Here is an 872,505-nt window from a genome sequence, read left to right as displayed (position 1 = left end):
CTCGTGAAAAAGCGTAAAAATGTCAAATTGTTTTGAATTAAATGTCTCTGAAGCTGCCAGATAAGTCGAACCGCTAGTTCCCCATTCTTACTTCCCTAACCCTGCCCAAGACATATTCGCCTTTTTTGTGCTTTGTTAGGCGCTTTTTTCATTCGGGTTCCCAACTTTTACTCTGCCATATTTTGACGTTAGATCGCGACAGGTTGACAACCGGTGTTGCTCGAATGCGCTAACAACAAATTCCTTAATCATGGACCTCTTACAAAATAAAAACAAAAAACCGCTCACAGGCATGTGACCTCGACGTGGTGGTGAGGGCGCGCTCTGAGGATACAGGATACAACCGGGCCACGACAGATCCAGTATAGGTTTTCTTATTATTTTCCGAACCATACTGAGCATCGTTAGCCTGGCTCCACTATGGTTATCTGCTTGGTGTGGTCGAACCTGTCCAGTACAGCCTACTGTATCCTCAGAGCGCGCCCTCACCACCACGTCGAGGTCACATGCCTGTGAGCGGTTTTTTGTTTTTATTTTGTAAGAGGTCCATGATTAAGGAATTTGTTGTTAGCGCATTCGAGCAGATGTAATTTCGATGGATTGCTCACGCACTGCCTGCGATATATGAGCTATAAGAGAATCTCAGACCAAAGAGCAGTGTTGTATGCAGTAGGAACTGTGTGTTAGTAGCAGTAAGTAGTAGCTAGCAGTCTGGTGTATCGTGTTGGCTGGGCCGGTCGTGGTGGAGCGATGGCGGAGCCTGAGCGTTATAGTATAAGGTAAATGCAGCCTCGCGCATATGTAGTATTGTTACATCAAGTCACATGTAAATGTTTCTAAAAAAATCTCGTAATAATAATCTTTCTCATAAAAAGTAACTTTTGACAATCATTCATTTCAATTTAAAGAATTTACTAATTTCTCCAATCCTTGGTCATCCCGCTTATTGAAAAGAAAAATCAGTTGTTTCTTTTATACATGACAAATCTATCGGGCAGCATTGCACAGAGCTGCGGCAGAAAAATTTCTTATAGGAGCAGATATATACGCGTTATCCGGCGACCTAATTGAGGTAAGATTTTTCAATTTATTCAGAATGAATTTTCAGGGCCATGACGCAGCACTGCTGACGTCCTAAATTTACCAGTTTAAATTCACAGTCATTATTGAAAGGTTATTTAAGTGAGCTACAATTTTATTGAGAGGTTAGTCACATTGTATTATTGGTAGGTTACGGAACTTTTCTGTTGGGAGGTTACAATTTTTGTAATTTTTTCATATGTTTTGTTATTCTGTTGTTTTTTATATTTTTAATTTTGTTAGATTTTTTAGGTTTTTTTGTAATTTTTTTGTTACGCACATTTTAAACATATACGACTGTATACGCAAACATATGGGAAATAGCTGTAAATAAAATAACAGCAAACATAAACACCATATCGAACGAAATATTAACTACTGTGCGAATTTTTTGATAATAATCTATGTAAATAATTTATATTACGAAGATAAACTTACGATACTACCATATTACATAGATAAACTTACCAAAAAGCATACTGTATATCAAGCTGAATTATTCACACAACAAATAATAAACTATTGAAAACCATACATCTTATTATTATCCTGTATCTAAAAATTCTTGCCATTGTTTATTTAAAGTACGCAATAGCAAAAATGAAAAATTAATGAACCGGCGCTAGAAGGACTTTTGTGAAAGATTTTGGCGCGAAATTTTGCAAAAACTAATCCGGATTAAGCATGAGTATGATTGATCGGAATAAGCAGAACAACTGCAAAACAATGTATACATGATAACATATTATCAACCCTTCGATCCTGTACGATAATTGACGAACTTAAGCTTGTTGTGTCCAAAAATAAATTTTCTACAAGTTAGTGTATCATAATTTACAGAAAACTCAGCCAAATATTTTCTTTTGGTTAGAAATAAGGTGATATTTTCCTGAAAATTATTTTTGTACCAGTTTTCGGGTTAGTTTAATTTTCTATGTGGCCATCGGTAATGCTTTAAATGCTCAATCAAACAATATATCATTTGTACACAGCTGGGCATAATTCGTGTTTGGTACATGCATTACTTTGCACTTCCAAAGATTTTCCGCTGATTTGAAGCCACTGGTCAACGTATAAACAACGAAACGATAATCAGCTGTAATAACCACTTTTTTAATTAAATCCAAATGCAGCGCTTAAAATGCAACGCATTTCCACTATCCAAAATTTCATGCGCAAATGCGTGAATTTTCGCAAGTAAAATCCGTACAACGACAGATTTTTGCAAACGTCTCTTTTTTATTATCATAAGTATCAATTTAAATCAGCACGTGCGATTCGTGTAAAACCAAATTTTACGCCCATTTTGTGTGGGACTGTAAACCGCTAGTTGGCCGGAGTGGCCGTGCGGTTCTAGGCGCTACAGTCTGGAGCCGAGCGACCGCTACGGTCGCAGGTTCGAATCCTGCCTCGGGCATGGATGTGTGTGATGTCCTTGGGTTAGTTAGGTTTAATTGGTTCTTTTGAACCATTTGAACCATTTTGTAAACCGCTATATAGAGCTTCAGAAACCTCTCAGAACAAACTCCAAAAAATGCTCATATAAATGGTGCCATTAGCTGAGCATTAATCTCACCCCAAAATATCTTTTGCAAAAGGAATTAATTGGTTCGTAAAATTTTCCTGGATCGCCGTTCAAACATTGCTCGTAACATAGTTACAGTAAGACAGATATTCGTGTGGCTATACAAATGGCCGCTGGTTCAGACTAAATCAAAAACTTTTCACCCCATATTCCTAGTTCAAACAGAAAACGAGTGCAAAGGCCCCTCAAACCGCGATTCTGCTAGCGGCTTTTTCTTTCATATTTGTCACAGCACTTCCCCCCTTTACCGATACATAAATTACAGACCGAAGCCACGTTTTTCCGCCTAGATAAATATGCATATCAGACAGAATATAGAAGGCAGCAAACGGCGCCTCTTTACTTCATCCTTTGAGTATTTTTTCTTCCACAGAGCCAAATTAAATCGAAAATTAACCGACAAGGAAGTGTGACAAGGCTTGTACAAACACTTCCTGTTAACTTTCGATGCAATCAGCTACCAAACACATAGCAAGTGGGTCAGTGACGTCGGTTATCGGTTGACAGTCCCGAATGTAGAGGTCAGAAATTTTGACTATGTTGCAGAATGCCCATGCACGAAAACAGGGGACTCTGGTAACATCAGCAGTTAACCTTTTCTCGCATCGATTATTATTGTTATAGGAATTGATTTTGTACTTTTATGTGTTTTTGATCTTCATTTTATTGCTTTATTCATTTTCATGACTCGTTGCGAAGGTTACACGAGGATCTAACATTTTTCCTACTAGTGTTCTTCCATAAGATAGACCAAATACTTCAAAGGAAAAAGGTAATTAGATTTCACAACACCTGCACTGTGCATAAATCAGAAGGTAAATAAATTTATCTGCGTATTCATTCAGGGAGCATATCAGAATGATACAGGACTAGTGATCATAAGACAATGAAAATACTAACTCAAATATACATGCACATGAAATATATAAGTATGTAGCACAGGTGACAAACTGTGGCCTTGCTGAAGGAATCATCCCAAACTTTCCTAAATCAAGATGGCTGGACAGACAAATATGAGTTCAATGCCTTAAAAACTGCACTGTCTTAATTGAGTGTTCCCTATTGTACAAAGTTATTTTCACACAATATGCACCAGGTAAACTATAATATAAAACATAGTTTCCCTCTGCATTTCTGCACTCACTATGGACACCCGCTAGAGATTCCAGAACCACGGACATGCTGCTATGTCCCTGCACTCCCTTCAGTCTGTTCAGAAAACTGACTCAGGTCCGTACACATGCTATTACGCTCTATTCACATGTCCGTGTCGTCCCTCCAGTCCATATGGATAACTGAGACAGAACAATGAGTGAGATTTTGAGCGCAGGAGAATGACAAAATACACTATGTAATCAAAAGCATCCCGACACAGGATGAAAATGACAAGTTCGTGGCGCCCTCCATCGGTAATACTGGAATTCAATGTGGTATTGGCCCACCCTTAGCCCTCATGACAGCTTCCACTCTCGCAAGCATACGTTGAATGATGTGCTGCAAGGTTTCTTGGGGAATGGCAGCCCATTCTTCACGGAGTGCTGCACTGAGGAGAGGTATCGATGTCGGCCAGTGAGGCCTGGCACGAAGTCGGCCTTCCAAAACATCCCAGAGCTGTTCTCTAGGCTTCAGGTCAGGACTCTGTGCCTTTTAGTACATTACAGGGATGTTATTGTCGCGTAACCACTCCGCCACAGACCGTGCATTAAGAACAGGTGCTCGATGGTGTTGAAAGATGCAATCGCCATCCCCGAATTGCTCTTCAAAAGTGGGAAGCAAGAAGGTGCTTAAAACGCCAATGTAGGTCTATGCTGCGATAGTGCTACACAAAACAACAAGGGGAGCAAGCCTCCTCCATGAAAAACCGACCACACCATAAAACCATCAACTCCGATTTTTACTGTCGGCACTACACACGATGAGGCTGAGCGGACATACGCCATACCCACATCTGCCTGGATCACCACATTGTCTACCGTGATTCGTCTTTCCACACAACGTTTTTCCACTGTTCAATCGTCCAATGTTTGCGCTCCTTACATTGAGCGAGGCGTCGTTTGGCATTTACCGGCGTGATGTGTGGCTTACGAGCAATCGCTCGACCATGAAATCCAAGTTTTCTCACCTCCCGCCTAACAGTCATAGTACTTGCAGTGGATCCTGATGCAGTTTAGAATTCCTGTGTGATGGTCTGGATAGATCTCTGCCCACTACACATTACGATCCTCTGCAACTGTCGGCGGTCTCTGTCGGTCAACAGACGAGGTCGACCTGTACGCTTTTGTGCTGTACGTGTCCTTTCAGGTTTCCACTTCACTATCACATCCGAAACAGTGGACCTAGAGATGTTGAGGAGTGCGGAAATCTCGCATGCAGACGTATGACAAGTGACACCCACTCACCTGACAAAGTCGGTGAGTTCTACGGAGCGCCCCATTCTGCTCTCTCGCGTTTTCTAATGACTACTGAGGTTGCTGATGTGGAGCACCTGCAGTAGGCGGCAGCAGAATGCACCTAATATGAAAAACGTATGCTTTTGGGGATATCCGGATACTTTTGATCACACAGTGTATTACTGTTACGCGCTATGCCTCTTGGCACATGAATTGTCCGAGATCAGGCTTCTTAATTTAGATACTGTACATTTGTACATCATGCATATTTCTTTGTACGACTGTTTCATAATTTCAAAGGTGTTTTCTCTAAGACATGGAAATGAAATTTTACCGATACCTCGCTACCAATGCAGTTCATTTAACAAACATGGAATCGATTGCAAAATACTCACAAAATCTTAAGGTTCTAGCTACACTATTACAAATGGTCTATGCGTTCACCAGCAGCAGCACAAGCGACATCTAGACGATAGCTAAATTTTCCATAAACTTTACAAAATTCTTTTACAGAATTTATGACCGCTGTTGTCCTGATCTTCTTTTCCGTCGCGAGGTAAAGAGGAAAAGAAACACATTTTCGTTCACATATCCCCACAAGAAGAAAATCGGATGACGTCATGTCTGACGATATAGGAGGCCAAGAATGCGGGGCAGTGTCTTGGGATACCGTGCGCCCTATCCAGTGTTGAGCTATCTTCAAATGTTTCAACATCTGCTTTCTCCACATCTTTAGGAGGACATCATTTTCCAACAGGATGGAGCTTCACCACACTAGCACAACAACGTACGGTAGTTTCTCAGTGTATATGTAAAGGAAAGTGTGTACATCTCCCCTTTATTTCTTAACATTGAAGAAGTGAGGGGCAGAATAACTTCCACCATAACTACTGTGAAAGCAGATACATTGTGTAAAGCTTATGACGAATTTAGCTACGGTGTAGATGTTGTTCGTGCTGTTGCTGATGGACACATAGAGCGTTTGTAATAGCATAGCTAAAACTTAAAGATTTTGTAAGTATTTTGCAATCCATCCCACGTTTGCAGCATGTTCATATCAATAAATATGGGGTTTTGAAATCAGGTCATTCTTTTTAAAACATCCTGTATAATGAACTTCTGTTACAGGGATGGCTAGAGACGAAAGTCAGAGAAGTGTTCGAAGGAACAAACTAACTCTGGAGCAGATAATTGTATATGTTTTGAAATATTTGAACGACATTTTGCCTATTCTCTCAGTTATCAGCAGTACCGTATGATCTTCGTCAAAAAACACCCACTATGAATATTGCTTTGGACGTTGATAAACCGTTTCGTCGTTGCCAATTTCTTAATTATGTTGCTATATTTCTACTTCCTGTAAGAAGGACAGTCCCTCGTAACCTCACGTTCACCATTCGGGCAACAAATTATTCTGGAGGCAGTTGTCACACTACATTTAATTTGTAAACGAAGAAATGACCACCTACGATGGGTGAGACTCGGTACAGCAATGACTTGCTAAGGGCGGTGCAGTAGACCCACTTTTCACAAGTAGACAATTGAAAAATGAGAGGCACTCCTGTAAAGGTAGTTTTCAAATATGTTAGCGGCGCGCAGTTAGTGGTCTCAACACAGGGTGGATGACGAGCTGCAACTGCCAGGGGTGTTCCAGCCAGGTAACCTAGCACTCGGTAGTTCTCATGTAATACACAGGCAAAAAATTTCACTTGACGCCATAAAAAATATTTTCCAACTCTACACTCTCATGAATCTATTATTACAAGGGTTGGAAAATTTTGAAATTTGTGGTAAGGTCTTATGGGTCCAAACTGCTGAGGTCATCTGTCCCTAAGCCTACACACTATTTAATCTAACTTGAACTAACATACGCTACAGACAAGACACACATATGTGCCCGAGGGAGGATTCGAACCTCCGACGGGGGGAGCCGCACTGACCGAGCAAGGCGACTCGGACCGCGCTGCTACAAGGGTTGATCCACATTTCTAGAGGAAGTCAAAATGAACTGTTTCAAAACTACTCTAAAAACATTGAACATTCCGCTGTATCATCTCAAAAGTGCAGAGTGGTTTATACATTGACAGATTGATCAAAAAATTGATTCTGCTTCATTTTCACTCATGTTTCACTCACCCATGCCGTTGTCGTTCTAAACAACTCTGTGATATCCAGTAGATATCGATAAATTAGATACCGTACTAGTGACCTTGCCGCAGTGGATACATCGATTCCCGTGAGGTCACCGAAGTTAAGCACTGTCGGGCGTGGTCGGCATTTGGATGGGTGACCATCCAGGCCGCCATGCGCTGTTGCCATTTTTCGGGGTGCACTCAGCCTCGTGGTGCCAATTGAGGAGCTACTCGACCGAATAGTAGCGGCTTCGGTCAAGAATACCATCATAACTACCAGGAGAGCGGTGCGCTGACCTCACGCCCCTCCTATCCGCATCCTCCACGAAGGATGACACGGCGGTCGGATGGTCCCGGTAGGCCACTCGTGGCCTGAAGACGGAGTACTAGTGACCTGCTCCGGCTTCACAGGGGTAGTAGTGTGCATCTACAGTCGGACGACATGTCTGGCGCAGCGATACTAAATTACGTACACCAACCTACCTCGTGAATCAGTCTATCTATCAGTGAAAACCGCATCCAAATCCCTACAGTAGTTACTGAAATCAGCGTTCACACACAGACAGCAAAATGTGGAAGGGGACTTCCATTTAGTAGTAAGTATATATTTATAGTTGTATAGATAGATATGTATAGATTCTGGTAGGGTTCACAGCTCTCTGGTGTTGCAGCGGCTGTTTATGGATTTCCCCACCAGATACCGCCTCCTGTGTAGCTAACCAGCTGGTAGCTGCCAGCATTCATACAAGATGTCACCCCAAACGCCAGCTAAATAGGAACAGATAACACTAGATATATTATACACTCACACTATAAGTATCAATATGTATCAATATCTAGTGAACCCGGCAGTGCATCACAATTGCTAAATATGTATGAGAGCCAGATATGTGTTCTAAATTCGTTCTTCTCCCTCTGTCCATCCCCTCCTCCCCACTGTCTCTCTCCACCACCTCCTTCTCTTCCTGTCCATCCATCCCCCCCCCCTCCCGTCTGCCCATTTCCTCTACTACCCCTCTCAATGACCTTGAGCTGCACGGGGTAGCCACGCGGTCTAGGGCGCCTTGTCACAGTCCGCGCGGCTTCCCCCCGTCAGAGGTTCGAGTCCTCCCTCGAGCATGGGTGTGTGTGTTGTCCTTAGCGCAGGTTAGTTTAAGTTAAGTTAAGTAGTGTGTAAACCTAGGGACCAATGACCTCAGCAGTTGGTCCTATGTACTTCACCACAAAATTACCAAACATACATAAACCAATAAATTGAACTTGAGCTCTGTTTATTGTTATCGTCAGCGAAACTTTGACTGGATTTAAAATGAATGGGTAAATGATTGGGCTCATTGCTATACAGCATGTGAGGGACATCTCCTGCTGCTGGATCTATGAGGATAGTAGCTTCAGTGACATGTTTCGCATAATTTTAATCTGGAAACAGGTTGGATTAGATTCCGTGCTAGTATTTCAGTCATAAGCTCTAAATACAGGAGCATAACTGTGTATACAGTTTTTCTTTAAAACTATAAGTAAGGCGAAATAACATATGTGGGAGAAACAATATGTCTGATGTTACATGCACTGTTATCATACTTAAAACTGACTGTGACACAGGAAACTAAATCGCAGTTCTTTTTTCAGCACAGTATAGCCTTTTCAATCACGGATTTTTTTTCTGCAGGAAGGAAAATTTTTCTTTATCTGTTGATGCTCTTAGGTGATTTTGGAATGATTTTAGATGCAAGATTTATACGGAAATATGTACCCGTTTTCAAAACATGCTTTGGACACTTGACTTCATTTTATGGACTAACGACGAAATATTCTCTATTATAATAAATAGTAACACGATCATTCGATAATTACCATGCAAAATAACAATAGTATCCAATTATATAGTGAAATGTAGCGAACCAACCATATTCGTGTATTCTGGTGGTCGCGCGCTGCTGCGCACTGCTGCACTGACTTGTGGTGCCCAACAGTTGGCAACACTTATGAACATTCCAAATGAGTACCTCAGGTTTCCATTGCAAAAATACTTCTGTTGTAGTTAAGACACAGTAAAAGTTAATGTACACAATTGTAGCCAGAGGGTCTGAAAGGGATAGCACGGCATTTTTTTCCTTACACTTCGTTGTAACAGAAAGCCTGGCCCCTCTTTCCCACTGGGCACTGGACACGTGCCCAGGGCCCCGCGATCAATAGGTACCCCCTAGATCCTGCCAGATCATCAAACGATAACCGATAATTACCACCGAAAAACAAATTTATTTTGAATGATAATGACCGACAATTGCTTATTAGCTTTGCGCGGTGCACTGTTCTGAACGGAGCGAATAGCGACGTAAAATTAAACGTGACCCACTCTTCTTAAATAAAACGACTCGACGATCGGGAATTCCCCCATATTTTTCTGCAATGTTGTGACGTTTGTTTTGTTTGTAGTTGTTACTGACTGTGCTCTGAGGTATTCTTTGATTAAATCGTCGTTTGGCTGTTTTGTTTTGTGTCAGCGATTATTTTCGGTGTAAAAATAAATACTGAATTACAATATAAAATGTCGAAACTGTCATATCCAAGTAGAGATGCTAAAACGAAAAAATCTGTACATCAGACGAAAGTAATTGAGAAGTTAGCAAAATTAACAGCATATTTTACTACTAACTACTGGAGTAAGTAGTATTCAAATAATAAATCTTCCACATGATGAGTCGTGTCGATCATAAATTGTAGGAATTTCTCAATGTTCATGTTCTACACCAATTTCCGATTTCTACCAATTTAGGAAAAAAGACTGAATCAGAAAGCGACTCTCCCTATGACGAAAGTGCAACAACTTCGTTGACTTCACCAACATGGACAACTGTCAGCTAAGCAACAGTTTACCAACCCAGAGGAAATATCCCACTATCCCACTGATTATTTCCATGAAAATTTTGATTCATAATGGACCTGTATATTTTCAAAATATTCTAACTTTTCCGAGGCATCCAGAACCTACAAAAAAGGCAATAAATCAGTAACTAGGTATTTCAACAAAACATTATTTATTCGCAAATTAAAGAACAATGAAAGCAACGAAAGAAAATGGTTGTTGCACTCGCCTTCCAAAAACTCTGTATTTTGTTTTTCATGCTGCTTATTTAACCCTTCCGATGTAAATCCGAGTGGGTGTAATGATTGGAAGAAAATTAATCATATAATTTTAACACATGAAAATAGCCATGCACATAGGCAATCTGATGACTTATCGAGCACGAAGTAAAGTGGGTGGTAGAATAGATGCAGACTTATTATCTCAACATGAAAAAGAAGTGGATTACTGGAGAAATGTACTTAAATGAATTGTAGCTGCTGTAAAATTTTTGGCATCAGGAGGGCTTCCATTTCACGGTGACAATAAACTCCTAGGATCTCCCAACAATGGAAATTATTTGGGATGTGTGGAATTATTGAGTGAATTCGATCTATTTCTTGTAGATCACTTACAAAAATTTGGGAACCCTTGAAAAAGTAACACTTCTTATTTATCAGCGAATATCTGTAATGAGTTTATTGACATGACAGGAAAACAGATCGTAAAAAATTATAAATGAAGTTCAAGTAACAAATATTTTCCCATTAGGGTTGACAGTACACGCGATCTGTCTCATGTTTACCAGCTAATTTTTGTTATACGTAAAAGACCATGTTCCTGTTGAAAGGTTAGTAAAATGTATACCTATTAAAGACCATAAATCTGAACATTTAGCGGAAACCATCTTGAATTTTTTAGACAATCATGATATTCCTTTTATGTCATCTCGTCACTGTAGAGCTGTACCCTGGGAAGCAAGGAGAGGATGTTGCTTGGTGGCCGGTATCCTCCTTCTATAACACAAACAGGACGGACATATTAACTGGGTTCTTTATCCATAAGAATAGAAAATTACTTAACTCAAGATAGTCGTTGTAGTACAAGCTCTTCCGTCTAGTCCACGCAAGCCTCACTGCTGGTGAAATACAAGTCCGCTATGTACACTACTCTGGTTGCAATGTGCTGCCTGCGACTTCCTGCGACGGGGTTGTGACTGATGTCCTGGTGACTCACTCAATGACAGACTGGAACTCACTCGGCGCGGCGGAGATCTAAATATTGGCGGCCGAGAGGGCGTTGGCGACGCGTTTGCTGTGTGTCTGTTTTTGGCCTCCATCGATCTTCTCGCAACCTCTTTGCCGCCTGGTGTGCTGGTGCCATCTTACACCAGCACATTATTTCTTCCTCCCCGAAATGCCGCACCGTTGTCAGGTAGTGAGCTTGCGAGTGAGAGTGGGGAGGGAGGCAGCTTGCTGGACGTAGAGGTGGGCCGAGAGCCATGACTCTGGAGGATGGCGTACTCCCCACCATCTGGCTTGCAAAGCAACAGAAACATCCTCTGGTAAACTGCTGTCAGGACACACGTCCAGGCCTGAGGGTGTGCATTGGGGCGATGGCGATGGCGGGTCCACGGCCATCAGGTCAGCAGGAGGAGACGGCGGGGTGCGAAGGTGCATCGTCCATCCACTCCTCCTGGGGTGCCCTAGTGGCACCGGCGGGCAGCTTTGAAAGCCGTGCAGTCCTGTGAAGATGTGAATTTGGGGTATGAAATCCAGCAGTATCATGGGGCAAACGACATCTGCCTGTTTGGTTCTGGTGGCAGCACTGGATATTAAGCACATATATGAGCCAATGCATTCCTGGATCACGTCTCTTTCCTAGCGCCCACGGTTGCCAAAAACCCTGAAAAGAACAAGGTCGGCGGGAGAAAGCGATACTTGTGGACTACTGGTGGTGGCGGATGCTGTGATGGGTGTAGCAAGTGTAACAGCGTCCAATGGCGGCGGTCGTGCAGAAGTTTCGCCATTGATGGTCCATCTCATGAGCGGGAGCGATAGGAGGCGAGAAAGAGTTGCAGCGCCTTTTCCCATGTACGGGTGGTGTGGAGCTTGGCCATCTGTTGCTTGAAAGTGCATTCGAAGCACTCAGAGAAAGTTGGACTGCGGGTGAAACGGACCACTTGTTAGATGAAGAATGCCATTTCGTTCACAAAACCGTTCAAAATCGTGTGAACTGCGGTCCATTGTTCGACACAAGTACTTCTGTCAAACCTTCGATGCAAAATATTGAGGACAGTGTTTGTACGATGCTATATGATGTGGCAGAAGCCATAGGCACCGCAAATGAGAACTTACTAAAAGAGTCTACCACTAAGAGCCAATGAGTGTTCTAGAATGGTCCTGCAAAGTCTATGTGCACTCGTTGCCATTGTAAGGTGTCAAACAAATAACACGCCTTAAACTGAATTCCTGGAACAATTCCAGTTAACTGGATATGTAACACGACATAGTTATGTGAAACTGAACAGATTTTATTAATATGCTGATGTAATAAATAAGCCAGCACTTTGTGAATATAAACCACTAACACTCATGTTAGTAATCGCATGCAAGTAATTTCCCCGAACTGAACTACAAGATGCAGTTCTGAGAGAAAGAGAATTTTCAACAGCAACGCCCGTCCCATGTAGGCCAACACCTTGCGTCACGAGGCATCTGGCGGACACAACGAGATGCCCGAGCCACTGCGTAGGCTGTCGACAAAAGCAGCCCCTAGTCCCTGCTTTTAATGATGACCCTTCGGAAAGCCAATCTACAGGAACATGGCGGAAGATGCCAGATAAAACGTTCGGAGATAAACCGTCTGTAGAAACCCAACTCAAAACATTGGTGACTCATTGTAGCCACCTGCGTTAAAACTCGCATGAAAGAAAAAGCTGTTTATCTCAGTATTACACAGCAGAAGTTAAACTCTGCCCTACAAAAGAAACGATGCCTGTGATAGGCTACAGAAACTCTAGTGGGTGGAGTTATAACAAAGTATGAACGTTCTGATTGGCCAGAAAGAAAACGCGTGGCCACCAGTTTTGATATAGGCAAATTGCGGACAGAGTAATTGGCTCTTCTCTCACCGAAAATCGTCATGTGTGAGTAAGGCAACTCGCACCACGCTGAGACGGTTGCGAGAGTCATTATGTGAACACTTGTTCACTGGCTCGTCTTAACTCGTAAGGAGTTAAACTGCCAAGTCTCCTAGTATAGAGAATTACAACGAGCACTGACAGTTAACGCTTACGAGCGATTTGAGGGCAATGACGTACGCGCTATTCCAGCCAAATAGCATGTACCATGCCACTTAACTTAGACAGGGAATAATTAGGAGTCTCGGCTTCACCGAAGAAGTAGAAAATGTATCTAACTTGGGTTTAACAGTCGAGAGAGATTTAGAATAGATTCTCACAACACAGCCGCCATTGCCGCCGCCGACGCAAAGTAAATACACACGCGCTCGCGCCACGCTACAAGTAATATTCAATTGACACTCAGAACTGCGGTCGTTTCCGTCTCTCCTATTTTTTTTATTTTTGTACATTCGACCATGAACTGTAGTTAAATACATTCTCGACTGTCGGGTCTAATTGAAGCAGTAACTTGAGAGGTCCGATCTAACGAAAAGGACTGATCAGCCACTGTAGAGTTATGAACTGTTTTAATTGTGTACGTCTTTTTGATTGCTCTTTACCGACCCCCATTCAATTTTGGGTATTTTCATTGTGCATTTTAGCGTAATTGATATCTCTGGCCACAAGTGTATTGAACTTGTCTGTAATTTTTATCGACCCCTAGACATGTTCATCAACCATCTTACCATTAAAGAACCTTCTAATAGTTAGGAATTTCACTTCACAGTTATGAAAACCCAGTATCAATATTTTACCATCCTGTAAGTAATTTTGCTAACATTTCTATGTCATGAAGTCATACGTAGGAAGATAGATCAGAAACAGTGTCACACATGTTAGACCATGGCGATTGAGTCTCAGGCCAAGCTAAGAATGTTTGTGGCGGAGCAGATTGGTTCTCCACACATGGGCGACACTGTGCCATCAGCTATTCAATGTGGACGTCCATGCCCTGACAAGTACAGTGCCGGCGCACTAACTGTTTAGTAACAAAAATTCCCCAATGTCCTTGGTGGAGCAAATGCTACACATCGTTTTGCATTGCTTTGGGAATAAGCACAGGGGATTGTCCACTGTCATTCTGATCTAGGATCACACCATGTTGAACTGAAAAGTTATGCCGGCGAGCAAAATATCGGTGCGCAAATGAGTTCTAGATACCGTTCAATGAACAAGGCCGAGATGTGCGAATATAATGCAACAAAATCTTGAGGTCTGGGTCTGCTTCCGTGGCCTGTGCAATTTTTCTATAATGCAAGGGACAAGATTCCAGCAGTTCAAAGCCCATCTTTGCAATTTTTGAGCAGTGTATGTAGGAACCGGCTTTGACGGATGAAACAGAGACTGCAAAGGCTTGTGATCTGTCACTAAATAGAGCTTGCGACCATACAAATAGTGATGGAGTTTTGTCACACCATTCACAGTAGCGAGAGCCTCTGTTTTATTTGGTATTGATTTCACAGAGTTTGTGTTAACAGCTTTGAGGCAAAAGCAATATTCCCGGGTTCGATTCCCGGCGGGGTCAGGGATTTTCTCTGCCTCGTGATGGCTGGGTGTTGTGGCTGGCTCTGAGCACTATGGGACTTAACTTCTGTGGTCATCAGTCCCCTAGAACTTAGAACTACTTAAACCTAACTAACCTAAGGACATCACACACATCCATGCCCGAGGCAGGATTCGAACCTGCGACCGTAGCAGTCCAGCGGTTCCGGACTGCGCGCCTAGAACCACTAGACCACCGCGGCCGGCCTGGGTGCTGTGTGATGTCCTTAGGTTAGTTAGGTTTAAGTAGTTCTAAGTTCTAGGGGACCGATGACCATAGATGTTAAGTCCCATAGTGCTCAGAGCCATTTGACCCATTTGCAAAAGCAATAGGTCTGTCTTGTGCATCAATTCTGTGCGAAACCACAGCGCCGATTCCATAGGAAGAAGCGTCGACTTGCAAAACTACTGGCTTGGCAGGATCAAAATGCACTAAACATCTGTCACTAAGCAAAGCATTTTTGAGTTTCTGATATGCGTCTTGACAATCTCTAGTCCACACAAAAGGTACGTTTTTGCGACGCAAGCGATGCAATGGAGCCGCGATCTGCGCGGCATTCGGTATGAACCGAATGTAGTGTGTTATCTTGCCTAGTACTGACTGCAATTAAGACACATTGCGAGGAATAGGCAGATCACGAATTGCAAGCAAATGTGATTGTATTTATCGTATTTATCGCCCTACCTAAGCACTGTAGTTTGGTTTGAAAGAAGTCACAGTTCTCGAGACGACACTTGAGTCCTGCTTCTGACAACATCGAAAAATAGTGCCAAAATTGTGTTCCTCTGATGTACGACCTGAGACGACAATATCGTCAAGGTAGTTTGAACAAAATGGCACTGTTGCGGTTAGCTGCTCCAAGTAACGTTGAAAAATGGCGGGTGCGGAATACTTGAAGAGTCCTAAGTGTGTATTTACAACAAACACTTTCTGTGAGTCTTCATCAAATGGAATTTCCAAATAGGCATCACGCAAATCTGTCTTAGAAAAGTAACGTCCTGCACCAAGCTTCAGGGCGAGGTAACGGTTAAGTGTCAACTACTATCTGTGGGTTGACTCTCGACTTGAAGTCAACACAAATGCGAATGTGACCAGAAGGCTTAGGCAACAAAACGAGAGGACTTGCCCATTGACTAGGTTGAATGGGAGCAGTTCAGAAGGCTTAGGCAACAAAACGAGAGAACTTGCCCATTGACTAGGTTGAATGGGAGCAGTTACACCATTATCTTGCAATTCTTTCAATTCACTGGCTACTTTGTCTCTTAAAGCAATTGGAACGGGGCGGGCCCGAAAAAACTTAGACTGTTCATTGTCTTTCAATGTATCAAGCGTTACAAAGTTATTAGCTTTCCGCATTCCTTCTGAAAATAGTTCAGGAAATTCTTTAAGAAAGCTAGCGACACTGTCTTTTGGATCACAAGCCGATATAGAAACGTTGTAGTGGATGCTAAGGCCAAACAAATCAAAGGCATCCAAACCGAAAATCTTCTCACTGTCTCTTGATTTCAACACAGTAAAATTCACTATCCTAGTGTGAGATTTGTAAGTGGCAGGCAAATTACACTGTCCAAGCATTGAAATTTCCCGTCTGTTGTAAGCAGTGAGGTGCTTGCTAGATTTAGAAAGTCGTGGTGAGCGTAACTGTTCATACGTGGCACAATGAAGCAAAGTATCTGAGGCACCTGTGTCTAACTGAAAGTTCACACGATGGCCATCAATTCGTAATGAGACGAATAGTTTGTTAGAACATCGCTCTACAGCACTAGGGCGAGAATTAGGCACAACCTTAACCTTACTTTCGTCAGAACTTGTTGCAGGTTTGGAAAACAGCGTTCACTGCATGTGCGCGAGCCTGTTTTTTTTCTGGCAGCGGGCAAAATTGGCGTTTTTGTGCCGCTACCAACAAACTGCTTGGACATGGCCTTTCTTTCTGCATGTGTAACACTTTGCGTTACGTGACGGGCCATCGTGTATTTATGGCGAGAAAAATATCTAGGGCAAGTCTTCATTAAGATCACAGGTCTGTTTACCTGTCTACGTGGCTGTCCGCGAGGCTGTGTACTTGCTCGTTGTTGTGGCTGCTTGGGGCGGTCGCGTGCAAGGGGCGACTCCGCCAGACAAACGAGACCTCGTTAAATTTATCGGCCGATGTGGCATCCGAATCATATTGCTCTAACATTTGCAATACTTAAGGAAGTGATGGATCAGAGTACCTTAGGATCTATTCCAGTATTCTACTATTGGGGACACTGAATGTTATAGCATCCCTAATCATTAAGTCACTGTAAAAGTTGCCACAACTACACTTCAATTTACACGTCCTAGTCATACCTGTTAATTCTATATACCACTGACGGTATGTATGTTCCGGCTTTTTCTGCAAGCGAAAAAACTGATATATGGCTGCAGCTACTTGAACTTGCTGGTCATAGTACTGATTTAATGCAGTGATTACTTCATCATATTTGAGTTCGTCGAGACACGCAATTAGGAATACTTTTGTATTAACCTGAACGCTGGGGACCCCGCAGTACGTTGAACTTTATGAACAGCACAATGAGCTTGGAACTGTGTCAGGTTTCCGAGCCATTCCTCTTCTGTGTCGTTAAATCGCAGGAACGATGGTATGCTGGTCGGCGGCACTTGTCGGGCTTGTCGGTCGATTGGCTGTTGTGCGACCGACGCTGCTTCTGCAGCCAAAAGTTGTTGTACCGTCGTCAGCAAGGCAGCAATTTGTTGGTTCTGAAACTGAACAACTTGTGTTAGATCCATTACATAGGACATTTGCAGCTGAGGTTTGGAGGCTGGGGGTGGAGGGGGCGGGGTAGCCATGATTTACACAAATATGTTATAGCAAAAAGCAAGAAAAGCCACTGAAAATTTTATTAGTTCTGCGGCACCCCTCCGGAAATACATGCAAGAACACAACAACAAAGTATCAAACACCTGAGCAAGAGCACCCTTGCAATCTGTTTCACAAGAGACGCAAGCAAATTCTTCTTCACTGAATTCTCTTCGCCATCTTTTATGTTATCTCGTTGCCACTGTAGAGCTATACACTGGGAAGAGGATGTTGGTTGATGGGCGGTATCCTCCTTCTATAACACAAACTGCACGCATATATTAACTGGGTTCTTTATTCATAAGAATAAAAAATTACTTAACTCCGTCTAGTCCACGCAAGCCTCACTGCTGGTGAAATACAAGACCGCTATGTACACTACTCTGGTTGCAATGTGCTGCCTGCGACTTCCTGTGACAGGGATGTGACTGATGCTTTGGTGATTCACTCGATGACAGACTGGAACCCACTCTGCGCGGCGGAGATCCAAATACTGGCGACCAAGGGGGCGTTGGCGACGCGTTTCCTGTGTGTCTGTTGTTGGCCTCCATCGATCTTCTCTCAATCTCTTTGCCGCTTGGTATGCTGGTGCCAGCCTCTGCCAGCACAATTCCCATAAAAGACTGCAGAGGACAATGCCAAGACATTGCTTCAAATATGTCTAGGAAGTATACTGGTCTACAAACAAGAATCAAGGAGAAATGTGAATTTCCCACCTGAGCCATGGCGGACTGGCGTAGCACCAGGTATGCTTGTTATATTGTTGCGATCGATTGTGGAGGGTATGTGAGATCTTTGCATGCCGTGTGGCTTTCTTCCAGGATGGCGGGCTTCAAGAGTCGGCCATTAGCTTTTAAAGGAAAACATGAAGAGACGTGGGACGTCTCCACAGAAAGGAGGGAAGAACGACTGCGGCCGGGTGTGGGCTATCAGCGTGATATACCACGTAATTGTATTGGTCGGCAAGTCTGTGTTTTGGGGCAGCTCGGGGATCCACGTTTCGTGATTTCTATCAAGGGAAAGGTCCCTGAAGGAATGTGTTTAAGCTGTTTGAACCGCTGAGTTGTGCTGTTGTAAGATGTTGTGGTCTCCTGACCTTCATTGCTTACATATTCCGCCCTCACAATCATAATCCGCACATCGAGACGTTTCAGTCGAACCCAAACTCGATAAGATAAAGTTAATGTTGTATGAATTCATGTAAACGATATGCAAATAGCTAATAAATCGCAAATGCGCACCGAGATTGAAATACTTGAGGCTGGCGTACACACACACATTCAAGACACGACGGTCGCAGGGGTTTCTAGTTTGGGAGATGCAAACTAATGCCGGGGGGCCAGTCCCTTCAGAGGATGACTCAGCCTATCTATGTCAGCCGGTGACAGCCCATAGAGCAGACAGCATTTGCCCAGGTGAAGGGAAGAACGACCCTGTGTTTGGCTTAAAAGCAAATTCCGCTACATTGTGTGGGAGCGCCCAGCCTACGCATTCTTTACAACATAGCACGCAGTTTCAGAGATTTTCACAGGGAGACAGCAAACGCCAAACGCCGATGCTACAGATTTCCGGATTGGACGCCTTAAACGAAACGTCATTCTCCCGTTTTAGAAGAGCAATGCTGATTGGCAGACGATATTTCTGACGCCTTGAGCTGAAGGAGTAATGGAAGAGACCGAAAGAAATACCCCTTCACGTCTGGCATTGAGAGGGGCCGTTTCGTTGTCGCTCTTGGAGCGAGAACACGTAACGAGAGCGTGCGTGCCCGTACATGTACTCAAAGAGCGAGGAACAAGTCTCCCCTCAGTACTTCACTCGGAGAGCACCTCTGTCTAGAGCGAATCGGAGTGCGACACTCTATATTGAGTCCTTGCGATTAAGCGTTGTTCACTGTGTTGGCCGCCACACTTATTGTGCAGTGTGAACAGACAGAGTTCAAAATGGTTCAAATGGCTCTGAGCACTATGCGACTTAACTTCGGAGGTCATCAGTCGCCTAGAACTTAGAACTAATTAAACCTAACTAACCTAAGGACATCACACACATCCATGTCCGAGGCAGGATTCGAACCTGCGACCGTAGCAGCAGCGCGGTTCCAGACTGTAGCGCCTAAAACCGCATGGCCACTCCGGCAGGCATGGACAGAGTAATAGTTAAACACCTGCAAGCGAATTTTTGAGTGACATCGCGGCGGACTGGTTATCTGACCAGTGTACCACGCCAATAGTTAGACTAGGGGCGAATAGGAGTCCTTGACTTCATCAAGGAATAGGGAGAGTTTGATAGGCGAAGGTCAATCCAGATAGAACGATAGTTATTTATCAGCAGCGAGCGGCGCAGACAGCAGTCATCGCAACTTACGGTATTGTGCGCTATAGCTCTTGCGAACCCCATATTTCCTCCACAACAGTACACTTCACTGTATTTCACACGCGACAGCCTCGACCATACCTAGCAACATTCCAACGGATAATTATTCAAGTTGAGTAGGCGCGGCTCTCAGCCATTCTGCCAAGTCAATAACAATCTTAAACTTTGTATAGAAATATCATTAGCGAATCCTATCCTCGAGAGGTAACTTCAGATTCCGAAAAGAACCCGGAAATAACCTGTCCAGTTCATAACTAAAGGTGCCATTGTGATTTCTCAGAATTTTAGCAAAATAAATAATAATTTTCATTAGTTTCATGTTTTTCTTACACTAACTAGCACTACTCCAGTACCCAAGTATCCGACTAGTTACGTAAGAAATTTTGTGAAGTTTTGTGCCATTTCCTTACAGCGGACGATTCCAGAAGATATTCATTGCTGATAGTTTTTTCAGGCATTTCTTTTTAGAACGTTAGGAGCGTCTGTCTGACTTCTGTAGTAGTGTGGGGGTGGAAATTGCACCTTGCAGGAGCCACAGGGTAAAGGGTACATCTCAGATTTTTCCGTTGCGCAGAATGACAGAATAGCACCCGACATGCTCACACTGTGTGTAAACATCAAGTAAGTTGGCCGTTAGCGTATGTGGCTGAGCGACACGTTGAGAGGCGTTTCACTCGCTAGATGATTGTAGAAGTTACACAGCCGTTAATCGAAAGGTATGTGGATGAGCTCCGTGTGATCTGGTTAAATGTTGGCTTCGCAGCGAAGTCTTGGTCATAACTGTATTAAGTGATTAAAAACTGCACCTAAGTAATTTTATTATTATTGACGAACTGTCCTTGAATGGTTTCAATTTAAAGTGCAATGATTGCTGTGGACGGAACATTTTGTAGAGTGATGCACGTATGTCTGATGCAAGTATTCTGCCCTGTATTTTGTGTGTGTTTCAGAGAGTTGCAATTGTTCTGTGTTTGTCAAAAGCTGCTGCAAACGCCAACGCCTTGGCGAAGAGTGAGGTGTAACCCGCAGCCTAGGTCCTCTGTTTACATAACCCTGCAACGGCTGGATTGCTTTGGGCGAAGACCCCATACAAAAGAATAGTATATCTTTCTTTCCGCCAAGGAGGGTAAAACGCGTTCTGTAATTTATGATTTTCTGGTGTTTAAACAAATGTTTTTTGGGTTACATGAAGATAGAACTGCAACTAAGTGTAATCTGGGCTTGTTTCATGGCATCTTTCTTGCTTCAGTTTCATATCTATGTTCTAGTGAATTGTGCTTAACGACGTGAGATTTAAGTGTTGCTTGGGCCGTGTAGTAATCAAATGCAATTAAGTGACTGGTCCACTCTGATAGGAACTGTACTGTTAATTGTAAGCTTTTGTTAAGTGTGGCAAAGCCACGGCTATACTGTGTTTGCTAGTTGTTCCTGAACTGTTTTTGTATGCATTTCATGGTTATACTTGTTTTGTTTTAATAATAACTAACAGTAAGAAACTACTGCTTGTAATGAAGATTGTGGGGAATGATCTGCAGAAACCTTATGCTAATAAATTAAGTATGTGTAAATCAAAGTATGACTATCAACCATGATTCGCCATCCCGTTTCCCGTCCTGAGAATAGTTTTGTTAGGGATTGTGCAAGGTCCTATTAAAGGGGCCACGTACCACCATCTTTGTACCATGTGCGTGACAGTCAATAAACTTGGTAGGTGTCCAAGCTGCTGGATGTGTATCAGAGGCAAAGAAGCTTTTTCAAATGGTTCCGGAAGTTCCGGAAGTGTACAACTTTTTGTCGAGCTCTACTCACCAATGAAATGTATTGACAGAGCATTTAGGTTCAAAAAAAAGTTGTTAAAAGTCTCTCACAAACCAAAATGGCCAGCCCGAACTGGTGCAGTAAGTGCCTTGCATGAAGGTCATAAACAAATTACAGAAACTTTGATGTTTATCGCAGAAGATACAGAATAGGCAAGACAAACTAGAGACGAAGCCCTTAGTCTATCCGGAAAAATGGGAAAGCTAGAACTTATTATACTTAAGGAAACTTGGAGCTCTATATTGAAAAGAATAAAGACAGCAAGTAATTATCTTCAGAAAGAAACAATAACACTGCACGTTGCAAATAATTTGTTCGCTTCGCTTCATAATTTTATCATTAACCTTAGGGATAAATTTGATGACTTCGAATTGTCCACCAAAGAAAGAAACCCGGAATCTAATTACAAGGACCTACCTCAAAAAACAAAACGTAGAAGCTTATGCCAGATTTTTTTTAATGTCTCTGCACCGTCAGTCCAACTGAATGGAAAAGAGAAATTCACAGTAGAAACCTTTCTTCTAGTAATTGATACCCTGAGCGTTCATCTAAAGCGGCGACTAAACTCGTATGAGAACATTAGTTAACGTTTTGGCTTCTTTTTTCGCTTGAAAACTCTCAATTCCGAAGGGCTGAGACAAAATTGCAAGAAGACGTTAAAGAGCAAAAGCTGGACACGGAATGCCTGCATTTAACAGAATACTTGATTACTGTTCATAGTAAAATTGGGGGAACTAATAGTATATTGGAAATATATCACCGTTTGAAAAAAAAAATTCAAGACATTTCCAAATCGCGTTGGGAATCTTTTAAGCATGATGGTAACGAACTACAGTGCGGAGCACTCCTTATCCAAATTGAAAAGAATAAAAAATTAATTAAGAAGTACAATGCTTCAAGAGAGATTAATCAGTCTATCGCTGATGTCCAAAGAATTTGATATGCTCAAAAAACATACATTTTGAAGAAGTAATTAACAATTTTACCCATCTCAAATCTACAAGGTTCCTCATCAACAAACACAGATTTTTAAGCACTAACCTGTGAATGCAAGAGAAGCTACTTTTGTGGAGTCTATTATACAGGATGGTCCATTGATAGTGACCGGGTCAAATATCTCACGAAATAAGCATCAAACGAAAAAACTGCAAAGAACGAAACTCGTCTAGCTTGAAGGGGAAACCAGATGGCGCTATAGTTGGCCCGCTGGATGGCGCTACCATAGGTCAAACAGGTATCAACTGCGTTTTTTTAAATAGGAACCCCCATTTTATATTACATATTCCTGCAGTGCGTAAAGAAATATGAATATTTTAGTTGGACCATTTTTTCGCTTTGTGATAGATGGCGCTGTAATTGTCACAAACGTATAACTACGTGGTATCGCGTAACATTCCGTCAGTGCGGACGGTATTTGCTTCGTGATACATTACCCCTGTTAAAATGGACCGTTTACCAATTGCGGAAAAGGTTGATATCGTGTTGATGTATGGTTGTTGTGATCAAAATGCCCAACGGGCGTGTGCTATGTATGCGACACGGTATCATCCAAGTGTCTGGACCGTTCGCCGGATAGTTACGTTATTTAAGGATACAGGAATTGTTCAGCCACATGCGAAACGTCAACCACGACCTGCAACAAATGATGACGGCCAAGTAGGTGCTTTAGCTGCTGTCGCGGCTAATCCGCACATCAGTAGCAGACAAATTGCGCGAGAATCGGGAATCTCAAAAACGTCGGTGTTCACAATGAATGCTACATCAACATCGCTTGCACCCGTACCATATTTCTATGCACCAGGAATTGCATGGCGACGACATTGAACGTCGTGTACAGTTCTGCCACTGGGCATAAGAGAAATTACGGAACGATAACAGATTTTTTGCACGCGTTCTATTTAACGACGAAGTGTCATTCACCAACAGCGGTAATGTAAATCGGCATGATATGCACTATTGGGCGATAAGTGGAACATCAGCGACCTTGGCGGGTTAATGTATGGTGCGGCATTATGGAAGGAAGGATAATTGGCCCCCATATTTTCGATGGCAATCTAAATGGTGCAATGTATGCTGATTTCCTACGTAATGTTCTACCGATGTTACTACAAGATGTTTCACTGCATGACGGAATGGCGATGTACTTCCAACATGATGGATGTCCGGCACATAGCTCGCGTGCAGTTGAAGCGGTATTGAATAACATATTTCATGACAGGTGGATTGGTCGTCGAAGCGCCATACCATGGCCCGCGCGTTCGCCGGATCTAACGTCCCCGGATTTCTTTCTGTGGGGAAAGTTGAAGGATATTTGGCATCGTGATCCACCAACAAAGCGTGACAACATGCGTCAGCGCATTGTCAATGCATGTGCGAACATTACGGAAGACGAACTACTCGCTGTTGAGAGGAATGTCGTTACACGTATTGCCAAATGCAGTGAGGTTGACGGACATCATTTTGAGCATTTATTGCATTAATGTGGTATCTACAGGTAAACACGTTGTAACAGCATGCGTTCTCAGAAATGATAAGTTCACAAAGGTACATGTATCACATTGGAACAACCGAAATAAAATGTTCAAACGTACCTACGTTCTGTATTTTAATTTAAAAAACCTACCTGTTACCAATTGTTCATCTGAAATTGTGAGCCATATGTTTGTGACTATTACAGCGCCATCTATCACAAAGCGGAAAAAGTTGTCCAACTAAAACATTCATATTTCTTTACGTAATACACGAATATGTAATAAAAATGGGGGTTCCTATTTTAAAAAAACGCAGTTGATATCTGTTTGACCTATGGCAGCGCCATCTAGCTGGTCAATCACAGCGCCATCTGGTATCCCTCTTCAAGCTAGATAAATTTCGTTCTTTGTAGTTTGACGCTTATTTCGTGAGATATTTGGCCCGGTCACAATCAATGAACCACCCTGTATAGTCTATTCATTTAATGTGACTGTAAGGAAATAAAAATATATCTAGAACCTCACTTATCTCCTTTGTTTGTCTATTCTAACAAAATAGTGCTATTTCTAGGTCATGCCCCATTTTCCTAATGTGCCCAGGACCTCCAATAGGTTAACGAAGGCCGTGCAGAAAACCTTGAAACGTCTCCTTAGAAAAATTATACATGACTGTGCTTAAACTGACACCCAATATTTTTTAGCGCAACGCAATCTGACTTTCAATAATGCCTACAAAAGAATGGCCCTGAGTAACATTAACCTATACCTTTCACAAATCACTTACCTCACAAAAATCTTCGTTACTCGAACTACTGCAATACAGCGAGCGCCACTACTGCCAGCTAAATAAGAGATTCAAACTACTGAAGGCACTAACTACTGATAGGCATAGTTAGCAAATGAAAGATTTTGGTAGAGAACAAACAATGTATTTACCTCAATAGTGTTCAAAAGTCATAATATATATATATATATATATATCACTTCATGGCATCCAGTTTCACAAATTTACTGTCTCTGTTGAAAGGTGGCTACACTGAGCCACAGCGCCAGAGATCGCGCCAGAGAGTTTTGTTCCGCCGCCTCCACTGGCAGTGATTATTGAGAGGTAGCGGCAGGCAGTTCTTGCCGAGAAGTTGTGGTGGACACTGCTTGTCGTGAAGTCGGAGTGAGATGTGGTAGTGGAGAGTGTTGTTCCATGTTTTATGCAGTGGTTTGATGGGAGAGATAGCAGATGTTGTTCCAATGGAGATATTGTAATGATCTGAGTGCTTTTCGTCAATATATATGAAGGTAACAAATTCCCTGTTTTTTTCTTTTTAATATTTCTGTATCTCAAATAATGCATCATTACAGGTTCAGTCAACAAAGCATCTGGCTTGTGTTCTTGTATTAGAGTGTAAATCTGCTTTCCTTACGCAATTATAGTGTTTCTAATTTTCTTTTATCACGGTAGTATAATTGGTATTTAAAAATTCTTGTCTTGTTGAAGAAGAACCGTGTCAGATGTGCGTTGAGTCATACTACCACACACAGAACAGCTACACTTGTGCTTTGTTGGCTTCGTAGATTTTATAGTTGCTGGGGACTTAATTAATTAATTGTGCTAACAGAAATTTTCTTACATTTTTTGTTGTCATTCTAAGCAGTCAGATTGCGTACTAAAACTAGTCAGGGCCAACCGTTTATGAGACTTGCGCAATCGGACTTACAGATACAAAAAATATTTGCATTCTTTTTTATAATTAAGCCCCCATGCACGTGGCGACCGCTGCTTCGGATCGTCCCTTGGAATTATTCTGATTGTAAAAATAGTAGACAGTAGTATTGTTGTAGTAATCTGTAGTTTAGTAATTGTAGTCTATGTTGCATGTGTAGATTTGGTAATTGTCATTCTTCTAATGGTATTTTTTTCTCAGAATTTGATTTGTTGTCTTGTATACGCGTTTGACAATTTAGTGCAATTATTTCAATTGTTCGTAAATCGTGTTTGAGGGAAACATTTCGACTGAATGGTATTGTTGATGATAAAGTGTCATTGTGTATAAATTTCGTATAGTGACGAGTTTTGTATGTTTTGTAAATGATTACGCGATCGATGAAAAAGGCAAAAATGATGAATAGTGAGAACGACGAAATTGTTAACATGGCGAACTCGCCAACACAGGAGAACAGTGTGATGAATAATGAAGTGGAAAACAATTTAATAAGTCGGGAAAATAGTCCGGAACCATTTCAAAATTTTTCTCAATCAGAAAATTCACAGAATACGAGATTAACGATAGAAGATTCTGAAATAGTATCGAACACAGATAGCCTTACAGCTATGACGAAGGAAGCTGGTTTTGGGGGAAATGTTAGGAGTGAAAAGAATTTTGAAACAGTTACTATGGAGCAGTTGATGAGTGCTATATTAAATATGGGAACAATGGAAACACGGTTTAGATCTGAATTAAAAACAGAGATAGGGACAATTAAGACACAGATGGGAACAATGGAAACACGGCTAGACTCACTGGGATCACAAATAGGAACAATTAAAACTGAGATGGGAACAATGGAAACACGGTTAGACTCACGAATACGGACATGTTTCAAAAACATGAAAGATGAATTAAAGAAAGAAATTAGAGAAGAAGTACAACCGATTTTGAATTCTCACAATAATAGATTAATTGCAGTAGAGATTAGACAAAGGGAACAGGATAGAGAACAGGAAGAAAGAGATCGCGTGATAGTACAAAAATTTTCAGAGTTAAATTTACAACGTGCACACGATAAGGAGGAAATATTTGAGAGAATCGAGAAATCCGTACCAAATGACAGAATAAATAATCTAACACAACAGTATGAACAGTTAACTACTAAAGGCGTTAATACTGAAACGCGAGTCGCGACACTTACGGAAGACGTAAATAAACAGAAAGAACAAATTGGTGACTTATCGGAAAGAGTGGAGGAGATTTCAGATAAATTGACAAATCTTAGTTTAAATGGGGACAGAGATTCAGATGACACAGCTCCATTGACATTTTCAGAAACCGAAGAGTACCAGAGCATAAATAAACATGTTGAAAATCAGGGAAAATTTAATGAACGCGTGAAAAGGGAATTTGAGGCATTAAAAAAGCAAGTCAAACAAATTGAAGGCGAAATCGTAGGAAAAGACGGCAAAAGAAATTTAGAATCACAGATACCAGAGGGGTTTGAAGAAAATAATTTGTTTCATTTACGGGATGCAACAAGAGAGCGCCAGGCGCGCGAACTTGACAATAATCGACATTGGGACTGGGACAGACGCGGTAGGTCTTTGTCGCCACGAGGCGAAAACTTTGACTATAAACACTTTTTGACTGTTCGGAAATTTAAGATCTTCCGCAATTCTAAGAATGACATACATCCATGTGCATGGTTAGATCAATTTATGTACGCACTTCCACCAAATTGGCCACTAAGTCACAAAATGGAATTTATGTGTGGATATTTAGAAAACGAACCGGCGACGCGGATGCGCGCACTCATTAGAGATTGTAATAATCTGAATGATTTTTATCATGCATTTCTATCGGCATATTGGTCCGAAAACACGCAAGATAGAGTCAAACATAGTCTGATTATGCAGCGTAATTTCAAACAGTCTGAGTTCCGCACGCCGGCAGAATATTTTGAAGACATGATTCGAAAGAATCAGTTCCTTTCCAACCCTTACAGCCCGACTGAATTAATTCGCATTTGTTTAAGCTGCCACAATCCATAAGACAAATTGCTTTAGCCGGACGATGTAAAGACGACATTGAGACTTTTAAGACTTTGTTGCAAGAACTTGAGTATGACAACGACGACGGGACTTCTTGTAACTTTTTCAGTAACAGTATTTACAATAGATTTTCAGAGAAAAGAGATAGTGATCGGAACGGGCGTTATATGGGTAACTTTGAGAATGACAGACGTAACAGACAGGACAATAGATACCAGCCTTATGACAATAACAGACGTTCTAACAGAAATTACACAGACAATTATAATAACGGTAATTCGTACCGAAATGATCAATCATACGGAAACAGTAATCGGTATCACCAAGACAGAAATTATTCATACAGTAATAGAAATTCTTACTACAGAAATAATCAGGGTAGTAGATACAACAATAATTTCAGAAGTGACAGTCGAAATTACACAAGAAGTAGTTATGTAGACAGACAGGAAAACAGAAATTTTAATAACAGACACAACCAAGAATTTGTCTCTAACAGACAGGAGGGACCTAATTGGCATCCTCCACGTGACAGAACTTCAGAGAGACAAGTGCAAATCGTAGAAATGGATCCGCGAAATGACGCGAATAATCAAAGACGTGACGCAAACAATCGACAATGACTAGCAGCTTCGACTTCTGGCAGCAATATAGACGGTTCAGAAAGTAATGACACTACGGATTTACACTACGTACGCCTGGAAGACATGAGAGACATTTTGTTAGACGAAAAGGAAAATAATGTAGACGCATTTTTACATCCTGTTATTGAAGTATGTGTGGGTAAGAACTGCAGTTTTAGATTCTGGGAGCCCATTGAACGTCATTAGTGAATCAGTTTTTCGTATATGTGAAAGGACTATTGCCTGTCCTGTGTTACCTATTTCCAAAACTACAATTCGAGGAGCGATTTCTGGAAAAGGTGTAGAAGTTAAACAACAGACCAACCTAAATTTCAATTGTCAAGGATACGAATTTTCTGCTAATTTTATTATTGTTCCATTACTCAGTACACAAATTATATTAGGTATGGAGTTTCTTAACGCACATAAGGCAATTTTGAACTTTAAAGAAGGAAGTGTGAATTTGACTGTTGCCGGAATGCCGAAATGTTTGAAATTTTTCGAGTGTTTAACAAGATCTGAGTCAGATACAAAATGTTTAAGGTTTCTTACTTCTGATGTTTTCGTTGAGCATTATGACGACGATGTGTTTATTCATGACAATGACAATAGATACAGAGACGCGATGGATGATATAATTAATAGCGAAGAACTAATTAATGAAAATGTTAAGAAAGCTGAAGTGCCAGATGACGTTGCAAGAGAAGAGCTGCACCAAATTTTGACTTCACATGCTACAGTGTTTAGTCATCACACGGGAACTATACAAGGCTTACAATATTTATTTAAAGTAAAAGAACACACACCATTTCGCGGGAAAACGTACGCTATTCCTTTGGCTTACAGAGACAAGGTTAAGAATGAACTTCAGTACATGTTAGATCAGGGCATTATTGAGCCTGCAGTCAGTCCTTATACTAGCCCATTACACGTTGTTCTTAAAAAGGATGGGTCAATTCGTTTGGTTCTGGATTCCAGACAGATAAATAATTTCATCATTCCTGAAACTGACCGTCCACAAAATTTAGATGAACTTCTTCAACATTTTCATGGAATTAAAGTTTTATCCACGATTGATATGCGCGCAAGTTTTTGGCAAATAGAACTCCACCCTGATTGTAGAAAATATACTGCCTTTTTAGCCTTTGGTAACTGTTACCAGTTTCGGAAATTACCGTTTGGACTTACTGTATCTTCTGCAGCATTCATTCGTAGCTTAAATGAAATTTTACCTGTTTATCTTCGTGATAATATTACTTCATATGTTGACGACATTCTTATTGCTAAACATTCTTGGAGTGAGCACAACAAAATTTTGGATTCATTATTACGTATTTTTGCAAGAGTTGGCATTAGAAAAATCTGAATTTGGTCGTTCTCAGGTGAAATTTCTCGGTCACATTATTTCTACAGAAGGTATTCTTCCTGATCCAGAAAAACTAGACGCTATTCGTAATTATGCTGTTCCTACCACAAAACGTGATGTTCGTAGTTTCCTTGGTGTCTGTAATTTTCTTAGACGCTTTGTTAGATTGGACAATTTGGCCACACCTCGTTTATGTGAACTATCTGGAAAGAAATCTAATTGGTGTTGGGATGAGGAAGCTCAGTCAGAATTTGAACAACTCCGTGATGCTTTAGTTGCTGCTCCACTTCTTTCACACCCGGATTTATCTAAAGATTTTTGTTTGGCGACGGACTCATCATACAAAGGCCTAGGTGCACATTTATTTCAAGAGATAGAAGAAAACGGCGTTGTAGTACAGAAAACTATTGCATTTGGAAGTCGTGTTCTTTCTAAATCAGAAAAGAATTATTCGATTACGGAACTTGAAGCTTTGGCTGTTGTTTGGGCTTTCACAAAATTTCGCACATTTTTGTTTGGCAGACATACTAAGGTTTACACCGATCATCGAGCTCTGGAATTTCTTAGTCCGCAGCTCGTGGTCGTGTGGTGGCGTTCTCGCTTCCCGCGCCCGGGTTCCCGGGTTCGATTCCCGGCGGGGTCAGGGATTTTCTCTGCCTCGTGATGACTGGGTGTTGTGTGCTGTCCTTAGGTTAGTTAGGTTTAAGTAGTTCTAAGTTCTGGGGGACTGCTGACCTTAGATGTTAAGTCCCATAGTGCTCAGAGCCAATTGAACCATTTTTTTTTTTTTTTTTGGAATTTCTTATGTCGACAAAATTAACTCACGGCAGATTGTCACGATGGGCGTTGTACCTACAGGAGTTTGATTTTAGTATTGTTTACATACAGGGTTCTTCAAATATTGTTGCTGATGCTTTATCACGTGCACCTATGGGTTTGAAACAAAGAGCTGAAGAGGACTGCAAGGAAAACAATTATTGTGTGATGTATATTCAAGGTGTTGCGTTTGAGAACTTTATTTCGTCTTCGCTCCAGGACATCGCTAAGGAGCAAAATAAGGATCCAATCCAGAAGGACATTAAGGAGAAGTGGAGGAGAAAGGAAAGCGTAGCGATTAGACAGCATTATTTAGTTCGCAATGACATTCTTTTTAAACGAAAATCGGTCGACAACTCTGTTTGGTTAGTTTGTATTCCTGATGAGTGGGTTAATAAGCTGATTTGGTATACGCATTTCAGTTATGCACACTTTGGTCCCAGAAAATGCTTTCATAAATTACGAGAAAATTGCTACTTCAATAATATGGAAAAACGTCTTCGATTTGTTCTTGCCAAATGCAAATTATGTCAAAAGGCTAAGCCGCCAACAGTTTCTCACAGAGCACCGTTGTTTCCTATCATTCCAGCGAAATTAAAGGACATGGCTGCAGTCGATTTGTTCGGTCCAGTGGTTCGATCTACTAATGGTTTTGCGTACATTTTCGTAGCAGTGGAACTGACGTCAAAATATGTGTGTCTCACACCTTTACGCAAAGCAACAGCTCGTTCAGTATCTAACGCTTTCATCAAACATTTTCTTAAAGAAGTGGGTCATGTTGATAAGGTTATATCAGATAATGGATCACAGTTTCGTTCTAAAATTTGGCTTCGTACTCTACAGCGTCGTAAAATTAAACCAATTTTCATTTCAGTTTTTCACCCCCAATCTAACGCTTCAGAGAGATGGATGAAGGAAATCAATAAATTGTGTCGTCTTTATTGTCATCAGAATCACAGAACTTGGGATCAGTATCTTCATATTTTTCAAAACATTCTGAATGAACTTCCTAATGACTCAACTTCAATACCACCTATACTGATATTAAAAAACAAAGCACCAACAAATCGCATATCTGAAATCGTTCCTTTTCCGCCTACACGGAAACTGCGGCATTCTGAAATTGTCAACCTGGCTCTGCAAAATATTGCATCTGCGGCTGCTAGAAGAGAGAAATCAGCGAAGCGTCCTGGTCGTTTAAAAATCTTGTCAGTTGGTCAGAAAGTGTGAATTAAGTCTCATCGTTTGTCTCACAAAGGAAAAGGCTTGTGTCGCAAATTTTTTCTGCTTTATAACGGCCCATATAGAATTCGCAAAATTATTCATGATAACACTGTCGAAGTAGAAACTCTTAAATTTCGACGCTCTAAGGGAATACATCATATATCTAACGTTAAAATTTTTGTGAAATGATATACTTTTGAAAAATTTTTGTAGAATGACATACTTGTGGAAAAACTAACAGCTAGATGTAAACATGCAGAGAATACAAGGATACCACGCTGTGTTTTGGCGGCGGCATATACTCAAAGCAACAGTCAAGTCTGCGCGCCGCACAAGGCAGTCGTTGACCGCAAACAATTGCTTCCTACGTCACGCGCCTACAGCTGATCGAGTGCTCAGTGCGAATGCACTGACAGCCGTAAACAATTACACAGTGTTTAATTTCTCCGACTAAATTCAGTATAAAGCTGTAGTGACTTGATGAATTATGTTATTAACACTCAGTATTTTTCAGGATACGGTTCTATTAAATATTTAAGAACTTCAGGTAAATTCTGTGTGTCTCCGACGTTAAGAGGACTTGCTATCGAGAAAATTTCAGAAAGAATGTAATTTCCACGAAGAAACTAATAAACTAAAAAGGTAACTGTTAATTGAGTTCATTTTTCAGGTAACATATTTCCACTTAGGTACGTACTTTAGACGTAATTTGCTGCTCGCGATTACGTGATTCATACTTTGTGCTAATTTTATGTTCTATGAATTTACTTGTGAAGCGACGTGCTTGCGTACGTTAACTGATTTTGACAATGATTATTAATGAACTGGGTTGTAACTTGTGTATATTATGCATCGCTTGGCTGCAATGCTTTTTCACTGATGTCATATTTTTTAATTATGTGCCTGCTGTGCTTATTTATTTAAATTATAATTGTCACCTGATTAATTGTGCTGACTGTGATTATGTATGTAAGTTATACTTTGTGATTTATCTGCTTGTGCCTTCATGTTTACTTATTAAGATTACATATGAACATTTATTTGCTTATGCTGATACGATGCTAATGACCTGTTTATTATGTAAGATACATATTTGCTGCATTGCGTATGGATTGCATATTTACACATTTCTGCTTGTTGTCATAACTGTTCTTTAATTTGGTGTATAGAAATGCTGATATACTGTGTACAAACATAGAGTTTAGGTCACATTACTGTATTAATTATAGATTGTTCGCTTGGCAGAGCCTTGTTGTAAGAATTGTGCTGCATCCACTTGTTGACATTCTGTTCACTACTGGTATATTTACTCGCTATTGCATGTTCTGCTTACGCTCAGTGCTTTATATTTTAAGATAAGAAAATGAACTGCCATGAGCTGGAGATTTTATGGAAGTTGTATAAATGTATGCTAATAGGAAGGAAGCTAACGACGTGACATACCAAAACTAGGTTTAGACCATTGACAGTTATTACACTGCATTTTTCGTGAGCAACTGAAATAGGAAGTGACACTTGACACAAGAAATACTCCACATGTTTGCTTCTGTTTGCCATAATTCTTGAAGTTGTGTACACACTGTGAAATATTAGGATCATTCACACTCTGTAATCGTACTTAATTACTGAGAGTTATTCGAACTAAGTCTATTAGAGGTCATATATGCATTTCTTTTGTTTATAATTCATAATGAGTAGAAGATTTTGGCTCAGATGGATTACACAGAGATTGTGTGTTGACATGGTGTCTTCGGATTGTATGGGATGATGAGGTTTGCATTAGGATTTTATCTGTACTTGTTCGAGGAGACTGACTAGAGGAAAGAGTTGTTATGGAAGTGAAATGATATTGGTAATAAGGTTTATAGGTATCGACGTATTGAAGAGGTATTATTGAGGTATTACTGAGATTATGTGATACTGATGATTATTGGAGTTTTGGTGGATAATAGGTAAAGTAAGTGAGGTGCATATTTTTTTTTTTTTTGTTGGTCTATATGGAACAAGGAGGATGAAGATGGCAGACTAGAACACTCAAGTAGAAAGAAGATTGTCTACACACACACTTTGTTAAATCACTAAGCAGTATATACTTTTTTTTGGAGAGAGGAAGTATTTGCATATCTTGGCTCACTGACAGTTGTTCAGCAACCGTACATTTTGATCTGGCTTGGCAAACATTGGTCTTGACATGATGACTATGACGTTGACTTAACCATTATTGACTGTTATACATTGCTGCCACTACTACTTGATACACATGATGAACATCAAATTTTGACAGAATTGCATTTACACAGTTAACACTATTCAATTACACAGTAGTACTTAATGTGGATGAAAGATGAGTGAGTGTGTTTTCCTTTCCTAATCCTACCGACCTATCTCCTAAATATTATTTTATTTGTATGTAGTGGCTTGCACTGACACTCATAAATATTATAGGTTTACTGATATTTGAGTATTTGTAATAGTAATATGACAATTATCTGATATCATTTGTGTGTTTATTAGAATTTGTATGTTTAGTGTAAGAGCATTGTAAAAGCATTTGTATGTGTATTCAAACTATTGTTCATGCTTGAACTGTCTGAGTAGTGAAGGTGAATATTATGAACTGTTACCTGCACTTTTCAACATGATGTGTGACACTTAGAAATGTTTAATTTCTGCTGATGAACTGTATTATCAGTGATAGTAAATATTATGGACTGTTACTTGTACTTTTTCTACATGATTGGTGCCACTAGGACATGTTTAATTTCTGCTGATGAACAGTGTGATCAGTGATAGTGAATATTATGGACTGTTACTTGTACTTTTTCTACATGATTGGTGCCAATAGGACATGTTTACTTTCTGCTTATAAACTCTAATGAACAGTGTGATTAGTGATAGTGAATATTATGGACTGCTGTCTGCACCTACTCAACATTGCTGGGTGCCATTGATGGACTGCTTCTACTGAAATGATGTCACCTGATGGTGTCTGCACCTACTCCACAATGCTGGGTGCCATTGATGGACTGCTTCTACTGAAATGATGTCACCTGATGGTGTCTGCACCTACTCAACATTGCTGGGTGCCACTGATGAACTGCTTCTACTGAAATGATGTCACCTGTTGGTGTTTGCACCTACTCAACATTGCTGGGTGCCACTGATGGACTGCTTCTACTGAAATGATGTCACCTGTTGGAGTCTGCACCTGTTCCACAATGCTGGGTGCCACTGATGGACTGCTTCTACTGAAATGATGTCACCTGATGGTGTCTGCACCTACTCAACATTGCTGGGTGCCACTGATGGACTGCTTCTACTGAAATGATGTCACCTGATGGTGTCTGCACCTATTCCACAATGCTGGGTGCCACTGATGGACTGCTTCTACTGAGATGATGTCACTTGTTGCTGTCTGCACCTATTCAACATTGCTGGGTGCTACTGCTGGAACTGTCAACTACTTGTTGTGAAAGCATTTTATGTGAATATTTGTATAAACTGATTTTTTGTGTATTACTGTTTGTGAAAAGTTATGAGACTCTTACCTGCACATATTCGTCATTGCTGACGCTATCGATTGAATTGTTTAACCACATGATATTTGTGTAAACTATTATGTAAAGTCATATGTATGAAAGAATTTGTATTCCTTACTGTATTTTATATATTAGGCTATTGAAAGATCAGTGCAAAGCCAAAATTTTATCTAGTTATATGATATTTACGTATTAATATTATCTTTTATTTTTGTCTGTATTTTTTTTTTGACGAATTTGGTGGTATTTTCACCACCAATGCTGGCAAAAATACCATCAAATTCTAGCCGTGGAGGAAGGGCATAAGAAAGGTGGCTACACTGAGCCACAGCGCCAGAGATCGCGCCAGAGAGTTTTGTTCCGCCGCCTCCACTGGCAGTGATTATTGAGAGGTAGCGGCAGGCAGTTCTTGCCGAGAAGTTGTGGTGGACACTGCTTGTCGTGAAGTCGGAGTGAGATGTGGTAGTGGAGAGTGTTGTTCCATGTTTTATGCAGTGGTTTGATGGGAGAGATAGCAGATGTTGTTCCAATGGAGATATTGTAATGATCTGAGTGCTTTTCGTCAATATATATGAAGGTAACAAATTCCCTGTTTTTTTCTTTTTAATATTTCTGTATCTCAAATAATGCATCATTACAGGTTCAGTCAACAAAGCATCTGGCTTGTGTTCTTGTATTAGAGTGTAAATCTGCTTTCCTTACGCAATTATAGTGTTTCTAATTTTCTTTTATCACGGTAGTATAATTGGTATTTAAAAATTCTTGTCTTGTTGAAGAAGAACCGTGTCAGATGTGCGTTGAGTCATACTACCACACACAGAACAGCTACACTTGTGCTTTGTTGGCTTCGTAGATTTTATAGTTGCTGGGGACTTAATTAATTAATTGTGCTAACAGAAATATTCTTACATTTTTTGTTGTCATTCTAAGCAGTCAGATTGTGTACTAAAACTAGTCAGGGCCAACCGTTTATGAGACTTGCGTAATCGGACTAACAGCTACTAAAAATATTTGCATTCATATTTTTTTTATATAATTAAGCCCCCATGCACTGTCCAAAACTCCGCCATTCCACTCCCCACATCCACCACTGCTGGCGGCTCATCTCCAACTGCACAACGCTACTCGCTGTTAACATCGAGCTTCCCAACACTACAATGGCAGACAACAATGCAAACTAGCCACAGACTGCACACAGCACAGCCAGTGATTTTCATACAGAGCGCTACGTGGCGTTACCAATATAAAAACCGAAACAGCCTACTTACAACCTTACTTTATTATTTTTAAAAATATGTGAAGCTAACTGAAAGTTTGTTAGACTATCGAGTAAAAATCTGAAGTAAAACAGTCAAGAAACTTCGAGATTTTTGCTCCCTTGTTATGTATTATATAATATATAATGTATATTATACACTACTAGCCATTAAAATTGCTACACTTAGAAGAAATGCGGATGATAAACGGGTATTCATTGGAGAAATATATTATACTAGAACTGACATGTGATTACATTTTCACGCAGTTTGGGTGCATAGATCCTGAGAAATCGGTACCGAGAACAACCATCTCTGGCCGTAATAACGACCTTGATACGCCTGGGCATTGAGTCAAACAGATGGTGTGTACAGGTACAACAACGTTTCACCAGGCAACGCCGGTCAACTGCTGTTTGTGTATGAGAGATCAGTTGGAAGCTTTCCTCATGTCAGCACGTTGTAGGTGTCGCCACCGACGCCAACCTTGTGTGAATGATCTGAAAAGCTAATCATTTGCAGATCACAGCATCTTCTTCCTGTCGGTTAAATTTCGTGTAGCACGTCATCTTCGTGGTGTAGCAATTTTAATGGCCAGTAGTGTACAAGGTGCATCTGAAATGAATGCAGAAAATGAGAGAGCTGGTAAAGAGGGCCATAACAAGCATATTTCACATAGCAATCCATGTCCGCATCACTTAGCATACGACGCTAGGCGTCGTTGAGCAACGTCGCGCGCCGCCACGAGGGTAGGCACACAACATGTCGTCCGCGCCCTCGTGGTAGCGGATATGCAAGGCAAAGATTACAATGTATTTGTGACATCAAGGTAAAAGAGACGTAGGTTTGAAGTTTTATAACCTTTATCTGTAAACGCTGTAGTCGACATAGTTGCGGATATTCAGGCGGGAAAACACTACGGGTTTTCCGCCCCTTACTGGGACGGAACGCAGTGATTTTGGCTGCGCAAATGTCCGTTTGACAGATACATTTAGGGCAGCATGTGTGCACACTGCGGAGTCTGGTTCGCCCTGCGTCAGCTTGTCATCAAACGGGGACACTCTTGTATTTGTTACTGTGTGGAGAGAATAGGATATGGAGCGCTATTCTAGGGAGGAAAAGACAGACATGCACTGTGCCTCCTGGGTTACGGATGGAAATGCTCACGCTGCCCAACGTCTGTGCGTTCGGCTGTTTCGAATAGTCGAGTGCCGGATCCATGCACATTTACTGCCATCCACAGGTCCCAACGAGAGACAGGTTAGTGTTCTCGTAGGTGCACATGTGCATTTAATTCCTACTTCGAAACCAAGTGTATTCATTTTTTGTTGCATGTGCGAAGACCTGGCGGACGCGGTCGTTAACGCACAGGGCATGAAGAGGTGGCGTCAGCACGGCTGTAAAACATACTCTCAACAGCTCGCTGCGTGTTGCACGGGAAATGGGTTAAGCCAGTCCACAATTTGGTGTGTGTGGCATGAAGATGATTTGCATCTCTACCGCCTACAGAAGACTCACGCCCTTAAGCCAGACGAGTTTCTACCACGAACTGAATTCTGCCACTGATTTTTGCGAATATATACCATTCAAGGTCTACTTTCCGAACCACGTACTTTTACTGAAGAGGCCATGTTCAACAGCCACAATCAACACATGTAGGCACGGGAAAATCCGCAATTCGACTTTTCCGTCGTCACTAAGATCGCTTCGTTGTCAACATTTTGACTGGCTTGCTAGGCGACAATCAGATCGATCCATACATGTTATCTCGGTGACTGAACGCAAACAGACACTTAACCTGTTTACGAGTTGTTAGAAACTATTCCACTCAACGCGCGACTGCGAATGTAATAACAAGACGACGATGTGCCTGCACACTTCGTACATGCAGTGCGAATGCATTGGGATGAAAACTTTGGTGAGAACTGGATATGGCCACGTTTCCCGGAATAGATGCAAATTGATTTTTTTCTTCGGGAGCCACCTAAAATGTGTTGTCTGTGAAACACCCATTGAGACTGATGAAGAGCTGATAACGCGCATTATGGCAGCCTCCACATCACCAGTAACGTTTGAAAGAGTGCGAACCCGTGTCCACTGGGGTCTCGTACACAAGTGACTTTAGATATCCCCATAGGAAATAATCAAGGAGATTCATATCAGGCGACCTCGCAGGCCACGGAATAGGACCTTCCTTTCCAGTCCAGCGACCGGGAAATACAGCATTGAGATTGTGGCGGACACCCACACTGAAGTGAGGCGGTACACAATCAAGCTGAATCCATCCACATTCTCTCACGAACAGCCAAGGGTACGTTCTGCAACAACTCAGGTAGAACTCTTTGCACGAACCTCAAGTAGAGGTGGCCATTCAGAAGGCCAGGTAGAAGATATGGCCCAGTGATATTGTCGCCTAAAATGCCGGCCCAGGTATTCACAGCTAAACGTACTTGCTGGTGTGACTCTACTACAGCATAAGGGTTTTCCTCCTCCCATACATAGCTATGACTGTTGTTCGAAATACCACAGGATCAAAGAGCCTCGTCAGTAAACAGCACGATCGGGAGGAAATCTGATCGATCAGTCCACTGATGGAGTAACCACTGACACAATGCGACACTTGGTACAGTGTCAATCACAAGTATTACCTGTGGGTGATATGGGTGTAATTGTTGTTCGTGGAGTACTCGCCATACGTTAGTATGTGCAGTGCCCATTTCATGTGCAACTCGACGAGTACTTGTAGTGTGGTCCGCTGCCACATGTGCCAGCACCCCCTCTTCAAAATCGAGTCTGCGAGTGGTGCTCATGCTGCAAGATCCCTCGTTTCTTCTTTCCCGCATTCGTCGATCGAGAGGAATAAACTGCTGTGGCCACCCACTTTATACATCGTAGCGCCTACTGCATCGGCATCCCATTTCACGTCCAACCAACATGGGATGCCTGCATCGTAGGGCGTATATTCACCAAGAAAACCTACGTCGTCTGTGTTGTCAACAAATATTTACCAGCAGCCACAACACAACAACACCAGGTCTTCACCAACGGCCGCCAGGGACCGAACTTCTTTACATTGTAGAACTGTTTTTTTGTTGCTCCCGTGAAGAGCCGGGTCTTTACTATTATTATTATTATTATTTGTTATTTTATATTTGTGTCGATCTGCAGTTGGGATCGAGTCTGTTGTTCATTTGGAGATTGTATTATTGTTCTGTTTTTGTGGGTCAGTAAATTGTTTTTTGGACTTGTGTTTTCCGCATTTCTGTTTTGCTAGTGCAGAGGCTTCAGTGGCGACAAGTTGGTTTACGAGTTTCCTGCGTTAGCTAGGTTGTTGTACTGGCAGAAGGTATTCCAGGTATTGATGAACCGTCAGCGCGAGTCATAACGCTGTTGGAACGTATACAACAAACGAACGAGCTCATTATTCAGCGATTACAGGCGATGTTCAAACCCCCCCCCCCCCCGGTCCCCGTTGTGGTGCACCTGCAGGGGCCCCACCCAGCCACCCAGCTTCCCCACTTCTGGGGCTCCGTGTTTCCGAAGTTCGACAAATCCGTTAAGCCTTGGGGCAACTATGTGGCTCGTCTGAAGCAACACTTTATTGCTCGTGATGTCACTGGCGACGTTCAGCGTCGCGCATTTTTTCTCACTTATGCGGGCCCGGAGGTTTACCACCTTCTGCAACAGTTGCATCCTGATACAGAACCTCATGCTCTGTCCTACAAGGCGTTGACTTCTAGCCTATTCCATTATTTTGACTCAGGTTCACGTGGCGGCGGCACGTCACGAGTTCTGTTGTCAGAAGCTTCCCGCGCAGTCATACTGGGAGTGGATTTCTACGCTGCAAGGTCTCTCCCGTGACTGTTGTTTTTTCTGTGGAAACCCTCATTGTAAGCAATCTTATGGTTCAGCACTCGTTCATGATATGATTTTTGTCCATGCCCCATATGATAGAAACTGAAAGATCCCTCTTTAGACACCTGTTTATCCATTATCCGCGCTCATGAGCAGTCCTTTGGCACTGCTTCCACGCTGCCGCCCGCCCCCCGTGACTCCGGTTCCCTTCACCACAGCGGCGCCAGGGACCCCCCCCCCCCCCCCTGAGGTCGCACCCGCCCTCCAGAACCAGGGCCGCGGTCACCACCCGTAACAACGGGGGCCGCAGCAGCAGCAGCACTGACAACCGTTGACCTCCTGTAGTCAATGCTTTGTCACACATCAGAGGCAATATTGCTGCTTCCAGCACCTATTCGGCCTGTGGAAAGCTGGGTAATAAAGCTGAGGTCTATTGGTCATCATCGTTGGTGGCTGTGGACTAGACTGCTGTGGACTCCTCCGAACCCGTGGTGGATGAGACGGACCCGCTGCTGCAAATTTCCTTCATACGAGGTGCATTCAAGTTCTAAGGCCCCCGATTTTTTTTCTCCGGACTGGAAAGAGATAGAAACATGCGCATTGTTTTAAAATGAGGCCGCGTTCATTGTCAATACGTCCCAGAGATGGCAGCACCGTACGGCAGATGGAATTTTACCGCCAGCGGCGAGAATGAGAACTGTTTCAAATACTTAAAATGGCGACGTTTTCCTTACTTGGACAGCGTGCAATCATTCGTTTTCTGAATTTGCGTGGTGTGAAACCAATTGAAATTCATCGACAGTTGAAGGAGACATGTGGTGATGGAGTTATGGATGTGTCAAAAGTGCATTCGTGGGTGCGACAGTTTAATGAAGGCAGAACATCGTGTGACAACAAACCGAAACAACCTCGGGCTCACACAAGCCGGTCTGACGACATGATCGAGCAAGTGGAGAGAATTGTTTTGGGGGATCGCCGAATGACTTGAACAGATCGCCTCCAGAGTTGGCATTTCTGTGGCTTCTGTGCACACAATCCTCCATGACGACCTGAAAATGCGAAAAGTGTCATGCAGGTCGGTGCCACGAATGCTGACGGACGACCACACGGCTGCCCGTGTGGCATGTTGCCGAGCAATCTTGACGTGCAACGACAGCGTGAATGGGACTTTCTTTTCATCGGTTGTGACAATGGATAAGACGTGGATGCCATTTTTCAATCCAGAAAGAAAGCGCCAGTCAGCTCAATGGAAGCACACAGATTCACTGCCACCAAAAAAATTTCGGGTAACCGCTAGTGCTGAAAAAATGATGGTGTCCATGTTCTGGGACAGGGAGGGCGTAATCCTTACCCATTGCGCTCCAAAGGGCACTACAGTAACAGGTGCATCCTACGAAAATGTTTTGAAGAACAAATTCCTTCCTGCACTGCAACAAAAACGTTTGGGAAGGGCTGCGCGTGTGCTGTTTCACCAAGACAACGCACCCGCACATCGAACTAACGTTACGCAAGTTTCTTCGTGATAACAACTTCTGCTATTGCCTCAGCGATTTTCCAGTGGTCAAAACAGACTCCTAAAGAAGCCTTCGCCGCTGCCATGGAATCATGGTGTCAGCGTTGTGAAAAATGTGTACGTCTGCAGGGCGATTACGTCGAGAAGTAACGCCAGTTTCATCGATTTCGGGTGAGTAGTTAATTAGAAAAAAAATCGGAGGCCTTAGAACTTGAATGCACCTCGTACAATCGTTTTTCCACACACAACGGCAGGGATCACTCTGTGCAGTTGAACAGCACTCCTTTCCCTTTACAAGTGGATATGGGATCCTCCGCCACCATCATCGATGGAGATTCTCACCGTCAGTTAGGTACTCGCGTCGGTCGTCTGCTGCCATAGTCCATTAACGCCAAATTTCGCCGCAGTGTTCTAACAGATACGTTCGTTGTACGTCGCACATTGGTTTCTGCAATTATTTCACTCATTCGTGCTTGTCTGTTAGTACTGACAACTCTACACAAACGCCACTGGTCTCGGTCGTTAAGTGAAGACCGTCGGATACGGCGTTGTTCGTGGTGAGAGGTAATGCCTGGAATTTGGTATTCTCGGCACACTCTTGACACTGTGGATCTCAGAATATTGAATACCCTAACGATTTCCGTAATGGAATGTCCCATGTGTCTAGCGCCAACTCCATACCGTGTTCAAAGTCTATTAATTCCAGCCGTGAGGCCATAATCACGTCAGACACCTTTTCACATGTAACACCTCAGTAAAAATGACAGTTCCGTCAATGCACTGCCTTTTTATACCTCGTGTACTCTATACTGCCTTTATCTGTATGTGTGCATAGCGCTATCCCATGACTTTGGTCACCTCAGTTTAATTGTACCTTACACGGAACAACCTTATTCAGCGTCCGGGATTGTGCCAAAATCTGCACTCAGATTCCTGTAATGGAGAAGGACGTACCCAAAACGGATATCATCACTCTGTTCGAGCTGTTTGAAAGCGAGTACATGACCTTTCACTTCCAGAATACTGTTCACACATGGCTGAGGTTTGTCGATTTGGTTCTGCAAGGCCTGCCATTTTGTTTTGTATACCTGGATGATATTCGTATCTTTTTTGCCACCTAGGAGCAACATCAACAACAGCTAATCAAAGTTTGCAAGAGTATAGAGCAGTAATGTGTGGTTTTGAAGCCGGGCGGTCTAGGGCGTCTTGTCACAGTCCGCGCGGCTCCCGCCGTCGGAGGTTCGAGTCGTCCCTCGGGCAAGGGTGTGTATGTTGTCCTTAGCGTAAATTAGTTTAAGTTAGATTAAGACGTGTGTAAGCTTAGGGACCGATGACCTAAGCAGTTTGGTCCCGTAAGATCTTACCACAAAATTGACAATTGTGGTTTTGAACACAGGTACTGTGGGATACCGTGGTCTAGGGGCAGTCCGCTGTTAGCAGCGGTGGGGCAAGGTCGTCGTGCCTGTGTCCCCCTGTCAGCGCACCGCGCGCGCGAGTGTTTACTGTTTACCTTCCGCTGCGGCGAGTGTCACGCGTCCGTGTCTCGGTAGTGCCATGGCGCACTCGTATCGCAAGTCCACCATTAAGATCACATTTCAAGCGGACTATGCAAGACCTCGAGCACTTGACATTGAACGTTTCATCCGGGAAGAACTACATATTGCACCTCAAGACATCATTGGGATCCACTTTTCTATAACACAAAGTGTCGTCTACATAAAAATGATCAATGACAAGGCGTGCACTGATGTTGTGTGCCGACACGCTCATGGACTTAAATTCAAGCATTCTGATGGTCACGTAGGAACTGTCACGATCGACCACGCTGGATTAGGCCTTCGCACTCTGAGGGTCTTCGAGCTGCCATTCGAAGTCCCGCCAGATGTTGTGATGACGGCTTTCAAACCATACGGCAACGTGCTAAGCCACTTGGCTGAAAAATGGCAAACGTTTGAAACGTATCCCGTCTTAAATGGAGTGCGACAAATTAAGATTGAACTGACGAAGCATGTGCCATCCTATTTAGTAATTGGCGGCTGCCGAGCCATTGTCATGTACGACGGACAACCGCGTACTTGCGCCGGCTGTGGCCAGGAAGGACATGTCCGATCGGCCTGCATTCAACGCCGACTGCTTCAGACACCGGTTGGTGAAGTTCCATCCCCGGCGACGCCTACTTCACTCCCCATCACGTATGCAGCGGCTGCAACCGCAACAGCTGTTCCTGCCCAGGATCGTAACACCTTATTGCAGTCTGTGGTCGATGACAGTGTGGCGGACAGCATATCCCCCTCTACGACGTCATCGGCAGCCTTGCCTCAAGACGGTGATCAATTGTGCCACCAAGACGAGCCTAAAGAGAAGATGGAAGTAGAAACTGAAATTGTCCCGACCTCTGCCTTCCTACCAATGGAGACCGCATCAGATGATTGTCGCCCGTACTCTGACACAGAACAACATGTCCGGAAACAACGGTCCCCTCGAAAACGCAAGAAACGGCGCCATACGCCATCCGATGATTGCCTGCTTCGGATGTGTGACCCGGACGAACAATCGGCCTCGGACGACAATCAGGACTCTACCACCACAACTCACCCTTCCCGTCACGATGCTACGGCGGATACAATTTCTGAGCCTCAATCTGACAACATAACTTCTGCTCCTGAACATGCGCGCGAGCGCTCTACTGACAGCACTCATCAACAGTTACCAATTGCTGCATCTGATTCTTGGGCGGATGATGTCGAGGATGAGCCACAGCAACAGGAGAATGCCGAAGGCAGAGATGCTCCCGCGGCTGTACCCAGCACCGACCAACAACAGTGACTACGGCTGTATCGTCAGCCTCTGTGGGGCCGCCCCTGCCGCCCACACCTGGCCTCCTACACAACCCAGTTGCCGACCTGGCTGACCAAACGTACCGTCTAGCGACGATTAACATCAACAACATACGTGCCCGACATAAACTAAAGATGCTACAGGACCTGCTCAACGCAGCAGACATCGACATTGCGCTCCTCCAAGAGGTGTATGTCACAGACTTCAAGGGACCCTATGGCTACAAGACTTGGGTCTCACATGCGTCTGCCAATGGCAGTGGTGTGGCGATCCTCCTCCGCGAAGGTATATCCGCAGAAGACGTCGAGTATCTCCCTGACGCCAGAGGCATGGCTCTTACTATCCAAGGAGTCAAACTTATTAACATCTATGCACCGTCAGGATCTGGTCGGCGTCGCGAACGATCCACCTTTTTCGCTCATACAATCACGCCCCTCTTTATGGGCCGTCAGGACGCCTTGATAATGGGAGGGGACTTTAACTGTAGCCAAGCACCTAAGGATCAGTTACCACACCATTCTCCCTGCGCAGAACTTACGACAATTATAAATAATCTTCAATTGGTGGACTCGTGGGAACATGTTTGTGGCGATCGGCCCGGATTTACTCACTACACCAGCCATTCCTCCAGCCGCATCGACCGGATTTACATCTCGCGCTCCATAGCTGTGGGGACAAGAGCTGCCGAAGTTTGGCCCACAGCTTTTTCTGACCACGAGGCCTACATCTGCGCTATTACCCTCGGCCGCCAGAAGGTATGGCACAGCCGTGGTCTTTGGAACTTGAACGTCGCCCACCTCGCTTCTCAGGAATGCCGCCGCCTTATAGAGAACACGTGGGACTCATGTAGCCGCCGGCGTGGTACCTACCGGTCTACACTGTCGTGGTGGTTACTCTGCGCCAAACCAGCCCTCCGGAAGACCTTGATAGCCTACGGCCGAGATGTTGCAGCATGGAAGAGACATATCATGGACTTTTACTACAGCATCTTAAGGGAATGTACAACACTGCCGTACTCATCTGCACGGCAGGTGACGGTGAACCGTGCCAAGGCACAGATCATCAGATTGACACGTTGCCACCTTGAGGGTGCGATCGTCAGAGCGCGCACTCAAGACAGAGTGGCCCAGGAGGAACCGTCTATGTACCACGTCATTGCAGAACGACGACGCCGACGCAGGACACTGATCCAAGCTATCACGACGGAAGACGGACGACGGCTTGATACCCAGCGCGACATAGGAAACGCCCTTCATGCTCACTACACTAGGCTATACTCGGAACGTCGACATCCCCCAGAGGTGATCGCCGAAGTCTCTCAACTCACTTATGGCTCGATCTCTCCGACAGCGGCGGCGGATTTGACAGCAGATGTAACGGAAGAGGAAATCATTGAAGCAATACAGGCTGGGGCTGCTCATAAGTCCCCGGGACCTGATGGCTTTCCTCTGGAATTTTACCGGACGTATCAACAATTGCTGGCACCAGCATGGACTGATATTTGCCGCGATCGTATGTCTCCCACGACGCAGATCCCTGGGGCTTTCCTAGAAGGACTGATTGTGCCCATACACAAACCACGAGGCGGATCCAGGATCAGTGACTATCGGCCCTTGACCTTACTCAACAGTGACTTGAAGATTTTCACCCGGCTTCTGGCGGCACGCCTAAAGCGACCTGTACGATGTGTTGTGTCGCAGGACCAGGCATCGTTAGGTGGTGACCATAATATTCGCACTGCATTGTGCCGATATAGAGATATGATCGCGCTAGCCAAAGCTCGCCAACTGCCAGGAGTTTTGGCCTCACTCGACTTTAGCCAGGCCTTTGACAGAGTCGACCACACATTTTTGATGGAGGTACTGCGACACATGGGGTATCCGGACGTCATAGTTAATGTACTGATGCGTCTCCTCCGCGGCGCGACGTCCAAGGTGTTATATAATGGCCGTCTTACGCCGCCGGTACTGATCCAGCGATCGGTGCGACAAGGCTGCCCTCTTTCGGCGATATTGTACGCCCTCGTCTTGGAACCACTCCTCTGCGGCCTCCGACAACGCCTGACTGGAATATCCCTTGGTGGACACACTTTTTGCTGCACTGCCTATGCGGATGATCTGGTACTCCTTCTTCGCAATAATGACGAAGTTCGTGCAGCACTGGCGTGGGTGGCGACCTACGGCGCGGCATCGGGGAGCCATCTCAATCTCCACAAATCACACGCCCTGTCTATAGGCAGAGGCCTACCCGACGAGAGTGTCGCACCGCTAAGAATCAGTGACACAATCCGCTGTCTTGGCATTGATTTCACATCTGATATGAAGCGTTCAACAGCCATTAACTACAGACGTTTATTGAATCAGATGAGAGCAGGAATAAGTGACCACCGTCTGCGACATCTAGACCTCCTGCAACGGACACGATATGCTAACGTCTATTTGGCGTCACGTATCCCCCATTTTGCACAGATACTCCCCGTACCACCTACCCTGGCTCACCGCATGTTGGCGGTTTTGGGATCCTTTGTTAATACGGGCATGTTATTTAAGATTCGTTACGAGTCCCTAACCCTCCCGAGGAGCAGAGGGGGTTTAGGCCTTTGTCATGTTCAGAACAGAGCGAAGGCCCTGTTCGTCAGCTGTCACCTGCAACTGTGGCGACGAAGTCCGACGTGCCTCACAAGTCTCTTATTGGAGGCCTTACGACCAATCTCACTCGCACCCCCTGTGATGATATCGGACATCCCAGCACCTTTCTTCTACATTAGCCAGTTCTTCCTTGAATTAAGCTACATCCGCACCGCACTACTACCCACACGCTTGATGATGACGAGGGCGATATATGCTGCCATGCAAATGCACAGGACGCCGAATGTGATTGAAAGCAAACACCCCACTACTAAGTGGCGCGCTGTGTGGCAGGCAGTGAATGCCACCACCCTTGATACTGACGTGCAATCTGCATGGTACGTAACTGTTAATGGGAAACAGCTGTGCCAGTCCCGCCTACATCACATCCACCTAGCTGATTCACCCTTGTGTGCCACATGCCAAGTGATTGACACGGATGAACATCGTTTCGAATGCGGGTCGGCAAAGGACGTTTGGTATTTGGTGCGTCAGATATTGGCTTTTCTCACACGCACGACTCCCGACAGGATAACTACCCGATCACTTCTTTTCCCCGATGAGATTTCTTTCCTCAGAGCAAAAACGAACTCTGTGACGTGGATCAGCGGCCACGCTGTTCACTACCTATTCGGTAATGGTGAAAAGACAGTACCCGATTTTTGGTATTACCTCAACGAACGACACTGTGCGATCGTCAGGAACCCTAAATATAGGCAATATTTTTCTAATTTTATTTGGAGCGCATTCCATAATCCGCCTCGCAGCTGGATTATCGATGACATGAGAAGATAACCATAGCACCTCTTCCCAATTCCTTTTTTTTTTTTATGAGATTTGAACACACAACGGAAACAACACAGCAACGAGAAGACAGTCATCGAAAAATTCGCAGCGGGCTATAGTATGGAGCATCCTTTGTCGTAACGGGACGACTTCCTATTATTCTGTTTATGTAGCCGAAGAGGAACGGCCTTCCTTTCATCCATTTGTATAAAAATAAAATAACATAAAATAAAAAAAGCAGAAAAACCAACCTTCCAAAATCATTTCTCCCTTTTTTTTCATTTTTGTTAAAAAAAACGTGGCTAGGATAGCTGAAAAAAAAGTGGTCGCGTTGTTGGACCATAAAGCGAAAAGAAAAAAAAAACCCTTTCATGGATAAAATTAATTTTTTTCTTTTCAGTCCCACTATTATATTTTCACCACAAAAAAAAAAGTGGCCGTGCGGTTAAAGGAAAAAAAAAGGGGGGGGGGTAACGTCTTTGATTCATAATCAAAACGCCTTCGGTCCCGTGTTCGATCCCCGCCACTGCCTCAATTTTGATAAATAATCAGCATTGGCGGCCGAAGACTTCCGGCATAAGAAGTCAGCATCATTCTGCCAACGGCCTTATCAAAGAGGCCGGAGGAGCGGATAGAGGTTCATGGCACTCTCTTGTCCTAGGGGTGGGAAATTGCCCCTAAAGGCGGAAGAATCAGCAATGATCAACGACATGAGGATACAGAAGGCAATGGAAACCACTGCATTAAAGACACGTAACGTGTATCCACAGGACATGTGGCCTGTATTTGAAGAAGTGTCGTGATGATCTCTCCATTGGCAAAAGATTCCGGAATAGTCCCCCATTCGGATCTCCGGGAGGGGACTGCCAAGGGGGAGGTTACCATGAGAAAAAGATTGAATAATCAGCGAAAGGATAACATTCTACGAGTCGGGGCGTGGAATGTCAGAAGCTTGAACGTGGTAGGGAAACTAGAAAATCTGAAAAGGGAATGCAAAGGCTCAATCTAGATATAGTAGGGGTCAGTGAACTGAAGTGGAAGGAAGACAAGGATTTCTGGTCAGATGAGTATCGGGTAATATCAACAGCAGCAGAAACTGGTATAACAGGTGTAGGATTCGTTATGAATAGAAAGGTAGGGCGGAGGGTGTGTTACTGTGAACAGTTCAGTGACTGGGTTGTTCTAATCAGAATCGACAGCAGACCAACACCGACAACGATAGTTCAGGTATACATGCCGACGTCGCAAGCTGAAGATGAACAGATACAGAAAGTGTATGAGGATATTGAAAGGGTAATGCAGTATGTAAAGGGGGACGAAAATCTAATAGTAATGGGCGACTGGAATGCAGTTGTAGGGGAAGGAGTAGAAGAAAAGGTTACAGGAGAATATGGGCTTGGGACAAGGAATGAAAGAGGAGAAAGGTTAATTGAGTTCTGTAACAAGTTTCAGCTAGTAATAGCGAATACCCTGTTCAAGAATCACAAGAGGAGGAGGTATACTTGGAAAAGGCCGGGAGATACGGGAAGATTTCAATTAGACTACATCATGGTCAGACAGAGATTCCGGAATCAGATACTAGATTGTAAGGCGTACCCAGGAGCAGATATAGACTCAGATCACAATATAGTAGTGATGAAGAGTAGGCTGAAGTTCGACATTAGTCAGAAAGAATAAATACGCAAAGAAGTGTGATACGGAAGTACTAAGGAATGACGAGATACGTTTGAAGTTCTCTAACGCTATAGATACAGCAATAAGGAATAGCGCAGTAGGCAGTACAGTTGAAGAGGAATGGACATCTCTAAAAAGGGCCATCACTGAAGTTGGGAAGGAAAATATAGGTACAAAGAAGGTAGCTGCGAAGAAACCATGGGTAACAGAAGAAATACTTCAGTTGATTGATGAAAGGAGGAAGTACAAACATGTTCCGGGAAAATCAGGAATACAGAAATACAAGTCGCTGAGGAATGAAATAAATAGGAAGTATAGGGAAGCTAAGACGAAATGGCTGCAGGAAAAATGTGAAGAATGAGGAGGTTCTACGCAGAATCGGAGAGGAAAGGAATATGTGGAAAACACTGATAAGGAGAAGGGACAGGATGACAGGACATCTGCTAAGACATGAGGGAATGACTTCCATGGTACTAGAGGGAGCTGTAGAGGGCAAAAACTGTAGAGGAAGACAGAGATTGGAATACGTCAAGCAAATAATTGAGGACGCAGGTTGCAAGTGCTACTCTGAGATGAAGAGGTTAGCACAGGAAAGGAATTCGTGGCGGGCCGCATCAAACCAGTCAGTAGACCGATGACCAAAAAAAAATGTGTACTCTGGCAGTCTGGGATCATCTCCCTGGCCTACCGAAATGGTCGAAGGCATCCTTTAGACACCAAAACCGAACACCGGTAAGGAATTACACCCGTTGCTAGGGATGCTGAATTCTTAACGCCGACATCTACTGCGTTCAGCGCAACTACAACAGCAATTAACTGCAGCACTGTCTGGCCCAAAAGTCAGAAACAATATCCTAGTCAGTGGGCTAACGCGTTGAGTTCCACGACTGAAGCCGCAAAACTGAGTACGGCAAACGCTGCACTTCTTGCGCACCCCACGCTGGATGCAGGATGCACCCTTAGCGTTAGTGGCGGACGCAAGTCAGATGGCTCTTGATTCAGTGTCGGAACAATGGTCAGATGACTCATGGCAACCACTTGCGAACTAGCATACTAACTCTCATCGCCACAGGAAAAGTGGAGTGCCTACGGCTTTGAGCTTGTTGCCATGGTTGGTTGGTTGGTTTGGGGAAAGGGACCAAATAGCGAGGTCATTGGTCTCATCAAATTGGGGAAGGAAGGTGACCCTGCCTCTGCCTCAAGCGATTTAGGAAAATACGGGAAACCTAAATAAGGATGGTCGGACGCGGGTCTCAACCGTCGTCCTCCTGAATGCGAGTCTAGTGTGCAAACCAATGCGCCACCTCGCTCTATCTTGCCGTGCACGTAGCAGCTAAGTACTTTCGACCACTGTTATAATCAAGAGTATTCACCATCTATAGTGATCATAAGCCGTGGTCGTACGCCTTCAAGCAGAACTGCAACAACTGCTCACCCCGCCAGCGTAATCATCTGGAATTCGTAGCCCAATCCATAACAGACATCAAGCACATTTAAATGAAAACCTTAAATTTGTAATAACAAATCGAAATTTCGCGCCGTTATCCTGTAAGTTGGTAAGTGTGCTACAAACAGCGTGCAGAATGGCCTGTAGGTGGCAGCATAGTGCAGATGCACACATACAGTCGCAGTATCAGTATAAAGATGGCCACCCTACTTGCAACTTGCACCAGGGAAGAACAGCGTTCTGTTATTCGGTTTTTGCGTAGTGAAGGTGTGAAACCTATGGAAATTCATCGACGAATGAAGGTTCAGTGCGGTGATGGATATTTGTCGCAGCAGCAAGTCTACGAATGGAGTAGGAAGTTTGCAAATGGTGTGACTTTAGTGGAAGATGCTCCTCGTCCAGGTCAGGCACGACGAGTTGTGACTCCACAGAACATTGCAACAGTTGAAGCCATAGTGGAGGAAAACCGCCGAGTGACACTGAATGACATTGCAGCATGTTTACAGATTAGTCATGGGTCAGCACACCACAGTGTGCATGATGTGCTCCAGTTTCACAAAGTGTCTGCAAGATGGGTGCCACGGCAGCTGATTCCTGAAATGTGAGAACGACGTGTTGATGCTTGTGAAGAACCTCTTCGGCGCTTTGAACGAGAAGGTGATGGCTTCCTTGCAAGAATCGTTACTGGGGACGAAACCTGGGTTCATTTCCACCAACCGGAAACGAAGAGAGCGAGCAAGGAATGGCACCATTCCTCGTCACCAAAACCAAAGAAGTTTCGAACAGAACCATCAGCAGGGAAGGTTATGCTGACTCTCTTTTGGGACGAAAAAGGCGTCATTTTGGAGCGTTACATGCCTAGAGGGACCACTGTCACCAGTGCATCATACACATATCTCCTAAAAAATCATCTGCGGCCTGCAATCAAATCAAAGCGACGTGAATTGCTGTCAGCAGGTGTCCTTTTGCAACATCACAATGCAAGGCCTCACACTGCCCGTACAACAGTTGCAACAATCACACACCTGCATTTTGAGTGTCTTCCTCATCCATCATACTAACCAGACCTTGGCCCAAATGATTTCCATATGAGGTTACCCTCCATTCAGAGGCTATTGCACGCAGCAATATTGACTTGTAAATAATAGATTTCAGCTATCAGTCGTCCTTTTGAAATTTTATTGGCAGATCTAGATTTTAGCTAGAAACTAGCCATCCTCAATGCACTATCGTTTTCGATCAGTGCATGTAATGCCTGTTGGTCGGGCTTCATCCACAGTCCATTGAATACTATAGTATGAAGTTGAAATCTAGATCTGCCAATAAAATTTCAAAAGGACGATTGATAGCTGAAAACTATTCTTTACAAGTGATTTCCATATGTTTTGACCACTCAAAGACGCAGTGGGAGGAAAGAAGTTCCTTTCTGATGAAGAGTTACGCCACGCGGTGCGTGAGTGGTTGCGCGGACTACTAAAAGAATTTTTTTCTGAAGGAATTTATGCACTTTGTAAGCGCTGGGGGCCGTGCATTGAGCGTGGGGAATATTATGTTGAAAAGTGATACAGCTTTGTACCACTGCTGCACAATAAATAATATTTTTAAAAAATATTTAAGATTTTCATACCTCACCCTCGTAGTTGCTGATTGCCTCTTAGGGGTCAACAGTGTCTCACGGTCTACAGATTTCACGGAACTCGCCCAGGCACAGCTGGCTGATCAAGAGTTCCAAAGATTTTTACTTGGCGACACATCTGTGGTACAGCAGCAGCTGGTCAGCTTGCCTGGAAAGGAAGTCAAACTGTTTTGTAATGTCTCTCAGGGATGATCTCGCGTCTTCTTACCAGCCGCATTCCGTAGACAAGCTTCCGACAGCCCACACAATTTACGTCAGCTGGAGTACATCCAACTTATCGCCTAGAGTCGACGCGTTTTGAGTAGACCGGTTCAGAAAAAGATTGTTGTGACGGGACACTTACATACCTACAGTACCCTTCAGTGCCAGTGTAACAAAGTGTCTCGCCACGTGCACGCGCCTCTCGGTGATTTCTCTGACCTTACGTTTTGCACATGTGCATGTTGACGTATCTATCGAACGACCAGTGCTACTTACGAGCTGTGATAGGTCATTTCACTCGCTGGCCGAAAGCGATGCAGATGGAAAATATTTCCGCAGAAACATTATCTCTACTTTCGTGTCGGCTTGGTTAGGCAACTTTGGTTGTCCTCTGCACGTTACAACTGTTGTGTTCTCCAACAGTTTATTGAACGTAACTTCTTCTACAATACAATAGCTGGCTGCACAATAGATGTAGACGTCCGTCGACCTAGCCGGAAATGTGGTTCCTCTCGGTCGGCTGGTACTTCGATCGATGGTGCAGTACAGCGGGTTTGGCGATATCTTCTCGGAGACTCTGCTATAGCGGTTGCCATTAGCAGAGGACGAAGACTGGTCTGCCTTCGACCGGCCGGGCCTATATAGTGAGCTGGAGCCAATAGAAACCCGGTGTAGGAATCCGTGGCTGGATATGTCGCGGCGACCTTTGCAAAGAAAGGTTCCTGTTAATCGACTGGAATCTTCGGCGTGTTTACCTGATGTCTTCGCCTGTTTGGCTGTTGGTTTGTTTCCCTCATAGCGTGGCTGTTATGCGGTGCTGCCTGCCATTTAGGGGAACCCGATGGCAGACAGTACAACAACCATCCATGGATGACAATTTGAGTCTATTTGTTTGCGGCTCGCAAGGTTCTGTGAATATGTGCACCATAAGACCTCCAGTTATTAGCCAGCGAGCACTGTCATGATCCAGCGAAGGGACTGCTCTCTCAAAGCTGCACTTGCCTGTCATGACATCACCTGGATTACTGCTCTCCCCATAGTCCTCCTTGGTCTGCGGAACACTTAAAAGCCAGACATGGATTCCTCCGCAGCAGAACTCGTTGTGACGAAGCATTACGTCTTCTGGGAGAATTTATCATCTCGTGATTATCCAGACTTTATATATAAACTTTTGCAGCACAACATAGTTCGGATCTTGCAGTCATGGGACACCACCTATACAGGGTCATTCAAAATTAACTGTACACACTTCGTGGGTATAATGTTAAAGCACATGTTAAATAAAAGTTTGTTTGAAATTGCTTGTTGTGCAGTAGAAGAAGGATTCACAATTGAAACACAGACAGCACAAAATTAATTTTTCTATGAAAGCAACGACACCAAGGGACCTGAAATTCAACATAACTACGTCTGTACATTTATTCCAGAAGCTGTTCAAGACAATGTCCAGGTAGATGAAGAAAGTGACGTGCTCGACGTCTTACCGCTCTCGGAATGTTGCCGTATTCGTTCACCTCTTTCTGCATAGTTGCACAACCATTTTCAGTTCCATTCTGTAAATGTGCTGCATTCTCAGTTGTAATACCACATATGAGCTTCTTGAGATGAAATCCAGGAAAGTTAAGATCAGGAGATCTGGCGGGCCTAGTAACTAGTCCTGCAGCACCGATCTCCCGCTGAGATAATCTCTTGCCTCCAGGCTGAAATCTGCAGGGGCACCGTCGTGCGTAAACCGTACGTTGGTCCTTGTAGCGAGTGAGACGTCACGAAGTGGACCACACAAATCATGTTCCCAAAACTATCGATACACATTGTGAGTCAGGCACTGTGGAATCACATGAGGTTATAGTAAGTGCGTAAGATGGACATGTAATTTTTTATTTTTGCATGTTATCTATGTGCACGTCAGAGAGAGAGAGAGAGAGAGAGAGAGAGAGAGAGAGAGAGAGAGCAAGTTACGTAACTATTAAGCAATCTTTGGTCTGTTGTAGCATAGTCTTTGCCTCTGGGCTGTCTGATATATTCTTAGTTGAAGTGTGGTAGGTGATGAAGTATTTAGTAGTACCGTGTTCACTTGTGATTGTGTCGGTTAGATGAAGAAAGATTTATTGTAAAGGATAGTAAGAATGAATATGGTATATAAATTGGAAGGCGAAAAGAATATAAATGTTGAATAATGTTATAATTTCTGAAGAGAACAAGTGTGAGGTAAGACTGCAGCACTGCGCAGTTAGGAATGATTATTGTCAGCTAGTTAACTTTCTCAGACCTGAGGGAGAAAGACCACCCCACATCCCTGAGTCATACCTTAAGATATCAACTGATTAAGCTGTTCGGTTTTTATAGAAATTCCCTGTTAATATTGTACCTTTTTCAAATCATTCTTCACTTTGTTAAGCATAGTATTGTTCAGACCATTGTTATGTGTGAAGGTCACGCGAAATTTTACTCTGTCTTTTTGAATACATACTTCATTCCAAATTCATTGTCTTGGAATATCACTTCATAGGGATAGTTACTCTTTCCATCCCACCGCTTAAAGAAGGTTTGTCATTACGCGTTACCACATTACACCAAATGGTATGCAACAGTTTGAATATTTATTTAGAAACAGAAAACTTGCTTAGCCTCTGCCTGCTTGCTGTTTGCTGTTGTTCTTTCGATAAACCTGCAACAATGTTGTCAAGACGTGAAGTAAGTGAAAATTTTGATTAGGGCCAGGTAATTGTTATACTTCAGTTGCGCGTTTAATGAAAGTTGTATTCAGACCAGTTGAAGTTCAATTCAAATTAGATTCTCTTTAGTCAAAGGTTTAATTTTAATAACAGTTCGTGGGTACGTAGTGTTGTTAATACGTAGTGGTACGTAAATTTGGGCTAAATTTCACACAGAAACCTATAGTGGGGAAGTTACATATGTCGAACTTTTCTGCCAGGATAAAATAGTTCAAATGGCTCTGAGCACTATGGGACTTAACATCTGAGATCATCAGTTCCCTAGAACTTCGAACTACTTAAACCTAACTAACCTAAGGACATCACACACATCCATGCCCGAGGCAGGATTCGAACCTGCGACCGTAGCAGTCGAGTGGTTCCAGACTGAAGCGCCTAGAACCGCACGGCCACACCGGCCGGCCTGCCAGGATAGTTCGTTGGTTCCTTTGCTAATATGTACTCAGATAGTGTTGGATTTCTCGAAAGCAAAAAAATTCCGCTACGCCAATTTTACCAATATTTTACTTCTTTTTCAGACAATTCATTAAAAATTTGTGTTCAATTTGTGAAATTTTGTGTCGTGTGAGATTATCGACTACTTTATTACATTAACTGTGGGCATAATAGTACAAGTTCTGTGTGACTTTCATTCATTTTTTAGTATTTGCGTGCTTTATAGTAAAGTTTTTGTTTTTATTTGTTTGGTCATTGTAGCAATTTTGTTTTTCCAATAAATAATGTTTCATCATCTTCGGCACAACAGTAAACAGTATGAAAGTCCATCGTAGCACAAGATAAGACAAAGTGAGTTACTAAATAACGATTCGGCACACGATGAGATAAACCACGTTGAGCAATTAGCAACTACCTATAGTTTACATGAGACTGCAGGAAATTGCGCGGATCCACAACTATTAGCTAATTTAGCGAACAGTAATGAAACAGAACAAACGACGGGTAATGAACACGTAAATTATGAAGGTGAGTCGGTCGGTGATAAGTTGCCACAGTCAAGCGAAAGCTTACCAGAGTCGCCATAGTCGTACGAAATTTTTCAACTGGTAACAGATAAATGAGAATCAAGTTTTGCGTCAATGTCTTTTGAACGAATAGAGATCGCCTTCAGTGAACAATTACAAAGAACCACGACGCTCGAATCCGACAAATTTTCTAGAATAAATTCGACAGATGCTTCAAGAAACGCAAGATGAAAACAGGAAACCAGAGGAAGAAAATAGCAAATCACTTAGGGAAGAAATAAGAAAATCACTGAAAGAGAACAGAAAATCACAGGTACAAATGAAATTGAAAATACAAAATTTATCACCCTATAATTAGCAGCTTCGTAACTAGATTATGTGACCTTGAAACACAACACGAAAAAACCAGCGTAATGACAGGGACGAATTGTTAGCAAAAATCAACACTGTAGTTTTGAGTGCGATGGTTACAGAGATAAGAGAACAGAACGAAAAGCTCAACACAATGGTAAAAGAAATTAGCGAACAAGTGGGAAGTTTGTCATTGAATTCCGAGGAGCAGAAAGAACAGTTAAGTAAAATTAAAGGAAAAGGTGATGACTTAACAATGAAAATCGCAAAGTTGTCAACCAACGCAGACAGAGATTCAAATGACGCAATGTCAGCACAATTTTCAGAACAGCTAGCCAACAAGGAGAAAATTAATAGGGAAAATAAGCGTTATAGGAATACTATGAATGAAAAAGTCGAGCGTATTGAAAAAAAGGATAATCGCGACTACGAAAGGACGAGTCTGACAGTTTACAATCATACTCAGAAAACTTTGGTGACCATACAAATTTATGGCGTCTCGGTGATTTTGCACGAGAACAGTACCACACGTCCGGATGCGACACCGAATCGCTGACGTGATGCAATAGACGTGCTTCACACAAAAATTGCAACTTCGATTATAAACACTTTTTGACAGTACGTAAATTCAAAGTTTGCAGGAATTACAGTAACGAAATTTATCCCCAAGCTTGGATTGCTCAGTTCCTACATTCTTTATCACCAAATTGGCCACAAATTAGAATTTCTGTGCGGTTATTTGGAAAATGAACCTGCAGTAAGAAAGCGCTCAATAGTTAATGATTCCTAACGAGCAGATTTGTCCTGATTTCTCTAGCCCAGCAAAACACTTTGATGACATGGTACGCAGAAATCAGTACTTGTGAAGCCCATACAGTCAGAACTAATTCGCATTTGTTTAACAAAGTTATCTTCCCATTTGAGACATGTAGTCTTGACCGGCAGATGTAAAGATAATTTAGAAGTATTTCAAACATTACTTCAGGAATTTGAATTAGATAGTGAAACGATTTAACGAAAATACACAATAACAATCAGAACAGAATCTATAACACGGAAGAGGCTTTTGTACCCTTTCAAAACTAAAACTATGGGGACTCGCATAACAAACACAACCACAGAAACAATCACAGACAGGATAATCGACAGCGTCTGCACAATCCTCGCAGTTCAGTAATGATTATTGTGATAGAAGTAATTTCCATAGCTCTGACTACGAACATAATTACAGACATTACAGAAATTACAGTAAGGAGAACAGGCGTAATCATAAGTATTGTAGCAATCAAAGTAATCCCATACAACACTCTAATTCAGCTGATAATCATGTAAATTTTCATGGGCACAATTCAGATACAACATATTTCCAAAATACATGACACAATAACAATTTTGCAAACAGCAGGCAACACAATCTAAACCAACACCGTCACAGTAATCACCATCACAATTCACAGCGTCAAACTCTGTAAGGGCAAGTCCAGCGCGACAAATAGAAATAATTGAAGTCAGATCAACAAATCCATGAGCTAATCAACAACGACGAAACAATACAGGACGACAATGAAACTATTCTGACACACAAAAGCAAGAGACTTTATCATATTTCTCATAACAAACCATGTATAGAATAATTATATTTACTAAAGTTGTAACCAGATGATTGAAATACATGTTCTTGGATTATAGCTCACAGCAATAGTTAGCAATAAACAATGCTATTGCACAGCATGCCAGAGCGACTCCCATCACGCAACAGGCAGCTTTTGACAAAATTGGGCGACTTTTGACGTGCAACAAACTTTATCATCACACAACAAATCGAGCGATTTGCTGTCACGATGCATGAGGTAAACAAACTGCTATGAACATAGAAATTTCATCTAGAATCCGAATAAGAATAAATAATTTCATCTAAAAGGAACATTTTCAGTATTTTTTAAACCAGTTCTGATAGGATACACAGGTTTTCAGCAATGTGTTGTTAATTTGAGATATATTTTTTGCTGTACACAGTGATGATAAGACGGAGACATATAACATTTTCTACCACTTTTGATGAGGTATACAGGCTTTAAGGATGGTAACTGTGTTGTCTGGAAAGAAGAGAGATAGGTATTTTGATAAGAAGTTTTTCAAGATCTGTTGTGAGGTAGTGAAGTTGTGTTTATGGAAGTGAATTATTTACGATTAGAGCTTTGAGGTGCTGTTTATGTCGAAATAAGTGGACGAAAATAGAGCAGGGAACTGTTATATGAAGTGTACATTGAGACGAAGACAGTGAATATGATTAATTTTGTAAGAGGATAACAAGATTTATGTTGGTTAGGTATATGAGACGTTAATTATGAGATTTATGATGCATACTGTAATAGAATGAGACAGTGATTACGATGATTAATACAGAGAAAGAGTGAGTAATGTTTAGGGCATAGGGTCCCTGTTTCTTGCTGTAGCCAGTATTTATGCCACATGGATTTATTTCGTGTTTACAAGTGTAAAGGGTAAGTTTTTGATAAGATGTGACTAGGTGACAGTAGTGAATGAAGGTAATGTGACTTAAGACAACACAGTTATTTCTCTGAGGTTAAGTTTATGATTATCTTATGCAAATTATTCAACCTTTTACTAAACATATGGTGTCACTTTTTTATGGGAACAACAAAACTTGTAATCGTTATACGGATTTTACAGTAATTCGAGAAGTGTTTGTTTTTGTCTCCATTTGCGCACAAAAAATAATCTGCAAACCTTTGGCTCAGTATTGATTGCTACTATGTACTGTGAAACACTCATTTAGCACATGGTACCTCACTGAACTTTAGTGACTCGTCTTTGTGATAGTGTCTATTTTCTTGTTTGTATTGATGAATGACATTTTTTTCTGATTTGTATGTACCTACATTCACGCAGTATTTAACTTCTACTGAATTCTGTAGAACTAATCTGCCTTTTATTTGTCTAACAGATAAACCTTACATATGAATGAAATGATCATAACAATATTGTTCATTTGTCTACGTGTTTGGGAAATTTTGGAAAAGAAGAGGACATGGATAGATACTGCACTGCAAAGAGAGAAAGGGCATGCAGGAAGTATGTGGGATACTAATGATGATCTTTTTTACTTCACAGTTTATTTTTTCCCGTGTTATAGGATAAAAAGCTTTTATATACCTACTATCGTGTGGCACTGCAGACTAGCTGTCTTCTTGCATTTACATATGATGTAACGCAATAAAATGCATTGCTTTAGGTCAAGGAATGTTCAGGCTATTATGTTATTTATTGAGATTTTTATAATGCATATTCTCTGTATAAATTGTTGTTATAGGATGCATCTCCATCGGTGTAACAATTATGTCAAGTATAGTACTGTAGTGAGCTCTCATAAGTCATGGAATATTTGTAAGAAGTCATGAAAGATGTAATTAGGATACAAAGAGACAAAGGTAAGAAAGGAAGTTGTACAACACACACACACACACACACACACACATATATATATATATATATATATATATATATATATATGACCAAAGAAATGATTCAGAGATGAATTTGAGATGAGAATTGGTTAGGTGGGGAGAATATGAGAAATGGTTAGGTAGGGAAATGATGATGAATGGTTAAAGTAGGGCAACTAAGCCAATCTTATGAGACTGTATGAAGTATATGACAGAATTAAGCAAAGAGAACTTACGAGACTGTATGAAGTGTATGAAAAAGTAAGCAAAGAGATAAGGTGAAGAGTGGTATTTGTTGGAAGTTTGATGAAATTTTGGTAAAAATTATTAAGAGGTCCACAAACTAAAGGATGAAATATAGCTGGATATCATGCTAATTACTGACCATATTTGGTACAACAATAGACTAACGTTTCACTGATTGTGTAAAGTATTCTTTGATGTAAACCTTGGTTACTCTCTAATCCATGTTTTTTTCCAAATTGTATATTTGTGTCCTTATCTCTGTGACCAACAACCTCTTGTGTTTCTTTCTTGTGTCTGATCACTATCCTCATGTGTCTCTTTCTACCCTACTCTCTATACTTTTATGTATTTCACTAATAACCACACAAACATATTTATTGCAATAGCTTTAGAATTTTCTGTGTGTCATTCTGGAGACATATAATAATTGTTTCTTATCATGCCTATTACTTACACTGTTTCGCATGATTTCCTTGTTGATGTTTCTGTAATTCATTATTGTAAAACCATTACACCATTTTTGTTACTATTTTTATAGACACAAAAATCTGTTGTTACCATTACACTACATGTGCAGTCCATATGTAGAACTATGTAAAATCTTATTACTCCTGCTTGATATTGGTAAATGTCTATTGAACATGAAAAAATTGTAACTGATTGACGATACACCACAAATGACTGTGACTTGCCAGAGCAGAAGAAATATGTCTACTGACTATATACTTAAACATTCTCTGTCAATTGTTGGCATACTTCACTGATACAAAGTGCATTTGACTTTTATAAGGAATTCTTCAATACTAAAAGACGGTTTTGAGTTATCAGTGGATCTACAGTCTGCTTCAAGCAGATACTACAACATATTTTACTGTTTGTGCATGTGTGGAATTTCAGCTGAGAAATGTGCTTAGTCTCACTGAGTCTGCTTCCACATAACTTCCCACAACAGTGACATTGTCGCAACGAGCTAAAGAAAGTTGGTCGTTTGTGACAGGCATTCTTCTACCTACTTTCATTGTGCCAATTACTACTGCCATATGTGACTGTGCTTCAGAAATGTAGGTGATGTGTAATGCAGACACTCTAACCTAATTTGTGTGTGCTACAAGAACAATGTAGGTCACCAATATTACTACAACACAAAATGTGACATATAAACTTTCAAAATAGGCCAGTGCAGAATGTTCTCGTAGACATCATAAAACATGGTAACCTAGCTGTGGTGAATTCTATTGATTACTTCATTCACATTCATTTTTACTTATGGTTCTTTAACTCATATTCTTGTCAAGCTATTTGGCTCCTTGTATTTGTAGCGTGTTTTGTATGTTCCTAATCTTAATGTTTAGAATTTTGTCCTCGAACCCCTTCCCATCCGAAATGACTCTCGTACGAAATTCTACTCGGGGAAGATGGAAGATATGTAAGGTGAGCATGTCATTTTTTATTTCTGTAAGTTATCGATGTGCACTTCAGAGAGAGAGAGAGTAAGTTATGTTACTGTAAAACAACCTTTGGTCTTGTTGTGGCACAGTCTTTGCCTCTGCACACTCTGATACACTTCAGTTCAAGTGTGGTACGTGAGCAGTGCTGTTTTGCAGCAGTGCGCAGCTAGGAATGATTTTTCAGCTAGTTAATTTGCTCAGAGCTGAGAGGAATACTACCCCACTTCTCTGTATCATGCATTAACATATCAAATGATTAAGATTTGTGGTTTTTGTAAAAGTTCTCTGTTAACATTGTACCCTTTTCAAATCATTGTTCACTTTCTTAAGAACAGTATTGTTCAGACCAATGTTTTGTGTGAAGTTGACGCGAAATTTTATTCTGTCTTTTCGAATACATACCTTTTTCTAAAATCATTGTCTTGGAATGTCATTTCATAAGAACAATTACTCTCACCACCCTACTGTTTAAAGAAGGTTTATCATTACGCGTTACCACATTGCACCATATGGTATCCAGCAGTTTGAATATTTATTTACAAATAGAAATCTAGCTTAGACGCTGCCTGCTTGCTATTTGCTATTAGGCTTTCGAGAAATCTGAAACAGTATTGTCAAGACGCGAGGTAAGTGGAAATTTTGATTATGGCCAGATAACTGTTTTACTTCAGTTGCGCATTTAATGTAAAGACACGTTGTATTCATACCAGTTATACGAGGTGTATGAGGTGTGATTGGAAAGTTTTAAGAACAGGCTTGTAATTCTACAATGGTGGTACTTACATGCTACCCTGGTGCATCTCCTTCAGAATAGTCCCCTTCTGACTGAACACACCGACTCCAACGGTGTTTCCACTTTTAGAAACATTCCTGGAATTTTTTTTACCTGAAGTGTGTTAAGGACGCTTCCCGTACTTGCCTGGATGTCTTCAATCGAGTCAAATCGCTTCCCTTTCAGTGAAAATTCCAGTTTAGGAAATAGGTATAAGTCCGCAGGGGCCAAATCAGGGGAATATGGCGGTTGTGGAAGCACAGGAATTTTGAATATGGTCAGAAATTCAACGCTGGAGAAGGCACGATGAGCCAGAGCATTGACATGGTGTAGCACCCAACTTCTATCTTTCCACAATGCAAGCCTTTTTCTTCCGCACCTTTCTGCGCAAACGCTCAAGCACACATTTGTAGTATTCCTGTCTAATTGTTCAAAATGGTTCAAATGGCCTTGAGCGCTATGGGACTTAATTTCTGATGTCATCAGTCCCCTATAACTTAGAACTATTTAAACCTAACTAACCTAAGGACATCACACACATTCATGCCCGAGGCAGGATTCGAACATGCGACCGTAGCGGTCGCGCGGTTCCAGACTGTAGCGCCTAGAACCGCTCGGCCACCCTGGCCGGCCGGTTAATTGTCCAGGGGTAAATTCATGATGCACAATACCGCTAGAATCGAAAAAACTCGCGAACACTGTCTTCACCTTCGATCGACTTTGCCATATGTTTTCGGTCATGGTGAACCTGGAGTCTTCCACTGTGAAGACTGCACTTTGGTTTCAGGACCATATCCATATACCCACGATTCGTCACCTGTAATTACCCTATTTAACAAATCTGGGTCATTTTCAGTCCGATTAGTCAGTTCTTGGCACACTTCAAGTCGGTATTGTCTCTGGTCACTTGACAACACTTTTGGAATGAATTTTGCGGACGCTTGATGCATGTTCAGATCTTTATTTAAAATTGCCTGAACTGCATAGAAACTTAAATTAAGTTCATCAGCCATCTCCCTAACTGTAAGTCTACAATCTGAGCGCACTAATTAGCGAACTTTTACAACATTTTCATTCGTTTTTGAGGTGGAAGGACTGCCAGACCGTGGTTCATTTTCAAATGATTCGCGGCCATTTTTGAATCTGTTGAACCAGACAAAAACATCTGACTGGCTCATACAAGTATCTCCAAAAGCTGTTTTTAATAGTTCGTAAGTCTCAGAAGCTGATTTCCCAGTTTTAAAACAAAATTTCACACAAACTCGTTGCTCCGTTTTTACGTCCATTTTCACACAGACATTATCTGGCAACAAGCCCTGACAGATCCGCACTCAACCAGCTGCCTCAACTAACTGAATAAAGGAAACGCAGTTTCCTGTCAGAGGGCAAGGCACTGATTCAGTCCCCACCCTCCGCTTACCTGCCAACCAAACCAGGAAGCAATAGCGGATCCATTCTTAAAAATTTCCAATCACACCTCGTAGCTCAGTTCAAATTAGGTTCTGTTTAGTCAAAGGTTAGTATAGTTGAATAACAGTTTGGGGTACATAGTTTTGGTAACAGGTAGACTTTTGTAGAATGGGAGATAAATTTGGGCTAAATTTCATATGGAACCATATATGGGGAGGTTACAAGTGATTGTCCACTGTACCACATCAAATGTTCACTGGAAAACGATGTATTGTAATTACGCAAGGATTCACCTACGGCCAGGTGTGCGCGTTACTAGCGTTCATAACAGAAATTCTGAGATCTAAGGCAGCCTACAGGTGTCAACTCCCGTCCCCTCTGCAGGTGAAATGGTTTTAATTGCTGTCTCCGAAGCAAGCGCCATGCAGAATGAGATTTTCACTCTGCAGCGGAGTGTGCGCTGATATGAAACTTCCTGGCAGATTAAAACTGTGTGCCCGACCGAGACTCGAACTCGGGACCTTTGCCTTTCGCGGGCAAGTGCTCTACCAACTGAGCTACCGAAGCACGACTGACGCCCGGTACTCACAGCTTTACTTCTGCCAGTACCTCGTCTCCTACCTTCCAAACTTTACAGAAGCTCTCCTGCGAACCTTGCAGAACTAGCACTCCTGAAAGAAAGGATATTGCGGAGACATGGCTTAGCCACAGCCTGGGGGATGTTTCCAGAATGAGATTTTCACTCTGCAGCGGAGTGTGCGCTGATATGAAACTTCCTGGCAGATTAAAACTGTGTGCCCGACCGAGACTCGAACTCGGGACCTTTGCCTTTCGCGGGCAAGTGCTCTACCAACTGAGCTACCGAAGCACGACTCACGCCCGGTACTCACAGCTTTACTTCTGCCAGTACCTCGTCTCCTACCTTCCAAACTTTACAGAAGCTCTCCTGCGAACCTTGCAGAACTAGCACTCCTGAAAGAAAGGATATTGCGAAGACATGGCTTAGCCACAGCCTGGGGGATGTTTCCAGAATGAGATTTTCACTCTGCAGAGCACTTGCCCGCGAAAGGCAAAGGTCCCGAGTTCGAGTCTCGGTCGGGCACACAGTTTTAATCTGCCAGGAAGTTTCAAGCGCCATGCAGTTAGTTGAGGAAACCTGACAGTGGCACTTCTACTGCGGGAAATTCTGGTCAGATCTGCGTCTTCTCAGGATGCCCTCAGCACTCTCTCAATCCAGTTGAGGCCGACCTAACCGTGACGCACGACGAATACTATATTCCCTTAAACGGCTGTCCACAGCTGTGAATGTCTGGTGTTTTGGTACTCTTTTGTTTGGAAACTTTTCCATATAACACTGTATTGCTGATCTTGCAATGACCTCTGTGCCGTAAAGGAAGTGCACATCTACACGTTCACCGTTTGAGTACGCCATCGTGCTATACACTATGACTAAACTACCGACGAGAATGAATGTGCGTAGTACGTCGGTGCCGCTACATTACAACAGCGTCATGGAATACAACGGACCACACAGAAGTCAAGTAAACAGACATTTCGTGTCAGAATCAACCGAGCAGTGTAGAGGGATGTATATAGTAACATCAACTGATATGCAGCCGAACAAGACACGCCAGAAACCTGTACTGGCCATGATATAAAGCCTATCTCAAATGACGTTGTGTATCATATCTCGGAAATAAACCAATTCCATACGAAACTTTATTTTACGTTTTACTTTTATTTTGATGTATACATTACACGCACAAAGTGAGTAGAGTCACCTTTGAATCATCCTATATACAGGGTGTACATTTATTGCAGAAGAACTAAACATTGTGCAGATGTCATACATATTGCATTTTGAAGAGAAACTCTGAAAGTTATTTTTCAAACATTCGATATGCGAATCATGAGTGACCTGGCACACGTCAATACGATAATCGAATTCTTACCATTCCCGTCCAAGCATGGCAGTAGCTTTCCGTATTCTCTCCCGGAGCTCTGCTACATGTCGTGGTAGAGGCGGTACATACACCAGCTCTTTAATGCGTCCCCACAGAAAAAAGTCACACGGAGTGAGATTTGGTGATCGGGGAGGCCATTTCATGGAACAGCTGTCCCCGTCTGTAAAATGGTTCAAATGGCTCTGAGCACTATGGGACTTAACATCTGAGGTCATCGATCCTCTAGAACTTAGAACCAACTACCCTAAGGAGAACACACACATCCATGCCCGAGGCAGGATTCGAACCTGCGACAGTAGCAGTCGCGCGGTTCCAGACTGAAGCGCATAGAACCGCTCGGGCACCACGACCGACCCCCTTCTGTAGCACAGCCAACCATCGATGCGGCAGCTCCGTGTTCAGGTATCCACGAACTCTACGATGAAAAAGGAGTGGAGACCCATCCTGCTGAAAAGATGAGCGGAGAGTCCAATTGCATTTGAGACATCAGCCATTGCTGCAACGTGTCCAAGTAGGAATATCCAGTGACAGTGCTCCCGGCGAAGAATAATGACCCGTACAGTTTTCGACGTGACAAGGATAGAATCGATAATTATGCCTGTTCACTTTCCCATTAGTGTGAAAAGCGGCTTCGTCGCTAAAAATTAAGCGATCAACAATGCCATCGCCATCTTCATTCTGAAACTGCGAACAAAACTCAAAAAGCTTGTCTTTGTCGTCGTCATTGAACATTAGCTCCAGTTTGAATAGTTTCATTGACAGCTTCTGTCGTAGGACTTTCCACACTATACCCGTCCCAGCATGGTAATGTCGACTGTGGCAGACGCTTCCTGTATTCTCTACCGGAGCTCTGCTACATCACGTGGTCGAGGAGGTACATATACCAGATCTTTAATGTGTCCTCACAGAAAAAAGTCACACGGAGTGAGATCTGGTGATCGGGGAGGCCATTTCATGAAACAACTCGCTCCGCACCTGAACTCGCCATGTTTGCGGCTAGCGCTGACTATCAGCATATTACCAAACTACGCTGTGGTGGTATACATGAAAAATAACTTTCAGGGTTTCTCTTCAAAATTACATACGTATGATATTTGTACAATGTTTGGTTCTTGTGCAATAAATAACTGAAAGTGTTCCCGGACTTAATGTACACCCTGTAGTTACATACATCATGGCTTGGACGATTGCTCACACTAATGCTGCGTACGGACGGCGTGAAACCATCGTTGCAGGTTCCTCATACTAGTCCAAACCGTGCTTTAAGACGAAATACGCGGACTTTTAGGCTTAGGGTGAATCGAATAAACACAACCGTCTCTCTCGATCGCGCCAAGCATGCCAATATCTTTCAGGGAGGCGCTTACAGCGGAATCACCAAGAAGATAGATTCATATTCCGGTGTCAGCAAACGTTGTTGTGATGCCTCGTATAAGGAGGAGAATTACGTACCATCTCGTTTCCGACTTTGATAAAGGTCAGATTGTAGCCTATCGCGATTGCGGTTTATCGTATCACGACACTGATGCTCGCTTTGGTCGAGATCCAATGACTGTTAGCACAACATGGAATCGGTGGGTTCAGGAGGGTAATACGGAACGCCGTGCTGGATCCCAACGGCCTCGTATCACTAGCAGTCGAGATGACAGGCATCTTATCCGCATGGCTGTAACGGCTCGTGCAGCCACATTTCGATTCCTGAGCCAACAGATGGGGACGTTTGCAAGACAACAACCATCTGCAGGAACAGTTCGACGACGTTTGCAGCAGCATGGACTATCAGCTCGGAGACTATGGCTGCGGTTACCCTTGACGCTGAATCGCAGGTAGGAGCGTCTGCGATGGTGTACTCAACGACGGACCTGGGTGCACGAATGGCAAAACGTCATTTTTACGGATGAATCCAGGTTCTGTTAACAGCTTCATGATGGTCGCAACCGTGTTTGGCGACATCGCGAAGAACGCACATTGGAATCGTGTATTCGTCATCGCCATACTGGCGTATCACCCGGCGTGATGGTATGGGGTGCCATTGGTTATACGTTTCGGTCTCCTCTTGTTCGCATTGACGGCACTTTGAACAGTGGACGTTACATTTCAGATGTGTTACGACCCGTGGCTCTACCCTTCATTCGATCCCAGCGAAACCCTACATTTCAGCAGGATAATGCACGACCGCATGTTGCAGGTTCTGTACGGGCCTTTCTGGATACATAAAATGTTCAACTGCTGCCCTGGCCAGCACATTCTCCAGATGTCTCACCAATTGAAAACGTCTGGTCAATGATGGCCGAGCAACTGGCTCATCACAATACGCCAGTCACGCCAGATGAACTGTGGCATCGTGTTGAAGCTGCATGGGCAGCTGTACCTGTACAAGCCGTCCAAGCTATGTTTGACTCAATGCCCAGGCGTATCGAGGCCGTTAGTACGGCCAGAGGTGGTTGTTCTGGGGACTGATTTCTCATGATCTATGCACCCAAATTGCGTGAAAATGTAATCACATGTCAGTTCTAGTATATTTGTCCAATGAATACCCGTTTATCATCTGCATTTCTTCTAGGTGTAGCAATTTTAATGGCCAGTAGTGTACATTGATGTTAAGTTTATCATGCCCCTTGATTGCACGTGTTATTCAAGTTCTCACATTCCTGATTCCCAAGAGTGCTAATTTGCAGAATGAGATTTTCACTCTGCAGCGGAGTGTGCGCTGATATGAAACTTCCTGGCAGATTAAAACGGAAGGTAGGAGACGAGGTACTGGCAGAAGTAAAGCTGTGAGTACCGGTCGCGAGTCGTGCTTCGGTAGCTCAGTTGGTAGGGCACTTGCCCGCGAAAGGCAAAGGTCCCGAGTTCGAGTCTCGGTCGGGCACACAGTTTTAATCTGCCAGGAAGTTTCATATCAGCGCACACTCCGCTGCAGAGTGAAAATCTCATTCTGGAAACATCCCCCAGGCTGTGGCTAAGCCATGTCTCCGCAATATCCTTTCTTTCAGGAGTGCTAGTTCTGCGAGGTTCGCAGGAGAGCTTCTGTAAAGTTTGGAAGGTAGGAGACGAGGTACTGGCAGAAGTAAAGCTGTGAGTACCGGGCGTGAGTCGTGCTTCGGTAGCTCAGTTGGTAGAGCACTTGCCCGCGAAAGGCAAAGGTCCCGAGATCGAGTCTCGGTCGGGCACACAGTTTTAATCTGCCAGGAAGTTTCAGTGCTAATTTGGATTCTACCGCTCGACTTGATAGTACATGTTCAGGGTGCTTTCATAACAGTCGCACTGGACTCGCATTCGGGAGGACGACGTTTCAATCCCGCGTGCGGCTACTCTGATTTAGGCTTCCCATGATTTCCCTAAATCGCTTCAGGCAAATGCCGGGATGGTATCTTTAAAGGGCACGGCCGACTTCCTTCCGCATCCTTTCCTAATCCAATGACACCGTTGACCTCGCTGTTTGGTCTCTGTCCCAAACAACCCAACCCAATCAACACTAACGAACGTCAGGCACATTTTCTCCGGTGTTTTACCGGGCTTCTCCAGTTTTGTGTTTGTATTATGTACCTGGAGTGAGACCAAACAAAGATTGCTCTTTCCGTCTTTCACGTGGCGCACAGTAGCGACGGGAATTGTCGGTTTGTTTCCCATTACAAACACTTGCTCACTTTCGCTAGTGTGAAACACATCTCTTCTACTGAACAAGTGATCACAGGTCTTAAGGTATGCATTTTAATGGCCATATTTACTACAAATCTTTTCTTGTTTTGAGCCATATTACCTCTAGAATGAGATTTTCGCTGTGCAGCGGAGTGTGCGCTGATATGAAACTTCTTGGCAGATTAGAACTGTGTGCCGGAGCGAGACTCGAACTCGGGACCATTGCTTTCCGCAGGCAAGTGCTCTACCATCTGAGCTACCCAAGCACGAAAAAAATGGCGCTGAGCACTATGGGACTTAACTTCTGAGGTCATCAGTCCCCTAGAACTTAGAACTACTTAAAACTAACCAACCTAAGGACATCACACACATCGATGCCCGAGGCAGGATTGGAACCTGCGACCGCAGCGGAAGAGCGGTTACAGACTGCAGCGCCTAGAACCGCTCGGCCACTCCGACCGGCTCCCAAGCACCACTCACGCTCCGTCCTCGCTGCTTTACTTCTGCCAGGACCTCGCCTCCTACCTTCCAATGGTACCGAGTTCGAGTCTCGGTGCGGCACACAATTTTAATCTGCCAGGAAGTTCCATATTACCTCTTCCCTAAATATGAAAAACAAAGAGCTTGCAGTAAAAGAAATGTGTTCCATAGTATCGAAGATGAACAAGTGCTCATATCTCTCAAGGAATGCTTTCTTGTTTTTGTGTAAGGAACATGTCCCTAGAGCTTGTCGGTGTTTCTTTGGGACATCCTCTATCAGTACCGACATTTAGGCAATGGTTTAGTGTGGCATTCGCGTCTTTCCGACGTGCACGCTGTAAATGCGGAAACGTGAACTTTGGAGACGTTATTACCAAACGTGTCCAAACAGGACGAACGTGTTATTATCCTTTTCTTGGCTGCCGAAGGAAAAACACCAGTCATTCATCGGAGAATGAAGTACGTGCGTGGAGGATGCAGAGGTGTCATTCATCGTCGCCCAAGAAGTTTAAGAGCCAGCCATCTGATGGAAAGGCTATAATCAACCCGTTCTTTGATTACAGAGGCCCATCACTGGGGAACGGAACTGTGCAACGCTGGAGAAATTACGGGGTGCAATTAAGGCGAAACGTCTGAGATAATTGCGACAAGGGGTGCTGCTGCTTCATGATAAAGCATGTCCCCTTATCGCAAATGTCATAAGACAGAAGTTACACCAACTCAAATGGGAGAGATTCGAGCGCCCGCACTATAGTCCTGATCTCCCTATGCGGTTATCACGCCTTCGCTCCCTTAAAAAAGGCGTTTCAGGGTCGACGATTCCCGTTGGACGAGGATATACAGCAAGCAGTAACGGACTTATTCACGCAGCATGACATAGTGTTTTACAAAACGGGTATTAGCTGCTTGGTGCCAGTCGGATGTTTGCCTCAATGATCACGGTAATTTTGCCTAATTATCATACCGATTCGGGACTGTACGGCCTTCGAACAGAAATTTTTTGATCACCCCTTATAGTTAAATTTTCGTTTTCAGTGCGCAGAATGCCGGTGGGGAAAATACGTAACTGGCTTGAAAGAAACAAAAGATAAATTAAGGAGAGCACATTTTCGAAAAAATTCTTCAGGTTAATAGAACACTTACCAAGGGACAAGAAAGCAGGATTTTAACGCTTGGAAAACATCAGTGACTCTTTCAGCAGGCAGTAGATAGGTAATCATGTAGTTTTACTATGACCTAATAGTTTCCCTTATTCTGCTTCAACGAACTCTCAGAATGGTTTTAGTTTTTTAATAAGTGCGGTATAAATATGGGAGTATATGTAGATTTTGCCAGTTATGAGCTTTATATCAGTGGGTAAACCATCTGCTCCAGTTTGAACAGCATTGCGGACAATATGAGCAGGACATCCTACACCTTTTACATTTTTTTCACTCTTTTCTTCCAACTTAAAATAAAGATCCTTTCTACCCTTCCTTTTCTTTCCTCTCTAATACATATTTGTATTGTCAGCCGAAATCGCTACAACCTTTTCCTAACATCAGACTTTTACAACGCCCCTACGAGAAACGAAGTCAAATGACCTACACTTTCAACACCAAAGTTCACCAGTTCCAACAGTCTCAATACAATGCCTTTATCAGGATGATAAAATCTAACCACTAAACGAATCAGCTTGAAGTCAACGTTGCTGGAAGGATCTATCATCACTGAAATAAGTTCTCCTTTTTTTCAGTTCCTTCATTATGTGTTTCCTAGCGAGCGGCACAATCATGTGCCTGACAACTGATTTGGTTTTATTGTACATGCACGAGGACTTCTCGTTAAACAGTGACTTAATTATGTCGCTGGTACAGTCCATTGACATGAAACTCTGAGCATCCATCGCTGTGTGGTATGCAAATATGGGTTATTGCGCCAAAAATTACTTATCCATGTCTGAAACAACTTTCACTGATAAGCAGCTATCAGTTTTGATCTTGAAGAGTTAACCTGAAGAGCAGCTTTATGTTACACTTGCGTGAGGTACTACTCCGGTGCGTCGTCCGTGTCCAGTACTAAATATCTAGTTTTCTTTTGGCTGCTCCTTTATTATTTTATAACGTAACATGATCGTGCGGTTCTTCCAATTTCTCATTTAAATACCTACAGTGCTGTTATTAACACAAGTAATATCGACTTCAACAAGGCAATAAACGGTAACCTTTGTTTGGTTATAGCCCGACCCACTTCATTTTTGCACGGAATTGTGGAATTCTTGCAGCGTCATAATGTTTAGTTTGCTATTGCGTTTCCCCATGGTTAACACAGATAATATTAAGTTTATCAAAGTCACTGCCACTGGAAAGGTTAAAATAACACACTGACATTAGAGCGCGCGCAATTGTTTACAAGATCGTGGTATCATCGTGTTTGCAGCAGTTTAGTTTTTCGAACGAATGAAGCGTAACACCTGCGTAGCAAAACTTCAGGCGAGCGAAGTATTGAAACAGGACAGGTGATTAGTCCAGAAAGAAAAAAAAAAAAAAAAACTCGCGCTAAGAAAGACGAAAATCTGTGACGTTCAACGAGGTTTTGGGGACACGGAGACATTTTGTTAAAGATTTGGACTGCCGCAGAAAAATCGGGGGGAATGGGAGGCCTGCCCACTTCTGGTGTCTTGTTTCCGTTAACTAATAAACCACATAAATCTCTTGTATCCAAGATTTTCTCTCGACGAAAATGATGGCTCTAGACCATCATCAGTATAAAAGTAGTGGGTATCCCCTAATAAAAAAGGAACAACCACGAAAGTTTCTGCCCATACACTTCAGATATTGCACACATATAGAGATTAAAAGGGTATCGTTTACAAGATACACACTGCTTCTCAGAAAACGCATCATAACTGTTCATAGTTATTGTCATTCGCTCATTCGACCAGTCTCACTGAGTGGACTAAACCAAGTGTTTGTTGTTGCAGCTCGAAAATGTATTACCGCGCACCGCCAAGATCTGGTTTGAATCGTGCGTCCAGTACCCCTGATCCTCACGGTTTACTATTTTTCCGATTCTTACACATTAAAATACTTCTTTTACTAAGATGCTTATAGAAGAGGCAGTTCAATGGAAACGGGACAAGTGGAAAAGTAAGAAAATTGTAATTTCGAAAGTTTGCTTTTTCTCGTCTGTCTCCTTTTCATTTGACTGCTTCTTATAGATTCTTACCAGCAAATGAATTTATTGTTTTATGACGTAATATGAACCCGCGGTTCTTTCAGATTCTCATTCAAATACCTAGGTGTTGCTTTTAACACAACACAAGTAATATCGCTTTCATCAAGACTATAAATTCTAACCTTCATTTGCATATAGCTCGACCCAACATTTACTCTACTATGTTTAAAGAGAAACTCATGAAAATCCGATAAAAAACAATACGTAGAGCGGCTCTTTTGAGGTATGTTAAGCGGATTTCGGTGTAAGTGTCACACAGAAAATCTAAAAGTAAACATACTGACGGATAAAAGACCTGTGCAATAATATTTAATTTAACGCCCAGGCCGTTGGAAAAAGTAATTGCAACTCCAATCTAGTGGTAGCATATAAGTCTCACGCAGTGCATTCCACGTATTAACAAAACACTTAACAAAACATGTGTGGTGCATATTAAAGAAAAATGTAAAAAAAGACACCTACGCTAAGCTGTGTCGCAGAAAAGTGATACACAGAAACCCTTGCTTTAACTTTCTATTCACGGTACGTCGAGATCAAAACTTTTTGCAGGATATCCAACGCTCTGAAAGAATATATTAAGTTTGTCACGGCTATAAGAACGCAGGCAGCAATCTAGCAGGTTAAGTCTGCTTCTCGGAAGTTCCGCAAGCAAAGATGTTAGATAGCCACAGAGTCTCACCGAAGGAAACTCTTGCGTTCCCTCACAGATGGCGCGCCAAGCGCTCAAATCAATTGTGTATCACATACCCGTCAGCTGAGCAGAAGCGAAAGATGGCTGCAAGCAGCATGTGTGCGGTAGGGTGATCTGTGTTTTAAGTGAGTGAAATTCTCGTTTTCGAAAATGAATGCGCACAATCAAGGATCCCAGCGCTTCGCGGACTATTTTGTTATTTGTGGACTGAATTTGGATTCAGGACTTGAACCAGACAATTTTTCAGGTAAGTGATCGTGAGATGATTTTTGACAATCAGCATCAATCAGTGTTCTTCATGCCTTCAAGACGAAATTTTGTTTTCCTTTTTTTGTCTGAGATTCCGAAGAGTACAAGCGCCAGAAGTTGGTGAAAGTTCGTCCTATTATGAATGTCTGCTGTTAAATTAATGCGAATGCAGTTTTGTGTATTGTTGATATACAGTAAATTTCCAATCATTGAAGCGCTTTTTATGCGTGATTTAGAAAACCTAATCCATCGAGATCTGGCGATATGCAGAGTCTGCCAAAAGTGATGAATTATAGGACACTGTGGTTGTTTTGAATGCATTTCTAAAATAAAGATTCTCGTTTCATTCATAAACAGACTTTTTTAGCTGTCTCTGTTCCAGTCTCACGGTCCTTGCCCGCAGTCGCGTTTGTTATTTTTTTTTTAAATTGTTTGTTGGTGCATTATCATACTGCAATTGATAAGACTTCCAATTTTGGGTAGTGACTATCATTTGCTGGTTGTTTAACAGTTTTTTTTATTTCGCGAGACATAATGTGAAATATCGCAGTTGCTTTCTCGATAATTTTCCAAGAAGCTTTCTCGACGTCCTCAGGAACAGATGTACTTCTCAGAACGAAGATGAGTGTTGTAGGTAATAGCTGTGGTGCATTTCGCAGAAGAAAATCGTTGAATTAAAATACTTGTATTCACAGATTGATGTTACGTATGAAATGCGATCCTAATCAATAGAAATATACCCAAAAATATTTAACGCTGGAGTGTTTATAGCGTGTGTCATCTAGGCCGCTAAAATATAAAACTTGATATTATTAGACTAAGGTCAATGCATTCTTAGTTCATCGTTCGTGTGACGTACAACAATGCGTCAGTGACGCGTTTAATAACAGCTCATGGTAATGTGTAGTACTTAGAAATTACCAACTTTAATTGAATATTTTGCTATTGGCACTTAACATGAAGACATACCCTCCGATATTGTTTTTGCTGTTACATTATGACTTCTTAAATCTTGCATGACCGGAACATATCTGCCTTGACCTTCGTATTTGTCTCCTGAATCAAAATAGTCTCCTGATACTTCGTGTAGTTGTGTACTGTGTGGCCTCAATAATAACTGATAAATACTTCAAGGGTATAGTTTTTCTTATTATTCAGTTGTATTTGTATTTATCACTCCAATACGTAGTTAAGGGTAACATGAATTATTGTCCTGAAGGACGGGGAATAACTGAACTTTGCGTATGTTGCAGTATTATTATTTTTATAATTTCGTATTTCATAATACATATTTCCGCTCCTAATTGTTCACAGAACCTCTGTCACTGTATTATATTATATTAACCACTGAATATTTTTTCGACTGTAGTACAAGATTCTAAAACACCTGAAACAAAACAGCCGGTGTTATAAAACGCCGCTCTGTGGACAAAATGTCAACAACGTTTGCGCAGAGCTTAGATATTAATAGTGTACGGCCGTTTCACGCTACATAAAACAGCTGGGCGGACAGCGATCGTAAACATCATGCCAAACTTAACCTAAGACTGGAAGCCCTGAAAAAGCCGTTTCTCATTGGTGTAATCATATAATTAACTTTTAATTTTGTTCTTGTTTCATTGTTAGATCCTGAGTTACATGTATTCATATTTCGTTGGAAGACGAGTGTAGCGATGGAGACAAGTGTTCTTCAGAAGTTGTACTGGTATCTTTTGTTGGAAACTTTTGCTCTCAGTGGATCCTGCACGAATGCTTAACATTCTTCCATTCATCTGAATCCTGCATTTTTAATACTCATCTTCATGTTTAGATTAAGTCAATTAGACATTCAGATCTTTGGTCGTATATATTATTATTATTATTCTCGAGTGTTGCCCTTTAGGAGAGCGGGCAGACTATTGAGCCAAACACTGCTTCACTTCCTTTTCTTCTTTTCTTTTATCCCTAAAACCGCTTCATTAATTCACTACGTTGCATCTTACTTTCGTCTGCCCACTTTTTCCGTCTAGTTTCTTTCGTTGAGACTTTTTTTACTTCTGAATTGTTTTCTTTCCTCAGTTTCTCCTCTGTGTAATTGTAAACGTTGCAGGTTTTCTTGTTTTACTTTCAGCTAACATTGTCTCAGATTTTCTTGCATTAACGATGTTAAAAATTTTCTTAGTGAGTTGTTTTCATCCAACTTACATAGGTGTCCGTAGAACAGTACGTGTCTTTTCCTAATGTTATCCGTGATGTGTATTCGTCGAGTTCCTTTGTAGCTCGTCTGATCGTTCCATCTCTGAGAACAGTGCCGTAGAATCTTCGTTCTTATTTCTCTGTGGCACTATTTTTTCCGTTCATCTAATTACTGTGGTTTCTGCCGTATGCAATGCTTTCGTAAAACAACTGTGTTGTAGTGTCGTAGTTTTGCATTACGAGGTTTTGCTGTTTTGATGTAGTGATTCCGTGGCAGTTTGTGAACATAGTTTCTGTGTTAAAGATTCTGTGGGTTGGATGGTTTCTTCTAAGTACTTGAAGTGAGTGACCTGTGAGATTTTTCTATACTGTGTTTCCAGTGGGAGTTTTCCGGAGGGTTGTTTGGTTTCCATATACTGTTTTCATAGAAAATCTGGTGTCTAGTTCTACAGGAGATTTTATATAGTTTATCTGCTTAGTGTTATTTTGACTTCACCTTTGTTATTCGTAAATGTAGCTAGGTTACCGACAAAAGCCAGACATTTCACAGTGAATCCTTTTCCAGTTTCGATATTTTTGACGTGCTTTTCCTGTTCTCTGATTAATTTTTGCCAGTACGATGTTGAGCAAGATTGGCGGTAAGCCGTCTACTTGTCGGACTCCTGTGTGAGTTTCGAATGTGTTTGAGATTTCTCTCATAAATTTCACTTTTGACGTGGTTCCTGATATAGTTTCCTGCATCGTGACCTATCCGCCGACTCCCAATTCTTCTAGGCTATTAAACAGCGTTTGTTTATCAACAGAACCGTAAACTTTTGTTGAATCCACCAATGTGACTTTAGTGTTCCGGCGTCGTCGGGATGTATTATGGTCTTGAAGTTCCAAATCTTCAATACAAGACCCTTTCCTCATTGCGGAGGTTATACGAGCCGTCCCTCTATGTTCTCGTTGTTTCTATATTTAATTTTACTTTACCATTGGAGAATTTCATATCCTTTGAACTGAACTGTCTGCGACAGCGAAAGCTTTCATTTGTGGAACAGTGCTTAGCTTTTGTTAGGAAGCAGTATGGTTTGCTCCGAAACACATTTTGAGAATATTGATCGCAAAATAACACAAACTTGTTGTCTTTTACGTTGCCACCACGTTAAATATATTAGATATTGAATTCGTCACGGCAACGAATATCTGTTCCTCGAGCGAGCAGACGTAAGTTTGCAGCATACCATAGTGTAACCTCCTTTATATTTTTGAGCTTTGGACTTATCTTACTCCAAAAAAACCTTCAGTTAAGAACCCTAAGATCTGTTTACTGTTCATCTTTTCTGTTGTTACTTGAGTGAAATATAATGACAAAGTATGATACGAACTCATTGGCAACAAAAGTAGCCTTTTTGTATGTATCAGTATGACCTGTGGATGATCCATTAATAATTAATACCTAGAAAGAGTCTGGTGTTGAGTGTCCTGTGAAGATTGGTTCAAATGGCTCTGAGCACTATGGGACTTAACATCTGAGGTCATCAGTCCTCTAGAACTTAGAACTACTTAAACCTAACTAACCTAAGGACATCACACACATCCATGCCCGAAGCACGATCCGAACCTGCGACCGTAGCGGTCGTGCGGTTCCAGACTGAAGCGCCTAGAACCGCTTGGCCACGCCGGCCGCCCCTGTGAAGAGACTAATAGGTGTTCAAATATGGAACACAAGCTCAGTAGAGAAGGGACTGTGGGAACAAGCAAGACTTGCCGAAGGAATTGTCCCAGCATTCACTTGGTGAGGGGAGGGAGGGGGGGGGGGCAAACAAAAGGCCTTGATCAAGAAGACGCAACATGGGTTGCAACATACTACAGACAATTCGGACTTTGTGTTTTAAGGTTTCCGTTAATAACTTCAGAGAGAATACCGTGATGGTTCTTCAACAAGACCACGTGAGATTTGCACCTCCATCCTTGACAAGATGAGTGCTGCTTCGTCACTAATGACAACGGTGTCAGCCTCTTTCTGAGGAATCCATTACTTCTGGAAGACGCTCATAAGATACTGCAGACGTTCTCAATGTGGCGGATTAGAGTGGGAGGCGGGACGCGGTAATAACAAGTCTTTATGTGCGCATAAAATGTGAATAAAAACTGTAATTTTCTAAACAAAGTTTTTATGCGTAATAAGTGTTAAGCCATAACCAAAGAATTTTAAGAAGAAAAATAAGTTGACGTTTTTAAATTCTTAGCCGTGGTGTGCGATATTGAAAATTGTAAGGTATCGATTTGAGTCAGCACCTTACGAGCAGCCGCTTGAGTACACTTGGACATTAGTATACCGTTGTCCAGACGCTTCTGAAGTTAGTTAAATGCAAGTATAATATTACACTTCCATAAATTTCACGTATGTTGGTGAAATTTCTGTTCAATCAAATAACTGGGAGTGGAGTAAATATTGATGTAAATTTTTAAATCTCAATGTAACGCAAACAGAGTTCGTAAATACCTCTAAAGAACCAGAGGCGAGGGACGTGAAGACAGTCGCCCCAGGTTGGAGGAGGGGTATGTTGAGAAATTTTCAAAACGATATTTTTCAGACAGGCGTTAACTGCACTCCAAGACTACCCACGTTAGTGTCTGTTATTCGGAGCAGAGTTTGAAGTGACATCAAACTGGTTTCCGACTGTGTATAAAAAAACGTATAAAATGATATTTCAGAGTCCCCCCCCTCCCCCCTCGACGGCAAGTAGTCAGAAAAAAAAACAAAGAAAGAATTTCAGAAGTTCAAGATTGAAGTCGCTGGGTGCCTTTCAAGGACTCACACAAGGATCTACTTCCGGGAAATCATTCATCCAAATCTGTTTTGGCGTCAAGTCAAAACGAATTTCCAGACGTGGGATCTCATTGCGGAGTAGAGTTTGGGGCTGAGCAGATATGAACCGACTTGCAGTGTCGCCCGTGCCCCGTCTAGTACAAGATGGACTCGCAAAAACTACCACCAGTGCACTTCAGACTGCCAAGATCTTGTCTGCAGCTGTATTGTATTTTGTTTGCTGCGACACGGTAAATAAATAAACGAAGGCACTATCATTAGTTTAAAAAAAAGTTGTTTACATAATTTTACTTTCTCGAACACCTTGCCACACGGAGTGGCCACGGTTTGAGGCGCCACGTCACGGATTGTGCGACCCCTCCCGCCGGAGGTTCGAGTCCTCCCTCGGGCATGGGTGTGTGTGTTGTTCTTAGCATAAGTTTGTTCATGTTGTGTGTAAGTCTAGGGACCGATCGAGGACCCTAGCAATTTGGTCCCTTAGGAATTCATACAAATTTGAACATTTTTTTTCTAACACCTTCAGTGTCTCTCTTTTCCACTGTAGTGTATTACAACTTCGCCAGTTGCGTAGAAAGCATTAGTGTTAATTCATTATTGAAATAAGCTCTGTTTAATGCGAGCACCTTGCGAACTTCGTAAACCATAAAGTGCCGCAGGATACCAAATCCGGAATACAATACTTGCGAGGGTAATTCCACTAACATTGCTACACAGCAGAAGAGAAACTTTGCTTATTTTGGCGACTGAAGAGATATATGTTTCAAGACAGAGGTAGAAATGCCTCCATATTTTGTCTGAAAAGGTTCTGTTAACTATATTTTCTAATTATTGTTTAACCCTCTTACCAAACGTCAGTAAAGTGTATAGAACGACCATCTGATTTTATAGAAAAGACCTTCTCCACTACGTATGCCGTTCCGGCCTTGTGGATACTAAAGATAACAGCTTTGACTGTTTTGTTTCACGCTGGTTATAATGAATGTGTTTCATAGACCGTTACGAAATGATGCAATAATTCCTTTCGGTGGAATCTCTCATTAATTTTCATAGGTAGAATTAGGAAAGAATGGGCGGAAGTTGCACCACGCTGAGGCGTTGTCTTGCTAGTCGAGGCTTATTCAGAGACCTCAATTGGAAGAGTACTTTCAACGAAAGACAGTTATGCGTGTTCTACATATTAGTTTTCACTTCGAAAATTTTTCAGAGCGTTGAATGCCGCGGTAAAGCGTAATAAATAACAATTCTTTTTCGTTTTCATTCATATTTCCCGTCGGCTATTAACACTTACAGACAGCTTTTTCGTTTGTCAATTCATTTCATATGCTCACAGTTTTAGGCAAAGTTATAAAAAAACATGGCGCTCATGGCTCTGAGCGCTATGGGACTTAACTTCTGAGGTATTCAGTCCCCCAGAACTTAGAACTACTTAAACCTAACTAACCTAAGGACATCACACACATCCATGCCCGAGGCAGGATTCAAACCTGCGACCCTAGCGGTCGCGCGGTTCCAGACTGAAGCACCTAGAACCGCTCGGCTACACAGGCAATTGGCCGTACCGCTACTTGTGACGAGAAATGGTGTCTTTATGCGAACACAAGAAAAAGATAGGAATGTTTGAGCCCAAACAAAGTAGCAACTCCTCGTACAAAAGATAATATTGTGCTTTAGGCGGGGGATAGTGTAGTGTCCTATGAGTTGATTTCCCGAGGTGTATCCATCATTGCCGGCCGGAGTGGCCGAGCGGTTCTAGGCGCTACAGTCTGGAACCGCGCGACCGCTACGGTCGCAGGTTCGAATCCTGCCTCGGGCATGGATGTGTATGATGTCCTTAGGTTAGTTAAGTTTAAGTAGTTCTGAGGTCTAGGGGACTGATGACCTAAGAAGTTAAGTCCCAAAGTGCTCAGAGCCATTTGATCCATTTTTTGTATCCATCATTGTTGACATTTAATGTCAACAACTGAGACGTCTTGCAGACGCAGTCCAAGAACAACGACAGGGAAGACTGCGTGAAGTGATGCTACTCCACGATAACGCCCACCCGCTTTCTGCTAGACTGAAAAACACTATACAGGAGTTGAATTGGGAAGTCATTCCGCACACACCTTATTCACCTGATCTTGCGCCCTCAGATTTTCCACCTTTCCCGCTCTCTGTCGAATAACCTTCAAGGAACTTCCATTCCGGTTCAAATGGCTCTGAGCACTATGGGACTTAACATCTGTGGTCATCAGTCCCCTAGAACTTAGAACTACTTAAACCTAACTAACCTAAGGACATCACACACACCCATGCCCGAGGCTGGATTCGAACCAGCGACCGTAGCGGTCGCGCGGTTCCGCTAGACCACCGCGGCCGGCTTTCATTCCGGATGTAAATGCGTTCCGAACATGGCTCGACGCGTTCCTCGTCTCAAGACCACTTGATTTCTACAGACGCGGGATCGAATAGTTTCACCATCGTTGACAGACTGTTGCCGATAGCGAAGGAGATAATATTATTGATGACTGAAGTCTCATTTTAACATGTGTCTATTGTGTTTATTACAGTTTTGTAAGTACGCTACGAACTTATGCACCAACCCTATATATACGCTACTGGCCATTAAAATTGCTACACCACGAAGATGACATGCTACAGACGCGAAATTTAATCGACAGGAAGAAGATGCTGTGATATGCAAATGATTAGCTTTTCAGAGCATTCACACAAGGTTGGCGCCGGTTAACGATACCTACAACGTGCTGACATGAGGAAAGTTTCCAACCGATTTCTCATACACAAACAGCAGTTGCCTGGTGAAACGTTGTTGTGATGCCTCGTGTGGATGGGTTCAGGAGGGTAATACGGAACGCCGTGCTGGATCCCGACGGCCTCGTATCACTAGCAGTCGAGATGACAGGCATCTTATCCGCATGGCTGTAACGGATTGTGCAGCCACGTCTCGATCCCTGAGTCAACCACCTGCACGAATAATTCGTCGACGTTTGCAGCGGCATGGACTATCAGCTCGGAGACCATGGCTACCGTTACCCTTGACGGTGCATCACAGACAAGAGCGCCTGCGATTGCGTACTCAACGACGAACCGGGGTGCACGAATGGCAAAACGTCATTTTTTCGGATGAATCCAGGTCCTGTTTACAGCATCATGATGGTCGCATCGGTGTTTGGCGACATAGCGGTGAACGCACATTGGAACCGTGTATTCGTCATCGCCATACTGGCGTATCACCCGGCGTGATGGTATGGAGTGCCATTGGTTACACGTCTCGGTCATATCTTGTTCGCATTGACGGCACTTTGAACAGTGGACGTTACATTTCAGATGTGTTACGACCCGTGGCTCTACCCTTCATTCGATCCCAGCGAAACCCTACATTTCAGCAGGATAATGCACGACCGCGTGTTCCAGGTCCTGTACGGGCCTTTCTGGATACAGAAAATGTTCGACTGCTGCCCTGGCTAGCACATCCTCCAGATCCCAAACGTCTGGTCAATGGTGGCCGAGCAGCTGGCTCTTCACAATACGCCAGTCACTACTCTCGATGAACTGTGGTTTCGTGTTGAAGCTGCATGGGCAGCTGTACCTGTACACGCCATCCAAGCTCTGTTTGACTCAATGCCCCGGCGTATCAAGGCCGTTATTACGGCCAGAGGTGGTTGTTGTGGGTACTGATTTCTCAGGATCTATGCACCCAAATTGCGTGAAAATGTAATCACGTATCAGTTCTAGTATAATATACACTCCTGGAAATTGAAATAAGAACACCGTGAATTCATTGTCCCAGGAAGAGGAAACTTTATTGACACATTCCTGGGGTCAGATACATCACATGACCACACTGACAGAACCACAGGCACATAGACACAGGCAACAGAGCATGCACAATGTCGGCACTAGTACAGTGTATATCCACCTTTCGCAGCAATACAGGCTGCTATTCTCCCATGGAGACGATCGTAGAGATGCTGGATGTAGTCCTGTGGAACGGCTTGCCATGCCATTTCCACCTGGCACCTCAGTTGGACCAGCGTTCGTGCTGGACGTGCAGACCGCGTGAGACGACGCTTCATCCAGTCCCAAACATGCTCAATGGGGTACAGATCCGGAGATCTTGCTGGCCAGGGTAGTTGACTTACACCTTCTACAGCACGTTGGGTGGCACGGGATACATGCGGACGTGCATTGTCCTGTTGGAACAGCAAGTTCCCTTGCCGGTCTAGGAATGGTAGAACGATGGGTTCGATGACGGTTTGGATGTACCGTGCACTATTCAGTGTCCCCTCGACGATCACCAGTGGTGTACGGCCAGTGTAGGAGATCGCTCCCCACGCCATGATGCCGGGTGTTGGCCCTGTGGGCCTCAGTCGTATGCAGTCCTGATTGTGGCGCTCACCTGCACGGCGCCAAACACGCGTACGACCATCATTGGCACCAAGGCAGAAGCGACTCTCATCGCTGAAGACGACACGTCTCGATTCGTCCCTCCATTCACGCCTGTCGCGGCACCACTGGAGGCGGGCTGCACGATGTTGGGGCGTGAGCGGAATACGGCCAAACGGTGTGCGGGACCGTAGCCCAGCTTCATGGAGACGGTTGCGAATGTTCCTCGCCGATACCCCAGGAGCAACAGTGTCCCTAATTTGCTGGGAAGTGGCGGTGCGGTCCCCTACGGCACTGCGTAGGATCCTACGGTCTTGGCGTGCATCCGTGCGTCGCTGCGGTCCGGTCCCAGGTCGACGGGCACGTGCACCTTCCGCCGACCACTGGCGACAACATCGATGTACTGTGGAGACCTCACGCCCCACGTGTTGAGCAATTCGGCGGTACGTCCACCCGGCCTCCCGCATGCCCACTATACGCCCTCGCTCAAAGTCCGTCAACTGCACATACGGTTCACATCCACGCTGTCGCGGCATGCTACCAGTGTTAAAGACTGCGATGGAGCTCCGTATGCCACGGCAAACTGGCTGACACTGACGGCGGCGGTGCACAAATGCTGCGCAGCTAGCGCCATTCGACGGCCAACACCGCGGTTCCTGGTGTGTCCGCTGTGCCGTGCGTGTGATCATTGCTTGTACAGCCCTCTCGCAGTGTCCGGAGCAAGTATGGTGGGTCTGACACACCGGTGTCAATGTGTTCTTTTTTCCATTTCCAGGAGTGTATTTGTCCAATGAATACCCGTTTATCATATGCATTTCTTCTTGGTGTAGCAATTTTAATGGGCAGTAGTGTACCTCTATTTTTCATTCGTTCAGCATTATGTAATGTTTTTGCTCCATTTATAGACCAATCGGAACAAATTACGCTCAGACTCACAAAGTTTGTGTAGGCCGTGTCTGCTTTCCCCTGTTACATTACATCCATAAAAATTGGATCGTTGTTCGGGGGCAGGACGTCCATGAATAGCTGCAAATGGTCTCCATGTAGCCGAGCAGAACCATTTCCAATCAATGATCGGTTCAGTTGGACCAAATGACCTAGTCTCTTCCATATAAACAGAGCGCACACCATTATGAAGCCATCACTAGCTTGTACAGTGCACTGTGGGCAACTTGGGTCCTTCGCTTCGTGGTACATGCGCCACACTTGAACCCTACCTTCCGCTCTTACAAACTACTCATCTGACCAGGCCACGGTTCTCCAATCGGTTAGGGTCCAATCTATGTGGTCATGAGCCCAGGAGAGGCGCTGAAGATGATGTCGTGTTGTTAGCAAACGCACTCGCGTCCGTTGTCTGCTGCCGTAGACCTCAACACCAAATTTCGCCGCACTGTCGTAACGGATACGTTGATCGTATACCACACATTGATTCCTGCCATTATTTCGCGCAGTGTTGCTTGTCTGTTAGTACTGACAACGCTATGCTAACGCCGCTGCTTTCGGTCGTTAAGTGAAGGCCGTCGACCACTGCGTTGCCCATGGTGAGAGGCAATGCCTGAAATTTGGTATTCTCGGCACACTCTTGAGTCTGTGGATCTCGGAATAGTGAATTACCTAATGGTTTTTCGTAATGGAAAGCCCCAGGCATGTAGCTCCAACTACCAATGCGGGTTCAAAGTCTGTTAATTTCCGTCTTGCGGCCATAATCACGTTGGAAAAGTTTTCACACGAATCACCTGAGTACAAATAACAGATCCGCCATTGCACTGCCCTTATATACTTTATGTACACGATACTACCGCCATCCCAATATGTGCATATCGCTATACCGTTGCTTTTGTCGCCTCAGTGTAAAACGTAAGCTACAGCTCAAAGGTAACGAAAGTGCCCTTTTTACAACAGCCATGTTAGCTGCGAGGTGTGTTGCGTAGAAAATATTAGGCAATGCAGGTCTACAAAAAAATCGGTAGCACTCGAGCATTGTCCTGTCTTAGCCCTTAGGCGAGCTTATCGATGGAACCTTGTGCTTGTAGGAGCCGGAAGGTTGCGCGGCCTGTGGTGTCGTCAGCAGAAGCATTGTACTCGTAAGACAGCAGCCCAGACCAGCCGCTTATCGAATGACCTTAGCTCCGGGCAGCCGACCGTCGCCTCGTATCGACACCGCCCCTTCCTGTTGTAAAGGCGCGCAGGGCGTCGGGGACACGGCAGCGTCGACGCTGCGCACACGTCACTTCGAACCATCACAACAGCTCCTACTCAGAGAATGTACTCGTAGAGAATTTCATCGAGAACATCATGAAAACCCGGTGTTCTTTCTGCAGAAGCGGGGTAAAGCGGCACGTGGAAATTTCCTGGTGTGGGCCAGTATTTGTGTTTGAATTTCTAAGAGCGAATAATCGAAGAACTGGTAAGTTCTGCCAGTGGATTTTTTAGTATGCCCTGTAAGCAATAGTAGCAACCGTATGTGCAGCAATCAGGTGGGATGAGAATACAATGACCATACGAGGTGCCTTTGCAATGAGTTATGTCACTGTGGAGAATGCCACTCGTGCGTTATGTGAGAGATTGGCTGGAAACGAGTCACATTGTCAGGACTACCTTACGGAACTTAGGTAGAGCCGTTACTGTACACAAATATTACAGTGTTGTGCCTAACTTAAAGACGAAAGTAACTTTGGCATGATGTCTCTGCCAAGCAACATAGCTCGATGTAGCTTGGACTGTATATACAGGGTGGTCCATTGATCGTGACCGTGCCAAATATCTTACGAAATAAGCGTCAAACGAGAAATCTATAAAGAACGAAACTTGTCTAACTTCAAGGTGGAAACTACATGGCACTATGGTTGGCCCGCTAGATGGCGCTGCCGTAAGTCAAACGGATATCAACTGCGTTTTTTAAAATACGAACCCCCATTTTTATTAAATACTCGTGTAGTACGTAAAGAAATATGAATGTTTTCGTTGGACCACTTTTTTCGCTTTGTGATAGATGGCGCTAAAATAGTCACAAACATATGGCTCACAATTTTTGACGAACAGGTGGTAACATGTAAGTTTTTTAAATTAAAATACAAAACGTAGGTACGTTTGAACATTATATTTTGGTTGTTCCAGTGTGATACATCTACCTTTGTGAAATTATCATTCCTGAGAGCGCATGCTGTTACAGCGTGATTACCTGTAAATACCACATTAATGCAATAAATGCTCAAAATGATGTCCGTCAGCCTCAATGCATTTGGCAGTGCATGTAACGACATTCCTCTCAACAACGAGTAGTTCGCCTTTCGTAATGTTCGCACATGCGGTGACAATGCGCTGACGCATGTCAGGCGTTGTCGGTGGATCGCGATAGCAAATATCCTTCAACTTTCCCCACAGAAAGAAACCCGGGGACGTCAGATCCGGTGAAAGTGCGGGCCATGTTATGGAGCTTCGACGACCAATCCACCTGTCATGAAATATGCTATTCAATACCGCTTCGACCGCACGCGAGCTATGTGCCGAACTTGCATCGTGTTGGAAGTACATCGCAATTCTGTCATGCAGTGAAACATCTTGTAGTAACATTGGTAGAACATTACGTAGGAAATCAGCATACATTGCACCATTTAGATTGCCATTGATAAAATGGGGGCCAATTATCCTTCCTCCCATAATGCCGCACCATACATTAATCCGCCAAGGTCGCTGATGTTCCACTTGTCGCAGCCATCGTGGATTTTCCGTTGCCCAATAGTGCATATTATGCCGGTTTACGTTACCGCTGTTAGTGAATGACGCTTCGTCGCTAAATACACTCCTGGAAATTGAAATAAGAACACCGTGAATTCATTGTCCCAGGAAGGGGAAACTTTATTGACACATTCCTGGGGTCAGATACATCACATGATCACACTGACAGAACCACAGGCACATAGACACAGGCAACAGAGCATGCACAATGTCGGCACTAGTACAGTGTATGTCCACCTTTCGCAGCAATGCAGGCTGCTATTCTCCCATGGAGACGATCGTAGAGATGCTGGATGTAGTCCTGTGGAACGGCTTGCCATGCCATTTCCACCTGGCGCCTCAGTTGGACCAGCGTTCGTGCTGGACGTGCAGACCGCGTGAGACGACGCTTCATCCAGTCCCAAACATGCTCAATGGGGGACAGATCCGGAGATCTTGCTGGCCAGGGTAGTTGACTTACACCTTCTAGAGCACGTTGGGTGGCACGGGATACATGCGGACGTGCATTGTCCTGTTGGAACAGCAAGTTCCCTTGCCGGTCTAGGAATGGTAGAACGATGGGTTCGATGACGGTTTGGATATACCGCGCACTATTCAGTGTCCCCTCGACGATCACCAGTGGTGTACGGCCAGTGTAGGAGATCGCTCCCCACACCATGATGCCGGGTGTTGGCCCTGTGTGCCTCGGTCGTATGCAGTCCTGATTGTGGCGCTCACCTGCACGGCGCCAAACACGCATACGACCATCATTGGCACCAAGGCAGAAGCGACTCTCATCGCTGAAGACGACACGTCTCCATTCGTCCCTCCATTCACGCCTGTCGCGACACCACTGGAGGCGGGCTGCACGATGTTGGGGCGTGAGCGGAAGACGGCCTAACGGTGTGCGGGACCGTAGCCCAGCTTCATGGAGACGGTTGCGAATGGTCCTCGCCGATACCCCAGGAGCAACAGTGTCCCTAATTTGCTGGGAAGTGGCGGTGCGGTCCCCTACGGCACTGCGTAGGATCCTACGGTCTTGGCGTGCATCCGTGCGTCGCTGCGGTCCGGTCCCAGGTCGACGGGCACGTGCACCTTCCGCCGACCACTGGCGACAACATCGATGTACTGTGGAGACCTCACGCCCCACGTGTTGAGCAATTCGGCGGTACGTCCACCCGGCCTCCCGCATGCCCACTATACGCCCTCGCTCAAAGTCCGTCAACTGCACATACGGTTCACGTCCACGCTGTCGCGGCATGCTACCAGTGTTAAAGACTGCGATGGAGCTCCGTATGCCACGGCAAACTGGCTGACACTGACGGCGGCGGTGCACAAATGCTGCGCAGCTAGCGCCATTCGACGGCCAACACCGCGGTTCCTGGTGTGTCCGCTGTGCCGTGCGTGTGATCATTGCTTGTACAGCCCTCTCGCAGTGTCCGGAGCAAGTATGGTGGGTCTGACACACCGGTGTCAATGTGTTCCTTTTCCATTTCCAGGAGTGTAGAACGCGTGCAAAACATCTGTCATTTTCCCGTAATTTCTCTTCTGCCCAGTGGCAGAACTGTACACGACGTTAACAGTCGTCGCCATGCAATTCCTGGTGCATAGAAATACGGTATGGGTGCAATCGATGTTAATGTAGCATTCTCAACACCGACGTTTTTGAGATTCCCGATTCTCACGCAGTTTGTCTGCCATTGATGTGCGGATTAGCCGCGACAGCAATTAAAACACCTACTTGGGCATCATTTGTTGCAAGTCGTGGTTGACGTTTCACATGTGGCTGAACACTTCCTGTTTCCTTAAATAACGTAAGTATGCGGCGAACGGTCCGGACACTTGCATGATGATGTCGTCCAGGATACCGAGCAGGATAGCACACGCCAGTTGGGCATTTTGATCACAATAACCATACATCAACACGATATCGACCTTTTCCGCAATTGGTAAACGGTCCATTTTAACACGGGTGATGTATCACGAAGCAAATACCGTCCGCACTGGCGGAATGTTACGCGATACCACGTACTTACACGTTTGTGGCTATTACAGCGCCATCTATCACAAAGCGAAAGAAGTGGTCCAACTAAAACATTCATATTTCTTTACGTACTACACGAATATGTAATAAAAAATGGGGATTCCTATTTAAAAAACGCAGTTAATACCCGTTTGACCTATGGTAGCGCCATCTAGCGGGCCAACCATAGCGCCATCTGGTTTCCTCCTTCAAGCTAGACGAGTTTCATTCTTTGTAGTTTTTTCGTTTGACGCTTATTTCGTGAGATATTTGGCCCGGTCACTATCAATGGACCACATTGTAGAAATAATTGCTACAGTACAGCACTGATCGTTACTAAAAGAAATACTCAATGAGACCAACAGAAATGACACTTTTATTCAAAACCAGTAATCACAGTGAAGTCACCACGATTTATGATGATCCCCTGGACATTACAAAAGGCAGGACAGGGTTGTTAATAGGGAATGAGTTCATTGCGGACAGCAGTGCATGTTTTGCAACGTGCTGGCCACATGGTTGGTAAGGAGTTCCTTTGGTAGGGCATTCTGTTCTTCCACCAGTGAAGTTGACATGTGCTGAATGGTCATTGGTGTGGGCGTGCCGCAGTATGGCTCCCCAACGCAAGCCACACGTGCTCGACAGAATTTAAGTCGGGGGAACGGGCACCCAGTCGCCGAATATTCTCTCGCTCCAAGAGCTCCTCTACCTGCTCCTTTGGGTTCAGTCGCGCACCTTCATCGATAAAAATGAAATGAGGGTGGAGTGCACCCCAGAAAAGACGCACATAGGGAAGGAAGACATTGTGTCACAATAACTTTGACCCGTTTGTGTCCCGTTTCCAAAGATTTGGCCGTCAGTGCGCCCATGGAATATTATGCTTTTCCAAGCCATGACAGTTGGACCACCAAAATGACCATGCTCGACCATGTTCCTGGTGTTCGCTTCTCTCACCACATGAGAATATGTCCAGAATCACTACTCAGACTGAATCTGCTCTCACCCGAGAAGGACACGCCACCCCACTCCTCGTTGGTCCAGTACCTGTGTTCTTGGCATTGTCGCAAACGTTGCCGCGGATGTACAGGTGTGAAAGCAATACAGTGTTCTGGTCGTCGGGCAAAGAAACAACCCCATGCAGTCGCCGTGCTATTGTGGAGCGTGAGATTGCATGCCTTGCAGTCCTGTTAAATGTTGTTGCAGCTGCAACCGCGGTTTGATGTGGGTTCCTCCTTGCCCGTTGCGCAATATATCGGTCAGCTACTATGTTTTTTTTACTAATTCCATATTTTCTTTGTTTTCCCAGTGCCGTGCGTTCAATCGTGTACGCAGTTTCAGGAATCCTGAGTGAAGTGGATGCCTTCAGGTGTGATAGACGGCCAAGCCTTTTTGGGCCAGAAGTAGCGTAGCGGATGAGCAAGATATGTCCTTACCACCATCCTTATGAATCGGAGCGTGGCTATACAAGGGAGATGAACCTGAAGGCAGTATTATAGAAATGGAAGGGGACTTAGATGAAGATGAGATGGGAGATACGATGTGCTAGAATAATTTGATGAGCACTGAGATATCTAAGGCGAAACACTTAGATCAGAGTCAAATGAAATTGGTTAGATAGTTGTGGGAGGCGAAAATTTAATATTGATGACGTAATTCGATAGTAGGAAGAGAAGGAAAAATAGTCCGTGAAAATGGACTGGGGGGAGGGAATAAAAGAGGAAGCAGCCTGGGAATTTTGCAGAGAGAATTATTTCATCATTCCTAACACTAGGTTTAAGAATCATCAAAGAAGATTATATACGTCGAAGAGACATGGAGGCACTGTAAGGCTTCAGATTGATTATATAATGATAAATTTCGGAACCAGATTTTAAACTGTGAGACATTTCCAGGGGGCAAATGTGAACTCTGACAACAATTTATTAATTATGAGCTATAGATTAAAAATGAAGAAATTACAAAAGGCAGGAAATTAAGGAGACGTGACCTGGATAAGTTGAAAGAACCAGAGGTTATTGGTGGTTCCAGAGGGAGCAATAGGCAATGATTCATAGAACAGGGGAAAGGAATGCAGTCAAAGAAGAATGGGTAGCTGTGAGATGAAATACAGGGTGTTTCAAAAATGACCGGTATATTTGAAACGGCAATAAAAACTAAACGAGCAGCGATAGAAATACACCGTTTGTTGCAATATGCTTGAGACAACAGTACATTTTCAGGCGGACAAACTTTCGAAATGACAGTAGTTACAATTTTCAACAACAGATGGCGCTGCAAGTGATGTGAAAGATATAGAAGACAACGCAGTCTGTGGGTGCGCCATTCTGTACGTCGTCTTTCTGCTGTAAGCGTGTGCTGTTCACAATGTGCAAGTGTGCTGTGGACAACATGGTTTATTCCTTAGAACAGAGGATTTTTCTGGGGTTGGAATTCCACCGCCTAGAACACAGTGTTGTTGCAACAAGACGAAGTTTTCAACGGAGGTTTAATGTAACCAAAGGACCGAAAAGCGATACAATAAAGGATCTGTTTGAAAAAATTCAACGGACTGGGAACGTGACTGATGAATGTGCTGGAAAGGTAGGGTGACCGCGTGCGGCAACCACAGAGGGCAACGCGCAGCTAGTGCAGCAGGTGATCCAACAGCGGCCTCGGGTTTCCGTTCGCCGTGTTGCAGCTGCGGTCCAAATGACGCCAACGTCCAAGTATCGTCTCATGCGCCAGAGTTTACACCTCTATCCATACAAAATTCAAACGCGGCAACCCCTCAGCGCCGCTACCATTGCTGCACGAGAGACATTCGCTAACGATATAATGAACAGGATTGATGACGGCGATATGCATGTGGGCAGCATTTGGTTTACTGACGAAGCTTATTTTTACCTGGACGGCTTCGTCAATAAACAGAACTGGCGCATATGGGGAACCGAAAAGCCCCATGTTGCAGTCCCATCGTCCCTGCATCCTCAAAAAGTACTGGTCTGGGCCGCCATTTCTTCCAAAGGAATCATTGGCCCATTTTTCAGATCCGAAACGATTACTGCATCACGCTATCTGGACATTCTTCGTGAATTTGTGGCGGTACAAACTGCCTTAGACGACACTGCGAACACCTCGTGGTTTATGCAAGATGGTGCCCGGCCACATCGCACGGCCGACGTCTTTAATTTCCTGAATGAATATTTCGATGATCGTGTGATTGCTTTGGGCTATCCGAAACATACAGGAGGCGGCGTGGATTGGCCTCCCTATTCGCCAGACATGAACCCTTGTGACTTCTTTCTGTGGGGACACTTGAAAGACCACGTGTACCGCCAGAATCCAGAAACAATTGAACAGCTGAAGCAGTACATCTCATCTGCATGTGAAGCCATTCCGTCAGACACGTTGTCAAAGCTTTCGGGTAATTTCATTCAGAGACTACGCCATATTATTGCTACGCATGGTGGATATGTGGAAAATATCGTACTATAGAGTTTCCCAGACCGCAGCGCCATCTGTTGTTGACAATTGTAACTACCGTAATTTCGAAAGTTTGTCTGCCTGAAAATGTACTGTTGTCCCAAGCATATTGCAACAAACGGTGTATTTCTATCGCTGCTCGTTTAGTTTTTATTACCGTTTCAAATATACCGGTCATTTTTGAAACACCCTGTAGTTGAGGTCAGCAGAGGATCAAATAGGTATAAAGACAAAGCCTTGTAGAAGTCCGTGGATATCACAGGAGCTGTTGAATTTAGTTGATGAAAGGTGAAAATATAAAAATGCAGCAAATATAGCAGGCGAAAGAGAATATAAACGTGTAAAAATTGAGACTGAGAGGAAGTGCAAAATGGCTAAGCAGGAATTGTTGTTGGGGGACAAATAGAAGTATGTATCACTAGGAAATTATAGACACCGCCTACAGGAAAATTAAAGTGATCTTTAGAGAAAAGAGAAGCAGCTGTATGAATATCAAGCGCTCAGATGGAAAACCATTGGAAGCAGAGAAAAGAAAGTGGAAAAGTGGAAGAAGTACAAGGTGTGCAACTTTGCTTCCGCCGGTTTTTCCCCAACATTTGAGGCTTTAATGAAACAAATTGGTTACACATGTTTCATTCAAAGTATTTTCCATCGTTGGCCACTACTTTCTCCCATCTTTCGGGTAGTGTACGAATCCCGCGTCGAAAAAATTGTTCATTTTTGTAGCGATCCACGAATCGATCCAATTTGTGACTTCTTCATGAGATCGGAAGTGTTGGTCAGGCAGGCCATGCGCCATTGATCTAAACAGATGATAGTCAGAGGGAGCAATGTCTGGAGAATACGGCGTTTTAACGTTTCCAAGTACGTTTTGACCTACACTCCTGGAAATGGAAAAAAGAACACATTGACACCGGTGTGTCAGACCCACCATACTTGCTCCGGACACTGCGAGAGGGCTGTACAAGCAATGATCACACGCACGGCACAGCGGACACACCAGGAACCGCGGTGTTGGCCGTCGAATGGCGCTAGCTGCGCAGCATTTGTGCACCGCCGCCGTCAGTGTCAGCCAGTTTGCCGTGGCATACGGAGCTCCATCGCAGTCTTTAACACTGGTAGCATGCCGTGACAGCGTGGACGTGAACCGTATGTGCAGTTGACGGACTTTGAGCGAGAGCGTATAGTGGGCATGCGGGAGGCCAGGTGGACGTACCGCCGAATTGCTCAACACGTGGGGCGTGAGGTCTCCACAGTACATCGATGTTGTCGCCAGTGGTCGGCGGAAGGTGCACGTGCCCGTCGACCTGGGACCGGACCGCAGCGACGCACGGATGCACGCCAAGACCGTAGGATCCTACGCAGTGCCGTAGGGGACCGCACCGCCACTTCCCAGCAAATTAGGGACACTGTTGCTCCTGGGGTATCGGCGAGGACCATTCGCAACCGTCTCCATGAAGCTGGGCTACGGTCCCGCACACCGTTAGGCCGTCTTCCGCTCACGCCCCAACATCGTGCAGCCCGCCTCCAGTGGTGTCGCGACAGGCGTGAATGGAGGGACGAATGGAGACGTGTCGTCTTCAGCGATGAGAGTCGCTTCTGCCTTGGTGCCAATGATGGTCGTATGCGTGTTTGGCGCCGTGCAGGTGAGCGCCACAATCAGGACTGCATACGACCGAGGCACACAGGGCCAACACCTGGCATCATGGTGTGGGGAGCGATCTCCTACACTGGCCGTACACCACTGGTGATCGTCGAGGGGACACTGAATAGTGCACGGTATATCCAAACCGTCATCGAACCCATCGTTCTACCATTCCTAGATCGGCAAGGGAACTTGCTGTTCCAACAGGACAATGCACGTCCGCATGTATCCCGTGCCACCCAACGTGCTCTAGAAGGTGTAAGTCAACTACCCTGGCCAGCAAGATCTCCGGATCTGTCCCCCATTGAGCATGTTTGGGACTGCATGAAGCGTCGTCTCACGCGGTCTGCACGTCCAGCACGAACGCTGGTCCAACTGAGGCGCCAGGTGGAAATGGCATGGCAAGCCGTTCCACAGGACTACATCCAGCATCTCTACGATCGTCTCCATGGGAGAATAGCAGCCTGCGTTGCTGCGAAAGGTGGATATACACTGTACTAGTGCCGACATTGTGCATGCTCTGTTGCCTGTGTCTATGTGCCTGTGGTTCTGTCAGTGTGATCATGTGATGTATCTGACCCCAGGAATGTGTCAATAAAGTTTCCCCTTCCTGGGACAATGAATTCACGGTGTTCTTATTTCAATTTCCAGGAGTGTATTTTGCAACGTGGGGTCGAGCGTTGTCAAGCTGCAAAATCACTTTATCGTGCCTCTCGCTGTATTGTGGCCGTTTATATTTAATGATCTGCTCAAACGCGTTAATTGCGTTCGATAACGAAAGCCTGTGATTGTTTCACTTGGTTTTAACTCCTCATAGTACACGACGCTGAGCTGGTCTCACCAAATGCATAGGATGATATTGGAACTGTGAATATTAGGTTTGGCCGTCGACGTGGAATCATGGCCGGGATATCCCCATGATTTTTGCGTTTAGGGTTATCGTAATGAACCCATTTTTCGTCCCCGGTCACATGCAATGCAGAAATCCCTTCCGTTTTTGCCACTGAAGCAACTGTTGACGGACGCCGTTCAACGTCTCTGGTTTCAGCTCACACGAGACCCAAGTTCCTTCTTTCTGAATCATGCCCGAAGCCTTGAGACGTTTTGAAATGGCTTACTGTGTCACTCCCGATAATCATGCCAATTCTTCTTGAGTTTGACACGAGTCTTCACTCAGCAGTGTCTCCAATTCTGCATCTTCGAAAACATTCTCTCTTCCACCACTATGACGGACTGCGACGTTAAAATCACCGTTCTTGAGGTGTTGAAACCATTCACGACACGTTCTTTCACTAATAGCGTCCATACCATATACGTACTTGATAGCATTGGATGAGACTCAGCCGCTGTTTTCTTCATGTTGAAACAAAACAGTAACACCTTCCGCAAATGACGAGTATTAGGCTCGTAAACTGACATTTTTAATCAAGAACAACTTTATGATGCAGACACAAATCGACTAATGTTTGAATGAGGTTATGTTGATAGAGTTCCAAGGTAACTGCCTGAAGTCTGCAATCTGTTTCTTTCGACCGCTAGTTACCGTTGTCGCCACCTGTCGGCAAACGGCGGAAGCAGAGTTGTACACCTTGTATATAGAGAGGCTGTACAAGGAATATGAACTTAAAGGCATTGGTATAGAAATGGAAGAGGATGTAGATAAAGATGAGATGGAAGTTATGATACTGCGAGAATAATTTGACAGAACACTGAGAGAGTTGAGCCAAAAGAGTCTCCTGGAGTAGGCCATATCCCCTCAGATATCCTTGGAAGAGCCAAACATGACAAAACTATTGCGTCTAGTGTGGAAGATGTAGAGACAGGCGAAATACCTCAGGCTTAAGAAAAAAGTAATAATTCCAACTCCAAAGAAAGCAGTTGCTAACAGGTGTGAAAATTACCGAACTGTCAGTTTAGTAAGACATGGTTGCAAAATACTAACACGAATTATTTAGAGAAGAATTGAGAAACTGGTAGAGGCCGACGCGTGGAAGACCACTTTGGATTCCGGAGAAATGAGAAATGCCGAAAAACGCGAGGTAGTGCTTACCCTGCGACTTCTCTTAAAAGATGGTCAAGGAAAGGCAAACTTACATTTACAGCATTTGCAGAGAAAGCTTTTGACAATGTTGACTGGAATACTGTCTTTTAATCTATGAAGGTAGAAGGGGTAAAATGTAGTGAACGAAATGCTATTTACAACTTGTACAGAAACCAGACGGCAATAATAAGAGTCGAGGGGCATGAAAGGGAAGCAGCTGTTGAGAAGGAAGTGAGACAGGATTGTAGCCTATCCCCGATGTTATTTAATCTGTACATTGAGCAGACGGTAAAGTAAAGCAAAGAAAACTGTGATGAAGGACATAGAGTTCTGAGAGAAGAAGTAAAAACTTGGAGGTTTGCTGAACGGGGTGGACAGTGTCTTGAAAAGAAGATATAAGATAAACCTCACCAAAAGCAAAACAGGAATAAAGAATTGTAATCGAATTAAATCAGGCGATGCTGAGGTAATTAGATTAGGAAACGAGACACTAAAAGTAGTAGATGACTTTTGCTATTTGGGCAGCAAAGTTACTGATAATGGACTAAGCAGAGAAGATATAAAATGTAGATTGGCGAAGACAAGAAAAGCGTTTCTGAAGAAGAGAATTTGTTTGGATTGTAGCAATGTGTGAAAGCGAAACATGGACGATAAACAGTTTAAACAAGAAGAGAGTAGAAACTTTTGCAATGTAATGCTACTGAAGAATGCAGACGATTAGATGGGTAAATCGCTTAACTAATGAAGAGGTACAGTATAGAACGAAGGAGAAATTAGATCTGTGGCAAAACTTTACTAGAAGAGGGATAGGATGATAGACTGTGTTCTGAGGCATCATGGCATCACTAATGAAGGGAAGTGTGGGGGTTAACAATCGTAGAGGGAGAACAAGAGATGAATAAAGAAAGCAAATTCACAAGGATGTAAGTTGCACTAGTTATTCGGAGATGGAGGTTTGCACAGTATAGAGCAATGTAGAGAACTGCATCATATCAGTGTTCGAACCTGAAGACAACAAGAACGACGACGTCATGCGTTAACTTCGCTGCTTTTATAATCAATCAGCTTTTCAGTTTGTCTGACTAGGCTGAGTGTGCCTCTTTCCCGATCCTTCCACCACAAAAAAATGTGAGGTGGTGGCCGGAAACCCTAATCACTAGACAATGCGGTATTTTTTTTTTCTGCGGTGACATTAGTTTCTACTTGTAATGCTGTGTAACACTCCGAAAAAGTGTGTGGTGATCACGGGAGGACAGCTATTTTGACAGAAGGGAAAACCAAAAACATAATAAAACCAATCGACATAGATTAGAAGCATGAGTTGGCATTGTCGCCCGTGACTGCAACAGCAGACGACAAATCAACAGAGGATAAAAACTGTTCATTGCCTTACTACTTCATCTCCAATAATCCGTGATTTTTGTCTGCTTGCGTTCTAATGGTTAATCTTCAGATACAGTAGCTGGATAATCGATGTCTTCAATCTCCGCAACTATGCTGGGGTTACCGTTAGCCAACTTCCTCTTGCGTGATTACTACGCGATTGGCGAGCTTAGGAAAAGTAATCCTATTGCTAATGGTGTTTCTCTTCCTCTTCGTTTTGACACTAGTGGAATATTAGCGTGGGTTTTCTAAAAGCCGGAGTACCGCTCTGCAAGCGTGGGTAGCATACATTTGCTAACCACTCTGCAAGTCGAGTTTCTGGGTCGTGAAAAATTACACGTTATGTACACAGGAGATACTTCTTTTTCGTGTCGGCCGAGTTAGAGCGGTGATTAACGACTCCCTCTTCATTGAATTCGACATTAATGAACATGACATAAAACATACGACACTCACTCACGAATCGATCTTATAATATTAGCCAGGAATTCCCTCTACTGTTACGTCTTCATACGACATAAATTTCCCATATTGTTGTGCCCGTAATTCGTGGGTTCGTCCATAGTTTGCCGATATACCGCTAGGACTGTATTCAGCCCTATGGACCCAGCTTTCTTTACATTAGGAAACCAGACATTTCGGTTGCTCGAAACCGTACGTGGTTCACTTGCAAAGTCACAATTTTTTTTAATAATGTGTGAATACAGTGTAGTGTCCTGACGCTTTGCAAAGAAAAAGTATTCTAAAATGTGAGCATCCTCTGACCTATCAAATAGTTTTTTTGTGTTTATTTACAAGGTAGGAGGACCACAGTGTGGTGAATAAGAAAAGGCGTATTAACACGCTGTAGCCAAGTTAGAATTTTTTTGTCTGTTGTGATATCTCGTTTTTTGTATTTTGACCAATGTACAGGGATAGCGCCCTTAGGACCACATGAAAAGGGTCACTCTGTGCTATAGTGACATTACAGTCGTCTGTAGAGCGCTGCTAAGTGGCAAGTTTCTAAACAAGTGTTGCCATAGTAAAGGCAATGAATTTTATTTTATTTATTTAGCCTTCCCGCAGGCAATTTATTCGTGAATTTAGCCATTGTAACTCTGGCTGACAGTCTACCTAATCATTTAAAAATAATTCAAGCATTCACAATTGTATTTAAAAATAATTCACGCATTCACTCTTGTATTCATAACGAAGTAATAAGGTGACGTGAAAGTACCAGACCAAGACATTTTTTACACTAGTTAAGTCGGTCTGAAATTCTTGTACATCTTTTAGACAGTGCATTTATACAGTAACCTATAGCCGCGAGGCTTAACGAGAACGTAAGTATCTAACTTCAGAGTGTTATTAAGAAAAGTGAAGACTAATTTGTCTCTCTTTATTTTAGCTTCAATCATCTGTGGTTATTGTTTACTCTTCCCTATTTGCAGTCGATTTCAAAGCTCTAAGGCCTCATTTTAAAGGGCATTTGATTGCTACTATAACCTGAATCGAGCAGTCTAGTGTATTATCAGTGTTGGATGTGGAATTGCGATGTTTTTTCGTCAGTGTAATTCTTAGTCGGCATTCTGGCCTACTTCAGTTGCTATCGAAGTGAGCCCTCTAATAAATTACGAGGGTAAAGATGTCATCTATGCATATTGATAACTATGTCCTCTTTTGCGAGGGGACATCAAAAAGTAAGTCGAACATTATTGTGGTAGGCCAAGTAATTATTGTTGAATGCTGCACTACACTTCAAGGTGATAAAGGTACAGTACACAATTTTCCAACATATTCACAAAGTCTCTGTAAACTACGGTCGGAACGTTCTACCAGTCGTTCAAGTCTTCGATTATGGAATCCACTCCTTGGTCATGGAGCCGTTAGAGAACCGCTGTATGACGTCCTCGTCGTCGGAAAGGCTCTTGCCTTTTATATATTCTTTCTGCTTGCCGAGAAAGTGGAAATTGCATGATGCAAGATGTGAGCTGTATGGAAAATGAGCATCATCCATGTCTTTGTGGCCTTTGTCAAATTGTTGACACCATTTCGCTACGATTGGACACAGCATTGCATTTGATGCATGTATCGCCAGAATTTCGCGGTGAATCTGTGTGTGTGAAACTTAGAAGATTTGTACTTAATAATCCTACTGCCCCACATATTTCGATTTAGGCCTAAGTTTCCAGTTGCCGCGCCATTTCGCTCCCACACTGTGACGCACCTGTTATCCGTACAGCAACAGAATTGTGTCGGCAGAAAACCTAGAACGTGCGCTCTCGTCTGAGAGTGCGCCACTCGTGTTGCCCAGTGGTCTTACCGTGGAACGACATAGGTAACTAGCTTTCTAAAGTTCCCTTGTAAGCTACTCGAGTACCAAAGTATATCTGCAACCGCTTTTAAGCTTATACAGGGTGTTTCCAAAAGGGCTTTACAACTTTAAAAATTCATTTAAATTTATTGAAAGAAGACGTAGAGCTGCGTTTAGTGCTATTTTGTAGGGAAAAATATATCAAGTTTTTTTTTGTTTTAAACAAAGGATGTTGTATGTGGCTACCGTTGGTAATCCTGCCCACATCCCACCGGAAGCCAGTTTCTTCTCAAACTCGCTGTAACATTAAAGGTGTAATTTGCTCAGTGGCGGCGTAAATTCTTGCTCTAAGTTCAGGTAGAGAAGCTTGCACAGGAGGTACAAATACGATATCTTTGATGAATCCCCATTTTAAAAAAATCGAGTGGTGTCAGGTCTGGGGAACGTTGGGGGCCATGCAATTGACGCATCTCGGCCAATCCATTGACCTGGAAAGCGGTCACTGTGAATATCCTGGACGTTAGCCAGCGCACCACCCTGCATAAAGTAAACATTTCGCTCTTGGTCGTCTGTGGTATCAAAAATGTCGTAGGGCTGTTGACAAAACATTGTCTCACTCGCTCAACATAGTCGTCAGATGTGCTTGGACGACCTGATGATTTCCCATGCCCTACCGAGCACCCTATTTCTACAAAACATTTATGCCACTCATAAATTGTAGGCCTACTAGGAGGATCTTTAGCGTACTTGGTACGGAAATTACGCTGAACTGTTGTCGCCGACTTCGATTCTTCAAACCAGAACACACACCTAGCACACTCGGGTCCAGTCAGTGACCTCTATACAACCTGGATGTAGAAGTCTGGTCTCTGAGTATAGAACTGCAGCGTGTATGCAAAGACACGTGCTTTGCATCGTCCGCCATGTTGTAGTTTGGCAAACAAATTTCCATCGTTCTGCATGTGACAAAGCATTGCAGACTGATTTCTTGTTTTGAACTTTATGTCAACATATGATGTAATAGGCTGATGAGGGAGCAGAATTGAAATGTATTTTCTTTTCGTGTTCTAGTAACATTTCCTAGCAGCCATGTTGTAGTTTGGCAAGAAACGAAATATGAGTATCTATGGCTGGCACGATCAGATAGCTGGAGTTCAACATCCAGGTAGTATAGAGATCACTGGGTCCAGGGAAGGCAGCCATCTTTAACGCAACGACCGCTAGCGCTCTTTACGGTGCGATTCGGCACTAGCGAACTACGCGAGTCAAAACTAGTGTACTTCCTTACAAATTGACACAACATTCACCTCTGTAGGTCCTATGAATTAATTTATATGCATTTTCAAAGTTGTAAAGTCCTTTTTGAAACACCCTGTATTTGTATTCAAACTTGTAGAGGATTTATCTGAGTAAAAAGTTTTGTTCATGTATTTAATATGGAGTCCCATCTACACAGAGGATAAGTTCGGGTACTTTTGAGTACAGTACAGACATTTCTTTTTGTTTACGAGCTTCCAGCAGGCTGGAGTAACTTGGGCCAGCAACTTCTGTTAATCAGTCCAAGTTGCAAATACTTTATTTTTCAATCGATGACTATTTTCGGGCCGAGATCCATTTACAGATCAACATAACAAGTTGAAAATGGCTTTGTTAAGTTGATTTGAAAATGGATCTCGGCCCGAAACTAGTCATCGAATGAAAAATAAAGTATTTGCTACTTGGACTGGTTTTTCGTTCTATTTTCTTTTTGTGTTTTCTGTTGTAACCATGTACCTGTAGAACTTTTGCTCTCTTTGTATAATTTAATGTCTGCGATGAATAAATTAGAAATGAAACGACTGGATTCAGTGGGAATGAAATTATTGAAATTCAGAAACATGACATGATATCAAAATTCTTTTATAAATGCTGAGCCTGTAATGCAGTGGGTGTGAAATTTTGAGCCAGACCTAGATTCGAAGTAATAGGAGGGCAGCGCAAGTGACACTGAGAATCTGGGTCTATCGCGGATGCGTGGTCGGAAGGCGCAATTTGTTGAGGTGACTGCTCGCTATAAATAGGGGTCGAACCCAGTCGGGCGGTAATTATCATTTGTCACGACACGTTAATAATTTATATGTTCCACTGAGAAGTGGTTATTTGTGTTTTTATGTTGGCCGGCCGCTGTGGCAGAGCGGTTCTAGGCGCTTCAGTCCTGAACCGCGCTGCTGCTACGGTCGGGCATGAAAGTGTGTGATGTCCTTAGGTTCGTTAGGCTTAAGTAGTTCTAAGTGTAGGGGTCTGATGACCTCAGATGTTAAGTCCCATAGTGCTTAGAGCCATTTGAACCATTTCTTTGTTTTTTTGTTTTTATGTTGATATTGCTTCCAGATATAGTTAGTAATGTTTTTACACTACTGTAGAACTTTGTGGAACCTTCAGTTTAACTTGAAACTCGGAACAGTAGACGAGGTGGATATTTTTAAGTAGTGTACTTTCCAGGGGTGAAAGCCATTACTGTCATTACACATCTCCGTAAAATATGATACTGCAAGAATTGTTAGGAAGTAAATCGCAACCCTCTTTTTCTATACCTAGCGACTGGCCACAGTGGACTCACATTCGGGAGGACGACGATTCAAATTCCCGTCTGGCCATCCATATTTAGACAACCAATTTTCTTCCCCCTCCTTGCAACAGTCCCAGTTTGCGCTCTGTCTCTAATGACCTAGTTGTCGACGGGATGATAAACTACAATCATCTATTATATTTCTGTAACATTTTGTTAAATTTCTACCCCCTCCAGTCCTCAATGCACGCAAGAACGAAACGCTCATATTTCCGTTAACAGCTATCGTGTATTGACGATGCAGCATCTTCAACTTTTGGAGCCCTGTCTTCCTCCGTTGCGTGTAATATTACGGTATATTGATAATTTTTACTTATGGACCGTCTGACAGCAACTGAATAAAACACAATTTTAGTGCCATACGCGTTTCGACTTTATTTTCTGCAAGGCATCATCAGTGGCAGGTTGTGTGGACAATTGCTTACATATTACGCTCCTGTTGCATTTTTGGTGTTGTTATTCTTCTTAGGAATGCCGATTTGCGGTTTTTTCCTCACATTCCACAGCACTATGAACTGAACGCTCGTTTCAATGCAGTGTTTTGGTTTCTGAACAGAAACAAGCGTTCAGTTCATAGTGTTGTGGAATGTGGGAAAAAAACCGCAAATTGGCATTCCTAAGAGCGTAATATGTAAGAAATTGTCCACACAACCTGCCACTGATGATGCCTTGCAGAAAATAAAGGCGAAACGCGTATGGCACTATAATTGTGTTTTATTCAGTTGCTGTCAGACGGTCCATAAGTAAAAATTATGAAGATGCAGCATCCGTTCAAACTTCTCATTGATTTAGCTGTTTGTTATATATGCCTCTAAATGATAGTTACTTGGTGCTTTTTTTACTCTTTCAAGGATAATTATTTGTTAACGTTCATTTAGCGCAGCTAGATTAGATTATGACTCGATTTTGTGACCTACCGTAATTCTAACAGAAGATGCTTCTTCCCGCCATTTTCATCTTTCTTTCCTACCGTTGATATGAGAGAAAGGGATGCATATTTGAGTGTTTCCTCTCATCGGCATCAATGTGTTCGTAGGCTGAGCGCAATCGTCTGTGTCGTACAAAGATGAAGTGTAAATCAACTGGGGCATGACTTGGAGAAACCGTCGTAACTGCCGAAGGGAGTTCAGAAAACGCAGAATGCCTAGACAAAGGCGGTATTTGAAGCCAGCTCCCTTCGAATACAAATTGAGTGTGTCAAACTGCTTCTCGTACTGCTCCGTGGTCTAAAGTAGAAGATGGGTGGCTTATTGCGCAGTGCTGGCGGGCGGAAATGCCCGGCAGCACCTGGAATTGATTGAGCGAGTGCACCTAGGGCCAAGGAAGGGTGGGGGAGGGGACGTGGTAGCGCTCTCTGTAGATGGTCTTTACAGTCCGCAAACACATCTCGCACGGAAAAGCAAGCCAAAAGTAAACAGCAAGGGGTGCGAATGAACTCATCAGACGAAATAATAATCGCCCCCTAAAAAGAGTTCACTGGTTGCTATGGAGCACCTGAGATGGCGTAGAGATGGTAAAAGATGTGGTAAGAGATGTGGCCCACTAGTGCTGAAGTGGTATGTATGTTCCATTAGGTCGTATGGAATCAGCGCAGTAAGATGGGTCGACATATTGAAGTGACAGAATGGCAGAAGGAAGCTATCACCTTTGGACCACACCCAATTGAAGTTGGACCTTTATTGGTTTATCAAATCAGACTGCAAGGAATGGTGTCTCACTTGCAGCCGGGTAATTCCATGTCAATTCAACGCACCTCTCAACCTGATCCACTCAGATTTCTTTCGAATTTTATGCGATGATCCAGGTAAGACATGAAAATCTACCAGTTTGCAGATGAGTGTGACAATTGTGAAGAAATTTAGTGGTCTGCCAAATTTGGAAATTGCGTGAAATTTACACATGCCTGTCCCAGCGTAATTTACTATAGTACTAGTTCTAAACCAGATACGGCCATGAAAATTATAGAATTCAGAAGGTAATGACTAAAGCTTTACATTGATGTGCAATGTGGCGGGTTTATAAAAAAAACTCAAAACACGCTACTGTCAATTTGATTTGAAAAAATGCATTGTTTCGCCGCAGTATGTTACTATAAAATGGTAATTATCGAGATGGCAGACTAAAGTCATCATGATCTAAAATTTATTTCGTTGTGAAGGATGGTGAAACCTGTAAATGGTCACTCATTGTAGGGAGCAAGTGGGTCATCACATTGCCGTTTTAGAACTAACTAGGTACTAAAGCTTTCTTTCAGCCTCCGTCATTTAGATATAACACGACTTGCAGATTCCTCAGTTCGCGTTATAAGAAGTATACAGTCTCAAGCCATCGACAAGCAACTAATCGGTCTTTATGGTGCGCAATTACGTAATTATTAAATGACATATGGGCCGATAAGAAGGACCACAACGCTAGTAAGATTTTAAAGTCGTGCCCATATGGTTGTTTCGGGAGTCGAAGACGAGCTAGCGACTGATCCGCAATGACTGCTGGTTGTTAACGCACGCGGAGACGGAATCGTCAGCGCTGTGTGTATGTCCAACACGACAAGAGCTTCATTTAGTATCTTCACTGCGAAGAAACGTTCCACGCCTATTGCTAAATGCGTGATTAATATGTGATGATAAAACAAAAGTCTTCTTAACGACCATTGGTCAGGTATAACATTCACATTACGCGTTAATTTTACCTCGCTTCCCTCAGACATGCAGGCTAATACAGGCTTCGCACAGAAAGACATCACTCGAATGTAACATCGCGTAGAACAGTCCAGAGGGCCGCGTTTGTTCGTCTATCAGTACCTCCGCAGGAAGTAAACAACCGACCACAAGAGAATTACCTTCGACACCGACGTTTTCATACAGGAAAACAGTGATGCCGGATGCAAGGTGCCGATCGCTGTTGGCTGCCAAACGTATCTTGGCTGCCAGAGACTGGTCGTGTGTGTGTGTGTGTGTGTGTGTGTGTGTGTGTGTGTGTGTGTGTGTGTACCGCCTGATGAAGGCTTTTTTGACCGAAAGCTTGTTTGACAGTATTTTTGTTGTGCCTATCTGCGACTCGGCATCTCCCCCATGTGGTGAGTAGCATCTATCCTTTTCATAATATTGCCAAACACGTACTGTTGTAACACAGGCAGTAGCCTCTTGGCTGCTCATCAACAGATTTCCATGCTTCGGGTAGTCCAGTGACATGTCAGAACAGTGATCATATTGTCACATGAGAACCGAAAAAGAATGAAATCGATGGGTAAGATCATTTTTAACCACGATGAAGGGTCTTTCAGGAACCTGAAACAGAGTGAAAAAAATAGCTCTCAGCACTGTGCGACTTAACTTCTAAGGTCATCAGTCCCCTAGAACGTAGAACTACTTAAACCTAACTAACCTAAGGACATCACACACATCCATGCCCGAGGCAAGATTCGAACCTGCGACCGTAGCGGTCACGCGGTTCCAGACTGTAGCGCCTAGAACCTCACGGCCACCCCGGCCAGCCGAAACAGAGTGATCTACAATCTGGTTTACTGGCCCTGTCCTCTCCTTGGCAGCGGGCGTGGCGGTCACGTGTTCTGCGAGAAGACCAAAGCACTTGTGCGAATTTTTTTTGACAGAGGGAGCCAACAAAAGGAAGCTGCATATCAGGCACCATTGTCATACTTTCTTTTGGCGTAATGTTTGTGTTGTGATAGAGGCAAAGATTTCTTTCGGTTGAAGTAGGCTACTGATGTTGTTGTTATGAACAGTGAACTGCTAGGAATAAGAGTTTCATGGGAACATCGATTGCCTTGAAAAGCGATACAGGCAAGTTACCGTTCATATTTTGTCAAATGGTATTCCTTTTTTCATAGCATGTTAAACGCTCAACAGTAAATAGCTGTGTTGCATGCTGTTTTGCTTCACGCAAATCAAAAAGAAATGTATTACTGTTGCTTTGCAGGTAATGAAACATACGGGTGAGTCAGTTTTACCCTCCATAAGGATTTTGGGCAAAATGAGTATCTATAATTAGATCTGGCAAAAGAAATAAGTGCTTGGGCATTGTTACAGCGCTGTTGGTTTCTCGGAAAAGTAGGTTTAATTTAAATGACTGCCCCTGACGTAATATCGGAGAAAGCGACTTGAGCGTGAAGGCCGGAGTCCGTTCCGTTACTCTGTTACCTTGTGCCACAGTGTAACTCTAAACCAGCTCTGCTTCGGCACTGGTTGTCTTGTAATGGTTATAGTCAGAACCAAGTTCATTATAACACACATATTTGCAACAGAGAGATCAGTGTTCATAAATTAAATATTGCACTGTAAATTTGTAAGTACTTCTTCATATCAACTCGGTATGTGCTAGAAAAGCCAGAAGAACAGTCTGCGAGTGAAGGGAGAAACAAGGACAATTGGAAATTTGTGGTAAGGACTATGGGACCAAACTGCTGAGGTCATCTGTCCCTAAGCTTACGCACTACTTAATCTAACTTTAACTTAGGCTAAGGACAACACACACATCCTTGACCGATGGAGGACTCGAACCTCGAACGGGGGGAACCGCGCGAACCGTGACAAGGCGCCTCGGACCACGCGGCTACCCCGCGCGGCAAGAAACAAGGGCAGTAAGATTTGTCGACGAGAAATTTTTAAATTCTACAGTATTTTTGTTATTGTAGGCACCATCTTCACGATCGGGTTTAATGTACTCGGTTTGTCCTGGTTTTTCAGTGAAGATAGCACAGTTTACTTGTGCAAACTACCACCGAGGCTGTTCTGTTAAACCACTGGTCACTTAAGTGATCGTATTCCCGTTTCGGGCGGGAGCGCACAGTATAAGATTTGAGAGGAAGAAGAAATACTTGAAGCTGGACGGCAGGATAGAGAAAAAAAAGTTATGAAGCGGTTCGCAACATTAGATCCTGCTTCAAATCCATTGCCCATATGCAGAAACTCGACTAAAATACGCAATGTATTAAAAAAGCTATAAAGATCAGTGAGTCCTCGCAGATTATTTGCTCAAAATTATGTATATTTAAGCAGCACTATCGGCTGTAATATTAAATTATAGTTATAAATGAAGTGTACTGTAGTTCTTGCATGAAAGTGATGAAGCCTATTTAGGCTGATTCTAAAAACGCTAAAATGGTAAATGATAATTCACCATTTTGACTGTCCAAAGCCTGTGCAAAGTGTAATGGGAATAACCCTTTGTTAGTTGTGAAAATTAAAGTTTCAGGCCTCCCAACAGTATCTGTAAATAGATTAATGATGAAACTTGCTGGTTGCAGCTCGAATCACTAGCATTTAATCAATAAACAATGGGATTTGGCTTACCGAAGCCAACATTAAACATCCCTCAAATGGTTCAAATGGCTCTGAGCACTATGGGACTTAACATCTCAGGACATCAGTCCCCTAGACCTAACTAACCTAAGGACATCACACACATCCATGCCCGAGGCAGGATTCGAACCGGCGACCCTAGCGGTCGCGCGGTTCCAGACTGAAGCGCCTAGAACCGCTCGGCCACCAGCGGCCGGCAAACATCACTCAAAAGACCCTCCTGTCACCAGGAATTAGTTACATCCAACTTTTTTCAAATGTAATTTCCTATTTATATTTTCTTTCTCTGTTTTGAACTTTTTCCCGCGACACGTTATTTATGAATTTTTAGCAGCAAACGATATCGGGTTTCAGTGAGTTAATTAACATGGAGTAAGTGTGTGTCGTTCTTCTTGTCAACTATTCACATACCCATTTCTTCTTTCCCTTTTTTTAATAGTAATTGAAATAGCCACAAACGCAGTGCTCAAAATGATAGCGCACGTTCGCATTCGCTTTACATCGTTCCTTTCCTGTTCCTCCCATGGCGTTGGGCTGGTTCTGTCGCAGTCAATAAGTGTGGAAAGAAGCTATCTTATAGACGGAGAGAGGATTGGGCTGTATTTATGATCGACAGAACTAATTACGTATTGACATAGTCGATGGTATTGCTTTCGTTTCCTAGAAATTTTAAATATTTCGATTTCCGGATATTGAAAAGATGGCCCATTATTCGGTACGATGGAACTGTAGTTAGAATTGTGTTGGCATTAGATGCAACTACTGTTACCTAAAATCCATCCGTCTAGTGGGGACCATTAATAATTGTATCAGTATTTTCATTTGACAACGTTATTTCAAGAAGCCAAGATGTCGTACTTACATACTGGCTGCGTCGGATAAGATGCGGAGAGGGCGGCTTGAAAACGGACGCGACGAATACGAGGAAGGGCCTCCCTTGCCCGAGGGATCACTGCGCAAACTACCCGGCAAAGGGAGTGACCGCAAAAGTCCGGCAAACCCAGCCGACCGCAAATATCCACGACCGCAACTTTCCGGTAAACGGACCAACATAAACACCAGCGAGCAATAAGATCTCGGGCAGCTCAATTAGCCGCTCGGCTTGCAAATGTATACACACCTACCAATCTTGTATTTTAATAACACTTTATCTATCACTCTCAAGGCTTTTTCTTGCGAGCTTTGTTAAAATGAGCCGAATAAATTACTTAAAATAAGAGCTCTAAAATGAGAGTGTCCCATGGTCTGCGTATTTTTCACCAGCTTACGAATAATTACAGCTGCAAAATGAATCGTGTGTTCAAATACTAATTTCCAGTCTACACTGAGGTGACAATAGTTATGGGATAGAGATATGCACACATACAGATGGCATTAGTATCGCCTACACAGGGCAAAAAAGGGCAGTGCTTTGGCGGAACTGTCATTTGTACTAAGGTGATTCATGTGAAAAGGTGTCCGACGTGATAATTGCCGCAAGACGGAAATAATAGTTGGAGTTAGGCGCAAGGTACGTTCCATGTCGGAAGTCGTTAGGGAATTCAATATTCCGAGATCCAAAGTGTCGATCCAAAGTGTCAATACTGTGCCGAGAATACGAAATTTCAAGCATTGCCTCTCACCACGGACAACGCAGTGGCCGACGACCTTCACTTACCGACCGAGAGCAGTTGTGTTTGCGTAGTTGTCAGTGCTAACAGACAAGCAACACTGCATGAAATTACCGTAAAAATCAATGTGGGCGTACGTATCAGTTAGCACAGTGCGGCGAAATTTGGCGTTAATGGGCTATGACAATAGACGACCGACACGAGGGCCTCTGCTAACAGCAAGACATCGTTAGCGGCGCCACTGCTGGGCTCGTGACCACGTTGGTTGGCTCTAGACGACTGGAACCGTGGCGTGGTCAGATGAGTCCCGTTTCAATTGGGAGGAGGTGATTGTAGTGTGAGAGTGTAGCGTAGACGCCACGAAACCATGGACCCAAGTTGTCAATTAGGTACTGTGCAAGCCCATGGTGGCTTCATAATGGTGGGATCTGTGTTTACAAGGGCGATGTACTTGAGGACAATATTATCGAAATGGAAGAGGATGAAGATGAAATGGGAGATACGATACTGCGTGAAGAGTTTGACAGAGCACTGAAAGACCTGAATCGAAACAAGGCCCCCGGAGTAGACGACATTCCGTTAGAACTACTGGCGGCCTTGGGAGAGCCAGTCCTGACAAAACTCTACCATCTGGTGAGCAAGATGTATGAAACAGGCAAAATACCCTCAGACTTCAAGAAAAATATAATAATTCCAATCCCAAAGAGAACAGGTGTTGACTGATGTGAAAATTACCGAACTATCAGTTTAATAAGTGACAGCTGCAAAACACTAACGCGAATTCTTTACAGACGAATGGAAAAACTAGTAGAAGCCGACCTCGGGGTTTGGATTCCGTAGAAATGTTGGAACACGTGAGGCAATACTGACCCTACGACTTATCTTAGAAGCTAGATTAAGGAAGGGCAAACCTACGTTTCTAGCATTTGTAGACTTAGAGAAAGCTTTTGACTATGTTGACTGGAATACTCTCTTTCAAATTCTGAAGGTGGCAGGGGTAAAATACAGGGAGCGAAAGGCTATTTACAATTTGTACAGAAACCAGATGGCAGTTCTAAGAGTCGAGGGACATGAAAGGGAAGCAGTGGTTGGGAAGGGAGTTATTCAATCTGTATATTGAGCAAGCAGTGAAGGGAACAAAAGGAAAATTTGGAGTAGGTATTAAAATCCATGGAGAAGAAATAAAAACTTTGAGGTTCTCCGATGACATTGTAATTCTGTCAGAGACAGCAAAGGACTTGGAAGAGCAGTTGAACGGAATGGATAGTGTCTTGAAAGGAGGATATAAGATGAACATCAACAAAAGCAAAACGAGGATAATGGAATGTAGTCGAATTAAATCGGGTGATGCTGAGGGAATTAGATTAGGAAATGAGACACTTAAAGTAGTAAAGAAGTTTTGCTATTTGGGGAGCAAAATAACTGATGATGGTCGAAGTAGAGAGGATATAAAATGTAGACTGGCAATGGCAAGGAAAGCGTTTCTGAAGAAGAGAAATTCGTTAACATCGAGTATTGATTTAAGTGTCAGGAAGTCATTTCTGAAAGTATTTGTATGGAGTGTAGCCATGTTATGGAAGTGAAACATGGACGATAAATAGTTTGGAGAAGAAGAGAATAGAAGCTTTTGAAATGTGGTGGTACAGAAGAATGCTGAAGATTAGATGGGTAATCATTGGGGAGAAGAGAAGTTTGTGGCACAACTTGACTAGAAGAAGGGATCGGTTGGTAGGCCATGTTCTGAGGCATCAAGGGATCACCAATTTAGTATTGGAGGGCAGCGTGGAGGGTAAAAATCGTAGAGGGAGACCAAGAGATGAATACACTAAGCAGATTCAGAAGGATGTAGGTTGCGGTAGGTACTGGGAGATGAAGAAGCTTGCAGGGGAAAGAGTAGCATGGAGAGCTGCATCAAACCAGTCTCAGGACTGAAGACCACAACAACAAGAACAACAACAACAGCTGTGTTTACATGGAATGGACTGGGTTCTCTGGTCCATCTGAACCGATCACTGACTGGAAAGTGTTATGGCGGCTACTAGGAGACCACTTGATGCAATTCGTGGACTTGCATTTCCCCAAACAACAATGAAATTTTTATGGATGACAATGAGCCATGTCATCAGGCCACAATTGTTTGCGATTAGTTTGAAGAACATTGTGGACAGTTCGAGCGAATGATTTGGTCACCCAGATCACCTGACTTTTTTTTTTTTTCACTGCTGCTACTCTTTGTAATAACCCGCCATCTTTATACACAAGATGGGTCCTTTCTAGCGTGTGGGCTGGTCTCCCCGACACACAGAGCGATACGGCCATACTATGTGTGTCGTTGCCCGTGCCCCACAAACGTGGAGGTGGACCACTATGCCTTCTTTCTGAGTATTGATTTGCACCATAAATTATTGAAAAATGAATATACAAAGATTTGAGAAAATTATAATTATGTCACCTGATATGGGACATAATGGAGAGATCAGTTCGTGCACCAAGTCCTGCACCGGCAACACTTTCGCAATTATGGACGGCTTAAGAGACAGCATGGCTAAATATTTCTGCAGGGGACTTCCAACAACTTGTTGAGTACATGCCGCGTCGAGTTGCAGCACTACGCCGGACGAAAGGAAGTCCGATACGATATTAGGAGGTATCCGCTCCGTGTATACTCTCTTGTGTACGTTAATATCGTTTTGGAGACGAAACGGATTGTCCGATTGCTTGAAATCCATTAGTTTATAAATCTTGTAAAATAGTAGCACTAACTTACACCTAGTAAATTGTGAGCGGCGATTGAAAGGCCATGGCTCAAAGCGTCTCACCAGTAACTTCGGTTCTCGTGGAGTGTGTACCACAGTGTGTCGCTGCTGTCTTAGTGGCCTACGCTAAGTAGGTGTATCTAATTCGATTGTTTGTGACTTGAGTATTCCATAATTGGTTCTAGTAGTGGCGTAAAGGTAGGACCGGCCTTAGCAACAAGCAGTTGTCTTTCTGTATGTGTTAGCACACGATTAAGTGTGGCGACAGTCGGCAAGTTTTCATCAGAAGTCCACTCAGTGGCAATGGGCGAGCCAGTGGTTGGAGCAGTGCCGGCGTCCTTGTGGCGGTGTGGTCTCTTGACTGCTGTCACGGAAGTGGCCTTCCAGTCTGTTGACACGCGCCACTCAACAGCAGCAGTACTGTTCTTCGGGAAATCAGCAGCGCAACTGCCCTTCTCTTCCTTTCTTCGTGCACGTAATGAATGTGGAAACACGAAAGTTATTTGCTGACAACTTGCAAAATTAAATCTTTTGAACTCTGGCCATCTCTCTCTCTCTCTCTCTCTCTCTCTCTCTCTCTCTCTGTTCCTCTATTATGGAACTTTATGAGCTTTCCTTAAACTTGTTTTCGTTAGTTTGTCTCCTTCCTGCCAGTTAGCACGCCACTTCCGAGATTCGGGGAGGCGTGGCGGCCTTGAATCGAATCCGCCCGCGGACTAACGACAAGTGCATGCGGGCTGCCACCTTGGATGTGGTTTTTTGGCGGATTCCCTCATCCGACCTTGGATGTGGTTTTTTGGCGGATTCCCTCATCCGACTAGGTGAAATACCGGGCTGGTACCCACTTTCCGCCCTCAGCTACACAATTCGCAAACATTTCGAACATGTTCTCACACTTTCACATGAGAAAACACTAGACGCACACGCATCAGATCGAGTACACAAATTGTGTCGGATTGGCCGTTGGGGAGGGTGGGGGGGGTGGGGAGGCGTGGCTACAGGAAGGGCATCCCGTCAACCTCTACAACCGACGTCGCCAAACTACGAGTACATTGACATGTTCATCCCGTGAAGACACGAGGATCAGGAAACCGAAGAAAACTCTCCTTCTCACCAGGTTATAAAATCTGTACATAGAGCAAGCAGCAAACGAAGCCTAGGAGACATATGGGAAAGAACTAGAGTCCAAGGACAAAAAATAAAAACTTTGAGTGTACCAGTGTTATTGTAATTATGTGAGATATGACAAAAGACTTCGAAGATTAACAGAACAGATTGGATAATGGCTTGAATACGACAAAAGTAAACTAATGTATTGAAATGTTGTTGAATTAGATTACGAAATGAGACGTTAGAAATAATAGACTTTCATTTTGATATTCGGATAGCAAAACAACTGACGATGGCAGAAGTAAAACTTACACACAATGCAGGCTGCCTGTAATAGAAAACGTTTTCTGTAAAAGAAGATTTTTTTAACATTGAATACAAATTTAACTGTTACGAACTCTTTTTCGAAAGTATTCGTCTGGCGTGTAGACTTGTATGGAAGTGTAACATGAATGATTAACAGTTCACCCAAGAAAAGAATTGGTTTTGAAGTATGGAGCTACAGAGGATTGTTTACGATTAGGACGGTAGGACGAGTACTAATGAGGTTCTTAATCCTCTTAGGACAGGGGTTGCCAGACTGCGGCCCACATGCTGCGTATGGCCAGCATCAAGTATTCGTGCGGCCCGCGATTCTCAGCCGTATTTTATAATATATGCATCTAGCAACTAACTGCCGAATGCTAAATCGATAAAGAGTAATATTTTAAAATATGCGTAATTTTAATTGTCTTTCGTGAATTCGGCCATGAGCTAAGCAGAGTTTGCCGCCTACCTCCGGGGCGGAGGGCTACGTAGTGCGGCCGCTACGGTGTCAGTCGATGTGAGAGGGGGAATGTTTTCCTGTTTGTCTTCCGGGGCAGACAACTCATTGGCGTATGTGCCTGTGCCGATCATCTGCTATGATATAAATTTCATACGGAAATGACATGGATTCATGAATGCACATTGCAGAGATGGTCATCTTCAAATACGGTTCATATTTGTAGCAATGAATATGAAATTAAATTAACGCTGTTGTAATACAACGCAATGAGTAGAAGAAAAATAGTATTAAAATTTTACTAAACCCTTATTATTTCTCATATTGCATAAGGCATCTGAATATAAGAACAACTACAGTTGCTAACGCTTAGACTGCCAATCCCGTCAATTGACGGTACGCGAAAACTTCGGAAGACTGCCGATCCCGACATGTGATGGGGTGCAATTTCTCCGGCTTTTAAACACGAAATCACATACATTGACGAACTCTATCGGTTTAGGCGTTAACGGGGTTTGCCATCAGACGACCGACGCAAGTGTCTTAGTTAACAGCACGATATATCATCTGTAGCGCCTTCCCAGGGCTCGTGACCCTAGACGACTGAAGAACAATGGCCTGGTCGGATGAGTCCTTATTTCAGATGGTAATAGCTGATGGTAGTGTTCGAGTATGGCACAGACCCCACGACGACAATGGATCCAAGTTATCAACAAGTTGTGTGCAGGCTGGTGGTGGTGGCTCCATAGTGATGTAGTCTGTATTTACATGGACTGGGTCATCTGGTCCATCTGAACCGATCACTGACTGGTAATGGTTGTGTTCGGTTGCTTGGAGACCAATTGCAATCATTCCAAACAACGATGGAATGTTTACGGATTACAACGTGCCATGTCACCGAGCCACATTTGTTCACGTTTGGTTTGAAGAACATTCTGGACAATTCGAGCAAATGATTTGGCCTCCCATATCGCCTGACCTGCGACATACTGGAGAGGTCAGTTCGTGCACGAAATCCTACATCGGCAACTTTCGCAATTATGCGCGGCTATAGAGGCAGCGTGGCTAAATACGCTGAAGCGCCAAGGAAACTGGTATAGGCATGCGTATTCAAATACAGAGATATGTAGACAGGAAGAATAAGGCGCTGCCATCGGAAACGCCTATATAAAACACGTGTCTGGCGCAGTTGTTAGCTCGGTTACTCCTGCCACAATGGCAGGTTATCGAGATTTAAGTGAGTTTGAACGTGGTGTTATAGTCGGCGCACGAGCGATGGGACACAGTTTCTTCGAGGTAGCGATGAAGTGGGGATTTGCCCGTACGACCATTTCACGAGTGTACCGTGGATATCAAGAATCCGGTAAAACGTCAAATCTCCGACATCGCTGCGGCCGAAACAAGGTTCTGCAAAATTGAGACCAACAACGACAGAAGAAAATCGTTCAGTGTGACATAAGTGCAACCCATCCGCAAATTGTTGCAGATTTCAGTGTCGGACCGTCAACAAGTGTCAGCGTGCGAACCATTCAACGAAAGATCATCGATATGGGCTTTCAGAGCCGAAGGCCCACTCGTGTATCCTTTATGGCTGCATGGCACAGAACTATACGCCTCGCCTGGGCCCGTCAACACCGACATCGGACTGTTGATGGCTGGAAACATGTTGCCTGCTCGGACAAGTCTCGTTTCAAATTGTATCAAGTTGATGGGCGCATACTGGTGAATCCTGCATGTCAGGGGACTGTTCGAGCTGGTGGAGGCTATGTAATAGTGTGGGGCGCGTGCAGATGGAGTGATTTGGGACCCCTGAAACGTCCTACATACGACACGTACGTAAGCATCCTGTCTGGTCACCTGCATCCGTTCAGGTCCATTGTGCATTCCGACGGACTTGGACATATTCAGCAGGACACCCCACACATCCAGAAGTGCTACAGAGTGGCTGCAGAAACACTCTTCTGAGTTTAAACACGTCTGCTGGCCACGTAATTCCCCAGACATGAACATTATTGAGCATATCTGGAATGCCTTGCAACGTTCTGTTCAGAAGAGATCTCCACCCCGTCTTACTCTTAAGCCCTGCAGGATTCATGGTGTCAGTTTCCTCCAGCACTACTTGACACATTAGTCGAGTCCATGCCACGTCGAGTTGCTGCACTACGCTGGGTCAAATGGGGCCCTACACGTTATTAGGAGGTTCCCCGTAACTTTTGTCACCTCTGTGTATTTTCACGTGCGGAGAAGAAAGTTAGTCTTGAAATTTCGTGAGATCTCGCCGTCCTTTTAATGGCTGCCACATCAACTCGCGCATTATATCCGTGACACTCTCAGCCCTGTTCCGCGATAATACAAAACGAGCTGTCCCATCTTTAATCTTTTTCAATGTTCTCCGTCAATACTATATGGTAACGATCCTGTAACGCACAGCAGTACTCCAGAAGAAGACGGCCAGACTTAGTGTTGGCAATCTCATCAGTAGATCTGTTGCTTCTTGTATTTTACCAAAAAAACGCAGTCTTTGGTTGGCACCCACACAACGTTTCTTTTGTGATCGTTCCAAATGTAACTGTTTTTAATTCTAATCCGTAGGTATGTCGTTGAAATTACAGCGTTTTGAATTGTGTTATTTGTCGTGTAAACGTGATTTGACGGATACCTTTTATTACAGATGTGAATAACCTCGCAACAGTGAGAAAATGAAAGGGACGCTACAGACACTGGCAGAAGAACGTATGAATTTCTCCAGGGATAGACTAGAAATGAGATTCGTTAACTCGTCAAATGGAGTGGCATATGACCAAATTTAACATGACCCTTACGCTATGTACATTCCTGGAAATGGAAAAAAGAACACATTGACACCGGTGTGTCAGACCCACCATACTTGCTCCGGACACTGCGAGAGGGCTGTACAAGCAATGATCACACGCACGGCACAGCGGACACACCAGGAACCGCACTGTGGGCCGTCGAATGGCGCTAGCTGCGCAGCATTTGTGCACCGCCGCCGTCAGTGTCAGCCAGTTTGCCGTGGCATACGGAGCTCCATCGCAGTCTTTAACACTGGTAGCATGCCGCGACAGCGTGCACGTGAACCGTATGTGCAGTTGACGGACTTTGAGCGAGGGCGTATAGTGGGCATGCGGGAGGCCGGGTGGACGTACCGCCGAATTGCTCAACACGTGGGGCGTGAGGTCTCCACAGTACATCGATGTTGTCGCCAGTGGTCGGCGGAAGGTGCACGTGCCCGTCGACCTGGGACCGGACCGCAGCGACGCACGGATGCACGCCAAGACCGTAGGATCCTACGCAGCGCCGTAGGGGACCGCACCGCCACTTCCCAGCAAATTAGGGACACTGTTGCTCCTGGGGTATCGGCGAGGACCATTCGCAACCGTCTCCATGAAGCTGGGCTACGGTCCCGCACACCGTTAGGCCGTCTTCCGCTCACGCCCCAACATCGTGCAGCCCGCCTCCAGTGGTGTCGCGACAGGCGTGAATGGAGGGACGAATGGAGACGTGTCGTCTTCAGCGATGAGAGTCGCTTCTGCCTTGGTGCCAATGATGGTCGTATGCGTGTTTGGCGCCGTGCAGGTGAGCGCCACAATCAGGACTGCATACGACCGAGGCACACAGGGCCAACACCCGGCATCATGGTGTGGGGAGCGATCTCCTACACTGGCCGTACACCACAGGTGATCGTCGAGGGGACACTGAATAGTGCACGGTACATCCAAACCGTCATCGAACCCATCGTTCTACCATTCCTAGACCGGCAAGGGAACTTGCTGTTCCAACAGGACAATGCACATCCGCATGTATCCCGTGCCACCCAACGTGCTCTAGAAGGTGTAAGTCAACTACCCTGGCCAGCAAGATCTCCGGATCTGTCCCCCATTGAGCATGTTTGGGACTGGATGAAGCGTCGTCTCACGCGGTCTGCACGTCCAGCACGAACGCTGGTCCAACTGAGGCGCCAGGTGGAAATGGCATGGCAAGCCGTTCCACAGGACTACATCCAGCATCTCTACGATCGTCTGCATGGGAGAATAGCAGCCTGCATTGCTGCGAAAGGTGGATATACACTGTACTAGTGCCGACATTGTGCATGCTCCGTTGCCTGTGTCTATGTGCCTGTGGTTCTGTCAGTGTGATCATGTGATGTATCTGACCCCAGGAATGTGTCAATAAAGTTTCCCCTTCCTGGGACAATGAATTCACGGTGTTCTTATTTCAATTTCCAGGAGTGTATTTGTAAAAGTTCACACTGTCATGAATCCGAAGGTTTCCACGTTAACGAACATGACCACAGGGAAAATAAGTGATAAGTGACAGCTACAAATCCTAGAACCAACCGGGAGGCGGACCCAAGACCTTTGGCTCTGTAGTTCGGCACTTTATCACCGATCCGCTATGTGTATAAAATCAGCAGACAAATCCGCCTCTTGCGGTGTGGGCGCTCTGCAGCAGACGTTTTGGAACTGAGCACTCCACGAAGATGCAGTGGATGATGCTCGTCAGGCATTGATAGTGCTAGATGCCAGAGGATCATGAAAGTTCCATTTGATCTGGCACATCTGGGACGATACTGCAGACGCAGTATCCTGGAAGGCCTAGGAGGTCATCACAAGTACGAGGCATTCAGCCACACGTCAGCATGCTGCCATCCCTGCTAATTTTGTCCGTCTCAGTAGCTGCGCGACCAGCGCGGCAGATTGCTAACCGTAGGGGCCCGAGTTCGATTCCCGGCCGGGTCGGAGATTGTTCTCCTCTCAGGGACAGGGTGTTCCGTTGCTTTTACATTCGTATCGTCGTTGTTAAGAAAATCGCATCAAACATACTGTCGTATCGTCTTTCCGCTGTTCAGATAGCCTCAAGGGCATGAATCGAAAGCCAGCAACGTGAAATAAAAAAATTAAAAGTTCTTGCTAGTCAAAATGCCGTACACGTTAAGACAATAACCGTGGATCAGTTGCGAAACTCGCATCGCAGATAATGTGCCGCCCTGCACCCTAGGTATCCAGCAAACAGTGTCTGTTGCCCAGGATAGTTTCACTGCGGATGCAGTGAAGTTAACAACCTTCCAGTTTAGACATATTAGATCAGCAATGAAACGAGTACCGTAATGATCGAAAAGTAAGAGAAATTTAGCGGCAGTAATCATAACATTAATATCATGTGTGGCTCAACGGCTTTGTGCAAGTCTTTCAATTGAACGCCACTTCGACGATTCGCATGTCCTTTACCTACTCCATTGACTATACCGGGGAAAGGGGATCTGCAGTTTAATATGAACTCTGATCCTGGCGGATCTTCACATCGTTGAGAGGTGAAGGGTAGGCGAAGCGCATACTGAGAAATACCCGTGGACCGACCAAAATTCGATCCTGCAACCTTCCAGTTTTCACACACGAGGCACGCTCTTTACCGCTAGACCACTAGGTCAGACGGTACTAGTCATAGATGCAGTAGTACTATTAGTTGGATAATGGGTCGTTCAGTGCCCATGGCAGTATTTTCGTGTATAATATGCACAAGTATATGGGTAGTATGGCATATTTTGGCTAACTAAATGATAGGGTGTAATTGGAAAAGGTAAATAAACAATTTGAAAATTCTGCATCCTTGCTGTCTATTCCTGAGGTGGTCCTCGATGTCTAGTATCTCGTTGTCGACGGGTAGTCACACAATTTTCCTTCCTTCACATTGTCCCTGAACGAGCGGCAGCCCCAAGAAATTTACGCGAACCAGTTGGTACTTTATTTCACGACTTTAAGAGTTTGTGCATACTCGTACCCCTTAGGGGTCCGCCGGCTCTTTCTAGGGGGTCCGCGGCCACCTTTCACCAAATCATGTTAAATAATGAGTACAATTATTGAATAAAGATGTGAAAATCAAATTCATCACTTTTTTTTTCGTATGAAAAACATGTTTACTTTTACTTCAGGTCGTATCGTATTCCCAAGCAGCCTTTGCGGTTCTTAAGTGAGAACGCATACGCAGTTCAGTGACGGAGAATGCGGCTTCTCTGATCGACTGTTTCGCGACAATACGGGGGTCGTTTGCGCGCCGGCTCACGGCGCTAGATGCGCTGAAACCTTTTACGCATGCGCGGAACGAGCTTTGTCGACCAATCAGCGAACAGTTTGGATATGACGTTGATTGCTCTTGGAGGAAGGCAGCTCCAACGTGTGAAATGTCAATTACAATTTTAATCAGGCTATAGTGTGTTGAAGAAAGGGAGTAAATCCACTAGCAAGTGTCTGGATACAGTGGGAATTCAAATTGGATCGTTAATTTCAAGTTGTTTTCATCCATCTCTAAACCAAAGACTATTTATACTTGGGGGGGGGGGGGGGTCATTTGGAACATGGCACTTGCATTAAGAAGCTTTCAGTTCCGATGGGTTTCGCTCTGAAATTTAAAGTTACTGTGCTCTTGACTGATTAGGGGTCCGCCATGGATTTTCGACTGAAGAAGGGGTCCGCCAGCTGAAAAGGTTGGGAAGCCCTGCTCGTATGTGATGTAGTTACCGCCGAACAATAAGATGACGTTTAAAAACGCGCGATTGAGCAATAGGAGACAGCTAATGCGCGGAGGCGCGCTTTTCTGCGTCCCTTGCTCCGCTGCCACTAAGTTGGCCTAATTGCAGCCCATTGAAGTGGTCAAGGCTGCGCTGACACCGTGACATTGCGGGCTCGCCGGCTGGGCGCTTACTGGGCGGATTCTGTCGCGGGGGCAGGAAGGCGAACGCTACGCTGCGTGCGCTGTACAAGCAAACAGCTCTCACCGCCCGTGACAGTGTCAGCGTAAAAAGTCTCGCAGCGCGTTCACAACACGTTCTGAGCAGAGGAAGGCCGCCCTCAACTCCATGTTGGCCATCGAGGGCTGTTCTGAAAGAAGTAGAAAACTTCGGCCGTAGACGTTTTCCAGATCTTGCGTGTATGCAGGGTGGTGCATTGATAGTGACCGGACCAAATATCTCACGAAATAAGCATCAGACGAAAAAACAACGAAGAACGAAACTCGTCTAGCTTGAAGGGTGAACCAGATGGCGCTGTGGTTGGCCCGCTGCCATCGGTCAAACGGATATCAACTGCGTTTTTTAAAAATATGAACCCCCATTTTTTATTACATATTCGTGTAGTACGTAAAGAAATATGAATGTGTTAATATGGCATATTTTGGCTAATTAAATAATAGGGTGTAATTGGGAAAGGGAAATAAACAATCTGAAAATTCTGCAACCTTGTCTATTCCTGACTTTGTCCTCGATGTCTAGTACCTCGTTGTCGACGGGTAGTCAGACACAATTTTTCCTTCCTTCAGATTGTCTCTGAACGAGCGGCAGCGCCAAGAAATTTTTTCACTTACACACTACTTAACCTAAATTATTCTAAGGACAAACACACACACCCATGCCCGTGGGAGGACTCGAACCGCCGCCGGTACCAGCCTGTAATAGTCACAAACGTATAAGTACATGGTATCACTTGTATGAATATCAAGAGCTCAGATGGAAACCCAGTTCTAAGCAAAGAAGGGAAAGCAGAAAGGTGGAAGGAGTATGTAGAGGGTCTATACAAGGGCGATGTACTTGAGGACATGCTGAAAATTAGATGGGTAGATCACATAACTAATGAGGAGGTATTGAACAGAATTGCGGAGAAGAGGAGTTCGTGGCACAACTTGGCAAGAAGGGGGGACCGGTTGGTAGGACATGTTCTGAGGCATCAAGGGATTACAAATTTAGCATTGGAGGGCAGCGTGGAGGGTAAAAATCGTAGAGGGAGACCAAGAGATGAATACACTAAGCAGATTCAGAAGGATGTAGGTTGCAGTAAGTACTGGCAGATGAAGAAGCTTGCACAGGATAGAGTGGCATGGAGAGGAGCTGCATCAAACCAGTCTCAGGACTGAAGACAACAACAACAACATCACGTAACATTCCACCAGTGCGTACGGTATTTGCTTCGTGATACATTACCCGTGTTAAAATGGACCGTTTACCAATTACGGAAAAGGTCGATATCGTGTTGATGAATGGCTATTGTAATCAAAATGCCCAACGGGCGTGTGTCATGTATGCTGCTCGGTATCCTGGACGACATCATCCAAGTGTCCGGACCGTTCGCCGGATAGTTACGTTATTTAAGGAAACAGGAAGTGTTGAGCCACACGTGAAACGTCAACCACGACCTGCAACAAATGATGATGCACATTGTAGGTGTTTTAGCTGCTGTCGCGGCTAGTCCGCACATCAGTAGCAGACAAATTGCGCGAGAATAGGGAATCTCAAAAAATTCGGTGTTGAGAATGCTTCATCAACATCGATTGCACCCGTACCGTATTTCTATGCGCCAGGAATTGCATGGTGACGACTCTGAACGTCGTGTACAGTTCTACCACTGGGCACAAGAGAAATTACGGGACGATGACGAATTTTTTGCACGCGTTCTATTTAGCGACGAAGCGTCATTCACCAACAGCGTTAACGTAAACCGGCATAATATGCACTATTGGGCAACGGAAAATCCACGATGGATGCGACAAGTGGAACATCAGCGACCTTGGCGGGTTAATGTATGGTGCGGCATTATGGGAGGAAGGATAATTGGCCCCCATTTTATCGATGGCAATCTAAATGGTGCAATGTATGCTGATTTCCTACGTAATGTTCTATCGATGTTACTACAAGGTGTTTCATTGCATGACAGAATGGCGATGTACTTCCAACATGATGGATAGCTCGCGTGTGGTGGAAGCGGTACTGAATAGCATATTTCATGACAGATGGATTGGTCGTCGAAGCACCATACCATGGCCCGCACGTTCACCGGATCTGACGTCCCCGGATTTCTTTCTGTGGGGAAAGTTGAAGGATATTTGCTATTGTGATCCACCGACAACGCCTGACAACATGCGTCCGCGCACTGTCAATGCATATACGAACATTACGGAAGACGACCTACTCGCTGTTGAGCGGAATGTCGTTACACGTATTGCCAAATGCGCTGAGATTTACGGACATCATTTTGTGCATTTATTGCATTAATGTGGTATTTACAGGTAATCACGCAGTAACAGCATGCGTTCTCAGAAATGATAAGTTCACAAAGGAACATTGGAACAACCGAAATAAAGCTAAATGCACAATGATATGAACTGATTTTACAGCACTGTGCTGCGAACAACAGAGGTACAGTGCAGAGACGATGATCGTATCAGCATGACAATGCTCTCTGTCGTAAAGCAGCATCTGTGAGGCAACAGTTTGAGGACAGTCACATTTCTGAAATGGCCTTGCCTGTCCAGAATGGCGACCTGAACATATTGGAACACCATTGAGGTGAGTCAGAACGTAGACTTCGTTCCAGACCCGAGCGTCCAGTATCAGTATCTTCTCTGGTTTCAGCTCTTGAGGAAAAATGGACTGTCATTCCTCTACAGCCGTTCAGACTTCTCATTGAAAATGTTTGCAGCAGTGTTAAAGCCGTCATAAAGATGAAGAGTGGACACACTCAACAATAATACTTAGTAACTTTGACGGGTAGTGCACTTCACCATCCAACCGCTGGCATACACCAAAGCCAATGCCGAACTTCACGAGTCGTGCTCTTGGACGATGTCTGTCATATGGACAGTGTTTACTGACCCATTAAGATGCCCGCAGGAACAAAGAACTCTTTTAGCAAGTCGTGTTTATGGTGATAATTATTTGTGTCCTAAACCGAAGGAAAAGGGCAGTCAACTGTGATAACGACTTTGACCGAGTAGGCGGCAGTCGATTGGTCGCACAGGGGAGGGGAAGCCACCGGCTGTGTGGGTTGCGGTATGTTGTCGAACGAGCACGCGGTGGCGTGTCCGCTGAATAAGTGACGAGTGAGCCGTGGCCACAGGCAAGCGACGGGAACGCCGCGGCGCAGCATTCCGATACTAGAGCCGTAATCGTCAAGTTTTACCTATCACCTCAAATAAACAGATTTTGGTTTGTTTTGCAGGTACCGCATGATTATAATTAAATTCGCGTTGTTGCGAGTGCAGCAGTGCGGGCTGCATACATCGTAGGCATGTTCATTAATCGGTGCGCCCCCGTTGTATGCTGAAAAAATTAGTAGCTCTACTTTCTGTCACCAAGTGAAAATATGGCGCTGTATGCAGTCAGAATGTGAAATGTTTCATGTTTTGACGTTAGTATGTTGGTTGTCGCTTGGCGGTACGTTTGATTTCTTTTGTGGAGTTACTGTTTGTGTAAAGGGTTAAGAAGGTTGAAGTTTTCCGTACGCGACGCAATGTCTATTGAAAAGAAAGATTAGTGCATTGCTGGTAAATTTTTTTATGGAAAGGGAAATGATAGCAGCGCTGCATTCCTGGAATATCGCTAACAGAAACAGCTGCAAAGAGGCCCCAATGTCAGTAAATGGGCTAAAGAATATGATAAAGAAATTTGAATGCACAGTTGAATTATTTGGCGAAGGAGGGAGTGAGAGGCGGCGACTCATTTCCATGGCAGTTGTTGAAGTTGATGTAGCTATAGCCGACCGTGCAGTATATGCCTCAAATTTTGTAAGCAGTACTCGAGCTGTGTCCAGGAAATTCTCACTTCTCTGATCAGCAGTTCAAAAGATTTTTCGGTTCATTTACGCTGGTATCACTACAAAATTCAGACTGTTCACCAAATGAAGCCCCAAGATAGGATACAATGTAGTGACTTCGCCCATCGTTTTTTGGCACGCAGTGGAATGAGTGACATGTGGCTGGGGAGTATTCTTTGGACGGACGAGATATGTTACTAAAAAAAATGGTTCAGATGGCTCTGAGCACTATGGGACTTTAGTCCCCTAGAACTGTGAACTACTTAAACCTAACTAACCTAAGGACATCACGCACATCCATGCCCGAGGCAGGATTCGAACCTGCGACCGTAGCGGTCGCGCGGTTCCAGACTGAAGCCCCTAGAACCGCTCGGCCACACCGGCCGGCATATGTTACTCCATCCGGTGCCATGAACGCACAAAACTGTCTTATATGAGGTTCTACTGTCGCACACGTTTTTCAGGAACATCCACTGCTCCCAGCTTATGTGACTGTGTGGTGTAGTTTCACAAGCACGTTATAAGGACCGCCTTGAGGTTCTTCCAGCTTTGAGTCCACACTACTATTTTCATGCAAGATGGGGCAACACCGCATGTCGCTTGCCTGGTGAAAGATTTGCTTCAAGAAACCTTTGGTAATGACCGCATCATCTGTAGCCAATTTCGAGATGTTTGGTCTTCCAGATCCCGGGATATAAACCCATATCACTTCTGGTTGTGGGGAATAACTGAAATATTGTGTCTGTCAGGAATGTATCCAGACTTCTCCTGACCTGGAGGATAGCATACAACGACATATCGCTCTGATTACACCGGATATGTGCGAGCTGCTGTTGACCATGCCGTATTAGGCTGCAGTATGTTACTGAGTCGGGGGACCATATTGAGCACATGGTGCAACTTGTGACCATATCCTAATAAACTTGCCAGAACCACAATTCCGTATGCTTGACCGATTCTCTCTTTTCCTGCAACTGCACTGCATTCTGAGTGCTTGCAGTGCTATATTTTCATCTGGCGGCAAAAGTGGTACTTTTTTGTTAGCATTTCTCGTGAGAGCACCGGTTATCTAACATATCTACGATGTTTCAGCGGCTGCGACGTATACAGTCCGCATTGCAGCACTCGGAACACTGACAGTTTAATTATAATTACACCATATATACCCGCAGTCTGGTACACAATGAAAGTTTAATTATAATTACCCCATATATACCCGCAGTCTGGTACCCAATGAAATCTTCCCCGCCGCAGTACCTTTGTACGCCGCTGGAGGAACCATAAAGAAATGCCTCATCCCAGCGCCCTCTTATCAGTGCGCTGCACCATCTGGCTTTAGCCGCTTTAACGGCATGCTACGGTACTGTGGCGGGAAGTTTTTATGGTGTACCAGCAATGCGGGCATATACCTCCAAATAAACTTAAGAATTACTTATACAGGTTGCTTCACAATTCATATGAAAGACTTAATGAGAATGTAGAGGGGACTTGGTAGCTCAAGTTTTACATATGATCCCATGTCTGAGAACTTCATCCAGCGACGTTACAGCACGTCGAAGTTATAGCCGCCGGCGCCTGAAAATATTTGTACATATATATGGAGGTTCTCTGAGGATGGTACAAACTTTCAAGGAGCATGGAGAAGGATAAATGTATCATTTTGAGGTAAGGGTCCGTGTACCGGAAACGACCGAGTCGAACGTTACGGACGAAAGCTGTTTTGATACCTCTGACAGTGCAGTATATATACCAGTACTGTTGTTGCTAAGACTGTAGGGTAGGCAACTTCCAGAGGTGAAAGCGTATGGACCAAAACAAGAAAAAAGGTCCAGTAAACATAGGCTTTAAAATGCATATCTTCAGAGCTATAAATGATTCTTTATCATTGACACCATTTGTTGATACATCTATCCGCCCCCACCGTCCTTGAACGAATGTAACATCATCACGGAAACGTCGTGTATATATACATTTGCAGCTGCCGGCGCTTATAAGTTTGACGCTCCGTACCGTCGTTGGATTACGTTTCCGAACAGGGGTTCCTATGTAAAACATGATCTACTAAGTCCCCTCTACAACCTCTAGACGTTTGTAACTTGAATAGTGTAATACCCCGTATTGGCAAGTGTTCTGAAGATCTGACCAGGATGGCAGTACGATCGTCTTAACGCTTGAAAAACACAGAGGACAGGCGCAGCATTGAAAAAAAAAATTTAAAAAAAATAAAGGTTGAAATGGCTCTGAGCACTATGGGACTTAAATTCTGAGGTCATCAGCCCCCTAGAACTTAGAACTACTTAAACCTAACTAAGCTAAGGACATCACACACATCCATGCCCGAGGCAGGATTCGAACCTGCGACCGTAGTGGTCGCGCGGTTCCACACTGTAGCGCCTAGAACCGCTCGGCCACACCGGCCGGCGCAGCATTGAAATGCAGTTACGTTTCACTACTCACACACTATCATTGTGACAGTATTTATTCACGGTATAATTAAATCACTGGCTACTTTAAACCTAATGCCGCATTTTTTTGTAAACATCTGATGTCCGAAACTGTTATCTCGACCATACATGACTTACGTGTCTCGTCACTTTCTAAAGGCAAATCCCATACATTGATTATCAACAGGTTTTCCTTGCAGTCCTGTTGCATGACAGTAGCTGTGAAGTATTTTTTTTTGTATTGTTCGTAACATCACAGGACTAGGTGCATAATAACACATTTATCCGTTATTGCAGTAAATGATTGGAATTCCGTCGAAAGGCGCATTAAGAAGCGTCCTTTCTTTATTGGTGGTGATTAGTTTCTGACATTATGTCCTTTTTCTAACCATCCGTCTTCGTAAATAATATTCAGAATAATTTGTTTATCGTGTGTTGAACGATTTGTATTGCAATTCTGGATTGTTTGCTGTGACTGTTTCCAAACATGCGCATTTGACTGTGTTTTAATTACTTATGAAGACGGATAGTTTGAAAATGGGCGAAATTTCCGAAACTAATCACCACCAATAAATAATGGACACTTCTTAATGCGACTTTCGACGGAGTTACAACCATATCCGTACGTATTATGAAAAAGGATCTTTTTTCAGCGCGCTGTTAGAGAGTGGAACGGTAGAGAAGTAGTTTGAAGGTCTTCGATGAACCCTCTCCCAGCCACTTAATTGACAATTGTAGAGTAATCATATAGCTGTATATATATGTATTTGTGCGCGCGCACATTGTGTGTGTGTGTGTGTGTGTGTGTGTGTGTGTGTGTGTGTGTGTGTGTGTGTGTGTGTGTGCGTGTGTGTGTGTGTGTGTGTGTTCGCCATTCCACCTAAACCACTGGACCGATTTCAACCAAAGTTGGTATTCACCTACCTTACTGTAAGGCAACAATTTCTGTGGGTGTAGGAACCACCTACCTATTAAAGGGAGGGGGGCGGTGAAAGAGATGCGTAACCTGCAACGCTTATGTTCCCAGAGTTTATTCGTGCAGTATTTGAGAATGAGAGCGCTTAGCGACTTGCAGCAAACTTTACATATTATTTCAAACGTTTACGTAATTTCTTCTCGCTGACAATCCCTATATAATAATGAAAAAGTTCAGCACGTACTGCTTTTCCGCCGTTCATGGAGTAAAACAGCTGCATGAGGCATTACGTTATAATTTATTACTTCATTCCTGCGTGCTCTACTCGCTATACATTTTGCAGACAGTATGCTCGTACATCATTAAATGTAATTTCTAAATCATATCGTTGTACGATACATAGTTCAGGAGATATGACAGCATAAACATTAAGCATAAAGGCAGACGCTGCGTGGTACGGCGTGGACGCACGGCATTTTTAAGTAACGCCGGGTTTCTCTGCCAGAATTTCAGTAAAGGAGAAGTTGCTGACCCATTTCACCTACAGCATGCTAGACGTCTGTAAACATCCATCCGTATTGTCCGTGGGATATTTATTTTGTGCACTTTGCTTCTGCTTCTCTGTGATATGTATATATAATTTATTATATATAGTAATGAAGAGTATGTAATGTATGTATCTGTTCTCTATTTAATTGGTCTTTGGAGTGACATCTCGTAATCACTCAGCGCCCGCGAACCACTCGTCTGGCCCGTTGGTGTGACGTAGCGGCAAAATATTAGAAGTGACACAGTCTTATGACTATGTACTTTAGTACTAACATTTTAAGTTTGACAAGGCCAATATCTGGCATGTGCTAATTTAATTTTATATTGTGACATTTCTGAATAAGGCTAATTATTATAGCCGAAACCTATGTAAAGTTTCTTTGCTTATGCAACTGAAGGCTGAAATTTGATATAATTGCATTTTACAGTTGCTGACTCTGCTGCACCATGCTAAAAATATTCAAATGTTAATGTTATCTTGCAATTGAGGCAGAAACCACACAGAAAGCATGTCGAGGTAGCAAATGCTCTTGACCGTTTCTTCCTTGAAAACGGATCCGCAAATCTTCACCCTCGGCATTGTGCAGAATACACTGACCTACTCGTTCATGTTGGGTGGAAAAATACTTTTCTATTCCCCCAAAAAAGGAACATTGTGCCGATCAACTTTACCATTAGTCTGAAACATTGCTTCGTCACTAAAAATTAACCTCTTTACCGTGTCAGTTGTCATTTTTCATCCTTGCCAACATCTTAACTGGACCAACTGCAGTCTGTATGGTTTCGTGTGCAAGCGTTTAGGCGAGATTTTGAAAACGGTTTTTTGAAGGGATCTTTACTCGACGTATTGGGTTCTATGGGCTTCGCTGGAATGCTGTTCGAACGCGATGAAGATTTCGCGCCGGCACGAGACCGACGAGGACTTTTTGTCTTTGTAGTGCAGCGCTACTCTTCAAAGTGTTTTTACCAGCCAGAAATGGAGGTTCAGCTGGGTACATCCTGATGAAAGTGTTGCGAAATGCTCAATGAACAGCAATTACCGACTCAATTTTCGCTGGCTAAAGGGCACACCAGTCTTCTGTTGTGACGTAGTTGCCATTTTTTTACACTAGTCTACTCTGGCGGCGGCAGCCTGTAACAGAAAAAAGTCGCCCATACCTCTACCAGATACTCTATTAACAAATTAAGATTTGAAGCGAATAAGTCATGAATTTGTGATAGCGTCAAGTTCTTTAGTGCTCACTCTGTATAACTATCCCCACAATCAGATTTATTATTATTTTTCTTTTTGATTTTACAGTTACAAAAATGGAAAGTGACGCGGACCTTGATCAAGCGTGACTACCTTTTAACTGTACGGTATATGTTATATTGCATTTAGTAACTTTCGGGTGATTGAACATGTATCAATAATTACGGATTTCTGTAGTTGTATATATAAGTTTGGATGTGGCTGTATTGCATTGATGTACTGGTGGATATTGTGTGGTATGACACCTGTAGTTGATAGTATAATTGGTATAATGTCAACTTTATCCTGATGCCACATGTCCTTGACTTCCTCAGCCAGTTGGATGTATTTTTCAATTTTTTCTCCTGTTTTCTTTTGTATATTTGTTGTATTGGGTATGGATATTTCGATTAGTTGTGTTAATTTCTTCTTTTTATTGGTGAGTATGATGTCAGGTTTGTTATGTGGTGGTATTATTATTATTATTATTATTATTATTATTAGTCGCTGTGTTGTTCTGTTGTTCCTTAAAGTCTACGTCACTAAGAGCGCTTGAAAACTTAAATGAATATCTTTACAACATTTTTCATTATGTTGTGTTGTGTTATGTGGCACTCATTACTTTCTGCATAATTTTCTGCTTTGGGAATTGCGTTTATTATGTTTGAGGTATATGGTTACGTAACACCGTTATCACTGTTTTCGCATACTTGGTTCGCGCAAGACCACCGCTCTGTCTCATAACAAACTGCAACTTCCATCGTACAGAGCATCCGGTCGCAGTCTGAAGACCATGTCTTAAACAAAGCTTCTTAGCTTAATGTTTTCCAAATCGCATATTGCCCGAAGGTTTTGTAATAAAATGTCTCATGACTGTCGTATCGTTGGGTCAGGGATTTTCTCTGCCTCGTGATGACTGGGTGTTGTGTGATGTCCTTAGGTTAGTTAGGTTTAAGTAGTTCTAAGTTCTAGGGGACTGATGACCATAGATGTGAAGTCCCATAGTGCTCAGAGCCATTTTTTTTTGTCGTATCGTTAAAGTAGTAACTGCGAACGAAAGAAATGTCACAAGGCAACAGTTTAAATTTAGTCATATTTTCTGCTTGATTTGCCGATTAACGTATTTTCTGCTTGATTTGCCAGTAAGATGTCCGTACAATATCGAAAACAATAAATATTGCGTTACAGTGTTGCCGTTGCGCTGCCGACCAAGAAGCAGCACAGTTATCTTGCCACTTCGATATCGTCACGTTTTCTCTCGATAGATGTTAATCGATTAGTCGCACACGAGACGAAAGGTGATACTATCAGTTGTATTATCAGGCGAGGTGTTGCAGTGGCTCTGGCTCTGAGCACTATGGGACTTAACGTCTATGGTCATCAGTCCCCTAGAACTTAGAACTACTTAAACCTAACTAACCTAAGGACAGCACACAACACCCAGTCATCACGAGGCAGAGAAAATCCCTGACCCCGCCGGGAATCGAACGCGGGAACCCGGGGGTGTTGCAGTGATTAAGCCACACTGAACGCGAGTTCATGAGTGGCAGTGTTCAAAGCCCGGTTCCACCGTTCCGCGGTTTATTTTATTTGAGGCGAATGCTAGAATGTAAAAGTAACGGTGGCCGCCTTTCCTTGCGTCTGAGCTGGTGATCAGTATCTGTTGACCAAGGGGCCGTTGAGTTCTGTCCTCGGACAGACAATAATTCTAAATGAAAGCGCTTCGCTGCATCAGATATCCGTAATACCTTTTGTTCAAAAGCAGAAATAAATAAACCAAAATAAGCATTGAGGGTAGCTGAAAACGTGCACCGGACGCAGTATGAATAAGCGCGCGCGCAGTTGTGTGTGTGTGTGTGTGTGTGTGTGTGTGTGTGTGTGTGTGTTTTGGTGCTTGCGACATAACAAAAATGATGTTCAAATTGACAGTACGATCTTACGCGGAACACCCAGTAATCATTTCGATAAAGATGCTTCAGACCAGACACCTTAGTTTAGTGCGTATTAAATGTGTGGCTAGTGTGTATAGGATGTTATTTTCTTTAGGTGCATACAAAATAACAAGCTATAAGTGATGCTTAGGCGTCCGCTACGACATAGAGTTCTTGTCGCAGTCTGTAGATGGCTACATTTCACCTTACGATCCCACCTGTGTGCTTTTCCTGCATGCAGGGTAGGAAAAAAAAAAATGGGCAGCTACTTGTCATTTGACGATTGCTCCCTTTATCTGTATTTTACTCTCTCATCGACATTTGTGCTGTCAATGCAACCACCATATTCATCCAGCAACATCCAAGATGGAATAAAAAGAAACACAACAAACGGAAACTTTATGTTCTGCAAGCTGGGATGGAACTAGTGAAATTGAAGGTAGAAGAAAGAAGTACCAATGCAAGAGGGTTATCTAACCAAATTGTTCAATCAATGGAGACTATTCTACAAAAGAAAATCAAAGAAGTGACAACAGAAGCACGTCAGCCTCCTGCAGGGAAAGGTCGGTGCCATATTTGTGTAAGAAAAGCTAAAACAAAGAAGCAGAAGTACAGCAATCTAAGTAAACCAAAACAGTATTGTGGACAGTGTCATAAACATGTATGTAACACACATTCAGAAAAAATTGTGAACTGTCTCTTGCCTTGAAGTTGAGGACTCAGAGTAGTCTATTGTATATGAACACATCTGTATTTTGTATTGTAATATGTCAATTTTTTATTCACTCAATCCAATATTTATAACAATTAACAACATTTTTAAACCAATGCCTTAGTTAAAATACATAAACCATTTTGAAAGTTGTAATTTTTCGTCAGTAAACTTATTTAATACCTGTGGGCTCGCCGAAACCCTCCTTTAGGCATCCAAGTTAGAAAAAAAGGCTTGGGCGTCCTAGGGTTAAGTCCCATAGTGCTCAGAGCCATTTGAACCTGCCGCGCACAGTTCACAGGCTCGCCTTCCGCAGCGTAGCCAGCGCTGGCCCGGGTCAACGGGGGAGACCGCAGCGACCGCGGCGCCGTTGCGATGCTGGGGTCTGCGGGCGAGGCGGTTCTTTCACGGCCGGCGGCTGTCCATAATGGTTCGTTATGCGCAGGAAGCGGGAAGAGGGCGGGCGCAGCGGCGGCGCGCCGAGCAGCCACCGAGTCTGCTGCCCGCCTCGGCTCTTGTATCGCCCCGCGCTCCCACCTCACTGCTCCCGCTGCTGCCCAGCCTCCGTAGCTGTCGTCCTCGTGTTAATGATGTCAGTCAGTATCAGTACTTTTGTCTCGGCACCCGTAATATTGATGTGACCTAGTACTTCTTGGTAGGGAGAGCGCAGTAGGTTATCTTGCATGTAGGGTCATCGGCAGATGTACAGGGTGATCAAAAAGTCAGTATAAATTTGAAACCTTAATAAACCACGGAATAATGTAAATAGAGAGGTAAAAATTGACACACATGCTTGGAATGACATGCGGTTTTATTAAAAAAAAAAAAAAACAAAGTTCACAAACTGTCAGACAGGTGGCGCTGGACAGCAAAACGTCAGTGACTGCGCATGACAATTGTGTATAAAAGGAGCTGTAATGAGACAGAGAATCAGATGCTCCAGCAGTCGCAGCATGTTGACGTTACCTGAAAAGGCACTTTTAGTGAAGCTGTATTGTCAGAATGGGGAATGTGCTAGTTCAGCGTTACGATCCTTTCGCCATAGGAAGGGGATTCGAACGGGTAAAGGTCCGTTGACAAATGCAGCTCTGGCGAGAATGATTCCGAAGTTCGAAGCCACGGGTTGTTTAGACGATAGACCCCTTAGTGGCCGACCGAGCACAAGGTGTAATGCTACTCAGACAGTTCAGGAAGAAATGGACACTGTAGCGGGTTCGTCTATGCACGGGGAAGTCAGCACTCGTGCAGTCGCACGTCGCACCGGCATTCCATACACTACTGTTTGATTGGCACTTAGGCGTACCCTCCGATGCTATCCGTACAAAATCCATCGGCTATCATGAACTGATTTAGTGAAGCGGAGGGCATTTGCGGTGCGGGCGTTTCAAAAGATAGTGGAAGTTGACGATTGGTTGAGTAACGTGTTGTGGACCGACGAAGCTCATTTCACGCTCCGAGGGTCTGTCAACGCCCACAACTGCAGAATTTGGGCTACCGAAAATCCAAGAACTGTCGTGGAAACTCCATTGCACGACGAGAAAGTGACGGTATGGGATCGATTTACCACATCTACCGTTATCGGGCCTTTTTTCCTCGAGGAAATGCGTGATTCTGGTTTTGTAACTGCTACCGTGACGGGTGAGAGGTACGCCGATATGTTACAGAATCGCATCATCCTCAGCCTGGCTGTTAAACACTTGCTGGAACGTTTGATGTTTATGCAGGATTGCGTTCCCACCCCATGTTGCTAGACGCGTGAAAGATCTCTTGCGCGCGTTGTTTGGTGATGATCGTGTGCTCAGCCGCCACTTCCGTCATTCTTGGCCTCCCAGGTCCCCAGATCTCAGTCCGTGCTATTATTGGCTTTGGGGTTACCTGAAGTCGCAAGTGTATCGTGATCGACCAACATCTCTAGGGATGGTAAAAGACAACATCCGACGCCAATGCCTCACCATAACTCCGGACATGCTTTACAGTGCTGTTCACAACATTATTCCTTGACTACAGCTATTGTTGAGGAATGGTGGTGGACATATTGAGCATTTCCTGCAAAAAACATCATCTTTAGACGAGGTACTGGCAGAAGTAAAGCTGTGAGGACGGTGCGTGAGTCGTGCTTGGGTAGCTCAGTTGGTAGAGCACTTGCCCGCGAAAGTCAAAGGTCCCGAGTTCGAGTCTCGGCCCGGCACACAGTTTTAATCTGCCAGGAAGTTTCTACATCATCTTTGCTTTGTCTTACTTTGTTATGCTAATTATTGCTATTCTGATCAGATGAAGCGCCATCTGTCTGACATTTTCTGAACTTTTGTATTTTTGTGGTTCTAATAAAACCCCATGTCATTCCAAGCATGTGTGTCAATTTGTACCTCTCTATCTACAGTATTCCGTGATTTATTCAGTTTTCAAATTTATACTGACTTTTGGATCACCCGCTACAAGTAACGTCGGCAGTGCGCACGTTGTATGTCAGTCACAAAGCTACCAGTGTACAGATTGCAGTAACCTATACCAGTAATACACTGAGGTGACAGAAGTCATGGGATACCTCTTAACACTTTGCCGTCCGCACGTCTCGTACAAATTTATTCGCTTGGCGCCGGCAGCGCGAAGTCGGATTACTTGGCTTGTCTCCGGCCGCTTGTCACCTTTCCGTTGATGACAAGCTTCAAACACATTGACTTCTGCGCGCTTTAATTTTCCGGAAATCCTCTATTTTGCCATATAGTTCCACAAACTCGAATTTTCTTTTCAAGTGACTTCTCTGCAAGTTCTACACTGTTATAATAATTATCCATGCAGAGGTGATGCCACTTTTCATCATCAGGTGTCAGTAGTTCACTGTTTTTGCTAAAGGCTGTCCAGCGCCGGAATATATCTTAAATGAGGAAATGTATCCCGTACTCGAATCACACAGCATCCGAATGAGTATGCCGTATTTCGTAATTTTCGACGGATTGTGAACTTCAAAATTTAACCGCCCACGCCACGGTATCATTATTTCATCAATTGAGATGTTTTGATTTAGGTTAAACGTTTCTTTAAACTTTTTGGAAAAATAATCAGTTACGAGTTGCACTTTGACAAGCCGGTCGGAATTATCCTGTTTATTGTTGCTGTCGGAAAATTGTAAAAATGATAATATATGTCTGAATCGGTTGCGGGACATCGTTTTGCGAAATACAGGTGTGTCTATCAACGGATTCGTTGACCAATAATCATCGATCCTTGCCTTTTTTACAGTTCCCATAAGGATAGCAAGCCCAAACCATTTTCTAAGTTCGGGTCCCGTAACGTCGACAAATTTGGCATTTTTTAAATCCAGTTTCCTTCTGTTGCAATTCTGACTGTAGTACTTGTTGGTTGCATTGTTAATATATTCAAATAGGTAGTTCCCAACATAGTTCCCAATATATAATTCTACGATATCCTCGACGCTCGCCGGCCGCGGTGGTCTAGCGGTTCTGGCGCTGCAGTCCGGAACCGCGGGACTGCTACGGTCGCAGGTTCGAATCCTGCCTCGGGCATGGGTGTGTGTGATGTCCTTAGGTTAGTTAGGTTTAAGTAGTTCTAAGTTCTAGGGGACTTATGACCTAAGATGTTGAGTCTCATAGTGCTCAGAGCCATTTGAACCTCGACGCTCTGTGTATCTTTGGGAAATATGTTGGGACCCGGCGATCCTTCAAATTTATTATTGGTCCTCGGTAAATCAAAGTCTGACCACTGTGCACTGTCTTCTTCGTCTGATTCAGCCGAATCAGTTGGCAACCGTAGCGTTCGCCAAATTCTTCTTGGACGTTTTTCACTATCTTCCTACGATTCTGCTTCACTTTAATTTTTTTGATATCCAATGTCTTCTTCCCAATACGCCAAGTCGTCCGGAACGTCAGACAAGGCGTCTGCGCATTCATCGTAAATAATCCTATTGTCTGTTTCGTCCGTCATGATGAAAGGGCACAAGTACTTACAAAAACAAAAAAAATTACTGACGTGTGTAACTTACTGTTACCTAAACAAAATACCAACAGAATGCAAAAGATACTAAAGTGCTGCCGACGGCCACTGTGCAAAACTACGCTAACGACACCACTGTGGTGTCGCCGGACGGCATAGTGTTAATACCGTGTAGGATCTCCTTTTGTCCGGCGCGCAGCAATTAGACGTAGCAAGGACTCAACAAGCCGTTGGAAGTCCCCTGCAGAAATACTGAACCAGGCTGCCTCTATATCCGTCAATAATTGCGAATGTGTTGCCGGTGCAGGATTTTGTATACGAACTGACCTCTCGATTATGACCCATAAATGTTCGATGCGGATCTGGGTTCGCTCGAACTGTCCAGAATGTTATTCAAACCAATCACGAATGATTGTGGCCCAGTAACATGGTGGATTGTCATCCATAAAAATTCCAACGTGGTATGAGAAAATGAAGTCCATGATTGGCTGCAAATGGTCTCCAAGTAGCCGAACATAACCGTTCCCAATCAATGACTAGAGGACTCAGTCCAGTCCATATAAACACAGCACACAGCATTATGGAGCCACGACCAACTTGCGCAATGCCTTCGTGGTGCCTGCACCGCACTCGAACCCCACCATCAGCTCTTACCTTCTCATTTGACCAGGCGACGGTTTTCCAGTCGTCTAGGGTCCAACCGATGTGATCACAAGCCGAGGAGAGGCGCTGCAGGCGGTATCGTGCTGTTAGCAAAGACACTTTCTTGGCATCGATGCTTCATTATTGAATAGCGACGGAATGTCTATGTTAAATCGTCAATGTGAGGGTGCGACGCTTACAGTAAACTGGCAGTGGTGCATCGGAAAAAAACTACAGGGCTATTACAAATGATTGAAGCGATTTCATAAATTCACCGTAGCTCCATTCATTGACATATGGTCACGACACACTACAGATACGTAGAAAAACTCATAAAGTTTTGTTCGGCGAAGCCGCACTTCAGGTTTCTGCCGTCAGAGCGCTCGATAGCGCAGTGAGACAAAATGGCGACAGGAGCCGAGAAAGCGTATGTCGTGCTTGAAATGCACTCACATCAGTCAGTCATAACAGTGCAACGACACTTCAGGACGAAGTTCAACAAAGATCCACCAACTGCTAACTCCATTCGGCGATGGTATGCGCAGTTTAAAGCTTCTGGATGCCTCTGTAAGGGGAAATCAACGGGTCGGCCTGCAGTGAGCGAAGAAACGGTTGAACACGTGTATCTGGACATGCTGGAAAATTAGCTCATGCCACAACTGGAGATCGACAGCACCGACTTCATCTTTCAACAGGATGGTGCTCCACCGCACTTCCATCATGATGTTCGGCATTTCTTAAACAGGAGATTGGAAAACCGATGGATCGGTCGTGGTGGAGATCATGATCAGCAATTCATGTCATGGCCTCCACGCTCTCCCGACTTAACCGCATTCGATTTATTTCTGTGGGGTTATGTGAAAGATTCAGTGTTTAAACCTCCTCTACCAAGAAACGTGCCACAACTGCGAGCTCGCATCAACGATGCTTTCGAACTCATTGATGGGGACATGCTGCGCCGAGTGTGGGAGGAACTTGATTATCGGCTTGATGTCTGCCGAATCACTAAAAGGACACATTTCGAACATTTGTGAATGCCTAAAAAAACTTTTTTGAGTTTTTGTATGTGTGTGCAAAGCATTGTGAAAATATCTCAAATAGTAAAGTTATTGTATAGCTGTGAAATCGCTTCAATCATTTGTAGTAACCCTGTACATGACTATCACTAGAAGTTCCATACGTTGACCGTAGGCGCGCTACCCGCTCGAGGAGAAGTCGGCATCGATGCTTTAGTATTGAATAGCGACGCAATTTCAGTGTTAAATCTAAATCGTCAATGTGTGGGTGCCACGGTTACAGTAAACTGGCAGTGATGCACAGGAAGAAAGCCACGTGACTCCCAGGAGAAGTTCCATACGTTGACCGTAGGCGCGTTACTCGCTCGCTCCCATGGCTCATTAACGTCAAATTTCGCCTCACTGTCCTAAACGTATTCGTTCGTCGTACGTCCCACATGGGTTTTTGCGGTTATTTCATGCAGTGTTGCTTCTCTGTTGGCACCGATAACTCTGCGCAAACGCCGCTGCTGTCCGTCGTGGTGAGACGTAATGCTTGAATTTTGATGTTCTCGGCACACTCTTGACGCTGTGGATCTCGGAATTCTGAATTCTCTAACTGTTACCGTAATGGACTGCCCCACGCGTCTAGTTCCAATTACCATTCCCCTTTCAAAGTCTGTTAATTCCCATGGTGCGGCCACAATCACCTCTGAAACCTTTCCACGTGAATCACCTGAGTACAAATGACAGCTCCCCCAATGCACTGCTCCTTTATGTGTTGTGTACGCAACACTACCACCATCTGAATATGTGCATGTCGTTATTCTGTGGCTTTCGTCACGTAAGTGTATTGTGTACCTCCTACACTGGAAAAGTGCTCCATGAGTTGATTTTACACTAGTGTTGCTAATGCTCCACTAGGATGACACTCATGTTTTACCTATGATTCCAAATGAGTTTTTGGTCTTAAAGTCTAGCGTGTAATAAAACTTGTATAAGGCTCATTCAAATGAAAACGAGACAGATGGAAAAATCAGTAAACTGTTTATTATTTCAGACGTAATCTCCATAACTGTTATTACGAGGGTGAGTCAAATGAAAACCTTAAATTTGTAATAACAAATCGAAATTTCGCGCCGTCATCCTGTAAGTTTGGAAGCGTGCTACAAACAGCGTGCAGAATGGCCTGTAAATGGCAGCATAGTGCAGATGCACACATACCGTCGCAGTATCAGTTTAAAGATGGCCACCCTACTTGCGACTTGCACCAGGAAAGAACAGCGGTCTGTTATTCGGTTTTTGCGTAGTGAAGGTGTGAAACCTATTGAACTTCATCGACGAATGAAGGTTCAGTGCGGTGATGCATGTTTGTCATAGCAGCAAGTCTACGAATGGAGTACGAAGTTCACAAATGGTGTGACTTCAGTGGAAGATGCTCCTCGTCCAGGTCAGGCACAACGAGTTGTGACTCCACAGAGCATTGCAGCAGCTGAAGCCATAGTGAAGGGAAACCGCCGAGTAACACTGAAGACATTGCAGCATGTTTACAGATTAGTCACGTGTCAGCACACCACATTGTGCATGATGTGCTCCAGTTTCACAAAGTGTTTGCAAGATGGGTGCCACGGCGGCTGACTCCTGAAATGAGAGAACGACGTGTTGATGCTTGTAATGAACTTCTTCGGCGCTTTGAACGGGAAGGTGATGGCTTCCTTGCAAGAATCGTTATTGGGAACAAAACCTGGGTTCACTTCCACCAACCGGAAACGAAGAGAGCGAGCAAGGAATGGCGCCACTCCTCATTACCAAAACCAAGAAGTTCCGAACAGAACCATCAGCAGGGAAGGCTATGCTGACTTTCTTTTGGGAAGAAAAAGGCGTCATTTTGGAGCATTACATGCCTAGAGGGACCACTGTCACCAGTGCTTCATACACAGATCTCCTAAAAAACCATCTGCGGCCTGCAATAAAATCAAAGCGACGTGGACTGCTGTCAGCAGGTGTCCTTTTGCAACATGATAATGCAAGGCCCCACACTGCCCGTACAACAGTTGCAACACTCATAGACCTGCATTTTGAGTGTCTTCCTCATCCACCATACTCACCAGACCTTGCCGCAACTGATTTCCAGATGTTTGGACTGCTCAAAGAAGCAATGGGAGGAAAGAAGTTCCGTTCTTATGAAGAGGTACGCCACGCGGTACATCAGTGATTGCGCGGACTACCGAAAGAATTTTTTTCTAAAGGAATTTATGCACTTTGTAAGCGCTGGAGGACTTGGCATTGAGGGAGATTATGTTGAAAAGTTATACAGCTTTGTACCACTTCTGCACAATAAATAATATTTAAAAAAATATTTAAGGTTTTCATTTGACTCACCCTAGTACATTTATATCCCACTCTGCGACAAGACGGCCAGTGCCTTCATAGAAAAATGTTTGCGATTTTCTGCAGAACCATGATTGTACCCAGGCGTGCACCTCCTACTCCGCAGTAAATAGACGGTCATGAATGTCTTTTTTTCAGGTCTCCAAAACTATGCAAATCGCATGTTTGTCTGAAAAGAACGAAGCTCTAAAACAATCTGCGAAGCTCTTATGTATGAGCAATGAAAATATTTTATCCCAGATACCTTCAGAATATCTAGGATGGTATTGTAGGCAACAGAATAAAAAGCGTGGGGAGAGATCGGGACTGTATGGAGAATGTGTAAAGGCTTCCCAGTGTAACTTTTCCAGCGTGCTGGAAATTGTCGGTCCGTTCACATGTCGCTGAAGTTGCTTCGACTGTGCTGCATAAGTTTCGCTGGAAAGCTTTCACTACCGTCCATACAATCCCGGTCTCTCTTCATGCTATTTTCATATTTCTGGAGCCCTGGAGAAAGACATTTGTGGCCGTCGATTTGCTTCGGTCGGTAAGGTGGAAGCCTGGGTACAGTCATGATTCCGTAGGCAACAGCAAAGTTTTCCATGAAGGCACTGACAACCTTGTCTTACAGTTGGATAAATGAATTAACAGTTACGGCGATTACTTTTGAAATAAAGAACACTTTACTTACTTTCTTTACGTGTGTCTTGTTTTCATTTGACAGTCCGCCGGCCGCGGTGGTCTAGCGGTTCTGGCGCTGCAGTCCGGAACCGCGGGACTGCTACGGTCGCAGGTTCGAATCCTGCCTCGGGCATGGGTGTGTGTGATGTCCTTAGGTTGGTTAGGTTTAAGTGGTTCTAAGTTCTAGGGGACGTATGACCTAAGATGTTGAGTCCCATAGTGCTCAGAGCCATTTGAACCATTTGACAGTCCCTTATACGACGAGGGTGACTCCAAAGGAAATGCACATTATTTTTTTGTAAATACATATTTTATTCTACATGTTTGAAAGTTTTACATGGTGTAGATACATCCTTTAGGAACGATATTTTCATTTCTCCACATAATTTCCATCCCTCTCAACTGCCTTACGCCATCTTGGACCCGACGCCTATATACGTGCACGTTAAAAATCTGGACCAACCTGTTGGAGCCACTTTTTTTCAGCGTGCACAAGGGAGTCATCATCTTCAAACCTTGTTCCACGAACAGAGTCTTTCAGTTTCCCAAAGAGATGATAGTCACATGGAACCAGGTCAGGACTGTAAGGCGGGTGTTTCAGTGTTGTCCATCCGATTTTTGTCATCGCTTCCATGGTTTTTTGACTGACATGTGGCCGTGCATTGCCGTGCAAGAGCAATACATCCTGGTTTTGCCGATGTGGTCGAACACGACTCAGTCGAGCCTCAAGTTTCCTCAGTGTCATTACATATGCATCAGAATTTATGGTGGTTCCACTTGGCATGATGTCCACAAGCAAGAGTCCTTCGGAATCGAAAAACACCGTAGCCATAACATTTCCAGCGGAAGGTGTGGTTTGGAATTTTTTTCTTTGGTGAATTTGCATCATGCCACTCCATTGATTGCCTCTTCGTGTCTGGTAAAAAATGATGGAGCCATGTTTCATCACCTGTCACAATTCTTCCAATAAATTTATCTCCACCATTCTCGTACTGTTCCAAAAGTTCGCTGCATACCGTTTTTCTTGTTTCTTTGTGAGCCACTGTCAACATCCTGGGAACCCACCTGGCACAAACCTTTTTTAACGCCACACTTTCAGTATTCTGCAAACACTTCCTTCCCCTATCCCAACGTAGCGTGACAATTCGTTCATTGTGATGCGTCTGTCAGCAGTCACCAATTCGTTAACTCTCTGCACATTGTCTGGAGTGTGTGCAGTACGAGGCCTGGTGCTGCGAGGACAATCATCAATATTGCCGTGCCAGCTTTCATCACATAACCTGCTTGCCCACCGACTAACTGTACTGCGATCGACAGCAGCAGCTCAAAACTCTTTTTCAACCTCTTGTGTATGTTTCTCACTGTCTCGTTTTCACAGCATAGGAATTCAATGACTGCACGTTGCTTCTGACGAACAAGTCTAGCAGCCATTTGGACATGCTGTGACAGCGCCACTCACGGGAACAGGTTGAACTAAGTTTGAAAACAAGCGGGAAGGATGTATTTACACACTACAACTTTCACACGTGCAGAATGAAAACTGTATTTTTACAAAAACAGTGTGCATTTCTTTTGGAGTGACCCTCGTAATAATGGCAGGTATGAGTAAAACAAAATTATTATAGGTATTGGTGCAAGGCACCTAGAGTAGACTACATTTACTCAAAAGTATTAAGATCCTTGGAAAAACTGACCATGAGAAAAGATTTCCACCTGGTATGTAGCATATGAGACGGGCAATGTACCCTCAGACTTCAAGGAAAATGTAGTAATGGAGATACCAAAGAGGACGCTAGGTGTTGTATTGCCGAACCATAAGTTTTAACATGTCGTGGCTGTGAAATAAATACATGAATTATCTACAGAAGGATGGAACGACTAGTGGCCGAAGTTGAGTTCAGAAAGTGGAAAGTGGGTAAGGGGGGGGGGGGGGGGGAGGATATGTTACATCAGTTTAGGTTCCGGAGAGTTGTAGGGACAACAGAAGGAATACTGGACTTACGACCTGCTCCAGCGTCGCTTCGCAGGGACAGCCCTAAATATCCACGGCCGTTTACCTTGTTTGGCGTAGCGCTCACTTTATTTGCAAGGCAGTGCGTAAGAGAACGTCAATAGGTAACTGAGTATTAACTTCAAATTATAAGTTGAACGATTTAAGCAGCAATCGCGGGGAAACTTCTCAGGAGGCACGACTTATCGACAAACATCATCGTAGTTCATCCAATTTGTACGAAATGTTTATAAATTACGTATATAGACAAACTTTGCTCGTGAATCAGTCTATGCATTAGTGAAGGCCATATTAAAATCTCTACAGTAGTCCCTAAGTTTATTCTTCATATACAGACAGAAGAACGCCGCGGCAGACTAAAATTTAGTAATAGGTATCGATGATAAGTTGAAGGAAGTAGCCGGCCGGTGTGGCCGAGCGGTTCTAGGCGCTACAGTCTGGAATCGCGCGACTGCTACGGTCGCAGGTTCGAATCCTGCCTCGGGCATGGATGTGTGTGATGTCCTTAGGTTGGTTAGATTTAAGTAGTTCTAAGTTATAGGGGACTGATGACCTGAGATGTTAAGTCCCATAGTGCTCAGAGCCATTTTTTGAAGGAAGTAAATCCAAAATTACAGCATTTGTAGATTTAGCAGAAAAGCTTTTGACTGTGTTCCCTGGAGTACATTCCATTATATTCTGAGTGTAGGTAGGATAAAGTGTTTTCATTCCCCATACATAAGAGCTTGACAACTGTCATTTCATGCAAACATCCGAGCAGACTATGTGTAGTAGCTTCGATTGAAGGTATATTAGTTATTACAGTTAATTACACTGCGAGAGCAAGAAAGAGGTCGGAGGAAAGGAAAGAAAAACAAGTGAATAGAATGAACTGTAGCTTCGAGTACAGCACTGCATCGACGTTCACATCGGCTGCCGTTTACTCTCTGTTGAAATGACTGCGCCTTCTGTTTGCGGGAACGTGACCAGTGTAGAGGAGACATCGCCACCGACACAGTTACCGCGGAGGCAGAGTGTGAAGCGAGGGACGCTGCCGTTCGCCATTCATCTGTGCACGTGCGAGCAGACGACTCAGAAAGGCGCAGGCGCAGCGCTGCCGACTGAAGTGTGGTTTGTCCGGCGCAGTGCTCGTTAGACGCGAAGATGTCGCCGCGGGCGGAATGGGAGCAGGGCAAAGGCAGGGCAGGGCAGCAGGTGTGACGGATCAATGCGGACCGGCAGCTCGGGGCATTCTGCACCCGGACACCCCCCACCCCTACCGCCTCCCACCCTATCACCACTCGGCGGCACGCTGGCTGCACCGTATCCACTAGGCCCTGCCATAGTGTGTGCACGCTCGTCTCGTAGCAAAAGCGACATGCTTTCCGACGGCGCAAACCACCTCGTGCACATCGGTAAGATCTCTCTGTGCCCCCACTTAACTGTGTCTCGTAGCTTTTCATTCGTGATCCTACCCTGCCCTAGGTCCCAATGTCCACCTAGGCAAAGACACATTTCTAGCAGCAAGGAAAAATGAAAAAAATGGCTCTGAGCACTATGGGACTCAACTGCTGTGGTCATAAGTCCCCTAGAACTTAGAACTACTTAAACCTAACTAACCTAAGGACAGCACACAACACCCAGCCATCACGAGGCAGAGAAAATCCCTGACCCCGCCGGGAACCGAACCCGGGAAAGGAAAAATGAAGTGGACGTCCAGTTGCTACGCGGAAAAGAACGTGACGGTATTTTACACTGCTGGCCATTAAAATTGCTGCACCACGAAGATGACGTGCTACATACGCGAAATTTAACCGACAGGAAGAAGATGCTGTGATCTGCAAATGATTAGCTTTTCAGAGCATTCACACAAGGTTAGCGCCGGTGTCGACACCTACAACGTGCTGACAGGAGGAAATTTTCCAATCGATTTCTGATACACAAACAGCAGTTGACCGGCGTTGCCTGGTGAAACGTTGTTGTGATCCCTCCTGTAAGGAGGAGAAATGCGTACCATCACGTTTCCGACTTTGATAAAGGTCGGATTGTAGCCTATCGCGACTGCGGTATATCGTAGCGCCACATTGCTGCTGGCGTTGGTAGAGATCCAATGACTGTTAGCAGAATATGGAATCGCTGGGTTCAGGAGGGTAAAACGGAACGCCGTGCCGGATCCCAACGGCCTCGTATCACTAGCAGTCGAGATGACGGGCATCTTACCCGCATGGCTGTAACGGATCGTGCAGCCACGTCTCGACCCCTGAGTCAACAGATGGGGACGTTTGCAAGACAACAACCATCTGCACGAACAGTTCGACGACGTTTTGCAGCAGCATGGACTATCAGCTCGGAGACCATGGCTGGGTTACCCTTGACGCTGCATCACAGACAGGAGCGCCTGCGAAGGTGTACTCAACGACGAACCTGGGTGCACGAATGGCGAAACGTCATTTTTTCGGATGTATCCAGGTTCTTTTTACAGCATCATGATGGTCGCATCCGTGTTTGGCGACATCGCGGTTAACGCACATTGGAACCGTGTATTCATCATCGCCATATGGGGTATCACCCAGCGTGATGGTATCGGGTGCCATTTGGTTACACGTCTCTGTCACCTCTTGTTCGCATTGACGGCACTTTGAACAGTGGACGTTACATTTCGGATGTGTTACGACCCGTGACTCTACCCTTCATTCGATCCCTGCGAAACCCTACATTTCAGCAGGATAATGCACGACCGCATGTTGCAGCTCCTGTACGGGCCTTTCTCGATACAGAAAATGTTCGACTGCTGCTCTGGCCAGCACATTCTCCAGATCTCTCACCAATTGAAAACGTCTGGTCAATGGTGGCCGAGCAACTGCCTCGTCATAATAGGCCAGTCACTACTCTTGATGATGTACTGTGATATCGTGTTGAAACTCCATGGGCAGCTGTACCTGTACACGCCGTCCTGTTTGACTCAATGCCCAGGCGTATCAAGGCGTTGTTACGGCCAGAGGTGGTTGTTCTGGGTACTCATTTCTCAGGATCTATGCACCCAAATTGCGTGAAAATTTAATCACATGCCAGTTCTAGCATAGTATATTTGTCCAATGAACACCCGTTTATCATCTGCATTTCTTCTTGGTGTAGCAATTTTAATGGCCAGTAGTGTACATATCGAAATGGTCGACCACTTAGCAAAGACAGGCATTACTGAAGCACAGTTCCTCACACTGATTTAAAACCTACGGCAGAGAAAGATGCTAATCGTGCCTGGAATCATGAATGGTATGTATCTCACCAACATCAGGGCAGACACCTAGCGACCATACAACCGGACATCTCACTTCGACCATGGTTCGACTGTGTGAAGTAAAGTAAACGTCATGTTTCTTATGATGCTGGGACACTGATTTTAGCCTGCACGTTTACATCCGATAGAAATGGTAGCTTCTGGACATTGTGATCACGATCAAACTGACGTGACCGGTCTAAACCGTGTTGTACTGGCATGCACGAAGTACAAGGAAGCGCAAGAATACTGCACAGGAAACTGGTTGCAAGGAGTCTCCCCTTACGTACAAGTGTTACCTCCGAACTCAACAGATACGGAGTAAATAAGTACAGTTTTAAAGCGGAATATTTAAAAGAAGATTATTTATAGATTTGAAATTAGTTTCGTAAGCCCACGTGGCTCATGTAATCTTATGGAGCCAGCTGGCTACAGTAATGTGGCGTGCCCTTGTTAAACGTATTTCAAATTAAGAGTTTGTATATGAGGACTGAAATTATTGTTCATTTATACATTTTTTTAAAATAGAGGACTAATATATGCCGGCCGTGGTGGCCGAGCGGTTCTAGGCGCTACAGTCTGGAACCGTGCAACCGCTACGGTCGCAGGTTCGAATCCTGCCTTGGGCATGGATGTGTGTCGTGTCTTTAAGTTAGTTAGGTTTAAGTAGTGCTAGTTCTAGGGGACTGATGAACTCAGAAGTTAAGTCCCAGTGCTCAGAGCCATTTGAACCATTTGAACCATTTTTTATTCGAGGGTGAATAGCGTGCTCCATATGAAACCGTTGTAAGAATACACTTCGACATAATACTGCCCACAAAAGCTACGCTTTTTCTGTCACTTAAACTCAAAATTTTTATGGTACTCCATTACAGTTACAACTATTGTTGGCTGTATAGTTAATGTTGCCTAAAGCCAAAATAAATAAATAGAAATGTCAATAAAATTTATTTTTAATGACTTTTCTGCAGAATCCACTATGTGATTTAAATTAGGGTTCCCCTTTAAAGTAACAACTATTTTTACTCTATTTGCATAGATTGCTGTGCTCTGTAGAAGGATAATGAAAACAATTTTCTTTCAAAAGTTCCTAAGTATTAACAATAGAGTCATAATATGTAATGAAAAGTTGTTTCCCATATTAAAAATAAGTTGACCTGATTTTCAAGCATTTAAAGTCAATTAGGATGAAACTAGTGTGATTGTCTTGTGACCTTTTTAGATGGACTCTTCTCCAAAGATTAAGTGGCCATAAACCACGGAAAAGGTTCTCCCATTGGGAGGTGTGCCGTGTGTGACGCCCGAATGGCGCGGCTATGTCTTTATCTACATTTGTACTGCACGAGCCACCTGACGGTGAATAATGGAGGGTGCTTCGTGTACCACAATCACTTTCCCCTTTCCTGTATTGGTTAAAAGAAGTCTCGGTTGCAATTTTAGTTTTTTATTTTTCAACGACGCTTTCGCCTTATTTAGGCATCTTCAGGTTATCTTTTGTAGATGGACGCGAGAGACACCAAGATCTGCATAACGCGATCCCGTTCACAGGAGCGTGTAACAGAGTAAAATGGGGGCTCAGGTAGTAAGCATAATGCACCACAGCGTCGTGAGCTAGTGAGTACTGCCCGAGCCCCCATCTCACTCTGTTACTCGCTCCTGTGAACGGGAACGCGTTATGCAGATCTTGTTGCCACTCGCGTCCATCTACAAACGATAACCTGAAGATGCCTAAGTAAGGGAAACACGTCGTTGAAAAATAAAAAAAATAAAATTGCAACCAAGACTGTTTTTAACCAATACTGTTAAGCACTGGTTTGCTGTATGCCACACATAGATTTGTAGAAATCCCCTTTTCTGTTCCAGTCGCGAATCGTTCGGAGGAAGGACAATTGCCGGTAAACCTCCGCGTGAGCTCCTCTATCAGTTCTATCTGGTAAAGATCCCAGACAGACGAACAACATTTAAGTACTGGTCGAACAAGTGTTTCGTAAGCTACCTCCTTTGTGGGTGGACTATATTTCCTGAAGGTCATCCAACGCATCTCACAAGGGGAAGGCCTCAGACACTGCCAACCGATTCGGCTCATATTTGGCAGGTCGCTAGTGTACAGCCTAAAGTGAAAGACTGGCAGAGGTTCATCGAACCATTTTCATAGTACTTCTCTACCATTCCACTCTCGAATGGCGCGTGGGAAAAAGGAACACCTAAATATTTCCGTTCGAGCTCTGATTTCTCTTATTTTATTATGATGATCATTTCTCCCTACGTAGGTGGGTGTCACCAAAATATTTTCACATTTGGAAGAGAAAGTTGGTGATTGAAATTTCGTAAATAGATCTCGCCGCAAAGAAAACCACCTTTGTTTCAGTGACTGCCAACCCAACTCGCGTATCATATCAGTGACACTCTCATCCCTATTGCGTGATAACACGAAACGAGCTGCCCTTCTTCGCACTTTTTCGATGTCCTCCGTCAATCCTACTTGGTAAGGATCCCATACCGCGCAGCAATATTCCAGCAGAGGACGGACAAGTGTAATGTGGGCTGTCTCCGTAGTGGGTTCGTCGCATCTTCTAAGAGTTCTGCCAACAAAGCGCAATCTCTGTTTCGCCTTCCCCACAATGTTATCTATGTGGTTTATCCAATTTAAGTTTCTCGTAATTGTAATTCCTGGGTATTTAGTCGAATTGACAGCCCTTAGATTTGTGCGATTTATGGTATACCCAAAATTTATCTAATTTCTTTTAGTACCCATGTGAATGACCTCGCATTTTCTTTGTTAAGTGCTAATTGCCACTTTTCGCACCATACAGAAATTTTCTCTAGATCATTTTGTAACTGGAATTGATCGTCTGATGATTTTACTAGACGGTAAATTACTGCGTCATCTGCGAACAATCTAAGGGGGCTGCTCAGATTATCACCTAGATCATTTATATAAATGAGGAACACTACCTTGCGGAACGCCAGATATCACTTCTGTTCTACTTGATAATTTACCGTCTATCACTACGAACTGTGACCTCTCTCAGAGGAAATCACGAATCCAGCCACACAACTGAGACGATACTCCATATGCACCCAATTTGATTAATAGCCTCTTGTGAGGAACGGTATCATAAGCCTTCTGGAAATCTAGGAACCGGCCGCGGTGGTCTAGCGGTTCTAGGCGCTCAGTCCGGAGCCGCGCGACTGCTACGGTCGCAGGTTCGAATCCTGCCTTGGGCATGGATGTGTGTGATGTCCTTAGGTTAGTTAGGTTTAAGTAGTTCTCAGTTCTAGGGGACTGATGACCATAGATGTTAAGTCCCATAGTGCTCAGAGCCATTTGAACCATTTGAAATCTAGGAATATGGAATCGATCTGAGATTCCTTGTCGACAGCACACATTCCTTCATGGGATTAAAGAGCTAGCTGTGTCGCACAAGAACGATATTTTTCTGAATCCGTGTTAGTTATATATCAATAAGTCATTTTATTCAAAGTGATTCATAATGTTCATGCTGTTAGTAAAGGCGCTCGCGTCGGTCGTCTGCTGTCATAGCCCAGTAACATCAAATTTCGCCGCACTGTCCTAACGGATGCGTTAGGATGTAGTACGGATGTAGTACGTCTCACATTGATTTCTGCAATTGGCTCAAATGGTTCAAGTGGCTCTGAGCACTATGGGACTTAACTTCTGAAGTCATCAGTCCCCTAGAACTTAGAACTACTTAAACCTAACCAACCTAAGGACATCACACACATCCATGCCCGATGTAGGATTCGAACCTGCGACCGTAGCGTTCGCATGGTTCCAGACTGTAGCGCCTAGAACCGCTCGGCCACTCCGGCCCGCGATTTCTGCACTTATTTCACACAGTGTTCGTTGTCTTAACACTGACAACTCTACGCTAACGCCGTTGCTGTCGGTCGTTAAGTGAAGGCCGTAGGCGCCTGCCTTCTTCGAGGTGAGAGGTAATGCTTGAAATGTCGTATTCGCGGCACAGTCTTGACCCATTAATTCCCATCGTGCGGCGAGAATGACGTCGAAACCTGAAATGAATCACATGAGTACAAATGACATCTCTGCCAGTGCACTGCCCTTTTATACTTTGTGTACGGGATACCACCGCCATCTCTATATGTGCACCCCATGGCTTGTATGTGCCCATAACATAAGGACTGTTCAACGAAAGCGCCGGTGGCTTGGCGACCAGGGCATTTGGCTGCGGAGCAGAGAACCTGTGTTCGATTCGTAGTTGCACTCTGCAGTTAGTTTTGTATTTTTTCCTTTTTTAAATGGGCAGGCATAGGGGATTTAATAACTTAAGTAATACAATTAGAAATAATGAGAAGGTAGGCAAATAAATTTCTCAAACGACTTGGATTTGTAAAGAATTAAAAATTTAATCATGCTAGCTTTACAACGGCTCTTTCACTCAGTTTGTTGCATTTCAATGTCCTTTTAACAACCACATGGGATAGTACTTATATAAACATTCGAAGCAAGAACATCTAGTGAATGCAATCTTCGCGCAACTGCATCGTTCCTTCCGAAGATTCGGAGGAACAAAAACTTGGTTCACATGTAAAAAATATTCCTGTTTTGGGAATTAACCACCCGCATGCTACAAAGTTGTCTGAAAAATTGATGCTGAAAGTTGATAATGAATTATGCTGCATCCGCGCAGTTTTGCAATTCCCGCTAGGTTTCCAGAAGCGGACTACAGCTTTGAAGTCTCGAAATTGAATTTTTAACTTGAGATAAAAATAAACATCACATGGCTGGAACACAGGTGTGCAGTTTGGCGGTATTACTTCTACCGTGCAAGTTGGTTGACCTTCATTATCTGTAAAGTTGTTACCGTACGTGACGGTATTAGTTTTTCCACCCCAGGATTCCAGTATGAGACAGAACTTATTATCGGCAACGTATGGTTTTAAAATGTGCTCAAGATATGATACTTCCTGGCAGCCGCGCGGGATTAGCCGAGCGGTCTGGGGCGCTGCAGTCCTGGACTGTGCGGCTGGTCCCGCCGGAGGTTCGATTCCTCCCTCGGGCATGGATGTGTGTGTTTGTCCTTAGGATAATTTAGGTTAAGTAGTGGGTGAGCTTAGGGATTGATGACCTTAGCAGTTAAGTCCCATAAGGTTTCACACACATTTGAACATTTTTTTTAACTTCTTGGCAGATTAAAACTGTGTGTCGGACCGAGACTCGAACTCGGGACATTTGCCTTTCGCGGGCAAGTGCTCTACAATCTGAGCTACCCAAGCACGACTCACGCCCCGTCCTCACAGCTTTACTTCCGCCAGTACCTCGTCTCCTACTTTCCAAACTTCACAGAAAAGGGTTAGGTTTTCTCCCTTATGTGATAACGTGAGTCGAATACTCGTCTTCGCAGGAGAGTTTCTGTTAAGTTTGGAAAGTAGGAGACGGAATACTGGCGGAAGTAAAGCTGTGAGGACGGGGCGTGAGTCGTGCTCGGGTAGCTCAGTTGGTAGAGCATTTGCCCGCGAAAGGCAAAGGTCCCGCATTCCGAGTCTCGGTCAGGCACACAGTTTTAATCTGCCAGGAAGTTTCATATCAGCGCACGCTCCGCTGCAGACTGAAAATCTCATTCTGCTCAAGATATTTTTTTTGAATTGAATTCTTCAATTTCCTGGATTGAGAGCAAGTGTCGTAAACATTTTCTAACGAGTCGGTTAAACGATAGGCTCTACTCTATCACGAAGGACAAATGAACCATTAGTTTCTTATAAATGTGAAGAAACGTTTGAGGCAATAATTTTCAAGACACTGTGATGGAATATTGCGCCATGTACGAATGCTTTATTTTATGTACACTACCAACAAGGGTTATGTTTTCTCCCTTATGCGATAAGGTGAGTCGAATACTCGTCTTCGCAGCAGTCGTACTCGAAATTGTTTTCATACAACGAGGCTTAACATTTTAATTCTTTGCTTATTCAAGTTGTTAAATTTGCCTACTTTGTTATTATTCCTTATTCATTTACTTACATTGTTAACCCTCCTATTCCTACGAGATCCGATGCGGAAAAAGAAAGGAAGCAACTGGGAATAGAACACAGGTTCTTTGCGTCCCAGCCATATGCCTTGGTTGCTACGCCAGCGGCACATACAAAAAATGGTTCAAATGACTCTGAGCACTATGGGACTTAACATCTGAGGTCATCAATCCCCTAGACTTAGAACTACGTAAACCTAACTAACCTAAGGACATCACGCACATCCATGCCCGAGGCAGGTTTCGAACCTGCGACCGTAGCAGCAGCGCGGTTCCGGACCGAAGCGCCTAGAACCGCTCGGCCACAGCGGCCGGCAACAGCACAGATATGTGGACATGCGCGGCAGTCGAGAAAGCTTCCTTCCTCAGTTTCTAGGGACTTTTGCCTCACATAAATTGGTGATAAATGCTCAGTTTTCGATTGTCTATCGTTTCCGTCAATTCTGAGTCGATTACGCGCCACGAACTTCAGGTTCCGTTTTCTCAAAAAGCGGGCGGTGTTCAGCATAAATATTTCAGTCTCTCATTTTAGGCCATACACAAGCGAACTGGCAAATATGAGCCGAATCAGTCGTGACTGAGGCCTTCCGCTTGTCAGTCTGACATCTGCCTTAGCTGCGATTTCTTTTATGTGGTCGTTCCCCTTTAACAGCTCGGAACGCATACCATGCTGCTAGATATTTTTGGAGATATGACGCGAATGGCATGTTATCTGACAAGCGTGTTGCAGACATGGCAGGACGTCACGAGTTAATCAGTCTTGAACGCGGGACGGTAAAAGAAGAAACGCATGGTCGAAGTCTATAATAGAATTTGGGTTTCAAGGTTAACAGTGTGGATATTCAACATCGCAGAGACAGTGTTTGCACACGCGGAAACGGCCGCGGAGGGCGACCGGAAGTGTCTGACGAATGGACGTCGTCTCCACAAAGCCGTTCCGCGCTTTCACCGGTCTCCCGCCAGTCAGATCGCCGCCAATTTTCCACTGTGTAAGGAGTCGCTCTCTGTAGTCCACTCCCCTATCTGCGACCATGCGTAGTCGCTACCTCTGTGTGATACGGTATCTATGGACTACTGAACTAACTACGGAAGTAATGATCTCATCGATACATCTGCAGATACCATCTTATCGCAGGCCGCTCGAACTGAATAATGGTCGAATAATCGTTACCAGCTGATAAAGGTCGCGCCATTATCATGGACAATTCCCAACAAGAGATACACTCTTTAACAGTTTTGTTCTTCTCTTAGCCCACATGGTTATTACGAATTGTGTGTTGTCGGTGGAAAAAAAAAAGGTGAACAGTTATGGTTACATTAGTAATTGGCTGAATTCCGCTAATTGGGGAAGGAAGTGCCGCGCGGAGTGGCCGCAAGGTTTGAGGCGCCATGTCATGGATTGCGCGGCCCTGCCCGCCGGCGGTTCGACACACATTTGAATATTTTTGGGAAGGAAGGTCTTTGGTAGCACTTACAGCGAATGTAGTTTGAATGGGTTATTTATGTACCCCTCTCCCACGACGTACTGCCGCATACTTCAGTGCTTTGACCAAGCGACCTTGTTTCACGAAGACGGTCGTGTTGTCATTGAAATATGACTCGAGCACTACAACCTCCGGAATGGAACAGTTATCCATGGCAACGCTTTGTTTCTCAGCTGTTCTTCCCCACTTCCACCCCCATTAAATGTTTGCGAGCGAGCTCGCCTAGAGATAATTCAGCCATCGAGAACCTCGTACAGACAGCACCATCAGAAATAGTAGTATTTGTTCGGGTCACTATCTGGTGCAAATTATAATCTGTCAAGAAGTACCGTTTGAATACACAATCACTTGCGGAGTGTAAAGTGGGACGAATGTGTGAATGGATCTAACTTCACAGTCGGACCGTGAGAGGTTCCTGGATTGCTCAGGTGAACACTGTTCATGTACAAACTTCCACGTGAACAAACAACACAATCACAGGTATTGCTAGCACATCTAAAACCTCTCACCTGGTAACCAATAAGGTCAGTATCTTTTCATGCTGACAAGCAGGACTGGACGTACTAAAAGCACAGTCACGTTGTGGCGCACTACGTTGAAATGAAATTGTATGAGAGCAGGGCCGGCCAAACGCTGCACAGTGTGCAGACTTGCGAAAGTGCTGCACATGTGCGCACCTGTGCGACAGCGAGGGACAGCGACATGTTATTAGACATGTGTCCTAAATGAACAGCGGCGGCTCCTCTTCCCTGTGGTACAAGCAAGAGCGCAACATATCCAGTCTCGTTTACCCCTGGTGACCGTAACCTTAACAGAGAAGTACTGAGAAATGGCAGGTACTGTGAAAAAGCAAAGGACGGCAGATCTATGTTCTCGGTCGTTTCGATCAAGCATCAGTGATGAAAATCTCCCGCAATTGCTCGCGTTTGTCAATGAGCCGTGCTTTTGTGCCCGATATTAACTATATCATTTCGCATGACCAGTGATAAACGTGTTTGGATTTATTCCTTTCATAATTAAAAATTAGTGTTCACTAACAGTGCATTATTGTCTCATTCTGCTCCATGTTACATTATGATCAGGAAAATTGCTCATTAAACCAATTGTTGTATACTTACATTTAGGTTTTTTTTAAATGTGTGAAGGGCTACGCTCAGTTGAAGTCGATAAAACATAACATTCATCTAATTGTTGGTTATTACGCAGATTTCAGGCGGAACTGATGAAAGATATAGCAATAATGGTACAGGTGATCAGCGAGACAGAAATTATGTGGGTGTAACTGAGGGCACCGAGAATTAGTTATAGGAAACCTTGCATTGGTTTAATGTTATTTGAAATCATGACTAAGGTTCGTTGTTAACTGTATTACTTGTCTCACAGGGTTAAACTGTTAACATAAACGTAGACGTCTCAATGAGTAGACTGTGACAGTATTGTAAATGTTTAATACGCGAAATACCTTCGCATGGTTGGCTTGCAAGCTGTAGAAAGAGCACTAGAATGCGCCGGTAAAGAGTATCTCAGCAAGTGGATAAAGCGACACCTGTGCGTAGAAACATGCACTACATGAACGCTGACGGCTGCGGCGTGCACGCTGCGACCCGGAAGTTGCACATGTGCAGGAGCACCGCACGCGTGCAGAATTTCTGGCCGGCCCTGTATGAGAGTGTGGCATTATTGGCTGGGAGATCTCGTCTGGGGTAGTTCGGTTGCCTAGTGCGTTTCCATGATGATGACGGTGGTGGTGGTGGTAAGGCAACACAAAACAACACCCAGTCCCTGAGCTGACCGGCCGCTGTGTCCGAGCGGTTCTAGGCGCTTCAGACCGTAACCGCGCGACTGCTACGGTCGGAGGTTCGAATCCTGCCTCGGACAGATATGTGTGTGATGTCCTTAGGTTAGTTAGGTTTAAGTAGTTCTAAGTTCTCGGCGTCTGGCGACCTCACATGATAATTCCCATAGTGCTCAGAGCCATTTTTGAACCCTGAGAAAATCACCGACCCGGCTAGATTCAGGGGAGGCGGCCTTGCCAGTGTAAAAGGAGGGGAGTATCGTGTTGTCAGTAGAGAAACATAAGAGTAGGTAGGTCAAGAGAACTCGGTGACTTCGAACGTCGATTAGTCACTGGATATCATCTGATGGGATGTTTTATTAACCTCTCAACCATTGGAAAGCTGCCCGAGACGACTGTCTGTGAAGTGCAAAGGGAAGGAAAAACCACGGCTAAACCAAACGAAGCAGCAAATCTCATATGCCAGCGGAAAGGTCCTGTGGAGCATTTGGGAAGGTTGTTGTAAAAAATCACTCGAAGTCAACGGAAGGAATAACTCGTTACACATATTCCTTGGGAGCAATCTGTCATTGGTGAATAGGAAAAGCTGCAGCCAAGATCGCTTGGTATTTTTGTTTTATTACACAGTGACCGGTTTCGAGAGAGTCTGCTGTCATTCATCGGATCTTCGGAAAAATAAATAACATGCATGCATGCATGCCACGACTACAGCGAGAACACGAGAACACTTTCCGCCCACAGTAAACGTCACCACGTTGGCTGGTCAAACAGATAAAAAAGAACTTAAATATTATCCACTGCACCACTTGTGTGCCCAGAAGTAACGGTATATGTTCACTTCCACTCCTGGGCATACAGGTGATGCAGTGGATTATTTTCATGTTCTTTTTTACCTGTTTGTCTAGCCAACATGTCGTTTGCTATGAGTGGAAAGTGTTCTCACTGTAGTGGTGGCATGTATGCATGTTACTTATTTTTCCGAAGCTCTGATGATGACAGAAAAACTCTCTCGAAACCGGTTATTGTGTAACGAAATAAAAAAAGCGATCTTGACTGCAGAAAGTTTTCCTATTCACGAATAACTCGTTAGTTTCAAAGTGCTACTAGCAGTCCAGCTGACACAATGACTGTGCACAGGAAGTTAAAGAGAACGGTGTACAGTGGACGAGCATGGGCTCATAAGCCGGGCATTTGTGTAGTCAGTGGTAAGCGAGACTAGATGTGATGCAAGAGCGACGCCACTGGTCAGTGGATAACTGGAAATGAATGATCTGCAGTGACAAATCACGCTAAACCCCGTAGCAATCCGTTGGAAGAGTTTGGGATTGGCGAATTTCTGGAGAACGTTACGTGCCATCATGTGTAGTGCGGAGGAGGGTGTTTCACGTGACTGGGGTGTGGTTCCCTTATTGTGCTTAAAAAGAAACGCTATTTGTGGAAGGATATGAACACATGTTACAGCATTGTGCATTGCGTACAGTAATTGAACGTTACGGAGACGACTATTAGTTGATTCGGTATGGCAATGCACCTTGCCTCAAGGAGCCTCTGTGAGGCTATGGTTTCTGGAAATGAAATGGACTGGCGAGCCCAGAGTCCCGACACGAACCCAATGGAACACGTTTGGAATGATGTAGAACGGCGACTTCACTCCAGACCCCAGATCGACATTTTTGTCCACTAATAGGTGTCCTGTTACTTCTGATGGAGATAATGTACATTGAACTTGATTTTGAGGTTAGTAAACTTTGTACACTGTTTCTGAAAACAGGTGCAACGACAGTGTCCTTCAATAGAATATTTTTTCCTAGTTTCGTTAGCTATTTCCTTAGTTTTCCATACTAATGGGGAACTCTATGGGGAAATGCTAAGTTCGGATACAAATACGCAAGTTGTTAGGTTAAATTACTTCTTTCGTGTACTTGATCGTCTACAGTGCATACGTAAAGTTTGTTGTTGTTGTTGTTGTTGTTGTTGTGGTTTTCAGTCCAGAGACTGGTTTGATGGAGCTGTCCTTACTACGCTATCCTGTGCAAGCTTCATCTCCCAGTACCTGCTGCAGCCTACATCCTTCTGCATCTGCTTAGTGTATTCATCTCTTGGTCTCCCTCTACGATTTTTACCCTCCACGCTTCCCTCCAATACTAAATTGGTGATCCCTTGATGCCTCAGAACATATCCTACCAACCGATCCCTTCTTCTAGTCTAGTTGTGCCACAAACTCCTCCCCAATCCTATTCAATACCTCCTCATTAGTTATGTGATCTACCCATCTAATCTTCAGCATTCTTCTGTAGCACCACATTTCGAAAGCTTCTATTCTCTTCTTGTCTAAACTATTTATCGTCTACGTTTCACTTCCATACATGGCTACACTCCATACAAATATTTTCAGAAACTATTTCCTGACACTTAAATTTATACTCGATGTTAACAAATTTCTCTTCTTCAGAAACGCTTTCCTTTCCATTGCCAGTCTACATTTTATATCTTCCCTTCTTCGACCATCATCAGTTATTTTGCTCCCCAAATAGCAAAACTCATCTACTACTTTAAGTGTCTCATTTCCTAATCTAATTCCCTCAGCATCGCCCGACTTAATTCGACTATGGTCCATTATCCTCTTTTTGCTTTGCCTTGCCGCTTACAAAAACGCATTAATATACGGTGTTCGAAAAATTTTCATCCTGTTTCGGAAGACTGTATCAACATGAAGGACGATAGAAACTTAGAGTAACTTGCAAACAGGATTACACAGTTTTTTATTGTCAAAACAACCACTCGATTATACAAGGGTACAAGTTTTACATGTACGCACATCCAACCTTGGGCTGTTCCAGGCCTAGAATGCATTCACATAACTCTTCGTTTTTTTTTTTTTCATCACCACCGTGAAGGACATGTAACAACTGAGTGCCATATGGATTGAAACGAACATCGCCACAAAATACTTGATAGATATAAGAGAAACAGCCAGGGCTCAGTTGGCACTAGGAGTTGACTTCTGTGGACTACGTGCCGAAACACTTTTGAATGCACTCTACCTCTTTAACGAGCACGCGGGTTCGCCTTGAGGATTGGCGCACTCGTGATCGCCTTGGGGATTGGCCCTAACATAAACAAAGGCTGTCTTGAAACTGCTGCTTCCCTCGTCGAATGCTCTGTGCGTTATGAAGTGCAGTTTCATTCTCTAGACAAAAATCACACTGCACGGTTGTAACTGAATTGCGTCTTAAAACAGAGAACGCAAAGCGCCTTTTGCTGGTTGTTACTGACTTATTGACTCGACATACACTAGACAGTCGACGAGAGAACCGAGAGACCTACAAACTGCTTAACGGGTAGCGCCAAAATACGCTTTTAAAGACGGCCGCTGTGACCGAGCGGTTCTAGGCGCTTCAGTCTGGAACCGCGGTGCTGAGACAGTCGCAGGTTCGAATCCTGTGTCGGTCATGGATGTGTGTGACGTCCATAGGTTAGTTACGTTTAAGTAGTTCTATGGGACTGATGATCTCAGACGTTAACTCCCATACTGCTTAGAGCCATTTGAACCATTTTAAGCTTTTAAATTTGGTGCGTAAGTTAAAGTTCGGATGGACCTTTCGACCACACCGTACAATGCAGGCAGCCTTAAAATTCATTGACATGGTCTGTGGCAGCCTGTGAATCCGCAAAGAACAGAATCGAAGGGACGACGACGGCCGTAGCTGTGAGAGGCTGGGTTACTGGCGGCAGATCTAACGGCAGATCCGCCGCGCTCTGTTTGGCTGACAGCTACACCCGCCTCCTATACAGAGCGGCACGACAGTAGCGCGAACCGCTGCGTGCAACAGCACGGCAATTATCGCGTGACCTTCATTTGGAAACGGGGAATACGTCACTCAACAGGCTTAGTGAGCGCTTTATCGCCTCTCACGTACTCGAAGGGAACTTGTGCGGTTGAGACATTACTTCTCCCGCTGAGCAGCGCAAAGCAGTGTTAAAATCCACGTAGGAAGGACGGTACCACAACGCCAGTTTTCGTACGCCGTTTTGTGGGAACTAGAGCGGAGGATATTTCGGGCACCACTACATCTTCCCTTTCTAGAGCCATTCTCCAATGGGTTGTGGATAGAACTGCTGTGGGTAAACCTCTACATGAGCTTTTTCCTGTTTACTCCGTAGCGGTCATTTCGCGAAATGTATATATTTTTAGGAACGCTCCCTCTCGGAATCTTAACAGTTATTTCCTACTTGATGCACAACGCCTCTTGCACTGTTTAATGGATATCTCGGTTACGTTCTCGCACTTAATAAGCGAGTCGGTGACGAAACGCATCGTTTTCCATTGGACCTACTATGTCTCCTCGTCTAGTCTTGACTATTGAAGGACACACACTGACGAGCAGTACTCAGGAATCGGTCAAACGAATTTTTTTTGGTTGAATTACAGTTATTTAGCATTCTTCCAATAAATCTCAGCCTGGCATCTTTTCCTATAACTAATGTTGTGAGGTCATTCCGCTTTCGGTCGCTCTGGACGGTTACTCCAAGATATTTTGGACTATTTATTATTTCCAGTGATTTATCTGCAGTAGTGTAATCTCACTGTAATGGATATCTTCGTCTACTTATACGTAATATATTACGTTTATTTATGTTGAGGGCCGATGGCCATTCGCTGCACCAAACGTCAACCTTCGGCAGGTCTTAGTGCGTTGTAAACAGCTTCCTGGAGCTTTCAACATTCTCAAATGGTTCAAATGGCTCTGAGCACTATGGGACTTAACATCTATGGTCATCAGTCCCCTAGAACTTAGAAATACTTAAACCTAACTAACCTAAGGACAGCACACAACACCCAGTCATCACGAGGCAGAGAAAATCCCTGACCCCGCTGGGAATCGAACCCGGAAACCCGGGCGTGGGAAGCGAGAACGCTACCGCACGACCACGAGCTGCGGTTCAACATTGTCCACTAGATTAATTATGTATACCACAAATAACACCACCACACCACTGGTATGATCCCGAAGGTACTTTTACGTTTTTCGCTTTCGTCTCGTTAAGAAAGTCCTGCATGCAATTGCGAAGCTGATCCAGTACTCGGTGAAATAGTTTGTTCAATAGGCGATAGTGAATCATTGAGTGTGAGAAAGCCGGAAAAGCAGAGTACTGAAACATTGTATATGTGGTGTTACAGAATGGTCGTGAAAAGTCGACTGATACGATAAGAAATGAGGAGCTCCGCTGCGGAATCAACGACGAAAGAAATATACACCGAACACTGACTAGAAGAATGAACAGGACGTAGAGCATGTGTTAAGACATCAGGGATCAGCTTTAGTAGTACAAGGGGGAGCTGTAGAGGAACTTTAGGGGAACAAAGAGATTGGAATGTGTCCAACAAATAACTGAAGACTTTGAGGGTAATTTGCTACAAAGAGATGAAGCGGGCCCCGTCGTTATCGACTGACCACCGTGTCATCCTCCGCCAATAGCGTCGTTGGATACAGTTTAGAAGGGCGCGAGGTAAGACCACCGTTCCCATGCCCATTGTTATTTTTCGTGACTTGGGTGCCGCTACGTTAACAAGCAAGTCAGAAGCCAAATAACATCCTCACCCTCTCCCAAAAAAAAAGTGACCTTGCGCAACTGTACCAAATAGCGATGTACAGAAGAAACATTTTCCGATGTCGATGCTATAAAGTATCTTTGGTTTTCTAATAGCTTCAGTTTCTCAACATATCCATCGTGTTTTGGGAGGAATACTGTTTTTCTCAACTTCTAACAAAGTTAATCATTAGTACCATTATATGGGAGCTGATCGTATTTATTAAAAACACTGTTTCGAAAGAGAGGTTCTTTCTGTTGGACGACTGGCAGAGGAATAAAAATACTTGTTTTTCCGCGACAAAATCTGGAGGATGCACCTCACTACTAGTGGAAGTCCTTCACCGATATGTTGCCAGCCATTCTATCACTTCGACTGTATCATCAGATCCAACACGTTGTAACATGGTAGCGATATTCATATAAGATAGGATTTACCAGTAATTGGTTCAATGTCAAATACGAAACCTCTCCTGAATAATGTTTGTCTCGCTTTACTAAATAATTCCTATTATAACTCGACCTCATTGTCGCAAGGCGAAATAATAATGGTTTTACCACTTTTGGTATCACTGAGACGTTAGGGTGCGTTTACAGCACTGTGCCTTGCGGCTGGTCGCCATACGGCTGTGCTTACGTCATACACGTCTTCAGAATACGCGCGAGTAAAAGTCACTCACGCGCCTTGAGCGGTTTCGGCAGCGACCGTTTCCTACCATAGGCTCCATTCCACTCCTCGAGCGTGTGCTACTGCCAAGCTACCCAAATTTTTAAAGTATTTTTTTCATTTATTTAAAATAACAGCATTAAGGACTCGCCTCGGTCCTTTTACTTTATCGTCATTTTAGGTGAACTGATTTACCATGCAATTAAAGCAAGCCTGATTTTTTACTTTAGCATGTCTTTGGTGGGGAAACAGTCTGTCCTAAATTCTCTGCGCCAAATAAATATGCAGAAAAATGTTCGCATGTCCCGTATGAACTTCAGGGGCCGCTCTACATGTCATAAAGCGGAAAACTTTATTTAGTTACACCTTAAAAGCAGTGATAACTTAGGTTGCCCTTGTCTTCGTGGCAAGTAATTCTGAGTAAATCTAGTCACTAAGTTGGGTTGTATCAGCATAGCCACTACCTATGGGGTAAAACAGAAGTAATATCCGGGGTCCCCCAAGGAAGTGTTATAGGTTCCCTATTGTTCTTGATCTATATTAACGACATAGGAGACAATCTGAGTATCCCTCTTAGATTATTTGCAGATGATGCTGTCATTTACTGTCTTGTAAAGTCATCAGATGATCAAAACGACTTACAAAATGATTTAGATAAGATATCTGTATGGTGCGAAAAGTGGCAATTGACCCTGAATAAAGAAAAGTGTGAAGTTATTCACATGAGTACTAAAAGAAATCAGCTAAATTTCAATTTCGCGATAAGTCACAGAAATCTGAAGGCTGTAAATTCAGCTAAATACTTAGGGATTACAAGTACAAATAACCTAAACTGGAACGATAACATAGATAATATTGTGGGTAGAGCAAACCAAAGACTGCGACTTGTTGGCAGAACACTTAGAAGGTGCAACAGGTCTACTAAAGAGACTGCTTACTCCACGCTTGTCTGCCCTGTTCCGGAGTATTGCTGTGCGGTGTGGGATCCGCATCAGTTGGGACTGACGGATGACATCGAAAAAGTACAAAGAAGGGCAGCTCGTTTTGTATTATCACGAAAGAGGGGAGATAATGCCACAGACATGATACGTGAATTTTAGTGGCAATCATTAAAACAAAGGCGTTTTTCGTTGGACGGGACCTTCTCATGGAATTTCAATCACCAATTTTCTCCTCCGATTGCGAAAACATTCCTTTGCCACCCAGCTACATAGGGAGAAATGATCATCACTATAAAATAAGAGAAATCAGGGCTCGCACAGAAAAATTCAAGTGCTCGTTTTTCCCGCGTGCCGTTCGAGAGTGGAACGGTAGAGAGACATCTTGAAGTTTGTTCATTGAACCCTCTGCCAGGCACTTTATTGTGAATAACAGAGTAATCACATAGATGTAGATGTAGATATATGGAAAAACTTGCTACGGCAGTGTGCGGCTCGTGGTCCAGTGGTTAGCACTGATGTCTCTAGATCCTATGGTCCCGCATTACAAAGGGGTGTCCGGATACTTTTGATCAGTAGTGTGTTCTTCAGGTCTGCTACACGCCCTACTGGGGCATGAAACAGCACTCGAGCTGCGCCCTATTGTATAGCTGGCGTCTGCTCCATTGTAGCTACCTCGTGCCTGCGAGTATGGACAAAGTGGGGACGAGCTTACGAGAGCTTCTGAAGATTGAGATGACCGGTTCCAATCTCTAGTTCTCTGCAGATGGTCTCCCGGTGTAAAAGGATCCCACTCGCGTAGTGACGGGCGGAAGCATCTGCGAGCTCGGATCCCTGCAGCTGTCGGCATTTGAGTCTGGGGCGACCGCCTTCGGGTCCGTTATGCGGAGTCCATCTGCTCTACCTGCGGACTCGCAGCTGCTGAAAAGGCTAACAGCTCACTCTGACTGTGCGGATCGCTGCGCACACATTCCACCGACTACAAGCTGGAGTGACTGTTCCGATACTGGCATTCCAAGGTAAACAAAAAGTTTCGGAAGTCTTAAAAAAAAAAAAAAAAAAAAAAAAATACAGGGCACCTCTGCAGGGTCGAAATAATACGGACGTCCGAGAATTTTGACATTATTTGAAATTATTTAATTAATATTGTATGACACGTTACGGATGTCAGTTTGTTTTTTAGACTCCCCTAACACCATAATTACATCGCCCAGGCGGACACCAATGCGGATGCTGTAGATCACTGGTTCCAAACATTTCTTGGTCCAATACCCATGAATGCAATTAGACATCAGCTACTATCCCCCTCCCCCCCCCCCCTTCCGGTAGTCGGTAGCCCTCCCCTATCCCCCACCTTATCGACAACTTCAGCACCTGATTAAACTGTAGAATGAAAGACTTTTCTTGGAACACTTGTTTGTGTGTGTGTGTGTGTGTGTGTGTGTGTGTGTGTGTGTTTACATGTTTGAATGAGGAAGAAATCGTGGTGCATCGCAAGTGCTACCCACAACTCCTCCTCAGATAAGAAAGCTAACTATCCTCAGTGATGCTGCACACATGTTACAAAACATACTTCCCCTGCATTAATCCTCTCCATTGCGGCACTTGCTTGACCTGCACACTGCTACCCCATTTAAAATAACCAAGTTAAATGTGTGCACTATACTTATTGCTCGTAAACCACTTGATTCCTGCACTCCTTCCTTCTGAGCCGGCAGAAATTGGAAGACTTCAGGCTTTTAATGCTTTGTGTCTGACCACAGCCATTAATAGTAACAGTAATAATAATTAATGATGTGTACAGCACTATAGTAGGCCTTATGGTAGTTACTGCTGCGTCGCGCTTTCAATTAACTCATTTATCCGTTTCGAAGCGCGTTATAAATCAAATTCTGGACTACCACAGGAACTATCTACAACTTGGAGAAGACGTTTTCGTGAGTTATTTAGCATTTGTTACGTATATGTCTCACTTTTATCATCAGCGAAGTACGGGACAAAGCACAAAATGTGTGTGCAGTGGGTGGTCTGTGTGAGGAACCTGTAACCTCCACCGCATTAATGTTACTAATTGAGAAAAAGCAGTTATTAATAACTGGTATAATCAGGATTAGTCTTACAAAATTTTGATAATAGTAATGATGTTTTGAAAATAATTTAGTTTTGTGACTGAAACAGAATAGAATCGTTTGGCTTTTACCCATCAGAAAATTTCATTTTACCTCTAAGAGGGAATCACCCCCGGTTGGGAACTACTGTATAGATCAAATGGAAACTAAACAGCCGTTAAGGTTAGGGTGAACACCTCAAATAGCATCTTCAGGTGTTGGTAAAATAATCTGTGACTATTTATGAATGACGATTGAATTTTTAGTACCTTTCGTGAGCCAGAGTCGCAGAGTTGTATAAAAAGAAGGTTCTTGGATGGGCTGGTCCTACGGCTAAGATCAGTCACTGACTGAAGACTGGTATTGACGTAGATGAAATAAAATGTTCGTATGGCATTGATGGCTGCGAGTTTCCACGTGAGTAAGTTCGGCCGCCGAGTTGCAAGTCTTTTCAGTTGGCGCCGCATTGGGCGACATGCGTGTAGATGAACGGAAAGAAGCTCGGACCCTGCCGGGAATCGAACTCGGATCCGCTACATGGTAGTCAGAAGCGCTGACCACTCAGCTAAGGAGTCGGATATTGACAGAGATGAATATCTGTAGTATTTTCTTGGTGTAAGAATAATAGAAAACGATTGGAGCATTTGAAAACAGCACTCAGATCGCAGAAAACAAGAAACGAAAGAGGAAGGAAGTTGATGGTTTGGTGTTCCGCCGATGACACTCTGACGGCAGCTCGTGGTCGTGCGGTAGCGTTCTCGCTTCCCGCGCTCGTGTTCCCGGGTTCGATTCCCGGCGGGGTCAGGGATTTTCTCTGCCTCGTGATGACTGGGTGTTGTGTGATGTCCTTAGGTTAGTTAGGTTTAAGTAGTTCTAAGTTCTAGGGGACTGATGACCATAGATGTCAAGTTCCATAGTACTCAGAGCCATTTGAACCATTTGGTGACAATCTCGATATGGACAACGAGGAGGCGGGGGTAGGGTAGCAAAGCGGCCTTGTTCTTTTAAAAAGGAAGATCTGGATGTGGATGGCCGAACATTGACTCGAAACGGGCTTCTCCCGAATAAGAATCTGTTGCCTTAACCGACGCCACAACTTATTCTGTGAAATCAGAATGGAATGGGGAGTCATTCACTTTATGGTTCACTGCACATTATCGCGTTGAAGGATACGAAGCTTCAGGATAATTCTGGAAGCTGAAATAGGGCTGAAAATTGATTTGGATTATTACTGCATATCATCTGTTGGTACCCAGATTTTGTGACAATCCTGTGTTCTCCAATGCTAACTCTCGTACGTCTTTTCTCAGTTCAATGACGTATCGGTTCTATGGCAAAAAAGAAAAAAACTTCGCGCAGTGAGCGGGATCTTGAACTGGATGGGTTCACATCAGGTTTGTGTGTCAAAATGAGGTTTGATTTACAGTCATTCTTTCATTCAGACATATCCCTTTCCTTTGTTCTCATCTAAGCAGAACATAAACACAGCAGCCACGACTTTTATTATTTTCTCACAATTTACAACCTGAACAATAAGAAGCAGATAGTAGGACACGTAGATAATGTTTGCCAGTGGCCCATACACAGTTAAACATGTCGTTATCCATGAGACTGTCGTGAGCCGAGTGGAGATGTCTAGCGATGGATCCAGCTGTGTATTTGCCATGCTGTGGGAGATAGTGCAAGTCACGATGGGATAAAACGTAGTGATGCCACGAGAATAGCTATAATTCTTGTTAAAATAGCTATAATTCTCGTTAGAATAGCTATAATTCTTGTTATAACGTCAAAACAAAGATTGGTATCGCTCGCTTAAATATTTTCGCCCTTCAAGCCTATTCCACGTGAAACACAAAATAACACATGTGTATTAATTTATTAAAATAAATAATCGTAAATACGTTAAGAAATGAATATTTACCTGCCGTAGCTTAACCGAAAAAGGCAGCTGTTCTGAAATGGTTCAGCAGATGGACGGCGGACAAGATTCGGACAGTCACTTAGGGTAAATGACTAAAAGCATTTCGGAAGGGGGCCACATCGAGAAGGGACTCTTGGAACAAGAATAAAGGGACTCTGAGAAGGAGAAGCCAAGTCCACCACTATAGAACAGGGGCGGAAGAGATGGTCGCAGGGAGCGACTGCCCAGCTGGAGATCATGTGACCAAGAGAGAGCTCTCGGTTCGATTGGCCTGGCCTTACAGCAGTGCGTGGAGTCACGTTACACGATATGGATGTCGCTAGCAATACGTTCCGTGCCGAAACTCCACTATGACAACTTGCGTTAGAAGCAAGGAACGTTGTACTGGTTCCAATACACGAAAATGCCCAGCGAGAAATAAAATACAAAACACGTATATCGTTTCCTGAGGATATGGTATACAGGTTCGTACACAGAAATGTTATTACCTGCCGTAATTCGTAACACCATATCTCACAGCGTGGGGGGGGGGGGGGGGGAGAGAGAGAGAGAGAGAGAGAGAGAGAGAGAGAGAGAGAGAGAGATGTGGGTCATGAACGGCTTACTTTTAAATTTCCAAGAGCGGATGCGCGAATAAAATGGTTCAAATGGCTCTGAGCACTATGGGACTCAACTGCTGTGGTCATAAGTCCCCTAGAACTTAGAACTACTTAAACCTAACTAACCTAAGGACATCACACACATCCATGCCCGAGGCAGGATTCGAACCTGCGACCGTAGCGGGCGTGCGGTTCCAGACTGTAGCGCCTTTAACCGCTCGGCCACTCCGGCCGGCGATGCGCGAATAGAATTCTTCAGGAATATTACGTTTTCCATAAGAGTTAATAAGGTAAAGTAGTCCTAGTTTATAAAACTCGTGTAGCAGCATCCACGAATGAAATAGGATAAGCTGAAAAAAGACACTATGTACTAAATTGTCACGTAGAGGAAGGTGTAATTAGATGAATGACGAACACTAACTTTAGCACTTGCACATACAAGAGCGCGAAGCGAACTGCCTCCGGCCAGAACACATACGGTATATATATACAGGTACAGAACATGCCAGTACAATGATTCTTGATATTTGTGGATACTTCTAGAATGTTCTCGAACCGAATATAGAAATTAAAATTTTACAGTTGAGGAGAGTTTTGAACTCACGACCCTCCATATAGCAGTCAAATATCACAACCGCTACATCACAGTGACGGCGCTAGTCTACATCTACATCTACATGATTACTCTGCAATTCACATTTAAGTGCTTGGCAGAGGGATCATCGAACCACAATCATACTACTCTCTACCATTCCACTCCCGAACAGCGCGCGGAAAAAACAAACACCTAAACCTCTCTGTTCGAGCTCTGATTTCTCTTATTTTATTTTGATGATCATTCCTACCTATGTAGGTTGGGCTCAACAAAATATTTTCGCATTCGGAAGAGAAAGTTGGTGACTGAAATTTCGTAAATAGATCTCGCCGCGATTTGCTTTTTCTGCGACATTGCTCCCTCCTTAACAGAACAGCGTATTGGTGTTGCGTCCTCATAGTCCGGGAACGAGTCACCGGTCCTGCATACTCCGACCCCCGATGATTGATGTTCGCTCTAGCGGTGATCTTCTTAGAACTTCCTCTGCCGCTACACTCTTCGTCACCTACCCGCTTGTTGCCAGTTGCTGGAGCTTCGAATTCACCCTTAGTTGCAGGATCCTTATAGGGCTCCATTCGAAGGACGCGGACCGTATCTCTGATCTTTCGTCGTCTTGTGTCGGGGTCGAAATCTTCCACTTCTTAAGTAACATCAGACAACTGTCTTACAACCTTATAAGGTCCAAAGTAGCGTCTGAGGAGCTTCTCAGAGAGACCAACTTTCCGAACAGGAGTGAAGATCCAGACGAGGTTACCAGGCTGGTAGACAACAGGGCGGTGGCTCGCTTCATACCTTCGGCGATCGTTTTCTCGAGCCTGCAGCGTGCGGAGTCGAGCTAACTGCCGAGTTCCTCAGCTCTGGTTAACACCTGGCCGATGTAGTCGTCGTCCACGTCATCAGGATGTAACGGAAACACAGTGTCCATCGTCGTAGTCGCTTCACGCCCATGTACCAGGAAAAATGTCGTAAATCTTGTGGTGTTTTGTTTGGCGGTGTTGGAGGCAAACGTCACGAAGGGTAGCACCTCATCCCAGCTGCTCTGCTCAACATTGACAAACATTGATAGCACGTCGGCCAAGGTCTTATTCAGGCGTTCAGTAAGCCCGTTAGCTTGCGCATGGTAGGCAGTCGTCATGTGATGAGTAATGTTGCACCGACGTTTTATGTCGGTCACAAGATTCGATTGAAAAACTTTCCCGGGGCACCGTTTTTTAATACAATGTCTTCCACAATGACTTTGGCTACCTCGAATGCTTCGGCCGTTTTCACGGCTTTTGTAATGCCATAGCGTGTCAGATAATCAGTGCAAACAATAATCCATCTATTGCCACTAGCAGATGTTGGAAATCGTCCGAGGAGGTCAATCTCAACGCGCTGGAAAGGCGTTTCGGGCCAGGTGGTTTCTGAGGAACTGCCTTTCTCCTCTGGCATTCTCGACAGTGCGACACATAGTGACGGACACTCCTAAATAAACCTGGCCAGAAAAATCTCTTGCGGATTCTATCGCAGGTCTTAATAAATCGTAAATGTCCGGCCTCAGGTATGCATGGAATATCTGTTGAACATCTAAGCGCATGTGTTTAGGAATCACTGGTAGCCACCTCTTTCCAAACGGATCAAAGTTTTTCTTGCAAAGTAATCCATTAACTACCTTAAATTGTCCTTTAACATCCTCTGACCGATTTAAGGCAAGCATAATTTCAAGCATAATTTGAGATATCTTGGCGTCCTTCATCCGCTCAGCAGAGAGATCCGTGAGTGCAGCGAGACAGTTATTATCTTCATCAAAGTCTTGATGATCTTGCACAGGTTTTCTTGAGAGACAGTCGGCATCTTGGTGTTTTCTTCCGCTTTTGTACACTATGGCAATGTCATAGTCTTGAAGACGTAGTGCTCACCTGGCGAGTCGTCGTGTTGGAACCTTAAGATCTGTCACCCAACAAAGTGAATGATGGTCTGTAAGAACTGTGAATGGCCTTCCATAGAGATACTGTCGAAATTTGCACATGGCCCAGATCATAGCAAGACATTCTCTTTCTGTAGTCGAGTAGTTTCTCTCGGCTTTTGTAAGTGTCCTAGAAGCATAGGCTATAATCTTCTATTTTACATCCGGAATTTGCACCATAACAGCACCAATCCCATATCCACTGGCATCTGTGTGTAGTTCTGTAGGTGCTCTCTCATCATACAGACCGAGTACAGGGTCAGTCGTCAGAGCTTTTCGCAGCACATCGAAAGTATCTTGTTGAGCAACACCCCAGATAGATTTAGCATCGGCTTTTAACAACTCTTGGAGTGGCCTGGATTTGATACAAAAGTCTTCGATAATACGACGATAATAAGGACATAATACGAGGAAGCTTCTCACATCTCTAATACTTTTGGGAATAGGAAATTCCGTTACAGATCTCGCCTTTTCCGGGTCTGGCCGCACACCTTCGTTTGACACAAGGTGTCCAAGTATTTCTTGGATTAAGTTTTAGTCCGCCTTGTTGGAGACACTTAATAACGGCCCTCAGTCTTTTTATGTGTTCATCAAATGTCTCTGAGAACACTATAATGTCATCTAAATAACAAAGACACATCGTCCATTTCAGGTGACTTAGAAGATTATCCATCATCCCATTTGTTAAATGTGGCTATAAGCTCATATATCTTCAGCCACTTGTTTGGATCTTGGCCATCGTCACCATCGAACCCGAAAGGATGTCTCATGTGGTGGCACGCAGTTGCTGTCATCGTAACGTCCCCTTCTTCTTCTGTCTCCGATAGATTGCGATTTGTTGAATATGGCTAGAACTCGGGTTTCTCGCCACGTAAACGGCGGCTCTGTCGTGACCTGAGCGACTGTGTCGTGGATAATGTGCGCTATCACAAGTTCCAATACCCAGCGTCTCCACCAGAATAATGTCACCTAGAGGAAGGTGTGACACTAACTTCAAATAACGAAGTTTTCTGCAGCACTTGCACATACAAGAGCGCGGAGCGAACTGCCCCCGGCCAGAACACGTACGGTATATATATATATATATATATATATATATATATATATATATATATATATAAGAACATTGCAGTCCAATGATTCTTGACGTTTGCGAATACTTCTAGAATGTCCTCGAACCGAATATAGATATTAAAATTTTACAGCCCAGGTGAGTTTTGAACTCACGACCCTCCATGCTACGGTCTAGTAACAGAACCGCTACACCACAGTGACTGTACTACTCAGTTTCTTCTGCGACTGTAGGACTACCACCAAACGCCTTATGTAAGTTTGCAGAGTATAGATGTAGACGCATGAATTTGAATGTACGGTGTGCACTGTACGAGGAGCATTCATAAAGTGTTAATTATCACCTTGAAAAAGCAGCTACATGGCTTCCGTGCTGGCTCACTTTGAAATGCATGTCGCTAGAGGTGTCCAGACAAAATGGCACAGCTCATCTGCACTTCAGTAATGGGCTCCCCTTTTGCTTTGCTATGGTCCCCGCCGGCCGCGGTGGTCTAGCGGTTCTAGGCGCGCAGTCCGGAACCGTGCGACTGCTACGGTCGCAGGTTCGAATCCTGCCTCGGGCATGTATGTGTGTGATGTCCTTAGGTTAGTTAAGTTTAAGTAGTTCTAAGTTCTAGGGGACTGATGACCTCAGATGTTAAGTCCCATAGTGCTCAGAGCCATTTGAACCGTTTTTGCTATGGTCCCGTAGCACGGATGTCAGTATGTACCAGGACTGTAGACACATATGTACAAACATACAATAATTAGCTACCTGACTAATTTTTCGAGGCGATAATTACCACTTTATCACTTCCTCTCGTAAATTATTTGCTAAATAGTTAACGTTGGCATATCTAGAGAGACCTGCAGCAAACAAAACTTTATGGATTACCGTGGTAGAAGCAACCACTGCAGTGCTGATCTATTTGGAGTCACACGAGAGTTAGCAGTATGCTTCTCAACGTACTGAAATGCAGAAACTGTCAGTGGCTAGCAGCCAGAATGTGTTCGATGAATTTTGGGCTATTTGTCAATGGAAGACTGGCGTAGGAAGAGAGAGACTCGCGTTTTTTGCTAAGTTGCTGCCTTTTGTTTGTTCTGTGGTTATAGAAGTTTTGTATAAGATAACAGAAGTTTGTTGGCGCAAAGAACCGGCACCGACGGCGTGCAACATTGACCGTTATTGACCGACCCATCGGCGTGAGTGCTCCGACAAATACGGATATGCCACATAAAGCACAGGGATGTGGATGGCATTGATCGATCTGTAATCGCTGAGAGAGGTCGCTGACGCTGTCATACAGATGGCCAGCATTATCCCACACGCAGTGGGTTGTCTAATACCGAACCACACTGCGAAGATAGTTGGGCTCTGCCAAATATGACATATGAAAACGATAAACTACTGGCGCAGTACTGCAGCGTACCGAGCGAGGTGGCGCAGTGGTTAGAACCCTGGACTCGCATTCGGGAGAACGACGGTTCAAACCCGCGTCCGGACATCCTGATTTAAGTTTTCCGTGATTTCCTTAAATCGCTTCAGGCAAATGCTGTTATGGTTTCTTTGAAAGGGCATGACCGACTTCCTTCCCTAATCCGATGGGATCGATGACCTCGCTGTTTGCTCCCATCCTCCAAATCAACCAAACAGCTGTAGCGTATAGCGTTTTGAATCAGGTCGGAACGCGTGGGAACTGGAATCGTCAGTCATTTTAACAAACAGATCTCCAATTTCTAAACAGGGTCTTCTTATCACTCCCTAATTTTAATGTATTATTACTTATGCTTTAGCCAAATTTATTTAAATTAAGAGATTACACATTCAATATATTTCAGATAAATTCTGCCATGAGCCCCAATACTGCTGATCTACCACATTCCTCTCTGCCGATTGCAACATCGGAGATCGTTCCTTCCAGTTCGTCCACGGTATTTTTTTTTTTCAACACTTTCTTTGGTTGTCGTCAGGGGGACTCGTCAAAGGGTGTCGAATCAGACCTTTTTGCAGGCCGTTATTGTAACCTACATGTGTTGTGAAGACGGTGGATCAAATCCCCGTCCGGAGATACAGATTTAGGTTTTCCGCAATTTCCCTGAATCGTTTAAGGTAAATGTCAGCATGGACCCGTGCAAAGTGCACGATCGATTTCCTTCCCCAATTCGCGCCTGACCTCTTTCTCTAATAAACTCGTTGTCGATACGACGGGAGGTTAAGTCCTAATCTTTCTTCCTTTTTCCGATGACACTTGGAGAACAAACTATGAAGTCTGTCCACCAACCTCATTTGTGATAAGTTTGACTACACTGAGGCATGAAATGTAGTTTCTTCCGTTAAGAATTTGTACCCGCAAATAATTTTGCAACATTTTCGAGCTACACGCCACCTTTTATTGTGCGAAAAAAGGAAGAACAACAGTGGAAAATGACATACCACACTAAACTGTGTGGGTATTCACATTTTCTCAAGTTAGGGATAAATTATTTATAAAGCAGCTTCACAAATGGTTCAAATGGCTCTGAGCACTATGGGACTTAACATCTGACGTCATCAGTCCCCTAGAACTTAGAACTACATAAACCTAACTAACCTAAGGACATCACACACATCCATGCCCGAGGCAGGATTCGAATCTGCGACCGTAGCGGTCGCGCGGTTCCAGACTGTAGCGCTTAGAACCGCTCGGCCACATCGGCCGGCCACCAGCTTCAGTCTTGTATTTTAATATGCAGTGAACATTTCAAGGCACAACTTTTTTAGGGCCACAGTGGACTGCAGAAGTCTTTAGTTGCGATATCTGTAGTTATCAGCAGACATCAGTAGTCATCTGATGTCCTTAGAAATTACATTGTTAGCTAATAAGATAAACTATTGTAAAGACAGTAGACCGCATTCATATTTAATTTTTCATAAATCATAGTATCTTAGTTTGCCAGGAGTAGCTACTATGGTTGCCATAAAAAGTAATGTTTGCTTACATTTTCTGCCCCTTCTCATCGTGAAGCGCAGAATGTTTACCAAACAATTCCAGTCGTTCATCATCCCACGCGAAACAAACTGTATCCTTGGAAAAATGAAAGATTCCTGAAGTTTAACGTTCCGCCAACGGCGAGGTCATTAGAGACGGGCACGAGCTCGGATTGGGTTAGAAAACTGGCAGTTTTAAGAAACCAACCTGTCATTCGCTTTAAGCGATTTTGGGTAACCACGGTCAACTTAAATTTGTATGGTAGAACGGGACATACACGACTCCATATTCTGTGTCACAATCCGTCTTCGTGGTACCACCTCTGAACGTAATGTGACTTCGTAGCTTGCAATCAGGGCAGTTCCTACAGAATGATAGGAGACCTTATAGGCAGTACCTTCTGCTTGCAAAATTTTTATTTATAATTTTCGAAGGAACCGTCTACACACAGGTCACAACAGAATTCTTGAAACCACAGGATCTCCGGACGGAGTTTTAAACCCAGCTCCTCCTGAATACGAGTCTAGTTCCTTTCACCGTGTCAGTCGGAGTGGCCTAGCGGTTCTAGGCGCTTCAGTCTGGAACCGCGCGACAGCTACGGTCGCAGGTTCGAATCCTGCCTCGGGCATGGATGTGTGTGATGTTCTTAGGTTAGTTAGGTTTAAGTAGTTATGAGTTCTAGGGGACTGATGACCTCAGCTGTTAAGTCCCATGGTGCTCAGAGCCATTTGAACCTTTCACCGTCCCATCTCATTCGACCAGCTTAGACGACAATCTTTAATTGTTTTGGCATCCATTGTCTATTGGATCCCACTTATACGAATGGTTCTTGCACGTGTACTGCTACGCATGTCACAGGAAACCTCAGGACGCGATCTGTGTAACCCCTTACTTCCAATAAAACCAGCGGAAACAGAAAAAAATCAAAGAAATTTCGGTAGTGACGTACCAAACGCCTTGCAGACGGTTCTTGATTCTTATACGAAGTAAGGAAGATGGCCGAATTTATCCAATAAAACTGAAAAGTGGCAGCAGTCGTACATGTACTTGCTGAGGATGGCATAGCTCTGTGCTTGCGGAGAAGAGCCGAAAATTGTAGTAATGGAAAACTCAATTGTTACGTCAGAGAATATGAACACAAAAGAGGGAAGAAAGACACGAGCGAGGTGGCAGAGTGGTTAACGCAGTGGACTCGCATTCGGGAGTACGACGGTTCAGACCCGCGTCCGGCCATCTAGATAGGTATTCCGTGATTTCCCCAAGTCGGTCCAGGCAAATGCTGGGATGGTTCCTTTGAAAGGGCACGCCCGATTTCCTTCCCCAACCTTGACACAGTCCGAGTCTTGTGCATCCGTCTCTAATGACCTCGATGTCGATGGGATGTTAAACTTAATCTTCGTTGTTTTCCGAATGCATACTGTCAGCCATATTTTAAGCAGTAGCAACCACGGAACAACCGGGTTCTGGTGCCTTAAGCCATGGGCAGCATAAAACTAACCTAGTTAATCCTCTATGATCAGTGTGAAGTGTTCTTTGAATAAACCGCGCGCAGATGCAATGGTCGAGCCGGATTTGACACTTACTAGTGTCGTTATGCGATTTGTCGCTGATGTAAAAGTAATGAAAAAAGAGGAGAGTAAATATACCGGAAAAGTACTACAGCGAGTTTATTGCGGCTGTTACGGAAAACCCCATGAAAACCTGTTTCATTTTTAACACTGGAGAAGACATTACTATCACAATTGCTATGTTTTCCACACATGTAGGTTAGGCTTTGCTTTTCGATGCCCTATGGACAACCGAAGCGCGCTTTCCACTAAATGGTTATAAAAATGCATATTACTATACTACAGCACTATTCAGATGGCATTACAACTGAAGCGCCATATACTGGTGAAAAAGTTACGACAGTGGCTGCCCGCATAGAGATCTTTAGAAACTTGTTAGCAAATGCCGGGTTTTTTTGCAGATGGTCATTGTCCACTGCAAAGTTTGACAGCTGATTTGAAATATACGTAAATGTGAAACTTCCTGGCAGATTAAAACTCTATGCCAGACCGAGGCTCGAACTCCCGACATTTGCCTTTCGCGCGCAAATGCTCTACCGACTGAGCTACACAAACACGACTGACTTACGACCCGCCGTCACAGCTTTATTTCCGCCAGTACCTCGTCTCCTACCTTCCAAACTTCACCCAAGCTCTCCTGCGAAACTTGCAGAACTAGCGCTCCTAGAAGAAATGATATTGCGGAGACACGGCTTAGCCACAGCCTGGGGGATGTTTCCAGTACGAAATTTTCACTCTGCACCGGAGTGTTAGCTGATATGAAACTTCCTGGCAGATTAAAAGCTAAGTCGTGTCTCCGCAATTCCTTTCTTCCAGGAGTGCTAGCTCGCAGGAGAGCTACTGTGAAGTTTGGAAGGTAGGAGACGAGGTACTGATGGAATTGAAGATGTGACGACGGTATTTGAGTATCTCAGTCGGTAGAGCACTTGCCCGCGAAAGGCAAGGGTCCCGAGTTCGAGTCTCGGCCCGGTCCACAGTTTTAATCTGCGAGGAAGTTTCATATCAGCGCACACTTCGCTGTAGAGTGAAAATTTCATCCTGGATACATAAAGTAATGTAACGCACATAAATCGTTGTGGGTGTAATAGAATTGCGAGAGACGAACGTGATTTGTGCACTGTATACCCCCTGACGCACATCATACAGTGCCATGTGAATACCGATCTGGATGCAAATAATCAAGGCATTGACATGGGAAAGGTCGACATTCATAGAAATTCCAGTTTTTAATTTTTGTGTCGAGAAGTAGTATGTGGCCATGCCAATGGCACAGAGAAGGCAATATGCCTACATATAATCAAACTTAGCTGAAAACGTAGTCGCTAGCTAGCTTAAGTCGTATCTGCAGATCTGTTAGCGCGGACTAGGTTGTATCTCCTTTCACAATGTCTCGGCAACAGAGCGTATCTAGACGTGTTGATAACAAGCAAGCAGATACAGATCTGTGTTTATAAATGACTTTGCCGCCAAACCTCCTCCATTTAGAAAGGCAAAATGAAATTTGCAGTTTCAGGACATTCCTACGTGCCTTGTGATTCGGATTTCGGCATCACTGAGCAAAGAAACAAGAGACGCAAGATAGTGATTCCAGAAGTGGTTGCAGAACTTATCCGACGTGCTAAAGATGTGAGGCTTAATAATGTAATACTGATGAAGGACTTCTTTGACTTTTCTGCAGAATGTGACAAGTTTTTAACACAACTCCTTTAAAAATCAACGCCTTGACTTATTCTCTATGTTGAACTTCTTTGACGCATTTACGTATCGCGCCGGAAATATCTTTTTCTCGGAAAGAATCTTTGTGGGTCGTTATTGCGTTTAGCATAAAAAGCATCATTGATTTTATCGCAAAATCTGCGCATAAAATACAAATAACAGTAATTCTGATGTTGGATAAGGAGTGATATATGTTTTATTTACAGAAAGTGAGATTTCATAGCCAAAACGTGCCATATTTCTCAAATGTAATATGTAACACAAAGCAGGAGTGTTGCCTTCCATTCCAAGCAGTTTCTGTAATAATGTCAGTTGTTTTTTCGTTCCCCTGGAAAGTTTTATTTTTGGGAGTCACTACCGTACCTTTCTCATGTACGTGCTTGAGTTGTATTCATTACACAGTTTTAAGCCGTGCGTGGCTCACGATTGTGACCTGTCCTTCCTGCAATTCTGAAACGGTGAGAATATTTTTTTAATTTTCTGTTAATGTCTTCTGGCGCCACTACCCTTGCTCACCTTCGCTGTCCGTGACTGACAGCACCAGCGTTATCGATAGTGGGTTCGTGTTGCTATCTGTGGAGCGACCGCGAGTATTTCCGGGTTCTGCTCTGACAGGAACCAGATGGTGTGACGGAGTCGGTGCAGTGAGTCGGCAGAGTCACTCGGAAGGCAGACAGTCGCATGCTAGTCAGTCGGGTTCGTCGTTACTCGGCTGTTGGACGAGTTGGCAGTCAGTAGCAGGCAGGTCTGCACAGTGCAAGTACGCGCCAGGACCGTGGCCGACGCAGACGGAAGGCCGTTGGTCGGCCGGTCGGCTGGTCGTCGGATGGCGACATAGTCTGCTGACAAGGGAACCTCCCCATCGCACCCGCCTCAGATTTAGTTAGAAGTTGGCACAGTGGATAGGCCTTGAAAAACTGAACACAGATCAATCGAGAAAACAGGAAGAAGTTGTGTGGAACTATGAAAAAATAAGCAAAATATACAAACTGAGTAGTCCACGCGTAAGATATGCAACATCAAGGAGCGTGTGAGCGCAGGAGCGCCGTGGTCCCGTGGTTAGCGTGAGCAGCTGCGGAACGAGAGGTCCTTGGTTCAAGTCTTCCCTCGAGTAAAACGTTTACTTTCTTTATTTTCGCAAAGTTATGATCTGTCCGTTCGTTCATTGACGTCTCTGTTCACTGTAATAAGTTTAGTGTCTGTGTTTTGCGACCGCACCGCAAAACCGTGCGATTAGTAGACGAAAGGACGTGCCTCTCCAATGGGAACCGAAAACATTTGATCGCAAGGTCATAGGTCAACCGATTCCTCCACAGGAAAACACGTCTGATATATTCTATAAGACACATGACGGCATGTGCGTCACATGACAGGAATATGTTGTCGACCCACCTAACTTGTACACTTGGCGAATGGATAAAAAGATTCTTCTACCTTGCCCGATTTAGCTTTTCTTGTAGATGTGATAATCACTCCCAAAAAAGTGATGAAAACATAAGAGTTTGTCACATAAACTGCAACAAATGAATGCAACTGTTTCACAGTCGCACAGTTTTCCCTGTGTCAAAACATATGTATTTAACGTTTTCAAATTTTTCCGTGCGTAGACCGTCAAATCCTGCATATGTCCAAGCAAATCTGAACATGTCCTGGAATTTTGGAGAGCGAATTTTATGTGTGAGTGCCTAAACTTTGATAATTGACACACGATCAAGTAAACAAAACTGCTCCGTGTACTTGTGCAGCTTCGCAAAATCATAGAATCTTTTCTCAAAGTATTTCACTTGCCGAAAACCAAACACATCTAACGGTTCCACTAGAGGTGTACAACCAGGAGGAATGGTAATCACGTCTACTCCCACACTAAAATTGTCTAAAAATAAAAAATTAAACTTTTCACTCGAGGGAAGACTTGGACCAAGGACCTCTCGTTACGCAGCTGCTCACGCTAACCATGGGACCACGGCGCTCATGCGTTGACGCGATCCTTGACATTGCATATCTTGCTCATGGACTACTCAGTTTGTATATTTTCTTTATTTTCTTTATTTTTTCTTAGTTCCACACAACTTCTTCCTGTTTTCTCGATTGATCTGTGTTCAGTTTTTCAAGGCCTATCCACTATGCCAAGTTATAAGTAAATCTGAGGGGGGTGCGATGGAGAGGTTCCCTTGTGAGCACTGACACCAGGATCAGTCGGGGAAGAATTGGCGGCCAGGAACGGTCGGGTCCGCATGGTGTTAGTATTCGCCAGGACCGCTGTTGGCGGAAGTGGGCTGCCGTTGGTCGTTTGCTCGGCCGGTCGTCCCTCTCGACGACTTCTTGGATCCTCAGGACGAACACCATTTTCCGAGTCGGGATGTGGTTGGACCTTGTTGGTTCGTTGGAACTGAGCAGCGACGTTGTCTCCACAGCGCGCGGCCAGGCCGGGGCTTTTGGCGGCGGGCAAGCGCTGTTGCATTTGGAGGCGCTAGCTATGTGAGCGACTTTTCGCTTTCCTCCGAAGCAGGATCCTCAAGTTGAGTAACTAGTTGCCGGTTCTTAAAACTCGACTGTTGATTTCTTCGTTTTGGTGGATTGTTCTTTCCTCAGCCGTTGACGCGTGTGATAACAAGTGGTGTGTGTTGTTGCCTAGATTCAGAATGGTTCAAATGGTTCTGAGCACTATGGGACTCAACTTCTGAGGTCATTAGTCCCCTAGAACTTAGAACTAGTTAAACCTAACTAACCTAAGTACATCACAAACATCCATGCCCAAGGCAGGATTCGAACCTCCGACCGTAGCGGTCTTGCGGTTCCAGACTGCAGCGCCTTTAACCGCACGGCCACTTCGGCCGGCGTTGTTGCCTAGAACCAGCAGCCTTCTTCCGTAGTGATTTGACAGTTGTCACTTGTGTTTTCTGTATTCTTTTAAACTTGTCTTGAGTGACGTTTGATACCTCGATCTTGGTGAGGCCGTGTCCGAAGTTATAGGTATCTTGGTTTACTCGTCATCGGCCGATATTTTCTATTATTTGTACTGTTGGATCTGACGGTTGGAAATGGGTCAGATTGTCGGTCGGTCGTGAATCGTCCCTAGGTTGTGCTGCCTTCTTTTTTCTGACCTTAGCCGTGGCTGCCTGTCCCACTTCACTACACCCTTAAGGGACCTTCTCAGGTCGATCCTGGAGTATTTTTTGAACACCACTCATCATTGCTAATTTGTGTTTTCCCCTTTTTTAAATTTTGTAAGTACTGTGCTTTCCCTTCTCTAGTGTATTAATGCTGTTTTAATTGATTGAAATTAGGCCTTCAGCTGTGTGTTATTTAAATTTCTTGTTTGCTCTGTGTTTAGGCCTTCAACCGCGTTTGTTTTAAAATTTGTGGTTTTCAGCCGTACTGTCGAAATTCCTTTATCTTGAGATCTTAAAATGGCCTTCATCCGTACTGTGTAACGCTTATCTTAAGGTTTGTCTTTAACTATTTTGAATAATTGTTTGAGCCTTCAGCCGTGAAGATATTTCAAGTTTTCTTAAGATGGCTTTCTGTTGTACTGTAAAATTGCTTATTTTTAAATGTTGCCTTTTATTATTTGAAATATTATCGGTCTTCAGCCGAGGAATTATTTCAAATTTTTCTTAATATGGCATTTAGTCGAAATTTGTAACTGCTCGCCTTTTAAAGAATTTTCCTCTGCTGATCTGAAATATTATTTGGGCCTTTAGCCGAGAAGATATTTTAAATTTACTTAAGGCCTTCAACCGTTTGTCTAAATTCTTGTGTTCTAAAAGGAATTATTTAAACTTTGTCATTGAGAAGTTGCTTGGGCCCTCAGCCGTGAATTGATCCTTGTTATTTTAAAGAGAAAACTGTGCATTGTGTTTTGGAGGAATAAAGTTGTGTATTCTTATGTAATTAACAGTAACTGATCTTGGCCCCTTTCCACAATCTCATCCTGATCCGCTCTGCACTGCGAAACCGGATTTCAAGTTCCATTGAGTACGATCTTATTTCTTGTTCAGTTAGGTATTGGTGCCTTTGCAGGCAGGGTGCTTAATCGATTGTATGTAAATTGAAGGGGGGATTACTTCTGTCAGCTGCATCGTGACATTACGCAGAATCAGTGGCGACGAGCGAAAATGTGGACCGGGCCGGTATCCGAAGACGGGATCTCCTGCTCACTAGGCATGTGCGGTAACCACAGCTCTATCTGGCAGACAACGTTGTCACAACTGCACGGTCAAACTCGGCACGCCTCACGGCCAATTCACACTCCCACCGAGCGCCACCTGTCCGCATATATCTTCATATACAGGGTGTTACAGAAAGGTACTGCCAAACTTTCAGGAAACATTCCTCACACACAAAGAAAGAAAATATGTTATGTGGACATGTGTCCGGAAACGCTTACTTTCCATGTTAGAGCTCATTTTATTACTTCTCTTCAAATCACATTAATCATGGAATGGAAACACACAGCAACAGAACGTACCAGCGTGACTTCAAACACTTTGTTACAGGAAATGTTCAAAATGCCCTCCGTTAGCGAGGATACATGCATCCACCATCCGTCGCATGGAATCCCTGATCCACTGATGCAGCTCTGGAGAATGGCGTATTGCATCACAGCCGTCCACAATACGAGCACGAAGAGTCTCTACATTTGGTACCGGGGTTGCGTAGGCAAGAGCTTTCAAATGCCCCCATAAATGAAAGTCGGGAGGGTTGAGGTCAGGAGAGCGTGGAGGCCATGGAATTGGTCCGCCTCTACCAATCCATCGGTCACCGAATCTGTTGTTGAGAAGCGTACGAACACTTCGACTGAAATGTGCAGGAGCTCCATCGTGCATGAACCACATGATGTGTCGTACTTGTAAAGGCACATGTTCTAGCAGCACAGGTAGAGTATCCCGTATGAAATCATGATAACGTGCTCCATTGAGCGTAGGTGGAAGAACATGGGGCCCAATAAAGACATCACCAACAATGCCTGCCTCATCCGTAAAGAGAAGATTTGCACTGAAATGAAGATTGACACATTGTTGGATGAACCATTCGCAGAAGTGTACCCGAGGAGGCCAATCAGCTGCTGATAGTGCCTGCACACGCTGTACATGGTACGGAAACAACTGGTTCTCCCGTAGCACTCTCCATACAGTGACGTGGTCAACGTTACCGTGTACAGCAGCAACTTCTCTGACGCTGACATTAGGGTTATCGTCAACTGCACGAAGAATTGCCTCGTCCATTGCAGGTGTCCTCGTCGTTCTAGGTCTTCCCCAGTCGCGAGTCATAGGCTGGAATGTTCCGTGCTCCCTAAGACGCCGATTAATTGCTTCGAACATCTTCCTGTCGGGACACCTTCATTCTGGAAATCTGTCTCGATGCAAACGTACCGCGCCACGGCTATTGCCCCGTGCTAATCCATACATCAAATGGGCATCTGCCAACTCCGCATTTATAAACATTGCACTGACTGGAAAACCACGTTCGTGATGAACACTAACCTGTTGATGCTACGTACTGATTTGCTTGATGCTAGTACTGTAGAGCAATGAGTCGCATGTCAACACAAGCACCGAAGTCAACATTACCTTCCTTCAATTGGGCCAACTGGCGGTGAATCGAGGAAGTACAGTACATACTAACGAAACTAAAATTACCTCTAACATGGAAATTAAGCGTTTCTGGACACATGTCCATGTAACATCTTTTCTTTATTTGTGTGTGAGGAATGTTTCCTGAAAGTTTGGCCGTACCTTTTTGTAACACCCTGTCTATGTGAGAGAAACTCTCCTTCGTTTTTACTCTGTATACTTCATTTCTATTTGTTTCGTAATATGTGTGTGCACGGACATAAAAACAAATTTCGCGCTAAGTCTAGTGACGACCCACAAAGATTCGTTCCGAGAAAAAGATGATAATTTCCGGCGAGATGTAAATGCGTCACACATCAGACTGCATACCTTTATTCTTGTTATCGAGAAACGCTACTTATCTGTGTAGTTTCACTAATTAAGAGGCACATATCAAGGGGAAAGGTGAAGTCAGCTGCTCTTTATCTCGCGCGCACAGTTTTGTTTGACTGTAAAGGATCTCTCTCTCTCTCTCTCTCTCTCTCTCTCTCTCTCTCTCCCCCTCCCTACCCTGCCTATCTATGCGTCACCCGAGACAGAGACAGACAGAGAGAGAGAGAGAGAGAGAGAGAGAGAGAGACTCTTCTGTTCCTACGTTGTACAGGGGTCTGCATTTGCTAATATTCAGCAGTCAGGTACCAAAGCGTCGCCTTATGCTACTGTGTGAGCGTACGAACCGTTTCCTGAGAATGTTTGTAGTCTAAATTTGACGGCGTCGTATTGCGCAGTAGATCAAATACCAGCACCTTCTGTGAGTTTTCATTAGTGGCAAGACATCCAGTATTTTAGCGGTTCTCTTTTGTAGTGAGAATTCAGTGTTAACTAAAGCAAAAGAGACTAGTCTAACAACTAATAGAGCTATGGTACGATCTTTGACATTATTTGAATGACGACATAACAGGACTACAGTTGACGCGGTTAAGATTACAGGAAGCGAAACGTTGAGCAGAAGGATATGCCTTAGACATGGCGAAACTCCCAAGAAGCAGATGGTGAAGAGGAAATAAACACGGGCAGTGTGGCTCCACTGCACAGCACGAAAGGTTTCAGTGACGTCTCGTACATTATCTGAAGTCTTTTAGATGCGTAACTTCCGTCCGCGTATGAAGTTGGAAGGCTGTTTACCATCACTGTCTGAGTAAACAGTCGGTGGTGATGGGTAAATATTTTCGTCTTGTGCAGCTTGAACGCAGATAGCGACGTGCTCGTATTTTGGCTTTATAGTCCATAAGCGAAACGAATGATGGAAAACAGGAGCATTATGCATCAAAACTGCTAGGAGTAACGTGAAGAACAAAAAAACATCTTGAGCAAAACCACCCAACAGTAAATTTATCAGTTTATAGACTTAGTGCTACGTTTACATCGTGAACAGCGTAAAGCTATATTTGTAACAGTTTTGATGCTTTTTTTTGACTGCCAGTCACAGAAGCCTATGTCATACGAGTCACAAATTAAAATTGGAAAAGGTAATCCAGAAGACCAACAATCAGAGTGCAATAATTCAGCGAAAACTGCGAAAGAATCTAGACGAGCTCTTTTTTTAATTATTTGTAATGGCTTTTTAGCCCTCTTTCAGTTGGTTTCATCAAGGCATATTGTTTACCGAACAGAATGGCAATGTCAGGAAACGAAATGTGTAAGAATGTTGTAGGATAACATTACAAGTTAAAGAGTCTCCTTGACCGTAGAAGATTAATGGACGTCTAAAACTCATTAAAATTATGTGGCCTTTACAGCGCATTTCCAACGTAGGATTCTGAACTCTGAACAAATTTTGATACACTATTTATCGATGAAGAACTGTCATAACAGACGTTTTTGGCGAAGTTCATCGTGGAGTTCAATTTTCCAATAAGGTTCCTCGCCTAAGTGGAACCTTAACATTAATTAATATTTTTTCTTGTTGGAAATGGAACGACTTAAGCTATTAATCGTGAATCTCAGTGAAGCGCATCCCTAGCCGTATGACACTCCATGGCTGACTATGAAAATCAGAATGTCTGGTTGAGTTTTTAAAACCCTTGTTCTTTTGACTGCGCCATGGCGTTTGGTCGCAGGACTGACTATAACAACGAAATGTTAAAAATAACACCATGGGAAGTTGCAACTTCGCACGCGAAAATGTAATTCTGAGGCAAAGGCAACAGCCAGAAAATGAAAGTAGCTTGGCCCCGCCAAGGACTAGAAGAAAGAGCCGAGTTGAAGCGAAGGCGACGCTGACCTTCGCACGCGGATGGAGGACTGACGAAAACACGCCATAACACTCACAAAAGAAGAATACAGTTATTGCCGTAGAGCAGAGGTTCTCAAAGGTCTTGTGTGTGTTTTGAGGGGGAGGTCATGTGAAGGCATTTATATAATTTAGAATTATATCTCTTCAGATGTTGTGCGGTAACGTTCCCGCTTCCCACGCCCGGGTTCCCGGGTTCCCGGGTTCGATTCCCAGCGGGGTCAGGGATTTTCTCTGCCTCGTGATGACTGGGAGTTGTGTGATGTCCTTAGGTTAGTTAGGTTTAAGTAGTTCTAAGTTCTAGGGGACTGATGACCATAGATGTTTAGTCCCATAGTGCTCAGAGCCATTTGAACCATTTTTTTTCTTCAGACGTTGCTAAAACATCTTTACTCTGAACTAAAAAGGATAGCCATTTCGAGAATCACTCAGTGCTAAGCCGCTATCTTCAGAAAATGATATCTCCATCTCATTAAAGTTGAATATGTTTACAGATTAAAACATTCATAATTCAAATGTTTCATCATGTCATTATGATGTACAGGGTTTGTTCGCCTAGTTAGTTAAATGTTCCATGGCATACTTGCACTGTATATCGAAATGACAAGATTCGTCCTTTCACGAAACCGTTGTGTTGCGATCTCTACTTGAATAATTCCGATAACGTTGAACATAAAATGGTTCAAATGGCTCTGAGCACTATGGGACTTAACTTCTGAGGTCATCAGTCCCATAGAACTTAGAACTAATTAAACCTAACTAACCTAAGGACATCACACACATCTATGTCCGAGGCAGGATTCGAACCTGCGACCGTAGCGGTCGCGCGGTTCCAGACTATAGCGCCTAGAACCGCTCGGCCACTCCGGCCTGCCGTTGAACATACTCTTAGTCATCATGTACATTCTTCGTCGTAGAATGTGTACTGAAAATAAACTGCCAAATGTTCAGATGTGTGTGAATTTCTAAGGGACGAAACAGCTGAGGTCATCGGTCCCTAGACTTACACACTACTTAAACTAACTTAACGCTAAGGACAAAACACACACACACACACACACACACACACACACACACACACACACACACGCCCGAGGCAGGACACGAACCTCCGGCGGGAGGGGCCGCGCAATAAACTATCGTAAGGATGAAAAATTGGCTAAAATGGCTCTGAGCACTATGGGACTTAACATCTATGGTCATCAGTCCCCTAGAACTTACAACTACTTAAACCTAACTAACCTAAGAACATCACACACATCCATGCCCGAGGCAGGATTCGAACCTGCGAGCGTAGCGGTCACGCGGTTGCATGTTTCCATGCTTGCATTCAACATTCTTGCAGTTACACCGGTTGTTAGTGCACCAGCATTCCACATTTGCAATGGCTTATCTCGCGCTATGATCTTGCAATGTTAATCACATACATATGTTACCAAGACCAATGTATTCCCGAAATTTCATTACTCTACAAGAATTTTTTTTTATTTTTCGATTTTTTCCCGTCAGTATATACAACAGTGTTAGTCAACCTGGTTCCTACAGCCCACTAGCGAGCGTTCCAGCTTTCATGGATGCGGTAGCCGTTTAGAGTATAAAGATATTTTCGTTACGTTTTCATGCAATTTTGACAAAAAGTATTTGGTAAGTAATTACCAGTATACGGTTTAACTTGCTGCAACTTTGCTTTTATAAATTTTATAAAGCAAAGTAGCCGCGCGGTGTAGGGCGTCTTGTCACGGTCCGCGCGGCTCCCTCCGTCGGAGGTTCGAGTCCTCCCTCGGGCATGGGTGTGTGTCTGTCGTCCTTAGCGTAAGTTAGTTTAAGTAGTGTGTGAGCTTAGGGACCGATGACCTTAGCAGTTTGGTCCCATAATATCTTACCACAAATTTCCAAAGTAACTTCCTCACTTTATAAACCACCATTACTATGAAATTGGTTGGCGGTTAGAAAATTTTGCTACTAAGAGAGATACAAAAGTGAGCCCTAGGTAAGAAAGGTAGACTACCCCGAATATTCAACGTGAACAGCAAGGGTCCAACATACTTCCCTACGGACACTGCTGAAGCTATTTCCTCATCTATCGATGACTCATCGTGCAAGATGACCCGCTGCGCCCTCCCTGACAAGAATTACTTGGTATCGGTACCGTTACTACACGTGTCGGAAAAAAAGTATCGATGCTCACTAATATCAGCAACATCAGAACATCCCTAAGCACGGCTACGGAGCCCTACTCTAGTACCTTGTAACATCGAGAGCAAACATCTGCGATACAATGATGTAAGACGTAATCAGAATAAAAATATATACAAGACATCTGTGTTTTATCACTCTCAATATCTGACGCCATAAGCTTATTCTGTCATTGCACTCATCCAGTTCTATCCTACAGTGGAAACGACTTCCGTTACAGTGAAAATTCTGGAGTTCTACCGTTTCACTTCATTATTTCTTTTATCTTAATGGTGACGTGATCGATCAGAGTGCGTCGTCTAAAGCTTAATATTTCCATCATAACGCATTAAATACACTCCTGGAAATGGAAAAAAGAACACATTGACACCGGTGTGTCAGACCCACCATACTTGCTCCGGACACTGCGAGAGGGCTGTACAAGCAATGATCACACGCACGGCACAGCGGACACACCAGGAACCGCGGTGTTGGCCGTCGAATGGCGCTAGCTGGGCAGCATTTGTGCACCGCCGCCGTCAGTGTCAGCCAGTTTGCCATGGCATACGGAGCTCCATCGCAGTCTTTAACACTGGTAGCATGCCGCGACAGCGTGGACGTGAACCGTATGTGCAGTTGACGGACTTTGAGCGAGGGCGTATAGTGGGCATGCGGGAGGCCGGGTGGACGTACCGCCGAATTGCTCAACACGTGGGGCGTGAGGTCTCCACAGTACATCGATGTTGTCGCCAGTGGTCGGCGGAAGGTGCACGTGCCCGTCGACCTGGGACCGGACCACAGCGACGCACGGATGCACGCCAAGACCGTAGGATCCTACACAGTGCCGTAGGGGACCGCACCGCCACTTCCCAGCAACTTAGGGACACTGTTGCTCCTGGGGTATCGGCGAGGACCATTCGCAACCGTCTCCATGAAGCTGGGCTACGGTCCCGCACACCGTTAGGCCGTCTTCCGCTCACGCCCCAACATCGTGCAGCCCGCCTCCAGTGGTGTCGCGACAGGCGTGAATGGAGGGACGAATGGAGACGTGTCGTCTTCAGCGATGAGAGTCGCTTCTGCCTTGGTGCCAATGATGGTCGTATGCGTGTTTGGCGCCGTGCAGGTGAGCGCCACAATCAGGACTGCATACGACCGAGGCACACAGGGCCAACACCCGGCATCATGGTGTGGGGAGCGATCTCCTACACTGGCCGTACACCACTGGTGATCGTCGAGGGGACACTGAATAGTGCACGGTACATCCAAACCGTCATCGAACCCATCGTTCTACCATTCCTAGACCGGCAAGGGAACTTGCTGTTCCAACAGGACAATGCACGTCCGCGTGTATCCCGTGCCACCCAACGTGCTCTAGAAGGTGTAAGTCAACTACCCTAGCCAGCAAGATCTCCGGATCTGTCCCCCATTGAGCATGTTTGGGACTGGATGAAGCGTCGTCTCACGCGGTCTGCACGTCCAGCACGAACGCTGGTTCAACTGAGGCGCCAGGTGGAAATGGCATGGCAAGCCGTTCCACAGGACTACATCCAGCATCTCTACGATCGTCTCCATGGGTGAATAGCAGCCTGCATTGCTGCGGAAGGTGGATATACACTGTACTAGTGCCGACATTGTGCATGCTCTGTTGCCTGTGTCTATGTGCCTGTGGTTCTGTCAGTGTGATCATGTGATGTATCTGACCCCAGGAATGTGTCAATAAAGTTTCCCCTTCCTGGGACAATGAATTCACGGTGTTCTTATTTCAATTTCCAGGAGTGTAGTTAACACTTCAGTACAAACTTTTTTTTTAAGAACGTCTCTTTGCCAAGATGAACGTGACAAATGACACTCAAAATTGGTTGCTTATCAACATTCGCCTGTCACTGTTGCCATCGATTGCATGAAGTATAAGTAGAAAAAGGAAATGTGTCCCAGGAACCAGTAATGGCTATAGCGTGATACAAACTGAATCGTAAGCCATCGAAAATTATAGGTTGCGGGCTGATCTTTAGTTACAGTCGATTGTAAAAAAAGTGATATTTTAGTTTGGCTAACTCTGTGGTACTGCTGTAATTTCGGTAGGCTCGTTTGTATCATGGGGTAAGCCATTGAGCTTGCTCAGGCAGGTCCGGTTAAAGAACCTGTGATTTTAGATGAATATTTAGCGCTTTACCGTTGTAAACCTATCACTGTTTGATACGATTCCATCTTTCACACGTGTTTGTAAGACTTATGCCTCTGTTGTTGAGAGGATAATTTTTTGTTATTTGTTCTTACGTGTGGTGCATAACGGTCTGTGCGCGAGGGATGGCTGGATGGGTCTTAAACTATTTCTCTATATCACTCGATAGATGATTTATAAAAGACGCGTCTAGTACCAAAACCTGTCTTGTCACTAAAGGCAGACTTTTCAATACGAATGAAAAACCTCTAGAGAATAAACAGTGAGGTTCACAAATGTTTTTCTTTCATAGTTCCATTCGTAATTGTTTTTTGAAATCTGATTCATAACAAACTCATTCTTTGTTAATCTAAGTTTTGCCGTTTTTGTTGCAGTTTTATAGGATTTTATAAAACTATTCTCTTTTTAAATTCCAAAGTCTTTTAAAAAATCAATTAAATGAAAATTTGACGCTGTAGTTACTTTTCTTTACAGTAATAAAAATTCATTTCAGCATAAATTGGAAAGTTACATGATATCAACAAGAACATCAGAAAACTGAGGAGAATACATAATAGGATTCCTGTCACTAAAATTTATAGCTTGGGCAAAATAAAACGAAAATGATATATAAATAATAAAATATGTTAATATAATCATTATTATGATAAGACACTGCTCACAGGTATCGAGTAATATTGTTACGTGTTGAGCGTGCTCTCATTTAGATTACAATATCAGGCATTCCACGTGAAACGTTGAAGCAGGCATCAGAGCGTGTTTGAGAACTCTCAGTACCAGTCCCAACTGTTTCAGTATGATATATTATTTTTTAATAAAAGTGCAGTGACAGAAGATCTTCTCATGTTGGGCCGAAGTGTTTCTGCAGGAGATTTTTGATGTCTTTTGTTTCAGAGACAGAAAGAGAAATGCCATTGATCACTTTGTGAAGTGTCATTTGAGCCAGCGATTTACCACTTTCACACAGACTTTGTGCTTCCCAATATCATTATTGTAAAAAAAATGGTTGTTGTTGTTGTCTTCAGTCCTGAGACTGGTTTGATGCAGCTCTCCATGCTACTCTATCCTGTGCAAGCTTCTTCATCTCCCAGTACCTACTGCAACCTACATCCTTCTGAATCTGCTTAGTATATTCATCTCTTGGTCTCCCCCTACGATTTTTACCCTCCACGCTACCCTCCAATACTAAATTGGTGATCCCTTGATGCCTCAGAACATGTCCTACCAACCGATCCCTTCTTCTGGTCAAGTTGTGCCACAAACTTCTCTTCTCCCCAATTTTATTCAATACTTCCTCATTAGTTATGTGATCTACCCATCTAATCTTCAGCATTCTTCTGTAGCACCACATTTCAAAAGCTTCTATTCTCTTCTTGTCCAAACTATTTACCGTCCATGTTTCACTTCCATACATGGCTACACTCCATACAAATACTTTCAGAAATGACTTCCTGACACTTAAATCTATACTCGATGTTAACAAATTTCTCTTCTTCAGAAACGCTTTCCTTGCCATTGCCAGTCTACATTTTATATCCTCTCTACTTCGACCATCATCAGTTATTTTGCTCCCCAAATAGCAAAACTCTTTTACTACTTTAAGTGTCTCGTTTCCTAATCTAATACCCTCAGCATCACCCGACTTTAAAAAAAATGGTTGTTCTCTTGTTTTTCTTGCTCTTGATCTGGAGGATTTTACCACTTTAATCTCAAATGAGAAACTGCAGGCACCGTGACGTAAAGCCTAGACAGACAGACCTTTTCGCAGAGAGATTGGGAAACAAGCACGCCTTTACAATTGACACAACGACCACAGTGATTACGTTCAAAAATAATCAACAAATTGCAATCTTACCCTACCACATATCACCAGTAAACTTTGTCTTCTCATTAGTTTCAAAATCTTCGAGAGGCGTAAGATATACAAAAAAAAAAAAGTACGTATTTTAATTTTCTCGTTGTTGGCTGCAGTACGTCTATGGGTAGATTCTTGAGGCTGCAATTTTGACTTTGTGGGTTCTAGTTGACATAATAATTGATGAAGTACTTTCTGTTTCTATGATTTTTCAAATATTTAACCCCACTCTTCTATATTACGCTGACTTCTCAATATCCATTTTCGTAAAACCAAAAATTACGTTATTATTGCTAAAATTAAGAACACGCCCGTTTCCATTAGGGGCATGCGCACTACTACTAACTCATTCTGCTCTACTAACACATTTCAATGAGTTAACAAAACAAAAGAGTTTACAAATTTTCTTGGCAAATGAAGAATCATCACCAATTTACATCATTATTTTGTAAATGGATCCAGAAATAAATTTTATAGTTCGCGTTAGATTGTGCAATTAATAATATGAATTCTAGGTATACCAGATATTTCGTAATTTCAAATATTACTAAGAGAAGAATAATTTTAGCTATACGAACAGAGCTAGAACATATTGACTGAAAAAGATTAATTTCATTTTATAGATCTTAGTGTGAAATATAATACATAGTATACAAAATTATATGAAATTCTTTTAGTGAAAAAGCTAAAACAATTTTAACCTATACAAGATTCCTGGTATCCGCTATTTCTATTAAAAAAAGGTAATATTATAGGAGGGTCTCCCATTGCAAAATGTACATAGTACCTATACCAAACCCTGTCTGATATTAAAATACTTTTAAGTTACGACCGCAAAGAAATTTTTAAAAAAATATGTCATTTATTCTCCCATGAACTAGTTTACGAGAACTGCAGGCTAATCATAATGTGAAGATATTTCCAGAAGCTCCATTTTCTAAGGCACGTTCAGGTCATGTGCTACAGAATCCAGAAGGTTGTACAAAATTTTTTAATCTCCACCTCAAAAGCCCCCTTGACGACATACATCAGGGACCACCCTCCATAAACAACGTCGAAATAAAGTAATTACAAGCATGTACACGACATGTATTTTCCACACTGGTAAGTAATTTTATCGAAGGACTTTTTCTTTCGAGATCACAAGATGCTTCATAATTGCGTAGATTCTATGATTTCGCTCTACTTTTGGTGATGTTATGCACCTCGTTCACAGAAAAAATTCTGCCGTTAAGTGTTCGGTGGCGTAAAAACTAGTTCATCGGAAATTAACATTTCAGTTTGTTGCTGTCTCTTTCCGAATAATTGTGTATTTATTTCAAGATCGTAGTGCTCAATAATCTACAGAGTGGAGTAGGCAGATTGTTCTGCAGATCGTTGTTGTTTAGATAGGACTCTTCCAAAAAAGTTTGATAGAATTGATTCATCACACAAATTCTACCAATTTTCGTTGTCTTATGATTACCCGGTGAGTTACAGTCTAAAAGCACCTAGCACTGTGGCGAAGAGTGAAGTCTCTGGTCTTCCATTCAGAAGGAACGAGGTTCGAATACCCGATCTCCCATCCTGATTTATTTTTTCCACAGCTTGCCGATACCACTTCGGGCAAATGTTAGGGCGGTTTCTTCAGTAATTCACGGCCCTTCGTCTGCAGTTAAGTCCCTATATAAACTTTCTTACGCGAGAAGTTAAAAATCTAATTTTCCTTCAACACAATAGCGCACCGTGGGTACCCTATTACCAGGATCATAGAGTGGTCATGTAGTTTCAGGTACATTGTCATCAGTCAGCGTTGATAAGACAACATTGAAAGTAACAAACGCTGCTACGGTAGCCTTGCAGTCAACGTCTTCAGACCATACCCGACGTAATCTCAGGTTTTTCCCGGCTTTTCCCGGCCGCACTCTTACTCCTCCATCCGAAGACCGAGATCGTTACAAAATCACAACCTGGAAACAGCTGGTCCCGTCAATAATACCCCTCCCTCCCCCACCCTTCCCTTCCCTTCCCCATTCACTTTCCATGTTTCCCCAACCCCCAAACGGCATGTTATCGACAGTCGCGATGGGCTGCGGTAGTTCGAAGAGCAGTCATGCTGACTTCGGTGTTTAAATCCGGTAGTCTTCCTATATTACTTGTAACAAAATTAGTGCAATTGTCAAAACACTGGTTGGCCGAGCGCTGCGTGTGACTGTCTTTCATTAGCAAAATTTGTAGGTACAGATGACAGCCGGTGCTATTTCTCCTAGTAAGACGTGTAAATCGTCTCAAAAATTTCGTATGCCGTAAAGTTAGCTATGATTCTGACTGCTGCCATTCGTGACAGGACAAAACAACCAGACAAAAACTGCTTCCTGTTTGTAAGATAAATTTAAACTGACAACCAAGCAGATATAATTTATATTGTACCACTGTTTATTTTATTTTTTAATCTATTCAGTCACCGCTCATGGCACGCAAAGTAGCCAAAATAGGTTTTATCAATGCGAATGTAAGATACCATGTGAAACAGCCATAAAACCACCACATTCGTTACACAATTAAATGTGTGTTTTTTGCTTGCTATTATCTATTCCGAATAAAACGTTTACCATCAGAGGATGGCAATGCATTCATGATAAGAGTGTCATGGTGCTCTACAATATTAAAAATATCAAATTATAAAGATTGAAAATGGAAATGAGGATAATGGCTCAACTCAATGCAAGAACAACAGGATAAAATCATAGCTCAAGTACTAGCTGTGAAACCTATTTTTTCGAAAAATTATGTTTCCGAGTAGCACAAATGTGGGTCACCGTACAAATATTACCAGTCCTCCTCAAGAGCCACTGGCCGCTTCTAGCGCTGTAGACGATACCAGGTGGCCATAGGACTACGCTTGTTTCGTTGACATAAGTCAAAACCTTTAAAACCTCTTGCCAAAACACTGATATTTGAAAAAAGCTCTTTCGTGGCATTAAAACGGAAAGGACCTGCCCTGGGATAGGGAGTCTGTTGTTGACGGGGAAACGGTTGGCCGATAATGAGGGGAGTAATGTGGTAGTAGAAGGATGGAGAAATGATGGATAGTATCGAGGGGAAAGAAGAGGGGGGGTGGAGTAGAGAATCCCACGCCCGGGTTCCCGGATTCGATTCCCGGCGGGGTCAGGGATTTTCTCTGCCTCGTGAAGGCTGGGTGTTGTGTGCTGTCCTTAGGTTAGTTAGGTTTAAGTAGTTCTAAGTTCTAGGGGACTGATGACCATAGCTGTTAAGTCCCATAGTGCTCAGAGCCATTTTTTGGTGGAGTAGAGGAAGATATTGGTGAGGCAAAAAATTGATGGGGAAAGGGGGTTAGGAAATAAGGGTGGAGAGGAAGAGGTACCCCTGATGAGATTAAATGGATGGAGTGGAGCTGGTGGAATGCGTAAATGTCGGTGGGGCTCATGATCTGGAAGAGGAGATGGCTAAAGTTTCTTTGGGAGAGTGTGTGGAGGCTGTGTAGATGTAGGGTTGGTAGAGGCGCAGTAGCATGCGAGGATTGGAAAGTAGAGGTGAGACTGTAGCATTGTTGGAGTCGAGTTTATGGATGGTGTAGATTTGTTCGGAGGTGTTCAATGTGATTGAGGACATGCGTCTAGACCATGACAGGGAAGTGGTGTGTATGCGCCAATCCGTTGAATGGAATCATCCCAGTAGGGTGGGGCAACATCGAGAAGTGACAGAATGGCAGAAACGAGATCGTGTTGCAATATGGTCACATCGTGATTGAATTTGCCTGATTTGTTGGTACATCAGCGCAAACTATTCACTGTCTTCAAATAATGGTGTGCCAGTCGCAGCCATATAACAGGGCGTAAGAAAGTGCTGCTATAGATATCCTACCACACAGCGACCTGAGTGTCACGCCCTGCCGGCCGGGGTGGACGAGCGCTTCTGACCGCTACAGTCTGGAACCGCGCGACCGCTACGGTCGCAGGTTCGAATCCTGCCTCGGGCATGGATGTTTGTGATGTCCTTAGGTTAGTTAGGTTTAAGTAGTTCTAAGTTCTAGGGGACTGATGACCTCAGAAGTTAAGTCCCATAGTGCTCATAGCAATTTGAACCATTTTTGTCACGCCCTATTAATGACAGACGGTTTCAAATCCCACAGAGCTTTCAGCCAGTCTCCGAGTGAACGTAGGGAACGAAATTTCGTGCAGTGGACATTTGAAGTCGCGTACCTCGCAGAAGGCCATTACTCGTAGCGGCATATAAAACAGCACCTCTTCAGTGGACGCAGGAACTCGACATTAACTGGTTGGTGGCGTGTAGTATGTACCGACGAGTCTCCTTTTTTGGCTCTTTTTAAATGCTGCAAGCCGTTGAATGCACCGACATCCCAACGAAACTCTTTAATCCGTGGCAACTAGTTCAGGCCGGAAGTGGACCTGCGATTTGTAGGACGTTTTTCGTGCCGAGACTTGGGCCAGCTCATTCAGGTTAGCGTGAACATGAACCAAGTGATCCCCGTTCTTGTACGTCATGACGAGTGTACTGTGGACGCTACCATCTTCCTAGATGACGACAGCAGTGTTCTCAATGCTGCATGCACACGTACCTGGTTCGACGAATACTTTGGCATAGTATCACACCTCGACTGGCCCGTTAAATTATCCGATCGGAAGGAACTGGCTGGAACAAGGTGTGAAATGCCGCAATCAACATCCCTGCAGTTGGGTAGCTCCACGGGAAATTTATTAAGGAGCCTCCCCTTGATATGGCGTACGTGAAGAAACTTTGCTCTCCTTTTCCTCGCTGACTTCAGGGCGTTATCAGGGCTAGAGGCAGTGTTAGCCGGTATTAGCGTGATTTAGACTGGGGCGACTAGTTTCCGTCCGGTGCGTTTATTTTCAATGGGCAGTGAGGTAAGTGAGTAGAGGCTGCCATTGTAAATTCCTGCGTCGATAACATTTGTCCTCCGTTTACACGAGATAAGTAGTATTACGATCACCTTGTGTCGTCATCACCACCACCAAGGAAACAATTTTTTTTTTAAATTAATTGATTCATATCCACAATACTACGGAGGACGTTCAATGAGTAATAATAAATAAATAAATAAAAGATCACGATCACAATTCTGACTAATTCTCGAACTGTCATTCGTCGTGCGTTCTAGTCACCTATGTTCGTAGTATCGCCACGATGGATCTTGGCGCTATAATTTGTTCTAGGAATCTCAGTTAGTCAGGTAACGTGATTTATTTAGCTTACTGCGCATTTAATTGCTAATTATTTTTCTTCCTGGAATGTTACGCTGTTGTTTTTAACCTGATTTATCCGTTCTAATATAAAAACGGGGTAGAAATGCTTGTTTCCAACCCACTTATATCATTATGGTCTCTAATAACCAAATATTTTCCTTTGTCCTGGGTTCTGAGTCAAGTAATATAAGTAGAAGGACAAGATTTTTGCCTCCGACTGTTGGCTTTGCGTAAAAGTCATATAAATTTTTATACAGTCATACATGTCGTGTGATAACTCTGATTACAAATGTTCAAATACGGTGATAGGATTTAACACTATATTCTCCTCCGTTTCACTAATCAGTCTAATTATAAGCAGAGATGTCGTCGCAAGTCTTTAGTTTCTCGAGTATCGATTGCACCCGCGGCTCACGAGATAAATGTCAAGTGGCTGTTCGAGCAACGCTTGATACAGTGTGGATCTCGCGGCACATCGGAAAACTTTCAAACGCGAGTATTGTTTGCCCAGCCCTAGAGATGGCGAAGGGGTGGGGTGGGGGGAGGGCCTTTGTGTTTCCCAGAGGGGGCGACCGCAGATTTTTGCCCGAGGCCCCCGGGCGCTAACACAGAGCACGAATTATTTATCACCCCGGAGAGCACACCGCGCCTAACAGCTGTTCGCTCCTCTTTTATTACGGAAGGCCAGAGGGCGAAGGCTGTGTGCCCTCAGCGCCCTCATCAATTTTGACGTATTTCCCCTCCCTAGCTCCCAGAAACTTTGTTTCCTTGTGGGTACCACTTGGTACATTTTACATGTTACGATAAATTTAAATGCGCATTAAAATTGGGAAAGGAAATGAGTACACCTCTAGTCATAGAGAACCACAGGTATAGACGGTTGCAAAGTACGGATGAAGATGTTACTTTGCTATCTTGTTATTTATGCATTTATGTCACCTGACAAGATTAGGGTGTTCAGGGGCTCTGTTACATACCGGGCGTTTCAGAAATAAGTGCAGAATTTTTGTGGGACGATAGGTTGGAGCCGGCCTGGGCCGATTCTAGGCATTGCAGTGTGGAACCGCGCGACCGCTACGGTCGCAGGTTCTAATCCTGCCTCGGGCATGGATGTATGTGATGTCCTTAGGTTAGTTGGTTTAAGTAGTTCTAAGTTCTAGGGGACTGATGACCTCAGATGTTAAGTCCCATAGTGCTCAGAGCCATTAGAACCATTTGATAGGTTGTGTATAGGCAATCATTTTAAGTATACTAACCTGGCGTCTCTGACTTATATTGCGCTGGACAACGCCAGAGCGCGTTCGCTCAGGCTGGAGGAAACATCACTGTACCTCGTGATACTGCAGTAAATACTCGAAGTGTGCGCCATTGTCTTGATGGTATAACTCAATCCGACAAATTACAGAACGGTGGACATGGGGTAGTGTTGTTTAATTGGCTTGATCTCGGACGTCTCCAGCAACGAAAACCTTACACTTGACTCCAAAGATAAGTGGTATGAGATTCGGCGATCTTGCAGGCCAGTGAACAGGTCCATTAGATCCAGCGTCCACGGTATTGTCTGTCCAAGAATCTTCTCACTCGATTTGTAAAATGGGGAGGTGCCCTCGCATACTGGAAGTACATTCGTCTTCTGATTTGAGAAGACCGGGAAGTACGTGCTCGAGAAATACGCAGTAAACACTAGCAGTTAGACGGTGTGGAAGAATGTAATTTTGTGAATAATTACATCACAAACAGTAACTGAAAATCGTCCCTGAAAATGTCGGACAGCCGTACCTCCAGGATTTTCTCGAAACTATACATGGGAGTTGCGACTATTGAACATTCCTTCGCGCGTGGAAGTTTATTCTCCAGTCTACGGAACAATATTTGCGAAGTTTGTCGCCAAAACCATACGGCATAGTCGTTCCGAGTTAGGTAGAAGGTCCTGTACCTTACACTACTTGTAGGGGTGACGATGGTCATCACGCAGTTCTCCGAAAGCTGCTAGAACTAGCATTAGAGCATTAGCAACGAAGCATAAACCATTGAAGGATTGTTGTCGAACACTTGTAATACTCGTTCCTCGAAACCAGGATTGCGTACACTGTGTCCATTACACTGCGAAAGGCTCTTGTACTTATGACTGATGTGCCAGTCGCAACTATTAATTGACAGCCTTAAAAAATTCGCCTTCATGCAATGTCTTGCGAAGCTTACCTAATGTAAGCCGACCTCTGATTATGATAACTATATAAATGAAGCATCTTGTGCGGAAAGATCCAGCATTGTTTGGCTAGTGCTTTGTATGAAACGTGTGTATTTCGTTAGCATCATCGTGTGTATGTGTGTGGGAAGGGGGGTTATCATGTGTGATGAAATACGAAATAAAGGGCCAGACCCAGGTTTTGGCATCAAACAAATCAGGAAAGAAAACCGGACAAGAAATTGTTGTGGCAGTTCGGCAATGAATAGTTCGGGAGTGGGCGTTGAGCACTCTGTAGAAAACCGGCTGCAGCGCTTGAAGTGTCGGCTATCAAGTAATTTTAATCGTACTGTAGAGTTGGAATTCTCTGTGACAGATATAACGGTAACCAGAGTGGATTAGTGTTACTCATGTTAATATTGTAATCAGGACCAGTACGGTATATACGAGATATGAACAGCGTCAGACGTTGCGTGATCACTGTAAAGGACACAGAGACGCCGCGTACTCCTGTGAGATAGCGTTATCGGCACCTGACATAGCCTCATTATCAGTCTCCATCTGTCCACCTGTTCGAATCGTGCAATATCCAGATTTGTGGGGGTATTCGAATGTGGCTGTGGCCGGATGTTGGACTGCATTGGAATGTGACGGTAAGCGTACTCGTCCTCAAGGTTCGCGTCGCCAACGTGTAACCACGACAAGGGAGGACCGCCCTATTGTGCACCAAGCACATCGTAACCCATGCACATCTACGCCTGGTATCCGATAACAGCTTACGGACTCCCTACAACGCTCTGCATCATCCTGCAGCATTGTCAGACAGTAGCAGCAGCAGGGCTAGGGAATTACTTTGCTGTTAATACACAACAAAAAAAATTGTTCACATGGCTCTGAGCTCTATGGGACTTAAATTCTGAGGTCATCACTCCTCTAGAACTTAGAACTACTTAAACCTAACTAACCTAAGGACGTCACACACATCCATGCCCGAGGCAGGATTCGAACCTGCGACCGTAGCGGTCGCACGGTTCCAGACTGCAGCGCCTAGAACCGCTCAATCACTGACCGGCAATACACAACACAAACGGTTGCGTGTAGAGAGGGGCCGGGACCGGGGAGCATGGGCTGCTGATGAATGACACTGCATTGTATTCTGCGATGAATGATGGTTTTACACTAACCAGGATGGCCATCTTTCGTGAGTATGGCGGGGACATGTGGAGATGGTCCAATCTTCCAATGTTATGGAGTGGCAGAGTGGTGTTGCTACTTGAGTCATGGTGCGAGTGAGTCACAGCTATGACTTCAAGTCACGTGTGGTTGTGACTGACGGCACAGTGACACATCACGTCGTCATGTGTTACCTCTTAAGCGAAATTGTAGCCCACACATAGGACGTGTCTTTACGAACTGTCCGCGTATCCAGTATATCAAGGATCAGATACAACAGTTCTCATTTTGCCTCAAAAGAGGATACAAAGGGATTATGACGCCATTTCCGACCGAATCAGTGCGTGCATCTGTGCTACAGGGGGTGCAACGGCTCACACTGCCAAGTTCTTTGTAAATTTGATCCGACTGTAATTATTGCAATAACGTCACACACCCTCTCAAGCATGAAGTTTCATCCTGTTTCCTCGTCTCCTTGTAGGTGCTTCACTGGTGTCTCTTTTTCTGCTGTGTATTTCGTTGCTTTGCATCACAGTGTCTTTGGTCATAATATTATTGTTAATCAGTAATAATAGTGGAATAGTTAGTGAGAGATGTTTCCTGGTATGTAACTGCCTTCACTGTTACCAGTGGTCTTTTGGTGTGTGCTCAGCCGTTAAAGTGTGATGACTGAGATGAGGTCTCAGTAAATTTGGGACAGATATAAAGAAGCCATCCTTTGACAAGTTGTGATGTGTGCTTTGTGTCATTATCGTGGAAAAAATTGAATGTAGATCTAATTCTCAGCTTTTCCGCTCTCGTCAGCAAATCTGATGTCATTCCAATAATCTGACACTGCGTGGTATCTAGCGAACTGGATCCCTTTGTCTCGGTTCACTTTGTTAACGTATGGCTTTTTCCTTGTCATTATTTCGTTGTACTCGTTTTCTCTGATAACTCTCCGACCATTTCTACATCTACATCTACATCTACATCCATACTCCGCAAGCCACCTGACGGTGTGTGGCGGAGGGTACCTTCAGTACCTCTATCGGTTCTCCCTTCTATTCCAGTCTCGTATTGTTCGTGGAAAGAAGGATTGTCGGTATGCCTCTGTGTGGGCTCTAATCTCTCTGATTTTATCCTCATGGTCTCTTCGCGAGATATACGTAGGAGGGAGCAATATACTGCTTGACTCTTCGGTGAAGGTATGTTCTCGAAACTTTGACAAAAGCCCGTACCGAGCTACTGAGCGTCTCTCCTGCAGAGTCTTCCACTGGAGTTTATCTATCATCTCCGTAACGCTTTCGCGATTACTAAATGATCCTGTAACGAAGCGCGCTGCTCTCCGTTGGATCTTCTCTATGTCTTGTATCAACCCTATCTGGTACGGATCCCACACTGCTGAGCAGTATTCAAGCAGTGGGTGAACAAGCGTACTGTAACCTACTTCCTTTGTTTTCGGATTGCATTTCCTTAGGATTCTTCCAATGAATCTCAGTCTGGCATCTGCTTTACCGACAATCAACATTATATGATCATTCCATTTTAAATCACTCCTAATGCGTACTCCCAGATAATTTATGGTATTGACTGCTTCCAGTTGCTGACCTGCTATTTTGTAGCTAAATGATAAAGGATCTATCTTTCTGTGTATCCGCAGCACATTACACTTGTCTACATTGAGATTCAGTTGCCATTCCCTGCACCATGCGTCAATTCGCTGCAGATCCTCCTGCATTTCAGTACAATTTTCCATTGTTACAACCTCTCGATACACCACAGCATCATCTGCAAAAAGCCTCAGTGAACTTCCGATGTCATCCACCAGGTCATTTATGTATATTGTGAACAGCAACGGTCCTATGACACTCCCCTGCGGCACACCTGAAATTACTCTTACTTCGGAAGACTTCTCTCCATTGAGAATAACATGCTGCGTCCTGTTATCTAGGAACTCCTCAATCCAATCACACAATTGGTCTGATAGTCCATATGCTCTTACTTTGTTCAATAAACGACTGTGGGGAACTGTATCGAACGCCTTGCGGAAGTCAAGAAACACGGCATCTACCTGTGAACCCGTGTCTATGGCCCTCTGAGTCTCGTGGACGAATAGCGCGAGCTGGGTTTCACATGACCGTCTTTTTCGAAACCCATGCTGATTCCTACAGAGTAGATTTCTAGTCTCCAGAAAAGTCATTATACTCGAACACCATTTAATTGACTTACTTGCTTACTGTGTTCCTGCAGCAAAGAATTGCAATTCTGAGTTGAAGTTAGTCGAAAATTAGGCTTGATATCATGATTAATCGCCTTTGTCTTTAATTTAACTTCATTGATTATCCCTTTTGTGGTACATAATCTGTGGGATCCTCCTCTTATTACCGAGCGAGGTGGCGCAGTGGTTCCACACTGGACTCGCATTCGGGAGGACGACGGTTCAATCCCGCGTCCGGCCATCCTGATTTAGGTTTTCCGTAATTTCCCTAAATCACTCCAGGCAAATGCCGGGATGGTTCCTCTGAAAGGGCACGGCCGCCTTCCTTCCCTATCCTTCCCTAATCCGATGAGACCGATGACCACGCTGTCTGGTCTCCTTCCCCAAACAACCAACCAACCAACCTCCTCTTATTATGCGAACGGTGGTGATACTCGAGGTATGCTCTTACTTGATCGAATATTAAGGATTAATTCCTTTACGGTGTTTCCAAAACCTATTTTCATTGATATGTTTGTTAACATTTTACAGTAATTCAATGACGCTTTCTTATGTAACAGCTGTGTCAGTATTGATTCGTAGCATTTTTGTATACATTCGACGTGTACGAGACGCAGTCATTCAATTAATATATACATTGCCTAACCGAATATTAATAACAACTTATTTATGTTTTCAGCGATACAGCAGAAAATTTCCGTCGGTAACGACCGAGAACGTGTCATCAGAGATAATTTAATGTCACTTGTTTCTCTACTTCTCCGATAACTTCTTGTGTATGCTATGCATTTGTAGAACGCGAGGGTACGAATATAAACAATAACTTTGCCTACCCGCCAAACTTGAACATTGCAGGTAATTTGACATTTACACTGTCCATAGAATATTTATATGAACACTGTACAGTGGTGCCTGATGGCCTAGTGCTAACGCACGTGCTTGGAAACTGAGAGGTCGCGTTATTGAACCTCGGTCGGATCACGAAAATTCGTAGACCGCCTTTAATGTAATCATCACATCTCTACGATGTCGGGACTTGACAGGAACGATACATGGTCCGGATTCCACGTAAAACTGTAGGTCCCATTTCTCTGGTCGTATATTAGGTACAAGCAAATCGCCGATGTGGCGTTCAGTTGACAGACTTGCACCGGGCCACTAAGCCACAAGAAATTATTATTATCATTATTATTACTAACTCAACCCGTTATCCTAGAATGTGGATTAAACATCTGATGTCTTGCAGTCTGCTGTAAGAGTACTTTCAGATTTTCGAAAATCATATGATCGATATATGGTACGAAATGACGACATTCTAACTGAAAATTACTGTTGCTGTTTATAAATTACTAATAAATTCCTACATGCTGTATGATGACTGACAGAGTGTGGTATCCAGGTCATACGACTCTACAAGTATAAACTCGAAGGCACTGTGACTTCGGTAAAGTTGGGACAGCTTTCGGTTACTGAGGCAAACATGCACTATCCTCTTTTATTAATTGATTGATACTGAACGAAGATGTATTATAAATTGACTATATAACCTTATTAGGAACAGAAATAATTTGAAAGAAGGTGCTTCATGCCAGACTGTTAAGTGTGTAGCTGTAATATAGTAGTTTATAGGAACAGCATTTGCTAACCAAGATATAAGTGCTGCTTTGATGTCAGCAAATATATCTCGTATAGTCTGTAGGTGACTACATGCAAACTTGTAACGCTACCTAATTGTACATCCCGGGCCTAGTCTGGAAAAAATATTGGCCACCTGACGATTGTCGTCGTGCCCAGTGCCTCGCTCCCCCCTCCTCCCCCTCCCCCTCTCTCCATCTTCCCTTTCCCTTCTTCTCCCGCGCGCGCGTGTGTGTGTGTGTGAGCTCTGCTTTGTTAGAGCCAAAGGCGGCAACTGAGTGTAGTATATTCCGCACCCTGTTCAGCCGCAAACACCTACAAATTTAATCCTGTGTTCTTCCTACTATATTGTAGAAGCAGAATTTCGATGTATTCTGCCATTCCTGGTGTTGCAATTTTAATGGTCATTAGTGTATACGGCTTTCGCACGCTAATTGCAAATTCCTACATTCCGCGCCACCTGCTTGCTGTTTTCCGGCAAGTTTTACGCGGAGCAGCATTAAGAACATTGCTTCCGCTTGTACTGCAAGCCCGCATACCATGGCGCAGGTGTTACATATACGCGCGAGGCCATCATATCCCAATACCAATGCCCGGAACCGTGCCGTCTAAAGGTTCTGACACTGCATGTCGTGTGTGATTATAACGAATAAATAAGAGACGGTAGAATGAAATAAATTTCTTCTGCGACTCGAGCTTTTACAAACTCTGAATTAAAGACACACTTTTGTCTTACGTATATAACAGCACCCATAGTACGGCAAAATGCTTGGGTTTTGCAACACATTCTCCTATAAGCGCATTTACCATTAAGGCCAGTTGCAAACGTCCAGGGAGGATCTGCACGCGTACAAATTTCGCTACATGCAAATGTAAATCACCTGCATATTGAAATAGCTTATTCCTATAACTGAATATTCGCTTTCTTGTTTGAGATGTACTTCCATGGGTCTGTGAAAACATAGTCTGAATGTTTTAACCACTAGATAGCTTACTGGCCGAGCCTCACATGCGGTTTAAGCTGACATGCGCGACCGCAGCCATGACGAATGAATTGCGATCGGTATGTTAATTTCGATGGTATAAATCTCACGAGTGATTGCATTTCCGACTCCGAACGAACGGCGAACAATAGGCGCAATTGGTTATTCGGACTACGCCCGCACAATGCGTTCTTTTGTTAGACGTGTTATTTCGACCTTCCATTTCCTTTCGCTTGCCGCTTATGTCAAGCATGCTTGACATTTGCAGAGTTCCGGTTCAATGCGTCATTATCCGTGTTACATTGCATTCGTCTGTGCAAGGTATTTTGTCCCCTCTCTCGGATATCTGTTGACTATTTTTCCCCCTCTCCTAAACTGCAGAAAACTTTACATTAGGATGTAAAGCAAACAACGAATCTGAAGGAAATCACACTGGACTCGCATTGGGGAGGACAACGGTTCAAACCCGCGTGCATCCATCCGGATTTCGGTTTTCCGTGAATCCCAAAATCACTTAAGGCAAATGTCGGAATGGTTCTTTCGAAAAGGCACGGCCACTTTCCTTCTCCATCCTTCCCTAATTCGAGCTGGTGCTCCGTCTCTAATGAGCTCATTGTCGATGAGACGTTAAACACTAATCTGCTCCGCATCGTCCTTGAAGGAGACGTTGTAATTGCTGGGTCAAAACTGACATCGCTATTTGTGCTCTACATGCATCGCTTTATGGAGTTTCTTCTATTTTTTTCGTTTTCTTCTACTTCTTCCTTCTTTTCATACTGATCGTCAACAACAATCGAATTTCCTGAAGCTGCTAATCTATTTCGGCATTCTTTGAACACCTCCAATGTCATCCATTTATGGAGTATGTGATCGATAAGCATGTAGTCTCTCTTTTTCTGCAACTACATTTGTTTTGCAGATACGCATATTTCTTTAGTACACATATTCCTTCGTGTCATTATTTTTATCCGCAGGCCAGAGAAATTTGCAGATGCCGAAATTGCGTTTCGTTGAGAGGATGGTGTTATTTCCCGTCTGTAATGGACTCTAGCACCTGGCGGAAACATTTCTCATCATTGACCGACATTTCATTTCTCCGTCGAGCGGGGGCTGCATCGTAGTCATTTCTCGTAACAGTTCCGGCGTTAAAACCGAGGAGAATATTACGTTCGCCGATGACGAACAACACATCTCTTAATAACTTCATTCCAAAGCGTATTTAAACAATACGTATGTACTTTGCTACTAATAGGCATCTAGTTGAAGTTGAAAAATCGGAGGAATATTTATCCACCAGCATTCATTCGAAATAATGTTATTGTAATTTTTCTTTTTACCGTGTGAATGGTGTCTTACAGTGATGCCACATAACGCAGAAAAATGATACATAACATTTGGTAGTCCCCAGTCTTTAATTGTTCTTTCTTTTTATCTGTTAAATTGAGCCGGCCGCGGTGGTCTTGCGGTTCTAGGCGCGCAGTCTGGAACCGTGCGACTGCTACGGTAGCAGGTTCGAATCCTGCCTCGGGCATGGATGTGTGTGATGTCCTTAGGTTAGTTAGGTTTAAGTAGTTCTAAGTTCTAGGGGACTGATGCCACAGCTGTTAAGTCCCATAGTGCTCAGAGCCATTTGAACCATTTTTTGTTAAATTGAAGTCTAGATCGAACACCATATTGCTCAAAAAGCCATGAACTTACTGTAGATGGAATGCCCTTGCTTACTCCGACTTTAGAGTTTATTTATCGTGATAGACATAGGCCGATCCACAGTTCAATATAGACTCCAACTCGAGGACTTTTGATTCGTAGTCTGGTACTCAGATACCTAGCTTGTTAGAACCCTGTTGGTGTAAGAAATTTTCGCCGTCAGCATGCGGTCGATAAGAGGATGAGGTGGCGTAAAGATCCAGATAATCAGAATTAGCGCCAGAGTCAGGGACTAAAATCTAAACGCTCTTCGCAATATTGTAATTTCCGAATGAGACCAATCTGGCGCTCCAGCTGCCATTAGTTGGATTAAAGTGTCCTTTTGTTTTGAATTCTTCTCTGCAGGAAACTTGAGGCTACACCTACGTCACTACTCTACAGTTCTCAATTAAATGCCTCGCAGACGGCTCATCCAGCCACCTTCAGACGATTTCTCGACCTGTCCACTCTCGGACTAATGGTTCAAATGGCTCTGAGCACTATGCGACTTAACTTCTGGGTCATCAGTCGCCTAGAACTTAGAACTAATTACACCTAACTAACCTAAGGACATCACACACATCCATGCCCGAGGCAGGATTCGAACCTGCGACCGTAGCGGTCGCTCGGCTCCAGACTGTAGCGCCCAGAACCGCACGGCCACTCCGGCCGGCCCCACTCTCGGACTGCGCGCCGGAAAAACGAGCAGACATTTCCGTGCGAGGTTTGATTTCTCTTATTTTATTAAGACGATCGTTCCTCCCTATATAGGTCAGCGTAAACAAAATATATTCGCATTCGGAGGAGAAAGTTGGTGATTGAAATTTCGTGAAAAGATCCCGCCGCAACGGAAAACGCCTTTGTTTTAATGATTTCCAACCCAAATTGTGTATCATATCCAGGACACACTCTCCCCTATTTCACGACAATACGAAAAGAGCTGCGCTTTCTTCGAACTTTTTCGATTTCCTCCGTCAATCCTGTGTAGTAAGGATGCCTTACCGCGCAGCAATACTCCAGAACACGATAGGCGGGCGTAGTGTTGGCAGTCTCTGTAATAGACCTGTTACATCTAATAAGTATTCTGCCAATAAAACGCAGTCTTTGGTCTGACATCCCCACAACGCTGTCTGTGCGATCGTTTCAATTTAAGTTGTTCGTAACTGTAACTCCTAGGTATTTAATTGAATTTACGCCGTTGAGATGTGTGTGATTTATCGTGTAACCGAAATTTAATGGATTCCTTTTAGTACTCATGTGGATGACCTCGCACTTTCCATTATTTAGGGTCAATTGTCAGTTTTCGCAGCCTACTAATGTCTTTCGGGGCATACAAATGTCTTGTCTGAATCTTTCGCAATTGCGTTTGATCTTCTGATGACTTTACTAGACGGTAAACGGCGGCATCATCATCAACAACAACATCTACAAAGAATCTAATACGGCTGAAATCGTTTATATAGATTAGGAACAGTAGAGAGCCTATAGCACTACCTTGGGGGACGCCAGACATTAATTTTGTTTTACGCGATAGCTTTCCATCAGTTACTACGAGCTGTGATCTTTCTGACAGGAAATCATGAATCCAGGCGCACGTCTGAAGCGACACTCCATGGAACGAGATTCAATTAAAAGCTGCTTGTGAGATTTTGGAAATATGGATTCAATTTGAGATCCACTGTCGACAGCACTCATTACTTTATGTGAATGAGGAGCTACTTGTGTTTCACAAGAACGATATGTTGTGAACCCATGCTCACTATGTCAATGCATCGTTTTCTTCGAGGTAATTCGTAATGTTCACATTGCTCCAACCTACTGCAAATCGATGCCAGTGGTATGGATCTGTATGTCAGCGGATTACTCCTATTTTCTATTCAGTATTGGTGTGACCTGTGCAACTTTCCAATGTTTAGGTACGGATGTGACACGGATGGCTGTGTAGCCATGTTAGAATGAGTATAGTATTACCCATTAAACTGACAGATATGGGTTTACGTTACGGACTAAGCGTTTGTCTAGTAATACATTTTTAAAATGTAGTATATTGGCCGCGCTTTAAATTTAAAATTTTATGGCATGAAGTGTTTCCTGAACAGCAGTGATGTTCTTACATTTGGACGCTTGGGTAAAACAGTGGACTATCTCTAATTTTGCCATTTTTTTAGTTAGATAACAATGCTGAGGACGTCTCCTTGTAAGTACGTACTACAATTGTGTGAAAAATGGCAAACTTGTTAACCCGGTGAACCTATGCTTCCTTAGAAAGTAGAAAGTTTTCTCAAAATTTGTGAATTCTGAAACAAATTAGTAATTCCTGCTCATTACTCCGTACAATGATTTCAGTGACGAAGTGCAAATTTCACGTGGTACTGTATTCATTCCTTTAGCTTGCTCTTGTGTTTGTCTACAATCTCATTTTGTGTGTATGCGTTTTACAATGATTTTCGTGATTATATTGTACAGTACACAGATGACATTCATAGGGCCGTAGTTTGTATGTATTGGTTAAACCAGTCTTGGTTGCAATTTTATTTTTATTTTATTTTTTTTTTTTTTTTTTTTTGACTACTTGCTTGTAACCTTTCGTAGATGAGGCTACATGGAAGTAAACTGTTAACTTCACTAATATGTCACCCCTTTGCTGCTTCCTGTACAATAAGACACTCCAGAACAAAGTGTTTTCATAGTGTCCACGGCCCGAGCAGTTTGTTATCGTGACCTTGGGGGTATCGCCCGAGAACGCGGTGCCTTATCGGTCTGCTGGCGGTCACATTTTCGAACATTGACGTTTCGATGCAGTCTGTCAGCAAATTGTAGGGTGTTCGAAACATAATGCAACCTTATAGGAAAATGTTAAGCTAGAAAAGTTGTTGAAAATGGCCTTTCTTTAGCGGTTCAGATAGCTGAATACGACGATGCACATTCGTAACATATGTTCTAACATTAGTTGAGACATTGCAGCAACATGCCGTTAAATTTTTGCCTGCAGTTCGGAAACAGTGTGAAAGTGAGTTCTGTTAAGCGACATCCTTAATGTATCTCCACAAGAAAAAGTCAGGTGGGAATAAACCAGGATCAGAGAACCCAGAAACAAACCCTTCGAAATCACTCGTCGATTAAAAAAAAAAAAAAAAACACTGATCCAAGGATGTCACTGGGTTGGCTATAAGAGCCGTAGCATAGTCGTGCTGAAATAAAGTTTACTGCAGCTGATCTTGAGCTAGTGTTTACTAAATTTCTGAACCTTCGCTATGTAGCGCTCACTGTTCACTGTAACGTGAAATACTGTGACGATGGTTCAGCTACAGGACACAAAAAAAGCATTTTTGTGCGCGCAAAGAGCACTCGTGGAGCAGATGTGGTTTTTCCGCATGCTAAATGCGTGAATTCTGTACATGCGCATATCCATCAAGAAGGGACAGTGCATTGCCAGACCAAAACCCGTGACTTGATATCATTGATGATATGAATCACTGATAGAATCATACGTTTTCTACTGTCGTATTTAATACCCCTGAACAGCACGAATTACAGCATTAAGTCATACCTGTGACAGAAAAGTAACTTTATGGGAGAAATTTGATCAACTTTATGAATACCATGTAGTAGACAAACGCCGTCATCTTACTATGTAACAGCGCCGCTTGCTTTTGTAAAGTCCATTTCATTTGAGTCTAGAGAGCGTACTAACGCATCAGCGCAAAGCGGAATTATTATTGTTGAGAACTACATACAATGTAACTCCGTGATTCCCAAGATCAGCTTTCAAGACCAAATGGCTTGTCGCACCCTCTAGTGAGAGTAGAATATTGACTATTTTGCGTGTTACTTCAAAAATCAGTGATTTGTTCTGTACACAGTGACTGTTCAGTAATGATCACAAAATTAACGCAAAACGAATCCCTCTCTACTGTGACATTAGTTTTTGCATGTAAGTTGCTGTTTGCTCCGGGTTCACTCTACTCGCTATCCTAGAGTCATTCTCAATAGTAATTACAACTATTGGCTGGTCCTCTGTGTAGTGGACTGACAAGACAGCCAGTCCACAGTGACGGGTAACCAAAAGGCACGCGTACACACACGTCGGTCGGCGTGAGTTCTGGAACAGGATACTTTGTGAATGCTATAGAGAAAAGTATGCAGCTCCTCGGATACTTAACTTTATTCCATCATTGTGGTACATCGCTCTTGACGATACAAATGATACTTTAATTACAAGCACTGTAAGGCTAATGGCGCCTTGCTAGGTCGTAGCCATGGACTTAGCTGAAGGCTATTCTAACTGTCTCTCGGCAAATGAGAGAAAGGCTTCGTCAGTGTAGTCGCTAGCAAAGTCATCGTACAACTGGGGCGAGTGCTACTACGTCTCTCTAGACCTGCCATGTGGTGGCGCTAGGTCTGCAAGTACTGACAGTGGCGACACGCGGGTCCGACATGTACTAATGGACCGCGGCCGATTTAAAGCTACCACCTAGCAAGTGTGGTGTCTGGCGGTGACACCACACTCTGCATTGATTTTTGCGGGCTCAGTAAGAAACAACCAATCCACGTTGTCTATCTTCTTGACCGAAGCATGCTCTGTGGTGAAATTGCTCGCACTATGACGTGACTGACGACGCGGGGTGAACGGGGCGTTCAAGTTTCCATCACAATACGGCTTGACCCGCAAAAACAACCATCTCGTCATAGGTGCAAAAGCTACCATTGTTCGATGATACTGTGCACCCTCACAACGATAACTTTGATGGGTCAGCATCAAAATTTAGTACTTTCTTCTTTTGAGGCGATTGTAAGACAGTGCTGGTGAACGTGTGCCCTTAATGAAGAGTCCACATAAAAACCATGACACGCAATAGCTGCCGGCAAAGATATTTTCGTTTACAAAAGAATACAATACGTCACAGACTTGTGGTACTGTATAGAAACTTAATTCCTAGACAGTTATAGCCAACCATCTCCAAATGAAAAACGTTTAACCTCGATTGTACTGATCATGTTACTGTACTTAAGAAATAGCAGAAGTGGAATATTACGAATCATTCATGTTTTGTTGGTTCTAAAAAGTAACTTGTCCCTGTACTAGAAAGAGGTTGTCACCAGTAAATCCTCCTCCTCCACTGTATTTCATAAGTTCCGTGACTTTTTTTAAATAATACTTGCAGGATATAACCGATAGTTGCTTCTGAATAATGGACACTTTTTGGAGCAGAACGAGTGCATTTGAAGTCTTTGTGCTGATTGTTTTTGTTCCTTAATATCGTATTTGTGATCCATGGTATTGGTTGAAGTTAAGGATTTATTGGTTCAAATGGCTCTGAGCACTATGGGACTTAACTCCAGAGGTCATCAGTCCTCTAGAACTTAGTACTACTTAAACCTAACCAGCCTAAAAGGACATCACACACATCCATGCCCGAGGCAGGATTGGAACCTGCGACCGTAGCGGTCGCGCGGTTCCAGACTCTAGCCCCTAGAACCGCTCGGCCACCCCGGCCAAGGATTTATTGTTTACAGCAATTCTCATTTAGGAATAAATATCCTGAGGGGCAGTGGTTAATATACATGTCTCTTTGAACAAGTTTCTGCAGGACGTTTTATAGAATCCACACCCAAGTAATTCGACCGCACTCTCTGGTGGAGAAAACTTTTGCTTGATTGATAAAAAAAAGTGTGGGCCGAGATCAAGCCTTTCGATTGGACACCACTTCAGCGACCTGCGTGTCCCTAATCTTCCCCCACTTACCCAATCGGGGAAAGGGGACTTACGGAGTTTAACGTGGAATCTGAACCACGTTTCGTTGCTGGCGACACTTTACATTATTCAGAAGTGAAGGCTAGATTAAAGGTAGCCTGGAAATTTTCGGAATTCAGTACCGCCACCTCTCTGTTTCCAGACATGTGCTTAACCCCTACACCTCCAAGCTGTAATGGTACTTGAGTTACGCAACCATTACGGCACCTCACCTGAACCTCTCGATACCAGTAATATTCTACTGTGTTTCTGCAAAGTAGTTGACATATTTCTGAGACAAGATTCAGATTTGATTTCATTTGTGATACATCGATATGTTTATATTGCAATGATATTATTCTTTCTTTTATCACTATGATCTTTGACGTACTTGTAACTCTGATTTTTGGGCGCGTAAGCGATTATTAGTTAGTTGTTAAGTTGTTAGAGAGTCGGACCTTGAGAAAGTCAAGTGCTGGACGTCATATTGGAAAGACGCATAACGTAGTCAGCTTATAAAATGTGAGCTTTAACAGTGACTGTGAGGAAGATGTTTTCAAGTATGTTTTGTATTGTGAAGTGATGTATTGTGTTTACGTGATATTGCAATAAAAGCAATCAAAAGGAAGTGTAACTTAATTTCGGAGTGCTGATTATTTTTTTACATCACCATTGTCCAGTAAAAGTGTAATCTTGGATAATGTTTTTTGAAACGCATCTACAAAACTTTTGAATATAGCGGAATAAAACCTAGGCCTTTTTGCATCCGAGCTTGGAATCATAACCTCCTAGATTTTCAACGTTTGAGCCATGATTTTACGACGAGACCAGCGTGGGAAAGACAAAAAGATGAGTGCCTAGTTTTTTCATTATTACATGAAATGACTATTAACTGTGCTCTAATGACACCTGCCACATAATATGACTGTTGTTGCCCGAAAATGCAGTATTTAGCAGCGTGAGCAACACCACAATCGTTATTTAATGCTGACCTTTGTTGTGGTAGGGTTGTTAGAAGGCCCAGCGGCTTAGTTCACGAATGGGTAACCCGCGGGTCGCATCCGGCCCGCGATTGGTGTCAATCCGATCCGCGAAAGAAATTTCGGTTCAACATAAAATTAATTTATTTAAAAAAACAAGTGTTTTAAGTATAATTTGTTGGTGTCGCATGCCGGGAAAGGGATACCATTGATGTCGGCGTGTTACTTAATAAACATTATGTTGCGAATGCTGTATTTTTGACTTTATGCTATAGAAGCGTTGCTATCGCTTCGTGACGAGGCGGTCCGTGAGCTTGAGTAACTATGTGAATCAGGCCCGCGGATCACCAAATAATGCAAATGCCTGGTTTAGTTGATAAAGTACCTCAAAATATGATATCACATGAGATTATGGTACGAAAATAAGCAAAGAAAGCCGACTTCATATTTAATTTTTAGATTATCCCTGCATGAAAATACCCTTCGTAAATATTGATTTGTTTAGGCGGCTCCGCAGTTCTGTGGCATGTCCCTAACAATCTAAACATAGGTCCGTGTTGTAACCCTAAGAATGTAACGGCAACACAATCTTCTAATTGCACATCCTCGTATCTCATGCTGGGCCGAAAGCACTAACGGAATCTGGACTGCATACAATTATTGCATTCAAAGTGTAATGCGTCAGCGTAAAAGCACACGGTTGCACCGATTGGTGGTGTGGCTTACGAAGGTGCAGAAGTACCTAACGGGAGTGTGACGAGGTTGTTAGCACCTCGCACGTTTATGCCAAGAAAATGGTTTAAAAACTGACGAAGCTGTTGATTCCCATAGTATAGCTTACCTTCAGATTTGCACTCTCCTACAGTGATTGCAACTGAATTACAAGACTACTTCGGCTGGATTGTTGCAGCTTTCATTTGACTAACGAAAATATTTGGACAACCACATTACGGAAGTGTGTAATTCATAGTCCATTAATTATTAAATCTAGTTTAAAAAACCTTAAAAAAATCTGAGCATCCTTTTTATTCCATTCAGCTGGTCATTGACGTAATAGTATTAACGCGACACGTTCGGTTGCCGTTTTGAATTATTAACGGCCAAATGAACTGCTGAGTGGTGATTAATCTTCATTTTCCGTCGCTTCAGCGAACCATTATCGGAAAACAGGGGCACATTGCAGAGTTGGGTTATGCGACAACATCCAAATTTTGCAAGACAAGCATTTCAAAGGCGTTACTTCCACAGAGAGCACTGTCGTATGTAGCAGTATACGTTCCAAAACGTAACGTTTACACTTTTTTACAAAAGTGATTTATTTATTATTTTAGATCAAGACAAACGTATTTTGAAATGCCAAACTGCGTTAAGTGTATGGCATTTGTTGAAAGGTTTTGTGTGGTATTCAAGTTTCTGACTTAACTAAACGACAGGACACCACTAATTTCTGTTGTTTCTCCTATTGTTCTTTCTCCTCATCCCTGCATCTACATCTCCCCTATAGTTTCATTTCTCGTGAATTCGTATAACGTACTCAATTTTTTGCAGACAAATTGTTTGTAACTTCGTCTTTTCCGATGAACACCGGGAAGATTTCGGAAGACCACCAGCACATATCCTTTTACACTCCTGGAAATTGAAATAAGAACACCGTGAATTCATTGTCCCAGGAAGGGGAAACTTTATTGACACATTCCTGGGGTCAGATACATCACATTATCACACTGACAGAACCACAGGCACATAGACACAGGCAACAGAGCATGCACAATGTCGGCACTAGTACAGTGTATATCCACCTTTCGCAGCAATGCAGGCTGCTCTTCTCCCATGGAGACGATCGTAGAGATGCTGGATGTAGTCCTGTGGAACGGCTTGCCATGCCATTTCCACCTGGCGCCTCAGTTGGACCAGCGTTCGTGCTGGACGTGCAGACCGCGTGAGACGACGCTTCATCCAGTCGCAAACATGCTCAATGGGGGACAGATCCGGAGATCTTGCTGGCCAGGGTAGTTGACTTACACCTTCTAGAGCACGCTGGGTGGCACGGGATACATGCGGACGTGCATTGTCCTGTTGGAACAGCACGTTCCCTTGCCGGTCTAGGAATGGTAGAACGATGGGTTCGATGACGGTTTGGATGTACCGTGCACTATTCAGTGTCCCCTCGACGATCACCAGTGGTGTACGGCCAGTGTAGGATATCGCTCCCCACACCATGATGCCGGGTGTTGGCCCTGTGTGCCTCGGTCGTATGCAGTCCTGATTGTGGCGCTCACCTGCACGGCGCCAAACACGCATACGACCATCATTGGCATCAAGGCAGAAGCGACTCTCATCGCTGAAGACGACACGTCTCCATTCGTCCCTCCATTCACGCCTGTCGCGACACCACTGGAGGCGGGCTGCACGATGTTGGGGCGTGAGCGGAAGACGGCCTAACGGTGTGCGGGACCGTAGCCCAGCTTCATGGAGACGGTTGCGAATGGTCCTCGCCGATACCCCAGGAGCAACAGTGTCCCTAATTTGCTGGGAAGTGGCGGTGCGGTCCCCTACGGCACTGCGTAGGATCCTACGGTCTTGGCGTGCATCCGTGCGTCGCTGCGGTCCGGTCCCAGGTCGACGGGCACGTGCACCTTCCGCCGACCACTGGCGACAACATCGATGTACTGTGGAGACCTCACGCCCCACGTGTTGAGCAATTCGGCGGTACGTCCACCCGGCCTCCCGCATGCCCACTATACGCCCTCGCTCAAAGTCCGTCAACTGCACATACGGTTCACGTCCACGCTGTCGCGGCATGCTACCAGTGTTAAAGACTGCGATGGAGCTCCGTATGCCACGGCAAACTGTTTGACACTGACGGCAGCGGTGCACAAATGCTGCGCAGCTAGCGCCATTCGACGGCCAACACCGCGGTTCCTGGTGTGTCCGCTGTGCCGTGCGTGTGATCATTGCTTGTACAGCCCTCTCGCAGTATCCGGAGCAAGTATGGTGGGTCTGACACACCGGTGTCAATGTGTTCTTTTTTCCATTTCCAGGAGTGTAGAATGGCTCTGAGCAGTATGGGACTTAACATCTGAGGTCATCAGTCCCCTAGAACTTAGAACTACTTAAACCTAACTAACCTAAGGACATCGCACACATCCGTGCCCGAGGCAGGATTCGAACCTGCGACCGTAGCGGTCGCGCGGTTCCAGACTGAAGCGCCTAGACCCGCTCGGCCACACTGGCCGGCCCATATCCTTTTATTTGGCAGAAAGTGCAGTATAAACGCAACTGATAAGTACATTAGTACATTAGATATATCCCATTAGAAATGTGTCTGTGCTTGTAGCGATTAACATATCGCCTTAAAACATTAGACTGTGCGGCAGACAACACCTCACCTGAAAATGGTTTTAGAACCTTAAAATTAACTTGTGCGACTTTTATTATCGGACTATATTCTCAAGTTTCTTGATTTCGCGTTATTTACGCTAGTAACATAAATGTTGCTGGAGGTATGCGATTCAACATGCCCCAGTCAATTTTGAACTGACTTACGAGGACATATTTTTCCAAGGTTATAAAAAAAGTATGAAAATAGAACAATGGCAAAGTGCCAAATAACAAATCCAAAGGTCTCGGGTTCGTTATCTGGTCAGTCGTAAGATATTTGTCATTTTCCACCTCTTTCACACCTGTGACAATGTTTCTTGACGTGAGAAACGCCGAGGTGCACCGTAGTTCCACGTTAAACTGTAGGTCCCTCTATCACTGACAGGGTAAGTCACCTAAAAGGTCGGAGGAGACAACGGAATAGCACCTCGTAATATGGCCATGCATGTTAAATTACTGTGGTGGTCAAATTTCGGGTTGATGACACCTTAACGTTTTTTAAAGATATTGCTATTTACACTGATGGTCCAAGGTAGATAAATAATTCGAATAGTTTTTTTCTGCTTGGCTTCACAGCACAATAAATTTATTGATGGTAGTCATTTTTTCCTGTGAGATGTATTTTATTTGTAATTTTATTTTATTTGCGATTACCTAATTTCTCTCCGATGAGCATTATCAAGCAACAACTTACCTTATTTGATTTGATTCAGAGCTGTTTAGCAGCTGCGGTGCAATTCTTTTTCACCGAAAAAAATCACTCGGCAACTCCACAAAAATGTCATTAATTTCACTTTACGTGTTTCAACAAATTAATGTGTCATCTTCAGAAGTTCGATACAGGCTTAAATCATCGGTAAGTCAACGTCAAAAAAGAAACCGAATTAAGGCGGGAATGTTTATATATTTCCAGTTCTTGTAAGAGGTTCATTTTGTACCCCTTGTCAACTATAAGCTACATCACCAAATTGAGTAAAGAGGACGGAGGGAGTGTGTGTTTTTCAATTTTGAGATATTTTGCGAAAGTTGACTTACACGAATTTTCGCTGTGTTTACTGAGCAAGTGCTAAGCGAAACCGGATACTGAATGCCTTCCCTGCCTGTCCTATACAAAAACTCTGACATCCATTAAATTGAATTTTATGCACGATGTTTCACAATTCATGTTACTCACTACTACAGGTTGTAGAGGGGACTTTTTAGAAAGCGTTTTACACAGGAACCCCTGTCCGGAAACATCATCCACGGACGCTACAGAGCGTCAAAGTTACAGGAGCCGGCGCCAGTAAATGTATGCATATACAAGGTGCTTTCGTGATGATGTTCATCTTCGCTGTTATGAAACATATCTCTGTTGAACAACTGTTCATAACTATTAAGGTATACATTTTAGAGTCCATGTATACTAGCCATTTTTTCTTGTTTTGGTCCTTACTACCACCTCTGAAAGTTGCCTACCATACAGTCTTAGCAACAACAGCACCATTACATGTATTCCACTGTCAGAGGTATCACAACAGTTTTCGCTTGTCACTTTCGAAACGTTCCTTTCCGGTACATGGGCCCTGACCCCACACCGACACATTTATCCTTTCGTATCATCTTAGAAAGTTTGTAACGTCATCACGGAATCACCCTGTATACAGGGGAAGTCATCCGAAACTTGCACCACAGATATTGCGGAAAAGGAAACTGCTATTGATGGACGCTGTTCATAGAAGGAATTAGTTGTCAGGGGCTCGTATTGTTAGCGAATACACAGATTGTAATAAGACTTAGAAAGCGTATATTTTGTGCCAACATACAAATTTTTAAATGGAGCAATGCCTATTGACAATGACAGAGTGAAAGTCGGGTAAATTAGAATGTCAGTGGTGTTTGTTGCAGGATTCTAGTGAGAGTCGTTTACGAGATATCGTATTTTGAAAAGTTGCCACACAAGCACTTGTTCGTCACATTCAACCTCCGTAGTCGCTAGGTATGACGTTGTTATGTTCGCGTACAGCATGCGTGTGAGAAAGCTATAGCTGCACGTCCGCTGCCTCTGTGCGTACTGTGTTGTGATCTGCACTTGGAAAGTTAGTCAAACCCGGAAATTATTATATCCGAAAGATGATTAGTACTTAAACTACTCAACATATGCAGAAATGGCTTTTTTGTGTACTGACAATAAGCTTACATAAGGATGAAATTTTAATCCATGTATTACATAAGAGTATCATTTTGGTATCGTTCGGTCAGTGTGTCCATAGTGTAACGTTTTCTATTCCGTCAGTGTGTTTTACGAGGGTAATCCCAAAAGTACGGTCTCCTATTTTTTTGTCAGTATAGAACTCTGTTTGTGTGGCAATTGATCACACTGTTATGAAGAGTGCTTCGCGCGCTGTGTGTAAACATGCGCACGCCGCGCTGATGCGCTGTCTTGGCTTGGCAGCCGTTGAGAATGGAGCTCCCGTTAGATCGCCAAGTGCGAATTTCGCGCAGTTCTTCAGTTTTTGAACGCAAAGGGCAATACGCCTGTTGAAATCCATCGCCAGTTGACGGAAGTGTATGGTGAGTCGTACATGTATGTCAAAAATGTTCGTAAGTGGTGTAGAGTTTGCAGCTGGTCGGGCCGAAATTCACGACGAACAAAGTAGCGGGAGACCGTAAATTTCTGAGGAGACAGCGTTGAAGGTTGAGCAAAGCATGCGTGAATATCGGCGGATCACCCTGGATGATCTCTGCACGTTGGTTCCTGAGGTTTCCCGAAGCACCGCTCACAGAATTATAACGGAAACATTGAACTACCGGAAGGTGTTCGCAAGATGGGTGCCACGCATGCTGACTGAGGAACGAGTTGATGCTTCCCGCGCATTTGTTCACCGCCTTGCAGCCGAACAGGACAACTTTCTGGACTCTATAGTCACGGGTGACGAAACCTAGGCATACCACTTTACACCTGACACCAAGCAACAATCACGCCAGTAGCGGCATCCTTCTTCGCCAAAGCCGCGGAAATTCAAACAAACACAGTCTGACAACCGTTTTTTGGGATCGAAAAGGGGTATTGTTGGTAGAGTTTATGCCCACTGGGACCACAATTAACGCTGACAGGTACTGTGAGACTCTGAAAAAACTCAAACGGGCAATTCACAACCGGAGAAGAGGAGTGTTGAGCAAGAGCGTGCACATTCTCCATGACAACGCTCGCCCACACATCGCTCGGCAAACCGTTGCTCTCCGGCAACAGTTTCAGTGGAACATAATCACCCACCCACCCTATAGTCCTGACCTGTTCCCTAGGTTAAAAAAAACATTTGGCCGAAAAGCGATTCAGCTCCGACGACGATGTGAAAGAAGAGGTTCATAACTTTCTGGACAGCATGGCGGCGTGCTGGTATGACATGGGCATACAAAAACTGCCCCAGCGTCTACAAAAATTCATCGACAGAAATGGTGATTATGTTGAAAAATAGCTAAATATTCAAGCTGTAAACTGATGTAAACCAGTGTAGAAATAAACAGGTCTATGTACTTATAAAAAAAAATAGGAGACCTTACTTTTGGGATTACCCTAGTAATAATCTGTTTAGAAATTTGACATATTAAAAGTTTAATCAGACATGTAGCTGTTTGATTACGGAGTAGTGAGGCAAACACGTGTGGGTTTGTCATAAAGGACTGGAGTGAGTTGCGTGGCGCGGCGACATGATCTTTCACTTTCTGCGAGGCGGAGACAAACTGGTAGTGTGAGTCAGGTTTTGGAGATCACGTCCGCCCGCGTGTACGCTGCAGCCGCTGTGGGGGCGAAACCGGAACGATCTTTCGCCCACTCCCACCGCTTACCACACGAGGCGAGGCAGTGGATAGGCCGCTGGACTCGTACCCTCCACGTCCGGGTTCCTCCGTCTGGACACCCCGCTTTAAATCGTCTCCACATCATTTCAGGCGTAGGCTTCAACGAGGAGAGCGGACTCCCTTCTTCATGGTTGTTCACGGTATCTGGTGTTTCGCCACTAAAGGATCCCATTTCGACGAGGCGAAAACATCTAACGTTTCCGAGTGACGCAACGTATGAGTAAGGCACGGAACTCGTACGCGTGAGGAACGCGGCTAATTCCATTTTCGGCCACTAGAAATCAGAAACGGAGCGGGTAAGATTCTAATATTGCGGACTTCATATTTTAGAAATCAAGGCGCCGCTCTTACGTCAATGTTCTGTGATCTTCCTTCCTTCCTTCCTAACGTAGTTGGTGAGTACGACGAGTCTGAGAACCTTCGTGCTGCGATCGCTTCCTAGTCGTCCAATCGTTCTAGCAATAGCGGTTATCGCTGAAACAAACTGTTTTCGCTTGTATCGATTTCTGAAATAACCAATTTTCGGTTTTTATTGCTATAATTTCGAGTAGTAACTGTAGAAATCGAACAGTGATTGAAAAATTCCAGGACTCCCTCAGACTCTTGCTTTATACGTTTCAAGGTACCTAGAGTAAAATAACAAATAAGCGAAAGCTTAGTCCACATACTGCTGAGGGGACGAGTGCTGCAAAAAGTTACCAGTGTTAATCTGTTCCAAAATCATGTTCCAATTGGGGATCATACAACTATCTGGGTATTACGAATAGCCAGTGCTAAAGGGTGAAAACTAAGCTTGGAGAACTCTATTTTTCGTAATATGCAAATTGAAGGTGGAGGGGAAATGAAAGGAAAGGAAGAGATTATTGACATCACCTGCATCGGGACATTACGTGGAATCAGCGGCGGCGAGTGAAAATGTGTACCGGACCGGGATTCGAACCCGGGATCTCCTGCTTACTAGGCAGGTACGGTAACCACTTTTTTTTCTCTGAAAACTTTTTTACTTGCATCATCAGTATCATGGAGCAATGGAAGAAATGAGTTAAGTATCTTAACTAATGTCCCACTTTCCAGCACGGCAAAGCACTATACTGGTTCATAGAATTTTTGCTGTATTAGAAATTTTTTTTGGCAAACTCATTTGTAACAAAAAATACTTTTCTTTAGTAATATCAAATAAATAACTGCATTCACTACACTACAAGATATAAAAGTGTGAGCATTCTTACAAAGCAACAAGATAAATGCAATAAACAATAAATTAAAAATTAAAAACAATGTTTATAAAACTGGGATGGAGCAAATTACTACAGAATTAGAAACTTCTGCCTTAAAAATAACACCAAAAGCATAAAATTTTGAAAAACTATTTCAGTGAATTGAGTCTTATAATCCAAATATTTGTGCTAAGTAGATCAGGAACCTTTTGTACATCATAGGAATGATTGCAAAACATAATGGAAGGCATACAACAGCTTTTATAGGGATGCTCCAACATTACCAACAAAATCATGAGAACTTTATAAAATATAATTAATTACTGTGAATTTGTTAGGAACATCCCAAAAGCTTATCCTCATAAAGTATTTTACAGAAAATATCAGAATATATCAGTCTCTTTTTAATCTTACACTGGAACAGAACTATTACAGATGCACATATCACATCCACTCAGTCATTCACAACACAAAAATATGCTGACTCATTTCTACAATTCATCTTTGCGTGGTAAATCGTCATCTTCATCCTCTTCTTCAGCCTCATCAGGAGCCGCTTGTCCATAGGTACCACCAGATTCCAAAAACTTTGTGAGTCCTTCCAGAGTTCTTTCACCGTTGTACTCTATGACCTTGTTTTCACCTTTCGTGTAAAGTTTGTGTAGGAAAACTCGTTACTTTTGTATGCTCTAGTTCATTTGCTGTAGCATCCATTTTTGCTATCACAACACTGCCACTGTCTTTAAATTTCTCACCAAGCTGATCATGAATAGGAGCAAGCTGTTTGCAGTGACCACACCATGGTGCATAGAATTCCACCAAGACATCTTTGGATTTATCAAATGCTATTTCATCAAAATTTATTGAGACAAGAACCTTGACAGGTGTCTTGTCCCAATCATCAGGCAGTGTTTGAGAAAGCAAGTGTTGCTTCAGATTACCATCAAGGAAGCCCTGTACAAAGTTCTTTATGTTATCTGCAGTTATTTCTGGGACTTCTGGCTTATATTTGGCCATGTCTTCCTCCAAACGGATAAGACGCATTGCAGGTACCTCTTCCTTCTTCATACCAAAGAATTCTAGGATTCTCTGATGATCTTCCTCATCAGAATTAATGGAAACAAACAGCAACTTTTCCCGGAAGTCCTTGGCAGATTCACGAGCAGCATCCAAGTATTTATCAATGTCCAGCCTCCTTCGATAAGAATATAAGAAGATGGCTCTTAATTTCGCCACCAAAAATTTTCTGGGCAGTATCATGATTGAATTCCACTACTAGTGGAAGAGACTGAGCTGCCACAAATTTCTTTATGGCTTGTTCTGTTACCTCACCATCCATGACAGCTTTGCCTTCATCAAACTTCTTAAGAAGTGTAATGTTGCCATAACTTGCACTGTATTCAGAAAATACATTATCAGATGATGATATGTCAATAGGATGATCATCAATTGTTGCAGCAGCTTCCAGGAATACCTCGCTGCTGAGGAGCCCTGGTCCTTGAAGAATCCCACAACAACAACATTATCACCATCAATGAATGATTTTGCTTCCTCCACAGATCCAAGTTCCTTAGCTACAGGTCCAGTTTTCTTTAACAACCAATTAACAATATCATCGGATGTTCGTCCACCTGTGTAGTCAACAGGTGATCCTTTACGGAAGAACTTCAGCGTTGGGTAGCCTCTAACACCATGTTTCTCCGCTAAATCGGTTTCTTCTGTGGCATCTACCTTAGCCAACTTGATAGCCGATTGCTTTTCTTCCAACTTCTTCGCTGCTTTTGCATATTCAGGTGGAAGAGACTTACAGTGTCCACACCACGGTGCATAGAATTCTACAAGTATAAATTCCGTATCAGAAATTGCCGCCTCAAAATTATCTTTATTAAGGAGTAAAACGCCCTCATCAGTTTTAATATCCGCGCTACTCCACACACTACCAACCAGGCACACAATAAAACACAGCTTCAACATCTTGCCTCCGTTTCCCACTCACGCAGTCCTAACAGTACAGTGCAGTTCTGCCACTGAGCCATCTGGGACACAGTGTTAACGTAACAGCGCGGACTACCTCGATACGCCTCATGGCCGTCACACACTCACACCGAGGCGCCACATATTTTTCGTGTTAGATTGTCTGTTTCCAAGGGCTACAAACAGATAAAGGCGTACTATACAGACATAGGAAGCAGAACATCTACTTTCTATGCCCATTATAAAGAGCGAATGAACAGTTAAGTTTTTAAATTATTACTGTTGTCTTAGGTAACTTTCTCAAGTATTATTCCATAGAAATGGCAGACAAATAGTAAGATTAGTGCAAAATTTGTAACTTTCTCTAAATATTTGGAATGAAAACCCGTTTTGTAATCAAATATATTTATGTTCTGTTTAACAAGAATTGGATAACAATTGATATTTTGATGACTACACATTCTCTTTCGTAAAATTCAAATGAGCACTTTAGGAAGTAGGAAAAATAGAACGTATAACAGGACTACTTCCTTAACAATAGTTAAAATTTCAGTAATGAATAAATCAATTGACTATTGTCCAATGTGTTCATAATTGCTCGTTCTATAATGTGTTGATGTCTAAGTTTTTTCCTTTCGTCATAAACAGTATCATTCAGAGATGGTACCAATGCTTCAGAAGCCACAGTGTTTCCTACCGAGGATGTACATTTTTCTGTTACAGAAGACAAGCCTGACATCCACCTTCTACTTTGCTCTGCCCCCCCCCCCTCCCTATTCCTCGCCCCCTCAAAAAGAATGGTTCACTGCTTGTGATCACTAAAGGACAACAGGTACATTGTTGTCTCAGTATTGCTGTACCGATTCTTATGTCAAATGTTTGTTCCTCGTTTCTAACTGTTGGCGTGTTATTAAAATGGCACTGATCGCTTTTCCTAGTTTATATAATAACCCAACATTTCAAACCAAAGAAAATGTTATGAATAAATATTATTCATTTTTAAGGAACTTTTATTTAAAAACCAAAACTTTTAGCACCACTGCTTCGACATAAGATTAGTAATCTGCTTGTTACCCATTTATTAGTAAAAAATAAAAAAGAGGCCTGTTATAACTTGATTCAAACAAATACTGAAAAATACCAGTATCGGTTTTAACCGGTCGGTTTTCCCCATCCTTAACTTTTTCTTTCTTATTGGAGCATGACGCAAGCATAGAGACAAGGCACGGGAGAGTACGATATTGCTGTTGTAACCTAGGAGTGGCAGGGCGAAATGACCGAGCGCCGGGATCAAACGGTCTATATCGAGGCTGTGTTTTGTGACGCTGTGGAGGACGCGAGGCGAAAATTAAGCGTACACAATAGCACATGTGCTCCATTACAGGAAAAGTGGTACAAGTTAGACACTGTAGTCCGTCATTCAGACGGAAAACATAGAGTTCGACCAATGCAAACAAAATAATTGTATTATTGTTTATTCCGCCTCCACCATGAGACAACGTATGCCCTCCGTCAAACGAAACAGAGTACAAAGCAACGTCCCTGCGACCAAAAAGCGCGCCATTTGTATATTCCTTTAGTCATGGCAACTTGCGTTTTATGGACTAATAGCGAGTTTTTAGCTTATCATTCATTTAGTAACTTTCTCGAAAACTGCTGTAAATTTATGTTAATAATTATTCATTAGTTAGGGAACTCAAAACTGTACCCTGGCTCCACCAGGTCAAATGGATTCAGAAAAGGCTCACATAAGTCCATCAGTCATTTTCAACAGAAACTCATACAGACAAAAAATTAGCAGTTGAACGGTAATGCATGGAGTCAGCACTATAGTAGGGGCAAAATAGCCTGAAGAGCGAAAAGCAATCCACAAAATGGTTCAAATGGCTCTGAGCACTATGGGACTTAACATCTGAGGTCATCAGTCCCCTAGAACTTAGAACTACTTAAACCTAACTAACCTAAGGACATCACACACATCCATGCCCGAGGCAGATTCGAACCTGCGACCGTAGTGGTCGCGCGGTTCCAGACTGAAGCGCCTAGAACCGCTCGGCCACACCGGCCGGCCAAGGAATTCACAGAGTGAAGTAAAATTAGAGATTTGCTTGGAATCTACGAAGATTGAAACATTATAAAACAACATTCACTGGTACCCAACCAGTCAGTGTATTGATATGTAATAAACACCATGCCCATGCTAATGTAGCGGCACTTCCCCGAGTCCTAGGTCCTACGTGCGAACTCGTACACTCGCTCACCTTTCTGCGCTGGTTGAGTTTGCTTGAACCCGACAAGACTCAGGCGAGGAGCGGTTATAATAAAGCAGTGGCGGAGACTCGCGTGTCTAGACAATGCCACCTAAACGATTTAGGCCGTATTGGTCGAGGCCCCGAGCGTAGGGGACGGCATACCAGATGACGTCATACGAGCAGCAGGCGTGTTCAGAGCGAGTATACGGAGCTCACCTCTGATACCTACCGGCCACCGGACATAGGCTATCCACGGTTTCCGTAAAATGCTTAAGGCAAATCCCGGAAAGCTTCCTGTAAAAAGTGCTGTGCTGACTTCGTGCTCCTTCCTTATCCAGTCTGAGGTCACGTCTTCCGCCGGTAATGATCTCGTTGTCAACGGTCGTTGAGTCATAATCTTCCTTCCTTCCTTCCTTCGATCGAAATTTATACTTCCCGAAAAGACGACGGGTTGCATGATGATAGAGACTTACTTACACGGTCTAGTCACATTAATGTTGACTACAGTCTATATTCGACATCAGCGTGCAAACAACCACTCACGGACGTCATGTGGCACCACTAGCAGTGGAGGGTATATAAAGGGTGTCGAGGAGGGGACTTTGAAAACAGTGCAGTGATGAGCGATTTATCTGACATCCGAAAGGGCATGATCATTAGCTTTTGGTCCAAGGGTGAAGGCATTTCCAAAACGGCTAAGTTTGTGAACTGTTCGCGTGCCGCCTTGTTTAAAGTATACTGTGCATGTAAAATGTCGCCGACACAGCTGTGGTCCACCACAGGATAGGGGTGAACAACGGCTGCGAAGATGTGTACGGGCGAAGAGGCGTGGTACTGATCAGCAACTGACTGCCCATATGAACCAGAGGCTATCAACAATGTGTCCTCGACGAGCTCTCAGTTGTCTTTGCTGCCTATGGGGCTCGGCAGCAGTCACCTGGTTCATGAACCCATACTAACTCCTGTTCATCGGCGACGAAGGCTGGGCCGCGCGGGATTAGCCGAGCGGTCTCGGGCGCTGCTGTCATGAACTGTGAGGCTGGTCCCGGCGGAGGTTAGAGTCCTCCCTCGGGCATGGGTGTGTGTGTTTGTCCCTAGGATAATTTAGGTTAAATAGTGTGTAAGCTTAGGGACTGATGACCTTAGTAGTTAAGTCCCATAGGACTTCACACACATTTGAACAATTTTTTTGACGAAGGCTGGAATTTGCACTCCAGTACCGCAACTGTACCTCCACTGAAGTGGCGATAGGTGGCCTTGTCAGATGATTCACGTTTTATGCGCCATCGGACATATGGCCGTTGGCGAGCACTGTGTGAAATTTCTGAAAGCAAACACACTCCAACCAGGAGGGAGCTTTATGATCTGGAGAACGTTTCCGTGGCATTCCCTGGCTGAAATAATCATTCTACAAGGCGTAATGGATCAGCACAAGTATGCATCTATCCTTTCGGACCATGTCGACCTGGACATGTTTTTCCTCGGCACGATGGCATCTACCAGAACGACGATGCGACGTGTCACATAGCTCACAGCTTTGGTGCGTGATCCCTTGGCCACCAAACTCCTCGGATTTTAAACCCTATCAAGAACTCTGTGACCATATCAATCGTGCTGTTTAGTCCATGGTTCCTAAACCGAGAAACCTAGCGCAGCTAGCCACGGCACTGGAGTCAACGTGGCTCCACATCCCAGTCGGGACCTTCCAGGACTTCATTGGCTCTCCTCTTGCACGTCTCGCACAGCAAGAGTTGGCTTTTGACAGGTGGTCACATTAATCTGAGTTGACAGTGTAGTTCCTCCAATGGTAGGTAGCGTATCGAGTAACAAGTTTTCACCTGCCAGGTTTTCAAAATGGTTCAAGTGGCTCTGAGCACTATACGACGTAACTTCTGAGGTCATCAGTCGCCTAGAACTTAGAACTAGTTAAACCTAACTAACCTAAGGACATCACACACATCCATGCCCGAGGCAGGATTCGAACCTGCGACCGTAGCGGTCGCTCGGCTCCAGACTGTAGCGCCTAGAACCTCACGGCCACTCCGCCCGGCCCAGGTTTTCAGCTTCCTCATAGCTCATGTCTATGGATTGAAGATCTTTCGCAAAAGTTTGTTTCCAGTCGTGTTATGAGGTCGTACTCTACTTCTGTTGCCATCCGTTGGTTTCTACAAAACAACAACTTTCGTGATTCTTCCATCATTCAGGCGTAGAAAATGCCCTGCAAATTTGTCTTCTTTCAGCAACGATTGTGTGCAGGTTACGTAGACCACCTTTTCTCACCACTTCATCATTTGAAGCGTGAGCGCGTTGGTTGGTATTGAAAATTGGGCTTCTTCATCATTGACTGGAAGGCTGTAGAAACTCTCCCAGTTCTGCAGGCGATGTCTACACCTATGTCCCGTTATTGTAGATACAGCTGCCGACATACATAAATCGGTTAATATCTTGTAGTACCTTCTGTTGCACTACAGTATGAGTAGATTAATTTCCACTTTCTATGCACATTGTTTTTGTCTCATAACCATTTATTTTTAGCCATACAGAACTGGCCATTCCATCCAACTTAGTAGTCATTACTTGTAAACTTCGGGACATTTCCGCCAGAAGATAGATGTCATCATCAAAACCCAGATTCGTAAGACAAGTTTGCTCATCAAAAGTGTGCCCATGTTGGAGTTATCCGCTTTTTTTCTCATTTTGAAATCAACGACTAACATGACAGAGAACCTTTATTTCGACATCGTGAATTATTTTTCTACAATAGCAGTGAAGTTACGAATCAGTTTTCACATACCAAAACGGGTGTCTGCTCTTCATCGTCCGAAAGTAGCAAGTGTCGTCTCATTATACGAGAAGGAGAAAAGGAAGATTAGAATTGGTTTCGTCGACAGCGAATTAGCTCGGCAGAGGTGGAGAGGAAATATAGTGAGTTTGACCTATTTAAGGAACCACCTACTCTTGTACGTCCATAATCCGCAAACCATTTTATGATAAATGGCGGATGGTAGTTCTCTCTGCTACATTCCTACTTCCTCTCCCCTCGCTTCTCTTTTGATATTAGACCGATGTTTTCTACGTTGCGCTACATCGTTCGATGTCTAAGACACGGACATTGAGTATCTGTCAGTAATTAGCAAATAAATTCAGAGTAAGTGAAGTAATTCCTGCTAACAAGAAGCCGTGAAAAAATGAAAATTATAATTCTTTGTTACAACAAGCATATAAAAATAGTTTTTATCGTTTGCTGAAGTACAACGGTACTCTCCATGTCAGCTCATTTCAGAGCAAAACGCCTTCATCAAGTTCCGTTCTTTGTTTCCTTATCACCCGCTGCGGAGAATCTCAACACAAAGATCTGCGCGTGACTCGATAAATACGTGATTTAAACGATTACTGTTCCCAGGTAGGCGTATGGCTTTCATTTTTATTTTTTTTTTTTAATCGTGCGCTTCGTAAGTGCGTTACTGAGAGCGACTTTTCGTATTTTCCGATTTGATGGAACATTCGAACGCACGTCGCGTAAAATCAGATCTAAGGACTTTATTGATTCTCGTTGTCGATGACATGATTTGCATACCGTTTCTCATTCTCTGAACTACGCTTGTTTTACTCTGTTAGTGAGACCTACGCGCACACATACTTTTTGAATTTCGTAGGCAAACTAACGACAGCAAAGGGAATAGCTTATAAAGAAAGTGCGCCACACAATATAATCCGCCTTTTCCTTACATGTGTGGATCTCGAGAGCTTTGGAGCCGGCAGTGACTGAATGGAATCTAACAGGATTCAGCAACAGTATTGGCGAATAGAGATTGAACGGCTTGTGGTGCAGCTCACAGTGTCTTTACTAAATGGCTCTGAGCACTATGGGACTTAACATCTGTGGTCATCAGTCCGCTAGGACTTAGAACTACTTAAACCTAACTAACCTAAGGAGATCACACACATCCATGCCCGAGGCAGGATTCGAACCTCCGACCGTAGCGGTTACACGGTTCCAGACTGAAGCGCCTAGAACCGCACGGCCACACCGGCCGGCTGTCTTTACTAATTCCTTTTTTGGTTGCAGTTCATTGTCTTAGCAGTATGTGTATTTTATCTTAGAAAATTTTTGATTCTGTTTGGGTTTGAAAATCAATCAGCTAGAAATCAGACTATTAATTTAGTAGTGTATGCAACACAAAATTTTCCATCAAGAATGTGTTCCGATTTCATAGTAATGTGAATGTCCTCTTTAGCGTGGGCGTGAGACCATCTTCTGTTTGAATTAGTGACTAAAACCGGCGGAGTTACGTTGTGCCCATTTAATGAAAAATTGTGCTGTTTGTGCACGAGGAACTTTAGTCGCACCGCAAATTACGTGTTGTGAGTTCACAGCTCAGCCATGACAAAATAATTTATTTCAGGGAAATATTAAATTTATTCGGCGCATACCCCTTAGTTAATAATTTTTTTAGGCCGCTGCTGTCTTTTATGTAACCCAAGCAGGAAAAAATTCTCTGGCACGCGCTATAAACGCTCTTCTTACCAGGGATACGCCCTCGTTTGGTAGTAATAGGCATTTTCTAAAACTCGTTTTAATGTAAGCAAAATATGTAGTTACCTCAAGAAAACAAAGCTGTGGCTAGGATTAATGCGGTTGAAGTTTGAATTTCCCTCGTTTCAGTCCCTGTCGGTTGCTAACGCACTGTGAAAGGAAGTGATGTCGTAGAAGATGCTTTATGATGACAGCAATTTATTTCAATATGTTTTCCTTGACTCTCATCTCCCGTTGTTGATAGGTACTTTCTGAACTATCCACGCAAGAATTCGCCGCTGTTTTACCAAGTATCTAAGACAAGGCTTTGCTGCAGACCCTTTGATTTTTATTTTATGTCGCTGTACGTGAAATCGATATCTTACTTTGCGTTAGAGATCACCGGACGGATTGTTGCGAAACAAAAATAGGATCACTTCACTCGCCTCTCGTTTTACAATTACATGATCTGCTACTGTTACATCCCCCACCCCCACCCCCCCGTTTGCAGCTTGTTCGTCTTGTAAATTATCTACCTGTTATAGCATCAACTTTTTAAATACCGTTAAGTATCCACTGTCTTCCGTAGGTCTGACTGAAACCCTTCTGGTATAATGGTCTCTCCAGCACCCAAAGTTCTTTATCGATTGTATTTTCCTTTTCTTACATCCAGTAAAACCAAGTTTTCAGCTCTGCTATTTTTATTGACCATGGGACATGGATGGTGAAAGAAAATCAGAAATGTGTGGATTTCATTTGAAAGTTTTGCTTTCATGGCAAAGGGTAAGGGGAAAATGTGTGCACGTGTTTCGTTGGAATTGTCAATAAACTACTTTTTACCTTTACATCTGTTAAACTTCACTTAATTCTGTAGAGGGATATATGCCCAATAGACGAAAAGACGACTAAAAGTTGGCAGATATATGTACTTAAGTGAACAGGAAAAGTTGAAACAGTCGACGCAGGCTTTTGCAGTAGAGCCTTGTTATAGTAAGGAGATGCATATGACTGATATTCAATTCTATAGTGCCGAATATGACCTTTTACGTGAAGGAATTTAGAACAACTTCACACTTGCGTTACTAAAAACAATATTACGACTACAAAGATTGTGAAAAACCAAGCGCATATTCCATCACGTATTTTCAGTTACGTAGCGGATTTTAGAATAGAGAATAGAGCTTCTTAGAGAATATCAATGACTTTTTTTCCCTCCTTGGTAGTCAAGATGCTTCATACTGGCGCTATGGACGGAAACTTTCTGGTTCCGGGTATGAATTGAAGATAGTAAAAGGAGAACGTTGCAGCTGGCATTGTCTTATCTGTTTGGCATCCTGTATCATGATACACTACTTCTCGCTTGATAACTTCCTGCGTACATTTGATTCTAAAGCGCCTATTTCGGCAAGGAACCTGCCTTTGTACTTGTCATGCGCATATCATTGCGTCTTATTGCGACCTTACCCACGGTAGTTTGCAATGAATATTTTGTGGACGCAGTTCTCGTAATACTTAGGAGGGTACGAAAAAGGAAGGTATCTGAATGCAAAAAAAAAAGGGCAAAGTTTATAGCTCGGCCGGCCGGGGTAGCCGAGCGGTTCTAGGCGCTACAGTCTGGAACCGCGCGACAGCTACGCTCGCAGGTTCGAATCCTGCCTCGGGCATTGGATGTGTGTGATGTGCTTAGGTTAGTTGAGTTTAAGTAGTTCAAGTTCTAGGGGACTGATAACCTCAGAAGTAAGTCCCATAGTGCTCAGAGCCATTTGAACCATTTTTTTCTGGTTCGAATCTCGATCCAGCACACGGTTTTAATCTGTTCAGAAGTTTCAAGTAAACCTGAGTGTTAGGAAAATGTTCTTCTATTACGTATAAGTTTTTGAATTTGTGTGATAGTGATTGGTAATTTGAAATCTTGTTCTTTCAGGTTATCAGTATTTTAGTATTTTTGTAGAAAACGTAAGTTACAGGTCGGGCGAGCCATAATGTTTGAGCCAAAGTCTTCATCAGAAGCGTGCAGCCCGTTGAACGAACAGAGGCGGTAACTAGCGCTGTGAATAGTAGTTGCGAAACTTGGCCCGGGACCAATGCTCGCCGCCCCGCGGAGCCCAGTTGCGAATGTTCAGCCGTGCATCATTTAATGGCTCAGTGAAGTCCCGAGTTTGTTCGGAGTTCGCGATCGCCTGCATAGCGCAGACACCCCGCTCTATGCAGAGTTCAGAGAAGGGCCAGCGAGCCGAGAAATTGTGGCGCCGCTGTTACAGCAGCTTGTTGAGCGGACTTTCAGCTGCCTTTGTAGTACAGACGCCAGACGGGAATGGAGCAGACAGTCGCTTCTCCGCGAAGCACTTCACTAAGATCGTGCATCGCAATAATCGCTTAATGGAGAACAAAAGCAACTTACAGGACTATTCGCTGTTACTCGTCCGTGACTGTTAGTTAAAACTGATGATTTCATGAAGACCACTACCAGTCAACTCTTTGTTCTCTCGCTAAATTACTTTATTTTGCAACATTTTCGAGGGGCGGCATCATCAGGCAAATAAGGCAATACAAAAACATTTAACATAATTCCACGTAGATGTGTAGAGTAGTTTTTTTTGTCTCGACTTGTGCTTTGGACTGCCTACCGTTGTCGATGTCAGTAATTTCTGTATTTTTATAACTGTGTCATTATTTTATACTAATTATACATTTGGCGTTAGAAATACACTACTGGCCATTAAAATTGCTACACCAAGAAGAAATACAGATGATAAACGGGTATTCATTGAACAAATATATTATACTAGAACTGACATGTGATTACATTTTCAGGCAATTTGGGTGCATAGATCCTGAGAAATCAGTACCCAGAACAACCACCTCTGGCCGTAATAATGGCCTTGATACGCCTGGGCATTGAGTCAAACAGAGCTTGGATGGTGTGTACAGGTACAGCTGCCCACGCAGCTTCAAGACCATAAAGAGTAGTGACTGACGGGGCCGGCCTGTGTGGCCGAGAGGTTCTAGGCGCTTCAATCTGGAACCGCGCGACCGCTACGGTCGCAGGTTCGAATCCTGCCTCGGGCATGGATGTGTGTGATGTCCTTAGGTTAGTTAGGTTCAAGTAGTTCTAAGTTCTAGGAAACTGATGACCTCAGATGTTAAGTCCCATAGTGCTCAGAGCCATTTGAACCATTTGACTGGCGTATTGTGACGAGTCAGTTGCTCGGCCACCATTGACCAGACGGTGAGAGATCTGGAGAATGTGCTGGCCAGGGCAGCAGTCGAACATTTTCTGTATCCAGAAAGGCCCATACAGAGCCTGCGACATGTGGTCGTGCATTATCCTTCTAAAATGTAGGGTTTCGCAGGGATCGAATGAAGGGTACAGCCACGGGTCGTAACACATCTGAAATGTAACGTCCATTGTTCAAAGTGCCGTCAATGCGAACAAGCGGTGACCGAGACGTGTAACCAGTGACACCCCATACGATCACGCCGGGTGATACGCCAGTATGGCGATGACGAATACACGGTTCCAATGTGCGTTCACCGCGATGTCGCCAAACACCATCATGATGCTGTAAACAGAACCTGGATTCATCCGAAAAAATGACGTTTTGCCATTCGTGCACCCAAGTTCGTCGTTGAGTACACCATCGCAGGCGCTCCTGTCTGTGATGCAGCGTCGAGGGCAACCGCAGCCATGGTCCGCGAGCTGATAGTCCATGCTGCTGCAAACGTCGTCGAACTGTTCGTGCAGATGGTTGTTGTCTTGCAAACGTCCCCATCTGTTGACTCAGGGGTCGAGACGTGGCTGCACGATCCGTTACAGCCATGCGGATAAGATGCCTGTCATATCGACTGCTAGTGATATGAGGCCGTTGGGATCCAGCACGGCGTTCCGTATTTCCCTCTTGAACCCAACGATTCCATATTCTGCTAACAGTCATTGGATCTTCTACCAACGCGAGCAGCAATGTCACGATACGATAAACCGCAATCGCGATAGGCTACAATCCGACCTTTATCAAAGTCGGAAACGTGATGGTACGCATTTCTCCTCCTTACACGGGGCATCACAACAACGTTTCACCAGGCAACGCCGGTCAACTGCTGTTTGTGTATGAGAAATCGGTTGGAAACTTTCCTCATTTCAGCACGTTGTAGGTGTCGCCACCGGCGCCAACCTTGTGTGAATGCTCTGAAAAGCTAATCATTTCCATATCACAGAATCGTCTTCCTGTCGGTTAAATTTCGCGTCTGTAGCTAATCATCTTCGTCGTGTAGCAATTTTAATTGCCAGTAGTGTAATAGGTCATATTCTCTATGATCGTCACACTATTCGCCTACTAATATCAAAGATACTTAGCCTAAGTATGGATAAGGCATTACCAACACCTACACATCGACAGTGAAATCCAACCAAGCTATTTTTTTATCGCCATCTTGATTCAAGAGGATAGTGGTGTTGTAGGAAATAAACAGCATGGTCGTCTGCAAGTCGTGCTGCACGGCTTGATTAAAGGGCGTTTTGATGTAAAATCATCACTCACCTAGCTTGCATTTATCATGAATCTCTCGCCCAGTACAAATTCCCACATGACTGGAAAAAAGCCCAGGTTACTTCAGTATATAACAAGGATAAAAGAACGGACCCATAAAATTACAGATCAATATCCCTAACTTTGCTTTGGTGCGGAATTCTTGAACATTTTCTCAGACCGAATATATTAAACTTCCTTGAGACAGAGAAACTTACGTCCAGGAATCAGCATGATTTTAGAAAGCATCGCTCCCGTGAAACTCAGCTTATCCTTTCCTCACATGATATACAATATGTATTGTAAACTATCCGGACACCCTCAAAAAAGTACGTTTTTCATATTACTTGCATTATGCTGCCACATACTGCCAGGTACTCCATATCGGCGACCTTAGTAGTCATTTGACATCATGAGAGACAAGAATGGGGCACTCCGCAGAACTCAACGGACTTCGAACATGGTCAGGTGACCCGGTGTCACTTGTGTCATACGTCTGTGTGCGAGATTTACACACTCTAAACATCCATAGGTCCTCTGTTCCCGATGTGATAGTGAAGTGAAAAGTGAAGGGACACGTACAGCACAAAGGCGTACAGGCCGATCTCGTCTGTTGACTGACAGAGACCGCCGACAGTTGAAGAGGGTCGTAATGTGTAATAGGCAGATATCTACCAGACCATCACACAGGAATTCCAGTCTGCATCAGGATCCACTGCAAGTACTATGACAGTTAGGCGGGAAGTGAGAAAACTTGGATTTCATGGTCAAGCGGCTGCTCATAAGCCACACACCACGGCGGTAAATGCCAAACGACGCCTCGCTTGGTGTAAAGAACCCAAACACTGGACGATTGAACAGTGGAGAAACTTTTTGTGGAGTGACGAAACACGGTACACAATATGATGGTCCGATGTCAGGGTGGGTATGGCGAATGCTCAGTTAACGTCATCTTTCGGCGTATGTAGTGCCAACAGTAAAATTAGGAGGCGGTAGTGTTAGGGTGTGGTCATGTTTTTCACGGAAGGGGCTTGCACACCTTTTTGTTTTGCCTGGAACTATCACTTCACATGCCTACATTGATGTTTTAAGCATCTTCTTGCTTCCCACTGTTGAAAGATGCAATCAGCACCCCCGAATTGCTCTTCAGCACGCTCTACCACCTGTTCATAATGTACGGCCTGTAACGGATTGGTTACACAATAACATCCCTGTAATAGACTGGCCTGCACAGAGTCCTGGCCTGAATCCTATGGATCACCTTTGGGATGTTTTGGAAGGCCGACTTCGTGCCAGGCCTCACCGACCGACAACGATAGCTCTCAGTGCATCACTCCGTAATGAACGGGCTGCCATTCCCCCAAGATACTTTCCAAAACCTGATTGAACATATACCTGCGAGAGTGGAAGCTGTCATCAAGACTAAGGGTGGGCCAACACCATAATGAATTCCAGAATTGCCGATGGCGTGCGCCACGAACTTGTAAGTCATTTTTAGGTAGGTGTCCGGATACTTTTGATCACATAGTGTATTGCAAACTGTGGATGAAAGGCAACAGGCAAATTACTTATTTATAGATTTCCGTGAAGCATTTGACACGATGCCCCATTACAGGCTGCTAACGAAGGTAGGAGCGTGCGGAATAAGTCCACAGGTATGTGGAAGACTCGAAGACATCTTAAGTGTAGAACCCAGTAGGTTGTCCTCGACGGCGAGGGAAATGTGGTAAGACAGTTATTCTCTATATGCATAAATGATTCGGCAAATAGGATGGGTAGCACTATGCGGCTATTTGCTGATCATGCTGCGGTGTATGGTAAGGTGTCGATGCTTTTGATGTGATGAATGGCATCTAGCTGTAAATGTGTAAAAATGTAAGTTAATGTGAATGAGGAGAAAGGAAAAAACCTGTAATGTTCGGGAACAGTATTACTAGTAATGTGCTCAAGTCTTTTAAATCTCTGGGACGAGCCTGTGAGAACTATGATAGGGAAGGCGAATGTCGATTTCTGTTTATTGGGAGAATTTTAGGAAAGAGTAGTTCACCTGTAAAGGAGACCGTATATAGGACAATGATGCGACCTATTCTTTAGTACTGCTCGTGTGTTTGGGATTCGTACTAGGTCGGATTGAAGGAAGACATCGAATCAGTTCAAAGCCAGGCTGCTACATTTGTTACTAGTGGGTTCGAACAATTACGGAGATGCTACGGGAACTCAAATGGGGATCCCTGCAGGGAAGACGACGTTCTGTTGAGAAACACTTTTGAGAAAATTTAGAGAACCGGCGTTTGAAGCTGACTGCTGAATGATTCTACTGTCGCCAACACACAAAGTGCTTAAGGACCACGAAGAAAAGATACGAGAAATTAGGGCTCATACGGGGGCATACAGGCAGTGGTTTTTCCCTCGCTCTGTTTGCAGGTGGTACAGGAAAGGGAATAACCAGTATTAATAGTGCAGGGTACCCTCCGCCGCATACCTTATGGTGGTTTGCGGAGTATTTGTGTAGATGTAGGTATAGAAAAAGAAAAGCTGTTAAAACATTTATTTTTCTGAAGATAACTTCTAACATCGAAACTTATTCCAGACATCAAACATTTTTACTTACTTCTGTTTTTACATCAAAATATCAAAAATCAAGAGAAGTGTATTATAATGCGGTCTCTCCAACGCGGAAGTCTGCCGCGGATGTAAACAAACGAGTACTAAAACCGCTTCAGCGAACAGTGCAGCGCGGGTGAACAAGTTCCTGCCTCCCTCCCGCAGAGTAGCTGGCCTAGACCCGTGATTTGTGCTTCTGCGAAAGCGGAACTGGCACATGCTGGGAGTTGTTCTTGCACTCTGTGGTGGAAAATTTCAGTCAAAGAAAACAACGAGCAGAGACTACAGAAAAAAGTGGATTACGCAAAGCATTTGGCTCAAATGGCTCTAAGCACTATGGGACTTAACAGCTGAGGTCATCAGTCCCCTAGACTTAGAACTACTTAAACCTACTAACCTAAGGTCATCACACACATCCATGCCCGAGGCAGGATTCGAACCTGCGACCGTTGCAGCAGCGTGGTTCCGGACTGAAGCGCCTAGAACCGCTCGGTCACAACGGCCGGCAAAGCATTTGGTAATGGCTACTGCAATTTTTTTCTTAAGTTGGCAGTGTCATAAACACCGTAGTACTGGCCCGACCTCGTCCGGTATATTTCGCAACCATTGTTGAAAACATTGCGCAATCACCATCAGTCACTACTCACAATATGGATAAATGGTTGACATTCACAAGTTTCAGCAGGAAGGCAACGACAAACCATCCACAAACCGTTCTTTCCGCGAAATACCAACGAATATTCTTTATTTTTTAAATTTCGTGCTTTTACATTATTGGACAGGTTTGTGTATTTTTTTGGGGGGGTGGGGGGGAGTTGTCATCTATGACTTGTATGTCTTGTATCTTTACTACAAAGACCGAGAAACGACTAAACAATAATTAAAAATTAGTACATTCAATAGTAGCTGGAAACACTAAGGAAACGAAATTTTGTAGGTACTTAAACTAGACCTTATTTTTGTTTCAGGTAAGCCACCATGCATCATCAGCGCTACTTGCTACTAGGTCAACGTGCAGTGATGGAATTCCTCTACGAATTCGTGCAACATAGATTCACAGTAAGCTATTGTCAGTCTTCGAGACAACTAAACGATTCTAAATAGTGTTTCTCGATGGCCTTAGGCGACGATCGTTATGGACTGATGACCAAGTAACTAACGTAGTTTGGCATCCTACTCGTATGCTACTAATGCAAGGCAGAAATCCTGCACTTTTTGTCAATCCAATTAAGTATTGACGTTCGCATGGGAGTAGTACAGCTTTACAGTGCTTGATTTGTGACGGTACGTAAAGGTATGCCACAGATTTTGCTGCGGTTGAAGCGATGTAAAAAAAATGTTGTATCAACACTTTTAAAAATGCTCAGAAAAGCGTTAAAATAACATTTTAAGAACTCTAACAACCCCCGCCTCCTCCCGGAAGGTCATAGTACCGGAACCGCCTCCTTTTTTATTTTTATTTTTTATTCTGCAAATCAAGCACTGTAGCGTTAGACAATCGTTTGCCGTCGATGCCAGAAGCCTTCTCAGCTTTGCGCAAAATTGGCGGTAGTATTAACCATTCAAACATGTTCCTAAAGAAGTGTAGGAAAACAACGGAAAATATATCTCAGACCGGGATTTGTTCACCTGCGCCCGAAAATAGGTGTTCAGCGCTACAACACCAACCACAAATCGATGCTCATATCGGCTGTGACCATACATACACGGAGCATGTGAATAGAATAGTGGCTTTTCAGAGGCCGCTTACGAAAGAGCCGTAGCGAGGTAGACTTCATTATGCCTCAAACCCATGTCGCTATGTTGCATTTGAGACATATTTAGTAAATATCGCTAAGATTCTTCCGTGAGACATGCAGAAAAACAGATACGAGCATTTTGTTGCCTGATATACCGATTAACACCAGTTTGCGCGTATCAGCCCATTGTGTTCGATAGGTAAAAGCAACTCCGGAACGTCGACATAGTTTCATTTTCTCTAGTCTACTGCCGTGTTACTTTCAATACCGTACTTAAGACAGAGCAACTTAAGCCTGGGCCAGGATAGCAAGTTCTTGAGGGGAAGCAGATGTTTAGGTAAAAACTGGTCGCATAAAATACAACCGTTATAAGTGAAGCCTTAGCACGTATCCAGCAGCGTGTGATATTTAGCGATGCCTTTGTTTCTCCTAGTGCAAACCTACCCGAATTTTCGTAGTACGTCGGCTGCCCCTGATGTGACAACAAACACTACCTTAATGTGAATCCGTTTTATGTTGCTGCCACAGAGAGATTGAATGTTGGCGCGTCGTTTATTGCCGTTTTCTAGTTTGAGATTTCATAGCTTCATTGGCTCTCATTGATTATATACTGAACTGTTGTATTGTAGTGAAGAGCTATATGGTATTCTTTGTGATTCGGTTTCATTGGAGCCATTAGTCCATAACAGGTCAGTAACGTTATATTACGTTGTTTATACTATCTATCATAACTACACCTCCAGTGCACGATCGATGTGAATGCCGATGCTACAAAAAAGATTAATTGCATCTGATATGAATAATTATTGTTTGAGAGGAGCAGATATTAAGATGTAATACCGAACAAAGTAATTGACATATTTTCTATTAAAGAAGAAGGGCAGTTATAGTAGTCTTATAAATATTTGGAAGTGGCCCTTGTTTCCACGTGAGTTGATTTATGTAAGAACACAGTTTCATTCAATAACTGTGATGATGACCAAAATATCGCAACCTTTTCGGGAAATTGTTATTGCTGTTTACTTGTATACTTGGGCGAGCCGTGATGGAACAGGCAAAAGGGACAGAAGTGGGTGATTCTAAAGTAAGGCAAGCCCATTTTGTACTACTTACTTCATATTATGACGAGTCCTACCACTGATTTTGTTGGATGGATTGTACATTGATAGCGTATTGATGAAACCCTGACTTTCGTTTCGCAGCGCTGTTTTTTGTGAACGTTGCTTTGCGCTGTTACTGTTAGATAGATCCATTACTATTCGATGAAGCTGTCGGCGATAAAAAAACTTTGTACTAGTAACTGGGCCTAGAGAACAGAAGTTAAATGACAAAATAAACTACCTGTAGTAACTTTGATGACAAGCAAGGAAGAACCAGCTTAAAACCCTTGTTCGTCTGATTCTGAAATGTTGTTCATCACTCTTTGATCCTAAGGATGGATCATAAGATCTATCGAAGAGCCCGCACTGTCACTTGATCATTGAGCAAGTGCTCTGGCAGACGCTACAAGAGAGGCGTTGTGCATCGCCAAAAGGTTCAGTTCACTGTTGAAGTTCTGAAAGCGTACGTTCTAAGAAGAGTCGAGTGACAATTTACTTCCTCCCACACACGTCCTTCGAAATCACCATGTCGAGATGATCAGAGAAACTAGAATTCGTACGGAGCTTGTCGACAATCGTTCTCCCCATGTACCGGTCGGCGAGTGGCACAGAGAATGGAACAAAAAAATGTTCAAATGTGTGTGAAATCTTATGGGACTTAACTGCTAAGGTCATCAGTCCCTAAACTTACACACTACTCAATCTAAATTATCGTAAGGACAAACACACACACACACACACACACACACACACACACACACACACACACCCATGCCCGAGGGAGGACTCGAACCTCCGCCGGGACCTAGTAGATAGTGTCGGAAATTCCATGCGGCTTTTCGCGGATGATGCTGTAGTATACAGAGAAGATGCAGCATTAGAAAATTGCAGCGAAATGCAGGAAGATCTGCAGCGGATAGGCACTTGGTGCAGGGAGTGGTAACTGACCCTTAACATAGACAAATGTAATGTATTGCGAATACATAGAAAGAAGGATCCTTTATTGTATGATTATATGGTAGCGGAACAAACACTGATAGCACTTACTTCTGTAAAATATCTGGGAGTATGCGTGCGGAACGCTTTGAAGTGGAATGATCATATAAAATTAATTGTTGGTAAGGCGGGTACCAGATTGAGATCCATTGGGAGAGTCCTTAGAAAATGAAGTCCATCAACAAAGGAGGTGGCTTACAAAACACTCGTTCGACCTATACTTGAGTATTGCTCATCAGTGTGGGATCCGTACCAGGTCGGGTTAACGGAGGAGATAGAGAAGATCCAAAGAAGAGCGGCGCGTTTCGTCACAGGGTTATTTGGTAAGCGTGATAGCGTTACGGAGATGTTTAGCAAACTCAAGTGGCAGACTCTGCAAGAAAGGCGCTCTGCATCGCGGTGTAGCTTGCTGTCCAGGTTTCGAGAGGGTGCGTTTCTGGATGAGGTATCGAATATATTGCTTCCCCCTACTTATACCTCCCGAGGAGATCACGAATCTAAAATTAGAGAGATTCGAGCGCGCAGGGAGGCTTGCCGGCAGTCGTTCTTCCCGCGTACCATACGCGACTGGAATAGGAAAGGGAGGTAATGACAGTGGCACGTAAAGTGCCCTCCGCCATACACCGTTGGATGGCTTGCGGAGTATAAACGTAGATGTAGATGTAGACCAGCCGCACAGTCCATGACTGCAGCGCCTGAGACCGCTCGGCTAATCCCGCGAGGCGAGAGAGTGGAACAAATTGCATCAGGAGTACCCTCTGCCATACACCGTAAGGTGGCTTAAGCAGTATAGTTATAGATGTTTGAATGTTTGAAATAGTCGGGGCCTTAAATGCCAGATGCCAACTAATTTACATCAAAGTTGCGACGTTGTCGAGACAAGTACGGTCTGAAGGTAGCGAACACAACGCACTGCACTCCATGGCGACAGAAAATCGCTTTCAAGTCTGTCTCGAATGAAAAGCAAGTAATAAACTTCAATTCACCTGTAGTATAGATCTCTATAGTGTTTCCACGCACGTCAAAAATCTATTCTTAAAAGTAATTAGAACTAGAGCCATTTTAAGGTTTTTAAGCAGATGACATTTTCCCGTCCAGAAACAGCTGCGAACTTATGCCATGCCTTATAAACTATTGAAACGACTGAAATACGTGTTTTCGTTGATAAAGAAAATATTTTAAATTGTAGGTCCCTCGGTATGCAGCTCGTAACAATTATGAAGTTATTATCTGTATGCTCCTACAAAAGCCATGTAAAAATTCTGAAATTCTTTTCTTTATTATAGTTCCAGTCTTGGATCGATGTTTATTTGTACTCAGGTAATTAATTTCGGCTGTTATGACCTCCTTCGGCCCTCAGTAAAAGGTGTTACACTATACGGTCGCTCCATTACATATGATGGTGTTGTCAAAATCATTTGAAATTTCGATAGCCTACATATTGCTCGCGAAGAGAGACACAGTTTGAGTATAAATGCCTCTCTCCTCATGTGCAGTATGTACTCCTTAATGATGCTCTTTAGTACCACAATTTTATTTGTTAGACGAAGCCGAAATTGCTAATGATTTTGATTGCATCATCACATTAATGGGGCGATATGTACGAGGGGTGAAACTTTAATAGTGGCAACTATTTATTTACAGCTCGTACAAAATAGATACGTGTTTCAAAGTTTTACTGACCTTCAAAGCAGTCACCAGCATTGTGTATAATCCGTTGCCAGCGATGTGGAAGTCGTAGGATACTCTTAGCAGTGCCAGTTGCGTTGACCGTTCGAGCGTCACGGTCTATTCCCCGACGAATTTGTAGCAGTTCTGAAGCGAATGTCGTGAAGTGTTTCCCTCAGTTTATAAATCGAGTTGAACTTAAGATGGAAAAGTCAAGGGAGTGCAGTAGGTGGTATAGCACTTAGCATGTAGCATGCAGACTGATAATCTGGTACAGTCCCTGGTTCAAATCTCGCTTTGGTGTTTCTTTTTTCGTTAAGTTTGGAATACCTACATCTTTTAAATGTAAAATCAAATTTTTGCTAATTAACGCATATCTAATAGGTTTTTTTATAAAAAATGCGCCGGCCGCGGTGGCCGAGCGGTTCTAGGCGCTACAGTCTGGAACCGCGCGACCGCTACGGTCGCAGGTTCGAATCCTGCCTCTGGCATGGATGTATGTGATGTCCTTAGGTTAGTTAGGTTTAAGTAGTTCTAAGCTCTAGGGGACTGATGACCTCAGAAGTTAAGTCCCATAGTGCTCAGAGCCATTTTTCTACATTTGTCATCGTACCGTTGCAGTATGAACCCAAGAGAACTGATCTAGAGGAAGTTAAAGGATTTGTCGCGAGAAATATAGAAATATTTTAGCTGCCAGATGTTCTGGAACCAATGCACGAAGCTTTGTCGTACGTTACTGCCGAGCGCTGACGAGATACAGAACGGTAGACAATGTGAAAAGAAGAGTAGAGAACTTGGTGCTTGGCTGTTTTCATGGATTCCGTTGTTGATAGACTCGTTATCAACTTCGCAGATGACAGTTTCAATTCTGAAATTTCTCGGATTCGGATATGGAAGGAGTTGAGAGATTACCAGACGACTAACTGTAATACGTTCAGTGGCTTCAATATTTAACTATACGGTAAAATCCCTGCAGTACGTTGTCGTGTCGCTCAAAAAAAATAACTTAGGAATTTCCATCACTCGTCTTTTTAATTTCAATACTGTGTTAGCTAAGAACGAGAGCATGTTATGTTTTCCGTTTGACTCCCTATGAAGCGTGCGGTATCAATGGAGTTTTGTCGAATATTATTTCGTTCTGTTCAAAAATTAAATGTCGGTCGATGCTATATTGTTTCTCTACTAGTCTCCTTCTACGTCTTAACTGAAAATACAGATTAGGTGCACCAGATGGCTGGCCAGTGCGCCGGTAAAGCTGTAGTCCCGTATCGTCGCTCAGTCGATGTGCGCGTAACGCACAGCATAAGGCGTATCCTTAGTATCGTACTTGACTGCACGCGAAACAGTTTGGCGGAAGCTCACCGTGAAACGAAATCCAATGAGATTCCAGCAAACGTGTAAGTATACATGGTGTAGTATTTATATCACAGTACGGCTATGAACACAGTGTACTGCCATTCTTCAGAACTGTATCATGGGGTTTACGTCTTGCGACCGGAGCATTCTATACTAGTCCCGTCGAGAGTCTTTATGCTGAAGCTGCTGAATTACCATTGACCTATCGACGCGACGTACTGCTTTGTCGGTATGCCTGCCGGCTGTTGTCATTGCCCGACCACCCCTCTTATCAGTCCTTCTTCGACGATTCTCTCGACCGTCAGTATGGTTTGTATGTGTCTGCCCTGCTGCCGCCTGGAGTCCGCTTTCGTTGCCTGCTTCGACAATTGGATTTTGCCCTCCCTACCACCCTCAGAGAGGGTGAGAGCCCGACACCACCTTGGCTCCAGGCTCCGGTTCACTTTCATCTTGACCTCTGCTCGCTCCCGAAGGAGGGTACTCCGGATGCAGTGTATTGCTCACGGTTTGTCGAACTTCGTGCGCGACTCGCCCGTAACACCTTTATTTACACTGATGGCTCCAAAACTGACGATGGTGTCGGCTGTGCCTTTGTCGTCGGGGACGTCTCCTTTAAATACCGGCTCCTCGACCAGTGTTCCAGCTTTACGGCCGAGCTTTTTGCTCTGCATCAGGCCGTTCAGTATGTCCTCCGCCACCGCCATTCTCCGTATGTACTCTGCTCTGATTCACGCAGTGCTCTTCAGAGCCTTGGAGCTCCATATCCGGTCCATCCCTTGGTGCAACGGATCCAACAATCCCTCCATTCTTTTGCTGATGATGGCTCTCCTGTTAGCTTTATGTGGGTTCCAGGCCATGTAGGAGTGAGATGGGCGCTGAAACTCAGTGAGTTCGATTATGAGGTAATACACAAGCCAGGTGTGAAACGTACCAATGCTGACGCATTGAGCAGGAAAGTTTCAGTATTACAAGTAACAGGGGTGACTGAAGATGAGTGGAAAAGGTCACAAGCCGTGGATAGTGATTGCCAATTGTTCCGAAAGCAACCGCAGTTCCTAGTACAGGACGGGTTACTTTACAGGTCGACGAAATGCGGCCCGCGCGTCGTCGTACCAGCAGCGTTAAGATCTGAAGTTTTGCAACAGGCGCATGACCATTTTCTTTCAGAACATGGCGGGAGAAGAGCTACGGATAGGCGGATAGCGGAGAAGGCTGCTGATGCTGCGGCCAAGGCTGCAGTCCTCCTGTCTCGGCCAGCCTCCCTTTGTGTCCCATCGTCTGACATTAGTGGGGGGTGTTTGTAAGAGGTTTGTGTCATTATGGTGGGATACTTGGTCGTAACTTCAAGAAAATAAGCACCGGGCCATAAAACCGATCCCAACAGCTTGGACAACCTCCTCCCGACCATCTCGGCGAGAGGAGGTCCTTTTGCTCAGGTTGCGGATTGGGCATTGCCGGTTTAGCCATCGCTACCTGCTCTCCGGTGACCCCGCCCCGCAGTGCCCTTGTGGTCCTGCATTGACAGTGCGCCATGTTTTATTGTCGTGTCCCTGTTTTAATCAATCTCGTGTTGTCCTGTCTCTGCCATCTACCTTACAGGAAATTTTAGCTGATGACGCTCGAGCAGCTGCTCGTGTTCTTCGTTTTATTACTTTGACGGACTTGTCCAAAGACATCTAACTCTTTTAATTATTTTACTGCGTCTTTGTAAGAACTTTCTGGTGTCCCCCCCCCCCCCAAATTCAGTTTTACCAGATTATATATGCACTTACATTTGTTGGGCGCTAATGACCTAAGTAGTTGAACGCCCTAAAACCCCACAAAAAAAAAAAATCTTCAGAACTGTCGCTAGCTCCTTGTATTTGTGGGGAGCAGAGACGCCGTATAATGACGTAAGGTCCTTGTTACTGCGATCCAGTACGTAAGGGAAGTGCATGTAGTGGTGCAACATGACTGGACGCAGAGGCACGACGCCTGCCCGGGGCCAAACAAAGCAGGGAAGCCGGCCGCGTGCCCGGCGCTCGCGTGCCCGCCGCCCCCGCCACCCACCGCCGCCCCCGCCACGTGGCCGATAATGGCCGGCGCTCACGGAACCTGCCCAAGGGGCGCGCGCTTCACTTCCTCGAAATTCTGTTGCCTGTCGTTGCTTTGGACGGTGTCCCAAGTTCCGTCTGTGGAACAGGAGCAACGGGGAAAGCCGGAAAAATTCCTGCACTTTTTGTTTTAGTTTTCAGTTAAATTTTTGTAATTTTGACTGGTAATAAATGATACTCTAACAAAGAATTTTACTTTAGTCTGTTACTGTAGAATAATATTGCAGCAATAAAACATAAGCCAGAGAATAACACCAAAATAAAACCTTCGTTTCAAAGAAAATGCGCCTTTTACAATAACGAAACGCAATACCGACAGCGAAATGTTTGAAAGGTCTTAGGACGAAGGCTATGCAATACTTCGTAACAACAGACTGCTTTCGATGAGCGTGACGTCACGACCGTTAACATTTCTAAAACGTCGCAGGAAAAAAAATGCGAATGGTGGTTTGAGAATCGTTACTTCCAAAACAAATTTCCTTTTACGCAATATGAAATATGTTACGTGCGAGAATTTGCAGTGAATTTCTTAAGTAATGGAGCGTTTCACTGTCTTTGAAAACTTATTTCGAGCGCCAGCTATATGGAAAAATTTCGGGCCCAAAAGACCGGCAATTTGTGCCATTATTTGAAATTTTACTGGTACATTTGTGTTTGATACATCGTCATGGATAACAGACGCTAAAAATGACCAAGCTTCAAGGTTAGATATCATATTTATTTTAGTTCTTTCATGGATTACAAATTATAAAGTGGCGATGTCAAAAAGTATAAAGTAACGACGTCAACAACTATAATTATCTTTTAAAAAAATGCGAGGTGAATTCTTTGGCAATTTCATACGTAACTGGCTTTTCTGTGGAAAAGTCAAAATGGTCGACAGAACATGTATTCAGCCAGATAACCCACGAAATGTTCGGTGCACAGCAGTGACATTTATAATCGAGATTGTCAGAAATATTCAGCTGCTGCAATTTAAGCTGTTATTTTAGGATCCTGCCTAACTTTTCGTATTTGTGTGTTCGCGCTAATTAACAGTGATGTTGCTATTTGCTGACTACATCACATGCCCTATGCTCTGAATATCCGCTGTTATTGGCGGGCGAGATTACTCTACGTAAAATTTAACTGGCTGTCAGAAGCACAGCGCGCAACACGATCTCGATTTTAGTACTTTGGAAGCTACCGTACTGCATTTGGCACAATTCGTATTTACACTCTCGTAATACAAAAATACGCAGGGTATGTGTTACCGCGCATTAAAGATGTTTCCAAAATGCTACGTTTTTAGCTCTATATCGTTTCCTGAAGTGCCGGGAATTTTTGACGCCTGTGTATAAAACCTTTACCATTCAAAGGAATGATAAGTTTTATAACTCCGACCAAAAGTATATGGTCACTTAACATGGAAAAAGTATATTTTTACCCGGGAAAAAGTGTATTTATAACCGGGAAATCCGGGAAAAACCCGGGGATGTTTTTTCTTGTCCGTGTATACACCCTCTGGTTGCAAGCAGTTACATAGTAATTATAGTATTTTAAGATTTTACGAAAATGCTTTTTGCCCTAGTTCTTTCTATTAATGATGAAGATGTGCCAATCATTGGATTCCACCTGGATTGGTGCTCAGGTAAAAATATACGTGGATACTCGCATTCAATATTTTTGCGTATAACGATGCCTCGCGGTCGAGCTTCTAAGGATATCTCAAGCGCTTGGTTTTCAGTAGAGAGACGAAATAGTGATCGGTCAAAGGGTCAAAAAGACAGTACCTAAAAGAAACGCATGACTTACACATTATATACGAAATGCAACTCTGTATTGGAAGTAGGAAATACGAGAATTCAGCAAATGAAATAGACAATAGAGAATAGAGACGTCTAAATAATGAGATTGACGGTAAGTGCAGGAATAGATAGAGGATAAATACAAAGCTGCAGAAACATGCATGACTGCAGGAATTACGAAAATTAAAAGAAACTTTTGGAAAAAATAGATGCAGCTATATGGATATAAAGAGCTCAGATGGCAAACTAGTACCAAACAAAGAAGGAGAAGCGGAAAGCTCAAAGGTGGAAGGAATTTGTAGACAGGATATAGGGGATGAAACAGAACTGCTACAGAAATTCGGAGGTTGTTCAGGAATATTTTATGCGTACTTCAGTATAAGGGACTTCTTGTCTCTGGTAGCTCGTTACAGAAAGATAATATCATTCTCATTTATGCAGCTCTATTACCGGAATTACGTTTGTGTCTACGGCAATACTTTTACAACAGTGAAAACGTTTTACGCAATCACTAAAACATAGAAACCCAAAAGGATCCATGTCTCCGTTAGAGCATGTGGTACACGTGCACAACTACTGTGATGCTGCTGCCGTCGCTGCGGGAACAGCCGAGCATAGCGTCTTCAGGCTATTTTTACATTGTATACAGTGAACACATAGACGAGACACCCCCAAAAACATACGTTTCTCATATTAGGTACATTGTGCTGCCACCTACTGCCAGGTACTCCGTATCAGCGATCTCAGTAGTCATAAGACATCGTGAGAGAGCAGAACGGGGTGCTCCACGGAACTCACGGATTTCGAACGTGGTCAGGTGATTGGGCGTGACTTGTGTCAAACGTCTGTACGCGATATCTACACACTTCTTAACATCCCTAGGTCGACTGTTTCCGATATAATAGTGGTGTGGAAACATGAAGGGAGACATATATCCAGACCATCACACAGAAATTCCAAACTGCATCAGGATCCACTGCAAGTACAATGACAGTTAGGCGGGAGGTGAGAAAACTTGGATTTCATGGTCGAGCGGCTGCTCATACGCCACACACGCCGGTAAATGTCAAACGACGCCTCGCTTGGTGTAAGGAGCATAAACATTGGACGATTGAACACTGGAAAAATGTTGTGTGAAGTGACGAATCACGGTACATAATGTGGCGGTCCGGTGGCAGGGTGTGGGTATGGCGAATGCCCGGTGAACGTCGTCTCCCGGCGTGTGTAATGCCAACAGTAAAATTCGGAGGCGGTGGTGTTATGGTGTGGTCGTGTTTTTTATGAAAGGGGCTTGCACAACTTGTTGTTTTGCGTGGCACTATCACAGCAAAGGCCTACATTGATGTTTTAAGCACCTTCTTGCTTCCCACTATGAAGAGCAATCCGGGTATGGCGATTGCATCTTTCAACACGATCGAGCACCTGTTCATAATGCACGGCCTGTGGCGGAGTGGTTACACAACAATAACATCCCCGTAATGGACTGGCCTGCACAGAGTACTGATATGAGTCCTGTAGAACACTTTGGGATATTTTGTAACGCCGACTTCGTACCAGGCCTCACCGACCGACTTCGATACCTCTCCTCAGTGCAGCACTCCGTGAAGAATGGGCTGCCATTCCCCAAGATACCTTCCAGCACCTGATTGAACGTATGCCTGCGAGAGTGGAAGCTGTCATCAAGGCTATGTGTGGGCCAACACCATACTGAATTTCGCGGTGAATCTCTCTCTCTCATTACCGATAGAGGGCGCCCCGAACTTGTAACTGATTTTCAGCCAGGTGTCTGGATACTTTTTATCACATAGTGTATATCGGCCGATTTTTCGTCATCAGATTTTTCCATAATGCTGTGTATCACTGTTAACGTACACCAAGCACTGCCGAAAACATGGAGGCAATACAGAGTAGTTCTGGATGCAAGTTTGAGGACCAAGCGTAATGAAGGCCTTATTGTTGTCAACAACAAGTACCGTGAGTGAATGGAACATATTTTTGTTTCCAAACAAGACGTAGCGCATACCGTTGACATACGCACTGCTGAGCAGACGTTTCGATACTGATACAAGCGGGTAAGAAATCAAACGAAGTGTAATTACTCTCTAACGAGAGCCACCAGAGACCGCAGGTCTATTATACCAAAATACACGGAAAATATCTCTAAACAACCTCCGAGATTTTGTGGGTGGAATTATGGATCACTCTATATAGAGGAAAAAAGAACTGCAATAGAAAATTATTGAACAAAAAGAGTGCGTGAATAAAGGTTTGATGGGTGATGTGATACTGCTGAAAGAATGTCATACAACAATAAAGGACTGGAGTCGAGACAATGCACCCAAAGTAGAGTACATTCGTTCAGGATTGTGCAGCAATGTGGATATTACCAAACCATCGGTTTGATAACAGCGGTCGCAAAACTATAACACAAATTATCTGGAGAAGAACGGAACGACTGGTAGATGCCAACCTGGGGAAAGATCACTACAGGCCCCGGTGAAACACGGCGAACAATACTTGACCCTACGTCTTAGCTAGAAGATAGGTTCGCTGAAGCTGCCTACGCTAGGCTGCCTTGTGCAAGCTTTTCTTCAGTCTGTCTTGAGACTGGAGACCATAATAACAACAACGACGACGAAAAAAGTCAGTGTCCTCTTTCTCCTACTTACCAACATATCGTAACTCATGGGAAGCATACTGCATCGGTGATCTGGCGGAAATATGCGTGAAGTTCAATATTTTTGCTTATGACGACGATGTGAAGCTCAGATTCCGTAAGCGTTTGGACTCTGTAAACTGGTGGCAGGTATACATCAGCCCACAAGTGTTGGTGATTGGTCGGAGTAACCATATGGGCTGACTAGGACTCAGGTCATACGACTTCATGGATTATGGAAATATTCTTATGACATTGCAGTGTCTTTCGAACTACTCTAGGGAACGTCTCTCCAGCGGTTTGCTAAACGCAAACAAACGGGAGCACATGACCGTACATAGTTCGCCTGTGTAGATAGATGGTCAAGGTACCGAGAGACAAAAATCACAATGAAAGAATGAAATGTAATAAGCTCAGCTGTTCCACGATACGCACTATGGTGACACTGAGGAATAAAAGGAAAACACTCGTTTCTTGTGTCATAGCTTTAAAGAAAATCGATGACATAGTAGTCTTTAATTTTTTCTGCTTTCAGGGATTGAATTTTTTGCTTACATGGCATATTTTTCATTTTTTACCGGAACTTTGCTTGTAAAGAAAAACGAGTTGACACTTAACAAACCACCCCTCCTGTTCTACGAAAGGTATTATAAACACAGAACAAATAACAACTTTTATAGCATTTTTAAGAGTTTTGTAATTTCAGTACTCTGTGTTCTAACTATAAACTTTCCAGTATGAGCTAAACTGATGTTTATGATTACAATACCCAATTATCTATTTTACAGATATCTGCTGTTGAAGTGTTTGTAGCTTTCACTATAATTTGTCATAATTGAGGGCCTATATATAAGACGATAAATGCTGTTGCCGCTCTGAAAGTAATAAGATTGACGTTGCTTGTACGACTGCCCGAGAACCCAGAGCCTTCTTCTGTCGTTCTCATTGAAAAGAAGTGATCAGTTAAACGTTTATCAATATAGTGCGACTGAATTTCTTGATTGTAATATCGATGAAACGGTTCTTATTTACATAAACTACACTTCTCAACTTGAGACGTATGCAGTACTACGCCCATATCTGCGACTTCCATTTAGAGTATAGTAGTAGTTGTCGATTAAAAAGCACTGTACCCATCAATTCATGTTTTAAGATAGCGTAATTTTGGTTTTTGTTTTACGAATGAATACAAAGCTATGAAGAAAGAGCCATTAAAAATTTGTTTCTCTCTCCGTGGCAGCTCTATCATACCCACTGTAACGTTGGGAGGACTCTTTCCGCAAAAAAAAAGGAAGACATCAAAGCATTAAGAAGTCAGTGTCCTGACAGGAAAGAGAAAATTGAGAGCGTTATAAATTTTTCTTTGTTTTAGGGTAAAAGGAGAGAGCCGCAAGTATTTAGGGAAAATCGGATGACTTATATCGTGTTGTCTAGTGTATTTTTATATTAATTAATTATTTAGAAAACAATAATATAATACTCTTGTCTTTTGTATTTCAGCCATTTTCCTGTTGAGGAAGAGGTTCAAAGATTGAATAGTGCGTACGGTTAAAAGTTTCGAAAAGGGCCATTTAACAGCCAGACGAGCGTTTCAGAGGCCGTAGTAAATTCCAAGTAGCTTCAGATTTTGAATAAACGACCTCTTCAAACGAAAACATAGTTGATACCAAAACTCTTACGACGTACAGTAGCAGACGCGTTCACTAGAAACTGTGTGGCTGGGAGACGAGAGCCCACGGTGCGAATAGCAGACGAACTTTATGTTGTCTGCACACACAAGAGATAAAGGGCCGAGTAACCAGATCATGTAGATATGATACGTAGAATGTGTGTTACTAACAAGGGAACCTCCCCATCGCACCCCCCTCAGATTTTGTTATAAGTTGGCATAGTGGATAAGCCTTGAAAAACCGAACACAGATCAATCGAGAAAACAGGAAGAAGTTGTGTGGAACTGTGAAAAAATTAAGCAAAATATAGAAACTGAGTAGTCCACGTGCAAGATAGGCAACATCAGGGATAGTGTGAGCTCAGGAGCGCCGTGGTCCCGTGGTTAGCGTGAGCAGCTGAGGAACGAGAGGTACTTGGTTCAAGTCTTCCCTCGTGTGAAAAGTTTACTTTTTTTATTTTTCCAAAGTTATGATCTGTCCGTTCGTTCATTGACGTCTCTCTTCACTGTAATAAGTTTAGTGTCTGTGTTTTGCGACCGCACGGCAAAACCGTGCGATTAGTAAACAAAAGGACGTGCTTCTCCAATGGGAACCGAAAACATTTGATCGCAAGATCATAGGTCAACCGATTCCTCCACAGGAAAACACGTCTGATATATATTGTATATGACACTGGTGACGGCATGTGCGTCACATGACAGGGATATGTTGTCGACCCACCTAACTTGCACACTTGGTGAACGAGTAAAAAGACTCTTCTACCTTGCCCGATTTAGGTTTTCTTGTGGATGTGATAATCACTCCCAAAAAAGTGACGAAAACATGAGTTTGTCACATAAACTGAAACAAATGAATGCAACAGTTTCACAGTCACACAGTTTTCCCTGTGCTCTGTCAAAACATGTTTTTAATGTTTTCAGATTTTTCCTTGTGTAGACCGTCAAATCCTGCATATGTCCAAGCCAATCTGAACATATCCTGGAATTTTGGAGAGCGAAGTTGATTATGTGTGAGTGCCTGAACTTTGATAATTGTCTGAAAATAAAAAAATTAAAATTTTCACTCGAGGGAAGACTTGAACTCACGTTCCGCAGCTGCTCACGCTAACTACGGGACCACAACCCTCATGAGTTGTGTTCTCCTTGATGTTGCCTGTGTAGCACATGGACTACTCAGTTTGTATATTTTGCTTATTTTTTTCATAGTCCCACACAACTTCTTCCCGTTTTCTCGATTGATCTGTGTTCAGTTTTTCAAGGCCTATCCACTGTGCCAACTTATAACTAAAGCTGAGGCGGGTGCGATGGGGAGGATCCCTTGTAAATAAACACGCAGGTGCAAAAGAAGTAGCGAGCTGATCCATTTTCGACACCGGATATCACGTTGCACTGTAAATGGTTCATACGTCGCGTGATATACGCTTCCCAGTACACGGCAGCGAAGACGTGTGATCAGCCTTGAGCCGGGTGAACAACCGCTCGGGGTGACCCACAGACGCGTGGGGGAACAGAGGGCGCTAGGTCGTCCGCGTGACGTCATCCAGTGAATCACTGTTACAGCTGCCGACCACTCAACGGGACACGTGTCTCTTGTAAGCGGCGCACTGCCACTTTTTTTTTTCTTGTTCTGGAGTCTGCTTTCCATTATTGGATAGGTTCTGTGATGACTAGGGAGGGTAGAAACCAACTGTTGCTTAATACTTTATTCTTTTTCGCTTGTCTCAGCCTCAGACTTTGCAAATAGTATCATGGCCGATTTCGACTTCTTATTAAGACATCAATCGAAGATTTGAATACGTTATGTCGTAACTCGTCCGCCAAATAAGCCAGAAGAGGCGCTCACGCTGTGAACGTATCTGCCCTTTATGTGACCCGAGACAGAAACACGATAAGAGAATTTAGTTTACACAACAGTTAATGCGGTCCCCCAAGGCGTAATGCCTGGTCCTTGAAAAACTATACTCTTACTTTATTGGCTTAACGTAAGCGTATTAGAACCTGCGGACTGCGAACTCTTTTATCGAGATAATATTTTAGAGAAGCAAAACTTTATCACAGTTTAATTAATTACATACTACCTAGTAGTAACTACAATAAAATTTGAAACTTCCTTGCCGAACCAGGTCTCTCTCTAACCTGTAACCTTTTTCTTTCGGTGGCAACTGCTCTGCTGCCTGAGCTACTTATTTAATGAATTTTTTGTTGTTGTGTTTAAATACGAGAATTAGTCTTACAAGTGTTGAGGTTTAGCTTAATCATAACTGTTTATCCTTCAAACTATTTGCATTAAACAAGGAATAATAATAATATGATGATGATGGTGATGATAAAAGGCCGATTATAGCAGTGGAACTTTTGTATCCACAGGTACATATTTTTAGTTCACGTTGCAGAACATTTTCTTTATGCTATGTTATGTTTCCTTTGACGTAAATTAGAGAATTTAAACAGTAGATTCGCAACAGTTACTGCAGGATTTAAGATTTTTTAAGCTTTTTCCTCAGACAAAGATTTCACGAATATTCAAAGAAAATGAGGAAGCGATATTTATGTTAATGATGTGAATGACTTTACCGTGATTTCCCTAAATCGCTTCAAAGAAATGATGGGATAATTCCTTTGAAAGGGCACGGCCAACTTTCTTCTCCATGCTTCCCTAATCCGATGGGACCATGACCTCCCTGTTTGGTCGCCTCCCTCCAACCAACCACTAAATTAACTGTTGCCTTAACTGTATAGAGCTGTAATAGTTTCAAGCAAATCTTAACGATAACAATAGCCAGAAGAAAAATAGTCAGAATAGTTAATATTCCAGATAACAACAAAAATTATATATAAATCAGAGATGATAGTATTGTTCATATCTCGGTGCAAGATTGTAGCGTCTTTTATTCAATCCTACATACATCGCACAGTGTCATTTCACTAATAAAATTGTTCTTATTAAATTGTGAACTTATGCTAATGCTTATTTTAGCTTCTTTCAGGTTTTGTTTGCCGGCGAGGCTTCGGGTATGTTTAATTTTGTTGTTTAGCTCTGTTTGCTTTCGTAGCAACTTTCTAACACGGCTGTCGAACTTCGGCGGGTGTTCACTATCCCTAAGAATTTTGCTCGGCGCATACCTTCCGCGTCTTGTAGAATACTCTTGAACTTCATCCATTGATGCTGAACATTGTCAGTGCTGGAGGCAAAATTTTGTTGTTGATCGCTCAGGTAAACTGAAATCCTTGTCTCTCTTGCTAAGCATGAAAGGAACCACCTTGCTAAGGAAGCGTCCTTTTGCAGGCTCAGAGGAGTGGGTTTCCGCGAAAAGCGTTGAGTGGGCTAAGCTTTCGAGTTGGAGTCGCCAGTAAAGTACGGCAGTAGCGCCCGGCGCTACAAGGGCAGACAGCTGCTGGTGAATGCCGTGTTAGCGAAAGTGCGCACGGGGCCTCTAGAAAGCTGCACTGCCCGCGGAAGTCTTTCTGCCACTCTCACTGCTAGCCAGCGCCACTCGCCAGTTCGTTCCGCAATTTGTAGAAACAGCCGCGCTGTGGAAAGAGCGCAGCCCCGGTACACTGTATTCCCGTCATCAGACCCGATTGTTGTTTGCAGCAATACTGCCGCTTGCTATGTGTGCTGCACTGTACCTCAAAGAAAAATTTGTCTTAAAATCCATATCACCAAGTCATGCTTCTTAAAATTTTTATCTCTGTCACAGTTTTCAGCAACGAATCGTGTCTTAGTATCATCGTTGACCATAATTTTTCTCAGCCTCTTAAAAAAGCGCTCTTGTCGCTTTGGAGCTCTATAGTAGCCATTAGAAATGAGCTCCATATACTCGCTTTAATCCTTTCAGACCTCAATTTTGTCTAGAGGAATGAAATTTTTTTTAATACTCTTATGCTATAAGGTGGTGTTCTAATGATTTTACAAGCAATAGTTATTCAAATATATGCTCCCGTTTTCAAAATATACCTCCTACTAAATTATGTACACTGGTCTCAGTCAACACCGAAACCACTGTAGACCAAAAAACTTTATTTACATCGTCCAACTCGCTCATTTCACATATAAATCTTACTTGTATTTACGTAACCTTGCATTGTTGTTTCAAACACCGAGCAGCCATTTGCAATACAGCTCTTCACATTCCAAACTGATGTATAGGATTTCGAATGGCGTGCAGGCTGTGCTGACATCCAGCGTAGGAAGCATAAACTGCGTGCAATGGTACCTTCCCCTCCCTACAGTTGCAACGGGCACTTGAGTTTCATAATTCCACACGGAATCTGCCGGACTGCTACTACCTGCCACTCCGGTAACGTCACCTCCGAGCTTGGCGTCTCCGTGTGCCCGTAGACTCGACTCGTGAGTGTCTACCACAGCCCATTCGTCGCTTGATCCTGTTGTCAGGTACAAGTGGACTCGACTCGCTCAGAAAGGAGCGAGAGTAGACACGTTCGCAAGTATAGCTCAGGACTCCTAGTATTCCGGCTACATACGCAACCGTTTTAATTATGAGGACCCGCTGTTAAACTGTAAATCACTATTCATTGGAAATGCCGTGTGGCTAGGGCCTAGCGTCGGGGAGACCGATCTCCTGGTGCAGGTCTTCGGACGCCACTTCGGCAACTTGCGTGTCGATGGGGATGAAATGATGATGATAAGAACAACGCAACACCCAGTCCCTGAGCGGAGAAAATCTCCAACCCAGCCGGGAATCGAACCTGGGCCATTAGATATGACATTCCGTCGCGCTGACCACTTAGCTACCAGGGGCGGACACATTTATTTCACCAATGACGATTTCGACTTTAGCCATTCTCAAGTGCAAGTTGAAATGTCACAAAGCGTTCGAGCCCACTGCATGACTGAAGCAAGTTATATAGCAGTATAACAGTTGATCAGTTAGCAGTGAATATTGTTCTCATTGTACATACACTGATCAGGCAGAGCATTACGACCACTGACATACTATCTATAGAAAGCCGTCCAGGCAATAGCAGAATCGTCTTGCGAGGAATGACCGCTAGTCAGACACACGCACGGTGCATGTAGTATCAGTGGGCGTGCTGTCCGTATGTAGAATTGTCTGTGTTTGACCGAGGGAAGATTGTGGTGGCACGAGCGTTTCGGCAATGTTGGGTGTTCTAGGAGTGCTGTGGTGATGTCTTCAACACGAAACGAAACTAAAGTTAAGCCACGTCCAGATGTTGTGGGGGTGAGTGGCCACCCCTCATAACAGATGTCGGACGTCGTAGGCTGGGCAGACTGGTAAAACAGGACAGTCGGTGAACTGTGGTGGAACTAACATCAGACTTCAGTGATGGGCAGAGTACAAGTGTGTCTGAACGCACAGTACAAGGAACACGCGTAACGACAGCCCTCCGCAGCCGACGGCCCATGCATGTGCCAACGTTAACATCGAGACACGGGCAACTACGACTGAAACGGTCACATGACAATCGGCACTAGACGATTGCGCAGTGGCAGAGCTTTGCATGGTCTGATGAATCAAGATACCTTCTTCATGATACCTATGGGAGGTCGCGAATCCGTCGCCTTCCAGGGAAACAGCTCCTTGACATCTGTACTGCGGAACAGAGACAAGCTGTTAGGGGCCAAGGAGTATCGTCTACTGGTTGCAGGCCTCATACACCTCTTCATGACGATCACGTTTCCCGTCGGCAGTGGCATTTTTCAACAAGATCATGCGCCATGTCACAAGGCAAGGAGTGTGATCATGTGGTTCGAAGAACACAGTGGCGAATTCCAATTGTTGAGCAGGCCAGCTCTGAACCCGATCCGGCGGGGTCAGGGATTTTCTCTGCCTCTTGATGACTGGGTGTTGTGTGATGTCCTTAGGTTAGTTAGGTTTAAGTAGCTCTAAGTTCTAGGGGACTGATGACCATAGATGTTAAGTCCCATAGTGCTCAGAGCCATTTTTTTCTGAACCTGATCGAAAACATCTGGGATGTGATTGAAGGTGACTCAGAGCTCATCGCCTCCCTTCCCGGAATTTGTGGGAATGAGGTGACTTGTGTGTGCAGATGGGGTATTAGGTAGGTGTTTATATTGTTCTGGATGATCAGTGTACATTTATACAAATAAAAATTTTTCGAAGGCTACCAAATTTATTTTAATATTTGATATCTATTCGGAGAATGTCTAACAAATACGTTGGTATTATCCACACTTTCGAGTCGTTACAACAGTACTGGAAAACATGACATGACGATGAACTGCGATCCATAAATGGTGACTGATTATTAAAATAAATTACAGAAATGAATGATAAGCTAGCCGGCCGCTGTGGCCGAGCGGTTATCTCCTCTCCCTTTAGTGAGGGATCTACTTTTCCACATCGAAAATGAAATGTGTTTCCACATTCCGTGCACTCAACACAACTTCTCACGTTTTTCTGGCATTTTCTACAGTATTTATTGGTCCTTTCGCCTGTATTTTTACTTGTCAAATTTTCTATTACCACATCACTGTACAATGGATACTCGCACTGTTGTTTTTGTTGTTTAAGTTCATCATTTTTTAGCTTGAACCCACGAATTTCATCTAAGAGAAACGCTATAATATCGTCTTTAGTGTCTTTGCTGTTTACATTTTCGTGTCTTTCGTCTTTACAGCAATTCAAACAGTATCAAGTCTTCCGTTTTGAACTTACGTTTGGTAAACTGTTTCACATTTTAGACACATTATTCCTTTGTCGGCGCGTTTTTCACAATAGCAATGAGATGATGTCCCATTTTCTTGCAAATGTACATGTTGATCGTTGATGCTCCACACCCAAGTTCATCTTCGTATTTTTCAGTGTTCATACTTCTTCTATCAACTTTTTTAATAATATAACACGCCAGACAAGTATTATTACAATAAGTACTGATTTTTTCGCACATTATGCACTTTCCATCTTAATTTTTAATTTTACTTGTAAATCTATTGCACTCGTCATTTTCATTTGGCACCATCTTTCTCTCATATTCATGATGGATACGAGCCAATCGGTTAGGGGGTCAGAGCATTGAGGCCTCATAGAATGATAGAAATGAGCTATAGTATTTGGACGTGCTGATGACCACACCGTGAATGCAGTTCTCCGATTTGTTGGTGTATCAATGTGGCTGCGCAACGTGTGTCCTCAAGGAATGATGTACCACCCACACGTTGAGAGAATGAAGTTACAATGAAATCCAGAATAGCGAGAATAGCCCTCTTAAAAATATCCTAACCGCCAGGGAAGGGAGACAACTGTGATGCGTTTCCAATGACAGTCGATTTCAGACCCTGTAGGAGTAGCTGCGTTTTCGAGCAAATATTGTAAGGGAACCGCATGTAATGAATAGGAGGATTTGGGTACCTCGCAAAACGCCATTTTTGACACTGGTATATAAAGTTTACACCTTCAAAGGGCTAAGTTACACTAGAGTGGAGACGTGTAGTGTGATGTGTCGTGTGGGATTTTTGACTCTGATCAAATGATGCAAGGCGTAGAGTGCGCCGGCAGAGCTATGAGGTGCCTGACGCGCGGTTTGTAGATGTAACAGTTCAGGCCGAAGGTGATTCAGTCATTGTAAAATGACTTGAGTATGGACCACGATATTCATTTCAACATTCTCAGTGACCTAGTTTTGCATTTCTTCTACATTCTCGTAGTGAATATACTTTGGACACTACCGTCTTGCAAAGGTGAAAACAGCTGTGTTCACAGGAATGCACGCACGTCTTCGCGGTTTGATGGACATTCAGGCACCATATTGCTCTTCGACTGGCTGGCTACATCACTTGTTACACGATATTAGCGTGATGTCTCCTTGGGGATGACTAATTCTTTTCCGGTGTCCTTATGAGCGCAACCGTAATATCTTCTCCGTTTATAATTTTCTTCATTGGGCACTTTTTATCGTCAACTTCTACAGAACGTCTACATTTCTTCGCCGCACGGGATTAGCCGAGCGGTCTAGGGCGCTGCAATCATGTACTGTTCGGCTGGTCCCGGCGGAGGTTCGAGTCCTCCCTCGGGCATGGGTGTGTGTGTTTGTTCTTAGGATAATTTAGGTTAAGTAGTGTGTAAGCTTAGGGACTGATGACCTTAGCAGTTAAGTCCCATAAGTTTCACACACATTTCATTTTTTTACATTTTATCGTCGAACAATGTATCTGACCTTCAACACCATATTTCATAGAGTTTTAATTGTTTCTTATATGTCTGCTCCAACATACCCCTCCCCCCCCCCCCCCCCGATTCTTGATGTTTGCTGAACCTAATGATCCTTAACTTTGACGCGTGATGTAAGGATGCTGTGCGGGTGATGTCATAGAGATAGAGGCAAAAATGGTTCAAATGGCTCTGAGCACTATGGGACTCAACATCTTAGGTCATAAGTCCCCTAGAACTTAGAACTACTTAAACCTAACTAACCTAAGGACATCACACACACCCATGCCCGAGGCAGGATTCGAACCTGCGACCGTAGCAGTCCCGCGGTTCCGGACTGCAGCGCCAGAACCGCTAGACCACCGCGGCCGGCATAGAGATAGAGCAGCACTGACGATTTATTTTATTCTATACTGCTTTTTGGAATGTATGTTATGATTGCAGACATATCCTTAGCGTAAGTTGTGAATAGAAGGATTACAGACTCGTCGTGACTCGGCGAAACCAATGATTCATTACAACTCTTTTTATTACCCGTATTTCACGCATACTGAGTTCGATTAGTTACTTGCTCCGCCATTTTGATGACGTCATGTGTCAAAGCAGAAGAGCGATTTCGGTAGGCTCAACATTTGGAAGCTGTTTTGCCGATATTCATTTAATGTACTTAAAGTTAAAATTTTTTAATGTTAACAGCTGTTCCTTTTTACGCCTGTGTCTGCTATATTTCCTAGGTTGCAAAATTCTTCAATCTCGTTAGTAATCACTTGTTCAAATTTGACATTAGCTACTCAGCGAGTTCACCAGCTACACACTCCATCACCGTAGTCATCTTTTTGTCAAAGGACTAATGTCCGACTTGCGATAGAAGTAGTGACGGAAGAAGACGACAAACGGTGACTTTATTAGTGTAGGAATAAAGTACCGAGATTAATGCGCTATCAGCGACCAGGTCATTAGAGACAGTCGTTTCCAAACCAATATTTGTTCTCTTAGAGTGATAAATTTGCCCTTTCCAACCATCCACGAAAGTTTTTTTAGTTTTTTCGTTGGGACTTTCGGGTATCAGAGATTTAAGGTCATAAGCGCCCAAATTGTAGCTTAAAATTCTAGGGAAAGCACTGCGCGGTTCTTCAAGTTAATTGACACGTGGGAGACTTAACGGCAGTAACAGGTGGGTAAAATTATAATAAATCATGACAGTGAACCTTGAACGCTAGTGAAAAAATTACGCCGGCCGGGGTGGGCGAGCGGTTCTAGGCGCTTCAGTCCGGAACCGCGCGACTGCTACGGCTGCAGGTTCGAATCCTGCTTCTGGCATTTATGTGTGTGATTTCTTTAGGTTAGTTAGGTTTAAATAGTTCTAAATTCTAGGGGACTGATGACCTCAGATGTTAAGTCCCATAGTGCTCAGAGCCATTTAAACCATTTTGAAAAAGTTATAAATGTAGTGGAAAGGTAAAATGCCGTAATTTGTAACCGAAAAAGGATTTCTTAGATATGTCAGGAAGCAGATCGTATGTGTGACAGTTTCTTGAAATAGTAGACGGACAAACACGAGATTTTTGTAGCTTGTGTGCGCTATCCTATGCCACAAATGCGAAAACGTCTAATTCCTACAGTCATTTAAAACGATGGCACAAACATTAATATGCAGACATACCGAAAACTGCTTACAATTACAAAGCTTCTAAAATGTTTTGTATCATAGCGTTATTGAGCTGCAAATGTTTTTAGGTATAGAACGATTTTTAGTAACGAAGGACTATCTGGCGGTGTATTAACTCAGCGGACATGCGTGAACTCTTTAGCAATCAAAAAATCGCAAACTTTCATTTCGAAACACGAATTTCGGTGTTTTTTAAGATCGCAGTAGTTAACTGTCCGCTATTCTATGAGGCCTTAGTGACTATTCGTCAAAGTGAAAATTGAAACGAGGACGGTAAATAGTACCGACAAAAAGAGAATATAAGCTTTTGAGATGGGGTTCTGTAGAAGAATGCTGAAATTGAACGGGTAAACCGGATAACTAATGGAGAGGCCGTGCGGTTCTGGGCGTTGCAGTCTGGAACCGCGAGACCGCTACGGTCGCAGGTTCGAATCCTGCCACGGGCATGGATGTGTGTGATGTCCTTAGGTTAGTTAGGTTTAACTAGTTCTAAGTTCTAGGGGACTAATGACCTGAGAAGTTGAGTCCCATAGTGCTCAGAGCCATTTGAACTAATGGAGAGGTACTGATTCGGCTGAGGATGAAAACAAATTTATGTCTAACTGGACTGAAAGAAGGGATTCGTTGATTGGACATGTCTGTAGTTATCAAAGAATAGTCCTAGTCAGTGCGGTATTGGAGGGAAGTATGCAGGGGTATGCATTGTACAGGGGAACGGAGGTTTGGCTTCAGTAAGCAAAGTCTTAGTTTTGCAGAGGTGAAGATTGCTACGCAGACGACGACGAGGACGACGACGACATCTTTCATCTCTTTCACTTCATGTGTAACGACCCGCATTTGGCTTCTGTTCGGAAAATAACCCCCGGGAATTCATGGGCAAAGTCCACATTATCACTAACTTTGGCTTATCACAGTATATTTAAAGTAAACTAGCGGTCTCATCGTCTATGTGGAATTCCAGGAAGGGACGCTGGAGGACGCTGGGGGAGGCCAGCTGTTCAAAATTCCCTCGGTTCCTTTTGTACTCTGTGGCTCCGTCTGAAGTGGTGCGAAAGCTCCGCCGGTGGGAAAACCGACCCTTGGCCAGGAATATTACACTGGACTTCTGTTCAGGAGGAGAGCCGTTCAAATCCTCGCTTGGCCATCCAGATTTTGGTTTTCCATGGTTCCCCTGAGTAGCTTGAGGTGAATGTGAGTGTGGTTCCTTGAAAGGGCATGCGCGATTTCCTTTCCTGCCAAACAGTGTGTGTCCTCCGTCGCTAATGACCTCGTCGTTGACTACGCGTAAACCCTAAACGTCCGTCCTTCGTAGCACAGATGCTTTTTTTACTGCTCACCATTGGCGAATGGAATAGTGCACAGAAGTACAGGTGTAAGTGACGCCTTCGGAGATGCCGTTAGCCTTCATTCTATCATCGCAACGTTATAACTTCAGTGTAACTTAAGATAAAGAAGTTCCTGGGACGCCAACCTTTGGGCTCGGACAACATAGATCGATGATGTTGACTAAATGCCGGTAAGACGTACAACCTGCCGTGTGTACACGTGACGCACGCCTCCGCGCTTCGACTTGTTTGTTTACATTAGTGCTTTGTTCCTGCGTGTGAACCTATGCGTCATCTCTTTCGTTGTCAAGGACTTGGCCCACGGATTTCCGGCAGTTGTTTTCCTAAGAGAAATCAAATACGATCAGTCACAAAGAGTGCGGAATAGATGAGGTGTGTTGTAGTGGTTGTTGTTTTCAAACTTGTGACTTATGGTACAGCGCTCTACGCTGATGTATCTTGTGCAAGGTTCTTCAACTCTGCGTAACTAGTGAAAACTATAACAAAAAAAAAAAACCTGCTTCCTGTAGCCATACCGTGGTCTCTCTCTACAATTTTATCCACCCCTTCTCACACTTCCCTTCATTACCAGACTGACTGATCTTTGCTGCCCAAGGATGTGTCCTATTAACCAGTCACTTCTTTTAGTCAGTTTTTGCCCAAAATTTCTTTTTCCCCGATTCGATTCAGTACCACTTCATTACTTACCCGGACTACCGGTTTAATTTCAACATTCTTGTGTGGAACCACATTTCGAAAGGTATTCTCTTAAATTTTCGTCTGCCATTAATCTAACTTACGCCAGCTAATAATGTAAGGATTACCTGCCTGGCTAGCCGCGCGGTCTAACGCGCTGCTTCCCGAGCGGGAAGGCGTGCTGGTCCCCAGCACGAGGTCCACCTGTGGATTGTTTTTAAAGCGGTTTTCCATCTGCCTCGGCGAATGCGGTCTGGTTCCCCTTATTCCGCCTCAGTTACACTATGTCGGCGATTACTGGCAAACAGTCTCCGCGTCCGCGTACACCATAATTACTCTACCACGCAAACATTTGGGGTTACACCCAACTGGTATGAGACGTTCCCGGAGGGGTTGGAGGGGGGGGGGGTGTCTACTGGGTGCCGAACCGCACAATAACTCTGTGTTCGATTTGGGGCGGCGGTGGGGTGGGTGGACTGCTGTGACCTGATGTGGGGTTGTGAACCACTGGGAGCTTCGACGGTACGAAGCCTCTCCGTCGTTTCTAGGTCCCCGGCTCAATACACAATACACACAATGTAAGGATTTTTCAAGAACAACAAAGCTTTGAAATTGCGCGTGAAACTGTAGATTCACTTTACCCGGTTGTACGAGTGGGGTAGCCGGCCGCGGCGGTCTAGCGGTTCTAGGCGCGCAGTCCGGAACCGCGTGACTGCTACGGTCGCAGGTTCGAATCCTGCCTTGGGCATGGATGTGTGTGATGTCCTTAGGTTAGTTAGGTTTAAGTAGTTCTAAGTTCTAGGGGACTGATGACCTCAGATGTTAAGTCCGATAGTGCTCAGAGCCATTTGAACCATTTTTACGAGTGGGGTAGACCAAGATCTTGCAAGTTACCGAAGTGGTGTCCAGTTGAAAGACTTGCACCTTGTCGTTAAGCCACACGCAGTTGCGCGCTCCTGTCACGTTAATGTGACCACCGCCTATATCCGACGTGAGCGACGTGGTAGCACTAGCAGTGGAGGGTACATAGAGCGCATCGGGGGACGCGGAAAACAGTGCAGTCGTTATAAAGCGAAAACGCAGCGATTTTTCTGACATCCGAAGGGACATGAGCACTGTCTTTTGGGCCAAGGATGGAGGCATTTCCGGAATGGTAAACTGTTCGCGTGCCTTCGTGGTTAAAGGCGCATGGCAAAATGGGGATATCCAAAACCGGCGCCGAGACGACTGTGGTGCACTACAGGCTATAGATGACAAGGGTGAACGACGGTTGTGGGAATGTGTACATGTGAAACTGCTGAGCAGCCGCCCGCTCAGATGAATCAACACCAACAGCCTCCGCAGCTACCGTTCAGCGAACATTGCAGCAGGCTCCTGGACATTGCAGCAGGCTCCTGGTTCATGAATCCGTGCTGACTGCTGATCATCGGTGATGAAGGCTGCAATCAGCACGCCAGCACCTCAACTGGACATCCACTGAGTGGCGACAGGTGGCATTTTCAGATGAATAATGTGAAACCTTCCCGTCTGTAATAAATGAATTAATTTAACTTGCTTTCCGTCTAATGAAAAAAAGAAAGAGAATTGAACTTTTTGTGCCTTGCAGCTTTTCTGTCTAGACTTATTTTTGACAACGTGTCTGATCTGATAGTCTTTAGCGTACTCAATGTTGTACGCCTTGTGCCTTTATTGGTAACAATATTAATGTGACGGATCAAAAGAAGATTATTTCGACGTAAACACATAAACTTACGCCGTGGCCCTTGGTACTGTTTGTCTATGAGTGAACGCATTATTGTGGCCAAGATAGACACAAAGCCCACGCCTACTACAGTAGTACAAGTTTATATACCAACTAGCTCTGCAGATGATGAAGAAATTGGTGAAATGTGTGATGAGATAAAAGAAATTATTCAGGTAGTGAAGGGAGATGAAAATTTAATAGTCATGGGTGACTGGAATTCGAAAGTAGGAAAAGGCAGAGAAGGAAACATAGTAGGTGAATATGGATTGGGGGAGAGAAATGAAAGAGGAAGCCGACTGGTAGAATTTTGTGCAGAGCATAACTTAATCACAGCTAACACTTTGCTCAAGAATCATAAAAGAAGGTTGTATACATGGAAGAGCCCTGGAGATACTAAAAAGTATCAGTACATTATATAATGGTAAGACAGAGATTTAGGAATCAGGTTTTAAATTGTAAGACATTTCCAGGGGCAGATGTGGACTCTGACCACAATCTATTGGTTATGAACTGTAGATTAAAACTGAAGAAATTGCAAAAAGGTTGGAATTTAAGAAGATGGGACCTGGATAAACTGAGTAAACCAGAAGTTGTACAGAGTTTCAGGGACTGCATAAGGGAACAGTTGACAGGACTGGGGGAAAGAAATACAGTAGAACAAGAATGGGTAGCTCTGAGGGGTGAAATAGTGAAGGCAGCAGAGGATCAAGTAGGTAAAAAGACGAGGCGTAGTAGAAATCCTTGGGTAACAGAAGAAATATTGAATTTAATTGATGAAAGGAGAAAATATAAAAATGCAGTAAATGAAGCACGGAAAAAGGAATACAAACGTCTCAAAAATGAGATTGACAGGAAGTGCAAAATGGCTAAGCAGGCATGGCTAGAGGACAAATGTAAGGATGTAGAGGCTTATCTCACTAGGGGTAAGATAGATACTGCCTACAGGAAAATTAAAGAGACCTTTGGAGAAAAGAGAACCACTTGCATGAATATCAAGAGCTTTGATGGAAACCCAGTTCTTAGCAAAGAAGGGAAAGCTGAAAGGTGGAAGGAGTATATAGAGGGTCTATACAAGAGCGATGTACTTGAGGACAATTTTATGGAAATGGAAGAGGATGTAGATGAAGATGAAATGGGAGATACGATACTGCGTGAAGAGTTTGACAGAACACTGAAAGACCTAAGTCTAAACAAGGCCCCGGGAGTAGACAACATTCCATTACAACTAATGACGGCCTTGGGAGAGCCAGTCTTGACAAAACTCTACCATCTGGTGAGCAAGATGTATGAGAGACGCGAAATACCCTCAGACTTCAAGAAGAATATAATAATTCCAATCCCAAAGAAAGCAGGTTATTACAGATGTGAAAATTACCGAACTATCGGTTTAATAAGTCACGGCTGCAAAATACTAACGCGAATTCTTTACAAACGAATGGAAAAACTGATAGAAGTCAACCTCGGGGAAGATCAACTTGGATTCCTTAGAAATGTTGGAACACGTGAGGGAATACTGACCCTACGACTTATCTTAGAAGAAAGATTAAGGAAAGACAAACCTACGTTTCTAGCATTTGTAGACTTAGAGGAAGCTTTTGACAACGTTGATTAGAATACTCTCTTTCAAATTCTGAAGGTGGCAGGGGTAAAATACGGGGAGCGAAAGGCTATTTACAATTTGTACAGAAACCAGTTGGCAGTTACAAGAGTCGAGGGGTACGAAAGGGAAGCAGTCGTTGGGAAGGGAGTGAGACAGGGTTGTAGCCTCTCCCCGATGTTATTCAATCTGTATATTGAGCAAGCAATAAAGGAAACAAAAGAAAAGTTCGGAGTAGGTATTAAAATCCATGGAGAAGAAATGAAAACTTTGAGGTTCGCCGATGACATTGTAATTCTGTCAGAGACAGCAAAGGACTTGGAAGAGCAGTTGAACGGAATGGACAGTGTCTTGAAAAGAGGGTATAAGATGAACATCAACAAAAGCAAAACGAGGATATGGAATGTAGTCGAATTAAGTCGGGTGATGCTGAAGGAATTAGATTAGGAAATGAGACACTTAAAGTAATAAAGGAGTTTTGCTATTTGGGGAGCAAACTAACTGATGATGGTCGAAGTAGAGTGGATATAAAATGTAGACTGGCAATGGCAAGGTAAGCGTTTCTAAAGAAGAAAAATTTGTTAATATCGAGTATAGATTTAAATGTCAGGAAGTCGTTTCTGAAAGTATTTGTATGGAGTGTAGCCATGTATGGAAGTGAAACATGGCAATAAATAGTTTGGACAAGAAGAGAATAGAAGCTTTCGAAATGTGGTGCTACAGAAGAATGTTGAAGATTATGTGGATAGATCACATAATTAATGAGGAGGTATTGAATAGGATTGGGGAGAAGAGAAGTTTGTGGCACAACTTGACTAGAAGAAGGGATCGATTGGTAGGATATGTCCTGAGACAGCAATGGATCACAAATTTAGCATTGGAGGGCAGCGTGGAGGGTAAAAATCGTAGAGGGAGACCAAGAGATGAATACACTAAGCAGATTCAGAAGGATGTAGGATGCAGTAGGTACTGGGAGATGAAGGAGCTTGCACAGGATAGATTAGCATGGAGAGCTGCATCAAACCAGTGTCAGGACTGAAGACGACAACAACAACAAGTTCTAGGGGGCTGATAACCTCAGATGTTAAGTCCCATAGTGCTTAGAGCCATTTGAACTTTTTTTAAAGAAACTCAGAGCAACTAGTCACGACAATGGAGTCGGCTTGGTTCCACATCCCTCTCGGTACCTTCTAGAACGTCACTGATTTTCTTCCTGCACGTCTTTCAGGCATTTGATGCGTGGTCACATGAATGTGACTAGGCCATGTATTATCGTCCTCGTTACACTCCATACAAATACTTTCAGAAAACTGTTCCTAACACTTTAATTTAAATTATATGTAGAATTATTCCATTTTTCAGTATCGCTACCTTTGATATTGGCCGACTGGGTTTTATATCTTTCTTACTCCGATCGTCGGCAGTTACTTTAATGCTAAAATATTGAAACTTAGCTACTACTTGTAGTCTCCCATTTCCTAACTAATCCTTCAGCATCGTCTCATTTCCGTCTATCTTCTAAGATACGTCTTAGGGACAGCATTCCCTCGCGTGTTCCTAAATTCCTTTGGAACCCAAACATCTTCTCCGAGGTCTGTTTCCACCAGTTGTTTCGGTCTTCTGTAGGTATTTCGTTATAGTGTTTTGCAACCATGATTTACTAAGGTGATATTCGATAATATTCACACCTGCCAGTACCTACCTTTTTTGGAGTTGGGATTATTACAGTCCTTTGAAATTTGAGAGTATTTCGCGCGCCTTATAATTCTTGAATTCCTGACGGAATAGTTTTGTCTTGACTGGTTCTCGCAAGGATTTCAACTTAGAACTGTCAGCTGCTCCAGGTGGCCAGTTTCAATGTACCGTACTTATTTTACAGCTTTTTTCAAATTCTTCTCGCAGTACTACGTCTCCTGTCTCATCTACAACTGCTTCGTGTTTTCTTTATGTAATATTGGCTTGAAATTCCTTTGTGTAGCTTCGCATTTCTCCTCTAACCACTCCTGCTTTGTCATATTTCATTTCCGCCAATCTCGTTTTTAGATGTATACATTTCCATTTGTATGATTCACTTATCCTGTTTTAATGTTTTCTTTTTTCGTCAAATAAATTTGATATATCGTTGTATTATCCAAGTATTTCTGCTGGGACATGTCTTTTTGCCTGTTTGTTCCTCTGCTGCCTTCAGTATGTCATCTCTCAAAGTTGCACGGTATTTTGTTTTCTTCTGTAGTCCTTTTATTTGTTGCAAAAAACAAAAAAAATGTTCAAATGTGTGTGAAATCTTATAGGACTTAACTGCTAAGGTCATCAGTCACTGAGCTGACACACTGCTTAACCTAAATTATCCTAAGGACAAACACACACACTCATGCCTGAAGGAGGACTCGAACCTCCGCCGGGACCAGCCGCACAGTAATTGTTGCAGTCGCTCGTTGCCTGTTGCTTGCTCCCGAGGAAACTATCAACAACTTGTGCCTCTTTAAATTTATCCAGGTCATATCTCCACAGCTTCCTACCTTTCTGAATCTTCACTTTTAATATGCTTTTCATAACCAGTAAATTATGACAACAGTCCACATCTGCTCATGGAAGGAACACTGGTTTCTAAATCTGTTGTACAATTAAACAATCTTTCTAAAAAATCTTCCGATGTCTCTAACTGCCTTACCGCGTACACAATCTTCTTTCATGATTCTTAGTCCATGTTCTACTACTACTGTTTCATATTTTCCTTTTCCTGCTATGGAGATTGTGCTCTATCATAATTAACTATGTGAATAATATGTTTAATCTCATAATACAGTCTTTCTCTCTCTTTATTGTCGGTTGCCATACAATATATCGAATTGTATAAAAGTCTCAGGAGGCCTTTTTCAGACTCGGAGAACAATTAGCAGCCATTAACACCTAGTAACGCGAAGAAAATATATGAATTCTGGCTGTGTGCCAGTACGAGTAATGTACCCGCGGAGAGCTCTCAGCTGACATGGAGTATCCAAAATTACGCTGCAACTGACAAGGGAACCTCCCCATCGCACCCCCCTCAGATTTAGTTATAAGTTGGCACAGTGGATAGGCCTTGAAAAACTGAACACAGATCAATCGTGAAAAGAGGAAGAAGTTGTGTGGAACTATGAAAAAATAAGCAAAATCTACAAACTGAGTAGTCCATGCTCAAGATAGGTAACATCAAGGAGAGTGTGAGCTCAGGAGCGCCGTGGTCCCGTGGTTAGCGTGAGCAGCTGCGGAACGAAAGGTCCTTGGTTCAAGTCTTCCCTCGAGTGAAAAGTTTACTTTCTTTATTTTCGCGAAGTTATGATCTGTCCGTTCGTCCATTAAGGTCTCTGTTCCCTGTAATAAGTTTAGTGTCTGTGTTTTGCGACCGCACCGCAAAACCGTGCTATTAGTAGACGAAAGGACGTGCCCCTCCAATGGGAACCGAAAACATTTTACCGCAAGGTCATAGGTCAACCGATTCCTCCACAGGAAAACACGTCTGATATATTCTATACGACGCTGGTGGCGGCATGTGCGTCACATGACAGGAATATGTTGTCGACCCACCTAACTTGTACACATGGCGAATGGGTAAAAAGATTCTTCTACCTTGCCCGATTTAGGTTTTCTTGTGAATGTGATAATCGCTCCCAAAAAAGTGATAAAAACATAAGAGTCTGTCACATAAACTGCAACAAATGAATGGAACAGTTTCACAGTCGCACAGTTTTCCCTGTGCTCTGTCAAAACATATGTTTTTAACGTTTTCAAATTTTTCCGTGTGTTGACCGTCAAATCCTGCATATGTCCAAGCAAATCTGAATATGTCCTGGAATTTTTGAGAGTGAAGTTGATTATGTGTGAGTGCCTGAACTTTGATAATTGTCTGAAAATAAAAAATTTCATTCGAGGGAAGACTTGAACCAAGGACCTCTCGTTCCGCAGCTGCTCACGCTAACCACGGGACCACGGCGATCCTGAGGTGACCGTATCCCTGATGTTGCCTATCTTGCGCATGGACTATTCAGTTTGCATCTTTTGCTTATTTTTTTCATAGTTCCACACAATTACTTCCTGTTTTCTCGATTGATCTGTGTTCAGTTTTTCAAGACCTATCCACTGTGCCAACTTATAACTTTAACTTAATCTGAGGGGGGTGCGATGGGGAGGTTCCCTTGTAAGCGCCGCAAGTGAAATCTCCACTGCAAGCAGAACAAAAGGGAGTCCGCCGCTCGTGGTCTCGCGGTAGCGTTCTCGCTTCCCGAGCACGGGGTCCCGGGTTCGATTCCCGGCGGGGTCAGGGATTTTCACCTGCCTCGAGATGACTGGGTGTTTGTGTTGTCCTCATCATTTCATCATCATCCAGGAAAGTGGCGAAACTGTACTGAGCAAAGGTTGGGAAATTGTACGGGCGCTGATAACCACGCAGTTGAGCGCCCCACAAACCAAACATCATCATCATCAGAACAAAAGGGACCAAGAACGGGCTGCGTACCTGACAACGCCCAGAGGTGGATCTACCCTCAAGAAAAGCTACCAGGCGCGAGCGGGAGGTATCGAAAACAGGGAGAGCTATCAACTGAATGAAATCGATATTGGGGTTCTTTCCAATTGACAGCAACAATGTGTGTGATTGGGGCGATGCCTAAACTGCAGCACGTCTCCCTCATTGCCCCTGAAGCCCTGCTTGCTAAACTAGTGAGCTACTAGCAGGAAATGTAAATGCACACAACGTGATCAAAAGGTGGGCTGATATGGTCTAAACTTTCTGCGTTTTATAAACTTGTTTTAGTGTGCTATGTGTGTTATATTGGTTCGTATGTCATTTATTTAAATATATTTCTATTTATATCGTAAATTTACCTTTTCTTGAAACGAAATAAATAAATATTAGAAAGACAGTGAGGGAATAGTGCTAGCTTAGACAAAAATTATTTTGACACATTCATAATGAGTAGTGTAAAACAAAATGTATGTAAGATTGCTGTAGTTTCTCTATTTTTACTACATTAAATCAATTAAAGAAACAGCACAACGAAGTTAAACTGTAAAAATTACAAAGAAACGATGGCACACGATTACCCAACTCGTGGGGTAATTATCCGCAGTGGTTGAGGAACTGTGTGCTTGACAAGGGAAGCTTCTATTAAATATAAACGAGTGAAAATAATCGCTACTTCACTTAAGTTGTATGCCAATTTCTTTAGGTAATTAAGAATATTGTAATGTATTTAAAAGCGCTATCACAGGCATAGTCTGGGGGTGTATCTTCTCTATTTCTCCAAAGATGTAACATAAATCATTAGGTTCTTGAGTACGTGTCGGTAATGATACCAGTGCGCCAGTAAGTCAGTTACAGTAATCATCATTATCATCATAAATGCTAAAAACATGCGTCACCTCCGATGACTGATGTTTTCTCCTTTCTTATGGGTTTCTTTATCTCCTTTTCAGGCTGCTCAGTGAACCACACCCGTACAGTTTTCCCATTCTGGTTCTTTAACCTAACGTGTTGCTTCCTTTCAGTCTTTACTTTCTTATTCATTTCACCTTCTTTCCGTTTGCTTTCACGAGGGTGTTCATCTGTTCTTTCAGCACACCATTGCCCCAGTCTGCATTACATACTGAAGCGATCAGATTCTGTATGTTAAACAGCTATATTAGAGATAAAATCAATACAGTGATGCAACAAATTACCGATTTTAACAGTATTTACGGGAAATATAGGTAATAACTTGAAACTTACCTTTTAACTTTTTGTCTCCTGGAAAAACAAGAAATTGGCTTGTTTTATTTTCCTCATAATCGTTCATACCAAAGCTCAAATGACGTCTGTTTTCTAGGTCCTGTTTGTTACTTGCAGGAATCAGTAGAGGGCAGCAGTAGTCACAGATCGTCATGTTTTTCGCAAGCTTTATATATCGAGTACGTCCTGTTACCCTCTGCATACAAGAACCCAACTCTCCCTTATGCAGTCACTTAAATTGGAAATACGATTCGCTGATTGTCAGACTACAAATCCAAAGGTTCAGGATTCAATCATCAGTCAGTACTACAATCTTCTCTGCCACGTAACAGCCCCTTTCACTTTGGGCACAGATTTGGATATGTGAGAAACGCCAAGTTGCACGGTTGTTCGGAGTCCTCGTGAAACTGTAGGTGCCCATTAACTGATTCGGTACGTCAATTCAAACGTCGGAGGCAAGGTGGGACATACAACTTCCAGAAGGGCCGCTGTTACTCTGATGATTGAGACGAAAGCGCGCCATCGTTCAGCTACTGTCGTTTCCCCAAATAACTTGGGCTAATGCTGAGATAGTGACGTCTACACGACCAGAACGGGTGCCGGGTCTTTAGATTTCCTTGGTGACGGTAGTGGGACGCCTAACCGTAACATAGCCAGTACATCAGGGATACTACCGCAGATAATGTAACGTATTGTCGAATATCGTGGCACTACTGAAGATGAATAATAAAAGGAAGAAAAAAGACGAAGGTGTAACACCATGTCAGTGATAAGGTCATTAGACACGAAGCACAAGAACGGAAAGAAAACCAGCCATTTTTTAAAAAAATATACCATCGTGGGATATAACTTCAGCGATTTAGGAAAACAAATGAAAACATAAATCTAGATGGCAGAGGAGGAATTTCAGCTGCTACCATCTCGAATGCAAGTCCAGTACCCTACCATTGCCTCTCCTCGCTTGGTAAGGATAAAATACACTGGTATCCAAAATTAATTCAGCGAACGGAAATTTTGCAAGGTTGCGTTTATTTTGCCACAAAACAGTATTAATAGATGAGAGTAAAGTAGAAATAATGTAATGAATACAGAACAAAAACAACTGCAACGTGACAGATTTGCACACGCATTCCGACAACTGGTGAATGTTCTCAGTATGGGGTGTAAGTATCTCTGACAACAATGTAGACCAGACAAAGACGTGGCATGCTGTGAATGATGTCATCAATCTTGTGTTGAGGCAATAACGCCCATTCTTCCTGCAGAGCTGCTCGCAAGTCTTGAAGAGATGTTGGTGGATACTGACGTGATACAACCCATTTCTCTAGTCCATTCCAGACTTTCTCTGTGGGATTCAAATCGGGAGAGCGAGCAGCCTGCATTATGCGTGCAGTATCTTCAGTTTCCAATAAAACATTAACCACCCGTGCTCTGAGGTCGATCATTATTGTCTATTAGTACGAAGTCTGTTTCCACAACACCTCGCAACAATCGCGCGTAAAGTCTCAGGATCTCATCACGATACCTGAACCTTGCTGGTTCACCCGTACAATTTCACGAAGAGCTGTTCGAGTGGACAACATAATCCCTGCCCTCACCATTAGGAATCCGCCTCGATATCGCTCTGTTTCCACAATGTTTGGGTCCCTCCAGTTGCGGATCCGTCGAGAATCACTCTCCAGACCAAATCGGGGCTCATCTGTGAAAAGAACATTGACCCAATGTCCGACCATCCAGGTGGCATGTTGACGACTCCATTCTAGACGTTCCCTTCTCTGAAGACGCGTCAAAGGTAAACGTACAACAATAAAGACCACTCTGCCTAGCTTTAAGTGCGCCGTTTGCCTCGATACAACATGCCCTGCGGATGCTGCGAGGACAGATGCCCGTTGACTTGTAGTTCGAAGGCGGTACCGTCGGGCTCTTGCCGCCAAACAACGGTCCCTCATTTTGCTCTGGTCTTCAGGATACAGTTTCGGTCTCTCTAAATTGTCGCCACATCCGAGAAACAACAGAACGATTCGCATGAAGCCATCGAGCCACACCAGTTTGCGACGGTCCTGCATCCATTCTTCCTATGGTCCTCCACCGCACAGAGTATGGTAGGCGTTTTTTCTGTGCCGCACTGCACCGTCTGCGACTGTGTGAACAGCGGTTGTGGATGATGGACACTCGGCGAACACTATTCCGTTTGATGGGTAGCCTGAAGGCGTCGTTGGGTGGTTGTCAGTTGACTGGAATGCCATCTTCCACGCAGAACACGACGGTGCGGACATCTGCTGCAGTATGTATGATTATATTTTGAATTAGAAACGGGGAAATAGCGGCCTGTTGCAGTGTAACTACAGTCTTGTGGGTTATATAACATCGCAAACAGAAGGGACGACGTCTGCTGCTCTGTTGCAGTGTGCACGAGAAAAGTGCGTGTCGCACGTGCAGAGCCGTGTGGGTGGGCGTGTGTGGCCTCGGCGGGGGCGGATGTGCGGGCGCTTCTCCCACGGGCCTTCCCTCCCTTCCCTTCTCGCTGTTGCCATCTCCAGTCGGCTGAAGCGCGAAAGCATGCAAGCGTTCCGAAACACGGCCGCATTCCCTGGGTTGCAGTAGTGCAAGCCGCTCAAAGATGGACGAAAGCACCCCATGCTACACAATTAAACATGCGTAATGTCGACTGCAGTTCCCTTTCCGCCGTTCCAACCTTCTACATCTACACTACCTGATCAGAAGTATCCGGACACGCCTATTTAATGCCGAATTGATCACAAGATACCGCGAGAGGCGGACCCACCAGTATAAAATGAGACGGAGAGTATTCTGGTTTCAGTGCAGAAACAATAACAGAAGTATTGGCGGGTCACGAGAGCTCACTGACTTCGAACGTGAACTAGTCATTGCGTGTCACCAGAATAGCAATCCATCTAAAGCTGCCCATATCGACTGTTCTGAATGTGAAGTGAAAATGCGAAGGAACAACCAAGCTAAGCAAAGACCAGACAAACCTGTACTGATGTACAGGGACCGTCGAGCATTGCGGAACGTGGTTGTAAAAAGTAGGATCAAATAAGCGGAGGGAATCACTCGTGAATTCCACAGTGCCACTAGCAGTCCAGTTAGCTCAATGACTATGCGTAGAGACTTAAAAAGACTGGAGTACAATGGTCCATAAGTCACGCGGTTCTGTAGTCAGTTCTAAGGGACACTTAAGATGATGTAAAGAACAATGACACTGGGCTGTAGACGATGGGAAACGGGTGCTTTGGAGTGGTGAATCACGCTGTACTGTGTGGCAATCCGATGGGAGGATTTGTGTTTAGCCAATTCCCTACCATTCTGTGTAGGCCAACAGTAAGGTGCGGAAGAGGTAGCGTTGCATCGCTATGGAATGTTCTTCGTGGCTAAGGTGCGGTCCCATCTTGCGCTTAGGAAAACGCTTAATGCAGAAGGACATGGACACAGCATTAGTAGAGGAACAGTTCGGAGACGGTGATTGTTCGTATCAGCATGACAGTGCATCCAGTCATAAAGCTATGAAGCTATGAAGCAATGGTATACCGATAGTAACATTCCGGAAATGGACTGGCCTGCGCAGAATCCCGGCCTGAACCCAGTGGAATGCGATGAGTTAAAACGTCGACATCGCTCCAGACCCCAACATCCATCACTACCTTCTTCAGGTGTAGGCTCTTGAGAAAGAATGGGCGCCATTCAGATACCTCATTGAAAGTGTCGCCAGCAGAGTTGAAGCAGTCATACTCGCGGAGGGTGGACATACTCCATATTAATGTCCACTAATAGGTGTCCGCCGGTTCAGATCACCGAAGTTAAGCGCTGTCGGGCTGGGCTAGCACTTGGATGGGTGACCATTTGGTCTGCCGAGCGTTGTTGGCAAGCGGGGTGCTCTCAGCCCTTGTGAGGCAAACTGCGTAGCTACTTGACTGAGAAGTAGCGGCTCTGGTCTCGGAAACTGACGTACGGTCGGGCGAGCTGTGTGCTGACCACATGCCCCTCCATATCCGCATCCAGTGACGCCTGTGGCCTGAGGATGACACGGCGGCCGGTCGGTACCTTTGGGCCTTCATGGCCTGTTCGGGAGGAATAGGTGTCCGCATACTTCTGGTCAAATAGTATACATTCATACTCTGGAAGCCATTGTACACTGCATCGCAGAGGATACTGTTCATTTCTATTGCTCTTCCACTCCATACGGAACGAGGGAAAGATGATTGTCTCTACGCCTCTGTATGACTCCCAGTCTGTCGTATCTTGTCCTTATGCTAGGTTACTAGAGGCATCAGAACCATTCTGCAGTCTGTTACAGAGAGTGGTTCTGTGAATTTTCTCAATATCGCTGTCATTAGAACGAGCTTTTCCATCCTAGAATTGCATTTTAGGTTCACGGATCAAGCCGGTACTTCATCAAACCTACAAAACTAACAGCACGTTTCTTAATTGCCCGATCTTGTGTATTTGTACTTCGAAGTGCTCTATGTAGGCTCCGCGATACACAGCAGGGTTTCATGAGGAATACAGGCGTATCACTCGTCTCCCGTTGCCATGACAAGACGCGGCGGTGAACCCTGGCCTTGATGCCTCGCCGACGTCTTGTTTGAGCAGTGATTCAGGGAGAACTGGAGAGGCGTAAGCGCCGTGTACCGCGGGCATCGATAGGAGGCGCCTCCGGAGAACAGAGGCGGTCTGTGTGCCCAGCGATAAGCGGCTAGCGGCTGCCGCCTGTTGACCCAGGGGATCAAGCGTCGCCGACAGCTGCAGGCCTGTGCACCGGGCACCCAGCCACCTGATGGCCGAGAAACCTGCTAATGTCACAGCTTACGAAAAGGTGTATATTCTACGTATAAACCGAATCAACCGCATATTCCTCATCTATAATTCAGAAGCCACTTAGCAGTGTATGGTGTAAGTAACAACGATTGGCCCACTTTCAGTTTCCGTTGGCAAATAGCGTGCTAGAAGAACGACAGATGGCTGATAGTAAGCCTCCGTTGTTTTCCCCGAGTTCCGATCGGTCGCTAAAAGGAAACCGCCGTGGAAATAAAAAATGTTTTATTTGCAACATTTAATTACACCTTCCAGCTACTTCTCTACACAGTCGCTGCTTCGTTAGACACTAGTCGTGGTGTAGAACCAACTTTCCAAGACCCTCGTCATAGAAGGCAGACGTCTCTGATTTCCACCAGTTCCGTACGCTAGTCTGCAACTTGGTGTTTGTGTGCCAGAATGCTGTAATAGCCATCGATTCATGCGAGCAAAGAGATGAAATCAGAGGGGGCCAAGTCCGGGCTGTGTGGTGGGTGATCAAACCCTTTCCGTCGAAACCGCTGCAGGAGCGTCTTTCAACAGTTGCAGTGTTCGTCCGAGCATTGTCATAAAGAAGGACAGTGCCTGAAGACAACATTCCTCTTCGCTTGTTCTGAACTGGCGTTCGTAGACGATTTTCTCGAATCGCGTGATTCAAAAATGGTTCAAATGACTCTGAGCACTATGGGACTTAACATCTGAGGTCATCAGTCCCCTAGAACTTAGAACTACTTAAACCTAACTAACCTAAGGATATCACACACATCCATGCCCGAGGCAGGATTCGAATCTGCGACCATAGCAGTCGCGCGGTTCCGGACTGAGCGCCTAGAACCGCTAGACCACCGCGGCCGGCGAATCGCGTGATGTACTCGCTCAACAAGATTCTCGGTTGACACTCTCTTCCTTTGTTGCCCGCTTGCATCAACATCTGTACGTCATCCTTCAGAAAGTTCTTCCACCATTCACGCACATTGCTGTCATACATGACAATTACGTTTGTGGGCTGCATTAAAATCAGGCGGAAGCCCTCACCGTAAAGAAAACTAATGACAGGAGGCAATTCACTCTTGGCAGGAGAATCTGTTGTAGGCATGTTCACGTGCTTACTGCGTGCTCAGAACTGTAAAGTGCGACGTGAAGCTTTCGATAGACATACTAAAGATACTGCGCTACACGTCTGTGCGAAACTTCACCGGATTGTGACAATAAACCTTAGCGCAATGTACTGCGTTTCTCGTGTGTGTACCTGCCACTGGAATTGTGACGTCCCTACGAACGCTGAACAAACCCATATGTCTTCTCTAGATTTTCTCTGTTAATCCTACCCTGGTAAGGGTACTGACGAGCAGTACTCAACAATAGGTCGCAAAAGGGTTTTGCAAAGTTAAAAGGTTCCTTAGGATTCTTCACTATACAGCTGACTGGCCGACGTGTCTGACTGCCAAGCAGGGAATCCGGCATCAATACCCGGCGCCGAATTCAGGCTCCTGATAGCAATTGTGCTGTTTCTTCAATGAGAACCAGCGGATCCAGGAATCCCAAAACTGTCAACGGCCAGATGTCGTTCTATACTGAGTCCATATGACGTCGTATAGGACGGACATGGCGGCCATTTTGCAACGACTGTACCTTTGTATCCGATCACGAAATCGTAATGTATACTTGCTATAAATTAAAATCCTCTGTCGCATTTATCTGTCTGCATGTGAAGGTTAATCTCAGAAACTACTGTACGGATTCTGATAACATTTTCACTAATAGACGGACTGATTCACGAGGAATATTTATGTATTATCAAAAAAAAAATGGTTCAAATGGCTCTGAGCACTATGGGACTTAACTTCTGCGGTCATCAGTCCCCTAGAACTTAGAACTAATTAAACCTAACCAACCTAAGGACATCACATACATCCATGCCCGAGGCAGGATTCGAACCTGCGACCTTAGCGGTCGCTCGGTGCTAGACTGTAGCGCCTAGAACCGCTCGGCTGTGTATTATCACCACGCATTATAACAAGTCGCCCGGCCGTAGATACTTTCTTTTTAGTACTACTGGTGTGAAGCCGGGGGTAATCGCTATTATAATATACAAGGGAGGATCCTGCCAGTGAATCTTGATTGATATTGCAGAACTTTCTGACATGCATTGAACGTACTGTGAGATTGAGTGTAATGTTGTGAGAGTGAGTGTAATGTTCGGAGAGCCGAATGGATGTAAAGAGAAAAATTTCGCGTTAAATGCCACCCTAATTGGAAGAGAATTGTTGCCGTGTATAGATAGAGAAACTGGATCAGCGGCCGAGACGGCGCAGTATTTAGCTCGCTGGACTCGTACTCGGGAGGACCACGGTTCAAACCAGCATCCGGCCATCCTGATTTAGGCTTTCCATGATTTCCCTAAATCGCTTCAGGCAAATGCCGGGATGGTTCCTTTGAAAGAGCACAGCCAACTTCCTTCTATAATCCGATGGGACCGATGACCGCGCTGTTTGGTCCCCTCACCCAAATCAACAAACCAACCAAGAAACTGGATCGTTAACCCACAGAGAGGTCACCAAGGGCGTCGACAAGAAATTGTACGCACAGTAAAAGCTTAGCAGATGATGATGGCTCGTGTGGAAGAAGTTTCACCGTAACTACCTGTCAGCTTGGACTTGAAATGCCCACTTCGAAGAATACTGGTGAAGCAGCAATTACACACTTATCGTAAAGAAATGTTCACGCATTGGGGACCAGACGGGGTCTGACCCTAAAGATTTGGGAGGCACAGTAGTCTGCTGAGTATTTTGGAATTGAACCCAGGACTGATGCAAGATTTTCTGATATGTAATTGTAAACCACCGCCTTTGGTCGTTTTTCTGGCCCAGTAATGGTGTAAAATTTTTTTTATCAATACCGGGATTATGAATGGCCAGTTTCACTGCGTCAGCAGCCACTGCCCTGTGCTGCGTTGGCGGCATCGCTAGGGGAGCGAGTTACAATATATCCTGCGTCACAGTGCAGCATCTAACACCATCCTGTCTGCTTCTGCAGTACGTGGCACTCTTTTCCTTACAAAGCTGCTGCTCTTTCGCAAAGCCGATTGTGTTTGCGCGAACTTCCAGTAGCGCCGCTCGACTTTATCTGGGAGCGCAGCTTGTTTGCTAGCGTCGGCATAATCCTCACCCCAAGGCCTTATCGCTGCTTCTGTACTGCGACCAAATCCCTTGTGAACTCCTAACATGAGCTGCTTACTCTGAATAAAAACTAGTGAAATTACCATAATTTGTGAAAATCGAGCTTAAGCTAGGGTTTTAAAGCTGCTTTTACAACCTTATTCCGCAAGCTACCGTACGGTGTGTGACCGAGAGCACTTCTGGTCCACTCTGTTTTTTCTCTTTCCCTCTCCTATTCGCGAATGGCGTGTGGTATGAATGATTGTCGTATGAACTCTAATTTATATGATTTCCTCGTCGCGGTTATGTCGCGAGACGTATTTCGTAGCATATGCACAGTAGCTACATCTGTGCCACCCTTTACGTCGCCAGTAGGTGCTGCCGTGTAGCGGCTGCTGCTTGAACTACTTCGTATGTAAGTAGTTAGACGAGCAAACGTAGGAGCCATTTTTGTATGTGGTGCACAACTGTCTTTGTTTCCAAATTGAGATTGAATTTGCTTCTATAAGGCAACATTGCGCATTGATTAGATAGAGAAAACTGTCCTGTTGAAATTTATACTCAATGTGTTGCGATAATAATTAAATTTATGTACTTGTTTTCACAATTATTGTGGTGGTTCCTTTTGAAACCACTGCGTCTCTAAGGGCACTAGAGCGGCTGTGACAAGTTGTTGTATTTCCAGTTTCACACGATGTAATCTCGCAGTGTAAAGGAAGCGGAAATTCTGGTTTGCCTTTTGGAAGGTATATCTTCTGATACCGACTCAGAGATTGACAACAGCAATGAAAGTGGAGATGATGTGGTAGCCGAAGAAAGTGTTCTCGATTTCCAAACAAAAAATCAGTGTTGTTTTGCATTATTTCACAGAGTGAGAGGGAAGATAATATTGATAATGACAGGGATGATAGTTGAGTGCTTACGACAACATATCACTGTCATTTATTGTGAATCCTTCACGGACACGAGATGACAGTGCAGTGAACTTTGTCGAATTTCAGATGAAGTGGGCGTGAAATAAAAATTGAAAAATGACTGTGACTGTACGCAGCCAGCAGATTTCTTTCAGTATCAGTTTGTCGATAGTATGCTAGAACAGACAGTTTTCCAGACTAGTCAGAAAGTCCTGGATGTCCGAGTACATCATCAGAATCATTTGCAAAAAAACATGGAAATATTGTTCCAGCTGAAACACATTCAGCTGAGGCATCTACCAATGCATCACACCTCAAGGCACTGTGTATATTGTAGCACAAGGAAGGAACCTCACAGAAGCAGATGGAAGTGTGCTCTCTCATGTGACCCTATGCCTAACTGCAGAATGTATGTAACATTTTTTTTACGTTGTTCAGTCTCAAAGTATGTCTAATGATATAATAAAAACAAGAAAATTCAAAAAAATTAATTTTTTATGTCTCGAGTCTGGATGTTTTAAGGCACATAAACAGCATTGAATTATCAACTAAGGAGGGATGACTATAAATATTAACAATTAAAATTAAAGCTGTTATGAAGCCAAAGATTGGTTAGAACAACACAGTGCTTTACAATACATGATCTTGTTGGGGTTCGTATGCAGTTGCTTTTCTCCGAAATTTGAGCTGACTTACCCAGCCTGTTTATAGCGGGACCTACAGTTTAACGTGAACTCCGAACCACGGCCCCTGCCAGACAAGCGACGTAATAGCAATCGTTGTTGTGACTTCACTTCTTGGAGCTGATTTTCACTTGTAGTTCTTTAAAGCGCTATTTGTTTTCATATTTTCGTTGATTATAAAATGAATTACAATTTTAGTGGTGGTGGTTAAGTCCCTATGTGACCAAACTGCTGAGGTCATCGTTCCCTAGGCTTACACACTACTTAATCTAACTTAAAGTAACTTACAATAAGGACAACACACACACCCATGCCCGAGAGGTGGACTCGGACCTCCGACGGTGGCCGGGGGGGGGGGGGGAGGGGGGGGCGAACCGTGGCAAGGCGCCTAAGATAGCGCGGCTATAATTTTAATCTTTGCTGTGTATGAGACACAAAATATTTTCTTTCTACGACAAATATTTTTTAATTCGTGCTGTTCATTTTAGTCCCCACTGCAGCTGAAGTATTTTCTTACAATACCCGGTTCAGTTTCATTCCGCTAAAATACACTGCCGGACAAAAATAGTACACTCGTTTAGAGGATGCCAATTCACTCAGGATTAGTGGCAACAGTGCATATGTATTACATCAAATAATTACGTTTACCGATGAATAGCACAAGTTGTTTTGAGGTACCAGGTATCGATCCATGCCCGCATCTCGTGGTCGTGCGGTAGCGTTCTCGCTTCCCACGCCCGGGTTCCCGGGTTCGATTCCCGGCGGGGTCAGGGATTTTCTCTGCCTCGTGATGGCTGGGTGTTGTGTGCTGTCCTTAGGTTAGTTAGGTTTAAGTAGTTCTAAGTTCTAGGGGACTAATGACCACAGCAGTTGAGTCCCATAGTGCTCAGAGCCATTTGAACCATTTTTTATCGATCCATGCTGAAGCACCCATATTGGTATGTAGTGTAGCCTCCACGGGCGGCAATCCAGTCGATCTTGCAGATGGCAAATACTGTGCAGGGTACTTTATGTCACGCCTGCTTGACCTGTTTACGTAGTTCTGTAAGAATTGTTGGTTGACGAGTCGTACGAGTCACTTCTCGTCACATCATATCACATACATGCTCGATTGGAGATCGTGCTGGCCAGGAAAATTGCTGCACGTCTTTCAGAGCAAATTGAGTTTCACGGGTAGTGTGCGGACCAGCATTATCCTGTTGGGACAACACATCACCTTCCTGTTGCAAGAATGGCTCTAACAACATTCTGCACGTACCGAGTGCTGGTTAGAGCACCATCCAGCAACACTAAAGGTGAACGAGAGTTGTAGCTTATCGCACTACAAAATGGTTCAAATGGCTCTGAGCACTATGGGACTTAACATCTATGGTCATCAGTCCCCTAGAACTTAGAACTACTTAAATCTACTAACCTAAGGACAGCACACAACACCCAGTCATCACGTATCGCACTACAGATCATAATGCCTGGGATGGGGCCAGTGTGTCCTAGACGAATGTATTCTAGGAGACAGCGCTCATCAGGTCTACGTCGTATTCACAAACGACCATCACTTCCGTACAGGCAGAATCTGCTGTCATTGTTGAAGACCACTGCGCGCCATTCCATGTTCCAAATGATTCTGCGACGGCATTAGTCGAGCTGTGCACGTCGATGGTGCGGCGCCATTGGAAGATGAGCTAGAGGTCTGCGTGCCCATAGTCTCATTCTTAATATTCGATCTGCCACTGCTGCCTATACGAGGTGCATTCAAGTTCTAAGGCCTCCGATTTTTTTTTTTTTTTTTCTAATTAACTACTCACCGGAACTCGATGAAACTGGCGTTACTTCTCGACGTAATCGCCGTGCAGACGTACACATTTTTCACAACGCTGACGCCATGATTCCATGGCAGCGGCGAAGGCTTCTTTAGGAGTCTGTTTTGACCACTGGAAAATCGCTGAGGCAATAGCAGCACAGCTGGTGAATGTGCGGCCACGGAGAGTGTCTTTCATTGTTGGAAAAAGCCAAAAGTCACTAAGAGCCAGGTCAGGTGAGTAGGGAGCATGAGGAATCACTTCAAAGTTGTTATCACGAAGAAACTGTTGCGTAACGTTAGCTCGATGTGCGGGTGCGTTGTCTTGGTGAAACAGCACACGCGCAGCCCTTCCCGGACGTTTTTGTTGCAGTGCAGGAAGGAATTTGTTCTTCAAAACATTTTCGTAGGATGCACCTGTTACCGTAGTGTCCTTTGGAACGCAATGGGTAAGGATTACGCCCTCGCTGTCACAGAACTCCAACACCATCATTTTTTCAGCACTGGCAGTTACCCGAAATTTTTTTGGTGGCGGTGAATCTGTGTGCTTCCATTGAGCTGACTGGCGCTTTGTTTCTGGATTGAAAAATGGCATCCACGTCTCATCCATTGTCACAACTGACGAAAAGAAAGTCCCATTCATGCTGTCGTTGCGCGTCAACATTGCTTGGCAACATGTCACACGGGCAGCCGTGTGGTCGTCCGTCAGCATTCGTGGCACCCACCTGGATGACACTTTTCGCATTTTCAGGTCGTCATGCAGGATTGTGTGCACAGAACCCACAGAAATGCCAACTCTGGAGGCGATCTGTTCAACAGTCATTCGGCGATCCCCCAAAACAATTCTCTCCACTTTCTCGATCATGTCGTCAGACCGGTTTGTGCGAGCCCGAGGTTGTTCCGGTTTGTTGTCACACGATGTTCTGCCTTCATTAAACTGTCGCACCCACGATCGCACTTTCGACACATCCATAACTCCTTCAACTGTCGATGAATTTCAATTGGTTTCACACCACGCAAATTGAGAAAACGAATGATTGCACGCTGTTCAAGTAAGGAAAACGTCGCCATTTTAAGTATTTAAAACAGTTCTCATTCTCGCCGCTGGCGGTAAAATTCCATCAGCCGTACAGTGCTGCCATCTCTGGGACGTATTTACAATGAACGCGGCCTCATTTTAAAACAATGCGCATGTTTCTATCTCTTTCCAGTCCGGAGAAAAAAAAATCGGAGGCCTTAGAACTTGAATGCACCTCGTACAATTCGCCGATCTGCGTGGACGTCCAGAACCGCATCTATGGCTTGAGAATGTTCATTTGACCTCTGATACCAGCTCGTTGCACACGTGATGCAGAACGTCCAACTTCTGTTCTCCGAAAGGACCATCCCGCCACTCGGAAGGCTACAATTTTACCCATTCCGAACTCGCTCAGTTGGTTGTATCAAGAACGAGTGCGTCTCCGTCGCATGGTTACCTGCATGCTTCACACGTTTGCACCTCACTGAGCGTTCTGGTTATGAGCATTCCCTATTAATTGATAGATACAGATGTCACTACGCTATCTGTTAGCAGACGACGTTGAAACCATTATCAGCACATGTACTACTCTGCAGGTGGCATATGCCGTCATGGGATCAAAATCGACGCCGTTTTCTTTTTCCGGAAATGTGTATGTTACCACATTGTGTAATAATCGTTTCGGTTACAGATATACTGCATATTTGTAATTGAATATCGTTGTCTCCACTTGAGCTGTATAGCTAAAATATACTTCTGGTTATGTTGTTGATTTATTTACGTTTGCTTTCCGATGTGTAGAAAGCTCTTCTTACCAAATCTTTTTCGGTTTACTACTGGAAAGTAAGACGTTAGCGGTGTAAGTGCAGATATTGTTATCACTGGTACCTCAATATGCACCCACTTCAATGTTTTAGTTGTGTTTTCTCTGCGCCCAACAGACATCCCACAAAGACGTCACATAATTTACTATCAGGTGTTTTCTACATGGTCTTAACTGTACCACTAAGTGGACTGACTACGCCTGTCAGTATAAGTGGATTACGCCTGTCAGTATGGACTAACCGTTTTGCATCGACGTGCCCACACTTCAACACTAAGCTGCTGCCCAGGGGTAAATAAACATTAATCGTTTGATTTTGTCACGTCCACTGGGAGGTACAAACCAACCCAAAAAGCGTACTACTCCTAATAGCCATGAATATCAGTCTGAAAATTAAGTAAATATTGATGTAATGTTGTACAGAACACTGTCCTCAGTAACCAATAAAAATATTTGCACTTACGCCCCTAACAAATTGTATATTCGAAACTGTTTGTCGCACTCACATTTTGAGCTGTGTAGATAAAGTGCGATTTCCGACAGTAGCTACTTTTCATTTGCCACAAATATTTTTTTCTGGTTTGTACTGTGTGTCATGAATTCCATTACAGCTGTAGAAATTGTTTTTACGATACTCAAATCGTTTTAGTTCCAAGAAATGGTTCTCCTATTTACGTGCGATTGGCCATTTTCGCGATGTAGTAAGCCTGTCTTTCTAACATTTAAAAAAAATCGCCATTAGTATGATCTTGTACTGGCTATGTTAACAGCCTTTTTCGAATGTTTACAATGTCACTGCTCAAGGGCGACGACTAATATAACAAATTACTGTTTATTCGAAGAAGTGATAAGTGACATACCAATATCTCTTACTGGCCGGATACCGGACCCGAGACTTTTGGATTCATAGCTGCCATTTTACCATTGAGCCACCGAGCCACGCATATTAACAACAGAATTCCCAAATTATTGGTCAAAGTAGTAATTAACAAAGCAAATTACGAAATATATCAGATGTGCTCATGATAATACCAATCACTAGATTGCCACCCGTGAGGCAGCTATGTGTTAAAGCGGTGGAGTCTAGGGTTGGAAATGTGTGAAATCTTACGGGACTTAATTTCTAAGGCCATCAGTCCCTAAGCTTACACACTACTTAACCTAAATTATCCTAAGGACAAGCACACACACCCATGCCCGAGGGAGGACTCGAACCTCCGCCGGGACCAGCCGCACAGTCCATGACTGCAGCGCCTGAGACCGCTCGGCTACTCCCGCGTGGCGAGTCTAGGGTTACCATATTCTGAAACTCCAAAATGCGGACACACTTAGTTGGATTGATCAGGACGGTTCTAGTCCGGACCTCGATAAGAGGGTAGAAAAAGGTAAACATTGCTGATGTATATATAGCAGTGGTAGATTTTTAAATTTTTTTGGAAAGGTCCTGACTAATCCTTGTTGTAATGCTGAATGAAATATTGTTAGTTCCATTTTCCTAGTCAGATTCCTATATTACATATGAAACAAACAAAATAAGAAAATAATACACACGTAGGTACGTTACTTTCGAGCCAATGTCCTGTGTGTAGTTTCCACTGGACTAAATCTTGTTTAAAAGCTCTTTCTGTTGACACGAATTAAATTTCACACATTTTACCACTGTAATCCCTTTTACAGATTCAGCTGCCTGGCTATTTCTCTCATTTGTCCACTGTACCTCTATTAAGGAGAACATCCTCTCAACTTCGTCGTTATGGGCCGGCACTGCAAAGAACGACTGGACAATGTAATTAATTCACAAAATTGTTGTTCACTCCTACACAACTGAATGCACTTGCATCATTTCTTATGGCTTCATTCAGATTTTCCATCATATGTGGCTATCGTTTTTGTTATTTTTTTTTTTTAATTTGAAAATCAAGCAAAACATTTTAATCATAAATTTCTATACTATTGTCGAACAAAAATTTGACGGATTCTTCTTTATCAGTCCGTGTTGATGTAATTTAATAACGGAAGTAAAAAGTATGTAATTTGTTGACGACACTAGTTTAAACAAAATTCACAATATCTTAATTTCCAAAATTTAAAAAAGTGTGGACGTTAGCAGAAATCGTAACAACGTATGCGTACACTATCGTAGAATTCGAAAACGCTGTTTCGTCAGCGTAAATGCGGACGTGTGGTAACCCTAGGTGAGGACTAGAGATGGGGGATCCGCTCTTGAACTAATGCATAGAGTTGCATCTTTCAAAGGAGTGAACAATCAGTGATTCAGAAAAAAAGAATGGTAGCTCCAAACGTTTCCCACGGCAGAGAGAGAGAGAGAGAGAGAGAGAGAGAGAGAGAGAGAGACGGAGCATATCAGCAGCGCCTCTGCTGGTCAGAGCACAGTGCACGCCACACAACACAGCCAGCGCCGGCCTCTGCCCTGCTTCTACCTTGGCTGCCTGCATTGTGCAGTGCCCCATTGGATTTTGTGTTTCACATATGCCGTGCCGTCTCTGTGCGTCGTCTGCCGCCTGCAGTGTCTGGCGCAGCGTAACTTCGCATCGCACTCTGTCGGCGATCGTTTCAGTCGCACGTCCTGCCCTCTGGGCAGTTGATGCGAGCAACAGGACAGAGAGCCACCTAGCGGATAACATAGGAACTACTTGCAACAACCTGCTCGCAAGGGAACGGACGATTTGTCTCGGAGCGGGTGAGTTCACCGCTCCCCCCCACCCTCGGAACTCGTCCGCTCAACGCTCGCCCCACCGTCTCGACTCTAGCCAGAGCGTTGAGAAAAGCGACTCAGGTGTCACTCTGGTCTCTGTGGTCTCAGCTCACGCAGTAATACAGCTCGCGGCTCGACCTGCTCGACTCAGCGCCTCTGCATCGGAGTTCGTCTCTACTGGATATTGTTCTTCGTAGTAATACCGCTATGTATATTACATTATTATGTTATGTATACATCAATTGTTTTTATTTTATTTTTATTTGTTTAAACTGATTAGATTAGGTTCCTGACGACTCCTCTTACTATAGGATTTTTATTATGGACACTCGAATTTACGCTTTAATTACGAGCGAACCGATAAACGTATCGCAAAATGTGATACACCAATATTTTCCTTGTTTTATTCTGCGTAAGGCTATATGCAGCACTTTCGGTTTACAGTCAAATTTATATTTTTTTTTCTTATTCTGGTACGGATTTTGCGATTTTAGGCGTCTTCGGAAGGAAACGTTCACTTTAAAAATATATGGCTTGCGATGTATTTGTATGAGGTTAATGAAATTTTAATACATTATAGCCAAATATATTGTTAATGTAATTCTCAAGTTACAACATTTTCCGATCACCCAAAAAACCACGATAGTGCAAAATAAATCAATAATCCAAAACTTTGTCATATCGTGGAAATTTCAATAAACAATACAAAATTCTTACTCATTATCTGTGTTACTTCAAAATAGGATCAAATAAGATCAAAATACAGGTATAGTACTGGAATAAACCAAGTTTAAAGGGCAATGTGCCTTCCATTTATTTTCTATTGTAAATGAGTGGTGAGTCATGAAAAAGAGCTAATTCATTTCAGGGAGTGAACAGTTCTGATCCAATCTCTGAAAAGAACAGTTTTGCCCATCTCTAGTGAGGACTGCTCAGTCTCGCAGATGGTTCCACCTCCGGCCGGATCACGCGCCGAGGCAGCTTGTTGGGGTGTGGGGAGCGCCTTTGTGCGGCTCGCGCTTTGTCTGCCCTGCAGCCTTCAGCTGCCTCCGCCAAAGGACGCCGCAGCACACACCGCCCCGGAATAAACGCGCATTGACATCGCTGCTTCACCGCTTATGCTTCCACCTTCCCCCAGTCCTTATCACCGCTCAAGGCTGCATTCGCTCATTAGCCACATAAAGAATTTATTTCGGCCATACTTCCCACAAGTCACTCTGTAATCCGTGGCTTAATAACTTCGCGACAACACGGAAGAAGTGCCAGCTGTGAAAGTGGGAGCGTCAGTTTTGACTGCGGTGCCATCTAAATAGCAGCAGTGGCGAGTCGGCATTGCGTAACACTGAAAATATCTTCGCACCTTAATCCCTGTGCAAGGAATTTTTCCTTTTTACACAAAACGCTAGGGACGCAAACTGGCGGCTGGTAAAAGGAAATCCAGCTCATTTTTCAAAATTGTCGTCCAAGCAAGTTGCTGTTGCTGTTTACATATTTTAGTATCCCTTAAGGAAGAATTTCAGCCATGTTTGCACGATATGACACATTAGAAAGTAATTTTGACCTGTTCTCCTCTCCATATTCGGCGAATATTGAAGACCTTCATCTCCGACTGGGTCACGGCTGTTATCGTTCACACCTTTGTAGGATGATAGGTTAGTCACCCTATACTGCAAAGTCCTCCCAACTGAGATTGCAGACCTCAACCTTGTGATGCTAGGGTGTTCATGCTGTGACAGAAAACGCCTTAAGTTCCTTAAAACCTTGAACAGAGCATGAATTCCCCAACCTAAATCTGTGACAGATCTGTTTTGACAGCTGACTGTGTCAGTATTGCCCGGTTTCTGCAAGAAGCGGATATCCTGTTATAAGTCAGACACAAAGACTCCAGCATGGACTGTGTGTGTGTGTGTGTGTGTGTGTGTGTGTGTGTGTGTGTGAATGCGTAAAGAGACCAAACTGCTGAGTTCATCAGTCCCTAGACTTACGCACCACTAAAACTAACTTATGCTAAGAACACAGCCATGCCCGAGGGAGGACTCGAACCCACGGCGAGAGGGGCCGCGCAATCCGTGACATGGCGCCTGAAACCGCGCGGCTTGAGTGTGTGAATCTACACTGTGTACCATGAAGTTTACCTGGAATTAATGTAATTTCTAATTCCTTTGCTGAATATATCGTATTGTGTACTAGATGTGTATTTACTCACTTCTCTGGCTAAATGGTTAATGTCAAAGGCCAATAAATAAATAAAAGAACTCCGTCCTGAACTACAAGTTATTGACCTGTAGTGTGACAGAGGATACAAAGACAAATTTCAGTAAAAGAAAAACATTTTGGAATTCTATAGACACGTCCCTCGGGATAGATTTCCTCGGACACAGAAGCAGCTGTTAAGGATGTAAGAGAACCGAGACTTTCACACTTTAATTACGTCATTTTTGTATAACAGCAAGCAAAGTAAATTAAGAAAAATGTGGGAGTATACATTAGTAAGATAATGTGGCGCACATGCATTTTTGTTTATTTGTTTAAGCTGTAGCAGTAACATTTCATGTGGTGCTTTCCATGCAGCTGGTCGTGGATTTAAATTGACTGACGAACATGTGACGGCAGCAGTTGTGGTCTGCCACAAGGGTTGCTATCGGTCCTGATATATCGGGGCCGACATCCTTATTGCACCTTCTTGTCCCAACACTCTAACAAGGCCCAATTTCGTCCCGATTTTGGAAAATACTGTTACAGGCTTGGTTCAAGTACGAAAGTAATGCCATTTGTTGGTGCAACATGTAAATGCAGGCGCAGTTAGTTTTACATATATCAACAAGTTTAAGTAGACAAGGTCGTCTCAAAGATGACATTGCATGTTGCGTATCCTCTATCGACGATGCAACAGCACCTTCGATATCTAGCGCCATCATTCGAGAAAATACTTCTCCAGTAGTACGGGGTGGAACTAAGCAGCGCCACGCGGAAGAATCGGGCAGTTCCCATTTGAATAGCGATCTGATAAGACGATTCTTTCTAAACGTAATACGAACAACGAGTGCAAGTCAGTAATGTTCGAAGTGTTCGCTGCCGGTATATAGGCCATAAAGTACTTCGATGACTAAAGTGTTATTGTCGACTGTTTGCCGTCTAATAAACTTCTCATAACTCAATGCCTAAGGGTGAAAAGAGAAAGTGTCAGTTTGCCTTTTGTCAAGAAAGGACATACGGATCAGGAACCGTTGTGTGAGATTTGTAGCTGTTTCATCTCAGTAACTCACGGAGGTAAGGCACATGCATCGTATTTCTACGAAGAATCATACAAATGGATTCGCTGTAGCATAGACATCAAAGGCTATTTCTACATTTAGGTTGATTTCCTTTCGTAAGAAAATCCCGAACTCAAATGCCGACTGCTAAAATTATGCGAGTATTTATTTTCTGTTCCCGCATACAACGCCACTATGTAAAGAGTATTTCCGCTGATGTTGGCCCAGTGGACCGATGGAAGAAATCGACTGCTTCCAGGGACAGTGGAATCAATCTTAATAGTGCCAGTTTAACTACAGACTGACGGAGTGGAGTTTTATAAATACGTAAAAGGGAAAAAAGACTTGCTGAAAATGGCGAAACTTCAGAAAAATTTGTTGTACCAACCCTTCTCCCGCAACAAGTTCCATGTAATTGTGTTCTAAATAAAGTCATTATATTAAATAAATTTTTGACCTAATTTCTACACCCTATCAGTGACCCGACGACGTCCCAGCTAGATATGGGAACCCTACCCTACACTCGGCTCTCTATTCGGCACCCCTCTCCCCGCCCTGTGCTTATAGCGGGGGCACAGTGCTCGCCTTGCTTGCGCCCTGCTGCCCACAGCTTGCTTTGCGAGCGCGTTCTTGTGAAGCCCTGCCGGTAAAGTCGCTACCTCGAGAGAACGTCACTGCATCACTGACACGTGGAGTTGGTGCGGCTGCTTCGCGCGGCTGCCGTGACCAATCCAGTGACGAAAATTTGTCCACATTTCTATGGCAACGCTTCATTGTAGCCGTGGTACCGGGTGATTGAGAAAGAAAGAACAGATTTCAGTTGTTTATTAGAGTCAAATTACAATGGATAGAAACACAATGCGCGTATCGCTGGGTCCGCAGCTCGTGGCCTTGCGGTAGCGTTCTCGCGCACGGGATTCCGGGTTCGATTCCCGGCGTGGTCAGGGATTTTTCATGCCACAAGATGACTGGGTGTTGTTCGTCTTTATCATCGTCATCATTCATCCACATTACGGTCGGAGGAAGGCAATGGCAAACCACGTCCACTTTTTTTTTTTTACGTATATGAATCAAACAGCATTTTTTTTCCAGGCCGTAGCAGCCGCGTCTTTGAGACGCCAGCTATTTTTTTTTCTTTTTTTTAACTTGCGAGCGTGGCAGGCAGGCGGCGGCAAGGAGGGCAGGGGCCAATTAGTCCGAGGCCTGGCCACGGTGCCGCCCCCATACCCGTCACCACTCACATTGATTGTAAAGGAACATTGAAATTTTTTTGGGGGAAAGCATCAATACGGGATTGGAGCCAGGCTATTCGCTTGATATATAAACGGGTGAAGGTTTTAGAGATCGAACAACTGTCCAATACCTGTTCTATTGAATGCAATATGGAGCATATTACCGTACTTGCGACAGTGATCCGCGTAGTGTCTAATTTTAATATATTCCGTTTCCAAGTGTAACAGAAATTCGCTGTAATCGTCGCCCGTCAGCCGATTGTAGACATGATTTGTATAGTGGTCCAACAGCCACATGACGGCATTATTTTTAGTTGGCGGAAAATAGTGGACCTCTGGTCTGTGCAGTATGTTCGTGTCTGTGTTATTTTCAGAAGTCCTAGTTATAAGGGCGACTTTTTGACGAACCCATTGCCAAATGCGCATGCAGTGACTGCAAGTATATCTGTGGAGAACAGTATCCACTTGGTGACAAACTGGACAATGGGCTGTGTCGCTTAGCCCAATCGCATGCAGGCGCTCATTTGTGCTGATAATGCTGTTGACCGTTTTGTACCACGTGGACCTGACCAAGGACGGAAGTACGCTGCTGCTGATGTTCGCCCACAGGACATCCCAATTGACACCAGTACGCTTTTGTGCGATTTTGTTCTTGCCCTCATATTGTTTCCTGTGCTCCAGGATGTCCTTGGCAGTTAAGGGGCGATGTTGGAGAAGGACCTCGCTCAAGTAGCTCTTTTCCAGATAATATGTGCGGATGTGGGAGAACTGGTAGTCGATCGTCTGCACATTGATCGGCGGTTTAACGCTTTTCGGCGCGACTGCCTCAAACAACTTTGCCGTAAGGGTGTCAGAGTAGCTTTGGATTAAGGATGTCATCCGTTTAATGTACAAAGCCATTGCTTTGGCGTTCTCATTAGGACCTTGCCTAGTACAGCGGTTCGGGTCTCCCACATCGCCCCTTACGCTCCTCGGAGTAGGGAACCTCATAGTCATCATCGTCATGTCGCTGGTTAGAGGAAGCTTCAAAGTTTTGACACAATTCCGCTGTTGTTTGTTTGTAGTAACTTGAAAGGTGTACCACAAGAGAAATCATGTTGCGTGTTGGAATTTACGCGAAGGCAATTCATTGTTCATTCTGTCGTCGATTCAGCAAGAAGCAGCCTCTGCACAAGCAGATTTATAACTGGCATACAAAATTCATGGAAGATGGTCGCATATGAAAAGGGTCGGCCATGCAAGTCGGATGAAAATGTCGAGCGTATCGTAGATGCGTTCACGCGGATCTCTCCCAAGTCCACAAGACGGGCGGGCCAAACAACCGTGTGGGGTGTGCTGATACGATGCCTGTATATGAAGCCTTACAAGTTGCAGTTACTGTAGCTATTACGTCCCGGCTGCAATAGCAAAAGCTACGAATTTTGCATTTCAGTTCTCCAGGATATGGCAGAGGACACTTTTCCCGAACGACTCATATTTTCGGACTAATCGACGTTTCATCTGCCAGGTGAAGTAAATCGCCATAATGTAAGAATTTGGGAGTCAAAATCCTGGAGTCTTCGTTAGACATGAAAAGAGAGTCATCGAAACTAAATGCATTTTGTGCCGTTTCTGTTCACAAAGTTTATGGACTTTTTTTTCTGAGGAAACTGTGATAGGAGTGTCATACCTGAACTTGCTGCAATATTGGTTCTTTCTTGAACTTCACGAAGATTCCAATGATTTCATGTTTATGATGACGGCACCCCGCCTCACTTACCTTGAGGTGCTGCATTATCTTAACGCAACCATCAAAAAATGGTTCAAATGGCTCTGAGCACTATGGGGCTTATCATCTGAGGTCATCAGTCCCCTAGAACTTCTTAAACCTAACTAACCTAAGGACATCACACACATCCATGCCCGAGGCAGGATTCGAACCTGCGACCGTAGCGATCGCGCGGTTCCAGACTGAAGCGCCTAGAACCGCTCGGCCACACAGGCCGTCTAACGCAACCATCCCACAACATTAGATTGGAAGCGTTGGGCAAAAAGATTTTCATAGCTTTTGGCCTCCCAGGTCACTAGACGTCACATCTCGCAAGTTTATTTATTTATTTTATTTTTTATTTATTTTTTGGCCTGAAAAAAGACGAAATCTTCGTCCCATCTATGACAGATACTCTTCAGGAGTTGAGCAATCGGGTAGTTGAAACTGTCGATTCTGTAAACAAGGATCTGTTGATGCGTATGTGGAATCAAATACACTAGTTTCGATGTTCCTCAAGCAACGCATGGTGCTCATGTTGAGTGTATGGTATAATGTCTACGTGAACATAAAATTTTCACCCTTCCTCTGTCCTCTGACATGCGCTTTATGTTCTATCTTTCATAGTTTTCCGTTATCGACAATTCAAATCTGTTCTTCCTGTTTGAATCACCCTGTATTATACAGGCAAACTTAAGTTGACACTCGGCGCGGTGTCTGATGGGAGCGACCTTAAAGGCATTTAACATTTACAGTCGCACCCAGCAGCCACCGCGCCGAGCATCAAATTGTTTGCGCGGAGCCATGAACGGACCAGTATCGCGTAATATTTATGCCCGGGACGTGGGAACTCTGCCTTCATAGCGAACAAGTGGGCGCTCGGCATTGTGGAACTCATGATTCAACTATGTATCTTGAGAAACAAATTAGAAATTATCCAGAAAAGGCTACACTAGTCTGAGAATATTTCAGTTGTCAGGGCCTATGTAGTGCCTATATACCTTTGCGAATCACAGCAGCATCTAATTTCAAATTAAATGAGGGAACTGTATTGTTCATCGTGTATATGTACTGTTATCTGTGTAGTTCTCTACTGCAGATACGTTTGCAAACGAAGGAAAACAATTACGCTGATAAAAAGGTTGTTGCAAACGAAAGAAAACAATTACGCTGATAGAAAGGTTGGATTGTGACTACTGATGCAAGAAAAATAAACGTGTATGCACACTGGATTGCTGACCTGACCCGATATTGTTTGAAATTTCTGAGAACTGCTGTACGTAGAATTAACATTTGTACTTACTGTCATGATATCGTTGTGTTCGGTTTCCTCCATTGTGGACAACGAGGCAACTGGCTTTTCCTGATCAGTCAAAATAAAACCTGGTGCTTTCATATACATCTTCCAGCCCACTTCTTGCTCTTTGTCGTGTACTTTTTTCATGTCATATCTTTGCGGAAATTCTTTCGGGGCGAATTGAATTTCTCACCGTCTCGGAAGGAACTTACATGCATTGTGCAATATTACTCTTAACATGGTACATCATATTGAACTAGTGTAACTATTTTTAAAGCTCTGCAGTCTTCTTCATTATATTGCCCGTCAGTAACAATCGAAGTTGGTCAGTGTTATTGCACAGTAATGACTCTGAGCACTATGGGACTTAACTTCTGAGGTCATCAGTCCCCTAGAACTTAGAACTATTTCAACCTAACTAACCTAAGAACATCACACAAATCCATGCCCGAGGCAGGATTCGAACCTGCGACGTAGCGGTCGCGCGGTTCCAGACTGTAGCGCCTAGAACCGCTCTATTGCACAGTACTCATTGTGCAATAATATATTCCTAGACTGTCAATAATAATGTGCAATATTTCGTGTTGTGCACTGTTATTGACCGTCTGTGGGTAGGATTTAAAGTTGTGCAATATATTGACACATTGTTCTAGTGTGCAAACTGGTTGGACTGTACAGTCTCTGGTTGGTATGCAATATCTTAGTAATTCTCTATCCCCTACGGCAAACTGTTTATTTTGCGCATGTTTTTCTTCCATCTACGCTTCCTCTTTTTCTTTCGCGAGCGCAAAGCCTGCTCAAGGACCAAAACACAGGTGGTGTCCATATCCGCCATGTTTGCACCTTCAACATTTGATACGAAATTTGTGCTACATTACTTCGCTGTGAGGAGGCAACCATTGATTTACTGTACAATATTATTGCCTAGTATTGTTGTACGACGGTCATTCGCAAATCGTAGTTGGTAGTTAGCTGTCAGGGACATTTTGCGCCGTACGGTGTTTAAGTCCGATTCACGAGCGACGGAGGTTCGCGCAGTTCGAGCCACGGATCGGGTGTTAATTACCTTTCTGGGTGTTTCTTGCGTCTTCCTCCTTTATCTGCTCTATATGTATAGGGCCGGCTGCAGGGATTTTGCTCCTCCGTGCTGAATTTCATCCAAGACGTCTTATTTTCACATATAACACTTACTCACGTCTTTTTGGCGTGAGCACGTTTTTTAGGACCAGAGCCAGATGTGGTGCACGAGTCAGCGAAACAAGGGTGAAACGTTTTCAATGTAATACATTTTGAGCTACAACTCCAACATTACTTACGCAACCGAAACTAATGTATGTCAGTCGCAGACTGTATAACTAAAACCTGTTCACTTTTTCTTGTTCCCTGTGCAGAGGGGAGCGTGCGGAGCCAGTCCTGAGCGAACCAACACCACTGAGTTTTGCGTTATCGACGGTATCGTCGTCGCTTCTGCCATGCAAAATGAAAGGTCATAGCATAGCGAGTCACTTTTATGTAAACCGTTTATTTGTGTAAAAAGAGTGCCGGCCGCTGTGGCCGAGCGGTTCTGGGCGCTTCAGTCCGGAACCGCGCTGCTGCTACGGTCGCAGGTTCGAATCCTGCTTCGGGCATAGATGTGTGTGATGTTCTTAGGTTAGTTAGGTTTAAGTAGTTCTAAGTCTAGGGGACTGATGACCTCAGATGTTAAGTCCCATAGTGCTTAGAGCCATTTTAACTTTTTTTTTAAGTGTATGCGTCGCCATTGCCTATTTAGTGTCTCCGAAGAACACATAGGAAAAACTGCTGTGGTCGAATGTCGAGAAGGCGTGATTTCCTTATTTACTGTTGCGAGAAGTAACGGTTATATCCTAAATAAAGTTGTTGGAACGTAAACATTGTGAACTACAACAAAATTGGATAATCAGTTCGTGCAATGCAGTTTAGTTGCTTCATCTCCAAAATAAGGTGTGATAGGTTTTTTCCGCTTAATATTATTATGTATTGATTATGACTTCAACAGCGAGAATGAAAGGGGGACGAGGAAAAGCTTAAAGGCAGTTACAGGCAAAGCAGCAAAAGTTAATTTAGAGGAACGTGACAAGATGAAGAACAGTGTAACTGATCCAAAGGAGTGGGAGTGGTGGGAAAGGATGGCATACATTTTTCCACGATCCTTGATCACAGTGTCTGAATCCTGAAGACTGTGGCATGTGGCGGGAAGACCATATTTTCCTTACTCTTTATTTGCTTATTACACAGTTGTTTTCTCAGCGATACTGCTGTATCTATTTATAATGGATCAAATCAGATGTAAGGAACTGAAGAGCCAAAGAAACTATTACATCTGCCAAATATCGTGTAGGCCCCCGCGAGCACGCAGAAGTGCCGCAACACGATGTGGACTCGACTTAAGTCTGAAGTAGTGCTGGAGAGAACTGACACCATGAATCCTGCAAGGCTGCCCATAAATCCATAAGAGTACGAGGGGTGGAGATCTCTTCGGAACAGCACGTTGCAAGGCATCAGAGACAGCTCAATAATGTTCAGGTCTGGGGAATTTGGTGGCCAGTGGAAGTGTTTAAACTCAGAGAGTGTTTCTGGAGCCACTCCATAGCAATTACGGACGTGTGGGGTGTCGCGTTATCCTGCTGGAATTCCCCAAGTCCGTCGCAATGCACAATTGACATGAATGGATGCAGATGATCAGACAGGATGCTGAAGTACGTGTTACCTGTCAGAGTCGTATCTAGACGTATCAGGGATCCCATATCACTCCAACTGCAGATGCCCCACACCATTACAGAGCCTCCACGAGCTAGAACAGTCCCCTGCTGACATGCAGGGTCCATGGATTAACGAGGTTGTCTCCGCACTCGTACACATCCATCCGCTCCATACAGTTTGAAACGAGACTCGTCCGACCAGCCAACATGTTTCCAGTCATCAACAGTCCCATGTCGGTAATGAGAGGCCCAGGCGAGGCGTAAAGCTTTGTGTCGTGCAGTCATCAAGGGTACACGAGTGTGCCTTCGGCTCCGAAAGCCCATATCGATGTTTCGTTGAATAGTTCGCACGCTGACACTTGTTGATGGCCCAGCATAGAAATCTGGAGCAATTTGCGGAAGGGTTGCACTTCTGTCACGTTGATAGTCTTTTCAGTCGTCGTTGGTCCCGTTCTGCAGGATCTTTTTCCGGCTGTGGCGATGTCGTAGATTTGATGTTTTATCGGATTCCTGATATACACGGTACACTCGTGAAACGGTCGTACGCGAAAATCGCCATTACATCGGTACCTCGGAGATGCTGTGTCCCATCGCTCGTGCGTCGACTATAACACCACGTTCAAATTCACTTAGATCTTGATAACCTACCATTGTAGCAGCAGGCGATATACCAACTGCGCAGACACTTGTCTTGTTTAGGCATTGCCGACCTCAGCGCCGTATTCTGCCTGTTTACATATATCTGTATTTGAATACGCATGCCTATATCAGTTTCTTTGGCGCTTCAGTGTATTAATTCTTCATAATAAAATTTTTCGCTTTTGTAGGTGCTTTCAAGTTGACGCACTTAGCCCTACATTTCAAGTGATGCATAGGCACATGGTAGGAAGTGAATTGACAACATTGCCATTAGCAATCTTTGCTGTTTTGAAAGACGCAAACTAGATGACCAACTGCAACGCTTCCTGGGTCATCTGGTTCAAAATAACGTAGACAGTTTCACAGTAAGACACTAGATTTTATGAATTATTTATATTTACAACTTATTCCCAGGCTGCCCCAGGCAGCGTAAGAGGCAAAAATGGTTCAAATGGCTCTGAGCACTATGAGACTCAACTGCTGTGGTCATAAGTCCCCTAGAACTTAGAACTACTTAAACCTAACTAACTTAAGGACATCACACACATCCATGCCCGAGGCAGGATTCGAACCTGCGACCGTATTGGTCGCGCGGCAGCGTAATAGGTCCGCTGCTTTTTACTATTTACATAAAAGATCTAGTTGATGGTATTGACAGCGGCATTAGACTGTTTGCCGATGATGCTGTAGTCTACAGGAAAATAGTATCATACGAAAGTTATGAACAAATCAATGAGTATTTGCAGAAAATAAATGCTTGGTGTAATGACTGGCAGTTAGTAAGTGTAACCTACTGCGTATAACAAGGCGAAAATCCCCATTAATGTAAGTGTACAAAATAAATGCCCAATATTTGGAAGCGGTAACATCCGTCAAGTATCTGGGTTTGACTATTCGAAATGATCTCAAATGTAATGATCAGATTACACAAGTAACGGGTAAGGCGAACTCTTGATTGCGGTTTATTGGTAGAATCCTGAAGCGATGCTGTCCTTCAACAAAGGAAATAGCTCACAATACGTTAGTTCGACCAGTCTTAGAGTATTGTTCGTCTTTATGGGGACCCTTACCAGTTGTGTCTCACTCAAGAGATAAATAATATCGTGTGACTAGGGCCTCCCGTCGGGTAGACCGTTCGCCGGGTGCAAATCTTTCGACTTGACGCCACTTCGGCGGCTTGCGCGTCGATGGGGATGAAATGATGATGATTAGTACAAAACACAACACCCAGTCCCCGAACGGAGAAAATCTCCGACCCAGCCGGGAATCGAAGCCGGGCCCTTAGGATTGACATTCTGTTCGCGCTGACCTCTTTTTTAAAATCTCATTTTGTTGGTTTTCGTTCGTTGTACCTGCTCGGGGCGGACGTCGCAAGACACCCGTTTCAGTTCCTCGTTGATTCATTAACTCAGTTTTTTTTATTTTTTATTTATTTATTTTATTTATTTATTTTTTTTATTACGGAGGGCAGCTAACCCTCTGACCGAACACGCTGAGTTAACGTGCCGGCCCCACTCAGCTACCGGGGGCGGACATTCAAGAGATTGAAAAGGTCCAAAGAAGAGTGGCAAGATTTGTGACTGGTACATTTAGCCATCACGAGAGCGTTACAATTCTAGTAGAAAGATTGAAGTGGGACACACTTGCAGATAGACGGCGCGCTAAACGGAAGGGGCTGCTCACTAAATTCCGAAATCCGATCTTCACCGAGGATGTAGAGCATATATTATTACCACCAACTTTCAAATCGCGCAGTGATCACCATTCGAAGATAATGAAAAAGAGCTCGTACTGAGGCGTTCAGACAGTCATTTTTCCCTCTCGCGATCCGCGAGTAGAACAGAGGGGGGGAAATACAACTTTGGCATGAATTGTGCCCTCCGCCACACACCGCTTGGCGGCTAGCAGAGTATATATGTAGATGTACCGGGTGATCAAAAAGTCAGTATAAATTTGAAAACTGAGTAAATCACGGAATAATGTAGATAGAGAAGTACAAATTGACACATATGCTTGGAATGACATGGGGTTTTATTAGAACCAAAAAAATACAACAAAAAAGTCCGATAGATGGCGCTTCATCTGATTAGAATAGCAATAATTAGCATAACAAAATAATACAAAGCAAAGATGATGATCTTTACAGGAAATGCTCAATATGTCCACCATCATTCCTCAACAATAGTTGTAGTCGAGGAATAATGTTGTGGACAGCACTGTAAAGCATGTCCGGAGTTATGGTGAGGCATTGGCGTCGGATGTTGTCTTTCAGCATCCCTAGAGATGTCGGTCGATCACGATACACTTGCGACTCCAGGTAACCCCAAAGCCAATAATCACACGGACTGAGGTCTGGAGACCTGGGAGGCAAAGCACGACGAAAGTGGCGGCTGAGCACACGATCACCACCAAACGACGCGCGAAAGAGATCTTTCACGCGTCTAGCAATATGGGGTGGAGCGCCATCCTAATAAAACCCCATGTCATTCCAAGCATGTGTGTCAATTTTTACCTCTCTATCTACATTATTCCGTGGTTTATTAAGTTTTCAAATTTATACTGACTTTTTGACCAGCCGGTATGACTGTCGTTGTGTTGTTTCATTCATCCTTTTGGAACCACTTTAAATTCAAGATTTTGCACCCTCCCCGCCCTACAGCCGGCCCTATAAATGTGAGATGGCAGAATTCGCCCTCCCCTTCACGAGCTTCTCCTGTGATAGCTGATGGAGCTGTATGCAGAGTCCTGAACAGGGTGAGACGCAACTTCGAAGCTGGGCGCTCCGGTTGCTCCCCATTGTTCGGCACGCCCTTCGCTATAATTGCTTCCGCTAGCACCCTGCCCAGCTTACGTCGTAGAGGGCCCTAACTTCCGGGTAAAGCTTTTAAGCCTCGCAGCAAGGTGGGCTGCATCTCCCAGTTTTTACACGGCGTTCCTCCCTCCGACTCATTACCTTAAACAGCCGCTTAGGGGAGGTAATTTATACGTAGCAATTAAGCGTAACGATGGCGAGCTGCTCGTTATGACGGGAAGCACTGCACGTGGGCGGGGTCACTGTCCACGATACGCCCGCACGGGACGCGGAAGAGGACGCAGCTGATTCAAAAATTCAACAGCAAATCTACTTCATTTCTGAACTAAATGTTTCAATGAGAAATAAGAAATCATGTCATTTCACGATCTGGTCACCTTCCTTCTCAATACATTTCACATCATTGCGTCAACTTTAATATCAGTAAAATATAGCCGGCCGTTGTGGCCGAGCGGTTCTAGGCGCTTCAGTCTGGAACCGCACGACTGCTACGGTCGCAGGTTCGAATCCTGGCTCGGGCATGGATGTAGTCCTTAGGTTAGTTAGGTTTAAGTACACTACTTGCCATTAAAATTGCTACACCACGAAGATGACGTGCTACAGACGCGAAATTTAACCGAGAGGAAGGAGATGCTGTGATATGCAAATGATTAGCTTTTCAGAGCATTCACACAATGTTGGCGCCGGTGGCGTCACCTACAGCGTGCTGACTTCAGGAAGGTTTCAAAACGTTTTCTCATACACAAACAGCAGCTGACCGGCGTTGCCAGGTGAAACGTTGTTGTGATGCCTCGTGTAAGGAGAAATGCGTACCATCACGTTTCCGACGTCGATAAAGGTCGGATTGTAGCCTATCGCGATTGCGGTTTATCGTGTCGCGACATTGCTGCTCGCGTTGGTCGAGATCCAATGACTGTTAGCAGAAAATGGAATCGGTGGGTTCTGGAGGGTAATACGGAACGCCGTGCTGGAACGGTCTCGTATCACTAGCAGTCGAGATGATAGGCATCTTATCCGCATGGCTGTAACGGATCGTGCAGCCACGTCTCGATCCCTGAATCAACAGATGGGGACGTTTGCAAGACGACAACCATCTGCACGAACAATTCGACGACGTTTGCAGCAGCATGGACTATCAGCTCGGAGACCATGGCTGGGGTTGCCCTCGACGCTGCATCACAGACAGGAGCGCCTGCGATGGTGTACTTAACGACGAACCTGGGTGCACGAATGGCATAACGTCGTTTTTTGGGATGAATGCAGGTTCTGTTTACAGCATCATGATGGTCGCATCCGTGTTTGGCGACATCGCGGTGAACGCACATTGGAAGCGTGTATTCGTCATCGCCATACTGGCGTATGGGCTGCCATTAGTTACACGTCTCGGTCACCTCTCGTTCGCATTGACGGCACTTTGAACAGTGGACGGTTCATTTCAGATGTGTTACGACCCGTGGCTCTACCCTCCATTCGATCACTGCGAAACCCTACATTTCAGCATGATAATTGCACGACTGCATGTTGCAGGTCCTGTACGGGCATTTCTGGATACAGAAAATGTTCGACTGCTGCCCTGGCCAGCGCATTCTCCAGATCTCTCACCAATTGAAAACGTCTGGTCAATGGTGGCCAAGCAACTGGCTCGTCACAATACGCCAGTCACTACTCTTGATGAACTGTGGTATTGTGTTGAAGCTGCATGGGCACCTGTACCTGTACACGCGATCCAAGCTCTGTTTGACTCAATGCTCAGGCGTATCAAGGCCGTTATTACGGCCACAGGTGGTTGTTCTGGATTCTGATTTCTCAGGGTCTATGTACCCAAATTGCGTGTTCTAGTGTAATATATTTGTCCAATGAATACCCGTTTATCATCTGCATTTCTTCTTGGTGTAGCAATTTTAATGGCCAGTAGTATATATTCATCACTTAATACTGGTTTTTGAAGCCTTGTAAGTAATATTTTGTGTTAAATTTATTGCTGTAGTCCGTTTAAAATTCGTTGATAGCTGACGTCTGTCACTTGCTGCTACAGTGTTGCCACATCCGCTGTCGGCTACCGCTCGGTTGTAGGCGACACACAAACATGACGGGTCACTTTACATATGCTGTTAATGTGTAAAGTGTGGTGGAAGCGGTCCCCGCGAGGTATGACGGAAATGGGAGATGCCCTGTCGACAGCTGATCTTAACTGGCCAATGACAGGGTAATACGGGGTGTTTCAAAAAGAATATACGTATTTCGAATGCATATATTTATTAAACTTTAAGACATACCAATACGAAACTTTATACACATATTTACGAACTTCTCAATTTCAGATTGCAGATGTTCAATATGTCAGCGACACGAACAATATCACATCGGTACTCAAATTCCTTCCATACTCAGGCAAGTATCTCCTTCGTCACTGCTCCAGTTCTTCCACTCCTCCAGGTTCTGTGGGAGTGGTATTACATAAACGTTGTCTTTAACGAAACCCCACAGGAAGAAGTCAGAGGGTGTCAAATCCGGTGACCTTGGAGCCCAGCTGAGACAGGCTAAGTTTCTTCAGGAACACGAGGGCGGCTCGGACTCTTTCCTTTACATACACATCCTGTATCTAGAAACTGTCGATACCATCTGCGAATGTTGCACCCATTCGGAGGATCAATGTACCTCAACCCAAAACGTCTTTGCACAGTAATCACGGAAGTGCAAATCGCAAACTCGAGAACACAAAATGATTTCTGCTGCTGAGTAGCCATTTTAAACATATTACTTCTACCAATCAAAATAAAGGCAACTGACATCTATCGGCTATTAATATAAACTAGACTATGTAGCCGAGCCGAGGCTCAGCGATCTATAGTTTGGACAAAATAATACTCTGTAATACGTATATTCTTTTTGAAACACCCTGTATTTGCCAAACTGCCAGATCGAAACTGACTGCAATAATTCACTTCTTATTCTGGTTAAGGTTGGAAGCTGCGGCAGCCGACGCTTTCTGTAGCCCTGAATTTAAACTCACGTTCGAACGTAACCACAGCCTCTTGACGTTCAAATTATCCGAGAAAATGGCGATCAACCATCTTCAGCGGAGCTAAAATCGCAATCACTTTGTTCATGGCTAAAAACCTCTATGAGCAAACTCAAGACAGAAAAAACTCAGTTTCAGCGATAGAAGCAAACTGTAATTTCTCGCTGTCATTGGTTATCCGAAACTATCCTAAAACTGGCTACACGGTTGTCGCGTGACCAACCTATGACCAGTCCTGGTAGGCACTTCGTTCCAGAGTATAGGTGACACAAGCAGACTCCTAACGAAACAAGAATGATAGGTAGAAAAATAAGAGGAAATAAAATAGTCGTCATGGACTGTGCGTCTGGTCCCGGCGGAGGTTCGAGTCCACCCTCGGGCATGGGTGTGTGTGTTTGTCCTTAGGATAATTTAGGTTAAGTAGTGTGCAAGCTTAGGGACTGATGACCTTAGCAGTTAAGTCCCATAAGATTTCACACACATTTGAACAAATAAAATAGTCAGTACGATGATGAAAATGACGCAGCAAAATACTACACTCCTGGAAATGGAAAAAAGAACACATTGACACCGGTGTGTCAGACCCACCATACTTGCTCCGGACACTGCGAGAGGGCTGTACAAGCAATGATCACACGCACGGCACAGCGGACACACCAGGAACCGCGGTGTTGGCCGTCGAATGGCGCTAGCTGCGCAGCATTTGTGCACCGCCGCCGTCAGTGTCAGCCAGTTTGCCGTGGCATACGGAGCTCCATCGCAGTTTTTAACACTGGTAGCATGCCGCGACAGCGTGGACGTGAACCGTATGTGCAGTTGACGGACTTTGAGCAAGGGCGTATAGTGGGCATGCGGGAGGCCGGGTGGACGTACCGCCGAAATGCTCAACACGTGGGGCGTGAGGTCTCCACAGTACATCGATGTTGTCGCCAGTGGTCGGCGGAAGGTGCACGTGTCCGTCGACCTGGGACCGGACCGCAGCGACGCACGGATGCACGCCAAGACCGTAGGATCCTACGCAGTGTCGTAGGGGACCGCACCGCCACTTCCCAGCAAATTAGGGACACTGTTGCTCCTGGGGTATCGGCGAGGACCATTCGCAACCGTCTCCATGAAGCTGGGCTACGGTCCCGCACACCGTTAGGCCGTCTTCCGCTCACGCCCCAACATCGTGCAGCCCGCCTCCAGTGGTGTCGCGACAGGCGTGAATGGAGGGACGAATGGAGACGTGTCGTCTTCAGCGATGAGAGTCGCTTCTGCCTTGGTGCCAATGATGGTCGTATGCGTGTTTGGCGCCGTGCAGGTGAGCGCCACAATCAGGACTGCATACGACCGAGGCACACAGGGCCAACACCCGGCATCATGGTGTGGGGAGCGATCTCCTACACTGGCCGTACACCACTGGTGATCGTCGAGGGGAACTGAATAGTGCACGGTACATCCAAACCGTCATCGAACCCATCGTTCTACCATTCCTAGACCGGCAAGGGAACTTGCTGTTCCAACAGGACAATGCACGTCCGCATGTATCCCGTGCCACCCAACGTGCTCTAGAAGGTGTAAGTCAACTACCCTGGCCAGCAAGATCTCCGGATCTGTCCCCCATTGAGCATGTTTGGGACTGGATGAAGCGTCGTCTCACGCGGTCTGCACGTCCAGCACGGACGCTGGTCCAACTGAGGCGCCAGGTGGAAATGGCACGGCAAGCCGTTCCACAGGACTACATCCAGCATCTCTACGATCGTCTCCATGGGAGAATAGCAGCCTGCATTGCTGCGAAAGATGGATATACACTGTACTAGTGCCGACATTGTGCATGCTCTGTTGCCTGTGTCTATGTGCCTGTGGTTCTGTCAGTGTGATCATGTGATGTATCTGACCCCAGGAATGTGTCAATAAAGTTTCCCCTTCCTGGGACAATGAATTCACGGTGTTCTTATTTCAATTTCCAGGAGTGTAGAAATTAAAAAACTGCAGTTAAAACAATTAATTGAATAAGTATTATAATAAAAAAATTTGATTCGATTTTAAAAAATCCGTCCTCCCTGCATTTGACGATTTTCCAACATACGACCTTCCCACACGACAAGTTTCTATACTAACCAAAGACTGCAGAAGGTTGATGAATTTATGACTCTGGTGACCAGTCGTGACGATTAATTGCAGCCTTCAGAAATTCGGCTTAACACAATGTCGTATGAAGCTTATCTGATGTAAGCCCATCTCTGTGATTGTAATAACTGTATATGTGACAGTGAATTGCGTCTTGCGCGAAAAAATCCAGTAGGGTTTGGTTAGTGCTGTGCATGAAACGTGTGTGTTTCGTTTGCATCGTTGTGTGTGTGTTGTTTGTGTTGCTGTTATCGTGTGCGATGAAATACGAAATAAAAGCGTCAGATCCAAGATTTGGGAGCTAAACGCATCAAGAAACAAGTTGAAAGTGAACTAATTGTTGGGGCAGTTTGGCAAAGACGAACGATTCGGCGTGACTCTGAGCTCTCTGATCGGAGGAAACCAGCTACTACGTGTGAAATATCAACTAGCAAGTAATTTTAATCGGACTATAGCTTAGGAATTCAATTGTCGGCGTTAGTAACAGCCGGTACTTGTTTCGTTTCTTGAAGATAATTATCAGAAAACAGCCGCTCATGTATGTTGGCGTGCGCTCGCTGATTGCATATGTCTGAAAACTTTTAGTGATATGTGGGACCTCTTTGCAGTTGAGGCGTACTGTTGCAGTTGATTGAGTCATGCGCAGAGTGTTTGTGTCACAGTTCGCTTCTCAGGCGACTCCCCGGACGTTGTGTGATAAGATTTGGGACGACGAATGAGGTCTGCGGCATGAATTGTGCCTGTGCGGATTAACACTCTGTACCAAGTATCCCGTAACGTTTCTCTGTTCGTAATCTACAAGGTTGTGAACTTTTTGCGTTATTGTGTGTGGGCGGCATGTGAACTACGCACAGACTTGCTTCTACATCTGTAGAAGCAAGTCACTTTTGTGGCATGTGGTTGTCAGTGTTCCTCGCACCACTGTCATTTTCTCCTGCTGTTCCAATCGCGAATGGTACGCGAAAAGAACGACTTGTCGGTTACCTCAGATACGAGTTCTAACTTCTCTGATTCTCCCGTGATGGCCAGTTTGCGATATCTGTGTGGGAGTAGTGATATTGACTTAAATAATGAAGTACTAAACGTGTTAAGATTTTTCTTGCGTACCAAGACGCATTTCAAGAATTGATTTTTGGGATGTTTCTGGATTCCGTAGTACCAAATGGCCAAGACGGTGCACGTTAAGAGTTGCAGGTTGCGTATCTGACGGCTTGCAGGGGCAATAGAAATTTGATTTTCAATGTTTCCTATAATTATTGACAGACTTTACAAAATTGAAATGCTGTCGTAAATAAATCTCTAAGAGGTGCAGTAGTACGTTAAAGTTTTAGTAGGAGTGACAGATAGCCTTTGGATTTATGTGATTTATAGTGTAACTGAAATTTAACAGGTTCCTTATAGTACTCATATGAATGACGTCACACTTCAAACAATAGCAACTCCAGATAGGAATATCAACAATGTAGGAAAAGACTGATTGCTACTTACTCTAAAGAAGACAGGCCAAGTTGCAGGCAGAAGGCACTCACATATAGCTTTCGGCCTCAGCCCTCGTCATAAAACACACACACACACACACACACACACACACAAACGCGTCTCCGCTGTTATCTGTGCCAAAGATAGACATACCGGCTATTGGGTAGGTGGTATAATGTTCTGGCTAATCAGTGTATGTACCCCCCTGCGGGTTCGGGGGTTAGAATAGGCCCGCGGTATTCCTGCCTGTCGTAAGAGGCGACTAAAAGGAGTCTCACATGTTTTGGCCTTATGTGATGGTCCCCTCTCGGGTTTGACCTCCATCTTTCTAAATTATTCCGAAGAGCGAGCCAATTGGGGAAGGGCGCCTTACGTGGTGCACTGTGTATCCGTCGTGCAATTAGACCTTTAGCCGGCTTTCACGTCGTTGCCATGGTGTCCCGCTCGTTTTCGATCTTTAGGGCGGGGATACGTCCCTGGGTGCGATTCCCACGCTGCCCTCTGCAGTGTTTCTTTTAACTGCGGCGACGACCTTGGACAGTTTTGCACCTAAGATCCAGCACGGTAGCCAGTCCGTTGTGGTGGGGCCGCCATGTACCCTCTTGGTTGTAGCCCCCTGACAACACAGGGATCGCTCTACTGATGCCTGCGCCGTTAACTCCCCACGTATGCCAAGGAGTAGATGCCTATCCTCCTGGGGTGTCAGGACTCCCGGCAACGGCCATCCTGCCAGGTGGCCTTTGCTGTGGCTGGGTGGCGCCCGTGGGGAGGGCCCTTGGTCGGAGTAGGTGGCATCAGGGCGGATGACCCGCAATGAAGCGTGGTACATCATCTCTCGCTGGCGGCCAGCCGCCAGCAGTCTCTAAGCGTTCTCGGGCTCAATTTAATGCTCAGAAGTACGATCCGAAAACGTTCCCCTCCCTGGCCACGCCGTGGGAAGAGCGTAAGTCCCAGGATGGAGGTAACAGTTATTCGCCCCGATTCTTAGTTTGCACGAGAGCTGATGGGGAGTCTTTTCTCTCCACAAAGCCTCAGTTCTTCGTCGAGCATTTAGAGGACAAGTTTGGGGAGGTGGAGGGCTTGTCTAAAATGCGCTCTGGCTCAGTACTGATACAAACGGCATCCTCCGCCCAGTCACGCAGGTTACTTGCTTGTGACAAGTGACTCCACATAAGAGTTTAAATATGGTCCAGGGTGTTATTTTCCATAGGGACCTCCTTTTGCAGTCTGATGACGAGCTGCGCGCCAACTTAGAACGTAGAGGTGTTCATTTCGTCCGGCGCGTTCATCGGGGTCCGAGGGACAATCAGGTTGCTACCGGTGCCTTCATCTTGGCCTTCGAGGGTGATACGTTACCGGAAAAGGTCAAGGTGATGGTCTACCGATGTGACGTCAAGCCCTATATCCCTCCCCCGATGCGGTGCTTCAAGTGCTGGAAGTTCGGCCATATGTCTTCCCGCTGCACTTCCAGCCTCACATGTCGAGATTGCGGACGCCCATCTCATCCCGATACTCCATGTGCCCCGCCTCCCATCTGCGTCAACTGCGGGGAGCACCATTCACCTTGCTCGCCAGACTGCAGAATATTCCAGAAAGAGCGCAAAATCATGGAATATAAGACCCTGGACCGACTGACTTATACTGAGGCCAAACGGAAATACGACCGATTACATCCAGTGAGAATGACAACTTCCTACGCCGCTGTTACAACACCTGTGCTAGCCCCATCAGTTTCGCGCCTTTCGGCCGGATCGACGAGTGGTACAACTCCTCCTGCCCCCTTGCCAGTGGGGGGCTCTACCCACCCGATTGCTCCTGTGCCACCTACCTCAGGAGCAACACCATCCCCCCCATCGGGGACGTCGGTCCCCGCTTCTACGCCGGAGAAGTGTCCAACTTCTTCGGCTTCTCACGCTCGCAAGGGGTCCCTTGGGTCCCTCCCTTCCCAGGTTTCCACCGGCGGGAAGGCTGACGATAGACAGTGGCGTAAGTGCCCACAATCTGCAGGTCGAAGGGCTTCCCGATCCTCCTCAGTCCCGGAGACTGAATCGGTGAAGCCCTCCCAGCCAGTTAAACCCAAGGAGCAGCGTGAGAAATCAAAGAAGAGCAGCTCTAAGCCCAAGGAACGCGCGGTGGTAGCCACCCCATCGCAACCTTCTAGCTCTGCGTCTGAGGACGCGGTGGAGATTCTGGCGTCCGCTGAGGACCTCGATCTCGCCGGTCCCTCAGACGCCGTGAATAGCAATAGCACTAGCACGGGTGCTCAATCGGAGGCAGCAGGTGACCCAGCGGCGTAATCTGCCGTCCCAGTCCCGGCACGCCTTTCTCAGCCATGGACAAAACCATCCTCCAGTGGAACTGCAGCGGTTTCTTCCACCATCTAGCTGAGCTCCGCCAACTTATCAGCCTTCACCCTTTCCTCTGCATTGCTCTGCAGGAAACTTGGTTTCCAGCAATGCGCACCCCCGCCCTCCGTGGCTATCGGGGTTATTATAAGAACCGAGCAGCTTATGAAAGGGTGTCTGGTGGCGTCTGCATCTATGTCCTTAACTCACTTCACAGCGAGTCTGTCCCTCTCCAAACAGCTTTAGAGGCTGTCGCTGTTCGGGTGTGGACGCCACAGGCTGTTACCGTCTGCAGTCTTTACCTTCCACCGGATGGTGATGTCGCGCAGCATGTCCTGGCTGCGCTGATAGCCCAATTGCCGCCACCTTTTTTATTACTGGGCGACTTTAACGCCCATAACCCTCTGTGGGGTGGGTCAGTGGCAACAGGTCGAGGCGCCAACGTTGAGCATTTATTGTCGCAGCTCGATCTCTCGATTTTGAATGATGGTGCCTCCACACACTTCAGTGTGGCGCATGGCACCTACTCCGCCATTGACCTTTCAATCTGTAGCCCTAGCCTCTTACCATCTGTCCACTGGAGTGTGCATGACGACCTGTGTGGTAGTGACCACTTTCCGATTTTTCTGTCACTACCACAGCGTCACTCTTCTGGGCGCCCTAGCAGATGGGCTATGAATAAGGCTGACTGGGACTTGTTCTCCTCCACTGCCGCTATTGAGCCTCTCTCAACTGATGCCATTGATGTGGTGGTTACATCGGTCACCGCCGGCATCGTCACTGCCGCCGAGTCTGCCATTCCCCGTTCTTCTGGGTCCCCTCGGCGGAGGGCTGTGCCTTGGTGGTCGCCTGAGATCGCTGAAGCGATTAAGGATCGCCGGCGGGCACTCCAGCGTCACAAGCGACATCCCTCCATGGACCACCTTATCGCCTTTAAACGGCTGCGTGCGCGGGCCCGCCTCCTTATCCGCCAAGGCAAGAAGGAGTGCTGGGAGCGGTATGTGTCCACCATTGGACTCCATGTCACTCCATCGCAGGTCTGGGCCAAGATTCGACGGGTCTTCGGCTATCGGACCCCTGCCAGCGTCCCTGCGCTCTCACTGAATGGAGCAGTTTGTACTGACTCCGACGTCATTGCAAACCGCTTAGCAGAGCATTTTGCTATGAGTTCCGCTTCTGCGAATTACCCCCAGGCCTTCCGCTCCATTAAAGAGCGGATGGAACGTCGGAGCCTTTCTTTTCGCACCAACGCTTCTGAACCCTACAACGCTCCATTCAGTGAGTGGGAATTTCAGAGTGCCCTTGCCGCTTGCCCTGATACCGCTCCCGGGCCAGATCGCATCCACTGTCAGATGCTGAAACACCTTTCAGTGGACTGCAAGCGACGCCTCCTCGACCTTTACAACCGTCTCTGGGTCGAGGGTGAGTTTCCATCGCAATGGCGGGAAAGTATTGTCATCCCCATTTTGAAACCTGGAAAGAACCCTCTGGAGGTGGACAGCTACCGCCCCATTAGCCTCACCAACGTTCTTTGTAAGCTTCTCGAACGGATGGTGAGCCGGCGCTTAAATTGGGTACTGGAGTCTCGGGGCCTTCTGGCTCCGTCTCAGGGTGGGTTCCGGAAAGGCCGCTCCGCCGCCGACAATCTGGTGAGCCTGGAGTCGGCCATCCGTACTGCCTTTGCCCGCCGTCAGCACCTGGTCGCTGTCTTTTTCGACATGCGGAAGGCGTACGATACGACATGGCGTCATCACATCCTTTCTACGCTTCATGGATGGGGTCTTCGGGGCCCTCTGCCGATCTTTATCCGCAATTTCCTGTCGTATCGTACCTTCCGCGTGCAAGTCGCAGCCTCCTATAGTTCCACCCACGTCCAGGAGAACGGTGTGCCACAGGGTTCTGTTTTAAGTGTCTGTCTGTTTTTAATAGCCATTAACGGGCTCGCTGCGGCCGTGGGAAATTCTGTCTCTGCTTCCCTGTATGCTGACGACTTCTGCCTTTATTACAGCTCTACTGGCATTGCAGCTGTTGAACGTCAGCTACAGGGCGCTATCCGTACGGCGCAGTCTTGGGCTGTAGCGCATGGGTTTCAGTTTTCGGCAGCCAAGACCCGCGTTATGCATTTCTGCCGGCGCCGAACAGTCCATCCTGAGCCGCGGCTTTATCTTGGCGACGAACTCCTTGCTGTGGTGGAAACCCACAGGTTTTTGGGGGTGGTTTTCGATGCCCGGTTGACTTGGCTGCCTCATATCCGGCAGCTTAAACAGACGTGTTGGCGGCATCTCAACGCTGTGAGATGCTTGAGCCACACCCGCTGGGGCGCCGACCGCTCTACCCTGTTGCGGCTCTACCAGGCGTTAATCCAGTCCCGTCTGGATTATGGGAGCCTGGCTTATGGCTCAGCATCCCCATCTGCGTTACGGGTGCTGGACCCAATTCTCCACAGCGGGATACGCCTTGCCACTGGTGCTTTCCGCACCAGCCCTGTGGACAGTGTGCTAGTGGAGGCAGGTGTACCCCCACTGCGGTTCCGGCGCCAACGTTTGCTGGCCGCTTATGCTGCCCATGTTCTAAGCTTGCCCGGGCATCCAAATTATCGTGTCCTGTTCCCGCAGTCAGTCGTCCATCTGCCAGACCGTCGGCCCCGGTCGGGTTGTCCGATCGCCGTACGCGTCAAGGAGCTTCTCTGTGGGCTTGGGTTTTTCCCTGTTCCACCTCCTTTCCGGGCGCCTCTGCGTACACCCCCGTGGTGTGTTCCTCGCCCTTGCCTTCGGCTCGACTTGGCACAGGGCTCGAAGGACTCGGTCCCTCCAGAGGCCTTCCGCCGCCGCTTTTATTCCATCCTGGCCACGTATCAGGGCTCTGGAATTGTTTACACCGACGGTTCGATGGTTGCTGGTCGTGTCGGGTATGCGCTAACTCTAGGGGACCATTCCGAACAACGGTCCTTGGCGGCTGGCTGCAGCGTTTACACTGCTGAGCTAGTCGCCATCTTTAGAGCCCTAGAGTATATCCGCTCCTGCTCAGGTGAGTCCTTCGTTATCTGTAGCGATTCCCTGAGCGGTTTACGAGCTCTCGACCAGTGTTTTCCTCGTTCTCGTCTGGTGATGGCTATCCATGAGTCCCTGCATACTCTTGCGCGTTGCGGCCGCTCTGTGGTCTTTGTGTGGACCCCCGGTCATGTCGGTATCCCGGGCAATGAACATGTTGACCGCCTGGCGAAAGAGGCCACGAATAAACCATCTCTGGATGTTGGCCTCCCAGAGGCTGATTTGCGGGCAGTCCTCCGCCGAAAAGTTTTTGCGCTTTGGGACACTGAATGGCGCGATCGGATTACACCCAATAAACTCCGTCCCATTAAGGAGACGACGACTGTGTGGCGGTCCTCCATGCGAGCCAACCGCAGGGACTCAGTCGTCCTTTGTCGGCTCCGCATTGGCCACTCCCGGCTAACACACAGTTATTTACTGCGCCAGGAGGACCCTCCTGTATGTCGCTGCGGGGCGGCTTTGACGGTGGCCCACATTCTGTTGGCCTGCCCCCTTTTAGCTGTGGTCAGGCAGACATTTGCGCTGCCTGATACGCTCCCTGCCGTTTTATCCGATGACCCTGTTATGGCTGCCTTAGTTTTACGTTTTATTCGGGCAGGGAGTTTTTATTCTTTCCTCTGAGTGTTTCTGTTTTATTTTATTTTTTGCTTTGATTCTGGCCTTTGGCCTATGATTTTACACTGATCTTTTAATGTGTTTCTAAGTGGTTGGCTTTTCCTTTTTTATTTCTATGGTCGGCCAACCACTGTCACACTCTGTGTGGTTTTAGTTCGTTTTGTCTTGTCCTTGTCTCCGTTTCTTTTGTTCTGTATCGTCTGTGTCTATTCTGTTCCTCGTTTTTATTCTCTGTGGATGTTCTTTGTCTTTGGAAAAAGGGACCGATGACCGTAGCAGTCTGGTCCCTTTCATCCCCCAAACCAACCAACCAGTGTATGTAACGTTATGGCGAAAGGGAGCGAAAGACTGCGTTTTATTGGCAGAACACACAGAAGATGCAGATGGAAACGGCCTGCACTTCTGTTGTCCTTCCTCTGCTAGTGTATGGCTGTGCGTATGCGATCCTTACCAGATAGGATTGACGGAGGACATGGCAAACGCTGAAAGAAGGGCAGCTCGTTTTGTATAGTCTCGATATAGGGGAGATAGTGTCATGGATACGATACGCGAGTTCGAGCGGCAACGAGTAAAACAAAGACGTTTTTCAATGTGGCGTGATCTTTCCACGAAATTTCAATTTCCAGCGCCCTACAACAAGAAAAATAAGAGCTCGTACGGAAATATTTAAGTTTTCGGTTTCGTACGTGCTATTCTTGAGTGGATGTGTCTAGAACCTTCTACCAAGAGTTTTTAATGTGAATTGCAGAGTAGGTGTATAGAGATAGAAGTACCTTCCATGAAACGAGTGCCATATTTGCAACAAAAAATACATACAGATGAATAACGCCAGAAAAGTTCTGTTAACTTTCAAAAATGATTATGAAAATAGTTCTGATGAAAATAATGAAGTTGTTTTAGCACTAGTGGCACGGGGGACGACAACAATCTCTGTGATTGTGCAGATGATTGCCTCCATGGAGCATAATAACGGTTGGGTCGCTGCCTGTCCAGCCGTGGTAACAATCAGCGTTTCCACTTACTAACCTTGCGCGGATTACTTTTCATCCATTGCAAATTCACAAATGAAAAGGAATTTTCTTTTTGCTGCCATCATACGGATTTACGTGTATCTGACGCTGCTACCTATCGTCTGTTACAGGCGGTAGCATACTAGACCCTAACGCATAACTTAATAATAAATGGCATTCAGTGTGGGTTTGTTATCTAAAGCTAGAGGACCGAAGAACTACGACCTCAATTGTCTGCGTTAAAAATGTGACATACCAGTTTCGCAACACCACACGGTTCGACGTTTACAGCGCTTCCAAGCGGAGATGGCTTCAACTCCGTGCTAGCGATACGAGTGTGCAATTGTGCGCAACGGCGGGAAATCGTAATTCCATATGTCCATAGTAAGAAGACAATGCCATGTGTTTAAATTACAAATTTGGTAGACACACCGGTAAGGGCGGAAGCGCTTATATTAGTTTGCAATTTATGATGCTAGCAAGCGGACGATTATACGCCTCAAGCAGCACAGAACCGAAAGCAATTTGATACGCTCTTAATAAGAGGAGCCACAGATAGAAAGTAGCATACAGCGAGGGAAAACTACACATGAAAAATATGGTACACGGTCTTCATTTGCTGTGTAGCACAGATCGTGGTGCTAGTCCTGTGTGTATATCGAAATTAATATATGCCGTTTCTGAGTACATCCTTTGTATGGATCAGAATGATCCGAGGGTCACTCCAAAAGAAATGCACACTATTTTTGTAAAAATGCAGTTTTCATTCTGCATGTGTGAAAGTTTTACAGTGTATAGATACATCCTCCCCGCTTGTTTTCAAACTTAGTTCAACCTGTTCCCGTGAGTAGCGCCGTCACAGCTGCTACACTTGATGTTCGTCAGAAGCAACGTGCTGTCATAGAATTCCTGTACTGTGAAGACGAGGCAGTGGGAAACATACACAAGAGGTTGAAAAAGGTGTATGGAGATGCTGCTGTCGATTGCAGTACAGTTAGTCGGTGGGCAAGCAGGTTACGTGATGAAAGCGGGCACGGCAATATTGAGGATTGTCCTCGCAACTGCAGGCCTCGTACTGCACATACTCCAGACAATGTACAGAGAGTTAACGAATTGGTGACTGCTGACAGACGCATCACAGTGAACGAATTGTCACGCTACGTTGGGATAGGGGAAGGAAGTGTCTGCATAATACTGAAAGCGTTGGCGTTAAAAAGGTTTGTGCCAGGTGGGTTCCCAGGATGTTGACAGTGGCTCACAAAGAAACAAGAAAAACGGTATACAGCGAACTTTTAATACAGTACGAAAATGGTGGAGATGAATTTCCTGGAAGAATTGTGACAGATGATGAAACATGGTACCATCATTTTTCACCAGAGACGAAGAGGCAATCAGTGGAGTGGCAAAATGCAAATTCACCCAAGAAAAAAAAATTTAAAACCACACCTTCTACTGGAAAAGTTATGGCTTCAGTGTTTTTCGATTCCGAAGGACTCTTGCTTGTGGACATCATGCCAAGTGAAACCATCATAAATTCTGATGCAAATGTGACGACACTGAAGAAACTTCAAGCTCGACTGAGTCGTGTTCGACCACATCGCCAAAACCAGGATATTTTGCTGTTGCACGACAATGCACGCCCACATGTCAGTCAAAAAGCCATGGAAGCGATCACAAAACTCGGATGGACAACACAGAAACATCCGCCTTACAGTCCTGACCTGGCTCCATGTGACTATCATCTGTTTGGGAAACTGAAAGACTCTCTTCGTGGAACAAGGTTTGAAGATGATGACTCCCTTGTGCACGCTGCCAACAGGTTGGTCCAGAATTTTACCGTGCGGGTATACAGGCGCAGGTTACAAGATTGGCGTAAGGCAGTTGAGAGGGATGGAAATTATGTGGAGAAATGAAAATATTGTTGCTGAAGGATATATCTGCACACTGTAAAACTTCCAGACATGTATAATAAAAGATGGATTAAAAAAATAGCGTGCATTTCTTTTGGAGTGACCCTCGCAGAATTAACGAATGTCAGATTTCATTTCGATGTGTTCTTTCGGTCAACTGTCGCGTGGTCTTTAGGGTGTGATCGTGGAATGTGTTTGTTGTTGTTGTTGTTGTTGTGGTGGTGTTTGTTTGTAAATCAAAGTAAATTCTAGCGGAAAGAACACACAACAAGTGTTAAGTACTTTCGCAGTGATGATCATATTCAATCAAATGTTTGGATGTACGTACATTCTACAAATCTCTGAAAACCTTGGAGAAATATTAACCACACTATTTACTAACCTGAAAAAAAATGCTGTGAGGATAATATGGCCCTGCAAAACTTGCGGTAGGCGGAGGAGTGGCAATAATAATGGTGTTGCAGGTATGTAAATCGACAGATGCTAGTGTCAAGTACTCGAATTGTGGCGTCGTTAGGCCAAGTTTAGTTGATCAGAATATTGTGTAAATATTTAGAAACTAACAGAACTCTTTGGAATTTTCTATAAGGAACCGAAATGCAAGACATTTTTTCACCATATTATGCTGTGAGAAATCATTCTTCTTCCTACACACATGCAAACGTGAACGAATATAATATTTATTACCTAGAACCAAATGCCATACGCAGTCCTCGCATATTAACTTCAGCTTGTTTAGAAATACGTCCCGGCATGTCTTCGGTGTTCACGTTTAACTCGATGAGTAACTCAGTTCAAAGGTAGGACGGAGGCACAGAGATTCCACCTGCTATTGGACCTGGTCTAGTAGAACTACGACATTCATATCAGCATGCAGTTTGAGGAAAGTCATAATTCTTGTCGGATCTATTTCGCTCCAGATTGGCACCCCTAAATATTGACAGTTGTGACGTACACTGATGAGCCAAAACATGATGACCTTAATAGCTTGCTTGTCCCTCTTTGGAACGAAATACATCACTGATTCTGCGTTTCAGGGATCCGACAGTTAGTTGATAGGCTCGTTGACGTACGTCTACGCACAGGTCATGTAATTCGCGTAAATAACGGATCGCTGATTTGCGTACGCGACGATGGCGCCCGATAGCGGCCCAGGTGGGTTCCATAGGATTTACATCAAATGAATTTGGTTGCCATCAACGTGATGTCACTATAATGCTCCACAAACCACCGTAGCGCGGTTCTGGCTCCGAGACACGGACAGTTATACTGCTGAAAGTTGACACCGCTGTGAGGGGATACATCAAGCATAAAGGGATGCGGGTGGTTCGCAGCTATCGGCGAGTCTTCGATTACTACCACACATCTATTACAAGCGCAGCAAAATGTCTCCAATAGCATAATACCGCTCCCACCAGCCTGCGTCCATAGCGCGCTGCACGTTTCGAGCCGCCGTTCACCTCGATGACGGCGTTTGTGGAGATTGTCGACCTAGTGTAGCAAATAGGTGATTCACCCAAAGAGCCGACACGTTTCCGTCGATCCACGATCAAATGCCGATGGTACCGTGCTCACTGCAGGCCTAACTGACGAAACTAAAATGTAGACTTTCACGGCCGGAAATGTCATGTCCATTATAATTATCCGGGCTGTTATGCCGTGGTCGGTTGATGAATTCTGTGCCAATTCCCAACGTTTCGTCCCCGTCTGCGGAGGACATCTTCAAGGGGGTCTGCAGCTCGATGGAAGGTCCAACACACCCACTGGCTGCAGACCCCCTTGAAGATGTCCTCCGCAGACGGGGACGAAACGTTGGGAATTGGCACAGAATCCATCAACCGACCACGGCATAACAGCCCGGATAATTATAATGGACTAACTGACGATGTCATTGGGTCAACAAGTGGACACGTAAGGATGGTCTGCTGCGGAACTCCATGTTCAGCAACGTACGATGAACTGTGTGCTCCGAAACACTTGTGCGTGCGCCTTCATTGTGCCCTTTAGGCAGAGATGCCACAGATCACAATCTATCCTACTTAACAGAGCAGACAAGCCTTCGAATACCACGTTCTGAGAAGAGTCGTCCAAGCATTTAGCGCCTAGTAGTAGTTTCACTGTCCTTCTACCTGTTTCCGTAGATGCTGACAACAGTAGCACGTGAACATTCGACCAGCTTTGCCGTTTTCGAGATACTCATTCACAGGCTCTGCGTAATAATAATCTTCCCTTTGTCAAAGTCGCTTATATCAATGGATTTGCAGCCCATATCTTCACTAGGGTGATCCCCCGTCCGTGCCTGCTCCGCTTGTATACTTATGCTACTGCGTCACGCCCCCGCAACGCCAGCAGGCGGCATCCAACGTCGCGGTGGGCAGTTGTCATAATGTTTTGGCACATCGGTGTACTTGTGGCTGGTCGTCAATTATATAGCCAAATTATATCGGGCCTTTTAGCGTTGTATTACTTTATCGCAGGGTCAGCACCCAGTTTTTGCGCCAAGTGCTGATTATCTTGTCTTCCTACATTTCGTAACAAATTAATAACTGCGTGACACCTCTACCCACCCAAAGACTCAGAGAGGTAATAATGTAGCTAGTTCGTTAATATACAGGGTGGTTCATTGATCGTGACCGGGCCAAATGTCTCACGAAATAAGCCTCAAACGAAAAAAACTACAAAGGACGAAACTTGTCTAGCTTGAAGGGGGAAACCAGATGGCGCTATGGTTGGCCCGCTAGATGGCGCTGCCATAGGTCAAACGGATATCAACTGCATTTTCTAAAATGGGAACCCCCATTTTTATTACATATTCGTGTAGTACCTAAAGAAATATTAATGTTCTAGTTGGACAATTTTTTTCGCTTTGTGATACATGGCACTGTAATAGTCACAAACATATGGCTCACAATTTTAGACGAATAGTTGGTAACAGGTAGGTTTTTTAAATTAAAATACATAACGTAGGTACGTTTGAACATTTTATTTAGGTTGTTGCAATATGATACATGTACCTTTGTGGACTTATCATTTCTGAGAACGCATGCTGTTACAGCGTGATTACCTGTAAATACCACATTAATGCAATAAATGCTCAAAATGATGTCCGTCAGCCTCAATGCATTTGGCAATACGTGTAACGACATTCCTCTCAACAGCGAGTAGTTCGCCTTCCGTAATGTTGCCACATGCTTTGACAATGCGCTGACGCATGTGCCGAACATCCATCATGTTGGAAGTACATCGCCATTCTGTCATGCAGTGAAACATCTTGTCGTAACATTGGTAGAACATTAAGTAGGAAATCAGCATACATTGCACCATTTAGATTGCCATCGATAAAATGGGGGCCAATTATCCTTCCTCCGATAATGCCGCACCATACATTAACCCGCCAAGGTCGCTGATGTTTCACTTGTTGCAGCCATCGTGGATTTTCCGTTGCCCAATAGTGCATATTATGCCGGTTTACGTTACCGCTGTTGGTGAATGACGCTTCGTCGATAAACAGAACGCGCGCAAAAAATCTGTCGTCGCCCCGTAATTTCTCTTGTGCCCAGTGGCAGAACTGTACACGACGTTCAAAGTCGTCGCCATGCAATTCCTGGTGCATAGGAATATGGCACGGGTGCAATCGATGTTGATGTAGCATTCTCAACACCGACGTTTTTGAGATTCCCGGTTCTCGCGCAATTTGTCTGCTACTGATGTGCGGATTAGCCGCGACAGCAGCTAAAACATCCACTTGGGCATCATCATGTGTTGCAGGTCGTGGTTGACGTCTCACATGTGGCTGAACACTTCCTGTTTTCTTAAATAACGTAACTATCCGGCGAACGGTTCGGACACTTGGATGATGTCCAGGATACCGAGCAGCATATATAGCACACACCCGTTGGGCATTTTGATCACAATAGCCATACATCAACACGATATCGACCTTTTCTGCAATTGGTAAACGGTCCATTTTAACACGGGTGATGTATCACGAAGCAAATACCGTCCGCACTGGCGGAATGTTACGTGATACCACGTACTTATACGTTTGTGACTTTTACAGCGCCATCTAACACAAAGCGAAAAAATTGGTCCAGCTAAAACATTCATATTTCTTTACGTACTACACGAATATGTAATAAAAAGTGAGGGTTCCTATTTTGAAAAACGCAGTCGATATCCGTTTGACCTATTGCAGCGCCATCTAGCGGGCCAACCATAGCGCCATCTGGTTTCCCCCTTCAAGCTAGAAAAGTTTCGTTCTTTGTAGTTTTTCCGTTTGCTGCTTATTTCGTGAGATATTTGACCCGGTCACTATCAATGGACCACCCTGTATACGTGGGGTAGTTATAAAATTTTAAATACCACCTGAAAAATAAAGAATTGACAGTGTGTTTTGTTTTTCCTCCAGGTACGTGTCTGCACCAGAAGCCGTTGGACGCCGCTAGAGGTTCCAAAAGAAAGTGACGCAGCTAGCTGATAAAATGGTATTGTGTCGTAATGCGTTTTTTGCATTGGAGATGTTTCAAGTGAAACACAAAATTGTGGTATGCTGTTGGGTTCAAAAATTGTTTACACAGTAGCCAGTACGCACACAAAAAGCACGGGAGCCATAACAAGATAATACTAAATCACAATCCTATACGTGTAAATAAGATACATACTGAGGGAAACTACAAGTACTGTCATTAAACACAAAATGTTTATATCTTTGCAGTCAGTTGTTTCTTTTGTACCTTTATAGCTCTCTAAAGATACCTAATACAGACGCTTTTCTTAGCCGTCAAGATTTTACCGAACGCAGCGGCAACATTTCAGATGCTGCCGAAAAAGAATTCCCACGCGACACTGAACTTTATCAACTGCTTGCGCCACTTCATTTAGGTTCCTATAGCTGCGTGCTATGGAGCTGTGCTCTGAAAATTTCGGTGTATATCAGGACTGCAGACTTGCATCTGTAGACAAACAGAATAATTACTTGCGTAACTTTCTTTCGACGTGATGATGAAAACTACTGACTTCCCTATTACGGTGACTGTAACGGTCCTTCCATACTTTTCTTCAACTGTACTGGACGCTGTTGTCGCTTCTGACGTTGTTCTCCCTTTACGATCGATACATTAGCTTCTGTTGTCAAGGAAATTCTCAGTCCAGTTGCACACGTCTTTCGATACTAGGTAAGCACGTACATAGTTTACTAGCCTACTTGGGCAACTGTTTCAGAGGCTGTCTGAAGCACGGCATACTCTGTGCTCCGCTCCGCTATGGACGTAGACTCTCGTCAGTACAGAAGAGTTCAGCTTTCTATACCGCAATCTTCTTGTACAAAACTGCCCTACTGTTCTACATAATAAGCATAGCCGCCTCTGTGTGTACCTCACGTCTTGGCATTCTGAGTAGTAGTTCCTGACTAAGCCGCGAGGACGATATGAGAGGATGTTGCAGCTGAAGAGCAGCGTGGACTGTGTATGAAATTTTAACTGACAGGGCAACAGCCACCGAAGAGTGCTTGGGCTGCTAAACCGGTAGAGCAGACCTCACGAAAGGTTCGAGTTATACTGTACAATACAGTGTTAACGAGTATGAAAAGTAGCATAATTTGTTATTGCCTGCATTTGGATACTAGATTTTAGGCGCTTCGGTCTGGAACTGCACGACCGCTACGGTCGCAGGTTCGAATCCTGCCTCGCGCATTGATGTGTGTAATGTCCTTGGGTTAGTTAGGCTTAAGTAGTTCTAAGTTCTAGGGGACTGATGACCTCAGATGTTAAGTCCCATAGTGCTCAGAGCAATTGGAACTAGTTCTTAGTCTGATGCCTTGCTAGGTGTTTCAGAACAAGCTTGCTGAAAATTTACTGCTACGCATAGAAACTGTCAGGATTCTGGTGATACGGCTTATTATGAGATGTGAAATCATAAAAGGACTGAAAAAGGGAAACTCATCATTAATAAACAAAAGACTGTGTGTGTGGGAGGGGGGGGGGGGGGTTGAAGCACTTCTAGTCCTATTTTAAGTTTATAATTATGAATGCAGCACATAAAAGTCAGAAATAGGATAGCGGAAAACATTCTGAGCTGAATATATCGAATATTTCTTGGCTGATGCATGAATTGTAACGTGAGAATCAGTGTAGGAGACAGTAATAATACTACTATCTTTCCGTGCTTGGGAGTATCTATGGCTCTCTTAGAACGAATTAGCGTGCCTTACTAAACTTAATTCGCGATTTGCTTGGTAATGGTACTTTTCTTTCTGACGTCTTATTCAGTGTCACGACGTGACTTACAGCTTGCATCATTCGTGGCCTATGGGCTACAGATTAATCACTTGATTTGTTTTTTGCTGTTTGAAACGAGAATTATTTATTCAAATTACACTGACGGAAAAACATCGGAACACCAAGAGGGAGGTGCGATATAAACGAAAATGGTTCAAATGACTCTAAGCACTATGCGACTTAACATCTGAGGTCATCAGTCCCCTAGAACTTAGAACAACTTAAACCTAACTAACCTAAGGACATCACACACATCCATGCCCGAGGCAGGATTCGAACCTGCGACTACAGCAGCAGCGCGGTTCCGGACTGAAGCGCCTAGAAGCGCTCGGCCACAGAAGGCCGGCGTACAAACGAAAATTGTAGGCGTGCTCCTACATCTTAAAGAGGATGTCAATTCAAATTTCGCGCCAGTCGCATTAAGAGTGGCGCTAGTAGCGCCATTATGACGATGCAAATCAGATTTGTTTTAAATAGAAGCAGTAACTATCGTGAGTGTTAGTTGCCTTTGAGATTGGACGTGGTGAGTTGAGGTTAGGAGTCAAGAATGAGTTTAAGGCGTCAAAGACGCCATTGTCAACATCTCTCTGAGTTTGAATGTGGTTGTTTAATAGGGCCACGAGAAGCTGGATGTTCCTTCTGCAATACTGCAGGACATGATTACTGGCAGTGGTGGTCGCGAGAATGTATGGTCGCAAGAAGACTGGGCTCCGCCAGCCGCTGTGGCCGAGCGGTTCCAGGCGCTTCAGTCTGGAACCGCGCGACCGCTACGGTCGCAGGTTCGAATCCTGCCTCGGGCATGGATGTGTGTGATGTCCTTAGGTTAGTTAGGTTTAAGTAGTTCTAGGGGACTGATGACCTCAGATGTTAAGTCCCATAGTGTTCAGAGCCATTTGAATAATTTTGAACTGGTCTCCGGACGGTCAGTAGAGGCTTTGGCGCATCATACTGCGTCTGCAGCAGCTGTTTGAGCAGCAGGTGGCACTGCAGTGACACAAAGAGGTGTTACAAATCCGTTATTTAAGGACAGCCCCGAGTCAGACGCTCTGTAGTGTGCATTCCAGTGACCTCAAACTACTACCATTTGCAACCTATGTCGTGTCAAGCGAGAGCTCATTCGAGGCCAGGGTCTGGGTGTTTTCTGATAGAATTTGGTTCTGCCTCGGTGCCAGTGATAGCCGTTTGTTGTTTAGGAGGAAGCCAGTTGAGGGCCTACAGCAAAACTGTCACCGTGGTAGACACACTGCACCTACACATAGGATGTGGAGTGCGATTTCGTGTGACAGCAGAGCACTCTCGTGGTTATTCCACACACTATTACTGCAAAATTGTACTTCAGTATGATTCGACTTGTTGTGCTAACATTCATGAACAGCATTGCAAGGTGCATTTTGCAACAGGATAGCCGCGCGGTCAAGGCGCCTTGTCACGGTCCGCGGAGGTTCGAGTCCTCCCTCGGGCAGGGTGTGTGTGTTGTCCTTAGCGAAGTTATTTTAAGCTATATTAAGTAGTGTGTAAGCTTAAGGACCGATGACCTCAGCAGTTTGGTCCCACAAAGTCTTACCACAAATTTACAAAATTTTCCAACACGATAATGCTCGCCCACATCCCGCTGTTGTAACCCAACATGCTCTGCCGAGTGCCGACATGTTGCCTTGGCCCGTTAGCTTACCAAATCTGTCTCCATTCGACCACTTATCATACATCACGAGACGACAGCTCCAGCGTTATCCACAACCAGCACTAACCGATCCTATATTGACTGAACAAGTGCAATAGACATGGAACTCCACCCCACAAACTAACATCCGACATCTGTTCAACACAATGTATGCACGTTTGCATTCAACACACTGGAGGGAACACCGGTTATTGATGTACCAGCCTTTCATATTTGCAGTGGTTTACCTCGCATTTACATTAACCTGTGATCGGGCAATATTAATCGCTATATTATGTTGCCTAGACAAATGTATTCCAGAAATTTCATTGCTCTGCATGAATTGTTTTTTGGTGTTGCGTTTTTTTATTTCCATCAGTGCATTTGCGTTAAAAGAATGGCGTCATCTTACAGTAAATTCTGAGATTCCGCATCAAGCTTAATACAACACATAAGCACTAGGTTTATATCTGTCACTAGCATCGTATAATGCAGCAAATCAATATTTATCCACCTGACTGGAGTTTACAGCCAGCCTATCTTCAAGTTTTAGCAGACCTCTATTTTGAAGTGGTAATCCCCAATTTATGCACTGGCTTCCAGTGTGACGTGCGTCAGGAAAACTGCTTCCTTTCTTCAGAATATTGTACATGTTGCCTCAGTCTCGTTGCACTGGTTTGAATAAAAGACAAATAACAATGACGAACACTATTCTTTCAATATTTCCAAAGGGGCTAAGGAATTTAAAGTGTTGCAGTTATCAGTAGGAACGAAAATAACTTCCTTAGTTCATAAGGTTAAGTTCTTCTCAATCTGAATGTAGGTTTGAATCACAGTGGTTTTGTGGGCACGATGCTGTTGCAGATAGTATGTTCTTCTCTTCCTTCTTCCTTTTATTTGACTTAACCCGCTAGGCATCCCAGGACCTACAGTTTCAGTGGAGTCTGAATCACTGTACTACTCGACATTTCTCACACACATAACACTTGGTTAGAGATGACAGAATCGGTTAGTGACAGAAAATATAACCCCACTGCTGACCGGGATAGAACCCGGGATCTTTGGATATTTCTTATAGCTCTCATCCATATTGTTTATCAAATCATAAAATGTTGCAAAATCATATCATAATACACACATGAAAAAAAGTGTTGCATCGCTCCAGTTCCCAGAACTCATGAAGATAGACGTTTACTGTGGGTATTGTATCACAGACACAGTCCCTTTGACTGTTCAGAGATGTCACTATACCCGCCCATGGATGTAAACAACCATATATGAGCAGCGCCTATTAGACGGAGGGGGGTGCGACAGCCGATCAGTTCCAGTCATTCCACCAGGAAGGAGGTACACGGCTCGTGTTGTCTGTAGTTCAACCTTGCCGAGACGGACAATACCGCGGTTTGATTGCGTTCGCATTGTTACTTTGTGCCAGGAAGGGCTCTCAACAGGGGAAGTGTCCAGGCGTCTCGGAGTGAACCAAAGCGATGTTGTTCGGACATGGAAGAGATACAGAGAGACAGGAACTGTCGATGACATGCCTCGCTCAAATCGGCCAAGGCGAACCCTGACAGCAACGCCATCATGTTGAATAATGCTTTTCTTGCAGCCACAGGACGTAGTGTTACGACTCAAATTGTGCACAATAGGCTGCACGATGTGCAACTTCACTCCCGACGTCCATGGCGAGGTCCATCTTTGCAGCCACATCATGTAGCGCGGTACAGATGAGCCCAACAACATGCCGAATGGACCGCTCAGGATTTGCATCACGTTCTCTTCACCGATGAGTGTTGCTTTTGCCTTCAACTAGACAATCGTCGGAGACGTGTTTGGAGGCAACCCGGTCAGGCTGAACGCCTTAGACACACTGTCCAGTGAGTGCAGCAAGGTGGAGGTTCCCTGCTGTTTCGGGGCGACATTATATGGGGCTGACATATGTCCAGTCATGGAAGGCCCTGTAACGGCTGTACGATACGTTAATGTCATCCTCGACCGATAGTGCAACCATATCGGTAGCATATTGGCGAGGCATTCGTCTTCATGAACGACAGTTCGCTCCCTCATCGTGCACATCTTGTGAATTACTTCCTTCAGGAGAACGACATCGCTCGACTAGAGTGGCCAGCGTGTTCTCCAGACGTGAACCCTATTGAACATGCCTGGGATTGATTGAAAAGGGCTGTTTATGGACGACTTGACCCACCAGCCACTCTGAGGGATCTACGCCGAAACACCGTTGAGGAGTGGGACAATCTGGACCAACAGTCCTTGATGAACGAGTGGATAGTATGCCACGAAGAATACAAGCATGCATCAGTGCAAGAGGATGTATTACTGGGTATTGGAGGTACCGCTGTGTACAGCAATCTGGACCACCAGCTCTGAGGGTATCGCGGTATGGTGGTACACCATGCAATTTGTGGTTTTCATGAGCAATAAAAAGGGCTGAAATGATGTTTATGTTGATCTCTATTCCAGTTTTCCGTACAGGTTCCGGAACTCTCGGAACCGAGATGATGCAAAACTTTCTTCGGTGTGTGTAATAGAAAAAATTTTTCTTGTACTTGCTTTGCAATTCGTGTGGCCGGCCGCTGTGCTCGAGCCGTTCGAGGCGCTTCAGTCCGGAACCACACGTCTGCTACGGTCGCAGGTTCGAATCCTGCCTCGGGCATGGATGTGTGTGATATCGTTAGGTTAGTTAGGTTTAAGTAGTTCTAAGTTCTAGGGGACTGATGACCTCAGATGTTAAGTCCCATAGTGTTTAGAGCCATTTGAACCAATTCGTGTGTCTTCATTGGGACCGGAGTCAATAAACAGATGTACAGAATGTTGCGAAGTTTTCGTAGCATTTCTGATGTTTCTGTATTTGTTATGTTTCGAAACAATTTAAAATTATATATAGTGCACTGAAGTGATGAAAGTCATGGGACAGCGTTACGCACATATACAGATGGCGGTACACAAGGTATAAAAGGGGGCAGAGCGTTGGCAGAGGTGTCATTTGTACTCATGTGAAAAGGTTTTCGAGGTGATTATGGCTGCACGACGGGAATTAAGACTTAGAACACGGAGTGACAGTTGGAGCTAGAAGAAAGGGAATTTTTCATTTCGGAAATTGTTAGGGAATATAACATTCCGAGATCCACAATGTCAACAGTGTGCCGGGAATACCAGATTTCAAGCATTACCTCTCACTGCGGACAACGCAGTGGCCGACGGCCTTCACTTGACGACCGAGGGCAGAGGCGTTTGCGCAGAGTTGTCAGTGGTAACAGACAAGCAACAGAAATAACCGCAGAAATCAATGTGGGGCTTAGGACGAACGTACCCGTTACGACAGTGCGGCAAAGTTTGGCGTTAATGGGCTATGACAGCAAACGACCAGTTGGGGTATTCAAACGTGTGTGCCCGATGGATTCCTCGCCGTTTAATAGACCATAAAAGGGAACCAAGGACCATCTGTGCGAAATTGCTTGCGTGTTACGATGCTGATCGTGGCATTTTTTTTGTTGAACAAAAACACAATTCAGGAGTGGCACCTCGCCAGTGTGTGTGTGTGTGTGTGTGTGTGTGTGTGTGTGTGTCATCTCAAAAATGCAAACGAACTTCTGCGCCGCGGAAATTCAATCCGCGCCAGACGGCATGGATGTTGAAGACGCTAGAGGTCTCTACACCATTACGCCGTAAGCCGTGGCGGCGCGCGCCTCCTGGCCCACGTTTAGTGTGAGGGCTCCACAGTGGAACACGTGGTCCCAGCGACCAATAGCGGCGCCCCCGATCGTGTATTTAACCGCCTGCCTCTTGCACAGCCACCTAATAGGACCTGGCGTCTGGCATTTAATCCCTCCAAAACCCAAGCCCTTATCATCTGCCGACGCCATATTCCTATTCGGCTCCCACAGGTGTTGGTCCTCGGTACCCCAGTCCCTTGGACTCGTACTGCAAAGTACTTGGGCGTTACCCTGGACCAGCTCCTCACCTGGCGCCCCCACATCGATGACATGCGTCGAAAGGCGATAGGGCGGCTATGCCAGCTCTACCCCCTCATCAATCCCACCTCCTCACTCCCTTCACACCTTGCTGTCAGATTGTACAGCTCCCTTGTTCGTCCCATCCTTGAATATGCGACGGTGGTGTGGGGCAATGCTGCCCCCACCCAACTCCGACGACTCCAAAGTGTCCAGAACCGGGTTCTCCGGCGTGCCCTCCGCCTCCCCTTCGACTTCCCTACCCAAGAACTCCACATCCTGGCCGAGGTGCCTCTCCTTCAATCCCGTATCCGCTCCGCTGCCACTTCCTTTTACCAGCAAACCCGCCACTCTCCCAATCCTTTAATCCTTTCCCTGGGCACCCGTGTCCACTGTCTGGCCACCACTCGATGGCCTGACCATCTCTTCCGCCCCCAATGACTCCACATTCACTAGCCACCTCATTTCACATCAATTACTCTTTTTCATATCATCGATCCATCTCCACACCACGTCATGCCATTCAGCCCCTCCCCCCCCCCCACCGAACACACCACCACCACACCCCCTAACGCTGGCCTAATCCGGACAGGCCCATCCTCTTTCACTCTCTGACTTCTTTCTCTTCCCCCCACCCACTTCAACGCCTCAAGATTGTCTGCCACCGCCATCACCGACGCCGCCACGAAGAAGAGGCCAGGATAATGGCTTTTCGCTTTCATTTAACTCCTACTGTCCCTCCTCCTCTCCTTTAATCTGTCTTTTAACTGTAATTCCCGACTAGCCAATGGGCCGTTCATTTTCCTCACACTCCTACTGTCTCTTCGACTGTCCTGTCAGCTTTCGTTTAAATACCACGCCGGCCAGTCAAGTGGGCCGTTCGTTTTCCTGCCTCTTCTATTATCCCTGTGACTATTCTTTCAACTTTAATATAAAAAAAGACACATCACAAGTCAAGTCAAAAACAATAACCACCATGTCATCTCCACACCACCACACCATGCAAGAAGGAGAAGCGCCCCAGAGGTGCTAAGACTTCACTCCCAACATAGGGTCCAAACCTCCATCATGTGTGCCTGCGTCTGCCACCTACTCTACGCTTTGCGTGCGTCTCTCGACATATCGCCTTGCCTTAGACAGCGTATTTACTTTCTTGTTCTGTGTACGAGTGGACGTGGTTGTCTAGTAGGTTTTCTTGTGGGTCTGTTGTTTCGATCTTGTTGTTCGTAAGGTCCTTCGTTGTTGTGTCCGTCCTCTCCCGTTTGTGCTGTTGTTCGTGGGCGGCTCCGTGGGTCCCGCCGCGCTTTCCGTCACGTCAACCCCGCGACCGATCCGGTCGCAGTTACAACATTCGCCATGACAGCCCAAGGCCTCAGACACGTCTGCACACGAGGGGAGCCGGCCGTGGTGGCCATGCGGTTCTAGGCGCTGTAGTCCGGAACCGCGCGACTGCTGCGGTCGCACGTTCGAATCCTGCCTCGGGCATGGATGTGTGTGATGTCCTTAGGTTAGTTAGGTTTAAGTAGTTCTAAGTTCTAGGGGACTGATGACCTCAGATGTTAAGTCCCATAGTGCTCAGAGCCATTTGAACCATTTTGAACGAGGGGAGCTCACAAAACTTCGCTGGACTGCTCTTACACATCCACCCTACAGCCTGGATATTGGACCTTCCATCTGGTTGGCCTTATGAAGAAAGATCCACTCCGCGGGAAGCAGTACGTGGTGTAGCATCGTGGATGATTGGGAGATTATTGATGCAGCAAGACGTTGGCTCCGACGTCGACCAGTAGGGGCATGCAGACCTTCCCACGGAGATTATGTTGAAAAATAGGGTATTGTAGCCAAAGGAGATGCTAATAATGTGGTGTATTGGGATCCTGAGTAAAAGGAAAAACTGTTGCGTTTCTTATTAAACGCCCATCGTACATTGCACTCAGCTCGAACACGGGAAGCGTACCCTCAAGGCGTCACCGATTTCATGAGTGCAATGCCCACTTAGATTAATAAATACTGCTCGAGAGCTCAAGGTTTTTTACAAGCGTGTTGCATAGTACTACATAGTGACAGCCGCCGAGAAGAGGCGTAAGCGCAAATGACAAAGGCGGCTCATTGAAGTCGGTTTGTACTGCGTTCGAGTCTCCTCATTTCTTTTCCTGTTCTTCCGCCAAATTCTTGTATTGCTTAGCGAATCATGTTTCTCTAGAGAATCATGATGAAACAGACATTGATTTGTGAATAAATTCATGCGCGTATTACATGTTTATCGCTGTAACTCATTGCACTTAAGCTGCAATTCGTCGTCGCAATTGGTAGACCTACAGCATTTGGGGTGGGCCACTTCCTGACAGGCGCATTTGATTTTTAATAATGATAGCAAGAAATAAACTTCACTGATATTTAAAACGAATTGCCTTTCTGATAACCGAGGCAAATTGTGCGTAATTCAACATACCGGACAAAAATTTGGAAACACCGCGAGAAGTGCATGCTTGAACATAAATGCAGGCACTAGCCAAGCCTGCAGGTTGTGTTGTTGTTTTTGGCGACTAACGTTACCTGTGGAATGTCCTCAATATGCTGCAAGTGTGTCGCCGTCAGAATAGTGTTCTGTGTAGTTGCGAGTGCCCTTTGTTGGAGCTAGTGAATCTGAACGTGCGAAAATTTTGGTGCTCTTATGGTGGATGCTTCCGTAACCAAGGGTGCCTAGGTGTTTGGTGATTTAAGAGGCACCATGCCGAGGATTTATACTGCACACAGGGAAAGCGGAAGAGCACGATCTGCTAAGCCACGGTGGATGAAAGTGGGTGTTAAGTGGTTGAGTCAGATAATCATTGACGAAGACTGTAACGAAAAACAGGGGACTACAGCTGCAAAAGTCACTGCAGAACTGAATGTCGCACTCGCGAACCCTGTCAGCACCAAAACTACACGAAGGAAGTTCTAGAAACAGGGAATTGCTGGGCCATCTAAAGTCCCAAAAGCACTCACCAGTAATGCAGATGTTCATGGTAGGAAAACATGATGTCGAAGCCGTAAACCTGGACGGTGGAAGAATGCCAATTGTCACTTGGTCGGATGAGTCTGTTTCCAACTTCTGGCGCAGTCTACTTCCCAAAAGTGAAACATGACGGGGTGGGGGGGGGGGGGGGAGGGCGGTGATGGTTTAGGCAGCCACATTGTGGTGTTGCTTGAGCCTCATGGTTACTCTAAAAGTCGCATATTGCAAGGATTATGCGACCATTTTAGCTGATCGGGTCCATCCCAGGTATAATGTTTGTTCCTCACTGGTGATTCTGTGTTCCAGATTAGAGCCCCGTTCACACAGTCGCATCGTTCAGGACTGTTTTGTGAGTTCGCGGATGAATTGTCACACCTCGCCTAGCCACCCCAATCACCAGATCTCGTTATTATTGAATGTCTGTGGTCTACTTTGGAGAAAACGGTGCGAAACCGCTATTCACCTTCATTATAGTTACTTCTACTTGCCTCAGTTTTGCGTGCAAAATTGTATAAGGTTCCGTTGAAAGCCGTACATGATCCTGTATTTATCCGTCCCGAAACGACTGGTTGTTTTTAATGCAAAGGTTTTTCTACTCCGTATTAGGCATGCTATGTATTCTGTTTGTGGTGTTTCCGTATTTTTTGTCCGTGCCCTGTAGGTACGAATGGCGGAGTTGTGAGCAAATGCGCTGTCAGGGGAGAGCAGTAATGCTATATTCAAAAGTTTATATTTCTCTCTGGCCCAGGCAACAATGTAGAACCCTTCTGCAATCCTTAAGAAAGCTTTTGACTTGGCTACGAAGGTTTACATCGAAAGGTAGACATAAAGGTGTCACAGTTCGTTATTATACCTCGTCACGAATATTCGACTATGTTTTCCGTCGTCATTGTTGTTATGATTGCCTTCCTAAGATTCGTTGTAGGGTTACAGATGTTTGGTGAAATATTGAACAAGACATACTCGTATGTTTGACGATACTCTCGAACGACGTAGCCGTAAACTCTAGTCTGGCGCCCTCATAAGATATTCCACAGCCTCGTTGGACTTTGAACGTCGATTTATGAAAAACACCTGAGATGCTAGAACAGTATTTGCTAATATCTGACAAGGGAACCTCCCCATCGCACCCCCCCTCAGATTAGTTATAGGTTGGCACAGTGGATAGGCCTTGGAAAACTGAACACAGATCAATCGAGAAAACAGGAAGAAGTTGTGTGAACTATGAAAAAAATAAGCAAAATATACAAACTGAGTAGTCCATGTGCATGATAGGCAATATCAAGGAGATGTGAGCTCAGGAGCGCCGTGGTCCCATGGTTAGCGTGAGCAGCTGCGGTAACGAGAGGTCCTTGGTTCAAGACTACTTTCGAGTGAAACGTTTAATTTTTATTTTCAGACAATTATAATCTGTCCGTCCGTCCGTCCGATGTGAGGTAACTGCGCTGTAGTATGGGGACGCTACACCTAAACCGAAAAATTAGAAAACGTTAAAAACATATGTTTTGACAGAGCACAGAGAAAACTGTGCGACTGTGAAACTGTTGCACTCATTTGTTGCAGTTTACGTGACAAACTCTTATGTTTTCATCACTTTTTTGGGAGTGATTATCACATCCACAAGAAAACCTAAATCGGGCAAGGTAGAAAAATCTTTTTACCCATTCGCCAAGTGTACAAGTTAGGTGGGTTGACAACATATTCCTGTCATGTGATACACATGCCGTCACCAGTGTTGTATAGAATATATCAGACGTGTTTTCCTGTGGAGGAATCGGTTGACCTATGACCTTGCGATCAAATGTTTTCGGTTCCCATTGGAGAGGCACGTCCTTCGTCTACTAATCGCACGGTTTTGCGGTGCGGTCGCAAACGCAGACACTAAACTATTACAGTGAACAGAGACGTCAATGAACGAACCGACAGATCATAACTTTGCGAAAATAAAAAAAGTAAACTTTTCACTCGAGGTAAGACTTGAACCAAGGACCTCTCGTTCCACCGTTGCACACGCTAACCACGGGACCACGGCGCTCCTGAGTTCGCATCCTCCTTGATGTTGCTTATCTTGCACATGGGCTACTCGGTTTGTATATTTTGCTTATTTTTTCCATAGTTCCACACAACTTCTTCCTGTATTCTCGATTGATCTGTGTTCCGTTTTTCAAGGCCTATCCACTGTGCCAACTTATAACTAAATCTGAGGGGGGTGCGATGGGGAGGTTTCCTTTGCGAGTAGGTATTACATTCGTGCAAGAGGTGAGCAAATTCGGGAACCTTTAGAGTATGCTTCCCCTTGTAAGAGAAAAGAACGCAGGCAATCTCGGGAACATCGTTCGTAGCGGAGGGGCCATGCAGTGTCATAAAGGCGGTATTTCTGGAGCGTCCCACATGTTTCGCAAGCACTTCTTGGAATTCCCCTCCTGTTCAGCCAGTGTGCCCTTTATGGGGCGGACGCAGAGTGGTGAGGGTGGGGAGAGTGGAACAAAACCTAATCGGCACACGTGTGCACTTTGCAGTGCCTGCTGGCCAAAGGGGCCGCGTCCTTTTAGCGACGAAACGCAGTGCCAGTACTTCAAGTGGCACGAAAGATTCTTCAGAAAGGCAAACTCATAGACGAGTGAGTTTGGCGACCGATTTCTCATAAATCAGTCAAGAATATTTTATCTATTATCACCTTCCCCAATCTCCAATAACTCTTATCCTCCTCAGCGTGCAACCACTAACTGATGCTTATTAATAACACAGACATTATCTGGTTTGTTCTCCACATAATCGAAGACGCGGAGACAAAACTGTCTTGGAACTCTTAAGATACTACCAATGGGACAATTATTAACAGGTCTCATAAGGGCTAGCAGCAACGGTAGAATTTAGATTTCTTCAATGCAATATAGTATCTGCGACCGCAAATAAGGGTGTAGTGCGACGCGAACTTTGGACAAGAAAACAGTAGCTGTCATATCCGAGACGTGGTTTAAACCAGATACCATTGTACGGAGTCCAGGATATTAGGTCTACCGACCATTTAAACGCTCATATAATCATTGTCTGCAGAACTGAATTCCGCTAAGTGAAATACTGGTGATGGTAAATGCACACTTCGATTTTATATTGTATAAATTTAGGTGTGGCAAAGAAGTTAGAGTTGGTTGCTATTACAGTTATTAACTAAAGATTGGTATATGTTAATTTCAGATGTTTGGGCGAATGATAGATTTTTCTGCATTTTGATTTCTTAGAAGTTGTGCTAAAGCGATGTGGTAGGCACTGATGTAGACAGTTGTATTAAAACATTTAATATATTTTAGCATTAGAGTCGTAGTATTTGTGGTACGTTAACACAAGGGTGGCGGCAATTTAGATAGCAGGAGCAGGAGAGGGGGGGGGGGCATACAAACGTATTGTTACTATGTCCCCCCCGCCCATCCGAACAAAACTTTGCATCCGAATCTGCCTCCTTGTGTAAATTCGTGTGTGAGGTGGCATGAACGAGGTGTGATCAAAAAGAGCAGTGAATAATTTGATTAGAAACATGGGTGTTGTGTGATGTCCTTAGGTTAGTTAGGTTTAAGTAGTTCTAAGTTCTAGGGACTGATGATCATAGATGTTAAGTCCCATAGTGCTCAGAGCCATTTGAACCATTTTGATTAGAAACAAAGTAATAAGCTTACATGGAATTTGATTTAATCTCCTTCAAAAGTACTGTCTTTGTCTAGCATTGCAGTTATCCTGTCGTTGAATGCGTGACTGGAAGCCTTTCTGGTAGGTTTCTTTTGGAAGGGCGCTCACGTGCTCTCAGTCTCAGGAATGGCATAATTTTTTTTTTTCATTTAAGCACGGTTTTAATTTTTGGGAAAAGCTGGAAAAATATCTGGAATCCGACATACCGATATTTGTCGAATATTTCGAAAAAAGTATCGATATATTGACGTAAATTACCGCAACGTACCGGCTTATAAAAATACTGGCTGCACATTGTAAATATAATGCTAGTTTTAGAGTTGCGTGTTTAAGTATTGATTTATTACTAGCAATTCTGTACATCAACTCGCTATCAACCTGCGTATTCCCCTTAGGCAAGAATTGAAAGGAAAACGTTGCACGTTCACGCTTGGAGATAACTACTTGGTCAACAATGGTAACTGCATGTAAGTGGGACAATAAAAGGTATCCGATGAGTCCGTGTTCTGTTTCGTCACATTTCGGATTTGTCCGGAACGCTTCATGTCGACTTTTCTGGTTTTTTTCCTCTTTTTCCATTTCTGCGAACGCCAGCGACCCAGAAGTTGTAGTGTCAAAATTGCGTGGTCAAGTTAAACGTTGATTTTCTATTGGTACTGCCGAGCGCCGATTGCAACAGTTCCCCTCATACAACTCCGCCCTCTGTAAAGACCAATCCTGTCATTTAGATTTTGATCGTCATTTTCAGCAACTGTTTGTGAAGAATTCCGATGTGAAGAAGTAGCACATTAGTTGCGTTAAAAATTGTTGTTTAATGCAACTGGTGTACTGTTTCATAACATAGGGGATCATCTTATTCCATTCACACCGCCACCCCCGAGTGCATAATCTTACTACTACTACTACTACTACTTTGTGCCATCTATACCCGCTTTACACAGTCAAAGAGAAAGACTTGTCGTGATGAAAGCTCAGTGAAAGTAAAATTATGTTCAAGTAGAATTAAAAAAAAAAGTTTCAAATACGTATTTACCGAAAATTGCGAATAAAATATAAAATAAAATTATCGACACTCGATATTGCTATTTCAGTATCGATATATCGGGTAAGATTATCGCCGGTATTTATCGATACATCTGAAAGAAATATCTACATCGATATTTTATCAACAGCTCTACTCACGCCCCTTCCGCACAGCCTTACTTCCGCCAGTACCTCGTCACCTACCTTCCAAATTGCACAGAAGTTGTCGATTCGGCACACACTTTTAATATGCCAGGAAGCTTCGTATCACTACACACGTTGCTACAGAGTGAAAATGTCATTGTGGAACTATTGCTGCTATTGAGGAAATTCTTCAAGCAAAACCCTGTACCCGTCTGTCATATTTTATAACTAATGGGCTGATGAATTGATCCGTATTGCTCCAGGCCAGATTGACTATGAAACTGAATGTTAGAATGAATTGAATACTTGAAGAGATGGAATAGGCGACGTAGTACGTGTACATGGAAAGGTTTCAGACTATAGACATAATTATGTTGTAACAGTGTCTAGGGTTTGTCATTGGCAGAAGGAAGTTACTTGTGTGAGAATGTTGAAATGTGATAATTGATTGGATGTTTAATATACAGTGCAAACTTTTATGAAATGTGAGGAATATTACGCGAACTTAGCAGGAATAGGCCTACTTATCCTGTGAAGTGGTAGAAACTCTTTGACTTTCACCTAGGGAAGAACTTTCTTCAGTACACAGTCAGATATATCGTAGGGCCAGAAATAGGCAGTGTTAATTAAATGTTTTCTGCACATATTCGAGGATTAGAATTAGGCCCCAGTTGTTGGACATTTTACCTTAGTCGGAAATGAGTAATTCTTTGAGTGCTCAGGAACAGGAGTGTAGGAACAGATAGTTAAGTCGATACCTGTTCCAAAATAGCAGAAACGCTACAAGCTGTAAGATGCCCGATTCTGTGTCCATGGCAGACGCATGAAATGCGTATACGCTCTGTGGAATCGCTATAAAAACTCGTATGAGAAAATTTTTGTCATCTGCCCTAAAACTTCTATCTAGTCCAAACGTCCCCCCCCCCCCCCCCCCCCCCGCCCCTAATGACTATTATCACTTCCAACTTGTCTAGACATTTTGAGAAAGAATTGAGAATCTTTGAGCGCAGCTAAATAAAATAGCAGGCGGCGGAACTTTACGTAGTAGATTTGAAGCAGGTCGGTTCACGACATTAGAAATGTTCCAGACATGGTGTACATATAGAAAAGGATAGTAGACATGCGAATATCTCTGAACCATTCATAAATTTATCGTTTTAGTTTTCATTTCATCGCTGATCGTCGTTTAATTTATGGCTACAGCTCAGATTTGGTAAAGAAGCCTTTCAGGACTTCATTCATGTTGACGTGATTTTATATATATATATATATATATATATATATATATATACTCCTGGAAATTGAAATAAGAACACCGTGAATTCATCGTCCCAGGAAGGGGAAACTTTATTGACACATTCCTGGGGTCAGATACATCACATGCTGACAGAACCACAGGCACATAGACACAGGCAACAGAGCATGCACAATGTCGGCACTAGTACAGTGTATATCCACCTTTCGCAGCAATGCAGGCTGCTATTCTCCCATGGAGACGATCGTAGAGATGCTGGATGTAGTCCTGTGGAACGGCTTGCCATGCCATTTCCACCTGGCGCCTCAGTTGGACCAGCGTTCGTGCTGGACGTGCAGACTGCGTGAGACGACGCTTCATCCAGTCCCAAACATCCTCAATGGGGGACAGATCCGGAGATCTTGCTGGCCAGGGTAGTTGACTTACACCTTCTAGAGCACGTTGGGTGGCACGGGATACATGCGGACGTGCATTGTCCTGTTGGAACAGCAAGTTCCCTTGCCGGTCTAGGAATGGTAGAACGATGGGTTCGATGACGGTTTGGATGTACCGTGCACTATTCAGTGTCCCCTCGACGATCACCAGTGGTGTACGGCCAGTGTAGGAGATCGCTCCCCACACCATGATGCCGGGTGTTGGCCCTGTGTGCCTCGGTCGTATGCAGTCCTGATTGTGGCGCTCACCTGCACGGCGCCAAACACGCATACGACCATCATTGGCACCAAGGCAGAAGCGACTCTCATCGCTGAAGACGACACGTCTCCATTCGTCCCTCCATTCACGCCTGTCGCGACACCACTGGAGGCGGGCTGCACAATGTTGGGGCGTGAGCGGAAGACGGCCTAACGGTGTGCGGGACCGTAGCCCAGCTTCATGGAGACGGTTGCGAATGGTCCTCGCCGATACCCCAGGAGCAACAGTGTCCCTAATTTGCTGGTAAGTGGCGGTGCGGTCCTCTACGGCACTGCGTAGGATCCTACGGTCTTGGCGTGCATCCGTGCGTCGCTGCGGTCCGGTCCCAGGTCGACGGGCACGTGCACCTTCCGCCGACCACTGGCGACAACATCGATGTACTGTGGAGACCTCACGCCCCACGTGTTGAGCAATTCGGCGGTACGTCCACCCGGCCTCCCGCATGCCCACTATACGCCCTCGCTCAAAGTCCGTCAACTGCACATACGGTTCACGTCCACGCTGTCGCGGCATGCTACCAGTGTTAAAGACTGCGATGGAGCTCCGTATGCCACGGCAAACTGGCTGACACTGACGGCGGCGGTGCACAAATGCTGCGCAGCTAGCGCCATTGACTGACGGCGGCGGTGCACAAATGCTGCGCAGCTAGCGCCATTCGACGGCCAACACCGCGGTTCCTGGTGTGTCCGCTGTGCCGTGCATGTGATCATTGCTTGTACAGCCCTCTCGCAGTGTCCGGAGCAAGTATGGTGGGTCTGACACACCGGTGTCAATGTGTTCTTTTTTCCATTTCCAGGAATATATATATATATATATATATATATATATATATATATATATATATATATATATATATATAGAGAGAGAGAGAGAGAGAGAGAGAGAGAGAGAGAGAGAGAGAGAGAGAGAGAACGAGAACACACAAAAAAAGCTATGTACCTGATATTTACTAGCCTTGAAAATACATCTCCACTCTTCCTTAAGTTATTGTAGTTTCGGAGCTATTTCTGCGTACCTTCGTCCTACTGATTTACCGCCTCCGATTGTAGATCACATAATTAATGAGGAAGTATTGAATAGGATTGGGGAGAAGAGAAGTTTGTGGCACAACTATACCAGAAAAGGGATCGGTTGGTAGGACATGTTCTGAGGCATCAAGGGATCACCAATTTAGTATTGGAGGGCAGCGTGGAGGGTAAAAATCGTAGGGGGAGACCAAGAGATGAATACACTAAGCAGATTCAGAAGGATGTAGGTTGCAGTAGGTACTGGGAGATGAAGAAGCTTGCACAGGATAGAGTAGCATGGAGAGCTGCATCAAACCAGTCTCAGGACTGAAGACCACAACAACAACAACAACGATTGTCATCATCAATTATTTCGTCAACGCCCCTGAGATGAAAGCGTCGACATCGTAAAGAATAGATTCTCTTTAATCACCACATCAAGATTTTCCGGCTTTGCTGTTTGTATTGCGCATTATAACATGATCTTGGCATTCGCACCCACCTGCAAGCCTTTAACACAACCCTATCAAACATTTGATGGTTTATGTCTCCAGGTGACTGTCTTGACTCATTCATAAAATGAATCCTCCCCCGAACACACCATGTGGCGGCCGTATCGATTCTGTTAATCACTGTATCCATAATTCGCACCCGGACAAGAACAGTGACAACTAAAAAATGCAACACTTGAGAAAAATCGACTTAAAGGATTCTATAAAACTTACTTGAAATTCAAGGAATGCTTATACTATTTCAATATAAGTAAATTTGCCAGTAAATTCAACTATGGTCTATACAACAGTAAAATGTCGATTTAGTTGCGTTCTCGTCAAATGCGAAGAGTTATCAGGTAATTGGCATCGTGCAAAGGACAAGTGTAGTTGCGAAACAGCATTTAACAAAAAGCACAAAATTTCTTTTATTTCTTAAAAAAGCTTTTTAACATTTAAATTTCACATTCCTTGTACCACAGTAAAAGCTAATACCTATAATCTTAGAAAGAAAAATATATTGCTATAGAGTAATAAGTATCAGGCTCAAGGCCTTGTGAGATCGTCCTCTAGTCTCTAGTCCTTTTTACATCACGCGTCTGACATTGTGGTCAGATGCAAATACCACTGTATGATCAGTGAGGCACTTAAAGCTGTCTTGTCAGCTTTCTCTTGCAGGCTTTGCAAATGTTTGTGGAACAGTTAGCACGAGTATCTGACCAGTAATCCGTCTGACTTCCAGATCACACGTCTCTTCTCCTGTAACATTTAATCAGTCCTGTTCCCACTTGAGCCACGACTAGCACAAGGGCTACTGGGAAGGGCTACACTGTGAGTTTTTACACAAGATATGTAAAAAAAGTATAAGCAAATCTGTAAATTCGTGCTTGTTTAGTGTTCTGCCGCGTGTGAGGCTCTTCCCTCATATATATAAAAAAAATATTACCTTAGAACTTTCGTCATAGGAATGTAGTTAAATCGCTAATACTGCTCCTGAAAAGTATAGTAACACTATATATTTCTCAAACAGTTCATCGCCTTCTTTTTTTACCTCAGCTGCCGTAGCAGTGCAAAGAGGTGTGGAGCCCGTCGATGAGATATTACGGGAAGTCATGGAAACAATACGAGGAAGCATTAAAAGTGTGGATGATACAAACGATGATAATGAACACTTGATGGAATGGACGGAAATCAGGCATGTCAGTTCTTGTATTTTAACCGGGAAAGGGGGGGGGAGGTGAAGAGAAGAAAATTAGTATTTAATATACAAGGACGAGAATAAATAAAAGTAATATTAGAAATTTGTAAGTAGTTCTGTTGAAAGTAGTTACTTTTTCTTCATGATTTGCTACTTTTGTATTAATATTTTCTGGTTAACAGCAGTGTAATTTTTTTTAAAAATCAATGAATTATAGCCGTTTGTTCAAATTCTTTAGGTCCTGCCATAGATGATCGTAAAACTCTGATAATGATGATGATGATGATGATAGTGAAAAGAAATTGACTGGTTGATGTGCTGACATTAGTCATCATCGCTATAATTCAACAGATGAAACAGCATGCTGTGGAACCACTTCGAGCTAGTCAAATGTGAACCACCACTTAACTGTATCAACTGCCACCGGACTGCAGTTACGAATTGTATTTTAAGCGGAGCTGGAAATAAGGAACTGTTAACCAGCAGTGATAGCTGTGGATGAAACCACAGATGATGCACTCCTTCTTTGAAAGATAACTGTGAGAAGCTTGTTGGCTTAGGAGGGTTTGGAAGTAAGCACCACATGAAAGGTAGGATGAGGAGACGACTAAGATAGAATTGGACAAAACAAGTGATGTTTGGAAAAAAAAACACACACACACACACACACACACACACACACACACACACACGAGAGAGAGAGAGAGAGAGAGAGAGAGAGAGAGAGAGAGAGAGAGAAGACGACTGTTTCCGGAAGAAAAAGTTATTGTTGCCTAGAATGAAGAAAACACAAATTAAATGTTTACAGAATTGTTGACGATTACAAAGAGTGGAGTATACCAAAACGCAATATACGGTTGTAGGAAGAGCATGGCGTGAAAACCTCATAAATACTCGGGCTTCACACTAACAGCTGATGGCAGGAATGATTAAAACGAGGAAAGCACAAGTTTATATCACTGAAATACACGGTCACTTGCGGCGGTAGCCGTTGGTGAGGTTGCGCAGCTCGGCCTCTGAGACCATGCGGCAGAGGTCCATGCGGATGCGCACGCGCTCGACGCGCGGCAGCTTCTTGACGGTCTTGGCCATGCTCAGGAAGAACATCTCGGTGTCGTCCATGGCCTCCGGGCCAGAGGCGGCAGAGGGTGCGGGACATGGACTGCGCGCCCTGAGCCGCTTGCGGGGGCGGCGGCGCGCCCGGGGGCCCTCGTCGTCGTCTTCGTCGCGGTCCGGCTCGTCGTCGTCGTCGTAGGAGTGGCTGCCGGCGCGTCCGTTGGCCATGACGACGCTGACGAACTCTTGGGCGCCGGTGAACTCGGCGCGTCGGCCCGCGCCGTAAGCGGGGGCGTGCAGCTGGCCGGGTGACGGGGCCGGCTCCTCCGCCTTGAGCGTCGGCGCCGTCTCCGCCTCCACCAGCTCGCCGCCCGGGTCGCCGTCCTCGTTGTCCTCCTCCTCTTCCTCGTTGCTGTGCTCGTGAGACATCGCCCTGTGTCGGCACAAAACATGCGTCCGTCAGTACACTATTCTACGCTGAAGCGCCAAAGAAACTGGTACAGGCATGTGCATTCAAGTACAGAGATATGTAAACAAGCAGAATACGGCGCTGCGATCGGCAACGCCTATACAGGGTGGTCCGTTGGCCGTGACGGGCGAAATATCTCACTAAGTAAGCGTTTAATGAAAAAACTACAAAGAACGAAACTCGTCTAGCTTGAAGGGGGGAAACCAGATGGCGTTATGGTTGACCCACTAGATGGCGCTGCCATAGATCAAACGGATATCAACTGCGTGTTTTTAAAATAGGAACCCCCATTTTTATTACATATTCGTGTAGTACGTAAAGAAATATGAATGTTTTAGTTGGACCACTTTTTTCGCTTTGTGATAGATGGCGTTGTAATAGTCACAAACATATGGCTCACAATGTTAGACGAACAGTTGGTAACAGGTAGTTTTTTTTTTTTTTAAATTAAAATACAGGACGTAGGTACGTTTGAACATTTTATTTCGGTTGTTCCAATGTGATACATGTACCTTTGTGAACTTGATTCTGAGAACGCATGCTCTTACAGCGCGATTATCTGTAAATACCACATTAATGCAATAAATGCTCAAAATGATATCCGTCAACCTCAAAGCATTTGCCAATACGTGTAAAGACATTCCTCTCAACAGCGAGTAGTTCGCCTTCCGTAATGTTGCCACATGCTTTGACAATGCGCTGACGCATGTTGTCAAGCGTTGTCAGTGGATCACGGTAGCAAATATCCTTCAGCTTTCCCCACAGAAAGAAATCCGGGGACGTCAGATAATGCGGACCATGGTATGCTACTTCGACGACCAATCAACCTGTCATGAAATATGCTATTCAATACCGCTTCAACCGCACGCGAGCTAGGTGCCGGACATCCATCATGTTGGAATTACATCGCCATTCTGTCATGCAGTGAAACATCCTGTAGTAACATCGGTAGAACATTACGTAGGAAATCAGCATACATTGCACAATTCAGATTGCCATCGATAAAATGAGGGCCAGTTATCCTTCCTCCCATAATGCCGCATCATACATTAAGCCGCCAAGGTCGCTGAAGTTCCACTTGTCGCAGCCATCGTGGATTTTCCGTTGCCCAATAGCGCATATTATGCCGGTTTACGTTACCACTGTTGGTAAATGACACTTCGTCGCAAAATAGAACGCGTGCAAAAAATCTGTCATCGTCCCGTAATTTCTCTTGTGCCCAGTGGCAGAACTGTACACGACGTTCAAAGTCGTCGCCATGCAATTCCTGGTGCATAGAAATATGGTACGGGTGCAATCGCTGTTGATGTAGCATTCTCAACACCGACGTTTTTGAGATTCCCGGTTCTCGCGCAATTTGTCTGCTACTGATGTGCGGATTAGCCGCGACAGCGGCTAAAACACCTACTTTGGCATCATCATTTGTTGCAGGTCGTGGTTGACGTTTCACATGTGGCTGAACACTTCCTGTTTCCTTAAATAACTTAACTATCCGGCGAACGGTCCGGATACCTGGATGATGTCGTCCAGGATACCGAGCAGCATACATAGCACACACCCGTTGGGCATTTTGATCACAATTGCCATACATCAACACGATATCGATCTTTTCCGCAACTGGTAAACGGTCCATTTTAACACGGGTAATGTATCACGAAGCAAATACCGTCTACACTGGCGGAATGTTACGTGATACCACGTTTGTTACTATTACAGCGCCATCTGTCACAAAGCGAAAACAGTGGTCCAACTAAAACACTCATTTCTTTACGTACTACACGAATATGTAATAAAAAATGGGGGTTCCTATTTAAAAAAACGCAGTTGATATCCATTTGACCTATGGCAGCGCCATGTAGTTTTCCCTTTCAAGCTAGACGAATTTCTTCTTTGTAGTTTTTTCGTTTGATGCTTATTTCGTGATATATTTGGCCCGGTCACTATCAATGGACCACGATGTATAAGACAACAAGTATTTGGCGCAGTTGTTAGATCGTTTACTGCTGCTACGATGGCAGGTAATCAAGATTTGAGTGAGTTTGAACGTGGTGTTATAGTCGGTGCACGAGCAATGGGACACAGCATCTCGATAGCGATGAAGTGGGGATTTTACGACCATTTCACTAGTGTACCGTGAATGTCGGGAATCCGGCCAAACAGACATCGCTGCGATGGAAAAAGATCCTGCAAGAACGGGTTCAACGTGACAGAAGTGCAACCCTTCCGCAAATTGTTGCAGATTTCAATGCTGGGCCATCAACAGGTGTTGGCGTGCGAACTATTCAACGAAACATCGATATGGGCTTTCGGAGCCGAATGCCCACTCGTGTGCCCTTGATGACTGCACAACACAAAGGTTTACGCCTTGCCTGGGCCCGTCAGCTCCACGACGGGACTGTTGATGGATGGAAACATGTTGCCTGGTCGGTCCAATCTCGTTTCAAATTGTATCGAGCGGGACGTGTACGGATATGGAGACAACCTCATGAATCCATGGACCCTGCATGTCAGCAGGGGACCTTTGAAACTGGTGGAAGCTCGTAATGGTGTGAGGTGTGTGGAGTTAGAGGGATGTGGGACTCCTGATACGTCTAGATACGACTCTGAGAGGTGACACGCACGTAAGCATCCTGTCTCTTCAACTGCATCCATTCATGTCCATTGTGCATTCGGATTTGGGCAATTCCAGCAGGACAATGCGACACCCTACACGCCCAGAATTTCTTCAGAGTGGTTCCAGGAACACTCTTCTGAATTTAAAAACTTCCGCTGGCCCCCAAACTCCCCAGACATGGCCATTATTGAGCATATCTGCGATTGCTTGCTGTGTGTGCTGTTCAGAAGAGATCTCCACCCCGTCGTACTCTTACTGATTTATGGACTGCAAGTGTGATTCATGGTGTCAATTCCCTCCAGCACTACTTCAGACATCGGCCGAGTCCATGCCACTTCTGCGTGCTCGCGGTGGCCACACACGACATTGGGCAGGTGTAGCAAAGTTTTACAAGCAAAACTGCGACTGCGAACAACATACTTTAAAATAAAAAATACTGTATGTATATGGGACCTCACTGACAGTCTTGATAGAAACGACTGATTTCGTTAATTTTTATTTCAGGATGTATATTTGACGTCAGCTGAATAACTGATGAAGTTACACTGAGTCGCATTGAGGGAAAAAGAAATGTACAACACAACTGGGCTAAAAGAAGGAATCAGTTGATAGGGCATATCCTGAACCATTGAGGAAATGGCAGTCTGGTGTCAAAAAACCGGCAAATGGAGACCCAGGCTTGACTACAGTAAGCAGGTTTAAATGGATGTGGGTTGCTGTGGGTATTCAGAGATGAAGAGACAAGCACGGGGTTGACTAACACGGAGAGCCGCACCGAAACAGTACTCCGGCCCTAGGGTAGTCGGATGCTCTCCCCTCCCCCCCCCCCCCATAATTCTTGAACATATTCTATAACCGAAAATAATAAATTTCCTTGAGACAGAAAAGCTTATGTCCAGAAATCAGCAAGCCAAAACTCAGCTTCCCCTTTGCTCGCACGATATCCTGCGAACCATCGATCACGTAATGTCAATCCTAAGGACCCGGGTTCGATTCCCGGCTGGGTCGGAGAATTTTTCCGCTCAGGGACTGAGTGTTGTGTTGTCCTAATCATCATCATTTCATCCCCATCGACGCGCAAGTCGCCAAAGTGGCGTCAAATCGAAAGACTTGCACCCAGCGAATGGTATACCCGACGGGAGGCTCTAGTCACACGACATTTACATTTATGCTATGGAAAAAAAATAGCATCCTAGACTACGAATCTTGTATCCCACCGCTGTCTAGGGCGTCCCACAGGCACGTCTTCGCTGCTCACAAGGGCTCAGTTCGAAGCGGGACTCATCACTGAAGACAATTCTACTCCAGTCAATGAGATAAAAATAGTGGAACATTTAAGCATAGTGACTATACCTGGACCAGAATAAGGAAACGATTGACATGTACGGAAAGGGATGATTTTGTCGGTTCAGTTGTCCGCATGCCCAGTATGGCATGACTGGATGTTGTGTGATAGGTTAGTTAGGTTTAAGTAGTTCTCTAAGTTCTAGGGGACTGATGACCATAGATGTTAAGTCCGATAGTGCTCAGAGCCATTTGAACCCAGTATGGCAGTGGCAGCAAAACATGAGTAATTCAGCACTCATTTCCTTTTCCGCGTTAACTTGCAGTACTGATTTTTTACCCTTAAGGGACGTAGTAGCGTGTTCAATTTTCTGTTTAGTTCACTCTTACCTGCAGACTTTTTTGCGTATTAAAAAATCAGTACAAAAAAGTAAAGCACGTAACGAAAACAAAGCACAACAGTTACGTTAGTGGCTGTAACTGTAACCCGCAGAGAGATATGACAACGGCAAACAGAAGGCGCGACCAAGCTCTTTCTGTGGTTGGTTGTTGCTGTGGAAGCTCTTCTGTAAACATCTAGCTGTCAATCACTTTGTTACTTGGATCCGACCATTGTAGCAAGTGTACTCAGAAACCTTTGTCGTGACATCTCACTTCCCATCACCCCTCCCCAGACTCATGTAAGCAAGACAACTTTCTCTTTTATTTGTACAAGCTTACTGCACGCCATGGTCTGCGCTGTTATACCTTCTGAATGGCACAAACCCCGCGCAAATCATATACGACGAAGCCTTGCAGCAACGACGAACATAAAAATTCAAATGTCTGTCACGCGAAGGCGCCACGTGCAGCTGAAAACAGCTTCAGTCGGAATCTTTTAGTTATTCCAAGTGCCGCGATTTCCAATACATGCGCCTGCCGTAGTGCGTCTCGTTCCTATTCCATCACAGAAAGACGAAGGGCATATTTCTTCACCTGGCTGCTATCATTGCTGTCGCATATTTCTTTTCGCTTTAGTAATGGTAATTTGAACGTATTTCCATTACTCCCGGTATCTATTTCGATATCTTGAAAGCTAAGCTAGGCTCTACAGAGTAAGGATGAAACACCATACACGTATTAGCCACTGACCTCGGGAGCTGACGTAATTTACAATACAAATTTTATTGCTACATCCACTTCCCCAAGACTGGATTCAAATGATCTACGGCCGAAGCAGTCACTTAATGTCAAACTTTTGGAACCTTTAACGCATCGTCCTGCTAAAATATAGATTTTTTCCAGCGATTCATATTTATTTATTCCACATCCAAGTGACACTTTTAGTTGCGCTGGTGGGGCTTAAATGGCTGGGAGCGTAAACCTAGCATAAGTGACTTCCCAGTCCACTTGGCTATGAGTATAGTAAAGGGAAACGTAGAAGACAGAGAAAGTCTGCTACAGTTTGCTAAATACAGGGCAAAGACTGATTACTTAATGCCGTTTTGCAGGCGGTCTCATGGATGTGCACGGAGCGACAAACTTGACGAAAAGTGAATGAATGTAACAGAAAACCGACAAATTAATAATTCCAAAAGTACTGTCAGTAGCGTGATGTTGTTTTCACAGAAAAAGATGAAATGTCGATATAATTACATTGGTTGTGTGTAAAGTTGCTATACGGACAAATAAATTTCCCATCATGTCGCGCTGGGACTGTGGGGCCACGTTGTTACATTGTAACTCAGTCAGCAAAATCTACGGCCACATCGTAAGTCAAACAGTGTCGAGGAGCAAACAACTGATGAAAAATTTAGTCTGCAATTTTGAGTAACCCACAAATTAAATAAGTAATAGAAGCAAAATAATAAGAAAGAAAACCATAGCAAAGGTACGATTCGTTGTTTACAGACCTGTAGAAAATAGTGAATGTGTTAAGCCTAAATGCAATGCTCTCCAGGAAAGTTACACAAGGAAGCAGTACAGGATTTGCAGATGTTTCAGTATTGTTGCTTTCCTGGGAGCTGTGCACCTGAGAATTGAGTAAAGCCTCTGAAACGTGTCCTAAATAGTTTAGTGTCTTGCGATTTTTTTTAACATTGTAGGCAGGTTAATGTTGAAGATTCTATTGATGGCAGTTGTACAAAAACAGTCGAGGGCATCGCTCGTGATCGCTTTAGAGGAACTATTAAGAAATAAGTCTTCTATTAATATCCAGCAGCAGTGGCGTTATTCATACCGTGTATTCGGATATTACTGAACATTAATCAGGCATTGCGTAAGAAAGTATAAACAGTCGATTCAGTGATACATTCTCGGAATCAACTGGTTCGCTGTCAAATATAGGTTGCATTACTGAATCAAACGGTTGCACTTACAGGAATCTTCACCAGAAGAGCGACGCACAATTCTCAACGCTTTATTTTATGATGAGGATTAGTTTTGCCGTGGCCAGTTACCACACGCCCAGTATTCCGACCTTAAACTGCAAGGTTTGTTAGTTAAGCAACAAACCATGTGTGCTGCTGCCGATGTGGTAATTTCTCAGTTTTTGTGATATAGTTTTGCACTTCCAGACAGGTATGACTTAATTGCTATTTAACACTTTGCGGCGCTGATAACCTTTCGGAGAAGCCATGTTAACATGAAGTCTTTCGAGAGAATGCGTCCCGTCTGTTGCATGCGTTGAAAAAGCGGCTATGTACTCATCGGGTTGCGCCTAGCAAGGTACGTGACAATGTAATACATCTGAGCTCTGCGGGTTGTCCGCTGAGTAGGCGCTCCCGATGACGCTCAACCGTATACTTCGGACTTCAACTCAGCTACCGTCACTGTGTTCATCTATAATACCAGCGAGATGTGTATAAAACGCTTTAAACCTTGGAAAATATCTAGTTCTTTCGGTAACCTCTTTTTGTCTTGATATAGTTCTTTCGGTAACCTCTTTTTGTCTTGATATACTTCTTTTGGTAAAAGCTTTTTGTCTTGCTCGCTAAAATTTTATACTGCCGTACTATTCGGTTTCGGCAAATGGCCCATACAAAAACATAAATAGAAAGCATCACTTTATGAGACCATGCAGCAGCATTTCCTGTATCGTGGTGCCCTAAGCGCATTACATGGAAACATTTTTCACCTTCAGGGGGGCAGCATCAATGGAAGTTAAAAATCTGATAATTTCAAACGTTGTATTCATCTGTGAAAGCGGTAATAACTGAAATCTCTCCGTTAAATAAGGCTAACGCGCCAGGCGCACTGTGTGCCCAAGAAAGATTTTTGTACCCTGTTCATTATGTAATTATTAGATCATAAGTTTTCGTTCCCTCTATCGTAATACGTAATACAGGGCGTTTCAAAAAGAAAGAGCAGATTTCAAACATTTATTTCTCAAAAACTACAAATGATAGAAACACAATTCAAACGTTTCTTGTCAGAGAAAGGTTCAAAGTTTTTCAATGGTCCGCGCAGAAGTTCCATGCAAATCCGCAGTGGCGCTGGCGTTTGTTTGTAGGAAAATGGCGACGACACCACAGGAACGATCATTTTGTGTGCTGCAATTTGCAAAGTTAGAGTCCATTGTTGGTGTGCAACGTGCATTCCGCCGTCAATTCAACAAACAGCCGCCTCGTCATAAGCAAATTTATGAGTGGCATCACAGATTCGTAGAAGATGGTTGCATCTGCAAGCGAAAAAGCACGGGTCGTCCACGCACATCGGATGAAAATGTCGAGCGTGTCCGTGCAGCTTACGAAAGGAGCCCTAGAAAATCCACGACACGGGCAAGTCACGAACTAAACATGTCTAAAACAACGGTATGGCGCGTTCTGAGTAACCGTCTGCACATGAAGCCGTACAAACTGCAGTTATTGCAAGCATTGCGTCCTGACGACCACAACAAAAGGTTCGAATTTTCAACTGCAATTCTACAGGACATGGAAGAGGACAATTTTGCCGAACGATTAATTTTTTCAGATGAATCAACGTTTCACATTTCTGGTAAAGTTAATCGGCATAAGTACATAAAGGACTGTGTTTATGTCCCACCTATGCCCGCTACTCTTCAAGAGGTACGACATCGAATTGTTGCGGCCGTGAATTCGGTAACTAAAGACCAGTTGCGTCGTGTGTGGCAAGAAATGAGATACCGGTTTGATATTTGTCGTGTAACAAATGGTGCTCATATTGAGGTACAGTTTTGATATTTGTTGTGTAACATTTGGTACTCATATTGAGTGAAGGACCGTTGGAATTGTGTTTCTATCATTTGTAGTTTTTGAGAAATAAATGTTTGAAATCTGCTCTTTCTTTTTGAAACGCCCTGTATAAGCGAAGATGATGATAAGAATTTTTGGCATCACTTGATTAAAAGAAGGAATTGGGGGAAGTATGATGGGTGAAAATTGTAGAGGAAGACCAAGATACGAACTCAGTAAGCAGTTTCAAATGCATTTAGGTGTGGTAGTTATTCGGCATGAAGAAGCTTATACAGGATAGAGTAGCTGGAAAGCTACATCAAACCAACTCAACATATGGAATGACAAATATATGATTATGTACTGAGTTTGGGCCGTTTCCATGTGCCTCGCTCTTCCATGGTTCGTTTCGGTATGTGGCGATGCATTTTGAAGCCGCGTCGTGGCGTTTTGTTTTTACTCAATATATATTTCTGATTAGTGGCATAGTAATTTGTTCAAAATAGATTCTTCAGTAGTTATCTTGTCGCTCGAAATTTGTTGTGTGTATCAGCACGGGTGCTTGCGTGTTCACTGTACGAATTAGCTACGTGTAAAGTTACAAATTGATGTTGCGTGGATACGATTTAACTAGGAACATTGATTCGTGTGTCATTGCAGAGCACTACTAGGATAGGTCAGTTACCATGTCATTGTACATGGAGCAAAGTTCAGAATACGATCTTAAAAGGTGTCACTGTAGTATGGATCCTTTCGTAAAATGGCGGAATGTGGTCGCTTTTTACTTGTAATTAAAAGTGATTTGAAAATATGAGATAGGGATATTATAAATGTGCTTGACAATGTCGCTTTAGTCGAAATTTTAGCTAGTCACACGATTAAATAAACATCGCATTACAGCCTACTACGGACTACGTTTACGTTTATTAAGCGTCTGGAGGCTGTGAGGCCCACACAAATACAAAATTTTACTTGCTGTTTTATTCGCATTGACCTTGGTGGCAGGATGGAAGGAACTGGAGCGTAAAGTGTCACAATTTACGCAAGGGTAATGGGAACTGCGGTGATCATCTTTGTTTCCTCAGCGCACAACCTACGACCGACACCCGAGCGAGTAAAGCTAGGGTATAATGAAGCCTCAACTTATTTTGCTCTGACTTGCAATGATGTTTCACGTCTTTAGCAGCTATCAAAAACCATCCTATTACTTCCTTGCGTCACAGAACACTAGCATACAAAACTCAGGCTATAGTTCAATAAATTGATATAAGCTAATGTTTTAACACGTTCTCACTGTCGTATATTTATGAAGAGCTTGAGAAGATTGTGTTTCAGGATGTGCAGGACAGTCCTGTAACTCTAGACTACCCATATCTTTTGCGAGTTCCAGTTATTAGCCGTAATTCGACTTGTTCAGAACAAGGAGGATTGCTGATCAGACTAAGTAAAGACATAGTAAAATCAGTATTACATAACATTTCTATCGGTAAATGTAATTATGCATTTCAGCACCCCAAAACAAAATTTTTCTCTGTGCAGAAAATCTAACCTTCCCATAACACGAACCTTAGTTACCATGTATATAATTCGTTTGTTCCTAAAGTGAACTACAGGAATTTAATTAGTTATTTTGTCCAACAAAAACCTCACGTTGTACATAAGTCATCCGCAGCTGTGGTCAGAAAACTTATACTGTGTTCATCTAGTACGTATAGAACAACACGTGTATATATGGAGAAATGAATGAGTATGTTTCATGAGAACTCATCACAATGTTTTAAAGTAAAACACAGTTTCATGAGAACTCATCACAATGTTTTAAAGTAAAACACATTCACAGAAAAACGTATAAAATTTGTCCTTACTGTGTACACGTTTTATTTAAACATTATAACGATTTCCAGAATGAATTTTTCACTCATCAGTGTCCATTGATATGAAACCTCGTGGCACATTAAAACTGTGTGCCCGGGACCTTTATCTTTCGCGGGCAAGTTCTCTATCGACTGAGCTAACCGAGCACATTTGTAGAGCACTTGCCCGTGAAAGACAAAGCTCCCGGATTCAAGCCTCAATCCGGCACACGGTTTTAATCTGCGAGGAAGTTTCATTCTAACAGGTTGTGATGTAATAAAACATCACTCATAGTTTTACCATGAATATATGCTTGCTATTAGTTCATTGTAAAATATTTCTCATATGTCTTTATATTCAGGTTAAGTGATTGTTGATAGGTTGAGAATGGCCTTGGAACCAAAAATACGTGACAAATACGTGCAAATAAGTATTTATGCAACTGGAACTACTATATAATCAGATCTGATATAAATGGTATAATAACGAGTCTGAGGTCATAAGCGTAAAAAAAGTGTCCCTTGCGACTGGAATTATAATATAAGCACCTCTTTTGAAGCGTTAGTGCGATTTGCATCTGAGTTACTTCCTATGACTCCCGGTTGCCAAACGATAGAAATCAAGCATAGTAATACACAGATGACGGTAGGCAAACGTGCGATCTCTACAGAAACTTTTAATTAATTGTATTTTCTCTCTACATTTATATGTGGATCAGATTAGTTAGACAATAAGGCACTTTCTCCCTTTGAGAGCTCCTTATATAATCCTAGGGAAGACAGCTTCGGCAGAAGAACAGAACGTAAGTTTGGAGAGGTGTAGCACCCTCTCTACATTCGTTTTCTCACATACACGATTTTCATCCAGCAAACGCTGAACTCTGAAGAAATAGCAATCTGTTTGCCTCACGTTCCAGCTTCTCCTCCACTATGTTAGGCGACCATTATCATACTTTCGGCACCCTCTTATCCATACCAGCGACTATGGTTCACATCAGGGCTCCATAGTCTTCCGGAAATATGATGTTTGGTTTGTGGGGCGCTCCACTACGCAGTAATCAGCACCCGTACAAAGTACTAATTGCTTTTCACTGTCAGTTTCCTTTTTCACAATCCAATCTAGTCACTCTCACAAATGATGATGATGGTGGTGGTGGTGGTGGTGGTGGTGGTGGTGGTGGTGGTGGTGGTGATGATGTTTCGAATTGTGGAGCGCTCAACTGTGCGGTTATCAGCGCCCATAAAAATTCGCAACCTTTACTTAGTCCAATCTCCACTTTCATGAATGATGATGAAACGATGAGGACAACACAAACACCCAGTGCCTGGACAGAGAAAATCGCATCCCGGTCGGGTATCGAACCCGTCACCCTGTGATTCAGAGACAGCAACCCTAACCCCTAGACCACGAGCTGTGGACTTCTGGAAATATAAATAGTATATTGGCACCTACAGGAATAGTACCAGCTGCAAGACTGGAAAAAGTTATACTTGGAGGTTCTCTTCATTTTCCCACACAGTGAGGATGGCAGAATGTTACAATGTCGTTTCCATTGCTTATGGGTCTACCGCATCAATAAATTTTTAAATATCATTTTGCTTTCAGCTGTTAGTGTTTTATTTTACGATTGCAGTTTCGGCTTTATGCAGTTTTCAAGGATCCACGACATTTGCTCATTGCGTTGTATTGTTATTTGTACATGCTTAAAAACGGATTAATGCCGAAATTGCAATCGTAAAATAAAACACCAATAGCTGAAAGCACGATGACATTTAAAAAATTTCCTTCCCTTTGAGCCACACTGGTATTGCGTCTAGAGAAATTATCTAGGATGGTATTTCTAGATCAAGCATTTACCTTACAATTCAAGACGAGCTCCTGATACACTTGGTCGCTTAAGGAATTAAAGCAAGCGTTAGGTCTAGATTATCAGGCAGAGGGTTATCCACTTTGCGAATTATCCGTACATAGTACGGCAACTTTTGAAGAAATAATAAACGAAACCTGAAGTATCCTGTTGTAATCAGTACGAATATTATGTTTTGAATATGCATGTCACTCTTGTATCATTGCCGAAGGGGCAGTGCAACATCCTCCGCTGAAAAATGGTTTGAAGGTTGTAGTAATAAGGAATGTGATAGAGCTACTCATCAGACCAATCTTGTGAAACATATTTTATGGTTGTGAAGACACAAAGCAGCGTTTTGGCTTAATGTACACATAATGTCCTTACAAGACATATATAACGCTGCAGGCCCAGAAGAATTTAAAAAGTCTCGAGAGATTAAATACTGATGTCTATTAATCGAGACTGGAGCAGCTAGGTGACGCGAATATAATGAAGAAACTGTGTTGGTTAAAGGAAGAGAGCGGAGACTATGTGATCGAGGAACAGTTACAGCGCGCACAAAGACACTGAAATGCATCGATGTGATATTACAGTATGTAGTACAAACGAATTTTCACTGTGTAGCTACGTTTTAACTCTCCAGAAAATTAGAACCATTGGTAGGGAAAAAGCAAATGACAGAAAAAGAAGAAAAAAAGGAAAAAATACTTCCCGAAAGTGAATTGAAAGTAAGTGATCCGAAATACAATGTTTTAGGTGTAGTCAAGTAACCCTATCCCCGATTCTGTAAAGAATCGAACTCCCATACATAAATGTAATATCTGCTGGATTATACTGGCGGAAAAAAAGAATCGCAACCCCAAGAAGCAGTTGTGCGAGATAAACGAAAGTAGGTAGGCTTGTTTCCACATCTGAAAGATGATGTCTTCAGATTTTCAGATTTTGCGCCAGTCGCATAAGAGTGGGCATTATGAGGATGCAGATCAAGTTTGCTTTAAATACACGCTGTAACGGTTGTGTGCGTTAGTTACCTTCGAGACTGGACGTGATGAATTGATATTAGTCAAGAATGCCTTTAAGGCAACAGAGGCGCTGTTATCAACACCTGACTTAGTTTGAATTTGTGATATTGCAGAAATACTTGGCAGGAATGTAGCCACTGTACATGATTCGTGGTAGCGGTATTCGCGAGAACTTATGGTCGCAAGAAGACAGGGCTTCAGGCGGCCACGTGGCACAATCGAGAGGAAAGACCATCGTGTTTGGCGTAAAACTCTGGCGCGTCGTACTGCAGCTGCAGCAGCAACTTGAGCAGCAGCTGACAACGCACTGTAAAAAATCGGTTACTTCAAAGACAGCTCCGAGCGAAACGCCCTGCAGCTTGCATTCCACAAACCACAGCCATTTGCGACTTCAGCGGTGTCAAGCGAGAGCTCCACGGAGGACAAGGTGGAGGTCTGTTGTGTTTTCTGATGATGGACGCCAGTTGGGTGTCAGTGCCAGTGGTGGTCGCATGTTGGGTAGGAGGAAACCAAGTGAGCGCCTGCAACCAACCTGTCTGCATGCTACATACACTGGAGGTATGGTCTGGAGTGCAATTTCGTTCGACAGCAGAGCACTCTCGTGATTATCCCGCGCACCCTGACTGAAAATTTGTACGTCAGTCTGGTGATCTGCATGTTGTGCTGCCATTCGTGAACAGCAAGAGGACAACGCTCGCCAAAATACCGCTGTTGTAGCCGAAATTGTTCTATAGAATGTCGACGTGTTGCTCTGGCCTTCTCGATCACCAGATCTGTCTCCAAACGAGTACATATGGGATGTCATCGGATGACCAGCGTGATCCCTAAACAGCATTAACCGTCCGTGTACTGACCGACCAAGTGCAACAGGCATGGAACTCTATCCCACAAACTGACATCCGGCACCTACACAACCCAATGCATGCACGTTCACATGCTTGCATAATGTTAATCACTTAAATGTGTTAGCTACACTAATTATTTTCCGGTGTTGCGACTTTTTTCCGTCGGTGTTATGTTATGTTATGTTGTGTTATGTTAACCGGGGGCCTAGAAACGACGGAGAGCTCCGTCCCCGCCGCTGCCGCAGTGGTCCGCAACCCCACGACAACTATCGCAGTCCACTTCACCCCTCCGCCGCCCCACACCGAACCCAGGGTTATTGTGCGGGTCGGCCCCCGGTGGGCCCCCCAGGGAACGTCTCACACCAGACGAGTGTAACCCCTATGTTTGCGTGGTAGAGTAATGGTGGTGTACGCGTACGTGGAGAACTTGTTTGCGCAGCATTCGCCGACATAGTGTAGCTATAGTGTAGCTGAGGCGGAATAAGGGGAACCAGCCCGCCTAAAAACCATCCACAGACTGGCCGGTTCATCGGACCTCGACACATATCCGCCGGGTAGATTCGTGCCGGGGACCAGGCACTCCTTCCCGCCCGGAAAGCAGTGTGTTAGACCGCACGGCCAACCGGGCGGGCTTCCGTCGGTGTACTTGTCGTTCAATGTTATGTTTATGAATTTACATTCAGTGGTATATGTGAATACTGCTTGTAAAGTTAGTAATGAACAAGTAATAAATTAAAACATGTCTGATGCTGAACAGCGGAATTTAGGAAACGATAAGATGTTTCCCTTTCATTATATATATATATATATATATATATATATATATATATATATATATATATGTGTGTGTGTGTGTGTGTGTGTGTGTGTGTGTGTGTGCGTGCAGGTGGGGGGGGTCAACGAGAAAACGTTTGGAATTACGTGTAAAGTTTGCCAGAAGTTGCCAACTGCACTCTTTTTCAAATACTGTATGAATATGCGTGGGGCAATTTGGGCACCTTCAGTTACGCTGCCTCAAGGCGTATCCGCGGTTTCTAATTTTAATACTTGCCATATTGTGTTAAACCTTTAATATAAGATTGTATCTCTTAATGAGTAGATAACACTATTTAAATTTGGTCACTGTATGAAAATCAAGCCGTGACATAGGCAACCTGTAGCTGACATTTTGCACCATTTAAGCCGTTTAACAATACAGATTTTATATATAACGATTACCTCTGAGAAAGCTTAAATTTCGCAGTGGTCTCCCAGATGCGACATAAAGCACGCTTTGTAGGCACAGTAAAGAATACTTTCCCGTAGGAGCTGTGTATTTTGGGTTATGTTTTTCAATTTTATCCATGAAATCTCGGTTTCGCGTCAGTCCGGATAATCGTGAGCTTGCTATACCTTTAATTTCTGAGTTAGTATTGTTCCAGTTCAGCCAAAAATGTGTAAGGTGTGTGTGTGTGTGTGTGTGTGTGTGTGTGTGTGTGTGTGTGTGCGCAGCAGGCACACTTACCTGCCACTGAGCATGTAGGGCAGCAGGAAGGACATCTCGTCCTCGAACTTCCACTTGGTGTACTTCTTGTTGGCGTGTGTGGCCTTGCTGCTGAACCTCCGCCGCTTGATGGCGTTCATGTAGCAGTTTCGTAGCTTGCGCCACGCTTTGAGGCACTCCGAACCTGCGAACGCCAACGTGCGTCTGATTAGCCACAGCAGACTTGCGAGCCGGAATAGCGCATGCGCAGTTCTACTTACACAACACATTGCTGGGGACAAACCTTTGAGGGCTGCTCAGTTTCAGCTGTGCAATCTGTTACAAAATAATGACAATGTTATAGGGGTTATGCGTTGCAGACGACGTTGTGTTCGAGGATAAGACATTTCATTGCATAGTGTAGTAGTTACCCTCACCAGCTACTGGGACAGAGTTCCCGGTCTCAATTCCCGCTTATCACCTCAGATTTTTCTATTGTGTAAATGTTTGGCGGGATCTTAACAACTTCGTGGTCCCATATGGTAAATTATTTAACAAAATAGGTTGCTAACGCGGTGTCAAATCGAAAAGCTTCCACCAAGCTAGAACCCAATCGTCGTCGTCGTCATCGTCATCGTCATCGTCATCATCATTTATTTACCTTCTTAATCTTGTCAGCTATCTAAGGACGATTATAAACTTATAACTATTGTGGCAGTCGCTCATTTTTTTTCGCCGCTCAAGCCAGTTGTTTTCAGCTCATTGTGTAATTACCATCCGACCAGTTGACTTGATTCTCATCTCGGAAGGTCCAAAATGACACTATAGTTGTTCCGTTGATGTTCTGGGTTAGTTTATATCTGGTCGTGTGTCCATTTCGTTTCCTTTTCGATCTTCGTGCACCAGAGTCTCCTTGTTTTAGGTTTCGGATCAAAGGCCCAAAAAATACGTTTCGTTCATTTGGAGTCACACATTTTTCGCATGTTGCTATAAAGTCGAACTGTGATTGCATGTTATTCGTCTTTTTTTTCAGTTTACAATATTTTTGTCGTTTAAGTCCCCGGCCACCCAGATATAGGATTTCAGTTTTTCCTTAAATAACGTAGGTCAAAAGCTGGGATGCTTCCTTTAAAAAGGGATTCAGCCAAATTCCTTCCAATTTCCTTCCCCCAATCTGAGCCTGCGCTCCGCGTTCAATTACCTTTTCGTCCGTCGAACATCGAACCTAATCTATTTTTCTTTTTTTAAAAAACAGTTCTGTTTTTTATCAGCTTAGAGCTAAATGGTTAATTTGTTTCGCAAATAACCAGCAAAAACTAACTTTATCATGGAAAATACGTACACTGGTTGCATATAATGTTGAATTTCACCGCCTTAGTAATCCAGAGCAATGAGAACCTTTCTCGATATCGATGCATGTATACCCTGAATGGTTCTCACTGGTATTCAGAAAGAAAGTGTGTCAGTTGCATAATATATGTGTGCGGCGATTATAGCGCACCACGATTGCTTTTTCGTATACAGGCCAGCACAACACGCTTCTCATCCGTCTTACTTCACATAGCAAGAGAAGAGCAATCGTACCGTTCCATCCGAGCTCGACATGTTCTAGGCACAAACCGATCGTTGTACAAGCATGGTTTGACTGTGTGGAGGGGGAAAATTGTTTGATATTGCAAACTTGTCAAGCTTGTGGTTGCGTGTGCGCAGCGCCGGTTTAAGAATCAAGCGACGCTAGCGGCCGCTTAGGCCGTCAAGTGCAAAACTGGTATACGGGACGTATCAATTAGTAGCGAAAACTGACACAGACGAAATAGAAAACGAATGTGTCGTTATGAACTACCATTGACTTCAGTATTAAATATTGTCCTAGTCAGAATTTATACACAGTAGGGCAAATAAAAGTGGCCTTAGCATTTTGAAACCTTTCGTAGCAGCATTAAAGGAAGAGGAAAGGATCGAAGCTTACTTCCGACAAGAAGGAGCGACTACCCATATAGCCGGACGAACTTCGCAGCACATTTACACAATCTTCACGCACGGCAGAGTTGTTAGCAGAGGCCAGTCAGGTCGCGGCCCTAGCTGGCCGCCCGGGTCTCCTTATCTCTCAGTGTGCACTTACTTTGTGTGGGAAGCCCTCAAGTCTAGGGTGTAGTGCAACCCTCATATAGTCTTCAAGAACTGCAGCAGAACATTTCGGATGAGACTGCAGTCCAGCTTCGATCTGCCTTCAGAAACTTGCTGCCGGGGCCCAGAAGTGCCAAGAGATGAATGGTGGTCACTTTAAACATCTGTTAGGTTAGCACCGTATTTCCTTTCCGGTGCTATGTTTCTTTGTTGTCTGAAACGCTGTTCTCCAGGCAACTTTTATTTGCCCCATCCTGTACCAGTAAACCACCACCACCACCGATTCCTTAAAGAATCATGCATGTCATGGACGCTCTGTTCACTACATGCTGCATAATATGTATGGCTTATGAAAATGGCCAATGTATGACCAAAATATGAAAGTCAGTGCAGATGAGTAGGAAAAACGAACCCATAATGTTCGAATACAGTATTAGTAGTGTACTGCTTGACCAAGTCACTACGATTACATATCTGCGGTTAACGTTGCAAAGCAGTATGAAATGAAATGAGCATGTAAGGACTGTAGTAGCGAAATCGCGTGTATAAAAACAGCATCAAACTTATGATCACATTGCATGTGAGTTAATTTTTTATATATTTGACGTTAAGCATGCAAGCGGAAAATATTTAGATTTGAAACTATGTTTAAAGTTCGCTAGGAGTACGTAGGTGCTCTCATTATGTAACTCTGAATGACTTTAGCCTGGGTAATTTGCGACCCATTTTGGGGAGAAGCTAGTTTCCACGCATCTCAGTGTTTACGACATCATATCTCCGGAGCTTTGTACCGTACAAGGATATAATTTTGCATCTACATTCAGTGATATATGTGGACATTGTCTGCAAAAAGTGATGACTAGAGCTAGAAGTGTAGTAAATTAAAACGTCATGGCAAATGCTGAAGTTTGAGTGCCTGAAATAGACGTAAACGATAAACATCTTTTACCTTTCATTATTTTCTGGGGCGTGACAGCGGAAAAGGTTTCTAAATTAGTTCAAATTTCACCCAAGGCCTACCTCAACAAGAACTAAAATACCACTTCAGCACATTACATTTTGCAATTTATGCTCTGTATGTTGCCTCACATAACTACCAACGGAATATTCCTTCCTATCAAATACAAATTTGTGTTTCCCTGTCTAAACATAATTTTGACTATGTTTTACGGGTACATGGTAGTGGCATTTTGCATCTCTTGTACGCCCACGCTGTTTCACTACGTTTTCTGTTTTCCGTGCAAACTTCAGTCTTGATGGTTTTGATTCTGATGTTGTTTGGTCAGTATGCGTAGGAAAATGGGCCCAATTTTTCGCGTACAGTCTCTCTGATAAATCTCCGTAACATACATGCACTCGTCCTTTATAATCTGGTTTTGGTGTATTCTTCAGGAAGGATTCGATTATTTCAAGCGTATAATCAGCGTAACTCTATTTTTTCCTTTTTTTTTATTATGTTGCACAAAACGTACGAATTTAAAACACCACCTATTGCACCTCGACTGGACCACTAAATTATTCGACCCTAATCACACAGAAAATGTAGAACTGTTTAGACGGTCCACCTGTGAAAAGTTCCAGCGTGGACGTGCAGGCAGTGTCAGTAAGGTTCTAGGAGATACTGACAGGGATGTGGAGCCATTTCGACTCCAGTGCCGTGGCCTGCTGCGATAGGTGTTTCGGCTGAGGATCCATGTTGCAGACAGCCCAATCGACGTGGTCCCGTCGATTAGATTTAGATTCTAGATTGGATTTAAATTCGGGGAGTTTGATGGTCAGGGGAGTACGGTAAACGCATAGTGATGCTCTTAGAACCACTCACGTGCACTGCAGACTTCATGACACGTTGCATTGTTCTGCTGATAGGTGCCATCGTGCCTAGTAAAAAACAAATTGCATATAGAAGTGGACATGGACCCCAACATACAGAGAGGTCCAAAAACAATGTATCCACTGTTTAAAAGTCAATAACTGGCAAACTAATTCACGGAGTTGTCTCATTTTTGCTGAAAGTGTAGCTTAAAGTCCAACTTAAAGATATAACTGTAGGTGTTCGAAATGGTCACCATTAACATCCACACACAAACGATGCCGCCGAACTGCAGCACGAACTATTGACTGCAACGTGTTCAGTTGGGTATTTACAAATGAATGTGCGATGGATTCTCGACGTTCATTCAATGCGCGTGGCTTTTGTCGATAAACGACGTCCTTTAGTGTTGCCAACAGGTAAAAGGTCTGGGGAACGTGGTGGATACTCCACAGCAAATGGTTCAAATGGCTCTGAGCACTATGGTACTTAACATCTGTGGTCATCAGTCCCCTAGAACTTAGGTTTAAGTAGCTCTAACTAACCTAAGGACATCACACACATCCATGCCCGAGGCAGGATTCGAACCTGCGACCGTAGCGGTCACGCGGTTCCAGACTGAAGCGCCTAGAACCGCACAGCCACACCGGCCGGCTTACTCCACAGCACTTCTACGGCCTATCCATCTTCCATCGGCACAGTTACTGGTGAGGTGTACCTTCAGAAGCTTCAGACATCCATTTTACCTGCCATCCGAGACTTGTGTGGAGACGGAAGAGTTTACTTTCAACAAGATGGTGCCCCAGCCCACTACCAAAATCGTGTTAGGGCGTATCTCGACGAAAATCTGCCATAGGCCATAGAGGTGCTGTGGAGTATCCACCACGTTCCCGAGACCTAACTCCTCTGGACGTTTACCTGTGGGGAACACTAAAGGACGTCGTTTATCGACAAAGCCACGCACATCGGATGAACTTCGAGAATCCATCGTACATTATCCAATTGAACACGTTGCAGTCAGTAGTTCGTGCTGCAATTCGGCGGCATCGTTTGTGTGTGGATGTTAATAGTGACCTACAGTGATATCTTTAAGCTGGACTTTAAGCTACACTTTCACCAAAAATGAGACAACTCTGTCAATTAGTTTGCAAGTTATGGACTTTTAAACATTGGATACATTTTTTTGGACCCCTCTGTAGATGCATACTTGTGTTGATCCCTTGTGCCTTCCAGAATGACGAAATCACCCAGGGAACCTCATGAAAACGTTCGCCAGATCATAACGCTACCCCCTACGGCGTGGACCATTTCAATTGTGTCTGGGCCGTACATGCCAACGGCCACGAGTCCGATGGGAAACTTACACGCACGCAGTTTTGTAGGTCTATGTGCTCTACATCATCAAAGAGTGGCTTCAGCTGGGTAGGGCATAACTGATATTTACTATTCCACCGAATTGGGGCCATTCGGCTAGATGTGATGTTACTCGGCATTAACGTAATATCTGCTGCTCTTTACTGAATTTTCGTCCAGTTTGCTACTGAATTTTAGTACTTATGGACGAGGAAGACAAGGTTGAGCACCGCGTCGTTAGTACGGGTTGCTGTGACGCTGCGCTGGAACGTGGTGGGTGTAGCGATGGAGTAGAACGCAAGCAGCAGAGCAGTGGTAATCGCGCTCCACAGCGCTGGCGTATGACGTCGTGAGCGCGTGGGTGCGACGCTTCGTGCCACGCTCGCGTAAACAGCTGCCCATGCGCCGGTCACCGGGGCACTGCCTGCCCGCCACTGGCCGACGGACGCAGCCGCCTCGCGTTGCCCTGCCTGCCTGGCTCGCTGGAAACGCAGTTGCTCTCACTGCGTTCACATGGACTTCCATCCAAACCGATTTCCCAGTAACGCTTCTGGTTGGTCATAATCTACATGGATACTCTGCAAATCACATTTAAGTGCCTGGCAGAGGGTTCATCGAACCACCTTCACAATTCTCTATTATTCCAATCTCGTATAGCGCGCGGAAAGAATGAACACCTACATCTTTCCGTACGAGCTCTGATTTCCCTTATTTTATCGTGGTGATCGTTCCGCACTATGTAGGTCGGTGTCAACAAAATATTTTCGCATTCGGAGGAGAAAGTTGTCGATTGGAATTTCATGAGAAGTTTGCTCCGCAACGAAAAACGCCTTTGTTTTAATGATGTCCCTCCCAAATCCTGTATTTAAGTGACACTCTCTCCCATATTTCGCGATAATACAAAACGTGCTGCCTTTCTTTGAACTTTTTCTAAGTACTCCGTCAGTCATACCTGGTAAGGATTCCACGCCCCGCAGCAGTATTCTAAAAGAGGACGGACAATCGTAGTGTAGGCAGTCTCCTTTGTAGGTCTGTTACATTTTCTAAGTGTCCTGCCAATAAAACGCAGTCTTTGGTTAGCCTTCCCCACAACATTTTCTGTGTGTTCCTTCCAATTTGCGCCGGCAGAAGTGGCCGAGCGGTTAAAGGCGCTACAGTCTGGAACCGCACGACCGCTACGGTCGCAGGTTCGAATCCTGCCTCGGGCATGGATGTGTGTGATGTCCTTAGGTTAGTTAGGTTTAAGTAGTTCTAAGTTCTAGGGGACTTATGACCACAGCAGTTGAGTCCCATAGTGCTCAGAGCCATTTGAACCTTCCAGTTTAAATTGTTCGTAATTGTAATACCTAAGTATTTAGTTGAATTTACTGCTTTTAGATAAGACTGATTTATCGTGTAACCGTAGTTTAACGCATTCCTTTTAGCACTCATGTGGATGACCTCACACTTTTGTTATTTAAGATCAACTGCCACTTGTCGCACCATTCAGATATTTCTTCTAAACCTTATTGCAGTTTGTTTTGATCTTCTGATGACTTTATTAGTCGATAAACGACAGCGTCATCTTTAAACAACCGAAGACGGCTGCTCAGATTGTCTCCCAAATCGTTTATATAGATAAGGAACAGCAAAGGGCCTATAACACTCCCTTGGGGAACGCTTGAAATCACTTCTGTTTTACTATTATCAATTCCGGAACGCGGATCAAGCTGTCGTATTGTAGGTTCTACAATCGACATTCCACATGTGTCAACGCTCTTCAGTCGTGGTTGGACAGTCAGTTTGCTACTCTAGAGGGATGCAATCAACTACAGAGGCATGTTGCTACTAGGGGCCGGCTACCCGAAGAGAGCAGAACAACATAGAAAGTACAGTTGGAAACTATGACGCGCGCTTTAGGAAGCGTCTCTCTCTCTCTCTCTCCCCCCCCCCCTCTCTCTCTCTCTCTCTCTCTCTCTCTCTCTCTCTCTCTCTCTCTCTCTCTCCTCCCCCCCCCCTCAAATGGATGGAGTGACAAGCCGCCCCTAAGGTCAAGGTTAGATTCGAACGTGATAATTTAGGGAAGCCAACTCACGTGAAAGCAAAATAAAGTTTGATTTGTAGTGTGACCTGAACGTTCGCGCCACATTTAACTCATTTTTCGCAATAAAAGCAAAAAACTACGAGGTCAATTCAGGAAACCTATATTAGAAAATGGATAATTCTCAGACGATTGCATTGATGCTTGTTATATACACACATCATATGTAGAATAGGGAAATGCGTTTTGCGTCCATTACGTATCTTTACCCAGATTTTTATTCTGAAACAACTATTAGTATTTAGGGCCTTTAAGAACAAATGGCACTAACCTTCGTGGACTTCTCGAAGGTGTAAAACTTCATCGACATAAATCCTCTCGGAATAATCCTGAAGAACACACAGCTAGGCGGCATTACACGAAAACTCTGAGACCCAGTACGGCGAAGTTAAGGTTCAGGTGAGCACTATCGAAAGACTTTGAGATCAATACCAGTGCTTTGTTGAACGTAGCCCTGGACCAAGTGATCAAACAGTAAAATGCAATAAACGAGAAAATGGAATTATCAAGGTCGAACGTGGTGAGACAAAAAGGGCAATAGGGCCGAAGTGGGCTGCCCAGCGTTTGCAGACACCATAGCAATAGCCATTGACACCCTAACCTCAGGGCAGAAACATACGAAAAGGCAGAAATTTTATGGCCACATCCACAGGTTCCCACAACAAGCCGTACATCCTACATTTAACAATTCAAAAATTATGTACAGGGAGCTCAGATAAGTTCCTGAGAAGTTTTAGACGGGAACTCGTTCAGACAAATAACTGACAGGTGGAAATTGCGGTCGGAGAACGAAACTGCGAACAAAACAGGAACAAAATTGACTGAAGAAAGTAAAACTGAATAAAATTTTTGCATGACCCAGTAGGGTCCATTCATTACGACAGCTATTCTTCTCCTCGATAGACTCTTGATTCGCAGCCGCCCACTTGCCACTGTGTCAAAAATGGTTCAAATGGCTCTGAGCACTATGGGACTTAACATCTTAGGTCATCAGTCCCCTAGAACTTAGAACTACTTAAACCTAACTAACCTGAGGACATTACACACATCCATGCCGGAGGCAGGATTCGAACCTGCGATCATAGCGGTCGCGCGGTTCCAGACTGTAGCGCCTAGAACCGCTCGGCCAATCCGGCCAGCGCAATTTTATCTTCATGGTCTTTTCGCGAGATGTACGTATGAGGAAGCAGTATATTAGTTGACATTTCTGGGAACGTACGCTTTTGCGTCTGCTACTGGAGCTGACTGAGTAACTCCGTGACGCATTCACGCTTGTTAAATGAGCCGGTAAGGAATCGTGCTGCTGCTCTTTTTGGATCTTCTCTATTTCCTGTATCAATACTATCTGATGCGGATCTCTGACGATTTTAATCGCTCCGTACGCATACTCCTAATACACACTCCTAGATATTTCATGGAAGTGACTCCTTCCTGTGACTCTTCTGCAATCGTGTAATCATACAGTAAAGGGTCTTTCTGTCTATGCGTTGACAATAAATTACATATGTTTATGTTGAGGGTGAATTGCCGCTGCACCAAGCGTCGATCATCTGCAAGTCTTCCCGCATCACTACTGCTCTCTATACAACAGCATTATCCGCGAAAACGATCATGGAACTTCCGACGTTATCTACTAAGTTATTAATATATAACAGATGTCTCTCCTGAGAGTTGTGTGGCGGTTTTTCTCTGGTGTTCCGGAAGATATCTGCAGTTTCACTTTTACAATATGTTGCTGGAGTCAGTCCATATATTGCTCATCACTACTTTCATGCGATGTCTAGTAGCGACGGGAAGTGTAGATTCGTTTCCCGTTACAAAGAAAATGGTGTTAATAACTGAATTTTACGTACCATTTCGATAGAGCGATCCCAGATTTGTCTAATGCGATATTTCTTGTATCATTATGTATTTACGGGGACAGTAAAACACGCAGAACTACTACTCTAAAAGCGAGAGAACCGCTCTGGCGGGCGCTGGCTGCTACTGTCATGCACCACTTAGTTGCTGCTGGAGTACTGGCTATTAATCGTGTTTTACTGTTCGAATGGCTCTGAGCACTATGGGACTTAACTGCTGTGGTCATCAGTCCCCTAGAACTTAGACCTACTTAAACCTAACTAACCTAAGGACGTCACTCACATCCATGCCCGAGGCAGGATTCGAACCTGCGACCGTAGCGGTCACGCGGTTCCAGACTGTAGCGCCTTTAACCGCTTGGCCACCTCGGCCGGCGTTTTACTGTTCCTGTTAATACATATCATTGAAGTAAAGATTGCGCTAGACTAATGTTGGTACCATTTTATCAAATGTAACTGAGCGGTCAGCGCGGCTGTCGGTCACGCCAAGGGGCCCGGGTTCGATTCCCGGCTGGGTTGGAGATTTTCTCCGCTCAGGGACTGGGTGTTGTGTTGTCCTCATTCTCAGTTCATCAGTGGACGGCAATTCTCATTTCATCAGTGGACGGCAATGGGAAACCACCACTGGAATCACTTCCTAGACGCTCATGCGGTGGACCTCTCTGACGAGGTTTCCCCCATGGCAATACATGCCGTAAGGCAGAACACAAAGTTAAGTTCTATCAAAAGGACACACAGAATTCAGCTTTCAAAACCATTCTGTTTGTAATGGGGAAATAAACAGACACTTTCTGTCGACACTGGACGTCGCGTGAAAGATGTGATGAGAGGTGTTTGCAATTTGTAGCTGCGGTCAGCCCAAACAAACACGAAATAGCAGATATCTGCCGAAACAGCAGGGGAAATTGACGACTCGTAAAAAAGAAAAGTAATGGTTCTATGACAATCCCTGGGACACGCCCGAAGTTACTTTTACGTTGGACCGAGCGAGGGAGCGTAGAGGTTAGCACACGAGGCTCGCTTTCGGGAGAACGACGATTCAAACCTGCATCCGGCTATCATTATTTACATTTTCCGTCAAATGATTCAAATGGCTCTGAGCACTATGGGACTTAACATCTGAGGTCATCAGTCCCCTAGAACTTAGAACTACTTAAACCTAACTAACCTAAGGACATCACACACATCCATACCCGGCAGGATTCGAACCTGCGACCGTAGCAGTCGCGCGGTTCCACACTGTAGCGCCTAGAACCGCTCGGCCACCCCGTGATTTCCCTAAATGCCTTATGGCAAATGCCAGGATGGCTCCCTTGAGAGGGCATGTCCGATTTCCTTCTCGAGCTTCCCTAATCCGAGCGTATTTCTCCGTCTCTAAATGACCTCGTTGTCGACAGGACTTTTAAACACCTATCTTCTCCTCCTTTTACGTCGAAAGACTTCGTTCCGTTCAGAAGGCTGCGTTGTTTGCAGCTGTTTTTAGAGTCTAATCGGGGGGTTCATTTGAAATAATAATGACACGAATGGTGTAGCTGCAGTCTCTTTCCAGTGATGACATGTTATTGACTCAGTACAGCAAACTACGTAAAATATGTATGGGCATGGAGTGAAGAAGTGGCAAATAATAACCCACTGTGTTGATTCAATTCATCGAAGTGCAGCGACCATAACTGCAACCTGTCATAATCTGTGCTCCGTTGACGCCCAGGAAAGCGCGAGGTCCACCCAGTGGAAGAGAGAGGTTGTAAGGCGGAGCTGGCCGGTGTGTTGCTTGCGAAGGCAGCTGCGAGGTGGCGTGTCAGCGGGTAATTGTCCGCCGGCGCAGCGGTTAGCCTTGGCAACGCTGACCAGCGCGGCAAGTCGCCCAGGCACAGGTATACCTGGCCAGAGCGGGCACTGCCGGGCCCAATCTGACTGCCATGTGAGCCCTGGAACGAAGAGGGCGCACTGCAACACCTGCCGCATGCATTGTAATCGCTGCGAAACATCACGCTCAGGCTGCCGGCGCGCGTCGCTTGGCGCACAGCCAGCACATTTTCACCTCGCGGTGTGACGAGACATTTCCAGAGCGGCACGTTGAAGTTTCCACGAGATGTTTACGTCGCTAGGAAACCGCTGACGTTTTTGCTCTCTCTTTAAAGACCGTTCTGAGGAGCGACTTTGGCTTAAGTACACTTACCGTGTCCGCGGTTCTTCCGTTGCGTGCTGCTGTTTGGAAATTCCATCTCAGAATGGTTCAATCTTATAATATTTGTAGGCACAAATATTTGTTCCCCCTTTTTTCCCTCGAATATGTCCCAATTTATGAGATTTTGGTATGGTCGCGATCTAATTGTTAGGTCGCTTAAATTGTTGCTAGCGAAACAAAATACCAGCTAACTTCATTTGCCACAGGAAATTACGAACTACGAGGGTAAGTCAATTATTATCCGCAATATAGTTATATTTTGGTTTATTTTGGTAGTACTGTCATTTTACGTTGATGACGCATGCTTCGTTTATTTGTTGTTACATCCAATTTCCAAGCTGCTTGGTTAGTTTCGTTATCGCTGCGCAGCTTTGCTGTTAATCATCGCTGCTCCGCTGTCTATCTGCACCAAAGAAGAGCAACGTTCAGTGATCCGTTTTTTGTGGTCGGGAGGCGTATCAGGGGCCAAAATTCATCGAAGACTTTCGGTGCAGTACGGGAACAGTGTTTTGACACAACGGTGTGTGTACGAATGTATTGAAAAATCACGAAATGTTCGCACAAGTGTTTCGCACGATGAAGGAACCGGACGACTTTAACGCCAGAAATGAAGAAACCATTCACCGTTCACGTGATATGATTCTCGTAGACAGACGATTAACGATTGGCGAAGTGGCACGTCGTCTGCAAATTAGTCACGGTTCTGCCTACGAAATCATCCACAACAGGCTAGGGTTTCATAAAGTTTGTGCAAGATGGGTCCCAAACCAACTCACACAGTTGCATAAACAAACACGCTTGGACATCTGCAAAAAACATTTAGATCGCTGTGGTAACAACGGTAGAGTATGGAATGGAAACAATCAATTCGCAGTGCAAGAAAAAGTTCAAGAACCAACCGTCTGCAGGTTTTTTGGGACCCACAAGGTCCAGTATGGGGAAAGGGGCACAACAGCAAACAGTGTACGTTACAGTGAGATGCTTACTGCCAGACTAAAGTATGCAATTCGAAGCAAACGCCGAGGATTGCTGTCAAAATGTGTTGTGTTGTTTTGCACGACGATGCCCGTCCGCATACTGCTACCCACACTCCTGACACGTTCCAGAAACTCAAATTCGAAATACTGGATAATCCTCCGTAAAGTCCCGATCTTGCCCCTTATGACTATCACGTGTTTGGTCCACTCAAACAGGCTTTTAAGGGGCCGTCGATTTGCCTCAGACGAAGCAATGAAAGAAGCGGCGCATTCCTGCCTCGCAGCTCAACCGAGAACCTTCTTTATGAGGGCATCAGGAAGCTTGTACAACGATGAACCAAGTGCGCTGAAACGCAAGAAGACTATGTCGAAAAATGATGTTCTTGTAAGTTTCGTATTTGATTACAATAAAGTTTGCGGATGATAATTGACTTAGCCTCGTAGTAACGAGTCTGGCTACGCCCATCCGACTCACTATCATTTCCACGCGCGAATCGTAAGAACGGCAACGTGAAAAGCAAAAGCTAGGGCATTCCGCAAATGACACCTAATAGAAGCGACTGATCGCAGGGACCGCATTACACTAAGGTGACGTAAGTCATGGGATACCTCACTATATAGTTTCAGACCTCTTCTCCGGTGTAGTGCAGCAACTCGGCGTGGCCATGGACTTAAATCGTTGAAGTCCACTGCAGAAATACTGAGCCATGCTGCCTCTACAGCTATCCACAATTGCGAAAGTGTTGCCGGTGCAAGATTCTGTGCACGAACTGACCTTTGGATTATGCCCCATGTCTGGCAACCTGGATGGCCAAATCATTCGCTAAAATTGTTCTTCAAACCAGTCGCGCACAATTATGGCCCGGTCACATGGCGGATCGTCATCCTTGTAAACACAGCAGAACCGTTACGGAACCACCACCAACGTATATAGTGCCTTGTTGACAACTCGGGTCTGTTGCTTCAGGGCCACATGCCAACTCTACCATAAGCTGTTACCAACTGAAAGGGACTCATCTGAACTGACCGCGCTTCTGCAGTCGTCTAGGGTCCAACCGACATGGTCGCGCTGGCCGGAGTGGCCGAGCGGTTCTAGGCGCTGCAGTCTGGAACCGCGCGACCGCTACGGTCGCAGGTTCGAATCCTGCCTCGGGCATGGATGTGTATGATGTCCTTAGGTTAGTTAGGTTTAAGTGGTTCTAAGTTCTAGGGGACTGATGACCTCAGAAGTTAAGTCCCATAGTGCTCAGAGCCATTTTTTGATATGGTCACGAGCCCCTGAGAGGCGCTGCAGGTGATGTCCTGCTAGCAGACAACACTCGCATCGATGGTCTGCTGCTGGACTCATTAACGCCAAATTTCGGCGTACTGTGCAAACAGATACCTTCGTCGAACGTCCCTCATTGATTTCTGCGGTTTTTTCACGCAGTTTTACTTGTCTGTTACCACCGACAACTCTAACGCCCTCGGCCACTGCGTTGTCCGTGATGAAATGTGGTATTCTCGGCACAATCTTGACACTGTGGCTTTCGAAATCATGAATTCTCTAACGATTCTTCGAAATGGATTGTCCCATGCGTCTAGCTCCAACTACCATTCCTCGTACAAAGCCCATTGATTCCCGTCGTGCTATCATAGGCACCTCGGAAACCATTTCTCATGCAGCTCATGAGTATGAATGAGAGCTCCGTCAGTGCACTGCCCTATTAAATCTTATTTATGCGATACTACCGCCATCTGTACGAATATATGTGCACATCGCTATCCCGTAACTTATCACCTCCGTGTCGATCGCATATGTGTGGTGCGGATCGCTAATCGCGTGGAAATCCCTGGCAATCTGATGAATCACCTGCGATATTCGGCAGTATGGCAGCCTGGTTACGACCCGTTTGTCTACTTATTAATCGTGTTTTGGTAGTTTTGTTTCGTTTCGCTTTGATCGCTTTGAGTTAGAACTTTGCGTTAGAATTCAAAGTTATTCAGGGACCACGGGCTTTGTGAAGTGGAGGCCAAGTTGCCATTTATATTGAGAAGTAATACGAAACACATCTCCAATTTTGCATTGATAAGCATTTGGAAGGTTCTGCCGAGAAGCAGATTTTTTGTGGACTTCATAGTAATAGTCACAATATACTGGGCCCCATCTCATGATTCCGGTTTATTGATACAACAATTACACGCATTATTAAAGTTTTTAACTTTTAAACAGAATGACGTACGGTAATATTAAGTGGACAGTAAATGTTCAGGACAAATATGTTATACAGCTACTTTCAGTTCCCTTTCCACTTCATATAATCCTACCCTCCTCCATATAATTTATAATAAGAAAATCGTAATTAGCAGTGCTGTTATTTACAGTCCTATACACACATCGAGCTTGCAAAATAAATTAAGAAAATACTCGCAGTTTAGCTACAAGCTAATGTATAAGAAAGGAACGGAGGAGTAATAACCGAAAAAAGAATTGTATTAGCACGCGGGAAACATGTAAACAGCTCTCTTTGCTTCAGTGAAAAGGTTTATGTATTCTGAGAACCTACAGTTCCCAAGAAAAGCGTTTCAAAGCAAGTTTTATTAACTACAATAGTCTCCCCCGCCCCTGTGTTTTAAGTACTCGTAGAGCTACGGAGATTAATTGCCATTGCTCCGTAACATAGTTCAATTTCTGCAGCTGAACATCACGACATAGCGGCGTTCGTAACGCTGGTGGAGATTGCTTGGCAAATCGCTCATGTGGGGGCGGGCTCGATGCGACTGACCGATTGGAGCGATGTCGTTAGTGAAGGATCGCTGCGATCCGTCGTTCGTGTGTGGTGCCTTGTACTGTACATTTACCGCGACTTTCTGGCCAAAATCGACTACACGTTTTAGGTGCGCGTCGTGTGCGTAGATCAGCTGCCAACTGGTTCGCGATTGGATTTCAGTGACGTAAGTGATTAGCTGACTGTGCCGATTGTGGAGATCTGAATTCTTGATTGTGCTGCAGACTGCGCATGAGCGGAAACAGGGGACTGTGACTTCGTCTGCTAACATAGGGAATTAGCCTATTGTATTCGAACTCACTCCTGTCACGGTAATGGCTTTTGTGCCTTCTTAATCTTTATTCTGATGTTTACTTTGTTTTTGTGACATATTGCGAAGGTTACTCGATGACCTGTTATTTTTCCTGCTAGTAGTTCACCCACAAGAGCGACAGAACATCTGAAAGCAAAAAGATACTAATGTTTTTGCAGTACTTGGATGAAGAAATGGTTCAAATGGCTCCGAGCACTATGGGACTCAACTGCTGAGGTCATTAGTCCCCTAGAACTTAGAACTAGTTAAACCTAACTAACCTAAGGACATCACAAACATCCATGCCCGAGGCAGGATTCGAACCTGCGACCGTAGCGGTCTTGCGGTTCCTGACTGCAGCGCCTTTAACCGCACGGTCACTTCGGCCGGCTCCTGGATGAAGAAAAAGCCTACATTATGCATAAACAACACGCGCACTTTTGGTGGTGCTGTGTAAACGGAACTGCCACTTGTGACAGAAGAGACAGCGCAGGAATAAAAGGCCAGGGGCGCTGCAGTAGACATTGAGACAAGTGAGAGTTGACTTACGACTAGTCGATTGAGACAAGTGAGTTGCTATTAAAGCGGCGTTAAGGGGGCCGCATACTGCTTTATCAAGTATTTTGTGCAAGCAGGCACATAGCTCAAGCATGCTTGCATACAAACGTCAGTTCGTGCTTCGAATACGTAGAGCTCGCAGGATGAGTAAATGTTAATTTTGACCGGATTTGCAATCGTGACGCGAAATAAAAAAGAAGAAACATGGTTCTTGAGGTAAAGATTGGCCTGTGAAATGTGTCTGTAGGTGAACGTATTTGAACCCCTTATTACTCCCCACATTTTCGAGTAGAAAGTATGATATTAAAGACTGATACAGTATTACCATTTGTCGGGGTGAAGGGGCTATGAAGACTTCAGATACTATTCTATTCACATCTGTAATACACGAGTGCTGGCGCAAAACTTCAACTCTTTCTGAGCCAGATTAATTTTTTTTCCTCCTCTCCTGCAGTTGGTTCTAGGAGGCTTTAATAACTGACAAACTGCCTATTGGCTTCTGTCTCGGGTTCTTCGGCCGACGTTCATCAGAAGAAAAATCATTAGATGAACGTCGGCCGAAGAACCCGAGACAGAAGCCAATAGGCAGTTTGTCAACAAGTGGCCACGAAAGCCTTAACAATTTTGCTTTAATAACTGTTTGTTTGTGACAGAGTCTGTTGCATCGTTAATGAAACCAAGGCTATCTTTCGTGCAATTTATTAAACGTTTCCAGCAATTTGCGCATCATTTGCCAGATGTTGCTGGACACAGTGACCCTATGAAGCTTGACTCTCAGCTGACGTTTGCTTGTACAAATCTGCACATTGTAGGCACACTCGCTCAAACATGCTTACACAAGCTCGCATGATTAAAAATTGACTACATGTAAAGCAGCCTGAACAGCCAGAATGCATAATTACCCAGCAGGCGGTCCAAACGATAGCAAGCAGTTATTGATCATGCAAGCTGGCTGATAGGTGCTTACGACAAAAACATTCCAGCGGTAGGTATCCTGTAGGCACTGCAGCAACAGTAGACGGAGATTAACAGATAGTTCACCGAAAGACGTTAGACATTGTATTATATGGTCGACGACGACCAATTTACTGTTTACAGAGTAACACCGCGCGATGTACTGTAGATGTTGCGCAAGTAGCCAGCTACTGGACTAGCATTTAAGAGGGCTGCGGAATTAATCCCTGCCCGGCCATAAAAATTTTTTTTTCGCCGTTTCCCTTCAGCTATCGACTTTTCTTTTAAGGGGGAGGCCCGAAGATTTCCTCTCATCTTTGTCCGATCCATCATACATGTCTTTTCTCTAAGGGCCCCTCCCCTGGATCTTCATTTAGTGTGTAACATTACTGAAGTTCTTCCTTGACCTAGCAGAAAAATAAGCAATATTTAATCTCGTTCGTATAGTTGGATGATCACAACGCTGTTGTAATAATTGCTCTGCTTTGTAGCAGCAGATAAGGCGGGTGAAAAGTTAGTATAAGAAGCATCGAAGATTCACTGACGAAAACTTGTTGAGAGATTTGATGTTGAACGAAAGTGTTGATACCCAATATTTGATACATTACTAGAAATGGTTTTCCCCAGTTGTCTACAATGAGAGACGCAATTATACCGAATCAGCGTGTATCTGTTATACTACGACACCTTGCTAATGGCAATTCTTTCGAAGCCTTTAAATGTACAAGTGCAGTTTCATTCAGAGTGTTGGAAACTTAGTTACAGAGACGTGTCGTGCAATAATAAAAATGGTTCAAATGGCTCTGAGCACTATGGGATTTAACATCTGAAGTCATCTGTCCCCTAGAACTTAGAACTACTTAAACCTAACTAACCTAAGGACATCACACACATCCATGCCCGAGGCAGGATTCGAATCTACGACCGTAGCGGTCGCGCGGTTCCAGACTGATGCGCCTACAACCGCTCGGCCACTGCATGCACTGAAAGATTATATATGGGTAGTTAATGTAAATACTCCCATAAATATCTATGTGTGTACTATTGTTCATAACTTAGCATTAATTATGTAAAGCCGGCCGCGGTGGTCTAGCGGTTCTGGCGCTGCAGTCCGGAACCGCGGGACTGCTACGGTCGCAGGTTCGAATCCTGCCGATGGGTATGTGTGATGTCCTTAGGTTAGTTAGGTTTAAGTAGTTCTAAGTTCTAGGGGACTTATGACCTAAGATGTTGAGTCCCATAGTGCTCAGAGCTATTTAATTATGTAAAAAATATCTTCCTTCTTCAGATTTGTAGGATACCGTTTGCTGTGTATTGTCGACAACAAAACTCTCACTCTTAATATTTCTGTTTTCGCACAGTGTTCACAAACGAAGTGGTTCTGGAAGGAGCAGGTGAGAAGAGAAGCTTCTGGAGTTTCATTGTTAAAAGAAGAGTGCAATTTACAGGCCATCTATTAAGACATAAAGGACTCCTGTATACAATCATAGAGGGATATGTCGAGGGAAAAAGACCAAGAGAAAGACCACGACTTAGGTACATGGATCAAATCGTGAAAGATGTTGGATGCAACACCTATAAAGAAATGAAGAGAAAAGCTGAAAGACCCACAGAATGGAGACAAGCTGCCATTGTAGCTGTTGCAAACCAATCCTTGGATTGACCACTACAGAAGAAGAAGACAGTGTTGTTGGCACTAACATCTCTCAATGCCAGAAATGATTTATAAATTTCGATGCACTCTGATAAGAACGATTTTTCGTCTTGCTTTGAACTCATAAAAAACGCGAACACAAAGATGACCGAAGACCGTAACACACGAGAGACTGTCAAGGATGTTATCAATACTGCCCGCGGATGGCATATTTCCAGGCAGTGCGATATAGCTCGAAAGTTTTCGATGTGTTCAGTATTACTGCTCAACATCTCAATCAGCCCCACCACAAGTTCGATATTCGCAGTCGACAGGTCGTGGGCGTGAAACACTAAATCTTCTTTTTTCTCATGTCCTTTAATTATTTGCGTAGTTAGACGGCTCGTTTGAAAAAAGGTGGGCGAAATCGGACACTAATTGCCAGTCAAAGCTAACGCATCTTTCATTATTCGTGTTTCGGAGCCAGTGAACTACAACGTGGATGTCATAGTGTGTAGCAATGTTTGGCAAGAGCCTACCAGGGGTGAGCATTAGTCATGGCGCGGGAAGTGCGTGATGCCAATACAGGACCACGTGGTCCGTTACTGCTGAAGGGGTGACGCTGGCCCCGTCCCCCTCCCCACCATCGGCTGCTGCCCTTTGGTAGGTACCATTCGCTCGTTACAAAGGCCGTTCCACGTTGGTCCTGACGAAGTAGTGTAGCTGACATTGCACGGAACGGCGCCTTCAAATCGTGCTATGCTGACACTAGGCGGAATATCAAATACCTTAATCGTCACTGACATCCATTGAACTGTGATGGTGAGATTACGAGGCACCGGCTGTCTTGAAGAAGACTGAACATAGAATCAACCGTTATCAACTAGCAGTTATAGTTTGAGCTTATTAACGAGCAAAGCAAAGTTTACGCTCTTCACAAAGATCGTATGGTAAATTTTCCAACCTGTTGGAAACAAACAGCAGGGAAAAGCGTAGTCCAAATGTTCAAAAAAAATTTTTTGCTATATATACGTAAACACCCAGAAAAAAAAACTGTACACGTGCGGCTCTATAAGTAATTTTGCATTTTGATATTAATGCGAAAATTGTCAAGTCCTCAACTTTCGCAATGTGGTACGGAAACTCTACAAGCAATAAAATTAAGGAGACGCAAGAGTCAAAACATTTTGCGTGCACAGTTCTTCGTGGAAACCTCAGTATAAAATTATAAGTATTTGCATTAAAATATTATTAATTATCAACATCTTTAATACAGTGGTTACACAGAGTAGTATAATGGTTACAGAATAGATGAGTTACTTGTTTGTGTCCTCGCTGGCCACTGTATGCCCGGTACGTAATCGACATCCTCCGTTTTTTCGTTTCCTTTTCGACGTTGCTGTAGCTCTAGTATTCGCTCGGCACTGGACTGTTAAGGCTTTTTGGATTCCTTTCGATGCGACGAGCTTTCCTCTGACTTAAGTTTTTTTATAGATCCGATTTACGATCGATACGAGACGACATCTTTCATTATTTTGCAATTTTCAGTTTAATACCGATTGATATGAAATTGAAGATGGGGAAAGGATAGGTGGGAAAATCTTGGTGACGCAATGGCGAAAGTTAAAAATTTGTGCCGAGCTGTGACTTGAACCCGGGTTTACCCGCTTCTCATGAACGGCTGCCTTAACCGCTTCTCTCATTCAGACGCAATGCAATGCAGCGCCCCTCCTTCCATTAACCACCGACTCGCAAAGAAACATGGCAGACGACTTCTGTCCAAAGACGGTCGATCATTAACTTTCTTACTACAGTATGAGGTTGACGAGGGTCTCTCAATTAAAAAAGGACCGTAGGAACTTGGACAGTGTGCTTGTATCGTCACGAAATGCTGATTAGACATCGGGGTCACATACGAAACATTTGGAATCCTCGTGATATCAGAAAATTGTTTATTAGTCTGGAGAGGTTATGGGAATTGTATCGTCTGTTGCTGGCGCCATGAAATCGCGTCCACGCACGTTGGGGCTGTTAACCACGTTACTAAATAAGTAACTCCTCTAACATCTCATTGATGCCATTAAATACCGCCAAAGATTTTTTATCAGCTTAATGAACCAAAAACATGACAATTAGATATAGATATTGTGATGAATCCATTAAGCTGAACGTTATGCGTACATCATCTGCCACATAGTCCATTCTGTCTACATATACTCTGCAAGCCACAGTAGTCTGTACAGTCAATAGCGAAGGGTACTCCGTACCTTCATTAACGATTTTTCTGTCCTCTTCGAATTGCGTTGTGAACGAGAGAGAAATGACAGTCGATGTGCTTCGATTAGACATTATAGTCTTTCTTATTTTACTTTCATTGTTAGTACACGCAATACACAACGGATGCTGTACATACTTCCAGCCTTCTTCCGATACTGGTTTTATAAGTTAGGTTCCCTGAGCATACGTGTAACTCTTTCGTATGGACTGTGGTGCGTTTCTATCCTAGGACTGTGTGTCGAAATTTGTTCGATGTCTGTTGTCATGCTTACTTTATTAGGGCTCAAAACGGTGTAGCACTTCTCTAGACTTTCGATTAGCATCTCGTGTGTAGTTTTCTTCATAGACGAACCGCACTTTTCTCATAATCCTCCATAATTTTCCATTCGCTTTCAGTAGTAGGCCGCCTACTGGTTTTACGAGCTTGTCCCGTTTCATACCGCTTCTTAGCATGCATTACCAACACATTCAACGACGTGACAGAGTCTGCAGTTAACCACTGATTTTGTTATCAGACTAAGATTTCTTTCTTTTACTTGTGGGAATTATATGATATTCATCTACATTTGAAGGAAGCTGCACAACATCCATTCAGAGATGGTACTATCAATGTTCTAGATAAGATTGTCTGTGAGAATTCAAATTTGATGCAGATTCAGTCTAATAAATCGTTTATATATACAGTGTAGTCCCGCTATTCCGAACTAGTTGGGACTGAACACTGTTCGGTTTAGCCGGGAATTCGGAATAGGCGGATACTTTAAGGTCTTGCGTATCAAAAGTACTGCTTCGCAAGAAAATAAATCTGCCCCAGGATTTAAAATGCACAAACAATGCCGAACTTCCGATGATGGTAGTAGGCAAATCGGCGGAACCACGATTGTTCAAAAACATTTACATCAACTCACTTGCTGTGAATTATAAGAATCGAAACAATGCTTGGATGGGGCACGACTTGTTCAAGGAATGGTTCGAGCATCAATTTATCCCGAAAGTGACCGCGTTCAGTAAAGAAAATGGATTACCTAATCGTGATCCGCTGTCTATAGACAATGCTCCGTACCTCTCAGACGAAACTTGTTTGGGGAGATATCAAAGCAGTTTTTCTGCCACTGGACAGCCTATGGACCAGGGTATGTTGCAGGCCATTAAAGAAAAATACAGAAAAACCCTGCCTTCGCACCTTAATGAAATTGTAATCCTGCAAAGACGTAAGAAAATCACAATAAAAAATGTGATTTACTGGTTGGCTGAAACATTGGCTATAACACCACTCAAGGCCACTTGAAAAAATCTCAGGCTTGCATTAGAATTTGTTGAAACATCTTTTTACACCAGTGAAAGACTGAACTACTTTCACTAGTCAAGAAAATCCCCGTCGGTGAAGACACAGAAATGTGGAGGAGAGTGGACTGTTGTGACGACAATGGCCACCAAGAGTACGGAGACGAAGCCATCGTAGCAGTGTTGCAGGTCTCATCAGCTCAGATCGACTCGCGAACTGAACTTATATTACACACAGACTCGTTTTAACGCTATGTCGAACAGCACGCTCCATCAACACCAAATGTGGCGATGGCGAAACATTGCATCCTCAAGTCGATTCCGTGGCCTCCGGAAAAAAAGTTACTGTCTTTATTTACAAGTATGTGTAAATTGGTTATTTTTTTGTTTAGCAGTGATTAAAAATGATTCTACAGAACTGTATAAATTGAGCCGACATGTATTGTATGTACTGTACTGTAAATAACCAGCTTTCATTCCAATATGGTTTCAGGAGTTTGCATCAAGGTTAGGCTCTATGCATACCTCTATTTAACTTCTTTGTATAGTAATAAATGTACGTTTTGTTACGAATGTCTTAAATTTCTCTTGTTTTTAAGTTAAAAAAACCAGTATTTCTTCTGAACTCAGTTCGGAGCAGGCGGATTTTCGGAATAGCGGGACACGCCCCTTTCAAGAAGTTAGTATTTGTTCCCCGGCCCTCCATCTCGGATCCTGAATGCGCTCTGGAAGAAGTACTGGATTCTATTATTCAAAAATTTTCTCTATCACGTCATACATTGCTTACGATTTACATCTGCTCCCTCCAAGCCACAGTGAAGTGCATTGCACAGAGTATTTCCTGTACCATTCGTTAGATCTTCCTTCCTTTACAGTCATGTATGGAGGGCGGTAACAATGATTTTTTAAATCCCTGTGTGCGCGCCTTAATTGTTGTGATCTTGTTTTAGTTGTGTGCATATAATCCAGTCAGCTTCAGATCGCAGTTATAAAATGTTAGCTGCATTTCGAATGGACTGGGATATAAACCATTAGGTTTATGATAAGTCGAGTTAAAATACGTTAGAGGTTTCTTGAAATTACTGCAACCAGTCGTCTTTTGTTTTTCGAGCCGCTTAGCGATTCATCATCAGATTGCACTTATTTATTGACTGGCTGCAGACAATCATTAAATATATACCATCTAATGCTGAATTGCTAGGCGGTTCGAAACCGTTAATGCCATTATAAAAATTAAAGAACAAAAGGAAAGGAGACTGGTTGCATTAATTTCAAGAAACCTTTATTCATCACAGTCACAGTGATCTCCATTCATAATGGATAAAAGTTTTAAAATACGTTGTTGAAAGAACAACAAATCCTGATATATTTTAGTTTTAAGTGTATCATATCCACCGTAATGCGAGGCATTGCCCATCCACATATCCAAAAACATTTTGCCTGCGAATACTGTTCGTATCGTAGGCCAGTTAAGCCTAATAGGAAACAGTTTAGACACGATTCATTCCTCCTGTTTATTAAAACAACAAGAGCGCAATCGCGGAACTAGATTGTTGGTATAAAAAGCACTCCTGCACTGTTGCAAAGAACGACAACTTTAAGTGTAAATAATCACAGGGAATGGACAACGTAATATCATCATTGTTGTAGAATGACGGAAGTTATGTGAGACCAGACTAATATACCGACCTCAAGCATTTTATTCATGTATTTCACAAATAGCTTTCGAGCTGAACAAAGAAAATATATTGACCGACAGGAGGCAGTGTTCGAGTAATATCGTGCTATGTAGTCTGTTAAATCGCTATCGACTTCTTTTCCTCCATAGAAAGGGAGCAACACAAAAGTGGTGCGCTCCAATCTTTGGCGGTTTCGACAGTGAGCTATATGATGTCCCTGCTCCCGTGAAAAAAATGTACAATTGTTGTATCTACATGCAATTTCTGTTCGTAACACCGATTTCCTTGCCTTTGATAGGAGAGATGTTGCCATGAGTACAACTTAATATCACGCATGTCTTCAGTTTCGGAAAACGACAGCAATGAATCCCTATGTTGACTTCCATTAGCTTCAAAATTATGTCATAATTCACGAAACTTTTGAACAACAAATCGCATCAGTGCAGTACTGCAATTAGACATATTATTTTAATAATACTCAAGTGTAAATAAAACCACCAATATCGACCTTTAAGTCTTATGAAAATGGCCCCTGCTCGGTTTTCTATCAGCTGCTCTCAGCACAGGACAACGTGACATCACGAAAACGTTTTGGCTGTACAAGAGAACACAGAGAATATTCAATTCACTAATTATTCAACACTGTTTTAAATTTTTGATAAAGTGAAATTGTGATGACAGGCTAATTTGTTGCGTAACACGAGCTCTGTGATTGGAAAGTGAATTTGTTGTAAGTTGTCGAGGCCAGTGAATGTAGTTCCATATGAAGCTGTTGTTTAAGTGCAGCGCTGCATTGAAAATGCGTCAAAAACGCGTTGCTTTTGGTTATGTCGGGGAACTGTAAACAGGTGCATTAGCAAAACTTTGAAGGCTTATTTTAATAGTTGAAAGAAAAAATACCGTTAAAACTGGGGTTAATTTTTCAGCTTAGATATCCAGAACAAGTCTAAACTATTTAGACAGAATCGTCAGCTAGTATTGTTTATCCGACTATTTCTCAAGACAATTGAAGATAACATTGCTGCATTGTTGTAACTTCAAGTAGTTTGCATTGTTGTAAATTCAAGGAGTTGAATTTTGTTTGCGTTTCGGGACGTGGAGGTCAGCAGCGGAGAAAGAGCTGATTCTTAAGTGTAACAGTGAGTGAACCATCGCTGATCGCGGACGAACGGATTATGTAAACTGCAGCCACACCACGCGAGGTGTTAACGCTAATAGCGTGCGCCGCAAACCGGCAGAGGGCGTCCCTCTCGTTGAAGGTTACATGCCATATTTAAAGAACCTATAATTGCGTAGGAAGAACCTGTTTGGAAGTTTGCATTGTACCTTGCGACGCACGAATACTGTCTGGCAACAGTAAACTGTAATTTGCTTGTAAGAAATGCTTCTTTTGAAACTCCGTCTGTGCGCCTGGAGCTGATGACTCATTATCTCTGTGTCACCACCGAGATTGCAATATCTGTCCATAGGCATCCGCAAAGGGGGAGAGGAGGGGCGGTGGCAAGAAGAGGCACTGACAAACCTCCCCGCTGAAATATGGAGTACAGTGTTTCTATTCATTTCAAAATGCGGAACGAGTAAATAAATATATTATAAACTCTATGTATAATATATTGAGTGGGTATCCATCCATTCTTAGGAGGTGTATAAAAAGTTTTTCGTGTTACCTATAAAACTTAGTTGTGGCATGACACGTCACGAAACTGCCCAGCTCATTTCTATCTCCAATGGCAATGTTGTCTTACACCGCCACCCCTACGTTTGAAAAAATTCTGCGGACGCCGCAAAATTACACGAAATCAACTCTGATTCGGAAACGAAATCGACCATACCCTTTCAGAGGAACCCTGGCGTATGCCTCACAAACTTTTGTTGCCCATAACGAAGGTTTTCGGATTTCATGTCCATTTGCACATAAATGGCACTGGAATATGAAATCGATAATCAAAACCTCGGACGTGGCCCTTAAATATTATGAAAAAATATGGAGAAATCTCTTCCTTGTGTAGAAATAATTTGCTTCTAACATATAAAAAAACAACTTAAACGGAGATCACTTGAATAAACTGAGTAGCAAAAGTTGACCAACAGATAATCTTCGATAGGTATATCACAAATTCCTCAGTTACGTGGTAATATTGGTTTACTGTGTGATTATGTTTCCAGAGCCGGGATTCCGTGTTGAGAGGACAGCTGTTATTTGTGGAGATCTGCAGCTTTCTTGTGAAATCGTACCTGACATGTTGAGACTATTAGCCACTGGGAAGTAGGTGGAAATCTTTGTGATAATTGAAGCAGTGCTGATCTTGGAATGCCTATGGCATTGTTTCCAGTATTGTTAAGTTACATGGTACGTTTCCTGTACGTTTCCTACGTGTTAACTAAAGGAGAACATAACGTATTGACATTATGGCCATCAAACTCCTGAGACTTCCGCTCTGGTTCAGAAATCGGAATAGATTAGTTGACATTAAAAGGATTTGTTAACCACAATAATTAGAAGGATAAAAAAATGGTTCAAATGGCTCTGAGCACTATGGGACTTAACGTCTGTGGTCATCAGTCCCCTAGAACTTAGAACTACTTAAACCTAACTAACCTAAGGACATCACACACATCCATGCCCGAGGCAGGATTCGAACCTGCGACCGTAGCAGTCGCGCGGTTCCGGACTGAGCGCCTAGAACCGCGAGACCACCACGGCCGGCTAGAAGGCTCAAGGTATGCCTAAATCATTTAAGGGGACTCCAAGGTGGTTCCTTTGAAAATGACATCTTCCAGACTCTGAGCTTGTGATCTTTTAATATGTTATCCAGGAACAGTTTAGAATGACAAGACTACTTACTTAGTAATAATCGTAATGTTAAAACAGCTCTTGAAATATGCCGCTACAGAGCAATGCTGAAGATTAGATATGGGTACATTTAATGAAGTTCTGAATCGCACTGGGGGAAAGAAGTGGCAAAGTTGATCCTGAGGAAGTAAGTTTGGCGGGTAAAAGTTGTAGAGGGAGACAAAGGTTGAAATGGCGTTATGCAGGCATGAAGAGTTGTACGCACAAAAGAGACTAGCGGAGAGGGCAGCATCAAACTAGTCTGACGACAACAACACCGTCATAATCAGTGCAGCAAATCTAGCACTCAGATGTCCTTTCTTGCACTTCGACGTTCACAGACAGCTTAGAGACAACGGGCTCCCCTAACACGACATTTAAGACGCAGAAAATTCAATCTTCGACACCGAAAAGCTTTCAGATCGCGGGACATCAGTATTTATATGAACTTAACGGGTTAGTTATTGGTACAGGAAAGATGTATCCCCGTGGTAAGCTTGACAGTTAACCATACACTAAAGCGTAAAGTGCTGATTAAGTACTGTGATACTTTTACATTAAACAACACAACAGTGCACAGGTTACTGCGTCCAGAATCGAGTTAAGTAGATTTATATACGACGTTATGTTACCAACATATTCTGAGGACGTTGGGTGTACAGCAGGCATATTTGGTTTTCGTTTGCTTTACTGAAGAAACACTGTTACTGGTTCCGAATTCACATTCATCTTCAGACGGCTTTCATGCGTCTTAGGACACATTAACGTTGGTGTAGATAAAAGCATCTAAGTCGTCTGTTGATTACGATATAAATTCGAACCCTGTGACGGTGCGTCTTCAAACAAGTACACCAAAAATCAAATTGTTGCAGTTGGCCGCTGTACACTGTCAACACCCATAGCTGTCTAACAGTGCCATTGACAAAATAACGCTCGTCGGAGATTTGTCTGTTGCGCAACGTGCAAGGCACATTTTTGAATTCATCATGCGGTTTGAGTTATTTGCGAATAGTGTTAAAGTTTGACCTTAGGTTGTGCCACTGTATCAGTCCGGTATCACAACAACCGTTATTTCCTTCCTACTGTCAACAAACCGTCACTTCCCAACTTAATCCAAACTTCGGGCTATACTGAAGAACTGACACCACATCCACCATCACATTAATCCACCAAGCTGGACGATAAGGCTACACGCATATGACGCCGAAAGCTAGTCTATTATTACGTACCATCCGAAAAAAGCTACACAAATATCCAGTCAGATACTGGTAAGATTTAAAAGCGGTGCAAACATTGATAACTTGTTTTAAATGCTCAGAAATTCGAAATTGTGGGTTTCGCGAAGTGTTGAAAGAGCACTGCATCAGTGAGTTTCAACAGGAATCAGACAACTCTTACAAATATTTGCCCAACAAATCTTTTAAGTATATGATTCGTAATGGTTACAAAGGATCAGTCGTTGGTAAAGGAAACTTAAGTTCATTGGCAGGATACGCGGAAAATGCAGTTAATCCACGACGAAGAGTGCTTACAACTGGCAGGGTAACTGGGAGTCTGTCTACGAAGGAGCGTGTTCACATATCACGTGTGCGTGCCACCTCAGTATATTGCTCATGTGTGTGGGAATTGCAAGGGACCTCTTAACTCACGAGGTGACTTTCCTGTAACGCATAATATGCGATGTCGTCCCTAGCACCCCCATGTTTAATCCGAGGATTACGACGCAAATCATTTGAAATTTTTAAGTTACATTAGTCATTTTACAATTACTTAAGCGCTTTTAAATAGTAGTTTTTGATTTTATTACACCAAATATTGGTAATCCCTACAATATTTTTACTTTTTATCACATACTTTCATGCTTTTTTTAATAACGCACATAAACCGAACTGTCGGAGAACTTAATTCCACATTTGAAACATTGTAGTATATGTGTAGCAAGTCAATGTTCACATAAAACCAAGTACCAGGGTTTAAACTTCTTCATAAAGATTGAACTATGTAGATACAAAAAGAAAGTCCGCAAAATGGACATTCAATGCTGGGGGTCCACATTTTCGTTTACCACCTCTCAGATTACATTTGATTTTAACAAACACTTTAAGTACTTTATTGGAGAAACAACGATGTCCCTATAACGTTTAAATTGACACGTTACTAAGGTTACATTTCATACGATACAGAAGGACGCAGGTACATAATTCACGAGGGGGTCCGCTACACGTGTCAACAACAAAGAAGGGGATAATTCCGCAACGAACAAGAAGACATTATAGGGTTTGCATTAGAAGGAAAGTAGGGGGAGTATATCTGCTGGAACTGACCGTGGAGGGCGAGTTTGAAAATTTTCGCGCAGTCTGAGAGAGACTCGTGAGTTCGGGTTAAGTTAATCAGAAATTGGTGGCCGAATGGTCACAGAAATGGTGAAGAAACTGAATTGGCGCATGCGTGGAGATAGATGCCAATTATCCCGAACCTTACTTCGAGTTTCAAGAATCAGTCTTATGTGAAGAATGTAGCGTTATTCTCCAGCCCTGTAGGAACCGTGAAGGCAAGCTTAGACAAATTACAGCACGCACGAAGCACTAAGGAGTCGGTGTTCCTTCGTGCCATAAACGCGTTGTGCGATTGTAGGTGCCCTCTACCACGCACTTCAATGATTTGCAGAGTATGTACGCAGATGAAGTGGCAGTAGAGCGTTTTAGCACGTGACTGTCACTCGTGGAGGCGGCGTAAACATACCCTCTGATGAAGCGTACAGTACAGATCGAGGCATGCGAATTACAAAAAGGGACTTGCACTAGCGAGAGGACACGTGTGCCCGGAGAGCGAGCGATTTAAAGGGAGCTGAGACAAAGGCGGAGGCGTGCTAGCAGCCGGCGCTGGCCTTGGGCGGCCGGCCGGCTAGGGCCGCGTGACTGCGGCGGCGGCTGCGATGCGCGCCCACTCGCCGGCGCCCTCGCTGCTCACCTGGCACTTTGAGAGCGCGCCCGATCTCCTCCCACGCCTCCATGCGCATCCGAGGGTCCTTGTAGTGGAACGACGTCTTGTCGTAGAGGATGTTGTGCTGGTACACCTGCGCGATGAGCTGCTCCTCGGTGAAGGGCGGCTGGTGCGCGGCCGCGCCGGCCGGCGTGGACGTGGCTGAGGCTGCTGCGGCGGCCGCCATGGTCGGCAATGCGTCGCACACTGGCCGGCTCTGGCAGCCGCGGCGCGCCACGCTACGCAACGCCGGCTTGCGTCACGTGCTCCCCTCGCTTCGCCTCGCCCGCGGCCGGCGACGCCATCACGCTGCCGTGCCGCCGCCGCCGCCGCCGCAGCGTCGCCTTCTTCCTTTTGGCGCGGCCGTGGCCACAGCCGGCCGGCCCGTGGTTTTCCTGCCGCCGCGCAGCGCCGCTCCCAGGCGTCGCTTTCCAGCCGACGGACGCGGCCGGCCACCGACTTCGCCGCCACCGCCACGTTGCCGCATCTGCCGGCTCTGCGTCGTGGCGCGTTCCACGCTCGTAGACTCGCTAAATATAAACCCAACTAGACAACTCACTGGGACTAGTGTAGCGTTCGCGTGTTGGACAGTTACACAAGCATGCTTGACTATATGGGTTTTATCAACGCTCAATGTGTAAAAGATAGCTAGTTTCGTCAAATATTTAGCATCTGTTTGACGTGTTTGTCAAACATAGACAACCGTTTGACGTGTTTGAGAGAAATTTTGAATGATGACTGATTTGATATGATGGCGGACGTTGTTTGTGTTGTTTCGCTGCGCATATTTAGGGAGCAAGAGTTTTTCGACTGTATCGTAGTAAGTTTCCGCAATCGCGCAAACTATGATCGAAAGAGTTATTGTTGTGGTCTTCAGCCCTGAGACTGGTTTGATGCAGCTCTCCATGCTACTCTATCCTGTGCAAGTTTCTTCATCTCCCAGTACCTATTGCAACCTACATCCTTCTGAATCTGTTTAGTGCATTCATCTTTTGCTCTCCCTCTACGATTTTTCCCCTCACGCTGCCCTCCAATGCTAAATTTGTGATCTCTTGATGCCTCAGAACATGTCCTACCAACCGATCCCCTCTTCTTGTCAAGTTATGCCACAAACTCTTCTCCCCAATCCTATTCAATACTTCCTCATTAATTATGTGATGTACCCATCTAATCTTCAGCATTCTTCTGTAGCACCACATTTCGAAAGCTTCTATTCTCTTCTTGTCCAAACTATGTATCGTCCACGTTTCACATCCATACATGGCTACACTCCATACAAATACTTTCAGAAACGACTTCCTGACACTTAAATCAATACTCGATGTTAATAAATTTCTCTTCTTCAGAAACGCTTTCCTTGCCATTTCCACTCTACATTTTATATCCTCTGTACTTCGACCATCATCAGTTATTTTGCTCCCCAAATAGCTAAACTCCTTTACTACTTTAAGTGTCTCATTTCCTAATCTGATTCCGGCAGCATCACCCGATTTAATTCGACTACATTCCATTATCATCGTTTTGCTTCTGTTGATGTTCATCTTATATCCTCCTTTCAAGACACTGCCCATTCCGTTCAACTGCTCTTCCAGGTCCTTTGTTGTCTCTGACAGAATTACAATGTCATCGGCGAATCTTAAACTTTTAATTTCTTCTGCATGGATTTTAATTCGTACTCCGAATTTTTCTTTTGTTTCCTTAACTGCTTGCTCAATATACAGATTGAATAACATCAGGGATAGACTACAACTATGTCTCACTCCCGTCCCAACCACTGCTTCCCTTTCATGCCCCTCGACTCTTATAACTGACATCTGGTTTCTGTACAAATTGTAAATAGCCTTTCGCTCCCTGTTTTTTACCCCTGTCACTTTCAGAATTTGAAAGAGAGTATTCCAGTCAACATTGTCAAAAGCTTTCTCTAAGTCTACAAGCATTATATTTGCATAATATTTCCTCACAAATCACATGTAACTGCAAGCTTGACAAGCATGCATGCCGAAGCACTTTACACAAGCATCCTTGACTTTATAGATTTTATCAACGGTCAATATGTCAAACGTAGCTAGTTTCGTCAAATATTTAGCAAAAATGGTTCAAATGTCTCTGAGCACTATGGGACTCAACTGCTGTGGTCATAAGTCCCCTAGAACTTAGAACTACTTAAACCTAACTAACCTAAGGACAGCACACAACACCCAGCCATCACGAGGCAGAGAAAATCCCTGACCCCGCCGGGAATCGAACCCGGGAACCCGGGCGTGGGAAGCGAGAACGCTACTGCACGACCACGAGATGCGGGCAATATTTAGCATCTGTTTGACCTGTTTGAGAGAAATTTTGAATGACGACTGATTTGATATGATGGCAGACGTTGTTTGTGTTGTTTCACTGCGCATATTTAGCGAGCAAGAGCTTTTCGACTGTATCGTTGCCCACAATCTCGCAAACTACGATCTAAAGAGTTACAATGATAATTTTAAAAACGCACTTGGAGTTACCGAAACGGCAGAGGTGTTCCGTCTCTTGAGCCACATGTCGAGCCTGGTGGTCTAAGGCGTGCCTGAGAACAGAAAGGTCGCGGGAATAGAATCCCGGTCGGACCACGGATCTTTCAGTCTGCGTTTTACTTTAGCCCTCAAATGTCAACGATGTGAGGAGTCGCTAGAAACGACATGTGGCTCGGATTCTACGTTCAGCTGCAGTTTCCCCTTCCCTGGTTCGATAACTGGGATAGGTTAGGCACACCAAGTCGCCAAATGGTGTCCAATTGAAAGACTTGCACCAGGCCATTGATCCACATATTGCGGAGGAAGACGTAAGAAAGGTGATCGTATTCTACGCACAGCACAAATGCTTCACGACAGTGTGACGACTGCTTCAAACGTGTGATTACATTTGACAGACTTCGTTAGTACGATCACGCATTTGCTTGACTGATCACTGGATAAGAAACAGAAAATTTGACGTGTTTGATCGTTACCACAGTCTTTGATGTAATTTTGTGCAAGCATTAGGTCTGTTCGAGGAGGTTGGAGGCTTGATCGATATTCAGTTATGCAAGCTTGTGTAAGCATACCGAAGTGGGCATGCTTGACATCTGTGCTGACAACATTCAAGGAATCTTTAGTTTTGCGGAAATCTACGTAGCGTCCCCACGAGCACTGTGAAGCAGATGTATCGTAAATTGCAGGACAAGTGTATTCGACTATAAGGAAGCTAGCTTTGCTTAAATAGCATTTATGTTAAGGTCAAGAGTGATGATGCATGTGTTATACTTTAAAGAAAACACTAGTTATACTTTATAGAAAACACTGATCAGTTGATCCTGTCAGGAACAATCATGTCATTATTTAAAAATATAAATCTCCTCAGTTCCAGCAACAAGAACGAGAAACGGTGTATGATATTTACTAATCCGGCGCGTGGTACGATTTGTTCCGTCAGCTCGCAAGACATCGTGGTCAGTGTTTCGTGCGATGCCGGCCGGAGTGGCCGAGCGGTTCTAGGCGCTGCAGTCTGGAACCGCGATACCGCTACGGTCGCAGGTTCGAATCCTGCCTCGGGCATGGGTGCGTATGATGTCCTTAGGTTAGTTAGGTTTAAGTAGTTCTAAGTTCTAGGGGACTGATGACCTCAGAAGCTAAGTCCCATAGTGCTCAGAGCCCTTTGAACCATTTCGTGCGATACTACAGTTTCCGTCACTGTACCCTGTTTTTAAATTGAAGATTTTGGGAGTAGTAAGAGATGCACCTATGTTTCTTTTTTTATCCTGAAGTAATTACGTCAATAATGTGGACTTATCATCAGCTTGGAGTAAGTTAATGTGAGGTACGTATTACGTTTCCTCCTTCGCATTTTTTGCGTCTCAAAGTCAAAGCTGACCAAAACATGCAGATCCTCTTCGCCCAAACTTCATATATTGCAATCACAAACGTGATGTTTGTGGAGGCGAAGAGTATTGGCGTATTCTTGTAACACTATTCTTCTGATCTTGCATGCTTCCAAAGCTGACATATACGTGTGTGGCAAACGTTACTCAGCTGATTCTACAAGTATGCTCGTGTTCGTTTAGGTTGCAACTAATTATTCATTTAATTAGAAGTGGATAGCTGTGACTCAAAAGACATTAGGGTGGTGCATAAGTACGTAGCGTTTTTGTTTTGCATGTTGGTATTCAGATAGCTGTGGGTTTATTTATCGATTGTCTTTTTTATTTGTAGTTCACGTAGTGTCATTTTGTTATTTGGAGATAGTAAGTGGAGGTGTGAACGCAAGGAAATGGAATGTCAAGAGGAGAAATCGTAACATTTCCGACATATTCTTCCGAATTCAGTAGAGGAGTGACAGCAGCAGAAGCATTTCCGCCTTTTGTGGGGATAATGCCATTGAACAGGGCAAGGCAAGTTAATGGTTTTCTCGTTTTAAGGAGGATCATTTTGACATTAGTGACTCTCCACATTCAGAAAGACCTTCGGGGTTTGATGGAGATCGTTCAAACGCTTCAATCCGCAGTGGTGAACGTCACTGCACTCGGAAACGGTAAATGTGACAAACTGTGATCCTTCCACCGTCGTGCGACATTTGAATGCAGTGGGGAAGGTTCAGAAATCGGGTGAATGGGTGTCGCATGCTATAAGCCAAAATCACAAAAAAATCAACGGGTGGCAATATGTGCACATCCGGTACTGGTTACTTGAAATGGTGTCTTTATGCTAAAATAAGAAAACAAAAGGAATGGTTGAGCCCATACAAAACAGCAATTCGCTGTACAAAGACCTGTGCGCATCCACAAAAGATAATATTATGCATCAGGTGGAAGAGCGACGGTGTGGCGTACTACGAATTGCTTCTCCAATGAATAATGGTCAGCGCTGACATTTATTGTCAACAATTGAGATGTCTTGCAGTCGCAGTCCGAGAACAACGACCAGGAAGACATTTTGACGTGATGCTGCTCCACGATAACGCCCGCCCGCATTCTGCTAGAGAGGTAAAAAACGCTGTACAAAAGTTGGGTTGGGAAGTATTTCCGCACCCACCTTATTCATTTGATCTTGCACCCCGAGATTTTCACCTTTTCCGCTCTCTTCCGATCAACTGCCTTTCCGGATAAAAACGCGTACCGAACATGGCTCGACGAGTTCTTCGCCTCAAAATCATGTGATTTCTACAATACCGGAAATCGAAAAAGTTATCCCAGCATAGAACTTGTGCACCAGCCCAATAATTTTCGACCTCCAACAAATCATTTGGTGTGCTCAGCTCATTTTGAAGAAAGTTGCTACGAAGAAAATCATCTGAATGGGCGTCAACTAAAGGAGTTTGCTAAACCCATAATATCTACATTTCCACCTCATATAAAGAAGAGTATGACTTTAGAATCAGTTTTCCGTATAGCAGTGTAGTGTACTGTGCATTGATTTACGTTGATTCAGTTAATGTGCGTCTCCTGGGTTACTATTAGTAACTAATTTCCGAATTCTGCATATTGGTAACGCATTTAGTGAATATACAAACTTTTTCGATGCCACGCTTAATCTTAAAGGTACGCTGAGCAGGGCTCGAATTACTCTTGTCAGAAAGCGTGTAGGTGCTACTTGTGACGTACTTGATTAGAGTGGGGACACATCCGCGTGCTCTTCAGTCTGCTGTCAGCATCCAGTTAATCACGTATTATATGTCTAAATAACCTAACTCAGTATATATGGTGACCTATATGTATCTTTTCCAGGTTACGAAGAAATTACGTTATCCTAGAAGTGAAGCTGAGACTGTTCAAAACAAATGAGAATGAAGTGCGTGGTCAAAATTATATTCAGCATCACAATTATTACATCAATCAAGTCAAAGCCAATTGAGGAAAATAAAGTACAGAATTGTGGAAACGATAGTAGACCAAATGGTGCACATAAAAATAAGTTAACGGCAGTGAAAATAAGTTCACTAGAGAGACTCCTAAGATAGGCCAGTTAGTGAAAAACTTTGTGAATGATAAAATAATCGCTCATTAACCCTACTTATAGTGATATGATATTAGAAGTATTAGATCGAAACAGAAACAGATCACAACAGTATTCTGATAAATTAACAGCTTTCGTTCTCTGGCTGCTTACAGGTATGGTTTCAGTGCATTTATGACTGCAACATGAAGGTAAATTACGCAAATGGTACAGTAGTATCGAAGGTTTGCAGTGAATTGCAGGAGAAAGGTTTGAAAGTATAAAAGCAGGAGAAGTAAACCCGTGGGTGTTTTGTGTATTAATGTTCGATGAAATGTTAATGAAGTGTATTGAATAGGATGGAAATGAATTTGTGGGTTATGTTTATTTTTGGTGTGTGCCTGCCTCACCAGTATTAGGGGGAAATGAGCGTAAGGAGACATTGGTTCTTATGGCAGTAAGGGTCAGTGTAAGTGGAAGATTATAGGGTTATTACATGACTGATAGCGTTTCTGCTCTAGAGACAGTCAGTTCTTGAAATGGCCATTACAATGTCACATGGTGTAAATGTCACTGTATTATCTGTTTCTCGACAAATATTACAATGCGTAAGTCTTAAAGGTGAGTGTTGCCTCGCGTGTTCCTCCATTTCTCCGGAATCCAAATTGACGTTCCCCAAGGTTGACTTGTACCAGATTTTCTTATTCTTCTGTAAATAATTGACAATATTTAGAAGAATTGCTTATTAAAATGATAGTTTTGTAACGCGCCTTTCGGCACCAACCTTCTTTGGAATTGGAATTACTACATTCTTCCAGAAGCTGGCGGTATTTCCCCCCATCGAAAATATCTTTCATCAGACTAGGTGGACTAATTATGTCATGGCTGGCACTCCCAGTGATCACAATAGTTCTGAGGGAATGTTGTCTTCTCCAGGGACCTCGTATCGAGTTAGATCTGTTAAACAGCGCTATGTCAAATTTCTCTCACAGTATCATATGTATCTTTACCTACTTCACCTTTTCTTTATACAGTACGGTATTATCCTGAAGTTTGTTTCAATTGTACAGACCGTCTACAGATTCAGTCTTTCCGCTTTACCTTCTGTGCCTAGTGCGGGCATGCCATCTGACCTCTATGTCCTCGGGAAAAAATAATGGCTGTAGGTTCCCCTTCCTTTCAGCCGCTCGCAGTACCAGCAAAACCATGTTGGCTAATGTTAATGTCATCCAGATCGTTGCCCCTATAACTAATGAAAAGACAGCTGCCCCTTTCAAAGAACCACGGATTAATTTGGCTACTCCACAGTTTACGTCGTGGGTGCATTAACGGCACGGATATGCGTATGTTGAGACAGGCACGCCTCACCATCTTAGTAAAGGCCCATGGTTCGCGGGAGGATGTGATTGTGTATGTTGGAACACTGATTCATAAACCTATGATGCAAAGTTAAACTGAAACACTTGCGTACTTAGTTTAACTGTAGAACCTATTCAGTAATCCGATTTGTTACGGAGAAAAGACAGTGGTGGCTTGATCTTACATTATTATTGTTTGAAGAGAGACGGAGAAACTAAAGCGGTTGTGAGTTTTATCATCCAATAACATAATTCCAAAAGGCAGTGTGCTCATCGAAATCGTCAATTTTTTTCCAGTGGTGATACAGCGAGATGTAGTCCCTGAACTAAAAGATAATCTAACTGAAACTAAGTTCCATGAAAATCATGTTTGTATTTTGAAAACTTAAGTAAAACAGTATTTTAATTCGTTGTCACCATGTTGCAAATACATGCAACGTCAGTATACACGGAAATTGTAATTAGGCACGTAAAGACCAAAGCTATTTTATTCTGTAATCAGTGATGTGTGTAGCATGTAAGATGTATTTATTTATTAAAAATGTTTATACGTGGAAAACATTAATGCTCTTGAACGGTTCCAGCTTCTAAATTTTGTTTTGTTTTTAAATACGTGGGTGGTCCCACAAGTAACCGACCCAACAAAGAAAACTCCAACATTTTGGAAAAAATGTATTTATTTTTCAACATAATCTCCTTTCAGCTCTATTCACTTTTCCCAGCGATGTTCAAAAAGTTCGATGCCCTTTTTATAATGAGCACTGTCTAACTACTCAAAATAGCCCACATCACGTCTTCATTTCTTGAAAATCTTCGACCTCCGAGCCGTTTTTTCAAGTTTGAGAACAGAAAATAATCCGAGGGGGCCAAATCTGGCGAATAGGGTGCATGAGGTAGCAATTCAAACTGTTATTCATTAATTTTGGCCATTGCAATAACGGACTTGTGAGTTGGTCCATTGTCCTGAAGAAACAACACTTTCCTCTTGGCCAAATGCGGCGATTTTCGCTTGATTTCTTCGCCCAAACGTTCGCGTAATACTCGCCGTTGATAGATTTTCCTTTATCAAGGTAGTCAATAAAAATTATCCCACGCGCATCCCAAAAACCCGACGCCATGACCTTGCCTGCAGATGAAACGGTCTTCGCCTTCTTTGGTGTCGGTTCTCCAATTTGTGTCCATTGTTTCGATAGTTCTTTTGTCCCGGGAGTGAAGTGGTGGACCTATGTTTCATCCATGGTTATGAAACGGCGCAAAAAATCAGATTTGTTGCTGAGAAACTTCGCGAAACACTCAACTGAAACATCTTCACGACACTGTTTTTGCTGTTTTTGCTCGTTTGTGAGGAAACGCGGCACAAACCTTGCACACAGTTTTCTCATGTCCAAATTTTCAGATAATATGTGATGTATCGCACATTTTGAAATGCCTACTATATCTGCTAGCTCGCGCGCTTTCAGTCGACGATCATCCAATACCGTTTTGTCAATTTTCATCACCATTTCTGGAGTCGTCACCTCATTTGGTCGACCACTGTGTTGCTCGTCTTAGCAGCTCGCACGGCCTCGTGTAAACTCAGCTACCCAATATTTTACTGTTGTCCCCGAAGGAGCACTCTCTCCCAAAGTAGAATCTAGCTCAGCTTTAATATTGGTTGCGCAGAGGCCTTCCGAAAAAAAAAAAAAATTGTATCACATAACGATTACCAGTTTTCTCCGTTTTCACAAGTTCACTCACAACGTTCACTATTCATGGCTGTCACACAAATACTAAGCAGTTTGGCGTCTTCATAACTTGAAACATATGCTTCGTAGGTCGTATACTTTTTAATCCATAGATATTTGTCAACAACGACTGCCATCTCTCGGTCAGGCCGCGTTCTTACAGCATCACCCTCACCTGAAACTAATAAACGAAATTGCAAGCAGTTTTTTTTCTTATTTTTTTCTAGCGAACATTCACAAGAAGAGCAACTATATAAACTTACGCAGATTAATGGTAGTGTGGCAATGCGGCCATCCCCCCACCCCACTCCAGCCCACTTCTCCTGAAATCTTGACTGCGGTGCCAGACCGATCTGTAGCGTAGCTTGAGCGCTAGATTAGATTGGAAAGAAACAATTTGAATGTTTTTTTTTAACACTTGCTTCACAGTCCTGATGTGTTTGAAGAGACTGATACTACCGCCATCAGCTGCTTTTAGACGGCGCATCCTGTTGAAAGGCAGCAATACATCCATGGAGGTTCAACTGTACGTAAAATTCCTCAAAGATTCGCGTATACACGGCAGTGTTTAGGTGTTGTTTAAAAAATATGGAACCCACAGTCCGACTTGCTGACACGCACAAAACACTCCGATTTTTTTCACTGTGAAGAGGTTCCTCATTAATCGCATAGGGATTATTGTATTCTAGTATCTGGTGTTTTGGGAGTTCACATGTCCTGTCACGTGGAACCACGCTTCATTACTCAGGAATTACAGCAGCGCATCCAGCATTTGTCTTTCAACTATTTGACGTAATACAGCCACGTATAGTAATTCACACGTTTTGCCTTATTTTCCTCCCCGTTCTTTGACCCGTGACATTTTGTAGAGATTCATCTCTATATGGTATAAAACACGTTGACGAGACCTACGCTGTACGTCAACTTGTTGCATCAGTTTACTTGCCGACATCTTTCCACTGTGGACCATTCATGCTCGAATATCCGCGATCACATCAGGTGTACGAACGGACGAGACTCGCTTGTTTGGGTTTGCAGCTGACCGTATAGTAGCCCGCTTTGTAACCAAACTCTTTATATTGCCCTTTGCTGGTATGGAAGCGACAGCAAACTTCTTTGCAAAAAGTCCTGCATTTCCTTTAATGAACTGGTAGAAACGTACACCTTCACTGTTGCGATTCTTTCTTGAAGAGGATACATCTCGCTGAGATACTTAATTCTCACGTCTTAACCTAGTCGCAGTTCGTGTTGACAATATAAAACGTAGTCGCAACAGCTTCGAAACTTTAGATGACAGTAGGTGGGCGACGACGACCAGCCTCCGTACTTAAGGGCCGGAGTTTCGTGCGCCATCCAATACCAAAGAAAGCAGGTGTTGACAGATGTGAAAATTACCGAACTATCAGTTTAATAAGTCACAGCCGCAAAATACTAACGCGAATTCTTTACAGAGGAATGGAAAAACTAGTAGAAGCCGACCTCGAGGAAGATCAGTTTGGATTCCGTAGAAATGTTGGAACACGTGAGGCAATACTGACCCTACGACTCATCTTAGAAGCTAGATTAAGGAAGGGCAAACCTACGTTTCTAGCATTTGTAGACTTAGAGAAAGCTTTTGACAATGTTGACTGGAATACTCTCTTCCCAATTCTGAAGGTGGCAGGGGTAAAATACAGGGAGTGAAAGGCTATTTACAATTTGTACAGAAACCAGATGGCAGTTATAAGAATAGAGGGCCATGAAAGGGAAGCAGTGGTTGGGAAGGGAGTGAGACAGGGCTGTAGCCTATCCCCGATGTTATTCAATCTGTATATTGAGCAAGCAGTGAAGGAAACAAAAGAAAAATTCGGAGTAGGTATTAAAATACATGGAGAAGAAATAAAAACTTTGAGGTTACATTGTAATTCTGTACGAGACAGCAAAGGACTTGGGGGAGCAGTTGAATGGAATGGATACTGTCTTGAAAGGAGTATAAGATGAACATCAACAAAAGCAAAACGAGGATAATGGACTGTAGTCGAATTAAATCGGGTTATGATGCGGGAATTAGATTAGGAAATGAGACACTGAAAGTAGTAAAGGAGTTTTGCTATTTGGGGAGCAAAATAACTGATGATGGTCGAAGTAGAGAGGATATAAAATGTAGACTGGCAATGGCAAGAAAAGCGTTTCTCAAGAAGAGAAAATTGTTAACATCGAGTATACATTTAAGTGTCAGGAAGTCATTTCTGAAAGTATTGGTATGGAGTGTAGCCATGTATGGAAGTGATACATGGACGATAAATAGTTTGGACAAGAAGAGAATAAAAGCTTTTGAAATGTGTTGCCACAGAAGAATGCTGATGATTAGATGGGTAGATCACATAACTAATGAGGAGGTATTGAATAGGATTGGGGAGAAGAGGAGTTTGTGGCACATCTTGACTAGAAGAAGGGATCGGTTGGTAGGACATGTTCTGAGGCATCAAGGGATTACCAATTTAGTATTGGAGGGCAGCGTGAAGGGTAAAAATCGTAGAGGGAGACCAAGAGATGAATACACTAAGCAGATTCAGAAGGATGTAGGTTGCGGTAGGTACTGGGAGATGACGAGGTTTGTACAGGATAGAGTAGCATGGAGAGCTGCATCAAACCAGTCTCAGGACTGAAGACCACAACAACAACAACAACAACAACAACAACACCCTGTAGCAGCATCTAGCGGAATCCAAATGCTCAGTAACAAACAAAAAATACTTGGGGACAGTAATATTTTAAGATGTGCTTCATTTTTAATTAACGTATTGAATTCGGCCGTGAACTAAGTAAAGGCGGTCGCTCACACAATGGGTCAAAAGTTTTCAGTCACCCACCACAACTACGGATCTGTGGTTAAAACAGAGATATCGTTTGAATATTCTGTCATACGCCTGTTCCAATAATTAGTATAAACATGTAAAGGCTAAGCGCCCCTGTTGCGTATTTGACTGGCTGTTCGCATAGAAAGGAGCTAATGAGTATCCACAACAACAGTGACGTGCTTTTGCCTAAGACAGTTCCATTCCAGTTGGCCTCAGAATGTGTTTGATTAGCAGTCAGTCCGCAATAGTTAACAGTACACTGTGTGCATCTACCAGTGTGTTGTAACCTGACCAGGTTCATACCGTGTTATGTCCCAGTGGGACGGAAACAGGAGATTGGAAATGTAAAACGTGCTGTAATTGTAACTCTGCACCGAGACGGCTATTCTAGTAGGACAATAGCACTATCTACAGTCGTGTATACATTGCAGCGATGCTAGCAGCCTGGTGCGAATGCAAGTGTTTCGCGGTCTGGAAGACTCCGTGTAACATCATACAGGAAAGATCAGTTCATATGTGTATAGAGTAAACGTCAGAGGACTCCTACTGCAGCTAAAATTCGCGAGGAAGTAAATAGTACGGAAGTTTGTCTCAACAGTGCAACGCCGTCTTTATTAACAAGGTTTAAAAGGGTGCATAGCGGAAAAAACTTTATTATGCAGACAAAATAAGGTGAATCGATTGCATTGCTCGCAGCAAAACACAAACTGGAGCGCGCAGCAGCGGTCGAAGGTGTTGTTCAAGTATTTGGAAGCCATCGTCCAAAAGTTGCTCGTCGACTTTGTGGAGAACATGTGAAATGTCAGCGTGTGACGCCAACGGTGGAACAGGGTGGAGGGTCGGTCATGGTGTGTGGATGTTTTGTGGATGATAAAGTCGGTTATCTAGTGAGAATTAATGGAACATTAAAGAAGGAAGGAGATCACAGGATACTGATCAAAAATGCAGTTCCATCTGGCAAGAGACTTAATTAATCGGGTTTGTTCTGCTGCAGGACAGTGATCCCACATATGCTTCTAAATTGTGCAGAGGGTGTGCCAATAGAAAAGAGAAATATGGGGAATTAAAGAATATGATTTGGCCAAGGCAGACTTAAATCCCATTGACCTTTTATGGGATGAACTGATAGGGAAGTCAGAAGACTACAATTACCTAATGAAGATCCATAATTTATAGACGTGTTACACATTAATACCTGCAAAAACAACACGAAATCCTATCTCCAGAATGCCAAGAGTTTGTGCATCTGTTCTGAGGGCAAAGGTTGGATACTTTGAATAGAGTAAAGTCTAAAAATTTTGTGTTGTACTTAATGATGTGAGAGATAAAATATTTATTTTGTTGGTGTATTTAGCTTGTACGATGTGTTTATACATAGTATAAAGTATATGGATTGTCTCCATTATTCTTCATTTGTGTGCTGGAGAAAATCATGCGTGAATGGAACAAGATATGCCCACCATCTGTTAAGATTGGAATAAAGATTCAACTTAATTACCTTGCATTTGCAGATGATTTGGCGCTGCTAGCCAACAATATTGATGAAGCAAAGGTTCAGATAGAACAACTAGAACGATAAGCGGCAAAGGTCGGATTGCAGATTTCGTTTGAGAAAACGGAAATGATGCCCAGCTTCCCAGTTGACACATCCCGTATCATACTGCATAATGATCAAAAAATTAAGGTAGTAAAAAAGTTTAACTATCTTGGTAAGATTATTACGTGGAATGTTATTGAAAGAGTAGAACATTAAAACTTTCAGAGAGCTCAGAGAACTACGTGGCCAACCTACAAAAAACGATCTCTCTCAATAAATGCTAAATTTCAACATTACTACTCCGTCGTTAAACCGGAAGCAACATATGCAAGTGAAACACTATTCAGACTAAATACTCAAGCAACAACTGACAAATTGCAGCAAGTTGATAGAAGAATACTCCGAACAGTTATCAGTAAGAAACACAAAGTTAATGGGCAGTGGAGACTTTTGCCCAATTCAATAGTGTATAAAGAAAGTGAATCCATTATTGATACAATGCGGAAAAGAAGGATTGCAGTGTTCGGCCACATATCTCGCCTACCAAATACTAGAATCCTGAAGCAAATTTTTGACTACTTCTGGAACAGCAAAACCAAAATCATCAGGTTTAAAGAAGTACAAAGTGATCTGGATGAACTGAACATCACCACACACCAAATTCAACAAAGAAAAGAGAAACTGCTTCTGAAGAACAAATACACACGGCTGACGTTCAAACCATCAGGACGGAAGAAGTATGTCATATCTGCGGAAGAACGAGCAGCCAGATCACAGCTAATGAAGAAGTTTTGGGAAACGAAGAAATTGCTGAATGCTAAGACCTAAACTTAATTATTGTAGAGTCTGTTGTATTATGTTTGATTTTAGTGCTCCAATATGGGCGTTAACTATGTAAATAAATAAATAAAAGTTTATAGTATATAGTTCTTATCATGGATGATCGAAAAGTTGTGCCATGTACTGGAAATTGATAAAAATTGGCGTAGGTTGAATGTCATAAACACGCACCTTATATTTATTTTCACGTGAGCACATATTTTATACATTATTTTGTCGTAAATTTTACCCATATAGTGATAAAAAACAGTTTTATGCAGTGAAATAACCAATAAGTTTATTTTGAACCAGATTCGCATGTCGTTTATGTGCAGTATGATGACGCAGGCTGTTCATCAGCATTATAGTTAGCTTAAAATTAATTGCTACTTTTGACGTTGGGCCACCGGAGGGGACATGACGCCGTTGCCCAGGTAACACCATTTGCGAGCCTGCTATCCCTACCACGACACCAGCGGTTCGGTTGGTTGGTTCAAATGGCTCTGAGCACTATGCGAGTTAACTTCTGAGGTCATCAGTCGCCTAGAACTTAGAACTAATTAAACCTAACTAACCTAAGGACTTCACACACATCCATGCCCGAGGCAGGATTCGAACCAGCGACCGTAGCGGTCGCTCGTCTCCAGACTGTAGCGCCTAGAACCGCACGGCCACTCCGGCTTCGGTTGGTAAAGCATCCCTGGTGCCCCGTCGTGGATAAACATTACCACGTGCTGTCACGCAGTCGTTGCATCTACCTTCATCTCTCGTTATAGAGTGGTATTTTCTGGCGCTAAAATGTTGTGCCGTCGTCAGGTGTTGTGAAAAACTGTTTCGTGTAGGCGTACCATTAATAACAGCGCATCGTGCCTGAACACACAAGGTTCACAATAAAAGTGGTCGTTCTGGAACACTTTCACTGGCAGCGAAGATAATGTTATGTTGCAAAATATTCCTCCGTACTCGACAATAAAAATGGACAGTAGTCCATAACACTCTCTTGTGATGGGTAAAGCTAGAACAATGCAGTGGATGAAAGCGGATATAAAGAAATGCTCCAATGGATATAATTCTATCGGAAGACCGATAGCGATATCCCTCCAAGTTTAAAGAATAATTTAATGTTATCTACATTTCATATGAATCAATAAATAACCTACCATGCACCAAATGCAAATTCATAGCGACCCTTATTTTCTCGCTGCAAACTTTTAAGAATTTCTTGCAGTAGTTTACCTAATATCGTAATTCTACAATAACATGAGCATTAACGAAATGATGGGCAGTTCGTCATGAAGCTGACGAATTAGCCTGTGAGGTGGGGAAGACTCAAATGTTCTTAGCTAATAATTTCGTTACAGTCGTTTGAGAAAGATTGCAGATCGGCAGGCTTGCTGTTAAGGCCTGGCATTATCGTCCAACTGCTGACGCGCCCGGCTCAAGCTGGCAACTACGCTTCCCTCCGCTCCCTCAGTACTGAATTGTCAAAAGTCGCAACTAATTTTAAACTCACTATAGTTAAACCTAAGTTGTTTCCGCTTAACAATCCAAATAAACTATTATCTTTTTCAGCTGCGTTCTTGCTTAAGCCAATTATCGTCATCGTCTGCAGACGAACAAACGGCGATGATTTCGACACCAGAAATCATACGTTAGCCAGTGTCATTCGGGGCCAGCCATATATGTCATTAGCACTTACGTCAGAACATACTGTGCCTGTGAACACAATACCTTCTTTTTCTTTGATGTCGCTTTGCAGTAGCAACAAGCAGTGGCAAAACAGTAGTGTACAGCTCATGTTTAATATGTCAACTGACACTGTGCAGGATCCATTTAGGACAGATGGCTGAGTTTAAATTTAATTATTGGCGTCGTCAATTGTTGCCGCTGTTGGATCCAGAGTATTAGATATTGTACAGTTAAAGTACTGTACAGTCCTCACCTCTCGTAAAATGCAAATTTAGCAGTAAAACTTAGCGGAACAAAGGACCTATAATGCTATTGTTGTCAATAATGCTAGAAAGAGTAAATGGTAATAATGAAACCTTGTTACCCGAAGGGTTCTTGGTCGTTTGGCTGGTCTGGTTTTGCTTGCTGCATAATCAGGGCAAGCCGCATCGTTTTAATGCTGAACTAGTTTCATTGTGTGCACTGCCCTACCTCCTCCATCTATCCACTCCGTTCTTGTGCGCTCCCTCCCTAGTTTCGTGATTCAAAAGCTATACGTAATATAATGAAATGCCCTCGTACAGCTACAATTTCACCATTGCGTTGCCACCTGGTGATCACGTGGTCGTAACTCGCAACAATTTGTAGCTCCTTCTTTTTCTTCAATACCAGACGCGTCTGTTACAGGACCCGCAAATGATGGGAAATCACTACACCACGATTTGTAAATTACATTGAAGTAAGTAATAATGTTTGTGGTTGGGCACTAAAAATCATCAGCTGCAGTGAAGGAAGTAGGCTGTTTGTGCCATATGTTTGGAATATGTCAGCTTTTTTTCTGTGTCTGTGTCTGTTCCTGTCTTAACAGGTCGTGTGATAGGCCCGTGAAACAAAAGATGAGGAAAGAGTCTAGCTGTTGTCAAGACAAGCTTGAGAAACCGCTTAAAAGCACTCTCATGCTGTCCACCAGAGCAACGGCCTTTAATTAGGCGTGCGAATTTGACCTGGGGAAATAATGCTGGTCAAAATGCATTGGTCTAAATAGGGACTACGACGAAAAATATATAGGGGGAGACAGGGGCGGATTGACAAGTTGAATAAGATAACTAATAACTTAAAAGTAACACTGTCATACAGATGCTACTCGCACTCCACTCGGCGAAACACAAAAAAACTCCTAGTGAATCAGCTGCCGTCAGTTCAGTGTGCGTTACGGTCCCTGTAAACGATCAAACAATTTGTCAGACTTCACTAATCTATCAAATAATTTGGCAGTTGGGAGCTGTGTGACGTCTTTGCAAAAATAGATTGAAACTGACTTGTTTGACGGAAATTTTGATTGACGGATGATGAGAGAAGATGTCGGACGAGACAAGATGTCGGACGTTGTTTGTGTTGATGTTTCGCCGCGCCCGCGCGTGTTTAGCGAGAAAGAGTTTTTCTAACTGTATCGTGAGATTCCACAAGTGTGGAAATTAGTACCTCAAGAGCATATGGATAAGAACCAAAGAGCACTGGCGATTACCATAATGGTAGACGTGTTCTGTCTTTCCCAGCTGCATATTATGCAGGTGAACGCTAAGAAGAAAGTAGGTATAACTGTATTGCAGTGAGTGGAAAAAAATCCCGAAGCTCTCCGGTTCTTCCATGAACGATGTAACGTTCCCGCATTGTGGTATTTTAGTGCACTTTCATTTTCTTTTCATGTATATAGGCCTATTGATATCTCAATTTCAGCCATTCCCTGGACCAGCATATTGTTTTATTTTTCTCCTTGATGCACAGTATGAAAGTAACTATTCCCATTAGCGTCAAGATCCGTCACATCGTACCAGCTTCTGTAACACATGAATAAATGAACTTTAACATAAGAGGGCGTCCGTTAATTATTGTAGTGCGCGTAAAATGCCGTGAGCGCTAGATGCGCAGTTGGCTGGGGAAGTGTGGCGAGAGCGGCAGTGGTGGGTGGTCGCTCAGAGCGCTGTAGAGGAAATGCCGTTCTAAACCGAAGCTTACACTTACATTTTTGCTAAATATTAAGCGGGGCCTCTCCCATGGCCACACTTGCATGGTGACCGTTCAAAGAAATCTGTCTCCTCTTCTTTGATTATTATCTATGAAGAATTCCGCCGAAAATGTAGCGATTTATTTTCGCTTGGTTCGTTAACCATTTGTAACTTTTCTTAGAAAAGTCACGATTGGGGAATTTTGAGTAAAACCTACACATTTCTCTTGTTGCCATATTAATTTTTTTCCCCCGAAACTCAGCGGAGTTTAGTGTCTCACATCACTAAGATGTTGTGCAGACACAATTGCTAGAAAATTCTGAAATAGTGGTGTAATAAGTGAGGAACTGAGGAAAAGTAAGGTCAGCATCTTCTGAAAACGCACATCCTCGGTACTAAATAAACGTATGACTTCACTTATGTTCCAAAACTTATAGTGTTTCTCGTTTCACCAGCTGGTCGATGGCCCTTAAACATTAGATTCTTTCATTGAAAAAGTCGGTAGTTAGTGGTGTAACACAGTAGATAATTAAGGTTTGTATAATAACTGTACCACAAAATACTCTCCTATTTGTGTGCTATCATTTGCCAAAATCTCATTTCGATATCCCAAAACGTTTATGAAATACGAGGAATATTGTGGATATACCACTCTGGCTTCATCGCTGGCGCGGTGCAATCGCGAATGAATGCGCTACGTCAGGTCAATTTGCTCGAGATTGGTGAGAGATAGAGACCATCAACCAAGTTAAAAGAAAAATTCAGTATCTTAGCTTAATTTCACACGCAGCAACATAATATGTAATATGCATGAGACTCAAAATCATAGCGACCCCTTTTTTTCATTGCAAACTTTATCGAATTTCGCGCAGTGTCTCACTTCCACGTTGTTGTTTTTGTGGTCTTCAATCCTGAGACTGTTTTGATGCAGCTCTCCATGCCACTCTATCCTGTGCAAGCTTCTTCATCTCCCAATACGTACTGCAGCCTACATCCTTCTGAATCTGTTTAGTGTATTCATCTCTTGGTCTCCCTCTACGATTTTTACTCTCCACGCTGCCCTCCAATACTAAATTGCTGATCACTTGATGCCTCAGAACATGTCCTACCAACCGATCCCTTCTTCTTGTCAAGTTGTGCCACAAACTCCTCCCCAATCCTGTTCAATACTTCCTCATTAGTTACGTGATCTACCCATCTAATCTTCAGCATTTTTCTGTAGCATCACATTTCAAAGGCTTCTATTCTCTTCTTGTCCAAACTATTTATCGTCCATGTTTCACTTCCATACATGGCTACACTACATACAAATACTTTCAGAAACGACTTCCTGACATTTTAATCTATACTCGATGTTAACAAATTTTTCTTCTTCAGAAACGCTTTCCTTGCCATTGCCAGCCTACATTTTATATCCTCTCTACTTCGACCATCATCAGTTATTTTGCTCCCCAAATAGCAAAACTCCTTTATTACTTTAAGTGTCTCATTTCCTAATCTAATTCCCTCAGCATCGCCCGACTTAATTCGACTACATTCCATTTCCTCGTTTTGCTTTTGTTGATGTTCATCTTATATCCTCCCTTCAAGACACTGTCCATTCCGTTCAGCTGCTCTTCCAAGTCCTTTGCTGTCTCTGACAGAATTACAATGTCGTCTGCGAACCTTAAAGTTTTTATTTCTTCTCCATGGATTTTAATACCTACTCCGAATTTTCCTTTTGTTTCCTTTACTGCTTGCTCAATATACAGATTGAATAACATAGGGGCGAGGCTACAATCCTGTCTCACTCCCTTCGCAACTACTGCTTCCCTTTCATGCTCCTCGACTCTTATAACTGGCATCTGGTTTCTGTACAAATTGTAAATAGCCTGCCGCGCGGGATTAGCCGAGTGGTCTCAGGCGCTGCAGTCATGGACTGTGCGGCTGGTCCCGGCGGAGGTTCGAGTCCTCCCTCGGGCATGGGTGTGTGTGTTTGTCCTTATGATGATTTAGGTTAAGTAGTGTGTAAGCTTAGGGACTGATTACCTTAGCAGTTAAGCCCCATAAGATTTCTCACACATTTGAACATTTGTAAAAAGCCATTCGCTCCCTGTATTGCCGTGCCACTTCACGTAAATATCACAATAACTGTAACCATTAACGAAATGATGGGTACATCATAACCAACCTGACGTATAAAGCTACAAGTAAAGGAAAAAGGAATTTCTTTACCGAATGGGTTCTGTAAAATCGTTTGAAAAAGATTGCAGGGCGTGCGCGTCGATTTTGTCATCGCCGACCGGCCGAAAGGTGACCAACGCTTGTCGGCCTCCGCTGGTGTAGAAACGAATGAACTCACCCAGCTCTTTGGACGAAAACTGGTCACTGCGCTAGGGCCACCGTATCCTGCACAACCCATACGTGAGACTTAGGGAGGGGGGAGAGGGGGTCAGCCAGATCTCACGACATCTCACCAAGGGGGAAGGGAGGGGTTTTAAAAACGCCAAAATCGCCTCACGTATTTAATGGGCGCCCCCTAACCGACTGTTCATTCTGGCAACTTCATGAGCTAGCCACCGTCGGCAATGTAGCTACTGGTTTCAGAGAATGTGAGATCGACCTTTACGATCCCCTTGTGTTCAACGAACATGATTTTGCTGCGGCGGAAACCACACATCGTGCTCTTGTTACGGATGTGCCGGAACTGAAAATGATACCTACTCACCCTGCAGCATCTGAAAGCCAAACCAAGGGCATTGCTAATGAATCTCCTGATGAACATGTGGGCACCAAAATGAAGAATCAAGACCTTCAACAAATGATGCCATTAAGCCTTACTTATACATGTGGCGTCTGTTCTTTTGGCCACGTCTGAAAGAGCAGACGCCACATGTATAATTAAGGCAATGACTGCCAGTGATCCCTTCAGTGCAGATGCACAGCAAGCTCGTACTCTTAAGGGAATCGGCGAAATGCCGAGAATAATGAGGCTAATGAGTAGGGGCACTGCTTGAGTAGTGTACGGTATAAGATGAGAATTTGGGTGTGACGGGAGGGCGTGCTAGGGTAGTCCGTACGGTTGTAGTGAGACACTATGGTTCGAATGCTGGCGCGGGACAAATTTTCAACTTGTCCCATTCATATAAAGCGATGGCCAGTGATAGCTCATCATCATCATCATCATCATCATTTCAGACTGATTATGCCTTTCAGCGTTCAGTCTGGAGCATAGCCCCCCTTATACAGTTCCTCCATGATCCCCTATTCAGTGCTAACATTGGTGCCTCTTCTGATGTTAAACCTATTACTTCAAAATCATTCTTAACCGAATCCAGGTACCTTCTCCTCGGTCTGCCCCGACTCCTCCTACCCTCTACTGCTGAATCCATGAGTCTCTTGGGTAACCTTGCTTCTCCCACGCGTGTAACATGACCCCACCATCTAAGCCTGTTCGCCCTGACTGCTACATCTGTAGAGTTCATTCCCAATTTTTCTTTGATTTCCTCATTGTGGACACCCTCCTGCCATTGTTCCCATCTACTAGTACCTGCAATCATCCTAGCTACTTTCATATCCGTAACCTCAACCTTGTTGATAAGGTAACCTGAATCCACCCAGCTTTCGCTCCCATACAACAAAGTTGGGCGAAAGATTGAACGGTGCACAGATAACTTAGTCTTGGTACTGACATCCTTCTTGCAGAAGAGAGTAGATCGTAGCTGAGCGCTCACTGCATTAGCTTTGCTACACCTCGCTTCCAGTTCTTTCACTATGTTGCCATCCTGTGAGAATATGCATCCTAAATACTTGAAACTGTCCACCTGTTCTAACTTTGTTCCTCCTATTTGGCACTCAATCCGTTTATATTTCTTTCCCACTGACATTACTTTCGTTTTGGAGATGCTAATCTTCATACCATAGTCCTTACATTTCTGATCTAGCTCTGAAATATTACTTTGCAAACTTTCAATCGAATCTGCCATCACAACTAAGTCATCCGCATATGCAAGACTGCTTATTTTGTGTTCATATATCTTAATCTCACCCAGCCAGTCTACTGTTTTCAACATATGATCCATAAATAATATGAACAACAGTGGAGACAGGTTGCAGCCTTGTCTTACCCCTGAAACTACTCTGAACCATGAATTCAATTTACCGTCAACTCTAACTGATGCCTGACTATCCATGTAAAGACCTTTAATTGCTTGCAAAAGTTTGCCTCCTATTCCATAATCTTGTAGAACAGACAATAACTTCCTCCTAGGAACCCGGTCATATGCCTTTTCTAGATCTATAAAGCATAGATACAATTCCCTGTTCCACTCATAACACTTCTCCATTATTTGCCGTAAGCTAAAGATCTGGTCCTGACAACCTCTAAGAGGTCTAAACCCACACTGATTTTCATCCAATTGGTCCTCAACTAATACTCGCACTTTCCTTTCAACAATACCTGAGAAGATTTTACCCACTACGCTGATTAAAGAGATACCTCTGTAGTTGTTACAATCTTTTCTGTTTCCATGTTTAAAGATTGGTGTGATTACTGCTTTTGTCCAGTCTGATGGAACCTGTCCCGACTCCCAGACCATTTCAATTATCCTGTGTAGCCATTTAAGACCTGACATTCCACTGTATTTGATGAGTTCCGACTTAATTTCATCCACCCCAGCCGCTTTATTGCACTGCAATCTATTGACCATTTTTTCCACTTCCTCAAATGTGATCCTATTTCCATCATCTTTCCTAGTGATTCCAGTGATTCCTAGTGATTCCAGTGATAGCTAATGTAATTAATTCCTTTATGTCTTGACCATTGTTTAAAGAAGGGACATGGATGACAAAGCAGATAAGTCACAGTACGTGATGCATAAATATTAATTAACAGGGTCATGTATACAAAAACCGAGGTTGATTGATAAGGAAGCTCACAGCGTGGAACAAAATTCCATAAAACAACAAAAGAAAACTTGGAAAGAAGCCATAATGTGGTTTCTTGCAAGTGGTGAATCTACTGTGACTCTCCACCAGGAGACACAAATGCCACACCTGGTGGGATGAAAAGTACTCAAACTTCTGTGGAAGCAAGCCACGGATGCGTCCTCTACTGTGATTGACGAAACGGATGTGCGAAGATCAGGAAGTAACGCCATCTTCTTCGGCGGGTTATGTTTTGCAAGTGGTGGTGAACGAAATCGAGCAGCGAACTGCGAGTAAGACGTTCCTGGTTTGATCAGACTTTAATTCATGTTGGAAACAGAGGTGTGGCCGCCACTGGAGAAGAGGCCGACGATACTGGGATGTCGTAATGAGCTGTAGAGCCCGGCGAGGCGTCATCTCTCGTCGGTAGGTACGCCTTGGCAGCGGCGTGTTTGTCATACGGTACGCTCTGTAAGGAATACGTAGCTTAAGGGTGCGTTTATGCCACTACCTCACCGGTCCATTGAACTTTAACCATCGCTGCTCGCTGCAATCCTCGCCAGGCGATGGATGATCCGAAGCTGGTTTGCGTTGCCCGATGCGACTATCGCAGTTAGGCCGTCCGCATACTTAGCAACTGAAAAGGAACGCAAGAGGCAGGCGATCCACATCGGCAACTGGTTGCCGACTAGTTGGCAACGCACTTCCGCGCGCGTCTCGAACTTAGGAATGAGAAACTGCAGTTTCCGTATACGAGCATGGAGGAAAGGGAGTGTTGTTTGTCCCACCCGAGCATGTTTTACTTAAAGTCGGTGTGTAGAATAGGCTACAGGTTCACGCTCATTGGAAAATGTTGTTCTCTATTATTATTACACAGGAATGATAAAAGAAAATTCTGGATTCATGCGTACATACAAAGAAATTTAACTGTAGGCAGCTTAGGAGCTGTAACTGACAGTTTTGAAATTCATAGTTTTTTACAGAACGACGCAGCAGTGCTACAGTGTTTTAACGCAGTTCATTTCTTCAGCCACAACATAGCATTAGTTTAATTATGAAAACCCAAGTATCTTGATATTTATATACATTGAAATGTGGTGATGGTGGTTTGTGTTTGTTGAATCATTTGCGTGTGAACATCATTGTGTTTACACGTATCGGACATTTGTGTCTTTTCTGTCGTTTTTCTGGCGTTTTCAATGTTCTTTTCCACTCGACAAACGCGGCTAGTCACACAGAAGAATACCTTTCTTTCGGTACGATTAACAATTTTTTGTACGTTTCCTTCCATTAGCGTACCGGTAATTTTGTCTTAGACAACAGATGCATAGTACATTACACTACACATGTCATATGAAAGTGTTTGCCGGTCGGAGTGGCCGTGCGGTTCTGGGCGCTACAGTCTGGAGCCGAGCGACCGCTACGGTCGCAGGTTCGAATCCTGCCCCAGGCATGGATGTGTGTGATGTCCTGAGGTTAGTTAGGTTTAATTAGTTCTAGGCGACTGATGACCTGAGAAGTTAAGTCGCATAGTGCTCAGAGCCATTTGAACCATTTTTTTGAAAGTGTTTTCCGAGTACGAACCTTGCGCTCTCTACCAAGCCTCTGCTGTAATACTAGGGAGCTTGTAGTTGTTTAAAATGGGATGTTTCTCGACTTCCTGTACAAAGTTAATATTCACATCCTGTTCGTTCATCTTCAAATTAAACCAATACAGAGTTCATATCGCGTGGCAACGCGTACGCCGAGTCGTTGGCAATTGGTTGATTACACGTTGCAAGCGATTTACTAGTGAATCACTCTGCAGTCGCGCCGTCTGCGGAGCGCTGTTGAACTACACAGGTAGTTTCGCGATCAACCAGTTACCAACTAGAGTCGGCAGTGGCCTTCATTTGTATCGCTCCGTGTGCGGAAGGACTTAAGGGAAGTACACACTTGTATACAAAATCGAGCGATTGCCTATAGACATTGTAGAGGGACAGTATAAAGACGTGTAGGTACACAATGTATACAGACATTCTAGATACTTTTGTCTCCTGTAGACACTTTGACGCCTTGTTCCTCGATTTTTGCTAAATATGGCTGATGTTGTGTATTGATGATAATGGATAGTGAAACAACTCAAAAGAGGAGACGATGGTAGAAACGTGAACTGTTTACGGAAGGCCCTCGTTTCGGCTGTAATTTACTTTCTACTTTGAAAGTAGAAGCAGCTTTTTTGAAAGTCACTCACTGATATTTGTTATTTTTTCGCCAGCATTTTGATAACCAACTTCTTATTAAGTGATGTTTACCAATAAAAAACCGACGAAGTGTTTTCCTCGGTGCAAAGTGAATAACTAGAGGCCATGTCTACCAAGCCATCCACACTACGAAACGTTGCACAACACTGTCTAAGAATTGTGACATGTCTCCCATTTCAAATGCGAATTCTGCGATTTTGTTGCAAAACAGCGTTAATTGTCTACATACAAAATTGGTCGATGGTCTATAGACACTGTCCAGATACGAAAATCGCTCGACTTTGAGTGTGTACAAGGCCTTGCCGACTCTGGGCGCTGATCAGCGACAAGGTGGGCAGCTGCAACGTAGCCAGGCAGCTACCAGTCCGGATCTGAATACACGCCGCACCGGGAAGGTGGACGTTCTCAGAATGTCATCCAGTAGGTGACTCGGCGGGATGAATACGCATGCAAACTTCTGTTCATGCGGATGTCTGCATCTTCTGGAGCCTATGTCCAGAGCTGGCGACTGGCTGGGTCATCATATAATGCAAACGGTCTTCGATTTGGAGTAAGACTGGCGCTGGTGGCATGGCTCAGCATCATGTTAGAGGTGTGTGGGAAAAATAATGAGACTAATCGTTTATCTATCAAAGTATTTATTTTTTTCAAACGACAGTATTGTCCCATACAAAGTAGTCCCCTACGGCAGCTATACATTGGCGGAGTCGTTCCCAGTCTTCGTAGTATTTGCTTCAACTGGCAGGACCATTTAGCACGTCGGTCAGATGCTCTTGAAGGTCTCCAGTATCCCAAAACGACGTCTTTTTAAGATATATTTCAATTTCGGGAAAAGCAAAAAAATCACAAGGACTCAGATAAGGTGAACAGGGGGGCTGTGGAACAACAGGAATGCCTTCTGAGGTCAAAACTGCCGTGATGGAAGTGGCGGTGTGAGATAGAGCGTTCTGAATGGTGGACTCCATATGGTTCCCAAGCTGTGCAGCGAACGTAAACCATAAAATTACCACATAAGCAGCAACCAGTCGCAAAATCATGTTTTCTTTATTTACTTTTGCAAATCGATTTCAACTGATTAACAGCTGTTAATGTTGAAATCGATTTGCAAAAGTAAATAAAGAAAACATGATTAACAGCTGTTAATGTTGAAATCTATTTCCAAAAGTAAATAAAGAAAACATGATTTTGCGACTGGTTGCTGCTTATTTGGTAATTTAGGTATTGTCATGATGCAGCATACACTTCTCTGCAATGTCTGATCTCACACGATTCCTCCTTTCGTGAGGTTTTCAGGGAGATCTTTGTAAATCACTTGGTTGACAGTTTGTCCTGGAGGAACAAATTCCGAACGCACGATACTCCTACTGTCAAAAACGCAATTTTTTTAAGTGGAAGGTCTCCTTTAACGAACTTGTGTGTCTTAGGCCTTCCAAAAATTATTTGTCCCAGCGAAAAACTGTTGATAAGAAACAGTCATGGACTGTGCGGCTGGTCCCGGCGGAGGTTCGAGTCCTCCCTTGGGCATGGGTGTGTGTGTGTGTGTTTGTTCTTAGGATAATTTAGGTTAAATAGAGTGTAAGCTTAGGGACTGATGACCTTAGCAGTTAAGTCCCATACGATTTCATACACATTTGAACATTTTTTTTTAATAAGAAATGTTCGCCATAGCCATGTTTCAACTTTTCAGTGATCACACTTGGGGATTCTCCAAGTGTAACACAAAACTTGATGGCATAACTTCGCTCGAAATTCCGCTGTTACATTTTCGTAACACACAACAAAAACACAACGTGACTGATGGCGCTCTCAAAAATCACCGAATGTCTGTACGGAGCTGAAACTCGGACTGGGCATCTGGAGGGCATGAACACACTGCTCTACACGAGTAGAACCACACAGCGTTGCCAGATCGCTGGCAGTGCTGTCAGTCTCGTCACTTTTCTCACACACCTCGTACATACCTGGAGACTCCCTGAGAACATCTGAGCGAAACTGAGAATGAGCGTCTGATTTGGGGAATATCTCTTAGAATCTGGTGCCAGTACCCCTCCAACAGCAGCACACCTAGCCCAGAAAAATCAACAACTGGATTTACCCAGTCGTTGTAGGTGGCTTCATTCACTCTGCTCTTGTTCAGTCAGCTCCTGAAGGAAACTAGCCAGAGCTGTAATATTACACAGCTTCACTGCTCAACTGGCACTGGCTAGCTTCTTCCGCTTTGTCAGCTTCCTAAATGAGCATATTTGCAGTCTGAATAAGTCTTCTTAGTTCTTAGTGCTTGGTCACCATGACAAAACCTCTCTCCGTATGACGTTTTGCTGCATTGGCGACAGACAGTTCAGTGCCTCCGTCTAGGTCGTTGCTCAGCACTCCTCTGTCGCTTCCTGCGTTACGAGGGAATGCGACTTAAATTGTACCCGGCTACGCCAAATACATAATTTTGAGGGATAACACTTTGAAGGAGGAAAATTTGTGTCTGATTTTTGTTAATGATAAAGGGTGATCAAGGGTTATATCAATTGTCAACACAATAATCCCTTCATTAAATACTATACAGTAAGAAATAGATAGCAATGTTTAATTAATGAATGTAGTTTCTAAGAATAAAAAAAAGTATTCCGCTGTTATTAGCATTACAAGATGTGGGTTTGGCATTAACTTTCAAAATTAGCAAAAAAATAAATTTATTAACACTGCTAACCTCGCCAGCATGGCCTGGCATCCTCTACCCCCCCCCTCTCTCTCTCTCTCTCTCTCTCTCTCTCTCTCTCTGTCCGCCGCTCGTGGTCTCGCGGTAGCGTTCTCGCTTCCCGAGCACGGGGTCCCGGGTTCGATTCCCGGCGGGGTCGGGGATTTTCCCTGCCTCGAGATGACTGGGTGTTTGTGTTGTCCTCATCATTTCATCATCATCCAGGAAAGTGGCGAAATTGGACTGAGCAAAGATTGGGTAATTGTACGGGCGCTGATAACCACGCAGTTGAGCGCCCCACAAACCAAACATCATCATCATCATCTCTCTCTCTCTCTCTCTCTCTCTCTCTCTCTCTCTGTCTCTCTCTCTCTCTCTTTCCATGGCTATCCGGAGAACTTGACACTTTCCAGATGTATGACCGTTTCCCTCCACAACAAGAAAACTACCGTAAAACAATAAACTGGTAGCCAAGATAGTAGGGATTCTTTTTATTCCATATTACCGGTTTCGGCGAAACTAAAGCCGCCGTCATCGGATCTTAGGTTTCGCCGAAACCGGTAATCATGGAATAAAAAGAATTCCTGCAATCTTGGCTACCAGTTTATTGTTTCACAACCGTCTAGATCGCTCCCACATGAGCACAGTGTGCTCCCTGCAAGAAAACTACCGGTCCACTACGAAGTTAATTTTTCACCGTATCTCGCGAGTAATACAGCCGTTCGAAGTGGGAGACGGATGAACTAGCCGGACGGCCTTATCACTTAACGTAGACGGCTCCGAGCCGTGGGCGTGACATGTGTAGGCGGCAGAATATCTGCGAGGCGCAGAAGGCACGTCGCGTGTTCCTCTCTCGTGCAGCACGAGGCAGGCGGGCTGACACGTCTCTTACGGCAATTGAGGGCGTTACTGCCCGCTCCAGCCAAGCGCACAGCCACGCTCTCGAACATACAGAGGGCGTGTCACGTACGTGGTTCCGCCACCCACACAATATTTGTTACACACGCTTTTCCCGTATTCTTTCCAGACGTGCAGTGCAAACGTCAGTATCGTATTGATACTTTAAGGAAGATACTTAGGTACCGACTGGTTATAATTGAAGTGCATCTACTCACGGAGACCCAGTGTGGGGGCTGTAATTATAGTATGGCAGTGAAATTTGACAGATATGCTGATGAGTTAATGCAGAACCGATTTACGCTGGAAAAAAGTTCCAATTTTGGCCACCAAGCGCAAATTTGGCGCTGTACATCATCTCGTCTATGTCACTGGTGCCCATATTGATCAAATTGTGCAAGTGACGGTTAATAATAAAATCAACATTAAGCCTTTCTCACTTATTTGACCTTTTCTGCTCATGCCCCGTTCCTAATCCATTACGTATGTGGAATCTTTCTTGCATTCATAGTCAGATTTACACCTGCTCGCCAAAACTGGAACTAATTTTCTTTCAGCATAAACCGGTCCTGCATTGACACTTTAGAATGTCTACAAAGTTTCGCTGCCATACGACAATACAGCTGTGAGTAGCTGCGCTTTAATTATAAACGCCTGATAGAAGTAACTTCTGGCGTGCCCCAGAGAAGTGTATTGGGACCCTTTCTGTTCATGTTGTATATTAAAGACTTGGCACCCAATATTGATAGTGACCTGATACATTTAGTAGATGCCGCATTTATGTATGAGGTCAATCTAACTTACGCATGTGCAGCTTCATTGCTTCACTGGAAAAGTTCCTAGTCATATCGATTTTTTTTTTTCATCGGTCTACTGACTGGTTTGATGCGGCCCGCCACGAATTCCTTTCCTGTGCTAACCTCTTCATCTCAGAGTAGCACTTGCAACATACGTCCTCAATTATTTGCTTGACGTATTCCAATCTCTGTCTTCCTCTACAGGTTTTGCCCTCTACAGCTCCCTCTAGTACCATGGAAGTCATTCCCTCATGTCTTAGCAGATGTCCTATCATCCTGTCCCTTCTCCTTATCAGTGTTTTCCACATGTTCCTTTCCTCTCCGATTCTGCGTAGAACCTCGTCACTCCTTACCTTATCAGTCCACCTAATTTTCAACATTCGTCTATAGCACCACATCTCAAATGCTTCGATTCTCTTCTGTTCCGGTTTTCCCACAGTCCATGTTTCACTACCATACAATGCTGTACTCCAGACGTACATCCCCAGAAATTTCTTCCTCAAATGAAGGCCGGTATTTGATATTAGTAGACTTCTCTTGGCCAGAAATGCCTTTTTTGCCATAGCGAGCCTGCTTTTGATGTCCTCCTTGCTCCGTCCGTCATTGGTTATTTTACTGCCTAGGTAGCAGAATTCCTTAACTTCATTCACTTCGTGACCATCAATCCTGATGTTAAATTTCTCGCTGTTCTCATTTCTACTACTTCTCATTACCTTCGTCTTTCTCCGATTTACTCTCAAACCATACTGTGTACTCATTAGACTTCATTCCGTTCAGCAGATCATTTAATTCTTCTTCACTTTCACTCAGGATAGCAATGTCATCAGCGAATCGTATCATTGATATCCTTTCACCTTGTATTTTAATTCCACTCCTGAACCTTTCTTTTATTTCCATCATTGTTTCCTCGATGTACAGATTGAAGAGTAGGGGCGAAAGGCTACAGCCTTGTCTTACACCCTTCTTAATACGAGCACTTCGTTCTTGATCGTCCACTCTTATTAAATGGTTCAAATGACTCTGAGAACTATGGGACTTAACATCTTAGGTCATCAGTCCCCTAGAACTTAGAACTACTAAAACCTAAGGACATCACACACATCCATGCCCGAGGCAGGATTCGAACCTGCGACCGTAGCAGTCGCGCGGTTCCGGACTGAAGCGCCCACTCTTGGTTGTTGTACATATTGTATATGACCCGTCTCTCCCTGTAGCTTACCCCTACTTTTTTCAGAATCTCGAACATCTTGCACCATTTTATATTGTCGAATGCTTTTTCCAGATCGACAAATCCTATGAAAGTGTCTTGATTTTTCTTTAGCCTTGCTTCCATTATAGGCCGTAACGTCAGAATTGCCTCTCTCGTCCCTTTACTTTTCCTAAAGCCAAACTGATCGTCACCTAGCGCATTCTCAATTTTCGTTTCCATTCTTCTGTATATTATTCTTGTAAGCAGCTTCGATGCATGAGCTGTTAAGCTGATTGTGCGATAATTCTCGCACTTGTCAGCTCTTGCCGTCTTCGGAATTTTGTGGATGATGCCCGTGGTCTAGGGGTAGCGTCTTTGATTAATAATCAAAACGTCTTCGGTCCCGGGTTCGACCCCCGCCACTGCCTAAATTTTGATAAATAATCAGCATTGGCGGCCGAAGACTTCCGGCATAAGAAGTCACCCTCATTCACGGTCTTGTCAAAGAGGGCGGAGGAGCGGATAGAGGTTCAGGGCACTCTTGTCCTAGGGGTGGGAAATTGCCCCTAAAGGCGGAAGAATCAGCAATGATCAACGACATGAGGATGCAGAAGGCAATGGAAACCACTGCATTAAAGACACGTAACGTGTATCCACAGGACATGTGGCCTGTAATTGAAGAAGTGTCATGATGATCTCTCCATTGGCAAAAGATTCCGGAATAGTCTCCCATTCGGATCTCCGGGAGGGGACTGCTAAGGGGGAGGTTACCATGAGAAAAAGATTGAATAATCTACGAAAGGATAACGTTCTACGAGTCGGGGCGTGGAATGTCAGAAGCTTGAACGTGGTAGGGAAACTAGAAAATCTGAAAAGGGAAATGCAAAGGCTCAATCTAGATATAGTAGGGGTCAGTGAAGTGAACTGGAAGGAAGACAAGGATTTCTGGTCAGATGAGTATCGGGTAATGTCAACAGCAGCAGAAAATGGTATAACAGGTGTAGGATTCGTTATGAATAGGAAGGTAGGGCAGAGGGTGTGTTACTGTGAACAACTATCGTTATCGGTGTTGGTCTGCTGTCGATTCTGATTAGAACAACCCGGTCACTGAACTGTTCACAGTAACACACCCTCTGCCCTACCTTCCTATTCATAACGAATCCTACACCTGTTATACCATTTTCTGCTGCTGTTGATATTACCCGATATCATGTGGCTGGTAGCTGTTTTTTTATATAAATTATAAACCTTAAGTACAACAGCCACGTATCTTAACATGTCGACTTTCGACAAAATAGCGATATGTATGTTGATGAGCAAATATCTTGCTTGTCAGCCTTACGCAATATAGCGGCGATTATGCATGGCATGGGTTCGTTAAATTGTTGGTAGCTTTCCGGAGGTGTGTGGCGCCAGATCTGTACGCACGAATGATGCAACTTCCCTAAATTACGGGCTGTTGCTTCGTGGGCGCGGAGCTGACGTCCCCGATGTGGTCCATCGGGTCCAGATCAGGCGAACGTGGTAGCTGTGACATCAGCGAGAGTTAACAAAGTTCTGGACTTGTGACGGGGACAGTTGTACTGTTGAAAAATGCTTCTGCCGTCGAGGAAGATATCGAGCATAAAAGAATGCAGGCGGTCCACAACGATGTTCAGTTAGTCTTCAGCTTCCTTGGCGTCTTCAGTTACTACCACAGGTCCCGTGGAAGTCAAAGTGAACGTGGGACATAGCACACTACAGCCCCCATCGCCCTGCGTCCGTGGTGCGATGGATGCTTCGAATAGTTATTCACTTGGGTGACGTATCCGGACGTGACCATAGACCAGGTGGAACAAGAAACGTAATTCACCTGACCCGTCGGCACGTTTCCACTGATACATGGTCCAACTGAACACACGTCGTATGACTGTTGACTATCAGTTCGGTGTATTTCATGTATTATGTGTCATCTGATAAAGATAAAACGTGTATCTCTTCCAATAAATAAAGAAAATTGACAACTTTCAGGTCCGTCCCAGTACCAGTTCTTTTCCTTCACGCCGCAGCAAATCCTCTGCAATAACCAAGATTTTAGAAAGCGAGTAGTAGGTTGACCGTACATTCGCGACACAAATGTGGTAGTGCGTTTATATCGAGCGAATATCGATCGTAGGAGCTGCAATCCGGCAGTCAGACACACGGCCAATGCGACACTCAACTCCAGTGTAAAGTCCGTGTAGTGTGAGTGAGTTTACTATTAACGTTACTTCTCGTATCATCCTTGATGGCTGAGGTAAATATTTGCCTCCCCTGGCTTCGTATTCTTTGATCGTTGACGCTGTAAACGTGTCACGAGCGTCAGGCGAGAGGGAAGGCTACTGATTACAAGGTCGATCAGCAATACTATCGATAATTCAGCAGATGTGTTTCAAGGTCGAAAAACACATAGTTGCTGTAGGAATCCCGGCGAGCAGAGTTGGGGCACTTTTATTACTCGGCAAAACCGTTGAGTGGTCGGCATCTTGCAAGCGTCGAGCGAAACCGGTTCGCCAAGCGCCTGCTTGAGAAGAGGAGTGAGGCCGGACCCACGGGGCTGCAAGGAAATTCTCGCCACGTGGCGGCATTCCTGCCGTACGGAGCGATTTACTGACACGCTGTACGTCTGTACTCGTCTTAAACAGGCGCGGGGCTGGGGACTCACGGTTTGGTCGTGATTTAGAGTAAACCAGATGGGTTCACGTCCTTGTCTAGTTATTATTAATTCCACTCCTCTCTTTTTTTATTTTCTGCTCGTCTGAAGTCTGGCTTGATGCAGCTCTACGTGGCAGCCTTCTTTGTGTAAGTTTTATTCACATATGTATGATTACTAAAACTTACTTCCCTCTACAATATCTTCCCCCCCCCTCCTTCCCCCCCCCAGACCTTCCTTCTATTAACAAATTTATTATTTATCGATGCTCCAGAACCTGCCACATCAACCTGTTCCTCCTTTTAGTCAAGTTGTTCCTTAAATTTATTTTCTCCCCTATTCGATTCAGCATCAACCATCTAGAATCTCAACCATAATCGTGTCACAGTAGCGAAGCTCGGACATGCGGCTTCGAGTAACACCATGGGATCACATATTTAACTGGCGTCACTACGATAATAGCAGCCGACTTGTAATCCTAGGGCCCCACTGCACTGGGGCGCCATGTCACGCCTGCTGGCAGGCTCGGGTCTTCCAGTACGTAGCAGTATCAGAGACGCCAGAGAAAATTTGTTCATCCTGCGCTCAGCATCGAAGTAGACGTAGTAGCTGTGTGTGCGACGCCGAAATAAAAAGAGAATGCAGAAAAAGTAGTAGTTCTGGGTACATTTGTTTATTGCTGATTGCGACATAACGTTTTATTTCACACACTGTATAGTGGTTAAAGAAATTACTGTGATCACGTGAGAATGTCAGTACGTTCATGCGACGGGTTATTTGAGATCTACTGAGATGAACTGAAGAGAAAGAACACTGTATAAAGGAGAGCCGTCTAGCAGGAAGAAAAGATTTTTGTGACATTATGGCTCTGAGCACTATGGGACTCAACATCTTAGGTCATAAGTCCCCTAGAACTTAGAACTACTTAAACCTAACTAACCTAAGGACATCACACACACCCATGCCCGAGGCAGGATTCGAACCTGCGACCGTAGCAGTCCTGCGGTTCCGGACTGCAGCGCCAGAACCGCTAGACCACCGCGGCCGGCTGTGACATTATGGTTTAATCGATAATTATTTGCTTTTTTGCAGTGATTTTTACATTTTTAGCTACAACTATAGCGTATACATAGAAGCGACTTTTCAGTTTTTATTTATTATTTGTGTATTGTAGATCAAACTCTGTATACAAATATTGGAGACAAGAAGTAGCAGATCTGCCTCATTTGTTTGTAAGTCTTATTTCTTAAAATAATTCTGCCGCGTCTGATGTATCGAACCCATATTTCAGATAGTAATGTGCTTTGTGTGTGTTGTGAAGTTCTTGTGATTGGAGTGCAACACTAGCAACTGGTTTTGAGGCAGCTGGGGAACAATAATTTCCACGTTCTCCAACTGATCGTTATCCTCAAAGTGCGTTGCTATAAGTGGTTCGAATGTGACTATAAGGTGGAGGAGCATTTTGTTGGGACAGGGCTTCATTTTAGGCTCTCATGATTCTAATTTCTTGGGGAATACTTCGAAGTGGGTTCAATAGACACATGAAAAATATTTTGTCTGTTGGCTGCCGACCAGTCACGTTGTCTTTGTTCTGCCCTTTTAAATTTTTTTCGTAATGAGACTTTACACAATAGGGTTGTTTGTTCACCTTCATGCGCATCCGTCTTGGATTTGTTCTTGCTCTCTTATGTTCACGACCAAAAGAACCCCTGATATTTTTCCTCCTCTTCTGTGGAAATGGAAATGAGCGTTTGGCGTCATTGGCTGGGAGGCCCCTTACGGGGCATGTCCGGACGCCTTGGTGTAGATCTTACAACATTCGACGCCACATTTGGCGACCTGCGCGCCGGAGGGGGATGAATTGATGATGAAGTCAACGCAACGCCCAGTCCCTTTGCGGAGAAAATCCCCGACCCAGCCATTTTCTGTGTTGTTGATCGCTGTGTTTGGTCGTTGCGGACGCCACATAACATCGTTCAAGTTGATCCTTTCACTTAGTTTTTTTTATTGCAGAGGCCAACCAGCTCTCTGACCGAGCACGCTGACCTACCATGCCGGCTTCCACTCAGCTGTCGGGGCGGACCCTCCTCTTTTGTAACAAATAATGAATGCATTAGGTATTCAGGCAGAGAAAGATCTGTCCTTGCAGTGAGAGAAACATTTGCATAATCTTTTGTTGAACAGGATTCCCTTAAGTTGCACAGTACATGTGCTCATTAAAATTAAGTAAAATAAAAAGGTTTCTTAAGCACACAGTTTCAGTTTTTTCTTCCAGTCGATTGATTTCTTCCGAAAACTTAGAATTTGTTCCAAGCACGTTCTTTTTTTCTTTCGCGGTTTGAATAGTACTGAGACGAATTGTCTCAAATTGGTGGGCTCACATAATGGTTCAAATGGCTCTGAGCACTATGGGACTCAACATCTTAGGTCATAAGTCCTCTAGAACTTAGAACTACTTAAACCTAACTAACTTAAGGACATCACACACACCCATGCCCGAGGCGGTATTCGAACCTGCGACCGTAGCAGTCCTGCGGCTCACCTAATCTCGCAGATAAAGATTCGGTGTCAGAATTATACACAGCGCACGTAGGCCAGCTGCACACTACGGACAGGAGAGGCAGGTACGAGGGGGGGGGGGGGGCAGTGTTCGTAAGCATTCCAATGCGGCACTGCATAACGACCCAGCAGAGACACAGAGCAGGCAGGCCTCGTGTAATTCCGTCCGAGCAGCGCAGTTGCCCTCTGCCTCTGGCGCACCTGTCGTCGTGTTTCTTAAAACCGCCTCCTCCCCCCTACCCCCACCCCATACACAGGCAGTTTCGTCCGCAGATTGTTCTGTCCGACCTTTTCGCCTGTGTGTGGGCAATGGGTTGGCTATGGGGTCCGTGATCTGGGTGTGTCGCTTTGACCGGCGAGCTTCTATCTGCTCGGAACGTTAGAATTAAATCTCAGTTTTGCGTCGGATTCGAAAATCTAGACTCACAGGAGAACGACCATAAGGTGACAGAGGCAGCAATAGACCCACGACCTCCGCCTGCCAGCCTGCGCTCCGCCAGCGCAGGCAGGTAGGATCCGCCAAAGAGTCGCCGGTGTCCGCACACAGTCGGACGGGTTGGCGAGCGAGTCAGTGCACCGGTCGGGCTGTGAATGGGCGACATAACTCCTGGCTTCCGAAGACACCTGCTGACAGCCGGGGAAAGATCTGTCATTATATGCACAGAAACCCAATTATATGTAGAGAAGTAGATAAAAGATGGCTTGACGCTTACAAGGGAACCTCCTCAACGCAACCCCTTCAGATTTAGTTATAATTTGGCACAGTGGATAGGCCTTGAGAAACTGAACACAGATCAATCGAGAAAACGGGAAGAAGTTGTGTGGAACTATGAAAAAAATAAGCAAAATATACAAACTGAGTAGTCCACGCGCAAGATAGACAACATCAAGGACAGTGTGAGCTCAGGGGCGCCGTGGTCCCGTGGTTAGCGTGGGCAGCTGTGGAACGAGAGGTCCTTGGTCCAAGTCTTCCCTCGAGTGACAAGTTTACTTTTTTATTTTTAGACAATTATTATCTGTCCGTCCGTCCGATGGATTTGACGGTCTACACATGGAAAACTTGAAAACGTTAAAAACATATGTTTTGACAGAGCACAGGGAAAACTGTGCGACTATGAAACTGTTGCATTCATCTGTTGCAGTTTACGTGACAAACTCTTATGTTTTCATCACTTTTTTGGGAGTGATTATCACATCCACAACAAAACCTAAATCGGGCAAGGTAGAAGAATATTTTTACCCATTCGCCAAGTGTACAAGTTAAGTGGGTCGACAACATATTCCTGTCATGTGACACGCATGCCGTCACCAGTGCCGTATAGAATATACCAGACGTGTTTTCCTGTGGAGGAATCGGTTGACCTATGACCTTCCGATCAAATGTTTTCGGTTCCCATTGGAGAGGCACGTCCTTTCGTCTACTAATCGCACGGTTTTGCGGTGCGGTCGCAAAACACAGACACTAAACTTATTACAGTGAACAGAGACGTCAATGAACGAACGGGCAGATCATAACTTTGCGAAAATAAAGAAAGTAAAATTTTCACTCGAGGGAAAACTTGAATCAAGGAACTCTCGTTCCGCAGCTGCTCACGCTATCCACGGGACCACGGCGCTCCTGAGGTCATATTATCCTTGATGTTGCGTATCTTGCGCATGGACTACTCAGTTTGTATATTTTGCTTATTTTTTTCATAGTTCCACACAACTTCTTCCTGTTTTCTGGATTGATCTGTGTTCAGTTTTTCAAGGCCTATCAACTGTGCCAACTTATAACTAAATCCGAGGGGGGAGGGATGGGGAGGTTTCCTTGTTAGAATGAATGTTGTTAAACTCGTAATTCGAATTAAAAATAAGCTGATTGGTCTAAACACGACTATAATCGATGATTAATTGAGTTTGCTTATTAAAAGTACGAGAGGTGTCAGATCGTGAGTGGAAGTGATCCATCGTCTGTGTATACCATGAACATAAGCAACGGTTATGATGAGGTCTTTTGCATATTTTCAGTTTTAATCGGCATAATAGATACATGTCCGCATTTTTTACGTTCAAGGAAATTCGTTGTACTTTTTCTTTTTAGTAAAGAAAGTTCAAGAATTGTACTTATTTAGGCCTTTCCGTTAGATAGAAGCAACTAATGAATTTATTATCGTCTTCTTCATGTCCTCAGTAGGAGCTTTGAGTGCTCGGGCAATTTTCTACTAGTTGTATTTCTTTTCCTTCAGCATTTGTGTTGTGGATCTCTTGCATCTCAGAAGCAAGTATGATACGTGGGTTGCTCAGAAAGTAATGCACCGCATTTTTTTCTTCAACAATCCTTTATTGAACATAACGAGAATTACACACACGAAAGAATGGTGTTTCACCTACACACCCTATTATTCGATGTAATCCCCATCCCGTTCTATGGCCTTCCTCCAGCGCGAAACAAAGGCGTGTATGCCTTGTCGGTACCAATCCTTGTCCTGGTGGCGGAGCGTGCTTCACTTTGTGAATCACCACCTCATCGTCCTCAAAATGTCTTCCACGAATGGCATCCTTTAATGGCCCAAACAAGTGGAAGACGGAGGGGACTAGGTAAGGACTGTACGGTGAATGAGGTAACACTGTTCAACCCTGTTTTGCGATTTGTTCAGTAGTCCTCAGACTTTGTGTGGGGTCGAGCGTTATCGTATTGCAGCATATTAACCTCCTGAGTTGCTGTGGCGCCGCAGTCGACGATAGCGCGTTTTGAATTTTGTTAATGTATTATTCTCTTCTCTTGGCGAATACTTCCGTGTGGGTTCCATAGAGACATTAAAAATATTTTGTCTTACGGCTGCCGACTGGTCATGTCGTCTTCATTCTGCCCTTTTAAATTTTTCTCGTAATGCGACTTTACGCAATGGGGTTGCTTCTGAATTAATGGTGCCGCCTCTTGATATCACATCACACCTTCACAGTCCCAGAACACGGTGATCGTGACCTTACCAACGGAAGCAGTTGCTTTGAATTTTTTCTTCTGTGGGGAGGGGGAATGGCGCCATTCCATCGACTGTCGTTTTGTTTCGGGCTCAAAATCATGAACCCAGGTTTCATCACCTGGCACAGTCCGGGACAAGACGGCCTCCCCCTCAGCTTACAAACGTTGCAAAAAATCAAGACAGATGTTTTTTCTGTGCAATTTGTGATCCACTGCGGAACCCATCTTGCACACACTTTTGAATATCCAATAGTGCGGATAATTGCATCCACACTTCCTTTGCTGATCGATAGATGCAGCGCCAACTGCCAAGTCGTAATGCGTCTGTCCTCGCGGATGACAACATCAGTTCGCTGCGACATGTCAGATGTGACAGCCGTGGACGGTCTCCCCGACCGCTGCAAATCTCGGAGCTCCGCCGAACCGCCTTCTGATGACCTCGCCCTCCGCGCCCAGCGACTAACTGTACTTCTGTCGACAACAGATGCTCTGTAGACTTTGCCCAAGCGTTTGTGAATATTCGCCACAATGTCTTTGTCTGCAGTGATAAATTCAATGACGGCACGTTGCTTGTAATGTAGATCACCTGCAGACGCCATTTTGAAACTATCCTGCAGCTACGCTATCTGTCGGAAGTGACTGAAGCGTGGCGCGCTCATTCAAGCGACTTCAAATAAAAGATTCGTATCGTTTCGCATTCGTAGCACTGTTTTCAGCTGAGAAAAAAAAGTGCGGTGCATTACTTTCTGGGCAACCCTCGTACTGTGCCCTTGTATGAGCAACTTTACATTCTCTTTGGACCACTCCATCGCTCACGCAGCTCTAGTCTCAACAACAGCAAGAGTAGCCAAGGTAACAGACAAAAGCTTTCTGTTCTGCTAGTGCCGATACAGTGTCATCTAGTGACGTGGTTTTCACTGTGTGCTCGACCTGTTTTTCGTACATGACTGTTCCATGCTACGCCGTCCATCACGTGGCTATTTCCATCGTTCTACGACTTTTATACTCCGGCCGTACTTTGCCTGTGCCTTTTAATCTAGTGTTTTTTTGTGTAACATACTTTTTTAGATTTTTTATCTCCGATTTACAGTCACCGCTTTCTATGCTTTCTTTCTTCTGTTCCGCCTTTTTTGTTTCTATATTCCGCCATGTTTTCTTCTTTATATTATTTTACATGTGTTCCTGTCTATTTATGTCTCTCGCCTGAAGAGCAGCGCTTATGCTGCTGCCAGTCCGCCCCTGATGGGGAATGGAAATTACAATAAAGGGAAAAAAACAAGTGCCAAAGCGGATAGGACGCGAACTTCCTGTGATGGTTCGATGAAAGACCGACAACCTGCGGAAGACGAGCGAATGCCTACCGAACACAGTCGAATACTGCTTATTCACGCACGTCTAGCGTTTACACCAGAGAGAAGTCTCGTTTGCCGTTGCACGTTCGCATGTGTTCGCTTCGATGTAAAGGATGCATAACACGTTAATCACGCGAGGTGCCGCAGTGGTTAGCTAGACTGGCCATGCATTCGGGAGGACGGCCGTTGAAATCTTTATCCAGTCATCCAGATTTAGGTTTTCCGTGTCTTTCGATAAGGCCTGTTTCCTTCCCCCATCCTCCCTGCGTTCCTAATTTGTGCTCCGTCGCTAGAGAGTTTGTTGTCAGCGGGAAGTTAAATCCTAATCTGCGCTGTCGCATTTCCTACTGTGCTTTGTTGATTAGCCGCTGCTGGAGTTCTGTCCTGCTTTTCTGTCTGTTAACATACATCGTTAAGCAAAATATCTCACTAGACTCATTTGGGGCTGCTGTATCGAACGGGCTAAAAAAAAAATTCAACTGAAAAGAACCTGCTTGTAACGAGAGATAAATCGACGTTCTTCGTTCATAGTGGGCGTCGCATGAAACACATGCTGAGAAGAATTTGTCTGGACAGAGTCCAGTTCACATGAATAGAAATAGAAAAAAGGCCAGGTGTGAGTAGGACTGGCGCTCTGCGGGTCCCAGACAAACTTGGTTATAGATATCCACAGTTTATCCACTCCGGGAATCTAGAATCTCGACGATTTTTGTCTGTTGTCGACATCTATACTGGCATGACATCGATCCTGGGGATTCCAAGACTTTCCAGATTCTTCTGAAGTCGAAAAATAAATGACAAACGAAATGTTTTTTTTCTTATGATATAATTACAAATTCGTAATTTTCTGCTTCTTTCGTGTACTTGCATAATGAAACTTCGCTTCTTGCCAAATTTCATGATTCAGCGTCAGCGGGAAGTAGCCTGTAGGTTTTGCTGAGTGAGTTGCGAGTGTCAAAGTATATGACGTAAATGGCCGTATTTGTCGATTGCATTTACTTAGAAGCTCCAATTTTTTACGTCGCTAAGGGGCCGTAGGCCTTAACCCTCACAATACGAAGGCGTTTTCCATAACGCGCATTACCAGCGGGGGGTTACTGTATGTCTAGCCGAAAAAAAATTGTTAGTTGTTGTTGAAGACGTATTGGTGTATAGTTAGGGTCCTGAACCAGAAAATACCTTTTAGCGCAGCAGTATCAATGCACTTTCAATAACGAGTGCTACCGCCTTCACGACCAACATAAAAAAAATTATAAAAAAGTAAATTTAGTTCATTGTTGTCGACTTGTAATCTCAACATACGTTGTAAAAGAGATACTGATGTGCAAGTAAGGCCATGAACCTCGAAATATTGAGTACGATTTTCATTGGGGAAAGTGGCATCTGCTACGTAGACTTAAATTCTTGAATTAAGTTTAACTGAAAAGTTTAAAACGCATATGGAATCCGGTAGAAAAATTCATTAAAAACATAAATATTTTTCAGAATTTTAAAATACAAGGAAACTGACTAGGTTACAATTTGGGAGGGTTAATATGGCACATAAATTTAGACTTGATGCGTTTACCCTTTTCCGAGAAAACTGGTTTTTAAATGTCGGACAAGCAGATAGACAGACGGACAACGAAGTGATCCACTTAGCGGTCCATTATTACCAGTTGAGTTACGGAATCCTAAAAACGAAAATGGATCTACCCGTCGAAACATCAGAGAAAATGCGCTCGGTAACTCTTACATGGGATTCACGTCGGGCGATGTGGGTGGTAAAATCATTCATTCGAATTTTCCACGAACGTTTTTCAAAGTGGCTCTAAGCACTATGGGACTTAACATCTGAGGTTATCAGTCCAGTAGAGTTTGAACTACTGTAACCTAAGGACATCACACACATCCATGCCCGAGGCAGGATTCGAACCTGCGACCGTAGCAGCCGCGTGGTTCCGGACTGAAGCGCCTAGAAGCGCTCGGCCACAGGAGCCGGAAAACGTTTTTCAACACTAACAGTTGTGTCCAGTACATGGCACATTTCATCCATAAAAATTCCATTGTTTGGGAACACGAAGTCCATGAATGGCTGCAAATGGTCTCCAAGTAGCTGAACGTAACCATTTCCAATCAATGATCGTCTGACTAGGACCAGAGGACCCCGTCGATTCCATGTAAACAGCCCACAGCCTTGTTGGCAACTTGGGTCTATGGTTTTGTGGGTATTGCGGCACGCTCTAACCCTACCGTCAGCTCTTACCCACTGAAATCGGGACTCGTCTGACCCGGCTACGGTTTCCCAGTGGTCTAGGATCCAACCGATATGGTCACGAGCCCAGGAGAGAGACTCAGACGATATCGTGCTCTGTTAGCAAAGACATTTCGCGTCTGTCGCCTGCTGCTATAGCCCGTAACGACAAGTTTTGCCGCCCTGTCCAAACGGATACGTTTGTCGTACTTCCACTTTGACTTATGTGGTTATTTTACGCAGTGTTGCTTATCTGTTAACACTGACAACTCTACGCAAACGCCACTGCACTCGCTCTTTAAGTGGAGGCAGTCGGCCACTGCGTTGTTCGTGGTGAGAGAGAATGTCAGAAATTTGGTTTTCACCTCACACTTTTAACACTGTGGATCTCTGAATATTGAATTCCCTAACAATTTTCGAAATGGAATGTCGTGCGTCATCTCCGAGTACTCGCACATACATTATGTACAGGGTTATTACAAATGATTGAAGCGATTTCACAGCTCTATAATAACTTTATTATTTGAGATATTTTCACAATGCTTTGCACACACATACAAAACCTCAAAAAGTTTTTTTAGTCATTCACAAATGTTCGATATGTGCCCCTTTAGTGATTCGGCAGACATCAAGCCGATAATCAAGTTCCTCCCACACTCGGCGCAGCATGTCCCCATCAATGAGTTCGAAAACATCGTTGATGCGAGCTCGCAGTTCTGGCACGTTTCTTGGCAGAGGAGGTTTAAACACTGAATCTTTCACATAAACCCACAGAAAGAAATCGCATGGGGTTAAGTCGGGAGAGCGTGGAGGCCATGACTTGAGTTGCTGATCATGATCTCCACCACGACCGATCCATCGGTTTTCCAATCTCCTGTTTAAGTAATGCCGAACATCATGATGGAAGTGCGGTGGAGCACCATCCTGTTGAAAGATGAAGACGGCGCTGTCGGTCTCCAGTTGTGACATGAGCCACGCGTGAAACTTGCCCGCACGCGTTCAACCTTTTCTTCGCTCACTGCAGGCCGACCCGTTGATTTCCCCTTACAGAGGCATCCAGAAGCTTTAAACTGCGCATACCATCGCCGAATGGAGTTAGCAGTTGGGGGATCTTTGTTGAACTTCGTCCTGAAGTGTCGTTGCACTATCTGATGTGAGTGCATTTCAAGCACGACATACGCTTTCTCGGCTCCTGTCGCGATTTTGTATCACTGCGCTCTCGAGCGCTCTGGCGGCAGAAACCTGAAGTGCGGCTTCAGCCGAACAAAACTTTGAGTTTTTCTACGTATCTGTAGTGTGTCGTGACCATATGTCAGTGAATGGAGCTACAGTGAATTTATGAAATCGCTTCAATCATTTGTAATAGCCCTGTATATGCCCGCACAGGGAGATGTTCCATAATGGCTTTAGTCGCCGCAGTGTCTGTTCCTTCGGACATGCAAGCTTGTGCAAAGGAATATTGCATCGTATTTCTGAGCAATACTGGTACTGCAATATGGTATCATGTCGTATGTAATAGGAAATGTGAAACGTCCTGTATATTGAAAGATAGGTACGCGGCATTAGGTAAGGAAAACTTGGATGTATGGACTCGTAATTTGTTTTTCATGTACTCTGAAGTGTAAGACAGATAAAAAAATGAAGTGATCGTGTGGCATTGTTGGCCTCCCTGCCCCATCCGGGGAAGTTCGGCCACCGAGTGCAAGTCTTATTTCAGTCGACGCCGCATTGGGCAACTAGCGTGCCGATGATGAGTATGAAAATCATGATGAGAACAACACAACACCCAGTCCACGAGCGGAGAAAATCTCCAACCTGGGCAGGAATCGAACTCGGGCACGCTGCATGGTAGGCAAGCACGTAACCACTTAGCTAAGCATGCGGACACGTAAGACATATAATCTACTTTAGCTCAGAAGAAATGCTTACATTGTGCAGTGCGTAGGACGTTTAGCGATCAGGACAGGAAAATGATCCAGACTTGGAAACGAAGACGCTGTATGTTTAATAATAACGAATTTGTATGTGGGGAAAACGAGTGAAGTGCGGATTGGTGCATAGAGCCGGTATCTGATGAATACGGGGCTCAAATGCCGGCCCAGTCATCCTGATTAGCATTTTCATGGGTTTCACTAGATCACTGCATACAAGAGCCGAGACAGTTCTTTCGAAAAGCTCGCAACCTGTTTTTTGCTCCATATTTGTCCAAGCAAGCTGTTTGTCCATTCTTTGCTTGCGGCACAAGTGGTGATTTAAGTCACTTTGTGGCAGTCCCGAAGTAACAGAAGTAGTATTAACGGAACTAAACGCTGGAGTGGACTGCGGTAGTACAAAAGAGGTCAGTAGTGGATTCCCGAACAACGGTAAATACACTTTTTGTGTGACAAGTTACATTACATGTTGATGTGTGTGGATGCCTGAAGCACCAGTGAGTCCCACTGTTACTTGTCAGAGTACCAGATTTCGTCTGTGAAACCTGGTGGAGTTGGGGGACCGGAACACTGATATTGTTCATCCTCTTACAAGAGAATGCTCCTTCCTTTATGGAAGACTCGACCTCTAGGAGATACTGCGTCAAGAGACAGAACAGCAGGTTCTGACTATATTTCAAGGAAAGTTTGGGTAGTGCATTTTCTTATGAATCAAATGCCCCGCCCTCTGCTGCACTGCAGGATGTTGCGACAGAAGATCGAGAAACAACGCAGTGAAGACAACTGTGGTCAACAGTTGCGGCAGACGAACAGCAACGTCGCATAAATGGGTATCGTAACGCCACCACAAGAGTCCCCTGCAAGCAGAGAGGCGACAGACAAAAAGGAAGAGGCAGATGCAAACACAGCGGACTGCGCAGCGCCCAAGGAACTGGATCCTACGGACCGAGGAGCGATGGAGTGCATTATAGAATGAGGCAGACAAGAACTGACGTTTTAATAATAGTAGACGTAGTTCGATTTTGTGCAAGTGTAGCTTTTATTAATGGTAGACTTAGGTATGGTCATGGGAAGCAGCATTATGTTGGATTAATTAATATCGTCTGTGGCCGAAATTAAATTAATAAAGGCACATAACATGGTGAACGACCGTACGGAGGAGTCATTGGACTTGATCTATGGTAAAAAGTGTTGTATAGTCTAAACTGATACACTCCACGTAAAACTGTGTCTGAAAGTTTGGCTTCAGAACTGACCACAGCAAAAGCTGCATTATAGCTCCGAATATTATTGAAATAGTTCTTTGATTTATCTTTAATTGTTCGATCATTTTAAGTGATCCCATGCGTTGTAATATAAATTTTGTGTTAACGGCCACAAATTAACGTCCCCCTTATGACACCACAATGTGAATGCCATTGTATCACGTAAAGTAACCTCAGATGTGAAATGTTTTGCATTACGAGATCCCTACTGTTAAGTCATCAGACCGCAATTATAACCCTCAAAAATATTTGGAATTACATTAAGTCTATATTTAAATGTCATGTCTTTCAAAACAACGTTCGCGTTATCATTATCAGTGTCCACAATATTCCTATTACTTTGTATACGCAGAAATTGTCGATTGTCTGTGTAGCTCTTTTTCTTTCAGTCCGACCCTTTAGTGTTGTTCTTCGATGCATTGCCTAAAACAGATGTAGTTTGCGAACAGTAAGGGAAGTCGTAGCTATTCAAAACGAAGAAATCGAAAATTAGGAACTTACTTCAGATTTTGTGATAACGGCGGCAAATGAAGATTAAGTTTTGTTTTCCACTGCTGACAACATCGACTTAGCAATTGGGGCATTGTGAACTGCCCTGTAATACGTGTGTTACTACAAATGAATCATCTGCTGTATTTAAGCATGAACTTCCCAGAATGCGATTTCACGAAGCGTTGTTAATTCCGTGTGTCATTTCTACCTATCCTTTTGCCTCTCTCAACCACTACGTGAACACATCTACGTTTAGAATTACATAAGTTTCATTGCCCTCATCTTATAATTGATATTAAAAATAGATACTTCAGTTTTTGAGGCTCACATATAATGATTTTACAGTCACTTGCTGATGGGGAGAAAAAATTATTATAGATAGTAATAATTTGTGTAAGAACGAGTACAGCTTGTTTTTAAATTATACGTAACAGCCTATAATGAAATATATTAATAAGGAAATAAATAAATAAATTTCCTTTTTTCATTTCTTCTGCATCATTGACCTTAACTTCGAACTACTTCATGCCATTATTGTCGACTGAGATTGCGCAGTGGTCTTTCCACTGGGCTAGTGGTCCGCGTCCAGTCAACTGGATTTATGTTTTTCACTGTTTCTGGAAGACGCTTGTGGCAAAAACTGGAATTTCTGCTTTTCCTTACCCAGTCTTCCCAAATCTGATCTTGAGCTTCGTCCACAATTATCTCGGCATCAACGGTCCATTAACCCGTAATCTTTCCTCCTCCATCTTGTGGTGCAGTTCTTCTTGTTGTCTCCGTGCTTGCTAAGAAAATGGGATGAGAAGTTCCGCCTTATGCAAGACACCTTTTTTCTTTTGTTTCACCCATACATGTTTCAGCACTTTTGTGCTATCATCAGTGGGTTCTATATTCATTTTTAACTGTAAATTTGTTGCTAACATATTAACATTTGCGTCGTTTACAACATTATGTGAAAGTTGCATTTATAACTTAATTGGCGAAAAGTAACATACCTTACATTATGTTATTGTCCTCTTGTTTTGGTAGCTGTTATGCTACACAATATACATGTCATCTGCAAACAGCAAAACGTAATTTATTTTCTATTTGTTATGTATTTACGAACGGAAATAAGACTGTATCACTTTTCTTTCTGTAACTTACAGTCTTGAAGTTGTGGTACGTTTTCCTGTTTTGTTGGCGAAGTAAATAGGCTTACTTCTTTGCCTGTGTTCGCGTGGCAATGCAGTTTTTCGATTACTCAAAACATAGACGGAGTTTTCGCTGCCATTACGTGTTGTGGCTGTGTGGCGTTCATTTGTTTCGTAGCGTGTTCTGCTGGGTGAGGCGCACGAGTTTGAATTGTATTTGGTGTTAGTGGTGTGTGGTTTATGTGGGTTTGCGTGTGATGAGTACTGGAGCAGTGTGTGTGTGTGTGTGTGTGTGTGTGTGTGTGTGTGTGTGTGTGTGTGTGTGTGTGTGTGTGAGAGAGAGAGAGAGAGAGAGAGAGAGAGAGAGAGAGAGGATTTTTGTGTGTGTGTGTGTGTGTGTGTTTTACTTGCATAGTTCTTCTATTGTGGCGAAGAGAGTTTTATTGCACAGTGATGTGTATTCATTGAGTACTTTCTTTCCTTGGGCTATTGATTTTTGGATGTGGTAGTTTTCTTCTATAGTTAATTTTTGGTGTAGGCTGCTGCTAGTTTTTAGGATGTGAAGGTCAGTTTCAATGTTTGTTGGGTGGTGGTTGTGTGCTACCAGGTGGTCTGCAAATGTTGAGTGTATGCAAGTAAGTTGGTAGATGCCAGACTGGCTGTATTTGTCAGTGTTGGTGGTAATTCTTCCGAGTCTGCTCTGTATTGTGTTGTTGGTTCTGTATACTATGTTGAGTCCTTGTTTCTTTAGTATATTACCCACCCTGTGTGTAACTTTGTTGTTGTAAGTCATTATGTGCCATTTGTTGCTTACTGTCTGCTGATTTGTTGTGTGATGAGTTGTGTTTGTATGTGTGTGTGTTTCATGGTTATGTGCTGTTTGTTTTTGTATTTTGTAGTTTATTTTGTCTACTCTCTTTGCGTCATATCCATTCTTCTGTGCAATTTGTTTTATTGTGTTCAGTTCTTGTGTGTAGTCATGCTTATTCATGGGTATTTTGTTCAGCCTGTGAAGTAAATATCTGAAGTTGGCTTCTTTGTGGGTTATGGGGTGATTGGATTGGTTATGAATAATGGTGCTGGTGAGTGTGGGTTTTCTGTAGATTGTGAATTCATGTTTGTTGTTTCTCTTGTGTATAGTGAGATCTAAGAAATTAAGTTTTTCATCTGTTTGTGTTTCTATGGTGAATTGTATTTATGGGTGGATGGAGTTTATGTTATCATGAAGTTCTTTTATGCGGGACAGTGGTTCATCTATTAAGCAAATTATGTCATCTACATATCTGTACCAATATATTATTTTGTACTGTTTTGGTATTACTATTTTGTCAAAGATTTGTTTTTCTATTTGGTTGAGGAACATGTCAGCTAGGAGGCCACTGATTGGGGATCCCATGGGTAGTCCATCTTGTTGAGAGTAAAATCTGTTGTTGAATGTGAAGTAGTTCTGTTCTGTTCTGAGCCTGAGTATGGCTAATATTTCTTGTATGTTTGTTGTGGGTATGTTTCCTTGCAGTTGGAGGTTTCTTTCTGTTATGTTGATGGTTTCCTCTGTAGGGGTGTGTGTGTACATTGAAATTATATCAAATGAAACCAATGTTGCTGTGTTTGGTATGTTTTCATTTTTTATTTTTTCTATTAAGTCACTTGAGTTCTTTAGACTTCTGTTGTCAGTGTATTTGTATATTGTCTGTAGCAGAGTGTGTGTGTGTTTGGCTAAGTGGTATGTTGGTGCTTTGGTGAAGTTAATTAATGGACGTATGGGTATTCCGGATTTGTGAACTTTAGGCAATGATTTTAGGGTTGGGGCCTTGGGATTTTTCTGTATCATTTTTTTAATCTGTGTATCTGTGAAAATTGTTTCTATGTTTCTCAGGGTTTTCTGTAACTTACTTTGGTATCGGTTTGTTGGGTCACTTGTTAATTCTGTGATGTTGTTGCTTTGGATGAATTCTAATGTTTTGTGAATGTATTCCTGTTCGTTTATGACTACTATTGAATTACCTTTGTCAGATTTTGTGATGATGGCATTTTCTTGTGTTAATTTATTCTGTAGTTTTCTGTAGGTTTTTTCTTCAGGAGTCCTAGTGTTTTCTTTTATGGTGGTTTTGTTCTCTTTGATTATATTTCTTATTTCCTCAGCAACTAGTTCTCTTGTTAGGTTTGCATTAAATTCAGGTGTGTTTAGTTTTTCTTGTTGCTTTATGATGTTTTCAGTTTCTGTTATGATATTTTCTACTGTCCTATGTGACACCATTGTGTTAATGTTATGTTTGGGACCCTTTTCAAGTAGGCTGCTTTCTTGTTCAGATAATTTTATGTCTGTTAGATTAATCACTCTTTTGTGAAAGGTGTGTTTGCTGTATTGGTTCAAATGGGTCTGAGCACTATGGGACTCAACTTCTGAGGTCATTAGTCCCCTAGAACGTAGAACTACTTAAAGCTAACAACCTAAGGACATCACACACATCCATGCCCGAGGCAGGATTCGAACCTGCGACCGTAGCGGTCTCGCGGCTCCAGACTGCAGCGCCTAGAACCGCAGGCCACTTCGGCCGGCGCGTTGCATTGGTTCAAAATGGCTCTGAGCACTATGGGACTTAACATCTATGGTCATCAGTCCGCTAGAACTTAGAACTACTTAAACCTAGCTAACCTAAGGACATCACACAACACCCAGCCATCACGAGGCAGAGAAAATCCCTGACCCCGCCGGGAATCGAACCCGGGCGTGGGAAGCGAGAACGCTACCGCACGACCACGAGCTGCGGACTGTTGTATTGGTGGGTGTTAGTGTGATTTAACATTTTTGTGAGTTTCTTTTGTTGGATTGTCTGTTTTCTGCCTATTATGGTCTCAGTGTATGTTCTAACCCTGTATATTAGTTCGTCAAAAAATGGTGAGTATGTTGTGTGATTAGCTAATTCTAAATGCAATCTGTATAATTCAATATTCAGAGTCTGTTTTTTGGAATACAAAGACCGGATTTCTTGCTTTATCCACATGATTTCTGCCTTACGTTTTGTCTGCTGTGCTGCTGGTGACATGTTGTTTACAGTTATTGTTACATAGTTAGGTACAATTTTATATGCCAGACATAGTTTATTGAACTTAATGTTGAGTATGGTTTTATGAAGTCTGATGGTTGTGTTCTGATATTTGTTGAAGAGCTGCGATGGAAATACCTGGCTTGGTGTAGAAATAATTGTGAATTCATGTTTGTTGTTTCTCTTGTGTATAGTGAGATCTAAGAAATTAAGTTTTTCACATGAATTAAGTTTTTAACATGAATTCACAATCTACAGAAACCCACACTCACCAGCACCATTATTCATAACCAATCCAATCACCCCATAACCCACAAAGAAGCCAGCTTCAGATATTTACTTCACAGGCTAAACAAAATACCCATGAATAAGCATGACTACACACAAGAACTGAACACAATAAAACAAATTGCACAGGAGAATGGATATGACGCAAAGAGAGTAGACAAAATAAACTACAACTGTAGAGAGGGTGTTAGATAATGAACCTATGAGAGGGTGTTAGATGCATTCAGCGGCCGCCCATTTCCTCTGCAGGCGTGGGGGAAAATGGTAATAACTCTACTTCTAGGGCGAGTAGAACAATAATTCAAAGTTTACATTAAAGAGGAATGTTCCAATTAATTTTCGGTAGCAAAAAAAAAAAAATCGTAATTTTTTGGATTTGACCACCTCCGGCTCCCCGTAACTGAACGCCTTTGTTCGTGGCTTCAAAGGACCATGTATCAATCAGATTCATAGTTTCCGTAGTTTCATAAATATTTTGAGATGAATGCTAGTAAGGTTCCTTTGGAAAGTGACATGACTGGTTTTCTTCTCCCTTCTTGTTTATTTTGAGTTACGCTGTGTTTCTAACGACCTTGTCGCAAATAGTATGCTAAACACTAATCTTCCTTCGTTTCGTTGGTTCCACATGTTCGTAACGGAAGGCAGGTCTACACTCCACAGGTATCACAGCAGTAACAGATAAACTGTTCTCTACAATTCCTACATGATCAAAGTCAACATAGCGATCGTGACAGATATTCTGGAAGACTTTCTTGCTGTAATATTGTTACCGTATGTCAATTAGTAGTGGATCAGTCAGTCATAGGGTCGATCGTCCCAGGGCCGGCGAATATTAAAGGATGCCATCACCGAGAAGCCTCAGCGAACATTTTGTCTCTAACAAACGTTGTTCCTTATGCTGCGATCCATTAACCCTAGACGTTTGATGCAAAGACTTCGAAATAATCTGCATATTATCTTGCATCTGCTGCCTTAGAAACGTTTATGAAAACTGCACAATCAGCTACCACGCCTATATTCACGCACAGTGACACAGAAATTGAATTCTGAGAATATATTTCAGTGATGCTACTAGTTGGCCATCTCTGTTGTTACTTAATTGGCCGTAAGAGATTGAAGCGCTGTCCTAACTTAATGAACTATGTTTCCTACAATTATTACTCTATAAAGCCAGTTATTGTGCTTTTATCTAGAGTTTGGAATCTGAGCGACTTGTTCATTGAAACTGAAAGAACAAATGTCCACGTTAAGTGTGTTTTAAAAGCTCTGTTTTCACATTTGCTTATTTTTCTATCCATTCCATCCTGTTCTGCTTTTGCTCTTTCCTTGTGGATCTCGAGTAAAAATACATTTTCCAGAAAAGTATAAAATACTCTCTAATTATTCATATAGAAATACAAGGTACTGTGTACAAAAGCAGCAGGTACCCCCACAATCTGTTGAATATCTTCATTAACTGTACTTGTTAATTTGCTTGTAAATTTAAAGCAGCATTTATCTTTTTCTTTCAGGAGACAACTTGCAAACTACGCCTTTGGATCGTTCGTACAAAGCACAAGTACTTGCTCATTACCCAGACAATGTTCCTTGGAATCCATTTGATGAAAATGCTGTTTGCATGGTAAGAATTTCCTACCTATTTAGAAATCACTGGTTCACAAATTAAAATTTTGCAGACACTATGCATATGGTAACTAAATCTGTTTTACACAATTTAGAATTGTTAACCAACGAGTTGGCGAGGATGGAGAAAAGCGATGTACAAGTTCTACATAAAATTAAAAAGTTTCTTAATAAAATCTCTTAATAGTCAAGATTGCAAGTGAATATCAAGTTATGACTAATTTCAGCTGATTTCACAGCCATCTTCTCATGGATTATAAAAACATATCCAGTGTTGCATCATAGAATGCGGTTAACCCACAAAGCCAGCGTAGACGCTCATTTAGGAGAGGAATCTCAGTAAAAATAATGGCATATATCCCTGCGATAAAATAAAAGGTACTCAAGACTCAACTTGGGGACTTGGATACCTGTTATTTTATCACAGTGGTTTATGCCATTTTTACTGACATCCCTCTCTTAATGAGCGTCCAATCAGACGTTGTGGCGTGGCCTCATTATACGTGTAGACACTGCACATGTTTTTACAAATAATTTTTCGAAGTATGTATTTCCATCCAGCTACGTGAACATACGATGCATTCGAACAGTTTCCTAGAACAGTGAAAGCACAACTTCACAGTACTCTGCTACTAAAGCAAAGTTTCTATTCGTATTGTCAGCAGGGGCCCAGCGCAAATGCATAACTCTGAGAACAGGCTTTCATATGGCTGTGAAACAAAGATGATGCCAACTACAATGATGACAATTTGTTTTAGAGTCCTTTTGAAATTTTATTTAATGTCCTTTTGCAACTACAAATTAATGTAGCCAGTTGTCAAAATATAGCTCTGAGCACTATGGGACTTAACTTCTGAAGTCCCCTAAAACTTAAAGCTACTTAAACCTAGCTAACCTAAGGACAACACACACATCCATGCCCGAGGCAGGATTCGAATCTGCGACTGTAGCGGTCGCGCAGTACCAGACTGAAGCGCCTAGAACTGCTCGGCTACTCCGACCGGCGCCAGTTGTCAGTTACTATGACTAGTTATAGTAGTTTGTAGTTTTAGTTGATATTCATAACAGACATGGTCAAGCCTTAACATAAAATGCACTAACTGAAAAAAAAGTCGCAACACCAAGAAGGAGCTGTGCGACATAAACGAAAGTTGGTAGGCGTGTTTCTACATTTGAAAGATGATATCTTTACAAAATTGCCCCAGTCGCATTAAGAGTGAAGTTTGCAGCGCCACTATGAGGATACAAATCAGCTTTGCTTTAAATACACCCTGTAACGGTCGTGATTGTTAGTTATCTTTGAGATAGGACGTGGTGTACTGATGTTTGTCAATAACGCCCATAAGGCGACGAAGACGCCACTATCAGCACCGCACTGAGTTTGACGGAAGGACTACGAGAAGCCGGAAGTTCCTCCTGCGATTCTGCTGAAAGATTTGAATGCCGGACGCCCCTTCGCCAGTAGCTTCAGTAGCGATCCCTCAGGTAAGGGACGCCCTTCCTCGTACTTCTGTCCGCTTTCGAACTGCCGTCTCCATATCTTACTCGATACAACCAGTACGTAAGGGACCTTCTTCTTCGACATCTTGGCGAAATACAGAGCGTCTTTTCCGAAATCGAAATATTTATAACTTTTGGGAAACGAAAGCAATTCCGACGATTATGGTTCAAATGGCTCTGAGCACTATGGGACTCAACTGCTGAGGTCATTAGTCCCCTAGAACTTAGAACTAATTAAACCTAACTAACCTAAGGACATCACAAACATCCATGCCCGAGGCAGGATTCGAACCTGCGACCGTAGTGGTCTTGCGGTTCCAGGCTGCAGCGCCTTTAACCGCACGGCCGACGATTATGTCAGTATGTAATTAGTTCTGCCAAGTATAAATATACATCCCTCTGTCCGTACGGTAGCTTCCTTTCACGCTTACTGATTGCGGTAGAAACAGTCCATCGCCATGAGAGCAACAAAAAAGGAACGATGTAAAGAGAATGCGAATGTACGCTAATCATTTCTTTTTGATCACTGCATTTGTGCCAACTTTAATTACTACAACTGCATGCCCAAAAGATAGTAAGGAAAGAAGAAATAGGTATGTAAATGTTTGAAAAAGAAGAACGACGTACTCCATATTAATTTACTTTCTAAAATCCGATACCCTTGCGGCGAAACATTAGTTAATGAAGTGTTGCGGGACAATGTTCAAAACCTACCCGAAAGTACGTTCATAAACAGAGATAAGAACATATATGATTGACATGTCATCTAAAGTCGACGTACTATTTTAAAACGTTAGAAATAAGGAAATGAAGTAATACAGAATGCTGTGCTTATAACGTACATTGTTGTTCTACATTGTTTAGTTCTGGTATTTACAGGGTCACAGAGAAAACATCCTAGGTTTTGGAGGGAAAAGCCGTAATTTTAATGATCTGCACTACAACAGAAACAAGAAGCACAACTTAGGGAAAAATAATGTAATGTGTGTTCCAGCTCACAAGCAACCATGAAGCAGGTAGTTCTTGTGACTTAGTATGGACAGAGGTTATATTCGACAACCGGAATAAATTAATAACTGGCTCCTTTTACCGACCCCCGGTCTCAGATGAAACAGTTACTCAACATTTCAAAGAAAACTCGAGTCTCATCGCAAATAGGTACTCTACTCATACAATTATAGTTGGCAGTGACTTCAATCTACCTTCCGTATGTTGACAAAAATACATTTTCAGTCCATATTGTGATAGAAAACAAAACAAAAAAAATGGCTCTGAGCACTATGGGACTCAACATCTTAGGTCATAAGTCCCCTAGAACTACTTAAACCTAACTAACCTAAGGACATCACACACACCCATGCCCGAGGCAGAATTCGAATCTGCGACCGTAGCAGTCCCGCGGTTCCGGACTGCAGCGCCAGAACCGCACGGCCACCGCGGCCGGGCCGGCCGAAGTGGCTGTGCGGTTAAAGGCGCTGCAGTCTGGAACAGCAAGACCGCTACGGTCGCAGGTTCGAATCCTGCCTCGGGCATGGATGTTTGTGATGTCCTTAGGTTAGTTAGGTTTAACTAGTTCTAAGTTCTAGGGGACTAATGACCTCAGCAGTCGAGTCCCATAGTGCTCAGAGCCATTTGAACCACCGCGGCCGGCATAGAAAACAACTTCCGTAATTGTTCTAAATGCTTTTTTTTAAAAAAAATTATTTTGAGCAATTAGTTCACGAGGCCATTCAAATTGTAAATGGTTACGAAAACACACTTGACGTCTTAGCCACAAATAATTCTGAGCATCACGACGGATACAGGGATTAGTGAACACACAGTCGCAGCGAAGCTCAGTTCCCTAACAAACAAATTCACTGAAACTAAACGCGAAATATATCTATACATAAAAGCAACTAAAAATTCCGTTGACGTCTTTCTAAGAGACAGTCCAATCCTTCCAAACTATGACCATGTGGCTTAAGTTCAGAGAGATAGTATCAACAGCACTCGAGAGATTCATACCAAATAAATTAATAACAGACGGCACTGACCCCCATGGTACACAAAAAACACGACAGAAAGCTGCTGCAAGAGCACCGAAAAAGGCACGTATAATTTAGACGAATGCAAAATCTCCAAGATTGGCGAAGTTTTACTGTGGCTCGAAATTTGGTGCGGATTTCAATGGGAGATGCATTTAATAGTTTTCACAATGAAACTCTTTCTAGAAATGTGGCGGAAAATCCATAGAGATTCTGGTCTTATGTTAAGTAAACCAGCGGAAAGGCTCAGTAAGTACCTTTACTGCGGGTCGGCCGGCGGGTGAGGTCTCCCCCTCCTCCTCAAAGGACCCAACCCTTCAGAGCAGGTAAAATCGTGGCAAATGTCCGCGCACCGAAAGATTTGGCAGGAATGTAGCCACTGTACTCGTACATGATTGGTGGCAGCGGTGGTGACGAGAATGTGCGGCCATAAGAACAGGCTCTGGGTGGCCACGTGGCACGACCGAGAGGGAAGACCATCCTATGCGGCGTATGGTTCTGGCGCATCGTACCGCATCTGCAGCAGCAAGCAGCTCGAGCAGCAGTTGGCACCACAGTGACATAACGAACTGTTACAAATCGGTTACTTCAAGGGCAGCTCTGAGCCGGACGCGCTGTAGCGTGCGTTCCAGCGACTCGTAACCACCGGCGTTTGCGATTTCACTGGCGTCAAGCGTGACGTTATTGGAGGGGAGGGTGGAGGTCTGTCGTGTTTGCTGATAAAAGCTAGTTGTGCCTCGGTGCAGTGATGACTGTGTTTCCGTTAGGAGGAAGCCAGTTTAGGGCCTGCAACCAACCTGTCTGCATGCCAGACACACTGGACCTACACCTGCAGTTATTGTCCTGGACGCGATTTCGTGTGCCAGCAGGGGCACTCTCGTTGTTATCCCACGCACTCTGAATGCAAAGTTGTTTATCAGTCTGGCGATTCGACCTGTCGTGCGCCCATTCATGGATAGTGTTCGAGGGAGTGTTTTCCAACAGGATAACGCTCGCCCACATACCACCGTTGTAACCCAACATGGCTGTTGCCTCGGACTCCTCGACCACCAGATCTGTCTGCTCTTGAGTTCATATGGGTCATCATCAGACGACAATTCCATAGTCATCGGCAAACCGCATTAACCGGCCCTGTACTGACCGACGAAGTACAACAAGCAAGGAACTCTATCCCACAAGCAGACCGGTGTGGCCGTGCGGTTAAAGGCGCTTCAGTCTGGAACCGCGTGACCGCTACGGTCGCAGGTTCGTATCCTGCCTCGGGCATGGATGTGTGTGATGTCCTTAGGTTAGTTAGGTTTAAGTATTTCTAAGTTCTAGGGGACTTATGACCACAGATTTTGAGTCCCATAGTGCTCAGAGCCATTTGAACCTATCCCACAAACATATATCCGGCACCTATACAACACAACGCATACACGTTTTTACGCTACCATTCAACGGTCTGGCGGTTACACGGGTTATTAATGTAGGCCTACTAGCATTTCACATTTGCGTCGGCTTATATCGCGATAACGTTAACTTGTCGCCTTGCTGTGTTAATCACTTAAATATTGCCTAGAAAAATGCACTACTGGCCATTAAAATTGCTACATCACGAAGATGACGTGCTACAGACGCGAAATTTAACCGACAGGAAGAAGATGCTGTGATATGCAAAAGATTACCTTTTCAGAGCATTCACACAAGGTTGGCGCCGGTAGCGACACCTACAACGTGCTGACATGAGGAACGTTTCCAACCAATTTCTCATACACAAACAGCAGTTGACCGGTGTTGCCTGGTGAAACGTTGTTGTGATGCCTCGTGTAAGGAGGAGATATGCGTACCATCACGTTTCCGACTTTGATAAAGGTCGGATTGTAGCCTATCGCGATTGCGGTTTATCGTATCGCGACATCGCTGCTCGCGTTGGTCGAGATCCGATGACTGTAAGCAGAATATGGAATCGGTGCGTTCACGAGGATAATACGAAACGCCGTGCTGGATCCCAACGGCCTCGTATCACTAGCAGTCGAGATGACAGGCATCTTATCCGCATGGCTGTAACGGATCGTACAGCCACGTCTCGATCCCTGAGTCAACAGATGGGGACGTTTGCAAGACAACAACCATCTGCACGAACAGTTCGACGACGTTTGCAGCAGCATGGACTATCAGCTCGGATGAATCCAGGTTCTGTTTACAGCATCATGATGGTCACATCCGTGTTTGGCGACATCGCGGCGAACGGACATTGGACGCGTGTATTCGTCATCGCTATACTGGCGTTATCACCCGGCGTGATGGTATGGGGTGCCATTGATTACACGTCTCGGTCACCTCTTGTTCGTATTGACGGCGCTTTGAACAGTGGACGTTACATTTCAGATGTGGCTCTACCCTTCATTCGATCCCTGCGAAACCCTACATTTCAGCAGGATAATGCACGACCGCATGTTGCAGGTCGTGTACGGGCCTTTCTGGATACAGAAAATGTTCGACTGCTGCCCTGGCCAGCACATTGTCCAGATCTCTCACCAATTGAAAGCGTATGGTCAATGGTGGCCGAGCAACTGACTCGTCACAATACGCCAGTCACTACTCTTGATGAACTGTGGTATCGTGTTGAAGCTGATGGGTAGCTGTACCTGTACACGCCATCCAAGCTCTGTTCGACTCAATACCCAGGCGTATCAAGGCCGTTATTACGGCCATTGGTGGTTGTTCCGGGTACTGATTTCTCAGGATATATGCACCCAAATTGCGTGAGAATGTAATCACGTGATACCCGTTTATTATCAGCATTTCTTCTTGGTGAGCAATTTTAATGGCCAGTAGTATATATTCCCAAAATTTCATTAATTTCATTGTCATTTGGTGTTCGTTTTTTCCGTCGGTGTATTTGCATTTCAAGTTATATTATTAATTCTAATTTCTGGCAATTTTTGTAATAGGTTACTTAATTTATAAGGTTTTTTTGGCCTGTCATTAAAGGTGGAGAGAGGGGGGGGGGGGGTAGAAAGGAAGAGGAAAGGAAAGGAGCTACTGATGTCAGACTCATCGGGACTTCATGCGGAATCAGCAGACCATTGAAAATGTGTGGCGGAGCAGGACTCGAACCCAGGTTTTCCTGCCTACTAGGCAGTTGCGTTAACCAGAATACCATCCAGTCACAGTGCTTACCGCAAGTGTGTGGACTATCTCGGCACGCTCCCCAGCTGACCCATACTCCTACCTTGTGCCACCTCTCTGTAGTCACCGTCCATGCCCTTCATACTCGCTAACTTTAGATTGTCACTGGAAGTCGAACGTCAGTGTCCGAAAGAACAGACACCACGCATCCATATAATTGATTCGCCTCGATGGAACGTGAATCTACAACATTTAATGCGGATGCACATTTACGTTCGACTTCCAGCGGCAGTCTAAAATTAGCGAGCATGGAGGACCTGGATGGGGCTGCAGATAGGTGGAACAAAGTGGGAGTGTGGCTCAGCCGGGAACGTGCCGAGATAGTCCGAACAATTGCAATAAACACTGTGTCCGGGTGGTACTCTGGTTAAGGCAACTGCCTAGTAAGCAGGAGGTCTCGGGGTCGAGTCTTGGTCTGGCACATATTTTCACGTGTCGCTTCAGATTCTGCATAAAGCCCCGATGCAACTGATTTCATTAGTTCCTTTCCTTTCCACTCCTTTGTACCACCTCCCCCCCCCCCCTCCTTCCAGGCTTCAGTTTACTTAATATGTATCACAGCTGCAGATTCCGCGTGGTTTTTGCTCTTTCGGACATGTTGGGAAGTGGTGGGGAGGCAGGTAGAAACTCGCTAACACATTCAGTAGATTCACCATTGCCGCCATTGAGTCGTCGCACTACTGCAAAGATGAATGACGTAGTCTAAGAAACCAGTGGACGTTACTAAAACTCAACAAAGCGTAAGGGCCTATTGTAATCTCTGGTAGGTTCCACATAGAATTTGTGAATACTGGGTGATCAAAAAGTCAGTATAAATTTGAAAACTTAATAAACCACGGAATAATGTAGATAGAGAGGTAAAAACACACATGCTTGGAATGACATGGGGTTTTATTAGAACCAACAAAAAAAAAGTATTGCTAGACGCGTGACCGATCTCTTGCGCGCGTCGTTTGGTGATGATCGTGCTCAGCCGCCACTTTCGTCATGCTTGGCCTCCTAGGTCACCAGACGTGGGGTGCGATTATTGGCTTTGGGGTTACCTGAAATCGCAAATGTGTCGTGATCGACCGACATCTCTAGGGATGCTAAAACACAACATCCGACGCCAATGTCCTCATCATAACTCCGGACATGCTATACACTGCTGTTCACAACATTATTCCTCGACTACAGCTATTGTTGAGGAATGATGGTGGACATATTGAGCATTTCCTGTAAAGAACATCATCTTTGCTTTGTTTTACTTTGTTATGCTAATTATTGCTATTCTGATCAGATGAAGCGCCATCTGGCGGACATTTTTTGAACTTTTGTATTTTTTTGGTTCTAATAAAACCCCATGTCATTCCAAGCATGTGTGACAAATTGTACCTCTCTATCTACATTATTCCGTGATTTATTCAGTTTTCAAATTTATAATGACTTTTTGATCACCCGGTATATTAGTTCCACTCTTGACAATAATTTACCAAAGAATCCTTGGGCGCAGAACTGTTCTCTGGGATTGGAAGGTCACAACCATCTATAAAAGTGGCAGCACAGTTGATCAATAGAACTACCATCATATATCATTCTCATATACACTCCTGGAAATTGAAATAAGAACACCGTGAATTCATTGTCCCAGGAAGGGGAAACTTTATTGACACATTCCTGGGGTCAGATACATCACATGATCACACTGACAGAACCATAGGCACGTAGACACAGGCAACGGAGCGCCCGCATCTCGTGGTCGTGCGGTAGCGTTCTCGCTTCCCACGCCCGGGTTCCCGGGTTCGATTCCCGGCGGGGTCAGGGATTTTCTCTGCCTCGTGATGGCTGGGTGTTGTGTGCTGTCCTTAGGTTAGTTAGGTTTAAGCAGTTCTAAGTTCTAGGGGACTGATGACCATAGATGTTAAGTCCCATAGTGCTCAGAGCCATTTGAAGCCACAGGCAACGGAGCATGCACAATGTCGGCACTAGTACAGTGTATATCCACCTTTCGCAGCAATGCAGGCTGCTATTCTCCCATGGAGACGATCGTAGAGATGCTGGATGTAGTCCTGTGGAACGGCTTGCCATGCCATTTCCACCTGGCGCCTCAGTTGGACCAGCGTTCGTGCTGGACGTGCAGACCGCGTGAGACGACGCTTCATCCAGTCCCAAACATGCTCAATGGGGGACAGATCCGGAGATCTTGCTGGCCAGGGTAGTTGACTTACACCTTCTAGAGCACGTTGGGTGGCACGGGATACATGCGGACGTGCATTGTCCTGTTGGAACAGCAAGTTCCCTTGCCGGTCTAGGAATGGTAGAACGATGGGTTCGATGACGGTTTGCATGTACCGTGCACTATTCAGTGTCCCCTCGACGATCACCTGTGGTGTACGGCCAGTGTAGGAGTCGCTCCCCACACCATGATGCCGGGTGTTGGCCCTGTGTGCCTCGGTCGTATGCAGTCCTGATTGTGGCGCTCACCTGCACGGCGCCAAACACGCATACGACCATCATTGGCACCAAGGCAGAAGCGACTCTCATCGCTGAAGACGACACGTCTCCATTCGTCCCTCCATTCACGCCTGTCGCGACACCACTGGAGGCGGGCTGCACGATGTTGGGGCGTGAGCGGAAGACGGGACCGTAGCCCAGCTTCATGGAGACGGTTGCGAATGGTCCTCGCCGATACCCCAGGAGCAACAGTGTCCCTAATTTGCTGGGAAGTGGCGGTGCGGTCCTCTACGGCACTGCGTAGGATCCTACGGTCTTGGCGTGCATCCGTGCGTCGCTGCGGTCCGGTCCCAGGTCGACGGGCACGTGCACCTTCCGCCGACCACTGGCGACAACATCGATGTACTGTGGAGACCTCACGCCCCACGTGTTGAGCAATTCGGCGGTACGTCCACCCGGCCTCCCGCATGCCCACTATACGCCCTCGCTCAAAGTCCGTCAACTGCACATACGGTTCACGTCCACGCTGTCGCGGCATGCTACCAGTGTTAAAGACTGCGATGGAGCTCCGTATGCCACGGCAAACTGGCTGACACTGACGGCGGCGGTGCACAAATGCTGCGCAGCTAGCGCCATTCGACGGCCAACACCGCGGTTCCTGGTGTGTCCGCTGTGCCGTGCGTGTGATCATTGCTTGTACAGCCCTCTCGCAGTGTCCGGAGCAAGTATGGTGGGTCTGACACACCGGTGTCAATGTGTTCTTTTTTCCATTTCCAGGAGTGTATTTGTAGCAGACTTATAGAAGATATTTTGACTTAAAGTATTATATACCCTGAAATTCCATGGCAACCAGCATCAGTGCCTAAAACATTGATAATCCTCTCTTGATATCCTAACTGCCATATGTAAACGCAAATAGCTGGATTATGTGTTCCTAGACTTTTGAAGAGCTTTAGATTCTACCAAACAAAAAGGATTCATAAGGTATATTTAACTAGGTTTGCAGCTGGATTGAAAATTTATTGACAGGTTGCAAACAGTACTTTATGCAAAGTGGAGAGTAATCCACGAATTGAGAGGTACTATATTGTGTGCATCAGTGAAATATAATAGGACCATTACCACACTTATTAATTCCGTGATGGTGGTACAGACTTTCAGGGATGATGGAAAAGGGTAATGTATCAGTGTTAGGTAATGGACCCTGGTACAGAAACGACGAAGTCGAATGTAATAAGTGAGTGTGTGTTCATGGCATAAACCAGGTTCATTATTTATACACCTACTGGTTCAGTTTCAAAAGGAGCGGTAGACTTTGGTCTCAGAATAAGCATAGCAAACCAGTATGACTTCACTATGTCGGCCAAAGGATGATAATACTCTCGAAACTGGTTGTTGATTAAAATAGGGTGATTCCTTGATGATGTTACAAATTTTCAGGGATGATGCAGAAGCGTACAAGTACCTATTTGAAGTCAGGGACGCTAGTCCGGAAACGACCAAGTCGAAAGGTATAAGCGAAAATCTATTTGAGGTCAGGGACTGTAGTCCAGAAACATCCAAGTCGAAAGGTATTAGAAAAAATCTACTCAAGCTACGCTCTAGCCTCGCACAGTGCTCAAAATGAGGGCCCCAACTTCTGAACCCTCATCATGACTTAAGAATTCTCATTGAATATTCCCCAATACCCTGAGATAATTTCTCCTGTTGATGAACTAGTAACGGCGCACTTAGCTTGATGTCAGAGAGACTGAAAGTCCTAAGTCTATGGAACAGTAATTGTGAATTCCATTTACATGACACGCAAAATCGTGACGCGTTCCACATTTTTACCAGTGCTACTCTCGCCACCCTCTGGTAGAGTACATTCAGGAGTCCATCTATGCCCTGGAACAGTCCCGCCGTTCCATGGTGTTTGTGTGGACCCGAGGGCACTTCGGAATCCCTGGAAACGAACTTGCCGACAGGCTGGTTAAACAGGCGACACGGAAACCGCTTCTGGAGATAGGCATCTCCGAAGGTGACCTGCGTTCTGTCTTACACAGCAGGGTTTTCCAGCTTTGGAAGACGGAATGGCATAACAGCACGCACAACAAACTGCGTGTCATTAAGGAGACTGTGAATGTGTGGAAGTCTTCCATGCAGGCTTCTCGCAGGGAATCGGTTGTCCTCTGCCGGCTCCGCATTGGCCATACGTGGCTAACGCATGGTCACCTACTCCGTCGCGAGGACCCACCTCAGTGTCGCTGTGGCTCCCAAATGACAGTCGTCCACCTCTTGCTGGACTGCCCGCTTTTAGCCGCTCTGAGGCATACTTTTAACTTTCCCAGCATCCTGCGTTCGCTGTTGGGCGATAATGCCTCCACAACAGCTTTAGTTTTACGTTTTATCCGTGAAAGTGGGTTTTATACATCTATGTAGGTTTTAGCGCATGTCCTTTGTCCCTCTGTGTCCTCCGCCCTAGTGCTTTTAGGGCGGAGGTTTTAATGTGTTACAGAGTGTGGCTGGCTTTCCCTTTTTATTCTCGTGGTTGGCCAGCCACTGTAATCTTGCTTTCATGTTTTACTCTCTTCTGTTTCTAGCGTCTCTCTGTTGTTTTCTTGTCCTCTTTTGTTCCTTTTAGTATTCGTTGCCTTCCCTTCGTTCTTGTGGCTTTTCCTTTCTTTCCGTTTTGTGTTATATGTTTCGTCCGTTTTATTCTGACACTTGTGGCATTGTTTTATTAGGAACAAGGGACCGATGACCTCGTTGTTTGGTCCCTTCTCCCGCCTTTAAACCAACCAACCAATCCATTTACTCGCACAAGTTTCTCAACCTGCTACATTTACGACAGTTGTTCCAAATGACGTCCCCCAGCGTCAGTGCAGGCACGGTAGCGTCGCACAAAGTTCTGTCGTACCCGTTCTGATATCCCCGGTGTCGTTTCAACAGTGTCGCAGAAGCGAGAATTCGTGTCAGGAGATCGTCTTTAGTCTCGACAGACGTCTCGTACACCCATCTTTTCACATGGCCCCACAAGAAGTAATCAAGTAGGGTGAGATCAGGTGAACGCACTGGCCACCGGACATGACTTCCTATCCCTATCCACTTTTCAGGGTAAGTCTGGTCCAGGAGTTTACGATGCCTCAGTCAAAAGCGAGGTTGGGCTCCATCGTGATGAAACCACATTAGTTGACGAATAACAGTGGGGTATGTTCCAGAAACCCTCTAGTATGGTTCAAATGGCTCTGAGCACTATGGGACTCAACTGCTGTGGTCATAAGTCTCCTAGAACTTAGAACTACTTAAACCTAACTAACCTAAGGACAGCACACAACACCCAGCCATCACGAGGCAGAGAAAATCCCTGACCCCGAAAAAACCCTCTAGTATGTCTCTGATCAACATTGTGTACAGTGGTGCATTTAAGTGGGGAGATAAGAAACGAGCCTAGTACATAACCACTAACTATGCCTGCCCACACGTTGACTGATAACCTATGTCGATGGCTCTTCATAATTGTAGCGTGGGAATTCTCATCGGCCAAAAAATAACTATTGCAACTATTTAGCATTCCGTCTTTGATGAAAGAGGCTTCATCCGTGAAAAGTATTCGTACATACGCAGGAAAGTGGGAATCGACTGTCACGCGCTACAAGAACCGCTGGATGAACACGACAGAAGCTCGGAAGTCAGCAGGAGTCAAAGCACGCACTTTCTGTGTATGGTGGGGGCATGGGTGCATTTCTCGTAATACAACACAGTAGTCTGTGAAACATTCATTGCACATGCAATTGATCGAGTGGTGATTGCAGGCGCCTCATTTACTCTAAAAGCACTGCTCCTTCGAAGTCGGGAGGCTTTCAGTAAGTAATGCAGTATCTTTTCTTCCTCTGCCATTTTACGCCGAAAAAGAAAGGCGGAATCTGTTATGGGACATCTTAGAAGATTCTCGCTTCAGCTTCTACAGTTTTATGAAGTTCCGATAGGTGACGGAATTTATGTAGCCTTCAAAATGTCGTCTGTAACAGAGATGCGTTGCAAGTAGCGAACTGCCATTGAGTTGCACTTGGCGAAAAATCAGGGCATCGCAGATATTCATAGGCGCTTGCAGAATGTCCACGGAGACCTGTCAGTGAACAAATGCACGATGAGTCGTTGGCGAGGCGTCTGTCATAATCGCAGCAAGGTCGCGTAAACCTCTTCGATTTCCAGCGTGCTGGCCAACCGCACACAGTTGTGACTCCTGCCATCTTGGAACGTGCGGACACTCTCATTCGAGATGATCGACAGATCACAAACAAACACCTCGCTGACGGCGGATGTGGCCGTGCGGTTCTAGGCGCTTCAGACCACTACGGTCGCAGGTTCGAATCCTGCCTCCGGCATGGATGTGTGTGATGTCCTTAGGTTTAAGTAGTACTAAATTTTAGGGGACTGATGCCCTGATGTTAAATCCCGTAGTGCTCAGAGCCATTTGAACCAAACACCCGGACGTCTCTGTTGGTAGTACTGACACACTCGTCCACCAGTTGGCGTACTCCAAGGTGTGTGCCCTCAGGGTCCTTGCCGCCTAAGACCATACAGAACAACTAAGGATCACCTGTGCGGAACTGCGTGCGTGTTACGAGGCTGATCGTTACAAGTTTTTTTGTCGAAAATCATCACAGACGATGAAACACGGGTTCATCACTACGAATCGGAAACAAAATGGTGATCCATGGAGTGGCGCCACAACAGGTCTCCTCCGAAGAAAAATTTAAGTCTACCCTCAGCCGGTAAAGTCGTTTTGAAACGGACTCTGAGGGGGTTATTTTGTTTTATATTCTGCCTTACAGTGCAACAACCAACTCTGTAATGTATTGTGCTTCCTCACGAAACTGAGGAAACGGCTTCAGTGAATTCGTCGCCAGAAAAATGCAAACGAACTTCTCCGTGACAACGTAAGGCCACAGACAAAGTTACTCTGTGGTAAGGCTTCACACAACTCTGCGCACCCGAGAGGAGCTCACAAAACGTCGTTGGTCAGTTCTTGCTCATCCACCCTACAACTCGGATCTCGCACATTCCGACTTACATCTTTTCGGCCGCGGGAAACAGTACATGGGTGACAGAGAGGATATTGATGCAGAAAGACGTTCGCTCTGACGTCGACCAGTAGGGTGGTACCATGCGGGCACACAGCCCTCCCAGTAAGGTGGCGTAAGGCAGTCGGATTGAAAGGAGGTTATGTTCAAAAGTAGGGTTTGTAACCAAAGGAGTGGGAAATAATATGGAGCAATGGAGTCCTGAATAAAACGAACCTACTTCTAGAAAAGAAAGTGGTGCTTTATTTATTGAACATTCCTCATAGTTCGTCGTCCTTCTCGGTCGTTGCACTGTTGTTCCAATTGCCCTGTTTCACCTAATCGTTGGAACTGGCTTGAAAACATGATGTGAGCCGGATACCTTCTACATGGATATTTGGTCCTGTAAAATCTTTCCGCTTCTCTGTCCGTTCTATTTCCGTGCTCATACACGAAAATCATATCTGCATTTTTTTAAAAAATTTAATGACTTTCCGGTCGCGCCCATTCAGCCATCTTAGTAATGGAAAGACAATACGATAGCACATTGAAGACGATTTTCATGTCAGTTACGACGATACGAACGTAAGGACAACACAACACCCAGTCCCCAAGTGGAGAAAATGTCCGACCCGGCCGGTAATCGAACCGGGGCCTCCAGCCGTTGTGGCCGAGCGGTTCTAGATGCTTCAGTCCGGAACCGCGCGACCGCTACGGTCGCAGGTCCGAGTCCTGCCTCGGGCATGGATGTGTGTGATGTCCTTAGGTTAGTTAGGTTTAAGTAGTTCTAAGTTCTAGGGGACTGATGACCTCAGATGTTAAATCCCATAGTGCTCAGAACCATTTAAACCATTTGAACCGGGGTCCGTTTGGTTGGCAGTTACATCACAGGGTACGATTCCGTTTGGTTGGCAGTTACATCACAGGGTACGATTCCGTTTGGTTAGTCCTGATCGATGTTAGTGCTTTATGGTGTATGCCATAAAATGTATTACCCAAAACTGAATATGCTTCATTATCAGGTTTTGAGGTAAGAAAATTGCAGGTACAGCTGCCAGCCAGTTGAAACAAACAAATCTGTTACCAGTTTTTGGACGAAGTTGTGTGACCTTGCGTAAAAATGGAGCCATTTCTGCACATCATTGACTCGTGGGATTGGCAAACTATTCCTCCTTATACGACGGCCTGGTTGTTGATGAATCAACACCGACGTGTTCATTAAAAGTAATTCCCCGAAATTCTATGCCGTCTTACGACGTATTCCTTTACTGACATGTGACGCTTTATATTAGCCCATTTCAGAAGTGCCCAATTTTCCTCACACAGCAGACTGAAAACACAAGTAGAAGCGATGCAATTATACAATACATACCTGGATCCGTAATCAACTGCAGGCTCCAGCTTTCAGAAAATGCTTTGATGTACTTAGTTTGCCGCGAAATTGTCGCCACATCGCGAGGTATTTAGCAACGTCAACAATGTTGCTTTTCCTAATGATATTCTTACACTATGGGATATGTGCCTTCACATGATGCACGTGGTGCTGTTGAATTATTACTCTTTGAATGTCTTTATGATATACACTCAGGTGACAGAAGTCGTGGGATAGCGATATGCACATGTATATATGGCGGTAGTATCGCGTACACAAGGTGTAAAAGGGCAGTGCATTGGCGGAGCTGTCATTTGTTCTCAGATGATCCTTGTGAAAATGTGCTGGACGTGATTATTGCCGCACGACAGGAATTAATAGGCTCTGTACGCGGAATGGTAGTTGGAGCTAGACGCATGGGACATTCTGTGTCGGAAATCGTTAGGGAATATAATATTCCGAGATTCGTAGTGTGAAGAGCGTGCCGAAAATACCAAATTTCAGGCATTACCTCTCACCGCGGACAACGCAGTGTCCGACGGCCTTCATTTAACGACCGAAAGCAGCGGCATTTGCGTAGAGTTGTCAATGCTAACAGAAGCAAGCCGGCCGTGGTGGCCGAGCGGTTCTAGGCGCTTCAGTCCGGAACTGCGCGGCTGCTACGGTCGCAGGTTCGAATCCTGCCTCGGGCCTGAATGTGTGTGATGTCGTTAAGTAGTTCTAAGTTCTGGGGACTGATGACCTCAGATGTTAAGTCCCATAGTGCTCAGAGCCATTGTAACAGAAGCAACTCTGTGTGAAATAATAGCAGAAATCAGTGTCGTAACTTTAGAATAGTGCGGCGAAATTTGGCTGTAGTGGGCTGGGGCAGCAGACGAATGACTCGAGTGCGAGACGACATCGCCTGTAGCGCTTCTCTTGGGCTAGTGACCATATCGGTTCGACCGTAGAAGACTGGAGAAGTGTGGCGTGGTCAGATGAGTCTCGATTTCAGTTGGTAAGAGCTGACGGTAGGGTGCGAATGTAGCGCAGACCCCACGAAGCTATGGACCCAAGTTGTCAAGAAGGCAGTGTGTAAGATGGTGGTGGCTTCATAATGGTGTGGGCTGTGTTTACGTGGTATGGACTGGATCCTCTGGTCAAATTAAACCAATTATTGGCTGGAAATGGTTATGTTCGGCTACTTGAAGGCCATTTGCAGCCATTCATGGTGTTCATGTTCGCAAACAACGATGGAAGTGTTATGAATGACAATGCGCCATATCAACAGGCTACAATTGTTCACGAGTGCTTTGAAGAACATTCTGGACAGTTCGAGCGAATGATTTGGCCACCCAGATCGCCCTACATGAACAGATACCACGCATTCGCCTCGATGAGCCACAAGTCCACCACATCCATTGCGGCTGCACAGTTATTTTCGACATTCTGCGGGAATCTCCAAGCAGTGAGCATGGAGGACATGGACGGGGAATGCGGATAGGTGATGCTGATAGCAGATTTGTTTGTTTCAACTGGCTGGCAGCTGTATCTGCAACTTTCTCACCTCCAAAACCTGATAATGAAGCATATTCAGTTTTGGGGAGTACGTTTCATGGCATAAACCATAAAGCACTAACATCGATCAGGACTAACCAAACGGAATCGTACCCTGTGATGAAACTTGCAGACACTGCTAACCAAACGGGCCCCTGCTCAAATGGTTCTGAGCACTATGGGACTTACATCTGAGGTCATCAGTCCCTTAGAACTTAGAACTATTTAAACCTAATTAACATAAGGACGTCACACACATCCATGCCCGAGGCAGGATTCGAACCTGCGACCGTAGAGGTCGCGCGGTTCCGGACTGAAGTGCCGAGAACCGCTCGGCCACAGCGGCCGGCGACCCCGGTTCGATTCCCGGCCGTTTCGGAGATCTCCACTCGGGGACTGGGTGTTGTGTTGTCCTTATGTTCGTATCGTCGTTACTGACATGAAAATCTTCAGTACGCTATCGTATTGTATTTCCATTACTAAGATGTGAGTTGACCTGAAGGCGTGCCGAGATAGACCGCGCAACTCTGATAAACCCTGTGTCGGGTGGTGCAGTGGTTAAGGCAACTGCCTAGCAAGCAGGAGATCCAGGGATCGAACCCCGGTCCACCAGACATTTTCACTCATATGAAGTCCCCATGCAGCTGACATCAAAATTTCCTGCCCATTCGTTTCTCCCACTCGACCTTCAGTTTGCATAATAAGTATCACAACTGCAGATTCCACATGGTATCTCTTCTTTCGGCCATGTCCAAAAGAAGAGACACCAGCACTCACATAAAGAACTATTCCGATAGCTGAATCGAAGATCGTTGTTACTTGAAGGGTAGATAAACTTTGTCTCTATTTACAAGATTGTCAGTTGAAGCCCGCATCTCGTGGTCGTGCGGTAGTGTTCTCGCTTCCCACGCCCGGGTTCCCGGGTTCGATTCCAGGCGGGGTCAGGGATTTTCTCTGCCTCGTGATGGCTGGGTGTTGTGTGCTGTCCTTTGGTTAGTTAGGTTTAAGTAGTTCTAAGTTCTAGGGGACTTATTACCACAGCAGTTGAGTCCCATAGTGCTCAGAGCCATTTGAACCATTTTGTCAGTTGAATTTCAGTGTTGTCTTTTAAAACGTAGTCCCAATAGCGAGGTGCAGGGGCAACAGTTAGTCTCTCTTCATACAATATTTTATTTCCCTCAGTAAGACAGTGCTCTGCCAACGCAGATTCCTCAGGTTGAAATAAACGTCTTTGGCATTGGTGTTCAATGCATTGGTCCTGAGTGGTACGGATTGTTTGACCAACATAAGCTTTCCCATAATGGCAGGGGATTTTGAACACGCTGGACTTCCTCAGTCCCAAGTTGTTATTTAGTGAGCCGAGGAGCGCTCTACACTTGGCTAGCGGACGAGAAACACTATCTCCTATATTTTTAAAATTCTTCCAATGTTAGAAGATACGCTCCCAGGAAAACATCGTATTTCCAATTTTGTATCCCACCTGGAAGGGGTTTTGTGGGTCTGCTCCTGAAAACTGAAAGGCTGGCCAAATGAAGGGAGCGAGTAGGAGCAGGTGAGGTACAACACGTCGGTACTGCAAGTAAGTAAAAGTGGTTTACTGGTGCATGAATGTATACAGAGGCATACATAACTTTGTACAGATGAGCACGTAGGTGCGAAGACTTAGTATTCGTAAGTAGTGCAAAGTCTCTCTATGAAGTGAAGCTGAAGCGAAGTGTCCCGGCCGTCTGCTCTTGATCAAAATGTTAGGATGTGCAGCGGCCAGTGATCTCCTCATACAATAGAGATCACTGGCAGCGGCGCTTGTAGAGTTGAACAGTGTCGGCTAGAGAGCGCTGTCGTCGGTGTCGGTGTCGTAGTGCCCACCTACGAACTTGGACCTACACCGTGGCATCCTAGCTACCAATACCACATCCAATTCTATTGTTTTTATACAACGATTGAAATCTTTGTGTCTTGGTTCCTCAGATTTGCTTGTCAGCCTAGATGTAATATTGCTTTTTACCTAGGTTCCTCTTGAAGAATCCTTGAAGTTAATTGGAGAAAAACTGGGCGAGGAAACAAGTAAGCTTTGTCACCATGTGCTGACGTCTACGTATTTTTTACTCGGTGATATTTTTTTTTAATAAACAGATGGAGTGGCTATGGGGAGCCTATGGTCCCCAGTGGGCGCCAATTTATTGATTTTGAAGACACGTCGCTGAGGTAGGCTTTTTTAAAACCTACTTGTTTTGGGAGGTACATCGACGATACGTTCATTATAGGACATATGGGAGAGACACTCTTAACTGTTTCCTAGATCATTTTAATTGCCTTCATCACAATGGGGGTTGAAAGGGATGGAAAGCTTCAGTTTCTAGATGTCTTGGTTTACAGAAATTATTATGGCCCACTAGGACACAGTGTTTATCGAAAGCCCACACACACGGACCGTTCCCTGCGTTCATTGTGCTGTCGTTCATTGTTACAGTGCACGGGGGTTGTGCATACTTTGACACGAAGGGCTTATTACATTTCAGACACCATAAGATTGACACAAGAACTGAGGACTCTACAGACAAACAGATCCCTTATGCTTTCCAGTTTGGACCTTCGCGGGAACCACTAGAACAAGAGGGCAATAAAAGCTTTTGAAATATGGTGCTACAGAAGAATGGCGAAGATCAGATGGGTAGATCGTATAAGTAATGATTTGGTAATGAATAAAATATGGGCGAAAAGAAATTTGCGACATAACTTGACTGAAAGAAGGGATCAGTTGATAGGACACAATCTGAGATATGAAGGAATCATCAGTTTAGTATTGAGGGAAATGTGAGGGATAAGAAAGGGAGACCAAGAGATAAATATAGTGAGGAGGTTCATATGGGAGAGGGTTCCAGTACCTATTTGAACAAGAAAAAAGAGTCTTGCCTTGCATACAGTAGAGTGAAAAGCTCCATCAAATACATCTTTAGACTGAAGATCAAAACAACAACAATAGGACCAGTAGGTATTACAGTCATGTAATCCAAAAATTAGATATGTAAAGTTAAATGAATAGATAGTAGTAAAAGTTGGATAAAGCTTCTGCTACTTCACCTTCTTGTTCACTGAACTTTTTGAAGTTGACACCAATAAATTGGTTGCCTTTCTCAAACTGAATGTAGATTGTTTTTATCATTCATTTCATATCACTTTCTGTACTTTTGATTTTCCATACACCTAGATTATGGCTCTGTTTGTATATGTTGTAAAGCAATATACAGTTTGATAACTGTCACTTTTATGTCATAAAGTCACTTCGATGCATTATTGATGTACAACAAATCTGTCTTGCTACAGTCTTCCTATTGGATTCACACCTACAACTAACCAGTAAATGTCATCCATGAACAAGTTTCTTGTGACTGTTGCATGCAAATCATAAGACTCTTGAATGCTTCCCTTGATCAACACCTTGAAAAGAAATTAATTCTGGATCATATTCTTATTTTCTGTCAATGGGACTACACACTATTCTTGCTAAGTATAAGGACTTTATTAATAGTTACAGCAATGTTTAGTTTATTTAACTGCTGATGAGGAATTGACAAGAAAGTGTTGAACTTTGCACCCACTTACCACCTCCTCCCACCAAACATGTACTTCTCACATCTACAGTGTGACTTCTGGTTATTTGAGGTTTTATTGGCTTTTAAAATAAAAGATTTGTCAAGAGAAAATTGGCATTGATACTGAATTGATACTCAAAAATTGTAGATCTGCTTGTTCATCTGGTTTCATTTTTGTCACCATCACAGAGTTTGGTGCTCATTTCTTTCCTGATGATGATAGTGACATGATGTAGTGTCCTATGGGTCAGGCAAGCATGTTTTCACTACCCGCAAATGCTTTGATATCATGCATCTTGATTTTATGCCAAGCTGTTCTGTTGATGACTGGAACAAGGTGTGACAGCATCTCAGCAATATGATGTGCTGGAGCAACAGGAGTGCTCACTCTCTTAACATAGCAGTTGTATCTAATTCATTTTCTTTTGAGTGTACAGTTGTATGCTAATGTATGTCATATTGTATACAGTATCCTGTATGCATATTGTCTGCAGTATTGTATTTTTATTGAAACCATTAATGTAATATTGTATATCTTGTATTTATATGTTTTCAGTATTGTTTGTTTGACTTGCCCTATGTTACAGTACAACCTTTGTACATTTTGATAGCGGAGAAATAGGGACAGTCTACAGCAGCAAGGTAGTAATGATTCCATGCATGTTGTGGATTACATACTTCCTTGATTACCACTATAGACTCATCACTGCTCACATATTTATATTAGCTGCTTCTATGTTATCCGTCTGGCAGCAAACTTTAGTGATGAATAAAGATTCGTTAGAGTTCTTTTGAATGAATTCCTCTTTCTATTAATTTTCCCTTAGCTGCACTTTGATAATATTTAATATACAGATTTAATAAACATGGAAAGCTTATGTGAAACTCAGAATTTTTACATGAAGTCCATGTTTTGTGTCTATCAAATTGTTATTTCATAATGACGTCCTTAATAATCCGTGCACTCACAAAAATGTGATTACCATCACTTATCTAAATTTTTATTTACATTTTCTCGGGTTTAATTTTCTTATTAAATGCACATACTTAAATACTTCCTTTGTTTACTTGTGTGTACTTGTGCACTTTTGTTTTCTTCTAAGAATGTTTATGTGTAATTTGAATTTAAGATTTTATTATTGTTCTATCCATTTGTACTGGTGTACTGTACACGAAGAAGCTACACTGAATAATAAACAAGTGAAGTCTGAAGTCTGTGGCAAAAGCTCGTGATTGGATATTGGTCTGACTGCAGTTAGAGTGCAGCCTTTCTTCGCTGTGGCGGATTCATCACATCAGTCACTTTTACCACTGGGAAAGATCCCCAGTACACATTTGATAGCAGGCTGAGCGCACCTGGAGGGACTGGAATGATGAAAATTCCCAGATCCTATCCAGGTTGAACCTGAGACCTCTAGAGCTAGAGTTTAGTGCTCTACCTTCTAGACCACCGTGACCACTCTCTGTCATGGCATGAATTTTTTATATAAAAATAAAAATTATAATTATAAGAGTGAAGTTTACTTTTAAGGCTTGCAATAAAAATATGCTTTATAAAACAAGCAGACTTCTTTCTTGGATACCTGCTATACTGTACTTCTGTTAATTTTCTTTTTCCAGTTGTGCCTGCCACACGGTCTCCAGTTCCGCACACAGAAACACTGCATTGAGCCACGCTTTCACAGCTTCATTATCACAAGAGAAGATGGGAGTCACAGCTATGGCTGTAGTTATATATTTTATGAGGAAGTTCGCAATCGAAAAATATGTAGTGCCATGCAAACATTGCAGGTAGGAAAGTCATAATTGTTGTGAGTACCAAAAACTGATATATATTAAATGAAAGTATTGAAGAAGTATTTCACTAAGTGTTTGACTTCTTGTGCAAACTCCCAGCAGTTTTCAACACTAAAGAAATTGAGGAGTTGCTGGTTGGAATTGTGTCTGCTGTCTATAAAGATACTTCACACAGACTTGAACCTTGCTGTGATACCAGTATTTGTTAGCGAATGGCATGTGTTGTGTACTTCATATAATAAAATTTGGAGGCCAACCCAGAGGCTTCTCTCAGATGCACTTTTCGTGTAGTGAAGAACTTAAATGTTACAGTGCCCTGACATTCACAAATAATATTGCTAAATCCTTTGCATTTTTCTGATGCAACTACTAGCTGCTTTGTGTTTTCAAGTTTTGTACACACTATGAGGCACACCAAAAGAACACCTAAATTTTTTGTCACCTCAACAAATGTTGGTATAAAGCCAGTAAAAGAACATTTCTTTATATGCACATTGGCAATGCGAGTCACTTCTGAAAGTCTATGGGCTAACCAAATATGCCAGTTGTTTAATGTGTTCCATGTTACCCAGAGTGATCAATTTTTAATGTGGACATACATGTACGAGCAGAAAAGAAGCCTTACAAATCTATCTCACAGTGTACAAGAACTTTTCTTTTAATCATGTGAAAATGTGTTGAAAATTCAGTGGTTCATGACTGATTGATTATGTGCAAGTTTATGTGCTGAAGAAGACAGACGCAAAAGCTATTGTTAGAGATGTGATGCTGTTTAGTGACTCTTGTGAGAATGCTTCAGTGTAGCTCGAAAATCAAACATTATCCCCTCAGCAGCAAAATCTGCCTCTAAAATAGAAAGGCTGTTGATTCTGCAGAGATAAAAGGCCACGAGATATGAACCCACCAATATTTACCTCACATTGTTGAAGGCTCTTAAGTCTCTTTTCTTCATATGCTTGTTAAGTACTGTTATATATGTGGATAGCACTGGCCAGTTGCTCTGTAGTTCTTCCATACAGGCTGACTTAGAGTTTCAGCTTATCATTTGTAACTACAGTAGCATTTGTAGCATTTCACCAGTGTGTGTGTGTGTGTGTGTGTGTGTGTGTGTGTGTGTGTGTGTGTGAGTGAGAGAGAGAGATCTTGCCAGTTGATGAACACTAAAATACTAACAACTTTCTCAATATTTTTTTCCTTGCACAAGCATTGACTTTCCATTGTAAGTTTTTGTTGTTTCCTGGGTTATTGCTACTGTAAAAATAAGAAATTTCGCCTTGCCTGACAATTTGCTTCTACGGACATAATTTTGGAATAAACAGCATCCAGTTTATACTTTCTTCTGCTTCCTGTAAAATGTATTTTATATACTCATAAAAAATAACATATTATGTGAAAAAAATTCTCTTAATAGTGCTGTTTTGTTCTTTCAAGGCAATGCACTTAACAGAATTATCAAGCAGTCATCGTATTCCACAATCTCGCTCAAGAAGACAGGGTAGGCTAGCTGCTGATGGCTCACACAATACTCGTTCTCTTCCAAGACACTTCAAACTTTCAATGCACCATCCTGCAGCAGCCCAGAGCTACTATGAAGCCGCAAAGGACACACTGTATGCATCAAAAAGCATTGCTATCATCTCACAGTTACCATATGTTCGTGCTACAAAACTTTTTCTGGAAGGACTGTACAGGTTTGTAGCTGTCTGTAGGTATTAGTAGCCTAATAAACCTTCATATTATCATAGGAGAACTCTTGTTTTAAAACAGTGACACAGTCTCATTCTTGAAATTATTTTTTTTTGCTATGTAATTAAATAATGAAGAGGCTCATAGAGCAGGCGTATGGTTGATAAGGCCCTTGCCACATGTAAAGTAAAAGTAAAGTAAATTAAATAACTGCAATAACAAGACTTTTTTTATATATGATGTGTATGTAAGTTACGACATTTAATTTGAAGTGTAGTTAACACCCCTCAGTATTTCTTTCTTTAATAAAGATCTTTTCACCTATTGTAATACTCGCATATTCTATTAAGTTTCCAACATTAGATTAAAGTGAGTCCTGCTGCCCTGTATCTGTGTAGAATATGATACAATCATTCTTAAAATCTGAATGATATTTTCATGAGATGTGAAATGTTGGAGGAGAACACTTCAAGAATGTTACTTTCAATTAAGAATACAGAGTTGATGGAGAAGCAACATTATTGGGAATAGCCATGAGCAGGAAGGAAATGTACTGTTTTCAAATTGCGGTACGATTGTTACAGTGTAGGTTTTCAGTGTGTCATATTGAATTTCAAATGTGGATATTTACCTCAGCTGAGATCTGAATTTTAATTTCAGTTAAGTATTCAATTGTAGTACGTAACAGAAGTTTCTTTCAATCAGTTACTGCTGCCAAATTCTCATTCACAGATTGGAGACTTCAAACAGAGGAAAATATGACCCTGGCTTGTACATGGTAGTTTTATTGTTAAGTGGGCAGCTTTATCAAACAGTGTTGTTATGTCCTTTTTAAAATACTTATGCAAGATTATTTATTATTTGCAGATGTGCTGTGGAACCAAATGCTTGTAGTGTGAGCCTAGAGAGCCATGTGCACAACCTTCTATTTGAGACTCCATTACCACAGCCTGGTCGCAGTTTGCGTTTCTCCTGCCCGTACAGTGGTGACCCCATTATAGTACAACGCCCAAGCTCTATTGAGGAGTTGCCTCTGTTTGACCTGCCAATTCGACAGCTCTTTGAACTTTTGGGAGTTGAAGGTGCTGTTCAGCTTTTCACTTGTGTGTTGCTGGAAAACCAGGTGCTTTTATGTTCCTCAGGTGAGTGGCAAAAAGACGTCTGCACATACTGCAGTTCTGTGTCTTAGAGTAAAATTTTATTTGATTTGTAACACATAAGATTATTCACCTCTGGTCCAGTAACAATACCACAGAAAAGCATTAGCTTTCAATTCATTTAATTTGTTAAAAGTCATTAAGTTACATTATGAATCCTTAAGGGCTGCAGGGTTCACTAATTGGTTTAGAGGGGTAGGTGTATCTGTACTCCACTGAATGCATTAAGGTTTATGATATGATGCATTGACTTAAGACATGGTTTCCCCCAATATCTCCTTATGTTTGTAGTGGGTCTTATATGTGATGCATAGTGTGTAGTAACCCACACAGTGGACATAGTCCACCACGGGCAGCCTGGTACAGACGGCTGTCACCAAGTTTGCCGTGTGCACGCAGCACTACACAAGTGTCACCGGAAGCGGATAGCGTCTTTATAAGGGCTTGGAGTGAAGTCACTGTTGTTAACAGCTTACAACCCTGGCACATGGAGCCTAGTGTAAAGGATGAGCCAGACAATAAGGGATTTTACTTTATTATATGAACCTCCAACCGGTAACTTCATTTTTCCATTGAGGTCAAGCCACTGCCGGCAGTGTTAGCTGCCTGTAAATTCTTTCGTCCCACGGTTTAGTAACAGGAAGTCAGCACCGAGAAAGGGCACCTTGTTCAAGCGCCTCTCTCGTGTGCTGACGAGGTAACGCCGCCCCAGCTAACGCTGCCGGCCGTGGCTTGGCCGCAATAGAAAAATGAAGTTACCATTTGGAACCACATATAATAAAGCAAAATTTCCTACTGTCTGGCTCATCCTTTACACGAGAGAGGCGTGTGAACAAGGTGCCCTTGAGAATTAGTATGAATTACACAATCACCTCTCCCTCTTGGATGGCATTATTTTGTTGTTGATGGAAGAGTTTACTCCTGGCATTGTGGTTCCACTGGCTCCATGGTGGGTGGTCCTCTGCTTTTACATCAGGTTTGCTGGGGGATCTTGCACACACAACCTACACAGCCTTGGGAAATAGTCCCTAGTTATTTCGTTGGTCTTCTTCTAGACACTTTCTGGTTTTGGTACGTGATGCTTTTTCTCTTTTTTGTGTTGTTTTTTGTCTGTCTGTAACGGCAGACTTGACTGTCAAGTCCCTGACAAAGGTATTGTCCATATAAGGCTTGCCTTGCACACTGAATTTGGACAATGGTCCTCAGTTCATGGTGCAATCTTTGAAGGACTTTACTACACACAATGGCATTGTCCACGAAACGGCACCTGCCCTCCATCTGCAGCCAAACTGTGACATGGAAAACCTTTTCTGAATGTTTAAGATGTAGCTGTACAAGCACGTAGAATGTTTCGTGACCAAGGAGGCTCTCACATTTTTGTAAGCTGTTACAGAATGATGCCAATTGTGGCAGAGCTCTTGTGTGGCCAATAGCTGTGGATGCACCAGTTTTGTTGATGTTCTTGCCCAGCACACCAGTCTGGACCACAGCATTTGGATGGCGCCCTGACTGGATCCCTGCTGTTGTCCACAGCCAGCACGGTCACCATGTCTTCGTGGTTCACACTGAAGATCGACTTGTAGCATGCCACCAGAACCATTTGTGTCCCAGGATGGGTGCAGAGCCCCCTATTGGAGATGAGCAGGCCTGGTTGTGCCTACATACCCTGGTGGTCAGGGCTTTGCCAGCACCGACGGCAAGTTTGCTTATCCCTTTTTGTGGATTCAGACATCCAGATGTCTCCCACCTCACCAGTTGCCAATCCTGTCCACTGGTTGCCCTGGTATTCATGGGTGGTGACAGTGCCCTGATCTGACTCACTTTAGTCAGTCAGCACTGGTTGGGGCAGATTGGGAAATTCTCACACTTTTGGCTGCTGCCCTTGGCACTGCCATAGTTGGTGACAGCATTGTGGACAGCGATGCTTGGCCTTTCCTTCCCTGCAAGGAAGGAGAAATGTAGTAACCCACCAGTTACTGCACTACCACCACAGGGGATGTAAGTCGGGCCACTACAACAAGTGTACTGCGTCTCGACATTCCAACAGCATGCCTGCAACTACCTGTGAAGGCTGCCAGGGGCAGTCTGTTGACTGACTGCCTTCGTAGGTCCACTGTGCACACACAGCAGTGTAACAGCAGTACCTGATGTGGATGGCACATTTATAACAGCACAATGGGCCTCAGGTCCATCAGTTGTTAAATATGTTAGATGTGTGTAAACTACTTTCATTGTAATCTTGTTGATGTCAGTCTGTGACCCAACAAATTGTATCTTTTTTATGAACATGTTTCCTTGTGTTCCTAGATAGAACATCATGTCATTTTGAGTCTCATTACAAACAAAATGATGTCCAATGCATAATTTATTACGTCAGATTGATAGAGCAACCCCAAACTATCATGGTGTGAAATTCACTTAGTGGAAATTTAATGACTATGTTGTATAACATGAAGGATCATTAGTGTTTGCAGTAGTAACTTTGCCATCTCCACAATATCCTCAGACAACTCTGTCAGTCCATTATCACGAGAAATACTAATTATTCTCTGTGCTTTACTGTAACTGTCAGTAAACGTCCTCTGATTACTTATCACACTAGCTTACTTTGAGTACACATAGTGAATTACAGTGAGAATCAAAACCTGTAAACTAAAAGTAGTAACAGTGTATCAGCTGCTAATGTAAATATTTTCAATTTTGTTGTTTTCATGTATTCACTAGGTTATGTTATTGTAATCTTGAATTACTGTAACAAGAATAGCAATAGAGGCAAGTTACTAGTGTCCAGCTTTGACATGAACAACCCAGTTTTAATGACCTCGATGTTGATGGGATATTAAAACGTTATTTTCTTCCCTTCCTTACCAACAGATGTTGAAAGACATAGTTTAGTAGCTATTTACAGCTTGCTTTTAGGCTCCACTACATTCAGCAGTTAAATGTAAAGTTGATACAAGGTTATGTATGTGATTATAACTGTCAAATATTTGTTAATAAAATGTGTGTGTGTGTGTGTGTGTGTGTGTGTGTGTGTGTGTGTGTGGTGTGTGTGTGTGCACGCGCACGTGTGTGTGTGTGTGTGTGTGGGGGGGGGGGCACAGGTGTGCACCTAATACTCCAGAATACAGGGCTCAAATCCATTTACAGCTATCCAAAGTTAGGTGTGCTGAAGATTTCCTAAATCTAAGCAAATGTGTGGATGCTTCCTTTAATAAAGTTATGGCTGATTCTTTCCCCTGCCCTTCAGTGATACACACAAGGAGGAAAGAGCTCTTTATGCTGCTGTGAAAATCTGTTGTAAACTGCTAATGTAGATCAAACCTGATGTGGAGGGGCTGGATAATTTTATTATTCACTTGGTTATTGTTATCTTTGTTTCAGTGTTGTCTGCTATTAATGATATTTTCACTGTCTCTCATAAATGTGTACAGTTTCATTGGCTTTTAAGCAAGTAGTAATAAAGGCTTGTCGTAGAAAAAAACACCAAAATATCTAATAAAGAAGGTACCAGTGTTTAGTTGTCAGAGTGGGATGTGTAAGTAGTATCAATTGAACTTTGCAGATTATCAGAGGCTTATGGTGGTAGCGGAATCTGTAACGTGTCTGCTGTTTCCATTCACCTGGCAGCATGTCTATGTGCCAATTCTACCTGCATCTCTGCAGCATTTCTTGGATGCTCCAGTTCCGTTTGTGATGGGATTACATAGTGGTGAAGCACAACAACGAATTGTATCAGAAGTATGTAATGTTTTTGATACTAACGTTTTAATAGGAAAATTATTTAGTTGTACAAGAAATATGTTCAGATTGTTTTCACTCTATTATTTATAATATCAATTGAAAAAGAAATCATGTCTTTAAATGGTTTACAGATTTATACTTCCAAAAGCACCCACTGCAATTGAAGAGCATTTTTTTAAAACTTGGTAAATCTAATGGATACAGTTTTCCATAAAATGAGTATTAATGTTTTCACATAGGTAGATGTGTTCAAAAATTTTAATTTTTACAAGATTACTGGATGTCACTGACATCAATGAAGCGCTATGATGAAATATATTAAAATTTTATTTTTATAGCAGTATTTTTTCTTCAAAACTCAATAAATGCATTTAATTACTGCTGGTATCAGTTGTCTGTTTTAGTTCTTCATAGCGTTTTAATTTTTTTGCAACTAATTTTTTAATGTGTTTCAGTGTTTATTGTATGCCTACATTGTTATACAATGCATATTTTGGCATACATTCTTATATATTGCATTTTTAAATTTATAGTTTTTATCTTAATTGAGAATACACAAACAGTAGCAACAGAAATATAGTGGTATAATACAGTAATATCAGTGATAACTGTTTTAAGATAACTGTCTAGTTTATGGCATTATTATCAATACTTCATAAAGTATGGAAAGTATTACTTGTTACAGGTACATTGTTATTGTCAAGTTTTCTCTCTTACATTTATAAATTGTTCATCTAATATAAAACTCCTTTGCATCATCTCAAACTTCAAAGTACTTCCTTTGCCAACCATATTTTGTTTTTGTAAAAGGGTGGATGTTAGTACTGTTGGATGCATGGTTTCTTTATTCTCAGGATGACAACTTGTACTGGATCTCCAAAGTATGTATTGCTGACACATTAACAATTTTCTTTCCTTTCTTGTATGAGATGACACACTAGCTATTCATTTTAAAATGATAGCTAAGATTTTCCTTGTGAAGATTCTGTCTCCAACGAGGAGTAGAAAACAATGCTTTCCTTTTTATGCTCCTTAGTATGGATCATGATGCACAGATTATACACTCCTGGAAATTGAAATAAGAACACCGTGAATTCATTGTCCCAGGAAGGGGAAACTTTAGTGACACATTCCTGGGGTCAGATACATCACATGATCACACTGACAGAACCACAGGCACATAGACACAGGCAACAGAGCATGCACAATGTCGGCACTAGTACAGTGTATATCCACCTTTCGCAGCAATGCATGCTGCTATTCTCCTATGGAGACGATCGTAGAGATGCTGGATGTAGTCCTGTGGAACGGCTTGCCATGCCATTTCCACCTGGCGCCTCAGTTGGACCAGCGTTTCTGCTGGACGTGCAGACCGCGTGAGACGATTCTTCATCCAGTCCCAAACATGCTCAATGGGGGACAGATCCGGAGATCTTGCTGCCAGGGTAGTTGACTTACACCTTCTAGACCACGTTGGGTGGCACGGGATACATGAGGACGTGCATTGTCCTGTTGGAACAGCACGTTCCCTTGCCGGTCTAGGAATGGTAGAACGATGGGTTCGATGACGGTTTGGATGTACCGTGCACTATTCAGTGTCCCCTCGACGATCACCAGTGGTGTACGGCCAGTGTAGGAGATCGCTCCCCACACCATGATGCCGGGTGTTGGCCCTGTGTGCCTCGGTCGTATGCAGTCCTGATTGTGGCACTCACCTGCACGGCGCCAAACACGCATACGACCATCATTGGCACCAAGGCAGAAGCGACTCTCATCGCTGAAGACGACACGTCTCCATTCATCCCTCCATTCACGCCTGTCACGACACCACTGGAGGCGGGCTGCACGATGTTGGGGCGTGAGCGGAAGACGGCCTAACGGTGTGCGGGACCGTAGCCCAGCTTCATGGAGACGGTTGCGAATGGTCCTCGCCGATACCCCAGGAGCAACAGTGTCCCTTATTTGCTGGGAAGTGGCGGTGCGGTCCCCTACGGCACTACGTAGGATCCTACGGTCTTGGCGTGCATCCGTGCGTCGCTGCGGTCCGGTCCCAGGTCGACGGGCACGTGCACCTTCCGCCGACCACTGGCGACAACATCGATGTACTGTGGAGACCTCACGCCCCACGTGTTGAGCAATTCGGCGGTATGTCCACCCGGCCTCCCGCATGCCCACTATACGCCCTCGCTCAAAGTCCGTCAACTGCACATACGGTTCACGTCCATGCTGTCGCGGCATGCTACCAGTGTTAAAGACTGCGCTGGAGCTCCGTATGCCACGGCAAACTGGCTGACACTGACGGCGGCGGTGCACAAATGCTGCGCAGCTAGCGCCATTCGACGGCCAACACCGCGGTTCCTGGTGTGCCCGCTGTGCCGTGCGTGTGATCATTGCTTGTACAGCCCTCTCGCAGTGTCCGGAGCAAGTATGGTGGGTCTGACACACCGGTGTCAATGTGTTCTTTTTTCCATTTCGAGGAGTGTATAACCATATTTGTCTGGCATAGAAAATCTCACTGATTGATAGTTTTGGAATAGGCTGGTTTAGCTGTATGTCAAAGAAAATCTTAATGACAGTTGGATTATTTCCCTTTATTAACATTAAACCACATTGCATGAATTTTATATAATAATGTGTATACTTTGCAGTTCATTCTTCTTCTCCAGACACGTTTCCGCTTGCATTTCCAGTAGACCAACTTTGCAAGTGGAGCAGTTTGTTGGTGTGAGGAGTCCTGAATTATATATTGAAATGTTTGTAAAATAGTTCCTGTATTTTTATAAGGAGCATTGTTTCAGTCTTAAACTTTTTCTTTCTTCACAAAATCTCTGGAACATATTAGTGACTGTGAGACCTGAAGGCAAATAACCTCTTGTGGGTTTCCTCCTGCCATGGTTGCTCTCTCTCTCTCTCTCTCTCTCTCTCTCTCTCTCTCTCTGCATTTATATTTTGCTTATAGCACTCTTAATGGTGATAGTTAGGTCCTCATGATCCTTTCCTGTTCTGCTGCCACCTCTCCATTTCTTTAGCAACCTTCCTCTTTCGTGGAACCTGCTTGCTACATAGGCATTTCCTGCCACCGGAACATTCTTTGACCTGTATGCCATTTTCAGAATCACAGTAATTGTCATCTATTCTGCTTTAGCTTGCAGCGCTTCTTTGTGGACTAACACAATAACGTCAAATGAATACTTTTCTAAAATAGCTGTAGGTGCTCTGAAAACTACTGGTTATAACACTATTCCCTCCAGCAAATACTGTTACAATAATGAAGAACATTGTATACAGCAACCTGACATGCCCATCTAGTACATTATTGCCAACTGCTTCCTATGGAAAGAGGGTGAAGACACTTGAGAGTAATTTTATTGCATTTGTTGGCTTTTGCTATAACTCAAAGAATGCATATATTGGCTTTAGCTGAATCCTTGTGATTTAGGCTGCTTATACACATGGCGATATTTGTCTTTTGCTAAAACATGTTTCAGGGGTTCATGTAAAAGGTCAAAATTATGCCATTACTATGCCTAATTCAGTTTTGAAAATTTTCTGTATTTATCGATTTAATTTTTTTAAACTGTGCGCTTCCTTTCTTCCATGTTGGTTTATAACAGTGTGTTTTTTTCATCTTTTGGTAATATAGTTTTGACCGGTATTTTGCAAATAAAGTGTTTACAGGCTAGGTGGAATGGGGTGGCGCATTGTCTTGGTGAAGCGTTCAGGAATTCCTGTTCCACAAAGGGGATCCTTCATTGCCTCACTTGTTCAGGAATGTCAATCAGAACCTCAAAAAACACAATGATTTTCACTGATAAATTTACTTATTTTCTCAATGTTGTCTTCTGTTTTTTATGGTCAGTGTTGTCCAGAGCATGGATCAACCTCAGTCGTTTTATGTCCCTCATTAAATCTTTTGCACCACTCAAAAACTTGTTTTCACAACAATCAGTTACTTCCATATACTTGCTTTAACATGCTATGAGCTCCTGTACGAGTTTTCTCCACTTTCACTAGAAATTTGAAGCTAAGTTGTTGCTCCACTTGAACATTTTCCATTTTCTGCAAAGAAATGGAAAATGAATTTTGACCATAAATCAGATAATGAAATATTGGTGTCCTGGTTAATTCCCATTAGAATTAAAATTCCCATCAAAGCAGATATTTCAGAAATGCTAGCAGGAGACGTGTTTTTTTCTTTCAGCTTCTTCATTTGTATGATCAACAATTTTCTGTACTGTTTCAGGAGTGAAAAAATTTCTTAAATAATTCACATATACTTGTTACTTCCCTAGCAGTAATTATTTGCTGATCCATGGACTATGTTGGCAAAACCCCTTTTGCAATGCTCTCTACCAGAACTTACGACTTATTTATTTGGAGCATTGCCTTCATGGTTTGTTTCTTCACTGTCCTCCATTTCTTTATTTGAATTCTCTTCCACTTCTGTATAATCTGACTCAAATCTGTTAATTTGTCTACTACTAAAAGTTTAGCAAAAATTCTGTACCTTACAAGAAATGCGTTGGCTCTACTGTGACAGACTGATAATAATAATTGCTAGTAATCAACAATTACAATCAAACTCAATTATGAGACTCTCAACTAGATACTGTAAAGCACAGTTGATGTTGCCAAATGAAATTTAATTAAGGAAAAATGTACGGGCAGTTTTTGTCCATGCTTGGTGGTTATTGGGAAGACAATAAAATTATGGCCACTTTTAGTACTAATCCAGGACAGAATGTGCCCTTGGGCCCAAAATTTTTTATTCGCAGTTTTTAAAATGTTAACTATAGAAATGTACAGTGTAGTACTTTATAAGGTGCAAGACAAATAGAAAATGGCTCATAAAAACAGAAGGATACTTGTTATGAGTTTTGAATAAAAGAAAAATGTACAGGCAAGTTTTGCCCCTACATGATGGTTGCAGGCTTCATTATTATTTACTATCCAGAGTTATGCTTAAAGCTTATATCTGTAAGTTGTAGTTATCCTGCTAGGAAGAATTTGAATGGGTTAATTTTATTTTACAGACTGATATGGTTACAGTTAATCATCATATGCAACAGCGTTTTATTTCCTAATCTAATGCAGAGAGAATGTCATTTGCAAGTTTAGGGTCAAAGAGTTACAGCTCTGTACTTTTGCACAATGAACTCTTAAAACACTGCAGATATTCTTACATTATAACTGGTGGAGCTGACTGGCACTATATTTTTCTTTGATTTCATGTTGCAGAGATCAAACTGCCACCATTATAATACTGAGATCTGTGTCCCCATAATTTATTAGTAATTAAACAGTAAATAACAACTGTATTTTTGCATAATCAAAATGCTGCATGTACTGGAATTTTCAAATTCTCATAGTGGTGTCAATTTTTTGCTGCTGACAATGTAGATTGAGAATTTGAATAGTTGTGTTAGTTACATGACAGTGTTTGTTGTTTTGTGATAAGCAGCAATGTACTGTAGGTAGGATTTAGTATTTACAGATGTTAGTAAATATTTTCTTTGAAAAAATGGTAATCAAGTAAATGTTTAGCTATCACTAACACATTAACAACAGCAGATTTTTTAAAAGTAACAGCGTTCTTTGTAATTTACTAGTTTAAATTGAGCTGGCATAACTATGAAAACAGTAAGCAGTACAGTGATTGTTGTGACAGTATACAACCATACTGAAATGATTTTCTTGTTTTTCATTAATGTATACCTTGACTTGTTCCATATCCCTGAAGGTGTTCCTTCTTATTAGGATCTACAGGACAGAATGGATAGATGGATGAATGAATGTATTAATTAATTAATGATGGGATTGTGGATTAAATAAGCAATCAGGATGTAACAGCTGCTCAAAAGTCCAAGTGATCATGTAATAAACACTTCTAACTTAAAAATTATTAAAATCGAGAAGATAGTTCTAAATATTGTCAGAATTGCTTTTATATTCTACACCTACATCAACATCTACATCTATACTCTGTAAATCACTGTCACATGCATGCCAGAGGGTATGTCCTATTGTACCAGTAATTGGAGTTTGTTCCTGTTCTATTCACTTATGGAGCATGGGAAGAATGATTGTTTGAATGCCTTTGTGTATTCAGTAATTATTGTAATCTTATTCTCTTGATTCCTATGTGAACAATACGTAGGAGATTGTAGTGTATTCCTAGAATCACCATTTAAAGCTGATTCTTGAAACTTTGTTAATCGACTTTCTCAGGATAGTTTACGTCTATCTTCAAGAGTTTTCCATTTCAGTTCCACAGCATCTCTGTGATGCTCTCCCATGGATTAAACAAATCTGTGACCATTCGTGCTGCCCTTCTTGTATACATTCAGTATCCCCTGTTAGTCCTATTTGGCATGGGTCCCACACAGTTAAGCAATATTCTAGAACTGGTTGCCTGATTCCACTTCCCCAATATTCTACCAATAAACCAAAAGTCTACCACCTGCTTTACCCATTGACTGAGCCTATGTGATCATTTCATTTCATATTCCTACAGTGTGTTATACTCTGGAATTTGTATGAGTTGAATTTGTATGAGTTGGCTAGAACCAACAGTAACTCATTGATATTATGGTCATAGGGTACTACGATGGGCATTTGAAAAGTCCATGCAAAAATAAAAACTACTTACGTGTTTGGGGTATACCTGTTTTTATTTTTCAACATAGTCTCCTTTGAGACTTATATACCTCATCCAACGCTGTTCTAATTTGTTGATCCCTTCCAAATAATAGGAATTGTCTAAGTCTGCAAAATAGCTATTAGTTGCTGCAATTACCTCCTCGTTTGAATAAAATCTTTGTTCCGCCAGCCATTTCTTCAAATTAGGGAACAAATAGTAATCTGAGGGAGCCAAGTCTGGAGAATAGGGGGAATGTGAATGGAGTTGGAATCCTATTTACATTAATTTGTGCTGGTGCAGTGTCGTGATGGAAAAGGACTTTTTGCGGTCCAATCGCCAGCGTTTTTCTTGCAGCTCTGTTTTCAAATGGTCCAATAACGATAAATAATATTCACCTGTAATAGTTTTACCCTTTTTGAGATAGTCGATGAGGATTATCCCTTGTGAATCCCAAAAGACATTTGCCATAACGTTTCCAGCCAAAGGAATGGTCTTCGGCTTTTTTGGTGCAAATTCTCCCTTGGTAACCCATTGTTTAGATTGAAGTTTGGTATCAGGAGTATAGTAATGTATCTATGTTTCATCCACAGTGACGAAACGACACTTGAAGTCCTGGGTATTCTTCCTGGACAGCTGCAAACCATCCTTGCAACACTTCACATGGTTCCGTTTTTGGTCAAGCGTGAGCAATCGCAGAACCCATGTTGCCGATAGCTTTCTCATGTCCAAATGTTTATGCAAAATATTATGTACCTGTTCATTCGAGATGCCCACAGCACTAACAATCTCACGCACCTTAACTCTTCTGTCATCCATCACCATATCATAGATTTTATCAATGATTTTTGGAGTTGTAACCTCCACAGGGCATCCAGAATGGTCAGCATCACTTGTGCCCATATGGCCACTTTAAAAATTTTGAAACCATCTATAAACTGTTCTAATTGAAGGTGCAGAATCACCGTCATGTTTATCAAGCTTCTCTTTAGTCTCCTGAGGCGTTTTGCCTTTCATAAACTAATGTTTAATCACCACACGAAATTCCTTTTCATCCATTTTTTGACGATCACTCGACTTCCTTGATTCACATGAATGCCAAACACAAAGAAATACACCTATATGGCTGAAACTTGAAATGCATTCTTTCCAAAGAAGCTACTAACTAAACATGACCTTGATATGCGCCGGTGGTGCCATCTCTCGGACTTCGCACGGACTTTTCAAATGCCCCTCGTGTATCTTTTTTTTCATTTTTTTTGAAGTGCACAATTTTGCATTTCTGAACATTTAAAGCAAGTTGCCAATCTTTACACCACTTTGAAATCTTATCAAGATCTGCTTTCAGATAGTATTTCATTATAGATAACTGCATCATCTGTAAAAAGCCTGATATTACTATTAATATTGTCCGCTAGGTCATTAACGTACAACATGAACAGCAAGGATCCTAACACACTTCCATGGGGTACACCCAAAATTACTTCTACATCTGAAAATGACTGTCCATCCAAGATAATGTGCCATGTCCTCACTACCAAAAAGTCCTTAGATTAGATTACATTAGAGTAGATTCAGTTTTCATTCCATAGACCCAAAAAATGAGATGATTCTCATGGGCGCAGAACATGTCAGAAAGTATAACATAAAAAACAAAACATTGGAATATAATACTTACTACCCTGATTGTTTGTCAGGATATTGTCAAACTACATGAATACAATACAGTAAACCTGAACAGCTAACAAATACAGAATTAATACGTTCTCAGAATGAAACATTGTTATGCACTTTTAATAAATTTATCATACACAAAATACCTAATGTTGACTGTTGTGACAAAGTGCTGTCAAAACTGAAATCTAACAGATATTTTTACTTAAGCTGGCGTAACAGTCTCTGTTAAGATATTCATCTATAGATCAGAAGGCGTTGCCTATCAAAAAGTCTTTCAATCCAGCCGCAAAGTTCACTTGATACCCCATATGACAATAAGCATAAATGTGGTTCTGAGGCAAATGCTGCTTTCTGGAAATCAAGAAATAGTGCATCTACCTGACTGCCTTCATCCAAAGATTTCAGTATGTCATGTGAAAAAAGTGAAAGTTGGGTTTCACGTGATAGGTATTTATGGAACCAGTGATGGTTGGCATTGAGGAGGTCATTCTGTTCAAGATACCTCATTTCGTTTGAGATCAGACTATGTTCTACGATTCTACAGCAAATTGATGTCAAGGATATTGAATGGTAGCTTTGTGGATCACTTGTACTACACTTCTTGTACACGGGTGTGACCCTTGCCTTTTTCCAAGAATTGGGCATGGGTTTTGGCTTGAGGAATCTGTGATAAAGTTAGAAGAGGGGCTAACTCAACTGCAAATTCAGCATAGAATCTGACAGGGATTCCATCGTGGCCTGGAGCTTTGGTCTGTTTTAATGATTTCAACTGTTTCTCAACACTCATAATGACACTAATATTTATTTCATTCATCTTTTCAGCAGTGCAAAGATTAAATTGGGGCAGTTCTCCTGGGTTTTCGTTTATAAAGGAACAGTTGAAATGGAGTTTAGCATTTCAACTTTTGCTCTGGTTCCCTTAAATTCAGTTCCTGTCTCATTTGCTAGGGACTGGATACTAACTTTGATGCCACTAACAGCCTTTACATACAACCAGAATTTCTGTGGGTTCTGTGATAGATCATTTGACAATATTCTGCTACGGTAATCTTTGAATGTATCAACACATTGGTCTCTTGACAGTCAAATGTGTTTCATTCAGCATCTCTCTATCTATGGCCCTAAGCTTTGTTTTACACCTATTGTACTGTGACTATCTACCGGAGTCAGCATCTCTCTATCTATGGCCCTAAGCTTTGTTTTACACCTATTGTACTGTGACTATCTACCATGGAGTTTCCCTCCCATTATGGACTATTCTACTGGATACCTATCTGTGTAGTGTGTGGTCAACTGTTCTTTTAAACTTGAGCCATAGTTCCTCTACTGAGGTTTTCTCTAAAGTTTTTCATTACATCATGAGACAAATCTGGCGGGTGATAGAAGGTTCCATTTATCATTTTTGACTGCCCCTGGTACTGGTTCTTGCCCAAACAATTTCACATGGAGCTTCAGTTTTGATCTCGGCGGAGTTGAGTTTCTTGTCTACTATGACAAATATGCCACCTCCATTTCCCGTTTGCCTGTACTGTCGATATACACTTAAACTTTCCCCGTAAATCTCACCGCTTTCAACTTACGGGTTTAACCACCTTTCTGTACCTAGTATTATGTGAGCTTCACTGCTTTTCATGAGTGCTTCAAACTCTGGCACTTTGTTTCAAATGCTTTGGCAGTTTACCGTCAGGATTTTAATACTCTCTGCTGTGGGAGGTATTTCTTTTGATCTTACACTGATACTTCTGGGTTTCCTACAGCTATAGTTCTCTGGATTGGATGGAGAGTCGGCACACAGTCAACTACCTGAGTAGCACCCTCTGTTGTGTAGTGCACAAGTCCAGGAAGTCACAGCCTAGCATGTCACAGAACCTTCAAAATCTCTGGTTCAGTCCTTCAACTCATCAGAACCAAAGGGCCATGATCAGTTCCGGGTACCATGCTGCAAATTGCGAACTTTGTTGAAACACCATGCACAAGGCTGGTCTTCTCAACCTTCTTTGCCAGTCACTGGAATGAACCAAGTATGACCTCGGAGCCCAGATGACAGGCATAATTTGTTCCAATGTGTGCCACAATCTGTAGTTGGTTGCACTCTGTTCCCTCAGTGGCTGCTACAATAGTCTCTTCAGCATGTTGAATGAAGCCCACCAGGCATACACCCTGAGTGCACCTGGAGTCCTTTCCTGTCCCTTGCTGCCATTTCCCTAAGGGGTATCTGCCAATGAGTAATAGATGCCTACTTTTTTGCACTTGTCTCCTCTTGACACTGGACAAAACAGGTTTCCTCAAAACAGGTGACGTGAGTCCCACTGTCTCAGTTTCTGTTTCATTGAGAGAGAGCACCTCAAACTTGTTGCTTAGAGGGACTGGCACAATACCCTGAGTCCTCCCTGGTCCCAATTCACCCAATACAGGACACCTAGTTTTACCATGGACACATCACATGCAATCAAGTGGACAAGTATTGCCAGATCCTGTACCTTCTGCAGAGGAGACAGGATCCGCAGAGAGGATAGTACTTGAGGCACATGACTCTTGGGAGCTCTTCCAGCACATCGACTCGCAGCAGCTGCCTATCATTTGTCAGTAGTTAGGGCGATTTCCAGCTGCTTACAAAAGTTCACCAATTCATGCTGTGTTTAAGAACAGTGTTCACAGTGGGGCTGCATTTTGGCTGGTGCAATGTATTATAAGGCAGTGAAAAAATAACTTTAAATTAAGCCCACTGATAATCTTTTAATCTGTTGAGTTAAGAAGTTGCTGATTTCCTATAAGAACTGAAGCAAATATACAAAATGAGATTTCTATTAATATGACACAAAAACTTGTGGTAAAAATTATAATTTTCTAAAATGTTTTGAGATTAATTGTAATTGTTTGCAAACTCAGATGCAGAGTTATTTACAGTATATGCAGATAATATATAGTGCTACTTCTCTATAAGGGAAAACTGGATGTAACACAATATGTTGGTTAGAATATCTGATGCAGTAACGAAGTCACAAATGTCGCATTACTAAAATTGCTTGTGGATTATGCAAGACAATGGTAGCTTCTGGAAATTCCCAAAAATGCATGTTTGCTTGTGTTGATATACAATTTAATTCTGGGATGATATACTCTTGGCAAAACTGTGAACCAGAAACGCTGATCTGCTACAAAAAAATTATGTATCCAAAACACATGTACCGGTAACTTACGAAAATATAGTTTTGTAAGTGTCTGAAAATTCTCAAAATAACCAACTTCTCACATAATTGTACAATGAAATTAATGAATGATGTTTTGAATGAGGAAAGGCCTACTGCTCTCAAAAAATTTAAAAGAGCACAGCTAAGTTTAAGCCTATAACTGACAATAACAGTACGAGTTTATTGCAGCACTTAGCAATTTTTGAAATTTCACAATATATCTCCGTACAAATTGGCATTGATAAAATCAAGGAAAAATTATGCAGAAGTGACATGATAAGTAAAATAAGTGAAACTAGAACTTCAGATTGCCACTGGTTCTTGTGCACGCGGTCTCACATGAAGGAAAATGTATGTATTGCATAGATTTTTCACTTAGCTGATACTGTGCACACTTCTACACTGGCGTACTGAAGAAGAACACTGCAGCATGAGTTTATCTTGGTGAAAATTGCTAAAATGCATTAAAGCTCATAGACTATTAGTGGACAGCTCAAACATTTATGTAACACTTAAGTTTGTGAATAGTGCTGTCCTTATGTCAATTCTTCTCTGTAGTTGATCCCAAAGCCTGTTTAGGGTAAAATCAAAGTTAATTTCAACACATTTATGGTATATCATGTCGGGGATCTGTATCTTCATACTGAGGAGGGAGTACATATGGGCACTGTTGTTTCTGATTGTCAATTGTCTCTTGTTCTTTTGATTCTTACACATACATTGATGTCATTGTAACTAGTTTCCTATATAGATCATTTTTAATGTTTTACTCCTACTGTGTATAAAGAAATTATTGCAGAAGTTTACAATATACACAACACTGTTACAGTACATCTCTGTTATGCTAAAAATGAAAACATGAGATACTTTGAAACAAACAGAACTTTGTATGGTGTCTTATGTAAATCATTAACGTGTTTTGATTTAAGTATAACAAATAGTATTTTCTGTCAGATAGTGTCCTCTGTCACTGGAGAATGCTCTGCACCTTTTTTCACTTAATGTGTTATACCAGGTGGTATAATTAAAGTGCGGCTACTTGCAGAGGTTCAGTGCAGGCTGTAATTATTATATGGCAGTGGAACTTGATAAAGATGGTAATACCTTAATGTGGAACTTATATATGCTGGGGAAAAAAAATAGTTACAATTTTCACTGCCAAGTGGGAATCTGGCATTGTGCATTGTATGACATCCATTCTGTCATTTTACTAGCTGTAACATGAGTGCACTGTATGACAATCAAGAAGAGAGACTATGAGCAGTTACTTAAACTGTTTTATGTGGATAGCAACAGTTAAAGTATCACCAAAAGGTCTGAGGACAGGCCCGAAAGTGATAATAAAATTCGAAAATATGGATGAGCTTGGTATGACACCTGGAAGGAGAAGGCATCCTGGCCTCGTGGAAGTTACTGATGAGCTTGCTGTTGCTGTAAGTGACCATGCAGTGCATGCCACAGGTAGTGGTAGTGCAGTGTCACGAGAGTAGTCCATCCCGTGGTCAACAGTACGGGAAGCTTTGCGGTATATTTTACATTGGTACTGTACAAGAGCCAGACGGTGCAGCAGCTGAAACCTCATCATTCACGGCAATTTTGTAAATTTCCTTTTCTGTTTCTAGCATGGATGGGCAATATTCTGCAGAAGGACAACACACATTTTACACTGCAGGTTGTAGTGAATACACAGAACTGTCGATTCGCGAGCACTTTTATTCTCACTTCGTTCTTCTTTGGGGAGAATATACTGATAGGGCCTGTCAGGTGTACTGTGATGTCTGCATGTTTTTGACACCTCCTTTTATAGCATGTTATACCTGCTTTGGAAGAGTGCAACTGTTTGGAAACCCCTGTTTTCGTGCAAGATAGGGGGCAAAACCTCATGTCACTCACACAGTGAAGAACCTGCCTAATGCAACCTTCCACGAACAAGTTGATCTGCAGAGGTTTTCCAGATATGTGGTCTGCAAGATCACCTGATCTGAATCCATGTGGTCTGCAAGATCACCTGATCTGAATCCATGTGGCTCTGGGATATCTAAAAGAACGTGTTTAACAGGGACTTACTGAGTCTGCCAGTATACAGGAACACATTGCTCAAATTCCACCGGAACAGCTGCAAGCAAATGTTGATAACATCATTTTGTGGATGCAGTATCTTATCGACTTCTCTGATGCTGAAGTTGAACATATTGAACAAATTTTATAAGCAGTGATTAATAATAAAGTCAACATTATGCCTTTCTTACTTATTTGACCTTCTCTGTGCATGCCTCTTTCCTAATCCATTCATATGGAAACATTATACATCCTTCTATGATTCACAGCATCAGACCTGCATCTGGTGGCCAAAATTGGAATTAATGTGTTTTCCAGGATAAATTAGGTCTCATTAACGCATTAGCATATCTACAAAGTTACACTGGCATACGATAATTACAGCCTACACTGAACCTCTGTGAACAACTGCACTTTAATTATAATCACCCGGTGGCTTGCTGTAATCCAAAGATATATGAAGGTAGTCACAACAGAGTGCCTCTGATGTACTACAATACTTTATGTTATAATATAAGACAGTTGAATAAAGATTACACACTGAGGATGACAAAACTTCATCAAAACATTTTGACGTATAATTAAAAGGAACCATTCATGTGTTTTGTAGGGGCGAAGCACTAGCAATGTAGTTTTGTTTGTACAAATGATCATCAAATGTGTATAATTGATGATTGATGCACTGAGATGAGAAGGAAGAGTGTGGTTAAGTTTTTTTTTGAGGAAGCCTATGCAATCTGAATATGTGATAGTAATTGTTGCTGTTATATGTAACAGAATACAATTATTATTTTGACTGCTTTAACAACAGTTTTTGTGCTTAGTAGTGGAAGTTTGATTTTGTAAATGTTTCTGATTAGATGAGAAACATCTGAAATTACACATATTATTTGCTTAATGTAATGTGGATGTTGCAGCAACAGGGCAATCTATGCTTTGTCGATATTGATCAGAGGAAAGTGCAGCTGCCTGAGGAACTTCCTAGCTTTCCACAAAGGCAAGAGTTTATAGTGGAATTAGTGGAAGTGCTGAAACAATTCAGAGTGTCAGCAGGGACATTAGATTTAGCCAATGTGTCTGGTGGTCAGGGTGATATCATGACATCAAGCTGCATCCTTCCATCTCAGTCACAAATCCAGCCACGCCGCAAGCACTCTTGGTCTCACGATTCAGATTCTGGTGTATCTGATGGGTCACACTCGTCATCAGGTTCACCTCAGTCTGATGCGCTCCAGAGAATTGTTGCAATTGTACGGAGCAAAGGTACAACTTAGCATCTCAACTTGCATATCTCTTATTTTAATTTATTTTTGACTCATCTATGTTTACTTTAGTAATTTTATTGAATCAGTATTTTACAACTCATTTCCAGTACGTGTTTTATCATAGTACTTGTGTATGTTTTGATTATTTAGTATTGTGTTTAACATAGTCAACTCCTGTGGTTGAGCTGTCAACATGACTGGCTACCTTGAAGTACCACACAGAAGCCCCTTGTTCAGTCTTTGATATTGCCCATGATTTATCCTTGGTGGGGCAGACAGAACCAGGTCAGCTCAGTGTCGTCACACGATTGAGAAACTTTAGATGCTGATATTAACGGATTGAAGAGTGGTAGACACCACATACCTCTCTAATTATGCCACCTAATTAACCATTACACAGAGCGTGTGGCACTATTTAGTCAACTTGGCACTATCATATGAAGACCATTGTTTCATAGAGTTCACTATTTATGGTCAGTGCACTAACCAACTTGTGTTACAGAATACAATTATTAAAACAAAGAATTATACTTTAGAGAGTAAATACGTATGTACAACATAGTGCTATCCCTGCTTATGATCTGACAAATACCGATTACTTCAGGTGATGCTGAAGGAAATAAATTAAAAGCATTCCTGATCATTATTTTCTACCATCATTTCATCCCAGTAACATAGAGATTCTACTATTATAGTGTCACAAAAAAGGATGGAGAGATGGGTAGAGGTGGGGAACCAGACGAAGAAAGTCCACCAAATAGCTTATACAGTTGCTCAGCATGTGGGAACTCCAGTCTGGATTATTTGTGGCTATTGCTGCAACTTTGATTGATTAAAGAAATCTAAACTTTTACTTCTGCAAGTGGGTATTGTAATTTTTAGTTACATGTGTTCTATGACAACTGGCATCTGGGTTGGCTTCATAACAACAGCAGAATGATCATCAACTTCTGCTGTAGGGTCATGAAATACCATTCACAACTTGATAGGCTGACTGTCGCTAGGTCTGTGCAACCAGTATGTCATAACTGATTTTTAATGAGAATGCTTGTAGCTGGGATGAATTGTAAGCATGAAGATATGACAATTTAACCCACCTCCATAACCATAGGTTTCAAATGGGACATAAACAGGTCTGTCTTTTCTGCTAGGGCAGAATTTCCAGTATCTCTTGAACATTTTAAAATAAGATTTGCTTTGTCTCAATACCTTTCCTAATTTAAAGATTTATTTTACTTAGAATTTTCAGGAAAAAGTGTGACCTAAAAATACAATTAAAATAAAATTTTTCTGTGTGTCAGTAGTCATCATGTGTTGTTGTTAGTCCAAACATAATGTTTAATGAAAATCAATATTTAATTACAGTGATGTTTGGTTTTGTTAAATGAATTATGCAGAGGAGTTCAAAATATCTTGAATGATATCAGTTTGCCACACTGGCTGTTATTGTTAGGATTAAACCAGCATTTTATATTATTCATCACTGTATAGTTTCAGCTGTGAATGAACAATTAAACCCATATTTGGGTTACAGGAAGTGCACTTGTGTACATAACACAATATTAGAAGCAGAGCATGGTTGGCTGGACTTTAAGAGTCATAGATGTGGCATTAACCGTTGTGAGAACCTTAGTTATGCAGAATAGTTTCATATAAGTGCAACTAATTTCAGTTTCAGGGAGAGCATAAGGGAACAATTGACAGGAATGGGGGAAAGAAATACAGTAGAAGAAGAATGGGTAGCTTTGAGGGATGAAATAGTGAAGGCAGCAGAGGATCAAATAGGTAAAAAGAGGGCTAGAAGAAACCCTTGGGTAACGGAAGAAATATTGAATTTAATTGATGAAAGGAGAAAGTATAAAAATGCAGTAAATGAAGCAGGCAAAAAGGAATACAAACGTCTCAAAAATTATATCAACAGGAAGTGCAAAATGGCTATGCAGGAATGGCTAGAGGACAAATGTAAGGATGTAGAGGTGTATTTCACTAGGGGTAAGATAGATACTGCCTACAGGAAAATTAAAGAGACCTTTGGAGAAAGGAGAACCACTTGCATGAATATCAAGAGCTTTGATGGAAACCCAGTTCTAAGCAAAGAAGGGAAAGCAGAAAGGTGGAAGGAGTATATAGAGGGCCTATACAAGGGCGATGTACTTGAGGACAATATTATGGAAATGGAAGAGGATGTAGATAAAGATGAAATGGAAGATACAATACTGCGTGAAGAGTTTGACAGAGCACTGAAAGACCTGAGTCGAAACAAGACCCCGGGAATAGACATCATTCCATTAGAACTACTGACGGCCTTGGGAGAGCCAGTCCTGATAAAACTCTACCATCTGGTGAGCAAGATGTATGAGAGACGCGAAATACCCTCAGACTTCAAGAAGAGTATAGTAATCCCAATCCCAAAGAAAGCAGGTGTTGACAGATGTGAAAATTACCGAACTATCAGTTTAATAAGTCACAGCTGCAAAATACTAATGCGAATTCTTTACAGACGAATGGAAAAACTGATAGAAGCCGACCTCGGGGAAGATCAGTTTGGATTCCATAGAAATGTTGGAACACGTGAGGCAATACTGACCCTACGACTTATCTTAGAAGAAAGATTAAGGAAAGGCAAACCTACGTTTCTAGCATTTGTAGACTTAGAGAAAGCTTTTGACAATGTTGATTGGAATACTCTCTTTCAAATTCTAAAGGTGGCAGGGGTAAAATACAGAGAGCGAAAGGCTATTTACAATTTGTACAGAAACCAGATGGCAGTTATAAGAGTAGAGGGGCATGAAAGGGAAGCAGTGGTTGGGAATGGAATGAGACAGGGTTGTAGCCTATCCCCGATGTTATTCAATCTGTATATGGAGCAAGCAATAAAGGAAACGAAAGAAAAGTTTGGAGTAGGTATTAAAATCCAAGGAGAAGAAATAGAAACTTTGAGGTTCTCCGATGACATTGTAATTCTGTCAGAGACAGCAAAGGACTTGGAAGAGCAGTTGAACGGAATGGACAGTGTCTTGAAAGGAGGATATAAGATGAACATCAACAAAAGCAAAACGAGGATAATGGAATGTAGTCGAATTAAGTCGGGTGATGCTGAGGGAATTAGATTAGGAAATGAGACACTTAAAGTAGTAAAGGAGTTTTGCTATTTGGGGAGCAAAATAACTGATGATGGTCGAAGTAGAGAGGATATAAAATGTAGACTGGCAATGGCAAGGAAAGCGTTTCTGAAGAACAACAATTTGTTAACATCGAGTATAGATTTAAATGTCAGGAAGTCATTTCTGAAAGTATTTGTATGGAGTGTAGCAATGTATGGAAATGAAACGTGGACGATAAATAGCTTAGACAAGAAGAGAATAGAAGCTTTCGAAATGTGGTGCTACAGAAGAATGCTGAAGATTAGATGGGTTGATCACATAACTAATGAGGAGGTATTGAATAGAATTGGGGAGAAGAGGAGCTTGTGGCACAACTTGACTAGATGAAGGGATTGGTTGGTAGGACATGTCTCAGGACTGAAGACCACAACAACAACAAACAAGTGCAACTACTTTTTTTGTTGCACTTGGTGTCATGTCTATGGCTTGAAAAGTCCTGCCAGCCACACTCTGCTTCTAAAATGTCATAGATAGATACATTGACTATTAGCCAAGTATGTGTGTTTATCAAGATGTATTTTACACTTGAGAAAGGCAACATAGCAAAACTTACATAGTAGTGAACTATATAAAATAAAACAATTGATTCATCCTAACAATAACAGCCAATGTGTCAAACTGATGTCATTCCAGAAATTTTTCATCGCTATGACCCCACTGCTATTAAAATGTTACAGTTCAAATATAATGATTAAAATTGATTGTAAGTATTTAATCATAGTGATAACATTGGTAAGAATGATACATTAATAAGAATTGCAGAGAATGTATAGATAAAAAAAGAGCTCAGTTTTTAAATGTGTTTTATAGGTGTTTCATATCGCTCTTCTTGGACACATGGGCTACATCTGAGCAATACTCCATTTCATGCCATACAATCTGAAGCATATGTAGAGTCCTCAACATGAGTGCATTAGTAATGTTTTTTCTGAATTCTGAAATTGTTTTTTTGGCAAAGGAGGCACAAATACACAAAATCTTTGACATAACGCCATAAAAAGAAATAAGGAGTCTGGATATGTAGGTGATATAAAAGAGCAGAGCCCAGTATTGTCATGTCCAATAGATTGATCGAGCAGTTTAGAAGATACAGATTTGAAAATTTGCTCCATCTTGCTGATAGAGGTAATCTGTGGAATCCATATTAAGATGAGACTCAGCTATTGCTCAAGCAGGTGCAACTATACATGTGTTGAAACACTTACCTCACTGAAGAAAAATGGAACATACAATTTTTGTGCGAACATTGCATAGAACACACTAACATTTGGTGAGTCACATTGATATTCAACTACACACAAAGGCTTCTCTGTACCCCATAATTGAATGTTGGGCCAGTTGAGCTTGCCGTTTATGTGGAAGTTACCTCATTGTTGAAAATAAGATATTCAGTAAATGTTGTTTCCTTCATAGCTTCCAGCATTGCTTTGGACTAATTCGCGTATTTCATTTACTCTACCTGTTTCAGTTCCTCTAAAATGTGAAGCAACTACAGTTTCATTTTCAGCTTCATTCTGGACAGAACTCAAACTATTGTTTGTTGTATTTGTAGCTTCCTTCTGGCTTTTTACATAGACTTCTATCAACTATGGTTAAATGAAAGGCAAATTTGTTCATTTTTGTTGTGGTACATGAGGAGACAGTATTTTTCTTTTGCACAAACATCCTATTTCTTTGAATTGCTGATCCCATCTGCAGATGTTGTTGGTATTTGGAGCTCCTTGATTATATTGTTCACAAAACCTCTTCATTGTGATGCTGAAATGCAAATGATTAAATTCTAACATGCATAATGCCTTTTGCAGGGGATCTGCCATATTCATTTATAACATGGAACTTTCTCATAAGTGCCACTGTGCATGCATGGGCTTCAGATTCACTGCGCTTGCACAATGATCGAAGTTTGGAACTTCCTTGTACATTCTCTGTGATTATTATTGATTTGCTGCTACGCTTTAAATGGTTATGTCTGTTTGTAATTGCCATATTAATTTTGAATTGCTCCGTATTTATCAAGATGAATACATGTAGCTGTGATTGTGTGTTGTGGTGGTGATAAATTTAAACTGTATTATGTTCATCTCTGTATGTTCTATCTTATAGAAGATACATATATAGAATGTCCCAATGGATTCATTGGATGTTGTTCAATAATTCTCCAGGTGTGGGAGTGGATGATATTGTTGATGGAAACCTTAATAATGACTGCCGTGATCCAGATTATGAACTAAATGAACATCAGCAGTACGTTGAAGACTTGCGGTTTAACAATGCAGTCAGAGAAATTTTTCTGAATCGCTTTGTAAACATTTTTTCGGCATATGAACATTTTGTTATTCCACCAAACCAGGTAAGTATTGTTGAAGAAAACAATTTTGAATTTTATGTCTGTGAATGTTGATAGTGAGCAAAAGATACAATCCTCATTGAGGAAATATTTTAAATAAAGTACTGCCCAGATCACAAATTTTCAGTATTTCTCAGCAGATCCAATTTAAACATTTTTATGCGAAAAAATGATAAGCTTGTATATGTAAATTTTTATAACAGTTTCATTTGAACAATCCTTTATTTATTTAGCCATTTGACGTATTTCATTTCACACAAGATGTATGATTATGTTTAGGCCTTAACATTTTAATTATGCAGTAATTGTCTGTAACTTAATGCATTTATAGCTCATAGTACAGTGTCACACATTTATGATATTGCACAGTGTATTCAGTCCTTTTTCATAGTGTGAATATTTCTCTTGCATTCAAATTTACATACACACATGTACATTGTTTTTTTGAATTGAATGATGACAACTTCTTATCACATTTTTGTGTTTTTCTTGCAATAATCACTGAATTCATTTACACAAAAGAATGGATTTTTCTCCAGTATTTCTCTGAGGGTACACTTAAAGGCATTAATGTTCTTTATTTTGCTGATACTGTTTGGAAGGCAATTGAATAGATACTTCCTCATGTATTTTACACTTATATGTACTTGAAAAACTGACATTAATTGTTGCAGGATAAGGAGCAGTGGTTAAGTGACAGGGATTCCATGCAAAACTTTGACAAAGCTACTTTCCTGGTTGATCAGCCTGAACAACATTTGCCCTTTCTTTCACGTTTCATAGAAAGCCAGATGTTTGCTACGTTAATTGACAACAAGATCATGACCACTTGGAGTGAAGTGGACACCAATCTTAGAGTATTTGATAGACGAATAAGGCTTCTCAGGTATGCTTCTTCTCATGCAGGTGAAATTTTGTAGCATGGCTGAATGTTAGATTTTAAATTATTTAAAAGAGCATATTATCCTAAAAAATTAAAATAAAAAATCTGTGTGGTATTACATCGCAGATTTTGAAAACTGTTTTTTATTATGAAGTGAGGAGGAAAGAAATTGGTGCTAGAAGTGCACTGTATGTAAGATAAAAGAACAATAAGTGTAGAAAAAGCTGCATGTTTATGTTTGGTATGGTAGGATGGTAGGAGGTTTAGTAAATCACATGCTGCCTAGAAATATAGTTGCAAAAACAGAACACCATTTTATTACTATTTGCAGCCTTTCTCCTAAGTCATTACATGTGCACATGACAGTTTCCGGTAGCATGGAGTGTTTTCACCGCTGAAAGATATTCACGTTCCTGAATACTTCATTACAAAACTAGTTTCCTTGACTAGCAAAAATTTTAATGTGTAGAATTAAAATGGAGTGCCACAGATTTGTATTCAGAAGGAGTGGGTGTGAAATCACTGCATTGCCTCCCAGATTTAGATTTGCTATGGTTTTCCATAACCACTTTAGACCACTGCCAAAATAGTTTCTTGCTCAAAGCCTCTGCCATCTTTTCTTGCTGAACAAGTGTTCTGTTTGTAATCACTTCAAAATCAGGTTTTTAGATTAGATTAGATTAATACTAGTTCCATGGATCATGAATACGATATTTCGTAATTATGTGGAACGAGTCAAATTGTAACAACTTCCTTGCAATCAGAAGCAGAAGATTTTAAAGTAATAAATAAAAATTTCTTCAAATGTATGTTGTTTATGGGATGTTGCGACAGATCACTCTTTAGCAAAATTAGGTGGGAACACACGGTCCAAGGGAGCAGTTGACCTTGTACATGAGTTGCCAGTAATTGTAGTAGACGACATCACTGCAGTGTTGTTGCTGCAATTGGGAGATGCAAATATACTAGACATGGCCTACATCTGAATAAGAAGTGGAAAGCTAGGTTGGCTGAGCTTCAAGACCCCTGTGATTACTAATGGCAGGGAGGTACCTTTTTTAGGTTAGAATCAAGGGTTCAGGTGCTTTGTTCTGAAAGAAGTCAAAATAACAGAAGAGCCCCACAAAAATGCCTATGATGCACAGAAAAGTGAAGTTCCTTATTTCATCAAAGTATTAGAGTATTGAGTAATAAGGCAGAAGAATTTTTGTCTGTTTGGAAAATGCAGAGAACTCTGAGAAGGTAGACATCCTGTGCCTATCTGAGCACCACATAAGCACAGTCTTAGATAAGTTACATATAACAGATTATGCTCTAGCATCTTATTCATGCAAAGTTGATATGGGAAAAGGAAGAGTTGTTACATATACTATATCTAAACAGAAAAGAAGTTCAGAAACATTGAGACAAGTAGATTTTATAGTGATCGGTAAACAAAAGTGTGTGCTTGTGAATGAACACTGAAAAATAGTTCACTTTTAATTGTAACTGTATATCGATTCCCACTGTAAAATTTTGAGTTGTTCATGAGGAATATGGATTCCTTACCATGCTTGATTCCTTACTATGCTTTCTGTGAGAAAGCAGCAAGTAGTTAGTAGTCTTGGTGACTCCAGTGTAGATCTTCTAAAGGATTCTGATTGGAGAAATGATCTGGAAAATTTATTTGGACCCTACAGTTTGATGAAGGTAATTAACTTTTCCAACATGTGTGGATAAAGACAATACGACCATAATTAATAATGTTGCCTTTGGTGAAGCTCAAAGCAGGAAAATAACTGTTTGTCAGGTGTCAAATGCTCTCTCTGTGATCATGATGCATAGTTAGTTAGGATAGTGCCTGAGGGATGGATATTCCTCAGTCGAAACCAGTTAGAATAATTAATTATCCCTGGACAGACGTTTTTAAAAATAGCTTACAAAAGATGACCTGGAATGAAATTTATAGTGAACCAAATGCTGACATATAATTTAATCTGCTCCATGATAAATTTGTATAATTATTTGAAAATAGCTTTTCACATAGGCTAATCAAAAAGGACATCAGACAATCATATAAAAACCACAGATCACTATCTTGTGAATGGAAAAGGGAACTGTATCTGTTGGCAACAACAATTAAGAAATCCTGCAGTAGTTGGACACTACAAGAACTACTCAAAATAACTAATAAAGTTTATTAAAAAAACAAGGAACATGCACATAATGTGAGAAATCAGTAATTCTGACAACAGAAATAAGGCTGTAGGGAATCTACTGAAATAAGAGGCAGGACAACCAGCCACAGACAGCATAACATCAGTGTCGAACTGAATGGAAGGCACACTGGACTCGCATTCGGGAGGACGACGGTTCAATCCCGTCTCCAACCATCCTGATTTAGGTTTTCTGTGATTTCCCTAAATCGTTTCAGGCAAATGCCGGGATGGTTCCTTTGAAAGGGCACGGCTGATTTCCTTCCCGATCCTTCCCTAACCCGAGCTCGCGCTCTGTCTCTAACGACCTCGTTGTCGACGGTTTATAAATATAGTAGTACGTATAGGGACAAACAATTAATAGAGAAAAATCACGGGAGTTCGGTGAAAAAGCAACTCTCATAAAATTCAGACATATGAATGTATCATCAACTTTTCCTTCTTTATTAAGAAACTTATATATTCTCTCAAAAATCAAAGCGGATCTGGATTTGATGGTGTTTCCAATAGGGAATTAAAGATCTGTTCTCGTATAATAAGCCCTGTCTTATATGTAATGCATCAGTAACTCAAGGCATTTTTCCAAAGACTAAAATATGCCATTGTTAAACCCTCTTTAAGAAAGGTGGTAGGAGAGATGTGAATAAATACTAAACTGTTTCACTACTGATTTCATTTTCCAAAATTTGTGTGAAGGTGATGTATTTGAGAATAGTACGATACATGAGCAATGATAAATCTTCAGCAAATCACAGTTTGGATTTCGAAGAGTTGCTCTACTGCGAATGCTATTTACATGTTTGCTCAGCGTGATTGTGTAAATCACACAGTTTATCTTCTAAGTAAACTGAAGTTTTATGGGATTGATGGTATAGCCAGCCAATGGATAATCTCATATTTGGCTAGATATGACATGCAGAAATTCGTACTTCATAATTCAACCAGTATAATCCATGGCCACTATTGTAACTGAGGGAATCATTTATGGGGTTCTCCAAGACTCAGTCATATATGTAAATGATCTTCCATGTAAAATACAACAAGCAATATTAGTTCTTTTTGTAGATGACAAAAGTATTGTAACCAGTCCAAGCATACATACAGCAACAGAAGAACTGGTAAACAGGATCCTTAAAAGTATCATTGACTAATTTTCTGCGAGTGGTCTCACCCTCAATTTTAAAATGACACAACATATTTAGCTCTGCAAATGTAGTGGTACCACAGCAGTGATAAAGTATGACACATGGTGGAGAGATAGTAAATAGGGTTGAAACTTTGAAATTGAACACTACCTTTCCCAGCACCCGACGGATTCTAAACCAACAGCCTCCTTCCTAGTCGCCATGACCAACTATATCCTCACCCACAATTGCTTCTCCTTTGAAGACATTACCTACAAACAAATCCAGGGTACAACTATGGGCACCTGCATGGCACGATCCTGTGCCAACCTATTCATCTGACATGTAGAGGCATCCTTCCTAAACACTTATAATTCTAAACCCCTCATCTGGTTCAGATGCATTGATGACATCTTTGCGATCTGGAGCATGGGTGAGGACATCCTATCCACATTCCTCCATAACCTCTACAACTTCTCTCCCATTTGCTTCATCTGGTCATACTCAACCCAATGAGCCAGCTTCTTAGATGTTGACCTCCACCTCAAAGATGGCTACATCAGTACCTCCGTCCATATCAAACCTACTAACCACCGGCAATACCTCCACTTTGACGGCAGCCACCCATTCCGTACCAAGAAGTCCCTTCAATACAGCCTAGCACCATCCGTGATTATAACATCTGCAGTAATGAGCGGTCCCTCTCAAAATATACCGAGGGCCTCACTGAGGCCTTCACAAACTGTAATTATCATTCCAACCTTGTACAAAAACAAATCTCCCGTGCCTTATCTTTCCAGACTCCCACCACCTTCCAAAGTCCCACTGTCCGGCCACAGAAGAGCATTCCCCTCGTAACTCAGTAACACCCAGGACAGGAGCAACTGAATTACATTCTCCACCAGGGTTTCGACTACCTCTCATTGTGCTCTGAAATCAGAAGTGTCCTGCCCACTATCCTTCCCACCCCTCCCACAGTGGTATTCCGCCATCCATTGAACCTACACAATATACTCGTGCACCCCTACACAACCCTTGTTTCCAACTCCTTACCTCATGACTCATACCCCTGTAATAGACCTAGAAGCAAGACCTGTCCCAGACATCCTCCCACCATCACCTACTCCAGTCCAGTCCAGTCACAAACATCACATATCCCATCAAAGGCAGGGCTACCTGTGAAACGAGTCATGTGATCTACGAGCTAAGTTGCAACCATTGTGCGGCATTCTATGTGGGCATGACAATCAACAAGCTGTCTGTCCGTATGAGTGGCCGCTGACAAACTGTGGCCAAGAAGACAAGTGGACCACCCTTTTGCTGAACATGCTGCCAAATATGACATCCTTAATTTCAATGACTGCTTCACAGCCTGTGTCCCATATGAATCCTTCCCACCAACACCAGTTTTTTTGAAATGTGCAGGTGGGAACTTTCTTTGCAATATATCCCACGTTCCCATAACCCTCCTGGTCTCAACCTTCAGTAGCCATTGTCCTCTCCCATTCAGCCCCTTCTCTTTTCCCATTCCAGTACTACACAGCCCTCATTCCACCATCGTACACAGTCTTTTTACTTCTCTCCTTTTCTGCTACCCCCTGCACCCCCCCCCCACCCTCCCTGCTGCCCTCTGTCTAACATCTTGACTACACATAGCTGCTGTACCCGTCTCCATCTCATCCCTGCCCACTCCCCAGCAGCACGTCACTGTCCTATCCCTCCTCCCCCCCAGCCCAGCCTCCTCCATACCCCCATCGAGTCACCAATCCCATCATGCACTGGTGCTGCTGCTCGCAGTTGCTTGAGATGGCAGTTGTGTGTGTGTGAGCTGCATTTGCCTGAGTGTGTATGTGTGTGTCTGCCATTTGTTTCTGACAGAGGCCTTCCTGGCTGAAAGCTCGATTTGCGACAATCTTTTTATTGTGCCTAACTGCAACTCAGCATCTCTCCTATATGGTGAGTGGCAACTTTCCTTTTCATAGTATTGTTACATTCCATCCTGGATATTCCATTGTTTGAAAAATAAAAATTAAATTAATACAGTAACTAAAACTGTTAAAATAGTGTGAGGAGTGTACTCAATTCTTTCTTGTTGAACTATATTGTGTGCTATTTAATTTCTTTGGTCACATGGTTCACATCACATAGTAACAAATAGTAAAATGAAAGCAAATGAGTTACCAAAGTCAATGTCTCTGCCTATCAGATGATATGTTGTGATTCATTCAGTTCATCCGAAAATAATGTGAATTACATGTGTGCTGTGTTGTTTAGGTGAAAAGAAAACTAGCATGTCTTTCTTTATCAGGAAAAGGTTTGGAGAAGGTTTTGTGAGAACACCAGACTATGAGCACTGCACTACGATACAGGACTCGCAACTACTTCTAGAGAAGCGCCTAGCAAATGTTGATGTAGTGGTCTCTCCACCCCAGGAAATTGTAACTTCGCGTGTGACTCCGAGCAGAAATACTGGTGGTTTTCCACTCTTGGATGCTTCGGTCCTCAAAGAGCCACCTCACAGGTTTGTATATTTATAGGTATACATTATTGGGCATTATGCTTCTCTGTAGTACTGAAATTGTATCTTTGCTACTGATGTTGATACTGGGTATAATAGTTGATTGAAAATAGATTTTTTTGTTACACTTCTACAATAAAAGAAAATGGTTTCCTCAATTATGGACTCCATGTGACCTGCCTGGATAGTCACACATGTCAAAGCACCACTTCTGGGATGGGGAGATGCGCTGGCCTTTGATCGAATCCCTCTGGTGGATTAATGACAAGGGTCGGTGCGCTGGCCAGCCTGGATGTAGTTTCTAGGCGGTTACCCACATCCCAATATGTGAATATCGGGCTGCCACAAGCGATTTTTTTTTTTCCCCTTTCCATGCAATGCAGAAACTGGTAGTTGCAGAGAAAACATTTTTTGTAGGAAATTTAATGTAGTTTAATTTTGTACTGGAAAACATTACTAGTCAGGATTGCTTGTATGTTGCTTAGGACCACCCCCCCCCCCCCCTTACAACACTAAGCAAAAATTTGTGACTACACAATTTTTTTCTGATCAACATTTTTTGGTCTTCTGTGACTGGGCTATGTGGTTGAGTCCAGGGGATCTTTCTCAAATGTAGAGATTGGCAGTGGAATTTCAGATGCATCTATTCTAAATCTTGCTATGTACTCACTGTACCATAGCCTTGAAGAACTCATCTAAATTATAGGGAGAAGCAACTTAATTATATTTGTCTGTAATTGTGCTTTAATCCCAAGAGTCAGTACATACCTTACTAGAAAAGACAGAAAGTCATACCTAATAGCAATTCTAAATCACAGGTGATTGGTAAAAATAAAGTATTCTAATCATGGTAACTGAACATCAGCCTGCCCTGGCAATGAACATATGCAATTTCAGTTAAAAGGCTGTCACATATAGGTGTGAACCTGTTATATGTAAAGATAGTATCTACTAGGATGTTAGGCTGTATCATGTTACACTGTTTACACATACTTCCTGTCTTTGGGAGCTAATTCAGGAATGAAATATCTAGACTGCAGACCCCATTGGTGTGCAGCAGAGAACACTTTGTGTATAGATGTCACTTCCTGCCCTTCCTGTTCTAGCCATTGTTGGTAAGTCTCTGTGTGAACTCAGATCTCTCTGATTTTATGTTCATGGTCTTTTCACGAGATTTACATAGTAGGAAGATTTCTCAAAATTATAACAGTAAATCACACCATGATACGAAACACCTCTCTCGCTGTGTCTGCCACTGATGTTGACTGAGCACCTCCATTACGCTTATGCACTTAACTAAATTAACCTGCAATGAAACATACTGCTCTTCTTTGGATCTTTTCTATGTCATCTGTTGATTCTATCTGGTGTGGATCACAAACTGATGAGCAATATTAAAATATTGGTCAAAGAGGGGTTTTGTAAGCTACTTCCTTTGTTGTTGGACTAAATTTCCAATGAATGTGTCTATTGACTGCCTTTCCTGCAGTTAGTTTTATATGATTGTTTCCTTTTAAATCGCTCTATGCTCATACATCTAGATAATTTTTGGAGGTAACTGGTTCCAGTCGTTGTTTTGCAATTGTGTAATTGTATAATCATGCAGCTGGTCTGATACTCCAGACAGTCTTATTTTGTTCATTAGGCAGCAGTGCAGAATTGTATCGAATGTGTCGTGGAAGTCGAAGTACACAGCATCAACCTGGGCACCTGTACATACTGCTTGCTGGTTCTTGTGGATGAACTGAGTGAGCTGGGTTTCACACAATTATTCCTAAAGAAGAGATTTTCAGCCTTCGGAATGGTCATAATAAATGAGTGTAAAATGTGTTTCAAAATTGTACAACAGACCTATGTCAGAGATATAACCCTGTAGTTTTGTACATGTACTTCATGACCCTTCTTGAAAGTGGGAATTACTGCTCTTTCTTCCCATTACTAGAAATGCTTCACTTCTCCAGTGGCATACAGTACACTACTGCTGCATACTCTATGTAGAATTGTATTGGTATCGCATCAGGTCTTGTGACCATTCTTCTGTTGGGTGATTTCAGTAGCTTTTCAATCCTATGGTCACCTATTTTGATACCTTTCATTTTGATATCCATGTGACAGTTTAAAGAAAGTACCATAGTACAATTGTCCTCACTGATACAGTTTTGCAAAGAGGCATTCAGTGTCTCGGCCTGCTGTCTGTCGTCCTCTGATTGTATGCCATGATGGTCACAGAGTGGACAGATGACGTCCATCAATTTACTGATTTAACATAAGACTAGTATTTGTTACGATTTTCTGTTAAGCTGATAGTTAAAATTTTACTTTAGAATTTGTTGAATGCTTCATGTGTGGCTCTCCACACTGATTTTCAGTTTTCGTTTGTCTGTGAGGCTTTGGCTACATTTAAATTTGAAGTAAAGCTCTCTTTGCTTCTGTCTTTCTCGATTGATGCTCGTTGGTTTTGCTCCTGAAGGTGAGTTCCTCATGTTGACTGCTCAGGTAATCTGAATTTTCTTTTGTTCACTCTTGGTAAGCAGAAATAGCTTTGTAAGTGTGTATATTTACAACTGTATTCAGTGATACTATAGTGGCTTCATTATCATGGTTTTGTGTTCTGTGCTGAGTCAATATGTTCAGGACTGTCATTGTGCAGAAGATCTAATATGTTACCTTCAGAGTTTGTTCACTGACTAGATGCTGAAAGTAATTTTTGGATAATGAATTTAGAAGAACTGCACAAGATTCCCCTTAATAATTTTGAGTCTCTCAGCCTATAGCTGGTGAGATGAAATCTCTACCTAATGCCAGAAAATGACCAGGAAATTTATGTGAAATCTTCTGTAATCTCCTGAAATGCTCTGTACTGCTACTGAGTCAGAGGTTTTATAAAATCATCTGATGATCATGTTTGGTCCATCTTTAACACTTACCTTGACCAAAGTTATTTTGCATTTGGCACCTGTACAACCTCACTAGATATTATCATGCTCCTTACAGCTATAAATGCACCTCTGTCACTCGGAGTCAGACTGTGTTTGTGATACACATTCCTTTCAGAATTAAAAATTTTATTGCTGTCAGCATCAGATCTCAGCCACTCGCTGTCCTGAGTAGAATGTGGGCAGTGTCACTGTTTGTTCTGGGACCTCTCCATAGACACTCCTGCAGTTAACTAATTTTAACATTTTCTTTCTCCAGTCTTTTATGACAAATGTTACTCTCTTTAATTAATGAGGATAGCCGCTTCCTTTGTGTAGTCTGTGCCTGACATATTTGGCAAGGGGTTTCCTACAACTCTGTACATAATAGCAAAGGTAGAGAAATCCACATTCATCACAGAATCATCTGAGTCTCAGGTGCAAGGCTTCTGTTCAGCTCCAAGTCAGAGCACTACAGTTACTTCTGGGAATGATGCTGCAGAATGCTAGCTGTGCTTCCACCCCATGTGTGAGGTTAGTTTTCATCAAAGCATCCAGTCACATGTAGGAACCAATAATGGCCTCTGAACCCAGGTGACAGATGTTATTTGTGCTGATACGAGCCAGAGTTTGCATCCAGGTGCACCCAGTGTACGCAATCCAGGCCGGCCGAATCCCCATGTCAACATGTTGGACATTACCTCTGGCAAGCAGACAAAGTAGATACTGACCTTCTGTCCTTCCTTCCTGACCTGCCCTCTTATTCCCCTAAGGACTCAATCATCTGTCTTGCATTGGAGTGACAAGCAGTCCCACCCTCTGCACTTGTCTGGACATTTAGGAAGATAAGCCTCAGTCTCAGCAGATGGTGCATCCCACGTTGGCTTAGCTGTACATTAAGCAATGGCAGATACCTCAAACATGTTTCTAAGGTGTAATATGACAGCCATGTGGCCAGCACCCAAATTAATCTTTCATCCAGAGATTTATAAGTGTTAAATGGCCAGGATGAGGTAGTCAAAAGGTGTTGCGATATCAGCAATACTGTAATGTTTACTCAGGCAGTTGCTGGATGCAATTTAAGTACTGCTGCTACACAACAATTGGTTTCTACTATGCTCCAGAGTTATTTCATTCAAAGCAAATGCACTAAAATATATGCAAAAGTTAGTATACACTAGTCAATGCAGTAAAATACACAGATACAGTTCACTTCTTCACAACAAAAAATCACGTGAGGACAGAAATGAAATACTGTGTATTAAGCGAAACTGGTGCTGCTTTTGGTGCATCCACTACACTCCATGGTGGTGGCTACACTTATATCCATCCTGATAATCCCACTAGAATCAAAGAAAGACACAAATTTGTGCAAATAATTATTCATAAATACTGTGACATTTTAGCGCTGTTTCCTTGTACTGTATGTCTTGAAAATTTGTAGTGTGTAGTTCCTTAAGTAATTTTTAGAAAACGGAATATAGTCATGACATTTTGTTTTGTAGGTTACGCAAACGAATAACTAACACACCTAGATGGCACCAGAAGGAACGGCAGCTATCGATTGATGGGGATCAATCCATGGACAGCATGCGACCGCCAAGATTTGGCACAGATTTAAGTCCTGCTCTTATTGCTCAAACGAACTGGTCCTTTGTTGAAAAACTTCTTAAGGTACTACAGTTGTTGTATAGAAAACATAAATAAGAATGTAACCTCATAAAAGAATCACATTTAGTAGGCCAACAGAAATACTAAAATTATAGTTAACGATAGTTGTGTAATTGGATTGTAAATTAAGAATGTATGGCACATAATAAAACACTATTATAGAAAAACCATTGCTCTCCTAATTTGGGCTAATATTTAAAAAGGAAATAAACAATGCAGATGAGTATTAACATGATTTAAGAGGCACAGATGATTTGATCAGTGTTTCCAAAGTCTTGCTTGAGCTTATATGAGATTGTTGATGTTTCTTCTCTGAGTCAGCGTAAGAGAAAGTGATAGAATACATCTTTAAATGCCACATGGACAAGGCCTGTTCCCCAGTTATTGATAACTGGCATTCATACATAGATTGTGGTCACTTGTTGTAGATTTGTCATTATTTTGTGTATGTAAGTAAGCTATTTCACAAGTCTTTTCAAGGAAGTGGTGGTTATGATGACCAGTATCTTTGACTTGACTTACATGTTTCATGAGGATACTGAACTCTACCCCCTAAGCTGTTTGGATTGCTCACTACTTGTCATTTTTGTAAAGACATGTTGCAAAGTTTTTACAATCGTATTCAAATAATTACTTCATACTGCCCTGCTAGAAATCTATAGATGCTGAATTGTATTTTCATTTAATACTACTGTTTAATGTACTAGAACTTCATTGTTTTGTTCAGTTTTCAGTTAATATATGAACTATATTCTTTTTGTTTATTTAATCCAACGGATCAAAGATTTTATTGAATATCCTTTCTATATTTCAGCACTTGAAATGTCTTTCAGTTAGTTCTGTCTGTTTAGTGTAAACATAACTTATTTGAGAATAGACTCCATGAAAGAAATATGATGTAAATTTTGCCGTTACTGGTGAGTTCTTTTTCTTTTGTTTTAGTCCCCAATGAAGTGAAACATCTAATGACTGCTTATAATTTTCTTCTCACAGTTTTTCTGAAAAATAAATGGTCAGTACCATATCATATCCACATATTTAACCTCACTTCACAGCATAGGAGCAATATGGGTATTATTCCAGCAATGTGGTGTGAGAGTCGTTTTGTAGTGTCTTCGTAAATGGTTTTGAAACGTATTACTTTGTTGGGCAGATAATGCAATTTAACACGAAAGATGAAGTGTTAAAATGTTGCAGGTCCTCTGCTAAAACACTTTCATATGTTTTGCTAATGTGTTTCAGCAATTAATGTGCTGTTATGTGTACATTTGACTCAAAACTAATCATTCAGTGCACCCAGACTCACTCATGTAATGCAAAGCAACTTTGCAACTATAAAACACATGAAAGTAGGTGCTACATATACAGGAACAGCAATTAAATATCTTTGTTCTGTCTTTAAAAATGTAAACAAATATCCCTCTTAATATGAATGTTTACAGAAAACCAGTTATGACAGGCTCTTTGTGGCTGTACAACTATCAGTTATAATGTATCATAAATACTGATGCATTGTAATTTGATAATGGTAAATATCCTTTCAAAATACACAAAGCTGAGAAACTGCCTTTGAAATATGAACTTCGACTTACTATAAGCAACTGCAAGTATAACCATTCCCTGCCTTCACAATTTGTTCATTTGGGTCAAGCAAGTTTAAGTGCTGTTGCAGTAATTTATCTTTGATAATTAATTCCATTTTGTCCACTATGCCTACAGTTTGTCACTTTTTATTACATGCAGCCGTATCCTATTTGCATATTCTGTTACAAAGATGTATGGTTCACAGGTGGTTTGATGAACCCTCTGCCAGGCACTTGATGTGATTTGCAGAGTATCCATGTAGATGTAGATGTATTTAATACAACTGGTTTGTTAAAAAAATGTATAATGTAATACTAAATCTATTGATTTTGCTGGTGGCAATGCTTCCGAAATGATGAAATGGTGAATAGAAAATTTTTTGCTTGTTGATGATGAAATTATATATTCTGCCAACCAGCATCAGATTCCCATCAGACCGACGAGAATGTTGACTGATGGCATCGTCCAGAGGCGACTGATGGCATTGTCCAGAGGCCAGTGGTCGATGATTTTTTTTTAAAAAAGGGCAGTTTCTGTAATTACATTGCCTGGTTATTGATAGAAAAGACCGTAAAAGAAATCTCAGGGACACTGAAATAAAAGTGTTCTAAAGTAATAGCCAACTAAACACTAGTAGCGTTCGGCCGTGGCCATCAAACAATTCGTTGACAACTCTCCTTCACTGCAGCCTGAAAATTTTTTTAAATGTAGCATAATAATTTGGTATGTGGAATTAATGAAAAAGGAAAGTACAGTCTTAATTAAAACATGGCTTTTGAAATTAAATTAGCACAATTATTTGCCAAACATTACAGAGGGACACATTTTTGAAACAGCCATTGTAAACAAACGAGAGAGAGAGAGAGAGAGAGAGAGAGAGAGAGAGAGAGAGAGAGAGAGAGAGAGCATTGAAGCTCACAGCTCCTGCTTTTATATAATCCAAAAACAAATTACGGCGACTGCCCTCAACTTGCTTTACAGTTTCGATACATAAACATTTCTCTTGATCTTTCTGTACCAGAGCAGCAAAAAAATACGTTCCTTACATTAAATCGTGACCTTTTGTCCTTACTTTGCAGATTTATTTACAGGGGAAAATTTATTCTTAATGTATTTTAGGCTTAATTTAAAGATTGAGGCATAGTCTCTTAATTATTCAAAAAAACAGTATTTCATGTAGATGGCAGATGTAGATGTAGACTCCTCAACCTTAATGTTGACCAGGATGATATGGCTGCTGTTTGTATCTCTCCATTTAATTTTCTGATACTACTAATACAGCAAAGGTCTTTCTTTTCTTTAAATGAATACACAACAAATCGTATTATTCTTATTCTTAAGCAACAAATTGTTTTGATTCAAACATTTTTTCCATAGAGTACAAATAGATTTGGAGCAGTGTGTGTAGGAATACTCTGAAAGTTCTAGTATTTATAGTTTACTAAAAAATGCTGACTTGCTAATTACAAGATGATTTGACTTACCAAACGAAAGCGCTGGCACCTCAATAGACACACAAACATACACACACAAAATTCTAGCTTTCACAACCAACGGTTGCCTCGTCAGGAAAGAGGGAAGGAGAGGGAAAGACGAAAGGATTTGGGTTTTAAGGGAGAGGGTAAGGAGTCATTCCAATCCCGGGAGCGGAAAGACTTACCTTAGGGGGAAAAAAGGACGGGTATACACTTGCACACACACACATATCCATCCACACATATGCAGACACAAGCAGACATATACAGAGGCAAAGAGTTTGGGTGTTGGTTTGAGATGAGCTATGTTGATCCTGTGCTGAACTTAGGTTGGGGAACAATGATGGGTACAAAGGTTAGGTAGTTGTGTTGCCGCCAAAACACGTTAAAGGATGGAGAAATTTGGAAAAATTTCGGAAAAACTGCGTGTAAATGTATTAAAAGGAGTGGTTTTGTGGTGGCAGATTATGAAAATGAGGCTAACAATTGTCTGGCGAAGAAATAATGACGTTAAAACCCGTGGGAAACGGCTAAATATTATCAGTGATGTGCGAAAAACGGAAATGGAAATAAAGCGAAAGTTATCAGAACTAGACGAAATGGTTGTTTAATAGGTGAAAGGAACTGTTTGTGGACTAGAAACGGTGGATTTTATAGCGGCGGTAGTGTTGAAAGTGGAAAATTTTTGTTTGGAAGTGGGTGACGTATTGTTGAGTATATATAGGCGGGATAAAATTGTATAGTAGATTACGGTAAAAAGGAGAAGGTGAATACAAAGTGAAACTACTGGCAAAAACAAAAAGAGAAAATAAGACGACAGAAAAGATTTCGAAAGACTTACCTTAGGGGGAAAAAAGGACGGGTATACACTCGCGCGCGCACACACACACATATCGATCCACACATATACAGACACAAGCAGACCTAAGGTAAGTCTTTCCGCTCCCAGGATTGGAATGACTCCTTACCCTCTCCCTTAAAACCCACATCCTTTCATCTTTCCCTCTCCTTCCCTCTTTCCTGACGAAGCAACCGCTGGTTGCGAAAGCTAGAATTTTGTGTATATGTTTGTGTTTGTTTGTGTGTCTATCGACGTGCCAGCGCTTCCATTTGGTAAGTCACATCATCTTTCCCTCTATATATATATATAAAACAAAGATGATGAGACTTACCAAACAAAAGCGCTGGTAGGTCGATAGACACACAAACATACACACAAAATTCAAGCTTTCGCAACCAACCGTTGCTTCGTCAGGAAAGAGGGAAGGAGAGGGAAAGACGAAAGGATGTGGGTTTTAAGGGAGAGGGTAAGGAGTCATTCCAATCCTGGGAGTGGAAAGACTTACCTTAGGGGGAAAAAAGGACAGGTATACACACGCGCGCGCGCGCGCGCTCGCGCGCACACACACACACACACACACACACACACACACACACACACACACAAGCAGACATTTGTCTGCCTTCAATGTCTACCATTGCAAAATATTAGTTCCAAAATCAGTGTTTGTTTTGCTTTGTTTTAGGTCGCAAAAACAACTAGGGTGATATACGCCCATGTCAAAACTGTAGAACACAAAGACAAAGAGAGGAATTAAAAACAACAAGTTAATCCCAATCGATGGAATAGAAGACTACTAAAACAGTGACATGGAGAAAGGTCTATAAAATGTGCCATAGAGAAACAGAGGTCTGAAACTAAAAATTAAATGGTGTACGCCATATTGCTATGATGGATAAAAAGTAAAACTCAGTCGACAGCCTGAGTGTCATTCGGTAAAATGGCCAATAACTCAGATGGCAAACACAAATAGGAACGTAAATGGTTAAAAAGAGGGCATCTTGACTCTCATCGACAAGACTGGAACTAAAATTAAGGGTAGCAGAACAAAAATAGAAATTCTTAACTATGTTTTCAGCTGTTTCTTTAAAAAGGAAAACCCAACAGTATAGTCCCAATGTTGTTCTCATACCAATGCAGAGATGAGTGAAATCATAATGCAAGTGCCATTGAGAAACACCTGAAATCATTATTGAATAAGGCTGCATGGCATGATGGAATTACTATCAGATTCTGTACCAAATTTGTGGTTGAGGTAGCCCTTCTTTTAACCATAATATTATGAAGAGATCCCTTGAACAAAATCTTATGCCCAGTGGCGGGAAGAAAGAGTACGTCACACGTGCCTACAAGAAGGGCAGCAGAAGAGATAAACAAAATTACTGTCAAATATCCCCGACATCCATTAGCTTTAAAATCTTAGAATGCAGAATTACCTCTTCCATGCCAACCAGCATGAATTCTGGGTACAACAGTCAAGTGAAACCTAACTCGCACTTTTGTCACATGACATCCTGGAAGCTATGGATCAAGGCAGTGAGATAGATGAAGTATTTCTTGACTTTCAGGAGGTGTTTGACTGAGTATCACACATGTGATTATTATTTAAAATATGATCATGTCAGATAACATCAAAGATTTGTGACTGGATTGAGGATTTCTTGGTGAGGAGGACAGCATGTTATCTTGGTTGGAATGTCATTGACAGAGGTAGAAATAATTTCAGCTGTGCTCCAGCAAAGTGTGTTAGGAGCCTTGCTGTTCATGTTTTGTTTTGATGATCTAGTAGACAATATTAATTGTATAATCTGATTTTTGAATGATGCAGTTATCTATACTGCACTAATGTCCAAAAAAGTTGCAGAAATATTCAGTTAGACCAGGATAAAATTTCAAAGTGGTGCAAAGATTGTCAACTTGTTTTAAATTTTCAGAAATGTACAACTTTTCACTTAACAAAACAAAAAACTGCCGTATCTTAAGACTACAGTATCAATGAGCCACAGTTGAAAAAGTCAACTCTTACAGATTCTTGCACGTTACTATTTTCAGCTGCATGAAGTGGAGTGATCACATTGGCTCAGGTGTAGGTAAAGCAGGTGGCAGACTTCACTACATTGTAAAATACTAGTGAAATGCAATCAGTCTACAAAGGAGACTGAACACAAAATGACAGACAATTGCTAAAATGTGTGGGGTGCATACTAGATGGAACTAACAAGGGCAGTTGCTAAACATAACATAATATAAAAAATGATACAGTATGTGAATGGCAAACTGTAAAAATTTTTTTGGGTGTGATGCAGACAAGTTAGTTTGGAAAATTCCTGACAGGGGCACCACAAACTGTGGTTGACATGTTGTGGCCACTGACCTGGCACTACCCGAGTGGCCACCACAGTTGGCGGACTTGATGCCTTAAGACATTTTTCCTTTTGGAGTTATATCAAGGATAGTATTCATGTTCCACCTTTACCACAAAACCTTGAAGACTTGCAACACTATATAACAGCAGCTATTCTTACTATCACTCCTGACTCATAGGGAGGAGTATGGGTAGAGTTGGATTACCGATTAGATGCTTGCCGAGTAACAAAGGATGGATACACAGAACTTTATAAACACTGTTTAAAAAAACTTGGCATTCACATACTGTATCATTTGTCATGTTCTTCTCCATTTATCTCCATGAATTTTTAAAAATGTTTCATGTATTTTATAATTACACTGTATAAGAATGACTGTATACTTGTTTACCTATTTTAATTTACCTATTGTAATCTTTGTCTGTGTTATCTTTCATAGCTTGCCTTTCCTTTCATTACTTTTTCAGCTGTATGATAGTTGTCTTCAGTTTTCTATTACACATGTTGTAAATTGTTATTTCATTAAGCAAACATTTTCATCAGATTTTCTTTCTGTCAAATAGAAATTTAGGCAGTTATTTAACCAGGTAACAGTTAATACGATAGTTTATTGTAAGCTTATTTTATTTTTTGAACAAAACAGATGTGTCAGTCTTCAATCACATCAAAAATGTTTCAGGATTGTAAAAGCAAGACAAAGCGCATGTTGGTGGAGAAGATGGGAACAGAAGCTGTTGAACTTGGTCATGGTGAGGTCTCACTTGTAGGTGTTGAAGAAAACACACTCATTGCTAGCCTGTGTGACTTGCTGGAACGAATATGGTCACATGGCTTACAGAATAAACAGGTGAGAAGAATTGATTGGTATTAATAGTATTTCTTGAATGAATATGTTGATGCTTGCTTGCGATATGTAATGTGGTGAGCTGATGGCCATATAGCTAGTACATTTCCAGTTAATATGGCAAGGGAAAGTTCTGGCAGAATGTAATTAAGTTGGGAGTAAAGGAGATCACTCACCAAACAGTAGAAGCATTGATTCATCAACAAGTACACAAAAAAGAATGCAGTCTTGCTAGTTTTTGGATGATTCTTTTAACAAGCTGAGTCTACTTATATGTATGCAGTGTGCATGCATGCCCCCCTTCTGCCCCCTATCCCCCTTCTGCCCCCTAACCCCCTTCCCCTGACACTTACCCCATGCACACACACACAATTTGTACTCTACCTAATAAAATAATTCAACTGAAAGCTATCAAGTTGTCATTTTTTTTTGTGCCTGTTGACAACTCAATACTTTTATTATTCGATAAGTGGTCTGCTTTAGTCCTAAAGTATTTGTGTTTCCAATGAATTATTACTTTCCTTTTTGTAGCTGCTTATTAGCTCACACTTTATAATGTTATAACTAAGCATTATGATTTCATCATGGTATACACTAATGTGAATGAAGAATCATCTGCTCACAATATATTTACCTACAAACTTCTACAGGATACTGTACCATGTAAATAAAGGCTATATATCTGATGACCTAATTTAAGAAAATTACAGCAATATATGAATGTCCTTCAGTATTTACTGGGAGATATTTGTAGTGCTTCCATCATAAATGATATCATGATACAATTCTTATACCACATTCCACAAAAAGAGTATAATGTAACATACACTCTTGGAGACAGCTTTTTCATGCCTCCATATTTCTGTCGGTAGACTCATAACTCTGTCACAGTGTTTAGAACTGTATGGACAACTGTTTCATATTATTTCGTTAAAAGAATGATAACCATTTATTTACACTGTAGGTACAGTGTCAACTGGAGAGGCACCACTGAATACTAACATTGATAAGCACTAGTTGCCACAAACTGATCAGGTTTTCTAGCAGAAATGGTAGCTCTGTGTCTTGTTACTGTGTTCTTTCTCCTAAGTAATTCTTTATAAAATGCTGAACTCCATGTAATCATCAAGAGATTACCTATGCTGTACCAGATAAGTAATTTCCTGTGGAGCGCAGTCATTGGTGTTGACGAAGGATACTACCAGCAGAAACAGCTACTGTAAACAGCTCATACCAGCTAGTACTCAACAGAACAGATTTGGCAGGTACATGATTCTATGATGGAAGCAGTCAGTAACAGCATAGCTGAAAGTGATCACCTGAAGAATTGATAGCATCATATGTGTAAGCAGCTGTCTGTAATAAGGACCAGCTTCTTCATCAAAATATTGTTGGTTTTTGTAATTGGATATATTGTGAATCCTGAAATGCCTGCTTGATGACTGTTAAGAAATGACCATAAATTGTGTTACAGATTTTGTAAAATTGGGCGCTGGAACTTCAAAAGATCTTATGAACATCTAGGGAATATGCTGCTTTTCTTTAGGGAACATACAACCTCTATCATAACCCACTGTGGCTGGAACTCTCCCACAGACATGGAAAAACAGAAAGCTATACTTACTGGAATATTATGTGGCAACAGTCACCATTAGTCCATGTAACTCCAACTTATCAGTAAGGTGCCCCACCTGCATGCGATTGTTCCAATCTCAAAAGAGACTAATCAGAAGTTCAATAGATGTGTGTCCATTTTTGCCACACTGCATGGGGTCCAAGGTGGGGTTATTTTCTCTCTGAAGAGCACTTCTGGGTAATATGCAGACAACTCCATTCACATGGTGTCCTCAATACCCCTATAGTCACTGTTCTGTGACAATGAATACTGTTGTCCTGAAAAATGAATACTATTGTCCTGAAAATATGTCAGAGCCCACAGAAACACAGGAAAGTCAAACATATTCTTCCACTGTTCCATTATAATACAAAGCATCTGTGACTTACTGTTATGAAGATATCCAATGGCATTCTTGGAATGACTAGAAAGCCTGCCAAAATCATGATGCCCCAGCCACTCTATAATTTTCACATTCTGCTACGTTTTGGAAATGACAATGTGTTCCTTACTCTTTCCACATCGGATGGACCCTGGACTTGTTTGCTATACTGAATGAGGATTCATTTGAGAATTATCACCATAATCCACTGGCAGTGGTCCCAAGCATGATGTGAATTTCATCACACTTGCAACATTTGTTTAGACACTGTCCAATTACTATAAAATGATTCTGGGTAAACAGGGTAATGAAGACTAGTGAAAGTGTGAAGTAATTTACACATGAATAGCAAACCTATTGCTCTTGCCTGTTGCACTGTTTTCTTTATTTTTCACCATTGTTGTCAAACATTTGATGACATCCGTAATGAACACCCTCAGCATAGGTAACAGCTACATTTTTCTGATGTTGTGTTCGTGATTGTGATGACACTTCCACTCCCATCCAGGCAAATGAGGAAAGATTCACATATACATTAGGCTTGCCTCTTGCACACATGCAATGATAATAAAAAAGACGGAAGTACAGTAATAAAGCATACAAAAATGGACAAACAGGTAAAAAATGACTATTCTGAAATGAAAGAACAGACAGACAAATTATGGACCAGTATGTGCCTAGAAATAAGCTTAACAGGAAGAAGAAACATCACACCTGGTGAGCAGAATTTCAAAGCTATAAATGCAGTACAAAACAAATATTGATGGATATATGAGCCTAAGTAACATGCATTCCAGAGCATAGGCTTCTAATTTAATTTTGTCTTTCCCCTACTGCAGACATAATAGCTCACAAGGTGAGGCAGCAATCTGTTTAATAGATATTATAGGTTTTTCTGATGTGTCTGCCTCCAATGAATCTTGAAAAGGCCCATGTGACTGCAGGTATAAAAATTGTTTATAAGCTGAACTTGGCTATAACCACCGTTTATTGACACTCAGCTCTAGTTTATTGATAACAATCTGGAAATTTTCAACTTTCATTTATAAACTGGAATCATTGCTAAACAAGGTAAGTACATTTTAAGACAAAAAATGATTACAATTTCAGAAAAATTGGACGATTTATTCGAGAGAGAGAGAGAGAGAGAGAGAGAGAGAGAGAGAGAGAGAGAGAGAGAGAGAGAGAGCGCGAGCTTCACAAATTGAGCAAGTCAGTAACATGCTGGTCCACCTCTGCTTGGCACTAATTGATAGAGTTGTTGGATGTCGTCCTGAGGGATATTATGCCAAATTCTGTTCAGTTGGTGCATTAGATCATCAAATCTCAAGCTGAATGGTAGGGCCCATAATTCTCCAAAACTTGTCAACTGGGGATAGGTCTGGTGACCTTGCTGGCCAAGGTGGGCCTTATCTTTATGAAATGTAAGTCCAAGATGGCTTGCTGTGAAGGGCAACAAAATGTGGTGTAGAATATCATTGAAGTACTGCTGTTCTGCAAGGGTGTTGCAGATAAAACGAAAGGGTTCCTGCTATGAAAAGAAATGGCACTCCCATTGGTATATCATTGCTGTCCTTTGCTATCGCCAACCAAGTCTTCGCCTCATCAAGGGTCAGTTCAAAGCAGGACTCATCAATGAAGATAATTCTACTTCATTCTATGATATTCCAAGCCAAAGATATATCTGGAGATGCCCCGAACAGTTGTGAGATCTAACCTGACTGTCACCCATCATACGGGCAGACAACCAGGAGTGCTGGTCTGGCTTGCCATTTCTTTTCCTAGCAGGACCTCTTTGGTTGTCATCTGCGACACTGTTAGAACACAGTGGTATGTCGGAGATATTCTAGGCACTGTTTTGTTGCAATTCATGCAAGCTATCCTGGGCTTACATTTCAGCAAGATAATGGCCTCCCCTACACAATGAGAGTTTCTACTAATTCTCTCTGTGATTGCCAAACACTGCCTTGGCGTACAAGATCACTGGATATCTCCACAACTAAGAATGTTTGGAGCATAATGGGCAGGGCTCTCCAGCCACCTTGGGATTTTGGCAGTCTAATGCACCAGTTGGACAGAATTTGGCATAATATCCCTCAGAACATCCAACAACTCTTATTAATAAATGCCAACCAGATAATGGCTTCTGTAAGGGCTAGAGGTGGACTGACACACTATGCACTTGCTCAATTTGTGAAGCTTGTTCTCTTGAATAAATCATCCATTTTTACTGGAATTGTAGTCATGTGTCTGTCTGTACATGTACATCATGTCTTCTAATTTGTATCTCATTCAGATAATTCCTTCATGTTTTTTTTTATTTTTTTTATTTTTATTTTTTGAAGAGTAAAATGGAATCGGCTGTGATAATTTGTGGAGACTTTAACATTGACATTCTTACAAGAACCAGAAACTGAGAGGACCGATTGAACCTTGGTACATCCTTCAATGTAAATGCTGCTACCTTAGTAACAGATACTTGCGAAACAGCTTTAGATCAGTAGCTAATCAAGAAGGGTGTATGCATCACTTCACTGATAAATTTCAGTACAGGCTTTAATAAACATCTAGTTCAAATACTAAGTTCAAAGGAAAAGATAGGACTGGGAACAATATACTTTTAAGAACCACTTGTAGAAGCAATAGTTAGGATAACATAAAGTACACTGTGCAAAAAAATTAAAAGGGTCACTATCTTGCAATCCTGTCATTTTCCCCATTTCTACACAGAAATGTGAAATTTGGCTCAAAGGTGTCGACAACCTACTTCTGTAATGGTACAAAAGTGTGGTACGTTGCAGTGTCACCCTAGGAGGTCTTCTTATGGGTGGCCGAGGAAAACATTTCACTCCCACTCAGAATTGAATGCAAAAACACCTCAGGAGGAGGCATAAAGGTAAGGATGGGATAACAGATTGTTTTCAACAACTGATTGGCCAGTCAGTTGTTTTTTAGTCCAGTCAGATTTTGCAGTAGAATAAAACAACTGAATGAAACAAGTTTGCAGCCAGGTCACTCTCCAGGTTTGAGTGGTTTCAGTTAATGTGAGACAACTGGCTGACACAAGTATCTGTCAGTTTTGTCTTATATGAATGTTTTCACTCTGTCTCTGGGTCCACTTACATACTTTCTCACCCTTTTCTATGAGGGGCGGTGGTCCTTACGGTGTGCACATGGTGCCACTGCTGTAGCCTCCTCCTGCTGCTGCCAGGGCCAGGGTTGCAGCCGATGCGAGGAGGTGACATGGTGGCCAGCACGGGAACATCACTAGCAGAACCTGCACTACCTGTGACTCACCACCTCCTCCTGTCACCTGCCATTCTGGCCCTGCCCTTGGCAACAGCAGAAGGACACTGACACTGATGTGGAGCGTACTGGATGCAGATGCAACCTTAGAGCTAGATTAAAATGGTTTTTAATTAATGGACATCATCACACAAACAAAATGAAAACAGTCACAAAAATTTGCCTTGTTCCTTTTCTTTCCCCCTTACCCTTCTGTGCTTGCTCGACTTGGTACTCCCAACAAAGCACTTTATTAGTTACGTGTTAGTTGCACCTGCAATGGTTTAATGCACAGCTATCTATTAATCAGTTTTAAATTATGAAACAAAGAATTAGTCTTTCAGTACACAACCAAATAAATATACAAGTATGTATATTACTTATTTTAACTTTGGCGTACCCACTGCGATCTTCACGTACACCTGATGGTGGAGCTACCCTCTGGTGGTCTGGAGATATACAGGGTGGTCCATTGATAGTGACCGGACCAAATATCTCACGAAAAAAAGCATCAAACGAAAAAACTATAAAGAATGAAACTCGTCTAGCTTGAAGGGGGAAACCAGATGGCGCTATGATTGGCCCGCTAGATGGCGCTGCCATAGGTCAAACGGATATCAACTGCATTTTTTAAATAGGAACCCCCATCTTTTATTACATATTCATGTAGTACGTTAAGAAATATGAATGTTTTATTTGGACCACTTTTTTCGCTTTGTGATAGATGGCGCTATAATAGTCACAAACGTATAAGTACGTGGTATCACGTAACATTCCGCCAGTGCGGACGGTATTTGCTTCGTGATACATTACCCGTGTTAAAATGGACCATTTACCAACTGCAGAAAAGGTCGATGTCATGTTGGATGTATGGCTATTGTAATCAAAATGCCCAATGGGCGTGTGCTATGTAAGCTGCTCGGCATCCTGGACGACATCATCCAAGTGACCGGACCGTTTGCCAGATAGTTGCGTTATTTAAGGAAACAGGAAGTGTTCAGCCACATGGAAACGTCAAACATGACCTGCAACAAATGATGATGCCCAAGTAGGTGTTTTAGGTGCTGTCGTGGCTAATCCGCACATCTGTAGCAGACAAATAGCGCAAGAATCGGGAATCTCAAAAACGTTGGTGTTGAGAATGCTACATCAACATAGATTACACCAGTACCATATTTCTATGCACCAGGAATTGCATAGTGATGACTTTGAACGTTTTGTACAATTCTGCCACTGGGCACAAGAGAAATTACGGGATGATAACAGATTTTTTGCAGGCATTCTATTAAGCGACGAAGCGTCATTCACCAACAGTGGTAATGTAAACCGGCATAATATGCGCTATTGGGCAACGGAAAATCCACGATGGCTGCGACAAGTGGAACATCAGCGACTCTGGCGGGTTAATGTCTGCTGTGGCATTATGGGAGGAAGGATAATTTGCCCACATTTTTCGATGGCAATCTAAATGGTGTAATGTATGCTGATTTCCTACGTAATGTTCTACTGATGTTACTACAGGATGTTTCACTGCATGACAGAATGGCGATGTACTTCCAACATGATGGATGTCCGGCACATAGCTCGCGTGCGGTTGAAGCGGTATTGAATAGCATATTTTATGACAGATGGATTGGTTGTCGAAGGACCATACCATGGCCCGCACGTTCACAGGATCTGACGTCCCCGGATTTCTTTGTGTACGGAAAGTAGAAGGATATTTGCTATCGTGATCCACCGACAGTGCCTGACAACATACGTCAGCCCATTGTCAGTGCGTGTGCGAACATTACAGAAGGCGAACTACTCGCTGTTGAGAGGAATGTCGTTACACGTATTGCCAAATGCACTGAGGTTGACGGACATCATTTTGAGCATTTTTTGTTTTAATGTGGTATTTACAGGTACATGTATCACATTGGAACAACTGAAATAATATGTTCAAACGTACCTATGTTCTGTATTTTAATTTAAAAACCTACCTGTTACCAACTGTTTGTATAAAATTGTGAGCCATATGTTTGTGACTATTACAGCCCCATCTATAACAAAGCGAAAAAAGTGATCCAACTAAAACATTCATATTTCTTTATGTACTACATGAATATGTAATAAAAAAGGGGGTTCCTATTTTTAAAAAATGCAGTTGATATCCGTTTGACCTATGACAGCGCCATCCAGTGGGCCAACCACAGCGCCATCTGGTTTCCCCCTTCAAGCTAGACAAGTTTCGTTCTTTGTAGTTTTTTCGTTTAACGCTTACTTCATGAGATATTTGGCCCAGTCACTATCAATGGACCACCCTGTATATACCCCACTTTGTATTGTATACCACTGTTTTTCTTAAACTAATGAAAGCACTACAGGCTAGTTTCACTCAGAAGAATAATTGATAACTCAGTCAACTAAACCACTAAACAGTGTTTTCAATTCATTGAATGAATGAATACATGCTTCAGCTGACAGAAATACTAAAGACTGGTGTCACTTGTAAAGAAAGAATGAATGACTCAGTCAGTACACAAAACACTACCAGATTGTGTCAACTGTTTTCATTCAGTTGCTTGCAGAGACTGTTTTCGTGCATAAGAAATGAATGAGTAATAATAAAACTGATATGTAAAACTACAGCCAACTGATTAAATTGTCCATTCAGTTGCTCCCATAGACTGGCTTCACTCAAAAGAATGAATGAATAATACAGATAATATATAAATCTACAACCATATGAGTCTGTCGATTTCCAGCAATCGACTGTATTGATTGTTTTGTTTCAGTTGTTCCTATCACTACATAAAGGGCATCATTTGTCCATTTACACACATTTCGCGGCCCAAAAGAGTCTGCGCTATGATGTGCAACAGAATGATGTCCTTGAGAACCTTTTGACACTGATGATGTATCCTGGATGATTCAGCTCTTCTCTAAGGATATCATGGGGCTGCAATCCCACTGAACATGATATGATACCTTTGGAGTGTAGCACAACCACAATTTTTCTCTGGTACACAAGTTGGAACCAGAAGGGACCATTCAAAACCATTCAATGAAATTTTAATGTGATCTGAAGCAGCAAAGAGGTCTAATGATTTTTGAGCACTCCTGTGGTGTGATCATGGGAGGGAGAGGAGTGCAACCTCTTCAACACCCCTCAGATTACACGATTGAAAGCAGGCGCTAAAGCAGGACTGTAGTTGAAGAGTTTGCTTGCCTGTGGATGCCTAGGAATCAGTCAAGGGTTGTCTCTCTCCAGGTTCATTTGTAAAGTGCTCAACAACAGTGTGCAGGTGGCACCGAAGCTGTTGCTGACCTGGGGCATCTTAGAAGGAGTTTGACATTTTATTCATGCACGTGTGAATGTTGCTTCCCCCTCAAATCCCCCCCACCCCCACCCCCGCCCATCCTCTACGATTGCACAACAGGAGGGAATGAAACAAGAGGCCTGAAAAAGCATAAACACCCTTTGTTGCTTTGGATCACAGTCAGATTTCATTGAATGATTTTGAATGGTTTCACCCTGTGTTCCTAAGCAAAAATTTTGGTCACATTCCACTCCGGATTGATCAGATCATGTTCAACAGCCTTGCAGCCCTACAATGTCCTTAGTGAAGGCTTAAATCATCTGGCTGGTGGATTGTCAAGAATGTTATTCTATTGCACTCTTCATTGCAAACTTTTATTCTTGAGCATGAAAAGTGTGTAAATGAATGAGCCAGGGGGAAGGGTGTTGTTGTTGATGCCTCTTATGTCACCTCCTGAGGCTTTTTCGTGTTAGATATGAGCAGTGATGTGTCTGAAATGCTTTCCTCTGTCACCCATAAGAAAACTCCATGATTTAAATACTAGGCATCACGGTTGTGACCTCCATCACAGGCACCAAGGAAAGGGGTGATGTGTGGGTGAAGGGGGAGGGGGTGATATGTCTGTGATGGTGGTGGACAGAATTGTGATGAAATTTTGTGCCAATGTGACATCGGTAACCCACCTTAAAACTCTCGTGGTCTTCTGAGTTCTGCCCCCCCCCCCCCCCCACCCATGTGTTGACATCTTATCGTTTGAAGTGTAACCAAGCCTGAAGGTGACATCACTGGATGCCACACTTTTGCACTATTACCGTAGAAGGCTGTAGGCATCTTTGAGCCACATTTCACACATCTATCTCACAGTGGGTGAAAATAACAGCGTTTCAAAAGAGTGATTCTTCATCTTTTTGCCCAGTGTATTTGAACAGCTTACCATTCAAAGAAAAATGGTCACATGTTTATAACCTAAATTGTGTAAATGAGAAATTTAACTTCTTAGCTGTGTGAACACATTACTTTCAAATTCAATTTCCACAGGAAACTACAACCATAAGCAACACTTGTACAGTGAAAAGATGGATCACAAGAGGAATCTGGGTTTCATGCAAAGGAAAAGAGACTACCATGTAAAACATGTAATTTGTGTAGTTCCTCACCTCAATTACACATGTATTATAAAAATATTCCTAAATATGAATAAAAGTAATCAGAGTAGCAGAAAGGCATAATGATGAAACATATGTGATGCAACAAATAAGGCAAAGAGTATGTGAGCTGTTATAAAAAAGAAACTGGTAAAAATAGAGCATTGTGTGAAAATATAACACTATTGCAAGAAAATTAAAAAGTAACAAACCATTTAGAAACAGCTGACTCATTTAACAACTTTTTCTTAGGCATTGCAGATTATGTGTGAAAACGTAAATAAGCACTTGTAGTTAGTCGGTGAACATCAGCACTGTAACACAAGATGAAATAGCAAAAGCAACAAAAGGACTAAGAAACACCTACTCTACAGGCATTAACAATGTTCCTGCAAAATCTTGCAGAGTAGTGCTTTAAATTTAATTGCACCACTTACATACTTACGTGACTGCTCACTTCAAGTAGATTCTTTCGCTGACTTACTGAAAATGTCTTAGACAATTCCAGTTGATAAAAAAGAAAGATGGGACAGATAATGTAAAAAACTATACACCCATTATAATTTCCCCTTGTCTTTCAAAAATACTAGAAAAAAATTATATGTTACTGACTTCAGAATTTGTAAATTAAAGTACAGTACAATGAACAACACACATTCAGAAGTAAGAGTTCAACAATAATTGCCACTTATTGAGTGTGTTAATTGTATACTAAGCCTGGTGGATGTGAAACAATGAATAACATTAGTATTTGCCACCTACTGCAAGCTTTTGACATCATGGGGTCACTTCCTTACTGAGTAAACGTAAACGAGCAGTAAGCATTGAACACACTAATCATTCTTAAAACTATTTCTGAACACTTAACTCAGAGTATAATCTAATTTAATATAGTGCTTGTCAAGAATTGGTAATCGAGACACTTCTGGTCCTTTTGTACAATAATGGTCTAAGCTTAAACATGGATACTCATAACACTATCCTATTTACAGAGGTTTCCAATATTCCCTTAAGAGAGAAAAGTGAAGAAGAATTCCAGAATGAGATTTTCACTCTGCAGTGGAGTTTGCCCTGATAATGAAACATCCTGGCAGATTAAAACTGTGTGCCGGACCGAGACTCGAACTCGGGACCTTTGCCTTTCACGGGCAAGTGCTCTACCAACTGCACTTGCCTGCGAAAGGCAAAGTTCCAGAGTTCAAGTCTTGGTCTGGCACCCAGTTTTAATCTGCCATGTAGAAGAATTACAATACTCAATAAATAATGTCACAAAACAACTTAGCAACTGGATACAGAATAATTGATGAACACTTGTTAACAGCACAGAACCAAATTCTGAAGATTATGGTTACAAAGCAGTTTAAAATGGGATTAAAGAAAACATTAACATTATATTTGAATGCAAGCCTAGAGAATTTTGTAAAGCACTATATAAGAAATCTGATATTCCATCCATTGTATATTCTTCAAAATAAATTTATTGGATTAGAATAGTAGATTGCTAAAAAAACTAATATTCATGATCACTATATTAGACAAAAAAAAGCTTATATTTTATATGAATCAGCACATTTCTGTGCCATAAAGGTACTTTCCATGTAGGAGTGAAAAGTTATAACAAACTTTCCGAAAACATAAAAGCAAATACTGAGGGCCAAAACCCTTTGGAAAATCTTAGAGTGTCATATTTACAGCATCACTGGTTTTTCTCTATAGCAAAAGGTTTAAATGTTTAAAGTGCATTACATCAATATTTAAATGTATCAAGTTTATTATATAGTTTAACATATCCAATGTTTTATGCATTAGTTTCATTTATAGGCAAGAGAACCATTAAAAATACGATACTACTATCCTACCATGACCATAACTACATAGATAACACCTTCCAGTCATGTCTCAATAATATTGTTCAATTTATACAGTAATTTCACTCTAAAACATTTTGCTTGCACTTAAGACAGTTTTCTGGGATTGTGTCCTGTTTCTAAAGGTAACGGATTTACCCTGGTTAGTATGCTCTGACAGCACAGTTCTTGTACCATTGAGGCAGCCTGCTTATCAGTGATTTGTGATAGGAACTTTGTTATGATACAAAACTTCAATGCATCAATGAATGCTGAAAGTTGACTGTTACCTAGCAACTGACAACCAGTGTAGTTTCTTTGACAGTGCAGCATCTGTTGACTAGACAATATATCTCTGAAAATGAAAAATCAAAGTGGCAAAGTAACTCTCTTCAAAATATACACATTGTTCTGGTCATTTTCTTAGTTTCATGTTCCATGTTTTGTTTTCACAATTAACCATAGTGATGTAGGACTGGTAATTTTACATTCACATTATCCACTGGTATGTAAATATGGCTACATACTGACCATTTACAAGTGTTTTTTTTTATAATACAGATGTGATTATTAATTCCTACCTATCACCTTTTACACATAATAAAAGTAGAAATTCTTCTACAGATTAAAAGGAATTGTTAAGAATACACTTCTTCAGTTTGTTTCCAAATTTAACTTGGTGGTTAGACATTTTATATCATTAGGTAGCAGATGAAAAATTTTGTGCACCCTGTTTTGTGCTAAGACAACCTTAATGTGAAGTAACCAAGATTGTATTTTTCTGGTATTGTTAAAATGTGCATCATTCTGTTTGAGCTGCAATGATTATTTACAACAAACTTCGTCAGGACATAAATGACTAAGAGATGATTGTGGACGACCACCACATATTATTCTTACAGCATATTTTTGAGCAATCTATCTTTAACTAACCTCAGAACATTCCATATGGTATTGTTGAATGAAAATTTGCAGAATATGTCAACTTACTGATTTGTTTCTCTCCAAGATTATGAATTAAATAGTTTTAGTGGTTCTAAAATGTGTTTTTCTAGTTTGAATTCCCATCGATATGGACATAAAGTTTTTGAAGTTTCAACACTGGTTGGTATTTCCTTACAATGTGTTACACATACCATTTGTGTGGAACATCTAGGTGTGCAGAAGTGAATATTGTATATTTTTGAATCTGACAGTGAGACCATTCACACTAAACCGCTCACTAATACTTTTCTTAACATTAGTAAGCATTTCTACTGTTACTGTATGTATATTTGAATTGATTACAATAGTAGTATCCTCTACAAAGGGAACAAACCCTGCTTGATGTCTATTAGACAGCAGATCACTTACATACATGAGAAACAGTAGTGGGTGTAAGACTGAGCTATGTGGAGCCCCATAAATGATTTCTCACCACCTGGTTAATTATTAGATACAACTTTCTGGATCTCTTTCATCAGATACAATGTCCGTTGGTTGGCTATACCAACAATTCTGTAAAACCTCAATTTATCTAGGAGAATATTCTGATTGACACAGTCAAATGCTTCAGATAGGTCACAGATCTACTTACAAAGTTAAATAATTGGATGTGAATCAAGTAGATTTATTTAGTAATAGAGTATGCTGCATAAGAAACCTACCTGCATTACAAGCTCCAACTGTTGGAAAAGAAAGTTGATTCCATGTAAGGACCATGAAGATAAAGAGAAATTAGGACTTGTATGGAGGCATATAGACAATCATTTTTCCATCACTCTGTTTGTGTGTGAAACAGGTAAATAAATTACTAGTAGTGACACGGGATACCCTTCACCATGCACCGTACGTTGGATTCCAGATTACGTGTGTAGATGTAGGTGCAGAATGCTCAGTATTTAGGGTTATGACAGGAATAATCATCTGAAGCTGAAAAGTCCAGTAGACATGGGCTCTAAAGTAGTTACCTTAAGAGCTACGAGCTCTTCTTCATCTCCGCTACTGTGAAACCAACCTCTTCTACTGAGCAAATCCTCATAACTCCTGAAGTATCCATTTCAGAGCCTATTTTTACTAGATTTTTTTGCTTCGAATGATCGTTCTAGTCATATCACTGAATATTCCTCATGGAACGTCCTGTGTACTTAAAGATATGATATTAAAGGAGAGCAAATTGAATGACTAATCTATCAGATAGCCCTCACTGTTGAATATCTTTTAAATGATAAGTGTTAGAGTGGAAAAGAAGGAGAAGCTATTGTTTGATTTTTTTAAATGCATCATATCTCTCTGTTAACTCTGCATTCTTAGTGATTTGTTCTTTCTGTGCTCCATGTGGATATTTTTTGACAATATTCACTTGCACTTTTTTGTTTCTGTTTTCTAAAGATGTAGTTTTGAAAGCAATGGACTGATTTTTACATCTTCAAGCTACTGGTATTGCAAAATTGTAACAACATTTTGTAGAAACTGTACCTGTCATTACATTGTTGTTAGCATTTTGCTGTTGTACTTTTAATCAATGAGTAAATGTAAAGAGGCTGTTACCAAGATTCATATTTGTGTGTTTATATAGGGAAAGTCTGCCCTTTGGTCACATCTCACAAATTACCAGGAGTTGGAGGAATGCAACGATACATCAAAACCAATTGATCCCAATTTCCTCACACCAGGTGAGTATTGTGAGTTAGTATTTTCAAATGTTTATTAGTTATAATCTGTGTGTACAGTCTGTTTCAAAAACATTAATTGAGATGGTCATAAATGGAATTTTTAAAATTTAGAATGTATGTGTGCAATTAAACTATGTACTACAGAAATACAAACATCTAAAAACTGAGACAGAAAATGCAAAATGGCTTAACAGGATTGGCCAGAGGACAATTGTAAGTCTGGTTGGTTTTTTTTCCCTTGCCTTCCTTTGAATTGGAGTTGTCAAAGAGAAACAGCATGTATATCCAGGGGAAAAATAGATACTGCCTAAGGGGAAAATTAAAGAGGCCTTTGGAGAAAAGAGAAGCAGATATAAGAATATCACAAGTTCACATGAAAAACTGGTACTGAGCAAAGATGGGAAAGGTGGAAGGAATCTGTAGAGGGACTGTACATGGGAAGTAAACTTGAAGGTAATGCTATGGAAAGGGAAGAGGAAGTAAATGAAGATGAGATGTGAGACATGATACTGTGAGAAGAATTTGACAGAACACTGAAAGATGTAATTCAAAATGAGACCCTTGGAGTAGTCAACATTTCCTCAGAACTGCAGATATCATTGGGAGAGCCAGCCATGACAGAACTGTTCCATCATATGTGCAATATGTATGAGACAGGGGGGAAAAAACCCTCAGACTTAAAGAAGAATGTAACAATTCTGATTTCAGAGAGAGCAGATGCTGACAGGTGTGATTATTACCAAACTATCAATTTAATTATTTACAGAAGAATGGAAAAACTGATCTTGGGGAAGGTCAGTTAGGGTTCCGGAGAAATGTAGGAATAAGCAACGTAATAGTGACATTATGACTTCTCTAAGAAGATAAGTTAAAGAAAGGCAAACCTATGTTTATAGCAATTGCAGACTTAGAGAAAGCTTTTGACAGTGTTGATGGGAATACACTCTTTGAAAGTCTTAAAGTAACAAAGGTAAAATACAGGAAGCAAAAGGGTATTTATGACTTGTACAGAAACCAGATGACAATTAAAAGAGTTGATAGGCATGAAAGGGAAGCTGTGGGTGAGAACAGAGTGAGACAAGGTTGTAGCCTATTGCCGATGTTATTCAATCTGGACAGTGAACAAGCAGTTAAAAGAAGCCAAAGAAAAATTTGCAGTTAGAATTAAAATTCAAAGAGAAGAAATAAAAACTTGGAGGTTTGCCAATGATGTAATTCTGTCGGATAGCAAAGGACTTTGAAGTGCATTTGAACAGAATGGACAATGTCTTGAAAGGAGGATATAAAATGAACATCAACAAAATAAAAAACAGGGGTAATAGAACGTAGTTGAATGAAATCAGACAGTGCTGAGGGAATTAGATTAGGAAACAAGACACTGAAAGTAGTAGAGGAGTTTTGCTGTTTCAGAAACAAAATGTTTGATGATAGCTGACATAGAGAGCATATGAAATGCAGACTGATGATAGCATGAAAACCATGTTTGAGAAACAGAAATTTGTTAACATCTAATATAAATATAAGTATCAGTGATTGTTTTCTGGAGAGATTTCTGGTGGTGTGTAGCTTTGTACAGAAGTGAAACGTGGACAATAAGCACTTCAGGCAAGAAAATAGAAGGTTTTGAAATGCAGTGCTACAGGAGAATACTGAAGATTAGATGGGTAGATTGCATAACTAATGAGAAGGTACTGAATGGAACTGGAGAGAAAAGAAATTTGTGGCATAAGATGACTAAAAGAAGGGGTTGGTTCATAGGACACATTCTCCAACCTCAAGCACTGTCAGTTTAGTACTGGAGGGAAGTATTGGGGTTTAAAATTATAGAGAAAAACCAAGAGATGAGTACAATAATTAGGTTCAGATGGATGTAGGTTGCAATAATTATTTGGAGATTAAGAGGCTTGCACAGGACAGAGTAGCATGGAGAGCTGCATCAAACCAGTCTTCAGACTGAAGACCATAGCAATACAACTACAGAAAGGGTATGGCTAAGTCCACAAGAACAGGAATGGAATATGATTTACTACATGAAAAAATGTTTTAGGTGAAATCTTCAAGAACTTAAAAACTAATGCCATAATTTTCTAGTATTTTGTAATATATTGTTGGTTAACTTTGTTACTCACTTAAAATGAGAATTAACAGTTAGATGTTGAGAAAGCTTGAAAGGTGGTAACCAATTTGCTCTATTACACTTCCAATGAAAATGCTCAGTCATTATATCTCTTAATATTTTCTCAATGTGTGCCACTGACTGATAAGCACTGTATTTCAGCACAAGGAAACAAGCTATGCTTTTTTGTCACATTATGTTTGTTGTGATGTAGAGCAGGGAGGGAGGTTTGTACAAATTTGGTAGGAACCAAGACTTATGGAGAAAAAGATAAAATGTGTATCTGGGACTCACTAAGAGATTAGTATGGTTTGTTAGTTCAGCTAACTTATTGTTAAAATCTAGATGTTAAATTCATGAAGTACTGTATAATCATGAACAAGGCCTACATTTGTCCAAGGAAGAGAAACTTTAGAAACGAAACCTTCCTAGTAAATGTAACCTTCCTAGCAGAAAACAGTATGGAAAGTGGCAAGAGTCCTTCCCTTTATATTTTAGAGGGAAGATTCAAGAGGACAGGAAATTTTTTTAATGTTATAGGTAGTAGCAGGTTTGACTGAACAGTAACAATCTACTCTCTGTAATGGAAATTGCTGTAAGTACAGGGCTATTACAAATGATTGAAGCGATTTCATAAATTCACTGTAGCTCCATTCATTGACATATGGTCACGACACACTACAGATACGTAGAAAAACTCCTAAAGTTTTGTTCGGCTGAAGCCGCACTTCAGGTTTCTGCCGCCAGAGCGCTCGAGAGCGCAGTGAGACAAAATGGCGACAAGAGCCGAGAAAGCGTATGTCGTGCTTGAAATGCACTCACATCAGTCAGTCATAACAGTGCAACGACACTTCAGGACGAAGTTCAACAAAGATCCACCAACTGCTAACTCCATTCAGCGATGGTATGCGCAGTTTAAAGCTTCTGGATGCCTCTGTAAGGGGAAATCAACGGGTCGGTCTGCAGTGAGCGAAGAAACGGTTGAACGCGTGCGGGCAAGTTTCACGCGTAGCCCGCAGAAAATTGGCTCATGCCAGAACTGGAGACCGACAGCGCCGACTTCATCTTTCAACAGGATGGTGCTCCACCGCACTTCCATCATGATGTTCGGCATTTCTTAAACAGGAGATTGGAAAACCGATGGAGATCATGATCAGCAATTCATGTCATGGCCTCCACGCTCTCCCGACTTAACCCCATGCGATTTCTTTCTGTGGGGTTATGTGAAAGATTCAGTGTTTAAACCTCCTCTACCAAGAAACGTGCCAGAACTGCGAGCTCGCATCAACGATGCTTTCGAACTCATTGATGGGGACATGCTGCGCCGAGTGTGGGAGGAACTTGATTATCGGCTTGATGTCTGCCGAATCACTAAAGGGGCACATATCGAACATTTGTGAATGCCTAAAAAACTTTTTGAGTTTTTGTATGTGTGTGCAAAGCATTGTGAAAATATCTCAAATAATAAAGTTATTGTAGAGCTGTGAAATCGCTTCAATCATTTGTAATAACCTTGTATTATTGGTAACGACAGCTTGAGGGGTATAAAATATCATTTCTGAGAGGGAAAGAAAATAAAATGTCAAAGTGATACTCATCTCTTCTTGGACTCAAGAAATGTAGTGTTACATAATTTCATGGAAGACCATAATATTACTGTCACTTGTAGCCAGGTTTTGAATGACTGAAGAATACGAAGTTGCTCCAATTTTTATATATGAGTTTGTGATAATAAGCTAACAAAGTTTTCATGATATTTTTTTTGTCAGCAGCTAAACTCTTATACTATTTGATCAGTTGTTTCCTTTACTCCTAAATTATTTACATTTTGACAGAAATTTCTGTACCAAATTATTTAAAATTTTAGAAATAACAGTTAATGTAATTTTGCACGACATATGCAAATATGTATTTTATTAAAATAACCTGTGGTTATAGACTACTCCTTTTAACATTTATTTACAGCAGTCTGTGGATGCTTTAGAATTTATGCAAAGTTTTGTCTTCTTACCATGCAGCATTGGCCTGGTGTGCCCTTCGGAAACGGATTGATTGTACGTTCAGTTATGCTACACACAGAGATGTCATTATTGTTTTCCCCTTGCAATTCATTGCACGGCAAATAGAAAATTTTGATGCACTTGTATAAAGCACATTTGAAGTACCTACCACTAAAATTTAGTGACAGCTGTTTTGATATGCTATGAATGAAAGTATTTTGATGTATTGTGAATGAGAAGTATGACCTTCCAATAAACTTTATGTACAAGTTGTTTTTGTTTATTTTAATTGTGTGTAGCCATTGTGTGTGTCATTTTGCATGACTTATGCAACAATGTCAAGCACGATAGTGTATTAGTGAGTAAAATTTTAAAATATTTGCTAAAACACCCAAAGCATAATAACCATTGTCCAGCAATCTCTCCGTATACATCAGTGATACAGTGTCGGGCTGATGATTGAAACCTATATGAGCCTCTAGGTGTCCTTTCTCGCATGATTTTTTTAATATTTTATGAGATGGTAGTGTTAACTTTGCCATGATTCTGGCCATTGTCCTTTATTTTCGAAACAAAACTTATCTAACTCTTTTTACTTCATACTTCAGATTCTCTTATCACTATCCACTAAACAGTTATGATGTGTTGAGTTTGGCTCATGTTTGAATAAACAATTGATAAACATGCCATTTCAGATTGTACTGAACTTTTATCTTTCTTGGCCGTTCTTTTCAGTGTAATTCTTATGAATCTTTCTCGTGAACGATATATGTCTGAGTTTTTGAAAATAAATCTCTGTGTGCCATAATTGGCTATACTAACAGCCATTCTGTATCAATGTTGTCCAATATATATATAATATGTCACCACATGTAATTATTAAGTATCCCCTCAGCCTTCCCATCCAATTCCTCCAAATTAGTATTACTCTGGGGTAAGTTTTGAAGTGGACATGGAGCCTCATTTAATGAATTTGGGAAAGTGAACCTTTACTTTGGAAAGGCCAAGTTGGAATATAAACAATATTATGACAAGGACAGATTGGTACTCGTCATAAAGACGACACACTGAGTTGTAGACAGGCACAACGAAAAAACTGTTCTACATCGAGCTTTCGGCCAAAGCCTTCTTCAGAAAGAAAAACAAAACACACACACACACACACACTCACACACAAGCAAGCAAGCACACCTCACACACACACACACATGACCATTATCTGCTGCCACTAAAGCCAGACTATGATGTGTCACATTGAATGAAAGCAGCAATCTGGGTTGGAGTGGGTAACGGGGATGGTTAGCAGAATACAGGTGGGGGGAGAGAAGTCAGTGCTGCCTAGCGAAGCATGCAGGGACAAGATGGTGGCAGGACGAGGCTGCCAGGTGCAGCATCAGGCAGCTGTGGGAGAGGGAGGGGAAATCAGGAGGGGAAAAAGGAGAAGAGCAGAGAAGGGGGAAAAGCTGATGGATGTGTTGGCAGAGAGAAGCGCACAATGGGGGTGAGGGGATGTGAATGTGGAGGAGATGAAAGGGGAGCAGAAACTGTTGGGTGGAAGGTGTGGTTGAGGCTGGCATGATTTTGGAAGCAGATAATGTGTCTCATCTGCACAGTTCAGAAAAGCTGGTGGTAGTGGGTAGGATCCAAAAGGCCTCGATTGTGAAGCAGCCATTGAAATCAATTATATTATGTTCAGCCATATATTGTGCCACAGGTGAGTCCACTTTGCATTTGGCCACAGTTTTACGGTGACCATTATCTTTGTGGACAGCTGATTGATAGTCATACCAATATAAAAAGTTGTGCAATGATTTCAGCAGAGCTGGTAAATGACATGGCTGCTTGCACAGGTCGCCCGCCCTCTGATGGGGTAGGATAAACTTGTGATAGGACTGGAATAGGAAGTATTGTGTGGGTGGACTGGACAGGTCTTGCACCTAGGTCTTCCACAGGGATATGATCCCTATGGCAAGGGGATGGGATGTGAGGGGTATAAGGATGGACTACAATGTTGTAGAGCTTGGGTGGGAAGGATCTGGATCAGGATGTCCTTCATTTCATGGACTGATGATAGATAATCAAAGACCTGACAGAGCATTTGGTTCAGTTGTTGCAATCCGGGATGGTGTTAGGTCACAAAGAGGGTCTTCTTTGTAGCTTCTTCTTGGATGCAGTGGGAGAATTGGGGATGTGTGGGGGTATGGCATGGAAATCTGTTTGTGGACTGTTTCTGGTGTGTGCTGCCTGTCTGTGAAGGCCTTTGTGAGACCTTCAGCAGACTGGACAAAGGAGTTATTGCCACTGCAGACAAACTGTCCCTGAGTGGCCAGGAATGTATGGGAGGGATTTTTTGGTGGGGAAGGGATGGCAGCTGTTGAAATGCAGGTACTGTTGGTGTTCGGTGAGTTTAATGTGGACAGAGGTACGGATGGAGACATCAGGGAGGATGAGGTAAATGTCCAGGAAGGTGGCATGCTTTGTTGAGGAGGACCAGTTGAAGTTTATGGGAGAAAAGGTGTGGAGGCTATATAGGAATGAGGATAGGTTGTCTTGGACTTGAGTCCAGATCATGAAAATATCATAAATGAAACTAAATGATACCAGGCATTTGGGATTTTGGGAGGCTATACAAGCTTCCTCCAGATGAGTCATAGAAAGGTTGGCATAGAAAAGCGACATGCGGGTGCCCAAGGGTGTGCTATTTGTATACCTTCCCTTCAAAGGGTAAGTAGTAGTGTGTTAAGATAAAGTTGGTAACCTGTGTATTGAATGAGCTAGAGCACTTGGAGTCTGCAGGATGCTAAGAGAGCTAGTGTTTAATAGCAGAAAGACTATGGGCGTGTACGTGTGAAGAAGGCTTTGGCTGGAAGCTTATTTTGCAAGGGTATTTTCATTGTGCCTGTCTGCAACAGGTCGTTTCAGTTAGTAACAGTCTATTCTTTTCATAATATTTTTGACCCTTTACTTTGTACATAACTAAAAGAAAAATACTTATACATTGTTTGTTGCACTTTTTAACATCTGGAACTCCTTTGTAGGATTGGTTTGTACCTTGTTTAGATATTCTGTCTCTATTAAATGTTTTATGTTTTGTTTAAGTAGACCCATGTTGTTGTCATTTAGTAAAATAAACACTGTAGTATATCTGTGTGCATTAGTGTAGAACTATTTCCTGTTGTTGCTTTTCATTTGTAAATGCAAATGTGAATTTTTTCATTCTAAATGTAGTAGCAAAGTTCATATTATCAACGTTTTTTTTAAAAAAAATAAATAACTTTGTGAGAAAAATTTTGTGGATTGAAATCTGTTGGCTGTTGCAATTGAATTAAAAAGTAATGTTATCACTGTGTATATATTTTTAGGCAACTAACACTTTAAGAATAGGTTGCTACATTTGTCTTTGCCGTGCTTAAATCTTTAGCAGTAACTTATTATGTAAGTGTATTTATTATAGTTATTAACAAACTATTTTGAAATTGTCTTCCATAAACAGACTTATCATCTATGGCACTGGAAACAGATCTGACTCCACCCCAGACCCGAAGTCGAGATCGACATAAAACATCTGAGCCAGCGTCACCTAGTGAAAGGAAGATATTGGAGCAACCAATGTTAAAACCTCTCCCTATATCCCTCACATTTGATATGAGGTATGCCTAATCATTATTATGAATTTTGCTCACTCCTTTTGACACAGCGATAAAATAAGTCACTTGTAGCTGAACAAAAAAATTATTTGTTTTGTTTAAAGTACATACTTAAGACACAGTTTTAACTTAACTAAGACTAAGAATTATAAAAATCATATTTTAAAGACTATAAGAATAAAAATAATTTTGTGACTTACATGACAGCGTATGCATCTGACTTCTGGAATAATTTGTATTTCATATACATCACATAACTTTGAGTTCCATTTGAACATGCTTCACTATGCATGATACCTGTATGTCCAGCTGGTTGTTTATCTTTTGATTTGAAGAAAAGCTTGAGCAGCTAATTTGACAACACATATGCAGTAGAAATATCTGAGACATTTTAGCTACAAGCAGACTTAACTTAATCAGCAGTGTCAATGTAGAGACAGGCATTATTGATCACGATGTCATCATTGTGACGATGGTTACTAAAGATTACAAATCCATCAAGAAGGCTAGGAGAGTGTTTATGTTGGAAAGAGCAAATAAGGAGTTGTCAGCATTCTACTTAAACAATGAATGTACGTCATTTATCCCCAGTGTGATGGACAAATTACGGACAAATTGTAAACTAATTGTAAATTGTGCTCTGTAGTATTATTGCCAAGTAAGTGGATAAGGACAGAAAAGACCCACCGTGGTTTACTTACAAAATTTGGTAAATTTCTGAGGAATGAGAGATTGTTGCACTCTTGGGTAAAAAAATGAATGTGAAAATGTTGACAAGTAAAAGTTGGTAGAAATTTGTGTGTCCATTAAAAGGTATATGCGTGAAGCATCCAACAGCTTCCATCATAATGTTCATTCATAAAATCACTAGCAAGTCAAAAGCTGCTACCTTGCCTAGTCTTATGTGTCACTAGAAGACAGCAAACCAGAAGATAAATTTTTAAATTTCACATTTAAAAAAAGTAATTTATGTTGAGTGACCATACAGCCACACCACTGTGTGACCATCACACAGATGCCTGTATGAGTGTATTTCACAGAATGTATATATGAAAGGCAAAAGAACAGACCCGCAAAATTACAGACCCATATCCATAACATAGGTATGCTTCAGGATTCTTGAATATATTCTGAGTATGAACATTATAAATTTCATTGACATAGAATAGCTTCTGTTCACAAATCAGCAGAAAGCATCACTCATGTAAATTCAAGCTTGCCCATTTCTTGCACAGTATCATGTGAATCTGCAGTAGGCAGATTCCGTATTAGTAGATTTCCAGAAAGTGTTTGACATGGTGCCCCACAGTAGACTGTTAACGAATGTCGAAGAATAAGGAACAGGTTCCCAAATATGTTAGTGGCTTGAAGACTTCTTAAGGAAAAGAACCTAGTGCACTGTCCTCGACAGTGAGTATTCATTGGAGAAGATGGTATTGTCAGGAATGCCCCAGGGAAGTGTGATAGGACTGTTCTTGTTCTCTCTCTATATATATAAATGATCTATCTAAAAACAAAGATGATGTGACTTACCAAACAAAAGCGGTGGCAGGTCGATAGACACACAAACAAACACAAACATACACACAAAATTCAAGCTTTCGCAACCAATGGTTGCTTCATCAGGAAAGAGGGAAGGAGAGGGAAAGACGAAAGGATGTGGGTTTTAAGGGAGAGGGTAAGGAGCCATTCCAATCATGGGAGTGGAAAGACTTACCTTAGGAGGAAAAAAGGACACGTGTACACACACACACACACACACACACACACACACACACACACACACACACAGACACAAGCAGACATTTGTAAACGCAAAGAGTTTGGGCAGAGATGTCAGTCGAGGCGGAAGTACAGAGGCAAAGATGTTGTTGAAAGACAGGTGAGGTATGAGCGGCGGCAACTTGAAATTAGTGGAGGTTGAGGCCTGGCGGATAACGAGAGGAGAGGATATACTGAAGGGCAAGTTCCCATCTCCGGAGTTCTGACAGGTTGGTGTTAGTGGGAAGTATCCAGATAACCCGGACGGTGTAACACTGTGCCAAGATGTGCTGGCCATGCACCAAGGCGCCACAGGGTGATCCTCATTACCAACAAACACTGTCTGCCTGTGTCCATTCATGCGAATGGACAGTTTGTTGCTGGTCATTCCCACATAGAAAGCTTCACAGTGTAGGCAGGTCAGTTGGTAAATCACGTGGGTGCTTTCACACGTGGCTCTGCCTTTGATCGTGTACACCTTCCGGGTTACAGGACTGGAGTAGGTGGTGGTGGGAGGGTGCATGGGACAGGTTTTACACCGGGGGTAGGGAAGGTGGTTTGGGGATTTCATAGGGATGTACTAAGAGGTTATGAAGGTTAGGTGGACAGCGGAAAGACACTCTTGGTGGAGTGGGGAGGATTTCATGAAGGATAGATCTCATTTCAGGGCAGGATTTGAGGAAGTTGTATCCCTGCTGGAGAGCCACATTCAGAGTCTGATCCAGTCCTGGAAAGTATCCTGTCACAAGTGGGGCACTTTTGTGGTTCTTCTGTGGGAGGTTCTGGGTTTGAGGGGATGAGGAAGTGGCTCTAGTTATTTGCTTCTGTACCAGGTCGGGAGGGTAGTTGCGGGATGCGAAAGCTGTTTTCAGGTTGTTGGTGTAATGGTTCAGGGATTCCGGACTGGAGCAGATTCATTTGCCACGAAGACCTAGACTGTAGGGAAGGGACCGTTTGATGTAGAATGGGTGGCAGCTGTCATAATGGAGGTACTGTTGCTTGTTGGTGGGTTTGATGTGGACGGACGTGTGAACCTGGCCATTGGACAGATGGAGGTCAACGTCAAGGAAAATGGCATGGGATTTGGAGTAGGACCAGGTGAATCTGATGGAACCAAAGGAGTTGAGCTTGGAGAGGAAATTCTGGAGTTCTTCTTCACTGTGAGTCCAGATCATGAAGATGTCATCAATAAATCTGTACCAAACTTTGGGTTTGCAGGCCTGGGTAACCAAGAAGGCTTCCTCTAAGCGACCCATGAATAGGTTGGCGTACGAGGGGGCCATCCTGGTACCCATGGCTGTTCCCTTTAATTGTTGGTATGTCTGGCCTTCAAAAGTGTAGATGTTGTGGGTGAGGATGAAGCTGGCTAAGGTAATGAGGAAAGAGGTTTTAGGTAGGGTGGCAGGTGATCGGCGTGAAAGGAAGTGCTCCATCGCAGCGAGGCCCTGGACGTGCGGAATATTTGTGTATGAGGAAGTGGCATCAATGGTTACAAGGATGGTTTCCGGGGATAACAGACTGGGTAAGTATTCCAGGCGTTCGAGAAAGTGGTTGGTGTCTTTGATGAAGAATGGGAGACTGCATGTAATGGGTTGAAGGTGTTTATCTATGTAGGCAGAGATACGTTCTGTGGGGGCTTGGTAACCAGCTACAATGGGGCGGCCGTGGGGCGGCCGGGATGATTGGGTTTGTGAATTTTAGGAAGAAGGTAGGGGTGCGGGGTGTTGGTGGGGTCAGGAGGTTGATGGAGTCAGGTGAAAGGTTTTGTAGGGGGCCTAAGGTTCTGAGGATTCCTTGAAGCTCCACCTGGACATCAGAAATGGGATTACCTTTGCAAACTTTGTAAGTAGTGTTGTCTGAAAGCTGACGCAGTCCCTCAGCCACATACTCCCGACGATCAAGTACCACAGTCGTGGAACCCTTGTCCGCTGGAAGAATGACGATGGATTGGTCAGCCTTCAGATCACGGATAGCCTGGGCTTCAGCAGTGGTGATGTTGGGAATAGGATTAAGGTTTTTTTAAGAAGGATTGAGAGGCAAGGCTGGAAGTCAGAAATTCCTGGAAGGTTAGGAGAGGGTGATTTTGAGGAAGAGGAGGTGGTTCCTGCTGTGACGGAGGATGGAACTGTTCGAGGCAGGATTTAAGGGGCTGAAGGTGAGGCCTTTGGATAGGACAGAGGTTTCGGATTGGGAGAGAGGTTTGGAGGAAAGGTTAACTACTGAATTAGGGTGTTGTGGTTCCAGATTGTGGTGATTGGAATTTTGAGGTTTTGGAGGGAGTGGAGCTGGAAGTGGGAGATTGAGTAGATGGGAGAGACTGGGTTTGTGTGCAATGAGAGGAGGTTGAGGTTAGCTGGAAAGGTTGTGAAGGGTGAGTGAGTTGCCTTTCCGGAGGTGGGAAACCAGGAGATTGGATAGTTTTTTGAGGTGGAGGGTGGCATGCTGTTTTAATTTGCGGTTGGCCTGTAGGAGGATGCTCTGAACAGCCGGTGTGGATGTGGGAGAGGAAAGATTGAGGACTTTTATTAAGGATAGGAGTTGACTGGTGTGTTCGTTGGCTGAGTTGATGTGTAGGTGAAGGATTAGGTGGGTGAGGGCAATGGATTGTTCAGTTTGGAACTGGTATAGGGACTGATGGAAAGAAGGGTTGCAGCCAGAGATGGGAACTTTAAGTGTGAGGCCTTTGGGGGTAATGCCAAATGTCAGACAAGCCTGAGAAAATAAATTATGGGAGCGTAATCTGGCTAGGGCCAAGGCATGTTTGAGGAGTCTCCCTGTCTGGAACAGTTCCGTCCTCCGTCACAGCGGGACCCACCCCCTCTTCCTCAAAATCACCCTCTCCAAACCTTCCAGGAATTTCTGACTTCCAGCCTTGCCTCTCAATCCTTCTTAAAAAACCTTAATCCTTCTCCCAACATCACCACTGCTGAAGCCCAAGCTATCTGTGACCTGAAGGCTGACCGATCCATCGTCATTCTTCTGGTGGACAAGGGTTCCACGACCGTGGTACTTGACCGTCGGGAGTATGTGGCTGAGGGACTGCGTCAGCTTTCAGACAACACCACATACAAAGTTTGCCAAGGTAATCCCATTCCTGATGTCCAGGTGGAGCTTCAAGGAATCCTCAGAACCTTAGGCCCCCTACAAAACCTTTAACCTGACTCCATCAACCTCCTGACCCCACCAACACCCCGCACCCCTACCTTCTTCCTAAAATTCACAAACCCAATCATCCCGGCCGCCCCATTATAATTGGTTACCGAGCCCCCACAGAACGTACCTCTGCCTACGTAGATCGACACCTTCAACCCATTACATGCAGTCTCCCATCCTTCATCAAAGACACCAACCACTTTCTCAAATACCTGGAATCCTTACCCAATCTGTTATCCCCGGAAACCATCCTTGTAACCATTGATGCCACTTCCTCATACACAAATATTCCGCACGTCCAGGGCCTCGCTGCGATGGAGCACTTCCTTTCACGCCGATCACCTGCCACCCTACCTAAAACCTCTTTCCTCATTACCTTAGCCAGCTTCATCCTGACCCACAACTTCTTCACTTTTTAAGGCCAGACATACCAACAATTAAAGGGAACAGACATAGGTACCAGGATGGCCCCCTCGTACGCCAACCTATTCATGGGTCGCTTAGAGGAAGCCTTCTTGGTTACCCAGGCCTGCAAACCCAAAGTTTGGTACAGATTTATTGATGACATCTTCATGATCTGAACTCACAGTGAAGAAGAACTCCAGAATTTCCTCTCCAAGCTCAACTCCTTTGGTTCCATCAGATTCACCTGGTCCTACTCCAAATCCCATGCCATTTTCCTTGACGTTGACCTCCATCTGTCCAATGGCCAGGTTCACACGTCCGTCCACATCAAACCCACCAACAAGCAACAGTACCTCCATTATGACAGCTGCCACCCATTCCACATCAAACGGTCCCTTCCCTACAGTCTAGGTCTTCGTGGCAAATGAATCTGCTCCAGTCCGGAATCCCTGAACCACTACACCAACAACCTGAAAACAGCTTTCGCATCCCGCAACTACCCTCCCGACCTGGTACAGAAGCAAATAACTAGAGCCACTTCCTCATCCCCTCAAACCCAGAACCTCCCACAGAAGAACCACAAAAGTGCCCCACTTGTGACAGGATACTTTCCAGGACTGGATCAGACTCTGAATGTGGCTCTCCAGCAGGGATACAACTTCCTCAAATCCTGCCCTGAAATGAGATCTATCCTTCATGAAATCCTCCCCACTCCACCAAGAGTGTCTTTCCGCTGTCCACCTAACCTTCGTAACCTCTTAGTTCATCCCTATGAAATCCCCAAACCACCTTCCCTACCCCCGGTGTAAAACCTGTCCCATGCACCCTCCCACCACCACCTACTCCAGTCCTGTAACCCGGAAGGTGTACACGATCAAAGGCAGAGCCACGTGTGAAAGCACCCACGTGATTTACCAACTGACCTGCCTACACTGTGAAGCTTTCTATGTGGGAATGACCAGCAACAAACTGTCCATTCGCATGAATGGACACAGGCAGACAGTGTTTGTTGGTAATGAGGATCACCCTGTGGCGCCTTGGTGCACGGCCAGCACATCTTGGCACAGTGTTACACCGTCCGGGTTATCTGGATACTTCCCACTAACACCAACCTGTCAGAACTCCGGAGATGGGAACTTGCCCTTCAGTATATCCTCTCCTCTCGTTATCCGCCAGGCCTCAACCTCCACTAATTTCAAGTTGCCGCCGCTCATACCTCACCTGTCTTTCAACAACATCTTTGCCTCTGTACTTCCGCCTCGACTGACATCTCTGCCCAAACTCTTTGCGTTTACAAATGTCTGCTTGTGTCTGTGTATGTGCGGATGGATGTGTGTGTGTGTGTGTGTGTGTGTGTGTGTGTGTGTGTACGTGTCCTTTTTTCCTCCTAAGGTAAGTCTTTCCACTCCCGGGATTGGAATTACTCCTTACCCTCTCCCTTAAAACCCACATCATTTCATCTTTCCCTCTCCTTCCCTCTTTCCTGATGAAGCAACCGTTGGTTGCGAAAGTTTGAATTTTGTTTGTATGTTTGTGTTTGTTTGTGTGTCTATCGACCTGCCGGCACTTTCCTTTGGTAAGTCACACCATCTTTGTTTTTAGATATATTTTTCCCACGTGGAATGTTTCCCTCTATTATATTCATATATAAATGATCTGAAAGATAGGGTGAGTAGCAATCTGCAACTCTTTGTTGACAACACTGTGTATGGGGAAGTATTGTCGTTGAGTGAATGTAGAAGGATATAACGTGACTTAGAATTTATGTGTGCTGTGATGAACAGCAGCTTGTTGTAAATGCAGAAAAATGTAAGTTAATGCCAGTAAGTTGGAAAAACATTCATGTAATGCTCAAATGAAGTATTAGTGATGAGCTGCTTGATGCAGTCATGTTGATTAAATATGTTGCAAAGCAATGTGAAATGGAATGAGCACATAAGGACGGTAGTAGGGAAGGTGATTAATAGACTCCAGCTTATTGGGAGAGTTTTAGGAAAGTGTAGCTCATTTAGAAAGGAGTACACATATAGAACGGATGTGCAACACATTCTTGAGTACTGTTAAAGTGTTTGAGATCCCCACTAGGTCGAATTAAAGAAGGCTGCTTGACTTAATGACAGGTTCAATCAACATACAAGTGTTCTGGAGGTGTTTCATGAACTTGAAAGAGAAAGTCTGGAGGGAAATCAGTGTTCTTTACTTGAAACTCTATTGAGAAATAGAGAAGTGGCATCTGAAGCTGACTGCTGAAAGATCCTGCTGCCACCAACAAGCGTTTCACTTAAGGGTTGCTAAGACAAGATAAGAAAAATTAGGGCTCTTACAGAGACATATAAACATTCATTTTTCTCTTGCTCCATTTGCGAGTGGTATACGAAAGGAAGTGACTAGCAGTAATGGTACATGCTAACATATGCCATACACCGTATAGTGGCTTGCAGAGTATGTATACAGATATGGCTGAAACATTTAACTAATGTCTGTGGCACATAACCCCCCCCCCCCCCCCCCCCACACACACACACACTGGGTACAGTAGGATTCTGGCTTGCTTCTTCAGTTTGTTATTGAAAATGTTGTCAATAATGTTGAATTCAGATTCATTATTTGCAGCTGTAGTTTTCATTGCATTAAGTTCCTCATCATAGCCTTCTTGGGACATGGGAGTAGAAAGGAGACAATGGACATGTGCTGGAATACTGCATGTTTGTAGGCTGTCAGATGTTGAGAAGAAGCTGGGATGAATGTTTCAGTAAAGGAACTTTTCCAGAAAAATTTAAATTTATGATTCCTATCTACTATCTCTAAGCTGATGTATAGGAAATTGATGGTGGAAACCCCTAACTCCACACTGACCTTTATTTCAGTATGTAACTGGTTCATATTTTTCAAGAAATTGAGGAGCTATCCAGTGGAACCTTTCCATATACAGCGAATAGATAAACATTCTCAGCTGGGGAGAGATCCAGCGATCTTACTGTTGAAGGTAGGGTTGTCAATCATGAAGGCAATCAGTACAAACTCTTGCCATGTGTGGATAAGCATTATCTTGCTGATATGTAAGCCCAGGATGGCTTCCCATGAATGCCGACAATTTGTGACCCTGATGTGATTGTTAGATGCCTGCACTGGGTACAACGTGAGTAGTAAGTTTTTAAGTGCAATTTTAAACTGAAACCTAGGGCACTACAGCTGTATGGCTTACCCAAACTCCATAAACCAGAAGTGTCAACCTAACCAGCAGTATATGCAATACTGGCACCAGTGCCCAGTAGAGTCAAGAGGATCAACATCATCATGAAGAAAAAACTGAACTTCAAAGGGAATTATACCAATAAGAACAGTTTAGATTTGGTAAACAAGTTGACAGATGTTAGGATTTCAAAAAGTGCAAAATTAGTATCTTTTGACATACACAGCTCTTCTTCAGCATTATTGGAAAGGATATTGTGTCACAGTTCTTGTATTTACACAACATAAATCCAGGAAAACAATTGAGTATAGTTAATACAGTATAATGTTGTTTAAATCAAAATTACACGAAAAAGAAAGAAAGACAAACTGTGAAGGAATTATCCAAATGGTACAGAAATCAGTAGATGTATTGTATATTTACAGACAAACAAATGATTAGAATTTCAGAAAAATTGGATGATTTAGTCAAGAGAAAGAGATTCACAAATTGTGCAAGTCAATAATGTACTGGTTCACCTCTGGCTTTTATGCAAGCTGTTTTTCAGCTCGGCATTGATTGATACAGTTGTTAGATGTCCTCATGAGGGATATCATGCCAGATTCTGTGCAGCTGGTCCAGTAGATCATCAAAATCTGGAGCTGCTTGGTTGGTCTTGCCCATAATGCTCCAAACATTCTCAGTTGGGGAGAGTTCCAATGACCTTACTGTTGAAGGCAGGGTTTGCCAAACATGAAGACAAGCAGTAGAAACTCTAACCATATGCAGATAAGCATTATTTTGCTGGTTTGGCTTGCCATAAAAGGCAACAAAATAGGGTGTAGAATATCGTCGATGTACTTTGTGCTATCAGTGTGCTGAAGATGACAACCAAAGGGTCCCTGCTATGAAAAGAAATTTGCATCCCAGACCACCACTCCTGCCATGTGGCCTGCAACCAGGAGCAATGGTCTGGTGTGCTATTTCGTTTCATAGCAAGACTGCTTTGGTTGTCATCTTTGGCACACTTATAGCACAGTAGTGCGTTGACGGTGTGCTATGTACTGTTTTGTAGTGCTGGAAGTTGGGCCATATGTCTTCCCGCTGTACTTCCAGCATCACATGTCGAGATTGTGGATGCCCATCACATTCCAATACTCCATGTGCCCTGCCTCCCATCTGCGTCAACTGCAGAGAGCACCATTCACCTTGCTCGCCAGACTGCAGGATTCTCCAGAAGGAAAGGAAAATCATGGACTACAAGACCCTAGACCGACTGAACACACTGAGGCTAAGAAAAAATTTGAACGCCTGCATCCTATGCATATGACATCGTCTTATGCCGCCGCTACAACAGTTCTGGCACCATCAGCTCTGCCAACCCCAGTCACCTCACAGAGCTGGAAGACTACACCTGCCCCCTTGATGGTGGGAGGGGGGGGGGAGGCATTTCCCTCCCTGTTGCTCCTACACCACCTACTTTGGGAGCAACAACCCCCCCCCCCCCCCCCCAACCATTGGGGACGTCTGTCCCCACTTCTAAGCCAGAGAAGCTGCTTCTCTCTCACTAGGAGGGGGTTCCTGGGGTCACTCCTTTCCCAGGTTTCTGCTAGTGGGAAAGATGACACTCGCCAGTGGCTGAAGAGCCCAAAAGCTGCTGGTCATAGTGCTTCACACTCATCCCCAGTTCCAGAGACTGAGCCAGTGAAGTCCTCCCAGTCAGGGAAACCCAAGGAGCAACGAGAGAAATCCAAAAAGAAAACCCCTAAGACCAAGGAAATTGCGGTGGCACCCACACCGCCACTATCTACAAGCTCTGCGTCTGAAGATGGAGTGGAGATTCTGTCATCCACTGAGGACATAGATGTCGCCAGACCCTCGGACGCAATGGATATAGACTGCTCAAGCAATAAGTCAGTGGCAGCAGGTGACCCTGAGGTGTAAACTACCTCATTGAATCTTCCATGCCTTCCCAGTTTCACGATGACGTCATCCTCCAGTGGAATTGTGGCGGTTTTTTGCGTCACCTGGCTGTGCTATGGCAACTGTTAATCTTTACACCAGCTATCTGCATTGCTCTTCAGGAAACCTGGTTCCCAGCAATGCGGACCACTGCCCTCCGTGGCTATAAAGGATATTATAGGAACCATAGCGACTATAATCGAGTGTCAGGTGGCGTTTGAGTTTATGTCCTAAGCTCAGTCTGTAGTGAACCTGTGCCCCTTCAAACGCTCTTGAAGCTGTGGCTGTCAGAATAAGGATGACACAGGAAATAACTGTCTGCAATGTATGTCTTCCTCCAGATGGTGCAGTACCCCTGAATGTATTATCTGCTCTGATTGATCAACTCCCTAAACCTTTCGTACTTTTGGGAGATTTTAACGCCCATAACCCCTTGTCGGGGGGCACTGTGCTTACTGGCCAAGGCAGAGATGGCGAAACTTTACTGTCTCAGTTCGACCTCTGCCCCTTAAATACTGGGGCCGCCACACATTTTAGTGTGGCTCACGGTAGTTACTCGGCCATTGATTGATCAATCTGCAGCCCAGGACTTCTCCCATCTATCTACTGGAGAGCACATGATGACCTGTGTGGTAGTGACCACTTCCCCATCTTCCTGTCGCTGCCCCAGTGTCAGGCCCAGGGCGCCTGCCTAGAGCGGGCTTTAAACAAAGCTGACTGGCAAACTTTCACCTCTGCTGTCACCGTTGAATCTCCCCCACACGATAACATCAATCTGATGGTTGAGCAGGTGACTACAAAAATTGTTTCTGTGGCAGAAAACGCAATCCCTCACTCTTTAGGGTGCCTGAGGCGTAAGGCAGTCCCTCAGTGGTCGCTGGAAGTTGCTGAAGTAGTTACGGAGCGTCGGTGAGCTCTACAGCAGCTCCATTCCCTGGAGCACCTCATAGACTTTAAACGGCTCCGTGCTCTCATTTACCAACTTACCAAACGATGGAAGCAGGAGTGTTGGGAGAGATACGTCTCGACCATTGGGTGCCATGCGTCACCTTCCAAAGTCTGGGCAAAGATCAAACTTCTTTTTGGGTACCAGACCCCAACAGGTGTTTCCGATGTTAACATAAATGGCGCATTATCTACCGATGCAAACACGATCGCTGAGCACTTTGCTGAATACTTTGCTCGAGCCTCTGCGTTGGAGAATTAACCCCCAGCTTTTGCTCTCTCAAACGGCGGCTGGAAGGGAACGTCCTCTCATTCACTACACACCACAGTGAATCTATAACGCCCCAATTACAGAGTGGGAGTTCCTCAGTTGCCCACGGCCAGATAGGATCCACGGTCAGATGATTAAACATCTCTCACTTGACTACAAGCGACATCTCCTCATTGTCTTCAACCGGATCTGGTGCGATGGTGTCTTTCCATTGCAATGGCGAGAGAGCACCATCATTCCAGTTCTCAAACCCGGTAAAAACCCACTTGATGTGGATAGCTATAGGCCCCTCAGCTTCACCAACATTCTTTGTAAGCTGCTGGAACGTATGGTATGTTGGCGGTTGGGTTGGGTCCTGGAGTCACGTGGCCTACTGGCTCCATGTCTAGGTGGCTTCCGCCAGGGCCGCTCTACCACTGATAATCTTGTGTCCCTCGAGTGTGCCATCCGAACAGCCTTTTCCAGAAGGCAACATCTGGTTCCTGTCATTTTTGACTTACCTAAAGCTTACGACACAACCTGGCGACATTATATCCTTGCCACATTGTATGAGTGGTGTCTCCCAATTTTTATTCAAAACTTCCTGTCACTCCATACTTTCTGTGTCCAAGTTGGTCCCTCCCATAGTTCCATCCATATCCAGGAGGATGGAGTCCCACAGGGCTCTGTATTGAGTGTCTCTCTACTTTTGGTGGCCATTAATGGTCTAGCAGCAGCTGTAGGGCCATCTGTCTCACCCTTTCTGTATGCAGACGACTTCTGCATTTCATACTGCTCCATCAGTACTGGTGTTGCTGAGTGTCGCCTACAGGGAGCCATACACAAGGCGCAGTCAGAGGCTCTAGCCCACAGCTTCCAGTTTTTGGCCGCAAAGTCGTGTGTTATGCAGTTCTGTCAGTGTCATACCGTTCATCCGGACCCAGAACTTTATCTTAATGACGATCCACTCACTGTAGTGGAGACATATCGATTCTTAGGACTGGTTTTCGATGCTCAATTGACTTGGCTTCCTCATCTTTGTCAGCTTAAGCAGAAGTGCTGGCAGCACCTCAATGCCCTCAGTTGCCTGAGCAACACCAATTGGCACGCAGATCACTCTACACTGGTGCAGCTCTACAGAGCCCTTGTCCAATCCCTAATTGACTATGGGGGTGTAGTTTATGGTTCAGAAGCACCCTCAGCGTTGTATTTACTTGACCCTGTGCACCACTGTGGGGTTCAACTAGCGACAGGAGCTTCTAGGACCAGCGTACTGGTGGAGGCTGGTGTCCCTACATTGCAGATCAGATGTGCACAACTGCTTGCCAGTTACGGAGTGCACATTCATAGTTCCCCTGAACATCTGAATTACAGTTTCCTTTTCCCGCCCGTGGCAGTCCATCTCGGTGCATCGTCGGCGCAGGTCAGGGCTAACGATTGCAGTTCGCGTGGGGTCCTTTCTCTCTAAACTGGAGTCCTTCCCTTTACCACCTGTACTTGCGGTCCGTTCGTGTACACCTCCATGGTATACACCTTGGCGGCAGCTTCGTCTGGACCTTTCATGTGGCCATAAGGACTCCATTCACTGTGCGGCTCTCTGCTGTCACTTCCTCTCGATTCTTAACGTGTTCCGGGGCTCTGAAGTGGTTTACACTGACGGCTCGATAGCTGATGGTTGCGTTGACGGTGACCATATTGGACAGCATTCCTTACCCGATGGCTGCAGTGTATTCATTGCAGAACTGGTGGCCATTTCTCGTGCACTTCAGTATCTCCGTTCATGCCCTGTGAAGCCTTTTCTTTTATGTACTGTCTCCTTAAGCAGCCTGAAAACTATAGACTAGTGCTACCCTTGTCATCCTTTGGTAGTGTCCATCCAGGAGTCCATCTATGCCCTGGAGCAGTCCAGTCATTCAGTGGTGTTCGTCTGGACCCCTGGTCACATTGAAATCCCAGGAAATAAACTTGCTGACAGGCTAGCCAAACAGGCTACACGGAAACCGCTTCTGGAGATGGGCATCCCCACAACTGACTTGCATATGTTATTACACCACAAGGTTTTTCAGATTTGGAAGATGGAATGGCAAAATCTTAGTACGCACAACAAACTGCAAGCCATTAAGGGGACCACGAATGTGTGGAAGTCCTCGATGAGGACCTCTTGCAGGGACTCTGTGGTTCTCTGCTGGCTCTGCATTGGCCATGCCTGGGCGACCCACGGCTGCCTCCTGTGCTGTGAAGACCCACCTCAGTATCGGTGTGGCGCCTGGTTGACAGAGCCCATATTCTGGTGCACTGTCCCACTTTGACTGCCCAGCGAAGAAATCTTGGGTTACCAGACTCGTTGTCGCCCATTTTATCTGACAGCGCCTCATTGGCTGATTTAGTTTTACGTTTTATTTGTAAGGGTGGGTTTTATCATTTGATCTAAGTTTTAGCGCATGTCCTTTTTTCCCCTGTCTTCCACTCTAGTTCTTTTAGGGTGGAGGCAGGGTGGCTGGCTTTTCCTTTTATTTTCATGGTCGGCCAGCTACTGTAATCTGCTTCTTTGTTTTATTCTCTTCTGTTTCTTGCACCTCTCTGTTGTTTTTCTTGTCCTCTTTTGTTTGTTTAAGTGTTCGTTGCCTTTCCTTCATTCTTGTGGTCTTTCCTTTCTTCCATTTTGTGTTGTGTGTCTCGTCTGTTTTATTCTCACACTTGCGGCATTGTTTTATAAGGAACAAGGGACCGATGCCCTCGTAGTTTGGTCACTTTCCTCCTCTTTTAAACCAACAAACCAACCAACCCTGATTTGTCTCCATCCTGTGCTTACATTTCAGCAAGTTATTGCCTGCCCACACAGTGAGATTTTCTGCTGCTTGTCTTCATGCTTACCAAACCCTACCTTGAACAGCAAAGTTTTTAGATCTCTCCCCAAGTAGAATGTTTGGAGCATTATGTGCAGGGCCCTCCTACCATCTTGGATTTTGATGATTTTACAATTGGACAGAATTTGGCATGATACCCCAACAAGGTCATCCAATAACCTTATCAATCAATGCCATGGTGTTATAACTGCTTGCATAAGTGCTAGAGGTGGACCAATGTGTTATTGATTTGCTGAATTTGTGAAGTTCTTTCTCTTGAATAAATCGTCCAATTTTTCTGCAACTGTAATCATCTGTTTCTCTGTACATGTTCTGTGCATCTATTGAGTTTTGTCGCATTTTTATGATTCTCTTGTGATGGGTAATTTTTTTGTCTTTGAGTATATTTCTGCTTTCAAAGAAACTATTATAAGCAAAGAGATGATAAGGCAGTTACCCCCTTGCTAGCATAAACGTTCATGTACAAATGGGAAAGTGATTTTTTGGTTGTGACAAGTGCGCATAGTGAAAATTATCTTCAGGCAAAAGTGTTCCAAGCCAGAGACGTGCAATACATTCCGTTCGGTGTTCACGTGACCACTAATGTGTTTATTATTTGTTTTTCCTTGTTGCTTTGTGTATCTATAGGTATCACTCTTTCACATTTTTCTGTATCCTACATTCTTTAAATGTGGGAAATAAGAGTCTTTTTATAAGACCTAGCATTTATTGGTGACCCTGATGTTTGAAAGTCACATGCACTGGTTACAATGTGAGTAGTAAGAAACACCCCTACTGTATGACATTATCTAGGCTCAACCGCACCACATTGTAAACATGTAAGAGCCATTCCATCTGTGAGTGTTTGATCTACGAGGTTTAGCATATTGGTAAAACAGTGCTCTTGTGTTTGGAATGTATGAGGTAAACCCCTATCCTTTCAACTGATTCATTAAATCATTTCAAGAGCACACCAGAGAGTTTATTCAGTAATTTCAGTTGCTTCCTCTATTGTAGGCTAATTGAGATGGTGCCCCCATCTAATGATCATGACATTGGTGGAATAGAAAACCTTAACCCATGTTAATGATTATTGCTGTTAAGTACCACTTCACCAAAGGTACCCAGCACTTTGTTATTCGATATTTTGTGGTTTTGTAAGGTTATTAAACTAATTAGGGCTGTTGAGCTGTTAAAATTTTTGTTGAATACAATGATATGCCTCTTCCTGGCCCCACTCCTCTCTGGATGGGAGAGGGTGAGACATTGAGACATCCACTCTATAACAACAAAAGTTATTGTTCTATTATTTTATCACAGTTTATTTAGAGTTGGGGAATGAGCTTAGTTTTACATCTTCTGAGTAGGAATTTTGTAGACATGAGAACATCTCTGGAATTCACTTTACTTCCAAGGAAAGCCTCCAGAACCTTAGCTGGAGCTGCTGGCGCATACTCTTACTTGGTCTGCCTGAAGTGCATTCAACATAATGGCACATATGGCATGCAATATCTGTTCAGTCAGATGTGAGATGGCTGGGGTGACCATGTCAAGTCATCCTTATTGCCTGCCTATTTGGTCTTACCTGATCAGTGTGCCATTGAAGACTGCCACCTAACTCACTCGTGTGTTCCACCACCACTGCCACTGGCAAATTTGGCCAGCCACTTGTGTGGCAATTGTACCACTGCTGGCTGTGTTTTGTACTGTAAGTTGCCAGACACTGACTCCTGCATTGCTCACTTGCAATTTCCCACACTGCAACCAATGGCAGATTCCGCTGTTAACTTGTGGAGCAGACAACTGGCTGCCTGCATGCCTTCATCCTGTCTGTTCAGCTGAGATGCAACAACTTTGGTGCACTTAACTCCCTAGCAGACTCTTCTGGGACTGTTGTCAAATTTTTCTTGACATTTTCCTGTCATTTGCCTTATTCATGGTATGTCTGTGATCTGAAACCAGTGTGCCATGTGTGGTCCACCACAGCACACACACATGGAAGGGTCGTCTTTCTTGTCATAGGCGTACAAGTCATGGTTCTCTGCCACATGTTGGTAGCAGGTGGTAGTACTTTTCTACGTTGCCAGACTCTGGCACATGAAGCACTCTTACTGTATTTACTCGAATCTAAGCCGCACTCGAATCTAAGCCGCATCTGAAATTTGAGACTCGAAATTCAAGGGGGGAGGAAAGTTTTAGGCCGCACCTCCAAATCGAAACAAAGTTGGTCCATTGTAATATGAAACACAATTTAGGTCGAATGAATGACGATACAGCTACAGTAGGTTGGTTCGAGACGTAAGCTTAGCAGTGTCGCTTTACCAGGTAGCCATTGCTGTGTGTCAGGTGCTCCGTCCGTATTTATACGGGTACCCTTCCTTTTTCACGTGCTTCGTCTGGTTTGAATCGATTGCTTATTTTGCTTTATCTGTTAAGTGCCATTATCTTTGTTCTTTTACGTCGCTCTAAGCTGAAAATGCATTATTGTATTGCATCATGCATTGTTTGTTGCATTCTGATAATGAGTGTTTACGACCTGTCATCGCTCGCGGCATGGCTTGCTTTAGTGCGCGCTCCGCGGCTTACTATATAAAAAAAAAGAGGAATTGTCTCATAAGGGAAACAATGGAAAGAGTTGTTATTACTTACATTGCAGCTTTCTTTGATAATGATAAACAAGAACCAAATAATAGACTGTGTATGATAGAAGATGTTCTGAACGAGAGTTTAACGAAAATTTTTCTCCGTTTGAAAATCTTTGCAGACGCCTCTTTAGTATATTACATTCTGCACAAAAATTAGTCATCTTAGATTTAAAAATCTAGTCAATTGCCGTGCTTCATTTCTGACTGTATCACTATTACGCATAAGAATAATACGAATATAAACATGGCGTGATATGTATATTCTTCCGCGTTTGCTGTTGTCTCACTCTAGTTTCGTAGTTTATTAGGCAGACAGAATTAAAATGAGATAGCAGCAAACATGAAAGAATACGTGGCAAAATGTTTATATTCATATTATTCTTATAGTGAAGAGAATACTGCATGTGATTCACAATTCATGAAAGTTCCTATTAGCAACCATCTCTTCTCACAGGTAGGAAAAAATTCAGAACGTAGAGTTGGCCATATTGACAAACATCCCCAACAGTCTTGCCAGTCGGATTTTCGTAGTACATTGAAATGCTGCGCAACATTTGAAGATGAACAATACAGAATTTGTATTTACTTCGATGGATAATGTATGAAAATGCAGTGGTCGAAACTTGGGGCGGAGGAAAAACAGCTTGTCTTCCACCTTTTTTTAAAATTAATTTACTGACGCAGAGGTTTTGGCGCCAGTATTTATCTTTGTGCCCGCAAAGCATGCCTGTGTAGCGCTACACACATTCGACGGCAGAAGTTAGTTGTGGTGGCACCTGCAGACATTTTTCAGAACTTCCGCTTACTTTGCACACGATTCTAAGCCGCAGGCGGTTTTATGGATTACAAAAACCGGAAAAAAAGTGCGGCTTAGATTCGAGTAAATACGGTAACTCTGTGCCCAGATCAGTAGGGAGAGGATCAGTTCTTACAGAGAAGTAATGTCTCCATCTTGTAGATGTCACCATCTGGAGTGTCCCCCTGAGCTGTTTCCACAATGATATTTAAGTCTGGCAACTTGTGCAGTTACGTGCTTTTATGGCTGCATCATGGAAACTGCTTACATCCAGTTCTTCCCAGCGCAACTAGATGGCCATGATCCAAGGAACTCGTCCTATGAGAGCTTTTGTGACCATTTCTCTGAGTTTGGTGGCTTCTTAATTGGACCTAACCCTACGTACATTTCTATATAGCTTCAGAAGGCTTTTAGATATGTTGTTCAGCATAATGTTGTCACTTGGTTGCTCAGAGACTTGATGTTAAGCTCAAATGTAGTGGTGTTCTGCAGATCCTTTCAGAAAAACACCCATTTATTGTCCTGTAGTGGATGTGAAAAGATGGAGCAGGCTTCATGGAGTCATCACAGTTCACCTTAATTCGGGTCTCCTCTGTGAACTGCTTGTGCTTTTCCCGTGTTCACATGTAGATTGCAAGCATAGAAAGGTCAATAACAGGACAAGAGCCTTTTGGGATACTACATTTTAGGTTCCAAGTTTAGCCCTACATTTGCCAATTCCAGGTTAAAACCTGCAATTGATGAATGTAGGCAAAGCTTCACCTGCATTGAGTATGTTATTAATGCTATAATTTTTTAGTTACCCAAGTGAAATATTATAATTTTCAATGCTGAAAGAATTGGCAAGAACAGAGAAACTGACATCACAATAAATTTTCTTGCTTAGTTCTTCCAGAATAGTTTAAGTAAATAACAATTGTACCATGTATAAATTTCTTTCGGTGATATTTGAAATTATTTTTTGTGTTTCCACAGAAATGTGCAAGCCATGTCAGATGTAAAAACACATATTGGCTATGCAAGAGCGTGGGTGCGACTGTCTCTGGAGAAGAAGCTGCTCTCACGTCACTTGCGAACTCTCTTGTCAGATACTGCTCTTCTGAGGTCAGTGTCATGCGCATTCAAGATATTTGTTACTGTGTATGTAGCCAGATGTAGATATTCTGTTTCATTACAGTACTGTTTTCTTGATGTACATTTAAACACTGTGATAACAGTTAGGTATGAGATGTGTAATTTTTTAAAAATAATTAATGTATCTCTAATTTTTCTTAACTTGATGTTTCCTGAAGATAGATGAAAAATGTATGTTACAGTGACAGTACTGTGTATATTGTACTTTGAATTTTAGAAAGCTTTATCGATTTGTATGACTATGTAACTGCTCTTCTTTTCTGTTTATAGGAGCCTTTACAAGAGATATGCATTTCTTCGTTGTGAAGATGAGAAGGAACAGTTCCTATGTCACCTCCTAACTCTGAATGCAGTGGACTATTTCTGCTTCACAAATACATATACAAATACTAGTAAGTTAATTCTGACAATATAGGTTGTCGTTCTATATGTTTCACAAAATACTTCCTGTTTTATATAATTTTTAGAGTTACTCCTTTAAATTTTTCAGTTTATATTTGTCTATAAGCAAGAGGATCATTATAGCTGTATTGAAATGGTTTTGTATAATAGATAACTGCTGGGAGACTCTTGCCATGTATTTGGAAACAACAGTCCTTTAATTTTTGTTTACTTTTATTAGTTTAAAAATTAATTTATGTATTTGTAATAGCATTTGAACAGTCGAACAGAGTCCTTATTGCAACCCTGATATGGTGTAAGCGTCAGTGAAGTGATTTGGCTGTAACATCACTGCAAAGAGGATAATTAAAAGTTGGAGTGTTGGGATAAGACTGACTTGTTGCAGTGTGTCAGGATTAGTTAATGCATTGTTAGTATACTTTGTCTGCATTATGATCTATAGTAAGTTCTGTACTCCATTTTCATTGTTATGTAAACCCATTTTAATCAGTTAAATACTAAAGCACACACTTTGAAACTACAGACAACAACACAAAAAAATAATATCTACAACACACTCTCTCTCTTAAAAAATGAAAAATAAATAAAAAAAGAGGTTACTTGAGAGCATTTTTAATGTTGTTTTTCAACCTTATTTTCATAGTCTTTTCTTTCCCCTTCTTTTTCTTATCTGGTCGGTTGTTTTGAAAAGTTGTGCAGTAAATTTTCAGTAAAATCTCATAAATAATATATTCTGACTCCATCCATTGTTATTACTTGGTTAAGTTGAGTTAGGGTTTACAAAAATTTCTACAGTAATGACATTCCAGCCAAAATTTCATTTGTGAAAATATGTCAGTGGTACTTAACATTATCACTTACAAACAGAGCTCACCTAACATGGGTTAGCATTGACTTACCACTGTTTACTTGCTGCGCAAGTTAGTGAAACAGTAATGTGAAACCTCTCTGTCTTACAAACTTAAAAGATCTGAATTGTTTCAGTTTATGATACTAAGATCTGTGTCACCAATTTTTGCAATAATAAAGTATAACAACCTCAAAAATTAATCTATGACTTAGTGCAATATAAAATTAGTTTTATTGTCACCTTACTATGGCACATGAGCAATGTTCAAGATGGTTATTAATATTCCTGCCATAACGGTGTTACATAAAACCGCATGCAGTATGGCAAGGAACACAACCTGACATTGTTTATTTCCTTACGTAGTTAGTCATATATTCCTTATTAGCAACAACTTTGGAAGTACGTTTGTATTCAGGAACATAATCAAGATCTCTGTCTGAGTCACACTTACATAAACTGACCTTGGATTAGTACAAATCATTCCCGATAAGCATTTTCCTGTCATGAACACTGCATGTGTTGCAAAGAAATTCACTTAAATCTTTAATTTTACAAAATAACTAGTATGGTAGCTACCCATATTATTGAGAGGGAACATTATAGTTGTATGGGAATATAACACCTAATATTTATCTTTGCATTTGTTCTAAATAAATTATAACGTTGTACTGGAATGTTCTGTAGCTGTATATATACTGTATGTGTTCTGGCCGGAGGCAATTTGATCCGCACTCCTGTATGTGCAAGTTCTGAATATACCTTCGTGAAGTGAAGTTAGTTTTCGTCATTCATCTAATTACACCTAATTACATCTAATTACACCTCTACGTGACAGTATAGTTGAGTGTTTTGCATTTAATGTTGTTTCCAGAAATGCCATACCGTGTGGTGATATTCCCATCTCGTAAAGCTAGTGCTTCCACTACTACAGCCAACGTATGGGTAGCAGTCTCTGGGACACTTGGAGAAACGTCACATGTTCCTGTACCACGAGGTTCCTTGGAGTTTGTTTTTCATGTAAGCATTGTAAACTAAGTTAACCTTAATTTTTGAACACTGTTTACTTTCTAAACTTTAGGACAGCATAGTATATGTTATTTTATTGTTTTATTGAATAAACACACTGTGATTAGCTGTTGATTCCTTCATAATAATGAAACAACCACTTAAAAGCTATGTTAACATTTTAATAATATCAGCAAATACTAAATGCTGTGGATTCATACTTGAAAACAATATTATTTTCCTTCTACTTCAAACCATGAGCAATATTCTACTGTTTGCAGCAGTTGTTAAAACTGTTCCTTGATTTCATGTAACAGAGAATTTATGGTAAACAATTGTAAACATCATATTACTACGCACCTTCACTATGACAGATTGCAACACATTGCTTTATTGGAAAGTAAATAAAGCAAAAATAGTATTTTCATACTGGGTATGGCATAGCCCAGCAAAGTTTGTGCATGGCAGTACTATCTCATGTTGTGTTTTGGAAAAAAATATGGGGATCTATTCGTATAATCAGTGCTAATGAGTGAGAATTTTCACAGTCACAGCCCCCTTTACAATGAGGGATTACAACTGTATATGATGCATGGACATCTTGAGAACACGAAAGATCATGGCTTATTGATAGAAAGACAAAAAACAGATATTCAGCAATAATTATGTAATTACTGATGATTTGATGATTTGTTCCTTGTTCTGTTGTTGGTACAGTGCTGTAATTGTTCAACACAATTGGCTGCATGCATCATGTGGCAATACTTAACTTAAAAAATGCACTATTCTTACTTAAGGCTCACACTGTGTTTGTCAGCATGTATAATACTCCTGACCGGCACAATCTCTCTTTATTGCATGATAATATCTGATAGAAATGAAAAAGTATTTACATTGAGTATAGGGTCATTTTACTTTGTAAATAATCATTACAGCTACAGAGGATTAAAATGATGTTTTATTGCCAATGCAGCACAAGAACCTGGGCCTACTGACAACACTTCGTATTGGGCATGACAACAGTGGTCCATCACCAAGATGGATGATAGAACATGTAGTAGTCAGGAATGAAATTGCAGGCCATACATATAAGTAAGTTCTCCAGAACATATTTTTATTTTACTGGCACTATGACATTTGTTTACTATGCATCCTTAATCTTATGTTTAATTTCCAAAATTACCTTAGTGTGTGAGATATTTATGTTTGATGTAAGTTACCTATTTTGTAATGATAATTGAATGTAACACTTTTTTCTATAACAACAAAAACAATCAATTATTGATAAATTATTTAATTGGATAGATAAAAAATCTATTCACCAAGCAGCGGCAGAACACACACATAAAAGACTGTTGTGAATGGCAAGCTTTCAGAGCCAGTGGCTTCTTCTTCAGGCAGAAGGGTTGGAGGGGAAAGAAGAAGGGTGAAGGAAAAGGACTGGAGAGGTCTAGGAAAAGGGTTAGATTTTGGGAAAGTCTCCCAGAATCGCGGATCAGGGGAACTTACCGTACAGGATGAGAAGGAAAGACTGATTGTTGGGGACTCCATCAGATGAGATTTGAAAACTTGAGAGCTTAAGGTGGGAAACAGGGTAATATGCAAGACAAAGATTACTACTAAAACATCATACATGAATTAATATGAGTGAGAAGCTAAGTACATTGTATGTAACAGAGTTGGGAAGGGGTGGTGAAAAATACGCGGGAAACACAATGAAAGATGTAAAAAACTAAAATGGAGTGAGGCAAAGAGCAGTTACAGTGAAGACAAGCTAAGATGGAAGAAATTAATGTAAATTAAGCCCAGGTGGTTGGCGAGAACCAAGGACATGTTGCAGTGCTAGTTCCCACTTGTGGAGTTCTGAGAAACTGGTATCTGGGTGAAGAATCCAGATGGCACGTGTGGTGAAACAGGCGCCGAGGTCACGAATGTCATGTTGTAGAGCATGCTCTGCAACAGGATATTGCAAGTTGCCAGTATATACCCTCTGTCTATGCCCATTAATCCTTATTGATAATTTGGTGGTAGTCATGCCATTGTAGAAGGTTGAACAGTGTTTACATGACAGCTGGTATATGCTGTGTCATTTCGCAGCTGGCTCTCCCTTTGATAGTATATGTTTTGCCAGTTATGGGGCTATTACAGGTGATGGCAGTAGGGTGTATAGGGCAAGTCTTGCAGGTTGCCAATCACAACAGTCTTTTATGTGTGTGTTTTGCCATTGCTTGGTGAGTAGATTTTTTATCTCACCAATTAAATAACTGTTTTTTTTTTTATACCTACGCATAGAGTGCAAAGTGATAACTTGAGATAAAGTGAGGACCACACAGCAACACATACAAAATAAAATGTAACATAAATCTTGACTACTTCAGAGATCATAGCTGGCGAGTATAAAATTACTACATATTAATATTTTTCAAAATGGCAACCAGTTGTCAGAAGTGACTTTAGTAACTCAAGAAAAATACAACTTAAATATATTTCCCTTAAAAAAAGGTGTGTGTGTGTGTGGGGGGGGGGGGGGGGGGGGCAGAACAGATATTGTTAAAATAATGTTGATACAAGGAAGAATGAATGTTTATTGCTCTGGGCCAGTGAAATACTTTAAAGGAAGATAGACACAGGAGAAGTTAATCAAAGTGTGAAACTAAAGACAGACTTGTGAAATTAGCAACATACTGAACAGTACTGGTAGTGCATAATATATGAAAATGGAAAGAAATTCACAAATTTGCTTATACAGATGTTTCCGGGAGCTTTCACTAAGTAACAAAAGAAGAGAAGAAACTCTTCATTTGTGTGTTCTTATTGTGTGTAGTTTCTTTATAACTGTTAGTGGTATTTCAAATCTGTTAGTGTAACTACAATAAAATGTGTATTTTGTTACCACATATCTCATTATAGGTTCTAAATACATTCTCACTGCAAGAGAAAGAAACAACCACAATAATATAAATATAGAGCTAACTATATAATTAATAAAAGGAGAAATTAAAAATATAGAAATACAGATGTAAAAAGAAGACAATAAACTCAATAAGTAACTAATACGAATAAAAATTTACAAGTCTAAAGGAAAAGACTGTAAGCAGAAAATAACGTGTTATAACAGAAGCTAACAAAATCAGTACTGTAGTGCTAATGGAGACACAAGAATGTATAGAAAAAAGCCAGAGGAATTCATCACCAAAAACAACATACACAATTTAACAACAAACCCTAAAAACAGATTTCATAAGTATGTTAAAAACACACTCAGAAACACATAACATACATTTTCAGATAGGGAGGAAGGAAAAGCTCTTTGAAAATGACAGAACAACAAGAAATACCAATCAGCTAATGGAACCCATAAAAATCTAAAAACCCCATGCACAGCAATAGTGCTTTCCTGCCATGTAGAAAGTGCTGCTCCTCCTTGTATACTTTCAATATACCCCATAAGCCCTATTTGGTACCAGTCCCACACACTTGAGCAATATTGTAGAATGGGTCACTAAAGTATTTTAGGTGCAATCATCTTTGCAGAATGATTGCATTTCTGTGCTGTTCTACCACAGAACAACAGCTTTCCATTGCTTTTCGTATCACTGACCCTATGTGTTCTTCTGTTTCATATTCCTACAAATTGTCACACCCAGCTATCTGTACGAGTTTACTCCAACTGTTATGCACTGATATTACAATCATAGGACACTACATTTTTTTGTTTTGTGAAGTCATAGCTTTACGTTTCTGAACATTTAAAGCAAAGTGCCAGTCTTTGCACCTCCTTGAAATGTCTGAAGATCAGACTGAATATTTGTGCAGCTTGTTTCATGTGTAGGCCTCACTTCTTTGTATAGATAACTGCATCATCTGCAAAGAGCTGGAGGTTATTATTAATATTGTCTGCAACATCAGCAGCAAGGGGCACCTCTCACTTCTCTGGAGCACATCCAAATTTACTTCTACATCTGTTGAAGACTTTCCATTCAAGATAACATGCTGTGTTCTGCCTATCAAGAAATTATCAATCTAGTCACAAATCTTGCTTGTTATCCCCATAAGATCACTCTTTTGATAAAAAGCACATATGTAACATTGCTTGAAATGCCTTTCAGAAGTCAAGAAACACTGATTCTGATTGCCTAACCTATTGTCATTTTACCAATTCTGGTTGGCATAGAAGTTGTAATTCTGTTAGAGATACCCGATCACATTGAGATCTACTGATCTCAAAGTCAGTGGACTGTAGTGTTTTGGATCACTTCTGCTGTCTTTCTTGTAGATGAATGTGACCTGTGCTTTTTTCAAACCACTTGCAGTTTTTTGTTTGAGTGATCTTTGGTATATAATGGTTAAAATAGGCTAACTCAGTTGCAGTTGTGGTATAGAATCTGTTAGGGAGCCCATCAAGTCCCAGAACTAACTTTAGTTACAAAGATTCCAGCTGTATCTCAATGCCACTGACTCTAATAACTACTTCACTCATTTTTGTAGTGGTACAAGAATTAAATTGGGGCAATGGTGTTGGATTTTCCTTTGTAAAGAAACATTTGAAAATGAAGTTAAGCATATCTGTTTTTGATTTGCTACCCTCAATTTTAGTTCACGTCTCATCCATGAGTATATGGACACTGACTCCAATGCCACTAACAGCCTTTACATACAACCAGAATTTTTTAAGGGTTTTGTGAGAGATCTTTCGATAATATTGTGCTACGGAAGTCACTGAAGGTTTCACACATTGCTCTCTTGACATACAAACACATTTCATTTGGCCTCTCCCCGTCCCTAACCTTTTGCTTTATGTTACATCTGTTACATCTGTTCCATTTATTCAGAAAGCAGAAATGCTTAACTCTATTTTTAAAAGTTCTTTGCAAAGAAAAACCCAGGGGTATTGCTTCAGTTTAATTCCCATATCACTGAATAGATGAGTGAAATAGATATTAGTGTCAGTGGCATTGAGAAATAGCAGAAATTGTTAAAACTGAACAAAACCTCAGCGCCCAATGGACTCCTGATCAAACTGTATACCCAATTTGCAGCTGAGTTAGCCCCTCTGTTAACTATAATGTATTGCAGATCTGTCAGACAAGAAAACTATGCCCATTAGATGGAGGAAAGTATATGTCACACCCACCCGCAAGAAGGGTAGCAAATGTGATTCACAGAAGTGCCGTCCAGTATCAATGATGTGCATTTGTCACAGAATGTTAAAACATGTTCTGCACTCAAACATAAAGAGGTATCTAAAACAGAACGTCCTTTCCATTCCAAACAGAATGGATTATGGAAACATGGGCCATGTGAAATCCAGCTCACACTTTTCTTACATGACATACTGAAACCCACAGATTGAGGCAGTCAGGTAGATGCATTATTTCTTGATTTCCAAAAAGAATTTAACTCAAGGCCACACTCATGCTTATTATCAAAAGTATGATCATATGGGGTATCAAGTGAACTTTTTCACTGGACTGAAAATTTTTTGATAGGGAGGATGCAGCATGTTATTTTTGATGTAGAGTCAACAGTTGTAGATGTAACTTCGGGTGTACCCCATGGAAGTGTGTTGGGATGCTTGCTGCTCTTGTTGCTTATTAATGACCTTGCAGATGATACAAACAGTAACCTCAATCTTTCGCATATGTGCAATTATCTACAATGAAGTACAGAGTGAGAGAAGCTGAACAAATATTCAGTCAGATAATGACAAGATTTCGAAGTGGTGCACAGATTGGCAACTAGTTTTAAATTTTCAGAAATGTAAAATTGTACACTTTACAAAATGAAAAATGTAGTATCCCATGTTTTACACTATAAATGAGCTACAGTTGGGATCACTAAATTCGTACAAATACCTGGTTGCAACGTTTTGTAGGGACATGAAATGTAATGATTAAATAACTCACTCATGGGTACAACAGGCTGCAGAATTTTGTTTATTGGTAGAATAATAGTGAAATAGAATTGATCTACAATAGAGATTGCTTACAAATCACCTGTGCGACCTCTCCTAGAATATTACTCAAGTGTGCGGGACCCCTACCAAATAGGGTAAACAGTGGATATCGATCATACGCAGAGAAGGGCAGCATGCATGGTCACAGGTTTGTTTGATCTGCAGGAGAATGTCACAGAGATGTTGAAAGAAGTAAACTGGCAGACAAAATATGGCTCTGAGCACTATGGGAAAAACTGGCAGACACTTTGAAGGTAGATAACATAACTGTCCTGAGAATGCGTAGTTACAAAGTTTCAATAACCAATTTTAAATAATGAATCTAGTAATACAAAAAAGGAAAATCCAGGATGGAATAATGATAGTATTATGAAGTGGATAGATTGCTACTCGCCATATAGAGGAGATGTTGAGTCCTGGTCAGGCACACCAAAAAGACTGCCAAACATGAGAGCTTTCGACAAAAAGGCCTTGTTTTATAGTAACACACACACACACACACACACACACACACACACACACACACACAGGCGCACACACACACTAGCACAGTTCATACACACATAACCCAATGTGTGTGAGAGTTGTGCTTGGATTATTAATATGTGTGTGTGTGTGTGTGTGTGTGTGTGTGTGTGTGTGTGTGTGTGGTCTCCTTAAGGAGAATGCCTTTTGGCCGAAAGGTCACATGTTTACCAGACTTTTTGATGTGTCTCTCTGTGAATCAATATCTGCTATATATGATGCGTAGCAATCTATCCATTTTGTAGTATTGCAATGACACTAGTACTATAATGCAACCCTTTGCATATCACTCCCAGAGGTATTGTGGGGACAAGATTAGATTAACAAAACACACAAGGCATTTAAATAGTCATTGTTCTCACATTCCACACATGAATAGAACAGGAAAAAACCCTTATAACTGGTGCAATGGGATCTAACCTCTATCGTGCACTTCATAGTGGTTTGCAGAGTACAAATGTAGATGTAGGTGTGGATGACTCTCTACAGTGACTGTATACCATGGAATGTCCCTCCTATCATGAACTGTACTACTATCCAGTGCATGGTCAGCTATTCTTTTAAGCTTGAGCCACAGTTCCTCAACATGCTCCTGTAGATCGTGTGTCTTGGCTTATTTTATGTAAATAAAGTGGTGCTTTTATGTTTCTTAGTAATGCAGGCGGCCTCATTTGTTTTCTCTCATTTTCTTATAGCTGTGCACAGGGGGTGTGTGCATGATGTGTGTGGACTTTTTAGCTAATGAATTAAATTGATTTTGATTTTAGTTCATTCCTTGTGTAATATTAACTCCTGTTCAGTTCAGTCATTGAAAAGCAGTAGTATGATTGCAGTCTTTGTACTTTGCTAATGAGATTCTTCTTCTGTAATGTGAAGGTTTCCATGTGGTCGATGGCTTGGTCGCGGCATTGATGATGGCTCAACAGAAAGATTATTGGTAGGAGAACTGGTTCCCCGTCATGTAGGGAGTGAACAATTGGCAGAGACCTGCCGGACACCGCCTCGATGCCGTAGTCCTTCAGTGCCACGGCGTCCATCAGAAACGCGTCCCTCTCCAGAAGATATACAACAGATGCTTGGTAAGCAAATATACTCATTGAGGTAGTGTCAAAGAATTAGTAATAATTTTGTAATTACATAGTATTATAGTTTATACTGTAAGTATGTAGTGGAAAATTTTATTTGTTGACTGCGTACTGATACTTACTTAAAGGCTGCAACATTCTACCACATCTGTCGTACAAAGATCACTTCCCTAAATTGTCACAAAAAATTAAACTTGAACTTTTTTCTGTAAATTGATTTATTGTTGTTAAAATCATTTTGCTTTAAAAGTTACACATTTTTAAAAGTGTTTGAACTATTTCTGGACACACTGTGATGCCAATGCCTCAAAAATGGAAGATTCAGCAATTTCTTGAGGCAATGAAACTTACTGTCTACGCATTTTTTGTTTGATTTACAGGAACAAAAAGAATTCATTAGGCAATAAATCAGGTAAATTTGAACAATGATACCGTAATTTGATGTGCTATGCAATAGCTGGTATTTTAATAATGGAGAATATTGTTACAATTTCAGTTTTTTTCATGATTTCACTGATCACATGACAAAGAAATTGTTGTCTGCCATTGAAAATAAAGTGTTTGCTTGTCTCTCAAAAACATGTTTTGAGGCATAATTTGTTGGCACAGCATGTCAGGAAAGGAGAACCATTCAAATCTGTGCATTACTTCATCAGCATTAATGTCATGGGGGCTCTAGTTGACTTTACGTGCTAGGAGGATTCCTGGCATGTCATGACGAGGCAGCCCATGAGTTTAAGTTAGTATGTGAATCAGGTCCATGTGTCACCAATGGTCACCCATGCCTGGTCTAAAGCATGAAGTACAAAGCAGTGGTTGCTGCCTGTTCAGTGGGACCAAAGGAATGAGTGATCATTTACTTGGAAGTGCTTCATGTATTAACCACATTGTTGATTTGGCTCATCTTGGAACACCCAAACACCGCATTTACCCACGTATAAGATGACCCTTATTGTAAAATGACCCCTTCATGAGAAAAATACATTTTGAACATATTTTGACTAGTCAGAATTACAAACTGTTTTATTAATGTAAAGTATCTGCCCTAAAAGTTAACCTTATACCTATTCTAAATTTATGCCTTTTATCGATTGTCTACATTTTGATCATACAAGGGGAAATAAAATCAATGAAAATAAATGGTTTACTTAATTTGCGGACCATTTTCTTTCCAAGATTTATCGCTTACTAACCCCATCGTCTGTGGTACCACTATTTTTCATTACCATCCTAATAGCAGAATTGTGAAATTTATGTCTGTGTTATCATAAATACTTGGCTGTTTCTTCCAAATAATGTTGCAATTTCTGAAGTTGTGGTTCCGTGGGACCTGAAAAAACAACACTTTTTATCAAAATATATATTAGATTTTCTTCTATACTGACATGAGAATGTTACAATGTCTCTTGCTTCCAGAAATGTAGTCTGCCTGCCACTCTCTCGTTCGCTGCATAGGACCAACAGCTGACACCCCCCCCCCCCTCCTTTTGTTCCCATTATGTCCCAGTGAGTGTCGACAGCATTGCAGCATGAAGCACAAGTGCACCACTGGACTCTATCTAGACTTTTACCATCTCCTGAAGAAATGAATACTATTGTTGAGCATTTGTCCAATTTAAAATTCATTTCAATTCTAGGTGCAAATGGATACAGACAAGCTGCAGTTTAAACATAGTACATATTCCTAAAATGCCGTAGTATGCAGTATAGATTCCCTTGATTGGTGATGTGACGTAATTTGCTGCCTGCTGATTATGTCCAGTACATTGATTCCTCTAATAATGACATGTAAACAAGTGGTTATGAACTGTTGAAACAGTAAAGAAGAGAATTTTATTGTAGCCAGAGTAGAAGGGAAAACTGCCGTGAGAGATCACTGTTATGTTGCTAAAGTCTCTAAAATGTACGATGATTGCTTTGAAGTAAAATGTTTTACTAGAGTTGTTTCTACACTAAAATTTGAAGCTGCTGCCTTTGATGCTTTAAATTAAATAATTGCCAAACTATGTAATCCGATACATGGCACTAGGGCTCACTATGAAAGCAACATTTGATTCTATATTGATGCCACTAAATTCATTGTGCATTTGTTTTAGTTATTTCCATGACTTTTTTCATAAATGTATTTACAAAGATGTTTTAGCATTGTTACTAATGTTGTTGCAATAAATTTTTTATTCAATGTCCTGTTATTAATTTATTTAACTGAGGTCCAGGTAACCCTGACATACTCTCCAGTTAACCCAGTCACTGGGGTTAAATGATCTCAAAGCAAGGTCAAAGTTCTTTTCCAGTTCTATGAAATTTTTGAGAGATAATGTAAAAATGATAAATGTAAAAATGAAAGTGCCTGTAGTTTTTGTATATGTTTTCTTCCAGATTCTCGAATAAAAGTTTTGAAAAGACCTATTCTTTAAATAAGATTTTAAAGGAAGGAAAAATAAGTGTAGTTAACTCCAGCTTTTCCTATCCCTAGCACCAGTGCCGGACTAGTCATATGTCACATGATTCTTCAAGCTATGTTGATGCTGTATTGATTGGCATATTAGGAAATCTTGAGTCTGCTTGAAAGTGAATATCATTTGTCCAATCTTGCCCTTTCGAATTCTTCAAAATAAATCTGCATGTGACCTCAATAGCCAAAACTTCATCAGTAAATGTGAAGATGACCTCCATATACTCTGTTAAACAACATAAAAATGTTAACCTCAGCAGCAGCAGTAGTTTAACCTGTGAATATAAGACAACCCTGGGTTTTTCAAATGATGAATTTGGAAAAAATCCCATCTTATAATTGAGTAAATATGGTAGTTGATTGCTTCTTAGTTTGCAGCATGTACGTGTATTTCCTTGCACCATTCGACAAATGCCTCAGATTGTGAAGAATTGAGACTAAATATCTGTCACAGCTTAATATTCTTGCAATAATGAGTATACTGCTGTCTTTAGTATGCCTAAGGAAGTCAACACCTCACTGTAGGTCACATATCAATACTCCTCAATCATAGTGCACACAGCAGTGATGTTTCTTGCAGCAAAAACCAGTTTTGGCCAACCTTCACAAAATACACTGCCGGGGGGAGGGGAGGAATGGTACACCAGGAAAGATGACACCAATTTTGATCCGATGACGGCATATGCCACCTGGCAGATAGTAGATAATAATGATGATGATGATGATGATGATGATGATGATGATGATGATTATGATTGGTTTGTGGAGCGTTCAACTGCGCGGTTATCAGTGCCTATACAAATTCCCAACCTTTGCTCAGTCCATTATCAGCACTTTAACGAATGATGATGAAATGATGAGGACAACACAAACACCCAGTCATCTTGAGGCAAGTGAAAATCCCTGACCCCCGATAGTAGATGAACGGTGTCAGCGTCATCCACCAACAGACAGCATACTGGCATAGCTAGGCGAGTACCATCTGTGTCTATTCTTTAGTAAGGAATGCTCACAACCATAAGGCTCAGTGTGGTGCAACTGTGTGAAGCAGCAGGCAACCACACCACAGAGACAACACATTTGTGCTTGCTATAGCCCAGGGGCGGGCAGGAATCCTGCACATGTGCGGTGCACTTGCACGCGTGCAGTTAACAGGTGTTCCGCGTGCACACAGGGGCAATCTGGCCACCCGCTTATCTCCCATCCCCACCATAACTTCTGTCCGCTCCTTCCACTGTAATGCGTTTTGTTTCCTAGCTTGCTTTGTTGAGTGAATGAATAAGGTTAGTAGGAGTGCTTGAAAGAAATCATGGTTTGAAAGAGTACCTATTACCTACGATACATTTTATTTAATTATCACAGGTGGAGTTTACAAAACGTTTAATATCTGGAACAAAATTTCTACATACAGACAAACACAAACAGTTACGTAAATTTTCATCACTGATGTTTGCTCTTAATCGAGACTTATTAATTCAGCAAATGGTTTTTCAGCTCTCGCTATATTAAGCGCAGTCTTATAACTTGCACATACCGCTGGGCTATTATTGTTGTCGTCCTGAAAACTTGAAAACAGTGCTCCATAAAATGTTAAATCAGTTAGATGAGAGACATGACGAGAGAAAGTCGCAGATCTCTCGTGACAACAGCAACTACGACAAATTCAAATGGCTCTGAGCACTATGGGGCTTAACTGCTGTGGTCATCAGTCCCCTAGAACTTAGAACTACTTAAACCTAACTAACCTAAGGACATCACACACATCGATGCCCGAGGCAGGATTCGAACCTGCGACCATAGCGGTCGCGCGGTTCCAGACTGTAGTGCCTAGAACCGCTCGGCCACTCCGGCCGGCCAACTACGACAGATTCATCTGGTATCGTCAGATCGCTCTTCTTAAGATCAGTCAATTCCCCATCCGCTCAGAATCCGACAATAAATTGTACTCGTCCTTGTGAAATTTATTATAATGGCCTTCAATACTAAACTTCCGTTGACCAGCGAGAATACTGCCACATATTTAACATTTCGAATTTTCACGTTTTTGCACAAAGAAAAAATGATTCTCCCATTACTTTTTAAAAGATAGCAAATCTCCACTTCTCCGTTTCTTGAAATACAATGTTCACTACATAGTGCTCGATTCGCATCAACGTCCGCAGCTTAGCCTGGCACTACACTGCCACAAACTGCCGGCTGTCGCCACAGCCCCGGTCGACGCCTGCACGCGAGCAGCACACGTGCAGCGCTGTGCGCTCGTGAGCCGCGTCCAACGTTTGCCCGCCCCTGCTATAGCCAATTGAGTGAAAATTGTTGGATGTGAGTTTATTGAGTGAGTTTGAAAGGGGGTCAAATTGCAGCCGTCTGAGTAGCAGGATGGTCCTTTTGAAGAACTGCTGCACCAGTTGGATGTGCGGCATCAGTTTTGCAGTGATGATGGTATTAGTGGTCATGTGAACCTCTTCACACCTGTAGATGAGGTTGTGGATGTCCGCGCAGCACAGACGCCTGTGAGGATAGTCGTATTGTTAGGGCTATAGTGGCAAATTGTACAGCTATCATAGCAACAGTAAGAGGGCATGTGAGCCCAGACTTATCAACACGAACTGTTGTGAACAAGTTATTAGTAATGGGACTACAGGCATGGACACCTCTAGCCTATCTTCCACTCATGCCACAGTATTGATGTGCACAGCTCAAATGGTGCCATCAGAGGATCACTTGGAAGATGGAATGGCACATCATGGTCTTCATTGATGAAAGCAGATTCTGCCTGTATGGAAGTGATGGTCGTTTGCTTGTATGATGTAGACCTGGTGAGTGCTGTCTCATAGAGTGCATTAATTCAAGAGACACTGGACTCACCTAGGCCTTATGGTCTCGGTTATGATAAGCTACAACTCACATTCGACTGTAGTGTTTCTGCAGAGGTGCTAACCAGTGCTCTGTACATGCAGAATATTGTTAGCCCTGTTCTTTTGCGGCTACTGCGACAAGAAGGTGATATCAAGTTACCTTCAGAAGGCTGCTGCATGCAGTGACTGTTATATTGAATTGTAAATAATAGATTTCAGCTATCAAACATCCTTTTTAAATTTTATTGGCAGATCTAGATTTCAGCTAGAAACTAGCCATTCTCAATGCACTATCATATTTGATCAATGCACGTAATGCCTGTTGGTCAGGCTTCATTTGCAGTTCAATGAACTGGAACCTGACCAATAGGCATTACATGCATTGATAAAAAATGATGGTGCATTGAGAATGCCTAGTTTCTACCTGAAATCTAGATCTGCCAATAGAATTTAAAAATGACAACTGATAGCTGAAATCTATTATTTACAATTCAAGAAAGTGATGTGTTGTTCCACCAGGATAATGCATGCCTATACACTGCCCGTGAAATTCGCCATGATCTCTGGACTTGTCTCCAATCAAGTGTATGTGTGGTATGATAGGATGAGAAATGACTCTTGCAACTCTTGAACCAACAACTCTTACAGAACTACGCCAACAGGTCAAGCAAATGCAGCATAAGATATTTCAGGACAGTATTTATTGTCTGTACGATTGACTGGATGGCAGTCAGTGCCTGCATTGCTGCCCGTGGAGGCTACACTACATACTGATATGGGAGTGTCAGCATGGGTCGATACCTGACACCCTAGAAACATTTGTAATATTGATCTGTAAACGTGATCGTCTAATGTACTCCATATGCACTTTCGCAAAAATAAATCTTGAGCAAACTGGAAGCCTCTAGAAGGGTGTACTAATTTTTTTCAGCAGTGTACATCACTGATAGAAACTCCCATAATTCTTCAAACAGTCTAAACAGTCTTTTCAAAGATGACTGATTACTGAATGTTAAATGAAGGGCTTTGAAACACTGTTGGGTTAGGATCAGTGGCATGTTTGAGCAAGTCTCGTAAAAAACTTGTAATAAAGCCCAAATATGAGGGGGAAATTGCAAATAGAATGCAAGTAACAATCTATTGATGACCTGTATCATTCCTTTTCCTGGCTTTTTCAACTAGCTTTATTGCAAAAACTATTGAGAATAGGCCGTAGAGACCCACTGACCAGTAGAGGTCAGATAAAAATAGAGCATTGTACCTTAGAAGCTTGCTTTTCAGATTAAGACTGTGCTAGCGTACTTTGTGGGTCTAGCCCTCCTGGAAGAAAATATGTTACAGAGAAATGGCTTGGCCAGAGCATATGGGTTTGTTTCCTCATCCAGCAACATAAACAGGAGAGCTTCTGTTAAGTTTAGAAGGTAGGAGAATGGGACTGTTGAAAGTGAAGCTATGAGGAGGAGTTGTGAGTCATGTCTGGATATACTGGTTGTTAAGAGCATTACCTATAAAAGGCAATATTTTAGGTTTATCTCTGGATCCATTACACTATTTTAATCTGCCAGTATGTTTCATAACAGTACTGTACATTAAAGATAATTCAGTATTGTTGCTTAGCTTTATATTATTTGTATTCCACCCACTATTGTGTTAATATTGTGATGTGGTGCTGTTCCATCATGTATCATCTACTATTGTTTGTATATCCCATCTTTCTCTCTCGTCAATTAATTTCTTTCCCTGTGTTCTCTTTCTCATTAGTTCTTTCACACCCAGTACTTGTTGCAAGCTTGAAGTGTGCATTGCAGTGTTCAACTTCTTGTTCATGTGCGTACTCGCTGATGAATACCTCATCCACCTTGCTTTTATTTATTCCATTGCTTACAATCCACCTTTTCCAGTATTGTGAGGTTTAAGCTTTCGTTTACATAATTAATTTCCTGATGGATGGTTCAACTTTTAATTTGTTACATGTGTGTTTTTTTTGTTTAGTAACATCCCCGAGAGCTACTATAAATTTAGGTCATTGACCGCTACACTATAGATGTTTAAAAAAAGTTTTTTCAACTGTTGTACATGCGACAAACCTGAGACATATGAGTGAGTTTCAATTGGCTTATCTTAGAATTTTCATCACTGTTACAGAGTGCTTTTTGAAGCTTTTCTGCTGGTTTACAGATGTAGCCTAGGTAGAGAAGAATTTTGCCTTTTATGTCTGTCTGTCTTTGTGGCTATACAATAGATCTGGTTTTTGCAGGTGATGCAGTCAACAGCATAGTGAAGTATTACTACCGCCGCAGATATGAAAAAGACCGTGGGAGGCTAACTCTGCTATTGTGCGGAGAAATGGGTCTTGTTTATTGCCTTGAACAAGCGTTTTTAGTGGGTTTCAGATCAGTTCGCTTGTTTGGAAGGAACTTGTATCTCTGGGATTACTTTGGTAAGAAATATTTTCCTGGAATTTAGAATTTTCTTTCCAAATGTACACCTATTAAAATGCAATCGTATTGATCTGAAAAATGTTAGTTAGCTGTGAACTTGATAGTTCTCATTGCTAAGTGTCAGTGTTTTCTCTTGTAAAATGGTTGTTGAAAATAAGTGTGTTACATATTTCTACTATTCCAAGAATAGGAAAAAATTTAATGATCCTGAAAAGAATGAAAGAACACAATTCTAGTGAATAAATTATGGCCATGTTGGCTAAGTTTAGGAACTGTGATTATGTGGAAAAATTGTTTTTGTTTTTTCTGCTACCAGTGACATTTGTTTATTTTATGTATAATTTACCATTCTGCCACATGTTTCAAGCATTCTTTGCTCATTGTCAGCCATTTATTCAGGCAGATAAGTGTTACTTAAAGATAAAATGTCTTAATCTAAATTGATGTAGAGGTGTTTGTTCATTATTGTGCTATGAAGTGGCTCAAATTTGGGAGAGAGGGAGCTGTGGATGGCCAGAAATTGGTGTCCAGTGGTGTCTGCTGGCATGGAGCTGTGCCTCAAATGTTCATGGATATATTTTTTGTATGTCAGTTGTTAACTTATTTTATCATCCCAAAGTGCCGTCTGCATTGTTGGTACACTGGCAGAGCTGTTATGCGACATTACACTATTACACTGCTTAATCTGACATTGATTTAGACATTTATCACTGCTCAAACATTATGTGTGGATGGGTATCAACTATAGCTTTTTTACAGTGAGATTTGTCATACTGACAGTCTTGCAGTCATTTGTTTCACACTGGCACATCTTAACTCTGTTGCCTTAGAACTGGCTTAAGGGTGCCGAAGAGTTTTGGGTTTTTAAATTATTGCATTAAAAACATTATCTCCAGTTTTTGTATTGTAAATGAATATTTCCATTACTTTCATTGTATGCATTATTATGCTTTTGTGATTTTATGCAAAATTTCAAAGTTGTTTTTGATTTTTCAAAGAGTGGCCTGTGTTTTTGATGCGTGTTGCTAATGCTGATTTACTACATTCCCTAGTTGTAGCAATACATATGCTCTTTAAATAGAGACCTGAAATTTCTGCCTGCTTGGCCTATATAATATTTGTTGCAATGGCTGCAGATAATTTTGTAAATGCCAGATCTGTATGCAATAGTTTTATATTACAATTAAGCACCTGTTTAGGTTGTTGGTCGAGCTGAAACTTATTTTTACATAATTAACAATTCTAGCTATTTAAAATGGGGCTGAGTTAGGCAGTAAAGTGGCAAAACACTAGATTCATGTTCAGGGGGACAGTGGTTCAAGTCCCCATCTGGCCACCCATATTTAGATTTTCTGTGATTTTCCTTAACCATTTAGAGTGAAGACTGGATAATTTGTCTGAAACAATACGCCAAATTTTCTTCCCCAGTCTAAGGGTGTGCTCTGTCTCTGATGGCCTCGTTAGTGACAGGACAGTTAAATCGTAATATTTCTTAATTGTGTTATTTGGAATGAAAATGATCAGAAAACTTTTAAGTTTTTAGTATTGACTCTTTATGATGTCCTTCAGATTTTCAGTTATAATTTGGTCATACTGAAAATCAACACTCCTCACCAGTCGAAGTGACTGGTCTTGACGTATGTCATGGAAAATGACAAATCATGTAGGAATGTTGTACTCCTATGTCATGCAAAAAGTAATGGAGATATGTTAAGCAGAAATGTTAAACTGCTAACTGAATGCATTTGAAATAAAGCAATCCAAGTAATTTAATGCAAAAACTATTGTTTTCCCTTAATATTGTTATATTAAAAAAAGCACTTCCAAAAGAACTCCCATGATAAATATACTAAGAAGTGCAAACTACTTTTTTTATACACAAATTTTCATTTATTCCTTTGTTTCTGGACTCTGATACAAATTTGTTCCACCTCTAAAAATATAAAAGCATGACTCCTTTAGTTTAAAGAAGGTAAACCTTTTAGTAATTCTGATCTTGAAACTATGTTCACATACCCAATGTACTTGTCTGTATCATTTGCAATTAAAATGGTATATTTATATGGAAATCTTTATCGAACATTTGCCAAACTTGCGTGTCCTCATAAAAATGGTAAATGATGATAAATTACCATTTAATTGCAGTAAGAGCAAGAGAGAACCTCCAAGAACAAGTTCATTTAGGAGATGAGACAGTTCTGTGCTACTGCAACCTTGTGGACCAAGTAGATAACTCCAGTCAGTCTCTTGGCAAGGATGGAAAATTTCAGCTTTTTATATGTCTATGTGCAAGGTGAGTAAAACAAAAAAATCTTATGTATGCCTGGTATTGCAATCTCATTTAGGCACCCCCATCATTAAAGCAATTGCTGTACTAATTGATGCAACGTGATAAACAAAATGCATCATGCACAATAAAAACATTGCTGCAGTATAAAATAATAAAGGGTAAGAATATTTCACTGTTGAATATGAACATACCTGGAAAAAATCAGAAAAGCAATGAATGATGTCTGTTTTTGAGACATTTTGCGATCTTTAACAATTTTCAATATCTGTCTTTTGCATTCTGTTCTTTATTCTTCTCAAAATACATTACATATGGGGAAAAAGTGTCACCCAAAAAGAATAATATGGATGAATCCAGATTGAAAGTACTAGTAGTACTTAAGAAAGTGGGGAGATGGCTTATATATATATATGCTTTGTATGACCCAAAGCTCAGTGTTGATTGTGAATTATACTTTATGTATATAAATTCATGTAGTAACAAACTGCTGTGTTTGTGTATAGAAATTTACATTGTATGTATAATAATTTTGGTGCTACTAAAGAGAAATATAACATCAAAATTATCTTTCTATGTAGAGTGAGATATATTTCCTTACTGTGGTAGGTAAAAAGTTTTATCCAGCTCAGATAACCAGTTTGTCCTTGATGGGTTCTTCCTCTGAGTAATGACGTTACGCTATTAGTGGATTTTACTTTATCTGCAATGGCTTGTTTGCTGTTTATTGATTATAATTCTTCATTCCCTTACATTAGGGAGTCTGGGCAAGTTACCTGATGTGTTGAAGTAACTGTTTTTTGTTAGGTATGATCAAGAAGTGCCCTCTGAAGTGATCCACTTTGTCAGCTTCAAGTCATATAGTGAATAAAAGGTGCCAGGAAATTGCTTAAGTCAATTCAACTCTGAATGTTGATAACCTCAATGGAATTCTCTTTGAGTTCTTAGAAGTAAAAACTATAAAAGATACTATGGCTTCCTTGAAGGCTTGAACTGATGAAGGACAATCAGTATATATTAAAATTGTGCTTTTAACTTTACCAAGTGATTTTGTTTATTTTTAATTTATTATTTATTTATAAGAAAACATCTAGCTGCTGACAGATTGCAAATCCATTTCCATTCTGACATGCAGGTTAAATTTACCTTTAAATATTACATGACTTATGTAAGTATTTGCTTATCTATATTCTGTATAACTGCTGGTGTTACAGGGAACATCTTCTAAGCCGCATGCTGCAGCCACTGTCATTAACACGCGCTACACTGGATATGTATGAAGAGCAGTCTTTCCTACGGAACCCACAGTACAGGACCTTCCTCACTCAGATTCTTCATTCACTTGATGAATTTGATATTGTGCTGGAAAACTCGATCACAAAGGATATTGGACAATGAAGGGCCTTTGAAGTGTAAATGTCTGCCTACTGCTAGTCCATATAGTGTGGATCTCATCTCAGACAGTTCCTTCTCACTATGCAGAGAGGCCCCTTAATTCTTCTTATATGAGGAAATGACTGTGAAGTAGTTTTGAAGTCATCGTGTACCTGATATGTATATGTTTATGGCCTGTCATATTTTACATGCAGCTGGCAGTGATGCCTGATGTGGACAGGTCTGAAACATAGAAATTACTGTGAAAATTAAATTTATGTATATGTTGTAACTGAGTAAACAAGAATTGATGTTTATATTCTAGTTACCATTGTGAAATTTTTTTATTATACTCTGTTGTTAGTTCCTACTACATGACAACAATGATTAATTTTGTGAATATTATTACTCTTTCAGTGAGTAGATGATGTCTTTCACAATAGTAATTTTGTTTGCATTACTCAAAAAATGTGCATTCATGCTGATACTCATTAAACAAAAATGACCGACTATTTGGCAAATAATAATGTCAAAATGAACTATTTCTGGGTGCTTTTGCTTTTAAATTGCCAGCTAATATTAGCACTTGATTTGGTAGATTTGAAAGCCAAGTAAGAATCTCTTTCAGAAGTTTTAAGTTGTTGGTTGGTTTCAGGTTGCTGCCCCTGGCAATCTCTTATAAGAGTTGAGGACAGTGGACAACCACTGAAATTTTCAAGTTCTCCAGGTTCCTTTATAGACAACTCTAATACATTACCATGGGAAGTGTTACTCCAATACAGAGATAAAACTATGAGTCTAGGGATCTGTCTGATTCTCCCCTTCCTGATAGAATGAGTATTTTCTCTCTGTATCCTGGCTTCTTTCAAAATTATCTTTATATTTTAAATGTCCCAGTGTCAGGGTGCTGTGGCTCTCTGTGTGTCTATGGTATGTGTCCACATTTGTTTTTTGTGATAAGAGCCTTTTTGAAATGACACTGATGTGTATGGCATCCTACAGAATTAAATTACTTGTAGCAGTATAACTGTACTTACATATGACTACTAGTAGGTTTTTTTTGGTTAGTGAGGTAAAAACTGACATCATGAGCACTGAAAAAATTCAAAATTCTGACATGTCCTCATACTGTTTGCCCAAGATGCAACAAAGAATCTGAGTTACTATTGACAGTACAGCTTTTTCTGAAAGTGGGACCACTGAGTTAAATTAAAGAATAGGGATACATTTGTATAGTCAAATGGACTGAACAAAATTATTTTGATACTCAGGGAATATTCTAACATCAACAAAAAATTTCCGTATTTCTCTTGATATTATGAATGCATTGTGAAATGTGGTGCAGATGTGTTCACAAAGCTAATTTGGTTCTTTAGTGTACTATTCACTTGTACGCTCCTAATTTCAGAACGCCACAAAAAAAGCTTTCTTTGAAAACATTGAATCAGGGTCCGTACTTAGAATAAAATGCTTCATTGTAAATTTCAGACAGCCAACATATGACATGGAAGATTGTTAATTAATTTCATATTTTTATATTGATGAACTGACAGTTGATACGCACAACAAATTGTAATTGATATATTTTTTATTTCTTTGTAATAATCCACTAGAGAAATCGTGTGTCTCCTATCCCAATAAACATTTGATGCCTTTTTGTTGTAACTAATTTAATAAGTTTACTGTGAATGTGTGGTTAATTTCTGTAAACTAAAATGTAAGCTTGTTGACTTGTGGCACTTCCTACTCTCATGTCAGAAATGTATGTGAAATGGAGTCAACCTCTGTATGAGACTATTCAGATAAATGATTAATAATATTTGGGTCTTTGATTACTCTTTTTGTGGCTCAGTGTAGTTATCCAGACAGAAATACATGCATATGTCATATTAATATGAAAAACTTAAATGAATTTGTACAGTCTACCCAAATCTTAAAATGGGGAAGGCGAGACATATGTGGTTCACCCTTCTCTCCTCGAACAATTCATGAGTAAAGTTATGAAGACAGATACCTGTTATGTAGATGCCTTTGTTTATTTCACACATCTTTCCTCCCTATTAATACAAAACAATGATTTCTTTTCAGCTTCTGAATGCCGTTGTTATTTTTAATGGACAGGGATCTAATGTAACTGAACTCATGAATATGGAATTGTACAGAACTCTGCACTGGGATATAACTGCTGTTGTTTGCTAATCAGGCAATAAACATGACAGTGGTTTGTAGAGGTTAAATATTAGTGCCTGGAGCATCAGCTCCTATGTTGTGTAACATGCTCTTTCTCCTGTACAGATGGTATCAGTGTATTTCACATTGGTGCCCATTTTGTACTTTCTAACAGATACAACGTATCTGAAATGTGGAACTTATAATCAGTGTCATCGTCATAATTGGCTTGTTTTTCTGTGTTTTATTGAAATAGTGACTGATGTGATTCCCTTAAATCCACACCTTCCTCTCAATTCAGCTATTATTCACACTTTTTCTTTCAGTTACTGTTAGTAACTACGCTTGGATTGACTTTATGTATATGCTTATGAGATGGTGTTGGGTCTTTTCACTCCTTCAATGTCAGATATGCCTTATAATTTCCGAGTAGATTTCAGCACTGCTCTCTTTTTTTTCTGTTCTGTTGCTGTGTTTGTTATCATACAAGAAGCAAAGATCAAAAGTAAAATCTATGCATCTATGCAAGAAGTATTTGTATTTTAGAAAAGCATTTTAATACAGATACAACTTTGGGATGTCATTTAGATATTAGATGCCTGCATCAGATAAGACCTAATTTGTGTAACCTGAGATCTTTTCCCAGTATGCCATACACATCACTATATAAATTCTTAATAATATACCAAAATTTTTTATTTCAGCTGTTATGATTTTCTGGTCACATAGCAATTGTGTACAAGTTTTCAGATCTGTATTTTGGATAAAGTTTGCGATATTAAAAGTACTTTTTGTATTTAATACATTCACTGGATTCCTGTATTTGATGAAATTCATATACATGACTGTTCTAGAAGCCATCAATTTATATATCCCTAGCAAATACTCGGGACTATGTACAAACCTTGAAAATAATTTTCAAGTCTGTGATAAAATGTATTATAAGGTTGATTCACCTTTACTGAGAACTGCATGTTCATTCCACAATCATCAAATCATTGTTTGATAATATCCATTTTACCCTTCTGTACATGCCATGTCTGTGCTTTACTTGACGTATTTCTTATGGAAATAAGTATGTTTTTATGACAGCTTTACAGTGAACGTGTTTAGTAAAAGATTTTCTATTTATGAGAATTACATTTATCAAAATAGAACTGTGTCCTCTATTAAATACTCTAGCTCAGTAAATTCTACTTGCATTTACAATGCTGAGTTAAAGCCATACATTAAGATACAGATAGCTTTAAAAATTATTGTTATGTAACAGAAAGGAACAGTGTATCATCCATATCATTCTTCTATTTGATTCTTAAATGTACACTTTTAAAATGTAAAATTTGGATGGCATCATTTCTCCCATTAGTATTCTTTGTGAATGTTGTACATGTACAGTGTCTAATAAATTTTATGTCATTTCACAACAAATTTTACTTGTGATTGTTAATATTTATTAATCTGTGATTTATGAGAATGATCTGAAAAGCCCATAGTCTGAAATGAGCATGCCACGTTTTGCACGTCTCTTTGGAAACTGTTTCAGGATTGGCATGATGTCATTGGGTTATCCATGGAGAGACATGTATTTCTATTTGTCAAGCTTGTATTTGGAAAGAAAAAACGATTTGAAATTTACTCTTTCATTATTACTTCTCAGACCATTTTCATGGTGTGATTTTGAGTATCTAATGGTGTATACACCCCGAGACAGCTGGGAAATTGAGGCAAAACCCAGGAATTTTTTCATCTGAGAAATAACCAGGATTTTTTTTTTAGGATTGCAGGAATATTTCATTATTTTAGTTTTCAGTTACATTTCTGTAATTTTGACTGGTAAGAACCAATACTTAGAATTTGCCTTTAATCAGCTACTGCTCAATAATACTGCAGCAATAGAACATAATAGAGAGAATAACAGCAAAATAAAACTTTAGTTGCACAGAAAATGTGCTATTTCCAACAACAAAATGCAGTCCACATACAAAAGTCTACTAATAGCAAAATATGTCAAAGGCTTTAGGATGAAGACTACGCAGTACTTCATAACAACAAACTGTTTTTGATGAGCATGATGTCACAACTGTTTACATTTCTAACAGGTCACTGAAAAATATTGTGAATTGTGGTTTGAGAAGGGTTACTTTCAATGCAAATTTTCTTTTACACAAGATGAATTACGTTTACTTGTGAAACTGTGCAATGAATTTGTTAAATCGAGGAGCATCTGACTCTTGCAAAACTTAACACTTTGAGGACCACCCACCGAAAGAAAAATTTAGGGCCCAAAAGACCAGCCATTTCTGCCATCATTTAAAATTTTATTGGCACACACTAACAAAGACCAATCTTCAAGGTTAATTTTTCATACTTTTTTTTTGTTGCTGTCAAGATTAAAAATTATGCAATAGTGATGGCAATAAGTATAATTTAAAAAAAAGTTGCAAGTTGAGTTCTTGAGCATTTTCGGGTGTAATCGGCTTTTCTATGAAACAGTTGAAGTGCTGCTGTATTCAGCCAGGTAACCCACGAAATGCTCAGTGCACAGTAGTGAAATTTACAATTGTGCTTGTCAGAAATATTCAGCTACTGCAATTTAAGCTGTGCTCAAGGGCCACACGTACAGTTGAGTTATGTATGAGCAGTACCTTCTCCAGGATGAAGACTATGCAATACTTCAAAACAACAAACTACTTCTCATGAGCGTGACATCACAATTATAAGTTTGAGCAGTTGCCAGCGGGTGCATGCACAGTCGAGTTACGTACGAGCAGTATCTTCTCCCGCTTCAGGCTAATTGAAGTGTAGCTGTTAGCTAGATCACCAGTAGCAGGAAGCAGACAGATGCTACCCAGAAAATTTTTCTGACATGCCAAAGCTGGCAGATTCATGCACGCATAGAGCAGTTTGCGTTGGAATGGGGAGGGAGGAAGTCGCCTGTGACCCATTGTTATATTTAGTGATTTTGCTGTTTCCTCCTTGTTTCAAACTCTCACAAAACGGATTCCTGTTGTTGGGCGCTATCAAGTGAATTAAAATAAATTCACATAATAATGGAAGGATAAAATATGCTACTATTTTCAATTTTCTGATTTTACTCTAGTTCCTTGTTTTTGGCAGTCAGCATTAATCACCTTGCAGAACAATGAAGTTATTTTTGCCAGTTTGCTAAAGAAATTTGACTTTTATTAATCTTTTCCACTGAGGCAGTCAATTTATTTGAAATGAAGTGTTTCATTCCACACTGTTTGCTAGTTTCGACTGTTCACTGAACTTCAAGAGCACGTTTTCATCTTCTGGCATGTGTGGCATTATGCCATAATAAATACGGAACTGGCACTCCGAGAAAATTTACAGCCTGAAAACCACACTGAAAAGCTTAATATCAGCTTGCAGCCTACTTCATTGTGAATTTGGGTATACGAATGAGCACTTTAAAAGCCGAAGTATGCATTTTAGTGTGGTTTATGAAATTACGATGCTCTTGGAGTAGCCTCCGATGTCTTGTTCCTTTTATGGGTTAATGTAAGATCTCTTAATGCTTTATACGTATGAACATACGGGCTTCCTACATCATCATAGCTGTGCACATGCAGTCAGTGTTGCCAGGTCTGAATTGTTTTTTTCGGAAGATGGAGATTAAAAATTTCGGAAGCTATAGGAAAATTTTTGTAAGTTTGCCTGTGTGTGTGTGTGTGTGTGTGTGTGTGTGTAAAACCCATAACCAGGGGGATAAAAATAAAACAATCTCCAATATTCAATTTAATCTTAATAGTTGCTAATATTTTACACTGAATATACTTAAGAAACATGACTTTTAATGAACTCTCAACATTTTATTCTTAAACCTACAATGGTCAGCTGAAAAATAGTTTCAAGTACATTCGGGATGGGTCTGTGGGACCCAATAAATAAAACACTTATATTAAGTGAAAAGCAGTATAATACTTCAAATGGCGAATTTTTATTTTGTTCAGGTTGTACTAAATCCTATAGTGACATTACTTTAGCTTTTTGAATTATATAATTGTAAAAAGATGCTGAAAACATACTTCATTGCAGTGCCAAATGTAAGTAAACAAGAAATGCAAGTAAATTAGCTTGAAATACAAATATAAATGAGAGTAAGTTGTAGAACTAAGAAGCAAAAATGTTGAATTTTCGTTATATAAATAAAAATCGTGACTATAATGAATAATTTGAGAGATACTGTCCTCTAAAATCATCATTTTTCAAAACAGTTACCACAAACCATTCCAGCATGCACCAGGCTTAGCCACACATTACAAACTTTGCAAAAGTATTTAGTTTTACTGTCTTTGCACCTTGTGCATCTTCCCCCTTTTTCCTGGGTCAGAAGCAAGCCTGCGAATGTCGCGCAGGAGGTAGATTGCACGCATTGTCAGATATGGTGTTATGAGGGATTTTCCTAGGGTTCTGAGGTATTCTCTTCTAACTGAAATGTTTCTGTTTGCTCTATGTTCAACAATTAAAAAAAGAGACTGAGAGGCCACTGTATTGGTCCTCTAGCAACAGAGTATTCACCAGATGCAGCATCAATGACATCTATGCTACATGTTGTTTTGTTGCAGTACGTTGTTGTACTTGGTTTTTTCTTTCTGCTGCTGTCACTGTCAACTTTATTATAGTAGCCGTGTATTTATGCTTCTCTTGGTTGTTCCAATATAAGCTTTACGACAAGTACACGGAAATTTGTATACACCATATGTCGACAGAGGAGGGCATTTATCCTTCACAGCTAAAAGAGCACAAAAGTCTTTGCCGAATAGGAAAAATAGAGAAATCATCTTCAGCAGAGCATGCTTTTCAGTTAGGAAACCACAAAGTGAAGTTTCCTGGAACAAAAATTTTATTTACAACATTAAATTATTATCCAAGACTAAGTAGAGAAGCCACTGAAATTTATAAGCATCAGGATAATTTTAATAGAAAAGAGGAGGCAATAAAACTTGGCAGTATATGGACAGTAACTCTACAGAATCACTAGACAATTCTGTCTTTGACAAGATGACAATTGATAGTTAGGTTTTATCCTTGACAAGGATTATCTCTGCTCATTAGGTGTTACTTCGACCACGCCCCCTTTCCTACAGTATATATGTCACACTTGGATGTCTGCCAGTCAATCGACAAGACTCAGCAGAGGAGTGCCTCTGAAGATGTCCAGCACAGTCCTGGACGAAACATCAGGAACAGAAGAGTTTCTTGGACCACAATCTCACATCCCGAAAAGTTTACCAGCAGCTATGTCATGTGGTCGTGATAGCCTTCATTCTACTGTTTCTTTTTCCCACTGGGGATTATATTTTGTAGCATATTATACATTTTTGGGCACTATCACCAGAGATTCACAATCCGACTTTGAAATCATGTCTAAACAAGTGCAGCACTCCAGTACTTTGCCCAAGCTTACAGTGTCACAAATTGCCCAGTCCCTTGCACACACTTTGTAGCCCAGATGCTCCTTTGTTCAACTGGCAAAACTTTGAATACATCAAATGAGCAGTGTTTGTTTTTCATGGTACTGCTGGCCCTTGCGTCCAAACAATACTGTAATTGTACAGCAGTAATAATTGTCAGTGCGATGTTTTGTCGTGTTCGAATTGATAGGTGTGTGTTAGTAGTAGGGCAAGGCTAGCATGAGCATTGATTGTTAGTTCGGGTTGTATACATTCTGAGGTAAGCATACATTCAAGAGCAAACCTTTTGTTCTCTTTTGACTGACAGGTCCTTAGTCTATTGTTCTGCTAAGTGTATTATGAACCCCTGCGGAAAATCCGCCCTTCCACCAAAGCCCCCACCCCTCCCCTCTGGAAATTCCTCACTGATACAAGCACACTTTTGATATCAATTTGACTGACTAACTAATTAACTCGATCAATTAATTAACCCCACCTTTCTGTGAAACTCCCAAGCTGTTCCACCCCCACCTTGAAATTGGCAGGAGAAAAAGTCTGTTGATTGGCCATATGGCGGGAAATAGATTGCGGTGTATGGAATATAGTCCAAGCAGTTTCTGCAATGTGTGCAATATTGTTTATTTAAACAATTTATGGGATACAAGGCAGTGTTTGAAATATAGGGTATTCATTTAGTTAAAGAATTTGTCAGGAAATTGACTGCAGTGTGTGGAATACTGTTTATTTAAACAGTTTATGGGTGACAAGGCAGTATGGAATATTTAAACAATTGCGGCACTTTGTTCTGATTGCGCATGGATATGCTGATGGGCTTAATTTATATTTGCTGCTGGAGTCAGCGATGATAAGGCACGTATTTTTTATTCTCCTCGCTTTTCAAAGCACAGTGCTGTCTAAGAATAGAATGGAAAATTGGAACAGTTACATATATAAGAGTTCATGACATACTTTTAAACCCACAGAAGATCATGGGAAGAAAAAAAAAAAATACTGTTCTGGATGCATTCGAGTATGGTGCTATACTATACCATCCGACCAGAAAAACAGTGCATTTGCACTAGGTGTTGACAACTGTACTACATTTACAGGCAATTTTAGAATATGTGGCGAGAAGAGATGTCATGATTACATGGACAGAAGTGACATAAAATCGATAAAATTACAAAAAATGAGGGAAAATACGCCAAAATGTGGGGGAAATTGAGGGGGAATGAGGGAGTACTTGAATGTGTTCTGTTTGGTGCTGGAAAATTCTTGTGCATGGGAAGAATATGTGACGCAAGAAGAGGAATCTAAGAAAAAGTTAACACGAGAGCACTGCAAACCAGGAAAAGAGTCATTTCTCATTGACAGCGATAAGATGGTTGGAATAGAATGTTTAACGTGGCTGACCACCACATACAGAGTAATAAATTTATATGTGTCAGATCACAGGCCCAGGTGTGACCCCAAAGTTATTGGCAAGTGCCTTACAAAATTTTATAAAGTGTCCTGAGTTAAAGAGCATTGTATTACCAGCTGGAGCGACTGCAATATACAACTACAGAATGGGTTGCGTGTTTGGCCCTGTGAAAGACTGTTCGGGTGTTTTAAGCCCTAACAATCAGTATTTACAATGTGCTTCTCTCTATTCTCCACCAATCACAACCATGCAGTGTCAGCTAACAAATACCTTACAGAACAGTTGCACTATAGTTTTTTAACAACATTCTCCTGTATGTCTATTCATGCTTTTCTGGAAAAGAGAACCATCTTCCTCTAAACTGACATGGATTTGCATGAAAGGATGATATAAAGTAGATGGAGTGATCGGTTGAGAGGGGGTTGTAATGAGGTATGATATTATGGTAGACTGATGATGTATTCTAGAGAGAGGGAGCTGCTGCTGCAGGTCATTTGTCCTGCATTTAACCATTTTTTTTTCCATTGTTCCCACGGGGTGCATCAATTGTGTGGTATAATTTGTGATCATCTTGTATACAACAGCGTCTTCTGTGTGTGACTTAAAGCACTATCTACTTGCAATTGTTAACAGCAAATGTCTCCACACTGCTGTCAGCAGAGGGTATGCAATGCATGTGTGATGAATCATGTTCATCAATGGAAAACCTATTTCAATACCCTCCTCTAGACGAATGAAGATGTATATGAAGTACTGCATTTCTCTGTCACATCTTGGATATAAATTGAGGCTTCAGTTTCATATAGGTACAAAGCGACTGATACTATACTTCTCATGTTCATTCTATCGAAAATGCAATCATGTGGATCATCAGGGAGAGGGCAAATCTTAGGATTTTTTAGTAGGTTGGTGTATAAAAAATGTGTGTGAATTCCTAAGAGATCAAACTACTGAGGTCATCGGTCCATAGACATACTCACTACTTAAACTTATTTATGCTAAGACTACACACACACCCATGCCCAAGGGAGGATTCGAACCTCAGGCAGGAGGAGCCGTGCAATCCATGACATGACACCTCAGACCACACAGTCACTCCATGTGGCAGTTGGTGCATAAGATGTGTGAATATTCTCGTAGAAAAATCAAACAGCACATGGGTATGTCAGCAACATGACCATATACATATGGAAAACTATGGAAAAAATATGAAAAATGACATAGAATCGGTAAAATTCGAGGAAAACCTGATATAATCATGAAAAATTTATGTGAAATATGTAAAAATTGAGGGAATACGATGAAATATGTAAAATTGTAAAATATGGTAAAATTACAGAAACTGACTGAGAATACATAAAATTAGAGAGAAATACCATGAAATGAATACTGAACAAAATCAATAAAAACTTTGTGTCCTGATACTACAAATACACACCTTAATAGTGGAAAGACGAGGCATTCTAGAGACAAGTCAAGGTGAAATGGCAACATTATCATGCACATGAGCAAAACAACCTAATATCGCACCATGACCCCTGTGTACAAGATGAAGGCTACTGGTGGTGGTGATAAACTATGATAAGACTGTTACATTTCCTCTGGATACTGATCATCATGTTCATTTACTCCTAAGATATCACTGTTTCTTCATATTGATTTTCGGCTGCCAATGATCATGTTATAGAACTATTGTCAACTCACAACTCCCGAACAATAATTGAGCTTGAACCTCATAAACAGCAGGTGTCATACACCTCTGGAAACCTACATAGTGTTTGTTTTAAAAAGATTGAAAGTTTTCTTTGGTGTGCAAGATAGTAGTTATCACTTTAGTGTTTTCACCATATTTTGTTGTAGAGAAACTTGCAGGGAGAACTTATGTCATGGGCTGGGAATATATTTCTTACATTGGAATATTAACAGTGTTGCATTCCACAAGAGTAATAGCTCGGAAACTGCCTGCTCTACATTACAGCTTGTTTACGTGCACAACTGAGCAGCCTTTGGAATATGTTTATGTTCCATGATTATCTCTCTTTCCGATATCTTCTTGGTATGGATGCCAAACACCATAACAATACTTCAAAATTGGTAGCACAGTTGATATACATTAAATGTTTTAAACTACATCCGTCTGGACCTCTATCTTGCATAAAGCACACGTTTGTTCTTAACTGTCTGTTATATCATCACAACACTCCCCTATATATACAATACACCGATAATGGGTGCTAACCTCCTTCAAATACACACATCTGGACAGATCTTGTGCACTTGGATGGGGACCATGAGTAAAATTGGTTTGGGGACAGTATCCTCCTACTTCTAATACACTGCAAATTAAATTGGTGACAGTGTTATTGGGAGGATTGGTCAAAGTGGTCAAAGACAATGCTGGGACAGCTTTCAATCTCCAACTTTACCCTAAGAACCAATCTCCAACTTTACCCTAAGAATGCGAGAATGTTCTGTGACTCCCATCCAAATATGAGTCTCCCCCCGGCAGCTGAGTGGTGAGCGCGACACATTGTTAATCCTATGGGCCCGGGTTCGATTCCCGGCTGGGTCGGAGATTTTCTCCACTCAGGGACTGGGTGTTGTGTTGTCCTAATCATCATCATTTCATCCCCATCGACGCACAAGTCGCCGAAGTGGCGTCAAATCGAAAGACTCGCACCAGGCGAGCAGTCTACCCAATGGGAGGCCCTCGTCACACGCCGTGTATTGGTAAGTCTCATCATCTTTCTTTTTAAATATATTTTTCCCACGTGGAATGTTTCCTTCTAAAGAAAGATGATGAGACTTACCAAACAAAAGCGCTGGCAGGTCGATAGACACACAAACAAACACAAACATTCACACAAATTTCTAGCTTTCGCAACTCATGCCGAATGCCATTCAATTCAGACTGCATGAGCGAAGTATCGGAAATACACCCCACTGAAGGCTGTTGCTCTGGAAATGGAAATATCTGTACCTTCCTTGCTACTGGACATCCTCTTCCCTTTGCCATCACAGTACCTCAAGTCAAATCCATATCCATCTTACGGTTGAATACGTATTCGTATGATCACCGTCACTGTATTTGTCCAGAAAACACTGCCTCATTCAGAAGTAATGTCGTACCTCGACGTACAGCGGCCTGTTTGAGTGTTATTCTCTCCCATGCAATGTATAAGAGTTAACTTTACAGTCCTCTCTACACGACTGAATAGCGAACTAATGCTTAGTATGTGTTGGCGATTTTCAAGTGGAAATTTGAGAAGATGGTGCGTTTGCAGTGGAGCGTTATTCGCTCCCATGCAAATTGTTCCGTTCACTCCTTCTGCACATTTGGCGCCTTTATTTAGTTGAGAGAAGATCGATTGTGGTGTGTGCATCTGGCATGTGGAAGACAGCGTTTGCCTGTTCTGTAGACATGGGAAAGACCTTAGTTGGCTTGTAAATTATAGGGATGATTTTGAATCTGTTACATCAGCGAGTCACAGCTGCAAAATACTAACGCAAATTCTTTACAGACGAATGGAAAAACTGGTAGAAGTGGATCTCGGGGAAGATCAGTTTGGATTCCGTAGAAATGTTGGAACACGTGAGGCAATACTAACCTTATGACTTATCTTAGAAGAAAGATTAAGAAAAGGCAAACCTACGTTTCTAGCATTTGTAGACTTAGAGAAAGCTTTTGACAATGTTGACTGGAATACTCTCTTCCACATTTTAAAGGTGGCAAGGGTAAAATACAGGGAGCGAAAGGCTATTTACAATTTGTACAGAAACCAGATGGCAGTTATAAGCGTCGAGGGGCATGAAAAGGAAGCAGTGGTTGGGAAAGGAGTGAGACAGGGTTGTAGCCTATCCCCGATGTTATTCAATCTGTATATTGAGCAAGCAGTAAAGGAAACAAAAGAAAAATTCGGAGTAGGTATTAAAATTCATGGAGAAGAAGTAAAAACTTTGAGGTTCGCCGATGACATTGTAATTCTGTCAGAGACAGCAAAGGACTTGGAAGAACAGTTGAATGGAATGGACAGTGTCTTGAAAGGAGGATATAAGATGAACATCAACAAAAGTAAAACAAGGATAATGGAATGTAGTCGAATTAAGTCGGATGATGCTGAGGGAATTAGATTAGGAAATGAGACACTTAAAGTAGTAAAGGAGTTTTGCTATTTAGGGAGTAAAATAACTGATGATGGTCGAAGTAGAGAGGATATAAAATGTAGACTGGCAATGGCAAGGAAATCGTTTCTGAAAAAGAGAAATTTGTTAACATCGAGTATAGATTTAAGTGTCAGGAAGTCGTTTCTGAAAGTATTTGTATGGAGTGTAGCCATGTATGGAAGTGAAACATGGACGATAACTAGTATGGACAAGAAGAGAATAGAAGCTTTCGAAATGTGGTGCTACAGAAGAATATTGAAGATAAGGTGGGTAGATCACGTAACTAATGAGGAGGTATTGAATAGGATTGGGGAGAAGAGAAGTTTGTGGCACAACTTGACTGGAAGAAGGGATCGGTTGGTAGGACATGTTTTGAGGCATCAAGGGATCACAAATTTAGCATTGGAGGGCAGCGTGGAGGGTAAAAATCGTAGAAGGAGACCAAGAGATGAATACACTAAGCAGATTCAGAAGGATGTAGGTTGCAGTAGATACTGGGAGATGAAGAAGCTTGCACAGGATAGAGTAGCATGGAGAGCTGCATCAAACCAGTCTCAGGACTGAAGACCACAACAACAACAACAACATCAGCGAGATTGGTATTTGCGGGTGGAAATATGATTCTTAATGTGTTTGTTTCTATTTACTCAGTAGTCTGGAGCACGCTCCATGTAGCTAAAGTTTCGGGTTTGTAGAGAAATAATTTCCAGTGTATATCTTCGGAATTATATTGCGCTAGCGATCGGTAGGCTACTGCTGTGTGCTTGATATCGAGAAGTACGGCGAAAATGATATAATGTTATGGTGAAAGTCTGGAGATGCCTGTAGAAACGCAAGCAGGCAGGTCCAGACCAGAAAGAGTAGCGCGTTTGTATCGATTGGGAGACGAGTGTGTCTTGTACAGTTATTGACCAAGTATTATACATAGTATTAGTGCTGGGTGCGTGATATGTTCGCATTTGAGCATGAGGTTTATAAATTTTGTTTTTGTGTAAAGAAAATGACTGTGTTCAGCCAACGATGCAACCTCGTCATAAAATCAATGAACTTTGAAAATGATTCTGCTAAGGAACGTGGTGTGTAAGAGGTATTTGCGACTCCTTCACACCGCCCCAAATAGAAAATTCTTTAGTATTTGCAACGCATTCTGTCTCGAGACCATATCAGAGGTTCCACGATACATCCGCCGAGTTATAGGCGATGACTGATTGAGAAGGAGCACAAACAGTAGAAGTAGTAGTAGTAGATGATGTGCTGATTGAGGTCCCAAGGAGAAAAAAATGTTACTAGCTACCCAGATATCTAGTGTTACATGTTAGAAATTATGTCCATAATTTGGAATCAGGTCTTTCCATTCAAGCACATACCGGGCGATCAAAAAGTCAGTATAAATTTGAGAACTTAATAAACCACGGAATAATGTAGATAGAGAGGTAAGGTTTCCGAGACCTTTCTCAAGCCTGGTGTCCATGTCCGGGCTGCCAACTATGCATGTTACCGGACCGACAGGCCAACTCATGGCGGTGGCACCGCAGTCTACGTCCGGACCTCTCTGGTGCACCATCAAGTTCCTCTTCCACAGCTCCAAGCGATGGAGGCCACTGCTGTTGCTGTCAACACCTCGCATGGGCGCATCACGTTTGTTGCAGTCTACCGTCCGCCTGGCCGACAGTTACTCCTCCCGGACATTGAAGCTTTGCTGGCATTACCTGGAAGGATCTTTGCTGGTGGTGACTTTAATGCCAAGCACTCAGAATGGCATCCCCGTGTCACCAACAACCATGGACGCAAACTTCTCCGAGCTGCACAGCGGTGGAACGCCGTCATTCTTGGGCCTCACAAACCCACCCACTTTCCCAACAATGGTGGGCCTCCGGACGTGCTTGACATTGCGGTGGCCAAGGGTGTGCCCTATGTTATCTCCGCCAGCACCCGCACTGCCTTATCATCGGACCACGTCCCAGTGATATTTGACATTGACGTCGATGCCCAGCCAGTGACGTGGAGAGGCATCCCGACCAGGAACACCAACTGGAACCAGTATCAGGCGCTGTTGGAAGAAGGTCTCCGTGACACACCTGATGCAGAAGAGGTTGGGGTTGATGGCTGTGCCCGATTCCTCCACGACTGTACTCTACATGCGGTACTCCGAGCCACGCCGCGGTCGCGATCTGATCCACCTGACCGGTCTCGGCAACTACCACCGCATCTCATGGAGGCGATAACTGCCAAAAACCGCCTCTTTCGCGAATGGCAGCTGACGCGCAACGCCGCGACGAAGCGAGCTCTCAACAGGATGAGGAGGGACATAAAAGTTGCCGTTGTAAACCACCGATATCAGGAATGGTCCAACCGCCTGGCCACTCTTCGGGTTGATGATGGTACCGCCTGGAAAGCCACGCAGCTCTTCCTCCGCCGGCGACAGACGATTCCGCCGCTTCAAGTTGGTCGCAACGTCGCCAGCAGCCCCGTGGACAAAGCCAACGCCATTGCTGACGTGTTTGAACAAAACTTCCAGCCCGTCATGGACCCCATGGATCCAGAACACGTTCGCCTGGTTGCTCAACGTCTCCCGGTGTTTCTCGCTGCCCCTATGGGTGACGACCATATCGACGAGGTGGATGCTGCTGAAGTCTCCGATCAACTTCGTCGGCTCAACATACGCAAGGCAGGCGGCCCTGACCAGATTACAAATGAAATGCTACGAAGAATGCCACCGGCAGCCGCTGAACACCTGGCTCGCCTTTTCAACAGCATTCTCCGCACTGGCTGCTATCCTCAGGAGTGGAAACACGCCGAGGTCATCCCCATCTGCAAGCCTGGGAAGGACCCTCGTCTCCCAAGCAGCTACAGGCCCATCAGTTTGCTTCCAGCTGTCAGAAAAGTCTTCGAAAGGCTGTATCTACGCCGCCTCCTGCGTCATATCAGGGAAGAACGCCTCCTACCGGACGAACAATGTGGTTTTCGCCCTGGACACGCAACGACACACCAACTGCTTCGCCTAGTTGAAGAGGCCCTCGATGCCATCGAACGGCGGGAATATTTCGGAGCCATATTCCTGGATGTTTCAAGGGCGTTCGATTCTGTATGGCATGAAGGGCTTCTCTTCAAGCTCCTGGACCTCGGTGTGCCCCTACCGCATGTCCGCCTACTACAATCTTACCTCGCCGACAGAAGTTTTCATGTTCGCACGGAGGACCTGTCGACGTGCAGCAGGGTCAGGGCTGGAGTTCCCCAAGGCTCCGTCCTCGGCTCCATACTATACTCCTGTATACCGCAGACATGCCTCGAATGGACAGGGTCCACCTCGCCCTCTACGCGGATGATACAGCGATGTACACGCGTAGCATGAATGCAGCACTGCTCCAACGACGCATGCAGGCAGCGGCTGACACACTTAGTCAGTGGGCCAGGAGGTGGCGCCTCAGCTTCAATGGGGCTAAGACGCAAGCCCTCCTCATCACCAAGAAGCACATCCCAGCTGACCTACCACAGCTCACCATCAGGGGAACCGCCGTACCTTGGGGCACTACCGCCAAGTACCTGGGTGTGACGCTGGATAGAGGGCTCACGTGGAGACACCATATCGACGACATCGTCAAAAAGGTCAGGGGTAGACTGACTCAACTCTACCCCTTTCTCAATCCGACACCTGCGCTCCCGCCAGAACTGGGTGTTGCACTCTATCTTACGCTTATATGCCCGATTATCGACTACGCCGCTGTGGTTTGGGGCAATGCTGCAACGACCCACGTCGATCGCCTACAACGCCTTCAGAACCGGATTCTACGTCTGGCATTGCACCTCCCTCGGGACTTCCCGTCGGACGACCTCAACCGAATCTCCAACATCCCTACTGTTCGAGAACGGTTTCAGCAGGCTGCTTGGCTTTTCTACGAGAAATCCGCGCAGTCAGAAAACCCGCTCCTTCGAGCCCTGGGCCACCGGGTACAGCGTCTTAACGCAACCAGATGGCCCCACCTGCTTCGCAACCACTGAGTTGCCAGCACGTCCAGACCACCGTCTCCGCAGACTGACAGGACCACACACAGGACGTCAGGCCACATCACACGCTCCGTCAGCTTGGAGGAATAGCCTTCCGGCTCAGACTCCACCGGTCCACAGGGGCTCCATTGTCCCTGTCAGGCGGCAGCAGCAGCAGAGAATCAGATGCGCCAGCAGTCGCATCATGTTGACATTACCTGAAAATGCGCTTTTAGTGAAGCTGTATTATCAGAATGGGGAATGTGCTAGTTCAGCGCTACGATCCTATCGCCATAGGAAGGGGATTCGAACAGGGAATGGTCCGTTGACAAATGCAGCTGTGGCGAGAATGATTTCGAAGTTCGAAGCCACGGGTTGTTTACACGATAGACCCCTTAGTGGCCGACCGAGCACAAGGCGTAAAGCTGCTGAGACAGTTCAGGAAGAAATGGAGACTGTAGTGGGTTCGTCTATGACTGGGGAAGTCGCGCTCGCGCGCACCGGCATTCCATACACTACTGTTTGGTTGGCACTTAGGCGTACCCTCCGATGCTATCCATACAAAATCCATCGGCATCATGTTACCTGGCGATTTAGTGAAGCGGAGGGCATTTGCGATATGGGCGTTTGAAAAGATGGCGGAAGATGACGATTGGTTGAGTAACGTGTTGTGGACCGACGAAACTCATTTCACGCTCTGAGGGTCTGTCAACCCCCACAACTGCAGAATTTGGGCTACCGAAAATCCTAGAACTGTCGTGGAAACTCCATTGCACGACAAGAAAGTCACGGTATGGGTTGGATTTAACACATCTACCGTTATCGGGCCTTTTTTCTTCGAGGAAATGCGTGATTCTTGTTTTGTAACTGCTACCGTGACGGGTGAGAGGTACGCCGATAAGTTACAGGATTGCATCATCCCCAGCCTGGCTGATAAACACCTGCTGGAACGTACGATGTTTATGCAGGGTGGCGCTCCACCCCATATTGCTAGACGCGTGAAAGATCTCTTGCGCGCGTCGTTTGGTGATGATCGTGTGCTCAGCCGCCACTTTCGTCATACTTGACCTCCCAGGCCCCCATACCTCAATCCGTGCAATTATTGGCTTTGGGGTTACCTGAAGTCGCAAGTGTATCGTGATCGACCGCCATCTCTAGGGAAGGGTGGACATATTGAGCATTTCCTGTAAAGAACATCATCTTTGCTTTGTCTTACTTTGTTATACTAATTATTGCTATTCTGATCAGATGAAGCACCATCTGTCAGACATTTTTTGACCTCTTGTATTTTTTTGGTTCTAATAAAACCCCATGTCATTCCAAGCATGTGTGTCAATTTGTACCTCTCTATCTACACTCCTGGAAATTGAAATAAGAACACCGTGAATTCATTGTCCCAGGAAGGGGAAACTTTATTGACACATTCCTGGGGTCAGATACATCACATGATCACACTGACAGAACCACAGGCACATAGACACAGGCAACAGAGCATGCACAATGTCGGCACTAGTACAGTGTATATCCACCTTTCGCAGCAATGCAGGCTGCTATTCTCCCATGGAGACGATCGTAGAGATGCTGGATGTAGTCCTGTGGAACGGCTTGCCATGCCATTTCCACCTGGCGCCTCAGTTGGACCAGCGTTCGTGCTGGACGTGCAGACCGCGTGAGACGACGCTTCATCCAGTCCCAAACATGCTCAATGGGGGACAGATCCGGAGATCTTGCTGGCCAGGGTAGTTGACTTACACCTTCTAGAGCACGTTGGGTGGCACGGGATACATGCGGACGTGCATTGTCCTGTTGGAACAGCAAGTTCCCTTGCCGGTCTAGGAATGGTAGAACGATGGGTTCGATGACGGTTTGGATGTACCGTGCACTATTCAGTGTCCCTTCGACGATCACCAGTGGTGTACGGCCAGTGTAGGAGATCGCTCCCCACACCATGAAGCCGGGTGTTGGCCCTGTGTGCCTCGGTCGTATGCAGTCCTGATTGTGGCGCTCACCTGCACGGCGCCAAACACGCATACGACCATCATTGGCACCAAGGCAGAAGCGACTCTCATCGCTGAAGACGACACGTCTCCATTCGTCCCTCCATTCACGCCTGTCGCGACACCACTGGAGGCGGGCTGCACGATGTTGGGGCGTGAGCGGAAGACGGCCGAACGGTGTGCGGGACCGTAGCCCAGCTTCATGGAGACGGTTGCGAATGGTCCTCGCCGATACTCCAGGAGCAACAGTGTCCCTAATTTGCTGGGAAGTGGCGGTGCGGTCCCCTACGGCACTGCGTAGGATCCTACAGTCTTGGCGTCCATCCGTGCGTCGCTGCGGTCCGGTCCCAGGTCGACGGGCACGTGCACCTTCCGCCGACCACTGGCGACAACATCGATGTACTGTGGAGACCTCACGCCCCACGTGTTGAGCAATTCGGCGGTACGTCCACCCGGCCTCCCGCATGCCCACTATACGCCCTTGCTCAAAGTCCGTCAACTGCACATACGGTTCACGTCCACGCTGTCGCGGCATGCTACCAGTGTTAAAGACTGCGATGGAGCTCCGTATGCCACGGCAAACTGGCTGACACTGACGGCGGCGGTGCACAAATGCTGCGCAGCTAGCGCCATTCGACGGCCAACACCGCGGTTCCTGGTGTGTCCGCTGTGCCGTGCGTGTGATCATTGCTTGTACAGCCCTCTCGCAGTGTCCGGAGCAAGTATGGTGGGTCTGACACACCGGTGTCAATGTGTTCTTTTTTCCATTTCCAGGAGTGTATATTATTCCGTGATTTATTCAGTTTTCAAATTTATACTGACTTTTTGATCACCCGGTACATGCATAGGCTCACACCCATAAGTGAATCATATTTCTTTCACTCTCATATCTCTAAACGAGGCACCTTCATCGAACCTGTCTGCTACAGTAAAATTAAAACCTGCTTTTAGTCACACCCGACACATCTTGCAGTCGCACCCATTTCTACAGCTTTCCGCAAGTGTTCGTTCCAATTTAAGTCGGAACTGAGCAGTAGTCGGAGAAAGACTTATCCACCACCTTCTGCAACCCGTGTAGAAACAAAACGGCCTGAGGTACTGCAACAGGACCGTGTTTTGAGCATTTGGTGGAAATGCGCGCAATGTGGTACGTCCCCAAACTAGATACAAGTATCACAGATCCCTGTCTATTCAAATCAATCGGCCCAACATGCTATCATTCTCTACCATCTCAACATAGAAAAATTAAGATTTACAAGTCATCTAGGCATCGATGCGGATGCAATGACACATTACTGCGGCGGACCTCCAGCGCGGAGAAACAGATTTCACAAAACTTCTCCAGAATAGCGCAGAGTGCAGCAATCCAAGCATTCGTAACGGCGCTCCCAATCCCTCACCTCAAACTGCTACTGCTGCTGCAGATGCCTATGTGGACACGATCCTATTAAATATATATAGGCAATGCAGAGGCCACTTTAAAGTCTGATCACCTATACTCTAGACGAATGATCGTACGAGACGCTCCCCCTTGTCCTGTTTAGTTGTTTCAAACACTGTTTTCTAACACACTTTTGTACAACGCCAAACTTTTCCTTTTTTTTCTGCCACGACAGCCAAGAATGTGTCAGGTTCTAAACTGACATTAAGACACTCTGATCCACGGTTTCTCACAGAAAACTAGACATCGCACGGTATAAATCATATTCTTACGGCGGATAGCGTAACACTGGATGATTTTAAATAAAAGACAGTTACAAGATAAGGAAATTAGAAGGGATTCACGACCTCTACATTTAAACTCATATGTCACAGTGATGGAATAGATAGTGGCTCCCTGTTCCATTTCGAGTGATTCCTCATTATGCACTCATGTACGCAATCACTGTTTCACTGATAGCAACCCCAGAAGTTGTCACCCATCCACAAAACTTTTTCTCCAACTCAAACAAGCGTTGTCAGTCAATCATTATGTGGTAACCAACAGCGCACCAATGCACGGATGGGATGGAAAAGACACCGCCAATGTACTGTAATATTAAGCTACGCACTTGATAGCACGAAGAATTTTACAATAACACTAACACCGGCCAATCATGTGACAGCATGTTTCCCCAATTTCAGTATCATAGCTAAACCATCTCTTCTCTACTTTGCGAGTATCATTGCGAACGTGGATGCATGACTAGTCAGTACGCCCATTCACAGTTAATTCTCGAACACATAAATCATCAAAGTATACCAGACATCGCTCTACGTGTTTCTAAGACCTCGAGCATAGTACGTAATTTACGATCCATGTCTTTGCGTATGGAAGTCACAGAGCATTCTCTCAGACTTAGGGTAAAAGACCATCCTCACACAGTCACTGACCAACCCGCCCTGCAGCACAGTTAGAGAACTGATCTCCAACCGATCAGAAGAAGACCATTACACTCCACGTCGCGCGAATGAATAGAGCTTTCCGGGTGCTAACCAGTCCAAGTGCACGAGGTTTCTCGAGATGTGACCATGTCGAGGAGCTTAGCACTCCTTATCGATGTATAGTAACAAATGTCACAGTGCCGTAATGCAATAACATACAGTTATTTTTTTTATATGCGATGGAGTTCGAGACGAATTGTTCGACATATTTTTACCTAAATCAACGAAGCTATCAATTCTAAATTATTGTTCTAGAGTCTAGATTCTGTACCTGGAAGGTATTGGTAAGAGAGAGAGAACATAAACACGCTCACTCCTAGGACTAAAACGTTCTTCACTTAAAAACTGGCTTTAATGTTAGATCAAATACATTTCCGGCCCATCAGATATACATCCTTCTTCACAGTTTCTCCACGCTGAAATATCTTATCGAATAGTAAAACGAAAAAACTACTGCCATAAAACATTTACTTTGCATCATACGGGCACAATATAGCTTTGCGGAGACGTAGAGTGTCCACTGTTCACATCCGATCACAGTTCAGAAATTATACGATGCCTGCATCTAGTCTATATAAAATGATAGTTAGTAGCGGGGAATACATCCTAGCAGCTCGTGGTCGTGCGGTAGCGTTCTCGCTTCCACGCCCGGGTTCCCGGGTTCGATTCCCGGCGGGGTCAGGGATTTTCTCTGCCTCGTGATGACTGGGTGTTGTGTGATGTCCTTAGGTTAGTTAGGTTTCAGCAGTTCTAGGTTCTAGGGGACTGATGACCATAGATGTTCGCATAGCAGCAGCGTCCAACATAAGAAAATTACAAGCCATTCCGCCACTAACTCTGTAAACACATCTGTCGGGCAAATGTGTACACGGGGATTGTAGCGCGTCACAAGCTCATATCGCTAACTTAGTTATGACGCTGAAGTCTCGATTTTAAACACAAGATGCGACAGGAGCGATCGCATGAATCAAAGCTCGTTTAGAGGAGTGTGTCAAGTTTCTTCACACATGAGATGGAAGTCCTCTGATGACTGACAGGCTTACCGTTAACGATCACAAGTAGACAGTGCTTTAAAGCACATACGGAACACGTAGCTGTATACGAGTAGAACGCAGGCTATGTCACGTGGTCGATGCATCCGGACAGAACACTGGAGAAAGCAAATTGACCTCCATCAACTTATCCTTCTCTAGAATGAATCATTCAACCATTAAATCGTACCTCGTTACAACTCCATCTCAGTCGATCACCCGATCCACTCTCTGTTATCCTTTAACGCAGATAGAAGTAAGTTTAGAAATGAATCGTTCTCTGTCATCTCGAAAAGTATCAAATACAGTAGTCAACTCGCGTGTATCACTGATACCTCAATAGGCATACATTATAATCCTGCCTCAATGGGAAAAAATTGACTGCCTCTCTTATTCCCTTCGTTTCAATGTCAACGTTTTACCGGATTCCTCCTGTTGCCTCATACTTGGTCCCATATACAAACTGTTTGGCGCAAAACCAGAACATAGCAGCGTCATGCGCTGTGCACGTTAGTACAAGTTAGTGCACGTCAATACAAGTTATCCCGCCAACATGGGTCGGTAAGGGGGCGTGGTGCTGGGTTGAGGATCGTGGTTGAGACTTTAACTGTTTGATTCCAAGTCCAGGTGGGTGTGGCATTGGTGAAAATTGATTCCAAGTCCTAGGTTCTATGAAGACAAATCATGTGACTAATGCCGTAGCCAATAGGAGTGCAGCATTTTAGGGGTGGGCGCGGAGTGCTAGGGCATGAATGAACACCATGCTGCTAGTGGGAAAATGTGGAACTTCTCATTTGATCAATGAATATTGAAATGGTAAATTGACATATTGAATATGATTAAAATTGAAATGGAATTATGTACTTAGGTTTTTTTTAGGTTAGATGAGCGATGTTGATGTCACTTGTGTTCAGTTAAATTCGTTAGCATATTTACAGAAGACTATGTCTGGCGCTAGTATAAAGGTGCGGACTTGAGGCTGTGAGGTCAGCGGTTGCTCGCTCGCGGGCCGCTGACGCGGCGCGTGTCCGGTTATAACGCGCACGAGAGAGAGAGCAGACGATCTTGTGTCATCACCCGACTTCACGGTAGCGCCCTCTGGTGGCCACTATATGAACTAAGTCAGATGGGCTCTGGAGCTCGCGGTAAACACACTGGGTGCCATCATCTTGAATACCGGTACTTGCGTCATGATTTTGACGTCAGGAGAGTGCCCTCTGGTGGCACCAGTATGACCTAAGCCAGTTGGACTCTGGAGCTCGTAGTGAACACACTGGGTATGGCCATCTGGAATAATGCTACTTGTGTCATCATCTGACATCATGGTGGCGTCATGTGATGGCGACGATATGAACTAAGCCAGTTGGAGTCCAGACTCAGTGGCGAACACTCCTGCTTGAAATTGGTTAAATAATAATGACAAGTCATTTTTTCTCGCCATTTTCTTTGCTAAGTAGAGATAAGAGGGGTGTGGTGCATTATCCTGCTGGAATTTGAACTTCACACCAAATTTTCTTGGGGACAGGTTTAGGTTAGTGGAGCTAGCCCAATTGACCTCCTTCCCGCCAAAATCCGCCATCTTGATTGACGTCACGGCAACCATCTTGATTGACGCCATGCGGTGTTGCCAAGTCCACATGACGCCATCTTGAATGACGTTATCGCCGCCATCTTTGATACATCTGGCAACAATGGAATGTGGGGTGGCGTCTTTGTTGCCCCCCTACTGTCATTCGGATGGTATCGCATACATACTACTAAACGGCGAACCCAAGACACGGTCCTAGTTGACGACCGCCAATTTAACGACTTCAATTGGCAACAAAAGTTTTAGTTTCATTATTTCATACAGTCATTGACCGAATTCAAAATAAAAATAAAATACTGTCATAATTCCTATTGATTAAGAGCTATAATCTTATGTTACAGGTTCAACATAATAAATCAGATATTACAGTCAGAAATATTGCAATGTTGGTAGCATAACTGACGGTGTGTAAATTAGCCAGACTGTATTCTTACAGTATTTAAGAATGAGAGCACTGAATGACTTCCAACGAACTTTACATATAATTTCAAACTTTTTCGAAATTTTCCTCGCTAGCAGCCCCCACATAATAATCAAAGGAAAAGAGTGAATCGCTTACAGCATTTTCGCTGTTTATGCAGTAAAATGCAGCACCAGACATGACGCTTTAATTTATTACTTTTTTACTACTAACTCTGTTCGCCACGCTATTGGCAGTCTGTATCTACATATAACTTATTGGTACCACTGAATGTACCTGGACGAGTATATCATTATTCGACACATAGTTCGGAAGATATGACGTTTTGTACATGGGGATTCGATTCTTTAAAGAATCGGCGGTGGGGATTTACTAGTTGTCCACAATTTCACTTTTTATAACACCTTTTCAAGGCGCTAACGGTTGCGCTTGACTAGCCTTAGAAACTCTTCGCCGTCTCGGTCACATTATCGTAAAACAAAGGGACCTGCACACGATCAATGTTTTATTGACAACACTAGTTTGTCAAATGTTCATTATATTGAATGACAAAAATTACCAACTGAAACCGCTATTTTACAAAGGAAGAGCGTGCTGCAACTATATTAGCTACGGCTCCCAAGCAACAGAAAACTACGAAAAAGGGGAAATGGGTTCGAGACTAGTTTAAAAAAAAAGAGCGACTTGTCACGTGTTAATTTACTGGCTGAAATCAGAACCATGGGCCCATAATAATTCATAAACTATTTTCCGAAGAGTCCTGCAATGTGTAACAAATTATTAATACTAACGCTGGATATAATAGAGAAGGAAAATACGTCAGCGAAAGAGGCAGTTGTAATTCACAAAAGATTAGGAGTAACTTAGAGATTTATGGAAGTGGGTAGGTCATTCTAACGTTAGAAATTTACTTCAGTAATATCAGCAAATAAAATTAGCAAAATTCTATGGAAAACTGTGAAGCAATTATAACTGCAGGGCAGGACTATGGAAAACATTTGGAAATTTGTGGTAAGTTCCTATGGGACCAAACTGCTGAGGTCATTGGTCCCTAGGCTTACACACTACTTAATCTAATTTATGCTAAGGACAACACACATACCCATGCCCGAGGGAGGATTTGAACCTCCGACGGAGGGAGCCGCGCAAACAATGGCAAGGTATACCGTGCAGTTACCCCGCGCGGCGACCCGAACCGAATGGAACATCTTTGAGATGTGTTAGAACGTCGACTTCACTCCATACCCTAGCGTCCAACTTCACCAACTTCTCTGGTTCCAGCTCTTGAGGAAGAATGGGCTGCCATTCTCCACAGACATTCAGACACAGCAGCCAGACATTGTAATTCTTGAGGAAGAATGGGCTGCCATTCTCCACAGACACTCAGACACAGCAGCCAGACATTGTAATTCTGTCAGAGACAGCAAAGGACCTGGAAGAGCAGCTGAACGGAATGAACAGTGTCTTGAATGGAGAATATAAGATGAACATCAACCAAAGCAAAATGAGGATAATGGACTGTAGTCGAATTAAATCGGGTGATGATGCGGGAATTAGATTAGGAAATGAGACACTTAATGTAGTAAAGGAGTTTTGCTATTTGGGGAGCAAAATAACTAATGATGGTCGAAGTAGAGAGGATATAAAATGTAGACTGGCAATGGCAAGGAAAGCGTTTCTGAAGAAGAGAAATTTGTTAACATCGAGTATAGACTTGTGTCAGGAAGTCGTTTCTGAGAGTATTTGTATGGACTGTAGCCATGTATGGAAGTGAAATATGGACGATAAATAGTTCGGACAAGAAGAGAATAGAAGCTTTCGAAATGTGGTGCTACAGAAGATTGCTGAAGATTAGATGGGTAGATCATATCACTAATGAGGAGGTATTGAATAGAATTGGGTAGAAGAGGAGTTTGTGGCACAACTTGACTAGAAGAAGGGATCGGTTGGTAGTACATGTTCTGAGGCATCAAGGGATCACAAATTTAGTATTGGAGGGCAGCGTGGGGGGTAAAAATCGTAGAGGGAGACCAAGAGATGAAGACACTAAGCAGATTCAGAAGGATGTAGGCTGCAGTACGTACTGGGAGATGAAGAAGCTTGCACAGGATAGAGTAACACGGAGAGCTGCATCAAACCAGTCTCAGGACTGAAGACCACGACAACAAGAACAGTGGGTGTCCAGACACTTTTGACCACATAGTGTACGCTGCTGGCCATTAAAATTACAGTACCAGAAAAGATAGAAAATAAAAGGATTTTGATGACTCTATGGAGGTTTTCGCGGCATGTTATTGCAGAAAAATCTTTACGCACGACGCTACGAAAAGGTTATGTCTCCTCCTACCTTATGGCGAAATTTTGATTATTGGGCATATACACTGTAGTAGCAAGACTACGTTATTAAAGTTGTGATAAATTGCGTAGTATACAAGGAGCGGAATTTTGTATACAGATATTCTACAAGTGGCAGCAGCAGTGGCTCTAGCTCGATGGAACATCGAGTCGAACTAAGCTTGGATGACAAATAGGGGTACAACATTTAATGCTGCTTCATGCCAGACTTCCTGTCGTAGTGGCTGGCAAGCGCTGGTGTGCCATTCCCTCGGTGTCCCACGACCATACGCGTCCAGTGGGTGAGAGACCTGGAAAACGTGCTGGCTCGGCAACTTCTAACACTCTCCGTATCGAGATATGCCAGGCCAGCACGTGAACGTGCGGTATTGCGTTATCTTGTTGAAAGATAACGTCTTGGAGACGTCGAAGGCAGGGCACACGTATTGCGATTAAAGGCCACGAGTGCAAGATTTGCTCTCCATCTTAAAGTGTATACCCATGAAGCCAATGGTGTTGCTGACGGGTGTGGCCGAGCGGTTCTAGGTGCTACAGTCTGGAACCGCGCGACCGCTACGGTCGCAGGTTCGAATCCTGCCTCGGGTACTGATGTGTGTGATGTCCGTAGGTTAGTTAGGTTTAAGTAGTTCTAAGTTCTAGGGGACTGATGATCTCAGAAGTTAAGTCCCATAGTGCTCAGAGCCATTTGAACCAGGCAATGGTGTTGTGTACACTACATCAACCCACATTATCAAACAGGTGCTGGACACACATGACGATATCTAAAGCAATGTGTCCACCACACATTGATTACACCCATAAAGCTGCGGTACGTAGAACCAGTACTTCTGAAAAAACACTACTCAGTGCCACCCCTGTGTCCAGGGTTGTCGCTGGATGCAAAGCTGTCGGCGCCTCAAGGGAAGCTGCAACGGTGTTCACCGTACTGACAAACCGTGTTGGTCCTCACGTAATTTTTTTCGCTGAAAGGTGACCGAAACGAAATGATGAAAAGGCACATGTATTTGCATGAACCTTTATTGAATTTCCCATATTATTTGACTGTTTACTAATTTTTATTAGTGCAACAAATATTATGCGACTTTCATTTCTATAGGCCAGTTAAGAACTTTATCAAGCCCCTTCAAACTTGTTTGTGTTTATATGTATATAAACACAAACAAGTTATTATATATATAAAGCCCCTTGATCCCGGGTTCGAGTCCCGGTCGGGGTACACATTTTCAGCTGTCCCCATCGATGTATATCAACAACACCTGTCGGCAGCTGAGGGTTTCAATTAATTATTATTGTTTGTGTTTGATCGACAACGAACGAGAAGTTGCTTCTCGTGGAGATTCTGTTAAAATATATTCAATCTTACGTCGTCAATTTATGGCACCAGTATTTATGAAAATATTGCGTTACGCTTGGCTTGCATGCACATTGTCACAAGAAAGAAATTTTTTTCCATATATGAACGAGATTTGTTTTTCCTTAGAAACTCTGAAGATCCATTGTGCATTCGAGAAAACTGCATCCATTCGATGTAGTAGATGCCGTTTTAATTTATGTTTCCTGTGTCTGTATTGAAAACATCGCCCTGCAACCTGTAATATCGAAAGCACATCCAAAGATTGATCGTACATTACTCTCGTATCCTGGTGTATTGAAACTCATTGCATTATTGAATAAAGTTATCACACCTTTATTTATCAATGTTTGACTTGAACTTTCCAAGCCTGTCCCTCGTGCTTGAAACCTGTGTCTGCAGATCGAAGCGTCCAGGTGCAAAAGAGTTCTCGGTACTTCACCCGATTGCAGGTATAAGGGATTTCGAGAACGCGACAGGCAAACATTTTGTGGAAAACTTTATGCGTTTGGTCGTTTACTTGTCGATAATTATAAATATAATATTTGTGGTGATAGCAAAAATTTGGAAATAACTAAATAACACTGGAAACTCAATAAACGTTCATGCAAATACACAAGCCTTTTTATCATATTACCTTTGAAATGTAATATGTACGAAGTAATATGACAAGAGTCGAAAAAATGTAAATTAAAAAAAAAACACGCTAGCCACATGACTGAGAAAAAACACAGCTCGTTCACATTTTGAAAAATTTCTCTTTCTTCCGACAGTTTGTGTGCAAACCATATGTAATGAAACATTTTTGTAAATATCGGTGCCGAAAATTGGCGATGTGCGAATGAATGTATTTTAATCGAATCTTCACGAGAAGCAATTTCTCGTTCGTTGTCAATCAAACAAATATGAACAACTTAAAGGCGCTTCATGAAGTTATACACTTTCTATAGTAATAAAAGACGCATAACATTTGCTGCGATAATAAAATTTAGTAAACAACCAAATAACATTCGTAATACGCTGAAGAACTAAAGAAACTGGTACATCTTCCTAGTATCATATAGGGCCCACGCGGGCACGCAGAAGTGCCGCAACACAACGTGGCATGGACTCGACTAATATCTGAAGTAGTACTGGAGGGAATTGACACCACCACGAATCCTGCAACGGTGTCCATAAATCCGTTAGAGTTCGAGGGGGTGGAGATCTCTTCTGAACAGCACGTTGCAAGGCATCCCAGATCTGCTCGATAATCTTTATATCTGTGGGCTTTGGTGGCCAGCGGAGGTGTTTAAACCCCGTAGTGTGTTCCTAGAGCGGCTCTGTAGCAATTCTGGACGTGTGTGGTGTCGCATTGTCCTGCTGGAATTGCCCAAGTCCATTGGAATACACAACTGACATGAATTGAGGCAGACGATCAGACAGAATGCTTACGTACGTGTCACCTGTCAGAATGGTATCTAGACGTATCAGGCGTCCCATATCACTCCAATTGCACACGCCCCACACTATTACAGAGCCTCCACTAGCTTGAACAATCCCTTGCTGACATGCAGTATCCATGGATTCATGAGGTTGCCTCCATACCCGTACACGTCCATTCACCGGATACAATTTGGAACGAGACTCGTCCGACCAGGCAACGTGTTTCCAGTCATCAACAGTCCAATTGCGGTATTTGACGGGCCCAGGTGAGGCGTAAAGCGTTGTCCCGTGCAGTCATCAAGGTTACACGAGTCGACCTTCGGCTCCGAAAGCCCATATCGATGATGTTTCGTTGAATAGTCCGCACGCTGAACTATTTGAGAGCTCATCAGAGAAATCTGCAGCAATTTGCGGAAGGGTTGCACTTCTGTCACGTTGAACGATTCTTTTCAGTCGTCGTTGGTTCCGTTCTAGCAGGATCTTTTACCGGCCTGATATTCACGGTACGCTCACGAAATGGTCGTACGGGAAAATACATCGCTACCTCGGAGATGTATCTCATTGCTTGTGCGCCGACTATAACACGACTTTCAAACTCACTTAAATCTTGATAACCTGCGACTGTAGCAGCAGTAACCGATCTAACAACTGCTCGAGACAGTTGTTGCCTTATATAGGCGTTGCCGATCCTGTCTGTTTACGTATTTCTATATTTGAATAGCCGGCCACGGTGGCCGAGCGGTTCTAGGCGCTTCAGTCCGGAATCGCGCTACTGCTACGGTCACAGGTTCGAATCCTGCCTCGCGCTTGGATGTGTGTGATGTCCTTAGATTAGTTAGGTTTAAGTAGTTCTAAGTTCTATGGGACTGATGACCTCAGATGTTAAATCCCATAGTGCTCAGAGCCATTTGTATTTGAATACGCATGGCAATACCAGTTTCTTTGGCACTTCGGTGTACAATAAAAGTTAAAGCAAATACACGTGTTTTTTCATCATGTTTCTTTTGAAATGTCATGTGTAGAAAATAATATGACTAGCATTGGAAAAAAATGCAAATTTAGAAAAAGTGAGAGTGGGGCTCGATCCAGCGATCCACCGATCACGGAGCTTGAACACTAATCCCATGACAGCCTTCATCTCGTGCTTAAGGTCGTAACGCATCTGTTCATCAATGACGCGTAAAACTTCTCTCCCCATTTTCTCTATATCGCTTAAGTGGTACGCCTTACTGTCTGCACATTATGTTGTCCTAATGGACTACTAGGAGTGTACAAGGTCTGAAGTGAATCCGTGATCCGAAAGTCGTGGCCTCCCCTGGTCTGAATAATTTGAGAGTCATCATTTCTGTTCCTCAACATTTCTAGTAATGATATTGCCAGTACTCGCCCTCAGACGGCCAGTATATTGGCAGTTAGACAATATTGTTGAACGTGTGAGGGTCTCCTTTTCCTTTTCCCTATTTTCGAGCAGTAAATATGGTTCATCAGTGGCCAGCCGCTTTCCTTCCAGCGGTTCAAGAGGTGGCGACCCCGGCGTGGGAGAGAGACGCCGCCGAGACGGCAATCAACCTCCAAAGAGACGCTGCGGCGCAGCCCGTTTGGCGCCCACACGTCAATTACTTCATTCCGCGTCCTTCACAGTTTAGATTGCCAACTGGACAGGCACGCTACGATGCCGCGTTTACACAGACCTTCTGCGCCTGCCGGTGGTACCTTTCGAACAGACAAACGGTTCAGTCTACATACACTATCAGGCCAAAAGTATCCGCACATCTGTTAGTGTACATTAATATGGGATATGTCCATTCTTAGCCTTTATGATGACTTGAGCTCTTGCTGGGAACACTTTCAGTGAGATGTCTGCATGTCTGTGGAGGAATGGCAGCCCATTACTCTTGCTCAAGAGTTGAAACCAGAGAAGGTAGTGATGTTGGATGTTGGGATCTGGAGCGATGTCTACGTTCTGACAAATCCCAAAGGTGGTCTACTGACGTCTGGTCGAGACTCTGGGCAGGGCAGTCCTTTTCAGGACTGTTATTGTTCATAAACCATTGCCATACAGATATTTCTTTATGCCGGGGTTCATTGTTATGTTGATACGAACGCTCATGCTTTCTGAAATCTTCTACTGTATGCAGTTCACAATGCTGTATAAAGTGATTATATTCTTCCGCGTTTAGCGTTTTCTTAAGCGCAATGAAGGGACCGCACTCTAACCACGAAAAACATTTCTTATTGTAAGAGCACCTCCTTTCTACTTCAATGTGTGCATGGTACTTGACAGCAGCCACGGTTGGATTCCATCTCGCATGTTTCGTGTACGACGATGATGATGGTCAAAAAAATGTCACTTTCGGCTTCATAGTGGTCCAGCAGGTCCCGACAAATTTCTTTTCGGTGATTTTTTTTGATCTCTTGTGCAAAACACTTTTTGCACACACTTTGCTATAACCAAGTTCAGCTGACACGTCGCCTAAAAGACTTTAGAGCATTATTATTATTTATATTTATTAATTCCATTAACTCCTTATGTGCAACAAAGGATGGCCATCTCATTCTGTCTCCTGCTAGTATTTTCACTTCTTCTCGTCCTGTTCCTTGCTGTTAACCTTCTGCTTCAGCTGATCGTCTCCAGGTCATTTTGGGCTTGCCTCGTCTCCGTTGTCCCTGAGGGATCCAATAAAGTGCTTCCTTCACAATATGTTCATTTGGTCTCCTAAATGTGTGTCCTAACCATCTCCACTTCCTGTTTCTTATTTGCAGCTCAATTGGCTTCTGACTGGTCCTTTCCAGAGTGTTTCGTTAGAGATGACATTGGGTCACCGTATCCCCAGTATGCTCCTCAGACATCTGTCGCTGAATGTCTACAGCTTATGGATTAGCTGCTTTGTCACTTTCCTAGTTACACATCCATATAGAAGCATGGATTTTGCATTACTTTCAGTTATCCGTAATTTGGCCCTCAATGTTATTTCCTTCGATTCCCAGATACAGCGGAGAGTTGTAAAAGCACCTTTGGCTTTGTTGATGTGGCTGTTCATATCATCTGTTGCACTACCATCTGGTGTAATCATGCTTCCAAGGTAGCAAAACTTAACCACCCTTTCGATTATCTGGCTCCCTAAGTTATGCGGTTAATTTTCAAACCGACTTTCTTCGCCGCAGATTTCAGATATTCTAGTTCCTCTTTCATGTCGTTGAGGCTATGGGTCGGAAGGCAAAGGTCATCTGCTAAATGTAGGTCTTCTAGATGTGTTTCATTGCTCCATTTGATTGCTCTCACTTTATCCATTGCTTCGCCTTTACAAGATTCAGTAATGTGTTAAATGGTATCGGTGAGACATGCAGCCTTGCTTAACTCCTGTTTTCACTGCTATTGGATCTGAGAGCAGACCTTGATGTTGAAGCTGGCACGTGTAGTTTTCATACATGCACTTGACAAGAGCAATTATTTTCTAGGGAATTCCAAAAGTTTGCAGTGAGCTCCATATTTTTGTTCTAATTATACTGTCGAAGGTCTTTTCAAAGTCTACAAACAGCATGTTAAACGGTGGCTGATATTCTTATGAATGTACAGCTATTATTATCAAGGTGTTTATCTGGTCAATGAAAGAGCTACTTTTCCTGAAACTTGCTTGTTTCTTCTAATTTTCTCGTCTACATATGCTTTTTCCCATTTAGGATCATTAGGAAGAGAATCTTGCTTGGGATTGACAGCAGGGTGATGCCTCTCCAGTTATCACAAACGAGTAGGTCTCCTTTCTTGGGGAGCTTGATGAGCAAGCCTCTGTTCCAATCATCTGGTACTTTCCCATTCATCCATATGGTCGTCAGGAGTGGATGTAAAATTTCTGCTGTTATGGAGGGATCTACTTTAAGTAACTCTGGACTGATGTTGTCCAGGCCTGGAGCTTTTCCATTATTTATTTGTTGGACCGCTTCAGCGATTTCTTCTTTGGATAGCGGTTCGAAGTTAATTGACGTATCTTGTGGGATATATCCTTACAGCATCCTTCGACTTAACTTAATTACCTTTAGTTATCTTTGTTTTACTTTTACTGATGTTCATCTAATAACCACTTTTCAGTATTCTAAGCATTCAGTTCGCTTGTTCTTCTGATTCCTTTGGTATTTCTGACGGAATTACAGTGCCATCAACAAATATTAAATTTTTTTCTTCTCCCTCAACTTAAATTGTGTTTCCAAATTTCTGCTTAGTTTACGTTACAGCTTGCTAAATGCGCAGATTGAATAACATGGGCACAGACTACAACCGTCTTCACTCCCTTCTCAATTTGTGCCCCCCGCCCCCCATTCCATGACGTTCCAGTCACCTTGTTAGGACTGCACTCTGATTTCTCTGTGAATTGTAGGTAACCTTTCGGTCAGTGAATTACTTAAGAATTCAGTCAACATTGTCAAAATCTTTATTAAATCTAAAAGTGCCGTACTTTTGGATTTGCCATTCTTCAAGTAAGGACCAATACTGCTTTTCCGGAAGCCAAACTGATTACCTCCCACGCCGTCTTTTATTACTCGAACCAAAAGTGACAACAGTTGAGCGTGGCAGGTGAAACGCTGACGATTCGCCGTTCGCGCAAACGAAGTATGGTTCCGACAGTAGTAGTTGTCCAGTTCCGTTCGTACGCTCGCTCATACGATCCCCATTAACGAGCAGTTTTGAGATCGCTTTCCAGGATAATGACAGACTTATTTCCTTCGTAATCAGTTCGCTCTCTCTCTTTTTTGGTGTGTTAACTGTCCTTTAAACAGTATTAGTGTATTTTGGTCACTTAGTTTTTCTCATCGAAGCATACCAGTCATTCATCCCTTCTGCAGATAATTCGTGTTAATTTTGTACAATAATGACTAATTAAAAGTATGAGAAGTCGCATAATTTGTCTCACGCATCGAGTATCGCATATCACTTCGAGCAGGCGTCCCCACATCACGACGTAGGACAAGCGAAGAAAAGTTCCACCCTTATAGTGTCAGACCCCCGCTTCTGCTACCCACCCGAAGACTCTTCTGAACTGTGGCCAGTGACGCTCACTATTCACGCTCACTAGATTCCTGTTAACCTTGAATAAAATAAAAGACTATGAGTATTTACCCTCCTCAGCTCTTTTGTAGCTTTTGTGCTACATTCATCTTTTACTTTTTTATAACTCAGGGAATAAATTAAACTCGCTGTGCCTGATTGTAGTCTATACGTCGCGCCATGCGCTTCCTGTGCACCACTTGTTTTCGTTTTTGCATGTTCCCTGTAGGTGGCAGCATCTGCTTGAACAAAGCTATTTATCGCAGTGCCATCGTGGCTTCGAGAAATAAAGATAATTTCAGTTCTTTTTTAGTAATTCTGAATTTGACTGTTTTCAGAATATGGTGTAATCTACATCATCGAAAAAGTAATTGTTAATTTCATTACTACAATAGAGGGACACATTTTTTTATATAGCACTGGATGAAATTACATTGAGGACCAAATTGCGGATAATTGAAAGTAATGCAAAATCCATGTTTCTATATGGATGTGAAACACGGAAAGTGACAAAGCAGCTAATCTATAAGCTGTAGACATTCAACGACAGATGTCTGAGGAGCACCCTGGGGATACGGTGACCCAGTCTTCTCTAACGAAACACTCTGGAAAGGACCAGCCAGAAGCCAATTGAGCTGCAAATAAGAAACAGGAAGTGAAGATTGTTAGGACACACACTTAGGAGACCAAATGAACATATTGTGAAGGAAGCACTTTATTGGATCCCGCAGGGACAACGGAGACGAGGCAAGCCCAAAATGACCTGGAGACGATCAGCTGAAGCAGAAGGTTAACAGCAAGGAACAGGACGAGAAGAAGTGAAAATACTAGCAGGAGACAGAATGAGATGGCCATCTTTTGTTGCACATAAGGAGTTAAAGGAATTAATAAATATAAGCAATGATAATAATGCTGTAAAGCCTTTTAGGCGAGGTGTTAGCTGAACTTGGTTATAGCAGAGTGCAAAAAGTGTTTTGCAGATGAGTACAAGAGATAAAAAAAAAGAAAATCATCGAAAAGATATCTGTCTGGACTTGCTGGACCAATATGAAGCCGAAAGTGACAGTTTTCCGACCATCATCATCGTCGTACACGAGACATGGTGTCACCACTGCGAGATGGAATCCAACCTTAGCTGCTGCACACATTGAAGTAGAGAGGAGGCACTGTTACGATATGAAACGTTTTTCGTGGTTAGAGTGTGGTCCCCTCATTTCGCTTGAGAAAACGCTAACCAATATTTTCACAATCCGGTGGCATTGTTTTCATAATTTTTTGTGTCCAACTTTGAGTCTTCTAAGTATTGCACATGTTTCAGCTATTTTCTAAGATACGTAGTATTCACATTGAATAATATTTTAAATAATGGTATGGGTTATTCACATTAGTTGCTGATGAAAGGGAGATTAAAAATTTAAGTTGGTGTATTACTTTTTAGTTTTGAGTGATGCTGAAATCATGGAACTTATCAAGACCATTGACTCAGATCTTCCCGATCTTGAAGATGATGATAAAGTCACAGTCCAGCGAGATATTCCAACGATAGACGACGGCTCAAAACCAGAGTATGATTCTGTAGCACTTGCAACAATTCAGAGAAAAGGAAGTACTTGGAAACATGCAAATGAGTAAGCTTATTAGTTTTTATTAGGATTCTAACTTGTTGAATATGTGTAGGCAAAAATAACGAATGTCATTTTTCTCTTTCTTTTTCTTTTTAAAGGTTTCCAGCACGTGTTCCTCGTGGAGTAGCTTCTACTCAATCACCTGGAATGTCTATTGTGATGGACTTTGAATCTTTTGTAAGTACCTAAATCCTTTGTTATTGGACGATACAGCTAGGTTTTCTAATGTGAGGAGTATTGCTAAAACACAAAAGTCAATGAACGCTACTGGAACTGAAACAAGGAAGTTCTGGGGTACCAGTATAGCTGTTGCACTCTTGGGATTTCCTAGTTTAAGAGTGAGCTGTTAGAGAACAATTCGCTACCCATTATAGAAAATAAAATTACATTTTATTTTCTTCGGAATACCATGAAGCTTGTCGGTAACAATTTTCATCAGGTTACCTCAATATTGTCAAAGGTGCGTGCCTTACTAAGTCCCTATCAGCTGAATTGTGTTGTACGACGGAAAGAGATAGTAGCAGAAAAAGTGCCGACGCCAGAGAAATTAGACACTTTAGACAGTGGAGGCCGTGTAGTCTTGAAACAAGACGTCTTAATACAAATAGGAGTCTGCTTTAAGTCTATATATTTTACGTCAGTAACTCTCTTGGACAGTCGTGATCAGCCACTTTCCCAAGGCTTTACCTTTCAGGAAACTTGCCAGGTATGATAATAAACCTGTTTACTTTCTCTCTTTACAGTATGGTGCTGAACTAGTTGAAGAGTAAAGGCGTTGATCTAAGAAAGATCGACCGTACGTTGCCACTCCACGGCCCAATGTAGTAAAAAGCTGCTACCCCCGCAGGTGGTGCAGACCTCTTGACAGAGTACTGGGAAAATATGCCTTGACATGTCGGATATATAAATGGACATTTAGGGAAATCGCCCACATTGTAGACTCTGCAACAGCTGCAGAACGTCTACAGTATCGAGAGAATGCTACAAAATACACTCCTGGAAATTGAAATAAGAACACCGTGAATTCATTGTCCCAGGAAGGGGAAACTTTATTGACACATTCCTGGGGTCAGATACATCACATGATCACACTGACAGAACCACAGGCACATCGACACAGGCAACAGAGCATGCACAATGTCGGCACTAGTACAGTGTATATCCACCTTTCGCAGCAATGTAGGCTGCTATTCTCCCATGGAGACGATCGTAGAGATGCTGGATGTAGTCCTGTGGAACGGCTTGCCATGCCATTTCCACCTGGCGCCTCAGTTGGACCAGCGTTCGTGCTGGACGTGCAGACCGCGTGAGACGACGCTTCATCCAGTCCCAAACATGCTCAATGGGCGACAGATCCGGAGATCTTGCTGGCCAGGGTAATTGACTTACACCTTCTAGAGCACGCTGGGTGGCACGGGATACATGCGGACGTGCATTGTCCTGTTGGAACAGCAAGTTCCCTTGCCGGTCTAGGAATGGTAGAACGATGGGTTCGATGACGGTTTGGATGTACCGTGCACTATTCAGTGTCCCCTCGACGATCACCAGTGGTGTACGGCCAGTGTAGGAGATCGCTCCCCACACCATGATGCCGGGTGTTGGCCCTGTGTGCCTCGGTCGTATGCAGTCCTGATTGTGGCGCTCACCTGCACGGCACCAAACACGCATACGACCATCGTTGGCACCAAGGCAGAAGCGACTCTCATCGCTGAAGACGACACGTCTCCATTCGTCCCTCCATTCACGCCTGTCGCGACACCACTGGAGGCGGGCTGCACGATGTTGGGGCGTGAGCGGAAGACGGCCTAACGGTGTGCGGGACCGTATCCCAGCTTCATGGAGACGGTTGCGAATGGTCCTCGCCGATACCCCAGGAGCAACAGTGTCCCTAATTTGCTGGGAAGTGGCGGTGCGGTCCCCTACGGCACTGCGTAGGATCCTACGGTCTTGGCGTGCATCCGTGCGTCGCTGCGGTCCGGTCCCAGGTCGACGGGCACGTGCACCTTCCGCCGACCACTGGCGACAACATCGATGTACTGTGGAGACCTCACGCCCCACGTGTTGAACAATTCGGGGGTACGTCCACCCGGCCTCCCGCATGCCCACTATACGCCCTCGCTCAAAGTCCGTCAACTGCACATACGGTTCACGTCCACGCTGTCGCGGCATGCTACCAGTGTTAAAGACTGCGATGGAGCTCCGTATGCCACGGCAAACTGGCTGACACTGACGGCGGCGGTGCACAAATGCTGCGCAGCTAGCGCCATCGACGGCCAACACCGCGGTTCCTGGTGTGTCCGCTGTGCCGTGCGTGTGATCATTGCTTGTACAGCCCTCTCGCAGTGTCCGGAGCAAATATGGTGGGTCTGACACACCGGTGTCAATGTGTTCTTTTTTCCATTTCCAGGAGTGTATCTGTGAGAAAAATAAAATATTCAAACTTATTTCTGAGACTTTTTTATATTTTGACGAAGAATAGCAAGCGATTATCTCGACTAAAAAACAACGGTGGCGTTCACTACCGTAACGCATTGCAAGAGGGAAGCGGACTGCCTCTACTCTACTCTCTGGGTTTGCTGGTTCTGACCTTAAGAGTGGTCCCATAAAAGCAGGAACAGCGGTTATAAACGGGCTCGAGTAGCTCGTAATGACAAATGTTTGAGTTGTGTTCCGCCAGAATGAGAACAAGCCATTCGCTCATGTCGCTCTCACAGTCGCTGAAAATTTACCACATCTCTTGAAGCGGTTGTGAAATGCTTCTCTGACTTTGTAAGTGCTGAACAGGTTTCGAAGATGGAGAAAGATGCTTTGTATGAAGAAAACCTGTCGCTCCGTACAAAATAACGGTGCCAGACTTCCAAGAGACATAAACCCGATCTCAAAGCTTTGAGTCTTGGAGTGATATACACTCCTGGAAATTGAAATAAGAACACCGTGAATTCATTGTCCCAGGAAGGGGAAACTTTATTGACACATTCCTGGGGTCAGATACATCACATGATCACACTGACAGAACCACAGGCACATAGACACAGGCAACAGAGCATGCACAATGTCGGCACTAGTATAGTGTATATCCACCTGGCGCCTCAGTTGGACCAGCGTTCGTGCTGGACGTGCAGACCGCGTGAGACGACGCTTCATCCAGTCCCAAACATGCTCAATGGGGGACAGATCCGGAGATCTTGCTGGCCAGGGTAGTTGACTTACACCTTCTAGAGCACGTTGGGTGGCACGGGATACATGCGGACGTGCATTGTCCTGTTGGAACAGCAAGTTCCCTTGCCGGTCTAGGAATGGTAGAACGATGGGTTCGATGACGGTTTGGATGTATCGTGCACTATTCAGTGTCCCCTCGACGATCACCAGTGGTGTACGGCCAGTGTAGGAGATCGCTCCCCACACCATGATGCCGGGTGTTGGCCCTGTGTGCCTCGGCCGTATGCAGTCCTGATTGTGGCGCTCACCTGCACGGCGCCAAACACGCATACGACTATTATTGGCACCAAGGCAGAAGCGACTCTCATTGCTGAAGACGACACGTCTCCATTCGTCCCTCCATTCACGCCTGTCGCGACACCACTGGAGGCGGGCTGCACGATGTTGGGGCGTGAGCGGAAGACGGCCTAACGGTGTGCGGGACCGTAGCCCAGCTTCATGGAGACGGTTGCGAATGGTCCTCGCCGATACCCCAGGAGCAACAGTGTCCCTAATTTGCTGGGAAGTGGCGGTGCGGTCCCCTAGGGCACTGCGTAGGATCCTACGGTCTTGGCGTGCATCCGTGCGTCGCTGCGGTCCGGTTCCAGGTCGACGGGCACGTGCACCTTCCGCCGACCACTGGCGACAACATCGATGTACTGTGGAGACCTCACGCCCCACGTGTTGAGCAATTCGGCGGTACGTCCACCCGGCCTCCCGCATGCCCACTATACGACCTCGCTCAAAGTCCGTCAACTGCACATACGGTTCACGTCCACGCTGTCGCGGCATGCTACCAGTGTTAAAGACTGCGATGGAGCTCCGTATGCCACGGCAAACTGGCTGACACTGACGGCGGCGGTGCACAAATGCTGCGCAGCTAGCGCCATTCGACGGCCAACACCGCGGTTCCTGTTGTGTCCGCTGTGCCGTGCGTGTGATCATTGCTTGTACAGCCCTCTCGCAGTGTCCGGAGCAAGTATGGTGGGTCTGACACACCGGTGTCAATGTGTTCTTTTTTCCATTTCCAGGAGTGTAGAAGTGTTCCTCGGTTGTCATCATATTCGATAAATTTCATTGAGGGGACTAAGAAGCAATGTTGGAAGGCGTGGAAGGATATTCAGGTGGACCGGTGGTATGGAATACGTTATCTGGTCAAAAGTACCCGTACACCCCTATGTAATGCGGAATTGGCCACTAGGTGTCACGGGAGGCGGACCGGCCAGTATCAAAGCAGGTGGGGAGTGTTGTGTTGGCAGCAGAGAAGCGGTAGTGGCAGAATAGTTTGGCCAAGGGAGCTCAGTGACTTAGAACGTGAACTATTCATTGAATGTCACCTCAGTAGCAGACCCATCAGGGACATTTGAATCCTTCTAAATCTGTCCAAGTCCACTGTCGGTGATGTAATTGGCAAGTGGAAATACCAAGGAACTACCACAGCCAAACAAAAACCATGAAGACTTCATGTGCAGGCGGACATGGAGCGTTGAGCATTAGGGAGAGTGGCTGTAAAAATCGCATGAGATCAGCGGAGTGAATCACCCTAAGCTTCAAAGTGCTACCAGCAGTCCTGATGGAATGCCTGGGGAACGTTACCTGCCATCCAGTATAATGCCAACAGCGAAGTTCTGTGATCCTCTTATTGCGCTTAAGATAACTCTAAATGCTGAGGGACATGAACACATTTTACAACATTCTGTAGAGCTTCCAGTAGAGGCAAGGTTCGTAGACAATGATTTTATTAGATGACAATGCACACTATCAAAAAGCAGCGTCTGTGAGACAATGGTTTGTGGACAATAACATTTCTGGAAAGGACTAGTCTGCCCAGAATCCCGATCAGTGCCCAATGAAACACCTTTTGGATGAGTTAGAACGTCGAGTTCACTCCAGACCCCAGTGTCTCTGGTTTTGACCCTTAAGGAAGAATTGGGCGCCATCCCTCCACCGATATTGAGACACCTCACTGAATGTGTCCCCAGCAGAATTCAAGCCATCATGAAGGCGAAAGTGGGACATATGCCCTATTAATGTCCACTAACAGGTGTCTTGAACTTTTGAAGAGATAGTGCGCTTTGATGTATCGATAGTGACACCCCTCGCCTTTATCTGTTAGTTCTAAGTGTTGACGAAGCACGGGTTCATCAATACGGTTCCAATACAGTTATCCTATAGCAGTCTGCTGGACGATATATAATATGCAAGGCAAAATCTGAATATAATACTGTTGAAACTATTTGCAAAATGTGGCCACATGGTAACAGTGTTTTATGATTAATATCGCAGATTTTATTGGCGTAATCGATTAATGATGTGCTTTCTAGTATTCTGCCGAGATGTTGTGCCCATGTTCCTACACAACAGTTTGGCGACCGACGCACTCTCACCATCTGTGACGATTTTTTTCCAACAAAGAATTGCCCGCGTTTTGCATTTCGATCAAGTCGTGGCAGGAGCCAAGCTGCACAGGTCAAACCTTCCATACACTTTTTCTCTCCTTCAAAACATTCTGGAGAGAGTCTTGAACACTTGTTTTGTAGATGTTGTTCCATTACGATTTGTGGCACAACAACGTTGATACACGAGGGACGCGCGTCCACTACTTTACACTGCCTGCTCACAACTGACTGAACACAGAATGAGATTTTCACTCTGCAGCGGAGCGTGCGCTGATAAGAAACTTCCTGGAAGATTAAAACTGTGGGCCGGACCGAGACTCGAACGCGAGACCTTTGCCTTTCGCGGGCAAGTGCTCTAGGAGACGAGGTACTGGCAGATTTGAAGCTGTGAGGACGGGTCGTGAGTCGCGCTTGGATAGCTCAGTTGGATAGCCGGCACGGTAACTCAGCGTGTTCGGTCAGAGGGTTAGCTGTCCTCTGTAATAAAAACACTGAGTTAATCGATGAACAACTTACTTAAACGGATGGCTTACGATGTCCGCCCCGAGCAGATGCAACGAACAAAAGCGAACAAAGTGAGATTAAAAAAAAAAAAAAAAAAAAGAAAAAGAAAAAAAAAAGTTGGTAGAGCACTTGCCCGCCAAAGGAAAAGGTCCCGAGTTCGAGTCTCGGTCCGGTACACAGTTTTAATCTGCCAGGACGTTTCATATGAATGCTCATGTGTTTGTTTATAGTTTGTAGTTCACGCCGTCAACCCAATTACCAAAAAAAAATGGCTCTGAGCACTATGGGACTTAACATCTGAGGTCATCAGTCCCCTAGAACTTAGAACTACTTAAACCTAACTAACCTAAGGACATCACACACATCCATGCCCGAGGCAGGATTCGAACCTGCGATCGTAGCGGTCACGCGGTTCCAGACTGAAGCGCCTAGAACCGCTCGGCCACACCGGCCGGTCAACCCAATTACAGCTCTGGCGTCGTTTATACGTCTGGAATGAAATCGGTCTCGGAATATTTTGGACGGACGGTGTATGCTGGAAATGTTGACTAGAAGAAGGTACGTGATGATAAGACACGTGTTAAGACATCAGAGAATAACTGCGATGATATCAGAAGGAGCTGTAGAGGAGAAAAACTGCATGGGAAGGCAAAGGTTGGAGTATATGAGACAAGTGATCGAGGACATTGGGTTTAAATGCTTCTCTGAGATGAAAAAGTGACACGGGAGAGAAAGTCTGAAGACTGACGAGAGAATGCCAAGTATGTCTCCAACAAGGCACTGTCAAGACCGTAGCGTCGAGTCTCCTAATGGTGCACCATCAGTGGATGAAGCTCATCATCCGAGTCTTCAGTAGAATAGCACGCAGTTTTTCGGCGCACAAAAGCCAAACCACTGTTTCCTGCCGGCCTGTGGAGCCGGCAGTGTAGTGAACCCGCCGACAAAGGCAGCCACGTACGCGTCGCCGACCGACCTGTGGAGGAGCAGCAGGCAGTGGTTATCTGGTAGCGTGAGGTCAGCGTGGCGGCGCGGGCGTGGCTGCTCCACCGTGGAGGCCGGAAGAGCGGCTGGCCAGTGTCCAGTGGGCAGCGGGCAGCGGCCGCCAGTGCGTCTGCAGCGGCCGGCGGGAGCGCACCACTCGACACCACTCCAGCCACGCAGGTACTGCATGTCCGAGTACACCACTCCGCGTTTGTGTTCTCCAAACCGTTCTTTAGCCACCAACGTGGAGCCACAGTAGTGAGACTGTCGACCCGTACTGCAGAGTGGCCTGCATCAGCATACGAGGTCTGTCCAGAAAATAACCGAACTTTATTTTTTAATCTTTATTACACTGACGGAAAAAATCGCAACACCAAAAATATTTACAGTAATGAAATTTCGGGAGTACATATGTCTACTAGGTGATCAAAAAGTCAATATAAATTTGAAAACTTAATAAACCACGGACTAATGTAGATAGAGAGGTAAAAATTGACACACATGCTTGGAATGACATGGGGTTTTATCAGAACAAAAAAAAAAAAACAAACAAAGTTCACAAAAGTCCGACAGATCTCTTGCTCGCGTCGTTTGCTGATGATCGTGTGCTCAGCCGCCACTTTCGTCATGCTTGGCCTCCCAGGTCCCCAGACCTCAGTCTGTGCGATTATTGGCTTTGGGGTTACCTGAAGTCGAAGGTGTATCGTGATCGACCGACATCTCTAGGGATGCTGAAAGACAACATCCGACGGCAATGCCTCAATGCCTCACCATAACTCTGCACATGCTTTACAGTGCTGTTCACAACATTATTCCTCGACTACAGCTACTGTTGAGGAATGATGGTGGACATATCGAGCATTTCCTGTAAAGAACATCATCTTTTCTTTGTCTTACTTTGTTGTGCTAATTATTGCTATTCTGATCAGATGAAGCGCCATCTGTCGGACTTTTTTGAACTTTTGTATTTTTTTGGTTCTAATAAAACCCCATGTCATTCCAAGCATGTGTGTCAATTTATACCTCTCTATTTACATTATTCCGTGATTTATTCAGTTTTCAAATGTATACTGACTTTTTGATCACCCAGTAGGTAACATATTTAAGTGATTATACACCTGCAAGATCATAGGTTGATGTAAGCGCGAGATATGCCATTACAAATGTGAAATGCTGGTAAATTCATAACCGCTGTAACGGCCAGAATGTTGAATACAAGCATGCAACGTGAATTCTGTTCAGCAGGTGCCTGATATAAGTTTGTGGGATGGAGTTCCCTGCCTGTTGCACTTGGTCGGTCAATACAGGAACAGTTAATGCTGGTTCCAGATGATGCTGAAGTTGGCCTCCGATGACGTGAGATATGTGCTCCATTGGAGACAGATAAGGTGATCGAGCAGGCCAGGACAAATATGGCGACACTCTGTAGAGCAAGTTCGGTTACAACAACGGATTCTGGGCGAATATTATTCTGTTGGAAAACACACTCTGGAATACTGTACGTGAATGGCAGCACAGAGGTCAGGTCACCAGATTGACGTACAAATCTGCAGTCAGAGTGCGTGGAATAACCACGAAAGTGCTCCTGTTGACATACGAAATCACATCCCAGACCAGAACTCCAGATATACAAGGTGGTCCATTGACAGTGACCGGGCCAAATATCTCACGAAATAAGCGTCAAACGAAAAAACTACAAAGAACGAAAGTCGTCTAGCTTGAAGGGGGAAACCAGATGGCACCATGGTTGGCCCGCTAGATGGCGCTGCCATAGGTCAAACGGATATCAACTGCGTTTTTAAAAATAGGAACCCCCATTTTTATTACTTATTCGTGTAGTACGTAAAGAAATATAAATGTTTTAGTTGGACCACTTTTTTCGCTTTGTGATAGATGGCGCTGTAATAGTCACAAAAATATTGCTCACAATTGTAGACGAACAGTTAGAAACAGGTAGGTTTTTTAAATTAAAATACAGAACGTAGGTACGTTTGAACATTTTATTTCGGTTGTTCCAAAATGATACATGTACCTTTGTGAACTTATCATTTCTGAGAACGCATGCTGTTACAGCATTTTTACCTGTAAATACCACATTAATGCAATAAATGCTCAAAATGATGTCCGTCAACCTCAATGCATTTGGTAATACGTGTAACGACATTCCTCTCAACAGCGAGTAGTCCACCTTCCGTAATGTTGGCACATGCATTGAAAATGCGCTGACGCACGTTGTCAGGCGTTGTCGGTGGATCACGATAGCAAATATCCCTCAACTTCCCGCACAGAAAGAAATCCGGGGACGTCAGATCCGGTGAACGTGCGGGCCATGGTATGGTGCTTCGACGACCAATCCACCTGTCATGAAATATGCTATTCAATACTGCTTCAACCGCACGCGAGCTATGTGCCGGACTCCATCGTGTTGGAAGTACATCTCCATTCTGTCATGCAGTGAAACATCTTGTAGTAACATCGGTAGAACATTACGTAGGAAATCAGCATACATTGCACCATTTAGATTGTCATCGATAAAATGGGGGCCAATTATCCTTCCTCCCATAATGCCACACCATACATTAACCCGCCAAGGTCGCTGATGTTCCACTTGTCGCATCCACCGTGGATTTTCCGTTGGCCAATAGTGCATATTATGCTGGTTTACGTTACCGCTGTTGGTGAATGACGTCTCGTCGCTGAATAGAACGCGTGCAAAAAATCTGTCATCGTCCCGTAATTTCTCTTGTACCCAGTAGCAGAACTGTACACGACGTTCAAAGTCGTCACCATACAATTCCTGGTGCATGGAAATAAGGTACGGGTGCAATCGATGTTGATGTAGCATTCTCAACACCGACGTTTTTGAGATTCCCAATTCTCGCGCAATTTGTCTGCTACTGATGTGCAGATTAGCCACGACAGCAGCTAAAACACCTACTTGGGCATCATCATTCGTTGCAGGTCGTGGTTGACGTTTCACGTGTGGCTCAACACTTCCTGTTTCCTTAAATAACGTAACTATCCGGCGAACGGTCCGTACACTTGGATGATGTTGTCCAGGATACCGAGCAGCATACATAGCACGCGCCTGTTGGGCATTTTGATCATAATAGCCATACATCAACACGATATCGACCTTTTCCGCAATTGGTTCAAAATGGTTCAAATGGCTCTGAGCACTATGGGACTCAACATCTTAGGTCATAAGTCTCCTAGAACTTAGAACTACTTAAACCTAACTAACCTAAGGACATCACACACACCCATGCCCGAGGCAGGATTCGAACCTGCGACCGTAGCAGTCCCGCGGTTCCGGACTGCAGCGCCAGAACCGCACGGCCACCGCGGCAGCGCAATTGGTAAACGGCCCATTTTAACATGGGTAATGTATCACGAAGCAAATACTGTCCGCACTGGCGGAATGTTAAGTGATACCACGTACTTATACGTTTGTGACTATTACAGCGCCATCTATCACAAAGCGAAAAAAGTGGTCCACCTAGAACATCCATATTTCTTTACGTACTACAGGAATATGTAATAAGAATGCGACTTCTTATTTAAAAGAACACAATTGATATCCGTTTGACCTATGGCAGCGCCATCTAACGGGCCAACCATAGCGCCATCTGGTTTCCCCTTCAAGCTAGACGAGTTTCGTTGTTTGTAGTTTTTTCGTTTGATGCTTATTTCGTGAGTCATTTGGCCCGGTTATTATCAATGGACCACCATGTATGTCCACTGTTCAAGCACACAGACAGGTTGGTTGCAGGTTTTCAACTCGCCTCCATCTAACCAACACATCGCCATCACTGGCCCCAAGACAGAACCAACTTCCATCAGGAAAACACAACAGATCTCCACCCTGTGCTCCAACGATCTCTTGCTTGACACTGTTGAAGTCACAAAAGGCGGTGGTTTTTTGGTCAGTGGAATACACGCTACGAGACTTATGGTTCGGAGCTGTCCTAAAAGTAATCGCTTTGTGACAGTTGCGCCTCTATGGTGGCAACTGCTGCTCAAATTGCTGCAGATGCAGTACGATCCACCAAAGCCGCACGCAAGCACGATGGTTTTCCCTCTCGGCAGTGCCACGTAGCCGTCCGAAGCCCAGTCTTCTTGCGACCGTACATTTTCGTGACCACCGCTTTCGGCAATCACGTACAGTGGCTGCATCCCTGCCAAGTCTTTCTGCAATACCGCAGAAGGAAAAAGCAGCTTCTCGTAGCCCTAATGTACGACCTCGTTCAGACTCAGTGTGGGTAAAGACTCTTTGTCGCCTTACCGCATTCGTGACTAATATCAACTCGCCACATCTCTTTCTCACGACCGTTACAGCGTGTATTTAAAGCAAACCAGTTCTGTATCCTCAAAGTAGCGCTGCTAGCACCGCTGTTGCGCGACTGGCGTGAAATTTGAATAGACATCATTTCGGAGATGCAGAAACATACCTGCCAACGTTCGTTTATGTCGTATCGCACAACTCGTGCTTGGTGTTGTGATTTTTTTCCCGTCAGTGTATTAATTTTACGTATTATTGGTCCTTGTCCCCTTCAAAGTACCTACATTCCCTAGTCACACCCTTTTCTTGATGGTGTTTCCATTTCCCGAAGCTGTTCTCGACAGCTTCATTTTAAATGGCCTAAGTTGCAGCATTAGAAAATTGTAGCAAAATGAAGGAAGATCTGCAGCGGATAGGCACTTGGTGCAGGGAGTGGCAACTGATCCTTAACATAGACAAATATAATGTATTGCGAATACATAGAAAGAAGGATCCTTTATTGTATGATTATATGATAGCAGAACAAACACTGGTAGCAGTTACTTCTGTAAAATATCTGGGAGTATGCGTGCGGAACGATTTGAAGTGGAATGATCATATAAAATTAATTGTTGGTAAGGCGGGTACCAGGTTGAGATTCATTGGGAGAGTCCTTAGAAAATGTAGTCCATCAACAAAGGAGGTGGCTTACAAAACACTCGTTCGACCTATACTTGAGTATTGCGCATCAGTGTGGGATCCGTACCAGATCGGGTTGACGGAGGAGATAGAGAAGATCGAAAGAAGAGCGGCGCGTTTCGTCACAGGGTTATTTGGTAACCGTGATAGCGTTACGGAGATGTTTAGCAAACTCAAGTGGCAGACTCTGCAAGAGAGGCGCTCTGCATCGCGGTGTAGCTTGCTCGCCAGGTTTCGAGAGGGTGCGTTTCTGGATGAGGTATCGAATATATTGCTCCCCCCTACTTATACCTCCCGAGGAGATCACGAATGTAAAATTAGAGAGATTCGAGCGCGCACGGAGGCTTTCAGACAGTCGTTCTTCCCGCGAACCATACGCGACTGGAACAGGAAAGGGAGGTAATGACAGTGGCACGTAAAGTGCCCTCCGCCACACACCGTTGGGTGGCTTGCGGAGTATAAATGTAGATGTAGATGTAGAGTAGTTTGCATTGATGTCATCAATACTGTGAAAACAGCGTCCTTTCAGCACTGATTTTAATTTCGGGAATAGGAAGAAATCGCAAGGAGCCAGGCCTGATCAGTAGTATAGGCGGACTGAGTGAGGGCGGTCATCCGATTTTTGGCACAAAACTGACGAACTAATACAGCCGAGTGTGCTGGCGGATTGCTATGGTCAGTAACAATGTGTTGTCTCGCCACAACTCTGGTTTCTTTTTGCGGACTTTTTTTTTCACGTAACCGTTGCAAAATGCCTTGATAGTGTATAGGATTCACTCTTCCACCTTGAGTAAAGAAATCGAAATGCACAATTCCATTAACGAAACAAAAATATGCGTCACTTTGACATTGGTTCAACGCTGGCGTGGTTTCTTGGGGCATGCGGACTCTTTGACAGTGCATTGTGGTGACTGAACTTTTCTCTCAGTACCGTAATCGTAATCTCAGCTATCGCCTCGAATTACGATCCTTTGCACGAACTTTTCATCGTCATTAGCTTGTTCAAGGAGTTCCCGATCAAATTTCCACTCGATTCACTTTCTGTTATTGTGTCTTCAAACGAGGAACAAATTTTGCTGCGCCTCGACGCATGTTCAGTTTTGCCGTCAAAATTCCATGGCATGACCTTTTCTGCAATTTCTCTGACAGTCAGTCGGTGATTCAGACGTACCAGATCGATTTTCTGCACTTGTGAGTCATCAGTTTAAGTGGAAGGCGTTCCAGGTCGAGGATCATCTTGAATTGTCTGAAGACCATTTTTAAAATCTTGAAACCATTTGTGACATTAAGTACGACCCAGACCATAATCTCGGTAAGACTGCTTCAAAAGCTGAAATCTTCTGTAGAAGTATTCCCAAGTTTCACGCAAAATTTTTAGTGTCATCGTTGCTTCAGAAAATTGTTCATTTCAAAAATCGCCACTAAAACCCAAACACGTTGCTCCCTAATAACAATATCACGAAAACTAAAAGAGATACTAAGACTCCAGGAACACGTGGTTGCAAAGGAGGTTATGTGCCAGTGCTGCAAACCGCATATCACTAAATAACTCCGTGGGGACGTAATTAAAAATATTCGGTTCTTTTCTAAACTGACCTCGTAAAAGAAATATTAAAAAACTGGACAAGCGTGAGCAGGACTTACACTATGAGTGATTCGTACAAAATTAATAATTCATATAGAAAATAATAATAATAATAATTTCGTTTGGCTGAATGCCCTGCTGCATCTCTTTTTATTGGACGCCGCTTCGACCTAGTTATCAAAATGGCTCTGAGCACTATGGGAGTTAACATCTGTGGTCATCAGTCCCCTAGAACTTAGAACTACTCAAACCTAACTAACCTAAGGACATGACACACATCCATGCCCGAGGCAGGATTCGAACCTGCGACCGGAGCGGTCACGCGGTTCCAGACTGAAGCGCCTAGACTGCACGGCCACACCGGCCGGCCGACCTAGTTATCTAACCGGGCGACGGGGACCTACGGTTTACGTGGAATTCGAACCACATGTTGTTTCTTGCGTCTCCTCACATCGTTGACAGGTGATGGCTAGATTGAAATAAAGACTGAAAAATCCGAGGTTCGACGCCGCGATCTTTCGCTTTCGAAGCACGCGCTTTTCAGCTAGACCACCTTTTTTTCAACCGAAATGTGGATTTAAAAGCAGAGAACGAAAAAATAAGCCTTATGAGATTAAAAACAACTTCACTCAAAAATAAAAATAAAGTAGCCAAAAGACAGAATGTACGAAAGTGCACATCATTACACTTATTTAACCAGACCTGACATGTATATGTGATCATTAAATGGATACCCTAGCTGCAAACAGGCGTTGATATACTTCATTGGGGACACATCTTCAACATGTCCCCAATGAAGTATATCAACGCCTGTTTGCAGCTAGGATATCCATTTAGTAATCATTTCATTCTAGCAAAGCTGCATGGTCATCAACGGTAACTGTTCTTTCGGGAACAGATACTACCGTCATATATATGTATATAGCTGGTTCAACTGTAGGTTTGGGAGAGATTGCGAGTATCAGACTGAGTGACATATGGCTGTTTCTTGACTTTCTAGCTTAAATTATTTACACCACCAAGAGACCGTAGACCTCAGTATTTGTCTTGAATTTCAACTTGATTCCTCTACCGTTTGGTAGAGGTCTTAACAAACAGACAGACAAACGGACAGACAGCAAATGGCAAAAAAATTCTTTTTTATGTGATATAGTTACAGATCAATAATATTCGGATTTTTTTGCTTGTACTGTGAATGCTTGCTTCATGTCAAATTTCATGATTCTAGGTCAACGGGAAGCACCCTATAGATTTAGATAAGTGAGTTTATGAGTGTCGAATATGTGAGATAAATGGCCGTATCTTTTGGATTGCCGGCCGTGGTGGCCGAGGGGTTCTAGGCGCTTCAGTCTGCGACCGCGCGACTACTACGGTTGCAGGTTTGAATCCTGCCTCGGGCATGGATGTACGTGATGTCCTTAGGTTAGTTAGGTTTAAGTAGTTCTAAGTTCTAGGGGACTGATGACCTCAGCAGTTAAGTCCCATAGTGCTCATTTTGATCTTTTGGATTGACTTAACACAGAGCGAGGTTGCGTAGTGGTTAGCACACTGGACTCGAATTCGGAAGGACGACGGTTCAAATCCCCGTCCGGCAATCCTGATTGAGGTTTTCCGTGATTTCCTTAAATGACTTCAGACAAATGCTGGGATGGTTCCTTTGAAAGCGCACGGACGACTTCCTTCCCTAATCCGATGGGACCGATCCTCGCTGTTTGGTCCCATCTTCTGTAAAGTTTGGAAGGTAGGAGACGAGGTACTGGCAGAAGTCAAGTTGTGAAAACCGGGCGTGAGTCGTGCTTGGGTAGCTCAGTTGGTAGAGCACTTGCCCGCGAAAGGCAAAGGTCCCGAGTTCGAGTCTCGGTCCGGCACACAGTTTTAATCTGCCAGGAAGTTTCGTATCAGCGCACACTCCGCTGCAGAGTGAAAAATATCATTCTGATTACGGAGATACTTCGGGAATTAAAATAGTAACACCCGCAGGTAAGACGATGTTCTTCTTGAGGAACATTATTGAGAAAATTTAGAGAACCGGCATTTGAATCTCGCTGCAGAACGATTTTACGCCGGCAACGTACATTTCGCATAAGGACCATGAAGAGAAGATTAAAGAAATTAGGGCTTGTACGGAGACATAGATACAATCGATTTCCCCCGTTCTGTTAGAGAGTGGAACGGAAAGGAATTGACTAGTAGTGGTACTAGGTACCCTTCGCCACGCAGAGTGGCTAGCAGAGTATCTATGTAGATGTAGATGTAAATTTCCTTTATAGATACACTGCATTGCGCCAGAACCACTCCAACAAATTTAACTCTTTCATCCCTTCCCATAATATTTATTTTACGTGGTATTCCCACGTCTCATCGCTTGTGTGCGCTGATAGTGTTGCACACGTATTTGGTCTTCAAAGTGCAGGTGTGAGATTTTCATTAATTGGTCAAACCAAAGTGGAACGAAACAGTGTGCACATCTGACTAAAGCCACTTTGTCACAGTCAGCAGCGCTCCCGCATTCAACAATCCAATATTTACATTTACATTTTCAAACAATGGTATTGACATGTCAGTGTCATACCCTGCCTTTAGTTAAGCGTGTTGTAACACAGGCTTGTACTTCAATACAGAAAGTTGACTCTACAGCACAGACATAAATTGGGTGATGTGATGACGATAGTGTTCCTTTGCTTACGGTTGTGCACGTTGTAGTCTTAAAAATTAACGATCTTTCTCGTGTAGAGCAATTATTGCCTAAAGAATTATACATCAAGAGGTTGGCAATCTAATGTCTTCGGTGACAATATCTCGAGCGTAACAACCTTGTTCGGGAAACTTTCTTCTAACATAGCACAATGTAATCATCGTCGAATGACGTTAGCAGACAACAGCTACGTTTTACTTGCGAATGGCTGATACGACTGTTTTCTGGATGAGCGATTTATGTTCCAAGCGCATTTTAACGCGGTTCTGAGCATTCGAGGTCATGTACTTCCCTTGTTAATATGACCCCTAAATACACATATGATGGGACATGCTTAACATGTTCACCATTAATCTAGTAATTAGGTACCGTTGGGATCTTCTCTTTATTACATTGATCCACATTTAAAGAGAACTGTCTTTCAATACAGCTATTGGAAATGTTATCTAAGTCTTTCTGCAATTCCTTACGAGCAGCTAACAATGGTATTTTCCTGTTCACAACAGCATTGTCAACAAACAATCTTATAGCGCTGCTGATCCTGTCTCATAATTTGTTTACGTATAGTGAAAACATTAAAGTTCCTATTATGCGTCCCTGAGGCACACCAGATGTTACTTTCGCCACTGTGGGGTATTCACCATCCAGTATGATGTATTGGTTAATATTCCTCGAGCCAATCACAAATTTGCAGAGATACTCATTATGATCATAGCCTTGTTAGTAATTTACAGTGTGTTATAGTTCTAAATGCTTTTGAGATATCTAGGATGAGGGAATCTACCCATTCATCTGCATCTACTCTTTGCGAGATGCCGTGTGTGAATAAAGTAAACTGTGTCTAGTCGGCGGCGGTGGCCGAGCGGTTTTAGGCGCTACAGTCTGGAACCGCGCGACCTCTACGGTCGCAGGTTCGAATCCTGCCTCGGGTATGGATGTGTGTGATGTCCTTAGGTTAGTTAGGTTTAAGTAGTTCTAAGTACTAGGGGAACTGATGACCTCAGAAGTTAAGTCCCATAGTGCTCAGAGCCATTTGAGCCATAAACTGTGTTTCACACAAGTGGTTTTCCCTAAATCCGTACTTCCATCTGTTTCATTGAGAGAAGTTTATTTTTCTTCGGAACATGATAATATTTGTGTTTAGAATTTGTATGTCGAATCTGAACTTTTTCTGACTATTCTAGTTCAGGCTTTTGGTTGTTGACCTGAACAAATCTTGTGGAATAGAATACAGATTGTCAAATTAAGATCACAAGGACTGTACACTAGGAAACAAGATTTCGGAGTAATATCTACAGATGTTCCATAGGAATCGATATTAGGTCTACTCTTGCCTTTTATACACACTGGGTATACTCGTTTGTGTTTATGTCTGGTATCTCCTTTCGAACCTGTGGAACGATTTCACCACATTTGGCACAGAAACTGGAGGCCTCACAAGTATTAGCATTGTAGGGTTTCTAACCTCCTAGGTCCAATAGGAGTCATGATATGGGGCAAAAACCTGTTTTTTTTACAGCCCCTGGTGTATAGGCTGCCCCGCATAATAGCGATATTGTATGGGTGTAGACTGTCTTGTCGACTTGCTTTCCAAGGTAATCTACATGTCAAGGGGAAGAAACGGTTTCTATACCCCCATGTGCAGACTGCCCTGCATGACAGATGTGTTGTGTTGATGTAGTATTTGCCTGCCTTATCAACCTATTCTGCAGGGGCTGCACAAATGGATGGGAAAAGCTGGGGTACAGGCGAGACAGACAGAGGTGGGGGTGGACAGAGAGATGGAGGCAGGAGGGCATGGATAAGAAGAAAGGGGGTACGAGAATATCTAAAGGCAGAGAGGGGGACAAGAAAGGATGGAGAGAGATGGGGAGAGGAGACGTTGGACTGAGAGAGGTAGGAGGGGGTGACAGGGAGAGCTGGAGAAGGAGATGGAAAAAAGACAGAGGGAAAGGAAGAGGTGGGCAGGGAGAGAAAGAGGACGAGATGGCCAACAAGAGAATGAGGAGGAGGATGTACTGTGATAGATGGGATGTCATGAGCAGAAAGAGGTTAATTATCAATGATGTCCCTCAACGACCTGATCCAACACGAAGGAAGAGACAGCAAATAACGACATCACCACAATAGCTTTCGTCACAAAGTGCATTTTCACATAATCCTGACACCCAACTCAAACAGTTTACGTGTAATATACACCAATTAATCAAGAGGTAGCTCTGTTTAATAAGAACTACCAAACCTACAACAAGGCATGATAATCCATCAAGCACAGTAGCTGAACAACACCGCCAAAAGGTTCCACCTACTAACCTAATTGCTTGCTCATCAGGTACATGAATCTGCCTTGTGTAGTCAGTATCACCTCTCGCATCTCAGATCACAAAAAATCCAAGTATCGCTACCGGTTTGATCTAATGAATAAAAAATTATGCCTCTTCAGGTGCTGGAGTATCGCGAACCCACTGTAATACCCATCTGAAAAAAATAAAAAGAGACGTCACTCGTCACATCGACACAAGGCAGCAGTAGCGTGGTCCCTCTCTGCTTTAACTTTACTAGAATGGTTCCTATAAGGTCCAATGTTTACCACTAAATCCAGTCTTTGTGTCTTTCGGGTTTTTTCCACTGTAAGATTCCGGTTCAATACCTTTTCGTTTAACAATTACTGACATCCTTTTCTACCAATACAACGAGCTTGCTGCTCACCCACAATCAGAAATCAACACATATTCTGCAGGGGCTCTATTGCCTCAGTGCATGCAGCGTTAACGCAGCAAACTGCAATCACTCGCTTAGTAACGGGCTAACCACTCAGTATACTTCCCGCTATCAATTTCAGTAAAATGGAAACGGATACCAAAATGGTTCAAATGGCTCTGAGCACTATGGGACTTAACATCTGTGGTCATTAGTCCCCTAGAATTTAGAACTACTTAAACCTAACTAACCTAAGGACAACACACAACACCCAGTCATCACGAGGCAGAGAAAATCCCTGACCTCGCCGGGAATCGAACCCGGGAACCCGGGCGTGGGAAGCGACAACGCTACCGCACGACCACGAGCTGCGGACGAAACGGATACCGATAATTATCCAACAACATTTCTACAATAAGTGCCGGTCTTAAATCAGCGATTTCTACGCACTGTAGCAAACTTTTCGACAATCCACAGCCTATTAAATAATTTTCACTCAAATAGTTTTCCTAATACCAGCTAATTATTTAACTTAGTACGAAATTATTAGATTGGACGAGTCTATTTCAATTATCGGCATTCGAAGTTTACTCAACAGCCTTAAACTTTAAATTAATATCGAATATAGCACTTCGTGATCCTGTTCAGAACCCTCTACAGGGATTCCCTGATTGAAATCCACTACTAAACTTACAGTTTGCGATCCAATACGCTGTAGACCAACTTGGTCAGAGCCTGATACTCAACTTGACAGATCAAGGCCTACCAATCAACTGTTCATGTACCTCATATTAAACCTTCAAGGAAGGAGCCACTCTACAATCAAACGTAAGAATAGGATTTTTCTTCTGAGAAGCTGTTGCAGCCAGTGACCCAATCTTGTATGATCTCTGACCACTCCCACTTTAGACTGGTACCAGCTGCGATCATTTCAGCATTGCTACTACAATATATACTACAAACATAAGTAATCATACATAACATTTCCATACGTAACACTCGTTTCAAAATGTATTAGTAACCAGATGCTGAGCAAGAGTAAAGGTGACTTACAAGTTGTGCATCTGGCACAGGACAAGGAGATGGGCAGAGACAGATGGGGGAGGAGGAGTAGATGGATAGAGAGGGAGGAAAGAGGATATAGACATAGAGAGGGAGGGGAGGAGGAGCTTTACAGAGAAAGGGACAGGAGGGAATGAGCAGAGAGAGACAGGAGATGGGCAGGATGGGGACATGGACAGAGAGGGGAGAGATGGTCAGAGAAAAAGGGGAGGAGCAGATGAGGAGAGAGTGGGACAAACAGAAAATGGGCAGAAGGGGGAGTATGGTACGGACAACGAGGTGGGGGAAGGAGGAGAAGTCAGAGAGTGCGTGAGGAAAAGATGGGCAGAAGGGGGGGGGGGGATGGACCAAGAGAGGTGTGTGCAATATATGTGTCGAACGAAGACGCAATGCTGTGGTAAAAAGGCTTGTTCTTATTGTACACTGTGTGACACCCTGATAATGAAACAAACTTTCACGGATGATGGAGAAGAGTAAATGTATCTATTCAGGGTAAAGAACCCTGGCCTGGAAACGCCTGAGTCGAAAGTTACGAGCGAAAATCGTTCTGATATCTCTGACAGTTGATCTCTTCAAATGCATTTTCTTTGCTTTCCTTATGTTGAGAGGTGGTAGCATGATCCAAAAAAAAAAAAAAAAGGAAAAAATGTGCAATAAACATGCACATACCTAAAGAGCTAGGAGCACTTATTCAGTAGAAGAGACAGTTCACAGTAGCAAAGATGAACAAGTACCCACAGCTCTTTCGGTATGCATTTTAGAGCCCATGTTTATTAGACAATTTTTCTTGTTTTGTTCCACTCTACATCGTCCCAAAATATGGAAAGCAAAGGGATTGCAGCAGAAGTGGCTCACTGTCCTAGGTATCAGAAAGATTTTCGCTTATAACTGTCAACTCGCCTATTTCTGTACCTGGGTGTCTTACCTCGAATCAATACATTTGCCTCTTCTCTGAAACTAAACTCCGTCCGAGCAGGTCTCCGAAGGCCCGACGGTACTGACTGAACGCCGTGTCATCCTCATTCTGCGCGACTGCTACGGTCGCAAGTTCGAATCCTGCCTCGGGCATGGATGTGTGTGATGTCCTTAGGTTAGTTAGGTTTAAGTAGTTCTAAGTTCTAGGGGACTGATGACCACAGATGTTAAGTCACATAGTGCTCAGAGCAATTTGAACCATCCTCATCCTATGGGTGTCACTGGAAGCGGATATGGAGGGGCATGTGGTCAGCACACTGATCTCCCACCTGTTGTCAGTTTTCGTGATCGGAGCCGCTACTTCTCAGTCATGTAGCTCCTCAGCTTGCCTCACAAGGGCTGAGTGCACCCCGCTTGCAAACAGCGTTCGGCAGACCGGACGGTCGTCCATCCAGGTGTTAGTCAAGCCCGACAGAGCTTAACTTCTGTGATCTGACGGGAACTGGTGTTACCACTGCGACAATGTCGTTTGCCTATACTTGAAGGGTTAAATGAAATTTTCTCAAAATTAATAACTGGCGTTCTGCAAATAAACTGCCTCTGAAATGAGGTAAAACAAAGAACATGCAGTTACACGCTTCACAAGGCCTGACCAAACAGTAAAAATAATTCGTGGGAGAAAATAAGTAGTCGGAACAGAAGATACAAAATTCTGTGGAGTTTATGTTAAGAAGAACCTGGACTGGAAGTCACGCATTACCGAACTTCTGCAATATGAGTAACAGCAGATGTTAGAGATGAAAATGTCAAAGCGTTAACTTATTTTCCCTATTTCACTCACTAATATCTTACACTATTATATATTTTGTTGCAATTCTTCATTGAAGAAGAAAGTGTTCGCACAGAAGAGTATGGAGTCTACTCTAGACCCTTTTGCAGGTAACTCTTTAAATAACTGATCATACTGACAATAGCTTCATAACACATTTATTAATTTATTGAATTTATCACCAACAATCAATCGCATTTCTAAAACTGTAACATTCATATTCCAAAACAGTAATGTTAATTAATATAATATTAGAGTGAGCAATGACTTTCATTAATCATCACTGAGTTGTTTTGTGGGAAAGAGAAAGGTGAGATATTCAGCCATAAAAGTGTTTGACCATTTACGCAGTGATGTCAGGAATCTAAAGAATTACTCTAAAATGATTTGAGTGGCACTAATCACTATAGGACTTAACATTTAAGGTCATCAGTCCCCTAGACTCAGAACTACTTAAACCTAAGTAACCTAAGGACAACATATACATCCATGCCCCAGGCAGGATTCGAACCTGCGACAGTAGCAGCTTACTCTAAAAGACAGTCATGTAAATGGTCAGCGTGTTGGTATATTTTTCACTGAGAAGTTATGATACAATTTCGAATTGACTCGTTCCACATCATAGCAATAATTCCGATGGTGCTTCCTTTGCAAGTCGTACGCCACGTTATTCGGAGTCGATTGCGTCGTTGTCGACTATTACTCATTTTGGAATGTGCGCGTTTTCCCTCTCAGTAAACTCACTTCAAATTGTGTGCATGTCTCAAGTGACTGTACAGACCCATTTACGCGTGAAAGTGAGACGGAAATGCTGAGTAGGAAGTCTTAACTACAAAGAAAGACTGGGTAAAAGGATTTTAATGTTTTGTGTTAATGAGCGAGAATATGTTCGCATTCCAAAATTTTCGTAGAGGAAGGCGGAATGAGAATTGACGCAACTGGTTCCCCACGTTCCTGTCAGAGTGTTTTAACGAGGAACATTTTCTTCTTTTTATGCTCCGGCGGGAGGAGTTTTCCCGACACTGCATACGGATTCAAGTAGCTTGTTCCGATTTGCTTTCTGAAAGTCAAACCTTTCTGCCGTAACCAGGCTTTGATCGGTATTATTTTTATCGTTGATTGTGAGTGTAATTATATTGTGATCTGATCAATCCAGAATGGGTTGTCTACCCGGAAACTTCATTTACATTTTATATGCGAGTGCAGGCTTTCTCGGCCAATTTCATATATGAAGTCTTCACGGGTTGTCAGCCGAGAAGCATCGTCGTCTCGTAGCAACGTTTCGATGGAATGCGTCTCCATCATCTTCGCCTGAAGATGATGGAGACGCATTCCATCGAAACGTTGCTACGAGACAACGATGCTACTCGGCTGACAACCCGTGAAGACTTCGTATATTCATTGACATTTTGTTTTTTAGTGTAACGTCTATGTTAGTTGCAGCGCTGACTCTGTTGTTGTATGTCTCAGATTGTTCCAGACGATTCGCCACTAACAAGCAAAGTTCTTAAATGATTTTAAAACTTTCTGGTCTCTATCATCGGCGTGTCTACTAAACCAGAGGGCACTTTTTGCATTTGCATCTGTTGTTATCAATCAGTTTTTACCATACGTGTAGTTGCCCGCTCCCTGTTTTTTTTTTCAGAATACGGTTCTTTGTGATCGGGGTACTGCGCAAATACTGGGTGAACATTAATAAACCGACAAACTGCGGAGATGGACTCCTGACTGATCATGGAGGAAAAATGTCATATGAACATGTGTCCAGAAATGGACGGAGTGCGTGCAAGGACAACAAATCGTCCCGGAACACACTATACAGCTACATCGCCCCCACGTCACAACAGATGTTCAAAGTGGCCTCCAGGGGATTGCAGGTGATAGGGCTAGTAGCGGTTGTCGTGCAGGATTCACATAATCATACTTTGACTTACACCTTGTTGGCGGGCCACATGCCTGGAGCTTGTACTAGGATTCGCCTCAATATCCAGCAGACTCCAGTCCTCCACATCTGGTGTACGCACAGTTCGCACCTCCCTGCACACTCGCCTCTCTGAAAGGACCCATGACCACACAAACGTCCAAAAAGGGCTTGAAATGTTGTGTGATGTGGTTGGTGTATGTGAGGGTATAGCCCTGCTGTCTGGCCATACACAGGTACCATCCCGGTTTGTTCCCGACATGAATAGTACACCATTCTGGTGCTTACAGTAAGTTGCGTCAGCTACAATATCCTGCAACACACAAGGAACACTCGGCATGTGATCAGAGGAATTTTCATTCTCCAGCACAATCTAGCGTGGCAACATTCCATTTCTGTGCGCATGTTTATAGGACCTTTTCCATTTCCAGTCAGGAATCAGTCCCTACAGTTTGCCGATTTTATTAATGTTCACCCTGTATACTCACACCCACACATCCACCCACCCACAGACACACCCACCCACCCACCCACCCACCCACCCACCCACACACCCACCCACACACACACACACACACACACACACACACACACACATATATATATATATATATATATATATATATATATATATATATATATATATATGAGGGTTAGTCATTATCCGCAATTTAGTTATATTTTTGTTTTTTTTGGTGGTACTGTCGTTTTACGTTGATGACGCAGGCTTTGTTTATTTGTTGTTATATCTTTGCAATTTTCAAGCTACTAGGTTAGTTACGTTATCGCTACCGTGCTGTTAATCATGGCTGCTCCGCTGTCTATTTGCACCAAAGAAGAGCAACGTTCAGTCATCCGTTTTTTGAGGTCGGAAGGCGTATCAGGGGCCGAAATTTATCGAAGACTTTAGGTACAGTACAGGAACAGTGTTTTGCCGCAACGGAGTGTCTACGGATGGATTGCAAAATTCCGAAATGGTCGCACAAGTGTTATGCACGATGAAGGAGCCGGACGACCGTTTACCGCCACAAATAAACAAACCATTGCGTGAAATGATTCTCTTAGACAGGCGATTTACTATTGACGAAGTGGCACATCGTCTGGAAATTAGTCACGGTCCTGCCTACGAAAACATCCACAACCATCTTGGGTTTCATAAAGTTTGTGCAAGAAGGGTCCCAAAGCAACTCACATAGTAGCATAAACAAACGCGCTTGGACATCTGAAAAAAAAAAAACGGATCGCAATGGTAACGAAGAGAACAACTTCTTAGACAGGATCATTACTGGTGACTAAACATGGATCCATCATTACGAACCGGAGAGTAAACGGCAGAGTATGGAATGGAAACATTCAAATTCGCCGCGCAAGAAAAAGTTTAAGATGCAACCGTCCGCAGGAAAACTGATGCTTACGGTTTTTTGGGACGCTCAGTGTCCAGTACTGGAACATTGTGGGGAAAGGGGCACAACAATAAACAGTGTACGTTACAGTGAGATGCTTACTGCCAGCCTAAAGCCTGCAATTCGAAGCAAACGCCGAGGATTGCTGTCAAATGTATTGTGTCGTTACACGACAATGTCCGTCCGCATACTGCTGCCCACACTGCTAAACGCCCCAGAAACTCAAATTTGAAGTGCTGGATAATCCTCCATATAGTCCCGACCAGGCCCCTTCTGACTATCATTTGTTTGATTAAAACTGTGTGCCCGACCGAGACTCGAACTCGGGACCTTTGCCTTTCGCGGGCAAGTGCTCTACCATCTGAGCTACCGAAGCACGACTCACGCCCGGTACTCACAGCCTTACTTCTGCCAGTATCTCGTCTCCTACCTTCCAAACTTTACAGAAGCTCTCCTGCGAAACTTACAGAACTAGCACTCCTGAAAGAAAGGATATAGCGGAGACATGGCTTAGCCACAGCCTGGGGGATGTTTCCAGAATGAGATTTTCACTCTGCAGCGGAGTGTGCGCTGATATGAAACTTCCTGGCAGATTACCGGGCGTGAGTCGTGCTTCGGTCGCTCAGATGGTAGAGCACTTGCCCGCGAAAGGCAAAGGTCCCGAGCCGAGTCTCGGTCGGGCACACAGTTATAATCTGCCAGGAAGTTTCATATCAGCGCACACTCCGCTGCAGAGTGAAAATCTCATTCTGGAAACATCCCCCAGGCTGTGGCTAAGCCATGTCTCCGCTATATCCTTTCTTTCAGGAGTGCTAGTTCTGTAAGTTTCGCAAGAGAGCTTCTGTAAAGTTTGGAAGGTAGGAGACGAGATACTGGCAGAAGTAAGGCTGTGAGTACCGGGCGTGAGTCGTGCTTCGGTAGCTCAGATGGTAGAGCACTTGCCCGCGAAAGGCAAAGGTCCCGAGTTCGAGTCTCGGTCGGGCACACAGTTTTAATCTGCCAGGAAGTTTCATATCAGCGCACACTCCGCTGCAGAGTGAATATCTCATTCTGGAATCATTTGTTTGGTCCACTCAAACAGGCATTAAGGGGCCGTCGATTTGCCTCGGACGAAGCAGTGAAAGAAGCGGTGCATTCCTGGCTCGCAGCTCAACCGAGAACCTTCTTTTATGAGGGCATCGGGAAGCTTGTACAACGATGGAGCAAGTGCGTTGAAACGCAAGGAGACTATATCGAAAAATGATGTTCTCGTAAGTTTCCTATTTGAATATGTATAGAGATATAACGATCAACAAAACCTCAGAAATGTGTAGCGAGCATATATATGTGAGAATCCATTGACCAGTTTGGTGTCAAAATGCAACAGAAACCGTATGTTCGCTTCATATTTCTGAGTTTTGTCGATCGGCCCCTGTTTATACAATAACTGCCTTTGCATTTGATGATTCAAACACGTAGCTGACGCAGTGGGGAATGTGTGAGTTTCCCATTTTTCAGCTATAGTTCCAGAATACACAACTGATCAGCTCCCATTTCATCTGCCTTATTTCTATGTTCAGTTACGAAGGCAATTCTCACTGCGTTAATCTGTGGAATTTAATAAGGGCGTTATTGGAAGTGTGTCTGAATGCAGCACGTTGTGAGCCGGAGCTCGAATCCATGTCGTCCATGATCTTTTTGTGTAGAACTGACGTAGCAGGTCACATAATTCTTTGAAATCTGTGGTCAGATTATTTGCCTCCAGCATTAATCTATCTGCTGCCTCGGTTGTGGGGAAGGTGATTGTTTTCCCCTTTTCATGCTCTGTTCTTGTTATGTATCGGAGGGATGTCTGTATAGCTTTTTCACCCTCTAGTTTAATAAGTTTCGCGTTCAAGCTGATGTGTTTAGAAATCTGTGTCGGATCTACTGTATCTACATGCTGTCTAATGTCTGTAATTGTTCGTTTTGTCACATTGTTTTGTGTATCTGACAACTTCACTTCGTTCTTGTTCGTTTAGTTATGATGCACATCCACTTTGCTAGTCGCTGGATTGTCTGCTTGCTGAGTCTGCTCTATTGAGCGTGTGGCTTATACACTGCTACCGCAAGTTATTCCTCCTGATTCGAACTTCATTTGTGTAATATATTTGTCACTCTTGCCAGTATCAGGAATTTTTACTGCGGTGGACGTGTTATCTATGTTTAGTATGTTACTTTTTGTCGATGTGATTGAAGGGGTTTGTGGTAAGTATGCTTCCGGATCCGTGTTTACATCAGTTTTCTCCTGATCCATACTAGGCACTGTTTGATGGTCACTATTCAATATTTCGTCTTCCATTTCTTCAGTTCTAACTGGCAACTGGGTTTGCAGCATAGAACTCTGAAATATTTATGCCATGATTTCAGTGGCTAGTTCCATAGACATATGGCCTTGCCTTATTGTGCTACCGATGTATTCTGACAGACTGATTTTACGAAAAATATAGTTTGGAGAGGAAGGATGTTCAGCAGTATCCGTTTCATTTGTCGATATTATTCCTAGGAACTGCGCCATGTTATAACGTGTCGCCAGTTCGTAAGCACAATATATGGAGGTGTTCTTTTCATTTTGCTTGTGAGTGATGTGAAGTATAATTTTGTTTTAACTGAAGAGGTTACACTGTTTTCCACGTTGACGTAATTGTATTTGTTCTCCATAGTCTATGCTAGCAAATTACCGTTGTAAAAACACTAAGTGGCACATTCTGTGCTGCTTTTGTTGGACTTCCTCTTACGGTAATGATACGGTATGCATTCAACTGCCTCGTTGTTGCAGTCATTCGTCTGCTGATGTGGTTGAGCACAACTGGCACAATCTGGTGTTGAGATTTAAAATGTTTCATTGTGTGGTTAAGGATATGGCACTTAAATCATCTCGTGACTGAAGTTTAGTTTTTAATATTCTGTGCCTGGAATCCTATGTACAACCTCCTCTTGCCGGTAGTATGTTGCTAAGTCGTGGAGTAACTTCTGCACTCTGATGAAATCTGTTTCTCATCTGACGTCCCATTTTGAGGCAGAATTTTATCAAATTCAAATGGTTCAAATGGCTCTGAGCACTATGGGACTTAACATCTATGGTCATCAGTCCCCTATAACTTAGAACTACTTAACCCTAACTAACCTAAGGACATCACACAACACCCAGTCATCACGAGGCAGAGAAAATCCCTGACCCCGCCGGGAATCGAGAACTTTATCTGTTTCTAGTAAACATATTTCACTACTTTGTCCTTTTACATCCATTCGTAGAGATTTTCCAATATTTCTTCATCGGTTGTTTCCTCTGGTATGTCATATGTTAGTCTGTTTTGTTTTCTGTACAAATCTAATGGCATTAATTTCGAGATGTCCTTCATAGCGTTAACTGATTTGGTAAGACTGTCTGTTGAAAATATGAAGATAGTGTTTATGCATATTGCATTTTTTGCCGCGGATCTCGAAATAAAGTTGATAAAACTCTTCTCAGCTGAGGCAGCAATTGATGCATATGAGGCAGCTCGCCTTGCAACTTGCTCCCTAAGTCTTTCGTTCTTTTTTGTTTTAACATATTTTCCTATTCAAGCAATTTTATTTTGGTTTCAAGTGCTGGCACTGACTTTTTTTATTCAATTCTGAATGTAGTTAGCTGTTTCGAAAAATAAACTTGGAGTAGTTATTCAGCATATACACATATCAAAAAAAGTTCTGCATCACCTCGGCTCCGAAACCTGTACAGAAAACAGGAATAGAGATCAACATAAACACAATTTCCGCCGTTTCTATTGCTCATGAAAACCACACATTCATGTTATACCAACATACAGCGAGACCTTCAGAGGTGATGGTCCAGATAGTTGTACACACCAGTACCTCTAATACCCAGTAGCACGTCCTCTTGCATTGATGCATGCCTCTTTTCGTCGTGGCATACTATCCACAAGTTCATCAAGGCACAGTTGGTACAGATTGTCCCACTTCTCAATGGCGATTCGGCGTAGATCCCTCAGATTGGTTGGTGTGCCACGTCGTCCATAAACAGCCCTTTTCAATCTATCCCAGGCATGTTTGATAGGGTTCATGTCTGGAGAACATTTTGGCCACCCTAGTCGAGCGATGTCGTTACCCTGAAGGAAATCATTCAGAAGATGTGCACGATGGGAGCGTGAATTGTCATCCATGAAGACGAATGCCTCGCCAATATGCTGACGATATGGTTGCACTATCGGTCGGAAGATGGCATTCACGTATCGTACAGTGGTTACGGCGGCTTCCATGACCACCAGCGGCGTACGTCGGCCCCACATAATGCCACCCCAAAACAGCAGGGAATCTATACCTTGATAAACTCGCTGGACAGGTGTTCAGCCTGACCACGTTGCTTCCAAATACGTCTCCGACGATTGTCTGGTTGAAGGTGTATGCCACACTCATCGTTGAACAGAACGTGATGCCAATCATGAGCGATCCATTCGGCATGTTTTTGGGACCATCTGTACCGCGCTGCATGGTGTCGTGATTGCAAAAATGGACCTCACCATGGACGTCGGGAGTGAAGTTGTGCATCATGCAGCCTATTGCACACAGTTTCAGTCATAATATGACGTCCTGCGACTGCACGAAAAGCCTTATTCAACATAGTGGCATTGCTGTCAGGTAGCGGTCATCCACTGCAGTAGTTGCCTTTGGACGGCCTGAGCGAGGCATGTCATCGACAGTTCTTGTGTCTCTGTATCTCCTCCACGTCCAATCAACATTGCTTTGGTTCACTCCGAGACACATGGACACTTCCCTTGTTGAGAGCTCTTCCTGGCACAGAGTAACAATGCGGACGCGATCGAACCGCAGTATTGACCGTCTAGGCATGGTTGAACTGCAGACAACACAGGCCGTCTACCTCCATCCTGGTGGAATAACTGGAACTGATCGGCTGTCGGACCCGCTCTGTCTAATAGGCGCTGCTCATGCATGGTTGTTTACATTTTTGGGCGGGTTTCGTGTCATCTCTGAACAGTTAAAGGGACAGTGTCTGTGACACAATATCCACAGTTAACGTCTATGTTTAGGAATTCTGGGAACCGGGGCGATGCAAAACTTTTTTTGATGTGTGTATTTAAGTACATTACAATAAATTTTTATCGGAAAATAACTACAAAGTGGCGACACTGCAGCAATTCTACCTAGGTGTCTTGAATTGATCTGCGGTAAGCACGATAACTGGTGCCTATTTGAATCCGGAAAAAATAATAAAAATCTGTGTAAACTACTTGAGTGTCGCGAGTGAACTACGCAGGGGATTTTAAAAATATTGATTTTTCTGTATTTGACAATTGTTTGAATGAAGTCGTCCAATTTTCACCAAATAAGAACACTCATTTCTTAATAAATATTGTTTAAACCGACTAATCGAAAATTCCCTAAGTGGTTCATTTTGAAACGGTACTTCGAGGGTGTGGTTAAATTTTCAAATTGATTGAAATTCGTTGGAATTATGGTGCGTGTCATTTTGAAAAATCATACTCCGAGAAAAACGCGCTTCTAGTTTTGAAATGTGTTGTAGAAATGAACAAATGAAAAAATCTTCTTTCACTAATCTCTTACCATTGATCTATGCCAGGACTGTTGTCGTTGCTATCGAAATTATATCCACTATTTTATCATAGAAAGATTGAAATATCGGTCGTGACGATTCCATGAAAGCACGGAACTTTACAATTTCGTTTAGCTATATTCCAAACAGCCGCATTGCTAGGAATATTCAGTGGTTGATTTCATATGCGTTCCGAATAAACTTACTAACTGGCATAACAACATCTGGGCAGTGAAATAATTACTGTGAAGCCTAAGCCTCGGGGACTTCGTTCTTACAACGTGATGTCTGTAGTGCAGTCGTTGAGAAATAACAGAGAAAGCAGTAAGAAAATTTATAATCCTATAGCTGAATGCATGATTCACATCAAAATCCTGGTCATCTGAATCAGTTGACATCGGTAGCTCGGAGCTACACTGTCACTTTCAAAACTGACGAAAAAAACATTCCCGGTTTCTTAGTCCACAGATCACCGATCTTGAATTCCTGCTCTCAATGAACTCCTCGCTATCTATGTGTGAAAAGTTCGTCATCTCCGCTTAGCTACTGTAACTTACGTCCATCATTTGAACCTTCTTACTGCAATCAGGTCTTGGTCTCCCTCTATAGTTTTTATTCTCCCCCTCTTCCCTCTATTAGCAAAAACATTTTAGTTTTGTTACAACACAAATTTCTTTTCTTCCCAATACGATTCAATACCTCCTCATTAGTAATCCTATCTACCCATAGAGACTTCAGTATCCATTTATAGCACCACATTTCGATAGCTAATGAGAATATTAGCTCTTGTCTGAACCATTTATTGTTCAGCTTTCACTTCCATGCAATGCTACACTCTAGTCAAATACCATCGGAAAATATTTCCTAATATTTAAATTCACAGTCACTCTTAGTAAGTTTCACTTTTTCAGAAATGTTTTTCTTGTTACTGCTAGTCTGCATTTTATATCCTACTAGCGACCCGCTTTGGCTTCGGACAAATGGCACTGAATACTTGGGTAGTTTAATTAAAGTGCAGGTAATCATTTGTTGTTTTGCGGTGTCGTTCTCGCTTCCCGCGCACGGGGTCTCGGGTTCGATTCCCGCCGGGGTGAGAGATTTTCCCTGTCTCGAGATGACTGCGTGTTGTGTCGTCTTAATCTCGTCGTCATCATTCATCCTCGTTACTGGTCGGAGGAAGGAAATGGCAAACCACCTCCGCTAGGACCTTGCCTAGTCAGCAGTGCGAGTCTCCCGCATCGTCCCCTACGCTCCTTGGAGTATGGGACCTCATCATTATCAATCACTCAGATCAAGGGTGGGCTGTCATTATTGTATGGAAGCAAAACTTGGTAGATACGATAATCCGTTAATCCGAAACCGATTTACACTGAGAAAAATACACTCCTGGAAATTGAAATAAGAACACCGTGAATTCATTGTCCCAGGGAGGGGAAACTTTATTGACACATTCCTGGGGTCAGATACATCACATGATCACACTGACAGAACCACAGGCACATAGACACAGGCAAAAGAGCATGCACAATGTCGGCACTAGTACAGTGTATATCCACCTTTCGCAGCAATGCAGGCTGCTATTCTCCCATGGAGACGATCGTAGAGATGCTGGATGTAGTCCTGTGGAACGGCTTGCCATGCCATTTCCACCTGGCGCCTCAGTTGGACCAGCGTTCGTGCTGGACGTGCAGACCGCGTGAGACGACGCTTCATCCAGTCCCAAACATGCTCAATGGGGGACAGATCCGGAGATCTTGCTGGCCAGGGTAGTTGACTTACACCTTCTAGAGCACGTTGGGTGGCACGGGATACATGCGGACGTGCATTGTCCTGTTGGAACAGCAAGTTCCCTTGCCGGTCTAGGAATGGTACAACGATGGGTTCGATGACGGTTTGGATGTACCGTGCACTATTCAGTGTCCCCTCGACGATCACCAGTGGTGTACGGCCAGTGTAGGAGATCGCTCCCCACACCATGATGCCGGGTGTTGGCCCTGTGTGCCTCGGTCGTATGCAGTCCTGATTGTGGCGCTCACCTGCACGGCGCCAAACACGCATACGACCATCATTGGCACCAAGGCAGAAGCGACTCTCATCGCTGAAGACGACACGTCTCCATTCGTCCCTCCATTCACGCCTGTCGCGACACCGCTGGAGGCGGGCTGCACGATGTTGGGGCGTGAGCGGAAGACGGCCTATCGGTGTGCGGGACCGTAGCCCAGCTTCATGGAGACGGTTGCGAATGGTCCTCGCCGATACCCCAGGAGCAACAGTGTCCCTAATTTGCTGGGAAGTGGCGGTGCGGTCCCCTACGGCACTGCGTAGGATCCTACGGTCTTGACGTGCATCCGTGCGTCGCTGGGGTCCGGTCCCAGGTCGACGGGCACGTGCACCTTCCGCCGACCACTAGCGACAACATCGATGTACTGTGGAGACCTCACGCCCCACGTGTTGAGCAATTCGGCGGTACGTCCACCCGGCCTCCCGCATGCCCACTATACGCCCTCGCTCAAAGTCCGTCAACTGCACATACGGTTCACGTCCACGCTGTCGCGGCATGCTACCAGTGTTAAAGACTGCGATGGAGCTCCGTATGCCACGGCAAACTGGCTGACACTGACGGCGGCGGTGCACAAATGCTGCGCAGCTAGCGCCATTCGACGGCCAACACCGCGGTTCCTGGTGTGTCCGCTGTGCCGTGCGTGTGATCATTGCTTGTACAGCCCTCTCGCAGTGTCCGGAGCAAGTATGGTGGGTCTGACACACCGGTGTCAATGTGTTCTTTTTTCCATTTCCAGGAGTGTAGTTCCAATTTTGGCGACCAGGTGCAAATCTGACGCTGTACACTTTTTGTATGACGGTATGACATCCGCTCCACCATTTAACAATGCTTAACGTGAGTGAAGAGAGAACGTGCTCTGTTAATGAACCTGTTTTCGTAAACGACAGGAATTTCAGTGCTGCATTGAGAAAGTATAGCCGACTGAAAGGTCTGAGGAGAGGTCCGATGTCATTAAATGGTTTATAGAAGATAATAATAAAACCGAAAAGCACGGGTGAGCTTGGTGTGGCACCTGGAAGAGGAAAGTTACCGATGAGGCAGCTGCTGCTGTAATTGACTATGCTGCACGTGGCCCGGGCGTGTTACTGCAGTGCAACGAGGATTGTCAATTTCATGGTCAACAGAGCGGAAAGTTTTGCAGTCTGTCTTATACTGGTGCCTGTACAACATCCAGATGGTGCTGCAACTGAGACATGATCCGCAACAACGTTCTGAATGTGCTCTTCGGTTTCTAGCACGAATCGAAGTTGATTACATGTAGTCAAGTAATATTTCCTGGAATGGCGAGGCACATCTTACACTACAGGGTGCAGTGAATACACAGAACTGCCGAATCTGGGGTGCTGTTAAACCGCGTGTTGTGCACGAAAACCCACTGCACCCGCCGTATGTATACGTGACTTTGCGGTGCGGATTCACAAGCACCTTTATTGTCGGTCCGTTGTTGTTCTTTGAGGAGAATACATCCAAAGGACCTGTCAGGTGTACCGTGATGTCTACACGTTGTCAAGACCTCCTTGTATAGCATACGGCCCCTGCTTTGGAAAAGCGCAACTACGCGGGAAACACTGTTCGTGCAAGTTGGGGCAACACCTCATATCTCTCACCCAGTGGAAGTCTGCTTAATGCAGTCTTCCACGAATGCGTTATGTCCAGAGGTTTTCCAGATGGGTGGCCTGCAAGATCACCTGACCTGAATTCATGTCACTTTTGGCTCTGGAGATATCTAAAAGAACGTGTCTACCAGGGACACGTTCGGACTCTACCTGATCTGAAGGCCAGTATACAGGAACACGTTACTCAGATTCCTCCGGAAACGCTGCGAACAACTGTTCATCACGTCGTTTTACAGATGCAGCATCTCCTTGGTGTCTCGGTGCTCATACTTAACAAATTGTGTAAGTGGCGGTTAGCACACTAGTGGCCATTAAAATTGCTACACCACGAACATGACGTGCTACAGATGCGAAATTTAACCGACAGGAAGAAGATGCTGTGATACGCAAATGATTAGGTTTTCAGAGCATTCACACAAGGTTGGCGCTGGTGGCGACACGTACGACGTGCTGACATGAGGAAAGTTTCCAACCGATTTATCATACACAAACAGCAGTAGACCGGCGTTGCATGGTGAAACGTTGTTGTGATGCCTCGTTTAAGGAGGAGAAATGCGTACCATCACGTTTCCGACTGTGATTAAGGGCGGATTGTAGCCTATCGCGATTTTTGCGGTTTATCGAATCGCGATATTGCTGCTCGCGTTGGTCGAGATCCAATGACTGTTAGCAGAATCGGTGGGTTCAAGAGGGTAATACGGAACGCCGTGCTGGATCCCAACGGCCTCGTATCACTAGCAGACGAGATGACAGGCAAATTATCCACATGGCTGTAACGGATCGTGCAGCCACGTCTCGATCCCTGAATCAACAGATGGGGACGTTTGCAAGACAACAACCATCTGCACGAACAGTTGGACGACGTTTGCAGCAGCATGGACTGTCAGATCGGAGACCATGGCTGCGGTTACCCTTGACGCTGCATCACAAACAGGAGCGCCTGCGATGGTGTACTCAACGACGAACCCGGGTGCACGAATGGCAAAACGTCATTTTTTCGGATGAATCCAGGTTCTGTTTACAGCATCATGATGGTCGCATCGGTGTTTGGCGACATCGCGGTGAACGTACATTGGAAACGTGTATTCGCCGGCCGAAGTGGCCGTGCGGTTAAAGGCGCTGCAGTCTGGAACCGCAGGACCGCTACGGTCGCAGGTTCGAATCCTGCCTCGGGCATGGGTGTTTGTGATGTCCTTAGGTTAGTTAGGTTTAACTAGTTCTAAGTTCTAGGGGACTAATGACCTCAGAAGTTGAGTCCCATAGTGCTCAGAGCCATTTGAACCATTTTGAAGCGTGTATTCGTCATCGCCATGTTGGCGTATCACCCGGCGTGACGGTGTGAGGTGCCATTGGTTACACGTCTCGGTCACCTGTTGTTCGCATTGACGGCACTTTGAACAGTGGACGTTACATTTCACATGTGTTACGACCCGTGGCTCTACCCTTCATTCGATCCCTGCGAAACCCTACATTTCAGCAGGATAATGTACAGCCTCAGGTTGCAGGTCCTGTACGGGCCTTTCTGATACAGAAAATGTTCGACTGCTGCCCTGGCCAGCACATTCTCCAGATCTCTCACCAACTGAAAACGTCTGGTCAATGGTGGCCGAGCAACTGGCTCGTCACAATACGCCAGTCACTACTCTTGATGAACTGTGGTATCGTGTTGAAAATGTTGGGGCAGCTGTACCTGTACACGCCATCCAAGCTCTGTTTGACTCAATGCCCATGCGTATCAAGGCCGTTATTACGGCCAGAGGTGGTTGTTCTGGGTACTGAATTCTCAGGATCTATGCACCCAAATTGCGTGAAAATGTAATCACATGTCAGTTCTAGTATAATATATTTGTCCAATGAATACCCGTTTATCATCTGCATTTATACTTGGTGTAGCAATTTTAATGGCCAGTAGTGTAATAAAATCATTATGCCTTCCTCACTTGTTTGATCTTCACAGATCGCGTTCCATTCGTAATCATTACATATAGACATATGTCTTTCTTGAGTTCACAGTGCCAGATTTGCACCTGGTAGCCAGAATTGGAACTATTTTTTTCCAGTGTAAATCGATTCCGCATTGATGCATTAGCATATCTAACAAGCTCCGTTGCCACAAGATAAATAGCGCCCACACTGGACCACTGTGAGTAGCTGCTCTTTAATTATAGCTAGCCGATATCTACGGCCGACTAGCGGTAGTAAGCTGTATGCACAAATCTTTCTAGTGAATAACTCTTTCTGTTACTAAAAACCGATTCAAAATACCTACAGTTGTTACTGACATTAGCTTTTACAAACGGACACAACAACTTTAATTTATAATATGAATACAAACACGGGAAAAACGGAAGGGAGGAAGAAGCATATACGTAGAGGGGTTCTATAAGGGAGATGAACTTGCCGTCAATATTATAGAAAGATAAGTGGACGTAGGGGAAGATGAGATGGGAGTTACGATACTGCGTGAAGATTTTACAGAGCACTGAAAGATCTAATTGAAACAAGGTCCCTCGAGTAAACGACATCCCATCACAACTACTGACATCCTTGGGAGAGACAACCATGACAAAACTATTCCACTCTGGTGTGCAAGATGCATGAGACAGGCGAAATACTCTCAGCCTTGAAGCATATTGTAATAAATCCAATTTCAAAGAAATAAGGTGCTGACATGCGTGAATATTACAGAACTATTAGCTTAATAAGTCGTGGTTGCAAAATACTAATACGATTTCTTTGCAGAAGAATGGAAAAACTAGTAGAAGCCGATCTAGGCGAAGATCAGTTTGGATTTCGGAGAGATGTAGGAACATGCGATGCAATACTGCCTCTATGCCTTTTCTTAGAAGATAGTTTAAGGATAGGCAAATTTACGTTTACAGCAGTTGTATACATAGAGAAAGATTTTGAGAATGTTGACTGGAATATGCTCTTTGAATGTAGGAACATGCGAGACAACACTGACCCCACGAATTCTCTTAGGAGATAGGTTAATGAAAGGCAAAGACGTTTACAGCAAATTTGTAGACTTAGAGAAAGCTTTTGACAACGCTGACTGGAATACACTATTGCAAACACTGAAGACAGCAGCGGTAAAATACGGTGAGCGAAAGACCGTTTACAACTTGTACAGAAACCAGAGGGCAGTTATAAGAGTCGAGGGAAATGAAAGGGAAGCAGTGGTTGAGAACGAAGTGAGAGAGGGTTGTAACCTATCCTCGATGTTATTCAATCTGTGCATTGAGCAAGCAAAAAAGGAAACCAAAGAAAAGTTTGGAGTAGGAATTAAAGTTTAGCGAAACAAATAAAAACTTTGAAGTTTGCCGATGATATCGTAATCCTGTCAGAGACAAGGGCCTTGGATGAGGAGTTCATTGGACTGGACAGTGTCTTGAAAGGAGGGTCTAAGAAGAATATCATTGAAATTAAAACGAGGATAATGGAATGTATTCGAATTTGATCAGGTGATGCTGAGAAATTAGATTAGGAAACGAGACACTAAAAGTAGTAGATGTGGTTTGCTATTTGGGCAGCAAAATAACTGATGATGGTCAAATTAGAGAGGCTATAGGATATAAACTGGCAATGGAAAGAAAAGCGTTTCTGAACAAGAGAGATTTGTTAACATCGAATGTAGATTTATGTGTTAGGAAGTCTTTCATGAAGGTATTTGTCTGGAGTGTAGCCTTGTATGGATGTGAAAAGCGACGGTAAACAATTCAGACATGAAGAGGATAGAAGCTTCTGGAATGTGGTGCTACAGATGAATGATGAAGATTAGATGGGTAGATCATGTAACTAATGAGGAGATACTGAATAGAAATGGGGAGGAATGAAATTTTTGGCCCAACTTGACTAAAAGAAGTGATCGGTTGACTGGACACATTCTGAGACGTCAAGGGATCACCAGTTTAATATTGGAAGGAATAGTGGGTCTTAAACATTCTAGAGGAGACCAACAGATTAATGCAGTAAGCATATTCAGAAGGATATATGGGTTGCAGTATTTATTCGGAGATGAAGAGAGTGCATAGGATAGAGCAGTATGGAGAGCTGCATCAAACCAGTTTTCGAAATGAAGACTGCAACAACAATATACGTTTACTTTGGCTATCGTGAGGTTTTTGCTACCCAAATAGCGAAAATCGTCTATTAATTTCAGTGTCTCATTTCCTATTCTAATTCATTCAGCAATATATGGTTTATTGGACTACACAGCGTTATTTTCGTTTTGCTGTTTTTTGTCTTACAGCTATTATTCAAGATTCTATTCACAGCGTTCAGTTGATCTTCCAATTCCGGTGAGGCGATACTACACGTATTTGCAGATAAGTGTTTAATAGTTAGTTTAAAACTCAGACTAAAAGTACGTGAATCACATCTTTGATCATTTTATAGGCCATGATCAAACTTCATCTACGTCTTCATCACACAAAACACAGAGACTATGAAGAGGTAGATATTGTCTTGTCAGGTCAGGTGACACATACCGTGGTACTGCAACTGTGACAAACGAAACACACGCCGAACCGCTCACAGATTTTGGTCATCTTTTGACAATTATAGTAAGTACTCAAATATAATAAATGCTGCACTAGCACGATGCGATTCCCAAGCGTTTCTGGCAAACTGAGGTTCAAATTTTTTCCAGCCTTTTGAGGCGACGAACAACGGCGTCACCGCAAACGCCTACGGCGCGGCAGCAAGCTGGAAGTCCGCAGTTACTGCATCAGCCTGTAATTTTATTTTTTGTCTAATCTTTCAGCGAATACTTCAATCGTCACAATGAACCATGTTTTTTCAGGAAAAACAATAATAATTTTGATAACCATTACAGTACATTCGCGGCGAGGCATAATAAAGTAGCACGATGAAATGAATATTTGTTTATCGACAAATTCATACTTGCATCTGAAAAACCCTACATACTATTCCAAGCAAGCATAGCGCGGTATGACTTCACACTGATACAAGGATCACTAATTCTACGAAAGTATGGGAAGCCATCAGGAGGATTTCTGGGCAACGCAGCCCACTACCTGTCACGGCATTGCTGCATCAGGGATGTCTCCTCACGGCGCCGAGAGACATTGCCCAGACACTGGCCATGCATTTTGCGGAATCTACCGCCACAATTAACTGTGATCCAGATTTCTGCCACTACCGAACTGCCATCGAGAGGGGTCACTTGGACTTCCGGTCTCCAAATTCTGAACCCTACAACTGCCCCTTCACAATGTGGGAACTGGATTCGGCGCTGTCTGTGGCTCATGATACTGCGCCTGGTCATGATCAAATCCGGTACAGCATGCTGCAGCACTTGTTGCTGCCATCCAAGGAAGTTCTCCTGAGTTGTTTAAATATGATATGGTTATCCGGCACATACCCTGACTCATGGAGGGAGGCGGTTTTGATTCCTCTCCTCAAACCGGGGAAGGACCGAACGCATCCCAGCAGTTATCGCAGTATTGCTTTGACGAGCTGTGTCGGGAAGACGTTGGAACGCATGGTCAACCGTCGCCTGGTTTGGCTGCTCGAGACCAGGCAGCTCCTTAGCCCCTCTCAGTGTGGCTTTCGGCGATGTCGTTCCACTATCGACAATTTGACCCTGCTTGAGGCGGCCATCCAGCAGGCCTTCCTACGTAACCAGCATTGTCTTGGTGTCTTCTTTGACATTCATAAGGCGTATGACACTACTTGGCGCCGCCATATCCTCAATCAACTCCATGAGTGGGGCTTTCGTGGCCGTCTCCCCATCTTCCTTCGGTCCTTTCTTTCCCACCGCCTCTTTCGTTATAGGGTTGGTAATGTGCTATCTGATTTGTTTGTGCAGGAGAATGGTGTTCCTCAGGGAAGCGTTTTAAGTGTCACCCTCTTTGCTGTCGCCATTAACAGTATCACGTCCACTATCCGGAGTCCTGTCCAATGCTCCTTGTTTGTGGACGATTTTGCTGTTTTCTGTTCTTCCTCCAGTCTTGTCACTGCTAGTCGGCAGTTGCAACTTACGATACAGCGATTAGAGGCATGGACTGCGAAGACGGGTTTTACCTTTTCTGCAGAAAAATGTGTGTGTGTTCATTTTAATCGTTCTCGACGTCTTTTTACCTCCCCTGAATTGCGTCTGAGGGACACCATTCTTCCTTTTAGCGACACTGTGCGGTTCCTGGGCCTCACTTTTGATTCCAAGTTGTCGTGGTTGCCTCACCTTAAAGACCTCAAGGTGCGGGCCCTGAAGGCACTGAATATTTTGAAGTGTCTGAGCCATCGGTCCTGGGGAGCAGATCGGGCGCGTTTGCTGCAGTTCTATAGGGCTTTCGTCCGGTCGCGTCTTGACTATGGTTGCACCGTGTATGGGTCAGCAAGGCCTTCGTATCTGAAGATTCTTGATGCAGTACACCATGAGGGTATCAGGCTGGCCACTGGTGCCTTCCGTACCAGTCCCATCCCCAGCCTGTGTGCTGAGGCAGGGGAACCGCCGCTCGCCATCCGGCGGAAACTCCTCATGGTGCGACGGGTGTGTCAATTCCTTGCCTGTCCTACCTCCCCTGCGTACCCTACCGTTGCCCGACCGCCTATGGAACGTCTCTTTTCCAGTCGTCCCAGGGCAACGAGACCATTCCTGGAGCAAGAAAACTTGAACGGTACGGGCTTTTGTCAAAGTTTCGAGAACATACCTTCACCGAAGAGTCAAGCAGTATATTGCTGCCTCCTACGTATATCTCGCGAAGAGACCATGAGGATAAAATCAGAGAGATTAGAGCCCACACAGAGGCATACCGACAATCCTTCTTTCCACGAACAATACGAGACTGGAATAGAAGGGAGAACCGATAGAGGTACTCAAGGTACCCTCCGCCACACACCGTCAGGTGGCTTGCGGAGTATGGATGTAGATGTAGATGTAGATGTAGATGGACAAGGTTCGCATTGATAAAGCAGAGTATGCAACACAGTTGGCCACTAAGGAGTCCAGAAAGAAGAAAAGAATAAAAAAGTTTGAAAAAGATCAAGAGGATATGGTGCAGGTGCTTCTGAGTGACCAAAAATAAAAAATTAGACGTATATTGAGTTACAGTGTTTTGAATTTTTAGAAGCCGTTCCTGAAAATTTACATTTTATGTTGCATTTTTCTCTAAATCTCAGAAAGCACTTCGAGTAGAGTATTGAAATTTTCAGGTAGTTATAACGTACATATCCTGAGTCTACTGAACTGAAAGAAGAACATATATATAATTTAAATTATTTCGAATAACGCACAAAAAAGTACATAAAAATTTAACCGTGTAATTAAAAAACTGTATTTCCGAAAGCAGTGGCTGAAATGCAATTATTGTAGTTCAGTAGACTCGGAACATACAGTTTAATGTTCTGTAAAAGTTTCATGTCAATGGCTGCAGTGGTCCCTGAAATACACCGTAGCCAAGTCGCTAAATTTAACATCCCCTTAATGCCAAATTTCGCCGCACTGCCGTAAGGGATACGTTCGTCGTACATACCACATTGATTTCTTTGGGCCGCACTGACTGGCTGCGTGGTTTGAGGCACCATGAAACGGATTGCGTGGCCTCTCCCGCCGGAGGTTCGAGTCCTTCCTCGGGCATGGGTGTGTGTGTTGTTAGCATAAGTTGGTTTAAGTTAGTGTAAGTACTGTGCAAGTCTAGCGAGCGATGAACTCAGCAGTTTGTTTCCTTAGGAATTCACACACATTTGAACATTTTGATTTCTGCGGTTATTTAACCCAACATTGCTTGTTTGTCAGCACTGACAACCCTACGCAATCGTCGCTTCTCTCGGTCGTTAAGTGAAAGCCGTCGGCCACTGAGTTGTCCGTGGTGAGAGGTAATGCCTGATATTTGGTGTTCTCGGCATACTCTTGACACTGGGGATCTTGAAATATTGAATTCCCTGACGATTTCTGAAACAATGTCCCCTGCCTCTACCTCCAACCACCATTGTGCGTTCAAAGTCTGTTGATTCCCATCTTGCAGCCATAATCATATTGGAAACCTTTTCACATGAATCACCTCAGTACAAATGACAGTTCATGCAATGCAATGCCCTTTTGTATCGTCTGCAACGATACTACCGCCATCTGTACATGTGTGTATCACTATTACATAACTTTTGTCACGTTAGTTTAGATCGGACCACCCAATCTAATTATGCTGTACTGTTCGACCCCAAGTCTGCCTTCGTAGCAGCGTAGTTAGCCTGTCAGACTGCCGTATGGAAGACCTAAGTTCAGTTCCCGATACTGCCAGGAGGGAGGACTGGAGCGGAGTTCACTCCACGTCGTGATGCCAGCTGAGGAACTACTTGAACGAAATGTAGCGGTTCCAAGGTTTGAACGCTAACAACAGGAGGGAGAGCGGTGTGATTATAGCTTGCTCCTGCATAACGCATCCAAATGACGTCAATAACACTGGGTGACACTGCGGCCAAGCGACATGGCGTGGTCTGCGGGGTGTGATCTCGGAATCATTTTACTAATCATTAGGTCCCAATCTAGCAAACACATCGGAAATTGCGAAACATTCCGAAAGAAAAGCAAAAGGTGTGTAAGAAGCTTGATTTGTAAAAGCCTTTGCTACTCGTTTCTTTCACCGCCATTTAATCTGTGCTATTAAGTCCCAGCTTAACAACCATCCCAAAAATATTCCGAAAAAAAGCATTATTAAGCACGGGTGAAGTGTTTCCACGTACTTTACTCAACTCCTTTCGTATCTGGACAGTTCACTTTTTGCCGAAAATATTTTGTCGCTACACGAAACGTGTATTTATCTATTTCTAAGCAATATGTCATATCGGTCTCAGTTGCTGCTGATGCATCTGTTAGAAAGCTGGATCAAACCTGTAATAAAGACGAAGCTTGTCTACCATATGCCGGTAGACAAAAGTTACTGTATTTCGTAGGAATTCGCCAGACTATTCAATCCATCTTGAAGCAGTTGCGTTAGCTTGCACCCTGCAGAGCAGGTCTGTGGACGGTTCGAGCAAAAGCGCACTGCTGGAATTTGTCATTCCGCTACGCGAAGTTAATGCGAACAGATAAGAAAATTTTATAGGCGTGCCTACATAAACCTCAACTGACAGTGTTAGTACTGTATGCGTGATATAGTGGCTGAGCAAAAGAGTCTGAAGTCTGCGGCGATACAAGTGGCCCTCTTCCAGTTAATACTCAGATGGAATGTAAGTTTCATATTGAAGCATGGCCTTTACAATTAATGAACAGACTTACATCTATGCTAAACGTAGATATTATAAGATTTCTTGAAACTGCTTCGTCGATAGGAAATGAAAGATCTTCAGTGCTACAAAAATTATCTGACGATGTAATATGTATGAAAATCATAATTTTACTGTATTTCTTATACCTTTATCAGTGGCAATATATAACTACATCCATACTGTACATGAAACTTGTGTATCTACGGCTGCGATAAATTAGCACCGAACGCGCTACATGCTTCCCACTTCCTTTATTATTTTTAGCAAATTGGAATTGAACGTTTTTACCGCGCAGACCCGCGTTGTTTGTAATTTCTGTGAAATAAATGCGCTACACCAACAGCGTTTCATCAATTAACTGTCTAATTGTTATTATTTGTAGAAATAATTAATCACAGTATATGATGAATGTGTTTTTGTGTTATATAGCGAAATACGAAAGAGATTTTTCGTACCTGTAGCATGTGTTCTGTGATGCCAAACTATGGAGCGCTATTGCCACTGTATTATTAAATGTGTTATATCTTAATTCGAACAAACTTTATTTGTTGAATAACCACTTACGTAAGTAAATTTCGTCTATATTAACGGTCTCAGATAATACACGCATGTAATGTTTAACTTCCATGGACGCTGGTAAAGGCCAGTAAGTATAGAGGTAGAAAAATTTACTAGGTGGTTCTAATGAAACTGGTGTTGTTCTGAGTGCTGCTATATACTTCGCAGGATGCTGAAACATCGTAGGTGCGTTCATTAGTCAGCGCAATCGCGAAGTATGCTGCAAAAACATCATTAACAGTCGAGCTGCACAGCTTTGTAAGGGTTGTAATGTCCCTAATTGATTTGCTATTCCGGTGACACCCAGCAACTAATCGACGTTCGAACTCGCTGAGCTCTCCTAATCGCCCCTTTCAGGTGTTACTGCTCCTATACTGACAACAGAATATTCCCCATCTCTTTTTATATTGGCTGGTCCGTCTAGAGTAACATCTAATGACAAATTCCGTACCAAATAGGAATGCCTGGATACTTACGACCAGGTAGTGTATTTACTTGTCAATTACGGTTCGTCTGTCCAGTCTTCAGTACGTTAAAACACACTCATGTCTGATCTAGATGGTGCAGCGATGAAGCTCTGGGATTGTCTTCGGCAGAAGTGACTTTAAAATCGTCGTTTGTACATCCTGATTTCTCACTTTCTTAGTTTTCCTTAAATAATTTATTTATGCCTGCGTTTTGTGTATTGGTGTTTATCTTGTAAGCGTCTCAGAGATTCTTTACATTCCCATCATTGTAGTGTAAAGAGAATAACTGCTATACTTCTGTATGTGTTGGTATAGGTTCCAAATTCTCCTCGACAGTTTTACCTCCTAGTATAACCAATAGTTCCTCTCCAGCAATCCTACAAAAAACCGAGGCACCTCCCCCCCATCGACTTAAATATCCAGAAGAAATCACACAGTCAACTAAAACTACGAGGGTCACTCCTAAAGAAATGCACACTTTTTTTTTTAAACTCCGACTTTTATTCTACAAGTTTGAAAGTCTTACAGTGTGTAGATACATCATTTAGGAACAATATCTTCATTTCTCCAAATAATTTCCATCCCTCTCAACTGCCTTACGCCATCTTGGAACCAGCGCCTGTATACCCACACGGTAAAATTCTGGACCAAACTGTTGAAGCCACTGTTTGGCAGCGTGCACAAGGGAGTCATCATCTTCAAACCTTGTTCCACGAAGAGAGTCTTTCAGTCTCCCAAAGAGATGAGACGTGCATTGCCGTGCCTGCTTTCATCACGTAATCTGCTTGCCCACCGACTAACTGTACTGCGATCGACAGCAGTATCTCTAACCACCTTTTTCAACCTCTTGTGGATGTTTACCACTGTCTCGTTTTCACGGCACAGGAATTCTATGACAGCACGTTGCTTCTGACAAACGTCAAGGGTAGCAGCCATCTTGAAAACATACTGTGACGGCGCCACTCACGGGAACAGGTTGAACTAAGTTTGAAAACAAGTGGGAAGGATATATCTACACACTGTAAAACTTTCACACATGCAGAATGGAAACTGTATTTTTACAAAAATAGTGTGCATTTCTTTTGGAGTGACCCTCGTACCAACTGACAGAACGTTGGGACTAAATCCCTTGATTGCCTTACGTAGCTACAAGATTCTCATCCAGCCCAACTTCCACTCTGTAAATGTTGCATAGATTTCTGCATCTCGAAATTTTTACCCCTGTCTCCAAATCCGTAAATGTTACACACTCTGCCTGGCTTTCCACATCTGTTCATCCTCCACCTCCCATATGCTGTATCAGCTGATAAAGTTCCCGCAAACATCTGGAATACTTTCGTCAGTTCCATGTTTCACTCAAAATCGAATGCCAAAACCCTGCTGTATTCCTCATCCTTGACAGCTCTGATCCGTAGCTGTACCCCTATCAACACACCCCATCAACCTACTTCTCCACACACTCCACTTTCTTTTCTAATGTAATTTCAACCTTGTTTATATATACGAAGACAGTAACTTGTTCTCGAAAGAACAGTTACTGTTGATAACCGTGCGGCTTTTCCCTGGAATAAATGATGACTAACTGACAACCTCAGCTGCCGACAGGTGTTGATGATATACCTCGATGTGGACAGCTGAAAATGTGTGCCCCGACCGGGACTCGAACCCGGGATCTCCTGCTTACATGGCAGATGCTCTATCCATCTGAGCCACGGAGGACACAGATGAATAGCGCGACTGCAAGGACTTATTCCTTGCACGCTTCCCGTGAGACTCAAGTCCCTGTAGTCGCGCTATTCATCTGTGTCCTCGGTGGCTCAGATGGATAGAGCGTCTGCCATGTAAGCAGAAGATCCCGGGTTCGAGTCCCGGTCGGGGCACACATTTTCAGCTGTCCACATTGAGGTATATCAACAACACCTGTCGGCAGTTGAGGTTGTCAGTTAGTCATCATTCAACCATGTTTCTCTCCTAGACCATAAAGTCACTCCTGAGATCTACTCGTCTTGTCAACTATAGCTCACCATACCTCTTCCTTTTCAAACAAGGACTCCATCCCACCTTTCCCTGTATACTGGAATCCTACCTTCCTCCTATCACCTGCATCATGTCGCTTGACCCTTCCCAATGTTCATTCCAGATCCTTCCTCAAATAACATCTTGTCCAGTTCTCACTGTATCCAAATTCTGTTCTTAAGAAACAGGAGTCCACACAACCATCATCCTCTCAGTGTCAAGACTTCATGCATCAAACTCAAGGTAATCATCTTTATTCTTTTCACTGTATTTTTAATTACCTCAATCAGTGATTGAAGAGTGACAACAGGATCGCTACCATGCTTCCCATTTATTCGGTTGAGGGTGATGCAAATAAGATGTAAATAAATAAAAATACCAGGATCCACATGTAACTAGAGGACCTCTGTACATAGTTAAGAAAAATTATCACCTTCACTGTGAAAACAGGTTCTTAAAATTATCTAGGTAGAGTTTTCACTGACAGTTCATGTCTTTGCTCAGGTGTTAGACACTTGAAATTTTTCAGCATCACTGCTACCACAAGACAAACAAATCATTGACCATTAGGGCTGATCATATATATGCTGCATGTCCACTGCTAGTACAGTCTAATATGATCTCACAATTGGTAACAGCTTTCTATCATCAGCTGTACAGCTGTTCTGTAAGCAGTCTCTTCTCTATCAACTCCTGTCAATAAAACAAAATGTGTCATAGTCCCATACATCACCACTGTCACACGAGAGTGTAATAAACTGCCCTGTGTGTTGTTGATGATGCATTTGTATATCTCTTAGCATGTACACATCTTAACAAAAATGGCGAAGTATGAGGGCAATATGTTACAATTTTGTCTACCAATGGTGGTATATGGGGGAAATTTAATACAGTTTCATATAAAAATGCTGATATATGGGGGAAATTTGTTGCAATTTTGTACAGCGGTTGTGATGTGTGAGCTAACTTGTTGCAATTTCATGTAGCAATGATGGTGTATGACCAATGGCCTTGCTGCAGTGGTAACAATGGTTCCCATCTGATTACCAAAGTTAAATGCTGTCAGGCTTGGCTAGCACTTGGATGGGACCATCAAGGTCTGCCAACCACTGTGTGCAAGTGGGATACACTGAGCCACTGTGAGGCCAAATGAGGAGCTACATGATTTAGAAGCAGCAGCTCTGGTCATGAGAACTGACAATGGTTGACAGAGTGGTGTGCTGACCTTGTACCCACCCACCCCCATATCTGCATCCAGTGGTCCCTATCGGCTGAGGACAATATGGCAGTCTGTCGGTACTGGCCTTTAAAGGCGTGTTCAGATGGAGTTAAAGTTTTTGTTTGATGCTTGGGATACTACACTCATGGAAATGGAAAAAAGAACACATTGACACCGGTGTGTCAGACCCACCATACTTGCTCCGGACACTGCGAGAGGGCTGTACAAGCAATGATCACACGCACGGCACAGCGGACACACCAGGAACCGCGGTGTTGGCCGTCGAATGGCGCTAGCTGCGCAGCATTTGTGCACCGCCGCCGTCAGTGTCAGCCAGTTTGCCGTGGCATACGGAGCTCCATCGCAGTCTTTAACACTGGTAGCATGCCGCGACAGCGTGGACGTGAACCGTATGTGCAGTTGACGGACTTTGAGCGAGGGCGTATAGTGGGCATGCGGGAGGCCGGGTGGACGTACCGCCGAATTGCTCAACACGTGGGGCGTGAGGTCTCCACAGTACATCGATGTTGTCGCCAGTGGTCGGCGGAAGGTGCACGTGCCCGTCGACCTGGGACCGGACCGCAGCGACGCACGGATGCACGCCAAGACCGTAGGATCCTACGCAGTGCCGTAGGGGACCGCACCGCCACTTCCCAGCAAATTAGGAACACTGTTGCTCCTGGGGTATCGGCGAGGACCATTCGCAACCGTCTCCATGAAGCTGGGCTACGGTCCCGCACACCCTTAGGCCATCTTCCGCTCACGCCCCAACATCGTGCAGCCCGCCTCCAGTGGTGCCGCGACAGGCGTGAATGGAGGGACGAATGGAGACGTGTCGTCTTCAGCGATGAGAGTCGCTTCTGCCTTGGTGCCAATGATGGTCGTATGCGTGTTTGGCGCCGTGCAGGTGAGCGCCACAATCAGGACTGCATACGACCGAGGCACACAGGGCCAACACCCGGCATCATGGTGCGGGGAGCGATCTCCTACACTGGCCGTACACCACTGGTGATCGTCGAGGGGACACTGAATAGTGCACGGTACATCCAAACCGTCATCGAACCCACTGTTCTACCATTCCTAGACCGGCAAGGGAACTTGCTGTTCCAACAGGACAATGCACGTCCGCATGTATCCCGTGCCACCCAACGTGCTCTAGAAGGTGTAAGTCAACTACCCTGGCCAGCAAGATCTCCGGCTCTGTCCCCCATTGAGCATGTTTGGGACTGGATGAAGCGTCGTCTCACGCGGTCTGCACGTCCAGCACGAACGCTGGTCCAACTGAGGCGCCAGGTGGAAATGGCATGGCAAGCCGTTCCACAGGACTACATCCAGCATCTCTACGATCGTCTCCATGGGAGAATAGCAGTCTGCATTGCTGCGAAAGGAGGATATACACTGTACTAGTGCCGACATTGTGCATGCTCTGTTGCCTGTGTCTATGTGCCTGTGGTTCTGTCAGTGTGATCATGTGATGTATCTGACCCCAGGAATGTGTCAATAAAGTTTCCCCCTCCTGGGACAATGAATTCACGGTGTTCTTATTTCAATTTCCAGGAGTGTATTTGAGATCCAGTAGTTAACACCCACTGTTAGGTTAGGACACACATATATTGTCAGCTTCTGGTGTCATAAAACTATTTTATGTCCAGTAGCTGACACCTGCTGTCGTATTAAGGCACATATATACCAGCTTCTGGTGTTACAATAGTATTTGAGACCCAGCAGCTGAGATTCACTGTGAATACATTTTTTAACTGTGGAATAAAACCATAGATCGGGGTCATGGTAGTTGCCATGATCAGGGTAACAGCAGTGGGGCAGTTTTGCTGTAACATAGTGTATATAGGGAAATTTGTTACAGTTTTGCTATAACATGGTGATGTATGGAGCAATCTGTTACAATTTTTCTGTAACATAAAATGGCAAGCGTTTTGTACTGCAAGATAGACTTAATGCCTAGTACAGAATCGATATAATGTTGGGGTAACTTTGCAAAGTAGATGAAAGTGTGTAGTTGGAACTATAGCAATATCGTTTCTTACATAAAAGTGTGTATATGTGTATTACTACTGCTCAATATGCATTTTTGATAAATAACAGACAATATTTGGTTTCCTTAAAGTCTGACAGTTTATTTGAACTATCTCATTGCCAAGTGCAAACTATCTTGTAAGTTATACCAGCAGTAGTTTTCCATGTCTTTTGGATTGTTATAGAACAGATCTTTACATATTTTGATATATAATGCATACAGTACAAGTTAGTACAATAATCAAACTATGCTCATTGCCAAATGCAGCTTAATCTGTAAGTTATTTCAGTAGTACCAATATGAGAGCCATGTGTATTTTTTTTAAAAATTATAGACCATTTAAGTTATCACAGCAGTGCCAAGTGTGTTTTGTACTTGAAATATTTATGTATATTAATAAATGATACAGACAATATTGGCTGGTTCAAATGGCTCTGAGCACTACGGGACTTACTTTCTGAGGTCATCAGTCCCCTAGAACTTAGAACTACTTAAACCCAACTAACCTAAGGACATCACACACATCCATGCCCGAGGCAGGATTCGAACCTGCGGCCGTAGCGGTGGCGCGGTTCCAGACTGTAGCGCCTAGAACCGACGGCCACTCGGGCCGGCAGACAATATTATTTTAGTAGTGTTGACATATCATATGTTGTGCATTTTGTAGTTACACTTTTTTATTACAATAAGCAACCCATATGTATTTTAATACTATTATGAAAGATATCTTTAAGGACTTTGATGACTAATACAGACAATTTTATTTTGGTGAAAAGGTCGTATTTTCCAGACATCGAACTTTCCTCTATGTTGTTCCATTATGATCTTTGGGCAAGTAGTATTTGCATTTTGTATTTGATGAAATGAATTACGAAATTATACTTGCATATTACGAAAACATGCATTCTAAGTGATGCAATGCATTATGATTCGTAAAAATCCATAGTGTGTTGTACTAAAGTGTCGGAAAATATAACATCTGTGGGCAAAAATGCTACCACATGTCCGTCTCAGATCAAAAGTAAAAAAAAAAAATGTGTATTAGCCCATCAGTAAGGTTAATTATATTTCTCTTGATGCATTATCTTCTTCCCCCTTAAAACAGCTCCTGAACAGTTTTTTCTACACTACCGGTAACACAACGTTTTTAACTCTAAGAAGAATGTCAACTATTATTGAATCATGTTATTTTAGCAGAGAACATGTATTTTGTAATCTTATGGAACAATCTAGACTTGCAAGCATCATTATGACACTTAATTAGAAAGTCCACAGCTATGTTTTAAGTACTTAGTGTACCTTACCTTTTAGTTACACAATAGTGCACTCTTCCAGTAGCTGACACGCTATTTTAGCTGACATTTATTCAGACAATTTAGACGTCGTAATAACACTGACATTAAATTTTTCTTGATGCATTATTTTGTTCCCCTGTAAAATGTTCCTTTTAACCACATGTAGTTTATACTATCATAGAACAATTTAGATGTGGAAATAGCATTGTGGCCCTTAATTTAATATTCCACAGTCATGTTAAAGTGTCAAGCTAAGCTACACGAAAAACTGCACTCCTCTAGTAACTGACACATTATTTCAGGTAACAAGGGTTTTGTAGAAAACTATATAAACACTTTAAATGGGTAAGCATAATTGGGGCACTTAATTTGAGAGTCCACAGTCATGTTTTCGGCATTAAGAGCAAGTTACACAACAACTACGCTCTTCTAGTAGCTGACACACTATTTTAGCTAATATGTGTATTATAGAACAATAATACAGACATTTCTGAGGTAGTAACATTGAGTGTGCGCGCTTACGAATTTTTGATAACTAGTACACAGTGTTTTTTTTTTTTGTTACAAGTAGCACATTTTCTCTTAGACCTAGAAAAAAATCGTCAAATATTACTGCACTGTCTGCCTAGCATATTATTATTATAGAACCAATTACACACTAATGCATTTAATTTTAGCGACGATTGTGCCTTGCACCAAGTGTAGTACAAAGATCGAATTATACTCATTAACAAGCGCAACTTAATACACTACTGACCATTAAAATTGCTACACCACGAAGATGACGTGCTACAGACGCGAAATTTAACCGACAGGAAGTACAGGGTTATTACAAATGATTGAAGCGATTTCACAGCTCTACAATAACTTTATTATCTGAGATATTTTCACAATGCTTTGCACACACATACAAAAACTCAAAAAGTTTTTTTAGGCATTCACAAATGTTCGATATGTGCCCCTTTAGTGATTCGGCAGACATCAAGCCGATAATCAAGTTCCTTCCACACTCGGCGCAGCATGTCCTCATCAATGAGTTCGAAAGCATCGTTGATGCGATCTCGCAGTTCTGGCACGTTTGTTGGTAGAGGAGGTTTAAACACTGACTCTTTCACAAACCCCACAGAAAGAAATCGCATGGGGTTAAGTCGGGAGAGTGTGGTGGCCATGACATGAATTGCTGATCATGATCTCCACCACGACCGATCCATCGGTTTTCCAATCTCCTGATTAAGAAATGACGAACATCATGATGGAAGTGCGGTGGAGCACCATCCTGTGGTACGTTTAGCTCCCTGCTGGCTTTATTCGTCGACTTCCGCGGGCTACGCGTGAAACTTGGCCGCACGCGTTCAACCGTTTCTTCGCTCACTGCAGGCCGACCCGTTGATTTCCCCTTACAGAGGCATCCAGAAGCTTTAAACTGCGCATACCATCGCCGAATGGAGTTAGCAGTTGGTGGATCTTTGTTGAACTTCGTCCTGAAGTGTCGTTGCACTGTTATGACTGACTGACGTGAGTGCATTTCAAGCACGACATACGCTTTCACGACATACGTGAGTGCTTTCAAGCACGACATACGCCATTTTGTCTCACTGCGCTCTCGAGTGCTCTGGCGGCAGAAACCTGAAGTGCGACTTCAGCCGAACAAAACTTTATGAGTGTTTCTACGTATCTGTAATGTGTCGTGACCATATGTCAAAGAATGGAGCTACAGTGAATTTATGAAATCCCTTCAGTCATTTATAATAGCCCTGTAGATGCTGTGATATGCAAATGATTAGCTTTTCAGAGCATTCACACAAGGTTGGCGCCGGTGGCGACACCTACAACGTACTGACGTGAGGAACGTTTCCAACCGATTTCTCATACACAAACAGCTGACCGGCGTTGCGTTGCCTGGTGAAACGTTGTTGTGATGCCTCGTGTAAGGAGGAGAAATGCCTACCATCACGTTTCCGACTTTGTTAAAGGTCGGATTGTAGCCTATCGCGATTGCGGTTTATCCTATCGAGACATTGCTCCTCGCGTTGGTCGAGATCCAATGACTGTTAGCAGAATATGGAATCGGTGGGTTGAGGAGGGTAATACGGAACGCCGTGCTGGATCCCAACGGCCTCGTATCACTAGCAGTCGAGATGACAGGCATCTTATCCGCATGGCTGTAACGGATCGTGCAGCCACGTCTCGATCCCTGAGTCAACTGATGGGGACGTTTGCAAGACAACAGCCATCTACACAAACAGTTCGACGACGTTTGCAGCAGCATGGACTATCAACTCGGAGACCACGGCTGCGGTTACCCTTGACGCTGCATCGCAGACCGGAGCGCCTGCGATGGTGCACTCAACGACGAACCTGGGTGCACGAATGTCAAAACGTCGTTTTTCGGATGAATCCAGGTTCTATTTACAGCATCATGATGGTCGCATCCGTGTTTGCCGACATCGCGGTGAACTGACATTGGAAGCATGTATTCGTCATCGCCATACTGGCGTATCACCCGCCGTGATGGTATGGGGTGCCATTGGTTACACGTCTCGATCACCTCTTGTTCGCATTGAGGGCACTTTGAACAGTGGACGTTACATTTGAGATGTGTTATGACCCGTGGCTCTACCCCTGATTCGATCCCTGCGAAACCCTACATTTCAGCAGAATAATGCACGACCGCATGGTGCAGGTCCTGTACGAGCCTTTCTGGATACAAAAAATGTTCGACTGCTGCCCTGGCCAGCACATTCTTCAGATCTCTCACCAACTGAAAACGTCCGGTCAGTGGTGGCCGAGCAACTGGCTCGTCACAATACGCCAGTCACTAATCTTGATTAGTATCGCGTTGAAGCTGCATGGGCAGCTGTACCTGTACACGACATCCAAGCTCTGTTTGAGTCAATGCCCAGGCGTATGAAGGCCGTTATTACGGCCAGAGGTGGTTGTTCAGGGTACTGCTTTTTCAGGATCTATGCACCGAAACTGCGTGAAAATGTAATCACACGTCAGTTCTAGTATTATATATTTGTCCAATGAATACCCGTTTATCATCTGCATTTCTTCTTGGTGTAGCAATTTTAATGGCCAGTAGTGTATGTAAAGTCGATCAGCAGTAGTATCACGTGTATTTTGATAACTAATATAGACATTTTAGACATGGAAATGTTTAATTTAGCACCCACTGTCTTTTGCCGAGTATGGTACAATGATCCAACTACACTCATCAACAAGTGCAGCTTAAACTGTAAGTCATAGCACTAGAGCCAAGTTACGCCAGTGTTGTCAAGATCTTCATGTAGTTGTAATAAATAATCGAATACTTTTGAACATGGCGCTAGTTTATGCAAAATTCAAATTTGTCAGATACTTTTCAACATGACCTACATGGAAGCTACATACTGTCAGACTGTTTCGTTTTAATGACTGATAAAATACTGGGCTCTGATTCAAGGTGATCTAAACATTTATGATGAATTAGAAGTTCTCTGACTCTCCAAGAGGCATGGCTTAAGAAGAAAAAGTGGCACCACGGAGGTACAAATTGATTGGCTGTATCGTTTTAATGGCCGATAAAAATGTGGAGACGTGATTTGCTTTTACATTTTACTGGCTAGTAAAAATACTGGTGGTTGAAGGGGAGGTGACGTGAGGGATGGTGAGAGGACCGTGATGGTATAATAGTAAAGGATGAGGCCTGGACGGTGGACGTGGCCTCCAAAGGACACAGTCTGAGGAACAAACATTGTGCATATTTCGTCCCCAAAGTAGGTTGCTCTACTACTGCAGCCTTTTGTAGAATTTTGGAACGCAGTGTATGCTCACTTGTTGTGATATTTCTTGAGAACGAAAATCTCTGTAGGAACTGACATTATGGAATGAAAGTAAGTGAAGAATTCCGACTTTTTTACATTTATATTGGCTACGCTCGACAACATTTGCATTAGAAACAAAGATTTGTTTAGGCAGGTCAGCACTTCTTTGGTAGGTTCCTCCTAATTGAATTTATTGTCCAGTTGTATTCTCGAGAATTTAACACTATATGGCTATTGAGGTTATTGAAACATGTACTGCAAGGGAAACATTTACAACATCCCTTTATAGTATGTCTTTTTAAAGTTTAGTGGCAAAGAACTGTCTAGGAACCTTTTATTAACGTCCATGAAAAAATCATTAATTAATATTCTTAAAACTGTACTGGATTTGCTATTTATTACAATGTTTGTATCACCTTCAAACAGAAAAAAGTAGGCACCTAGTAAAGTTACTGATGAAAGATCTTTAACCCTTTCATGATTAAAATACACCTTGCATATATGTAAAAAATCAAAATACAAAAACTGTCTTCCTTTGTGATAAATAATACACTTCCACTACCAAAAAGAATTTAAGCTGACCGCTTTTGACAACTGGCGAATTAAATGAAAAAGATGTGTCCCACAAACTTAACTACATCTATGTTTTCATGTAAACCTAGGATTTTCAGAGTTAAATTTTTAATTTTAGAAAGATTTTCCAACGTGGCAATAATGGAAAAAGTGTAACAAATGAGTACCAAAATAAATTTATTCTCCTGACAATGAAAAACATGAAATATCACACAGAAGTTTTCAACATAACATTTGAATATGGCTTTGATATACTGCACACCAATATTTTCTACATTTTATGAAGTCCCACAACATACGAATTATGTACAAACCAGCAGTATTGCTAAGGTATGTACTAATCTTTCAAAACAATGCCTAAGACTTGTAAAAGAACACAGTTACTTACTTCAGATATTCTTGGAATGGGAAGATGGTAATTCGATCTTATTTTCGCGAAGCGAACGCACTGTGCCACGTGTAAACACATGCTGCCCCATTTGACCGCCCACCGCCTTCTATATATCCACTCCATGGCCTATAGCATTTTTCTCCAAGTTCGGAAACATCTCGCTGCATGTTAGCCTTAGACAGTTATGAGATACTGACGTCCCAATGTTCAAAACTGCATGTTATTCCAATGGGACATATGTATCCCATCACGAAAGGGTTGGATGGCGAAGAGGAAGTAAGAGTCCCAAAATAGGACCGTGGGGGACACTACACGTAATTGTTTCCATTTGGATGATGACTGATAGATTAATAAAAGTCTATTTCCTATTGACACAAGTTGTTTCCCGTCAAAGAGATGCGATTTGAACAATCTTCCGGCGTTTTCCGATATACTGTTACTATTATAATTTTCTTAAGAGGATATTGTGATTTACGCATGCAAAGCCTTTGTCAGATCACGTAATATATCAGTAATGTGTAATTTAATGTTTACCAAATTAAGTGCAATCGCGTGTCTGTAAATCGCCTTCAAAATAATCGTAACCTATAACGATTCGTCTAGTTGGAATATGTTGGCAGGGTGAAGAATATGGCTGAGGGTTACCGCTGAAATAAACAGTTTTCGGTTACACTGGTTCTTTTCGTCTACAGTTTAATCTGACACTTAAAACCACTCAGAATTAGCGGCTTCTGAAATAACCGATTTTCATTATTAGTTCCAGTTATAAACGTTGAATTCGAACAGAGACAGAAACATTCTAGAGAATGTGAAGGAGTAGGAGATGATGGTCGACATAGGGTTGAGCCTGCAGCAGAAATCTGTCACACTATCTCTAGCAAGGATTGTATAGGTTAGGGGGACTGGCGTGGCGACAGCGAGAGCGAATGGAGGCAAACTGACGACTTCCCTGTGTAGTCACTGAAGCAACCACCAAATTAATCGTTTAGTTACTACCCTCCGTTTATAGTACCTCAATAAAATTATAGGTTTAACAATCAAATTTAACCTCTCTTTCAAGGAACATTTGTTGTGCCACCTTCCGTTTTAATTCGTTTAAAGCAAAGGGAATCTCCACTGCTACTGGGACTTCGTAAAGTACTTCCAAACTAGGGATGGTACGTGCTGCAACGTCAGCGAGTAGCTACCGTTTAGACTATGTGCAGGCATGTTTTGCACACTGTATGTACACGTATACTTTCCTCAGTTTTGCGTAGCTCCTGCATCCTACATATATTTGGACCTTCTTACTATACTCATTCCTACGTCTTCCTCCACAGCCTCCCCCTCCCCCCCCCCCCATTCCAAACACAGATACTTCCCTTCATTATCAGACTATCACATGATGCCATGTACTGTCTAGAAGGCCACGCCACACGGTAACAGGTATTTTACTGTCTCTGCAACGCTGCACTGATTCTTACTTTTGTCATGTGTTTGTTGTTAGTTTATAGCTGTAGGCATTGTTATTGAAATAGTACTGCTCGTTTTCCCAATTTCTATAATAATCCAATGTTTCAAAGCAATGGAAATTTTACGAATAAACATCATTCGTTTTTAAAAAAAGTTTTATTTAGAAACAAAAAATTAGCACCGCTGCTTTGGCAAATAGATATGTCGCTTTTTTATCCGGTTATTAGTAAAAAATGAAAAACCCTCTTATCTACATCTACATCCATACTCCGCAGGCCACCTGACGGTGTGTGGCGGAGGGTACTTTGAGTACCTCTATCGGTTCTCCCTTCTATTCCAGCCTCATATTGTTCGTGGAAAGAAAGATTGTCGGTATGCCCCTGTGTGGGCTCTAATCTCTCTGATTTTATCCTCATGATCTCTTCGCGAGATATACGTAGGAGGGAGCAATATACTGCTTGACTCCTCGGTCTAGGTATGTTGTCGAAACTTCAACAAAAGCCCGTACCGAGCTACTGAGCGTCTCTCCTGCAGAGTCTGTGGAAGACTGGAGTTTATCTATCATTACCGTAACGCCTTGGCGATTACTAAATGATCCTGTAACGAAGCACGCTCCTCTCTGTTGGATCTTCTCTATCTCTTCTATCAACCCTATCTGGTACGGATCCAACACCGGTGAGCAATATTCAAACAGTGGGCGAACAAGTGTACTGTAACCTACTTCCTTAGTTTTCGGATTGCATTTCCTTAGGATTCTTCCAATGAATCTCAGTCTGGCTTCTGCTTTACCGACGATCAACTTTATATGATCATTCCATTTTAAATCACTCCTAATGCCTATTCCCAGATAATTTATGGAATTAACTGTTCCAGTTGCTAACCTGCTATATTGTTGCTAAATGATAAAGAATCTTTCTTTCTATGTATTCGCACCACATTACACTTGTCTATATTGAGATTCAATTGACATTCCCTGATCCATGCGTCAATTCGTTGCAGATCGTCCTGCATTTCAGTACAATTTTCCGTTGTTACGACCTCTCGATATACTACAGTATCATCCGCAAAACGCCTCAGTGAACTTCCGATGTTATCCACAAGGTCATTTATGTACCGGGTGATCAAAAAGTAAGTATAAATTTGAAAACTGAATAAATCAAGGAATAACATAGATAGAGAGGTACAAATTGACACACATGCTTGGAATGACATGGGGTTTTATTAGAACAAAAAAAAAATACAAAAGTTCAAAACATGTCTGACAGATGGCGCTTCATCTGATCAGAATAGCACTAATAAGCATAACAAAGTAAGACAAAGCAAAGATGATGTTCTTTACAGGAAATGCTCAATATGTCCACCATCATTCCTCAACAATAGCTGTAGTCGAGGAATAATGTTGTGAACAGCACTGTAAAGCATGTCCGGAGTTATGGTGAGGCATTGGCGTCAGATGTTGTCTTTCAGCATCCCTAGAGATGTCGGTCGATCACGATACACTTGCGACTTCAGGTAACCCCAAAGCCAATAATCGCACGGACTGATGTCTGGGGACCTGGGAGGCCAAGGATGACGAAAGTGGCGGCTGAGTACACGATCATCACCAAACGACGCGCGCAAGAGATCTTTCACGCGTCTAGCAATACTTTTTTTTTTCTAATAAAACCCCATGTCATTCCAAGCTTGTGTGTCAATTTTTACCTCTATTTCTACATTATTCGGTGGTTTATTAAGTTTTCAAATTTATACTGACTTTTTGATCACCCAGTATATTGTGAATAGCAACGGTCGTACGACACTCCCCTGTGGCACACCTGAAATCACTCTTACTTCGGAAGACTTCTGTCCATTGAGAATGACATGCTGCGTTCTGTTATACAGGGTGTTACAAAAAGGTACGGCCAAACTTTCAGGAAACATTCCTCACACACAAATAAAGAAAAGATGTTGTGTGGACATGTGTCCGGAAACTCTTAATTTCCATGTTAGAGCTCATTTTAGTTTCGTTCTTCCACCTACGCTCAATGGAGCACGTTATCATGATTTCATACGGGATACTCTACCTGTGCTGCTAGAACATGTGCCTTTACAAGTACGACACAACATGTGGTTCATGCACGATGGAGCTCCTGCACATTTCAGTCGAAGTGTTCGTACGCTTCTCAACAACAGATTCGGTGACCGATGGATTGGTAGAGGCGGACCAATTCCATGGCCTCCACGCTCTCCTGACCATAACCCTATTGACTTTCATTTATGGGGCCATTTGAAAGCTCTTGTCTACGCAACCCCGGTACCAAATGTAGAGACTCTTCGTGCTCGTATTGTGGACGGCTGTGATACAATACGCCATTCTCCAGGGCTGCATCAGCGCATCAGGGATTCCATGCGACGGAGGATGGATGCATGTATCCTCGCTAACGGAGGACATTTTGAACATTTCCTGTAACAAAGTGTTTGAAGTCACGCTGGTACGTTCTGTTGCTGTGTGTTTCCATTCCATGATTAATGTGATTTGAAGAGAAGTAATAAAATGAGCTCTAACATGGAAAGCGTTTCCGGACACATGTTCACATAACATATTTTCTTTCTTTGTGTGTGAGGAATGTTTCCTGAAAGCTTGGCCGTACCTTTTTGTAACACCCTGTATAGATCACACAATTGGTCTGATAGTCCATACGCTCTTACTTATACCCGACACCAAAAAATACCGGTTGTTCAGAACTAAAATACGGTACCGTTTTTGACCGATAGGTTGTTTTCCATCCCTAGATGAAGAATGACTTGTCCGCAGGGAGTAATATGATGGTCAGAGCCCAGAGTTAACGTCATTGGCAGGGTCGCGCTTCCTGCCCAGCTGGTGCTGGGTGAGGCGGCTGAATCACAACCGTCGGCACGTGGCATTCTGGATTGGTAGCGCGCCGCAGGCCGGGCTTGCGAACCCGTGGCATCGTGACCGGATGAGTGACAGCCATTTCCTACGCCAGGGGCATTAGCAGTCATCAAGGGCCGCGGCCTCGCCACTTAAATGATGAATAGTATCTGTGACCTTAGTCAAGCTCCTCCGCCCGGCCCAGGGATTGGATGACTGCCCGTTTGGCCAGCCCACTCTACTTGAGCCATGTACACCCACCGGTGGCAGGAAATCCGGAGCCCTCCTGCCGAGACGTGTCCTGTCGAGTAATCATGCAAATGGTCAGTAACTGGAGCAGTAGGCCGCTGCCACCGCAACAGACAAATGTTGCACAGTACTTGACGGCCGCGCCAACGACCTGTTGCATTACAGATGTTGCTCTTACTGTGAAACACTGGTTCCACTGTTTATTATCGTAGATTTTCAAAGGCGGCTTAAGAATGCTCTTAAATACCTCCTAATATCGTGGCGGATATACTTTTTCCCGCCGTAGTGCAGCAGTTCGAAGTGGCGTTGACTTAACTACCCTGCATAAATACTGAGGCATTCTGCGTCTATAGCCGTCTATAACTGCGAAAGTGTTGCCGGTGCACGAAGTTGTGCACGAACTTACCTCTCGATTATGTCCTATTAATGTTCGATCGAATACACGTGTCAGCCGCTGTGGCCGAGCGGTACTAGGCGCTTCACTCCGGAACCGCGCGACTGCTACGGTCGCGGGTTCGAATCTTTAGGTTGTGATGTCCTTAGGTTAGTTCGGTTTAAGTACACTACTGGCCATTAAAATTGTTACATCACGAAGATGACGTGCTGCAGACGCGAAATTTAACCGACTGGAAGAAGATGCTTTGATATGCAAATGATTAGGTTTTCAGAGCATTCACACAAGGTTGGCGCTGGTGGCGACACCTACAACGTGCTGACATAAGGAAAGTTTCCAACCGATTTATCATACACAAACAGCAGTTGACCGGCGTTGCCTGGTGAAACGTTGTTGTGATGCTCCGTGTAAGGAGGTGCAATGCGTACCATCACGTTTCCGACTTTGATAAAGATCGGATTGTAGCCTATCGCGGTTTATAGCTGTAGGCATTGCCTATAGCGCGGTTCATCGTATCGCGATATTGCTGCTCGCGTTGGTCGAGATCCAATGACTGTTACAGAACATGGAATCGGTGGGTTCAGGAGGGTAAAATGGAACGCCGTGCTGGATCCCCGCGGCTATCGAGATGACAGGCATCTTATCCGCATGACTGTAACGGATCGTGGAGCCACGTCTCGATCCCTCATTCAGCAGATGGGGATGTTTGTAAGACAATAACCATCTGCACGAACAGTTCGACGACGTTTGCAGCAGCATGGACTATCAGCTCGGAGACCATGGCTGCGGTTACCCTTGACGCTGCATCACAGACAGGAGCGCCTGCGATGGTGTACTCAACGACGAACCTGGGTGCACGAATGGCAAAACGTCATTTTTTTCGGATGAATCCAGGTTCTGTTTACAGCATGATGATGGTCGCATCCGTGTTTGGCGACATCGCGATGAACGCACATTGGAAGCGTGTATTCGTCATCGCCATAGTGGCGTATCACCCGGCGTGATGGTATGGGGTGCCATTGGTTACACGTCTCGGTCACCTGTTGTTCGCATTGACGGCACTTTGAACAGTGGACGTTACATTTCACATGTGTTACGACCCGTGGCTCTACCCTTCATTCTATCCCTGCGAAACCCTACATTTCAGCAGTATAATCCACGACTGCATGTTGCAGGTCCTGTACGGGCCTTTCTGGATACAGAAAATGTTCGACTGCTGCCCTGGCCAGCACATTCTCCAGATCTCTCACCAATTGAAAACGTCTGGTCAATGGTGGCCGAGCAACTGGCTCGCCACAATACGCCAGTCACTACTCTTGATGAACTGTGGTATCGTGTTGAAAATGTTGGAGCAGCTGTACCTGTACATGCCATCAAAGCTCCGTTTGACTCAATGCCCATGCGTATCAAGGCCGTTATTACGGCCAGAGGTGGTTGTTGTGGGTACTGATTTCTCAGGATTTATGCACCGAAATTGTGTGAAAATGTAATCACATGTCAGTTCTAGTATATTTGTCCAATGAATACCCGTTTATCATCTGCATTTCTTCTTGGTGTAGCAATTTTAAGGGCTAGTAGTGTATTTCTAAGTTCTAGGGGAGTGATGATCTCAGAAGTTAAGTCCCATAGTGCTCGGAGCCATTTGAACCATTTAGAATACACGACGGATATCAGGGTGGTCAAATCATTAGCTTGAATTGTCCAAACTGCTCTTAATACCAACTGTGAACAGTTGTAGCCCTGTGATACGGCGCATAAAAAATCCACCGCTATTGGGGAATATGAAGTCCATAAATGGCTGCAAGGTATCTCCAGGTAGCCGAACATAACCATTCCCAGTCAATGACCGGTTCAATTGGGCCAGAGGAGCCAGTCTATTCCATGTGAACACAACCCACACCATTATGGATCCACCGCCAGCTTGCTTTGTTGACGACTTGGGTCCATAGCTTCGTGGAGTCTGCGCCACACTCGAACCCTACTATCAGCTCTTATCTGCTGAAATCAGGTAGCATCTGACCAGGCCACGGTTTTCCAGTCATCTAGGGTCTAACCGATATGGCGAAGAGCCCGGGAGAGGCGCTGCAGGGGATGTTGTGCTGTTAATAAAGGCACTGGCGTCGCTCATCTACTGCCAAAGCCCATTAACACCAAATTTCTCCACACTGTCCCAATGGAGACGTTTTTCGTACGCTCCACATTTATTTCACGCAATGTTACTTGTCTGTCAACACTGACAACTCTACGCAAATGCCGCGGCTCTCGGTCGTTAAGTGAAGGCAGTCACTGTGTTATCCGTGGTGTGATGGTTTGTAACGTTCCCTTAGAAAAAATTGAAAAGGCAGTGCTGGAAAACCTCTTACGTTATTTGATTTTCAAACAGCTGAGCAAAACTGAATGTGCTCAGACATTTCTCTCTTTACTCATTCTGATTATCACTAAACTGACACAATATTTTTTAGCGCAACGCAATCTGACTTTCAATAATCCCTACAAAAGAATGGCCCTGACTAACAATAACCTATACCTTCCATGAATCACTTACCTCACAAAAATCTTGGTTACTCGAACTACTGCAATACAGTGAGCGACAATACTACCAGCTAATAAAAGATTCCAACTACTGAAGGCACTAACAACTGATAGGCATAGTTACCAGATGAAAGATTTTGATAGAGAACAAAAATGTTTTTACCTTAATAGCGTTCAAAAGTCGTAATATATATATAATTTTGTGACATCCAAGTAAACAAATTTCCTTTTTCTGACGGACACACGTCCAGATCGTCTGCTCAAAACTGTGGCATCTCTCTCCTCACATCCACCACTGCTGGCGGCTCACCTCCAACTGCCCAACGCTACGCGATGTTCACATCCAACTGCTCAACACTACAATAGCGAATTTTCCAACAATGCCAACGAGCCACAGGCTGCACACAGCACAGCCAGTGATTTTCATACAGAGCGCTACATGGCGTTACCAACATAAAAACCTAAATAGCCTACTTACAGGTTCAAATGGCTCTGAGCGCTATTTGACTTATCATCTGAGGTCATCAGTCCCCTAGAACTTGGAACTATTTAAACCTAACTAATTTAAGAACATCACACACATCCATGCCCGAGGTAGGATTCGAACCTGAGACCGTAGCAATCGCGCGGTTCCGAACTGAAGCGCCTCGAACCGCTCGGCCACCACGTCCGGCTCGTGGTGAGAGGCAATGCCTGAAATTTGGTGTTCTCGGCATACTCTTAACACTGTGGGTCTTGAAATATTGAATTCCCTAGCGATGTCCGTAAGTACCATTCGCCGCTCAAAGTCTGTTAATTCCCGAGGCGTGGCCACAATCACGTCAGAAACCTTTTCATTTGAATCATCTGAGTATAAATGACAGCTCTGCCAATACATTGTCCTTTTATACCTTGTGTCTGCGATACTACCTGCATCTGTATATGTGCATCTCGCTATCCTATCACTTCTGTGACATCAATGTATGCTGAATTTTCACTCCTCAAAAGTAGTAGGGGAACACATGTATCAACGTCTAGTATGCTAAATCTATTTTGATACAGGTGGTACCTGTGGTTTTATTGCATGGCATGACATATTCCTTTTAAATGCAGCAAACAATTAAAATCATTCTCCATATATTGATCTATTGACTGTGTTACGCACTGCTGTGTTAGGTGACCCCTCAGAAGGAAGTGATTACCGGTGTCTCAGCGTTTTCTATTGAGGTACATAGATGGCAAGTTGCAAGCTCAATATGCTTGATTCAAGAAGGATCGACTTTCGTCGTGTTGCTGCAAATGCCAATGTCTCTCCATCTGTCATCCATAGGTTGTAGACACTCCACAGGGAGACAGGCGAGTTGGACAAGGTCGCGGAAGCATTACAACCCCCCGTGAAGACCGAAATCTGGCCATCTCTGCATTGCAGTGTCGTACTGCTACCACCAGAACAATCCAAGAGGACGACCCAGGCGCCCTGTTCGAGTACCTCACTTGACAACATGCTGCAGGTCGCCCACAGTTCTGCCGTTCCCACGCCAACTGGGAGCTTCGTCACTGGCGAAACGTGTTATTCACAGACGAGTCCAGGCATCCTCTGACGCAAGGCGATGGTCGTGTTCGTGTGATTAGACCCGTGGTGAGCGGTTCCTGCCAAAGGTTGTCCAGAAAATCAACAGATTTCCGAGGTTCTGCGATGTTGTGTGAAGGATTCAGTGTTGGCAGCCATACAGGTCTTGCCGACAACGCCTTACCGACAGGCATTATATCTAAAAGATCATGTTGGATGATGTGCTGGCTCCCTGGATTCTTTCTGATGCCAGAGCCTACGTCGTGTGCATCAGCAGAGGTGTCTTCCAAAGCCTGGACATTGAAGTAAGGGGATGCCCGACACTGAGTCCCAACATAAACCCCATCGTGCATATGTGGGACATGGTTGACAGACGTGTTTGTAGCCACCACAGTTTCTCCAAGAACTCCCATGGGCTTTCATGGGAGAATGGAAACGGATACCACAGGGTGACCTCCATAGACTATCAAAAGTATCCGGATACCTGGCTGAAAATGACAAGATCGTGGCGCCTTCTGTCGGTAATTCTGGAATTGAGTATGGTGTTGGCACACCCTTAGCCTTGATGAAAGCTTCCACTCTCGCAGACATACGTTGAGTCAAGTGCTGGAACATTTCTTGGGGAATGGCAGCCCATATTTCGCGGAGTGCTGTACTGAGGACAGGTATTGATGTCGGTCGGTGAGGCCTGGGACGAAGTCGGCGTTCGAAAACATCCCAAAGGTGTTCTGTAGGACTCATATCAGGACTCTGTGCAGGCCAGTCCATTACAGGGATGCTATTGTGTAATCACTCCTCCACAGGCCGTGCATTACGAATTACGAACAGGTGCTCGATCGTGTCGAAAGATGCAATCGCCAGCTACCGGGGGCGGACGTCTGGTTAGGTGTCTGCCTATTACACGTTACGACCCTCTTCAACTGTCGGCGGTCTCTGCCAGTCAACAGACGAGATCGGCCTGTACCCTTTTGTGCTGTACTTGTCTCTTCACGTTTCCACTTCACTATCACATCGTAAACAGTGGACCTAGGGATGTTTAGGAGTGTGGAAATATCGCGTACGGACGTATGACTCATGTGACACCCAATCATCTGACCACGTTCGAAGTCCGTGAGTTCCGTGGAGCGCCCCATTCTGCTCTCTCACGATGTCTAATGACTACTGAGGTCGCTGATATGGAGTACCTGACAGTAGGTGGCAGCACAATGCACCTAATATGAAATACGTATGTTTTTCGGTGTGTCCGGATACTTTGATCACATAGTGTATACGGATCCTGCGACGTAGGTGTCAGGCAGGTGATACATGGTAGTAAAGCTTTCAAGTCCAGTGAGAAGCACCCGGGGTGATGAGATGAACGAGTTTATTCATTTTGTTTTGGCCGCCTGTCGGACATCTCAGTTCTTTTTATGTAAACAGTCGAGGATGTACTGCTATTTTGTTGTGTACTTAAGTTTTGATAGATAAAGGTATAATTTGATAACATACCTGGTCCTCAATTATTGCTCAATGGAGTAAGGCAGACTCCCAAATTCATATTTCCCTTACCGAGCGAGGTGACGCAGTGGCTAGCACACTGGACTCGCATTCGGGAGGACGACGGTTCAATCCCGCGTCCGGCGATCTTGATTTAGGTTTTCCGTGATTTCCCTAAATCGCTCCAGGCAAATGCCGGGATGGTTCCTTTGAAAGGGCACGGCCGACTTCCTCCCCAGTCCTTACCTAATCCGATGAGGCCGATGACCTCGCTGTCTGGTCTCCTTCCCTAAAAACAACCCAACCCCTCATATTTCTCTCCGATTTTGAGCAGTGTATAAGGGACAGTCAAATGAAAACGAGGCAGATGGAAAAAAGTAAATAAACTATTATTTCAAAGTAATTGCAATAGCTGATAATAAATTTATCCACTGTGAGACGAGACGGTCAGTGGCTTCAGGCGAACATGTTTGCAGTTGCCTCCGGAACCACGATTGTACTCTGGAATGCACCTCTTCATCTGAAGCAAATCGACGGCCACAAATGTCTTTCTTCAGTGCTCCAAAAAATGGAAATAGATGTGAAGCGATCGGGACTGTATGCGGAACGTGTAAGGACTTCCCAGCGAAACTTCTGCAGCTTGCTCTAAATAACCTTGGCAAGCTGCGGGGGGGGCATTATCCTGCAACAGAATGATGCCGTCCGTCAACATTCCCGGGCGTTTGGACTTGGCACGCTCCGGTTTTCGCAAAGTGTTCACATACCACTCTGTGTTAACTGAGGTACCGTGTTCCACAACGCCAATGAGCAGCGGGCCCTTGTAGTCAAAGGAAAACATGATCGTGACCTTCTCGGTCCCGGCGTGTACGAAAATGGTTCAAATGGCTCTGAGCACTATGGGACTCAACTGCTGTGGTCATAAGTCCCCTAGAACTTAGAACTACTTAAACCTAACTAACCTAAGGACATCACACACATCCATGCCCGAGGCAGGATTCGAACCTGCGACCATAGCGGTCGTGCGGTTCCAGACTGTAGCGCCTTTAACCACTCGGCCACTCTGGCCGGCCGGCGTGTACGGCTTCGAATTTTTTCCGGTGGAGGTGAATCTGTGTGCTTCCATTATTGGCTCTGATGCTTGCTCTCCGACGCGAAATGGTGACACCAAGTTTCATCTCCCGTGACAATTCGGGACAGGAAACGATAATCTTCATTGTCGTATTGCTCTAGCTGCTGCAGTGATGACGACAGTCTGCTGAACTTTTGCTCCTCCGTCAGGCTGTGGGGAACACAGATGCTTTATCATTATGGCCTGAACGGTACTGATTCCCAACATGAGCTGAATGCCTTCCACCGTCCGCCGTCGGGCATTTCTGACGGCAGCATTCACTGCAAGAGTGATAGAAGGATGAATGACGCGATGAGCCCGTCCTTGCCGACTGCTGACCTTCTCGAAATCATTTATTCCACGCAAATACTCACGTACGTGACACACTTTGTTCGCTATACACAGCGGAAATTCGGGCATGTATTTCACTTCTTGACACTCCTGCCACAGTCAAAACCCTCACTACACCTTGCTGTTTCCTCTTTCCCGGCCCCTATAAGGAAGTGGGACGCTCACATGAGTCGCAGACCTTACACTGACCACGTCTAACAAGTGGTACAGCAGTGAAAGCGCTGTTCCTTCTTGATTTCCAACACTCTCTCTCTATCTCTCTCTCTCTCTCACACACACACACGCATACACTTGCGTTACAAACGTCCGCGCCATGGTCGTTGCATAGTCTGTTTCGTTTCCATTTGACTGTCTCTTATACATATGCACCTACATCACTACTCTGAATTTCACTTCCAAGTGCTCGGCAGTGGCATGGGACAAGGGTAGCGTAGAGAGTGTCTTTAATAAATTTATTGCATCTTCTATGCCGGACAGCTCAAAGGGGAGGAGCCAGACGCAGTGTATCCCACAACGACCTATCATTAGCCTGTCACTTATCCTTATCGTATCATAAACCTCTCCTTTTTCCGTACTATTACCAACCCTTGCCAGGGATATGGCGTAGTCCTTAACAGCAGCTACGGCGGAGAAGAACATCTTTGGTACGGCGCAGCTGGTGGAAGAGGCACCTTTTTCCTCCTAAGGGCAAATGAGAAGTGGAGCCACTGCCTTGTGGTGAAGAGGGATCTTTAAAGACTGAGGGAGTAAACCCCGAAAGAAAATCCTCAGATGCGTTAGGCTTAGCAGTCCAGCATATGAGAAAAAGTTGTTATTGTCTCGGATTAGAAATACCTAATGCAGACAGCACTTCTTGTACCCCTGGAACGAATGATGGCTCTTCACAGCCTGAATAAAAACCAAGGAACACAAGAAGATGAACCAAACAAGAACAGAATACTAGAGCCCAACAACAAGACAAAAACAAGTTGAGACTATACTGGCAGGGTCACAATAAAGAGGTAAAAAATGGAGTGGGGTTTGTGTTTCACAAAGGCATTGACCCAGTTACAGATGTGAGCTTTGTAAGTGAAAGGATAATTAGAGCAAGAGTGAACTTGGGAAAGAATAGTTTTACTACACTCCAAGAGTATGCACCTCAGCAAGGGTGCAGTGAGGAATAAAAAACGAAATTCCTTGAAGAACTGGATGACCAAGGAAGAGAAGATAACCTTACGATCAATGGGGATCTGAATGCTCAAATAGGCATGGATAGAAATGGATATGAGGAGGTGATGGGCCCTTTTGGATACGGAAGATGAAATGTTGAGGGTGAAGAAATTCTAAATCTGTGCATAAGGAATCATCTTTTAGTGAAGAAAACATTCTTCAAGAAACAAGATAGAGATAAGATTACTAGATATAGCCTGGATGACAAATCTAAGACAGTTATAGACTATATATTAACAGACAAATTAATTGGAGGAAAAGTAAGGGACACTAAAGTCATACCAAGCGAGTACTTGGATAGTGACCACAGGTTACTAGTAGCTGATTTAAATTATAAGATGAAAAGTTTGAATGATGTACAAAGAATGCCAAAAATTAAGGAGTGGAAGTTGAAAGAAGAAGAAAATAAGAAAAGTTTCCAAAATCTAGTAGCACAAAAGTTGCCAAAAAATGAAAGGGGTATTGCAGAGGAAGAGTGGAACCTATTTAAAACATCAATAGTTAACAGTGCTGTGCAGATATGCGGCAAAACAAAGGGTACAAAGAAAGACAAAGAAACCAGTTGGTGGAACGATAGATAGAAGGCGCAATTTAAAAACGTAATATGGCGAAGAAAAACATGGAGTTAGAGAAAAGAAATCAGAACCAGGGGCCGGTGCCAAAAGATGAACACAAGGTGACAAAACTGGAGGTGGAATACTGTCAAAAGAAACTCCAAGCAAAGAGAATTGTGAAAGAAGAAAAGGAGAAGAGTTCCAAAATATTCACCCAGAAACTAGAGCGGAATAGCAAAGGGAACCAAAAACTTGTATATGGGTTATTGAAAAGTAAAATATCTGATAGAGAAGACATAAAAGCGATTGAAACAGAGGATGGGGATATTGTCAGGGACATGGAAGGTATCAGAGAAGACATGAAGAATTATTTCGAAGTCTTACTGAATGGGTAAGGTGCACAATAAAGTGACAATGAAGTCATTGAATTAGAGGAGGAGCAGCTTGGTTAGAAACTGAGAATTCTATGAAACAGATGAAAAGTGAGAAGGCGGCTGGAGTAGATGAGCTGACAGCGGATATGATTAAAGCCGCAGGAATCCATGGAATACAATGGTTACACCGGGTGCTGGGAGCGATATGGAAAGAACACAAAGTGCCGGATGAATGGAGAAAAAGAATTATAATACCATTGTTCAAGAAACGTAGCAGAAAGAAATGTACCAACTACAGAGGAATCAAACTGTTACCACACTGCATTAAGAAATAGAAAAGGTCATAGAAAAAAGATTGCGGAAAATTATAGAACACCAATTAGAGGAACAACAGCATGGGTTTAGAAGTAATAGGGGAACAATAGATCTCATTTTCTCCTTTTGTCATTTAATGGAGAAGTATTGGGAAAAAGGAAACGTCTTGATAATAGTATTCTTGGATTTGGAAAAAGCATATTACAGTGTACCAAGGGATAAAATATGGGAATGCTTGAGAAAACATAATGTTCCTGATTCATTAATTTAAAAAGTCCAGATGTTGTATAATGGTTGTGAGAGCAATGTACAAGTAGGAGGTGGAAGATCAAAATGGTTTAAGACAAAGAGAGGTGTTCAGCAAGGCAGTTCGCTCTCCTCTTTGCTCTCCATTACACCTATGGACAAAAGCATGAAAGAAATCAAGGAAGAATAAAATGAAGATCTCAATGCTTTTGTTTTTGCTGATGACATCGCTATTTGGGGAGAGACGGAAATGGAGGTTCAGAGGAGACTAGACTACTGGAACACAAAATTTAAAAAATTCAAGTTAACTGTGTGTAGGAACAAGACAGTGGCAATGAAGATGAGCAGGACACCCACACCTTGTAACATCATAGTGGAGGGGGAGAAGGTTGAATGTGTGAAGGGCTTCAATTATCTGGGTAGCATTAGATCACGCGATGGAAGTTCCAAACCAGAAGTCTTAAACAGAATAACAAAAGGATCTAACTTTTTCCACCAAGTACAAAATCTAATCTTGGACAAGGAAGTCTCTCTAAGAGCCAAACAGACCATGTATAAAACTTATCACCTGCCAATCATGATGTATAATCTAGAGGCCTGTGTCATAAATAAGAGAGAAGAGAATCAAATAAAAGCATGTGAAATGAAGTTCCTTAGGTCAGCTCTACAAAAACTAGGAGAGACAGAGTCAGGAATGATTATGTAAGGAGAGACCTGCAGGTGGCATTGACTACAGAGGAGAGGGTGAGTGCTTTGAGATTGAAGTGGTGAAGCGAATGCACCCGACTCGAACTCCACGCCAGTATTTGGAGATGGAGGTACCGGGAAGAAGACCAATAGGGTGACCTAGAAAGAAATGGTCAGACCGGGTTAAGGAAGATCTCAAGAGGAGAGGAGTAACATGGGGTGTAGTGGAGAGGGGAAAGCTATACCAGGACAGAAACCACTGGAGGCATTGCGTTCACCAAGTTCCTACCCGGCTCGCTGGAATAAATCCTGATGATGATGATCTTTTAAGTGTTATTACAATAAACGCAGACTCTTCTTCGTCTTCCCCACAACATTTTCTATGTGACGGCTCCACTTTAAGTTATTTGTAATTGTAATCCCTGGATATTTAGTCGAACCGGCAACCATCAGATTCGTATTATTCGTCGTGCAAAGTTTTCCTTTTATTACTCGTGTGGATGACTTCACACTTTTTACTGTTTGTGACCAATTGACGATATGGATATCTTGTGTAAATCATTTTGTAATTGGTTTCGGTCTTCCGATGACTTGCTACACGGTAAACGATAGTATCATTTGCAAACAGTCTGAGAGGGCTGCTCGGATTGTCTTTTACATCGTTTACATAGATTAAGAACAGCAGAGGACATATCGCACTTCTTTGGGAAACCCCAGATATAGCCTCGGTTTCACTAGATGAATTTCCATGTCTTATTACGAACTCTGTCCTTTCTAATGGGAAACAACGCATCAAATTGCACGGATGAGATGATATTCCATAGCACGTAACCTTATTCTATCACGAGGCATGGCATAAAAACAACACGCAGCCGCTCGGGGTAGCCGTGCTATTGCTGACTGTGGCACATAAAGCTCCAAGAATTCAATGGTCCAAAGAACACAGCCACTGGACGGCAGCTGACTGGCGACCGTGTAGTGTGGTCCAAAAATTCGCAATTTTTTCTCTTTCCAATTGCTTCAAGATTGCAAGTACACCACCGGCACAAAGTGGCGAATAACCCATAGCGTGTAGAGTCTGCAGTTCAGACCGCTGATGGTTCTGTGATGTTTTAAGTATTTTTCGTACGTTTAATTCGGCCCACTCATTCAGGTTGTCGTGAACATGAAGAAGGATTCGAAATTAATTCGCTGAATGTTAATTCCTTGATATCAGCTGTATTAGGTACAGATCTACGCAGACGTACATTTTGTGTTGTTTTTCAAATGTATTATACACACTGAAGATCCAAAGAAACTGGTATACCTGCCTAATATCGTGTAATCGTGTAGGGCCCCCGCGAGCACTGTAATATATCGTGTAGGGCCCCCCGCTAGCACTATAATATATATATATATATATATATATATATATATATATATATATATATATTATTCACGTTTGGGCCCTACTGGACCACGCGAAGTACAATCACGGGGCATTCAGTTATTTTCTTTTTCTTTTAGACTTTCTCTCTGCCCAAATTGTTTTCATTCTCTCGGAATGAGCTCTTTTCCTTTCATCAGACCATGTGGTTCCAGTTTTCTTTGGTTTTTCAGCTTGACCAACTACCCAGTCATGAATTTTTTGCCTAAATAATTTTCTGTCTTGAATTTCATCTTGTTTTATATCTGCCTCTTTCATGTCCTCTTTTATAGCAGCAATCCATTTTATTGTCTCAAATTTAGCTTTACTTCGATTTTCGTAGAATTCCACTACTTGTTTAGTTAGTCTGGTAGCATCCATTCTTTTAATATGCTCATAAAATTTTAATCTGCGTTTTTTCATATCCAAATATATGCTGGTGTATTGTTGAATTTCACTATTTGCTCTTAGCCTGTATGTTCCTTCTTCAGTATATTTTGGACCTAGAATTTTTCTGATTACTTTTCTTTCTCTTTTTTGGATTTCTTGAATGTCCTTTTTTCTGTTTAAAATTAGCGTTTCAGCCCCATAAAGGCACTCTGGTTTTATGACCGTGTTGTAATGTCTCAATTTAGAGTACCTCGAGAGACATTTTTTGTTGTAGATGTCTTTTGTAAGTCTAAAAGCTGTCTCCATCTTTTGACAACGAATTTCATTTCCAATTTTTTCTAGACCAGTCTCTGAGATTGTTTCACCTAAATATTTGAATTGCGAAACTCTTTTGATTTTTCCATACTTAGTTTCCAAAAGTTTGGGTGCCAGTTTGTTGCTAGTCATATACTGTGTTTTTTCAAATGAGATTTGGAGACCTACTCTTTCTGCTGTTTCTTTAAGAATTTCTATTTGTTTCTGAGCAATTTGGATGTCCTGCGTTAGAATAACCAAGTCGTCTGCAAAGGCCAAACAGTCTATTCGAATATTTGTACGTCCTAATTTCACTGGTTGGTCAATTTTGAACTCCAATTTTCGTTCGCGCCACTCTTGTATTACTTTTTCTAGAACGCAGTTAAATAGCAACGGAGAGAGTCCATCACCTTGCCTCACGCCTGTTTTTATTTCAAAGGGTTCTGAAATTTCTCCTCTGAACTTTACTTTTGATTTTGTACCAGTTAGCGTGTCTCTGATAATTGCCGTGGTTTTAGGATCCAGGCCTTGTTCTTTCACAATTTGGAAAAGAGATTCACGATCCACTGAGTCATAAGCCTTTCTAAAATCTACAAAGGTACAAACTAGTTTTTTATTGTAATGTCTGAGAATTAGTTTGAGGACTAAAATCTGTTCTGGGCAAGAGCTATTTGGCCTGAAACCTGCTTGATATTCGCCAATTTTCCATTCAAGTTGTTGTTGTGCTCGGTTCAGAAGACATTGAGAGAGGATTTTGTATGTGACTGGAAGAAGAGAAATTCCTCTGTAATTATTAACATCAGTTTTGTCTCCCTTCTTATGAAGTGGGTGAATCAAAGCGGTTTTCCATTCGTCAGGAATTTTTTCAGTTTGCCAAATGTTTTGCATGATTGAAGTAATTTCTTTAACGGTTTTTGGACCAGCTGCCTTTAAAAGTTCTGCAACAATTCCATCTTCACCAGATGCTTTGTTGTTTTTCAACCTATGAATTTCTTTAATTATTTCCTCTTCATTTGGTGCAAGTGAAACTGGATTGCATTGTTGGGGAATTTTTGGTGGAAATCTTTCTGTGGGCTCGGGGCAATTTAGAAGATTCTTAAAATATTTAGAAAGTTCTTTGCAATTTTCTTGGTTGTTAAGAGCCAACTGTCCATTTTCCTTCTTGAAGCAAAGATTCTGGGGTTGGTACCCCTTTATTTTGGTTTTAAAAGTTTTATAAAAATTTCTGGTATTGTATTTCTGAAAATCTTCTTCAATTTCTAAGAGTTGACTATTCTCATATTGTCTTTTTGTTTGTCTAATTAGTTTTGAAGTGTCTTTTCTAGTTGTCAGGAATGTATCATATGTGTCTTCTGTCTTGTTGCTATTCCATGCTTTAAATGTCTCTTGTCTGGCTTTGATTGCATGATCACAGTTTTCATTCCACCAAGCATGTTTCTTGTGTTTTCGTAAAGGAATTTGATCTTGAGCTGTTTTGATAATCTTGTGTTTGAGTTGTTCCCAATTTTGTGCACTTGTTTTGTCAAATTCGTCTGCTAATAATGATGGTTGGATTTTACTGGTGTCAAATTTGGGGATTAATGGTGTCCTTTTGTTGAAATTTTGGGGTTTTAGCTTTAGTTTCACACGGGTTAAGTAATGGTCTGAATCAATATTGGCGCCTTTACGAACTTGAACATTTAAAATTTCTTTGTGACATGGATACGAGATTGCAATATGGTCAATTTGGAATTCACCTATGTCCTTGTTAGGTGATCGCCATGTCTTTTGTTTTTAAGGTTTTTTCTTAAAATGACTTGACATAATTTTGAGATTGAAATTTCTGCAAAATTCTACCAGCCTCTTTCCATTTTGATTGGTCCATTTATGTGCAGGGAATTCACCGACCGTTTTTCTAAATTTTCTCTCTTTCCCTAACTGTGCATTAAAATCACCCATTAAAATCTTTACATAATTTTGAGGAATTTTGGAGACTGTATTCTCTAACACTTCCCATGACTTATTTACTTTTTCTGGATTTGTTTTATTCTCCTGGTTGATCGGCATGTGTGCGTTAATTAAACAGTACATTTTATTTGCACATTTCATGGAAATTGTCATTAGTCTGTTGTTTACTGGATTTACTTCGATTACGGAGCCAAGAATATCTTGCGAAATTGCGAATGCAACACCCAGATGCGGAGTGTTTTTAAGAATTCTTTTGTCTGTTTTACTTTTAAACAATCGGTAGTTTCCAAAATCCATGGTATTCTCATCAGGTAACCTTGTTTCTTGCAGGGCTAAAATTTTGATATTTTGTTCTTTTAGTGTGTCTCCTAATTTATAGAGTTTTCCTGGTGTCAAGAGAGAGTTAATATTGATAGTTCCAAAAAATGTTTCGACCTTGGGCATGAGTCGGTCAAAAGACTTCGATTTCCTCTGGTTTGGGATATAGCGTTTCAGCCTAGTCTCCCCAGAATCCGATAGACTAGTTGCGCCACTGATGGCGGAGGATTTGTTACCACCTGGGGTAATTTTGTAATTACTAAAACGCTCCATAATAGTACTTAGAATCAAAGGGTTGAGCTCAGAAAAGCTCAGTGGCTAAGACTGGAGTGGTTAGTTCCAGAATTTGTATTACGGCCGCACCTCTGGTGAACAGACGCCGACCACAGTGCCGCTTGTTACAAGTCAGACGCAAGGTGGATTTATTGTATTATGTGCCTCTTCCGCTAGTTCCACCGTACCGAGATTCGTTCTCTCCGCCTTCACTACCGTTGAGGTCTTCGCTGTAACCCTAGCACAGGGGCCCTGACAGAGTACTATCACCCGGGCCAGGTGAGCTCTGGTTTTTTAAACGAGGTTGTTACTCCTCCCCCTCCTCCTTCCTCATCACTTGCATAATGAGGCCCCGGGCTTGGGACCGGTACAGCGGAGTTATATATATATATATATATATATATATATATATATATATATATATATATATATATATATATATATATATGGTTGCGTTGTTAAAATGTTCTGTGCTTATTGGTATTCTTTTGGGCATCGAACTTGCTTACATGTTTACTAATATGTGCTTTATACCCTGTGAGGTCATAAATTGTTCCCACTTCTGCCCAATGAAATACGAAACATTTTCAGGTAGTAGCATCTTTCGTTACCTCCTCTTCCCAAATAGTCTCCCTCAATTCTTTTTCTGATATCTGTAGCTGTTGCATTTTTAATGGCGTACATTTTGATACGTTTCGAGAAAATATCGTATAGTGCTACTACCTATCTTACTCCTCCTTTACTTCTTGGATATGGACCAGCTATGTCCAGGGATACAATATCTAGACGGTTTTTTGTGAGTATTGGGTATATCTCAGTCTACTTTGACACACTGGACTGTTTTGATTTTTGACATATTGCACACTTTCTCAATACCTGTAGGACTCGCCATCTAAAATTTGGAAAATAACAAAGTGTTGCAATTTTTGCAGTACATTTGCTCACTCCATAACGTCCCCATACTTCATGTGTGTGTCTTACAAATTCGTCGATATAATCTTCCCAGATACACACACACCATTGATCAGTTTTTCATGTTTCCTATGAAACAAAACCCCTTGTACTCCTGATACCATTTACTTACCTTTCCACTTTCATCTTGCTTAATGTTTTCCATGACTTTACTCCATCTGCGATCTTGCTGTTGTATAGTTTTCATCTGCTTACAAAACTTATGATAATCAGACTGTTGTTTTGTACCTTGCATTAATAACGTTATGATTTCTGCATCTTGCTCTGTTAATCACTAAATTCGCCTAAACCTAGAGGTAGCCTAGACAAGGCGTCCGCAATAACTTTCTGACTTCCTTTAATATAAATTATCTCAAAATTGAATTCTTGTAAATATAGACTCCACCTAGCTAATCTACGGTGCAATAGTTTACATGTTTAAAGAAATGACAGTGACTGCTGGGCACAGTAACCTTTGGTATTCTTGCCCCACAAAAAATATCCAAACTTTTTAAATGCCCATATTACCGCTAAACTTTCCAATTCTGACACAGAGTAAGATCTTTCTGCATCTGATAACGTGCGACTAGCAAAACTGATGACCTTGGGTTCTTCCTTACCTTCTTCCTCTCGCATCTGGTATAAGCATGCCCCCAGCCTTTGAGATGAGGCATCTGCGCATAGACAAAAATCCTTGGACATGTCAGGGTGGCTAAGAATGCTTGCATTTACCAATGCCCGCTTACTATTATTAAAGTCCTCTTAACGCATATCATCCCATAACTAGAGCCTATTTTTTCGTAACAAGTTGAGCAACACATCACTGTTCATCAGTTGTTGTGGTACGAATTTACGAAAAAACGAAGCTAATCCTAAAAGGATTTTTAGTTGTTTTTTGTTCCTTGGAGCTGGGCAATTGCGTATGGCATCAAGTTTTTTCGGATCAGGTAATATACCTCGTTCTGACACAACATGTCCTAAAACTCTGACTTGCTCCTTACCAAAACTAGACTTTTTTTTAAATTGGATGTTCCTCTGTAATCTGCAAATCGCTGAAGCGCCTGTTCAATGAGCCTGATATGTTCTAACCAAGTAGGTGCGGCTATTAGCAAAGACAGTGACTTTGCTAAGAAATTCTGGTCCTAAAACCTTGTCCAATGCAGATATAAACACTCCTGCGCTAATGTTCAGCCCAAAAGGTAGAACACAGAATTCGTAACTTCTGCCCCCACAAACAAATTCTGTATATTTTAGATTTTCTTTGTGGAGCTTTATTTGTCAGTAGAACATTTTGAGATCGAGTACACTAAAATATTTTGTATTATAAAACTTTAGAAGCTGTTCGTCCAAATTGTCTGGCCTTATGCGTAGTGGTATTATAATCTTATTGATACCTGTAGCATCGAGAACTAATCTTACAGAACCATCTGGTTTGCTTACTGGTAATATTGGACTACAATAGGGTGAAAATGAAGGTTGTATAATTCTGCATTTAATCATATGATTGATCTCTTCCCTTACTGCCTCTCGTTTTACCCATGGAATAGTATATGACATTACACAAAAGTCTCATGTTAATAGACTTCAAATTTATATTCGTAGTCTTTGATTACTCCTGGCTTCTTACTGAAAACATTGGCATACTTAAATAATAAGTTAAAAAGTTCTTGTCGTTGGATATCATTTAGTTCCTGTGATTCACTTAGTTTCTGCTCTGCCATTTCGTAACTAACCTCAGTGTTCGCTTCTTGTTCAGTATCAAATTTGTTTGTGAAATACACAGCTGTAAAGGAATATTGTACTACGACATTTGACTCTGGTTTGTTTTTCTTACTTTCATCAGGTGTTTTGACTAAATCAATAGAAAAGATCTGATCCTTCACATGAAAGTGGCATTTACCATTACCTATATCACTCTGTGTTTTGTAAGTTCATACCAATAAGACAATTAACTATAAGTTTGTCAATTATAAGAAGGCTGCACTTCACTGTAAAATGTTCAATTTGTACTAGAATAAGTGCCTGATGCTTAACCAACTTAGTCTTACTGCCTGTAGCAGTTTGCACCGTGCAATTTTGTACAGGAAATGTTGGGAACTTGCCTCCCTTCTTCAATTAAAAAAAAATGAATTTGACATTAGGTTTGTAGTTGAACCTGTATCTAAAATTAACTGTGTGTCAATGTTAAATATTTTCACTTTAATGATTGCTTGTACTTGTTCTTCCTCGACTCCATCTATTATATCTAACTCTTGCTGATTCAAATTATCATTGATGTCACCTCGTTTGACAAATCGAATGAAATATGTTTGCAGTTCTGCCGTGCCCCCACACCCTGAGAGGTCAATAGCCTGGGGCTTAACTACGACCGGTTGGTGTTTTCCGACGGTGTAGTGTGACTTCGTTCATTACCTGGAGAAATATCAGTGAGTTGCACTGTGTGTGTACTTCTCCAATTTGTGTCGTTAGCTGCTGTGCAGTTATTTTGCTACCCAAAGGTCGACTGCGGTACAGTGTAAAGGAATGGCATTGCTGCCGCGCGTCAACCACTGCTGCGGCTGACTATTTCCATTCATATTCGGAATAAGGCATTCTGATGGTGAAATGTAATTCGCTCGTGCGTTGCAAGTACCCCTGTTGTTTTGGAAATTTCTTTTAAATCGTTTTTTTCCGTTCCCGTTACTGTACTCATTACCTCTGGTTATGTAATTTTGCTGTTGTGTGTACCAACCTTGTTGTGTGTTTAAATCACGTTTTGCGGACTGATTTACATAACTATGTTGTTGTTGCGCTTGATTTTCTGTTGCTCTATGGGCCACTGGTCTTTCCTCACAGATTAAGTCGATAGAATCGAGCACTGACAGAAAATATTCAGTGTCGTGTTCGGGCGTTGTGAGTAATTTTTCTCTAATGTGCGATAGTAAACGACTTTTCAAAATTTTTAATACGTCTACCTGTTATATTGGGTTCGTCAGGTAGCGTGTCTTGTTCAGGTACTTTCCAAAGCATTCACGTAGACTACCATATTTGCCTCGCGTCTGAGTCTTTCTTACACTGCCTCAGACCAGTATTTGTCGAGGAAAGCTCGCTCAAATTGGGTATAAGTGCTGCAACGTTCGGCCACTTCAGTTGCCCATAAGAGCACATCGCCTTGCTTATATCCCACGTCAAATCTGATTTTCTGTGCTTCCGTCCAGTTGCGTGGAGAAAAGCACTGATAAATACTACGGGACTTTTTCTTTTGCCTTCGGTAGTAAATGTAGGAAACTGTCGATGTCTCAGCAACCTTTGCCTGCAAAGATAGTTGATAGACTCGTGGCATTTTCGATCGTGTTTATGTTGTAATTGTTACCTGTTATTACCTGTAATTCCGGCTGGTAATTGTTCAGGTATTGGAGCTGTGGGTATGTTCACATTTTTCAATCTACAGCTGTCACTGGTACCTGCTGTGGGACTCGTGACAATTTGTGAATAGATACCAACAGGTTGTGGTTTGTTCACTGTAGCCTGTGTATTATTTATATGCATATTTTGGGATCTGGTAATATTTTCTTCTAAAAGATTGCGGATCCTATTTTCCGTGGCTTGTCGGTTAATGTTTACTTTCTCATGATTTCATTTTCTTTTTTTCTGAATGGCCATTTCTACTACATTTGTGTATAACTTACAATCGGTTACTAACTTCTCTGCAATGGTGTTACCCTTATCTAGCGTACCTACTTCAGCTTGACTAATGATATCACTCAGATTTTCATTAATCTTCTCTCTCTCCTTCTTAGCATATTCTGAGTCAACTTTTAATGTTGCTACCCTTAAAGTAAGCTCTTCTATAGCTAGAGGTACACATTCATAGTCTCTGTTTATTTTGTTAACGACCGTTTCTACTGTCGAAACCAACTGGTTTTGTGTGGCTTCAATATTTGTATGTGTGATTTTGTTTATTTCTTTCTCTACTCGATCGTGATGGTCATTAACGAATCTACCTTCTATTTTAACTCCGTAATGTTACCTTTAACTTCAGAAAGTACTTCATGCTTTACCCGTGTTTTCATATTATTCAATTTTTCGTCGATTTCAGTGCGGAAATTTTTGGCTAAGTCATCGAATTTCTGTGAGGCCGTGTCTTGTAAATCCTGTAGGGCTGTCCATGAATCCGTAAGACTACAAGAGTGTGGAGATCTCTGCTGAACAGTATGTTGCAAGGCATCCAAGATATGCCCAGTAATGTTCATGTATGGGGAGTTTGGTGGCCAGCGGAGGTATTTAAACTCAGAAGAGTGTTTCTGGAGACACTCTGTAGCAATCCTGGACATGTGGAGTGTCGCATGGTCCAACTGGAATTGCCCAAGTCCGTCGGTATGCACAATGGACAGGCATAGATGCAGGTGACCAGACAGGATGCTTATGTACGTGTCACCTGTCAGAGTCGTATCTAGCCGTATCAGGTGTCCCATATCACTCCAACTGCACACATCCCATACCTTTACAGACCCTTCACCAGCTTGAACAGCCCCTGCTCACATGCAGGGTCCATGGATTCATGAGGTGGTCTCCATACCCGTACACGTCCATCCGCTCGATACAATCTGAAACGAGACTCGTCCGACCAGTCAGCATGTTTCCAGACATCAACAGTCCAATGTCGGTGTTGGCGAGCCCAGGTGAGACGTAACGCTTTGTGTCGTGCAGTCATCAAGAGTACACGAGTGGGTCTTCGACTCAGAAAGCCCGTATCGATGATGTTTCGTTGAATGGTTCGCAGCTGAACTTTTTGAAGGCCCAGCACTGAAATCTGCAGCAATTTGCGGAAGGATTGTATTCTGTCACGTTAAACGACTCTCTTCAGTAGTCGTTGGTGCCGTTGTTGTAGGATCTCTTACTTGCGGCAGTGATGTCGGAGATTTAATGTTTTACCGGATTCGTGATATTCGCGGTACACTCGTGAAAGTCGCGCGGTGTGGCTGTGCGGTTTGAGGCACCATGTCACGGACTGCACGGCCCCTCCCGCCGGAGGTTCGAGTCCTCCCTCGGGCATGGGTGTGTGTATTGTTCTTAGCATAAGTTAGTTTAAGCTAGTTTAAGTTGAGTGTAAGTCTAGGGACCGATGACCGCAGCAGTTTGGTCCCTTAGGAATTCACACACACACACACACACACACACACACACACACACACACACACACTCGTGAAATGGTCATACGGGAAAATACCCACTTCATCGCTACCTTGGAGATGCTGTGTCCCATCGCTCGTGCGCCGACTATAACACCACGTTCAAACTCACTTAACTGTTGATAACCTGCCATTGTAGCAGCAGTAACCGATCTAACAACTGCGCCAGACACTTATTGTCTTATACAGGCGTTTGCGACCGCAGCCCCATATTCTGCCTGTTTACGTATCTCTGTATTTGAATGCGCATACCTATACCAGTTTCTTTGGCGCTTCAGTGTATTACCCAACAGTGACATACGAAAATTTGTGCCGGACCGGTACCCGGGCCTGGATTTCCCGCTTGCCGCGGGCGATCGCTTAAACCACTTCGGGTATCCGTGCACGCTCCCTAGACCGACCCAATCTCTCATACACTGACGGAAAAAATCGCAACACCTACAGATAATGAATGAGGAGTAATGAAATCTCGGGAATACGTTTATCTAGGTAAATGATTAACATTGCTAGATCAGAGGTTAATGTAAGCGCGAGATAAGCCACAGCAAAAGTGAAATGCTGGTACATTAATAACCAGTGTAGCCGCCAGAATATTGATTGCAAGCATGCATACGTGCATGCATTTTGCTGTACAGATGACAGATGTCAGTTTGTGGGGTAGAGTTCCATGCATGTTGCACTTGGTCGGTCAATACAGGGACGGTTAATGCAGCTTGTAGCTAACGCTGGAGTTGCCGTCGATGTGGTGAACGAGCGGGCCAAGGCAACACGTCGACGCTCTGCAGAGCATATAGGTTTACACCAGCGGTATGTGCGCGAGCGTTATCCTGTTGGAAAACACCTCTGGAATGCTGTTCATGAAAAAATGGCAGCACAACAGGTCGAATCATCAGACTGACATACAAGTTTGCAATAGGGTGAGATTACTACGAGAGTGCTCCTGCTGCCATACCTAATCGCACTCCAGACCACATCTTCAGGTGTAGGTCCAGTGTGTCTAGGAAGCAGACAGGTTGGTTGTGAGCCCTCAAGTGGCCTCCTTCCAACCAACACTCGGCCGTAACTAGTTTTCGTTAGAAAATGCAATAGGCCTCCACCCTGCCCTCTAATGAGCTCTCGCCTGACACCACTGGAATCGCAAATGGCGGTTGTTTGTGGTGACAGGGATGTCCGGAGCTGTCCTTGATGTAACCTATTTGTAACAGTTCGTTGTGTCCTTGTGATGCCAACTGCTGCTCAAACTGCTGCTGCAGATGCAATAGGATGCACCAGAGCCCCATGGCGAACACGATGGTCTTCCCTCTAGTTAGTGTCACGTGGCCGTCCGGAGCCCAATCTTCTTCCGACCGTACATTTTCGTGACCACAGCTGCCAGTAATCGTATCCAGTGCCTAGATTCCTGCTAAGTGTTTCTGCAATATCGCAGAAGGAAAATCCAGCTTCTTGCAGCCATGTTACACGACCTCATTCAAACTGTGAGGTGTTGATATGGCGTCTGTGTTGCCTTAAAGACATTCTTGAATAACATCAACTCACCAAGTCCACTCTCAAAAGTAATTAAGGCTCGTGACCGTTACAGCGTGTATTTAAAGCAAACCAGATTTGCATCCTCATATGCGACTGGCGCGAAACTGGAATAGACACTATCTTTCAAATGTAGAAACATACCTACCAACTTTCGTTTATATCGCACAACTGCTTCTTAGTGTGGCGATTTCTTTTTCTGTCAGTGTATGTAACACTGCGTACATACTTACACAGTAGTCACCTGAAGTCATCAGCTAATGCTCGCAACATTACTTGGAGTCAAAAAAATGGTTCAACTAGCTCTGAGCACTATGGGACTTAACATATGAGGTCATCAGTCCCCTAAACTTAGAACTACTTAAACCTAACTAACCTAAGGACATCACACACGTCCATTCCAGAGGCAGGATTCGAACCTGCGACCGTAGCGGTTGCGCGGCTCCAGACTGAAGCGCCTAGAACCTCAAGGCCACAACGGCTGGCAACATACCCGGTGCTCAATTATTGCTCAATGGAGTATGGTAGACTCTCAAATTCATATTTCCCTGCTACGGTCGCAGTTTCGAATCCTGCCTCGGGCGTGGATGTGTGTGATGTCCTTATGTTAGTTAGGTTTTAGTAGTTATAAGTCTAGGGGATGACCTCAGATGTTAAGTCCCACAGTGCTTAGAGCCATTTGAACTTACGACACAGACGTCCTGTTCGAGTACCTCACTTGAGACGGCAACATCTTTCATCTCGCCCACAGTTCTGACGTTCCCACGCCCACTGGCAGCTTCGTCACTGGCGAAACGTGTTATTCACAGACGAGTCCAGACATCCTCTGACGCAAGACGATGGTCGTGTTCGTGTGATTAGACCCGTGGTGAGGGGTACTTCCCAAATGTTGTCCAGAAAATCGATAGATTTCCTGTGTTCTGCGATGTTGTGGGGAGGATTCAGTGTTGACAGCTATAGAGGTCTTGCCGACATCGCCTCATCGAGAGGCAGTATATCGAAAAGATCATGTTGGATGATGTGCTGGCTCCCTAAATTCCTTCTAATGCCAGGGCCTATGTCGTGGGCATCAGCAGAGATGTCTTCCGAGGCCTGGACATTGAAATAAGGGGATGCCCGACACTGAGTCCCAACATAAGCCCCATTGTGCATATGTGGGACATGGTTGACAGACATGTCTGTAGCCGTCGTGTTACATCACATACTCTCCAAGAAGTCCGATGGGCTTTCACGGGAGAATGGGTGCGGATACCACGTAGGTGTCAGGCTCGGCCACATCGGCCGGCTACTTGGAGTCTCTCACAAATTTTCGTATAGTGGATCTACACCTAAAACAGCTGACATCAAGGAATTCGCATTCAGCTAATAGATTTCGAGGCATCCCGTACGTCTGTGGATCGTCAACACTGTCTGTTCTTTCAGACATGCTTGTAAGTATGAAGTGCCAATGGCCTTGCCACAGTGGTCACAATAGTTCCCGTCGGGTCACCAAAGTTACTCTCGGGCTTGGCTTGCACTTGGTGGATCACCAGCTGGGCCTCCCGAGCGCTGTTCGAAAGCAGGGTGCACTCAGTCCTCGTGAGGCCAATTGATGAGCTACTTGATTGAGAAGTAGCGGCACCGGTTACGAAAACTGACAACGGCCGGAAGAGCGGTGTGCTGACTATATACCTCTCTATATACACATACGGTGGTGCCTAAGGTCTGAGGAAGACGGGGCGCTGGTCAGTACCGTTGGGCCTTACGCCTGTTCAGACAGTGTTTTTTTTTATGTAAGTATGAAGCAGGATGTTTTTTTCAACATCCCCGGTGACCAAATTTGCCCTTTCTCCTACATCTTCATGATGACTGTGCTATGAAGACTGTAGTCTTCAAAGATAACAAGTAGCCATGTTCATAGCGCTGCAGGAATAAGTTTGTGGTTTGACAAACACTCAGGCCTCCTATCGCACGTCAAGTGGCCCTCTAAATTACCCAGTCTCAATCCCATAATAAATTTCTGGGAGTACTGCAAAGCGGATAAAATATAAAACTCAACATACCTGCAATTTGGTAACCTTATCATCAATAAACTGCTTCAGCTGGATGTGGCATTGAAGAATCTCCAAATTGAGGACATGATCAGACCTAGCGAAGTTGTCATACGATGTTAGCTTAACGTCTATGGAGCTGACTAATTTTTTTGTCGAATATGCTAATGTAGTTCGGGAACATGCCCGACAATCTAATTGGATTGGTCCTACACTTTGCTGGGAAGCGTACTTTTTCTGGCAAATGTTTCCTAACTATGTAATGTCTTATGGTTGCAGAGCCATGTTCCCGGCGTTTTCTGCCAACTTGACGCGTCCGGAGGGCGTGGCAGCAGAGTTCGGCTGGGTGGACTATCTGCTATTCGCTGTCACGCTCGTCATTTCAGCGCTCATCGGCGTCTACTTCGCCTTCTTCGACCCCAAACGCCAGAACACGCGTGATGGCTACCTCATGGGCGGCCGCACTATGGGGATCTTCCCCATATCGATGTCGCTTATAGCAAGGTATGTCGATATGAACTTTTGAGGTTTTCTCAATGTAGTTGGCTGATAGTATATACAGTGTTTGAAGTGAAACACCCAGTAAAGATAGTATGATGTGAATGCAACATCGTATGCATATACATCATCAGCAGGTATGTAAATTATTAGAGATGCAATTCTCTGTGACGGGTAGAATGGTTATCAGAGTGTATTACTGTCGTTCGAGTCTAATGTTGTTACCTAGCCAGGCAGGGTATATAAATGGCGTGAACGGCATCAGATGTTGAGTGATCACTGATGGACACGGAGATGCTGCACACTCATCTGAGTCAGCGTTAGCGGCACCTGACTGAGTTTGAAAGAGGCAACATTGTGAGTCTCCATTTGGGCAGCTAGACAAATCGTGCATTGTCCAGTTTTTTGGAGCATTCGGATATGACAATGGACCGATGTTGGACTGCATGGGAACACGAGGGCAGGCAACATCGTCAAGTCTCCGGTCGACCACCACAAGGGAGAATCACTGTATTTTGAAGCATTACATCCTAACCCCTTCACATCTGCACCTGCCATCCTACAACAAGTAGTGGACTCCCTGCAACGTTTTGTGTCATAATGTACCCTTGGTTGGGGACTGGCAGCAACCAGACTAGGGTATTACTGACACAACTAGGCGTAGGCTGCCGTTAACACCAGAAAAGAAATGACTGCATTTTGAGTGGTGTCATGACTGGGTGAGCATGGACTGCTGGTTTCATGACGTCACATTGTGTTCATCGATGAATTGTCCCTCTTCGCTAGCCGGGATGAACATCGTCGACGAGTGTGACAGCGTCCTGGGGAGGGATCCCATTCTTCCAATGGTGTTACTCCTGGCCTCATGGTGTGGTGAGCTATCCGGGATGACTTCAGGTCACGGCTGGTAGTGATTGAGGGAACTCTGATGGCACGATGGTAGTCATGGACACCTTGTGACTTCGTGTTATTTGGTGTCATTTTTCAACAGCAAATTGCTCTTACAAAACTGGAGTGTGTTTAAGACTGGTGGTTGACGCTTTCTATGTAGAGCGATCAAACCACACGCTGTCTTGCTACACCTGTCATGGGCTGCTGGGAGGAACAATCATGCATCACACTATCTGTTCAACCCAGCCTAATTGTTTATCAAAGTGTCTAGCATGGTGTACAGAGTGCAGCATAGTGCTGTATCACAGCAATGTCATTGGCGTTGCTCGTTTAAATATAGAACAGTTGACATAAAAATAAAATAAAAGCGGTCCATTGAGGTAGATCCAGCTCTGCTCCATTACTGCCCTAGACCCCTGTCTAAAGTGGCGCCAGCACATTCGAGACGTCAGGAACATTCGTACACATAACACATTTTCTTAATAGGGAATGGTTTAAAGTCTTTTAGTGTAAGACTGTTCAATACAGTGGTTCCTTTTGCCCAATACTTGTTGGAAAAACATTGTTTGCGATAACCAGCTCCTATTCGGTAGTATCTGAATTCGATGGTATGGCGGAGAACTCTGTCCTGGGTGGGGGAGGGGGGGATATGTTCCGGCTGCTATAATATAGTGCTTCTGTGTAATACTTACACCGTCTTTGTTGCAGTCGGTGTTACGAATCCCCACGTAGTTTACAGATGAGTAATTAAAACTGATTGCAGCTTTTCTCAGTCTTGAATATCTGGGAGGTTGACATTGTATCAAAACGGTCCAAAACCGCATCAAAATATCTGTCAAAATACATCCAAACTGCAATAAACTGTTTCCAGAATAATAGCATCGATCATCACAACTCTCAGCTCCTCCACCACTACAAGAACCCCACATACCAACTTAGCTTTTCTCCAGTACAGGTGACAAAACTTTACAATGGCCACCAATATGTGTCTATGGATATGAGTTCGATCACAGACCCATACATGCAGCACGACCGGTAAAATCCCGAACCAGTCATCCTGTGAACTGACTCATTTCCACTACACTCTTAAGTATAAATACAGATATCCAGCAGGAACATACTGTAACAGAATTTCACTGATTTTGTAAAGCTTTTCCATAGATTCTGTATTTGTCCATATGTATATCCACTTCTTGCTTACCAGATGTGGCTTTCTGTTTCTGTTTACACCGTCCAACTCCGATACATAGACCTTAACATGGTCATGGTATCTGCAAACAATCGCAAAAACAGACACACACGTAAATGGGTTACTGCAGAGAGGTAGGATGTTGATGTTATTCTGCTGTAAACGCACACACACACACACACACACGCACACACACACACACACACACACAGCAGAGCACAGTCACACTATTGTGTCTTGGATGCCAAGCAGGGGCCTCTCGCAACCCTCTCCCCCTCACTCCACCGACAACTGAGCTATCGTCGTCGTCATCAGTGCGACGGCAGTGGTTCTGGCAACATCGAACCTAAAATAAAAGGGTCTACCTTTCGTATAATACCTCGGATCATACACAGGCTGAATCCATACTAAACGTTATCCGAGAATTATTGTATAGACGGATCCACATCAACCACTACCCTGGAGTATATGCGTGTGGATACGCCTCACTAAATATTCCCGAATACGTAACGCTGGTGGAGCCACCGTCTGGGCGAAATCTCAGATCATGTGTGCGGTGGATCAATACTAAACATTATCCATGAAGTACACTGCTGGCCATTAAAATTGCTACAACACGAAGATGACGTGCTACAGACGCGAAATTTAACCTACAGGAAGAAGATGCTGTGATATGCAAATGGTCAGCTTTTCAGAGCATTCACACAAGGTTGGCACCGGTGGTGACACATACAACGTGCTGATATGAGGAAAGTTTCCAACCGATTTCTCATACACAAACAGCAGTTGACCGGCACGATTCTCGGTGGCAGCCAACATGACGATAATTTATAACTCTCCTTACAGTTCGTCTGGGAGGACTGTTTTACGACCTTTATGGCGTCTAATTTTCCAGTTGGGGCTAAGTGGCTACCTAGCTAGAATGCGGGTGTGTGGATCTACTGTGCTTTGCTTGTTGTTCCATCGCTACCACTTTGTTGACAGATTGCTACAGAAGGCTCGTTATGTACAAAGCGTGCGTCTTTAGCATGTCCCGCCATTGCAGACTGACTTGCATTTCAGGTAAGTTCCTGTACCACCGCTGTGTGAAGCGTATGCGTGTTGTGCTGTAAAGTTCTTCAAGAAACAGTTTGTGTCTGTTATTTGTAGGATGACGTGGTCAGACTTACTAAATGCTGCCTTGGAATATCCGAGATCAACCGCCACCAGTTATTTCACTAACAAGATTATGACCCTATCTTCAACATAAGAAATTATGTACTCCGTAAAAAAAGGTCACTACAAAATACAAAAATAATTAAAATAGTTCGGAGATTGATAGAATCTAAATTGTTTTGTAATCAGACATTTATGGTTGGAACATTTCCTGATTGGCTGAAATATGTTTAAATTAAGGCACTGTGTAAGAAAGAAAATAAAGAACTATCAATAAGCTTCCGTCCAATAACGATTTTACTATTTCAGAATAGATAATATATCAATGCCTTCTTAATCATCGGATTATAGGTAACATATCGACAAAACCACAAGTTGGATTTCTCAGTTGTTCCGGTATTTAGACACAATGCGAGACTAGACTAAATTACTGAATAACAATATATTCTGTGACGTGTCAAAGGATTTTGACGTTGATGGCATGAAAAATAGATAGTAAAATAAAATAAAAATTAGCGCTAAATCTTTAATTCCTTACACATTGGTGTTTAGGAAATCATTTTTGTGTCCACATCAGAGGTTCCCTATAACCACTGGCTCACGTGGAAGGATCCCTTGCAGCTGGAACGTTGGTCACCGAATGGATTTGGACCTGTAACAAAATAATTTTGTATAAATCTTTTCCAATATATTTTTTATCAGCAGACATAGGATAATTTTAAAATATTCTTACAAAATGATTAAGTGTTGAAGGAAAAGTAATTTTCTTCGTCTAAAACATCTAGACAAAAGCGTGTTCCGAGAATGGACTTCTGAGTATATCGCAAAACTGCTACGTACGCTGGTAGAGAATTTAATTTAGAATGCGGTCATCAAATTCCGATCAAAATCGTATGTACCGTTCTCAAGTATTTTGCGTCGATTTGGGAAATACGGTTTCGAGAAAAAAGAGTGTGAAGTTTCGGTTTATATTTTTCGTATTTACGTTAAATATACCACTAGCCAGTCATCCAAGGACTACACAGCAATCCTTCCAGATCAAAAAGGAGTTCGTCCTAAATCTTCTTTGTAGCCATGGCGGTCCTGCAAGCCTGTTTTGCAGCTCGCTTGATAAGCTTTCCGTCGGCTTTTGTGCAGAAGTTTTAACAGGCTGGTCCGATCTCAAATTCGAGCACGTTTCCGTAATGCCTCTTAGCAGGCTTTGAAATCACATGATACCACACTGACTCCGATGTTGACTATTTTTTTCTGCTGTGAATGGCTTTCAGAGACATTTTTTCACAAACCGCCTTATGACTCGATAACGGAGTATTTGGAGAATTAGGGATGAACACTTCAATAATATAGACATCCCAGAAAATATTTTAAGAAAAAAATTATTGTTTTTTAATTTTTAAGGAGAAGTACGCCCTCTCCCCTAAATCGCAACGTTCTTTTGAGACATGTTCATGTCATATCTCGCTAGCAGGAATCAAAGAATGTCAGTAGGAAAAAGTTCTCTATTGGGACATCGGACCTCATCCCACTGGGACGTAGATACACTCCTGGAAATTGAAATAAGAACACCGTGAATTCATTGTCCCAGGAAGGGGAAACTTTATTGACACATTCCTGGGGTCAGATACATCACATGATCACACTGACAGAACCACAGGCACATAGACACAGGCAACAGAGCATGCACAATGTCGGCACTAGTACAGTGTATATCCACCTTTCGCAGCAATGCAGGCTGCTATTCTCCCATGGAGACGATCGTAGAGATGCTGGATGTAGTCCTGTGGAACGGCTTGCCATGCCATTTCCACCTGGCGCCTCAGTTGGACCAGCGTTCGTGCTGGACGTGCAGACCGCGTGAGACGACGCTTCATCCAGTCCCAAACATGCTCAATGGGGGACAGATCCGGAGATCTTGCTGGCCAGGGTAGTTGACTTACACCTTCTAGAGCACGTTGGGTGGCACGGGATACATGTGGACGTGCATTGTCCTGTTGGAACAGCAAGTTCCCTTGCCGGTCTAGGAATGGTAGAACGATGGGTTCGATGACGGTTTGGATGTACCGTGCACTATTCAGTGTCCCCTCGACGATCACCAGTGGTGTACGGCCAGTGTAGGAGATCGCTCCCCACACCATGAAGCCGGATGTTGGCCCTGTGTGCCTCGGTCGTATGCAGTCCTGATTGTGGCGCTCACCTGCACGGCGCCAAACACGCATACGACCATCATTGGCACCAAGGCAGAAGCGACTCTCATCGCTGAAGACGACACGTCTCCATTCGTCCCTCCATTCACGCCTGTCGCGACACCACTGGAGGCGGGCTGCACGATGTTGGGGCGTGAGCGGAAGACGGCCTAACGGTGTGCGGGACCGTAGCCCAGCTTCATGGAGACGGTTGCGAATGGTCCTCGCCGATACCCCAGGAGCAACAGTGTCCCCAATTTGTTGGGAAGTGGCGGTGCGGTCCCCTACGGCACTGCGTAGGATCCTACGGTCTTGGCGTGCATCCGTGCGTCGCTGCGGTCCGGTCCCAGGTCGACGGGCACGTGCACCTTTCGCCGACCACTGGCGACAACATCGATGTACTGTGGAGACCTCACGCCCCACGTGTTGAGCAATTCGGCGGTACGTCCATCCGGCCTCCCGCATGCCCACTATACGCCCTCGCTCAAAGTCCGTCAACTGCACATACGGTTCACGTCCACGCTGTCGCGGCATGCTACCAGTGTTAAAGACTGCGATGGAGCTCCGTATGCCACGGCAAACTGGCTGACACTGACGGCGGCGGTGCACAAATGCTGCGCAGCTAGAGCCATTCGACGGCCAACACCGCGGTTCCTGGTGTGTCCGCTGTGCCGTGCGTGTGATCATTGCTTGTACAGCCCTCTCGCAGTGTCCGGAGCAAGTATGGTGGGTCTGACACACCGGTGTCAATGTGTTCTTTTTTCCATTTCCAGGAGTGTATGTGTGATTTTCCACAAGACTTTAGTTTTTCCTCAGTATTTTAATGACTTTTCATCTATAACACTGCCACATGCTAAGTCTGTTTTTCTTTTGCTGATGCTGTGAACATTATGATGAATAGCAAATTATCATTTTATAAAGAGCTGTTACTGAAAGTTTGACTAAATAGTAAAATACGAGGAACTGTCGTTTCATAAAATGATTTGTAGCCATTTAACAGCCATTAAATTAAAAAAAAAAACAAAAATCGCTATGTGCAGTTTAGAATCTGAAAGAGGTGCTCACCAGGCTTGTGCGTAAAGTATGAGGTCGTACAGACTCAGGAGCTTTATAGTGTTACATTCTTCAGAATGCTATTTGATAATTAATTCAGGTGGGAGTGACATGACACAGAAGTTCTGAAGTGCATAAACAAATCTTTATTTTGTTGCATAACAGTTGTATCAGAGATGGATAATGTAAAAACAAAACAGTAGACATACTTTGATTACCTTCATTCCATAACATCGTACAGTGTCATGGTTTAGCGCAACTCTTCAAGTCAAGTTAAAATTTTCCAAATCCAAAAGTCTATAACATAAATTACTTAAGTACAAATTACTTAAGTATAAGAACATCTTCCAGAAGCCTGTTCAAAGAACTAGATGTACTGGACACTGCTTCCCGGTATATTTATTCCCTAAAACACTGCTGACATAAAAAAACGGAAGTACGCAGTAGGGGAGAGGGAAACGAAGTGGAACTTCACCAGCTGAGATGGCATGTGATATTAAAATGTTTCAACTGGCTCTGAGCACTATGGGACTTAACTTTTGAGGTCATCAGTCCCCTAGAACTTAGAACTGCTTAAACCTAACTAACCTGTTGTTGTTGTGGTCTTCAGTCCTGAGACTGGTTTGATGCAGCTCTCCATGCTACTCTATCCTGTGCAAGCTTCTTCATCTCCCAGTACCTACTGCAACCTACATCCTTCTGAATCTGCTTAGTGTATTGATCTCTTGGTCTCCCTCTACGATTTTTACCCTCCACGCTTCCCTCCAATGCTAAAATTGTGATCCCTCGATGCCTCAGAACATGTCCTACCAACCGATCCCTTCTTCTAGTCAAGTTGTGCCACAAACTTCTCTTCTCCCCAATCCTATTCAATACCTCCTCATTAGTTACGTGATCTACCCACCTTATCTTCAGCATTCTTCTGTAGCACCACATTTCGAAAGCTTCTATTCTCTTCTTGTCCAAACTAGTTATCGTCCATGTCTCACTTCCATACATGGCTACACTCCATACAAATACTTTCAGAAACGACTTCCTGACACCTAAATCTATATTCGATGTTAACAAATTTCTCTTCTTGAGAAACGCTTTCCTTGCCATTGCCAGTCTACATTTTATATCCTCTCTACTTCGACCATCATCGGTTATTTTACTCCCTAAATAGCAAAACTCTTTTACTACTTTAAGTCTCTCATTTCCTAATCTAATTCCCTCAGCATCACCTGACTTAATTTGACTACATTCCATTATCCTCGTTTTGCTTTTATTGATGTTCATCTTATATCCTCCTTTCAAGACACTGTCCATTCCGTTCAACTGCTCTTCCAAGTCCTTTGCTGTCTCTGACAGAATTACAATGTCATCGGCAAACCTCAAAGTTTTTACTTCTTCTCCATGAATTTTAATACCTACTCCGAATTTTTCTTTTGTTTCCTTTACTGCTTGCTCAATATACAGATTGAATAACATCGGGGAGAGGCTACAACCCTGTCTCACTCCTTTCCCAACCACTGCTTCCCTTTCATGCCCCTCGACTCTTATAACTGCCATCTGGTTTCTGTACAAATTGTAAATAGCCTTTCGCTCCCTGTATTTTACCCCTGCCACCTTCAGAATTTGAAAGAGAGTATTCCAGTCAACATTATCAAAAGCTTTCTTTAAGTCTACAAATGCTAGAAACGTAGGTTTGCCTTTTCTTAATCTTTCTTCCAAGATAAGTCGTAAGGTCAGTATTGCCTCACGTGTTCCAACATTTCTACGGAATCCAAACTGATCTTCCCCGAGGTCGGCTTCTACCAGTTTTTCCATTCGTCTGTAAAGAATTCGCGTTAGTATTTTGCAGCTGTGACTTATTAAACTGATTGTTCGGTAATTTTCACATCTGTCAACACCTGCTTTCTTTGGGATTGGAATTATTATATTCTTCTTGAAGTCTGAGGGTATTTCGCCTGTCTCATACATCGTGCTCACCAGATGGTAGAGTTTTGTCATGACTGGCTCTCCCGAGGCCATCAGTAGTTCTAATGGAATGTTGTCTACTCCCGGGGCCTTGTTTTGACTCAGGTCTTTCAGTGCTCTGTCAAACTCTTCACGCAGTATCTTATCTCCCATTTCATCTTCATCTACATCCTCTTCCATTTCCATAATATTGTCCTCAAGTACATCGCCCTTGTATAAACCCTCTATATACTCCTTCCACCTTTCTGCTTTCCCTTCTTTGCTTAGAACTGGGTTTCCATCTGAGCTCTTGATATTCATACAAGTGGTTCTCTTCTCTCCAAAGGTCTCTGTAATTTTCCTGTAGGCAGTATCTATCTTACCCCTAGTGAGACAAGCCTCTACATCCTTACATTTGTCCTCTAGCCATCCCTGTTTAGCCATTTTGCACTTCCTGTCGATTTCATTTTTGAGACGTTTGTATTCCTTTTCGCCTGCTTCATTTACTGCATTTTTATATTTTCTCCTTTCATCAATTAAATTCAATATTTCTTCTGTTACCCAAGGATTTCTATTAGCCCGCGTCTTTTTACCTACTTGATCCTCTGCTGCCTTCACTACTTCATCCCTCAGAGTTACCCATTCTTCTTCTACTGTATTTCTTTCCCCCATTCCTGTCAATTGTTCCCTAATGCTCTCCCTGAAACTCTCTACAACCTCTGGTTCTTTCAGTTTATCCAGGTCCCATCTCCTTAAATTCCCACCTTTTTGCAGTTTCTTCAGTTTCAATCTGCAGTTCATAACCAATAGATTGTGGTCAGAATCTACATCTGCCCCAGGAAATGTCTTACAATTTAAAACCTGGTTCCTAAATCTCTGTCTTACCATTATATAATCTATCTGAAACCTGTCAGTATCTCCAGGCTTCTTCCATGTATACAGCCTCCTTTCATGATTCTTGAACCAAGTGTTAGCTATGATCAAGTTATGCTCTGTGCAAAATTCTACAAGGCGGCTTCCTCTTTCATTCCTTCCCCCCAATCCATATTCACCTACTATGTTTCCTTCTCTCCCTTTTCCTACTGACGAATTCCAGTCACCCATGACTATTAAATTTTCGTCTCCCTTCACTACCTGAATAATTTCTTTTATCTCGTCATACATTTCATCTATTTCTTCATCATCTGCAGAGCTAGTTGGCATATAAACTTGTACTACTGTAGTAGGCATGGGCTTTGTGTCTATCTTGGCAACAATAATGCGTTCACTATGCTGTTTGTAGTAGCTTACCCGCACTCCTATTTTTTTATTCATTATTAAACCTACTCCTGCATTACCCCTATTTGATTTTGTATTTATAACCCTGTAATCACCTGACCAAAAGTCTTGTTCCTCCTGCCACCGAACTTCACTAATTCCCACTATATCTAACTTTAACCTATCCATCTCCCTTTTTAAATTTTCTAACCTACCTGCCCGATTAAGGGATCTGACATTCCACGCTCCGATCCGTAGAACGCGTTTTCTTTCTCCTGATAACGACGTCCTCCTGAGTAGTCCCCGCCCGGAGATCCGAATGGGGGACTATTTTACCTCCGGAATATTTTACCCAAGAGGACGCCATCATCATTTAATCATACAGTAGAGCTGCATGTCCTCGGGAAAAATTACGGCTGTAGTTTCCCCTTGCTTTCAGCCGTTCGCAGTACCAGCACAGCAAGGCCGTTTTGGTTAATGTTACAAGGCCAGATCAGTCAATCATCCAGACTGTTGCCCCTGCAACTACTGAAAAGGCTGCTGCCCCTCTTCAGGAACCACATGTTTGTCTGGCCTCTCAACAGATACCCCTCCGTTGTGGTTGCACCTACGGTACGGCCATCTGTATCGCTGAGGCACGCAAGCCTCCCCACCAACGGCAAGGTCCATGGTTCATGGGGGCTCTTCATTAAACTTTCTCGATGTACTCCGTTAATCTTATCTGGCAAGGATCCCACACCTCACAGCAGTACTCCAAAAGAGGAAGGCCTAGAGTAGTGTAGGCAATCTCTTTAGTAGCTCTGTTGCGTCTTCTAAGTGTTCTGCCAATAAAACGCAGTGTTTGGTTCGCCTTTCCCCACAACAATTTCTATGTGTTCTAACTAACCTAAGGACATCAAAAACATCTATGCCCGGGACAGGATTCGAACCTGCGACCGTAGCGGTCGTGTGGTTCCAGACTGTAGCGCCTAGAACCGCTCGGCGACCCCGGTCGGCTAATGTGATTAGAGTGATTACCATATCGGGTAAAATTTACAAAGAACATGACAGTATGAGCCCACTTATAAGTGTGACGATCTACATCTACATCTACTTGGATACTCTGCAAATCGCAGTCATGGGCTGTGCGGCTGGTCCCGGCGGAGGTTCGAGTTCTCCCTCGGGCATGGGTGTGTGTGTTTGTCCTTGGGATAATTTAGGTTAAGTAGTGTGTAAGCTTAGGGACTGATGACCTTAGCAGGTAAGTCCCATAATATTTCACACACATTTGAACATTTTTGTTTGCAAATCGCACTTAAGTGCCTGGCAGAGAGTTCATCGAACCACCTTCGCAACAATTCTCTATTATTCCACTCTCAAACAGTGTGCGGAAAAAACGAACACCTAAATCTTTCCGTTGGAACTCTGATTTCCCTTATTTTATTATGATGATCGTTTCTTCCTTTTGTAGGACGGTGTCCATAAAATATTTTCACATTCTGAAGAGAAAGTTGGTGATTGAAATTTCGTGAGAAGATACCACCGCAACGAGAAACGCCTTTATTTCAATGATTTCCATCCGAAATCCTGTATCATGTCCGTGACACTCTCTCCCCTATTTATCGATATCACAAAACGTGCTGCTGCTCTTCATTAAACTTTCTCGATGTACTCCGTTAATCTTATCTGGCAAGGATCCCACACCTCACAGCAGTTCTCCAAAAGAGGAAGGCCTAGAGTAGTGTAGGCAATCTCTTTAGTAGCTCTGTTGCGTCTTCTAAGTGTTCTGCCAATAAAACGCAGTGTTTGGTTCGCCTTTCCCCACAACAATTTCTGTGTGTTCTTTCCAATTTAAGTTGTTCGCAATTGTTATTTCCAAGTATTTAGTTGAATTTATGGCCTTTAGATTTGACTGATTTACCGTGCAACCGAAGTTTAACGAATTCCTTTTAGCACTCATGGGGGGGATGACCTCATACTTTTCATTATTTAGGGTCAATTGCCAATTTTCGCACCATATCGATATCTTTTCTAAATCGTTTTGCAATTTGTTTTGATCCTCTGATGACTTTACTAGGCGATAAACGACAGTATTATCTGCAAACAACCTGAAACGGCTGCTCTGATTGTCTACTAAGTCGTTTATAGAGATAAGAAACAGCAGAGGGCCTATAACAGTTCTGTTTCACTCGATGACTTTCCGTCAATTACTACAGACTGTGACCTCTCTGACAGGAAATCACGAATCCATTCGCAAAACTGAGACTATATTCCATAACAATGCAATTTGATTATAAACCATTTGTGAGGTACAGCGTCAAAAGCCTTCCGGAAATCTAGAAATACAGAATTAATTTGAAATCCGTTGTCAATAGCACTCAACACATCGCGTGAGTAAAGAGCTAGTTGTGGTTCATAACAACGATATTTTCTAAATCCTTGTTGACAGTGTATCAACAGACCGTTCTCTTCGAGGTAATTCATAATGTTTGAACAGAATGTATGTTCCAAAATCTTGTTAGATATCGACGTTAATCATATGGGCGTATAATTCAGTGGGTCATTCGTACTGCCTTTCTTGAATATTGATGTGACGTGTGCAGCTTTCCACTCTTTGGGTAGGGATCTTTCGTCGAGCGAGCAGTTGTACCGTATACGATTGTTAAGTACGGGGCTATGCATCAGCATACTCTGAAAGGAACCTATTCGTATACAGTCTGGACCGAAAGACTTGCTATTATTAAGTTACTTCACTATTCCGAAGTTATCTAATTGAAAATTACTCATGTTGGCAGCTGGCCTTGATTCGAATTCTCGAATATTTACTTCCTCTTCTTTGGTGAAGGAATTTCGGAAGACTGTGTTTAGTAATTTCATCGATAGTATTTCCATTGCTGTTGGATTTTCTGCCAGGTTTCGAGATAAAGTTTCGTTTTGGAAACTATTATAAGGATCTCGCATTGAAGTCCACGCTAAATTTAGAGCTTCCGTAAAAGAGCACCAATCTTTAAATTTGGCATTTTTTTCGTTGTTTTTGCAATAGTGTACTGACCCGTTTTGTGGACGAAGGGATATCAGATCCGTCCTTTGTTAATTTATTTGGTGTAAATCTCTCAGCTGCTGTCGATACTGTTTCTTTGAATTCAAGCCACATCTGGTCTACACTTACATTGTTAATTGGGAATGGATGGAGATTGTTTCTCAGGAAAGTATAAAGATAATTTTTATATGCTTTTTTGAATAGGTATATTTTTCGTTTATTTTTGAAGGATTTGGGAGTTACGGTATTCTGTCTCGCTACGATAACCCTGTGTTCACTAACCCTTGTACCCGTTTTGATGCTCGTTATTAGCTCAGGGGTATTTGTTGCTAAGAGGTCAAGTGTGTTTTCAAAACCTTTACTATTCAAGTGGACTCATTAACTAATCGCTCGAAATAATCATCAGAGAATGCGTTTAGCACAATTTCAGATGATATTTTATTCATACCCCCTGATTTAAAAATGTATTTTCGCGAAAATATCGAGGGTAAATTGAAGTCACCACCAACTATAATTGCATGAATCGGGTATGTTTTTGAAATTAGACTCAAGTTCTCTTTGAACCTTTCAGCAATTGTATCATCTGAGCTGGGAGGTCGATAAAAGGAGCCAGTTATTATTTTATTCCGTTTGTGCTCTGATTCGGCAGGGAATGGCGTCATAAAGGATTATATCCTCTTTTGAGGCAAACTGGGCCAGAACTGTAGTAACTGGTCCTTGGTGTCCTGAATATTGGCAAACATTAGCGAAAAGCTCCGAATTCTCCATTATGCTAAGAAAAAAACAATTGAATATCTTGGAAGAAATCGAAATTTCCAGTCATTTAAACAGTCAGCAAACAGATCTTCAGAATAAAAAAATTCCTTGATAACTTCAGCCACATTCTGCTAAATGAAATTTAAAATTTAACCTCACATCAGCATTTACTTTTATATTTATTTTTATTCTATTTCATGTTTTGGTGTAATATTTATTTCTAACTATGTGGGGCGTTCAATACGTATTGCAACACATTTTTTTTCTGAAAGCAATTTGATTTTATAAGGATACCAGTACACCATGTTGTTACCCATTCTTTCGGCTACAAAACCGTATTTTTCAACACAGTCTTCATTCAATGCGTCGGCATTATGTAAACTTACAGGCAGGGCCTGGTATGGCATGGTAATCCTCTACTGCCTGCCCGGTTAGGCGGGAAGGAGCGCCTAGTCCCCGGGACGAATCCGCCCGACGGACTTGTGTCGAGGTCCGGCGAGCCGGCCAGCCTGTGGAATGTTTTTAGGCGGTTTTCCATCTGCCTCGACGAATGCGGGCTGGTTTCCCTCATTCCGCCTCAGCTACACTACGTCGGCGATTACTGCGCAAACAAGTTCTCCATGTACGCGTAAACCACCATTTCTCTACCACGCAAACATAGGGGTTACACTCGTCTGGTGTGAGACGTTCCCTGAAAGAGTGGTTCGGTGTGGGGCTGTGGAGGGGTGAAGTGGACTGCGGTAGTCGTCGTGGACCACTGCGGCTGCGGCGGGGACGGAGCTTCTCCATCGCTTTTAGGCCCCCGCTTAACATACAATACTGCACAATACAATACACTCTACTGGTTGACGTCGGATCCAACGCCTTGCTGCATCAATAACTTCCCAGTCATCTACGTTCTGCTTCCCACGGAGTGCTCCTGCATTGCCGGCCGGTGTGGCCGTGCGGTCTGGGCGCTTCAGTCTGGAACCGCGTGACCGCTCCGGTTGCAGGTTCGAATCCTGCCTCGGGCATGGATGTGTGTGATGTCCTTAGGTTAGTTAGGTTTAAGTAGTTCTAAGTTCTAGGGGACTGATGACCACAGAAGTTAAGTCCCACAGTGCTCAGAGCCATTTGAACCATTTTTTTGCTCCTGCATTGGGCCAAACAGGTGGAAGTTGGAAAGTGCGAGATCCGGACTGTAAGGTGGACGAGGAAGAACAGTCCAAGGAAGTTTTGTGAGCTTCTCTCTGGCGTGCAGAATTGTGTGGGGGATTGCATTGTCAGGGAGAAGAAGTTCGTTTGCATTTTTGTGGCGACTAACACGTTGTAGTCATATCTTCAATTTTCTGAGGGTAGCACAATACACTTCAGAGTTGATCGTTGCACCATGAGGGAGAACCTCGTACAGAATAATCCCTTCAGTATCCAAGAAGACCGTCTCCGTGACTTTATCGGCTGAGAGTGCGGCGTTGAACTTCTTTCTTCAGAGGAGAGGTGGTGTGGCGCCATTCCATGGATTGCCGGTTTGTTTCCAGTTCGAAGTTGTGAACCCATGTTTCATTGTCTGTAGTAACATTTGACTGAAAAATTGTCACGATCGGCGCAAGCAATTCCGCACAGATGGTCCTCCATTGCTCGTTATGGTGAGGCAAGGAACCCAGTCGGCACTCGCCTTTGAGTACCCCAACTGGTGGACGAGTGCGTCAGCACTACCAACAGAGACCTCCAGCTGAGCAGCGAGGTGTTTGTTTGTGATCCATCGATCACCTCGAATGAGAGTGTCCGCACGTTCCACCACTGCAGTGGTCCCAGCTGTGTGAGGTTGGCCGGCACGCAGGAAATCAGACACGTTTGCGCGACCTTGTTGCGATGATGATGGACACATTGCCTATACTTTTGTTCACTGCCAGATCTACGATGACATTTTGCAAGCGCCTATGAATATCTGCGATGCTCTGGTTTTCTCCCAAAAGAAACTAAGTGAGAGCTCTGTGCTTGGAACGCACCTCCGTAACAGAAGTAATTTTGAAGGTTACGTACAGCGCCACAACCCATCGGAACTTAAACAATAGAGGCTGAAGCGGAAGTATTCTACAATGCCTCACAACAAATCCTGCATTTTGTGAACCGAAACTGGCCGAGAAAAGAATGTGTTGCATTATTTACTGAACATCCATCGTATTTTTTAACTTCCCTCAAGGACAAACGTAAATACTGCGTGATCAAAAAGTCAGTATAAATTTGAAAACATAGTAAACCACGGAATAATGTAGATAGAGAGGTACCAATTGACACACATGCTTGGAATGATATGGGGTTTTATTAGAACAAAAAAAAATTCACAAAATGTCCGACAATGGCGCTGGACAGCAAAACGTCAGTAACTGCTACCGTGACGGGTGAGAAGTACGCCGATATGTTACAGAATCGCATCATCCCCAGCCTGGCTGATAAACACCTGCTGGAACGTATGATGTTTATGTAGGATGGCGCTCCACGCCATGTTTCTAGACGCGTGAAAGATCTCTTGCGCGCGTCGTTTGGTGATGATCGTGTGCTCAACCGCCACTTTCGTCAGCTTGGCCTCCCAGGTCCCCAGACCTCAGTCCGTGCGATTATTGCCTTTGGGGTTACCTGGAGTCGCAAGTGTATCGTGATCGACCGACATCTCTAGGGATGCTGAAAGACAACATCTGACGCCAATGCCTCACCATAACTCCGGACATGCTTTACAGTGCTGTTCACAACATTATTCCTCGACTACAGCTATCGTTGAGGAATGATGGTGGACATATTGAGCATTTCCTGTAAAGAACATCATCTTTGCTTTGTCTTACTTTTTTATGCTGATTATTGCTATTCTGATCGGATGAAGCGCCATCTGTTGACATTTTTTAACTTTTGTATGTTTTTTGGTTCTAATAAAACGCCATGTCATTCCAAGAATGTGTGTCAATTTGTACCTTCCTATCTACATTATTCCGTGATTTATTCAGTTTTCAAATTTATGCTGACTTTTTGATCACCCAGTACTATGACTATTCGGAAAGTAAGTTCCGATTGATCGCGAAATGGAAACTATTGTGATAATCAGAAATATTTTATCTACAACGGTTAGCTACAGCTTCCAGCTAGCTACAGCTTCCAGCCACTTCTCTACGTAGTCACCACTCCGACTCAGACATTTGCCGTAGCGCTGTACCAACTTTCCAATACCCTCGTCATAGAAGGCAGTCGCCTATGTTTCCCGCCAATTCTCTACGCTCATCTGTAGCTCGTTGTCTGTGCGAGAATGTTGTCTTCATACCCAGTAGTTAATGTGAGCAGAGATGAAACACAGAGGGAGCCAATTACCGACTGTAGTACGGATGATCAAACATTTCCCATCGAAAACGCTGCAGGAGCATTTTCATTGCCCCTGCAGATTGCGACCGAGAATTGTCACGAAGTAGGAACCGTATGGCAGTTCTGTAATGTGGGCTACATAACATCAGGCGAAATCTCTCACCAGGTCCTCATACTTGGCGGGAGACACTATTTTCTACGCATCTTTATGTTCTCACCAAGCGCTCAGAACTGAAAAGAGCGAAGTGATGCAACCGACAGGCATACTAGAGACACTGTCGAACACATATGTGCAAAGCTTTATTAGATTCTCACAGTGGTTTCCATTTCTTGGCCGATCGGAACTTTCCGAATATCCCTCGTATACAGGGTGAGTCACCTAACATTACCGCTGGATATATTTCGTAAACCACATCAAATACTGACGAATCGATTCCACAGACCGAACGTGAGGAGAGGGGCTAGTGTAATTGTTTAATACAAACCATAAAAAAATGCACGGAAGTATGTTTTTAACACAAACCTACGTTTTTTTTAAATGGAACCCCGTTAGTTTTGTTAGCACATCTGAACATATAAACAAATACGTAATCAGTGCCGTTTGTTGCATTGTAAAATGTTAATTACATCCGGAGATATTGTAACCTAAAGTTGACGCTTGAGTACCACTCCTGCGCTGTTCGATCGTGTGTATCGGAGAGCACCGAATTGCGTAGGGATTCAAAGGGAACGGTGATGGACCTCAGGTACAGAAGAGACTGGAATAGCACATTACGTCCACATGCTAACACCTTTTTATTGGTCTTTTTCACTGACGCACATGTACATTACCATGAGGGGTGAGGTAAACGTTCGACGGGTGTTTCATAGGACATGGAGGACGCATAAATCGGCCAGCCTGTTCTCCTGATCTTACACCTCTGGACTTCTTTCTGTGGGGTACGTTAAAGGAGAATGTGTACCGTGATGTGCCTACAACCCCAGAGGATATGAAACAACGTATTGCGGCAGCCTGCGGCGACATTACACCAGATGTACTGCGGCGTGTACGACATTCATTAGCCAGAGATTGCAATTGTGTGCAGCAAATGATGGCCACCACATTGAACATCTATTGGCCTGACATGTCGGGACACACTCTATTCCACTCCGTAATTGAAAACGGAAACCACGTGTGTACGTGTACCTCACCCCTCATGGTAATGTACATGTGCGTCAGTGAAAAACACCAATAAAAAGGTGTTAGCATGTGGACGTAATGTGCTGTTCCATTCTCTTCTGTACCTAAGGCCCATCACCGTTCCCTTTGGATCCCTACGTAATTCGGTGCTCTCCGATACACACGATCGAACAGCGCAGGAGTGGTACTCAAGCGTCAACTTTAGGTTACAATATCTCCGGATGTAATTAACATTTTACAATGCAACAAACGGCACTGATTACGTATTTGTTTATATGTTCAGATGTGCTAACAAAACTAACGGGGTTCCATTTAAAAAAAACGTAGGTTTGTGTTAAAAAACATACTTCCGTGCATTTTTTTATGGTTTGTATTAACCAATTACACTAGCCCCTCTCCTCACGTTCGGTCTGTGGAATCGATTCGTCAGTATTTTATGTGGTTTACGAAATAGATCCAGCGGTAACGTTAGGTGACTCACCCTGTATAGTCACAGTATTTGAAATTATTATTCCATTTATTCTATGCTTAGATTTACTCTCTGATCAACGTAACATCTTTAAATGTCAAGCTGTCAAATCAGTAAGACAGCATTTGTGAACTAAAACGAATAGAAAACACAAATTTAAAGACGCTGACATTTGCGTATGTAAGACATTGTTTTATATTGCAGGTAAATGCATTTAAAGTACGTTTATGTTCATATAATTACATTTCTGTTCATGGAGGTAATATAATATATTTTATTTATTACGGTACCACAAAATCATTTGAGAATGGCGTACAATGTGAAAATTAGTTGTGAACAAATAAAATTAATACAGCAAAAGCGGTAAATACTACCTTCTGTTAATCGTTTCCGTAATTGTTTTCCCATTTTCAGGCAAAATTTTAGTTGTAGGTAGTGGAGGCAGTAGACGTTAATATATTTGGCAGGATACTGGGAAAATGGAGTCGGTGCACAAAAAACGATGCTAACAAAACACACACTCGCCCCATCTTAGAATATTGCTCAGTTGTACGAGTCTCATACTTGATAGATCTAATAAGGTATACACACTGATCAGCCAGAACATTACGACCACCTGCCTAATACCCAGTATTTCCACCTCTGACACGGATAACAGCGGCGACGCATTGGAAAGCAACGAGCCCTTAGTAGTTCTCTGGAGGGAACTGGCACCGCATCAGTTCACTCAAGCCACCCAGTTCTGATAAATTCTGGGGAGGGAGACGATGAGCTCTGACGTCACATCCCAGATGTGTTCGTTTCAGTTTAGATCTGATGAGATGAGGGGCCAGCTCAGCGCTATTCGTCCACGAGACTCAGAGGGCCATAGACACGGGTTCACAGGTTTCTTTACTTCTGCAAGGCGTTCGATACAGTTCCCCACAGTCGTTTAATGAACGAAGTAAGAGCATATGGACTATCAGACCAATTGTGTGATTGGATTGAGGAGTTCCTAGATAACAGGACGCAGCATGTCATTGTCAATGAAGAGAAGTCTTCCGAAGTAAGAGTGATTTCAGGTGTGCCGCAGGGGAGTGTCATAGGACCGTTGCTATTCACAATATACATAAATGACCTGGTGGATGACATCGGAAGTTCACTGAGGCTTTTTGCAGATGATACTGTGGTGTATCGAGAGGTTGTAACAATGGAAAATTGTACTGAAATGCAGGAGGATCTGCAGCGAATTGACGCATGGTGCAGGGAATGGCAATTGAATCTCAATGCAGACAAGTGTAATGTGCTGCGAATACACAGAAAGATAGATCCTTTATCATTTAGCTACAAAACAGCAGGTCAGCAAATGGAAGCAGTTAATACCATAAATTATCTGGGAGTACGCATTAGGACTGATTTAAAATGGAATGATCATATAATGTTGATCGTCGGTAAAGCAGATGCCAGAATGAGATTCATTGGAAGAATCCTAAGGAAATGCAATTCGAAAACAAAGGAAGTAAGTTACAGTACGCTTGTTCGCCCACTGCTTGAATACTGCTTAGCAGTGTGGGATCTGTACCAGAAATAGGGTTGATAGAAGATATAGAGAAGATCCAACGGAGAGCAGCGCGCTTCGTTACAGGATCATTTAGTAATCGCGAAAGCGTTACTGAGATGATAGATAAACTCCAGTGGAAGACTCTGAAGGAGAGACGCTCAGTAGCTCGGTTCGGGCTTTTGTCAAAGTTTCGAGAACATACCTTCACCGAAGAGTGAAGCAGTATATTGCTCCCTCCTACGTATATCTCGCGAAGAGACCATGAGGATAAAATCAGAGAGATTAGAGCCCACACAGAGGCATACCGACTATCCTTCTTTCCACGAACAATACGAGACTGGAATAGAAGGGAGAACCGATAGAGGTACTCAAGGTACCCTCCGCCACACACCGTCAGGTGGCTTGCGGTGTATGGATGTAGATGTAGATGTAGATCAACGGAAGTTCGCCAGTGTTCCTCAAACAACCCGTCTATCACACTCCTGGCCTTGTGACATGACGCACTATCTTGTTGAAAAATGCCACTGCCATTGGGAAACGTGATCGTTATGAAAGGGTGTACGTGGTTTGCAACCAGTGTACGATACTCCTTCGCCGTCATTGTGCCTTTTACGAGCTCCACTGGGCCTATGGATGCCCATGTTTAAGTTCCCCAGAGCATAACGGAGCCGCTGCCAGCTTCTTTCCATCCCGCCGTACAGGTGTCAAGGAGCTGTTCCCCTGGAAGACGACGGATTCGCGTCCTCCCATCGGCATGATGAAGAAGGTATCGGGATCCATCAGACCATGCAACGCTCTGCCACTGCGCCAATGTCGAGTGCCGATGGTCACGTACCCCTTTCAGTCGTAGTTGCCAATGACGTGGTGTTATCATTGGCCAAGCAAGGGTTGTCGATTGCGGAGGTCCGTCGTTAGGAGTGTTCGGCGCACTGTGTGTTCAGACAACTTGTACTCTGTCCAGCATTAAAGTCTGATGTTAGTTCCGCCACAGTTCGCCGCCTGTCCTGTTTTACCAGTCTGCCCAGCCTATGATGTCCGACATCCGTAATGAGGGGTGGCCGCCAATACCACGATGTCTGGACGTCGTTTCACCTTGGTTTAACCGTGTATTGAAGACACTCACCACAGCACTCTTCGAATAGTCGACAGGTGGTGAAGTTTCCGAAATGCTCGCGCCATCACAATCTGCTCTGAGTCAAACTCAGAAAGCCGCGCGGGAATAGCCGAGCGGTCTCAGGTGCTGCAGTCATGTACTGTGCAGCTGGTCCCGGCGGAGGTTCGAGTCCTCCCTCGGGCATGGGTGTGTGTGTGTTTGTCCTTAGGATAATTTAGGTTAAGTAGTGTGTAAGCTTAGGGACTGATGACCTTAGCAGTTAAGTCCCATAAGATTTCACACACATTTGAACATTTTTGAACAAACTCAGAAAGATCGCGTGCCTTCCCCAGTCTACACATGGATAGCACGCTCACTGATACTCCATGCACCGTGCGTGTCTCTGACTAGCAGCAATTCCTCGCAAGGTGAGGCTGCTATGGCCTGGACGGGCTTATGTTGATAGTGGGTCGGTGGTCATAATGTTCTGGCTGATCACTGAAGGAAGTATACAAAGAAGGGCAGCACAAATGGTCACAAATACTGCTGAATTTACAGGAGAATATCACGGAAATGCTGTAACACCCTAACTATCAGACGCTTGAAGATGGACGCCAATTATCCCACGATGGTCTGCTTACAAAGTTTCAAGGAACAATATCAAGTGAATAGTCTAGGAAAATTCTACCACCTGCTATGTGTTGCTTACGTAGGGACTATGCACAGAGGGTTTTCATTTCATTCTTCCCAGGCTTCTTATGTGAATGAAACGAGAAGGCAATCCAATGTGTGATACGATAAGACGTACCCTCCGTCGTGTATTTCACAGTGGTTTAAAGAGCATGTATGTAGATGTAAAATATGAAGTTCCACGTTTCCTCCTGCAAATCAGGCATTGCAAAAATCGCCAAGACCACAGTGCTAACATCTGATCAAATAACGATACTTTGCAAAGTGAACGAGGTATTAAAGATATGACACAATTTGATTATTCTGGAGGACGGTGCAAATAGCGCTGACGGTGGCACGTCGCTAGGACGCTTCATTGCTAGGGAAAATAGATCTCGTTCATTGTCTTTTTAGGACACCACTGTTAAAATTTATAGCACGTATTGCTTAAATAAATTTATTTCTGTCTATAAATTTTGTTTCAGTATGGCTCTCATAATTATTTCTGACCAGCAGCTAGGTTACTAAAAAATGTTTCTATTTTGCAGTTACATTTCTGGCATATCATTGCTGGCAATACCTGCGGAAATGTACGTTTACGGAACACAGTACTGGGTAGCAGTGACTAGCGACATACTCGCCAGCTTGACAATGGCATTCATTTACCTGCCAGTGTTTTATCAACTGAAGATAGTTTCTTCGTACGAGGTGAGAAAGCCTGAAGTGTTTTCATAACAAATATCTCTTGTAAGACTACAGTTAAGGAAATGCTTATACCAGTAGGAAAAATGCTCTTTCTAAATCAATGAAGTTAAGTTTTCTATTGTTCCAGTACCTGGAACTACGATTCAGCAGACCAGTCAGACTATTTGGCTCTGTTGTCTTCCTCATTAAAATGGTAAGCTCTAAAGTAAAACAAAAATTCATTGACAGAATGCTGCACCACTAACACAAAAGTCCGAATTAAACATATAATAATATAAAATGTAGTAACTCGATAAGTAATTGAGATATTAATTGACGGTATGTTTCTACAAGTACTGTAGTTCAAAATGATGTTTTACGCACCTAATATACCTCGATTTGTGCACCATTAGCGCCACGACATACAACTAATCTGTATTCCACTTCTCTCCAAGTGTTTTGCAGGTTTGCAGCCGTAGCATTTGCGATAGCAGCACGAATGCAATGGCGCAGATCTGATAGGTTAAGAACTGGTGTCTACTACCCATGACTTTTGATAAATCCCCACAGAAAAAAATCAAGTGGCATAATGTCTGGACCTCTAGAAGGCCACTCTGATTCCAGTAATACGGGATCACATGATCCAAGAAATCCCTCTCAAAGTTTGCAAAATAGCATGGTATGCCATATTGTTGAAAGATGACGCCACGAGGAAGTTGTGGCATAACATATAACTCCAGCATGTCTATGTACGTTTAACTGTAGGCTCCGCAAAGAATAATGAGTTGCTGCACCCCGAAAAAGTTCGGTACGTGAAATGTAAATTTTTGAAGTTTCATTCCAGTAGCGGCCGGGCAAGTGAGACCAGCTCGACGATATGCTAGTCAAGTAAGCAACTGGGCAGTATTGTTGACATTTGGTGGAAACACTTTGGCCAGACGCGACATCTGTCGCGGTCTTGTTGCAGTGTACTGCAAATGCTGCAACATAGTGTGACCAAGAGTGGAGTAACATTTTGTAACTCGGTGTACATATGTGTTACCGAGCAACTCGCAAGATGCAAATTTAGCTGGGCCTAGCGACCTGTGCTCAGTGCAGAGCGACGGTTGACAGGACAAGTAATACGATAAACTCGCTTGCTCCCCGCCCCCCTCCCACACACCCCCCTCTTCTCAATAGTACTACGTCAGAAACGTAGCCACAAGGGTATAAATAATCGAGCCTAGGAGGTTAAGGCATTCAGTCTTGCCACCGTTCTGCCTTGGCATTTGAGTTTCAGAGAAACCACAGCTAATCCTGGGTGATGAAGATCCTCTGGCTGCCGGCCCACAGATTAACTCATGAGGTTCCAGCGGCTGTGGGACTTAGGCCGGTATTACACTATCAAATTTCTTTGTCGAATATCTTTGTCCAATATCTTTGTCAAAGATTTTTGATAGTGTAATAGGGACTTTGTCAAATGTCGTCCAATATTTGATCAAATCTAGGGTCTCGCTGTATATTTGATCAAAGAAACCGCTTGTCTTCTGTTCACTGCAATGTGACATGTTACCACATGGAGCGCTAGCATCGCTGCAGCGTACTGTCGTCTGTAGTGTTTTTATAACCATTGCCGGTAAATACAATTGGTGTGTGTTGACAACTACAAAATTAATAGAGATGTCTGAAGCTGATGAGGCGCTTTACAACGTGAGGCACCCTGAATACAAAAATAGATTAAGAAGATTGGAGACCTAACCTGATCTAACCTAACCTAACATAACATAACCCTCTCCTGTAGCAAGGAATGGGAGTGTTATAGTGAGCCTGTCTTCTGAAGATGTAGCAGTTCTTAAGTGAATATTGGCTTTGTGATATGAGGATACACTTCATTGAGCACATACAGAAATGTATGCTCATCCATTCTTAAGTAATTGATGTACGACTTGACGTCTTCCACTGTAAGCTCACGTAACAAGTTTTGTTGAATGCTTTTATCGTGTCGTCGTAAAACCCACGGCTTCACCCAGATTAGATTAGTTTTTCGTTCCATAGATCCGTTCTGAGGAGAGCCTCGTGGATGTGGAACATGTCGATTTTTTTAAAGCTGAAATAACAATACTAATAGTATGAATAAATACAATACATCATTTGTTTCTATTACAAATTTCGCCAATGGAGTAGAAGGAGTTGGCCAGTAGTAAGTCTTTCAGGCTCCTTTTAAACTGATCTTTATTTCTAACTAAATTTTTTATGTTTCCTGGCAAATTATTGAAGATGACTGTTCCTGAGTAGTGGACCCCTTTTTGAACTAAAGTAAGTTGGTTGGTTTGTGGGATTAAAGGGACCAGACTGCGATGGTCATCGGTCCCTTTTTCCAAATACTAAAAACACCCACAGAGAATAAAAACGAGTAACATAATAGATCACAGACGCTTTTAAGTCCTTGTGCAGATCATTTTTGTTCCTGGTATTGTATGTATGAACTGAGTTGTTTCTTGGAAAAATCGATATATTATTTACGACAAATTTCATTAAGAAGTAAATATACTGAGAGGCAGTAGTTAGTATACCCAGATCTTTGAAGAGGTTTCTGCAGGAGGTCCGTGAATTTACTCCACAAATAATACGTATTACACGCTTTTGGACCTTGAAAACTTGTTTGACTTCAAGATTTACCCCAAAATATTATCCCATATGACATTATGGAATGAAAGTATGCAAGCTTTTTCATTTTTATGTTTCCTATGTATGCTAACACTCGAATTGCAAATACAGATTTGTTAAGGCCTTTCTGCAGTTCTGTGGTGTGCTCCTCCCAACTGAATTTATTATCAAGTTGTAATCCCAGGACTTTTAAGACTGTCAACCTCGTATGTATGGTTCCATTTTTTCCCCCACTTCTTTTCCGCATGTGCTCACAATGGAATTGGAGTATGTAGAACTGCTGCGGTTAGTAACAAGTTGTTGTCAGCCATCTTGAACTTTGACGAAAAATTTGATAACAGTGTAATACCCCCTCTAGCGCTACGTCAAAGATCTTTGTCAAATATATTGGACGGAATATTGGATCACATCTTTGATCAAATCTTTGACAAAGAAATTTGATAGTGTAATACCGGCCTTAGGAAACTTCACCGATATGCGGAGCTGATGTGTGGCCAGCGGGCGCCCTCTGAGGGTCTTCAGCCAGTGGAGTGCTAGCTGTCTACTATCCAGTTGGGGGAGGCACGCCCTCATGGCCTCCTAGCCGCCTAGACGTTATCGGCCACCGTCCTTGTAGACCAGGGCTTCACAACATACGTGCTCGCGGAGCAAGCTGTGAGCAGCAAGGCGCGAGCACGGAGCAGCGCGAGCACGCTACCTCCACTATCGGACCAGAGCGGAGAGTGGGGAAAGTCACGTGGGGCACACAACAGCTGCCGCCAATGTAAATCCGCGGCCACCTGCAGGGATATCACTCACGAATTATTACTGCGTCAAATGAAACAAATAAAGGAGAATGTACACGTGCCACATAATTTTATTAGCTTAGTGTATGCCTCTATATTCGTATTAATTTGTGAACTGTTACACAATATAAGGTATCACTGGAGCGTGGGATTCTCGGTTATCTTGTACTTTTTGCCCTTTACAATTGCGTCTATGTTCGGAGTAATTGTTCTTGTGCATTTTAGGCGCAGCGTGCAGTTTAAATTTCGATCAGACAACGCGTTTCTCAGGCGCGTCTTGTTACATTTCATTGCAGAGAACAGTTGTTCACAAACATACGTGGAACCGAACATTGATATTATTGTAGCCGCGAGTTTGTGCAAACGAGGAAATCTATCCTGAGGGAAGTGTCTGTAGAATTCCAAAATGTTTTTCTTGTTCTGAAATTTGTCTCTGTATTCTCTGTCACACTGCGGGTCAATAATTTCTTGCTGCAGCTCAGGACGAATTTCTTAAATATTCGCTGAATATGGAGAGAACAGATCAAAATCACTGTCTAGTGCTGTCAGATCTTGAAAGCGCTGATCAACTAAACTATGTGAATAACGTTCACAGTCTTTGTGAACATCTTGCATGGATGATAATTTAGGAAAATGAGCTAGGTTTCCTGTTCCCAGCTGACTCACCCAAAGTGTCAATTTCATTTTAAAAGCTCGTATTCGATCTATGAAATGAGTAATTAGCAGATCTTTACCTTGTAGTAAAATGTTCAAAGCATTCAGATGGCTACTTAAATCTGCTAAGAACGCGAGATCACATTCAAACGTGCGCGCGCATTTCCCCTCCCTACTCCGCGACCTTGCACCGGCTCGCGAGCACGTGCCTAAGCAGACGCGAGTACTCGCGCTCAAAACGGGCCAGTTGTTAAGCCCTGTTGTAGACACTTGTGTGGGGTAGGGGTGGGGGGGATGGGTCGGGGGTAACTGGGGCATTGCTGTTTGGCATCAAGCAACTACTGCCAGTGATCACACCCAAGCACATAACATGGGGACCACGAGTACATGTGGGGGTGGCTAGCTGGCACAACTCTGTAGGACCTGGTTGGACTGTGCTCATTCCTCACCGCTGGCGGCACATCAGCTGGCGGCGGTAGCTGCCTGCCACGACCCAGGGCAATGGACGTAATTGGCGTCATCAGGACGTCGGTACATTCCTGAATCAGCTGCGTTTCTACGCACGCAGAGTGGCCCCGAGGCCAGCCATCATCCTGTATACGGCTGCTTGAATAAACTTCTGTAACTACTATCTCGTACTACCATTGTTTAACTGCATGCCCTGGCGTGAATCTCCCATGCCCCTCGCCATATCTCTCACCCACCCTGATGTGTAACAACCTGGAATAGACTGTGTCATTACACTTGGCGTGAGGAAGTGGTCGTTACACTTCCCGACACGCCATGTTTTGATAAGAAGTGTTCGTCCAATGTCCAAACGCTACGGTTTGGTGAGAAAAGTAGTTGCTGGGTAACCCTCGACATCCAGACACTCTGGTTTGGTGTCGAGTAGTAAGATTGGGTACTTTGTCAATTACGTATAAACAGTGGTACTTGCCATACCTCCAGCTGAGCAGTATCGGCTCTGCACAATGTGATACGGTTAGTCTCACTTTGTTTATGTTTGATTCAGTATATGTTTTCAATTATTACGAGGGTTGCCCAGAAAGTAATGCATCGTCTTTTGTTCTTCAACAATTCTTTATTGAACTTAATGAGGATTACACACACGAAAGATTAGTGTTTTACCTACACATCCTAATTTTCGCATAATCTCCATCCCGTTCTATGGCTTTCCTTCAGGGCGAAACAAGGGCGTGTATGCCCTGTCGGTACCAATCTTTGTCATGGTGGCGGAGCCAGTGCTTCATTGTGTGAACTTCCTTTGCTGGTTGACAGAGGCAGCGCCAACTGCGGAGCCGTAATGTGTCTGTCCTCGTAAATGACATCAGCTCGCTGCAACATGTCAGGTGTGACAGCCGTGGATGATCTCCCCGACCGCTGCAAGTCTCGGAGCTCCGCCGAAGCGCCTTCTGCTGACCTCACCCTCCGTGCCCAGCGACTAACTGTACTTCTGTGGACAGCAGATGCTCCGCAGTCTTTACACAAGCGTTTGTGAATATTCCCCATAGTTTCTTTATCTGCGGTGAGAAATTCAATGACAGTACGTTGCTTGTAACGTACATCACCTACAGACGCCATTTTGAAACTGTCCTGCAGCTACGCTATCTGTCGGAAGTGACGTAAACCTGGCGCGCTCGCTCAGGAAACTTCAAATAATACGTACGTAACGTTTCGCATTCGTAGTATTATCTTTGGTTGAGAAAAAAGAATGTGGTGCATTACTCTCTGGGCAACACTCTTAAATTTAATTTGTGGGTACTGAATAGACTATGGTTAAGGTTACGTTTGCGAAGCCACATGAACCGGGGGACCTATCATTGTTTAGGGGTGACGGTACACCTGACAATCTAGAACCAGTAAGGTGTCAGTATTGCAGGCAGTAATTGGCGTATGGTAAGGCTGTAGCTAGTACATGTTTTACTTGTAGACGTGTTCGTCATTTGGTTCAGGATTATTCAAGTGTGGATGGGCGATGAGCTTCCAGAAAAAGTAATTTATAAAGATTAGTGAGTTTTGAGCGTATTAATTAGTTATTTGGTATTAATTACAGTAAGAGACGCAGTACACAAAATGGTAGAAAATGTGCTGCTACTACTGCAGTGTCTGCTGTTGCTCCAACAGAGCAGTTCGTGTGTTAACAAATGAAAATTCGTGCCAGAAGCAGGCTCATCAGGAAGTCCTTCGTAGATCTGAAGCTCTGGAAGCCATTCAGGTCCAATGACCGTCTGAATCAGGGGAAAATAAGGCAGAATTTGAGATAGCTCCTTCTCCTTTTGGACCGGCTGTAGCAACACTTATCAGTCCCTTTTAGAGGAATGAAAGGGAAGACGTGTCGACATTCATACAACTGAATCGCCTGGATGGGCAGTGGATCCACCTTCTTCAATGCGGATCCACAAGTACGTCCGACCTGCTGCGGGAATCTCTGAGTTGCGAGTATGGAGGAAATGGGCAGGGACTGCGGAGAAGTGACGCAAGGTGGGAGTGTGTGAGGCGTGCCTAGACAGTCCGCGCAGTTGCGATAAGACTGTGTCCCGGATGGCGCATTGGTTAGTGCATCTACCCAGTAAGCAGGCGATCCTTGATTCAAATACCGGTCCAGTAGACATTTTCACTCGTTGCCGCTGATCGCTGATTCCGTGATGCAACTGGCATCATTAATCTCTTTGCATACTCCCCACCATCTTAAATTTACATTCTTGTTTGGTCATCAGTCTGGTTTGATGCGGCCCGTCACGAATTCCTCTCCTGTGCTAACCTCTTCATCTCAGAGTCGCACTTGCAACCTACGTCCTCAATTATTTGCTGGATGTAGTCCAATCTCTGTCTTCCTCTACAGTTTTTGCCCTCTACAGCTCCCTCTAGTACCATGGAAGTCATTCCCTCATACCTTAACAGATGTCCTATCATCCTGCCCCTTCGCCTTATCAGTGTTTTCCACGTATTCCTTTCCTCTCCGATTCTGCACAGAACCTCCTCATTCCTTACCTTATCAGTCCACCTAATTTTCAACATTCTTCTGTAGCACCACATCTCAAATGCTTCGATTCTCTTCTGTTCCGGTTTTCTCACAGTCCATGTTTCACTACCGTACAATGCTGCATTCCAAACGTACATTCTCAGAAATTTCTTCCTCAAATTAAGGCTGATATTTGATATTAGTAGACTTCTCTTGGCCAGGAATGCCATTTTACCATTGCTAGTCTACTTTTGATGTCATCCTTGCTCTGTCCGTCATTGGTTATTTTACTGCCTAGGTAGCAGAATTCCTTAACTTCATCTACTTCGTGACCATCAATCCTGATGTTAAGTTTCTCGCTGTTCTCATTTCTACCACTTCTCATTACCTTCGCCTTTCTTCGATTTACGCTCAGTCCATACTCTGTACTCATTAGACTGTTCATTCCGTTCAGCAGATCATGTAATTCTTCTGCACTTTCCCTCAGGATAACAATGTCATCAGCGAATCGTATCATTGATATCCTTTCACCTTGAATTTTAATACCACTCCTGAACCCTTCTTTTATTTCCATCATTGCTACATCGATGTACGGACTGAACAGTAGGGGCGAAAGGCTACATCCTTGTCTTACACCCTTTTTAATACGAGCACTTCGTTCTTGATCGTCCACTCTTATTATTCCCTCTTGGTTGTTGTACATATTGTACATGACCCGTCTCTCCCTATAACTTACCCCTACTTTTCTCAAAATTTCGAACATCTTACACCATTCCACATTGTCGAACGCTTTTTCCAGGTCGACAAATCCTGTGAACGTGTCATGATTTTTCTTTAGTCTTGCTTCCATTATTAACCGCAACGTAAGAATTGCATCTCTTATGCCTTTACATTTCCTAAACCCAACCTGATCGTCATCTAGCGCATCCTCAATATTCTTTTCCATTCTCCGGTATATTATTCTTGTTAGCAACTTGGATGAATGAGCTGTTAGCTGATTGTGCGGTAATTCTCGCACTTGTCAGCTCTTGCCGTCTTCGGAATTGTGTGGATGATGCTTTTCCGAAAGTCAGATGGTACGTCGCCAGAGTCATGGATTCTACACACCAATGTTAATAGTCGTTTTGTTGCCACTTCCCCCAATGATTTTAGAAATTCTGATGGAATGTTATCTATCCCTACTGCTTTATTTGATCTTAAGTCCTCCAAAGCTCTGTTAAATTCGATACTAATACTGGATCCCTTGTCTCTCCTAAATCGACCCATGTTTCTTTTTCTATCACATCAGACAAATCTTCCCCCTAATAGAGGCTTTCAATGTATTCTTTCCACCTATCCGCTCTCTCCTCTGCATTTAACCGTGGAATACCCGTTGCACTCTTAATGTTGTCACCCTTGCTTTTAATATTACCGAAGGTTGTTTTGACTTTCCTGTATGCTGAGTCTGTCCTTCGACAATCATTTCTTTTTCGATATCTTCACATTTTTCCTGTAGGCATTTCGCCTTAGCTTCTCGCATTTCCTATTTATTTCATTCCTCAGCGACTTGTATTTCTCTGTTCGTGAGTTTCCCGGAATTTTTTTAGTTCCTCCTTTCATCGATCAATTGAAGTATGTCTTCTGTTACCCATGGTTTCTTCGCAGCTACCTTCTTTGTACCTATGTTTTCCTTCCCAACTTCCGTGATGGCCGTTTTTAGAGATGTCCATTCCTTTTCAACTGTACTGCCTACTGAGCTATTCCTTATTGCTGTATCTATAGCCTTAGAGAACTTCAACCGTATCTCGTCATTCCTTAGTACTTCCGTATCTCACTTCTTTGCGTATTGATTCTTCCTGACTAATGTCTTAAACTTCAGCCTACTCTTCATCACTACTATATTGTGATCTGAGTCTATGTCTGCTCCTGGGTATGCCTTAAAATACAGTATCTGATTTTGGAATCTCTGTCTGATCATGATGTAATCTAACTGAAATCTTCCAGTATCACTTTGCCTTTTCCAAGTATACCTCCTCCTCTTGTGATTCTTGAACAGAGTATTCGCTGTTACTACCTAAAACTTGTTACAGAACTCAATTAGTCTTTCCCCTCTCTCATTCCGTTTCCCAAGCCCATATTCTCTTGTAACCTTTTCTTCTACTCCTTCCCCTACAACTACATTCAAGTCTCCCATGACTCTTAGATTTTCATATCCCTTTACATACTGTATTACCATTTCAGTGTCTTCATACACTTTCTCTATCTCTTCATCCTCAGCTTGCGAAGTCGGCATGTATACCTGTCGGTGTTGGTTTGCTGTCGATTCTGATAAGAACAACCCTATCGTTGAACTGTTCACAGTAACACACTCTCTGCCCTACCTTTCTATTCATAACGAATCCTACTCCCGTTGTATTATTTTCTGCTGCTGTTGATATTACCCTATGCTCATCTGACCAGAAATCCCTGTCTTCTTTCCACTTCACTCCACTGACCCCCACTATATCTAGACTGAGCATTTGTATTTCCCTTTTCAGATTTTCTAGTTTCCCTACCACGTTCAAGCTTCTGACATTCCACGCCCCGACTCGTAGAACGTTATCCTTTCGTCGATTATTCAATCTTTTTCTCATGGTAACCTCCCCGTTGGCAGACCCCTTCCGGAGATCCGAATGGGGGACTATTCCGGAATCGTTTGCCAATGGAGAGATCATCATGACACTTCTTCAATTACAGGCCATATGTCCTGTGCATACACGTTACGTGTGTTTAATGCAGTGGTTTCCATTGCGTTCTGCATCCTCATGCCGTTGATCATTGCTGATTCTTCCGCCTTTAGGGGCAGTTTCCCACCCCAAGGACAAGAGACTGCCCTGAACCTCTGTCCGCCACTCCGCCCTCTTTGACACGGTCGTTGGCTGAATAAGGAGTGACTTATTATGCCGGAAGTCTTCGGCCACGAATGCTGATTATTAATCAAAATTTGAGCAGCGGCGGGATTCGAACCCGGGACCGAAGATGCTTTGATTATGAATCAAAGACACTATCCCTAGACATTTACCCATAACCAATTAATAACGTCATAGATGTTGCTGCAATGGGCGGTTGGTCAGATGAAGTAACACTTCATGTGTCTAACTTGCGTTTAACAGGGGAAGCTAAGACATGTTTCGTATCAGGGGACCATTAGTAGTTTCAGCAGTTTGTCTTTGGACTATGCCAGCGTTACCAACAGAAAAATTGCAGACGGTTTTTTTCTCAAGAAGCTCAGTACTTTATCCTTGAAATGTAATGAGTTAATGGAACTATTTTCAGACAGGAGTCGCTAGGTCAAGTTGTGGGCGTATGTGCCTATCCAGAATGCGGAGACCGATAAGGTGTTACCGCAAGGAACAGGGAACAGAATGGTAAACGTTTTCTCCCGCATTCCTTTGGAAATTGCCTGAAACAAATGACAAAAAAACCTTAAGCAACAAAAGCGTTGACGACAAAGTTTGTCTTTAAGCAAACCAAGCTATCAATCATTCGTCGTTCAAGCTTATGATTTAAGCAGGTAACTGCTATGAACATATTACAATGTTGTGTGCTTCTTTTCACCAGATATGTGCAACGAATAAAACGATAATGATCTCTAGACTTACATTATAATGTTGACGTACAAAATTTCATTCGAAATAGACCAGAGCGAATTGCTTTGTATCCAAAGTCTCCTTCACTAGATCTCATTTAGCTCTTATGTTTATATACAAAATGCAGACAAAATTTATTTTTATGAAATATAACTCAGTTTTTTGTGATGATTTTGAGAAGTTTTAAATGTATCAGAGCCGCCAATGTTTCCATTAGATTGTTCCAGTGGCAAATATTTGCTCTAAAGAACAAGCAAAACTAATTTCTACCTCTGATAACTGACTAGCAGATGAGGACTATGTTATATTTTACTGATGTATTTCCCAAAGAACAATTGATGATTCTGCACATGAGCAGAATAAACCTTGATAGGTATTTTAAGGGTCATGAGTCATGTCTTACTTTATCCAGTTGAGCCAATGATATCATAATTGAGAATCAAGTCATCATCACGCTTCATACAAGAGAATTTCGTCTTAAACAGAGAGTCAGTATTCATCTACCATTACCATCACTTTTAATTTTATTACATTTTTTAATTTAATTATTATTATTTGATTTTCTGATATTTTGAAAAACCGTATAACATCTGAGCTTTGACGTTGTTCATAGAAACAGTAATGTAAGCCACTGAAGCATTTGTATTTTTCACCTGAGTAGATTCTTTGTCATCTCGTTGAGAACGGTTTTTTTGCCAGTGGTCCGCGTCTTCCCAACACGAATTTCGATACCATAACTTGGCATCTTCATCAGGTGTATCTGAGGCTGGCTACCTGATTGGATCCCACATTTATGCGTGGGTGGTGCCTGTAGTTCCATCTGCTATCCGCTCCGGATCGGGTGTTCCCTTATCGGTCTGCACTCGCGAAGCATGCTTCTGCGCCGCTGAAGGTATCCTGAAAGCCGTCTATGCCTGTTGCTGCAGTCTCCTGCAGTGATAGCCACGTTATGGTGTTCCGTATTTGATCCGAGAAGGCGAAACGCACATTTTCTGCACTCTCGTTCCGCTGTAGGTGTTCCCTATTCTGTCCACATCCTCTGTATCTCACTACGGTACCCATTTCAGATGTTCCTTGTTCGGTCCGCTCCTGTGAGGTGTTCTTCCGTCCTGCTCCAGGTGTTCCCTGTTCCGTCGGCACGCACTGCAGCTGTCTCCCGCAGTGGAGGCTGTCCTATGGTGTTCAGTCCTCGCCCATAAGGCATGCTTCCATGGTGCTCCAGGTGACCTTATTCTATCTGTGCCCAGTGCAGCTGTCTCCCACGGTGGCGACTGCCTTCTGGTTTTCAGTACTCAGTCCGTGCTCACGAGACACATTCTCTACAGTCTTTCCCAGCTACAGGCGTTCCCTATGTCGTTTCCGCCAGCTGGAACTGTCTCATTGCGGTAGCCACCTCCTGGTGTTCTGTGTTCAGTCTGCTCCTGTAAGGTGTGCTTCCATGCTGCTCTGTCTGCAATTAGCCGAGTTTCATAAATGGAGCTGAGACCTACTTTCTTCTGTTTCTGCAGCAGCTGAAACGCCGGATTACGTGCAGTGCTGAGTTGGTATCCTGCTTCATGAGTGATTAGGTTTTCTGCCATATTGATTTCAATTCAGATGGTTCGGATGGCTCTGAGCACTATGGGACTTAACTTCTGAGGTCATCAGTCCCCTTGAACTTAGAACTACTTAAACCTAACTAACCTAAGGACATCACACACATCCATGCCCGAGGCAGGATTCGAACCTGCGACCGTAGCGGTCAGGCGGTTCCAGACTGTAGCGCCTCGAACCGCTCGGCCACCCCGGCCGGCCATTTCAATTAATTCATTGATGACACTATTCCAGAATCTGGGGGTTTGGAGCAGTGTCCTGGTTGTATCACAATCAATGGCATGTTCATGCGCCAGGCAGTGTTCTGCTATTGCTGATTTTGTGGCCTGCCCTAGCCTAGTATGTCTTTGATGTTCCTTACATCTTACATCCACTGTTCTGGTGGTTTGACCTATATGAGACATATCTATCCACAAGGTATGCCACGCGGGACTAGCCGAGCGGTCTAGGGCGCTGCAGTCATGGACTGTGCGGCTGGTCCCGGCGGAGATTCGCGTCCTCCCTTGGGCATGGGTGTGTGTGTTTGTCCTTAGGATAATTTAGGTTAAGTAGTGTGTAAGCTTAGGAACTGATGACCTTAGCACTTAAGTCCCATAAGATTTCACACACATTTGAACATTTGAACACAAGGTATGTGATAAATACAGGGTTTTCTTTACCTCAGGTCATTTTTGACTGTTGCAAGAAGAGCCCTGGTTTCGATGGGCGGGTGGAACACACTTTTGTTTTCTTGTTTCTTCAGGATTCTGCTGTCCTTCGCAGAAACAGGCCTGCATGCAGTACCTTCGATGGTCTCTTTTTCTTGTTCCTCTTCTGGTGTATCAGGTCCTCTGATGGGCTGTAACGCTTTGTGGATGTCCTTGATCGAATATCCATTGTTATTGAACTCTCGTTGAAGAAGTTTGAATCGCGTTGTCAAACTGTCAGAGTCAGAAAGTATCTTGGCTCAGTATACAATTTTTCTAAGCAATGCAGTCTTCTATGCTGGGTGAGCACAGCAGTCAGCCTGTAGATATAAGTCGGTGTTTTTTTGGCTTTCGATACACACTGTGACCAAAAGTGCCACCTGTCTTCCTCTTCACCAAGACGTCCAGGGAAGGAAGTTGACTATCTTTCTCTAGCTCCATGTCGAACTTTATATAGGGATATCTTGAGTGCCGTGGACCCAGATGACATATGTGTCATCCACATATTAGAAAAAATATGTTGCCTGGTAGGTGGTAGTTGTAAGCCTCTCATCCTTGAACTTGTCCATAAACGGACTGGGCACTACTGAAGGCAAGGGGCTACCCATTACCACTACTTAAGTCTGCTCATAGATTTGACCTCCACATAGGAAGTAAGTCGATTTAAAAATGTGCTTGAAAAGATCCCGCAAAGCTCCAGCATACATCTCAATGATCAAATAGAGGGTGTTCTGGAATGGTACCATGGTGAACAGGGCCACCACATCAAAACTGACCATGATGTCTGCATCTGAGATATGTACTCGTAAGTTTTTGAAACGTTCCACGAAGTCTGACAACTTGCGGATGTGGCGTATACACTATCCCACTTTGGGTGCGAACGTCTTTTTAAGGTTAGTAGCTGTTGGGTAAGTGGTGCACCAGTGTTGCTCATGAGGGGATGCAGCAGATTTTGGGTAACCCATATAGTCTAGGTAGCTCTGGAGCTTTGGATTTCAGCTGCTTGTCAAGTTTCTCAGGCCATCCTGTTTCTTTAAGAAGAGCCTTAGTTCTTCTGCCACTCGGTGGTACCATATTCTACTGCATAATAAGAAGGGTTCTCTAGAAGGTGACAGTTCTTCAATTTGTAGCCAGTCTTCTACAGTATGACCATAGAGTTCCCTTTGTCCTCGGGTAACATCATCCTGCAACCTCTTGATCCTTGGGGAACATTACTATGCTGTCGTCATCCCACAACCTCTTGAGGGCCATACTCTCGTCGCTTGAGATGCTCGTTATGGGTGGCCTGCCTCTAGTTAGCTCCCTGTCTGCCTCTCTCCGAATCTTTTGTGCCACACTTGAAGGTAGTGTGTTGACTACTTGCTCCACAGAGCTGATGAAACCGGCCACCTATAGGTCTCTGGGAGTGACTGCAACATTGAGGCCGCTTCTGACAAACTTGAGGGTGGCCTCTTCCAAAGTTTCACCTCTCAAGTTTACCGCCCTGTGGGTGTCACTGTTTTTGTTGCACTCCGTCGTTCACGGGCTCAAATTTCGCCAGTTGGGCACACCTGGAGCAAGACAGAAGCGCGCCTCGCAGGCGAGGACCAAAAATGGAGCAGCAGGAGACAGATTCTGCCGCGAGAGGCAAAGAGTGCAGACGGCATAGAGCAGGACTACAACGGTGCGACTCTGCAGAGAAGGTGCCTTGCAGGTGCGGATCGAATACAGAACACCATGATGCACCACTGCTGCGGTACACTGCCGCACCGGGCGCTGACGGGAAAGGGAAACCTGCAACGATACAGAAGCATGCTTCACAGGTGTAGAATGAAGAGGGAACACCTGATTTGGAGCAAACCGCAAACATAACTCCAGGCACCGCTCAGGCACAAATATGGAACCTGATCAGCCAGGCAGGCAGTCTCAGGGAACACCTGATGAAGACATCAAGTTACGCCATCGAAATGTCGTATTTGGGAGACGTGGATCACTAGCAGAAAACTGCATCTCAATGATAACAATGAATCGCCAGGAAAGTCAAGAGATTACATCACGATACACTACGTGGAGGAAATTTGCTTAAAGATGAAACTACTAGACAAACTATACGTGTGCAAAGAGAAGGTACTGAACTCTCTGTTTCCTCCTCAGGTGCAGAGGAGAGGTAGTGCCTGTATTCGCCAAAATTGAACATGATATCACATCAAGGGCGACTAACGGAATAAAGCATTGTGGCAGTATTGCTCTCATAAGAAAAAGGGTACGTGGCATACGACACAGGCTTGACGTCATCTTGGGAGCTGCAATGTCTACATCTGTACTTGGCAGCCAACTTGGCACAAGAGGATTGGGATGGAGTAGATGGTGTGTCATGGTCGCTAGTGGTAAGCATCTACCACAAAGCTACAGCCCAATTCTGGCGAAATTTGACTGTATGACTGTATGTGCTACAGATACAGTTACACGCACAAGGTAATAAATTTGTGTGATCGAACTTTGGGCGAAGATACCCTGACAGTACACGAAGGGGCCTTAACTTTGCGGTCACTCACAGAGGCCTACTGGTGGCTGGCTTCATCAGCTCTGTGGAGCAAGTACAGTTGCGGAATGACGACAGCACAGTGGTGTTACCTCTGGGAAAAGGGAACTTTAAGGGCATACTGCAGAAGACCGACTACGACCTGAAGATCCGTCAGATTCTAGAGAATCCTGCTTACAGTCCACTAGATGGACTATCTTCGAGTGTGACAGAAGTGATTTGGAGAGAGACATGCAGGACGCTAACCAGAGCCAGACTGCCCAAAACGAACATGAAAGGATTGTCTGCAGGAAGTTGCGAAATGACGACAACGTAGTGGTGTTACCTGTGGGCCAAGGGAACTCTAAGGGCATACTGCAGAAGACCGACAACGACCTGAAGATCCGTCAAATTCTAGATGATACTGCTTACAGTCCACTAGAACATGAGCTCACCGATAACATGGACTGAAAAACTAAGGCTCTTCTTAAGGAAACAGACTGTCATTAGAAGGTTGTCAAGCAACTAAAATCCAAGGCATCGGTACCGCCCAGGCTACATGGGCTGCCCAAAATCAACAAACAATGTGTACTGCTACACCCCATTATGAGCAAGCATCGGTGTAGCCACCTATCTGGCAGGTACTTAGTTCAAGAGGACTTTAACACCGTATGTGGCAAAGTGTATCCAGCACATTCACAACCCATCGACTAAGGAAACCTGGTATTTAACAAATACTTTGTGAATGAGGTTTGTCTTATACTGATCAAAGCACCCGAACAGTCGAGATAAGGAGCACCAAAGCCGTACTAGGGTAGGGCAACCCGATCCGTACCAGATCGGGTTGACGGAGGAGATAGAGAAGATCCAAAGAAGAGCGGCGCGTTTCGTCACAGGGTTATTTGGTAACCGTGATAGCGTTACGGAGATGTTTAACAAACTCAAGTGGCAGACTCTGCAAGAGAGGCGCTCTGCATCGCGGTGTAGCTTGCTCGTCAGGTTTCGAGAGGGTGCGTTTCTGGATGAGGTATCGAATATATTGCTTCCCCCTACTTATACCTCCCGAGGAGATCACGAATGTAAAATTAGAGAGATTAGAGCACGCACGGAGGCTTTCAGACAGTCGTTCTTCCCACGAACCATACGCGACTGGAACAGGAAAGGGAGGTAATGACAGTGGCACGTAAAGTGCCCTCCGCCACACACCGTTGGGTGGCTTGCGGAGTATAAATGTAGATATAGATGTAGAAAAACAGCACTAGCAGAACACTGCCTGAAGCATGAACACACCATGGATACTGGCCCAAACCCCTTAATTCTGGGATAGTGTCATCAATGACTCAGTTGAAATCAACATGGCGGAAAAGTTGATCAGTCGGCACTGCACTGAATCCAGTGTTTCAGCTGCTACGGAAACACCAGAAAATAGTTCCCAGCTCCTGTGATGAACCTCGGACAACTGCATGCACAAGTACCAGGTTCAGACAACATACAGTGCACCAGATGGCGGCCACCGCCACGGGAGATAGCCACAGCAGGTGAGGACAAACTATGGAATTACATCAACAGCCTGAGACCTGAGGAATAGCACCTCACGAGAGCATACCTAATACAGGACACTAGAAGCCGGTCTTCACCGCAAGGAGCTGGTGCGGCAGGAATGGGCGTAATACGGAACTCCAGTACAACACGAGATTGCGAGGGGGGGGGGGGAGGGGGGGGGATGCTCCTACAGATGCAGACCAAATGCGGAACACCACGAGACTAAAACCATCGTAAGAGGCAGCCGCAGCGAGCGCGAACAGCATAGTGAACGCCTACAATGGCGCGAGACTGCAGGGAAGGCGCCTCATGGGCTTGGACCAAATATGGAACAGCAAGAGGCGGCTACCACCATAGGAGACAGCTGCAGCGGGCGCGGAAGGAACAAGTTGGTTCAAATGGCTCTAAAGACTATGGGACTTAACATCTGAGGTCATCAGTCCCCTAGACTTAGAACTACTTAAACCTAACTAACCTAAGGACATCACACACCATTGCCCGCATCTCGTGGTCGTGCGGTAGCGTTCTCGCTTCCCACGCCCTGGTTCCCGGGTTCGATTCCCGGCGGGGTCAGGGATTTTCTCTGCCTCGTGATGGCTGGGTGTTGTGTGATGTCCTTAGGTTAGTTAGGTTTAAGTAGTTCTAAGTTCTAGGGGACTGATGACCTAAGATGTTAAGTCCCATAGTGCTCAGAGCCATTTGAACCATTTGAACATCACACACATTCATGCCGAGGCAGGATTCCAACCTGCGACCGTAGTAGCAGCGCGCTTCCGGACTGAAGCGCCTAGAACCGCTCGGCCACAGGGGCCGCCGAAGGAACAAGAAACACTTGGAGCAGTGCAGAAGCGAGCCTCACGGACCCAGAATGGATACGTAACACCAGGAAACGGATACTGCTATGAGAGACAGCCTCAGCAGGTTCAGACGGCATAGGGGACGCCTACAAGCAGCGCGAGACTGCAGAGAACGCACCTCGCGGGCACAGACCGAATACGGAACACCACGACGCAGCCACCACTGTGGGAGACTGCTAAGGCAGGCGCGGATGAAAGGATGAAATAGCGAACACCCACAGCGATGCCGAGGCACGCTTCATGGGCGACAACCAAAGAGGGAACACCGAATCCGGAGCGGACGGCAGATGCAACTCCAGGCACTGCCGAGACATAAATATAGGACCCGGTCAGCCAGACAGCCAGTCTCAGATAACTCTTGATGTAGACATCGAGTTATGGCGTCGAAGTATAATGTTGGGAAGACAAGAACCACTGGAAGTACGCCCAATCTAAATTAAATGACAACGAATATCAGGGTTTTATTGTTACTTTATTCTTGTATGAATTCTGTTTTCAGATCTAACATTTTGCCATAATGTGCATTATATCTTTAATAGCTGCTAATTTAATTTTAGCTAAAACTATACAGGAGACAGTGTTACTGTGCAAAATTTGTGGCATCCTGTGTAAACGGTATTTCATGGTGCCTCTTCCGTGTGCCACTAGCTAAGGTGTCACTTTGGTTGCATGTATGAACCTGGCTTACTACTATTTTCCGCTCACTTCTTTGACAGTGATTCGTAACGTGCTGTGTATTCCGCTGCTAAACTATTTTTTGATGATCTTGTGAACTCCCTAGACCATTTAGCAAGCCAAATGAACCAAACCGCGACATACTGTGCTGCTGTTAAGAACGGTAACTCTGAAGGTGCAATCAGTGACATAATTTTACCAACTACTTCTAAAATACATGGAGCTTCAAGGTAAATGCCTATTTTGGACAAAGTTAAAGTCAATAATGCATGGATTTGTCCTTAACATTTCTGTCCACATACCACAAACAGGACTTAGAAATTGAATTACTGAGTTTACCAAATACAGGTAGTAAGATCTTTTTAATCATCGGTGGAGTAACTGATGATAATTCTTGACGACCATAACAGCATGCACGACAATATAAAGTTCACTGTGGAGGCAGAAGAAACTGCAGGGAGAAGTAACTGAGTACGTACCTTTCCACGATATCCTGATAAAGCAGAAAACTGATGGCGCACTGGGGCATTCTGTCTACAGAAGGAAAGACGTACACAAACCTGTACCTAAACGCCAGCACAACAGAAATCCGTGCTCACCATCTTGGTGCACAGAGCACGAGACATATACGACAAGAAAAGTCTACCCAACAAGATGCAGCATCTTCGGGATACGTTTTACAGGCATGGCTAGTCGGAGACACAGATAAGACGCACTCTCCAGCCAAACAAGAAGAAGGAAGACGACCGAGAAGAAGGCAAAGCGTCTGGGGTTTCTTCCATATACTGGACCATCCAAGTCCAAGTCCAAATAAAGCCAGGATCATTTTCCGTTCATTGGCTAAAATCAAAAACATGCTCGGCTCAATAAAAAATTAATTACGGCTATGGACACCTGGAATCTACAGTATCAGTTCCGAATGCGACAAACAACACATCGGACTGACACAGTGGTGAATTTGGCAGCACCGATCATAATATGTGAGACATGTTCCCCTCAGCCAAACGGACAAATCTCCAGTTGCAGAGCACACCTCAAGGAAGGTCATATGTCTCACTTTGAACATATCAAGATGCTGCTCTGGGAAAACGGGTTCTGGGACTCGATCATCAAAGAGACAGTGGAAATGTGCGTCCACGATGACCTTCTCGACTGAGATAGTAGTGGTTTTCAGCTCAGCTCCACGTGGAATGTGGTGGTTCTAAGAATACGCCGAGAGCGCTCTTATGTGAAGGCCACCAAGGCAACAGATGAAACAACCGGACAGCGCCAGGACATGACACACGGATCCTACAGCATACTGCGGGTTCCCCTTCACCACCTTCCGCGGCTCTTCCCACCAACGTCTCCAACACCCCTTCCGGAGGCGCGCAATTGGCACAGCCATTGCAGACGAGGCAGAGGATCCTGTAGTTCAGTGGCTACAGGGACCCGCAGTGGACATGAATCCAGTACTTCGCGTGGCCTGAAGATTATGGATAGGAAACTTGTCGCAACATTGCCGCAGAACGACGCCTCAACTCGGCTGGTATTTGAGAAGCTTTGTAACTGAACAAGATTTTGTTGCCCATCTCTTCCAATCCGACGTTATGAGATGGCGTTTTTAAGATAACGCCACACTTTAAGGTGAAAGTGCGGCACCATCGTCCATACAGGGTGTTACAAAAAGGTGCGGCCAAACTTTCAGGAAACATTCCTCACACACAAAGAAAGAAAATATGTTATGTGGACATGTGTCCGGAAACGCTTACTTTCCATGTTAGAGCTCATTTTATTACTTCTCTTCAAATCACATTAATCATGGAATGGAAACACACAGCAACAGAACGTACCAGTGTGACTTCAAACACTTTGTTACAGGAAATGTTCAAAACGTCGTCCGTTAGCGAGGATACATGCATCCACCCTCCGTCGCATGGAATCCCTGATGCGCTGATGCAGCCCTGGAGAATGGCATATTGTATCACAGCCGTCCACAATACGAGCATGAAGAGTCTCTACATTTGGTACCGGGGTTGCGTAGACAAGAGCTTTCAAATGCCCCCATAAATGAAAGTCAAGAGGGTTGAGGTCAGGAGAGCGTGGAGGCCATGGAATTGGTCCGCCTCTACCAATCCATCGGTCACCGAATCTGTTGCTGAGAAGCGTACGAACACTTCGAGTGAAATGTGCAGGAGCTCCATCGCACATGAACCACATGTTGTGTCGTCCTTGTAAAGGCACATGTTCTAGCAGCACAGATAGAGTATCCCGTATGAAATCATGATAACGTGCTTCATTGAGCGTAGGTGGACGAAACTAAAATGAGCTCTAACATGGAAATTAAGCGTTTCCGGACACATGTCCACATAACATCTTTTCTTTACTTGTGTGTGAGAAATGTTTCCTGAAAGTTTGGCCGTACCTTTTTGTAACACCCTGTATAAATGAAATCATTGGAATCTTCGTGAAGTTATCAGCGCCCGTACCAATTCCCAACCTTTGCTCAGTCCAAACTCGCCGCTTTCATGAATGATGATGAAATGATGAGGACAACACAAACACCCAGTCATCACTAGGCAGGTGAAAATCCCTGACCCCGCCGGGAATCGAACCCGGGACCCCGAGTTCGAGAAGCGAGAACGCGACCGCGAGACCACGAGCTGAGGACTCGTGAAGTTGAGGACACATCCAATATTGCAGTGTGTCCATATATAACATTCCTTTCACATGTTCCTCTGCAAAAAAGAAAGGTCCACAAACTTTGTGGACAACAGAAATGGCACAAAACACATTCAGTTTCGGCGAGTCTCTTTCATGTTCAACGACGTGCCAGGATTTGGAATTCTTACATTAGGGCGGTTTACTTTATTCGATAGATGAATCGTTTGCCAAGATTTGTGCAATTCGAACTGATAAACTTAAGAATGCTTGATTAATCCGACGTCAAAGGATTACATTCAACAAGAAACTTATTCAATGAAAGCAGGAGTGTAATTGACATGTAACCTAGAGTGACAGTATAGTAAAACGTAAAAACACGGAACATAAAAGGCACAGAACTAAACATCGCACATGGAGAAGGCTTAAGCACATGCAAGAAAGAAGAAAATCCTCCCGGCAGCCACAAACGTACCTCTTTGAAGCCGCGATTCACTTATTACACATGTAAACGCAGTGCCTCTGGTGGCTAGCGTGGAACTACTTTCACAGCCTTGATTCAGCTGTTACACCATGTGACACTACACTGTACTTGCACTGTATGAACACCTAACTCCTCCTCGCTAACCTGTGACAGCTGTCGTGTCAGAGGCTATATCAGCCCCCTCAGCAGAAGTGGAGTGTCGATATCAACAGTGATACCTCTTAGAAAAATTTACACAGGCTTGACACTGTTCAGAGAAACAGTCATTGACTTGTCATTCATCAATCATCCGCATACTTCTCCATAACACATGGTACTGCCCAGCATACAAAACATATAATGGTTGTTTTACGCCGTTGGTACGGAGCATGATAAGAGAGCAGTAATTCCAGTCCTGATGCATGTAACAAGGTGACGTGAAGCCTTCGGAGGACGGGTCTGTGTGATGTGGTTCTGTAGGTAAGACATAAGAAATCTGGCTGGTCTTGCGTCGGTGTTAGCAGTGTATCGGCGTCGGCGAATTCACCAGGCAAATTCAGTGTCTCTCCGTAGACCAACTGTACGGTCAAAGAATTGATGTCGGGTTTATAAGTTGTTTGTAGGCCAAGTAGAACCATTGGAAGAGCCAAAGTCTGTGTGTTGTTACAGTACATGAGTGCTTCCTTCAAGAAGAGATACCAGCACTCAACCATGCCATTGCTAGTGGAATGGTAACTAGTGGTCTTGTGATGACCATACCCACAAAACGTGGAAAGCTGTGCGAACACGTCCGACTCAAACTGCTATCCATGGTAGGTAGTGATATGCTGCAGGCACCCAAACATCGCTAACCACACTGATGCAAAGGTAGAGGCTAAAGTTTCGGTGGTAATATTATCATTTGGCATTGCCTCTGGCCAGCAGCTAAACGACCGATCATTGTGAAATGGTAGCATTGACCATTCAATGATTGAAGCAGTCCGACAACATTCAGATGAAATGTACACTTGTACGTGGAAAGTCACTGACTGGGTGTGTACATGGTTCTTGGCTTTGCAAATATGCTCTTATCCATTCTCGACAGTCCTTTTCTATGCCTGGCCACACAAAACATAGGGACATGAGTCCAAAGGTAGCATGTATTCCTGGATGCCAAAGTTATGCATACTGTCGAAGGCTTGTCTTCTGAATGCACCTACCTTGTGTAGAAACACGATACACAAATTTGTAATTTATTGGGACAGAATGTTTACAGAAAATTAGCTGCAGTTTACTAACAGTGCACTCCACAATTTTGGTGGTGAAGCTCGTGGAATCACAGTGGAAAAAACAATTTTGAATGCGAAAGACGCATTGTCCTTAAAAAAAATTCCCTAGGCTCGGATCAAATACTTGAAAGTCAATTAATACACTGTACTTAATAAAGTTACTGAATTTAATCATGTTTTAATAAAGATCTTGATGTTATTAGTTAATTATCAGCACCCGCAGATAATTACTCGGTGGGCGAATTCGTTGAACATATGCTTAACTTTAGTTATCTGCATTGTAGAGCTGATTTGCTGCTATTACTGTAGAAATGAAAAAAAAGTCAAAATTCGGGTATAACAACAACTGACCTATGTGGGGCGAAGTGCTCACATTAATTCGTGCCACGTATGGTTTTTGAGTTCCCACGTAAATTATTTCTGTGTTAAAGTAATTCAAGTAGTGCAACTGGACTAAACTGGCACAATGTTTGCCTCTAAGAATCGGTTACACATTAACAAATCAGATCAGCACTAAGGCCACCACGAAACACTGAGCAAAATTGGCATACAACAGCGGACCCACACGAGCATGACATAAATTTTTATGCAATGTTGGTGATTATTAAAACAAAAAATTAATGAAATACAATGAATTTTCACATATATTAGAATAGAAAATAAAATAATATAAATCGTAAAATAAAATTACGTTACGCAGTAGGGTCTATATGAATGTTACACAACAATCTCATTCACAATGAAAATAGATATGCAAATGCAACAATACATATTGCATTTTAGTAGATTGTGTGCATAATATCGAATATAACTTCTTCCTAGCATGTTTCCTAGCTTTTATAAAAATGTACTTCATTTTAATAACAAAAGTCTGGAAGTTCCCTGAAGTACCGTAATTTGTATGCGTTATTTGCAGTTATTGTTCCTGTTAACTACAATAACTACATGTCACACAGAAAGGATAATGCTTTGCAATTGCATAGTAAGACTCATATTTTAATTTAATTTTGTTTTTAGTAACATCGGATTTAAAATATACCTCAAAGACAATGATCGTAACCGTATTGTAGTGATTTTAAGTAAATAATATATGGTTTCAAACATTCCTACCAATTACTACTCTACTTGAGGCGTAAGACATACATTGTACAGGTTTAATTTCATCCTAATAGTTCTTAAAGTGTAGTATTACTTGCATTACCCATATTTGGCTGCGCTTAGGGTTTCTGTTGACATGCGATTAGCTATTCAATTAATTAATGTGAATGAAAGTCTGGTGGTAACAAAACTTTAGAGAAGAGGAAAGGTCCTAGCTGTTACGTTAGCCTTAACAGTGATCTTGATTTTGAAATAAGATGAAAAAAATAGAGACAGATTATAACGGCACTGACACAGACAAATTGTGATTTATCTTTCGCCAAACAATCGTTCTAATGTAGTATGAGTTTACCCCTGGATTATAGCCTTGCAGCTGTAGCACTATAGCATCTGGGAAGATACACATCCTTTTCTTAACTACATGAGGACGTGCTAAAATGAAAGATGATTACTGAAAAAAGGGGAAAAGAGGTGGTCTGCTGTACTTGATAAAGTTCTCCGATAAGTGTTTGATTCATTTTAGTTCTCGAGAACAGAGTTCTCGGTTCCTTTAAGTCAGGGATGCACAGACCATGGCCTGAGGGACGTATGCGGCGTTCGTTTTGTAAGTTTTTCGTTGTTTTACTCATCTTTCAATCATTTCCAAAATAGAGAGGGCGAGTCCTTGTAGAATTTCCTTCTTTTGAGCCCAGTCTATTTGGCATTGGGATAGGACGATCCCAACCCAGAATAATAACTTGTCTTATGGCACGATATTTTTGAACTTGCAGTAGTCACAGTAAGGGGTTTGCGGCCCGTGTTACTAGCAAGTCTAAACAACCCTGCTTTAAGTTCGTTTTTCACGTCTCTAGTCTGAATCTCAAACTATATAAAGCATCTTTCGCCACTACAATAGCGATTGTTTCCCCGCTGTTGTTAAACAATAAAACAGTCTGTTGACTGTTGTCACGATTTGAGGCTATTTTGCTTTAAAGATATAGCCTTCCACGGTTGCTTCTGTCTGTGAACGTAAAACTCCGTTCAATGTTCCTCGAAGACTCTCTCTCATGATGGGATTTACGTAACATGATATGCGAATGACTGAATGCATGTATGAATGAATGGATGAATGAATGAATGAATGAATGACGTTGATAGTAGTTACTGACCAGCTTTCGGTCTTTTTTTAGTACCGTAGTTATGTGTTGGTGGAAGGCCGATCAGAAAAGAATTTGTCGATCTCTAGGAGTTGGAGGACACGAGTCAGGTATTTCCATAGAATGTAACTGGACATGGAAGGCTAGAGGTGGATGGTATGAGATAATAGTAGAAATAAGGCGATGGTGTGCTGACTTGTGAAGGGGATAGTTGAAAGGAAACGTGATTATATAATGTATTTATTGTGTGAGGGGTATCAATATGTGAAAGTCAAGAGCTGAGATTATGAGATTCTGTACTGTAGTTGTTCAATGATGTAGAATTTACAGAGATGTTCTATATCATATTGACAATGTTCACTTCATGTGTAGTACTGTAGCTAAAAATGGTTTTTTCTTCGGAAGACAAATATGGCTCCTGTTATATTTTTTTGCGATTTTTCTTCAAATGTGGTAAAACAGCGACGTGAGTTGTACCTAGGTGACAGAAGAGTGCCAGAATTTAAGAGTTATTTGACCTGAATCAATGGGTCAAAATAAATTCCTTGAGAATACTTGCAAGGACCAAGCGGTGACAGAAATAATGAGGAAATATAGTGTTCAGATCTTCATTTTACAAGGATATGGGTTGAGGAGGAAGAAATGAAGCAACTATCATAAATGCCTTTGAGGGGTTCACTCACTTTTGAATGCCAGATTAGTAAGATAGTGGGACTAAAGCAGTTATTTCTTTGGGAGAAGGTCATACCACGAAGGATGGAAAAAGACATCGATGAAAGAAGGAAGTACAAAAATGTCCAGGGTGTAAGGGCGGGGTTTGGTTTATTCTTATTCTTGAATTGAGAACAACAGTGTGAGGTGAAATTACAAGTTTAATGTCGCAATATTTCTCACCAAATTACAGCTTTTCACACAGTTTTCAACTCGCCAACATAAAAGCAGCGCAATGGATAACGTATATCGCCAACAACAAAAAGTGAAATAAGTTTATCCACGACAATGATAAACATTAACTCTCTGAAAGCACATTAATCCTAAACACATTATTATAAAAGTTTATGTGGAAGTTTCTTTACATTAATCCTAAGCACAATAGTATGAAAGTTTAATTAGACGTTTCTTTACAAAACTGCTTCTACACATATGTTATGATGTTGGTCAGTACTACGAAAATCGTCCGATTCCGGTTCAAAGTTCGGTACCATTTAGGATTAGTCAGGTGACAAATTAGGTTAGTCAAGTGACAAATTTGAGCGCAAGATTACCCAAGGCCACTCGAGTTCACAGTGGACGCAAGCTGGTGAACCAACAAAGATTACATCTCTGCACGCGGTATTTATCTTAAGCTGCGATGTGCTGCTGTCTGCAAGGCTTCTCTCTCCCAATGAAATTCCTACAAAATTAATCTAGCCTTTGCTGAACTTTCCAGCAGAAACTTTCCCTATGTTTCTCGTTATACGAGAAAACATGTACTCAGCCCTAGTCTATTATATGGCGCTATACACCTGCATGGTTGGAGCAGCGTGCATATTATAGTACCCTCTCAGTTCCCACAAGAACAATTAACTAATTTGGCTGGTTTGTTCCTCCACAGTTGGAGCTAAACGTTACTACAGCTAATTCTTTAGCTGGAGTGCAGCCTCTGTGAACGCAGTGTCCACACAAATTTCTTCTCTGCGTTGTACGGAGCGTTAAGCGCTCCGTTCTTCACTTGACGCCAGTTCAGACAAGAGTCCCATGAAAATTTCTCTCTTGTCCTACTCATGACAGAACTGCCTCCCTCCACTTGGATTCCTTTTTCACGTCACTGCTTTTTTCGACCAATAGGAGCAGTCCTCATATTTTGTAGAAACACCCTCTACCAATCGCAACGACCCTTCTATCAAACTGCACCGAAACTTCAGTATTTTTCTCCTTCCTAGTGCGTTTCCGCCAATCGGACGTTTTGCGCCCGTACTAGATGCCTAAAGTACATTGACCTTTCCGTGTGTCGCACTCGCTGGACGAAAATGAGTCACTTGCTTTTGTTCGTATCCCATTGGTATTTCGAAAAGCAGTTTTCTAAAGCTTTGTCTCTGCCCTTGTACTGATGCCTCGCTACAGGCGGTCCTCCATGTTGAATCACCTGGTCCGGGGTCGCTGTCCTCCTTCCTGCCACCCCTTTAAGTGGTTTCCGGCATAACTCCCACAGCGAGGCTTCGCTACGCTGTTGTGGATGTGGCAACTCGACTCGTGTTCCCTGATCTACCTTCCGCTCAAAGACATGCACTGTGTAGGAATGGTGTGTTAATTACCATCGATTGACTGTCATCCCTTTTTGCATTACATATTGATAGGTAAATGTTCTCATAACTGTAGATTTACGTTAGTTGTCATCTTCACCTTCTCATTGCGATTTGTAAAGGTCTCATGTAAGGTGTGAATCTGACCATTTATTCTGCCACCTTACAAGGGAAATTCAGGAATACAGAAATACAAGTCACTCAGGAATGAAATAAATTGGAACTGCAGGGACGCAAAAGCAAAATAGCTGCATGAAATATGTGAAGAAACCGAAAAAGAAATTATTGTTGGAAGGACTGACTCAGCATACAGGAATAACCTTTGGTGAAATTAGAAGTAGGGGCGGTAACATTAAGAGTGCACTGGGAATTCCACTGAGAAATGCAGAGGAGAGAGTGAATAGATGGGAAGAGTGCATTGATGGCCTCTATGAGGGGGAAGATTTGTCTGATGTGGTAGAAGAAGAAACAAGAGTCGATTCAGTATTAGAATCAGAACAAAAGTACTTTGGAGGACGTATGATCAAATAAGGCAGAAGGCATACATAACATTCCACCAGAATTTCCAAAGTCATTGGGGTAGTTGCAACAAAACAACTATTCACGTTGGTGTGTAGAATGTATGAGTCTGGCGACATACCATCCGACCTTCGGAAAATCACCTACACAATTCAGATGACTGCAAGAGCTGACAAGTGCGAGAATTATCTCACAATCAGCTTAACAGCTCATGCATCCAAGATGCTCCCAAGAATAAAATACAGAATAACACAAAGAAAATTGAGGATGTCCAAGATGACGATCGGTTTGGCTTTAGGAAAGGTAAACGCGGCAGAGAGGCAATTCTGATGATGCGGTTGATAATGGAAGCAAGACTAAAGAAAAATCAAGACACGTTTATGGGATTTTTCGACCCTGAACACTCGTTCGACAATGTCAAATGGTGCAAGATGTTCGTAATTCTGAGAAAAATAGGGGTGAGAGATGGGTAATACACAACATGTACAAGAGACAAGAGGGAATAATAAGAGTGGACAACCAAGAACTAAGTGCTCCAATTGAAAAGGGTGTAAGACAGGGATGCAGTCTTTCGCCCCTACCGTTCAATCCGTTCATCGAAGAAGCAATGATGGAAATTAAAAAAAAAAGGTTCAGGAGTGGGATTAAAATTCAAGGTGAAAGGATATTAGGTGATACAATTCGCTGATGACGTTGCTATCCTGAGCGAAAGTGAAGAAGAATTACATGATCTGCTGAACTGAATGAACAATTTAATGAGTACAGAATATGGATTGAGAGTAAATCGGAGAAAGACGAAAGTAATGAGGAATAGCAGAAATGAGAACTGCGAGAAACTTAACATCAGGATTAATGGTCTCGAAGTAGGTGAAGTTAAGGAATACTGTTACCTAGGCAGCAAATTAAACAATGATGGGCGGAGCAAGGAGGATATCAAAAGCAGACTAGCAGTGGCAAAAAGTGCTTTCCTGGCCAAGAGAAGCCTATTAGTATCAAACACAGGCATTAATTTGAGGAAGAAATTTCTGACAAAGTACGTTTGCAGCACAGCATTATACGGTAGTGAAACATGGACTGTGGGAAAACCGGAACAGAAGAGAATCGAAGCATTTGAGATGTGATGCTACAGACGAATCTTGAAAATTAGGTGGACTGATAAGGTAAGGAAAGAGGAGGTTGTGCGTAGAATAGGAGAGGAAAGGAACATGAGGAAAACACTGACAAGGAGAAGAGACAGGATGATAGGACATCTGTTAAGAAGTGAGGGAAAGACTTCCACGGTACCAGAAGGAGCTGTGGACGGCAAAACCTGTAGAGGAAGACAGAGATTGGAATACATCCAGCAAATAATAGGACATAGATTGCAAGTGCTACTTCTGAGATGAAGAGCCGTCGGCAACTGCTACCTCTGCAGGCAGGGATTCGTGTAATGTATTTGCTCGAAGTAAATTTTCCCAGTGGCAAAAGGCAACTAAACGTTTCAGGGTTCACGAAAAATGTACACTTCATCACTTGTCCATGATTGCTCTGACATCCATGAAACATGGAACCAGTTTGTCTTCTTTTATCCCAATAGGTAAATTAGAAGATATGAAAAATGCAAGCAATGCGATTTTAAAGATAACACACCAATGAATTCATCATTAGTGCTGTTTAAATCAGTAAATGCTTCTGAGTTTAAATCTTGGCTCCAGAAAACTACATATAATTGTGTTTCTAACGATATATTGAATGAAACTGTCTCTTCACTATCCAGCGATGTACAGCAAAATATTCTTAAATCTATTAAGGCAGCATAATATCTTTCTCTCACTGTAGATGAGGCTTCCGACGTATCATGCTTCAGATTTGTTGATAAGAATCTGCGCGTTGAAGAAATGTTTGTGGACTGCTATGAAGTAGCTTCAACAAGTTCTAGGACATTGTTTGAAGTCGTTCAGGATGTCATAAGACATTTATCTCTCGATGTAAAATACTGTCGTGGTCAGTGTTTTATGTTGGCGCCAATAACGTCACGGGATACTGACGGGATTGAAAACTAAGATTACTCAGAGCCTAGAGCTATGTAAAAAAGTTGGAAAGCAATTATGAAGCTCTCTTGAATGTTTTTAAAGAGCTGTCAGAAGAAAAACATCGGTGGAAAGGTTAGTGGATATTTTTCAGATCTACATCAATTCAAATTTCATAATTTCCTGAAAATATTAATTTCAGTTTTCGGCAGGATTGAACACTTCATTCTTCATTGCAGAAGAAATCATTGTCATACCGAGAAATCAAAACTTTGGCGGAAACTTTACCAGCAAATTCAAGTACACAAACAGTTACATTTCTTGATTTGTTAAGTGAAACCACGGGGAAAGCGGAGGAACTGAACATTGCTGAACCAGTTTTGCCTAAAAAAGGGAAGATGCCTAACCGCTACGACAGATAATTGATATGGCAGTGCATTCGCTAAACCGTAGATTATTTCACAACTTGGAGCTTTTGGTATCAGATGAATTAGCGTTGATCGGATTCTGGAGTTATACGGTGAGGACTTTGATAAAGACAAGCCAACAACGCATGTTTCAGGATGTGTGCAGAACGAAGAAAGAAGAAGTGACCGACTTGTCAGACGTGGCAAACATTTTAAGTAGAGAAAACAATGGTCCAATGCGTGAAATACAGAATATGTACGGATGATTTTAACTGCTCCTGTTACTTCTTGTACCTATGAGCAGTAATTTCAGCACTTTGGCGATCGAAATTTTTTTTGTCAACAATGATACAAAAAGTTTAAATGATTTGCTAGTTTTGCATGTTCATTAAGAAATGACTAAAAATACTAACCTTTCCAAAACTGAGAACTAATTGTTAAGCGGAAATTATGTAAGAAGGAATGTGTTTTATATTGAAAGTTAATATGTCGTGATTATTATTATTATTATTATTATTATTTGATACATTAAGTTAGACATTTTGTAGTTTCTATTCGAATCAAAATCTTTGCACAGTTCTTTTTACAAAGCAACAGTGGCTGTGTTATTAAGTACATTGTGATGTTCCTTCGGACACGCATCGTACTTCTTAATATTACAGGCACTACTGTTTCTTATTTATTCGTCAATACCAGGCCCTCGACTCTCAATAAATATGTCTTTCCTGGACGGAAATATACACAACGTAGAAGTGCAGATTGTGATACATGGACGATGAAACGTATGGAAGGCTGGGTCTGGTCGTGATTCAAGCACGGATAGCCGAACGGCTGTGGTACGTATACTAAAACTGGAACAATACCGAGATTAGTATGGCTCCTGTGCAAGGATGACAATTGAAAAAAGAAAAAAAAAAAAAAGAAAGCGGTTAAGGCCACCGCTCGCCTCGTGTGAAACGGGAACTCTGGCTTCGAGTCCTGCTCTGGCACAAATTTTCATTATCTTCATTCCAATATACAGCTGATGTTTCATATTCGCAATTGCCAACACATTTCCTATAGTTCTTTCTACAATACAATTAAAATAACTTGTATTTATGAAGAATTTGTATGAATGTGGTATTTTCTTGTAGTAACGTGTTCAGCCGGCAGTGGCAGGAGAGGGCCGGGGCGACATACGGTTACTGCCCCCCCCCTCCCAAAATTTGCTTGGAGTTTTATTTGATACGCAAGCAGAGCCAGTGAACAGACTACGCTGCCGTCGAGAAATATGGGATTAGTATTTTTGTTGGCAGCGATTTCTCCTTTTGACTGAAGCATCTTACAACTCCTACATTCTGTCCTCTCAAAAAATGGTTCCGAGCTTAATGGGACTTAACTTCGGAGGTCATCAGTCCCCTAGAACTTAGAACTACTTAAACTTAACTAACCCAAGGACAACACACACATCCAAGCCCGAGGTAGGACGTGAACCTGCGACCGTAGCGGTCGCCCGGTTCCCGACTGTAGCGCCTAGAACCGCTCGGCGACTCTGGCCGGCTCTATCCTCTCACTTTGTCTCATTTTTCAGTTTGTGACTCCTAATGTGGGACAGCCCCTGTATGCACATGTGACAAATTCTGCATAGTTGAGGCTAATCGGGCCCTCAGGGCGAGCCATAGAGTGGCCAGTACGCCGCATTTGGGGGAGGAGAGCCAGACTTAAGGCAGAAATCTTGAATGTAAAAAATTGGTTTTGCCGTCCCTTTACGTTGTTAACAATTATCTTCTGCACTTTTGTAACAATATACTGTTCAAAACAAGTGTTGCAACCACCCTCATTGCTTGCTGTTCGGTTCCACACACGTGCACATACGAGGGTTGTTTTTTAAGTAAGGGCCATTTTTATTTTTAAAAAAAGATACAAATACTTTTGTAAAAAAAACTTTTATTTTCTGATTCTACACACTTTTACCTATTTTTCTACATAGTTGCCTTGTTTATTTAAGCACTTGTCATACCGTACAACTAAGTTTTTAATTCCCTCTTCAAAGAATTCGGCCGCCTGCTCCGACAACCAAGAGTTCACGGCCACTTTCACTTCATCGTAGTCATTGAAGCGCTGCCCGCCGAGATGGTGTTTCAGGTACCGGAAAAGGTGAAAATCGCTAGGAGCAAGGTCGGGGCTGTATGGTGCATGGTCCAAAACTTCCCAGCGAAAAGAATCAATCAAATCCCGAGTCTTTTGAGAGGTGTGAGGCCTAGCGTTATCGTGCAGGAGCAAAACTCCTTTTGTCAGCATGCCGCGCCTTTTGTTTTGAATTGCTCTGCGGAGCTTCTTTAGAGTTGCACAGTAGGCATCTGAGTTGATTGTCGTTCCTCGTGGCATAAAGTCCACTAGCAAAACACCGCTCTGGTCCCAGGACTCAGTTGCCATAATCTTGCGCTTTGACAGCGTCTGTTTGGCTTTGACCTTGATGGGTGAGGTTGTGTGTCGCCATTCCATCGATTGTCGCTTGCTTTCGGGAGTGATATGGGATACCCGTGTTTCATCTCCAGTGACAATTTGACTCAACATGTCATTTCCTTCTTCCTCGTAACGAATCAAAAAGTCCAATGAAGTGGCAAATCTCTTCCCTTTGTGGTCCTCTGTCAAGAGTCTGGGGACCCACACAGTTTCTAAAAGTTTAGGTTTTCAGACACAATTTTGTACAAAACCGATCTTGAAACTTGTGGAAATTCCAAAGAAAGAGAGGAAATTGTGAATCTTCTGTCCTCACGAATCTTTGTTTCGACTGCAGCCACCAAATCATCATGATCACAGAGGGCCGGCCTGAGCGTTCTTCGTCATGGACGTTTTGACGGCCATTTTTAAACTCTCTATCCCATTGACGCACTTTACCTTCACTCATTGCATTCAAGCCATAAACTTCTGTTAACTGACGATGAGTTTCTGCAGCTGATAGGCTTCTCGCGGTCAAAAAACGCATCACTGACCGTATCTCACACGCGGCGGGCGATTCAATAATCGTAAACATTATAAAGTAGCACAGCGATGCGTACACGTCAGCTACAGAGCTACAACTTGCATCAGTGTGAACGGGATGGATGCCGGCAAGTGGCGCGGAGGCTTGTTGCGGCGTCCGCGCGAACTACGGGACTATACGCGCGAACGGCCCTTACTTAAAAAACAACCCTCGTATTTGCAGGTGGTGCAACGCTTTTTTTGCACCGTTCAGTCTCGCGGTCACACAGGCACAAACCACGTGCTTTCATCGAAAATGACAAGCACCGGCGGTTGCAGATGGTACGCCTGACTTGGCTCGCCGCTATGAGCGTGTCCGCCTCACTGTAAGAACAATCCAACATTTAAGAAAATAAAAACAACATGATACTCTAAATGCGAGGACAGGCAGTATTCTAACACTCCCCCCTTTTCCCTCTCATCACGACCACGATGCCTTGACGTCGTAGCTACATTGCTATACATTTTTGCTCTGGTAACGAACTTGAATAGCGCAGCCAGTGATTTTGCTCGTTTTCTATACAGAGATAAAGGCACACACATTTGATTTGGAGTTTCAAGGTGATATGAGTGTAAGTTATGTAATTTTTGATGTCATTTATTTCTCATAAATCTCCTAGCTCGATACTGATTCTTCTCAGTAGTTCATTGAAGAACGTAAATGTAAATATATTCCCACACTTCTCGGATGGGAAAAGAGGGGAGGGAGGGGGGGGGGCAGCTATGGCGTACTCAAAAGTATTTGCAAAATGATGCTTTATTTCCGATACAGGGGAAATGCTTCTGACTTTAAAGGGGAGTACCAACTCTCAATGCAAAAGCGACAAAACAGTGTCTGGAGCTACTCAGGAATAGTCAGAACTCACTTGACTATCCGTGTCTGTGGCAAACAGGTCAGTCCCAAGGATTGAGGCGAAGAAATGTTCCAGAAATAATTAACAACGGTCGGTGAATAAACATTCCTTACCACAATAACAGTGCAAGTAGATGTTCAATCAACAAAGGTATCGATAATCACTATGTAACAATATAAGTTAAACTAGTTCAGAATGGCACAAACTATGTATATATAACATTATATCAAGAACTGAGATGGAGTAATTCTTGTGAGTTGCAAGAAAACTAGTATTTGGAAGCATGTGTTTGGGCTAGGTGTAGTATTGCAAGAAAATCCCCCCATAACCCATTGCCACTGAAATTAGGCATCATGTCAGTGTACTCAGATCATACTTCTATTCCACCGCAAGAGAAAGTACACTGCTGTTGCTGGATCAGAAAAGTGAAGCATATGTTCGGAAACATTCCTATATAGCAAGTTGTCATGAAGTTAATAACTGATGACACGCATTACATTCACATTTCAGCCTGAAAATTTAATTGATTTGACTAGTTTCAAATATCTCCCATTAAATGTCTCATAGGAATACATAATACATTCATGATTTGACACACACTGCTTATTTTAGGGGCCACGTTTCTCATACTCAGCCCTATGATAGCAGTTAGGCTAAGCCATAATGCGCTCAATCAGTCGTGGCAATTATTGTTTAGATAATGTTTTACATGCTAAAAACAGCCCTCAGTTTACTAAAACGTTATAGATAATTTTATCCCGAAGCCTAGCACGCACTTATTTATTATCCAGACTGATTATCGCGATTGCTTATCCCTGGCTCATAGACGTGGTATTATTGTTGCGGACTGTTGGTGGAAAACTCTTTCTCGCCCTGCAACACAAAAGAACCGAAGCGGAAACCGAATTTTCAGTCATATGGATCACTGTTTTATATAAAGAGCCAAAGCTCGATCCTTTTCTGAAATTAGTTTGTTCGGAAAAGAAAATACTGTCTTTGGATTTGCGTGGGTTTTTTCTTTTCGCTATGCAAGTTTCTCATGTGATTTCATAAAAAAAATTAATATATAGGCGAAAATTCGTGCTTGGTAGTGAAGTGGCTACCTTCTCGTTATTAGTCATAGTTTTTACGATGTTTATAAATGAAGTACCATAACTCAGTGAAAGTAATTTGAAGAATTTGCAGTGTAGAATGACCTCACTGTCCGTTTCACGTTTTGTGCTCTTTAAGTCATGTATTGCAGTCTACCAATTGAAGTTAACGTACCGAAGTAATTTTTTATCGTGGCAGGAAAACTGTGTCTTTCTAGTCATGAGGTAGTGGATTGTATATGTTGGTGATACGCCACACATGATGAAGTTTATACATGCCATGCAAAGAGCATCATGACAAGTCACTACACATAAACAGTTCAAGATACTGAAACAAGATTTTCAGCAAATAATAATACGCAAAGAGATGAGTGGTTCTCTGTACAATAAATACTGAGATGCTTTTATCTATCATAACTTGGAAGTATATTAATGCCATTCGTGGATGAGCTTATGAAAGAAAACGTACAGTGCTGTAAAAATGCAAGTCAATGCTTACAATAAAACTAGTCGCAAAAACAGCTGCAAGTAAAAACATTCGTAACGGAAAACGAGATTTGACTTCTCTGTATTTCATACCAGTTTCCATCACAAATGTTACCTGTATTAGTACAAACATTGTTCAATTTACTTAAATTGATTTAACGGCTGGAAGTTGAATGTCAAATAAACACAAAAACACAGTGCTTTACACGGCAATTCCACATTGAACAAATGTGTTAATACACGTTATATTTACAGCTGAAAATATTTTATTTACCATGTGAATTTGCTTTTAATAAATCATCAGTCACAATCGATTTGGTATGAATTGTGCAAGTTTGTTATGTCTGTTATTAATGTCTGTTGTTTTAATACAGATTTCAGAAAAACAGCGTAACTTTATATCAGAAACTTGCTTATATACATTTGTTTATAGGCCTAATTCTCGTAACGTTTTTAGAGAATCAAAGTTAAAGTAGTTCGTTTAATTGTCCTTTTTTTCATTCCATCGAGCGAAATATAAAATAAATAGCGTATACCTTCATTGTTTTAATACAGATCTCAGATAAACAGCGGAATTTTAAATCAGAAACTTGCTTATATACATTTGTGAATAGGCTTAATTCTTGTAACGTCTTTTTTGATTTTTGGTAATTTAATTGATTTATTCTAACTAAAGTATTATTTTTGCCATGAGTGAGAAGTGCCTGACTTGCCGTAGAATTGTTAGTTCCGGGGTTTGGTGTGATGGATGCAGTAGTTTTTTTCACTGGGGGGACTGCAGTGGCGTGGGTGTCGGGAAAGTGGATCAGGCTCATCAGTGGTTATGTAGGATTTGCAGCAGAGATAAGAAGATATTGGAACAGGAGGGGAAAATTGCTGCCCTTCAGGCTGAGCTAGATCAGGCTAGGGAAGATCTGGACAGGTTAAGGAGGGAGAAGGGCAAAGAGAGGTGGGAAGTGGCAACAGGTAGCAGAAGGAACAGGCCTAGAACTAAGTCTGACAGTTTTGTGGTGAATGACAAAAATAAGTTTGACCTGTTGCTTCAGTTAGAAACTGATGAGCCTCAAGCAGAGGTAGGTGTAGACAGGACACAACAAACTTTCAATAGGAAATTGAAAAAGAATGTAGGAAAGCCATCGAAAAGGAAGAAAGTTTTGTTGTTAGGCAGTTCTCATGCCAGAGGTGTAGGCCAACTTCTGCAGGAGGAATTAGGACCAGATTACCAGGTCACAAATTTTTTCAAACCAAGTGCTAGTCTGGATCAGGTGACAGAGGATTTAGGTTCACTCTGTAAAGGATTTACCAGGGAAGACACCGTGGTTATTGTGGGAGGGCCAGGGAACAGCATCGACAGAGATCCTGGGTACAGTATAGAGTGTGACCTGGTAAAGATTGCATCGGCATCGAGACACACCAATGTTGAATTTGTATCTGTCCTGAGACGCCATGACCGGCCTCATTTGAACTCTTCTGTTGGGAGAGTTAATTTGGAGTTGGAACGGCTGCTTGGTTCGGGTGCGGGGGCTCATATTGGTGTGGTTCCTGTTGATTCTCTCAGTAGGTGGGACTATACCAGGCGCAGCCTACATCTCAACAGGAAAGGGAAGGGGAAACTGGCTGGGGTAATAGCAGGAAATTTAAGGGGGGGAGGCACTGCCACGAATGGTAAAATACCAGTGGTTACAGGTGTTGGAGCAGCACCTTTTTTAGGATAGGTAAGACAGAAAGATGTCAAGTTCTACGAGAGGTCAGGATTGAAACAAATCTTCAGTTTAGGAAAGAAATTAAACAGCACAATTCTAGCACATTGGATCACCAATCACAGCTGTCAATAATAAATTTTCACCAATCACCAGAAATTTTGTCTCCACCAAGTTGTATCTCAGTCCTAGGTAATTGCATTGATGAATTAAAGTCACCCAACCCAGTTGACATAATCTGCCTCTCTGAACACCATGTGACCACTGGTATAGCAACTAGGCCTAAGCACAATGAGAAACTCAGACAGGAGAGTACTGCAAATGTTAGAATAAGGAAAGGTTCTCATAAAAGTATAATTAAAATAATGTAAGTATATTTCATCAAAATATTGGGAGTTTAAAGAATAAAATAGATGAGCTTCTGGTTTGTTTAGAAGATTTAGAAGCTGAGGATGAAATAGATATACTATGCCTGTCTGAGCATCACATTGTTACTGATATGGATAAGGTAAATGTAAGTGGATATAAGCTCTCTGCACATGTAATGAGAGAAAATATGGAGAAAGGAGGAGTTGCCATATATGTCAAAAGTTATCATTGTGCAAAAAGTATAGAAACAAAAAAGTTTTGTGTAGAGAAACATATAGAAGCATGTGCCTGTGAGCTTAAATTAAATAAAGGCACATTTATAATTGTAACTGTATATAGGTCCCCATCAGGAAATTTTCATCTGTTTCTGAAAAATTTGGACTCCTTGTTGTGCTATCTGTCAGACAGGGGGAAGCAAATTATTATTTGTGGGGACTTCAATGTAGATTCTCTGAAAGAGGGTAATAGGAAAAATGACCTTGAAGTATTACTCGGTTCTTTCAATTTGACACCCGTTATTGATTTTCCTACTCGGGTGGTAAAGGATAGCAGCTCACTGATAGATAACTTCTTTATAGACCAAGATAAGTTTAACCAGATAAATGCTCAGCCTGTTGAGAATGGTCTCTCTGATCATGGTGCACAGCTAGTTACAGTATATGACATAGCTCCATTCAGCAATACTAAACAGTCCTCCAAAGTAGTACGTTCAGTCAACGATTTAACAATTGCAAATTTCAGGGAAAGCCTAGAGCAGTTAGACTGGGATGAGGTGTACCATGAACCTGATGCCAATTTAAAATATAATTTATTTCATGACATTTTTGTAAATGCATTTGAAAACTGCTTCCCCAAGAAAATAGTTAAATATACTCGTAAGAAACCTTGTAACAAACCATGGCTTACTAAGGGTATAAAAATATCTTGTAACCGGAAAAGGGAACTGTATCTGACAGCAAGAAAGAGTAGTGACCCAGAAACTATGAAACATTATAAAAACTACTGTGTTATATTAAGAAAAGTTATTAAAAAATCCAGAAGTATGTGTATCATGTCTGAAATCAGCAACTCTGATACTAAAATTAAAACAATTTGGAATATTATTAAAAGAGAAACAGGCCAACCAAGAGCACAGGAAGACAGTATTACCATCAAATTGAATGAAAACTTTACGAACAAGAAGTCAGAAGTTGAAAATATTTTTAATAATCATTTTCTAAATGTTGTGGATATAGTAGGATCCAGGTGTTCATTAGAAGATGCTAGGCTGTTAATGGAAGAGGCCATACCTATGCAATTTGATACAATTGAAATCTCACCCACTTCTCCCTCTGAAATTAGGAAAATAATAAACTTGCTTAAAAGCAAAAACTCACATGGAATTGATGGCATTTCCAGCAAAATACTAAAAGCTTGTTCTCAACAGATAAGTAAGATTCTCAGCCACTTGTGTAATAGCTCTCTGGAACAGGGCATTTTCCCTGATAGACTGAAATATGCTATTGTTATACCTTTGCATAAAAAGGGGGATAGATCTGATGTCAACAATTACCGTCCAATCTCCCTTCTAACAGCTTTATCCAAAATTTGTGAGAAAGTAATGTATTCAAGAGTAGCTTCACATATCTGTAACAATGAAGTACTAACAAAATGTCAATTTGGTTTCCAGAAAGGTTTTTCAACAGAAAATGCCATATATGCTTTCACCAATCAAATTTTGAATGATCTGAATAACCGAACACCACCCATTGGGATTTTTTGTGATCTCTCAAAGGCTTTTGATTGTGTAAATCATGAAATTCTGCTAGACAAGCTTAAGTATTGTGGCATGAGTGGGACAGTGCACAAATGGTTTAATTCGTACCTAACTGGAAGAGTGCAGAAAGTTGAAATAAGTAGTTCTCATAATATGCAAAGATCAGCACATTCCTCAAACTGGGGAACTATCAAGAATGGGGTTCCACAAGGGTCAGTCTTGGGTCCTTTGTTGTTCTTAATATATATTAATGACTTGCCATTCTATATTCATGAAGAGGCAAAGTTAGTTCTCTTTGCTGATGATACAAGTATAGTAATCACACCTGACAAACAAGAATTAACTGATGAAATTGTCAATACTGTCTTTCAGAAAATTACTAAGTGGTTCCTTGTAAACGGACTCTCACTGAATTTTGATAAGACACAGTACATACAGTTCCGTACAGTGAATGGTATGACGCCATTAATAAATATAGACCTTAATCAGAAGCATATAGCTAAGGTAGAATATTCCAAATTTTTAGGTGTGTCCATTGATGAGAGATTAAATTGGAAGAAACACATTGATGATCTGCTGAAACGTTTGAGTTCAGCTACTTATGCAATAAGGGTCATTGCAATTTTTGGTGATAAACATCTTAGTAAATTAGCTTACTACGCCTATTTTCACTCGTTGCTTTCATATGGCATCATATTTTGGGGTAATTCATCACTGAGGAATAAAGTATTTATTGCACAAAAGCGTGTAATCAGAATAATAGCTGGAGTCCACCCAAGATCATCCTGCAGACATTTATTTAAGGATCTAGGGATATTCACAGTAGCTTCTCAGTATATATACTCTCTTATGAAATTTGTTATTAACAACCAAACCCAATTCAAAAGTAATAGCAGTGTGCATAACTACAATACTAGGAGAAAGGATGATCTTCACTATTCAAGATTAAATCTAACTTTGGCCCAGAAAGGGGTGAATTATACTGGCACTAAAGTCTTTGGTCACTTACCAAATAGTATCAAAAGTCTGACAGATAACCAACAAGTATTTAAGAAGAAATTAAAAGAATTTCTGAATGACAACTCCTTCTACTCCATAGAGGAATTTTTAGATATAAATTTAAAAAAAAAATATTAAAAAAATAAAAAACACAAAAAAATGAAAAAGTTGTTATATTAACTTCAGTATGTTGTTAAATTAACTTAATTATGTCATGTACTGGAAAATTTGACTCGTTCCACATCATTACGAAATATCGTATTCATGATCCATGGAACTAGTATTAATCTAATCTAATCTAATCTAATCTGTTCTTCCATTTACACTGCAGTATTGCTTTGAGGTCTGATCTGCACCTTCTTTTGTAATTCACTATATAGATGTTCAGTAACGTTTACAGTGAGTCCTCTTACTTGCGACATATACAATTAGTGAGTTTCAGCGTCATTTTTAAAGTATCTAACTTTTCGTTCCCTCTTTGTGTGGACACCGATTATTACCATGTTATTATTTTAGGAGTGGTACTGCACAGTGTCAAAAAGACCTGCCCAGAATTTAATTGGATGGGGTAGTAGCACTAATAAAACCTCAGATCGTTTGTATTAGCATTACGCATGACTGTGGCCAGTCTGTCTGATAGTAGTAATATTAGTCGAAGATACTTAAAAGAAAGCATAAGCATTGATACTGGTAAGCTAAATACTTTATGGTCAACTATGAATGTCTCTTTCTGTGCTTGTGTTATTACGTCATGTGCTTACCATTAACATACTTTGTTTTGCTAATAGCTATTTTTATATTAGTGTTATGCGTGCGAGATACGTCTTGTTGCACGTTCTTATCCTTAACGAGTTCTGGTAGAGGTGATGGACATAGAAGCTGTGGCATAGGACTGTCAAAGCATGCAGACACCCTATTCTCACATGAAAACACAATGGACTCGACGCAAGTATACCTATTTGGAAACAAAATTTAACCCATCAGAGAAGCATGTTTCACGAAGGATGGATGATCTTGTAAATCGGAATGGTTTGTGGGATATCGGTGACTACATTACGAAGAAAAGAGTGGCAGTGTTTTCTGCTATGACTGCATTTGGTCTATCCACTTGTGAACAATAGAAGACCACAGAAAGAGACGGCTTTTCTTAAAGAAGGTTTCTGTAACTGGAAAAAAAGCTACAGAAAAGGTCAAGATACACAAGAAGAGTCTATTTCATCAAGAGCCTTTCGCAGTTATTTAGCAGCAAGAAAATAGCACATCTGTGATTGCCCAAATTGCGCGATATCTGTTGACCGACCAGGAGAAAACTAGAATCGCTTTACTAGTAATTATTAGTTCACTCCGTTTTCTGGGTCGACGGGAAACGCACTGAGAGGTCATGAAACGGTCTCTGGGAACCTCATGGCACTTCTCGATGAGATGAAGGACAATTGATGTGCCATAACTGAAACTATGGCTGCAACGCCGTGACACTTAGTTGGTGCCAGCGATACAAAACGAAATAATGAAAATTATGATTCACACGATCCATCGAGCAATTGTGCAGCAAATACAAAATTCCCCATTTTACGGAATTATGGAAGATTCGACGACGGACGTGACTGTCCAGAAGCAATTCACTCTTTGTGTAGCCTACGTTGTGTTGACCCTGAGATGCTCGAAATGAAAGAACTTTTTCTGGTTTAATATAGTCTGCAGGACTCCAAGGTGCAAACACTAGCAACTACCATTAAAAACATCTTTCTAAGACTCTCACTAGAAATTGAGTTTCTACACCCCCACTGTTTTGATGATCCAGCAAATATGTCTGGGCAGAACAAAGGTGTGAAGGAAATCCATCTTCAAGACCAGCCAAAGAGCTATTACATCCACTGCAGCAATCGTTGTTTGGATCTGGCACTGCAAGAAGTTTCAAGAAGCTGTGATCCATTGTGTGACGTACTGGTAATTGTGAAAGACATTTCAAATATAGTTCTAGAATCCGCAAAAAGGAAAAACGTATATGCAGATGCCGCTACCATGTGGTATCGATGAGACGAATCCAAACGCAAAAACTCAACGACTGATTCCAACGTGCCCCATCCGACAGGCTGTAAGAGTAAAATCTTTAACACGTTTCTGGAAAAACTATGAGTGGTCCAGAAAACAGTGATCGAAATATTGAATGTACTGGGCTCAGCTAGAGACAAAAGGAGGTCAATCCTGCGGGGCTGTGCAAAGCGGCCCAAAATGTTTGAAAGTATTTTCATATAACGGTAGCAACTGAAATGTTTGTACTGTGTAAGGAACTGACCAAATCCCTACAGGATCCACTCCCAGCCGGAGTGAAACATTCTGCAGAAGTACTAAAAGTGGCTCTTGCAAATCTTAGGAATACAGAAGCATTTGATATGCTGTTAGAGAAATCCAAAGATTATTCTAAAAACATTACTTGGAGTACATGCAACAGACTTAAACCTGGAGCGGCTTCATGCATAGCTCCACATGCTGCGAACCATTACGACTGGTGTACAACCATGTAATGTATCCTCTATTGGGAAAAAAAAACTTATTGCTGGACCTGGTAGGGTTAAAGAATTCTTTCAGGTTGTTATACGCCTCATCATTTTGATTCTGACAGCTCCAGTATTGTCAGCATCCTCCAAAACATCATTCAGTACCGTGAGATGATTTAAAACTTGCCTCAAATCAACAGTGACTCCAGTCGAGACCCACCCATCCACTCCTCCTCCGTGTTCATCAGGACAGGGCTGGAAAAATTAATCTTATGGATGTCATGAAAGAATTTGTTTTCCGAAATGTTGAAAGGAAAATTACGTTTCGAAATTGTACATAAAATTTTTTAGTCTACATAAAAACAAAATAAATGGTTTCTTCTTTTTGAAACTAATTACGTTTTTCTTTTTTTCAATAAGATGTGATGTACAGTGTTTGTAAAATAGTAATAACAACAAAAGGTTTCTCTCTGGCCAATTGATATTGCAGTCTACAGTAAATAGGACCCCTTTTCGTAAATGATCTCAAAGCAAAGTAGGACCAATGCCTTCTGAGATAAATGATGTATTCTTACAAATGAAAGCAACGAAATTGTTTTCAAGAGCATGACCTATAAAATAGGGTCCTTATTTGCCCTTGCGAGCCAGGATGTCACAGAGATCTTGTGTCCATACACTTCCCATCAGTGCATCACTTTCGTTCCAGGATTATCCCAGTACTCATTTTATTTCATTTATAGTACTGGTACATGGATACTATTTTCTGTCACTGACACACATCCAAAGAAATTTTGGAAAGTCAGCCCCTGTGTCACTGCTTAATACGACATTGTATGATAAATATGGCACCAGTAGTGTAATTCTTGACACATCATTTAATTGAGCTTTTATATGAATGAAAACAGCCTTTCTGGACATAAGGCAAAAAATTATTCATGCTATTGGGAAATACTCTCTTGTTTTATATGACTACAAAGTTGTGGACACAATATTTTCAGTAAATGTAATAGCTGCATGTCTTTATATGTAACATAAAATTTTAGTTTTATTATTACTGCAGCACTGCTTTACTAAAAATGAATATTATAAATGGACTCATGAACAACCACTTACTAATTCCAGAAAAACATACAGTACAGTGTAAGCATGAAATGGTGATCTATTGTCTAACAGTAATACACATAATCTTTGTTTCAGATGCTCTATATTCCCATAGTCATCTATGTGCCAGCTCTTGCTTTCAGTCAAGGTTAGTTTGTTTTCCAGAGTGTTGTTCCTAATGGTTATTAGTGGAAAACAGTGCAGAAATGTTTGTTTTTTAGTATTAATTAATGATACAAAATAATGTATTAATCTTCAGTTCTGTCATACAAACAGAAATCAATGTTATTTCCTTTCAGTTACAGGCTTCAACTTGCATTTAATAACACCTGTTGTTTGTATCGTCTGCATCTTTTATACCATGTTGGTGAGTAACCTTTTTTTCTGTCCTTCCTGTAACCATAGACACGAAAAAACATAATTTCAAATTTTGAGTGCTTCCTGTTATCAGAAAATATTGATGTAGGCTTATGCATTTCAATGGAATATTAACTTAACACAAAAAATTTACTTGTGCTGTAAACAAATTTATGGCAGTTACTTCCTCTTCTCCGCATTTCATGTATTAGGTGATTTAACCTGTTCTTGTGAATTTGGTCCTACCATCTCTTCTGTGGCAATTACGTATGTTGTAAATTGAAGGCAGAGTGAGAATAAAGGAAAGGAAAGAGAGGGAACTATTGATGTCAGCTGCATCAGGACTTTGTGCAGAATCGTTGGGGACGAGTGAAAATGTGTGCCAGACTGGGATTCAAACCTGGGTCTCTTGGATACTATGCAGTCACATTAACCACTGTGCAACATGGACACAGTGCTTATCACAACTGCATGGACTACCTCAGCATGCCTCCCAGCTGACCTACATTCCCCCCTACACGCAGTGCCTGTCCATGTCTTCCATGCTTGCTACTTTGAGAATCCTTGTGGTAGGTCAATACATAACTGTGCATCCACACTGGAGGTTATGGATTCATTGCCCATCAAGGCAAATCAGTTATATGAATGCTTGGTGCCTGTTCTTCCAGACATGTCTGAAAGAACAGACATTACACATTCATATTGTTGGAACTACTTATTTCTGAGATAACAAATAATATATCGAACGTGATGAACTTGGATATTTATTTGCTGCACAGTTACACACACAACATTCTGGGAAGAATGGATACATACAATATAATAGAAAGATACTGGACTGCAAAGAAAATGCACACAGCAAAAAGTTGTGAGAACCAAAGAAAATAAATCACTGAGATTCTAACATAAATATAACAAATAAATTTGTCCTTATTTCATACATTTTCAACACTCTTACTTAAAGAGGACTCAAATTTATTATTAAGTGTTTAGAAGTTTCTCACAAATATCCTGAATGCTTTGGATGTTCAGTAACTTCATCTGCATCTGAAGTGTCACCTTTGGTAATGGCTTGGTTAGTAAATCAGCCTGCTGGTCCTTGGATGGAACATGCTTTAGTACAAACTCATTCTCCTTGTACTTATTGTGCACAAAGTGATAACATACATCAATATGCTTACTTCTTTGATGAAACTCTGGGTTTTTAACAAGTTTCACTGCACTTAAATTGTCAGTGTTCAAAGTTGTTTTTATTTTGGTGAACAAAGCCAAGTTATTGAGCAAACTTTTCACCCAAACACCCAAACAATGTCTCTCGCTGTCTGACTGGCTGCAATGTATTCAGCCTCAGTTGTAGAAAGTGCTACCACTCTCTCCTTTGTTGAGGCCCAAGTAATAGTGGATTCAACGAGCTTTAACAACATACCAGATCTCCAACTTTACGCATCACCAGCATAGTTTGCGTCACTGTAGGCATGAAGGTGATTCTCCTGCTTTGAAGGAAAATAAAGTCCATAGTACATTGTGCCATTAACATATTTCAGGATCCTTTTCACAGCACTCCAATGTATTTTCATTGGTTTCTAGAGATGCTTACTGGCACTTTTGACTGTGAAAGTGATGTCTGGGCGTGTTCCTATTAACAAATACATCAGACTACCCACAGCTTGCCTATATGGAACACTGGACATGTACTTCTCCCCCCTTTTATGCACATCAGCACACATCTGATGATGATGGTCTGCAGGTACTGTTACAGGGTTAGCCTCCTCCATCCTGAAGCGGCGTAAAACCTTCATGGCATAAGCCTCTTGATGCAGAAAAATAGAGCCAACTTCTAATCATTCTACCAGCAGGCCCAAGTATGTATCCAATTTTCTGAATGTGATGTCAAATTCTCTTTGTAGTTCACTAAGCAAAAGGTTAATGGTAGAAGGATCTTCAGCAGCTATCAGACCATTGTCCACATGTACTGCCAAGATTAATGGATTATTTATGTAGTGATTGGTGAATACACATGGATCTGCATTTGCTGGCTGAAGTCCAAACTTTCATAAAACTGTTGTGAGATGTTGGTTCCAGCACCTGGAAGCTTGTTTCAGGCCATAAAAGCTTCAATTTAGTTTACACACATGGTCTGTCCCATCTTCAAAACCTTTTGGTTGATTCATATAAATGTTCACTGCTAAATTTCCATAAAGAAAAGCAGTTTGGACATCAAATTGTTCAAGACATGTTTCTGGATGCTGCAATGGATAATACTATACAAATTGAGTCAAATCTAGTCACTGGACAGTAAGTTTCCAGATAATCTATACCTGCAACTTGCTTGAAACCTCTAGCCACAAGTCTAGCCTTAAAATGTGGAGCATCATCACTGTTAGAATTCTTGATTTTGTACACCCAATGGTTATCAATGACTTGGTGATGTGCAGGTAGATCCACTAATGTCCAGGTTTGGTTAGCTTCCAAGGAATTAATTTCATCATTCATAGCATCTTTCCACTTTCCTGCCTCATCACACGTAACTGCTTCGTCATATGTTTCTGGTTCACCAATATCTAAAACGGATACATGATTCTCATATCTTGCTGGCAATCTTAATGATCTGCAATCTCTTAATCGATATTTCCTATCAGACTGAACAGCTTCATCAGCTACTGCTTCCCATTCACTGATATCATCAGAATGTGCATCATTGTCTCCTTCTTCACATGCTTCTGTAGAATCCTGCATCACAGGAATAGTTTGAAGGTTGGCTTCTACAGATGATAAACTATTTTCAGGTACGAAAAAGTTCACTGCTCTTGGTGTTGATGTTTCATGTTTGCTGCAGTTGTCCTTAAACAGTTTCCCTGTAAAAGTAACATCTCTGTGGACTTTTACGTGTCACAGGTCTGGAAACCACACACGATAACCTTTCGTCTTTTTGGTCATAGCCAGCAAAAATCCCTTTTCAGCCTCTGCATCCCATTTTTGCCTCTTCTCTTTAGGAACATGGACATAAATTTCTTCACCAAAAGTTCTGAGGATTTTTAAGCTTGGTTTCTTCCCTAGCCACAGCTCACATGGCACAACTCCCCTTTCTTTACTTGTTCGAGTCCAGCTGAGTGTGAATACTGCATAATTCATGGCTTCTGCCCACATTTCAGTTGGCAGTCCACCTGCATGCATACAAGTCCTGGCTAACTTGACAACAGTTCTGTTTTCTCTTTCAGTGACTCCATTCTGTTGTGGACTGTATGACACTGTTTTCTGTTGCAAGATGCCATAGTGGTTAATCAAATTGGCAATCACTTCATTACAGAATTCTAATCCATTATCTGTTCTTAATGTCTTTATGCCTCTGCACAAATATTTCTCACTCACTTTAAAGATATTTTTGAAACATTCAGCTGTGCCCGATTTATTCTTGATATAGTACACCATTCTCCAGTGATGATAGTCACCTTTCAACATCAAGAAATATTTTGCACCACCCAGAGAGTCTTCTTGCATTTTACCACACAAATCTGCATGTACTAGCTCACCTATTTGTTTTGATTTTGTATCACTGGATGGAAATGGCAATTTTCACATTTTACCAATAATGCAGTCTTCACACTGAAACTTCTGAACTTGGAAATTTATGTTAGCACTTGACAAAACTTGCTTAGCTTGCACGATATTCTGACGTACCATCCTCTTGTGCCACAGAAAAAGGGGTTCACATGCAGCAACATTTGCACAATACTCATGATTTGTCACAACCTTAAATTTCATTTTAAACAGCTTGTCGTGACTCTCTCCCACAGCAACAACACTTTTGTTCTTTAAGAATTTACACATTCTATTGTCAGATTGATGTGTCATACCTTTATCAAAGGCAGCACCCAAAGAGAACAAATTGTAAGTCAACTCTGGAACATACAAAACCTTGCTAATGTGCTTCTCCTTCCATTCCTTTCCAGTGTAGGCCAGAATATTAATGTTTCCAGATACAAGAGCAGGAATGTATTTTCAATCACCAAAACGAACAGGTCTTGCCTCTGGAAATTCTTCATAGGTGGTGAACCAAGAACTTTGATTGGACAAGTAGTCTGTTGCTCCTGAATCGATATACCATGCTTCTCCAGTTGTATCTGAATCACTTGCACTAAACACTACTTCTCCAATGAGAACTTCTCCATTGGGTAAAGACTGGTTTGCAATTGTGGCTTTTTGCTTTTTGCTGTCACGGATGCAGTGCCCTGGCTTATGACAATAGTAACAAGTGCCTGATTTTCCAAAATGATTGTGTTTTTTACCACCTTTTTTATGAGAGCTGTTGTTTCTGCATATGCTGCACTTTCACCTTGATCACTTACATTTATTCTATTTTCCTCAATGGTGTCAGATTACTAAGTGTTCGTTCACTTGCCTGCACAGATTCCCATGCACTCACAAAATATTTGTGTGCCACTGGTAAAATCATCAAAATTTTGTAACAACCATTTGCTCCAGTATTCGCTCACCAGGAATCTGCAAGTGACGTGCAAGATCTTCAGTTCTAGCAATATGAGTCACTATGTCATCTGTCGGTTTCTTTTGAAAACTATATCACTGTTGCAGTAGAATGTACACATTGGTTCCAGATTTTTGTTCATAAATAGACAATAGTTAGTCCCACATTTCTTTCGATGTGCTACAGTTCATAATACGCAGCATTGTTTTTTCTTCAACTGATGTGACAATAATTCGTTGAGCTGTTGTGTCACACTTCGTTCAGGCTGCAACCAACGTGTTCAATGCAGCATTATCAGATGTTCCTTCAGGCAAATTATATGAACCATCAACAACAGTCCAAGCATTGTGTGATTTCAACACTATGCACACTTGAAGCTTCCAGACAGTCCAATTTTCGACACCTCTGAGCCTGTTTATGCGGATGATCTCACTTCCTGTCTTGAGGTTAAGTTATTTTTCTCTTCGCTTGTGGCTGGAAAACTAACCTCACATGGCACAATCGTATTTAAATTATTATTTCGCGTCCAATACTAACTTTTTACCAAATATTATCTGTCTCGTGTTCCTGGGCCCGTAATCTGTTGGAACTACTTATTTCTGAGATAACAAATAATATATCAAACATGATGAACTTGGATATTTATTTGATGCACAGTTACACACACAACATACTGGGAAGAATGGGTACATACAATATAATAGAAAGATACTGGACTGCAAAGAAAATGCACTCAGCAAAAAGTTGTGAGAAGCAAAGAAAATAAATCACTGAGATTCTAACATAAATATAACAAATAAATTTGTCCTTATTTCACACATTTTCAACACATATAATCACTTATGGCATTAATTTGTACTAGAGTGCTCTAGCTTTGAAAATTGTTTTCTGAATTCCCATTAACTATTTCATCAGCACTAATGAAAAATATGTTAAATTCTGAATAACAATTGGCCCCCAAAACTCCTTTGCTAGCATCATAAATAAAATGAAGCCACAACTTGAAACTAGATATAGATTTTAGCTATTGCCCACACATTTCTGAATGTAAATGTCACAGTGTGTTACAATTAAAAAGGAAAAACGAAACATAATACAAGTTTGTAGGAATAATCAATATACAAATCAGGGTACAATATGTTAATTGTTCCCTTTTAAACATCCTTTTTTTTAAAAAAAAAAAACTTATATGCTGTTATTTCCTGACTAACAACTTTTGTAGCCACTGATGCAGTATTTGAATTTATTAGTATCACATAGAGAAGCAGTGGTTACATGGCAGTAAAGTTGTACAACTCTTTACCACCACATATCACTAATGCCAAATCGAAGGATAAGTTTAAACAGTCAATCAAACAACTGCTATTTGAAACCACTTTATATTCAATCAGGAAATTTCTTTCAAACAAAAATAACAAGCAAACAGGTATAGTACACTAAAAAAATGTACACAGGTATAGAGCAAAAGAAAAAGTAAAATGTGTTAACTTCTTAACAGCACTGTTTTATCTATATATTTTGTTTTCTACAGTATTATTGCTGTTAAATTTTTTTGTAAATGTGAACAAAATGGGATCTAGAATATGTATGTGCTATATGACTATATTATACCATATATAGAAAATGATGGACCCATAATATAGAATTATTGCAATTAAATGTCCTGTAATTTAGGTTACATAGATTATGCATGCCTCATAAAATCTGATCAGTTTACAGTATCCAAAATTTTGTAACTATGATGTAAATTTCCAGAAATGGTGTGGCTAAAATTTATTAGTTATCTTAGCGAAATTATAGTTAGAATCAGTAAAAGTAACGTATTTTATTGGAAAACTGACAAAGCAAATATGTACTTGCAATTACTCCATAGATGTACATCATAAGCTGCTAATTAAATAAATAAATAAAATAAATAAGTATATCCACACAGACTGAAAAGATAGTGTAAGAATTAAAACACTGGATTTACATTCAGGAGAAACATGGTTACAAATCCTTTGCAGTCATATGGATCTAGGTTTTCTATGGATTATCTAAACAACATACCAGTAAGATAAATGTTGGAATGGTTCCTTTGATAAAGATATGGCCACCTGCCTTCCCAGCCCTCGTACAGCCAGAGTTTGTGCTTTGTGTCTAATGATCTAAACATTGAAAGGACTCAAAACTTTAATCTTTCTTCTTTCCTTTTAAATCCATACTTTAAGTTGTTGCTTCAACAGAGAAACAGTAGTACTCACTTTCTGTAATGGGAAGATGTGCATCTCAACTTGAAAACTGAATTGTATTAGTACTGGGGAAAGAGAAATAGACTGTCATTACATTAGCTCTACACAATTATCTTTCAGTACACATCCCCTTTTTATAACAGGTATGGCATCCACAACTGCCTGAGAAAAAGCCTATTATTTTGCAGACACAATTTCTGTTCAGAGTCAAATGATTTTAATTTTCAATTCTGAGCTAATTTGTAATTTCACAAAAAAATGTTAGGCAGTATAAATTAACTGACAGTTGATGTTTTGCTAAAATATTGTGAATCAGAGATCAAACAAGATTTGTGTGTGTGTGTGTGTGTGTTTTTGTGTGTGGAAGGGGGGCATTTATTTGTTTTCCTTCAAACACAAAATAACTTATAATTGAAGTACCACAAATATCACAGTTTTCCTTTTTCAGTACTACCTTAATAGATCGAAGTTTATTCAGGCAAAGTTTCCTGGAATTTTAGAGCAAATGATTTTGTTTGAATTGTGTATTATAAATTCAATGTGGAAAACTACATTTTTTAAGAAAAGCTTAAAAACTTTTTAACAATAATTCATCAAGTAGCAGCTCATGATGAGAACAAGTGTAATATAACTTTAAATAATTTTATATTTAAAAAGAAAGATGATGAGACTTACCAAACAAAAGCGCTGGCAGGTCGATAGACACACAAACAAACACAAACATACACACAAAAATCTAGCTTTCGCAACCAACGGTTGCCTCGTCAGGAAAGAGGGAAGGAGAAGGAAAGACAAAAGGATATGGGTTTTAAGGGAGAGGGTAAGGAGTCATTCCAATCCCGGGAGCGGAAAGACTTACCTTAGGGGGAAAAAAGGACAGGTATACACTCGCACACACACACATATCCATCCGCATATACACAGACACAAGCAGACATTTGGTAAAGCCTTTACAAATGTCTGCTTGTGTCTGTGTATATGCGGATGGATATGTGTGTGTGTGCGAGTGTATACCTGTCCTTTTTTCCCCCTAAGGTAAGTCTTTCCGCTCCCGGGATTGGAATGACTCCTTACCCTCTCCCTTAAAACCCATATCCTTTTGTCTTTCCTTCTCCTTCCCTCTTTCCTGACGAGGCAACCGTTGGTTGCGAAAGCTAGATTTTTGTGTGTATGTTTGTGTTTGTTTGTGTGTCTATCGACCTGCCAGCGCTTTTGTTTGGTAAGTCTCATCATCTTTCTTTTTAAATATATTTTTCCCACGTGGAATGTTTCCCTCTATTATATTTAAATAATTTTAGGTACATTTGGTTTCACATGTGTTTGTAGTAACATAGTAAACTGTTCCTTATTCTGAAAAAGATACTCTGTTGGTGTTAATTATAAATAAAAACTTAACACCTGTGCTGGTGAATTTTATGTAAAACTACTTCTCTTGATTCCCACATCAGCTCAAATGAAAATAAAATCCTTTTAATACATAATAATGCTTCTTTTTCATTTGGAAGACACATCATATAGCAGAAACTGTATGTAACAGAAACACCAGTTCTGTAATTGTTTACACACAATTTGAAAATTTGGTGTTTGAATCTTGGCATAAATAGTTTGTAACTGTTATTTTTTCAGGGAGGATTGAAAGCTGTTGTATGGACTGATGCTTTACAAACAGTGCTAATGTTTGGTGGAGTCATCGTGGTGATGATACTGGGAACAGTGTATGTTGGTGGCCCCACTGCTGTATGGCAGCGTGCTATCGATGGGGAGAGGATTGAGTTCTTCAAGTGAGATAACCTTCCCTGCTGTTGCTGTTGCTGCTTTCCTCCACATTAATGCCAGGTTCTCTTTCTCCCACTCTGATTCTTTTCAGTCTCATCATACCTGCAACTATCTTACTTTCCTCCTAAAAGGGACCAGTTCAAACAAAAAAACAAAAACAAAAAAGGTCAAAAAACTCTGGATGCAATATTTATTTTTGGTGTTTTGTGTGTGTGTGTGTGTGTGTGTGTGTGTGTGTGTGTGTGTGTGTGTGTCAGATTTTCTCAGGTCTATGCATTGTAAGGCCTGCACATAATATATGTCACAGTATGACATTTTATATTAGCAAATAATTCCAGTCAGCTGCCAAAAGGTTTACTGATTCTATACTATAGGCCTATTCTGGTATTAGTAGCATTTTCTAGCACAACCTGCAACTAATATGAACAATATAAATATAATCTACTTGGTGGTAGTTTAAGTACAAGGGGTTTGACAGTTTTACTTACTTCTAATTTTTTTATTTATTTTTTATTTCTGCCCAATTTGAACATTAGTTACATTTTTGTACTACTGACATTTGATATTAGACAGATATCTTCTTTCTGTTATTTCTTTAAATGTTAGCTTACTGTATGTTATTTAAAATCTGATTTGTGTGAAATGACAAAGCTCAATATGATAGAACTGGTTTACACTTTGTGAAATCAGTGATGTTCCTAAAATCTATTATTTTTGCCATCCTTTTTTGTGGTCTTCCAAACCTGACTGTGTGATGGATGTTGAAACATTTCCCACTGAGACTCCTGAAGCAAGTCCTGCTGCATGAGTCCATGCATTATCATGAAGGAGGATGACTCCACTTGTTAGCATTCCATGCCACTCTTTTTTAAGGGGAGGTTTACTATCCTTGGCCCAAAAAAAGCAAGTTCTTTGAGAATTTTTTTTCTCGTGATGTGTTATGGATAGCAATGTCAAATTTGGTCAAAATGCGTATTGATATTTCCTCTACAAACTGGAATTTTTTCGACCAGAAACGTCGAAGAGCAACGGCGGAAGTGCCGTGTGAATGAAACAAAATTTCGATGTAGACCTCCAAGCGCGGTATGACACAGGTCAACCGGATTGTCTGAAATCAAAATTGAGTGGATGTTAGCAAAGTATATAAGATTCTTTAGGAGTTTTACCTCGCTGAAGTTATTTGGACCAAAGGAAACAAAATGGCGGCCATTTTAAAAAAATAGGGTTTTTTTCATCGATTTTTCGACTTCGTCGGCCAAGTAAAAATATTTATAGTTGATGGATCGAAATAAAAGTGGTACAACTTCTAGACAATTTAGTTATCTTCGTCAGAAACAAAGAATGATGTCAATTGGTTAAGTAGATTTGAAGTTACCATACCACACGATAAAACAAACATCATTTAGAGAAAAACGCGTTTGAAGTTTTGACTACATATAAATGCAACTACATATAAATGCAACGTTCAATCTGCTATTACGGGTCCATAAACTAGTCCTTCCTCTTCCTCATAGAGGGCATTCTGCTCGATCTGGGCCATCCTGCGCTGCTCCAAAGCCGCTTGTACAGCTGGTGACGAGCTCGCTCACTCGCACATGAGGAGATTTTAAACCTCGGCAGATTGTGAAGTACTAGTGCTGCTGGGGCGCTTCACCTCCAAAACGAATGGCCCAATTGGCTGGCCGGCGTATTATTTAATAATGACAGATGAGAGGATAGTAGAAGGGACAGTGATAGAGTGAGGAAAATGGACGGCCCATTGACTAGTCTGTAGTTTGCAGCTAAATGACAGAGTAAAGGAGAGTAGGAGAGACAGTAAGAGATGAGTGAAAGCGAATGGCCATTGTCCTGGCCTCATCTTTGTGGTGGCATTGGTGACGGTGGCAGACACTCTTGAGTTGATGAAGTTGGGGGATGAAAGAGAAAGAGGTCAGAGAGTGACAGACGGAGAAGTGAAATGGGAAGGGCCTATAGTGGTTAGGTCGAGATTGGTGGAGGGTGTGAGGGGTGGTGGGGTGGGTGAGGGGGGGGGGTGAGTATGGCAAGACGTGATGATGAAATGAAGCGATGATATGGAAAAGATGAAGTGACATGAAAGTGACTAGCAAATATGGAGTCATGGGGGACGGAAGATGAGGTCAGGCCAGCGAGTGGTGGCCAGACGGTGGACACGGGTGCCCAGGGAAAGGATTAGGGGATTGGGAGAGTGGCGGGTTTGCTGGTAGAAGGAAGTGGCTGTGGAAAGGATGTGGGAGTGAAGGAGGGCACCTCGGCCAGGATGTGGAGTTCTTGGGTGGGGAAGTCAAAGGGGAGGTGGAGGGCATGCCGGAGAGCCCGATTTTGGATGGTTTGGAGTCAGCAGAGGTGGTTGGGGGCAGCATTGCCCCACACAACCGCCGTGTATACAGTCTGACAGCAAGGTGAGGAGGGAGAGAAGAGGTGGAATTGATGAGGGGGTAGAGCAGGCATAGCCGCCCTATCGCCTTTTGACACATGTCGTCAGTGTGGGGGCACCAGGCGAGGCGTCGATCCAGGGTAACGCCCAAGTACTTCGTAGTATGAGTCCAAGGGATGGGGGTACCGAGGACAGACACCTGCGGGAGCTGAATAGGAATATGGCACCGGCAGATGATAAGGGCTTGGGTTTTGGAGGGAATGAATGCCAGACGCCAGGTCCTAGCCCATTTGGTAAGGGAATCTGTTGCCCCCTGGAGCCACTGCTGCAGACCTGCCGCACTCCGAGAACAAGAGTAGAGTGCAGTGTCATCCACGTAAAGGGCTAAATGCACCCTTGGTGCAGATGGCAGGTCAGCTATGAAGAGGGAGTAGAGCAGCAGTCCAAGTACACTGCCTTGTGGTACTCCTGCCCTGATACGTTGTTGCGTAGATTTCCCCTCGGGGATCCTAACATGAAAGGTGCGACCTTCCAGGCATGCCAGTGACGAGCAGTTTTCGGCTGCTTGAATCTGGTGGTAGTCCGAATGCTTAGTGAACTGCATTGAATAGAGTCCCAGGGTGACATCCATCATTGTATGGTCTTCAGAATTGCTGAATACCCTTCGTTGAAGCTGCTCACTGCCAGGAAAGTCGCTATCTCCACAGTCTTTGCACCAAAATGTAAATGCTTGGGGGCAACACCCAAACAAATGCATTCAAACTTTCATTTGAATTTTTTCCGAAGCACCGGTACAATAACTCGTCCTCCAAAAGAAATAAACTGGTTCATGAAAAAGTCCAATTTCAGGCAGGTGCATTTTTTTGTTCAACTGCGAATAACAAACATTTCCGTTCTGCATTGGGAAAAACCATTTCATGGGTGGATTCTAAACACTTTTATGAATCCAAAAATGCAATTTTTTGAAAAAACCAAAAGATAGTAAAACTTCCCTAATGGCATGACAAAGTTGTTGAAATGTCTGACAGTAGGCTGCTGCATTTATGGTCTCAGTTCTAGGCATATAGTCAATGAGCAAGGCACCCTTGAGACCCCATAGCACTGTAGCCATAATCTTCCTGGTGCTCAAAATTTGTTTTGCTTTTTTGAGTTTCATTGGGGACTGCAGATGATACCATTCCATTGCTTGTCACTTTGTTTCTGGTGTGAAATGTGATATCCAAGTCTCATCACCAATGACATAGTGATTCAAAAATTTACCACCATCCCTTTCATAGCAAGTGAGAAATGTCAATGCAGCTGCCATTCATTTGGTGTCTGACAGAATTCAAGGAACCCACTTAGCACACACTCTTTAAAAAGCCCAGGTCTGTCCTAAGAATCCTGTACAACACATTTCTTGAAACGTCTAGAAAGAGTGAGTGCAGTCCACTAATTGTGAAACACCTATCTTCTTGGATTTTTGTTTCAATCCTTGCTATGATTCCAGTCACCACTGAGAGCCAGTCCAAGCGATATTCATTGTGAACATTCTTCCATCCACCATTAAACATGATAATCCACTTCTGAACTGCTGCTTCATTCATCCCAGTATCATAAGCCTCAGTTATCTGTCTACAGGTGTCAATCAGTGGGACTTTTTGTGCAGTTAAAAGTGGATAACGCTGTGCATCTCACACTTTGTGGGATCATCAGTTTTGTCACACATTTTAAAATAGCACAGCTAAGCAGTAAGCAGCTATATTGTATCATAGCCACTGCCAAACTGAAGTGGATGAGTACCAAGGTCAGTGATCAGTGAACGATGGTAGGGGATGTGGTCACATGTCAAAGAATCTTTTTTCTGCCTTTCTAAAGCAAATCATTTTATATCTTCTTCATATTTGTATACACCTTCCACATGTTTGTGGGCCACAGTTCACTTGATAGAAATTTACTGATAGGTGGAACTATCATTTAATGGTAAATCCACCAGAATGCAATTCATGACCTTCTTGAGTAGGCGTCTATGCAATATCTGAGTATTAGCTCAGTGTGTACTGTTTCTATAAATTGCTCAGAAATGTTTGGATTGTCCACATATCTGTGAGTGTGTGTGTGCTTAGACTGAACGGGAGCAGGGAATGAAAGGTTCTCTCGTGGTCATCCAGCTCATAAGAATGATTCCTGTGGCAGCATATTACAAGTTTCAGTATGTCCCAATGGAATTCAAGTCAGCAAAACCTGCAGGCTATTCTGTTTGGCCAACTCCTGCCTCATAGAGGAAGGTGTTCACGAAGTGGGCAGGCTGCTCTCAACCTTTATCATCTTTAAAGATGGCTGCAACACTGGATGTCAGTTGTAGGACTCAGCAGTGGGTTGGAGGATTGCATCTCAGCAGTACACAGCTATGAAATACTCTCAATACTGATGAGAGGTGTCTGTTGTCTGTACATGATACTAGCCCAAAACACAACTGACCCCTGTCGAACTTGTGGGATTGCATGCCTGAGATATGTATTGATACTTAGCCATCTTCAAATTATTGTATGGAAATCATTATGTATCGGACAAATCCTACACTCACTGGTGAAGTAAACCAAATGGCACTGATCCGAGTTCCATTTATGGGTGTTCCATTGCCCACCTATTTTTTGCACCATGGTGCAGGGGGGTTTGGTCATATAGAGATGATACTATACCGTCTGTGTCAGGACAACACAGCCCTCCACATTGCCTCCAGAAAAGCAGTGTGCAGCTCTGTTGCACTCTGCCCAAATTCCATTTGAGCTATAACTTTTAGATAGCTCTCAGCCGCTGTTTTGATCTCAAAAGTCACTATTATGCTGATTCTCAATGTTTAGTGCCTCACAAGTAACAGGAGAATTTTGAACAATGTCACTGAGGTGTCATGTGTAACTTTCCGTGGTAGCAATCTTCCCAGCAATTAAGTGACAGAGCAAACTTGAAATTACTGGTTGAGGCACATTGACAGTCTGAATAGTGTATTGTTCTATTTGTGCACAGAGACACTCTAAACTCCACAGAAAATGCAAGTTTACTTTTGCCTCTATCATACAGGTGGCTGTATATAGTGACTTCCTGTGATTCAGCAAGTTTTGGTAAAGAAGATTCTAACAAAAAATACACAAGCTATGCAAGTCGTAAGGGTGGTGCAAAACATTTTCCTAGCAATTTATAAGCTTATGGGTTATGTTAAAAAATAAATAAATAAATAAAAAAAAATAAAAAAATAAAATTGGAGTTATGTCCCATTCCACTACATTAATGATTATGAAACTTAAGTTATATATGTGCTTATGTCACGTTGACATTAAAAGTGATTTTTATTATCTTAGTTCTTCCCTAATTGTGTTTAGTGTATTCACATTTTGCAAGTTACTATTCATTCTGCTGTTCAGGTACTGCTCTAACCATGGGAATAGGTAAGTGGCAGAGTCTGACATTAATATCAGAATACTTATGTGCACTTACTAATGCTGTGATGAGTATAGTTCAGTCTGAAGTTTTCTAGTGCATTTAATTCAGTGGTGTCATCCAAATAGTATAATATTTTGCATTTGCGGACTGTCCCAATGGCTGATTTGTCTTTCACCAGATGTCGTCTTTTACAACCTGTTCCTCTCGCTGTCAAATTTGGTACCAGTGGGTAGACCTGCTGAAGAAGTGGAGGTGGAAGTGCCATTCTGGGACATCAGCCATGATGCTCAGTCTCTGTGCTGCCACTGTGAGAGTCAAGTCTCTACCAGTGAGGAGGTATCACATCTATGTGGTGTGATCTAAGCTCTTCAGTTGTTGTGATCTGAATGGTTTTTCCTGTATACTGTCACCATGTTTTGAGTGTGCTTAAGGCTGGGTCCCAAGTCTTACTTAGCTGAAAGCCATTAGCTTTATTTACTAGTTCATCACATAGTTGGATCTCCACTGATTCCTTTAAAACACAATGCCAGAATGTGTTGGCCTCTTTTAAGATTCGTGCTATATTCCTTGGAATGGCAGTGCTCTGCCACAGCTGTCTTCATTGGTTATTCCTTATCTGTGTGACACTTATACTATATACATCTTTCCTGTATCACCTGGATGGTCTTACCTACATACATTTTCCTGCACTTGTAGCCTACCCAATTTACCTGTATGGATGTCCTTGGTAGCCTGCAACTGCATTGAAAATTGGCTGAAATATTGGTCTAAAAGAAGACTATTGTCAATAATGTACTCCACACCAAATCTTGAAGTTCATATACTTCAGTCTGGTACCATTAAATGGGTAGCCATACACTACACCTGACAATGGCTCCATAAGTGCAGTCTGAAGGCAGCAACCTAACACCAATGTTATAGTTCACAACTGTCCAAGAGTGGCAAGTAAACAATCAACATAAGTCATGAAATAAATCACTCTGTCTCATGTTCACATGATTTAGAAAAGATATCACAATATTTGTCAGATTAAATGGAATCACCAAAGCTAGTTATGAGTGCACAGCAAGACTTTATTCTCATTAGTCAACACTGCTATTACAAGTCACTGTTACAGAATGACACATAGTTTGGCTTCAGAGATAAGTTCATGTTCAGAGTAATTATTAAAATTATCACTGAATTATTCAGTAATAAGCAGCAGGATGTGAAACACATTGTGAACACAGTAAATCTTTTTGATTTAACATATCGACCAGATCAACTGTCCTACATTTTCCAAATGGGCAGACATAGGTGTTATTCAATTACAAACTCATTGCAGGCTAACTCTTTCATGTTAAGTGTGGTCATATAGCAAGTGGCATAAGAACAAACTGTCAAAACTATGTATTTCTTTAAAATTTGGGTAGGTAGGAATTCACTGTTTCTGATGAACTACAAAAGCTAATATGATTTTGATTTATAAAAAATATTGCTGGTTACATATTTATAAAAATACATGCACATTATTTTTGTTCTGCGGTGTGAGTCCTCTCATTTATATGAATGTGTGCCATATAGGAAAATATAGTTGAAATCATTAATTAGTGCTCCAATTAATTAGTAATGTATGTAAGAGTATTCAGAAAAATTTGGGCAACAAAGTATATAATCCAAATCCAGAATATCACAGTAGTTATGACTAAATTTTCACTGAAAAGTGGCAGCCTCTATGAAATTCAATTTCAGTTAACATAAGATTTTTAATTCCAGAAAAAAATATGTTAATGTAAAATTGGATTATTACACTGCTGAACAGTATAGGTCCTAATATTGAAGTATGTCTCCTTGCTCACCCCAAATCTGCAGACTCATTTATTTATTTATTTTTATTTATTTATTCTTTGCCCATGGACTCCAGCTGAGAGTATTGGGTGTGTCATACAATAGGCTATTAACATCAAACTTTATTTCATTATATATAAATGAAACAAATGATTAAACAGAAATAGTCCATAATCATACAAAGGTATTACATGTTTCACATTATATGTACACACAAATCCAAACAACATACATGATAATTTTAAAAGATACATTTCAATAATGATATAACATATTAAACACCATCTTAGTATTCACTCAAACTGTATATACATTTCTCTGTGAGATATAGTTTCAAATGATTTTTAAAACATTTTAGGTCTGTTTCTTTTTTAATGATTTTGGGGAGTTTATTAAAAAACCTTTTGCCTGCTTCTTCTGGGGCAGTCATAGACAGTTTTAGATTTCTGTTTATCATGTAGTAATTTTCATTTCCTCTTGTACCGTGTTTGTGTACATCTTTATTTAGGAGGTGTTTATCACTTGACCTTACCGCCATTATGCTTTGGTATATGTACAGTGAATATACTGTCATAATATTATAGTATACAAAAGCTTGCCTACAGGTCTGTCTTGGTGGTATTTTTGCAATGCATCTCACTGCCCTTTTCTGAATTGTGAATATTCTTTTTAGGTAGCCAGCTTGTGCACTTCCCCATATATGAACTGAATAAGACAAATGTGGGAAGACAAGTCCATAATACATTGATCTGAGGACTTTATCATCCACTGTCTTAGCTGTTTTATGCATGATGAAGATCTGTTTGTTTATCTTTTTACACAGTGCATCGATGTGCTCCCCCCATGCCAAATGTTTGTCTATTATAGTTCCTAGAAAATTTGTGCTGGTTACTTCTTTAATAGTCTTTCCATTTATATTAACATTTATATTATAATTTTCACTATGCTTGGTCTGAAATACTACATTCATTGTTTTAGACTGATTCATAAACAGGTTGTTTTGTGTTAAATATTTATTTGCATTTTCGATAGTCAGGAGTGCTTCCTTCTCAAGCTCCTCCTTTGTGTCAGCTGTGCAAATGATTGTTGTGTCATCAGCATACATTATAAGTTTCTGATTTATATAGCTAGGGAAGTCATTTACGTAGAGTATAAATAGTATTGGCCCAAGCACAGACCCTTGCGGCACACCGTGTTTAACTGTTTGTAATTCTGATCTGTAGTTTGTTATATTTCCCCCACTAGTATGTCTGATTTCTGTACATTGTTTCCTATTTGTAATGTATGATTTAAGTATGTCATAGCATTTTCCTCTAATTCCATACTGATATAATTTCATCATTAATTTTGAGTGGTTCACACAATCAAATGCCTTAGATAGGTCCATAAAAATCCCACAAGTCTTTTGTTGCCTGTCAAGTAAATTAAGAATGTGCTCAATTATATCTGTTGATGCTGTTTTTGTTGACTTCCCTTCTCTGAAACCATGTTGTGATGAATGCAGTATACTGTACTTTGTTATAAAATTTACAATTCTATTCTTTATTATCATTTCATAGATTTTAGCAAATGTTGAGATCAATGATATTGGCCTGTAATTTCCTAATTCATCCCTGTTCCCTTTCTTAAATATTGGCTTCACTTTACTTACTTTCAGTGAATCTGGAAATATACCTTCTTCTATCGCAGCATTCAGCATGTGTGTCAATGGTTTTAATATACATTCTCTGCATTCTTTTATGAGATGTAGTGTATGAATATTTTTAATTTATGACATTTTCTAATTAACATGTCTCCAACCAAACTAATTATTTAAGTGCATTTAGAAAAATCAAATGAATGATCTGAGAAATAAATTTTCACTGATCTAGGTCTAATTATGAAATTTAAGTTTTCATGTGCCTGCTATACGTTATGTAAATAGCCATTTTGGTAATTAATGAATTTAGGAAAAAATATGTTAATTATCAGGGGAGAGAAACATAACAGATGGGAGGTGCCCAACTTGCCATGTCACACACTGCACTGAATGAAAAAGATTCCTGGTTTTCAGGGTCCTACGTTGTCCTTAACAGTCCAAAATGAGGCTTTTATCTTGGCATTAAGAGAAATATGAGGGTAATCCCAAAATAAGGTCTCCAATTTTTTTATAATACATAGACCTGTTTATTTCTACAATGGTTTACATCAGTTTACAGCTTGAACATTTAGCTATTTTTTGACATAATCACTATTTCTGCCGATGCATTTTTGTAGACACTGTGGCGGTTTTCGTATGCCCATGTCATACAAGCTCTCCGCCATGCTGTTCAGAAAGTTATGAACCTCTTCTTTCACCTCGTTGGTGGAGCTTAGTCACTTTCTGGCCAAATGTTCTTTTAACCTAGGGAACAGGTGATAGTCACTGGGTGCCAAGTCAGGGCTATAGTGTGGGTGGGTGATTATGTTCCACTGAAACTATTGCAGGAGAGCAACAGTTTGCCTAACGAAGTGTGGGCAAGCGTTGTCATGGAGAATGTTTATGCCCTTTCTCAACATTCCACTTCTCTGGTTCTGAATTGCCCGTTTGAGTTTTTTCAGAGTCTCACAGTACCTGTCAGCGTTAATTGTGGTCCCAGCGAATCAGCTGGTTGATGCAATCTGACTGAATACCCAAGCACATTTCAAAATCATCAAGCTGGAAAATCATAAAATCATACAAATTTAATTCATCTTCCTTCAGAATATTTTGTAATGTACCACCATACCTACAAGGCATATTTTTTTGTCCATATGCTGAACAGTAATCACCTATAAGAAATTTAAAAAATTAGGTGCAAAATTAGCTGAAACACTCTTATAAAAAGCGAATATGCAGTGTTTACCAAACAAGCTCAATGACCCTTTTATACGACACCTTACTGATTAAGCAGCAGACAAGCCATTCTACCAAAATTTGTCTTTGTTTACAACTTACTGTCCAGTTCATGTGATCACTTCATTTCAACAGGTAAAGCAATATTTTAATTTCATACAGAACATAAAAATACTGCTGTATATATAAAATATATTTTATTGGTGTTTTGAAGTGTCTGGGGTCTGTCAAACATCTTTGATATTTTCTTAATTCAGTCACAGTTGTAACAGGAGATGCTCTTGTCAGTATTTACTGTGATCCTACAAAATGTTGTTAACATATCTTTTCTTATAAAAGTCTGTTCTTGAATCTCAAAAATTTTCTCAATTGTTTCTATGACATTATAGTGCTTATAAGACTGATGAAGCATTACATGCCATATATAAAACCATGCACAGGTTTTCCTCAATTGTTGTGCCCCCCCACAGGCAAAATTATTTTGAAATTTGAAGATTCTCATCTAATATTTGTCACATGTAATTACATTAATTTTTGAAACTGTAATTTCCATAAAATTGGGAAGCATTTATTACCTTCCAGTGGCTGTTTCTGAAGTTAGAAGAAAGGATATATATTTCTGAAAGCCTGAAATTCAATATAATAACTTAAATTCAATTATTATTTCTCAGTATGAAATTGAGTTTTACTTTTTACTGTGTTATGTTTGACTGTGTTTATAATACTCAGTTTCGGTTCTGTTGAACATAATCAGTTTTCAGATTTAATGCTGTCAGTTTAGTAACTTTTTTGTATTACTAGAATTGAGATATAACTCTGACAACATGCCAAACTGAGGATATGGCTTTCTCTTACTTAAGAACTTAAAATTAAATATAGCTTCTAAGATATAACACAGTGCTCCAGAACATGCTGGCCTCTGTTAAAGGGATGATAGAGTGGACTAAAGCAAATAGTTATTAATTTAACAAGTGTGTTCAAAGAGATTAAAAAGACAAGACATGTGAAATGACAGATAGGCCAAACAGCTTGTTCGCACAAATAAACAAACTTTTGTTTCCTGACTAATGTATTTGCACATTAAATAGGCCTTGCTTTTTTCATTCATCAAAGCATCAATGCTGCTAGCACTTTTTGAGCGCCACTAACTTGAAAATATGATTTAAAATGCTTTTCAGCAAAAATTTACTTCTTTTCATTGCGGTAAAGATATAATAATTCCAGCTGTAATTCAATCAATTCAGTCCCCATATCGCTAATGCCAACAGAAAAAATAAGAGCCAATCTGTTACCTATTTCACTGACTTTTGCAGTCACAAATGAAGGGAGAAATTATTTAGTATGTTTTGCTACCTTTAAAATTTTTTCTCTGTTGACAAAGTATTATAAAGATGCGGTGCATCTAACAATTTTAGTAACTTTCATGAAATTGCTGGAAAGTAATACATTCTAAGCAGTACCAGAGAGCCTGGTTTATTCATCCAACACTGAAGAAAATAGAATAAAATGAGCAAGAAACACAATTTTCTCTGCAGTGTTACCAGCGTTTCTCCATCTCTGTTTTATGGCAGAACAGAAGAGACATTTACAAAATCATCAAGTTTCCCTGCTCAGCTGCAGGTACCAAATAATCCTTCTTGTGAAAGTGCATAATGTCTGGCACTATGAAAAGCAACAAGCTATTTTGCTTGAACTGACAAAGCATGACAGACTATTTCTTCTGAAAACATAAATCTAGTTTTGTAGTATGAATATGGATTACAAAGATGAACATCTCCTTCACTTCTCCTGCTCTATGAATCATAATTCAGTCACATCACTCAACAAAGTATTCTTTAATGTTTGCATCTCACTGCCTGCTCTTTACATTCTAAAAGTTCCTTTGTTTTCTCCTTTCCTGTAGCTATGTATTTTGAGAGTATCCTGTTAATTTAATATGTTGCAAAGCAAAAGCCTTCAAAAATCAAATTGTACCTAAAAGCTGACATTAGTGCAAGAACAGAGATGAATATGTGCATTCTCATACTGAAATATTGAGAAATCCACTTCTGATGATGTATATGGGAGCAACTGTCAAGACGCATGTAGCTGCTGACCAGCCATTTTTTTAGCTAATTTGTACAAATAAAGTAGAATGAGTAGAAGTAATTCCCCACTGTTAATTCTTTATTGCTGCAGACTAAGTCTGGATCCAACGGAGAGACATACTATCTGGAGTGTTGTTATAGGAAACTACACTAGTGTACTTGCTGCCTTTGCTGTTAATCAAGCCATGGTACAACGAGCTCTTGCCATGTCATCAATAAGGAAAGCAAAAATGTAAGTTATATACATTTTCAGAACTCATCATACATTGTTAATAGCTATGTCTGGCAGGCTATATGCTTATTTTGTTGTAAATATTTGATGTAAAGTTAGATATAAGTTCTATTTGAAGGAATGAAGAAAGGAAGACTTGAGTCTAACAACCCACTGACAGAGATGAAGTACAAGCTTGGATTAAGGAACCATCCTGGAATTTGCGTTATGCAATTTAGGGCAATCATGGAAAAGTCAAATCCAAATGGCCAGATGTGGCTTTGAACCATCATCGTCCTGAATACCAGTTTATTGTGCTAACCACTGTGCCACCTTGCTCAGTATTTCTACATGATGGTCTCTTGGAAGCACAACTGAATGGTATCATTAGGAATGGGTATATTTAAGGAGATACACTTGTCACAACTCTCAAGCATACCTGCAAGCTAGACACACCCGTGTACAGCAGTCCTGGGGCTTCCTCTTGGCCAAATTAAGTAGTAGAGAGTGTAGACTATGGTAGGTTTTTCTAGTAGCTTTGGTCAGCTAAGATTGTGACCACATTACCCCCATGTTAGATGTGTTGCATGCCAGTCAGGCATTACCTCAATTTGTTTGTTTTTTCTCCCACGGGGAGACTAATGTCTCCGCAGGCCACAGGTGAGACAATTAATACACAAGCTCAACAATACAAGAGTGCTGGTTGCTATCAGCTAAATCAGGAATTTATTCATTCACAGCAATTGTTATATCAAGCTGATGGGTGCTTAGAGAACTGAAGTCTCATCTGTTGCTCCAAATTAGCAAGACAGTGTTCTAAGACATGACTAAGACATGCCTGACACATGACCTTCTCAACAGTGATGGAGGTTTCTGTCTGACTTTTACATGGGATCTAAGACTATGTTTATTAATAAAAATGAGGGAGATTAAGTGAATTCCCCATAGTGTCTGTGCAATGACAATCATTGCTGTAACATCTACTGCGATGGTATTATCTATGTTGTAATTGTTGGTTGGCATCAGCCTTCCATTGTGGTTTGTACAAGCTTCACTGTAGGTTTACATCATTTGTCTATAAATAGAAAAATTGTTGAATGTGTTTCATTTTTTCTTCTCTCTGATCTCTTCCAGTAATCTTCTGTCTTCACTTGTTTCCTTCATTATGAAGTTGTCAGTCCAGTTGATCTTGAGCATTCTTTTCCATATCCACATTTTAAAATTTTCTAAATATCTTTCTTCTTTGCTTTCATCTCTCCATTATTCACTGCTCTATAACACTGCACTCCAAACATGGCATTTAATAAAGCTTTTCCTTAGCTCCATAGGAATTCTTCTAGATGTTAGTGACTACTTAACCTTTTCAAATAATCTGTTTGTCATTAATACCCTCCTTTGCATGTCATACAACTTTGCAGGTACAGAAAGAATTTTACTGGTTCTATCTAAGAATATATTAACTCAAACTTTCTTCTTGCTTATTCTCATAATGTTTATCTTTTCTATGAGGGTCACTCCAAAAGAAATGCACACTATTGTTATTTAAATCCATATTTTTTTCTACATGTTTGAAAGTTTTACAGTGTGTAGATACATTCTTTAGGAACCATATTTTCATTTCTCCACATAATTTCCATCCCTCTCAACTGCCTTACGCCATCGTGGAACCAGCACCTGTATACCCGCACGGTAAAATTCTGGACCAACCTGTTGAAGCCACTGTTTGGCATCGTGCACAAGGGAGTCATCATCTTCAAACCTTGTTCCACAAAGAGAGTCTTTCAGTTTCCCAAAGAGATGATAGTCACATGGAGCCAGGTGAGGACTGTAAGGCAGGTGTTTCAGCATTGTCCATCCGAGTTTTGTGATTGCTTCCATGGTTTTTTGACTGACATGTGGCCGTGCATTCTCGTGCAACAGCAAAACATTCTGCTTTTGCCAATGTGGTTGAACACGACTCAGTCGAGCTTGAAGTTTCTTCATTGTCGTCACATATGGATCAGAATTTATGGTGGTTCCACTTGGCATGATGTCTACAAGCAAGAGTCCTTCGGAATCAAAAAACACCGTAGGCATAACTTTTCCAGCAGAAGGAGTAGTTTTGAATTTTTTTTCTTGGGTGAATTTGCGTGATGCCACACCATTGATTGCCTCTTCATCTCTGGTGAAAAATGATGGAGCCATATTTCATCACCTGTCACAATTCTTCCAAGAAATTCATCTCCACCATTCTCGTAATGTTCCAAAAGTTCACTGCATATCGTTTTTCTTGTTTCTTTGTGAGACACTGTCAACATCCTGGGAACCCACCTGGCACAAACCTTTTTTAACGCCAACACTTTCAGTATTCTGCAAACACTTCCTTCCCCTATCCCAACGTAGCGTGACTATTCGTTCACTGTGATGCGTCTGTCAGCAGTCACCAATTCATTAACTTTCTGCATGTTGTCTGGAGTGTGTGCAGTACGACGCCTGCCACTGCAAGGACAATCCTCAATATTGCCATGCCCACAAATAGTGTGCATTTCTTTTGGAGTGATCCTCGTATATTTATCTTCAGTCCGTACTCCTTGCCCCTTGTTGCAATACTCTTCAACATCTGTTGTAGCTCCTTTTCTGATTCCACCAGGACTGCTTGATCATCTATGTATTTTATAGTCTTTATTGTTTCTCCTTCTCTTGGGTCCTCTATCAGCTTGTGTACTAGTTCTTCTCTATACATGTTGAACAGCTTTAGTGACAGCATCCTTGCCTTTCACCTAGAGTTGTAAAACTACCATTAGCTCCCTTTGACTACCATAAGCAAGTGTAGACTATGGTAGGTTTCCTAGTAGCTTTGGTCAGTTAAGATTGTGACCGCATTACCACCATGTTAGATGTGTTGCATACCTGTGAGACATTAACTCATTTTGTTTGCTTTTTCTGCATATGTTAGATTCCTCTATAAATTGGAAGTGTGAACCATCTAGAAACTGAGTAAGGATATTTAAAGGGCTGCATAACCTACAGAATATTCTTGTTCTGCATGGTTATCCTCCTGTCTCTTACTTAAAAATAAACAGTATTTATAACCAAATTGAAACTGTCAATGTTTAACTGAGTTTTTATTCAAAAATTGTTGATTTGTAATGTGAAACAGAGGGATGAGGTCCTGATTCAGTACTTCATCGAGCTTATATAAGACATGTTTGTGTTATTGCTAAATAACTTTTGTGTTTGTCAATAATAATAGAAAACTATTTTCCTTGAAAAACACAATGAAGGATGTTCTACTGAGTACAAAATAACAACAACAATTATATAGATGACTCTATGTTTGTGCATATAAACTGTACTTGCATCAAAAGTAATTGCTTTAGTTACATAGAAGTGCAGATGTTAAGTGGTCAACTAATTTTTACTATTAATAAATTGTACTATATACTTTGTAAGGATGTAAAATACACAAAGGACTAAAGCTGAATGATGTGTGGTTCTACTTGTGTGCATAACAAATAAACAAACAAACAAAAAACAAAGAAAAGTTATCAGGTCCCAGTTCCTCTTTCACACATTCATTTACATTTGTTTCCCTACCAGTGCAACCAATACTACTGGTAACACTACCAAATACTACGTCATTGATGTACTGTACCAAAACTACTGAACTGTAGTTTTGGTAGAGTGCAACCCCACTTACACACCCTCCATCTCTTCTATCTCCTCATTCCTTACTCTGTCACTTTTTGCTTGTGTACATCTCCTTTATTAACATTCTATCTTTCCAAACTATACCAACATCCTTTAAACCTTCAGCAGTATACTCCAGTTGACTCTGTTGGGTGCCTTCTCCCAGTCTATAAAACAAGGAAAGACTCTTTCCTTCTCATCCCATCCGGTAAGTCTCACTTGACCTACGGTTCTTGGTGACTTTTCCAAAATCTACCCCTTCCTAGACCTCTCCAGTCCTTTTCCTTCACCCCTCTTCCTTCCCCTTCAACACTCCTGACAGAAGAAGGAGCAACTGGCTCTGAAAGCTTGCCTAATTATAACCTTCTTTTATGTGTGTGATCTGCTGCCACTTGGTGAGTAGATTTTTTACCTATCCAATTACATTATATTATCAAAAATTGATAGTTTTCATCATTATAGCCTTTGTAACATGAATGAAAAAACTAACTGTCCTATAGCCTTTGCATTCTTTTGCATAGTACTTTTTAGGTAAAGATGTTAGAAGGATCGTATGTAGATCTTGTGGTCAGATTCCTGAGTCTTAAATTCTGTTTGCTATTTCAGTCAATCTGGCTATTGAATTTGCACCTCAGACTTCCAGCACCTCAGATGGTGTTCTGTCATGCCCCAATGCTTTCTTTTCCTGTAGCTCATTATTTGCTTTCACAAATTCCCATGTAAATATTTTAGGAACTTTGGTTTCTTCACTCTATTCCCCTTCATGTTCTGAAACCAGTTCCATGTTATCTATTTGTATATAACTCTTCCACATAATCAATCCAAAGTTTCTTTCCTCTTCCATATATTATCTTGTAAAAAAAGAATGAACTCCAGTCTACTCAAAACATGGTCATAACTAGTAGAAATATGATACTAATTTATATGGAAAATTCAGTTTTCACTTCAGTGCAAATCTGATTACATTCTGGGGACTGTTTTTCATTCGGTAATTTCAGCAGTCAAAATACATCATATCATCCACCTTCCTGTGCATGTGACACTACAATAATGGGGATGCTCATCCTCACAGAAACAAATCTACATGAAAACTTATACTGTTGTTAGCAGAAGGACTGTGTGTCATGTTTAATCATTACAAGTGATCAACACCAGTCTGCTCTTGTTGACACTGAAAACTGAGATGGTAATGTGTACTACGCCAGTGACATCTGTATTGGGCTTGGAGACTTGGGGAAATTTGAAAAGGAAACCAACACTGAAGTCTAGTAAATAGCAGTTTCCTACCAGTGCTTACAAAAAGTTATGCATGAAAAGTGTAGGTTGTACATAGGGGCTACGCAAATTTCGTCGTACAGAAGTATTGTGCAACCTGTGCTAACTGGAGAGGGGCAAGATGTGAAATGCAAAGTCCTACACGACACTGATTGGGAGGTGACCATCACAGATTTGGCACAACTGTCATGATGCCTAATGGAACTGACAATTCAAAAAAACATGAGCTTTTATGGACTAAGGTCTATCTTCTACACATTCCCCCATGGTGGGGATGGGTGACCAATCCTGTTTCACCATTTCAAACTACACGGAACTATATGAAGTGTATATGGCTTCTACAAATGGCTCAGTGAGGGTGGCTTCCTTTTCTCTTTATGGCATAAATAATGTTAACAAATATAGCCTGTACAGAGCTTGGTAGAGGGGGTGGAGGCTATTGTTATTTCTCCTTCAATGGAATAGGGACTCCTCCTTGTATGCTTTTGCTCATAATCCCCAAGGTTAAAATAAAAAACTGTTGTGCTTCGAATTCACCTATTGGAAAGCAGCTGCCTTGTCATCATGACAGCCCTAATACAACATGTCACTGGAAACCTCATCAGAATCAACAGAGGCTCTTCATTTACACTACTGGCCATTGAAATTGCTACACCACAAAGATGATGTGCTGCAGATGCTAAATTTAACTGACAGGAAGAAGATGCTGTGATATGCAAATGATTAGCTTTTCAGAGCATTCACACAAGGTTGGCACCAGTGGCGACACCTACAATGTGTTGACATGAGGAAAGTTTCCAACCGATTTCTCATACACAAACAGCTGACCGGTGTTGCGTTGCCTGGTGAAACATTGTTGTGATGCCTCGTGTAAGGAGGAGAAATGCATACCATCATGTTTCCGACTTTGATAAAGGTCGGATTGTAGCCTATCATGATTGCAGTTTATTTTATGACGACATTGCTGCTTGCGTTGGTCGAGATCCAATGACTGTTAGCAGAATATGGAATCGGTGGGTTCAGGAGGGTAATAGGGAATGCTGTGCTGGATCCCAACAGCCTCGTATCACTAGCAGTCAAGATGACAGGCATCTTATCCGCATGGCTGTAACGGATCATGCAGCCATGTCTCAATCCCTGAGTCAACAGATGGGGACTTTAGCAAGACAACAACCATCTGTATGAACAGTTCGACTTCATTTGCAGCAGCATGGACTATCAGCTCGGAGACCATGGCTGCGGTTGCCCTTGACACTGCATCACAGACAGGAGCGACTGCGATGGTGTACTCAATGACGAACCTGGGTGCACAAATGCCAAAACGTCATTTTTTTGGATGAATGCAGGTTCTGTTTACAGCATCACAATGGTCGCATCCGTGTTTGGTGACATCGAGGTGTATGCACATTGGAAGCGTGTATTCGTCATCGCCATACTGGCATATCACCCGGCGTGATGGTATGGGGTGTCATTGGTTACACTTCTCGGTCACCTCTTGTTCGCATTGACAGTACTTTGAACAGTGGATGTTTCATTTCAGATGTGTTATGACCTGTGGCTCTACCCTTCATTCGATCCCCGTGAAACCCTACATTTCAGCAGGATAATGCGTGACCGCATGTTGCAGGTCCTGTACGGGTCTTTCTGGATACAGAAAATGTTCGGCTGCTGCCCTGGCCAGCACATTCTCCAGATCTCTCGCCAATTGAAAACGTCTGGTCAATAGTGGCCAAGCAACTGGCTCGTCACAATACGCCAGTCACTACTCTTGATGAACTGTGGTATCGTGTTGAAGCTGCATGGGCAGCTGTACCTGTACACTCCATCCAAGCTCTGTTTGAGTCAATGCCCAGGCGTATCAAGGCCGTTATTACGGCCAGAGGTGGTTGTTCTGGGTACTAATTTCTCAGGATCTGTGCACCCAAATTGCGTGAAAATGTAATCACATGTCAGTTCTGGTATAATATATTTATCCAATGAATACCCGTTTATCACCTGTGTTTCATCTTGGTGTAGAAATTTTAATGGCCAGTAGTGTATGGTGTGACAGCTTTCAGTGGTGACAGTCCAGTGGCTAAGCTGTCCAGTTCCAGGGATGAAAATGTACTCTGTGACACCAGCAGTGAGAGCATCTTCATTTTCCATGCTGGCCCAGTCATGTCAGCTAATGGTTCAGAATTCACCTCTAAGTTTCTCCCATGTTAACATTGATGGTTGTTGTCATAAGTCACAAAAATGCACTAAAACTTTCCTTTAATTTGTATTTGTTTCAGTACCAGAATGGCCAATCGATGACTCAACAGTAATTTATGTGTACATGTAATGTGTTTGAAAGAGCAGGATTTTGGGAATTTTGAAATTTTTATCTGGAATCATCTGAAGTTTCTTGAACATATCTCAAAATTAGGTATCATGTGTTTTGTTTATGTTCTGAGAATTTTATCTTCTTATTTTATTCTGAATCACCAAGCCTTTGTTGGATGCTAAGATTTTTGATGAGCACTGGGTTAATTCATACTTCTGCATTTTCCAAAACAGAACTACATGTCTGTATAATTATTTTGTTTGCATCATATGTGAACCATTAGGAAGAGAGTTCATATGACTATAAATTGACACTTAAGCAGTTGGTACTCCTTAAACAGTGCATTTCATTTCTCTGACAGTTACATGACTTTTCACACTGCTCTATAAAGTTCTCTCCTTTACTAAAAGAGCACATGAAAGATTGAAAGAAGGGAAATTTCTGAGTTTCAGAAGATAGAAGAAATGCCCAAGTACAGTAGAAGTAGAAGAAGAATGGGTAGCTTTGAGAGATGAAGTAGTGAAGGCAGCAGAGGACCTAGTAGGTAAAAAGACGAGGGCTAGTAGAAATCCTTGGGTAACAGAAGAAATACTGAATTTAATTGATGAAAGGAGAAAATATAAAAATGCAGTAAATGAAGCAGGCAAAAAGGAATGCAAATGTCTCAAAAACGAGATCGACAGGAAGTGCAAAATGGCTAAGCAGGGATGGCTAGAGGACAAATGTAAGGATGCAGAGGGTTATCTCACTAGGGGTAAGATAGATACTGCCTACAGGAAAATTAAAGAGACCTTTGGAGAAAAGAGAACCACTTGTATGAATATCAAGAGCTCAGATGGAAACCCAGTTCTAAGCAAAGAAGGGAAAGCAGAAAGGTGGAGGGAGTATATAGAGCGCCTATACAAGGGCAATGTACTTGAGGACAATATTATGGAAATGGAAGAGGATGTAGATGAAGATGAAATAGGAGATACGATACTGCGTGAAGAGTTTGACAGAGCACTGAAAGACCTGAGTCGAAACAAGGCCCCAGGAGTACACAACATTCCATTGGAACTGCTGACGGCCTTGGGAGAGGCAGTCCTGACAAAACTCTACCATCTGGTGAGCAAGATGTATGAGACAGGCAAAATACCCTCAGACTTCAAGAAGAATATAATAATTCTGATCCCAAAGAAAGCAGGTGCTGACAGATGTGAAAATTACCGAACAATCAGTTTAATAAGTCACAGATGCAAAATACTAACGCGTATTCTTTACAGGCGAATGGAAAAACTGGTAGAAGCCGACCTCGGGGAAGATCAGTTTGGATTTCGTAGAAATATTGGAACATATGAGGCAATACTGACCCTACTACTTACCTTACAAGCTAGATTAAGGAAAGGCAAACCTACATTTCTAGCATTTGTAGACTTAGAGAAAGCTTTTGACAATGTTGACTGGAATACTCTCTTCCAAATTCTGAAGGTGGCAGGGGTAAAATACAGGGAGCGAAAGGCTATTTACAATTTGTACAGAAACCAGATGGCAGTTATAAGAGTCGAGGGACATGAAAGGGAAGCAGTGGTTGGGAAGGGAGTGAGACAGGGTTGTAGCCTATCCCGATGTTATTCAATCTGTATATTGAGCAAGCAGTGAAGGAAACAAAAGAAAAATTCGGAGTAGGTATTAAAATCCATGGAGAAGAAATAAAAACTTTGAGGTTTGCCGATGACATTGTAATTCTGTCAGAGACAGCAAAAGACTTGGAAGAGCAGTTGAACGGAATGGACAGTGTCTTGAAGGGAGGATATAAGATGAACATCAACAAAAGCAAAACGAGGATAATGGAATGTAGTCGAATTAAATCGGGTGATGCTGAGGGAATTAGATTAGGAAATGAGACACTTAAAGTAGTAAAGGAGTTTTGCTATTTGGGGAGCAAAATAACTGATGATTGTCGAAGTAGAGAGGATATCAAATGTAGACTGGCAATGGCAAGGAAAGCGTTTCTGAAGAAGAGGAATTTGTTAACATCGAGTATTGATTTAAGTGTCAGGAATCCGTTTCTGAAAGTATTTGTACGGAGCGTAGCCATGTATGGAAGTGAAACATGGACGATAACTAGTTTGGACAAGAAAAGAATAGAAGCTTTCGAAATGTGGCGCTACAGGAGAATGCTGAAGATTAGATGGGTATATCACGTAACTAATGAGGAGGTATTGAATAGGATTGGGGAGAAGAGAAGTTTGTGGCACAACTTAACTAGAAGGAGGGATCAGTTAGTAGCACATATTCTGAAGCATCAAGGGATCACCAATTTAGTGTTGGAGGGCAGCGTGGAGGGTAAAAATCGTAGAGGGAGACCAAGAGATGAATACACTAAACAGATTCAGAAGGATGTAGGTTGCAGTAGGTACTGGGAGATGAAGAAGGATAGAGTAGCATGGAGAGCTGCATCAAACCAGTCTCAGGACTGAAGATCACAACAACAACAACAACATTTATTTGCTGTGATCTCTCATGTTTTTTCAGTGTGATTGTTTATTAGTGTGCTTCCAGCTGTTCTAGTGAGTTATTGTTTTCATTTTATAGATAATATTTCAATGACCGACCCAGCTGTCTTTTTCAGGTGCTGTGAGTCTTGTTGTTATGTGTACTCACTGTCTGGACTCCTGCCAGACTGTGAACTATTGTTCATCTCATACCATTATTTATAACTGAGTTCAAATCCTGATGCACACTACACCCTTTGATGCTCTTTTATTTTCCAAAGCTTGCTTTGATATTCCATGAAATGTAAATTTTCTCCTCAGCGTTTTCTGACTCTGGTGCATGTAATGGCTGATGAGATTTTAATAAATCGAGAGCTGGACCCCATACGTTATTTCAATTGAAACCACCATTTTTGTTTATTAGATTTTCTGGTATCTTTATTTTGATGGACTCCTTAATTGTGCTGTCCCAAAAACATGATGTTTGGCTCACAACACTGGTCTCATCATATTTTATTTCATTATTTTATTTGAGGCAGTGTTCAGCAACAGCTGATTTGCATGGTTGTTCTTTCGAGATATGTTGCTGATGTTCCTCGCATCTCTCCTTGACTGTTCTGCTAGTCTGCCCAACACAAGATATGCCACATTTGCACAGAATGTGATTCACACCTGGCTTTCAGAGACCTAGATTATCTGTAGTAATTACAAGTAATACTTTTTACTTCAGTTGAAGAGGAAGAGGTTGAGACTGAGACCAAGGAACAGAAGCCAAAAATTGCTCATCTACCTTACACTGGCCCAATAAATGGAAAGATCAATATACTTCTATGGAAATATGGTATGCAGAGTAATTCACTTCCTCCAGCTAAGATAAAAGCATTCTTTGTATTGTTAATGGTGATCTACATCTCCAAAAGCCAGATGGGTATCACATTTCATGCAAATGTGGCATGTCTAGTGTGGGGAAGACTATCAGAACAGTTGAGGACATATGCAAGGAACATAACTGACATCATTAACATAGCTGACTAAAATGAGCAAGCAAATCATCTATCACTGAGCACTTCCTCAAACATACTCATGAAATGAATTATGCTGAGACTAGTGTTGTACTCCAAATACCAAGTTTCTGGGACAGCATAGTTAAAGAGTCTATCAAAATAAAACTATCAGGCACCTAATAAACAAGGACAGAGGTTTCAATTTAAATAACACCTGGCACCCAACACTCAATTTATTAAAATCTTGTCAGCCATCACATTCACCAGAGTTGCAAAATGCTGAGAGATTTTGCATTTCATGGATATCAGTGTGAGCTTTGAAAAATGAAAGCGCATCAAAGGGTGTAGTGTGTATCAGTATTCAAACTCTGTTATAAATAATGGTATGAGGCCAACAATAGTTCACCATCTGGTTGGAGTCCAGAGAGAGAGAGTATACATGAGAACAAAACTCACATCACTTGAAGAAGATAGCTGGGTTGATCATTGAAATATTGTGTATTAGATGGAAACATCAGCTTGGTAGAATATTCAGAAGCACACTAGTAATTATTTTCTATTTAAACATGATACCTGAAAATTAATTCTGAGTAGTTTCAAGGGCACTAGTCATAAATTTCTTGAGATGCAGTAAAATTCTAACCTTTAATTTACAGTGAATTATGTGTTCTTAAATCAAGCTGAGAACCACCTTAACAATTTTGTAATATCTTTAATAAGTAAAATCCAGATAATCTTTGAACATTCAACTTTGATATTGTACTCTTGTGCCTGTTTTTATGGTTTCAGCTGCCACAAATTTTATAGCAATGTACAGAGTGTAGATTTAGAGATGCTGGATATCCACAGCCATTCCTGAAAAGAAGTCATTTCCCAATTTTTACAATCCCATTTGCTTTTCTTTTGTCATGAAAAGATACATGGCTTCAGCTGTCCTCCTTTCACTTTACATATAGGCCTAATCTCATTTCCAATATTAAGAAACCTGTGTTACTTTTGCTTTAATGCATTATGTGCTTTCTACCACATTTAATTTTTCTTCAATTCTACTAAATTTCTGCTCTGTCTTTTAAAAACAAAACCAATTCTACTGTGAATTTCTTCACAGAGATGTAACAATTGCCATTTGCACTACAATTAAGTTAATCATTTTTAATTTTACAGAACAATTGGTATTCTGGCCATAGGGCTTGCGTGCATAGTGAGCATGTGCTGCTACACAGGACTTGTCATTTATGCTACATTCTTTGTCTGTGATCCTATATCTACAAAGGTAAAGAAATCGTCACTTTATTTTAAGCACAATTTAATCAAAATCAAATTACATGTACATACTGCCTTTAGTTTTCTGATAACATGAAACACTTTCTGATGCTGCGTTTAGTTGAGCGTAGTTTTTACAGATTAAAAACTACCTTTTATATTGAGTTTACTCCAAAATAGAAATTTTCTGCATGAACTGTGGAAGTGATATTTTTTGTAATCACACACGCAAAATTATGGCTTTTAATACAAAGAGCATTATGTAACTTTCAGCAAATTGGGAAAGCTGATCAGTTGCTGCCACATTTTGTAATGGCCATATCAAAGGGTATCCCTGGCCTCCCTGGCCTCTTCATGGCTGGAGTCTTTAGTGCTGCTTTGAGGTAAGACATATCATAAAGGAACAATGCAATTCTAGTTTACCATAATTCTAGCATGGTTATCACTCTGCACTGATCTACAACTACTATTACTGTTACTGTTGTTACTAGTACAAATGTTATTACTGCTGCTGCTGACAATAAGAAAAATGATGATATGGTTTTAATAATTATTTTCTGATTCGAGTATGTAAGATGGGTAGACTGGATTTGTAATGAAGGGTACTGAAGCAAATTGGGGAGAAAAAAAGCATTATGGCACAGCCTGACTAAAAGAAAGAGGTACATTGATGTGACACATCATGAAGGATCAAGGAATAGATAATTTGGCATGGAAAAAAGTGTGAGGGGTAAATAATGTAGAGAAAGGTGAAGGCAATTCAGAATGGACATAGGTCTCAGTAGTTATGCAGAGATGGAGAGGCTTACACAAGATAGATTAGTGTGGAGAACTGGATCAACAGTCTTTGGACTGAAGATTATGCCAACAACAATTGATGTATAACATCTTAATAAAATCTTACAATACCAAATTATCATCATTATGCTACTTGACAACCCCCTTTGCACTTGAAACAATTATTGGGCCAATTACTTCCTCACATCAGTGCCTCTGAATTGGCTCCTCTTTCTCTCTTCATTTTGCACAAAATAATGAGTTAATTTAAACTTATCAATTGTGTTGATAGTTTCTCTTACACATACTAGTGACCTATATCTAGCCAGCACAGGGTCAGGACTGGTATAGTTCATCTCCAGTTTCCATGTAGAACAAACCATAATTATATGTAGGCTATTATTATGGTGGAGTCCCACTCCCCAAAAGTTTCTGCCTTCTTATCTTCCCAAATCTCTTTCCGAGTTCCCTACACTATTTCTTCTATTCTTCTTCCATTTCTTGCCATTTTTCTTTTTATGCTTCTTCATGAATCTGTGCTTCATTACTAGTGTCACATATAATTTATTATATTTTTCTACGATGTCTATATCTTGTAAATCTACCTTGTGTTATCTAACCAGCTGATTTTGACCTTCTTCAAATTAGTAATATTGAGTAGTCTTTTGGTGAGTCCATTGTTTTCCATTCTATAAATCTAGCCATGGAATTTGAAGCATCTATTGTGCATGGTGTTGGTGAAATTATATATTTGCATGTATATATCAGATGTTCTCCTCTTTATCCAAATTCCATTCTCTTGTGTGCAAACATAAATTTTCCTAAGAATTTCTTGTTCTTGTTTTTCAATTTCTGCAAATTTAGAGTGCCCTCCAACAGTTATAATCTCTGATGTAGATAGTGCATCTGATAAAAGAACTATGTCGTAATGTCATAACTTTGCATGGTGCAATATTGTTTTTTATTGTAGTGGTTATATGTGATTATGAATAACTTTTGATGTTTTATGAGTTTTTGTGTATTTGCGTTAGTATCCAACCCTGATGACAGTATTATCTCTCTTGGATATTTAAAGGAGGATACTTGAAAATTTTCCCATACTCCATCTTTAGTGGAACATTCCTGCTGTTTTGATGTAGATTTTCCATGTAATGAACTTTCTCATAAGAGGTCTGGATGTCTTCCTTTTCTGCTATATTTTGTAGTTTCTCTATGGCATAATCTATTTCTTCTTTAGTCTTGTTGATCACTGCTAAAAAATCAGAAAAGGCTAGCTATTTAACATTCATTTTGCATCCAGAATTTTCAGTGTTTATGTCTTTGATGACTTTTTCCCAGTCTCTGTAACTCTGTCCAGACTAAGTTAAATAGTAGGATAGTAAGGGAAGGAAGGGGCAGGGAAGACCAGGTCCTTATGGAACACTTGTCTATAAGAGAGATTTCACCAAGGACTTTTACTTTTTATGTTGTATTTGTAAGCATTTGGCAGAATATTTCTCAAGTTTTCTGACTACTCTGAGCTCTGGAGAGTGTCAAAAACTGTCTGTCTGTTGACAGACTCATAAACATTAAAGTCTATAAGGGTGACAGTTGTGTTCATTGGAGGATCATTAAAATTGTCTTCAGGTTCCATATCTTGTCTGTCAAGATTGGCTCTTCTTACCAGTCAGATAGTCAATCATGTTCCAAATGATTTGAGAGAGCTTCTGAAGGAATTTTGTATGTTACTGACAAAACAGATAAGCCTTTGTAATTGTTCAGGTCTGCCTTATCACCTTTCTTGTGCAGTAGGCGTATCAATGGATATGTCTTCTCATTTAGTAACTGATATTTCATAATGCATATCATCACTATCTATGGTATAGTGATGCCTGACTTCATCAATGTTCTATGATGCATACTACTGGACAATTTAAGAACTGAAGTTCAACTCCAAACTGATTCAATCTATTTCTTTTAATTGTTTGATTTGTTTGACTGATTGATTGATTTTTATTGGGTCCCATTTGATTATGTTATGCACAGAGTTTGTACTTGTAATACAGTACAAGCCAACTTCAACTAATATCTTTAAATATTTAGCCTGCCTATTACAAAATAAAACATCAAACTGGCAATAGTGATAGTAATGTGCATATGCTTTTCTCTTGATTAATATTTAGGTCTTAAAGTTATTTATGTACTACATAGTCCTATCCTATAAAAAGATATTCAAGTGATTAAAGTACATTCATGCAACTAATAATAGTGTTCTTCATTCTTTACACAAATACTCTTCTACACTATAAAATTTGTTTTCCATAAAATAATGCTTAAAAGCTTCTGGAATATCTTTTCACTCATAAACTGTCCTGTAGACTCTTAGGAAGATGCTTTACCAGTTGTACAGCTGAGTATCAAGCACTTTTTTCAGCAGCTCTCAGTCTGTGAAGCATACCTCTCAGCTGATCTTTATTCCTTGAGTCACGTGAACGAACATTTGCATTTTTTTATTTTAATGTATTAATTTGATTAATGAAATTATTTTTCTGTGTATGAACATAGATGGAAATGTCAATATTTTTAGGTTATGGAAGGCAGTTCTTTCTATATTATTGCTGCTGGAGTTTCCCCAAACAGTAATTCCATACTGCAAGTGTGATTCAAATTGAGTATGGTACATTGTACATAAAAGTTGTTTGTTAGCATAATGTGCAAATTGTTTCATAATAAATATTACAATCCTTAACTTGCAGACATTGTGTACATGTTGTCTTCAACTGAGCGCATTGTAAATAGTAATTCCCAAAATTTTGTAGAGGTAACTTCTTCCAGTCTTATCTCATCTATGAATGTGTCTATGTTATCTCCATTTTCTCTATTCATGAACACCATGAACATTGAAACTTCCTGGCAGATTAAAACTGTGTGCTGCACCGAGACTCGAACTCGGGACCTTTGCCTTTCGCGGGCAAGTGCTCTACCATCTGAGCTACCCAAGCACAACTCACGCCCCATCCTCACAGCTTTACTTCTGCCAGTACCTTGTCTCCTACCTTCCAAAGTTTACAGAAGCTCTCCTGTGAACCTTGCAGGACTAGCACTCCTGAAAGAAATGATGTTGTGGAGACATGGCTTAGCCACAACCTGGGGGATGTTTCCAGAATGAGATTTTCACTCTGCAGCGGAGTGTGCACTGATATGAAACTTCCTGGCAGATTAAAACTGTGTGCCAGACCGAGACTCGAGACCGAGACTCTCATTTCCTAACCTAATCCCTCAGAATCACCTGATTTAATTAGACTACATTCTATTATCCTCATTTTGCTTTTGTTGATGTTCATCTTACATCCTCCTTTCAAGACACGGTCCATTCTGTTCAACTGCTCTTCCAGGTCCTTTGCTGTCTCTGACAGAATTACAGTGTCATCAACAACCCTCAAAGTTTTTATTTCTTCTCCATGGATTTTAATTCCTACTCCAAATTTGTCTCTTGTTTCCTTTACTGCTTGCTCAATACATACATTGAATAACATTGGGGATAAGCTACAACCCTGTCTCACTCACTTCCCAACCACTGCTTCCCTTTCATGCTTCTCGACTCCTATAACTGCCATCTGGTTTCTGTACAAAGTGTAAATAGCATTTTTCTCCCTGTATTTCACCCCTGCCACCTCCAGAATTTGAAAGAGAGTATTCCAATCAACACTGTCAAAAGCTTTCTCTAGGTCTACAAATGCTAGAAATGTACGTTTGTCTTTCCTTAATCTATCTGCTAACTTAAGTCATAGGGTCAGTATTGCCTCACATGTTCCAACATTTCTACGAAATCCAAACTGATCTCCCCTGAGGTTGGCTTCTACCAGTTTTTTCAGTGTCTTGTAGATACATTTATTTCTATTGTCGTATTACATTTTAATAATATTTCTTTTAATTCTTGGTTTTGTTTTGATACTTTACCCATGTTGTAGTCCCCAGATCTTACAACATCCTTCATTTTAAATCTTCAGTAATAATGTCACAAGTTCTTTCAGAAATGTAGCAATATAATGATAACCTCTTCGGGACCTGTATACACAGAAAATTCTTCATTGCTCACTCATTATATCAGTAGAAAATCTTCTTCAATATGTGCTTGGAGGTTTATATATTTATAGTGTGTAGTATCTTGTTGACTACAACTTCTTTCTTGTATATAGTAACATCTCCATCTTCATATTTGCTTTGATCTACACAAATAATTAATCAGATCATACTCTTTTATTATTAGATTGCAAAGTTCTGCTTCATTTAGCCCATGCTCACTAAGGCATAATACATCTGGTTGTGTTTCAGTCAGGAGCACTTCTACTTCTGGTTTTCATAGCCTAGGTATTGAATGTTTTCGTGCAAGACTTAATGTTATTTTCCTTTCAGTGATCTTGAGTTTTTGAGAATCTGTTGTAATTGGAGACTGGCATGCAACCACATAGAGTGTTACATGTTCTTGTGACCTTTTTTTTCCTTCTGATGCCTAATAACTAAACATCTTCATGTAATGGCTTATTATCTTTTGTGGGTTTTCTTGAGAAGTTCTTACACTGATGAGAACAGTTGTTTGTGTTTATCTTATGATCTAAATCTCCTACCTGTGACAATAGGATTTCACTATTTTACACTCCTGGAAATGGAAAAAAGAACACATTGACACCGGTGTGTCAGACCCACCATACTTGCCCCGGACACTGCGAGAGGGCTGTACAAGCAATGATCACACGCACGGCACAGCGGACACACCAGGAACCGCGGTGTTGGCCGTCGAATGGCGCTAGCTGTGCAGCATTTGTGCACCGCCGCCGTCAGTGTCAGCCAGTTTGCCGTGGCATACGGAGCTCCATCGCAGTCTTTAACACTGATAGCATGCCGCGACAGCGTGGACGTGAACCGTATGTGCAGTTGACGGACTTTGAGCGAGGGCGTATAGTGGGCATGCGGGAGGCCGGGTGGACGTACCACCGAATTGCTCAACACGTGGGGCGTGAGGTCCCCACAGTACATCGATGTTGTCGCCAGTGGTCGGCGGAAGGTGCACGTGCCCGTCGACCTGGGACCGGACCGCAGCGACGCACGGATGCACGCCAAGACCATAGGATCCTACGCAGTGCCGTAGGGGACCGCACCCCCACTTCCCAGCAAATTAGGGACACTGTTGCTCCTGGGGTATCGGCGAGGACCATTCGCAACCGTCTCCATGAAGCTGGGCTATGGTCCCGCACACCGTTAGGCCGTCTTCCGCTCACGCCCCAACATCGTGCAGCCCGCCTCCAGTGGTGTCGCGACAGGCGTGAATCGAGGGACGAATGGAGACGTGTCGTCTTCAGCGATGAGAGTCGCTTCTGCCTTGGTGCCAATGATGGTCGTATGCATGTTTGGCGCCGTGCAGGTGAGCGCCACAATCAGGACTGCATACGACCGAGGCACACAGGGCCAACACCCGGCTTCATGGTGTGGGGAGCGATCTCCTACACTGGCCGTACACCACTGGTGATCGTCGACGGGACACTGAATAGTGCACGGTACATCCAAACCGTCATCGAACCCATCGTTCTACCATTCCTAGACCGGAAAGGGAACTTGCTGTTCCAACAGGACAATGCACGTCCGCATGTATCCCGTGCCACCCAACGTGCTCTAGAAGGTGTAAGTCAACTACCCTGGCCAGCAAGATCTCTGGATCTGTCCCCCATTGAGCATGTTTGGGACTGGATGAAGCGTCGTCTCACGCGGTCTGCACGTCCAGCACGAACGCTGGTCCAACTGAGGCGCCAGGTGGAAATGGCATGGCAAGCCGTTCCACAGGACTACATCCAGCATCTCTACGATCGTCTCCATGGGAGAATAGCAGCCTGCATTGCTGCGAAAGGTGGATATACACTGTACTAGTGCCGACATTGTGCATGCTCTGTTGCCTGTGTCTATGTGCCTGTGGTTCTGTCAGTGTGATCATGTGATGTATCTGACCCCAGGAATGTGTCAATAAAGTTTCCCCTTCCTGGGACAATGAATTCACGGTGTTCTTATTTCAATTTCCAGGAGTGTATATCCTGAATCTAATCCCGGATCTTTCACTAATCAGCTCAACCAGTCATGTTCAGATATAGAATCTGCCTTGCAAAAGCTTCTGAAAAAAATGACATTCCATTTGAAGGGACGCCAGTTGACTTATTATTTTTTATTTTTGACACAGTGACTTCTTTATGATATAGTGATAACTGGTTTTGACCTTCAAAGACCGTCTGCATGTGGCCTTTGTGAGCTGAAACTGGTTATGATTGTATCATAAAAAAGTAATTGTGTCAGAGATAAAAAATAATACCTTAATTATGAAAGCTTTTTCATTGATAGTCCTGACTGACACAAATGCAATATGCCCATAGTCAACTGCCACCAGAGTCCCCTAGCCTCACAATAATTTACAATACTATAAGTTGTGATCAGTCATGGTGCTGGGACAGTTCAACCAATTTCATGTTGATAACACAACGGTGAGAGCTTCAGCCAGGTCACTGCCAATGTAAAGTACCCAGTTACTACCCAAACTATTGCTTGTCACCCTTACTTCATTTCCTTTATGAAATCCTTTCATAAAGCCCTAAGTTCTCTAACACTTGACTGATCCCTGCATTAGGTTTAAAAATGGAGTACTAGCTCACCAGACCTGCAGTGTATTCTGACCATAGCAACTTGTGCATCTGTGGCATTACATCTTGCCCATCACTACTATCTAGCACCTGCACTTTTTTCTTTCTAGCATTTTCTGTAGTCTCAGGCTTCCTGACCACAGTTTGAATCTGCTGCATATTTTTTACTTCTACTTGCCTGAGATTCCTCCCCACTTAAGTCTAGCACTGTGTCTACAACAAAACTCTCATGTTGTGTCCGCTTTCTCTCAGCTTTTCTGACAGCTGCCAGTTCATAGCCACCCTCCTCTCCTCTGACTCCCTTAATCTTTAGCAGTTCTTTCATTACCTCCTCTAGCTGTGTGTCTGAAGAGAACTGATTTTCCTTTTCTGTTCCTTGATTAAGATTTTCGTACTGCATATTCTGCAGTTCCAAAAAATGGTTCAAATGGCTCTACGCACTATAGGACTTAACATCTGAGGTCATCAGTACCCTAGACTTAGAACTACTTAAACCTAACTAAGCTAAGGACATCACACACATCCATGCCTGAGGCAGGATTCGAACCTGTGACTGTAGCAGGCGTGCGGTTCTGGACTGAAGCGCCTAGAACTGCTCAGCCACAGTGGCTGGCTGCAGTTCAAAGAGAGAATCTCTCTGTCATTCTCAGTCTTCTTGCCATTGCATCCTCCTCCTCCCTTCCCCCTCCCCTCTTCCCCCATGAAACCAATTGACTCTACATATACTGTACTTTTCATATATGGGTAAATTCTTAGAGATATCTTCCAACAAATGTTTCATATTTCTCCTGGCTTTTATTTACTTATTTATTTTTTAAAAAGCTACATATACATGTGAGGAGTTTTCACTCTCAGAGAGCTTTTGTAAATAATACGTGCCATAGTGTAAATAGCACTAAGAGTCAGCTCACCAGTAGTGTCCAAGAATGGGTCAACAGCTCAGATTTTCACACTCTGCAAGTTAACATCTCTCATGTAGACAGCAACCTCCATCTTTTGAGAGCTGCTTGCTGTAGCTCTCATACAAGGAAAAGTATACTGACATTGTCATGAGAGCTGTGAGTACTCAGTGAGTGCCGAGCAGCCATATTGCATCCAGGATTTGTGTCAGTTTTCCAGTTTTTACGCTACCACATCTTGGTGATATAGTTTGATTTCTTCATGCATACAGTAAATGAAATTGCTCACAAAACTGCTTTTTGAGCCATAATTTGTGGCTGTGGCATGTTTCTGAATGAAGAAACAGCCCCTCTTTATCTCCTACACAAACAGCATGAACAGTTAGTTTCTTTCCAAAGTTCTAGACTTAAAAAGCAAAGAACTTATAAAAAACATCATAGACATATTATGTAGAATTAATAAATAAAAGAATTGTTATCAGGGAGAAATGACAAAACTAACATGTTATTCATTGTGCCACATACTCACTGCAACTAAATGCTGTATAAACATGTACAAACATTGTCACAACAGTTGAGACTACTGTTGCAAACGGGTATGCATAGTGAATGTGGATGTAACTGCTGTGTTGGCTGGAAAAGTGATGAAGAAAGCTGCCAGTAAGTGGGCCCAGGATAAAGTTGTTCATTTAATTGGTTTGTACGACTGTACAGTTACTGGACTACAGGAACCAAGATAAGAAGCAAAGTTTGTTGGCTAAAATGGCTAAAGTTTTAGACAGTCCCACAGAAGAAATTGACCAGAATATCTGCATTTTAAAGAATCGGGCAATGTGGTTTGACAACATGGATTATATAACATTGAGAAAAAGTGAAGTTATGTTTTAAAGAAATCTTTTGGAACTTTGAAAATTGCCATTTAACTTCAGTAATACAGCTGCATCTATAATTTTTATGAAGCTGTATTTATTGATTTTATCATCATATTTGGTGTCAAAGAACAGACATTCAGTTTTTTATGAGTGGTCGCTTAAGTCAATACAAGCAAAAACATTCTCATAAAAGTAAGTCTGGAAAAGCTTCATTTATCAGATATCTGCCTTATTTGGCTTTTGAACAAATATTGGTCTCAAGATGAAAGAAATCTTTGTGTCACAAGCAGTCTGTGTTTAACACTAATGGGTTTATGCACAGTAGTGTCTTGTTTGACAATTTTAGATCCAGCTATAAGGAATACCTCTTCCATCTCCATCACTGTCATTCTTGTAAAATTTTGATAGTGTTATGGATCTGTCATCATAAGCTCTACAATAAGATTCTCACACGTTCCAAAATCATCCTGCTGCCTGACTGATTCTCTTATCCAACATAAACGGGGTCATTTATGGTTTTTCTTTCCTACCAAAGGTATTAAAAGTGCAGCTTCCATCACAACCTCTTGCTCCATGCACAAATCCATGACTTAAAAATCTCACAGAGTGTGATCTCTCACACTGCTGTGTGTAAAAACTTCTGTCATTTGATATTACAAGACCCACAGATATTTACACAAAATACTCTCAGGGAACTATCAGTGAAAATTCATCCCTGGTGTGCCAACAATTGTGTGAATACTGTCTGAGAGTACCAAACTGTGTGAGACTAAAAATCTCTCATACGTATCACAGCCCATAGATCTGAAGATGGCATAATTCCATGAAAATTGATACCCTTAGAAACTATGGTCTAGACTGTCTTGCTCGAAAATTTATAAAACAAGGCAACTGTTACCGCTTGCAACACAATGCCATCTTTTTGTCACTGCTTCTTGCTATCAAACTATTAAGCCACAAAGATTAACTGACTGCTCTACTTTATTGCAGCTATTTTTATGATACTGTACAAGAAGTTGTGGTGATTTATAGCTCCATTTAATGAAAAAGGTTGTCTCATCATACCACACAATTAAATTTCTGCAGTCTTGCATGTGTTCTCAACTTGCACTCAAAATTGTATAAAATTACTGTAGTTATACAAGATACATACTGACACCAATGAAGTCGCATATGCACAATAGGTAAGCTCAAGATAACTTAAGTATTGCTTTCAGAGCACCAGTATAATATTGTAGATTGTTGTTATTGTAATATGTAACTGTAAGCGTTTGTATTATTTTAAACAAGAGAAAATTTAAAAATGTTATGTTAAGAAGTAAAGAACACAAATTCACATAATGTTAACTTGTCAGATTCTAATACAACCTGATGGTACATAATTTTTTTTTAAATCCTCCATTGTTATTCTTCTCTTTAAGTTCAATGTCAACTGGACTCAACTCCATGACTGGAATAATATTTGAAGACTTGATACGACCATGTGTGAAGAAGCCAATTTCAGAAGCTAGAGCAAGCTTTATCATGAAGGTTATGGTGGCTCTCATAGGAGCCTTGTGTGTGGCACTTGTTTTTCTTGTAGAAAAGCTTGGCACATTGCTCCAGGTGAGTAAGAAGAGCTAAGTGTTATGAGAAAGATTCAGATTTTTTGTCTGATACATAATGGAATTAATATATCATTTTAGTCCATTTGTTGATAAAGATTTGCTGTGTCAGAAGTCAATAAAAAATATTGAATAAAAACCACTGCAGCTGTTGTAAATCCTTTATTAAAGGCACAACCAGTTTTACAATTTTTAATTACATCATCTGGTGCAAATATTATGTGGTCAGGTACCTGATGGTGTAATTTAAAATTACAAAACTGGTTGAGCATGAAATAAAGGATTTACAACAGCTGCAGAGGTTTTTATTCAACACGCAAAAGTTTGGCTGTTATATTCAACAAAAATAGTTGAAAAGTGGTAAATGTGGATGTGTTGACAATAACACAACTACAGGAATAGTGTGAAATGTCATATTTGGACACTGATGATGCAGTTTTCATTCTTCTCGTGAAAGCCAGGAATGGAGGCTAAGAACTGATACAATTTGTCTTTCATACCTTGAATTTCTCTTGATACAATATTGTGAGTGACTTGTATTTTCCTTTAGTACCTGTGAACAATGCGTTAATTCAAAAAGGAAGGAAGGTTGCATGTCAAAAAGTCTGGGCATTAATAATAAACTTTAATAAAATGAAATGAAGCTGCCAATTTACTGAGTGACATGGTCCTGTTAAGAATGATATCAATGGTGAGAATTCCATCTCAGAAATGATGCCTTCCTAGGAACCAAAAAAGTCACCCTCCCAATTCCCACATCACTGGTGCACTGATCTCCATAAACCTGAAATGGCTACTGGTGCAGTAAAACAGTTGCAGGGCAAAAACACACTTGACAAAAGCTTACACCTCTAAAATTCACATAATGGTTAACAACTGACAAGCACTAATTTAAAATAGTGCATTGTGTTATGTTTCTTTTCATTTGCTGAAGAATGCTGTATGGTTGCTGTTTGGTACTTGTTAAAAGTAAAATGTTGTTGGCCTTGGAACTATTGCCAACCTCTGCAATATAACAGTAGGTAGTGCTCACTGAATAACTGTTGTGCAACAGCTTTCATTTAATTAATTTCATAATCACTACTGCAGATGAGTACCACATTTGAGCAACACACTGTGAGGGAAGTCAGCTAATTGGTAGAGTGTGAGACTGTTGTTGGCAGTTGTCAAAAGTTCTCTCTCAATTTTTTTCCTAGACAATAGTGAGTTGTAATTGAGCAATTACAATTGAATGTGGTTTACTCAGAATTTTGTGCATTGTGATGTATAATATAATAGTGAATAGAGTGAAAAATTACCAACATTCACAAGTTATTTGTACCTCATTAATGAATGAAAACTGAAAGTAAAAGTAAGGGAATCGAAAAATATGCTACCTATGACATATCACAAGAAACGGGCAAGGGCAAGTATAAGCTCAAATATCTAGTCAGTACATCTGCTGGCTTCAAATGCTTTGATGAAAAGGACTCAGTGCCACTGACACTAATATTTACATCACTCATCTTTGCAGTGCCATAAGAATTAAATTCAAGACCTTACTTTGCAAAGGAACATTTGAAAATGATGCTCAACATTTCTGCATTTGCTGTGCTACCTGCAGTTTCAGTTCCTGTGCCATCCATGAGTTTCTGGACACTAACTTTGGTGCTACTGATAGCCTTAACATTTGACCAAAATTGCTGTGTTTTTTGTGAGAAGTCTTTTGATAAGATTCTGCTACAGTGGCCACAGAAGACTTCTTGCATTGCCCTTTTGACAGCCAAATGTGTTTTATTTAAGATCGCTCTCTCTATATTCCTATACTTACTCTTATACTTATTGTGCACTACAAACTTATGAAAACAGTATTAGAGGGGTACGAGGAAGGGTAGAGAAGGTGAGAGAGGAAGAGATTTCAGATCCTAGATAATGAATTGGACAGCAGCAGATACAGCAGCAATAAGAAGAAAGCAATGTATTGCTGGAAACTGAGACACAAAGGTCCATTAACACAAGAGAAACTGATGATGATTATGATTATGATGATTCAGTACATATTGATTCAATATTTGATCAATTATTCTTCTAAAGTTGAGCCATTGTTCCTTTTCATGTTTCAAGTTCATTCTTGAGATACAATACTATCTTTTTATCTAGGTTGTTGAACATATAAATCTTCCTATTTGTTTGAGTTTCTCTTTGTACTTTGGTAATATTAGTTGCTACAATTGCCTCATGATCAACAATACCATTTCAATGTGGACATCCTGAAACAGGTCAGGTATACTTGTTCCCAATAGATCCAATGTACAGGATAAGCCAACAGTTATTCAACCATAAATTTAAAGTTAATAGTGTGGTGGGAAATTGAGTTTCATATCGGTGGGAATGTTCGTGTTGCCAACAGATGAGCTTGTGGGAGATGCATAGCATGTGATATCCAGACAGTTTCCTGTCCTGGTCATGTCAGTGTTGAGTCAGCTGTGTGTGAACAAGCATGCATTTTTCCCAGGCTAAAAGTGTGTTCATTCTTGGAAGCAACTACAAATCACAATATTTCTTAAAATTGCAGGTAGACTTTAGAGTAGTTTTTTCTGGAACAATGGTGCCCAACAAATCAATGGTTTCATGCATAGTTCTCATTTCAGGAAAACTAGCAGTGTGAATGAATGTGAATATTCCAGCTGACCTTCGGTGTTAAGTGATGCCTCATTGGGAAATAATCATGCATCCTTGTTATGGTCACCAAGAAAGTCGATGCAAAAACTTTGTCAGCAAACTGGAATGTCTTACTGGAGTGTTCCCAGAGCCACAAAGAGGTTGAAACTCCATCCATATAACATTCATGTTGGATACGAGCTTCAAGGACCTGAGAGAAGAAAAAGGCTACATTACTGTCAATGGTTTTTGCATTTTATTTGCAACAGTATTTGGCTGGTGGATTATGTTTTCTACTCTGCTGAAGTACAATTTCATCTAAGTGGCTATGAAAACAGCCAGAACATATACTGGAGTTCAGAAAACCATAACATTTCCTATGGGATCCCATTTCATTCACAGAAGTTTGGAGTTTAGTGTGAAATTTCACACAAAAGAATTATAGACTCAATTTTTTCTCAAAAACAATAACAGCTGAGCATTACCAGGAATCATCATGCAATTCATAGTACTGGTAGAGGTTGATGAATGACACTGCTAGCTGCAGCAATGTGGCACAAGAGTGCACACAGTACTTAACACCATGATAAAGCTCCATGAGTTCTGTGGGTACACATCATTTCACATGGCCTGTGGCCACCTAGATCCCCAGATTTATCTCCTCCAACTATTTCTCTTGGGGACATCTCAAGGACAACAACTATGAAAACAACACTCACACAATTGATCAACTGAAGCAGAATATCGAAGACAAAATATCCCATGCAAGAGTAGCAACAATCCAAAAAGTAGCAGCTAACATGAAGAAATATGTTGAAGCACATGCTGCAGCACATGGAAGACATTTCCAGCATCAATTATGAGAAAATAGATATTGTCAGTGTATACATTATAAGATTTTAATTTAGGGTTGCATAACTTCTGGCTCATGCTATATTTCCATGACTGGGCTTCCAAAGTATCTGTTGTAAGTAGGGTTGGTTTGGGTTGTTTGGGGGAAGAGACCAAACTGCGAGGTCATTGGTCTCATTGGATTAGGGAAGGATGGGGAAGGAAGTCATTGTGCCCTTTCAAAGGAATCATCCCAGCATTTGCCTGGAGCGATTTAGGGAAATCACAGAAAACCTAAATCAGGATGGCCGGACATGGGATGCTGTAAGTAGCTTTCAGAGAAAGTATTTTGTATTAAACTTCCTGGCAGATTAAAACTGTGTGCTAGACTGGGGCTCAAACCTTGAACCTTTGCCATTTATGGGCAATGGCTCTATCAACTGAGCTACACAAGCATGGCTCACAATCCATTCTCTCAGCTGTTCTTCCACCAGTAGCTGATCTTCTATCTTCCAAACTTTGCAGAAGTTCTCCTGTAAACTTGCAGGACTAGCACTTCTGGAAGAAAGAATCTTGTGGAGACATGACTGGGAGATGTTTCCAGAAAGAATTTTTTCACTTTGCAGTGGAGTGTGCACTGACATAATCTTCCTACCAGATTAAAAGGAGAGTGGAATGTAGAAGATGAGGTACTGGCAGAAGAAACCTGCGAGGACAGGTTGTGGGTCTTGGATGGATAACTCAGTTGGTACAGCACTTGCCTGCAAAAGGTAAAGGACCTGGGTTCAAGTTCCAGTCTGGAACAGAGTTTTAATCTGCCAGGAAGTTTCACGTCAGTGAACTCTCATTCTGGAAGCATTTAGTATTGTTTCTCATGATGTCCTGTCATGCCCACCACTCATAAAACTATAATTATATATACTGATTTTTGTATGGTTAAAGTATAATTGGGATACATATGTGCTAGTGGGGTGAGTTTTTCTCCTAAGTTTTTGGTTTCATTTGAGGGTTAGTCTAGTGATGTTTCAGATGATGAAAACAATGAAGTAAGTTTGACAAAATGGTTTTCTATGTTATGGACATGTGCATATTCAATATATATACAGTGTGTCATCAGAAAAAGAATATGTTCTTAGCGTTTTGTGTAAACATTACAGAAAAATTATGGAAATTAATGCAGCTCCCAGAATATTCACTAAGAAAATGGTGATTGATGGCCTCTTCTCTTTTGTTGTACAGGTAAAGGACTGGGCTCATTTTCTGATGTATATACTGGTAACTGAAATGAAGCCAAAAACACTGCAAAGTGTGTTGGTCAAGTACCCATTTGAACCCTACTCCTAGCATACCAGTGCCCCATTTAAATCTGTCATGAATGAGTTCATCTAATTTCTTCCCTATAAAAATCATATTTTGTGGCATGGATCCAGAGGGAGCGTAGGTTCTAATGAGGAGTAGGCTGCTATTTTTAAGTACAGTGCCTGGGACCATGGGAAGAAGTGCTACTGATATGCATACAGTGTACTACTTGAACATTGCAGTGATACCTGCCTGATTTACAATATTTATTACTGGTTCATATCCAATTCTTCTTCTTTCTTCTTTTAGTGTTCAACTCAGAGGTTGGTTTGCAGCAGAGTGCCATTCCTCTCTTCTGTCTGCCTTCCTCTTCATTTCCATGTATGTGTTACATTCAACGTTATTCATGATCTGTTGTATGTATGATATCCTTGGTCGCCCCCACCAATTCCTTCCCTCAATAGTTCCTTCTGCTATTGTTCCAATGATGTTGTTGTGTCATAGGATGTGCCCTACAAGTTTGTCTCTTCTTGTTTGGATGTGCCTCCACAGAGATCTGGTTTCCTGTTCTCTCCTAAGCACCTCTTCATTTGTTACTTTGTCTCTCTAGCCGATCTTCATCATCCTTCTATAGCACCACATCTCCAGGGCCTCTAGCCATCTTCTCTCTTCTCTTCCAGTTGTCCAAGTTTCACATCTGTATAGGGCCACACTCCAAACGAAACCTTTCATGATATGTTTCCTTATTTTCAGACTGATGTTGTTGCTGGTGAGTAAGTTCCTTCTCCGATTAAATGCAATTTTGGCCTTTTGTATTCTGGTTGCAATTTCTTTCCGGCTTCTACCATCTCTTGTGATTTTGCTTCCCAGTTAAGTAAATTCTTCTATCACTTCCAGCTCCTCTCTTCCAATCCTCATTCTCAGAGGTTCGTATTCTGCTCCTGTACTGCATACCATCACTTAATTCTTTTTCTTGTTTACTATAGCAATATCATCTGCATAACATAGCATGTCTATCTTCTGCCAATTAATTTTGATCCCCACCTCAGTAGTTTCTCAAACTTGGTTTATAGCTTCCTGGATGTAAGCATTGAATATAAGAGGAGAAAGAGCACATCCTTGCCTTACCCCTTTTCTAATATTTGCCTCTTGTTCCTGGTGACAGTTCCTAATGTCTGCCACCCCATTCTTATAGAAACTGAGTATCACACGGATGCCTTTGTACTTTATTCCACTTTTCCTCAGCACTCTGAACATCTCTTGCCAGATAACGTTATCAAATGCTTTTTCCATGTCTACAATGGCAATATAAGTTGGCTTATTTTTCTGTAATTGCTTTTTGATAATGAGTCTCAGTGCCAGAATCACCTCTCTCATTCCCAGTCCCCTTCTGAAACAAAACTGATCTTCACTCAGCATATCCTCCACCTTCTCTTCAATTCTCTTCAGAACTATATCCAATTATATCAGCTAAATTAGCAACTTCTTGAAGCAATATCATGTTGCAATCTAGTGCTAAAAGGTATTGTTTACAATAAAATATTTCAATAGGAGAAGAGATATGATTCATGTTTAAAGTAATAATTTTCTCTGCCTCGTGATGCCTGGGTGTTGTGTGATGTCTTTAGGTTACTTAGGTTTAAGTAGTTCTAAGTTCTAGGGGACTGATGACCATAGATGTTAAGTCCCATAGTGCTCAGAGCCATTTGAACCATAAAGTAATAATTCTGTAAGTTTCTATCATGAAACTGTTAGAGATCTTTATCCTCTCCCCAAATAAACTTAGGACCAAAAGGCACAGATTGAAACATGTACTTTTTGAGTGCGTGCCAATGTGTGTGTGTGTGTGTGTGTGTGTGTGTAGGGGGGAAGGGGGGGGGGTTGTGTGTGAAACAACTGAGATAAGTGCCCAAACCTCATTGAGTGGTGCAAGTTTAGGTTGTGTGTCTATTTTTCTATTTCCTATGGCAGACCTTCGAGTTTGTAAACTGCGCTCTCTGTGTTTGTGGTACACTTCCTGTTCGAGTTTTAGTGTACATTTTGGGCCACTTTGGTGCAGACTAGTTTTTCTATACTTGTTCAAAGTTTCTTGAGATTGATTTCTAGTGAGTATATGTTTGTGATTGTGCTGAACTTGTGTAGGTCTCTCACTTTCAACTGTAAGTTTTAGGATTGAGTTGTGTTACGGTTTAGGTGAAGTTGGAGGTTTCAGAGGACCTGGAGAGTACTTAGGAAGGAAAGTGGAGTTGTGTAGAGTGCAGTATTGGAATATCAGCTCGTTGTAATGGTATTGCTTCCCATGGTTTGGTGATAAAGTTAGCAGTTGTGTGTGCATCCAGTTGGAGAGTTGGCAATGTATTTGTGTGAGATGTCATATTGTCTGGTGTGATAGTTTAATATTGATCTGGGACACCAGGCACAGTTGCATACAAGGTATGACAATAAAGTAATGAGACTGATGTGTGTGTGTGTGTGGGGGGGGGGGGGGGGGGGGGCGGAGAAAAAAAATGCTTACCGTTTTAGTCAAGTTTAGTGTTGTCTCCTTCAAAGTAGTTCCCTTCTGATTGCACACACTTTTTACAGTGCTTCTGCCATTGATGGTAACATTTCCTGAACTCATCCTCTGTAATATCCTCCAAGACCCTTGTCACAGCTTTTTGGACATCTCGTGTTGTTTGAAAATGGTGTCCCTTGACCACTGTTTTCACTCTTGGAAATAGAAAAAAGTTGCATGGAGTGATATCTGGTGAATAAGGTGGCTGTGGTAGTACTGAAATTTGTTTTGAGGTTAAAAATTGTTGTACTGACAGCAGTATGGGGTGGTGCATTATCGTGATGCAGAATCCAATTATCAGCAATGTTGGCATGGACACGAAGAACTCTTTTACGAAGTCTTTCTCAAATTTCTTTGTAGTAATATTGGTTAACTGTTTGTCCAGAAGGCACCCACTGTTTATCAACAACTCCCTTGGAATGCATTTCACTTTTGACTTTGACATATGAGCTTTTTTTGGCTCAACAATTCTGGATTGATTTCCATTTGCTCTAACAGATCAGCTGGCACATTTTTCCGTGTTTCTCACTGTAGCGGTGTGAGATTTTTGGGGACCATTTTTGCACAAATCTTCCTCATACCAAGATCTTCAGTTATTATTAGATGAACCATTTCTCGATTGATGTTCACTTCTTCTTCAATCATTTTGATGGACAATCTTCGATCAGATCATACGAGTTCATGCACCCTGGCCAACTTGACATCTGTCTGTGAGGTTGATAGTCGTCCACTGTGGTCTTCATCTTCAACATTCATTCTGCCTTCACTAATCATTTTACACCAACAAAAACCTTGAGCTCTTGACATAACCTCCTTTCCAAAAGCCTTCTGAAGCTTACTGTAAGTTGTCATGGTGTTTTCACCCAATTTAATGCAAAAAGAAATGGCATACCATTTCGCAGTATTATGGGGTTACATTTCCGTGATGAGAGACACAATCACGTGTTAACTTATTACAGCACAGCTCACGACTGAGCAGTTGCATCGATGTGCTGCTTGGACCAGAAGCAGCTTATAGACCAAGGTCAAAGATATTGTCCCTATGCAAGCCTGCGGGTTTGCCACATCTTGCAAAGAAAATCAGTCTCATTACTTTATTGTTGCACCTCGTATGTCACGGGATACTGTTGACTGGTGTAGGGTGTTACACTCAGAAGTTGTGATTCTCTCTGTATGAAATTCAATTTGGGACACTACTGTAAAGTGATAGAAAATACTAGCTTGAACAATGGCCATGATCAGATATGGGGGAATATGTTTCTTTAATTCAACTCTCAGACTGCATTATCTACACTGAAATGTCAGTTGTTCTTCCAACTTTCCAGCTAGATTGGGTAGCCTTTGCCACATACAGTTAATGCTTGTTGGACTGTCTCATCCTGAATTTCAAAATGCATGTTGTGAACGTTGACTGAGCATACGCTTAAGCCATCAATCGATCTTTACTGTGCTCATCTCTCCCATGGATCTGATACGAGCCATACTGTTGGAACAAATAACCATATTAATGCAGATTTTTTTCATTGATTAGTTTGACATAAGCAGCATTTGCTAAAATATCATATGGATGGTCTATGAATTTGTTATCTAGGAAGCCAGTCTTCTCAAACAACCAATATTGATTACTGAATAGTAAATATTGAGAATTAATGAAAGCTCATGGCAATAGAAAATCCAAATCATAGCATGCTTCTTCACAGAGACATATTCATGATATCAGTGGCTACGCAATTACAGTCATCTGGCTTGATCTTCTCAGGGGTTGCTTGGTGTACACCAAGAAAGCCTCCTGATATAAGCAAGGCTTTGCACTGCAGCCTTTACTACCAGCTGCAGTTGAAATTGAACTTACACCACTTAAAGCATCATACATAATTTTTTACTTTATCTATTACATAAAAAACTGTAAGTAAAAGAAAATAGACAATTAATGTAGAAAGAATCACATTAAGACTAACAGATGCACTTAATATTAAATAAATCATACTGTTTCATAACTTATGACTTACCACACTTATTACATTTACATATTTAATGGTCATTTCACTTTTCTATTTTACATTGGCATCCAACCGTTATGTAAAATTCATTATCTTTATTGTTGTGTGTATGTAGTATTGACATCTTCACAGAATTTTGTGATCTGTTTAACTCAGGAACAGCATTTTCTATGGACAGAAGTGCAAAGTGTGAGAAAGATTCTTGACTTTGCACTCACTTATGACACAGGAGAATGATCTTTTGACAGAGTCTGTTATCGGTGGTACTGTTACAGTTAGTGGTGACAACTAGTAAACTTCAGACAGAGATATGTCAAAGTTCTTATTTATTGAAGAACACAATAACTGAGAGGGAAGTGTAGCAACTAAATTTTAAAATCAATAAATAACAGTTATTTTGTGAATTTCTGTTGACTTATCAACCCTACTTTAATTTGGAGAAATCCAAAAGGAATATGAAATACAAATGTTCTATGTAGCCAGATCCTTCAAGTTTTGTTGAATATGTTGTTGAAGAGGACTCCCTTTAAAATGCAGGATCACATTCATTTTAAAATTTTTGTTCAGCAGTACTGTCTTCGAAATGTGAAGTGCCTGAGTCAGAGTGCTATTTAAATCACACTCTTACCATTTAATTACTATTTTCCCCTTTGCTTCCTGAGCTTATTATGTACAGTACAAAATATTTCAATCCTTGGATTGAAAAACTTTTAATAGTACACTTGCATAAATGAAAACTTTAATTGTTCTCTTGCTCTCTTCATTAAAAAATTTAAATAATGACTGAATGTAATGTGCGGACTTCCAATGATGGGTTAGATCACTGGTGGGCAACCAGCAGCCCTTGGGCTGCATATGACTCATGATTGGTTTCAGTCCAGCCTGCAAAAGATATTTGTGGGAGATAAGAGCAAGGCACTCCCATTGCACTTGGCCCAGGACACATTTTTATATATCTCCACTGATGCTCAGCTTGCCTGGGGTGGGCAGCTCATGATGCAGACCAGTGAAAGTTTGCAGATGCCATTTTGCCACCACTGGATTTGAACAACAAAGAGAAACACATTTCCAGTCTGAGCATGAATTTATGACTGATGAGCTGATGTGCCTATGGAGAGTGGGGGGAAACACCTCACTATCTTGAAGTGGGGCATGGAGAAGTATTGTTGCCCCTAGGTCAGTGCTGACAACAACCCATGTCTATGCAATCAGTCATTGAAAGTGTTATTGGACGAACATTTAAAAAATGCTTGCTAATAGTGATTATGGATATTAATATAAAATTTGAAACACTCAAATGACCTGCCTGTAGCCAAAAATGGTGAAGTTACTCCTAATTGCTTGTCGGCTGGGACTGCCTCTCTGATTGCCATATATTTTTTTTCCATACTTTCACTTATTAATAGTTCTTTCCCATTGAGAGTATATTAGAACATTGTAACTGTTGAAACTGAAGGTAGCTTTTAATGAATTATCTGCAGTCATTTCCTTTTATATGTGTTTATTTTTCCATGATGACATTTCAAGATGCCTGGCATCTTATCTTCAGTCATTCACTTTTATTTATGTGTCAAGAACATTGTTTCCTTACAAACAGCACTGCTCAATTTTGCAATGGAAGTTCCTAAGACAGCTAATGGAAAACACTATAAGTAAAGAAACAATGTTTACTGTGTGTAAATAAATGTAAACATCTGAAGCTGGAGTGAATATAAAATGAGTGTATTCTCAAAAACATGTGTTTTGAGACATAATTTGTTGGTGTGCCATGTTGGGAAAGGAGTGCCATCATATTGGTGCATTACCCTGAAACATTTAATGTTAAAGAGCCTATGGTATTGACTTTATGGACTTGGAGCGCTGCTGTTGTGTCAGGTGATGTGAACGGTTGACCCATGAGCTTAAGTAAGTATGTGAATCAGGTCTGTGGGTCATCAAATGTTGCCCATGCCTGGGTTACATATTTGTCAACTCACAGCTATCTGCCTTCATAACATCCATGATCATTATATGAATGTGCAGCTTTTGAGCAAAAAATTTTCTTTGATAGACCTCTGATGCTTTTGCAAAACTATATATCTGCTGCCACCAGGCACCAGTGCTACAATATACACTCCACAGAAGCATTACAGGAGGAATCCAAATTAAAAGGATAAAAAGAAAGGCAAAGGGAAACAACTGAGTCATTTTCTCACATAATAATCATAAGTTATCAGCATTTATCTAGCATACATTGAATGTGCACCTTTGATTGAGACCTTGCATTGGAACTTATATTATAGGTATCAGATTGATAGTCATGGTTGTGGTCTAAAGATAAAGAGTAGCAAATATCCTCTCACATAAAACTTGCTAAGTTGTGTTGCCTGTGTAGTTGTGAAGGATGATCACACACCATACTGGTGCTTAGCAACCAAAGCCATCTCCAATTTCTTTATGTATACTTACACACACAGACTCTAGAAAAAGAAACCTCAGAAATAAATATCTAATACTTCAATAGAATGTACCCACCTTTGGTAATATTTCTAAATGAGTTCTGGCTGGTCTAGTAATTACGTCTATCTTGCTTATCATTCCTTCCTTTTTTTAAATTTATTTTATCATCTTTAATTTTGTCATGGTAGTCTGATTGGCAAGTATTTAGTAAAACTTTTTTATTTTAATAGCTTGGTTTTATTTATTTATTCTACCATCTTTGATTTTTAACACAAGGGTCTCATCAATTAGTGTGAAGTAAAAATGGTTCTTTTTTTAAGGAGTTCTTATTCAAGTTATTTTCCTTTTAATTCAGTTATCAGGGAGAAAAAGGGACCCTGGCGTGTTCCAGAGCCATAAGGATCTCCTCATTACAGAACCATGGAATGAAGAGTCCATCATCTAATCTGATTTAAGGATTTAAAAATTATTACTACAATTACCGTACATATGAGAGCTCATCTCAACCCAACAATGAGTATTTCTTTATTTCTATGATGCAGTTATTCATTGTTACAAAAACATGGAAGCCCATATTTTTGTGATTACTTATGTTATTTTTCTGCTACTGTAATACAGTTTAAGAAGTTCTTAGGAAAATAATTGAAACGCCAATAACTGAAGATTTTATTTTCAGGCTGGCCGAAGTTTATCGTCAATTACAGCAGGACCATTGCTTGGGGTCTTTAGTCTGGGGCTACTTTTTCCATGGGCAAATGGAAAGGTTTGTTAACATCACTTACCAGAGGACTGATTCATCATTGTCACACTGAAGAAAAATGGGCGTGGCTGATGTGGGTCATGACAAAATGCTCTTTTACAAAATGCTCTTTTACTAGTGCATCTTAAATGGAAAAAAATTACTGACTGAAGACAAATATTAACAGAAGGAAAGTTTATAAGAATATGATATCATTCTGACTGACTGAACTATGTGTGCTCTGTGAAACATTATAATAATGAGACTGAAGCACATTCCTATTTTCCTGTATTTTACAAGCTCAGTACTTTACACCTTTGAAAAAGCAAAATGAAAGTGACTTTCAATATAAAAACCACCTATACTGAAACATTACTTCTGCACAGAATTTCCTTTGTGAAATAATGCTATTATTTTCCACAGTTTTTAAATATAAATGTACATTTCAGGGTTTTTAATAGTTTATACTTGGAATCACATTAATACCACAATCAATTACTTCCTTTTTTCAGTTGTTAAAATAAAAAAAATGTGAAATTAGTATTTAACAACAGCTTAAATATGTTTGCAGGGTGCCCTGGTTGGTGGAATCACAAGTATGTTACTTGTTGGCTGGATTTCAGTAGGTTCACAAACAGCAATTGCTGGTGGCACCTTGTATTTTGAAACCAAGCCAACTTCAATTGCAGGGTGTCCTGAGATGCCAACAGTAGCACCTGCTTCTCTGCCGAGGTAGTCTTTTTCCTCTTGTTATGAAATTAAAGTTCAAAATTACATCTTGTACTTGATCAAAAGTATATCTCTACTATGCAGATGGTTGTTATTGGTGATTACATGAAGTAGTGCTGTTTTCGAGTTGCTAGGGATGAAATTAAGTGTTGTGATGGAGTAACTGAATGGCTACTATTGACTCATTCCAAACATCCACAATAACAGAAAATTGTTTCCCTGCTATGTATGGTTCCTTAATGGTGGCCGATTTCCAGCTTGCGAATAAACACTTGTATGATAGGGTGGCACTCTAACAAAGATGTGACAATATAATAAGAAAGAACATTTATTAAGGATATGTTACCAAACGGTAATAACTTTGGTATAGTTTGATGCATGGCACTTGATGTCCTATACCTAATACAATGAAATCTACATAACTTTGTTCTCTCTTGGCAGTCTACATTATTGTAAGTATCATTGATGGTCAGTTGCTGGTCATAGTCACCCATAAATAGTGACTGCTAAGTTGGAAGTTGTCTTCAGAGTACTGCACTGAAGTAATCTGTCAGACTGCTGTTTCACAAATGCCTGAGAGTCCACAGTACATAACGTGTTTTGTGCCTGTCTAGCAGAAGAATTTCCATGTTTGCCAGTATGAGATGGAAGCAAATTACAAGGGTGATTTGAAAAGTTCTTGGAATGGAATAGAAAAAAAGTACTTACATCACTGAAACTTTTTTTTATTTTTCAATGTAGTCTCCTTGTATATTAATGCACTTGGTCCAATGATGTTCCAGTGCCTTGATCCCATCTCGAAAATGATTTTACTCCAGGCCTGCAAAATAGTTGTCCACTCCAGTTACCAATTCTTTGTTTGAAGTGAATCCTCATCCACCAAGAAAAATTTTCAGTTTTGGGAAGAGATAGAAGCCTGACGGAGCCATATCAGGTGAATAAGGCAGGTGTGGCATACCTTATTTCGTGTAATTTTGCCATGGGGATGGCACATGTTTTTGATCCAGAATTAAGAGTCAGGGCACCCATCTTGCAGATAATTTTTTCATCTCCAGTTCTTCAGTTAAAACATGATATACCCTTTCAGACGACATCTGGCAAGCATGAGCAATTTCACACACTTTCAATTGGCAATCCTCCATGACCATTTTGTGCATTTTTGCAATGATTTTTGGAGTAGTGCCACATCTTGGCCAACCACTGATCGGATCTTCATCTAAGCTCTCCTGACCACATTTAAACTCATTTGGCCACTTAGCAACAGTTGACTATGAAGGAGCAGAGTCTCCCAGCATATTGTGGAAATTGACATGAATGTCCTTAGCTTTCAAACCTTTCTTTATGAAGTACTTAATCACTGCTTGAATCTCGATTGTTTCCACCTTCACAAATCACTATGTGGCAACAACAACAGAGCCACATCACCACCAAATCTCTTTTCCAAGAGCACTGATGTGGCATGTGTTTACAGGCAACAGTCCAATGAATATTATGTGAACAATTTGTTGCACTAGTGCTGACCTCTTGTGGTGATTCTGAAAACTTTTCAAACCACCCTCATAGTCCACAGCTGACAGCATTATCTGGCTGATGGAATGAACTGTTGAAAAATCGAGGAATTGATCTCCATAAGTGAATCTGCAAACTTACCAAATTAATATGGAAATTACCAAGGAATTACCCTGCTGAATGTAACATAGAAGATTCTCTCTACTATTATCCACAATAGGCTAATTGTGAATGCAGTAGGGATTCTGGGAGAGTATCTGTGTGGATTTTGACCTAGTAGATCAACAATTGATCAGATATTTGTACTGAGGCAAATACTTGAAAAGGCGAATAAGAATAATATTGATCTTCATAACCTCTGTGTATACTTCAAGATGGTCTTTGATATTCTTAACAGGGCAGAGATGCTACCACCTAAGTATGTTTCACTTATCCAAGCAACATTTGCTGGTTCCAAGGCTGCAGTGCAAATGGATGGAGAATTCAGTAAATGGACTACCTAGGATCTAATATTATAGGACAAATTCCATGTCAACTGAAATATAACAGCACATCCTAAATGGTAGTAGATTCTTCCACACATTTAAGAAATACAATACTTCTGTGCCTGTGTCATTCTGAATTATGATATGAATGTCCAAAGGAACAGGCATTGCGGCAACATGAAGTGTATTCACAGTTGTGAACACAGACAACCATCAGCTGTATAATGTAATTACAACAATGAAAAGTTGTACCAGACTGGGACTTGAACCCAGATTTCCTGTTTATCATGAGCAGTCACCTTACCATTTGGCTACCCGAGCATGACTCAAGGCCAGACCCAAACTTCCATATCTCGTCAACTATGTGTCTACAACCTGTACTCATACATCCATACTGTATATTCCTGTACAGGGGAGACATTATACTTGAAAGTGACTTGCCCGGTCTCGACAGATAAATACGATATTGCAATGCCTCTGTTATTCTGAATTATGATCCAAAGTTCCTTCAGACATGAATGCAATATCATATTTATCCACCAACACCAGGCAGGTGAGTTTCAAATAATGCCTCCCCTTTATGGGAATATACATAATGGATATACATGTACAGGTTGTAGTTACGTGGTTGATGACATATGGAAGTTTGGGTCTGGCTGCGACTGTAAGTCAATCACTCACAGTAAGCGGGGAATCTGTGTTCGAGTCCCAGTCCAACACAAATTTTCATTGTCATCATTCCATCATTCAGCTGATGGTTGTTCACATTTGCAACTGCGAATACATTTCATGCATTTAAGAAATTGTTGAACCTGTAGGTTATTAAACAACCAACAGAAACATCAAATTTAAAAGGTCATAACTGATCAGGGCAGTTGTAACCTACAGATGTGAAACACGGACACTAATAAGTGCTGATGAGTAGCTGCTCAGGATATTTGAACACAGTGTTCTGCACAAGATCTGTGGGGCAGTTCAGGCCAACAATGGTTTCTGGAGATCTAAAACAAACACTGAGATGGATCGTCTCAGACAAGAAGCTGACATTGTAAGAACAGTAAAAAGTAGGAGACTAGCCTGGCTTGGACATGCTCTTAGGATGGATACTGCATGAACAACTATAAAAGTTTTTGAATGGAATCCAACTGGAAAAAAGAAAGTGAGAAAGGCCATGAAAGATAATGTGGAAGAAGATATAAAATGGCGGAGAATTGTACTGGAGAGGGCAGAATGGAGGAAACTTGTCAAAGAGGCTAAGACCCTTGCAGGGTTGTAACGCCATGATAAGAAGAAGAAGAAGAAGAAGAAGAAGAAGGAGAAGAAGAAGAAGAAGAAGAAGAAGGAGAAGCAGAAGAAGTCAGCATTCCCTATAAGCTGTCCAACTTTTGGTGGACAAGCATGTGCTGGAGGCAGTGGCAGGAAAGTAGGAAGAGGTCCATGTTTGTGAGCACCATCTGGAGCAGATGCACTCACTCCCTGAAACATTGCAGAGAAGTTTGTAATTGAATGCAGGTCATTTCCCTCTACTTGTCAGCCAAAAAATGTAAATAGAATTTTTTTATAGTACCAAAATTTGAACTAGTGTCCTCCAAGTCAAACACCAGCCCACAAATGTACATAAGCAACACTGGCTATGGAGGAAGAAACACATAGCCTACTCCTCTCAAATAACACCAAGGGGCTGCAGAACTTAAGGTCAGACACACCAATCACAATAATTAGTGTTATTACTAGACCGCGGATTCTAGGTAAAAACCTATTTTGTTCCTGAGTTTCTATTTGCATAAAAATTTGTACTTATGCATTTCATGACTATTTACACTTGATAGCGTTAATTCTATAGGACCTAAAAAAGCCTATTTTGACGTTAGTGCCTATTTTTGCCTATTTCGGCTTTAATGTCCTAAAAAGTGCCCATTTCATCATATAAGTATTTACATACTATACTACAGACGGAAAAAAATATTTTCTGCCCAGCGTGCAGCAAGGTGGCTAGTTGATATGCGCTCATGCTTCGTATTTGTCTAACACTTCGGCCTTTTTTTATTTTTTTATATCGCTATCCCTGTTAATACCAAATACTCTTTATAGGTGTTTTATTATTCGCATGTAAAAAATAGATCACGGATCTTTAGGTTAAAACCTATTTTTTTCCTAAGCTCCAATTTGCATATAAGTTGGTACTTATGCGTTTCATGACTAACTAAACTGAATACTGTTACTTCTATAGGATGTAAAATTGCGTATTTTGACGTTGACGCCTAATTTTGCCTATTTCGGCATCAAAATCCTAAAAAGTACCTATTTCGTTAATCTGACATAGAGTTCTTGTGTTTTCAAAGATTAGAAAAAGGAAGTAAACTTGGGGCTTTATGTCTCGTCGAAGGTGAAGGCCATTAGAGACTGTTTACAATTCCTTTGCTTGCTTTACTACCAACAGCACTCAGCAGAGTTGAATGGTCATCCATCCAAGTACGTGCCGAGCGCGATGGTGCTTAACTTCAGTGAGCGAATGGGAACCAGTCAAAGATTTGAGTTACACATTAGAATCGAACGTGGGAGTACTAAATGTTGTATTTTAAAATATTTCGTTCGTTGGATTCTGGCCAGCTGTGTATTTTCGCAAAGAAACGGTTTCATAGGCCTTAAGCTGAGCACGGATTAAAAAATCACAGTGTTAATCGTAGACGCCCTCTACAGTTAAATTACTGCCCTTTGCACATTTTCTCGCTGCTGTCTACAGGCAGTCCTATCAAACTATTCTGTTTCTTGAAAGGTGTTATACGTGAATTTTCCGGTTCGGAAAATAATTTGCCGGTAGTGAGATGTTTTCATGTGAAGCACCGGTAGATTCCATTTGCTTGTTCAGAAGGGGCAGCCATCTGTCAGGTGCCATATGTCCAGCAATGAGTATGGTACATCCCCTACCGCTCCCATGCACTGCAGTATTTTTTTTAAAAAAAAAAAAAAAAAAAAAAAAAAAAAAGAAAGGGCTTTTTCCCAGTGAAAACAAATCAGTGCACTGTGTAGAGACCGACGTGTTAAGTGTTACTGACGTTCTAAGCGCAAAATAAATTCTAGTTTCAGTGTGAGAATACTACGCCAAGCCGAAAACAGCTAGTTCAAAGTCTACTCATATAAGGCATAAGGCAGTGGCTGCAAGATTTTCCACATTATACAACAGATGGGAAAATTATTTCATACTGTCAACACTGTGTATTTTAATTTATTTTTAATTTCTCTGCATCATTTTTATTAGAGCCTATTTTAGGTTTTGTATAGCCTAAATGAACTACTGAAGGAGCCTATTTTAGGTGCCTAAAACACACTTTTTTACGACCTAAAAATCCGTGGTCTAGTTATTACATGAGGCATTGTTAAGAGATTTAGGGTTTAACACAGGGTACTGGCACACTGTCCAGCAATCAATAACTGTATACCACCACCATCTCCCCTTTAATGGTCATGTAATTTTTCAGTAGCATTTGAAATGGATAGTACCAGGTTGACTGCTAGGCAACTTGTGTGGATCTTGGTGAACTTGTCTATGAAGTGAAAGGTCATGAAAATGCTGTAATCAATGTTCTGAACTGCCTGTCTGCTGAAAACAAGTAATTGTAATGAACTGTGGATACAAAGCATCTATTATGATTTTTCTTGGTGTATTTATCACATCTAAACACTTACCTCAGGCAAATGTATCAAAAAACACAAATCGGTTAAACATTGGAAATTTTGTATATTTTCCATTGCAATCATTCTATGCTCAGAGTAACCGATACTGTACATACAATTAAAAGTAAGAGAATGTTGCATAATAACACCTAATATTCATATGTGTATTGTTTCCTTAGGTCTGAAGCTTTTGTGCTGTACCAGCTTTCATATATGTGGTATACATTGGTTGGGTGTGCCACTGCCCTGTTTGTGGGGATAATAACAAGTTTCATCACTGGAGCAACACGTGTGGCTGATGTTGACAGAGCATTTCTTAGTCCTGCAGTTCACTGGTTGCTTCCTTCACAAAAGGTATGTCAGAGACATATCTGTGTCAGTGTGATACGAAGCTCACTGTAAGCACAAGTTTACATCAAATAAGTGAATGAAAAAAACTTATTCTCATGGGGAACTCAAATAAAACAGGAATACTCACATAAAGCTTGATTCACTTCCTTCTCATCCAGTGTTGCAGTCTTTTTCTTGATTCAATATCCATGGTGATATTGTTAAATAGTCTCACTTCCTGAAATATCTTCCCCTCTTTTGTGTGTAATGGAGAATCCACTTGTCTTGAAATTTCACACCTGTGATATTTCTAATGCATGCTTTTGCTTTGTCCATTAATTCCTTTTTTCATCTTTTTCTTTAATACTTTGCTCCTATTCCTTATAGTGTAAGAACAATATAATGCAGTCACGGGAGAGGGGGGAACTGTGGAAAAGCTAATAACTCATGACGGGTTGGAAAAGCACATATTGCTATATTATACAATACAGTATTTAAACTTAAAGAACATTAGAAGTAAAAAATTTGAAAAACTTACAAATATAGCAGTTAGATAAAATTGACTGAAATCGTGGCTAAACAATAACACTGTAGTAGTTCACAATAAAATACTGCACTGCACTGTGGCATAAAAAAACACGACTATTTAGAACACTATCTGCAAGTAACTGTAGGCTCATTTTACCACTACTTTAAATAAGTCAATTAGTTTCTTTTGGTGAATCATTCACATATTTTCTTTTGTGAATGTTATTTTATGCTCTGAGGTGCAATAACTACGTATGGTTTTGTTCACTTAGTCTGTCCATCAATGCAAGAACTTTTGTTTATATTATCATGTGTACTGGAAACATCTTCTGCACTTTCTTCTTCTTCACCATTCTCGGCTTTGACTGTTTACCATTCTTATTTCACCCAGAATCAATAATGTCTTTTCTAGCTATGATCTCTGAAATCAGTTCCTCATTTTGACAACTGCCCAGCGGTTCATTTCTTCTAAATCAGTTTTGCACTTCATCACATGCTGACTGGAAGTCACTGCTGTTGGAAACTGTCACTGCATTTTTCATCTGTTATATTTTCATTAATGGAACACTTTTTCCAATAATTCCTAATGGTTGTTCAGGCTGTTGCTATGCCACAACAAGCCTACTGAATATACAGCCATTTTCAAATTTCGAGAAAATCTCCATTTCCTGATTTCAGTTTACTATTGAAGTAAGCAGTTCATGACAAATGCTTGTACAACACTCTGATCAACCAGTTGAGTTAGTGCCACAGAAGTGACATATTGTACATGTTAAACTGCTGAATAAATTAGTTTTGAATGTATTACCGATTTCAGTCAAGTACAATTTTCCAGTACCTGTTGTACAACATTATGGACACAGGACAAGTCTCATGGGCAAAAAATTGAAAATTTCAGTAAGATATATACAATACACAACACACAATGTGGTAAGATATACATAATATTTTAAAAGTTTTGTTAATAACAGGTGTCACACACATCTCATAAAACAGTTGTCAAAATATAACACTTATGTAAAAGCAGATGCATGGAGTGTCCATTACACAGTTATCCAAAGAATATCTAACATGAAATGGCAAAAAATTTCTGTTTTGACTAGTATTATCTTTGTAATACAATATCACGAAAATTTTCAATGTATTTTTGTTTTTCAGTTCAATTATTCATTTAATCTTTAGCATAATCTGAAAAAAATCAGTTTCTTCTGTGAGATCCACATGAAAAAATCAATTTCTTCCATGAGATCCATACATCTACCCTCCTCTGTTTTGTGTAGAACAGAAACACTGTTTTGTTTTGTCTACTACATGCTTTTCGTCCCTTAAATGAGAAGCAAATATCAAAGGATTGCTTTTATCAGTGTTATAATGTTCTTTAAGTCATGGACACATGTTTCTTCCTGTTTGTCCAATGTAGAATTTATAGCAATCCCTGCACTGTACTTTATGTATGCCCTATTGGTGGCAATGGGGTGTCAGGTCAGATTTATGTCCTATATTTGGAAAACATTGTATTACTTGTCTGAACATCAGTTTTTATTCTTATTTTATGAAATATGTAGCTAATTTCTTTAGATATTTGCCTGGTATGTGGTAAGACTGCATATTTTTGCTTCTTTTTATTCTCCTTGTTCATTAATGTTATTTCTCTCTTAATCAAACAATGGAAAATCCAGGATGGAATGTAACAGTATTATGAAAAGGATAGTTCCTATTCCTACACACACACACACACACACACACACACACACACACACACACACACGGCAGACAGTGAAGTGCTTGGAGTGCTACTGGGGAGTCCACAGAGACGAGGTGAAGACAGGGTAGGGCAGCTAGGAGCAGTTGGGAAGTTAGATGGTGGGCAGGGGAAAGGTGGGAGAGGGGGGGGGGGGATAGAGGAAAAGAAGAGAAGAAAAAAGTCTGGATGCATTGGTGGAATGAGGGCTGTGTAGTGCTGGAATGGAAAAACGGAAGGGGCTGGATGGGTGAAGACAATGACTAACGAAGGTTGAGGCCAGGAGGGTTGCGGGAACGTAGGATATATTGCAGGGAGAGTTCCCACTTGTGCAATTCAGAAAAACTGGTGTTGGTGAGAAGGATATATATGGTGCAGGCTGTGTAGTAGTCATTGAAATGAAGGATATCGTGTTGGGCAGTGTGCTCAGCAACAGGGTAGTCCACTTGTTTCTTGGCCACAGTTTGTTGGTGGCCACTCATGTGGACGGACAGCTTGTTGGTTGTCATGCCCGCATAGAATGCAGCACAGTGGTTGCAGCTTAGCTTGTAGATCACATGGCTGGTTTCACAGGTAGCACTGCCTTTGATGGTATAGGTGATGTTTGTGACAGGACTGGGCTAGGTGGTGGTGGGAGGATGTGTGGGGCAGGTCTTGCACCTAGGTCTATTATAGAGATATGAGCCACGAGGTAAGGGGTTGGGAGCAGGGATTGTGTAGGGATGGATGCGTATATTGTCTAGGTTCAGTGGATGGCACAATACCACTATGGGAGGGGTGGAAAGAATAGTGGGCAGGACATACCTCATTTCAAAAACTTTTCAGGGCTCTCTGCCTCGAAGCAAGGGCACTTTGTTTGTCACCCCATGGTCCTTGGAATCTCCAGCTCAATTCCAGTAAGTTCTGCCACACTTTCTGCCTCTTCATACTCTATATGAAAATGTGAATGAGAAGCTTCCACTTTCTTTTCTAGATTCTCACACAGATCAACACACACACACACACACACACACACACACATATATATATATATATATATATATATATATATATATATATATATATATATAATAGGAATATAATTATAATAGTATATTTCCTTCTCCTTCCCTCTTTCCTGACGAGGCAACCGTTGGTTGCGAAAGCCAGAGTTTTATGTTTGTGTGTCTATCGACCTGCCAGCGCTTTTGTTGGGTAAGTCTCATCATCTTTCTTTTTAAATATATATATATATATATATATATATATATATATATATAGGCCCCTCTGTTTTGACTGTAGTAAACTGGCTAAACCATGTCATGGGCTAAAAATCGGCTAGCTACAGCCATTGACAGCTAGCTACAGCCATTGACACCAAGAATGGTGGTTTGTCTATTGCTATTAAAAATGAAAATGTTTGGCTTGAAGTTCCTGTATCTGGGATTTCTTGTACACACATGAAAAAAAGTTTTGCATCACCTTGGTTCTGAGAGTTCTGGAACATGTACAGAAAATTGGAACAGAGACCAACATAAACATCATTTCTGCCCTTTTTATTGCTCATGAAAGTCACACACTGCGTGTTGTACCACCATACAGCATGACCTTCAGAGGTGGTGGTCCAGATTGCTATATACACAGGTACCTCTAATGCCCAGTAGCACGTCCCCTTGCATTGATGCTTGCCTGTATTCGTCGTGGCATACTATCTACAAGTTCATGAAGGCCCTGTTGGTCCAGATTGTCCCCTCCTCAATGGCGATTTGGCGTACATCCCTCAGAGTGGTTGGTGGGTCATGTCATCCATAAATAGCCCTTTGCCATCCATCCCATGCATGTTTGATAGGGTTCATGTCTGGAGAACATGCTGGCCACTCCAGTTGAGTGATGTCATTATCCTGAAGGAAATCATCCACAAGATGGGGGCGCGAATTGTTGTCGATGAAGACAAATGCCTTGCCAATATGGTTACACTATCAATTGGAGGATGGCATTCATGTATCATACAGCCGTTACAGCACCTACCATGACCACCAGCGGCGTACGTCGGCCCCACATAATGCCACCCCAAAACAGCAGGGAACCTCCACCTTGCTGCACTCCCTGGACAGAGTGTCTAAGGCATTCAGCCTGACCGGGTTGCCTCCAGACACGTCTCCGACAATTGTCTGGTTGTAGGCATATGCGACATTCATCAGTGAAGAGAATGTGATGTCAATCCTCCATTCGGCATGTTGTTGGCCCCATCTGTACCGCACTGCATGGTGTCATGGTTGCAAAGCTGGACCTTGCCATGGACATTGGGAGTGAAGTTGCACATCATGCAGCCTATTGCGCACAGTTCGAGTTGTAACACGACATCCTGTGGCTGCACAAAAAACATTATTCAACACGGTGGCGTTGATGTCAGGGTTCCTCCGAGCCATAATCCATAGGTAGCAGTCATCCACTGCAGTAGTAGTGCTTTTGTTGGCCTGAGCAAGGCATGTCATTGACAGTTCCTGTCTCTCTTCCATGTCCGAACAACATCGCTTTGGTTCACTCCGAGACACTTCCCTAGTTGAGAGCCCTCCCTGGCGCAAAGGAACAATGCAGATGCGATCGAACCGTGGTACTGACCATCTGGGCATGGTTGAACTACAGACAACATGAGCCATGTACCTCCTTCCTGGTGGAATGACTTGGAACTGATCGGCTGTTGGACCTCCTCCATCTAATAGGCGCTGCTCACAGATGGTTGTTTACATCTTTGGGCAGGTTTCATGACATCTCTGACAGTCAAAGGGACTATGTCTGTGGTACAATATCCACAGTCAACATCTATTTCAGGAGTTCTGGGAACTGGGGTGATGCAAAACTTTTTTTGATGTGTGTATTTGGACAAAGATTAAATGACAGGAGGAAACAGTTCAACAAACAAGGAAATTGCAGCCAGCCTTTCCACCCCTGGTCTTACAGATGTTCATAAGCCTAGTTCTTGTTGCTTTGGTGTGACCTGTAATACTTTATCATTCAGCCCTTTTTGCCCTCTTAGGCAATGCTTTGAAGAATGTGATGATTTTGTTTATGTTGGCTAGAGTTCTTGACTGCAGAAACAGTGCATGAATGGCGTGCTTGAATGGCTAAGAGCTAAATTTAATGAATCATTAGTACAATGAATGTAAATTGCCTGCAGATAGGGCTCTTGGAATTTTGTAGTACTTCCACTAAACACACCACTTATATTTGCTGCCCCACTGAAACCCAATCCATGAACAGCATTCAGATTTAATCTCAGATCATGAATGTTTTCTTTTGAAAAGAAGACCATAAGCAGGAACACATCTGAAGAAATCTTCACAAATTATGAAAACATTTTTGTCTTTGTCACCATACTGATCACAAAGTGCAAACTGTACTGCCCCATAAATATCAGCAGTTTCATCTGCCAGCACGCTGAAAAACTTAGATTGGTTAATTTTCTCAACAAGTGATTTCCACACTAAACCAATAGCAGTGTCCATAATTTCAATCAAAATGCTTTTATCAGACACATCATATTTTCGAAATGTTTTTTTAGAATTACATTTCCTGCCTTAATTTGGAATCTCAACAGTGTCCTAAATTTACCATCATTTCCATGTGCACCTTTGTCTACCAACAGCTGTCCATAATCCCCATGTCCTGTGAGTGGTAGTCCGCCTCATCTGCAAAACGAAACAGTATTAACAATAGGGAAAAGCTTTTCTCCATTTTCACTTATTGTGTTTTTCAAATGAGTGTTCAGTTGAATGTTAACATTATGTCTTATTTTCAAATACTAATATACAATTCCGAGAATAAATGTAGGATTTCACTCGGTATCCTCTAATTTCATGATTTTTCAGTTGTTTCACATTTTTCCATTTTGTGAATAGTTTTTTTACTAACAAGCTCAACTGAACATGTGCACCTTTCCCCAAGTGTAATTCAGCTGAAAAAATAACACAAAACTTACAGGAAGCACCCCCATTTCCTCCTGAATAATCTAACCACTGACACTCTGACAATCATTGATGGTGAAATTTCGAATCCCTTTGCTACAAGTAAATTTGTATTTTATAGGTGGAACACAAGTTTTCACAACATAGCTATATATTTCCTGTTCCTCGTGTTGGCAGTTCCCTGAAGAAAAGATATCTATATTATACTGGTTGTAGTTTTGTAGGGTATGGATGAGTATTTTGAACACTAAACAATGGAAAATCCTGGACGGAATGTAACAATACCAGAGAAGGAAAGTTGCTAATCACCATATAGTGGAGATGCTGAGTCGCGATAGGCACAATAAAAAGATTCACACAATTTTTTCGGCCATCAAGGCCTTTGTCAGCAGTAGACACACATACACACACACACACACACACACACACTTACACAAACGCAACTTGCACACGTCTGCAAGTTGTGTTTGCGTAAGTGTGTATGTGTATGTGTGTCTACTGCTGAGAAAGGCCTTAATGGCCGAAAAAATTGTGTGAATCTTTTTATTGTGCCTATCACGACTCAGCATCTCCGCTATATGGTGAGTAGCAACTTTCCTTCTCTGGTATTGTGTTTTGAACATTAGGTGTACATGGCTGCATTTCAATCAGTTGGTAAAGCTGGCTTCCATCTAGATGTCTTGTTCTTGAATGCTGTGGATTGCCTTTATTGTGTTCTGAAGTGTTCACTACTCCTGTATTCCAATTGGATTAAAACTTTCTTTTGTTTGCAGGTGGAACAAACCAAACAAAATTGCGTCTTTTCTTTTCCATTGCTGAATAATCAACAGTATAACTACACTAAACACAACATACAAATCAACAATGCATTGTAACTTGTACCACGTTGTTTGGCTCATTCGGAATAGTCACACCACTATGACAGCATCCTAATGGGTACCAATACAGAAGATCCTACAAAACGTGTAAAGCTAGCAGATTCCACTAATTCATAGCAAATATGTTGACTTACACAGTGTCACTGTCATTCTGTTCATTGTTGCCAGGAAGAATCAGGTAGGCTCAAATGGCTCTGAGCACTATGGACTTAACTTCTGAGGTCATCAGTCCCCTAGAACTTAGAACTATTTAAACCGAACTAACCTAAGGACATCACACACATCCATGCCCGAGGCAGGATTCGAACCTGCGACTGTAGCGAACGCGCGGCTCCAGACTGTAGCGCCTAGAACCGCTCGGCCACTCCGGCCGGCGAAGAATCAGGTAGCAACTGAACATTCATAAAATGAAATGCACAGGTGAAACTAATAAATAGGTTTGGTTTGGTATTAGCATTCAACACCTCAAGGGCACTGAATTCACATCTCTTCACAATAAAGTTTTTGACAGATTTCCTACTTCACAGAAATCTTAATTAGGTGAAAAATTTTGAGTCTACTTCACAAGACAGCCATCAGTAAAAGTAGTAATGAAGAACATATGAGAATTAGGTGTTAGTTGTACCAAACTTGTTGGACTAAGGTGCACTCAATATATTCCTTAATGATTGAAACTCAAGTTATTCTGTAACTAAAAATACTTCCTAAATGTGGGGGAATGAATATGTTTGAGTTTGTGCAGCCTAAGCACAAGACAATTTTACAAGTTGTGACGGCCACGAAAAAGTTTCCAGTAAGCCAGGAAAATGCATCAGCAGTGCTCTTTATATATCATAATTTCATTTGTTTGACAAAGCTGAAATGGCTACTGATTTTGACTGCACCATTACATGTAACACAGTGATATGTGTAATACAACATGTTTTTTCTCTGGCCTGAAGGTGCTCATTACCGACCGAACTAAATAACCTGATTAAAATAAACACTGTGATCCAAGACTGGAATTATAATGAAACAAAAAACAATTTGGCTTTTAAAATATAATATGCAAAATGGCATTGGTTATTCTTAAATCACTGCGTCAAATGTTTTATTCTTGATGCTTTTCCAAATTTCTCAAAGAGGAGAGGTTTTTAGTATGGTCTTCCAGGAACAGCAGCTGTTAAACAATTTAGTTGGTAGTATTTTCATTTTTTGTTACACTACACTTCTGCAAATTCATCAACTGGTTGGGTTTTCATACATTTTCCAAATATTGGGAAGGAAAGGGGGGGGGGGGGTCCATAACATTCATTTCAATCACATGCATCCTTGGTGTTACAAAGTTCACGCTCGTTACATCCTCCAAAGGCTGTGCTATCTGTTAGTTCAAAGCTTGCTGGAGGACTATTGTACGTTGTCAGTCTGTTCCTGTCTTCTTTCAAGTAGGTACAGGCGGCTAGCACAGAATTCAGTAATACACCCACAGCGATCATGCAGCCACTGTTGCGTGGACTGAATAATCAGCTTTTTTAGATAACAATCAGCTTTCTACTTCACTATGATTTCTTTTATTACTGTATTATTATTATTGTTGTTGTTATTGTTATTTTGCAGAAGTCAGAAACATCAGATATGGGTGGGCTAACAGCTAAAGCTGCTGTCAGTTGTACAATACAGTATCTTCTGCCAGAAGTAATCATCTTCAATTTACAACCAAAACACTATGAATAATAACTGGATTTTTCATGAGCGGAATAGATTTTGTATAGTCTTAGAATATATCGATCTAGATTACTGACAGGACCAGTTTCCTGCATTTTTTGTAGTATTTCCTCTTGCACAAGTTGCCAAAGTGAATGGAAAAACTGACATGCTGCTTTTACTTAGTAACATTGCTGTGCTGACTGCTCTTACGTGTAATTGCTGATCATTTTTGTGCCGTTTAATATATGTAAACTGTAGTATAACATTCATTTCAATCACATGCATCCTTGGTGTTACAAAGTTGGATAGGCCAGTTTAGCAATATAACTGCAGACACAAAGATCATTTGCCTTGGGGAGATTTGAACAAGCATTATAGGATCCTCCTATGTTTCTGACAAAGTGGAGATTGTATTAAGCTTGTCAATGAAGTGCTAAGGTAAACATAGAGGATCATTATACAATTTATTTTTGTGATTAAACAACCACCATATGTAAAAATATATTTTTTAACAAGTGGGTATTAAATCTAGCACACTGTTTTAGTAGGAAGATACAAAGTGTGGTTTATTTCTCCTGAGAACAATATTAATGACAAATATTCTAGGGCACTTTGTTGGACACAGGCTTGGGATCAGGAATGGAGGAAGAATGGCATGTAAATGAAGTTAAGTGTCATTTGAAATCAAAGATGAAGAAATAAAACAAAACCTTCTACATCTAATATTCTATTTGACAAATGGGCTGCATTCGGTATTACAAAATTTTGTACTTGTGTAGCTACTGATTAATAAACAACATCAATTTCAGGAAGGAGCAGAGATGGAGATGCCAAAAAGAAAGGATCCATGAGGTGTTAAGACTCCAAATCTTACTGGTGATTTATGAAGCATCATTTCAGAACTGCCATGATGACATGTTGAACAGACTACTGGCAGAGGAACCAGAGATGCCACACACATAGTCAGCTAACGAAGAGAGAGAGTGTTGCCGTGTATAAAAAATACTTTATCATTTCTCTATTACTCTGGACAGCAACTGAAAACAAACACTGGACTTAATGCAGTAGAATGTATTTTTGGTAATTTTTAATCTGTATAACTCCAAATACGAAGAACAGAAGACTCCTTTCATTCAAATAGTTCTTATAATATCAGATTATCTCTTTCACTTGATACTTCTGTCATTTTAAATAATAATAATAAAAAAAATGTGGCAACAGCATGCAGTCTCAAGATGGATAACTTAATCAACATGGTCTGATCTCATACTATATGTGTGGTTGTGACTAAACTGTTATTAGTCACACCAACAACAAATGTTCCCAAGAATCAATACATGCACTTTGTAACATTAATGAATTTCATCTATGTGAGGCCAATTAGGAAATACATTAAATAAGAGTCGTACTGTACTATGGATGAAAGTTCATAGGATTTCATATTGTCAATATTTGACTGTGCTCTTAAGTGCTCACTGTTTTTATATTTAGGAAGATCCTTGTAATTGCATTTAAGTTCAGTAATTATAAAATATGTAAGTACATAGCAAACATTTCTTAAATTGAGCCTTTTTCATGTTTCCATAACTGAAGCAGGTGTGTCTCGTCAGGATCTATAACATTGCAGAAACTACAGTTAAAAAAAAAAGTATGCATTCATATGTAAAGAAAGTTCCACTGGATTTGTTTATTTTTAAAATAAATTATTGTACAGAAAATATACAATAAATAAGCAGAGATCTCACTCCATTGGCTATATTTCTGAAGTGAAAGTGGATAACAATGGGTAAGTAACATAGCAATACTCACAAACCACAACATACAATGCCGTGAAAAAACTATAAATGCATCAACTCATAAAAAGAATAAGTTCCATGGGTGTTTTCCACACAAAGATACAGCTGTTTTGAAACACAAGTAGTACACTGATATGCCAAATTAACAACATACATCTTAAATATTGAGAAATATTTTAGGTGTAAAAACAAAAGTTTTTTGATTATGTGCCACAAACCATGGAACAACAAAATACAATTCTTTATTTTAACAATGAAAGCAGTTTTTGCTTTGATGTTTACACTACTTTGTATCTATAGCACAGTTTTCTGTCTTCTGAGACAAACTATCACCATTTCCACTTTCAGTAACATCAACTGTACCAGCACCAGGATCGATTGTTGCATCCTGTGACTGACTTTTGATGTCATTTTTTGTATCATCTGTAGATTCAAGTTGGCACTCTGAGGAGATAGAGCTCTGTTCTTCATTGCACCCGTCTGCAGGCTTTCCTTTTGTCACAACACAGTCTTGGCCTTTACCATTTTCTTCAGAAGTGTCGACATTACCTGCACTGTCACATGGGCTTGCTTTTTCTTCTTCATTAACAGCAGGTTCTCCTGAACTGTCTTTCTGTGCAGAATCTTCATCGCCCTTTTTTCCTTCTGGTGAGGCTAATTCTAAAAGATTGTACTTGCGGAATCTGAAGTAGTCTGGCAGTATACCAATACAACACATTGAGCGAATTACTTCAATAATTACAGTCAACTGGGGTTGTTTTAAGTCAACACGGTTGTTTATGTTCCTCATTTTTATCATTTCTGCCAATTCTGCAATGGCGTCATCACGAGATACCATGTTGCTGTTGCGGCGGCTGAAAGTAGGAACATTGTAATTAATTTATGAATTAAAACAATGTATAGCTAAATTATATGTTATAGAAGTACAAGGCACAGAACTGCCTTTTAACTATAGTTGCCAGTGTAGAATAAATTTTAATTCAAGGAACTACTTAATGGAATATTAAAGTAAAAATTTAACTGACATGGTAATAAAGGCCCTAGCAACATTACTCAGTATGACAAAGTTTAAACACTGGGTTTGAAAAAAGAAATGAAAATTTTTAGTTGACGACATGATCACCATGGATGATATAACTGCGATATAACTGTCAATCATGGTTGCAAGTGAAAAGATTGATTTGTCTCAGTCCCCTAGACACTTTACTGAAAAATGTTAATGTTTTCACCACTGTGACTCTTCAAGCTTTTCACCACTATCTGCTGACAGTGAGAGATGAGATACTCATCTTATGTTAGAAACCTGTATGAATAAATTCGGACAAAAATATTTTAATGGAGGTAATGTGACTGTGGCAACTAAGTTGTACTTCATTTTTCTCTTTTTTCTTCTCTTTGAAGAACTGAAACATGTAATATGTTCTACCTAAATGCTTACTTTATTTTCAAACACAAGGGTGATGTTGCAGACTTGACACACTTAGATGCAGAGAATCTTAATTGACAGCAATAAGCCATTTAATTGACAATTGTCTGCATTGTCTTTAATTCAGAATGAATTGACATTAAACACAACAGTAGCCCTTATAATTTAATATGTAACACCTTATTAAATAACATCAAGCTGGGTGACTAATTCAAGACAACAAAGACATGCACACGCATCCTACACATTTTCATCCCCACAACTGATTTATTTGTCTGGACTATGCTCTAAAAGTGGCCATGGTGGTCTAACGAGTAGAGCACTAGGATCTGCCCCAGAAGGTCTTGGGTTCCATCCCAGACGAGAGTGGGGATTTTTCTTTGTTTCAGTCCCTTCAAAAAATCCCCAGATCCACTCAACCTGCTGTACAATTGAGTACAGGTGATCTTTATTGGAAATACCAGGTGCCCAGTGCGCTGAAACTGCCACCTTGCCCCTTCTCGTACCGAGATGACTTAAGGCTGCACACTACCTACAGTCAGACCACAAGTATGTTATTGGGCTGAGCACTACAGACTTCACCTTTTGCATGCTTTACAGCCCTACTTTCTGACATATACACTCCTGGAAATGGAAAAAAGAACACATTGACACCGGTGTGTCAGACCCACCATACTTGCTCCGGACACTGCGAGAGGGCTGTACAAGCAATGATCACACGCACGGCACAGCGGACACACCAGGAACCGCGGTGTTGGCCGTCGAATGGCGCTAGCTGCGCAGCTTTTGTGCACCACCGCCGTCAGTGTCAGCCAGTTTGCCATGGCATACGGAGCTCCATCGCAGTCTTTAACACTGGTAGCATGCCGCGACAGCGTGGACGTGAACCGTATGTGCAGTTGACGGACTTTGAGCGAGGGCGTATAGTGGGCATGCGGGAGGCCGGGTGGACGTACCGCCGAATTGCTCAACACGTGGGGCGTGAGGTCTCCACAGTACATCGATGTTGTCGCCAGTGGTCGGCGGAAGGTGCATGTGCCCGTCGACCTGGGACCGGACTGCAGCGACGCACGGATGCACGCCAAGACCATAGGATCCTACGCAGTGCCGTAGGGGACCGCACCGCCACTTCCCAGCAAATTAGGGACACTGTTGCTCCTGGGGTATCGGCGAGGACCATTCGCAACCGTCTCCATGAAGCTGGGCTACGGTCCCGCACACCGTTAGGCCGTCTTCCGCTCACGCCCCAACATCGTGCAGCCCGCCTCCAGTGGTGTCGCGACAGGCGTGAATGGAGGGACGAATGGAGACGTGTCGTCTTCAGCAATGAGAGTCGCTTCTGCCTTGGTGCCAATGATGGCGTATGCGTGTTTGGCGCCGTGCAGGTGAGCGCCACAATCAGGACTGCATACGACCGAGGCACACAGGGCCAACACCCGGCATCATGGTGTGGGGAGCGATCTCCTACACTGGCCGTACACCACTGGTGATCGTCGAGGGGACACTGAATAGTGCACGGTACATCCAAACCGTCATCGAACCCATCGTTCTACCATTCCTAGACTGGCAAGGGAACTTGCTGTTCCAACAGGACAATGCACGTCCGCATGTATCCCGTGCCACCCAACGTGCTCTAGAAGGTGTAAGTCAACTACCCTGGCCAGCAAGATCTCCGGATCTGTCCCCCATTGAGCATGTTTGGGACTGGATGAAGCGTCGTCTCACGCGGTCTGCACGTCCAGCACGAACGCTGGTCCAACTGAGGCGCCAGGTGGAAATGGCATGGCAAGCCGTTCCACAGGACTACATCCAGCATCTCTACGATCGTCTCCATGGGAGAATAGCAGCCTGCATTGCTGCGAAAGGTGGATATACACTGTACTAGTGCCGACATTGTGCATGCTCTGTTGCCTGTGTCTATGTGCCTGTGGTTCTGTCAGTGTGATCATGTGATGTATCTGACCCCAGGAATGTGTCAATAAAGTTTCCCCTTCCTGGGACAATGAATTCACGGTGTTCTTATTTCAATTTCCAGGAGTGTACTATCTCAGAAATACTAAAATTTTGTTTTTTATTAGAGGTTTTTGTTATAATAAAGATTACGTATAGCACTCTCTCATATTACAAGCCAGAAAACTGTTGTTTAATAACTCACAATTTCTGGCTGAGAAAGGAATACACCACACATATTTTCATTAAACATTTTGGAAGTTTTATGAGAAAACGACTGTTCACTAAAAAACTTTACAAAAATATTGCAAGTGATGATGAGGTTCATGGACAGGCCAAACACAATACTCACTTGATTATTATAGAAAAAGTCTTTTCTTCTTTGGTAAAATATTTGTCAAACAGCACTGACACTTTCTCCTTGATGTCATCCAAGTAAGCCTATGGGACAAATAAAGGGTGTATTTTAAGCACAATTTTTCATTGTATGCCTATTTAGTTTTCTCACAGCTTAAAGTACTCAAATGAAAATTAATTCTATAAAACTATAAAATTATGAGGCAAAACATCTGGCCATTACTTACCTTCTGGAGGTGAAATATTTAGTATTGCGACAGACAAACAACAGTATGCAACACTACATTAACTTTCAGAAACTAATAATTCCTTTTTCAGAGAGGTGAGAGGGATAGTCAGAGAAGATTAAAAAGAAAGGGCAGGTCATTCAGACTCCACCAGCTTGAGAGAAGCCAACTGTAGTGAAATCTCCTCGTGAGGATTTCTTCCAAGAATCTAACACACACAAATGTCCAGAGACAACAACATGTGTGTGTGTGTGTGTGTGTGTGTGTGTGTGTGTGTGTGTGTGTGTGTGTGTGTGGGCGCGCGCGCGCGCAGGCACGCACGCACCTGTATGATGTTTGTGTACATCTGATGAAGGACTTTGGTTACCTAGTAACAGACTTTATCTTATAGCCTATCCAACAGTCTAGTTTTAAATGTGTCTGTCTACTGCTCAACATCACTGAGCTAAGTGGGGTGATTAGTAATGTATCCTAACACATGTTGTTGTTCTCTCCCAGATTTTACATCATTTAATACGTGTCGACAAGACAGAAGCACCAGCGTTCAAAACTGATACCTCCACCAATAGGGAAAAAAGATATGACATGTTCAGAGAAAAAGAAATTACTCTAGAATTATCCAACACAGTCACCCAAAACAAATACAATCTGAAGGTGAACCAGAAACTTAAGACCAACAGCAGAGGAGACTTATGTGTGACACTCTGACTCTCTTGACTAATAAGTCTAATTTTCTGTAATATTTTTCTCTGCCAGATGCAAGAACTCCTCTCTAGAAAAGTTGGCATTTGTCAGCATTTGTTAATGTGTTTTTCTGCAGTTGCATAATTTTAGCAAATGCGATCTTCCACAAACATACTCTTTTGGATCCCATATTCACCCTCTCTCCCCTTTTTTTCAAGGCACTGGGAATGAGAAAGGAGGAATCAACTGAATATATATATCATATGATGGAAACAGAATGCCTGCACACCAATTACTGTAACAACAGCAAGTAGCATAGGCATGCTAGAATCAGGCAGCTTATTCAACAACGGGAAGAAGTATACAAGAATTTCAAATGAAGTTAAAAGAATGCTGGAGAAAAGTAAAAACCACACTGAATTCTGCTCATAAGAGACAAGTTGCAGGAACAGACTGAGCAGGCAGCCACAGTCACAGGCAGAATCCACTGACTCAAATAATATCCTTTAACTGGACATGCTGTTGATTATAACAGCTGTAATACACTACTTTTTCAGAACTCAATTATTATGGAACTTTTTTCCTGGTAATAATGATTTCAAGCTGTAGGGGTGTAAACTGGCTTTCCAAAACAGAAAACTCTCACTACTTGCCAAAACTTGTTAACCCACTGATTTAAAGACATCCATTATATTATGATTTTCCTTGCAAATATAGGTGCTGGATTTGATGTGCCTTTCAACAAAAATATATGGCACAAGCTATTCAAAAAATTTCTTGAGGCAGCACCAAGTGCAAACATGAGCAAAACGTTCTTTAATATAATTCAGTGATAGGTGTCTCACTGTGGTAGAGTCTGAACAGAAATTGGAAGGACTGAAGAGGAAGGAGTCATTGGCTGAGGTATTGAGCCTGACTGTATAAGATGTTCAGATGGTTGCTTACAAATAGCATGTACCCAGACTTACAAGGGAATGGTCCAATCCAACATGTTGAAACCTAACCTTATGTTTTTCAGACAGGAAGAATACACTGAATGAAATGCTGTAATTTGAATAACTTGCAGTTCATATCATCAGTTAGACTGTTGCAGATGTAACTGCTACCGCAGTGACTAGCAGAGGAAAGAAAATCAAATGATGTTACATTACAGATGACTTCCATCAGTTGGGACTTTAATATGTTGACATGAAATATTTTATAACAATTTCTGTAGTACAGCTCTTATTATAATTTCTGAGTATGGTATATTTTACTAACAATCAAACATTTCCTCGAATTCTCCCGTAGTCATTGCAAAACTGCAACATGTCTAATGGATGATGAAAACACCTGAGAAAAGAGAGATTAATGCATTTGGTCTCATCACAGTAATAAGTTGTTTAATTTAGACAGAAACTGGAATGGAGTAAGATATGGTTGAGGCCACTGTTCTGCATATTGTGCTGCTTACCAGGCATACTTTTTCAAATTCTTAAAACCTGGAGATGCAAAGTGACAATGCACAAGTGAGCAAAGTTTAACAATACTACTCTGCTAATAAGCCTGAAATGACAAAGAGCCATCAGAAATCATACCGCCTGACAATTTTCTGAAAAATGCTTTACAGTGTTGAAAAAAGATTTCTGTCGGGAAGCTAAATCTTTCAACACAGAATTATTCTCTTATATTTTTCCAGATTTTGCTACGATGATTACAAGATTTTTGCAACTGAACAGTCCTTTTTTTTTTTTTTTTTTTTTTTAATTTTTGCTCCTACTTTGGCTTGAGGTTCAGAAGACAGGTTAAAACTGCGAAAACACTAATCCACTGATAGTTCGCACCGGCATTGTCGTATACAAATGAGTCACAGCATTCATTGACAGCACAAGCAACTTTGCCTTTCTTTTGAAAAGCAGTTCTTGGACAAAACCTGACTGACTGGTTTCATACGTAGCATTTTAAGGCATAACAAGAAGATTTGTATTTATCGCTATTAATTTTGCTATAATATTACCTTTTAATCACATCTCCTCTACACATTAGTTTGAAGCACACTTTGTAATTCTGTGACTCCCTTTTCCGTACCATTTCCTGAATCTATTGAACTAGGTGAAATAAACCTGGAAATCAATAATGTTAATCTCACGTGTAATTCAGAGGGCACAGTCACATAGATCACCCTTAGTAACAATGCACTGGCTTTCTCGACAGATCTAAATCTTTCGAACAGTTTTTCTTTCACAATTTTGCAAACTTCATTTTGATGTGTAAATCTTTGTGCTGTTTATACAATTCCCTTACAGAGTTTACGATACAGAATGAGCTTTGCACACTGCTTAACTCTTTAAGTGCTTTCTCCCTCCTTCATTAACTAAAAAATTTACAGCCTGTCCTTTGACAGTGAAAGCTAGTATCACACATTTTCTTTGGGATAGGGAGGTACTGTGTTTTTGTTCTCGATTTTTAATTAGCACAACAATCACTGTTCAAACCACAGTTCACAAAATTGTCAGTTATTTCCTGTATTCTCTTATGTTTCCATAATTTCTAACAAAATGCTGAGATTATGCAAACGAATGTCCAAGAAATCGACTAAAAAGTAACACATATCTAGGTCTTCAGGAGAAGTAGATCATTTCCATTGCATACTATGTCCTTCATATTTCTTCTTTGCAAAATTGAAAACCTTGATTGGATTCCACTACACTGTGAAAGAAGCTCCTTGGGAAAAATTTACTTGTAATATATTCTCCTAATCAAAATTACAAACTGTTTTACTGACATTAAATACCTACCTAAAATAGTAGCATTATACCTATTTTAAATGTAGGCCATTTAGTGAATGTCAACATTTTGATAAGGCATGGACACATAAAATAAACAAAAACAAATTGTTTACATTAATTTTTATCTTCACTTTCTGTTTTGCTTACTAAGTCTGTCATCTGTGGTATCACTGTTTTTAATTACCACTATCATCCTAATAGCACAGTTGTGAAAATTTCTCTCTTCACTGTCACAAATATTTAGCTGTTTCTTCCAAATATGTTGTAAATTTATTTGTTTATTTTTTTACCAAATACATCTCAGATTTCGCACATGAGAATGTGTCTCGCTTCCAAACATACCATCAGCCTGCCCCTCTCTCATTGAGATGATGATGATGATGTTTGGTTTGTGGGGCGCTCAACTGCGTGGTTATCAGCGCCCGTACAATTACCCAATCTTTGCTCAGTCCAATTGCGCCACTTTCCTGGATGATGATGAAATGATGAGGACAACACAAACACCCAGTCATCTCGAGGCAGGTGAAAATCCCTGACCCCGCCGGGAATCGAACCCGGGACCCCGTGCTCGGGAAGCGAGAACGCTACCGCGAGACCACGAGCGGCGGACCCCCCTCTCTCATTGGCTGCACAGAACCAGCAAATGACAAACCCTCTTTTGTTCCTGTCAAACCTCATGGTGTGTAACAACATTGCTACAGAAAACATGTAAGTACGCCACTGGGTACTTTCTAGACCTTTACCATTCCTGTAGAAATGTATACCACTGTTGTGTATTTTTTCAATTATAAGGTCAATTTAAATGGATTCAGGCAAACTGCAGTTTAAATGTGGTAGATGTCCATAAAAAGACATATTATGTGGCACAGATTCCCATGATTGGCAACACAAGGTAATCTGCTGCAAGCTAACTACTCCCCTCCCAGTACTAATCATAGTTCTAAACCAAGCTGGTGTCAATGTTACCCCACCATAGAGCAGGGCTTGAGTAACTGTGAAAAAAAAAAAAAAACAGACTGCACTATCTTCTAGGCACAGTTCATATGTAACACTACCAATTAATATATAAATAAAAGATTGACTCCGTACAATTCTCAACTTTAGTTTGTCCTGCCATTTTATGACGTCTGTTGGTACCATCTCCATGACTGGTCTTGCCACTGTAATTTATTCTTGAAAGAACAATTATAGCCAGTTTAATAAGATACATTTCGTTTTTTAGACACTAATTCTGGTTTAATTTTCTTTCTTGTTTTATATGAATCTTATCATCTTGTTCTAAAGCCGATAAAAAGGTGCTAACATTTTTACCCTGGGTTCTAATACTTGAACAGTGACCAAATTTCCCATTTGCTACTCACTTGCTAAATCGTTTACAGCATCTCATAACCAAATACAATACTGACTTGTGTTCAGAATCAAGTAATTTTCACCTTTCAATGTTACCTTTACTTAAAAAGTACTGTAAATGTTTGTGTACAGTATCCACACACATATGAGAACTATTATTGGAAACCTGTTCAGGTACAACAAGAGTGACTAACATGCTATGTCCTACTGTGCTTCACAAAACTGTCAAAGCAGAGCAATAGACTTGTGAGGGCTAGTTCATGGTTTCTCGCATATTCCTTGCACCAGTACTGCATGATTAAAATGTCATGTGAGTATTAGAGCAAGGCTGATACTCTATCTTGATCCTGTTCAAGCACGAGTATCATTTACTGCACCTCCCCTCCTGAATTCTTCAAAATAAATCTTTGTGTGACCTCAATAGGCCAAACTTCATCTGTAAATGTGAGGTGACCCCTATATCAGTCAATAAAAGAACATAAAAATGCTGACCTCAGCAGCAATAGTTTCATATGCGAACATAAGATGACCTGTACTTTCCAAATGATGAATCTGGGAAGAAACGTCATCTTATAATCACATAAATATGGTATGAAGAAAACACGAAGAAAATTAATTCAGTTTTACACTCATTGTTAATGCAGTGATACTGGAAAGGCAACTATTAATTATTACGTATATTAAAAGAGTTACAAATTCGAGAGAATAGTAACTGTGAACAATTGTGTCAGAGAAACTATCAATGGAAACTGAAGTTTGCTTTACAAATTATGATCACATTGTACCGTGTTATCTGTTTACCACTGTGCCGTCAATCTAGGCTATGCACTGCTGTGTTGCGCATGCACTGTTTGCTGCAGCTTCAGCAGGAATGTACAGTCCTCAAGCCAACAGTGAGCTACGAATATGGCAATTTTCACTATTTTTCTTAAAAACTTGCAATGAGCCTTAGCATCTAAAATGTCGACATTGTGTTTCTTTCAGTGTAGTATTCCTGTAAAAAACATTTCAGGACAGGTTTCAATATGCAGGACTGGACAGTTCTCTTGTTAGATCCTGCCTTGCATGTAGTTCTAACTTGCAAATAACATTCAATATGATAGCCGTGATTTCTTACATCCTGTATTACAATTCTGGTAACGCGATAACCCGTCATATATTGGAAATGTTTCCACAAAAAGGGGCGGAGTATTAAGATAACATGAAAGTTAAGTGATAATTTTGTCCTCAGTCAAAAATTTCAGCACTTCTGGAACATGTCAAAGACAACTTAGAACTGCACAACGCGTGTGTTTATACAAAACCATGCAAGTATGTCAAATCTTATAGAGGGCACACCTCGAAAGCTGTTCAAGAGTGCACAATGGAACACCAGCGGTATACTCCAAGTCAACAAGTCCACTACTCTCAAACACTACATTTCTAATGGTCATTTGATGAAATACTGTGAAACCAAAAATTGTGGCCCACACTTCTAACTTTTGAAGCTATATTATCAATGAATCTGCGAAAATACAACTGTCTGCGGCTGCTACCTACCTGGATGGTTGTTTACAGTGAGATACTAGATAGAATCCTGTCATACAAAAATTTCATGTTCTGCATAGTCTGCGCCATTCTGCGATTTTACAGCGTGAAGATGATCAACAGGATATCAGTGAGGTGAGTTTATACCATAGCAAAAACTCAGCGCAGTACACTGACTTGCAGCAGAAGTGCAGGCAATGCTTGAACAGTTATAACTGAACACACCACACATGCCAGTGATGTCTTTTATAGGGGAGTTAGTGCAATCTCGCCAGTATAAACCTGAAGAAGACTGTGTCACAATATCATGGCAGCGAGTTGTTGACATGTGGCAGTGCATCTGAAATTTCATAGAACGAGGCAATAACTGCCTAGAATGCATAGAGAACCGTCAGTATAAAAGCAATGGGGTCTCATGATGAAAAGCTTCTGAACAAGAAAAAATTTCGACGATTCATGCCCATCTTGATAGTGAGCATAGACAGTTAATGATTCTTGTACCAATTTTGTTCAAAATTGCTGGCAATTGTTTTAAATGATTGATGTCACATTTCATAGAAATGCATAATGCCTAGAATCATCAACTGTTCACAACCTGTTCTGTTCTAAACCTAGTTATTCAGGAAAAGTGGTATGTAGCCATCACACAACAAGTTGAGGGAAGTTAATGGCGGATTTTGCATCAGAATTCAAGGTTCCTTATCACTACACAAACAAATTAAAATTGATTTTCTGCAACAAAATGAATTAAGGCAAAGTAGCATAACATCTTTCTGACCATGTTGTCCAGTCTCACATTCATTTGTTTTGATGTTGTATGTATACTATGAAAACAAGGAATGATGAAGTGGCTGAAGGTGGGGCCTAAATGATATTTGAAAACACATCAAACACAAAATACAAAACAAGCAATATATGGTGAAAAGTATGATATGTTGGTTAGTTAATAATCAAGTTTCATGTACCAAGGATCATTTGAATGATTAAACATAATGATGTGGAACGAGACATTTTTAATTCACCTGAGACATTCGCCTGTAAATATGGCTACATGCACATCATTTACAAGTATTTTTAAAATACTGATATGACTTAATATTTCCTATTCATCACTTTTTACACATTACAAAAATATGTATTATTATATGGAATAGGCATTGTTAAGGAGAAACTTTTTCAGTTTGTTTCCAAATTTAATTTCGTTGGCTGTCAAATATTTTATATCATTAGGTAAGGGACACAAAAGATGAACTGAAATAATATAATGTGCGTCAGTCACTTTTCCATGACATTTTCCGACGGCTTAAGATATCAATTAAAACAGTTATCTGTGTCGTAGGAGGAAAAAAGAAAAGCGGTTGACAGTCATTTGTTATAATTTACATTTTACATCCCAAACAGAAGCAGTTTCCAAACCACAGTCCAACATGGACAATGTCAGGTTACTGGGTAAGTGGTCCGAAATTTTAGTGACAGCATTGCATACCCCTTTTTGTTCCAAAACAACCTTAATATAGAGTAATGAATGTTATTTTTTCTTTTGGGGTTTAATTATGGACATCTTTTGAGCTCTCATGGGTTATTTACAATAAACTTCATGAGGGAATAAATCTACTGTGAAGCAGTAGTCAAACTGCCTAACACCTTAAACAGATGCCTACAAGGTGGTCGTAATCAGCACCACATATTATTCTTACAGCACGATACTGAGCAGTGAAGACTTCCCTTTCTTAAAGATGGGGTTACATCACAACACTATTCCATATGGCATTACTGAATGAAAAATGCAAAACATAAGTTACCAATTTGTCTCTTTCCAAATTCTGCAATGATTTGAAGAGTAAATGTGCCCGAAGAAAGTTGTGTTAATAGTTACAAAAATGTGTTTCTACATTATGAGAAGGAAAGTTGCTGCTCACCATACAGGGGAGATGCTGAGTCGCAAATACGCACAACAAAAAGACTCTCACAATTATAGCTTTCGGCTGTTAAGGCCTTTGTCAACAATAAACAGACACACGCACGCGGACACACTCTCATGCAACTGTAACTTACACACATGACTGCAGTCTGCTTCTGTCTTTTTTTAGTTTAAATTCTCAAAAATGGGGACACCCAAATATTTTTGTAGTTTCCACTACATGTGACAATTATCACTGCTGTAATACATCTAGATGTGCAGAACTGAATAAGTTGTGTCTTTTTGTAATTGACAGTCCAACCATTTGCACCCAATAATACTTTTAAGAACATTATTTATTATTTCGTCTGTTGTTGTACATATGTTTCAGTTGGTTACAACACTAGTGCCATTTACAAACAGAATGAATTCTGATTGTTTATGTCAGATGGAAGGTCACTGAAATATATGAAAATCAATGGTGGACCTATGCCTGAGCCATGAGGAACCCCACAAGTGATTGTTCCTTATTCAGAAGAATCTCCCTTCCTTACATTGGCTGCATTATTAAATACAACAATCTGCATTCTTTTGGTTAGAGATGTCATAATCCATTTGTTCTATAAAACTTCAGTTTATCTAGAAGAAAACTGTGATTCACACAGTTTAATGCCTTAGATATGTCACAGAAAATACCAACTGGTACTTTTTTGTTATTTAATTCTTGTAAAATTGGGGCACTGAATGTGTAAATGGCATTCTGAGTTAAGCAACTCTTCTTAAAGCTGAACTGTAACTTAGTGAGGACACTGTTGTTGCTCAAGTACGATTATATTCTGGAATATGTCACATTCTCAAAAATTTTGGAAAATGACATCAGTAGTGCACAAGCTGCATGGACCACTAAGCTCTCATCACTATACATGGCCCTCTTCTATAAACCAGTTCCCTATTTGTCACTACTGAAACAGTTAGTCGTGAATGTAGCAGAAAGTTGTGACATTACAAATCCACTTCTAAGAATCAGAACATTCTGTTCTTTCTGTACTCACTTGTATGCTGGTTTTGCACCCTTTCAGTCAGTGAAGCATATCGGCAGGTATTTTCACGTTTCCACTTTGCTTTGTGGCTCTTCGTCACTGGAGCTCAGTCTAAAACTGACTTCACCAATTACATGAGAAGGTACTGCTGGGCTTGTATGTTTGCCATCTCTCTGTAATCTTAATCACAAATTGCTATTGCTCTGTTCTACATATATTCAGAGCATGGATCTATTCACACTGTTCTTCTGACGCTGATATCTTTGCAAATTTTAGTATATTTAAGGAAGTGTAGTTATACATGTCTTTCCTCACTGACTTTATATTTGTTTTTCTTTTTTCATCTGTGACAATGGTTGGTAAAAGCCTGTGACTGTAAAGACAATGTGTTTGCTTATCAAACAAATTTTTCTGCTGTCCATTACCAGTTGTGATTGGCAACAAAAAATTATTTAATAAACAAACTCATTGACATTATACTGTTATAGGAAAAAAGTCTCAGGATAGCAATGAAAGAATGATATTGCTGAATTTAGATTTTGTGTTTTGTTTTTATCCCATTATGCAAAATAAACGTGGGTTTCATAGCCCAATATTCTGTAATAATACAATTTCTTCTTTCCTTTTTGCTATGCAGGTATGCTTTGGCACCTGTGTACCATATTTATTTATTAAGCTGTGGCATATGAGTCTTGAGATTTGACACACACTCTAAAAGACCTACCAGTATCTTATGAAAGACAAGGGAAATGTGTGTCTTGGTAAGAACGGATAAAGATCCTGCAGTAGTCACACTACAAAAAATTACACAAAATTACTAAGAGAAGTTCTTAAAAAATCAAGGAACATACACATATGCCAGAAATCAGTAATTCTGACAACAGACTTAAATCTCTATGGAATGGAGCGAAATGAGGAACAAGACAAAATGTCACAGAAGAGGATAACATCACTAGTGAATTGAATGGAAGTGCTATATAAATGATCAGTCACAGGTACGGGGAATGTTTAATAATCACTACTTCAATGTAACAGAAAATACAGGGACAAGCAGTTACAGAGAAAAATCAAAGCACTATGTTTAAAAAGCAATGTACACAACACATACTTCTTCTGAAATTAAGAAAACATATATTCTCTAAAAGATTAAAGTTCATCTGGATTTGATGGCGTTTCTAACAGAGAACTAAAGACTCGTTCCCACACAATAAGTGCTGTCTTTTCTGAAATATGTAATGCATCACTAACTCATGGAATTTTTCCAGAAATATTAAAATATGCTATTGTTAAGCCCATCTATAAAATAAAAAAGGTTTTGTATCTGACAGTGATTCAGATTCCCTGCCTAGCACGGGTGTGGACATGTCGGAGGTACCACAGCTACGACTGACAACTGCTGGCCGCCATCATAAGAGGGGCCACTGCCGGTATATACGCGTCACATGGTATCACTCAATGGTGACCGTTTGATGCCGAGCCTGTTGTCTCTCCTTGCTAGACTTTGTAGTTTTTTGTATCATGGCAACAGCCAAGCTAACAGTTTGTTTCTGGTCTCGAGTAGTTACCGATTTGGAGCTGTTGTATTGCTACACTGACTTCATTATGCCGCGTAGTTGCTAGTGCTTCATTCACTTCATGAACCCAGCCTATTGCAGACTTACAGGAATGTGTGTTCCTTTCCCTGTGTATCTGTGTACACACCAGAAAAGTGATGATAAACAGTTTCTACCTACGCCACGAAGGACAGAAAGAAAGGCGACAGAAAAAATGTTAATAGCCTCTGACCAATTTCATTATTGTCACTTTCCTAAATTTTTGATAAGGTGGGGTGTTAAAGACTAGGATGACTACTGTCCTGACTATGGCAGGAAGTGTTGTCTTCCACTCCCAAGAACCAAAAACACCACTGACTGCAGTGGGCATGTGAATGACAACACTGACATGCAGAGTGCCAAGATTTAATGTTTTGGGACAAGGTCTGTTATCAAGTTCTTCTACCATGTTCGATAGCACCACAGGGTCATAATCTGACAGCTGGTGTGGTGAGTGCCATAGTATACACATTAAGTAAGATGATTTAAGGTGGCATTGGGTACAATACACAATTTCTCAAGAATATGAAAGGCTACAAATATATTAAAGTTAAAGAGTCTGAGGAATTGCTGCTCTCTCAAGCAACACAAGCCATATTTCAGCACGAACAACACCCTTTACAGGGAATGTGCATGTCTTCATTGAAGAATGAAATGTGCAACTGTTTCCTCAGCGTGCACATTCACATGACATGTCAGCCATCAAATATGCCTGAGGTATGGTTGATTACCAACTTGCTCACTGTAACCCCCTGGTAACCACTGTTCACATTTTGGAATATGCATGGATGGAAATTACACAGGGACATTTCTAGGCCCTCCTGGGTCTGTGTCTTGGCATTTGAGGGCTCTGATAGCAGCACATGGGGCTTCATATCATACCAAATTCTCGGAAGCAGAGATAATGCACAGATCTACAATCCTAATCATGCATGTATTGTTAACACGCATCTCCTGCTCACCACTTGCGATTGCCATGTGGAGGATCTGGGTTCAATTCTCAGTACTGCTAGGGATTTTTTATTGGTGGGAGGACTGGAATGAGGTTCGCAAAGCATTGTGATGTCAACTGAAGAGGTACCTGAATGAAAAACAGTCATATCAGGGTCTGAAAAGCTGACAATGGCTTGGAGAATAGTGTGTTGATCCCGTCCCATCCCCCCTCATACAGCACCTCAGCACCTGAATGACGTCATATGGCAGACGACGACATGGCAGCTGGTCAATGGTGGACCATTGGGCCTGAGGGTGGAGTTTAGTCTTTTTTTGGCATATTGTTATCACTTATAGCCTCTACTATTCAGTTTCTTGTCGTGAAATAATCAGAAATAATCAGAAAAGTTAGTATTAAAGCAGTTTAATTTTTTTTCTATTATGCTTTTAGTATATTTGCAATATTATACAAGGTGTACAACTTTGCTCCTGCCGTTTGCCGATAGCTGGCGACAACGGTAAGTAGCGGTCAAAAGAAACAGATTGCAGATGTCAGGCAGTTAGCTTGGACCTCGGTCAACATAACTTCATCCAAACATTAGTCGATTTGTGCCTGCAGTATAAATTTGTTCTTGATTGAAAATGTCAGTTTATGAGCCTAATTCTCATCATTTGCGGGAGGTGTTACAGTTTTGTTTCAATATGAAGAAAACAGCGGCTGAGTCTCATTGCATGCCCTCAAGTACATCTGGTAGGGGCGATATTAGTGAAAGAATGTGTCGTGAGTGGTTTCAAAGTTTCAAGAATGGTGATTTTTAACATTGTAGACCGGCACAGTGGTGGAAGAGAGAATGTTTTCAAAGATACAGAATTGGAGACATTGCTGAGTAAAGACTTATGTCAAAATCAAGAAGAATTGGCACAATTAGTGGGAGTGACATAGCAAGCCATTTCAAAACGTCTCAAGGCTATGGGCATCATTCAGAAAGAAGGAACTTGGGTCCTGTGTGAGCTGAAACCAAGAGACATTAAGCGGCATTTGTGTGTTTGTGAACAGTTGCTTCAGAGGCAAAAATGGAAGGGATATCTGCACCGCACTGTGACCGAGGACAAAAAATGGGTTGATTACAATAACCCTAAACACAAAAAATCATGGAGATATCCCGGACACGCTTCCATGTCACGGCTGCAAGATCATGCTCTACATTTGGTGGGACCAGCTCGACGTTGTGTACTATAAGGTGTTAAAACCAAATGAAACAATCACAATTAATGCGTTTGAGCAGAGCATTAAAAGACAAACAGCCACAATACAGCGAGAGGCGCGATGAAGAGATTTTACAGCACGACAACACTCGATTTCATGTTGCAAAAGAGGTCAAAACATACTTGGAAATGTTAAAATGGGAAGTCTTACCCCACCTGCAGTATTCTCCAGCATGGCGCATGGCCTGGTTGACCAACACTTCCAATCTCATGAAGAAGTCACAAATTGGATCGATTTGTGGATCGCTTCAAAAGATGAACAATTTTTTCAATGCGGGATTCGTACACTGCCTGAAAGATGGGAGATAGTAGTGGCCAGCGATGGAAAATACTTTAAATGATACATGTGTTACCAATTTGTTTCTTTAAAACCTCAAATGTTGGGAAAAAAACGACGGAAGCAAAGTTGTACATCTTGTAGAAGTTGAAAATTATAAAAGTTTGTATAAAATGGAGAACAATAATAATTAAACATTACTTGTTCGGCCCATGGAAATGTTTTATGACACACCTAGTGTAGTGGCGTGGTTATGTCTGTGAATGTAAAAATGTGAACTTCAGGAGCTTACATAAAGAGTACAGCACACAATAAGTAATCACAGAAAAGAAAAACTGGCTCTACAATAAAAAGAATCACAAATATGAGTCAACTGAACATACTGACACCATACATCAGGTTAACCTGGGATATTATGAAATTGTGATGTCATATGATTGCAAACAGGAACAGGACTCTAACAATATTTATTTTGCATATGTATCAGTTTTTGGAATGAAGTTCAGGGTGGCTGACTGATATTATGTCTAGCCCGAGGGATTGGTTAGATTAAAAAATGACAATTTAGTTGCACAATGCTGAAACCAACAAAAGTGTGAATACAAAATCTTAGTACTGGTGAAAACAGATCTGTGATGCTGCCCAAAGTCTGAACTAGGTTGAAAGATGACAGTTCAGTTGTGAGCTGGTGAAGTATTGAAGACTTCAGATAACCCAAAGTCTACATACACAACAATATGATGAGGAGGACCCATACTCTGAGGAGAGTAGGGGATGATGCGGGAGACCCGCACTGCCAACTAGGCAAGGTCCTAGCGGAGATGGTTTGCCACTGCCTTCCTCCGACGGTAATGTGGATGGATGGATGATGATGATGATGATGAAGACAACACAACAACACCCAGTCATCTTGAGGCAGGGAAAATCCCTGACCCCGCCGGGAATCGAACCTGGGACCTCGTGTGCAGGAAGCAAGAACACTACTGCAAGACCATGAGCTGCGGACACAATATTATAAATGTACATTCATTTATATCAGATACACAATCACATGCCAATTAAGTCTACCATACAGAGCTTGCTCCATAACAATCTGAGGACAATTTCTTTACTTTAAAAGAAATTTCAGTTACAAAATTTGTTTCTTATTACACTGTTCACTTAAATTAGAATTTGACTGACTGAGTAATTTACAACAATGTGCACTAATACTATACAATTTAACATGTCTGTCTTGGTACTTGGTACCATTCACAGAAATTAATATCAAAACAACCTTTGCCACAACATTATAGGGTGTTTCTCATAACTTAGTCAAAGGTTATTTGATGGTGTAAATTAGACTTTTCCAACTTCGCTCCACAGAGCATCGGCACTCCTGGGCACCCCTCAGCTCACCCTCCAGCAGGTGGAGCAAGTATAGATTATCTGCCAGGAGGCCAATGGTAAGCATTCTGCACAAGCATGAGGTACCAGAGCACCACAGCCCACACATGCTCAGCCAGCACAGTAGGATCTACATAGGGGATATGCCATTGGCTATGGCGCAACTGCAGATGTGTCATCTGTTTGCCCATCTGTGCCGATGGGACCCCTGCTGTCCATTGGTGAGTGCAGGAGTTGGAACAGCCCAGTATAAATGATTGATTAAGTACACAGATGAATGATGTGTGTACAAATTGGGTCAACTTGAGTGTTTGATACCAATCATTGGCTTTCACCCACGATATAGTACTAAGTGACAGTCTTTGCTTACGAACTGAAGCTTCTAAGCACCCAGAGATTAAGCACTATCTTTGGTTGCCCTTGTACTGAGAAAAAAATGTGATTGCAATTTATCTGATCTCTGAATTATAGAAAAACAAAATTTCTTTTCGAAAATAAAAGTTTTGCCCAGTTTGCTAATTCCTTTTTGTGATAAAATGTCATTTTGTGTAACATATTTAGCAGTTCTTTTATTTCTTTGTTTTACTCCCCTGTTTCTTAGACCTCAGATAATCTATAGTCTAAGCCTTGTTTCATTAGTTTGTTATATTGGTTATATTCACAACATGGATCCAAAATTAATATTAAATCGTTGTATATTGTGGAGTGAAATGTAAAATTTTTACAAATTTTAGGTGTCATCAGAGGCAACTGTAGATGTCATATTGGTAACAATATAATACTGACATGTTTCGTCTCAACATCCTTGCATCAGCTACATGTGAAGGTGTCAGCGGTATAATATCTGATGGTCCATCAGGCACTGTACATGGTTTGAGAGGTTGTGGCTCAAGTCTTTTATGTTGTAGTTATGACGACATACTATTTTTGCTACCGGTTCTCTGTTAAATATCCATGAAACTGATGTTTTGAAACAGATAGTAATTGATTAGTTTTCATTTGACAGAGAGAACTGTGGCGAATTTATTATGTATAGGGGATAGTCAGGGGTGCCTGGAGTGATAATGGAAGTTGGTGAATCTTGTTTTGGTAAGAAGAAGCATGGAAGGGGGGTGGGGCATAATGTTGGTATTTAGGTTTTTGTGGCTGTTATTTTGGTCAGGGATTGTGATGATTATGCATCTATTATGTCACATAAGTTTGCCTCATAAGAGGGGATGGGCAATAGGGGCTATAACTGTCTCGTGAATCATAATATTGAATTTAAAGACGATGAGACTGAGGCCTGTACCAATACTATTGAGGGATACGGGGGAGGGGGGGCTGTCGAGTCTGTTGTTGAGAGCACGAAGAGGTGCTATTCCATCTTACGGGCTCATCTTGATGAGCACTGTTGGCAGAAGAGTGTTACTCAGGATGTCCAAAGGAACTTTGCATCATAATTCAGAATAACACAGGCACTGCAATATTGTATTTATCCGCTGACACCGGGCAAGTGACTTCCAAGTAAAATGTCTGGTCTCCCCTTCACGCAAATATACATAACGGATATATGAGTACAGACTGTGGACAGCTCATTGGCGACATATGGAAGTTTGGGTCCGGCCACGAATCATGCTCGGACAGCCAAATGGTAAGGTGACCACTCGCGATTAGTGGAAAAACTAGGTTCAAGTCCTGGTGTAGCATAAATTTTCATTGTCATCATTCCATTATACAGCTGATAGTAGTCCACATCTGCAATTGAAAATACATTTCATAGAGGATAATGATAACATCTGAAAATTCTCAATAATGCACATTTAATTGCACTGATACACAATTTAATTAGGGGTGAGGTATTCTTTGGCAGTAACTGTGAATCACAAATGCTGATCTGCTATGAAATAAGTTATCCAAAACACTCATAGTGATAACTTATAAAAATATAGTTTCGTAAGAACCCAAAAATTCTCAAAAATAACCTATTTCCCACATTATTATACGACGAAATTAGTGAATGATTGTTTTGAATGTGGATAGGCCTACTGTTCCCAAAAATTTTGAAAGATCACAAATAAGTTTAAGCCTACAATTGACGACAACAGTATGAGTTCATCGTGGCACTTGCAAATGTTCAAAATTTTACAATACATCACAATACAAATGGGTACCGAAGATATGATTAATGAAAGATTATACAGAAGTAACACTACAGTAAAATATGTGAATCTAGACTTTCAAATCAGCACACAAGTCTTGCACATGCAGTCCCGCAATAAGGAAAATGGTGAAGTCAATTTTGAATATAAATAAACATGTGAATTGCACAAAATTTTTACTTAGCTATTTCTGTGCCAACTTCTACACTGATGTGCTGAAGAAGAACACAGCAGCATGAGTTTATCTCAGACAAAATCTCGAAAATGTGCAGCACCGACAAAGCAAGTCTCTGCTGTTACAACTAACAATGCAATCTAGTCTTAAGTTGAGTAATATAGGTCACCTGAGGTTAGTACCATTTACAGTTGGTTTGCTCTAATTTTGTACTTTCTGCATTTTTGAAACATTGTATTGTGCTTCTCTGGTTCATTTGTTTCCTACGTTAACATTATCGTGAATTTGCGGTTGTTGTTTTGGACTTCAGTTTGTTCCCACACAAAACACCCAATTTCCTGCAGTTGTCTCGTTAGCTTCAATATTTATTATTAATAATCTGTATTAGTTGACCACAATATTACTGCATTTGGAAGTGAGAACACTTCACTCAGTTTATCATAAGTCAGCACACAATTGGGCCTGACAGTAAAAGCACAACTGAAAGCACTGACAGTGCAATGCGTCTTCCTTAATCACCACTTTATCTGTTTACAGTAACGTCACCAGGTGTTTCCGATAATGCTCACATGCAATGGTATCATCATTGAGTAGTATGAGTTGGATTGGGTTGGGTTGTTTGAGGAAGAGACCAAACAGCGAGGTCATCGGCCTCATCGGATTAGGGAAGGATGGGGAATAAGTCAGCTGTGCCCTTTCAAAGGAACCATCCCGGCATTTGCCTGGAGCGATTTAGGGAAATCACGGAAAACCTAAATAAGGATGGCCGGATGCGGGATTGAACTGTCATCCTCCCGAATGCGAGTCCAGTGTGCTAACCACTGCGCCACCTCACTGTTGAGTAGTACGATTCTGATGTTTATACTTTCACTTCATGGCAACATGTAATGTTACTGATCATCATTTTCAAATCATTTTTGTGTAGCTTCTTAGGGCTTCATATGATGTCACTTGTCAAAGCTGACGGGCTGTTTTGAATGCTCCTGTTCATCCCACAGATGGACACCTCATTCATTCATTGCACTGTCATCTTAATGACATGCATGTCTGCTCACAGTAAATGAGTTATATTTTCTTTCTTTTTGTGGAACGAGGAACTGCAAGTTTCAATAGCCAGTGTTTGTGTCCTCATATAGGTATGAAACCAAAGAGACACTAAACAACACAACGTAACTGGAGACTGCTCTGTTCAGGTCTTTTGGCATTTGGAATGCAGATTAAAAAAAAAACACACCACACTATATGACTGCAGGTGTACACAGGTAACAAGAGAGAACAAATAAACATATGCAAAATGTTTACGCCATATGGTACTTTACCTTACAAGTTACTTCTATTGGAATCATTCGAAGAAGGAAACGAGTCTTTTGCTTTTTAGATGTTTCTATGTCCTTAAGAATATGCTGCATTAAATCTACAGGATCATCCAACTGAAAAGAATAAAAAAACCTCTGTAAGTAACCATTCATATGGCAACTTCATACTCTCTACTTGACACGGCAGACATGGAAGCTGGTATACTGAAAATATTACCCTGTGCAAAATGTCAAATCATAATTCTGGGAAATACTTCCCGCTATACACAAAGTTACAAACTATTTGGAAAATTCAACAGTCATCTGAGAAAACAATGAGGTATGCATTAAAGAGTTATTTTGTATCATCCTTTACGAGTTGTCCTGCTCAATTATACAGGGTTTCAAAAAGAATACCACAACTTTAAAAATGTGTATTTAATGAAAGAAACATAATATAACCTTCTGTTATACATCATTACAAAGAGTATTTAAAAAGGTTTTTTTTTCACTCAAAAACAAGTTCAGAGATGTTCAATATGGCCCCCTCCAGACACTCGAGCAATATCAACCCGATACTCCAACTCTTTCCACACTCTCTGTAGCATATCAGGTGTAACAGTTTGGATAGCTGCTGTTATTTCTCATTTCAAATCATCAATGGTGGCTGGGAGAGGTGGCCGAAACACCATATCCTTAACATACCCCCATAAGAAAAAATCGCAGGGGGTAAGATCAGGGCTTCTTGGAGGCCAGTGATGAAGTGCTCTGTCACGGGCTGCCTGGCGTCCGTTCCATAGGTTTCATAACTAACCTTTTTCGTAGGACTCTCCATACAGTTGATTGTGGAATTTGCAGCTCTCTGCTAGCTCTGCGAGTCGATTTTCCTGGGCTGCAAACAAATGCTTGCTGGATGCGTGCTACATTTTCATCACTCGTTCTCGGCCGTCCAGAACTTTTCCCTTTGCACAAACACCCATTCTCTGTAAACTGTTTATACCAACGTTTAATACACCACCTATCAGGAGATTTAACACCATACTTCGTTCGAAATGCACGCTGAACAACTGTCGTCGATTCACTTCTGCCGTACTCAATAACACAAAAAGCTTTCTGTTGAGCGGTCGCCATCTTAGCATCAACTGACGCTGACGCCTAGTCAACAGCGCCTCAAGCGAACAAATGTACAACTAAATGAAACTTTATAGCTCCCTTAATTCGCCGACAGATAGTGCTTAGCTCTGCCTTTTGTCGTTGCAGAGTTTTAAATTCCTAAAGTTGTGGTATTCTTTTTGAATACCCTGTATATCAATCCATTTTATGCAGGCCAACAATAATTATTAATATGTTTATTATTTGGTATTTATCATAGAGATATGGACACTATAATGTGATTATGCATCCATGCAATATATCTATGAGCTTGCTGGTGCACAAAATTTTTCAATAAAATAAAGACACAAAATTCATAAGCGAAATTTACCAAATGTGAATATACAAATAAACAAACCACAAGGATTGGCTGACAATATAAGAGTCCACAAGCAATCACAACAAATTTCTATAATCAATAGACTCACATTTGTACGGATGAACAGGCAGTTATTTGCTCCTGATTCAACAACTTGGAATCTTCTTCCGTCAACTGTTTTCTTTGATTCTGCCTTAATTGATTCTATTTCATTACTTAGAGCTGTTTCAATTTCTCCATCTGATTCCTCATTTGCTTTCTCAGGTCTTTCTCGCCAGTTTCGTGACTCCTGCAAGACAAAGATAGTTGTCATGTTAGTATACCAGCTACAACCAAACATACACTATCACTTAAGTTATATATCACACAATCTGTATTGTATTAGTAACAATCCAACAAGGCAGTCATCCTGTCTTGATAATGTCATCACCGATGTTGAAAAAGATGTGCACTAGTTAGGGTTCAATAGTTACTTTCACTGAGACCATGAAGATGTATGGTTAAAATTAAAAATTAACAAATCTTTATCTTATTGAATGAAAGTAAAGCATATTAGGCTACTGTGTGATCAAAATATTGACTACAGGACACAGTTGCAGATGATTAGATGGAATTATATCCTGCTTGAAAGTGAGAAAAACGGATGGATACATGAATGGGGTTAAAGGGGCAAAACTAAAAGGTCATTGGTCCCTTAATTCTTTGTGTGTCAAGCTGGCAATAGCCCCCAGAGAGGAAGGACACAAAAGACAAATCCCACTGGACTCGACTGTATCGAATAATGGAAAAAAAAAACAAGAGACAGAAGAAAGTACAAATGAGAGGGGAGTAAAAGGGTGAAGATGGGAGAGCTGCCCTGCCCAGAAAACAGATGAGGACCATGGGACACATTATGCAACTGGAGACACAACCTCTGCATCTGAACAGTGCTCCCACATCCTCCACTACCATAATAAAACTACCTACATGGACAAGATAACATGTAAGGAAAGAGAACAATGACAAAGTGTCTCTGTCAACCAATGAGTGATGTAAAAGAATAAGAAGATTTAAAAAAAAGAGAAAGCGCAGAAACCAGGCCAGACCACTGAGCAAGGGCAACTGTGAGCCATGTCCGTCGGAGCAGGCAATGGTGCAACACTTCAATCCCTCAAGAGGCTGAGAAGGCTGACATGCCCTACGTCAGAGAGAGGAAAAAAAAAGCACTTTCACAAGTAAAATGTAAAATCAAATCTGCCACTTTGACTGATAGCATCAAAGGTAATGTTTCAGCAAGTTTAACTTTTGTTATAAGGTGGGCAAATTAGGGCACTCCATTAGGATGTTTTTTTTGTTTTGTTTTTGTGGTTTCAGGGCGCAAAACTTCTATGGTCATTAGCGCCCAGCCCGTGACTTAAGACAGTAAAAAACCGAAATTGAAAACCAGCAGCAATGGGATCAAAGTCAGAAAATTGGAGAAACTAAAAATAGAAGAAATGCTTAAAAATCTGCTACAGAAAGGGGGTGGTTGTCCCCAAAAAAGCTTCAAATGACTGATGTCATTTCACTGTCACTAATAAACTGGAGAACGCGGTCGGCTGAGCGCGTGTCATCTGCTAAAATCGACGATAGATCAGGCGATAGCTGTAGACGGGAGCGTAACGGATTAAAATAGGGGCATTCAATTAAAAGGTGTCTTACCGTCCACAGCTGAGAGCAGTGGGGACAGAGTGGGGGAGGATCGCCGCTTAAAAGATGTCGATGGCTAAAACGACAGTGCCCTATCCGGAGTCTAGCTAAAATAACCTCCTCCCGACGACGCGTTCGGGAGGAAGAGGTCCAAGCGCAAGGAAGGGCTTTCACTTCCCGCAATTTATTACGGGGAAGTGCCGACCAATGCGCATGCCATAAATGAGCAACTTGGCGACATAAACCGCTCCGTAGATCGGTGAAGGGAAGCGACTGAATAGCTGGCTGAGGAAGAGAGACTGCAGCCTTGGCCGCTATATCGGCCGCCTCATTCCCACAGATACCAGCGTGTCCCGGGAGCCAGAGGAACGCCACCGAGACGCCCCCCAGGTGGAGCAAGCGCAGACAGTCCTGAATCCGGTGGACCAGAGGGTGCACAGGGTAAAGAGCTTGGAGACTGAGGAGAGAGCTGAGAGAATCTGAGCAGATAACGTACTGTATCCGCTGATTGTGGCGGATGTAGCGGACAACCTGGAGAACAGCGTAAAGCTCCGCAGTATAAACCAAACACTGGTCGGGAAGCCGAAAGCGATCTGGGGTGTCGCCAACAATATAGGCACTCCCTACACCTAACGATGTTTTCGAGCCGTCGGTGTAAATAAATGTGGCGTCCGTCATTTCTGCACATAGAGCAGCAAATGCCCGACGATAAACAAGTGTAGGGGTACCATCCTTGGGAAATTAACAAAGGTCACGGAGCAGGCAGATCCGGGGACGGAGCCAAGGCGGTGCTGTACCCCAAGTTGTCAAGAAGGTTTTAGGAAAGCGGAAGGAAAGAGAATGGAGCAGTTGACGGAAGCGGACTCCCGGGGGTAGTAGGGAGGACGAGCGGCCTGCATACCCTACATCAAAGGAGGCGTCGAAAAAAAGGTCGTGGGCTGGATTAGCAGGCATGGAAGACAGATGGCTAGCATAACGACTCAGGAGGACTGCTCGCCGATTGGACAGCGGAGGTTCAGCAGTCTCAGCATAAAGGCTTTCCACAGGGCTAGTGTAAAAAGCTCCAGACACTAAACGTAATCCACGGTGGTGGATAGAATCGAGACGCCGACGAATAGACGGCCGAGCAGAGGAGTAGACTATGCTTCCATAATCCAATTTCGAGCGCACTAAGGCGCGATAGAGGCGGAGAAGGACCACTCGGTCCGCTCCCCAGGAGGTACTATTCAGGACACGGAGGGTGTTAAGCGATCGCAGACAGCGAGCCGAAAGATAGGAAACGTGGGAGGACCAGCATAGTTTTCTGTCAAACATAAGACCCAAGAATTTAGCGACGTCTGAAAACGGAAGGTTGACAGGACCTAGATGTAAGGAAGGCGGAAGAAATTCCTTACGTCGCCAAAAATTGACACAAACGGTCTTACTGGGTGAGAAACGGAAGCCAGTTTCGATGCTCCACGAGTGGAGGCGATCGAGACATCCTTGAAGACGTCGTTCAAGAAGGCTGGTCCGTTGAGTGCTGTAGTAGATCGCAAAATCGTCCACAAAGAGGGAGCCCGAGACATCAGGAGGGAGACAATCCATAATTGGATTTATGGCGATGGCAAACAGTACAACACTCAGCACGGAACCCTGGGGTACCCCGTTTTCTTGGGAGAAAGTACGGGAGAGAGTAGTGTTCACCCGCACCCTAAAAGTGCGCTCTGCCATAAATTCGCGAAGAAAAAGGGGCAGCCGGCCTCGAAAGCCCCAAGAGAACAGTATGCGGAGGATGCCTGTCCTCCAACACGTATCGTATGCTCTCTCCAGATCAAAAAATATTGCTACCGTTTGGCGTTTCCGGAGAAAATTGTTCATGATATAAGTGGAGAGAGCAACAAGATGGTCAACTGCAGAACGATGCTTTCGGAATCCGCATTGGGCAGGTGTTAAAAGACTGCGGGATTCCAGCCACCAAGCTAAACGGTAATTCACCATACGCTCCAAAACCTTACAGACACTACTCGTGAGAGAAATGGGGCGATAGCTAGAGGGGAGATGTTTGTCCTTTCCAGGTTTCGGAACGGGAACGACAATAGCTTCCCGCCACCGTCTGGGAAAGGTACTGTCGGTCCAAATTCGATTATAAAGGCGAAGGAGGTAACGCAGACTATGGGTTGATAAATGCAGCAACATCTGGACATGGATTCCATCCGGTCCTGGGGCGGAGGAGCGAGAAGAAGAGAGGGCATGTTGGAGTTCCCGCATGGAGAAAACAGTATTGTAGCTTTCGTGATTTTGAGAGGAGAAAGCAAGATGTCGCACTTCCGCTGCACGTTTCTTCGGGAGAAATGCTGGCGGGTAATTTGAAGAGCTCGAAATCTCAGCAAAGTGCTGACCCAACGAGTTAGAAATTGCGACGGGGTCCACTAAGGTATCATGCGCGACAGTGAGCCCAGAGACCGGGGAGAAAATAGGCGCACCTGAGAACCGTCGAAGCCGACTCCAAACTTCCGAGGAGGGAGTGAAGGTGTTAAATGAGCTAATAAAGAATTTCCAGCTTGCCTTCTTGCTATCGCGGATGACGCGACGGCATCGCGCACGGAGCTGCTTATAGCTAATACAGTTGGCCAAAGTAGGATGGTGACGGAAAATGCGAAGAGCACGTCGCCGCTCACGTAGTGCGTCACGGCATGCCTCGTTCCACCAAGGAACTGGGGGGCGCCGGGGCAATTCGGAGGTGCGTGGTATTGAACGTTCCGCAGCTGTAAGAATAACGTCGGTAATATGTGTGACCTCATCGTCGACGCTGGGAAAGCGACGGTCATCGAATGTCGCTAGAGACGAAAAAAGTGTCCAATCGGCTTGGGCAAATTTCCAGCGTCGCGAGCGCACATATGGCAGTGGAGACTGCAGTCTAAGGACACATGGAAAGTGGTCACTCGAGTGTGTATCATCAAGGGCGAACCATTCGAAGCGCCGAGCTAGCGGAACAGTACCGACCGCAAGGTCCAAATGAGATAAAGTTGTCGTGGAGGCAGACAAAAATGTGGGGGCCCCAGTGTTGAGGCAAACTAGATCCGCTTGGTGGAATACGTCTAGCAATAGAGAGCCACGTGGACAAGGATGTGGAGATCCCCAAAGCGGGTGGTGGGCATTGAAGTCCCCAACCAGCAAATAGGGGGGGTGGAAGCTGACCAAGAAGATGAAGGAGATCAGCTCGTGCCATTGGTGTGGATGATGGAATGTATACAGTACAAAGAGAGAACGTGTATCCGGAAAGGGAAAGACGGACGGCGACAGCTTGGAAGGAACTGTTTAAGGGGATTGGGTGATAATGGAGAGTATCAGGGAGAAGAATCATGAGTCCTCCATGGGCTGGAGTGCCTTCAACAGAGGGGAGGTCATATCGGACGGACTGAAAGTGCCATTAGGATGTGAGCCATAATGAGTTGGGTACCTCACTGACTGTGGGATGGATCCTCCCACCTGATGATGTGGCTGTGGGACAGCCAATACGAATCCGACAGAGGACAGTCAACTCCCTGCAATAAGCATGTAGGAAGACTGCAATTTGGCAGTGGTCTCCTGTATGGTTTGCAGTTTATTCACGAAACCTGGGCACACCAATCTGGATTCCAAGTCTCCCAAACAATTATAAATGGATAGTCGACTGCAGGTCTGGTTTTGGAATCCCTGTCTCCAAACTCGGCATCCTGGTAGCCAACTCAGCCAAACGATTGGCACGTTCATTCCCTGGGATACCCAATGAGACTAGGGATCCACAGAAAGACGACCGGCTATACAGCATGGTGGAGCTCATAGAGGAGATCTTGGACAGTCACAACCAATGGGTGTTGAGGGTAGCACTGGTTGACAGCCTGAAAACTACTCAAGGAGTCACTGCCAAATAATGAGAACTTGCCAGTGCAAGAATGAAGGTGGCTGAGGGTTCAAGCGATGCCCATCAATTCTGCAGTGAATATGCTGTATCCATTTGACAGGGAGCATAGTTCCCTCCCATCTTGCATATGTGCAGGCAAAACTTGTTCGTCCGTTGACCGTAGAGTCATCAGTCAAGGATATTCATAAACAGGCAGTGAAAAACCATACAGTCTACTTAGTCTTTCAGTCCAATGGAGAGGTTGAGGCAGATCTGAGGATGGAATACATACAATGAGGGCTGGTGGGGGGTGGGGGGTCGCATGCAATTTCTCACTGACAACAGGCGGCAGTGGGGAAAAATGGAATTCAGAGAGATACTCTGTATGTGAATGCAATCGGGACTCCAGACCTCGGCCTTCATTGTGGGATATACAGCTCCCTACCAGGAAAAAGGACAAGGTAGTCCAGATTCTAAGGGACAGCAAATGTGTACAGCATAGCTAAGCAGCAGTTGTCAGTACTCGCTCTGTAGGAGACAGACACACGCCTCTGCTTTTCATTGGGCTGGTCCGAAAGGCACTGTGACAAGTTGGATCCCACTATGGTGTATCAGGTCCAGAATACGCAGTGCTGAAGGTGACGCTTAGCCATACCCTGGATCAGTGTAGACATCACCATTTAGAGACACCAGGTACACCCGTGAAGTACTGGTGTCCATATAGGCACTGAATCTTCACCCAAACCTGCGAAGGAGGAGTACGCAGTCCAATGGTAGCAACGTGCCTCTCCCAGCATCCTCGTTTCTGTGGTTTTATGAGATCGCGGAATTGGACATGGAGTCATTTAAAGGCAAGGATTTCACTTATGGCATTGGAGAGCCTGCCTGTGATCTCTAATGGACATGGCAATTTCAGGGGTCCACCAAGGTACTGTCTTCTGATGGGCACTCCTAAGGAAGAGCACTGAGTCAGCTGCCGATTGAATGGCTGCAGTTGTGATCTGGAAAAATCACACTGATACCTGCATGTGGCAGGATGTGAAGGCTGACGGCAGCATCCCAATCAGCTTTGAAGGGAGCCCTTCTGGTTGGACACACAGGCAAGAGATGCCAAGAGAAAGTCAAAACAATCAGAAAATGATCATTGCCACCCAAATCAACATGGACTCTCCAATGGATGGATGGGACAAGACCTGAGCTGCAAATGCAAAGGTCAGTGGTAGAATAAGACCCATATATGCCACACAGAAGTGTGGGAATGATCAGTATTTGAGAGGCAAAGATTGAATTCTGCAAGAAAGTTTTCGACAGTTTTACCATGGCCAATGGTTGTAGTGCCACTGGGCAGTGGAGTCATTATATATTAAGAAGGGTGGAGGAGCTGAGAAAACATTGTAGATAATGCATTCTGGGACATTTCGTCGTTGGGAAAGAGGTACACATTAGAAATGGTAAATTCCAGAGGTGCTTTCACACAAAGAGACACAGCTACCAAAGTCATATGGAGTGGCACATGTTTACTACAGACAGGGTCCAGAATGTATGTGCAAACGCCACCTGACGATTTTCCATAGTCAGTGGGATTCTTGAAATATCCCTGATAGCCGTGGAGGGTAGGGGTCCGCATTCGTGGCAAACAAGCTTCCTGGAGGGAAGTGCAAAAAAAATGGGACATGCAGTAAAGACGTTGTAGTGCTCAGCCAACTGGTGGAGAAACCACTACAGTTCCATTGGTTAGTGGATTGGTGGGGCGTGACAGGGAAAAGGAGGCATGTCATGCCTCAGAGCCACCTGCTACCACAGGTTGTGTAGATACACAATCATACACATCTGCTCCAAATTAGGGTGTGTTGGAGGGGGTGGGGTGTCCGGTGCCATAGCAGTCACCGGGAACGCTGCCTCGTATACAGAGGTGGAACATCTGGGGTCTGGCAGCATTGGGACTATCAGTTTGTCTGCCCCAAATTCTGGGGGACAGAGGAGGAATGGGAAGTCCTATGACCTGCAACATATGGCTCCTTCTGCCACTGGCTGGCTTTTGGTTGCAGGGCAAAAGATCCTGGGTAGGTAGCGTCTTGAGGGATCCCTTCCTGGTAAGACTGCCAGAGAAGGGCATTGCTTCTCCAGCTGATGTTTTAGGACTGACATTTCCAGAGGCTAGGGAGTAATTACCCACAAAGGGAGTGAGGAAGAAGCAGTAGAAGGATCCAACCACCAGGGGAGCGGGCAAAGTCGAGCGGCCCTGAGGGCCCGATGTAGAAGACATGGAGGCTGGTGGCACAGTCACTAAAGAGGATGATGTCATCATAGCAGAACCATATGATTGTATTTTTTATTGGCCTCTTGATGTGTGAGGTGGCCAAGGTCTTGTATTCCTGGATTTTCTTTCCTTGTTTGAAATCGGTGCAGTCTGATGAATAGGTGGAAAAGTGCTCCTCACAGGAGGGGCACAAAGAGTGTACACGTATGGCTGACAGCCACAATTCCTACAGACAGGACTGGCATTGTAATGCAAAGACAAATGTCCAAATCGCATATGTTTGTAGCACCGCATGGGATGGGGAATATACAGTTTGCTGACCACACACGCCTCCATATCCGCATCCTGTGATGCCGGTTGACTGAGGATAATGTGACATAAAGGAAGATGTCTGTGGCAAATGATACCTAAAACATAATATATTAGTCAGACTTTCATGGTGGGTTTATAGAGATAGGAATGTCACCCAGCTTGTTGCAGGTGAACAGCACCCATGACTGAGTAGGGAAGGACATTTTAAGCAGAATGGAGCCACTTTTTCAGTTTTGAAATCATTACCACTTTCCCAAACCTGTCTTCAAAGTGTTCAACGAAGAACAATGGCTTTATAGTCACAAATGAATACCCATTTGTCCTTGAACAAACCAAATATTGGGGGGGGGGGGGGGGGTGGGGATGTCATTTCTTGCCTTGTGACTGAACTCTATGCTCCTCCCATGGAACAGCTTATGAAGATACTGACAGTGCCAGGTGAATCCTCTGCAATGGTACGGCCCACTCCGTATGGGGGATCTCCCATGGACACCACCCACACGCAGTAATGGCTACTTGGTTGCCTTGAATCCCCATGCCCCAGCCATGATGGGCACATACTCTTTGGCGAGTTTCCAGTTGAGGCACCAACACTGCGAAATCTGTATGGTCAGGGTGCTACCATCAAAGAAGTACTTGACACACCTCCTCCCCCCCACTCCCCATATCCCAAAAGTTCAAATATGCACCGCACTGGGCAACCTTCCTCGCATAATTTAGGAAAGAAGTAGCTAGTCAGACCCAACAATGGACCCATATAATTGATAATGAAAAGCTGTAGATGGCTGGAAGGTAAGAAAGCGAGTGCCTGAAACACAAACCAGATCCAAGCTTAATCAGCATGAAGACAACCATACAGTGGAAAGGTAGACACAAAATAAGAATAGCAGAATGATAGACTAGCAGCACTTAAAGGAAAGTACCGCTGCAAGGACAGAGGACCCATGGTGGCCAAGCAAGTATTCACAAAGGAGATGTGGGCCACCGCCCCCCCCCCCTCCCCCAGAGGGTGGGGGGGGAAGGGGGAGAAGAGGAGGGGGGACGGGGGGCATTGAGGATGCATTTACAGTTTTTATTGATGTACTCACCCAAAAGTTCTGAAAATAAATAAGGCAGCAGTCTGAAAATATGACTCTACATCCATTTGTAAGTGGTTCACACCCAATCTACACAGGCTCAGAACATCAGTTATAATTTATTATTATAAGTATAAAAATTATGATGCAGACAAAGCTAGTTACATCAAATTGAAAGGTTAAAAATAGATTAGAAATTAGGTTAACAAAATGTAATTATATTTACAAGTACCACACCACACGCAAAGCTGCTTGGAATGTTGTAGAGCTCAACTGGGGAGAAGCAAGGATTATAAAAATAATGACTGTAATGCTAATATCACACCAGATGAATTCATCACCTATTTGTTAATGTCTGTGATATAAGCTCTTTTACTGCAGCTGAGTCCAATTATAAATGTCAAGTTAAGCGACACCATGAAATGAAATGCAAAATTAAGCAGCTCAAAAGCATATATATATAGTTTGCCTAATTTTGTTGTTGTTTCCCAGCATGTTTAAAAATGACAGTGGACACTCCATTATAGATAAAATGAGGTAAGTCATGTCCAAGTAATTAACATCAATTTCCCTAACACCTATTCTTTCGAAAATAATAGAGGCCTGCAAGCAACTCCAAAGCCATAGAGATCTACCTGCTAACAATATTCTCAGTTCTTTCAGACACAGCTTAACTGTGAAACTAACGGAAAATATAAATTCCTTTACTTGCAGCGGAATTCTGTAAATAAATCTTTTTAATTATTTGTTTTGGGATGCTGCAGTGTTTTTTGTTGTTGTACATTTAGTTTCTCCCTGCCAGAAAGCACCGATTTTCTGTAATTGTCTCCATTAGTATCATGTTATTTTTGGAGTGAGATGTTATTGTGTCATTTTTATTTTTGTTCGTGTTTGTTGGCATGTGTGTGTCGTGACATCATTCTCATAATTTTGTATACGCTGGAAGTAGCCATTTGTGCCATATTGATAACATCATGGGTCAAGCTGATGGGTGGAATCGGGCTCTCCTCCAACAGCCAATATGATGCCGTGTAAATCCATATTACACGCACGTGACACCACTTCTGTTACAGCTGATAGGGCCTCAGATACCTCATGAAGAAAAGTGCAGAACAACTCAAAATGTCCAGTATATGATTTGGAGTAAACAAATTAACCACTCTGAAACTGTAAATAATCTTTTCAGCCTACGTAACAATGTCCTCAGTTACGCTTCATCTTGATCCGAAATCATCTTGCGAAACACACTAACTATGTGCACAAAGTTAGTCAGTCACCTATTTGCTAAGTAAACTTATGACTTGTGCACCCGAAAAGCTACTACTGAACTCTTATGATGCCTCATTTACAGCCACCTCATGTATGCAGTGCTGTTATTGGGACAATTCCTCTGCATTACAGGACTATATATTTAAAAAAAAGTCATATCCGAAAAACTTTAAAGTGCTCAAAATACTGACAACTGGATCCCTGTATATTCTCAACTGCTTGGTGCATATCAAGGAAAACTGTAACAGCCAGAAACTGTGAAATACTATAGCCTACATAAGTAGGACACAAATCAAAGGTACTCTGACACACCAGTTACTAGGCTTAAAATACCAGAAAGTTACATGTACATAAGGATACAATTATTTATATGTTACTAAGTACAATATGCAGTGTATCACTGTGTGTCTCCAGAAACATTACAAAAACATGGCTTGAAGAAACAGCTTTCTACACAACAGAGGGATTTAAAATGTGTAATAAAATGATCTAATCTGCTCAAATTGCTATATGATCCGAGAACTATACTATTTCAGCTTTTCTTAAAATGTTTATTGTGTCATACTGCTTTGCTTTAATTTCATAATGTATTTATACTTGACAATTAAAACCTATGAAACATACCTCATTCATATTTGTTAAAATGTTTTTCTCATCATGTGTGTTATATCACATATGCTATATCTCCTTTTGTTCTGGATGACGCATTTATATTTAATGAGTGTTACACATGCGTAGTATAAAACAAACATATTCCTTTAAAATGTTCAAAATGTATGACTTACTGTGTGGCTATACAATGTGTGTAGAATGATTTCATCAATTAGAGGTAAAATGCATGAAGATGGATAAATATATACGATGGCAAACGAGATGGTGGCTCAACAGTACCTTTATACCACGTGCATGGCAAATAAAGTTCTATGACAGCATAAAATAAGTGAGGTGTTAAATGTGTGGTTTACACATTGCAACCAATTAAAAATGAACGTGTGCACCACTCTGCGCTCCTGTTTATGGATTCAACACACTGTGAAGGCGGCACAGTGTCGACTACCGTAATCATTGTTCTGTTGTTTAACTAGATGGATGCATCAGTTGTGTGACAGGACGTGTACCACCTGGGGTTAAAGTGTGGTACTGGACCCCCTGAAATCTTGCTTGTAACATACCCTGCAATTTAGTCTTACAAACGCTGGTATGTCCTTTCACAGAAAACAATAATATCGCTACACTGTTTAATCAACGCCTGCAGGCCATATTGATTAGTGAAAACTCGTTAACATTATTATGACTGTTTTTCAGAAATACATAACACAATTTCAATCTTATTACCCTCTCGTTTCCATATAACTGGTCGGCGTATTCATTAAGTATATTATACGCTTCTCTAATACAGTCTTTCTCCCTAATGTTGCACGTGCAAATAAAGCCTTTCAGTCCTGGTTCCAACGTAAAGTTTCTCGGTTTCTTCGATTTGTTTGAGTAATATCCAGGTTTGCGTCTTTTCTGGTACGAATCCATTCTGGTGTTAAACTACCCTCACTATTATATTTATGTTTCTTGTTAAAGAATCACTCAGCTTTCAACACGTATGTAAACAAACTTTGCAGAGATATTCACGTACTAAACAGGGCAAAAAATTACAACACATACCAAAGAGGTACAATACTTCCATGCCGCACCAAAGATCTTGTAGGTATTTCACCAAAGATTTAAGTGTCCTCATGTTCAATATTTACTGATAATAAAGGGGCACTCACAAGTTCAATACTATTGTCAATACCGAAAATATTGACAAAGCAGTATTGACGGGGAAAAATTCTTTCCGTTTAACAGTATTTGTTGTTCGTGTTTCGCGAAGCAGCACCAGGGCGCTGGCGTGCATCACAGAACATTTGCATTTTGCATTTTCTATCAGTCTTCAATCGATTTTTGGTGTAGAGAAATGAACAGAGAATATATGTTGCAGTTTATTGAATGTTACAAGAGCAAGTCCTGTCTATAGAATCAAAGGCTACTGGACTACATGGCAGGAGCAAAAAAAATTATTAGTATCATCAGCTATTATACATTATCGCTTCTGATATCCGGAAACGAAAATAGAAGATGTGAAAAAGAAAATTAATACACTGCGAGCAAATTTCTGCAAACAGCAG

General features: G+C 42.6%; 5 protein-coding genes, 1 non-coding gene and 1 pseudogene across 7 annotated transcripts; 4 read left to right on the top strand and 3 right to left on the bottom strand.

The window, feature by feature from the left end:
- Positions 1 to 74,888: 74,888 nt before the first annotated feature.
- On the top strand, positions 74,889 to 576,316 carry LOC126175792 (DENN domain-containing protein 5B). Its single transcript, XM_049922773.1, has 22 exons — positions 74,889 to 75,049; positions 442,480 to 442,589; positions 464,892 to 465,062; positions 466,500 to 466,759; positions 467,622 to 467,896; positions 471,477 to 471,652; positions 486,136 to 486,481; positions 491,810 to 491,997; positions 492,669 to 492,880; positions 498,505 to 498,717; positions 503,135 to 503,303; positions 510,246 to 510,413; positions 524,544 to 524,640; positions 532,250 to 532,406; positions 551,314 to 551,442; positions 551,743 to 551,864; positions 553,596 to 553,741; positions 554,703 to 554,821; positions 561,087 to 561,289; positions 568,863 to 569,045; positions 571,192 to 571,339; positions 572,548 to 576,316. Exons 1-22 carry the CDS (start codon positions 74,953 to 74,955, stop codon positions 572,729 to 572,731), a joined length of 3,873 nt encoding a protein of 1,290 aa, XP_049778730.1. The 5' UTR covers positions 74,889 to 74,952; the 3' UTR covers positions 572,732 to 576,316.
- Positions 222,782 to 224,724, bottom strand: LOC126175794 (protein disulfide-isomerase-like). Its single transcript, XM_049922774.1, is given in 4 exon segments — positions 222,782 to 223,366; positions 223,368 to 223,895; positions 223,897 to 224,179; positions 224,182 to 224,724. Coding segments are annotated over 4 exon segments (1,479 nt in total). The 5' UTR covers positions 224,681 to 224,724; the 3' UTR covers positions 222,782 to 223,197.
- LOC126175795 (uncharacterized) lies at positions 343,343 to 390,634 on the bottom strand. Its single transcript, XM_049922775.1, has 3 exons — positions 390,407 to 390,634; positions 360,807 to 360,969; positions 343,343 to 345,626 (listed from the first exon to the last, which is right to left on the bottom strand). The coding sequence occupies exons 1-3, from the start codon at positions 390,603 to 390,605 to the stop codon at positions 345,110 to 345,112; spliced, it is 879 nt and encodes a 292-aa protein (XP_049778732.1). The 5' UTR covers positions 390,606 to 390,634; the 3' UTR covers positions 343,343 to 345,109.
- A 39,984-nt stretch (positions 576,317 to 616,300) lies between the features above and the next one.
- Positions 616,301 to 835,322, top strand: LOC126175790 (sodium-coupled monocarboxylate transporter 2-like). 2 transcript variants are annotated; one of them, XM_049922770.1, is made up of 15 exons: positions 616,301 to 616,384; positions 695,081 to 695,305; positions 717,567 to 717,726; positions 717,851 to 717,916; positions 761,986 to 762,037; positions 762,189 to 762,256; positions 770,587 to 770,741; positions 783,411 to 783,551; positions 795,422 to 795,530; positions 795,794 to 795,903; positions 806,149 to 806,332; positions 818,771 to 818,857; positions 819,405 to 819,565; positions 825,411 to 825,585; positions 835,148 to 835,322. In XM_049922770.1, exons 2-15 carry the CDS (start codon positions 695,085 to 695,087, stop codon positions 835,187 to 835,189), a joined length of 1,731 nt encoding a protein of 576 aa, XP_049778727.1. In that variant the 5' UTR covers positions 616,301 to 616,384; positions 695,081 to 695,084; the 3' UTR covers positions 835,190 to 835,322. The 2 variants fall into 2 exon arrangements, with proteins under 2 accessions (XP_049778727.1, XP_049778728.1); XM_049922771.1 differs by lacking the exon at positions 616,301 to 616,384 and adding an exon at positions 616,411 to 616,510.
- Positions 655,602 to 655,675, top strand: Trnat-ugu (transfer RNA threonine (anticodon UGU)). The gene has a single exon. It is a non-coding gene; the product is annotated as a tRNA-Thr (tRNA).
- Positions 748,858 to 748,956, top strand: LOC126178696 (U6 spliceosomal RNA; annotated as a pseudogene).
- Positions 835,323 to 835,997: 675 nt separating the features above from the next.
- Positions 835,998 to 871,996, bottom strand: LOC126175791 (THUMP domain-containing protein 1 homolog). The gene is made up of 5 exons (XM_049922772.1): positions 871,682 to 871,996; positions 860,009 to 860,188; positions 858,453 to 858,563; positions 839,863 to 839,951; positions 835,998 to 836,988 (listed from the first exon to the last, which is right to left on the bottom strand). The coding sequence occupies exons 1-5, from the start codon at positions 871,868 to 871,870 to the stop codon at positions 836,418 to 836,420; spliced, it is 1,140 nt and encodes a 379-aa protein (XP_049778729.1). The 5' UTR covers positions 871,871 to 871,996; the 3' UTR covers positions 835,998 to 836,417.
- Positions 871,997 to 872,505: the final 509 nt, after the last annotated feature.

The sequence above is a fragment of the Schistocerca cancellata genome, chromosome 3 (genome assembly GCF_023864275.1).
Source record: "Schistocerca cancellata isolate TAMUIC-IGC-003103 chromosome 3, iqSchCanc2.1, whole genome shotgun sequence".
Classification (NCBI taxonomy): Eukaryota; Metazoa; Arthropoda; class Insecta; order Orthoptera; family Acrididae; genus Schistocerca; species Schistocerca cancellata.
This window is presented reverse-complemented; position numbering and strand designations above follow the sequence as displayed.

Bases quoted from the DNA above. Each gene is read 5' to 3' on its own strand.
- LOC126175792 (XM_049922773.1), top strand. From the start codon at position 74,953: ATGAATGCGCACAATCAAGGATCCCAGCGCTTCGCGGACTATTTTGTT. The intron at 491,998-492,668 runs GTAAGTATTGTT...TAATTGTTGCAG, and splicing joins TTGTTATTCCACCAAACCAG to GATAAGGAGCAGTGGTTAAG. The intron at 571,340-572,547 runs GTGAGTAAAACA...CTGGTGTTACAG, and splicing joins TTTATATGTCTATGTGCAAG to GGAACATCTTCTAAGCCGCA.
- LOC126175795 (XM_049922775.1), bottom strand. From the start codon at position 390,605: ATGGCGGCCGCCGCAGCAGCCTCAGCCACGTCCACGCCGGCCGGCGCG. The intron at 360,970-390,406 runs GTGAGCAGCGAG...TGGCGTTCGCAG, and splicing joins GCGCGCTCTCAAAGTGCCAG to GTTCGGAGTGCCTCAAAGCG. The intron at 345,627-360,806 runs GTAAGTGTGCCT...GTGCCGACACAG, and splicing joins CCCTACATGCTCAGTGGCAG to GGCGATGTCTCACGAGCACA.
- LOC126175790 (XM_049922770.1), top strand. From the start codon at position 695,085: ATGTTCCCGGCGTTTTCTGCCAACTTGACGCGTCCGGAGGGCGTGGCA. The intron at 795,531-795,793 runs GTAAAGAAATCG...TGTAACTTTCAG, and splicing joins GTGATCCTATATCTACAAAG to CAAATTGGGAAAGCTGATCA. The intron at 818,858-819,404 runs GTTTGTTAACAT...ATATGTTTGCAG, and splicing joins TTCCATGGGCAAATGGAAAG to GGTGCCCTGGTTGGTGGAAT.
- LOC126175791 (XM_049922772.1), bottom strand. From the start codon at position 871,870: ATGGATTCGTACCAGAAAAGACGCAAACCTGGATATTACTCAAACAAA. The intron at 839,952-858,452 runs GTAAAGTACCAT...TTTGTCCCATAG, and splicing joins CAATAGAAGTAACTTGTAAG to GCTTACTTGGATGACATCAA. The intron at 836,989-839,862 runs GTGAGTATTGTG...TCCTACTTTCAG, and splicing joins ACTTTTTCTATAATAATCAA to CCGCCGCAACAGCAACATGG.